This window comes from Pan troglodytes, chromosome 13 (genome assembly GCF_028858775.2).
Source record: "Pan troglodytes isolate AG18354 chromosome 13, NHGRI_mPanTro3-v2.0_pri, whole genome shotgun sequence".
NCBI classification, from domain to species: Eukaryota; Metazoa; Chordata; class Mammalia; order Primates; family Hominidae; genus Pan; species Pan troglodytes.
Window position 1 is genome coordinate 24,633,648 of NC_072411.2, and position 1,153,433 is coordinate 25,787,080.

At 38.4% G+C, this 1,153,433-nt stretch overlaps 1 protein-coding gene, 2 long non-coding RNA genes and 1 other non-coding gene across 5 annotated transcripts; 2 read left to right on the top strand and 2 right to left on the bottom strand.

Moving 5' to 3' along the window:
• Nucleotides 1-7,163: 7,163 nt before the first annotated feature.
• LOC104005160 (uncharacterized) lies at nt 7,164-18,678 on the bottom strand. The gene is made up of 4 exons (XR_678355.4): nt 18,273-18,678; nt 12,542-12,779; nt 11,515-11,624; nt 7,164-9,252 (listed from the first exon to the last, which is right to left on the bottom strand). It is a non-coding gene; the product is annotated as an uncharacterized LOC104005160 (long non-coding RNA).
• Nucleotides 18,679-19,984: 1,306 nt separating this feature from the next.
• Nucleotides 19,985-896,131, top strand: CNTNAP5 (contactin associated protein family member 5). The gene is made up of 24 exons (XM_016949649.3): nt 19,985-20,430; nt 209,876-209,980; nt 230,342-230,535; nt 411,742-411,889; nt 428,103-428,306; nt 440,431-440,615; nt 468,387-468,530; nt 485,819-486,083; nt 506,071-506,220; nt 509,056-509,227; nt 544,983-545,089; nt 585,411-585,530; nt 623,483-623,683; nt 721,670-721,826; nt 737,804-737,931; nt 738,109-738,279; nt 746,926-747,144; nt 763,934-764,173; nt 772,100-772,324; nt 839,133-839,263; nt 843,509-843,596; nt 877,865-878,083; nt 886,400-886,471; nt 889,026-896,131. Exons 1-24 carry the CDS (start codon nt 20,349-20,351, stop codon nt 889,220-889,222), a joined length of 3,924 nt encoding a protein of 1,307 aa, XP_016805138.3. The 5' UTR covers nt 19,985-20,348; the 3' UTR covers nt 889,223-896,131.
• On the bottom strand, nt 781,831-855,656 carry LOC134807969 (uncharacterized). 2 transcript variants are annotated; one of them, XR_010149714.1, is made up of 5 exons: nt 855,368-855,656; nt 849,877-850,126; nt 844,561-844,706; nt 843,464-843,544; nt 781,831-782,487 (listed from the first exon to the last, which is right to left on the bottom strand). It is a non-coding gene; the product is annotated as an uncharacterized LOC134807969 (long non-coding RNA). The 2 variants fall into 2 exon arrangements; XR_010149715.1 differs by lacking the exon at nt 844,561-844,706 and having other exon boundaries at nt 855,368-855,651.
• Nucleotides 896,132-965,679: 69,548 nt separating the features above from the next.
• On the top strand, nt 965,680-965,786 carry LOC112208556 (U6 spliceosomal RNA). The gene has a single exon (XR_002943016.1). It is a non-coding gene; the product is annotated as a U6 spliceosomal RNA (small nuclear RNA).
• The last annotated feature ends 187,647 nt before the right edge of the window (nt 965,787-1,153,433 follow it).

A 1,153,433-nucleotide genomic window follows, 5' to 3' on the forward strand; every position in this document is an offset into this window, starting at 1 on the left:
TCAATAAATCAGGAGTAAATGAATAGTCCATAGAATCCAAGAAGAAAGAATACTTAAAAAATAATGAGAGCATGTCAAATGCTTATGAGAGCCAAGGATGCAGAGGATTAGATGTGTTCAGTGATATTACTGTCATGGAGGCATTGATGACTTCATAGGTAGAGCCACCTTTTTTGATGGCTTGCCAAGAGTTGACCTGTGAATGGGAAGTAAAGACATCTAGATGCTAAATATGGGGAGTTTCTTATGTTCTTCTATGAAGGACAGGAGAAAGGGTATCACAGTTGGACGGGGACTTGAAGACAAGGTAATATATGTTTCAGACTCTAAAGGTTTAGCCATTGTAATGTGAAATAGACATGGGGTAACTACAGTAAGCACCCATGTCTCATTCAGAAAGGAGGGCACAGGCCCACAGAAACCTGACCCCTCACTGAGTGGCTTGGGAAGGACTCTTGTCCTGGGGTCAGAGAAGATTTTTTTTGACTAAACCTGATTTAAAATCTGAAAGAGGGGATCTAGGAAAAAGGGGGGAAAAAGAGGCTAATCCATATGTCAAGGTTCCTGAGAAAGTGAAATGAACCAGAAAATAAGTGAAGGGATTATTTTTAAATTTGGGAAAAATACATCCTCAAATCCTTCATTTCACCAGGAGAGGAGAAGATAAGGATACATAAAAATCATTGCAAACATTTTTAGATTCTTCTCTGTAGCTTTCTTATCCCTACCTCCACTGTCGTAGTTTGAGTAAGTGTGGCTCATATAACTTTGTCTCTTTGTTTTACTGGTTTCTGAAACATCTATGTCCATACCCAAAGTACAGACAACTGCACATGGCCCTGAGATCTGAGTTTGACTTTGATGCCCTGGCTAAATATATTTTGAGTTGTCTCACTTGATACAGATTTGAATATTTCTTCTTGAAAACAGTAGAAAGATGAAGTTTCTGGAAGTACCACTCTAGTAGCCTTCGCCTCTGTTTTTATCCTTTACACCAGATAGACTGTGTAATAATCAAGATAGGTTAAATGACTGCTACAAAACAGATAACCCACAGTTTATTTCTTCCTTTTGTTATTTGCCTCATTCAGGAAGACAGGGGAAGCTGGTGGGTGTTTCCAGGCTGATGGATCATTTACTGTCTTGGAGCTGCACCATCCAGACACACAATCTTCCTATACAGTGGCAGAGAGAGGAAGCTGAAAAGTTATATGCCAGCTTTTGGGCACTTCAGTCCAGAAGGAAAACTTGCTATTTCCTCCTGTAGTTCCCTGGATAATTACAGAAGGGCTGGGGAGTGTGGTGTAACACATGGGGTGCTGGGCCGCAATCCACCCTTCTGCTCACGGAACATTTCTGTATTCCCTTCTTTTCACACATGTAACATGCTCATTCCTCAACAAGTGGAACAATCCTCAGTTTCCATTCATCTGAGGCATAAAGCTCGAAATCTGACATCTCCGGGTGATGTTTTGTAGTTTCTTCTTTAGATTGAAAGAGGCTTGTCTTAGAAAAGACGCGTATAATCCAAAAAGACAAATCATTTATGCCCCCAATACTCAAATTATAACATGGGGCAGACAGAGAATAACCACAATAAGCACCCGTATCTCATTCAGAAAGGAGAGAGATGAAGCAGGGAGCTGCACAGGTCCACAGACACCTGCATGTTCGCTGAGTGGATTGGGAGGGCCTCCTGTCCTGGGTCAGAGAAGATTTTTCTGACTAAACTTAATTATGACTCTGCAGCATATTTTTCTCCAAGGCGCCTGGGTTCCACCCTACGTAGGATGCTTGCTTTTCTATTTTCCTCTTTGGACATATTTGAAGTCAGTACTGAGAACTATATACTCCTTGGGTGCTATACAGCTCTTAGAGAAAGTTGAAAGCTTAAGACATGTTTTTAGCCTCAAAGAGTTTATCATTTAACTCAAGTTCCAAATTTCTTTATAATTCTTCCAAAAAATGCGCAGCTTTTTTGTCTATTTAATGCCAATCAATTTAATGTCAATGCCTTCTTGAGACATTCTATGCTTTTTGACTATTCTCACAGTTCTTGAAAAGCTAGTATTATCTGATCTGTTATATTTGTTTCTTATTCCCCATTCTTTCCTATTCCCTTTTCATTGCAAGGGGCTCTCTTGAGACTGAAGATAGTTTATGGAAAAGCTATAGTCTTAATTATCTTTGCCTTCTGCAGCATCTTCTTTAGCAACAGGTGTGAATGCCATACCTATCCGTTCTCTATCAAGAAGCTAAGTTAAGTTAGTCCCTGTATCTCAAAGCTCTCTCAATTTTATTTACTAGACTTTAGAATTTCAGGGATATCTGTTCTTCTGATATTATAAGGCTGGATCTTTCAAATAACTCTACTCTTTTTCATTTCTGAGTGACAGCTGACTAATTCCTTCCCAAGCTTATGAATTGTAGTACCCTTTCAAATGCACCCTGTAAATATTAGCTCCCCTCTGGTATTTATTAGCTCATGTATGGATCATTTAAAATGTCTCAACTTCTCTCCTAGCAAGAAATCTCTCCCGTGGTAATGCAGCTTTCATTTTCCTGCCAGGTTAAAATCTTGAAAGCACAGGTCTGACCCCATGTATTTAATTTTTTATTTTACTTAAAAATATCTTCATATAGAATAAGAAGAACATTCATATACTGAGTATCCATTCTCTGCCAGACATGGTTTCATGTGTTAACTCATGTAATCTACCCAGCAGTGTAATCAGTAATCACCCCTTTAACTCACAAGGATATTAGACACACAAGGAGGCAACTCTTTCCAAGTTAGACAGCAATAACTAGCAGAGTTAGTCTTTTTTTTTCTTTTTTTCAGACGTAGTCTCACTCTGTCTCCCAGGCTGGAGTGCAGTGGCGTGATCTCAGCTCACTGCAACCTCTGCCCTCTGAGTTCAAGCGATTCTCCCGCCTCAGTCTCCGGAGTAGCTGGGATTACAGGCGCCTGCCACCGCACACGGCTAACTTTTTTGTATTTTTAGTAGAGACGGGGTTTCACCATCTTGGACAGGCTGTCTTGAACTCCTGACCTCGTGATCCACCCACCTCAGCCTCCCAAAGTGCTGGGATTACAGGCATGAGCCACCGTGCCCAGCCCAGAGCTAGCCTTTTGTATATGGGCTGCCTTGATGCCAAACCATTACATCTCATTCCTTTCTATTCTTACCTGTGAAGGAGTTAAAACAATGGATGCAATCTGTAAACTGAAAGCAATTGAACAAGCTTCAGTCCCATGAATGGTTCAGATTTTACACTCTCCAGATAAGGTTTGTCTGAAATAAAATGGCTGAGCCCCAGGAAACTTGATGTCCTTAAGAAGTCACTGCAACTAAACGCATCTTCTAGATATATTTAGAATGTCAAATTGCAGGCCTCTGGGGGGAAGGGAGTCATGGTTAGTGTTTTGTTCTGTTTTTTCTTTCTTAATAGAAATTTGCAAAGGATAAGTGTGAGTGAATTTAGGGAAACCTCCAAGTGCAAAAATGACAAGAACACCACGCCTCAAACTACAATTTGGTGACCACATTATCAAAAGACTAATTGAAGGAAGTAATAAAAATAACACTGTTTGTTTGGGGGGTTGGGGCATGAAAAGCAAGACAGATGGAGGCTCTTTTGTTTTGTTTTTAATGCAGTAATTTTGTCTCACTCCTTTTTTTATTTTTTAATTCACACTGTGATACGTTTAGATTTTTTTTTAACAGGCAGTGCTGTTGTTTGGCACACTCAGTTCACACTCTTTCTTTTCCAGTTCTTTCACACATTAAGAAAAAAAAGATTGCTTAAAACTGAAATAATATATCTTAGATCTTAATGTATCCCACTTGTCCTGAGAATTTTAATCTCTCACTGGCTATCCTTCTTTTAAAAATAACCCAAATGCAAATTAAAAATAATCAACCAATCTGTGCTCACAATGTCTTAAATACATTATGCACATGTGACATTTATAAAAGGAACAAATAAGATGATATGAACAGTATTTTTCTTAGTAAGTATACCACGTTGGCCATTCAGCCTTTTGGTAACTGGTGACAATTGACCCTTTCTGATTTGTTTTGAAAAATATTTTCCTGTTTATAAAATAATATATAATAATCATAGATAATATGGAAAATTCAAACTAGAAAAATCCCATCACTTAAGGACAAATGCTTACATATTTAATGTGTATATATTTTGTACAACTGTGCACATATACTGCATAGATCAGTTATGCTTTATTTTGATTTTCTTAATATAGAGAAGGATTTGTAACATCTTTGTAAATATTGTTAATGACTGTCATATTCTACTCTATCATGTCTTAATTTACTTAATCAAACTGCTATTTTTGAGCATTTGTCTGTCTTTAAAATTATTTTCATGTAAATACAACTTTGGCATGGATATGTTTCTAGTGTATTTTCATTAGAATTGATCCTTGAAATTGGTATTGCTGGGTCAAAGTTAAGTGACATTTTCAGGACTCCAAATACACATTGTGGGATTGCTTTTTAAAATGATCATACCATTTGAAATTTTCAACAGTGCATGACTGGCAGTAATCTCACTACAGCAAATGCTGAAATTGAGAGCAAATAAACCTGTTGTGTATTTAGCACTTCATTAACTGCTAGTATTTTTTAAAGGACTTACAGTACATTATTTCATTCAGGAAGCCCTGCAAAAAAAGGTGACGAAGCTATTTTTAGACTCTTCTTACAGATGGGGCATTTGAGGCCAATAGCAGGCAGATAAATTACCTAAGGACACTCAGTGGAGTTGCCAAGACTTCAGATCACATTTCTGAAACTTTCAGGCTGGTTATTTTCCCTCAGCCCCATTTGGCCCTGTCTGTATGAGGAATCCCTCTATCCACTATGCAAACAGATTCATCCTCCTCTATAGCACTAAGACAGGCCCATGACCTCCAGTTAGCTACCATGTTTTTCTGTCAAAGGCATTCATTGTGATGAAATCTACTAAATCCTTTTAGCATTATGTACAGAGCTATGCTAATATCAAATACCACTAAGAGCTGAAGTTGTCCTTTAAATTATTGAGCTAACTCCCTCATGTTATAGACGAAGGAAATTGAGGAAGCGATATGCAACATACTAGATCAGCAAGTAAAGCACTTCATGTTCACCACCGTTAGTAAATCTAGAGTGCACACGAAGGAGGCAAAGCCAAACCCACGTGTGTCTGGCACACAACAGAAAGCCAACCGTATTGGGTTTCTCATTTTTCTTCTCTTATATTCTGTCTTCCTTGGCCACGCATTGTTGCTGTGAGATTCTTCACCAGAAGCATGCGATGAAATCCCACTTCTACCTCTCAGTCCTCACAAGAGGTTATCTAATTTGTAAACTGATTTCATATCATTAACTGGTGGTAATTAGAATGTCAACATTGTAATTCATTTAGTCATCATCAGTGACTTTCTTTTGCTCTATGACCTTCATTGCTACATTTTGAAGTCATCTTTTTAAAGATGGATGTAATGGCACTAAATAAAAAAAATTTTAAAGAAAAATCCCACAATGCTTCTATACTAGCATATTTATTTAGGCATTAGTTTATTCTATTTTATTATCTTACATGTACATAGAGAACAGGTACATTTTTATTACATTTTGAATTCAGATTGTATGCTGTTTCCCTTAGCATGTCATACAATTTTTAAGTTTACATTTTATTCACAATTAGGAATGACAGCAGTTGTGTAAGATTTCATTGCACATACATACAAAATTTATTGGCCAAACTGTGATATTGAATAGAGGCTATTTATATTTTTTTTACCTTCCTCTTTCTTTCTTTCTTTCTTTCTTTCTTTCTTTCTTTCTTTCTCTTTCTTTCTTTCCATTCTTTCCTTCCTTCCTTCTTTCTTTCTCTCTTTCTTTTTGCTTTCTTTCTTCTTTTTCTTTCTCTCTCTTACTTTCTCTTTTCTTTCTTCTTTCTCTCTCTCTTTTTTCTTTCTTCTTTCTTTTTCTTTCTCTTTCTTTTACTCTTTCTCTTTTCTTTCTTCTTTATCTCTCTCTCTCTTTCTTTCTCTCTCTCTCTCTCGCCTTCCTTCCTTCCTTTCTTCCTCGACATGGAGTCTTGCTCTGTTGCCCAGGGTGGAGTGCAGTGGCTCACTGCAATCTCGGCTCACTGCAACCTCCACCTCCTTGGTTCAAGTGATCCTTGTGTCTCAGCTTCCCACATACCTGGATTACAGGTGCCTACCACCACACCCAGCTAATTTTTGTATTTTTAGTAGAGACGGGGTTTCACCATGTTAGCCAGGCTGGTCTCGAACTTCAAGCCTCAAGTGATTTGCCTACCTCAGATTCCCAAAGTTCTGGGATTACAAGCATAAGCCACCACATCCAGCCAATGTTTTTTTACTTTTAAAAACAAAATTGCAATGAATATGGCAATCATTAAAAAGTCAGGAAACAACAGGTGCTGGAGAGGATGTGGAGAAATAGCAACACTTTTACACTGTTGGTGGGACTGTAAACTAGTTCAACCATTGTGGAAGTCAGTGTGGTGATTCCTCAGGGATCTAGAACTAGAAATACCGTTTGACCCAGCCATCCCATTACTGGGTATATACCCAAATGACTATAAATCATGCTGCTATAAAGACACATGCACACGTACGTTTATTGCGGCATTATTCACAATAGCAAAGACTTGGAACCAACCCAAATGTCCAACAATGATAGACTAGATTAAGAAAATGTGGCACATATACACCATGGAATACTATGCAGCCATAAAAAATGATGAGTTCATGTCCTTTGTAGGGACATGGATGAAATTGGAAATCATCATTCTCAGTAAACTATCGCAAGAACAAAAAACCAAACACCGCATATTCTCACTTATAGGTGGGAGTTGAACAATGAGATCACATGGACACAGGAAGGGGAATATCACACTCTGGGGACTGTGGTGGGGTGGGGGGAGAGGGGAGGGATAGCATTGGGAGATATACCTAATGCTAGATGACGAGTTAGTGGGTGCAGCGCACCAGCATGGCACATGTATACATATGTAACTAACCTGCACAATGTGCACATGTACCCTAAAACTTAAAGTATAATAAAAAATAAATAAATAAATAAATAAATAAAAATAAAAATAAAAAAAAGAATATCCTAGTGCACTTTTAAGATTCTATTGTTAACAAAACTTCCTTATGATAAACTCTATATTTAGAAAAATATCCCTATAATCACTTCACAAAAGTGACATAGGGTAACAAAGTATTAAAATTTTGGCAAATCTTGACATGCACGTAGTAATTTCCTCCCCAGAAGACACTGATATTTCTACAGATTTTTAAACTAATTAATTGAACTTTCAAATAATAATTGTATGTATTTGTTGAGTACAAAGTGAGATTTTGCTGCAAAAGATCATATCATACTCCATAAGCCTATCCAACTATTATGATACAGATATCTGAAGTTCTAGATTATAATTCATTCATTTTTTGTAGGTTTTAAAGTTGTGAGCTTTCTAGCAAAAGAAAGACAACTTATTCTTGTACCAATGAAACAAGCCCCTGTGCTGAGGTATGGTTTGGGGGAGATAGGACAGGATGTGGTTCATCTCCTTAGAACATTTTCAAGGGAGGAAGATGAGCCAACTTCGGCCTCATTTTTTTCAGGTCTGAATCGCAAAGTGAGAAAAGGTCAGACCAATCTGGAGCTTTAAGTTAGGTCAGAGCTACAGAGCCATCCCTGGTTCTCTGTTTCCCCACTCAGTGACTCTTCTGAGTCACTTCCCTAGTCTGGGAGTGACTTAGAAGAGAAAGCCACCCCAATCCACAGATTGCCCTAACCTCTCACATTTGGGACTGGAGGATACCTGATAAAGATGTAAATAAATGCTTTTATAAAACAACAGACATTCTCTTTTTAAAGATGCTAGAATCCAGAGAAAACCTCGAATCTTGCCAATTTGTTTACAACAACATGTATAGTCCATTATACTCCGTAGTAGGTTTTGAAGGAGACTTTCCTGTGTATATGGTGACACTCAATATAATCCTTTAACACGTCAATGCTCAGCCTATTTAGAACTCTTTAAGTGCATTAACTATTGTGAGGCTTTAGTAACAGCAGTGTTTAATCAGTTCTTTTGTTAAAGCATTTGTCCTAAGCCATTTCATGTCAAAAGAATGTTTTATCTAGTTGTAAGCTAAGTGGAAAGGTCTATACATTGATCTTTGGAGTTTAACATCTTTCCAAAGAAGTGACTTGATTTTTTGCAAATTCAGTCATATTTTCCCAGTATTGCTACTTGGGTTGCTTCAGAAATTTAAGAAATTGGTCATGGTTGGAACTGCTTTGCTTGTAAGTCACTCCTTGAACTAGCCAAATATTGGGTCTTGCTCTCTTCTAGGCTACACTTATGCTTAAGTGTATTTGAAAGGGAGTAAACCAAAAATATGATGGCAAATAGTTAGAAGTTATGACACTTAAAAAATCATCATTTTTTTATTTCTATGCTTTAATAGTAATGTCTATATTCTTGTTTAAGCCTAAATATGAAAATGACCCCACTTCAGATTAACATTTTGTCTTCTGCACTCAATCCTTCCTTCTGACCCATGTAAAATATAGACAACATGGACACATTCACTAATTATTCTTCTCATTGAGTCCATAGGCTTCCCATACACACAACATCATTCTAGTTCATTGGAAGGTTTCAACTTTCCCCAGCACATGGCACACAGATTCACAAATTTGGGCCTTTGCCTTCCCTGGAACTTCCTCCTTTGCTTCCATGCCAGATGAACTGTTATTCGTCAGCTCTGGATTCACCAAATCTTGTTGTTCTAGCTTAGTCATCTTGGTGCCTGCTTCACCATCCACATGTGGGAACATCATAAGGACAGGAAGCATGTATTGTTCATTTTCTAGCCAGAGAAACTGTATAAGTTGTTCTTGTTTGACTCTTCCTATCCACAGGCTAACCTCCACAGCAAACGGTTTAGAACTACAACAATACAGAATCCTCAGGATTCTGTAATTCAGTATCAGCATCACAGACATCAATGGAAATTGCTCAAGGAGAAAGTAAGTGCAATGCCTTTGTCCATGTCCTCATGATCTACTGCTATACAGAAATAACTCAAGTGAACAGAAGAGGATGTGCCTGCATGCCATAATTGCAAGTCTTGCTAATAGTAGTCAACTAACCTCAATTCTTAAATCAGTCCAGGTGGAGAAATGTGATCTTCTGTGAATGAAACAGAAGTTACCAAAGTCTTTGATTTCCTTTTTGTTATAACACATTATTAAATGATGTTATCATCTTCCCACATTTGCCTCTAACCCATTTGATCTGGGAATGCTTTATTTTCTGTTTAATGGCAGAACAAATGTCAGTACAGAGTTATGCAAATGGTTCAAAAATGGGGAGCTGAAATCATTAAATTCCCCCATATAAAAAGTTTGATTAAAATTAAATTGGATACATGTTTTATTTATATATACTCTTTTCCCAAAATCTAATTGAATCCTATTCAATCCCATAAATCTGAAATTGCACACTGGTAATCCCTAGACTCATGCTGAATTTAGTTCTCATTTTTACCCAGTGAAAATCTGCTAGACAACCAGAGTATGGATTTTCAAATCAATTAATCAGATGTTCTGACAAACAAGAAAAAGATGAAAATAACATTTTATATGTAATCCCAAGAGTATAGCAAAAAGATTTCTAAGAAACCAACTGAAGTTTCTCCATCCTCATTACTGCTATAAACAAATGCTTCCTGGGGATATACACAGGAGATGATTCTTTCCTAAACTAGAAATAATATCATACCAAAGAAAGAATGCTATTCATAGGAAGTGGGGATAGAGTCAGCAAGTTATAAATATAAAATTTCCTTGATAAATATTTGTCTGGTAAATTTAGCACTAAACTTTGAAATTCAGCACCTACAATTCTGATCTTCCTCCATCTCTAATCATTTAACAAAAATCAGAGCTACAACATTTTGCTTTTTTTCTAAAGTCTTCTTTAAATAAATAAGGGCTCCATCTTTTTCCCCTGATAAATTTTTATGGCTTTATTGTGCCTATTCTTTTTGGTTGTAGGGACAAAAAATTGTCTTTACTGTGAGGCATTGCAGTTTAGTTTCTGAAACTTGCTATTAATTTTTTCAGAAAATACATCATCATTGTCCACTAGAAACAAGTTGCCAGACACATGTGAAACATGTAGAAAATGTGCACTGGTCACATTCTAAATATCTTGTTTCCCCAAGGGAGTGTGATTTTTCTGTTTGTTTGTTTGTTTTTATTTTTTTTAGAGACAAGTTCTCCCTCTGTCTTGAGGCTGAGGGGCAGTGGCGTGATCATAGCTAACTTCAACCTAGGGATCCTGTGCTCAAGTGATCCTCCCACCTCAGCCTCCAGAGTAGCTGGGACTACAGGTGTGTGCCACATCACCTGGCTAATTATTTTTATTATTATTATTTTGTATAGACAAGGTCTTGCTATATTGCCCAGGCTGGTCTCAAACTCCTGGCTTCAAGTGATGCCCCCACCTCTGCTTCTCAAGGTGTTGTGATTACAGGCATGAGCTACCGTGCCCTGCCCATAATTATCATCAATAGAGACAACGACTATATGATCTTGCCACACTTACAAAGCTTTGCTATGAGAGAGGCAACAAAATATTCCCGACGAAGACTTGCTGGGTGTTAAGGTGTCACATTTAGTGCCACCTAATTATCAGTAACAGTAACTATTTAATGAGTGCTGCAGGCACTAGGCATTGCATTTCATTTACCTCACCTCTGATTTTCACAACACTTTGTGATTTCCTGCCATCCCATTTTACAGATACAAATAATTTATATAATTTGCCTTCTATATCATATATGTCAAGTGAGGTGAAAAGCATGTGCCCAATACTCTGAATACGAAATCTCAAATCCATAAGCTTCTTTGAGTAAAGTGTTAGAAACACCTAAAGAAAAAACATATGTTGAATGGAGAAGCAACACATTATCTCACTGTAATTACTAACGCATCTATAAGAATTTGTTTATCTGATTAGAAATGACCTGACTGACTTTTGGAGCCAAACAACTATAAAATATAAAACCACTAGCCACTCCCCTCCTTAAAACAAACAAATTCTCCAATACCGGTTTCTTCTTCAACAATATACACAATATCAAACCCTTCACACTTACATAGTCTGGCTCTTAGCTAAATCACCTATCCACTTGGTGGTCACAGTAATTCTGGTTGTCTTCCTTCTAGTCATTCTGTTTCCATCCTGAAGTCAACTAACCACACAAGCACACCATCCTCCTCCCGTCTCTCAGCCCACCACATAAGTCATTTTTTCTAGGAATCTTTCCTGACCCCAAGATGAGGTGGAGTCCTCTTTGAGGTATGATCACATTCCTACTGCACTGGAGTTGTTCTCCTTGTCATGTAATGTAATTGTAATTAGTTGTGTTACAGGGACAAAACTTACTAAATCATGAGTTTTCATGAGCCTTCATAGTTGTTCTCCTTCTGTTTGTCCACTTTCTGTGCTTTCATTGTGTTGATCCAGGTATTGGGCGAGTTGGAGACCTGGATAAACTGTAGAGATTTTTGGTCAGAGAGAGAGAGACAGAGAGACAGATTGATAAATATTAAGAAAATAGGAAAAAATGTTTAAAAAATGCTAAAAGTGGCCAGGCGCGGTGGCTCACGCCTGTAATCCCAACACTTTGGGAGACCAAGGCAGGCGGATCACGAGGTCAGGAGATCGAGACCATCCTGGCTAACACAATGAAACCCCGTCTGTACTAAAAATACAAAAAATTAGCCAGGCATGGTGGTGGGCACCCGTAGTCCCAGCTACTCAGGAGGCTGAGGCAGGAGAACGGCATGAACCCAGGAGGTGGAGGTTACAGTGAGCCGAGATCGCGCCACTGCACTCCAGCCTGGGCAACAGAGCGAGACTCCATCTCGGAAAAAAAAAAAGCTAAAAGTAAAATGACAACGGGAGTTCTTTATACTATTTTTGCAACTTTTCTGTAAGTTTGAAAATATGTCACAATACTAAAATATAAGTATTCACAAAAACATGCAGTGATACTGAGCTGTCGGAATTTTTTGGAAGGTAATAAAGACCGATCGATAATCACTAATCCTAAGATATCAGAGAAATGATAAGCACTGCATGATATTTATTCTATATTTTTAAGGGAAGTGAGATGGGTAATAATTTGAAGTCTCAAATGCAACTTGGTGAGCAGAAATGGTTTCAACCCCCTTTAATAGGCATCACTAAATCTACATATACAGCCTGTATTTTCTAAGATTTCAGAGATAGTGTTGTTAGTCTTATCCCACAGTATCTGGCACATCAAAAGGTCTTGATAAAAATAAAAAATAGTAATAATCCTGAATGGATGAATGAACCATCATGCCCCCTAATGTATAGTCCTTCTATACGTTGTATCCTATTCTAGTAGGATACACTTACTAGACTCTATCAGAGGTCAACAAACCTTTTCTGGGGAGTCAGATAGTAACTAATTTAGGCTTTGTGGGTCAGATCTTTTTTTTTTTTTTTCGGAGACAGTCTCATTCTATCACCTAGGCTGGAGTGCAGCGGTGCCATCTCGATCTAGGCTGACTGCAACCTCCACCTCCCGCAACCTCTGCCTCCCAGGTTCAAGCGATTCTCTGCAGATCACATAGATTCTGTGGTAACTTCTGAACTTCACAATTGTGGTGCAAAAGCAGCTGTAGATTAGATAACACAAACAAATTAGCATGGTAATGTTAAAAAAAACACACAATTTATGGTGGATTTGAATTTGAATTTGAATTTTATGTAATTTGCATGTGTCACAGATGTTATTCTTTTCTTGATTCTCTTCAACTATTAAAAAATGTAGTGATCATTCAAGCTTACGAACTTACAAAAGTAAGCAGCCGACCAGTTTGGGCTTGTAGGACAGGGTTTGCTGACTTCTTGAGTATGTCATGTTTTTCTTTTTTTCTTGTATACCAATCCTCTTTCTTAAATTGAATGAAGCTTGAGCACAGGGACGTGTACTCCTAGCATTTAGTTATACATTGCCAGATTTACAAAAAATCTTGTGCAAATTGAATCAATATATGCTCCACTTAAATGATATCATATAACTGACTCTTGAAAACCTCCCTATTTTAGCCATTTTTAATTAAAGATGTATTAGGTCCTTTTATATATTACTTACCTTTAAAATAAATTTTCCTTCATGCAAAAGGAAAAATAAAAGTATATTGACCGCACAGCAAGTTTCTCTGCTGTTTGAATGCCTTTTGTTTTCAGTGCTACATCATGATCTACTAATAATATGCACAGCCTAAGTCCAATTAAACTAGTATGTTTGCAGTGCCTCCAACAGGGCTAAAATCGAGAAGTTTTCCATTGAAAGAGGCAGGTGGCATATTTTAAAAATAACAGTAAAAATAAAATAACAATTTGTATTCAATATTTTGGGTTATAAATAATTATTATTCTAGGTCTTGTGTGATTTCTTAGTAGATGTAACATCAAAGATATAAACAACAATTTTAAAAACATCATCAGCAGATTTGTTTTTCTGTTTTTGATTTGTTTTTGTGCTTTGGTGCCTTCTCCTGCATCCTTTCCCCACTTTCCCACAAATAAACAAGAATTCAGCAGCCTACAAAGTTTCTCACACGGCTGCTTCAAATCTGCTCTACATTTTTTTCTTCCTACTAGTCAGCACACCCCCTGCTGGCTCTAGGCTAACATTCTTTCCACCTTATTAAAAATGCCAATAAAAAGCAAATTATAAATGTTTTTACTGTGCTTTGTGTGCTGATTTAAATTCAAAAGGGATAAAATGACATAAATACTAGGGATTAGGTTATATAATAAAATAATCTTTTGAAATCAGCTCCTTCTTCTTCCAAATAATTTATTCCCTGAAAAATACATCCTTGGAAAATTTTGTAAAAGAGTTTTCCTAGTAGTGGCTATCACAGATCATATGTTTAGATGTCAGCTTGACTTAAAAATCAGATGTGCACCTAGGATAGAACAGATACCTGCTGTTCTTCATTAATTGCCTTTAAAAAACTGAGTAATAGCACATTGGCTGTGAAGTAAGCTATTCCCTGAGAGACAAACAAGGCCTTTGTAACACTAAAAGTAATTTTTATAGAAGTCAAATTGTCAATCATATGTGGACTCAAATGATCAGATTAATCACACACACACATACACACATACTCTACAAACACACAGAAGATTTAGTACATTTATTTCATTTGTGAACACTTGTGGCACCGAGCAATGACGTGATAACCCAAAAATCTGGTATCAGAAAACACAGGTTCAGATCCTTGCACTTCTAAATAATAGCTTTGTGTTTTGGACAATGTTACTTAAATTTCAGGAGTTTTAAAAATATCTTTATATGCCAAATGTAGCTAATGATACTGACTTCAGAATTTTGCCATGAATTCTAAATGAGAAAACAAAGTCAAAATGCCTACTGCAGGTTGATATTTAATGAACACTGTTTCATTTTCTTCTAGAGAAATTAACAAGTAGTAGCTTAAAGGGTATAAATATTTATGGTTTTTGAGTAGAAATAATTTAATGTTGTGATAAAGATTCAGGAAATGTACATCTTTCTTTTTTTTTCTCATCTTGTAGTCTTGGCCAACTCTTTAGGTTCCTAAATTGGCTATTGTCATTACAAACCTCATCCCCTCACAAGATATTGTACATGCTATGGGGAAAACTGCAGGAGCAATGACCTTTTTATTCCCACTCTTCTCCTTTTCACTAAGAAGATCTCTTTTTCCTCTTGAGTTTTTTTGGTCAGAACTGAGTCACACAGCAAGCACCAGATAATCACTCTGAAAAGGGTATGCAATTGCTATGGTAGGCTTACTCCAATTGTGATTTCTTTACCAGCCTGTTTTGGAACCAAGGAAAAAGTTGGAATTGGCTGTTGACCAGGACCTCAATGTCTGACACTTGGATGGACTTGAAAGATACAGGATTAAATTGTTCCTCTCCTATAAGCACTTATTACTTGTGTTTGTACATGTCAACTTCCCAGCTAGAAATTGTGGAAAGTATAAAAAACTTCAGATAGGACCAGGTCATTGATGACATCTATTTGACCAAAAAAAAAAAAAAAAAAATTATACAAGGCTAGGCACATTAGTGTTGCTCAATAAGTTAATGTTGAGTTAATTAAATTATTGTGATTATTTTGAGAAAAAATCTTGCAGGTTTCCACTGGAATGAGTAATTTTTAGATGTTTGCACTTATTTTTTAGATGTTTGCACTTACTTGAACTGGCAAATAAAATGCATTAGAAATCCTGTGATTATGGACTGAATAAATTGTCTTCTCCAGGCTAGGACACAGCATTTACAACTTGTGTCCATATAACAAAAGTATTTTTAAATGTATGATTCCTTTGAATATGCACAAATACCAAAGCCAGGGATTATCATAATTCACAATTCACAGGAATGGAAATGGAATCTCAAAGAGACCAAGTTATATACTCCAGGCCTCGTAATAGTAAGCTGCAAAGCCAAGGCTAATACTTAGAATTTCCTATTTTAAGCTCTGAATTATTTTTATTTAATTATCCCAAACAAGTTTCTCCTGAAATGTTATATATATCAAAATGACTTCTTGGTGATTATAGGCAGGAGTTCTTTTAGAGAGAGACAGAAATAAATGAAAAAGAAAAACTATTTTGACATATGTTTCTGGATGTGGCATGGCTAGATTTGTATCAATGCAATTATATAGATAATTTAGAGGGTAAATTCCTTCAGAGAAATGAATCTAAATATTGGAGAAATATGTGACTAGGAAAATAACTATCAGGATATTAACCCTAAACTGCATTTTCAGTTTTTTTTTTTTAATATAGTTGACATCTTGATTTTAAGGTAAATAAGGATAAATGTCCTTAAAGGAGCCTCTGCATTCTGGTGCAAGGAGTGGATTGGGGGATCGTTATAACCCCTGAAATAACCAACAAGGACTTTTTGTAGCTAACATTATCAGACATCAACTATTCCTTGAAAATCTACTATGTGTGCTGAAAACTCAAAGTTAAATATTCTTCAGGGAACTATTCTTGAGAAATTACTGAGTTCAGGAAACAGAGAATTGTTAGTGGAGTTTGGACTTGAACATTTGCCAGTGGGAATGAAAAGTCCAGGAAAAGAGGAAAGAGCAGTATATGCAAAGAGCACAGCATCTTACCAGCTGAAAAGCATGCACACCCGGCAAAGGCATCTAAGAGCAAAGGCCGTTGTACTGGCAGGAGGCAGATGACAGAAGATAACTATTTTTGATAGAATAGGGGAGGGGGGGAACCTTCATTTTCTCTGCCCCTATGGGTTGGAGCCATTAATTCTGTGTGACATTTATCATGTCAATATCTGTCTCCTCTTAGTATCCTATCAATAAAATGGAGATGACCAAACATGCCTTCTATATGCCTCACAGGAGAATTATAAAATCAATGAGATGAACCACTTGTTGAATATTCCAATGCTAAGATTCCATTTGATGAATGATTCTTTCCCTTCTGTCCATAAGGAAGAATAAGTGGAAGTGCTCAAGGGAAAATCAAAGAAACAATGAAATGCCATCCTACCCATTTCATTTCCTTTTTTAAGATTTCAAATATAAGTTTGTTTTGAGAAGATGGTCAGATTTATCATCTTGAAAATATAGACATTTTCCATTTCAAAATTATCCATTTTTTCCCCATTTTCTGTTAGTATTCAACCTGCTCCATCCATGCAGAACTTTTAAGCCTCTTCAAAGCAGAGTGCTCTGCAAAAATGAGTTATTTTTCTATATGGAGAAACATGGGGGAGAAAAGGGAGTTTACTCAGCTTCTACTTCACCATTTGGAAAGTGGATTTATCAGACTAAAAGCTTTACAAAATAGTTTCAATAGGTAAATATCAATCTGGCTGAAAACAGTTTTTATAGTGATTAATATTCTACTGCTAATAAATACTTGCTGGCAAAATGCCCCCAGAAGATGGCATTGTTTACACTATTGTCTGAGGGGAACAGCTGTTTACCCCTCCCTACATTCAGAGCTGCAGTATTCTTACTAAAATGCTAACAAATATTAGACAAATGTCTGACATTTAAGGCTCAACTTGCTCTGAGAACAGGTGTGTTTGAGGGAGAGAAAAAAAAGCTACAACTGTAAATAGGAGTTTAAATTAGGTGAAATTTATACACTGTGTCTGCATATAGACATATAAATGCAGAGTTTCAACATTTACTAATAACTTGAATACCATTCACAGTTTGAGGCCTTCATGGCAAAAAATTTCCTAATTGCCTGTTAATATCTATCTTAAGCACATTTTACTGGCACAGATAATTAATTTAAAGCCATTCTGCTGGAAGACAAAGCCAACATATTCTATAATTTTTGAAATGTTATATTAAACTAAGCATTTTTGGGGGGTGAGGTATAGAAGGTGGAATTATATAGTGGAACATTAAACTCAGTGACAAAAGATCTGTGTTGTCTATCATATTCCTATTCATAAAGAGGGGTCTTGAAGTGTTGTTAGGGATGTGGAACTAGGGGAAATCTCACACACTGCTAGCGGGGGAGGAGACTTATAAATTGGTACCATCATTTTAAGAATAACAGAAAATACCTGGTAAAGCTGAAAACAAGCATTTCCTATGGTCCGGAAATTCTACTCTTCAGTATATGAGCAAGAAAAACTAAGAGACAGGTACAAGATTGTACTTTTTTAAGGGAAAAATCAACAACCCTGGAAACAATCTGTAGATTCATACATAAAAGAATTAATGAATATATTTTGGCATATTTATGAAATGAAATACAATACAGTAGTTGTAATAAAATAACTAGGACTTTATGCAGCTGGATGCATACATTTCAAAATTATAATATTAAGTAAATTGCAAGGTGCAAAATGAAAGAACATGACACCATTTATGTATTGGTTAAAGACAAAGCACTCTTACATATCGTTCAGGGAGATAAATACGTGTGGTAAAAGTTTAAAAACATTATGTATAGGAATGATATACACCAGATAAGTAAAGTGTTTACTTCTAGGTATGATGGCAGATGAATGGGATCAGAGAAGAATGCAAAAGGAGCTTAAGTTATATCTCTAATATTCTACTTTTAAAAATGTCTAAGTGTTTGCATACAATTACAACATACCAAGCTGTAATGGCTCAGTGTATTCCTGTAGATTTCTTAGTATGATTAATAGCCAGATAGATGTTTTTCACCATGGGATCCTCAAAGGCTAGGGGTTGGGTGGCAGCTCCTGAGGACCCTAGGTAGAAGGAAAAAAGAAGCCCATGCAGCTCGACTTTGAACCCCAGCCCTCTCCTCTCTTCAGACCCCTTCCAGCTGCCAACAGGGCAGCTCCTTAGGTCACCTCAGCCTGGATATGTTGACATTCACCATCTTCTGGGTGTGGTCCTCCACTGCACCCTACCATGCACCCCAAGTAAAGCTCCAGCTGGGAAAGTCTTTCAGTTTGCTCAGGAATCTAGTGACTTACATAATTATCTTTAGTTAGAAGCTTAGAGAGAAGAGGATCATTTATGTATAAGTGATAGGACCCTCAGAATTCTTTCTTCTCTAATAAAATAATGAGGTCACTAATCCAGTTGTCATTCAACTATCTCTTAATATTTCAATGATGTGAGTCTAGCTGTAACCAAAAAACACAAGGTTAACCTCAGGATTCATGCAGAAGCTGCTTGAAACCTAGTCCCATCTATAGTCGTGCAGCCAGGATTGTCAGGAGTCTGCAGTGTCAAATAAGGCAGTATAATTGCTTCTGTTGAAGGTAAGAGGAGGGTGAGGAGAGAGGAAGACATCAAATTCCTCTGAAGCAGGTAGAGTTCATCAACCCTAACTTCATTGTAAGCTTCAAATAGGATAAATCATTATGGTCCCTCATTTTGTTAAGGTTTGACAGCTTTCTGACAGCTTCCAATAAAAACAAAATAAGTTGATTTATGATAAAGCAGGAGAGTTTCCAGATATATACTAGAAGCCAAAAACAGAAACAAAATTTGTAAGCGGGGGTGTCTAGAAAGAAACCAAAATCATTCTTTCCCTTTTTCAAAATTCAAATCCCTCCAGCAGAGCCCTTATATTTTGGATTCTTATGAGCTAACCCGGGCTTCCACCCTGACTCTCATCACTACCACACCCATGTGTCTTTCCTCTCTCCGTCTCCCTGAGACGCCAGTGAACCACCTGGGCTTGGAATCCAGAGCCCCGGAACACCTTGCAGTACTTGCCCGAAGCAACGCGCCAACAGCGGGAGGGAGACGCAGACGCGAAGACCGGCGAGAGGACGTGCGGTGGGAGTAGCTGCGGGGTCTGCAAGCAGGGGAGCGCGCACAACGTTAAACCTTGAAACCAGAAATCCCGATCCTATCGAGACCCATCAGCTTTTCCCATTTGGGAACGAGCGCAGGGGAAATTAAATGCGTAATTCAAGCTCTGTTTTCCCCTCCCCTCCAAAGGTGAGGTGGGGGAACGCATCTCGTTAGCTCATTACAAAGCTTTCCGTGGGAAATTCCCTCTTCCTAATGCGTCTGTCTTCCAACTCCTATTAGCATCCTTCGGCAGCGGCCTTTGAAAATCTCCTTTAAATTTCAATACCTCTACTCGTTTCCCAAATGGGGGGAAGGGAAGAGAAAGCCGGGGGGTAGAGAGAATTTCCTTCCCCTTTCCCTCCCAGGTAGCCAAAGCGCACCGCAGCGGCTTGGCTGCCTGGAGGAAAAGCGCCCGAGCGGGGCAAAGACCCGCCCAGGCTGCTCTTATAGGCGAGCGCGGGGCGGGCCTGGCTGGGGGCGGTGCCGCGCGGCCCCGCTCGCCTATAAGGAGCTGTCCGCCACCCGGGTGCTGATTCCAGCTCTCGCGCCCGACGAGGTGGATTTGGCTGTCCACCGAGCTCCGGCGCCTGTCGTTCTAATTGGGTTTGGATTTGCACCGTTAAGGAGGGGGGAAGAGAAGGAAGAGGCGGGCGAGGAAGGCGAGTCCAGCTAGCGGCTGTTGCGGGGACCGTAGCCCCAGCTGCAGCTCCGAAGAATCCCCCGCCACGGTTTCGGTGGAGCGTCTGGGCACGGGATGGAGTGAAAGAGCGAGTGCCTCTCCAAGGGGGGGTGGGAGGGGGTCAGGCTGTGCAGAGGAGAGAGACAGCGAGAAGAAGCCGCGGCTGGCTACTGCGAATTTGGGATTCGATTGGGAGGGACCGCTCACTCGGGGGAAATGGATTCTTTACCACGGCTGACCAGCGTTTTGACTTTGCTGTTCTCTGGCTTGTGGCATTTAGGATTAACAGCGACAAATTGTGAGTACAAGGAGCTGGGGGCGGGAAGGTGAGGTGGAAAACGATCGCATTCAGAAAGATAATCAACTATCTAAGCGTACTCGATTGTGTCTGCTTTGGGCAAAGGAAACGGAAAAAAAATGCTGATCAGTGTGGTTCCATCACTCCAACCATCCCAAAAGTTAGTAGAGCTCAAATGAGCCAACCCTGCCGGATTTCCTCCCTTCTTCCGTTATCGCAAAGTTCAAGGGATAAGGAAAGGTTTCTCTTCCCTTAACCTCCTGCTAGCTCCGCGTTCCATGCCTGCCTGATCTCAGCCAGTGCTTTTTCCGGAGAAGGGCCCCTGGTTCAGACAGAATGCACTGGGAGCTGAGCTTCCTGGGATGGAGATGCTCCCAGCTACCGTGCTCGGTGACAGTGGCTCATCTCTGAATGCAGTGCCTCGGATTTGCAGTATACCAAGCACCCCACGATACGTGGCTCTGCGTTCTGCCCTAGGCAGAAGGCTCCAGTTGGGGTATCTTGAAACCAATGGGCACCGGTTTAACAGGATTGGGAGTTTTGGCCTAAGAGTCATGGACCAATGTTGTTAACCACAAGATCAATGGCTGCCCCTATTACAGGAGGAAGAGCTTTGATGCATACCCCACCCCAAAAATCTTTGTGCCTCTGAACACTAATGAGTATGCACTAAGTGTACACTCTGTCGTCCAAGCTCTAACCTCGGCAAGTGCAGGACATTTAATTTAATAGGCAGGAAGCCTGGGCTCCCGGGGATCCACCAACTGCACTATATATTTAAAGAATCCAGTCCGTCAAACTTGAATAAATCTCTGGAGCTATGAGAGGTTCAGGCTCAGTTTCTCAGCTGCCTCTCTAGGCAGAGAAGGGGAAGTTTTTCCAGCTCTGGGACTTCCTAAATGAGAAAGAATGCAATTAAGCCATCTGTGTTGTTTCCAAAGATGGTTTATCAAGGTCCCTCAAGTTTCTGGGCTTGCTCCCATATCCCTTATCCCTGTCATGAAGCTCAGAAATATTACCCATATTGGAACAGTTTTATTTTTTAGTTTTTGTAATTTGCACTATCATGGTTGGTTAGAGAACAGTAGGAAGATTACTTACCACATAGGGACCTTTCTACCTCACTCTCCACCCACTTAGGTCCTAGAGGACCCTGTGCATTTATCCCCGGAGTTATGTCTCAAGGGAAGACAATTGGACAAATGTGGTGTGTAGAAAAATGTTCAAAACTGAGCCAGTGTTTCTGTCTGTGGTCGGAAGTTTTGGAGGGCCAGCATCTATAGTTAGTCATAATGCCTTATACCGATTGTATTAAAGTTTGTATTCTACAGGAAGGCTAAAGGGATCATCCTCTCTAAGGGAGGATCCAAAGGGCCCTGGTTTAGAAATTATTTCAGAGAATATGTAGGAGCCGTTGGAATCTGAGTTTTTTTCTTTTACTTCTTCATCTCATTCTCTTCCACCTCCTTCTTTTTCTTCTTCTGTGGAATTGTTCCCGTGGTGCTTTAGAAAAAGATCTAAGTGGTTAGTAAGAGGAGGTAAGGCACAGCGCTGGGCTATTTCTCTCCACCTTCTAGAACACTAGAGGTCAGTATTGTCCTAATGATACAAAGGCGTGGCAGCAGGCTAGCTGTGTTTTCCCTTCAGCACAGCTACCTATCTGAGAAGAGTGAATACTTTGAAAAGCCACAAAGGTGGGGGTGAGAGATAAGGGTGAAAAAGACAGAACATACTCCACACGCATATGGCTGTGGACTTTCTAATGCAACACCTTTTCTTAAGAGCCAATAAAACAAATATTTTAGAATAGCATTTTTTATAAATTAATTGAATTATGGTTAATGTGTTTTAATAATGCTCATAAAACCTAAATGACATGGATTTAAGACTCATGCTTATCATTACCGATGTAGTAATAAAGCTAATTCTGAACATTTAAAATGAAACTTTGTGATAATGAGCTTTAGTATTTTATCAGTGACAGTTTAATTTCCCTATTTCCAATCAACATTTTAATTGAATGCTCACTGCTTGCTAAATATTTTGAAGTCAGCGTTCTTAAGGAATAATTATTAATGATCATTATGCTGTACAAAATCTATTAATTGAATAATAGAACAGCAGAAAAAAAATAGCTCTGAACTTGATATATTTTGGTGTCTTCATAACCTATGATGCAGAAGCTCTAAGAAATATGCATTAAAATTCCACAGTTCCTTTAGATTTCTACTGACCACACTCTTTATTCATTAAATATAGGACTCGGGTTTATTTTTATCTATAATCAATTAATATTTGTATACATATACTGAACATTAGCAATTTATTTTCAAATAGTCACTTTATAAAAGTTTATTTGGAAATTTTTTTTACAAGATTATTCTTCCTATATTTTGAAGTAATATGTCATGACATTTGTGACAGTAGCCTTGAAAATGGATTTATTAACCCAATATTTTCCATAGTATATAGTTGCACTGTGGACTTTGTTCAGGTATACATAACTTCTAATTGTTTTTATTATTCTTATAATATGTTGTTGGTGGTTGTTACTATGGTGTGGTGTGTATGTGTGTGTTTTGTGTGTGTGTGTGCACGTGCATTTACATTTCTCATAATCTGACCAAAACCTGGGCTTTTAACTTCAAAGGAAAGATGAATGCTTGCTCAATTATAGATTTTATAAGTTTCTAATTAAACAAAATTAAAATAAAGTCAGGTTAGAAGGGCCAGCTTCAGTACAGATATTATGAATCTGTGCAGAGAACATAATTACTTACCAGTAATAAAAACTGCAGAAATTCCCTCATTTCAGATTTTCAGGATATTAAATAGCTACAATTCTTCCTTTGGGTTTATCCTGAGGGAATTAGTTAACTTCAAATGTAGATATAGTAGGCCAATGTTTAATGAAAAATCATTTTACATATAATATTAACTCTTTTGACACAAGAAGAAGTGATATGACTTGATAGTTGGTTAAAGTGAAACTGGGAGTTAGAAGAGCTGACGAGTTCTAGCCCTAGTTATGCCACAGCTAAGCGTTCAAATACCTATTATGTTATTCAACCTTATAGTGCTCACAGGCTTGAGTATAAAACAGCAATTGAGGTATGCGTCTACTCCAAAACAGAACAGCAGGTAAATATGTTACTGAGAAAATTATTTAAATATTAAGTATGTTAAGAGATTATTGCACCGATAAAATGTGCATTCAGAAGATAGCAGGAATGCATGGAGCACATATGGGGTCACTATTTACTATTTTTAACAATAAGTATAGGTTGTGCGATTATAAAGAGCTTTAATTTTGAGCAATACATCACTTTGAATGATTTCCATGTGCAGTATCTAAGTTTGTTGCTACATATTAGGGCCACACAAATACAGCATTGAGAGAGGGATCAAAAACTCTTCATTCTAGCTCATTCATCATATGTAGAATTTCATCTAAGATATATGAGGACTTCAATCAGATTCATAAGGCTCTTCAAATAAGGAGATGAACTATACTTTGAGTTATCTGAAGCTTATGCACAAACTCAATCAATAGATAATATTAAAAATAAACAATCACGCTGGTTTTTTCAGCAGCAACTTTTTGTGGCATTTACAGTCAGCACAAGTAAAGGAAGCACTCCAATGCTCATTTGGAAGAGTCCTAAAGAGTTTCCTTTTGTTGAATTGGCTTATCTTTGACAGTACATATGAGCTCTTTTTCCTTTCTCTTCACATAGTCCCCCATCTCAAAACTAAATTGATATTTCTGCAATTGGGAAATGTATACCAAACCCTAGACTAGCGATTTCCACACAAGTTCACAATTATGAAAAAATTAGTTTTATTACGAAAACCTTACTCTCTCCTTGCTTTATTTTTGTTCTAATGAATGACTATCCTCTAAATTGCAGTTTTCTTTCTTTTTCCTTTGTTCCTCTGCCCAATTTCATTGCTTTCTTTACTGGATCTCGGTTTCCCTTTACTAAATCACTTTATTTCTTAATGCCCATTTGTTAAAAAAACAAAGTAATGCGATATCATTTGAAATGCCCCTGAAACCTTCAGTTGGTGATTCAGAGTCTTCGAGTTGATAAGCCAGAACTTCACTCAAATATTTCCTGTGTATACAATGATAAGTATCCCCCTTAGATGAGAAGGTGGAGAAAAGATCTAGTTACCTAAAATCCCAGAGGACAATTGCAATTCACTCAATAGGACTTTATTGAAAGGTTGCAGTGTACACATCTGGAGCCAATAATGACATTTTTAATTCATAAGGGAAGCTTTCTTCATTCATCAAAACTCTGCCACTTTCTGGATAGTGACCTTGTAGAGGTTACTTAGTTACCCCAATGATCTTGCTGTATGAAACGAAGAAAATGGATTAGATCATTATTATTAACATCCTATTTACTTTTAATGTAATTTGTCTTTAAATGCTGATATTGCCTACTGGTCATTTTATTTGGATATTTCTGGGATGATTATATTCTAACATTGTAAAGCAATTATAATTAGAATAAAAATATAGTAGGGTTTTAATTCCTACCAACTTCTATACACTTATCTCTCACCTCATATTGTGTCCACATAAATTACCAAGGCAGTACAGCTAGGTATACTTACAGATCCAGTTTACAGATGAGCATATTCAAGGTTAGTAGAAGTTAATGATTTCCTCAAGATCACAGATCTAAACAATAAAAAATCAACATCTGGACCTATATTTATCTATTATCAAACACCAAACTCTTTGCAAGATATGAAACTCACTCCAAAACATTCACTTTGACACTGTGTATATACATATCTGTGGAAACTTGACATGGGTTCTTTATGGTTAATTTCTGTAGCTCTACCCATGGCAAAGGGCATGAGAGTAGCAGTTAGCACCACAGCCAACTCCAGAGTCACATCTAAAAGAAAAAAATAATGGAGATCTAGATTTGATGCAAAATGCTAAACATCACAATGACCAAAGATAAGAGCCTCATCTGGATGAGCACTTGATGCTTTATTTTTTATGAGCTTTGATTTAAAAAGTTGATAGGGAAAGGACACAGCCTTGATGAGGACTTGTGAATCCCTTTCCTACACATACACAAACACACAGTACCATGAAAGGCACATGTTGACATTACGGGTTGTAAGTCTACAGATGTCAGACCAACAAGTATTAATTAACTAGTAGTTATGAATTCCTTGTCCTAGTACAGGACTGGCCCTGATCTGGCTCTGACTAAACTTCATCTTCACCACTCCTCCAACACAAAGTTATGAAACTCCTTCACATTCCACAAACAAGCTATGTTGTTTCAAATCTTGCATTTATTTTCATAGACTGCCTGCTTGGTCTAGAATACCCTTTTTCGTTTGTTATCTTCTCTCACTCTCTCCTCACTATACATACACACACACACACACATGCCCCGAAATATTTTTCTCAGGCATATCAAGTGTCCCTATATATTACATTTCCATAGTATTAACAATCCTTGTCTCCTCAACTAGGATGCAAAGTTCTCTGATGGTCATATTTTATTTGAAAGTCTATATTCAATGCGTAAAACATTGGGCAAGTGAAAGGATGAGAGAATAAATGATTGGTTTCCTGCTAAGAATGCTTATTTCTAAACTAAAATTCTCTCTTGGCTCTATTGCTAGAGTATTACTTTTAAAATTTGTTTTATGTTTATTTTTGAAACAAGTACAACTCATTACTGTTTTGGAAATACCAAGAAGCGGTTAGCTATTAAAGGAAAGAACAGAAGTTCAGATCACCTGATTGGATGCGGGAGCTGAAAAACAAGCCCCTGCAGCTATAGAAGCTTTCATATTTCCATGACTTCATTGCTATGATGGTCTTATTTATGTATCGCATGCCCATTTGTTCCTAACAGAGGAAGCCTCTCCATCCACTGACTTCAGTATCAAGTTGGAGCCAATTTTATTAACTTGCTTTATGGAATTTTAATGAGTGTTGCTTATAGAATCTAAAAAAAATACATAATCACATTGCTATAAAAACTATTTTATAGACCAAGGATCAGTATAAAAAGGAGAAGTTTGGATTATACTCAATGGGGCTTTATTAATAAATTATGGAAAAGATCTCTCTTTTTTTATTGCAAGCCTACACCATTACCCTGATAACATGATTCCATGAATCCCATGTCATCTTTTTAAGCTGTGGTCAAGAGCAGATTTAAATGTTAATAGTTTTTTTGTGTGTTATGCATTTGAAAACATTATTTTAGAACTACAGTTTCTCTTTGCTAAACTCAAGTTTGTCTATGAATCTGGAGAAATAATAATGAATAAGAAAATATAGTCCATAACCTCAAGAAACTTTGAACACTTGGTAGTTAGAAAAATAAACCTTTAGTCATGTCAGAGTGATAAATGCTATGATAAAGGTAAACACGGCATGCACTTTAAGGCACAAAATGAGCATCTCATACTGGCTGGGACATCAAAGTATGCTCTTTGAGGAAAAACAAATTCATCTAAGATTTCAACTGTCAGATTTTGCTAGCTGGAGAAATGGGAGGGGGGCAGTTATTACTTGGTAGAAGGATAGAAGAAAAAATTAGAGTTGTAGGTAAGCATGAGAGTCTTTTATTTTTAAAGCTATGAAGATTCATTGAATGTTTTTATACAGGTAATGATTATAGTCAGATTTTTTTGCTTTAAAAAAATTACTCTGTGAAGGATAGACTGGAATAGACCAAGACTGGTGGTAAGAAAACCAGTTAAGAGATGATTACAATAACTCAAGTGACAATTAGTAAGACCTTAAATAAAGAAGGATAGATATATCGGAATCTACAAAAGTTACACAGCATTGGAAAAAAAAATAATGGCCAAGCAAATTTAAGACCTAGGCATATATGAGCTAGTAAACTCACAGAAGGTACAGATTTGTATTCTGCATAATGTATAGAATACATTTTACATTTGTAAAATGTATTCTATAGCTGTTTCGATTGTTTTTGACAAATGAGAGGGATAGATGCTAGAAAAGGTACTCAGTTCTCTGAAATGAAGTTCTTCTCTGGGAATACCAAACGACCATATTCTCAGTGCAGTATATTTCATATTTGCATGACATTGTATAGCGCATGCTGTCTCTATCCATCATCCTGATGCATCTTCTAGTCTGTAAATTATGCTGGTTTTTGTCAGCAGAGTGAGAACTAGTCATTAAGGAATGTGTAATTAAACCTCAACATCCCAGTTCTCATTCCCCCTCTGACAGGGGGATAAACCAGGGATCATTACTGCTATCAGGGGCTGCTCAGTGGAAAGAGAAACAAGGGGAAGTTGAGTGTGCTACGCTGATGTGCTATCATTGGTAATTGATTTGCTGGCGTAAATTCCATGTCTCTACATTTCTAATTGCTTTTGTGCATATTCTTGGGGGTTGATTAATGCCATCTGTTCACAGGATCAGCTGAATTGATAGAGTTTTAAAGGATGACAACAGTAATGTTGAAGATAGAAAGAAAGTGAAGGGAAATGCCAAAACACTGCTTGTGATGTATATTATTTTTAACTATCCACCTTTAGAAGCAGAAATATCCTTCTAAAGGCAATCCAAAGCAAATAGCAGTCTAAAGAAATGTGCCAAACAGACTGATGTTATGTAGGTATTAGTCTAGGCCACTATTTACTGAATAGGTGGGTTCAGTTGTATCTCTGTTTTCCCCTCCCTCCCTTCTTCTCACACTTTCTTCTTCTCTTCCCCATTCCTTTTCTTCTGTCTTGTGACCATGTGGTTTGTGTATTACCATTGACTTTTCCCTGAGGAGATGATTCTCTTTCAGATGTACCATAAAAGGGTAAGAAGTCTTTGAGATTCCAGTGCTGCCTTGCTAAACAACATAGGCATAGTCATCAAAAGTGAAACTTCCAGACAAGACCTGTTACTGATGCAGGCCAGACATGGGCCTGGTGCCCACAGGGAACCTGGGAAGCCCCCTTGATTGCAATGCTCCATCCAACTCTGTCCCCAAACAACCCTTCTGCTAACTCCATTAATCTCCTGAATCTGTAAATATGGGTAGAGTTGTGTGGGGAAGGGAGCCTTCCAATTCATATAAATAAGCTTTAAGACACAGAACCCCACTGAGTATAGGAAAGCAAATCTATACTGTACTTGACGGAGAAACAGACCTTTTCCAGAAAAAAAAAAAAAAATTGTGTGAAAGAGATAGTACTGGGTATCTGGAAAAGGGAGGATAATGTTTTGAATCTGGAAGGAGAAAGAACAGGGATGTTCTAAGTGTGCAAAACAAGTGTTGCCGCTTTCCTATTTTTGCCCAGGCTGAAACCCTCCCTCATATTACATGGCCAAAAGTGCAGTAGATGGCCAATGGGGAGATGAAAAAGGACAGTGAGAAGGGCATATGTCACACAGTTTGGGATTGATTTAATTCTCATTCTGTGAATATGTTCTGTGTATACTAACATGCACCTTGCAAAGTCTGTATGAGTGACTCTGCATAAAATACATATAATGTGGACATCCAATCATTATACCTGTTATAATTATTAATGAAACTCAGCATGGATTTTCTCATAATAACTAATAATACAGTGTAGGGCAAGGACAGCTGCATTTCCATTTTCAAACAAAGTCTGGCCCACTTCCCCTTCATCTGGGTAATCAGATGGGTGAGTCACTGCTAAGACAAATAGAAATTTGTTCTCATTTTATCTCCCATGTAAACAGACAATGAGTAGAGTCTACCTCCACCTGACAGAGAAACATCACCGTTCTGGATCCCTCACTTAGTTCCTGGGTTGGGTCATAGCATAATCACTGCTTCTAGGCCTTGGCCAGTGAAACTGCTTGCTGAGAAACTCACAAAAGGAGCCCCATAAGAGTGGGGGAAACAAGCTTCATCTAGAGAAGTGAGGAGCACAGCCCCTCCAAAAAACTGAAGAGGGCAATGGAGAAGATGTCAGCATTATGGCAGAAAGATCCTTAAACAGACCTTAGGTAAACCCATGATCCTGGGAAGGAGTGTGTGTGACAATGTTCTCAGCTCCCTAAGACCACCATTTGCAGGAGATTCAGGCAGATTGACCTAGAATTGGAAAGTTGAGAGAGCCACGTTACCCTCCTGTGTACTACTGAAGTCTGTTTCTGGTGAATAAATGGCGTTAAGTATTCCTATTTTCCTGTTGATTTTGGGTTAAAAATCAGGTGCTGCATCATGATGAGTTATTAAGACATGTTATCCACAAGTCCTCCCTCCCCTCCCCTTCCCTCCCTCCCTCCCTTCCTTCCTTCTTCAGATATTTATGAAATGCCTAGTGCCCATCCATTTATCTGTACACTTCTGAAATATTTTTGTTCATGACAAAACACTTGATAAGAAGAAAGATTAGAATTGCCATCCACATAGCTCCAGAGAAAACCAAAACAAAAGGTAACCGTATCATCTCAAAGGAAGGTCATAGTACTGTGACTCACCCTTCCATCATTCCTTTACTCTTGCTCCATGTATGAAGTATCTCTTATTTTTTAAGTCTTTTCCCCCTGCTCCTTTATCTTCAATATTCTTCCCCAAATTGCTGATCTGCTTTCTTTCTAATCCTCTTTTCTTCCTTCTCTTTCCTCTCCTCTCTCTTCCCCATGTTCTTCTACTCCTTTCCTTTCTTTCTATCTTCTTCCTCTCCATCTCTTCCTTCTACCTCCCTTCCCTCACTCTTCCTGTTGCAATTAACTTTTACTAAATGTCTTGTTTTTATGTTTTATGGCATAAGTTAATGCTTTTCAAACTTTCCACTGAAGTGCTGCTCACCGGAAAATAGAGTGCACGGGAACCCAGGGGATTCTATGAGCTCAGCTTCAAATGGCCACTGAAGCATGTAATTTCTTGAATTTTATCTTCAACACTCGGGCAAATTTGCATTCAGCTCCATATTATATCCATGTTTATACTATAATAAAATATTTTCCCCAAATCCCCAATTAAAATTGATGACCCAAGTTTATTAACTTAACCCATAGCAGAGGGCTGCATAATCCCAGGGGCAAAGGCTTCAGTTTTTTGGCTCTTTCTCCCCATTTATGTTTTCCAGTATTCCTGTATCACAGAGTCCTACTTCGTGGTCTCTCTCCTCATCTCAGAACAACAGGTTGCTGCATTTCCCAGAATGAACTGTTAATCTGTGAACCGCATATTATCATTAATCAATAATGGGGAGTAAGAAGGACTTATTAATTCACAAGAGAAAAGGAAACCCACAGACTGGCTTAGTGAACAGAAACTGTTCACTAAGTTTTGGATGAGCTGTGGGTTACAAGAAACCCCAGTCCCACCCCAAGTCTTCAGATACTGCTCGCCCCTGTTACGGTCACCTGGGACTATGCTGCCACATCCATGAGTTGTACCTTTGAGTGAATGAGCTCTGTCAGTTGACAGTAATGGGGTCAACCAGGGCAGATGCTTTCTGATAGGCTGAAACCACCAGGATATTAAAAGATTAATGCCTCTAATTCTGCAACAATCAGGAACCCTTTGACACAATCCAAGGAAATGAAACCAAGCAGATTGGAATGCTGGAACACTGGAGATTAGAGATAAAGTTAAGTAATGTGCTTCTTTCTCGGCAGGGTTTCAAACCTACACTCTGTGCCAAGGTTGGTACTTGGTAAGATTTTACTCTATTTGTTACCAACAGTCCTATGAGACAGTTGTTCTTTTCCCCATTCTAGGCTGAGGATATACTGGCTTGGATGGTGTGGTAATTTACCCAAGATTATATAGCTATAGGTGGTCACACTGGGATTTTAACCCACTTTTCCTTGGCTCCAAAACTCATACTTTGAAAAATTTTATCTGCTGTTTCAGTGAACTCAACACAAAGACTTAGCTATTGTTAAACTCCAGCAGATAATTCGTCCTAGCAAAGACAGTCTTTCCCTATAATCCAGGGTGAGAAAACCCTCATGTGTCTAGACCCACAGATTCTGCCCCAATCTTCAGGCCATCTTATTCCAGTCTTGCAGAAGGCTCCTTCCCCATATCTAGAAGTCACTATGTCAACCAGTTCCTGTAGGTTAGCTGTTTATAAAAGTTGCTTGTATTGCTCACTAAAGCTTTTCACCAACTTTTTGTGGCCAGGCTTCATGCTTTCACTGATGGCCTTGTGGATTCCATGATCACTGCCCACTATTAGTGTCTGTTCCTGAGACTCCTCCTGTCACTAAGTGCAGTATTTTTATCACTACATAATATTTCACCCCTAAAGAATACTGCAGCCCTAGAATTTGTTTCATGGATTTTATCTTTAAATTCTGCTCTCCCATGTTCATTGCAGCATTATCTACAACAGTCAAGTCATGAAACTAACCTAAGTGTTCATTAGCAGATTAATGGATAAAAAGTGCATAGTATAAAAACACAACAGAATCTAGTCAACCTTGAAAATGAAGGAAATTCTGTCATTTGTGACAACATAGATTAACCTGGAGGACATTATGTCAAGTGAAACAAGCCAGTCACAGAAAGACAAATGCTACACAAACTCACTTATATGTGGAATCTAAAAAATTCAAATTCCTAGAAGCAGGAGGTAGGATGGTTGTTGCCAGGGGCTGTAGGTGTAGGGAGGGATGGGAGATGTTGGTCAAAGGGTACAAAGTTTCACTTAGAAAGGCGGAATAAGTTCTAGAGATCTTTTGTACAGCAAGGTGACTATACTTAACAATAATGTATTATATACTTGAGAATTGCTGAGAGTAAGATTTAAATATTTTTACCATTTCACACTGTATACATATATCAAAACATTATGTTGTACTCCACAAATACATACAATTTATATAGACCAATTAAATAAACAATAAAATTTTGTACTAATTAGAAAAACCTTATTCCTGACACTAAGATAATAGTTTCAAACAAGGTAATTATTGGATGCATTCAGATCTGTTCTTTGTCTTCACGCTGCAAGATTCATCCCCAAATCCAGACTGTAAGCTCTTTCTACCCAATAGGGATAGACAGAAGGTTAGGTTTGACAAGTGTATACCCAATTCCATTATTTTTCACCACTGATTATCACTGACTAGTGCTCAGTGATGGGACCCTGTCCGACTGGCTTCGGAGGATCCCGTTGGTAGGCAAGGACCAGTGCTTGTACATACCTGCTTTCATTGTCAGCTGTATAGAAAACCACAGTAGTAAATGCTTTGTTTTTTTCTCAAGTTCTCATGAGTTTGAGAACTTAGGCCTGCTGCTTGGCTTGGTTGTGAGGCCTGTCTTTGGGTCTCCTGTATCTTCTATTTCAGCTATTGTCTTGACTCAGAGGACCTGCTTGCTTGGGTTTAGAGAGGCAAAATAATTTGTTCAATGTCCAGTGCCTTACAGTCTTGCCTCTCTTCTGCATCAACAACGGGAGCTATCAAAAAAGGACACAGAGTATTCTGAGGCTTTTCACACTGAGGCAATTAATCAATATAGTGTTCTAGCTCTCAAAAATAATTAGCCTTTCAAGGAATGAAGCCTTAAATATTTAAATTTTGTTTTAAAAGCAGAACCTTTTGGTTTACTAAATGAAATCTTACATATGATTTTAATATGTAAAATAAATTACAAGAGCGGCTTTGAAGAAAATAGAATGAAGGGCCTAGAATCCTACCACCCAGCCTGCCCTTCTTCTGATTCTTCATGTAGGTACCATGTGAAGACTTCTGCCTTATTCTTAATTGCAGGAATCTCTAAGCCTACAATTTCACGCAAAAGCAACTAGGTACAAGAACATTTGAGGAAGAGTGGGGATGGAATCCCACCTCAGTCATGGTCCATGCCTGGCTGGTGCACAGCAGCAGAGCCACACTGGGTGTGCCCCACCTGCCTCTGCTTGTATTGGTCCGGGAGCTGATGTCCAGGCTGGGAAATACTTCAAATATGATCTCTGCCCTAAGTTACACTAAATAAGCAGACGCTTTATTCTAAACCATTGTAAATCTGATATATCTTGCTACTATTTATATGAGTGTCAGGGCAAGACAATCTTATTGGAATTTACTGATTTGAAAAGATGGTAGCTTGTCAAATACTTGTGTCCTTATCTTGATATCCTTAGTTTGTGGTTAATAGCTGTTTGTATTTTAAATAACTGTTCTGTGAAAGCCCTTGCATTATCTACCTGCATTCCAGGCATTCCCTTGGGACCTCCTCCAAAAAAGGAATCTCATGTTAGCTGTGATTAAATTGCCCATATATAGCACAGTAAATGGCAAAATAACTACTTAATAAATTGAATTGAAGCACAACAGGTTAGGTGAAACCCAAGCATAGACAGAAAGCCTGGATGAGGGATAATACGGGGCAAACCCCTGAGTGTTGGCTTATAGTGCAGTGCTCCCTCCACCGCTTCAAGCCTCTGTCTCCCAACATCTGTGAAATAAATGGACCTTTGGGCTCCATCAGTGAGGCTATCTCAGTGCTCCCTAATGTTAAGTAATGTGAGTAGAAGTGATGAAAGTATACAAATTAAATAAAATTGTCACACACCTGGATTCAGTCTTCATTTCTGATTCTGGTCAGAATATTAATTTTAAACACATCCTTGAGTGTTTACTTAGGGTGCCATTCATCACAAAATCCTTTTATTTAGGTCTACACTGCGCTCTCTCCTCCCCACAGTGAATCCCAAATGTCCTTGCTTTGTATGTGTAATAAAATTTAATGAGCAATAATTAAATATAAGATGGTATATTTAATGGATTACTCAAAATAATTTACTAATATTAAATAGTATGCACACATATATATGCATGCTCAGATTTTTAATGGTTTATTTTTAGTTTTTTTTTTCATGGTTAGTGCACCTGGTGGAATTGTACATGTGCATATCCGCTATGTAAACCACTTGTTCTGGTAACTGTCAAGATTTATTATCCCCCAAGGTCAATATTGACTTGGGTGTCACCTTTGTGAATATTTACCTCTCTAGATGATGAATTGAAATGGGCATTTGGATGGAAATTAATATCTACTTATTTTCTGAAATCAAATGCTGTCGGGAGGTGTGCAGACATGCTCCACCGTGGCTGCTTGTTTCAGGGTGGCGTTCAATAATCATTCTTTGCATTCTGATTTATTGTGGTTATTTTTATATGTCTTTCACATGGTTCTTTTGCCTAACAGATAGACTGTGAACTTCAAATGTATTCGGCTTGACATTTCAATACCACAATCAGGAGATCGTGATATTTGAGCATATGGATAGTAAGTACACATTGGATTAGTGAGCACCTTGGCCTTGGAGTTTATTTAGGGCAAGATACTGTTACCTGAAAAACACAAAGCTCCTTCAACAATTATCTAATTATATAAAGAATACAGGAAGAGACATAAAATTACACAGTAGTTCCTTTGGTTTTGAGGTATTGATTCGTCGTTTTGAGATAACCTTACAGTATGCCATGTGTTTTGCAAATATAATGTGTTTGTACATATATATATGTATGTTCATACAAATATAATATGTTCAATTCTGTGTGCCTGTGTGTGCCTGTGTGCCTCTGTATGCCTCTGTGTGTGTGTGTGTGTGTGTGTGTGTGTGTGTGTGTGTGTGTGTGTGTGTAACAGTGCTTACTTCTTTACTGGCAGAAGACAGAGACATCTTTGGTAGACAGCTTTTAATATATCAAACCACAAATTCTAAAATTGTGAGACTACAATAGAAATATTGCCTGTTGTTCTTATTATAACTGTTGTATTAATTTTGCGTACTGGGTCACAATATATATACTGAGAAATGTTCAACCTTAAAATAACTAAGGCATTTAAATACAAGTATAATGGTGACAGTTGCTGTATTTTGTTGTATATGAGTGGAATTCACCTATGCTTTTCTATACAAATATTCATAGGCAGTGCATTCTTGGTTTTGTCCTTTACAAACAAGGAATATTAGTTTGTCATCCCCGCAAATCTTTCCTAGCCATTAATGGTCTGAGAAAAGACCTGGACTTAGGCAAGCGTATCATAATTAAGCACAGACTGTGGCTTAGTAGTCAAGGGAATAAACCACTGTAAAAATTCATTAGTAAAGTTAATCCAAAAAACATCTGAGCAACTGAAACAAAATCAATCCTAGGGGAGAATGTATAACTCTATTGATGTTCTCACCCTTGTTGATACATTGTTTAGAGTAAAGATTTCTATGTCTTCTGCATAAATATCAATTTTTGTTGGCAAATTCAATTTGACTTATTGGGTTCCTATAGCTAAGTGTTTCGTGGTTCATTGGGAAATGATGTCATTTTGTGTATGAGGAAATAAAAATACCTCACTTGATGGCCAATGAAAGTCTCATTTTACACACCATCCACTGCTTTTATGTGCTGGGAAGGTTTGAGTCCTAGAAGAAGCCAAAGACATTGGGTGGTTTCTTCATGCATTATTTGCACGTGTATAGGCACACGTCCTACACATAGCAAACATATACACTTACTGTCAATTAGTTTAGTTTGTGCTTCTTTTTTTAAAAAGGAATTAACGTGGAGTCAGATTAGTGGTTTTCAATCAGATGTAACTTTGCCCCAGGGGACATATGGTAGGGTCTGGAGACATTTTTGGTTGTCACAGCTTGGGGGTTTCTATTGGCATATAGTGAATAGAGATCAGAGATATTGGAAAGGAACATTCTACAACGCACATTGTATTATATGTTGTCTTTTGTCTCCCACAACAGATAATTATGTAGCTCAAAATGTGAAGATAATCAAGGGTTGAGAGACTAGTTTAGATCTATTAGTGATTTATGCATCATGATGTGTCAAATATATATATATATATATATATATATATATATATAATTTGAGACAGAGTCTCACTCTGTTGCCCAGGCTGGAGTGCAGTGGGGCCATCTCACCTCACTGATGCAACCACCATCTCCTGGGTTCAAGTGATTCTTCTGCCTCAGCCTCCGAATAGCTGGGATTACAGGTGTGAGACACCATGCCCAACTAATTTCTGTATTTTCAGTAGAGAAGGGTTTTCACCATGTTGGCCAGGCTGGTCTTGCACTCCTGACATTAGGTGACCCACCTGCCTCGGCCCTGCAAAGTGCTGGGATTACCGGCGTGAGCCACCATGCCCAGCCAATTAAAAATTTTTAAAAGAGGTTTTCTTCCAGCATTTAGACTTATAGAAAGATATATAAAATAAAATAGAAATATGATGACATATACTTTCATCCTGGTTCTGCTTACTGGCTATATAAATTCCTTTTCATTATTTCACACCTTTTCTCAAAAAAGGTGATGATACCCTCCCCAACTATTTTCTATTGTGAATAACATGAGATAAAGAATATTTTTAAGAAGGTGTAACCATGATTTTGCTGAAATCATATTTATTATACTTTTCATTATTTGGAGGAGTAATGGCCTGGCTGTACTGTCCTCATAGGCTTTAGACAGACAAGGATAACATGGAGGATATGGGCACAGTACAAAGAGGGACTGAGGGTACATATCCTGGACTTGGGGTACGTATCCTGGACTAGGAACTGCAAAGGTAAATTTTATACCAGTTTTAGGTTTTCAAAGGCTTTTTAAGGTTGGTTTAAATTTCTACCTCTGTTTAAAAATTATCTGGTCAGGACATCTTTTGGCAGGGTGCATGTGCTATAACGCAATCACTGAAGTCTGTTTATAGTGAAGCACATTCTGTCAAATGTTTTCTTTTGTAGGCCCCCTCTTGCATAAGCATAACTCTCTATCATCTATCTATCTATCTATCTATCTATCTATCTATCTATCTATCATCCATGTTTGAAAAATGAGATAAAAACTAAAGGTGCCAAAGTTGCCTATGCTTTGGAGGTGACGTAACTACATGACTCAGGAAAGGCCATGAACCAATCTATTTAGATGACACTCTCTACCTTATTTAGAGCTCAAAGATCAGTTAGATAATAATCCTGGCTTTGATTGCTTATCTTTTCCAGTCCAATATTCAATTTTTAACATCAATTACATTAGAAATAGTCTTTAATTTGTCTTTTCAATGGAAAGAAGATGGATGGCCTTGGTCTCTACTGGATGTCTGCCTTTTGAAAAAGGAAAGTGATAAAATCAGAAGTAAGAGACTGCAGAGTTGGGAAAAGGACCTTGGAAGTGATGTAGTCCAGCCTACCCTGCATAATGTATATAGATCACCACATTCCCTGAAACATTCCAGATAGTTGACTATTCCATTTTACTTAACCTCCTAAGTGAAGAGGTGGGACCTCACAAGACAGCTCAGCTCCTCAACAAAAATTATAGTTGGTAGGACATTCTTTCTTCCACTGTACACAAGTCTGCTTCAAGTACCACCAAACCACTCTCCTTAGCTCTACTCACTGGACATCTCAAACCAAGCCTTCTTTGTCTTCATCATAATTATTCCACAAATACCTAATGATAGCCACCACACTTCTCTCAATCTTTTCAATCTTTTTATATCTTCTTTTATTTAATTTTTTCTATGACATGATTCCTTTCCCTTGGACTTCCCGTCATCATGTTCTCTTATTTGTAGTGTATTCCATTTTGCCAATGTTTTCTTTAAAATATGATGTCTGGAATAGAATGCAATCCTGATTTGTTCTTACCAACCTGTGTGGGCTACAATGTGATGGTCATAAGAAATCCTGGGTGGGAGAGAAGATTCAGTGAAGTTTACAACAACATAAACCTTAAAGTCTAAAATGAAAGTACCAAAAAATTGTGTTGTGGAAAGGACATTGTCTCTACTTTCTCTCACTCGCTCTTTCACTTACTTGGCCCTCAACTAATGTAAATCGGTCTCTTTACTTTTTTCAGGGATAACTGGTACAATTTTGGGTTTCTCCCAAATTAAGTGAACTTTGAACTCACATCTTACCTTTATCTGCCCAGATCTTCCCCATGGGCCAGTTCTTGTCCTCTCTTCTCTAGTCTTAATTAGTATGACTGTCCTCTAAATCCTTAATGCTTGTACAGTATACATTACATCTTTAAGCCCTGTATTATATGCTGTCTTTTATTGGCTTCTACTTCTATTTTCATTCAGAGTACGTTGAACGGCAATCAATGAGAAGAATTACATTTAATATAGCCTCTGTCTATAGCAATAGGAGTACTGCTTACTGTGTGCCAGATCTTATCATTGACATACATTACTACTAATCTGGCTCATGACCCTATATGGTTAATACCATTATTCTTACTTTTTAGATGAATAAATTTATGTTTAGAGTGTCCAAGTAACTTTCTTAACTTTATACAATTATTAAATGGTTTGCCTGAAATCCAGCCCTGGTCTCTGAACCCAAAGTACTGTGTCCTTTACGTTGGAGAAAAGATTTCACAACCCAGGTAGAATGTGAGCTCCTAGCAGTTTGTCAATATATCATTCTAATTAATTGGGGGAAATTGTATTCATTTTACAAATATTTTTAGAACACCAATTCTAAACCAGGAACTGGTCTTAGATATTGGTAAAGAAAGACATTCAATTTCTGAATATAAACCATGGCTATTTTTTTTCAAACTGTGGACTACAGAGAGTCCCACAGGTCTTGGGTTCCACCTTCCCACGGCCACCCTTATGGAGGTGATGATTTATATTGGCTCTTTTCTGATAGTTCCCCAGTGTGCTTTTTCTCTTGCTTAAATGTTTCATAAAGCCATATGGTTGCTTATATCTCCTCAACTGTCATGATGGTGGATGCTGTGAAATGATCTCGGCATGTTTGAGGACACATATCCTTCAGGTTGACCTTATCTCAGAAACTAAACTTCTTTTTTTTTTTTTTTTTTTTTTTTTTTTTTTTTTTTTTTTTTTTTTTTGAGACGGAGTCTCGCTCTGTCGCCCAGGCTGGAGTGCAGTGGCGCGATCTCGGCTCACTGCAAGCTCCGCCTCCCGGGTTCACGCCATTCTCCTGCCTCAGCCTCCCGAGTAGCTGGGACTACAGGTGCCCACCACCAGGCCTGGCAAATTTTTATATTTTTAGTAGAGATGGGGTCTCACCATGTTGGCCAGGCTGGTCTTGAACTCCTGACCTCAAAGATCCACCCGACTTGGCCTCCCAAAGTGCCACCACGCCAGGCCTGGTTTTCTTTAAGCCAGAGTTACTAGATAGTGTTACAACACAGAATGATGTTGTAGTTGTATGTAATGTCTTATCTCTTAACACCCTCTGATTTTAAAAATGCACTGTGCAGACAATAATAATATTAATAACCTTCTTTTTATTCTAATGACAGTTTTTAGACAATCTCTATTACTGGCTTTATGTGTTGGGGAAGAAGGTAGAATGAAGTAATATTGACAGAAAGGCCATTCCTCCACTTCCCCCTTGGCAGGCCTCTCACAGAGAGTCTTGCTATGGGTGCCACATTAGGACCCTTAAAAATTCACATTCTGTGTTTAAGAGGTGTTGTGAATCCCCTGAAATTGTGCACTTATCACTGTGCATATATCTGCATATTTGCATTTTTCTGGGATAAAGGTATTTGTATTTCACCCAATTTCCAAAACGCATCCATGACCCAGAAAAGATGAAGAAAGAAAGGCTCTGAGAGCCTCATTACCCTGAACATCCTCAGGGAGGGGAGGAGGGGACAGCTTTATTCTAGATGCTGGAAATTTAACCTAAATGTGCCTGAGCGGTGTGCTATTTTCTAGCACCTGACGGGGTGAGTGTGAGCTCTGGGGTGCTGAAGAGAGTGGGAAAGAGCCCCCCAAAAGGGAAAAGTCTTCTAGAAAATAAAAGACAATGACAGAAAAGGAAAACTTCAGAGATGTCACAATTTGCCAGTGGCAGAGTATGCACATTGCAAACAATCTGGAATTAATAGGAATGAACATTTTTAATACAAAGAATAGAGATTTTGAAGAAATTACTCAGAGCCTTTCCCTTTGTCCTCTCCTCCACCTCCCCTGATATCTGCTCACAAAAGAGAAAAAAAAAAAAAAAACAGAGAATAACAGGTTAATATCTAGAATTTGCAAGGCTCTGAATAGCCACCTGACAACAGCCGCCTCCTGCTGAGAAACCACTGAAGCTTAATCATTTTCCTTTGCATCAGAAAGAAGGTGGCTGAAGTATTCATTTTTTCCTTGAAATGTCAGGTGCCCACAGCAATTAACTAATCATGTTCCTACCAGGTCAAGTTGCAAGAAAAGAAGACGATTGGGTTTTTAATGCCAAGGGGACATTTTAGACATAGGGATTAAAAAATGGTTTCATAATGACAAAAGCTCCACTGACATGTCTCAACATCCCCTGAGTGATACCATGCCTTGTACAGAGAAAGTGAAGAAAGGCTGAGGCTGGACTGGGAAGGGAGATGTAGCCTTGGGCACACATTTTTTTCTTGAGTGAAACCATTAAGGTCTCCAATTGTAAGAAATTTCTTTGATACAGAAATCTGAGAAATTCCTAGAACAGCTTTGAGAGAGTGGCTTGTTCAAATGATCCATCTTTAGTATCAATCACAGCCTAAGAATCGAGTGTTTACTAGATAACAGCAAAAATAAGACCAAGACAAGTGATGAGGATGGCCTAACATTTATCTAACACTTACTACAGACTAGAAACAATACCGAGCTATTTACATCTATTAGTGCCTTAATCTTCATAATAACCCCACATGGTAAAATATGCTGAATGTTTACAGGTAAGGAAATAGAGGCACCGAAGGGTAGTCACATAGCTGGAAAGTGAAATGTCCACTCAGGGAGACTGCCTCTAGGACTTACAATCTTCAAGTCAGAAGGTCAGTGTTTAGATCCTCATTTTACAGAGGAGAAAGTGAAACTGGGACAGGTGAAGTATCTTACCCAAGGCTTATCACTGGTACACAGAGAGCTTGGACGGATCTGGCCAAAGCCAAGTTCTGTCCGACTTCACATACATTTTCCCATTCAACATCACTTCACATGACCTGCATATTGTGTATAATCATATTGGAATTCATCCCTAGGAGAGATACTGGATTCTAACACTGGTGCCTAAACCCAATCAAGTAGTAAGGCTGCAGCCCAACTGAACCTCATTAATTCTGTTGCTCTGGAAGCACTCCACGCCTCCTGCCATGACCTCCATGTTATCTAGGTTTTCTCTGTGTCCCTGGTGCATGAAAAAGTGCAGTCAGTGACTCAGCTGTAAATGGTTCAAGGTACAGACTCCTTACTCAGCCCTCCTCTCTTTTTTCAGCTCTATCGTTCCTTGCACTCCATGGTATTTATTGAGTGTCTGTTGTGTGTAGACAGTGTTCAATAGTGGTAAAGAGCTAGTACCTGCCTTCACGCCACTTAGACCCAGGATCAGGGAAGCCCAGAGCATTGTTTCTGGTGCTCTCAGTGTCTTTATGCTGCTCCTCTAGCACAAGCATGCACATGTGCATACACACACTCAGGCACATGCACACGCACACACACAGGACTTCTTTGCTTAGCTCCGTCATAAACATTTCCAAGCTACACTGAAACATTCATTTCTTTATTTTATTTAGCACGATTTCTCTGTGTCTCTAACACATTCTGCCTGTTTTACTAGTATTCTTGTCATATGCATATCTTTAATCTTCCCCAAATAAATTGCTCCTTGAAGCTAGAGACACTTGCTACCCATCTATGTTGTTCTGTTTAAACTGGCAGCATGGTGTCATGGGGGAATGCTTTCCAGAATCAAACAGAACTGGAGTTAACCACCTCTACTCTAGGAATGTCAGCTTGAGTAACCTCTTAACTATCCTATTTCCTGTCAGTAAAATGTGAGTTCTTTTCTTCCTCGTATATTTTGAGCACATTCTTGACAGTTAATACTGATATGCCATTTAATGGTTGCTCTTTCCTTTGCGTCTCCATTTAGTAAGTGTCCATGAAAGAGTTTTATTGGTTTCTCCCAAGATATTACCTGATAACATTTTGTTTGTTTCTAATTTCTGTTTAGAGATTTGTTAATTTGGTTGCAGTGGTCCATTGGACATTTGAGGGCTCTCTATACACTTTCTTAAATTGTTTGCCAAATTGTTTTTGTGCCCTGTTGCATTCATCATACTTTCAAAGGAATACACATTCAAAAATGAAAAGATTATGAGTATCTTTTTTTGTTGGTAAATATGCTTTCTTTTTAGGCAGTCTTTTATTCCCCCTTTAACCCGATTCACCTAGATGGAAGTATTGACAGTGTGCATGCTCAGACAGGAAGCTAGTGATAAACGGGTTCATCCAAGGTTATTTGAGTCCCCAAGAATGCTAACCATTTTGGATGTCCTCATAAGTATACAGCAGAAATTGGACACAGTGTCCTTGAAGAATATCACTAAGGCAAATATTTACACACATTTATTTTTATGAGTGTTATGCAATACGTTAGGTTACATCAAATGCAAGTTTGTTTTTCTTTCTTTAATGGCAGTTTTCTCCAATGCTTTTGATATATCAATGTGCAAGGGAGGATGTGTAAAACTGGGATAGTATAGTGCTTCCCCCATTTGCTTAGCCAAATATCTTATCTCACGACCCAGGCTTGCTGCTCTGCAGAGGTCACTTTGAGAAACACTGATTTCAGGGCTTTTTGCTTTATCACTGTTAACGTCCCTATGATCTCCTTCATTTGGTACCACAACAAGACTCTGAGTTTTTGTCCTTTTATTCCCTTTGAATGTCTGCGGCAACAAGGAAATGAGGTGGGAAACTACGCATTGCCATCAGGAAGGCTTCATGTTGCTCTGTGTCTCTGGAGGCTGCAATACGAATGCCTCAGAAAGGCACACCGCTTACTCACATCCCAAGAGACATGCAGAGGTGGCAGTAGTTCCTGTCTAAGTCTTAAAGATGATGTTCTTGCTAGGAATGATTCTGGTGTTGATTTTCAACCTGAACAGTCAAAACTTTTATGTATAACTTAGACTTTTCAGTATACAGAACTATATTTTTAAAACCATAGTAAAATTATCAGGCCTACTTTACTTCCTATTAGAGGAAAACAAAATAATAAAAATTACCAGTTTAAGGGTCAACGCATCTGAATTTAAACACAGGCTCTATCACTCATTAGCGTTGTTACCTTCTGAGCTTCAGTTTCTTTACTGTAACATGAAGGTAATGATACCTACCCCTGATGATTAAGGAGAGGGCTAAAGAAGCTAACGATTGCATTATACCTAAATTAATATGTTTTGGCTTCTATAATAAAATACCATAGCCTGGGTGATTTATATACAACAGAAATGTATTTTTTACAGTTGTAAAGCCTGGAGAATCCTAATCAAACTCTGAGTCAGGCAGATTCAATGTCTAATGAGGGCCTGCTTGCTTCTTGGTTTATAGATAGAAACTTCTTACTGTAATCTCACATGGTGGAGGGAGCGAGAAAGCTCTCTGGGGTTTCTTTCTTAAGAACACTAATCCCATTCATGAGGGCTCTGCCCTCATGATCTAATCACCTCTTATAGTTTCTACTTCCTAATAGTGTCACCATGGGGATGAGGATTTTAATATGAATTTTGGGGTACACAAATATTCAAACCATAGCAATACCTTAAGCATACTGCTTAATATCTAGTAGCTATTCACTCATTGATAGATATTCTTAATACAATTGTTATTATTAAGAATAAAGAAATGGGCTGGGCATGGTGGCTTATGCCTGTAATCCCAGTAATTTGGGAGGCCAAGGCAGGTGGCCTCACTTGAGCCCAGGAGTTCGAGGTCAGCCCCGGCAACGTGGCAAAACCCCATCTCTACAAAAGTACAAAACATTAGCTGGGTGTGGTGGTATGTGCCTGTAGTCTCAGCTACTCAGAAGGCTAAGGTGGGAGGATTGCTTGAGTCCGGGAGATGGAGGTTGCAGTGAGCCAAGATCTCAACAGTGCACTACAGCCTGGGAGACAGAGCGAGGCCCTGTCTCAAAAAATAATAAAAAAAGAATAAAGAAATAACTAGATTTTGTTAGCAAGATCTTAGAAAGAGAAAGGAAGGTCGGGATAAGGGGCGTATCTACTCCACTTCTGCACTTTCCGGGGTGCTCCAGATTTCAAAATTCCCTCATGCCTGCCATCCTGTTGACTCTGCCCCTGCCTCTGTGTTCTGCAGTCCCTCCTTACATGGTACTTTTGACACACTGGCAGGTGAGCTGAGCAGTTTGGTCACCTGGTTCCTCTAGGATCCCAGAATATAGCTTTGTACTTTGATGAAGAATACTTCTGACTGTATTTCAATTGATCTGAAATATCAGTCTCACACACTGTTTGCAGCTGGGACTGCACTTTGCATACTCTGCTCAGGGCACTGGCAAGTCCTGAAACAAAATTTATAGTAGGGACCAGCCCAGAGACATTCTCTCTTCAAAGTATGTTAGTCCTGAATGAAATAGGCACCAGGATAACATCTAGAGTGCTTAATCTCAGATGTGTGGAGAATTTTCCTGGACTGTAGCATGTTAAATGTTCGCAGTTAAAACCTGAAACAGAAGTGTATTCAATCATTCGGTTAATCTAACATTACAAATGGCTGAGGTGGGATAGGATCAGAGATAATGACATGCGACAAAGTGTTTCTTGGTGATCTTCCAGCCTATTTGAACATCTGCAATAGTTTGAGGCCTTAAAAATAAATAAACTTAGTTTTCTTTCCATCTCTTTCCTCAAAAAAAAAAAATACACACAAACAGTTCTCAGAGATAAAAAGAAAATGTCTCATGAGTTCAACAGGTGGTCTAAGGTTTGCTTGTTTTTAGATAATGATCTGATGCAGGCTCCACTCTAATTGACAGCATGGCCTGCTTATGAGAAGGTCTGCACTTGTTTTTCCCAGAGTATTTGATGCTGCTGTTTACCTCTGAGGGAGCATGTTAATAACAAGGGCACTCTAGGGTGTTGCCAATCATGTACCACATACTGGAAATCAATGTTGTGTCTAGTGCTGTGCTAGGAATTATAGACATTAAAAATGGCATATGACAGGAATCCTGATGTTAATACAATGTCCATCTCTTCATGATGCCAAGCCTAATGTTAGCACTAAATTATATGCTTTGTAGCAGGGAAGCAGGAAGTATTAAGAAGAGCATTGATGGTGGTGGTGGTGGGGGCTTACATAGATTTGAAGTTGATTCCAACCCAGATAATCTGCACGCATTCTCCTAGCCCCAGATTGTTCACTTGCAAAATGGCTATAGTGGTGTCCATCTCACAGAGCTTTGGTGAATGTCAAGTGACACATACAGTTTACCTGCTTGACACAGCATAGTCACTCAACACTGCTAGGGTGATTTTTGCTTGATTTCCTTCTGCTACAGCATTCCTTTTGCCACATGAAGTAGAACAAGGTGTCTCAAACTATCTGTGATAAAGGACCAACCCCTTCCAAATCTCTCTTTCTGGCTCCATCCAGCAGAGACTAATATTTTTGTAAAACACAAAAAGATGAACTACTAGAAAAGTAGAATAAAGAAAATAACAAAGTCAAAGAAAATACAAGCCAATTTTTTGCTACTAGATTCCACATAGATGAAATGATGCATCTGGATTGTGACAGGTTTCTAAGTGCTTATCCTCACATTCTGTACCTATTTTATCCTGGAGTGGTGACAAAGGTCCCTGGGCCCACACTGGTCTGCAGATAACATCTGGAGTAGCATGAACTGGAAGACAGTGATATGATCCTTAAATTTCATCAGATTAAGATTAGAAATCACCTAGTTACTTTATTGAAAGTCTTTACTTCAAGCTAGTATTGACTGAAAGACCAACCTTCATTTGCAAATGATAGTAAAAACTCTGACCCAGGGCAGTAGTCATACAAACAGACATCAAGGACAGGAGCGAGGAAATGCTCAGATGTGAGTTAACAGGACACAGCACCAGAGTTGAAGGAATGAGAGGCAGCCTGGATGTTTATCTTATTCCCTCTCAAACAAGGGTCCCAGGATTTAAAGCAGAGAGGAAGGGTAAATTAATGCAAGCATTTGCAGTGCAGAACTTTCAGTGTTTGATAGATTTCCATTCCAAAGTTCCCATTCAACAATTATTACTAACCCTTTTGCTTTCTTGAGGGGGTGGAGATAATTGGACTTGTGTTCTGAGCTTTCGGATCCTACCTCTTACTGCATCTTCCCCCTGAGTTCAGAATGATCTATATAAAATGGATACCTGTGCGCCTCTCTCCTCTCATGCAGCAAATAAGAACCTAAGTAGCCTGGTTTTGGCTGACCTCTCTGAACTCAGCCCTTCTTTGCAGCTCTGAAATTAGGTCTGCATTTTGTATTCCAATTATTCTGAACTCTTGGCAGTTCCCTGCCCACATGTCATTTTTCCATGTCTTTGTGCCCTCCTTTGCTAATGCCATTTTCTCTGCTTAGCCCAGTATCAACCCCTCCTTGCCTGGCTGACTTCTATTTATCCTTCAAGACATGGTTCAGAAAGTCCTCCAGAAAGTCTTCCCTGGCCCTCCCTCCCCCTGTCCCTGCTCTGTGGGCCCATACCTTCCTCTGCGTACCTTGATCACTGAACCAGCCACATTATTCGGAAACCATCTGTTTGTCCTCATTTATTATTCATCAGCAAATGCCCAATAAATGTTTGAGAACTGACTATAACTGAGGTAGATGTCCTGGCTGCGTTGAGAGGCACTCAAGAACAAACTGTTAAGGACAAGCAGAAAACTAAATTTATTGTGCAAATTTGGCTGAGGTGAAGCAGAACCAAAAATCATCAGATTCAGCCACTAGAAAAGTGAGAAATTCATAAACAAGGTAATCTCTGTATTCACCTCTTTCTATTTATTTGTTCTGCTTCCTTTTTCTGATAGAAACTAAATACTTGTACATACATTTTAAGTGCAGCCATTTGAGCACCAGCCCAGAGAGCATCAACCACGAGGACAAAGGTTTCTGTCTTGAGACAGGTAAAGAACATGAGAGATATGAGGCCCCATCTGGAATAATGGGTAGAATACCTGGCTTAAATTGGAGTTTTGGCCTTGCTATGGATAAACTCAATGAACGTTTGACCTTTCTGAGTCTCTGAGTCTCTATTTCTTCAGCTGAGAAAACCATGGCAATAACGTATGTCACAGGATTACTTTGAGAGTTAAATGGCATGGTTTACATAAACACCTAGTACAGTGTCAGGTACAATAAATGGTAGCTATTATGATCAGAGGTAGCTATTTATGTTCTGTTTGAAAGCTTGCTCAATATTACTCTGCTATGCAATTTCTCACACCCTAATATTGCATTACTAGGAGATTTGGGGCAATATAATCCAGAAGGCCCATGAAAGCATATCTCTACTCAATGTAAAACCAGCCCTAGAAATTATAACAAGCATCTGATCTTAGGAAATGTTTCTTAGCCTGCCGCTTTTAAAGATGCTGGAAAATTTTAGTTTCTCCGAGTTGTGGCAGGCCTTGGAACCCATGCTGAGGAACTGGAATGAAACAAAGTGAAGAGAAAGAAAGATGTCAACATGATTTACTGGAACAAAGTGGCATCGTATTGGCACTCAATCAAGAGCATGTAGATTAGACAAGGATCGACTTATCACAGTTACAGATCCTGAAACAATTTGACTTGAAGAACACCAAGAAGCAAACAGAGGCCAAAAAATCCCTCAATTCAAGCATAAAAGAGACAAGTGTTCTTTGCCCTCTTCTGAGAAACTATGTGCACTTGGCTTTTTGTCTGGATGTTTGGGTTGGTTGTCTTTTTAAACTGTATATTTGGGTGAGGGGAGATATGGGCATTTGGGCAGTGGGAAAATGCTTATGGCTTTTAAAGGAATATGATGGAAAAAATAGCAGTGTTAAAAATGTATTTTTTAAAAATTAGAGCTGATGCACTCGGATCCCTAGGCTCCTAGGGTCCTATACCCTCACTCTCGACAAGGGTGGACCTAAGTCATACTTCAAAAGGAGCAGGAGCCTCAGGGACTTGTCTACTGAGAGCAGCTGTCAATGTCACCACTCCACTTCCAGCAGCCTGGTTGAAAGTTGCCCGAGGCAAGACCTGCAGCAAAAGGAGTCAAAAAGCATGAGGAGAGAGGGAAGTAAAAAAGAAATTAAGTTCTGTGGGATATTATTGCTGTTCAAATCCCAAGTTTACTATAGCAGATCTCAGCCCTGTGGATCTTGGTAACCCATGATTACTCTTTTCATAATTCCAAGAGCTATGGAAACTATATAACTCGCAGCACTCAAGCCCCTTCCTGCTGTTCGTTAGTAAAACTGCCTACCCTCACCTGCTCTGGGTGAAAGAAATACTTGCCTTTTCTATTTCCCTTCCTGCAACAGCCCTAGAACTTTTTTGATTTTCAAAAATTATTCCAGCTAGCAGGGCAAAAAGAGTAGCTCTCTCTACTGTACACAGAGGAGCTCTGGTTGGGAAGTTCATATTGATGTACTTCCATGAATTGTGTCCCTAACAGAGTTTTGAACTGGAGCCAAATGGGTGGGAGTCTGGGCTCTCACCCCTCTGCTTCCTATCTGAGTTTCCTTAGCCAAAATGGGCATAATACCCACCTTGCAGAGTGTGTTGAAGATTACACATACTGTATGTAAATATATCTGCAACACAGACAAGAAGCCAACCAAATGTTTCCTTTTTCCTGACATCATGAGATACAGCTGGATGTGAACATCTGTAAGCCTAAGAAAGGATGCTTGTGAAGCCAATGGTGACATTTTACTTTTAAAACTGTTATCAAGAGATAAAGTCCAACTTCTTCATCTGGAGTGGAGTTCTTTCCAGAAACTAAGACTCATTTAACTCTACTTTCCAACATTCCCTGGAAGGATCCCTGTCCTCCTCCTCATCTCCTCCAACCCCTTCCGCTGCTAAGTTACAGCATGTGGGGAATGCTTTTTTATGTTCTCTGGTTACTCTTTCTTCTTGGATAGCTTTCTTCCTCTTCTCTGCCAGCCTATATCCTGTTCAACTTTCACAGTTCACCCCAAGCCTCACATCTTTCATGAATCCTCCCCAGAATGTTCTAGTCCAGTGACTCCTTACCAGTGGGATATGATCACAGGGGTTGTCAACAGTGGCTGTCAGTTGCTGAGAGTTACCTGACCATGGAAACTGAGAGAATCCCAAGTCCTTTGTCCCCATCCTGACCTGGACCTCATAAGTTGCCCAGCCAGGTTTCTATGACCTTGACCACCTACAATCCAATATCCTCTGAGGGATTACTCCAACTTTCATTTCCTCGTATTTAAGCCCTTCTTTTCGGCACCAGACTCCATTATTTTCAGACTCCATATTTTTCCTAAGTCATCAAGAAGACAGAAGCCATTTGCCTGGCAGGACCTTCGTCATCTTCTCCCCATTTAACAACATACTTATTTCTATCCTCAATTCCCTCTCCCGCACCATCCACGTCCACTGCCATGGCTCTGATTTTGACTCCCTCTGTGACTGTAAAAGTAAAACACCTATGCCTCTTTCCCTTGTACCTTCATCTCCCTCTCTGCTGGCTCTTTCCCATTTGAATTAAAGCATACTTCTTTCCCTTCTCAATTTCACATCCCTTCATCTCATGTTACATTTCTTTTGCTTTCAGAGACAAGGTTTTAGAAAAAATCATTTACATGCAGTGCTGTTATTCTACCTCTCTTATATACTCTTCCACTTAATGGATACAAGTTCGCTGATTATTTCATCCACTCAAGTTTCTAGAAAGGCTTCCAAATTAGAGAGAAGCTGGCCGGAAATTGACCATCTCCTCTAACTAGCCATGTGAACTTGGGCAATTACAAAAATCTCTTTTCTGTCTCAGCATCTTCTATACAACTGGAGTGATGGCCAGGCGCGGTGGCTCACGCCTGTAATCCCAGCACTTTGGGAGGCCGAGGCGAGCAGATCACGACGTCAGGAGATCCAGGCCATCCTGCCTAACACGGTGAAACCCCGTCTATACTAAAAATACAAAAAAAAGAAAAAAAGAAAAGAAAAATTAGCCGGCTGTGGTGGCGGGCTCCTGTAATCCCAGCTACTCAGGCGGCTGAGGCAGGAGAATGGCGTGAACCTGGGAGGCGGAGCTTGCAATGAGCCCAGATCATGCCACTGCACTCCAGCCTGGGTGACAGAGCGAGACTCCATCTCAAAAACAACAACAACAACAACAAAACTGGAGTGACTACTCCTGCCATGTGGTCATGAGAATGCAAAGTGATAACATACATGGAGCAGAATGTGGAGGTCACTGGACACATCGAGTCATTGTGAATCAGTCATCTCAGCAGTATTTTATCCTATGGGCCAGTCCACTTTTCTTGGAATTCACTTTTGCTTTTGCCTTCAGTGATTCATCTCTATCGTAGTTTTCTTCCTCTGCTTTTCCGGTTACCCATTCTCAGCATTTTCTCCAAGTTTCTATTTTATATAAAAAGCTATGTTCTCCAAAATTCAGTTGTTGTTTGTTTCCTTTATTTTTTAATGTTTTTTACTTACCTAGGCTGTGAAATTAGTTAGTATTAATTGATTGATAATTACTCAATTGCCATGTCCAATATTAATCTCATGAGCCCCATTAAACCAACTGACATCACAATTGGGAAGGACCCAGGTATAGAATGGCCGTTTTGGGCTCAGTTCTTTACCCAATTAAGCCCATTCATTTTCCTGTGCACCCTCACTGTGTAACACCTCCATTTTCTGGTAGTTATACCTTTATACCTGACTCTTTCTTTCTCCTTGTCCCCTACATCGAATAAATTAACAAGTCCATTTTTTTTTTTTTTTTTTTTTTTTTTTTTTTTTTTTTTTTTTTTTTTTTTGAGGTGGAGTCTCACTCTGTCACCCAGGCTGGAGTGCAGTGGCGTGATCTCGGCTCACTGCAAACTCTGCCTCTCCGGTTCACACCATTCTCCTGCCTCACCCTCCCGAGTAGCTGGGACTGCAGGCGCCCACCACCACGGCCAGCTAATTTTTTTTTTTTTTTTAAGTAGAGATGGGGTTTCACCGTGTTAGCCAAGATGGTCTGGATCTCCTGACCTCGTGATCCCCCCGCCTTGGACTCCCAAAGTGCTGGGATTACAGGCATGAGCCACCGCGCCTGGCCAACAAGTCCATTCTTAATTCATAGATATATTACTTCTTACCCAGGTTGTGGAAATAGCCTACTGAGGAGCCACTGTGCCTCCTTTTTTGAGCTGCAATCCAATCTACAAATTACTTTACCAGAATGAATCTTTTAATGGATAAACAAGAAGGATGGTTAACAGAGGGTGGGAAGGTAATGAGAGGGCAGTGTGTGGAGAGGTAGAAAATGGGGATGATTAATGGGTACAAAAAGTAGTTAATTGTTTGTAATACAAAGGAGAAATGCTTGAGGGGGCAGATACCCCATTACCCCATTCACCCTGCTGGGATCATTATGCACTATATGCTTGTATCAAAGTATCTCATATAACCCGTAAATATATACACCTACTATGTAACCACAAAAATTAGATTTAAATTATTTTTTTAAAAATTAAAAAATAAGTTAATAAGCATAGCTAACTCTCCAAGTTGAAATTATTTTAGTAGTTCCTGGTCAGCAGTGTCTTTTGGGATTGTGATCCTGAAACTACATGGAAGTGAATGACCTACAGGGATTGTTAAATATGAGAATTCCTAGACATCAACACAGATCCCCTAAGTAAGAATTTCCTGGTTGGATCATGCTTAAGCACACTAAAATTTGGGAACATGTAACAATAGAATAAAGACAAAATTTTATGGAATGTTATATAAGGTTTTGCATAATCCAGCTTTTGACTGTCTCTCCAGCCCCCTTGAAAACCATCCTGTCATATGATTCTCATGCCTGTTGCAGGGTCTGGTCCATCATGCCATCATGCCTTTGCCTAGTATCAAAGTCCTTCCACTCCCAATTCACCTATCACACTTGTTTATCCTTCTAAGAATAGCCCACATCAATCATCTCTCCCTTGGTAAGAGTTTGCTGAGATTCCTAATTTGCACCCCTCTGATCTTAGATAAGTCCATTTTCCATGCTTTCAAAAATTCAAGTGTATCAATCCCTCTCCTCCCTGTACTATCCCCAAGTCTAGTATACCATTGTATATATCTCACTGCATTTAAATGTTTGGTAATTTGCCTGTCGTTGTCATCAGCCTAAAAGCTTCCTAACACTTGAAAAAAAATGCATGGCACATATTAGGTGCTCAAATTTTATTTGTCAATTGAAGAACTCTCTCTTTAAATCATGATGTCTACCAGTTGTCTTCTACCACTCTTATGAGCCAAATCTTGTCCATCAATGACCTTCTGAAAATCCAGTAGTAACCTTGCATGAGAGGTTTTTATCCCCATGTTGAGTCCTGCTACTTCTGAGCAAGTGCTTTTTCAAGTTGCTTCCTGCTGATCCAATCTGCCAGGGATATTTAATTGGCCATGTGCCTATTCCCCTGGTACTCTGTAAAGTAAGCTATTGTATCACCAACTCTGGTGATGGAATTATTTTTTATCTCACAGGGTATTTTTTTTAAGTTACAGAAGTAAACTTATTATCAACAATATAATTAACAGCAATGTTATTGGTATTTCTTCCACTAATATTTTATTGTTACTTCTTCATATTTTAAGTCCTAGACGTAAAATGTGTTTTCAACAGCACTAACGCATTTTAAAATTTATTGTATTTATTATTTTCTCTTACTTAAGTAATAAAAGTTATCCTTAACAGTATTATTAAAATTTCCAAAAACTAATGGCCTCACTAGATTTGTTTGTATTTTAAAGTCGTAACTATAAAATGAATTCACCATTTATTGAATTGGCAAAGATATCACATTTCTGTGAACATCGAATAAAGTAAATAAGGTCTCCCTCTAATCACATGAATGTCTTCAAAAAAGCTGTGTTTTTGCTTTTTCTGCCCAAAGGAAAACTACTTGCTACACCGGAATGGGCTCAGCATTTCAAGTCAAACTGAGCCAGCCAGTTTGTGTCCTCTTCTGTAATCTACTACCTGTGTGGTTGTGATGCACAGGATGTCATTCCTGACCCTCAGATTTTCCTGTCAAAATAAGCTGTAGCAGCCTTTGTCATACACGGCACATATTAGGCACTCAATAACTGCATTTTCTTTTTTTTTTTAAATTGATTTTCTAGCATGGTAGCTAGTATACTTGTTTTTCATAGGGCCGTTAAGAAGGAGTTGGGGACACTCGTGCCATTTCCCTGGCATGTTGCTGTCAGCCTTGATTATATTCTGTTTGGCATCACCATAGAGTTTTTCAATATCTGTGTGGCTCTGGTCTTCTGAACAAGATGGCGAGTTCCTCAAGGGCAAGAGCCTGTGAATTCCAGCACAGAGTGTATGCTCAGTATATAAAAATGTCTCATGGATTCTAGCTTTAGAATTGCCAACATGATATTATGTAAGGAAAGCAATGTTATGCTGGAAAGAATAATTTTTCTTCTCACAAACATGGTTTTCTTAAAATGATGAGGTGAAAATGAAAATACTTCAAATATTTTCCAACTATAATAGTCTATGATTTGTAAGATGTTTTCTCTAGTTGGCTGGTGTCCATAACCTCTAAGGCTTGACACTTATGAGAAGTTTAAGGAATTTTATTTTAGTGTGTTCAGGGTGGCCCCTTTACCTTTCCAAGACTTGCTACTTTGGAATTGATGACTCCACAGAGCGTAAAGTGGAATTAAAGCTGAGAGATGCCTATACCCACTTGTATCAGAAATCCGTCCACTATGAAGATATCTGTCATGATTAATAAGGCTAGGCAGTTCTCAATAAAGAAAGCATGAGTGAGTTTGTTTTACTGCACAGGCTTGCTCTGATCATATTAATTTGAAAAACAGCTGGAGGTGGCAACTTACCAGGTAAAAACAGATTGGGGGACCGATAAAATTATTCAGATGCTCATGGGCAGCTCCTCTGTAATTCACAGGAAAGCCTACACTTATGTCTGAGAAGCAGCATTACGGAAAAGTCCCAACAGAATTTGCAAACTCAGGTAGTCAACAGTTTGAACTACAAGTAGTCTGTTTGTGGGTACACCCGTATGGGCCTTTATGGGCCTCCTTAGGTGGAGAAGGGCCTGCCAGTGGGTATACAAAGAGCAAGAAATCTGACATTGGGCAGGCTTTAGTTTGGACCACGTGGGAATACTTCTAAGCTTCTTTGCATTATTAGCAGAACAAGCATTTCTTACAGAAGACAAAATCCATACCTGGAGACTCAGAAATACAGTTAAGATAAAATGGGGCTTTCTAGTCAAGCTCTCTTAAGTCTCCCAGGATGTCTGTCAATCTCTCAGAGCTGTGATTTCTAAAGACTTTGACCTCATTCAAATTAGGTGAACAACCAAGTTAAACTTGTCATGGTGTTTTTTTGACTGGAAATTTTATGACAGAAAAAACATGCAGATACAGTTGACCCAACAGTGGATGGACTCAGCCAATGTCATTTAAGTCTGTCTTTCTGAGTAGACCCTGTGAAAGGTCTGGGGCTGCCAGTGCCATTTACTGCATCAACCAAGATCTGAGCACATTCCCCTTCTGTTTTTTTTCTGGAAATCAAGTGCCGTCTCCATTAGAAATGCATGTTCCTGAAGGCCAGGGAAGCCTAGAGCGAAGCCATGTCAGCCATAACTCATCATGAGATCCTCCCTGTGCCCCATTAAACAAAGCCTCGGTATTTGCCTTGTTACTGCATTTCACCTTTCAGTGTGGAAGAGAGTTCTCTAAAGCAGCGAAGCTTAACTATTGTCTTTAATCTATCACTTGATTTACCTTTTCTTTTTTTTTTTTGCCTACATAAATCATTCAAAATTTGTTTTTGTGTTTAACCAAAGTTTCAGTAATCCTCTCAATTTATATTAGATGTCTGACTAGTGGTATTAATCATTTCACTTTTTCTAATAGAAGCTACTCTGACCTTAAATCTATGAGAAAAGGAAAATGTGAAGGACATGGACTTTGGAAAAGCTTGTTAGTCTCTGTACCGACAGGTCATGTCACTGGCCACTTTCCTAAAAGAAAGAAGACCATGGGGAGGACATTCTAGTAGGTGCTTTTCTTTTCCAGCTGATAATACAAAAAAAAGTAGAATACATTTCATGACTGTAAGAGTTTGTAATTAGGTTGTATATCTAAGACACACACACACATCATTGACAAATAAGAAAAAAATAGCACAGTTAAAAAATTAGTTCAAGGCTACCCAACTAAATAATAACAGAATTGGGTTTAATACTTAATCTCTGAATTCAGCCTTCCCAGTAGGCCCAAATTTAAGTCAATATCTCCTCTTCTCAACCTGCTATTTCTTTTCCTGAGTTTTATCTTAATGATTAGCACTATTGTCCTGGATGGAGGGAATGCAATAATTCAAAGCCATCCTTTGCCCTCCCTCTTCACCATCCTACTATCCAATGAGCAGGAATCTGGCTGATTTTACCTCCGCAATGCCGTCCGCATCCATGCCTTGTTCTACACACTGCTGGATATTCCAGGGATTTTTCATCTCTTACTTGGGCTGTTTCCACAGCCTCCGAGAGGTCTTGTTATCTTCAGGGCTACCCTATCAACTAAATCCAGCCACCACATGGCCAATACTTGCTTTTATTACAGATTTAATTCTGTTTTTGTGTGTTTAGCACCTCTAATTTTGTCCATTATTTGCTATAGTTTATATCACAAAACCTTTGTCCTACATGCAAAACTCTTCAGGATTTGGCTTATATGAACTGCCCCTATTATTATAACCATCCTTTCTATATATTCCTTGCTACCTCTCTCCTCCCTCACAATCTACTCCTCTGCATCTTTATTGTACCATTTTCTTTGGCTCAGAATGCTCTTCTTTAATTCTGCTTAACTCAATCCTGTTATTATACTTCCTACAATTGTACTCAGTTGTTTTCTCTTTGAGGAAGTTGCCTCTGACCCCAGCATGGGCTATACCACTGTGATTCCTTAGATTTGCATATGCAATGTGTGGAACTGTTTTGCCTTCTATGTTACTCCCTGTTAAACCATTACCTCACTGAAAGCTGAGACCCCATTTTAATCTCCCTCCCCTACTCTAGTACCTATTACGGGCTCTAGAGCATAGTAGATGCTCAATAAATGCTTTATATACACAGTGAAAGAACTCTTATGACAGGTGTCATAAGAAGTTTAAGGATAGAGTGGTGCCTGTGGATTTAGAACCAGTGGTAAGAAAGCTCTAAGTTGTCTGTGTGGGGAAATCCTATCAGTCGAGGCCGTGAAGCAGGACACACAAAGTTAGGGTCCCTTTCTCCTTGGGAGTTTTTTTGGTGTGGTTTGTTTGTTTGTTTAACAGGAAAGAAAGACACAAAGGGTCCTTTTGGCATTTTTTCATGGAGGACACAGCAGTCATATTTATCTCTGCATCGGTAGTAGAGTCTGGGAGAGTATATCACATTCATTCATTAGAGAATGTATCTAACTGAAGACTAGAAAATCTTCTAATATTAGTGATAAAAGATGTGAGTTATTATTGATTTGTTGTTTTGTTATGTTTTTGTTTCTTTTCCTGTCCTTACTGATTCTCTCAAATTGGTTATGTTGTTCCAGCAAAAAGATCAAGGGAATATTGGGGGCAGTAAAATCTGTTTTGTTTTTTAATTCCCCACCGAAACTGAAAAACTAATACAGCCAAATAATGAGCTCATAAATACTAATTTATGAACAGGTAACAATCATGACATCTAACAAAAAGTCATTCAACACTGAACTTGAAGTTAGAAAATCACGTTTTAATTTCCAGCTCTGTCCATCTAGGTATGTCATCTTAAGCTAATTTGTACATAGTTCTACGTGCCACTTTCCTCTTTCATGAAATAGGAACGTTGATGTAGATATCTTTTAATTCTATGACTTCAAATCCTACAACTCTGATTTAAATGATTTCAAAAACATTTATTGAAACCTTCTCATGCTTAGGAATGCCAGCCATAAAATAAGAAGGTCTGGTTCTTGTTCTTACTGAGTTATAATTTAGAAGGAGAAGTTTAAGGTATAAGGAGCATTAAATCACAATTATGGAAGTACTTAAACTCTGTTTAACATCCAGGACGCAACACGTATTTCTTACATTCAGCAAATATAATACTTCTCAAGTCCTTCTATATGTCTGGCACTAAAATAAGTGCCCAGAATGCAAAGAAAAAGAGACCAAAGCCTCTGCCCAAATCCTGTAAGGCAAACCATTTCCGGGCCTGATAATGAATGTGGAGATGGAGTAAGATTCACAAGACAGAAATGATGTCATCAAAGTAGTGGAATAAAGGTGGGCACAGGACATTCCACATTAGATGATTACTTTAAGGCAGCATAGTATGTCCATTCTTGGTGCTAGATATTTGTCAGCTTATGCCCATTTAACCAATGAGATGAAAAGCAAAATCTGCTATACTTTCTGAGAAAGAGAAGTCAGGCACTTTCTATTGCTGAAAATCCTAAGAAAACATATTGCTCCCATTGCTGCAGACAACTATGTTATGAACACACAGACAGCCAGACTTAGGATGAAGCCGTCGTTTGTAAAAAGAGGAGAAGTATGGAGAGAAACTCAATCTCTGATGACACAATGCAGTAGCTAAATTAGCGACTTCGAAGGCCTATTCTTCCTTTAGATTCCTGATATCTGAGATCAAATCCCCCTGTATTAAGTGCATCTGAATCAGGATTTCTACCACTTAGAGTAGAAAGAATATAACTGATACTGGAAATTGGCCTGTTACATGCTTTAAAGGCTTAGAATAAAGAGCACTATCTGATGGAGGTCACTCGCTATAGGGTTCCCATAATTTGTTTTTCCGGCATGGTGAGAAAGGTTCAGACAAGGATCCATTGCCTTTTTTTCCCTCATTAGCCATGTCTAATCAATCCCCAATCCTGTCAATTCCATGACCTTTATACATCTTACCTGCTTCTCTCCATTTCTATTAACACCAGCACAGTCCAAACCAGGGTCTTTGCATACCTGGATCACTATTGTGGATTTCTAACTGGTCTCCTGCATCCAACAATTTTCACTCCTCTATTTTATTCTCTATCATGCGAATCTTATCATTTCTTGACGTACAGTTCATCTTTAATGGTAGCTCATTGCTTTTTGATAAAGTCAAAACTTCATAAAATGTCTTATGACTGTATCAATATGTCTACCTCTCCCATATCATTATTCAGTGTTCCACCACCCTCCCGTGACTACCACTGGGCTTCAGCTATTCTGAATCTCCTTCAAATCTTGCTAATGCATATGTGTTCTCCCATGGGGTAAAGCATGTGGTTTTCCCACCACCGGGAATGCCATTTTCTCATGTCAGTCTGATTCCTATCATCTTTCAGGTTTCATATACAATGTTACTTCATGTGGAAAGTGGGTTTTGACCCTAGTGTAGATTGCTCCTTTCTGCTAAAGGCTCCCATGACCCCTCTGTACTTACATTATCTCACTCTAGTATAATTATTTGTTGGATTAATTCTTTTTATTTTTGTAGGTCCTCGTTTGTGTTGTTCACTGTTGTTATCCCCCAGTACCTTTCTATAGTGGATACGCCACATATATTGAAGAGCTAAATGGTTTGAGTACATGGAGAATTATGCAGACTAACTTTTAAAAAGCAGCCAGGGTAGGGGAAAGTACAGACACTGAGGATAAATAAAAGCAGTTAGAATTCAGGCAGAAAAACAGCAATTACTGAAAGTTCGGTTTTAGAGTTGAGCAAATAAATGGCCAGAGATTGAAGTAGACAGTGAAGAAGCTGATAAACAAGATAAACATTAAAATATATATACACATAACACTGGTATCATACCTGATTCAGACCTTGAGCCATTCAGCTAATTCTGACTGATTCCAATTGGTCTGGCCAGTTTTCTGTTGATGCAAAGGTAATTTATTTAATGTATTCTGTGGGTATAAAAAACCCCCCAGCAGCTCTGCCCACCACTAAAGATGAGCTACAGTATCAGTAGAGACATGAATGAGTCACACAGGGTCAGATGCCAGCTCTACCAAGTTCAAGCATCTTAACTTGAAACTGATATTAATTCGTTAAACAGTTGTACAAATCCAGACTCTGTATGCAGAGCAGCAGCTATAATGTCCCCAAAACTGAAACTTACCATTATAATAACACAAAGGATCCAAATTTAGAACCCTGGAAGAATGGCTGTACCAACCAACAGAAATAGGAATTCAAGTGCTGAGCAATGTAGCCACCTCCTCTCATGGTTGGTGTTCTCAGTTTAACACGGTTGAGCTACAATCCACAAACTGGATGACTCAAAATCAAAAGTAAAAAATCCAATTTAGTTCACAGTATTGATACTAATGTTAGTCTCCGTCTGGAGGTTTATCAGCTTAAAGTCCATCTGCTTTATAAAGCTAAAAAAGGACGATGTATTCACAGTCTGGTTTTGGTTTCAAATGGAGAAATATGTTCTGAAGCTATTAACAGTAAGTGGATATGCTCTCGAGGTAGAGTATCAGAGCAGCCAGCACAACAATCCGAGGAACTTCCCGCTGCAGTCTGCCTGAGTGCTTAGGTTCAGGAAATCTCCACTTAGCTGACACTGGGTATTGGTTCAGCAACATCTCTAACTGGGTGTGGGGTAAGAAAGTAGGGTTAATGGGTAGGGTGCCACATGAGAGAGACAGTTTTTTTCTTTCCCCACATCTTGAAAAGCATTATGGGTACTCACACTAAAACTCTGGACTGTTTCTGTTTAATCCAAATGATTTCAGTTTAGTCTTGATCAGAACAAAAGCCAGATTACTTTTTGAAAAAGATCATATTTTCTTAAATCTAATGTAGACTTCATTTCACATTGTACATTTGGAGATTAGGATATATGTAGTTAATCTAGTGATGAGTTTTTTCCCCTCTGAAACTGTTTTTAAATTAGTAATATCCCATTGGATCAATGGCATCTGAGCATTGGAGAAATATGGCGTACATTCTTCTATGTGGCAAAGTTTCCTGTCCTGCAGGAGAAGATATCTATTATTGCACTTGGGACCTTTGATGTGAAGACCCCACCTGGTCAGACACTTGATTTCTCCTTGGTGTTACTTTTACATCCTGAGAGTGCTTCTAACTGGCACTGAATCCAGATAATTTTTAACAAAAAAAAAATAGTTTATCTTATTATTTAAAAAAATCAGGACACTGGAAAACGCTTAACAAAACAGAGATTAAATAAACATCATAAACCCACTACCTATGGAAAACTATGAAGAATGCCCCAATCATATGCTTCCTGATCATTTTTGTGCACTGTAAAAATTATTTAATGGTACTGTCCTTTTAATATGTCTATATATGTCAACATAGCTCCATGTCAGTATGTTTGTTTACAACCTTGTTTTAAATGGCCAAATGGTATCCTACTACACAAATATGCTGCTGTTTGTAATCAAGTGCAGGAATTTGAAGAATTCAAGACTACATTGTACTCTTCAAGACCACATCGCAACTCTTCTATTTACCTGTTTGTTTAGACTACAACTACCTAGAAGACAGGAGCCTTGTTCCATTCAAACTGTCTTCCAGATGCTTTGCACTTGATATATATTCAATAAATGTGGATTTGGATTAATCCCACAAACAAAAAGATACTTGGGTGAACACACAAAATCTGGAAGTATAGTCTATTGGTTTCCTGTGGCTTCAGTATAACAAACCGCCACCAACTTCATGGCTCAAAGCAGCAGAAATTTATTCTCTCATAGTTCTGGAGGGTCAGAAGTCTGGAATCAGTACCATGGGTCAGAATCAGGGTGTTGGCAAGAACATGCTTCTTCTGGAGGCTCTAGAGGACAATCTGTTTCTTGCCCCTTCTGGCTTCTGGAAGCTGCCAGCATTCCTTGATCTGTGGCTGCATCACCCCAATCCCTGCCTCTATGGCTACATTGCCACCTCCTCTTCTGTTTAAAATCTCCCTCTGCCTCTATCCTATAAGATAAGTGTAATTGCCTTTAGATCCCCACAGATAACCCTGGATAATCTTCCCATCTCAATATCTTCAATCACATCTGCAAAGGTCCATTTTGCCATAGGGGATAAATTTACAGGTTCAAGAAATTAGAGCATGAGTAACTTTTTTTTTTGAAGGTTGGGGGACATGGCATTTTCTGCCAATAACTAAGATACATAATTTCAACTATACTTTTTAATCGTTGTGTTTTCAGAAAAAGTGTTAAGGCTGAGAAAAGTGGGAATGGAGAACACACTGTTCAATTATCTTTTTCTTGAGTAAGCTTTGGTGTTTGTTGAAATGAGAACTTGTATTTTCCATAGTTAGACTATACTTTCCTATCATTTAAAAGCCTAAGTGACTTGATATTACTCAATTCTATTAATTGAAATAACAGTATTACATTTACTTTTAACTATAAATAAAATTAGTGTGCATAGCCTGGATATATACAGTCATATTGGAGAAGGAGGAATAAACAATAAAACCAAAGAAAAAGGGAGTAGACAAGTGGAGCAAGGAGGCAGAATAGAAAGCTCTACCAATTGTCCTCCCGCCCTCCCCACCCTCTTCAAGAACGATTTTAACTATCTGCACACAGAAACGCACATTTACAAGAACCAAACATCAGGCGAGAATCACACTACCTGTATCTTTCTTTATATGGTTGGAAGAGGCATTGAAGAGACTAGGAGAGTCAGTCTTGAATCATTGGCACTACCCCTTTCCACCCCCTGGCAGTGGCTGTGTGGCACCAAGAGAGAATCTGTATACCTCAGGGAGACAGAGCGCAGCAACTGGTGGACTTTGCATTGAACTCAGTGCTGCCTTGTCATAGCAAAGAGCAAAGCCATCTTCGAGTCAGCCAGCACTCATCCAGGGCCCACAGAAGGAGCATTTGGACCGGGCCTAGCCAGAGGAGAATTACTCAGCCCTGAGGCTGCAACTTGAGTTCCTGAGAAGCCTCACCTTTGTGGGCTGAAGTGCTCTATGGTCCTAGGTGAATCTGAAAGGCAAACTAGGACACAGGAATGGCATTTCTTAGGCAAGTCCTGATGGCTGTGCTAGTCTTAGAGCCAATGGACTGGGGTGGTGCATGACCTAGTGAAACACCAGACATGACTGCTAAGAGAGTGCTTGCACCACCCCTCCTTCAACACCAGGTAGCGCAACTCACGGCAGTGAAAGTGACTCCTTCCTTCTGCTTGAGGAGAAGAGAGAGAAAAGTAAGGAGGACTTTGTCTTACGTTTTGAATAACAGCCCAGCCGCAGTAGGATACAACACCAGGCAGAGTTCTGAGGCCCCTATCCCAGGCCCTAGCTCCCAGACAACATTTCTAGATATACTGTAGGCCAGAAAGGAAGGATCTGGTCCTGGAAGGATTCATCACCTGCTGATTAAAGAACTCTTGGGCCCTGAATTATCAACAGTGATACCCAGGTAGTATACCACGGGCCTTGGGAGAAATTTTGAGACATACTCACTTTAAGTACCAGCTTGGCTACAGTGTAGTAGAGCACCAAGTGGGATCTTGGGGTTCCCAAGTCCAGGCCTAGGCTCTTGGATAACATTACTGGACCTGTCTTGAGCCAGAGGGGAGCCCATTGCCATGAAGGGTGAGTCCCAGGCCTGTCAGCATTCACAAGGGCCTTAAGTGAATAGCCCTTGAACCCTGAGTGAATATTAGCAGTGGCCTAGCAGAACTCCCTGTGCTGTGGGCCAGTGGTTATGGTGGCCACGATGAGACTCCTCTGACTGTGGAAGGGGGATGGAAGAGCAGGAAGGACTTTGTCTTGTGGTTTGAGTGTCAGCTTAGCTGCAGTAGAATAGAATACCAGGTATATTTCAAAGGATTTTAACTTGAATACGTGGCTCCAAGTCAGCATCTCTGGCCCTGCTTAGGGTCTGGGGGAACTTGCCACCCTGAATGGAAAGGCACAAACCTGGCTGACTTCACTATCTGCTGATTGTAGATCCCTAGGGACTTGAATGAACATAGGTGGTAGCCAGGTAGTGATTACAGCAGGACTCAAGTGAGACCCAGTGCTGTGCTGGCTTCAGGTCTGAACCAGGTTAATTTCAGTGGTGGTGGCCACAGGAGTGCATGCATCACCCTACCCCTAGCTCCAGGCAGCTCATCACAGAGGGACATGCTATTTGTTTAGGAGAAAGTAAGGAAGAGAACAAGATCCTGTGCCTGATAATCCAGAGAATTCTTTCAGATCTTATCCAAGATCACCAAGCTGTGGGATTTCTTCAACACCAGAACTGTTCTACAAGAAATGCTAAAGGGAGTTCCTCAATCTGAAAGAAAAGGATGTTAATGAGTGATAAGAAATTATTTGAGGTACAAAACTAACTGGGAATAGTAAGCGTACAGAGAAACACAGAATATTATAACACTGTAATTGTTGTATATAAACTATTCTTAAATAGAACAACTAAAGAATGAACCAATCAAAAATAATAATGGCAACAACATTTTAAAACATATATAGTGCCATAAGATATAAAGAGAAACAATAAAAAGTTAAAAGGTGGGTGGATAAAGTTAAAATGCTCAGTTTTTATTAGTTTTCTTTTTATTTATGCAATTAGTGTTAAGTTGTCATCTCTTTAAAATCATGGATTACAAGATAGTATTTGTAAGTCTCATGATAATCTTAAATCAAAAACATACAACAAATACACAAAATATAAAAAGCAAGAAATTATACCATCAGAAAAATATCACTTTCATTTAAAGGGAGATAAGAAGGAAAGAAGCAAAACCACAAAACCACCAGAAAACAGATAACAAAATGGTAGGAGTAAGTCCTCACTTATCAATAATAACATTGAATGTGAATGGACTAAACTCTCCAATAAGGAGAAACAGAGTGGCTGAATGGGGAAAAAAAAAAAAAAAAAACAAGACCCAGTGATCTGTTGCCTTTAAGAAACACACCTCACATATAAAGATACACACAGACTGAAAATAAAGGAATGAAAAATAGATATTCTATGCTAATCGAAACCAATAAAAAGAGCAGGAGTAGCTATACTGGCATCAGACAGAAGAGATTTCAATACAAAACCTGAAAATAGAGACAAAGAAGGGCATTATATAATGATAACAATGTAAATACAGGAAAAGAATGATGATTGTAAATATATATTTACCCACCCAACACTAGAGCATTCAGATATATAAAGCAAATATTATTAGCACTAAAGAGAAAGATAGACTTCAATACAATAAGAGATGGGGAATTCAATACTCCATTTTCAGGATTAGACAGAACTTCCAGATAGAAAATCAAGAAAGAAACATCAGATTTAATCTGCACTGTACAGCAAATGGATCTAATAAATATTACAGAGCATTTCATCCAATACCTCCAGAAAATACATTCTTCTCCTCAGCACACAGATTATTCTCAAGGATAGACCATATAGTAGACCTCAATACAAGTCTTAAGATATTCAAAAAATGGAAATAATATCGAGCATATTTTCTGATGGACTAAAAGCAGAAAGCAATAACAAGAGGAATTTTGAAAACTATACAAACACATGAAAGTAAAACAATATACTCCTGAATTACCAGAGGGTCAATGAAGAAAATAAGAAGGCAATTGAAAATTTTTTTGAAGCAAATGATAATGAATACACAGCATATCAAAACCTATGGAATACAGTGAAACCATATTATTTCTTCATACTGAAGAGGGAAGTTTATAGCTATAAGTGCCTAAATAAAAAAATAAGGGAAGCTTCAAATAAACAACCTAACAATGCATGTTAGAGAACTAGAAAAGCAGAAACAAACCAAACCCAAAATTAGTAAAATAAATCATAAAGATTGGGGTACAAATAAATAAAATTAAAATGAAAACAATGCAAAAAATTAACAAAATGAAAAGTTTGTTTTTTGAAAAGATAAACAACATTGGCAAACATTTAGCCAGACTGACTAAGAAAAAAAGAGAGAAGACCCAGATAAATAAAATTGGAGATGAAAAATAAGAAATTCCAACTGATACTGCAGAAACTCAAAAAATCATTAGTGGCTACTATGAGCACTATGAGTGACTATACGTCAATAAATTGTAAAATCTAAAAGAAATGGATAAATTCCTAGACATACACAGCCTACCAAGATTGAACCATGAAGGAATCCAAAATCTGAACAGACCAATAACAAGTAAGGAGATAGAAGCCATAATAAAAGTCTCCCAGTAAAGAAAATCCTGAGACCCAATAGCCTTACTGCTGAATTCTACCAAACATTTGAAGAAGAACTGATACCAAATCCTACTCAAACTATTTCAAAAAATAGAGGAAAAGAGAATACTTTCAAATTAATTCTAAGCGGCCAATTTATGAGGCTTCTCTTACCCTGATACCAAACCCAGACAAAGACACATCAAAAAAGAAAACTACAGGCCAATATTCAAGATGAATATTGATGCAAAAACTCTCAACAAAATACTAGCAAACTGAATTCCACAGCACATTAAAAAGATTATTTGTTATGAATAAGTGGGATTTATCCCCATGATGCAAGAATGGTTCAACATATGAAAATCAATCAATGTGATACATCTTATTCGCAGAATGAAAGACATGTTATCATTTCAACTGATGCTGAAAAAGCATTAGATAAAATTCAACACTGATTCATGATAAAATTCCTCAGGAACTGGGAATAGAAAGAACATACCTCAACATAATAAATGTCATGTATGACAGACCCACAGCTAGTATTATACTGAATAATGGAAAAAAAATGGAAGCCTTTCCTCTAAGATGTGGGAAAAAAATACAAGGATACCCACTTTTACCACTGTTATTGAATATGGTACTGGTAGTCCTAGCTAGAACAATCAAACAAGGGAAAGAAATAGAACATTCATATTATAAAGAAAGAAATCAAAGTACTTTGTTTGCAGACAATATGATCTTATATCCAGAAAAACAAGGATTTCACCAAGAAAATTATTAGAACTGATAAACAAATTCAGTAAAATTGCAGGGTGCAAAATCAACATACAAAAATCAGTAGCATTTCTATATGCCAGCACGGAACAATCTGAAAAAGAAATAAAATAATCTCATTTATAATAGCAACAAATAAAATTGAATATCTAGGAATCAACCAGAAAATGAAAAATCTCTACAATGAATATTACAAAATATTGATGAAAAAAATTAAAGAGGACACCAAAAAGTGGATAGTCCATATTCATGCATCAGGTGAATCAATATTATTAAAATGTCCACATTACCCAAAACAATCTACAGATTCAATGCAATCCTTATCAAAATACCAATGACATCCTTCACAGAAATAGAAAAAAGAATCCTAAAACTTACATATAATTACAAAAGACCCAGAATAGCCAAAACTATCTCAGCAAAAAGAACAAAACTGGAGGAATCACATTACAGGACTTCAAATATACTACAGAACTATAGTAACCAAAACCAGCATGGTACTGGAATAAAAGCAGACACATAGACCAATGGAACAGAATAGAGAACCCAGAAATGAATTCATACATCTACAGTGAACTTATTTTTGACAAAGTTGCCAAGGACATACATTGGAGAAAATCCAGTCTCTTCAATAAATGGTGCTGGGAAAACTGGACATCCACATGCAGAAAAGTGAAACTAGATCTCTATCCCTCACCATATGCAAAAAATCTAATCAAAATGAATTAAAGCCTTAAATTAAAGACCTCATACTATGAAACTCCTACAAGAAAACATTGGGGAAACTCCCCAGGATATTGGTCTGGGCAAAGATTTCTATAGTAATACTTCACAAACACAAGGAACCAAAGCAAAAATGAACAAATGGTATCATATCATGTTTAAAAGCTTCTACACAGCAAATGAAACAATTAACAAAGTGAAGAGACAACCCTCAAAGTGTGACAACATATTTGCAAACTAACCATCTGACAAGGGATTAATAACCAGTACCTATAAGGAGCTCAAACAATCCCATAGGAAAGATTGACTGAGATCTGAATAGACTTTTCTCAAATAAGACATAAAAATAGCAAACAGGCATATGAAAAGGTGCTCAGCATCACTGATCATCAGATAAATGCAAAGGAAAACTACAAGGAAGTATCATCTCACCCCAGTTAAAATTGCTTTTATCCAAATGTCAGGCAATAACCAATGCTGGCAAGGATGTGGAGAAAAGGGAATGCTTATATACGATTCATGGAAATGTTAATTAGTACAACCACTATGGAGAACGTTTGAAGGTTCTTAAAAAACTAAAAATAGAGCAACTATATGATTCAGCAATTCCACTGCTGGGTATATACTCAAAAGAAAGGAAATCAGTATATTGAATAGGTATCTGCATTTCCATGTTTATTACAGCACTATTCACAAAGGCCAAGATTTGGAAGCAACCTAAGTGTCTATCAACAGATGAATAGATGAAGAAAATGTGGTACATATACACAATGGAGTACTATTTATACATAAAAAAGAATGAGATTCTGTCATTTGCAACAATATGGATAGAACTGAAAGTCATTATGTTAAGTGAAATAAGCCAGGCACAGAAAGACAGACTTTGCATATTTTCACTTATCTGTGGGAGCTAAAAATTAAAACAATTGAACTTATGGATATAGAGAGTAGAAGGATGATTATCAGAGGCTGGGAAGGGTAGTGGGGATAGTGGAAGGCATGTGCTGGTTAATGGGTACAAAAAGTAGTTGGAAAGAATGAATGAGACCTAGTATTTGGCAGTATAACAGGGTGACTGTGGTCAATAGTAATTTGATTGTATGTTTTTAAATAACTAAAAGAATATAATTGGATTATTTGTAACACATAGAATAGATGCTTGAAGGGATGGCTGCCTCATTTACCATGATGTGATTATTACACATTCCATGCCTATATCAAAGTATCTCATGTACCCCATAAATATATACACCTACTATGTATCCACAAAAATTAAAAAACCATTATTTTAAAGGGAGCAAGTGAGAACAAGGAGAGGAATAATGTCAAGGCGAGGCTGTTGCATATGGAGAACAATGCAGAAATGCCAAATGGGACCAGGGGAACCCTTGCCCTCTCCCTTTGGCATTTAGCAGTGTCATGGGTATTGACTCCTAGACAGCACTTACCAGCCTGTGATCTATATTTCTGAGTGGAGAATGTGGAATGGAGGGAATGGGTAAAGCAGGATCTATAAATTTGATCATCTTGTGTCTACCATCTCCAGCAAAAACATTGACATCAGATCTATTCATCATCATCATCATTATCATCATCATCTATTGTCATTATTATATGATTTTATGCAACTGCCAATATTACTCCTATTGTTATTTGATTCCTAAGCCTCATTTACTGTGAGCAAAGCATGGTGCCATTCCATTTTACATAGTTTGATTTAATCTTCTGGCAATGCAGGCAGTGTTCCTTGTGTCTGTGAAAGCTGAAATTGCATCAAACACAATAATCAACATGAAAAAGTGCAGTTTTCTGTGACTTTTAAAAAATTGATGTCAAACATTAAAAATGTACTTTTTTTACAATTGGGGATAAATGAATAGGGATATGAAAAAATATAACTTATACGTATTTAGTACACCCTAATTTAAAAATATTAGAAACACTGACAACTAAAGTGTTTCATTTCTTTATTAAAATAATTTACCTAAGACAGCTAGATTAGCTTGCCTCCTTTTTGTCATACAACTTACTACACAACGCAGGCATCTTTTCTAATCCTTGGTGACCTGTCATACTCCTTTCTAAGTTGAGATCCGCTTCTAACATTTTATCCTCTGCACTTTCGATGCCATGAAAGATCTCTGATAATCCCTTTCATGTGAAGTTTTTTGCCATCATCAGTAAGTCTGGGACATTTTCAACCTTTTTGTCACAATCACTTTTCTCATTTATGTTGATAAGTTCATCTTTGCTAAGTTCTTAGCCTGCATGTCTACAGTCCCTTGAATGGCAAAATGTCAAGGTTTCTAAGGTCAGCTGTTTGGTCTCCATTTGGCTTCCATTTAAATCTTAATCCCAGTGTTATCATTTTTCATTTCTTTGCTGCACTTTCATCTCTGTTTCCCAGTTCTGCATTTCAATTACCAATTTTTGTAAATGTCACATCGATTTACCACCGGGAGAGAAGGAAGCAACACAACTACACATTTTGCTGTCTGTGTGTGGACTGATTAGCAGATACCCAGTCAGCAATCACTGAAAGACTTTGGAAGAAGTGATGTGACTGGCCACTGGTCATGCTGTGCATCTCTTATGTATGTGGTGATTTGTGAACTAAAGAGCTAGCAGCAAAGTTTGTATTTTATGCCTTTACTCAAAATTAATATACCATAGTAATTAAAAATTGAGCCATGTTTTTGGAGGGCTTTGTCATTTACCTAAACTGTGATAAGTAAAACTTGTGCATCTCAGAAATGTGCACAAAGTGAGGACTGCCTATACTCTGAAGTAGGAACTATGAGTTTGCCCACGATATGGAAAAGAAAATTGAGTCAGACCAAGATTATATGATTAACCCAATGATTATATGTATTAAGTGGTAAAGGCTGATTTAGATTTTAAAATTCAGGTAGCCTCATTACAGATATTATAGCTTAACTTCACATTGTTTGGCATCAGATTGAATCTCAAACCCTGACTTCACATTCTTTGTCTCGACTCGAACCCTGACTGTGATCTCTGTCAATTAAGCTTCCTGGAAATATAGTTGATTTTGCAGCAGCTCTGGTTAATCAAGAACTCTACCTCCTGCTAATGACAGAGTCTCCAGCTTCTCAAATTTCTTGAAACTGTTTCTCAAGAATCAATTTACTGAAGACTGTTTTCAAAGACTATAGTCTATTACGATTATAATATTACAGTGTACTACAGGTACTATAGTGTTCACATTTGAAGCTTTTTCTTGTATCCTTCAACTCCCTGATTATGGCAATTTGGTTGACACTTTGAAGCTTTCCTTCTTTCTCAACTGTCCTCCTGTCCTGGGCTTTTACCACAAACACTCTCTTGGTGTCTTTAAAGTTTTTTTCTCAGTAATATCTGCCAGCAAAGGAGGACTATATGACACCCCTATTTTCTTCCCAGGTTGTCCCTTTGCATTTGTATATTTTCAGGAGAGTGCATTAACCCTGTTTTGGAAAGGCAAGAATTCCTTTCTAATCTGTAGTCATTTCAGTTTGTTATTCACTCTGAAAAATGGTAATGAAAGTGGAGAAGACAGTGGTCAAATTGGCACTATGCAAAGCTGAGATGCTAGCTAGTGACAGCTCCAGAATGATGGTCCTGCAGCCAGCATAATATAAAAGCAATCAGCCCAAGTATAAGACCTATAATCTCCCTATAAAAAACAGCTCCGTCATCTGCCATCTCTGTGACTTAGGGCAAGGAGCATTTCAGAACCTCAGTGTCCTCCTTTATAACATAAAGAAAAGCTTGAACTCTCATTACCAACATCAGTGAAGATTAAAATATTGTTACTATTAAGTGGCTGATACATGTAAAAGTCAAGCAAAAATTAGATTTTATTATTAGGGCTTGAAAGAGTGAGGCACAGTGGCATATACAATTATACACAAAGATGATTGATTGATTGAATGATAGCATCCAGAAGTCTTTTGCAGTGTCTCCCAAAATCTGTTCTCTAATCATTGTTGTGAAGGCCACTTTATAACTACACCCTGGATAACATACCTCTAAATACGTCTCGGTGTATCCTCCTTAATTTTACAGGTATAACCAGATAATTGCAATCAGTATTATAAGCCTTATTTGAGAAGAGATACTTGCCAATAGGTTGTTCTCCTAAGCTAAGCTGTGTGATAAACTAGAGATAACTCCCAAATTCAAAGTCCAGCTCTACTTTTCTGACATTTGTGTTGTCACAAATTATTGGGAGTCCTCACTTAAAAACAATCTATCTACCTGTGGCCCCATAGCAGTGTCTGATGAACCAAGCACATAGAAAAGTATATGTTGACATAGGCCATCTCTTGCTCCAGAAGTGTTCACTACAGGAAGCCTAACCATTTGTCACACAGGGTCAGATCTCAAAGTCCTTTCCCTTATTCTTTGAGTTTTAATTTTTATTTAGTTTTCTCTCAATGCCATCATGCCGGTGTTTAGGCTGGTCCTCCTGATTTCTTTGTCCTCAATTAAAATATGGATAAATAAGATGGTCTCTAATACCAGCTTTATAGAAAGTAGGTAGAATCAGGCAAGATTCTCTCTAGTTTGTCATACAACTTGACTTGAATCAGCTTTGTGAGTTAGGAGTTTGACTGTACTCCAAAGAGATTCAAACTGAGAACTATTCCTTTGGGCTCCTTTGTTGTAAGGTCCATTAAACACAATGAGGGCATATGGACATGGTTTACCAGTTCTTCACAAAATCCACTGCAGAGTTTCTTGTGAAGTTGCAAGAAAAATGACAATGAAGTCAAATGTGTTATTTGTTGAGTTAACTTAAGCAATATATGTTGACTTAGGAAATAAAATATTACAAAAGATAGAGACAAAACACAGAAGAAAATGCCAAGCAAAACCGCAGATTCAATCCTTGAAAGGACAACAATTCCACAAATTGTAGCATATAATCATCAAATTCTGTTTTCTTATGAATATATGTACATTTTCCCATGAAGATAATATGTTTACAACTAGAATTGTGGTCTACATATTGAATAGCAGCCTGTTATTTTTATTTAACAATATGTTCTGAACATCTTTCTACATCTGTAAATGTATTTTGTTATGCATTTGTAATAGCTTATTGTATATAGGCACAATGATTTCTTTTGTACACATCCTGAATTATACCCTTCAAATAAAGCCTTAGAAAAAATAATTCTGGGTTGAAGTCTATAAACATATTCCTAGTTGCTGGTGCCTATGGACTGACCTGAGTTCGAATTCCAGTTCTTGCATATACTAGTGGTATGATATTAGCTCTTAATTTCAAATTATGACTTGGCCTAAATACATTGGTTTTATTCTTCAAAAGATCACCTTCAAACTGTGATGGAATCTTCAGTTTTGAACAATTTACAATTTTTGCCAGCTCTGATGCAATATGCATCCACTAGAGATAGAATATACTTTCTGTCACCTAATCCTCAAAACCACTGTTATGTCAGTTTTGTTTCTTTTAATTCATGCTATTCTGATAGCAAACATTGAGACAAGGAATTGGGTGCAGGTATTTTATTTGTGAGATTGTCCCAGGAAGTAGGAGGAAGAGTGTCTGGAGAGGGATGCAGGGAAGGAGGAAACGTCAATATGTGGGGCATGGCCGAGCAGATTCTGAAGGCAACAGGGACTCAGTTGTGTGGGACCTCTGTGAAAGGTAGAGAGGAATCTCCAGGTTTGTCCTGTTTCTCACATAGGAAGCAGGGGTGATTACATCTAAACAAAAACCACCTCCCTGGGTAATAATTCCTCAAAATGCATGGTGTTGGATCTAGCAATTCCAAGTGCTTCAGAAAAGACACAGGGCTAGATGCAGAAACAGGACTGTCAGGGTGAGTCTGGGCTTAAGTGAAACTGTTCACTGGAACTGTGGCTGAAGTCATAAGCAGGACAAAGATGCATGATTTGGGGCAGCAAAAACACCTGTTACGTTAGTCCAGTGTAATAGGCAGAAAATTTGATCTCAAAGAGATTAATTAATTTGCTTGAGAGCACTCAGCCAGTAATTGGCAGAAACAGCCTTCAAACTCTGGTTTTCTGGCTCCAACCCCCATGTTCTTCCCATCACACCACGCTGCATCCAAGAAAGCCCAGCACTTTGTGCTTGTATGGAAGCTCCAGGCACTCTGCTCTGGGCCACAGCTGTTTGGGCATAGCACAGTGGTGTGCCCTGCTGTATACCACCCATTCAACCTCTAAATCCCCTACAGCCTCAGTGTTCAGACATAAGGGCTCTATCCTTTTTATCTATCCGAACCCCTGATTTTTCACTTCACAGAATCAGTGAACTTGTACAAATCGTTTCAAACAGTGCATTGCAATAAATTGATGGGTTGTGAAATCAGTTTAGTGAGACTTGACTAGCATTTTAAAAATAAAATAGATGAAAATATCAGAAGTGTGTGGTTTCTGTCACTTTATCAAAGGAAAAAATGTTTATTCATGTATATGTGAGTGTGTATGAGCATGCGTGTGTATGTATACATGTGTGTGTGCTGAGTCTCTACAAGGAATTTATTTCATATGATGGGACATGGATAAGAAACTTGGAAAGCCGCTGACAAATAGGTTCAAAATGCAGGCTCAATAATGCTCAAAATGCATGGGTTCAAGTCCCAACTCCACCACATACTAGCCAGGTATGTTTCAGTCTTCCTATCCATAAAACATGGCTAACCTCAAGGGCGGTTGAAGAATAAATGAATTGCTACTCGTAGAAAGTTGAGAACAGTGCCTAGCACATCAGGATTACTCAGTCATTGTTACTTTTCATTGTAAAAGTATAATCAATATATGATGTACAAAGTTTGCATGTAATTTTTGTTTAATATGGAGCAAGGGAAAAGAAAATCATCAAGTATTTTCAATTATTTGGAAAGACATACTATGGAGATTGAGTTAAAATAGCATTTTCCTTACATTTATTTTGTGCTCTCTCCCAACTGCCCCTCACTACCCAGTGTTCTAGCCCTTTATAAACACAGTATTTATCAACTTAAACAATGCAGGTCTTAGGAAAATTAATGTAAAATATTTAGTAAGCTAAAATTTCATTCAAAAATATGCATTTTTCTAGTTTTCAGGAGGATAAATGAACTGTATAATACGGTCTTGTTCCATAAATAGTCTTGCAGTCTAAACAAATGACTCTCAAATTGCCATAAACTAAGACAGGATTATTATACCTTCCGGCTCAGAAAGAACACTGTAACTCAGGCTTTGTGAAAGAGCCAGTGACTTTGAACCGCTGCATGAATGTGGGTGTGTTCTGTTTATGTAATCTAGAGTAGTCATTTCTGAATTGATTGCACACAAAATTCATCCGAGGGAACACTGAAAATCATTTCCAATTGCATTGGGCCAATTGCATAGAAAACACTGAGAGTGTCCCCAAATCCATTCTATAAAAAATGCTTCTAGAAAGTGACAGTGGACTGAAAGATAAGCAGTTTTGAAAATACCTTGACTGAAATTTGCTGACTGCTCATTCTTGGCTTGAAATAATGCCATTATAATTATTTTTAGTGTATCTATCTGAAGCAATTATACAATACATTGATTTTCACTGCTTCTTCAAGAACAACCTTAAAAACCATAGACACGGAGATTCTGAAATATCAGGAGAAGATCAAGAGAATGCTTTTTCCAGGGCCCCAGTCACGATAAGAACCCTTTCCCTAGCATCCTTGACATGTTTGTTAGAGGTGATTGAAGGATTCTAGTGATAAGTAGTCATTTGTCTCCAATAAAACTTTACAGTTGCAATCATAAACAGGCTTCAAAGTTCTTGTAGTCATAAATCATCTGGACTTTTATTTGCTTATATTTTTCTTTGAAAACTGTCTTATAAAAATTAGGTGTATGTTAATGGAGAGTATATATGCCTTACTATAAGTAAAAATTTTGTGTTACTATATATGCCTTACTATAAGTAAAAATTTTGTGTTACTAGATGTACTGGTTTTTTTTTTTCTAATACACACTTAAATGAGAAAATAACAATTAACATGAAATATGTTAGTTCTTACACCGTCTAAAATCATCTATTAAAACCACCCTTTGGGAAACACTCTTTATGACTAAGAGGAAATAAGCCTCCTGTTTGTCTCACCTAACAGCCCTTCAAATGCATAGATCTGTGAACATTTTTCTTCCTCAGGTGAAATATCTATAACTTCCTTAACTGTTTCTTATATGAAACAGTTTCCTAACTGCTCACCATCCTAGCAACCTTCTTTTAGGTGCTCTCTGCTTTGTCTAAGTAGCTTTTAAATTGTGGAAGCTTCTCTAAGGTGATAATTTCTTATCTCTGGAAAATGTAGGCATTCCTCTATAGCTTCCTTTTCTGAGTCATAGGCCTGAGGAACTCACTTCTAGAAAATGTGAATGAATCAGCAGAATTTCTTATGGCTCTTGAGCATTATCTTTGTGTTTCTTTGATAGGGGATGTGGTAGCAAGTGAGTGCCTTTATATGAAGATATTGGGCAAAATATCAAAGTTTTTTACAAGGAGGACTAGCATAAGGCAAAGGATCCACTCATTCCTTATTTTAATTGACCTGTTCATTTTGAGATAGTTGTAGATTCACACGCAGTTGTAAGAAATAGTGAGAGATCCTGTGTTCCCATTACCAGTTTCTCCCAGTGTCAACATCTTGCACTGTCCTGTAGTACAATATCACAACCATGATGATGACATTAATGTTGTCAAAGTATGAGAATTGTATATCAATACAAAATCCCCTATATTGCCCTTTTATAGTCAGTTTCTTCTCAACCTCAACATCTGGCAATCACTAAACTGTTCTACATCCTGTAATTTTTGTCCTATTATGAATGTTATATAAAAGGACTCACACAGGGCCAGGCGCAGTGGCTCATGCCTATAATCCCAGCACTTTGGGAGGCCGAGGCAGGTGGATCACGAGGTCAGGAGATTGAGACCATCCTGGCTAACACGGTGAAACCCCGTCTCTACTAAAAATACAAAAAATTAGCCAGGCGTGGTGGCAGGCACCTGTAGTCCCAGTTACTTGGGAGGCTGAGGCAGGAGAATGGCATGAACCCGGGAGGCGGAGGCTGCAGTGAGCCGAGACTGTGCCAGGGCACTCTAGCCTGGGCAACAGAGTGAGACTCTCTCTCAAAAAAAAAAAAAAAAAAAAAAGGACTCATACAGAATCCAACCTTTGAGATTGGCTTTTATCATTTAACTTAATTCTCTAGAGATCCGTGGAGTTGCATGTATCAACTATTTATTTTTCTTTTCTTTCCCGTTTACTTATTTCTTTTCCTTGCTGAGTAGTTTTCTGTGGTGTGGATGTACCACAGTTTGTTTAACCATTCACCTATCAAAAGATAATACATTGTTTCCAGTTTTGAGCCATTACAAACAAGACTGTGAAAATTGTGTACAAAGCCTTGTATAATCATAATTTTTTATTTCTCTGAATCAGTGTCAAGAAGTACAATTGTTGGGCCATATGGCAGTGGCATGTATACTTTTTAAATAATCTGTCAAACTGTATTCCAAGTATCTCTACCATTTTATATTCCTACCAGCAATGTATGAATGATCCACATTCTGGAGAGCATTTGGTGTTGTCACTATTTTTTACTTTAGACATTCTGATAGCTCTATAGTTACATCTCATTGTGGTTTTAATTTGCATTTATCTACTGGCTGATGGTGTTGGACATCTTTAATGTGTTTATTTGCCATCTGAATATCCTGTTTGGTGAAATTTCTCTTTATGTCATTTGCCCAGTTGTAATTGGATCATTTACTTACTGTTGTTTTAAGAGTTATATATACTGGATACTACTCCTTGGTTAGATATGTGGCTTGAAAATACTTTCTCGGGCTGGGCGCAGTGGCTCATGCCTGCAATCCCAGCACTTTGGGAGGCTAAGAGGGCAGATCATGAGGCCAAGAGTTCAAGACCAGTCTGACCAACATGGCGAAACCCCGTTTCTACTAAAAATACAAAAATTGACTGGGTGTGGTGATGCGTGCCTGTAATCTCAGCTAGTCAGGAGGCTGAGGCAGGAGAATTGCTTGAACCCGAGAGGTGAGGTTGCAGTGCAGTGAGCTGAGACTGTGCCACTGCACTCCAGTCCTGGGCAACAGAGTAAGAGCGAGAGTCCATCTCAAAAAAAAAAAATAATAATAAATAAATAAATAAATAAATAAATAATAAATAAAATATTTTCTCTCATTCTGTAACTTGTTTTTCATTCTCATGATTAGGGTCTTTTGTAGAATTAAAGTTTTTTATTTGGTAAAGTCAAATCTGACTTTATGGATTATGCACTCTTTGTCTAGTATTATAGATACCAAATAGTTTTTACCGTTTTTTTCTAAAAGTTTTAGAGTTTTAAAAAGTTATCTTTTCTCTACTGAATTGCTTTTGAGTTGTCAAAAATCAATTGTCCATATTTTTGTGGGTTTATTTCCAAGTTCTCTTTCTTCTTCATTGATTTATGTGTCCCTCTTTCTACCACGTTCACAGTCTTGATTGCTGTAGACATAAGTTTTAAAATTGAGTAGACTAATTTATCCTTTTATTTTTTCTTCCTTCTTTTCTTTCTTGTTTTCCTTCTTTCCAGCTTTCCTTCTTTCTTTCTCATTTTTTTTCAAAAATTGTTTCAGCTATTCTTTTTTTGCCTCTCTATAGAAATTTTAAAATAATAGTAATATAACAATTAATTACAGTTTTTGTAAGTAAAATAATTGAATACAAAAATATCTTGCTGGGAATTTGATCGGACTTGTGTTAAAACTGTAAATCAGGTTTGGGGACAACTGACATCTGTACTATATTGAATTTTCTAATTCATGAACACTGTGTATCTGTCCACTTATATAGATGTTCGGCTTGTTTTATCAGTGTTTTGTAGTTTTTAGCATAAAAGCCCTGGTCATGTTTTCTTTAGATTTAATTACTAACTTTCTGAGTGATTGCAAATGATATTTTATTTTATTTTTATATGTGTTCATTGCTAGTATATAGAAATACAATTTATAGTTTTATTTTTATCTTGGATTCTGCAACCTTTTTGATCTCATTTATTAATTCTAGAAGTCATTTTGTAGAGGTTTTTTTTGTTTGTTTGTTTTGTTTTTTTTCTTCACAGCATCTCGCTTTGTTACCCAGGCTGGAGTTCAGTGGCTCAATCTTGCCTCACTTCAGCCTGGACTTCCTGGGTTCCAGCGATTCTCCTGCCTCAGTCCCCCAAGTAGCTGGGACTACAGATGCATGCCATCATGCCAGGCTAATTTTTGTATTTTTGGTAGACATGGGGTTTGTTTCATCATGTTGCCTGGTCTGGTCTCAAACACCTGGACTCAAGATCCATCCACCTCGGCCTCTCAAAGTGCTGGGATTACAAGCCTGAGCCACCATGCCTGCCCTGTAGATTCTTGACTTATTGCATTGCCTATACATACATGTATGTGTGTGTATAGCATGTGTCTATATATGTGTGTGTATATATACATATGTGCTTGCATATATGTGTTTACATATACTTAATGAAGGTATATGTATATATATTCATTAAATATAAAAAAATACATTTATATGTGTATATCTTCATTAAATAAACTGTGACATATTCCACCTTCCCTATTTCTCTGTTTTCCAGAAGAGATAGTTTAGAATTGATGTTAATTTATCTTGAATTGTTTTGTAGAATACTCCAGTGAAACTATCTGTGTCTAGAGATTTTTTGGGGGATGTTTTAAAAATTATGAATTCACGTTTCCTGTTTTTTTTTTTTTTTTTTTTTGAGACGGAGTCTCGCTTTGTTGCCCAGGCTGGAGTGCAGTGGCGTGATCTCGGCTCACTGCAAACTCTGCCTCCCAGGTTGAAGCAATTCTCCTGCCTCAGCCTCCTAAGTAGCCGGGATTACAGGCACCCACCACCACGCCCAGCTAATTTTTGTATTTTTAGTAGAGACGGGGTTTCACCATGTTGGTCAGGCTGGTCTTGAACCCCTGACCTCGTGATCCACCTGCCTCGGCCTCTCAAAGTGCTGGGATTATAGGCATGAGCCACCATGTCCGGCCGAATTCAAGTTTCTTAATAGTTACAGGACTATCCAAACGATATATTTCATGTTTGGTTGTGATATTTTGTATTTTTTAAAAGACTCACTCATTTCGTCAAAGTTTCAGATTTATGAGATACAGCTGTTTGTGGCAGTCCTTTATTATCATTTTGATGCCCGTAGTGACATACACTGCTTCATTCCTGATATTGGTTTTTCTCTCTTTCCTTTGTCAGTTTTGCCAGAGTTTTGTCAATTTTATTGATTTTTTTTTCAAAGAAGTAGCTCTTTACTTCATTAATTTTTCTTTGTTATTTTTTAATTTCATTGATTTCTGCTCTCTTCCCTCTTCCTTCTGCTACCTTTGCTTTCCTTTTTCTAAGTTCTTAAGCTTGCAGCTTGGATGATTGACTTGAACTCTTTTCTAGTGCATGCAGTTAGTCCTGTAAATTTCACTCAGCATTATTTTAGACATATGTAACAAATTTTAATATGTTGTATCTTCACTGTCAATCAGTTCGATGTATTTTTTATTACACCTGAGCCTTCCTGTTTGATCCAATTTATTATTTAAAAGTGTGTAGTTTTCAAGTGTTCGAAAATTTTCCTACTACTTTCTGTTATTGAGAATCTGTGATATTCTATTTCCGTCAAATAATACACGCTACTTGATTTCAATTATTTTTAACTTGTTGAGGTTTGTTTAGTGGCCCACAATATGGTCTGTCTTAACATACATTCAATGAAAACTTGAAAAGAATGTACATTTGGCTGCGATTGAAGACTGTTGGTTAATGGTGTTGAGTTCTTCTGTAAACTTGCTGATATTCTGTCTCCTTGTTGTATCAATCATGTAGAGAATGATGTGGATGTCCCAAACTACACTTGTGAATTTGTCTATTTCTCCTTTCAGTTCTATCGATAGAACTGTTTTATCAGTTCTATCAGTTATTTCACATATTTTGCAGGTTTGTTTGTTTTTGGTGTACACACTTTTTTTTTTGAAACCGAGTCTCGCTCTGTCACCCAGGCTGGAGTGCAGTGGCGCCATCTCGGCTCATTGCAAGCTCCGCCTCCCGGCTCCCGAGTTCACGCCATTCTCCTGCCTCAGCCTCCCGAGTAGCTGGAACTGCAGGTGCCTGCCACCATGCCCGGCTAATTTCTTGTATTTTTAGTAGAAACGGGGTTTCATCGTGTTAGCCAGGATGGTCTTGATCTCCTGACCTCGTGATCTGCCTGCCTTGGCCTCTCTAACTGCTGGGATTACAAGCGTGAGCCACTGTACCTGGCCTGGTGTACACACTTTTATAATTGCTACAACTTCTTGGTGTATTGACCCTTTTATCAGTATATAATACATCTCTCTGGTTCTGGTAATTTTTTTTTGCTCTAAAGATAAGATATATTATCTATATCTTATCTTCTAAGTTTCCTTTGATTAATACTTCCATGAGATATCTTTTTCCATCCTCTTAATTTCAGCCCATTTTGTCATATTTGTAGTAAGTTTTTCGTAAACAACATAGTTGGGTCATGGCTTATAATCCTATCTGATAATCCCGGTCTTTTAAGTGGTGACCTTAGGCCATTTATATTTTATTTTATTTTAATATATTAGAATTTAACATTTAATATTTTGTTTTCTGTGTGCTGTTTGTCTCTTCTCTGCTTTCTTTTTCTTAACTTATTGTGGATTACTTGAACATTTATTTAAAATTCCATTTTGCTTTATTCATAGTGCTTTTGAATGCATCTTTTTATATAGCTTTATTAGTAACTGCTAGGTATTACACTCTATTTTATATAGGTAATTTGTCACAGTTTACTGGTGTCATCATTTTATCAGTCTGAATAAAATACAGAAATCTTACTTCTTTTTGTGCCTCTTTATCCTTTGCCTTTGGTCATATAATTGTTTTAATTATTTCCTCTGCATACACTTAGACTTAGAAGCACATTATACGACATTACAATTTTTGCTTCAAGTGTCCCAAACATAATTTAGAAAACTCAAGACAAAAACGAAAGCTTACTGAATATACCCACATTTTTTGTTTACTGTGTTCCTTCTACCTTCTTGATGTTCCAAAGTTCCTTCTTTTATTTTTTCTTTCTATTTAGATAATAGAGTATAGTCATTATTTTAGGATAGGCCTGCTGGTGACAAGTTTTCTTAGATTTCTTCATCTGAGGTTTTTAAAATTCACTCTTTACACTTAAAGAATATTTTTGGCTGGGCGTAGTTGCTCACATCTGTAATCCCAGCACTTTGGGAGGCCAAGGGGGGCAGATCATGAGGTCAAGAGATTGAGGCCATCCTAGGCAATATGGTGAAACCCCATTTCTACTAAAAATACAAAAATTAGCTGGGCGTGGTGGCGTGGGCCTGTAGTCCTAGCTACTAGGGAGGCTGAGGCAGGAGAATTGCTTGAATCTGGGAGGTGGAGGTTACAGTGAGCTGAGATGGTGCCACTGTACTCCAGCCTGGGCGACAGAGTGAGATTCCATCTCCAAAAACAAAAAATATATTTTCTTAACCATGCTAAAAGTATTGTGCTCCCTTTTTTCTGAACTCCATGGTTTCTGATGGGAAACATATTGTGACTTGATTTGTTTTGTTTTGTTTTCATTATGGGTAAGATGTCATTTTTCTCAGGTGGCTTTCAAGATGTTTTTCTTTGTTTTTAAAAGTTTAATTATGATGGGTCTTGCTGTGGATTCATTGGGGTCGATCCTATCTTTGGTTTCCTCAGCTCCTTGAATCTGCAGTTTCTGTCTTCCATTGAATGTGGGAAGTTTTCAGCCATTATTCGAGTTATTTTAGCCCCACCCTCTTTCTTCTGGAACTCTGATGACACAAATTTTAAAACTTGTTATTGACCCCCAGTCACTGAAGTTCTATTAATTATTCTTCAGTCTACTTTCTGTTTTTCAGATTGGATAAGTTTTATTGTTTAATCTTCCAGTTTTCTGATTCTTTCCTCTATCTCCTTTTCTGCTATTAAGACTATCAAGCCTATCCTCTGAGGATTTTATTACAATTCTATTGTTTTAGTTTTAATATTATCATCTCGTTTTTTATCTTCTATTTATTTGCTGATACTTTTCTTTGGTGAGGCTCTTTTCCAGTTTTTCATTTGTTTCCAGTGTGTTCATAATTGATTACTGAAGCATTTTATCATGGTTGTTTTTAAATTTTTGTCAGCTTATTCTATCTTTCATTTTGATGTATGCATTTATTGTTTTTGTCATACTATTTAAGATCTTAGGTTCTTAATATGATGAGTAATTTTGAATTCAAACTTGGATATTTTCATATTATGTTATTAGATCACTAAATTTATTTAAACCTTCTGTTTTAACTGGCTTTTTTTTTTACACTGTGCTAGCAGTCAAAGTGGGAAGTAAAATTCATAATTTCCTTGTGTATATAAAAATCCAAGCATTCTATTCAGTCTCCATTGGTACCTGACTGGTGGGTTCCTCATTACTGCCAAGCATGGATGAAAATTCTGGCTCTCCATGGAGTCTGCCCTGGAACTGTCTGTAGGGAGCATATTCCTGCCAGTGAGTTCAAAGTTCTGGCTCCCTACTTGGCTTTATTTGACACCACTCAAGTGCATCTTGATAATCTCATGGACGTGGAAGTGCAGGTTCACCACTCGGCCTTTGCATGAGTAAAGATAGAGCCACAATATTTTCTGGGTGTTTAACCAGTCACAGTAGTTATTTTTAAGTTTTCTGACTTGTTAGATTGCTATTTCCCTGGCCAACTTCCTAGAGAGAACAGGCTTGTTTTGGGGCACTTTTCATCTACCTCATTTGTAATTCCAGATTCTAGCTTCGTCAACTCAGAGATAAATGAGGGAAAAACAAAACTCAAGGCATGCACCACTGTGTCCTTTCTGAAATTCCCTAGACAATCAGCTTTCTTCTCTACAATTTTCAGTCTTCATATGCTTATTTTTATTAGAATTTCCAGGATTCTCTATTGTAATTACTAGGCAAAAGAGGGAAAAGTCTATTTTCTCCACCTTCTCAAAGGCTGAAGACCCCACTTATTTTTTTTTAAGTACAAAAGAAGAAAAATATTTCATTGGACTACTCTGTAGTGGGCGTTTGACTTGTAGCATCTCATTTCAAATTTTTACTACACTCTTGGTGTTTTTCCAGTTGTACAAATGAGGTACCCAGGTCACAGGAAGGTTAGGAAACTTGCCCCAGCTCACACAGATGGAAAAGGAGAGAGCTGGAATTTTGAGCCCACATGTGGCTCACTTACCAGCTCCATTATGTTTTGTACTCTCCATTCATTAATTTCTCTAATACTTTCAAGGTAGCAAAAATTTTGAGAATTATTTTCTCAAGTGTTAGAATACTTGTGTGAGGTTACTTAAAGGAGAAATTATTTATCAAAATTACAGAATTTAAGAATTAGAAAATTATTTGATTTACAGATCTTGCTCCCAGTCCGGATCTTGCTCTATGCTGCATTTTCTGCTACCATAAAAGGACTATGAGTTCACTTATTTATCATTGAGTTGCACACATCTTAGTTGATCATAGCTCTGAAGTGAGAACAGAGTGTTTACAAGGGCAATGGATGCCTGGAATTCCCTGGCCTCACTATTATCCTAGCTGTTCTAGCCCTTTCATGCACATGCTTCAAATCTCAGCCTTTGGGTTGTGAAGCACTTCAGAGCTAAGAGTGCACATATGTCATTACGACCATCACCTAATGCTGCGATGGCTTCTCTGTTAGTCTGACTTTCCCCCACGTTGTGGGAAAGCACTGAATCTTTCCATCTTTACATTCCTGGCACCAGAATTGACCATTATATCATAGGACCTCAAGAGACAATATTGAGTGAATGTATGGATGGATGAGGAAAATAAAGTAAAATCAGCAAAAATATCCTGCATGTGAGAAAGTAAGTTCTGATTGAATAATCCTTTATTTAGCAAAGGCATATGGCCTACTTTGAAAAATAATTTAGGATGATTATAAAATTACACAAATTAATCAGTTTTGGCATGTTCTATTTTTTCTGACCTTTCTCAAAATAAAAAAAGAACCAATTACTCTTTGGGGGAGGATATTGCTTTTCTTTAATAAAAATAGGAATAAATAAAACTTGCAAAGCACTTCCTGAGGGCAAATATTTTCATGGGATTATATTGATTACTTTAGCTGCGGCGGAAGATAAGATCATTGATTTTTCTCATTATCTATGAGACTCTAATCAATACCAAATATTTATTGACTAGCTCTTGTATGTTTTATAAGATCCTAAAGGCTAAGGTAACTAAAGAAGAAACAAACATATGCTTCCTTCTTTTATGTTACTTACCTTGTATTTGAACACACGGTTTTCATCGAAGAGATAATGATAAATAATATAAGACGATGGGATTGGAGCACTGGCTTGCATTAGACATATTACATAATCACAAATGATAGCTTTAAAAAAAAGAAGGAAGTAGGTATTGATTGTCTACCATTGTATTAGCCATGATACGAGAAACTTTTTTGTTATCTTTAAGGAAAACTTTTTCAAACCATTATTATCAGCCATAATTTTTACCTGTTATAAATCTGAGACTTTGAGAAGCTGAACAACTAGATTAATGCTGCACAGTAACTGAAATAAGTAGGATTCAAACAGAGTTGGAAAGAAAACCTGTGCTCTGTTCAATACATTAAGCCCATTGAGCTAAATAACTAGTAAGTGTTTAATAAGTGTGTTTCAAAAGTAAAAGAAAAAGAGTAAGAATGAGACAGAAGTGAAGAAATCCACCTGGGGGAAGTGTGGAGATTAAAGATGTGTAGGGTTTGGATGCATGAGGAAGCGAAAATGCAAGGCCTGGAAAGAGTCTCAAAGAGTCCCCCAAACAGGGGAGTACAGACCAGTCTGATCAGGAAAGAGACACAGTGGGAAACAAATAAGGCCTCATCTGGTAGGGTGAAGTAATGAGCAGGGAGTGTACATCTCACCTGATAGGAAGAAGAATGGATCAGTATAAAAGTGTGGTTTCAGTAAAAGAGAGCAATTTAGGGTGGGGGCAGTTTGTCCAGGCCTGAATTTAGTTAACTACAGTGAGAAAGGAGTACTTGGTTCCCTGAGGGATTGCTTCTCAGATTTGGATGATGGACAGATGTGAGAGAAGGAGAGAGAAATGACTTGCAAAATTCAAACTGGGGTGATTGCTAGAACCTGGTAAGCTACATGGCGAAGAAGCTTGCAGTCGTGATCTCATCACTTGTTAGTTTTTATCACTTTGAACCTCAGTTTTAATGTCATGAATACGGGGTTGCCAGGCAAATTCAGTGAAATAAAATATGTAAAGAACCTAGTCCACAGTAGCTTTCCAATAACTGTGAGTTTATATCCCTGGGTGAATGGCAGTGTTTTTCAAAAGGAAAAGAAAGCACAGGTGACTGGAATGATTGAGTTTACCTTGGGAGCTCTAACGTTTTCCTGGAGAGACCCCACACACGTTTACAGAAATAAATTTGATCTAGACCCTGAAATAGGTCAGAGGTCCTCAATCCATGAAATCAGATAACAAGCTCTGTGCCCTGAGATTCTTAGGTAAAAACAGCTAGGAGCTGTCGGTGCCTGTGATAATGCAGATGGCTTCTGCTGAGCCAGCTGGCTGAATTGAAAACCCCAAGTAGGTCAAATACACATTACCTGAAATTTCTGGGGAATGTGGAGCCTTCTGCTTTGCATAAGGCAGGTCCTCGGCTTCTGTGCCTTCTTTGTGTCGATCTGGGCTGGTGCACTTTTGAACTCAGAGGAATGGTAATTCCCCACACCACTTCTGGTGGCCCCTATCTTTTTATCGTATTATCCTTTCTGAGTACCCTTCCTTTTTCCTTTAACTCTACAATCTCTTTCTGGACTTTAGAACTGTCCTGTTACAAGGTTATCTTACATTATACCCATTATACAAGGGGATAAACTAAGAGACAGAAAGGTTAAGGGATTTATTTGGGATAGCCTATTAGAGTAAAGCCAGAGTTACGTTTCTGTGGGGAAGATGAGGTCTTAAAAAGACAATAACCATCAACTAGTCCAGGGGTTGGCAAACTTTGTAAAGGATTGGATAGTAAATATTTTAGGCTTTGTAGGCTACATATCATCCCCATTACTGTTGTTGCTACTGCTTTTCCTCCTCCACCTTTAAAAGAGTAAACAAACATTCTCAGCCCGCAGGCTGTACACATATAGTCCATGGGCCAAATTTGGACCAAAGTTTGCCAACCCTGAAGTACTTTAATCCTTTCAATGTATAGATGAGGTGACAAAAAGACAGATGAATTTAGTGAGGCAACCAGGTGTCACCAAGTCTGGAGAGTGGTAGAGCTGGGCTAGACCTCAAGTTTCCTCAACAACGTTTTTCTCTTTGCCGTAGTTCAATTTCTCAGACACTTGCCAATTGTAGGAAGTAGTTATTTACCTATTTAAATTCCAAAATGGGCCATTTGAAAGGCCATGGAGACTGAGGTACCAAAGTTTGTCTCCTCACCTCTGTATCTATGCTTGTCCCTTGCTTTTTAATGTAATTTTCACTGCCTAAGTCCAAAGATTGCTTGAGGTGGTGTAAAAAAGTACAAATAGTTCACAATAATAAATACATGATAAAAATCACGTGATACAAACAATGAAACAGGGAAATAAAAATGCGAACAGAAAGATTAGCAGTAAATATTGAACTTTGCCTCTGGCTTCCTGATGCCTATAACAAAGAGAAGTTCATGGTTAGTCACAAAAGTCAGCGTTCACACATTCAAAATGAATCAGTTGTTTGTTGGAGCACATATTTTGTGATTGTAAGAACAAGTAGCCATTTCTCCAGGGGCTCTGTGTGAACAGTGCACTATATAAAGCCATGTTCAGGTTTTATATCTCACAATTAGTACATATCAGGCTGCACTGTTTATTGGCTAGACCATGGCTTGTGGAGCTGACAACCTGTGTTGGAATCTCATTCTGGTACATTCTTGCAATATGAAATTGGCAAGTCCTTTGGCTTTTCTTATCCTCCATGTCCTTATCTGTGAAATGGGAACTAAGAATAGCTACCTGAGAGCTTGTGGTGAGGAATGGTAAATATACATAAAGCCTCTAGAAGAGACTGGCACATGATCAATTCAATGAACAGTTACTATTATGATTGCTGTCTGTAGATTCTTGACTTGCATTTTGAAGGAGTGATGATTGTTAAAACATAGACAACTCAGAACTGATTTGCTATTAGATGAATGCTTAATGATTCTTGGTAAATGCCTGAATATGAATGATTTGATGCTAGATGTTTCAAGTTTATGTATGAGACGATGGGATCTTATTTTTTTAGGAGGAATGGGCACCCATAGTCATATTAAAAAATAAAGCACATTTGATGTTGTTAAGGTAAAGCCCAAAAAAGCCACAGCTGATATTTCATCTTGCAAATCTCGACCTTGAACTTATTTGTTCACTCTCTCTAATCTTCATACTTGGGTATAAGATAGAGAAAATACTCATGGAATATGGACAACAATAATAAAAGCATTGCATTTGCATGTCAGCTTGATAGAGGTGAAAATAAAAAAGCTTATTTCAACTCAGTATTATCTTGCATGATTTGTATTAATGATATCGCAGCCTCAGTGTTTAAAGCCAAATTTGGAAATTTGCAGATGCTACTAAATTATGAGAAAACAACAAATAATGAGGCACAACGTATTCTGATGGAGGAGAAATTTGCTCATTTGGGCACCTCAGGCTAATAGAGAGCTAATGGATGGCAAATACAGTTTGTTTAGATAAATGTCGAATAATGAGTTTTGAAACACAGACTAAAGGGAGGGAATGCCTAATGAATTGAAAGTGCTTTAGCACAATAAATCAAAGAATGCTGGTGTGTGAATAAAGGGGATGGTCTAAACGTGCAAACTCAAATTGTTTTTTCTTTTCAGCAAAGGGCAGAAATGGTCACCAGAAGTAAATAACACTTTTTAACATGCAGTAATCAGCATTTCAGAGTGCAGAAATAGGAGGAACTTTGAAATCTGTCCTATGTGCACTTAATTTCTGCTCCTTTTCCAAAATTATACGATTTGGAGTAATTCTGTTGATCTACCTGAACTCCATTTTCTTCATCTGAAAATGAGTATAGTAGTATTTGTCAGGGCTATTGATATGGTGTTGTCAGGTGAACTGCATAAGGGTCTCTGGGCTGAGAGGCCATCACCCACATTGCAAATGTCATAGATTTGTCTAATACATTTATAGATTTGTCTAATACATATATATGTCTAATACATTTATAAAATACATTTGTCTAATACATTTAAGCACCATGCTCTTTATAGATAGACTCAAAGTTTCATGTTTGTTTATTTTGTTTGTTTTAATCAATAGATACATAATAAAAACACTGCTATATAGAGGCAAAATATGTTGAGGAAGGGGTACTTTTTTTCTTTTCTAAATTGCTAAAGGCACAACAGCAACTGGTGTGGGGGCTAAAGATTTCCTGGTTGGAGGCATGCACAGCCCCAGGGGTATGAGTTTTTGGGTGAGATGGGCACCAGCTGTGAAGGCACCTCTCTCCAGATTGGTGCTGCTCACTGATAAGAGATGACTGCTTTGCCAGGGGTCAGTGTGAGACTATGGAACAGTACAGGGAAAATCAAAACACTGGGAGCCACAGAAAGAATCCACCATGGTGGGCACTGCTGCCCTCAGTGCTCCTGTAGGATTTTACCTTTAAAAAGCTGCACTGCGTGTGTCTTTATAGTAGAATGATTTACAATCCCTTGGGTAAGACATGTGCACACTTACGTTTATTGCAGCACTAGTACAATAGCAAAGACTTGGAACCAACCCAAATGTCCATCAATGATAGACTGGATAAAGAAAATGTGGCACATATACACCATGGAATACCATGCAGCCATAAAAAAGGATGAGTTCATGTCCTTTGCAGGGACATGGATGAAGCTGGAAACCATTCTTCTCAGCAAACTAACACATGAACAGAAAGCCAAGCACTGCATGTTCTCAGTCATAAGCGGGAGTTGAACAACGAGAACACATGGACACAAGGAGGGAAACATCACACACTGAGGCCTGTCATGGGGTGACGGGCTAGGGGAGGGAGAGCATTAGGACAAATATCTAATGCATGCGGGTCTTAAAAGGTAGATGACAGGTTGATAGGTGCAGCAAACCACCATGGCAGATGTATACCTATGTAACAAAGCTGCACATTCTGCACATGTATCCCAGAACTTAAAGTTAAAAAAAAAGCTGCACTGCAATTGCCAATTTCCTTATCTGGCTCTTTCCCTTTCCTGTGAGCTCCTTGGAAGGCTGGAAGCTAACCCTACTATCCCTCCTTCCACAGGAAAGTTCCTGAAGCCTGTGTGACACTTGGTACGTTGTTTCTGAAAAAGTGATGAATGAGTCTCTCTTCTGTTGCCTCCCATGGAGGTCAGTGTCATATTTCTAGGCTTAGTTATTTTAAATTGCCTTGATTTTTTTATTTTAATATGCATCTTTTTTTTTCTTCTATTCTGAATTTTTGGTTTGTGTCAGCCAACATTTATTGAATGCACAATGTATGACAATCATTTTCATTCTTTATTTTAATCTTTAGTTAATCTTTAACACTCTTATGAGATAAACATCATTAGCCCCATTTTCTAGATGAATAAGTTGAGGCTTAGATAGAAAAATAGTAAATTGCTCAACATTGCATAGTGAGCAGATTGCAGAGGAGAGATTCAAAACTAAGTCCCCCTGTCTTCAAACTGCTCTTAAAGATTTTTCTCAGTGGGTCCCTGAGCATTCTTTCCCATGCTATTCTCAAAAGGTATTCTAATATTTTCTTATTTTCCTCGACATACACAAACATGAAGTAATTACACCCCACTATTGCCGCATGTAGCTCCAAACATTCCAGTATCCTTGCCCTGTAAGTAAGTCAACATTCACTATTTGTCTTTAGTTCCCATTTGTGCTTAGATGAATAACCTACTCTATTAGCCTGAATTATTTTCATATTTTATATCTATTTTTCAAAACGCATTTATAGAAACATATGGGAGCCCTGCTGAAAGGATTATAGAAAAATCCCTTTGGGCAAGAGGTGTGCATGAAAACATACAGTTTTATTTCATCACTCTCATGCAAAAATTTTCAATAGCTCCTTCTTGCCGATTTAATCAACTCAATTGCTGGCAACTTAGTATCCATTCTTTAGGGGACTAGACATTCATTTCTAAATGCACTTCCTTCATATTCTATGACACAAACTCCCTCACATGACCTTCACATGTCTAGCTCCCAAAGTAGCCTGTATGCTCTTCACAGATACGAGGCATTTATTTATTTATTCCAATGAACTATTTGGGGAACTGTATTCCCTAGCTCTGGGAAAATTGTTTTCCTCTCTGTGGCCCAGAGAAGCCAAATCTTCTTTTATTATTATTATTATTATTATTATTATTTATTTATTTATTATAGAGACAGAGTCTCGCTCTGTCACCCAGGCTAGAGTGCAGTGGCATGATCTTGACTCACTGCAACCTCCATCTCCCGGGTTCTAGCAATTCCCCTGCCTCAACCTCCCGAGTAGCTGGGACTACAGGAGCACACCACCATGCCGGGCTAATTTTTGATATTTTAGTAGAGACGGGGTTTCACCGTGTTCCCCAGGCTAGTCTCAAACTCCTGAGCTCAGGCAATCCACCTGCCTCAGCCTCCCAAAGTGCTAGGATTACAGGTGTGAGCCACTGTGCCCTGCCCCAAATCTTTTAATGTACTATTTTATTTGTTGAACTGGACTATCTACTCACCTGCCATCCAAACATGACCTATTCCTAGTAATAACTCGAATTTGGGTATTCTTTTAGAGCTTGGAAAGCATGTTTACATATATTATCTCCTCAGATTCTCACCATATCCCTATGAGAAAAATATTTTAAGCATTTTTATTTTTCAGATGAGAAAGGTAGAGGTTACCTGATGTGCCCAGGGACTGCCAAACTAATGAAGGCTTTGGATGGGATCCTGACACAGACATTGTGATGATAAGTCCACATTCTAAAGCACTGTCACACTATCCTACCCCAATTCCATCTCCACCACAGAGATGTTGCTTTCTAATCGTCCTCTCAACCTCTATACACTTTGATAGCATCAAGAAGTTTTTATCATATTAACAACCAAATAAATGCACAAAGTGAAACAGTATGCGTATTCTGAAAATACAGATTAAGACAAATCTTTTCTTCTCCCATTCCCCTCGCCACTCTCACCTTGGAACCAAGCCCCACTGTAAGGACATGCTGGCGCCCCAGAGCCTGTGTGGTCCTTAGCATGCACCACCTTGCAGGAATGAGCTGGCCCTTTGTCATTGTTTCCCTATGCTCTACTTGAAGAACAGTAAAGACAGCCTCTGAAGCACATTCAGTTGACCCCTGGACATCGCAGAGTTTGGGGGGCCGCCCCAACCCGGTCAAAAATTCACACATAAATTTTGACTTCCGGCCGGGCGCAGTGGCTCACGCCTGTAATCCCAGCACTTTGGGCGGCCGAGGCGGGAAGATCACGAGGTCAGGAGATCGAGACCATCCTGGCTAACACGGTGAAACCCCGTCTCTACTAAAAATACAAAAAATTAGCCAGGCATGGTGACGTGCACCTGTAGTCCCAGCTACTTGGGAGGCTGAGGCAGGAGAATGGCGTGAACCTGGGAGGCGGAGCTTGCAGTGAGCCGAGATGGCACCACTGAACTCCAGCCTGGGCGACAGAGCGAGACTCCGTCTCAAAAAAAAAAAAATAATAATAAATAGATAAAAAAACAAAAAGGCCTTTGACTCCCGAAAAACTTAACTACTATTAATAATAGCCTATTATTGGCCAGAAGCCTCAGTGATCACGTAAACAGTTGATTAACACATATTTGTGTTACATGTATTATTTGCTCTATTCTTACAATAAAGAAGGTTACAGTAAAGAAAATGATACTAAGGAAATCAAAAGGAAGACAACATATATTTACTATTTATTAACTGGAAGTAGAACATCATAAAGGTCCTCATCCTCATTGTTTTCATATTGAGTAGGCTTAGAAGGAAGTGGGGGGAATTGGTCTTGATATGCAGGGGTGGCAGAAGTGGAAGAAAATCTGGGTATAAGTAGATCCATGCAGTTCTGACCTGTGTTGTTCAAGGGTGAACTGTACTCACAGTGCGGGTGGAAGGATCAACACAACTTAGGACATAACAGCTAATTGCTTTACTGAATATATTCTATGGGCTAGAGATGGTTCTGATGATATTACGTGTAGTAAATCATAATCCTGAAGACAACCCTAAGAAGTAGTGTCCCATTATTTCCCCCATTTTACAGATGAGGAAACTGAGGCACAGGTAAAAAAAATTCCAGGGGCACAACTAGTGTTAGATTTGGGTTATATCTTCAGGCAAGCCCACCAGAGCCTGAGCCGTACTCTCTGTGTCTGGCGTTGAGAAAAAACAAACAAACAAACAAACAACTGATAAGATGCCAGCTTGAGAAATGGCTTAGAGCTTCAGTCTGACTTTATTCCTCTGGGAAACATCAGAAAGGGGGATAAAGTGTCAGGAACTCCACTGCAGTGATATCACATACATGAGGAAATTGATCCTGTGGACGCAGCATCAGTTACCAGCCTGAAGACACTGCACCAACTGCCTGATTAACAGCAATAATGATAATAATACTAACATCCACCATTTATTGACAAATTCCTATTACTGTCAATGTCTCCCTATTGTTATAAATTAAGCCCATGCTCCTTTGTGCAGTGCTCAAGGACCTTCGTAACACAAGATCTGCCTATTTCTTCAGACTCATGCCCCATATATCCATCCTCACACTGTAAGCTCCAGTGATATTGATGGGTTCATTGCTCCTCTGCACCCTTCAATTTCAGGGCTTCACTTACACTCTTCTCCCATCTCGAATGTCCTTTATGCTCTCTACACCTACACAACTCTTTCAGCCTTGATTCAACTATTCCCGTATCCAGGAAGAGTCCGCATAGCACACAGCTTAGGTGAAATACCACTCCTCTGGGTCTCTAGAGCAGGAAGGGTTTACATCTGTCTTCATATTTACTGACTATAATAACTACCTCAGTTTGTACATCTAACATTCACCAAGTATTGAAATTCTGAGGGCAAAATCTGTCATATTCACCTGTACCCTATTGTCCAGCACAGCACCTGCACAGGCTGTGTCAAAAAGTGACAGTTGGAATTGTGTATCAGACCCTGGGTATGGCACCTTGAATCCAGTTCTAATCTCAGTATAACCTATGACTTTGAGATTATCGAGTCATATGTACTAGTTCATTCTCGCATTGCCATGAAGAAATATCTGAAACTGGGCAATTTACGAAGAAAAGAGGTTTGATTGGCTCACAGTTCTGCAGGCTGTATAGGAAGAATGGCAGCATCTGCTTCCAGTGAGACCTAAGGGAGCTTTTACTCATGGAGGGAGGCAGAAGAGGGGCAGGCACCTTACGTGGCAGGAACAGGACCAAGAGAACAAGGCAGGGGGCAGGGGGTGCCACACACTTTTAAAAAACCAGATCTCATGAAAACTCTACCACAAGAACAGGACCAAATGGTTGGTGCTAAGTCATTAATGAGACCTCCATCCATCCGATCCAATCACTTCCCACAAAGCCCACTTCCAACACTGGAGATGACAGTTTGACATGAGATTAGGTGGGGACATAGATCCAAACCATATCACTGTATTAGGTCATTTTTGCATTGCTATAAAGAAATAACTGAGACTGGGTAATTTATAAGAAAAGAAGCTTAATTTTCTCACCGTTATGCAGCCTGTACAGGAAGCATAACAGCTTCTGCTTTTGGGGAGGCTTCAGGAAGCTTCCAATCATGGTGGAAGGAAAAGCAGGAGCAGGCACTTCACATGGCAAAAGCAGGGATACGAGGGGCGGAGGGGCGACACATTTTTAAACAACCAGAGCACATGATAAGTCACTATCTCAGGGACAGCACCAAGAGGACGGTGCTAAACTGCTCATGAGAGTTCACCCCTGTGACTCAAACTCCTCCCACAAGACTCTACCTCCAATATTGAGGACTACAATTCAACATGGCATTTGGGTGAGGACAAATATACAAACTATATCACAAACCTACTTTGCTTGTGAAAAAATATGAGCTCAGAAAAATAAAGTAATATATTCAAAACTGCATATAATAACTAATACGTATAATAAGAAGTGTTCAATTCAGGATTCAAATCTAGCATTTTTCAGAGTCTGGAATTTTTTTTCTAGGTCTGTATTCTCTATCACACTAACTGTCTCCTTAAGAATAAAGTAAAGTTGGCTGAGCACAGTGGTTCATGCTTATAATTCCTGAATTTTGGGAGGTTGAGGCAGGTGGATCACTTGAAGCCAGGAGTTTGAGACCAGCCTAGCCAACATAGCAAAGCCTCATCTCTACAAAAATACAAAAATTAGCCAGGCTTGGTGGCACGTGCCTGTAATCCCAGCTACTGGGGAGGCTGAGGCACTAGAATCATTTGAACCTGGGAGGCAGAGGTTGCAGTGAACTGAGATCACACCACTGTACTACAGCCTGGGCAAAAAAGTGAGACTCTGTCTCAAAAAAAAAAAAAAAAAAAGAATAAGATAAAGTTGATGTTTGGGAAACTGAGCAGAAAAAGTAACAATCAAGATTCTCAATTCTTGATTCATGATTCCTGAATCGATGCACTTGAAAAAGAGAAAAAAGGATCAGCTTTGGGAATGTGTTAAACACTCACTTCTGAACACCCATGGTTTATCTAGAAGGTGAAAGGACCCATAGAACTTGGTCAACCCTTGATCACAACAGATATTGAGGAGATACGCGAATGCTTGGAAGATTCACAATAATCATGTTGCTCAGGAACATGATAATAATTATAGGAACATGATAATAATAATAACATTTTTAATCGCTTACATAAGATGTAGATGGCTTTATGTGATTTACTATATAATATAATATATTCCTTATAACAAAATGTGCCATCATCATTTTTAGATGAAAAAGCTAAGATAAATTAAATAATTTGTGCAAATTTGTCTTCTGCTCACTAAGTAGAAGACCTCAGACTCAAGCCCAGTCTGAATTCAGATCCCACACTCATTAATAAGAATCCTTCCTTGTCTGGCTACTGTTGACCTCTAATTAGGCGCTCACCTACATTAACCTGGAGGAACAAAGCTGGAAAGGGGCACAAGAATCCTAGGCAAGAGTAGGGAAGGGACGGTGCAACCAGACAAGTCAGGCATATTTGAAGGTGGTTTAGGAATTTACATCACGAATCCCAAACATCCATGGAGACCTCCTTTTAACACATGACTTGGCCCAGAGGTAGGCAGTAAAGAGCAAGTTCAGATAAGGCTTTTTCCCTGCTTATAAAAAACATCTGCAAGTTAAAAGTTGAAAGGTTATTTATTTCAGCTATTCACTCACTTCAGCCCCAATCGGCACATGCCTCAGAATATCTGGAGACTGTGCTAATACACTCTTGACATTTGGACTAAGACAGAGACTGCAATTCAATGTTAACAACCTGGGGTACCTAAATGGCCATTCCACATTGATCACTTATTTCAGGCATTTCTCCAAATAGAAAAGGTTGATTTTATCAGACATTCACTCTTCTTAATGTGGATCAGTAGTTCTGTCTCATACCAGCCGTAGCCGCCTGGTGCCTGACTTGCCCCTCTCACAGGCTGGTGGGGTTGCTGACAGCGTATCACTGATTGTCCACAACCAGCTCCAGAGACACTTGCCCACACATCTTTTAGGAACCATTGCAGATGTGGCTCTACGACCTCCCCATAAACTGAACTCCTAAATGCTGAGGCTTCCAGATTCCCTCCACCACCCCCTGAACCAGAATTAAATATTAAAGAAGTAAAATACATTGTATTTTTTAAAGCAACCTTTGCGTTGTCCTTTGCAAATATTAAAAGCAATGCCACTGGCGCAGGAACTAATCCAAGTCCCTGGGGCCACTTTTCAAAGAAAGAAAAGAGTAATAGTAAGTAAACCTCTAAATGAAATAAAGGAAGAAACTCCAGCTAAAATTGCTGAATAATAAAATAAAGACATGTAAATCATCCTCGGGGGATAATTTTCTCCTCCATCCTGGCTGATTTTGCAGATGAAAGGAACACAGCGCCAGAAGTTCAGCGACCAGGCTCTTCATCCCACTCTACCCATTCATTTGCTTTGCAGCCTCACTTCAGGCAAGTCACTCAATCTCTTTGGAGCTCAGTTTATGCTTCTGCTGTAGAGAAATGATAACACCAACAGAAGTCACAGAGGCGGACCTGGAAGCAATGAGAAAGCTAACTATTTTCTGCCTTTCTCTGTGCCCTCATCACGTAAATTCAAATAAGCCCCGTGCTCCAGTTCCAATAAAGGAGTCTCCTCCTCCCGGGAAAGCTGGTTTCTCCATCTGCGCTTGTGAACCCACCTCCCGTTCCTGTGCGGGCATCTGGCCTGAGCTTCGGTCTATATCTATGAAGTGGGATTAAAAATAATGCCTGCCTCACAGCGATGTTGTGAGGATAAATGAGCTGAATCAGGTAAAGCACTTAAGACAGTGGTTGGTACATGCAAAGTACACAATAAATGTTAGCTCTTCTTATGTGTGGCTCTTATTTATCCACATATAAGAAATTTTCAAGTGTCTTTCATCTGAAATACCTGAATATCTAAACATAGTTCAGTCATGCACCACATCACAACATTACAGCGAATGGACCACATATACAATGGTGTTTCTGCAAGATTATAACAGAGCTGGAAAATTGCTCCTGCCTAATGACATCTTGATGATCCTAACCCGTGTGTGTGTTTGTATCTTAGTTTGTAACAAGAATGTTTCAAAAGTTAAAAAAATTAACAGTTAGTTAAAAATAGAAAAAAGTCTTACAAAATAAGAATTATAAAATATTTTGTATAGTGGGGCAACGTGTCTGTGTTTTAAGCTCAGTGCCATTACAAAAGAATCAAAAAGTGAAATAAAATTAAAAACTGTAAAGTAAACATGTTATAGTAAGCTACAGTTAATTTATGATTGAAGAATAATTTTTTAAAATAAGCGTAGGGTAGACTAAGTGTACAGTGTTTATAAAGCCTACAGCAGTGTAGAGTGATGTCCTAGGCCTTCACATTCACTCTCCCATCACTCACTGAGTCACCGAGAGCAACTTTTAGCCCTATAAGCTCCATTCATGGTAAATGCCCAATACAAGTGTACCATTTTTTATTTTATGCTCTATTGTTACTATACCTTTTCCATGTTTAGCTATGTTAAAATACACAAATGCCATTGTGTTACAATTGACTATAGTATTCAGTCCAGCAACATGGTGTACAGGTTTTTAGCCTAGGAGCAATAAGCTGTGCCATAAAGCCTAGGTCTGTAGTAGGCTATACTGTCTAGATGCGTGTAAGGACACACTGATGTTCAATTACAAAATCACCTAATATCACACTTCTTAGAACAGATCTCAGTTGTTAAGTGAGGCATGACTGTATATTACATATAACTTAACCATTATATATGTTATTAAAATATAGTTAATAATAATAGATATACTATATATAAATAAATTTATATAATATAAATATAATTTATATATTACATATGAATCTGTATTTCTATATAGATTATATATTATATAATTTAAGCATTATATATGTTATTAAAATAGTTAATCATAATAATATATGTACTGTATATGAATTATATGTTTATATATTATAAATATATGTATACATTATACATAATCTATGTTATATATAGATTATGTATATATTTCTCTCTTAACCTCTTCTGACTTGTATCCTCCTCTAGATACTACCTCATTTCTCAACTTTCCTATACAACCAAACTTCTTGACCAAGTGATCAACATTTACAATCTTTATTTTTCTTTCATTTTTGAAGGAAAAAATAAAAGTATCATAAACTCCATGTATGTATCACACATTCCATCATCAACTCCATACCTCACCAACTTTCTGTTCTCTACATTATTTTGAGGCAAATTATTGACATATTATTTTTCCATAAATATCAGTAAGTGTCATTGAGAGATTTTTTTCTCCTCTATTTTTTGAATTTCCACTCACTCTTGAACATGTAGACACACATCTATTGTAGACACCAAATAGATAGACAGAGCAGTGATCATCTGGGCAATATTGAATGCCCTCCCTTAACACTCCATATTCTGCCTCATTTTCCCCATTTATGAAAAGGTTTTTTTGTTTTGCTTTGTTTTTGTTTTCAGGTAAGTTTGCTAATGATTTCCCGACTGTCAAATCCAATGAACATTTTTTAGTCCTATATCGTATAGTGTTACTTATATGGCAAAGTAAAGCACTTTCCTATAATTTTATTTTCTCCTCCCACCCCACTCTGAACACTTGCAGAACGCATTACCATGAGTGGACTCTCATAGTTGATATAAATAAGAGAAGCTTTAGAACTTACACACAATTCTCCTGGCCCAGCACTAGTTCCACTCCATCACTTTCCCATTCAAAACAGCGTAGGGGCGTATCATGCTGACAGCTTTGGTAGCTGGTAGTCGGGTTGCTGTTGTCCTTGTTTTTATTTGTTTTTGAGTAATTAATACATTTATATTGTACACAGTTAGAAATGTGCATAATCATATACAGTTAAAGTTTCCTGACATCTTGTCCCTTAGAAAACCAAGTCCCCTCCCTGGGACCACCACTTTTCAGGTTGCTGTGTGTCCTTCAGAGCTGCTCTACACATATATAAGCATATAAAGACATCCTCCCTCCTTTTTAATACACACCTATTAGCATACAAATGCACTGTTCTGCACCTTGCTTTTCCACTTAGCAATAAATCTTACTGATCTCTTCAGATCAGTGCATAAAACACTTCATTCCTTTTGAGGATGCACAGTATTAAATTGTGTGGGTGTATCATAATCTCTTCAGCCAATCTTCCACTAATAGACATTTAGACTGTGACTAATCACTGCCATTAAAAACAATGTTGCAGTAAATAACTTTGCATACCTGACATTTTGCAAATGTTTGAATACATGTATAAGAAATTTCTAGAAGTGTTATTGCTGAATTAAAACATATGAAAACTCGTCATTTTTTGAGAGATAGTGCCATATTGTCCAACAGAGAATTTGCACCAATGTACACTCCAATCAGTGAAAAGAGTGGCATTTTCCTAATACTTTCATGTAAATACTGTTTATTAATTTTTCTGACCTACTCAAGTCCAATTAATAAAAAACAATATCTTGGACTAATTATTTAGCATTATCTATCAGCCTTGCTTTATCTAGATTTTTAAAATTTAAACTTTTATTGTTCATTGTTGCCATTTTTGTAGATATTATGCATATTTTTGGTATTCATTATTTATACTTTAACCTGGTGGTTGTTTTAACATATTGTGGTAGTTTTGTTTTTGTTGTTATTTAATTTCCAGATAGTAGAATAAATGGATTTTCTGGCTTTTATATTGATTTTAGTTTTACCCCACCATGACCAGATAATGTTGTCTGCATTATTTCCATGTTTGAGAACATATTGATGCTTTCCTAGTGATTATTTTTTTGAGAATTTTCAATGGATCATCTGAAAAATGTTTAATCTCACCTATTAGTCTACGGAGGGTAACTATATATCTATTACATCTCATTTTTAAACCATATTGCTTAAATCTTTTGTATATGTTTTTTATTCATTTAATCTTTCATGAAATGGAAAAGGAGAATTGAAATCTACGATTACTTTATTTCTGTGTATTTCTCCAGATACTGCCTTTTTTTTCTTTATACAAGTTATCATTGCAGGAATTAGGCCTACACAAAAGTGCAAGAGGTGGGGAAGTGAAGGTCTAGAAGTAGACTAGGGATTCGAGAAGGTGTCCTCACTAACCACTTGTGATAAAAAATTAAATAAATATGTGGGCTTTGTCTCTAGTTCCTGACATACAGCTCCTAAAGTCCTTAGAATCTGCAGAGTTCTGTGTCTTTGGTGTGCCAACAAGTTACTGGTGGCTGGAGCACCCTGGATAGACGCAGGATGGAGGCTGGGCACCAGCAAGTCCTAGGCATGGTTGGAATTATAGCACTTTAAGCCCCACCTCCCAACCTCTGGGCAGAGGAGAGGGGGTAGAGATTGAGTTAACCATTAATGGCCAATGAACTAATCAAGGATGCCTATGAAATTAAACCTCCATTAAAGCCTGTAAAGGGGTTTGGAAAGCATCTGTGTCAGTGAGCGCTTTGGGGTGCTGAGAGGTGGCATATCCCAAAAAGCCATGAAGACTCTACCCCTTCACCCATTCTTTTCCGAATGCAGCTCCTCCATTTGGATGTTCCTCAGCTATGTCCTTGAAAATAAATCAGTTACATTAAGTAAAGTGCTTACTTGAGTTCTGTGAGCCGTTCTGGCAAATTATAGAAACTGAGGAGGGGTTTGTGGAAACCCCCATATATATAGCTGGTCAGTCAGAATTGCTAGTGACAACCTGAGGCTTGGGGCTGGCACTTGAAGCTGGAGCCATCGTATGGGACTGAGTCCTTAACCTGTGGGATCTGACACTGACTCCAGGTAAATACTGTCAGAATTGAGTTGAATTGTTCAACAACCATTGGTGCCTAGAGACTTGAAAATTGGTTGGTGTGAGGGAAAAAAACCCAGACATTTGGTGTCAGAAGCATTGTGAATAAAACAGTTCAGATCAGTGCTCCCGAAGCACCAGTGTGGTGGACAAGTGGGAGCTTTCAGGCATGTCTGAGAAGCCAGCACATCCAACCACGTAGGCAGGACTGTGAAATGAGAGCTCAGGGAGAAAGAGAGCTGGTGCTGTTGTGCAGTGATTACCTTTGTGGGTCCAAAACTAAACTCTGATGATGGGCTTGGGACCACTATGCTCTCAAACTTTTTGTTTCCCAGAACCATATAGGAAAGGGAAATCTGGAAAATGAATTTTCTAGCTTAACAAAGTTGACTCAGTACAACACAACTCACCTTTGCTCATTATGATATTCCAAACTTTCTGAATCACTTGTTATAGATGTGTCTCCTACATACAGTATAGAGTTTAGATTTGATTTTGTCTAATCTTGGATTTTTTAAATTTTAATAGGTGAGTTCAGTTATATAGGTTAGATTGTGTAGTAGAAAGTTATGCTTTTAGTTAATCAAATTTTTTGTTACAGTATTTCCTCTGGTGACTGTATCAAAATAATTCAAGCAGACTGTATGTTCTTGGCTTCGTGCTAGTAATGTGTGTGAACCCAAAATATCTGAGACAGGTCTTCACCAATTTAGAAAGTTTATTTTGTCAAGGTTAAGGATGCACATGCATGACACAGCCTCAGGAAGCCCTGATGACCTGTGCCCAAGGTGATTGAGGTACAGCTTGCTTTTATACATTTTAGGAATATGAGATATCAATCAATATATGTAAGATGTGCATTGGTTCTGTCTGGTAGCTGGGACAACTTGTAGTGGTTGGGGACTTCCAGGTCATAGGTAGATAAAAGACAAAAGGTTGCATTATTTTGAGTCCTTGATCTACCTTTCACTGAATACACAATTTAGTTGAGCATAGTGAATCTGCATTTTTACATAAACAGTGGGGCAGAAGAAACAGTCAGATATGCATTTGCCTCAGGGGAGCAGAGCGATGACTTTCTGTCCTGCACCTGTGAAGATTAGCTGTTGGTTTACATTGCCAGGGTGAAATTGCACAAAACTATTTTAGGGTAAAAATCTTGAGGCCCACAAGGAATTTTAACCTTAGAGCTCTAACTTCATATAATATCCTTAATCCTCTCTCTCTTTAAACATTATCTGTTGACTTCTGGTTATGAGCAATGATTAAATTAATAGCTTTCCTCTCACTTGCAGCTGTCACCTGATCTTATTTTATTATGTTCTCTTTCTCAGTGTTTACCTTTGTAATATTAAAGAGGCTTACCCTTCTACTACTTCAAATGTTATTGCTTAGGGACCATCAATAGAAGACGAGCAGCCCGGAAGACACTTCCTCCCACTTCTCACCCTTTTGCCCTCTCAGGCCATCTCTCTGTCTCGTTAATATTTGTAACAGAGTTTGCACATATGATACTGTTGCTCCCGTGCTCTGTGCCATGTCTCAGAAAAGGAAGGTAAAATGCCTACGTTCCTCTCTCACGTGCACATTAGAAGTATATGGGAAGCTTTGAATGTGTTCAAAGTTAATGATTTCCAAATTTAGTCACTTAGATAATATTATTTTCTAATGTTTATTTGCCACACAGCATGATAATTTTAGCCACCCACTGGTTTGTAGAAACCCTTCACTGGAGAACCACTTGTCCAGTACAGATATAACAGCAACTTCCTTAAGACATTTCAGAAACCAGAAAGTGATCAATTACCTTTTATCTAAATTGAGTTTATAAGGCTCATGTGTGCTCCTTACAGGGGATATTCTTAGACTGTCATTCATGCCCCTATCCTCATCATATTCCCACAATTCTAATAAACCACAGCTTATTACTGAGACACTATCACATTGAAACCCTAACATAAGAGCTTTCCAGAGATAAATTAAGTAGGAGCATACATCCTGGGAGCAAGCAAGCGGATCCCAAAAAGCACAGAGATGTGAGGTCTTCAATCACGGGCAGCTTCCTGAGCCGGCAGCCAGTGCGGTCACACAAGGCCCCTTGCTGCAAAGGGTCCCTGATTGAAAATCCTTGAAATAATTAATTTTGTATTTAAATTTGTGCTTTTTAACTGATGTCCCAGGGGAAAAAGGGGCACACACTGAGGCCTCAAACCCTTGCCTCACAGGTAGATTTTAGGCTCCCAGCTTCTCTGCCTCTGGATGCCTCAAACCCCACTCAGCCCTCACCTCACACAGTGATAGCTGCCATCCTGTACTCGAGGCGAGGCCCAGACACACACACAGGTAGAGTTGGGGATGGTTACACATCCCCATGGCATCTTGGTGTGGGGCATGACAGAGCTGTCCCTTGCCAGGCTGGAAATACCAGGACACATGAGGTAGGCGCATCAGTAGTGGCAAGCCTCTTGCCCACCCTTGGTTCAGATAACAAGCGTATCCTGGAACAAAAGTTGTGGTCCTTCAGGGAATACCCATCCTTCTTGGACTGGGAAGCTGGCACCTGGAAACCAGAGACCGATTTCCCTGCCTGGGGACAGGGCATCTGTCAGGTAGCTCACAGGAGGGATAAACAGACAGCTGGTGAGCCACAGGTGTGGCTGGCTACATCACAGGGCTGGCCCCCAGGCACCTTGGTAGCCCCTTGCCTGATAGGGTATGATGTTAAATAGCAGGTAAATAACACCATGACAAGTCAACAGAGATACCAGGAAGAAAGTAAAATATGTGCATATGGAATTTTGCACTATTAATGGCACTTTATTCTGGTTTTTGAACAAAGGATCTGCATTTTTATCTTACATTGAGCTCCTCAAATAACGTGGTTAGTCCTAGAAGTAATTTAAGTACAAGACAATCTTACCAATGGCTCTAGCTACTAGGGCATAACTTCACAAAATTACAACAAGTGCTCAAAAGTACTATTGTAAGCTATTCTAAGTAGGCCACACATGTGTTCAGTCCTACTTAGGGATTAAAGGCATATCGACCACTTTTTTTGGGTATTTACTTGCTTCAGGATGTCCAATCATTTGCAGATTTGCAGAATACTTCTCCAGGTTGTGATTCTTTTGCTGTGAGCTCAGTGGAAGCCTCTGTAAACCTGACTGTGGCATCTTCCCTTTAAATCATCTGTTGTTATGTATGGACTGCTCCTTTTGTACTGAGCACCGGGATTCAGATTTGTGAATGGGGAAGTATATACAAAGATAAGCAAAACACTGACTGTAGATTCCATATTCAAGCCTATCTGGACTCATATAATCGATGAATTCGCATGCATATATTTTGGCTGTTTGGCCCTGGAAGGGAGGGAAGTTAAAACAATAAAAAAAGGCCGGTTTTTCAAGAGCTTAGAATGAAATTGGCAGCAAAACACATATTCATATTAAAGAGAAATAAACAATCAAAATTAATAATAATTATTATGGCTGTCAGATGAACAGTGTCTTCAAAGAGTTATAGGAAAGATAAGACTCTTTATTGACTATTTACCATAGGCGAAGCAGTGTGCTAGCATTTTATATATGTGATTTCTTCCTTCCACCTCTCCTGAGAGAGGGCTATTGGTATCCTCATTTTATAGACAATGAAACTGAGGCTCAAGTAGCTTAGGTAGCTTCCGAGGGCCACACAACCTGTTGTCATTTAAAGGCAGGTCTATGTGACCCCAGAGTATTCTACTGTAAAGTGTACCTTCCAAGGATAACTGTCTCATCTCTATTTATTCAGTACATTTGCCATTCAAAGGACTTTCACATCTATTACCTCATTTGATCTTCACAAAGGCCCTTGATAGAAAGCTCACCACCAGAACGGGGAGCTGAGGCACAGAGCAGGTGAAGAGCCCAAGTTCATTATCGATTCACAAGTGAGGCTCCTCTGATCTCCCATGATCTCTACTTGTCTGGTAAATGAATGGACTGAAAAATGACTGTATAATCAAAGTGCGATTTGTCCAGGGTGGTATTGTATGAATAATTTATGTAGCATAAATACTGCTGGATGGAGCACTTAACTAAACCCTTGATCAGATGCCTGTTATTATCTGGCTGGCAGACAATCAAAAAATGAAATGAAATTTGGGCAAATTCCATACACACTTGGGAAAGGCCACAGAGAGCAAAGGAAGAACACAAAAAGAGAGGAGGAACTCTTGAGAGTTTAGAGTGCATTTGGATTCCCAAGACTGCTGGAAGTCCATTATGAAAACGTGCTAAAGTGTAGCTGCATATCTTGGGGAGAAATTACATGTAGCCACTGTGATTGCAATTAAACTGGAGGCTCCTTTCTGGCTATGATACGGTGGGTGGGTTGTTTCATACATTTGTAGCTTGGCATGACTGATTCTGACATTGTTAATGATCTTAATATCACTCGTACACTGATGCATATGAGCCTGTATCAGTGTGTATTTTAAAATTCATGGAATATAAAATTATTGATCTCTCCTCAAAATCCAAATCACCATACCACAGGCTTCATCACTGATGTCAGTAACTAAAAACAGCTCTCATGAAGAAGCCACAGTACAACTGAAACAAAACCAGAAGGGTGGTCACAAAAGGGAATATCAAACTTTCAAAACTCGAAGGCCCAAGGCAAATGATTTATTGGGAGTTGGCATAAAAATTTCTATGACATCCCCTTGTCTTCTTTCCGGCCCTTCTTCACATTAATCATACAGTGGGCCTTTATTCCAAATAATAACTTTTATTCCTGTCCTTACAATTTCTCCAAACTCAAAGCTTTGTGTCACTACACTGTATCTATTCAGGATTTTTTAAGAAATCAATTCATAATTCAGCATGCACACTGCTACGGTACTGGTCCAGTCTTTCTCACTTCTGTCCTGGAAGACATTATCTGATGGGCAAGAACACTGAATGACTTCTCCCTAGCTAGCCATGGGAGTACCCCATCTATGCAAGTTTGCTGGAATCTTGTGCTGCTCAGAATATAATACTGGAGTTTCATGTGTTCTCCCAAGCAAATTTGAAACTCCCTGAAGGCAAACATAGAGATTTCTGCTCCATTCAGGCTTGTACAGAAATCTGGCTGGCTTTTTAAGTATTCACAGGGATTACCTTCCTGACTATTAATTTTAGCTTCTCCTTCCTTGGCATCACTTTATTTAGTTTCCAAAGACATTGATTTCCCACTTTTGCTGTGAATACTTCCCTCAGGTTCCCCCTGAGTTGACTATTTGGACAAGAATGTCTAGAACTCTGTCTCACACCTAAAATATGGCTCTAGCTCTGATTGGAAGCATCATATTTTCATATAAGAGATGTTCTGGCCTCCTGCCTTGCTTGAAAGGTCCATGCTTGCTAAGCCAACTTGTCACACTCCTCTTAGATAGGATGGCTGTTAGTTTCTGTTCTGTTTCTCTTATAGGCTTCTCACACAGTTAGACATAGACTTCCTTGTATGTATCAACTGAGCTCTCATGTTGAGTTTAGTGTTTTATTTTTTAATCTTTATAAAATTTTGTGCTCCTAAAGATAAACTCATGAAACAAAAATATTTAGCATGATGATTTGTTGCAAAGTGATTGCTTGTGTAGGCACCAATCATGTTGAGAATGAAAACATCACAAGCATTCAAAAGTCCCCATTATCACCTCCCTCCTCCCAAAAAAAAAAAACCCATTTGTACTTCTTGTTTTTCTTTATGGTATTTATTACCTCTGCAGCAAGCATCCTTAAACACTCCGTATTTTTCAACTCTATAAACAGAATGTATCATTTTGTGTTTCATTTCTTGTGTATAATATTATGTCCCCTTAAGGTTCTTTCAAGTTGTTTGCAGCAATACAGATATTTCATTATTTTCATTAGCAATCAGGAAAATCCACACAAAACCAAAATAAGATTTCATACACAATAGAAAGAATACCTAATTTTAAAATGAAATTTTAAATGGACAATTTCAAGAGTTAGCAGAGAGCTGATACACTGCCTGGGAATGTAAGTATATCCAGATAATCTGGAGAACAATTTGTTATTATCTACTAAAATTTAAATGTGTATACCCACATCCCATGGCTCAACAATTCCACTTCTACATATGTATCCCTCTGAATCACATGCACATCATCCTAACAGCATGATTCATAGTAGCTAGAAGCTGGAAACACTCCAAATGAATGTCAGAAGTAAAAGGATAAATTATTTCATAATCTTACAATTAATTCTGATGTGGGATAATTCCTTTAAAGTTTTTTGTACACCTTTCTTTATAGGTGTTATATGTTTCACTCAAAAAGAAAAGGTTAAAAAATTCTTTATTTTACAAATTTAAATAGAAGTACTCTATACCTCTATGCTGGGTAAATGAAATACTAGTTCTGTTCAAGTCTTTCACCCACTTTTTTCTATTTGAATGTCTATATTGTATATATCTATTCAACTGATACATATATATGTGTGTGTGTGTGTGTGTGTGTGTGTGTATTATTTGTAGTAATTTTTTAATATCTTGGATTGGAGCCCTAGTTCTCTCTTGTGTTATAAATATGTCATCTCATCTTACTGTGTGTTTGTTCATTTTCTTAATTAAATGAAAAGATAAGTTCTTAATTTTACAAATCTAATTCAGCAATGTTTTTCCTTATAGCCTCTTGCATCTTGTTTTAAAAATTTATAATATATTCTATCATCTAGAAGCCTTATTGTTTTACCTTTCACATCCGTATTTATAATCCTTTTGAAATTATTTTTGTGGATTATGTGGAGTAAGGTCACACTTTATTTTTTCCAATGGTCCACATCATTGAAAAGATCATTTTTTCACTGCTCTACAGCATCACCTTTGCTATATATCAAGTGTCTCTCTCTCTCTATATATATATATGTCTATTACTAAGTTTCCAATTATATCCCCCGATCTATTTGCCTAACCTTGTGCCAATATCGCATGTCCTAATTACTGTAGTTACAATGATTTGTGGTAGATACAAGGGAAAAAAGTCCCTCACCTCATTCAAGAGCATCATTAGCTATACTTCTTATTTTTAATTTTGTATACAACTCTTAGAATAAGCTTGCCAAGCTTCTAAACAGAATGTATTGCAATATCAATTGGCATTGCATTGAATCAGTAGATCAGGATTAGTTCAGGAATAACTCACATTGTTCCAACATTAAGTCATGAATCAATGAAACTGGTCCATCTCTCTCTTCATTTATTTAGTTCTTCTTGTATATTTCACTCAATGATGTCTTAAAATTTTCTAAATACAAGACTGTGCTTCTCTAGTTACATTTATTCTTAGATATTAATATTTTTATGATACATTATAAATTGTATCTTATTTAAAAATAGGATCTTCTAATTGTTTATTACTGGTATACGGAAGTAAATTTATTTTACTAAATTGATCTTGATTCATCAGCCTTGCTAACCTCATGAATCCTAATAATTTATTTATGAATTTTATCACATTTTTTGTGTATATAATCAAACCATCCATGATTAATGGCATTTATATATTTTCCTTTCTGGTCCTAATATTTAAATCATTATCTTGCCTTATTACATTGAAAAGGACCTTCAGTACAATGCTCAGTAGAAGTAAGAATTATAGACAAGCTTCTTCATTCATAATCTTAGTAAAAATATTTCAAAATTTCATCAATAAATACGATATCTGATTGAATATGTTTGTAGATAACACTTTACTAACTTAAATAATTTCCTTTAATATTTGCAATATACCAAACATATGGATATATATATTATATGTACATATATTTATAATATTGAAGGTGGATTTTTCAAATGCTTTTTCTGCATCTAAGATTTTATTTTTGTGTCATTAATATAATGAATTACACTGATTAATTTTTAAATCTTAAACAAACCTCACCTTTTAAAAATAAATCCAAATTAATTACTGTATTTAGCTCTATATATCTAGAGATCTAAATATCTGTAGATACTATAATGATATTATGATAATAGCACATTATTATGATTAGCATATTATTATGTCATGATATATAAAATCAAGAATTCTACATATCTTTTTTACATATTACTAGAATCATTTGACTATTATATTTTATTTTTTAAGGATGACACATATATAGAAATGTGCAAAAATCATAGATGTACAATTCAAATAATCATCGTAAAATGAACACCCTTTCATAACTAAGTTGGCTAACATTTTGCTACAGGTTTTATTAGATCATAGCAATCTCATAAACCATGGACACATTAAGAGTTTTTTTAATTTACTTTTTGTTAATCACCAGGCTTAGGAATTTCGGACTGAAACTCAGGGTATTGGAAATAAATATTTGGGGCATAAAGATTATTGACATTCTAACCAAGTAAGGGCTAGCCAGGCCCTCAGTTTTTGGAAAACATTGAAAAGAGTAATACGTTTTGAAAACAAAATCAAGTGGGCTGCTGGCAGAGCTATAGGCAAAGGCCTTAAGGTAGGAAAAGATCAAGGATTCTGAAGTCAGATAGACCTGGGTGTAACACGATGAAACTAGGATTTCTCTTCTGCAAAACCAAGAAATGATTGAATTATTGCCTTCCGTACAATAGTCTTCTTTTTTTTGAGACGATGTCTTACTCTGTCTCCCAGGTTGACGTGAGGTGGTACGATCAAGGCTTGCTTCAGCCTTGATGCCTCAGCCTCCTGAGTAGCTGGGACTATAGGCAGATGCCACCATGCCTGGCTAATTGTGTGTGTGTGTGTGTGTGTGTGTGTGTGTGTGTGTAGAGATGAGGTTTCACATTTGTGCAGGCTGGTCTCAAACTTCTGGCCTCAAGCTATTCTTCTGCCTCAGTCTCTCAAGGTGCTGGGATTACAGGCATCAGCCACCATGCTTATTTTAAGAGTCTTGAGACCAAACTGTGCTGGTTGGTAAAGCTCAATGCTTAGCACTCAGTCAACGCTCAGTCAATGTTAATTTCTTTCTTTCTACATCTTCCTTCAGTTAACACAAACTTACAACAATGAAGAAATAAACATTAAATGCTCTACAGGGCCAGTTTTTGTTTTCTTTTGTTCTTTAGGTATAAACAAGGAACTAATAAGAGGAAAAACGTAGCAGCACTTACAGCAGAAGGAAAATCCAGACTGGATAGTAGCTGAGGTTGTGGTCCCTCCCTCCCACTTAGTACGGAGATAAAGTGGGTACCAGGTGTTCAAACTATAAATGCTGAGTTAGGAGGGATGTATACAAGGGTGTGAATCCTGCTATCACAGTCCCCACAGCATGAGAACATGACCTATGACTTTCTGTAGGAAGTGAAGAAGGGTATCGGGTAAAACTCTCTTCTGTGCAATTATTCACACAAAGGAATCAAAGAGAAGGGAAGAGATGGCAGTAGCAGGGCTAGCAGCTGGACATCCATAGTTTTATTTCACTGCATCCATGTACTAAGTCCCCTGAGGTGAGCTTCGTTGTTTCCTTTCCCTTTGGTGACTCAACACAGACTCCCCACCTGTGCATGAAGCACTGCACGTACATTGAGCTGGGCCATGGTGATTGGGCTTTTCCTAGAAGATAAACTCTTCCATTTTTACATAAATTTAAATGTGTAGCACAGATCTCCTAGAAATGTGGGTCCTGTTTTTATTGAAAATTTTGTATTTGTCTATTAGTAATTTCCATACACCAGAACTTCTGTTAAGATTGCATTAAAGGAGTGGACATCCTTCATGAGGAAGATCCTCTGTGACATTCCTCCTACATCATCTTTTGGAGGCCACCTTTCAGAGTGGCATGCATTTCACTAACTGGGTCCTTCATCCCAATACAGCTTACTGCCAGTGAGCTAGAATCCAGGCTGAAATAAAGCAAGGCAGGACTTTTAAGAAAATGAAATGTGATTACAATTTTAAGCACAGATATCTGAGTGGGTCCTTGGCATGTTTTGCCATTATTTCCATAGCTTTGCCCTTGAAATGTGAGACAGCACTGAAACACTCTCCTACCCACCTCTCCTAACAGAGTAGCACACACTGATATTGTCAGCATTATTCTCAAAGTGTTACTTCAGCTTGTTTCCCTTATTTTCATTTGATTTTCTGGTTTTGCTTTCAGAAAATATAAACCGAGCCAAGAATTTGCATCTTCCTAGGGCAGAAACCTGAGGTCTATTCTGGAGGCTTTAACGGAATTTCACCTCTCCTCACATTTCCTAATCCCACTTTTCCATTTGATATTATTCTATCACTGTCTGACATATTATATATCTTACTTGATTGACTTGTCTCTTGTCTCACTTAGCACAATACAAACTCTGTGGAGGCAGAGACTTTATTATGAGTCCTTAATACCTAGAGCAGTACAAGGCATATAGCATATGCTCCATGCATTTGTGTAGAGATAATTCATTATCTCAATTTATAACAAGAAGCCCTGCATCCTAAATTATCCAAGTTGATTTGGGGTAAAAAGTTAGGTTGGGAAACGAAGGAAAAGAATATTTAAACAATCTATAATGAAATATATTAATTTAATGAGTACTTAACACTGTATTTTCTAATCAAATAGTACTCAGTAAAAAAAGCCTTGTTCAGCATAAGTGAATTTCTTTCCATAGCACCGACTTCTTAAAAAACCAGTACTTACCTACTCTCCTGTTCTGCACTCAAGCACGAAATTGATTAAATCACTTAGAACAATAGTTCTCAAATACCAATTCTGAGGCTCCACTTCCAGAATTTGTTAAAACGTAACATCTCTGTGCCTCACTCTCAGAGTTTCTGATTTAGTCAGAAATTAAGTGGGAGGATTGCTTGAGCCCAGGAGCTCAAGACCAGCCTGGGTAACATGGCAAAATCCGGTCTCTACAAAAAAAATACAAAACATTAGCTAGGTATGGTGGCATGAACCTGTAGTCCCAGCTACATGGAACTATATTTAGTCAGAAACACAGAAGCATAAATTTAAAAAAAATTTCAGGGAATTCTTACATGCAGGAAAGCTTGCAAACCATTGGTCTAGGTATTTTTTTTTAAATGACACTATTCTTTTAAAATCATTTTTCTTTCAGTCCTTCTGAAATAAGGTTTGTTCATGATCATGCAACAGATACTTTAGAATATATGTATATATCTCTTTATATATTTGTGTTTAAAATACATACACACACACACCCATGTTATACACACACATACACAAAGCCTATAAAGCCAAATGTATATCCTTAAATGTTTTGATAACTGAAGGACCTGAAAAGCCACAGCACCCACCTTGGATTGTCATTTGTGCAAACTATAAGTCTTGCGTTCAACTTCGAACAGTTGACAAGTCATTCTCAGACCTGTCCCTTTCAGAGGACATCTCTGTCACTGGGCAGATTGAAGGGATAGTAAAGAGGATTCAAAAGCACTGAGCCTTGTTTTCCAGTAAGAAACTGACATGACAGTAAGCTAGTTCACTGTGTACACCATCATGACCCAATCTGCGTGTGGGAATTCTGAGCTCTCGAGAGAACAAGAAGAGTGTTTTGGGAGGAAATAAGGGTAGTGGAAGGTCAAGGAGAAATAGTTCTTTGATAGCAGCTCACACTTCTTAATGAAAGCTGCCTGCTACAGGACTTGTGGAGAGCTGCTATGTGACAGAGAGAGACACGTAAGGGAGAGGAGGAGGACCAAGGTTTGCGAAGGCCCTCTATGGGCTGGGAATTAACATGCGTATCTCATTTAGTCTTCGTAATAACCCACATGCTAAAAAAAGTCCATTTGTATTTTAGACAGTTCAGTTTTACCTTCAGTTTCCTGTACCACATAATTTGTCCAGAATCATAGATCTAGTAAATGGGACCCAGGTCTATCTGGCTCCAAATACTCTTTCATGTATACAACGCTGCTAGGCCCTGGGAGGAGGCAGAGTGTCAGAATTACTCCCATCTTACTAGTGGATACGGTGAATTCACACTGGCTTTCTTTCTGTTGGTGGATCAGACCAAGCTCTTTAGGGCCGTTGCACTTAGCGTTCTCTTTGCCTGGAACACTCTCACAAGCAAGTCTTTGTGAGGCTGACTTTTCCTGCCATTTCTGTGTCAGTTCTAATGAATTCTATCCCGAGTTTCCTGACTACCTAGAAAGAAGGAACTTCCGGCCGGGCGCGGTGGCTCACGCCTGTAATCCCAGCACTTTGGGAGGCCGAGGCGGGCGGATCACGAGGTCAGGAGATCGAGACCATCCTGGCTAACACGGTGAAACCCCGTCTCTACTAAAAATACAAAAAATTAGCCGGGTGTGGTAGCGGGCGCCTGTAGTCCCAGCTACTCGGGAGGCTGAGGCAGGAGAATGGCGTGAACCCGGGAGGCGGAGCTTGCAGTGAGCCGAGATCGCGCCACTGCACTCCAGCCTGGGCGACAGAGCGAGACTCCGTCTCAAAAAAAAAAAAAAAAAAGAAAGAAAGAAGGAACTTCCCCACTCACTCTCATCACGCCACTGCTTCATTGTCCTCTTGGCACTTATCAGCTGAAATTTCTGTGCATTGTTTATGCCTTTGATCACTCATTTATTGTTCTATTTTTTTAATTAGAATGAACATTTCTCTTTTTTTCTCTTTTTAGAATGAACATTTCTTAAGAGTAGGAAGCTTTTTTTTTTTTTTTTTTTTTATGCCTGTTGTATACTTGATCCTTAGAGCAATTCATGGTAATTACTAGGCACTTAGTATGTACTGGATATTTTAATAGAACGGGTAAATCTTGTTCTCACCAGTAAAAACAAAACACTTTCAATTTTTAAAAATTTTGTCTATAGCACTGTGGGACTGACCAATAGTAATTTTTATGCAAAACGAGCTCACCAAATTCCATATGGGTGATGTCATGTTATGTACAAAAATAATTTGAGATAGAATAGGGGCCGGGCATAGTGGCTCATGCCTGAGATCCCACCACTTTGAGAGACCTAGGAGGGATGATCATTTGAAGCCAGGAATTAGAGACCAGCCTGGGCAACACAGCAAAATCCCACCCCTTAAAGACAAGATATAAGATAGACTATGATATAGCATTTTATTTAATAAAATCTAAACCTCAAAGTGATAGTCAAAAGCTGCAGTGAACAGAAAGGAAAGGAAGAAACCACTGCAGGCTCTTTACATCAGGGAATAATGTATTCATTTATTAATATTAATAATTTAGTGTTGGACACTGTAAAGCAGTGGTTCTCAAACTTGGAACCACCTTGAGGACCTAAAAAGTGCTCTTATGACTGGGTTCCACCTCAGAGTATCTGATTTAATTGTTCTGTGGAGTGACCTGGGCTTTGGGATATTTAAAGTCTCCCAAGATCACTCTACTGTGCAGACAGGTTTGAGGACCACTGTTCTGTGGGGATAGAGCACCAGCCATTGTGGTTGTCAGAGTCTGATGCAAGTGACAGATTCAGCAATTACGGTATAGGGCTGGAAGTTATGTCTTGTGATAACCATGACTGTAGGTTACTATGGAAGCACAAAGTAGATGCTCCCCAACCGAGGTCCTCCCATCACCTCCCAGAGCCTAGGCTGAGCTGCAAAGGATAGAGAGACAAAAAGGAAGGCCTTTGAGGGCAGAAATAGAGAGAATTCAATTGGCAAGGAACAAAGGTGAGCCAGAGAGAACTTTTGCATCTTTGGTGCATGAAGTAGCAAGTAAAAGGAAGAAAAAAGCCAGGTCTGGACAAGTACTCTTTGACTCAGGACATAAACTCTGTCTTAAGAGATGAATAGAACATGAATAGGCTCAGAGAAAAGGAAGTTAATCTTGGAGAAAACAAGAGTTATAACAGGTTTAGAAACTATCTGGTGTAATCAGCTAATTTTATAGATGTCTTAACTAGGGTGCAGAACAGTTATTCAACCTGTCCCAACCAACCAACCAAACCACGTAAGGACAGAACCTCGACTGCAATGTAGGCTTGGCAATTTACAGGCAAGTTTTCAAGCACTGCAGTGCAGTCATAGGGGAAAGGCATGAATGGAAGCAAAAAGAGTGTAGTGTGCTTGAAAGAGTCACAATACTGGTCTTACAAGAAAGTAAAATAGATATCAACTAAATGAAGACATGTCATTTTTCTCGTTATATGACCTCAACGACGTGCCTGGGTATGCAATCGCCCATACCTGAGTCTTGGTTCAAAAGATGCTCTTCTTTTTAAGTTGAGGAAGGCATGTGAGGGGTCTCTGTTGGATCTATTTTTTTGATGTTGTTTGAGGATAAATTTTGGTGTAAGAAAGGTGCTGGTGTTAACAATAGTGCCATAATAACTGTTCATCTGTATAACAGATTTGGATCACTCAGGAGGTTCAGTGTGTTCCCTGCCTTGGCCATCTCCATCTTACTGACAGCATTTCTGTATCTTAAAAGCATGGAAGCTTTTGGTCTTATTGCCATACACACACACACACACACACACAAACACACATGCACACACGCATACAGATGCATACAATTTGTGGCCTTTGCTTTGAATTAAATAAGTGAACACCCTTACTACCTCCTCTAAGTGTCTTAACTTCAATTTATTAGGTACAGACTGACCCTTTAAATCACACTTCATCAGTGCAAACCCTGACCAAAAACACAAGGCTTCCTCTCCAGCTGGTCTGTGGCACACACGTGTGCATTTTCCTTCCTGCTTAGCATACTTGTGTTCCTGAAATATTTTGGAGGCTTTCTCCTTTTTCTGTATTTTGGTTTCACCGACATCAGCACACCCAAGGCAGTGGCGCTGCAGGAGAGACTGCTGTGCATGATTGGTGTGTCTGCACAGTCAACACAATTATTGCTTATGTCTGACTTCCAGGACTTTTATCATCATTGAGGAGAGATTCACAAGTAATAGCAAATGTCGCTGTGGTCAAATGGTAAATTAGGCTTTAAGAGGCTACAAATGGGAAAATTATGAGGTATTTTAAGACACGAGACGTACCTGAGGGAACTCCTTGCCCCATCCCCCAATCATTCCTAAACTGTCCCATGCACCCAGTTTTTACAACCCTCATCAAGACCTGAAGTTTCCCTACCACTGCAGCCCATATTGATCTTTCCCTTATATGAACATCAGCTGAGTTTTATAGTGTGTATCAAACAATTTAGCACTTAACGCTAATTAAATGAGGTTAAATAAAATCACTTCTGCAGAAGTGCCTGCTGTGAACTGTACAAGACAGATGCATGGAACTATTACCACCATTAATTAGATTAATTGGCTTTTGTATGTTCATTTTTCCTCCTCAGCTCTTTAGCAAGCATTCTACTGGAGGTTTCATACCAGCTAATTCATGATGGGGAGAAAGGAGATGCTAAATAGCTGTGGATTTATTAAAGATGGGATTACGTGGTGGGCCAGATTCATGGCTTGTTATGCACAGTGGTCTTATTTCTTCCTGCCACCATTTTCTCCTTGAAAATTTCCCCTCATCTTTGCAAAGGGAACAATGCCAGAACCCTATCCAGCTATATTTAGACAGCCAGAAATGAAATAACTGTAACATGATTGATAACCTTAAGTCCAGGGAAATGATATTACTAATTAAATCGTGAAACATTAGGCAGGCTGTCAGGCACAGATATATTTAAAGTCGTAACAGCCCTTGCTTATTTTTAAAGTGTTTGCATATTGAATGATTCTGGTAAAATTGTTTCTATTTATCAGACCAAGTATAAAGTGCTCATCTCCATGGTATCTGCAAGCATAACAGTCAATCTAAGATAAATCCAGGCCCAAGAGAGCAATTTCTCCTTTATCTCACATTCTCTCCTTCTCTATAACCCTTTTATGAGGTTCACTAAAATGAGTTTCATTCAACTTTGGAATTAGCACATTCCACACTTTACAATTTCTAGAAGCACAAGCATGTGATGAGCTGAGATAGAAGGAAAAGGCACAAGTCACAGAGCTTCGATTTACTGGATGCTTATTGTGTGCCAGATCCCTTAGATCTTTGAGTTGCTAATCTTCCTGTCCCAATTTTACAGATGCAAAACCAAACCACAGAGATGTTAAAAGACACACACACACACACACATATACACACACACACCTTTTCCCAGCTAACAGGGAGCAGATTGCTTTTGGAACTGAGGGCTCTTTGACACCCATGTCAGTGCCCCTTCAAAGTCTAGTGATAAGAAAAAAATATATGTATATATATATATATATCTCACATTAAGAAGTAGATGAGTTTTTTTCAGTCCAAGATGGCCAAATAGGAACAGCTGCAGTCTACAGCTCCCAGCGTGAGTGATGCAGAAGACGGGTGATTTCTGCATTTCCAACTGAGGTACCGGGTTCATCTCACTGGGGCTTGTCGGACACTGGGTGCAGCCTATGGAGTAGGGTGGGGCATCACCTCACCCAGGAAGTACAAGGGGTCGGGGAATTCCCTTTCATAACCAAGGGAAGGCATGACAGACAGTACCTGGAAAATCAGGACACTCCCACCCTAATACTGCACATTTCCAAAGGTCTTAGCAAATGGCACACCAGGAGATTATATCCCATGCCTGGCTCGGAGGGTCCCACGCCCACAGAGCCTCACTCATTGCTAGCACAGCAGTCTGAGATCGAACTGCAAAAAGGCGGCAGCAAGGCTGGGGGAGGGGTGTCCACCATTGCTGAGGCTTGAGTAGGTAAACAAAGCAGCCGGAAAGCTTGAACTGGGTGGAGTCCACCACAGTTCAAGGAGGCCTGCCTGCCTCTATAGACTCCACCTCTGGGGACAGGGCATAGCTGAACAAAAGGCAGCAGAAACTTCAGCAGACTTAAACGTCCCTGTCTGACAGCTTTGAAGAGAGTAGTGGTTCTCCCAACATGGAGTTTGAGATATGAGAACGGACAGAATGCCTCCTCAAGTGGGTCCCTGACCCCTGAGTAGCCTAACTGGGAGACACCTCCCAGTAGGGGCCAACTGACACCTCATATGGCCAGGTGCCCCTCTGAGACAAAGCTTCCAGAAGGACGATCCGACAGCAACATTTGCCATTCTGCAATATTTGCAGTTCTGCAGCCTCTGCTAGTGATACCCAGGCAAACAGTGTCTGGAGTGGACCTCCAGCAAACTCCAACAGACCTGCAGCTGAGGGTTCTTACTGTTAGAAGGAAAACAAACAAACAGAAAGGACATCCACACCAAAACCCCATCTGTGTGTCACCATCATCGAAGACCAAAGGTAGTTAAAACCACAAAGATGGAGAGAAACCAGAGCAGAAAAGCTGAAAATACTAAAAATCAGAGCACCTCTCCTCCTCCAAAGTAATGCAACTCTTCCCCAGCAACGGAACAAAGCTGGATGGAGAATGATTTTGACAAGTTGAGAGAAGAAGGCTTCAGACGATTGGTAATAAAAAACTTCTCTGAGCTAAAGGAGGGTGTTCGAACCCATTGCAAAGAAGCTAAAATACTTGAAAAAAGATTAGACGAACGGCTAACTAAAATAAACAGTGTAGAGAAGACCTTAAATGACCTGATGGAGCTGAAAAGCATGGCACGAGAACTATGTGACGCATGTGCAAGCTTCAGTAGACGATTTGATCAAGTGGAAGAAAGAGTATCAGTGATGGAAGATCAAATGACTGAAATGAAGTGAAAAGAGAAGTTTAGAGAAAAAAGAGTAAGAAGAAATGAACAAAGCCTCCAAGAAATATGGGACTATGTGAAAAGACCAAATCTACGTCTGATTGGTGTACCTAAAAGAGACGGGGAGAATGTAACCAAGTTGGAAAACACTCTGCAGCATATTATCCTGGAGAACTTCCCCATTCTAGCAAGGCAGGCCAACATTCAAATTCAGGAAACAGAAAGAATGCCACAAAGATACTCCTCGAGAAGAGCAACTCCAAGACACATAATTGTCACATTCACCAAAGTTGAAATGAAGGAAAAAATCTTAAGGGCAGCCAGAGAGAAAGGTCGGGTTACCCACAAAGGGAAGCCCATCAGACTAACAGCAGATCTCTCAGAAGAAACTCTACAAGCCAGAAGAGAGTGGGGGCCAATATTCAACATTCTTAAAGAAAAGAATTTTCAACCCAGAATTTCATATCCAGCCAAACTAAGCTTCACAAGTGGAGGAGAAATAAAATCCTTTACAGACAAACAAATGCTGAGAGATTATGTCACCACCAGGCCTGCCCTAAAAGAGCTCCTGAAGGAAGCACTAAACATAGAAAGGAACAACCGGTATAAGCCACTGCAAAAACATGCCAAATTGTAAAGACCATCAATGCTAGGAAGAAACTGCATCAACTAATGAGCAAAATAACCAGCTAACATCAAAATAACAGGATCAAATACACACATAACAATATTAACCTTAAATGTAAATGGGCTAAATGCACCAATTAAAAGACACAGACTGGCAAAATGGATAAAGAGTCAAGACCCATCAGTGTGCTGTATTCAGGAGACCCCTCTCACATGCAGAGGCACATGTAGGCTCAAAATAAAGGGATGGAGGAAGATCTACCAAGCAAATGGAGAACAAAAAAAAGCAAGGGTTGCAATCCTAGTCTCTGATAAAACAGACTTTAAACCAACAAATATCAAAAGAGACAAGGAAGGCCGTTACTTAATGGTAAAAGGATCAATTCAACAAGAAGAGCTAACTATCCTAAATATATATGCACCCAATACAGGAGCACCCAGATTCATAAAGCAAGCCCTTAGAGACCTACAAAGAGACTTAGACTCCCATGCAATAACAATGGGAGACGTTAACAGCCCACTGTCAACATTAGACAGATCAACGAGACAGAAAGTTAACAAGGCTATCCAGGAATTGAACTCAGATCTGCACCAAGTGGACCTAATAGACATCTACAGAACTCTCCACCCCAAATCAACAGAATACACATTCTTCTCAGCACCACATCGCACTTATTCCAAAATTGACCACATAGTTGGAAGTAAAGCACTCCTCAGTAAATGTAAAAGAACAGAAATTATAACAAACTGTCTCTCAGATCACCGTGCAATGAAACTAGAACTCAGGATTAAGAAACTCACTCAAAACCGCTCAACTATATGGAAACTGAACAACGTTCTCCTGAATGACTACTGGGTACATAACAAAATGAAGGCAGAAACAAAGACGTTCTTTGAAACCCGTGAGAAAAAAGACACAACATACCAGAATCTCTGGGACACATTTAAAGCAGTATGTAGAGGGAAATTTATAGCACTAAATGTCCACAAGGGAAAGCAGGAAAGATCTAAAATTGACACCCTAACATCACAATTAAAAGAACTGCAGAAGCAAGAGCAAACACATTCAAAAGCTAGCAGAAGGCAAGAAATAACTAAGATCAGAGCAGAACTGAAGGAGATAGAGACACAAAAAACCCTTCAAAAAAATCAATGAATTCAGGAGCTGGTTTTTTGAAAAGATCAACAAAATTGATAGACTGCTAGCAAGACTAATAAAGAAGAAAAGACAGAAGAATCAAATAGACGCAATAAAAAATGATAAAGGGGATATCACCACTGATCCCACAGAAGTACAAACTAACATCAGAGAAGCACCTCTATGCAAACAAACTAGAAAATTTAGAAGAAATGGATAAATTCCTCGACACATACACCCTCCCAAGACTAAATCAGGAAGAAGTTGAATCTCTGAATAGACCAATAATGGGCTCTGAAATTGAGCCAATAATTAATAGCTTACTAACCAAAAAAAGTCCAGGACCTGATGGAGTCACAGCCAAATTCTACCAGAGGTACAAAGAGGAGCTGGTACCATTCCTTCTGAAACTATTCCATTCAATAGAAAAAGAGGGAATCCTTCTTAACTCATTTTATGAGGCCAGCAGCATCCTGATACCAAAGCCTGGCAGAGACACAACAAAAAAAGAGAATTTTAGTCCAATATCCCTGGTGAACATCAACGCAAAATTCCTTAATAAAATACTGGCAAACCGAATCCAGCAGCACATCAAAAAGCTTATCCACCATGATCAAGTTGGCCTCATCCCTGGGATACAACGCTGGTTCAACATACACAAATCAATAAACGTAATCCATCATATAAACAGAACCAAAGACAAAAACCACATGATTGTCTCAATAGATGCAGAAAAGGCCTTTGACAAAATTCAACAATCCTTCATGCTAAAAACTCTCAATAAACTAGGTATTGATAGGACGTATCTCAAAATAATAAGAGCTATTTATGACAAACCCACAGCCAATATCATACTGAATGGGCAAAAACTGGAAGCATTCCCTTTGAAAACTGGCACAAGACTGGGATGCCCTCTCTCACCACTCTTATTCAACATAGTGTTGGAAGTTCTGGCCAGAGCAATCTGGCAGGAGAAAGAAATAAAGGGTTTTCAACTAGGAAAAGAAGCAGTCAAATTGTCCCTGTTTGCAGATGACATATTGTATATTTAGAAATCCCTATCGTCTCAGCCCAAAATCTCCTTAAGCTGATAAGCAACTTCAGCAAAGTCTCAGGATAAAAAATCAATGTGCAAAAATCACAAGCATTTCTATACACCAATAACAGACAAACAGAGAGCCATATCATGAGTGAACTCACATTCACAATTGCTTCAAAGAGAATAAAATACCTAGGAATCCAACTTACAAGGGATGTGAAGGACCTCTTCAAGGAGAACTACAGACCACTCCTCAACAAAGTAAAAGAGGACACAAACAAATGGAAGAACATTCCATGCTCATGGATAGGAAGAATCAATATCATGAAAATGGCCATACTGCCCAAGGTAATTTATAGATTTAATGCCATCCCCATCAAGCTACCAATGAATTTCTTCACAGAATTGGAAAAAACTACTTTAAAGTTCATATGGAACCAAAAAAGAGCCTACATTGCCAAGAAAATCCTAAGCCAAAAGAACAAAGCTGGAGGCATCATGCTACCTGACTTCAAGCTATAGTACAAGGCTACAGTAATCAAAACAGCATGGTACTGGTACCAAAACAGAGATATAGACCAATGGAACACAACAGAGCCCTCAGAAATAATACCACACACCTACAACCATTTGACCTTTGACAAATCTGACAAAACTAAGAAATGGGGAAAAGATTCCCTATTTAATAAATGTTGCTGGGAAAACTGGCTAGCCATATGTAGAAAGCTGAAACTGGATCCCTTCCTTACACCTTATACAAAAATTAATTCAAGATGGATTAAAGACTTAAATGTCAGACCTAAAACCATAAAAACCCTAGAAGAAAACCTAGGCAATACCATTCAGGACATAGGCTTGGGCAAGGACTTCATGACTAAAACACCAAAAGCAATGGCAGCAAAAGCCAAAATTGACAAATGGGATCTAATTAAACTAAAGAGCTTCTGCACAGCAAAAGAAACTACCATCAGAGTGAACAGGCAACCTACAGAATGGGAGAAAATTTTTACAATCTACCCATCTGACAAAGGACTAGTATCAAGAATCTACAAAGAACTTCAACAAATTTACAAGAAAAAAATCAAACAATCCCATCAAAAAGTGGACAAAGGATATGAACAGACACTTCCCCAAAGAAGACATTTATGCAGCCAACAGACACACGAAAAAATGCTCATCATTACTGGCCGTCAGAGAAATGCAAATCAAAACCACAATGAGATACCATCTCATACCAGTTAGAATGGCCATCATTAAAAAGTCAGGAAAGAACAATGCTGGAGAGGATATGGAGAAATAGGAACACTTTTACACTGTTGGTGGGACTGTAAACTAGTTAAACCATTGTGGAAGACAGTGTGGCGATTCCTCAAGGATCTAGAACTAGAAATACCATTTGACCCAGCCATCCCATTACTGGGTATATACCCAAAGAATGATAAATCATGCTACAATAAAGACACATGCACACGTATGTTTATTGCAGCACTATTCACAATAGAAAAGACTTGGAACCAACCCAAATGTCCATCAATGATATACTGGATTAAGAAAATGTGGCACGTATACACCATGGAATACTATGCAGCCATAAAAAAGGGTGAGTTCATGTCCTTTGTAGGGACATGGATGAAGCTGGAAACCATCATTCTGAGCAAACTATCGCAAGGGCAGAAAACCAAACACTGCATATTCTCACTCATAGGTGGGAATTGAACAATGAGAACACTTGAACACAGGGTGGGGAACATCACACACTGGAGCCTGTCATGGGGTATGGGGAGGGGAGAGGGATAGCACTAGGAAATAAACCTAATGTAAATGACGAGTTGATGGGTACAGCACACCAATATGGCACATGTATACATATGTAACAAACCTGCACATTGTGCACATGTACCCTAGAACTTAAAGTATAATAAAAATAAATAAATAAATAAAAAATACCCATCAGAACAGAAAAAAAAAAAGAAAGAAAGAAACGGAAGCAACGTACAACAAAATATTTGCGTTTAATACAACTAGATGGTGGTTGCATCATACATTTGTACCTTGTGATGTATTTAATTCATAATAAAAAGAGATAAAGTTATAAGCATATTACTTAGAAAAAAAAAGAAGTAGATGAAGGTGTAATTCTTCTCCAGAGGTAGTCACACTTGTGCGTGAAGTTCTTTTAAAGACAGTTCTCTAAAGCCAGTGGGATGAAGAGAACGCTATGGGCTTCGAGGTTAAGCATATCTTTGCCCCACAGCCAGGCTGGGCTAAGAACTGTGTGGCCAAGATCACATAACTTCTCTTTCCCAGGCATCCTCATCCCCTTCTGTAACATGCAGCAATGATACCCACTTTGCTAGTATTTAAGAAGATTAAGTGGGAATAATTTTAAAACAACTACAAGAAGACAAAGGGCAAGGAAGAGGGGTGAGTGTAGGACTTCCTGACATTTCCAGAATTGCATTCATGCAGGGGTTTTCTTATTCTCTGTTAAAGATGGTATTAAATATTTCCTAGTGTACAAATTTTGGCAAACATAATAGGCACATCTTGCCCCAACACAAGGTATTAGATTGAGCACAATAAAATTGTGAGGAAAGGCTGGAAAATCATGTTAAATAGTATTAAGAAAGCCTTAATTGAGGCTCCAAAATGATTGCTTTAAAATCTCTTTATCTTGGTTTGTTATTTTCCTGACTGATGTTGGAGGGAAGGGTGCCTTCAGCTGACCTGTGTTGCATTCTAAAAGGCTTTCTGTTAGGATTGCAAATGAGTAAACAGATACTGTCCCTAATCCTGAAAGCACTGAAGACATCATGGTAAATTACATGCACAGAAGGAAAGAAGGATCTTTTGGCATTAAATCCCGGTCTGGGATCTCATCTTCATTCTATATGGATTGTCAATTTGCCAAATTCAAAGCCGCAAGCTATTGTAATTAGACTTTGAAAATCTCTCTCTGATTTCCTTTTCACCATTGACAAGGATTTGCTACTGAAAATTACAAATTGCAAATATATTGTCAGGGCCTGCAACTGGTCATATTTCATTTCACTCTTAAGTTCCAAGAAATTACCTTTGTTTTAGTGTTTAATTTAGTTGGCTTCAAAGTACTAACTTTGATATGAGTGAACAGGAGAAGGAATGAGAAGGAATCACAGACTCCTATAACTTGGTGGTCAAGATCCTTCCCAAACACAGTGCCCTGTTGCCAAATCTCTGGGCCCACCGACTCAGGCTCAATTCCCACTGTGCTTGTTCAGTCTTTCGCCTGTATACCTGCCCCCTCCTCCATCCAAGCTAAATCTTGCAGGTGGAATGAGTGCCCTTTAGCCTATTCATGGGCTGACCATACAACTTTTGAGAGTGGAAAAAAGAAAATGATCATTCCTGAAAAAGTTTCAAAAAATGAGGCTTGGCTGGGCCAGACAGGTTGTCTGGTCACCCCATCTATGCAAAGCTATCTTCTTTATAGGTGCAGTCCAGGGGTCCTCCATGGAAGTTTCACTGGTGGCGACAGCATCCTATTAGCTCTTCCAACACTAACTGTAAGCCCCAAACTCATTTTTATATTTAATTATTTCAAGGTTTATATAATTTTTTATCGTACTTTGAATATATGCCATACTAGGCCACCAACCCTAATCCTAACCCTAAACTGTCATAGAGAATCTTCTCCTTTAGTGCTCTGTAATGTACTGTGGTCAGAGCAGACATTCAGACATTGAATGAATATATACAGAATATGCATTCATTAAAATTATTTGTATGCTTTTCCTCTCTTTTATAATTAAGAAAGAAAGAAGGTGATACTGTAATAATAGTACCAGTCCCCAGAAGTATAAAGACTCTGAGAAGAATATTCACATAAATATTATAGTAATAGCCATTTGTGGAGTTTGATTTTTCTCAGAAATTTAAACATTAGGGCAATCTAGTTAGCCAGTTTTCATTAATGTGAATAGCTGTGTTTTAGTTGATGTATCCTTCACCTAAGACTTGGGTTATTGTACTGACCCTGATGAAATAGCTATGCAATCTTAAGTGCATTATTTAAAGTTGATGGAGCCCCACTTTTCTGATTTATAAATTTTAGTGAAGATTATCTCTGCCTTAGAGCCATACTGTAGTAATGCATTTGAAACCATGCCCTCGTTAAGATCACACATTCTATATGCAAAAGGCACCTTGTTGTTTATCTTGTGAAGAAATGCCATGAGATGCTTCCCCCAGGATCATTCAGTCCTGCCAACAATCTTATGTCGTAAGTATTACTAACTGCATTTGCAGATGAGGAAATGGAGAAGGGTTAAGTAAATTGACCACATTAGTGACTGCCAGATGTGGGATTCAATCTCAAGTTTATCTGACTCTCCAGTCAGGAATTGGATTGTATCATTGTTTCAGCAAATTCAATGATGTGCTGATAGGTGACTGATCGGGGGTAATAGATTGGGAATTAATCTCAGTATTCATTTAGTTCTGGCGGCTCCATGCAGATTCAACCCAAATGTGTTTGCGTAGTGCAGCTGCAAGACATTGATAGTATTTCTCCATTGAGGAGAGTGGATGGTTTCTATACAAGAGCTAAATAAAAGATTTTATAGGAAAAAAAGCCTCACAGGTATGTTATAAGCATTCTTCTATTTATGTATTTTTTCATCCCACTATGGAAGCTTTAGAAAGAAATAGGCCCCTTCTCTTATGAACAGCTCTTTTTAGTTGAGTGGGGATAAGGACAATGTTTCATTTTGCTGTGTGTCTTGGCATTGTGCCTCAGGCATGAGCGTGCAATGGGTGTGTGTGAAGAGTGGATGAAAACCAAGGGCTTCGTCCTCTCCCGGAAAAACCATCAAAGAGACCCAAGGAGACATGTATTAATAATAATCTACAGAGATGGTCCTTTGAATATGCTCACACTCTCCTGAGATAAAGGATTTCACAGACAGGTCCTGTTCTGCTTTGGCAGGAAGAAAGGAGATTATTCAAAGGCCCTGTACCGACAGTGCCATTGGGTTTCATAAGGGCCCATTTTCAGACTACACTTGAGTGGAAAGGTCTGGAGATCTGAGCAGAACCTATCGCTTCTCCTTGACAGTTTGCTGAGTATAAGAATACACAAGGTTCCTCATAGTGCTCACTGGTGAATGGTCATTCTCATCAAATCCTTTTGTTGGCTTCATAAAGTGCAGAGTTAATGGTCAGTATTATTGTAGTTTGATATTTAAGTGAGCTGAACTGTGCTGAACTATTAGAGTTAAGATTTTCTTGCACAGATAAACAAATATTTCCTATAACATATGGTATTATGGTGGTTTCCATTAATCTGGTTGTATTACATATTATGCTTCCAAATGAGCTATCTGATTTTATCGTTAGAATAATTTTGTGAGACAACGAGGATCAACTTCACCCATTTTACAGATCAGCAATTTAGTTAACAAGTGGTCATTATTGTTCCTGAGGCTATCCAAATATTCAAGCTATATAAGCATCCAATAATTGTGATATAATATTACTAACGCTAATATAACAATATTATCAATAGCTAATATTTCATGAGGACTCACTATGTGTTAAGCACTCAGCTAAGAATCATTTCAATTTTTTCACCTGCCAATTGGAGATATAATTACTGTTCTGTCCACTGCAGGGGGTGTGTACAGATTAGGTGCAGTAATGTGTGTTTGAGTGCCTTGGCATGTTCAATACTGTTCAATCTATGTGTCCATTTCTCAGCTTACCAACTGTACTAATGAATTCTTCTCTCTAGCTCACTGAACTGCCTACTCCTCGCACCTCTGTCTAAGCTGCTTTTGTCATGCAGCTCTATTCACATTTCTCTCTTTAATTCCTTAAAAGCAATACTAATAACCACAATAATAATGGGAATAATAATTACAGTGCATGTCTTCCATTGTAGAAGCCTGCCTGGTTTACAAAGATGGCATGTAATTGATCAGCAAAATATCCCTGCGAAGAAGATAGGCTAGTTATCATAATGCTCATTTTTCATTTGAAAATGCAAAAAAGGTAGTTGAGATTCAGAAAGACTGACAATTCTAACTCAACCTGGTGACAAAGTGAAATTCACACTCAGATATTTCCATTCCACTCCATAGCTCCTTCTGTTTTAAGTGAGTGTCCCTCTCCCTTCCAAGGCCCTTTGGTCCTTAAAAAAAAAAAAAAAAGGTCTATGAGAGTCCCTATAGCTTCTTCAAAGCTTCTTATATCAACACCTTTTGCAAAGTGACTTGCCTTCCTTGGATGATCTAAGCTTCCGTACAGTCTGAAGGAGGTCTATGGTGATCATCTCTAGTTCTATTTCTCTTTAAAGGGCCTGGTCACACAGTTGGGGCAAGGGCATGTGTCATTCTTTCTATAGGAAATGCTTTCCCTCTGCTTATCTCGCTGGAGTTGTAGAAGATTCCACCCACGTGTCTCCTCTCCTGTGAAGCCTTTGCCAACACCTCTCCACAGAGCACTGCTCTCTTTGTGTCTCTTCTGTATCCAGCACTGACTTTCTGTGGAGTACCAGTAGTGCTTTTTTTCCCTCTGCAGTTGGAACAGATCTGTGATTATGTCAGGGATCAGCTATCAGACCCCTGACATGGTGACAGATCTGTTCTAATTGCAGACTGTGTGACCCCTGACAGCTGAGACCACACCTTGGTCATATTTGTGTGTCCATGTCCTAGCACAGTAAATGGCAAACAAAAACCCCATAGTGTATATTTTATTGTTTTCTACAGTAAATTTTTGAATGAATGAATAACTTTAACAAAACAACACCTGCATCTGTTAAAGGGCAGTGTGTCTATCACTTCTGTGAAGCAGCTGTGGTCTGATGGAAGTTGAAGTGGCTAAAGTAGCCTCCTCTTTTTCTGTGAGTCCTTAATTGCTGTTCTTTCCTGCAACATTACCAGTGTAATGTGCTAATTCATCCTACGTGTCACCCAAGCACATTTTGTAGATGTGTGTGGGGCCCAATTCTGGTGTCACTCATTTGTAAAGGCCAAAGTTGAGGTGTTGTCAACGTCTAAACTCTGTTTGTCAGTGAGCTTCTCAGGGGTTTGTTCCACTGGACCATTAGTTGCCTAATCCTACCCTCATTTTCTTCCTGGAGTAAAAGAAAAGAAAATTACAAGAACGATGAAACTGTGTATATTAAAGGGAAATAGGGCTGACACAATTGAGAAATACTCCTCCACACTAGTTAGCCCTTGACAAAGAAAAAAAAAATGGTAAAGCCAAGGCAAGCCATTTATATTAACACACCTGGGTTCCAGACAGAAACTATGGAGTCTATTAATTAAAATTAGTTTGGAAACAACATTCTATTATAAGGCAATCTTTTCTTCAGAAAGCTTGCTATTAGTAAATTAACCTCAGCCAGTGTTCTGGCATAATGCTCTATCTCATAAAATCCATATTGTCTGCTTCTAGTCAATAAAACACACAATCTAATAAAACCCAATTGTGCATGGTCCTGGGGCCCAGAAATCAAGCAAATAATTGACATGAAAGACACACAAATATAAATAATTGGCTGTAGTCAATAGTCCTAATGATCTTTCCCACCTAGTTTTTTACATGTACTTGGATTCCCCATCTTCGCAGCCACCATTTCCCAATATTCTTCTGACCTGACCATTCCCCAAGACTCTATCCTCCCAGAAGAAAGGTTACATTGTAGAATGATTGCTGAGGTTTATACATGAATAAACTAGGCTTCAAATTGTGATTTTACCTCTTCCTGGCTGTGTGACCTGAATTATATTGCCAGGATTTTGGTTTCTTTATTTGTGTAACTGTATAAAAATATCTACTGTACAGATTGTTGGGAGAATTACATTGAAATGAAAGGGATAAGGTATGCCCATGTGGCTAGCAGAGTTCCATATTCATTCCCATTTCTTTCCTTTACAAGCAGTGAGGCTCTTAATAGAATGGCAAGAAGAACAAGAAGTAAGAAAGCCTGGAGAACAAGAAGTAAGAAAGCCTGAAAGACTCACTGTATAATTTTTCTCTGAATAAGCTAATGAACGGCCAAGGTTTTCACCTTTTATGAAGCATTATCATTTGCAACATTTCTGAGAACTCATATCTGCTGGAGAACAGGGCATTTCCCCAGCCAGCTCCCACTGAGGGCCAGGCGTGTTTCCAGAAAGCAACATGGCATTGCAATCAGTTTTCCACCAAAGCCAGACACAGGCAAGCAAAGGGACCTTGGGCTGGCCCGTACTTCTTTGGACCTCAGTCATTCCACCTCTATAAGGAAGATGTAAGCTTGTTTTCTTTATTTCCTCTGTGTTTCTGTTATACATGTCTGCCCTGGATTAGTAAGAATGGGCTTCAAGAAAGACTAGGAAAAAAAAATTAGAAAAGGAACAGGTAACTCAAGTGCTCATAAGAAGAACTTACATTAATCAAACAAGTGTCTGTTTCCCTCTGACACTGCAAATACTCTGCCTCCCCTTGTGGAGTCTTTAAGCTTGTCTCATCCTCTAGCTATTTCCACTCCTATTCCTTTCTCCACAGAAACTATACACCAATGTCTACACATCCCTGTCAAATATTTCTCACCACCAAAAATCTAGGTGTGAAGATCCAGGCTTCGTTTGTTCATTTGGGGTTTTGTGTTTTGTGTGTGTGTATTTACACAAACTGTGATACTTGCCAGTGTCTTTTAATTCATGGTGTTGCCATATAAACTGTGTTTATTCCTTTCTGTCCTCCAAGCTAGGACAATCACAATCTCCTTCACGAAGACTTATTGATGGCCTGCTTTTTTCATCATGCCATTATCTGAACTCCTGTACAATGGAGTCTTGTGGTGGCGTTGAACCTTAAATCTAGGTGAACTGTCTAACAGCAGATGAGGAATGTTGAAGTTGTGCCATGCAGCTTATCTACGGCATGTGGTTTTCATACCTAAAGGCTGTGATGTCCAATTTCCAATTAAATAGAGACACCTATTTTTTCCCTGAGAATGTAATCTTGTCTTGTAATCACCTGACCCTCTCAAGGATATAGTCTATGTCTTTTCCAATGTATAAATCCCCAGAGCTGTAAGTGAATCAGAGAAAGCTTGAGAAATGGCTTCATGCTTTCATATTTTGAGCTTTCTCACTGCTGCAGCCATAGGGTAACAAATATGAGAAGAATAACTAACAATAGAGGGGAGAAGTGAAACAGCTGCAGAACTTATAGACTTTCAAGGGGGTTATGCTCCAATTGACCCATCGTAAGTTAAAAAAATCATAGATTGAAACACACTTTATATACTTTACCTACTCAATATCAAAGCTTAACCTAGTCCACCTTAAATGGGATCAGTTTGACGCTTATTATACATTAGCCCACAGTTGGTCAAAATCATCTAGCACAAAGCCTATTTTATAATAAAATATTGAGCATCTCATGTAATTTACAGAATACAGTACTGAGAGTGAAAAACAGAATGTTTGTTCAGGTACTTGACGTACAGTTTCTACTGAATGTGTTTCACCTTAGAGTTACTGTGAAAGTCAAAAATCATAAATAGAACCATCATAAGTCAGGGACTGTCTGTAGAGTTAACAAGACTAGGGAACGTGTAAGCAAAATCAAGTTTATACTGAAACTGGATGGCTGAAAGCAATGCACCTCTTTTCTGCACATTGCTTAGACTGTCACCTCCTCTTGGAAGTGGCCCTTCATCAGAAAAGCTCTGGTGAGTGAAAGCAACATGCTCCCCCTTCACAATGCTCTTTTGTCATTGTATATGCAGTCTTGTCTTTTTGGGATGTCCTGTCACAATTCCTTTGGAGTTTTAGACAGAACAACCTCTAAGAAGTGTGACCTCTCTAACCTAGGCTGGAGGAGAAATTCCTCCCCTGAGTTCTCCTGCCTCACACTCTTTCCTTCAGCTTGACTTATATTGTGCTGAGTTCTGTGCTCATGCCTGTTTTCTCCTCCAGCCTATGAGCTCCTCAAGGGCTAGATGACCCTTTCTGTCACCACCTCGTACTGCCTAGAACATGGTCTGACTGGCTACTGGCCTGCTGTCAGTGTGTTAACATAGGGTGCGTGAGGGAGTCAATTTGTGAATGAATGAATGAATATATGAAAAAAAAAATAAAGCTGCCTTTGACACTTTTATAATGTCTCTTTTCCTCTGTAGTTTTTTTTTTTTCAAATTTGTTCTCCATGTTAATCCAAACTTTATTTGCATATAAATGAAAACGGAGGAAATACAAGGAAAAAATCCTCAATTTTGTCTGGATCCACATAGGACTTGGTGTAGAGAAAACTTCAGTGAAGTCTTTTGACTTTGAATTCTAAAATAAACTATGAGCCCATTTACCCAGATTTAATAGCTTAAAACCACTGCAGCATAGAGAAGTTCAATTTTAGAGATTTTTTTTCACTCACAAATACACATGTATTTAACACACAAAAAAAATTCTACTTTGGGTGCTTTAGGGGAATAAAAATTGAAATTAAAACCAGTCTAATACTAAGGGGCTTACATTCTGGTGAGGAGTATGTGACACATAGATATATCAATGCTGTTGCGAGGTGCAGAAACTGTGTCAGGAATCTGGAGAGAAAATGGTGGACTTGTACTTGCCATTGAAGAGATGCCAAGATGTGAACATGTGGAGAAGTCGGTGGTCGCTGTGGATAGATAGTAGCATGCAGAGGGCCATGAGCCTAGAGACTAACATTGTTTGGCTGAAGTCAACAGCATCAGAGGAGGTTCCAGGTTCTAAATTCAGAAGAAAAGCCAAGGAGATGCCCTGCACATGCCTTCATTACCCACTATGATTCATATTCGGGAGCAACTCAATTTTGTGGGATTTCGTAGATTTCAGCAGGGAGCATAATCTTACCAAAATTAGATTTCCTCAATGAAAAAATGGAGAACTGAAAAATGTTACCTCAAAGAGAAAGTTAGAGATGATCCTTTACCGATGAGGAAGTGTGGGCAAAAGCCTGGCAGTTGAGGCCAACCTCCTCTCCCTCCTCTCTGTCAGCATCTCACTAGTGTATGTGATGAGACTCAGGTGAGGCCCCAGCACTGATGAGACACTAAGTGTACATGAGCTCTCTGTTTCTTGTCACATGGCCTTCCCTATACAGCAACAACAAGCAAATGAGAAAAGAGGGCAGGCATAAGCCAAAGTCCACCTGCTCTTAAACACATTCGTACCATGATTTCCTAAGGAACTGTTATCAATATCCTGTTTTCATTCAGGGACTTTGACAATACTGTCTGAGGGAGCCTTGTATTCTTAATGGAGCAGCATGCAGAGAAGTTAGATTTCATGCCTCATTACAAATATTAAGAGATGGACTTTCAGTGATATGTATGTATGCCTTTTCATGAAGACCTTAAAGTTTGTTTGTTTATTTTTTTCACCTGAGAGTTTCTCTACAATTCATTACTCTGTAACTGTACCACCATACATTGGGCTTCAACTGTTCTAGCATGGCCAGAGCATCTGGAGCTGGAGAGAAGCTGTATTCTGCATGCAAAGCCAAATTGGAGAATTGGTCCCTGAGTTTGAGAGAAAGTCTATTTAATTTGATTATTGACAGAAAAATAAATGGCTCTATTATTTGTCTAGAGTCTCCGAAATACGGCATGTAAGAACCTACATGATCTGAGTTCCAGGAGTTCCAGCTGATCCTTCCCCTACAAACACACACACACACCACATATATATATCAGCTCTCTAGATTTACTTATAATTCTAGAAGAAGCCATGTCCTGCCCATCAGTAGCAGCCTTTGCATAATAAACGTTTCCTCTCTAGAACACTCTTGGCCTAACTATTATTAGCCCTTCAGTACTCCACTAGGGTGCTATATATTGAGTCCTGAGTCTGCAGCAGGTTCCCTTCCACCACATCCCTGCAGCTGTTCAATCTTCTTTTCATCCTGGAAATGAACCTGTGGGAATTATCCATTGTTTTATTTTGTTGGAGTTTTTTTTCCCCCATAAGACTACGAGCCACTCGAAAGCAAAGGTCAAGCTTTCTAATCTTTGATCAAGAAATCTAAATATATTCCTAACAAAATAAATGGTGTAAAATGAAGTATTTAATATAAAATCCTCTTATTTCTACTCCAACACACACACACACACACACACACACACACACACACACACACACACAATGCTGTTTCAAGAGACAAAAAAAGCTCTCAAGATGTTATCTGATCACCTTCATACCATTGAATAAAGAATTGTTCTCATTTGAAAAATACTAAAGACAAGAGAAGTTCAATGACTCTCCCTAAAGCAAGTCCAGCCCCTTGAAAAGCAGGAGAGCAGTTCGCACCATGATCTGCCCTCTCTTGGTGTAGACTTCTCCCAGTTCCCCTTCACCTGGTAGTTTACTTCAGAGGAGGAACAGGAGAGTCTCAGGAAAGAGGACTCTCAGAAGCAGGATACTTGCCACGTGAAGCAGGTGCCTGTTTCTCCTGTGCAGTGGTCTCCAGAGACCGGTGAAGGAGACTCTGATCTGTAATTATCTCCTTCCTTCGGTCTCTCATTAGTGCACACTGTTGCTGAATACAGATAAGCCTGTCTTTGAGAATTCTGTGCCCGATCATTGTTATTAATTATAGGGAAGATTTGATGTTTTAAAATATATTTAATGGGATTTGGAGCTTTGAAGTTCATGGGAAGGATTGAAATGTGATACATGTTGATAGTGACTGTAAATGATACACAGCTAATGAAAATTTCCATTGCTGGGGTGTTGAATTAACAGCACTTGGCATTTGTACAGCAATTTTTATTTTAAAAGGCATTTTGTGAGCAATATTTTGTCTTATTCTCAGAAGAGCCCACTTAAAGCAGATAGGACAAAGGTCACCATACCTGCTAACAAAGAGAAAGGGAGATGGAGGCACAGAGAGGAGCAGGCAGGTGTTTGAGGCCAGGAGCTGGCGGCAGTCGTCCTGACACTGGGCAGGTGTCTTTATCACCAGAAGCTGCCACCTCAGCTCAGACCCGAGCTGTTAAATGCCTAGATGCCTAACTGTGCCAAAAGCCACTCATGCTGCTAAACTTAGTTCCCAAAACAAAACAAAACATACACAAACACAAAACCCTCCCTTCCCAAATTTCCTGAGAGGGGTAGGACACAGGAATATGAGAAAATTTTCAAATCATATTAAATTTCTTTCAGTGCTAAGAACCTTGACACTCTGGACCTTTCACCTATGATTTTCACTTCTGGGAATCTATCCTAAATAAAGAGAAAGAAATGGTCACAGATTTTTTTTTTTTGAATAAGGATGCTTATCTCAGAATTATGAAAGTAAACATTTGAAAATGAACCAGTTCTTCAACATCAGAATACTTAAATAATTTATATTATATGTGGGGATCTTATGAAGCTGTTAAAATTTCTACTTCCAAAGAATATTTAACAAGGTAGGAAATTCCTGTGACTTAACCTTAAGTAAATAAAGAATAGATAAGAAATTAAAGTTATGTCAAATTATTAATAGTAGTTATGTTTATTATTTTTATTCTATCTCTTTGTTGTTTTAGTTTAAAAGTTTCACAATAAACATTATTTGAGTAACAGAAAGGAAGACATTTTAAGTTTTATTTGTAAAAGTGATATTCTAAATTAATGTATTATCTCATTAAATGTGGTTTCCTCAGCTTCTCTTATGGCCAGACACTCTTCTTAGGAGCTGAATATGCCAGTCTCTTCCCTTGGGGAGCTCACATTTGAGTGTGGATGTTGGCTGGGGTTGGGGGAGACAAAACAGAAAATAAACAATAAACATACCAAGTACATGACATAGCATTTATAACATGTACTCTATGATGCTTTCTCGAAGTAATCCAAAGATGATACAAAAAGGGGAAAAAATGTGCAGGATACAGAGCTTGGAGAAAGACGGAGAGTTGCCATTTGAAGGAGATGATGAAAGTTGGGCTTTTGAGGAGTGTAGCATTTGAATAAAGTCTTGAAGGAGATGAGAGCCTCAGCCAGAACATAACTTCTTCTTTAATACTTTGGGCCAGGTTTGCTTTCAGTTTTTTTTCAAAATTCAGAGAAGTAATTCAATGCATGTACTATATATCAGCTAACACACTATATATTAGCTAACACACAGTGGGATTCGAGACAGTGCCCTTAAGCAAACACATTAATATTTCTGCAGGGAAACATGAATATTCATACAAAGTGGAATAAAGAGAGTATTAGCCCACCTGAGTTCTAGCTAGGGTTCTCCACCAAATGAATTTTGGGAAAAACATATTTGATTACACATCTTTATGGATTTCAGGAAGAGAGATAAAGGGTTGTAAAATTGTAAGACACACAGAGGTTGAGTGAAGTGATGCAATCAGAAATAACATTTCATATTTATTGCTGTTAGCATTTACACATTTTGCTCCAGATGTCCTTCTGACGGCGCTACAGCTCTGGAGTGGGTTTGAAACAGCTCCAGTGAGGGGATGGAACGGCTCTAACTAGCCCTGTTGGGAGCCTCCTGTCACCAAGAGGCAAGTGGCCCAGGCTTCTCTCAGAGGGAACTCCTGCAGGGCATAGAGGCTTGGGCTCGGGCACCCTTCAGTGTTCCTCTTCTCCAAGATAATGCACGTCCTTAAATGCATCAATGCGTCTAGGTGGATATCTTCAACAGTGACTTTTCCAAAGGGAGAGTAGTGAGGCAGAAATGTTTCTGAGATGCCGAATAAAGCCGGCCGTTAGCCTTTGCGAACACGATGCTGATTCACGCGGGGGGTTTAATAAATCTGTGCAGAAGGAATGTTTGGTTGATGGCAGCGCTGGCTGCGGGCACTTTCACTCACACTGCCCATGCCTTGCCTCACACCAAGGTCTCACAGGATAACGGTCTCAGGTTGTCAAGGCTTATAAGCGACTTTATTATATTTTTATTTAGTTTTTAACTAAATTACTTTGGTGAACATAATTTCTAAAATTTACAGGGCATCTCATGATTGAAAATATTCTCACTACCGCGTGAACCCAGGAGGCAGAGCTTGCAGTGAGCCGAGATTGCGCCACTGCATTCCAGCTTGGGCGACAGAGCGAGACCCCCTCTAAAAAAAAAAAAAAGAAAGAAAGAAAATTAAATATTCTCATTTAGTTTTGGTTTCCACATTCCAGAAACTAATTGAGAAAACATTTTACTATGGAAATGCAGATTGTCATGAGCCAGGGACTAGTGGTGGTTTTGTTTCCTGCCGTATCGTCATGTTTCTAAACTGTGCCTAAAACAAAGCAGGCATAATGCATCTATGGAGAGAGAGGTACATATATACATATATATATAATATGTGTATATATATGTATATATTATATATGTATATATATAATATGTATATATATAATATGTATATATTATATATATATATGTTAGGGCCTATTCAGTACATTCAAGTAATTCAGTACATTCAAGGAAACTATTGATAATGCTCATTTATCTCATATATATATATCCACTAATGCATATTATATGAGATATATATATGCACTATTGCATATATATCAAACTATTGATAATGCTCTTTTATCTCATATATATGCACATATTGTATATATATTTGTGTGTGCACATATGTGTGTATACATATATGTGTGTATACATGTGTGTATATAAACACACAAATATACACACAATCAGACACTATGCATCTATAGAGAGAGAGGTGTATATATATACACACACACATATATGTATGTATATATACACATGTATACACACATATATGTATGTATATATACACACATATATAGGCGCACACACTCAAATATATATACATGTATGTGCATATATAAGATGAATGAATGAGATTATCAATAGTTTTCCTTGAATGTACTGAATTCCTACAAAATGATCAGCAGCTGTTCTTTTTCAGTTGTATTCCAGGTTAATCACATATGTTACCTGTTTCCTTGCAATGCTTCAAGTTCATTAAATTCTTCTTCACTTCCAACCATCCAGATCTGCTCCAGTTAGTCTGTTCATAGCCCTCACTCTACTCTCACTATCCTTCCAGTCATTACATTTTGGGTCCCTATATCTTATATTTAATTTTGATAAATGAGTAAAGAGAGGAAGTGGCCTGTTCAGACATTAAATCTTGGTGCATATTATTACAAAAAAAGGATCACTAGATCAAGAGGAAGGAACATGCATTTGCTAGCATACCATGTGTTCCAAGATGGCGTCAATTGCAAAAAAAAAAAAAAAAAAAAACTCAGGAAAAGCTCAACTTCATTCTGAGATCAGTTGAAATGAAGGCTAATATCACAAACACACTGGCTTTACAGTTGCATTATCTGTATTCAGAGCTCTCTGAGATGTGCAACCAGGGCAAATAACACAATTTTCTGCATTACTTCCCTTTAGCTAAGAAATTTTCTTCAAACAGAAGGGAAAAGAAAAAGACAGACTAAACTCTTTTGTAAAGGCTATCACCAGGTCTGAGAGCAGTAGTGGAGTGAGCAGCGCCAATCCGAGTGAGAATAGCAACAGTCAGGCTGCTGCTGCTTCTTCCTCTCCTATGGCCCTGACTATAAAAATAAAACTCCTCCCATTTTTACAGGGCCAGCAAACACTGAACAGCTCGCAGCTGGCCGGGCCACCTGTGTGTCTTTTGTTGCCGCCAAAACAATCCCCTTGGCATCCATGAACAGTGCAGAAGCAGCTTCTTGACCCTCTCACACCATTCCTGATGGAGATGAGGAGATTCTGGCTTTTCACCTTCTGGCCAACACGGCTGCTTTTTGTTAACATCTATCCTGGTGGTTAGAACCTAGATCTCTGTCTCTTGTACCCTCTCTGCATTACTCAAAAAAATCTGGGACAATGGTGAAGTGGGAAAGCCCTTAATTCTGTACTCTTTAAAAACTACTGTGGAAAGTAAAGGGATGAAATCCTAATCAGAATTTTTTTTTCTACAAGAGCGTATGGATTTATTTCCGATTAAAAAAGGAACAGCACCAGAAAGTATCCATTTGCTGTTATATCAAAACATTTAGATTTGTTTGCCCTACTATATTTAAATTAGTGTGTTAAGTAACTGAGAATTGAAATGCAGCAACATATAGTTCCAAACATGCCCAAGGTGTATATCCCAGCCTCTGTTTATCGATTTTGTGCATTCATTGACTAACTTACCTCATGGAGGTTGTAGTTACAACCCCAAATCTAGGCTGGTAACTTATAAACTGGCTATAGATATGGATTATGGGAACAGATAATTTAGAGATATTGGATAATGGATTCTTAGTCAGTTTCAGCTGCTATAACAAAAATACCATAGACTTGTGTGGCTTAAAAAACAGACATTAACTTCTCACAATTCTGGAGGCTGGAAGTCCATGATGAGGGTACCAGTAGATTCAATGTCTAGTGAGGACCCATTTCCTGGTTTGCAGATGACTGTCTTCTACTTGTACCCTCACATGGTGGGGAGAGAGAAAGAAAGAGAAAAAGAAAAAGAAAGAGAAAGAGAGAAAAAGAGAACAAGCTGTCTCCTGTCTCTTCTTATCAGGATACTAATTTCTTCATGAGAGGTCTACCCTGGTGACCTAATCACCTCCTAAAGGTCCCATCTTTACATACCATCACATTGGGAATTAAGGCTTCAATATGTGCATTTGTGGGGGGCACAAACATTTAGTCCGTGGTATGGATATTAGAGATTGTTACTCAGCCCCCTGTCCCTTCTGAAGAGTAGCGTGTGCTTTTGGCATATCCAAGTAAATGCAGTCATTTTTTAAAATGCCTATTTAACACCTACTACATATCTATGGGTCAAGCTCAGTGCTGGAGATACATATGTGAGTAACAGGGACACGGTATGCTGGAAGTGTCTGCTAGGGGTAGCAGGAAGTTCTAAGCAGAAGACCTAACACGGTCTAGGATTTGACTTCCCAACTTAGACCCCAGAGTGGGGCAGAGAAAGGAGGTGCACGTGTCCAATGAGTACAAGGGAGAAACAGTCCATGATATGGGGTGAATTGGGCCGGAGCTCCCAGTGGGAACCTTGTGGCCAGTGTCAGCAATTTAGGCTGAATCCTAAGAACAATGCCAAGCCCTGAGAGGTTTCTAAACAGAGGAGAGAGAGGAACGCATTGGTCCCCTCTTTTCCGCTAGGTTCATTTTGCACTGCCAGATCTCCACAGTGACTCTCCCTTCTCTACGCTTCCTCATGAGCTTGCTTTCAGGACTTGGTAAGTGCTGCTGACTTTGTCAAGAGCACTTGGAAGTCGGATGAACCAGGTTTAAAAATCAGCTCTGCCACTTACCAGTTGTGTGATTTTAGACATTGTGTTACCGAGATGTTCTTCCTCATTTGTACCTCCTAGTGGGTTACTAATTAAATCTCTGTTTCAGCACTTAAAAAATGTTCTTCTCTGTTGTCTTTGTCATATGAATTTCAATTAAATGTCTTAACTCACTGGCCTAAGGCCCTTAAGAATATGTATGTACCACGTCTGAGAGATAACGCAGGACCTAGCTCTATGGAGTTGTCTCGTGTAAAGATAATTCACCCCTGTCTCCCTAGCCTAGATAATCCCTGTTTATCCTTCTTCCCAGGTGAACAAAGATCTCAGACCCAGGAATCAATAACAACTACTATTAGTTTAGCCTGGACATACACTGCATGTGATTATACCAAATGTACATGTGTCCTCAGGCATATGACCAAGAACTAATTATCTCGTGACTGCCAGGCACTGTTACTTAAGGAAATTACAACTTCTTAAGGGGTGGCTGAGAGGATAAGTGAGAATAGGAAAATAAGTTTATAGGACACCCACTGAAATACATTAACACGCACTTGCCATATGGTGACTCATTAAATTAAACTTGACTGAAACTATGGGAAGTGGATGGTGGCAAATGCATTTTTTTAGAAAAGAAAGTGCAGTCTGAGAGAGGTAAAGCAAATTGCTGACTGCGCTCTACCTCAGGTAAGCCAGCGCACATACAGGAGAAGGGTAAAACGGGGCTTGTCTGACTTTCCTGTCTAAGTACCTTACCTGAGGATTCCCCCAAGAAGTGATGCAACACAAAAACTGATATGATTTAACTATTATTGACTAAATGCATACTATATGCTAGGCACCATTCTAAGTGCATTATATCCATATCCCATTGAATTTCTTATATGGCAGATTGTACTATCATCCGGATTTTGCAAATGAGAAAACTGAGATTCAAGCAGGTTAAGCAAGTAGCCCAAGGCCTGTGAACAAATACGTGGCAGAGCTGGAGTCGCAGATCTCCCTTTTGCTCATTCCTTTGTTCTTAAGTATTCCTCTTACGCACCAGAATGGAATCATTATATATGCTGTATGAAATTAAAATTGATATATTTTTCAGGGTTGAGATCAGTTAATAAGGACTGGAGGAGGTTTTGTGGAGGGAGAGAGCATGTGGAGGAACATGGGCTGAGAGCTGGAGAGAATTCAGAAGGTAGAGAGGAATGAGGAGGGCATTGCAAGCAAGGCGATGTCACAGCCAGTGTGTTGGAGAGGAACATGACAGATTGGAGGGACCACGGACAGAACAGACAAGCAAGTATCTAAATTTCAATTCTGAAGGAAATAGCCAGTGATTCTGTCTTATTATAGCATATACTTCTCTGCTTGGCAATCATAATTCTCCTCTAGTTTCCTATTAAAAGAAAGTTGTAACTGGGAGACAGGCAAATGAAAATCATCCTCATTCATCAATGTTGGTTTCTATAGAAACTACTGGTGCGGCTCCATACAGAATCCTGGAATCAAGGTCAGCTAGACCATCCCTAGGGTTAGTTCTGCTTTGAATATTCCAGGAGTGATTAACCAACCTAAAACTACCCTTAGGCCAAGGCTGAAATTTGAGGTCAGGATTGCTAAAGTAGATTTATAAAAACTTAACCCTTCATAGCATAATGACATGATTTAAATAATTCACATCACTCACTGATTTTCTGAAGATAGGAGAAAGGATAGTGAAATTCATTAAAAAGATGGAAACAAACTGAAAATTAGGAAAAGAATTAGAAAGCAAACATGAAGTGGGGCACACACAGTAAATGATGCTTAATAAATATTTAAAATAATAGTCTCCAATAGCAAGAGGTCTAGAGTGTGGCCCCTGGCATCCAACCTTGCTGGGTTCAGATGCTGACTAGGCTGCCGGAGAACTGAATACAGTAGGTCAATGTCTTAGTCAGCTCAGGCTGCTATGAAAAATACTAGAGGCTGGGTGGCTTCAGCAGCAGATATTTATGTCTCATAGTTCTGGAGGATGGATGTCCAATATCAAGGTACTGGCAGATTCCGTGTCTGGTGAGGAGGGCCTGCTTCTCGGTTCATAGACAGTCATCACCTCTCTATACCTTTACATGAAGATGAGGCAAGAAAGCCCCCTGGGACTTTTTTTTTTTTTTTTTTTTTTTTTTTGAGACAGAGTCTTGCTCTGTCACCCAGCCTGGAGTACAGTGGTGTGATCTCAGCTCACTGCAACCTCCTCCTCCCAGGTTCACGCTATTCTCCTGCCTCAGCTTCCCAAGTAGCTGAGATTACAGGCGTATGCCACCACACCCCGCTAATTTTTGTATTTTTTAGTAGAGACGGAGTTTCACTATATGTTGGCCAGGCTAGTCGAGAACTCCTGACTTCAGGTGATCCACCCGCCTCGGCCTCCAAAAGTGCTGGGATTAGAGGTGTGAGCCACTAAGCCCGGCCCTGAGGCTTTTTTTTTTTTTTAATAGGACATTAATCCTATTTCTGAGAAATCTGCCCGCATGACCTAATCACATCCCAAAGGCTTCATCTCCATATGCCATCCCAGCGGAGATTGGCTTTCAACATATGAATTTTAGGGGGCACAAACATTCAGTTCATAACAAGTAGATACATCAGTTATTTAACCTCCAATGTCCTCTTCTGAATAGCTAGAATACAATCCTCCTTAGTTACAAGTTCTGTTCTTGTGGGCTTTCCTTGTAAAGTGGGCCCCTTTGAGCCAGAAGGAGCCTGGTTATTCTATGTCTGAGCCAGAATGAGCCTGGTTATTCTATGTCTGCTGAGTTTGTATTCCCCTAGAGCAGACCCTAAGACAGGAATTCGAGTGCAAGGGGTTTGGTTGGGAGATAAAGGGAACAGTAGTAGGTGCCAGAGACAAGAAAGGAAGAAAGGGCATGGCAAAATGGGTGCTATGAGCTGATGGGGGTGAGGAGAGGTGGAATGAGAGCCAATTCACTGGGAAATGCGAAGGGCCAGTGTACAACACCTCACAATTACACCTCCCCTCCCCCGAGGTGCAGAAGTTCACTTTGTTCTTGGGTAGGGGATGCAGCCAAGGAGCAAAAATTATCCTGCACTCTGTCCTGCCACATGATGGACAAAGAGACCTCCACTGGAAAGAGAAACTTTTCCAATGAAGAAAGGTCGGTGCTGCCTTGAGAAGTCCAGTGTGCTGAAGTGCCAGAATGGACACCATTTTCTACCCAGCTCAGAGCAGATCAGGCCTCCAGTGTTTGCTCCATAAATACCCATCAAATAATGACCAATGGGATGAATGCAGCCTCAAGGGATGAATGCAGCCTCAAGCCCAGGGGTTCTTCTCCTGGGTTTTTCAGTATAATCAGATGAGGAAGTTTAAATTGCCTGATATCTAGGCTCCAGTGCAGACCAGTTAAGTCAGATTATCTGCTGTGGGGTCCAAGCATCAGAATTTTTAAAAGCTCACCAAATGATTCCACTATGCAGCCAGGACTGAAAATTCTTGTTCAACTAACACATGAATCTTTTCTACAAAATCCTTGACAGATGGCCATGCAAGCCTCTTTTTGAAACTCTTCATGGGGAGGGACTCTGCTATTCTCAGAAGCAAACCATTCCCGTTTTTCGTTTTTTTTTTTTTTTGTTTTTTTTTTTGATGGCACTAATTGTTCCAATTTTTTTTCCTTACTGTGAGCCAAAACCTGCTTCTGTACCTTCCATCAGTCATTCAAGCTCTGCAGTTTGGAAAAATGCAAAATGAGTCTATTCCATTTTGTACATGACTGCTCTTTAGATATTCAAAGGCTGCAATAATGCCCTAACTTGACCTTCGTTTTTATGCTCTAAACGTTTTCAGTTCCTTCAGCTACTGCTCTTCAACCTCCTGTAATCATTTTCATTTGCCAATACCACTTTTCTCCTGTGGAATTCTCAACTGAATCCGTGGTCTGTGTCTGCAGTTGGAAATATACAGGGCAGCAAATGTTAAATGAATAGCATGTGTGTGTGTGTGCGCGTGTGTGGTGTGTGTAAAGTGTTATGAGTGATCGGCTGACTTAAAGTAAATCTGCTTTACTAGGAAAAAATAGGATTTACTAGGAAAAAAATAAGATTTCACTCTTTCTGTTCCATCTCCCAAAATTTGTTTTCTTAAACAGCATTTTTCTCTCTTGGCTAATTTGTTTGAACACCTCAGCTCTTGTTTTGCTTTTCAGGGAAATGTAGATATATATTTAACATGCATAACTTGTAGAGGAGAGGGCGTAGGAAAGGTTTATATTTGAGGTTTTTTCACCCATCTGTTTTTTAGGAGTGCTAAGCCATGGAATTCATGGCCTGAAAAACAAAACAAAATAAAAATCAATAAATTTGAAAGAAAGGGAGTACTGCATCTGTGATACTTCAGGGAAAGCAATTCTTACCTTAATGACCAAGTCTATTGCAAATTCTGGGGGCAAGCAGTTGAGCCTCTTCTGGACAAGTGGGATAGAGCAAGCCTTTGCTCCTCTGGAGACAATGTGCGTGGCCAGCCACCCTCACCTCGTATAAAACAGAAGCCCAGTTGGCCTTGCAAAGTGCATCTAAAAAAGGGTTCAGGGTGAGGGTAGATTTGTGCCAATTAATGTATCATGTTGCAGAAAACACAGACAAATAGAGTTGACAGGTAATCTTGATTTTGTAAAAGGGTTAAGGCTTTGAGAAGCTCATGGTCGACTCTGAAAGAATCTTAAAGAGACAGTTTGGAATTCCAGCAAGACCAGTGTGGAGCAGCAGGAGGGAGAGTGGAGATGACCTGGGGACAAGAGGAAAGACTTGAATCGCAGGGCAGTCAATGTTCCTCCAGCTCCACTGCTGATTATCACGCTGATCTGTGGGGAGTAAAATTCGCTTTCAAAGCCTTGGCTTATGGATTTGTGAAATGAAGATGAATGATCATCATGATGTCAATGTTCAACCACAGAATTGCTGCAGGAATAGCATGAGTGAATTCCTGTGCCAGGCCTGGATGGCAGACCCTCAAAAATGTGAACATTTTGCCTATTTATTTTTGTTTTTTTTGATACAGAGTCTCTCTCTGTTGCCCAGGCTGGATTGCAATGCTGTGGTCTCGGCTCCCTGCAACCTCCGCTTCCCAGGTTCAAGCGATTCTCCTGTCTCAGCCTCCCAAATAGCTGGGACTACAAACATGCGCCACCATACCTGGCTAATTTTGTATTTTTAGTAGAGACGGGGTTTCTCCATGTTGGCCAGGCTGGTCACCTCACCTCAGGTGATCCACCCACCTCGGCCTCCCAAAGTGCTGGGATTACAGGCGTGAGCCACCGTGCCTAGCCCATTTTGCCTAATTTTTGAGAGTTCACAGAGCTGGTAGTTCGGGATCAAACTTCAGCTCCACCAAGCACCCAGTAACATGATCTAGTGAAGTCACTGATTACCTCTATGCCTCAGTTTCCTCTGTAAAATAAGGACCATAACATTACCTATCTTGTAGAGTTATTATTAAGACCAAATCACCTGATAGTTATGGAAAGCAGATGGAGCAGAGCCTGATACATAGTTTGTTGCAAAAAGAGCTAGCTAGTAGTAAAGGATTCTCCCCTAACTGTGTTCCACTAGTTCTAAAATCTTTGGGGCTGTTTATTCAAGTGTAAAATGAAGAACGTGGTTAAAGTCTTTGAGGATTCTTATCCTTATTCTTGGTATCGCAGTATTTGCAGGTTGCACCGTGAGTCTGGTCACATGTCTGTCTCCCTCACAGCCACCCTCTTCCCCTGGGTAGAGAGACCATGAGTTTTTATTTTCCAGTGCCTCGTTGGAAAACAAAGACTCAGCATTTGATAAATGTTTTTGAAGAAATAAATGGAGTAATTCGTATAAAAATTCAGTAACACCTGTTCTTTTGGCATTGGTGTTTGGCTTCTCTAGTGCTCTATGGAGAAGAAGCTGTGTTAGGCTCTTGGAGACAAGAAATTGAAAGGCAAACTTTGACTTTTCGGTTTCCTAGTTTTCCCACCTTATGTTTCTTTTTCAGTATTCCATCTTTACAGTTCCTTTACTGAAATTTCCTCACTTACCTTCTATCTTGTTTTTCTGTAGTTAAAATTTGAATATGATAATTCTTTTTAGAAGAAAGAAGGGGTCCATACAAAAAGAAATAAAGGAAATTCCACTTCTATTAAACAGCTTGGAGTAAGTTGTGTAACTTCTTTGTGCTTAATCATTCATAATCTAAAGGGGATCTATAGGAGGTGCAATTAGTGACCATTCAAAATTCCTTTCTGTCTTCCTTCCTGCCAAAACCACAATTTTCTTCAAGAATTTCCCTTCTTCCACCAACTGTGTGCTCATGAGGAGAGAGATCCCAACCTAACCTTAACACCAAAGTCTAGGACAATCATGGAAGTCTAATATCTCTGCCAAGAACTGCCTCTGACAAGTTTATATGACAAAATTCTAGCAAAGCGAAGGATGTTCTTGCCCTAAAAGGAGGTGCTTAAGAATAAACAGCTCATTTTATTCTATTGGACAGCCATAACTCTGTTCATTTTGCAGCTTTGAAATGAAGATGACATGCTGCAAATGGTCAAGTGGAAATATAGAGAGAATGTAGGGTCTTGTTAACATTGGTGGGTCACTGAATTAAACAATCCTGGAGCCACTGAACCTTTCCTTGTTTCCTGAGATGATGAATTTTCTTTTCTGGTTAAGCCAGTCAATTTGGCCTTTTCTATTACTGACAACCCAAAACCCTCCCTTGGAAAACATTATCCATAGCCTAGAGTGATCGAAGGAGTTGATGAGATAATGTACAATGCCTAGTACAACCATCCCTCTGTATCCATGAAGGATTGGTTCCAGGACCACCCACAGATACCAAAATCTGTGGATGCTCAAATTCCTTATATAAAACGGCATAGTATTTTCATATAACCTACGCACATCTTCCCCTTTTCTTTAAATCCTATCTGAGTGACTTATAGTACCTAATACTTGCGTATGTCACTTCAGTTGCTTAAATTCAACATAATACTACATGCGTGGCCAATTCACGTTTTGCCTTCTGGAAATTTGTGGATTTTTTTCCCAAATATTTTCAATTTGCAATTGGTTGAATCCACGGATATAGAACCCATGAATGTGGAGGGCTGACTCTATTTACTTTTTGTGCCAGACAGGTTAGCATGTCCAACAAATGTTGATACATTTATGATAGCTTTCTTTTCTTGCTATGAGAGGATATTTTATTTGTTTCTGGGTTACCTAATAGTTATGTTCTTGTCCTCAAAATAGATTGTTGCCTTTCTAGGCATCAGATTGGTGCACTTCCTCTTACCAAGACATCTCACTAGGGTGAACATTTGGCATATCTTTCCATTAAACCTCAAGAGCGCCTGGCAGGTATGGGACAGGTGTGCTAAAGGTACAAGGCTGGTGGCCAGTGGAGTGCTTCACAATAGACAGAAGGAATAATAAGATGCCCTCGACACCCACAGGAATCTTACAGTTCAACTTCTAGTCTGTCTTCTTTGATTAAGAATTTCTTAATGGTCATTTCAAACCCTAGGGAGAGAGGTTATGTGAGGTGGCTTTGAGAGACATTTATACTTCAGGGGTTTCAACATGCATAGTCCCTTAAGAGAACAATTGCCTTTATTGTTGACATTGCATATATGACATTGTGTGTCTCTTGGGATATAAAAATCACTTAATGTAAAAACATCTAACATAGTTTTTTTGGTTGTTTCTTTTCATTCAGATTTTTTTAAAAGGTTTAGGTGATATCTCAGTTTGTGAGTTGAAGCTTTGGAAGTGTTCTTGTTCTTAAACCGGAATCTGCAAACTTTTTCTGTAAAGGGCTAGATAGTAAATATTTCTGGCTTTGCAAGCCATATGGCGTCTGTCACAACTGCTCAACTCTGTTGTAATATCAGGAAAGCCATAGACAATATGTAAATGAATGAGAGTGTGGCTGTGTTCCAATAAAATTTTATTTACAAAAATAGGTGGCAGGCCAGATTTGGCCTGTGGGTCATAGCTTGCCAGTTCTTGTTTTTAATCAGTGAAAAGATCAATTTGAACACTTTGTCCCAGTTGTCACTAACCAACTGTGTGACCATGTTAAGTTATTTAACCTTACTAGGTCTTAGTTTCCTTAATCTGGAAAACAAAAGCACTGGACAAAGTGACCCCTAGGTTTGCCTCTACAGCTAATATGTGAAATTCTGTGATTTCAGCATGACTCTTCAAGGGTATAGCTAAAAACTAAGTAAAGATGAATAAGAACCTTGCGGTCTTGTTTTGAATACACTCAATTCTGAAGTCACTATGGAGTATCAACAAACAGCATGTCCAACTGTATTTAAAAATCAAAAATTCTATGAAATTCATAAGAAAAATTGTTCATCCAAGTTTTAAAGGACTCGAGGGATAAATGCATTTGAAGAAGGAGAATAACTAGGAGTACTACCACTTATTAAGAGTCTTCCAAAGACTAAGCAATATTCCTGTTTTTTACAGATATTGTTTATCCTTACACATAGCCTATGACATAGTGTATTGTCTGTGTACACCAGAGGAACAGACTCTCTCTCATTATACATGCAGGAGAGAAACTATAAGAAATCGATTCACATGATTATGGAAGTCCCAGTATCTGCAGTCACTAAGCTGGAGACTCAGGAGAGCAGATGGTATAATTCTAGTCTGAGTCTAAAGGTATGAGAACCAGGAACAATGATAGTTAAAGTTTCAGTCAGATGTCAAGTCTGAAGGTAGGAGAAGACCAAGGTCAGGCAAAGAAAGAGAATATTATTTCACTCTTTTATAAGAGTCTGTTCTATTTAGGCCTTCAGTGGATTGAATAAGACATTCTTGGGCTAATAGAGAATAAGACTAATATTCCCATCATGGAAATAAAGAAATACAAATCTACAGTGGTGGGAAGAAATGGGATAACATTAAGGTGATCAGATCAACAGTCGGAGTCCCTCCTTCTCCCCAACAATAAGCTCTTTAGTGGTAGAGGCAGAAATTTTAATCCTCTTCTCTCCAGTGTTTGCTGTCTTTGCCTTTTTTTTTTAAAGTTAAGAGCAATAGACCATGGCCCATAAGCAATAAACTATACAAACTGAGCCTGTAGGTGTACAGAATAGTGGCATAATTAAATAAAACTTACAACAGAGTTAATGTGACACACACCTAACGATATACATAATGCAGTTTTGAAGCACGGTAATTAGGTATAAAATGGTAAGCTGTTGACATAAATGGCTGCAATTAGTATTACTTCTGCACAAGCAAACCCTGTGTTAAATTTTACATTTGTCACTTGGTTGGTTCTTTGGGATTTATAAATAATCATCATTGTTGACAGATTTTGTAACTGAAGAGTGCAAAACTATGGAAATTCATGGCCAAAGAGCCATATTTATTTATTTCATTTTATTTGTTTCCTTATATTGTTTGTTTGTACTATATCCTGCCAGTTTCACAAAGGCTTTGGGGTCATCTGCATAAACCATCTATAATGCAATTAAAAAATGCATATACAATGATAAACAAAACAGCAAGATCAGAGGAAATATCAGTGAGAAAAGGAAGTATAGATAATAAAGGAGGCTAACAGTTAACTTTGCTTCTTGTAGCAATGGCTAGATATTGATAACATCTGTGAACTGAGTGCCTAATACATCAATTTATTTCTTATTATTTTAACAACCCCAAAAAGTAGATGTTTCATTTATATTTTATAGATAGGGTGAGATAGATGAAAGTATGTTGACTATGTTCATTCAGCCAGCAAATGAGTGGAGCTGATATGAAAACTTGGTCTTCATGACTCCAATGTCATAGTGCACTCTACTGGATATAAGGAGACTTGGAGTGAGGTGAAGTGAGGGAGATGATGGGGTTTGGATTTGGAGAAAATAAACTTTGGCTTCCTAGCACCTAGGAAACAGAGAGAAGAGAAGTTGGTAGCCTTGCATGGCCCATGCAAACCCAAGCACTAACAGGAACCACATGACAGCTCCTAGAGGCTATTAGCAGTCAGCAAGCACCCAGCATTTATTTAATGATTTATTGATAGGAGGAGATGTTTCAAAATGTATTAAGTATGTGTTTGTCAATACACTGATATATTACTTACTCATTTGAATGTGGACCCACTCCTTGCTGTAAAGAGTCATCTGTATTTTAAAGAAAATGATTTTGAAAGATGATAATCTCTGTGCTCATTGCAAATGCAGATCAAAAAAAAGAAAAGGACAAAAACAAATGATCTCTGCCCTAGATTAAGAGAGGCTAATGGTTTAATGTTCTACCACAGACCCTGAAAATTAAAATATGAGCATCATTAAACAGATCTTGATGATTAAAATTTAGAAAGCTTTTCAGAATTCATCTGTGAATTCAATAGAAGATTATGGATGATTGGAAAATATTTTATAGGTTCAATGATATTTGAGACATATATTTAATCATATCAAGACTTCAAGAGTTGAGAAAACAAAGCAAACACAGGAAAATAATAAAAGGAAAAAAGGGTAGCAGATGCACACTGTATGTGTGGACATGATTGTGGCAAAGCTCATTCAACTTGAATCCTGTGCGACTCACTACCTGAAAGCCTTGGGCAAGCTATTTACTCATCTCTTATGCATATTTCTCTCTGTAAAAATGCCACAAGGTAAAGAATAAATAATGTAGTGCGCTTTAAGTTCATGCCGCCAAGCCTGGCACATAATAAGTACTCAATAAATGTTGGGTTTTTTTTGTTAGTAATTATTGAATGAAGTATAGGACACTGGAGTTAGACCATTATTGCATATTTAATTTATGACAGAGATTGTATTGATTATTTATAGGTATTACTTCATTTAAACTTGGTAAAAAAATTATGAGGCAGATCTTATTATCTTTACAGACAGTAAATCAAGACAAAAAGAGGTTCAGTTACTCATGTGATGCCACACCAAGTAAAGGTGGCAGAGCTGGACTTTACACCCACACAAAGTCCAATGTAGCTGGCTTGCCACCTGGTTAGTTTTTTCTCAAGTCATCCACAGTATGCAGATAAAACCCTTATCATTGATTTGGGAAAGATGACTTGGGCATTAAAATAAAGGAAACATGATTCTTCCTCTTTATTTCTGTCCTACCCCCACATGTAGTGTGAAATGAAGAGTGAAAAGTAGAAATCAAGATAAGGGTAAGATTAAAATTTTTTAAACTAGGATTTTATCTAAAATTAAGAGAAAAACACTAATTTTTGTCTTTTTGAAAAGTAAGCTTGGAATTATTTAGTTTCTATATTCCTATGTGAATCAATAACTATAATAATCATAATAATGGCAAGCACATCATAGAATGTATTTCAAGGCATGTTTTTTATGCATGCCACCATGATTTCTGCACCTCCTCATATCCCTAAACATCATTAACCAAGTAGAAATTCCAAAGATAGACAGAGTCCTTTGAAAGAAATTTTCTCTAAAGTAAAAGTCATCCCTTGAAGTTGACAAAAAAGGGGACCTCAAGTTTCTAGTGACAGTGTACTTCCAAAATATTATGTAACTGGTACATTCTTGAACCCTTTCTCCTATGACCATTAAAGACTTAGAATCATGGAGTCTTAAATTTGGGAACCAACTACAGGGCATATTTAATCTCATCCATCCTTTCATTTCGCAATGGTGGAAACTGAAGCCTAGAAATGAGATCATGAGGAACTGGAAGTATCAGATCAAAGCAAATATATCCCGCCCATCAGTGTTTGATATTTGGGCCACACCACACTGACCCTCCACCCCACCAACATTGCAATGAGGAAGGTGACATGCTGCCTCTAGCCCTGGAGAATAGGGCTATAGAAATACTTAATTCATTTATATCAAATTGTCATCATAGGAGACCCTTAGAAGGAAAGCCTGTATCTACCTACTGACAGAGAGTTTTCATTTACTGCAAATGTCAAGATGGGATTAGCATGCTTTGAGGAGTCAGGCATGGGGGTCTGAATCTGATCTACATGAAGATGCTTCAGGACAGAAATGCTAGCTCTCAGGGCTCCTCATTTTACATGAAATTGAACAACAAAAAATGCTAACTACCTTCCTCCCCTAAAGGTCAATACAAGCAACACTGGCTTTGCTTGAAGTTTCCATTTTGAAAGCAATGTGGTTTCCTCCCTTAAATCTGCACTACAAAAAAGTTACTACCTTTTGTGACAGCCCTTAAGATTATATGCCTCCCCCATTCTCACCTTAATAACTCTCCTCTTTCATTTCATTTCTTTCAAGTTAAGGAAAGGAGAAATAAAATAACATTTACTCTTCTTCCATGAAGAACAAATCTTCTCTTTCTTTTAACTTCAATTATTGCTTCTGCATGCCTCTAAGAAAAAAAAAAAGAATTAAAACCTCTCTTAACAACATTCACAACTTAATCATTTTCATTCTTTGTTCCAAGGTCTATGACTCTGTTCTTCACTTCACTTACTTAGCTGGAGTCTATCCAAAACATTCCTTTTCTTACATCTGTGTTTATCCCTAGTATTTGTTCTTAGTGGATTTCAAAACATGACTGTTCTCCTTGTGTTTCTGGCTCTGAAAACACTAAAATGCATGCCAAATGTTAGAGAATGTACATGCACTTTTGAAGTCTTTCAGCCATTCATTCAAAGAGGTGTGTTCAGTGCAGACTTAGACACTGTTCTAAGCAACGCTGCCATGAACACGCAATACTCCTGCCTTCATGGAACTTACAGTAAGGGATGCAGGCAATAAGAATAATAAATCTGAATAATTTACAGCAAGTACATGGAGTGGTGCAGTGACTGGCTATCTCCTCAAGGCATGCGCCATTGATTAAGACACAACCCCCAAAACTCCCCATTGCTTTCACACCCAGCCTGCTCATTCATAGATAGATTATAATATAATTTCAGATAGCTGTAAGTGACAAAGAGAGAAATAAACCCAGCTAAGTGCAGAGACTCTGTTTTATATGTATATATACTTTTCTTTCCTCCTGAAATAATATCTCTTTGAGGAAGTGACATTTGAACAGACACCTAAATAAGGTGAAAAAGTAAGGTTTTGGAGAAGAAAATTCTTAGTGGAGGGGAAGTCCATGACACTAAAACACCTTTGATTTATTGGACAATCTGCTAGAACACTAAAGTGATTGGAAATACAGAAGAGAAAGGCAGAAAGGGAGAAGAGAGAGGCCAAGGACAGATTACACAGGGCCACGTAAATCACATAAGGAAATGTGGATTTCATTCTAAGCATAATCATAAGCCACTGGAGGCTTTTGGGCAGGGGTTTAAATGAGGCAGTTTCAATATTCTTCACCTCACCTAGGTAACTCTGTAGAGGGTAGATCTCAGCTGGGGAAGGAAAAATCAGGTTTTGTCTTAAGCTACTGGATGGGTGGCTGGCAGGACTGGGTAGCATGTTTGTGCAGGGAAATGGGGAACCTGCAGACTTTATGACACATTGTGGTGGAGCAGGTAGAACACAAGCCCTGGAGCCAGCCAGAGAAGGGCTTCATCCTCAGGTTGTAATCTATTTGGGCTGACTTAATGTCTGTGTACATATGGATAAAGAGCTTGATCTCAACTGTGAAGTGTGGACACTGTTGCCTACCCTGCAGTGGTGTTAGGAGTTATCAGGTGATGATATAAACAGAGTTTCTAACAGGGCAGCTAATGTGTTCATAGTCAAAGCCACAGTATTTTGAGTCAGACCAGGATTTGAATCCCAGCTTAATTAGTCACTTTGCTTGGTAGAGGAGTTTGTGCAGTAGGTAAATCTCAGAGGTCCTTTCTCCTCTTCCGCAGAATTTGTAGAATGATATCCATTTCACACGATTGTTTTGAGAATTAAAACCATGTGTGGAAGCACCTAAGACACAATGGATGCAATTTAGTAGCTGCCGCAAGGTTTTGAACTGGTTCCCTCAACCTCTCTTTGCCACGGTTTCTCCTTCTGTAAAATGGAAACGTCTGATATGTTTGTGAAGATCAAATAAGAAAACATATGTGTAGTGTTTACCAGAATGCCTGGCATGCTTTTTATGTTAAAAACAATGTAGGGTGATGTCATGATCATCACCAGCAGGACCTTTGTCTCACCTCCCCTGCTCCAAGCACATGAAACACATTTCACATCAAAGACCAAGTTTCTGAATGGCTTGAGGTGCTCAGGCTGAAGAATGCCTGCAATCCTCTATCTCTGCTTTTAAGTCACCAAACATGGAGGGGTAGCATATTCTAGGGTAAAAGACATTAGACAGAATCTGGAGGGATCTGTTCCTGCCTCTACGATTAAAAATCAGAAATTTTCCACATAAAATCCCCAGATTGCTGACTTGGCTTTGGTAAAAATCTGAATGTTTTACAACAAGTACGTGGAGCGGCGCAGTGACCGGCTCTCTCCACAAGGCATGTGCCATTCATTTAGACGCAACCCCCAAAACTCCTCATTGCTTTCACACCCAGCCCGCTCATTCATCCTCGTTGCTTAATGAGTATGCAGAGGATTGTGAGTGTGAAATCGTGGCTGACTTTAAGAAAGAATATCATCTAGACCTGGAGACTCTCCAGATTTCCAGATCCCAGAATTCATGTTTTCTGGTAGAAACATGAATACTAATAATGCAGACAAAATTCTTGAAACAGCCAAGTGTTGGGTCTGTGATTTGCCTGCTCTGCTTCATTAGCCATCGTTCCTATGGCTTCACATCTGGGAGTCTGTAAACAGGCCATGGGCTGAATGACATGGACTGTTGTTTTGTTTAAAACGAGTGGCTGTAATCCTGATTAAAGCATCATGTGGGAGATTTTATAATAATAATTATCTGTAGTTCCCATTAGAGCCAGCAGGAATCTGAATCACATTTAATAATCTAAAGCTTGGAAGTAGTGACACTTAAGTACATTGAGATTTAAGTACAGGGATTCCAAGAATGAGGAAGTGGGTATTGCTGCTCTCTAGCCTTGATTAGGTCTCTAACTGTCAGATCAGCTTAGACTAGTTGATACTAAAACCTTCTCTGGTAGATCATTCAGCTACTTATTGTCAATTTTCTGTTATACCTTGTTCTCTTATTGACTTCCACTTTTACTTATTCTTAATGGTGGTGGCAGCTCTATTATTGTGCCAATAATTCAAGCTAATTAACAGAAACCACCAAAAGAAAGATCTCTACTATTTCCAGTTCCTTAGGTTTCCTTCCATGCAGTGATGGCCACCAGAGGGAACAAATCAGACAATTAGGCTTTATGATTATAATGTTTATATGAACAAAGACTAACATGTCATTGGTAGAGATTAGGAGTCTGCAGAATCCAAGAAGTCCCCAAGCTACAGACTCAATCCTTTCTCTTTGTCCTTTGATAAAACTTCCTCAAATCCATCTCCAAGCCTTCCCCCAAGATGGAGCCCACAGGATTATATCTAAGGCCTCTGCCCACAGAGTGAATGCCAATGCACCCCTTCCCTTTTTTTCTTCTTTAATGACCTTAACTCTTGTATATATGAATATAAAACACTCTTCATTCTTCTCATTTTTGTATATATTTTTTGTCCTGTCGTCTTCTCTAACTTCTCCAACTTAACATATTCTCTTCTGTAAACTATGTCTCAGATATCTCTCTCTTTCAAACAAAACACTAGTAATCCATACTCAGGGACAGTTTAACTGTTGGTATTTCTTCCCACCTGAAGACTTTACTTTTAAGTGATGTTCTCATGTTTGGGAAAACCACACATAATTCATTAAAACATGTTGCTTCTGCTCCTCAACACAAGTTTTAGGGGTGATCTCTATTTAATGTATTTTCACATGTGACTGTAGACTTAAAACCATAAGAGAGTAATAATAAAGTTTCTTTTACACTCCAGGGTCAATTTTTACTTGGCAATATTAACTCCACTTACAACCAGGAGTTTTCAAGTAAAACAAAACAATTTTGTAAAAGGGTTCTCACTTTTCTCAACACTGCATAAAAATTCTTGAAAAAAATACTTTTCTCACTGTGTTTTTTGTTTTTTAAAGCAAAAAAGCAAGGTAGCAGGTTTAATGGAGAAAAACTGATTTCACTACCGTGTACTCTCCCTAGTATTCTGAAAATAATTGTGGGGCAATGGAAAACAGATTGTATCTTCACATCTCTTGTTAGGCAGGGAACCTGTCTAGACAGCAATCTCAAGGACAGCTGAGCTGCTTCCTGCAGGGTCATAGCTACTCTGCAGTGTGAGAGGGCCAGCTCTGTATGCTTTCAAGAGCCCAGGAAAGGTCACATATGCAAAGAACTACCTTCCCCTTCCTGTGCTGATTCTTCATGCCTGAAATCTGCTGAAGAAAGACAAGTAGGATCCCAAGTGGTGCAAGGCTGAGGCAGGAAGCCAAACCAAAAGAAAGAAAGGGAGGGAGTACCAGAGGAGACAGAAGGAAATGTAGGGAGGAAGAGAAGAAAGAGAGCCAGGAAGGAGGCACGTTTTTATTCCAATGCTTTTCAGATTTTTCTGGATGTATGACCCAGGATAAGTCAGTTCCTTACTATAAAAGAGGAAGAAGGGCACAAGCCTCATGAAACTGTTGTGAGGATTAAACAAGGTCTTGCTATAGGAAACACATCAATGTATTAGTTAACGTGATAAATGGTTTCCTTCCCCTCTCATGATTACATTTTTCAACTGTAAATTATTAATTCTATCAGGGAACAGAAAACTGGTGATCTGTGTTTATAAGTCCACACTATAGCATAGATGGGTATCTCTGATCATTTCCTAACAAATTATCTTAGGAAGGTGAGCAAGCAAGGTAAAGAGTCTGCCTGGACGTTGGACTGTTAGAGAGCAGAAGGTAAACCTCTATCGTGCTAATGCATATTTTTCAACTTTCAATATTTTCTTAGCATGGGTTTTATTAGTTTGGCAGTCATAGTGGCAAGCATAAGCTCAATGTCCCTTCACCCAAATGACTCCATTTATTGGACAAAAAGTTCTTCACCTTGTAAACATTCAGATGAATGTTAAGAAAGAGTTGGAGCAAACCTGCTCTGATGTGGTTGGGGGAAGAAAAAGGTATGTTACAAAATATCCCCTTAATACTTTCAAATATCTGCAAGAATCTCATTTGGGGATTAGACCTGGCCTCAATAGAAAGAAGAACAAAACAGGAAAGCAAATGGAATTGTTTAGCACCATTTATATTTTAAGACATTAACATATGTCATCCGTGATCTCAGATCTTCTGTATAAAAATATAGAGTAAAAAAAATAAAATTACCAATGGCTATTAATGTTATTACATCATTACTGTTTATTGAAATTTTTTTCTCACCAAAACAAAGCTAAGCATTTATATATTAATACATACTGTCAATTGAGGATTTGACCTATCTGCGTGGAACTTTGGAGTTGATGTAAACTTTAAAAAAATTCACTCCATCTGACCATCCCTACCTCTCACATAGCACACCTGACAGCCATCATACTCCTTAGATGGAATCCAAAGATTCTACCTCTTCCTTGAATCACGATGCCCACTTAGAATCAGTAGGCTAGCTATTTCTATTCGGAGCACTGCCTCCATGGTTTGTTTCTTGCTGCTGCTTCTTTTTTTTTGTTCAATTCACAAACCTGTCTTCTTTCCCACTGGACTGGATCTTATCCTTCACAGCCCTCATGCATACTTAGAGAATAGCATGGGGCAAAACTGAAGAGAACCAGAGGGCTGCTTTTTCTTTTCATATCTTTTGTGGTGGCATTGGGGTTCTTATTGGCCTGGGTTAGGGATTGGCTCGGGGATGTTGGACATGAAGGCTTTGATGATGCTCTGCACAGCTATCCACTCACTCAAAGGACAAATGGACAAAAGCAGAATCTGATTCATCCATTAAAAAAATTGATTTTGAGGATGATGAAGAAACACAATAAAGAAAAAAGGAAAAATGGTTCCTTCTGAAAGAAAACTTCAGTATGGGCAAAGTTCCTATAAAGGCTCTTGAGTTATGAATAGAAACCGCAAAGACTTGACATTTATTGTGAACTTTCAAGGAATGCTGGACAAAATGTGATTCATTTTTAGAAAAATAATAACTCGTAATGCAATGGTGCACTTCCAGCAAAACCCACTGGAAAACTCCATTTCTAAGATTGAAGAACCCTATCCTGTTGGATTTATAATGCTTCAAAAATGAAAATATGATGCCCAATTATTAATTATTATTGTTTGTTTGTTTAAGGTACAGAACAAAGTGAGGGCATATTTAAGGCTCTTAGACTCAGACTTAGCATGTGACTTCCCTAACATGAAGGGAGCAGTGTGAAGGCAGTAGTCCCTGGTTCTAAGAGCCAGCATCATCTGCATAGAGCAAAGGTCCAACAATTGATCTTATCCTTCAGAGCCTTACTCTTCCACATGCATAATGCGAGGGTAGCCTTCCACCACCCCACATAGATGTGTCTTGTCCTTCTCTTCATGTGGGAAAAGAAAATGGGTAAAGACCAGGAGTAGCCTCAGTATAGAGTGCACCTACAGCTAAAACCAAACAGACTCAACTGTATATTTAGGGAAATGGGCTATATATTCACCTCCAGGAGAGAGAAGAGGCAGCATGACTTAGAAAAGCAGGGTAGTCATCTACAACAGGACCACTAAAGAATGACACAGGATCTGAGGACAAGAACTGCAAGAATAAAGAGAGGCTGGCAGCATATGGTGATAGTTATGAAGAAATCCACTTTCAGACATTATGTCTTGAATATATATATATGTTTTTTTTTTTTTTTTTTTTTTCCTGAAAGGGCATTGGGTTGACTTCTGCTTCAGTCACTGACATAACCTTTGCTTTTCTTTCTGAGAGTTACCTTGGGAGCAGCCCAATATGGATTTGACTTGTTCATTTGGCATGATTTAGTACCTGAGTTAGCTTTTCAGAAATCTTGCCAGTATTAGCATTGTGTGCAGACGCTTCTCAGATGAGTGGCGTCTTGGGACATCAGCAGAGATGGTGCTATTAAATCACACAGCCAGTGTCCTCTGCCATTCTATGAAAGGCAGGCAAGAGTGCCGCAGCTTCCTGATGCCTCCAGATAAACTATAGGGCCTTTTAAGGAGTGCCCTGGGTAAGCTACCACGGTGGTGAGGTGCATTTGGGTAAGTGTAATAGAGACAGCCATGGTGGCGGCCATGGGCCACGGTGAGCTGTGTCAGCCTTTCCCATTGCATATGGCTGCCTGGCTGCCTCTATGGTGAAAGGTAACTGTGGGTAGTAGAAAAATGATTGGTGAAAAGAGAACAGGAATAGGAAAAGGGCAGAAAATGCCCACCAAGACAGGTAATCGGGGAAGAACAAATAGACAGAGGGAGTGGAAAGACCGTGTTCACAGACCCCATGGCACATCCCTTCTAGCTGTGTGACCTTGCACCAGTTACCCTGGCTTCCATATCTCTTACATAGGAAACCCAACAGGCTCTTGTGGCTGTGTTCTGATCCATTAGCCATTTGAGAAGCCCCTTACTTCCTTTCCCATCTTCTCTACCCTGCCATGTAGGTTGATTTTATTTTTTATTCATTTCTAAGTTGCTGAGAACTATAGTAACAACCCCATATGGCTGTCACTCAGATAGAAAGAAGGTTATTGCTTTTTCAAAACAGGATAGAGTTACAGCAGCGATATAAAATGTTGGCTTTCATCGAGTAATTTCAGATGTCCTGTTGGCTCTCCTGTCCTCTGCAAATGCTCTTTCTCTGTTCACTGGCCGGAAGCTGCTTCGTCTCCTTCAGCAAGGTCAGAGAAAGGAGCTGAAGTATATTTTCTGCTAGATATTGAACACACAAATTATGGTACCCCATTTGGCCAGCCACAAAATGCCCTTGCCTCGTTTTTGATCACTGGGGTGCCAGCACAACAGTATCACCACAAACCCTCAGCACGTTGCTAATTTGAGCTGTTCTCTTGATATGATGGCAGCTCCTGGATGGGCACCAAGAGTCATAAGAAGGCAGAGGAATGGTCAGATTGGCTATGTGAGCAGCCATCACCAGAGTCCTTGGGGTCATCCTGCGAGCTGAAGTCCTTGGCGGCCACATTTTGCAAATTATTTCTGTCTTTAACTCAGACTCTTGGCTTTCTCCTATCTCTGGTGTTGGGAATTGACTATTTCCTCAGAGTCAAGGTCTATCTACTAGAGCAAAGGGCAAGGTGTCCTAGCCATTCTGGGCATTCAGTAAAGGTCAAGCTTTTTTTTGTACACAGAGTAAATACAGACACACGGCTCTCTGAGGAAAATGGTCCAGAAAGGATTTCTGTCAGCCAAATTTGGTTATGTTTTAGGTTCTTTATCAGCAAATAGGAATACTATGACTCCCTTCCTCACTTAGATGTAAGCCAGTCTCTTTTGGCCAGCTTATTAGCTCAGAGGCTATCTTCATTTGTCCTTGTGTACTCAAAGGCTGGCCATAGGACCTACTCATGAAAGACACCAAAATGCTGAATGATTTAGGAATTAAGGCTTTAACATTTCTATTTACTTTTCTCTGTCAGTATTTAATGAAATGCAGTTTTCATTTCTTTTAGACTTTCATAGTTTCCATATCCCTCATGCCTATATTTAAAATAAATTATGTAGAGAAAGGCTGCATTTTTCCTCTTGAAATAGCAGTGAAATTTGTAGGAATTCTTGAGAGTACCAAGAAATATATCCACATGAAGAGAGATGTGATAATTAACTTGGTATGTCATTGTTAAATAACTACTAAAATATTTTTTATTTTTTTAAATAACTACTAAAATATATGTGTCTGATTATAAAAGTGAGACGTGCTCAGTTTAGAAATTTCTAAATTCCAAAAACTTAGAAAATATGAAACACTTGTAATTAAATCAGTGAGTAATATTGACTTTTAATATTTTTGATATCATGGTCCTTTTCTCTTTTTCTTTCTTTCTTTTGAGACATGGCCTCACTCTATCACCCAGGCTAGAATGCATTGGCCGAGTCTGGGCTCACTGCCACCTCTGACCCCGGGGATCAAGGGATCCTTCTGCCTCAGCCTTCCCAGTAGCTGGGTCTGCAGGCATGCACCATCATGCCCAGCATTTTTTTAGTATTTTTAGTACGGACAGGATCTCGCCATGTTGCTCAAGCTGATCTCGAACTTCTGAGCTCTAGCAATCTGTCCTTCTTGACCTCCCAAAGTGCCGGGATTACAGGTGTGAGCCATGGCACCCGGCAGTATCATGGTCTTTACTTTGGTATGTTTGTAAATGCTTGCTCTCTCTCTCTCTGGCTCTCTCTCTCTCTCTCTGTGTGTGTGTGTGTGTGTGTACATGTGTATGTGTGTGTGCATAAATTATTTGCACAGTAATATATACAGGGCACCTCACTTTTTTGCACTCTGCTTTATTTCACTTTGCAGATATTATACTTTTTAAAAATTGAATGTTTTTGGAAACCCTGAAATGAGCAATCTATTGGCACCATCTTTCCAATAGCATGTGCTTATTTCTTGTTTTCATTACATATTGGTAATTCTCACACATTTTTCACACAGTTATTATTATATCTGTTATGGTGACCTGTGACCAGTGATCTTTAATGTTAGTTATCCTTTTCCTTGTTTCAGGGCACCAAAAGTGCACCTCTATAAGACAGCAAACATAAGTGATAAGTGTTGTGTGTTATGACTACTCCACTGATGGGCCATTCCCCTATCTCACTCCCTCTCCTTGGGCCTCCTTATTGCCTGACACACAACAATAAATATTGAAAATAGAACAATTAATAACCATGCAATAGCCTCTCAGTACTCAAGTGAAAGGAAGATTTGCACCTCTCTTACTTTAAGTCAAAGCTAGAAATGTTCAAGCTTAGCAAGGGAGACAAGACAAAAGCCAAGACAAGCTGAGGCCTAGGCCTCTTGTACCAGTTAGCTAAGTTCTGAGTGTGAAGAAAAAGTTCTTGAAGGAAATTAAAAGTGCTACCTCAGTGAGCCCACAAATGATAAGAATGCAAAACAGCCTTGAAAATGTTAGTAGTCTGGACAGATGATCAAACCAACCACAGCATTTTCTTAAGCAGTAGCCCAATCTAGAGAAAAGCCTTAACTCCTTTCCATTCTGTAATGGCTGAAAGAGGAGAGAAAGCTTCAGAAGAAATATCTGAAACTAGCACAGCTCTGCTTATGAGGTTTAAGGAAAGAAACTGTCTCCATAACATACAAGTGCAAAGTGAAGCAGTAAGTGCTAATGTAGAATTTGCAGGGAATTATCCAGAAGATCTAGATGACATCACTGATGAAGGTGGCTACACTAAACAGATTTTCAATGTAGACAAAACAGCCTTTCTTTTGGAAGAGAATGTGATCTAGGACTTTCATAGCTAGAGAGGAGAAGTCAATGCCTATTTTCAAAGCTTCACAGAACAGGCTCTTTCTAGGGGTTCATGCCTCTGGTGTCTTAACATTGAAACCAATGCTCATTTACCATTCTGAAAATTCTAGGGCCCTTAAGAAGTATGCTGATATAATCTACTTGTGCCTCATAAATGGAACAACAAAACCTGAATGGCAGCACATCTGTCTATAGCATGATTTCCTGAATATGTTAAGCCCACTGTTGAGATTTACTGCTCAGGAAAAAAAAAAAAAAAGATTCATTTCAAAATATTACTGCTCATTGACAATGCACCTGGTTACCCAAGATCTCTGATAAAAATGTTCGAGGAAGTTAGTGTGTTTTCATGTCTGCTAACACAACATCCATTCTGCAGCCCATGGATCAAGTAGTAATTTTGACTTTCAAGTCTTATTATTTAAAAAATACGTGTTGTAAGGCTATAGCTGCCAGTTAGTGGTTCTTCTGATGGATCTGGGTAGAGTAAATTGAAAACTTTCTGGAGAGGATTCACTATTCTAGATGCCACTAATAACATCTGTGATTCAAAAAGGAGGTAAAAATATCAACATTAACAGGAGTTTAGAAGAAGTTGATTCCAACCCTGATGGATGAATTTGAGAGATTCAGCAGAGAAAGTAACTATAGATGTGGTGGAAAGAGCTAGAGAAATAGAACTAAAAGTGGAACCTGAAGATGTGACTGAATTGCTGCAATTTCATGATAGACTCTAAAGTGTGAGACGTTGCTACTTATGGATGAGCAAAAAAAGTGATTGCTTGAGATGGCATCCACTCCTGGTGAAGAGGCTGTGAACATTGTTGAAATGACAGCAAAGAATTTAGAATATGAATTTGAGAGGATTTACTCAAATTTTGAAAAACGTTCTACTTTGGATAAAAGGCTATCAAAGAGCATCACATGCTACAGAAATATCTTTCGTGAAAGGAAGAGTCAATCCATGTGGCAAACTTCATTGTTGTCCTATTTTAAGAAATTGCCACAGCCATCCTAATCTTCATCAACCAACACCCTGATCAGTCAGCAGCCAACAACACTGAGGCAAGACCCTCCACCAGCAAAATCGTTATGACTTGCTGAAGGTTCAGGTGATCATTAGCATTTTTTAACAATAAAATATGTTTATTTTAAAGTAAGTACATTGTTTTTTAGACATAATGTTATGCACACTTAATAAAGTGTAGTGCAAATGACTTTTATATGCACTAGGAAACCAAAAAATGTGTATGGTTATCTTTATTGCAATATTTGCTTTACTTAAATGGTCTGGAACAAGACTTGCAATATTTCTAAGTTATGTCTGTAGGGGCATGTATACATCACACAAGTGGGATCTACACATACATATGTATGTATAGAAGCTTACATATATATAATTTAGTACCCTACTTTTGTTCAACATTAATTTACATTATGATCTTTCCGTTGTCATTAAATGCTCCACGAAAGTTTGATTGAATTAATTAATTTATTTTTAATGGCTTTTATACTCTTTTATTCCTTATAATTTTTTTGCCAAATAATATCCATATATTCTCCTGTGATCTTTTTTATAATTTCAACTTTTATTTTAGATTCATGGGGTACACGTACAAGTTTGTTACATGGGTATATTGCACGATGCTTAGGTTTGGGGTACATATGGTTCCATCACCCGGGTAGTGAGCATAGTACCCAATAGGTAGTTTTTCAGCCCTTGCCCCCACCCAAGTAGTCCCCATTCTCTATTGTTCTCATCTTTATGGCCACCACACCCAATGTTTAGCCCCCACTTATAAGTGAGAATATGCAGTATTTGGTTTTCTGTTCCCATGTTAATTTGCTTAAGATGATGGCTTCCAGCTACATCCATGTTGCTGCAGAGGACATGGCTTTATTCATTTTTATGGCTGCAAAATATTCCATTGTGTATATGTACCACATTTGTAACACATTTTCTTTATGCAGTCCACAACTATGGGCACCTAGGTTGATTTCATGTCTTTGCTATTGTGAACAGTGCTACAATGAATATACTAGTGCCTGTGTCTTTTTGGCAGAGCAATTTGTTCTCATTTGGGTCTATATGTGGTAATAGGATGCTGGGTCATGTGTGAATTTTCACTCTTATAAATTAAAATGTGGAAACGAACACACTAGTTTGGTAGTCCTTGTGGCTGAAAATACTGAGTCCACAGGAGAGCTCCAAAATTTGCTATGTTCTTCGCTTCCCCATTTCCAGGATCTTTCTCCTCCTTTCTAATGTCTTCCTTGTTCTCCATGTCCCTGGTCTAAAGAAGTGATGGCACATGCTGTGCGTGTTCCCTAGACTTCAGTTCCCTTAAAACATGGCAAATGACCATTAAATAAGAGGAGACAATACCATTATTTCACATCTCATTCTGGGGGGACATGAATTAATTTCTATGGATGAAATAAAGAGAAGGAAAGCCATTTACTGAACTTGATGATGAAAGATTGTCAAAGTAGGAAACTCAGAGCTCTGAAGCAGTCCTCCTTCTAAGGGTCTTGTCACCTTTACATCAGGAAGCACTCAGTTGGATAGTATAGGGGCCAAGGGAAAATTTCCCCATTGCCTCTGAAAGGTAGCTGAAAATCACTGACAGAAGGCAGATTAATAGGAAGAAAGGCATACAAATTTACCTGATTATAGTTTTACATGACACAGGAGCCTTCAGAGTGAAGAGCTGAAAATACAAGACAAACTCCACTTTTGTGCTTAGGTTCAGTGAAGTTTGGACAGTTCTCCAAACTTTGATTGGACAAATAGAGTATGATCTAATGTTTACAGACTGAGAGGGAAAAACAGACAAGCATTGTCTGTCTAGCTTCTTCTCTGCCTCTGAGCAGCATTCCTTCCTTCTGGGCATGGGGCAGGACCTTCTCTGGAAGGGGGATCTTATGACCTAAAATCAGACAAAGTAGAACAGATAATGTCTTTGTTGTTGCTGGTTTTTTTTTTTTTTTTTTAGATGGCGTTTCTCTCTTGTTGCCCAGGGCGGAGAGTGCAATGGCATGATCTTGGCCCACTGCAACCTCTGCCTCCTGGGTTCAAGCAATTATCTTGCCTCAGCCTCCCAAGCAGCTGGAACGACAGGCCATGCATCACCATGCCCGGCTAATTTTTTAGTATTTCTGGTAGAGATGAGGTTTCACCATTTTGGCCAGGCTACTCTCAAACTCCTGACCTCAGGTGATCTGCTCGCCTTGGCCTCCCAGATTGCTGGGACTGTAGGTGTGAATCACCGCAACTGGCTCAGATAATGTCTTTATGGCCAGTTTTTACACAGAAAGGCGGGAGGAAAGTTAGAGCAATATTTTTAGGTTTTATGGTTGGCTTTGGGAAAAAGGGGTTTTAGCTTCTGTGGCTATCCCCAGGGGAGAATGAGGGGCCAGAGACAGGAGGGTCGGAGAAGGTCAGAGAAAATCTTTTGTTTCTGAGACCTTCATTTTGGGATATCATTTTTCTGAGCTCCAACAACAGGCAGACAGCTATTTATTTACTTCCAAAACAACTTCTGGGTTCTCTATCAGAAAGTGTGATGAGAAAACAGAAGCTATTAGGTAGAACAGGTCTGGACTCAAATCCCGACTCTTGTATCTGAAACGTTATATATCTAGATATGCCATTTCTTCCCTTTCCATGTGTCCTAATCTAAAAAGTGGCAAAAATCCCCTATTTATGTTGGTGGCTTGGAGAAACAGATACATGAATGTATGAGCAATGCTGGGCATGTTTTATATATTTTTAATCAATGCTCATTCTGTGTGTGTGCACGCACACAAAGCACACACAAACACACTTCTCGCAGAATCTCATAGCAAGGAGATATTTGGGGTAAATGCTGTAATGTACCTACAGTGATAGTTTTAACAGCTCTTCCTGCTTTCTATATCAGGTTTTTGTTTGTTTGGTTGGTTATTTTTTGTTTGTTTTGTTTATGGTTTACTTTTTTTTTTTTTTGAAACGGAGTTTCGCTCTGTTGCCTAGGCTGGAGTGCAGTGGCATGGTCTCGGCTCACTGCAACTTCTGCCTCCTGGGTTCAAGCAATTCTCCTGCCTCAGTCTCTCAAGTAGCTGGGATTACAGGCACCCACAACCACGCCTAGCTAATTTTTGTATTTTTAGTAGAGACGGAGTTTTACTATGTTGGCCAGGCTGGTCTCGAACTCCTGACCTTACGTGATCCGTCCACCTCGGCCTCCCAAAATGCTTGGATTACAGACCTGAGCCACCATGCCCAGCCAATGGTTTACTTTTTTATTGTTTGTGTTCTTCAGCATCCATTCTTGTCAACTCCTGGGTTATTGCACATACTAAGCAACTATCTTTTCTCAGTGATGTATTTCTTTCAGTTGAACTCACTGTACGTGTAGAAATTAACTCCCTCATTTACCCAGGCATGCACTAGGCTATAAAATCAATTCCTTTATTATTCCTTGCTGTCTAATTCCTCTATCTTTTAAATAGAAGTGTTGCTTTCCACTAGACCTTATCCAAGTTCTTAATATTATCATTCAGTTTCTAGGACTACAAGCTAGGCTGAGCACTCTAATTATAGTCTAACCAACCTGATCAAAATTTGGGAATTAATTGGTAGTTCCTACATGCTGAGATCTCCCATAGTAATTTCAATGTTTTTGTTTAATGTTTTATTTAATGCTTTGTTTAATGCTTTAGTCTGCTTTTGGAAACTACTATTTAGCTTGTGTTCCATTAAGACTACCAAGTCAACTTTGATCTCAGTTCCTCAGAGGTAGTGCTCATTCTCCACCTTGGAACTGAAGTGTTTTTGTTGTGATGGTGATGGTGGCAGTTGAATTTTTGGTTTTGGACTTTTTTTAAAAAACTTCTTAGTTCACCTTTTAAGATTTTCACATTTATCCTGCTTGAACTCTAGCTAGTGTGCTCATTATCATAGACTTCATATAGCCTGTAAATAGATAGCAACAGCAATAGTTTGAATATGAATACAATACTTGTGAAAAGCTCTCTGATTTTTATTTGTTATTTATTTATTTATTTATTTATTTATTTATTTATTTATTTTGTGTGTGTGTGAGAGACAGAGTCTTGCTCTGTCACCCAGGCTGGAGTGCATTTTTAGAGCTCTTTCAAGAAAGGCTGTATTGATATTAGTGTTTCACCCACTCACTCCCATTACATACCCCACCCAGCCCCTGACCCTGGCTTTGCATTCTCATGTACCTGCACTCATTCTCTAACTTCAGCTGCTTATTTTTTTTTTTTTTTTTTAATTTTGATACGGAGTCTTGGTCTGTGGCCCAGGCTGGAGTACAGCAATAGCGTGATCTCAGCTCCCTTCAAATTCTGCCTCCCAGGTTCAAGCAATTCTCCTGCCTTAGCCTCCTGAGTAGCTGGGATTACAGGCATGTGCCACCATGCCCGGCTAATTTTTGTATTTTTTGTAGAGACGAGGTTTTGCCATGTTGGCCAGGCTGGTCTCGAACTCCTGACCTCAGGTGATCTGCCCGCCTTGACCTCTTAAAGTGCTGGGATTACAGGCATGAGGCATCATGCCTGGCCTAACTTCAGTTATTGGTACCGGACACATCAATTTTGCTTAGGAAAAGGTATGAAGGCTTTCTTTGATTTTATTCTCCTTCCTTTTTTAAAAAATCACAAAACAATAAAGTTAGAGCTTTTTCTTAGAGTGATTACATTATTGTATGATGCTGCATTCTACCAAACCAGAGCAATCATCATTCAAGATGAAAATGCTTCCTTTAATTATGTGAAATGTCAGTCTGCAAGTTGCATGGCATGGAAGGGGTTGGGTTATTCCAAATCACCAAAAGACAAATGTATTTACAACTTCTACTAAAATCCTAACCCTGTAGCTTTAACAAAATTAACAGGATTTCGATGCATTCCTGATAAGTTTGACTTATAAATTTCAATTTTTGGCCCCCACGCCAAAGCTTGATGCTGCTCATCTGCTTGTTTCTGCTCCCCGAAGACAGAGCTATTTCAGGAGACACATTTTGTACTTCCATCAAAACCAGGGAGAGCTTCATTAAAAAATAAACCCATGATTCTTTTTCATTTTTTTTTTCTACCTAGATAATTTGGGTAATTCCACAGTGAATGAAAGAGATGAAAAGATGTGATTTAAGACACATTAAGGATGTAAATATATACAAAAATTTGGCTTCTTGTCTCTTCTCCAACAATTAATTTCATGAAAGTGTTTTCTGGTGGCTTACAAACAATGCATGAACAGGCACAATGGTCTTTGACAGGATGTCAAAGAGCCTGCATGGCTGAGATGACTTCCATCACAGAAAATCAATTTCCTGTAAATAGTGAAGAAGCAAAGATTTTAGGCCAACATCAGATATGATTCTCGAGAATCTATTTCCTGCTTGTTTTCTGGAAGCGCTTGGTGGAAATTTGAAATAGATATTTTGCCCCATCAATTAATTTCTTATTTTTTCATCATCATCAGAAATATCAAAGTTAATATTTTATCAATATTTTAGACCCCATTTTGTTCCAACAGTGCATTCAATACAGTTAAAAAATAAATACTGAGTGTTTCCTGTTTGCAATCTGAATATGCATATAAATGCTAGTGAGAAATGAAGAAAATAAAGATTCAGTAACCAAAGCCTAAATCTACATAAATTGAAAATAAAATGAGAAGTTTAAAAATATTTAGATAAGGTTAAAATTGCATATAAATTCAAGATGAGTTTTATTATGACTCATTATAACTAATTCCAACAGTTGATAGAAATCATTTAAACAATTGTAATACTGTTTGGTAATATGTTATGTGGAAACATGGTTAGGAAATCTTTCCATTTCCTCAGTCTGGATTTCAGGAAATGAAAGCCCCCCAATCTCCCCCCAAACAATTCAAGCTCTGCTGTGTAAGTTATAGGAAATACCCTCCCCTGCCAGCTCATTTCCTCTTATTGTTCACCTTGAATGGGGCCCTCAGCTACCTTTTCATGCCTCCCTCTCCCTACAGATGTATCAAGCCTGGTAAAAGCCAAGGGCTTCCACAGGAAAAGAGCTAGGTCAGAGATACCCAAGGCCACCATGAATTCCCCTTCTGTAAGAGAATGTGAAGGGGAGTTTGAGAAAAGCCAGAATTTAAAAAACAAAAAAAATTCTAGCCAGTCAACTCATTTAGACCAATACATTAACAAGAAAAGGAACCAAGTTTCTTCTGTTGTCACATTTTCGATGTAATTTTGTATTTAATTCCATCTAAATATTAATTTTATAGTTATATTGCATATTTTATAAAATGTTCGATATTTATTTGAATAACTATAGTAATTAGGATAGTACTTTGCCTTGAAGACTCAATAAATAATTGTAGAATTAATTAAAGTATGTAAGAATTTTTGTGTTCGTAAGAGTGATTTTATGTTTCTGCATCAAAATTATATTGAGTAGGAGTTTCTTTTTTGTATATAATCAAGCTGTAGCAATATAGTATATTAAGCATCATAAAGATATTCTAGGAATATAAATTACCTATGTGCAAATAACCCTATATTCAGGTTTTCCTTCTGTTTTTTACATTTTTAAAATTATTTCTTTCTTTCTAGCTAGCTGCCTATATCCTGATATATTTTTATTCTATATCTGATGAAACTAGTTGATCTAGCTAACAGGTCAAGTGGATAAAGTGTCCCATTGAATTACATGAAAATTGTTCTGCACTAACTGAGAAAGGCTTACTTCCAGCCCTGGCTCTGATCTTCACTGTATGTATGTACTTGAGCAAGTCATTTCGTTTTATGTGTGCTATTTCTTCCTTAACTAACAAATAGAAATCATGTATCTCCTGCCTGCATCACTGGCTAAGGTGAAGATCAACTAAGATTATAAATGCGCTCTGAGATGTAGAAAATGCTATATATTTATAAGATGGTATCATTTGTACAATGATGATGATGGTATTAATTATGTGACAGACTAATCTTTAATATACACAGCAGGATTTTCTCTTTTACCCTTTCAATCCTGATTTAATCGATAGCTATTTCTGGATCTAAGATATGCTGAGATTCAAAGCTGGCACTGGGACAGAGGGAATGTCATGATTCCAAAATGTATTAGACATAAAGTCATCCAAACAGCTATAATATGTAAAGTTTTGTTTTGACTCATACAAGTTTAATTATCTGTAATTTAAGAAAAGTGGATTTAATACTAATTACTTACAAATATAGTTTCTTCTCGCAATAATCAGAATTGGGAGCGCACCTTTAGCCATTACATTAATCTAATTTTCCTTTGTGACAGAAAACTATATATGTGTCCGTTCCTTATTTATCCTTCATATGAATATTGTTTATCAGCACTGGAAATCTCACCCTCACATCCTCTTCAAATGAAATATGAAAAAGTGATTAGTCTACACACAGGCACTCCTCCTTAAATATAATGCTAGGTGAAATTACAAACAGTTATCTCAATGAATTATCAAAATATTTCTAACAAGGGATTGATTGCCCCAATTTTACGGATGACAAAACTGAGACTCAGGAAGCCAAAGTAACTTGCCAAAGCTCACACAGTATGTCTAGAATACTAAAACCTTGTATCAATCAAGACAAGCATGTTGACCTACGCACAAGGAAGCTTTGAAATCTGGTTCGTCACTGACAAATCCGGTGAAAATTAATCTTTTAGTCTCATCCTTCCTCTTCCTAATCTTCTTATGAGACCGTATGTTTCTATTTAAGTATTTTTCAGCTACTTAAGTGTGTCCACTAAAATTCTCCAATGTTTTAACAAGTTCCAAGCATTTGTCATATAACATTTCACTCATATTTTTGCATTTAGGTCATTCTTTGTCTCCAAGGTATTAGGTTTTCTTGCCATTCATCTTCTGCCTGTGTCTTTAGTACCCATGAAGCTACCTTGGCTCTGCTGTTTCTCTCCTTTTAATCAGAAGATTTCTTCCATTTTGTTCCATACCAGCCAAGTTATTTCACTATTACATTTCTGAATCTTTCATGCTTACAGTTTGCCTTCCTTACCAAGGAGCCTCTGCTTATGACAGGATTTTTCTTCTTCATTCTCACAAGTAGCAAGTAAATAGCAAATAAATCCTTCAACATGGAAGACCCTCCACATTTTGCTTATTTATTTTTGTAATTTGTACCAATCCTTTATATTTGGTGAAGATATCACTTTTATCAGGAAGACTACTAGGTACATTGGTATGATTTAGATTCTTCTCTATGGACATTAATTGCTATATTCCTACCACTTGGCTATAGTGACTGGCATTTAATAAACATTCCATTAGTGGTAGAATAAGGGAGCAATTTAATGGATGAATGAAATGTGTGTCTAAGAATGAGGTTGCGTAAAAAATTCTGTTTCTCTGATTCATGTTATAGTGTTAGCTCCAGAAGGGAATGTTCTCTACTAATTATTTTATGGTAATCTTAAAAACCTTTAATGGTTTTCCATCTTAACTATTTTCAATAAATAGTAAAAATGTCTAGTTTCTTTTGAAATACATTCAAGTCTTGTGAAAAGTTGAGAATGAGATGTATATTCAGTGTGTCGCAATCCAGTGGAATTGAACTTATGTTATTGTGCTTGTATTATATTGCACGAGGTTGAATAACTTCCTTTCAAAAACTGTCAGACCTGGCATTAATCAATCCAATCGAACAGTAAACTACAGTCTGTCCTTTCTTATTTGGCAAACAGATAAAGCACAGTTAATATAGTTCATTGCAACCCTCAGGTGTTCTGTTTCTAATGTTTACTTTAGAAAAGGTTATAATGAAGTTGACTTACTTTATTCATACATTCATTCAAAACCCATTTTTTAGTGTAATGTGCCAGGAATCTCTCAAAGGCTGGGAGTAGAGAGAAGAAAGATAACGTCCACCCACTCAAGGTTTTCACAATCAAGATGGGGAGGAAGATAAGTAGGTAATTACATTCAGTTGGTGCAAAAATAATCGCGATTTTTGCCACAAAAGTAATAGCGAAAACCGCGATTACTTTTGCACGAACCTAATAGATTATGTGATTAAGTCTCAGCAGATAAATGCCCAGAATTTTATGACAAAAAGTAGAAGGGAAAACCACTCAGGCCAAGACATTTAGAGGATTCCAGAGGGAGTTCTACATTTGCTAAGTTGCAACTAGTTGCTGGTTGAGTATTGGGGAGTTGGAGGGAGGTCGAGGAGTTTTTGAGTGGGAGAGAACAGCATGTGCCAAGACATATACACAAGATGGGCAGAGGAAGTGTCTACAAGACTGAAAGCTTATTGGCTGAATTATATTATAGGAACATTGGATTCGTATATCTGAAAGAATGGAAGGAGACAAAGCTGGAAATACAAGTGAGAATTACTTCAAAAGGGACCATATATGCCCCGCCCCAGCTTTGGGGTGGGCGGAGCTTTGCATGGAGAAGCAATGTGATTATATTAGCATGTTGAAGCAGCACGCTGGTGTATGGTTGTCCGATAAAATATAGTTACATTTCAGATAAAGAATGAATCTTTTCTTTCAGTATCAACATGTCGCAAATCTTGCATGGGACGTATTTACACAAAAAAAGTTATTCATTGCCAAATTGAAATTAATCTTTCACTGAACATCCTGTATTTCTCTGTGTTAAATCTGACAACCTTACTCTGATAGCAGTGTGGAGAATGAATTGGAGAAGAAAGGGCAAGGCAGAAAGGCCAATTCAAGGGATAACCTATTAAAATCTGCATTCACCCTTTGAGTCACAATGGCAATGCTATTTATTACATTGTGCTAAAGTGCAGGATGTGGACAACTTTGTTACCACGGCTGAGACCCAGAGAGGCACAGCCTGAAGAGAAAGACAATGGATATTCTGGAACAAATAGGAGATTTTAGTGCTCCAGGGTTTACAGGAGCACTGGACCTTAGATGGAACCATACTTTAAACAGGGAAGAAGATGGCATGTGTGCACATTTCCTCTGAAGACTGTGGGGTAAAATCGATACTGTTGTAATAAAACATAGGAAACAAAGACCCACTGCATTCATCCTGGGTCTCAAGGAGAAGTATTCACACATGCCCCATGTTCGTGTTTGTATAATGATTTGAACTTTTCAATTTCTTCCCATACTCAGTATCTTCTATCTACATCACAATGGCTTTGCAGTCAGGAAACAGTTATCATTAACCCAACTGACAGATAAGGATATCTGCACATATACACATATTCTGCCTTAGTTTCCTTATTAAAATGCCTTTTGCATGACAAATCCAAGCTGAAACTCCACATTTTCTACCAAAATGTTCAGCCCACAGTTTCTTCTCCCTGCCACTTACTATGTCAGCATTACTCAGCCCTGCACAAGGTTCCTCTCTGAGACCTTTTTTGGTTTTGGCTTGTGAACTCATATTGCCACCCACTGGACTGTAAGCTGCCAAAAGGCAAGGACAAATTTTAGCATTTTCCAGGACACTTCTGTAGTATCTTAGTATTAGGCATATAAAAGACTCCTAATAAATGTTTGATTATCAGACTAGCAGTGGAAGAGCCAGAAATAAATTAAAAATCTAGTATCTCAATATGCAGCCTTCTGCTCTTTTGGGTTACCTTCATACTTTTTAAAAATTTTCATCCCCTGTCAAACCATACAGAGGTGTGATTTCAAGGAGAATGAAGACAACACTGGAGGCCCAGTGTTAGTCAGAGGATGCTTTATTCATCTCCCAAAGTCAGTGCAGGAATGAGCACCAGCCACACTAAAGAAGAGCGTCTGTTTAAACTGCACCATCAGGATAGGATCTACCAATGAGATGGAGTTAAGGAAGCTGACAGCTGACTGCACCATCCTTGGCTCCTCTTTTATGAACCCTCAGGGTGTGAGTTCAGTCTTCCCCAACCATTGCTCAGCTTCTTTGCTTCCCAGGGAGGGGGATTGTGAGCAGGTCCCTCTGCATATCAGAGTTGAATCCACTAACTGGTTATAATCTGCTCCTAACTAATGAGCAGTTGCTTTATGTTAATGGATATATTCAAATATTTGTTTTATTTATTTGTTAGCATAGGACATACGTGTATACTCCTATAAATAAGATAATTGCAAAGTACGTTTACTATGTATCGTATAGAGCAGCTATTCTCATGGTAACCATGCCAACAAGTATATCAGAACCCCCGGAGGATTTGCTAAAACACAGCTTGCTGGGCCTTAGGGTCCTGAGTAGGCATGAGAATTTGTATTTTTAACAAGGTCCCCAGGTGATGCTGATTGTGTTTATCCAGACCCACACATTGAGATCCATCGATGTAGAAAATACAGTTTCATATTTGTCTGTGTACGTGTTGTGCACACACTGGCTTACATATGAGGACATCTATTCTATAGTTGTGTGTTATGTTTAGACAAAAATTACTGTAAATATGCTTATCTGCATAGCTACTCATACATATATAAAAATATACAAATAAAATGTTTACTCACAAAAGTTGTTTGTATATGACTTTAAGTCTAAATAAATGCTTATGAAAGGTTATAAGCCTATATAATGTTATGTATACAAACACATATGCATGTTTGTACATAGAAATATAGTTATATTTCTAGGTGATACTTGTATGGTGTATGTACATGTGTATAGTATCAACGTATCTTTCCCTTTTACAACAAAGGCCTTATTAAGTATAACATCAAATTTAATATTTTAGTTAAACTCATCATCAAAAGCAGTGTTTAAGTGTTCCAACCTGAGGGCGGAGATGTCTCCATGCTGGCCCTGTTAAGCTTTATTAGAAGGATGATCTTTTCAATTTCCCTAGAGCCTCTTACATATTTGCTATATTTCACATACGGAAGTGCCAAATTAAATAAGCTTCATGGTCTTTCAGAACCACCAGGGCCCTCCTATAAAGTCAAATTTCAATCATTTCACTTCTTTGCCTTCCTCCCAAAGAGATAGTACAATTCTTCTGGCATTTAACTGACTAAATTAACAAAAATGCAGTGCAAACTCAGTGTGTTGAGTGCTCCTGGGTCTTACGTCCTTCTTGTGCTAAAAGGGTCTGCTTTGTTCAAAGGCAAACTTTGTCTTTGGAAGAGGAGGAAATGCGAGACATGAGTTTGGGGCCTGACACTTAGGAGGGCTAAGGTAGAAACAAAAGAAATGAAAGCACCAGATTGACCAGATCTCCTGTGACATACACTACAATAACAGCTTCTTTCTTCCCTACTCCACAATTCTTCAAATGCAATAGAAGAGAAAAAAAGAGCAATCTGGAAGGAAAAAAAGAAAAGGTAGCAAAAAGAGATGGATATGCATTACGAGTCACTGCATTTCCAAGACATGATTATGCTTTGGTTATATCTCATGACATCACATTGCAATAAATATTACCCATCATGATAACTGGTGGCTGAGGTCCAGAGTCTTTGGGTAAACTATTTAAGAACTCTCAACTAAAAGTGGAAGAGCTAGAATTTGAGCTAAGATCTGCCTGATTTCAGTGGTTAGATCCAGAAGCATAAATCAGTGCTTTCCTAAAATGGTCTGCAAGGAAGGGTTAAATAATAAATAAAAATCCCTGGGAATTCATTTAAATATACATGTTGCAATGGGGACAAGAGAAGCAGGAGAGGACCTTGTGGGCTTGAATTTTGAACGAGTAAAATAATTTTGGGATATGAAAGAGGGGAGACTTATATGGTGAGCTGTCAACATCAGCATTTCTCAAAAACAAGGTGATGAGTTGCCCAAATAGGAACTTCACTGGTATAAAGTCTGAGGTTCATATACTTTTACATCCATAGCTTTTAGCAGGATGTTTAACCTGTGGTAAGTTCACAGCAAACTCTCATTAAATTAGTTGCCTTTTTAGAGCTGATCCTGCTTCAAGTTCAACTTCCCTTCCTGGTCCTCTGATGACTAAAACAATTTTACCAGGGGATAAGATTTCATTTCAAATCCGAGATAAGGTTAAATGCAAATAATGCAGAAAAAGAGGAAACATATTGACTCAGCACCTGGGGGTATAAATGATCAATGGTAGATCATCTTCTGATATTATGGTTTATTGGAGAGATGGAGAAGGTCACTGCAGATCTGATCAGGGAGTAGGGATGAGCACAAAAATGAGAGAATCTGGTGGTATCAGACAAAGTGTGCTTATTTCACTAGTTTCCTGGCATCTGGTCTTCTGAGCAGAACTGCAACAGAGGAAAGGCAAGAAATGGCTTTGGGAGCTGAGAGACCCTGTGCACAAAACCTTCCTGGCAGCCTTTCTTTCCAGGGTCATTGTGCTTAGACTTTGTTTTACATGAGAAGAAGAGGTATCAACGATTCACCATAGAAAACAAAAGATCCTGAAGGTAGGAAAAACAGTAGTAACAAGGTTTATGAATCAGCTAAACTTGTGTTTCCCCAAATATATTTGTTTACAATGATCCTTTAAGAAGTTTGGAAATCAAGTCCTTTAACAAAACCAAACGTGATTCTTAAGATTATATAAGTTAACAGAAACATCTATTTATAAAAGAAGGAACAAAAAGAAAGAAGAGGCCGGGTGCAGTGGCTCACGCCTGTAATCCCAGGACTTTGGGAGGCCAAGGTGGGCGGATCATGAGGTCAGGAGATGGAGACCATCCTGGTGAACATGGAGAAACCCCGTCTCTACTAAAAATACAAAAAATTAGCCAGGTGTGGTGGCGGGCGCCTGTAGTCCCAGCTACTTGGGAGGCTGAGGCAGGAGAATGGCGTGAACCCAGGAGGCGGAGCTTGCAGTGAGCCGAGATCACGCCACTGCACTCCAGCCTGGGTGACAGCGAGACTCTGTCTCAAAAAAAAAAAAAAAAAAAAAAAAAAGACGGGAACAGTGACAAAGTGAGAGAGAGACAACGGGACAGAAAGACTTAGAGACGGAGGGTTATCTCAGCACCAGGTAGAATTCAGCAGTGACATCTGACATTGTCATGCTTCAGACATTCTGCCATCATGAAAAATTGGATTAATCATAACCTAAAGGGTTTCACTTCTGGGTTTCTTAAACCTGGCCTAAATGAGTGAATCCAAGACCGCATATAATGGGATTTCAGTATTTTGAAGATTAAGTTTTTCATGAATTCTTCAAAGTTTCCTCCTGCCAAACAGACTGAAATAAATCAAAATATTTAGGAAACACATATTCTAATCATGAGTGGCCTCTAGATAATTAAGAATTGTTATTTTTAATTTTAGTTATTTTTCAGGAGAGAAATATTTGTCAAGCAATTGTGTCAGGCATTTTTTTAGGTGTTGCAGATACAGCAGTAAACAAAACAATTAATTTCTGATCTTGTGGAGCTTATTTTCTAACAAAGGGAGATAAACAAAGTAAATCAGTAAAATATGTAATATTCTGAATACTTAATATTATTGAAAGCCCTCATAAAGTCTATTTCTAAGCCTTGCTAGCCAGAATGACTCCTGGGGTCAATGCAGACCCTGTGAGGTTTGGAGGTGTGGAGGCCCTGCAGCTTGGCTTGGTCCTCACACACCTACCATGCATTTTATTCATCTTTTGACCCTGGAGAGGTTCCAGACTACTCTGAGCCTCAGTTACCGAAACTTTGAATTGTGATTCTGACATTAACTCTGAAAGTTGTTGAGCATTTTGTAGGAGATAACAGGTGTGAAAGAGTGTGAATGTAACTCTTGGTCAAGACAGCCATGCATAATCTTCATTAACATAATTTTACCAATGTCACTAACTCAAATTAACCAAGGAGAAAAATCCCTTTTATTTATGGGGATTTTGTTTTGTTTTGTTTAATAGATTGGACAGAGGTCTACACCTTAAGAATTGGCAAGACTTTTGTTGGCATCTATTACTATAGATTCCACACCTTGCAGGGCTTCCAGATTGGTATTCTAAATATAAAGGTAACAATGGGTTCATCTAAAGGGCATAGGGGATGCAGGTATAGGAGACTAAGCTGCTCTGAGCACATCAACCCCTCGGAAAGATGGTACTGTGGAGCAGAGCAGGTGCCTTCATATGCCTGGCCTTTTCTCTGCCTCCCAAGTGGGCTTTGAACAAGTCTTTTAACTTCACTGAGTATGTTTGCTTCTGTAAAATTGGAAACAATTACCAACTTTCCTATTTGCAGAGCTTGAGAATTGAGTTTTCTCTCCAAAGAGAAAAGAAGATACAAACCCTTCATGCTTGAATTAAAAATTACAACATTCATATGTTTTGCTAGACCACTTTTTCTAAGTACTCTTGAGGGTGAGCTTCATCTCTTTTTATTCCATAATGTGTATGTTATTCAAAAAATTTATTGCTTTGGTGGTCTGAATAGGAATATAAGAGCCACTATTAGGCTAACAATTGGTAGCAATGATGTTTTTGAGCAAACTTCAAGGGTAGTTAGAGAAGTCTAACAGAGTGTGCTTTATGAGCTAAACACAATAATGGATCGTAGCCAATGCTAAAGGTTCCATTAGGGAGGAGGAGGAGATGAGTGCGTGAGTTTCCACTTACACACTTTTTCCCTGTGTGAGTTGAGGACTCAACTGGCAGATTTTACCACACTGATCCTGTAGGATGCTTATTAGACCAAGTCTCCCAACCCAAAAATCAGAGCTACCCCAGCTTTACAAACAACCACTTCCTGGTATTTCAATTAATTAAAAATTTATGTAGAAAAAGAAAAACGAAAGCTCAATTAAACTACTATGATCCTAGAAAAAAGATAGGAAAATGGAAATTTCTCTCATGCTATCCAATTTTCTGAAGCTGCTGCTTCTTTCTTAAAACAGGAATAAGGGTGTTATAAGAGATGTCTATGTCATTGATAAGATCATAGATCTATTAAATAATACAGTTATTAAAAACATAATATACAAGTATTACACACATGTATATGCACATATATTGTGTATACATATACCTACATATGTAAATTCCATGTCTGTGGGTAGTTTGTTCTAAGCATTTTCTCAACTTTTGTTTATATAAACTATTAACTATGTGTTATTTACCCCGGCATGAGTTTTTATCTTCTCATTCTCTGGGAGGATACCACTCCATGTGTCTATTGTTTATCTTGCAAAAGTAGATCCTTCTCATCTACTGAATGATAACGGTAGAAGCCTGGCTTTTTTTGAGACATATTTTATTGGAACTAAAACTGTAAATATATACCTATGTTTTCGTGGATTGTGTTTTATTTTTATTGGTGTCTTTAAGGAATTTGCATGTTCAAATGCAAACACCAATAGGTATCTTTGTTTTCTGACTAAGGTCTGAAAATGAAATTGAGTGCACATTTTATTTACCCATCTCATCAGGCCAACGAATCCATATGACACAGATCTGGTTATTCATAAACTTTTTGGTGTGGGATGTTTGGAGAAGATCTCAAAGGATGGGGATTCTCTGAACTGCTCAGTTGTGTATTTCAGGGTGTGCTCACCCCTTTTAGTTTTGAACTTCCACTTGCCCACTATGCTTCCTTAAGAGGTTTTGCTTGTTTGGTATTTTTGCCAAACAGACTTTGATAAAATATTTCTTGCAATGAAAGGCTTCCATTCCTTGAAATTCTTGAAAAACTTCTAAATTATATATTATATATATATTATATGTATAGTCAAGTTGAAGAGAGAGACGAGTCAGCTGCCAAATATGGCAGTGTGCTTAGGTTAGATGACAGAGGCAATCATTCGATATTAGGAGACTACAGTGGAAGAACACCTAAAACAGACTGGCCTGGCTGGGCCCAGTGGCTCATGCCTGTAATCCCAGCACTTTGGGAGGCCCGGGCAGGTGGATCACCTGAGGTCAGGAGTTGAGACCAGCCTGACCAACATGGTGAAACCTCATCTCTACTAGAAATACAAAAATTAGCTGGGCATGGTGGCTCACGCCTGTAATCCCAGCTGCTCGGGAGGCTGAGGCAGGAGAATCTCTTTAACCCTGGAGGCAGAGATCGTACCACTGCACTCCAGCCTGGGCAACAGAGCAAGACTCCATCTCTGAAAAAAAAAAAAAGAAAAGAAAAAGTAAAAGGAAAAATACAAAACTCTCCTTAGCAGGCTTTAAGGAGCTGCAGTCTCGTGTTTCTTCAGTTTGAGACATTCCTGGGATCCTACCGAGGACCTGGTGATGGGGAGCCTGTGTTCTTTCATTCTCATGAAAATTAACTCCATTGCGTAAGTGTGGAGCAGGATGCTTTGTGTCAAACTTGCAGATCCACATGCTCCGTTTTTCCCGTGCTCTGGCCCTGGGATCCTAGACTTTCTCAGTTGTTTTTCTTTCTCTCTGGTTTCTGTGGGGCTCCGTCCATGGGATGCACGAGGGCAGACAAGGGCTGGGGAAGAGTGGGTCAGAATGTTCGTTGTACATTCCATTCTTGCTCTCTGCTACCACAGTTGGCCTCTTCTCCCTGGAGAATGCTGTAGCTCCTGCCTGTCCTGACCTTCACACCAGCTGCCCCTGCAGCCCTGGCACTTCTTTGCCCGATCAAGTACTGCCCACTGTGGCTGTCTAGGGTGCTTCACTGTCCTGTGGGGGTTTCTTTCCATGCTCCCTATGCCCTGAGGACAGTATCTTAACTCTATTCGCCCCAAACCATGCGTCTGATGGTGCCAGTGGCTTCCTGCTGATATCCACAACTGACACTCACATCTAATAGGCATATCAGAATCAGAGTGTCAAAACTGAACTCCACACACTCTCCACCTCTCAGCTTCCGCATCCTCTCAGCTGTGGCACCTCTAACCCTCCAGTTGTCTCGCTGAAAATCTCAGATCCTTCTCTGACTTCCCTCCTTCTCCTGGGCTACTGTCCTCAAATCTTCGTAAAATGTTGGCCACGAGGAGTCCTACCGTGACCACCCTATTGAATATTAAACCTCATCTCTTGCTTCCCCCAAAACTCCTTCTTCTCCTGGTCTTGCTGTATTTTTTTCTTTGTTTCTTAGCATTTATCATTTACAATAGGACTGCCATCAAAATTGGATGGTTTAAAGCTACAGAAATGTATCTCATTTCTGAATGCTAGAATTTCAAAATGAAGGAGTTTCTACTTCCTCTGAAGCCTCTGAGGGAGGACCCTTCCTTATCTCTTCCATTTCTTGGTAGCTTCAGGTCTTCTCTGGCTTGTGGAAGCCAATCCAATTTCTGGCTCTGTTTTCTTGTGTTTGTGTGTCTCTGGGTCATCACATAACATTCTTCCTGTGTGTCTGCCTCTATGTGTCCAAATTTCTCTCTTCTTATAAGGACAACAGTCATACTGGATAAAGGCCCACCTTCCTTAATGGCCTTAGCTTAGCTTGATTAAATCTGCAAAGACCCTATTTTCAAACAAGGTCACATTTACAGGTACTTGAAGTTAGGACTTCAGACTTCAATGCCTCTTTTTATTTAATTTGTTAAGCGGGACATAATTCAACCCATAACCTATAGTTGACTTATTTATTATGTCCACTGTTTATTGTCTATCTCCACTAGCTAAGAATTAGTATTTTTCAGGGCAGAGATCTTTGTATCTTTTGTTCATTGATATATCCCAAGCATCCAGGGCTATGTGGGAAAATAGTGGTTGCTCAATAGATGTCTGTTAAATTGAGGGAAAGTCTGAACAGCAAACTGTTTTAAGATTAACGTAAAATGGAATTTTACTCAGCATGGGGAAGAAATATCCCTGAAGCTCTAGGTTGGCATTCCTGATTGTGAAAAGCAAACACCTTGTTATGATATAAACAGACATAAAACCACTAACGTTTCCCTTGGAAAACAATACCTCACTGGACAAGGAGGGAGCGAAATTTTACCCTAGTATTTCTTTTCTTTATTCTACAATTAGTTTATGAAATGTGAAGCATTTATTTTTAAGCTAACTCCTGTTAAATCTTCTGAATTTCAGACCTGAGGTTTGACTCTTTAGCAGATGGTAGATATGTACCTTGGAGAGAAAGAGAGGGTGGAGAGGGAGGAGACAGAGACAGGAAGTACAAGAGGGGCTGCCAAACCTCAGCCCTGGACAGACTTCAGCAAACAAACAGAAGTGAGACCCAGCAGGACCGGGTGTGAGCTGGTTTTATATTGCTGTCCACCAGCTCCGGGTCATAAGTGACCTAATCAACCTTAGCTTGCATCTTTCTTGCAATAGCTTTGTGCCTATTCGCTGCACACAGCCCTGATTCTCACTCATCCTAGGCCTTGGCGGGCATATCCAGAGCCCTTTATGGGATCCAGGACACAGCTGCTGCAATATCCCTTCATTCCAAATCACCTCTCAACCCCTCCCCTATTTATTTTCTCTGCGCTACTGAACATTTCCAACACTTGGTATACCAGCATCCTCCTCATCCCCTCCCCAAATGACTTGGCTATATCTCATATCCAGAAAGGCCAGCTATGGAGGACCACAGGTGGGAGCAACCACCCACCATAGCTATTAACAAAACTCAAATTGCACATAGCGCAGGTATAAATTAGGTCCCACATATATATATATATATATATATATATATATATATATATATATATATATATGTGTGTGTGTGTGTGTGTGTGTGTGTGTGCTGTGTGTTCAGGTAATGCAACGAGGCCTGTTTTCTCTTTTCTAGAACATGTGGTGAACTGACAAACATGCATTTACTGGTCATCTGTGTGCTTCCTTTAGAGGCCAGAAAATTATTCTAAATATTTGAAAATGGTTTACTTCCAATCGAACTAGTTACTAATCTGTATTATTTGGAAAAACTGAATCCACAAAAAAATTTTGCTTAGAATAATTTTCTTACCTTAGGTTGCCACATTATAACAATGAAATAATAATAATGTAATTATAATCATATAACATAATATTTTATATATAACCTTATATATTATAGGTAACATTACACATAATGTAGTAACAATATATAATACAACTATGTGTAATATAGAAATACAATAACAATAGCTTCACTAATCACACATTTATCTTCTAAAAAAACGTTTCTTTTGAATATTGGACACAATGGGAAAAACTAATAGATGGAAAAGGGAAAACTAGAAGTTATTTGCAGTGTCCCAATTCAGTAAGCAATTGCTGTTATACTATATAAGGGATCCTGCAAACCAAAAATCATAACTAAATGGAAAACCACACCAATAGAAAACTGGCCAAATAGATCACAAGTGCTTTCAGAATTAAATAAAAAAAAAACCTCAAAAAGCATAAAAAACATCTAAAGAGAACCTCAATCGTATTAAAAGTCAAGAATGCACGTTTGAACAAGGATGAGAATTCACTGAACATTTATTACTCTGGCCAAAGCAAGAAGCTGGGCACCACTAGGAGTGGTATGGCCGGGTGTGGCCAAGCTGGAGAGCCAGGTGGCAGGGAGAGCAGACGTGACCCCACAGTTCCTGCGGAGAGCGTGCATACTGGAGAAATTCTCACACAGGATCCTAGAGGAACACTACTGAGAATACTCATTTTTGTGCTTTTAGAGGTGTTGAGAAATGCAGTGAACCCCCCCTTGCGCAGGGGGCTGCCAACTTCTTCCATAAAAGGTCTAAGAGCCGTGAGCCAGAGGCTCTCTTGCAATACTCAACACTGTCCCACAGCACCGACAGAAGCCCCATAGACATGATGCAAATGAGTGGACATGGCTGTGATCTAACAAGGTGTCATTTACAAAATCAGGCAGTAGGCTGGGTTTGGCCCCGACTGTAGTTTGTAGTTTGTCCATTCCTGTATATCCCAATTCCTTTCACACATATTAAATACACACACACACACATAATTCAAAAAGCTAGCAAGATTAAACATAAAATACACATAATCATATAAGAATGATGGCTTGTGGAGGATGCAGAGGGGAATGGAGTGATCAAACAGAGACTAAGCAATGGTGTGGTGGGGAGTGATGAAAATGAACCTAGAAATAAGGATTGTCCTAACTCAAGATTCTGTACCTAGGGCCAATTTCATTTCTTCTAAGCAAAGGCACACAAGCTATGGTTTTGGATGAGGAGCTATAATTTGCTCCCAGTTTTTTAAGAACTGAGATTCTGTGTGGAGTGCTGCCAAATTGCCCACAGTGAGTTAGTATGAAGCGCGGGCCTCTGATTTGATTTGATGATGTACCTAATTGTGGCTGGGAATCACAGTACTTTTTGGACTCATTTTGAGTGCCCCTTTTTTGTAAAATAAATGATACCAGGTAAAAACTAGCAGTTTTTTTTTTCTTGATCAGGAAGTAATGATTTAAAAAATGCCCAAGGGAAGAAGAAAATTGTCAAGCTGCATGCACAATGGCTTAGATTGTTCAAGATATTACCTCTGATAAAGAAGAAATGGAGCTGTCACGCAATGAAAGTCTGTCCCTAGGTGAGAAGGGCTAAGGGATAAGCATACTACAGTTGTTAAAAGCAAGGGACTGGAGTGGATTTTGAATTCACACCCTGGATCTTCACTTCATAGCTACACGATGGACTCTGGCAGCATCCGTTATCTCATGTTACAGTAAGCATGATATTTACCTGGAAGAAATATTTTGAGGGTTAAATGCCCAATTTAAAAAATAAGATGTGTACACAGCCATTACATGAGATACTCAGGAATAACATGGTATAGTTTGTACGATTAGCAATTCCTAATTATTGTTGCTTTCCATATTTCCATGCAAAGATAGTACACTCATTATCCCATACTCCTTAACAAAGAGATGTCTGTTGCTACAAAAGTATAACATATCATATGGAATGCTACTATGTGTTGTCTTGAACCCCAAGGCATCTAGAAAGCATCCCACTTCCCACTGTAAACAGTCACAAGGCATTTTAAAATAGGTTGATTTTTAAAAGAGCCATTTTTAGTAAATTTGTTAATTAGCAAATTAGTAAAATACCAAAGAAACACACCATGATAGTCAAAGCTTACAGAGGGTCACACAGGATCCCTGTCTCAAAAGTCCCGTAACAGTCTCTCATCTGCACTGTCCCCAAGCCCTGGGGACAAGGTTGGCATTACATAGATGCTGCTCAGCCCATTTCCTTGTCTTCTGCCTGCAAGGCATGCAGTGAGCACACACCTTCTGCAAAACCTCTAAGTGAAACAGTAGGTGGTCTGGATAAATATAGTAGCATGCATCTCGTGTCTCAGGTTCCTAAGGTTCCTACATCATATCTCAATCTTTCATATACTTTCCTTCACATGTTACATGTTTTATTTCTTCCTTCTACTATTCTGTTTCAGTAAATTGCAGGAATATATAAATATGTATAAATTATGTATAAGGTATGAATAATCACAAATACATATCTATATGCCTATGATCTCAATTTAGGGAAAATAACTGCCAGTATGTGGGAATCATTCCGTGGATCCCTCCTTCCTCCACCTTTGCAGATAGCATATCCTGTTGAATTTTGTGTTATTAATCCTTTGATTTTCTTTAAGAAAGTTTTACCATCTACACTTCTATATTTAGTTTTGTGTGATTTTAAACTTCATATAAATAAATTGAGTTGACTTTTCAGGCAATATTATTTTCTTGAGTTCCGTTGATACTATTGCATATAGCTATAGTTTATTTTCAGTGCTGAATGATTTTCCTTTGGAATAACATACAACAGCTTATTTATTTTATTGGATATTTGTGTTGCTTTCAGTTTTCTGCTCTAACAAGCAGATCCATCATGAATACTTTCACACATATCCTAGCACACATGCGGAGGACACTTGTTTAGAGTATTTACCTAGCAATGGGATTTCTTGGACATGAGGTGTGTATATCTTTAACTTTATTGAAATTATCAAATCATTGTCCAAATATTTGTACCAATTCCCGGCGCAGTGGCTCACGCATGTAATCCCAGCACTTTGGGAGCCTGAGGCGGGCGGATCACAAGGTCAGGAGATCGAGACCATCCTGGCTAACATGGTGAAACCCCGTCTCTACTAAAAATACAAAAAATTAGCCAGGAGTGGTGGCGGGCGCCTGTAGTCCCAGCTACTCGGGAGGCTGAGGCAGGAGAATGGCGTGAACCTGGGAGGCGGAGCTTGCAGTGAGCTGAGATTGCGCCACTGCACTCCAGCCTGGGCGACAGAGACTCTGTCTCAAAAAAAAAAATAAATAAATAAAAATAATAATAATAATAATAAAACAATACGTAGGTATTCCATTTGTATTGACTCTCATCAAAACTTCATATTGAAAGAAACCTTGGCTATTGTCAATATGGGGGGTGTGAAATGGCATTTCATTTCCACTTTAATTTTTATCTGTCTAAGTACTAATCAGGCTTTTTAAAGATTGTGAGCCATTTGAGTTTCTTTTTTTTAAGTTTGTCTTCAGATATTTTGAATATTTTTCTACTGGGCCATCTGCCTTCTTTCAAATCGATTTGTAGAAATTATTTATATATTCTAGATGCTAATATTTTGTCAGTTATATGGTTGCCAAAATTATCTTTCAATCTGTAGCCTAGATTTTTACTCCCTTCTTATGTATATACATGTACTTATATATTACAAGATACAGAAGCGCTTAGTTTTTTTTTCTTTTCCGACTTTTATTTTAGAATCAAGCGGTACATGTGCAGTTTTTTCATGAGTATACTGCGTGATGCTGAGGTTTAGGGCATGATTCAGCCCATCATCCTGGAAGTGAGCAAAGTATGCAATAGGTAGTTTTTCAACACTTACCCTCCTCCCTCTCTCCCCACTCTAGGAGTTCCCAGCGTCTATTGTTCCCATCTTTTTGTCCACGTGTACCCAGAAGTTGTTAATTTTTACATAGGGGAATTAGTCCATTATTTTCTGATATTTTAAATTCTCTGTATTTTGCTTAAGAAATAGTTTTTTAGCTTAAAGTCATAAAGACGTTGTCTTACATATTTTTTAGGTTTTTTTTTTTAATTTTCCCTTTTACAATTAAACCTTTAGTCTATCTGGCATGTATTATTTTGTGTCTGGGTGAAAAGTATGCCAAATTTCTTGCCACATGATTTCTTTTTTTTTTTTTTTTTCCATTAACTGTAAATTCTATTCCTTTCTTACTGCAAAAAACCTTGCAGGACCAAGTCTATCATAAACCAAATTGCCATATATCCTGGGGCTGTGTCTGGTTGTCTTATTTTGTTTTATAGTGGTAATATTCTATCCCATGCCAATATTCACACGGCAATTACTAAAGATTTCTATAATTCCTTATATGTACCAAGGTATTTCTTCTTATTATTTTCTTCTTTTTCAGGAATATCTTGCATATTCTTGGGTCTTTCCTCTTCTAAATAAACTTTACTATTAGCTTGTCATTGTTAAAGGGAAGCGAAGCTGGAAGGAGAAAATGAAAGGACAGAGGAAAAGGAATTCTGAGATGGGGTGTGGATTGAATTTCAATGAATTCATAGATCTATTTAGGGAACATCACAATTGCAAACTTTATGGTATTGAGTCTTTCTAGGAAAAAAATTATTTCTATTTATTTAGATCTTCTAAAAGGTCTTTCCAGAATATTTTATAATTTTTTCATGTATTTTGTTACATTTATTCCAAGGTTCTTTTTTTTTTTTTTTTTTTTTTTTTTTTGAGACGAAGTTTCACTCTTGTTGCCCAGGCTGGAGTGCAATAACATGATCTCAGCTCACTGCAACCTCCGCCTCCCAGGTTCAAGCGACTCTCCTGCCTCAGCCTCCCGAGTAGCTGGGATTACAGGCATGTGCCACCACACCCAGCTAATTTTTTATTTGTAGTAGAGACGGGGTTTCTCCATGTTGGTCAGGCTGGTCTTGAACTCCTGACCTCAGGTGATCCACCTGCCTCATCCTTCCAAAGAGCTGGGATTACAGGCATGAGCCACCTTGCATAGCTGGTATTCTAAAGTTCTTAAAGCTACTATGAATTTCCCTTTTTAAAATCACCTTTTCAATTATTTATAGCTGGTGTATCTAAACACAATTGATTTTTGTACATTGATTTTACGCATAGTAACTTGATAAACACTTTTCTTCATTCTCATAATCTCTATGTAGATTGTTTAGGGTTTTCTAAATATACAATCATCACCCATGAATAATGAGAGTTACGCTTCCTGCTTTCCAATCAACAGAAATTCTCTTTCTTTTTCTTGAATACTTTGCTGGCTAGGACCTCATTTGCAATGTCAAGTGAGTAATGTTCATGGTGGGCATATCTGTCTTTTTCGTGATTCTAAAACAGTCTTTGCAGCATTTCATCAATAAGGGTAATGTTTGCTCTAGATTGGCATAGACACCCTTCCAATCCTAATTTGCTAAAAGTCTTTGTCAAGAACAGATGTTAAGATATTTTTATTGGATACTGACTTTTCAATCTATTGAACTAATCATATTAGTTATCTCCTTTTAGCTTTCAATTTGGTAAATAATATTAAATAGTTTTCTAATCCGAAGCCATGTTTTTTCATATTGAATATTGCTGAATTCTCTTTAGAATTTACTCTAAATTACTGAGGTCTCTTATTCATATATATTTCTTTTTGAGACACCACCGATTGGTTATGGTTTTCTCAAAACATTTCCCTTTTATCTTGGTTTTCAGATTTATTGACATAATCTTGTTTAGACTAACCTCAATAACTTAAATTCCCTTTCATCTTAAATCACACCCTATTTTATTTCTTATAATATGTTTTTATTTTGAATTGTGGTAAAAAAACACTTAACATGAGATTTACTCTTTTAACAAATTTTTAATTGCACAATACAGTATTCACTAAAGTCACAATGTTATATAAACAGATCTCTAAAACTTACTCATCTTGCTTCACTGAAAAACTTTATATCTGTTAAATGATAACTCCTAATTCTCAATCTGTAACCTGATTTCGAAGCTGCAGGCACTTATGTCCTGCCATGTATTTCTTACTCCCTACCTGTATCCTGAAATCCCAGTCCAGAGGCACAAATTGTCCACATACTGGATGCTTCTCCAGTTGCTCATCTAATACCCAAATACTGACTGAAACCTGGGTTTCCTGCAGTTTTCCATCCCCTCTTATAGAGCCCCCTTGTTTGTCCTCTGTAGCAGAGCCATCTTCAGGCCAAATCACCTCTAAGACCCATGTGTCCTCTGGAGGCAGCCCAAGTGATGTCAATATTTCTCTGGGGATCTGTTTCGCCCTAAGGAAAAGGAGGCATCCTGCTATGTTTCATTTTCTCTTTTTGCTGGGCCACCCATCACAAGTGCTAAGAGTTGAAGAGCAGGGCTTGTAAATAAGAATTTAATTACTCCTCATTTCTACAATTCACTCAAACATCTGGTACCAGGCGTGGAGCCCTGAAGCACTGCTCGACCTGCAGGTCACCTAATAGGAACTGAGAAGGACTTCTCTCTCAGCCTGGACCACTCTCAGGTACATGCACTACTTTTAAACCTAGCCGAAAAGGGAGAGACTAAAATTGAGATGTAACAATGTTTAATGATTATGGAAATTGTATCAATCAATCAGTGAGTCAGAAGTCATTTGATCTTCATTGACATTTGAAAAAGAAGGAGAAGCGGCAGTTATAGAATCTTTACAATAAGCCATATCCGTTATGTATGATCACATTTAATCCTCCTCAACACAATCATGCTAAGAAAGGGTAATTCTGTCATCTTATGTCAAAGAAAACAAAGCTTAGGAAAGGTAAATAGAGTATTCAAGGGTATACATCTAAAACCCTGCTTCTTTTAACACTTAACCTCTCCCCATGGGGCTCACCATTCTGGTGTACAGAGTAATGTATAAACTATCTTGTGAGAATCACAGTATAGTTGGAGAAACAGTAACTATCATGTTAAGCAGTAAGTGACAGGTGCCCCTGTTGTCTGGTTCTGAATTTGGAGGAGATGCAATCAGGGAGCTCAGGAATGATTAAAGAAGGAAAGCAGTATTTGAAATTGATTCAGAAGATGAGGATTTTGCATATATAAATTTGTTCTCAAAAGTCTGTGATACAAGCTTAGAGCAGCAATATTTCAATACATTTTCCACATTCCATAGTATTGGTTCATCTTAGTATCAACATTGGCAAAAGTTATGGACTCTGTTCATTAGCCTCACCATTAATATTGTTTTGCTTTTGCTTTGTCCTCGGCCCCTAAGACAGTGTTTGTGTAATCAAAATCTGAGTCATATACATATTATATGTATATTTTATACATATACTTCATAAAGCATGTTTCAAGATTATTGTTACAATGTAAATCAGTCTGATGTTAATTTAAATATCAGGATATTTATGCTGTGCCCTAAGTTCTGGAAAGCAAACATGAAAAATATTAGTATAATCATTTTAAACTATGTCTAAAATCAAGGTGAAAGAATGTACTCTATCATTTTGTTATGGCCCCTATAGTTCTGAAGTAAGTTTCTCCCAATTTCCTATTCTCAATATTATTACTTCAGTGATCATTTAAAATTTCTGTTAGAACTACAATGAAAATGAATTGTGGGAGTGTCATAGCAGCCCCAATAAATGTGATTCAGTGGCCATTCTGAGAAATTTTGAAGGAAAACTTTGGTTTTTAAAATGTTAACTTTATCTTGGGATGTCTTTAGTAGTGTAATGTTAATGAATAAATCCATCCTGCAGGTTTGTGAGTGGTAAACAACCAGTCAGGTTAGGTTGGAGAGCAGGACGGGGCCAACTTCAGGAGTGAAGTCTGCATACGAGCATTGTGGTAGTCCGTTTTTATACTGCTATGAAGAAATACCTGAGGCTGCATAATTTATAAAGAAAAAGAGGTTTAATGGACTCACAGTGACACATGGCTGGGAAGCCATCACGATCATGGCAAAATGCAAAAGAGGAGTAAAGACATGTCTTACATGGCCTCAGGCAAGAGAGTGTGTGCAGGGGAACAGCCCTTTATAAGACCATTAGATTTTGTGAGACTTATTCACTAGCACAAGAAGAGCATGGAAAAAATTCACCCCCATGATTCAATTACCTCCCACTGGGTCCCTCCTATAACACACGGGAATTATGGGAGCTACAATTGAAGACGAAATTTGAGTGAGGACACAGCCAGACCACATCATTCCACCCCTGGCCCCTTCCAAATCTCATATCCTCGCATTTTAAAGCCAATCATACCTTCCCAACAGTCTCCCAAAGTCTTAACTAATTTCAGCATGATCTCAAAAGTCCACAGTCCAAAGTCTCATCTGAGACAAGGCAAGTCCCTTTTGCCTGTAAAATCAGAAGCAACTTAGTTACTTCCTAGATACAAGGGGAGGACAGGCATTGTGTAAATACACCCATTGCAAATGGAAGACATCGGCCAAAACGAAGGGGTTACAGGCCCCATGCAAGTCCAAAATCCAGCAGGGAAATCAAATCGTAAAACTTCAAAATGATCTCCTTTGACTCCATGTCTCACATCCAGGTCATGCCAGTGAAAGAGGCTGATTCCCTTGGTCTTTGGCAGCTCCACCCCTTGTGACTTTACAGGGTACAGCCCCCCCCCTCCTGGCTGCTTTCATGGGCTGGCATTGAGTGTTTGTGTCTTTTCTGGGCTCATGGTGCAAGCTGTTGGAGGATCTACCATTCTGAGGTCTGGAGGATGGTAGCCCTTTCCTCACAGCTCCGCTAGGAAGTGCCCCAGTGGGCACTCTGTGTGGGAGCTCCAACCCCACATTTTCCTTCCTCACTTCCCTAGCAGAAGTTCTCCATGAGGGTTCTGCCCCTGCAGCACACCTCTGCCTGGATACCCAGGCATTTCCATACATCCTCTGAAATCTAGGCAGAGGTTCCCAAACCTCAAATCTTGACTTCTGTGCACCCACAGGTACAACACTAGATGTGAGCTGCCAAAACTTGGTGACTGCACCCTCTGAAGCAACGATCTGAGCTTTACGTTGGCCCTTTTTAGCCATGGTTGGGATGCGGAGCACCAAGTCCTGAGACTGCACAAAGCAGCAAGGCCCTGGGCCCAGACCACAAAACTATTTTTTCCTTCCAGGCCTCCGGGACTGTGATGGAATGGGCTACCATGAAGACCTCTGACATGCCCTGAAGACATTTTCCCCATTGTCTTGGCCAGTAACATTTGGCTCCTTGTTACTTATGCAAATTTCTGCAGCTGGCTTGAATTTCTCATCAAAAAATGGTTTTTTGTTTTCTATCGCATTGTCAGGCAGGAAATTTTCTGAGCTTTTATGCTCTGCTTCCCTTTTAAACATGAGTTCCAATTCCAAATCATATCTTTGGAAATGAATAAAACGGAATGTTTTTAAGAGCACCCTAGTCATGTCTTGAACGCTTTGCTGCTTAGAAATTTCTCCCACCAGATGCCCTAAATCATCTCTCTCAAACTCAAAGTTCCACAGATATCTAGGACAGGGGCAAAATGCTACCAGTCTCTTCGCTAAAGCATAACAAGATTCACCTTTTCTCCAGTTTCCAACAAGTTCCTCATCTTCATCTGAGACCACCTCAGCCTGGACTTTATTGTCCATATCACCATCAGCATTTTGGTCAAAGCCATTCAGCGCATCTCTAGGAAGTTCCAAACTTTCCCACATTTCCCTATCTTCTTCTGAGCCCTCTGAACTGTTCCAACCTCTGCCAGTTACCCAGTTCCACAGTTGCTTTCACATCATTTTGGGGTATCTTTATAGCCGAGCCCACTACCCAGTACCAATTTACTGTTTTAGTCCATTTTCATACTGCTATGAAGAAATACTCCAGACTGTGTAATTTATAAAGAAAAAGAGGTTTAATGCACTCATAGTTACATATGGCTAGAAAGGCCTCACAATCATGGTAGGAGGCAAAGGAGGAGCAAAGGTACATCTTACATGGTGGAAGGCAAGACAGCACGTGCAGGGGAATTGCCCTTTATAAAACCATCAAATCTCATGAGACTTATTCACTATCATGAGAGCAGCACAGGAAAATCCCACCCCCACCATTCAAATACCTCCCACAGGTTCCTGATTATGGGGAGCTACAAATCAAGATGAGCTATGGGGACACAGCCAAACCATATCAAGCATCTACTGAGGCAAGAAGACAGGTAGAATCTGAAGGTCTATAGCCCCACTTTCTAGGATATTCATTGAAAGCCAAAGTAAACTGCTACTGAGGCCAGGAAGTTCACTAAAATGTAAGGGCCTAGTGATATGTCCAGACTAGGAAAGAAAATTTTAATTTTCAAGAAAGTAAAAGCCATTAGTTGTAGCCCTAGAACTAGTGACAGTAGAGTAGACCCAATCCTAAGTTGGAAACTGATACGGTGTGACCGTGTCCCCACCCAAATATCATTTTGAATTGTAGTTTCCATAATACCCATGTGTCATGGAAGACACCCAGCAGGAAGTGATTGGATCATGGGGGCGGTTTCCCCCATGCTGTTCTCATGACAATGAGTGAGTTCTCATGAGATCTGATGGTTTTATAAACATCTGGCATTTCCCCTGCTTGCACTTTTCTCTCCTGCCACCAAGTGAAGAAGGACATGTTTGCTTCCTCTTCTATCATAATTGTCAGTTTCCTGAGGCCTCCCCAGCAATGTGGAACTGTGTCAATTAAAGTTGTTTTCCTTTCTTTTCTTTCTTTTTTTTTTTTGAAATGGAGTCTCACCCTGTCTCCCAAGCTGGACTGCAATGGTGCCGTCTCAGCTCACTGCAACCTCCGCCTCCTGGGTTCAAGCGATTCTCCTGCCTCAGCCTCCCAAGTAGCTGGGACTACAGGTGTGCACCACCATGCCCAGCTAATTTTTGTATTTTTAGTAGAGATGGGGTTTCACCATGCTGGCCAGCTTGTCTTGTGATCCACCCACCTCCACCTCCCAAAATGCTGGAATTATAGGCATAAGCCACCATACCCGGCCAAACCTTTTTTCTTTATAAATGACCCAGTCTCCAGTATTTCTTCAGAGTAGCATGAGAATGGACTAATACAGAGAGAATTCTCTTTTTTCCTCTGTGTGTTTTGCTGCCTCCTTTTTTTCTCAGCCTGCGTGTTTTGGTGTCTCTGGTAGATCCTGAAGATGTAGTCATATGTACATGATTTTTTTTAACTTCTGATCTAAGATCTCAAAAAAGGGCTCAAATGAAGTTTCCATTTGGAACTTCTAAAAGTGGGCCTTTAGTCCCTACTCAGTGATTTAAAGTTTCGTTTGAGTATATTCTGATACACATCTTGCTTTGCAGAGTATATGTAGAAATCACTCGTATTTGTCCTAAACATTCTGAAATTGGTCCCAAGATTGAGAACAGATGAATAGAATGGATCAACCAAGTGTTCTGGGCCCATTCTGCTGGATAGTAACTAAGTGATTAATGCCAATGGGCCTTGGTCAGAACTAGTGCCAATCCCAGCACTGTGACTTTGAGCAAGTTACTTAAATGCACTGAGGCTCAGTTTCTTTATAAAACCAGGTCAATAACACCTAACCCTATGAGTTAATTTATGTAAATTTCCTGTCCCAGTGGCCTATTGTCTGGACTCAATAATTGGTGTATGGTATTATAATGATGGTGATGACAGCAACAGTGCAGATATGGCTTACCTTGCAGGACATTTTGTGATGCAAAGGGAAAACCTTGTCAACATAATGCCTGTATGAATAACCCCTTATTTTCCTAACCTACCATCTCCTTTCCCTCAACCACAGGGTTGGGGCATGTTTGCTAAGCTCGCTTTGTGTGCTATCACAAGGGTTAGGTTGATTCTGGAGGTCTGAGTGGGCCAGTGGGGGCAGTTGCATGAAGTAGTAAGATGAGGGATAGCTAGAGAAGAGAGACACCAGTGCTCCAGGTTCTTGATGATCTACATGTGGCTCGTGGGCCAGCGGCATCAGAGGCACCTAGGAGCTTGAACCTAAATCATAATCTTCATTTTTGTAAAGGTAATTCATGCTCACAATAAAGTTTGAGAAGCTCTGTCCCAGGGAGTACCCTAGAAAATCAAAAGCTGGTTCCTGGGTGAGTAACAGGGGACAGAAGCCTGATACATGCAGGAATTACAGGGAGATGACCAAGGTAGGAATTCCATCAGGGTCCAGTTGTTTTGAAGGCACAGGTTGCAGGCAGAAAAAAAGCACTATACAGCCCAAATATTAATAGATATGAAACATAAGCAAACAATTGATTTTTTTAACTTTTCACATATATTCTGCTCAACTCTGTATGGCAAATATGATGTTTAGTATCAAATGGTAGCCATTCACATTTTCCTAGTATGCTGAATTTATTCCCAAGTTAAAATTCCATTTAAAGAAACGAGAATCCCTTCCTAACACATGTTACAGACTTTAAAGAACTAGACTCTGTGACCCAGTTCATCAAAATGCACTTGAAAAATTCTGTCTGGAGCTCTCAGACCAATGCTACACATTAAAGATTTTATTTTCTTCCTCCTGTCTTTTCCAAGGCTTGACTCCTAACCACTTGAGATGGAGCTAAAGCTGACAGAGAAAGTGAAAATCTTCTGCCTTCTTGCCTGGAGGAAATGCTTGGCAGGAGATTTCCAAGCTGTGCTGTCATCAAAGCTAAACTTAACCTTGTTCAGGAAAAGAACCCTCAACTTTCAAACCAACTCCTTGTCAGACCATTCAATTTGCAAAGTACAATGTTGGGGGGATAGAAAAGGAAGGAAAAATAGCAATGAATGCATTGATGTTTGAGATTGAGACTTGAAATGATGACTACTCATGTTTTGCAATGACATTAAAGTTAAATGTCTTGGTTCACAGGCACTTACCACTCCCTTCATCACCATTAATCTTTGCTCACAGTTTTGAAATACACCACTTTGTGTCTTCAGCAATGAAACAAAATTTCCCCAGGGTTGTAATTGCTTTCCAGTATGTCTTTTCTCATGTTATTTGATTGCTAAAGATTTTCTTCAAAATGGGAGATATTTAGTGAACACAATACAATGTATTTTCCTGCTATTTTTAATCTGTTCATGCATAATTTGAAGGGTTTGGTGAGGGAAAAATGGAAATTGAACTCATCTGACCGTGACAGATTTGCAAACTCTAAATACAACTTAAACTTTATTGATGCTTTTAAATTACAGCACCGAATACCTGGACATGTCCATATAACATTTATAGCATTTTATGTCTTCATAGCTACAGCCAACATTTGCTTAAGAATCACAATTGTAATTCAGGATGAGCAAGAAGAGCATTTTACAAGGAAAAGTAGAGCATGCTGAAGTATTTTGCCTGGAACAAGCTTTTATTTTTAGCCTGTCCCCAAAAAATCATTATCTAGAGACCTGAAATGTCTCAAAAAATCATTATATTTGAATACCTGGCAGGTCATTTCATAGAGTCCTGAAGAATCCTATTTAATATCAGGTGGGTTTGTTATCTGGACCACAGAGCAATTGAAGGAATGATTGTCTATTGGGATCTACTCTTTTCCTCTGACTTCTGACATGCAAACTTTCTCCAGTGTACAGTTTTAACAAATGGCACACCACATTTTGGTCCAGCATGTTATATCCAGGATTCTTATTGAGTTATTATGAAAGGTGGTATTTCCAAAATTGATATAAGGAACTCTCAATAATTTATACTTACCTCCATGTAATACATTCAGGTCTTCTTTCCAATGCCTTAGCTTGGATACATTTTGTAAGAGTAATAGCATGTGAAAGAATGTCAAAAACCAGAGGCCTGGGCTTGAGATTTAGCCCTGAGCTCTGCCCATGCCCTTCCCTTCCAGTGAGAAAATATCTTTCTAGAAGAGAATAAATACAGAAAGCAGAGACATCCATCATGGATCAAAGAGACTAGATGGTGACTGGGGACAAACCATGCCAGTTTATTGTCCATTCCTGACAAATAAATAGCTCTCATCCCCAAAATACAAAAATCCAGACCAAGAGGCCTAGTGATAAAATCGGGAGGGAGTGGTAGCTACTGAAAACTAAAAACATTCTCATGTTACAACAATAGGATTTCAATTTATTCATGTTCTAAATATCATTTCCATACTCAAAAATCTTTACAGAGGTTCACAGGATGGTTATAATTGCAAAGCTGTAGCTATCATTAATTAAGCATTTTCTTTGTGCCAACCACTTTTGTCTTTGTTGGTGGTTCATGACAACCCTCATTTGTCATGACCTCCCCGTGGGAAACAGGCATCATCATCTTCATTTTCCATGGAGGAATACTATATCACAGAGAAAGAAATGGATGGCCCCAATTTACCAAATCAGTCAGCAGAACAACTGGATACACAAGGTACTGGGACCCACAGCTGTGATGTTTCCATTCTATCTCACACATTCACTTCTGCCATAGCTTGCTCACTCATCAGACTTCAAGGCCCTACACAACCAGGCTCTCCTCCAAATTACTAGATACATCCCCAACTTGTTTGGAGTTTTGACTTCTTTACTTGCAAAATGAGAGGGTGTTGGAGGCTGGAACAAGTAAATCAGAGAGAAGATGCTTTGCCTACCCAGTTAATACTCTTATGACCTTCATACCTGTGCCTCCTCATCTGTCAAATGGTCACCATCTTGGCTGTCCTTCCTGGCCGAGATGATTTTTGCAAAGCTCAAATAAAGAAAGCGTTTAGAAATCACACACATAGGACAAATGGCAATGACAAATCTCATCGATATTCTCTTTAAGTGCTCACAATCTTGAATGCACTTCCCTGTGTGACTTGGAAACATAAGTCACTTTACTGTTGCCCACACATTTTCCATTTTAGAGACCTGTCCAGTTTCTACCCCGATTTCTTAGTCTTCATTTAAGACTGTCCTCCCCTTATCTAAACCTCTACTTAACCAACAAGCATTTGAGCAATTCTCTGTGGTCATCACTGTGAAATGCAGTGAAAGTAGGAAAGTGAGTAAGATCGGGCCTCAAAGAGCTCAAGGACCCGTGTGCTACAACATCTTCAAAATAAACACCTGTCACCGAGTTGGTCCTCCTAGTGGAGGTGGAGTATTATACACAAAAGACCCCATAAAGGAGAAAAGGAATTTCTTGCCTGGAGAGATCAAGGAAGGCTATGGAGTATTTACATCCCGTGCAGTAAGTGCATTGTTGATGAGTGAGCAAGCGGAAGGTGATGTGCGGGCATCCAAGACAGAGTCAAATATAAACACAGCCAATAAATTGGCAAATCCAAGCACAGATTGAGAAATAAGGGGTGCCAGAAGATTAAATAATCCAGAGTTTGATCATGAAGGGATATATAGAAGCAAGGAACTAAAATTTTATTCTGACGGCATGGGAGACTACCGAACTCAGGTCAGTCATCTTTCTTATTTCCTGAATATGGAATTCATTGCTCACCTGTCTTTGGGTAATTAAAAACCATCACCTTATGACATATTATGACTTGCCATCTGAATATAAATATATGGTTTTTAGTCTTGTGACACTTTTTATTATATTTATCTAAAAGAAAGACGAGAAGCTTTAAATATTATTTGGAAGTCATCTAAATGTGGGACCATTTATCACCTCTTTTCTGCGTGATATAAAGATATGTTAATTTTAGAAATTGATTTGTGAGCTTCCCAGTTCTTCAGGATAACAAAATAGATTGTCAATAGACCTACAAATATTGAACTAATTATTTATTCTTACCTTCCTTTTTGTGCACCAGGTCATGATGATTCCAATACGGTATGACTAAAGTTACATAACTCTGTCCATTCCAATTGTCATTGTTTTAGTTCAGGCTACCATTATTATATATATATTCTTTTACTATTCTAAATCCCCTGATTGGGTCTTGTTAGCACAGTCTCTTACCCTCAATTCTCTATCCCCATCTCCACCCAAGACATTTTTCCATATAGAAATTGAAGCAAACTTTCTAAAATACTAATTGCTGTGACTCTCTTGCCCCAAAACAGTATTTCCCTGTTTTTATTTCATTTCGTTTTTAAACTATTTTGATTCCTACTGCCTGTATAAGTGCAGAATTTCCTTCTTTTTAAGTTTATAATCCTCAAAACATGAGCTTGGGAGGCCCTATTTTAATATATTCACATTTTAAAAATAAATTATATATATGAACTTGAATGAAATTCAAACATTTTCTCCAGCCAGCTGTCCCAACCTGCCTCATCCCTTGAAAAGTTATATGAGGTCCATGCTTTCTGTTCCCTTTAAGAGTCACCAGGTTATGTATCAGATAGCATGATACATGATGCCTGGGACACTGTACTTAAAAAATATTTGTTGAATATAAGAAAAATGTGATAAAACCTAAAAAGTATACTATGTTTGGTCTTGGAGCATAAGTAATGCATAAACAACACAGCTCTTGGTACAGAATTATCCTACATATTCTGAACAGATGATAAAGAAAGTGCTAAAAACCGTGTGGATGGAAACATTTTAAAATATATAGTAGATAGTCCTGGGAATATCATTTTTCAAGGACAGTAGTTGGAACTGGAGATGATCCACTTAGAAAGCAGTAACAGATGAAGGCAACTTAAATTCATCTATTTATCTGCCTATCATCGATTTAGATATTTTACATGAATTGTCTCTTTTTGTTCTCACAACAAGCCTGTGTATAGTTATCATCCCCATTACATGTAGAGAAAACTGAGATTAATTAACTTCCCAAAGGACACATAATTAGTAAGTTGCAGAGTCAGGATCTGAATTCAGACTGGTCTGGTCTCTTTGCAAATATACTACAGTCTCCAACACACACACACACACACACATAAGCAACCACATTATGATCTTGTAGGACCACTCCTTCTGTCTCTGGGCTGCCATTATTTTCTCATCTACATACACCAGTAAAGGTCAATGTTTGTTCAAATTATCAGTACACGTTTAACCCATCCACTTCTAAATGTTTGGCATTGACCCCATTGGTTGTGCTATTAGCCAGCTGGCCAGTACTCAACTCAAGCCTATCTTTCTAATCAGGCATTTTCCTAAGTTCCAGTGAGCAGAATGAGAATACAGAGATGTTCATTTTATTTTAGAATCATTATGCCTAGACCCATGCAAGATGAAAAAGGTTTATGAATGTGTATGGATTGATTGAGCTACACTTTAAGATCATGGTTTCCTGAGCAACGAGGATTTTCAGTGTAATTTAGAAACACTCAATGCAGGATCATGATTAGCTGTTGGAAGTTTAGCCCCATTGTATTCAAAAAAGAGTAGATATCTAGTGAGAAAGACAACGTTCTAGAAGAGAAACTCTCAATTCTGATAACTACTCAATGAACAGAAATACTGTCTTTACAAATTCTTTAGTTGCCTCCTTTCCCTCATTTTAATATTCAATGCCTAATCATCTGGACAATGACCTTTTTAAAATATAAAGACATCATCTCTACTTTTAATTTGAAAAAAGTTCTACCTTCCATATTTTTTCTTTTTCCCAATCTTATCATTCAGTACCATCCAATTCATTCATTTATGTAGCTTTTCTTCAGAACCAATAAATTCCGAGCATAATTTGGCACTACTTTGTAATGATGTGTGTGTGTGTGCTGTGAGAAGTGTTAATAGATGGGGAGGAGGGAAAAGGGGTTTATAGAAGCAGAGTGAAATTTGTGGAAACTTTTCAAGTAGGAAACATTATATTTTTTCAAAGATTTGTGTTTTTTCTTATGAGTCTCCTATAAAACCCACCAAACTATTCCAGCCACCACTCTTAGCTTCTCCTATTCCAGAAACTTCTAATTTTTTTGGTTTATGAATTTTACCTGTTACACTCAATATTATAAAAGGTTGAATAGCTTTCTAATTAAGCTATGACACATTATTCATAACCTTAAAAGTTTAATAGCTTTACCGTATTTGATTTTAAACACTGTCAGAGTGATGCCTTTGGAGGCACAGTCCTCGACTTCTGATAAAGCCGATCCTAACAACAGGTCACTTACTCCTGAACTTGGTCTTACGTTTTGATTATTTGACCAACTTTCAGTACCACCAATGATTTCCTTAACTTAGGCTTGGCTAGGACCTACCATGTGTAGATAAATCTTTTTTTTTTTTTTTTTTTTTTGAGATGGAGTCTTGCTCTGTCACCCAGGCTAGAGTGCAATGGCGCTATCTCTGCTCACTGCGAGCTCCGCCTGCCGGATTCACGCCATTCTCCTGCCTCAGCCTCCCGAGTAGCTGGGACTACAGGCGACTGGCACCACGCCCGGCTAATTTTTTGTATTTTTAGTAGAGACCGGGTTTCACCGTGTTAGCCAGGATGGTCTCGATCTCCCAACCTCGTGATCCGCCCGCCTTGGCCTCCCAAAGTGCTGGGATTACAGGCGTGAGCCACCACTCCCGGCCCATGTGTACATAATTCTGCTCTTTCATCCTCATGATGCCACCCCTGGAAGCCAAGCTCAAGGCTGGCATACCTTGTAAGTATTTTTGAAAGCAACATATTAAAAATGGGGTTTTTAAAAAGATGGCTTAATGGGACTAGAGCTGGGTACTACTTGGCTCTCTCAGTGAGAAAACTAATGGAAAAGACCATTGCAAAAATCATAACATAATATTTGGATAGTCAGAACTAGAATCAAATCGTGAGAAAGAGAAAATAAATAAGTGGAAAACTGAGAGATCATCCCAAGAGAAAACAACAATTCAACAGGATAGAACTTGTGTCTTTCATCCTTTAACTCAACAAAGAAGTATTGACTAATTTATGTAGTCTCAAATACTAAATACCAGGGCAAAAAAAGAAATCTGTCCAGCCTGACCCTTTATATTTGCAATCATTAGCTCATTATATTTGTCACATATGAGGGGCTCAGTTGTAAACAACATAGCTCTTGGTACAGAATTACCAACATTTGTTGCATTAGATTAAGTCACTGGTAAATTAGATTTAGAGCATGAAAGTGAAAAGAATAAAGCAAAACAGTCTGTTGTAAAAAAAATTTCTAACCTGAGAATCAAAACATAACAAAAAAAAATCAGTGGCAACATCAAAAATAACAAAAACACTGCTTTCCTCTCAGCTGTAATCTGAGAAGAAATCAATTTAGGGAAGGGTATTTCAGAGCTGTTGAGTTTGGGCTCATTGTGGGGCATCCGTGTGCAGATGCTCTTGAAATTCAAGAAGGAAAGAGCTATATTCCTACAAAATTGTCAAATAGAGAGAGGTCTGCCGTCATTTTAGAGTTTAGAAGCAGGTTTCAACTCAGGTTTTGTGCAGTCACTTTGACCTTGGTTCAAAGCCCAGTTTAGATATTGCAGAGACTCTGAAATGGACAAAAAAAATGTATAGAGTCCTCATCCTTGGAATAAGGTGATGGTCTCCCCGTTGCAGCTGTTGCACTGACTGTGAGCAACTCAGAAAGCTGCACCAGGAGGCTCCCAAGGAGTCAGGCCTGCTGCTGCTACCTTGTTATGCTTATGGGGTTTACGATGATGTCCTCCCAGCAAGCCACTTACAAGCAGGAAATTAGTAACTCCAAATAAAATATGTCCTAAAATCGTACATAGAATTGCTTTAAAAGCCTGGAAAGAATCCCAGAGCCCTCTTGTTAGCCCTGGACAGGACTAACCCCCTCTTCTGGGTGTTCCCGCAGTCTGCTCCGGCCCCTTCACCAGTCACTATTGCAGTGCAGGGAGTGGTGCTGTGTTTATCTCCACCACGTTTGATGAATTTGCGATAATTACTTTTACTCTCTGCAAAGCCTGACAGAAATTTTGACACCTAGTATGTGCTCAATTAAATTGTGTTGATGAAACAAATGAACAATAACCCGTGCCGTTATAAAGTTGAGGAATCTGAAATACAGGGAAGTGAAAAAGAGAGCACATTACTAGTGCAGGCAGAAGGCTCAGGACTCCTGGATCCCAGACCAATGATCTTTTGCATGTAATTGCTCATGAACATAAGGAGCTTATTTCAAAAAATGTATGGATTATCTTTCAGTCCAAAGTAAATGATTGCTTTCTGGAGCTCAGGGTCCATGTATTTGACTTTATTCTGTCTTCTCACAGCAAGAAGCACAACCATGAGTATTTAGCAGATGATCAAAAAGCAAGTTCTGCATCAATCTGGAAATGAATGTCAGGATAGAGGAGACTCGGCCTTCCTTTCACGACTGATTTTAGAAAGCTGTATTTTTGGTCTACTAATTATGAAGTAATGTATCTTTTAGGGTTTCATCGTGAAGAATGGGGGCAGGGTCAGATTCAAGAGTAATATTATAGTATTTATTTTTGTTATTTTCTAAGTGAAATTATAGGTAACAAGGGGAAAAATAATTGAAGCAAAAGGCATGAGTTGTCATGTCTAAGCACTGTTGTAGGCACTCCACAGAATGTATGTTTTATATCTTTTAAACAAAGTAGGCTATTAAGTGTGCAATGCTAAGAGGAATTTTATCTCACCTATAAATACAAGTGAATCTTTTAAGCTCCAAATCCCCACATACAGACAATTTACCGTGGTAATCAAGACGATGCACACAATTGAACTTCAGTACCATCTGTAACTCTATTGGTATTTTAATAATAATGAATAAAAATATACATTGGCAACAAAAAATGTTACTCGAAGTAGAATCATTTTAAAGAGTCAATGATAATTTCTCAATAGCTGTGTAAATATATTTACTTAGAATTCTCTGTTGTGCCTTTACCTTGTAATTAATATGAAAGAAGACCTTCAGTATTTAACTGTATACATATATTGAAGAACATATTATCCCCTCTTCTTTGAATTGGAAATATCAAACAAAATGCTTGTCCATGCAAATATTAATAAGGAAATGAATGTTTCTTTTATTTTTCTCTTCTTACCTTTTTTCTTTTGCCTTTTTTCTGTTTGTTTGACTTCTGCCCCCTGGGTGGGTAGGGTTTATCTAGGGGAGAGTATTGAAGATGAATAGAAGAAAGGCAAAAAAAAAAAAAAAAAAAAAAAAAGAAGAGAAATTCAAATTATCCTGAAAGTTATAAACTACTCTTCATCAATGTTTTTCTGTTGTCCAGGAAATAAAATAATGTCTTTCACTTTGCAGAAAAAAGATCATCCATTATAACAGTTGTTATAAATAATACTACTACTAATGGTTACCTGACTTCTGCAAAGGTGCCAGAAAACTGGACTAGGGTCACCTACAAACAGTAAGGAAACCTGAATTTTGCTTCCAGCTGGTCAAATAATTAACTGAATAATCTTGTTCAGTCCTGTCATCTCCCTAAGCTCCCCCCAAACCCTTATATATAAAGTGAAAGGCTTGGAACCTATAATTTCAGAAGTTCCTCCTGGTTCAGAAATCCTCTTAAATCTGTGAATGTAAAGCAAAGTTACGCAAACAGGACTGGGAGTATTTAAACAGCTACTGGATGGAAAGAGCTAAGGTGCTTTTGGTTATACCCACAGAAGTAGATTTTTATCTGGGGGGATGATGGGAGCTAGTGGTGGCCTTTACATTATAAAGAAAAGGAGTACAGATGACAGCAAAGTTATTTATTGAAGAAAAATGGGGAATCAAAAATATATATGAAAAAGGATTTGCATTTTAAAAATAGACTTTTATTGCATCAGAGTTTTTTTTTAAGTTTAAAAAATTCTTTTTTTTTAAATTATTATTATACTTTAAGTTTCAGGGTACATGTGCACAACGTGCGGGTTTGTTACATATGTATACATGTGCCATGTTGGTGTGCTGCTCCCATTAACTCATCATTTAGCATTAGGTATATCTCCTAATGCTATTCCTCCCACCTCCTCCCACCCCACAACAGTCCCCGGTGTGTGATGTTCCCCTTCCTTTGTCCATGTGTTCTCATTGTTCAATTCCCACCTATGAGTGAGAACATGCGGTGTTTGGTTTTTTGTCCTTGCGATAATTTGCTGAGAATGATAGTTTCCAGCTTCATCCATGTCCCTACAAAGGACATGAACTCATCATTTTTTATGGCTGCCTAGTATTCCAGGGTGTATATGTGCCACATTTTCTTAATCCAGTCTATCATTGATGGACATTTGAGTTGGTTCCAAGTCTTTGTTATTGTGAATAGTGCCGCAATAAACATACATGTGCATGTGTCTTTATAGCAGCATGATTTATAATCCTTTGGGTATATACCCAGTAATGGGATGGCTGGGTCAAATGGTATTTCTAGTTCTAGATCCCTGAGGAATTGCCACACCAACTTCCACAATGGTTAAACTAGTTTACGGTCCCACCAACAGTGTAAAAGTGTTCCTATCAGAGTTTTGCTATAACTCTTTTAGAGAAAAAACCCATGAAAAAGCTTTTAAAGATCTCATTTTGAAAATACTAGGCCAATGCATCTGTGAAATTTGGTTCATTCTTGGAAAGTGATTCCTGGGAAATCAATATAGTCTATCCCAAGTTGTGTGTCCCATTGGAAGTGAGTATGAGAGAAGCCTTTCAGTCTCTCATTATATTTTTTTTTCTTAAAATTCAAATACCTATCTTCAGACCCCAGTTTCTTCACCCCTTCTTCTTTTCTACATTAAACGCTAATGAATATTCACATACACTTTTGGAGGAACAGAGTGATGGACTCAGCATTGTTCAGACACACTGTTAGAAGTCTGAGATGCATGTGGAGCCTGAAATTGAAGGAGAGCACAGGTTTGCTTATTGAAGGCTGCAGGAGCATTGAGGGAGATAACATGTTCTTTCCTTGCTCCCCAGCCATGTGCTTGGGGTAGTACTGACCCAGTCTCCACAATGCTGCAGACCTGCAGAGGAGAGAACGAAGGTGCAATGTCATCTTTATGCAGGCTCGTGCCTTCACCCATTTTATTACCCCTCCACTTCACCTTATCCTGTTCATCTGGCCAGTTGTAAACCTTTAATGTGAATGAGCTATTTATGATACCAATTTGTGGGCAAGTTTTGTGGAAGAGAAAAAAGATCCCAGAAATAACATCATTAAAATATTTGCTCTCAAATGTAGCAGATATTACTGGGCAATTCATATACTGCTTCCTATTCTCATTACGGGCTTTATACTTAAAAGGGGACATTTTCCCATCTATTCTTATTCCATCTTTAAAATGACTCTATGGCTGGATATGATGAAAATGACTCTTTATTTTGCAGACAGTGAAAATAAAACTTAGTATACCTGAATGTATTATCTGGAATCATCCAATCAAGAGAAGAAACAAATCTAGGAAAAAGGAATCTCCAAGCTCTAACCCTCAATATGCTTTCCACTAATGCAGCCTATCACAAATCACAAAACAAAACAAACAAGTTTTATTGTTCTCATTTACGCTAGATCATTCTTCCTTTGCTTTAAGAATCTGATACATATTTTAAAAAATACAGACATTTGAATTTAGAATGGTTCTATCATCAAACCCTTAACCTGTTTATGCTTGAGGTTGCAATTTTTTGAATTTTTGCAATCAGACCCTGGCGATAACCTTGAGCAGTAGGATATAGATAACTCCCACATGCTTAGCGTTCCAATAATGGAACATTAGGCAAAAATAGGCTTCAATTCCCGTTTACTAGGCTAATTTCATAAGAGACTTGCTCTCTCTTCAACGTAAGCAAGGTTGCCAAAGTGGTTCATGTGAGATAGAAGTGACAGAGGAAAAGATTTATCTGCTTTTGGGGGCAGGGAGTGATTTCTTCCTTTTAGATTTGAGATTTTTCCATTCTTATTACTTTTAGGGACAGGAGATCAAAAGTTCAGATATGTTTCCCAAAAAGCCACTGTTCAAATGCATAGGGTCTATGAGGAAAGGGCTGCTGAAAAATCTTCCTTGGATCTTTCCATTAGCATAAATCTATGGATTGACTAATTTCCAAAGTGGAACAACTGTCCCTAGAAACTGAGATACAAGGCAGACATCTTTCAGAGGGGAAAACGGACAGTAGGGAATGGCAGTTATTGCCACAAGTTAGTGGGCTCTGGAAGCTTAGTTCTCCTGGAGGTCAGCACCTTATGATGGAGGGGATTGCACAGGTCTGGAAGAACAAAACTTATCACTTGCCTGAGAGTCTGGACTGATAGATACCAATTTTACTGGTTCACTGTGATCATAGTGAAAGTCTCCTAAATTTCCTCATCAGTTTATTAATTTGTTTACATCTCTATATTTCTCAATGGCCTCGGAGCTCCTTGAGGTCTAGACTTTATTTTACCCAAACCTATCCTGATTGCCTCTCTGAGAATATGCACAAAATGAGACTTTATAAATATTGGTTGGACTGAATTAATTTGAAATGATTAGGTTACTTCTATTCCATGATCATTTTAACAATTTATATATGAATGCAAAGATTACCAAAAAAGAAAAAGAAGAGAAAAATAAATTCCAGAGTTGTTTCTTGAGCAATGTATGATTGAGTTGACTTGAAACATATACAGGGATACAGTTAATTCTGCTACAACACAATATATGCATTTGTAAAAATGGCTTGCTAATTGTACAATAAAAATTTTATAAGAAAAGATTTAGGGGAGAAGTAGGGTTAGGAGTACAATACTCAAAAATTTCATCAGTCACACATAAGACTATAAAAACCTAATAAAATAGTAGCAGAGTTGTATACATGCTCAGTGTCTAATAAATACATAACTACTATATACAATAGCTATAATACTTTATGTTAAAAAGAGCTACAACTTTCCAGTGGAAGTGGGTGTCAGAAAAGCTGTGATTTCTTGTTAAGTAGTGGAGAGAGTGTTACCTGAAATAGGAGGATGGTTATATCTACACATCTGGATGGATGAGGCTTAGAAGGCTTCTCTGAATGTAGATACCGTATTGATGCTTAAGACCTATATATGTGTTTGTGTGTGTGTGGTTTGTATTTTTCTATGGGGCTCACTTTTTTTCCACATTCATCTGATGCTTCTTGATGACAAAACAGGCATACGTACATGCAAGATCTGCATTATGTTGAATATAATTTAATAAGTGATTATTATATATTGTTTTCTAATATATAAATAATGCAACAAATACGTGACTTTAAACAAGTGCTTTGAGGTATGTATGCACCTTCTGTCACCTGTATCTTCTGCCAGAGGTAAAATGGTAGTGATCTGCTTTCTGTTCACCAAATGACCATAACTGCCGAGAAACCATATCTGCGATTTTTATGTTATTCTTCTTCAGTGAGGATCTGGCTCGGTTTTGTATTTGTCAAATACCTCAAAATATTTTTCAACATTTGTATTTGGGAAAAACTCAAAATACACTTTGCCAGTTGATTTTTTAATACACTTAATGAACAATAATTTAATCCTTGTGTTTCTAATTAATTTTTCTGCAATTAGTTAAAATACTGCTCTCTAAGAATTTGCTGAATAAACAAGCTTAATACTATGTAAATGTTCTTTAAAAAAAAAAAGAAATCAAACCAATTCTTCCTGAGAGCGTTTACTACCATGAAGTTTACCTTCAAACTAAACGGCACATTTTAAATTTGTTTTGAGTGAGGAATGTCTAGATTTCATGAAGTCATTGTTCAATGTCCTATGAAATTAAATGTGTACAAGACAAAAAATAGGAAAAGAATATTGGTAATAGTATACTGACTAATTGGCTGGTAGATTGACTGCTCGATCCTGCCTCCCATTCTTTCCTTTCTTATTTCATTAGCTCACGATCCCATTCTTTCAACAAACCTTTATCAAAGGCTTGTTATGTACCAGATTCTCTGCTAGGGTCCCACAAAATGTGTGTCACCCAATGGAAAATACAAACAGATAAGTGAATTATTACAAAAAATTTAGATGACCAATTGTCTTAGACCATTTTGTATTGCTATAACAGAATGCCTGAGACTGAGCAATTTATAAGGAACAGAAATTTATTGGTTTACAGTTCTAAAGGCTGGGAAGTTGAATATCAAGGTTCTGGTATCTGGTGAGAGCTCTCTTGTTGCATCATCATATGGCAGAAGACAAGAGAATGAGAGAGAGAACCCACTCCTGAAAGCTCTTTTATTAAAGCTGTAAACCTAAGCCAATGAGGGTGGAGCCCTCACAGCCTAATCATCTCTGAAAGGCCCCAACATTTAATATTGTTACAATGACATTAGATCTCATCATGAGTTTTGGAAATGACAAAAATTCCAACCATGGCAACAATATACTAAGAGTGAAGAGCAGTTCCTTTCCATGAGATTGGATGGTCAGGATATCAGTGTCAACCCGGAGGGGTATATCTACCTTGTCAAGACAAGCATCTTTGCTCATGGCCCCACCCTGTCCCACATTTGGGCCTCATCAAAGAATCCTTAGAAAGAATACTTTCCACATTTAGGATAGGTTGGAAGGATAGCTGTTGAAGTAAATACCAGATTCAGAATATACAAGATCTAGGACTATTCACTACTGCTTCATGGAATAGAAATAAGTTCTTAGAATAAGTAAATTGTTTTCTGAAGACTTTCACACAACTGGGAATAAGATATTTTAAGTTATCCTACTCCTCTAGACACAATTATTACGGGAGCTCTTAGGAACTGAAGATGGGAGAGTAGTCAAACAATGTTTCCCTCTTTTAATCATCTCGCTTCTTATAGAATAATCTTGATGGCAATAATTTGAGGCTTTGCTCAAGTGGCTTATTGAAGAAATGTAGCTAGTTGGGTTTTTGAGTCAGACAAATCTGGGTGACAATTCTGGCTGCGCTATTTTCTAGCATTGAGACCTTGGACAATCTGCTTGACATTTTTGAACTTAATTTTCCTCATCTGTGAAAGAAAGCTGGACCTGTCCTTCAGGGGTGCTGTGAGGAGTAGATGCAGTAACACATGGAAACCGGGAGTACCTGACCTTGTTCAGAGCAGGTGGTTAATAAATGATGGTAGTTAATTTCTCAACTTCTCTTTTTATGGAATGTTTCTTGCTAATAGAATCTGGTCTCTCTCCCTCTGTCCTCCTATCATTATAGACAACTGTGATGATCCACTAGCATCCCTGCTCTCTCCAATGGCTTTTTCCAGTTCCTCAGACCTCACTGGCACTCACAGCCCAGCTCAACTCAACTGGAGAGTTGGTAAGTAGGCTGACTGAAATCCTAATGCCAAGCACTAAATAATTACGTGGTGGGTAGGTGAAGGAAAGTGAGCACTCTCAGACACTGAAATCATGTCCAATGGCCGTCTTCAGGAAAATATTTACGAGGAGAGGAGTGAAAATCTAATGTAAGCATACTTCCATAGCATAATAGTCATTCAAAGTATGCTGACTTGTGTTCACCCAAATCACAATATCCTTTTTTGATTATCACAAGAGGTCTTTGTGAAAATTACTTTATAAAAAGCATTTGCTTTATTTTTATATTTCCATAGCTAACATAGATATAAAACATGTTTTATAATAAAATATTTATAATGAATGTTTATTAAATTTTCTTTCAATAAGTTTAATTTTACTTGAAAATTAATATTGCTGATTTTTAAAATACAAAATACTATTAATTGAAAGTAAGAAAATATAAATAATCTGTTATTCTACCAGCTAGAAATAACTGTAGTTAAGTATATGGTGTTTATCTTTAACATCTGTGTGAAGTAAGAGCACCTCCTTAACTAATCTCTCATATGAAATGTTGTTAACAAATATGATGTTGGATATCTAGGCAGATACGTCTTAGTCAGATTTGGATGTTGACTTTTCTAATGCATAGATACATAGGTAGATAAATACTGCAAAAGAGATTTGAATTATTTCAATTTTTAAGGACTTTTAGGTATCTGATAGTATCTTAATATCTACTAAATATTATAAACTTTTCCTAGGTCAAGAAAAGCGTGTATGCAATTTAAAGAGAGCTACGGGTCTATTAGAGTTTATATTATTTAATTTTGAGTGTATTTTCCATTGATATCTTAAGTAGGTTACATTAGCAGGTTTTTGCAATATTGAACCATCTTTGCATTCTGGAATAAGTTCTAATTGGTCGTTGTGTGTTTTTTTTTTTTACACGCTAACTAATTTAATTTGTTAACACTTTAATTTATAATTTTAATCTCCATTATTAGTGAGATTGATTTATAGTTTTTGCTTGTATGTTTGTTTCCTGTTTGTCTTGTACTTCATTTCACCAGTTTTCTATTAAAATGGGATTCATAATTTAAAAGTTAGCAAGTGTCACTGGTTTGTTGAGAAAGCTGTTTAAGAATAATATTCTAAAAACAAAAGAATGGCCAAAGATTCAACAGGAAAATTTCAATTAAAATTTTGTACTAATGTCCTTTGCTGAATATTCTGTGCCAAAAATTTGATTAAGCATTTTAGTTTTATTATGATATTTAGTCCTCACAAAGTTGTTGCGAGCATTATTACCTTTTACCTTCAGGTAGGGTTCCTGAGGCATCAGTTTCCCAAGACAGAAAAACTAGTCTGGGGAAATGCTTGCATTCAAACCTAGGTTATCTGAATTCAAAGTTCGTGTTTATATTCATCCCGTTAACAAATCGCTTCACTAGTACAGATTGAAAAGGGGTGTAGCAGCAAGAAAATAAAAACTAATCAATCAACCACAGTTCAAATGCGGGCTATGCCACTTAAAAACTCTCTGACTGTGCACAAGTCACTTACCTCTGCCAACCTCAGTTTTTTATCTGTAAAGTGGCCCGGGAATGTCTGCCTTGCAACATTATGTGCAGATTAAGATCAGACTTGCATATCCAAAATACCTTTCTCACAGCAGGGTAGAGAACTGAACTGGAGCAGGAAGCCCACTTTCCATTTCAGGAAGAAACACAGGTTGGCAGAATTTAACACGGTTTCCAACAGAGCTTCCAGAGAAAGGAGTTGTCTCGATCCCACCCAAATTGTGCAGCAGCAGAAAGCAATTACTACTGCCTAATAGCTCCTGAGGAGTTTCTGGGGGAAGCTGTGGGTCTGATCACAGGCCAGCTCTCTCCCTGACAGACAGATATTGAGTGAGGACAAGTGTCTTTGCTCCAACTTGTTATAATTTTTCGGCTCACCGGGGAATTTGAGTGCCTGAATCCAAGGCTAGCATAAGTGTACAGAGAGGTTCACTTTTCTTCCGTTTCCCAACAAGAGTCTAAATCAGAAAGGCCAAGCAGAAGACATAGTGATACAGTTGGGATGCACTGACCTAGAACTCATCCTCTAGTGCATATTCCAAGACTCCCAAGGGGGACAGCCTCTCCTTTACTCACCGAGGCCCACCCACGGCCCTCAGTGGGAATTAAACGCTGGCTCAGGGAGATACGGGATCAGTGGTTCTCATCCCAGGGCTGTGCATTTGAATCACCTGGAGAGCTTTGCAAGGAGCACTGCTTGAGCCCATTTTTCCTATGTTCTGAATTAATTGTCTTGGATGGGACCCAAGCAAGGATATTGATAAAGTGAAGAAACAAAAGCTTCCAGGTCATTCTAAAATGGAACAAGAGTTGCAAATTGCTACATTGGAGGAATTCATGAGTAAAAATTCCTTCTATTTGAGTCCCAGTATTTGTCAGGCATTGTTCTAGATCCTTGTCACACAGTTGGCACAAATAGGCACAAACAGTATTCATAAAGAGTTGACATGGATAATACCATTACCATACAATTACAAACTGTGATACTGATCAACAGCTAACATTTGTCATTAGTAATAATATCAACATAATTATTTTGTTAAATATGTCCAGATATGTATTTCTACTATAATAAACCATGTATATGTGATATATATGTGTATATAATATATAGAGTAAAATGTATATATATATACACACACATATGTAGTTGAATATATACAGTCAGAGTCTGTCATATACAAAGAGGTGGATATATACAGGTTTGGTTATATAAATATATTCATACATAGTAGGATGAATATATATGTTTATATAGTTGGACATAGTAACATATACATGCATATACAGTCATGTACAAATATATACATATGTGGTATACAGATATATTAAGATAAAACTTGAAAGTCATTATATTAATGCTATTAAGAACAGATTTTGTTTCATGAGTGGAAAAATATAACATTTAGAAAGTTAAGAAGAAAACTTACAATTTTTGTTTATATTGGAAATATCAGTATAAAATACTGATTTATTTTCTTCCTTTTAAGACCAAACTTATGTCCTGTCTATTCACTGACATGGCTTAGAAGCAATTATAACACTGTCTCAATGAACACTCCTTTTTAATGTGTCTTCCTTTAAAACTTATCTTTTGTTTTACAAAGAAAAAACATGCAATATATCCAAAAGAGCAAATTGTACCACATGGTTTGAAATCTCAGATGCTCTCGAATATACGTGCAGATGTAAAGGAGCATCTCTCCGGATGGTGAGATTGTGTGCCTAAGAATTACACCCTCCCTCTTCCCCTGGTTGTAAGCTGATGCCTGGCAGCGCACAACTAAAAATTATAACACCACTATATTGAGAACTTCCCATGAGCCCTCAATGTTCTGAGCCCTTAAGGTACACCAATTCTATACTCACAGCTACCCTTTATGTAGATGTCATTGTGATCTCTGATTCATAGGTGACACAGAGAGGAAAGCAATGGCCATGCCAGGCTTTCACCCAAGTGATCTGAATCTGTGTGGTGCTATTGGCCAAAGCACCACAACACTATCCTGCCCAGAGAGCCAGAATAACTTCAGTGTTTTAGACAGGGAAAGCTGTGTGTCATTTTTATTAGTTCACTTACTTCCCTCCCTCCTATGTGATTGAAGTATAATTGACAAATAAAACTGTATACATTTACAGTGTACGAAATGATGATTTGATAGGTATACATTTTGAAATAATTACCACAATCAAATTAGCTAACACATCCATCACCTCATGTAGTTATCCTTTTCTTTGTTTTGTAGTGAGAACACAAGACCTACTCTCAGCAAAAGTCAAGCATACAATAGAGTATTATTAACTATAGTCACCATGCTGTACAATTATATTCAGAGAATGTATTCATATTAGAAGTGCAAGTTTGTACCTTGATCAACATCTCTCCATTTTCTTCACACCCCAGTCCCTCGCAACCACTGTTCCACTCTCTGCTTCTCTGAGTTCAACATTTTTCAGATTCCTCATATAAGTGAGATAATGCAGTATTTGTCTTTCTGTGCCTGGATCATTTCACTTAATACAATGCCCACTAGGCTCATCTATGATGTTGCAAGTGGCAGGTTTTCTTTTTTATGGATGAATAATATTCCATTGTATAAATGCCACAATTTTTTTATCCCTTTATTGATCAAGAAACACTTAGGTCGCTTCCGTATCTTGGCTGCTATGACTAATGCTGCAATGAACGTTGGATTGCAGATATCTCGTTCAGATACTGATTTCATTTCCTTCAGATATATACAAAGTAGTTGTATTACTGGATTTTATGGTAGTTTCTTTTTTTTTTAGAAACCTCCATACCGTTTCTTATAACTATACTAATTTACATTCCCAACAACAGTGTAAAAGAGTTCTGTTTTCTTCACCTCCTCACCAACACTTATCTCCTTCTTTATAAGAGCCATCCTAATGGGTGTGAGGTGACGTCTCATTGTGGTTTTGATTTCTATTTTCCTGATGATTAGCGGTGTTGAGCATCTTTCTGTGTGCCTGTTGGCCATTTGTATGCCTTGTTTGGAAAAACATCAATTTAGTCTTTTGCCCATTTTTAAATTGGGTTATTTGTTTTTTTGCTACTGAGTTGTACTTGTTCTTTAAATGTTTGGGTATTAACCCCTTATGAGATATTCGGTTTGCAAATATTTTCTCCAATTTGATAGGTTGCCTTTTAATTTTTTTAATTCTTTTTCTTTTTTGTACAGAAGGTTTTTAGTTTGATATAGTCCCACTTGCTCATTTTTGTCTTTGTTGTCTGTGCTTTAGATATCTTAGCCCATTTCAGTTTCTTATATAAGAATAGCTAAAACTGGGTAATTTACAAAGAAAAGAAATTTATTTCTTACAGTGATAGAAGTTGAGAAGTCCAAGGTCAAGGGGGGCAGATTTGGTCAGGGTCCTCTTGCTTATGGGGATTCTGCAGAGTCTCGAGACAGCCCAGGGCATCACATAGCAAGGTGCCTGAGTGCTCTAACATGGTAGCTCAGGTCCCTCTCCTTCATCTTATAAAGCCACCAGTCCCATTCCCATGACAACCCATTAATCCATTAAACCATTAATCCATTAATTAGTAAATGGATTAATCTATTCATGAGGTCAGAATACTCATGAGCTAATCAATCACCTGTTACGGGCTGCACCTCTCAATACTGCCACATTGGAGATTAAGTTTCCACATGAGTTTCACAGGACAAACGTTCAAGTTATAGCAGTGTCATATCCAAAAAAGTATCATTTACTTTGGAAAGCAATGAGCAATCACTCTGAGTGTGCTGGGCATTTCTCCACTCTGCCTTGTTCAATACACTGAGCCATATTTTATAATATTCTGCCTCAACACTTCAACTTCCAGCATGTTCTCCTCCCTAACAGATTTGCTAATAGATGCAGTCACAATGGTCTGCTTTATGCAGTCACAATGGTCTGCTTTATATAGCCTCATTCTATTCTCTCTTCCAAGAGGGTATGGTGAACCTGCCTCCTTCAGATCTACCACTCAACACCAAATCCCTGCCCCTTCTAAATGTCCAAACACCAGATTTTACACACACACTCCCTCTCTCCCTCACATACACACTCACAAACACAAACAGGTGTTCAGAAAAAGAGTAGGTACTAAGATATACATGCATTATTTTAATTCCCAGGGAATAGTTTAAAATAAGTAAGTAATAAATACTTGTCAAAGTATAATTTTCAATAAGTTAAAAACATAGCTCTCATACAAATATAAACTCATAGGTCTTATACAAATATAAACTCAGCACATCGTGTGTATGTGTGTGTGTGTGTGTGTGTGTATTAAACTTATTAAGGCAGGAACCAGTAAAATGGTAAAGGTAATTCAAAGAGTATTTTTTGGGAACTGCGTATTCAGAGACATTTGGTGAGGGTGGGGGGAGGCGGAAGAAAATAATATTGGAATAAAATTGCTAGGTAGATACAAAATTAGTTAATGTATGTATTAGTCAAGATTCTCCAGAGAAACAGAACCAACGGGATATATATATATACATACACATACACACACACACGCACACAAATACATATACACACACACACACATATACACATATATATGAAATCATTTATTATGAAAATGGGCTCACATGATTATGGAGGCCAAGAAGTCCCAGGATATGCTGTCTGTAAGCTGGAGAAGAGGGAGGCTGGTGGTGTAATTCAGTCTGAGTCCAAAGATCTGAGAACTGGGGGAACCAGTGGTGTGACCCTCCATCTGAGGCCCAAGGTCTGAGAAATTAACGAACCACTGGTATCAGTCCCAGAGCCCAAGGACCCAAGAACCTGGAATTCTGATGTCCAGGAAGAAAAGAAGATGAATATTCCAGCCCCAGGAGAGAGAGAGAAAATTCACCTTTCCTCTGCCTTTTTGTTCTATCTGGTCCCTCAATGGATTGGATGGTGCCTGCTCACATTGGTGAGGGTGAATATTTCTACTGATTCAAATGCCAATATTTTCCATAAACACCCTCACAGATATAACCAAAAATAACACTTTACCAGCTGCCTGGATATCCCTTAACCCAGTCAACTTGACACCTAATAGTAACCATCACAATGTCTTACAGGGTTATAAAACTTGGGGGTTATACCTTCTCTATTGGACACACATTTATAAGTTAGCATGTGACAACTTCACAGTATCTAAGCTCTGATCACCCAGGAACTAGCCAAACCAAATGACACGTGCATTTTTCTGGAAAATTAAATAATTGTTAAATGGATTTGCTTCAAATTGTTCCAGGAGGATACTGAAAGATCATACTATATTTTCTTATGATTTCAAAGCTTTAGATAGTGTTTTCTTAACACATTTATTCATTGGTTCATTTATTACAGTAATTAGTGAATTTCTTCTACTCTACACCATTCAGCCTTCCAACACTCTTGTCAAGGAACATCCTGGTATCCCACTGGGTATCCCACTCAAGATGAAATTTAAATTGTAAAACCCATGACCTTCAGAGCATCAAATCCCCCTCAAAAGGATAGAATGTCCTCAATAATATACTTGTACCTCATCACTGCTGAACTATTTCACACTGATGAGCTCCCCTGCAAGTTTTTGGGCACCACTGAAAATTGCTGAGTCCCTTGATGATTATATAAAACCTTGGCAAACATTGAACATAAAGGACTAGGGAACACTTTACCCCTACGTGTGCTCAGAACTCAGGTAGACTCATGTCTGCCCTATACCCAGGAAGAAAGTGTGCGTAACTGATCAGTTTGCCATAGCAGAAAAGACCAACTCAAACATTGAAATAAAGACTAAAGGAAAAATGTGCTGGGCAAATGTTAACCTATGAGCTCCCCCAACCCTAGGTAAACCAAGTTTAATGAGTTCCATCAATAACAAACTAATTTTTCTGAGAGAAAACACACCCTTGGAAACAGCTGTTGGGCTGTAGGTATTGTTGTGCCCATCAAGGTCTGGGCTATCTGGCACATGAGGAGGGGATTAATAGTTAAAGCTCAACTATAATAGTCTCCATGCTGCTATCTCATCGATAGAAGGGATTTGCCAAATAGAATTTTTGTTCTCTCACTTCCACAAACACTTCAGCCTTCATCTCATCACACACACAAAAAATGAAAAGCAAGGAAGAGAACTAATTACTTTTGGAAAAAAGAAAAAAAAAACACAACAAAATACATTAAATTGGAGGTCAGATCACCATTAACTTAGGCTGCCAACTCAATCTATATAATTGTGGCTTAGGACGGATCAGTCTTTGTCAAATATGATTTGTTTTGTGGCAAGAAAGCTTTTGATCTGGGCATTAGAGTCAGCTGAGCTTCAGAGAAACACTTACTGTCAGCAGGAAGTGCAGGGGTTGGTGGTATATAGCATGAAGCCACGGAGTTGTGGGCTAGGCCTTCTTGAAAATGAAGGGGAAGGATTTAAGTTACTTTAGATGATTAAAAGGAAAATAGAAATAGACGTCTTTGGCCCCATGAGAGGAGAGGTTTGTATTTTTCTATTGCATGTTTTTTTTTTCCAAATAGAGTTTGAAAACAATTATGTTTATCATTTGTTCCTTGAAATTTTAATCCATCTTCCTCACTCAATGTATTTTTTGAGATGCTTGCCTGTGTAAGTTGAGATTGTGTGTTTCTAGCATGACAGTTTTGTTGCCATGGAGAATTTGATTTCTTATGTCAAGGCATTTTCGGCTCCCTGGGCTCATGGATGGATAAAAAGATTTAAAATCCTTACCTCCCGCTTTGGCACAGATTCCATGCACACTTACCACCCCCCATACCACTTCCTTGGGCAGTACTTGTTACAAATTGCTAAGGACCCTAAAGGTGTTCTGAAGTTGGTTTTCATCTTGATGTCATCAGGCCATCCATGAGGAGATGAGGGTTGGAAGCAAGCAAAAATCAGGGTTCATTTGCACAATTAGCATTTCAGCTGTCTAGGGACTTTTTCCAGATTACAAGGGAAAATCCTGGGAACCCAATTTCATAAACAACACTACAACGTCTGCTCTCTGGAGGCAACATGAGTCTTCTCTCTGGATTTATTAAGCCCCACAGAATATAGATCTAATCTACTCTGTTTTATTTTTTATTTATTTCTTTTGTGTGTGTGTGTGTGTGTGTGTGTGTATATATATATATATATATATATATATATATATATATATATAAAAATTATTATTATTTTTTTCTTGAGACAGAGTCTCACTCTGTCACCCAGGCTGGGGTGCTGTGGCATGATCTCGGCTCACTGCAACCTCTGCCTCCCAGGTTCAAGCAATTCTCCTGTCTCAGCCTCCTGAGTAGCTGGGACTACAGGTGCACGCCACTGTGCCCAGCTAATTTTCATATTTTTAGTAGAGACAGGGTTTCACCATATTGGTCAGGCTGGTGTTGAACTCCTGACCTTAGGTGATCCACCTGCCCTGGCCTCCCAAAGTGCTGATATTACAGGCGTGAGCCACTGCGCCCAGCCTCTAATGTGTTTTAAAAGACAGTAAGCTATACAGAAATGGGTCAGTGGATTACCCCCTCTCCCTGTGAACCACCCTTCTCTCTTTTCAGCACCTTTCCTTTCTTGTATCCTGTCCTAGCTGTCCCAGGCATGGTAAGCATCCAAATCTATGCTTTCCTCTGTTTCATCACACTCTCCCTTCCCACTCAAATTGTGTATGGTGGGTAGAAGCTGGGACATCCACCAGGAGCTTGTTACAAATGCAGAATCTTGGCTTCTACCCAGAACTCCTGGATCAGAACCCGTGCATTAACAGCTGGTGCTTCTGCAAATTGAAATTTGAGATGCAGCATTCTAGAGTATCACTGAACCTTTTGTTATTTCAGTTCTCACCTCTATGACTTATTTACTGTGGATCTTAGGAGTAGGAGAGAGTAGAAAGAAATCAAAGTTGGCTAAGTTATTAAAAAGAAGGAATTGTGTTGAAAACTTTTGTTCTTCATTTCTGTCATCACTTCAGTACTCTGGTACTCATTTTTCTCATTTTTTAAGATGTAGAAACAGAGTCAGAGAGGTTAAGTCAGTGGCCCAAAACTACACAGCTAATTTTGGTAGGGCTTGAATTTGAATCTAGGTCTGCCTACTCCACATTAATCAATATCTTTATTGATGTTGATGTAAGATCTTAGTCTGAATAAAGGTGCTCTTGACATAATTAGCTTTCAGGTAATTTTGGTATTCCCTTAGGGTTCTCAGTATTTTAACTAAAATAATAGATTTTCAGACATCAAGGAAGAAAGAGAAATCTATATATCTTGCCTTTTGAATGCCCCTAAAATCATACTGTGTGGCCTAATATGCCTGAGGGAAAAACTAACCTTGACCTGGATATTTAAACAATGCCTTAGGCCTCTTCTTTTACTAGGACAGCTATAGATCATTGAAAGATACAGGACAGAAACCTTCTGCTATTTAATAGGAGCCTTGGGACCCTGTCTCAGATGGAGACAAATTCAATGTGATAGCCCTCTATTCAGGCTGGCTAATTGCAAAACCACATGATGAGGAGGAGGAGAAGGAAAGGGATTATAGAAAATTTGTTACTGGCTACTAATCAAAAGATTTGAACATCACCATTTGGCACAAAAAAAAAGTTCCAAGAAAGAAGCGAAATTCATCTACTTCATCCTTTACTTTTTTTTCCTGATTGTAAGTCACTTCCTTTGAAAGGCCAGGTTGCGATGACTTCTAAGCAGCACTCCATGAAATGCAGTAAACCACCACTTTGATGTTTCTAACACTTTGCAAAGAGACAAGAGCTTCTTTGATTCATTAGTTCATTGAATTTAACTTGAAGCATTGCAACAAAACTGTAAGAATAGAATTAAGAGCATGATTATTAGTGACATATTTGTCTAGTGATTGGCAGTTTATAACAGCAATTTACAATGTCAGTTTACAATGTTTTCAATGTGTGTCACATTTAGGAGGAAATAAGCTATGTTCAGCTGGAACATTGTGTGGTAGATGTTTTTCCTTTGTCTAACCGGGAATAGTTAGAAGGAGTCTACTGGATATGTTGTTGGATACTGGAGTCTTCTTCTTGAGAAGCCTTTCATTTAAACATTGTGGACATGTCCTTAAAAAGATGAGTTTAGGTTTACTGAATTCTCCATGAGAAGTGAAAATGGTAACATATAACAAACGCCAAAGAAACAGAAAATGGGAGTTAATATAATCCTTTAGTTCATCTTTCTCCAGATTTTCAATTTGAAGACTCCTTCTTTCATGGTGACCCCCTCCTCATTTCTCCTTTTGAGTATCTCACTCCTTGCTTATTTCAGTTATATTCATCTACGCAATTGGTTGACCATGTCTGGACTTTAATTTTCTAGCCAATGAAAATGTTTCATTAAAAATCCAGATTTGATCAAAGAACTTTTATCATTTGTTTTGCTAAGGACTGGCTTCTAATGAATCTTTTCTACAAAAAATATCCACGGCAATCAGAAAGCGTTCTGGGGTATCTTTATTGGTGTGCTTCTGTGTGTAAATAACAGAAAATCCAGCTCACACTGGTTGAAAAATATTAAGTTATTCAGATTAGGCACATAAAGATTGAAAGGCATTCATATTTCTATTTCCAGAACAGGGTGGTTACAAGATCCTTTACCCTATAATACTTTATTAAGCTGAACATTCATTTTGTGAGACTTTTTGTATCTGTGGGTTTTTTTTTCATTACAAAAGGATTAAAGGTAAAAATTAATTATTAAAAACAAAAGGAAATTCTCAAAAAGGGCAGGCTCCAGGGCTGGCAGATTTAATTCAACAATACCATCCTCAGTGGCAGCATTGTCCTGGAACTGATAAGCCTGCCCAACATCTCAGCCAGCTTTACAACATTCTGGGAATCAATGAGACCACGACCTCCTGTGGCTTGTTTTTTAAGCTATCAGAGTGTGAGCCCTGGAATAGCAGCATAATGAACATCTCCTAGGAACTTGATAAAAATGTAGATTATCTAGACTCACACCAACCTACTAAATTAGAAATTCTGGCAGTAGAAACCTATGTTTTCCCAAGTTCCTTAAGTGATTCTGATGCTCACAAAACTTTGGGAAGCACTTCTTAGAGCACTGAAACTCTTCAAGGATCCAAGACCCAGAATCACCCTTTCCTATTTCACCAGCTTCCACAATTTGGTCATCTGCCCAGTCCTGAAACAATCACAGTCAAGGAGGATGGAATTACCATCGCTGAATTTACATTCATTATCTGATAGAGAATAATCAACTATGTCTATAAATCTTCATTCTATCCCTTTCTCTCTCCCTTTCTCTCTCCCTTTCTCTCCTTCTCTCTCTCCTCTTTCTCTCCTTTCTCTCTCTTTCACAGTAATACAATTCAATACACTCATATTTAATCATTTTGTGTCCATAGTTGTGATGCCTGTGTAATAATATATATATTATTTTATCCATGGTATGGTAGACAGTAACCATACTATTTTTATAGAAGTAGGGAAATCACTTATCCAAAGTCACAAGGTAGAAAGTGACCTTTTAAACTCAAGAACACCAGAATTCAACCAGACACTGTCTTTTAAAAGAAAATTGCTCCAAGAATCTAAGTTAAATGTAATATGCTGAACTGTGCAGAAAGTATATATTGCTCATGAGAAAAAAAAATGTAAGTGGTAATGTCATCAATATGAGATCTGCAGTTTCAAATCACTTCCAATTCCAGTTCTCCCTTTTCCCTTTGATAATCTTGGGAGAGTAATTTTTTTCCATATGCCTAAAAACAGGAACAGTGTTTTACCTTGCTGCTGAATCTTCTATATATATATAAAATCAGGTATACATAATCCACTAGAATCCACTAACAATCTTAGTCCTGAGCAGCAGATGGGCAGAGTTAGAGTGTATTGATTTGCCAAGTTAAAATTGAACTGAGCCTCTACTCATTTCATAAGAGAAATTTTACAACAGCACTGGCCGATAGAAAATTCTGCAAGGATGGAAATATGCGTAAGTGTGCTTTGCAAGGTATTCACTAGCAACACGGCTACTAAGTATTTAAATGTGGCTACTGTGACTAAGAAATTCAATTTTTAATTTATTTTAAGTGAAATTTAAATTTAAATATTCACTACCATATTGAACAATTAGTTTTAAAGCCTTTAAGTTTTACATACATGACACTCCCATCCAAGTTTTTTAAAATGCCTGGGTGTTTTTATGCACACATGAATCAGCCCTTGGTCTGTAGGGGTCATGAATATGGAATATCCATCTTGGGTCTGAACTCCAATTCTTCCCAGCCCAGACTGCCCTCCTGCCAAACCCCCTCACTTCTTTTATAACTTCTGAACTATGAAACAGGCAGACAGACCTCCTTTCCTGCTCCATCAGGTCCTTGATTGCTCCATTTTTCCAAAGGGAAGATACTTATTGCAGGACATCAGCAAAACTGTCTTGAGTACTGAGCGTCTTTCAAAATAATAACACAGCTTTCTCACTATAGACACTGACAGACACACCAGTGTGAAGCCAGGTTCACACACTGTCTCAGAGGCTGTTCGTGCTCATATGCCTCAGACTTCACCATTTCAGCCAAAAGCCAGCATCTTGGAAGCTGAGCAGAGACAGGACTTTTTGTGGAAGTAATTATTGAGGCGGTGGTCTCTGGAGATAGGGCGTGAGGGAAGCAGGGTAAGACAGAGGGGAAAGCTAGCAAGAGTATAGTCTCCACTGAAGTCAAGGTTCCTTCAGATGCCACAAAGATGTTCTAGACCTCAGACTACACTGTAAAGTCTGTCATGCCTTGAGACACTGGGACCAGCCTTTTGAACTTTGTATCAATCTGACACTCGCTGAGTTGAGGATATGGGAAGTGATAGCTCCCAGGCAAGAAGGCTTCTCTTTGGCCAAGGACAAATCTCTGGAAAAGGGGATAGTTCTAGTTGTCATCTAGCACTCACAGCTGAAGGATGAGTTCACCTGCTGGAGAGGATCTGGATAGAGACCTGAGAACATCCTCAACAAGACCACTTTCAACCCTAATAGCTAAGCTTCTCCTCTCGGTGTTTCTCTCTGTGCTTTAGATGCCACCCTGCTCTTCAGAAGCTCTCAATTAATACCTGACCAAGTTGGAGTATAAAAACCCCAGCTCCCTCCCACTCAAATGAGATAACCCTAAGGTGCTTCCTATCCCACTGGGATGAAACTCACTCACAGGGATGATGTCCTGATGATGTCCCATAGATGGGCTTTCCTTTCTGCTCTGCCTCATCTTCCTGGGATCACTTCCCAAATGAACTACTTGCATTCAAATCCTTGTTTTGTAACTGACTTCCAGGAAAGCCAAACTAAGTCATACACAGAATCACTCTCCCTAGACATTACTCTTTTGGCAGCCATCAACTATAATAACCGGGTCTGATTATTATCCAAAATCACCACTCCCTTAGGTGAACCTCCTCTTAAAAGCTCCTTTGTTGTTTTCTGCAGACTCGTCTCAATCAGGGTCATTCCAGATTTTCTTACAGGTGTTTATCATTTTTGCAGCCCACATGGTGTGTTGGCAAGTTCCCACTTTATTTATTTATTTATTTATTTAGTGATGAAGTCCCACTCTGTTGCCCAGGCTGGATTGCAGTGTCATGATCTTGGCTCATTGAAACCTCTGCTTCCCGGGTTCAAGTGATTCTCCTGCCTCAGCCTCCTGAGTAGCTGGGATTACAGGCACATATCGCCATGCCCTGTTAATTTTTGTATTTTGAGTAGGGACGGGGTTTCACCATGTTGGCCACACTGGTCTTGAATTCCTGACCTCAGACGATCCTCCCGCCTTGGCCTCCCAAAGTGCTAGGATTACAGGCATGACCCAAGTTCCCACTTTATTTTCCCCTTGTTAACTCCTTAGTCCCTAATTAATGTGGAACTGGAAGTGCAGGAGGTGTGGCCTGGACCAGGCTGCAACACCTTAGCCTTCCTGCACCTGCCCAGGAGCAGAAAGATTACGCCCAGGGTTCTTGCCAACAGCTTCCCTCCTCAAAGATTCTTGCCCAGCCACAGGTCCTATTACACATGGGTGATCCTGTTCTACAGGGAGGAGCAGGAAGCCCTTCTGAGTGCTACAAGCATGTCTGTGAATGTTGTTATTACTCTTACACATACTGCATAATGTTCGATATTTATGGGAGAGCCTCTTTCTGTTATTCATTACCATTACCAGGTAGCTGTGTCCCTAAAACATCTAGAACTTTTACTTACAGAGGCATCGACCATTTAATAATTAAAGATGTGGCTAGTGATTCAAGTTAGCCTCACAGTAATTTGTGAGAATATGCTTGTAGTTTCATAGGGCCTTCTGGAAGACAGCAGAAGTAACTGCCTGGGAAACTTGTTTCCTATAGGGTTTATTTTAGGCTTTAAAAAAAAATGGTCAGGCTGTATTTTTAAAACAGATTAGGTGTGGCCAGGCATGGTGGCTCAGCCTATAATCCCAGCATTTTGGGAGGACGAGGCGGGTGGATCACCTGGAGGTCAGGAGTTCAAGACCAGCCCGGCCAACATGATGAAACCCCGTCTCTACTAAAAATACAAAAAATTAGCTGGGTGTAGTGGCGGGCATATGTAATCCCAGCTTCTCAGGAGGCTGAGGCAGGAGAATCCCTTGAACCCAGGAGGCAGAAGTTGCAGTGAGCCGAAATCACGCCATTGCACTCCAGCCTGGGTGACAGGAGCAAGATTCTGTCAAAAGAAAAAAGAAAGAAAAAAAAAAAAACAGATTAGGCATGAAAATGCTATGCTGCTATGTGTGTGTATGACACTTTCAACTCCAGTTGGTCCTGGACTAAATGTACTCTCTTTTTTTGAAAGACGGTTGTGAAATATCGTTCTGCAGAGAGTAGTATATAATCCATTTTGTGCCCATTTCCAGTGTGTGATATCAATCACTTCTCATTTCCATTTTTGAGTTAGAAGTGGAAATAAGTGTAGAAACTGAGGAATTTCTGCATTTTCTACTGGTTATTCTGCTTCATGCTTACAGCCTACCCCAGTGTATGCAGTTTGGAATGCAGGATTAGCAATAAGTGTCTTGGTATATAGAAGTGAGCATGGAGTGACTGGGAGGCAGGAGATCTGGTTTTGTTTTGTTTTGTTTTTCTTACTTAAAACTGCAGCTGGGCATGGTGGCTCACACCTGTAATCCCAGCACTCAGGGAGGCTGAGATGGGGGGTGGATCACCTGAGATCAGGAGTTCAAGAGCAGTCTGGCCAACATGGTGAAACCCTGTCTCTACTAAAAATACAAAAATTAGCTGGATGTGGTGGCACACGCCTGTAATCCCAGCTACTCGGGAGGCTAAGTTGGGAGAATCGCGTCAACCCATGAGGCAGAGGTTGAAGTGAGCCGAGATCACACCATTGCACTCCAGCCTGGGCGACAGAGCAAGACTCTGTCTCAAAAGAAAAAACAACAACAGCAACAACAATAACAAAACACAATTGCTTAGAATTCTCCATACAAGTCTATTCTTGCTTTCTTAAGATGTTGGTTCCTATTGAAACCTCAGGCAGGGACTTGAAATTAGAACTGGGTTGGAGTGCAGTCTTTAGCCATACATCTGGGTTAGCTGCCTGGCCCATTGAGGCTGCTTTGAAAAAATTTAAAAAAGGCTACTGCTGATTTCCATGAGAATCAACTGAGATACTGGAAACAATGTCAAGGTGAATTATGTTTCTAGTGAGAATTGCTCTTATGAGGAAGCAGGAGGACGAGGACCTGAGGGATTTGTTGGTGCCCTTGAGAGGCCACTTGTAGCCCAGGGAAGACCTGGGTGCTGGATGCAGGTTTCCTGGGTCTGGAGCTCCTGCATTACTACTTCCTAGTTTATGATCTTGGAAATGCTACCCACTATCCTGTTTGCATGATGGAGATCATTTGAGAATCTCTCATCTAGTGTGACATCAGGAACAGAGCTGGGTCTTGAACCAGATTGCCTGACTTTTGGTACAGCATCTCTATTCCATCTATTCCTCCAAAGTCAAATAATATAGTTTGTGGAGTATGAGGCTTGGAGTATGCTAGAAATAACTAAGACATAGCCTCCAAATCATTTTGGATCTTTTGTTTGTCAAACATTTGAACAATTCCAGATGTTCTCTAAGGTGAGATTATTTTTTCTTTAAATGCAAGTGTTCCCTTTAAGTGTAAACTTCTTTAAATATCCTTTAAATGTAAACTGCAGAGTTTATAGGAATTTTTGTAGTTAATAGCCATTGATACATCAGCCAAAATTATAGACAGCATTGCCCTAGTCAACGCCTTCAACTTGCCAAATGCACTTATTTGTATGTACGTTATACCCCCAATTTAGAGAATAATTCAGAAACAAGAAGCTAGTGTGGGTGCAGTGCGTTTTTATAGCGACTACAAATAGTTTCTTCAGGCTACTTTCATCATTTGTGAAAACACATTTATTGTTTGGTGGAAAGAACAAAATGTTTGCCATAGCAACCATGGCAACCCTGGGTGTCTTCCCTATTAGCTGTAATGCGGGGAGCATCTTCAACAGCAGGAAAGAGTCCTCGGCAATTATCACCCAGATAGCATCCCTCCATTTTAAAAGCTTTGGCTGAAGCTCTTGGGCTCAGAAAGTTTTTAACATGATGTGTTGATGAATGGTAACAACAGCTATTCCATTTTGGTTAATTTGGGGGAGATTAATAAGCTAAGTTTTTTTACTGTGGGAAGAAGGGAGCTATGATTTTCTTTAGACAAATTTGCAGAAACTTTAATGCTAAATCATTCTCTATTTTTTATTTTGGTTTGTCTTGGTTTGGTTTAGCTTTGATCAGTCTTTTGTTATTTTATTCTTTGCAAGAAAATTTCTTGTCAATTTATTTCCTTGTTTCCATTCTTCATGTAAGTTCTTATCATATGCTAATTAGAATAGATGAAGGAAAAACTTTAAAGCATGATGAGGAAGTCTAGTTGTGAACTATTGAGGGTAAAAGAGAAACAGTTAAGGCTTAAGAATTTTCATTTTAAAAATAATGATGGTCACAGAAACAGCAAAAGTCCTATATTATACCATCAGCTCCCAAATTGCTGTACATATTCTTTATGCAATAAATCACATATGAGTAATAAAATTCTCAGCTTATAAAAGAAGAAAATGTTGATAAGGGAAACTATGTTATATGCAAAAATCAGAAGAGTATAAAATCACTCATACATTCACCACAGACAAAATCGCCATATACATTTATTTTCTATCATGTTTTAATATTGCTGAGAGAGGACCATTTCAACAACATTTTTTTTTTTACTGAGAAAGAATGCAGCCTCATGAACTGGGCAGCAGAAGACATTGAATAAAATAAAGAATATGTTTAGAATTATTTTGGATTTTTTGAAATATAAAACCTCCCTCTCTATAAGCCTCTCTGTCAATTTTGAGAAGCTAGAGAAAGGCAGAGGGGAATGGGAATTGTGAATATGTTGAGGAAGACAGAGTTGAATGACAAAAATGTACTCCTAGATCTGGCATCTCAGAATCTCTGCTCAAATACCTACTTCCAGTGATTTTCCTCCTTACTAATTTTCTGGAGTTTTATCAACTGTTTTTTTTCCTGTTGAAGAATAATTGCAAATAGCTGGATTTACCCTATGTTTTAATCCTGGATGCCAAATTTTCCAAACTTGCTGGACTTCAGTTTCCTCAACTTTATGATGGAGATAATGCTATTTACTTAAAAGGATATTGTATATTTATTCAAGTAGACAAAATTGCAGTGTCAAATAGAGTCCAATGCACAATGACTTAAACACAATAGGTGTTTAGCTCTCATTCATCTACTAGGTGAACGTGTTCAAGTAGGCAAGTACTTTCCTTCATGTGATCTTTCCATACTGTGATTCTGCCATCATCTAGATCTTGTTGTCAGCTGCATCCATCAGTGGTGGAAAAGGAAAGCAAGTGGAGAAGGAGCACGCTAGCCTGGAAGTAGCACAAATTATTCCCACTCACATTCTTATTGGAGAGAACTTGACCACATGGCCATAACCATGAAAGTATGGAAAGCTGAAAACTGCCATTAAGCCATGCACTCACTGCGATTCTATTACCAAAGAAGGAAGAGAGAATGGATATTAGTGACTATCTGCCATAACTGCCACTGTATTCATAAAAAACACTTAAAAAAACACATTCCACAATAGATGCTGAGCACATTCCCTTCCCCTTCTTTCCTGCATTTGAATCTTCTCAGGAATGGTGAGAAAAAAAAAGAAAAAAATCAAAACTTTTCTCAAACAAAATCTGCTAAGGGCTAGCTGCTTACTGAAGAAAATCAACCACAATTTGTAAGATGTGCCTTTAAGTCCTCTATTTTTCCATCCTTAAAGACAGAATAGGATTGGCTTTATGCCCTCTATCACTCTGTCTGCATTGCAGTCCTGTACTATGAGAGACTCTGCAGGAGGAGCTGGGGCTCTGGAAAACTCTCAGTTACCAAGGAGATGTCCAAATGACTTCTTCCAAGGTGGCGAGAAAGTAGACTGAAACATCGCTAAAATGATTTTCAATGACATAGATTGAAAGAAAAAGGTTATTGATTAACTCCTCTAAATGAAAACTTCAATTACCTCTCCCTACTTGATGTCCTGAGTTGCTTCTATGCTATCTCTACCCATGGCATAATACAGTCTGCGATAGCTCCCACATGGGCTTCAGAAGATTTGTAAAACTTGGGAAGAGTAGAAGTGAATATTGTCTTTTTTATTCCTACGTGAAATAAAAACAGAAAATTTAGGCTACAAGTCTTTCAACTAAGAGAGAACTCACACTGATCTTCTGCAAACCTCAGGTGTGATACATACAATATTCTCGGGCCAAAACAGTTTTTGTATGTGTGTCAGAATGCCCCTACATGTCAGGTATACTGAATCACATGAGATCCAAGAATGTTAGAGACTCTGTCATGCCTCTGAGATTTTGTGTATGTTGTTCCCTCTTCCCTGGCTAATCTCCATTGAACTTTCCACCTTTTTTCCTAGGATATGGCTGCACTTGCCTCAGGTTTCACCTCTACTATTGCTATCTCTAGAAGGCCTCTCTGATCAGCTCCTGAGGCATTCTGTGCTCTGTGTACCTGCTGTTTACCTCTTGTGATGGTTTCTTTCACATCACATGTTTTTGTCAGCCTCTCTCTCTCTCTTCAGCACCCAGCATACTCCTGGTGCTCAACAAACATCTGCCGAATAAATGAATGATTCTCTTCAAAGGCATAGTCGGTGTCCTTTCATCTTTGTATCTGCAGCACAATATCTTGACCATGATAGGTTCATAGTAAATATTCAGAGACAGAGGAGAGAGAAGGTAATGAAAGAACACTAAAACAAGGAAGAGAAGGAAGAAAAGAAGGAATGATATATTAGTCAGAGAGAGAGAGAGAGAGCACATGTAAGCCTAGTTCATATATATCTGCAATCAAAGGCTGAAGTTGTAAGAAGAGAAATAAATAAAACAAATGTCACTAGGAGTTTGTAAGATAGAAGTCATAATGACTAAGGAAATAGGGATGGAAGCATGGAAGATACAGCTTTTGGCATGAGTCTTAAACCATGAGAGAGATTGTGATGGAGGTGGAGAATGGAAAGTACCAGGGGGTTAAGTACAGAGGCAGGGAAGAGTAGGGCCCATTTGGGGGTAGAGTCATCTTAGTTGAACACTGTTTCATTTCCCTTTGATAGTTGAAAATTGTAGCTATGTGAGACATTACTACAACTCTCTCTCTCTCTCTCTCTGATCCTGTTCCAGGAACTGGCGGTTGGTCCCCAGCAGATTCCAATGCTCAACAGTGGCTCCAGATGGACCTGGGAAACAGAGTAGAGATTACAGCAGTGGCCACGCAGGGAAGATACGGAAGCTCTGACTGGGTGACGAGTTACAGCCTGATGTTCAGTGACACAGGACGCAACTGGAAACAGTACAAACAAGAAGACAGCATCTGGGTAGGACATCTTTTTCCTTCCAATGAATAAAACTGAGATGTGCTAATGGTAACCAGAGTATATTTCCGTCATTTTCCAATATCCAGATTGTTGGTAGTTTAATAACTGGTGAGTGCCCATTAGAAATAGACAATTTGTAAGGCCCATGCCCAGCATGGTTCCAGTTCCTAGGAAAATTAGGATGTCTGTCGCAAATAGTTTAGTATGTTCCCCTTTTTGTAGTAAACTGGGTAATTCACTGACTGAGCCTCACTTTCTTCATCTATAAAAATTAATTAAAAAACAGATAAATGTACCAAAAAAGTATGATTATTAATGTGATTATACTAATTTACTGAGTGTTTATTGACTTATTTATTAGTTTATTATATGCCAGGCACTTCACATATTTTGTAACAACACAGCTAGCTCAATTACATCATTTGATCAACATTGCCCAATGTATGAATTGTGACTTGGGAATCTTTAAAATCTGGTCTGACTTTAAAGCCACTAAGCAGCTTCTGTTGTAGATTCGCAAATAATTGAAAACTAAAACTACAAAACAAATAGAAAATTTAGAATTATTCTGTCATTGGAAACAATCTTCAGCTTCAGAGTGAAGGACAGTTTGCTCCAAGTTACAAAACAGAACTTTCCTCCCCAGTCCCAGCCCCACACTCTTGACCTCACTGTGTGGGTGAAAAGCTGTCAGCCAATTATTAATGGAGGAAAATGTGGAGGTGAAGCAGATAGCAAAAGTCACCTGGAGGTAGCTTCAGAACCTCAGGCACTGAATAAAATAAGTTGTAAGTTTATATTATTTTTCGTTGAGAAAATAAGTCACCATTTTTTAATCCAAATGTGTGTAAAATGTGAAGATACGGAAATTAATAGCATATTCTTTCCTTTTCAGATTCTGTCCTCTTAAATCAATGCCAATTTATACTTTACATTAGTGTTGTCTTCACATTCACATTCCCATGTTGGCCCCATCTCCCTGATAAAAATGAAATAACTTCTGTTTTATATACTCATTGTTATTTGTTAATTGCCTACCCATCACTTGGGTTTGTAATTGAAGACAGTCATAAATTGAGGATTAAGATTAGTTATGGCAGACTGAATCCTGAGAATAGTATTAATGTCATCTTTATTCTGGGTCACTTGTAATATTAGGTTATAATATTTATAAAGGGCGTAAGTTTTCTTCATTTTTAAAAATAGTCTAAACAGTGAGTATACATGGAAACAAAGAGGGGAAAATAGACACCACAGCCTACTTGAAGGGAGAGGTTGGGAGGAGGGCGAGAGTCCAAAATCTACCTATTTGGCACTGTGTTCAAAACCTGGGTGATGAAATCATTTGTACACTAAGCCCCAGGGACAAGCAATTTACCCAGGTAACAAACCTGCCCATGTACCCCTTGAATCTAAAATAAAAGTTGAAAAAGAAAAAAAAATTGTCTTTTGGGGACTATTTTATTTTTTCTCAATTTTGAGGTCCCCATAAATTATTACAGGTTTTCATTTTGTTTCACTTTTAGTTTGAGATAAGAAATAAGCACACCTTCCATTTTGAGGAACAATTTTAAGGCTTTTATGTTGACTTTAGAGGGACAAATCGATGTGGGATTTTTTGTTTTCTCTGGTACTTGTCATCGGGACTGGTTGTCTTTAGATTGAGTTGTAGCTTTGAGTTATTGTGCCTAATTTTTTTGTTTTTAATCATGAGTTTCATCTTCTTTAGAACCAAATAATCTACTTTCAGCTTAGCCCCTGGGTTGGGATGCATTTCAAGGGATGACAATTCCTCTGGGCTCATGAGCAGGGGGCGCAAGGCCTCTTTCACTTCCTCACCCTTGTCACTTTCCCTGTGTTTCTAAATGATTCCAAGCTCCTCAAAGGCAGGGATCTCTTTATATGTCCATTTAGCCCCTGTGCCCGGTATCACTAGACACATGGCAGGAACTTATTTTGGGGTGATTATTAAGAGAACTGCAGAATTACTAGGGCTCCCTGAATTGAAGGGTGAGGGCAGGAGACTTTCCCCATTCCCTACCTTGCATCCCAAACAGCCTTGACATGGTAGGGCAGGTAGAAGTTGCTGGATGGGCAGAGAAGGAAAGGCAGGGTCCTCCGTCTACAGTGAGGCAGGAAATTCCAGCAACAGCTCCCCAGAGATGCCTGCAGTGGCTGCAGGGCAACTGGGAGAGAGGCAGCTTCAGGAGCAGCCTCTTACTAAGTAAGTACAGGGAGAAGTGATTTGAGGAGGGACCATTACAACTTCCAATTTAAAGAGTGAAATAGAGTGGCGTTAGGCAGGAATACCATGACCGGTCATGTACAGTAACTAGGCTCAACCCTGGAAAAATAGGTGTCCCCTTAATTAATAATGGGATAACTAACAGTTACTAAACACCTGTTACACAAGATAGGTAAGCAAATGTAATTCCTTATGTATATTAAATTGTCATTCTATAAACTGGTGATTCAATGTTAACATCTCCAGGAACAAGAGGCTTGAGGCTCACAGAGCCCAATCCAAGCTCACACAACCAGAAACTGGTGGCAAAATATTTCACAACTAAGATTTATTCCTAAATATAGTTGATTGCAAAACTGTAGTTTCTGTTTCTCTTTTAGTACACTGATTTTTTATTTTTATTTTTTGATTTTCACAGAATTGATTTACTTTTCTCACCTCAAATGTTAACTTTGTCAAGCCAACTCTTTAAGAATAATATGAAGCCCTATTGTTTAATTCACATGTTGCTAAATATAAAAGTGTGAAGATACCAATAATACCTATTTGTATTTGTGTACGTTGTAAATAGTGCTTGGACTCTCTAAAACCCTCTAGGCTTTCAGGGTGTTTTACAAACACCACAGAAATCTGTGAAATTTGCCTTGTGGCTAACTAATATTTATTGGTGCTTTCATCAGATTAGACTGCTGGATTAAAGAGATTATCTTGAGAGCTTTTCTTTTTACTTTTTATTTTTAATTTTAAATTAGAAGTAAGACTCTGGGTCCACCAAAACTAAGCCTTATAACTAAGACAAGAACAATAGTCAAACAAAAGGTTTTGCAAAACTGTCTAAATTGTTTTGTTTAACTTTTCAGAAAAAGTCAATGCCTAAAACATCAAGTACTGGCTTAAAGGTGGTTTATCAAGAAAATAGAGAATATATATATTTATATGTGTGTGTGTGTAAATATAGATATATATATGCATGTGTGTGTGTATATATGTGTGTGTTTGTGTGTGTGTGTATATATACATATATACACATATATACATACATACACAAATATATATACACAAATACATATATACACATATATGTGTATATATACACAAATATATATGTGTATATATACACAAATATATATGTGTATATATACACATATATGTGTATATATACACAAATATATGTGTATATACACACAAATATATATGTATATATATACACAAATATATATATGTATATATATACCCAAATATATATATGTATATATATACACACATATATATGTATATATATACACAAATATATATGTGTATATATATATACACAAATATATATATGTATGTATATTTGGAGAAAGGGGCTTACTCTGTCACTCAGGCTGGAGTGCGGTGGCACTATCATAGCTGACTGTAGTTTTGATGTCCTGGGCTCAAGTAATCCTCCCACTTCAGTCTTCAAAGTAGCTGGGACTATAGAAATGCACCACCACATCTGGCTAATTCTTTTGAAATTTTTAAAACTTTCTCCTTAGAGATGGGTTCTCACTATGTTGCCCAGGCTGGTCTCCAACTCATAGGCCCAAGTGATCCTCCCACCATGACCTCAGGTTTACAGGCTGGAGCCACCGCACCTGGCCAATGAAGCAGAGAAGCTCTTGAATGCTTATGTTCACCTGGTCTTCTGCGGACCCTCAAATTTTAGATAATATATAGTTTGTAGTGCTCTTTAAAATGGATTTACCAAACAATACATAGCACATCCTGAGGATGGGACAATCCATTCACCAGTACTGAAGAGATTTATTACATTTCACAAGGTTCGCTTCAGAAAAATAATCCTAAAAGGATAACTTTGCAATGTACGGTAGCAATTTTTCATGCCCTAAAAATCCAATTTGGAGAGTTTCTGATCTGGCACTGAATGGAATGCTCACGAATGAGGTCACCAAAGAGCCACTTACTGATGCACCATGATTTATGCACAAGCCAGAGTCCCTCGCTTCACTAAATAATCAGGCATGAAGGTGTGTCAGGGACAAACCCTGCAACAATGTTCAGAATCTTAGCAGCTCCAAAACCTCTTCCTGATTGGTGTGTAGACATGCCAAATCATTACAAATATTAAAATTCCGACTCTGGGCAGCAATGTGAGCCAATGCTTGGTAAAGTGGGTAAACTTGTTTGGAACAAAGGAACCTCTTAACTAAGTCCACTCAGACCAGGTCCTGTTAGCAGTCCTTTTGAAAGATATGCCAGAAGAAACATGTACTGTCCATGTTATATCCATGAATAACCACAATGTTGAGCCCTTTCCTTCATGAGCACAATTCCCACACTGTCAGTGAGGCTCTTCTGCCCTAATTCAATGTCCCCACATCCTCAGCTATTCATCACATAGCTCATGTCAGTCCCCTTCTCTACCCTATCATCTCCTATGAATATTCTATATTTTATTAATATTAAACTTACAGTTTTCTCTTATTAAAATTATGTTGCCTCTCCCCAAACAGACAGCCATATAGTCCTTTATTATAGACGCTTTTGGCCTGTGCACTCTGATGGTCTGTGATTTCCTGTAACTTTCTGGAATCTGTCTTAACATGAAGGACTTGCATTTGTTACCTGGCAGTTTTCTCACACAGAGGTCAATTCAAGCAATGGATTATACATTTTGGTCATCAGTTCCCCGATTTCATCCTTGAGTGACTTCCAAATTCTCTGGGAGATGCTCTCTGATCTTCATGATTTATACACATTTATTCTGCCACGTTGGGCCTAGAACATCCTGAGTATTGATCACTGTTTGATATAGTATTTTAACCCTACCAATTTCAGAAAACAATTTGAGAGTGAGAATCTCATCACCATCAACATATATCTTTTAAGCTCTCATTATATGCCAAGCACTGTGCAAGGTGCTAGGCTTACAAAGGGGCTTAAGCTATGGTTTTTCCCATTTCTGGGTGTGCAGAACCATGAAGGAGACAAATCAATGGCATGCAACACAGTATATGTGTATATGGTAGCACGGCAGCAGTTCACATGCACTAAGCTTGTCAGAGAGGGTGTTCCTGGCAATATATGAATGTGAGGGGCCTAGACTACTTGAACCAGAAGAGACCATGTTTAAGTTATGTTGGCTTGTCAGCAACTACAGAGTACTGTATGTGTAACAAAAATTCAATAAATATACAAAAAAAATGGGGAGAGAAAATGGTGAAAGTGAGGTGCATTCACAGCAGGAGAAATGCTATAAGCAAAATCTTAAAGGAAGATGTATTAAGGACACAAAAAATAATAAATTAGATATAAGATACAGCTGGTTAGTGATAGAAAATGAATTTGAAGAGAGAGACTGGATAGATATTGTAGACTAAGAGCACACTCGTATCTTTTTAAGCTAATACATTATTATTTATTAGCCATTGTAACAAAGTTTGTTAACACTTCTCTGTTTTAATTTTTTGTTAAATAATAAAGACTACATGTAGGAACATGGTCTCAAATATATTTGTCAGGATTTTATAAATGGTTCTCTCCTTTGTTCTCTCACGCACATATACTAATAAGCTTTTAATATAGATATTAATTTCAGTTTTGGCAATTATTAAAAGCTCAATTAAGAACTTAGCATGCCCAGAATCTTGCTGCTGATTTAATGGAGACCACCAATGCAAAAGCAAGTTATTACAATGTCACAGACTAACAGAAATAAAGTATAGAGGGAAATGCAGAGGCTTTTGATTACGATCTGATTACAGTTGCACCACTGGTTGCTTGCATGACCTTGAAAATGTCCCTTAACACCTCTATAGCAGGTCTTTCTCCCTACCCAGGGCAGGGATATATCTAGAATCTTCCAGGCCCATTGCATCCATTCCTCCACATTTCCTTGCTCAGACACTGGTTCTTGGCTTACCCTGTGGGTTGCAATGTGAAATACATGGAGATAAAGCCTGGACTTCACTATGAAGCCAGCTTAGAATAGTCAACTAAAGGATCTCAAAGCTCATCATTCAACTTGAATAATCCCAGTGGTTCTGTCCTAAGCTCTTTTGCTGATTTTAGATGATCTTATAACTGGATAGAGCTCTGCAGAAAAGGAAACAGGGAAAAACTGGCCAATCAGCATTGTGAAAGCAACAGCTGGTCTTCACCCCAGCTTCAGCAGGCTCCCTCCAGCCCTCTGGCTCCACATTTAGCCCATGAAAGCTCCTCACTGATGCCCATCTGTTTTCTCTTCTTAACACTAGAATTTGCTGAAATGTTTCAGAGAATTTCCCAACATGGGGCCTAACCTCTTTAAGGAGTAAATGCACTCACACATTTACACATGTGGCATTTAAACACATCACAAGGACAGGGAGTCAATGTGTAGTCTTCAGGATTAATATTCATATGGACACGTTCTAGGGGAGACCAGATGTTTGCAGTCCCCTACAAACTGGTTGCATGTGTAGTGGGATAGGATCCAACAGCTGATATCAAAATAAGGAGGATGATCTGCTTAAAATTAATTCTCCTAAATCCACTGCTATTAAATTAATCTTATTGTTAAGGTGCTTAATGATTCCCAGCAATCTCAACTTGTAATTGTATTTTCAATATGTATAAACCTGTTAGTCCTCACTCTGATTCCTCTTAATCTAAAGTGAATGTCTCCAAAACCTAAGCTCTGATTTTTTTATCTTGCCCAAATTCCTACCTAAGGGGTCTGCAGAGTCATGCCCTACAAACCATCAATTCTCCTCAGATGGGTTTTATTTGACCCTGTATATCATGACTTACTTTCCAATCTGACTCTGGCATAACAAGGAAGAAAATAAAAATGTTTTACCCCAAAATATATTTCCTTGCCATACCTGGAAATTACTCTGCAGTCTCTTGTGGGGAAAATCCACATTCTATAAAGAATCTCCTTTCCCCTTTGTTTTCCTTCCTTCCCAGATCCAGGATATAATCAACTAAGAGCCAGGCACCCTTTTAAGTCTGATAAGAAACATTTTACAACCTGCACTCTCTGAAGTCTGCTATCTGAGAACTTCCTCTGCACAACTTGGTCTCCACAATCCTTTAGCTTAACCTGAACATTCCTTTCCATTAATCCCAGGACTTCAGATAAACTCAACCAATTGTCAACCAGAAAGTGTTTAAATTTACCTATAGCCTGGAAGCCCCCCTCCGCTTTGGGTTGTCCCGCCTTTATGAACCAAACCAATGTATTTCTTAAATGTATTTGATTGATGTCTCATGCCTTCCTAGAATATATAAAACCAAGCTGCACCTGACCACCTTGGGCACGTGTTCTCAGGACCTCTGGAGGGCTGTGTCATTGGCCACAATCACTCATATTTGGCTCAGAATCAACCTGTTAAAATGTTTTACGGAGTTTGACTCTTTTCATCGACAAAAGTTAATATCTCAACTTTAACATCCAGCAAAGTATTCGGATTTTTAAAATGTAAATATAGTCAATGATGCTAGCTAGGTGTAATGACTGAGTGGAAGAGATTTTTAAACTAATCCTTATTTATTTAATGTTTAGCTAACATGGACGAATTCTTTTGTGTGTGTGTGTGTGTGTGTGTTTCTTTGTTGTTGTTTTCTTTCATAGATTATCTCAGCTTTGAAGTGTGACATGGATTCTGTGACCATGATAAATGACTAAAACCCTAAAGCACTGTTTTTCCTCTGTAAAGTGGATGTAATGAGGGTAGTCACCTCAGATGATCTGTAAAGGAGAGATTTCTCAAAAACGAGCATGCTTCAAAATGTCCCACAGAACATGTCAAGGCAAGGCCTGCTGGGCTCCGCCTGCAGAAAGCATTCAGTAGACCTAGGGTGGGACTGAGAATTTGCTTTTATAATGAAATCTCAGGTGCTGCTGGTGCTCCTGGTTGGGGACCTCACTTTGAGCAACAGTGCGTAAACTTTAAATGGACTGAACCATACAAGGATCTTTACATAGCATTATCAATAATAAGGGATGTCATTGCCATGAAAGGTAGGTGTATGTGATGCGCCTGGGGGAGAGGCCCAGAGGACACTGGCTCTTAGGGTCTGCTTTCTTTTGAGCTTTGTATACAAAAGGAAAAGCAAACAGTAAGTCAGTCTTTCTCTCACTTGATAAACTAAATACTCAGTGGAAACAATAAGATCTTGTGGTTGCAGGTGAAGACAGTTTACCCAAGCAGGCTCATTAGGGACCATTCGCACAGAGTCCTGGCAGCATACAGAGGAGCTGCAGGAGGAGCCTGGGGGAGTTACTGATGCCCAAAGAAAAGGACTCTAGGTCAAATTTTGAGGCCCCAGGTGTCTACCTGGCTCTAGCCAAATGGAAATATTCTAGGCCTGGCAGGAACATCAACAAAACCAAGAATCTCTCAAGTATTTTTTTTAAGTTGAAAAAAAAAAGCAGGCTTCATTGAAGTTATTATTGCAATGGTAACAATCAACATTAAGAAGGAAAGCATAATACAGTAACCACAAGTTTCTACTACTCTTAAGTACGGTTTCCAGTTTTGTGGGCCTTAATGTTAATTGCAGATAAAGGTAACTAATTTTAGTCACTGATTATGTGAGGCTAATAAAAGTAGAGAGTGCAAACAAAATAAGTGTGAGCAGGAGTTGCTCTTGTGTTTCACGTCTCTGACCAATTGCAATTGTCCATATGAGAGGCACATTTCCTACTGCCTTGTAACCAAAGGACAGTTCTGCTGCTGTGGCTGCTCTTGGAATCAGAGAGAGAAGCTGAATGATGCCCCTAAGTTTGTCTAACACCCTAGACTTGTCTTGAAAATAATTCTCTAATTTAGTGACTCAAGAATTTTTCGGAAGTTAATTCAGGAGCTCATAGGAAAAAGAAACAGTTTTCCCCCACCCCCCCAAGTATTGGAAGTACAGAGAAGGACTCATAAAAATTGGGCTGGAGTTATTTAACCTTGAATACTGTGGGTGATTTTTTTTTCCTTTTGTAGGAAGGGAGTATTGGAAGTACAGAGAAGTACTGGAAGTACAGAGAAGGAGTCATAAAAATTGGGCTGGAGTTATTTCAACTTGAACGCTGTGGGTGCTTTTTTTCTTTTTTTCCTTTTGTAGGAAGGAAGATGTACTTGCAAAAATCTCCCCAAAGAATCATGGACCCCTAACATCCTGCCTTATCTGACTGTAATTTAGGGTATCAGGCATCTGTTAGGCACATTCTGCAGGTACTAAATTCAGGAGGATTCAAGAGTAGAATGTGGAAATTTCCTGTCAGAGGTAAGAAGAATGCATGGACAGGTACAAAATGGAGGAATATGCACAGATGGGCACATAGATGAGAGCATGAAGTTTCTGACTTGTCGGTAGAAGAAGTGCTATGATTTTTTTCTCCCAGAAAATATTTTGATTTTGCAATGATTCAGCCACATTTTTGTCCTACCTGCCTGTATTTATGAAACAATAATTGAGAGCTAGAGTTCCACGAATGGACTGTAAAACAGAGTAGAAAGAACTGATGAACAGAAGACACAACAGGTAAGCATGAGCAAGCTAGCCCACTACGTGTAAACAGCTCAGCTGACTGGGTGTGGCACCTCCCTTGAATATGAAGCATTCTGCATGTAGATGAGAGAAAGGAAAATGCAGTGCAGGTGCAAATGACTGTGACCCAAAGCCATGTTCCTCTGAGAAGTGGACACTTTCATGCCTGGGCATCCTCCAGGCCTTCCCTATCTAGTGCATATTTTTGCAAAGGTTTATGTTGTGTTTCAGACACTGTGTTTATATGTGAGGGCTATAAATATGTGAGAATTTAAGAATGTATGTGTGTGTATAGAAGAAGAACCAAGCCACAGCTTGGGCGGGGCATCCTAAACCCCTTAATAGGCACGTAATTTAAGGGAAGATCCTGTGCTTACCAGAGAAGCTTTGTTTAGAGGCCCGTTCCTAAGTCCCCTTGCATCAAGCTTGTTGCTCCTGCATTCCTCATACCCAGAAATGCCGAAGAAATACACTGCTGACATAGGTGTATATAGGTTAGTTCATGTCCTTGATTCATGGGTGATGACCGACCACCCTGCCCAGCAGAGTCCAGGCCATCTTTTTTCTGAGCCCTCTCTGGGGAGAGGTGGCAGCTCAAAAAGCCCTTGAGTCTTGTTTCTTTTTCTTTGGTGGGGACTCTAATCTGTTGCTAGTGATTCCTTCATACACTCCCCCCTCATTCCACGTAATGTGTTTGAGTTCTCTTCTTGAAATACATTTGTCATTTATTGAATAATTTCTGAAACAATTAAATGACAACTCAATGAATGGCTTTGTCAATTTTGTGTAATGGAAAGTCAAATTATCATGTAGGAAATGCAAAATCTTTCTTTTTATAACATTGTTAAAAGACTTCAAAAGTAACTGCATAATTATAAAAAAATTTGAGGTATTAAAGTTTGCAAAATCAATAAGAATATCTCATAAACCTATTTATTTTTGGAAATTGAAACCATACACATGGACTTATTTAAATTTAAATGTGAAGATGTGAATAAAGACCAATATTTGTAGAAGGCGATCTTATTATTTAAGACAAAGTTGAAACTTTAAACATATACATCTGTATGTGTATATATACACATATATAATAGTACATAAAATATATATTTATTTATATACTTAAATTATATGTTTTTATATTTGTAGATTTAAATACAGTAAGTTCTCACTTAACATCATCCATGGGTTCCTGGAAACTGTGACTTTAAGCAAAATGGTGGGTAACAAAATCAATTTTTTTTCTCATTAATGTTATAATGAAAAGATATTGAAGAAAACAATGTTATTTGAGGACTCATTGTACATTGTTTTGTTTAAAGTCTCAATTTCCAAGAACTTGTAAAAGACGCTAAGGAATTACTGTATATAATTTTCTATATATATTTAAATAAGTTTAAATAAATATATGTGTGGTGTAAATATATGTGTATATACATATATATCTTTAATTCTCAGCTTGTTTCATCTTGATTTCTTCTTATCTATAAATTTTGGTTATTCAAACTTTTTACCTTCCTGTAGTAAATAGAGGATTTAGAAGATTTTTGTTCCACTACCTCCTTGGCAGGTATGCCAGCTGCCTTACTTTAAAAAGCAACAATTGCAATTCTTCGAGACAATTATAATTCATTGCTTTCCCTAATCAGCAGGACCTCAGATAAATGGACATATGAAGATTTGTTGAGAGTATTGTTCTGTGGTTCAATGACTTGTGTGATTTCCTTATTTAAACAAGAACAAAGAAGCCAAAGAAAATAATGTACTTTAGAAATAATTGGGCACTACTTATCAGAGTGGTTGGTGGACTGGATACTAATCAGGATAGTAGACTCCAAATTATTTTTTTTCCAGTTACAAGTACCTTTGTTTATTCAACAGTAGACACAGTGCTGGCAGCAACCTGTAACTGTACTCCATGGATTTAGATAAGAAGATGATGGGGAAGGGGGATGTTTAAGTCAAACTAGATCAGGATTATATTGTTTCATTTGAGTCTCTTTTAATTCAAGTGTATTTAATAACATTCTCCTTTATGAACGGATTTGGAGCATGAACTTTGGATTTAGGCAAATCTGAGTTTGAATCCCTGCTACTTACTAATGGTATCACCCTGGGCAGCATTTTATATCCTAAGCCTTAGAGTTCACATCTGTGAAATTTTTATAAAACCTACATTAGAGCGGTATAAGAATTCACTGAGGCAATCTACATAGACTCCCAATGTCCCTGACATATAAAAAGTACTCAAGTTAGAAATATTTAAATCCTTATCTAAAGAAAACTTGAATGCTGACCAAGACTTTAGCAGAATCCCAAAAGACACATTTCTTCCCTCAAATGTAAGAAAATATTCCCTCAAATGTAAATGTATCTTCAAAATATCCCTGCTCCTGCCCCCAGATGTATTTTCCTAGGCCTGAGGCATTTGCAAATTCCAGAGGCCATGGCATGCCAGTGTCTGTTGGCTCTGCTGGTAAGGGGGGCAGTCTCCCTTTCGTGGCTCCTGCGCAGTCCAGCCTTTCTCCTGTTGGGTGATGCTGCTAAGCGTGCTCCGAGGATAGAGGAAGCATCTGCCATGCTTGTGGGTAGACATGGGTTACTAAGTAACATGACAGAAAATGTAAGTGGATCTGGAAACAAGGTAAACCACCAGGAGAGCCAGAAATTTAACAATGACCAGATTTTAAGCCACTGGCATTTTGTTTAAGTCAGTTCCCAGTAAAATCATTTGAGCATGGCTTTAAAATAAAAGCTGGGGACTTGGTTGATGATGAGATGCTGTATGGAGTAACTTGATGGAGGCCCAGAATCTCAGGAACCATTTGTCAACATCTCTTCTTGCAATACTAAGTAATAGCAGAGCCATCATACATTCATTTCAGAATGGGCTGCCTAGCCATTCAAAATGGGTGAATCAGAATACTGACTTTTGACTAATTTCCAGAAGCATGCAGTTGTTTTGCAACTTGTCCTACAGCAGACACAGATTCCTTAACCTCCTTCCACTAGATAAGATATTATCTAACAAGGATTCCCATATAAGCGAACATTTTGTTACGCGAAAGCTCAAATAGCAGCAGAGTTTGTACAAAGCTGTGGAAGAAAGTCCTAAAGAAAGAATGCAGGTTAGCAAGGAGAGGTCAGGAAAGTAACAGATTTTGTACTAGAAGAGAATAAGAATAAGCAGCCAGGTGTGGTGGCATGCACCTGTAATCTCAGCTATTCTGAAGGCTGAGGCAGAAGGATTGCTTAAGCCCAGGAGTTTACAACCAACCTGTGCAACATAATGAGACTCCATCTCAATTAAAAAATAAAATATTTAGGCTAGGCACAGTAGCTCACGCCTGTAATCCCAGCACTTTGGGAGGCCAAGGCAGGTGGATCACAAGGTCAGGAAATCGAGACAATCCTGGCCAACATGGTGAAACCCCATCTTTACTAAAAATACAAAAATTTAGCCGGGTGTGGTGGTGTTCACCTGTAGTCCCAGCTACTCAGGAGGCTGAGGCAGGAGAATCGCTTGAACCAGGTAGGCAGAGGCTGCAGTTAGCTGAGATCACGCCACGGCACTCTAGCCTGGGCAACAGAGCGAGACTCTGTCTCAAAAATAAAATAAAATAAAATAAAATAATATTTTTTTTAAAAAAAAGTAAATAAAAGCAATGGGAATAAGGGATCAAGAAAGATGTAGGAGTCTTTAAGGCACCAAATTCAGAATCATCCCTATTTGGGGAAACTTAAAAAATCTTTTAAGAGAGGTGCCAAGTACAATTATCACAGGATTTGAAGTAAGGAATCCATGCCCCATTCCTGGCTGTGTCCCTTATTATTGTGTGCATTTTCATAGCCACTTAATCCCTCTGAGCTTCCAAGGCTGTATCTTATCCAGATGCATGTACGCAGCCCAGGCACATAGTAGGTACTCAATAAATGCTGGCTTTAAATAATTAAATGCGATGTCATTTTCAAGAAACATTAGCTAGGTAGGTATTGTGACAAGTCACAAGATTGTTTGAAAAAAATACATATAACATCTTTTAACTGTGTAGAAAATAACAGAAGTGTCATCAGTTTGGCTGAAACACACGGCTTGTGCTGGGGGCCTAAGAGATAAGGCTTGATAGATATATTGGCTGATGTATCTTATGCGTTTGCTCAGGAAAATATGGTACCTTGCTTACATCTGTTGTTCTAGTGTAATTATTAATTGAGCCACTTGTCAATATAAAAAAACCCTTCGTTTGGATAATGTATTATATTGTCAATGTCTTTCTAGCTGCCATCAATTCAGAGTGAGCAACTTATACTTAACTCAGAAATAAAGCAAACTAAGGATATGCCGTACCTTTGAAGTATGTGTGACAAGAAGCTGGATCATAGTATTAGTTGCTATTACATGGTCCTTATACCAGTGTAAATTCAGGAGAGGGCTGGCATTTTTTTTTTAAGTTTAAAGTTTAAGCATGAAGAAAGGCCTATCGATAGATAAAACTTTGGTTGTGAGTCTCCAATGGTTTTATAAGTTCACCATCTGTAGGAACATACATGAAACTAGAGTGTACAATAAGGCAGTACTGTAGAAACCCTAACTGCTAAGGAAGTTCCTGCAGCTGGCTCATGAAAATAATCAACGAAGGAGCTTACCTGCCTCTATCAATTTTTATTAAAAGCAAAATGAGTTTATTTGGAGAAAAGATGCCCGATAGAACATGGATTAGCAAATTAAAGAAGGATGTACTTAGTTTTACTAAGTTTCAGAAGAACAAAGTCACTCTTCTATTCTATGGAAGTGTCTGTAAGAGCTATAAGATTAAACTCACTTCTTTGGGTCAGTTTTAAACTTGTGCACAAATAGACTTGATGTAGTAGGTTGAAGAGTGCTCCCACAAAATTCCTGTGCACCTGGAACCCAGATGTGATCTTATGTGGGAATAAGGTCTTTGCTGATTAAGTACTTAAGGATCTTAAGGCGAAATCATTCTGAAATTAGGGCCAGATAAATCTAATGACTGATATCTTTATCAAAAACAGAGGGGACACCTAAGACAGGTCATTTAAAGAAAAAGGCAGATACTAGAGCAATGCATATACAAACCATGCAGTCCCAAAGACTACCAAGAGCCTCTAGAAGCTAGGAGAAGAAAAGGGAAGATTCTTCCCTGGGATTTTCAGAGATCATGTGTCCCTGTTGGAATTATGCTTCTGGACTTCTGGCCTCCAGAAATACGAAAGAATAATTTTCTTTTGCGAATCCCCCAGTTTGTGGTAATTTGTTATGGCAACCATAGGAAAACAGTACTCTTTAAATATTCATTATTTTGCAACCTCTGCTATTACTCCTCATTTAACTCTGAGCTCCTCTGCTAGGGTGTGGCCACCATGCACTGAACACAGCAGCCTGCACACAATAATTTGTATTCCTCCAGGGCACCTAGCACAATGCCACTGCTGGTTCAATACGTCCATGACTGGCTATGCATTGCCAAGCTTCTGGATCATTAAGCCTTTGCTCATACTACCATCTTCACCTGGAATTCTCCTTCGAATTCCCCATACTCTCTTGACACATACGTCTCCACCTTCTGTAAATTCTTCCTCATCTTTCAAGATCTAATTCAGCTCTAATCCCAGGTCTACAACAACACTTCTCCTGATTCAATTACTTCAAGTAAAAGTGATCCTTTGCACATCTGCACTCCCTTTCTCCTTTCTGGGTCATCTCTTCGGACTTGGAACAATTCTTCTCTAGATTTGGTTATAATCCACACCCCCCCCCCGCCCCCACCCAACATGTTACTCCATGCGAGTTAGTCTTGTCCATGAAACTGGGTAGAGTGATTTTGGAAAACAAAGTCTGGTCTGATTTTTACCTTCATCTCTCTACTTGGTCTGGTCTGGAGTAAACGTTCAATAGTAACTTGCTGACTATTTGCCCTGGCTGTCTCATTCCACAGTGATAAAACCGAAATTTTCTCTAGAATTACTTTTCCATCATTATAAATTTGACTTGAAAGCCATGCAGTTGATGCATTTGCTGGGGATTATCTTTCGCCCGTCACTCATTAAATCTGTCCTCATATAGCAACAATATTTATAGGAACAGCTAAACGTTAGCCCCCAAGTGAGAAAATGACCCATGCAAATGCCCTGGCACGAAATAAATACCCACAGCAATGCAGATTGTGTGATGACTCTGCTGGGTGGCTACAGTTCTGGGGTATGGGCGATGGATGAGCTAACTTGGAGAAGGCAGCCTAGAGTCGTCAGGGGAAAGAAGAGGATGCAGTACCTCATTAATTTGTTCCCAGCCAACAGTTTTCAAAGATTAGCCACATAATAATGCCCCTAGAATATGCTCTTTGTACATGATCAAAGATGATCTGACAGGCATTTCAAAACAGTAATTGTTGGATTGATGACACTGCTGAGGAAAGAGGACTCATTATACCCAATTTGGAAGATTGTGAATATGTTGTATAGATGGGTTATGAGGATGCATTTGGGTAAAAGAGCTGGACAAATGCATGATGACATTACAGTACCCCAATGGGTGTCTCAGACATACAGTACATTCTCTCACCCTTCATTATTTGAAGACTGGGAAACAATACTGCATGTTTAAGAAAGTACAAGTTCAAATTGTGGCCAGATGTACGCTATGGTAAGGTAATGAAGTGGTTCTCTAGTGGATATGCAATCCTCTAGGGAGATAGGCAGTTGTGACTGTGCTATCCTGTGCCTCACTTAAAAAGAATCCACTGGACAAAAAACATTTCAGCAAAGAAGATTTTATGATGACTGCCTTCTATGACTCACATGCCTTCCTACAATAGGACATGTATGCATCATTGGACCTTTGACATTAAACAATCTCGAATAATTTTAAAAGCATGTATTAATATCCAGTAATACTTTTTTTTTACTTTAAGTTTTAGGGTACATGTGCACAATGTGCAGGTTTGTTACATATGTATACATGTGCCGTGTTGGTGTGCTGCACCCATTAACTCCTCAATTAACATTAGATGTATCTCCCAATGCTATCCCTCCCCCCTCCCCCCACCCTACAACAGGCCCTGGTGTGTGATGTTCCCCACCCTGTGTCCAAGTGTTCTCATTGTTGAATTCCCACCTATGAGTGAGAACATGTGGTGTTTGGTTTTTTGTCCTTGTGATAGTGTGCTGAGAATGATAGTTTCCAGCTTCATCCATGTCCCTACAAAGGACATGAACTCATTCCTTTTTGATCGCTGCATAGTATTCCATGGTGTATATGTGCCACATTTTCTTAATCCAGGCTATCATTGTTGGACATTTGAGTTGGTTCCAAGTCTTTGCTATTGTGAATAGTGCCGCAATAAACATACATGTGCATGTGTCTTTATGGCAGCATGATTTATAATCCATTGGGTATATACCCAGTAATGGGATGGCTGGGTCAAATGGTATTTCTAGTTCTAGATCCCTGGGGAATTGCCACACTGACTTCCACAATGGTTGAAGTAGTTTACAGTCCCACCAACAGTGTAAAAGTGTTCCTATTTCTCCACATCCTCTCCAGCACCTGTTGTTTCCTGACTTTTTACTGATGGCCATTCTAACTGGTGTGAGATGGTAGCTCATTGTGGTTTTGATTTGCATTTCTCTGACGGCCAGTGATGATGAGCATTTTTTCATGTGTCTTTTGGCTGCATAAATATCTTCTTTTGAAAAGTGTCTGTTCATATCCCTTGCCCACTTTTTGATGGGGTTGTTTGTTTACACCGATAACAGACAAGCAGAGAGCCAAATCATCAGTGAACTCCCATTCACAATTGCTTCAAAGAGAATAAAATACCTAGGAATCCAACTTGCAAGGGATGTGAAGGACCTCTTCAAGGAGAACTACAAACCACTGCTCAATGAAATAAAAGAAGATACAAACAAATGGAAGAACATTCCGTGCTCATGTGTAGGAAGAATCAATATCGTGAAAATGGCCATACTGCCCAAGGTAATTTATAGATTCAATGCCATCCCCATCAAGCTACCAATGACTTTCTTCACGGAATTGGAAAAAAACTACTTTAAAATTCATATGGAACCAAAAAAGAGCCCGCATTTCCAATTCAATCCTAAGCCAAAAGAACAAAGCTGGAGGCATCATACTACCTGACTTCAAACTATATTACAAGGCTACAGTAACCAAAACAGCATGGTACTGGTACCAAAACAGAGATATAGACAAATGGAACAGAACAGAACCCTCAGAAATAATGCCACATATCTACAAATCTCTCATCTTTGACAAACCTGACAAGAACTAGAAATGGGGAGAGGATTCCCTGTTTAATAAATGGTGCTGGGAAAACTGACTAACCATATGTAGAAAGCTGAAACTGGATGCCTTCCTTACACCTTATACAAAAATTAATTCAAGATGGATTAAAGACTTAAACGTTAGACCTAAAACCATAAAAACCCTAGAAGAAAACCTGGGCAATACCATTCAGGACATAGGAATGGGCAAGGACTTCATGTCTAAAACACCAAAAGCAATGGCAACAAAAGCCAAAATAGACAAATGGGATCTAATTAAACTAAAGAGCTTCTGCACAGCAAAAGAAACTACCATCAGAGTGAACAGGCAACCTACAGAAGGGGAGAAAATTTTTGCAATCTACTCATTTGACAAAGGGCTAATATCCAGCATCTACAATGAACTCAAATATCCAGTAATACTTTCAACCAGCATAGCTTAATATGCCTCATAAAACAAACGGTTTTGGATGAGAGAGGTACATTTTTTAGCTTTAAAAGGAAACATTCGTTCATTCACAGAGTAAGAGCTATACACTGAAATGAAAATACCATCCAATGCAAAATATGGGGAATCCCTTCCCCACAGCTCTGACTCTAGTTAGATATAATACATGTCATACTTATAGACACACATACACAAATGGAGTGCAATTGTGACATCTTAAATAATTTTGAAAAATGACTGTATTTACCAAATAATTATTCCCTTTTAATATGTCATTTTAAAAGCATCTTGAGAGATAATTTTATATTTTTATTTTTTGTGGGTGGAAATACACCTCAAATTTTATAATAAAATTAGAAATGGCAAGGAGTTCTATGTATCAGAAATTTCTTTATGGCAATTTAAGAAATAAAATTGTCATTCTGAAAAGCGATACATATCAATATCAATGATAGACCACATAAATGAAGGCCATGTTCATCTGCTAATTCAGTGAATCTTATTACTAAAGAGGTAGTGGCTATTCTGTGTTGGGACTCATTTAAATATAGAGATATCTAAAAATATAAATATCCTCCCTACATAAAACTCTTCAACAAAAGCCTCGCTGCCCAAACTCCCAACAATCTTCCCTCTCAGCAGAATTCATTGTCTCAGGAGTTTTCCCCAACTGTCCCATGAAGAGAACACGTCGCACTTTATTTTGTAAGCTTTTTATTTGTCTTGCTCCCCAAAAGAGAGTGAGATTTGAGAGAAGGCAAAAACTGTAACTTACATAAAAATATCAATAACGATTGATGATAAGAAGCAGCAGCAGCAGTAGCATCGATAGCATTTCCCAATGCCCCAACTCCTGCCCCAAGCACAAATCTGCCTCATTATGTCCTGAATTCCCAGAGTCCAGGTGGGTGGCAGTGGGAGCCCTCCTCCTCTGGAGATGTTCCACCTGCCTGCTACCTGCCGCAGTGTTAGCCTTGTAACCAGGCCATTCTGTACTCAGGAGCTACAGGCAAGTTACTATTTCTGCAGTGACATTTCCTTATTTCTTGGCTGTCAAAAACAGAAGCTGTTCAGGTACCAGTCCTCCTGCTCTTGAGTAAGAGAAGAAAGTGCTGTATTTGTAGTGAAAAGGGTGCTGGTTCAACGCTAGCAGGATTTTCCAATTGAAGGGGTCAAGGAAACGTGCAGATTAAACAAGCACAATTTTTAGTTTCATTATATTTATATGATGATTGTAGCTACTTGTTAGTTATTTATAACCCACCACAGCTGGCTCGGTGGCTCATGCCTTTAATCCCAGCACTTTGAGAGGCTGAGGCAGGAGGATCAGTTAAGCCCATGAGTTGGAAACCTATGGGCAACATAGTGAGACCTTATCTCTACGTTTCTTTTTTTTTTTAATTATCCAGGCATGGTGGCATGCACCTGTAGTCTGAGCTACTCCGGAGGCTGAGGTGGGAGAATGGCTTAAGCCCAGGAGGTGGAGGTTGCCACCAGTCAAAATCACACCACTGTACTCCAATTTGAGCCACAGACTGAGACCCTGTCTCAAAAAATAATAAATGAATAACCCACCCCATTCTAAGCAGGACTATGATGAAAGATATATAATAGCAAAGTATGATATGAATCAATTAGTGAATAGTGGAAAAGAAGAAATGATTGTACACACAATAAATCCAGTGTGAGGCTAATACCGCAAATTAGATTACATACATAGTAGAGTTTTCTATGACAAGCGTCATCTTTGCTAACATTGCTATTGCTTAAGAAATAACAGCATCATTCTGTAAACTTAATAAATTCAGAGAGAAATATTAGCAATTTATCCCCTGTTCACCTTTTACTTCTAAATGCTAGTCAGATTACAAAACTGCCTAGATACTTTGCAGGTCATTGAAAAGACACTAGGGTTTTTGGGTGGAGGACAAAATAGAATTTTTCCAACAGCATTCTGTTTTTTTTTTTTTTTTAATACTTTAAGTTCTAGGGTACATGTGCACAACATGCAGGTTTGTTACATATGTATATATGTGCCATGTTGGTGTGCTGCACCGATTAACTTGTCATTTACATTGGGTATATTGCCTAATGCTTTCCCTCTCCCCTCCCCCCACCCCACAACAGGCCCCAGTGTGTGATGTTCCCCTTCCTGGGTCCAAGTGTTCTCATTGTTCAATTCCCACCTATGAGTGAGCACATGTGGTGTTTGTTTTTTGTCCTTGTGATAGTTTGCTGAGAATGATGGTTTCCAGCTTCATCCATGTCTCTACAAAGGACATGAACTCATCATTTTTTATGGCTGCATAGTATTCCATGGTGTATATGTGCCACATTTTCTTAATCCAGTCTATCATTGATGGACATCTGGATTGGTTCCAAGTTTTTGCTATTGTGAATAGTGCCACAATAAACATACGTGTGCGTGTGCCTTTATAACAGCATGATTTATAATCCTTTGGGTATATGCCCAGTAATGAGATGGCTGGGTCAAACGGTATTTCTAGTTTAGGTCCTTGAGGAATCACCACACTGTCTTCCACAATGGTTGAACTAGTTTACAGTCCCACCAGCAGTGTAAAAGTGTTCCTATTTCTCCACATCCTCTCCAGAACCTGTTGTTTCCTGACTTTTTAATGATGGCCATTCTAACTGGTGTGAGATGGTATCTCATTGCGGTTTTGATTTGCATTTCTCTGATGGCCAGTGATGATGAGCATTTTTTCATGTGTCTTTTGGCTGCATAAATGTCTTCTTTTGAGAAGTGTCCGTTCATATCCTTTGCCCATTTTTGATGGGGTTGTTTGTTTTTTTTCTTGTAAATTTGTTTGAGTTCTTTGTAGATTCTGGATATTAGCCCTTTGTCAGATGAGTAGACTGCAAAAATTTTCTCCCCTTCTGTAGGTTGCCTGTTCACTCTGATGGTAGTTTCTTTTGCTGTGCAGAAGCTCTTTAGTTTAATTAGATCCCATTTGTCTATTTTGGCTTTTGTTGCCATTGCTTTTGGTGTTTTAGACATGAAGCCCTTGCCTATGCCTATGTCCTGAATGGTATTGCCTAGGTTTTCTTCTAGGGATTTTATGGTTTTAGGTCTAACATTTAAGTCTTTAATCCATTTTGAATTAATTTTTGTGTAAGGTGTAAGGAAGGGATCCAGTTTCAGCCTTCTACATATGGCTAGCCAGTTTTCCCAGCACCATTTATTAAATAGGGAATCCTTTCCCCATTTCTTGTTTTTGTCAGGTTTGTCAAAGATCCGATGGTTGTAGATGTGTGGTATTATTTCTGAGGGTTCTGTTCTGTTCCATTGGTCTATATCTCTGTTTTAGTACCAATACCATGCTGTTTTTGGTTACTGTAATAATGGTTTACATTATTAGCTACTGGTACCTGCACAAATTAATTTTGCTATATGTAGGAAGAGAATGTTTTCAATCCCTACATGTCAGAGAAATGGAAACCAGACTCCCCTTAAAAACTGTCTGGATGCTCAAATCATGGGTGTTCATAAGAAACTTCTGAGTTGATTCACAAAGTGAGTTCATTTTAACCTTGTAAATGTTTGATACTATTTTTATAAGTAACAAGAACAAATGGCCACTTCCTGTAGCATAACATAGAAATAATATTCTGGTTGAGAGTGTTCGAGTAAACAATGCAGTGCCCAAATCTATACCCTCCCCCCACACACACAGGCACACACAGACACACACATACACACACACACACACACACAAATCGCCATGGCTAATATCAAGATTAGGTTCAAAGACACCAGAACTCGGACAGTTGATCCTTTTGAGGCAACATAAATATGGTCAGCCTGAGAGTCAGTCCAGTCAAAGTTCCTGGGAAAACTCCAGAATCATGTCTGAGAGATGTACTAACACAGGGCAAAAGGTTAGGAGCAAGACTGAAATTAGGTTGTCAGTGGAGAGCTCAGGCTCATGTGGGGTGGGATGGAATGACACCGACTCTGGCCAAGGTAGGAGGGTCCTAGCTGATTCCCCTCAACCATCTGCAGTGGTTTTGTGGCTTTGCTCACATGCCAGAGGCAGAGCAGACAGACAGCCGACGGCAGCTCTGGTCATTCCTGATATTTTATTTGTATTCTTCATTGGACTGGAATGCTCTGCTACTATGTGTGTCTACCTGTGTCTGTGAAGTGTGTGCATGGGCACGTGTATCTGAGTCTGTGTCTGTGTGACTGGGTGTGTCTTTGGGCATGCGACATTTCCTTTTCCCAAGTTAGTGTGCTTTGTGCTGAAAGCCACATGAAGCATCAGTAACACAGACCTCCTAAGAGATGACAGAGCGGCTGTTCTCACCCATAAATGGTGTTGCTAGAGGATGTGGGGAGACTTCTCACTTAAGGTGCTTTGGTTAGGAGCATGTAAATTCACTGTTTTTGAAATGTAAGTTTCAGACAGGGACTGGTAAAATAATGTCCAGCCTCTCTCACACTGTCGCTTCCCCACCTAGGTGCACAAGGATGTGAATAAAGCTCCCACTGTGCACTGCTTTGCCATCTGGAATCCCTTAAGCAAGAACTGTATCTTTTCCAGCGCAGCTCATCCCTGCTCATTCGCCTCATTCCTTGGTGTCAATTTCACCTTCTGCCGCCGTGAAGGTCCAAATGGGCGGCAGGGCACCTCTGCACACTCTAATTATGCTAATAACGGCTCGCTGACTGCACTAATGGGGTCATTATCGCCCCTCATGACCATGGGGTGCAAATCGCCACTTTAACATCATCATTCCTGTCCTAATCCATCACTATCCTTCACACCAGCCATTCTTAGAACCCAGAAAACTCACCCTAAAAAGGATGCTTTGTGCCTGTGCTTCCAGGAAGCATTCAGAGATGAAAGCGTGGGGGACTGAGGGCAACATGCCTGACAGAGATTACAGCAAGTTACGGAAGAGAGAAGGCCCCCTGGCAAGGTTTTGAGATGCAGGGAATGAAACTAATTCATGGGTAAAGGATTCTGACATGAAATTGGAGGTGCACACTCTGGCTTATCTAGGTGACGGAGGGCCGGCCTGGGAGCTAGGGACCTGTCTTCTGCTCCAGCAGCTCTGGTTGGACTACACAAAATTAATGGGCCTTCACGTTTCCATTTGCAGCATGAGAATGGTAAAAAAAAAAAAAAACAGAGTCAGTCAGGTTACGGGTGAGTGCAAAGTCAAACCTCCAAGCGGATAATTCAGTAGCCACAAGGAGACAAACTGCAAAGTCCCAAATGTGTCTAGTGTTGACAACCTTCTTTCAGCTCGCACTACATAACCAAAGCTTATGAATTCAGCCTCCATGTTCCCACCACAGGCTCCCATCCTTATTAGCTCCGTGGCTTTGAGCAAGTTGCTTAATCTTGCCAAAGCTTAGTCTCCTCATCTATAAAAAGAAAAATTAAATTATTGGCCCCATAAGACTGATGATATGTTAAGCCCTATTCCCAAACCTTATACATGGTAAGGGCCCATCCAATGGCCATTGATATTACTTTTATCTACAGACTTGGATCTAAGTTTGAGGCATCTTGCACTATGATATCCCAACATCACCATGTCTGCTAACCAGTCAGAATTTTCTAGTCTACAGGACTACACATGACCATTTTTAAGAACTAAATCAACATATTATATTAAACTGAGTGGATGAAATCAACCACATGGCATTTATGAGTATAGTATCAATTTCTTTACAGACTTTAGAAACCGATTTGACTCTATTTGTCTCTGGGAGAGAGCTAAATTTCGCCTTCCAAAAAAAAGCTGGGCAGCCCTCAGAATGATTTATGAATAGGTCTTTGACGCATAAAATCTCATTTTCTTTAGTGCATTTGTCAAAAGATTTCCCCATGTGTGTCTTGTGCAGGACTTGGTTGTTGTAACCCTCTCAGCCTCCCATGCAGGAGGAGTATTTTTCCTGATGCTTTCTCTTGATAGGTCTTGGGATGATCATATTTGACTGATGTGTTAGTGTTCTTACTTTAACTCGTGCACTATGAACTTTATATCATGTTTTACTTCCCAGCATATTAATGCTCTGGTCTTCAGTGCAGATGGAGTGAAGCCCTAAAACTCAGCCCCGTCAGCCAATTAGGATTCATCTGACAAGCGACACTTTGTCTTTTGTGTGCTAGCCTGGGAATGACAAAAAGACAGCATCTTGTTTGCCTTTTCAAAAATACACCCCCATAGAATAGAAATTACGTACGCTTTTGCTGGCTTAAGCATAATATAGATTTATTATGTGGGAAAGATAGATGAGAGTTTTTTTTTTTTACAATGCTGGGAAGGCTTTAAAATTATTTACTGTCCTCATTATCATTAGGAAGCAGACATTATCTGATCTATCTCTCCAGTTTTTTATGGTAAAACTCTATTTTAAGATTCATAATTTTTAAAGACTGCCTGCCCCTGAATGGAATATGCAAGCTGCACGGGGAGGAGTGATACCTGATGGGGTGTCCCACTGCCATGTCAAAAGCATACTTGAAAAGTTGAGAAAACATTTTCTAACAGGATGTGAAAACTGAGTCCTGAACGGAGTGGATACTGCTCAGAAGAATATTTGCGAAGGAATGGCTGCTGAATTTATGTAGTGTGAACATTTAAAGTAAAAATTCAAATCCTCACCTTTGGGGTCATGGTGATTAATTTCCATTCCAAATGTAACTCTTCTTATAGGCAAGAAATCCAGTAAATATTCCCCTGTGACCAACAACCCCGTGAGCTGTTGGCAGAATTAATAAAGCTGTCAGGATTTCTTTGGGATATTGCACGTCTCCCTGTATGTCATTTAATTGTGAAGTGTAAATATGCATATGGCCCATCAGGAAGACTAAATATATTAGTCTTTAGGGCTTCAGCTCCTGTTTCTGTACTCATTTATCAATTTTGATTAAATTAGGGGAGAACATGTTGATACAAAAATGTATAAAATTTATGTAGCTTTCTAGGAGAATGACTTGCATTGTTTATACAGCATAAGCATCTGGGGAGAAATATATATTTTTCTAATATGCAGCTTTGGATAATATAAAATGTTCTGTATACAAGATTATGTTCACAGCTTGGGAGAATTTGGGGAAAATGCTCCTGGCAAGCAAACTGTTTTTAAGAAGGGAAAGTTGAAAACCAGGAGCAGAGGGAAAACATAATGCAACTTCTATTTTCTCGAACTTTAAAATATGCAGCTTCCGAGGCTGACTCACAATCCAAGTGAGACCTCTGTCAGAAGAGTCTGAGTATGCAGAGGGAGGGGTGCAGATGGAGTGAGAACACTTATGGTAATGTCAGGATCCAGCTCAATATTTCAAAGCAATGCTTTCTTTACAAGCGAAGCACATTTGCAAGGGGATTGGCCTTTACTGTGTGAACTCAGGGCTATCTTTCGACCAATAGATACTGGCCAAGCTAGGAATGAGTCAGTGGTTTGTGACTGTCTGCACTGGTTTTGCTTTGAAACAGTCAAAGAAGAGAACTGCCATTTAAAAGAGTAGCAAGAAATGTGTGAGCATTGTAATTGGACATTAGTAAAATCCAAGTGTGAGTTTGTTGTTGTGTTGTTTTGTTGTGTTTTTCCTTCCCTTTGAGTGTCGATTTGTAAATTGATGTACTGACCACTTTGTATAAGCTCTGTGTTGTACAGATATTATAAATTTAAATTCAAGCAAAAGATAGGTAAGAATATCCCCCTTTTACAGATGGAAGGATCGTGTTCATAGAGATTAAGAAATCTACCCCAACCCTACAGTGAGGTAGTGCTCTTCTGACCAAGATGGGTCCTGGGGCCAAACCGTAAATAGAGGCCTACCTACCATATGCTTACTTAGGTAAATGTTATAAATGATGCTACCAAACTTAAATAATTTGTGTTCTCTACTCCTTTGTTAACAAGTATACTTTCACAGCAATGTGGAAGTCTAGGGTGAAATCAGAGCAATACATGATACACATCACCCCTGCCCATTCAACATCTGACTCCATCCTTCAAGTCACTGGGGGCCAAGCTTACATTTCCGGGTTGCCCACACCGCCCCAGTGTCTACACCTTGGTCCCATAGGTGCCCACATTGGTCTTGTGGCCTGGCCTATTTTCACTGGGAGAGTCCTTCACAGGCCCACAAGTGAGCTTAGAGCCCTTTGGTCAGGAAATTCTGAAGTTTGGATGCATGAAACATGGTGTAGACCAGAATGAGAGGGTTGGGTGGAAAGGCAGGGGGAGGGCAGGCTTCCAAGTTCGCTCATAGCCTGCCAGGACCCCTGAGTGCTCGTGGCATGGGAAAACAACAGCAACACCCAAAGGAGGACCAAAGCAGAGGCCCTTTAAAGCAGGAAGCCCAGGAGAGTCCCTCCTGCTCCCCACGACCCATCTAAGGGAAATACTACCACCTGGGCATTGTGATTGAAAGGAATTAAATTCAAATCAAGATCATGGGACTCAAAGCTGGTATTTTATCCACTCTACCTTGCTGACTTCCTAGTATTTTAAATGAAAACCTAAGAAAAAATAAAAATGTGAATCTGGTCACCTATTTCAGGAATCCTTTTCATAGTAACAAAATAAAATATTTTAAGAGTCACATCCCAGTGCAGAACCTTTGAGTACCTTGTGCCCTTGAGAAGTGGCCACAGGTCCCAAACCAGGGCTCCCATTAAGCTGAGATAGGTTTCTTTCTTTGGGGTCTTGTTGAATTGAGCCTTAGGAGCACCCCAGGACTGCTTATCTGCTAGTAATGCCTGCGATAAGATATTCAGGGTTCTGTTGATTTCCCAGCTGTGCTTCCAGTGAGCGACAGGAGCTTTGGGACACTTTGTGCCTGCAATCGCTGGGAGAGAACAGCCATGATAAGCACCAGGGAGAGGGATTTTTTTCGCCTGTAGTCTGAACACAGAAAGTGATAAGAGAGGAAGGCCTCTGCAGACTGACCCGAAAAGCAAATGCAGGTGGAACAAAAGGCAGCCCTGACTATAAGAAGATAAGGCAGCTGCACAATTGGTAGCTGGCTGCAGGATCTCCATCCATTCAAGTCATGACCTTATCCTACAGCATGTGATGGAGCAAAGAAGTAAAAAAATGTATGTTTTAAAAAAGAAGTCTCAAGATTTTCTGTAGTAAAATAGGTCAAAACATCCAGTCAAATTGAAAGAAAGCAATGTAAAAATTTGAGTCAACTGGAAAGCTGGGCATTGTTTGGTCAGATAGATATCCCACTTACTCAAATCATGTCTGCGGGTGTTAATGAGGACAAACTAGTGCTAGAGTAGCGAAAGCATAACAGTTCTTATATTTTTTAAAAAAATACAAGTATAAATAAGCTATCATGGGGACTGGGTGTGGTGGCTCATGCCTGTAATCCCAGCACTTCGGGAGGCCGAGGCGGGTGGATCACCTGAGGTCAAGAGTTCGAGACCAGCCTGGCCAACATGGTGAAACCCCGTCTCTACTAAAATACAAAAATTACCCGGGCATGATGGCCTGTAATCCCAGCTACTCAGGAGGCTGAGATTGGAGAATCGCTTGAACCTAGGAGACGGTGGTTGCAGGGAGCCGAGATTGCACCACTACACTCCAGCCTGGACGGCTGAGCAAGACTCCATCTCAAAAAAAAAAAAGGACATTATGAAATAATTTTTAAATAATCAGATGTCAAATCTCTCATAGGGAGCTTAGCAGTGATTCTGCATAAAGGCCATAGGCCCAGGTCCCAGCCACACACCTCATTTCAGAGATCACAGTGAGGATGAAATGACAAAAATAAAGCTCCTAGGTCAGGGGCTGGCAGGAGGTGAGTGTGTAGGACAGTCCAACTTCATTTCATGCATGTTTGGAGACAGGCCAGGGTCACGTCTGTTTGACAAGCAGAATATTTGAGTTCTCTAAGTTTTTAAGGTTCTGTAAGTTTTTTATTTTATTTTATTTATTTATTTTTTTATTATACTTTAAGTTTTAGGGTACGTGTGCACATTGTGCAGGTTAGTTACATATGTATACATGAGCCATGCTGGTGCGCTGCACCCACTAACTCGTCATCTAGCATTAGGTATATCTCCCAATGCTATCCCTCCCCCCTCCCCCCACCCCACAACAGTCCTCAGAGTGTGATATTCCCCTTCCTGTGTCCATGTGATCTCATTGTTCAGTTCCCACCTATGAGTGAGCATATGCGGTGTTTGGTTTTTTGTTCTTGCGATAGTTTACTGAGAATGATGATTTCCAATTTCATCCATGTCCCTAAATAGGACATGAACTCATCATTTTTTATGGCTGCATAATATTCCATGGTGTATATGTGCCACATTTTCTTAATCCAGTCTACCATTGATGGACATTTGGGTTGGTTCCAAGTCTTTGCTATTGTGAATAATGCCGCAATAAACATACATGTGCATGTGTCTTTATAGCAGCATGATTTATAATCCTTCGGGTATATACCCAGTAATGGGATGGCTGGGTCAAATGGTATTTCTAGTTCTAGATCCCTGAGGAATCGCCACACTGACTTCCACAATGGTTGAATTAGTTTACAGTCCCACCAACAGTGTAAAAGTGTTGCTATTTCTCCACATCCTCTCCAGCACCTGTTGTTTCCTGGCTTTTTAATGATTGCCATTCTAACTGGTGTGAGATGGTATCTCATTGTGGTTTTGATTTGCATTTCTCTGATGGCCAGTGATGATGAGCATTTTTTCATGTGTTTTTTGGCTGCATAAATGTCTTCTTTTGAGAAGTGTCTGTTCATGTCCTTCGCCCACTTTTTGATGGGGTTGTTTGTTTTTTTCTTGTAAATTTGTTTGAGTTCATTGTAGATTCTGGATATTAGCCCTTTGTCAGATGAGTAGGTTGCGAAAATTTTCTCCCATTTTGTAGGTAGCCTGTTCACTCTGATGGTAGTTTCTTTTGCTGTGCAGAAGCTCTTTAGTTTAATTAGATCCCATTTGTCAATTTTGTCTTTTGTTGCCATTGCTTTTGGTGTTTTAGACATGAAGTCCTTGCCCATGCCTATGTCCTGAATGGTAATGCCTAGGTTTTCTTCTAGGGTTTTTATGGTTTTAGGTCTAACGTTTAAGTCTTTAATCCATCTTTAATTGATTTTTGTGTAAGGTGTAAGGAAGGGATCCAGTTTCAGCTTTCTACATATGGCTAGCCAGTTTTCCCAGCACCATTTATTAAATAGGGAATCCTTTCCCCATTGCTTGTTTTTCTAAGGTTTGTCAAAGATCAGATAATTGTAGATACGCGGCGTTATTTCTGAGGGCTCTGTTCTGTTCCATTGATCTATATCTCTGTTTTGGTACCAGTACCATGCTGTTTTGGTTACTGTAGCCTTGTAGTATAGTTTGAAGTCAGGTAGTGTGATGCCTCCAGCTTTGTTCTTTTGGCTTAGGATTGCCTTGGTGATGTGGGCTCTTTTTTGGTTCCATATGAACTTTAAAGTAGTTTTTTCCAATTCTGTGAAGAAAGTCATTGGTAGATTGATGGGGATGGCATTGAATCTGTAAATTACCTTGGGCAGTATGGCCATTTTCACGATATTGCTTCTTCCTACCCATGAGCATGGAATGTTCTTCCATTTGTTTGTATCCTCTTTTATTTCCTTGAGCAGTGGTTTGTAGTTCTCCTTGAAGAGGTCCTTCACATCCCTTGTAAGTTGGATTTCTAGGTATTTTATTCTCTTTGAAGCAATTGTGAATGGGAGTTCACTCATGATTTGGCTCTCTGTTTGTCTGTTGTTGGTGTATAAGAATGCTTGTGATTTTCTTACATTGATTTTGTATCCTGAGACTTTGCTGAAGTTGCTTATCAGCTTAAGGAGATTTTGGGCTGAGACAATGGGGTTTTCTAGATATACAATCATGTCGTCTGCAAACACGGACAATTTAACTTCCTCTTTTCCTAATTGAATACCCTTTATTTCCTTCTCCTGCCTAATTGCCCTGGCCAGAACTTCCAACACTATGTTGAATAGGAGTGGTGAGAGAGGGCATCCCTGTCTTGTGCCCGTTTTCAAAGGGAATGCTTCCAGTTTTTGCCCATTCAGTATGATATTGGCTGTGGGTTTGTCATAGATAGCTCTTATTATTTCGAAATACGTCCCATGAATACCTAATTTCTTGAGTTTTTAGCATGAAGGGTTGTTGAATTTTGTCAAAGGCTTTTTCTGCATCTATTGAGATAATCATGTGGTTTTTGTCTTTGGCTCTGTTTATATGCTGGATTACATTTATTGATTTGCATATATTGAACCAGCCTTGCATCCCAGGAATGAAGCCCACTTGATCATGGTGGATAAGCTTTTTGATGTGCTGCTGGATTCGTTTTGCCAGTATTTTACTGAGGATTTTTGCATCAATGTTCATCAAGGATATTGGTCTAAAATTCTCTTTTTTGGTTGCATCTCTGCCCGGCTTTGGTATCAGAATGATGCTGGCCTCATAAAATGAGTTAGGGAGGATTCCCTCTTTTTCTATTGATTGGAATAGTTTCAGAAGGAATGGTACCAGTTCCTCCTTGTACTTCTGGTAGAATTCGGCTGTGAATCCATCTGGTCCTGGACTCTTTTTGGTTGGTAAACTATTGATTATTGCCACAATTTCAGCTCCTGTTATTGGTCTATTCAGAGATTCAACTTCTTCCTGGTTTAGTCTTGGGAGAGTGTATGTGTCCAGGAATTTATCCATTTCTTCTAGATTTTCTAGTTTATTTGCATAGAGGTGTTTGTAGTATTCTCTGATGGTAGTTTGTATTTCTGTGGGATCGGTGGTGATATCCCCTTTATCATTTTTTATTGCGTCTATTTGATTCTTCTCTTTTTCTTTATTAGTCTTGCTAGCGGTCTATCAATTTTGTTGATCCTCTCAAAAAACCAGCTCCTGGATTCATTAATTTTTTGAAGGGTTTTTTGTGTCTCTATTTCCTTCAGTTCTGCTCTGATTTTAGTTATTTCTTGCCTTCTGCTAGCTTTTGAATGTGTTTGCTCTTGCTTTTCTAGTTCTTTTAATTGTGATGTTAGGGTGTCAATTTGGGATCTTTCCTGCTTTCTCTTGTGGGCATTTAGTGCTATAAATTTCCCTCTACACACTGCTTTGAATGCGTCCCAGAGATTCTGATATGTTGTGTCTTTGTTCTCATTGGTTTCAAAGAACATCTTTATTTCTGCCTTCATTTCGTTATGTACCCAGTCATTCAGGAGCAGGTTGTTCAGTTTCCATGTAGTTGAGCGGTTTTGAGTGAGATTCTTAATCCTGAGTTCTAGTTTGATTGCACTGTGGTCTGAGAGATAGTTTGTTATAATTTCTGTTCTTTTACATTTGCTGAGGAGAGCTTTACTTCCAACTATGTGGTCAATTTTGGAATAGGTGTGGTGTGGTGCTGAAAAAAATGTATATTCGGTTGATTTGGGGTGGAGAGTTCTGTACATGTCTATTAGGTCCGCTTGGTGCAGAGCTGAGTTCAATTCCTGGGTATCCTTGTTGACTTTCTGTCTCGTTGATCTGTCTAATGTTGACAGTGGGGTGTTAAAGTCTCCCATTATTAATGTGTGGGAGTCTAAGTCTCTCTGTAGGTCACTCAGGACTTGCTTTATGAATCTGGGTGCTCCTGTATTGGGTGCATATATATTTAGGATAGTTAGCTCTTCTTGTTGAATTGATCCCTTTACCATTATGTAATGGCCTTCTTTGTCTCTTTTGATCTTTGTTGGTTTAAAGTCTGTTTTATCAGAGACTAGGATTGCAACCCCTGCCTTTTTTTGTTTTCCATTTGCTTGGTAGATCTTCCTCCATCCTTTTATTTTGAGCCTATGTGTGTCTCTGCACGTGAGATGGGTTTCCTGAATACAGCACACTGATGGGTCTTGACTCTTTATCTAATTTGCCAGTCTGTGTCTTTTAATGGGAGCATTTATTCCATTTACATTTAAAGTTAATATTGTTATGTGTGAATTTGATCCTGTCATTATGATGTTAGCTGGTGATTTTGCTCGTTAGTTGATGCAGTTTCTTCCTAGTCTTGATGGTCTTTACATTTTGGCATGATTTTGCAGCGGCTGGTACCGGTTGTTCCTTTCCATGTTTAGCGCTTCCTTCAGGAGCTCTTGTAAGGCAGGCCTGATGGTGACAAAATCTCTCAGCATTTGCTTGTCTGTAAAGGATTTTATTTCTCCTTCACTTATGAAGCTTAGTTTGGCTGGATATGAAATTCTGGGTTGAAAATTCTTTTCTTTAAGAATGTTGAATATTGGCCCCCACTCTCTTCTGGCTTGTAGGGTTTCTGCCGAGAGATCCGCTGTTAGTCTGATGGGCTTCCCTTTGAGGGTAACCCGACCTTTCTCTCTGGCTGCCCTTAACATTTTTTCCTTCATTTCAACTTTGGTGAATCTGACAATTATGTGTCTTGGAGTTGCTCTTCTCGAGGAGTATCTTTGTGGCGTTCTCTGTATTTCCTGAATCTGAATGTTGGCCTGCCTTCCTAGATTGGGGAAGTTCTCCTGGATAATATCCTGCAGAGTGTTTTCCAACTTGGTTCCATTCTCCCCATCACTTTCAGGTACACCAATCAGACGTAGATTTGGTCTTTTCACATAGTTCCATATTTCTTGGAGGCTTTGTTTGTTTCTTTTCATTCTTTTTTCTCTAAACTTCCCTTCTCGCTTCATTTCATTCATTTCATCTTCCATGGCTGATACCCTTTCTTCCAGTTGATCGCATCAGCTCCTGAGGCTTCTGCATTCTTCACGTAGTTCTCGAGCCTTGGTTTTCAGCTCCATCAGCTCCTTTAAGCACTTCTCTGTATTGGTTATTCTAGTTATACATTCTTCTAAATTTTTTTCAAAGTTTTCAACTTCTTTGCCTTTGGTTTGAATGTCCTCCCATAGCTCAGAGTAATTTGATCATCTGAAGCCTTCTTCTCTCAGCTCGTCAAAGTCATTCTCCATCCAGCTTTGTTCCGTTGCTGGTGAGGAACTGCGTTCCTTTGGAGGAGGAGAGGCGCTCTGCTTTTTAGAGTTTCCAGTTTTTCTGTTCTGTTTTTTCCCCATCTTTGTGGTTTTATCTACTTTTGGTCTTTGATGATGGTGATGTACAGATGGGTTTTTGGTGTGGATGTCCTTTCTGTTTGTTAGTTTTCCTTCTAACAGAGAGGACCCTCAGCTGCAGGTCTGTTGGAGTACCCTGCCGTGTGAGGTGTCAGTGTGCCCCTGCTGGGGGGTGCCTCCCAGTTAGGCTGCTCGGGGGTCAGGGGTCAGGGGTCAGGGGCCCACTTGAGGAGGCAGTCTGCCCGTTCTCAGATCTCCAGCTGCGTGCTGGGAGAACCACTGCTCTCTTCAAAGCTGTCAGACAGGGACATTTAAGTCTGCAGAGGTTACTGCTGTCTTTTTGTTTGTCTGTGCCCTGCCCCCAGAGGTGGAGCCTGCAGAGGCAGGCAGGCCTCCTTGAGCTGTGGTGGGCTCCACCCAGTTCGAGCTTCCCGGCTGCTTTGTTTACCTAATGAAACCTGGGCAATGGCGGGCGCCCCTCCCCCAGCCTCACTGCCGCCTTGCAGTTTGATCTCAGACTGCTGTGCTAGCAATCAGCGAGACTCCGTGGGCGTAGGACCCTCCGAGCCAGGTGCGGGAGATAGTCTCCTGGTGCGCCGTTTTTTAAGCCCGTCGGAAAAGCGCAGTATTCGGGTGGGAGTGACCCGACTTTCCAGGTGAGTCCGTCACCCCTTTCTTTGACTCGGAAAGGGAACTCCCTGACCCCTTGCGCTTCTGGAGTGAGGCACTGCCTCGCCCTGCTTCGGCTCGCGCACGGTGCGCGCACCCACTGACCTGCGCCCACTGTCTGGCGCTCCCTAGTGAGATGCACCGGGTACCTCAGATGGAAATGCAGAAATCACCCGTCTTCTGCGTCGCTCATGCTGGGAGCTGTAGACGGGAGCTGTTCCTATTCGGCCATCTTCGGTTCTGTAAGTTTTTAAGGAGAGTGAGAATGACTACTGAGTATGTAATTTGGTCATTTTAAGTTTGTAAATTAAATGCCACATGTGCGCATGCTTGCGTGCATGTGTGTGTGTGTGTTTTAGGCCAAGACAAAATGTTACCACATCAAAATTCCTTATCCAAAAAAGTCATGTCAAATAATCACGTTCCAAAATACATGTAAATGGCCATATCAAAATGACAGAGTCAAAATGTCAGATCTCTTTCTCTTCCACCTCAATCTTCCCACTGTTAGAATATGTATGCTTATCACACTACGTGCCCCCATGTTGGGTTCCTAAGTTATGGTCTTCAATCCCATCAAGCAAAGTTTTCTGACTGCTGGACTGTGGCAAGGAATAGGATTTTTTTATAGAGAGATGTCGATTCTTTCAGCCCTTGGAGCTGCTGGTCTGGGCCTGTGTAGAACCCCTGTCCCTGTGGTCATGAGCAATCTCCTACTGTGCTATACCTATATAATCAATGAATGTTTTGATGTGAAAAAGGTTGGAAAACATGGCCAGGCAACTCTAGAAAGGGGAAAGATGAAAATGGTTTGAATAAGTCAGAAAAAAATGTATGAATAGGTAGATTTTTAAATGCATAGTCTTGAGAGAAGCACAGAATTAAAAAAAAAAAAAAAAGGAAAATAAATTCCATAAGAGGAGAACAGCAAGAGACAAAATTAGGAGTGCAGGATTAGAAGGTGTGAAGGAAACAGTAGTGTGGCTGACATTCTGGAGGGGCATGTCTGGGCCAGGAGACTGCAACCGAAGCCCATTTCATGGTCAGAGAGGCCTGGAGATGGGGGTTGGCTAGAAGGCAAGAGAAAAAGGTGGTCTCTGGGTAAGATGTAACAGGATGAATGTGTGGTTTGGGAAAATGCACCATTAACTGCACGCAGGACTGATGGAAGGAAAAGGTAATGGAGTCAAGAAAATCTAATCAGGGTCTCTCTGAAGTTATACTTCTTAGGTTTTCATCAGAAAAACCTTGGCTTGGAAAAGATACAGCTTTAATTTCCTTTATTTAGTCTATCTATCTATCTATCTATCTATCTATCTATCTATCTATTTATTTATTGAGACAGAGTCTTGCTCTGTTGCCCAGGCTGGAGTGCATTGGCACGATCTCGGCTCACCGCAACGTCCACCTCCCAGGTTCAAGTGATTCTCCTGCCTCAGCCTCTTGAGTACCTGGGATTACAGGAGCACGCCACCATTCCCAGCTAATTTTTGTGTTTTTAGTAGAGATAGGGTTTCACTATGTTGGTCAGGCTGGTCTCCAATACCTGACCTCAAGTGATATGCCTGCTTCAGCCTCCCAAAGTGCTGGGATTACAGGCGGGAGCCACTGTGCCTGGCCTAATTTCCTTCATTTTAAATTTACTTTATATATTTCTAAAACAAATAAATACAGTTTTCTGCTTGAGAAATTCCTCTTAGTATGGTTTTTAAGCTTTAATTGTGTATGCTTGTGACATAAACTTATTTTTCTTGTCCTCCACATTTGAGACTTTGCTATAGATAGCTAACATCAAAAATTAAGCAGCAAAGAAGCTTATTTCTGAGATATTTTTAGTTTTCCCAATTCCTGATCTGGACTTCCAGTTTTCATTTATTTTCTTAAGTTCTGATAAGATGGATTGCTTTGGCTTATGAAGTAGGTACTTTTTCTGGCAATAAACTTTACTTTTAAATATGTTATGAAAGTGGATTGAAATGCTCTTTAATAGAAACTAGCTGTGGCATATATATACCAGACATTTTTATACAGAATGTGCTTACAGAAAGGGAATCTGAAGCCTGAGAACTTTGCAGAAACCATCTGCTCTCTCCCCCACCTCTTCAGAGAAGGGCAGAAAAGAAACAGAGAGACAACATGTTAAACCCTAGAATTTTAAAGTCAAGATAATGTAATTCTGGCTTTGTCATTGCACAGAAGAGGAAGAAGGAGTGGGTGAATTAAATAAATTTGAATACAGCTTCCTCACCATTCATTAGCTATATGCTGATCAGATTGCTTCAGTGCTCTGAGACTGTTTCCTATAAAATTAGATAACAGTATCTGCCTGACAGCACTGTTGAAATGATTAAATGTGCAACACCAGTAATGAGGTAAAAGTTCATTAAATCATATCTATACAATATTATTTCATTAATATTTTTATGAAAAATAAATCAAAACATCATAGAAAAGATTATTAGGTTCTGTTTGGTAAAGTGAAGAATTCAATGCATGAATCTTCTAAAAACTATGTCTAACTATTGGATGAACAAATGCATGACCTTGTAGGTCATTTCCTCAAGAATTCTGCTTAGTTCTTGACCCTCTTCTCCAAAGGATAGTGCTAAAATATAGAAGGCATGGTGACGGACTTGATTCTGATACTCACTAGCTGTGCAGCCTTAAGAAAGCCATTCAGATTTTCTGGCTAAGAGATCTAGGAGTATTAAATAAGATAAAGTGTGCAACATACCCAGTATAATGCCTGTCACATATTAAATGCTCAATAAGCATTGGTCCTGTATTCTTAGCACCTCATCTGTAGTGCTAGAATGCTACCAGACTTGCCTATTTCTCAGGTTATTTTGAGTTCAAAAGATATAGTGGGTGATATAGTGAGAGACATTATACATATGCAAGCTAAAATTAAAAGCAATTATCCAAGATCAGTGTTCTGATATGGAACAATAGATGAGAAATGGAAATCCTGATAGCTTGAAGAGAAAGATGGACATCCAGGTTCCCCTTATTGAGTATCTGCTCTCGTCCTCATTTAATTTGTCAGCTTCTGGGGCTGACTTAATGAGTTTTTCTCAGCTGCTGTCATTGTCTCCTTCTCCATCTTCCCCTTACAATTAGAGTTTCAGACCAGAATCCCTATAATTTCCATCTCCCAAAGACAGAGCATATACACGGTGTGCTTTCAGGATGGATGCCATGTTGACCTACCAACCCTGGAAAGGAACAAAGGGAGTGTCCCCCTTAACCCCGACCTGCTACGCTGTAAACCCTGGTTCACCTGAATGTGACTGGAGCATGGTATTGTGGTCTCCCCAACAAAGTCCAGAAGGAGTCAAGTGGGGGCACCACTTGTAAAATTTCCTTCATAATGAAAATGTGTGTTCTTTATAAATGACTTCTCTTTGCAGTAATTCTCTTCCCTATAACTTTATTTATAACAATATTTTTAATGTTGACCTTGAAGCTCAAAAAGTTTAAATAACTTGACCAACTACATATGTCCAGTTAGCAAAATTGCTGGAGAAGAGGTACAAATTTGTGTGAGTCCACATTTGTAGGCTGGCATTGGCCTGGAGAAATATCTAGCAAGCTGCATATTCAGCATTAAATGTTCAAATCACCTCATTAAAAAAGCTCAAAGAAAGAGTTGACATCAACTTAGCAATATATTTAAGCAAATGTACCCCAGATATTATTATTTCAATATATGATAATTCAAAATTATCAGTTAGCTTGCTGTTTTTGTTTTGCTTTGTTTTTGTATTAAGATCTTTAAAACTCAGTGTGTATGTTATACCAAGAGCACACCTTAATTTGCACTAGCCATAGGTCAGGTGCTGAATAGCCACATACTGGACAGCCACCTCACTAGCCACCTCCCATTTTTAACACCTTTCACAGAGAGCATCTAAGTTATAAGGTACACTTTAATTTTCTAACACTTGTGGAGGCTTGAAAGTGACCAACAATGAAAGAACAAAAAGTCCTGTTTATTTTCACCGCTTTTTCCCTCCCTCAATATTGTCACTGGTAAACTGAGATCTTTTCCCATTTTGTGTGGATTGCACAGAAAGAACCTCCAGCTGGAAAAGACAATCAGGTTTTTTTTTTCGCTGGCCAGGGAATGGAGAAGGCACTCTCCTGCTCTAAATGCATCTCTCCCCAAACATTAGAAAGCATAGGGTTTTTAAGGACTGGGTACATGGCCAGAGAGGAATGTTTGCATGTGCAGGGTGGGACTCCAGATGTGCAGACTGAATTCATAAATATGTCTTCATACAACCCACGTAAACAAAATAGCAGAAGTTTTCTTTTAGAGGTGGAATTTTTGCATTATAATAATATGTTAATGATCTAAAGGCCACTAGGGATTGTCTGCTCCATGTTGCTGGTTTGGGGTTCTTATCTCCCTCTGGTAATCTGGACAGAGGTCAAGAAGCTCTGGCACCATCCCGGGCCATCTGACTTCTTTAAGCAGCTGTGCCCATAAATAAAGGGACTGTATTAATCCATTTTCACGCTACTGATAAAGACATACCAGAGACTGGGAAGAAAAAGAGGTTTAATGGACCTAAAGTTCCACATGGCTGGGGTGGCCTCACAATCATGGTGGAAGGCAAGGAGGAGCAAGTCACATCTTACATGGACAGTGTCAGGCAAAGAGAGAGAACTTGTGCAGGGAAACTCCTCTTTATAAAACCATTAGATCTCATGAGACGTATTCACTATCATGAGAACAGCATGAGAAAGACCCACCCCCATGATTCAATTACCTGACACTGGGTCCTTCCCATGACATGTGTCAACTGTGGGAGTTACAATTCAAGATGAGATTTGAGGGGAGACATGGACAAACCATATCAGGGAATAAAGAAAAACAGTAAGAAAAAGAACTTTTCCAGTTGTTTAATCAGGGCTGTCCTGGTAATGAGGTTGAGTTTCTAAATCTCAGTATCAGATCATTCATTCTAATTCCATTACCCTAAACCTAAACCACTCTGTCCAATCAGCTACAGTCACATGCCTGCTTATGAACCACAAATCCCAGGAGGATCACCCCATTGCCTAAATCCATATTTTCAAATCCAGCACAAAAAAAATCTACTGCATGGGCCCAGGTCCTGACACATTACCTCATTATCTATGTGTCTGCACCATCTTCTGGCTGTTGATGCCTCATATTGACATCTCTGTGTCTATTTCAATTTCTGACCCAATGTTTTATCCTAATCTCTAATCCCCCTTCCAATGGCTGCCTTGCTTCTTGACCCATGGTTTTTCTTACATTCTGCCAAGAGTACCTCTTTACCATGGTTTTTCTCACATGGCATCAGACTTGCTTGAGTAGGATGACTTTTTAGTTTTGTCTACAATCTCCAGTATTCTTGGCATTTACTGCATGCTTACTCAATTTCAGACTTCCACAAACTGCATGATCTGAATTTCATTAGATGCCTCCAAAGTGACCCAATGAGAACAACAGACTTGTACTTGGTCATCAGACTTTCTCCTGACTTGGATTCCTCATGTGACTTTTAGTTGCCCTGCCAAGTTTGCCGCCAATGGAACTGTCTAATGTCTGCCAAGTGAAAGGGTTTTTTGTTGTTGTTTTCTTTGTTTGTTTTTTTCCCTTAATTTCAAGTACTATGAGATTTCTCAGAAATAAACCTATCATCCTTATTCAGCAAACTTCACACTGAAACACTCTGTACTCCTGGGAAATATTTTAAGAGCCACAAAAGCCAAAAGTATATGGAACAGCTTCTTAAATAAGATTTTCCCCATGAACTTAGATTTACCTTGTGTGATATAATACAAGTCTAAAGTTAACAATTTCAGAGGAAATAAGAAATAGAGAGGAAAGAAAACTAATATCCCATGCCTAAGGGCATATCAGGCACACTTCAAATATAAAATGATGTAAAAACAAAATACCTTAATAGGCAAGATTATATCCCTGCTTTTAACATAAAGGAAGTATTGACTTATCTAATTAAAGACTGAATCAAGAAAACAACTGAGTGGAACAGCTTCTCCTAGTTGGCATTTTTACAACTATGTCCCTTGATTTATTTAAATGATACATGCACCTAGTAGATTTCAAAATATTAATTCATCAAAATCTGTACATGTTTGGATGATGAGCCCAATCCAAGGAGTGGACATATTTGGGCCCAACCTTTCAAAATTCCAAGTTCAGAGTCTAGATGAAAATGACTTCCCAAGTCTAAAGCTGATATTAGCTAAACATGTGACAGGGCCTTTCCCCCACAATTCATCTATAAATCCTTTAACACTATCATTCTCTGGGCTGGTCAGGGAAAATCTTCATTTGGGCGTTATTTTTAAGTATTACACATTTAAAGACTATTATAGACAAATGAGTGTGCACCCAGGGGACAAACACCAGCAGAGTAAATATATTAAAACCCAGTAACATGTAAAAGGTTGGAAAACTTTACAGATGCTCAGTCTGAAGGCTGGTATTTTGGCAGGATTAAGAGAGGAGACATGGATTCCATGACAAAAACAAGAAGCCACAGAAAAATGGGGCTCAGCAAACATCAGTGGGTGGGACCACCTCCTACCTGAAGTGGTGCAGATATCAGATGGGGGGAGGTGAATTTAATGACCTTGACAGGCCTCTCCAGCCCTGAGATTCTATCATAAAATATTCCTTTCCCACACCACATGTAAAATATAAATGTTGCTCCCTGAAACCCAACCAAGAACAGGCTGCTTTTAAATAAGTGAGAAAAGAGAATGCCTGCTAGTGAGGACTTTATACTTTGACCTGGGGTTTGTTTCTCTATAAATAACCAGTAATGCACATTGCCATGCAAGATGGGCTTGGCCTCAGCATATCCTCCTGGTCTCATTTTCCTTATACCTGAAGGGTAGAAAGCTCAGGCCCTTTTTGGCCTCGGGCAAGAGAGCTTTTATTGATTGCACTTGTCATGAGTAATCTGCAGCCAAAGGAGAGAAACCATAGGAGTCCTATAAACTGCAAGTCCTGGTATTGCATTTGCCATATTTTCAAAATGGATATGATATACAGGAGTGATGCAGAAAGCTAAACAGTCTATAGGTTTATTCCTGTCTTCATGAAACCCCAACGTGTATTTCTTAAAAAAGTGATGGGGTAAAATCAGTCTTTATTAACTTTCATTTCCAAGAGGTTTACTAAATACCACCATTTTACATTAAAATAAATATTGGGCCAATAATTCTTTTTCATTATTTTTATAATTGCCATTTCAACCATCTGTCAATTACCTTAGCACATCATTTGTGAATAGGTTGATCTGCTAGCAAGAACAGCTCTAATGGAGGCAGGGCATGGATTTGTCTTTTGCCATCAGAAATCCAGGCAATTCAAGGCTGATAGGGCAAACATCAAGAAACTAGTAAGTGCAGGAGCTATGATTTTAATCTAGATTCATTTGCAGTCAGGGTCCATGCATTAGCAATCACCACCATGTGGATATGCAGAAGGGGCCAGCCTCAGGAAACAGGTCATTCCATAACTGCCCTTGTTACCTTCCCATCAAGTGCCCCTGTTCTCCCAGCAGAGGAAACAGCCATGTCATTGTGTTAAGCTATCAGTGCCAGTTCCTCCTCCAGTGGGTATCTGCAACATCTTCACTGGGGGAGATTACTGTTAAAAACGCTGAAGGAAATTTTAAGACAGAGATGGCAGATTTCACAAATACAGATGAAGCCCATTCTTAAGTTATATGGGATAATAAGCTCATTGGAGTTGCACAAAAAATCCAAGATCATCAAGGCAATGGACCCAATGCTATATTTAAGGAGAGACATTAAAAATAAGTTCATAATAAGATATAAGCAGATTCTACTCATTTGATTAATTTCTACCAAAAGAATAACAAATCAACTTGAAGATAAAAAAATAATGGGGAAGAAGTGATAATTCGATTAAAAAGTAAGGCATTTGCTCCTATAGAGAAATAACATAAACAGATTTTTGAAAACATTTACCTTTGCCTAATTATTCATTATGCTCAGCTTTATATGGAAATGACCAAATCTTAATATCCCAGATGGCCCATCATGGGTTCACTTTCTATCCACAATCAAAACAAAGCCCTAGACAGTCAGTGACTTCAACATTTTCTGCAAATTAGTAGACATTTTGAGCAAACAAGCCTCATGTGGATGATGCAGTACTTCAACTGAATGATCAAGAGCTTAAGATGATGTGGAATGCTGTCATCAAACCCAATCTGCTCATTCCAAGCTGTGATTTCTGACTGAAAAACAGGTGACCTTTAGCAAATAGCTTGAACTAAGGTGGAGAGATATGCATACATATTGAGTTACATTGGTTTCTAGCCTTTGATTTTACCAGTGTTTTAAATTAATCTCCTCTTCTTTCCTCCTTTTCCAATCCTTATTCTTTTCTCATATTTTCTTATTTGTGTCCTAAGTTCAGTATGAATAAACACATACCTCCTTAAAGAACATTTCTAACATAATTTAGTATTGATCTTGTTTATGCATCAGTTTAGGATGTATGTAGAATTTGTTTCTATTCACTCATTTAATTTTATGTTCGATATTTACTGAACACTTGCCAAGTGTCAACAGGAGACCTGAACAAGACAGGTTCTAGAGCACCATGGGCTGCCACATATCCTAGACAGAGCTAACACTAGGGTGACCTAATAGCCAAGTATTTCCTGGGACAGCTCTGATTGACGCCGCTGTCTGAGCATGACTATACTGACTTTTTCATCTTCAAGTGTTCTAGTTTGGAGGACAAAGTCTGTGATTTATCTATATTCTTAGTTAAAACTGCAGGAAGTGTGTGTGTGTGTGTGTGTGTGTGTTTTAAATTGGTGAGCTTGGCAGCCTGTCTTCCTATGTGTAGTTTCCACTAGGTTAAGAAACCTCAAGTCATATGATTGACAAGGGAGTGACATAATTTGCATATGGAATGCAGCTCTGACACCTACCAGAAAACAGAGGAACCACCCAGAATTCTGTGTAGTATGAGCTCATATAACAGAGGTAATGATAGGTAACATTCACTGACTCTACACTATGTACCAGACTCTGTGCTAAAGGCCCTCAAACTTCATTCAACCCTCACCAATATCCATATGGTAGGGAAGGACATTTATTTCTATTTTCTTATTGAAGACACAGATTCTGATAAGTAAAGTTAGTTTTACTTATCAGGGGATCCAACCATAACCTCTCTGGAACCTAACTAGGGAATGATGCATATTGACTCACTGCATCTAAAAAGTGCTACCAATTACACAGAATCTCTTCTCACCCGGCTGTAAATAGGGTAGAGAGAAAGGATGTGAGAGGAGTCACAACCATTGCATTTGATGAGCTTGTGTGGTTTCCCACTTTCTGGTGAAACCTGTTGGATTCAGGGATTCATCCCTTAGCACCCACACTCCAATCTCCTTACCTTCACCCTCCCCAGTCCCTACATATACATATTATACCTTTGTCACCTAAAAAAAATAAAAAATGTACATTTAACCTCTGTTCCATGCCTTTCGTCCTCCTAATATTTTTCTTTACTTTATACTTAAACATGTAACTTAAATATCCATCCAGCATTTGCTTCTAGAAATTTAGTGTTCTCTCAACTATATCAGAAAATTCCTACTGCATGTGTTTCAAGACCTGATTGTCATCCTTAACCTCTTATTTCTGTTTAAACATCTCAGCCACCTTCTCTGTGATTATTTTATATATATACATATATATACGTATATATATATACAATTTTTTTTTTATTTTTGAGACAGAGTCTTGCTCTGGAGTGCAGTAGCACGATCTCAGCTCACTGAAACCTCTACCTCCCTGGTTCAAGCAATTCCTCTGTCTCAGCCTCCCGAGTAGCTGAGATTACAGGCGCCCATCACCATGCCCAGCTAATTTTTTTGTATTTTTAGTAGAAACAGGGTTTCACCATGTAGGCCAGACTGGTCTCGAACTCCTGACCTCAGGAAATCCACCCGCCTTGGCCTCCCAAAGTGCTGGGATTACAGTCATGAGCTACCACACCCAGTCACTGTGATTATTTTTTTGCCACAAGTTTTCTACACCACCAGTGGCACAAGGCTGTTCGTTGTATAGAGTGAGATTTTGCTGACATTTTGGTGACAATGGCGAGTGATTTCAGCACCAAAGGGAGACAGCAAAACGTTGAGCATTGGGTGTCATTCTACCTATGGCCATCAGCTATTATTTAGCTCTAGATAATTAAGTGGCCTCTAGCTTTGGAGGCCCCAGTCCCTTGCAACTATTATGTCTTCAAATCAAGACACTTCTCTTATCCCATCTTGTTACATGACCCCAGTTCTCTAAAAAAAAATACATTTATTTTATCTAGTTATTAAACAATTCTAAAAATAACAAAAAGTCCCCATGCAGCAGAATAATCATTTCGCCTGAGAAAGGAAGCCACCATTTCTGTTATTGTACCTTGCTTTAACTACTTTGGTTTAGACCTTCCCATAACCAAAATATTCATTAAGCTGTTTCTCTAAATAGGATACCAAGATATTTCTTCTACTGCCACTCTAGAACAAAGAAATACTGAAATTAGCTTTTAAACCAAAAATTTTGTCCTAATGATGTAAATAAAATATATTTAATTAAGCACGAAAAATGTATTTATTGAACTCCTGTAACACTCCAGCAATGAGGGGAAGAAGATTATGGGGCTATAAAGCAGCATAGTATATGAATCCTCAAAGAACTGTCAAGTCAGTTTAAGAGAGAAAATTTTTGAAGAATAAATACAAAGGAAAAAGAGGGTAAAAAGGCTATGCTTTTCTTCTACACCCCCTTCTCCTGCCTCATTAGAGAAAATTGGTATGAAGATTAAAAGAAGTCTACGAAAATAAACATATTCTTTAAACTTTAAGTAAATTAATTGAAATTAATTCAGTGCTTATTTATTTCCCAAACTCCTATCCCTTGAGAAAGTGATGGCACTCGGAGATTTTGCAAAAAGAGTATTCTAAATTGCTGTTCAGTAAAATATCTCATTGAGCATGGTCAAAGTAGAAAACATAGACTTATGAAAAACATTTTACCATGGAAAGTTTCAGGTGAGTAATTCTTTTCTCAAAAAAGATATTGTCTTGTTATGTTTTTACACATGAAGATATTTAAAAGATTACCATCTTTATAAAGCTAGCGTCATCCTACAGTTAAGCGACAAGAAGAAGCCAACAACTTGAGGAAACTTGGCAAATGTGGTTCTCCTGGGACCAATTAGGTAAGAACAGGAGAAATGAGCTTTTGCTTGCTTTTTTCTGCAGTGGTTTCACAAGCTGGCTTCAGGGTTGTTGCTGACCGACTACGGAAGCCGGATGGGACCTTTTAAGCCAGAAAGCGAGAGGCATCTTTTAGAGCTCTACTTCCTCAGGCTCAGGCCGAACAGCAGTCTCTTTCTGTAACTAACCCAAGCTCTTCCCTCACGTAATTTCTCCCAGGAGCACACAATTTCTCCCAGGATTCCGGCGGCATTTGTCTGCAGGCAGGTTACATCTTCACTCTTTTTCAGAAACCACCTTCCCTGTCCTTTCCTCTTTGCCTGGGATGAATCCCCAGTCCCCCATATGTTAGATGCAAAGATCCAAGGCAATGAGGTTTTCAGGGTCTCGAGATTAGAGCTGCTAAGAAGTTTAAACATAGGTAGAGATCCCAACAAGCATAGGCACCCAAAAAGGGCAAAACATTACTGATGGTAAAACAAAGGGCTTTGAAATCTGACACACTTGTGTTTGAATGCCAGATTATTAGTATACTAACTGTGCACCTTGTGTCTAATGTTTAGCTACAACAAACCTCAGTATACTTATTTCTGAAATGGGAATCATAGTGAGTTTTGAGGTTTAGAACTGATCAGTATAAAGAACTAGATGTTCAATAAGCAAATGTCGTGTCTTTGAAATGAAAATGATAAACCTACGTGAATTTATTTTCCCTTTATTCATCTTCGGAATTGGTTGTAACAGATAATTTATGCCCTACATGCCACAGAGTGTTCACAGCCAGTCTGTTCTGACTGATGCAGATCTCTCCAGAATATGCTCACAGCACCAAGCACCTCTCTGCAATTGACAACAGCTGGAAGTTTCTATTTATTAATGTATGTAGTTTAAAATGTGTTTTCTAATAGACTGTAAACTTCTTCAGGTGAAGGACTTTTTTTTTTTTTTGCATGAATGTTTCCAAGGCACACAAAGATTCCTAGTGCAAAATTAGCACACAACAGATAAATACATTAAATCAAATTTTAAAATGAGCCTTCAAAAATGGTTTTCCCATTTCACAGGTGAGAAAGCTGGGGCTCTGAAAGAACAGTTTTTCTAAAGTAGCATAGGTAGTACAGAGGGTCTGAGATTCAGACCAAGAAGTGATTCTCTAGAGTCAATATTAGTTTCTATTATATATGAAATAGATAATATATCATTACTGTCATTTTTCAATCAGTGAATAAACAGAAGTCCAGAGAATGTTAAACAGATGTTTGCAGAGTTGGGGCTCAAACCCAGGCCTCCAATTAGATGTCCATTGCTCTTTTTTTTGACCTACTTTCGGGTCACCATGAAAACCATTCTCAGGATATTCCTACCTTAACTTTGCTCTTGGCTGGCTGTCCAGGATTTGCTTGCCTAGGCAGGAGCAAATCTTTTTTCCACTGTATGAATTTGTGGAGTCAGTAGTCCTGCCAGAGTCTTGGTTTGGTCTTGGTTGAGGAGGTAGCTTTCAGCTATCACCTGCTTGCTTGTTCTAGTTTTGCTGGAGAGCATTTTCCCCTCAACATTTTTGGCAGGCAGCCAGGCCTTTTTATTATGTGGAAGTGCTCCTCAGGATACACCACAATGGAATGTCAGAGTGTGATGCTCTTGGGAGGTTAAGTAAAGGAGGTCACAAGTCTTGCCAGCTCAGGGGCAAAGAGGTGAGCTATCTGACCCTAGCATCTGCTGCAGCACTGCTGTGAGTGCCACAGTTGGAGACATCCTGGCACATGTGCCTTTGGGACTCAGGTGTGGGCTCTGTGAGTTGTGGACTCTTGTAAGCCAACTCTGGTTGCAGAGAGGCTGGCTTCAGTCAAGCACATAGGAATAAATTCAGGAGACAATGGAAACCTACTCTGTCTTGGCAATATTAAATTTTTGCTGAGAAGACTTGCCTTGATCATGGAGAATGAAAGAGGGACTATTAGTCTGTTTGGGCTGCTGTAATAAAATACTACATACTAGGTGACTTATAAGCAATATATTTATTTGCTTCTCACAGTTCTAGAGATCTGGAAGTCTAAGATCAAGGTGCTGGCAAAGTTTATATCTGGTGCGGGCTTTCTGTTTCATAGATGGCACCTCCTAGCTGTGTCTTCACATGGTCTCTGGAGATTTTTTATAAGGGCACTAATCTCATTTATGAGAGCCTCACCCTCATGAACTAGTCACATTCCAAATTGTGCACCTCCCGGTGTTACTGCATTGTTGATTATGTTTCAACATGTCAGTACTGGGGTAGGGAAGACACAAATATTGAGACCATAGCAGGGGCTTTCCCTCTTAGCCCAGTACTTGTACTTTACCTATGTTCTCATTGTTCAGCTCCCACTTATAAGTGAGAATATGCGGTGTTTGGTTTTCTGTTACTGGAACACAGGATGTTCTAAACGCCATGCTGAGGGTGAGGCCTAAAAGAGTAAGCCAAGCAGAGCTCTTGCCCTCCAGAAGCTTATAGTTTAGCAGAGGAACCAGATAAATCAAAACAATTTATAAGTTTTGTTAATAGTTCCAAAAGGAGGAATGGTGGTATTTCAAATATAAAACAAGTCTTTTCCCACAAGGCTACTGCCTGGGGAACCATTTCTAGATGGGGCAGGGAGGCCCCCAGATGTACTTTTTAGATGCTCAATCATGAGAAGAGTTGGGGTTTCCTAGGGAGGGGCTAGGATGGCCAGAAGCTATTTGGAAGCTATTTGTTCCCAGGAAGGGAACAACACACACTGGGACCTCTCAGGAGGATGGGGGAAGGGAGAGCATCAGGATAAATAGCTAATGCGTGTGGGGCTTAATTCCTAGGCGACAGGTTGATAGGTACAGCAAACCACCATGGCTCACATTTACCTATGTAACAAACCTGCACATCCTGCACATGTATCCTGGAACTTAAGATTAAATTAAAATTTTAAAAAAGAAAAAAGAACCAAAAAGAGAGCATCTTGTGTTCTCAAGAAACTAAAAGGCCCGGGCAGGTCTTAATAGAGACTAAACTCACAGCATTCGGTGATGTACTGGAAAAGAATGAATGTTTGAAACAGTGTCATCAAGCTTTACACACCTATAAAATTGTTATGCCTGCTTCTAAGGTGGAGTGTGTGCTGGGCAGAAGCAGTAGGCTATTCCCAAGAAGACATGAGTCAGTGGGGAATGAGAGAAATGACACTCCCAAGGGAAAGGCCTGTGTGAACCAGAGAGTTCACCCAGGGTATTCTGAGACAGGGTCTTGCTTTGTCACCCAGGCTGGAGTGCAATGGCATGATCATAGCTCACTGCAGCCTCAGTCTCCTCGGCTCAAGCAGTCCTCCCACCTCAGCCTTCTCAGTACAGTTTGTGAATTTGAAACAGGTTAGTTCTTGGAGTGTGAATATGCATTCAATAGTTTCGATGTGTTTCTGTTTTCCACCGGGCAACTTGAGTAGCTTTAGTTTGTAAGATCCCAGATAGCATTCTCTTCACTGATAGTTATTATCCGAATACCTTTGTAATGCCTGAGTCAGTGCAGTTTTGCATGAGTTCCCTGGAGAATAACTTTCATGAGCTAACACCACTTTGACAGCTTTCCCTCCCTTTCTACTCTTGGGAATATCTGGGACATAGGCTGAGCTCCCTTTTCATAGAGTTATCTTAAGAAGCGAGATTAACTATATACTATGTAATGCATACATTAAACAGGAGGAAACTAGATTATATGGAGTCATTTAAATTGCTAGCCAATTTTATGTGTTGGCTCTCATCTCATCTACAGTTTTAGACTTTCCGTCTTTCTACGTGCTCATAAAGAAAACCCTGGATGTGGCCTGGTGTGGTGGCTCACGCCCGTAATCTCAACAATTTGGGAAGCCGAAGAGGTTGGCTAGCTTGAGGCTAAGGGTTCAAGACCAGCCTGGGCAACATGGAAAAACCCCATCCTCTGCAAGAAATTAAAAAAAAAAAAAAATTAGCCAGGTTTGGTGGCGTGTACCTGTAGTCAGAGTTACTTGAGAGGCTGAGGTGGGAGGATCACTTGAGCCCAGGAGGTAGAGGTGCAGTGGGCTAGGAGTGTGCCACTGAACTCCAATGTGGGTGACAGAATGAGACCTTCTCTCGAAAAACAACAAACAAACAAACAAACAAAAAACAAGAAGAAGAAAAGAGAAGAGAGAAAACCCTGGGTATGTAAATCTTGTTGACACTGTCTCAAACATTCATTCTTTTCAAGGACATTATTGGATGATGTGAGTTTAGTCTCTATTAAGATCTCATTTGGGTACCCTTTTATTCAGGTGATAAAATATTTTGTTATTAATAATATTTTCATTGAGTCAATACTTATTATTTACTGATCTCTCATTATACGGCATGTGTTTTAAATAAATCACATTTTATTTTGATAACAGAACACTAAACTAGGTATTTGAATCCTGATTTTTAACTATGAAGAAACCAAAAGCCAGAAAGGTAAAATGATCTCCAGCAGGCCATAGAGCTACTGATTGGTGGTTCTGGGACTCAATTCGAATCTGCCTGGCTCTGACTCACAAAGGCCTTTCCCTTGGGAATGACATCTCTCTCATTCCCTGCCGACTCATGCCTTCTCGGCGACGGCCTACTTCTTCTGCCCAGCATGAACTGCCCCTTGGAAGCAGGCATAACTTCTTTACAGTTACATTCCAGAGCAGCAATGCTCAAATTTGGTGGCACCTTAGAATTACCTGGGGAGCTCTAGGTCCCACTTCTAGCTGTCCTAATTTCGTTGTTCTGGACTGGGCCTGAGCATCTGGATTTATGAAAGTTTTTTGTCAATGTGGATATGCAGCAAAGTTACAACAATTGTTTTAGAGCAGTGGTCCTCAAGTAGAATGTGCACACAAACCTCCTGGGGATGTGTTACAGAAAATCCTGATTCAGCAGAACTGAGGTTGGACCTGAGATACTGAATTTCCAAAAAAGCCCCCAGTGATGCTATTCTGTTGGCCTACAGACCAAGACATTGCTGGCAAGGCCCCAGAATCTCCCCATTTTCTCTGCATAGCCCGCCCATCTCCTCTTTTCCAGGTCACCCTCCTCCTGGGAGAAATTCTCCAGTTCAGGGTTTGCACTGTGCTTTCAATGTAGCTGTTCTCTTTCAGCAGCTCCCATTAATCATTGGAAAGTTCCATCTCAACTAAAACTCTCTGTTAGCTGAGTAGAATAGGGGGTGGCATGTAAAGAAGTCGAGGTCACAAGATCAAATACCCAAGTTTAATACCCAGAGGGACCAGTTAGCTTTTCTGTGCCCTGAGCCCAAGTCTCCAGGCCAGCCATGGCTCAGATGTATGGGATTGTCCCTGAGAGATGAATGCTTCATGTCCATCACACATGCAATACTTACCAGAACAGCAGCCACAGTCTGACTCCCACTCGCTCAAAGGTCAATAGCATATCTTGATAGGAAATAAAGACACAGCAATGTTAGCTGCAATCGGGTGCTTACCTGTGCCAGGCACTGCGGTAAACATTTTAGAATCCTCGCAACGTTCTGTGAGGTAGGTGGTCTCATTATCTCCATTGGATAAATGAGGAAATGGGGTTCATGGTTTTCACCTTCTGACAGCATACAACCTGTAGATAACCCAAAATCCAAGGACTTAGGCCAGTATGCCAGGTGCTAACCAATGTAAATTAGGGTTGATAAAGGATTTGCAGCTCTTTGGCGTTGGAAACTTCAAAACATGTTTTTCTACCATGTCCCTGTCAAGCTTCTTTAATCTCGGCATTGTCCCCTTTCTCAATTTATACTGATGATGACTGCCTTGTTTATTTATTGTGTTTTTAGAGAAACTCAAATTAGACCATCCGTAAGTTTAAAAAGAAAAATTGAAGAACTGCGTAATATTGGGAGCATTTTAGCTTCATCGAATCTGCGCAGCAAATGTGTCCACAGATTTACCTACCATAATATGAGTCTGGTCCTTCCAATCTATCCCTCTTTTGATTTGTCATCAGTGTACAAGGTCATAATTCTCGTCTAAGAGCCTAGAGATTTCCCCAGTCAACTTTGTTTTATTCTAATGTACCTGACTAGTGGAGTCTGCAATATTTCCATAGGTTAAAGAAACACTAATGTTTTATTTTTAAGAGAAAAATTCAAGGGAAGCTACATCTTTTTTGCTTTAGTGTTCAGAAACACAAATTTTTGATATTTATAATGAATACTGACTAATAAAGACTAAGGATTGTATAATTTTGATGTTTGATGTTAGTTTGTTTATTTGAGACAGGGCCTTGCTTGCTCTGTTGCCCAGGCTGGAGTGCAATAACGCAACCTTGGCTCACTGCAGCCATGACCTCCCTGGCTCAAGTGATGCTCCCACCTCAGCCTCTCAAGTAGCTGGAACTACAGGCTTCTGTCACCATGCCTGGCTAATTTATTCTTTTTTCATATAGACAAGGACTCACCATGTTTCCCAGACTAGTCTTGCATGCCTAGGCTCAAGTGATCCTCTAGCCTTGGTCTCCCAAAATGCTGAGATTACAGACATGAGCCACTGCACCTGGCCAGGACAGTATCATTTAGTACTAAAGACAAACTGCTAAAAATTAAGTACCAGATAGCAAAACTTTTTAGAAGTATTCACCATTAGCTTTCTCTGCTCAATTCACCAATTATACTCTCACTGTAAATCAAGTCAATCAATTAGTCAACAGATTTTTATTGAAAACTCTATACATGGGGCACTGTGTTGAGACCCAGGAATTGAAAGAGCCCAATCTAAGGCCTCCTCACAAGGAGATGTGGCCCTTTCTTGTAAATAGAATTTTAAAAATTTAATTGTTTGCTTCCTCTATAAATTATTTTCTCTTGATGTCATGGAAGATCTATAAATTCTGATAAATACTTTTATTTTGAGTTAACTTCCTTCAGCATGCTTCGGGTAATAATAAAAAATGGAACTCATGATTCTTGCTATTTTAATTAAATTAAACCCTTGAAACCCCCGTCTCTCAAGTGATTTTCCACTCCCTTCTATGGGTTTATTTCCTAATAGGCACTTTATTACTCTCGAAAGTCATTTATTTATTCCTTTAGATACACTGCCCGTTTTTCCTGCAATGAATGTTTAAGTTCTATGCTGCTAAAAGTTTCTTCCTGGTTTGGTGTTCAAAGCCAAGAACAGTGACTGGAAAGTCAGAGAAACTCAACCAACTTTCCTTGAATGAATGTGTGAATAAATGAAAATTGGCTATGAATGTAGTAGAAGTGAATTCTACCCCTAGATGACAAGTGAAACAAAGATGCCTTTTTAAGTCCTCTGTCAAACCATAAGACTTTAGAATTTTACAATTCAGTTTTCTAATTAACAATGATAACCACTACTTGAGCAGACCAATATATAATCAGAGGGGTTAGGTGGCCAGTGACCCAAAGACGCTAGTCATCAAAACAGCACTCAGTATTGACATTTTCTCTGTTGTATTGTGCTGTGTTTCAGTCTTCAAAGGTGTCTGGTATATATATTTTACTTTTTAATCTTCTAAAGACCGTTTCACTAATTAGACACCTATCATTTTTGGCAAAGAGCCAAAGTTAACCTTCACTGTATTGCTCTAATAAAGATTGTTTTTAATGAAATAGGTGACTAAGCTATTGTTAACAATCTAGAGTAATAAATGTATGGAGGATTTTCAGCTGTCTAAAGAAAGAGTTAAGTGATATAGATATAAAATTTGTTTCACATGGCTTAAAAGTGTAGACAATTACAGAAGAATGTTTAAGGGATATGAAAATGTATAAGGTTGTGAATACAAATTTGTCATCAGTCCCCATAATATTAAAATAAAAGTCTATTTCTTGAAGCATAAGAAAATTGTTTCAGCATTAGAAGAAACGTAATAAAATGAAATCTATACATTTATAACCAATTACCACTTATGAACATTCATTGCATAGCCAGACAGAGGACCAGGCCTTCAATGTATATTTTTTAAATGTTACTGTAATCCTGTGAAATAGATATATTGCCATCATTTTACAGCTGAAGAAACCGAGAGCTGGACAGATTAAAGAATTAATGTGAAGCTAAATCTGGGATTTGAACCAGGTATCCTTCCTGTGCCATGCTCTTTGCCTCTACAGCATTGCCTCTTGTGGGTTTGGCTGAAATTACACCCAGTATAAACTTGATCTTTGAAGATGCTTAGGTGTGTGTACACTTTTACCCAGTAGTGTGGCTTTTGAGAAACTCTACTTGTGGGATTATGAGTACTTTTTAAATTTTCTAGTTTATATTTATTATTCCAAATTTATTCAAGAAATATGTCACATTTTAAAATGTGCATCTAAAAATATTCATTGGGTTTTGGGGAGGGTGTTTATAAATCTTTGAAGACATTGCAAAGGGTACTATCTGTGCTTCCCTCGACTTCCCCTTGGAACTGCTGTGAGAAACAAGCTATTAGGCCGGGTAGATCGCTGGTCTGACTCAGCATGGCATATCTGAAGATGAACTATTCACTAAGTCATATTGAATGTGCCTTCCAGTCTTGTAGCCGTTCCTGAAACTCGATAGCTAATAGAATGCCATATTCAAAAGGCATTGAGCTATTTAATGTGTTTTCCCCAGTGCTTTGAGTTTGGAAATCATGATATAAGTTATTACTACAATTATTTTCCACCTTCATCTGCCAAAGAAAGTTAAATCAATTCATCCACATCTTGACTGCAATGCTGTTGTAAAAGATCCTCTACCTACTCTGAACATGGATCTTTAAAATTGAACCTACTGATGCAACATAAATTTTAGAAAAGTCATCTTCAACTGCCAGGCTGGCCGCAGTACTATTTAAAATATGATTTGGGGACCTCTATTTCAATTTCCATTACTCACAGGTCACAGGTCTTCACCTTTGTTTAGGCAAGTCCTAGACTAATGCTCTCACCGAACAGAATAGTTCTGCTGTCATCCACAGGTTACTTGACCTCTCTCTACTATAGTTTGTTTTCGTGTAAATTGGGAACTGTTCCATCTGCAATTCACTCAGTAGGCATTTTGTGATGCTGTTTGTCATGGTGGTCCTATGAGGAACCCATGAGTGTTTCACGGTCCTGAACTTTATTGAAGTTACAGAATGGGCCCTCCTTCTGATTTCAACTCTTACTCACCACAGGCATTGCAGAGGCCCTGAGCCATGCCAAGTCTCATCTTCCTTCCTTCCTTTATTTATTTATTTATTTATTTATTTATTTATTTATTTTAAGCAGGGATAATTATAGATGTTCCTCATAGAGTTGTTGTGAATAGGAAATGAAATGGTATGTGTGAAAAACTTGCCACAGTGACAGTCACAGAGTGAGATCCTCATGGGCAGTAGATGCAACTGAGCAGAGATATAAATGCCAATCATTTTGAATGTGATAATCTTGTATTTATTTTGTAATTAATAATCTTGTAATAATTATTGTTTGTTTTTTGTTGATTCATATAATTTGATTTGCATATATATTCATTGTTGAAAAATTGGCAAAGAGAAAATAGAGGCAGAGATATCTCCACAGATAGAGTCTATCACTGCTACCTACAACCATTTTAAATTACTGTTAAAATTTTGGTGTTTTTTGCTTTCATTTTTATTAACACAATAAATATTTTCACTGATATAATTATATATACTTATACAAGTTTTATGATACCTTCTTCATTCTATAATGAAAGATAAACACTTAATATTGCTATTACAAATACTGGCAACTATTAATATTTTCAGTCTGTATGTAATTATTTTTATCTATTTAGAAACTATAGATAGTTAATTAAGAAAAAATCAGTATTTGTAATTCTGTGCGCCAGAGAGAGCCACATTTTAAGATATTTTCTTCTGTTTTTTTAATATGCGTAGACCTATGATTTAATCTAAGGTGCCAGTGATTGTCAGACCTACAATTATTTCCTAAGGAGAAAAAAATGCTGCCAAATAAACACTGACACACTGCTTTGTACCTCTTAGAACTTCTATTTTGTATGCCTTGAAATGGCCTTCAAATTATATAGGCAGAGGTATTTATCGTAGTATCAGTCTCAGTCATACATTAAAAACAGATGCAAAATTAATTGGGTAACATATTCCTCGGACAAAACCACATTCACGGTCTGTCTCTCTTGACTCCTGTTTGGCTTATTCACATCTGTGTCCAACATGGTGTGGTCTTCTGTGCTGCTGTTTCTCCCAAGTAAACAATCTTTTTTCAATGTTGAATCACAGCATAATATTTTAAAGCCATTTTAAATAACAATTAAACTTAAAATTGACTCATAAAATAATGAAGCTGTGCCCAGCTTTGCCCAAGTCTACACAGTTTTCATGTGGCCAAGCACAATCATATGAGGACCAACAGTGACCTATTGACAGGAGGGTGCACCCCAATTTTAGGCATGCTACAGTGCAAAAAATATACACAGCTAGAACAGCTTGAAAAATTACATATTTTTTTCCTTTAGGGTGCTTTATTTAGTTTTATCTCTCTTTTTTTATTCCCATTCAATATTGAGAACATTTCCCAGTATCTTTAAGACCCTTAGAAAAAATCTCTTTCAAAGTCTTCAATTAATGTAGCACCAAAAGCCTTCAGCTTTTGAGGCTTTTAGAAAATTACGATTATTGAAAACAAACCTCACAAACAGGAATATATTGAAAATTATTCCTACAAAAGCAAAGGAGGAACGGAGCAAATTAAATGATGGACACTCAGATATGTACAAAATTTAATTTTAAAAACCCATAATTACATGTTGGAATCTCTTGACTTCTGGGAAGAATATTTTGATAGAGCTCCTATTTTTAAATAGATAAATTCATATCTTATATCAGAAAGAAATAAAATTGAGAAAGTCTATGATTTCACATAAACCTCAATCTGATCATAGATTGAAGAGAAGCATAGGGGCTTATTTGACAAGTTTTATTGTATAATATTTTTATTAAAGAAAGATTATAAAAGGAGGAGAAAACACTTCGCATATAAAATATTTGACTGAAATATGTTAAAAACCTTATGCAAAAATATTAGAATTAAGAATATCCTCCACTTATCAATGTTTTTCTGAATTTTGCAGAAATCTCAGCATCTAAAGACAGAATAAATAATATCATGGTCTACAAAGAAGCCGCAGGTAGTTATGTCAACAATTTCCAACATATAAATTTTAAACTATAATTCTGAAGAAAACTGTAAGCAGTTTTCTATAAAAATTACCATATTGAAAGAATACGTTTTTCAGAAAAATGCAATAATGAGGTAGTAGAGACAGAGCTAAAGTATAAAGTATATGAATAAGCAAAAAGAATAATTGTTATTTTAGTTTTTAAAAATAATTTTATTGGTGAAAACTGTTTTATTTCTTAAGTTTAAAAATCCCACCAATATAATAAAGTCAGTTTGTGATTCAGCAAATAAATATTTTTAAAAATTTTTAAATTTTTTTATACCTGAAAATCATCTCTCATATGGTGTTTAATATGATATTTAACCCTTTCCTTACTGTAGATCATTTAGGATAGTTCTACTTCTTCTACTGTACTCAATAGAAATGGGTATCTCCCCCTTTGCAATCTGATCATTTTGTTAGGATAGATTCCAAGTACTGGAATTTCTAAATCTTATAAAAATTTCAAAACTGAATTGCATTGAGTGGTATTCTCTGAATATCAAGAAATAAAAATATTAAAATTCCAATGCATAATTTAATTCTATGCATAATCCAATGTAGTTAATAACAATCCAATGCATAATTGAAACAAAATATTTTGAAATAGGTTTTAAATAACTAAAAGAATATCAATAGCACTTTGTAGTAACATAATGTTCAGCAAATTATATGAATAGAACTTGTGAAAATTATTTTTAAATAGTTATAATTTTCAATCAATTATATTTTTAAATCAAAGGCATTTACTAGGTATTGGCCGTGTTCTATGCATTATGCATACTTCTCTCTGAAAGGAAAAGAAAGAAAAGATCTTGTTCTTAAGAGATTCTTCTGGTAGTGACTGAAATGCATACACCCAGATAATCACCATAATCCTCTACAATTGTCCTAGTAAAACACCCGAGGACAGCAAACACAGAGACTGACCAATCTCACCTGCAGGAAAGTAGGACTGGGACCAAGCATGCTTGGGGTAGATTTCAAAGGAAGCAGTGAGAGTGGAGCTGAGTCTGGGAGGCTGAGTAGTTTGATAGCAGAGATGAGAAAGAATGTAGATATATAGGGCCAACATGGATGTAGTCCTCAAATAGGGAAAAGCATGGTGTATTTGAGGAACAGAGACCACTGTGAAGTTGATCCCAGGATGCATGGGGCTGGGAGAAAGGGTAGGGTGGAAGGAGGCTGGGTGTCCTGTATTAAATTGGGATGTGTCTTATTTGTCCCGACATGGATGCTCTGACTGCATTAAATTGCACTTTTCTCTGGAGGCTGGTACTTATGCTACTATCCCACATAGTGTATTTATTCAAGAAATATTTAGTGATACCTTGTTTTCTGCGTACCAGACACTCTTCTGATCCCAGGGAAAGAGCCTTGGGCACAACAGATAAATGCAATAGCAATACATGAAAAAAAATAAGGTAATATTTTAAGTAATGGGAAGTATTATGAAAGAAGTAAAACAGGAATTTTTTTTTTTTAATCCTCAGGCTGGAGTTCAATGTAAACATATTCTGAATTAACACAGCAGGGGTCTCTCTTAAAAGATGATATGTGGACTATAGAGTCCAGCCATCTTTAGTACCAGAGGAGAAGAAATCTAGGCAGTGGAAACCACAAAATGACAAGTGCAAAAGCCCTGGGGCAGGATCAAGCTTGGCAGTTTGAAGAACTGGAGGAAGGCCAGTACCTGAAGTTCCGGAACAGAATAAGGATGAGATGGGTACAAGAAGGGAATGTAGAGGTATTTGGAGGCTTGTAGGTCTTTGTGAGGAGCTTGAATTTGATGCTAAATGCTATGCGCATCTACTGGAAGTTTTTAGACTAAAGTAACATTTTCCGGCAACAAAAAATTCGCACTTTCACTTTAATGTGGAAGTGAGCACATGCCACATATATTACTCAGTATAATGCATCCATGGCTTTATATAATATTTAAAAATATAGCTTTGCATAAAACTAGAGAGGAGATGGCTGGGCGCGCCGAGGCGGGCGGATCACAAGGTCAGGAGTTTGAAAACAGCCTGACCAACTTGGTGAAACCCCATCTGTACTAAAAATACAAAAACTAGCTGGGTGTGGTGGCGGGATTACAGGCACCCAGCTACTCCGGAAGCTGAGGCAGGAGAATTGCTTGAACCTGGGAGGCGGAGGTTGTAGTGAGCGGAGATCCTGCCACTGCACTCCAGCCTGGGAGACAGAGCAAGACTTCATCTCAAAAACAAAACAACAACCACCAAACAAACAAACAAACAAACAGACAAACTAGAGAAGAGGAGAGCTTGCACATGGTTCTCAGGTTGATTTCTTTTTTTTTTTTTTTTCTTTTTTTGCATAACTGTGAAGATCAATTTGGATCGCTACTAACTCTAGTTTTGATCATTTGGGCTCATGTTTGGCAGAGGTGGGAGAGTCGTTTATGTGGAATGGATTATGTGGTGTACAGAGGCCCACCAGGTAGATACCTCAGTTTCAGCCTTGTATGCTCGAATATATAGAGAAGACTTTCTGACTTTTCTTTCAGTACAATATTATTTGAGAAATGAGTTAATTTTCCTTCTGATTGTCCTTATGGCAGTGGTTACTGAGGACAGCGAAAATCACCTGGTGACCATTGAATAGGGCTGGGAGACAAAATTGAGTGTGGATCTTCTTCTGTCTGTGTATTTATAGATGTTGTTTCTGTGTGATACAAACGAGTTTTCATTAATTGACTTAAAAATAATTAGTGCTTACAACAAATATTTTGTCAGGAAAGTAAAGGAACAAAAGAACGGCTACTCCATAGGCAAAGAAGCCCCAAGACCTGCTGGTTGCCTATTTTATGTTTATTTCTAAACAAAAGGTGGATTATTCATGAGTTTTCCAGGAATGAGGTGGACAATTCCAGAACTGAGGGTTCCTCCCAATTTTAGACCATATAGGGTAACTTCCTGACATTGCCATGGCAGTTACCATCATTCTGACTTTGATTGATTTTCACTCAACCTTTTTCCAAGAGGTAATCATCTGCAAGAAATAAGTGATTAAAGGAATTCTCTAGGAAATTAATAATAACAAAAAGTTTTAGATAATCCTCCCCTGAGCAGTATATTATGTTTGCATATTCAATGAAGAAAGTCCTAAAACCTATTATGTACATTTATATAGTACCTTTCCCTTCTATTCATATTTTGGCCTATTCTTTTTTATATGTATATCTTACTAGATCCATTCATATCATGCAGGCTGCTATTCACTTGATTATAATGATAGTGCACTTTTTTTTCATGCAATGTGTCAAGGTAATTAATATTAGCTGCTCACAACAGAAAATCACCCTTGAAATTCCAGTGGTTTAATGCCACAAACATTTATTTCTCAGGTCTGTGATTGGGTGGCCATTCACCATCTTGTAGCGTGCTGCTTAGAACAAGCACCCTGCAAACTTGCAAAGGCAAGTGAAACAAAGCAGAAGATGCAGAGCTGCTCTTAACTGCCCACAAATGGCCCACAGCACACACCCTTACAGAGTACTGGGCAGATCTGGTTTCATGGCTAAGTGTAATGGAGGACATGAAATGGATGGTGAACACTGTCTTTGTCACCACCAGCCTTTCTGTCACCAAATATCTGCTACCCTCTTATACATGTACACTCCCATCTTTTCCTGTCCCTCCACTCATTGGTGGTCATGATACACCACACTTTTGTCATTCGTGCTTTTGAAAGTCATTCCAAAGTGCCATCCAATTACCTTGTCTACTTCCAAGACCACGTGTGTGGTAGTGTTTTCATAAAGTCGGCATGTGGCCTCTCTTAGTATAGAGACCTTGACTTAAAAAAGAATTAAAATAAAAAAAAATGAATATCATCCCTTCTCCTCAATACCCCCTCTCCCCATAAATGTATACACATATATATCCAATGTGCAAAAGTAGAACAGGAAAAGGATAGCTGCAGTAGACACTGCTATTCATTCAGAGGGTGAGACTGGAGAAGGGCTCTCTGCCACTCAACAGTCCCCAGCCTGCAGCCGTTCTGCAATCCTGTTCAGCAAACGCTGCAACATCCTCCTGCCTTGGAAAATGGAAGCTTGATTTGCTCTCTGGGGCAGCTCCTTTGTCTATCACTATCCAGGCTGTTAGACTCCTCTCTGGAAGGTTATTCTTTTCCTATTACTTTCTCTGGCATCAGCAAAAGTGGAAATTAGGGGATATGCCTTTTGGGGTTATACTTTCTCCTCTCACTTCCTATCCACAGAAAGTTAGAGCCACAAGGAATATTTTAAGCACCAAATATTAAAAAGTCCTTTTGGTCCAAACTCATGGTATGTTTGATAAAATATTTGCCTCAAAAACTAAGTGAACTACTGGTCAATATGCCTGGTTCTCCGTGCCAGTAACCACACCCACAGTTCTTTCGGAAGTTTTGACTTCTGTCGCAGCACCCCCTCCCTGAGCCTGTCTCTCTCAATTTGATTTCAAATAATCTTTCTGGGAAAATGCACAGGAATGATACACCCTTTGGATCTTTACACTGAATTGCTTTATCTAACTGAGAGATTGTACTGGGTCTTTGCTGCTGAAAATCTTTATAAAATCCTATCATTTCTTTTGGTTATCTAGAAGCACCGTTTTTTCCAATCAAAAAGTTCCCACATTTCTGCAATCTTCCAATGTCTCCTGCTCCCTCATATATACAATCTTTTTTCTCTTTTTTCTAAATCTTACCACACACAGCTGATATACTCTTCTGATTTGCAGCTTCTTCCCTTAAGACTTAAGTCCTCTGTGCATATAGTCTGCCTTCAAAGGTCATGATTTCAATAAAGGTTTCACCATCACCAGACGTAGTCTCCATCTTTCCAACTTCCATTATCAGGCTCCTTGCCACCCATCAGAGAACTACTAAGCCAGGCAATCCACATCCAATTATTTATTATTATTATTATTATTATTATTTTGAGATGGAGTCTCACTCTGTTGCCCAGGCTGGAGTGCAGTGGCGCAATCTTGGCTCACTGCAACCTCCGCCTCCCGGGTTCAAGCGATTCTCCTGCCTCAGCCTCCTGAGTAGCTGAGATTACAGGTGCTCACCACCACGCCTGGCTAATTTTTGTTCTTTTAGTAGGGGGTTTTACCATGTTGGTCAGGCTGATCTCTAACTCCTGACCTTGTGATCTGCCCATCTCAGCCTCCCACATATCCAAGTATTTACTGGCACTCCCTTCTTCCTTTTTTCTTATTTGTTTCTTTTTTAAAACTTTTATTTTAAGTTCAGGGATGTAAATGCAGGTTTGTTACATAGGTAAACTTGTGTCATGGAGGTTTGTTATACAGATTATTTCATCACCCAGTTATTAAGCCTAGCACTGTTCCCAAACCGAACTGAGGGTCGGGCTGCTTATTTTCATGGCCCAAAAATGAGATGAAGATGAGCTGGGAAAGAAGGGAGTTTATGTCTGTAACTGGGTACAGGGAGAAGGCTTGGAAAATATCACCAGACCAACTCAAAATTACAAAGTTTTCCAGAGCTTATATACCTTCTAAGCTATATATCTATGTGTAAGTGTTCATTCGTCAAAAGTCATAAGTGATTAACTTCTTCTAAACTATAACTAAGATCTGAGTCCTGAAGACCTTCCTCTGGAGCCTCAGTAAATTTACTTAATCTAAATGGTTCCAAGAGCTGCGGTGATTGACCTTATCTTGTCTCCTGCTAAATCATGAAGGTTTGGGGAGTTTTTTCAGAACCCCAATAAACTTGTTGTGGAGGCCTTGGGAGTTCCTTCAGACCCCCCAATAAAACTCGTTTAATCCTAAATGGGTCCTGTTAAGAATTCCTTCATTATCTTGTCATACTTCAAGACCCAGGGATGGCCTAGGCAAAACTCTTGGTGGGCTTTTGTTACCTTCCAGCCTTTTTGTAAGGACACTGGCTCTATCAGCTTTTAATGTTTAACTTAACCACTTAGTGCTGAAACAATTGTTCTAGAGGCCTGACTGCTGACTGTTCAGCCATTAGGAAGACCTGGCCTGCCACAGTGTCATAGGACTATCTCCTTAGTTTAGCTAAATATGGGGGATCCTTGTCACACAGCCATGAAAAATAAGTCTCGCAGACAATTTGAAGGGGAAGAAAAATGGAATTTATTGGACAAAAAGGAAAGAAAAGGGAAAAAGGGACACGTCACAAACCCAGAGAGAGAATCCTGCTAGTATATGCTTCCCACATCACAGATGAAATCCCAGGTTCCACGCAGGAAGAGGAGGGGCCAGGCTCTTCCCCACTGCAATTGGTGCATATTTTTGTGGCTCCCCCGCAGTGTGCATTCCTCCCAGTGCACAGGCTGGTTGGAGTTTCTCAGGGGACCCCTTTTTACCCGGCTGTCTCAACAGTACTCATTAGTTATTTTTCCTGATCCTCTCCCTTCTCCCACCCTCCACCCTCCAAAAGGCCTCAGTGCATTTTTCCCTTCTATGTATCCATGTGTTCTCATCGTTTAGCTCCCTCTTATAAGTGAGAATATGCAGTATTTGGTTTTCTGTTCCTGCATTAGTTTGCTAAGGATAATGGCCTCCGGCTCCATCCATGTCCCTGCAAAGGACATGATCTCATTCTTTTTTATGGCTGCATTGTATTCCATGGTGTATATGTACCACATTTTCTTTATCGAGTCTATCATTGATGAGCATTTAGGTCGATTCCACGTCTTTGCTATTGTGAATAGTGCTGCAATGAACATATGCGTGCGTGTGTCTTTGTGTAGAAGCACTTGATTTCAAGCTACCAATTTCCATACTAGTCTAAGTAATTAATACTAACTGTTCATGGAAGACAAACTTCCAAAATCTCAATGTTGAATGCAGCAATGTATTTCTCACATTATAATTGGATGTGGATGAGGCATCCTTCCTTCATCTAAAGCTTAGCCACCTGGAATGTCTGGTGTCTGAGGTCACAAAGACCTTGGTGAAGGGAAGGACTAATGGATGTGGTACCCTAGCTTTTAACCATCTTGTCCCATAGTTAATACATACCACTCTTGCTTGTGTCTACTTGCTGGAACTAGTCTGATGGCTCCAATCTCAATTCAAGTATGGCTAGGAAGTTTAGGAGAACACATGTAATATTTGGTGAGGATTAAATCTCTTTCTCACACTATTACAAATCAGCTTTCCTTTGTAAAACTGCTTTCACATCCATGATTTAATATTAATTTCAACTGTTTCTTAGAGGTGAGACAGCAAAGTCATGACTCATTCCAGCTCTGTGGATGAGAAAATCTATGAGTATCCACCTGTCTTTGATTACACTGACTTCCGTAGCATTTCCTCTTATCTTAGGTTTACTGCACACAGAAATCTGTTTTCTTATTCTCCAAACACTATCACTGAACCCAAACATTTCTGTAATCACAAAGACACATAATCACAAGGAAGGAAATAAGTCTGATAAACTATAACAAGTGCAGAGTCACCTCACTGAGTCTATAGGAAGGATCTGCTGGAGGAAGGGTGGTTTAAGCTGATGCATTTGGGATGGATAGGAATGAGTCACGTGAAGATAGGAGAGGAGTGTAGTTCTAGGCATGGAGCAGAGAATAGAGCAGGCTGGGAGGAAGAAGAGCGTAAGAATCCTTGGTACGATGGAGGAAGGTCATCAGGTCTGCAATGCCTCCTGTAGAGGGGACAGCAGTGGGGCTGGACCACAGGCGAGTGGCAGAGATAGAAGCACTGGCAGGCCACATGAAAGAGGTTAGTTTATGCTGAAGATGGAAGATTTAAGCAAAGTAGGGCCAGGAACTTTTTCATTCCCTTGCCTTCCTCCATTGCTCTGCAGGCTGCAAGGACTTAGAACAGGTTTGGCCTGAGGGACAACAGCAGCTTTTCAGCAGGCAGTTTCTCCAGATGATTAAACAAAGGTAACCAGAGGGCCAAAGGGCATGACTCTGCTGCAGCTTTCACCTTGAAACACTGAAGGGAAATCTACTTGCCCATCAGATCCAGTTACAGGAAATACGAAATCCAAGCATTCTAGATATAATGTATTTCTGCTTTGGAGAAAAATATATCCTTAAATACTTCAGTACGAAATACCACAGTGAAAAGTTTTAAAACATTGTATGCTTTTAAACAAAATGAGCTCCCTGAAGAAGCTGCAGTATCTAAGCTCACACTTGTTTCTTCTTGAATTTGTGATTTAGCAGTTTTGGGATTAGGCATCACGTGCTTTACAAAGATGTTGATCTGTAATTGCTAGTACTGACTCTTTTGCTTTGATGATGGATTATATACCATTTGCAATTGATAGTCTCTGAATCTTTATTTTCTTTGCAAAAGTAGCATGTCATCTCCAAAAACCGGACAGCTGTGCTTGCTAAATAAAGTGTACTATCGATCAACGTGTTAAACTATCATGCCTTTCACAATTTGCAAACTAACATTGCACTATTCATTTTGCTCTTATCCATCACACTTAACTCTTGCCTGCATTTCTGCTCCCCAAGCAGGGACATAAGAAGGCAATCACTAGTGAAGGATTTATGCATAATGTGGTATTCTTGGCTATCCTCATATAGTTAAATTTCATTGATGCTGTTTTGGAAAATGACTTTATAATGATGTGAAATTATGCTGCTCAGCTTGGCTTACTACCTATAGTGCTATGTGACACTCATGTACATTATACTCCACAAAAGAAAGCAGGACACACTCATATCCCATTCACTGTGTACTTCCTAAAACCTCATTCCCAAAAGCTTCTATTCAAACCATGTTTCATCCTCTCCCAGATCTTGGCACTGTATCAGGCCTATGATGATACTCCTGATGCAACAGCAACTGTTGCCATTTTGCCTCTGATCTCTTGGGTGACTAATTTCTGGATCCACCTTAAAAACTCCACTTCAGTTTATTGTTGGAGGACACTCACCACAGGTGACTCCTTACGAGAAAATGTCACTGAAGTACTGTTATGGACTATATTTTATTATCCCCAAATTCATAGATTGAATTCCTAACTTCCAAAGTGACTATATTTAGAGATAGGACCTTTAAGGACATAATGAAGATTAAATGAGGTCATAAGGTGAAGCTCTAATCCAATAGGACTGATGTCTTTGTAAGAAGAGGAAAAGACCCTAAGATGGCATACACAGAGGAAAGGCCTTGTGAGAACGCAGTGAGAAGGCAACTGTCTGTAAGCCATGTAGTGAGGCTGCAACAGAAACTAAAACAGCTAGAACTTTGATCTGAGATTTCCAGTCTCCAGAACTGAGAAAACAAACTTCTATTGTTTAAGCCACATGGTCTATATTTGGTTATAGAAATTCTAAACAACTGTTACACAGACTATATACTGTTAAGAATAAACAAATAAATAAATAAATAAGTAAAAGCATGCTATCCCTATCCCTTTGCTCTGTTTCACATTTATGTGCCGGTCTTAGCTTAGTTTATTCTGCTATAACAGAATAACACAGACTGGGTAATTTTAAATAAACAGAAATGCATTTGGCTTATGGGTCTAGAGGCTGGGAAATCCAAGAGCATGTCTCTGGCATCTTATGAGAGTCTTTGTGATACATCATCCCATGGCAGAATGTGAAGGGACACAGAGGGTGAGGGCAAGAGAGTGAGAAAGGAAAAGAACTAAACCTACCATTTTACCAGGAACCCACTCCTGGAGTAACTAACTCACTCCGCAAAATAGCAGCATTGATCCCTTCATGAGGGCACAGCCCTTGATGACCTTAATCACCTCTTATCAGTCCCCACCTCCCAACACTCTTGCACTGGGGATTAGGTTTCCAACACGTGAACTTTGGGAGATACCAGCAAGCCACAGTGGTACCCATTTTTGTCATCTGTAGATTTGGCTCTTTACCCTGACCAAAGACTTCTGGGCTTGAGTAAGCTGAGTATGTTGCAAAGAGTACTTAGTTTAGAAAGTAGCTAGTCCAATGTGAAACTCCTTTTTTGCCTTTGGTGAAATGAATCTTGTCACCAGATTCTGGCCTGGATCTTGCGTGTTTACTGCTCAGAGCTTCTTCCTAGGAATTAAATCCTTTGTTGCTCTTTGTTTTTTGTATTCTGACTACGTAGATTTGCTCTTTGCCTACATAAAGGGACAGACCCACCTTCCTTTTGTTCCTTTCTTAGCTAATCTTTTTGTATTTGACTGCAGTTCCCCATGAATTCTGTTTTCCACCAGCTTCCACTGTGTTGTGGAAACACCCTCACTCCTTCTCATGAACATTTGGGAGGTCTATTTTTTTCATTTTTTCTAAGCCCTGCTGAATCATTACCAGCATATGGGGAAGAGGGAGGCAGAAACCAAGTATCACTCCCCTGAAGCTACTCAAACAGGACAGTGTCTGTTTGGACACATAGCCAGAGTGTTATGGAAGAAATTCTTGTAAACTATGTATTCAGTCATGATACACATTTCTAAATGGTGAGTTTCAAAAATAGATGATTCCACCTTGCAAACTTGTGCAAATGTATATAACAGACAGAGAAGCAGCAGCCTATCCATGTCAACAGCCATAGAAAATGTCTGACACTTCCTCTGAGGCTAGAAACAGCTGTTGATGGAGCTCACAGCAACCAAGACAGGTGTTCAAGTTAGAATCAAACAGTTGTCAAAATTTCTACTTCTCTCTGTTTCTTTAAACATCGACACATTGAAGTGTAATGTAGTTTTCAGCTATTAATGGAATTAAATATATAGATTATCTAAAAGAGTAAAAAAGGTTTAAAAGAGCAACTTATTTGGGATCAGTTATTTCCACATGATGAGGCATGACCTAACTCACCTTCTGAATCATAATCATAATAATAATAACAATAATAACAGACTGGGCACCATGGCTCACATCTGTAATCTCTGCATTTTGGGAGGCCACAGAGGGGCATCGCTTGAGGCCAGGAGTTCAAGACCAGCCTAAGCAACATAGAAAGACCCTGTTGTTACAAAACATTAAAGAATTAGCCCAGCATGATTTTGCATGCCAGTAGTTCCAGATACTCAGAAGGCTGAGAGGGAGGATCACTTGAGCCCAGGAGTCCAAGGTTACAGCAAGCTATGTTTGGGACATTGCATTTCAGCCTGGGCAACAGAGTGAGACCCTGTCTCAAAAAGATAAAAAGTAAATACAAATAATCATAAATTTTATTAATGCCAGGAACTATGCTAGGTCCTAGGGAGATATGATGCTCAAGACAAAGGCTCTAACTGTATAAATTGTATACTTTAGCAACTTTATAAGTTGTATACTTTGGCAACAAGGATAATTGAATAAATAACTAGGCAAATCATTAGAAACATAAGTAATTATAATTTCTATGCTAAGGAGAAGTACTTTTCAAAGGGAGAATTTATAAATTGAGCCCTTGACCTAGGGCTGGGGACCAAGAAAGACTTCTGTGAAGCACTAACATTTGTGCTGAGATATGAAATATGAGAGGGGATAACCACAGGGAGAAATGGCAAAGTAGACCCTGCAAGAAAACAGATGATATAAAAACACTGAACCAAGAATTGTTCATTAGAATTGCAGAAGGTCATAGGAGCCAGATAGGAAAGGGCCAGATCCTTCAGGTTTCTGATGGCAATGATAAGTAATTAGTTACTTAGAGTTCTGAAAGCACTAGACAGCTGTAAAGGATTCTTAAGTAGGGAATAATATGAACAGAACCTCCTTTAAAAAAATAACATTCTGGCTACAATGTTGAGAGTTAATTGGAAAGAGACAAGAACAGTGATGAGAAAACGAAGGAGGAAACTAGTAGCCATCAACAAGGAACAGTGGCATCTCTCAGTTCATGCCATACACAAATGGCCAGAGGCTTCCTAATTTGCTTCCTAATTTTCAAAAGTATTCTCAGGACCTAGGTGTTTCTTTGAAGATGACCTCATTCATTCATTCAACCTCCATTGTTTGTGCACTGACCCTATGCGAGGCACTTGGGTTCGCTGAGGGAATGCACAGCCCTGGCCCCCAAGGAGTCCTCTAGGGACAGGTAATTGAGTTATGGTAGATTGGGGGTTATCCCAGGAGTAAACAAAAGAGGAATAGTCACACTGCAGGCCACGTGTGGTGGCACATACCTGTAATCTCAGCACTCTGAGAGGCCAAGGCAGGTGAGTTGCTTGAGCTCAGGAGTTTAAGACCAGCCTGGGCAATATGGTGAAACTCTATCTGTACAAAAAATACAAAAAAAAAAAAAAAAAAAAAAGGGGTGTGGTGGCACACACTTCTAGTTCCAGCTACTCAGGAGGCTGAGGTGGGAGGATTGCTTGTGCCCAAAGTTTGAGACTGTAGTAAGCTGAGATTGCACCACTGCACTCTAATCTGGATGACAGTCTAAAAAAACAAACAAACAAACAAAAAAGGTGACACTGCAAATGGCACCTAACCAGAAGCTGGGGAGTTAGGAAGTGTTTCACAGAGGTAATGCTGGTAATGCACAGAAGCGAAGGAAGAATGAAAATTATCCAAGTGTTTCTCATGAGTATTGGCTGTTACCTATAAGTTATTAGCTTGACATTCAGGAAAGTTGAAAGCAAGACCCTAAAAACTATTTTGCTTAATTATGTCATTTTTTTAGGAGAAAAATAGTTACCATGTCTGCTATGGCTTGATTGTGTCCTTAAAGTTCAAGTGTTGGAAACTTAATCCCAGTGCAACAGTGTTGAAAAGAGAATTCCGAGTAAGAGGTGATTAGGTCATTAGGACTTTGTCCATTACTGTTATTTCAAGTGTGACCTTGTTATAAAAGTGAGTTTGGCCACTTCTTGCCCTTTTGCTCTTTCATTCTCTCTTGCCTTTCTGCTTTACATTATGGGATGACACAGCATGAAGGCCCTCACCGTGTGCCAACACCTTTATATTGAACTTCTCAGCCTCCAGAATTGTGAGATATAAATTTCTTCTAAAAAATAAATTACCTAATATTTTTTATTCTTTTATAGCAATACACAATGGAAGAAGACAATGTTGTTTTGCCTGTGTCCCTTATGGCACATTTTATTATTTGCCTATATATGTCTCTGCTCAGTTCTCAAATATTGTTTTTAATCAGGTCTCATCTTTCCTACTCAAACTAATTTCCAGTTCTTTGCACTCTTCCTGCTTCTGGTGTATAATTCCGTCTCCTTAGCATCTTTTATTAGTCAGAGATCGTGAGATTGCATTTGACAGAACCACAACTGAAATGGCTTAGTAAAAACAGGAACATGGTTAATTTATCTAGCTTGTAATTGAAGACTACACCAGTTCAAGGCACCTCTGGATACAGGAATCAAATAAGATCCCAGCTATGTTGTCCCTCTCTTCCTCCCCAAAGTGCTCCCAGTTGCTCCCACCCTCTCAGTCTCAGCCACCCTTTCTGCCTCTCACTTCTGCTTCACTCCCAGACAGATCTTTCCACCTGGAAGTGAGTTAGACACAAGCAGTCTTAGGATGACAGCCTAACAGTGTGTCTCAAACAGAAGAAAGCAGTCTTTTCCCCCCAAATAAGTCTATGGAAATTCAGAACTGAGCTCCAAATGGTCAGAGAGTTAATGACTCTGGCCAGGAATATGACCTATGTTGGTTGCCCAGACATCAGCCCACACACACACTCCTGACAAAGAAGAAGTGTGGCACCTGCTTCACAGAGATGGCATGAGCTAACAGTGTGCACTGCACAGGTTCTCTAGAGAGTGTTGAGGTGCTATCACCAGAACGAGAATGCTATGGAACAATCTCTACCCCAGAACACACCTGCATGGTCATGTATTTGCAAACTTGGTTTCTCTCTCTCTCTTTTTTTTTTTTTTTGAGGTGAAGTTTTGCTTTTGTCACCCAGGCTGGAGTTCAGTGGCATAATCTTGGCTCACTGCAACCTCCGCCTCCCAGGTTCCAATGATTCTCCTGCCTCAGCCTCCCGAGTAGCTGGGATTACAGGTGCCTGCCACCACGCCTGGCTAATTTTTGTATTTTTAGTAGAGACGGGGTTTCACCATGTTGGCCAGGATGGTCTCAAACTCCTGACCTCAGGTAATCCTCTTGCCTCAGCCTTCCAAAGTGTTGGGATTACAGGAATGAGCCACTGCGGCCAGCCTGGTTTCCCATCTAATTCTCTTTCTCCCGTGGAGGCAGGGATGAAGAAGATTATCTTAGTCCAGGATGCTATTAGCCTGGATGGCTTGAATAACAAACATTTGCTTTTCATGACTCTGGAGCCTGGAAGACCAAAATCAGGGTGCCAGAATGATTGGGTTTTTGCTTACTGCCTTCTTACTAGCTATATTGTCACATGGCTCTTCCTTGGTGAGACAGAGAGAAAGAGAGAGAGAGATCTTGTGTCTCTTCCTCTTTCATAAGGACACAATCCTATCATGGTGCTCCATTCTCATGACCTAATCTGATCCTAATTAGCTCCCAAGGTCCCATCTCCAAATACCATTACACTGGGGATTAGAGCTTCAACATACGATTTGGGGAAGGACGCTAACCTACTGTCTACAACAAAGCTCTACTCACTGAAATCACCTACATTTGCTTCTCCTAGAACTCATCTTGCTGGGCATTGCTTCCACCTTCAATTTTTGTTACCAAACTGGAGCATTGTATCCAGGACCTGAAATCTGTGAACTCAAGCGTTTTTGGCTTTAGCCTCAGCCATTATTTTTCTATTGGTTGTATTCTGATATAATGTGACCCCAGATTCAGAAAGTAGGAAGACAAGTTCTTGCTTTGGGGGCTGAAATGCAAACTGAAGGTGAAGGAAGGACAATGAATGCTCAGTTGGCATTTCTTAGGTCTCAAGCAAAGAAGAAGAGATACAGGTGGGGAAGCAAGTGATGATTTAGCAACCAGATTATGTAGTTGTTGATACTCACTGCTTTATTTCCCCCACTGGCCCTCCATAGCTTTAGCAGAGTCTTCCCTAAACCTGGCTGGCAGCTAATTAGAAATGCCAACTTTCTAATGCCACTCCAGGCCTGCTGGATCACAACCTACAATATATGACAAAGCTGGCGGGTCATTCACAACAACTTTACAGTTAGAGAAACACCGCTCTGAAAGTCTGAGTGCCAGATACTCTGTGGTTCAGGGTGTGGGGAGAGATTTGGGATCCTACACTTGGCTATAATGTTAATGGGACATAATTATTTACTAAGCTCCTCCCACAAGCAAAGTGAATTTCAAGGAAGAAATGTTGGGCTTACATGAACGTCTCTTCTCTTTATGGAAAGTTACTTTTCATTGCTAATATTGGAAGACTTTTTTTTGTAAGAAAGTTATATTTTCTTTCCTGTAGACCAAGGTTAGTTGTGACCTCACATACCTAAACTGCCAGTCTTGGTCATTAATTCACACCCCAACTCTGCTTACAAACCGTTTATCCATCCCCTGCCCTGGTTTCTAACATGATTCTTTATTACCTGCTCAGCTAGCAGACTAAATTTATTCAATTTTCTTTTCCTTTGGCACAAACAGCCAATCCCAATGTTGCAAACTAAAATCAAACCAGATGTGCTAAGAATTTTATTGACTGTTTTATGTAACAAGCTGAATGACCAGAAGGCTCAAACAAAATTAATCGAAAATTAAAGCATAGAAGATTTAAGCCAGACACTATTTAAACAGGCTTAAAATGTTACCAAAGGAAAAGCACATAATCAGATTGTTTGAGTGATAAAATAAGAAGTTAAGCTGAATTGGGGAGAGAAAACTTGCCTCTTGAACTGTAGATTTATCTTCTAAATGAAGTATCAGGTGTTTTAATGTTTTTGCAATTAAAAATGAACAAATATATAAATAAATATAAAAGCACTAACTGGGCCAACTTCTTGCATGTTACACTGAAAAATTATCTGGTAGATTTGTAAAATTGAAAACAGAGGCTTTGGGAAGTAGTAAAAGAATCTGTGTCTGTGAACCAGAGTGCACTGGCTTCAAATTCCCACAGACCCTGTGCGTGTTACAACTCACTAGTCAAGCTGCACAACCCTGAGTTATGCTCCTTATCTCTGAATGGAAATAGTCCAGTGCCCCACCTTATCCAAGGGAAATATGTGCCAAGACCCCCATGGATGCATGAAAACTCGGATGAGACCAAACCCTATATATGTTTTTTTCCTAGACATACACACCTATAATAATGTTTAACTTCTAAATTAAGCACATCAAAATATTAACAATAATAACTAATAATAAAATAGGACGGTTATGACAATATACTGTAATAAAAGTTATGCGATGTGGTCTCTCTCTCTTAAAACGTCTTGCTGTACTGTACTAACCTATTTTTGGACTGCAGATACTGGGGGCAAACTAAAACCTAGGAAAGGAAAACTGGATGGGAGGGGTGACTGTGACAGCAACTCTAAAGGACCATTGTACAGATTAAATGTGAGTATTGATTTATAGAGCCTGACATATACTACAGATATTCAGTAAAGGAGAATAAGTAATATTGGGGGCAAAATTGATAGAGGAGGCATGTCAGGAGTGAGATTGTTTGATGCCAGTGAACACTTATTTGACAAATCCACTTAAACTGAAAAAATAAAGTCACCTCTCTATTTTCATATTTGATCTTCAAAGCCAGCAGTTACAGTAGGATAGGTAGATAATTTCCCAACTTAATAAATATGGAGGGAATACAAACAGCAATGGGGTCCAATGATGATGTAAAGTCCCCAGCCATTCTGAGGCAGAGCTAAGGCTGAATCCCAGCTTCCCAATGACAAAAGTCTGGGGCCTTTAGCCAGACCGGTGCCTCCCCTGAGGATATGCTACTATGCATGTGATGTCCCTTGCAGCTGTGTCCCAAGGCCCTGCTGATGACCATATTTCCCATCAAGATAGTTGAGACATGAAAGAGAAGGGCTCTGCATAGAATCAACAAAATATCGTCTCCACAAGGCAGGCGATCTTTTCTATTGCACGGATTTATCTGAAATACATATTTATCCTAAGGGCATAACAGGAACAGTGTCTTGCATGTACTAGGCATCGGGAATATTTGTTGGGTTAATCAGCAAGCATGTGCTTCCGTATAGCAATGGAAGGTGGCTAGCTTACACAGTCTGTCTGCTCTAGGCAATTTTCATCTTCAAGAGGCCTGAATCTCTTACCTTTTTTTTTTTTTTAATGAGCATTAAGTTTAGGGAGATGGAGTGGTTCTCAAACGTTAGTTTATGCATAAGAATCTCCCAGGGTGTTTATTGTAACCGCAGATTTCTATTCCTAGCATCAGAAACTAAGTCAGCTGATTGAGGTGGTTCCCGGAACCCTGTGTTGACATTAATGCTGGCATATTGGGGCAATACATTGCCGTCCCTGATGTAGATTGTAGGTGGAAGTGTGGGCTGTGTGTCTGTGTTTTTGTGAGTGGAAAAGAGGGAGGAGGAAGGTGTTACGTGAGAAAGAAAAGATTTGAATGAGTGGAACTTCCTACTTAGTGGGTTGGTAAACTCTTTCCCCTCTATTAATAATAACTTTTATCTCTACCTCCCTTCTGAAGGAAAGGTCAAGATTGGCTAGAATCATAACTTCCCATTATAGTTTAATTTCCTTCCTTCCTCTAATGCCCCCTTTACCGTACCCAAGCCCTCCCTTAACAAGCCCTTGGAGAGAGCAAGAAAAGAAAACAGGCCTCATCAATTTCCCTAATGATTCTTTTGAAAAGCCTTTTTTTTTTTAATTTGTATTTTTAGATCTCTTCAAACAATGTTCCTATTAGAAGGTTGTCAAAGGCCCCGTGGGATTTATGGAAGTTTTCATTAAGAAAAATAGGGAATAATTTCAAGGACAGTGTCTAATGTCATAAAAATGGCTATTTTTAAAGTTATGGATAAGTAGAAGAAGCTTCCTTACATCATGAACCGCATTTGCAGTGGGAGCTTGAGGTTGGCAGGTGGCAGAGGGAGACCCACATAGGTTCAAGCCCAGCGCTCAGCAGCCCCAGGGCCTTGTGCAAATGCCTAACCATGCTGAGTTTAATGCCAGTCCTTGACACTTTCATCACTGTTTTTCTTTAAATTTAGATGAAAATGAGACAGTCTCTGTAAATAAAACTCAGTATATATTCCTGGTAGTGAGAGAAGCACTCCAGTACTATTGGGTTCCTTACTCTGATACTGCAAGACAACTTCAAGTCTTCTCACGTCTTCCTAAGAATCCCTTCAGATGAGTTTCTTTGCTTCATTTTTTTCTTAGATCGTATCTTTTTTCTAGACTATTTCTAATAACCTATCATTTTTTTCCCTGCCTGTATTAATCCACTAGGATTGCCATAACAGAATACCATAGACTGGGTGGCTTAAACAATAGAAATTTATATTCTCACAATTCTGGAAGCCGGAATGTCCAAGATCAAGGTGATGGCTGGTTTGGTTTTGAGTGAGGCCTCTCTTTCTGGTTTGCAGATGGCCGCCTTCTCATGGAGTCCTCACATAGCCTTTCCTCAGTGCATGTCCTTGGATGGAGGAAGGAAAGAAAAGGATAGGGGGAAAGAGAGGGAGAGAGGAGTGTGGGGAGAAAGCGAGAAAGAAGGAAAGAAAGATTTTTTGTCTTTTTACAAGGACACCAATCCTACTAGGTCTCTACCCTTAATTACTTCCTAAAAGTCCTTTCTCCAAATATGTTCACATTGGGGGCTAAGGTTTCCATTCAATTTGAAGCTCAAATTTCCTATGAATTTTGGGTACACAGGATTCAGTCCATAGCACTGCCTAACTGCAGTCCTTAGGTTCTCTAATTTTCTAATGTTCCCATAGGAGGAAGTAAATCATTTGTACAAGTCACCTGACGGTCACGTGTATTCACTCAGTGAAACTTTGCTAATAGCTGACTATATGATGAACTCTATACTAGGCTCTGGTTTGCCCAAATTAGTAAAACATGATCTCTGCCCTTCTGGAATCTAACTGGGAGAGGCAGACACTTAAAAAAATTAGAGCAATAGCATATTACAGATATGATCATACAAACTGGCTCATGGTACTGCGGGGTACAAAGGAAGGGATCATCACTTATGACTGGAAATGAAGATTCCAGGGAATCTTGAAATAATGGTAGAATGTGATGTGGAAAGGAAACAGAAGGCAATAAACAGCCTGGAACAGCAAAGGTAATAAACAAACTCCAGACAATTCAAAGGCTCTAGAAGCTGAATGGAAGTAGGTGACCCAGTGTGAGCCATAAAACCAGCATTTCATATGGGGGCTCCTTAGTGGAAGAACTGATAGCTTGCTGAAGAGCAAATTCTTTGTCCTTCAAGGCATTAAGTGTATTTTAACAATAAAGTAAAGTGTTTGAAATAAATATTAGGGTAGAGATATATGGGATTGAGTCAAAAGTGAGTTTTGCAAGTGAGTAAGTCTTTAGCAGAATTCTTAGTGATGAGTTATTTCTTTTTTTATTTTTATTTTTCTGAGATGGAGTTTCACTCTTGTTGCCCAAACTGGAGGGCAATGGCGTGATCTCGGCTCACTGCAACCTCCGCACCACTCCCCACCCGCCCCCCGGCTTCAAGTGATTCTTCTGCCTCAGCCTCTAGAGTAGCTGGGATTACAGGTGCATGCCACCACACCCAACTAATTTTTGTGGGGGTTTTTTTGTTTGTTTATTTGTTTGTTTGTTTGTTTTTGAGACGGAGTCTCGCTCTTTCACCCAGGCTGGACTGCAGTGGCACTATCTTGGCTCACTGCAAGCTCTGCCTCCTGGGTTCACGCCATTCTCCTGCCTCAGCCTCCCGAGTAGCTGGGACTACAGGTGCCTGCCACAGCACCCGGCTAATTTTTTGTATTTTTAGTAGAGATGGAGTTTCACCATGTTAGCCAGGATGGTCTCGATCTCCTGACCTCGTGATCTGCCCACCTCGGCCTCCCAAGGTGCTGGGATTACAGGCATGAGCCACCAGGCTCGGCCAATTTTTGTATTCTTAGTAGAGACGGGGTTTTGCCATATTGGCCAGGCTGGTCTCGAACTCCTGACCTCAGGTAATCTGCCCGCCTTGGCCTCCCAAAATGTTGGGATTACAGGCGTGAGCCACCACGCCTGGCTAGTGATCAGTTCTTTCATCGGGGCTATTGAATGAATAGGATTCAGCTCTGGGCTCTGAATAGACTGGAAATTACTGTGTGTGCATTTTAACAATGTATCGAGAACATTTATCATGTTTCTCAATTAACCCTGTGCCATCATCGATATGTAACAGTCACTCAGGCTTGCACATTCAATTCATACCAAAAATAGTCTATGAGGTAACTACTCTCGATTATGATACGATTAATCACCAATCAGGAGTGGTTAGATTTGTTTTTTTTTTTGTTTGTTTTGTTTTGTTTTTTCTGTTACATTTAGGCATCCAATCATTAAATGTATTTGTAACAGAAAAGGCAAAACTTCTAGAATCTCTGTTACTGCAATAGGAACTTGTTCAAGGCATAGTCCCTAAATTTTAGGATCATTTGACACTGAACTGGTACATCAGACCCACCCAAGAAAGATGTGAACAGTAGCCAACAGAAAATCAAGCTGCAGGCACTATTTTTGTTCACAGAATTGCCTAGAAACTCAAAATTCAGCTTCTGCTCTCACATACCTCTTTCTTTTTCTGTCTTAACATACATTTCTATTTGTCTCTTGACCTAAAAACAAGAAAGGAAAAAAAAATCTAGCTGTGGCTGTGTCCTCACACCCCTTCCACCCGTGGTAACTGTCTAGAATTTAGATTGTGCCATTGTCTGGATCATGCCGTCATGTCTTTGTGGCTAATTGAGGATACAGCATACACCCCAGGCAGGCCAGCCCAGGGAGAGTAATGTGGAATCCAATAACACCACAGGGCAGGCAGGGGGAGTGATGGTGCGAGGGATACCAGAAACCTTTAATCCAGATCATTCCTGTTTTCCATTCAATTGTTGGTGGTTTGCCTAGGACCCCAAAACTGTACTTGTAGATGAACTTACTACTTTTCTTCCTAATGGCATCTTCAGACTTAGAACTAAATCTCAGACTTCAGTTGCTTCCCTTAATAACTGAAAATATACTGCATTATATTCCTTGTCCTTCAAAGTAGCTTTTGATGTGTTGGCCCAATGGGTCTTTTCAGAAATACCGTGCGTGGATGATTTGTAGTAAAACTGAGATGCTGTATATTTTCCAAGTACCAGATTCACAAGGAATAATGCGATAATGATGCCTTGTTTTCTCAAGCTTTCAGACGTGCCGGCCTAGAGCTGGCAACATGCAATCTCGTACTACTTCATCTGAATTACTGAAATGGGGGACTTCTGTCTGCATTCTATTACTGATTTCCGTGTTTCACAACCTGCAGTTTCCTAGTCTTCAGGGGTAAAGGAAACATAGCTCAAATTCAAAAGTGCCCTGCCAAAGCCAGTAAGAAAAGCTATTTCTCCTTGATTTGCAGCGACTCGTTTGAATCTCCGTAGTGGGCCCTGAGAGACCCATATTTTGTCTTTGGGAGCAGGCGCAACACAGAGTTGATTCATGATTTTAGCTGAGGGGACACATTGAGGCACCAATTGACTAAATTATTTTCATGTGGATAATGGATTTAGGGCCTTCACTTGATTATGTCTCACTTCTCCCAGTCTAAGCTCAGGATTCCCATCTTGATTATTTTAAATTAATAATATTTATGAGTTTGTTTGTTTTCGTTTAGAAATATAATGCATGCTTATTTTATACAATACGAAATATATGAAAAAGAAAATAAAAATTTCTAATAATCTCATCATTTTTACCCAGGCATTTCAAAAGCCACCTATGTATGTATTTATCCAACTATCAGTTCATCTATTCATCCATCCATCCACTCCTGCATATCCTGCTTTACGAATGTATTTGACAGCTTATTTTATATTATGAACATGTTCTTATCTAACAAAATATCATTAATTACATGGTCTTAGTGTCGGTTGCAATTTTTGTTTCAAAATTTCTTTTAATATTAAGGGAAATTTAACTGAATGTGTATATAGTATATGCATATGTATATAATGCATACATCAAACAAACAAGCCGTTTTTTTTTTTTGATGGGGTGTTGCTCTGTTGCTCAGGCTAGAGTGCAGTGGTATAATCACAGCTCACTGCACCCTTGAAGTCCTGGACTCAAGCGATCCTCCCACCTCAGCCTCCCTAGTAGCTGAGACTCCAGGCACATGCCACCATGCCTGGCTAATCTTTTTAATTGTTGTAGAGACAGTCTTTCTATGCTACTCAGACTGGTTCTGAACTCCTAGCCTCAAGTGGTCCTCCTGTCAAGGCCTTCCAAAGTGCTGAGGTTACAGGGCATGAGCCACCACGCTAAGCCCCAAGTACGCCTTTCTGTCTGGTCAGTCAGTTTTGGATACTACATAGCCTATGCTATCCTTCCTCCATCAGAGGAAAACTTGATTATATAATATGTAAAATTTGAAGGCTAAAAGGGAGCTCAGAGACCATCTGGCCCTGTGGTTTTCAAATCTCAAGAGTTCCAAGGAGGTGCCTCAGGGTTTGCTTTGGGCCAAGGTAGAAGCAAGCAGAACAAGGCTTCTGCTCGGCTATCACTGGAGCTGCTCCACTTCTCTGTTTTATAAATAGTGTCAGGTTTCATAAGATGATGTATTTTTAATGTAATTTAATTTAATGTTTAGTATAAAGGTTTTGCTGCTTTTAAAAAAATATTTGAAAGCTGTTGATCTTGTTCAACTTCTTTCTCAAGGTGGTCGCCCCTCCTACAGCAAGCCTGACAGGTGGCTCTGAGAAGCTACTTTCTCTCCCCCAGGGATTCTTGGCTCAGCATGAAAGTACAAACCCTGAGCTGCAAGGGGATCCTGCATAGCTTGAAAAAAATCTACCCCTCATGGCAGTGATTACCACTTTAGGAATTTAGGTATATAGTCTCTTTTGGGTCTAATGCATATGCAGCATGAGAAAAAAATTTTCTAGGAGCTTCTGGGAAAGAAAGTTCATCATTCTCATCTTGAACAGGAAAGATGGCTCTCCTTCCTACCTGCTGATGTAAGTCCTGATATAACTACTGCAACTCCTGATACCAGCCTGAGGATGGACCATATACAGAGGAAGCCAGAGCTAACAGAACTACAGAGACATAGATGCAGACTCCAACAGAACCTCAACTACTTACCACCCTTGACCCCACCTTCAACTCTCAACTGAGTTGGTTTTATTGCCATAATTATTTGGGCCAGCAGGAGTTGGGGATTCTGCTGTACATCCACTAATGAATGTAAAATGTGATCTTCACCATGCCTGCAGACCACACTTTCCTGGAAAGGGTTAGTAGCCCTGGAGTGCGTTAGTAAACTGCTGGGTGTTACAAAAGAGAACTAGCCTGGGGTCGGAGGACCTGAATATGATTCCAAGTAAAACCAGATAAATTTTCTTCCTGTGAAGTTGCCTAATATCTCTTTAACTCAATTAGCACATGAGTGAATTGGTGATAAATATCTATAATACATAAGTCACAGGACTGTTAAAATGTTCACACTGAAGCATGTTATGTATTATACAAAATGTAAGGAGGCTGTCTCATATTTGTGATATCTGCAGTGTGCTAAGAATGACTCTCACAGCCGGGCATGGTGGCTCACTCCTGTAATCCCAGCACTTTGGGAGGCCAAGGCAGGCAGATCATGAGGTCAGGAGATTGAGACTATCCTGGCTAACACGGTGAAAACCCGTCTCTACTAAAAATACAAAAAATTAGCCAGGAGTGGTGGCAGGTGCCTGTAGTCCCAGCTACTCTGGAGGCTGAGGCAGGAGAATGGCATGAACCCAGGAGGCAGAGCTTGCAGTGAGCCCAGATCATGCCACTGCACTCCAGCCTGGGTGACAGAGCGAGACTCCATCTCAAAAAAAAAAAAAAAAAAAAAGAAAAGAAAAGAAAGAATGGATCTCATGTAGTGAACCTTCCTGTATGCCAAGGTCTACACTAAAAACTTGACTTTCATGGTCACACACAAAAAAAGTGTATGAGGTAGGTACAGCTACTCAATTTTATATCTGAAATTCAGATGTGCTTTAGAATCCCGAATGATCTGGGTTTTAGAAAGGTTATGTTGAGCATGCAGTGGGTGCTATGCAGAAACATCTGCTTAGTCTGGGCAGCACGCCATTATTCACACACAAATATTTCTGCTGAAGAATATGTGGCTATTTACACCGGGTGGCTTCAACTAAGACCATAAAAACCTCACATGACTTCAGGGCAGACTTACCTCTAGATTAAGTTCAGGTCAGATTTGACAACCCAATGAATTAATAATAATACTAATAGTAATGATGATAACAATAATAATTTTCAAACATTTTTGAAAATTGGAACTATAAACCGTGCTGTTTTATCCAATGTTACCGATAAAAAAAGCTAAAGCATGCAAAGTTTAAGCAAATTTTCACGTCACTCAGCTTTTAAGTAGAAAAGCTAAGACTGAATGCAAGCTGTCTCAGGAGCCTGAGACAGACCACTTTGCTTGCCACTTTGCTCGCCAGTGCTCACAAAGGCTGCCTGCCCATCTAGGCCCTGTCCAACCCAACAGTTAATGGAGCCATCTACATTATCTTTCTCAAAGGGCATTAGAACATCAAACCATGTATTCCAAATCTCAGCATTTTTTTTTTCCTGGAGGGAAAACAAATACACTTTTTCTGCTTTAATAATTCTGTATAACATATTATTTGGTCTAAAGAGAAGTTACTAATAGGCAATTATTAAAGTCTAAGAGCCAGTTGAGATATCCAAGTACAGTTGCCCAATTGCAGATCACTGAGGTCACTGATTTAAAATACACATACACGTATATTCAAATTCACAAACAGACACACACCATACACACGTAGGTGCACCCTTAAAGTAATGGAACGTGTGTGTGTGTGTGTGTGTGATACACATTATTATATGCCAGAACTTTTGCTGGAGATGTGAAGCCAGCAGTATGCTAGACACAGATAAGCAGAGACAGCACACACTCCTTTTTTGTTTCTTTAAAAATTGCAGTGTGAGTGATAAGATCTGGGGTTGAAGTGTTTGTGAGGCTTCATAGGGGAAATGTAAAGGAAGTAAGTGCTTCCCAAAAGATGCAAAAGTGCAGCAAGACTGGGACGATGAGCTGAGACTGCACTGGAGGCAGTGGAGGAGAGGAAAGGAGTTGCAGTCAGCGGCCACAGCACACACCAGTGGGTCCTGGTTCAGTATTGCTTGGCCCCAAAACTACAGGCAGAGCATTTGACAGGGATGAGATCGCAGGGCGAAGCAAACAGGGGCAAGTCACGCAGGCCTCTTTTGCTATGTAGAAGAGCTGAATTTTTAAAAAACATTAACATCTAAACCTTAAGTAATGTTAAGCTAGAAACTGCTGTTAAAATATACCTTCAATTCAAACAGAATATATATTTTAACCACTCATTTTTATAAGGCCTAGTGTTAAATTATGGCTTGAATAATCAGTAATTCTTCAAAGTATGGATGAATCTGTCTCACATTTCAGGTACAGTGCAGAGACTTGTGATCAGGAAATAATGAGATAATTATATTACTTTTTGCTCCACAGTCAGGCTTTATCATTTTTAAGGAATGTCTAAAATTCTATTAAGTGTAATTGTTGAAGCTATTAATAAACCAAGGGAAGAGTTTGAAAAACAGCACTTAGAGTTTCCCTTTAGTTTCAGATCATGTCTGAGAATAGAAAAAGAATCTGTATAAAATCCTGGGGCAGAATATTTTGCAATATTTTAGCTCAATCCAATGTTAATCCTGGCTACACAGCCTCTCTGTTCCCTAAGCCAGAAACCCCAAAATCTCCTTTCCCCTCTTCTCCTACCTCCCACTTCCAATCAGTCTTCCATCTCTATCTCCTAAATATGCCTCCCTCTATTTCTCTCCGGTCCCCCTGCCCACACCATCATTACAGCACCTACTGGGTCCTTGTGTTGTCATCAAAGCTCAACTCTCCAGGCAGTGTTCCTACATCCTCTCCTCTAGTTGGGTGGAACTGGTAACTCCCCTCTTTTGCGAAATACCCGAGCCTCCTGGGATAGTTTTTAGCCTTTTCCACTGGGTATCTGTCTCCCTTCCTGCTCTAGCTCTGGCCTACCCTACCTGTTGAGAGGAAGGATGGTGCTACACTCCCTTTTCCTCTCTGCACTTGGCATGCTGCCAACACATTCACTTGTTGAGTGAATGACAAAATACCTATAAAGGTTCTCTTGCCCAGTTATTTCATTCCTTCATTTCTGTAAGTGGCTTTTCCTATTAATTAACATGCTCATTAATACATAAGTCCAAAGCAGATGGCAGTTCTTCACTTTTGGGATTTTCAGCACATTGATATGATAAGTGGCAAAAAAAAAATGTATGTAAACAACTCATTCTCCATGATATTAATGAAGGGTCTCTCATTCCCTGTTAAGGGTATCAAAGACTATTTTGTATCAGGATTCTGCCTTCTGGTCACATGAAGAAAAGCTAAACCTCAAACTGGCACAGTTGAAAATAAGTACCTGATTTTGTATTTCAGTGTAGACTGGGGTATATTTGACTCTTTTCCAGACTAATGTTATTGATTTTGATCATTTGTTTGGTGTGTGTTTGTGTTGTCATAGATTCCTTTTAGAAATTATGCAGTCATTTTTATTTTCCATGTTACTCATCTCCATTCTCGAGGTCAGGGTTTCTCAGCCTCAGCATGGTTGACATTTTGAGCCAGATAATTCTTCGTGGGGGCAAGCTGGTATATTGCAGGACATTTCACAGCATCACTAGCCTCTACCCACTGGATGCCAGTAGCACCTTTCCCCTATACTGTGACAATCAAAAATATCCGGAAAGGAAGGAGGTTGGGAAGGTGGCAAAATTGCCTCAAGTGAAAACCACTGCTCTAGGTGGCCAGTGCAACGTGATGGCTATGTTTTTATAACTCCTTCCACAGCTTTATAACTATATATTAAAAGGCATGCATAGAATTTTTTGTTATTCTTTGTTTATAAATTAAGATTGTATCCCTTCTCTACTTTCTCCAAGTCAATAGATATGATACCAACTGATTCTGTTTTAATGTCCACAAAATCTTCCATGGTACAGGTATGTTACACTCTTTTTAGCCAACGCTCCCTGTGTGAACACCCACTCTGATTCCATTTACGTCGTAACATACAATTCCACAACAAGCACCTTTACAGTTATATCCATTTATGCTGCCTCATTTATTTCTATAGCCTACCTTCCCTGCAGTGAGATTTCTACACTGTTAAGTATGTGGATATTTAATGGAAACAGATGTTGATAGATTGCTTTCCTCAAAGGCTGTCACAATAGAAATTTTCTCCAGCAATGTATGAGAGCACCTGCCCACCAGCACTCATTGTCAAGGTTCTACTTTTTAATAGATCTGGAGTGATATCCCATTGTCACTGTAATTTGCATTTCCCTGACTAATAGTAATATTGAAGAACTTGTTGAATAAAGTGTCTAACTGAAATAGTGTGACCTCAGACATCTGCAAGGCCCCGAGTCCCGCATTTACTGCCCACTTCTGATTTCCGGAGCAGCTGCCACAGCCACTGCCATGCAGGCTCAGACTCACCTGACCTCACATGCTCTAAAATTATGCTGTATGTTGTAAACCTTTAACCCCTTCATCAAACAAGCTTTCTGTGCACCAAAAGAAGGAAAAAAGCATAAAGATTCAAGAACCTTATTTGGCAGCATTCAGGGAAAAAAAAATACTTTCCTCATAATTAAATTGTCTGTATTTAATTATTTAAAGTATTTTCACATTTTCTGTGAAGTATTTCTCACATTTTATGTGTGTGGGTATTTGTGTGTTGAGCCTGTGTGTGTGTGTGTGTGTGTGTGTGACCCCTCCAAACAGAAAATGTGAGACATGTTCACTGGTGGACCGTGCATTTCTGGTGCCAAATTAAGTATTCTCTGTTTTTAGGAATGTGTCACAATGGGAAAAGAGATCAATTGTAAAATGAATAGCTGCTGGGTTGAGTTTAAGGGAAGATGGAATGCTCTGTGAGGGAGAATGGAGTCGCTATGTTCCAGGGCTCTGATAAGCAGTCATTCTGGAGATCTTGTAAAGTCTTTCAAGCAGCAACTGCAACATAGCTCCACAGAGGATGGGCTGAAGGAAACAAGCTTACCCCATTGTAAGGATGCAGAGGAAATTCAGTGCTGGAGCTAAAAATAAAGAAAAGGATTAGAATGGCTGGGCGCGGTGGCCTGTAATCCCAGCACTTTGAGAGGCCGAGGCAGGCGGATCGCCTGAGGTTGGGAGTTCAAGACCAGCCTGACCAAGGTGGAGAAAGCCCGTCTCTACTAAAAATACAAAATTAGTCGGGTGTGGTGGCACATATCTGTAATCCCACCTACTAGGGAGGCTGAGGTAGGAGAATCACTTGAACCTGGGAGGCAGAGGTTGCGGTGAGCCAAGATTGTGCCATTGCATTCCAGCCTGGGCAACAAGAGCGAAACTCCATCTCAAAAAAAAAAAAAAAAGAAAAAAGAAAAAGAAAAAAAGAAAAGGATTAGAATTTCTTTTGCCTTGTGTTTTTATCATCTAAAAAAGGGGAAAAGTATAAATTCCACTATGAATTTTTTTGAAAAATAAATTTCAGCATAAAGGAGTACCTGCTCATTAGAGTAAATTCAAAACAAAAGCAAAAACAAAAATATTTTAATAGACATCTTGCAGTGGTGGTCTAGAAAATGTATTTTTCAAGAAAGTGTGGTTAGAAATTAATAGAATGTCTCCAAGGTTGTAGTATTGCGTTGATAGTCCCAATTTCCATTCTGAGTTTTTATGTACTCTGGATCTTTTAAAATATAAAAAAATTAGGAAGTTAAGGCAGGTTCTGTTAAGAGGATTCTAATTTTAAGGCTCTAAATTTAAATCTAAAATGCTTATATCGGCCAGGTGAGGTGGCTCACGCCTGTAATCCCAACACTTTGGGAAGCCAAGGTGGGTGGATCACCTGAGGTCAGGAGTTCGAGACCAGCCTGACCAACATGGTGAAACCCTGTCTCTACTACAAAGGCAAAAATTAGCAGAGCATGTTGGCACCCGCCTGTAATCCCAGCTGCTCGGGAGACTGAGGCAGGAGAATCGCTTGAACTTGGCAGGCGGAGGTTGCAGTGAGCCAAGATTGCACCACTACACTCCAGCCTGGGTGACAGAGTGAGACTCCATCTCCAAAAGTAATGATAATAATAAAATAAAATAAAATGCTTATATTGCTTTTGTAAACCATTTTCTTATAGACTTAGTTTTCAAAACAAATCTGTAAAGAAAATATATTATTCTTATTCGACAGATGACAAACAAAATTTGTCAGGGCTTGGCACCTGCAGCACAGGTTAAAGATTGCACTCATTCCCAGCTCTGCCAGAAACCAGGCAAGTCATTTACCAGCAAGTGTTAGTTTGTTACAGGTTTGAGAGGGCTTATCATCTGTAGATACTCAAGTTAACCTAAGAAATTTTACTACAGTCAAATACCAGGTAGGACAGGCATGTAATATAAAGGGGGTAAAAGGATAAATGAGTAAAAGGGTAAAAATGGTATTTGAGAATCTATATTGCAGCAAAATGAATAATGAAAATCATGATAATAAATCAGGATCATTGTCATGCGTGCAAAGTAATTATTTAGTAGAGCTGTTCTGTCCTTGTTTGTATAGTCTCAGATGAAAATTGACTAACAGATATGGCATATTATTAGCTGCTTTGCAATGACTCCTTGGGCAGTTAGAGTTTTCTGAGGAATGCTTGTCCATGGAGCAGGTCCTCAGGTGATGAAACCATCACTTCCTTCTGGATCCCACAACCTCACCAGGCAGAGCTACTGTCTACTTGCAGTCCTCATGCTGCCTCTCTAAAATTCAAAGAATTCAAAATTATCTTTTCAATAAACATTAACTGAGCATCTAACATGTAACTAGCAATGTGCTCTGTTCTGTAATATAGAACTATTAAGAAGGATTAGACTATGCTTCTTCTGTGCATAGTCTTCTAAAGTAGTTGGCTTACAAACAAAAAACATTTATTTCTCACACTTTTGGAGGCTGGAAACTCCGAGATTAAGGCACCAGCAGGTTTGATAACAGATATGGCATATTATAATCTTATAAGTAATTTGGTAAGTTTATGATGTTATAGAAGTTAATGTGCAAGGCATACAGGAGACCCATGTGTGCCCAAGTGGGTCAGGAACACTTTCCCAGAGGAGGAATTTGATCAGGTGACAGAAGTTCTCATGCAACTCAGAAACTTACAAAACAGAGATCTCAGATCCTTATCTCATAGCATCTCCAGTTGCCTGACTTGATCCTAAGGCTGTAATAGGGGAGCACCAAAACAGAATTCCATAGACTCAAGTCAAGACCTACTCTTATAAACAAATGGAAATAAAGCTTAGTACAAGTGAGAGAATCTTGTGTGCCCTATGAGTCATACCCTTCAGCAATGTGTCTCTTGCATCGCTGAAGCTGTGCAAGGGAATCAAGTGCAGCAAATAAGTCAGGGGCAGAGGTTCCATCTACAGGAGAGGACGACACCTGTGGACCCAACTCTGGGAGGCAGAAGCACCTAGCCTGAGGTGGAGATTCAAGCCTCATCTATGTATAGCCCTGACACAGCTTCCATAGCACCCTCATATCACATGCAAAGGACAGGTGTGTTTTCCATTTAGCCTGCTAAATCAGGCCTGCCAACCCCTGCCTCCTGAGGAGGCTTTCAGAATTAACTAGACCATGTTGGCAGCTAACTAGACAGCTAAGGAAAGAAAGCATTACCTCATCTTTGCACTGGCTCATTTGATATTCCACCTTCAATTACTCCAACTGAAAGTTGAAATAAAAATAAAAAGTTATGGCCTTTGTGTGTGTGTATGTGGGTGTGTGTGGATGTGTTTTTGTGTGTGAAAGGAGAAATAGAGAAAGAGAGCAATAGAGATTTGAGGTTTTAGAGACAGAGAGAAAAGAAGGAGAAAGTATTTGTGTTAGGTTCTGGGAGTGCAATTTGGGAAAAGTAGAGAGCATTACGAAAAAAAGAGTCAAAAATATATTCATTAATATTCATTAATTTGCTTGTCTTTTTAAAGACTTGACTATCTGTTATGGGTTAAGTACTATGATGGACAGTGAGGATGTAGCGTGAACCAGACAGAAATAGCCCAATTCCGTCACACCCTTAGTTCCTAGGGAACCACTGAATTGGTAAAAAGTTCATGTATTCTTGGAATTCTGGTGGCAGTTCTATTTCACCCTGAAGACCTGAACCAACTTTCTAGGCAGCCTGGGAGTCCAGGACACAGACACAGAAGGAGTTCCCAGAGCCAGAGTGAATATGAGGTTGTACTGACATTGACTGTTGGGCACAGAGCCCTTGTAATGAAATGTCTAGGCCATAGATGTATATGTCAGATTTAAATAGGTCTGAGAGACATCAGAGAAAGTGGAACTTGGAGAATGATAATGAAAGGGAGTGAGATTTGCGGTAAATGGAATGTGGGACTCAAGAAGAATGCCTGGAGTGCTTGAGCCTAACAGCCAGCTACTTGGGTCCCTTGAGTTTGGAGGGACGGGTAAAAAGTGGGAAGCCAAATTAGATGTGCCAACCAAAGGAAGTTCAAAGGTGAGTGGGTTTCTTTCCTTAAGGACTTTGATAGCCTTGTAAACTGACAATGCTGAAACAATGTGGTTAGTGCAAGGAGGAGGAGACAGCCTGCATGCTGTATTACTGATCAGACAGAGAAGGCAAGCAGGAGGACTTTCTGGAGGAGAACTCAGGGAAGAGAAAGAGGAAGTTAGCTTTTCGACAATGGAAAAGGGGCATTTTATAAGACAAGCTTTGATGAATCTAAGGTTTTTGTAGTTCTATGAGTTTCAAGGCAATCTTGATTGAAGTATTTTGAGTAGGAAAGACATAAGCACACGGTTTGTGAAATGCTCTTTTATTCTAGCTCTAAGTAGAAGAGTTTCACAATTAATGAAAATAAAGGAGACAGAGTTATTCATTCAGGAACAGGATGCTATGGCTTGAATATTTGTGTTACCACAACATTCATTTGTTGAAATTCTAACCGATAATGTGATGGTTTTAAGAGGTAGGGCCTTTGGAAGGTGAGGGTGAAGCCTTCATGAATGGGATTAGTGCCCTTATGAAAGAAACCTCGGAGAGCTGCCTAAAGTTTTCAGCCATGAAAGAACACAGTCAGAAGGCACCAACCATGAACAAGGAAGACAGTTCTCACTAGATATCAAACCTGCTGGTGCCTTAATCTCGGAGTTTCCAGCCTCCAAAACTGTGAGAAATACATGTGTTTTGTTTATAAGCCAACTACTTTACAATATTTTATTATACAAACTTGAACAGACTAAGACAGCGTTTTCATGATGAGGTAGTGAGGAATTAAACTGGTATCATTACCACTAATGTGAAAGGGAGAAGACAATTCACAATCACATCACAGAATTCTGTAAAAGCTTTATCTCATCAATGATGTTTCTCTAATACAGAGTGTCTCCATGAAGTGATTTGTTTTTTATTTCATTTTTGGCATAAGATAAACTGGTAGAAAGGCATTCATCTTGGGGTAAAAAAACTTTGGCTGTGAGCTCCAACTCTGGAACAACTCATTAACATAATTTAAGACACTGATCAAGTCACTTCGGCTCCCTGAGCCTCTATTTCTCTACCTCTCAAATATGAAAGGGAGGTGAGGCCATTTCGAAGCTTCCTTCCCAGTAGAATACTGTACATTTAACTATATATTGCAAATGAGAGTGAGGATTGATAAATAGGAATCTGTTTGCCTTAACTCATATTCATTTAAAGAAATTGAAGAAATTATGACTACAGACCTCCACTAGGGGAATGAGCCATGCTTGCTGGGCCCCATTCTACTTGCAGCCCCTCTAAAATGAGTGAGATGGCTCAGGGCTTTGTACAGGGAGTATGAGCATGAACCACACCAGCTAAAGGCTTAAGATTTCAGCTCAGCCATGCTGGCTGCAACAATGAAGACATGAAATGAGTATAAGGAGGATAAATGAAGATAACAAATAAGTAATACATAGGATTAAGTGTTTGCAAAATGTACCAGAGTGGAGTGCAGCCATGGGAGACAGCCAAAGTACATTAAGTGGAGACAGAGGAGGGAAGGTGAGGATGATGTTTCTTTGTGGAAGGCTCATCATCAAGACTGTATCCCCAGGGAGCCTGTGCATGGGGATTACCATTCCTCATAAGCCATGTGCATGGCCTGCGCAAAATAAGCCTCCACAAAGTTGTGCTATAATTATGAGGATTTCAGCATGATTTTTAAAGCATTAAACTTGTTTTTCAGCCAAGATCTTCTGGTGTGCATTTGTGTGTGTGCCTGTGCAGACATGTGATAGTCGTGGGCAGAAACTCCAAAAGTAAAGCATAAAGCTTTTCTCATATGTAACCCCAACTATGATTAAAAAGCCTGTGCTTGACAGAGAAAAAAACTAAATAATATTTTATTTGAAAGTAAGTTTATTAAAGCAGCAAGAACATGGGCTCTGGAGGCAGATTCCTTCAGAGAGGAAATCTCTGCTGTCAAATTTATTAGTAGATGTGTGACCTAAGGCCTACTTCAGTTTCTTCATTCTTAAAATGAGCATTATAGGCCAGGCATGATGGCTTAGGCCTGTAATCTCAGCACTTCGGGAGGCCGAGGCAGCCTGATCACTTGAGCCCAGGTGTTCAAGACTAGCCTGGGCAACATGGCGAACCCCCATCTTGACAAAATAAATAAATATACAACTATATAAATAAATAAATACATACAAATATTAGTTGGGGATGGATGCACACCCATAGTCCCAGCTACTTGAGAGGCTGAGGTGAGGAGATCACTTGATCCTGGGAAGTAGAGGTTGCAGTGAGCCAAGATTGAGATTGCACCACTGCACTACAGCCTGGGTGACGAGGTTAGATCCTGACTTTTTTTTTTTTTTTTTTTTTGAGATGGAGTCTCACTCTGTTGCCCAGGCTGCAGTGCAGTGGTGCGATCTCAGCTCACTGCAAGCTCCGCCTCCCGGGTTCAAGCGATTCTCCTGCCTCAGCCTCCCAAGTAGCGGGGACTACAGGCGCCTGCCACCATGCCTGGCTAATTTTTTGTATTTTTAGTAGAGATGGGGTTTCACCGTGTTAGCCAGGATGGTCTCGATCTCCTGACCTTGTGATCTGCCCGCCTCAGCCTCCGAAAGTGCTGGGATTACAGGCATGAGCCACTGCGCCCGGCAGATCCTGTCTTATAAACAAAAACTAAAACTAAAAAACTGAAAAGAAACAAGCATTATACAAATACTTGTAAACAAAATTCTAACCCTCTCCCCCTACAGCCATCTGAAAGGACCCCTCTTTTCAGCTGAGTGCATTCCAAGGTCAACCTGAAAAACTAGTTCAGGCCATGATGGAAGTGGGGTTTTGACATTATACCCTCCTCAGTTTTGTAATTCAGGAAAAGCCAACCAGCATTAACATCAACACAGACCTTAAATCTGATGAAAAGCATTTACTATCTATTCTCTCTGAAGTCTGCTAGCTGGAGGCTTCATCTGCATAATAAAACCTTGGTCTCCACAACTCCTTATTGTAACCCAGACATTCCTTTCTGTTGATAATAACTCTTTCAACCAATTGCCAATCAGAAAATTTTAAAATCTATCTAAGAACTGGAAGGCCCCTTCCCCTTTGAGTTGTCTTGCCCTTCCAGATCAACCAATGTAAATTTTACAGGTATTTATTGATGTCTCATGTCTCCCTCAGCTGTACAAAAGCAAGCTGTACCCCAACCACTTGGGCCCATGTCTTCAGGAACTCTTCAGACTGTGTTAAGGACCTATCCTTAACCTTGGCAAAATAAACTTTCCAAATTGGTTGAGAACTGTCTCAGATACTTTTATGTCATAAGATTGTCGTGAAAATTAAATGAGTATTTTCACGTTACAAAAGAAATAGAGCAGGGATTGCCACATAGAATGTGCTCAAAATTGAAGGCTTTTCTGAAAAGAACGTTTTAAGAAAAAATAAAAAAAAGCAGAGCTACAGAAAGAAGAAAAGTTTTTTTAAAAAAAAGTTATGTTTAATTCAGGTCCTACAACACGTGTTTGTTTTTTTTTTTTTTTTTTTTTTTTGAAGGACAATGTATTGTTCCCATTTTTCATTTATCGTATATAAGATAAATGAGTTCTAGCAAGTTGGTACTTTAGAGTAAAAATTCCACAGGGGAAAAGATGGTTTCTACATTGCAGATTTTACATTGATGTTCTCTGTTCTTCAAACCAGTAGTTTTGTTTTTATCCTTAGCTTCCATGCATGAGGCAGTGGGTTCGTAGCTAACCTTGCTCACATTATAGGCATGATTTAAAGTATCTTGCTTCTTACTCAGAATTATTTAAGCTCATTCAATTCTTGAAGTCATCCCAGAGCTCAATCCAAAATCTCCATTTTTTGTCCCCTAAATAAGTTCCTTCTCCCTTCTCACACCCCAGGAGATGGATTAAAGTTTCCTTCTTTTTATCACTCTGTTTAAGTGCTTATAAGCATTGTCTTTTAGCAAGGCTTCTCCTCAAAGAAACGCAAATGATAAAGGCGCCTGTTTGTTCCTGCAGAGGATAAAAAGAAGAGTGAAGTATGCGATGTCTCTGGGAGAATAAGTTTTTTTCTGAACAGTTCTAATAGGATGCGGTGGGATAAGTAGTTCTATAACAGATATACAAAAGAAAGGCTTGGGAGGTCTAAAGGGGGTAGTTTTTTATCCTGATCAGGTGAAAATTAAAATCTTTAGAAAGAAGATGGTTGTAGAAACTGCTGGGGAAAAGGGTAAGCTTCCTCTTTACCACCAGAAGGTTCACTGAAATAAACTGACAATAGACAGGTTAAAAGGAGAAAAGGCATCCATGCTTATGAACCTGCATAACCATGGGAGCCATATGAAATAGGAGACTCAAAGAAGGTCCAGATGGCTGAAGCTTAAATAGGACTTCGTAGGCAAGAAGGAGACAGGGAATGTAGGCAACTTTGAAGGGTAATAAATGATTGCTAGGGGAAATAAATCGGCCCAAAGAGCAATATTTTGTAACTGGTTCTCTGAAAACTGAATAGAACCAAAGAAAAGACAGTAGCTTGGGATAAAGTTCCTCTGAGCTCTGGAGGAAGTGAGAAGTGAAACTTCATTGTGAACAAAGATTATTTTATTACATAGATAAAGTCTCCCAGGTAATTTATGGAAAAAAAATGTGTGGTGTGGTGACAACTTTTAGTTCTTTCTTTTCTCAGGTGGTTAATCTTTCCAGGTTATTTGATAAGACTCTTACGAAGCAATTTTAAGACTGTTGCATTTCTTTTGAAAGACCTTTCCTCAGTCAGATAGGGGAACTTCCAGAGATAGCCCCTCAGAGAAACAGGTGAAGGTGGGGGTTGAGAAATAAGAGAAGGTTAGAAAGTCCTTGGTTCTGAGGCTGCTTCTACGGTCTTCCAACTGCCTTTAATTCAAAGGTGCTCAGCATGCCAAAGCTCCATACCTTGGTATATTGTGCTCTGAGCCCTAACATTTCCCTGCTCAAATATTTCTAAAAGTTTCATACATCAAAAACTAAGTTGGTGGCCGTGAAGAAAGAAAACATATATTTTAGTAGCTCGGTGGCAAAGGATCCCATTAAACCACTCTCCTATCTCGGGGTATTTGTCAGTCCAATTAAACAGTTGGTTTGTATTTCAGAAGGTAGTGTTTGGAGGCTTCCCATTAAAGTTAAGCCTCTATATGGCTCAAGCAAACAGGTCTTTAGCAAGAGGCATTTTTATGGGCACAGAGGAAAAACGATGGTTAATGTTTGGTGTAGTCTACAAACTAGTTTTTTGTTTGTTTACAGTTTAGAAGGCAGTCAGTTGAGAAGATTCCTAGATTTGGGTTTGAAGTATCTTCACTTGGAAATGAACCAGGCAGTGGCAATCTCACAGATTTTTCTGAATTGTAGTTTGTATCAGATGTTCCTGTGAACTTGCCCCAAAATTGTACCTGTAATACCTGTAAGATTTGGGTGGATTCTTCTCTTCTTGAGGCTCAAAATAGCATGAGGCTCTGGGACCTGTCAGGAAGTGACATTTTTTACTTATAAGACTAGAAACTCTGTGAGGAAAACCTTTATTCAAGGTATGAGGCCAGGTTTCCAGGGGCTTCTATAGCTTCATAATATCAACCTCAGTTCCTCAAAGCCGCCTAGTCATATTGGAAGATATAATATTCCAGTCAAAGCCTTGGTAATATAATCAGTGCTTCCAATTGTCCTGTTACAAACAGAACAGATACTTATTGAACTTATGCAAATAACTATATTGCCATAATAAAAGCATACTCACAAATAGTGATATGGTTGGTCTCCACTCAAATCTCATCTTGAATTGTAATCCCCATAATCCCCACATGTCCTGGAAGGGAATGGTGGGAAGTAATGGACTCATGGGGGGTGGTTTCCGCATGCTGTTCTTGTGATAGTGTGTGAGTTCTCACGAGATCTGATGGTTTTATAGATGGCTCTTCCTGCTTCACTTAGCACTTCTCCTTCCTGCTGCCTTGTAAAAAAGGTGCCTTGCTTCCTCTTCATCTTCCACCATGATTGTAAGTTTCCTGAGGCCTCCTGAGTAATGCAAAACTGTGAGTCAATTAAACCTCTTCCCTTTATAAATTACCTAGTCTTAGGTATTTCATCATAGTAGCATGAGAACAGACCAATACAAATAATTTCCAAATTTTAGAGAAATCATGTAAAAAAAAATAAATGCTTCAATTATGTTTACAAAAGTATATATTACCAAATTGCTGGAAGTCATAGAATGCTTAAAAAATGTCTTTTTGCATCTGGAAAACAAAACATAAAAAGAATCAGCAATGTTTCAAACAAAATTCATAAAAATTATAACCTCTCATTGGTTTAGTTCCTTATAATTAATTTTGTTCTACTTGATGTTGAGTTAGCAATTTCATGAGTCCAGTTTTTGCATTAGTTTTGGAAATTCTTACCAGGTCCAATAATATCAGAAATTACCAGAAACTCGTACTTGTCGGAGTTCTTTTTTTTCCATATATCTTTAAAGACAACACTTTATTATTAATTTTTCCCATATGTCCTTAATGACAACACTTTATAATTCCCTATAAAAAAGCTTCAGACAAAACATCAGAATAAAACAATTAGCTTTAAGCAACAAGAATTAAAATGGCCATGGTTGAATATCTGATGGTAGTTCATTATAATAATGTCACAAATGACAACGAAGTTTGCTTATATTTGTAGCCGACAATAATTTAATAGCCAAAATTATGACTGATAACATACACCATGACATATCAGATATTTAGGAAACTCATAAAATATGGAACACATATGAATAGCATATCTATGCAAGTGTAACTCAAAAGAGGTCAAACCTAATTTTTTATTTGGCAGTGCTTTCTATGTATTAAACATATCAAATAACCTTAATTGGTTTATTATCTCTGTTTTGTACCTTTAGGTGCTATTCTGGAACTTCCAAAACTCAGTTTGAGGTCAAAAAGACTTCATTTGTATTTTGGAATTTTTTTTTTTTTAAATAAAGGTTTAAAACACTTCATTAAAAATAGGATCACAGATTATTACAAAATAATAGTCATTCATTCAACTAACCAGAATTAGAATTAAAAGGATCAAAAGAAAATACAAGATGTTAAATAGATGTTAAAAAAAAATATTTTCTCTTTAATAGAAAGTAGACTCCATTTTTACAGCTAATCAGAAGACTTAGAAAAGAGAGCACAAGCTCACAGAATGTGTCTCTCTCACTCATCCTCTTTTTGTAATTCACTCAAAAGATTAACAATTTTTTTAATTTTAATCTTTTATCAATATTACATGAAAATCTTAATTCAAAGAAAACATTAATGTTTACTTTTGTATCAGTGTACTTTTGATATTAAAGCTCATCTTAAGAAAAGTTCATAAATAATTTCCTTTTAATCTTTGTCAATTGATTACACATAAAATTTTTATGATTCATCCTTTATAAAATTTTTATAACTTTTTAAGACATTTTACAAATTTTTTAAACAGATATATATTTTTTACTCATGTAACTTTCTATAAATCTCTCCCTTCTACCTACTGATTTCTTTCTACCTTGTTTATTTCTGTACTAAATCCATATTTTTAAAGAACCTTTTAAAAACCTCTACATTGGACAAAAATTACTTTTTCTTTAACAAAAATACATTTTCATGTCTATTTAAAATAATTTTTCTCACCAAAACACACTTCTTACTTCTCTTGTATATCTTGCACACAGAATTGTTTCCATTAATTTTAGTAATTTTAATTACATATATTAATTAAAATTTTAATTATTAGCAATTGTAAACCAGCATTCTGTAGACTAACACAATTTTATACTTTCTATAAATATGTGTTACCTCATAGAATAACATTTCAATGTGGAATAGTACATATTTACTAACTAGCCCAAATATACTTTGTCTTTTTATAAACTTAAGAAAACAAAAACAAATAAACATATGTTTAATAAGTAATGTTTTAATATTTCATCTTACTTGGAAATGACCTAGATATTCAATGAACACTCATTTAATTTAATTTAGTAAAACTCTAATGATGTAGTTACCAAAGAGATTTAGAAAAACTTTAAGTAAACTTAATATAAAGCATAATTATTATTTTAAAAAGTTCATTTCTAAACTTTTATTCCAGTTACATGTATTTAATTAACTTGAATTTAGGTCAAATTCATACTGTTATGATTTTAAACATCTAATAGTGATAAAAGTTGTGTGTCTGTATTAGATTTAATGTTAACAGACATCCTAGTTTTAAATCAAGTGATGTTATTTTTATTTACCAAAGATTATAAATACACACAAACTTTAGAAGCATTTGAGCTTATTTTTTTATTTATAAATGCTCATTTATCGCTAAGTCAATTCAGTACCATGTAGACAGAATACAAACCCAAAGATATACACATGCATACATAAAAGTATAGGCAGACCAAAATAAAGAATTTATAGCTCTGATTTTATAATTTTAATCATGAGGCAAGTAAAACTCACTAGTTTAAAAGGATAATTGGGGCCTGGCGCTTTGGCTCATGCCTGTAATCCCAACACTTTGGGAGGCTGAGGTGGGAGAAATTCTTGAGCCTTGGGAAGTTGAAGCTATAGTGAGCCGTGATCGCACCACGGCACTCCAACCTCGGCAACAAAGCAAGACCCTGTCTTGAAAACCAAACAAAAAAATGAAAACACACAAACAAAAAAACAAAATAAAAAGACAATTGGATACAAACTGTGTCTTTGTAAATGGAGCAAGTTAAAGACTGTCTATCTCACATGGACAAAGCCCTTATTGAATTTTAGAAAAGACAAGGTAGGAAATTTACATATCATCAGCACAGAGAAAGAACATAAGTTTTTCCAAGAAGGTGCTTGGGTTTGTCAGGTGGGACAAAGAGGAAGATTTAAAATATATGTCAATGTAATATAAAATAATAGCAATCCATTACAGAATTTTATAAGAAAGTATACAAATGAGAGCCTATAAGAAAAATTTAGAAGCCTGTTTTAAATAACTGGTTGAATATAAGAAGGTTGTAGTTCAAAGACCAATTTTGTTAGATAGATGGTTTTTCAATTCATTTTTTGTTTCTTAACTGGATTTTGATTTCAAGGCAGAGCCCGGTAACAAATAGGACCAACAAAGAATTTGTGGCTTCTGGGGCCTAATACTTACACATGTAAAAGACGGGTGTAACTGGAAGGCAAAGTACTAAGATCTTTAAAAATTAAGGACCTAAGCATGCAAAGAAACAAAACAAATCTGAATTTGCCCCCTGCATAATGACCACTACTGTAATTGCTGCCAATTATCTTTAAAATTGCTGGTCTTGCTGGTGACTCATGAGTTAATAAACACCCAAAGGTCGAGTGTCCTCTTACAGTACAAAGTAGCCCTTGGTACTCCTAAAAACCCAAAAGATCACACAGCTGACTGTAAAACAGTGCAGAGCTTCAGACTTCAGTGGATGTAGTCCAGGACTCTTGGGGCTCCATGAGGAAGGCTGAGGACCCCAAAAACGCGTTGTGTGGTGCCTTTTCTGTGTTCCTTAAGAGGTTTCTGGATTGCTAAAGGCCTGTTTTTTATGTTTTTATGTAATAACCAGAAGTGTGATGTTTTCTATTGGTAATTTTTTATCCACTGACCATCAAATGGAGGAGGTAGAAGCTTTAAGAAAAATATATCAAGGGAACCAGATGGAAGGTTGAGGCCATCAAAAAGAAGTAGAGGCATCAGTAAATGAAAGAACAAATCATAGAAGAGTCAGCTTGGGAGTTTTTCAGAAAGGCCTATGGAGTTTTACACTATCCCTGGCAAAAATCATGTCCACAAGAAAGAAAGACAGAGGAAACAGTGCATATGGTTAACAAGGATTCAGAAAGAGGAAGTTTCAGTCCACTGTGAAGTTTTCACGGGAGAAACAGGATCCTATAGAGAGATTAGAAAGACCTAAAAATGCGGCTGTTTTTAATAAAACAGTTTTTTACTTTAAACTGAACTGAATTGGGGAAGGAGAAGTCTCAGTCAGGAATCCAGACATCCAAATGATCTGGTCAAAATGATTTTACTTTTGTTTTAGGTCAGATTTTTGCTTTTCATTTTATTAGAAGAATTTCTAAGGCTTGTTGTGACACTATTATGTGTTTTTCTTTCAATTCAATCTTCCCATAAATGCCAATTGTGTAATTGCATAATATGAGAGTTGTCTAATTTTTTTTTTCAAATATAGAAGACTTTCCAACTTAAAGAATCTATTGTCTGGTTATCGACAATTAGGATCTCCGATGGTACATTTATTCCAACAGAGACTCAATCCAATGAACCCCTTTATGGAATGACTAGACGCTAAATCTCCAAGTTCAGAATAAACTCTTTAAGCAGGAGGTTTCCAAAAAGGGTGCAGAAGATGCAGTTGCCATTGCCCCCAAATTTTCATCCACAGAAACAGACTAAGATGGCAAAAAGATATCTGCTACCACAGGTGGTTAAAGATGGTGCTTACAAATAGTGTCTCTAGTCTCCACCCAAAATATGGGGTGCTGCTAGTCACAGACCTGTCAATCTATGACATTGGGTAGGCACTTCTGGTATTAGACTTTCTCAACACTAACCAGGCAACCGAAGTTGAAATAACAAAAGGCCCTTAGGGATGGGACTTCTTATTAAGAGAAACTCCCCTGAGAGCTTTGTACATTCAGACAAAGAGAGTGCTGCTGAATAACAATTTGTGTCTTGGGTTTCCAGTCTTCTCAGACTGGCCACTTGGCAGGACCCAAAAATTGGGCTCCCAGCTAGCAAAGACCAAAGGAGGAAGATTCCCACCTGGTCACAAAGCCAGGCTGTCAGGATATGAGATGAAAAGAGAACTTTATACACCAAAGTTCTTTTTATGATGAATGACACAAAAAGACAGGGACAGAGCAAAATGAAGACAAATTCTGGGAGGAAAAGGATGAGACGACATGAGTATTCATACTAGATATAAACCAGAGTTGTAAAGACCAGTCCATACAAATGTTTTTCTCCTATTAATCTAAATTTGAAAAGGAAGGAAAGACAGGAAGTGATGTTTACCACTCACTCAACTGGATTTTGTAGACAGAAATTAAGGAGGCTGACTGGTAAAGATCTCTTACCTTTTTGCCAGCTTGTCAGTCCTAGGTTTTCTCAACTGTAGTTTCAAGTGGATCACGGTGATTGTGGTATACTGCCAACTATGCCGGATTTGCAGGGGTGAAAAACAAAACAAAACAAAACACCTTCTACTTCACCCTCTGAAGTTTGCTGAAATAAACGGATAACATAATGATTAATACGAGAAAGGACATACATATTTATTTATGTGGACAAGCTTAGGAGCCATACAAAACACGAGACTTCATGAATGACTAGGTGGCTGAAGCTTAAATAACTCCCTCCTTATAGGGATGAGGGAGATAAAAAAAAAAAAAAAACCTAGGCAATTCTGAGGCGTAGTAAATGTTTTTTATGAGAAATGAATGGGCAAAGAGCAGATAACAGATTTTAAATGATATTCTTTGGAAATGAAATGCGACCATAGTACAGATAATAGCTTGGACCAAGGAAGGTGAGGTGCAGAACTCTGCTATAAACAAAGGTTGCCATATTATACAAAAAAAGTCTTCCCTCCCTAAAGGGGCCCAATTTTTGGGTCCTGCCAAGTGGCCAGTCTGAAGAACTGGAAACTGAACACACAAATTGTTATTCAGCAGCACTCTGTTTGTCCAAATGTATAAAGCGGAGGTTTTCTTTTTTTTTTCATTATACTTTAAGTTTTAGGGTACATGTGCACAACCTGCAGGTTTGTTACATATATATACATGTGCCATGTTGGTGTGCTGCACCCATTGACTCGTCATTTAACATTAGGTATATCTCCTAATGCTATCCCTCCCCCCTCCCCCCACCCCACAACAGTCCCCGGTGTTTGATGTTCCCCTTCCTGTGTCCATGTGCTCTCATTGCTCAGTTCCCGCCTATGAGTGAGAACATGCGGTGTTTGGTTTTTTGTCCTTGCGATAGTTTGCTGAGAATGATGGTTTCCAGCTCCATCCATGTCCCTGCAAAGGACATGAACTCATCATTTTTTATGGCTGCATAGTATTCCATGGTATATATGTGCCACATTTTCTTAATCCAGTCTATCATTGTTAGACATTTGGGTTGGTTCCAAGTCTTTGCTGTTGTGAATAGTGCCGCAATAAACATACTTGTGTGTGTGTCTTTATAGCAGCATGATTTATAATCCTTTGGGTATATACCCAGTAATGGGATGGCTGGGTCAAATGGTATTTCTAGTTCTAGTTCCCTGAGGAATCGCCACACTGACTTCCACAGTGGTTGAAGTAGTTTACAGTCCCACCAACAGTGTAAAAGTGTTCCTATTTCTCCACATCCTCTCTAGCACCTGTTGTTTCCTGACTTTTTAATGATGGCCATTTTAACTGGTGTGAGATGGTATCTCATTGTGGTTTTGATTTGCATTTCTCTGATGGCCAGTGATGATGAGCATTTTTTCATGTGTCTTTTGGCTGCATAAATGTCTTTTGAGAAGTGTCTGTTCATATCCTTCGCCCACTTGTTGATGGGGTTGTTTGTTTTTTCCTTGTAAATTTGTTTGTGTTCTTTGTAGATTCTAGATATTAGCCCTTTGTCAGATGAGTAGATTGCAAAAATTTTCTCCCCTTCTGTAGGTTGCCTGTTCACTCTGATGGTAGTTTATTTTGCTGTGCAGAAGCTCTTTAGTTTAATTAGATCCCATTTGTCAATTTTGGCTTTTGTTGCCATTGCTTTTGGTGTTTTAGACATGAAGTCCTTGCCCATACCTATGTCCAGAATGGTATTGCCTAGGTTTTCTTCTAGGGTTTTTATGGTTTTAGGTCTAACGTTTAAATCTTTAATCCATCTTGAATTAATTTTTGTATAAGGTGTAAGGAAGGGATCCAGTTTCAGCTTTCTACATGTGGCTAGCCAGTTTTCCCATCACCGTTTATTAAATAGGGAATCATTTCCCCATTTCCTGTTTTTGTCAGGTTTGTCAAAGATCAGATAGTTGTAGATATGCAGCATTATTTCTGAGGGTTCTGTTATGTTCCATTGGTCTATATCTCTGTTTTGGTGCCAGTACCATGCTGTTTTGGTACCAGTACCATGCTGTTTTGGTTACTGTAGCCTTGTACTATAGTTTGAAGTCAGGTAGCGTGATGCCTCCAGCTTTGTTCTTTTGGCTTAGGATTGACTTGGTGATGCGGGCTCTTTTTTGGTTCCATATGAACTTTAAAGTAGTTTTTTCCAATTCTGTGAAGAAAGTCATTGGTGGGAATGGCCCTGAATCTACAAATTACCTTGGGTAGTGTGGCCATTTTCATGATATTGATTCTTCCTACCCATGAGCATGAAATGTTCTTCCATTTGTGTGTATCCTCTTTTATTTCCTTGAGCAGTGGTTTGTAGTTCTCCTTGAAGAGGTCCTTCACATCCCTTGTAAGTTGGATTCCTAGGTATTTTATTCTTTTTGAAGCAATTGTGAATGGGAGTTCACTCATGATTTGGCTCTCTGTTTGTCTGTTTTTGGTATATAAGAATGCTTGCGATTTTTGCACATTGATTTTGTATCCTGAGACTTTGCTGAAGTTGCTTATCAGCTTAAGGAGATTTTGGGCTGAGACGATGGCATTTTCTAGATAAACAATCATGTCATCTGCAAAGAGGGACAATTTGATTTCCTCTTTTCCTAATCGAATACCCTTTATTTCTTTCTCCTGCCTAATTGCCCTGGCCAGAACTTCCAACACTATGTTGAATAGGAGTGGTGAGAGAGGGCATCCCTGTCTTATAAGGAGTTCTTCTATAAGGGCCTTTTGTTATTTTAATCTCAGTTGCCTGGTTAGTGTTGAGAAAGTCTAATGCCAGGAGCTGGCCTCAAAAAATAGATAAAAAGTCTGAATGTGTGTCGTGATAATTTTTAGTCTTTTCTCCTGTCTGGTGGTTCATCTCTGCTGATTAGTGAGATTCCTAGGGAGAGGGTTTTAATACAATTGCAATTTTCTTTAGAAAAAATTTCCTCAGTCAGATAAGGGAACTTCAAAGAGAGCCCTTCTCTGCCATTGTGGGTTGTAGAAAAAACAAGAAAAAGTTAAAACGTCCTTAGTTCTGAGGCAGCTTCTGAGACCTTCCTGTTCCCTTTATTTCAAAGTGCTCCAAATACCAAAGTGCCATACTTTGGGATATTTCTCACTGAGGTCCAACAAAACCAAAGGTTATGGTTGCTCATTTGAAAATAAACATTCAGGTACGGTGAATAGTGAGGTGAAATGTCATGAACAATGTCAAAAGAAGAGCAGATGGTCTTATGGGTTATAGTCACAGAAGAGCTGTAACATAATCTATCTGAGACTTGGGGTACTCATGGAGGAAAAAAGTTAGATGGGGCTAGAGAGAAAAGGAAGAGGACTATTCTTGCTGAGTGCCTTACGTTTTCTCAGTTTCATTCAATCACACTGTAACTTTGAGAGGTAAATTTTATACCCACCTTTACATAAAGAAAGTTCTTGGACTTTTAAAAACTTTGACAAGCATTGCTTAGCTAGAAAGTTCTAGAACCCTCTCGCTCCCATTCCAACCTGAACGGTAAAAACACATTCTTTAACTTTATTCAATAACGAGTCAAGGTAGGTCTCTTGTCAGGGAGACAAATGAAAGGCTCATATTTTGTATGTCTCCAGTGCACTTGGCATAATCAAGAATGTAGTATAATTAAAATTGTAGATAAAGGAATGAAGAGGATAAATGTGTTACAAGTTTGTTGACTAGGCTGGAGAAAAGAAAAAGAGACAGCTGACTAGTGTGGAGTGTAATATCACAGAATAATGATATGGTAAACTGGGCCTTGTAAGGGCAAAGGGAATTGTTTCCTTCCCCTCTGAAGTTTTGAGTTTGCGGGAGGAAATAGACAATAGATTAACTGGAGAAAAGGAATACAAATTTTTAACATACAAATATGTGTAATTGCCTGATGGGTTTTTCGTGCTCACTGTACAGACAAAACCAATTCACTGAGACCATGACATTGTATTAAAGAGTTTAATTGATGTGCGGGCAACCCACATGGGGAAACTGGAGTCATCTCTCAAATCAGTCTCCCCAAAGGCTTGGAAGGTTAGGTTTTTGTAGACATTTTGGTGGGCAGAGGTGAGGGAATGGGTGATGCCGATTGTTTGGAGATGAAATCACAGGGGTGTGGAAAGTGGTTTTCTTCCCCTGAGTCTGCCTCTGTGTGGGGCCATAGAATCAGTTGAGTTATGAGTCACAAGTCTTGCTGGCGTCAGTCTGAAAAACATCTTAAAAAAAAACTTAGAATTTGCAATAGAGATGTTATCTACAGGAACATTGGGAAGGTCACAAATCTTATGACCTCTGTCCACATTACTCCTGAGCAGTAAAGGATTATAGGAAGTATGTCCACAATTTCAGCAGAGTTCTGTCCTCTCTCATATTCATAATCTTGTAGCCTTTCATTATACTTACAAAGGCAGGTTAGTCTGGGGAAGGGCTATTATCAGCCTTATTTTAAGGTTAAATTAAATTAAATTAAATTCCTCCCAAATTTAGCTTGGCCTATGCCAGGAATGACTAAGGACAGCTTAGAAGTCAGAAGCAAGATGGAGTCAACTCTATCAGATTTCTCTTACTGTTATAATTTTGTGAAGATGGTTTCATGTGCACTGGAAACATACAAAGGATAAGACTCAAAAGAAAGTGTCAGATAGCTGAGACTCAAATACTCTCTTTATGGGTTGGGGAGCGGGGTAGGAAAATGGGATATGTAGGCAGTTTTGAGGAGTAATCCGTGATTTTCAGGGAAATTGAATGTGCCCAAATAATATACCATACTCTGAAACAAAGCACCTCTGAGCTCTGGAGTTGTGGCAACAAGTTGTGGGAAGGTAAAGGGTAGAACTTCACTGTGAATAAAGATTGTACTATTATTCAAACAAAGTCCCAGTAATCTCTTGGAAATACCCTCAGAAGAACATATAAAGTCCAGGCTCACAGGTATAATCCCAAGCTGTTTGGGAGCCTGAGACGGGATGACCCCTTGAGACCAAGAGTTCAAGATCATCCAGGGCAACATAGTGATAATCTGTCTCTACCAAAAACAAACAACTATATATATATACACATACATATATATGTATATATATACACATTCATATATATGTATATATATACACATACATATATGTATATATATACATACATATATAGTATATATATACATACATACATATATAGTGTATATATACATACATATATAGTATATATATATACATACATATATAGTATATATGTGTATATATATGCGTGTGTGTGTGTATATATATGTAGACACACACTATATATATATATACACATATATATATAGACACACAAACATATATATATATATATATATTAGGTGGGAAGGGTGGTGTGCGCCTGTAGTCCCACCTACTCAGGAGGCTAAGGTGGGAAGACTGCTTCAGTCCGTTGCAGTTCTAGGCTGCAGTGAGCTATGACTGTGCCACTGCACTCCAGTTTAGGTGACACGGTGAGACCCTGTCTCACACACACACAAAAAGAATCCATAAAAAGTCTGTCTGGTGTGTCTCACACACACACAAAAAGAATCCATAAAAAGTCTGTCTGGTTATTTAAATAAAACTTCTATGGAGGAGTTTTAAGACACTTGCATTTCTTCTAAAAGAAGTTTGCCCAGTCAGACAGGGGAGCTTACAGAGACAACCTCTCCCTGAGATGGGTGGAGTACTCAGAAACAAGACATGGTTAGAAAGTCATTGGTTCTGAAGCTGCTACTAAGTCTCTTTCATTTTCTTTAGTTCAAAGCAATAGGCAAGCAAAAGTACCATACTTTGGGGTATCATTTTCTGAGCCCCAACATTTGCCTGTCTGAAATTTCCTTAGAAGTTTTACACATTAAGAGCTGAGTTGGTGGCTATGGAGAGAAAAATGTTAGTAATGGAATGGCAAAGAATCTCATTAAACAAGTCTTCCATTTCTGGGACTAGGTTGGTCCAATTAAACAATTGTGTCTTATTTCAGGAAGTGGTGTTTACAGAGCTCCCATCACAGTTAAGGTGAATGAGTCTTTGATATGTGGCATTTCTAAATCAGAAGAAAAACAAAGGTTGAAGTCTGTGGCAATCTATACGCTAGTTTCTCTGGATTCTGGAGGGCAGTCAGTTGAGATAATTTCTAGATTTGAGTATGAAGCATCTTCAGTTGGAGCAGAAGCAGTCAGTAGAGATCTGACAGATTTTTCTGGATTGTAGTTTGCGTGTTATGAGAGAATGTCTATAAATAAGCTGTTGTGGTGATTTCCCTGAAGGTTATATCAAGCTGACCAGTTTTGGCTTGTAGGGCTTCAGAAAACTGATAATTTTAATTTTAGTTATCCCAAGTCAGAAAATTGGGAGAAAATTGGAAATGCTGTAATAGTTTGGAGACTCATAACCAGGTACCGGAGGAGACCACAAGGAATTAATATCCAGTCCAAATTACAAGCAAAGGATAAAATCTCAAACACGATGAGCAGGGTTAGAACCGAAAAATGGGTATATTATAGTTTTCTTCTGAAACATGTGTTTTCTCTCTTCAGTCACTCTAATTTTTACCAAAGATAATCACAGGAAGTCCAATTTGTTTGCAAAAATGAGTTTAACCATCTACGTTCTTCTTAAGACTGTGTTGCTGAAACTTTGTATGAAGAATCTCAAATTAGGCTTTTTAAAAGGCCTCTTACAGGTGTGCAGCCAAGCCAGAGACACATCCTCAAATTCTGCCCATAATACCTGTAGATTTGGGTTAATACTGCTCTTCTCAGTAAAGTTCTCAAACTATCTCCAAGTTCTTGGGTTTGTCAGAGAGTGACATTCTTTACTTACCAGCATGGCAGCCCTGTGAACTGTTTATTCAAAGTACTAGACCAGTTTCCAGGGGGCTTTTTATTGGCTTCATAAAGTCAAATTCATTTCCTTAAAATGGTCAGATTATATCTGAAAGTTAGACTATTCAGCCAAATCTTTGGTAATATAACAGTGTTTCCAATTGTGTCTTATTAGAAGAAGAATAAATTTGTATTGAACTTAGGTAACTACATTGCCATAAAATGAGAATACTCAGGAATAATTCACAAATTTTGGAGGGATCAATCAGGGAGAAAAAAGGTAAATGTTTCAATTCTGTTCACAAAAGTACACATTATGAAATTGAAGCAAGCTATAGAAAGTTTAAAAGAAAAACAAAGTCTTGCTAAATACGGAAGACAAAATATAAAAAGAATCAGCAATGTTTCAAACAAAAAGTTGTAAAAAATCATGGTTTTTCATGAGTTCAGTCCCAAGTAATTAATTCTTGTTCTGCTTAATGTTGGGTTGGCAATTGTATCAGTTTAGTATTCTTTTTCATTTGAGTCTTGGAAATTCTCAAAGTTTTCAGAAACCTGTACTTGTCAAAGTTCTTTTTATTTTTCCTATATACTTCCTTGAAGAAACAACACCTTAGGATTATAATTGCCTACAAAAAGCTTTCAGAAAAGGCATCAACATAAAGCAGTTAGTTGTGGACAACGAGACAAGACTTAAAATGGCAATGGTTAAAGATCTGAGAGAGTTCATTATAATAAAAAAGGAATTGAAAAGAAAATTTGATTATTTCTGTGGTGTTTATACAATAATTAAATGTAATAACCGAAGGTTATAAATGATAGCATTATCTTAAGACATATCAGAGATCTAGACATTGCATACCATCTTTGGACACATATTAATAACATACCCATATGAATGTAACTTAAAGAAAGTTAAATATTATTTCTTATTTGACAATGTTTTCATATAATTTAACATATTGGATAAGCCTCATTGGTTCAATATCTTTTTAGGGGGAATTTTAGAGGCTTTCCTTAATTGTCCAAAAGTTAGTTTGGGGGTCGAAGTACTTTTATTTTGATTCTTAGGGGGTTTGTCAAATATCAAAGGTTTAAAACATTTGATCAAAATAAAATCACAGGTCACCATAATATGATATTCATGTAGCCAGAGTGACAATAAAAAGATTTCAAAAGCAAAAACAGGAAGTTACATAGTTGTAGAGAAACTTTTACTCTTTGGTAAAGAGGAGACTCAGTTTTCCTAAGTAATCAAAAGACCTAATATGACAGTATAAGATACAAAGAACGTGTTTCTCTCTCTCCTCTCTCTTTTGAGAGTTTTTCTCAGTCCATTTTGTGTTGCTATATCACAAAATACCTAAGGCTAGATAATTTATAAAGAATAGAGGCTTATTTAACTCGCACTTCTGCAGGCTGGGAAGTTTAGCCCTGGCTTCTGGTGAAAGCTTTCCTGCTGCATCATAACACGGTAGAGAATGTAAAAGGGAAAGCAGATATGTGTGAAAAGGCCAAACCTGTGAGCAGTCTGGCTTTATACTAACCCGTTCTTGTTGAAACTAATCTATCCCCATGAGAACTCATTCAGTTGTACCAGAACAAGAACGCAGAAATTATTGACAGAATGGCTCCAAGCCACCACAAGGGCAGAGCCCTCATGGTCCAAGCACCACCCATTAGTCCCCACCTCCCAAAGCAAACACATTGAAGATCAAATTTCAAAAAGAGTTTTGATTAAGAGAAATAAACCATTTGTAGACCATAGCAATTTCACCCCTGCCCCACAAAACTCATGTCCTTCTCAAATAAAAAATGCAATCATATCATCCCAATATTTCCAAAAGTTTTAACTTGGTCCAGCACCAACTCAAAAGTCCAAAGTCTAAAGTCTCACCTGAGACTGAAGGCAAGTTTCTTCCAGTTGTGAGCCTGTAGAATTAAAAAAAAAAAAAAAAAGGTATTTATTTCCAAGATACACTGACATTTGGTAGACATCCTCATTCCAAAAAAGAGAAATAGGCCAAAAGAAAGGAATGATAGGCCCCATGTAAGTCCAAAACCTAGGTCAGGTGCAGTGGCTCACCCTTGTAATCCCAACACTGTGGGAGGCCAAGGCAGGAGGATCAGTTCAGGACAGGAATTTAAGACCAGCCTGGGCAACATAATTAACATTATTTAAAAGTTAGCTGGATGTGATGATGTGCACTTGTAGTTCCAGCTCCTCAGGAGGCTAAGGCAGGAGGATCTCTTGGGCCCAGAAGTTGGAGGTTACAGTGAGCCATGATAGCACCACTTCACTGCAGCACGGGTGACAGAGTGAGACCCTGCCTCAAAACAAACAAACAAACAAACAAAAATGTCTAAAATCCAGCAGAGCAGATGTAAATGGTAAAACACAAGAATAATCTTTGATTTCATGTCTCACATGCTGGGCAAACTGGCATGACTGTTGGGCTCCCAAGCCCTTGGAAACCCCTGAATCCATGGCTTCTCTGGATGCAACCTACATGGCTACCAGTCTCTGTACTTGGAAGTGGGGAGAAGCAGGAAAATGTTACAAAGTTATCAGTTCTGTGACTGCTTGTAAGACCTTTTAATTTTCTTTGCTTAAGTGCTCAGCATGAGAAAGTGCCAGGTTTAGGGTATTAGTTTCTGAGCCCCCATGGCATGAACTAGCTTAATACACGTGGGAGAAGAAAGTAGACAATGATTGTGAAAATCATTTCAGTGTTACAGAGTCCTTTGTATGGAAAGCAATCCAGTCCTTAGACTTTAAGCCATAGAACATTTTGTAGAACGTTCCATGGAGTAGTGTTGGAATGCACTTTTCTTCTAAGCTATTCTAACTATATCAGAATATTTATTTTTCATCACCTCTGTGATGGGCTAGGCAGTGCTTCCTAGAGCTTCTGAGGCCCAGTTTCCTCTCACTCATATTTTCCTCTATTACTGTGACCCAAATAAAAACTCAGTGGAAACAAATCCAACATCACAGCAAGCTCATTATCAGTTGTGTGGAGGTGGAGACCTGCTGTCATTAGTATGGGGGAGGAATTACGCAGCAACTTGGAGAAGCAGTTTAGAATTAAATAGAAATGGAAAGAAGTGCTTATGAAAATCTCAGCTTTCATAAATAAAATAATGTTGTGGGTGGGTTAAAGAGGTAGATATAACTCTTTCATATGTCTGTCTTTATATTTTCATAGTATCCATTATTTTTCAAAAAAGTTTTCATCTTGGCTGCCAAATTTGCTCATCACAACTAATTGGAATAGAGAGGAGGAGAAAATAAGGACAGAGTTGAAGTGACATTGCCACAAGGCTGCTAAATCTCTCATGATCTCATTTTCTTCCCATATTCAGCAAAATTATCCGTTCCCCTATTATTCCCACCCTTTTTTCCCTCCCTCTTGCTTACATCTACCCAAAGCACCAATCAGCTTGAACTAGTTACTAAAACTGAGAAATAATAAAAAGAAAAATTCCAAATTGTTTGAACTTGCAGTTTTCTGAAAATTACTTACCATAAGACAAGTTACAAACATGTGAATCTAATGCTGTTTTTTAATCAACAGTTGGCAAGACCAGTGAGGTGAGATTCTAAAATGTGCTGCAGATATTTTGCTATCATAATAAAGTGTTGAAGTTTGTGAATGGTTTACTTTTAAAAAATAAACTAAGGTGTACTTAAGGTGATCCCAGTGGTATTCCTAAAATACCACACTCACTTGCTTACTTAAATTCCAAGACGTTTTCTGGGCAGCAGAAAAAAAGCATGATTTGAGAGTGAGCAAAAGGGTAGCTGCATAACACTGCAGCACTGGAGAGGTAACTGTCAGTGATGAAATAAGACTAGTATTAGTTCAAGGTCATTAGCAACATTGAGTTGTGACTGTTACGGCTTACTCTGGTTAATTTTTTATTTTAACTATAGATAGAGATTTAGTCTGAAGAAAAGCAAGATAGATAAAGTAAAATAGTGCACCTTTTTTCAAATGAGTAAGAACACAATGAACATACCAGTTAGCAACAGCCCAGCACTTAGAACTTCTAAATGAAATGCAAGAGGGTGATGCAGATGACAATTTTAATAGTGCTATCTAATTCATAACATGTTAGAATATATAAATTCTATTGATTGCAATTTAAAAAATCAACTACCAATGCTTCTTTTTCAATGGCACCTGCTTGCTCTCCTAATTAACATTAGGTAAAATGGAGAGCTAGGGGAAAAGACCAAGACCTGTTTTTAGTAGCTAAAAATATGTTTATTAAAGAACAAATTTTGAAGTTGTTTGATTACCGATTTTACTACTCAGATGCTTATAAATAACTTTGCATACAGTATTATTAAAATCCAGTACTGACCAGGCATGGTGGCTCACACCTGTAATCCCAGAACTTTGTGAGGCTGAGGTGGGAGGATCACCTGAGGTCAAGAGTTCGAGACCATCCTGGCCAACATGGTGAAACCTCGTCTCTACTAAAAATACAAAAAAAAAAAAAAAAAAAAAAAAAAAATAGCTGGGCATGGTCATGGTGGTGCGTGCCTGTAGTCCCAGCTACTCAGGATGCTCTGGTAGGAGAACCCTTGAACCCCAGAGGGAGAGGTTGCAGTGAGCCAAGATCATGCCACTGCACTCCAGCCTGGGTGACAGAGGGAGACTCCATCTCAAAAAATACATTAATTAATTAATTAAATCCAGTACTGTAAGATAATAAATTTGTGTTTTCTGAGCCACTATGTTTATGGTAATTTAGTACAGTGGCAATAGGAAACTAATAGAGACACCAAAGCTTGAATGGTTTATTAACTGCCTGGTCCTGAGGCAGCCTCCCGCTCATGACGGGGCATCTGGAGAAAGACTAGCTAAGGCGTTCTCCAGTAGTGTTTACTATTTATCTTCTTTCCTACCTCTTCACTGCAGAGCGTGACAGAGTCTGGGAGACTGAGGGGGCGGGGGCACCAGCCCTCTTTGTTGAGTGGCTAACAGCTCAGTGCAGACTACAAATTTACCAGGAAACCTCTTTCCCCTCCTCCACCAGGGCAGAAGGACACGTCTGAGAGCACTAGGCGGGCAGATTGAGCAGAAGAAAGCTGGGAAACTGCTCCACATGGGGTGATTCCCCTGAGGTTTTATTTCCAAAATTAAATTTGTGTTGCTTTCCAGGGTGCGCTCCTATGATCCTATGATCCCTGTCTATTGACACACATGTTTTGTGCTTATGGTTGCCTACCTGACTGATATTTCCATTTAATATGACACTTTAGCAGCTAATTCACAACAAGCATTGCAGACATAGCTCTTTGTGGCCGTCAACTTAGATGATTAAAAAGGTGAATATGTAAGTGTGTATGTATTTACATATACACCCACACAAATGTAGACATACACACATGTAGTCTGTCTCCCTGACAATTTTTTTTTTTTGAGACGGAGTCTCGCTCTGTCGCCCAGGCTGGAGTGCAGTGGCATGAACTCCGCTCATTTCAAGCTCCGCTTCCCAGGTTCACGCCGTTCTTCTGCCTCAGCCTCCCGAGTAGCTGGGACTACTACAGGCACCTGCCACCACGCCCGGCTAATTTTTTTGGTATTTTTTAGTGGAGATGGGGTTTCACTGTGTTAGCCAAGATGGTCTCGATCTCCTGACCTCGTGAGCCGCCCCCGTCGGCCTCCCTGATAATTTTTACCCATAATAGTACTCATACTATCTCCACAATTTTTCAGTGTACAAGTCTTATATTTATTTTGTTAAAACTCATTTTAATTTTTTAAATCACCTCTGATAATGTTATAAATTATTTTCTTAATTTTTTCAGGTTGGTCATTGCTAACATATATAAGAAAACAGAATTTTCAAATAGATTTTTACTTATTCCTTTTAATTCAGATTAATTTTATTTCATTTCTTGCTTAATTGCTCTGGCTTAAACCTCCAGTATAATGTTGAATAAAAGTGACAACCGAGGGCATCCTCGTTTTGTTTCTAAACTTAGGGAAAAAACTTTCTGTCTCTCACTATTAAGTATGTTGTTAGTTATGGGCATTTTGTAGATGCTGTTTATCAATTTGAGGAAGTTGAGAAACTTTTAAAGAAATGTTCTAATAATAAACCTTAGTTTGCTAATTACTAAAACTGTATAATTATTATATTATATTTAGAAAATGCAGACATGTAGAAAGAAGAGTATTTTTAACCAGCCCTGAATAGACTACCAAAATAAAACCATCAGTAACATCCAATTTGGCACATACCCGAAGGAAGATATCAGAGTTCATGGTTTATTTACTATTTTTCATTTTGGACATGATATTGTATTTAACATATTTGTATTTGTAATTTTTCCAATATTATATTTTATTTCTCCCCAAATTTCTAGAAATAGTGTTATAGAATCACAGGATATAAACATTGTGTGTACATGAGTGCATATGTGTGTGGGCATGTGTGTGTCAAGCTGTTTCTTTTCTATTATCTATGTATAATTCTCTCTATATGTCTATGTATATAAATACATATATAACATTAATATTTATTTTCAAGAATTCTTGTTAAATTGATGCCCTTCCCAGAGGTGTGTGTTTGTGAACTTAACTAGTAGAGAGTATGTAGAATTGTTGCTTTGATTGGACATGTCTGGCTTAAAATATAGTCATGTCACTCACAACGGAAATACATTCTGAGAAATGTGTCATTAGGCAATTTCATTGTTGCATGAACATCATAGAGTGTACTTTCACAAACCTGGATAGCACAGCCTACTACACGCCTAGGCTGTACGATGCAGCCTGTTGTTCCTAGACTACACACCTGTACAGCCTGGTACAGTGCTAAATACTATAGACAATTGCAACATAATGGTGTTTGCATATCTAAACCTAGGAAAGGTAGAATAAAAAATGTTGTATTATAATTTTATGAGACCACCATCACATATGCCATCTGTCTTGGACCAAAACGTCATTATGTAGTGCATGACTGTATTAGTTTGAGCTTCTTATTTTCCCATTTGTGTAAGTTATTTAATTTTCTTTCTTTGTGAACTGATGTTCACATCCCTCATGTTTGTTAGTTTTCCAGTGCTTTCTTTTACATTGCTTGAGTCCTGTATATAGTAAAAGCACTAACTGTTTGTCTAACACACCTATAAGAAGACTGATTCTTTCAACATAATAGAAACTATACTTCCAATTCAGTGGCATTTCCTTCAACATAGTCACAGTGGGAAATTACACTTACTTCAATGATGGTCCCACTTATTAAAACACTGTGAGATATTTTTACTCTGAAATAGTCTTTAGAGCTCTCATGCAAACCATAGGATCAGCTCAGCCCTTTTTAAAATCATTGGGAACCTAATGCAGTGTAGCCATCTTGCTCATTCATCTATTCCCTAGACTTGGTTTTGAAATGACTTCTGGCTATTTCTTTTTTTTTTTTTTTTTGAGACAGAGTCTAACTATGTCACCCAGGCTGGAGTGCAATGGCACGATCTTGGCTCACTTCAACCTCTGCCTCCTAGGTTCAAGCGATTCTCCTGCCTCAGCCTTCCAAGTAGCTAGGATTACAGGCACCCACAACCATGTCCAGCTAATTTTTGTATTTTTAGTAGAGGCAGGTTTCACCATTTTGGCCAGGATGGTCTTGATCTCTTAACCTCGTGATCCGCCCGCCTTTGCCTCCCAAAATGCTGGGATTACAGGCGTGAGCCACCATGCCCGGCCGACTTCTGGCTATTTCTAAACTCAAATTCTTCTTGAAAGATGAAAATTTGCTGCCAGTAATAGTATGAAAAATATGAGATCTTTGTTCCAAAGTAAATTTGTTAGAAAGAGAGACTCTTCTAAGCAAGCTTAGTGTTATTAGGAAAATTGGATCTCCTTCCAGCTATGACTGCTTGGAATGCTAAAATATTCATTATATTTTCTGATGCATTTAAATACATATGTATATAAATTTAGAGTAATTTGTGTAAATGCAGATGGTTTGTTGCTTGTTTTTTTTTTTTTTTATCCTTCGTTTTCCATGGTCAGTTCTTACGCCTTCACATTCGTACTATTAATTCTTTACACTTCTTCAATAAATTTACTCAAATATAAATAACTTCAAAAAATTTTAAAATCTACCCCCCCAAAAGCTTCAATATCTGAAGTTTATGCGGAGAATGACTTGAGGATTTTTTTAAGAATAGAAGGTATAAAATATTTTTATTAGGTTATTTTATCTATAATTTCTAAATCAAATTAACAGAAATTTATTGGAGATATAGTATATGTAAGGTTATATATTTTGCTAACCAAAAATAAATGATTAAGACTAAAATTCTTGGGCCCAGAATGTACATATCATGAAGTCTTTGTGCATTCTGAGATAGTAACTAGGACCAGTTACCTTATGGCCCTCTCTTTAAAGCCTTTTTTTCGGCATGTTGCCTCATATTTAAAAAATACAGACAAGCCAACCTTTTGTGTGTTTCCTCAAAGAGGCTCCTGCCCTGCACATCATTAGAAATGTTTCCCTTTAAACTTTCTATTTTTCCAAAGACTTCGATTTACACTGGCTTACACTCTTCTGTATCATTCTCTGATATCACCTTATCTGTACACGACAGATAGTGTCTTTGATAGTTACATTTCTCTAGAGAAGAGAACAAGTTTTGAACATCAAACCAAGAAACTCATTCTTTTGGGGAACTGGGAGATAGGTTTGCAGAAATGTTGTAGAAAAGAGGCTTCCAGAAACCAAAGATATTCTTTGCATTCTTTAACACTTTGCAGACCCCTGAGAGTGACCTGATTTCAGGGTTGATTTCCTTCAGGGCAGCCACTTTCTTTCATGCCAATGCCAGAGTTAAAGTACGGAGAGAAGGCCAGTCTTAGAGCAGTGCTTCTCATTCTGTGACTATACATCCTGGCTCCACTGGCTGTCTATCATTTGTTCAGTTCACCTTCTCTGGCAGGAAGACCAGCCAGCCTGGCAGTGTTCTTGTTGGCATAATAGAACTGTCATGGGTTCATCTGTAGCCATGGACAAGGAGAGCTAATGGAAGCTGGAAAGAGTGGATTCCAGTTGGCATATTGAAGAAGCTTAACTGAATAGTTTTCAAAACAAGAAGTTGTGGAATAAGAGTTACAGGGAGATAATAGCACAAAAGGAACGAGGAAGCAGAAAGACTACAAAGAGAAGCAGAAGGGCAATCATGGAGAATAAGAAAGAAATGTTTCCCTACATCTATTAAGTGACCTGGCCAAGTTTAGTTAAAAGACCTGGGGCATTGTATAACAATTGGTAGTGTCGAAGAATATTTTACTTGGGAATAAAAGGAGATCAGCAGCCACTCATTCACACATTAATCAAATGTCTACCATATTACTTATAACTTAATTTCTGTAATTACATTACTGAAGCAAAAATGCTGAATACACAACACTAAGAGCTGGTAGTTACATGGAGGAGTAAAAAGGTAAACAATTTAACATATTAACATAAATTATGGAGCTGGAAGAAACACAGAGGAAGGACTTGAACTTAATTGGCAGTAGGGGAAGGATTCCAAGAATAGGTGACAGCTGAGCTATAATAGTGGCGTGAAGCTATTACTTTAGAGAAAATTTCTGGGGAACACGAGTGACCAGTGCACTTTTGCTTTTGGGTACACAAACAGGACAGGCACACAAGATAATTATCTGCTACAATGACCTTGCCTCATTTCATCAAATCCATCTAAAATAAACACTATTTGGAAGATTCGTTTTTCTATGACACATTAAGTTGTATACTGGTCATCATGTTGACCAAGTAATTTTGAAGGGAATAAGAAGAAAATTAATATGAAGTGTTTATTACATGTCCAGTTCCACCTTACCTGTCGGAAGTCTCAATCACACTACCGTTTCATAGGTGAATATTACAACCATTTCACACACATAGAACAGAGCCTCAAGTGAGTTAAGTAGTTTATGGAGGGCACATAAAGAAGGTGAGTGTTGGGCCATCCTGTGAAAGACAAAACAGTGCCTGGACGCAGAGAAATACCAAGTCTAGATGAAGAGTTTTCAGAGTCCTCAGTGTCTGAACATCTGCCACTTTCTAGCTGTGCAATTTTCTGGAAGTTACATGACATTTCTCAGCTTCTGAAGTCTGCTTTGGAAAGAAAAAACATCATCCAAAAGTACTGTAAATACAAAGGACCAGAGAATGTTTTGCCTCATTTTTTTTAGCATCTGTAGTAAAACCTGTGGTTTGATAAGCACAATTCTGAATAGAAGTTTAGCTTCCAGGGCCTGAACACAGGCAAAAGTGTTCTGCTCATGAGACAGGCAAAAATAATTTGGTGTTGCTTCAGACTGTGCATAGAAACAGCAAGATAACTGGAAGCTGAAAATCCATGAATTGACCCCTTCTTACAATCCCATGCATCTGTGGTAAAGTTACTGAACTCATAAAATGCTTGGATAAAGATGTTTTGTTTTCACAATGAAGTAGTGATGCTTTGGGCCTCTGTCAAGGTGAAGCAGAACTAGAGAAAGATGCACAGGCTCAGATCTCAAAGAGAAAACAATTAGTTCTGGACCCTTGACAGGGCCACAGAACTGAGTGAGCCACATTGAACGAGGTCTCCAGGGAAAGGAGAGCCCTAGCTGACATCTTGTGGAATGACACAAAGATCACAGTAGACAAAGGAAGCACATTTTCAATGTAAGCGAATTCTTCTATGAATCAATACAATGAGCTTGAACGAGAACTCCTTGCTCTCAGGGACTTCTGAAAATCCAGCTTCAGTCTTTGATCCCCTTGTTTCAAATTTCTCACTAAAACAACAAAAACAGACCAAAAAAAAAAAAAAAAAAAAAAAAAAAGATGAAGGCCATTACAGCACCATAAGAAGAGAGTGTGACATTTAATCTAATGGCCCAAAACTGGAGATTTTTTTCTTGGTTTTTTTTTTTTTAGATTATTAGGCTGGAGGAGCTAAAGCATGAAGTGAAATTCTAGAATCACACATGCTCTGCAAACAGCAAGGTTGTCTGCCTGGAAGTAGCATGCTCTTGGGTCAGACAGGCAACGCATATTTTACACAGAAAACTATAAGCCTGTCCCATTTCAGGTCTGCTCTCAGGCAGGCGGAGTGAGAATTTGTATTATCCTCTCTCCGTGCATCTCCATGATACAGTGCCTCAAATTCTTACATGAATTTTCTCACTTCTAGAGCACTATAGAACAGAAGCAGTGATATCTGTACAAGCTTTAAACAAGAGAAAGAATCCAGAAGTGGAACATTCCATCAGGGACTAACAGTCTACAACAGTTAAAAGTGTAGACAGTACTGGAGACAAGAAGGTGCATAACAAGGTTTCTGGGTATTGTAGTTTTTCATGGGCTCCATTTTAATTGTGTCACAGAGAGAGTCAATGAGGACAGGTCAGATCACATTTCAGTTGAAGGGAGTTCATGCATTTGATAAATGTGCTGTAGCCTGGACATTTGTCCAAGAGTTATAAGTGACAGTATGCCACCTGTCAGGCAGATGAAAATTATCTACTTCCTGAGCAAAAATAATGAACCATAAAAACTTACCAGGATTCCAGAAGACTTGACTACGATGAAACCAGATACAAGTATATAAAAAGAAAATAAAGAGAAAGAGATGCTATGTTGTTGAGATTTAAAGAACAAAAACAAAAAACATGGATTAAATTCCAAATGAATGAAAAGACATTAAAATGACCAGGTAAAAATTATTGTCTGCTTTGTTTGAGTCAGTAAAAGACACAAATAACACTGCGGATATTTTTAAAAAGGTGAATTAAAACAAACAAAAAAAATCTTTGAGAATCTAGTTCAGAGCACAAGAGAACTAGAGAGACAGTGATTTGGGATCTTTAGTAATGTCTACTGACAAATCTCCAAAAACAACGAAAAACACACTTTGCCAAAGGAAAATTAAATGTATTGGACCTGCCATAATAAAGAGAACCTTACTTTGTCAGTCCTGGTAGTGTCTAGAAGGCAGGGGCAGATATTTTTAGTAGTTAGGGCCCAAAGTGTATTATTTTAAAGCTAATCTTGCCAGATGGGAAATTGGCTGGGACTGGACAGAGTTTTTGACCTAAGATCTTTGGACTGATGGCCACAGAGAATCAGGAATCTTGACGTGAGTCTCTATGAGTAAGCTGTCAGTCTTGAGCAAAAGCTATTTGAGCCAGTTCTCAGTTTTATCTTATGACACACGTATTTCCTGGGGCAAAGTCTAAGCCACTCTTGCTTATTCTGAGTATTGTTTAACACAGGGACAAAACATGATCTTAGTTTCAGCTCTCAATAGGTAATCTAGTTTTCATTTCTGACTAGATTTTTTTATTTTTCTAATTTAAAAATATGACCAGATTTTTTATATGTAGAGTTTTCGTAAATAATTTTGCAAGTATGTAGCCCGGTTTTTGATAAGCATAATCAGATCAATCTTCAGTTTAGGAGGTCACTTCCATTGAGTCTCAGAGATGACTCTTGAACCATGAGCTTGGTCTTCTGTAGAAATAGCTATTCTTAAATCAGGTCCATGGTCTTCATGTCCCATATCAATAATATTTTTCCTTTTCATTTAAAAAAATTTTCTAATACTCTATTTATAATATAATATATTTAATATTTCTAATTATATATGCTTTGTATAAGAAATGAATGATACTTTCAAAAATTAAATATAGATGTTTAAGTAGATGTCTACAAAAAATAATTAGAGGATAAATGTTCCACAGTGTTTATTAAGTTTATTTTTCTGCAAAATGGGCCAACTAGGTGGATTTTAAAAGTCTGCTTTTTTCATTTTTCACATTTCTTTAAGGAACAGAAATAATGTTTGCCATTGGTAGAAATCTCATTTTAATTTTACAGAAATACAATAAAACTAGCTTTTAGATCCTCTTTTCTTACCCTAAACTTTCACGAGGGTTTGATCAGTGTGTGAGGGATGGTATTGTGGAATGGAGCAGAGCTGGTCAATGTGTTAGCAAACAGCCTCCCGAGCAGCAGGCACCCTACCCTCCCACTGAACCAACTTTTCCATGTCAGCCCTGTATGCTGCATGATTTGTCTTTGGTAGAAATCCTGGGAAAATCAAGTGACTTTCCTTCACTTCATTTTGCAGGTGAGCCCAGAGGTTCAACTTTCATCACCTTTTTGGAAAGTAAGATTCTCCTGCTTCTACTTTCAGGAGTGAGCTCAAAGTCCCAGCAGGCAAAAAGCCTGCAACATTGTGTGGGTTTTACAGCCAGGATCCATTATTATTTTTTTCTGAGTTAAGGGATCTAAACATAGAAAGGAAAGTTGGACATTTGTAATTTGCATTTACTGAAAATGATAAAAAGTCATGGATATTGAAGAGGAAGGAGGCCATTTCTATGGTTAGAAAGACTGACCCTGTGAGCTCTGCTTAGCCTTTGGAATATCTAGTGTCTAAAAGAATAGAGGCAATGCTAAGATGTTGTAACACGTCTGCAAATGAAATGGAAATGATTCTACTTTTCTCATATATTTTATAAATCTGTGAGTGTTAAGAGTAGGTAAGAAAAACAATGCTTACAGATAAACTATAGTTAAAAACATTTTCCTCTTTCTAAGCCTTTGTAGTCATATAGTTTGACCAAATGACAGAATAAAGATTGTCCCATGATTTGAAAACTATCTTCAATACAAATCTTATAAAAATATGATAAAATCATAACAAATATTTTAGAAGGTATAAAAATAAAAGATAATATCCTGCTTCTACTAAAATATGGACATACTCAATTATCTTAACACTTTACTTTAGAAATATGCTTTGACAGATGTGGATCCATAGAATCTCCACATCTTTTTTTTTTTTTTTTTTTTATACTTTAGGTTTTAGGGTACATGTGCACATTGTGCAGGTTAGTTACATATGAATACATGTGCCATGCTGGTGTGCTGCACCCACTAAATCGTCATCTAGCATTAGGTATATCTCCCAATGCTATCCCTCCCCCCTCCCCCCACCCCACCACAGTCCCCAGAGTGTGATATTCCCCTTCCTGTGTCCATGTGATCTCGTTGTTCAATTCCCACCTATGAGTAAGAATATGCGGTGTTCGGTTTTTTGTTCTTGCAATAGTTTACTGAGAATGATGATTTCCAATTTCATCCATGTCCCTACAAAGGACATGAACTCATCATTTTTTATGGCTGCCTAGTATTCCATGGTGTATATGTGCCACATTTTCTTCATCCAGTCTATCATTGTTGGACATTTGGCTTGGTTCCAAGTCTTTGCTATTGTGAATAATGCCGCAATAAACATACGTGTGCATGTGTCTTTAGAGCAGCATGATTTATAGTCCTTTGGGTATATACCCAGTAATGGGATGGCTGGGTCAAATGGTATTTCCAGTTCTAGATCCCTGAGGAATCGCCACACTGACTTCCACAATGGTTGAACTGGTTTACAGTCCCACCAACAGTGTAAAAGTGTTGCTATTTCTCCACATCCTCTCCAGCACCTGTTGTTTCCTGACTTTTTAATGATGGCCATTCTAACTGGTGTGAGATGGTATCTCACTGTGGTTTTGATTTGCATTTCTCTGATGGCCAGTGATGATGAGCATTTTTTCATGTTCTTTTGGCTGCATAAATGTCTTCTTTTGAGAAGTGTCTGTTCATGTCCTTCGCCCACTTGTTGATGGGGTTGTTTTTTTTTTCTTGTAAATTTGTTTGAGTTCATTGTAGATTCTGGATATTAGCCCTTTGTCAGATGAGTAGGTTGCGAAAATTTTCTCCCATTTTGTAGGTTGCCTGTTCACTCTGATAGTAGTTTCTTTTGCTGTGCAGAAGCTCTTTAGTTTAATTAGATCCCATTTGTCAATTTTGTCTTTTGTTGCCATTGCTTTTGGTGTTTTGGACATGAAGTCCTTGTCCATGCCTATGTCCTGAATGGTAATGCCTAGGTTTTCTTCTAGGGATTTTATGGTTTTAGGTCTAACGTTTAAGTCTTTAATCCATCTTGAATTGATTTTTGTATAAGGTGTAAGGAAGGGATCCAGTTTCAGCTTTCTGCATATGGCTAGCCAGTTTTCCCAGCAACATTTATTAAATAGGGAATCCTTTCCCCATTGCTTGTTTTTCTAAGGTTTGTCAAAGATCAGATAGTTGTAGATATGCGGCGTTATTTCTGAGGGCTCTGTTCTGTTCCATTGATCTATATCTCTGTTTTGGTACCAGTACCATGCTGTTTTGGTTACTGTACTCTTGTAGTATAGTTTGAAGTCAGGTAGTGTGATGCCTCCAGCTTTGTTCTTTTGGCTTAGGATTGCCTTGGCGATGCGGGCTCTTTTTTGGTTCCATATGAACTTTAAAGTAGTTTTTTCCAATTCTGTGAAGAAAGTCATTGGTAGCTTGATGGGGATGGCATTAAATCTGTAAATTACCTTGGGCAGTATGGCCATTTTCATGATATTGATTCTTCCTACCCATGAGCATGGAATGTTCTTCCATTTGTTTGTATCCTCTTTTATTTCCTTGAGCAGTGGCTTGTAGTTCTCCTTGAAGAGGTCCTTCACATGCCTTGTAAGTTGGATTCCTAGGTATTTTATTCTCTTTGAAGCAATTGTGAATGGGAGTTCACTCATGATTTGGCTCTCTGTTTGTCTGTTGTTGGTGTATAAGAATGCTTGTGATTTTTGTACATTGATTTTGTATCCTGAGACTTTGCTGAAGTTGCTTATCAGCTTAAGGAGATTTTGGGCTGAGACAATGGGGTTTTCTAGATATACAATCATGTCGTCTGCAAACAGGGACAATTTGACTTCCTCTTTTCCTAATTGAATACCCTTTATTTCCTTCTCCTGCCTAATTGCCCTGGCCAGAACTTCCAACACTACGTTGAATAGGAGTGGTGAGAGAGGGCATCCCTGTCTTGTGCCAGTTTTCAAAGGGAATGCTTCCAGTTTTTGCCCATTCAGTATGATGTTGGCTGTGGGTGTGTCATAGATAGCTCTTATTATTTTGTAATATGTCCCATCAATACCTAATTTATTGAGAGTTTTTAGCATGAAGTGTTGTTGAATTTTGTCAAAGGCTTTTTCTGCATCTATTGAGATAATCATGTGGTATTTGTCTTTCGCTCTGTTTATATGATGGATTACATTTACTGATTTGCATATATTGAACCAGCCTTGCATCCCAGGGATGAAGCCCACTTGATCATGGTGGATAAGCTTTTTGATGTGCTGCTGCCAGTATTTTATTGATGATTTTTGCATCAATGTTCATCAAGGATATTGGTCTAAAATTCTCTTTTTTGGTTGTGTCTCTGCCCGGCTTTGGTATCAGAATGATGCTGGCCTCATAAAATGAGTTAGGGAGGATTCCCTCTTTTTCTATTGATTGGAATAGTTTCAGAAGGAATGGTACCAGTTCCTCCTTGTACTTCTGGTAGAATTCGGCTGTGAATCCATCTGGTCCTGGACTCTTTTTGGTTGGTAAACTATTGATTATTGCCACAATTTCAGCTCCTGTTATTGGTCTATTCAGAGATTCAACTTCTTCCTGGTTTAGTCTTGGGAGAGTGTATGTGTCCAGGAATTTATCCATTTCTTCTAGATTTTCTAGTTTATTTGCATAGAGGTGTTTGTAGTATTCTCTGATGGTAGTTTGTATTTCTGTGGGATCGGTGGTGATATCCCCTTTCTCATTTTTTATTGTGTCTATTTGATTCTTCTCTCTTTTTTTCTTTATTAGTCTTGCTAGCGGTCTATCAATTTTGTCGATCCTTTCAAAAAACCAGCTCCTGGATTCATTGATTTTTTGAAGGGTTTTTTGTGTCTCTATTTCCTTCAGTTCTGCTCTGATTTTAGTTATTTCTTGCCTTCTGCTAGCTTTTGAATGTGTTTGCTCTTGCTTTTCTCGTTCTTTTAATTGTGATGTTAGGGTGTCAATTTTGGATCTTTCCTGCTTTCTCTTGTGGGCATTTAGTGCCAGAAATTTCCCTCTACACACTGCTTTGAATGCGTCCCAGAGATTCTGGTATGTTGTGTCTTTGTTCTCATTGGTTTCAAAGAACATCTTTATTTCTGCCTTCATTTCGTTATGTACCCAGTAGTCATTCAGGAGCAGGTTGTTCAGTTTCCATGTAGTTGAGCGGTTTTGAGTGAGATTCTTAATCCTGAGTTCTAGTTTGATTGCACTGTGGTCTGAGAGATAGTTTGTTATAATTTCTGTTCTTTTACATTTGCTGAGGAGAGCTTTACTTCCAACTATGTGGTCAATTTTGGAATAGGTGTGGTGTGGTGCTGAAAAAAATGTATATTCTGTTGATTTGGGGTGGAGAGTTCTGTACATGTCTATTAGGTCTGCTTGGTGCAGAGCTGAGTTCAATTCCTGGGTATCCTTGTTGACTCTCTGTCTCGTTGATCTGTCTAATGTTGACAGTGGGGTGTTAAAGTCTCCCATTATTAATGTGTGGGAGTCTAAGTCTCTTTGTAGGTCACTCAGGACTTGCTTTATGAATCTGGGTGCTCCTGTATTGGGTGCATATATATTTAGGATAGTTAGCTCTTCTTGTTGAATTGATCCCTTTACCATTATGTAATGGCCTTCTTTGTCTCTTTTGATCTTTGTTGGTTTAAAGTCTGTTTTATCAGAGACTAAGACTGCCTTTTTTTGTTCTCCATTTGCTTGGTAGATCTTCCTCCATCCTTTTATTTTGAGCCTATTTGTGTCTCTGCACGTGAGATGGGTTTCCTGAATACAGCACACTGATGGCTCTTGACTCTTTATCCAATTTGCCAGTCTGTGTCTTTTAATTGGAGCATTTAGTCCATTTACATTTAAAGTTAATATTGTTATGTGTGAATTTGATCCTGTCATTATGATGTTAGCTGGTTATTTTGCTCGTTAGTTGATGCAGTTTCTTCCTAGTCTTGATGGTCTTTACATTTTGGCATGATTTGGAGCGGCTGGTACCAGTTGTTCCTTTCCATGTTTAGCGCTTCCTTCAGGAGCTCTTTTAGGGCAGGCCTGGTGGTGACAAAATCTCTCAGCATTTGCTTGTCTGTAAAGGATTTTATTTCTCCTTCACTTATGAAGCTTAGTTTGGCTGGATATGAAATTCTGGGTTGAAAATTCTTTTCTTTAAGAATGTTGAATATTGGCCCCCACTCTCTTCTGGCTTGTAGGGTTTCTGCCGAGAGATCCGCTGTTAGTCTGATGGGCTTCCCTTTGAGGGTAACCCGACCTTTCTCTCTGGCTGCCCTTAACATTTTTTCCTTCATTTCAACTTTGGTGAATCTGACAATTATGTGTCTTGGAGTTGCTCTTCTCGAGGAGTATCTTTGTGGCGTTTTCTGTATTTCCTGAATCTGAACGTTGGCCTGCCTTGCTAGATTGGGGAAGTTCTCCTGGATAATATCCTGCAGAGTGTTTTCCAACTTGGTTCCATTCTCCCCATCACTTTCAGGTACACCAATCAGACGTAGATTTGGTCTTTTCACATAGTCCCATATTTCTTGGAGGCTTTGCTCATTTCTTTTTATTCTTTTTTCTCTAAACTTCCCTTCTCGCTTCATTTCATTCATTTCATCTTCCATGGCTGATACCCTTTCTTCCAGTTGATCGCATCGGCTCCTGAGGCTTCTGCATTCTTCACGTAGTTCTCGAGCCTTGGTTTTCAGCTCCATCAGCTCCTTTAAGCACTTCTCTGTATTGGTTATTCTAGTTATACATTCTTCTAAATTTTTTTCAAAGTTTTCAACTTCTTTGCCTTTGGTTTGAATGTCCTCCCGTAGCTCAGAGTAATTTGATTGTCTGAAGCCTTCTTCTCTCAGCTCGTCAAAGTCATTCTCCATCCAGCTTTGTTCCATTGTTGGTGAGGAACTGCGTTCCTTTGGAGGAGGAGAGGCGCTCTGCATTTTAGAGTTTCCAGTTTTTCTGTTCTGTTTTTTCCCCATCTTTGTGGTTTTATCTACTTTTGGTCTTTGATGATGGTGATGTACAGATGGGTTTTTGGTGTGGATGTCCTTTCTGTTTGTTAGTTTTCCTTCTAACAGACAGGACCCTCAGCTGCAGGTCTGTTGGAATACCCTGCCTTGTGAGGTGTCAGTGTGCCCCTGCTGGGGGGTGCCTCCCAGTTAGGCTGCTCGGGGGTCAGGGGTCAGCGACCCACTTGAGGAGGCAGTCTGCCCGTTCTCAGACCTCCAGCTGCGTGCTGGGAGAACCACTGCTCTCTTCAAAGCTGTCAGACAGGGACATTTAAGTCTGCAGAGGTTACTGCTGTCTTTTTGTTTGTCTGTGCCCTGCCCCCAGAGGTGGAGCCTACAGAGGCAGGCAGGCCTCCTTGAGCTGTGGTGGGCTCCACCCAGTTGGAGCTTCTGGGCTGCTTTGTTTACCTAAGCAAGCCTGGGCAATGGCGGGCGCCCCTCCCCCAGCCTTGCTGCCGCCTTGCAGTTTGATCTCAGACCGCTGTGCTAGCAACCAGCAAGACTCCCTGGGTGTAGGACCCTCAGAGCCAGGTGCGGGATATAATCTTGTGGTGCACCGTTTTTTAAGCCGGTCAGAAAAGCGCAATATTCGGGTGGGAGTGACCCGATTTTCCAGGTGCGTCCGTCCCCCCTTTCTTTGACTCGGAAAGGGAACTCCCTGACCCCTTGTGCTTCCCAAGTGAGGCAATGCCTTGCTCTGCTTCGGCTCACGCACGGTGCGCACACCCACTGACCTGCGCCCACTGTCTGGCACTCCCTAGTGAGATGAACCCGGTACCTCAGATGGAAATGCAGAAATCACCCGTCTTCTGCATCGCTCACGCTGGGAGCTGTAGACTGGAGCTATTCCTATTCGGCCATCTTGGCTCCTCCCAGAATCTCAACATCTTAAGTATCATTAACACGATAGTCCTGAAAGCGATAAAGAGGGTATATCGACTAAGTATTGTTGACTTTCAGAATCCTATCTCACTGTCTAGCATCTTAACATACATTAGACAAATGGTTCTACTTATTTTTATATTACTATCATTTTAAAACCTAGACTCCTACCTTTATTTTTTAAATCACTGTTTACCTCAATAACTTCGAGCATGTCTTTCAGCTTCTCTATCATGGATGTCAGTACATAAAGTTAGAATAAGAAAACTGTTATTTATGGGGCTGTGAAGGAATAATCATTGTAGTACTGCCTGGATAACTCTCCCTGTACCTTTCTGTCAATTTTAATTATTCTCAGCTTGCAAGGCTCAGCCTCAGATTTGACCTTCTTGAGATTGCCATCTGTACCTTTGAAGAGTTCAGTTCCCTTAGCTCAACGTACACCCAACTGCTTAACAATGGATTTTACGCCTCATGAGCACACACCACACTCTCAATAAGTAATCGACTACATTCTATTTTTTTGTTCAGTGTTCGATCACTGCTGAATAAATATTCAATTACTGCTCAATAAATATGCAGTCATTGTTCTTTAAATATTTTTGACCATACCTACTATGAGTCAGTCTCCTTTGGCAACTCAAGATACAGCAAAAAAGCATCAATGGATGTGGCTTATAATAAGGTGGAGAAAACATATTAAAAAAGCAACACACAAGTAAGTTTCACTTGTGACAGTTGTGGTGAGTGATATGAAGGCACTATGATGTTTGTAATGCCTCATATTAATTGCCCTGTTGCTGGCTGTTGATTAGCACATATCCAACCCCAATTCCACTGAAAATCTTATTTGATCACTTCTTCAGTTACTTCTTGGACACTTCATTGTTTGGATTTTCCTTCCACTTTGGTGATAGTCTGCTGTCAAATTTGTTTGTAGGACCAGATTCTTTTCCCTGACTTGATTTCATCTATTCTCATGTTCCCAAATGTGAGTCTCCAAACAGACTCCCCTCCTGAACTCTACACCTGCAGATCAGCCCTCCTTCTTAACATCTCCCTGTGTCAAACTCAACACACCCAAAATAACATCACTTTTTCTCCATACTTGCCTTTGAAATCCTAGTGGATTGCACTTCCATTCTTCCAATAGTTCCCAAATCTTAGAAATATTACTTTTTTCTCTTTTTCTCATATCTCACAATAATTTATCAGCTCTACCTCCAAAAAATATAAACAGAATTATTTATGCAAGATGAGTGAGTTTTATAGATCTGTTGTACAGCATAGTTCCTATATCTAATAATACTGTATTGTGCACTTAAATTTTTGTTAAAAGGATAGATCTCATGTTAAGTATTCTTACCACATACACACAAAAGGGGCAAGAACAAAACCTTCGGAAGTAGGTGGATATGTCTATTACCTTGACTGTGGTGATACTTTCTAGATTTACGCATATGTCCAAACTCATTAAACTGTAAACATTAAATATGTGTACTTCTGTGTGTAGCAATTATATCTTAATAAAGATATATGCATATACAGAATCCCATTAATTTTTGCCACTGTGTCCCCTGCTCCAAGCCAGTGTCACGTTTCCCATGACAATGTCCTGCTTCTACCACTTATCTCCTTGGAGACTATTGTCACTTCAGAAGCCAGAGGCATGCTTTTAAATTTTGAATCAGATGATGGCTCTCCTCTACTCAGTCTTGAAGAGTAGCTCCCATTTCAACTCAGAGTAGTAAGAGGCAAAATCCTTACCGTGGCTACAAAGTTATACATGATGCATGAAACTTCCTGAGACCTCACACTTCTCCTTTCTTGTTGCTCTTTCACTCTCTCCAGCCACATTGGCTGACTTGTTTTTTCTCTAACACACTAGGGTCTTTGCTCTAGCTACTTCCTATTTCTGGATGGCTCCAGGGATAACTACATGGCTCACTCTTCACTCCTTTAACCCCCCTTTTTTTTCCAGACCTCACACTCTGCAAATGCGTTTGCAATGAACCTCTTTAACGTTGCAACCTGCCTCACTTCTGTCACCTCAGCAATTGAGCTTTCCTAACCCTGCTCACCTTTTTATTTTTTCCACATCACCCAAACCCTTCTATCACACGATATCATTATCTTACTTATTTTGTCTCTGCCTAAACTTCTGCTAGTCATATAAGCTCCAGGAGGGCATAAATCTTTTCCCAATGTATACACTGAGGTTTTCCAAGTGTCTCAAAGAATGTCTGGCACAGATAAGGTACTCAAGGAACCCTCAGTAAATAAATAAATAGATGAAAGAATGAACACACTTAGTGATTCTTTATTTCTAAAGCAAGAAAGAGATATCATGATGCCAGTTAGTTTCCTGAGATAGAATTCCTTACAATACATTGGATTCAGACATTAACTGCATTAAGTATAATACCAGAAAGAAAATAAAAAGTACCAGAGGAGAAAAAGGAAATTAATGGAGGATAATACAGTAGAGCTTTACTTCTAAAAGTTGTGAGACAGAGCAGAGCAGTGTGCTTATCTTCCTAGGGCATTCCTCATTATGCCCTAACTTCTTGCTTGGCACATGGCACATAGCCGGCACACCATCAATGTGTGCTGAACTAAACTGAAATTCTAAGAGACATAAGTTAATCACTAAAAAACTATTGGCCATAGAGTTGATAGAACTCTTCTTCATGGTTCTTGAATAAATTTTTCCAAGAAATATTAGAAATCCTAATAGCCGATAAGAAAAGGAGGGATGAGGCATTTGAGACCAACCTGGAAAGGGTAGTAAGACCTCATCTCTACAAAAATAAAATGAAATAAATTAGCCGAGCATGGTGATGTGCAATTGTGGTCTCAGCTACTCATGGGACTGAGATGGGAGGTCCGCTTGAGCCTAGCAGGTTAAGGCTGCAGTGAACCATGATTATGCCACTGCACCTCAGCCTTTGCAAGAGAGCGAGACTGTCTCAAAAAAAGGAAAAAAAAAAAAAAAAAAAAAAAGGATGGATGTCAATGGGGAAGAATACTTTTGGGAATCTTTGCATATACTTTGCTATTTCTCAGAAATGCACAATTCACATTAACATGTTAGGATTTGGGGAGATATTTCTTTCTTGAAATAGTGAAACAAATTTAACAAAGTTCAGCTTAGAATTTCCAAATACTTCACAAACTATTGGTGCTACAGAGAACATGGCATTGGAAACACTGAAACAGTTGGCCCTGCATGTCCCTTTCCAATAGTAACACCATTGGGAAGCAGAGCAAAAGATTTGCTGTAATTCCTTAGACTTGAATTTGAGATCCAGCTTTACTACCTCTTATAAAAGTTTCCTGGGAAAGTTCTTCCTACTTTGTGAAACTCCCCTTTATGCATTCCTAATATGAGACTGACAGTTAACTTAAAGATTATATAGGTCAATGCACATGAAAGATCTAAAAGACACCTGTTTCATAACCGTATGTTAATAAGTGTATGCTGAATCTGAAGATCCCATTCTTAAATCTTAGATCTTTCATCTTTACCAGGAGCTCTTGCATCAAATAGTCAATTATGAGTAAGTACTGGAGCTAACTGATTATATTTCTTATATTCTTAATTTACAAGTGGTGCCTGGGATGCATTTTTAAGGTCATGTAACTTTTTTCTTATTCAATTGCTTGTTTATCCTATAACCTCTGTTACATTACAGGTATTTTTAACATTGGTTTTTCTTTGGAGAGATAGTCTATACAGTGGGGACTAGCACAGGTAGGGTGAGACCACACATTCAAATCCTGGTTCTTCTCTTTACTAAGTACTTGATTTCAGTCCAATTAATTAGCATTAGTCATCTCAGTCTCTTAATGTAAAACCAGAATCACAGGGCTCATTCCAGGAGGTTACTGCAAGACTCAAATGCAGCACTGCATATAAAGCACATTCCAGGGTACCCAGCACCTTATGAAGCACAAAATAACGGTACATACTTTCTTTTTTACTGATATTGATAGTCTTTCTCTTCTTCCTTCTTGTTTTTAATCTTCATTTTCTGTAGTCAAAATATAACACATTAAAAAATACAATGAAAAATAATTATACCCAATTCCAATTGACATTGAAATTCCTAGCCCAAGACTAGCAGTGGCCACCAAGGGGCTTCCATAAGAGAAAGAATGTCATTCCAAGTGCAGTGTCCTTTAAACTACCAAGTCTGTGTCCTCAGGAAAAGAAAATCAACCTCAGGCTGAAGCCCTGGACCTGAAGGGAACTTTCTTTAAAGAGAAGCAGTAGCGTGACTTTTGCCCAATTCTACCCCTCCAGGTGTTATTTTAATGACAAATCACAGCAACATATTTCCAACCATTTCTTCCTCCGATTGACTTGTAATTGGAGTCATACCTAAGACCTCAATCATCTCATGGGAAGCTTTGGGTCTGGGAGAGCCCTTCCTATTTGTCCAAATTGAGAAAAGAGGGCTGAGTCTTATCCCAGCCTCGCTCCTACACATGGGCCAGTCTTAGGTAGGCCCCAGGAAGGAGGCATAACATTGGCCAAAGAGGTTCTCTTCTGCTGAGAGAGCAATGTCCAGAGAGAGGCTCAGCAGAAGGCTGGTAGCTGATAAGACACCCCTCAGCTGAGCCTCAGTCTGGAGGGGAATCTGGGCCACACAATATGGCACCATCCCAGGGGACATTGTAACTGGGTTTATGTCATGTCTATGTACATGTTTGATGCAAAGTCAGAGAAAAGAAAAAAGGTAACTATAAGTTCAGAGTGACCCTTAGTCTGCAGTTAATGCTGAAGGATAATTATTAGTTTCAGTTTGGGACTGTTGCTTGACGAACAGAGACAAGCATTTGAAATGGTAAAAACAGAGAGAACAGTAACCATTGGACTGGTGGCAGGAGGCCTATTAGTCCATTCTCATGGTGCTGTGAAGAATACCTGAGTCTGGGTAATTAATAAAGGAAAGACGTTTAATTGACTCAAAGTTCTGCAGGGCTGGGGAGGCCTCAGGAAACTTACAATTATGGTGGAAGGGGAAGCAAACATTTCCTTCTTCACATGGAAGCAGTAAGGAGAAGTGCAAACTGTCAGATCTCATGAGAACTCACTCACTATCACGAGAGCAACATGTAGGTAACCATCCCCATGATTCAATTACCTCCCACTGGGTCCCTCCCATGACACATGGGATTATGGGAAATACAATTCAAGATGAGATTTGGGTGGGGACACAGCCAAACCATATCACCTGGTTTTTGTTCCTATTGGGCTACCTCCAGCGTGACACCATGTAAGTTACTAGCCCCTCTGGCTTCCATTTCACATCTGAATGCAGTCTGTTGGCATAAATTAATCTTTGAGGGCCTTGAGGTTTAAAGTGTACTCCATCTGAACCTTAGAAAGGACCTGGCTCCCTGACGTGAAGGAAAATTACAAAATTCACAAAACCTTCTAAAATGCTAACTCTTTTATTATGGCTGCTTAATGACCTTTGTTCAAGGTACAATTACTTATAGAAAGAAATCAGTTCTTGGAAGAGGACTAGCAGGTAATTTCTGAATGTACTTGCTGTTCAGTACTATGCTGTGAATCTGAACAGATATTTACTTCCCATCAAATATGGTGCACATGTGTGATGTGGAGCACAGAGAGTGTCACGCTGGACATCGCATGCCTTTCAAATGTGTCTATAATTCAGTTATATGGAACTATAGGTGATTTTTTTCCCATATAAGTAAGGTTGCAAATGCTGGTTAGATTCCCACACTAGCCCATGCGTTAGCCTCGTAAGCTTAGGTTGAAACAAACAATTGCAATAATAAATAGCAAGTTTGATTAGTGCAATCCTGATATAATGTAATAAAATATAGTATAAGAAAAACACAGGAGAAAATGGTTTTAAAAATTAGTTTGTAAAGCTTGATTCTGTAAGGAGATACACAAAAATGAAACTATGCTGAAATGCCATTTCCATTCATCTGACTGACATACAGATCAAAACTTCTGTAATACGCAGCATTTTTGAGGCTATGAGGAGAGTCAGATACTCAGATGTGCTGCTCGGAATAAAAATCAGTACAACTGCTACAGAAGCCATTTTGGCAATATCTACCAAAATTACAAATATGACCCAGGAAGTTCATTTCCAGAAATCTATCTTAGAAATATACTTCACATGGACAAACTCATGAAATACATTAGTTTAGAAGTTAGTCTATAATAATAAAATAATTGGGAAAAAACCAAATACCTATCAGTAGAAGGGTGGAATATCATTGAACAAAGACATAAGAAAGGATGAGGAGGCACCTGTATACTTGTATGGAAAACTGTTCAAAATTCATTAATCCATGAAAAAACAAGATGTAAAACAGATCTGAACTGGTGAACACAGAGAGTGGTAAACTTTGTGCTGGGGGTGGGAGGCCTGGTTTCCATTCCTACTGCATATACTGTGTTGTTATTTGTAGAAAATAAGAACAAAAAATATTTATTTATATAGGCATAAGATATCTCTGAAAAGACACAGAAGACACTGGACTTAGGCAGCTCTGACGAGAGAAGCTAGGTGGCTGGGAACTCAAGTTGGAAGAGAAATCTACTGAATACCCATTTTATCTTTTACAATGTTTAGCCATATAAAATTGTGGCTTGTTTAAAACAAATAATTTTTAAAAAATAGTTGGATAGCTGAGAGTATCAAGACAAGCCAATTTAATTAGAAAAGGGGAAGAGAGAGACAAGATAAATGGGGTTGTGGAAAGCTTGGTGGACCCCTGGCTGTCTTACAGCTCTGGGTAGTGTTACCAGAGATGATTCTTGGGGCAAGGGAACAAGAGAGCTATCTCTACCCATCCAATTGTTTCAGGAGAGCCAGGGGCTTATAATTGCAGAGTCTTTGAATGCCTTTGTTTATTTTCATAGAAAGAAACCTTGGAGGCCACTGAGCCTAATGGAAAGAGAACTTGGTAGCAACCAGGAGACTATAGATCTAATTACAAACAGTCAATTATGTGGTTTTAGCTGAATCATCTAATCTCGTGGTTCTCGATTCTGGCTACATGTTAGATTTAACAAAGAAGTGTTAAAAAACTATAGTCAAAGTTGGTTTTGATGGTGGGGGTGAGATCTTACTCAGACCAATTAAAACAGAATCTGTAAGGAAGAGACATAAGCATTGGTATGTTCTAGAAGTTCCTGCGGTGATTCTAAATCAGAGATAGGGTTGAAAACCTTTTCTTTCCTTTTGTAGTTTTATTTTAGTGTTATAACCTGTCAAATTGTGATTTATAAGCATCAAATGACACAATTTAACCTTATAAAGTGTTCTTAAAATAAAGACAAGGTTTGTAAGAGCTTGCTACGGTGCTCACTACATGAAAATCACTCAAAAAATGGTATGTATGCATATGTCACATGTCTGTTCAAAAATCTTCATCGGACAAATGCAAGGAGGTCTTGACTATATCTATTGTGCACATCAAAACCCAGGAAAGGCAGTTCCCTCAGGCTTATCAGAAAGAGCACAGAAATTTATAATCAGAGCAATCTGGGGTCAGTTTCACTAGTACCCTGCTGTGTGGTCATGGGGCAGTTTCACTCAGCATGCTTCCTCTGGTACAAAGTGGTCATATCAATACTTGGTAAGGTTGTTGGAAAAAAATAGACAATGCAGTTACCACACAATATTTTTACATAATCACTACTGTATCCACTATAATTAAAGAGAATGTATAACAAATATGTAGATTATTCTAGAGATGCAAAATAAATTCTCTGATGAGAAAACAGCATCTCAAGAATTGAGAGGAAAAGGGATTCAAACAATTATCAAGTGAGAAAATACTTCACAAAGAAAAACTGCAAAACTAAAGCTACATACGTGAACACTGTTTTGCAGAGACCACATCTAGACCCTCAGCAGTAAAGGTTGTGCTTTTTGGAAAACGAAGACAAAGCAGCAGGAAGAAGAGAAAGGGTTGCAATGGCTAGAGGGAAGATGAGGGCTTCAAGGTGGGTTGTGTGATGCTCTGAGGAAAAGCCGGTCATATACTTGGGTATTCCAGGTCACTCTGCTGGAACCCTGCTTTTAGGACTTCTCAAATGAAGTGACTACTAGCCTCTTCTCAGAGTCACATGGAAGACAAAGAATACTGATGGAAGAAACAGCTCTGGACAGCAACTTTGGAGACCATGATGTCCTTGAGAGAAAACTGTACTCTTGGAGATGCAAGATGTTTTAATCTACCTTCCACTCCAGATCAAGGAACTGTAAATTAGGGAAATAATGAATACGAAGTACAAACTGCTGGTTATTGATTCGAGATTTGATATCACAATTTGATTTACCAGATCCACTGTTTAGATGTCCATAGCACTGACTCTTGGCTGGAGATTGAGTGTGCTGCATGGGGGACATAAGGGAGGAAAATATCTTTCCTTCTTCTGATCTTAGGTTCATGGTTGAAGCCTCTATAACAAAAGACAGATTAACAAGAGGAAAACATGCACATTTATTTCATAAAACTTTTATGTGACACAAGAGTTGTCAGAATGAAGACCTGAAATAACAGTTAAACCTGAGTTTTGTTTTGTTTTAGAGTAAGTTTGAAGAGTTTATAGTCATGCAGAAATATTACACAGCAAAAAAAATGATCTGATTGTAATAAACTGGAAAGCTTAGCGGAGACTGTGCAGAATTTTCCCTGTGTTCCTGCATCTTCAGAGATAAGGATGCTACTGTCCTCCAGATATAAGGAGGGTACCTCTCACATAAGTGTCTATGACCTGCTTCAGGGGAAGGTCAGAAAATCTTTCTTAGGTTTTACGACCTGCTTCAGAGAAGAAGGGTGAGGGAAAGTGAGAGTAAACCTTTTGCTTTTGCTGTTTTCTCAAAATTGCTTTAGCTTAAAATATCCTGGGGTAATGTGTCCCGAACCTCATCAGGTATGGGAAGAATACACTTGCTTTGACATCTGCAGTCTCATCATAGGTTCTTAGTCTACCAAAGTATGTAACAAGGGATGGAAATTCTGATTGAAATAATTATTATATACGATATGGTAGATTTTCTCAAAGTGTTCCCCTAGAAAACCTTGTAAGATTCAAAAAGACAACATGCAACATGGGAGTTCCATAATCCATTAGGTTTGGAAAATGAGGAGTTAAATATCTCAAAAGAAACATTTTCAAGTGCAGGATTTCTTATAGAGTTTAGTGTGCTAATAGGCTTTATGAGTCTTCTCCAAACAGATCTAATACATGGCACTTCCTAAATTTTGGGGACTCTTGCAACTGAAGCACTCTTAGAGAAATGTTGTAGTAGCTGGTAAGATAAAGCTGGGTAACAGTAAATGCGGAGGGAGATATGGAAAGATACAGGAGATCATATATGTAATCTTAACATACTATACATAAATTCTTAGCCAATGGGTAGGGAAGGAAGAGAATGTTTGTCTACACCACTTCCACTTTCATTGATGGATCCAACAATACAGAGACTCTGCTGCACTGGGTAGAACTAAGTGTTCTAAATTTTCAAATCAACTGCAAAGAAGATGTAATAGTTAATATTAGATGTCATCTTGACTGGATTGAGGGATGGCTAGGCAGCTGGTGAAGCATTATATCTGGTGTGTCTGTGAGGGTGTTTCCAGAGGAGATTGACATGTGAGTCAGTGGACAGGGAGAGGAGGAATCACCCTAAACCTGGATGGGCATCGTCCAATTGGCTGCCAGCCTGGCTAACAGAAAGCAAGTAGAAGAAGGGGGATATTCAGTTTTGCAGAGCTTCCTCTCTATCTTCCTTCCCCAGTGAGATGAATTTTCATCTCCTGCCCTTGGACATCAGACTCCAGGTTCTTTGATCTTTGGACTCTGTGACTTATTCCAGCAGCCTATCAGGGGCTCTTAGTCCTTCAGCCTCATACTGGGGACTGTGCTATTGGCTCCCCTGGCTTTTAGGCATTTGGACTTGGGCTGAGCATGCTACCAGCTTTTTTTGTTCTCCAGCTTGCAGACCGCCTATTGTGGGACTTTGCTTTTGTAATCATGTGAGCCAATTCTCCCTAATAAACTCCTTTTTACATATACATATATTGTATTTCTTCTGTATCTCTAGAGAAACCTGACTAATACGGAAGGATTTATATCTTACTGTTGAAGGTATATAATTGTTTCCTAATTCACAAGACCTAGGAACCAACTTGCCAGGCAGTGATTTGTAGCCAACTTCTGACAACGAAGTGAATCAACGTTAGGATGAAGCTGGACCTATGGATGGTAGCAGAGTTGCAAAGAAGTTAAGTTCCTGAAGCTATCATAGAATTACTCAATCAATCAGCCCTTAAGCTTTTTTTACTTCTATGCTTACGAATGTGTGGAGTATTTAATTCCTTTTTATTTAAACCAAATTGACTCAGGGTTCCTGTTATTATAGACAGAATTGTGCTAACTGGTACGTGTACCAAGAATTAATAATGCAACACCCGTTAACACAGGACGAAGCACTAACTATGTGCAAAGCAATGAGAATCTTGAAGAAAAAGGAAGATAGTATCAAATATGCATGTGAGGAAGATATGCTATGACCTGGAATTCCTTCAACCTGATGGTTGAAGCACACTTGAGGAACTTGACATAGATATAAAAGACAAAGACAACAAAAATTATATCCTTGAGGGAATAGACTACCATTCAAACTGAAGATGAGAATGTGGCAGTCCAAAGACAGATATCAGAACAGCCACAGATGAAAAATACCACTGTGATAGAGGAGCAGTGCCGATCTTGACATTAGCTTGGAGTCTCAGCAGGGAGAGGAACATTCGATAATTTTTTTATTTGCCTTACAGGCAACTTCAAACTCTTGGACGACATAAGAAATGATGACGAGAACTATTATTTCTAATCTAAAAGTAGGTGTTGCTGTATAAATTGGAAACAACAGAAGACTCAGGAAAGCACTGATTCTCATCCATTGAAAGGATCCTGGCATACTCATTCAAAATTGACCACAATCAGGATTTCCCTAAAGGGGAATTATAAAAGAAATAGATCAAGAAATGGAGAGACAGCCCACAAGGAAATTGTGATTTAATAAATGACCAGCAATGACCAAGACAAAAGAATAAAAAGGAACTAAAGTGGTGCCACGAGGAGTTCACTGATAAATTGAGATTTTTAGCAAGATATTTTCCAGTTTTATTTAAAAAAGACATGTAACAATAGAGAAATTCAAACGGATAGCATATAATTATAAAAACACTATCTAGAAGACTAAGGTTCAGAATAATTGAGGTTTTCAAAAAAGTAAAAATAAAAATAAGACAAAAACCCACTTTCAATGATATTAAATGTATTTTCAGTTATATTATGAGCAATGTGATTAGGAGGGCTGGGTGGTGATTATAAATGTACACAAAAATTTCTGTATGAAGTTATTTATTACAGTGTTACTTAAAATGATACAATATTTGAAGAAAAGACCTGATAACAAATACTTAGTTAAAAATTTTAATAGGCATATAGAATGATGTACTAAGCTATTAATAAAATTATATTTATGAATAATTTTACATGTAACATTAATTTTATGATATGTTAAGTGAAGATCACAAGACATTAATATATTTGCAGTGTGATATCACTTTTGTGTGTACATGTATATATGTGTGCATGTGTGCACAGAAGAGATAATATTTATCTATGGTGGTGATATTTTGAGATACTTAATTCTACAGTGATCCTATATTACTTTGTAATAAAGAGACTGGTACTATATTTAAGTACAAATAAATTCTTAGATTTTAAGTACAAATTAAGTTAAATTCAATACATTAAAAACAATTATATTAGAGAAATGTCAATTATATTATGGTTAATTATTTCTTTCACTAGTTACAATATAGGGTTACATAAATAGAACATGTTCTGACAAAAACCAGATAGAAAGTCAAAGTTCTGTAGTTTTCTATCAAATATAATTTTTGTCAAATTGGAAAGGGTTGAACCAAGTTGATCAATAGGAAAATGAACTCCCAATAGTAGGGAGAACATCAAAGATTCTAGTTGCTCTAAATGAGTTCACATTTCCTGGTCCTACTCTCTAGACTGTTACATCTGTGAGTACTAAGAGAAGAAGTCAATCATACTCCGTTCAAAATTTGAGCAGATGCTCTGAAATACTGAAAATAGTTCAAACTAATTATCACTTTTAGGAAAGTAAAGAAAACAGAGTCGATAAAGTATTCTAGGCAAAGGTTTAAAATGACTTAATCGATGATCTGTGAGTGCCTAGCAGGCAACATGCTCATCACTACAAGTTAGTAAGAGGACATGTCACATAAGTCAGACCAACTCTATTAGGAATGACCACACCTAGTGGCAAAATCTTGGTTTCTAAACAGCATTCTCCAATGCACACAACCAGGGATTCTTGGAGAAGTGATTGACAGTGGAGCTGGGGCAGGGAGAATATAAGATGGGCCTGGAACGTCCTATGACTCCCAAAAGTAAGGCAATACTGAAGAAAGGTTGAAGGCCTATCTCAAGGACACAGAAGTCAAGCTAATAAGAGCGCCCAAACTTAGAACAATGAGAGAGAGAAAATAAATCATGGCTATATCAAATTATAACTCATAAATTACACTAAAATTCTATGAATCTAACTTGATATAAATAAATAGTTGAAAAAATAATTAACGGGAAAAGGAGCAGCTCTTTCTTACAGAGGAATTCTAATGAACAGAAGTAGAATGGGCAAGATAGAAAATCACCATGAGCACACCGCAGTAATAACAGTTGCAATACATGGATCATCTATGCATGGTAAAATTAGTGGGTGAAAATTTCAGGAGAGACAAGATGTTTGCATGGCCTGAAAGTATCTCTCCAAAGATATTTATTAAATACAAAGAAAAAAACAGTAAATTTCTTTTATACAATTAAAGAAACCGGCTGACCCCAGCATAACTGGTAAGATTAACATCACCAATGAAAAAGCATACTTGCATCATGATTCTCTTAAATGATGCTCAAACAAAGGCAAAATGTTACTTCTGTGGCCTTCTTGCCAAGAATGTATAAATTCAATCTAATTTGTAAAAATAAAAACAGACAGACTCAAACTGAGGGGCATTCTATAAAACAACCTGAAAGACAAAGAAAGACTGACAAGACTGTCACAGATTGGAGGCCACATGGTAATTAATGCAATATGAGATTATGGATTGGAAGCTAAAATTGAAAAGGGACAGCAATGGAGAAACTGATAAAATGAAAATAAAGATTGTAGTTGAGTTAATAGTATGACATCAATGTAATTTCCTCGTTTGGGAGACTGTGCTATGATGATGCAAGTTTCTCACATTGGCGAAACTGACTGAGTGGCGTACAGATTCTCTCTGTACAGTTTTTGCAGTATTTTTGTGTGTCTAAAATTATTTCCAAATAAAAGTTAAAAAACTACATCATTCCAGATTAATATGTTAATGGATATCTAGGCAGACAAAATGAAGAAATATACTACATAGTAACACTGTTAAACTCAAAACTACTTACCACAGAATATTCCAAATGCTTTGATGAGAACATCACCTTGAAAAGTGTCCTAAAAATGGAACCAAAGGTCATTCCAGGCTTTGGCCTGCTATTCTGCACTGGAATCAGGTTTGGATGAGTACCAAACTTGTATATTTTTCAAAAGAACTGAAACTGGGAAGAAGAAATAATATAGTAGATGAAAGCACCTAGTACCCAAGTTAACTGGAAGAAAAACGTATTCTAAGAGAAATAAGCAATAATTGCCTTTTGTTTCAAAGCAACCGTCTATACCAATATAGAAAATGAAAGATGCTGCTTATCATGAATTCAGGTGAAATAAAATGTGAGTGACAGCTGCCATTTATTTAACATAATTAAGCTCTCTTTATTGAAAATCCATAATGAGGAAAATGGAACTTTTTGTATTATTCCCAAAGGCAGAAGCAGGAACAAGCATAGACATTATTCAGAAGCAATTACTGGTTCAGAACAAGAAAACCCTTGCAGTGGTTATTTACAAAGCACAGAGTTTCATTTGGGTAAGTGGAGGTATTCAGGAAGAATAGAAGTTCTCTGAGATCATGGAACTGAGATTTGCTCTGCTAAGATAAAAGTTTTTCATGATCTATATGAGCGCCTCTAAACTAAAATACCAGGATGCTTGACATTACTATATGTACCGTGAGTGTGTGTGTGTGTAAAACAAAGTTGAATGTGCTAGCTATTTTATTATCATAAGTTTATCATTTGGGAGGTGGAAATTTGTGATTGAATAGCTGTGTGATCATGCCGTTCCATGCTAATATCCAACTTTGTGTGAGCATGTCATTCCATGCTAATATCCAATTTCTTCTATTTTTCAAAAGATATTTACTGTCCTGTGAGCATCCACAGAGAGTTCGGATGGCCCTACCTTTTTTTCTCTTAAGCTTAAGAAAGTAATGAGAAATGAATTCGAGTTCTTCCATGAGTCAGGCTTCACGTGCCAGAGAAGTACTGGGGAATGCACTATTGATCTATTTTCTTCAACTCATTTCCTGTGTTTAAATGGAAATATTGATACCTGTGCATAGGCTTCTTCTGAGGTTTTGGGGATGTGAGCCTGTGTCTTGTGTTTGAATCAAAGTAAGATTTAGATTTCGTGGCATTAAAATAAGAAGTGTGAGGGACAAAATAAAAGTCTCCAAGGAAAAAGAAGTTGGAAAAAATCTTTAATAGCCTTAAGGTTCCTCTCACGTAGTTACCACTAAGGTTTTGGATGAGAATGCAGTAGACAGAACTCAGGCTCACCAAGGAGTTAACTAAGATGGTGGTTATTTACATTGGGAACACTGTCTTCCACTGAATACATTATTTTTGCTTTAATAGAAGGATTTATTCTTCAAAAAAGGTCTCTTCCCATGTATTTAAAGGTTAGCTAATGGGTCACTCTTTGCCTAAGAGAAAGAATAAGGAGTGTAAAAAGTGTAGAAACAAAACAAAAGAAATTGTAGATAAAAGTTTTATTAGGAGCTACCAGTAATTTCTGCAATCAAAAATGGGCCTGTGGGTGGCTGAGGTGGGCAGATCACCTGAGGTCAGGAGTTCGAGACCAGACCTGACCAATATGATGAAACCCTATCTCTGCTAAAAATATAAAAATTAGCCAGCCGTGGTGGCATGCGCCTGTAATCCTAGCTACTCAGGAGGCTGAGACAGGAGAATCTCTTGAACCCGGGAGGTGGAGGTTGCAGTGAGCCGAGATCTCGCCATTGTACTCCAGCCTAAGCAACAAGAGCAAAACTCCATCTCAAAAAGGAAAAAAAAAAGAAAAGAAAAGAAAAAATGCATCTTATAGATAATAATGCAAATCCCTGGGGGGAAAAAAATAAATTTTAGGAAATGTTATGGCTACCAGAGAATGTCGTACCTAAAAATTAAGTTTCAAAAAAATTCTAGGAAATACAAGAGCTTTTGAGCTACATATGTGAACAATGAAAGAAAAACTTTCACATCCACCCTGTAAATCTTAAGAACAATTTTGATTCAAGGGGGCCTCTTGGCTGAGTCTAGACAGCCTACCTTTGAATTCAAGCTCTTTGCCACTTGTGTTTCTAGGAGCCAATGCTAATTTCTGGGAATGTTGTTTAAGAACTTCTACTTACTGTGTACTCATTTTGGCACCATTGCACTCCACATACTCACAGGATTTTGTTAATAGGGACTGATGCTTACTTAAAAGCTCTATTAGATTATCTGAGTGGATTGCACTGGTCCAGGTATATATATCCATCACAAAACCTCTTCATCCTTTAAATTAAGTACTTCATGAGGACAACAAAAAGACTGGAGAAAGTCTGAATTTACTCTATGGAATCAACCGTATGTAATTTACACAATTAAAAAAAAACATGCTTTTTTAAAAGCAGACATTAGAGAAAAATGTAAGGATAAAAGTAAAGTTCTCTATTTCTTCCTCCACCTACCCCACTCTCTCTCTAACTCCCATTGGTAGGATTATGAAGGTGACCATTTTTAGTATTTTTGCATGTATTTTTGCAGATTTTTCTTTAAATATAAAAGCATAATTACATATTATCAATGTAAAACAGTACATATTTTTTAAAACTTTCCTATTATCACATGTACATATGTCTGATTTTTTTCAACAGCTGCTTAAAATTCCATTGTATGGTCTTACCCGTACTTCTTCAACAAAAGTCCTTGACTTCTGTACAATTATGTTGCTGTCAGTTAGGCTTTCGTGTTTTAAAAATAATGCAGACATGGTCGTTGTAAACTTATCTTGATATACTTTTATGAGAATATTTATGGGATGTCTTCCTGGGTATGAAACTGTTGAGGTTCAGAGTGTGTATATTTATATATCTATTCTTGTTGGATGATGCTCGTATCGAGGTATTGCTGACTTCATTTATTAGTGACATAGGTGGATACTCGTTACTCTCTGTTTACATCTTGAGAAAGGGAAACAACTTTCTATGTGAGAACAACATGGAACAAGTTCACTTTGCATATGAATTACCTTACATGTGAGGATTGCTTTCTCCAATGCCCTATGAAATATGGCTACTGCTATCTTTTTTTCTAATAGTCTTTATTTTTTAGAGCAGTTTTAAGTTCAGAGCAAAATTGAGCAGAAAGTACAAGAATTTCCCACATACCCCTGGCCCCACACATGCATAACCTCCTTTGTTATTCTCTACCAGACTGAGGTACCTTTTTTTTTGTTTTTTTTTTTTTACAACTCTGCAATTGATGAACCTGCATTGACACATCATTATCACGCAGAGTTCACAGTTTATATAAGGGTGTACTCTTGGTGCTGTACATGCCAGTGGTTTGGACACATGTATAATGGCATGTGCCCACCATGACAGTATCAGACAGTGTATCTGCACTACCCTAAACAGCCTCTATGCTCTGGCTATTCATCTCTCCCTCCCCTGACCACCAGCAGCTGCTGACCTTTTTGCTATCTCCATAGTTTTGTCTTTTTCATACAATATGTATCCCATTTTAGTCTGGCCCCTTTCACTTGTCAATATACATTTACATTTCCTCCATGTCTTTTCATGGCCTGATAGCTTATTCCTTTTAAGTGCTGAATGATATTCCATTGTCTGGACATACCACAGTTTATCTATTTACCCACTGAAGGACATCTTGGTTGTTTCCAAGTTTGGTCAACTAGGAATAAAGCTTCTATAAATATCTGTGTGCAAGTTTTTTGTGTGGACATGAGTTTTCCACTCCTTGGGTTGCTGCTAACATTTTATTAACTTGGGCATGGCCTCCCTTGTGAGGTCTGGCAGCGCCCTCACAAGGGAGTTTTGTAACCAGCCCTGGGATTTTGCTCCTGTCAGTGGTAACTGCAGCTTCCTAAGAGGAGTCGGTGATGAAATTGTTGCGCAGAGGTGTAGATGGTAGCATAATATATCTTTTGGGATACTGTAAGTTTATTCAAGGAGAGGAGAGGGTGAAGAGGGTTACAAGTTAGACCCATTGTTCCTGATACTTTGGTTGTGGAAACCCCTTGCCTTACAACTACACAGAAATCAGAATTAGAATTCAGATCTGGATTACCATGTTTGTTTATGTTTTGTTATTTTTCTTAAAAATGATTCTCTGTGATTCTAAACACAGTTTATTTGCATATCTAAAACTATTTTCCTAGTTATTAATTTACTGTTATGATTAATCAGATTTTATATAAATTGTAATAGTTGAAGACATTATTTCAGATATCAATAGTTTATTAAGCTTATTAATAGCTTAATAGTGTATTAAGATTAACCATGTGGCAAGAACCACATTTTGTACACCATCCCATTTATTTTTAAAAGCCATCTTATAGAATAAGAAAACTGAGAATTTCCATGAGAGATAAGGAAAATTGCCAGAGCTGGTACATGACTGGGCTAGATTCAAAGACAGGTTCCTCTTCCTGCAATGCTCGTACTTTTTCACAATACCGACCAATTTTTATTGAATTTGTCCTTGGGGATATTGTGGAGCATAATGCATTTGTACTCTGGTGAAGAGAGAGACAGATAATTGCTGTAATTCTCTGGAAATCACAGGAGCCTAGCCTAAGTCCATTCTGTCTCCATCAAATAAGCATATTCCTTACAGCACTTGCCATACATATCATGTACTTTAGCACATATCATGTACTTTAGCAGTAAATTACAGACTCTTGTACTGCTCACTGTTTTCCTTTCCATGGGTTTATATCATCTCTTTTGAAATTTGTAATAAAGTCTGTATCCAATAAATCTCCCTCCCCTACCTCCACTCTCTTTTGAAGCAGTTTAAAGATGACAGCCAGTCAGTGAATATTCTCTGGGTGTGTGCTATGCGCAAGGCACTGTTTTAGACTCTGGGGATAGAGCAGCAATCAAAACAGCCTGTGCCTTCAGAAAATTTACGTTCCACTGGAAAGAAAACAAGGAAACAAGCATGCTCTAAAGAAACAATTTTAGATAATGATATGTGTCACACAAAAAAGTAAGCTACTAGTTAATATAATAGAGAATAGATTGGAATATGAAGGACCTGATATTTCCCTGGGGAAGAGAGGGCTGGAATCTCTGAGAAGGTGGCATTGGAGCTGAAACTTGACCCTTCAGAACAGGATGCCATGGGTGGGGACCTGGGAGAAGTGAGCTCTGCTCAGAAGGAACAAGAAGTGCAGGGAACTTGACGTGGGAACTAGCTGGGTGTGTTTAAGGACAGATGAAAGTCTGATGTAGCTGGGTGGCTGGAGGCAAGTGCACATGGCAAAGAGAATGGTGGAGTAAAGTAGCCACAAGTCATGTGGACCTGAGTTTGAACTTCATTCAAATCAGAACAGGATACCAACACAATACTTTACATGGGGGAGTGATGTGATCTTTTTTATTCTACCTATTAGAACCAGTACACCAGTTCTGGGAGGATGGACAGCAGGCAGAACAAGTGCAGGAGTGACACCAGTTAAGAAGTCATTGCTGTGGCTCAAGAAAGAAATGATAGGTCTTAGACAAGCATGCAACAGTAAAGAAATTAAAAGTAATCACATTGGGATAGAGACAGTGGGAAAGACTGATGGGTGATTTCTGAGGCATTAGGGGAAATGGTGATAGGATCACCCCCCCCTCCAAGACTGCACACTGTGGGAAGATCCTCGTAGAGAGGTGCCATTTGCTGAGATGTGTAAGTGCTGGGCAAGAGCTGACTTTTCAGGGTCGGGGTAAAGTTGGGAAATGAAAGGCTTTGCTTGACTACTACAAAGTTTGAGTCACCTATGGGCCTGGGAGAGGTCAAGCGGGACCTACAAGTGTATTTGCTCCAGGGTTAGACATGTGAATATGGGAGGTATTGAGCCTATCAGTGGTAGTTACAGCCATGGTTTTAATGAGGCCACTTAGGGAAAGATCTTCCTGTGGTTGATGAAGAGAATGGGACACACGACAGAGCCCTGGAGCCTCTAGCAATTAAAAACAAGAAGGGAAGAGGTGTGAAGCAAACTGAGAGAGACAGTGAAGGAGGAAGGAAATGACAAGAGCGTGGTGTCAGGGAAGCAATGAAGGGAAGCAGGAGCAACAAGGGGAAGTGAAATCTAGGTCATTTTTATTGTTTGCTTGCTTTGTGTTTGTTATTTGATTTGTGAGATGTATTAAGGCATACTTGCATGCCCAAATAAATAACCTAGTAGAAAAAGAACACTCATGATAGAAGGGGTAACTCAGGAAGGGAAGAATGGGCAGGAGGGTTGAGATAAGCCATCAATGTGGCTAGGCTGGCCCTTCCTGCTAGAATGAGCACTTGGCTTGGCTCTCTGCACTGGAAAGAAGGTAGTCTATGCGCACAGATGCAGGCACAGAGAGAGGTGGCTTTGTGGATGGGTAGATGAGGTAGTTCTAGTCTGTTTCTGTTATGTTCTAAAAATATGAGGAAGTCATCAGCTAAGTGTGGGGGTGAGGAAGAAATATTGGAGATGTGAAGAGAGAAGATTGCATGAAATCATCTTGGAGAGTGGGAGAGTGAATTTTCCTAGGGAAGCATCACTGGGTGGTTTTAAAAATCTGAACAATAGATTTGAGTCTCAATGTATTCCTCTTTCCAGCTTCATGATGTTGGAAAAAGCAGCTTAAATACTTTAAACTTGCTTTCCTATCAGTACAATCATTGTGGGTTTTTGCATAACATCTATGAGATGTTGGGTACCTTCATATACACTCTCCAATTTATTCTGTAAAATTGGGATAATGACACCTACTAGAAGAGAGATTATTTGGAAGAACTAAATATCTATATGAAAGGCTTTGCAAACTGTAAAAAACAAGGCACTTAAAATATTTTCCTGCCGTTATTCTTATCCACAAATCCTAGCTCAAACTATTTAGTTCTTGATCGATTTTTAGAATCCCTTCTAGTTTGATTCCTATATCTGGAGTTTGGAAATTGAGCTTGTGTTTCTCTAAAGGAAAAACAAGATGTTTAACACAGAAAAAGATTTTTTTTTTTCTTTCAAAGTGTTCTTAACATTCCTCGGATTCTGGCATTTTCTTGAAATAAAATGAGGTATGTGTTTTGAAATGTCAAGTTTTCAAATAAACTCCTACAAACCCGCTGCGAAGTTGCTCCCTTTGCTTTGCTACCTTCTGCATATACACCTTCAGTTTCCTCCAGGTGTCCCAGCTCCAGCCCCACATTCCTGTGCCAAGAATCACAATGGCCCGTACATTTCCACATCACCTTTCTTGCAAGAAGTTTAACACATTTGGCGAACATTATTGCTGGAGTAATAATAGTTCCTCAGGTTTGTAGAGCTCCAGCTTTCCCTGGAGCTTACAATCTGCATGCATATTACCTGATTTAGTCTCCCATCACCGTCTTGGAGCAAACATTAGTATTAGACTTGCAGACGGGAAAACCGAGGTCTTGAAAGTTTACAGGCCCAGCTATATCATTTGCTTTTTATGTCCTTCTTCCTAACTTTCCAGCTTCTAGTAGTCTTTTGAGGCCCATTGCAGCCTGTCTGCACCATGAAACCTTTCCTGTTAACCGCAGTAATAATTGATTCTGCTCCCAAACTACTTACATCATTGTGCTTACAGACAACCCCATACACTCTGGTACTGCAGTCCAGTGGGAGGTAATGTGGTACTGTAGCTTGGAAAGAAGACACATCAGAACAAAACTTGAACTACAAGTAAACTCTGCCATATGCTAGCTGTTATTTAAAATCTCTGAACCTCTATTTCTTTACTAGCAAAAATTGCAAGGCTATTATGAAGGAGAAGGCTGATTTATGCAAAGTGCCTTACTAGCAGAGTTCCTACCATGATTGGCACTCCATGAATCATAACTCTCGGGTTACAGCAAAAGTGTATTTTATCATTTACTAATTGTTTCACATGAATATACTTTTTACTCTTTAATAATAATAAAGTCCTGCAGGAAACAACCAATATCATATTATGGAATGGAATTCTTAGGTTTTGCTTCTCTTCATGCAATTTTAATCAATGCAGCCAAGTTACACATTTTTCTCTAAATAATTCTTTAGTTTTGCAGTGGAGTTTTTCACATTTCATTCATCTTTAAATGTATTGTCGTTTCTTTTATTTCTCTTATTATTGCCCCATTAATCCGTGGTTTAATATCTGTGTGTTATTGAGTTTGCAGATGTATAATTTTAAACATGTATTATTATATTATATTTTTTAATTGGATTAGATTGTAGTCAAACCTGTATGTCCCTATGTGGTTATCTCTTTGAAACTTAAAGAGGTCTCTCTTGTGACATAATGAAGGTCAGATTTTTATAAATACTCCCAAGTGTGCTGCAGAAGCGTGAGGATCCTTGGCTATGTCCAGTTCACACGGTCACATTGCACAATTTTTTTCCTATGCATAAAATGTATCACTTTGCCTTTCTTCTCTTTCCCATATGGAAAAATATATACATTTATATGTTATTGTAGTAGGAAATTTGGAATTTCACCTGAGTTTCTTTAGAGAGGTTTTTTAAAAAAGCTCCTATGTAGGATAGAGTATAGAGAAAGGAGGTGTATTTTGGACATAAAGAAGGGGGAAGATGCTTATCAAGTAACTATTGTATACATGGTTCTTTAGATATGCTCCATTTTAACTCCCATTTGGAAAAGGCACATTACCTTCATTTTAAAGATAAGGAAACTGAGACTTAGAAAAAGTAAGTTAGATTTTTGAAGCCATAAATCTATTTAATTAGAACACTGAAATTTCAATCCAAGTTCATCAGAGTTCAAAATCTGTATCCTTCCTCTGAGGAAGAAGAAAAATAACTAAGTAGGCAAACGTGAAATAAACTGTGGATTTCTTGTCCCTCCGCTTTGTTCTTCCTCTGTTATTTGATTTCCCCAGTGTTCTAACCCGCAAAGTGAAAAGGGCCAGGGATGATCTCAGAGACAGGTGCCAAGCCCTTTCTTTGGTGATCACCACGCTGTGCCTACCTTTCCCATCCACAATTCCACTCCTGACAAATGAGAGTGCAGACAGGTTGAACGATCCAGAAGAAGACAGAGATGCCATATGGACTCAAAGGTGAGACAGGAGCCTCACTGGCTTGTGTATTCCCACAGCAGCAGCCGGCACTTAGCAAGTGATGAGAGGTCACTTTGCAAATGGCAGGCACCCAACCCTTGAGCAAGAGGTCCTCTACCATACCTCAGTTTTTGTCATAAAAGACATTTCATTTGAACATGAATTAAAGGTATGAATTTGGTTTGTATGTGGATGAGGAAAGTTTAGCATGAAAATCAGAAAGAAAAAAAGACATTGGTGGATAAGGATGATGGTTGTGTTTGTTTTTACGGCAGACATTAATGGGAGAGAAAACGTATCATTATTATGAACATAATCTAATAGTGAATATGTGCCTATTCACTGTGCCATCCACCCTGCTAAGAATTTTGCATGCATCATTTCTCTTTACCCCACTTCAATCTTATGAGATATACATGCCTATTATCTCTGGCACCCATGACCAAACTAAGTCCCCTGCTCCTCCCACTTATCACAATTGTGCAATATAAGAATTTAAGTAGTTTAATCTGCAATTAATACCTACCTCCCCCATAAGACTATATTCTCTGGGGGCAAGATCCATATCTTCCTTTTTTATAACTCTATCTTCAATGCCTTGCACAATGCTTGCTGTGTGAGTAGGCACAGAAACATATTTTTTGGATAAATGAATCTGCTTTTACAGATGTTTAAGTAGTAAGTAAGTGGCAGAATCAGTATATAATTCCAGACTGGCCTGAGCCTCTTAAGTGCTGCAATAAATAAATGTTCACTTCCTTCTTGGGCAAAAATAATCATATATATTCTTAGAGGCAAGAAAACTGTCCCATCCCCAAGAAGTGCCCCCTGAGTACTCTATCCCTGGAGAGATACACCTGGTTCACATTATCCTACCAACGTCCACTTCCTTTTTTATCGTGTTCTGAGATAATACATTCATTCTTTTGTTTGTTTGTTTGTTTGTTTTCTGCCGTTTGGCTATGGATTCCTTCAGAGTACATCATTCACTATGTATCTCCATAATGTTGAGCACATAGACAACATCGATGTTTGTTGAATGAATTAATGAGTGAGTGAGTAAGTGAACTGCCCAGGCTCAGTGCACCAAGAGATGTACAGTCAGTTAAACTTGTTCATTGAGCTGCATTTCCTGTGGAGTGATGGGGGGTACTTCACTGTCCTTCTCTTTCACATGGTCTACTGGAACCAAATGCCTGCCTTTGTATGATAGCTGCTCAGAATCACCTAAGGCTGAAGAAACAATGTTGTTTAAATTTCTTTTCCATTGTGTGAAGGTCATTGGCCAGTAAAGAGATACTATTCATGCCCTTAAGAAGCTTGCAATACAGGTTTCCTATAAATGAGGTACTAACCTTGTTTGAAACTCAGATTCACAGACTCTACATTATAAGTAACCTTGGCAATAGTTTAATCTAGTTCTCACCCTTGGCCAGAATCCCCTTTCCTTTAACATACCTGCAGAGACTTGAAAATATGCAGGGATAGTGATGTTGCTACCTCATCAAGCAGTCCCTTTCATAGTTGAACGGCATTTCTGCCAAGAAATATTTTAATTGTTTTGAGCTAAATCTTTCTTACAATAACTTCATCCAATTTGCTGTAGTTTACAGCTGTACAAAAGAAGTTGCAGCCTTCTTCAATAACTATCTGATGGTAATTCTGACCTTCCCTTTCACCTTTTCCCCCTACACACTTTGACAGTCTGTTTCCATACGGCACGCCTCAGTGCCTTCAGTGTTCCTCTTGTGATTATTTCAAATGTCTCCCCAGTTTTGTTCACTTTTCTGATCATGCTCTGTAGGTTCTCCCCCAAAATTGCCACTCCTCTGCAATGGAGTAGATGTTCGTGTCCCCCCAAAATTTTTATGTTGAAACCCTAATCCCAATGTGATGGTATTTAGAGGTGGAACCTTTGAAAGGAAGGTCATTAAGTCATAAGAGTGGAGCCCTAATCATGGGATTAATGCTCTTATCATCAGAAGCCAGAGGGCTAACTTGCTTTTTTCTTACCATGTGAGGATAGAGCAAGAAGATGGTTATCTCTAAATGGTGAAGAGGACCCTTACAAAGAACCCCACCATATTGGCACCCTGATCTCAGATTGCCAATGTCCAAAACCATGGGAAATAAATGTGTATTGTTATGTTTAAGCAACCTAATTTATGGTATTTGGTTATAGCAATCAGAGGTAAGACCCCCTGCGTCCCACTAAACCCTAGTTGTGGCCTGATAAAGATGAGTATAGAGTCCGACTAGAATGTCATCTTTTCTGCTGGGGATAGCAAAGCCATGCTTAGGCTATTTTGGCTGAGATGCCCCACCAATAATTTTCTTCAAATCTATTATTTCTATTTCTGTTTTTTGTCTCCGAGCTTATACTCTGAGATCAAAGTTTCATGCGCGTCCGTGTGAAGAGACCACCAAACAGGCTTTGTGTGAGCAATAAAGCTGTTTATTTCACCTGGGTGTAGGTGGGCTGAATCCGAAAAGAGAGTCAGCGAAGGGAGATGGATTATCATTAGTTCTTATAGGTTTTGGGTTAGGCGGTGAAGTTAAGAGCAATGTTTTGCGGGCAGGGTGGATCTCACAAAGTACATTCTCAAGGGTGGGGAGAATTACAAAGAACCTTCTTAAGGGTGGGGGAGATTACAAAGTACCTTCTTAAGGGTGGGGGAGATTACAAAGTACATTGATCAGTTAGGGTGGGTCAGGAACAAATCACAATGGTGGAATGTCATCAGTTAAGGCTATTTTTACTTCTTTTGTGGATCTTCAGTTACTTCAGGCCATCTGGATGTATACGTGCAAGTCACAGGGGATACGATGGCTTGGCTGGGGCTCAGAGGCCTGACACAAAGCGAGTAGAATGAGGACCAATTTCAAGCTCCTTCCACAGCCCTCCTATCTTAGCCACAGTGTTCTGAAAAATACAGTCTGAGTCCAAAGCTTTTGCTGGGGAATGCAATCCTAGAGAATCAGGAGTGAGGGAAAATGGGATGGAGGCAGGAAAATAGGGAAAGTCATTCTAAAGTGGTGACATTTCAAACTAGCCACCTCTCCTCATAGGCTTCAGAGTGGCCTTAGGAAGAGATTACACTTTATAACAGTGTGTCTAGAGGATGAAAAGAAAAGAATTTGTCCTCCAACTCTGTCATTGATACGTTAACTCCCCAAGCTTTCAGATGAACATTTGTGAGCACAGACTACCTCCTAAAGGCATCATGTCTCAGGGGCAGGACTCCAGAGATGTGAGGCTTGGGCATGAGCCAAGGTGCCGTCAGATGGTGGCTAGGCCAGCTGAAGCCTGGGGGAGCAGTGGCTTCAGAGGGACTCCCGGTCTGCAGTGGCAGCAGTCATTGAAGCTACCACCAGAACCCTGGGTTGCAAAGCACTGCTGATGCCACTCCAGAAAGGCAAGCATGCAGTTCTGCAGGGATCTCTGAGTGCAGCCCATCTCACCTCCTGCGGGCTCTAGCCTTCCCGTATTTAGCAAAAGGCTTGGCTTTTAAGAAACTTAGGGAGCCAGCCTTAACTTATGCATCAATTCCCTGGGAAGGCATTTTCTGAACCTTATTCTAGGCCCAGTGCCAGGGTTATACGCTCTCAGAGCATTTATATGTTCCCACTCCTCGTCTTTCATAATCGTGTGTTCACTTGTGTGAATATTTGCTAATGTCCATCCCTGGTCTGACTTCAAGCACCAAGCACGGGGCCTTTTTTTTCTTTTCTTTTCTTTTCTTTTCTTTTTTGAGATGGAGTCTTGCTCTGTCACCCGGAGTGAGACTCCACTGGCTTCAATCTCCGCCTTCCGGATTCAAGTGATTCTCCTGCTTCTGCCTCCCGAGTAGCTGGGATTGTGGGTGCCCATTGTCATGCCCAGCTAATTTTTGTATTTTTAGGAGAGGCAAAGTTTCACCATGTTGACCAGGCTGCACAGGGTCCATTTTTGTGCTCACCATTATTCCTACAGCCTCACAGAATCCTGGACACAAAGAAAGACTTAACAGGGTTCATTCATTCCTGAACCAAAGCGACTGAACGATGTCAACAGGACCAGAGAGGCTACAGGAACGCCATATTTTCTTCTACATCTCTTTTCTTAAAAATCTTATTTCAATGGAGTCAAACTCAATAAGGTGAATTAAAGGAAAAAGAGCTGACCCAAACAAACAAACAAACAGAAACCTTTTCTGTCCTGTAATGTTTAGGTGCAGATAAGAAGTGCAAATAGAGAGTTTAAAAAGCTAATAAAGTGTTTTGCTTGAAAAAAAAAATGTGTTGCTACAATTTGGAGAAGACTGTCTGCTGCAAATATTAATATAATTCACTGTCCTTTTTTCCAAATTCTACTCGAAATAAAATATTCAGTTCTTTTAAATGATTGTCAGTAATAAGAATGTAATGCTTAGTGTCTGTGACATTCTTTTGACATTTTTCATGTAGTTCCTGCTATAGCTAGTTAGCCCATGGGTTTTGTCCCTTGCCTTCTAAAATATGTTTTTGCCTTTTGTTTTTCACAGTTAGACCAGATTTATTTTTGTCAGACAAAAAAATTCATCTATGTTTAACAAATGAGTTAATTATTCACATAGTGGAGATTCTGGTCTCAGTTGCTTTGACACAATAAACAAGGCATGTCTGCCTTCCACAAGTAGTAGAGATGCAAGTAAATAAAAGAAGAATCTGCACACCTTTTTTAAAAAATAATAATAATAATTTAGGCTGGGTGCAGTGGCTCATGCCTGTAATCCTAGCACTTAGGGAGGCTTAGTGGGAGGATTGCTTTAGGCTAGAGGATTGAGACAGTCTTGGCAATATAGCAAGACCCTGTCTCTACAAAAGAATATGAAAATTAGCTGGATGTGGTTGTACCTGCCTCTTGTCCCAGCTACTTGGGAGGCTGAAGCTGGAGGATCTCTTGAGCCTGAGAGGTCAAGGCTGCAGCGAGCCATGATCGTACCTCTGCAATCCAGCCTGGGCAACAGAAGGAGACCACATCTCCAAAATAATAATAGTAATAATAGTAATAACAATAATAATAATAATTTAAACAGCAACAACAACAAAAACTTGGGATGTTTGTCAGCTCAGAGTCTCTTTCAGCTAAAAAATCCGAAGTATGAGTTTCCCCAAAGCACGATCAATGATAACAAAAGGGAGATGAGCATGAATCAATCTTTCCATTGATGATCAAAGGGCTAGACCCTCTCCCTGGCTCTAGATAATCCAACAGCTGACAGTCAACTCCTAGATCTTTCTCTGCCTTCCTTTTTAAATTTTTCTTTGTGATTTTGATTCATCTGCATCTTCCGATTAACTTCTCACCTGTCAACCAAATAGCTTAGCAGCTAATCCTGATGAGTGGCTTCTGACTCTAAATTTAGTTCCATCTCTTCCATGATATGGAAAGGGTTACCTTCCAGCACAGAATTATCTACTAAAAAGCCATGACAGCCCACCTGTCCCTGCTTCTTTCAGTGGGACGTCACTGGCTAGCCCCAATCTGATAAATATTATTATGAGAAATAACACCACAAGGACAAAAGTAAACAGAAACATACTGGAAGCATGTGTAGAGTACACAAAGCAGAGTGTAGTAGGGTGCAGTTAATCAAGTAGACTAAAACACCTGGGAAATACTTCTTTTTCTAGTAGCTGAGGCAAAAATGGCAACGTGTCAGTTTGTACTAACAGAAAATGCCCATTTAGCTGTGCAGTAAATTCATTATTTTTTTCTATAATTACACTCAAGGAAAAATTATTTGGCCAAACCCTTATACAAAAACACTGGGTGTTATAATGTACAATATTTTGAATAGTGGTTTTATAGGTGGTGCATACACTGTGTGATACAATATATAAAAACAAGGCTCAACAATATTTTTGCACAACATTCAGGAAGAGGTACCTACTTTCCATAAAGGCAGAAGACTGGAATTGAGAAATTTCTATGAAAGTATTTCTGTAAGGGAAATAAAAAGTATTTGTGTTAGACATGGGTTCAGAGAACTACTGGTTCCAGTATTATTCTGCATGGTCCAGTTAGAAAAGTTAAATTCTGAAGCCAAACCAGCAGCGGTTTAAATCTGCTTCTGCATATTAACTAAGATGTGGCCTTGGACAAGTCGTTTAAACTCCATGGATCTATATCTTCATCTATGAGATGGGTATAATAAAATATACCTCACAGAGACTGTCTAGGAAATTAACTAAAATAATATATTTCTCGTGTCCATTTAAAAAATACCTGTTACATAACAGATACACCATTTGTTAAGAAGAATATATAAACAGTAAGATATTTTAGATCTTTGAGAAATTTTAGATTTTAATATATTAACGTATTTAGATATGCTAATTAGAATATAAAATTTAGAAAATTTAAAATGGAAAGAAGACACAATGTGATCATATCACTTTTTACCTGATGTAACTCAGGTAATAAAAAGAAGAAAGCAGCCGCCTCCCCTCATTGTCTTCTCTAAATTGCCACTTGCATTGGGCAAATGGCTATTTGTCAGTCCACCTCATTGTTTTTCTTTGCAGCCTCTGAGTCTTTTGTTTTAACTCTTGTGGAAGAAATAAAAAACAAAAAGGACCAGTGACTGTCTTGTGAATCCAGAGCACCTGCTGTTCTTACCGCAAAAAAAGAAAGGGAGGCCAGGCGTGGTGGCTCACGCCTGTAATCCCAGCAATTTGGGAGGCCGAGGCGGGCGGATCACGAGGTCAGGAGATTGAGACCATCCTGGCTAACATGGTGAGACCCCGTCTCTACTAAAAAATACAAAAAATTAGCCGGGCGTGGTGGCAGGTGCCTGTAGTCCCAGCTACTCAGGAGGCTGAGGCAGGAGAATGGAGTGAACCCGGGAAGCGGAGCTTGCAGTGACCAAGATCGCGCCACTGCACTCCAGCCTGGGCGACAGAGCGAGACTCCGTCCCGAAAACAAAAACAACAAAAAAGGAAAAGGTGAGAGCAGGCACTGAGAATGACAGGAAAATAAGGCAAGGAGTAAGTGATCAAAAGTCAGGGAGGTTACAGAAAAGCATGAATCTGGATGAAGGACACAGCACAAAGTGACTTCTCCCATCTCTGTTCTGTGCCCAGAAAATTTAAATTGAGGCATAAAGGTATTTATCATGGGACCCTTTTAAAGGACCAATTAGCATTTACTATACACCAAGATTGCTTACTGTGAAGAAATGTTAGCAGGAATGAAGAACTATAAAAGCTGATGAGGAAAAGGTCAAATAATCTAAGCAGGATTACTCTGGTATATGCTCAACAACTGCCCATGATGATGGAAAGAAATAGCTTTGATTGCCTTTAAAAGGAAAACTGTTAAAAGATTACTAATCTTTTAAACCAGTTGTCTTTACAAATCTCTAGGAGTAGGTCAGTTAAATGAAATCTCTAAATACTCCGAAAGTAAGTTGACAAAACCAAAATCTCTTGAATGGAGACAGAGCTATAATGTGTTGTGGCAGCTTCATTGGGAATTAAGACTGAGATTATATCACAAAGAAGTAATGCCATATTGAAATTTATTCATACACCTTGTCATCTCTCTCAGAAACCCTAGCTCCTGCTCTGAATAATTTGTTCAGATATGCTTCTTAAGTATGGCATTTGAATAAATCTGGCTTTTGATTTGCATTTTGTTTTTCTTTGCCAAAAAAAAAAAAAAAAGGAAAAGAAGGAGGGAAGGAAAAAAAAAAAAAGAAAGGAAGGGAAGGAGAATGAAAAAAAGAGGAGAACAAAACCAAAACCAAAACCACAAAAACAAGCTTTGGTCAGCTTGCTTTGGCTATATGGTTCTCCGGTTAATTAAGGAATTATAAAGAAGCACCTTTGGTTTAACACTCATCAAAACTCTTCCTTAAATATATTCAGGCATGTACAGACAATGAAGTCTGATGTGGACCATTCCCAGGACAATTCTCAAAGTTGTTTAGCTTTTTAGGTTACTGTGTAAACAATTTTTAACTCTTATTTTATTTTATTTTTTGTTTTGTTGTCTTTGCAATCCCAAAACTTTTCTGTTAGTTTCCTTATCATGTAATCTAAAAAGAAGAATGGGAGAACCTCGTTAAGTGAGCACAGTTTTATTAGATTTGAATCCCTGCCAATTTACCGCTGTAGATTGCAGAGTCATATGTGGAGGCTATGTGTAATGTGGCATGCGGCATCCTCAGATGTCAAACTTCTCTTTAATTTCCAAGTGACAATTAGCCAACCCACCATTTCCCATGACTTCTCTGACTCCTAAATGTTTTTGAGAGTCCCCAGTGATTGCTCATGTGCTCTTCAAATTCACCTTGGTTGCTGCTCTTCACCTCAGCTGGGACTCCTGCCCTTTTTGCAGTATCAGAATAGACTTCTCCAGTCTGCTTTCATAATTCTCCAAAGGCTAGGTAAGAATTAACTGTAAGGCTTGGAGACAAGGAGGTTTGCAGATAGGTCAAAGCAAATTACACACAGAAAGCTTTATACTGATTATTATGTGTTAAAGATGCTAGACCTATGCATGGGGTTCAGCCCCTAATGCCAGGCAACCCTGCTGGACTTCTCTGCTTCACCCATAGTATGACACTTCGTTGTATGGATTCACTCAGCTGTCCCCACAGGGTGCTTTAGACCAGATCTCCTGCACCCCAAAACCATGGGTGCATACAAACTTACTGTAGGGGGCTAAGTAAAGCGGGGCAGGATGTAGTTCTGCCCAGCCCAGGCTCAGGCTTTCTCTGGGACATCTCATTGTGTCAGGCTGCACCTCACCTGAACAGGGATATGGTTTTACTTTGGTAAACCAAGGGGCACATTGAAGTTTTCTGATTTATTTTCTGCAAAGTAAATTGCAATTCTTCTCTATATACGAATGAACAACACTGTCAGCTTTAAGCTAGCGGTTTATCCTGGCTTCTAGTCATGAATATTTTAAAATGTTTTGGGTAAGTTAGAGAACCCAGTTACATTTTATATAAAATATCAGTCATTGTTTACACATTTCTAATATTTAACTGTTATAGCTATTATATGTTTTCTGTAGCCATTAATAAAAGGTGAATAAGCTGGGCACGGTGGCTCGCAGTTGTAATCCCAGCACTTTGGGAGGCCAAGGCAGGCAGAACACCTGAGGTCAGGAGTTCAAGACTAGCCTGGCCAGCATGGTAAAACCCCATCTCTACTAAAAATACAAAAATTAGCCGGGCGTGGTGGCTCACAACTGTAATCCCAGCTACTCAGGAGGCTGAGGCATGAGAATCGCTTGAACCCAGGAAGCAGAACTTTCAGATAGCTGAGATGGTGCCACTGCACTCCAGCCTGGGTGACAGAGTGAGACTCTGTCTCAAAAAAAAAAAAAAAAAAAGAAAAAAGGTAATAAATAAATAGAAAAAGGTGAATGCAGAGCATGAAAAGAGGAGAGACAGGAATGAATGAATGAGACATCCCTGGACATCCCTGGACAAGCACTACAAACAATTTCTGACAGAGAATGGCTTAGACTTCCATGGACAATTCAACCCCAAATGGCATATTAACAAGAAGGAGAAGTTATATATTGAACACCCAATGAGGATTTGCTATATTCAGGAACCCGCAAGTAATTGACATATGCTTTGCCTTTCATTCTTTTAACAGCTTTCTTATAAACCCAGTGTTGTCATTCCCATTTCACAGAGGAAGAAACTAAGGCTTAGAGGTAGAGTAGCTTGCCCAAGTCTCATTGTGGTGGAGACAATATTGCAGCCCATCTGCTTTTCCTTCACCCTTCCTTCTCACTGCTTTGCCTCTGCCGAGACACATACATTCTGCTGCCCACCAGGGAATCTTGTGAAGCTCCAATTCAGGCTTAATATCCCACTAAAGTATCAGAGCTTCATGTAGTGGCAGTCTTTTCCAAACTATATATATTTATAACCCAGTAAAATACATAATAAAATGCTCTTGATCTTATCCTGTGACAAATGCTGAGGTAAAATAGTCTTCCAACAATTAAATTCACCCAAGAAATGCAGAATCTTATAGAGGAAGCAAACATGCCCATTGATAAAGCAAAGGAACAAACAAAGGTGGAATCGGGGAAGGGAATGTATATATAAATATATGAGATTTCTGCTCTAAAAATACACATTCTTTTATAATGAAGGTCAAATATGTACACACATAGTTATAATACAAAATAGAAAGAATCAAGTACCATGAGAGATGGAGAAATAATGTGCCATGGCAGTTCAGAGGAAACAGAGAGCATGCCTCCCAAGAAGCAACAGTGTTGAGCAGAGAGAAAGTTAGTTTGCACAGGGGGACAGACCTGGGCTCACATCCCGAGTCCACTGTGGGCAACTTACTGACTTGTAGTTCTCAGTTTCCTCATTCCAAAATGCCCAGAAACAGCATAGGATGTGACAAAAGACTGATGTGAAAACACGCAGCTAGATCATTTTCTACATCCAATAAATATTCTCTCTGCTCTCCTGCTTGGAAAATTAGGATTATTTAATAGAGGAGTCAGTAGTTGACATGAGCCTGAAGAATAACTACAATTTAACTAAACGTGTGGAACTAGCAGTAATAGTAGTTAACAGTTATATAGGTCACATACTGTGCCAAAACTTCATACTTCATGCTAGAACTGTTCTAAGCAATATCTAAACACTATGTCCATGTATATGGCATATTACTTAGAATAATTCTGGCATAAATTATTAGCATACATGTTAACTAATATGCATGCATATATTTATATTTCTACACACACACATGCACGCACATACACATACACACTCACCATCTTCTTGACAAATGCACTCTGGTCCCTATTTTAAAGTTGGGCAAATGCTAGAACAGAAAAGCTAAGTGTATGCCTGAATTCTCACATCCAGTAAGTGGGAGAGCAATGACTAAACTTAGGCAATGTGCCCCAGAGTCCATCATCAACACCTTGCTACAGTACCATGCAGGAATAGCACCAAGACCCTAAAACAAGACTGCATGTAATGTTTCTGGCCAATGACATTGAGCAGTCTAATTTTTTGGAGTTTATAGTACATTCAGGGATTGTGAGAAATAAGACTCAAAGCAGAACAGGGCCAGCTTATAAGACCTTGCAAGTCAAGCTAAGGAACTCCATATGCCTGTCTGGCTTGATTCAAACATTGTCAACAATGAGATCAGACCAAGTATAGAATTACCAAGCTGGATAGTCTGAAAATCACTATTTAAACTTGGGAGTGAAGCAAAGTATAAACAGGGCCTGAGTGTTCCTTAACACAGCAAGGTACAAACACATTTATCCAGCGTTAATTCCCTGCATTCGATATGGGGCATACAGACCTCCCTGGTATTGGTGCAGAGGAGCTGCTGGAAGCATGATTAATATCAGCAGTGGAAGCACTGTTGCAAACTATTGGAGAAGGCTAATCAATTCACAGTTCTAGGGGGTCCCTTTTTTCTGGATACGAAATGCTTTAATAAATACGTTGTAAAGAACTGAAGTGAAATGCAGGCTACAACAAGCATTATTTTGCCCCCTTTTCTCCTTTGTAAACAATTTATCAAATAAAAAATAGCTTGGTACTTTAAATACAGTGTTAGAGTCTTCTTTTCAATTTTATACCTTTTCTAATGAATAGTTGGATCTAGATGCTCCAGAAAGCCATGAAAATAAAGAAAAATTCACTGAATTTCTTAGTTGAGTAAATTCACTGGTAATGTGAACTGGGGCTTGAGGTAGATCTTTCTATATATGAATTCAATACCTCTGCTAACCTGTGAACAACAACAATAATAATAGCAATAATGATAATGATAACAACTGTTTAATAAACATTTGGTGTTAGAATACAGGTCCCCCAGTATTTTGTTCCAGGACTTTTTGTCTTGAACTATGACAATCTGTGCAGAAAAAGGCCAGTCTTAGAGTCAAATGCAGACAAGGCTACTGACCAGGAGTTAACACTGAGCATCACTGCATCTTCTTGAGTCTCAGTCTCCTGACTTAGGACATCACTATTTTGCAATGATGAAAGCTTTCAGGCATTTCTGTGTGGAAGAAAAAATTAGGTGACATTCTTGTGGATAGGAGAGGCCAGAAAATTTCTTTGACACTGAATTTGCATAGTGAGCAAGTTTTTTTTCTATTTAGATTGTGTGATTACTTGGTGCAGGTTGACAATTCTAGAGCCTTTCTGTCTTAGAAAGTTCTAGCTGCTATAACAAATGTACAATAGACTTAAACAACAGAAATTTATTTCCCACAGTTCTGGAGGTTGGGAAGTCCAAGATAAAGGTGCTGGAAGATCCAGTGTCTGGTAAGAGCACTTTTCCTGGTGCGCAGGTGGCTGTTTTCTCATTGCCTCCTCATATTAGGGAAAGCAAAGATAGGGAGGGCTAGTTCTTTTTCTATTCTTAGAAAGACACTAATTCCTTCACAGAGCATTCATTCTCATGAACTAATTACCTCTCAAAATCCCCACCTCCTAATAATGTGACAGTGGCATTAGGATTTCAATGTGTGAATTTGCAGGAGCGTCCAGTCTATATCATCTTCTGCAAAGTCATCTTTGGAGGTCACTACAATGATGTTATGTTACTCTGAAATACAAATAAATGTATGAGTGTTTAATATATACGATTCTTTTCCCATGGTATTGTTATCTCCATTTAATAGATGAATAGACTAAGATTCTGAAAGACGATATGAATGGCCTAAGGTGATACATGAAATAATGGTTGGAGGTGACTTTCAAGGGAACATTCCTTCAAAGCCCAGTGGTTTCACCTTGCACATGCAGCCAGCGATCCAGTGACACTTCTCAAGGGGATCTAGGGATAGCAAGTGAAATGAAGAATGAAAAATCGCAACTTTGTAGAGCCACCAGCAAAACATTGCCATCAGACTTCACATTTATCTTTAGCTCAAAGGAAATAATTTCATGATAACTGATACCTGAGTTAGACAAAATGTTTACATTTTTTGTGCTTCATAATAGACAAGCAGAAATTTCCTTTAGTGATGTCCTCTCCTTTCTTTGCACTGTGATTTACACAAAATTCCATTGAGTTTGTGGGAACAACCATATATTCTCTACCTTCTGTATACTATAGTTTGTGCAGGTGCCAGGGATGCAAAATGAATCAGGGCAGTGGCCCTCAAAGTACTTGTTGCCTAGAAGAGGAGACCAACCTAAATACAGACATTCCAGCTCCTTTGCTGATTTCCTTCCATGACAGCAAATACCATTAGGATGAACAAGGACAGTGCCACCAGCTTAAACACAGAGGTTGGGGAAAAACAGAGCTGAGAAGATGCTTTAAGGAATTAGTTCCCTGTTGTCTTTGGGGGAACATCTCGCAATTCGATGTAACAGAAGGAGAACATAGAAAGGAGAGAAGAAGCAGGAGATAATTTGGAAAGCAGAGGGCTTTATAGGGAATATTAAGAAATTTTTACTTTATTTATTTATTTATTTTGAGATGAAGTTTTGCTCTTTTTGCCCAGACTGGAGTGCAATGGCCTGATCTTGGCTCACCACAACCTCTGCCTCCCAGGTTCAAGCGATTCTCCTGCCTCAGCCTTTGGAGTAGCTAGGATTACAGGCATGTGCCACCACGCCTGGCTAGTTTTGTATTTTTAAGAAAGACGGGGTTTCTCCATGTTGGTTAGGCTGGTCTTGAACTCCCGACCTCAGGTGATCCATCTGCCTTGGCCTCCCAAAATGCTGGGATTACGGGCATAAGCCACTGCATCTGGCCCTACTTTATCTTAAAGGTAATGAACTCGCTTGTCAGATTGATTAGATGGGAGTAACACTGGAGGCCAAACAACTGTCTGGAGGCTATTGCAGTGATCCAGGAAGGACATGATGAAGATGATGGTGATGATGGAGGGAGGTGGGCTGTATACCAGGTATTTCCTTGGGTTTGTGTTTATTCAAGGCCAGATCTCAGAGTTTACAGTAAATATCCAGTAATTCTGTCTCAATTTACCAGACAAATTGGCAAGAGAAATTAATTCCTTTAGCTTGTAAAGATTTTTCCTCCTTTCTCTCTTTCTTCTTTCTTCCATTATTCTTCATGTGTTCCTTTTAAAATTTGCCTCCTCAACTGCTCATTTTCCCTAGGAAGGGAAAAATTTCATTGCTTGGGCTACTTACAATTCAACAGAAAAAGTTGAAAGTCACCTAAGAAAAGAAAGGGAACAGAGGAGTGAAGAAGAGAGGAGGAGATCATGATAAACATGGGTTATTATGTGGTTTTGCCAAAGGCTGTCAGTGAGCTTACATCTTCTCCGTAGAGTGCTAGTTTAAGATCCAAATCTCAATAAAATGAATGATTAAAAAAGACACATGATGTCTGCCTTCATATTCCTCTTTCCCGCAAGAATCTGCTATCTCCTCAAAGATTCCCATTCAGGGAGGTGGAATTATCTTTGGCGAAAATTGACTATAGGACAGGCAAGTTGGGGCTTTTCTGCTGGTGTAGACGTTCATCCCTGGAAGTGAGCCTGGAAAGCTCTGGGGAGGAAATAAGGATGAGCGAGCATCCTAGATTTATTTAGTCATCATTTGTTTCTCATGAAACCAGCACCAGCCTTAGCTTATTCTCTGGTCAATTAAATGTAAAGGATGGCAGAAGCTAGAGCCCACAGTCTGTGAGTAGTTTGTGGGGTTAACAAGCTGACTTTCCGAGGTATGGAATGGCATCAAGGATGAAACACAGACTTCATATGCTGCCCATTCACTCCTTTTGATACTTCCACCTCAAATAATTTTGGATAGTCTGGGTAACATAGGGCTTGGTGAACCTTGAACACTGACACTTTATTATTTGACTCTCTGAAGCACTCTAGCCTGACACTTAAGATTCCTAAATCCACTGTGGTAGTAGAAGGAGCTCTAAACTATAACGTCATACCAGTTCCCTCTTAAACTAGTGACATTTCATTGAGAACATTCCTCAAAACTCCTATCCTTTGTTTTCCATCCAAAGCCATGACCAGGAAGATCTCCTATTAAGACATTATATTCAGATTCCCGAGGAGCACTATTCCCTCAAGATGCACCATGAAAACATAACAGGGCTTATAATGAAAAAAAAATAGGGAAACCAATGCTACATATTATTTCTTCATTCAACAAGGATTTATGGGCCACCTGTTCTGCTTGAGATTTTAGGAGAAGACTCTGCTCTCATGAAGCTTAGAGTGTCATTGCAGGGAGATAGGCAAGTAAATGAATATATATGCATATATTTAGTTTGTCAGGTGGTGATAAGTGTAGGAAGGAAAATAATGCAAGACAGAGAGAAAGAGAAATCATGCTGGGAAGACGAAAAAGATTTGTCAAGATCACTTACTAAAGCTACTGCCATGCACATAAGAACATAAAGGCATTATGAAGACTGGCAGCCTTTTCATCTTTGTTTCTATTTTTCTCTTTGCCCCAAGGCTTTACCCTGTATACCTGAGTTAGCCTCTCCCTAGCTCTGGGCCTGGCCCTTGCTGCAATATCACTCCTTAACTCCAGGTGCTCTAATAGAAGGTCGGGCTGCCCTGCCTACTCCCATGCTCTAGTTCCCTACCTCATTGGCAAGAAAGTTGAAAAAGATTTCTATTTAATTTTTGAAAGGATAAAGGCATTGTTTTTTTGTTTTGTTTTGTTTTGTTTTCTTTAGTGGAATGTGAAAAGTGTGATTTTGCTAAGAGGGTATTTCAGTCTTTTCCAGGCATGTGCCATATGTTGGAGCTGCCATACATGTTGGTGTTATCTCTCAGCGCAGAGACAGAAACATAAATATATGACACTGTTGTCAACAGTCACTTCATTACCCCCTACACTTTTTTTTTATTACTTTTTTTTTTGAGACCGAGTCTCGCTCTGTTGCCCAGGCTGGAGCGCAGTTGCATGATCTTGGCTCACTGCAACCTCCGCCTCCCGGGTTCAAGCGATTCTCCTGCCTCAGCCTCCTGAGTAGCTGAGATTACAGATGCGTGCCACCACGCTAATTTTTGTATTTTTAGTAGAAATGGGGTTTCACTATGTTGGCCAGGCCGTCTCACACTCCTGACTTCATGTGATCCACCTGTCTCGTCCTGCCAAATTGCTGGGATTACAGGCGTGAGCCATCGTGCCTGGCCAATTATCTCTTATACTTAACACAGCAGAAGTCACACAAAATCCAGAATTTCAGAACAAACACAGCAGTGGCAACAGAGGAGTCTGGTGTCATATACATGCCGTCAATTACTTAACAAACATTTATCTTTACATGCACAACGCCTTCAAGAAGAATTTCTCTTCTGAATCATACAAGCCAGTGGGCAACAAAGGCATGTTTCTCTTTGTTTCTGGGTTGATGTACATAATATCAGTTGTCATATTTTATCTTCTAGTACTAAGTGGCTCAGACACTTATTATCATAGGGATGCTGATAGACTACTTATATACAAAAGTTCATATTGTTCTAGGAAGAATTTTGAGAACTTTATTCAGAAACTTCATTCTAAATTAGTGTTTGGTTGTTAAAGCCATAAATAGGCAGAGGCCCAATGGTGATTTAGGTTCTTCCACATGTACCTTAAAATAACTTTATCAATGCCCTTTCTTGGTGCTTGTAACTCTTGACTTTCAATAAATTCTATTTGTACTTACGTTATTGATGGAGGAGATTTAATGCAAATAATTCACAGGCAAGGACATTTGTTCATCAAAGTAGAAGAAGGACGAGAAAATGGAATATAGAAGTAATAACTTTCATGGGGCAGTGAGGGTAGCGATGCAGTAGCTCCATGGTCATGGGGCACTGCCCCTACGGGAAGCTGGGCTTTTCTGCCTGGGGCCAGGTGCTGGTCACTCTGACAACACTGGAGTCTCCAGTGGGAGAGTCACTTAATGGAAGACATTACCCCCTGCAACCTTCACGGGTTTACTGAGTAACTTCTGCTGACAAGTTCTATTATATCCCCTCACTAAGAATAAAAAGGGATATAACTGATGGTTTAGGAAGGGGTTCCAGGAGTGTATTAGGAGACTCTATATTGATAAGATTTGCATCAGAAATAACTTTCACAGGGGTAAAAGAATAACAAAGTTGTCCATGTTAGGATCCCTTCATATTTCATTTTCTGAAGTGGCCACATCAAGCTTCAGGAGAATGAATGACAGTGAAGGCCAGGACAAGGAGACTAGGAGGAAAATGTCAAGTTGACCACTGGTGGCACGGGAGCACATGTGTCACAGAAGATGTGCCAAGGCTGGGCTGGGAATGAGGAAGCACTAATACCCACTGAAGGGAATTTTTACTGCCAGAGACAGAGGCATAAACAAATACATCTTCAGTGTCCCAGGTACACAACTCCAACAGAGTAAGAGCACAGAGTCGATAGCGACTCCCTGAGAGAAGGGAGAGAACATGAGCACGTGATTGTCACTAGCACAGCTCTGAGAGCCTATACCCACACAACTGGTGGTGAGATCAGACTGGAATGCCAGCTTTTCTCTAGTGTTGGCTGAAATCCTTGTGTTGTTTCTCTAATCTGGAGGTCATAACCAGGCAAAGCAAGCAGGGTGGCAAGTGGTGCCAATCAGTCATTCCCCTCTTGCCAACTGTTAAGGTACAACAGGATTCTTAGACAGCAATCAAATTCTGAGTGGTCTTTTAAGCTAATCAAATAACTATCGCTATTAAACGACAAGTAGATACACACATATGCACTTATGATATAATAGACCCTGTGCTCCAAATAAGGAAGAGTGGGGGAAAAGGAGAGTTCAATCGTTTAACTCTCATTTTTGTCTCCTCAAATCTATCATTTCAGAGTTCCTCTTAGCTACCAGTAGTGGCCAGTGCCTAAAACCTATTTTTCTCATTTTCTTTTGTATAAACTCCTGTCTGAAATCCATTTTTGCACTGCTCTGAATAGCAGTTTGGAACTTTGAAGGCTGAATGGGTTTGTCAATTTTAGCTTTAAGTCTGTGGTTTGCATGTTAATTACCCTTTGCCTTATTAAATGTATCTTCTTAAATTAGAAAAGAAAACCAATCATTTCTAATTACCTCTGTGCTGCTAGTTCCTCCTTAACTTTAGTTTGTACTCTTCTGGGGGACATCCCTTTGAAAGTCATTCAGAAAATGTAAGTGTCATTGACACATTCCTTGTATGTGGCTCGAGGTATTAGCAGGTCGTTGCTTCAGCATACACTGTCATACAAAGATATTTTCACAAGTATTTTCTATTGGAACCTGCCTTTCTTTTTCTTCTCTCTGTCCTTCTTTCTCTTGAAGAGTGTTGCATGTATTGAAGAACCTACAAAATGAAGTGTCATCTGCATATGTATTAGATGTAAGATTCACATCTTCCCTGGAGACTTCATTTTCTCTATTTTCTTGATGAGTAAACAGATTAAGAAAAGTTTTTTTTTATGTTTCTTTGTTCATTCATTCACCCAGTTATTCAGCAAGTCTTTAATAACCGTATGTGCAGCATTAAGATGCTGTTTGTAAATTGACTGATTTTGAAAAAAGTACACATATTTGGCTTGGGTTACTGAAATCCATTTCAATATACCTTTAAGAAATACTGTGCTCCATGCACTGTTCTAGACAATGCAGTTTAAAACGAGATACAATCCAGATTCAAAGAGGAATTACAGTCCGGGTGCCTTGCTGGGGATGACAGGGCGAATCATATTAGTCCAGTCTCATGCTGCTAATAAAGACATACCCGAGACTGGGTAATTTATAAAAGAAGGAGGTTTAATTGACTCACAGTTCCACATGGCTAGGGAGGCCTCACAATTATGGAAGAAGGCTAAGAAGGACCAAACGCACGTCTTACATGGCAGCAGGTAAGAAAGCATGTGCAGGGGAACTGCCCTTTCTAAAACTATCAGATCTCGTGAGACTTATTCACTAGCACGAGAACAGCATGGGAAAAAACCCACCCCCATGAATCAATCACCTCCCACTGGGTCCCTCTCATGACAGGTGGGGGTTATGGGAGCAACACTTCAAGATGAGATCTTGGTGGGGACACAGCCAAACCATATCCGCAGGGATGTTAGGATTAGCACCCAAAGTTCATTTCTTTTCTTTCCCACTGCTTCTCTTAACATGGACCCTTAGGCAAGGGGATGTGTTTGGCAGAGCACCAGACTTGCAACAGAGTCTCCCTGAAAATTCCCGACATCCCCTGTCAAGGTCACTGATGCAGAATTTTGTTGTTGTACCTGTCATTTCTTGCACAGACTGTAGTTAGGCAAATTAATAACATCTGCCTGGTGGCACCTGGATACTTGTAATCTCACTGCCAGTCAAAGTCAACAGTGTAGGTCGGCTGGCTACAGTGAATTCACAGAATCCAAATGAGTGGCTCTGGTGGCAGCCAGCTCAGACCTGTCCACTCTCCACTGATCAGTCCCAGCACCAATCTTGCCTTAGCCTCACAGTGTCTGCCCACACCATGACCTGCTTAACAAAGTCAAGGAAGAGCATCAGCACCTTTGTGTGACCACAGGTTCTTCCATTCATTAACCAAACAGTGTTGAACACTTAGGAATGACTGAGTGGCAAAAGGGCAGCGGGTGAATGCTGACTGATACTCTTTTCTTTCACTTCTGGCATATTCTTCTGTGTGTCAATCCCGAGTAAGCTCTCCCTGTGATCTCCTTTCTATGTGCTTATTTTCTTTTCTAATATTCAGGCCAAATGTAGTGGAGAGTTCTTGGAAGAAGATGGGAGATTGAGATTCTCTTTGAAGAGCAAATTTCACTCTCTCTGTGACCATTACAAGAAACTTAACTTCTCTAAGCCTCAAGTTCTTTAACTCCAGGGAAAGAAAGACAAACTCCTAAACTGTGTTTCCGTGTAGGGATAAGATCAGTGAACAGCTTTGTTAAGAATCATATGAATGATATTTGAGAGTAACAAATATAATAACATTTATCTCATTATAACTTTAAAAGGTCTATGGATAAATTCAGTATATTAGTACTTAAGGTTGTGGGGGTGGCGGGTGGGGGCGGTTGGGGAAAATAGAAAAAAGAAATTTCTGAGAAGTAGTGCATATAATATCACTCAGAATTGTAAATGGAAAGGACCTGCACTGATTTTGCAGTGTGTTCTTGCCATTAATCTCTCTGAGTCCCAGGGTTTTCCTCGTGAGGCGGTGAGACTACATTAATGAGCCACATGTTTGTAAGATGTACCGCAAATTCAGAAGGATTAAATACATGTGGAGGGGCGGGAACAGGGTGTCTCTTTTAATGAGGAAGTGGGCTGAAAGCTTCTTTGATGATAAGTGGGACAAAGTGAACTAATACATGCAAAGAGCCTAGCAAGTGCCTGGCATAGAGGAGACCCTTGAAAACGGTAGCTATGATGCAGCCACTGCAATTACTTGGTTGCAGAAACCGGACTCCACTTATATATGGAGGTGATTATGGGAGTGAAGTAAAAGGGTCACTAGACTCTCATCAGAATCTCTATAATCTAGTCTCAACTTCTGATAATTTTTTTTACTTACGACCTCGGATCACTTAACCTCTCCAAAATTAAGTTTTCTCACCTTTAAAATGAAGATAAAACAGCCTACCTACTTCACAAGAATGCTGTGATCAAATGAATTGATGAATGTTCTTTGTAGTTATTCGTGGCCTCACACTGTCAAGAAAAGTACTGATCTGGTTTCCATCCTCAGAGCTTAGGTCTGCCTAGTTTAGAATTTTATATGCGTGGAATCGTGCTGTTTGCGCTCTTTATGGCTGGCTTATTTTGCTCAACTAATGTGTTGTTGCAGGGATCAGCACTTTGTTACTTTTTATTGTTGAGTAATATTCCAATCTACTAATATTCTGTATTAAATTTACTGTCTTGCTAGCCTCTAGAAGTGGAAAATTAGATTTTTAATTTTATGTTGTTCTTCTTATGTACAAAGCACTGAAGCCACAAGTTTTTTCTCTAAGGTCTGCTTTAACTGTGTCCCACAAGCTTTGATACAGTGTTTTTATCATCATGCAATTCAAACTAATTTCTAATTTCCATTGAGATTTCTTCTTTGACCTACGGGTTACTTAAAACTGTGTTGATTAACTTCCAAATATTTGAGGTTTTTCTAGATAATTTATTATTGATTCCTAATTTAATTCAATTGTGGTTAAAAAACAAACTGTACGGTTTTAACTAAGACCTATTTTATTGTGCAGGATATGGTCTCAGTGAATGTGCTGTGTGGACTTTAAACTAATGTATAATCTGCAGTTGTTGAATGGAGTGTTCCATGAATGTAAATTAGGTCAATTTTACTGATAATGCTATTTGAATCTTTCATATCCTTTCTGATTTTTTGTCCTCTTGTATAATTCCATTTTCTGTACTTTCCATCCTTTTTGGTTTTGTTCGCATATATTTTCCTTCTACATGCCTTGCAAACATTACAAGATATTATTTTTTAAAAAACTATGAACTGACTTTTAAAATGTTTAAGAAAGAAAAATAGTCTTTTATATTTAACCATGCAGTTTTCATTTGATTTTTAAATTGATGTGTAATACTTGTACATAGTTATGGTGTGCATGTGATATTTTGATACATACACAGAATGTGCAAAGATCAAGTCAGGGTATTTGGGATATCCATCAGCTCAAGCATTTATCATTTATTTGTATTGGGAATAATTCAAATCACCTTTCCTAGCTATTTTAAAACATATAATACATGTTGTTGTTAACTATAGTCACTCTACTGTGCTATTAAACATTAGGACATATTTCTTCTATCTAACTACATGTTTGTACCCATTAACCAATCTTTTTTCATCCCAACCTCACATATACCTTTCCTGGCTTCTGGTAACTATCATTCTACTCTACCTCCATGAGATCAACTTACTTTTAGCTCTCACATATGAGTGCAGACATGTGAAGCTTGTCTTTCTGTAGCTGGCTTATTTTACTTAATATAATAACCTCCAGTTCCGTCCATCTTGTTGCAAATGACGTGAATTCATTCTTTTTTATGGCTGAATAATACATATACTACATTTCCTCTAACTATTCATCTATTGATGGACACGCGTTGTTTCTATATCTTTGCTGTTGTAAGTAGTGCTGTGATAAACATGGGGGTGCAGGTATCATTTTGATATACTAATTTCCTTTCCTTTTGATACATTTTCACTAGTGGGATTGAGAGCTCATCATTCCTTCCTATACACCACAAATTTTACCTGGCATCAATTTCTTCTACTTTTGTATTAGCATTTCTTAGCAGTTTTATAGCTAATAAATTATTTATTTTGTTCATGGAACTGTTTCTTTTCCTTCATATTTGAAAGCTATTTTTTTGAGGGGGGGTTGTAGAGGTCAGGGGAAAGCTTCCTCTCTTCTTTCTAAAGGTTCACTGAAAATTAACAAATGTAACAAATTAACAATGGCAGGATACTAGAAAGAAAAGGCATATCAGTGTATTTAACATGGATAAGCCCAGGGGAGTTGCTAGAGAATCAGGACTCAATAACTCAGTGAGGTTCAGGTGCTTCAATACCCTTCTTCACAGGGGAAACGGAGATGGGAGAAATGTGGTAATTTTGAAGAGCAGTAAACTCTTTTCAGGGAAAATGGATGTACCCAGTACTCAGACTATTTTTAATAAATAATTCTTTTTAGGTATTGTATAGGATTAGAGATAAAGATCATCTGGGTTCTAGGTGTGGTGTTTAATTTTTAGTTTTTTCCTCTCTGTAATATGAGTTGCAATCCTCCCTACTTAATTACATTTCAGGGAGGGGATTGAAGACAATTGTGTTTCTCTTTGGTGGGTTCAGTTTCCAAGTAGATAAAAGAACTTCCGGAGGAGAAGCCAAGATGGCCGAATCGGAGCAGCTCAGGTCTGCAGCTCCCAGCGTGAGCGACGCAGAAGGCGGGTGATTTCTGCATTTCCATCTGAGGTAACGGGTGCATCTCGCTGGGGAGTGCCAGACAGTGGGCGCAGGGCAGTGGGTGCGCGCACCGTGCGCGAGCCGAAGCAGGGCGAGGCATTGCCTCACCTGGGGGGCGCAAGGGGTCGGGGAGTTCCCTTTCCGAGTCGGAGAAAGGGGTGACGGACGCACCTGGAAAATCCGGTCACTCCCACCCGAATATTGCGCTTTTCAGACCGGCTTAAAAAACGGCGCACCACGAGACTATATCCCGCACCTGGCTCGGAGGGTACGTCGCCCAGGGAGTCTGGCTGATTGCTAGCACAGCAGTCTGAGATCAAACTGCAAGGCGGCAGCGAGGCTGGGGGAGGGGCGCCCGCCATTGCCCAGGCTTGCTTAGGTAAACAAAGCAGCCCAGAAGCTCCAACTGGGTGGACCCACCACAGCTCAAGGAGGCCTGCCTACCTCTGTAGGCTCCACCTCTGGGGGCAGGGCACAGACAAACAAAAAGACAGCAGTAACCTCTGCAGACTTAAATGTCCCTGTCTGACAGCTTTGAAGAGAGCAGTGGTTCTCCCAGCACGCAGCTGGAGATCTGAGAACGGGCAGACTGCCTCCTCAAGTGGGTCCCTGACCCCTGACCCCCGAGCAGCCTAACTGGGAGGCACCCCCCAGCAGGGGCACACTGACACCTCACAAGGCAGGGTATTCCAACAGACCTGCAGCTGAGGGTCCTGTCTGCTAGAAGGAAAACTAACAAACAGAAAGGACATCCACACCAAAAACCCATCTGTACATCACCATCATCAAAGACCAAAAGTAGATAAAACCACAAAGATGGGGAAAAAACAGAACAGAAAAACTGGAAACTCTAAAACGCAGAGCGCCTCTCCTCCTCCAAAGGAACGCAGTTCCTCACCAACAATGGAACAAAGCTGGATGGAGAATGACTTTGACGAGCTGAGAGAAGGAGGCTTCAGACGATCAAATTACTCTGAGCTACGGGAGGACATTCAAACCAAAGGCAAAGAAGTTGAAAACTTTGAAAAAAATTTAGAAAAATATATAACTAGAATAACCAATACAGAGAAGTGCTTAAAGGAGCTGATGGAGCTGAAAACCAAGGCTTGAGAACTACTTGAAAAATGCAGAAGCCTCAGGAGCCGATGCGATCAACTGGAAGAAAGGGTATCAGCCATGGAAGATGAAATGAATGAAATGAAGCTAGAAGGGAAGTTTAGAGAAAAAAGAATAAAAAGAAATGAGCAAAGCCTCCAAGAAATATGGGACTATGTGAAAAGACCAAATCTACGTCTGATTGGTGTACCTGAAAGTGATGGGGAGAATGGAACCAAGTTGGAAAACACTCTGCAGGATATTATCCAGGAGAACTTCCCCAATCTAGCAAGGCAGGCCAACGTTCAGATTCAGGAAATACAGAAAACGCCACAAAGATACTCCTCGAGAAGAGCAACTCCAAGACACATAATTGTCAGATTCACCAAAGTTGAAATGAAGGAAAAAATGTTAAGGGCAGCCAGAGAGAAAGGTCGGGTTACCCTCAAAGGGAAGCCCATCAGACTAACAGCGGATCTCTCGGCAGAAACCCTACAAGCCAGAAGAGAGTGGGGGCCAATATTCAACATTCTTAAAGAAAAGAATTTTCAATCCAGAATTTCATGTCCAGCCAAACTAAGCTTCATAAGTGAAGGAGAAATAAAATCCTTTACAGACAAGCAAATGCTGAGAGATTTTGTCACCACCAGGCCTGCCCTAAAAGAGCTCCTGAAGGACGCACTAAACATGGAAAGGAACAACCGGTACCAGCCGCTGCAAAATCATGCCAAAATGTAAAGACCATGGAGACTAGGAAGAAACTGCATCAACTAACGAGCAAAATCACCAGCTAACATCATAATGACAGGATCAAATTCACACGTAACAATATTAACTTTAAATGTAAATGGACTAAATTCTCCAATTAAAAGACACAGACTGGCAAATTGGATAAAGAGTCAAGAGCCATCAGTGTGCTGTATTCAGGAAACCCATCTCACTTGCAGAGACACACATAGGCTCAAAATAAAAGGATGGAGGAAGATCTACCAAGCAAATGGAAAATAAAAAAAGGCAGGGGTTGCAATCCTAGTCTCTGATAAAACAGACTTTAAACCAACAAAGATCAAAAGAGACAAAGAAGGCCATTACATAATGGTAAAGGGATCAATTCAACAAGAAGAGCTAATTATTCTTAATATATATGCACCCAATACAGGAGCACCCAGATTCATAAAGCAAGTCCTGAGTGACCTACAAAGAGACTTAGACTCCCACACATTAATAATGGGAGACTTTAACACCCCACTGTCAGCATTAGACAGATCAACAAGACAGAAAGTCAACAAGGATACCCAGGAATTGAACTCAGCTCTGCACCAAGTGGACTACAGAACTCTCCACCCCAAATCAACAGAATATACATTTTTTTTCAGTACCACACCACACCTATTCAAAAATTGACCACATGCTTGGAAGTAAAGCTCTCCTCAGCAAATGTAAAAGAACAGAGATTATAACAAACTATCTCTCAGACCACAGTGCAATCAAACTAGAACTCAGGATTAAGAATCTCACTCAAAATCGCTCAACTACATGGAAACTGAACAACCTGCTCCTGAATGATTACTGGGTTCATAACGAAATGAAGGCAGAAATAAAGATGTTCTTTGAAACCAACGAGAACAAAGACACAACATACCAGAATCTCTGGGATGCATTCAAAGCAGTGTGTAGAGGGAAATTGATAGCACTAAATGCCCACAAGAGAAAGCAGGAAAGATCCAAAATTGACACCCCAACATCACAATAAAAAGAACTAGAAAAGCAAGAGCAAACACATTCAAAAGCTAGCAGAAGGCAAGAAATAACTAAAATCAGAGCAGAACTGAAGGAAATAGAGACACAAAAAACTCTTCAAAAATTAATGAATCCAGGAGCTGGTTTTTTGAAAGGATCAACAAAATTGATAGACCGCTAGCAGGACTAACAAAGAAAAAAAGAGAGAAGAATCAAATAGATGCAATAAAAAATGATAAAGGGGATATCACCACCGATCCCACAGAAATACAAACTACCATCAGAGAATACTACAAACACCTCTACGCAAATAAACTAGAAAATCTGGAAGAAATGGATAAATTCCTCGACACATACACTCTCCCAAGACTAAACCAGGAAGAATTTGAATCTCTGAATAGACCAATAACAGGAGCTGAAATTGTGGCAATAATCAATAGTTTACCAACCAAAAAGAGTCCAGGACCAGATGGATTCACAGCCGAATTCTATCAGAGGGACAAGGAGGAACTGGTACCATTCCTTCTGAAACTATTCCAATCAATAGAAAAAGAGGGAATCCTCCCTAACTCATTTTATGAGGCCAGCATCATTCTGATACCAAAGCCAGGCAGAGACACAACCAAAAAAGAGAATTTTAGACCAATATCCTTGATGAACATTGATGCAAAAATCCTCAATAAAATACTGGCAAAATGAATTCAGCAGCACATCGAAAAGCTTATCCACCATGATCAAGTGGGCTTCATCCCTGGGATGCAAGGCTGGTTCAGTATACACAAATCAATAAATGTAATCCAGCATATAAACAGAGCCAAAGACAAAAACCACATGATTATCTCAATAGATGCAGAAAAAGCCTTCAACAAAATTCAACAACCCTTCATGCTAAAAACTCTCAATAAATTAGGTATTGATGGGACGTATTTCAAAATAATAAGAGCTATCTATGACAAACCCACAGCCAATACCATACTGAATGGGCAAAAACTGGAAGCATTCCCTTTGAAAACGGGCACAAGACAGGGATGCCCTCTCTCACCACTCCTATTCAACATAGTGTTGGAAGTTCTGGCCAGGGCAATTAGGCAGGAGAAGGAAATAAAGGGTATTCAATTAGGAAAAGAGGAAGTTAAATTGTCCCTGTTTGCAGACGACATGATTTATATCTAGAAAACCCCATGGTCTCAGCCCAAAATCTCCTTAAGCTGATAAGCAACTTCAGCAAAGTCTCAGGATACAAAATCAATGTACAAAAATCACAAGCATTCTTATACACCAATAACAGACAGACAAAGAGCTAAATCATGAGTGAACTCCCACAATTGCTTCAAAGAGAATAAAATACCTAGCAATCCAACTTACAAGGGATGTGAAGGACCTCTTCAAGGAGAACTACAAACCACTGCTCAAGGAAATAAAAGAGGATACAAACAAATGGAAGAACATTCCATGCTCATGGGTAGGAAGAATCAATATCGTGAAAATGGCCATACTGCCCAAGGTAATTTACAGATTCAATGCCATCCCCATCAAGCTACCAATGACTTTCTTCACAGAATTGGAAAAAACTACTTTAAAGTTCATATGGAACCAAAAAAGAGCCCGCATTGCCAAGGCAATCCTAAGCCAAAAGAACAAAGCTGGAGGCATCACACTACCTGACTTCAAACTATACTACAAGGCTACAGTAACCAAAACAGCATGGTACTGGTACCAAAACAGAGATATAGATCAATGGAACAGAACAGAGCCCTCAGAAATAATGCCACATATCTACAACTATCTGATCTTTGACAAATCTGAGAAAAACAAGCAATGGAGAAAGGATTCCCTATTTAATAAATGTTGCTGGGAAAACTGGCTAGCCATATGTAGAAAGCTGAAACTGGATCCCTTCCTTACACCTTATACAAAAATCAATTCAAGATGGATTAAAGACTTAAACGTTAGACCGAAAACCATAAAAACCCCAGAAGAAAACCTAGGCATTACCATTCAGGACATAGGCATGGGCAAGGACTTCATGTCCAAAACACCAAAAGCAATGGCAACAAAAGACAAAATTGACAAATGGGATCTAATTAAAGTAAAGAGCTTCTGCACAGCAAAAGAAACTACCATCAGAGTGAACAGGCAACCTACAACATGGGAGAAAATTTTCGCAACCTACTCATCTGACAAAGGGCTAATATCCAGAATCTACAATGAACTCAAACAAATTTACAAGAAAAAAACAAACAACCCCATCAAAAAGTGGGCAAAGGACATGAACAGACACTTCTCAAAAGAAGACATTTATGCAGCCAAAAAACACATGAAAAAATGCTCATCATCACTGGCCATCAGAGAAATGCAAATCAAAACCACAATGAGGTACCATCTCACACCAGTTAGAATGGCGATCATTAAAAAGTCAGGAAACAACAGGTGCTGGAGAGGATGTGGAGAAATAGGAACACTTTTACACTGTTGGTGGGACTGTAAACTAGTTCAACCATTGTGGAAGTCAGTGTGGCGATTCCTCAGGGATCTAGAACTAGAAATACCATTTGACCCAGCCATCCCATTACTGGGTATATACCCAAAGGACTATAAATCATGCTGCTATAAAGACACATGCACACGTATGTTTATTGCGGCATTATTCACAATAGCAAAGACTTGGAACCAATCCAGATGTCCATCAATGATAGACTGGATTAAGAAAATGTGGCACATATACACCATGGAATCCTATGCAGCCATAAAAAATGATGAGTTCATGTCCTTTGTAGGGACATGGATGAAATTGGAAATCATCATTCTCAGTAAACTATCGCAAGAACAAAAAACCAAACACCGCATATTCTCACTCATAGGTGGGAATTGAACAATGAGATCACATGGACACAGGAAGGGGAATATCACACTCTGGGGACTGTGGTGGGGTGGGGGGAGGGGGGAGGGATAGCATTGGGAGATATACCTAATGCTAGATGACGAGTTAGTGGGTGCAGCGCACCAGCATGGCACATGTATACATATGTAACTAACCTGCACATTGTGCACATGTACCCTAAAACTTAATGTATAATAAAATAAAAATAAAATAAAAATAAAAAATAAAAAAAAAGAACTTCGGAGAATAGCCTTAACCTGTGCTTTGGAACAGACAAAGTATTGAGAGATGGAGTGAGGAGGGGAAGGTAAGAGAGATTTGAGGCTATTTCTTTAGTTGTATGTCAAAGTGCCATATTTTGGGGTATCATTTCCTGAGTTCCAGCATTGGATATAGAATGCTAGATTGTGTTTTACTTTCAGAATTTTTGGATTTCCTTTTTTTTTTTTTTTTCTGATGAGTAGTTTGTTGTCATTCTTGTTTTTCACATGTTACATTCATCAACTGAGATTGCTTTGGATAGGTTGGTGGCTTTAATACATCTAACAGGAAGATCTTTTCTTGCTATTCATCTGGCACATAACTTCCGGCATTGATAAGTGATTGATTGACTTTGATCCACTGGTGAACTTGGGGAGGGGCTGATTGTAGCTTTGTTTAGATTCGATCTGCCTCTACTGTTAATGCTTTCTAGGTGACCTTAAGCTGCTAGCACCAGGAAGTCCCTGGGACCATGCATTGAAAACTTCGATGTCTCAGAACTGTGAGACCTTGGATCTACTTGACCATGAGCCTCTAAGACTATGAAACTGCAAATGATGTGGCTCTGGGATAGTAGGGCTTTGAGACTGTGAGATTGCAATAGTAAGGCTGCCTCTTCTCAGAATGAGAGTCCAAGATTCCTTCTCATTGGAGCACACCATACATTAGTCATGGGATTGACTCCTATAAAGCATTGCCAGGTCATGAAACAAATCTTTAATCTGGAGCGTGCGATCAAATTTTAAACATTGTTTTAAGATGTGTGTGTGTGTGTGTGTGAGAGAGAGATATTCAATCTACAAATTATGCCAAACTCAGAAGGGGCAGCCAGTCATTTGAAGGTGGATAAGTTTCTACTTCACATTTGGATTAGATAAATAATGCTATAGACCTACGGACTCACATGCCTGGGGAGGTGGGATATGGTGCACACAATCAGTAGGGAACTGAGAGTGCTGAACAGAAGGTTCCACAGTTAGGCTGTAGAAAAACATGACACACTTTTACTCTACCCAAAACAGTAAGAAACCACCAGAACCCATCTCCCTTCCTTCCCTCATACATATCAAAGTGGTATGGATGCAAGGACATTTTAAAAGAACTAAACTCCACAGGGAGGCGTCCTTTCCAGGTGAGCAGGGAAGGAGGACAGCTTCATACCTTTGCCAGATGCTAGCGCTGGGAGCAGGGGATGTGGAAGAGCATTTCTGTCAAATAAAGCCATTCTCCATCTGGATAAAGAGAAAATGTTCAAAGCTTTGACAAACCTGGGAGGTGAAATGTTGAATTTGAACCTAAAGAAATTCCTCGCCACTAAGTCATTCTTTTATATGAGAGTTTTGCTGCAGAAGGGGCTGCAAAATAGAAAGTGAGCCAATTCCTTCTTTATAAGCCACTTTGTGATACATGATAGTAATTACATCAATTGCCTAATTTCAGAGCTATTAGCTAGCGGGTGTTTTGTGCGTAGTAGAAATGTCAAAGATTATGCAAGAGAACCTAAATCCACAGGTGCTATGAAAATATAATCAAGGTTAAGGTTAAGGTCTTTGAAAATGGATTTCATTAAATAGACAAAACTATCTTACTTGGTGTTCACTTTGGTCATTTGCGAAAGCAATGGATCTTCTTTTCATTGGTTGACATTGATTGCACACCAGCAAGTAGGTTTTATCTATGAATATTAGAAGCTGAAAAGAAAAACGTTGATGATTCATAATGAAGCAAGCAAATCGGTATGCTAGCTGACATCCCATCTTAAAGATTAGGTATGATTGGGATGATGAAAACGTTCTGGGGAAGGATGGTGGTGATAGTTGTACGACAACGTGAATATGCTTAGTGCCCTGAATTATTTACTTTAAATTGGTTATAATGATACATTTTTTGCTACATATATTTACTCCAATTGAAAAAATATATTAGGTGTGAGCCTTTGGATTTCATCTGCAGCAAAAAAAGCCCCCCAATAATTTTCGGGGAAAATGAATGAGCCCAATGCTCAGATTATTTTTAATAATTCTTTTTAGGCATTGAATAGGATTAGAAATAAAGATCATCTGGATTCTAGGTGTGGTGTTTAATTTTTAGTTTTTTTTTTCTCTCTGTAATATGAGTTGTAATCTTCCCTAATTAATTACATTTCAGGGAGGGGATTGAAGACAATTGTTTCTCTTTGGTGGGTTCAGTTTCCAAGTAGATAAAAGAACTTCAGAGAATAGCCTTAACCTGTGCTTTGGAACAAAGTATTGAGAGTTGGAGTGAGGAGGGGAAGGTAAGAGAGAATTGAGGCTACTTCTTTAGTTGTATGTCAAAGTGCCATGTTTTGGGGTATCATTTTCTGAGTTCCAGCGTTGGATATAGAATGCTGGGTTGATAGCATTTTACTTTCAGCATTTTGGATTTCCTTTTTTTTTTTCTGATGAGTAGTTCGCTGTCATTCTTGTTGTTCACATGTCATTCATGTTGTTCACATCCAAATAAAGGCTATGAAGTACAATGTTAGTAGACCACATAGCTTTTGTGCTGTGTATTCTTTTGCTTAAACTTCACAAGGAAATATGAAAAAGAACAAGATATAAATCTGAGTTGCATTGTCTCCCTCCTGTAACAACAATGAAATTGTTGAAGAGTAGAAAGCTGTAGAAATTTCAGACTAATTACTAGCCAATTGGGTGATTTGGAGATTTTTTTCCTTCCCTTTTTCTCTTTCTAGGCTTCTTTTTTTAAAAATCTGTGAAATGGTGTTAATGATAATAGAAAGTGCTTAGCATAGTGACTGGCCTCAATTATTGGTAACAATTACTTCAATAAAATCCTTTCCTTCTAAAAGCAGATTGTCAGTTATCTTCCATTCCTCAGTGCGAATGGACATTAGGAACATGGGAATTTCATTGTATTGTTAACTTTGTAAAACTTTTAGGTGTCATGCCTCAGGACTTGCTAGAATTGCTTTATTCATAAAACGTTTAAGAGGGATTTCTTTTTTTTTTTTTTTTTTTTTTGACAGAGTCTCCCTCTGTCGCCCAGGCTGGAGTGCAGTGGTACGATCTTGGCTCACTGCAACCTCCGCCTCCTGGGTTCAAGTGATTATCCTGCCTCAGTCTCTCGGGTAGCTGGGATTACAGGCACACACCACCATGCCCAGCTAATTTTTTTGTGTTTTTACTAGAGACAGGGTTTCACCATGCTGGCCAGTCTGGTCTCAGACTCCTGACCTCATGACCCGCTTTTGCCTCAGCCTCCCAAAGTGCTGGGATTACAGGCGTGAGCCACTTCACCCAGCCTAAAAGGGATTTCTTAAAGAATAATGTGAAGTATTTCTGAAAACAAACAAACATGATGCAGGATTTTCACCCAAGTCATATTTCATTTGAAATACGTGAGAAATTAGGTATGTTCTCAGTACGAGTTCGTGGAGTAACAAATATGGTTTTCCACTGAAATTCCATGATAACACAGACCTCACTGCCTCTCCTTTCTTCTCTGCAGACCTTTGCAGGAAACATGAATGCTGACAGCGTGGTGCACCACAAGCTATTGCACTCAGTGAGAGCCCGATTTGTTCGCTTTGTGCCCCTGGAATGGAATCCCAGTGGGAAGATTGGCATGAGAGTCGAGGTCTACGGATGTTCCTATAGTAAGTACTCACATGTACCCTTTACCATTGCTGAGTGTGAGTGGCACCGCCTACGTAACATCAGTTTATCTACATTGAGATTGACAATCATCTTATTTTAAAGTTGTTTCTAGACTTTCACATGCATATTTAAAAATGTTCAATTCAATCCCAAAGTAGAAAAAACATTCTACTTAGGACTGTAGGAATGTAGTTGTGATGGTGTGATAAAGGCTCAATGAAACATTCAAAATTAATAACTCTTGGGGAATCAAGTAACCATTTGTCCTTTGCAGTTAAACAAAATTGAATTTAATTCTTCCCCGGAACTGGCATTAGGTATTATAAAGTCTTCTCTGCCCTGCTTTCCCAGAGCTATGAGAGAAAAGCATTCACCTTCTTGACTTGTTCTAGAAGACGAGGAGAAAGAACAACTAAATGTAACTCACAAAATGCTTTCTCCTTGAAATGATCTCCTTCATTCATTCATCTGTGAATTGTTTGTATTAAATTTGAAATTAGAGTTCTATCTTGCACATAAAGATTATAAAGATGGGTAGAACTAATGATCACTTTAGAATAAGGTTAAAATTATTCAGGGAAGATTCCCATCCCTATAATTCTTTCCTGCGGGCTTTATACTGAAACCTAAAATTGCATCATAATAAATAGTTTTTCTGCCGTAAGCAGTGACATATTCTGCTTATATGCTAAAATTCAATGACCCCTAATGCATAAACACATTTGATCACTAACACTTTCATCCAAACTAGTTCAGTAGATTCCTGTTTTGGGCTGTAGGAATTCTTAATGAGTACATGTCTGTACTGTTTTCCATAGTGAGATCAACTGAATGCCTGTATCAGAATCAATAGGAGTGTTGCCTAGAAAATGCATTTCCCTCACCCCATCCCATACATACTGGATTATAATTTCTGAAAATGGAAATCCAAAAGCGGAATGTTTACAAATTCTCCAAGTAAACTATGGATATAGAGTGTCTGCTAAAAATAAAGCCCTGCACACAGGGAATTTACTGGTAAAATGACTGTATTTATCTTGAACAAGCACTTTCAGAAAGAATATGGTTTAGAACAGATGCATCAACAAACCATTAGGCCCAGGAGGAACTGCCTTCCACTCCAAACTTTGTATGATAAAGCACAGAACACCTACAAGGGTATATGTGTCCTATCCTGGGATGTCTGGGGCATCAAGCTCCTCTTGTCACCTCCTGTTTGATAACAATTTGTCACTGCTAGGTTATTTTAAAATACAGTATGAAGCTTTTATGCTACAATTAAAAGTTTGTTAATATTATTATGCCAGCCATCTATTTTGATCTAAGAATCTTATTACTCTTTAACATGTCCTTATCCTTTTGCTTTTTCTCAGTCTGTTCAGTTGTACTTATTTTTCATGCCAATTGTTCACCCACAGTGTCTACTTGCACAGAAAGAGTCACAGCATCGAGTTAAATCACAGGCTGCAGGGTTGAAAGATGTCTTTGAGCAGCATGTTTAGCATCTTCTGGTGATGGACCCCTTGGAGAATCTGATAAGGAACACTCTATCCAGAAAAATAATAACGATAACATGTATCTTTTCTACAGTATGAGAAGGTTCAGAGGTCTGCTAAAGCCCAGTTCTAAGCCAAGGAAAGAACTCCTGACTTTGTGATAACAGAGTCTACCTTTCTCCATGTAGGCTCCAGGTCTAGTGCATCCTCCAGTGGGATAAACTGCCTTCAGGTCAACCTCACCAGTAATGGGAAGTTAACAACCTTGGGGAGTTGTCGGACACAGAATGTCTTTATGATGTGCCTCAAGCAGGAACCCTATAATCTTCAATCACTAGTGCTGATGCTTTGGTACTTTTTTTTATTTGGGGGAAATAATTTAAAAAACGAATACATTTCTCAGTTTGTATCTAAAACCAATAGGTTAGCATGCCTTCTGAACCTAATTCTCCCTTTCAGCATTATCATGTTTTTTATTTGACTGGATTGGTTTTCTTTCTTTCTTTCTTTCTTTCTTTCTTTCTTTCTTTCTTTCTTTCTTTCTTTCTTTCCTTTTCTCTCTCTCTCTCTCTTTCTTTTTTTTTTTTTTTTGAGATGGAGCCTCGCTCTCTTGCCCAGGCTGGAGTGCATGGCATGATCTCACCTCACTGCAACCTCCGCCTCCTGAGTTCAAGTGATTCTCCTGCCTCACCCTCCTAAGTAGCTGGGATTACAGGCGTGCACCACCATGTCTGGCTAATTTTCATATCTTTAGTAGAGATGGAGTTTCACCATGTTGGCCAGGCTGGTCTCAAACTCCTGACCTCGTGATACACCCAGCTCGGCCTCCCAAAGTGCTGGGATTACAGGGGTGAGCTACTGTGCCCAAGTTTGACTCGATTGTTTCTATAAACCTAAAATCTTACTGTAAGCACCACCAAACAAAACAACAAAAGCTCATGGCCCTCTTTAGCAACTACCTCTCCTTTTCCTCCCCTCTCCTGTTCACAGAATGGCATCTCTCTAAAACTTCTCTTTAGTTGCTCTCCCCACCTGCTTACCTCCCTTCACACTGCAACTGATTCCAATCACTATTGAGACATTTGATGGGCAGTTTAACATGTCAACTTGGCCTATTTATAGTCCCCTGTTACCCAACCAAACACTAATATAGTTACTGCTGTGATATGTTTGGTGTCTACAATCATTTGACTTTAAGTAAAGGAGATTATCCTAAGTAATCTGAGTGGACCTAATTCAATCAGTTGAAATGCTTCAAGAGCAGAACAGAAATTTCCCTGAGAGAGACGAAAATTCACCTGTGGACTACAGTTTCAGATCCTTCCTGAGAGTTTCCAGCTTCCCCTTCTTGATGGCCCGCCCTATGTACTTCAGGCACGTTTAACCAGACCCACAATTGTATAAGCCAATTCCTTGCAATTAGTCTCTTAATATATATAAGTATCTACTGGTTCTGTTTCTCTAAGGAAACTCTGACTAATACAGAATGTTCTGGAGAAACTACTTTTCTCAAGATCACCAGTGATTTCCAAGAAGCCCAATTCAGTGGACACTTAATGTTTCTTAATTCACTTAAGCTCTCAGCAGTACTTGATTCAAAAAGCTATGTCCATATTTTTAAAACCTCGTTTTTCCTCCTATCTCACTTGCTAATTGGCTATCTCAGTTTGCTAATTGGCTATCTCAGTTCTTCTACTACTTTTCCATCTACACTCCATGCTTTGCTGAATTGACAGAGTTTTGTAAACTTAAACACATCTACGTGCTGGTCACCCCACATCTGTATCTCATGGCCTGACCTCAGAGATGATGTATGCAGCAGCCTACTTGATATTTCCACTTAAAGTATAGTAGATATATTAAATAGAATATAGCAAAATGGAACTCTAGATTAGTGGTGCCCTCAGCAACCTGCTCTTCTCTAACACTCCTCCCCTTCTCAGTAAACAGCAGCACTCTCCATCCACTTGTCTATGCAAAACTCTGGGAAGCAGCCTTTGTTCTTCCTTCTCTATAACTTCAAGTCCTGCGCAACTTATCTACAGCTCACAGTAACTCTATCAGTTGCTTCCTCCAACAGGTATCTTAAATCCATGTACTTCTCCCACCTTTGTGAGTAGAAGCCTCTGTCAGTTCTTACCTGGAGTTGTTAAGTAGCCTCCTGTCTGGAGTTCCTGCTTCCACACTACACTCACCCCAAAACCATCTTTTACACGGTCACCAAAATGTTCTTTATAAAGAAGGAATGAAAGCATAGCATTCCCCTTCTTGATTCATGTGAAATAAAATTGAGATTTCTTACTGGCAAGTAAAAGTCCTTGTTGAACAATTGTTCCCAGAATTTACAGGGTTGACTCCTTCTGCCAATGTGATTCTTAATTATAATGTCACCTCCTCAGAGAAGTCCTCCCGGCTGTTCCTCTAAAGTCACCTGCCTTCCTTCTTGTACACCCACCATTAGCCCATGATTATATGCCCATGGATATGTGATGTGCTGTCATTTACTTTGTGGTGCCGGCCACAACCCAGAATCTCACTGGCTGGGTTTGCTTACTTCTTTCCTGTTTGCCTACTCTAGTACCTGCACAGGAAAAAGTACCATGAGACCAGGCACCTTGTCTACTAACAGCCAGCACTTAATTGGCACAAAAAGACAGTCAGTAAGTATTTGTTGATGGGTACATAGATATATCAATCCAGCCTCATTATCTCAGCATAGGCAACAAGGTTCATCTGGAATTACTTGATTTTCATAGTCTGTTGTAGTTTCTAAGGAATTACTTTTGTTTCTATGGGCTTAATAATTTTTCCAAAAGTTTAGTTGAGTATGTTGCTAAAGATTGGTAGAATTCTTACAGCTCTATAGTTTCTTCAGACTTAACTCTCTACATTTTGGAAATATTAACATATTTCCTCCACTAATTTATTCATTCAGTAGATACCATTTATTTAGCCTTTAAGATACCAGGCATCTTGCAACACTCTAGGAACATCAGAAAATAAGACCTTTTTCTAGACTTTATCAGTCTTGTATTTGTACTTTGAAGCACTTTTCTTGTGATTACATGTCGTCAGTTAACTGCGTGATTGTCTAACATCTGCTTCCCCTGACTCGACAAGATAGCTTTCCACAATGCCCTGGATTGTCAACATTGCCAAATGTTGGAATCTGAAATTCTCTTGGAGATAACACATCCTAATGAATCTTCTAATACCCAGATAATTTTTTTATTCACAAAATCAAAGTTAGCAACCTACGATTCCTGAGCATATGCAGCTCCACGAACAAAGTTTAGCTGTTGACTGGGCCAAGAGCTTCTGGGCTTGCGTGCTTCCAATCCTCTATCCCTTACCTGTGTTCTCAGACCTAGTTCTACATGAGAATCACCTTGGGACATATATGCTTTTAACATACCTACTCTGGCTGCACTTCAATTAGATCATGATCTCTGGGTAGGGTCTCCAGTGCTTGTATAAGCATTTTGTTGTTGTTGGTTCTAGGCAAGCGTGATGAGGAACCAGAATTTAAAGCTGTTATCTCAAACATCACTTCATTCTTAGTCTGCACTATCATTTCCGTGTCTGTGATTGCTAATCCTAAGGATTTTAAATGAAATCTGAAAACTTGAGAAGTCAGTATAATGTTAAATATATGGGCTCTGAATTCAAACCAACAGACATAGAAATTTGACTTCACCACCTACTAGTTGGGTAATCTTGGGCAATCTTGGGTCCTCTGTGGACACCAGTTTCCTTTTCTATGAAAAGAAAGGTAATACTAGTGTTGCTTCAAGCAAGTAATTGTATGAAACAGTGCTTTGCATAATGTAAGCACCCAAAAAGTGTTAGTTACGAGCATCGTTACCTTCGTCAGATATTTAGGCTGCTCACCAAACTTCCCTATATATTTTTTTCCCACTCTTACTCAGGACCACATCTCATCTGTATGTCCAAGGAAGGTCAGCTTTTTTATTTACCAGGTATCCAAGGATTTCAGCACCTTCGTCAGGCCATCTGGAGTCTAGGCTACCTGAAGTTCTGTCTGGGGGCTTCCATTTGAATTTCTTTAAATATGGGAAGCTAAATAACTTTATTTATTTATTTATTTATTTGTATTTTTTAATAGAGACGGGGTTTCACCGTGGTCTCGATCTCCTGACCTCGTGATCCGCCTGCCTCGGCCTCCCAAAGTGCTGGGATTACAGTCGTGAGCCACCGTGCCCGGCTAATTAACTTTAAAAAACATTATAAATTCTGATAAAGTTAACGATCTGTCAGGCCTCCCAGTCTCATTATGAATTACAAACATCATTTTGTACTTCAGGTCGCCTCCATTCCACACAAGACCTTGCTCCTATTTGGTTAACTACTCACAAGTGGTATCATCCAAAATTCATCACTCTCAGAAGTCATATTCTCCTTCCCCAGATAAATACTCTTGTAATTCCAGCTTCAGCTGCCCTCTTTATTGCTGTTCTCATCATCTGGGATCATTTGTCATACATGGTAGAGGCCACACAGTTGTAAATCTCACCTCTGACATGCTAAGGCCCATACAGCCCTATCACAGGGAACTTCAGAAGGCACAGTTTACAGCTCTGTCAGCCCTCCAAGTGAGGAGGGACAGGATGACAGCAGTCAGACCTGGGGCATTGGCAGTCCAATATGAACTTTAATTCCCACTTTGTAAATCATAGCATTTTTAAGAGTTGGAAAAATCTCCAAGGTGCCAGATTCATTGCAGTCCCCTCATTAGATTTGAGAATAAATGAAATTTCCTACCCTTCTTTCTCTTAGTTCCTATAGGAATGACTGAAAAATCTCTTCTATGAAGAGACAAATGTACACACATACATGGAATAACAACACTAAAATAAAAGACACTGTGATCTTCCATCTTAAATCAATGACTTCTTTATAACTTTTCTGACTGGTTGAGGATCTGAAGGCTCCTTCAACAGTCAACAAACATTACCCAGTAGACTCCCTCTGCTAGGCTTCAGAGATACAAAAATAAATAAGACAATCCTTGCCCTTTAGGAACTCACAGATTTTCAGAAGCTACAAAAGGTAGATAAACAAATGCTCATAAATATGGAGGTTTAGGAAACCAAGTCTTTGGCAAGGCTTGCAAAGGAGAAAAAAATACACAGCTAACACTGTTTCCTGATGAATTAATGCCCTGCTGCCCAGTATGTGATTTGACTGGCGATATTGCTATTATTCCTGTCACCCATATGCTAATGGCAGTGATTTTAAAGGAAACCTGAAAAGGGAAAAATGACCAAGTAGTTGGATCAACCACTTTATGCAACAGTAGGTTTCCACAAAAATGCCAAGGCCTTGCCTCCTACAATTTGTTTTGCATTTACTCCCTGTTGAAGTGGTCACTGGAGTGATTGACCGTGACTCCCCTCTGCCTCCTAGCACTAAGTGGCTTAGTCTGTGCCCAGGTAGAATCCTTAACAAAGACTGTTCACCTTCCCTTAAACATAAAACCATACTAAATCTTTTTTATTAAAAAAACAGCTCAACTACTGTAAGGGAGAAAAATAATAACTATCGTCTCTAATTTTGACATTGCTATTTAAATGACTCTCATTGTATGAACATCCTTTTAGTGGGCAATTGTGTCAACACTGTGGCTTAAGACTACTGATGACGGTAGAAGTCAGGAAGCAGCTTGTCATTGCAGGATGCTGCTGCCACAACACGGGTTGATCATTCCTTTCCTTCTGTGAGTTTGTGGCTAAGATTTCTGAAACCTCATCCCCATAGTGAAACGTTTTGCTAACCTGTCTATACCTTAGTGGAGTGATCACTATCTTCTCACTGCCCACCGTGCACCTCTTACTTAGGTGACCATATGTCCCAGCTTGCTCCTTAGAGTTCTATTCCATTTCATTATTTATAGCTCCCCTTTTCAATCCCACAAGTCCTCATTAGGGTAATAAGTTGTAGGGATCACCATAATGCTTCCCTGTACCGCATCTTACAGTGGCATAGTGATGCATTTGCTATGTCGCTGTTAGGGTGTTCGAGTTCCTCGGTGGCATGGCTCACGTCTTTGTTATCTTTGTATCTCAGAGCTCAGTACAGTGACCAGAAGGAGTACAGAATATGCTTAATACCTGCCAATGAATTTAGGAGTAACGAATAAAATGATATCTACTATGGAAGTTCCCTAAAATGAGTACATTATTTTTGTGTAATCTTTGTCATTATTCAACAGTCCAGTTGAACTACAAATTTTAAGTGCTCCCCGAAAGACATCTATGCATCTGAAATATCTAAAAACAAAACAAAACAAAAACAACCTAAGCATTATGAGAAGGCGAGTCTCACTGTTAGAGCTAGAATGTATTTCTGCTGAGGTTACGACTGGAATTCAGAGTTTTGATTTTTTTTTGTACTATGATTGTTTTCATGTTTTCTTCTTGAAACGCATCCTGTTTTTTCATGTGCTATCATGCATAGGAATGTCAGAAATTTTGAAAGAAAAGCTATGTTAGGAGTTGTCACAGTTAGCTTTGGAAACTTTCATCATTTTCATAGTTCATCTGAGGTAATCAGAGTTACTGATAAGGCCTGGCAGTCACAGAATTGGTGGAGGAATCTGTGCAAATTTGAGCTGCTGTGGAAACCTTGGTGGTTTGTGGATTGCTAGCCAAAGCCCTTGAGTCTTCAGTGCAAGAGTATGGTCTGAATAATAATCATTTTTCTTATATAATGTATCATGACATAAGCTTCAAAATGTAATTGTATTGAAAATCATGTTTACTGTGAACAACTGAAGAGTCCAAGTGGGACTGATTGTCTCAGGGTGAATCGATAGCTTCTCCTGTCAATGTTGAGCTTCGGCTTTCTGGCCCGTGAGGAAGCTGAATCCTTGTCCCTGGCCCACTCAGGAGCCCAGCTGGCCCACTTGGGGATTCAAGCTTGGAATCTTCTATTCAGTGAAGCCCTTTTTTTAGCTGGTTTGTTGACAAGCTACCAACATCCATCAAATATGCCAGCATATGCCTCCAGAACTCTGTCTTTCTCAGAAAACAAGCTGTGGCAGCCAGGTCAGCAATTATGGGCCCAGTGGGAAGTCGGCCAGTGCTGGCATTCTCAGTACTCCAGGATGGGGGAGCGCATGCTGGCTCTGTCTTGACCCAAAAGGAGAGGTTGTGCACTGTAGAGCCTGCCTTCATTCTAAGGACTCTGGAGCATGATTGGCCTCTCCTTCATATTCTAGAGAAGCCTGCCAATGTATCAGCATCTTAACAAACCACGAATTGAATTGAATTAAGTTTGTAATAATGGGATCTTAAAAATCGATTTTGAAAAAAGGGGAAGAAATTGTTCACTCCAGGAAGTAAATATCTAACAGCTGTGTTCTGGGTCACTGGCATGGCAGATAAAATAGAGAACTCTGAGGAACAGATAACAGGTATTAATATGAAGGAAAACATTCCACAACGACCACATTAGGGTTTTACTACCTTGGCAAGGCACAATAAAATTGGGTAACGGGGGTAGGTAGCCAGGATTATGCAGGCTGACCATGCAAGTAATCTGATGCATTTTCTAAAACACAAAGAGCTCTTTCTAAAAACCCAAACCAATCATACATTTTCCCGACTTTAAATGATTTAGTAGTTATTTCTCCATTGATATCAGGGTCACATTGAAACCCGTATTATTTTATTTTGTTTTTTTATTATTATTTATTTATTTATTTTGAGACAGAGTTTCCCTCTGTCACCCAGGCTGGAGTGCAGTGACACAATCTTGGCTCACTCCAAACTCTGCCTCCCGGGTTCAAGCAATTCTCCTGCCTCAGCCTTCCGAGTAGCTGGGATTACAGGTGCCCACAACGACACCCGGCTAATTTTTGTATTTTTAGTAGAGACGGGGTTTCACAATGCTGGTCAGGCTGGTTTCGAACTCCTGACCTCAGGTGATCTGCCTGCTTCAGCCTCCCAAAGTGTTGGGATTACAGATGTGAGCCACCGTGCCCGGCCAAACCCATACTATTTTATTTTTAATTTGACTCTCCATCATGAGACTTCCTACTCTAGTTCCGACCTGTGGAATCCCCACTGCCCTTGGCACCCTACACTTGAGCCCAGAGCTCCTCAAACCTCATCAAGAAGAGCAGCTACTGAGAAGGCTCCTTAACACACCACTTGCTGGGTCCCACACCCAGGTTTTTATTCCTTAGGTCTGCAGTGAGGTCTTACATTCTGTATTTCTAACAAGCTCCTTGGTGACCTCAATGCTGCTGGTCCACAGGGTATGGTTCCCTTCAGCAAGTTTGATTCCTGATAGATCCTAGATGGGACCCTGCACTTTGTCTCTCTCCTCCTTGCCTTGAGCTTGCAGCTCCTTCCTTCTGGTGGGACTGCCCTTCCCACTTCCACTCCCTCCTTCTATTCTCCTATTCCCACCACACCCCCACCTCACCAGCCTGACTACCTCTTATGTCTCAGGACTCTGGAGAAACATTGACCCTGCCTGGACACCCTCCTAACCCTCTGCCCCTCCCTGGAGAGGGTTCAGCGCTCCCTCAGCACACAGTGCTCACCTCCTTCCAATGGATGTAGAATTGCATGCTTGCTCTCTCCAGCTTAGTCCTTGAGAGCAGGGACCTCTGTAGAGCTTGAACACAAGAATGCATGAGTGAAGGAAAACCACAAAAATAAAAAAGGATAGAGGGTTTGAGCTTCGGGAAGATGGTGGGGATAGAGAGGGCATTGTACCTCTACCATAACAAAGCCTCCCACATGTGTACATGGTTTCCCTGCTCTCCCAGAAAGGGAGCAAGTGAAAGAGCAAGTGCAGAAGAGCAGGGAACCCAGGGAAATTCAGAGCAACATTTAAGGAAAAGAAAACTTCTTATTTAACATCATCCTTCCCTTCTTTAAATCAGCAATCAGCATTTTTTTTTTTTTTTTGAGCTTTGGTTTTTCTACTTTACAAATGGGGAAAAATATGGACCTTTCAGGGCTACTAAGAACATTACCTTAGGTAATGTGTGTATATTCGTTCCTTTTCCCCCTGGGAAATGGATTCAGAGAAAGAAATCTCCACAAGTGTGTTAGGGAAGTTGTGATAGAGAATATGGGAGATATATTCAGTTTTATGTTTTTGGTACCTTTAAAACTAAATCTGAAGTGATCACACATTTCCCATCTGCCATAAAGAGCCCATGTCTACCCTTTTTACTCCTTTCTACACACTTTCTTTTTTTCCTTTTAAAAGAGAATCTGCCAAGATGCTTGTACAACACAAATAAAGATTTTGATTTCTATAACCAGACCCCATGCAGCAAATTAAGTTCCAAAGAGATATCCAGAAAAAGTGGTTGTGATACTACCTCATGAGGAAAAAGCAGCATATAATAGTTTATCTCTTATTAACAGCAACCTATAACCATGTGGGTCTTTATTATTATCATTTTAAATCTGCTTTTCCAAGTGAAGTTGGGAGTGCTGAGTATTCTTCTTGAAACTCATCCTGTTTTTTTTCATGTGCTATCATGCATAGGAATGTCAGAAATTTTAAAAGAAAAGCTATGTTAGGAGTTGTCACAGTTAGCTTTGCAAGCTGATTCTAAGTTAATGTACATGCTAAATCCTAAAGAAAGTGTTGAAAAAAATCAAGCAATAGTATAAAAAGCATTAACTATATTAAATAAAATAGTACATTATAAAATACTCAATACTAGTGTCTGGGAAGGAGTAGGAAGTATTCAGTTGGGGAAACCTTTAATCCTTCTTTGAAAGTTTTGAAAACCCTTTTCTCTCTCTGGGAAATGGCTGGAGCCTGTTGTGTGCAATGTAATTAATATTGCAGAAGTGCAGAGTGTTTGGCTGAAATCTCTGAGAACAGCAAAGTGTAGCTCTTATCAGGTACTGGTGGTGGTCGGAGGAAAGCTCCCACACCCCCACCAGGCTAGTTCTGTGCTTACTAAAGGCCATGCATCCTCTCTGCACCAATAAGCATGTGTGAGTCACACAGGGATCACAGCTCCAGTGGCTGAGCATGGCCTGCAGAAGAAACTAACTCTCCCAGTGTGGATGGTAAGCTGGCTCTGAATGGTGAAATAGATGATGCGCAGGAACTCAGGGGAGACTTGGGCAACATCACACTTGGGCATAGGCACCTCAATGGATCACAGCTCATTTCACAAGTGGTTCTGGATGGCATACCCTTCCGAGTCCATTGCGAGGCTCTGAATTAATGTGGCAAACAGCGTACATCTGGCCCTTGTCCTCATGAGATGCATTGATGTGTTGGACAACTGGACTATAAACCACTGAGAAAACAGATGAGCATCTAATCCAATTGCGAGGTGCATTATGAAGGGAATGGCAAGGTGCTTAGAGGGAGACTAACAGGGATGGAGGACCCCTTAGGAAAAGGGCCAGGTGGGAACCGACAGATGAGCTGAGCATCGTGGTCCGAGTGGGCAGCGCATGGGAAAGAGCTCAGTGGACTCGGCGTGGGTGGGTCAGACAGGGTAGGTTTGAATCCTGGCCCTGGCACTTGCTCACTATATACCTCTTTGTCTCTTTGTGCCGTGTTTTTCTTATTTGTAAAGGGGGAATAATAATAGTATTTTCCTCAAAGGTTAATTGATGTGATTAAATGAGTTCCTGTGCAAAAAAACATCTAGAGAATTGCAGGGCTTATGATGTGGGCTCCACACACATTATCCTAGCCCCAAACATACATGCATATGCACATACACTAAAATCACAGCATGCCTGGAGCAGTGTGAGGGTTGAAGAAAGGAACAGAGGATGAGGTGGGAGAGGTGAACAGAGCGGGATCATGTGGGGTCCTGGAGACTGAAATTAATTATCAGGGCAAAGGAAGTTCAATGAAATACTTTAGCAATGCTGAGGTATGATGTTTCTTATGCTTTTTAACATTAAAAACTGTGTCAGGTGAAGGTGGCAAAAGTGAAATCTGGGAGGCAGTTCTGAAACTATTAATAGAAAACGGAAAGCAGGCAATGATGATGAGGGCATGAGTGCACGCCTACTCAGTGTGATGTGAAGGCTACCAAATCCCAAACCCAGACAGAATTTTTTCACACCAAGTTCTTGATAGCATCTTTATGCCGTGCTTGAAAATCTTCACTACTGAGTACTTTCTTTCTATAAATAAGGAAATGTGGGGATAAAAAGTTGTTGAATGCCTTTGTATTTTCAGGTCTGAGATTGTGCAATTTTCACAATGACTTTGAAGGTAGGTTCCTATAAGCCCCATCATACAGATAGGAGAACTGGAGCTCAAAGAAATCAAGAAAGTTGCTTCAACCAACACCTGCCCCCAGGTAGTAAGGAGCAAAACCAGAACTGAAACCCAGCTCTGTTAGACTCGTTCTACTGATTGGCTTAGTTTTCTCTAGGTCTCATGACAACGTGGAGATGTGTTTTCTTAAGAGATAACCTATGTCCCTTTGCCATCAACATTTGTATCCTCAGTTAAGTCACTAGACTAGCCAGACATTGGAGGGAATGGAATGCAGATCATAGTAACGATGATGAATGGAGAGGGAGGTGAGTGGACTGGAGAAAAGAAAACATTTGGAATTCAGTACTTGACCCAAGAACTCAGGCCTGCATGAGGGGTCCAGGCAGCCAAGTACACTGGAGTATGACATTATAAAATGAAGAGGAATGGGGGAAATAGCAGCAACATGATGAATATTTATATTTACATAAATTTCTCCATAACCATTCCTTGGACAAAAAAGTGTCAAAGATATATATATATATATATATAAAAATATATATATATATAAATATAAAAATATATATATATAAATATAAATATATATATATAAAATTTCTTTATATAAATATTATATATAATTTCTTTATATAAACATATATAATTTCTTTATATAAATATAAATAAATTTTAATAAATAAAATTGAATAAATAAATATTATATGTAATATTTATTTATATAAATATTAATCCAAATTCTCTCACTGCTTTCTTACAATCAGTTGTAAGTGTAATTGAATACATTGTTATGCACCATTTTACAAGGATGGAAAGTGAGGCCCTTAGTTCTGACATAAACTTAACCCCAGTCAGACACCTGGTGAGTAGTAGAGCTGCTCTATAGAGGGCTCCTCTCCTTAGTTTAATGTCTTTACCAGGGAACCAAAGGCAAATTTCCTCCATGTGGTTTTAGTTCACCACACAAGGGACCCCACCTGCCATGTTCAGGCTCTGTGCTCAGTGCTGGTGCTGGCTGGGAGATGAAGAGTATAGTGGTGGTATGAGTGAGTGGACAGGATGTATATAATTTGTGGATGGTGATTCTCACATGGCATGTGATAGCAAAAACAGAGGGGTGTACCCAGTGCTAGGGAAACCCAAAGTTCAGATGCAATATCTGTCTATGGGGGTGGGACAAATGCATCCATGAATAATGATGGAATTGAGTTACTGCTTCAAAGACACCACGTGCGGTATGTCTCAGCTTGCAAGAAATGCCTCACTGGGAACTAGAGATCTTTCTGTCCCTTCTCCATCATGATGGCCTCCTGCAGTACTGAGATGCATCAAACATTCTCACGCCTCTGTTCTCCCTCCTGGAGACACTGGGTCCCTCCTTTCCCTGGGGTAACTCCTACATATTGTTAAAGGCCAATATACCACTCACTTTCTGTAAGAAACCCTGTCTGAATCTACCCCCTTTGAACTGAGTCAGTTCAGTGAGCATTACTGTGAGTATTAATGTCTGCATTTGCCATTAGAAACTCTGTGGGACACTATGTGGTCCTTCCACTCGCTGCTGGGCACTACAGGGGCTACCTAGGACACAATTTCTACTCCACAATCTGGTACAGTGGCAGAGTAGAAGCAATCAGAAGAGAATATTAATATTGTGTACATTGTGATGTACGCACTCTGCACACACTAATTTCAACTAGAAAGTGAGAAGCCAAAACATGACAGAACAAGAAGCTTGGGGCTACTTTGGCATCCCTGGGCAGTAAACATCTGAATCAAAATTGAAAAAGCATCATTTGGGGTAAGAAGGTAGAGTGCCAACCAATAGAGTGGCCTTGATAGGAACTAAAAGATTCCTGTTATTTCAATTACTACTAATACCTCTCCTATCTATTATTGATTTAACACAAATAATGTGCCAAGCACAATGAGTTCACATTGATGTGTCATAACTTTGTAAGTCTTAGCACATGTACTTCTCAAAGCAGTTTTCTCCAATGGATATAATTATCTTCATCCTATAAATAATACAATCACCTTAGACCAAGGTGACCCAACTAACAAACTATGACCATCACAGTTTAGAATCCATTATCTTATCTATACCACAGTCCTCACTATTCCATGAGTGGTGGCAGCTGTTGGTCTGTGGCCCCACTTTGGTCTGGGTGGAATCCTAGTTGAGATAACAGTCATAAGTGCATTGATGAGGTAGGGAGGGGAGGTGCTGAGAAAGGTGGACATTTGTGAAAGTCTCTTTGTATATGGACAGTTTCTTTTTAAAGTCAAGGTTTCCATCAGCAACATTTTGGTTAGGACACTTTATTCCGTATAAATAAATTGTGAAATTGGGTTTTAAAACTAATTACAGAAAAGTATTATTTCATTTTCCTTTTCATTTCAGAACCTCAGATTCACAAAGAGCGTTTCTAGATCCTTGGAAAAAAAATTATCATTGTGTATGCTCAGGCTGAGGATTTTAATTACATGCTGAATAATACAAAAATTGAGTTTTCTTGGGTACTCAATTTTAAATAGAAAATCCCACCCCCTCCACATAATCACCACAATCCCACCCACAGAACATGGTATATAATGAATCAGTTTCAATTTATAATTAAACAGTCTTACATGTTTTTCTACAATAAAAGCTCATTATAAAAGTTTTTGTAATTAAAAAAATAGAAAAAAAATCCGCAAAAATAACCTAGAACAACACATTCCAAGTAGAATCTCTATTAGATTTTTGGCATAATTTGTCAGATATGTTTACACATACCTGTTACATAAGTTTATCTAAATCATGGTTACTTGACCTTCACCTTGTTTTGCTTTGACAATAAGGAATTAAATGTTTTGTATAAAAACACTAAAATGATAAATATCACCAGCACAGATAAGGCAGTGATACATTTGCCCGCTTTGTTCAAATAACAAGTCTTCTTTTGCTGAGTATTTTTTTCCACTGAACCCAGTAGAAGCCTCAGAATCCTTCTCAACACAGACTTCTAGGGAGACAGTACTATGTGGAGTTGGCCTCATAATTATATCTATTTTTCATCTCTAATGTTGTGTCTGAGATAAGGAGATCAAGTGGTTCTGACTGTCAGGAAGACAAATCAAGAGAGATTATTCTAAGCCATCTGACATAGTAAGCCAGACATAGGTACTTGCGGTATTTTCACCCTGTCCCCTCCAGCAAAAGCTGACATATCACTAATGAGAGTTTTTACTTCTAAACTAATGATCAGTTCACTTTGACTCAGTGTGTGGTGATTGCTTGTAAACGAATAATTCCCTTGAGTCTAATTAGGGTGGTTCTAGTCTACATCTTTCCTGTTGAGACTAGACCTGGCAGATCTCAAGAACATTTCTGTGAACTGGACATGAAATAAGATGGGAAACAGTAACAGCAGTCATGAGAATATGCACTAATTTTTCTTTCCTGCTCCTTCTTCGTTCCCAGAATCAGACGTTGCTGACTTTGATGGCCGAAGCTCACTTCTGTACAGGTTCAATCAGAAGTTGATGAGTACTCTCAAAGATGTGATCTCCCTGAAGTTCAAGAGCATGCAAGGAGATGGGGTCCTGTTCCATGGAGAAGGTCAGCGTGGAGACCACATCACCTTGGAACTCCAGAAGGGGAGGCTCGCCCTACACCTCAATTTGGGTAGGCTCAGACTTCCTCTTCCAATGCCAAGGGATGGAGAGCTCCTTTACTCCACAGCTCACAGTGTCTGACACTTGCAGTGTATCTGGTGGAAGTTGCTGGAGCACAATATAAGTGATATTGGTGGGGATAGAAATGTTTAAGGCATGTATAGCATTCTTTGACACCATATAATATTGACATGTAGGGAGAGTTGCAAACTCATTGTTATGTATTTATTGACCTAACTACGTATTTATCCATTTAATTTTCTTAGTAACTCAAACTCTAAAAAAAGTTCACAAGTTTAAGTATATACACATATTATAAGGAGGCTTGCTCAGAATCTATGCTATTAGGTACATATAAGAAAGTTAAGTTTCAGAGGGAAAATGACGGAGAAACATTTTGGTTGCTCCGGGTTATTTTGTTGGGGAAGAGGGGATCATATGTGTGAGGTGAAAAATCCAAGTTTCTAGGCATTCCCATGTCTTTTTAAGGGAAACTCTTTTCTTTAGGTGCCCTCACTGTTCCAGGGTAAGCCCCAGACTCACCAGATTCCATTAAACTTAGTACAGAATGCCCTCCTGACTCCACACAGTTAGGACATGGCCTCCCACTGTGGGCTGGCATCCATCAGGGCCTGTTGCACTCCAGGCAGGTCGCGTTCATTGTCACCAACTTCTTATCCCAGAGAAAGAGGAGAGAGGCCCAGCCTCCTGTACATGATCAAAGGCACTTCTGAAGGAAGGGTAAGCTGAGTACAAAAGGCAGGAGCACAGTTCCCAAGGATGCAAACAAAAAAACACTCTTCTATAGAAAAAAGAAAGAAAGAAAGAGATAAGCTGAAAAAAAAAGTAAATAGCCATTTTTCATAAGAATGACTCCCTGCCTCCCATCTGATATTTACTAATATTAAAGGGAGAGGAAAATAGTTATCTTTTTGTCTTCACTATAAAATAGTAAAGAAGGAAAGAAATTGCAAAATGTAATTTGTAACCCTAAGTTGCATGGAAGACTGACAAAAATCCACAGTTAAATACATTTTAGCAATTAGCTGGAGAGACATAAGGATGAATATTAGTGCCCCAAAACTAAACAATATAGGTTTTTATTTTGAGGCATTTCTGAGGATCTTCTTGGGGCCCCATGGTGACTATAGGCAGCGGTAGCAGAAAGAATCTCTAGATTTCAAAGTTTAACTCAAAATTGACACCTAATATATTAGATATACACACCAAAATACCTTTAAAAGTAGAATATCACCTAGAAGAGAGTGGTAAAAAAAGTTGCTGGTAACCTCATTGGTTGTAATTACCATAACTAAAGAAGCAAGCCTCAGAGCTTTCTGAATGTTGGGCGTCCAAATACTACACAAACAAGCATCAATACATTTACTGGTTTTCAGTTTTCCAGAAAGGAGATCAGATGAATGAAGTTGAGCCTCCCAGTTACAAGTGGCTTACATAGCATTGTGTGTTGGGGGTACAGTTACTATTACTTATCAATAGTAAAGCGAGTGTCTTCTACTGATAACATTGTGAAATATTTCAGTTACTACTATTTAGATTCCCATTTCAGATATGGCATTTCACATCCAAAACTCTGCTCCAACATACAAAATCTAATGTTGTAAACCAGATACATTCATGGTGTGAATGGTAGAAATAGCATAGGTGTGGTCATGCAACAAGTTTTCTTTTGATTACTGATGTGCAATCAAATTGTGTTTTTTATTTTATTTATTATGTGATTTATTATGGTGAATGTCTTCTGAGCCTCAGTTTCCTTATTTCTAATCTGGGGCTAATGACTTGTCTTGCAGAGTATGGACATGAAAACCAAGAGCACTGTAAATACATTTTCTATAGCAATGAGTAAACATGGACAAATGCCAAAAAATAGAAGCTCCGTATTGCTCATTTATTCAAACAGTATCTGAATGCCTCACACTGTGCTATGCTGGCTTTTCTGAAAATAGGTGGAATATTAAGATAAATAGCACCTACTCCTTGCTATGTTACATAGATGGCAGGATAAGTCTTTCTTCCCAGTTTCCATCTTCTCTATATTTCCAACCATGGTGGTGACTAAGTAAAACCTTACTTGATGGAGGATTAAGTAGTAAGAACATATTTTATCTAAATTCTGCATAGTTTTAAGATTTCTTCATCTTTTTTATCTGTCTCTGCAGCTTTTCCCTTTCTATCAGTTTACCACAGTTGAGTGTTTTCTGTACTTACCTGTTTTAAGCAGTCACCTAGGATACTTCTTAAATAGCGTAAGTTTCTAGGTTCCTCTTCTAGAGAAACACTGCCACAGATTAGTACTTTAGTCCTTCCTACCTCATTACAGCTAGAAGATCTCTGGAAGCACTAAGCAAAGGGGAGTGGTAATAGCTTTGCTTTGCCCATAATGGGAAATCTATAATGTAGGTTTCATAAGCACCAGGATAACACCTTGTTCACTTCTGTATCTCTAGCCTTCAGGAGAAACCCTTCCTAAAGTAGGTGCTTGAGGCAGATTGAGTACATTAGGAACAGGGTTTTCGTCTCAAATTTCATTATTCCTGTTGGGCTTGTTCACCTTCAAGCCTGCACTCCTGACTCCTCCATGATCCACCACTCTCTCTGACAATGGGGTATATTTACAGAATATTCACAGTGTGGTAATGTCCAGTCCGATCCTCAAGGAAGACCTATGGCATAAGTATACATTAGCCCCCGTTTACAGATCTGAAATACTAGACTCAAAGAGGATAAATTACTTGTCCCATTTATACAGATAGTGATTAGTGTAGCTACTATTACCATCTCCAGGTGTTTTACTATTAATTTTAGATTATAAAATATATATCAGTTTTAGAAAACCGGAAAATAATATTAAAAAAAAGAAAAAATCCAACTCTTACAACCTGGTTATCTCTTTTGTTAACATTTTAGTATCTTTTAAGTATTTATCTTAGTTATTTATATGAATTCTTTAAATATTATTCTAAAATACTGTTGTTTTCCTGTTGTCACACAGCCTCAAAGGGGAAAGGGTTTATAACATCCATGATCAGGTTTGTTCTTTTAAAAAAATGAATCAGAAAAGCAAGAGAAAGACAGGAGAGGTGAGAGAGACAGAGAGAAAGAGAGGCAGGATTCAAGTTAATGGGTTAAAGAATAGTGCTGGTCAAATAAAGGAGAGAGTTTTGGTTTTTCCCTCTCCAGTTTATATGGACATTTCAGCAGTGTCTCCTTTAGTGACAATTCTTCATCTGCAATGTGTATTCATTTTCTAATCAGTTACTTGCAATTCAGAAATTCAGGCTAAGAGTGAAGTAGTTCAGCACCACGGTCAGCTGCTCAGGATGGCACTGGGGACATACATAGTGTACTGTTGTTCTTCTCTAGTGATGCTCTTTGATGAGTATCCAATTTACATTACATAGTTACCCTAACCCTTACTGTGTCTGGCTTGGGTAGAGACAGTTCTATGGCAAAATTGAACTATGTGGTTCCTCTTTGCCTACTTTCTTAAAGTAGAACATTGATATTTTTCCAGAACTACTAGATGGGAAAGAGATTTCTTCTTTCAATCCATAAGGGGGTTAGATATGTTTCCTTTCTCACTTTTTACACATCTCATTCAAATTGCCCATGGCAGTCTGCCCTCTGCCGAATTACAATAGTCTGAACCCATTCATGCAGGTAGAGAATCAAAGAGCAGAGATATTACGTGACAAGAGAACTGTTGTAAGAATAAAGAAGACATCAATAGTACATGCAGGTCAATCATCCTTATAAGAGCCCAGTGCCTTTTAACTGAGGCAGGATGTTTATGCAATCCCCAATATATACAGCTGTAGCAAAGTGAGACTCAAGTGAGACTCCTAGAATAGAACAAACATCTGAGGAGCACCTGGGGGCCGAGTACAGGGTTCAGGCGCCAAAGCATGTGATTGCATAATCAACCACTGAGATGCCAGAGAAAGTTCTTTCCATTCTCCAAAGAGTCAAATGAACATTTAATTTAGCTCTTTTGAAACTCAGGCATTTTAGTCAGCCAACTCACACATATTTATGGAATGTTTATCATGTTTCTCAAATTGTACTAAATACTATAAAAGTTTTTTTTTAGTTGCCATTTTTTGAGAGCCCACATTTAGGCATTGCATTAAACATTTAAAATACATATTTTATTTAAATTACATGACAATCCTACAATCTGTATCCAAACCCATTTACAGATGAAGAACTGCTGGTCAGTGATTCCCAGTCAGTGGCTCAAGGTCACATAGCTGCAAAGCTGTAGATATGGGATTATAACCTTATTCAATCCTACCCCAATTATCTGACATTAATCACTAAAATGTAATAAACTTTTATAAAACAAATAATAAAAATTATAAAACAATTCATAAAAATGTTAAATATCAGGCAAACAATATGTATGTGTTAAGTTCTGAGAATGGAGAGATCAGGAAGGAACAGAGGGATCCAGGATCAGCCTTGAGTAATCTGGAGATTTTATTATGGAGAGGGGAGAAAAACAGGTATTTCACACAAAGAATCAATGGGATAAAATGCATCACATTTTTCATAAATTCTGTCATTATGCAATAAGAATAGGTTCAGCAAGTACAGTAAATCAGGCACTGAATTCTGCACTGGGGGTTAAAAGTTGGATTTATCAGTCTCTATTTTCAAGAGGCCGTCAGCCTGGTAAAATAGTTATTTCTACCTACTTTTTAGCTTGGTTATATTAATTGGAAATAAAATAACTATGCATCATCAAAATCATATAACAAATGTATTAAGATAATGTTTTCGAAGATAGCAAAGTCACAGAAGACGGACACAAGTTAGACACCAGAGTAGAGCAACAACTCCTAAATCTGGAGAGTGTTTTTAGTCAATACAATTTAGAAATTTCTTAACAACTAAGGACATGTGTTTCATTGCTTTAGAGAAACATAGAGACTTGCTCTGGATTGAGAGTCAAGTCCATTGAAATCACATTGCTTCCTGTCCGTTTCTTATTTTCTTCAGGGCTCTCACTTGGATACTTAGGAGACCATTCAATAGCTTTGCATATTGCCCAACAAAGTTGAAAGGGGGTACCTTTATAATACTGGCTGGGACAGGGAGGTGAAACTTGTCTTCTTATTCTGTGTCATGTCCTCCCTTCTTAGTGTTGCCCCATTTTACTTTTCTACAGCTCCCTGTTTTCCAATCCATTAACTTCCTTTGCAAAAGAATGCCCTCCATTCCTACTAAGCTACATAACTTACATGCATATATGGGAGATACAGATAGTAAGAGCATAAGAAATGAGGGAGAATGAGAGTATCCATTTTTCCACTAAGAGTAGTGGAGACAGTTTTAGCTTTGGAGTCAAATAGAGTTGGGTTGTAACCCCTATTCTTTGAGTCCTTAGGTAAATCTTGTGGCTTCTTGGAGACTCACCTTTCTGCAGGGTTATTATAGTCAGAAATAATTATAACAACATATGTGAAGTGTTTAACTTGTGTGAGAAGCTTAAGAAATACAAGTGAATATCGGTGTTGATAGTCTGACAAATTAAAGGTGGGTGGGAAAGTTGATTCTGATGATCTGATAGAGGCAGTCATGAGGGAATTCACCTGTTTTATCAAGAGTAAATCAAGCCCTTTTCAAGAATGACTTTTTTTTTTGTCAAATACAATCTTAAACATGAGAGTTCCCATCCCCTTTTTCTCAGGCTGTCTGAAATTCACAGATTATGAAAGTTAAAGTAGCATCCATGTTTGAACAGTTAAGATAAGACCTAGAAAGAAGATTTAATCAAACAAGGCATTTGGTTGAAAATACTGCAACATGCATGCCCTTTACCAGAAAATGTGAGTTCTAAGTAAGGATGAAAGAATTGGCGTGCTTATCCACAGCATCTTGGGGTGGAGGGAGGAGAATAAACTAGGTACTAAGTTAAGCACTTTTTGCAAACATTTCAAGCTTCCTATAAAAATTGTTATATTTCTTAGGGCCTTGGGTAGTATATATCTTATTTTGTTTTAACTATATTTTAAACCCCATGAAAACGAGTTTTTATTTCATTAGAAATAATTATTTCCCTTCTCTATTTCTGTCCCGAAAGTTAGTTTCTGTATAGTTTTATTGTTTTTGTCCTTCACAATTGCCCATGAAAATTTTTGTCTTTGTCTTATGAAATTAGAAACAAGTTAAAACTAGTAATTGAACCTCAAATGCCACTGAGATAAAACTTAAAATAGATATTCTAAGATCAAGAGTTTGATAATTTCGTGAGAATTAAGTGTTTTGTGATCTCTAATAATGGAAATTTCTAGGGAAAATGAAACATTTCTGAGGACCACCATCCTACACTTCTCATAAATACAATTCTAAACATCCTTTTTTAATGAAGAGCAGAAATTTTGTTTTCCCAATTTTTTAACCAAATCAAGTTTCACTAAACTTGTTTTGATATAAGATATCTGAGTGTTGGTATAGCATAACTAATGGAAAAAGAGTGATGAAATTTATCCATATGTGCTCCTTTTTGGTTAATTAATAAGTAACGTGTAATTCCCAAGAGACTCAATAATTACACATCAGTGATATATAGTCTTCAACAAATATACTATGCAGCGTGAGGATTGTGTTTTTAATGAAGTTTATTTTTCTCATTATCCAAAATAGTTATGCTCACCCTAAAACACACAGAAAAGAAAAAAAAATGATTATGATAAATGCATTCTTCAGTTTTATCCACACATAGTGCTTATTTGTGCCTTTTCCAGAATTGTTTTTAGTCTAGATTTTGTATTTTTGTCTTCTGCTCATGTATATTTTAAATCAGTGTAGTCTAATTATTGAGTATTCTATTTATTAAATATTACTTTTAGTTTTATCAAAAAGGGCAGTCACTACTGAGTATACTTTTGAAATAATGTAAGTATTTTATAAATATCATTTTGATGGCTATTTAATATAATACTTCATCTGGTGAGTCTACATAAATGAACTCAGATTTTTTTTCTCCTTCCAAATTATTGGACATTATATCCAATTTTTAAATCACTAGCCACTTAAACACTTTTCCACAACATTTCAGCTTGCTCTTTTAGAATACATTTACAGAAAGTGGATTACTGGGCAAAAACTTGTGAACATAAGTTTAAGTCCCTTGATACTAACTGAAATGCTTCTCCATAGAATTGGTGGGACTCAATTTTGCATTATCTTTGGGCATATATATATATATATGCACTAAGTAAATGAACAATGTAAACAAGGAGCAATGCTAATCCACTTTTGAGAAAATGTCAACAAATTGCTTTAAGTATTCGTAAAAATTTCATGAGCTACTTTGCATAAAATGATGTGTGTTAATTAAGTTTATGGTTTCATTAGATGCAGTAAGTGAAAGGTAGTCACTATTTATTTAAGAAGAAGTACTTTTATTTTCCTAAACTCTTACAATTATAAGGAAAAGAATTGTTGGATGCAATGAGGGTAGCAAACTTTCTGAGCCAAAGTTAAGACCCAGGAGAGAAAGGGCTGACATTAGACCTTGAGGAGGGTAAAGGTAAAGTTACTGATGCTAGCTCTGCTTCCCGCAGTGGAGATGTTCCTGCCCATTGAGATGGTGGTGATGATGGTGGCAGTGGATGCAAGAAGGGTACAGTGAACAACAACCGACATAACCTACTACTAGAAGCTTTAGGATTTGAAGGTCCCAATCATGTACTTAGAGAACCTTGATCCAGTCAACATAACAAATACCACCCTATCCAATTTACTAGCGTTCTCCTGCCATTTTAAAGTTATACAATCTATTTCACTAAATAAGGCCACTCAAGGATTTTAAAATAGTGGAATTTAGACAATTGGTAGCCATCTCAAAACATAAAGGTAGAACTGTGCCTCTTACCATACATCAGAATAAATTTCAGTTGAAAGTACTTAGAGAAAACTAGAAGAATTCTTCAATGATCTCAGAATAAGGAGAACCTTTTAAACTATTATACAAATCCAGAAGCTATAAAAGGAAAATGATAGATTTGTTCCCAATACACAAATACCTGAGTGGTGAATTTAAAAAAATCAATCAAACAAACAAAAACAGAAAAGCAGCAACAAACACAAATAAAGAAAGGCAAAAAGATATTTTCAAAATTCGTATCACAGGCAAAATATAGGAAGAGAGTTCAAAGAAAAGGAAATAAAAATAAAAAGATTTTCAACCTTATTCTTATTAAAAGAAATGCATATTAAAATTTCAGAAATGCACTTTTTTAACCTACCAGACAGGCCAAATTTTAAAGCTAGACCGTATGTTGTTGGCAAGCCTGTGGTAAAGGCACTGCTAGGCATTTAAATAGGCATGGTCTTTATATAGGACAATTTGGCAGTGTTTGCAAAATTGCCAACATGAAAGCCTTTGTCCTCCAGTTCTTTATCTAAGAATGAATGCTACAAATACGCTTGTGCCCAAGCGAGATAATATCCACATAATAAAGTATCTCAACAGTTTTAAAGATCTAAAGTAAATAGAAACATCTAAATTTATAGCACTAGGAAGCTCATTAAATGAAATGTGATATGCCCTATATATCATATATATGATTATATATTACTTATATATAATTATGTATCATATTATATGTATATACATCATATGTTATATTTATATATGTATATATATTAGAGCATGGAATACTATGCAGCTATAAAAAGGATGGGAAAGCTCTTTGTATTTTGATAAAGATTTTCAGGATAGATGAAATAAAAATGGAAAGTTGGAGATAAATGCACATTCTATTTTACCATCAGTGTAAAAAATTAAATGAGTAGAAATAAAGAAAATCTATCTTTGCTGCTTGCATACACCTAATATTTTTCTGGAAGCACAAGCAAGACATTAACAGCGGTGATTACCCGGGGCTATGGAAGATGAGCAGATGGAGGAAGTGAGGAAGGGAGGCAGGGAGGGTGTTTTACTATACCCAAAGTTACATAAAAAATAAAATCAGTTTGACTGATTCATAATATTTATAAAATTTATCTTTTGAAGCAGGATAGGGTGGAAAATATTAAAATATTTTATTTTAATCATTGTTATTATTGGCTCTATTAAAGAACTTAGTAGTTGATTAAAGGCCACAAAAACAGCACATAGAACAAATAAGTTGGGGAAAGGGTGTAATTCCTTGCCCTGTTTGTGTGTGTGTGTGTGTGTGTGTGTGTGTGTGTGTGTGTGTGTGATGTATAATGACTTTAAATTTTCAAATGTTTAATATTTGGACTTATTATTAATAAATTTTTGTTCAATGCCTTTCTTATTTTAAGAAAAAAGTGAGATGCAGCTCAATTTCAAAGTGAAAACTCCAATATTAAATCTACCTGCCTTGTTACATCTAGAAATGACAGTTTATAAAGCATAGTTTCCTTCAGCCAATGTTAGCTCCTGAGTCATTTCATTTTATACATAAAAACTGTGTGTGGGGTGGTGTTGGTGGTGTTCTTTGTTCTATCTCCGTCACCTGGAGGCCACCTCCTGCCAACGCCTCATAATTACTTGGATCCCATTCTTCCTGTACTCTTCTTGCCTGAACCCCTTTATGCCCCATCTATCCAGATTATGGCCAGTCTTATAGCCAGTCTTACCTTCTAATACAATTCCCACACAGCTGCCAAAATAACCTTTCTTAAAAGTAATCTGCTGGCCGGGCGCAGTGGCTCACACCTGTAATCCCAGCACTTTGGGAAGTCGGGGCAGCAGATCACTTGAGGTCAGGAGTTCAAGACCAGCCGGGTCAACGTGGTGAAAACCCGTTTCTACCAAAAATATAAAAAATTAGCCTCATGTGGTGGCCTGCGCCTGTAATCCCAGCTATTCTAGAGGCTGAGGCAGGAGAATCGCTTGAACCCAGGAGGCAGGGGTTGCAGTGAGCCCAGATCATGCCACTGTACTCACTCCAGCCTGGGTGACACAGGTAGACTGCATCTCAAAACAAACAAACAAACAAACAAACAAACAAAAAAATACAGTAATCTGCATTAGTAACCTCTGCCTACTCAAAGTTCCATTTCTTAAAAAAGGTGTAAACTGTGTGACCTAGCCTACAAAGTCCTGCATAATGGGATCCAGGCCGACGAGCTCCTGGCACTCAGCCGCTGGAAGTCCTGGGCCACGCTCCCCTACATCTCTAAACCTGGCTGCTGCTTCTCCTGGCCTTGCAACCGTGCTCCTCCTTCCCTCAGGTTTCAGCCTGTCCCTGCTGCATAAGGAGGGTTTCACAGCACCGCACTCTGCATTTCCATGGCTCTGTGCACTGAGTGCTGGAAACCTGCATACATTTTATAGATTTATTTGATGAGCATCTCTACACTAAGACCATGGAGACCTTCAGAGAGGACAGTATACCTTTAAACTCCATGTCTCCTTAATACATTACTTGTCACTGTGACCAGCTCAGGTGGATCACACAAATATCTTTTTTTTTTTTTTTTTTTTTTTTTTTAGATGAAGTTTTGCTCTTGTGGCCTGGCCCAGGCTGGAGTGCAATGGCGCAATCTCAGCTCACTGCAACCTCTGCCTCCCAGGTTCAAGTGATTCTCCTGCCAAGTAGCTGGGATTAGAGGCACCCGTCACCTCGCCTGGCTAATTTTTTTTGTATTTTTAGTAGAGATGGGGTTTCACCACACTGGCCAGCCTGGTCTCAAACTCTTGACCTCAGGTGATCCGCCTGCCTCGGCCTCCCAAAGTGCTGGGATTACAGGCGTGAGCCACTGCACCCGGCTCACAATACCTTTCTATAGGAGAAAGAAAGGGAGGGAGGGAGAAAAAATGAAAGTATCTTTTAATTCATTAGCATAATCTGTCAAACAATGAAAACTCAGAAGTTGTGGAACAAACCAATGAAATCAAGTCAGCTATTAATTCACCAGCTCTACTTTTCTAATTATAATGAGTCTGATGCTTCTAACCCTATATGAAGCAACCAAGTTACTCAGTGAAGGAAATAATGCCTTGGGCCATAATGGAGGTGGGAGTGAGCAGCCTTCGGGGAAGTGGCAGCTCCCGCCTGCTGAATGTCACACTGTTGAACAGGCTGCTGCAGCTGTACTGGAGAAAACACTTCCCAAGAGGGAGGAGACAGACATTTAGCTTTCAGTTACTAAGGAACCTAATATATAAAATGTTGCAAAAATTGAAAATGTATATATACACAAACGTTAGTTCTATTTAATTGTTCATTTTGCTAAGGTTGATGCAAGTTCCACAGGGGAAGATAAAAGCTGTAATCTTTTTGGTAGAGGGGTACAGCCAGGGACTTCCATAAAATTGAGAGAGAAGGAGGGGGAGGGGGAACCAGGCAGGTTGGATTGCAAAGCATGCCTTTCCAGCTGCACCTCTCATGTCTTCTCAAGGGGGTCTTCCAAACTCAACAGAGGCTAAATCCTCAACAGTATGACCCGAGCCATGATCCATAGCTGTGGTCAAAGTAAAAAGGATGAGGCAGACCTAGATTCAAGTCCTGACCGTACCTGAGGCATGCATGCCTCACCTCCCTGAGCCTCAGAGTTCCTATTTGTCAAATGGAGATGATAATTTTCCCTTAGAGGATTAAAGATGAAAGTTATTTCTTCCTAAGTGCCATGCATCCAGTAGGTACTCAGCCATGGCATATGGGATGATTATTTCCTTGCCGCTGCTTTTGCCCACAAACTTGCTAGCTGTCTTCCCTTTACGTATCCCAGCTTTACCCCTCCTCGCAGGCACAGCTCCTAATTGGCTTTCTCCACTCAAGAACCATTCAAACTCAAAGAATATGCATTCTTTCGAAAAACAAAATCCCCATTTTCAATCATATTTATGTAGCCATAAGGACATAGTTCCTTTCATTATTTAATTTTTCAAGTCCTAAAAACATGCCCTATTTTGTCTGGAAGGAGGTGTGCATATTGAAGTTGATTCTGGAATCTGTGGGCAGAGCCTGTTATTCCTTCCCAGGTCCAGCACACTTCCAGGCCTGTAGGGAGACATCATTCTTTGCCTTTAGAACAGAGATAGCTGCCTTTGCTTGTGGAGCATTCTGGTGTGCAAAGCTGCCCTTGGACACAGACATCATCTTGCCTGTCTCCCCTCTTCACAGATGACAGCAAAGCGCGGCTCAGCAGCAGCTTGCCCTCTGCCACCCTGGGCAGCCTCCTGGATGACCAGCACTGGCACTCGGTCCTCATCGAGCGGGTGGGCAAGCAGGTGAACTTCACGGTGGACAAGCACACACAGCACTTCCGCACCAAGGGCGAGACGGATGCCTTAGACATTGACTATGAGGTGAGTTGATCCTCCTTCCTGCACCTCCTCGGCCCCTTGCTTCAATGAACGCAGCAAGAAAATCAGTGAGCAGACCAACTGAGAGAAGTGGTGGGGCACTGAGGAGTCTTACCCTGGGACTTACTTCCTCCATCTATGCCAGATAGTCAACAAGGAAAGGAGTGCAGCCAGAGAATCTGAGCAGTGAAGGAGTGTTGGGCTAAACCACAAGATAGCAGCTCTGTGCATTTTAAAATCAGCAGGTTTCCTTCTCATTTTTTTTTTCCTGCTTGTAGGCTTTCTGTGCTGCTGCCTAGTCTCTTGGTTATGTATCTTCTTAAAAAAAAGACCTCAATTATCTGTGGTGATGAAAGATATTTACATTATAAACAAAACCCATGGAATCTAAAACCTGCAGTCGAGACTACCCTTTGACTTTCATTCTTCCGATGCAAGCTTTTGACTAATACCGTGGCGAGCTGTTTCTTCCCTGCTCTCTTGTAGAAGAGGTACACTGAAATGCACCAGTTCAATGCAAAGAAGGCTGCACAAAGCTCTGCAAACTGGCAGCCAAGAGTTTGCCAGCTTTGTTAGTAGTTCAGTTCAAGGAATGCATGTTGTGCCCCTGCTATACACCAGGCTCTGCTGGGCCATAAATGTCCAGTCTCTGAGTTGGAGAAACTGAGATAAGCTCTTGCAGAACAAGGAGGTTAAAGCTACAGTGGATGAAGCCCCTGTCACTGAAGGTTTAGAATAGAGAAATTTTATATTTATGTAATTATGTATTTATATAGGAAACAGAGCACTTAATTCAACCTTGAAAAATGGCAGAAGTTTTCTAGCAGGAGATGCTGCTAAGTCTTGAAAGAATAGGGTTAGAAGACTGGGGAGGCAAGACAGAGCATGGTTCAAAAAATGTCAAACAGTCCAGTATTTATGGAATTCAAAAGAATAGGCCATCAGTGGTGTGTTTGAGTCAGCTTGTTACCAGTTCATGAGTTTCAAGTGTTAGATTTTCAGAAATTTTGTGAGCCCTTGGTTAACCTAGGCATTATTAAAAATTAAGTTGGCTGGGCATGGTGGCTCACACCTGTAATCTCAGCACTTTGGGAAGCTGAGACCAGCAGATCACGAGGTCAGGAGATAGAGACCATCCTGGCTAACATGGTGAAACCCCGTCACTACTAAAAACACAAAAAACTAGCCGGGCATGGTGGCTCGCGCCTGTAGTCCCTGATACTCAGGAGGCTGAGGCAGGAGAATTGCTTGAACCTGGGAGGTGGAGTTTGCAGTGAGCCTAGATCGTGCCAATGCACTCCAGCCCGGGAGACAGAGTGAGACTCCGTCTTAAAATAATAATAATAATAATAATAAAGTTATATAAACTTGAAATTAGTTTTAAAAGCTAATACATTCATTGATTTCTAATTATTTCACTATATTATATCGATTTGCCTGTCTCTTTTAACTAAAGGTGCTCTGGAGGAATTTCATGACTATTCTATCTGTGTTGTGGGGATACTGTAGGTTGGGCTGCTACCACACAGCTCTTCCCAATTCCATGTTCAGTGAAATCCCGTTGACAGCTTGAAGTCTACCATAGTGGAAATACTTATACCACAGAGGTTGACATACATTACAAATCAGGGACTGCTTTATTGTTTTGTGCATTGTCTAGACCGGGGTCAGAAAGCTACCTGGCTTGTCTGGCTTGAGGCCTGTTTTTTTATGACGTGTGAGTTAAGATTAATTTTTACATTTTTAAAGGGTTGTAAAGGCAATAAAGAAATTTTTCAAAAAGAATATATGACAGAGACTTTAAGTGCTACAGATAAAATCATTCAACAAAGGTCAGCAAAAGCATTCTATAAAACTCAACTGGTATACAGAACTTACAATAATAGATTATTGCATATTTTATCATTATCCATAAATTGTGTGCTACAAGTTGTTAATATCATTAAAAGAATCTTACGTTTGGATACACAGTCATGGCACACCAACACGTACATACCTGTGGGTATGTGTGTGTTCCTGTGTCCCACCTTGGACAGCCTGCTAGGAGACAACTTCAATCACTAGTGGGATTGGGATAGATAATAGAACAGTGGAGATGGAGATGAATAATTGAAAAATCGGGACTTATTTTTTCAATCACTATCATGAGAATAAGAGAGCTCTTTTGATCTTAACCTTAGTTTAGTATACTGTGGATAAAATATGCCATTCATTAACTTCAAAAAGGAATTTGTCACTCTTTGACTCAGAATACAAGATAACAGGTGGATATTTTTGAGTTGCTGAAAACTGGAAATCTGTGAATATCAATTGCTCTCCTTTGTCAACTTGTTTAATTGATTGACAAAAGAAAGAACACACTCAATATTGGAACCATCTCAAAGAAAAGAGATATTTTTTATAAACTCGAAGACAACAACAACAGCAAAAAAAAACAAAACAAACAAACAAAAAAACCTATAAAATCATCTGGAAGTCTCGTCATTCCCCCGACATACTTTCCCTTTAATGTCCCAGAAGATGGTTATAAATTCACTCTGTTGCCAGATTTAATGTTTATTTACAAGCCCATGTCTGCTTATCTTTTGTCTCTTGTGTGTGGAATCTGTATAAAATCATAGCTGAGTGACATTACAGTGAAAGTCAGCATTTAGGGAAATGAAATCCGATGAAGTTGGAACTGATTTCTTCAGGGCGTGCACGGATGTCTTGGTGCTTTATAAAATGTGCTCCCTAGGAAAGAGGCACCTTGAAACGTTTCTCTGAAGTAACCTCTGCTTTAGGGAATTCAAGTCTTCTCCAGATTGTTCAGCCAGCTTGCTCCAATGATTATAAAAGAAGATAGATTGGCTGTAATAGCGGCGTTTGACATTAGCTGTACTGGAAGACAAGAGTTACGTGTCAAGAGAAACCTCCAGCCTTTGAAGATTCACCCCAAAGGCTGTGTGGAGATGAAAGAACACTGGTGCAGAAACCCTGTGTTCTACTCACCACATGACCACTAACTGCCTGTGTAAACCTGGGAAATAAAAATTTCTAACTTCAGTCATCCAGAAGCAAGATCCGGACCCCTGTTGGAAGGAATGGAGCTAAACAGGATATGTAAATCTAAGGTCTATTTTATCACAACGTTGCATATCAATTAGAATCTACATTGATTTGCTTTCTGCCATGCGTCCATATGTGCACAAATGAGGCCTGGACATCACCAGCTAGAGGACAACAGTCGTGTCTTTGTGTGCCAATGACTAATTTTTGGAGCATGTACTACTCTGATACATACTTCTGATATATATATATATATATACTCTGATATATACTTCTGTATATATCAGATTTTATATCAAAGCTAATATAATTATGCAAACCTATGTTTCTTTTTACTCTTTACCATGATGTGGTAATAATGGCAAGAAAAGGTAGTAGCTTTCATTCTTCATCTTAGACTACCTTAGGGGATATCAATCAAGTGACACAATGACTTTCTATAAAGCAACTAGCATGAACTTTGCTGCACTAAGATGTCTGCAGTGGTCTGTTTCCCTTCCTGCCCAGAAGGCAAACAGACAAGAGCTCACAGAATCTGCTGTCAAAAAAAAAAAAAAAAAAAGGCAGAATGTAGATCCTTTACTTCTCATTAAAATATCTTCTCAGTTTACATCACTTAACCCATGTGACTTATCCAAACGCTGTGAGAAGGATTGTAGCAGCTCAGTTTACTTCCAGCCTGGAGCAGAAGGGCTTTAGAAAAAAAGATATTTTTAGGATCTTTAGAAAAAATAGTTCTTTTCTAACATTTTTGTAATCCAAGAAGGCTTTTCTTATCAAGAGTGCTCAGTAATCTTGTTTTACATAGCTATTTTGTAAGCTCTTAAACTGTTGAAAACATATTTGAAAAATATATATGATTCAGGAGTCAGGCGCGGTGTTTTTTCTGTAGTCCCAGCTACTTGGGAGGCTGAGGAGGGAGGATGGCTTGAGCCCAGTTTGAGGCTGCAGTGAGCTATGATAGCACCACTGCACTCCAGCCTGGGTAGCAGAATAGGACCATGTCTCTTTAAAAACAAAAAAAAATATATATATATATACACACACACACACACACACACACATAATGTATATATGTACACACACAAATATATAATGTATATGTATATACACATACATATTTGATTTACATATTATCACTTCATACATACTGAAAAGGCATTTTACAAAGTACAAAATATATTTTCAATGAAAATTCTTAGTCAAAAAACAAACAAAAAATTATATTGAACTAAACATTTTAAAATACATAGATGTTTAATCTCTAAGAATAAGTTTCACAGAAGTTTTAAATAGAGATCATATTTTTTAAACGTTAAGAGTGCTGGAGTTCTTCTAGGAATGGCATAAAATCCAGAAACTTGGAACTAAAATATATAAAAAATTTCGTCTATGTAAAATTTTTTTAAAACCATGTGACTGTTCACCAAAAAAATCTATATAATTATGTCATCCTCCCAAGAACTTTAAAAAGTACTTCAAAAAAAATCACACTTTTGAGGCAGGGCTGGATTGCAGTTCCCACCCAGACAGGCAAAACAGCGTGTGGAGACTTGCATCGTGAACTTTGGCTCCAGAACGACTGCAGGAATACATTAGGAAAGCCCGGAGGACACACAGACCCTCCAAAAGAAGCAGATTTCTTCTGCAGGACCCAGGAGACACCCCAAATACTGTGAGTGCCCAAACTGTGGAGGGAAAGGGAGATCATCCCACAAAAGGAGGATCATCTGCCCCTGAACACAAACCCCCACTGGGAAACCCGAAGGTCTAGATTACGAGAGAAGATTTTGACCTTACTTGGAGCTCATTGAATTTAGAAAGCTGGGCAAAATACCCAAATGAGATAAAAGGAGGAAAATCCCTGTGGGCTTGCTGAGTCAATTTCTGCCTTGCTTCACAGTGGACCTTCAGGAGGGCTACCAGAGGCACTGAGAAAAGGCCATAGGGAGAAGGAAATCTCTAGGTGAACTTCGTAACAATTTGAACCCATTGAGAAGTCTCCTGGCCGGCACTCAAGGAAGGGCATGAATCCAGTGTCCAGAATCCACAGGTAGGGGAAGCAGGAAAGCCCTACTTATTTTTGCAGCTGTGAGGTGGGTAGCCTAGGACAAGTTCACAGCCCTGCTTTTCCACTGTTTGGAAACAGACTTGGTGCTATTGAGGGTGGGGCACAGTGAGAGTGAGACCAGCCCTTTGTGTTGCGTGGGAGCTGGGTGAGGCCTGTGACTGCCAGCTTTGCCCACTTCCCTGACAACCTGCATGACACAGCAAAGGCACCCATAATCCTTCTAGGAACATAACTTCATTGACCTGGGAACCTCACCCTAATCCTCCACAGCAGTTGCCACAAGACCTGCCCAAGTAGAGTCTGAGTTCAGACATGCCTAGCCCTTCCCCCACCTAATGGTCCTTCTCTACCCAACCTAGTAAATGAAGACAAAGGGCATATACTCTTGGGAGATCTGGGGCCCTGGCCACCACCTGTTCCTCTCCATACTACTAAGGCTGATGCTTTCTTGAAAATGCCAGCTCCCGGGAGAAGGCCAACCAGAACAAAAGTAGTGCATTAATCAAACAAAGCTACAGATCCTCACAGAGTCCACTTCAGTCCCCTGCAACCTCCACTGGAGCAGGTGCCCATATCCATGGCTGAGAGACCCACAGTTCTGTGTAGACAACCCACAGTACCAGCACAGAGCCTGGTAGACTTGCTGGGTGGCCAGATCCAGAAGACAGACAACAATCACTACAGCTTGGCTCTCAGGAAGCCACATCCCTAGGAAAAGGGGGAGAGTACTACATCAAGGAAATACCCAGTGGGACATAAGGAACTGTACAACAGCCTTGTGTCCCAGACCTTCTCTTTCACATAGCCTACCCAAATGAGAAGGAACCAGAAAACCAACTCTGGTTATATGACAAAACAATGTTCTTTAACACCCCCCCCAGAAAATTACACTAGCTTTCCAGCAATGGATCCAAATCAAGAAGAAATCCCTGATTTACCTGAAAAACAATTCAGAAGGTTAGTTATTCAGCTAATCAGTGAGGTACCAGAGAAAGTCAAAGCCCAACATAAGGAAATAAAAAAAAATCATGCAAGAAGTGAAGGGAGAAATATTCAGTGAAATAAATAGCACAAATAAAAAACAATCAAAACTTTAGGAATCAACAGATGCACTTAAAGAATGCAAAATGCTCTCAAAATTCTCAGCAATAGAATCAAACAAGTAGAAGAAAGAACTTCGGAGCTCAGAGACAAGGTTTTTGAATAAACCCAATCCAACAAAGGCAAAGAAAATAGAATAAGAAAATATGAACAAAGCATCCAGGATGTCTGGGATTATGTTAAACAATCAAACCTAAGAATAATTGGCATTCCTGAGGAAGAAGAGAAATCTAAATGTTTGGAAAATATATTTGGGGGAATAATCAAGGAAAACTTCCCTGTCTTTGCTAGAGAACTAGATATCCAAATACAAGAAGCCCAAAGAACACCTGGGAAATTCATCACCAAAAGATCATTGCCTAGACACATTGTCAGCAGATTATCTAAAGTTAAGATGAAGGAAAGAATCTTAAGAGCCATGAGGCAAAAACACCAGGTAACCTACAAAGGAAAACCTATCAGATTAACAGCAGATTTCTCAGCACAAATCCTACAAGCTAGAAGGGATTGGGGCCTTATCTTCAACTTCCACAAACAAAACAATTATCAGCCAATAATTTTTACCCAGCAAAACTAAGCTTCATAAATGAAGGAAAGATACAGTCTTTTTCAGACAAACAAATGCTGAGAGAATTTGCCACTACCAAGCCAGCATTACAAGAACTGTTAAAAGGAGCTCTAAATCTTGAAACAAATCCTGGAAACACATAAAAAAAAAAAAGAGCCTCTTTAAAGCATAAATCTCACAGGACCTACAAAACAAAAAATACAGTTGAAAAAACAAAAACAAAAAACAGAGTATACAGGCAACAAATAGCACGATGAATGAAATTTTACCTCACATCTCAAAACTAACACGGAATATAAATGGCCTAAATGCTCCACTTAAAAGATACAGAATTGCAGAATGGATAAGAGTTCACCAACCAACTATCTGCTGCCTTCAAGAGACACACCTAATACATAAGAACTCACATAAACTTAAGGTAAAGGGATGGAAAAAGACATTCCATGAAAATGGACAGCAAAAGTGAGCAGGTGTAGCTATTCTTATATTAGACAAAACAGACTTTAAAGCAACAGCAGTTAAAAGAGATAAAGAGAGTCATTATACAGTGATAAAAGGCCTTGTCCAACAGGAAATTATCACAGTCATAAATATATATGCACCTAACTCTGGAGCTCCCAAATTTGTAAAACAATTACTACTAGACCTAACATATAGGCAGCAGCTAAATAATAGTGGGGGACTTTAATACTCCACTGACAGCACTAGACAGGTCATCAAGACAGAAAGTCAACAAAGAAATGATAGATTTAAACTACACCCTGGAACAAATGAACTTAACAGATATTTACATAACATTCCACTCAACAACCACAGGTATTCTATTCAACAGTGCGTAGAATGTTCTCCAAGTTAGAGAATATGGTAGGCCACAAAATGAACCTCAATAAATTCAAGAAAACTGAAATTATGTCAAGCACTTGCTCAGAACATGGGGGAATAAATCTGAAAATCAACTCCAAAAGGAACCTTCAAAACCATGCAAATACATGGAAATTAAATAACCCACTCCTGAATGATCATTTGGTCAAAAATGAAATCAAGATGAAAATTAAAAAATTTTTTGAACTGAATGACAGTAGTCATTCACAACCTATCAAAACCTCTGGGATACAGCGAAAGCAGGGCTAAGAGGAAAGTTCATAGCCCTAAACAACTACATCAAAAAGTCTCAAAGAGCACAAGCAGACAATCTAAGGTCACACCTCAAGAAACTAGAGAAACAAGAACAAACTCAATTCAAATCCAGCAGAAGAAAGGAAATAACAAAGATCAGAGCAGAAATAAATGAAATTGAAACACACATATGAAAAATACAAAAGATAAATGAAACAAAAATCTGGTTCTTTGAAAAGATAAATAAAATTTATAGACCACTAGCAAGATTAACCAAAAAAAAAAAAGAGAAGAGAAAAAATCCAAATAAGCTCTATTAGAAACAAAATGAGAGACATTACAACTGACACCACAGAGATACAAAAGATCATTAAAGACTATTATAAACACCTTCATGTACATAAGCTAAAAAACCTAGTGGAGATGGATAAATTCCTGGAAAGATACAACCTTCCTAGCTTACATCAGGAAGAATTAGATACGCTGAACAGACCAATAACAAGCAGCGATATTGAAATAGTAATCAAAAAATTACCAATAAAAAAAGTCCAGGACCAGACAGTTTCACAGCAGAATTCTACCAGACATTCAAAGAAGAATTGGTACCAATCCTATTGACACTAATCCACAAGATAGAGAAAGAGACACGATAGAGAAAGAGAGAACCCTCCCTAAGTCATTCTATGAAGCCAATATCACCCTAATACCAAAACCAGGAAAGGACATAACCAAAAAGAAAACTACATACCAATATCCCTGATGAACATAGATGCAAAAATCCTTAGCTAAATGCTAGCTAACCAAATCCAACAACATATCAAAACAATAATCCACCATGATCAAGTGGGATTCATACCAGGGATGCAGGGATGGTTTAACATACTCAAGTCAATAAATATTATACACTACATAAACAGAATCAAAAACCAAAACCACATGATCCTCTCAAAAGATGCAGAAAAGGCATTTGGCAAAATGCAGGATCCCTTTATGATTAAAACTGTCAGCAAAATTGGCATGCAAGGGACATACTTCCATGTAATAAAAGCCATCTGTGACAAGCCCACATGCAACGTAATACTGAGTGGGGAAAAGTTGAAAGCATTCCCTCTGAGAACTGGAACAAGACAAGGATGCCCACTCTCACCACTCCTCTTCAACATAGTACTGGAAGTCCTAGCCAGAGCAATAAGACAAGAGAAAGAAATAAAGTGCATCCAAAACAGTAAAAAGAAAGTAAAACTTGTAGCTGTTTGCTGATGATATGATTGGTTACCTAGACAACCCTAAAGACTCATTCAGAAGCTCCTAGAACTGATAAAAGAATTCAGCAAAGTTTCTGGATAAAAAAATCAATGTAGCTCTTCTATACACCAACAGCGACCACGCTGAGAATGAAATCAAGAACTCAGCCCCTTTTACAATAACTGCAATAAATAAATAAATAAATAAATAAATGAATAAATAAATAAAAAAATACTTAGGAAGATACCTAATCAAGGAGGTGAAAGACCTCTACAAGAAAAACTACAAAACACTGCTGAAAGAAATCATAGATGACACAAATAAATGGAAACACGTCCCATGCTCATGAATGGGTAGAATCAATATTGTGAAAATGACCATAATTGCCAAAGTGACATACAAATTCAACACAATCCTCATCAAAATACCACCATCATTCTTCACAGCATTAGAAAAAGCAATTGTAAAATTCATATGGAACTAAAAAGGGGCCCACATAGTCAAAACAAGACTAAGCAAAAAACAAATCTGGAGGCATCACATTACCTGATTTCAAACTATAGTATAAGGCCATAGTAACCAAAACAGCATGGTACTGGAAGAAAAACAGGCACATCCACCAATGGAACAGAATAGAAAACCCAGAAATAAACCCTAATACTTATAGCCAACTGATCTTTGACAAAGCAAACAAAAACAAAAGTGGAGAAAGATCACCCTGTTTAACAAATGGTGCTGGATATTTGGCAGGCTGCCTGTAGGAGAATGAAACTAGATCCTCATCTCACACCACATACAAAAGTCAACTCAGTGTGAATCAAAGACTTAAATCTAAGACCTGAAACTATGAAAGTTCTAGAAGATAGCATTAGGGAAACCCTTCTAGACATTGGCTTGGGCAAAGATTTCATGACTAAGAACCAAAAAGTAAATGTAATTTAAACAAAGATAAATAGCTGGAGCTTAATTAAACTAAACAGCTTTTGCACAGCAAAAGGAACAGTCAACAGAGTAAACAGACAACCCACAAAGTGGGAGAAAATGTTCACAATCTATACAATCTTTGTCACATCCAATGACTATACAAATTCTAGAAGATAACATTGGAAAAATCCTTCTAGACATTGGCTTAGGCAAAGACTTCATGACCAAGAACCCAAAAGAAAATGTAATTAAAACACAGATAAATAGCTAGGACTTAATTAAACTGAAGAGCTTTTGCACAGCAAAAGGAACAGTCAGCAGAATAAACAGACAACCCACAGAGTGGGAGAAAATCTTCACAATCTTCACAATCTTTGTGACATCTGACAAAGGACTAATATCCAGAAACTACAATGAACTCAAATTAGCAAGAAAAAAAAGAAAACATCAAAAAGTGTGCTAAGGACATGAATAGACAATTCTCTTTTTTTATTAGGAAAATGTCTTTTATTAATCAACTTTTATGTTAAGTTCCAGGGTACATGTATAGGATGTTTAGATTTGTTACATAGGTAAATGTGTGCCATGGTGGTTTGTTGCACAGATAAACCCATCACCAAGATATTAAGCCCAGCACCCATTAGCTGATCTTCCTTTTATTTTTTAAATATACATATATATTTATTATACTTTAAGTTCTAGGGTACATGTGCACAACGTGCAGGTTTGTGACAGTTCTCAAAAGAAGATATACAAATGGCCAACAAACATGAAAAAATGCTCAATATCACTAATGATCAGGAAAATGCAAATCAAAACCACAATGTGATACCATCTTACTCCTGCAAGAATGGCCATAATCAAAAAATCAAAAAATAGTAGATGTTGGCATGGATATGGTGAGCAGGGAATACTTCTGTACTGCTGGTGGCAATGTAAACTGGTACAACCACTATGGAAAACAGTGTGAAGACTCCTTAAAGAACTAAAAGTAGAACTACCATTGGATCCAGCAATCCCACTACTAGGTATCTACCCAGAGGAAAAGAAGTCATTATATGAAAAAGATACTTGCACACACATGTTTATAGCAGCACAATTTGCAATTGCAATAACATGGAACCAACTCAAATGCCCATCAATCAATTAGTGGATAAAGAAACTAATATATATATATATAATATATATAATAAATATATATTATATATAATATAAAATATATATTACATATACAATATAATATATATAATGTAATATTATATATATATATATATAATGGAATACTACTCAACCGTAAAAAGGAATGAATTAATGTCATTCACAGTGACCTGGATCAGACTGGAAACTATTATTCTAAGTGAAGTAACTCAGGAATGGAAAACCAAACATCGTCTGTTCCTACTCGTATGTGGTTGCTAAGCTATGAGGATGCAAAGGCATGGGAAAGACACAGTGGACTTTAGGGGTTCAAGGGGAAAGCGTGGGAAGGGAGTGAGAGATAAAAGACCACAAATTGGGTGCCTTGTATACTGCTTAGGTTATGAGTGCACCAAAATCTCACAAATCACCACCAAAGAACTTTCTCATGTAACCAAACACCACCTGTTCCCCAATAACCTATGGAAATAAAATAACTAAATAAATAAATAATGCTAAACAATCATACTTTTATTAATAAGTTAAAAGTGTCTACAATTTTTTAAAAAAACAGGTAACAATGAAAAAAATATGTAAAGAAAATGAACACATAAAAATACAAATGACTTTCATATGTATGAGAAGATGCTCAACCTCACTAATAAAAAAAGAAATGCTAATCCATGCTAAAATATTTTTAACTTATATTGTAAAGACCAACACTTATAATATACCATGTTGACATGGAAGAAAACAGAAATATTTTATACACTGTTGATGGCACTATAATTAATAATATATAAAAGAAACAGTGATGTTATTCAAAACTGGAAACAAATGCTCTTCAACCCAATAATTCTGTTTCCAGGAATTTGTCCTACAATTATTAGCAAATGTGTGCAATGGAATATATGCTAGGTATAATACAAGATTTGAAATTACCCACTAACTTATCAAAAAGGGATTTGATTAAAAATTGCGGTCAGCCCTGCATGGGAACAGCTTTGCTCACGGTGCTCCTTGCAGGTACCCAGAGTCCACTCAGCCACAGGCTTGCACCGCAGCTGATCTGAGTCTTGGCAGGACACCTCGAAATGTGAGAAGGTGAAGGCCAGTGAACAGGTGCTCTGAAAACTTACATCATTTGCCTCCCTACCCCTGTGGGAAGCCACCATGTTTCTCATCACCTCTCAGATTGTGATAAAGGGTAGAGTTCTCTGCCCTCTCCTCTCAGAATAGAGCTGCATAATACAAAATTGTTTAGCTCAATCAAGAATTGCGTTCTTGGCCAGGTGTGTTGGCTCATGCTCGTAATCCCAGCACTTTGGGAGGCTGAGGCAGGTGGATCACCTGAGGTCAGGAGTTCGAGACCAGCCTGGCCAACAGCATGATGAAACCCCATCTCTACTAAAAACACAAAAATTAACTGGGCATGGTGCACACGCCTGTAATTTCAGCTACTCGGGAAGCTGAGGGCTGAGGCAGGAAAATATCTTGAACCTGGGAGTTGGAGGTTGTAGTGACTCGAGATCACACCACTACACTCTAGCCTGGGCAACAAGAGTGAAATTCCTCTGTTAAAAAAAAAAAAAAAAAAAAAAAAAAAGAATTGTGTTCTTAGCAATGGGAATAACACAGCCCATGTTGTGGTCATCTAACCCATTTTGTTTAGATGTCATCCTTCTTGGTATCTACAGCTACAGTGAATGGCTATTCTTTGCTTAGCTGTTTGTGCAAATACAAAACTGTCTGAATCGAAATGACTTTTTTATCTTTCCCAGTCTATTGGTCAGGCTTTGGTCTTAGGCTCACCTTATGTATTGGTGCCTGACAAACCTCTACGAAAGTGTAATGCACTCATTAAAAGGAATGAGGCAATCCTATATGTTCTGATACAGAATCATCTCCAATATAAATTGTTAGAGGAAAAATAAAATCAAGGTGCAATGCAGTGTAAACAGTTTTTTTGTGTTTAAAAAACAGAAGAGAACATATAAACATTAAAGCACATATAGGCATAGAAATTTCTGAAAGGATACTAAAGCAAGAGGTAAGTTAGAATCTCAGAGAGTAGGACAAAAAGGAAGAAGGCCTTACTTTTTACTGCATACCCTCTTTAAACTTTCCGAATATTTTACTCCATCCAGAAAAGTACTTTAAGAAGAAACTGAGGCAGTAGAAAGAATACATTATTTAAAAGACAGTTCTTATATTTGTTTTAAAGTTGCATGCACTGATTTATTTTTATTCCTAGTTTTCTTTAAAAACACATATTACTTTATAATACATAATTAAATATACTTATTTTTTAAATTGTCTATCTCATCATCTCTAGTCCAGCCGTAGAATTTAAGCTCATCATAAAGGTTGAGATTTTCTTCTTTACTTTCATTTATATCTATAGCATTTTGCCTGACATATAAAATATACTCTGTAAAAAGTTGCTGAGTAATTGGATGAATTTTATTTCTGTAAATTATAAATGATATTAATCTGCATTCTACCTTTCTTCCCTTAAGAAGTTCCTAATAGGTTCTCCATGCTCAGAGGCCACCCCTTGCTGCCTTCCTTACTTTTACTTGGCATTGCCTAATGGACATCTCTCTAATAACAGACCTGATTTGAAAACTGGCCAGACATAATAAATCTATTTATTTGGTGATCATATGATAGAATAGTTATAGATCCTTTGTTTCCTTTGGAAATTCAGTTGCAGGGTTAAAAGTGAAGGCCTCCATCGAGGAAAATAAACTGAAAAAAATAAAGAAAAAGGAAGCAAGTAGATGCAAAGGGAAAATAACAAAAATCTCACACCAGTTAGAATGGCAATCATTAAAAAGTCAAGAAACAACAGGTGCTGGAGAGGATGTGGAGAAATAGGGACACTTTTACACTGTTGGTGGGACTGCAAACTAGTTCAACCATTGTGGAAGTCAGTGTGGCGATTCCTCAGGGATCTAGAACTAGAAATACCATTTGACCCAGCCATCCCATTACTGGGTATATACCCAAAAGACTATAAATCATGCTGCTATAAAGACACATGCACACGTATGTTTATTGCGGCACTATTCACAATAGCAAAGACTTGGAACCAAGCCAAATGTCCAACAATGATAGACTGGATTAAGAAAATGTGGCACATATACACCATGGAATACTATGTAGCCATAAAAAATGATGAGTTCATGTCCTTTGTAGGGACATGGATGAAATTGGAAATCATCATTCTCAGTAAACTATCGCAAGAACAAAAAACCAAACACTGCATGTTCTCACTCATAGGTGGGAATTGAACAATGAGAACACATGGACACAGGAAGGGGAACATCACACTCAGGGGACTGTTGCGGGGTGGGGGAAGGGGGGAGGGATAGCATTAGGAGATATACCTAATGCTAGATGACGAGTTAGTGGGTGCAGCACACCAGCATGGCACATGTATACATATATAACTAACCTGCACATTGTGCACGTGTACCCTAAAACTTAAAGTATAATAATAAACAATAAAAAATACAAAAATTAGCCAGGTGTGGTGATGCATGCCTGTAATCCCAACTACTCGGGAGGCTGAGGCAGGAGAATCGCTGGAAACCACCCAGGAGGCGGAGGTTGCAGTGAGCCAAGATTGCACCATTGCACTCCAGCCTGGGTGACAGGGTGAGACTCCACCTCAAAAAAAAAAAAAAAAAGTCGTTTTTTATCATTATATCCTTCAAGTTTTAAAAACTGAAGATTGAAATATTTGTCTCAGGTCAGGAAATAAAGTTCACTAAGAAAAAAAATAAAATAAAAATAAAATAAAGAGTTATTATTATGTATGGCATTTTAAAATTTTGTTTAACCACTTAAAACAGCCCTGTGAGAAAGGCTATTATCTCCTATATCACAAATATAAAAGGAGGACACAGAGAAGTTGAAGAAGTCTCCAATCCCTATTCCTCAATAGCCACCAAGAAAAACGAACAGGATTTGAGCCCAGGTCTGTGTGACCATTTGACCAGAGGTTTATCTGGGGAGTAGATTTTCCCTCTGAGGAGAGAAAATCAATGTCTGGAGATACAAGCACAGACTCTGGGGCTTGGCCTGGGCTCTGCCTGTGTATAAGACATGAAATCACATTACTTGGTGCCATTTTCCTTCTAGTTTTAAATTTAAGATTATTGTGATTTGTGGACTTGCTAACTTTATATTTCTTCAAGTTTTATGTGAGTGAAATAAGATATAAAGACTTCTCTTAAATTTGTTAAAAGCAAATTAATTGTTTTACATATGATGAAGGGAATATTTTAATACAAGTATTATACAAAAATGCATTGTTTTCATTAACATGAACTAAAGGAGCAAATGGTAACATATCTTGTTTTCTATTAGCTGCTATTAGGGGGATGCTAGTAGGTTTTAATTAGTGTGCTACTTCTAGTGGAAGTGGCCAATAAGACATTTGGAGACTGGCTAAATTTGGGCTAAATTACTGTAATCCTTAATAAACTCATGTAAAGCTAGCCAAGCCCCTCTAGGGTGTTTGTAAGCCTGAGGCAAGAGTACAAATAGAGAACCACATATCATGAATCTAAATTTGTAAAAAGTTACAAACCAAGCTAAGAAGCTAATGAATCAAATATGCTCTACTCCCCTCCCTTGACAGATAGACATCCATTCATGCCCATACCCCACAGGTCAAAGTTCTGCCCACACTGCAAACAGCTGCCTGTTGGTCACCCCTCAGGAAGGCAGATGAGGGACGAGAATGGTGAAGACCCTTGAAGGACTATCAGAGCTGTTGAGGCAGGAAACTGGGTGTTGTGTGCAGAGATCATGTTCTGGAAGGCGGTGGCAACTTCCTATGTCATCTCCCCTGGGCTCATAAGGCCCTGCCCTTGTGACACAGGATATGACCAAGGAAGACCACAGTGGGACCCTTCAGGAACCCAGTTCAGGGCAGGAAGGCCCACTGGCCTGGGTATAAGGGGGATGTGAACGGAGGATTTCCATTGAACTCTTTGCTTGAATACTAAAATGTACATAATTTACCTCATTGGCCAAAGAATCTAATGTAAAAATATAGTAAATTCATTCAGACAAAAAATTATAAAATATATGTTAGGCCTGTTGGGCTGTGTCAGCAGCTGACATCTGTCAGTCTGTGAAAAAATACCTATTTAGAGAAAGGAACTGTAGGCCTGGCATTGATCAGGTTTAAACCAGGAGCAATAAGGACAACCAAAACAATAAGAAACATGGTCTGAATATACCCCGTTGCAAAACCTGATGGTAGTTTGAGAAGATAGGGCTGCCCTGTCAGCAGAAAATACGAGGAGCTGATTTATGCTGTTAAGAAAACATGTGTGGCGTCTGCTGCTATCACTGTGCCCCACTTCTGCTTTTCATCTCCTCCAGGGCTGCAAAAGACTCACCAAATAACATGGGCAAGTGTGCTCACTTTGCCTGAGACAAGGGGGCAAATTTTGCCAGGTTTCCCAGAATGGAGAGAGCCGTAAGGATGTGGAACATTTAGTTTTAAAAATGGCAATGTTTCAGGCAAATGAGGACAAGTTGGTCACCTTAGCCTGGGACTTTTCATTGAGAAGGCTACTCAGTGGAACCAGGTGTAGAAGAAGCTAGGGGGAGACTGTGTGTGTGGCACTTAGAGTTGGGGCTCTAGATTGAAGGATGTGGAATTCCAGCTCTTTACCTTGTGGCTCCAAGGTCTCAGTCAAGCTGCTAAACCTCTGTATGCTGTCATTTTTTTTCAGCTGTTAAATGGAGCAAATCAGAGTACCCAACTCAAAGGTTAGAGAAAAAATAGTGAAGGTCAGCTCTAAGCATGGTGCCCGATATATAAACATGATCAATAAGTCTTACTATTGCTATTACTAAAACAATACTTTGAGAGAGTGCCCAGGGTTGAACAAGAGAGACAAAATCCAGGTGAAATTTAAGGGCAATTATTGGGGTTGGGTCGGAAGCCATAGGCAGAATGTAGTAGGAGGGATGTGAGCCTGGAGCACTGGGGCAGGATGTCAGGGCATGGATGAAGCAAGGGAGCGCAGGCACTTTCTAAATGAGGAGCACTATCAAGAACAGTGCTTTCTCTTACTCAATGCTGGGCTGTGTCTGGGTAAGAAATCACCCACTCTCTATCACTGGCAAAAAAGAAATAGGATAAATTTTTTGCAGAAAAAAGAGGGACCCTGGAAACTTGTGAAATAATAGATTGTAAAACCAATAAGGAAGAGGTAATTGTTGGTAAAAATGTAAACAATTGCCTCCACTCATTATTTGGCTCCAAAGTCAAAGCAAAAATAAGGCATGATGTGTACTACGAGCATATTAAAGTGACAGACATCAGAAGTTCCAAACATGGGACAGACTGAGTCATTCATCCTGTCAAACAGTAAAACATAAGTTACAAAACGATGACCCTGGGCAAGATTTGGAAAGCCATCATCCAATTTTGCCTATATGCTGTTTTACTTTCTTTTTTAAATACTCAACTTTCAGGCTAATTTTTAAAAATCAGGAGATTTAACCAGAAAATTGGAATTTTTGTCCTCATTTGTAATGGCAGAAATTCATCCACCCTTGACTAGTATCCCAAAGGCTGATGATGGTGCGTTTCTCCTTTTGAAGGGCCATGAGCTTTGCATGTACCTCAGCAAACACCCAGCCAGTGTAAGTCTTAAAAGATGAAAAAGAAGACAGCAGTTTGGATCCTTTTTGTATACCTGTTTCTTTAAGAAGTGGACTGTCAGAACAAAAGTGAGACAAATATTTACAAATGAGAAACTTCAAAAGTATCAGATATTCAAGTCAGATACAAAGTGGGATCTTTAGAACAGGAAGACTCCAAATTTAAACAGGACCAGAGAAAAAGCCAACAAGGGAGGAATGAATTCCTTGCTGTGGAAGTAACATCAAAGATTGAAAAAGAGACAAGCAAATACCAAACCAAAAAAAAAAACAAAAAACAAAAAAAAAAAACATAATAAGATCAAAGAAAAAGAGAGTGGCAGATTCTGGGACCTCATGCATTTAACATCAATGCAGGCTTTCTCCTGGGATTTATCCTGTTGGAGCTCACCTGTGACAACAGTAAATCCAGCAAGTTACCAGATGGACTATGTTGTCCAAGACACTGAGACTGTGAGTGAAACTTTGCAATCTAATACCTGGCATTGCTGACCACTAAGATCAATGAAAGGCACACCATTCAATGACCACTAAGATCAATGAAAGGCACTCATTCAATATGCCAAGACCAAGCAAGCAAGAAAAGTAAGAAAAGAAAGAGACCGAATTGCCAAAAAAGACAATGAGGCAAAAGCAGATTTAGAAGCAAATTGTCAGTGCTCTTTTTAAAATCCAATTTAACAAATATCTGTTGAATCTATTAATGGTTTAATCATACTGCTTGGAATTACATATTCAAAAACGAATCAGATATTATCTGTGCCTCTGAGAAAATTTTAGGGAGGTATTCCAAAAACATTCAACAAATGTTTCTTTCAGCATCTACAGTGTTTCACGTACCCCTTTAAGTAGGTGAAATATCTCAATGTAAAAGACAAAAAGATTCCTACCCTCATAGTGCTTGCATTCTAGCAGGAGAGGCAAACTATAAAGAATAAACACAAGTAAGTGAATTATATAGTAAGTAAGAAGATAATAAATGCTATGAGAAGAACAAAAATAGATCAAGGTAATGGATCTAGGAGTTCTTGGATGGAGGGAATGAGATTGCAATTTTAGATATGTCGGTCAGGGTAGGCATCATTGAGATGGTGCCATTTGAGAAGAGACCAAAAAAAGTCAGTTTTCCAGGATGCTGTCTGAGAGTGCTTGCTCAGCGTACTGATCTCTTTTACCTACCACAACTAGACTCCATTTTTCATGCCTCCACCACCTCTCACCTGAGGCCAAAATAAGCCTCTTTGATCTAATATTTGCCCTCTTTGTTTATTTATTTATTTATTTTTCCATTTTTACTTCAAGAAAATAATCTTCTTTAAAGGTGATTATTATTTTTCTCCAAAAATCCTTCAGCAGAATAGTGTAACTATTCTCTGAAAATCCTTCAGAGAATACAATAACTCTATTCTTTTCAGCCTAGCATTCAAATATCCTATCCCATGGCACCAACTGATCTTGCTTTCTTTACTTATGACTTAAAATGTGATGGTTTCCTGTAGATTTTGGTCACTAGTATGCTCGCATTGTTTCTATCATACTTTGCCTTCCATCAGTCTGTTGGAGCATGAATTTGTCTTTAGTGACCGGCCCTACCCTTTCAGATGGAGGCAGCGTGTGATTTATCCTTAATTCCACCACAGGGCTTTGAATCATGCTTCACAAAAAGTAAGGGTTCAGCAACTACTAAGTGAATCGAATTTGTACCAAACAATTGGAATTAACTTTATCAAGTGTTTCTAAGAGTTGGTAACAGAATGATAAGAATAAAAGAGTTTTTGATCAGTATTCACTGAAAATTACTGGTCAGATGAGACAGGTTTTGTTCGGAAAGTCTGTGACAACTGTAAGTTGCCAACGAATGGATGAGTACATTACCTAACGGAAGCAGGATGTCCAGCTCAGTCTTCCATATACTGCAGGCCCTGGGCCATTTCATACAGACTATGTACTCAGAAATACAATCTCCATTCAGTATCATCCACATCTGCCAAATAATGAAATATTCTAGAGTATGAATAGAAAGGCATAATCAGATCTTCAGCATCCTCGGAAATGAAATCTGTGAAGGAAAATTTAAAATGATTAAAAACAGGTTTGAAATGCGGACAAAGGTACACCAATTAAATGTAGACAGAAAGAAAGCAGAAGTGGAAAAACTAGTACCTTTGAAAGTAAACATTAAGATCAAAACAGGTCGTTGTAAAATAATCATTATAGTCTCTAATTAAAAACACATTCTAACCCCATGTGTATAGCACATAAAATATCAATAAATGCAAAAGTAAAAGACTTCCATTTGTTCCTATGCAGATATTGGTCAATAGTGCCCTTATGTGAGTACCTGTGTTGCAGTTCCAACATGCAGAGGCCCTAGAGCCAGGGTGAGGAAGATGGTTGTTGGTTTAACCAGTTATGCTGCCAGATGAATGAACTAATGGACAGAGTTCCAGAGGAAAAGCCAAGGTTGGGAATGTTGGAGGGAGCCAATCAGAAGCCAGCAGAACTAAGCAGGAGAATAGCTTGAGGATGATCAGTATTCAATTTTTGCAAAGAGTAGGTACAATAACTCGGCCAGCCCAAATCTTCCATAGTGGTAATTCTTATATGGAGGGCTTGATGGAGAGAAACAGCTTAGAGGAAGATTTTAATTTTTATTTTCAAAGTTTTGGTAAATCAGACAAAAATATGAAAACAAATGATCTGAGGGATATATTTATTAATATAGAATTAAGAGGTATGTAGCCTATAAGTGTTTATAAAATATTCAGAAAAGAAAAACATCATTATATGAAGCAAATTTCTCCAGTCTAATTTAATCTGATAATGGACTAAATCTATAATTCAATAGTCGAATTATAACTTCCAATTCTCAACCACGTAAAACATCTAAAAATCTAAATCAGGTTGCAAATTCACACTCATATTCAAATGCACATAAAAATGGTTTTGCTTCTTTTCCCTAACTAGATTCAATATGCTCATCAGCCTCTGTTGCTTCTAATGGTGGAAAAATCTAACCTTGATGATGAATAATAATTACTTAATGATTACTTAAAAGGTAGTACATTATTGGGTATATATTGGGTTATGTTGTGATGTTCTCTCTGTACTTTTTTCCTCTTCCCTTGGCAGATCACTAATGGGGTGGTTTGTGTATCGTGCTGCGTCAAGGGAGTCATGCCATTCATGAGTCCCACCTGTTTGGAGGCAAAAGACTTGCATGACAGCTTTCGTTGCTGTTGTCCGTAGGACCTGCCTTGGTGTACTAACCAGGGTTCTCTAGAGGGACAGAACTAATAGGATACATGTATATATTAAAGGGGTTTATTAAGGAGAATTGACTCACACAATCACAAGGTGAAGCCCCATCGTAGGTTGTCTGAAAGTTGAAGATCAAGGAAGGTAGTGGCTCAGTCCAAGTCTCAAAACCTCACAATAGGGAAGCCAACAGTGCAGTCTTCAGCCTGTGGCAGAAGGCCCAAGAGTCCCTGGCAAACCACTGGTGTAAGTTCAAGAGTCCAAAGCCAAAGACCTCAGAGTCTGATATCCAAGAGCATGAAGAATCCAACACAGCAGAAAGAAGCAAGTCAGCTTCTTCCATCTTCTTCTGTCTGGTTTTTCTAGCAGTTCCAGCAGTTGACTAGATGGGGCCCACCCACACTGTGGGTGGACCTTCCTGAGGGTGAGTCTTCTCCTAGTCCACTGACTCAAATGTTAATCTCTTCTGGCAACAGCCAGAAACACCCAGATACACCCAGAAGCAATACTTTGCATCCTTCTATCAAGTTGGCACTTAATACTAACCATCACACTTGGCCTAAGGGAGTGAGATGTAGTCACTTGGACTCTCCCAGACCTCCAAATCCAGCTACCAGCCCTTAACACATTTACTGATAACTTCAGCCCATTTGTACCCTCAACCTGCTCTTCTGGTCCTGGGGACCCTCAGTTGACTGCCTCACACTGTGCTAGAGTGACCAGGTCACTGTGGAACCCCTCTAGCCTTTCTGCGTTGCCTCTTCCTCAGCCTTTGCTAACCTGTCTTCTCCTCCCCAGCTGATTTGCTCTGGGATCATGCTGAACTTGAGACAGCTCTAACAGGCTTGCAGCCATCACTGCTATGGGTACTTCTGGAGGCAGTAGCTTTCTGTGTTTTCCAAGATCTGTCTTGTGACCTCTATCCATATCCACCCAACTCACATCCAGTTTCAATCCCTCAGGGAGAACCAGAGAGCAGGCCTCAAGCTACCGCCTAACTGTGCTCTTGTCTCAACCAACTGCCTCTGAAAATCTTCCACCCAGAGTAGAGGAGAGATTGCTTCCCTCAGTGTAATAGGAAACTACAATTTTTTAGTATATGGTACCCTCTATACTACCTGACTGGAAAAAACTCTCCACCCTGAATATTTTCAATAGCACTGTGTTTTGCTATTTAAAAGACAGCAGCTTTCTTTCATTCTGTTTTTTTACTAACATTTTCCTGCAAACAATATTTTCTTAAACCATAACTGAGCGAAGTAGAGCATTAATTTTTTTGAAATTGAGGAAAGTAGCCAACACAAAAATAAAAATGTCATTAAATATTTAAAATAATAAAAATAAGTAAAAGTAACATATATCCAAATAATATATACTTTTACATTATAAATTTGATGTATGTGAAAAATTTGCAAATCCAAAATAGATCTTTTCTTTTTTTTCACATTTTTAAATTTTATGTTAAGTTCAGAGGTAAATGTGCAGGATGTGCAAGTTTGTCACATAGGTAAACATATGTCATAGTGATTAGCTGCACAGAGCATCCAATATCCTAGGTATTAAGCCCAGCATTCATTAGCTATTCTTCCTGATGCTCTCCCTCCTCCCAACCTTCCACAGGCCCCACTGTGAGTGGTTCACCTCCCTGTGCCCATGTGTTCTCACCATTCAGCTCCCAATTATAAGTGAGAACATACAGTGGTTTTCTGTTCCTGCATTAGTTTGCTGAGGATAATGGCCTCCTGCTGCATCCATGTTCCTGCAAACAACATGATCTCATTTCTTTTTATGGTTGCATGGTATTCCATGGCGTATATGTACCACATTTTCTTTATCCAGTCTATCATTGATGGACATTTATGTAGATTCCATGTGTTTGCTATTGTGAATAGTGCTGCAATGAACATATATGTGCATGTATCTTTATAATAGAATGATTTATATTCCTTTGGGTATATACCGAGTAATTAAATTGCTGATTCAAAGACCCATCTGCCTCTAGGTCTTTGAGGAATCACCACACTGTCTTCCACAATGGTTGAAATAATTTGCTCTCCCATCAATAGCGTAAAAGTGTTTCTTTTTGTCCACAACCATGTCGGTATCTGTTGTTGACTTTTTAATGATAGCCATTCTGACTGGTGTGAGATGGTATCTCATTGTGGTTTTCCTTTGGATTTCTCTAATGATCAGTGATATTGAACTTTTTTTCATATGTTTGTTAGCTGCATGTGTGTCTTCTTTTGAGAACTGCCTGTTCATGTCTTTTGCCCCACTTTTTATGGGGTTATTTGTTTTTTTCTTGTAAATTTAGTTAAGTTCCTTGTAGATGCTGCATATTAGGCCTTTGTCAGATGAATAGGTTGCAACATTTTTCTCCCATTTTGTAGGCTGTCTGCTTGCTCTGAAAATAGTTTCTTTTGCTATGCAGATGCTCTTTAGTTTAATTAGGTCCCATTTGCCAATTTTTGCTTTAGTTGTAATTGCTTTTGGCATCTTCGTTATGAAATCTTTGCCTGTGCCTATGTCCTGAATGCTATTGCCTAGGTTTTCTTCTGGAGTTTTTAGAGTTTTGGGTTTTACCTTTAAGTCTTTAATCCATCTTGAGTTGATTTTTGTATGTGGTATAAGGAGGGGGTCCAATTTCAATTTTCTGCATATGGCTAGCCAGTTATCCCAGCACCATTTATTAAATAGGGAATCTTTTTCTCATTGCTTATTTTTGTCAGTTTTGTTGAAGATCGGATGATTGTAGGTGTGTGGTCTTATTTCTGGACTCTCTATTCTATGGTTCTGTTGGTCTGTGTGTCTGTTCTTATACCAGTACCATTCTGTTTTGGTTAGTGTAGCCTTGTAGTATAGTTTGAAGAAGGGTAGCATGATGCCTCCAGCTTTGTTCTTTTTGCTTAGGATTGTCTTGGCTATTCAAACTCTTTTTTCGTTTCATATAAATTTTAAGAGTTTCTTCTAATTTCATTAAGAATGTCAATGGTAGTTTAACAGGAATAGCATTGAATCTATACATTGCTTTGGGCAGTATGGCCATTTTCACAATACTGATTCTCCGTATCCATGAGCATGGAATGTTTTTCCATTTGTGCTCTCTTCGATCTATTTGAGCAGGGGTTTGTAGTTCTCCTTGAAGAGGTCCTTCACTTTCCTTGTTAGCTATATTTCTATGTATTTTATTCTTTTTGTAGCAATTGTGAAAGGTAGTTCATTATGATTTGGCTCTTGGCTTGCCTGTTGTTGGTGTATAGGAATGCTAGTGATTTGTGTACATAATTTTGTATTATGAGACTTTGCTGAAGTTGCTTATCAGCTAAGAAGCTTTTGGGCTGAGACAATGGAGTTTTCTAGATATCGGATTATGTCATCTGCAAACAAAGATAATTTGACTTCCTTTCTTCCTACCTGAATACCTTTTATCTCTTTCTCTTGCCTAATTGCCTGGCCAGAACTTCCAATACTATGTTGAATAGGAGTGGTGAGAGAGGGCATCCGTGTCTTGTGCCAGTTTTCAAGGGGAATGCTTCTGGTTTTTGCCCATTCAGTATGATATTGGCTGTGGGCTTTTCATATGTGGGTCTTATTATTTTGAGGTATGTTCCTTCCATATCTAGTGTTTTGACAGTTTTTAACATGAAGGGATGTTGAATTTTACCAAAGGCCTTTCCTGCATCTACTGAGATAATCATATGGTTTTTGTCTTTAGTTCTGTTTATCCACATTTATGTATTTGGACCTTTTCTTAATGTAAATGACTCAAATTTAAAATGTTTGAAAATAGCAATAAATCAACAAAGGAGATTTTGTAATACTTTTACAAAATATTTGTGGAATTTACAAGTTCATTGGTAATTTAAAATTTTCCAGAATGTTTTATGAGATTTAGGAGCCATTCATATGATAAAATATAAAACTCAGAGACAAATCTAGACTTGATCTAAATGCTTGACAAAAGAAAACTAGAGCTCAAACTAATTTATTACTTAAAATATGAGCACAAATGGAACACAAGAGTGGTTCAATAAGAGAGAATTTGTTAACTCGCAATGTAGTAATATAATTCAGCTCATCAGTAGATCAAACAAAATACTCTCTTGTCTGTCACATGGATTTTTGAAATAATCGTGAATAAAACTAAGCATTCATTCTTATTTAAAATAAATAAATAATTTGTGTGTAAAAGAGCAGAAGGATATTCTCTTCATGTGGAGTCAGAACTAGTGGTATGTATACCTGAGAAATAAAATTTTTGCTTTGTTTCGTGATGGTGTTGTTGTTGATGTTACAAGTTTGTATACCATTATTATTGCTTAATATTGCTTCAAAAATTTTGGCTAGGAGTTAGGAAGTTTTGATGGAGACAGTAAAATAGGAAATAAATGTATAAGAAATTGATTTCATATTAATTATATTTAATAAGGTGTTTTATATATATATATAAATACATATATATCATATGATTACCATCATACCTTGCAGATATTGTGGATTCCGTTCCAGACGAATGCAATAAAGTGAATATTGAAATAATCAAGTCGCACAAAGTTTTTGGTTTTGTAGTACATATAAAAGATATGTTTATACTATATTATAGTCTATTAAGTGTGCAATAATCACATTATATTTAAAATATATATGCCTCAATTTAAAGATATTTTATTGCAAAAAAATAAAGCTAACACAGAGACACAAAGTGAGCACCCACTGTTGGAAAAATAGTGCTGAGAGACCTACTTGCCACAGGGCTGATGCAAAACTTCCATTCATGAAAACCACAAAATCTGTGAAGTACAACAAAGCGAAGTACAATAAACAAGGTATTGCCTGTATCTCCCTCACAAATTAAAAGAAAATAACTAAAAAGTATATGATTTAATATAAAAGTATATACAAGTATCTGGTTAAAGAAAATATACCAGCAGCAATAAGATGAGCACAGCATTTACATGATAAAATGTTTAATGAATTAAAACAATTCATATACAATGGAATTTTTGAAATCATGAAATTCATAGAAATTAATTTAATGATGGGTATGAAAACTAGAGAAAGTAAATAATAACCTTAGTTGGAGGACTTTATTAGAAATATTCTGAAAATAGAAAACAACAGTGGGTTCTTGGAAAGAAAAATCAAATATTTAAAAAATATCCATTCTTCTCTAACTAAATGTTTTAATGTAAATAATAAATTATCAATAAAAATTCTAACAAGCTAGTTAAATAAAATTATTCTGTAATTAAACTTTAAAATGAAATAGATAAAATATCAAAAAATTCTCTTTAAAAATTAAAGTAGTTGTAAGTAAAAGTGGGCAACAGGATTAATAATATTCTTCACCTATTACACTGCATTAAGAAACACTTTTTTACTAGTGTGAAGCTTGTAAAAAAATCTAAAAATAGCCTTAAGTATATCAGTAGTTATTCATATAAGAAGGCATTCTGATTGGGAGACCACATCCTCCTGAAACATTAAGACAGAGACAGCTAAAAAGAGACAGTGAACTAGAGAAAGATGGAGAAGTATCCAAATACAGATATAGTTGAAGTACATGCTGACAGTGATATTTCAAAGCAGTGGAAAAAACTGCATTTCTCATTAAATAGTATTGGGATAAACCTGATAATATAAATTATCTTGATTCTTTTTCATAGTAGAAAAAATACTCATAACAGGCCGCCTTGCTTTTAAAATAATATATCTATTAAAAAGGCAATTTGTGTTAATACTAATTAGAAATAAAAGTTGTAAAAGAAGAAAACCGCTAGTATCTCATAACCTTTCCAAAGTGAACCACTATTAAATTAGGTTGGTGCAAATGTAATTGCGGTTTTTGCCATTACTTTTAGTGACAAAAACCGCAATTGCTTTTGCCTCAACCTAATAATAACAGTTCAGTGTATTTCCTCCCAGACTATGCTTTATGCTCAACTTCTTATTGTTGACATCATACTTTATACCCAATTATAACTCTTGCATTTTAAAATCAACATTATATTTACTTCCCATTATATTACAAATGTTTAATAAGCATCATTATTGACAAGTGAAATTTCATCATATTGATTCTTAATTACCTGCTTTACAAAACTATATAGAACATTTGGAATATTTCCTGTTTTTCATCATTAGAGATGACAATTGTGGACAATCTTATGCATAAGGCTTTTTGCATGCAATATAGGCTTTTAAACTAGGTTCTTCTGTAGCTGAATAGAGGTATGTTTTGTTTGTCTCTTGGCTTTAGTATGGCCATATCTTTTAAGATGCTTGGATAAGAGATAATTATAAAGACATTGATTTTCTTTTTCTTTTTCCCTCCTTCTGTAAATTATTGTTTTATTTAGTATTAAAAAGGTTCAGAAAGGAAGTGAAAATGGTTGTGTAAAATAGTCCCTTAAGAAGCAAGCAATTACAGTTATTTTTACATAGGCTAATCAGTATCCTTTTAAATGTGTAATCAAGTAGCATCTATAATTATTTGAGCCATTTGGCTCAAGCATACAATTGAATCTACCAAAAACGCACGTGTTTACTTTCCTTTCCTAATCTTTCTGAGCTTAAAACTAAGAGTTTGTTTCTATTTTCACCCCAAAAGCTTAGTTTTGGAGGAATTCCAGTACCAGGAAAACCTGGGACCTTTTTAAAGAAAAACTTCCATGGATGCATCGAAAACCTTTACTACAATGGAGTAAACATAATTGACCTGGCTAAGAGACGAAAGCATCAGATCTATACTGTGGTAAGTCAGCCCATCTGTTTTGTCTTGATGGTTTCTACCACTTTGGGGTAAGTCTTGCTTTCACCAGCCCATTCCTGAACCCATTCGTAATGTGTTTATCTTATGCTCTGAGTTCCCATCAGCGTCTGACGTGACACTGGAGAGAAAGAGAATGGCAGATATTGAATCTGTGTTAATTGCACTAGTGGAAGAAACAAAGACATTAGGGCCATCCAGAGAATTCATTTTTTTTTTTTTTTTTTGACTGTGGGTCATATTTCAACTGTGGGTAGTATTTGCAGTCTATATTGGGACAACATGAATTTTTTATTATCTCTGGAATATGAAACAAGAAAACCACATATTCCATTAAATTCTATGGCTTGGGAGTTACATATATGTCTACTTATTGTTAATATTAAAAATAGTTCCTTTTAAATGAGGGAGATTAAACTTTTAGTGTGTTTGAGATTCTCATTTATCATATTGACAAATTAAGTGATTTTCTAATTAAGTAACATTTGTCTTCCCTAATAGACAATGAGTTTCATGAGGGTCAGGACTGTGTTTTCTTTTTACTACTGCATTCACAATGCCTAACAGAGTGCCTTAAACGTTGTAGGTGCTCAATAAACATGTTGATGTTTCCAACAATAATTTTGGATTTGTCTGTTTCTCTCTCCAGTTCTATCCATTTTTGGTTTATATATTTTGTAGCTCTGTTGTTTGGTACATACACATTTAGTATGCTATGTATTCTGGTGGATTCACTCTTTTATCATTATATAATATTATTATTTGTCTCTGATAACTCTCTTTGCTCTGAAGTCTGTCTGATGTTAATATAGCCACTCTTGCTTTTCCTCTATAAAGGTCTTTGTCATGTAACTTTTCCCATCCTTTTGCTCTTAACCTGCCTATGTAATCATTTTTGAAGTAAGTTTCTTGTAAACAACAAATAGTTGGGTCATGTTTTTTAATTCATGCTTTCAATTTCTGTCTTTTAATTGGTCTATTTAGCAAATTTACATTTAATGTAATGAATGTTCTGGGCTTAAGTGCCTGTTTATTTTGTTTCCTGGGTTTTTAAAAATTCTCTATTTTCTCTAACTTCCTGTGTTTCCTGGATAGTTTTTAAAATTCTATTTTTCTTATCTAGTGTTAGAGTATATCAGTGTATAGCTTTTGTTAGTGGTTTCTGTAGACATTATATTATATATGCATAACTTATTGTGGTTTACTGGTTTAATCATTTTACCAATTTAGCTGATGTGTAGAAACCTAATTTCCATTGACATCCCTTTATCTTCCCTTATTTATTTTACAATTGTCTTAATTAGGCAATTATATTTTTAGAACCATTTCTATATATTTAGAACCATTTCAAGTGGTATAATTTTGCTACAATGTCAAACATCATTTAAAGAATTCAAAAGGAGAAGGATAGTTTGTTGCATTTACTCATATTTTTGCCCAATATTGACAAAACGTAAAGAAAAACTCTTGAAACCACGAGGGATATGTTTGGCTTGGATTAGTATTAAAGACTCATGACTGCTGCCCATGTGATCTGCAGTGACATCACAGTGTTTGTGGGTGGGTGGGAGAGGGATGCCCTTCATATCACTGGAATGTGATGAAAGTCCTGACTCACCACTAAACCATCTCTGAGACTGCTCCTGCAGGGGATGAAGGGGGTTCCTCATGATAGCTCAGTAGCGACAGAAGTCTAGGCTTTCCTTGTGATCGCAGTTAGTACCATAGGGAGAGACTTGGTTCTATCTGACAATGATTAAATTCACAGATCTTCCGAATTGGCCTTGTAAGCCAGAGAGTCCCAGATTGATCTTCCCATATACCACCCTGGCCAGAAATTTGGGCACCTCACTACAGCATGGCTCAATGGAAATGGGGCCATAGTCTTTTCTATGGCATTTGGCTTAGGGAGAGAAGTCGTTGTCTAACAACACCTCTCTTTCTATGCTATCCTTTCCTCATCCTTTGGCTATAGACAGCAGTCTTTTAATGGCAATTTTAAACAAAATTTTATCTGCACCAGTTGGTCTCTCTGGGTTGTCTTTCAGCAGCATACTTAAAACAGATTAGGTTAAGATAAAATCCAGAGAATTCTCCACTATGTTTTTCTTTTGGTCCCAAGATTTTTATATATCCTTTATTTCTTTTCCCCGCCATTCAGAGATATTTTAGGTAAGTTTTATACATAATTCCTGTAGTCTTTTAGTTGTACTTAGCAGAATAAATAGGGAAAACTATGTTGCTTCATATTCCTGGAATTGGAAATCTCTTCAACTGACATTTTTTCTTTAATCCATGGCAAGAGTAGGTCACCCTGTCATTGACAGCAAAAATATGATTCTCTTTGCAATCTTATTATAGAATTATTTGAACAAACTATGGCTTAAATGACTTTGTGTTTGTTTTCTTCTTTGATAAATATAATCTATAAGAATTTTTTTATGTTTTGAGTATCATATTAACACATTTTCTTGAAAATTGCCATTGGATTCAAGGGTATGAGGCAGAGGATGCTCATGGGGAATCACACTTGGATTAAAGATTGTCAGCATTTTAAAAGGTTTGTGTCAAGTCCCTGACTCCTTTGGTTTGGAAAAGTTAGGATGATGCTAGGGAGGGATTAATTACCTCACTGGCTCTAGAAAAGCCATGACATTACTTGTCCATCTCTGGCTAATGCCCAAGGCTCCTGACAATTCTGCAACTTATCCACATGAGCTTAGGTCAACCATCCCCTAATTAACATAAGCACTGGCTTGCTCATGACATTTTTTTTTTTTTTTTTTTTTTGATTCTAGGTTTGGAGTCTTGGGCTATGGAAAGCACACTCATTCCTATCCCTTTCCCAATAATGTTTCAAGAAATATTTCATAACATATCAGTTTCCTTGAGTCCAATCTGCTGACACAGATTGTGATTGGAGCAGGGGCACTACATTGAAATCATGCACTACCAGAAGTTTAGATTAGCCTAATGTCATAAATATTAAAGGGCATCACTACCTACCATTTTGCTAAGATGTGGCAGAGCAAAGTGAAACAACAGTAAGCTTATAAAAACATTGCACACTCATTGTTCATAAACTGGGGCTTAAAAGTATAAAAGCCTGAGCTTTAGATATAAATAACTAAGATCCCTATAGTAATATTAAAAAAGAATATCTTTATACATATTATGTGTTAAAAAATATCTTTAATGATAACACAGATTGGAGTTACTGAATAAGCAAAGCAAAAAAAAAAAAAAAAAAAGGAAGATAAAAAGGAACAAGAGAAAAAAAAAACTTCAGTTTCTGAATATCAATAGCTTTCACCGTTTCGTTTTCTGAGAGAATCATTATCTAAAACTTTAATAAGTGTTGTGGTGACTTTTAAACTACTATAGCACTTATCAAGTTGCCTAAAACTTTGCTAGCATACGTTACTCCTTGGGGTTTAATTGGCAGTATTGTTAATATGAGGCATAAAGAATCCATTTAGCACTAACGTATTTGGAAAAAAATCCCAAGAAAATTGTTTTATTGTGCAGGTAGGCAACCTTAGTTTTAACCTTCACAATTTAGAAGAAAAAATGTACATTATTTTTCTTCCAAATTGCTTCCAACACCCTGCTTAAGTGAGAATTCGTATCACTATACACTTGCACATGTACACACACACCCACACACATATTTATATACCTAGTCTGTCTCCTTTAGGAGTTTCTTACGGGAAGCAATGGTTTGCACTGTTAAATACTGAAGTACAAACTCTTTCCTTTCTGTAGTCAAGCTTAAGGTTTCCCCCAAAGACACCATATCTGCTACGAAATCAGCTTTGCTCCATCGCTAAGTCACTGTGGTGCTAAGTAAGCGCTTTTGGAAGGAATTATATTTTTGTCCTTTTCTAGTGTTCGCAGACTCTCTTACAGTTATTAAGCCTTGGGAAGTTCAGATTCAAGGGATCAACAAATCAGGCAGCAAGAGTACGGTACTACCCATAAATTATAAAATGTGTTTCAAGGCCCACAGAAGCTCCAGCCTTTGCCTAATCTAACGTATGCCTCTTTAGCAGGCTGCATTCAGCAGGCATCCTCATTGCAATCTGTCATCTCTTTCTTGTGGGACCTTCCCACTCCCTGGAGACTTAACAGCTGTTCCATAGGGATAATTCAATTTAGTCTTTATAGCTCGATTTGACTACAAGACAATTCTCCATATCCCGAAATGCAGTAAAACTAACAGCTTAAAGTAGACATAAAAAATACCTCACTATTCTTCCTCAAATCCTTTATCATATACTAATACAGCACTATATAATAAACAATCAGAAAGCAAATGGCCCATTGAAGTCAGTGTACAGTACCTGTAATGTGGATTATTATATATGTATTATAAGAAATATATTGCTCTGATAGTTTCCTGAAAATGATTAATTTCATACCTTGCACTCCATCAGAAATGATGCTTTTTTTGAGCTGTCCTTTCTGAGTCTTCCATCTCCTCTCCCAGAGGCAAGAAGCGTAACATGATTCCCTGGGAGCTGGCTGAAGTTTCACTCCCATCATTGTAGGTCTCAAAATATTTTCCTTTTTATTTAAAAGATCATAGTGGAAATGCATGTGTTACTTTACTTTGTCTTCAATAGAAGGGAAGAAAATGCAAATAACTAATAGGAAGACTCTACTTACAGAGTTGGCTTTGGAGCTAATTGACTATGTCAATTCATTTCTGTACCTTTGTTTCCAAATGGGAATTGGAATCAGGGAATTGGATGGGCGATGACCAATACTAAGCCAATATAATAATACTCCCAACCCCATGGTTGAAATTGCTAAATAATCACAAAATACCTTTTCTTTTGTCCTAGAGGGAAACCCAAAGGTCTCACTTCAGTGTTCCTGGAAGCATCCTCAATAAAATCATAATTGAAACGTTGACTTCCTAGGTTGTTCATCCCCACTCCATGGCTTATTCAGCTATGGGATCTTTAGAAAGTTACGAAACTTCAGTACCCTCATACGTAAAATGAGGGCAAATATAGTATCTACTTCAAAGTGTTAGTGTGAAGATTAAATCTGCAATACCCTTAGGGCAGTGCATGGTACACACTAAGCACCCAGTAGATTGGAGCTATTAATAAAAACATCTATAAATCCATTCAACTGAAGTTGACATATAAGCCAATATTTATTTGCCATTTTAGATAGCTAATTAATGCAGTCACATACAGTTCCAAATAATAAAAGTTGATTGGAGATAGCTCCTGTTCTTTCCTGAATCTGAGTTTCTGTTTACTCCCAAACTATGAGTCATGAAGTGGGTTTGCAGTAAATATATTACAAACTTAATCATCTCATTTATTTGAGAAAATTTGATGAAAATCATTACTTCAGATTTGATCAAATGGTAGACTCCTTTAAAATAAGGAACTTAAAAAAGTGTTGCCTGATAGGCTTGGGTATAACAGATGTATTGAAGAGTAACAACAGTGAGTTTTCTGGAAGTATGTTGCCCTTTGTTTGCATCTCTGCTGTCATGCAACTTATTGGAGCATGGTTGATTATTTCTTATGGCTCTAAAGCCAAGCAAACACTCACTGTCAGAGTTATGTGTAAGAGATAAGGGTGGACATGAGAGCACACACACATTTACATCTGCAGGTGCACACATATAACATACACACACACGTAGTGACAGGCACCTTTATCTTACCTCCCTGTGACCCAAAACCTCATGAAAATTGCTCAGAGAAAACTCCCTACTGTCTAGTAAAGCCTATAATCTCTTTAGCTTGTCTCCGGGATCATGTTTCATCTCTGTGAGTATGCTCCGTGATAAATGATACTTTCTCTTGATCGAAGGAATCATTTGAAAAAGCAACTAACATATTGTGTCTTTTCTCTTCTCATTCCTGCTCTCTTCTACTTCCATTTGACCAGTCTGACATCCACATCACCTGCATCTATGCTGTATGCTCCTCATACCCAGCAAAAATCATTTCCAAGTTATTCACTCCCTGAACAGTTGCTTCCTTCCTTTCTTCAGGAAAATTGGAATTAAATAGTTTCAAGGTCATATGAAGAATAATGTGCCTTAAAGAAAAAAGGAAAAACTAACAGTGTAATGGTTAATATCTTAGTCCATCAAGGCAGCTATAACAAAATGTCATAAACTGGGTAGCTTATGAATAAGGGAAATTTATTTCTCACAGCTCTGGAGGCTGGAAAGTCTGAGATCAGAGTGCCAGGACGATCGGGTTCGGGTGACGTCTCCCTTCCAGGTTTTAGACCTCACTGTTCTCCCTGTGTCTTCCTCCTTCCTCATGTGGTAGAAAAACAAACAAGTCCCTTGGGGCTATTTTGCAGCCATTAATCCCAAGACCTCATGACCTAATCACCTCCTGAAAGGCCTTACCTCCTAATACCAACATACTGGGGATGAAATTTCAGTATATGAATTTCAGGAAGGGGAGGATAAAAACATTCAAACTATAGCAGTCAGCCTGTCTGAAAATTGTTTTACCTGAAATTAGTGTTATGACTTTTCCTGACCTCGTGATCCGCCTGCCTCTGCCTCCCAAAGTTCTGGGATTCCAGGAGTGAGCCACCGCATCCTGCCTTAATTAATTTTTTAACTTAAAAGTACTTCATTGAAGATAATTACACACATTCCTTCCTATGTTATAAATATTACTGATTAAATTGAGAGGTTGACTTCTATAACATACTCATTATTTGTTGATGGTACTTTCCCTTCACACACACTTGCTATTTGTTCTATTTTTACTCAAGAACAAAGGTACTCATATTTTCAGAGCTAAGAATATTTTTTCCTGATTAAAGTGAATTTAGTCTAGAAAAGCAGCATATACTTGTATGTGAAGTGGAAAGTTGTTTTGTTTGTGGGCTAAAAAAAGTAGTTTGGAGACAAAAGAAAACCATAAATACACACACACACACACACACACACACACACTCCACTTCCTTCAGCCTTATGTGTTAGTAAGGGTTCCCTAGAGAGAATCAATAGGAGACTCTGTGTGTGTGTGTGTGTGTGTGTGTGTGTGTGTGTGTGTGTGCCTGTGTGTGTGGGTGGGGGGGTAGGGGAAATGATTCACATGGCTGTTAAGGCTGAGAGGACTCACAACATGCCATTTGCAAGCTGGAGACACTGGGATGTTTATAGCGTGACTAACTCCAAGTTTGAAGGCTGGAGAACCAGGGAAGCCAATAGTGTAACTCTCAGGCTGAGGCCAAAGGCCTGAGAACCCAAGGGGGTGGGGTGCACCAGTGTAAGACCTAGAGGCCAAAGGCTGAGGCGCCTGGAGTTGTTGTTCAAGGACAGGAGAGGAAGAGTACATCCCAGCTCCTGCAGATAGATGAACATGTTCATTTTTTCTGTTTTTGTTCTCTCTAGGCCCCTAGCAGGTTGGATGGTGCCTGCCAAACCTGAGGACAGATCTTCCCCTCCTAGTGCACTCAGACTCACATGTCTCCTCTGGAAACACCTTCAGACACACCCAGAAATAATGCTTTACCAGGTTTTTAGGTATTCCTTAATTTAGTGAAGTTGACACCTACATTTAACCATCACACCTTACTGTTATAATGACTTGTTGCTTTTGCCTTATGTGAGTAGACTGGACGCATGACTAAAGATTGCAGTAGAGGAGACAAGCAATTCTGAAATTATGCAAAAGTAGAAATCATTTGAAAAGTAGTAGTCATCGGGTTTCAAACCTAGATGCTTCTATTCCTACCTGGATTACCTGCTATTATTTCTTTCAGCAATCTACACTAATTTCCTAATAGCAATTACTGATCCTGAATATTTTTGTCATGAAAGCCTTCAAATGAATTCACATACAGAAAACTGTTTAACTGAAACTCCTAGTATAAAGCTATACCTCTTTATTTTAAATACATTGGAAATACAAAAGATTTTAAGTATGGAAATAAAAATTACCATAATTCCACCACCCAGAAAGAGTCACTATTTAGTATATTAGTCATGGTCCTATGCCTACATATTTATATGGGTATATTTCACCTGATTCATATGTGTAAATTTGTATTCTATTTGTTCAATTTAATGTTATAAGCAATTTTCTTGCTTGCCATAAACATCGCTACTAGTGGTGGCAAAATAATTTTTCATATACATATACCATAATTTACTTAAATATTTATATAATTTCAGACCCAGTTTTGTATTATTATAAATAATGGTTCTCAGTGTGTAAATCTTAGTCCAATTTCAAATTATTTCCTGAAGACTTCTAGAAGTGAAAGTAGAGTGTCAAAAGGAGTATTAATATTTTTGAGCTTCTTGATTCATAGTTCCAAATAGCTTTGTGCCATATTTGCTAACGGATATTAAAAAGTAGATTTGGGAGGGCAAAAAAAGAAGCAAAGACAAGAGACCATCTCTGAGGCCAAAGGCAGCATGTGGCTCTAGTAGTTCCCTGTTTACTGGTGCCTGTGCATAGGCAGCTGCTGAGAGGCCAGAGGAGAGGCCATGCAGGGCACCATCTTCTAGCCTGTCCATGCACCATGGCCATTAGCAGGGCCTTCCTTCCAATTCTAAAAATGTGTCTCTCGTGGATGTCTCTCAAATGAAACCCTAATGTGCATGATCTTTATCCTTGAAGGCCTCCTTTGGCAGAAGCAGAATGTTGCCTGTCCATAGTAATACCATTTGTTTAGTTTCACTTAAATTCCTAACATGTATTATGGACTTCTTTTCAGTACTTGTCCTTTCCGGTTTTCTCTTCCTCCACCCAAGTCCTATTCCCAGCTTCACTCTCTTCCCTGTTTTCTCTTCCTCCACCCAAGTCCTATTCCCAACTTCACTCCTTCTTACTTGTCCTACAAAGCTCAAATCCAAAGGCACCTCATAAAGCCCTGTAACAATGCTTTGTTACATGCTCTCCCAGCAGAATACGTGTCTCCCTCATGGCACTTGGTCATAGCTGTGATGACATGTTCCATGACCCTTATCCTACTGCCATGTAAGCTCTAGGTGGGCGGGTCTGAGTCTGTCTCACTCCTTCACTGTATCCGTAGTCATGAGAATCAAGGTGGCCCATATGAACTGCTTAATAGAGAACTGCTAAATAGAGAACTGCTAAATAAGTCAATAAAAAAATGAAGGAGCCTGTCTTTCCCAAAAATGAAAAAGAGCCTTGATTTGATTCCCGAGTCACCCTGAGTTTGTGAATAGGAAGGTAGCTTGAGCTCACAGGGCAGTCTTTTCCCTACATTTGCTGACAGCATGCCAGTCAGTGCTGGTAGTTCTCAGACAAATCAAATTAGAAATGGTTGTACTCATTTGGAAAATCAAGAACTGGCTTTGAAATCTTTCCCCGCAAATTAGATTGGATCAAGATCATTTTCTCCAGCTTATAAATTCTTGATTGGCTTTGTTTGATGCCTCATGATTGAAGCTCAGCTTTGCATTGCTAGCTTTATTTTTTACTCACCAGGGTGTTGTGGCATCTAGATGATGATTAAAAACAAAACAAACACCCACAATGAAAAAGTTTTGTAAATAACAGCTCAGCACAGTAATGTAACCCTTGGAAGCGTCACACATAAGAAACTTGAAAAATAGCCAAGGTAAGCAGAACTTCAAGCTGGTCCTGCTGTATTCTCTTCAGGTCTTAAAAATTAGTTTCCTGGAGTGGCGGGACAGCCACACCTGACTTACTATTTCCTCTCAGGAATAATGAAGGACGTGCCAGGACCTCACTGTCCCTACGGTAGAGGAGTCTCAATGGGAGCAGACTGTCTGTCTTCCTTCCATCTTCTTCACCAACCCATGCATCCCCTTTCTCTGGCTTCTGCCTTAGTCACCTGATTGGATTCAGATGCATTCTCCTTTCAGTTGTAGCCTATCCATAGCTACCTGGATGTATAACCTCAGGTCTTTTTTCAACAAAGAGTAGTCCCTTATTCTTGTTTTATTCTTCCCAGGTGACTCAAGGTCAGACCAGAGCTTTACTGTTGAGCTGATAAGCAGTGTTTGAAGCAGTGGTGACAGCCTGGTTGAGAATCTGCTAGAGACCATGGGATCTTGCATGGTCCTCACATGCTTTTTATTTATACCTTTTTTATTTTCAGGTTTTCATTTAAAGCAGAGCAGCCAACAACTTTCTGGAGTCTTCCACAAAATAGCTAAATGGCTTGAGTCACTAATAGTAAACAGTAATAGGTGTCTTTGGGTAGTGAAAGGAGTCCAAAAGGAATGTGCTTGAATATCCAAAATAACTGACCAATGTTTGACTAGAGGTATAATGCCAACTAATAGAAACACCTCTGAGCCATTTAACAGTGATGGTTCACTTTAGCATAACCTATTGTCTATGCAGCCAACATAGGGTTGGCAAGTAATTCAGTAAAAGTCTTGAAAGAGGATGGACTCCTAGCAGAAATATAAGGCAAAGCCAGCATCCAAATGGAAAATTCAAGCAGAATTGTCTTTTGTTGCTAAGTTCTAAAGTTTTTCATGTACATCAATGACCTCAAGTGAAATAACCAAAGGATTATGTTTAATCATAAAGCCAGGAAATGAGTACAAATGAAGCCATTTGTTAAGAATGTCTCTCTTCTCATTTCTGATAGGTACTTGTTCTAGCTTAGTAAATTATGGTTTCTATGCCACGTGCTGAGACCTGGCTAAAATACCCAGTGACCAATGAACATACGAGAGTCCAGGTTTAGGAATGTTTGACTAACATGGAGGCCTGAGCTCCCTGTTCAATACATTTCAGTCTATTCTCTCTATTATACAATCACATTCAGACCACTGCAGTGGTTCCATCCTTGTGTCTATCAGCAGAGCAGCATCTTCTGAAGTTGTTCGTCTGTGTAACAGATAAGTGTAAATTCATTCGATTGGTTCTGTAGTCACATGACAAAGACTTAACTACTACTGTGTTCTCTGTGTCAAAAGTCTTGAGGAAGTAAACCTTCTGCCATGACACTCCTGTCCATCAGTCATGAGATGATCATGGTAATTACACTATTACTGCAATATCTCCTTTTGGATGAGTTTCTCTGCGACAGAGGAAAGCTTTTAGGTGGATAGGTTTTATTGGATTTCCATCAGCATATGGCACACTTCTGGTTTGGTGGCAGAATGGCCTGAATACGTCTTCAAGGAAGGCGCTGCTTAGAAACTTCATTCTCTCTCACGGTTTGCTTCTGGTTTTCATTGCATAGTCCCTGAACTGGCACCTGTCTAAGTGGCTGCATATAATTTCTCCCATTTTATCTTCTGCAAGAAAGTTGCAACCATTGTAGTTCCTCATACAGCTCAGCATTAATCTAGCTTTCTCTTTGTAAAATATTTTAGGCTACAGTTTCTGGGGAGGGGGAGGGAAGGGGAAAGCATAATCAGTCAATTGGTTATTATACTCTTGTAAGTGTGTTTTAAAATATCAGGCTTCTTATTTACTTTTTAAATAGAGATTGGGTCTCATCATGTTGCCGAGGCAGATCTCAAATTCCTGGATTGAAGTGATCCTCCCACCTCAGCCGTTCTAAGTGCTGGGATTACAGATGTGAGCTACCACGCTTGGCCTTCTTATTTCTTTAACACGTAAAAATATATCATCTTTTGCTCACTTCCTTTTTATTTTAATATACTTATCATGGATTGTGATTCTTGGCCTCTTTCCTGCATCAAGACAGGAATTATTAGGGAAGAGGCCTAAGTTTCCCCCTTTACAGCCTGAATCATTCAAAGAAAAAGTCTTCTAAAATGTAAATACTTGGTTACACTTCTCATGCCAACAACAGAATGATTCAGATGATCCCTAAATCCTCTCCAAAGACAAGACAGATGGTAAAGATGTGGGTCTTCAGTCTCAGATACCCAAGGTTAGAGAAACAAGTGGGAATATTAGGGCCCTCCAGCTCAATAGCCTCAGGTTACAAAAAAGAAACCTAAGCCTCTAGAATTGACTTACCTCTGGCCACCCAGAAAAGCATCAGATCTGGGAAAAGAGAGAAACAATAAGCCAGGAGCAATGCTAGATACGTTGCACGTGGTCTCATGTGGTCTTAAATCATCCCACTACTATTATTCCCCAGATCATGAAGGAAACAATGAGGACCAGAGAAAGGCATGTTTTTTTTCCCCTAAATATTTGTAACAAGAATCTAGTTCTGCCTAAATTTAACACTCTCACTTCCTTCAGAATTCAGAGCAAGATGATCTATACCAAATTGTAAACCTATTGTGTAAGGCATGGGCAGTTATCAAAAAGTAGCTAATTATTACAAGGCAGTATAAGAAACATAATAGATTTCCACAGGTAGCACACACGACTGGAAGCCCATGGAGAAGGCAGCCACTGTGGGATGGATGTCAGGAAAGGTCTGGGCTTGGGCAAGCCCAGAAGGCTTACTGGGCCCTGCAGGGCAAAAGTGGGGATGGAGGGTGCAGAGGAATGAAGAGGTCATGCCTGGTGGAGGAAGGAAGGCACAATGTATGTCTAGAGGACAGCTTTGCTGTTACTGTGTCTCTTCACTCTAGTGAGGGTAGTGCCAATGACGAGGGACACAATCCAAGGGAGGTGATGGTCTATCAGTAGTCAGCAACCATCTGTGCTTTCCTGTTTGAAATCCATTGTACTCTCAGAGAAGAATGGGAACCACACTTGCCCCTCCAGCACCTTCCTCAGTCAACACTTTCTATCAATTGTACCGGCAAATTTCTCATAGATCTGTTTTCTTTTCTCACTCTCCCACATTGTTATTGGTATTAATCAGTGTTCTCCAGAAAAGTAGGGCCAGGATCTCTATATATGTGGAATACATATATGAAAGAGAAATAGATTTGAAAGAGAGATTGAGATTTATAATGAAAAATTGGCTCACTGGACTACAGAGTCTGGGAAGTCCCATGATCTGCAGACCCAGGAAAGTCAGTGCTGGTCTGTATTTGAAGGCCTGAGTACCAGAAGGTGTAAATCCCAGCCTGAACGCTGGAGAAGACGAGATGAAATTTTCTGATCGAGCCGGGAGGAAGGAAACAAAAAAGTACAAATTCCTCCTTCCTGTGCATTTTACTCTATGCCCTCAACGGAGTGGATGATACCCACCCACATTGGGGAGGGCACTGTACTTTGCCAAGTCCACCAATTTTAATACTAATCTCATCCGGAAACACACAGGGCCACACCCAGAAATAATGTTTAATCCGGGCACCTCATGGCACAGTCGAGCTGACCAAGGAAAGACTGTAGTGGGTCTCTAGAGAAGTGTTGAAAAAACAATATTCTTTACAATTGTTAGAGAAGATAACGGGGGCTACTAAATGGGGTTTTATAGTAGCAGGAAAGATTGGGCTCAGCTCTGAATACAATAAAGAAAAGTGGGGATTTATAGCCAAGGAGTAGGGTGGGGGTCAGGGAATGGAAAATTACTTAGAGGTAGGGTACTTCTTTGCTAAACTAGCCCAACAGGAGCTTTGTTGAAGGCAGACAAGTGTGATAATATATCCAAGGAGGTCAGACCAAGGTGGGAGGTTTTGGTATACTGAACTCTGCAGAATTCTTGCTAAAACTGGAAAAAATGGGACATGGACAGAGCCCAACATCACACCTAGTACAAGGGAGGACTCAGAGGAGCCTGGCTAGAGTTAGATCAAGGAAAGAGTCTTTTGCCAGAAAAAACAGACATTGTTTGGGGATCCCTAGGGGCAAATGTCTACTCCATCTTTGGCCCAGCACTTCTGAACATCTTGGCTGTTCGAGAAGGGGCATGTATGACAGTGAAAATATAGGGCACTAAGAACTACCATCTTAGGAACAATAGGAGACCTACACTTGGAGGGACCAGTGACTTGTGGCAGTTGCTGCCCTGGGGTGGTCTCATTATCATCTGGAACAGCAGTCACAGTCAGACAGAGGAGTCCACGGTTCAACTGGAGCTTTGGGGGTGTGGTAAGGAAAAGCACTCAGACCCCAAGGATTTCCTTCCTTCCTTGAAGACTGACTTCCTTTTTGGACAATGAAAGACCCTGGAGTTCTTATAAGATATAGGGAGTTAAAAAAGGACCCATGGCAGCTCACTGACTTCCTTTCAATCTCACTTATGAGGTCAAGGCCAGTGGTTTTACCTTGAAGGTTTGATCAATGCATCCTTCCTTGCCAGGCATACTTTGTACCAATTACAGTAAATTAGAGTAAGTACATAAAGTGAATTTAATTACTACAGCATGCAAAGGATCCGGTCACATTTATGTGTACAATTAACTAATCCCTGTGCTTAGCACAATTTTATAATGCTTGAAAAATCTTGAATGAATGTTGAAATCTTGAATGGAATTAAACATACAGAGGGACAAATGGGCTTTGGGGAATGAAACTTCCTTCTCGGGAATAGGAGGAATGATATTTGAGAAAGAGATTAAAAGATATACAGGGTAGAATATAGGCCACTGACCATTTGCCATGTCTCCTTTGACACAATTCTAAAGTAATGTCTTCTCACATGGCTTTTCTAAATGGCCGGTGGGAACTTCCTCAAATGCCGTCTTGAGACAGATTCTGGAGACACAAATGGCACTACTGAAAATGGTCAGTCCATGTTGATTTCAAAAGTAGCATTTTTACATGCAGCTCATTTTTCTTTTTTCTCCTCACTTTGGTGAATAGGGGTGACACCGATGGCCCTCAACACTGTATGTCATTTCTGTCAGCAGTAAGCACAGCTGAGACAGGACTGTCAGAATAGTGGCACACAGCAGCTATGTGACAGGAAACTGAACTGCCAACACTCACGTGAGCCCAGAGAGCTGGGTCAGATTCTGTGTAGAAGGAATTTCCCGTCCACCCACATATTTTCTCTCCTACTTGCCTTTCGATTTGCCCTTAGAGAATACAGTAGAGGCATGAGCTAAAGACAAAGAAGTTTTAGATAGCTGGAGTGGCTTCACAGGGGCAAGAATGATAGAGGGAAGTGTGAAGGGAATCGGGGGAAGGGAGAGAGAAGCTGGCCTAAGGTGAGCGAGGGAGCTGTCCAAGGACGGAAAGCATATCCCAGTGCATTTCAAAGTTTTCCTGCTTTCTGTTGAGCTAGGTGTGCATCCCCACTCACAACCTTATCTTAATAGTGACAATCTCTGAAAGCATTTATTTAAAGCCCTTGCTCTGGAGAACCAATCCAGGAACTCCTTAGATTCTGAGCAACCCTGTATTGTGCTCAAGAAGTTGGGCCCATTAAACAATGAAATGAAGGGAGACTGAGGAAAGAGAGCCAGGCCTCTGGTCAGATGTGAGCAAACTGATCAAATAAGGAAAGAATCTCAGGTCCTCTACTCCTCCACTGTCCTGAAGCCGCCTTCCATGGCTGTGATCCAGAGAACACTCAGAAGAGGGCTTGGGTGAAGCTAAACTGGGTTTTAGATAACTCCTGGAAAGGGGATACTTTTGCAACCTCCTATGCCTTTGCCTTCTTCATCTTTGTGAACATTCCCACTCTACACAACCTCAGACTTTGAATGCAGCTGTGTTCTGGCAGATTTGTTTTTACAAAAATGATACTGACCTCAGGAAAGGAAAAGATAAATAAAAGTTATTACTACTTCCTAGCTTCTCTGCAGAGCATTTGTGATTTGGCTTCTTCCAAAAGACAGCCCTACCACAATGAGTTGGCCATCATTGGTGATGTTTTTATTCTTGAAAGGGAATTTACCAGAGATCCAAAAATGCAAATTAAAACAACTGTGAGATACCAAGAGCAAGTTGGATTTTTTTTTTAAATGGTAGCACTCAGTGCAGAGGATGGAGGTATCAGAGATGGTGGCTAAAAGCAAAAGCCTCCAAGTTAGACAAACATGGGTTTGTCTCCCATGTTTCCTGCTAACTAGGCACATGGCTTTTGCTAAGTTATTTATTCTAAGTCTGGTTTGTGCATCCTTTAAATGAAGAAAATAATACATTATGGCATTGTTGTGCAGAATTCACAAGATATGTATGTAAGTGCCTATCCTATTGCCTAGCACAGTGGGGTGATATATACTGTGGGTGATTGCTTGACGGATATCAAGGGCCTTACCCTTTGACACATTAATTAACTTGTGAGGATCTAGCCTGAAGGGAAGAAAACATCTAAACAACTACAACAAATGATTCATGCAATAATATGCTCATAGCAGTGTGACTGATGGATGAATCATTAGAAATGTGCTACTGGTAGAAGTTTGGGGACTGTTATTCATTTTCAAGAATACGAGACTATCATAAACAAACATGGTTGGGACCCATGGATGTTCTTCCAGGTAGAGGCTTTTGGAATCAAACCACTACCCTGCTCTGGAACTGAGAACTGTGCTACGTATCTAACTCTGCCACCTGGCCACTTCTGTGCAAAGTTAAATTCAGGTAGCCATTCAGGTTAGGGCGTTCCCCTTGTGGGATCCTTACCTTTTTTTTTTTTTTTTTTTTTTTTTTTTTTGCTGTGCAAAGAATAATCTTCTTACTCTTCTTTTGGGTTCAATGCACACTTAATATTCCCCATGACCAGTCCTCTCATCTACTCCTCATCTATGTTATTGAAAATACTTTTACTAAGTTAAATATATGGCCCATGTCACTGCACTGTTTCTAAGTTTGAATGAAAACTATTCAGGAAGCATCAGAGGGCTTTCAAGCTCTGCCTCTCTTCACCTTTCCAGACTTACCTCCTTTATGCTACCCGGACCCTCCTGTCCCACGAACTACTTAGAAATGGCAGTTTCCCTGGAATTTCATAGGGATGCTGTTTTGCTAATTTCTTCAAGCCTTTGCTGAAAATGCTAGTCGAGTTACCCCCACTCCACCCCTTTCCTAATTCCTTCCTTTGTTTTGTTTTCCCTCGCATAACCTATGCTTGTCCAGTTATTTCTCCTGTCCGGCTCCCGCTGGAGCTAGTATCTATCCCTTTTTTAGCACGTTCCACATTGTGAGCTTGGCACATAGTTGACTTGCCATAGGTATTTATATAATGAGTAAATGTAATTATTTTTACGCCCCTTAGAAAGTGTGGATACTTCCATCCCCCTTCCTTCTGGGACTCTCAGATGGCCCTCTTTGCAGATAGCATTGTGATCCTTAACAAATGAACGGAAAACGATCTTGTGAGTGTGTCTGAGCAAAGCTGACATTTTTTTCTTCTTTAAGATCTTGCTGCTGAATGTGGAATGATCCTGAAATTAAGGTCAGCTCCAGGTGGTTGTTTATATCAGCTGTCAGATTGCAGAATAAAAAATGGCTTTTATATGTTTGATTTTTATTGTTTTCCAGGGCAATGTCACTTTTTCCTGCTCCGAACCACAGATTGTGCCCATCACATTTGTCAACTCCAGCGGCAGCTATTTGCTGCTGCCCGGCACCCCCCAAATTGATGGGCTCTCAGTGAGTTTCCAGTTTCGAACATGGAACAAGGATGGTCTGCTTCTGTCCACAGAGCTGTCTGAGGGCTCGGGAACCCTGCTGCTGAGCCTGGAGGGTGGAATCCTGAGACTCGTGATTCAGAAAATGACAGAACGCGTAGCTGAAATCCTCACAGGTACTGTCTGCTGACACTCTGGATCAGCTTCTTGTTTATCCAAGTCGACAAAGGTTGAGGTCCTGACAAAAACATACAGAATCCAAATCTCAGGGATATGGGTTAGCCCAGTATTCACAAATGTACTCCAAGTCTGAAGAGGCAGCATTTTTTTTTTTTTTTTTTTTTTTTTTGAAGATGGAGTCTTGCTGTCCCCAGGCTGGAGTGCAGTGGCTCGATCTCAGCTCACTGCAACCTCCGCCTCCTGGGTTCAAGTGATTCTCCTGCCTCAGCCTCCTGAGTAGCTGGGACTACAGATGCACACCACCACACCCAGCTAATTTTTTTTTATTTTTAGTAGAGACGGGGTTTCACCATGTTGGCCAGGATGGTCTGCATCTCTTGACCTTGTGATCCGCCCGCCTTGGGCTCTCACAGTGCTGGGATTATAGGCCTGAGCCACTGTGCCTGGCCAGCATTTTTTTTTCTTAGTAGGAAACAAAACAAAAAGTGAATTTATAATTAGCTATGTCAACTTTGGCTAAGTGCTTAAATTTCTTAGTCTCTTAGCAGTCTCATTGGAAAGATGGGAATAAGAATTCTTACCTGGGAGTATTTAGCATAATCTAGACCATTTATAGAACTCTCTGCTAGGTTCTCTATAAACATGGCATGTATCATATGGAATCTTCACCATGCTCACAGAAGGAAGTTACTATTTTACACTTAATAAATGAGGAAATCAGAAGTCATGGCAATCACTTCAAAATTCCACGTTCCTAAGTGATGGAGCTGGGAATTTATCCTGAATTTGCCTGACTTCCAAGTCTATACTCTCCTCTTAAACCACATTACCATGGAAGTTTGTATAACCCCTAAATTCTATTTCAAGTAAAAATCAGTAAATTTAAAACCATTTAAAAAATATTTATGTATACATATATATTTTAAATGTATTGAGTAAATGCTAGTACATATGGCACCAGGGAATGGGAAAACTTTTAAATGGTCCTCAAATGGCCAAAATTTGGGAAACACTGATTCATTGCCATGTACTACAGATCTTACTGCCTAGCAATACGCAGCAGGTCGGTGAACAAATTGTAATTTTGGATACCCTGGCTCCTCCAGCTGCTGTTTCTTCAACATGAAACAGTGGAAGTCTCTCTCTCATTCTCTGTTATGTTACCAATCTCTGATGTCCTTCAAGCAGCGGTGTATTTACTAAGTTGACAAATACTCATTGAGGTCAAATCTCACATGCCAAGGATTGGGCAGGGATTGGTCTGCGGCATGCTGATCGATGAAGAAGTTCTTTCAGAAGTCTCCCTGAATAAACAATCTGAATAAAAACCTCCCTCTGCTTTTCACCACAGGTCAACATCCATCATGGATTATACTACAATTTAATTTAGATGCCTTTTTCTCAACTGGACTGCATGGTTCTTTTATCCAAGTAGATTAGCAAAAATTGAGTTAAATTATAAAGGATATGACTTAATAGTTGTCGACCTAAAAGGAAGAAGCCAAGGCAATATTAATATAAGTAGATAGTTTATTTGGGCCAAGCTTGAGTATTGCAACGTGGGAATATAGATTCAGCTTGCCCTGAATGTATACTCTGCTCTGATTAGCTGCAGTTAGAAGCAGATTTTTAAAGAAAAAAAAAAAGAAGAGGCAGTTTCTATGTTGTTTATCAGAAATTAACATTAAAATCATACCAGCTAAAGATTGCCTGTGCATTGTTCTTTGTATCGCAGATTCCAGGAGCAAGAAGATAATGGGTGAGGCAGGTAGTCAGGAAAAAAAAAAAAATGACTTTAAACAATTGCCTGGAGCATGGGTGCCTTGAGCTCAGGGGAAGGGTGTGTGACTGAAGTTTCATACTCATGCCTCTCTGGGCCCAATATACTTTGCATCACTCACATAGTTCAGACTGCTCTGAGCTGTTTTTCTTTTCTCATAATTATGGTCATGTCAGACCGTGGGAGACATTCAAATGTCCATAGTGAACAAAATGGCCCACTGAACCCCTGAGCATAGCAGAAAGGCCTGAATCTGGATGTCAGGCAGTCAAGTTTAAAAGTATTAATATGTTTTCTCCTTCCTTTCCTGTGGCTCTGGATAAACTTTGTCTCATATGCAAACTGAATTGTATTAGTTATCTATAGTTGCATATCAAGTGACAGCAATATTTAATGGTTGAAAACTTTTTTTATTATGTCTCAGTTTCTGTGGATCAGAAATCCAGGGACAACTTGGCTGGGTGACTGGCTCAGAGTCTCCCATAAGGTCACAATTGAATTGCCAGTGGGGACTGAAGCCATGGCAAGGTTCAGTGGAGGAAGATCTGCTTCTGCACTCACTCATGTGCTCAGGAAGGCCTCAGAAAATCCACTTCCACATGTAGGGAAGTTTACATTTTTACCCTCAAGTTATTTGAGAATAACTTGAGTCTATAAAAGAAATGAATTACAGACAAATTAACAGGAAAAAATGCACACACATTTTATTACATGCACACAGGAGTCACAACGACATACAAAATATAAAAGCCCAAAGAAATGGCGGATGGTTGATGCTTTTATATCACCTTGAGATTATAGAAAGAACCAGGGTTTAGAGCATGGCCAAAATCATGTTATGGGCCAGGCACGGTGGCTCACACCTGTAATCCTACCACTTTGAGAGGCCAAGGAGGGCAGATTTCATGAGCCCAGAAGTTCAAAATCAGCCTGAGTAACATGGCAAAACCCCATCTTTACAAAAAACTGAAAATTAGCCGGGCATGTGGGTGCATGCCTGTAGTACCAGCTACTCGGCAGGCTCAGGTAGGAGGATCAGCTGAGCCCAGGGAGGCCGAGGCTGCAGTGAGGCATAATGACGCCACTGCACTCCAGCTTGGGTGGCAAAATGAGATCCCATCTCAAAAAAACAAAACAACAACAAAAACAACAACAAAAAACAGGTATGGTAGTAAATCCGGTTATGATGGCAAGACAGGTAATTGAGGGGAGAGAAGAGGAGGTTCTGTTTACCAAGGTGGTCTTAAAATGTAGGTGAAGCCATACAGGTATCTGCCCTTAGAGAGAATAAATGACAAATGTTTTTTTCAGACTTTTAAATGTTTAGACTCTCAGTCCTCGATCCATACAAGGGAGAGCCTCACAGAAAGCCTTGTTGTAGCAATGCAGGTTTTCTCTACAGATGCAAGTCCCCCACAAAAGACAGCTTTGCAGGGCTACTTCTTTTGGAACAGCCCTCTCAAAATATGTCAAAGAAGTACATTTTCAGGTGAAATATTTTAGTTTCTTTCACAAGCTTCCTCATGAGCCTCTCCAGAAGGCTGCCAAGGGTGAGTGAGAAAAAGCACCCAAATAGAAGCCGCAGTCTTTTTATAATCTAATATTGAAAATGGCATCTCATCACTTCTGTCATATTCTATTCCTTAGAAGCAGGTAAATATGCCCAGCTTGTGTCCAAATGGAGGGGATGACATCAGGGCTTGGATATTAGCAGGCACAGATTATCCAGGATCATCTTAGAGATTGCCTATCACAAGAGATAAAAAAAATTATGTTGGTGCTGGCAATTAAATGAGGTAGTATATCTCAAATACTGAACAAAGTGTTGAGTAGCTATTTAACACATTTTTCTTCCTTCCGTGCTGACTCAAGAGATACAGCTAGAAGGGGCCTCTTTCTACAGAGTCATAAAAGTTAAGAATGAATTTGTGCAGTCAGACGATTTTTATAAAATTTATTAGATTTCCAGTAATGGAGGTGAGTTAATCACTTAGAATTGTAATATTTTTTCATGTTCCAAATTATAAAAGTTAAACCGCAATCCTCCTTATTTGAAAAAGAAAAACGTGAGCTGGCATTAAGCTGTTTCTCTCTAATCGGTGAGATGTTTTTGAGTACGGAGACTTGTAGGCCTCAGGTCAAAAATGAAGTTTTAATAGAAGGAAGGCCCTGGCAGCACATTGCTCTTAAAAATCCAGGTGCTGTCTGTATTATTAAGCGCATGTCAGTCCATTAAAATGCATTTATGACTGAAAGAGAGCCTGGTAAGAGCTGCCACCTTACCCAGCTGCAGAAAGGGAACAAATCATCAGTTATTTCAGACCCACCTCTCAGAAACTGAAATAAGCAAAAAGAAGTTTTTAAAATGTGCAACCAGAGTTTCAAAAACTCTTGTATAATTCTCTCCTAAGGAGAATTTCTATGTTTTTGGAAAATTTGAACTTAATGTTTTTTAGAAAAGGATCAAGGTTTTGTGTATTCTTCGATTTTCCCATCTGGGAGGAGGAAGAACTAACAAATAATCAAACAAAAACAGTTTTCTCTTTCCTTACATTTCTGAGGAAACTTGCTTTCAAAGTACTTGAGCTCATATTGGCTTTATAAGAAGATGAAAATCTCATATGAACAATGAAAAAATAATGACAATTGTTCCAATAATTTTTGAGAGTCAACGGGGCTATACTTGACACTTGGTATGTCCCCAATGGGTCAGAGAATGCAGATAATCAAAGGTTTATTTGAGACTAGTTCTAACATCCTGGATCTAAAAGAGAAGGTAATTCCTTTGGAAAGGGCAGTACAATGATGCCTCACACCTTCAACCCTGTTCCCCGAGCTTTGTACAGTGTGCTTGGCTTTTTAGGAAGGAAGTAGTTCTTATTTAGGGATTTTTGCATTGAAGATCAAGGAGAGACTTGCAAAGTAAATGCATCCTCAAAATAGAAGGCATCTGAATTTAGTTATTCTAGGGATGAAGTTTCAGGAAGATGAAGGACAACAGTGGAATCCCTTTCTTGTATTTTTCTTTATTTTCTATTTTTGTCATCTCCTTTTTTTTGCAAGCCTTATATATGTATGTATGAGGAAAGGTAGAAGACCTCATTTCACTGTAAGGGATGTGAAAGTAGAACGAGCAGCCATTGTAGATCTTCTGCCAGTTAGGCATTGTGCTAGGGGCTTGTCATACAAAACTGTAAAGAAACTCATAAAACTTTATCAGGCGGTTAGTATACCAACATACATAGAAAGAAACTGAGAATATGAATTTAAGTTAAAGTAGCCAAAGTGATGTTCAACCTCAGCTTTTTCCTTAGAATTCTCAAGTTCATGGTCTTTACACAGTATCCTGCTGCTCTCCATATTCATTGTGCATACTGTCCATTGCTTAAATAACTCAAATGTAAAGAACCTCTGCTTTTACATCTATAGATAATCTACAGAAGACTCTTAAGGAAAGTGGCTATTTAGGTCTAAAGCTGTGTCTTTCAAAAACAGTTTCATGGTGGTCTTATACAAGAATAAGACTTGGATAAGACCTTGGGATTCACACTAGATTGGAAGTCTGTTGTCTTTATAAACTTCTGTGTACTTTAGCTAAAATTAACTGTATAACATTATTAAGTAAATAATACAGGAGGCTGAGGTGGGTGGATTGCTTGAGGTCAGGAGTTCAAGACCAGCCTCACCAACATGGTGAAACCCATCTGTACTAAAAATACAAAAGTTAGTTGAGTGTGGTGGTGCATGCCTGTAATCCCAGCTACTTGCTACTCGGGAGGCTGAGGCAGGAGAATCACTTGAACCCAGGAGGCAGAGACTGCAGTGAGCCAAGATCCTGCCACTGCACTCCAGCCTAGGTGACAGAGTGAGACTCCATCTAAGAAACAAACAAAAAAGTAAATTTTATATATATATATATATATATATATATATATATATATACACACACACACACACATATGTATGTATCCATATGTCAACACACACACACACACACACACACAAATATTCATTGGCCACTGCACTCCAGCCTAGGTGACAGAGTGAGACTCCATCTAAGAAACAAACAAAAAAGTAAATTTTATATATATATATACACACATATATATATATATGTATGTATCCATATGTCAACACACACACACACACACACACACACACACACACACAAATATTCATTGGCCACTGCACTCCAGCCTAGGTGACAGAGCAAGACTCCATCAAAAAAACAAATAAAAAAGTAAATTTTATGTATATATATATATATCCATGTATCAACACACACACACCAACATTCATTGAGAAAATAGGTCATACTTTCTTCAGACTCTTTTTTTGGTGCTCAGTACTGATTCCTTAAAAGGATTATCATCTAAGGATGAATGCTGCCAAGTGACATGAGGTCTACTTCAGTAAGGGCCTGTCTACTTCTAAGGACATTGCCCTGCTTTCTGCAGGCTTTCCCATTCTAATTTTCCCCGTGCCCCATGAAACAAGATTAGATCTCTCAGAATTCAAACTGAAAGATCTGATCCATGTGGAAAGCCATGAGCTTCACTAGAGCAGAGAACACCTTCTAGGAGTCTTGCTGGACTGTGAACCTTATCTGAAAATCCATTTAGGCAATTCTCCAATGAATGAGCAACTACCTAGATAACCTAATTTATATATTTTAAGCTCCCAGTTCTTTCTTACTTTTCATAAGGTACCAAGTGCCATGAGGACCTCTCACATGGTCATGTGGTCATGAGGCTCTCTCAAACTCCATACCCTTTCATTGAGCAATAGATATCATGTTCTATTTTTAATGAAGGATGTGGTTGCCGTTTTAAAGGCTTTTATGGAGATGCTTAGAATGGAGTTTAGTATTTTTCAAAACAACCTGAATTACTAAGAAAACAGGACATTTTATAAAGGTAAAGGAGACCACCTGGTTTGTTTTCTTAGGAGGAATAGGGCAGACTGTTTTGAACGTCATATGAAATCATAAGCAATCTTAAGAGAAAACCGGCACCACTCTAATTATCTGAAAGGGATCTGACATTTCAATGTTATTTTTATTTTTCCGATGGGAAAATACAAGGCAAGGAGAATCGAAAGAAACAGGCATGGAGTTTTAGCTTAAGTTTTCGTTTGTTTGTTTGTTTTTGTTTTTTGTAGTGCTTCTCAAAATGTCAGCCAGTCTGGCCAAAGAGCTTGAACTCAGGCTTCAGTGGTTGTGCGTCAGCCTACCTGTGCTCTAATCAGATGTAGGACATGAGTAAGTCTTGTTCCGTTAGCCTCACTGTCCTCATTTGCTGAAGGAGAGGATCAGTCTAGAATCATGGATGCTCCCTCCAGCACTATTCATGATTTCTTGAGAGAAAACAATAGGCCAACCCACCCCTTATTATCTTCAAAGAAATCATCAACCCAAGGCTCTTCTTTTGAAACTGGCATAAATGGTCCTGAATGATTGGGAGTACCCAGGGCCAAGCCCCTTGCCAGAGGTCATGCTACCCAACTCCCAAAACTCTGGTGCACTTTGTGGAGTCAGAAAAGTAAACTAAGCCTATTTGATACCATGATTTTTGTGGATGAGTTGCTTGCATGGTCTTAAAAAGGTTATGCTATGACTCTTCACAACCTGTAGAGAATTAGGAGACAAATATCTAAACCTGAATAGGGTTTTTTTTTTTTTGCAACCTTCCTTAAATGTATATATGTGTGTGTGTGCGCACATCTATGTTGGTAGGAGGGTTAACAAAATATATTAGGTCTTCAACCTATGTTAGTAGAGGAACAATATTAGTTGTAGGTACTGAAGCTATTTCCTGCAGAGAGAAATCCAGGCAGAGACACGGCAAGGGTCTTTGGCTGTGGGACCGGCTTTCTTATAGCTAACGGTTGGTATATGTGAACATCTCTTCAGAAGGCAAAGCAAGCAGCAGTGAGGCAGGCAGAGAGCCCACTTTGAATTCCATTAAAGCATCTTCTCCCCAGAGCTTCCTAGATGCACAGTGTACTGCCCTGATGTCACCAGAGGCATCAAACTCAGCCTGGGATTTTCGGGATTAAAGAGTAAGTCTACATTTTAAAGACATGGTTTTGGCACAGTAAAATGAAATCCAGAAGGGCGGCGGGGGGGAATCCAAACTAAGAGATCTGACCCTGGCAGCTGGCACCACTTGCTCATTATTAGCTGAAAAGGCAAAAGGTGAAAGCTGATCACCTGGGACAGACAAAATCTCTGGACAAAAGGTGACATGGCCAGCAAAGAGCCAGAAACCAAGAAAATACCATGAAAAAGTGTCTATAGTCAAGGCAAATGGCTTATCGGAGATGCCATCTCAGCGCATCCCATTTAATTCCTAGGAGCAAGCAATAGTGTTTATCATATTTCCTCAACCACCTTATAACATTTCACTCTTTCGATAATTCCTTGAACAGTATTAGTTAGAGATAAGGTGTTCCAAAACAAACAAACAAACAAACAAAAATGTAAAAAACATTTAAGCCATCCTTTTTATCAGTTAATTTTCTATAGCCAGTAGACTTCTGTGACTGGCTTGTTCTTTCTCTAGCTTGAAATATGATGAGATTCTCAGATCAACAGCCATAATGAATGTTTTTTCTGATGATTATTGAGCATTGACTACATTTACATTAAATAAAATATGTCATCCTGTAGCTATGGTCAACATGACACCCTTAGCTTTCAGAATTTAATCTCAATTGATATTTTCTCAAGAAACCTTTCCAAGGCAGGCCAGGTGCCTTGTTTCTTTGGTTTTCTTCTTTTTAACGTTTGTTACTAAGTATGTATATGTATGTATTCATCTGCTCAGGCTGCTATAAGAAAATATCACAGTCTAAGTGTCTTAAACAACAGAAATATATTTTCTCAGTTTTGGAGGCTACAAATTCAGGATCCAGATGTTGGCAGGATTGATTTCTTCTGAGGGCTTCTCTCTTTGCTTGCAGATGGTTGTCTTTTTCTGTCTTCACATGGTCTTTTCTCTGTGCATGTCTGTGTTCAAATAGCTTCTGCTCATAAGGACACCAAACATATGGAAACTTATTTTACCATAATTACCTTTTTAAAGATCCTGTCTCCAAATACAATTGTGTTTTTAGGTATTAGGTGTTGGGACTTTAACATACGCATTTTGCAGGGACACGATTCAGCTCATGCAATGTATATTAATATGTCTATTTAATTGTTGACCAATGCCCTTCTCATCACTAGAATGTAAGCAACCATGGAAACAAGTACATTATTTGCCCAAGCCTTGGTCCAACACCTTGCTTACCACACGTCTTCCATAACTATTTGCCACACGCGTGAATACACTAGTGGAGTTGACCTCTAAAACAGTTCTGAAAGATAGAATTTTAACAGGGAAAGAAGAGTTAGTAGTGATTTTTAACAAACAGTCCTGTTACAACAATTATATGCCGCATAATGTGTCAAACCCAGGAATGAGTTATACTCAGGGGGAGTACTAATTAGGTAAAGGGCAGGGGAGCTCCCAGAGGTAGGGAGATGGCCTGGAGAGCTGCATCGTGCAGGATGGAAGTGCTCACTCTGTGGAATGCTGGCAGCCAGGTAGTTATAGGCTACAGCCCTGCAGTTAACAGAGCTGATCCCCAAATATTGCCCTTTCTCATAGAAGCCATTTGTAGCTAGCCACCATCTGCACATCAAGTAAACATGACGAGGCTGCAAGCTTCATCCTCTGCTTCAATTAAGTTGTCATTAATGCCTCGGTATTTGAGCTAAGATAATATTAATGAGAAAATCCCATTAGCAAGGGCAAAAAAGTGGATAGCCACAGGGCTGTGACTGTCACAACAAGCTGTCTGGTTTGAGTTTCAGAAGATAGTAACATGATGTCACAACAAGCACAGAGTTCGAGTTTCAGAAGATAGTAACATGATGAAGCATTTCGTGTTACGGAAAACTGAGAAATGCAATTGCCTGAACTTTAAGATACCAAGCAAAGGTTGGAAATGTTTACCAAAGTAGTGATTTCTTGGGCGTCTTCAGCTTTTTAAGTTTTGGATAATGACAATGGAGACATTGTATTTCTTAACTCACTGTTTTTTTCTCTGTCTCTCACTCAAAGGAGGAACTGCAGGAGATAGAATTTTTTTTTATCATAGATTAATCTTCTTGTCAAACCTGCTATCACTTCCCTTTTTCTTTTATATTTTTTACTTTGACAATTTTCTCATATAACTTAAAGTTCCTCTCATTGGCTTTAGGAAACTTTTGGAGTATCTACTCTGCACTGGGTACTGTGGTTGAACCTGGGAAGGAGGCACTGCCTTCCAGGAGCTCATAGGCATGGTTGGAAGAGACAGTAAAGAGGCATTAATGAATAATAGAACATGTGCCTGGGACACTGGGGAAGCACAGGGAAGAGGCAACTGGATAGGTGAGAAAGGGAAGACTTTCTAGAGGTAGGGATATCACAGCTTGGTTCTTAAGAATGAATAGAATTTGGCCAAATATGGAGGGAAGGAAAGGATTGCTGTAATAAGAGAAGAGAAATAGAATGAGAACCAGAGGTGTAAGACTATGGAAGCTTAGATGCCTGGGGCCCAGAGGGCAAAAGATGAAGCAGAGTTTTGGTCAGGGACCCCAGAGTTTGTGCTGTATCTTGGAGAGAATAGGGAAATAACTCTCTTGAGTTTAGCTTAATGGTTAGCGTGTGGATGTTTGACCTCAGCATTCAAGTCTACTAAGGAAACCACACTTTCACCATCAACCACAAATGCATCATGAGTTCCTAACAGACCCTAGCGGATGGCAAAGCCAGATGTTTTCCCTTTATGCATCGATCAAGGATTTTCAGGATCCAGGTTACCTTGAAATATGAGCCAGGCATTAAATGACTAGGAAAGGTTTAACCCGTGATTTATGGCTAATGCTCACGTGAGGGCCTGCTTCTGACACTTGGCAGTGGAGATTCAGTTGGTCTGATGCTGAATCCATCAATGAGCCTTGGAGAGGGCAGAATGCTGCCCTGCTGATACTGGGGCAGAGCGGGGGGGTGTCCCAAAACGTGACTCAGACTCTGACCCCCAGGTACCTGTTATCCCACTGGGAAGAGGAGACTTACATGGACGGATTGTTAATTAATACCACAAGGCAGTAAATATTATGAGCTAAATAAATAGATCAGACAGTGGATGCTATAGGAATTTAGAAAGAGAAATCACCCTGCACTAGTCTAGTCAAGGAAAACCTGCTTCATTCATTTCCTGATTTATTAACTTACTAATTTATTCAATCAATCAATCATTCATCACGTTTTATATGCCCTGCACTGTGCTAGCTGGCTGTGATAGAATGTAATAAAACATATGTTCTCTGTCTGTACAGTTTAGGAAAGAATTTGCTGACACGAAAACTTGGCCTTGGAAGATTGGGGGATGGATTTTGATAGCAGGAAATGGTAAGGGTAGCATATAGGTGGAGCAGAGGCTGGGTATGGAAGCCCCAATTCACTAAGTATATTTACTTGGAGCATAATGAACACATGGTCCAGCTGGAGCAGGGAATTCTTGTAAGGATTTTGGAAAATAGCCTGAAAAGACAGAGGGAGACTTGGTTAGAGAAAGAGTAGATTGTCCAACTAAGCCGTGTGATTTTCATTCTCTGGGCTCCATGACCCAGTGGAGGGGTATTTGCTGTGAGGTCCATGATAACCTTGCTCTTTAGGTAGTTGGATCTAGCAAGGTGTCCTCTATCAGAAAGAGACAGGAGGCTGGGAAAAGAGGGGGACCACTAAAGAAATTTCCAGCTTCAGGGATAAGGAGTAGAACAAAAATAAGAGAGGGAATTTGAAGGCATATGTGAACTCAATCTACCATAAGTAGGGAAAAGTTAATAGAATTTGATAGCTGATGGATAAACAGTGTGCCAGGAAAACATAACTCGGGCTCTAAATTGTAGCATAATGGTACTAGTAATCGTAATATACTCTTCTACTATGTAACTGACATTTTCAGACTTCCTTATTCAATTATTCATATATTGCCTACTTTATTCTCACAAAAGTTGACTGTGAGACAGTCAACAAAAGTTGACAGCTACCTTCGAATTGTTAAATAAGAGCATGTATGAGAGGACATAGAAAGGCCATTGAATTGAGTTTTCTGGGGAAGATAAAGCCTAGAAACTTTCAAGTCAAGCCAATCAATTTTGTTTCCATTTTACAGATGATGTAATAGGTTTAGAGATATTAAGAAATCTGTCTAAATTTCCGGAAATTTTTAAGTGTCACGCACTTGAGCAAGGAATAACAGGTAAATAAAGCCGTCAAGGAAATCTGTAACAAGTTATCTCCAGGGTTGGAAACAGTCTTTGGGGACTATGATCTGGTTTGGGCTGTCTTTTTGCTCTTGTGTGTGGCTGTCATGGCCTAGGGTAGTCACAGCTGACACTTAAGGTCCCTGAACAGCCACTTGGTTACAAAGGTTCATTGACACCTTGCAACATTGATTATGATCTTGCTTTTTATTTTGTCTTCAGAACATAAAAAAAGATGTCAAAATATGGTGACAATTGAAGTGCAAAGATCTGTTAGAAATTTTATGGAGGAATTGGTGGGGTTAGAGAGAAAGAGAGAGAGAGGTACAATTGAGAGCCAGAGTACAAGAGTGTGTCAAGGCTCTGCAACCTCAAAATTATTTCTTTAACTCAATGGTTCTGAGCCAAGGGAAGATTTCCATTCCCACCAAACTCACCTTTTAGCCCACCCCTCCCCCACATGGTGAAAAAATGTGCTGTTGGTGATGGGGATTTGTGGTGTTGGTGATGGGGTTGTGGTGTTGGTGATGGGGTTTTGCTGTTGGTAATGGAAGGTTGTGGCATTTATGATGGAAGGTTGTGGTATTGGTGATGGAGTGCTGTGGTGTTGGTGATGGAGCATTGTGGTATTGGTGATGGAGTACTGTGGTGGTGGTGGTGGAGGGTTGTGGTGTTGGTGGTGGAGGGTTGTGGTATTGGTGATGGGAGATTGTAATGTTGGTGATGAGGTGTGGTGGTGGTGATGAGGGTTGTGGTGTTGGTGATGGAGGGTTGTGGTGGTGATGGAGGGTTGTGGTGTTGATGATGGAGGGTTATAGTGTTGGTGATGGAGGGTTATGGTGTTGGTAAAGAGGGGTTGTGTTGTAGGTGACGGAGGGTTGTGGTGTTGGTGATAGGAGCTTGTGGTGTTGGTAATGGAAGGTTGTGTTGTTGCTCATGGGAGGTTGTGGTGTTGGTAATGGAGAGTTGTGGTTTTGATGATCGTTCTTTGTGGTGTTGGTGATGGAGGGTTGTAGTGTTGGTGATGGAGGGTTGTGGTGTTGGTGATGGAGGATTGTGGTGTTGGTGACAGAGGGTTGTGGTGTTGGTGATGGAGGGTTGTGGTGTTGGTGATGGAGGATTGTGGTGTTGGTGACGGAGGGTTGTGGTGTTGGTGAAGAGGGGTTGTGGTGTTGATGATGGAGGGTTGTAGTGTTGGTGATGGAGGGTTGTGGTGTTGGTGATGGAGGGTTGTGGTGGTGATGGGGGTTGTGGTGTTGGTGATGGAGGGTTTTGGTGTTGGTGATGGGGGCTTGTGTTGTTAGTGATGGAAGGTTGTGTTGTTGCTTATGGGGGGTTGTGGTGTTGGTAATGGAGTATTGTGGTTTTGATGATTGTTCCTAACAGTGTTGATGATGGGTTGTGGTGTTGGTAATGGAGTATTGTGGTTTTGATGATTGTTCCTAACGGTGTTGATGATGGGGGGTTGTGGTGTTGGTGATGGAGGGTTGTGGTATTGGTGAAGAGGGGTTGTGGTGTTGGTGATGGAGGGTGATGATGTTTATAATGGAAGGTTGTGTTGTGATGATGGAGGGTTGTGATGGTGATGGGGGTTGTTATTACCATCTAGTGAGCAGGGGTGCTGCTGCACATCTGACACAGGAGGTATACCACAAGACACCTACTCCTAACAAATACTAAGCCAGTCCAGAATACCCAGGGCCAGTGTTGAGGAATCCCACTTTAACCCCAAACCCTACTCTTGTAAAACAAATTTAGGACCTTAGAATATCTCTTAACTGTTCTGAGTCTCAGTTTCATCAAGTGTGAGCTATAAAGGGCTGTGGAGATCTCATTATCAAAAGCATTTTAAAAGACATATTATATGCTCTGTAACTATTTTTTGTTTTATCTAGAAAGATATATCAAAGTAATAACAGTTGACTAGAATTCTAATTTCTGACGTAAGTAGACATCCTGAGAAACAAAAGTTGAATTTTCATTTAATTATTTTCAGAAGCTAGGTGATTCACAAAAGAACAGAACTAAAGTTTGAAATTGGTATTGTTAAAAGCGAAGTCATTTGGTGGGAATGTAAAGTAGTGTAGCCACTTTGGAAAAATTCTGGAAGTTCCTCAAAGGGTTAAATATGGAATTGCCCTATGACTGAGCAATTCCAATTCTATATGCACACCTAAGAGTATTGAAAACATGTTCATACAGAAATGTGTACACAAATGTTCATAGCAGCATTATTCTTAATGGTGCCCCAGGTGGAAACAATTCACATATCCATCAACCATAAAAACATACTTAATTGACCAGGTGTGGTAGCTCATGCCTGTAATCCTATCGCTTTGGGAGGCTGAGGTGGGTGGATCACTTGAGGTCAGGAGTTCAAGACCAGCCTGGCCAACGTGATGAAACCCCGTCTCTACTAAAAATACAAAAAAATTACCCTGGCGTGGTGGCGGGTGCCTGTAATCCCAGCTACTCAGGAGGCTGAGCCAGGAGAATCGCTTGAACCCAGGAGGCGGAGGTTGCAGTGAGCCAAGATCATGCCACTGTACTTTAGCCTGGGCCTCAAAGTGTACTTTAGCCTGGGCCGCAAAAAGAAAAAAAAAAAAAAAAGTACTGATTCATGCTACATGGATGAATCTTAAAAACATTATGCTAAGGAAAAAATGCCAGTCAGAAAATAGAGCATAATGTATGATTTTATTTATATAAAATGCCCAGAATAGGCAAATCCATAGAGGCACAAAGGTAGGTTAGTGGTGGTTGGCCAGGGCTGGAGGTGCAGGGATAAGGGGATTGGGGGACAGTATATCAAGGTTACAGAGTATATTTAGGGGATGATGACATGTTTTAAAAATTGATTGTAGTGATTGTATAACTCTGAATCTATTAAAAACCATTGGGTTTCACACTTTAGATGACATATATGGTATGTGAATTTTATCTCAATAAATCTGTTACCAAAAAATAATAAAAATAAAAGCAAAGTAGAATTCAATAGCAGAACATAAAACTTTTCAGAGCTTTTTGGTCATCAAAGAGATGGCAGGAGCAGGGCAGGGCTGGCTGGCGTTGCCAGCATGATGAGCAAAAGGAGCTCAGCTCCAGTACCCACACTTCCCTTTGAACGCTGGCTCTGCCTCTGAGCAGCCATGGGGCCCTGGGCAGCCTCTCCACTTTTCTCTGTTACATCTATTACATGAGGGCAATCAACTTGACCTCCAGGACTATTGTAAGAATTAGGAATTACATTATTTAAAGTGCCTGGCACATTATAGGCATTTGTTACTGGTAGTGTGATGTATTATTAGCTATTTTTACAATTGGGGTATTTCAAAGGTTCATTTGCAAGTTCAGTTGGAAGGATGAAAACTGTCATTCTTTTTTTCTCTATGGAGAAAATTTTCCAAGTCTTTATTTGATTCCTAGGAAAGCACAGGGCAGCCTATTCAACTCTCTCTCTGTAAGGAACCCTTTATACTGATGCCCTAGGCTGAATTCCAGCACCTGAGAGAAGCCATGAGAACAAAAGTTAAAAGGACAAAAAAGTTTTCTGTCTTTTATTTCAGCTTAAACAGTTAATCAGGTTTTTTTAAGATTATAAAAAATGTACATTAAAAAACATTGAAAATTCCAGTATAATATAAAAGAAAAGAATCTGTGATTCTGTCATTCTACATTATTGCAGTGTTTTTCGTGGTGTTAGTTTTTAACAAGATGGGAATCATGCAGCACATACTATTTATTTAGAGCTTTTCTCTTATCAAGATATCAGTAGCATTCTTGGACATTATGATGTTTAATGACTACATTATATACCATATTAGGAATAAACCATATTTGCTTTAGCTAGCCTGCTACTATGGGAAATATGGGTAACAGTGAATTTTTGCTATTGTAAATAATGGTGTCATGAACTACCTTCAACATAAATCTTGGCTACAGCTCTGTTACTATTTTAGAAATAATTCTTCAGAATAAAATTCACAGGAAATGAGGTATGACATTCTTGGGATTTTTGATATTTACTGGTGTATTGCCTTCCAGAAAGAATGTGCAAATTTAGGCTGCCACGAACAACATATAAAATTGACTGTTTCCCTCTATTCTCATTGAGATTGAGCATAATCAGTTTTTATCCTTTATTAGTCTGGGAGATGGCAAATAATACCCAACATGTCTTTAAAGTTCAGAAATTGTATGTCCTCATCTGTTTCTGGAACCCAAGTCCCATCTTTTAGGCCTCAGCCCCTATATCGTGGGGGTGCTTGGTGTCCCATATTGGCCCTCAATATCCTGCTCTTCTCTCCTAAGATAATTTTTTTTCCCCATCAAGACATTCTTGGCCTAAAAGATGTTGCTTTCCTGTTCTCCTTATTGGACACGTCTATTCTTTCAAAGCCATTTATCTCAAGGAGGTTTGGGAAAAAAGCAATCTGATAAGGTGATTTCTCCCTAACTTGTGAATAATTAATAGCACTCCCACTTTTACCTTTAAGAGAGTATTTTTAATAACAAAACCTCAGAGAGTCTCTAGGGATGTTATTTTGGATCTTTTAACAGAATGAAGTGAAAACGAGGACCAGGTGAAAGTGGAGATTTTTAGCTGGGGATGTACCACTTCACTTGCCTTGAAACCCATGCCTGAGCAGCTCTCCTGGGCGGGTCCCAATTTCCCAGCTTCTTTCCTTTCTCTTCTGACACCTCCAATGACGTGGCTCCTGACCCTGGCTGCACAACAGAATCCCAAGGGACCTTTGAACCTTCCAAGTCCTGGGATAATCCCCAGAAATCTGACTTAATTAACCTGGAGTGAGCCCCAGGTTCTGTATTTTCAAAAGCTCCCCAGGCAATACCTGCATTGAGAACTATTGTTCTAATAATTTTCCTCCACAGAGCTAAACTTTTCACCCAGGCTCCCGCTGCAGGCATTGGGGAACATGTAGGAAAAGACCAAATTAAAGAAAAGGCAGACCAAAAAAGAAAAAGAAAAAAAGAAAACAACCAACCAAGCAAACCCTCATTATGTGAAAACTTGAAAGAGAGACATAGATGGCGATGTGGGGAGAGGACAGGACCCACAATCACAACAGATGATCCTACAGACTCCCATTGAGCAGCCCTCTCCCCTCAGGCCGGTGCCATCTGTAACATGAATACATGATAGATACCTAATTCGAGGGGACACTCACTGTGGCCTCTATAAATACATTCTTCTCTACTGTATCACTTATGCCTAGCAGGGTGCTTGGCCTTTAGGGAGTATTTAGAACTTTTATTCTGAACTAGTTACTAACTCCCTTCCAGTCTAGAGTTTACCTGCAAATGCAGTCCCATATGTTATGCAGATGTATTCAAATGAGTATGCAAATGAAAGTTTTTAAAAAGGACTTACAATTGACTGTGCTCCCCAAATACCCCTGAAAGAAGTCAAATGTTCACCAAGACACACCTGACAGATTCTCTGTGTCATTAGCAGAATCCCTGTGGCCAGGACCCAAACCCTGGTCTTGTCTGAGGACAACTGCCTTTGGGAGGAAGTGGGGCCACCAGGCTGAGAAGCCTCTGGGTTCTCTTCTTCACCCCAAGCAGATGTTCAGGATTGCAGTGATCTGGCTTGAGAGATCTGGCCGAAAACACATCAGGTGTCCTACATCTGGGATGCTCTGAGCAGATGGGTCACAGCTGCCCAGGTGCAAATACAGCTGGGCTCCAAGCCTGGTGCTTGTTTCTCCCAGGGCAGCCTCTCCAGCCAACTGGGAGCTCAGGGGCACCGGCTCTTCACTTGCCACTCTGACGGTCTGGCACACCTCTGTGGTGATCCTCAGTGTTTTCTTCCCAGCTGGCTGCTTTGGGGCTGCTCCGGTAGGCTGTACCAAGGCAGGTCTATTTTACCTGCGGAAATAGCTCTGAATCCATCACTTACTTTGCATTTTCACTGCTGCTACTTTCGGTGAGATCCTCTCATTCTGCCTCCTGGGGACTCTGCAAGCAGTAGGACCTGTGAGTTCTGCCTCCAGCCTTGACCCCTTCCAGCTGCTATCATTGGCTCTTGTGCTGGCTGATTCTTTGAATAAACACCTCCCACCCTGATATTACCATCCTAGAGAGCCCTCGTGGAGTCCCATGTTCTAAAGCTGTAATTTTCATCTCTGGCTGCACATTAGAACCACCCAAGGAGCTTTTGAAAAAATGCGGATGCCTGGGGCCCATGCCCAGAGATGCTGATGGAATTGGTTTGGGAAAAGTGTTCTTCAGAATAATTTGTCAAAGAATATTGTTTAAAGTCCTCCTGAGCCTGGTATGCGAGACCTCTGGGTGATTGGATCCTCTTTCCAGCTGCCTTCATATTGTCATCTCCTGCTTCTCAGTCCAGACCTTTGTTTCTTTATATAGGCTCTCTGTCTCCTGGAACCCTTGCTCCAAGAATTACAAACTCTTGCTCACTTTCCACGACTCCCCTTAACTGTCACCCACTTCAATGAAACATTCTTGGGATCCTCACATGGAGTTAGTTAGGCTTTCTTTCTTCTCTGCTCACATATTGCTGTTCCACCCAGAATTGCAAGAGGTGGTGTTGTTTGCTTACTTCTCTGTCTACCCCACTAGCCTGAACTCAAAAGACGTTATTTTAATCCTCCTTGCATATGTCTCTGCCTTTTAACAATGGACTACCCTAGGGTAGAGATCATGTGATGTTAATATCCATACCCTCTAATGCCAAAGACCATTTCGTATTTGCAGCTCTGTTCATTTTTTAAGCTAATGTGACTGCCCACATATGATTGAAATGAACTGTTCTGCATACACTGCTGGACTAACTGGCGTAATTCTCACAATGGCCTGTTAAGTACAATCATTGTCCTCTTTGCAAGTGAGGAAACTGACACAATGAGAGGAAAGACAACTCAACATGTAACAGGGCACAATAAATGACTATTTACCATTTAGAATTGTGTGGCTGTGTGCTCTTGCCACAGAAAGTCTTTGTGACCAATCAGTTAATATGACTTTATTTTCTCAGCAAGCACTTTACACCAACAGGACACAGTCTTAATAGATGATAAACTCTTTAAAGGAAATAGTTGAAACCTCATGACTAGTTCCCAATACAGTTTTCTCAGTAAGGTAGGTCAGCAGCACAGGGTACAGCAAAGACAGCTGGAGCAATGGAATAGGAGAGAAAAGAACCTTACAAAAGCACCCACCTTTCTCCCAGTGCCTTTAGAGAGTGTCGTGCCTCATTTCATTTGATCCCTTTAACAATAATAAGGAATAGGAATTATAATATTTACAGATGATAAAATCAGAGCTTAATGAAAGTGAGTAACTTTGACAATGTCTCCTAATTAGTATGAAAAACGCTGCAATTGGATTATATGTTACCTCTCTCCAAGAGGAGGCTGCCTCTGCCTGGCACATCATTGGAATCTAGCTTTCCTCATCTACTTTAAAAATAGCTTACTTTTTCCTAAAATTGGAGGAAAGTATGAGAAAACCAAAATTGCTCATAACTCTACCACTCAGTTAAAATTGCTGGTAATATTTTGAGTTCGTTTATTTTTCTGGTTTTTTTTCCCTCTGCATTTATACAACAATAGATCAGAATATGTGACATAACTTTGGTTGTGGTGTGTACAACATTTTGTATTTTTCCCTTTTGTTTTAAAACAAAACATATCAGAAGTAGTTCAGCCATCTTTTTTAAAAAAGAGATTAGAATGAAGTGGCAAGAAGAGGAAGAACAATGCTTTTTGTGAACCTTCCAAGGGCTTGTATCCAGCCGCGTGAGGAGTGGGTTTGCTCTGAGAATGGCATGGACGGCAGCAGGCTGGGAAATGAGCCCCCTCTCTCTAAGCCTTCTGGACCCATCATCTCTATGCTTACTCTCTTGTTTCTCTTGCAGGCAGCAACTTGAATGATGGCTTGTGGCACTCGGTTAGCATCAACGCCAGGAGGAACCGCATCACGCTCACTCTGGATGATGAAGCAGCACCCCCGGCTCCAGACAGCACTTGGGTGCAGATTTATTCTGGAAATAGCTACTATTTTGGAGGTAAATTCTCCAGTCTTTAAGAGGGAAAATTAAGAAGGGAGGGAAATTTAAGTGGGCAATTATTTCACTATGATGGTTCTGGTTTGGTCAATTAGACAATTCTCCCGACACACAAACACACACACACATGCACATACACACACACCCTCAATCTCAAAATAGTGAGAAGCAAAATCTCTCACAGCTGTGTGCAAATATAAATTATCTAGGTCAGTGCTGAGGAAGAAAAGAACTTTAGCTACAAGAGCTGGTGTTATATAACACATCCAAAGGAGAGTTTTGTAGCCATGCCAAGCCCTGTAATCACATGGGAAAGGAGAAACTCAGCTGAAAACTTGGAGAAAGTGTATCAAGAGTCAGCAGTACCTGCAAGAGGCAAAATTCAGGTGGAAAGGCACAATCAGCATGCTTAGCACCCAGGCCCCTCCTCTGCCACTTTCCTCTCTTAGTCTCCTGTCCCCTCCTTCCCCACAACCCTAGAGGCCATGCTCACAGAAATCCAGGAATGAGGAGGAATTAGGAGGCCCATGAATTTGTAACTCCAGGTGTGGAAGCCAGTTCAGATTATTCACATTCTGCCTTCTCTGATGTTAAGTGAGTCCTGGGAACCTTTCCAATGACAAAAACACAAGGACAAGCTGATGGTGAAGAAAAACATAATTAGGCATCTACTGATTTTTTATAAATGCATATCTATATATATATGTATTTAGTCTTTCAAAAGTATTTTTCATTAAAAATTAATATCTAATTTCATAGTTGTTTGTATTATAGAAACAGTCTCTGAAAAGGATTTAACCTCAATAGCTGTCTGACCTTGAGAAAGATACTTATAGTCCCTAAACTTCCTAATCTGAAACACAGGGAAATAAGCTCACCTCCAGAATTTCTGGAAAAGTTAAGTACGACCAGGGTGTAAGCATATGGCACAGAGTGTGCCACATGGCAGGGGATGGGGAAACTGGCTCCAGCTCCTATAGATATAAGTCAGGGTCTGGTCTACAGTTTCCTTATTTTTTTCCTATTAGTAAATTGAAGAGAAGTATTGTATAAAATTATGCATAGTCTCTTAAATAGAATTTACAGATCACTTCTCTCATACCAATGGAATGTGGTTAAAGCTTTAAAATGCAAAAGGGATTTTGCACATGTGCAGTGTACATATCCAGGTCTCCTAGGAGGGAAGCAATATCTCTGTGGCTTGATTTTAGGGTGAGGAAGGGCCTGTGACCTTTGCCTCAAATGTCCTCCACCTGTGCATGGATAACAAATTCCTTTAGGGAGGGAATACACGTCCAGTCTCTGCAAAAGTTTTTATGACTTAACCTCATTTAATTCATGCAGAAACCTTGTGCAGTAGGTAATATCCCCACTTAATAGATCATAAGACTGGTGTTTGCTGAGATGAAAGAATTTGTGCAAGGCCATAGAGCTCATGAATTCAATTCCAGATCTGTGTTCCCACAGCCCACCAGTGAAAACAGAGATTGGAACAAATGTATTATAATGATCGTAGAACAAGGGTGTTGGGGTCCAAAAAGATAACCTCACAGACCGAATAATTTTGCATCTTATGCAATATTTCAGCATCAGAGGAAAAAACGCTATCTTGCATTTATTCTTGAGGGAAATGTTTGTAAATAATTCTGATACAATAAGCATCCAACATGCCTCAGAGACAAAATGGCTCTCCTCCCTCAGTTGAAGAAGCGTTCTTAGAGGCAAGTTTTAAGGGACCCTAGGTTTAGAAGGTGAAGATGTATCAGTGATTTGAACAGTGTTTAAACAAACGCCCCACGCATAGACTGTAAACTTAAGGAAGGTGAAAAATGAGTTTCAGTAATAATAGTCAACTTACATAAATTCTCTCTACAGCTTCAATTAGAAGTTGTAGCATCTCTCTTCATTTTATAGTGTGCCTGTGAGCTGTTAACCAGCTGCTGGGCTTCAGCCCAGCAGTGACTGTCTATTAGAGACGGCTGAAATAATTCCCAGTTATTTATGGGTTATTACCATGGTTTCAAGTTGCATTCCCATATGCTCTGAACCTATTAAAGCCATTGGGATGGAGTTCGTACGGAGCACAAGCACTCATATACCTGCAAGGCTCTATACCCGTCTTAATGAGAAGTAGATATGCCCTGGTTGCAAGCTACACTAAATCAGTGTAATTTTTTAAGAACACTCTTTAAAAAGGTATAGTATTAACCTTTCCCATATGCTATTACAGCCCTAAAATGACATGCATTTAAACCCTTAGTTCCTTCTAAAACCAGCAAAACATCTGATTTTGCTTTGCACATCACGTCAAAATTCCAGTTACGCTCCTGTGTGTACCTTTCTCAGGAACTAAGCCTGTTAATGCTAACAATTAACCAGACAATTACTCTGCTGCCATCCTTACCCAGAGCGTAATTTCCTTTGAAAGTGTAATTCAGAATTGAATCGTGCATTTAGATATGTGTTTCAAGACAGAACCAAAATTCTGAAGCAGCTATAATACATTTCTTCCTTGGGATGAGTGAAGGATGCCATATAAAAGAATAGCAAATAGTTTACCAATGGAAAAACAAAGTAAGAAGGAGACACATGTTACTGTATTGGTATTCCCTTTGCCACGCTTTTTATTTTCTCTACAGTGATGGAGTATACCCTATTTTGTACCAATTCTGTCCCCTCCCTGAGAATCCTAGGATTTACAATGAAAAGGGTGTGCACTGCTGTGAATGAGAAAGCACCAAACTAATTAGACCTCAAGGTCTTCCATCAATAGGTCGCCAAAGCAATGACGGATCATTTCAGCATTCTTCTTCATCTTTTTTCTCTGTCCCACAGGGTGCCCCGACAATCTCACCGATTCCCAATGTTTAAATCCCATTAAGGCTTTCCAAGGCTGCATGAGGCTCATCTTTATTGATAACCAGCCCAAGGACCTCATTTCAGTTCAGCAAGGTTCCCTGGGGAATTTTAGTGATTTACACATTGATCTGTGTAGCATCAAAGACAGGTAATTATTGTCTCTTCTCCTCTGTTCTCCCACCCCCTTCCCATTCTTACTGTTCTAAATATGAGTTTCTTTAAGCAAAATTCTAATCCACCGACATTAGCCACATTAGACATAATTGAGTTGCCTAATGGAAAATATTTCTGAAAGGATTTCAGGCCCAGAGAAAAAATCGTTTAAATTAGTTGAGTCTCTCTTCATGTTGACTTGCAGTAAATGGGATATGCAAATTAAATCAAAATACAAATTTGTGAAAGGATTAAAATTTTATGCATAAACAACATTTGATTACTTTGAAGTTAAAGCAAAAAGGAGGAAGGAATTACTTCTCTCCTAAACCATTTCATTTTTCACTGCTGTGGGTGTCCTTTCTAACACAGGCAGATGAGCATCAGACCATCTGGGAAGTCTGCAGCAGAGGTTCCCGAAATGCCCAATAACACACAACTACTCCTGGGTTTGGCTGGTTTTTGCTCTTACTGCCCCTACCACTGCTTCTCTGGCCCAGAGATCAGAAAAACTCACTTTATCTCTCAATTTCCCCTGGGATCTGGCTCTTCTTATATTAGAAGTTTCTAAATGCAAAGACACACTGCAGAAAACCAAAGAGGATGGATTCTGAATTTGCATCAAGGTTTACCATGTTCTTCTTCTTTCCTCTCCAGAGCCTACCTCCTTCATTCTTCCAGTTCTGCTCACCCTTGTCCAAATATCGTTTATAGAATGGGTGAATAATATCTGTTCAGTGCTTGCCTATGTGTTGATGATAAAGGGTCTCTGCTTATGTTTCATCTGGGAATAAATTAGCAATAAAGTTACAATAAAGTTAGACAAATGACCAAGAAATGCACCCTTATTTGTCAGACACATGGCAGCAGCAACTTAGTCTGACCCTGAGAATGAGTCGAAGAAGGTTTCAGAAGGTGATGCTCAGTTGAATCTTAAAGGAGAAGACACTGGCAGGCTAGGCCAAGGTTGAGAGGGGAAGGGAGATTGGCATAGAAGCAGGAGAAAGCATGGATTGCAAGTATTTCATCAATTCAAAATACTTTTTTGGCATTTGAAGGCATTTGAAATCTCTAATAGTTGAATTGGCAATATCTATTTTTCATAGTGGCATATAAAATAATTGTATATCTTACAATTAATGGTGTCTTAGATTCAATAATATATAGCTCAGTAGGGATGGTAGGCCACTGTGGATTGTGAACCTGGTGTGAATATGTCCAGAGATGTGGGGCAGGACCAGTCATGAAGAACTTTGTGTACCAGTGGGATTTGGTTTCATGCTCTTGGTGAGAACCACAGAGGAAGGTGGCTAGCTTTTCCTGTTAGAAACAGTACTCAAGAAGAAGTGAGAAAGGTGGATTGGAAGAGAGCTGGCCCACAACTAGGCAGGTGACTGCCCCAGTTCAGGAGAGGAATAATGAGTAGTAGCAGGTGCCTCTACTGAGGGGCACAGAAATCAGCCATGCAGTGCATAGTCTCTGCTAACGCTAGAATGAGCTGTGTAACTTGGTGAAAATTTACACACATTTCTCCATTAATATCACTATGCATGGGATCATCAACAAATCATGCAGATTTTCTGGCTCTTCTGCTTTGTTTTTTTTTTTTTTTTCTATTTGACCAGCTGAAAAAGTAGTAATAAAATATGTGCTTCATTAAAATGTGCTAGTTTAGAGCTCGGAGAATAAAAGTTATTGCAGGCGATGGTTGGCAACTATTGGCTAGACCAATAGTCTTTAGTAATGGCGAGGGAGAAGCATCCTACTTCATCAGCCAGTGCAGCCTCTTCCAAAGTGTTGATCAATACAGGGAACATTTATCAACAGGGGTCTCTTATGCTACCTTAATTTTTAATCAAGCAAGCTCTCATTATTTTTGATTGCATGAAAGTCATTGCCATGTACACTGCATCATTAGTTTTGTGTAATTGTAGTCTTGTATAATTGAATTACATACAATTGTGCTTTCGTTAATTGTATAATAAGGGATTGTGTTTAGTTTCGTGAGTAAGTGGTAAGTTTTTCTTGATTTACCAGGCACTGTGTCTAACAGAAGGGAAAGCTGGGGCAAGGGACTGTGTTTGAGTCACTATTTCTTAAACTCATAATTAATGTTATCTGAAGAGAGGCAGGAGTTAGAAGGGCAGGTGTTTTCTGAATTTGGTGTTTCATTTTTAATGTGTTAATCAACGTGAGCTGGATTTCAGGTTAATTGCAAACTCTTTGCCTTCAAGGAGCTTGCTACTTGCTGGGAGAAAGGAAGGGAATAGGCTGGCAGTGGTTTTCCTTACCTGGACTGCTGTCTGGAAAGCCCACAGAGGACAATCTGAGAATCTCTTCTTACTCTGAGACCCCTTGCCAGTCCGTTGTTGCAGGCTGTAGAGACCCAGGCCTCCGTTTGCCTCTTTGTGGTTGTCCCACCCCTTCTTTTTCTCTCTCAAAGTGAAGTGGGATCCCGCCCTGCCAGCTTTTCTTTTTTGCTGGCCCCAACCTGGCATCTTACATACTTAAAAGTTATTAGTGCTAGTCACGTGGGAAAATCAGATATAAGACATCTAAAGTAGAATTCTGGCCGGGCACGGTTGCTCACGTCTGTAATTCCAGTACTTTAGGAGGCCAAGGAAGGCGGATTAACTGAAGTCAGAAGTTCGAGATCAGCGTGGCCAATATAGTAAAACCCTGTCTTTACTAAAAATAAAAACTAACCAGGTGTGGTGACACATGTCTGTAATCTCAGCTACTTGGGAGGCTGAGACAGAAGAATCCCTTGAACCCAGGAGATGGAGGTTGCAATGAGCCGAGATGGCACCTCTACACTCCAGCCTGGGCGACAGAGCAAGACTCCGTCTAACAATAAATAAATACATAAATAAATAATAAAGTAATAAAGTAGCATTCCTACCTGAGGCACAAATGTTCCAAAATCTCAAGAGCTCCCTCCGGTGGAGGTCCTTTAAGCAACTTCCTTTTGAGGTGGTGCCTAAGACCCTGACATCTGCTTCCCAGTTTGCACTACTTACAAACCAGCTTTGATACTTCATCCTGAGCAAAAGCTAAAAGGGTCTCTTCTCAGGGATTAAGAAACTTTAACCAATGTGCATCTCAGGGATGGGCAAATTACCAAATCTTCTGGCTCCTGGGAGGAAAGGACTTGGAAGAACTGGCCTTGCGCACAGCTCTGGAAGCAGGAAGGTGTTGGTACTGGGCAGCTCCAGTGCCTGGCAGTCCATGGGCAGGATAGGAGAAGGAAGCAGTAGGAATTAGAATAAGGCATTCCCGACACACACTGTGCCCTGTTCACGGTCCTTCTAAACCTCTAGGACACAGTGTGCAGCTGCTGCCCCTCTTCTGCAGGCCAAACCACCAGCCTCATAATCTCTACACCCTAAGCCCCTGTCCTTCATAATAACCATCTTTCCAGCCTCTTTGACTTGAAGTAGGCAAAACACAATAGTCTAAGCCAGCGGTCCCCAACCTTTTTGGCATTCAGGGACTGAGGGCTTGGGGGGATGGTTTCAGGATGATTCAAGCACACATTTATTGTGCACTTGATTTCTATTATTATTACATTGTAATATATAATAATTATGTGACTCACCATAATGCAAAGTCAGTGGGAGCCGTGAGCTTGTTTTCCTGCAACTAGATGGTCTCATCTGAGGGTGATCGAAGACAGTGACAGATCATCAGGCATTAGATTCTCATAAGGAGTGTGCAACCTGGATCCCTCACATGCACAGTTCACAATAGGGTTTATATGCCTGTGAGAATCTAATGCTGAAGTTGATCTGATAAGAGGAGGAGCTTAGGCAGTAATGTGAGTGACGAGGAGTGTCTGTAAGTACAGACGAAGCTTTGCTTGCTCACCTGACACTCACCTCCTGCTGTTGGTCCCAGTTCCTAAGAAGCCACGGACCAGCACTGGTTCTGGTTTGTGGCCCAGGGTTTGAGGACCCCTGGTCTGAGCTATCACAGAGAAAAGTCACTTTTAATAAGGCTTTATTCAGTGAACAGCTGTTGATACACCTCTGTAGTTCTGACTCATAGGTAGGCATTGAGCGAGAGAGTGAGACTGACTTACATCTATCCCTGAGTAGGATATGATGCTGTAAAAGCTCTAGAAGCTCTAGGAGTCCAGAGGCACTAATATCCCCACCTTCTAAAAGGGGAAAGCTAAGACCTGGAGACGTATGTCAGTGTTCTCAAGGTCCCACAGGGCTGAAGTTATGATCAAGAGTCAAACACTGTGTGTATTCTCTCCTTGGTACTATCTAGCAAGGAGGCACTGATCTGGAAAAGGCAGTCACTCTGTGTCAGTGGCTCTAAATGTGTAACCCCATTTTCCAATTGTCGACCTAAAAGGAAAAAGCTGATGCAAAATTAATATAAGTAGAGAGTTCATTTGGGCCGAGCTTGCTTGAGGCAATCCAGGAGCACAGATTCAAGTTGCCCTGAATAGACACTCGGATTAGCAGCCGTTGCAACTGGGTTTCTAAAGGCAAATGGGAGGACAAGGAGTGAACTGATATAAAGTTCTGCCAGGAATTCTCAATGGTTTACAGTTTTCAGATTTGATTAGTGATTGGCTATGTATTGTTAAGCTGTAGGGTGTGGCTTCTAGTGTGTCCAGTGTAGCATTATTAGGTTAATAACAAGCAGTTCCAAGAGGTGAGTACACAGCTCAAAGTGGGGGCGTAGAGTATGACTGGGGTGTCATTTTAATGTTTTATTGGCCTGATAAGTAAAAGGACTTGCATTCCTCACATAAAAGTTGTTTTCTTTTCTCATGCTCAACCAGATTGAATTTTTAAGAATATGCAATATGTCAGATTCTTTGTAACATTTATGTGCCTGATGTAATTCCATCTATGAGGGGACATTCAGAGTGGCATTCAATGTCTAGCACGGTCTGAGTGGAGTAAGGTGAGCCAGGTTCAAAGAGTCTCTGCCCCACATCCATGTAGATGATTCCCAGTCAATTCCAGGAGCCATGTCCAGTCCCGTGAGGTTCAAGATCCAGGACAGGAGAGACAGATTAGCAAATGCTGTCCAAGAGTATCAACAGGAGACAGGCTCCAAGGTGTGAAGCCAAACCAGGAGGGAAAAACAGGGATGCTGATGAGGAAGGCGTCTGAGGTGGGGAGAAGCAGAGGCCATACCTGGGAAAAATCCAGAATCCCAGTGCAAGTGGCAGCAGCTTTCAGAAGCAGCAGGACACATTTAAATCCACCTCGCCCACAGTCTGAGATGTGACACACATTATTTAAACTTTTGTCCATGTTTTCCCTTTTGCAAAACCAGGATCACAAAACCTACCTTTGTGCTAAGAGTTGAATGAGAGAGTGCGAGAAAAATGAGAGCGTGCGAGAACTCAGGTGTTCAATTGCATGACTGGAATGCGGTAGATGCTCAGTAAATGTTCACTGTGTTAATTCCTCTGGCCAAAAGTTTGCCAGTTCTCTAGTTTCCATGGGGAGAGAAGAGGCTTAAGTGCCCCGCCACCCTTTCCCCAACCCCCACTGTTGCAAGTGATCCTTAGTAGTTTCTGGGGTGATTCCCATGTGAATATTTCACATTTGTCCCCCCTCCCAAATCAGTCTGCTTTGTGACTCCCCTTGGACTTTGGTCCCACTTTTTCAGAAGACCTGCCATGGCCCATTGGGAAAGCACTCATAAATTTAGGTGCCAAGGTTATGGTCTTCAGATTTTCCTAAAGCATTAGTCTCAAGATCAGGACTAGAATGAGCCTAGAGAGTAAAATTTAAGGAGACCCCTACTTCTAGGGCCATGCATGTGTGGATCCTGCATTTGCAGAAACCTGAGAGTGAGGGTCTCTTTAAATCTTATAGGCAAATTGGAGCATTTTAACATCAGAATCACCAGAAGTGCTTGTTAAAACACAAATTACTGGGGGTGGAGCCTGGAAATTTGCATTTCTAAGAAATTCGTGGGTGATGCTGCTGCTACTGGGCTGGCCTGGTGGCCATACTCTGAGAACCATGCTGTAAAGCTTCTGCTCCTGGAGGACGTGGAATTGTGTGGAATCTGCAAAGCTGATGTGGGTGTGGAGGAGAGGGATGGTTCCTGCCCCCACCTAGGGCCTCAAGCAGCTACTCTCCTGGCCAGAGTCTCTCTGAAAAGTTTTTGCAGCTCCCTCAAAGTCCCAAAGTCCCTTTCTCCAAAGAGGTGTTGAAATCAGCCCAAGGGGTGCTGCAGGAGGCCACTGAGTTTCTTCTGCCTCTGAGCTTTCCTGATCTTCCTCTCTCAGCTCCTCCCCTGCTTCCCACTACAAACAAAGCCTTCATGAATAACAAGGAAAATGATCAGATCCTCTGGCACGCCTCAGTGAGGAGTATTTCGGCTGGAGGAAAGCGTGGTTCTAGAACAGCTACAGCTGCTGACAAGCATAACTGTTTGTTGTGAGGTACCCCTGAACGTCACAGCTTGATCTTTCCTTCTAAAATACTTCACAGCCTGCGGGTGGTGGTGGTGCCTATATAATAGGAGTGACTCCACCTCTCCCCAGTATTGCTTAAAAAACTTTATAAAGATTGACGGACACTTTTGCAGCAACATGAATGGTACTTAAGTGAAACAAGTGAGATACAAGGAGATAAATATTGAATGTTTTCACTTATAAGTGGGAGCTAGATAACATGGACACACAGACTTAGAGAGTGTGGAATGATAGGCCATGGAAAAGTGAGGGAGTTGGACTGGGGTGGATAATGAGAAATTACTTAATGGGTTTGTTTTGGATAGGGGTCCTGATCCAAACCTCCAGAGAGAGTTCTTGGATCTCGTGCAATAAAAAATTTGGAGTGACTCCATGGAGTAAAGTGAAAGCAAGTTTATTAAGAAAGTAAAGGAATAGAAAAATGGCTACTCCACAGGCAGAGCAGTGACATGGGCTGCTTTACTGAGTATGCTCATAGTTATTTCTTGATTATATGCTAAACAAGAGGTAGATTATTCATGAGTTTTTCAGGAAAGGGACAGACAATTCCAAGAACTGAGGGTTCTTGCCCTTTTTAGACCATATAAGGTAACTTCCAGACATTGCCATGGCATTTATAAACTGCCATGTAAACTCTATCACCACTGTATTTTCTCCCACACACATTCATTTAAGAAATTCGGGTGTGGTGGCTCACGCCTGTAGTCCCAGCATTTTGGGAGGCCAAGGCAGGTGGATCACGAGGTCAGGACATGGAGACCATCTTGGTCAACATGGTGAAACCCCGTCTCTACTGAAATACAAAAAAAACAAAAAATGTAATGAGCAATGAGGATGAGCAGAGATCACTTTCATCTTGACTTGGTGGGTTTTGGTCGGCTTCTTTACTGGATCCTGTTTTATCAGCAGGGTCTTTATGACTTGTATCTTGTGACACCAGTCCTGTTGACTTCCTATCTCATCCTGTGACTAAGAATGCCTAATCTCTTGGGAATGCAGTTCAATATGTCTCAGCCTTATTTTACCTAGCCCCTATTCAAGACAGTCGCTCTGGTTCAAAAGCCTCTGACAGGTTCAGTGTACGTTGTTCTGGTGATGGATATCCTAAAAGACTTAACTTGACCACTAAGCAATCTATGCGTATAGCAAAATTACAATTGAACCTCACAATCTATATATATAAAAAAATGATTAGACAGACACTGATTTCATATGGCCTTCTGGTGACCACCGGGCCCATTCCTTCATCATTTCCTCATACAGTGATGCTACTGGGGAAGATCCGAGGAGATCCCCCAGCTCTGGTTGTGCACAGGAGGAAATGGAGGCCACACAGAGGGAGGCAAAGTCAGATATGGAAGCAGGGTGCTGTTCCTGCAGTCTTTGCCTTTGCATCCTATGGAGACTTTTCGCTGTAATCCTTTCTACAATTAAACCATTTACTTTTTCCAAAGAGGAGATCCCATGTGGAGCACCACATTACATTTCTTGTGGCAAACAAGTTATGAAATGTAGCTTCTCCCTCCATCACCACTGTATTTTCTCCCACACACATTCATTTAAGAAAGCCAGGTGTGGTGGCTCACGCCTGTAATCCCAGCACTTTGGGAGGCCAAGAAGGGCGGATCACAAGGTCAGGACATTGAGACCATCCTGGCCAACATGGTGAAACCCCGTCTCTACTGAAAAAAAAAAAAAAAAAAAAAAAATTAGCTGGGTGTGGTTCTGCAGGCCTGTAATCCCAGCTACTCTGGAGGCTGAGGCATGAGAATCGCTTGAACCCAGGAAGCAGAGGTTGCAGTGAGCCGAGATCACGCCACTGCACTCCAGAGTGCAGACAGAGCAAGACTCCTTCTCACAAACAAAAAAAATAAGAAAGAAAAGAAAAAAGAAAAAGAAAGTGTCTACTGAACTCTCTGGTCAAAATTCTTACCTTGTTGGTTCAGGGTTTGGAGTACAGTAAACACTGAAAGTTGGCAAGCATTATGTTGGATTATCTCCCATAAACAGACTCTTGCTAAAAACCCACCCTGTGTGTGGGAGCTTGTTAAAAACAGTGGGTAATATAAAAAGATTACATTGCGCGGTAATACATATGTTTTAGTCCTTCTCTAAAATTGAAAGCCTTTACATTGGGCGCCAGAAAAGCCATTGGAAGGGCAATGCCCACACAATCTGAGCTTCTAACTCTGAAGTGAGAAATGTTACAATATGCTGTTCTCCCTTAACTCATGGGATGGGGCCAAAATCAAAACAAGATCATTTCTGCTTTACTATTTATCATTTGTGGTCTATTTCACAGAGGGGAAAAAAAGTTATATTTTATGTAACACTTACTGAGCAAACATTCCTAAATGTTATTTCGTTTTATTCTCTCCGTAGTCTGCAAGGCCTACCAAGTGGGTTCTCAAAGTATGGCCCCCAGGACTGCAGCATCGGTGTCACCTGGCAACTTGTTAGAAATGCAAGTCTCAGACAGCAACCCAATTCTACTAGATCAGAAATGTGGGGTGGGGGCTGGGGCATCTGTGTTTTAATCATCCTCCAGGTGACTAGGATGCACACTTAAATTTGAGAACCACCACGTTGTTCGGTGATCGCCGTTTTCTACATAAGACAACCAATTCTTAGAGAGGTTCAGTGACTGCCAAGGTCATATCTTAGTATTTGGAAAAGCCAGGATTCGAATTCAGGTTTTGCTGATTCCTCAGTATATATAAATAAGGAAAGCCTGTTACCAAAAGGCCAGAGAAAGAGGAGACATGGGCTTGGGTAGCCAGAGCGGGCCAGGGAGGGGCTACAGAGGAAGCAGCACTTCCTGAGGAACTTGAAGAGCAGGTTGGATTTACGGGGGTCAAGGAGGGGTGCTCCAAGGGCTCTCATGTGGAGAGTGTAAAGCTGGGATTGGGAAGGACTGCGGTGCTGAATGTTTGCCCATATTGGAAGGGCTGTCTTGGCAGCAGTGGATGCAAGAGAACTGAAATCAGAACCGGAGTAAACTTGCCAGTGCACAAAACGGTTTAAAACTTGAGAGACCAGACACATTAATAGTGAATCTTTAAATAATGCTTACTGTGGGCCAGGACAGTGTGACAATGTGTGTGTGTGTGTGTGTGTGAGAGAGAGAGAGAGAGAGAGAAAGAGAGAGAGAGAGAGAGAGAGAGAGAGAGACTAATCTTCACCACAATGTTGTGAGGTTAATATTATTAACTCCATTTTACACACAATAAATTGGAGGCACAGAGGCACTAAGTAATTTGCCCAAGGTCACACAGCCTATATGTGGTAGAGCCTGGCTGCAACTCATGGAGTCTATTGGGAGAGATTAGGCCTGTCCTGGCACTGTGCTACTTCTAACCCTGCTGTGGGAAGGTGCCCCGCATTCTTCGGCAGGATTGTGAAGTGGAAAATGATGCATTTTTGTCTTGCATTAAAATCACAAAGGTGGTTGTATTAAAGCAGGAAGAGAAGGGCTGTGGAGCACCTCGGTGCCTCACGGGTTATCATCCCTATCCTCGCAGCTCACTGTCACTATCTCCTAAAGAACACACTGAGATAGACGCAGAACGAGCTCAGGGCTCCCATGTGACACTGGGCTTGATCTAACTCTTTGAGCTGATTGGGGAATAGAAGAAACTGAGAACTTGCCAGGAATGACTGTCTTGAGAAGATAGGCTTCAAGCTGACTTTGTAAAGGTGTTCCATCTGGAACTGCCCAGAAAAAGGACTGATTCATTTCTCTACTTCTTTAATGAGGGTTTCCTTCCCCCATCTATCTCACACCTGCTTGAATCTCAGAAAAGAAGAAGGTTTTGGAGAAAGGGGAAACCTGGATTTGATTAGAAATAAGCGACCTTGAACAAGTGCATCTGTGTCCTCTTACAAACCTCATCTCTATCATCACTTGTTTTTACAAGAAAAGTGGATCATTATCTTGATGAAATGGTCCTTCTCCACCTGTGCATATGGACGGGCACAAAAGAGCCTTTATTCATGGAAAACAAGGAGGGCTGAGCAAGCCGGGGTGGCACTTCATTCTGGCCCATCAGCTGGTGGTGAGAATCCTTCCCCACCAACTGGTAATCTGACATATTGATGCTGAAAACGAAGCCAGAACCATGAGCCAGGTGAATTAACAAGCACTTCCAAAGACGAGGAGTTCATTTCAAGTGCTGTATTTTTGCGATTGAGGTACGACATGCATGTCAACGTATCAGGAAGAAAATGTCTACAAAGTCCCCAGGGCTCTGGATCATATCTGTCCTGAGATATACTGGCTTAGAAATTCAGATGTTTTAGGCCAGGCGCAGTGGCTCATGCCTGTAATCCCAGCACTTTGGGAAACCCAGTTTGGTGGAGACCAGGAGTTTGAGACCAGCCTGTCCAACACAGCAAAACTCCATCTCTACTAAAATACAAAAATTATCCAGGCATGGTGGCACACACCTATAATCCCAGCTGATGGGGAGGCTGAGGCATGAGAATCGTTTGAACCCAGGATGTAGAGGATGCAGTGAGCAAAGATCATGCCACTGCACTCCAGCCTGGGTGACACAGTGTGTGAGACTCTGTCAGAAAGAAAGAGAGAGAGAAAGAGAGACTCTGTCAGAAAAGAAAGAAGGAAAGAAAGAAAGAAAGAAAAGAAAGAAAGAAATGAAAGAGAGAAACAAAGAAATGAAAGAATAAGAAAGAAAGGAAAAAGAAGGAAGCAAAGAAAGAAAGGAAGGAAGAAAGGAAGAAAGAAAGAAAGAAATTTAGATGTTTTAGATGGCAGAGTAGCAGAGGAGACTTTTTATCTAGATAGAAATGTGAGAAAAAGGTTTAGATTCTCAAGCCACTTATGTGAAGCAGAGAACATTCCTAAATTAATGAAAAGAATAAAGAGATTCCTTGGTATTGATTACTTTACATGATCGATATCTCAATAAGCCTTCATCCAACATCCCGATAAGAGCCTTCCATCTGTTTCTCATGTTCTCTAAAGAGCACTGCCTTCTACACAGCCAATGTCACATTAATTTTTTCCTCATTTACATTGATGTCCACTCATGGGGCCCTTGAGGCGAAGCACCTGAAGCCTTTGAATGCTGTTTTTCCCTGGTCCAAAAGCATTCATCGATGGCCCATTATAAGCACCATTTATAGACACAGTTGGAAGAGAGAAGGAGTATAATATGTTTTCAGTTGGGAAAAAGGCAGGTCTGACCTGCAGTAAAAGGTTCACACCTGTGTCTGCAGTGAAATGTAAATTTAAAATTAGCTCTGTGCTACTTACATTTTGAATTAAGATATTTCATAGGAAGTTCATAGAATTCCAATTAGGCCTTGTGGGTTTGATTGTGACATGGACTTCTGAAGGCTGAACTGATACTTCTGCATCTGTATCATAGGCATGGGCAGCGTCATAGATGCCATCCACTTTAACACTTAAAATGCCCAAAGGAAGCATCAGTCTCCCTGGTTGTCAACTGAGAAAATCGATATTCACATAAATTTATTAACTTGCCTCAAATTGGAATCAGACTCAGAATTTTAAGGTGGGAAAGCCTGTGCTGTTTATATTTTAGCCCAATCTTGGACACAATGAATATGTCACTTCTTTGTATCTTAGCTCCCCTAGTTGTCAAATGTAGATAACATGTTATAACTGCAAGGTGTTAAACAAAAGCAAGGCGATATTATTCCTGCTGCCTCTTGGAATTTTGGCAAGGATTGACTGAGATCGGAAAGAAAAGTTCTTAAAGTTAAAAGCGAGAGAGACAGAAATGGATGGGGTTCTGTGTATATCAGCAGGCCAGGTTTTAGAAAACCCATACATAGGCAGAAAACGATGACATTTCTCTGAATAATTTACCTACATATATAACCTATTTTATTTCTTAGACAAGTGATTAATGTTTTCACTTGATTCAAATTACAAATATGAAATCTTCCCTCTAGGTTTAGCTTCATCTTAAAAATATCTCTTGGACATGATTTACTAAGCCCACTGCAGAGCTCTTCTCTCCTAATCCTGGGAGTACTGTAGACATAGCAGTAGATATCTCAACACCTGAGAAATGCAAAGGGAACACACAAAGCTAAAACAGAGAGTTAATTGGGAGAATGCAGATTAAGTTGGATTTTATGTCTTGCCAAATTTTAGTCTCTAAACTTGTGTGAGGTCTAGTACATCCAGAACACCGTTAACTTTATTATGACAAAATGTTAGAATCACCTTGCTACCTGCTTTTACCCATGCTGAAAAATATAACTGTGACTGTAATAATTAGGTAGGGGGCTATCCCTGCTTTGGATATGGAAATCTTCTCAGATGTGGTTCCTAAGTAACTCTAGGTTTATAGGTTTGATCAAATCATTGTATTGAGAATTGTAAAACCCTATACTCTGAAATGAGAATCATTTGTATCAACATTAGCATTTGTGTATGTACATAGCTGTGTATGTGTTCACATGCAATATGATACTAGCCTGTGAATTCTGATGCACACTTCTAGGTCCTACTAACTGAGAGACTGCCTGTGCTCTGCTAATATTCCTCTGTGACCTAGTCATTCATTTATGAAATTTTCCTTGCCTGCTTACTCTGTGCCAGGTACATTTCTTCGCCTGAACATCCAAAAGTGAGCAAGACAGAGAGTTTTTGATCTTAGAGCCATGTCATTGATTTTCCCTGCTCTGATCTTCCTTGGATCAGGAATCTGCTTTTTTTTAGTATTATGAATCATTCATTCATTCATTCATTCATTCTTTCATCTCTTGTGTTTGGAACCTTTCTGCTGTGCCAGGTGCTGGGTAGAAGCTGAGGATATACTTGAGTGCCAACCACAGTAGACAATCTCTAACTTCAGAAAGCTCCATGGAAGGACACACATTTAACCAAATAATCATGGAAATAAACATATATGCTCCCAAATACCATGAGTGTCCTCATGCACATAAATAGAGCACCAGGAGAGAACCTGAGAGGAAGGCCACTTTATACTGCACAGGGGGCAGTGTGCCAGGAAAGGGGATGTGGACATTGGTATCTTCAGGCTCTACAAAAGCATCTGTACAGAGGTCGCTGCAAACTTTTCTCAGTCACTTCCTCAGAGCTTTGTCCTCTCCATGGCTTTCTAGGAACCTCTGGCTGATGACTGTGATCTCCATGTTCTGTGTGTGTCCTCTGCTGAAATCCCTGTTTGGTGTGGAGACTTAGAGGATAAGAAGTACAAAATTCTGATTTTTTTTTTTTTTTTTTTGGTGAGAAGAAATTTTTTCACTGGTGTTTTAGCTGAAAACAAATTCCCCACATTTTCCCAAAACATGTATGTGCTGGGAATTCCTGTCTGCCATTAATACCACTTTCTTACTCTCCTCCCACCACCTCCCATCCCTTCCCTGGCTGCCATGGTTAAAGGGTCAGGCTTCTAGTAATTCAATTCTAATAGTATATAGGCTACACCCCTACACTTAGAAAAATATGAAAAAAAGTCAGCCTACTCAAAATAAACACCAGTGTAAAGGTGGGACTGATATTTCAGCTAGCAATTTGGTAAATCCCAAGAATCTGAAAGTGACAAAAGGAATATGCATTTTAAAGGTCATTCCAATTACCATGCTTACTCATGTTGAGCTGAAACTCTGGAGCTTATGTGAGAAGACCCACGCACTAGGGGGATAAATGAGAACATGTGGTTGGGAGAAACTCGAACAAATAGTAAGGAAGGTAATACAAATCACTGTTGTTTTCTGTGATATTAAATAATTCTTCAACCTCAGAGGCATCTGAGAAGTAGAGGAAAGCCAACTATCGATAAATAGCTGGGCAAATCCTCACAACTCGAAGAGCCCAGGATTCCATGATGGATTTACTTCTGATCTACATTTTGCACACTTATATGAGGATCCAGAAGAAGAGGTCTCAAGGGTGAACTCTTGTCTGCATTAAAATGTCTATTTGCAACCACTGCATTCTCCATGTCATAGTGGATTCCCAACTCAATTTTTCTCAATAGAATTATCCTAAATGTAGATATACCTTTCCTGCTTTTGAAATAGGAAAACAAAATAGCCAAGAATTATTCCTTTAGACAGGGTTTGCCTCATATATCTCTCCCACCTCCCCGAATGCATACGTTATTGCAACTGTAGCTATTCTAACCATCAGATTCCGTACGTGCATTTCACATGACCTCCAGCACATGATGGAGCCTGAGGCATTAAACAAAATCCAAGTCCTCCTGCTTGACTTTTGCAGTCTTCTGGCCTCACCTGTTCCTCCCTATCTATTTTTACCTCCTACTATATGATGAATAATTCATCATTCCATCTGTGTGCATTTACTGAGCATCTAGTATGTTCCAGGACATATATACATAGTTTCTGCCTTAAAGAAGCTCAAGAGCAAGAGAGCTAGATAAGAAACCTGAAAGCAGACATCTTACAAAGGGAAGTTAATGGCACTGAGGGCCATGAAGTTATATCCCAGCTGCATTTTAACAGGAGAGAAGTAAGGAAAATGGGAGTGTGATGGGATTCCAGAAGTGCACCACTGCCTGCCACAAAGCAGCCAGCTGCCTTCCAGCCTCCAGGCACTTGCTGCTATTTCTCTTGTCTGGAGCTCCCTTCCCAGTTTCTTTTGTCCAAATCCAGCCCATCTGTCAAAGTCTAGTTCAAATCCTACCTACTCTACGAAGTCTTCTTGACTGCTCACACTCTTCTTTGCTTATTTGGGTGTCTCTGGCACTTTCTTCTTATATTTTGTTTAGCTCCCAACCATAGTCATGACTGGTTTTCTATTTGTATCTTGCCCATCCAAAGTTCATCACGTCTACTGATGCATTCAGCTGAGACACGTGCCCTGTGATTATTTATTTAATAATTTGAACCTTTTGAGCTTTAACAGCATCTGCTCTCAGTAGCTGGGGGATAAACTGCATATGAAGCTAACAAAACTCAACACAACTCTTGGTTTTGGGCAAGTATTGCCTCAAGATATGGAATGAACTTGATAATCTTTAATGTCATTGTATACCCAAAACTCTGGAGGCTGCTATCCGAGATTTAGGAGTTAAAGCCTTTCACTTCTTTTCTCATCTTGAAAACTTCCCAATGTGGTTCACGCCAAATACTGCTCTATTTGAATAGCAAGAGTGCCTAATAAAAGCAACGCCAGAGCCAGCTGTCATCATTCACGTGGTGTTAAGTGCTCCTTCTGTAAGCACTAGCTAGCAAGAGTATTTTTGTTTAGCAAGGCCATCACAAAATTAGACAAGCAAACCATAGCAATGTATTTGAGCAATGTAGTCTATAAATAACACAGTGGAAGGAAGCATAGGAGCACGTTATCCATATTACAATCTTGTGCCTTAAAAAAAAAAAATAGGTTAGCTCTGTAATAGAAGGCAGCTCCAGAGAAATAGACAAAATGTCTTTGGTGATTGTTAAAGGATGTAAGCAGCCTCCTGGTAATAAGATCTGCTGAGTGTACCCTGTGGATTCTGTGCGCCCCTAAGCAACTCCTACAGGCTGAGTAGTGAACGCTTGTAAAGTTGGCGTTGTTTACCTAGCAGGAATGGAACAAAAAATTGTCATGGAAGGATGCTGATGTGTCTGTAACCATGTCGGCTGTTTATCTGAAAGTGAAGTTATTGAAGAAGAAAGGTTTCACATTAGCCCAGAAAGCAGCATTTCGAATCAGATACGGTCTATACACTGCCACTGTTTTTTAGATTTATTTATTTTTTTCTTTCTTTTTCAGAAGTGCCTGGCAGAAACTTAAACAACATTGTTATTCATTTGGCTTTGTCAAACTCTGTAGCATCGTCAAATGTAGAGAGTTGCTTCCAACTTTTGCCAAATGCCATCTAAAGCCTCTTTATTTAATAAAAAGGAATATAGAAGATATATATTTTTCTCCTTTGATGTTTTACCGTACTTGTTTCTACAGTGGATTCTAACTAGAATCACCTAGGTTTACTAAAATTCAACAATGGACCAGATGCTAGCTAGTTTTTTTTTCCTGCTAATTTTCTTGTTCAAATCCATAGAGAACTATAATAAAATATCTTAAAATGAACTATGCTCATTTTACCAAGAAGGACACTGAGGTTCACAGGTATGAAATTACTTTCCCAAGATTACAGAGTTGGCAAGTATCTTCCACCCCCAAAAAACTTAGAAGTTAAAATAAAGTGCCCTTTGAAAGTTAAACTAAACATCTAATAGGTCTTAAGGGATCATCTTGGAGATACAAGAGAGTATCCATGCAAGGCTAGATAGTGCTTGGACTAAGGCTAATGTTTCTAAAGAAAAAAAATGTGTCAAATAAAAGTAGGTTGGTAAGAAGATGAGTTATAAATAAGGAAAATCAAATAGATAAAGCTAATTTTAGCTAAAGAACTAAATTAAGACTTCCTAACATCAGATATGTAAAGAAAGAAGCCCATTCTTTGTTGCAACATCAATGGGGAATAATAGAAATAACAATTGTACACTCCCATAGTTCTTAATCCTCTTCTCAGACTGAGTTGGAATAACCCCCCTTATAACTGATAAAGCTTACAGGAATGTAATATAATTATTACTTCAGTTAATCAAATATTACTTGTCTAGACCAGCACTGTGCAATGGAACACTGTGTGGTGATAGAAATGGTCTTCTCTATGCTGTCTAACATCTTGTTACTATTGGTAATAGAGAACTCAAAATGTGTGATACATTTAGATTTAAGTACCACATGTGGCTAGTGACTACCATATTGGATAGGGCAGGGTTAGACACTCTGCTAGGGCCAGTACTTGTGGATTTTACATTTTTCTTATCCATAAATTCAGCAGCGGACTGCACCAGAGGTTAAGTATAAAGATTGGGTTTGGGCCTTCAAATTCAGATCTGGTGTGGTAGAATTAATGTCAACCTTAGCAGCCCAGGCTGGATATGGTCATGGTCACTATCTGTCATGGAGCCCCTTCTCCCAAAGACAATTACATCAGGAGACAAGGGCTTATCACTATTTGACTTAATTTCTCCCAACATCCTTGCAAAGAAGTGATTTAACGATTACTAGATCAAAATGTCAAAAACTTTATATTACTTAAGAAGACAAGTTTACTATATCAAGTGTTCTTTTGCTATTTCTGTTATACAATTCAAAGTTCCTTTCTAAATTAGAATTCATGTTAAAAAAACACACATTGTAATCTAAACATAATCCATTTAGTAAGGTTTGGTTTCTAATTTTTTTCTAAAATAAGAGAGTCTTCACTTTTAAAATCTCCAATAGCATACTATATGTTGAAGTTATTGACAGAACTCCCAAAACCACCTGCTCAAATCTGAGTAATTCAGAGTAAGAGGTACTCTGCTTGGTCAACAAAACATGTGAGTTCGTTTTCTAGGGTGGGTTTAGATTAATGCCTATCGCAAAGTAGAGGCATGAAACCCCCAAGTTCTGTGACTATTCTTGTCCTGATTTCAAGCTTAATTCACAGCCCTCAAATATTTGGCAAACCTAAGAAGCTAACCTAAAGGAAGAAAAGATATTGATCAGTCTGGTGGAAATATTGGTCCCTTTGAAAATCATAACATTTAACATATATTTATTAATTGGGATTCTAGTATCACATACTAGTCTCTTGTCAGTTTGCTTGCACGAGTCATTATCGTGGTGACTGTGGTCCTGGGAATCTGTCAAGAGTGAATTTCAGGCCTTATCATGTGGAAAACCCAGTTGGCTTTGATTTCATCTGAGTCTCCGTACTAGCACAAATGGCGTCATATAAAGACCTATACCAGACTACAGATGTTAACCCAGGACACTTTTCAAAGCTAAGGATGGGTTACAAATAATTTTAAAATTCAGCCTCAAGCCAAGTACAGTAGCACAGCCCTCCAGTCCTAGTTACTGGGCAGGCTGAGGTGGCAGGATGGCTTCAGCTCAGGAGTTCAAGATTAGGCTGGGATACATAGTAAGATTTCATCTCTAAAATATAAATAAATAAAACATTGAAAGTTAGACCTCAGCCCTACCAACTGATAGCTTCAAACTTTGGAATTCATAAAAATCCATTAAAAGCTCTTTTAATGCAGTTGTTTGGACCCTACAATCCCAGAGATTCTGATTAAGTCCATCTGGAATAGAGGTTGGAATCTGCATTTTATCCAACACCCCAGTTGGATAAAAGACTGACCCTGTGGATCAGTCCTTTAGAAGTACTGTGTCAGAAGATTAAATAAAGACATTTCTTTATTGAATTCATCATAATATAGGCTCATCTAAATTTTTTCCTGCACAGTGGGGAGCTATACTTCCAGTTCTGCCTAATGTTAATGGTAGTCTGTGGAAAATGTTTTCTTTGTTCAAATTAGCTTGAGAAATGCTGGAGTAAGAAAAGTGTGTTTCTTTACTGCAGGATTTCTCAATGTGTGTGTGTGTGTGTGTGCAAGTGTGCATCCTCATGCTTATAAACTGTGCAAGGGGGGAAGTCACTGAAAGCTATGCACAAGTTTACAAACGTATATGACTATGAAGCCCTTGTTTCCACAAAACTACTCATTCACATAAGGAGCTTTTGGAAATGCGGCCCCAGAGTGAATAAATCACAGTAAACACCAGGAACCCCTTGGGCTGCTCATTGTGGGCAGTGGGGCAGCAACTCTGGGAGGTAGTTGGTAGTGTAGACAATGTGGCTTCAAAAGCTACCATTAAAGAGAACTCAGGAGTCATAAGCAGACATTAGCCTTCACTTTCTGCTTTTCTCTACAAAACAAACACCCTTAAAGGTAACTTCTTCTGCCTCTTTTTCCTTCTAGAATGGAGGACTTGTGCTTTTGATTTGTACAAACAAATTAGCAGCCTGCATTTTTAGTGTCTGTGATTTTAACTGACCACTTGACTTGTGAGCCTCCCTTTCCTAGAGATAGTGATACTTGTCTTACAAGATTGTTTTATTGATTCATTGAAGTAATTACTGTGATAAGCTAGCACCAAGTCCAGCACACTGAGTCCAGAGTTTGACACCTGGTAGAGAAGTTAACTTTATTTTATATGTGTAAATATTTAGGGAGAATTAAGCAAGAAAAGGGAGGGAGCAGAATGTCTCTGTCTTTCCCCTGCCAAACCCACTACCTCCCCCACCCCCGACCAAAACCCTAGAGATAGCAAATAGACTGCAAGTTTTATACCAGCCTCAATGCTAGCAATGGTGGCATCAGACAGTATGCAGATTCCCTGGCAGGCTTTGGGCTCAATAGAGAAACGGTGCATTGAATGACAGATGAGTGAGGTGACATCAGCCACAGGAGTAGCAGGAGAGAGTAAGCCCCGCAAGGAAAAATTAAAAACAAAATGAGGAGTGACCTGAGCCATATAAGAACTGACTGTCTATATGGCATTTAATTCTAAGTTAATAAAAACACAGTTGATGGGCAGTTAAAGACTGAATTTGGTCGTGTGGATTGTTCATTTTGGGAATTCTTTCCCTGGATAGAACTTAAATTGAGCTTAGAATAACAAAGAGGATTTTCATGCAAAAGCGAGAGCCAGTAAAGGCAGGGGACATGTGTATTCCTGTGTGAGGCCCTTTAGAACCCATCTATGATTTGATCAAGGGGCTCCTGTTGTGTCAGTATCTGGGGTGGCTGCTCCTATTCATCTCCCATGGTGTGGACCTCCAAGAGTTCTGTATTCTTGTGTAAGTGCTTGCCTTGGCCGGGGTGGCTGGTCCAGCCAGGCCAAAGAGAGCCCCTTGCAGGGGTTGTCATATTTAAGATTAAAGAGTAAGGTTCTTTTCTCATAGCAGAAGCCATAGGCTGCAGGATTCAGCAATTGGCCGCCACAATTCCTGCCATGGGAGGAAGCGGGGATGCGGGAGGGTGAGTGAAATCAACCCACAGAGAAAAGAGATGGACAGAGAGGAGCCAGCAGCCTGGTTGTATTCAAGCCCTGAGGTTCAGCATTTCCTGAAGCTATGCTGTGTCTCTTCCTGCTGTTTAGAGACATTCAGCTCTTACTTGCATCTTCGAGCCCATGTCTCTTTCATTTCCTAAAATGGCTTAAACTGGGTTTTCACCATTTCCATCTGAGGTTTTCATTAGTATAAGTCTTTTTAGACCACATCTTTTACACTCTTAAGTTAGATGATGAAGAATCCAAACAAGTTGAAAGGGGGGGAAAAACATTAATTGTGGAAGGAAGGATTTAGTGTTTTCCTCTTTGTTTGTGTTCTCCATAATCTCCATGTGTAAGGGTCGTGACATTTTAGCTCAAATTGGATGCAGAATCTATTTCTAGAACAGGCACGATGTCAGGGGCCAATTAAGTTGTTGGCCAGCTGTAGTTTGAATCATTAGCAACAACCTGTGGCCACCAGCAGTTTTATGGCGAGGCTGTGCTATACCACTGAGCGTGGCTTAGGATCTCTCTGCCTTCACCGCTCAAGCCCCAGATGCAGATCAGAACTGAAGTGGAGAGGCAGCTGCCCAGTTCACTCCATGAAACCAGGTTTGCTGTTCACAAGGACAGGACACTGATGAAATTTAAATGAACAAAGATGAAGTGTAACCTTTGTTTTCAGCTCCTGTGGTTGGCAACAGAGAATGGAAATCCCAGATCTGCATAGGCAGGCTGAGTAGTATACTGAGCTTAGCAATGTGCAAACCAAATCTCTCTCTCCACGAACTGGAAAAAAAAAACAAAACAGTTAAAAAAAGGAAAGAGTGCAGGAAAGAAAAAAACACAGTCTATGACTGTGTCACAAAACCATCTGAAAGTATAAGTGACAAAAATAACAAGAGTTCACAGTTACTTACATTTTACAAGACCTTATTTAGCGCCCACAAGGATTAAGATATTGTGCTTTGTCTTGATTTTAGAAACAGGGACACTAAATCTCTGAAAGGTATCAATAATTGCAAATGTCACAGAGCTAGAAACTGGAGGAACTGGGATTAAAACTTGGGTCTCTAATCTGACGCCTGGGCTATATGACTGAATCTTGTCACCTCTGAAGGAGGTCACACTATGCCTCAGCTGGGGCACAAGGGGATGGTCTCAGACCAGCCTTTACTCCATCACAACAGCCTCCATACTCAGACATGGTAGCCTCTGGGCACAGTCCCTAATCCTCTGCTTCTCAAACACCAGCTCAATTTTAATTTCATTGCATGACCTTTAAAGCAAAAATTAAAGAATCTTGCAACATGTCAAAATCGATGAGCATCCTGGGTAATCCAGGCACTGCTGGTATCTGTTCACTTCATCCATGGGTTCTAGAGGCCACGGCAGCCACTATAGCGTAAGCGCCAAGCTTGGACAGTGGTAGTCTCCATTGGAAAATGAAACCTAGAGGAGCCGGGATAATAAGATCCAGAGGGAGATTAGTGGACCCAGTTACAACCTGTGTCCTTTTTGGCTTGCACTATATGAGTAGTTTTCATTTTTACTTTAATGTGGTGAAATCTTTTTATTCCATCAAATAAAATTTTAGTTCTATCCATAACAAATAAATATAATATTTGAAGATTAAATTAGATAATTCTAGACCTGGTCTATGAAAATAATTCTTTGATCCAGGGGGAGGAGTGTTAAAATTTGCAGTCATACATTAGCCTCGGTATTCATTTTGTTTGGCTGTTCTGGTTTGGTTGCTAAATATGAAGAAAATATTGATTCACACAAATAAGCTGCCCACTGATAGAAGTTCTAGATACCCTGTTTTGCAATAGTAGATGTTTTTCAATAAGACTGATCTAGAAGCGTTCAAAAGTAGGTATAATTGCTTTTTTTCTGCAAATTTGAGAATCGTTTGCATTTCTTAGAAAAGTAAAAGCCAGATAAATATATAGTCAGTGCTAACACTTGCTATGATATGTTATTATTTTAATGTCATGTTCATCCATTCACTTGTTCTTGCTTCATTATTATGCAGTGGAAAGAGCTTGTAGCATGCAGGTGTCCCTGAGCATGGCTGGGTTTAAGGGGATGGGGCTGTGGAGCAGTGGTGCCCTCTCTGTATCCACGCTACCTGCGTGGGCCTGAGCAGACCTGATAATACATGACAGTGCAGTGTAACATCATTCCCAATTAAAGTTCACAGGAATCCCAGGGGAGGTGGGGAAAGATTTCCATCAAAGTCCCCAGAGTTAGCCTGGAGTTAAAGACTAACATTGCTAGTGCAGTGTGTTAAAACCTGATTCATGACACATTTGAAAACGATACCATTTTAACATAAAACTTACAAAATAATTAGAAATACTTCACAAGAGAGCCCAAAACAAGGAAAGGAAAGGGAAAAAATAAAACCCCACAATTTGCAACCCCTCTGAACCATCTCTACAGAATGACTCTCTACTGAAGCGCAGAACTTTGCTATTCAGTGAGGTCTGGGAGCCAGCAGTTTTCTCATTCCCATAAGCTTATTATAAATGCGGAACCTCTGTATCAGGGTCTTCATTTTAACCAAAGTTTGAGAAGCACTGAGTCAAGTAATAGAATTATTTCTATTCATAGTGGAATCTGAGTGATGTCCTAAAATTAAGAAGACCCTTACAGTAATCCGGAGAGCTCTACTGTCTGTGCGTTTCCTGATAGCTCCAATATTCCAACCGAGGTATCATAATCATGATGCTGAGCAAAAGCCTGTGAGTGCAGGGAACACAAAACCTGCTTCCTAGTAGATGTGAGGTGGACTAACCCAACCAGATTTCTCTCCCATGAAATCTACAGCCCCTCTGTCAATTGCGTGGTAGATTTCCATTCTGATGGATCACTTCTAGGTCACTGAGATAAATGGGTTGATTAAAGAAATTTAATTATATTCTATTTTGTGAAAATGACCCCTACCAAGCTAGTAGGGAGTTCTCTTCCTTTGTGAATTTTTTGATATATATTATTTTGTAATTTGGTGGTAGGGGACTTGTTTCTAAAGTTCCCAGGTAGCAATGTCTTGCTACTATTTTCATAGGCTCAGGTTGTTTGTCATACTAACAATATTAGTATGCATGATGCTGATACATTCTTCTTGATTCTGAATGTCCTCTGCTTTGAAGAACTGGCCTTTGAAGAACTGAGCACTTCAGGGTCATACATTTTCAGTGTGCGGTAGAGTAGAGAGAGGACCTTTCCCTTTTCTGTTCAGTGGCCTTCACTGGCCTGTGCAGGGAGAGGCATGTGTGCCCTTTGTGCCCGGCTTCTTCTTGAACCCCAGCATTGTTGCTGGGATCACTGACGTGCATTGCAAACTCATTCGATCATCTTTGCTTGTCCATTATCTGGGGATCATCGCAACAATCTGCAATTGACTCCCTGCTGTGAACTAGACCCTGGAAAATTTAGGAAACTGACTTTTGACACTTTTCTTTTTATTCCCTTAATTTCTTAATGTCTGCATCTGCTGTAATTACAACAAATTTAAATTATAATGGAGATCCAACTGTGGGGGTAAAATGGGATTATGATAATTGTTAGAATGGAAAGACATAGAAATAGGTTTCAAAAGCTTTCAGAAAAGCTATCTGACCAAAACGAGATCAATGCAGTTGGCTGCTAATTAAAGCAAACAGACAAAGGAACGCAACCTAGCTGATTTTTAATGTATAAGCTTCATAACACAGCTTACATTAGTCAGCTTGCATTTTGAGGACTATTGAAATGTTTTGTTCTTTTGTCTCCAAGGAAAGCATATAGAAGTTGAAACTGACCTTCAATTTTATAAAGAAGGAATGAGAATTCTTTAAAAGGGAGGTTACTCCATGGAGCATAAATACATTCAGATTCATGTATAGAGAATCATTTATCTGAACATTTGGGAATTTCAAAGGCCTGTCATTTGGTGTCATATTCATTTCAGTCTGTTATGGGAAATGGAGAAGAGGGAAATTTAACAGGGAAGAAAAATTATTTCCGTAGGTTTTTATTTAAGTACACTGAGTATATTTTTTTATGCTCTTATCTTTTAAGCGATGATTTTCTCAAGATGTGTTCAGGTTGAAGATTTTTTTAAGAGGGGTAGGCATGTGTCTAAACAGTTCATATGTCTAAATAACTGCAATAAAAAATGGGCACTTGGGCACACACAGTTAACTACTGTGCTTATTTTCTTAGACAAAGGACCATTTTCTTTTAATTTTTACAAGAGACTTAGAATGTACATGAAACAATAGGGGGCAATAATGAATGGTGATCATGAGGAGTGTGTTATCAGATGAGCTTAATCCAAAGGAGCAAAGGCCCTCCCCATTTAATTTGATTTCTAGAGTTTGATGAGGGAAGTAGAGGGCAGTCAGCTAGACTTGGATTTAAATGTTCACTCTGCCCTCACTGGAAATCTGGAACTCGCTGAGTCTCAGGAGCTTCACATGAAAAGGTGACCCCACTACACCCCTCGTGGGTACTATGACAGCTGCATCCAGGCAGTGACACCAGGACAGGCCTGGCATCTCATGGGGCCCTTGAACATATTGGCAATGATACATGTCCAGTGCCCACCTTTCCAGGTGGATTGCCCATGCTCAGATATCTGAACATCTTCTTTTGTCCAGCTGGTCTAATTCCTGGGCTTATAATGTGCCTTAGGACAGCTTGACTCTCTTTTTAGAGACCATTTCCTCCATCAGCTGCATGAATGTCCCTTTACCATTGTCTGATAGCAAGCATATACACACATGCACACACATGCACACATATATGTATGTGTGAGTATATGTATAAATTTGTGTGTGTATATATGTGTGTGTATTTATGTATGCACACATGCATATATACAAACTAAAATAAAATATCTCTACATTTCTTTCCAGACTCATTGCAAAAGCCATGAGCAGAAATATACAAAAAGTGAGATGGTACTTATATTCCCACCGTTAACCACTGTTAACAGTTTTCCAGTCCATTGAAGGACTTTCCAATCTCTTTACGTACAGACGTACTATTCGTTTTAATGTCTCATGGCATTCTACAGTATGGGTGTACCATCATTTATTTAACCATTCCCTAAATGGTAGATTATCTATTAATTATGTTTTTAACTGTTATCAATGATAATAATTTTACATTGTTTTTGTGCATGTAAAAATGCATTTCTGGGACATTATTGAAAGAAATAGAATTCTAGGTCAAAGCAGATATATAAGTTAAGTTTTTAAAATGCCACTGTGTCCATGGCATTGTGGCAATGTTCTTCATATGCTGCATGAGCAGAAAGTATTATAACACAAAACACTGGCAAAGGCTGTAAAGGGGCAATGTGTTCCAAGAAGAAATAGTTGGGCCTGGCAGGGTGGCTCACACCTGCAATCCCAGTACTTTGGGAGGCCGAGGCAGGCAGATCACCTGAGGTCAGGAGTTCAAGACCAGCCTGGCCAACATGGCAAAACACAGTCTCTACTAAAAATACAAATATTAGCTGGGCACACTGGCGCGTGCCTGTAATCCCAGCTACTTGGGAGGCTGAGGCAGGAAAATCGCTTGAACCTAAGAGGTGGAGGTTGTAGTGAGCCGAGATCATGCCACTGCACTCCAGCCTTGGTAGCAGACCAAGACTCTGTCTCAAAAAAAAAAAAAAAAAAAAAAGTTAGAATGCATAAGGAAAATAAAAGGATTGATTATGCAGTATCAAAAAAAGAATGCAAATAAAATGATGCAAAATGTTTTTCTGTAATATTTGCAAATTAAGAAAAATAAAATCCAGAGTTTTCCAATTTTGAGTAAACAGATTTATCAAAATACTACTTAAGGAGTTTAGGGAATTTGGGTGAACAACTTGGCCAATAGATTAAATCTAAAACCTGTTATTTTCACCAAAAGGCAACCATTGTGGAGACAAAGAGACAGACAGAGGAAGGGAAACTAGAGGTAGAATTCAGTGCTCCAGACTGAACAAATGGAAGTGGCTCCCAGGGTCAGCTCCCGGGCATTTGTGCAGAGCCTGATGGAGAAGCTGAAGTTCTCCTCAGGGATATGAGGGCAAAAGGTGGGATTTAAGAACAGAATTGTGAGCCAAGGCAGGTGCCGATGGGAGTGTTCTGGTGCCTGCAAAGGATGATTTTTGAATGTAGAACAGACTTTAGCAAGATTTATTTTTGGTTTTAAAAAAGTGATGTCGAATTTCTTAAAATTTTAAAATCCTTGTTCTTTAAGTTTTTTTTTTCTTTTTTTAAAATTCAACTTACAATGTCTTTTTCTATTTATAAATCTAGCAGGTCTTAGCTATCAAGTCTAAGGGACCTTTGGAAATGTTTAATCCGGGATTTAGTTATTTAAGTACCTTCAAATACTTTAAACTACATATGTGATATATTTTATTAACTTTCCAAGTTCATTGATTTGTTAATGAACAAACAGAATGTGACAAACACTTGTCAAACTTGAACATTCAGAAAATAAACATTTAACTTAAATGAACTTCTTTCTTAGGTTTTTTACTAAGGAAGATTTCAATTAAGGATCTAAATCAGTTGTCTCATAATTTTTTTCTTTTTTTTTTTTTTTTTTGAGACAGGGTCTCACATTGTCACCCAGACTGGAGTGTAGTGGTGAGGTCATAGCCCACTGCAGCCATAAATTCCTGGGCTCAAGCAATCCTCCCACTTCAGCTTCTCAAGTAGCTAGGACTATAGGCGTGCACCTCCATACCCAGCTAATATTTGAATTTTTTTGTAGAGACAGGGTTTCCATGTGTTGTCCAGACTTATCTTGAACACCTGACCTCAAGCAATCCTCCTGCCTTGGCCTCCTAAAGGGCTGAGATCACAAAGGTGAGCCACTGAGCTCAGCCTTACACATTTTAAAGTGAAGTTTACAAGAATTATACTCGAATAGGCCAAATTCTCTTAAAAACTACAAATACAAAAGGACTATTAAAATATCTTCAAAGTTTTATTATAATCTTCCTACAAGAGACACGAACTAGAGCTGGCCAATTCAAAAATTCACTCTTGGCAGAGGATCTTTATAAGAGAAAAGAAAAATGAGATATTCATTGTTAGACTTAATGTTTTTAGAAAAATTTAAAAAGTTAAAAACTCAATGAATGATTATTAGACTTCATGACTTGATGTAAGACATTAGGATTCTAAGGGTAAGGTTCTTCCTAAGACTGTCAACTGATACTGAGTCTTAACCCTGTTAAAATTCATCATAAATATGCTCTAGTATTTTTTTTAACTTGGGAATGCTATTTTTTTCTGAGAAAAGTGAAAATTACATCACACAGAAGTTTCTGTCCAGGACCAGTTTTGTGACCTTTTTTCTCTTTCAGTACCATACTTCTTTACCCAAAAACATTCATACCATAGTTTTGATTATTTTAAACTTTTGATACTGAATTTGGAAACTTCTGGGCTTAAAAATTGCATGCCTAAGGAAGACGTGTAATGTGCTAAGTGATGAAGATTTGAGGCTGTCAATGTTGGTGACTGTGGTGGAGCACTTTGGCCCCTATGCGTGGAAGCTCAGACAAGGTCTCCATAACATCCACAGTTGGCTGACCATGAAACCCATATCACTGTATCATTGGATTCAAAGAGCAAATATGGATCCTCAATGAATTTTCCATTTGCTTAATACACATTGATGAACTCTTACATTTTTCTGTACTTGTGGGATTATACAACTTAAGTTTTGCAATAAAAAGTTTGGTAGGTTAAATGATTTTATTTGGCTTGCAATGATAACTAATAAGGTCTTTCTACTAAAAGCAGGCAGAGTCTGAAATTTTCTGACATTAGTAGTAAGAAAGAGGAAGCAACCATGTTAACTTACACAGGCTCAGGACACAGAAAAACTCTCTGTCATGTGCAAAAAATGTAAACTACAAGAGCAGGGCAGGGGCAAAGGCTGTCTTCTGGGTTAATCTATTTTAAAGATTTCACAAACTAGAAGCGAAGAGGGATTGAAAATAGAATTGACATCTTCCTTTCCCATTGGGAATTTGTAGAATAAATTCGATATCATTATGTTAATTGTGCAAACGTACATATTTTTTCTTTAGTGTAATTTTATTTCAAATTAATCCATTTGTCATATTAAGATTCCTTTTCCTACCAAAAATTATCTTTAAAAAAAATCTAAACTGACAACTCCACATTGCATAACAGTGTCTGGAATCAGTGCAAAATATGCAAAGCCCCCTAACCCTCACTTTGGCAGAAGTGATGCCTCAGATGTAGGCTTAGGTATCAATTTTATGGAGATGATCTGGCATTTGTTTGAAGGAGGATGTGCAGTGCTCCAGAGTACAGGCTTCAGTGACAGGTAGTATGCTTCACCTTCCTGACTCTGTCACTTTGTACTTGGACAACTTATTCACCCTCATCTAGTCTCACTTTTTAAATCTGTAAAACAGGGGAAATAATACCATTAAAGCAATATCCCAGATGTGATTGTGAGCACATGTCAAAGTTTTTTCAAGCTTCTTGGCGAGGGAAAAGCCTTAAAGAAGCCAAGATCAAAATTTCCTCTTGGTGGAGATATTTTGTAGGAGAATAGGAAGGAAAAAAAAAACGTTTGGTTAAAAATTATTAAGATAGTCTTAAGGCTAGTTTAAGGTTATTGTATTTTAAAATATGATCTGCCTTAGGTTTTTATGGGATCCCCTTGCTCTTGTGTTGGGAATTAACTGAAGGGGTCAAGAACGGAAGCTGGAAGACCAGTTAGCTGAAAATTGTAGTTATTCTGGTGAGAGATGCTTGTGGCTCAGACTAGAGGAGCATCAGGGGAGGGGTGATAAGTGGTGAGAGTCAGGACAGCTTCTGAAGGCCCAGCCAGCAGGAATTGCTCACATCTTGGATATAGGCTATGAGAGAAGGAGAGCATCTTCAAGTTTCGGGACCTAGATACTGGTAAGAAGGGTATTGCCATCAACTGTGATAGCGAAAAACACAGGTGAAGCAGGTGGTGGGGGCAGGGTGAGGGAGGAGATCAGAAAGTCAGGTTTGGTTAAAGGTAACAAGGATCAAGGTGAGCTGGATGGGTAAATTGAATTTTTCAGCAGACTTTTTATCTCATAAAAATCTATCAAAATTGTACAAAGATTTTATCAGGAATGCTAGATATTCTCCTGCCTGCCCCCCCCCCCCCCCCCCCCGCTCAAAAAAAAAAAAAGCTCTAAGTTGCATCATGCATAAGGGTTCTGCTTCTGATCCAATTAGAGGACAATTATCTTTCTAAGTACTTAAGCAATAAAGTTGTTAGGGCCCAAAAATACAGCTCAATGGACATAAGTAATCAAAAGGAATTGCATTACTGACTCGCATCCCTAAGTGGCCACTAAAGAACGTCCAATTTATGGTCTCTATCTTACTTCTCCACTCAGAGAAACCTGAGTTTCTCTTCCCTCTCTCAATTGCTCCTTGCCTGTGGCTGCACAGAAGAAGGCTCTTTTTCCACTGTTTTCTCACCTCTTAAAAAAAGACACAAAAGTGAGGCTCCTTTGCCTGCCCTCTTTCCTACTGAGCTCTGATTGTGCTGCTCAAGAGCGTGCAGGTAATAGTAAATGGGTGAAGGCCAGCAAGGCTGTGACAAACTGAAGAGGCTTAGCTAATAGAGGGCTGCACCCCAGAAATGCCTGTCATTCATTCACTCAATCTACAACAATTTATATAGTGCCTACCTTGCTTCCTACTTTGGGTACGTCAGTGGACCAAACAGACAACAAGCAGCGCTCTTATGGAGCTAACGTTCATTTTCAGAGAAACAGACACTGAATCATAAACTGATGGATAAGCAGAGTATCTAGTGTGTCAGAAGATAACACACACTAAAGACAAATAAAATGGCAGGAAAAGAGATTCCAGGGAAACAATGAGGAAGGTTTGCACATTAAATAACATGATGGTGGCAGGCCCCTTTGAGAAGGTGACACTTGAGCAGGAACATGAGCTGAGACATGGGGCATGTGGACATCTGGGGAAAAATGCTTTGGGTAGAGAGAATTCCAGTGCAAGAACCCTGACAAGGTAGCATTCTTGGTGTGCTTTAGGAACAACAAAGTCAACATGGTTGGAGCAGATGTAGAAAAGGGAAAAGTGTAGGGGTGAGTTGAGAGTGTTAAGGGGAGCAGATCAATAAGAACTGGAAGATCATTTTAAGGATGTTGCTTTTACTCTAGACAAAATAGGGAGCCAGAGGAGACGCGTTTAAAATGATCTGCCTTAGGTTTTTATAGGGTCCCCCTTGATCTTGTGTTGGGAATTAACTGAAGGGGTCAAGGATGGAAGCTGGGAGACCAGTTAGTTGATAATTGCAGTTATTCTGGTGAGTGATGCTTGCATCTCAGACTAGAGGAACATCAGGGGAGGGGTGATAAGTGGTGAGATTCAGGACAGCTTCTGAAGGCCCAGCCAGCAGGAATTGCTCACATCTTGGATATAGGCTATGAGAGAAGGAGAGGACCTTCAAGTTTAAGAACCTGGGTACTGGTAAGGAGGGTGTTGACATCAACTGTGATAGTGAAGAACACAGGTAAAGCAGGTGGTGGGGGCATGGTGAAGGAGGAGATTGGAAAGTTCGGTTTGGGTACACAAAGTTTGGAATATCTATTAGACACCCACGTGGAGCTGTCCAGCAGACAGCTGCGTAGAGGAGTCTGGAGTTCAGGAGCGAAGACTGAACTCAAATCTAAACGTTGAAGTCACTGGTGTGTAGCCGTGAGATTTGCTTTGACTTTGCTCAGTAATCTTATTTTTGCTTTAAAAGAAGCCAAAAATTCATATTTCTTCTGTGAAACTTTCCAAATTAAAAACAAACTGACAGACTGCATTTCCCTGAACTGTCTTGATTCCTACTGCTTTCATCACACTTTTCCCAGGCCTCATCCACTCCAGCTGGAAACTTCAGCCCGGCCCCAGTTAAAGCTAAGTTACAGAGAAATAACCACTCTGATCTTCCTGAAGGAAAGCTGTGGGGGTCCTTTTGTTCTTCTTAAGGCTGACCTAGAGAGAGCATGTTCTGCTGAAAGTGTGCTTGCCAGGATGAAATTGGACTCCAGTTTACATACTCAGAAATGTCTGTCTCTAGTCTACCTAGTGGCTCAATCTCACAACATCCTACAAAATCTTATCTCTGCTCTGAAGCAGTTTATTTGGCTTTCTCCATTGCTGTGCATTTGCCTTTAAAAAGAAATACTCTGTTTCTTCATATTTCCCATGAACAGCAAAACACAGTACAAAACAACCACCTTGAGGCCCAAACCATGTACCTCTCTAGGATGGACTATGAGCTTAGGTCCATGGACCACTCTAGATAAACCTTTTCACTTTATCTATTACCTGGATTGTCAATAGCCCCACCTAGCAATGATCCTTCTCTTTTGGAAGAATTTTTTATTTGGATAAACATTATAAAGACTTTTAACCCTCTGACTTTTTTTTTCTCCTTTCATTCCTATCTCTTTTCTTTCTTTCAACCCTTTATCTCATTTCCCTTAAGACAATGCACATTCTGCTTTTATACAGAGGCTAACAGCTTCCAATGTGTCTGCCACACTATCTAAGTTTTTCCTGGGACACATCACCAGGGCTTTGGGGAGTAAGAGGAAAGCCATTGTGTCCATGCTGAAAGCTTTCTTTGTTAAACATTGTGCACCAAAGGAGGTCACATCCATCCAGATGCAGTTATAGATGCAATATGGTTAGGATTTTAGAAGACAGATGTTCAATGTGTTTATCTCCTAGCAATTTGGATTAAGAGCCTTACACCTAAAAGAGTGAGTGCCCTCACGCTTAATTCACTCTTTCCACTTCCCAGTTCTATGATGGGTCTTTTTCTGGGTTAATGTCTTCGATGCTCAGTTTATGCCACGTAGACAGAGAAAGAAACAAAATCCCAGTTAAAACGAGCTGATTAAAGAATGTGGAAATTATACTCATGAAACTGCCCCTTTTAAATAAGAAAATTGGTGTCATGTGTCTTTTATCTCAAGCGTCTTCTTTACAGATGAGTTTTTCTAATCACAGTGTGCATTGAACCAAAATGAACCAAGCTTGAAGGCAGCTCTACTAGTGCTCATTTATTATTATTTTTTCTTTCTCATTCTGGGAAAACTAGGTTTTTCCTTGCTCAAGTACTCTTTTACCCTTCCAGGAATGCATCATTGGCTTTTCTGAGTGACCATAGACAAATGAGTTTCTAGTAAGTTATTAAAGATGTAGTTTCTACATTTTTATTGGTAAATTGAGTTTATCATTGTAAAACAAGGTCTGTGTGAGGCATATTAAAGATGTGTTCTAAGTGCCCAGATATTTCTTAGAGCTTTCCCCTAAACCCTTCTCCCAACATGCCGAAGTAGATTTTGTAATCTTTTGTTTTAAAAACATTTAAAGTGGGGCAGGTGCCATGTGGCTCATGTCTCTAATCCCAGCACTTTGAGAGGCCGAGGCAGGTGGATCACCTGAGGTCAGGAGTTCCAGACCAGACTGGCCAACCCGTAGTAGAGATGGATAAACCTCATCTCTACTAAAAATACAAAAATTAGCTGGGCATGGTGGCAGGCTCCTGTAATCCCAGCTACTCGGGAGGCTGAGGCAGGAGAATCGCTGGAACCCAGGAGGTGGAGGTTGCATTGGGCTGAGATCTTGCCACTGCACTCCAGCCTGGGTGACAGAGCAAGACTCCATTTCAAAAAAAAAAAAAACTAAAGTGCAGAAAACGTTTCTTTTTCTTTTTGTAATTACAGGATTCTTCTTTCTTACCCAAAGTTAAAATTCTGTTAGTTGAATGTAAGAGAATCCCAGCTCGGACTAGCCTAATTGCATTGGGGATTTTTCTGGAAAAGGGTTAGGCTACTTCACAGCATCTAATATATATGAAAATAGCCAGCTCTTAGGAAGTTCACAGGTGCAATGAAGTCTCAAGAACAGCAGGGACCGACCACACAGTGTTGGCATCCCCCTTTTTTGCTGCATGCTGCATGTCAGCATATTTTTTGTTTATTCTGTTTCTCTTTCACTGCAGACAAATTTTCTTGTGTCTCAAAACTTGACCACTGAGAACGTCTGGGTTTTTTATTTTATAGTTTCAGCCACCAAAAAAAGTCAACCCTGAACTTTCTTGGGGCCCAAAACAAACAAACAAAAAACTACAGAATAAGCACCTATTGAGTGTGCTTTGCTCAGTTTTTCTTTCTTAAGACAATTTCTTTTTTTGTTGGGGGAGGGCAGCAATAATACTATCATTTGCTCATATGGAAATCTCTGTTTGTGTTTATGTGTGTGCTGTGGGGAGGGGATGGGCTGGGGCAAAAGGAGGTGTGGAAAGGTCATGGAAAAACTGGGCAGCTTCAGAAGAGAAAATTATGGCACAAGGTAAACTGCAGAAGAAGCAGTATTTCAGAAGCAGGGAGATGCTGGGATGTGAAAGGAAACAGCGTGTGGGGACAGGGGGCATTCAAAACAGTGCTAGCCCCCCAGGATCTCCTGAGGACATGCCTGGAGAAAGAAATCCTTACTGGGATGAGGACATCAAGGCTCTAAGTTTTTGGAACTTCCCTCCCAGCACAGGCATAGAGCAGGACAGGATCTCTGAGTTACCCAAGAGAAAAGCCTGTGGCCTCTGCTGTCCACCAAGACCAGGAGAGTGGGTGGGAATAAAAAGGAGAGGTAGAATTTGAACAGAGAGAGGACCACTTTTTTGTTTGTTTGTTTGTTTGGTTGTTTTGTGTGAATACATCCCGTAGCAAAACTATGGGTCCTTTATTTAAATCTTTCCTGTACTTTAGGCTATCGTTGAATACCATAAAGTTATCAACAAGCTTTTCCCAAACATAAGCCCCGTCAGCACAATTGTATATTTGCTGTGCTGAGCAGAAAATGTCTAATAATATGTCTGAACATATGCAGGAATATTAGTTTCTGGGATTTGAAACAATCATTGCTGGAGGCTTTCCTACCTATATAGGGCAGTCAGAGTAAATCATCTTACTTTTGCTTGCCTCAGATTCTTACTGGCTTCACAATGAACCCATTTGTTGTATTATATACCACTTCTGTAATTTCATTGCTTGCACCCTCCCTCTTTTTAAATTCGCGGAATTTATTTTCCTGTACTCTCTCAGGCCCTATAAAGATTGTTTTCAAAAATTATGGTATGTATCATTGTTTTTACTCTTAATTTTATTCACTGCATTTACTGAGCACCAACCAGGTTATCTCTTAATGGTGGCAGTATAAGAGGTGCAAAGAATAACCCAAAGGCACCATGTAGTAAATGGGATTTGAACTCAGATACATGTCTCCCTAAAGTCTGTGATTTCTGTCTGGAAGAAATAAATGTTACCTCCACTCCCATTAGCCCAAGTCTAAAGATTTTTCCTTTCAACTATTTTTGAAGTTTATAAAGCCTGTGTTTTATTTTGTGGTGTTCATGCTTCGTATCTTAAACTTTTACTTAATCTATTATAATCATGTTTGTCCTGTTACAATCATGTTTGTTATAATCATGTTTGTTCTGTTATAATCATGTTTGTCCACATCATTTGTTGGAGTTTTATGATAGTCCATTAATTTTATGTACTACAGATTTCCTAAGTAATTTTCTAATGTTGGATACTTATGTTGATTCACCATTATGAATGGCATCATTGTGAATAACACTAATTAGCATATATATTTTTCATATTTTGAACAATAGCCTTAAGACAGGGTCATCTCAGTGTGATTGCTGATTCTAATTATATAAATATTTTATGGAGTTTTTAATGTGTGTGGTAAAAATATTTTTCAGAATAGCCATGTTATTTTGACCTTAAGTAGTGAAGCCTTTGTTTTAAGGATAGCATTTACACTTTTACAAATGATAAAATATCCTTGCATTTTAGATGAACAAATATCATCTTTTCTAATTTCATGTTGTCTTTGTGCAGTTTAAAATAGATACCTGGTCATTCCCCAAAAGAGAAGCATGAGGACAATGACCTCAATTATCTGCCTCTCCTTTAAAAATACAAAACCATTAAAAAATGTAAAATGATTATCTTTATACATTTTATTTTTTAGTAAGTGAAAAACCTTACAAATTCTGACCACTTCAAATTAACTTTAAGTCAACATGAATTTGCCTCAATATTAACATCCTTAAGTACTTACATCAGCTTTGCGACTTTCATTGCACAGTAATGCAAGGTGATTCTACCTTTTGTGCTAAAACTGTAATATTCATACTATTTTGATGTCATTCAATCTGCCTTAGGTATGGGAGTATAGCAAATCAATATCTACTATTAATTGAGGCAGTTGGATATGAGACATTTTTGCTTTCCCCTTTCTGCCAAATGATTTGGTTTATTTTCTTTTCATTTATGTTTTCTTCCATTAGGTGTTTGCCAAACTACTGTGAACATGGAGGAAGCTGCTCCCAGTCCTGGACTACCTTCTATTGTAACTGCAGTGACACAAGTTACACTGGTGCCACCTGCCACAACTGTGAGTAGATTGATCATTTGCCCCTGGTGGTTTGGACAAAACTCCAGGAACACCATTGTTAACTTCAGGATGTATTTAGCATGGGGCAGGCATGTTTTATTCACTCATTCAGCATGTGTGTTTTAAGAGGTTATTATATACCAAACACTTTGTTGGGCTCAGAGGATGCATGGATACAAGCCATATTCTTGTGGAGTTTATGGTCTACCAGCAAGACAGGAAGGAAATGAGATCACGACCGTACAGTTGAATAAGTTTAAGGTGGAAGCAAAGGAAGGTGCTGCAGGCACACAAGAGGGAGCTGTTAAGTCAATTGCATAGCCTTGATGAGTTGTTAGGTGGCTATAATAAACAAACTAACATCTCTGTGGTCTAAGTAACAAGGTCCATGCTACCTGTGTCACATGCCCATCATGCATGACAAAGGCCCTTCTTCCACCTTGTCCTTGTTCTTAGATGGTAACAAAATTCTATTATCTGGAAGATTGCTGTAGTAAGAGGAAACACAGGGAGGGAAGCACAGGGAAGCATGCGCTAGCTTTTCAAAGCTTCTACTTGGAAGTAGCAAACATTACTTCCACTCACGTTCCACTGGCCAAATAAAGCCACGTGGGCACCCCCAACCTCAATAGGGGCTGAAGTGCAATCTTACCGTGGAATGGGAGAAAACAGAACCTGAATATTGGTGAAAAGTGCTAATGACTGCCTGTCAACCGCAGTGTTAGGGAGACTTCAAATACAAGAACTGAGCTGATCTTGTTGTAGAAATATGGGAGGAAACAAAAACAAGAAAGAAAGAAAAAGGATACTCAGAAGCAAAGAAACAAATGGAGACATAAAGCACAGGGGTCCTCTGCTCTGTGGAAAATTGGAATTTTCAAATAGTTTCAGATGGCTGGAGGGTGCTGAAGGTGAGGAGGAGTGATAAGAGGGGAGACAGAGATAGGCTAGGGTGTACACAGGATAAGGAGTGAGGGATAGAAAACAAATAAAGAATATGAGCCTTGATTTTTTATTTGTTTATTTATTTATTTATTTATTTATTTTTTGAGAGAGAGAGTTTTGCTCTTGTTGCCCAGGCTGGAGTCCAGTGGCACGATCTTGGCTCACTGGAACCTCCGCCTCCTGGTTTCAAGGGATTCTCCTGCCTCAGCCTCCTGAATATCTGGGATTACAGGTGCACACCACCACACCCGGCTAAATTTTGTATTTTTGGTGGAGATGGGGTTTCACCGTGTTGGCCAGGCTGGCCTCGAACTCCTGACCTCGTGATCCGCCTGCCTCAGCCTCCCAAAGCGCTGGGATTACAGGCCTGAGCCACTGTGCCCAGCCCAGCCCTGATTTTTATAATTGTATAGTCTTATTGAGACCACGGGTAGGGGGAAACACATGAAAAAGTGTAGAAAGTTTGCCAGTCAGAGAAATATATGCCCAACTATGGACTATAAGTGTGATTGAGAAAGATAATTCTGAAATCACTGTCTGGAATTGCAGAGCATTTCATGAAAAATTAGAAATTTGAAATTGGCTTAGAAGGTAGAAGGGTAAGATAAACATTTTCTAGACGTAAGAGTACAGCCAAGGCCTGGAGCTCTTCTGAGGACTCCAGTGAGAACTACCGCTCAGGGAAAGTTCTCGCCAGTTTTTCTTAAGTGCCTGCTGTTTTTGGGCTGGCACTTGGGAATGCAGAAAGAGCATGGTAGATGCCAATAGGGCTGGAACCCTGGGATTCCAGCCAAGGATAAGTAACATTGATATTCTCATCTTCAAAGACCTCTCAGCCATTCCTTAGCCTCTTCCATTCCTTCAAAGCAGGATTCACTGATGATGTCCATAGGGAAGTCTGATCAAATTAGAGAAGAACTAGTCCACTAGTCCACTGGTCATCAGGGAGTGATGTGGTTATTGCTGTTAGTTGCCTGCAGAAACAAAAAAAATATTGTTTGGCTTTATAAAAATATATCTCATTAAAACTTTTCTACTGATAAATTTAGAAATCAAAGTAACTAGAAGAGTATCATTGGATTGTTCATACCACAAAGGATAAATGCTTGAGGGGATGAATACCCAATTTTCTATGAAGTGATTATTATGCATTGTATGCCGGTACCAAAATATCTCGTGTACCCCATAAACATATACACCTACTATGACCCACAAAAATTAAAAATAAAAATACAATTAAAAAGAAATTTAGAACAGTGAAAAGAACAATAGAATAACAGAGATTGAATTTAAATTTTACCTAGATCCTTTTTTTTTTTTTTTTTTTTTTTTTTTTTTTTTTGAGATGGAGTCTTGCTCTGTCGCCCAGGCTGGAGTGCAGTGGCGCGATCTCGGCTCACTGCAACCTCCGCCTCCCAGGTTCACGTCATTCTCCTGCCTCAGCCTCCCGAGTAGCTGGGACTACAGGTGCCCGCCACCATGCCCAGCTAATTTTTTATATTTTTAGTAGAGACGGGGTTTCACCGTGTTAGCCAGAATGGTTTTGATCTCCTGAACTCGTGATCCTCCCGCCTTGGCCTCCCAAAGCGCTGGGATTACAGGCGTGAGCCACCACGCCCGGCCTTTACCTAGTTCTTATATGTGAATATGTATATGATTTTATCAATTGAGGGATCCTTTTTTTTTTTTGGCAGATCCTAGGAAGAAAAACTAATGAACTCTTGTGGGTCCATCTAAGGCTAAAATTATGTGTTTTTATCTAAGAGTCCCAGTAAACACCAATCTCTAGGTTTTAAGTCTGGTTCCAAAAATATTATCACCAAATAGCCAAGAACACCATATACCTATAGAGAAATGTTGCAGGACCCCCATAAGGCTGTCCAGATTGTAACGTCAGTGCTGCTGTAAGAAGTCAGAGACAACTGAAATGGCCATCAATTTAATAGCAAGACAAGGGAAACATGAAGATTTAAGTCAAAACAACCCGAATTTCAGCCAAATCACATCACAACATTCCCGTGACTGTTAAAGCTTATTCCGCGCACTTTCTCCAAAAGTAATTTAACAATTTTTTGAGGAGTTCATCTCTATGGATACTGTTCTCCTTTAATTTACTTCATCCATCAGGCTAAAAATAGAAGATGTCGAGCTTTTAAAAAAAGTGTGAAGTTGAAAATCAATGGAGGTGAGGTGCTGATTTTTAAAGGAACACTGTCAAGCCTGATGAGCAGGAGACTCAACACACAAAAACCTTAAAAATATCATTTTTTAACACCTTCCTATTTCCTTTTCTGTGAAATTGCTCAATGCCTACACTGTAGGCTGCAACTTTGTGAAACTCTATCTTTGCTTCTGGGCACTCAGCCAGGACAAATCAAAATCCCTTGAATATTTGTGACATTTGGCAAGCACACCTTGGTTCCCTGTGCAATTCAAATGTTTGTCCTCCCTCTAACTAATTTCCCCCACCCCCAGTTGGATGAGGACCATTGTTTTTAGTCATTTTGCAAACCAAGTGATTTCATCAGCAAGCTTGTGTCTCACTCTCAGCAAGCATGGGTCCCACTCACAGGCCAGGTGAGAGCTTCTGCAGTGCAGAAGATGGCACACAGGGCACCCTTTGGCAAAAACGAAAACAAATAGGCCTGAAATTCTGCACTTGTGGAAATGACAGAATCCTTGCTGTGTTTGAGGGATGTTTTACTGAAGGAATTGACCACAGTTGAAACAAGAAATACAAACTCTTTGGATTAATAAATTATTTATAATAATTTCTTGAGTATTCTCTTAGTTTTGTCAAGCTCTTCGGAAATAGTCTTTTCCCCCTCATTGTTGGTGCTTTCTAGTAAATGTGAAGCAAGAGGACAGACTTAGGACAGATAGGATTAACTGTTTTTTGTCCAGCCTTTGTGGATAAGAGAGGTCCTGGGTGAGGCGGGCACAATGGACTCTCTAAAGAATAACAAAATGGAAATTCCCAAAGCGTGTAGACACAGCATGCTGCTGTCGAAAGTAGAGATATCTTCAGTCCGTCTTAATTTTTTTATCCTTACCTGATGATACTTAAGGGACTTGGATATGCTAATTTGGTCACTTTTCAAACATACATCATTCAAAACTACCTTTTTAAGAAAAACATGATGAATGTGTGGGCAATTTCTGTCCAATCTGTGGCAGCTTTCCCATATGAAGAGGAAACCTACCCCATAAAGTGCCATTGGAGACTATTATATGATGTTTATAAGTTGTTATGGTTAGAAAATTTCTCCCAAAGTGGTATCCTATTCTCCACAGGAGTAACCGAATAAAAACAGTGTTTGCACTCCACCAGATCAATCCCTGGCAACCCAACAAATGTTCAATGCCTTCCAACTCCCAGAGATAGATACCATGGTTATTAGAGGAATATAACATGCAAGTTCAGAAGCCTGTATAATCAAAACCAAGCTTCTAAGTACTCAGGGTATATTTTGGTCTTGGTATGTCATATCTACAAATTAAGATTAAAAGGAGCAGGTTTTTGATTGTGGGATATTAGGGCATAGATAGATAGATAGATAGATAGATATCATTACAACATATCAATAAAGGGATATGCATAGTGTTATTATTTCCATTTTACAGATGAGAACATTGAGGCCCAGAAAGCTTATGTAAATTCCACAAGGTCTCATATCTAGTAAATGGTAGAGGTTGGGCTTTAAGCCAAGGGAATCTGCGTGTTGATGCCAGATGCTAAATCCTGCATCTTATTTCTTCCTTCAAACAAGCAAGGCATTTGCAAACCTCTGTATTACAAACTTGGTGATGGGACATTCATGACCTCCTTTATATTGCTTAAGACGCAGTAGAATAGTGTGAGATCATAATTGAAAATACAGTTCTAGAAGACTGAGAGATGAGAAAGTTTTTGTGTTCTAGAATAATCATGAAAGCATTATGGAAGGAAGTAGAATGACTTGGAGGACATCTAAAATTGAAGTAGACAAAAGGAAAAGGGAGGTCTGTCAAAAACAGACTGTCAAGGGCTAAGACATGATAGTAGACATATATATGCTGTGTTCTGGGACAATGCAGAACTTGCCTGGCTCAAAAAAAGAAAACATGAATTGCACTAGTCATTCATTCCTGAAGGCCAAATGAGATTCCTATAAAGCACTTTCCCCTAGAGAATACTGAAGCACACTTACTATTATAACCAGAGCTTTTCACAGGCTACTAAAATACCTATAAATATTATTTTAATAACTCCAAATTATTTTAATAACACCAAAATAAATAGCCCAAGACGTTTTTGTTTCTATATTCAACCATCTTAATATTTTTCTTTGTCTTTCCTATTTTGGTGAGAGAGGCAGAGGATCTGCTTTGTTTCCAAATATTTATTATTGTAGCCAGCACTATGTTAAGCATCTTTGTATTTAAGTATTTTCTGACCGGGCGTGGTGGCTCACGCCTGTAATCCCAGCACTTTGGGAGGCCGAGGCAGGCAGATCATGAGGTCAGGAGATCGAGACTATCCTGGCTAACACGGTGAAACCCCGTCTCTAATAAAAAAATACAAAAAATTACCCTGGCGTGGCGGCGGACGCCTGTAGTCCCAGCAATTCGGGAGGCCGAGGCAGAAGAATGGCATGAGCCTGGGAGGTGGAGCTTGCAGTGAGCCAAGATCGCGCCACTGCACTCCAGCCTGGGCAACAGAGCGAGACTCTGTCTCAAAAGGAAAATATATATATATATCTTTTTTCTAATACCACAAGTTCTATGGTTTACTTAAACAAACCTCAGAAATTGCTTTATTGAGTCAAAAGTTCTGAATAGTTTTAAGAATCTTGATTCATATTTCCAACTTGTTTTCCTAAACTCTTGTTACGGTTTACACTCTGATCACTACTTTCTGAGATCTTGTTTTACCTTCTCTGCCATTATTGTTTACTACAACTTGTAAAACTTTTTTACATGTATTTTTACTAACACAGTGGCATATTAAAATAGAGATTATTATTGACCCTCATTGTGAGTTCCGGATTAAAAAAAGAGATTTTTTTCAGATAACTTGTATTATAGGAATAAGATTGCTTCCACAATCTTTTTTCAGATGACTTGTATTATAGGAATAAGATTACTTCCACAGAATTTTCTATTTTCATTCAACAAGTACTTTTTGAAAGTACATCTGATTCATTAAACTGTGAATTTAATGATTACTGTCACATTGAACAGATCCAGTAAGTGATACAAGCACTTGTCCTTGATCTTCTCGATGTTTATGTCTGATGACACTCACATGTGCCCTGTTCAGGATCTTTTCACCATTTCTCAGCCTTTGCCAATCCCTTTTCAACAGTGTAGGCTCTCTGACATCCTAACAATGCCCTTTAGCTCATTTTTCAGCTTTGCAGAAGGATGTCAGCTTTCTTCCTCTTCCAAGCCTGATGTAGTGCTTCTTCTATGGGGAAGTCAATAGCCATGTATTAATTTGAAGCATATCAAGTCATCTGGCTATCAGATGCTATAGTAATCATTGCAGAGGGACAACACTTGCTTTAACAGTAGGTAAATGGTCCTTTGACTGCATGTAGTTATGTTAAGTAACTACTGAGACTATAAACCTATTTAGGTGAGAAAACATGCCTTACTTATACTTGTACCAGTCACTTTCAAGGCTTTGGTGGCATATAGGCTATTATAGAAATGGTGAGACAGAAGATTAAGCAGAAAAAGATAATACAGTGTGCTCTTAGTGGAAATTCCATAAGAACGGGATGATATCTGAATCTTCCCAGAGTCTCCAGCCTCTGGTCTAATCCCTGACACACAGTAGATATCCACTCTTTGATGTATACCAAAAACAAATAAATGAATTTATAAGGCATGTGCACATAACAATGTCAAGTTACTGTAGCAAGAGCATTGTTACTTTCTTGAGAAAGTGAGAAAGTGCTCAAAATAGTTGACCTTTGAGCAGAGATTTGAGGGATGAGAAAGAGGAAGAGCACAGACAACGGCCTTACAGGAAGAGTGAGCTCCATGAGCAAAGGCAAAGTGACATGAATGTCAAACAACAAAGTGGGGGCTATGGGACACCTGGCATAGCTAGAATTGAAGATGAAATGGGGGAGGCAGGAAGGAGATGCAGGAAATGCAGCCAGGGTAGAAAAGGCAGACAATGAATTGAGAAGGAACTTACTTCTCTGCTGGCCAACTAAGAGCCAGCCACAGTTTGTTGGTTTCATTTTAGTGTTGAGGATCGGGTTGCTAATATTTGTTTGTTGTTTGCTTTGTTCATCAGTTTCTTTTTTTTTAATGTAATGGTGATGGTGCTTTGGAGCATATACTGAAGATGGAAGGTGTGGGTACTAGGGACAGATACTGGATGCAATTTGCAATTTTGTGGGCAGCAAATAATGAGAACCAGCACAAGCTAGAAAGCAGGGACCTGATATGAAAGGCATATCTAAAATTGGATCAAGAATACTTAAAGAAAAATTGAACACAGTAGAGAGAAGGATGACTTTTAGCTTTTTAACTTGGAAGACCTCATGGATGAAGAATGGAGTGACTAAGTCCTGAGGTCTGTCTCACTCTGACAGCCTAGTGTCAAATGCAGGCTCTACAAGTTACAAGATATATGACCTAGGGAAAGAAGCCATGTGAGCTCCATGTGCTTTAACTTCCTCACCTGTCATATGGGGCTAATGATAGCAATCATTTCAAAGAAGTATTATGAGGACTGAGTAAAACAATCTTATTTAGCATGGTTCCTGACAAATACAAATTTCCTGTTCCATGTTAGCTGCTGTTTAAATAGACAGAGGATGTGTAGAAAGAGGAGATTTAGTAGTTGGACTTCAGTCTAGTTTGGGGCACAGTATTTGCCTGGAAAGTTTCCCACTGTGCAGAATTAGCTGGAAAACTCTGGAGGGAGGTCCATAGGGAATATCAGAATCAGTGGGTGTATAGTTGCTGAAGCCTTTTGAGTAGATGAAGTCAATCAGGTGTGGTAGGCCAAGTGTGGGAACTTGAAAGTAAAATATTTTAAGAGACTCAAGAAGAGATACAATCAAGAAGGAATGATAGCCAAAACATATAAATAAAGTACTACGGAAAGTGTAACATAGGAGTCAGAAGAGGGATGTTTCAGGAATAGACTAGTCACAGAGATGTCTAGGTACATGGTATCCCACTGAATACTTTTTTTTCTTTTTTCTTTTTCTTTTTCTCTTTTTTTTCTTTTTTCGTGTTTTTTTTTTTTTTTTTTTTTTTTTTTTTTTTTTTTTTTTTTTTTGAGACAGAGTCTCTCTCTGTCACCCACAGGCTAGAGTGCAGTGGTGCGATCTTGGCTCACTGCAACCTCCGCTTCCCAGGTTCAAGTGATTCTCCTACCTCAGCCTCCCGAGTAGCTAGGATTACAGGCACAGGCCACCACACAAGCTAATTTTTGTATTTTTAGTAGAAATGGGGTTTCACCATGTAGATCAGGCTGGTCTCAAACTCCTGACTTCAGGTGATCCACCCACCTCAGCCTCCCAAAGTGCTGGGATTACAGGCTGAATACTCTTTCATCATAATGATTGGTAATTGTTAAACGACTGGATAGATGTTTAGGGAGAAGATGGAAAAAAAGCACAATAAGGGGGAAAAATGAAATAAGCAAACCAATAAAATTCAACCTGAGGAAGCTAATTCAGAAAAAGAAAGAAAGAAATCAGTAATTTTCTGTCGGCAGCCTAAGACTGTGGCAGTATTGGAATGCACTGGAATTTGCTGATCCAAGAGAATTTGTTCGTTGATGAGTATCCCAGGTTTTGTCAGGATCTAGGTGATTCAAAAGCATTCACTGCTGTTGAGAGGACTTCATTCTCCTTCAGGAGAAAAAACTCCAACCTCCTTGAATCCGTTAATGAACAGTGAATGCACTGTGCAGTTGAGTGCACAGGACTGCCTGTAAGGGGAATGCTTCTTCCGGGAGGGAGAGATCTGAGCAGGCTGAACTGGATGTGAGAAAGTCTGCTTAAAAGGAAAACAGCAGACACTGGGGTCTACCTGAGGGTGGTGGGGTGGGAGGAGTGAGAGAAGCAGAAAAGATGAGTATTGGTTACCGGGCTTAATACCTGAGTGATGAAATAATCTATACAACAAACCCCCATGACACGTGTTTACCTATGGAACAAACCTGCATGTGTACCCCCAAACCGAAAATAAAATTTAAAAAGGAAGAAAGTCTTCTTAAAGAAGAGATTGGACCTGGGCATAAAGGCTGGACTTGGGGAGTCAGATAGGTGTCAGGAGGGTGTTTTTCAAGGGTGGATATTAAAATAAGAACCAAAAATAAGGATGAGCACAGGGGATGTTTGGGGTTCACCCAGTGCTCTAGCCTAAGGGGAAAGGAATGGACATTTGTTGAGCCCTATGTAAGTGCCGTGTGCTTTACTCAGTGGTGAATACATGTCATCTCACATTCTCAGCTGTAGCCCTGTTAGACTCCGGCGGCTCTTCAAACAACTAGACCTTCAGATTTGCACATCTCTTGGCCACAAAGACTTCTTACCACTGTCTTTTCCTGAAGAACCTCTGTCAACTGCTGCAAGAAATCTGAGCGGACCTTTTGCAGCTATTGCTTCTTTTTGCTCCTTTAGCATTCTCTCACATAGCACTTATTCTACCGTATAAAAATTGTCTGCTTCTTGTTTTTCCTTGCAAACTGCCACTTTTCTATGCATTTCTCCTTGCATATTTGGCACCTAGTTACACATAGTAGACAATCACTGAATGTAAACATTCTTTTATGGCCAAAATGCTTAAAGCCACAGAACCGGTGGAGTTTGACCTTAGTTCTAGATGGCTTGAAAACACTTCCTCTTCACATTACAACATCTTAAGTGCATTGAAGAGCACTCTTAAATATTTTATGGAACACAGAAGGATTTAAAAGCAAAACTAATCCAAAGACTTCTTATCAGAGAAAGGAAGGAATGCAGGGTGTATATTCACCTTGGATTGATTTTCTTCCTTTTGAATACATCTCAGTGATTTGAGAGTTTCCCTCAGTCATATCCTACATGTCAATTGGTTCCATTTCTTCTTTCCTTCCTCTTTCTCTATGTCTTTCTCTCCATCTTCCTCCAACCCCTTCTTAATTGAGGATACAGTAAAGCCAACTTCAAATATTTACACTGGGTTGAGAAAGAGCAAGAAATGTAATCACAAGTTTTAGCTTTGTTCCAAACCCCTACAAGCAACAAAAGATTCCAAAATATAACTGAAGATAATTAACTGAATATAATTTAATTGTTGATGTTGCTTCCGTTGGAGAATCATTGATATTTACTTTGAATACCAAGCAAGAAAAATTAGCACCTATTTTTAATGTATTTCAATCAACAGAAGATTAATTGCCAGAAAAATACAAAGCTCTAGTATGTCCCATGAGTAAGAAGTCATCTGGAATATACATACATAATAAACTCAATATATGAAGACACAGTTTTCATTTGTGCCTCCACTTTGAATCCAGACAGATCGAGGTTATCAATAGCTCTCTGGTATCAGACAAATTATTTAACTTCTTTCAGCCTTGGTTGTTTTTGGTCTCTAAAATAACAGTAACTCCTTTACACAATTGTTATGTGGATTAAAGGCAAGAAACAGACAACATCTAGCACAATATTTGAAATTTGGCATTTCCAGGTTAAATGGTATCTATTACATATATATAAAGTTATTTCCATAAAAGTTTAGAAATACTTTTTCATATAAGAGACATCCTTTCTATGCTGCTAGGTCATATGGCTGTTTTCTACTATAGATTTCTACTATACATTTTTTATACTATAGACTACCAAATAGAGGTTAGGTTTTGGCATAGGTGTTGCCATCAGTAGAAAAACCAAGAGGCAAAACGTCACCAGTAGAACCCCGGTGGCAGGTTGCGGGGGGGACGGTGGATACTCCTGCATGAGTCAGATCCTCTCTGCCACAAATGACCTTAGGCAAGTCACTTACTTTTTGTGATCCATGATTCCTCATGAACACTGTGTGGATTATACGTGGATTATACATGGTCACTAAGGAAAACTGTTTTGATTTGCTCTAGCAGCATGACTCAGAATAAGAATGTGATATAATCTCACTCAATGGTTTCTATTTCTTATCTTAGCCATTTTATAATATTCTAGCCTAAAATAACAATTACATAAACCACATAGTCCACATCTTGTCTATAGAAAACACTAAGTATTAATTTACACTGTTACCTCAAATAGGCTTTTAAAATAAAACAGGTTAAAACATGAGGAATGTTCTGCAAGCATCACAGCTCTTTCAGCTTCCCCTCGAAGTATTTGGTATAGTTTAATTACTTGGGTTTTCATTTGGAATGAGTCAACTCAAACAGTAATAAGAGTAGTGAGCAATAATAAAATGAAGACATCATGTGATTGTTCAGTATAATTTATCAGTATTTTTTAAAACTATGACTGACTTGACTAAGTTGTCATGAAATGAAGGAATTTCCAGTGTGTTCATTCCAATTCATGCAAATATATTTTGACTATGTAATTCAGAGACAAAAGTCAGAATACATTTCCCTAGTCATTAAAATTCTATAACACAATAACACTGTGACTTATGTATAGCAAGTTATTTCAGCAATGTGAGCCTCATTTGTGCCATATTCAAGGGAAAATAATAGAATCTGCCCCTCAGTGCTGTTGGGATAAATTCATGAATCAATGGGCGTGAAATCTTTCTGACAAGTATGATCATAACCCTTTCTTATAGATTTCTTCTCATGTATTTAAATCATTTTTTTCCCACTGCAACCTTGATGAGGGACGAGGCAAGTACACTTTAATGTACAGAGGAAAGTCATGAGATGTACAATGGTTTAATATGGAGAGCCCAAGGACATTCAGGTACAACAGCCCAGCAGGACACAAGCCTGAATATTGTGACTCTTTCCAAGATTCTTCAGATATATCATGCTCTAGACAAGGTCAGTTGTTAGGGAAAATCCAGGGTTCTTTTAAAATATAGTTTCTGTTGTTTCCTAAAAGTGACTTTGATTATATCATTGCCCAACTTCAAATTCTTTAGTGGCTCTCTATAATCTTATTGAAGAAAACCCTTTACTATTTGATCTCAGTAAGTGAGGCCTTTCATTATTTGGAACCCTCTTGGGTCACAAACCATTTTCAGTCATGGCCCTGTATGTGTCCACTTTATAGCAGTTGTGATCCACTGTTCATTCCCTGAGCATGTTCCGTTTTTCTTATCTTTCCAGTATTTTGGCCTTGAAGTTATTTCTCCTGGAATGTTCTTCCTGACTTGTTTTCCAAATAATTGTCTATTCTCTATTCTACTCTATGCTCTGCTCTAGTATCACCTCCACGTATACAGGTGGCTGCAATAATTGACTTTTGATCTTTCTCTGGCATTAGGTTGAGCTCCTTGAGGTCATGCACTTTGGCTTTTTTTGTTTTTTGAATGTGTTCCCAACTCCTAAACCAGGTCTGGAATATTACTCTTGCAAAATAGGTATTGAGAGAATGGAGTTCTAATTTTCAAATTGTTGGCACTACCTTGAAATATACTTATATCCATTCCTTATTGAGGGAAGGTGAAAGATAGCAAATCAGATAACAGGCCACAACCTCCGTTAGGCTTTCCCTTTTAGCAATCAGGTAGGAAAACTTCCCATTTTTAATTTGATGGAAGAATTGAGGATCCTGCTTTTTATTTAAAGAGTATTTCTTAAAGATCCTCACACTACGTCCCCGTTTGCTCTCAAACTAGCTTGTAAATGATTCTTCACTTGGCATAGCTGTAGTTCCAGATTTTAAGATATTAGCATAAATAGGATTTTTGGATGGCTGTATATATCTATATCTATATCTATATATATCTATATATATATGCAGAAAACATGAAAAGGAGATAAAATTTTCCATTGTCATAGCGGGACATGCAACTGAGTTTATTAGTCTGTTAACGGAGGAGTTGTCAAAGTCAGTTTTCAGTGGCACAGATTTCCTGCTGGCAGCTAATGTGATGATGAAGACCCTGGCAATCATTCCCTTGTTCCCGTCTGCTTGATTTTGCTGTCATGATGCCTGGAAGAGGGAGCTAATATTTCTGTCTGCTAACATTTTATTTCATTACTGCATGTTTACTAAATGGGCATTCAGTGGAATAACTGTTACATAACATATGCAGATTAGGGATACCTGCAGCTCACAGGCCATCAGAGGAGAAGCTGGGCTCTCTGGCTTCTACTTTAACAGAAGTCTTCCATCTAATGACATCACTGGGGGAATAGTCAAAACTACAGAAAACAAACCCGTTCTGTATTTGGTTTTGTGTTTAATGGCAATGCAGTATGAAAAAGGAATTGTTTTTGAAGATTAGGCTGCCCTGGGTTAAATTCCAGGCTCTAACAATTACTAATTGAGTGACCTGTGGGAAATTATTCACCTTCTCAGAACGTTAGTTCTCTCATCTCTAAATATAGGGATAGCGATATCTATGTCTTAAAATTTTTTAATAAATAAGAGATTATGCTTAGAGTGGTGGATGCAGTGCCTATATAGGAAGTGCCTGATTAAGTTTACTTATTTTACTTTGTCAGTCCTCTACACTTCTACATTTTCTGGCCATCTGTGCGTAGCTTTTGGACTAGTAGCAAGTTCTGATTTATATGTTTGGAAGGGACTTTTAAGTGCAAGTATATTTTCTTGCAGACTTCTTCAAATCGATGCTCTAGAAACGGACTGATAAATACCTCCTGTTATCACTGTAGTTCTCCAGTAGCTATAAGATTTATTTATTTTAGGTAGTAAAATGTACCTTCTAACTTTCCTTAGTTAGTTTTATTTTGGCTCTCAATGATCCTACTATGGACTTGCCATTTTTTCCGCAGCACTATCATCACGTCTTAGTCGCTTGACATGAAGTATACTGGTGGGCTCCATAGCTCCTGAAATCACTGGATTCAGAACATACCTAGGAACAATCAGAGTGAGAAATTGCCTTTACTTATTTTAATTAGCATGTAGTTTACTTATCATTACATTATAATACATCCCTAAATCAGTGAAAGTAGCTGATTCCACAGTTTATTTTGGCTGTTGTTATGACATAATTTCATTGAGATATTTATTTTTATTCAACACCAATTCTTGTACATCTCTCCTATTTTGGGGTCACCCATTCATGCAACACACATTTGTATCAGGCATGTATAAATATCTATTCAGGGTTCAACAGTCAACCAAATATTGTGGGTGACACTTGTGCAATTGAAGGTCTGCTTCCTGTTCTCAAGGACTTTAAAATTAGCAGGAATGTGGGCAGAAGGGAGATGGGTTATATACTAAGAAAATAATGCAAGATTGTACATGGTCAGAAGCTAAATTGAATATAGGAAATGGCCAAAATATAGGCACCAAACAAGGAGAAGGAAATGAGCCGTAAAGGGAAGGGATGCTGGATAATGCTGGACTTGAGCCAAACCCTGTGGCATACATGGGATCTGCACAGACAGAGAATATGACAGAGGGTCAAGAATCAAGACTGACATTAACTTGGTTGGAGTTGGGGTCAGAGGGATATGGATTTGAATAGTTCGGGGATTCTTATTAATGGAGAGAAATAATGATGATAGACAAAACTGGTATCAGCCAGAGTTCAGAGAACAGAACCAGTGGAAAAATACATGACAACAATGGTCACATTGTTATCCTGAATTGACCAAGATGCTGAACATGGCCGGGCACGGTGGCTCATGCCTGTAATCCCAGCACTTTGGGAGGCCGAGGTGGGTGGATCACCTGAGGTCAGGAGTTCGAGACTAGCCTGGCCAACATGGTGAAACCTCCTTCTCTATTAAAAATCCAAAAAAAAAAAAAAAATTAGCCAGGCATGGTGGCAGGCACCTGTAATCCCAGCTACTTGGGAGGCTGAGACAGGAGAATGGCTTGAACTCGGGAGGCATAGGCTGCAGTGAGCTGAGATGGAACCACTGCACTCCAGTCTGGGGGACAAGAGCGAGACTTTGTCTCAAAAAAAAAGAGATGCTGAACATGTGAAAAAAAACTGCCCTTGCTTTCTACATTGCAACAAAACTTGGGGATTCATAATCTTACAGCTCAAAAGGGTGTCCCCACAGTCCTGGAACTGTACACCCACTGGAAACCACAGGATAAAGCTCACCAGGGAATTTTCTCCCCAGAGGGAGACAGCATCCCTACTTCAGAAGGCCGAGGCGGTGGATCACTTGAGCTCAGGAGTTTCAGACCAGCTTGGGCAATACAGTGAAACCTTATCTCTACCGAAAACTAAAAAAATTAGCCAAGCACGGTGGTGCACGCCTATAGTCCCAGCTCCTTGTGGGGACTGAGGTGGGAGGATCATTTGAGCCCAGGATGTTGAGTCTGCAGTGAGCTAAGATCACACCACTGCATTCCAGCCTGTGTAACAGAGTGAGACCCTGTCTCAAAAATAAATAAGTAAATAAATAAATAAATAAATGAGACAACAGCATCTTTGATGTCGACAGCTTTTTCCCAAGATCATAGATCAAGACTTCTCTATTATCATGACACTCTTGTTTTTCAATTTTTTTTTTCTTTGCTTATGCCTCTATGAAAGAAGTGACAAGGGAGTCTGTTGTGCACACTCAAGGGATACACTTTTATTTGTGAAAGATTTTTCAGCTAGCTTTAAACATGCATAACCTTATACCTTGATAGATGGGAGATGAAGGGCCAGTGTGGGTGAGAAAATTTAATGGTACATATGTTGCCTCATAATCAGTCAGAAACAGACATTGTTTTACTCCTCTTAACATATGTAATGGATCAAAAATAATGCTGCCAGGAGGTCTTCACTCTTCTAGAATGGCATCATTTGTTAGGTCCTTTTTACCATGATTTGGAGTAAATGAGGCAATGATTAGAAATTCATTCCTCATGATAGGCTCTATAGTAGATTCTATTGTAAAGGATATGGTTACACAAAATATTTTATATTCTCCCATAAAAGTTATGCTAAATAATAGAATTGCTCTAAATTACTTACTTACTGGATAAACAGAAAAGTGTCTGTGCAGCTGCTGGAACTTCTTGTTGTCCATGGAGAAATACATCACATCGGGTATTATAGAGATTCAGTTGTAGGAGATTAACGTAGAGACTGCTTAGCTAAAACGAGTAGACTCTTCATCTAGCTCATTTTTTGATCTATTTTATCTTAGTTGGTTTGGTTTATGGGGACCCTCCAAACTCTTGGTATTATCCCCCGATAGTCATAATAGTAGTCTCCCTGGTGCACTGTATTTTTTCAAAAGTTTTAAATGTTTGCATGCAGCCTTCTCTAGAATGTGAAATGATTGTCTTCAACTGGGATGACAAGAGCTGAAAAAAATGAGTGATCGTGAGGGCACCATAACCTGTGAATAACATGCTGAGACCAGAAACCCTAAATGATGGTCACTGAGAGTGGTGCTAAGGCCCTAAGTTTTGGTCACACTCTCACCTAAGTGAGAAAATGACCAAAAGGAGGGAGTTTTTAAGCAAAATAATGGGAAGCAATTGTTTTGGACTGAGTTCATGCACTAGGTTCCAACAGACCAGACCAAACCAAAGTGTAGTCACTTATGCTAAATGTGACATAATCAAACTAAGACTTTAAGGAAATACAGAGATCCTAGAACAGGCCAGGTTTTGTTCTTTGTTTGTTTGTTTGTTTCTTCCATCATAAGGAGGCACCCTCTACTCTAACTTTCACAGAAAATAACCTGAAATCCTGTCCCCACCTTACAAAACTCACTATTCTGCTATTTCCCAATGGGTTTCAAGACTAAATAAGTACATTGACAATGGTGACAATGACATCAATGACTAAAGTTCTGGTCAGTCTCTCAAAATTGAGAGGATAACCAAAAGCAGGGAATTGTTAAATCAAGTTTAGCCTAAAGCTGCCTCTTTACATATTTTACCTCTTTACATATTTTAAGTTCAGCCTAAAGGCTTCTCTGTAAGTTGTCAACTATAACCTAAACAGAGTTGTAAACAGACTGTAGCCACTCACTGAGTTTTGGCCAGTCAAAGGTGGTCAACTGTTCAAACCGTGTTCAAATAAGGCAGATGCCAAGCTGTAACCAATTTGGTTGTTTCTGTACCTCACTTCCACTTTCTGTCCACATATTTTCTTCTACCACGTGGCTGCACTGGTGTCTCTGAGACAAGTCTGACTCAGGAAGCTGCATAATTCACGAATCGTTCTTTGCTCAATTAAACACTTAAATGTAATTTGGCTACAGTTTTTCTTTTAACAAGTGCTTGGCCCCCCTCCTCCTTACAGCCTCCACAATGCATAACAGTTACATTTGGTCATGATGCCCAGAAGGGTGCAGTCTCCGTCTCTCTCTCTCAGCTGTCCATCCCCATCTCTCAATATCTGTTTATATAGACCTATGCATGTGTGTATCTGTTCGCCTTAACAAGGTGAGAGGACAAAACCTATGCATATGGAGTGATTTGCATGACAGTACTTGATTCTTTGCTGAATGATAAAATAGATATAAAGGAGAAGTTCAGAACAATATGGGATGCCCTAAGTTTGGGGAATCTTTATACAGGGAGTGAGGAGAAGCGAGGCCTTACAGGATGCAGGTATTTGCATAATGTGTGGAGCACAGGGGGGACGGGAGTCATTGGAAGTAGAAGGAATGCCTGGCTCCTCAAAGGCTCTCACTGAAGGATTATGGAATGTGATGGATATGATACGGAAGAGCACAGATCGTGGGCTTGGGGCCAATGAGGAGACCAGGGGAATAGGTGGATCACAATGAAGTATCTGCTGCAGAGGCGGTAGGCAACAAGGCTGGAAGTCACTAACCCTTGGAGAGAGAATATCCTGTTTTATGCTTTCAAATTCTTCAAAATTCTTCTCTGAACATGAGTCTTTATTAGCAAAGATCATTTCAGGTTTCTTAATTTTAAATTAAAATCATGCCAAGGTGGGAATAAAAGTGAAACAGGGAAAAAAGTAAAAGTTGAAATAATGCCTTTGTAATAGTCTCTAGTCTCCTTATTTTTCTTTCTTTAAAAAGTCCAATCCTCTAATTAGAAGACAAAGAATAAAAGTGAGTGCATAGATTCCCTTATGTGATTCTTCTACTAAGAAATCAAAGCTCTTTCATTTTCAATTTTCTAGCACGACAACATAAAACAATCTCATTAAAGACTTTGTCGAATATTGGTAAAGGTTAGACAGAGTTCAGGCGGCAGGGACTGAGAAAAAGTGTTTGAGAGTTTGAGCAAAAATTGGAAAACTTCAGATTTAAGTTTTCAGGAAGCTGAAATGGAACAAAAAGAGAAAGCCCACAGGTAATGATCAGTCAAGAGACCCTCCCTTATACCCAAAGACCTAGCCAGCACAGAGATGAACCAGTGTCCTGAAATGCAAACTTAATAGGAAGAAATGCGAGGTGCAGCCCGTTGAGATCCCAGCCTGCTGAGGAAAGAAACCCTATTGTATATGCACATGACGCATCCCCAGGAAGAGAAAGACTACCTGCATTACACCATTCTCCAAAGGCGGCCGTCATGTTGCAGTGTCCATGGTACCTCAGGGAACCTATTCTCAAGTCAAAGACAGAGGAACATTCTTAAGCTGGTGCTGTTTCACAAACACGGAGGCAGGGGCTTAGAGTAGGAGTTTAAATTACTTATTAAAACAGATGGTGAAATCTCTCTCTACTTTAAATCTGCATTAAAATGAATCTTGAAAGACTGAAATCCAAGTGATCTGGAAAGACTACAAATGGAAGTTGCTGTGTAAATCTGGTGAATTTTTCAGTGTAAAGCGATTCCATGCCATTTAGCAGGAGCTTGATTTCTTTGGATCGGAAGGCCTCGGTGGCTGTGTCTCGTGTCTGTCATTTTGCAGGCATGTGGCTGGGAATTGGATGGCACAGGCAGGCACAAAGCAGCCTCATTGGACAGTATTCAAGTGGCAGTAGTTGTTGCTCACCTGGCTTTACTCACTCCAGAAACCAGCATTTGACTCAAAGAGGCAGCTGATTTCCCCTGTCAATTGTCTGTTTATAATAGTTTCTGAAAGGAGATTGAACTCAAGATTTCTGATAAGGACAAAAAATAAAAATAAAAAAGCAAACTCAGAGCCTAGAAGTCAAAAGGCAGGATAAAGATCCCTGGACACTAAGCAAACTCTAAATCAAGAGTCCAGGGCTCCTGCCTACCTGGGCTAGCAGCTGGGACACATCCCTGCAAAAGGGGGCTGCCAGCTTGTCTGGATGACCTTGGAAATGATCCAGTTCTGATGGCCTGCTCAGGCTCTGTGCACTGAGCTGGGGCAGACCAAGTTTCAAAGGGCTCAAAATTTATATAATCCATGAAAGTTTTTTTTTCCTAAATTATTTTTGGAATGAGAAAAGAAGTCACTACAAATTACTAACATTTTAGGAAAAAGACAATACCACAGATATTTGCAAATTTTAGAACAACATAGTGTTTTAATTAACTTCTTGACACAATTTTATAACACTTTTGTTTCCTTACAACTTTTGGCTAGTGTTTGATTGCTTCCTTATATGATGATTTTGTTTAAAAAATTGCAGAAAATAAATAAGTAATTCAGTTTTTCCTCTAGTATGGTTGATAAAATCATTTCTTAAAAAATTATATTCATAATTTTAAAAAGGCTTTTTTTTCCAGCTTGACACCTCATTATTGGTGATGCCACATAAACTTTCATAACTGTGATTGAATTGGGGATATCCATGTGAAGTTCCATAGATTAGATAGTAAGATTTATTAGAATTTCCACAGACCAGCTTCTGCTTCTGTACATTTCACACCTTGCTTCCCTACACGACCTACACTCTTCCATTGCTGGTGCTACAGGAGACATCTCTATAGAGACATGACCTCTGGCCCTGCACCATTTTTCTCTGATGCTGGATGACTTTGCATAGCAAGGAGCAGGAATACTCAGGGAAGCAACTCCTCAAATGCAATGGCTAACAATCCATGTACATAGCCGGGAACGATATGGTTATATGCTACCAATGTAAACTAAATATGTATCCACAGCATCATTTCCCCTCACTGGATCTTAAAAGTTTCTGTGGCCTCTCCAATGCCACCTGGCTTGAGAAGTGTAACAGTGGGAAGGGCAGGGGAAAGAGACAGTAGTATTAACCCGTTGCAGTTCAATATTTTGTTTTTACTGATTGCCATTAAAATAACTTTTGTGAAGTTTAATAGCTTTATAATGTGTCAACACAATTTGACTGAACTATATTCCAAAGCATTTCCTTTCCTGTATATTTCGAGTTAGGGGAAAACCACAGGAGAGATACTTTTGGGAGGTTTGGAAGGGGGAAGGGAGGCTGCAGTCCTTATGTGTTTCACATCCACTACATCCACTGTTGCTGGCTTTTTGACTCATCTCACTGGTGAGGCAGTGTCTGGGCCTGGAACTGCTCCACCTTCCTCTGGATCCTGTTTCAGCATCTCTACCTTCTGGGTCAGGTGTGTGTGTTTAGCTCTGTGACAAAGCCCCCCAGCTTTTCCAGAATACTCACATCACCAAGGTCAATGACAACAGGAAGTTCCATGGGTTGCAGTCTGTCTTCCTGGCCCCAGCATGTCCTCATGGGTTTCAGTTTAACCTAGCTCCCACACCTCCTCACATCCACCTTCTCCTCTCCACTGTGGTCTTCAAACTCCAGCATCTGATGAGAAGACAACAGCTTTCCAGAGATCGCTTCACCTGCTCCCACAATAGCATCAGGTCAAATCCTTATAATAAATACAGGTGTACCTCCAAACAGCCTACTTCTCTGACAGCCTACACACACCAGCCCTTACTGACACACATAGTTTACAAAATGCATAATGTTGTAAACACATTGCTCGGATTTTGCAAGAAGATCTTGAAGCTGCAGCTTCCGGAGCTTTAAAATAAATTCATCTCTAGCCCAGAGCTTTCTGCCTCGGTTTTCCTGCTGGTGGTCATGAAGTTTCATGACAATTAGTATTCTCTCATCACTGTGATGATGAGAAGGAACTTAACTATAAGCATGATCTAGTAGGAAGAATTACAACATGATTTGTATTTAATCTGGAAATGGGTATCTCATATTGCATTAACATAAAATGTCCTGGGTAACAAAAGTAAATATCCTCTAAGTGTAGCTCATGGCACATTTGTTCATCTTTTCCTCAAACCTCATGTGAACTGCACAAGCTAAAGGACACAGATTTTTCATCATAAAATATCCTTCTCACAGCTTGAAAAATAGACATTCACCAATTCACACAGAAAGACCACTCTTTAATGGTATGCAAATGCAAAAATGTTTATTATATCACCACCACGGCCTCTGCACAAAGAATTCTGGACTCGTTAAAACAATGACAGTGAAATATAGACAAATAAATACTGTATAATTATTTCCAAGGATGCCTTCAAATAACTTCCACTAGGATAGCCCTTATTACTCTGTCTAGTTGAAACCAGTTTTGAACACTTATGACCACAATATAACTGTTTTATGAGTTTTTTGTTTTCCGCATTTAGAGGCGAAAGCATGGAGCGTAGAGTCAAGAACAAACATCAGATTTACAGATAGAGCCCTTACTAATGGGGGTGGCTTTGGGGAAAACTCTCACATTGTATGAGCTCATTTGCATTATTCATAAATAGGAATAGTTGTTAGCAGGCTCTTTCCCCAGAAGGCTCCAGGAACTGTGCTTAAGTTTAGGGAGCAAGCATGTAGGCTAAAGTGGTAAATGACCCTAACCTGTCAGTGGCTTAGCAAAGGAAAAGTTTCTATTTTTCTCACTCACACTGCAGGATGGCTGGTACATGAAGCTGTACAGGGGCTCAATCAGCTTTTATGTTATCACTCCATTTCCTTTCAGGTCCTGGGGAGGCTCTTTTCAGCTGATAGAGAGAGAAGAAAATGAGAATCACATGGCAAGTTCTAAGGGTTATGCCTGAAAGTGGGGCACGTGTCTCACTCAATTTTTACTTGAGCAACACTAAACTACCCTTAGTTCAGAAGCTTGCATACTATCCTGGCAAAACAGGGATGGGAGTGGAGAGAGGAATTCTGTTGAGGGGCATCAAGGTCTAACAGGAAGAATGGATGGATCCAGGAACAGAGATCAACTTGTAAATAGTTCTCTTTGGAATTTGAATGAGCCTAGGAGACAGGATCTGTTCAAAGTGTTTCATTCTTGGTCTTACAGGGAGGGGAAGAAAAAACAATTGTTCTTTATTGTGGGTTCAGACATTAGGCATATAAAGGAACTTCAGAGAACAACTTCATTCTGGCTTAGGGACAGTGAGTCAGGGAGAGCTTGAAGCTTTTTTTTTTTTTTTTTTTTTTTTTTTTTTTGAGTTAGCATGTGGAAGAGTAGTACTTGGGGTATTGGTTTCTGAGCCCCAACCTTACAAATCTTCTGAAGCAGATCTTTTAGTACCCTTCAAAGAAAACAGAACCTTGGAACAGTAATGAGGCCAGGTTTATAAAACTCATAAATAGCAAAGCCAGGATCTTAATTAAAACCTCCTTGGCTAAAACACTTCTCTCTTTTTTACTGCACACCACGAACTCAACTCTCAACAACAGTATCACTTGGTTGTGAGGTCAAGGCTTACAAATATGAAACAAAGTGTGAACCTCCTCACACAGGATATGAATCTGCTTCTCAATATATGGTCCTGACCAGGAGCTATAAAGAAAGAGGACTGGAGAAGGTGGGTCTGGAATAAGCCTCAGGCAACTTCCTATAGTAGGACTTCTCATATATACTATTTAATACCTGGAGAAAAGAGGCAGGACTTCCTCACTTAGACTGCCTGCTCACTAGATGGAGATATCAATACCAAAGCCAAGGATCAACGAATGAGCTGTGCTATCTTATCTTTAGAAATTATTTTCTAGTTGTATGACTCAACTGGCAATTTGTACTGATGATTTGATCTGTTCAGTTCCCCAAATCTTCTGAGTTATTGAGGTTTTGTTCCATGTAATATAACAACAATGGCATGAGTCAGGGTCGCTGAGCCCCTGTAAGCATGAGGACAGCTTAGCCACTATCCAGTGGAGCCAGGAGCGGGTGCTGGCCTGCCTGCAGGACACATGATTTTACCTCTCTGAGCTTCAGGTTGAGTTGCTTTCCTGTTTTTGTTTTTAGCTTTTTTATGTATAAAATGAAGAATACAATAATATCCTCATCTTCAAATTCTTAAAAGTCATTTCTTATTTAAACTTTCACCTCCTTACCTTTTTAGCTTAGAGATAGGTTAGGTGATGTGATCAAGTCAGAGGCCTCAGAGAAATAAAAGAACAAATAATGTTATCCATGGGGAGGGTGTGTCAAGAGTGAAGTATCACAACAATCTAAAGGTTTTCTTTGCTATGCATCAAGCTAGAAAGTTGCAATTGGGTGGATAGATCCTTCCAGGGCAACCTCCAACTGTGTTTGGAAGCTAACTACAGGGAACACTTGAAAGTTTGTAAAGATTTCCTGGAGACTCTGATACTGAAATAAGTCTCTGAATATCATATCCGATTTTTTATATTAAATGTACCTGGGTAAGATGCATGAGCTCCTACCTCTGTGAAGGGGAAAATACGCAGAGCAAAGCCTGGCCTGGGTTCAGATACCAGCTTCCTGCTGAATGGTGAGTGGACTTGGACAAGTCAGAGTTCTGTTCTGAGCCTCCTTTTACTTCCCTATAAAAATGAGGCTCAACACTGTTGTATGAGATTCCTGACTGTATGTGAGTCAGGCACTATAGGATCAAATGGTAACCACTAACTCAAATTGTAACTATAGTATCAAATGCTAACTATTGTTATCAGATGGTAGCTACTATGATTTTGTCTTTAGTTCCATGTGCTATAATCATCTGTTCCATGACCATCTCCCTGTGCTGAATACATTTCTCCCCCTCATTATATACTGTATTGTGTAGCATCCTCAATTTATTCTGAGTCTTTGGATAATTTGAAATGGATTGCAATGACAGATGCATGTAAGGCTTAAATCTTACCATAGTATTGAATCAACTTGTAAACAATTTTTGCCCCAGAAGGAAGACATATTTATATTTTTCTTTGATGTCTGATTGTTTCCATATGTTATACCCAGATATATGGAGTCCAAGATAAGGTATAGAACAGTTGTCTCCAAATTCTAGTGTGCATAAATATGTCCCTGTGCCAAACTTAGGTCTCTTTTTTAAAAGATCTCTTATTGCCTCTCTCTGGCTCAGATCTTTATTCTTCCTCAGGGGCATTGTTGCAATAGTCTCCTCGTCTTTTGGGGCCTCTGTATAGCTAGTTCCACTCTGGCTTCCAGAAAGTTCTCTCAGAAGGCCACGTCTTTATAAATCATCAGTGATGCTTGAATTCAGAGTAATCAGCCTCCAAAAATTATTTCTGGGAAGACCTCAGGTGGTAAGATGATAAAATCCTTAGTCGGAGCAGAATTATTGAATAAGTGAGTTGGGAAACATTCTTAACTTACATAGTTACATGATGACTATTTCCCCTAAAAAAAAGTAAGATTACTAGGAAAAACAAAAGAGGAGAGAAGAAATATATATAGAAACTTAGGGTTCTGGGAAAAGGTAAACTTATTGTTTTGACTAGTGGTATGTTGATACATATTGGAAACTTGAGTTTTCAGCAATGGGTTTAAAAGTGTAAAAATCTCAGGCCTGTCACGATTTAATAAGAGTTAATTTTCAAAGTTTCCTTTCCCTTCCCTTTCTCTTTCTTTCTTTCTCTCTCTCTTTCTTTCTTTCTTTCTTTCTTTCTTTCTTTCTTCTTTCTTTCTTTATTTCCTCTTTCTTCTTCTTTTCTTTCTACAATGCTTTTGAAATTTTAACTTGCAAAAGAATTACCTGACACTATTATGAAATGCAACTTCCAGATCCCTATCCCCAGAGATTCTGGTTTAATAGGTCAGGATGGGGCCCAATAATTTGCATGCCTATCTTGAAAGCTCAGAGTATGCCAATTGTCATCGGTCTGAGGAACATAATCAGGGAACCAGTGCTTTAGAAGGTGTGTGTGCCCACTGAGAAGGTTCAAGCCTGCCCGTATCTTTACATACCCATGACTTTACTTCCAGGCAGCTGATGGCCTAGACTCAATTCAGCTTTGAATTACTGGGACAGTTTATATTGAGCTTGCTTATGCATTTATATTTTAAATATAAACCTTATTATTTTGTAAATCTCATAGATTAATGTATCAGATCATGGAGGGTCAGGGTGACGTCAATGTAATAAGAATGTTAGTCACAACAACATTCTCTACTTATATTTAGCAACTGCTGCTACATTTTATCTTAAGTAAAATGTGTGGTGGTTTTTAAGAAGAAAATGAAGTATAGATGCCGGCTTGGGTGGTGGTGAAGCTGGAGGCAGGCACAGTGCTTTCTTTGCCTTTCTCACAGAGCCAGAGGTCATCTGGCTCATGTGTTGCCCTAATCAGACACAACAGGCCAAATCAAGCAGACACCAGGCTCTGGTGCAGTGTGTCCCGGGAGCCTGAAACATCTTTTGGGACCTGACCTACAACATAACATCCCATCCTTTAACTTTTTTTTCAGGTTTATTGAGGCATATTTCATAGACCATACATTTCTCCTAGTTAAAGTGTACAGGTTAGTGGTTTGTAGCATACTCACCTGGCTGTGCAAGCCTTCTTCACTATCTTAATTGTAGAACATTTCGATGCCCCAAAAAGTGACCCCATACATGGTAAGTCATTCCTCATCTCCCCTCCACCACCCCCAGCCCCTGCAGTCACTAATGTACTTTCTGTCTCTATAGGCTTGTCTAATTTGGACATTTAACATAAATGGAATCATACGATATATGCTCTCCTATGACTGGCTTCTTTCATTTAGCATGTTTTCACGATTTATCTGTGTTGTAGCATGTCTCATTCCTTTTCACTGCCTAGTAATATTTCATGGTACGGAAATACCACATTTGTTTATCCATTCATTGGTTGGTAGGCTTTTGGGTTGTTTCCACTTTTTGACTATTATGAATAATGGACATGCATATGTCAGCTTTTATTTGGGCACATGTGTTCATTTCTCTTAAATATATACCTGCAAGTGAGATTGCTGACTTAACCTCCTGCCTCCTTTTTCGACTTTGTACCTTTACATAATTTATAGTAAACTTTGAACAAAAAAAAGCACTGTGAGGTTCTGTGTACCCCAATTTCCCCTGTGCTAATATCTTACGTATCTATGGCACAATATTCAAAAGGAAATTGATGTCGCTATACTATATGGAGCTTACTCAGATTGTATCCTTTTTACATGAACGCAGTTGTGTGTGTGTTTAGTTCCATGGAATTTTAACCACATGTAGACTTGCACAATCACCGCCATAATCAAGATGCAGAATAGTTTCATCATGAGGATTCCTCCTGCTATCCTTGCTGTGGTTTGAATGTGTTCCCCAAAGTTCACATGTTGAAAACTTAATGCTTAATGCAACAGTGTTGGGAGGTGGGACCTTTAAGAGGTGATTAGGCCATGAGTGCTCTGACTTCCTGAATGGGTTAATGCTGTTATTATGGGAGTGGGTTAGTTACTATGTTTCTCATCAAAGGATGAGTTTTCCCCTCCTATTCTCTCTCTCTCTGTCTCCCTGCCATTCCACCTTCTACCAAGGGATGATATAGGAAGAAGGTCCTCACTAGATGCAGTCCCCTGGACCTTGGACTTGCAAGCTTCTAGAACCATAAGAAATAAAACTTTGTACTTTATAAATTACTAGGTCTCACATAGCCTATTATAGCAGACAGCAAACTAAGACAATCCTGTTATGGCCACACCTGCACTCTCCTATCTCCATTTGTAACCTGTAGCAACCACTAATCTGGTTCCATCTCTACTAACCTCCTTTTAGGTAATGAAAATGTTACAGAACCTATGTCTATTTTCAGCCTGTACCAGCTATGTGCAGACTGGGACACCAAAAGATCTATTTTCTAATTTAATCCCCAGACACATTGTTTGAACTAATTTCAGCACTCCCATTAGTTTTAACATATTTATTTTTCTTTTCTTCACTGAAATAAGGCCAAGGCAAAGTCCCTCAAACCTACCGCACAAGGGGTTTGATAAACTTAATTAAATAAATGGCTGCTAAATGCAAAATGCTTCACAAGCATTTACTTAATTACTAGAATTAATTTGATCCTATTGATGTCCGTAGGCTGTGCATGGAGATCTGTAACTAAATATGCAGTCATGTGGTAAATATTATATTGCTGGGGACATAGGAACAAAGGAAGAAACAGGACTGATACATTTTTAAGGCCTTAAAAATATGTACTCAGCTTCTTGTCTATTTCTATAGTTTTACAATAGGAATATAAATGGCAGTGCAGAAACACCACATCTCTGACCTTGATACTTGAAAAGGTGAGGTCTAAATAAAACTATTTCGCTGTCTGAATACTATCATTATCTTTAATGAGAGTGGGCATCACAAGGACATTTCAAATTGTACCTTAGGCAATAAATTAGCTGCCAGAACTATATTCAGACTATTTTCCTCAAAAATGAAAACACTGATCCATCTGCTCTGTCCAGCTACATTATACATCTGTTCACATTAATATAAAAATCTATTCTGAAGAGACTTAATATGTCTATCATTGTCCTTTTCATTGAAGAGCACATATCTTTCTGAGTACCCCTAATACCAGACCTTCAAATGCAACAATAGGTTTACTAGTTACTGTTTTTTCTAATGGAGACAAATCTTGTTACTGATAATGTTTATTTTGCTTTTCCTTCACACTCCCATCTTCTTCCCAACAGAAAATGTGATGATTTCCTCAAAGATGACCTTCAATGCTAATTTAGAGCTTGTGTAAGATGTAGCAAGTCATTTCATATACAGTGGATGGTAATCTCTGTCTTGAGCTTTACTAGGTATTGCAGAGAACAAAGATATTGCCATAGAATTTTTAAGTTTAGCTCAATTTAACCTTTACCAAAGGTTAAACAAGAGAGATCAAAATGCTAATCCAAGGATTTCCATACATAGCAGTGGAGAAAGAGAAAGGAAGTCTACCTAACTCAGACTGATGATATGGAAAGGCTTTCTGGAGGAAGGAAGCCTGGGATTTAGTCTTGATGAACATACATATTACACCGATATGTCACCATGTTGCACCCTTGTTGCACTGTTGCTGTTCTATACTGAGAAGGAGTCACCCTGCACTCGTATAGTGAACACCTACTCATATTTTAAAGCTTACCTTAATGGTGGGAACATTTATGGTGTCTTCTCTACCTCTGCAGAAAAGATTACTTTATAATTACAAGCAGTTCAAAAAATGCTTGTTTATGGAACAATGTAAAACCAACAAAATGTCTTCATCAAACAAGTCTTGCTTTTATTCTTATTCCTTCTTCCTCTTCCTTTCCATTCTCTATACATAACCTTTATAAAAATGCTGTTTTCTTAAAAAAGATGAGCAAATACAAATAAGTTCATACCCCCATTTATTAGATAAACATTAGCATATTACACATGCATTGTCTGTGCTTTTCTCTCATAGCTATATATTCAGAAGCTCAGCTTGTAGTGTTACGTGTGGGGATGCTTCATTCCTGTTCAAAGCTGAACTATATTCTATGAGTGCAACATAGTTTATTCAACTGGTCCTCAATTGATGAACACCGAGGATGATTTCTGTCTTTTTGCAAGCACAAATGATGTTTTTAAAAAAATATGGATACATCTTTTTTCCCCCATTTTCTACCAGTGTTTCTTGGAGCAAATCACTAGACATGGTGTTTCTGGGTCAAAGTTTAAATGTATCTGTAATTTTGCTAGATATTGCTAAATTCCACATTTAGGATTTGTATGATTTTTGCATTCCCTCTCAGCCACATATATATATGTATACGTGTGTGTGTATATATATATATATATATATATGTGTGTGTGTGTGTGTATCAAAATAGAAGGGTAAATGGACAAATATATATATATATAATTAGCAATGATCCAATATATTATATATGCTCATGATATGAGTGACCACTCATAGAAAAATAAATGCAAATAAATCTACAACACATAAAAACATGTCTGACCTTGCTTATAGGAAAAAAAAATGCTAAATAAACTGACATTGAAATCCAATTTTTCACATATCAAATTAGCAATGATCCAAAAGATTGACAACACTCCACTGCTAAGCCTGCTAGGGAAAAGGCCTTTCCCCTATAATATAACTAATATTCTCATTTTCATTAGCACTTATTTTTCTATAAGTAACATCAGACATCTTTTATGTGTTTTAGATTTATTTGCATTTATTTTTCTATGAGTCTCCACTCATATCATCAGCATATATTCCTATAGGTTGCTACCTATTTTGTCTTTAACTTGTAAAAGTATATTAGAAATGTTAGTGCTTTGTGATGCAAATTGTAATTTTTCCCAGTTTGTCCATTTGCCTTTTTTTTGTTTATTGTATCTTTTGCCATTCAAAAATGTTTGTTTATTTTTTTAATTTATTTTGAATATTAGGAAATTTATCTATATTTTTGTTTATTGCTTCTGGATTTTGAATCATTGTTAGTAATACTTTTGCTGCTTCTAATTTACATAGAAATTCAGCCTTGTTTTTCTTTAGTACATGTATGTATTCTATTTTTCAATATTTAAATCTCTGATTCAATTAAAATTTGATCGTGGTCTGCGGTATGAGGAGTGGATTTAATTTCATCTTTTTCCATATAGTTTCCCAATTATCTCAATATCACATGTAATTTTTTTTGTTTTTCTACTGATCTGAGTTGCCTTTATCAACAAATATCTATAGTTGTGAATTATTTATTTAAATATTTAGATAAATTATTAAATATTGAACCTCTCTTGATTTTTTGGATTAAACATTCCCTTGGCCATTATGTAATTTTAAAATACGTTATTTAGTTCTGTTTGCTGACACTATATTTAAAATTTTGTGATTGATATTCATGAGCGATTCTATAATTTTGGTTTTCTTTCTTTATGATGTTTGTCAGGTTAAGGATCAGCTTTGCATTTACTTTACATAACAAATGTGGAAGATGGGAAGATATCTTTCTTTTTCTGTTCTTTGGAGAAATAGATGTACCAGTGAGATGATTTGTTCTTTAAAAGGTTCATTTGAGAAACCATTTACTCTCACAATATTACAATCTTACTGTATTATCTCAGGGAGTTTTTTTGTTTTTGTTTTTTTTTGGAGATGGGGTATTACTTACTCTGTGACCCAGGCTGGAATGCAATGGCAAAAATGTGGCTTATTGCAGCCTCAAACTCATGGGTTGGGGGAGCTCTTTAAATATTTTTTCTATTTTTTATAGGAACAGGTCAATTTAAATTTTGTGTCAGATTGAGGTTAATGTTGGTAAGTTTAAGACGCTGAATTACTTGAGATTTAGAACCATGTCTTTTTTTTTGCATGTAATTTTCTCAGAGCTTACCTTAGAGTTAGTGAAAAACAAGTGCATTCTCAATAAACGTGTGTGGAGTATTTGTTCCATAATGTGTTAGGCAAGCAATGTAGGCCGAATAATTTAGTAAACAAAAGTGTATGCTTGTACTTCCTGAAACAGTTGGTGAATTGCACATGTGTGTTTAACTGCTTCCTTACACTTTTCATGAAGAATAGTAAATGGTTTTTTTTTTTTTTTTTGGCTCTGTAAGTCAGCAGCAAATCAGAGGAACTCTTTACCGTTTACCATCTCCAAAACAGCAACTTCAGTGATGGGGTGCTCATAGGAGACTGAAAATTCACCTGGCTAGAAATTAGGCTAGAAATGAGGGAAGCTGAAGGAGAAGGTAGCCCATCTGGAGTAACGCACTAGTAACATGTATCAGTAGATGAGCCCATCTGGCTGCCACACACTAGTAACATATATCAGTAGATGAGCAATGATGTGTGTAATCTACAGTAGCACATCCTGCCCTTCATTGACCTTACATGCATGGAATCAATGTCTGTGCTATGCTCTTGCACCTGCCGCATCTCATGTAAAATGTCTGTTGTGGGATATGCTGACCAGAGCTATGCAAGGAAATGAATTCTGGTAAATGTAGTTCCAGTTTGGCTTAAATTGACACAACTCGAATCCACCACAATGGCATGACAAAAGGAGACAAACACAGGGGCACACACACAAAAACCCCCAAAATACAACAACAATACTCAGAGAGAGAGAGAGAAAGAGAGAGAAAGAGAGAAGCAAAAACCACAGGGGAAAAGGGCAAGAAAATGTTGAAAGCAGAAAGTGAGTAGACGATTAGGAACAAGTAACAGATTAACATAATTAAAATGCTGAATCTTAATTTACATGCAGTGAAATCCAAGAAACAAACAAATCCACATTCCAAAATTCCCCAAAGGCACAGAAGTAGGAATCATCAGTCACTTTTGCAAGTGAAGGTGAAGGTAAGATAAATACAGGAAGAGTAAATCTACATCTGTGTAAGAAGTAGTTAGATTATCAATCCTCTTTCCAATTGTGGACACTTGGTGATTGCTCCTTCACCACTGAGAGAGAAGACTGGAAGTTTTTCTTCTGGAGAAAACACAATTCCTAAAACTGAGAGAAAACATGTATGGTTGAAGAAGCTTGTACCATATTGAAAATGGGGTAACGTATGAAAACATTTATATAGAAAGAATGCTAAGACCTGGCCTTCTTCTCTTCAGCTCCGAGATATTCCACAGCCAAGCATACATCCTCTAAATCATAGACTCTAACAAGAGCAAGAGAAAGACAAAAGACACCAACATGAGCATTTCTCACAAAATTCTTCAGCCAGATAAGCCTACATTAAAGTCCTTGGAAGGCAAACCACAGACATTTGTTTACAAATACCAAGTAGTATTTCAGGCACCACTATCAAATACGAGAGAACATCCAGAAAGCACTATTACATGAAATATAAGATAGAGACCAAAACAAAACACACAACAATTAAAGCAACTAACCAAACAAGCACAGCTTAAAGGGAACAGCCTATATGGAGCAAAGAAAGGACCAAAGGCACTGTAATATGATTAATATTCTTAGAGACATGAATGAAGTATTGCGTCAATGAGTCAAGCATCCGTGCTATTAGAGAAAATAATATTTAAAGGAAAAAAAAACAGTCTTCTATAATTTTAAAAATACTACAACTGAAATAGCTTAAAACGGAAACAACCCAAATGTTCTTCAATGGATTAATTATTAAACTGTAGTATGTCCATGTTATGAAATACTACTCAGCAGTGAAACTGGAATTGACAACTGATACGTCACAAAGCTTGAATGGATCTCAAGGGAATTATTTTTAGTGAAAAAGGCCAGTTTTAAAAGGAATATCCAGCTTGAGGGTGAGGAGATGCTTTGGGGAGACAACTGTAACCAGACGGGTAGCTCAGTGTCCCATATTACAGCAAGTCAGAAGAATCCAGAAGATACTTTTGATTTTCAAACACATTTTCAAACATATGAAAAAGACAAAATCGGCCAGGCGCGGTGGCTCACACCTGTAATCCCAGCACTTTGGGAGGCCGAGGTGGGTGGATCACGAGGTCAGGAGTTCGAGACCAGCCTGGCCAACATGGTGAAACCTCATCTCTATGAAAAATATGAAAAATAGCTGGGCATAGTGGCATGTGCCTGTAATCCCAGCTACTTGGGAGGCTGAGGCAGGAGAATAGCTTGAACCAGGGAGTCGGAGGTTGTAGTGAGCCAAGATCATGCCACTGCACTCCAGCCTGGTGACAGAGCAAGACTCCACCAAAAAAAAAAAAAAAAAAAAAAAAAAAAGAATAAAGACACTATCATGTAATTGTCCCACATGTATCCTTCATTCAGGCTCAACAGTTATCAATATTCTCCCATTTTTATTTCGACTATCCCCTCCTCACTTGTTTGATGCAACATCTTATTTATTTGTTTGTTTGTTTGTTTTTAAACTGAGACAGGGTCTTGCTCTGTCACCCAGGCTGGAGTGCAGTGGCTTAATCATAGCTCACTGCAGCCTCAAACTCTTGGACTCAAGCTACCCTTCTGCTTCAGCCTCCTGGGTAGCTGAGACTATAGGCACAAGCTATGCACCCAGCTAATTTTAAATTTTTTGTAAAAACGGGGGTCTAACTATGTTGCTCAGGCTGGTCTCGAGCTCTCAACCTCAAGTGATTGTGCCACCTCAGCCTCCCAAAATGTTGGAATTACAGGTGTGAACCACTGTGCACAGCTGATGGAGCATTTTAGAAACAAATTGTGGACATATAATTTTACTACAACTACAGTATTTATAGTGAACAACTCTCTAACACAGGACAACTCATCTTTTAAAACATCATCACACTGCCATAATTGTTAACTATCAAAATTAAAAATACTTAATATAATCTGTTATAAAATCTGATCTATAATTTTTGTGGTTATCTTAAAACATCTTCCCTCTCTCCCTTCCTCCCTCCCTCCCTTCTTTCCTTCCTTCCTTCCTTCCTTCCTTCCTTCCTTCCTTCCTTCCTTCTTCTTTCCTTCCTTTCTTTCTTTCTCATCTTTTCTTTAATGTGTTTGAATTAGGGTCTAAACAAGATCTAAGCATAGTGTTTGACTGACTGATATATCTTTTGCATTTCAACTCCATTTGCCATTTTTGTTGAAGAAACTAAGTGAAACATTCCCGTATTCTAGATTTAACTAATTGCATTCTTACAGTGTGGCTGGGCATGTGGGCCTCTTTCTGTAAATTGGTTTTAGATCTTGGGGCTCGAATACGTTTAGCTTCAATTTTTGTAGCAAGAATGTGTTTTAGATGGTGTTACATATGTCTTATTGTGCCACATTAGAGGCACCCTGATAATCACTTTTCATGATGTTAAGATTGACCCATGAGTTGAGGTGTTAATTGAATCCACCGACTAAAATGTCCCATTAATGTTTCAACTAATGGTTTGGCAGTCCTTGATGATCATTGTTTAATCCTTTATCTCACTGGGCATTACTAAAGGATGATTTTCAAATTCTATTATTCTTTTGCAGATTCCGGTTTGGTTATTCTCTAAAGACTTTTTTCATGGACTGTTAAGTTGCATTCAAATACATTTATACAAGAAAGACAGGATATGATCTCTATTCTTTCTAATATTCAGGACATGACTTCATTCTCTATTAAACTTCAGAGGGGACCTATGGACTTGACTAGAGAGACAAGATAGATGCTAGGCAGGTAGATAGATAGATAGATAGATAGATAGATAAATACATACATACATACATATATACATACATACCTACATACATACATGCATACATATATAAATTGATTGATGGATAGATAGAAACTAATAAATTGTATATATTTAACAATCAAAGTGACTATTATTTTTTATGCCCAAATTGTCCCATCAAACTAACTCCTGGGCTGTTTTGAGATAATTCCAGTCTTTAATACAAGTCTTGTTTTCAGGCAAAGCAAGACATTCCACTTTCATTCTGTACTTTTCATGGTCCCAAAATTGACTCAGTAAAATCTTTTTTCCTTTTATGTGTTAACTTTTATTTAGAGACAACTCTCTGTGCATTAGGTTGCTTCTTGCACTTTCAGTGGTCCAAATGTGAAAACGCATCATTTTTTAAAAGCATTAAATTATAAGCTTAAGCTTATTACCAATTCTAAGATATATTGCAGAATTTTATCTAATGTTTGCATTTTATATTTTATCTTTTATGATAAGTAATTTAGTTTCTGTTGATAAGACAATTATTAGCTTTTTCTTGCTATGTTTAATAGTTTCATAATATAATAGCAATATCGTTTAAAATGAGGTTATTAAATGTATTTTTATATTTTAAATTTTTTTGGTAGGATACATCCTACTAGTCAAACTACTGTTTCAATATCAAATATGTTTAAATCTATACATTCATAATAATACTAAAAATATTTTGATCTGTTACTTTGGGGCACCCTAGGGAAACATTTCAGCATTTCGAAACTGATGAATTAAAGTGAAACATCAACCATGTAACTTGCTTTTCCCAAATAATCTTGTAGTTTAAGGAAATCGAATGATGAGGGTTGTTTCAGTTTTGTAAAACATTCCCATTAATAAATCAGGAAGGGATGATAGCATTAGATTAACCACCTACAAGCTGGTTTGTCTTTGGGCAAAGTACTTATATTTTATGAACTCATTTACAGTGTCCATAAATGGCAATGCTGTTACCAGGCTTTGCCCTCAGAGATCTCCCAGTTACTGAGCCAGCATTTAAGGAACAAGTATATCAATAACAGTAGGTTAACTAAGATGGTAAATCACCCCAAGATCTCAATGACTTAGTGAAATAAACATTTATTTTATGTTCACATCCCATGCTGTGTGACCTGTTCAATGAAGTCAAACAATGATAAAATCCATGTCTACCCTATTGATCCATTTCATTTAGCTTCTTGGGATTTTTTTCTGAGAATTTTGGATGCCTCACTGATTTGCCTTGGGCAATGGGGCATCAGCAAACATCATGCAAGCAGAGGCCTGACAAGTACTTTGTTTCTTGCTGTTCTGGGAGGCTGTACCATGTAAACTCCCCTGCTAGAGTGTGAGAGGCCACGTGGGCTGAAGCAAAGAACTACAGCTTACCACCACCCAGCCTGGCTGACCCAGCAGCTGACTGCAGATGTATGAACTGCCCAGCCAATCCAAGACTAAATGGCTGGCCTGCAGAATCATGGCTTAGTCATGATTTAAAGTCAAATTTGGAGTTTTATGTGTGTTTGTTTTTATACAGCAAAAGAACTGATGCACTGAGGATATAGATGATGGAAGATTAGCAATATACTGGGAGTTGCTGAAGCTGGTTGTGATGCTAGCAGGATCCTCTCTGTGCTCTTTGTATTTGAAAGTTTCTGCAATGAGAAAGTTAAAAAGAAAATATTAAATTTCAATATTGCTTTAAATAATTCCTGGTTAAATTCTCTTGTTTTCATTTTCTTTCAGTGTTTAAGAACTGTTATTCTAGGCTGAGTGTGGTGGCTCACACCTGTAATCCCCGCACTTTGGGAGGCTGAGGCAGGTGGATCACATGGTCAGGAATTTGAGACCAGCTTGACTAACATGGTGAAACCCTGTCTCTACTAAAAAAGATGCGGTGGTGTGTGCCTGTAGTCCCAGCTACTCGGGAGGCTGAGGCAGGAGAATTGCTTGGACCTGGCGGAGGTTGCAGTGAGGCAAGAGCATGCCTCTGCATTCCAGCCAGCCTGGGTGACAGAGCAAGACTCTGTCAAAAAAAAAAAAAAAAAAAAAAAGAAGGAAAGAAAGAAAGAATAGAATTATTATATTTAACTTTTAAAAATTATTGAAAATAGTTTTATGGTTTCAAAATTAAAAATATAAGACATTCAGAAATGTCTCACTTTCATCTTTGTCCCCTCCCACATTTTTCCTCTCTCTCCATAGTTATCCTCTTATGTTAATTCTTACCTGAACATTTTGGTAGATATTTTAGATAGTTGTTAGTAAATTTGGAGTTAAATTAGCAATTTATATGTAGAAAACTAGGCAAATGAGAAAATATGACAATTTTAAATTTCAAGAAAAACTAAATTTTGTTCAGAAAAGAAAAAGTAATCACATTATAATATGTAGTTAATCTATGAATAGCATTTACAATGTCATATCACCAAAATAGTAATCATTGATGTAGCTAAAATTATTATACAACTAGACTGGATGGATGGGGGAATGGAAAGTTGTTTTTATTTTGGGGATGGGGGGATAAAAAGGGCTAAATTCCCATTTTCCAACTGTTAAATAAATAGATAACTTGTAAAAGTAAAAAAAAATAAGAAGTAACAATATAGACATGCTATTTAGTCATTCCAGTCAATAACAGAAAAATGAACTAAGAATGAAAAGTTATTTCTGTGCAGAAGGGAAGTTGGGGCTACTGATCTTTTATACCAAGGCTTGTGGTTTATGATGAAAATTGAAAAAAAAAAAAATCAGGTATACAAAAACTGTATTAGTCCGTTTTCACGCTGCTGATAAAAACATACCTGAGACTGTGCAATTTACAAAAGAAAGAGGTTTAATTGGACTCACAGTTCCCCATGGCTGGGAAAACCTCACAATCATGGCAGAAGGCAAGGAGGAACAATTCACATCTTAAGTGGATGGCGGCAGGCAAAGAAAAAAGAGCTGGTGCAGGGAAACTCTCCCTTTTAAAAATGATCAGATCTCTTGAGACTCATTAACTATCATGAGAGCAGCTCAGGAAAGACCCGCCCCCTAATTCAATTACCTCCCACCGGGTTCCTTCCACAACACATGGGAATTGTGGGAGTTACAATTCAAGACGAGATTTGGATGAGGACACAGCGAAACCATATTAAAAACTCATAAAAAAAAGGAGAGGCAACAAGTCATGAAACAATACTACTACTATTAATAATATAGGCTCATATTAATCAAGCACTTTCTATGTGCCATATGTGGATTACGTCTTTGAATCCTTACTACAACAGTATGAGGGAGGCTCTTTTTGAGTTACTGTAGTCTAATGAGACAATTTATACTTCGAGAGTTGATTAGCTACCTATTGTAATGAAGGATTCTAAAACAACACCTGGAAACAACAGACATTATCATCTCAGAGTGTCTCTGGGTCCGTAAGCAACTTAGCTAGGTGGTTCTGGCTTGGTCTCTCATGCAACTGCAAAAAACATGTCCACAGGGCTGCTTTCATTTTAAGGCTTGATATGGGGATCTTGCTTTGGTGCCCATTCGCAGGGCATGCTGCCGAAACTTCCAGGCTCACTCCTGTGGGCCTCTTGCAAGGGCTGCCTTGTTACATTGGAGTTGGCTTCTACCACCGTGAGTGATCTAGAACACCCAAGATGGAAGTCACTGTTTTTTTATAATCTAATCTTGGAAATGGTATCTACCACACTATCATATTCTATTTGTTAGAGCAAGCCAGTAAGTCCAGCCCACTTGGAGGGAGGATGTGATTTTGTCAGCAGAACATGAATCCCAGGAAGTACCTGTCCATCACGGGAATTACCTTAGAGGTTGCCTAGCACAGGTGGGGTAGCTTGTCCACGCTTCCACAGGGAGAAAGGGGTAGCCCTGCCAGGAAAAACCACCCATTCTGAATCCAAGGTTTATGTTCTTAACTACTATGCAACTGCTCACATGCTGTGGGGTGGTGTTTCCGTTTTGTGGGACAACAGCAACTCCTTCCACATAGCTGTCATCCTGGGAATGTGGGAGTGGTTGGGAGGTCAACATAGACAACAGCTGATTTTCACCTTTGTGACAAACACCCAAGGGCATTATCAGGTTTAGGCAAACAAAAATAATCTGTACATTATGCTCACAATGTGGGGCACAGATTGTGGCACTCCCACATACCTCCTGCTGCGGAAAGTTTGCTGGAATGCAAGAGAGAATGCCATGAGAACAAGGATAACCTTGAGTTCACTCTAATTTATAAAAAGTCAAACCCTCTCAGGCTTCATAACTTTCCTGGTAATAAATTATTTGAGCCACCCCTCACATTTGATCATGACAAACTGCAGCTTCCTCTTCCTGGGATGGGACATTAGTCACAAGGGGCAGGAGTTGGCTAGGAGAGGAGTTGGTACTATATCTTGAAAGCTGTTGGGAGCTACTGAAATGTTTAAAGCATCATAGGGTGACATGATTGGAGATGTACCTACTGCTCTGAGCAACAGCATTTTGTCTGAAGCATCAGACAACATTCTATATTCTCATATATGAGACAGTAGATGTCTCCTTTGTACCCCCAACAGATTTATTCATGTTAGCCTAATAAAATTTATATATTTCCCAAACTTGCAGATTTATCAAAGCTCCCTATCTCAGGACACCTGAACCTGCCTCTATCTGAGCATGCAGACTTTTGTGGCTGCCAATCAAGCTGTGAGCTTTCTGGGGTAGAGATTTATTGCCTCCTCCATGGTTCCATCCTCTGGTGGCAACCTCATCTGTTGACACGTATTAGGAACTCAGTAAATGCTTATTAAGTCAAAATAAACTGAAATTCATTGTGCACTTACTACATGTTATGTACTATACTTAGTACTAGGTACATAAAAATAAGACAGTCTGGGCCAGGCGCAGTGGTTCACACATGTAATCCCAGCACTTTGGGAGGCCGAGGTGGGTGGATCACGAGGTCAGGAGTTCGAGACCAGCCTGATCAATATGGTGAAACCCCGTCTCTACTAAAAATATAAAAATTAGCTGGGCGTGGTGGCATGTGCCTGTAATCTCAGCTACTCAGGAGTCCGAGGCAGGAGAATCTCTTGAACCCGGGAGGCAGAGTTTGCAGTGAGCCAAGATCAAGCCATGGCACTCCAGCCTGGGCAACAGAGCAGACTCCACCTCAAGAAAAAAAAAAAAAAAAGAAAAAGTCTTTTATTAGTAAAAAGCCATACTGTATGTAAGCAGTAATTTTTTTAATTCATGAGTCAAACATTTGCTCAGGCCCTGCTGTGATTGTTGCACTCTGCTAGATGCTGGGGCACAACATCAAATGACACGTGACCACTACTCTTACAGGTTCTGTAACCCATTGAAAGAGACACAATGGTATTTGGATGATCCAAGCTCAGTATACAGTGGGAGCAAGGAGGAAGGTCATAGAGATAAGCAAAGAGGAGGGCCATGTAAAAGGTGAGGGGCCACATTTTGAGAGGCATTACCTCTGCACTGATTTTAAAAGAATGAATGAATTTAAATAAATGGAAAATAAGGCTGGGCCTGGCGGATCATGTCTATAATCCCAGCAGCTTGAGAGACTGAGGCAGGAGAATCAATTGAGGCTAGGAGTTTAAGACCAACCTGGATAACAGAGTGAGACCCCATCTCTATAAACATTTTTTTTAAAAAATTAGTCAGGGTGGTGGCTCACACCTATACTCCCAGCTACTCGGGAGACTGAAGTGGGAGATCACTTGAGCCTGGGAGTTTGAGGCTGCAATGTGCCGTGAGCCGTGATCGTGCTACTGCAGTCTAAAACAAATAATAATAAAAAGAGAGAGAGAGAGAGATGAATGGAAAATCTGAATGTCAAACATCAGTATCAAGCCACTGGTACTGGTGTGTTAAGGCTTGGGGAAAAAGTCAAAGATATAGAAGAAGGGAAATGAATACACATAGAGCAAATCTAAGTAGGAGTTACTGATTCCTGCAAAGGGATATGCAGAGCCAAGCAAAGTTTTCTCTCTGCTGCCTTTGTCTTTCCAGCCATCTACGAGCAATCCTGCGAGGTGTACAGGCACCAGGGGAATACAGCCGGCTTCTTCTACATCGACTCAGATGGCAGCGGCCCACTGGGACCTCTCCAGGTGTACTGCAATATCACTGGTAAGGGTGCAGTAGCCCTACTCACACTTAACCACCCCACTTCATGGAAGGAAGCAAAAATAAATTCACTGGAGGGGGATACCTACGTGAATAAAAATTTGAAAGACCAACTGGTCTCCTTTGGGGAGGAAATGGTATTCTGGTGAGTAATGCAAATTTGCAGCTAGGTTAATTTTCATGAGACAGAAAAAAGAAAACTTGTTAATAGTCTTGATAATGTTTCACTGAAGCAAGAATTAATTATCAGTGGTTTTCTTTAGGGCCTCCAAGGGCATTTTCTCTCCTGAAACTCAAAAACAGAAAGAAAACGTAAATAAGCAAACAAACAAACAAAACTCCAAATCAGTGGGAAGCCCTGACTCAGGAAGCTGGAAAGCTTGATTCCACTCTGGCCCCAAGGGATGCATGACCCTTAGGTGAATACTATAGTTTCTCTGAGCTTTATCAGTGAAATGAGAATAATAGTGCCTACCCCCAGAGCTGTGAGAATTAGATACAATCATGTGTATTGGAGCAGCTAGCCAGGCTGGTTGTTCTTAGATGCCTAACCAAAACAAAACAAAACGAAAAGGTGAGTTTTTTCATTTTTCTCTGGAAATTTCTTGATAGCTTAAACTTATTTCTTAAATGCAGAAGGACATGGTAAGAGGCAATCATTACATGGGCTTAGAAACGGCATATGATCCTTAATTTACCATGAAATACATTTCCACAAAACCAAATCTTGAGGTAATCATTATTTAAAAATCCAGCTATGCAGCCAGGTGCGGTGGTTCACGCCTGTAATCCCAGCACTTTGGGAGGCCTAGGCGGGCAGACCACGAGGTCAGGAGATCCAGACCATGCTAGCCAACACGGTGAAACCCTGTCTCTACTAAAAATACAAAAATTAGCTGGGTGCGGTGGCATGTGACTAATCCCAACTACTCCCGAGGCTGAGGCACGAGACTCGCTTGAACCCGGGAGACGGAGGTTGCAGTCAGCCGAGATCGTGCCACTGCACTCCAGCCTGCGACAGGGCGAGACACCATCTCAAAAAAAAAAAAAAAAAAAAAAAAATCCAGCTATGCAAGCACTCCTATTATGAGCATCATTAATTGGCACACGCACATTTTTTGTTTGTTTGTTTGTTTCAAGCACTGGTCTTCAGAGATGCCAGCTGCATCATGTAATGAAGCAGGAACGTAGGGGCCTCTTTAGGCTCATTGAGCCTTCAGGCCTCAGGATTTTCTGCGACAAAGCAACCACATTTATGGAGTGCTTTCTGTAGGCAGACACTGTTTTAGATACAGAGGGTATGAAAAGTAAGACACAGTGGCTGTTGTTCATGAGGCAGTAAAGTCAGGAACACTACCGTGAGGTATCTCCAGCTAAATGCAAGAAAACTATTGGAAAGAAATGGTGAGTAAGGAAGCACAGTAATTTGCCCATCTGGATACAAAGTCCTATGCTGTCTGCGTAGAAAATGCTGGTGACCTGGCATTGGGTGCCATGTCCTTGCATTTCCGTAATAACTTTCTTTATCTCTCCAAAATGGTTGTATGATAGCTGCTTTTCAAAAGCCCTGTAACATAATTAGAAATTGTGCTCCTGTTGTCTTTTCATGGTTGTGGTAACCTATAGTGTTCAACAACCTGGTCAAAAACTAGGCTTCTCAGTGGATCTCGGTTATTTTAAAAATGTAATTAACATATGGACTCTTGCTAAAAAGGCAGATTTCCCAGCCCCAGAAATTCCAATTCAGTAAATGCACTTTTACTGAGCTTTTCAAGTGATTCTGATGCAAATTGTCCCTGTTCCACTTTTCCAAAAAACAGGGAAAGTAATTTGGCTGCGGAATAAGGCAAAAGAGATAAATGCCCACTGCTGAGTGGCCAGGTGTGACTTGTAATAATAAGAGTGGTATAATGGACAGCAATTACTGAGCTTTGACTCTCTCTGGGAATTGAGCTGGGAGTTTACAAATACCATCTCTTTTCATCCTCACAACAAAAATCAGAGGCAGACATTTTTTTATCTCCATCTAACATAGAAGGGAAGAGAATATGAGCATTTCATGACTGGCTCAAGGTAAATTCTGTGACTCACAGTCAAGACTTAGGAAGCGGGCATAGCCTTCTGGTTCAGTAATAATTCATATCACTAAAATGTTAATTGGATATGTTCTATTACATACATTTTGTTTTTAAAGTGTTGTTTTATTTTTAGAAAATTTTGTAACAATAATTGAAGAAATTTTGAGGGAAAAAAGTATGAAGGAAATATTAAAGCCAACTGTAATCCGCAATCCAGAGATTGCCATTGTTATTAAATTATTAGAATTTCCTCAAGACATTTTAAAATGAATGTTTATGTGTGTTTTTGCTATGAATGTGTATGTTATATATATATACATACAGACACAGAAATATACATATACATTTAAATTATAAATTTTAATTTTAATTTGTTGTGTAGATTTTCCCTATTAAAATATATTTTGAAATTAAGATAAATATAGCTTAGAAATGTTGAACTCTTCAAAATAATGCAAAGACAAGGACTTAGAGATTCTGACTGATACATAGGTTTCATGTACATGAAACTCTCTGCCTCACCATCCAACAGCCTTCTCCCAGGGTTTATGTTTGATCATTTGTCCAAGAATGGCTAAAGGTGAGTGTGTACTTGTATTTAAAGGTTACTGTTTTGCTGATATGATCCTGAGGAAATCAGAGCCTCTGAATTGTGTCCCGAGTTGATCAGCTTGATGCGTTTGGTGGGGTATTTATTTTGAATATGATTTTTTTGGGTCATATTCAGCTGCACGATGTCTAACTTTCTGTTTTTGTTTTTTAAAATACCTGCAAAAATAAAAGCAGACCAGGCATAGTGATTCATGCCTGTAATCCCAACACTTTGGGAGACCAAGGCAGGAGGATCATTTGAGGTCAGGAGTTCGAGACCAGCCTGACCAACATGGTGAAAACCCATCTCTACTAAAAATACAAAAATTAGCCAGGTATTGTGGTGCATGCATGTAGTCCCAGCTACTTGGAGGCTGAGGCAGGAGAATCACATGAACCTGGGAGGCAGAGATTGCAGTGAGCCGAGATTGTGCCACTGCACTCCAGCCTGGGTGACAGAGTGAGACTCTGTCTCAAATAAATAAATAAACAAATAAAAATAAAATAAAAGCAAAGCTCTGTGTAGGCTGAACTACACAACTCTCATATTTAAATGGAAAACAATTTTCTGATACATACATGTAATGATGATCAAATATGCATCTTTCTATTTGAAAATTTTATAAGTTGAATGTTGTTAAAACATGAGTGACTTATCACAGTATGAAAAGTGTGACACAGTGGTCCAGGGAAGAGAGTCAGGAAGAAGGGAGAGAAGAAACAGAAGGAAACTTGTGCTATCTTTAACACTGGGATAATCCCAGAATGGGTGTCCAGAGTACCAGAAGGCAGGAAAACCAAGCTCTCTTTCTGCACCTTGTGCCTGTCAGCTCAGTTAAGTGCCTGGGGCCCAAGCCCACATCTGTAAAATTAAGATCTGGGTCCTCTGGCTTCCACAGCCTTTCCTCTTTGAGAATTCTCTGAGCTTTTCTTTGAGGTTCCAGAGAAAAGAGACTTTTCTTCTAAGAAGTCTACAGATACTTGCAAATGGATGTCATGGGACTGAAGATGGACAGGTTTCCATTGTAGAAAGCAATAGTACATTTGAGTCCCAGCTGTCTCCTCTTACAGTGCACCCTGGGGAACGTTAGCTCCCCCTTCCTATATGCAAAGTAGTCCCTAACCTGTCCTGGGAGATGTAAGTCTGTGCATCTCACCTGCACACAGGGCAGTCTTCAGGAGGGGAGTTCCCCAAATGCTCAACCAGCAACCACCCTATGTAATGTAAAAAGGCATAATCTCTGTGAAAGGAAATTAACTTAAGGGAGATGATTAAGCTTATTGATAAAGTGGACTGAATCTGGACCTACACACATCTTTACCGGGGTGCCATCCTTGGAACTATGTTCTAAGTTGCTTCACCACAGGGCTATCAGATGGGAGACGGGGAGAGCACAATTTTTGGTTGGAGAATTGAGTGAAGTGATGGATAAGGAAGTTAAAGAGTAAGCTTCCACAGGAACACACACTTGTCAGACTTTTAACAATTTTTTTAAGTGATTTACAATAAGGTTCAGCCAATATAATTTTACTCAATATAAATTTGGGCATTGTGGGCACTGTGAAAGTGCTGTAGTTTTAATAGTGTGTCTATATTAGTTTCCTAGGGCTCTATAACAAACTACATAACACTGGTTTTATTTCACACCACTGCAATAAAATGAGTATCACAATAAAGCAAGTCACATGAATTTTCTGGTTTCCAAGCATTACCGCAAAGGGGTCCTGATCCAGACCCCAAGAGAAAGTTCTTGGACTTCACTCAAGAAAGAATTTGGGGAGAGTCTATACAGTAAAGTTAAAGCAAGTTTATTAAGAAAGTAAAAGAATAAAGAATAGCTATTCCATAGGCAGAGCAGCCCCATTGGTTGCTGGTTGGCCATTTTTATGGTTATTTCTGGATTATATGCTAAACAAGGGGGGATTAATCATGAGTTTTCCAGGAAAGTGGTGGGCAGTTCCCAGGACTGAGGGTTTCTCCCCTTTTTAGACCATGTATGATAACTTCCTGATGTTGCCATGACATTTGTAAACTGTCATGGCTCTGGCGGGAGTGTCTCTTAGCATGCTGAGGCTATTATTATTAGTGTATAATGAGCAGTGAGGATGACCAGAGGTCAGTTTTGTCACCGTCTTGGTTTTGGTGGTATTTGGCCAGCTTCTTTGCGGCATCCTGTTTTATCAGCAAGGCCTTTGTGACCAGTATCTTGTGCCACCCTCCTATCACATCCTGTGACTAAGAATGCCTTAACCTCCTGAGGATGCAGCCCAGTAGGTCTCAGCCTTATTTTACCCAGTCCCTATTCAAGACGGAGTCACTCTGGTTTAAATGTCTCTGACACAAGTGCATATAAAAGTTATGTTTACACTACATGGTAAACTATTAATTGTGCAATAGCATTATATATATTAAAAAAAACAAAGTCTATGTCTTAATTTAAAAAATACTTTACTGCTAAAAAATGCTAACAACCTTCTGAGCCTTCAGTGAGTCTTAAGAGACCCCATCATTTTTGCTGGTGGAGGAAAAAGATGTTAGTGGCTGCTAACTGATTAGGATGGTGGTTGCTGAAGGTTGGGGTGGCTGTGGCAATTTCTTAAAATAAGACTACAATAAAGCATGTCACATAATTGACTATTTCTTTTATGAAGGATTTCTGTGTAGTGTGTAATTTTGTTTGATAGCATTTCACCCACAGTAGAACTTCTTTCAAAATTGAAGTCAATCATTCCAAATTCTGCCACTGCTTTAGCAACTAAGCTTGTGGAATATTCTAAATCTTTTGTCGTCATTTTAACAATGTTTACAGCCTCTTCACCAAGAGTAGATTCCATCTCAAGAAGCCACTTTATTTGTTCATCCATAAGAAGCAACTCCTCATCCGTTAAAATTTTATCATGAGAATATAGCAGTTCAGTCACATCTTCAGGTTCCACTTCTACTTCTAGTTCTCTTGCTATTTCCACCAAATCTGCAGTTACTTCCTCCACTGAAGTAATGAACTTCTCAAAATCATCCATGAGGACTGGAATCAACTTCTTCCAATCTCCTGTTTGATATTTTGGCCTCCCCCATAAATCATGAATGTTCTTAATGAGATCTACAATGGCAAATGCTTTCCAGAATGTCTTCAATTTACTTTGCCCAGACACATGGGAGGAATTACTATCTATGGCATTTGTAGACTTATAAACTGTATTTCTTAAGTAATAAGACTGAAAAGTCAAAATTACTCCTTGATCCATGGGCTGCAGAGTAAATGTTGTGATAGCAGGCAGGAAAACAACATTAACTTCCTTGTAGATCTCCATCAGAGCTCTTGAGTGACCTGGTTCATTGTCCATAAGCAGTAATATTTTGAAAGAAATCCTTTTTTTGTTGTTTATGGACAGGAGTTCTCAATGGTGGGCCTAAAATATTCAGTAAACCATGCTGTCAACAAATGTGGTACCATCCAGGCTTTATTATTCCATTTAGAGAGTACAGGCAGAGTAGATTTAGCATAATTCTTATGGATCCTAGGATTTTGAGAATGGCAAATGAGCATTAGCACTTGCATTAGTCCCTACCAAGAGATACAGCCTCTCCTTGGAAGCTTTAAAGATAGGCATTGTCTTTCTTCTCTTCTCTACCTCTGAAAATCTTAGATGGCACCTATTGCTTAGTGTAGCCACTTTCATCAATGATCTTTGTTATACCTTATGGGTAACTTACATCAGCACTTGCTGCTTCACCTTAAACTTTTATGTTATGAAGATGGCTTCTTTAATTAAACCTCATGATCCAGCCTCTGCTAGCTTCAAACTTTTCTTCTGCAGCTTCCTCACCTCTCTCAGCCTTTATAGAATTGAAGAGAGTTAGGGCCTTGCTCTGGGTTAGGCTTTGGTTTAACGGAATGTCGTGCCTGGCTTGATCTTCTATTCAGCAGCTAAAATTTTCTCCACATCACCAAGAAGGCTGTTTTGCTTTCTTATCATTCACATGTTCACTGAAGTAGCACTTCTGATTTTCTTCAAGAACTTTTCCTTTGCATTCACAACTTGGCTAACTTGCACAAGAGGCCTAGCTTTTGGTCTATCTCCACTTTCAACAGACCTTCCTCATTAAGGCTAATAATTTCCAGCTTTTGATTTAAAATGAGAGATGTGCCACTCTTCCTTTCACTTGAATTCTTAGAGGTTATTGTAGGGTTACTATTTGGCCTAATTTTGATATTGTTCCATCTCAGGGAGTAGGGAGGCCTAAGGAGAAGGAAAGAGACAGAAATCATTGGCCAGTAGAGCAGTCAGAACACACAATATTGGTCAATTAAGTTCATTGCCTTATATGGGTGCAGTTCATGATGCCCCAAAACAATTAGAATAGTAACATTAGTGACCACTGATCGCAGATCACCATAGCAGATGTAATAATAATAAACAATTTGAAATATTGCAATGGTGGATTCGTGGCTCTTGCCAATGTTCAGGCTCTAGGGATATAACAATGATAATAATATAATATAATAACGATAATTATAATAATAATATACATAAATTACCAAAATGTAACACAGAGACATGAAGTGAGCACACAATATTGGAAAAATGGTACCGACAGACTTGCTCAACATAGGGTTGCCACAAATCTTCACTTTTTTTTTAATGAACTATCTGTGAAGCACAGTAAAGTGAAGTTCAATAAAACAAGCTATGCTTGAACCAGAGACTGGGTGACTTATAAAACAGAGGTATATTTTCTCACAGTTCTAGAGCCCAGAAATCCAAAAGTACCTGCAGTGCCACACTTCCTGTTAAACCTGTAGGGTGAATCTCTTCTTGCCACTTCCTAGCTTTTGATGGTTTGCTCAATCCTTGGCACTCCTTCACTTGCAGCCTCAGCACTTTAATCTCTGCCTTCTAGAGATTGCTACCCTGCCTTCATGTGATGTTGTCACGTGGCCTTCTCCTCCCATGTGCCTGTGTGTCCATTTCTTTTCTTCTTACAAGGATACCCTTCATACTGGATTAAGCCCACCCTAATGGAGTGTGACTTCATCTTAACTTGTTTACACCTGTAAAGAATCTCTTTCCAAATAGATTACATTCACAGGTACGGAGGGTTAGGACTTCAATATATTATCTTTCTGGTGACAAAATTCTACCCTTAATAGTATTATTTCAGTCTTCACAGACTAATCAAGGAGATGACACAGCAGCAATTAACGTATAAGGACAATGACAAGGTGTGCATAGTGCTTGTTGGGAGCTCACAGGAGAGACCCTAACCTAGCCTGGTGTGCAGTGGGAAGGCTACTGGGCAGCAGATAATGCCTCTGAAACCTGGATAGGAGTAGAAGCTGGTCAAGAGCTGCAGGAAAGCATTTCCAGGAAGACAGAATGAAGGGCAGGAACAAAGGACCAGCATCCCTAGAACCTGCATGTTTTTAGGAGTCACCAACCCACTGAGCTGACTTGATAGGTTGGAACCCAGAAAATCTCATAAAGCTGTGACTGAACAGAAGAGAAAGGATCAAATTGACTTGAGCAGCAGCAAGCAAAGGCTGTTGAAGCTCTGTAATCTGAACTAGAGTTTCCCAGCACAAACATCTGCTGTCTCAGATTCAACAGAATAGAAAAGGAGGAATGGCTTTATCATAGATAGCTCTTCAGCATGTGAGACTATTTAGCTGGCCCTGAAAAAAATTAAAGAAAAGATAAGCAACAGACTAAGAGGTAGCAACAAGATGTCCTCACAGCATGCATGGACCTTAGCACCGACCCCATATCTTGAGGACAGTGGATCTCTCGTATGGCTTGTTCAAATTAGGGACTATTCATAAAGGTGTGAATATATGAAAGGAATTTATAGTGTAGGGACTATAGCACAGAGATACTAACAGAGTGGGAAAAAAGGCACATGTTCAGAAGCTGTGCCTCTGGAGATCTGTGGCCCCCTGTGTGGGAAGCAGCCAGCTCAATCCAATGACCACTTTGACCTCAGTCTCTCGTTGCTCCTTCTAGGCTCCTTTCTATGCTCCCCTCTGATGAAACCCAACTAGAATCGAGAATGCAGGAGTGCGTATTGATAGAATGCTTTTAGTCAGCCTTACTGCGCACAGAGAAGGCTGGAGATGTGCAGAAAGTGGAACTGGTGGGGCAAGTGGAAGATATCCATATTGACCTGCTTAAAGGACTGACCAAAAATGTCTGGGGAAAATGATTAAAATTCATAAGAATTAAGGATGGTGGTGAGGGTAGGGGCTGTAAGTGGAATTCACAAACCATGCAAATAAATGAAGCATAGACTTGTTAAATCAATTTTAACCTGAACAAGAAAAGACCACTCTTTATGGGTTAAATGGCACTAAGGTTAGAATGAATGTAAGAAACACACACTGAATAAGAGATTTAGAAAATGACCTACTCCAAGATTTAATACAGGTACTCAATTTATAAACAACCTAGAAACAAGTAAATAAGTAAGAAAAACTGTGACATGCTTAAACGTAATATTTTGTCAAAAGGTAGTTCTCGGCTTCATACCTCCATCGGATGATAAAAATCTGGAATGGATGCAGAGCATTTCAGCCAATGATGTAGGAGTTTGTGATCATCCTTTGCTGCACCAATCTAATTGGGTTGGTAGGGAAAGATGCATTTGAGACAAACAGGAGTCCACTGGGGACTAAGAATTGGGTTTCTGGATGAAAATGCACATAAGGAGACCTTGCAGGATGGGTGAGATGTCACCAGGAAGAAAAGGAGTTCTTGGAACTGGGTCCCATATAAAAGAAATGGTGAAAGAGCAGGTCACAGTAACTAATTGAAATCCATGAACACCTGAGGTGGCTGTATAGGAAGCTTGGGTTGATAAAACAGAAGAATCAGCTTCTGAGGTGGGGCGATCTGCCCTTGGGGTGATGGTTAATTTTATGTATCAACTTGGCTGGAACATGGTACCTAATATGTGAACATACTATCCTGAATGTTTCCTGTAAAAGTGTTTTTGGATGAGATAAACATTTAAATCAGTGGACTTTGAGTAAAGCAGATTGCCCTCCATAATGGGGATGGACCTCATCCAATAAGTTGAAGGCCTTAATAGAACAAACACTAACCTCTCCCAAATGAGGAGGAATTCTGAAAGCAGATGTCTCTGGTCTGGAACTGCAGCTACTTCCTGGGTCTCTTGTCTGCCAGCTTCCCCTGCAGATTTTGGGCATACTAAACCTTCATAATCCAATTTCTTGAAATCGATCTCCTTCTCTCACTGTCTCATTCATATATTTCATATATATATATACATATATATATATATATATATATATGTAGTGCACACACACACAGTTTAGTTTATTCAGGTAGTTCTGTCTCTGGACAACCCTGACTCATCCATTTTGGTGTCTCAAGATGGGTTTAATGCCCCTACTCTGTGTTCTGCTCATGACATTAATCACACTGCATTATAATGCAGTGTTTACCTATGTGTCCCCACAGGGCTGTGAGCTCCCTGTTGGAAAATAAGGAACGGGGTGTGATGAATCTTTGGATCTACTTTTATACACACTTGAATGAGTCTAGTGTAAATTGAACTCTGAGAAATCACTGCCAAATTGAAGACTAATTTCTATCTTTCCCGTTTTTTTCTTTCCTGTTTCCATAATCTATCTTTGACTCAAGCCCTGTTCCATTAAATCAATAACAGTTTGGGATGTTGGAAACAGCCTCAGTATTTAATCTTGACTGAGCTTGAGTCATTCCTACTCTTTACAATGCCTTCTATAAGTCCAAGAGTACAGAGTGCCCATCTGTTCCTCACTGCCTTCATGACTGTTTGTTGCTGCTCAACCTCTCTCCAAGTTGCTGTTTCCTTCAAACATAGAAATGACTAATGGGTAGAAATATGATTTGGAGTCACACTGGAGTTTAAATTCTAGCACATTCTAGCTGTATGACCTTGGATAAATCATCTAATCATCTAATATTTCTAGATCTTGGTTTTTCTAGCTGGATGGCCTTGGATAAATCATCTAACATTTCTAGATCTTGGTTTTTTTATCAGTAGTGTGGAGACAATAAAAAATTGGTGACATGTAAGATTGTGAGAATTAGCATATATATATATGCTACACACACACACACACATGCACACACACACACACACACATATATATGCAAACTTTCTAGCCTTAAAAAGTAGGTGGTCATTTAATATGCTAATGTAATGTCATGGTGTGATTATTAATTGTGTCTCCAACCACTCTTACAGTTGACATAGTATGAATGATATTACATAGTCATTCTAGTCATGAAAGATAGCTATCACCTTTGCCAGCGATAGAAATAGAATCTTTACTTGTATAGGCACCATGAGATTTCAGAGGCTCTTGGAGCCTGGAGAGAGCATTTCTGCTGGGACTCCTTCAATATTGATAAAACAGAATTATAAGGGTGAGGCACCCTGACAAGATTTTCCTTGAAACTTGACATTAAACTGATTCTACTCAGTTTACATTGTGCCTTTTTTAATGTTAACAGGACACACTGTCAACGTGTTAAAAGATATTTCTTAGCTGTATACTGTTTTTCCTTTGTACAGTATAATTGTATATTGATATGCAAAATTGTCTAGAATCACTAGCAAAAACACATTTATTTCTTATCTTGATGGATTCAATGCCAATTTCATGCATGTGGATCTGTAAGGCAATCATCAGGCATTACAAGGAATTTGCAAGGAACATTTAGTCAAATCTCTAAAGCGAAACTTATTTTCCATTCTCAAACAGCTCATAATCCATTTGCAAACCAACTTACAAGTCTCCATATCTTGTCACTCTGGCTATTATGATGCTCTGTTTCTCACTCCTTTGGCAGCAGCCTCTGTTTTCATTAAAACTCATCAAAGCATGCATAATGGAGTAGGTAGAAAGCTGCAATTGAGGTCTCTCCAATATTTCTGCACATAATTGTGCAGTGTGATTGCAGTAATAGATTATCATCCCAGGTATTGACATAAAGAAAGAAATGTATCCATGTGGTTTGGCCTAAATTGTTAGCCTTGCTTCCTGAAGTTAGAGCGATGTCAGTGAATTTACCTGTGGGCTGCACCCAGGTCTGCCAGTGTAGGGGAAATGAGAGTGATCCATGACATAAAATGAGACCACTGGTTATGAAACATTTATTTCTCCCCAGCCTTCTTAGGATGTTGTTAATTTTGGCAGCTGTATCATATAGCAAAGTAAGTAGAATTTAGTTGATTACGTGATTTGTATCTGTAATACAATTTGGTACTGGTATCTCCTTGCAGATTCCTGTTTGAAAACACTCTACTTTCTTTTTTTTCTTCAACTTTTATTTTAAGTTCAGTGCTACATATGCACGATGTGGAGGTTTTTTACATAGGTAAACGTGTGCCGTGATGGTTTGCTGCACAGATCACCCCATCACCTAGATATTAAGCCCAGCATCCATTAGCTGTTCTTCCTGATGCTCTCCCACCCCCGAACCCCCACCCTTTGACAAGCTCCAGTGTGTGTTGTTCCCCCTCCATGTGTCCATGTGTTCTCATCATTCAGTTCCCACTTGTAGATGAGAACATGTGGTGTTTGGTTTTCCTGTTCCTATGTTAGTTTGCTGAGGATAATGGCTTCCACCTCCATCCATGTCCCTGCAAAGACATGATCTCATTTCTTTTTATTGCTGCATAGTATTCCATGGTGCATATGAACTATATTTTCCTTATCCAGTCTATCATTGGTGGGCATTTAGGTTGATTCCATGTCTTTACTAATGTGAATAATGTTGCAATGAACATACACATGCATGTATTTTTATAAAAGGATGATTTAGATTCCTTTGGGTATATAACCGGTAACAGGATTGCTGGGTCAAATGGTATATCTGCCTCTATGTCTTTGGGGAATTGCCACACTGTATTCCACAATGGTCGAACTAATTTACACTCCCACTGACAGTGTAAAAGCATTCCTTTTTCTCCACAGTGTCATCAGCGTCTGTTGTTTTTACTTTTTAATTGTAGCCATCCTGATTGGTGTGAGACGATATCTCATTGGAAAACACTCTACTTTCAAAACCCACACACACTCACACACACACTCACCCATGCACAAGTGTCAACTTCCATTGCCCTACTTCAGGCTTATACAAAAGCAAGCTGCGTTCAAGTTCTGAAGTTTGCTTTTTTATCACAAGTTGGGTAATCATCATTGCAAAAGTATTGTTACCACAAAGTTGTCATTTGATTACAGACTGTAAAATATTGCACAGAATATCTACAGGGTACCAAGCTAGTACAACATGCATTATGATGAAGTAGCTGGAATAATTTTTATTTTATAAGTGCATGAATGAGGCTAGTAAGTACTAGAAACAGGATACCAATTATAGCTGTCTAGAGATGAAGCTTCTGCCCTGTATGCTGTGCTTTTTATCCAAGGGTAGTAAGGCATGGGTGGCAACACTTCCTCTACTATGTTGAATCAATATTCATTGGTTATCTGTTCTGGCCAGGCACTGACAAGCCACTGAGAATATAGAAATGATTAAGATATGGTCCTGCAAGTTCACAGACCTTATAATCTCATGTCCTTGTGGGAAAAAATGCCCATGTCTTCAGCTTTCCCCATCGTGATTCATAATTCACACAACAGCCAGGCTGATCTTCAAAAACACAGGGATGGCCATGTCTCCCCATCCCTTCCACCTCTACCTGAATAAATTCCCATCTCCTACCCATGGCTTACAATGTTTGAAGGGCATGGTTGTGAATCTTTATAAGTTTATATGCATCAATGAAAACTCTTAGAACAGTGCCCATAATCACTACACCTTCTGAATTACTATATTATTGTCTAATTACTTTGTGGGGACATGAGTAAAACCCTCCATCTTTATACCTTAGTTTCTCTGTCTGTAAATGGAGGGTGATGATGACAGCTTTTTATGGTTGCCACATAGTCAATTGAATGAGTTAACATGTAAACAATGTCAGAAAGTGACAGTCACAGAGAAGGTGGGAAAGAAAGCCTAGATCCTTCTCCTTATCTTCTTTTGCCTTTCCTTGGAAACACATCCACTGTCTTTAGGGACAGCAGGTTTAGTTCATCCTAGGGAGGAGCTCACAAGCTGAGTCCCCTGGTGGCACAAGCATCGTTTCCTGGTTGAGACTCACTCATGGGTGACATATGTGCTGTGGCTCACTGGTAGTTTAATCAGTTGGAATAATACTTGTATTGTTGCTTATATTTCAGAGGGACAATTTGCTTTCTGTAAATGAAGCTTTTCCAGAGGACTATTTTAGGCTGAAGAATAGTAATTTAACAGCTTAGAGGTGGGAATTTTTATTTAAGTGTCTCTCTTTTCTCTCTAATGGGTTTATGATGTCGACCAAAGTGTGGTGACCACATAGGGCTTCCAGAAGGCTGGTCTGTTAGGCAAAGCTCTGGAGCTGCTCTGCGTGTGTTGAAGGGCTGAGCTTTAAAGTGGTCTCTCTGGACTAGTGGCAGAAGGCATAATCTCCTGCTAAATTGGGCCATTAAATAAAACTACTAAGTCATAAAGCTGTAGTATTACCCTGAAATTAAAGCATTGTCACCTTTGAATTGCCAAGAATTTTAACAGGCACTTAGAGAAATTCCTTTCACATACCTGTTTAGCACGGCCAGTTGACTCCAACCCACATGGATGGTAGCAGGAGGCTCAGGTGATTGCAGTGTGATTTTAATTCATTTACTTGATCATTCATTCATCCATCTCTCCCTTTACTAACTTATTTGCTGCTTTCTTGAATTCCTTTATTATCCTCTCATTTATGTATTCATTTGTTAATTCTCTCATTTATTTACTTCCTCATTTATTTTTTCAGGTTTTTAATTACTTACACATTATTCATTAATTCAGTCACTCTGTCAATTATTCAGTTGGTAATTCAGAAATTAAGTAATTCAAATAAACTTTTGAATATTGACTGAACTTGACATCAAGTTTACAAAATAAATAAATCTGTTCTTGTCCTCAAGGAATTCACAGTTTGGAGAAGATGGACATTGTAAATGGATATTTTTCACAGTGTGGAAAATAGAATAGAAGCTGGTAGATGGTACAGAAATAGTACAAAGGAAACAGGGGTTGAAAGTACACAAGGAGGCTGGGGGTGGTGGGCAGAGAAGATGCCCTTGAAGAGCTGCCCTCTGAGCTGAATTTTGTAGTAGAAGCAGCTAACATTTATCCAGCAGCTGCTGGTATTAGGCACCATGCTAGGTATTTTACATTCAAGATGTTATTTGATTTTCTTAGCAATCCATGTTACAGAGATAGGCACCATCTGGAGAGACTAAGCAACTAGCCCAAGGTCTCACAAGGAGCAAACGGTAAAGCCAGGAATGGAAGCTATGGGTGAGGTTGTGAGGCTGGGTTATTAAGGCCAGGTGACACAGTCTGTGAAACACAGAAAGCCTCCTGTGTCCAAACAGAATTCCCCTCTGGCCTGCATTGCCCTGTCTCTTGTTCACAGTCCCTTAACTCAATGCCATGGTGGAAAACTCCTCCAGGAAGTAGCCTTGAAGGGTGAGGGCTCCATTATACCCACTTTACCGCCATGTCCGTCACTTTCCTCATCTGTAATGTGGGGAAAATCATACCCACCTTTCCAGGTTTTCCTGAGTATCATATGAAAATTATATAAAGCAGAGGTTCACAAAGCTTAGTTTTCTAAAGCATGAGCTGGGATGAACATTTAAGATGCTATTTTCTAGGCCTATTCCCAGCAATGGTTATTCAGTAGGTATAGCATAGCATACTTACTATAGTATACATAGTATAGTATACATAGTATAGTAGTGATCAGAAATAGCATGTTTAGCAAGCACCTGAAGATACTGGACTTTGGGATATATCTATATAAGGTGATTAGCACAGTGCTCAGTACTTAATAAGTCCCCATCCTTATGTATCTCCCCACTTCCAAGGGGCTCAGGCCAGGGCCTAGAATCGCTGCTCTTCTAAGCACTGAACACAGGGCTTATCCTGACTCCTTCCGGATGGGTCTTTTCATCTTTTACTGCAGATAACTGGTGAGTCTCATTTTTGGCATCGGGGGATTGGGAGACAGTCCAGTCAACAAAGATTTATTGAGGCACTGCTTGCGTAATGTAAGCTGCTGGTCCACACACAAAGGACCTCACACTGTAACAGGAAAATAAAGCCATCCATTTCTTACAGCAATTTTATCTAGGCCATTTTATTTATTCGTACAACTATCCTGTAGCAACTTGACAATAATGGAATCCTGGTCAAGTTGCTTAACTTTTATGAGGCTTAATTTCCTCATCTGTATAATAGAAATGATCATTTATTCTTACCTCAATGAGTTGTATAAAATTAGGTAGAATTAAATAAGCAAATGTACCCAACACACCCAGTACAATATCTGACATGCCCTAAGACCTCCTAAAATAAAAGTAATCACTTTTATTTCAGAGCCAATATCATAGAATGATCTAGATGCTAAAGGAATTTAGAGACAGGAGTAGTCAAGGAAGCATTATGGGAGACACTAGGCTTGGGTTTGACCTTGGAAGACAGGTATCCTGGGGTGTGTTAGTCCACTCTCACATTTCTATAAAAATTATACCTGGTAAGAAAGGGGCCGAGATGGCAGAAAAGAAACAGCTCTAGCCTGCAGCTCCCAGTGAGACGAATGCAGAACGTGGGTGATTACTGCATTTCCAACTGAGGTACCCAGTTCATCTAATTGGGACTGACTAGGTGGTGGGCTTGACCTACAGAGAATGAGAAGAAGCAGAGTGGGTCATCATTTCACCTGGGAGCTGCACTGAGTGGGTGTACCTCCCCGCCGAGCCAAGGGAAATGGTGAGGGACTGTGCTACCTGCCAAGGGTACTATGCTTTTCCCATGGATTTTTGCCATCTGTGGATCAGGAGATTCCCTCATGAGCCTACACCACCAAGGCTCTCAGTCTCAAGCACAAAACTGGGTGGCTGTTCGAGAAGGCACTGAGCTGCAAGAGTTTTTACATACAATCAGGGGTGCCTTGAGCTCCAGTAAGACAGGAGAACAGTCCATTCCCCTGGAAAGGGGGCTGTAGCCAGGGAGCCAAGCAATCTCGCTCAGCAGGTCCCACTTCCATGGGCGCAGCAAGCTAAGAACCACTAGCTTGAAATCCCCACTGCCAGCACAGCAGTCTGGAGTTGGCCTGGGACCACCGAGTTCCCGGTGGGAGGAGTGACCATCATTACTGTGGCTTTAGTTTTCCCCTGACAGTGCTAAGGAGACTGGGAGATTTGGACTGAGCAGAATTCACCACAGTGCAGCAAAGGAGCTGTGGCAGATCATGGCTAGATGGCTTCTTTAGATCCCTCCTCACTGGAGAGGGCCTCCCTGTAGGAAATCTAGCAGCTGTAGTCAAAGACTTACAGAAAGATCTCTCATCTCCCTCAGACCGAGCATCTGTGGGGAGGGGAAGCCGTCATCTCAGGTTCAGCAGACTTAATCTTTCCTGCCTGCCAGCTCTGAAAAAATCAGCTGATCCAAATGAGGAGGATTCCCCCCAGCACAGCACACCAGCTCCGCTAAGGGGCAGACTGTCTTCTCAAGCGGATCCCTGACCCTGTGCCTCCTGACTGGGTGAGACCTCCCAACAGGGGTCACCAGAAACCACAGACAGGAAAATCCCAGCGGACATCAGGTCAGTGTCCCTCTAGGATGAAGCTTCCAGAGGAAGGAGCAGGCAGCAATCTTTGCTATTCTGCAGCTTGTACTGGTGATATCCAGGAGAAAAGGGTCTGGAGTGGACCCATAGCAAACCACAGCAGACCTGCAGAAGAAGGGCCTGACAGTTAGAAGAAAAACAAACAGAAAGCAACAACAACATCAAAAAAAAAAAAAAAAAGACCCCACAAAAACCCCATCCAAAGTTATCACCCTCAAGATCAAAGGTAGATAAATCCATGAAGATGAGGAAAAACCAATGCAGAAACACTGAAAAATCCCAAAAGTCAAAATGCCTCTTCTCCTCCAAATGATTACAACGTCTCCAGCAAGGTCACAGAACGGAGCTGAAGCTGAGATGGATGAACTGACAGAAATAGACTTCAGAAAGTGGGTAGTAATAAACATCACTGAGCTAAAGGATTATGTTTTAACCCAATGCAAAGGAGCTAAGAACCATGATAAAAGATTACAGCAGCTGTTAACTAGAATAACCAGTTTAGAGAGGAACATAAATGACCTGATGGAGCTGAAAAACACAGCACAAGACAATCGTAATGCAAACACAAGTATCGATAGCCGAACTGACCAAGTGGAAGAGAAATGGCAGAGCTTAAGGACTATCTTGCTAAAATAAGGCAGGCCGACAAGATTAGAGAAAACAAATGAAAAGGAACAAACAAAGCCTCCAAGAATTATGGTGTTATGTAAAAAGACTGAGCCTACTACTGATTGGAGTATCTTTAAGAGATGGGGAGAATGGAACCAAGTTGTAAAACACACTTCAGTGTATCATCCGGGAGGACTTCCCCAACCTAGCAAGACAAGCCAATATTCAAATTCAGAAAACCCAGGGAACCCCAATAAGATAATCTATGAAAAGATCTACCCCAGGACATAATCATCAGATTCTCCAAGGTTGAAATGAAGCAAAAAAATGTTAAGAGCAGCCAGAGAGAAAGGCCAAATCACATACAAAAGGAAGCCCATCAGACTGACAGTGGACCTCTCAGTAGAAACTGTACAAGCCAGAAGAGCTTGGGGGCCAATATTCAACATTCTTAACAAAAATAAATTCCAACCCAGAATTTCATATCTGGCCAAACTAAGTTTTATGAGCAAAAAAAAAGTAAAATCTTTTTCAGACACACAAATGCTGAGGCATTTTTTCACCAGCAGGCCTGCCTTGCAAGAGCTCCTGAAGGAAGCATTAAACTTAGATAGGAAAAACCATTAGCAGCCACTACAAAAACACGCTGAAGTACACAGACCAACAACACTACTAAACAACTACATTAACAAGTCTGCAAAATTAACCAGTTAGCATCATGACAGGGTCAAATTCACATATAACAATATTAACATTACATGTAAATGGACTAAATGCCCCAAATAAAAGACACAGAATGGAAACCTGGGTACTAAGACCAGACCTATCAGTGTGCCATATTAAAGAGACACATCTCATGTCCAAAGATGCACATAGACTCATAATAAAGGGATGGAGGAAAATTTACCAAGCAAACGGAAAGCAGAAAAAAGCAGGAGTAGCAACCCTAGTTTCTGACAAAATAGACTTTAAGCCAACAAAGGTAAAAAAAGACAAAGAAGGGCATTACATCATGCTGAAGGGTTCAATTCAACAAAAGGAGCTATTTAAAATATATATGCACCCAATACAGGAACACCTAGATTTATAAAACAAGTTCTTAGAGACCCACAAAGAGACTCAGACCCCCACACAATGATAGTGGGAGACTTTAAAACCCTACTGTCAGTATTAGATAGATCACTGAGACAGAAAATTAACAAAGATATTCAGGGCTTGAATGCAGCTCTAGGCCAAGTGGACCTGATAGATATCTACAGAACTCTCTACCCCAAAGCAACAGAATATACATTTTTTTCTGGCACCACAGGGCACTTACTCTAAAATTGATCACATAACTGAAAGTAAAACACTCCTCAGCAAATGAAGAACAACTGAAATCATAACAAACAATCTCTCAGATCACTGTGCAATTAAATTAGAACTCAAGATTGAAAGGTCCACTCAAAACCTTTCAAAAGCTACTTGGAAATTGAACAACCTGCTCCTGAATGACTCCTGGGTAAATAATGAAATGAAGGCAGAAATCAAGAAGTTCTTTGAAACCAATGAGAACAAAGAGACAATTTATCAGAATCTCTGGGACACAGCTAAAGCAGTATTAAGAGAGAAATTTATAGGATTAAATGCTCACATCAGAAAGTGGGAAAGATCTAAAATTGATACCCTACCATCACAACTAATAGAACTAGAGAACCAGGAGCAAACAAACCCCAGAGCTAGCAGAAGACAAGGAATAACCAAACTCAGAGTGGAACTGGAGATAGATATATGAAAAACCCTTCAAATAATCAATGGATCCAGGAGCTGTTTTTTTTTTTTTTTTTTTGAAAAAACCAATAAAATAGATAGACTGCTAGCAAGACTGACAAGAAGAGAGAAGATTCAAATAAACACAATCAGAAACTATAAGGGGGATACCACCATTGGCCCCACAGAAATATAACCATCAGAGAATACTATAAACACCTCTATGCAAAAAAAAAACAAAACAAAAAAAAAAACAAAACAAAACAAAAAACTGGAAAACCTGGAAGAAATGGATAAATTCCTGGACACATACACCCTCCCATTCTGAACCAGGAATAAGTTAAATTCCTGAATAGACCAATATCAAGTTCTGAAATTGAGGCAGCAATAAATAGCCTACCAACCAAAAAAAAAAAAAGAATCCCAAGTCCAGATAGATTTACAGCTGAACTCTACCAGAGATACAAAAAGGAGCTGGTACCATTTCTTCTGAAACAATTCCAAACAATTGAAAAGGAATGACTCCTCCCTAACTCATTTTATGACACCAGCATAATCCTGATTCCAAAACCTGGCAGAGATAAAACAAAAAAGAAAACTTCAGGCCAATATCCATGATGAACATTGATACAAAAATCTCCAACAAAATACTGGCAAACCAAACCCAGCAGCACATCAAATAGCTTATCCACCATGATCAAGTTGGTTTCATCCCTGGCATGCAAGGCTGGTTCAACATACGCAAATCAATAAATGTAATTCATCACATAAACAGACCTAAAGATAAAAACCACATGATTATCTCAATAGACACAGAAAAGGCCTTCAATAAAATTTAACATCTATTCATGTTAAAAACTCTCAATAATCTAGGTATTGAAGGAACATACCTCAAAATAATAAGAACCATTTATGAAAAACCCACAGCCAATATCATACTGAATGGACAAAAACTGGAAGCATTCCCCTTAAAAACTGGCACAAGACAAGGATGTCCTTCCTCATCACTCTTATTCAACATAGTGTTGGGAGTTCTGGCCAGGGCAATCAGGCAAGAGAAAGAAATAAAGGGTATTCAAATAGGAACAGAGGAAATCAATGTCTTTGTTTTAGATGACATAATCCTGTATCTAGAAAACCCCATCAACTCAACCCAAAAGCTTCTTAAGCTGATAAGCAACTTCAGCAAAGTCTTGGGACACAAAATAAGTGTGCAGAAATCACAAGCATTCCTATACACCAACAAAAGACAAGCAGAGAGTCAAATCATGAATGAGCTCCCATTCACAATTGCCACAAAGAGCATAAAATACCTAGAAATACAGCTAACAGGAGAAGTGAAGGACCTCTTCAAGGAAAACTAAAAACCACTGATCAAGGAAATCAGACAGGACACAAGCAGATGGAAAAACATTACATGCTCATGGATAACAAGAATCAATATCATGAAAATGGCCATACTTCCCAAAGCAATGTATAGATTCAGTGCTATTTCCATTAAACTACCATTGACATTCTTCACAAAATTACAAATAACTTTTAAATTCATATGGAACCAAAAAAAAAGCTCGCATAGCCAAGACAATCCTAAGCAAAAAGAACAAAGCTGGAGGTATCATGCTATATAACTTCAAACTATACTACAAGGCTGTAGTAACCAAAGCAATATGGTATTGCTACAAAAACAGGCACATAGACCAATGGAACAGAATAGAGAATTCAGAAATGAAACCATACATCTACAACCATCTCATCTTTGACAAACCTCACAAAAACAAGCTATGGGGAAAAGATTCCCTATTTAATACGGTGCTGGGAGAACCGGCTAGCCATATGCAGAAAATCGAAACTAGATCCCTTCCTTATACCTTATACAAAAATCAACTCAAGATGGATTAAAGACTTAAGGGTATAACCCAAAGCTAACAAACCCTAGAAGAGAATCTAGGCAATACCATTCAGGACATAGGCAAGGGGAAAGACTTTATGATGAAATTGCCAAAAGCAATTACAACAAAACCAAAAATTGACAAATGGGATCTAATTAAACTAAAGAGTTTCTGCACAGCAAATGAAACTATCATCAGAGCAAACAGACAACCTACAGAATGGGAGAACATTTCTGCAATTTATCCATCGACAAAGGTCTAATATCCAGAATCTACAAGGAACTTAAGCAAATTCACAAGAAAATAAAACCATTAAGAAGTGGGCAAAGGATATTAACAGACACTTCTCAGAAAAGGCACACATGCGGCCAATAAACATGAAAATAAAGCTCAACATCACTGATCATTAGAGAAACGCAAATCAAAACCACAGTGAGATACTATCTCACACTCATCAGAATGTCATTATTAAAAAGTCAGATGCTGGCGAGGTTGCAGAGAAATAGGAATGGTTTTATACTGTTGGTGGGAATCTAAATTAGTTCAACCATTGTGCAAGACAGTGTGGCGATTCCTCAAAGACTTAGAACTGGAAATACCATTTGACCCAGCAATCCCATTACTGTGTATATGCCCAGTGGAATGTAAATTATTCTATTATAAAGTTACATGCGTGCATATGTTCAATGCAGCACTACTCACAATAGCAAAGACACTGGAATCAACCCAAATGCCCATCAATAATAGACTGGATAAAGAAAATGTGGTACATAAACAGCACAGAATACTATGCAGCAATAAAAAGAAACGAGATCATGTCCTTTTCAGGGACATGAATGAAGCTGAAAGCCGTTATCCTCAGCAAACTAATTCAGGAACAGAAAACCAAACACTACATGTTCTCACTTATAAGCAGGAGCTGAGCAATGAGAACACATGGGCACAGGGAGGGGAACAGCACTTATTGGGGCCTGTTAGGGGAGGTGGGGGAGGGGAGCACATTAGGGGAAAAATCTAATTCGTGCTGGGCTTAATACCTATGTGATGGGTTGATAGGTGCAGCAAAGCACCATGACACATGTTTATGTATGTTACAAACCTGCACATCCTGCACATGTACCCTGTAACTTGAAAAAAATAAAATAAAATGTTTATTTAAAAATATACCTGAGACTGGGTAATTTATTTTTAAAAAGAGGTTTCATTGGCTCATAGTTCCACAGGCTGTACAGGGAGCATGATGCTTCTGGGGAGGCCTCAGAAAAGTTTCAGTCATGGCAGAAAGGGAAGCAGAAGCAGGCATGTCTTACATGTCCAAAGCTGGGGGAAGAGAGGCAGGCAGGGAAGTGCTATACACTTTTAAACAATGAGATCTCATGAGAACTCTATCATGAGAACAGCACTAGGAGAATGGTGCTATTTAAAAACCCACCCCATGATCCAGTCACTTCCCACCAGACCCCACTTCCAACATTGGAGATTACAATTGAACAGGAGATTTGGGCGGGACACAGCTCCAAATCAAATAATTCTGCCTCTAGTCCCTCCAAATCTCATATCCTTCTCATATTTCAAAATACAATCATGCCTACCCAACAGTCCCCCTAAATTTTAACTCATGTTAACATTAACTCAAAAGTCCTCAATCCAGTGTCTCACCTGAGACAAGGCAAGTCCCTTTCACCTATGAGCCTGTAAAATGAAAAACAAATTTGTTACTCCCAAGATACAATGGGGTTATAGGCATTTGGTAAATAGCCTTATTCCAAAACAGAGAAATTGGCCAAAAGAAAGGGGGTACAGGCACCATGAGACTCAGCATGGCAGTCATTACCTTAAAGCTCCAAAATAATCTCTTTTGACTCCATGTCTCACCTCCAGAGCACATTGGTGCAAGGGGCTAGCTCCCAAGGCTTTGGGAAGCTCTGCCCCTCAGGCTTTGCAAGGGACAGCCTCTGTGGCTGCTTTCACAGACTCACAGTGCAAGCTGTTAGTGGATCTACTATTTGGGGGTCTGGAGGATGGTGGCCCTCTTCTCATAGCTCTACTAGGCAGTGCTCCAGTAAGGACTTTGTGTGGGGGCTCCAACTCCACATTTCCCCCCACACTGCTCTAGTAGAGCTTCTTCTTGAGGGCTCTATCCCTGGAGCAGGTTTTTGCCTGGACATACAGGCTTTCCAAATATTTTTTGAAATCTAGCTGGAGTCTCCCAAGCCTCAATTCTTGCACTCTGTGAACCCTCAGACTTAACACCACCTGGAAACCACCAAGGCTTATGGCTCGCACCCTTTGAAGCAGCGGCTCAAGCTATATCTGGGTCCCTTTAAGCCACACTGAAGCTGAATAGGCTAAGATGCAGGGAGCAATGTCTCCAGGCTACACAGGTCAGTGGGGCCCTGGTCCCGACCCATGAAACCATTCTGTCCTCCCAGGCCTCCAGGCTTGTGATGGGAGAGGCTGCCATGGAGGTCTCTGAAATGTCTTTGAGGCTTTCCCATTGTCATGGATATTAATATTCTGCTCCTCTTTACTTATGCAAATTTCTGCAGCCAGCTTGAATGCTTTCCCTGAAAGTGGGCTTTTCCTTTCTACCACATGGCCAGGCTGCAAATTTTTCAAACCTTTAACACTCTGCTTTCCTTTTAAATATAAGTTCTAGTTTCAGGTCATTTCTTTGCTCATGAATATGAGCACATGCTGTTAGAAGCAAGCAGGCCACATTGTGAAAGCTCTGCTGCTTAGAAATGTCTTTCGCCAGATACTCTAAATCATCACTCTCAAGTTCAAAATTCCACAGATCCCAAGAGCAGGGGCACAATGCTACCAGGTTCTTTACTAAAGCATAGTAAAAGTGACCTTTGCTCCAGTTCCTAATAAGTTTCTTTATATATATGATGCACACACACACACGCATGTGTGTGTGTGTGTATACATATATTTTTTAAATGAGGCATGGTATCACTTTGTCACCTAGGCTGGAGTGCAGTGGCATGATCTTGGTTCACAGTAGTGTTGACATCTGGGTTCAAGTGATTCTTCTGCCTCAGCCCCCCAAGTAGCTGGGATTACAGGCATGCACTACCATGCCTGGCTAATTTTTTTTTGATAGAGATGGAGTTTCACCATGTTGCTCAGGCTGGTCTCAAACTCCTGAGCTCAAGTGATTCATCCACCTGTGCTTCCCAAAGTGTTAGGATTACAGACGTGAGCCACTGTACCTCACGTAATAAATTTCATATCTCCATCTGAAATCTCATCAGCCTGGATATTATTGCCCATATGACTCAGAATTTTGGTCAAAACAATTTAACAAGTCTCTAGGAAGTTCCAAACTTTCCCGCACCTTCCTGTAGTCTTCTGAGCCCTTCAAACTGTTGCAATATCTGCTGATTACCCAATTCCAAAGTTGCTTCCACATTTCCAGGCATCCTTAGAGAAATTCCCCATTACCAGTACCAATTTTCTACAGTAGTCCATTCTTGCATTGCTGTAAGGAAATACTTGAGACTGAGTAATTTATCAGGAAAAGAGGTTTATTTAGCTAACAGTTCCACAGGCTGTACAGGAAGTATGATGGCTTCTGGGGAGGCCTCGGGAAACTTTCAATCATAATGGAAAGTGAATGAAAAGCAGGCATGACTTACATGGTGGGAGCAGGAGAAAGAGAGGTTGTAGGGAGAGGCTACACACTTTTAAACAACCAGATCCCATGAGAACTCTGATGAGAACAGTATTCGGGAGGATAGTGCTAAACCATTAGAAACTGCCACCATGTTCCAGTCACCTCCCACCAGGATTCATCTCTAACATTGGAGATGACAATTGAACATGAGATTTGGGTAGGAACACAGATCAAACCATATCATGGGGCTAGGCAAAGAAGGGAAACCGGAGGAAAGACAAGCCTTGTTGAGCTCAGCAGGATCATGAATGCAGAGATGCAATGAGAAGGTCCGTCAAGTCCTCCTGACTTCCCTGGGTGTTCTGATGGTCTGATGTTGGCTGAATGAATACTTTTCCTGTTTGGAAGTGGAAAATAACAAATGGGTGTCAAAGGTGTCTCCCAGAAAGCCTGTTTGCTCTTGTTCACTTTTGTTCTGAGCCCCAGTTTCCAAGGAGAGATGATGAATCAAAGTAAGTCTAGACATTCCAAAGAATAAAAGGGCCAAGACTGACTGTGGTCCTTGTTCTGGGAAGTAGGCAGGCCAAGCACCCCTTGCTTGAGAGCTTTTTCCTACTATTCCTCCTGAGCAGGCTCACGTCACAGGAACACCAATCAGCCTGCATTCTCAGTGTGCATGTGTTGGAGTTCTCATATTTATGTCTATTTGTAAAGAGAAGCAAGTAGGAGTCATTGACTGATTGCTGTCCATAGGGACAATTTCAACATGGGTTTTCCAGTGCTAGCTGTGAGTATTCTAACTTTTATGTCTTACAGGAAGTTTTGCTCTCCCTCTTTAGAGTATGCTGTCATTTTGTTCTCATGTAAAGCTCCTTTGAAAGTCACAATTTTTATGCTTGTAATTGAAAAACATCTACCAAGTTAGTTATTTAGAGCATGGGCTTGGTAGGAATCCCAGCACTCACATTTCCTACTTTTGGCAAATTATTTGACTTAGTTGAGTTACCCAGCCTCCTTATACCTCAGTTTCTTCCTTTATAATTAATCATAGAATCTATTTATAAGTTTGTTGTGAAGCTTCTATAAGGTAATCGATGTAAACTGCAAGAAAAAAGACTTGACATTACATATCTAATGCATGGTAGATACTGTTAGTTATTATTTTCATTATTCTGTCCCCAGAAATATAGACTCTGGTTTCTTGGTGTTTCTGGGGACATGGTGATAAAAATAATGACTAGTAACTTTTTTTGTGTGCATAACACCTGACACAATGAAAGCACTCATGAAAATTAATTCAACAGAGTGAATAACTACTTATACTTGAACATGAATGATCTACCATAATGTAAATGGTTAAATTTAATAATGATTGTAATTTAGTTTAAATTTAGTAATAGCTTTCTGGTCATTATTTTGCCAATTACTCCTTAATTCTGTGTGTGTGTGTGTGTCTGTGTGTGTATGTGTTGGTGCTGTTATAAAAGCATGTGCATGTGAATTTTTTGGAGCTTAGAATAATTTTCAGCACTTACTACATGTGAAAATTTCTGGCAAACTATCTTGTTTTCCCAGAGTTTTATTCCTAAATATCCAAACCTACAGAAAAGTTGAAAAAATAATGAGTAGCCAGATACCCTTCACGTTTACGATTCTGCCACATTTGCAAATTTGTGCCCTCCTCATCTCTTTCTCTTTTTCTCCTCTCCTCATTTTCTCAGACATTTAAAAAAAAATTTTTACGGAACCATTTGAAAGTAAGTTGTAGACACAGCGATAATTTAAATCGAAAGACTTTAGGTTTTATCTTCTAAGAACAAATATATTCTTCTATGTAACCAGACATAAGAAACCGTTCATAAGAAAATAAGCATTAATTAAATTAATTATCCAATATATAGTCCATGCACCAAGAATCCAAAGTCCTACAATGTGTTTTATAGCAGTGTCTATTTTCATATTTTTATTCATAATTCAAGCAGTGTCTGCAATTTGGAATTGATTGCCACGACCCTTCAACCTCCTTTAATCTGGAAGGCCCAACTCCCTGACCCCTTCTTTTTGCTTTTGTTGTTGTTGTTGGTTGGTTGGTTTTCATGACATTGATCTTTTCTGGAGATTAAAAGACAGTTGTTAAATAAAATGTCCCATACTTTGGATATTTCTGATTATTTAATCAGTGTAGAACATTTTGGCCAGAAAGCCTCATGAACAATGCTTGCCTTTTTAGTGCAGCCCGTGAGCAGACACATGACATCAGTTTGTCCCGATACTGGGGATGCTTCTCGCTATCATTTGGCTAACACAACTCTGCCAGATCGTTGCATTGTGAAGGCAGTTTACAACCAGTGAGTGAGTTATCTGTAGTATTACGTGAGCACACTATGTGAATGCCCTGTTCCTCAACATTTCCTCCCAATATGGTAGGGATCCTGACTCTTTTAAGTTATTACACTGGAATCTGTGACGTGTTGCTTTTCTAATTCTACAATTTCCTTTCATATTTATTGCTGCCATTCTGAAGTCTTACCTACAGAAGAGATTTTTTTCCCTTTCCCTGACTCCATCTCCCCTTGTGTCGTTATGGACTATAATTCATGGTCCCTTTAATTGTGCTCTGGTTTCTTTTTTACATGTGTCTATTAATATTGGAGCATTTTCTTGTGTTCTTGCATGGAAAGATATTCTCAATGTCAACTAGAACTTTCCCTACCCTTGAACCAGACTCAGCTCTTTTCCTAAAGAAGCCTACCTCTTTTTTGTAGCAAATGGTATTTGGAAACCAAGACCTAGATGTTTGTTTGCTCATTGTTTCTGGGCCCTTTCAGTGGGCAGAACTAAAATTGTGTGTGTGCATGTGTGTGTGTGCATGTATGTGTGTGTGTGTGTTTATGAGTTCATAAGGTTATTTACAAAACAAACCTAGTTCCATTAGATTCTTTTCTCATCATTCTGTCTTCTATATATATATGATATATATGAGATATATATATAATACATATATATGATACATATATATGATACATATATATGATACATATATGATACATATATATGATACATATATGATACATATATATGATACATATATATGTAACTTCTCTCACAGTGAGACCTTGTTTCAGCAATGTCAGTATATTTACCCATTTGCTCCATTCTACAGTATGCACACAATCATTTCAGAATTACTTCAGCAATATCACATCAATAACAATGTAAAGTTAAAGATTTCCTTGAATTTTAATTTTTATCCTTAGAATTTATTCTGCCAAGGGTGTATAGTGAGACAGAATACTATTTGAAAGTTGCTTAAATTAACTTGTTTCTTTTTTATAGTTATTTTATCAATTTAATGTACAGCTAGGCTTTTTAGTTTCTGATTAATATTCAACTTTTGGACTTGCCTTTTCTTTATCCTTTTGATTTTAACAGTGTAAAGCATTTTCATGTTACAAAAGTCAAATACAGACAAATATGCACACACTGGCTGATCAGAGACATTTTGCCCTCATTCCTATTGCCTTCATCATGTTCTTATCCAACTTTTTTAGATAACTATTTATATCAGTTTGTCCTTTCTGTGTGTATTCATTTTTCTCTTTTATGCCTTCACAAAATGTATCATACTCTTTTGTGCATCAATACCTTGATTTTGTCACTTTACAATATACAGTGGAAATCATTCTGGATCAGTTTACAGAGATCTTATGTATTATTTATTATGGCTGCATTGTACTTTACTGTGTCGGTTAACAATGCTTTATTCGATCAGACACCTATGGATGTGTATTTAATTTTTTTCCAATATTCCGCTATTTGCAATATATAACCTCGGCTGCACAGCGGAATTTCAAGTATGTATCTAAACATCCTTTCCCACCACGTGTCACTTTCATGCTGATTTCAAAAGCTGTCACTGAACTGGATAAAAATTCTGGTAGTCCGTTAAGTGTTTAGTAGTAAGTGAATACCTACTTTAGGCCATATGTTAGAGACACGGAGATTTCTGAGACAGGTTTTCATATGTAGTACTTGCAGTATAGCATGGGATACTGAGGAAACAGGTTGTTGTAATACCATGTAAATGCGACGAGCACGGGATGCTGGCAGGACTGGAAAAGACCACCCATTGGAGAGGCCACCAGCATCACACAATCTCATTCATCTTGTGATGAGCTCCAGAGTAGAGATGTCAGCTGAAAGAAAGATGAGTAATTCTGCTCTTGTCTCTGAGTTTTCTTTTTGTCAATCCCCTCCAGAATCAGAATATAAGCTCCATGAGAGCAGAGTAAGTAGACGCTCTCACCCTTAGAGAAGGCGTCTCTTCTTTTCTGACCCGGTACAAGGAGATATAAATGCTGCCTTTGGATATCTCTTCAAAAGACAAAGGCTAGCCCTTTGCAATCAGCTCACTAGCTCAAGACGTCCTCTGAGTTCAATACTGGCTACTTTAGATCTTATAAACAGAGGGACAACAAGTACTATTATACTTATACTATTACAGCACAACAAACACAAGAACTGTTTATTATGAACTTGTGTTCCAGTACATTATGTACTTATGTGGGTCCCCAGTCTTATCCTCAGCGTGCACCAAAATAGTTTCTACGACCATGATACTCCTAATGACCTCATAAAGCTTTCTAATGGCAATCAAAACACTTATCAACAGCCTCACAGTCCTCTTTCCATCAGGTGACTTAGACTTAGGGCTTCTTTTCTCCTTTTCCTTTGCCCCAAATGCCAATACACTGAGTATGGGGGGAATGGTATCTTGTTCCCACCCGCTCCCCCTGCAGTCCGCCCTTTGCTGCTGCAGATACTCTTCCCAACAGGAATGCAACACAAGGCAGTCTGCCTTCCTAGAACCAGCTGTGAACTCCCTGAGCTCAGGGTCCAGCCTGTTAGCGAAACTTGCACCCCTCATCCGACCCCTTTCCAGTCCCTAACATAGTGCTCCGCATACACTAGGTGTCTAAATTAAATAATAATAATAAACTAGTGAACAACAAATAAACAAATATGATACAGTGCACATAGAATCCGTTCCACACCACTACCCCCTAAGACCATAAAACAAATTTCCCAGGTCTCTTTGATCATACCTATTTTAAAGCAAGAAAAAAGAGAAAAATTACCCCCCTGAAAAGATACATAAAAAGTAAAGGCTAAAGTGAAGTGTGAATATAAATCAGCCAAGTATGTTGTCTGGAAGTCGTAAAGTGTGGCCCACGCAGGCAGGTGGAAGGCAGTAATGGACGGAGCCCGCCACGCTGCGGTGTCTGCATGGCACTAATGCAGAGCGCATGGTAGCCGTACCAGCCACCCTGAACCGGTAATGCGCACACCCCCAAACAGCTGAAACCCAGACACTAAAAGCAGCCACGTCTGCCGTGGTTTTAGTGAGGCACGGATGGATTCTCGCACAGACAGCTGGGCTGGTACACATGGGAGGGAAAACAGCTCCTGGGGGATTTCTGAAGCCTTTTAAAGGAATTGGAAATCACTTTACACCAATTGTCTCCTTTCCTTTTAAAGGTCGGGCGGGGGGAAGGTGCAATGTACCCCCTCAGTAAAGGTTCCCAGAAGTGTTTCTAATAATGAAATAATCTCTTCACTTCCTCCCGGCTTCGCTTCAACAGAACGGTTCATGGCAGTTCAGCTTTGACTTGGAGTCAGGTACCAGGCGAAGGGTTAGGAAGGAGGAGCAGGCTGGGCCCGGTGGCTCACGCCTGTAATCCCAGCACTTTGGGAGACCGAGGCAGGAGGATTACCTGAGGTTGGAGTTCAAGACCAGCCTAACCAACCTGGAAAAACCCTGTCTGTACTAAAAAATACAAAATTAGCTGGGCGTGGTGGCGCATGACTGTAATCCCAGCTACTTGGAAGGCTGAGGCAAGAGAATCGCTTGAATCCGGGAGGCAGAGGTTGCAGTGAGCCGAGATTACGCCATTACACTCCAGACTGGGCAACAAGAGCGAAACTCCATCTCAAAAAAAAAAAAAAAAAGGACGGAGGAGCACCACTCAGAGCCAGCACCATGCTCAGTTCAACCCTATGCTTTCTATTCAGTGTTTATGACAACACTGCACAATGAGTTATGCCGTTTACAGAGGAGGAGACTGAGGCTGGGGGAGGTGATAGGTCTCTTGCATGTCCAGGAATCCAGTGGGTGGCAGAGCTGGCATTGGAAGCCAGCCCTAATGATGACAAAGCTCAAGCTTCCCCTCATCACATCTGCCTCCATGAACCATGAAGCCCTTTCCAAGCCTATATTTACTAGCAGTCATTACCTGTGATTTAAATGGAGAATAAGGGAGAAACATATGAAAAATTAAATAACTATCAATGCAAAATGACAAGAGATATCACAAGACTGCCCATGAGTAGATGGAAAATGAGAGGTAGAGACAGTACTTTGAGGATTATTTAAACTGTCTTTACCCTTGGCATAGAAAATTCACTTTGTCAACATAGATAACTACAGCAGAAGTGACCCTGGGGACCTTAATATAGACTTGCTCTATTACAATAGGAGTATAAGTGAATTGGCACACTGTTCAAAGGATGAGAAGCAGCTCCCCACAGTGATTTCAGTACAATTAAGCTGGGTATTGACAATCTGTAGGCTTCCCTTCCTTCCAAGCATGTTGATATAAAAATTGCAGTTTTTTTCTGGCTCTGCAAAGAGACAGTTATGTGTGTAGAATGAGTTCTTATTAATCAGAGTTATTTCTTGTGTCTCCTTTTTTACTTTCCTTTTGTTTGCTATTTCTTCTGAGTTGTGATCCCCATGGTAACAGATGTAATTGCTTACAGCATCTGTAATTACTATTATTAATAATAATGATCATCATAATCAGACCAATCTGATATGATGAGAGAAAAAATATGAAAGAAAATTAAATTGTGGCTCTGTATGTAAACCGTTTACGGCTTCCAAAATGAGAGCCAGAGGAACAAGGTAGGTCACACAGAGATGCACTAGTGAAGGCTGTCTGGGAGTTTTCTGGGGTAATGACCAGGGAAGATTTTACCACACTGATGCAAATACAAAATGTTTCAGAATATTCCACCGTTACTACTCTGCTGGCTCTTTGTATAGCCTCTTTTTCTTTTCTCTTTTTGTTATTGTTGAGTGTGCGTGTGTGTGTATGTGTGTGTTTTGATCTTTTAACTTGAGACTTCTTTTCAGTTTGGACTATTACATAATACAGGCTTAAAAGAGCAGCTTCAGAAATGCTGAAACTTAGAACCTGACAGTATACAAAGGACTAATTAGTTTCTTCACTTGACGAAGCCATCCAGAAGTGCTAACTCAGGTGCTCAGTGCTAGCTTAGGTTCTGGTAGCCTGAGGATGAAAGACCACTCTTGACCTTGGAAGTTCTCAAGGAAAAGAGTGCACAGACTTCACTGCGCAGGGCTCTCTAATAACCTCTACCCACGAACTTTGCCCCAGACAGATCTCTGGAAAGTCCCTCTTCCTTTACTTGTAGTAACCTCTACCCACCAACTCTTCCCCAGACAGATCTCTGGAAAGCCCCTCTTCCTTTACTTGTAGTCTACAGAGTATTTATAACAGCCTCAGACATTTGTCATTCTTGTGTACACAACTTTCTCCCCAGATGATGGTAGGCTTTTGGAGAAGTTAACATATTTTCCTCCAGTGTATGTACTCTGGTGGATAGCAGAGCACTAACTGGGCACATATTTAAACACAAGAATGAATTATGCATTTCATGTCCTAAAAGATCTCATAGCTTTATGAAGAAATGAACTTGAAAGCTCAAAATCACAATGCAACTTGGGAAATACTTTACTGGTTTATATATCAATACACAGTCGGCCTTTGGAAGCCATGGGGCACAGTATTTGATGGCCCATAACTCATAGTTCCTTTCTACATGAAGAAGGCATGATAGCTGCTCTGGATCTGAATCATGAGATCATTGACACTCATGCCAACCCACTGTGCTGAATGCAACTTTAAAAAAGCCAATATTTCACTTAGATAACTATTACTTTCAGGGAACTAGAATGCTTAGTGAAGTGGCCCTATTTCCTTTCCCAGCTAATGATGAACAGGTTCCTGCCTGTTCAAAAATCTCCAAATGCAGTCCTCTCCTAAGTAAAAGAATTGATCTGGGTTAGTCAATACATGTATGCCTTTGAGCAGTGAAAGAGAAGAGGCTATGTGTCTAATTGTGGGATTGGGTAGTGGTGTGCCGTAGAAGTAATGAAAGAGAAAAACAAACTGGGTAGCAAAAAGTAGTATCAGAGGGCAATATTTTTCCAGGTTTCTGGCTCCGTGAGTACTAAAGAGCAAATTATCTTGAAGGAATTTCAGGAAATGCAAAGGACACAAATAAAGACAGAGATACATAGGGCTATTCTATAGTGGAAAAAAAAAACTTAACAAGGTGGTAATAATTTAGTATATACAGGAGCAGCTATATTACAAGAAATCACAGTCCATCACACTTGTTAACCTCATTTGCAGAGTATGCTCCCCATCGCAGTCCTCTAAGGAATGAAGTCCAAGCCCTCACTCTAATGTTGTAGAAAACTTCTAATGTTTAGAGTCTTTACTCATTTGAGTGCCAGACAGTCTATGTGCACCAAATCATTATAATACTTCTATGGATGCAAAGATTGGTGTAAATATGACCATTTTCCAATGAGGAAACCTCAGAAATGTTATGAAACTTGCCAAAAGCTTTACTGCTGACATGGAGCAGAACATAGATTCCAATCCGAATAGGATTGTTTCTAAAGCCAACCTGTTTCATGGTCTTATTGGTACCATTGCTGCTTTTCAAATATGACCAATAAGAAAACTGGGCATTGAAGAAGTAATAATTTCATCAAGGTTGCTCCCACAGTTAGTGTTGTGCTGGCACACAAACCCAGATTTGTTGACTCCAGAGCCCATACTTTGTTCACTAACCTCCACTGTCCAACTAACTTGACCATCTTGAACATTTAAGTTTGTGGGTCCAATTTTCATTGAAGTCATGTGTGAGTCCACTTAAAAGAGAATCTCCACCTCCTCACCCATCTAAAGGATGGTCAAAATGAATTTTGCTTGTTAAAAAATCATTCAAAGATGACTGTCACATAAACCTCTCCAGCTCAAACCACCCTTCCCTAGCCTAGAGCAGGCATCAGGAGTATCTGTCACCACAGCTGACTTTCTTTCAGTGGCATTAACACCTGACCTTTCAATATTTAGTCAGGATGCAGGGCTAAATCTACACAACCACCAATGCAGCTGAGGAAGAAAAGATAGGAAGCGAGGAAAAATATTATGGCAATAATATTAGTGGCTTTAAGATGAAAGATTGACTCTCTAATACAACTTTATTTTCTTTATTGCCAAAAACAATATGATATTGGTAAAGCAATTCAATGAGTAAATGAATAAGGAAATCAATAAATGAATGTATGAAAAATCAAAGGAATTAATATATGGATATGAAAATCTATGTTTACTTAGAAGGAAATATAAATCTATATGAATTAGTAAATGTGGAGACCAATTTTGGAATCAGATTGGATGCACTGAGACTGGGGACAAGTCTAAGAGACAGATACAGATGATACAGGTGGAAAAAATGATATACATTTACTTCCTTGTTTCAGTGTTTATCCTGCTGTCTCCCAGGAGAACAGTAATCAGAGGACATAGGGCAGACTCAAAATAAAAGCCAACTCAGGGGCTCTAGGTTTCAAGCAATCATTTCTCCTGTCCCTCGTACAGTGTTTGAAGCTAAGGGTTGTGATGTCAGTTATATATATCATATGATCACACACACATACACACACACACACACACACACACACTGTGTGTGGTGGATTATTGTGAGTACTGGAGATAATATATGCTAAATGTGCTGGAATAAACCAGTAACACAACATTTAGTATTATAGATTAGACAGGGTTTTCCTTGTCTTCTTTGTGTAAGCATCATGGACATTTCAAAACTGTCCATCTTTATTTCTCCCTCTACAATGTTTCATTATTGATGGATAAGATTTTTGGTTATTTTATTAGCATTTGTCTATACTGGTATGAATAACATTTTAAAAGTTCTGGGTTAATTGTTTTTATAATATTATTATCTTTACCAACATGAATTATGCCTTATTTTTGTTTTTAAAGTCAAAAGCAAATAACATCAACTTGTTTAGACTTTATGGAAAATATAATCTTAGGTTGGATGCAGTGGCTCATGTCTATAATCCCAGCACTTTGGCAGGTTGTTTGAGGCCAGGAGTTCAAGACCAGCCTGGGCAATATAATGAGAGCCCATCTCTAAAAAACTTTTTAAAGATTATCTGAGTGTGATAGTACATACCTGTGGTTCTAGCTACTTGGGAGTCTGAGGCAGGAGGATTGCTTGAGCCCAGGTGGCCAAGGCTGCAGTGAGCCATGATCGTGCCACTGTCCTCCAGCCTGGGCAACATAGCAAGCCCCTGTATCTAAAAAATAAAATATAACCTTGCCTCAGTGAAACACTGGGGACATGTGGGTTATCAATGGGCTGGTTTTAGGAAATAGTCTTAAGACAAGTCAGAATGTTTGAGCACAGTTTAATTTTTTGCTGTGTATTAGGCCATTTTTGCATTGCTAAATGGGAATACCTGAAACTGGGTAATTTAGAAAGAAAAGGAGTTTGATTAATTGGCTCATGGTTTTGCAGGATGTACAGGAAGCATGGTGATGGCATCTATCATCAGCTTCTGGGGAGGTCTCAGGGAGCTTAGAATCAGGTGGAAGGTGAAGAGGGAGCAGGCAGTTCAGATGGCAAGAGCAGGAGCAAGAGAGAGAGTGAATGGAAGGTGCCATGCACTTTAAACAACCAGATGTCACTTTCGCAAAGACAGCACCAAGCCATGAGGGATCCACTCCCAAGACCCAAACACCTCCCTCCAGGTCCCATCTCCAACACTGGGGATTACAATTCAACTTGAGATTTGGGCAGGGACAAATATCCAAACCATATCATGCTGGAAGAAGTATTTTCTTTTATAGAATTGGAAAATCCTTTAGAGGTAATTAAAATCATACTCTCTTTTTCTCCTGCTTCTGCTATGTTGAAACTGAGGTTTGGAAAGATGAAACGACATGTCCCAAGTTGTGTACAGAGCTAGTGAGGGAGAAAGGATTAACCAAGGGCACCCAAGTGGCCTATTCTTTTCTCTTTTCAGCTCAGTCATGCCAACTGCTGTGCTTCTGCTTTGTAGCTGTGCTAATTAATCGTGGTGACTTTCAGTGTATGTGCTCATCATTACTGTTTCATGGATGTGCCTCGGGTCATTTCTTTACTTTCTGGACCTTAGTTTCTCCATTTGTAAGACTAAGAGGATGGGGAGGGAAGAAACCACATGATTTCTATGCTAGGTTCCTTTTCAGCTCTCAGAATTCATGAAGAGTAATGATGTAATTATGCGGGCAAGATTCTCAGATGACAAAAGCTTTTCAAGTCTTCCTATTTCCTCTTTTGCTGTATTTGAGAGGATGTTCAGAATTAAATTGCATGTCCAATTGCAGTAAATGTTTTAGCCTAGGTTATTACTACAGAGTGTCTGATATATCCCAGATAGAGCCTTGCAACTTTGTATTTGTGATTGCTTTTCCATATTACCAGTGCTACCAGGGTATTGCTCTCTTGTTTTTGTTGCAATTGTTGTTGTTTTCTTAACTGACTATAAAACTAAGCTTCAGAAAAGAGAAGGGGGCTGGGCACGCTGGCTCATGCCTGTGGTACCAGCTACTTGGGAGGCTGAGGTGGGAGAATTGCTTGAGCCCAGGAATTTGAAGCTACAATGAGTTATGATCACCCTACTGCACTCTAGCCAGGGCAACAGAGAGAGACCCTGTCTCTTTAAAAATAAAATTTTTTTTTAATAAAAGGAAGTGATTTATCCAAGCTTGTTGTTGGCAGATACAGGCTTCAAATACAGATCTCCCATGTTCTAATGCCCAAATATCTCCCCTCTCTCACTGCCTTACCTTCTTTCGCCTATTAGGCAAAATATGTCCTTCCGTCATGATTTAAAGGTCCTCATCTCTATGCTCTTTCATTGTAAATCTTCCCAAATATTTTTGGCAAAGAGAGATAATACGGGGAATAAATACTAAACAAAACAAAACCCTACAATTAACTTCATTGCATGCAGAGTGTGGATCACATAATCTCAACCTTGTTCTCTGAGAAAATGGTTCTCTGAAAACATGCTAGTGTTTCTCTTGTGAGGAAGTGTGTCAGTAGCTTTGGAGTCAGACATCCTAGGCTCAAGTCCTTGCTTAGTCACTTATTAACTGTGGGATATTGGGTGAGTTGCCTAATTTTCTTTCACATTTTCCTCACTTTTGACATAGCGGTATTGCTTCACTTCCAACTTAGGCATTGTCAATTTTAACTGAGATCATGGGATCAAATGCTTACTGTAGAGCCTGTAGGAAAAGGGCTCCGCAAATTGAGCTCTTAAGATTACTGACCCGCATCCTAACTCTGGTGGAGCTCCATGGGGAAACACAATTTCTCTGTCCTACTCTCCATACGGTACCAGGGTGTTGATTAATGTTGCACGCTGAGTGGCCCATCACACTGCTCACATGCTCCATTTTTGACATTGCTTCTAACGTCTCTTGCTTTGTGTTGTGTTATCTGGGCAGAGGACAAGATCTGGACATCAGTGCAGCACAACAATACAGAGCTGACCCGAGTGCGGGGCGCTAACCCTGAGAAGCCCTATGCCATGGCCTTGGACTACGGGGGCAGCATGGAACAGCTGGAGGCCGTGATCGACGGCTCTGAGCACTGTGAGCAGGAGGTGGCCTACCACTGCAGGAGGTCCCGCCTGCTCAACACACCGGGTAAGGCCTCTGCATGCATGACCACAGTGGGATAGATGGGACCCTCAGACCTGGAGTATTAGGCAAAGGAAAATTTGCCAAGAAGGGGGCTATAGTTACAGTTAGTCACTGTGCACTCGAGAGAAACACAACAAGAGGGGTCTGGTTATGTAGTAATCCTGGCTCTGAAATTCAGCATGGAAGCTAGAGTGAGTTCTGTCACCTTTCAAGGTTTTCTCCTCATCATAAAGAAAACGATTCCAACACCCACCCTGCAACAGTTGTGAGAATGAAGAACATCTGAAGAGGAATGGGCCTCAAAGAGGGCATTTGAGCTTGACATAGAAAGTGTGGCCATGGGAAATGCTAGTTTGGGGAGAGAGAATAGAGCTTGATAAGGCACCAGGATCTCAGCACACCCACCCGAGAGGGATGAGTTATGTCTGGGGTGGAGGATGCCTGGATGCCTAAGGGGGCAGTGTTAGGCAGGGAGGCCAGCAAGGTAGGCAGGGCAAGCCTGTGGGTTCATGGCATGAACAGAGCCTGAGAAACAGGGGCTTTAGGGGAAATGACTCTTTTTATAAGTAAAGTGTGCTTCTAGAAAAAATTAAACTAACACTGCATATGAATTTAATTATTTATTTTCCCATGGTTATTTTTTACAGTAAATGGATGATTTAGTTATTAACATGCTTTGAAAAGGAAAAAACAAAACAAAACACAACAACAAAAACAACTTCTAGAACTGCTTACTAAGACTCAAGAGTTTCTGTAAAATGTAAGATAGGGTTCATCAAAATTTACGTGTTTCCTGGGAGTCAGTCATTTTTTTGTGAATGTCAGTTCATCATTTGTTTCATGGGAGAAAAAAGGACAAAAGATCTGAAGTATCTAAGAAAGGGTGTTATAATCTCTAGCCTCAAGAAACTTACATTCCAGCACTTAGAAGTTAAGAACTTTGAAAGGCTGGGGAAAAAATGGAGAATAAAATATCAACAAAGGGGAAATCATAGAAACCTAACTAAATTCAACAGAATGCCTCCTTGATCTAGGATCTTCAGGGAAGACATTGTTCCACGTAATTGAATTTTCCAGGTAACTGTCACTTATCCTTTTAAGCACCAAAAATCTTTCCAAAGAATTTTTAACTATTTGAAATGAAAATCTTTCTCAAATGGATTACATGCTTCCATGCCTTCTTAACCAGAGAATTCTGAACATAAAATGTAACCTTTCTTGATGACTCAGCATCAGCATTGTGAAAATCAATTATTGTACTCTACTTAGATTCAGCCAGGCTTGCAGGGCTGATTAGATCAGACGTACTGGTTCGTGTCCCTTTACCCAGCATCCTCAGAGGGTGCTGCCCTGCCAGAGTCAATGTTTATATTTATGTGTGTTTCTCTCTCCATGCCTGTCAAGCCTGCACATGCTACCTCAGCACAGTTCTCAGGGTGCCTGTCTCCAGAAATGCCCTTCCCTCTTCTCATTGCGTTGTTTCTAGTTTTTGAAGGTTTCGGTTTGGCCGAATTGTAGGACTAATGGTGGGGCATGTTCATTCTGACTATGGGACTTCTTTTAGCATATGCACTCTGTGATATCAATTTGGCTACACCATTGACTTTGCAAATGTGTTCTTTTCCTAACTCAGCTGCCTCACTGTCCCTGGCCTTATTTGAGTGGGAGGGCACGGGTTTGGCAGCAAGTCATATTGGGAGTAAGGGCTTGATGCTGTCATTTACCAGTTATGTGACTGTGCAAGTTGCTCAATTTCTATAGTTTCGATTTCACCACCTGAAAAGTTTGCATGAAAATCCTGAACCCATGCAGTTGATCTGAGGATGGAAGAAAAAATTTAGTCTGAACTCCTTGTGCTATGCCTGGTACATAATAGGTATTCAACAAATACTGGTGTCCTTATTCGTAGCTTCCATTGCAGCAGGGAACATCCAAAATTGTTCCATAATGGGAAACAAGCACAAAGGGAAATTTTATTTCTATTTTAACAATGTAAATAGAATAATTGTCATAATTATGTAGTAACAGAATTGATTAGAAAACTCAATGTAGATAATCTCATCCCCTGAAGATGGCAACTTTAACATTCAGATGTGAATCCTTCCAGACATTCTTCCATGTGTATATTCTCAAAGGCACAAGGAAGACACACCATATTTTTGTGCATGAGGGTCTTCATTAATCGTCTTTCCCCATGTGCTCTGAATCAAAAGGAGGGAGATAAAGGAGAACAATGGGTCTGTAGGCTCAGTGTCTACTTTCTTCTTGTGAGCTGGCTTGGAGAATGTGGCATGAACCACTTCGTCCTCTTGGCTTCCACCTCCGGACTAGACACTGCTTGTGGGGCAAGAGAGTCCTCATTTACCCAGACAGTCCCGTAGAGGTGTGACTTAGCTTCACACTTTCACTGCCAGGACAGAAGCCACCTCGTCCCCCATGCATGTGAGCTCACCTTCTGGAAAAGCAGGAATGGGAAAAACAATATACAACATTTGTAGCCACATGGATTCAACAGCCAGCATCCAGGGCATACACCTACATGAATGTTTTCCTGGTCCTTATTATTACTAAGCCACTCATTCCCTTCCCAAGAGGAAGCCCAAGGACAGAAGCAGAGGAGGATAGAGGCCATCTTCTCCTTACCTATCTAAGATTCTGGAAGAAGTTTGTGCAAGTTTTTCCTTTATCAGATGAATCTGTGGTCTATGCTGGGAAGAGATTCCCGACCCTGTGATACTCTTTTACAACCTGTATTTGTCACACACAGGAAATGTACAAATACCTTTCTTTATCAATAAATACAACTTCATATCATCATTTTCATTAACTATAGAGTATTTTATTATATGGATCTACTCCAATGAACAAATCTCCTATTTAGACATGTAGATTGTTTCCATTTTTTTCTCTGTTACACATAATGCTGCAGAACAGTTTTGCATTTAAATCTTTGTGAACATAACTGATTATATCCTCAGGACAAATTCCTTGAGGTGCCATTTGCAGGGCAGCGAGTATGCATATTTTTAAGACTCTTGCCACATTGAATTCTGCAATGCATCAAGGTTGTACCAATTTATAATCCCAACGACACTATGAGACTGAGTGCCCGTTTCCCAGCGATAGATACTATTATCTTCCTTCAACTTTGGTAATGTGATAAGTGCAAAGGTGGGGAGTCAAAGATGATTATAAATAGTTTTGTTATTAATTTTTTAAAGTGTGCAGGCTGATTTCCATAGCCTACTGGCTATTGCTAACTAGTAGCCAGGGTGAGTAGACATTATGAAAAATTATAAATTGTGGCTGCAGGTGCATTTAAATCAATAAGAGAATGTGGGGGTTGCCTTGTGGGCATAGATTCTCCTATATACTATGCACAATGGTTAATAAATTGATACAATATAAGAAGGCAAAATGAAAGACAAAGAAATATTTAAATGGCCAATAATGACTGAGATTTCTTATGTTTGAGGATATGTGTGGGGTGAGCTACTGGAATTATCTCTAACCCAGACAACAGATCTGCACCATAAGAGTCATTGTCCCCATCTGATATTCAGGAAACAGAACCTCAGAGAGAATAAGATGCTTGTTTAATGCCACACAGAAAGGGGCAGATCTAACTCTTGCAACCAAAATCTCCTGAAGTCAGAGCAAAAGTGCTATTTCTGATACATCACAAAAGCGGCAAAGAGCCAAGAGTTACAAGTAAATGAAGGAGTCAGAAAAAACATGATTTTGTATAAATTTCCTTATTGTGTAGGAAAATGGAAGGAGAGAGAAGCGCACCAAGCACTGTCTCTGTGAAGGCCAAGGAGTTGTCAGGGTTGCCTGAACTGGGCACATTCCTGGGCGGCATCAGAGGGTTTGCATCATCCTGGCCTAGACACATCACTTTCCATGGCTCACGCACCCCTTCATGGGGAGGCCTGTGTATCCCTACACAGCATCCCCAGACCCTCCTTCTGCCTGCTCTCGGCTCCAGCGAGGGCTCTGGTTCCATTCATTTGGCAGCGGCAGAGGGAGAAGGAAGAGACAGGCAGGATAAGGTCATGCATGGGTCACCACTGGGCCTTTTTCATTCAGTTGGTGACTGAACCATGACACTGTCATTTTATGACAGTCTCCTTGGATATTTTTTTCCCAGAACTACTGATAAGTGCCAACCAATGGAATGCATCCTTCATCTCTGTAGCTGAAGGTTTATACTAGAAACTCTCCAATGTCTCACCAGGACATCCGTATCCCAGGGAAAGTGTCTTTGTGATTCTCATGGATCTTTGTCTTTCCCCTCACTCTGCTTGCTGCTTTCTACTCTGAGCTTTCTGCAGGGCTGGAGGCCCTTTGCTACAGTGCAGCTTCCAGTACAGAGCCCAGGGGGGGAGAATCACCACAGCCTGCCAGTACTCACAGTACCTTGTCACAGGGAAGGAGACAACCACTTATCCCCACTGAAAAAGGCTACCTTGGTTGAGCCCAGACCTTTTCTCTCTTGTCAGCACCTTCATAGGCATTTTGCCTGAGGCTAGAGTCCTGAAGGCGACATGTGATGAGCATACGAAATGAAACAGGAGGACAGAAAAATAAATATCAAAGCCATAGTCTGGAAGATTCTTGAATCACATGGCCAATTAGCTCTATAACCCATAACTTTCCCCTGGAAGGAGGACAAGATGGAGAGGGGTATAGCAAGTGACCGCATGGGGAAACTGAGTGCCCAGATCTCTGCTGGGAATGGGCATTGGAAGGTCTCCCTATCCCACAATTCTCTTGCAATAGTCTCCATGGTGCCTTGAAAGTCCCCCACCACTGGATTCAGTCATTAGGGTGTCAGTATCTGGTGTAGGCATCCTCTTGAACTCACCACTCCATGTAATGGAAATCTGTTTGTGGAAACCCTCTTCAGTAAAGCTGTGACCTCTCGCAGGCAGAGGGAAGAAGTCAATATTGAAACACGTGAAAGCACTGGAAATTCAGACTCCATTACTTTGAAATCTAATGGCTGTAGGACAGCCTGAGCTGGAATTTACTTTGATTTTTCTGAACAGAAAGCATTTGCGGAGCAAATCAGTCATGGAAGCAAGATTGCTGTGAGGATTGTGTAAGTTCTTCAGGAGCCCTAAGAATCCAGAGGCCTACAGCATCACAGAACCTCTGTTTACCTACCAGTAACATGCTGGTTAAAAGCCATTCCTATTAATTCATTCATGCAGCTGAGAGTGGTTTCTACCTGCAGTCAATTGCTTTACCTAGTCATGTTACAATGGAATTTAAAGGGACAGCATGCTATTTATTTTAAAGTATTTTAAAATTCTGAATTTTTTTCTTTAATTACTGATACTTTAGTGAGCATACAGCTAACTGACTATATATACCATACATAATAATCTAGACTATATAATACATAGTATATAGTACGGATAAATATATATGTGTATGTATGATAGTATATAGTATATAGTATATAGTATGGATAAATATACATATATACCATATATGATGTATATACTATATAGTATATGCTATGTCATATTTGTCCATAATGGTATATACATTCATCACGTACTCTTTATGTGTCCAAACAGCTCTGTAAATACACTTGTGCATATTAATTCTGTTTATTTGCAATATTCCCCTTCACATGTGAAAAATTAATGATTTAGTTTAGAAATCTGAGTAAGGAATTGTGATGTAGAAAAGTCAAATTACAGGTAGAAAAGAAACAGTAAGTCAAGATACTCTGGGGTTCACAAAACTAAAAATGCTTTCTTCTCAATACTTGTACCACCCAAGATCAATTAGCAGAATTAACATTTTTCTTTCATACACTAGGCATTTTTGACCTTCTGTTTTGTGCCAGGCACTGGGGAGTGAAAATAAAACACTGAAAAAACAGAGTTCTTGCCTGCATACTTGTAGTAGGGAAGACAGAAACATCCCCCCACTGCCCCCAACCCCCCCCCCAACACACACACACACAGAATCAGTGCATGATGAAAGTGATGCTGAAAGGTCCAGAGGGACAAATGACTAGAGTATCAGTGGATGTGGGGAGCTGCATCTCACATGAGGTGGTGGGAAAGTCCTCCCAGTGTGCAGGAGCTATCCAGCAGGACCCTGAGTGAAGGGACAGGATGAGGCAGGTGCCTTTTTGGGGCAGAAGATTCCAGGCTGAAGAATAGCCAAAAGGCCAGTGTGGCTAGAGGAGGAGCAAGGGTGGGAGGAAAATGATGGAAAGTGGTATCCAGAGGCCAGATTTTACAAAGCCTGGGACTGCAAATTTTATTCTAAGAGTAAAGGGAAGTCACTGGACGATTTTAAGCAGAGGATTCTCTTTCTGTTTCAAATCCAAAGGGTAATGTCAGTTTATGTAAGTCAGGCTAAACCAGGTATGAATATTTTCATATGAATAATTTGCTAAGCACATAGACATTTTAGGTCACCCCCTATGCCTAGTGAACTGGAAAAAGGTATGAGCTCCCTGAAGGAAGAAACATGTCTTATATCACTCTGTAACCTCACATTCTAATTCGGGGCTGTGTGTGGAAGGCTGAGTGACCACCTTGGATCCCCTCTGATTCATGGTGGTGATTCTGTTCTTTTTCACCCAATTAACTGAGCTGAGATTGCTTTGGCTACTTCACCCACTATGTTCTTGCTGCAGCCCACTTTCACCATGCTCACAAAGCTTGGAGGTCCGTGTCAGAGAGCTGCAATCTTTGCAGTCTATGGCACCACCTCTGCTCCCATATTTCTTTCCTTTCTTATTTCCCTCTTTCCTTCATCTTTTTCTTTGTTCCTTCCTTCTTTCTTAACCACCCCCCGCCTCCACAGACACATGCCTAAACATACACAAATATGTGGGTAGAACTGATCCCCAGTGTCTACCGTTCTTCCACACCAGAATTAAAACCACAAACTTACATCATGACATCTGGAAGACAAAATATCAGGGTAGTATTTGACTTTTTTTTTTTACTTATTTCTTAAATTGTGCTCCCTATCATCTTTTTATTATTATTATTGTTATTATTATTATTATACTTTAGGTTCTGGGATACATGTGCAGAATGTGCATGTTTGTTACACAGGCATACATGTGCCATGGTGTTTTTCTGCACCTATCAACCCGCCATCTAGGTTTTAAGTCCAGCATGCATTAGGTATTTGTCCTAATGCTCTCCGTCCCTTTTCCCCTAACCCTCTGATGAGCCCCAGTGTGTGATGTTTCCCTCCCTGTGTCCATGTGTTCTCATTGTTCAATTCCCACTTATGAGTGGGAACATGTGGTGTTTGGTTTTCTGTTCTTGTGTTACTTTGCTGAGAATGTTGGTTTTCAGCTTCATCCATGTCCCTGCAAAGGACGTGAACTCATTCTTTTTTATGGCTGCATAGTATTCCATGGTGTATATGTGCCACATTTTCTTAATCCAGTCTATCACTGATGGACATTTAGGTTGGTCCCAAGTCTTTGCTATTGTAAATAGTGCTGCAATAAACGTACGTGTGCATGTGTCTTTATAGTAGAATGATTTATAATCCTTTGGGTTATATACCCAGTAATGGGATTTCTGCATCAAATGATTATATATATATATATATATATATATATATATATATATATATATTTACCAAAAAGCTATTTCTACTTTATGTACAACAAGAATATAATAAACCCAGGTGGACTGGGTCCCATGGCTTACACCTTTAATCCCAGAGTTTTGAGACGCCGAGGTGGGAGGATGGCTTGAGACCAGGAGTTGGAGATCAGCTTGGGCAACAAAGCAAGACCTTGACCCTACAAAAGATATTTAAAAAGTTATCCAGGTGTGGTGGGGCACACTTGTAGTCTTATCTCCTCTAGAGGCTGAAGTGGAAGGATTGCTTGATCCCAGGAGTTCTAGGCTGCAGTGAGCTATAATTGTGCTGCTGCACTCCAGCCTCAACAACAGGTGAGACCTCAACTGGAAAGAAGGAAAAGAAAGAAAGAAAGAAAGAAAGAAAGAAAGAAAGAAAGAAAGAAAGAAAGAAAGAAAGAAAGAAAGAAAGAAAGAAAGAAAGAAAAAAAGAAAGAAAGAAAAAAGGAAGGAAGGAAGGAAGGGAGGGCACACCTTGGTGACAGAATAAGACTTTATCTCAAAAAAAAAAAAAGAAAAAAGAAAAAGTCACTGCGACTAGCCCACATTCCAGGGGAGGGAAATCTGCTTCTATCTTCTAATGGAATAGGTATACAGACATGTTTTAAATTACAACGTCATCTTCAAAATTTTACATGAATAGTCAACTAGCCTAAGCAATGCAGTGAATACAGGGCAGAGTCGAGAGTCAAACCAAGCTCTTTCTAACTCAAAGTCTAGGCCCTTAGACTCTGGTGTCTAAGTCAGTTATAATTCATGTTGGAAATGGGTTTGGCCCTCCATATTTTCCTGTGAGGGACTTTTGTTACCCTTAAAGTGATACAGCTAAAATGTGTTTTTAAGCATTTGCCACAGCTTTCAAAAATAAAGAGATCATCACATGAATCAAGCCAGTGCAATTTACAGTGCATGAAAGCCAAAGCCATCTTTCCTAATGTCCTAGTAATTTACTCTTGGTATTTCACTGGGGACTCGAAGTCAAAATTAGAAGTGGGTGGGTTTTACCAACAAGGTGGATAACTTAATCAAGCTAAAGATATTGATATGAATCTGAGGAAAAATAAAAACTATCCTATGTAAAGTCAACAGATGGTATATATCTGACCACAATTGAGTTGCTGTTCAGACCATGAATTATTTAAATAATCAAAGTTGATTGCCCAAGAATCAACACTCAGACACTACATAAAATAAAATATGCATTTTTCCCATCACTTTATGAAAGCCATGTCCACTTCCTTTATCTCAAGGATAAAGGAATGCACATGTAGGAAGAAGAATACAATGTTCTAATATTAAGATACGGTACAGCGGCAGCACAATGGAAAGAACATGGATTTTCTTCACTGTTTTCTCTTCCTTTATTAATTGTGAGACCTTAAGTAAGTTAAATGGGCCTTCTGAGCCTCAGTTTTCTTATGTGTGACATTTAATGAGACAGATGCCATGTCTGGCACAGAGTAGGCCCTCTGGACACTGCTGTTATTTTAGCCAGTATTTTATCACATTATCCAGTGGGCAAGGAGAACATTAGGTCCCTTAGGTACTGATAGAGGGTCTCCCAATCTCATGGTGTGGCCATTCAAAGAGTTCAGTTGTGGAGCTTGCCTCTTCATAGCTTGTGGGCACACCTACTTTCTAAATTGCACTTAATTTATTTGTAACTTATGGCATTTACCTACTCCTGGTAGCACTGTTGAGAGTGTAGAGTTAGGTCTATGTTCCTCTCCCCATTTCTGCCAAATACGCAAATCCACTCATCTGCTTATCTTTCTCATTTCAGTAAATGCTACCTTCATCTACTGAGTTTTTTAAGACCAAAACCTACGATTCCTTCCTCCTCACCATCTCCATTCCCCATTCAGTATATTCTCCAGTCTCTTCTCTCTAATTCCACACCAACCACCTCCATTCACACCCTCATCATCTCCTCACCATACTAGACAAGTGCAGTAGATTCCTGCTTCCTGTCTTCCACCATCTCATGCCCCATTTCCCCACAGCGGATATCCCAGCCTGCAGCCAGAGTGATAATCTTTTCAAAATTAGATTATATAACCATGGCTCCAAACCTTTCCCTCTGGCCTGGAAGCAAAACCCAGACTCCTAACTGTAGCCTGCAGAGCTCTGCCAGCCACAGGCCTCTGCCAGCCCCTGTTCTCCCACTAATACAGTGAACTTGGCCCCACTTTGCTTTTTGTTGCTTCTTGCCCAGCTTGCCCCACCTCTCAGACCTGATACTGACTGCTCTCTCTACCCAGAAGCCTTGTTACTCTCTCCATGCTCAGCTGTCTCTGATTTTACATACAACTAAAGTATTCACTTCATTACTGTTAACTGCTTCATCCTTCCTGAATAGTCTGCATTGAAGTTGTTTCTATCAGATACCTTCTTCTTGCTTATTTGTTCACTATCTGCCTCTGTCAATAGAATGTGAGCTTCTTGTAAGAGGGGCCTTCTTTGTCTCATTCTTTATTCCCAAAATGCTTAGAATAGTACCTGGCACCTAGGGACAATTGAGTGAATAGTTGTTGAATGAATAAAGGGTCTCTTCTCAGTAGTAAGTATCACCAGTAGTCATATGATGTCAAAGGACAGATGACAACACACGTGCACTTGGCCAAGCCTGTCACACAGACCCTGGTGGGAGGAGAGCAACTTCACAGAGCAAGAGGCTAGGCTTGTGTGGAGCTGCCCTCTGACTCCTAGCTTTGCCATTGATTCTCTGTAACCTTGAGATGTTACTGATGTTTTATGGGCCATAGGTTTCTCCTCTTTGATACTAGAGGCTTATATTTAATGTTCTCCGAGTGTCCTTTCCACTCTGGCACTCCATGTCTCTATATTCACCACACAAAGTGAGTTAAAACACATGTCAGAGTTTATTACTTTTTTGTCACAGTAAGGAACTTGTCGGGGTTGGTAAAACAAACAAACCAAAAAAAAAAAAAAAGACTTTTGTCAGCCTCTCAAGCTTATGAAATGTGCTAATATAGTTATGTAATAGGTGATATTTTTTGACACCTTCATACACCTGCTCTCCTCAGAACATACTTTCCTTACCGTGGCATAGATTGTGCAAAGAAGGTATGAAACTTCCCTAGGGTCATAAATAACAAGTCAAGAATAGCAAGAAAAACAATTTATTACTGTAGCATATGTTTGTGTGTATTACCGTAGAATATGTATGCATGTATTTTCTTTATAAACATATTTGGTGGCTTATGGGGTAGATATGGAAATGAAATTATACCAACTACACAGATGAGGTTAATGGGTCTGCATAGGTGTTATGCTATAATGGCACCTCTGAGCTTGCTTTTCAGGGGGCCATGGCTAGATACTAGACTTTCTTCACACCTGAGTCCTCACTGGAACCTTCCCAAAGAGAGGGCTCCAGAGTTCTGGTGATGAGCTCACTTACATGTTGCATCAGTTGCTTTGGTTCAAGCACTTGCTCCACTCCTACCACCATGTGACCTTAGATGAGGTACTCACTATCTCTAAGCCTCAGTTTCCTCAACTCTAAGAACGAAGATGAGAAAAATAACATGAATGATACCCACATCATTGGAAGAATAAAAAGTGTTTGAAAATTTCACTCTTCATAACTTTTCAGTTTACCTAAGTTGTTTTGAAATTACAGGGGTGCCTTTCTGAACATAATTTTCATTGTCTTATTATTTGCTGAGAAGAGGGAGTGGGTTTTCTGTGTGTGTGTTTATGTGTGTGTGTCAGATCAGATGAGAAATACCAAATGTGCTTTCTATATGGTAGCGGTGATTTCACAGCGAAGATATGAAGCTTCCTAAAACTGGTAAATCATTATCTTGGAAAGAGACAGTGGAAATGTTTTAGCCTCTGAATAAAAAAATAAAAAAATAAACACAACATAATTCCCCTACTCTGCCACTTATTTTTGGAGTAGCCATCATCAGGAAAGGTAATCTGAATCTGCATTTCATTTTCTTCTCTGCGAAATAGCTAACATGTTGACCTCACTTGCATCTCATTTTCTTCTCTGCAAAATAGTTAACATGTTGACCTAACACTATGCATGCGTAGTATGGGGCTGGACATAGTGGCTATTATTATTTAAGGAGCCTATCCTCCTACAGGCAGAACTACAGACTATATGTACATGTGAGCAAGGTATACAGGGCTCTGAAAAGGAGAAACTACTTCTAGTTGGGTGAACACCTTTCCAGAGGTTTTCTATGGAAAAGCACCTCTTCTTTGTGGACACAACATGGGTAGAAGTCATTCTGAGTTGAGGGAAGTGATGGGGAAAGGCATGAAGGGAAGACTGACCCTCAGAGAATGGGGGAGACATTGTAGGAATAAAACAGTTAAAAGTTCTTGCTGCTTATTTCAGATAAGGAGTCACAGAGGATGGAAAGAAAAAAAGGCAGAAAGGAGGAAGGAAGGAAGGAAGGAAGGAAGGAAGGAAGGAAGGAAGGAAGGAAGGAAGGAAGGAAGGGAAGGAAGGAAGGGAGGGAGATAGGAAGGAAGATGGAGATCTTTCTGTGTTTCAGATACTTCCCAGCATGCTCCTATAGATTAACTCACCTTCTTTCACTGAATGAAGACATTTGAACTGGAGAAGGTTAACCATGTGGATGGAGGTAGAGAGAACCCACTGAGTCTGAAGGAGAGCACAGAGAGAGGCTAGATAGGCATCTATCTTAGCGGTCTAGGGAAGAGTTAAAAAGCATGGAGGTGATGTGTCATAGGAATAGAAAGATAAAGAAAGACACTAACACTTAGATGAAAGCACTAGTACAGGCTGGTGAGTTACTGGTTTCAATGAACCAAGTAGTATCTAAAACAGTGCTGTCCAATGAAAATATAGCACAAGCCACATGGGCAATTTAAAATTTTCTAATAGCCCCATGTTAAATATAAAAAGAAATAGGTGAAATTAATTTTAATAATATGTTATTTTTATGCCAAGATATCCAAAGCAATACCATTTTAACATGTAATTAGTAAAGAAAAACCCTAATACACTGTTTTACATTATTTTTTATACCAAATCTTCAAAATTGGGTGCGTTTTTTGCATTTACAGCACATTTTAATTCACAGCCTGTTGCTGTACTGAATACTGTAGGCAACTATAATACAATGGTAAATATTTTTACATCTAAACATACCTAAATATGAAACAGGAATGGTAAAAATACAAGACAAAAGATACAAAATGAGCTGGGCACTGTGGCTCAAACCTGTAATCCCAGCTACTATGGAGGCTGAGGCACAAGAATCACTTGAACCCGGAAGGCAGAGGTTGCAGTGAGCCAAGATTTTGCCACTGCACTCCAGTCTGGGCAACAGAGTGAGACTGGGTCTCAAAAAAAAAAAAGAAAAGAAAAAAAAATTTACGCTGTGTAGGGCACTTACCATGAACAGAGCTTTCAGGACTAAAAGTTGAAAGTTGCTCTGGGTGAGGCAGAGAGGGAATGATGTGTGAATGTGAAGGTCTAGGAAATTACAAGGTGCCACTGTACACTTTATAAACACTGCACACTTAGGCTACACTACATTTAAAAAAAATATTTTTTCTTCAATAACAAATTAACATTAATTTACTGAAACTTTTTTACTCTATAAACATTTGCATTTTTAACATTTTTACTCTTTTATAATAACACAACTGAAAACACAAACACATTGCACATCTGTACAAAAATATTTTCTCTCTTCTACCTTCATTCTATAAGCTTTTTTCTATTTTTAATCTTTTAATCTTATTTTTACTTTGAAACTTTTTTTGTTAAAAATAAAGACAAATACACATACTAAACTGGGCCCGCAAAGAATCAGGATTATCATCATCACTGTCTTCTATCTCCACATCTTGTCCCATTGGTAGGTTTTCAGAGGCAATAACATGCATGAAGCTGTTGTCTCTTATTATAACAATGCCTTTTTCTGGAATTCCCCCTGAAGGGCCTGCCTGAGGCTGTTTCACTTTTTTTTTAATAAGTAGAAATGGTACACTCTAAAATACTGATAAAAATAGTATAATAAATGCATAAACCAGGAACATAGTCATTTATTATTATTATAAAGTATTATGTACTGTACATAATTAAATGTGCCATACTTTCATAAAACTGGCAACAAAGTAGATTTGTTTACACCAGTATGTACACATTAGTAATTCATTGCACAATAACTTGAAAAGGACTACTACATCGCTGGGCAATACAAATTTTTTAGCTCCCTTATAATCTTTTATAAATTTTATAGCTCCATTATAATCTTTTTTTAATATATATATTATACTTTAAGTTCTAGGTTACATGTGCAGAACATGCAGGTATACATGTGCCATGGTGGTCTGCTGCACCAATCAGTCCATCATCTACATTAGGTATTTCTCCTAATGCTATCCCTCCCCTTGTCTCCACCCCCCGATAGGCCTCGGTGTGTGATGTTCCCCTCCCTGTGTCCATGTGTTCTCATTGTTCAACTCCCACTTATGAGTGAGAACGTGCAGTGTTTTGCTGAGAATGATGGTTTCCAGCTTCATCCATGTCCCTGCAAAGGACATAAACTCATCCTTTTTTATGGCTGCATAGAATTATGTGGTGTATATGTGCCACATTTTCTTTATCCAGTCTATTATTGATGGGCATGTGGGTTTGTTCCAAGTCTTTGCTATTGTGAAGAGTGCTGTGATAAACATACGTGTGCATGTGTCTTTATAGTAGAATGATTTATAATCCTTTGGGTATATACCCAATAATAGGGTTGTTGGGTCAAATGATATTTCTGGTTCTAGATCCTTGAGGAATCAGCTCCATTATAATCTTATGGGGCCACCCTTGTACATGAGATCTGTCGTTGACCCAAATGCCATTCTGCAGCACATGACTGTATACATGTATTTATATAAATGTGTGTGTATTACAACAGCCGTTAAATATGATCTTGTTAGTTCAGTTATATAAATGAGGAAATGGACACTTAGAGGTGAAGTAAATTGCCTGAAGTCTTACACAAAGGATGGGATTCTATGCAGATCTAATTTCAAAGCCCATACAAAGTCACAGACACATGTCAAGAGAGAATGAAGGTAAAGCAGGATCAGGAGACCTTGAGTCCAAATACTTTTGCTCTATGTGATGGTTCTGCCAAATGAGGAGGGAGATGTTTGCCGACTAGAACATACTATACGTAGTTGATTACAAATGTCATATGTATCCACATGTCAAATAAACTCTTACCTATATATTATTGCATATGATACAAATATATGTACATATATGCACTTTACATGTTTTTTCTGGTTCCTAAATAATCTTTATGGAGGAAACACTTAAAATATGGAAATAGAAAAAGGAAAGCTGTTAACATTAGCCCAGCTTTTGATTGTAACAGCTGCAATGGGCCAGGCTTTGTGGTAAGTATTTTCAGTTCCTAGTACACACAAATTACAAAACCATCTGAGTTAATCCTTAGAATCCCGTGAGGTGTAGGTTATTACCAAGGAACAAACGCAAGTTCAAAGAGGTTAAGTAAAGTAAGAACCATGTGACCCTATCTGTATCTGTAGGATTACACACGAATCTAGTAAAACCTGTTACGGTTAAATCCCGCTGCATGGAAAGACAAAAACAATCCTTGCTTAAATCAGCCATGTCGCCAGCTGCCCAGAAGCCAGTTAGACATTCGCTTGAACTGTGCCAAGCCTAGACTGGATTTTAGCTAGTAAACTAGTATATATAGACATAGTCTGAAGTCACTCAAAAGCTATCTGAGTAATCATTCCATAAGTTGCCCCCCAAAAATAAAAAGCTAAATATTTCTGTGAATGCATCATTGACAAGGAAAAGGAATAAGATAAGAAGAAAATCAGAAACAAAATTGCTGACACTGTAAAAATTTATCTATATATTCAGCACAATTTTTGCATTAGAATTTAGAACGGAGAAAACGTTAGGATATTGGAGTAGTTGCAGAATCCATTTTGGGAGTATGGAGGTTGGGGGCTAGGGAGAAAGAGAGGAAAGGAGGGAAAATTCTTTGGGGAATCGCCTCTGAGTTAGAAACCTGTACTCTGCTTCATTTTTTATCTTGAGTAAATGAAGACAGATTCTCAACATGGAGACATGATCTTAGGTACATAACCCTTTGTGATCTTCCCAAGGACCATACATTATGATGCTGAAAAACAAGAGTCCATGATAATGACCCACAGCTATTTAAAATAGCAACATCCCACAATGAATTCCTCCCTTCTTAAAGGAAGACAGGGATATGGTGGCAATGGGAGCTCAGAGTTGGCAATTTCTTGGCAGCTAAGAAGCTCAACAGGCATGAATTCTTTGGTGGTAAAATTGAAATACAAATTCCTTTTTCAAGTGGAACTTTTCTAACTCTCTGAGTTTTCAAAAACAGTAACTGGGTCATATTTATTTCTGAATACCTCTAGAGCCATTTTAGTGACTGGCACAAAGTAGGTCTCCCTCCCAAATTTTCTTGGATATGAAAATCCTGTGAGAATATGATCCAAAAAAGTACTTTGAAGACAATAATTGGAATTCTCATATGAGACACAAAAAGGTGACGGGGCTTGGTGGCTCACACATTTAATCCCAGCACTTCGGGAGGCTGAGGTGGGATGACTGCTTGAGCCCAAGTGGTCAAGGCTCCAGTGAGCTATGATTGTGCCACTGCACTCCAGTCTGGGCGACAGAGTGAGATCCTGTCTCAAGAAAAAAAAAAAAAAAAGGAAAAGAAAAAGCTTAAGTGTGGTGCAATAACAACAAGGTAAAAACAAACAAAACCCAGAAACAGAACATCTTAATGGCTTAAAACAGCATGCTTTCATTTCTCAAGTAGGCCAGATATGTTTCATGAATTGGCTTGGGGCTCTGTGTTAAGTCTTCTCCTCCCAGCGCCCGGAGTGATAGAGTAGCACTTCTCTCAAGTGTTACTGGTCACCTTGGCAGATGCAAAGAGGGCTCTGGAGTACGTCAAACCTGCTGCAGTCGGAATGACACATGTCACTTCTGCTTACAGCACATTGCCCTGAATGAAATATATGCAATCCGCAGGGGACAAAGAAGTTTTGTTTGTTTGTTTCTTTTGAGACGGAGTTTTACTCTTATCACCCAGGCTCGATCTTGGCTCACTGCAACTTCTGCCTCCCAGGTTCAAGCAATTCTTCTGCTTCAGCCTCCCGAGTAGCTGGGATAACAGGCATGTGCCACCATGCCCACCTCATTTTTGTATTTTTAGTAGAGACGGGGTTTCACCATGTTGGCCAGGCTGGTCTCGATCTCCTGATGTCAGGTGATCCACCAGCCTTGGCCTCCCAAAGTGCTGGGATTATAGGCGTGAGCCACTGCACCTGGCCAGGAAGTTTAATCCTACCGTGTGCTCAGAAGGTGACGAGACAGAAGTAATTGGTGCATAGCCTTAATGTCTATCAGCCAGTGAGAACACAATGAACAAACCAACAAACAAAAGGCAAAAACAGGAAAAAAAAAAAAAAAGAAAAATATCCTACCCAATAGAAGAATTGAAATCAAAGGGTATATTTACAATATTGTCTTTCCCTTTTTATCTTCTATCTACTATAAAGTGAATCGTTCCTTAATGCATGGCACACCAAAGAAAAATCCGTCAGACCTCTGAAGTACTATGAACTATTTTTAAATTTGTAACTCTATTTATAGATCCTCATGTAATCATGAATATGAATATCCTGAATTTTAGTTTCAGCTAACATCAAATATTTGGTTAACGTCAAAATTAGCTTTACTATTTAGTTAATATTATAGTTTCAGTGTTAGTTCAAGCTAATGTCAACATCAACTGACGAGCAAATATTTGGAAAGCATTATTTTATTCCCTTTTTTAGAAAAAGCAAAGCAAATTTTCAAAATTAACTTTGTGATTAGTCACAAAGCCCTCACATACGTGTGGATAAAACTGTCTCCATATACATGTTGATGTGTAGCTAAAAAATATTGGCCGGGCGTGGTGGCTTATGCCTGTAATCCCAGCACTTTGGGAGGCCGAGGCGGGCAGATCACAAGGTCAGGAGATCGAGACCATCCTGGCTAACATGGTAAAACCCCGTCTCTACTAAAAATACAAAAAATTAGCTGGGCGTGGTGGCGGGCACCTGTAGTCCCAGCTGCTTGGGAGGCTGAGGCAGGAGAATGGCGGGAACCCGGGAGGAAGAGCTTGCAGTGAGCCAAGATCACGCCACTGCACTCCAGCCTGGATGACAGAGCAAGACTCCGTCTCAAAAAAAAAAAAAAAAAAAAAAAATACATATTTATTGATACAGCATCTCATTTAATGCTGCTTTTATAAATCTGTGGCCTCTGAAATAGTGTTCATACATGTGTTTTTGTGTACATGCATTTTTAATGGAAAAAAACAAACTGTAAAATACTTTAAAGAGATTTATTCTGAGCTAATATGAGTGACCGTGACCTGGGTAAAATATAACCCAAAGAAGCCCTGAGTAAGTAGTCCTGAAGCGGTTGGGTTACAGTTTGGTTTTATACATTTTAGGGAGACAGAAGTTACAGGCAAACACACAAATCAATCCATGGAAAGTATACATTGATTTGGCCCAGAAAGTTGGGGCATCTTGAGTCAGGGGCTTAGAGGTTATAGGTGGATTAAAAGATTCTTTAATTTGCAATGGGTTAAAGGAGTAAAGCTTTGTCTAAAAATTTGGAGTCAGCAGAAAAAAAATATTTAAGATAAGGAGGTCTGTTAACCAATACACTGGGTGAGAGTGACTTGTAGAGGTGTGTGACTTAACCCTTGTCTGGCAGAGCCTTAGGTCTTATTTATTATTTAGTATCTTATTGTCACAAAGAGTTTGTTTTGTTAGTCTTTGTAATATTAATGCTGGTCAGTTGTGCCTAAACTCCAACAGAGAGGTGTCATCACAAGGCATGTCTGATCTCCCTTCCCATCATGACAGGGAATTCACTTTTTCAGATTTCTCTAGAGTCCTCTTGGCCAAGGGGCGAGGGGTCTGTTCAGAGATGAGGGGATCTTAGGGTTTTATTTTTGTTTACAGTATAAAATGGTACACCACTATGCACTGTTGACATATTTTTCCTCATCCCCTAAATACTGTCCTATTCTCTGGCAGCTGGCCAGTGAGGGCCATCACCTCACTCTGCAAGTGCCCATGGCTGCAAGTATTCTTTTGAGCCATCCTGCAGGGAGCGCATCCCAGCAGCTTGCGTTTCTTTCCCATACTGACCTCTTCTGCTGCTGCATATTTTGTGCTTGAAATTGCTGTTTGGATTCCTCAAGACTTTCAAAGATGTTCAGGATGGTGCATGAACTACAGCAAAGAACTAAAGGGAGACTATTACTCTGGACGTTAAATACACATTTTATGATAGCTTGATGTGCTTTATGAAAAACGATGGGGGAAACATTAGCAATGATTGGGCAGTTAGAGATGGGTAGAAGTCCATTGATATTATAAAGGACTTTAAACATCTTGGTAGCTGGGAAAGATTAACCAAGGAATGAGCTAGAAGAACAGATTGCCCCAGGGCAGTTTATGACTGCATGCAATTTGAATGCACCTCAATAGGGTGTGCTAAGACCATTATAGTCCTGATTGATTAGCACCAGAAAAGTATTTCTACTTCCTGCTAAATGGAGGATGGCTGCTCTGTGCAATCTCAGAGGATTGTTTAATGTACATGTGTGTACTCCAGGTGCCACAGAATTCTACATCCTTGGTTTGACAACTCAGGTCTGTGCTATCTTCCTGATATTACTCATTTCACAGTCTGAATATGAGAGTATCTTTGTCACTGAACAACAGTGTTCATGTATGTAAACCTGCTCATTGCACCTGCTCCTTGCCATTTTGGTCAAGGTAAGTATAATGCCTCTTGCAGTCATTCATCAGTACCGTTGGGTTTTGGTGGGTGTGTTCTTCCCTGCCTCAGGGCAATGCTAATTTCATTTCTCATCCTCCACCATGCCTGAATACACAGTTTACCTAAAGGTTAAGAATTATGAGTCCAATTAAGAGGATGGAGCAATTCCACTACATTAACATTAATAGTGCATGGAAAACACCCCCTATGGCTTCATTTTTTAAGCAGTAGCCATTTTCCTGTCTATTCTCTCTCTCTTATTTTTTCTTCCTGCACCACTTAATGAAAATCTAATGGTAGCAATGGCACCTTTGTTGATGAAAGAGAAAAAGTGATAATTGTTCCTGCTTGTCTCTTTCTCATTTCTCCCGTAAGGGAAGCTAAGAGTGGCATCCTTGAGACAGGTTTGCTTTACTGATCAAAGACAGTCCTTGGGAGAAACGACCCAGAGGATGAGGAATTGTCAAGACAGCTTTGCCACAGACGAATATGATGGAACTAGTTCATCAAATGATAAAATGTGAACTTTCCCTTCATCCTGGAATGGAAAGGTCATTACAGGAGAGAGTGAATGTTATAAAGGTTAAACGTGAGTGACTGATGATGATGCATCAGGGAATTCCCTGGCCCTGTAAGGCTGTCTGGTATCAGGCTCTCTTGGCCTGTTTCAATTTATACACAACCATGAGGGCCTTACATCCATCTGTTAAAGCATGCTGTAGTCATACATTTAGCTAGGAAAAACCTTTGGCATCCGGGGCTTCCGCAGGGAGCAGGCCAAGAGATTCCACTAGGTTATGGATCTCCTTCTCCCTGAGGGAGGCATAAGTGGCAGAGAAGCTGAGAGATCTTAAGCAGCTAACGGAAAGGTTTGGGACCAGCTGTTTAGCATGACAAGCATTCCAGAGGCATTGAGGGGCAAGGAGGAAATTGAGCATGTGTTGAATCATTACTGGAAAGAAATAAATTGCCCTGGAAACTGTGCATCAGGGAGAGGGCTTCATAATTACTTTATTTACCAAGCCTTGCCAAGCTCCATCCTATCTTCACACTTGTTTCCCTCCACAGGCACTCCCTGCTACTCTGTGCTTGAGTGCAGGAATTCTCAAGGTATGAAACACAGGAAAGGTTTATGTGATGCATGGATGGAATTTTTGAAAACATCATTTTTTTCTATTTTAATGTGTTATAAAAAGGTATACCATTAGCACTTAAAATTTATAATTTCAAATCTCTTATTACTAAGAGAGTAGTGTAAGTTAAAAAGAAATTAGTAATTCACGTCAATTAACTTAAAGAGATTTGAAGTAAGTGGTCATTTGGGTAGAAATGGCAACAAACTGGAAGATGCTTCTGGAATGAGGGAAGGAATGAGGGAAGGTTAGGAAGTGCTAGGGCACTTTTCCTTCCTCAGACACATCCTTTAAGGATGTGCTGCTATACTTTTAAGCCTTACTCACTCACTCCTCTTCCCACTTCCAGAGGTGCCTTCTTCCTGCAGTCCTGTTGGTAACATTACATTTTGCTTTCCCAGCTCTGCCTCCTCTGTGAAGCCCACCCTGATTTATTCAGAATAATTCAGCATGTGTTCTTTCTGCTCCCTTTTTATGTGGTTCATATTTTAATTGCATTATTCACTCACTTTCATTTCAGTCAGTTGCACACCTAGAGATGTTATGCAAATGGTATTCATTTTTATATCCTCAGGGACAGGACCTGCATTTGGGAGATATTAAATGATTAGTTTTGAGCAAACAAGTTATTCATATCCTTTCTTATCAAAGTTTCATCAAGCTCTACAGCCACCAAATCCCATGGCAATACTAGGAGATCATTTCTTGATTAGTGGCATTTGACACAGTTGACCATGTCCTATTTTGAAATACTTGCTTTACTTAACTTCTAGAATGTGATACCCTCCAGTGTGGTCTTGCCTCTGACTGTACTTCTGCTACCTTGTTTGTTGGCTCCTTCCATGTTAAACAAGAAGAAGGTCTTAGGGCTCAGCCCAGGGCTCTCTTCTTCATCTATGCATTCTTCTTGGATTGCCATTCAGTCACATGCTGGAGAATCTCAAATTTAGATCTCCAGCCAAGATTCCTTTTCTGAATACAAGATGCATATATCCACCTGCCTACTGGTCTTATGATGTCCCAAAATAATTTCCTGATCTTCTTCCTCCAAATATGCTCTTCCAGCATTCTTTCCCAAACTTTGTAAATAGCAAGTCATTCTTCCGGACACTCAGACCAAAAAACCTATGAGTTATCCTTGGTTCCTCTCTTTTTCCCATACTTTCTCATAAAAACGTTCCTAATCCAACTGGCTATCATTGAAACAGATGCAAAATTTAAGCACTGTGTTCGCTACCTTGGCCATTCCCAGGCCCAAGATGCATCACCTGTCTTTTCGATTACTACGATTGCTTCTTCCCAAACACCTCTCAGTTATAGAGGGACAAACTGCCCACAATATCTGTGTGTTTCCTCCTGACTTCAGTGATCCAGTGCCCATCCCCATCCCCATTTCACTACTCACAGCGAGACCCGGGGCCCTCTTAGACCTTCCATGTTCTGGAGGCACTGGATCTCTCTATATTCTGCTGACACTTGCCTGCCTGCCTTCCTTTCCTTTTCCTTCCTTCTTTCCTTCCTTCCCTCCTACCTTCCTTCCTTCCTTCCTTCCTCCCTCCCTCCCTCTCTTTCTCTCTCTCTCTCTTTCCTTCTTTCCCTCTTTCTTTCTTTCTTTCTTCTTTCTTTCTTTCTTAAGAGTTATGTTGGTGAATATGAAGCATATCTCATTGTGGTTTTAATTTTCATTCTCTAATAATTAATGATGTCAGGTATATTTTCATGTACTTGCTGGCCATCTGTGTGTCTTCTGTGGAAAAATGTCTACTCAGCTCCTTTGACCTTGTATAATTGAGTTGTTTGTCTTTTTGTTGTTGCACTGTGAAAGTTCTTTATCTCAGATACTAGACTCTTATCAAACATATGACTGCAAATATTTTTCCCATTCTATCTTTTCACTTTATTGACATTGTCCTTTGATGTAAAGTTTCTAATTTTGATGAAGCCCAATTGATCTATTTTCTTGTTGTTGTTGTTTGTACTTTTGATGTCAAAGCTAAAATCCACCTTAGAGGTGTTGCACTTGTTGTTCCCCTGATTGCAAATCTCTTTTCCAATTTACCACATGCCTTGCTCGTTCACCTCTTTCAAAATTCTGTATAAATAGAACCTTCTTAGCAAGCTTTATTTCTGTTCACTCTATTTAAAATTGCAATCTTTTCTGGACACAGCAAACCTGGGCCCCTTTTTTCCACTTTATTTTTCCTCAGTACTTATTTTCATATGATATAATTTACTAACTTATGTAAGCATGTTTTTAGACTTAAGCTTCCTAAGTCAGAGGTTGGTGTCTGTTCATGTGTGATTGTATTTTCCATGCCCAGAGCACAGCTTGCTACAGAGGAGGTGCCCAATATACCCGACTGGCAGGGGAGTTCAGCCTGTCACCACGGGCCTCATTCTTCCTGTGTAAAAGCAGTTTTATCTGCCTTTCCTCACCCATCCTTGACCTCAACTGTTACTTTATCATTGGTATAATTATTAGCAAAATCATCACTACCAAGAAATGTTTAGAAAGTTTCCACCTCTTCATGGTGTTAAGCTAAGCATAGGCATAGAAGCACGTATCTTGGATTTCCCAAGACAATCCTGATTTAAAAATAAGTTTATTAGAGAATGTAATCTAATTTTTGTTTTCAAAAAACAAAGGCATAAGAAACAGCAATTCTACATTTTTGCTCCTGAGCTGAGTGACATTATAGCAATGGCATGGTCTTTCTGAACCACAGTTTTCTCACCTGTAAAATGAGGTTGTTGTGAGGATTAAAGAAAATTATTTTTTTAAAGACAAAGGAGGAAAAAATGTAATAATGTAATACTCATGGCCCTATAATTTAATTTAAGTGATCTTTCAAGACTTTACAAAAAAACAGCATTTTCTGGATTCTTTGCTTATCTCTTTTGTTTCAGGAATGTGCTATGAATGCTAACTTTAATCTTAGAGACTCTTATTTTTATTTTTATTTATTTATATTTTTGAGATGGAGTCTCACTCTGTTACCTAGGCTGGAGTACAATGGTGCGATCTTGGCTCACTGCAACTTCTGCCTCCCAGGTTCAAGCGATTCTCTTGATTCAGCCTCCCAAGTACCTGTGATTACAGGTGTGCGCCACCATGCCTGGCTAGTTTTTGTATTTTTAGTAGAGACAGAGTTTCATTATGTTGGCCAGGCTGGTCTCAAACTCCTGACCTCAGGTGATCCTCCCGCTTTGGCCCCCCCAAAGTGCTGTAATTACAGGCATGAGCCACCATACCTGGCCAAGACTCTTTTAAAGAAAGCCCAAAGGCCACCACTTTAGATATACCCAGTGAGACTTGTGTTCATGTGTTAACGATGCCATCACAGGGTTCCACAAACTGGTAGCTTACACAAGAGAAATTTGTTTTACCTCCTCACATTTCTGAAGGCTGGAAACCAAGACCAAGGTGTGAGCAGGATTGGTTTATTCCAAGACCTCTCTTTTTGGCTTGGAGGTGGCCACCCTCTTCTGGTGTCTTCACATGACCTACCCTCTGTGTGTGTCACTGTCCTAATCTTACAAGGACACCAGCCATATTAAATAAGGGCCCACCCATTTGCCCTCATTTTACTTTAATTATGTCTTTGAAGGCTCTTACTCCAAAGACAGCTGGATTCTGAGGCATTGGGTATAGAAATTCAATATATGAATTTAGGAAGACACAGGTTAGCTCGTAGCAGTGAAAAAATATGCAGGAAGAAATTTTTGTAAAATTTTTTACTTTATTAATGTGCTGAAAAGAAAGAAATACTGAAAGTCAAAAAAAGTGTAGGAGAATCTAAATCCATCATTGAGGTTGGCTTCTACCTTGACAGCATGTGCCTAACACAGGTGATCTTGACCTTTGGTCCTCAAGGCCTTTAGGGCCCCAAAAGCAGAGGACATTTCTTAGGGCACAGCTAAGGCAAGGAGTTTAATGAGAGATGTTAACTTCTCATGCTTTATAAAACTGAAATTTAAAGGAGAAACTTGAAATCAATTCCCAAGGGAACACACGGAAAATTTCCTGTACCAATCAGGATGGAATAAAAATCTCTCTTATAAATATGTTCAATAAGTTGGTGTACATGTTAAAAGACTAAAATATGAGTAGGAAACTATTTCAAGTGACCAAGAAGATTTAAAGAAATATAAATAATTTCTCAAAATTAAAAATGTAATAATTAAAACTAAAAGCACAAGGGATAAACTTAAGAGATAATTAGGAGTGACTAAAAAGAGAATTACAGAACTAGAAAATATTTCTGAAAAAAATTACCCAGAATGCATCACAGAGCAAAGAAATAGAAAATAGAAAAAATATTTAAGTGATGGAGAATAAAATTGTAATTGCTAACATATATCAAATTGGCATTTTGGTAAGAAAATCATTCCTGAGATGCTGTGCAAAATGTAAATTGTGTGCTTAATTTTATTTGCTAGTAAACCTGGCAAATAATACTTTAAATGGTAGCTATTATTAGCAGTATTGAGCTTATTACTAACAATAACAGTTCTGTCTTAAGAGTCGAGTACACAATCTTAAAACACTACATTATCTTAAAAAAACACATTTAAAAGCACTAACATGTTCTCAGAATGTGCTTTCCTAATGAATTTAATCTGGTGATTGCAGTTGCAGTGATGGCACTGATGACGATGACGAAAATGAGCAATAATGAATGAGGAATTTGCAATTTTTGATAAGGCGGTAGTAACACCATGTCATAAAAAATGTTAAGGTACTTGAGAGTTACAGTTTCTTTTTTTTTTTTTTCCCTAGCTCTCATCTTGATTTCCTAGGTATTTTAGATAACTTAGGTTTCTTGAAGGCCTCACACATGAGGGTATATGTTAATATTTCCAACAGGCTTTGTTTTTGGGACTCACTTTTGTACATAATAAATTATCTACCAGGACAATAAAAGTGGCATCCTTTTATTAAATAACTACTCTGTGTCAGAAAACCAGGCCTCTAACTATGGGCATTACGTAATTTAATAATCACATATTATTTTTCTGATTTTATAGAGAAGCATCCAAGGCATAGAGAGAATAAGTAATTTCTGCAGAGTCCTACAGCATTAAAAAAAAAAAAAAGAGATCCTCTAGACAATTTTTCTGACTCCAATGCCCTCAAATATTTTCACGATGGTAAGGTACTCATTTTTAAGTTTTATTAAGATATATTTAATAAGACATAAAATGTACTCACAAAAATGTATAATTTAGTGTTTTTAGTATGTTCAGAGTTGCAAATATCACCACAATTTAATTTTAGAATATTTTAACACTCCCAAATAATATCTTCTACATATTTTCAGTCATTCCCCATTCCTGCTCCCACCTTGCCGCATTCACCACAATGTCCCAAACCCAGCAGTGACATATCCTCTTTCATCCCTGTTTTAGTGATTTTTAGTCTTCTCTCTTTTTTCTTGCTCAATCAAGCTAAAGGTTTATCAAATGTTTTGATCTTCTCAAATAATCTACTTTTAGTCTTATTGATTTGTCTCTATAGTTTTACTATTATCTGTTTCATTTATTTGTGTGTAATCTTTAATATTCCTTCTCCTTGATTTTGGCTTAGTTTGCGCTTCTTACTCTAAGTTTTTAAGGCTAAAGGTAAGGTTGTTGATTTCAGAACCATCCTTCCCTCCTTCCCTCCCTCCCTCTCTTCTTCCCTTCCTCCCTCCCTCCTTCCCTCCCTCCCTCCCTCCCTCCCTCCTTCCCTCCCTCCCTCTCTTCTTCCCTCCCTCCCTCCCTCCCTCCCTCCCTTTGTTCTTTCTTTCCTTCCTTCCCCTGCCTTCCCTCCCTCCTCCTCTCCTCTCCTCTCCTTGCTTTCCTTTCCCTTCCTTTCCCTCCCTCCCTCCCTCTCTCCCTCCTTCCCTTCTTTCTTTCTTTCTTTCTTTATTTATTTATTTTCATCTCCTCCTACTCCTTCTTCTTCTTAAATACAGGCATTTACAGCAATAGATTTTCCTCTAGGCCTGTTTTCTTGCATCCCAAAAAGTTTGGATATGTTCTGCTTTTGTTCTCTTTTGTTTCAAAGAAGTTTTTCTTATTTCCATTGTGATTTCTTTTTGACCAATTGGTTATTTGGAAGTGTACTGTTAAATTTCCACTTATTTGTAACCTTTTCAAGTTTAAATTGTTGATTTTTAATTTAAATTTAAGAATTTTGGGTAACTTATTTTTAATGATTTTAATCGTTATAAATTCATTAAATCTTGTTTTATTTTTAAGCATATGGTCTATCTTGGATAATTTTTATTGTGTACTTACAAGATTATGCATTCTGTTGTTATTTGGAGTTTTCTATTGATGTATACTGTTTTTTAAATGTTCTATGTTCTTGATCTTCTGCCTACTTCTATTTATTTTTAACACAAGAGCATTGGATTCTCAACCATTATTGCTAAATTGCCCATTTCTTCAACTTTTTTTGTGCATATGTCTCATTACTTTAGGGCTCTGTTGTTAGTCGTATATATGTTTATAATTGTTTTATTTTCCTGATGATTTTCTCTTATTATTATAAAATGTCCTTCTTTGTCATTAGTAACAATTGATTTCTTAAAATTTATTTTCTCTAACATTATTTTGTGGCTAAAATAATGTTAGCTCTCTTTTATAGTTATGCTTGCATGGTGTATCTTTTACCATCCATTTATTTCCAACATATTTGTGTCTTTGAATATGATGTATAACTCATATAGACAATATATTCCAATCACCATTTAAATATTATCCCTTTTTTGTATCAATCTCTACCTTATGATTGAGTAATTTAATTCACTTATATTTAATGTAATTATATATCTGACAGGATTCCCACTCACCATTTTTCTACTTCTTTATTGGAGACTATTTTCAATTTGGTTATCCTGGGAATTACAATTGGCATCTTATTTTTAAATAATCAAGTTTGCATCAATCCTAACTCAATTTCAATTGTATACAAAAGCTTTTGTGCAACATATTTTATTTCTTCTTTCTTCCATTCTATATTCATTACAATGCAATTTACATCTGTATATAAACCCACTAATACTGTTTAGTATGTATTGCTTTGTGCAGTTAGTTGTCTTGTTGAGATATTGTTGTCATATTTTCCTTTAATTCTTTAGAGATATTTTTATTTATTTATTTGAACATATTTATAACAGCTGATTTAAAGTCTTTGTCTAATTAGTTCAACATTTGGTCTTCTTTAGGAACAGTTTTTATTGACTTTTGTTCTGTGTATGGGCCATAATTTCCTGTTTATATCTAGTAATGTGTTTCTTGAAAATAGGACATTTCAGATAATATAACGTAGAAATTCTGAAATACAGATACAGGTTTGTTTTCTGTTGTTTTTATTGTTTCTGATGATGTTTAATTGTTTACTGGACTTATGATAAAAAATCTTTATTCATTTTTGTGTGTGGCCACTGAGGATTCTGCTTAATTAGCAGTGTTTTCAGCTAATTATTAGATTATATTTCTTAAATGCCCTGAACCAATAAGTCTTTCAGGCTTTGCTGAGTGTCTCTGAGTTGTGTTGGAACATTACTTAAATGCAAGCAGTTTACAACTCCTCCTTAGTTTTCACATCCTGCTTCTGCAAGTCCTTAAGATTAGTGGGATGTAAGAAACTAAGGTTTTTTTGGTTATTTTCTGAGCATGTGCACAGCCCTGCACATGTGCATAGCCCTTCAGGTTTCCCAGAAATATGTTGAAGCTTATCAAAACCTCTATTGCCACACCATTCCCCAATTTTTCCTTTAACAGTTTCAGTCAACTTCTTATTCCCAATTGGCATCATTGCCTCAGGCAGATGTGATATTAAACAATTGTCACTGAAAGTTTTCAACAAATGCTATGGGGGTAGGGCTGCTCCCATGGACTGATATCTGAGTGAGGCTCTGGAAATGGAGCTTCTTAGTGAGATTTGAGAAAGGTCAAATAGTAAACATTCTCTGTATCTGGGGCTTTTGAGGGGGCTACCAAACTCATTCTGCTCCCTTGTATAGCTGTTAGGCTACTGTACTTGTGAGGTTGTTGGTTTTCAAGGCTGCCATGGAGCTAAGTGAAAGAGGAAGAGAGCAGGGCAAGTTAAAGCACCATAATAAGCCTTGCCATTCTTACTGAGATTCAGCTATTTTTATTAAAGACTCCTTGGATGGTTAAAAGCCTCTATTATTTTCCAGAGATTTGTAAAAGTTAAATTTTGACAATTTTGAATAGTGCTCTCATTGCTTTTATGAAGGTGTAGATTTTTGGAGGCCCTTCCTCCACCATCTGGAAGTGCTTCTGTTACTGGGAAGTGTGGAGCGTCTCAGTTCTTGTCTTTTTGGAAGACATAATGTGTCCGGAATTGGATCCTTCCGGTGGGTTCTTGGTCTCACTGACTTCAAGAACAAAGCCACAGACACTCGTGGTGAGTGTTATAGTTCTTAAAGATGCTGTGTCCTGAGTTCGTTCCTTCAGATGTGTCCAGAGTTTCTTCCTTCGGGTGGGTTCATGGTCTCACTGACTTCAGGAGTGAAGCCGCAGACCTTCACAGTGAGGGTTACAGCTCTTAAAAGTGGTGCGTCTGGAGTAGCTTTTTCCTCCCGGTGGGTTCGTGGTCTTGCTGACTTCAGGAATGAAGCTAAAGACCCCTGTGGTGAGTGTTACAGCTCATAAAGGTATTGTGGACTTAAAGAGTAAGCAGCAGCAAGATTTAGTGTGAAGAGTGAAAGAACTAAGCTTCCATAGCATGTGAAGGGAACCTGAGCAGGTTGCTGCTGCTGGCTGGGGTGGCCAGCTTTTATTCCCTTATTGGGCCCCACCCACCTCCTGCTGATTGGTCCATTTTACAGAGTGCTGATTGGTCTGTTTTTATAGAGTACTGATTGGTGTGTTTACAAACCTTTAGCTAGACACAGAGCACTGATTGGTGCATTTTTACAGAGTGCTGATTGGTGCATTTACAATCCTTCAGCTAGACACAGAGTGCTGATTGGTGCGTTTTTAGAGTGCTGATTGGTGTGTTTACAATCCTTTAGCTAGACACAGAGTGCTGATTGGTGTGGTTTTACAGAGCGCTGATTGGTGCATTTACAATCCCTTAGCTAGACACAGAGTGCTGATTGGTGCGTTTACAATCCTCTAGCTAGACAGAAAAGTTCTCCAAGTCCCCACCCAACCCAGAAGCCCAGCTGGCTTCACCTCTCAATAATTCAGCCAAGAGACCAATTAGTAAAGTAAGCAGAAAGGTTTATTAAGGGAATAAAAGTAAACTCCAAGAGAGGAGTGGGCTGACCTGGCTAGAAACACCCCCAAGAATTCTGCGTTGCAGTTTTTATCATGTTGGGCGTTTCTTTAAGTTCCCACATGTCTTAAGTCTCTGCCTTTTTGTTTGTCTAGTTTTCCACTGTTGTCTTACATCCCCATCTTTGTTCCCATCTAGTTCCCACCCAGGTTTGTGGGATCCTCCCTTACTGTCATTTGGTGCACATGCCTGGGGTCCAGTGATCAATAGGAATCCGACCTAATGATGACATTGTTCATGACCGCCTCCCCAGGAAGGTTGCATAGCAGTTAAAACTGTACTGATTGTGCCTGAATATGTCAGGAATTTCCCCTTTATCCTTTCTCCTTTCTTGTCAGCATGTAGCTGGCTACATTCTGACAATTCAACCATAGAATGAGCAATTACTGGGTGTCTTAAGCGGCATTTCAGGACGTTCCTGTCTACATAGGTATCGCCCCTTCTCTCTGCTAATACCTAACTACATGTTTCAGGTGGTCTCTGAGGCACAAGATTTTCCAGAGCTTCCTCACCGAGAGGCTTCCTTTTCTGCTCATGTCTGTCTGCCTGCTCTAAAAATTCCAGAATGTGAGGGTTTGGACCTAGTGTAGGACTTGATGCTCAGCTTTGTTAAATGTTATGTCCTATGATGGGAGCTGACTGGCCCAAAAAGGATTCCCAAGGTGAGGGTAGAAAAGTGGGAACTACAGCAAATGGAACCCCCTGTTATGAAAAGGAGAGGCCAGGAAAGGAATGCACCATTTTTGTCATGGCCTCCTTCTCCAACTCTCCTTGGGGTAGATATTTGGCTTCTCTGTGCTCCTTCCATGCTCATACTTATCTTTATTCCAGATCCAATTGCCTGGTAGCTTAACTGTTGCTTCTGCTTCTTCACCAGAAGATAAATTCTCTCAAGGGCAAGACAAATGTCTGATTGCCTCTTTGCATCCTTGTGGCTTAGCACAATGCTTGGCATGCTATAGGCACTCAATAAATGTTTATGAAGTAAAGTCAACCACAAACACCTTTCATTTCAGAATCTCAAACATAGGATAGGCAGGGCATAGTAAACTCTGCAACAAACCTGTTTCAGGCAGGAAAGCAGAAAGGGAACTGTCAGCTCCACACATATCTTCTTTATTAGAGGGATGAATGGCCAGAGTCAAAGTCACAGAAGACAGGCAGGCATTGACAAGGCAGAGAGGTATGCAGCAACTTCTGGTTTGAGAGGTGCCTCTGTGGTAAGCGAGATAAATAAAACTGGTAAATGATGGAGCTCCTCAAGGAGATGAGTTGAGCTAAGAGCTAGCCTTGGCTGCTGGTGCACACATCAGGAAAGCAGTATTGAGATCCGGGAGTCTTATTCTTTATTAATAGGAGGATCTGGCTATGCCTCCTCATTTTCATTGCATTGAAAGTAATCACTAATATCATTATCATCTCATCCCTTCTGATTCTGAAGGACTTTGACATTTATAAAACAATCACATATGGTGACCCTCATAGAGGACAGACACCCTTTAATCTCTATTTTACAGGTGAGGAAACTGAGGAGTTTTTTCCAAATCACTAATTATGATAAGTGACAGAGTTGATCCTAGAACCCAAAATGCTGGCTAATTGTCCCATATCTTTTTTTTTTTTTTGGAGGGGGGAGTGGGGGACAGGGTCTCTGTCATTCAGGTTGGAGTGCAGTGATGCAATCACTGCAGCCTCCGGCTCCCTGGCTCAAGTTATCCTCCCACCTCAGCCTCCTGAGCAGCTGGGACTGCAGGCACCACCATGCCTGGCTAATTTTTGTAATTTTTGTAGAGACAGGGTCTCGACATGTTGCCCAGGCTAGTCTCAGACTCCTGGGCTCAAGTGATCTGCCCACCTCGGCCTCCCTAAGTGCTGGGATTACAGGCATGAGCCACCTCATTGGCCTCATATCTTATTACGGCTTGTCTTGAGTTCAAAGCAAAATGCATTTCTTTGCTAATTTCTTTGGGTACATGGCTGTTTGTCTTCTCAATAAGTTCGAGACCCCCGCCCCCACAACTCTGCAGCAGTCTCTGTATTTCCATCGATTTTTTATCCTATGGATACCCTGCTTTCCACCTTTGTTTGAAGGAATAGAAATTATAACCTGACCCTCAAATGGGTATCCAGAAAAAAGTGTACCACTTCTAGTCAGATTCCCTCAAAAGTTCTTTGTCAGATTTTAATTTGTTTGAAGGTCAACCAGACTCCTCTTTATCCCTCAAGGTTCAGCATAAATGTCATGTACTCTGGAAGGTCTTCTTGAATTCCCCAGGCCAGGTTAGGTTCCTCCTTTGGAAGTTTCCATGGTATTCAGTACTTTTCTTTACAGAGACATTAGCATAATCCTGTGCAACCACTTCTCAAAACAGTGCATGTACTGCCCCTCTACTGGTTCTAAGTCACCTATGTGAGTACCATGTCAAGGAAAGCGAAGAACAATTGTCCCCAACTGCATCCCTGTGGCTTGCTCAAATTCTGACACACAGTGGGCTCCCAGCATTTTCCAAATCACGGACTCTGATTATTTCAGTTCTCAGACCTGGGTCCCAGAAGGGCTGCCTTCACTTTGGTTTCTCTAGGCCAGCAGCTTCTTGTATACCAAGTCCAAAATCTGGGTCTTCTCAGGGGCATATTCTGTTGGCTATATTTCCCCCCACCCACTATGTATAGGGCAGACTTTCTTCTTTCACTGCATGTCTCATAAATTTTTGTTGGAAATTGGTCATTCAATTTGCAATATACTATATATTATTGTCATTCAATGTCAGTTTGAGATAATGACTTCTTGGTCTGTACATATAAACATTGTTGTAAGGATGAGGCTAATGATGAAAGCGCATGCAATATATATTTTTACATAATTTGGGTATGAACCTTTTTTGCGGGGGTTGGCTAATGTAGTAATAGTTGGTAAGATTAAGGGGATGAGGGCTATTATAGTAGTGGAAGAATACATGTTTGTAACTTTTATTTGGAGTTGCACCAATATTTTTGCTTCCTAAGACCAGTGGATGACTCTAATCCTTTAAAAGTTGAGAAAGCTGACCGGGTGTGGGGCTCATGCCTGTAATCCCAGCACATTGGGAGGCCGAGGTGTGTGGATCACCTGAGGTCAGGAGTTTGAGACCAGCCTGGCCAACATAGTGAAACCTCATCTCTACTAAAAAAAATAAATAAACAAAAATACAAAAATTAGCCGGGCATGGTGGTGGGCGCCTCTAATCCCAGCCACTCAGGAGGCTAAGGCAGGAGAATCGCTTGCACCTGGAAGGCGGAGGTTGTAGTGAGCTGAGATCGAGCCACTGTACTCCAGCTCTAGCAACAGTGTGAGACTCCATCTCAAAAAAAAAAAAGTTGAGAAAGCCATGATGTGGGCATGGGGGCATATATTATACAGATAATATCTCGTAACAACTCCTTTATCAGATTTCTCCACAGCCCAGTGTTCATGGCTGTTGCTGGTTTGTTGCTGTTTTTCTTGTTGTTGCGTGTTCATGTAGTGACCTTCCTGAATTAATTCTGTCTATTCTGTTTTCCTGGGAGTTTGCAGCTTCTAAGTTCTCTTCTAGCTCTTATTTGTTTTTATTTTTGTTTGTTTGTTTTCTTCTGTTTTGAGACGGAGTTTCACACTGTCGCTCAGGCCGGAGTGCAGTGCTACGATCTCTGCTCACTGCAACTTCCACCTCCCTGGTTCAAGCTAGTCTCCTGCCTCAGCCTCCTGAGTAGCTGGGACTACAGGTGCATGCCACCATGGCAGGCTAATTTTTTGTATTTTTATTAGAGACGGGTTTCACCATTTTAGCCAGGATGGTCTCGATCTCCTGACCTCATGATCTGCCCGCCTCGGCCTCCCTAATTGCTGGGATTGCAGGCATGAACCACCATGCCAGGCCCTTGTTTTTGTTTTTTAGTTCTTGTTTTTATTTTTCAATCCTGATTCGTAGTGATTATGTCTCTGTCAGTATAATTTAGTGGCCAGCCAATGAGTGGTCAGATTTTAAAAAATGCTTTGCTATGTGTCTTCCTCCCTTTGCCAAAGGGACCTATGTGGATACCTTGAACTTCAAGCATCTTACAAGACAGCCTTAGCTTTTACTTCCTGCTTGTGCAGGGCCTCAAGGTCAGTCATAGGTGAGTGATTGGTGCTCTCTTCTTTCCGAGGTCTTTTTCGGCATGTACACATCCATGCACATGAATGCAACCTTGAAGATTCCCAGGAGCATGTAGGAGATTTTCAGAGTCTCTCTGATCTTCTCCAAAATTTGCCATTAAATTCCACACCAAGCTCTTCTTTGCTCCAGCTAAAATCGCAACCTTATGCAGCTGAGAGGTCATCAACAATGTGCTGTCGTTTTGGTCATGCGCTGGAGTTAGCCCTGCTTCTCCCCAACCCAGCTGAGGTCTGACTTCAATTAAATAACCACCACACTGTGAGAACAGAGATTTGTCAGGGCAACATGACTTTAAACAAAGTGTTGACTGTGCTCTAATAATGGTGCTTTTTTAATGGAACGTCAAAAGTTCTCAGATCTTTCAATTGTCTGCAAGACTGCAGGCTTCTGGCCACTGGACCACTGGACTGGGAAGAAGGGGAAAAATGGAAACATCAAATACCCCACATCTTCCCGAGGCTCGGTAGTTTCTCTCGGGTAGACAATTTTCAGTTCTTCAATGGCTTAGGTTAATTGCTAGAACTCTGAAATGGTTGATTTTAGTTATTTTGCCTGTATTTATGTTGTTTTAGAGAGAGAGAGAATCTACCAGGTTCCCCAATCTGCAATTCTGGAAGAGGTAGTGAATGTATAGTTTTGAACTTGTGAGTGTTGGTGGGATTTTGAATGAATCGTACCACCTTACCAGCTATGGAAAAGGATGTTGGCTAATTAGTGGCACAAAAATAGGATACAAGCAATCTAGGAACTTAACCAAAAAAATTGTTTTAATTACTCTGCAAATATTTACTTATACTTAAACAACTGCAGTGATCATCACACATTTTTCTTATCTATCTAAAGTGAATTTTTAGGTTTGCGTTGTTGCAGTTGGTGGCCATGGTAATGAGTTGTGTATGTCTTGTGAACACTTTTTTGGGGTAAAGTCAACTATTTTTAGAAACTGAAAGCAATAATTTTGGTGTTTACTCCTGTTAATCTCAATTATTGAGGAATACACAGAGTGTGGCTGATGTATGAATCTCAGCTGTTGGGGGAGCTGCGTGCCCCACTCTCCCATACACTATGTAGATTCTTTTCAGACTGCTTTGTTGGCCCATTGCTGGATTTTATTTTTTAATGTTTTATTCTGAAGTAATTTCATGACTTATTTGGCATTACAGGAAACAAGCCAGTGGTAAGAATATTTAAGTGGTTAGGTAAGCAAAGCTGAACTGTAAAACTTTTTTTTATTAAAAAAGTTTTTATTTCAGTTTTTTTTGGGGAGAACAGGTGGTATTTGGTTTCATGGATAAGTTTTTTGGTGGTTATTTATGAGATTTTATGGCACCCATCACCCAAGCAGTGTACGCTGTACCCAATGTGTAGTCTTTTGTCTCTTACCTGCCTCCCACCCTTCCCCATGAGTCCACAAAGTCCATTGTATCATTCTTATGCCTTTGCATCCTTATCATTGCTGGCTTTTTAAATAAGGGAATCTATGAGGCATTTCTTACTAATTCCATTGATGTTTATTTTTCTGTTCCGTTAATCACTAGAAACAAGGGAATATTTGTGGCTTTGCTCATGTTAACTTTTATCTCTCACTGAATTCTGGACACGCTAAGTTATATATGTGCTGCACTTCACTTTTTTACCCTCTTCAAGACAAAAACAGAAAAAAAAGTTGTCTAGTCACAAAATGTTAGGCAACTAACGTTTATTGCCTGACTAATCATTTTACTTTATTGACTGAGTAATCGTTTTATCTAGATGATGCCACTGGGAGGTAGTAATTTGTGAAATACCACCTTGGACAATTCATTTTCTTTCTCCGCACAAAGCTTGGGGATGCTTCGAGCCAGATTGTGCTAAAGAATGTCATGTTTCCAAAGGATAAGGTTTATCTTCCATGAAACAGACCATTTGCAAAATTAATAGGTAAATTAGCAAAGTGCAACAGCCCATTAGACCCACTGTCAGAGTTTAGAATCTGAGTTGGGGAAAGGAAGCAAAAGCTAAATGTGTAAACAGAAGTACCCTGAAATGACAGCAGCTGTCACTCTGTGGTGGAGGGTTGCAGCTGCTTAAACAAAGCCAGCGGAGTGCTGTTAACATGCGGTCCTGTCAATGTCTGAATATACACTCACGGGGCAAATGCATGGGCTATAAGACCAGAGCTAGGAATCATACTTACTCAGTGTATGTTAAAAACATTATACTGCAGGGAAAGAGTCAGAGCTTATATCTGCTAACCATTTCTTCATTTATTTGAAAAGTTTCTATTGAACACTAGCTGTGCTGAAATTTTAATAATCCTTAATCTATAACAAAGCTCTGGGTATAGCCATCTTTTTCTCCCTGGAGAGCTGACTTTCTCTTGTAAACTGGAAACAGCTGCCTTGATAGCCAAAAGGTTATTGACTATTTTGGCTTAAGCATGGACTTTACAATCAAATGGACTGTTTGAAAGCTGTGTGACCTTGGAAGGTTTTTGAGGCTTGTTTCATTGTAAAGTGAGGAGGATCCCACCTTGCAGAGTAGTCTTGTGATGATTAAGTGAGAAAAATCTATGCAATACTCATCATAGATAGCTCTTATTTAATTATTAGTATGTGCCAGGCAGTGTGCTAGGAGATCTACATATAGCATGCCATTTAATTCTTACAACAAACTGTAAGGTGGCAATTATTATGATCCACAGCTTACATTTGGGGAAACTGATATTTAAGAGGTCACACAAGTTGCCCAAGGTCACTGAGCTAGTGAGTGGTGAAAGTGGACTTGAGATCCATGACATCAGGCCCCAAAGCCTTGACTTTTAATCACCAGGCCTTCCTATGCTTACAGATGGTAGCCCTCAACAGATGCTGGGTTCCTTCTTTGTCTCTTATTACCCACTTCCACCCCTCATGCCTGCCATAGGAATTAAAACTCATCAAAGTACTTTTCTAGCTAGCCTCTGAGGTACACAATCTTCACATTTGTTAATAAAGGTTGTTGATCTTCAAAATGTAAATTGCTTGTGAGCTGAGACGCCCCTGGATGAAAATCCCCTCGGATGCTTCTTGTAATTCTGACTGCAAAAGTGCAGGGGGTTCATTTCCCTTTTCCTTCTCATATAAATTAAAGAAGACACATTATTTCCATTTTCCTGTCTCAGATCTTGCCTTCTCCACTATTTTGGAGGCTGTGCAGAATAAATACTGTAAAATGGCTCATTTCTGCTTACACTTTATTTCTTAGTACCCACTTAGATCATCTCAATCACCTATAGAAATATTTGTGTCAAAGGCTAAGGCAGCTGATAAAATTTTTTCCTTGTAGGTTATGCATCTGAGTATCCCAGCATCTCTTCATTGAAAGAAAAATAGTTACATTTGGTGTTTGTGATGACTTAAGGTAGTGAAAATATTTTTACTGCCAACAAAAGCAGTTTTATGGTGCTCAATCCTGAATCACTAAAATCTGGATTTTCAGTAGAGCAAATTGTACTGCTTATAACTGAGGTTTTTTTAAAACGAATGCAATGTATTATCTAGACAGTCTTCTGTGGCAGATTTGTCTATGTGGTTAATGCCTCTAAAGAGTCTGTAGACACCCAATATCTAAAGTAAGTGTGTGTGTGTGTGTGTGTGTGTGTGTGTGTGTGTGTGCGCGTGTTATTGAGCATTCCTGTGATAGCGAGGGAATGAATGGCACATAAGCTAAAATGCTGAGCTCCTAAGTTATGTAAGATTCAGAAGCCTCATGTTATAATTCTCTTGAGTCCTCGTTTTTTTGTGCTGTTTTTTCCCTCCACTTTGTAAGTTTCTTATTCTATAATTAACTTTTCATAAATTTAGGTCATCTTCACAATTTTATTATGAAGACCTCACAGTTGTTTTGAAGCAATTGAGGTAATAGAATGTTGGACATAGAATTTAACCCTGGCCCCTCTAATTCCGGAATTTCTTGTCATACTACCTTCTGTAGAAATTGGTGAACAGTCTCCTACTCTTAAATAGAGACAGTAGTGTCTGGGGTGAGTGGGAGAATTCAATTCAATCTTTTATTTATTAGTGGCTTACTTTTTGCTCAGCACTCAGCTGTGAGCTGGCAACTGGGGAGAGGTACACAGACACTAGATAGTTCAGACCCAATTCCTTTCCTTAAGAAAATAATCACATATTTTGGAGGAGTGGAGTAAAGAAGGCAGCATGATCTCAAGAAAGATTTAAAGGACAACATGACACTTATTTGAACAGCAGAATTCTGGAAGCAAATTAGTCTTGTGGAAATTTAGAAAACTGAACTGAAGGGGTAGGAGGACACTTTGTGGTCGAGTGTGATTTAATGGATGTGCTAAATACTCTCCAAAGATGGCTCACCTGTAGAAGAAAAGGACCTGGTACCAGAGAGAGAGAAAGATCCAGCTTCCCCTTTGTTCCAGATGAGCCCAGCCTTGTCAACAGTCCTTTCCCACATGACAGACATGGGAGTGAAGTTATCTTGGACATTCCAATCCCAGCTGCCATCTGACTGCAGAAGTTTGGGAAACTCCAAGAAAAACTAGAAAAAGAACATAGTCAACCTGCGGAGTTGTGAAAAATAATAAAATAGTGCTTTAAAGCCACAGCATATTTGGGGTGGTTTGTTATGCAGCAATAGATATGTGGAGCTTTGAAGATTTGATATAATCTAGACAAGTCGACCAGAATTATAAGCACCAGAAGTTGTGAGAAATAATATGAAATTTATTGACTTCCGATACAAGTTTTAAATACATTTTTAAAAATCCCAAGTAAATTCTATAAAGCAGCACTGCCCAATAGAACTTCCTGAAATGGTAGAAATGTTCTTAGCTACACAGTCCAACATGGCAGCCACTAGCCCTGTGGGTGTGGAGCACTTGAAATGCAGTCATTGCGAATGATCTTTTTGCAATCCACAAGTTGAGTTGATAGGAGGAAATTACCAGAGTTTGTGGCTATGTTCCTTCTAGGTTTGGCGTGTGATTAGTTGGGTACCTGGGGCTAGAGTTGCAACGGAGAGAAGGGCCATAGTGCCACTAATTCTCTCCATGCCAGTGTCTCTCAAATCATGGTATGTAAGATTGGGATACCTGTTAAAAATCTCCCACACAAGTTCTTCTGCTTGAAGAGTCTGAGCACTGCATTATAAGAGGGAGCCTGGATTAGGTAGTGCAGGTGCAGTCTCTATACTCAGGTCTTCACTTAACAACCACCCAATTTATCTAGATGACTGTGGGTGGTGTTAACAGCTAGGCCTTCCTGAACAGTTATTAAGCATTTCATTAGATATGTTTAACATTCTTTAAGACCTTTTAAATATTACCTGTTTTTTCTTTAATCTGAAATGCGCTACTCTGCAAGTTTCATTATGGTTCATGGGTTTCCTTTTCACACGGAATTACATTTTTCTTAACTTCCTCTCTTGAGTGCTTGGAGAATATTGATGTGAAAGGTGGTTGGTAATCACAGGAAGCAACTTCTATATTCAGAAAGGATGGTACTTCCTGAGCATGGAAACTATCGAGAGACTTGTACGTGGCAAGTAGAGAGATCTGATTGAACTACAAAAAGTCTGTAATGAAAAATAGCTATTTTCCTTTAGAACATACTTTCTCTCAGGCAAAAACCCTGATTTTAATGAATATAGAATAATCATTTGTAATATTAGTTACCATGTACATACAATTAGGGTAATAAAATGTGGAGGTATGTTATGTGTTTTTAATAGATTAAATTTGCCCTGTTTTGTTATACTGAGGTAGACATTTACTTATCAAATTATGTATTCAAAAATTGAAGAATTTATTCAAGTACATTTTACTAGTACTAATTCTGAATTGATAGTGTTCAAATTTATGAAACTCCCGTAGTCATCAAAAGCAGGTGAGAATCCTAGGGTCACACCCCCTCCAGACCTTGCTTTATTTCCTTGTAGATATTGAAGGAAGCATTGCTAGCTATAAGATAGTCTTTCCTGGGATTTTTCCATAAATTCTCTACCGCAAATTTCATACTATAACTTAACTCTATATCAATTGCCAACAACAAAGACAGCAAGATTCTCTAATTGGACTTTGTTTTGTTGAAATACAGCTATGATAGATTCTTTTGGCAATAATATCTTTGGAAATGCTGGAATAAAGTTTTTTTAAAAAAACAAATAGAATCCTGAGGGCATATGGGGAGTCTAGACCTTACTTTTTCCTTGAAGATATTGGAGGAAACATTGCTATCTATAAGATATTATTTGCTGGGATGTTTCCATAAATCGCTACCACTTGAGGAATTATTTTCATAAATTTGCTGAAGGGGGCAAAATTTAGGGAAAACGTCAGTTAGCCTGGATGACTATTTTAGAAAAAGGAAAATGCAGAGGAGTGAGTAAGATAGAATGATGTAGAATTTTAGGATAAGTCATAGAATGTTGGGTTCATGAGGAAGCACATGATAATTCAATTAATACAAAGAGGAAGAATCTCTTGTACGATTGGAAATACTATGAGGCTGAGTTCACTCGGGGACATGCAGTTAGCTAGCAAGTGTCTGGGGAAGGGGAGGAATTACGAAGCAGAGCTGTGAAATATCTAATCAGATGGACATTTTAAGCAATAATGTATTGCCAAACTGATGAAAAGTCATTAACTTTGAATAATAGCCCACATCTGAGAGTTAATTATTACAGGGTGAGACTATGGGTGCCTCATGCGGACGAGGTCAATTACCTTATACCTATTAAAATGTATTATGAATAATTCACGGGTAAAAGTTAGCTGTAAAACATGTTAAAAATAAAAGGTGAGGAAAACATTGAATTCAGTGGTAATGTATTTTGATAATAGCAGGCAGATAATTATACAAGGATAATGTTCACACATAGGATATGAAGAATTACTCGTCAGATTGGTCTTCTTAAATGAACACATCAACCCCTGCCATTCTCCTGCTTCAGAGAACAGTCATGTTATTGCTTTTAATGTCACTACTGTTTCTACTTTGCATGCCACCACGCCCAGCTCAGTAGACATTTATCAAATATTTACTCTTTCCTTGGGTTTATGTCAATTCCTGGGGATTCAGTGGTAAGACCAGAGCACTGCTCCTTGGAAACTCACAGTCTGATGCAGGAGATAAATCAGTAAACAAATAATTTTAAACAAAATAACCATTATCGGTTATCCATATCGGATATCCATCGGAAACCATAACAAGGCCCGGCCCTGGGAATGGATTCTTGAGAGAGATTAGGACTGAGCAATTCTTGGATCTTGGAAGGTGAATGGGAATTGACCAAGCTAAGATGAGGTCGGAGGAGGCATGTGGCTGGAAGGTGAAGTTGGGTCATCAGCAAAGGCTCTGTAATACAAAATAGTGTCTGGTATTTGCATGTGTGTCTCTGCCTGTATACATGTGTATGCACACATGTGTTTGCCTGTCTACATATATGTATATGTGTGCACGTGTGTGGATATGTGTGTTTATATCTGTGTATATGCATGTGTGCATTTATGTGTGCATATGTGTATGTTCAGATGTGTGAATGTGCATGTGTGTTTATGGTGTGTGTGTGTGTTTGATTGGGTGGGGCAATGGAATCAGAGGTGAGTCAGTATCTCTGCAGCATAGGTCAAAAAACACTTCAATCTCTATTTATAATCTTCATAATATTTTTATTCTTAGTTCAGTTGGTCTTGCTGTGAGCAGAACTACAGACTTCTGTAAGAAGTAAAATTAGCATTACTTCTTTTCTCTCCCATTTTGCCTGTGTGCCCAATATAGGACAATGAGTCTTTATACTTTTGTAGAACAAAGGGAAAGGGGGTGTTCAGAAGGAAATTGTAAGAGATGCCAAAAGGGGAAGTTCTGTTCTCCCTCACACTCTTTCTGTTTTACAACTCTTTCATCTTCACTTACGGGAATTTTTTTTTTTGTAATGAATATACATTACTTTTATAACTTGAGAAGAAACAAGGGATGCTTTAAAAACCTTATGTTAAGCACCAGTATGAATTCTCACTTGGAGTGAAAAGTAAAAAAAATAAAACCATCTATATCTATTAAAAACATATTAAGTATCAGCACAAGGTCTATTATAGAAATGTGAAACTATTCAGTTCTTGAATATTAAGTTAATTATTTAGATTCATTCGGAGTGCATTTTGATTCAAGTGGTCTTACTACAAGTCAACATGCTTTGTATTAGTTATTTATTTGAGGACTCTTCCTCATGCATAGCTTTTCCTCTAAACCCATCTCCAGAAGCAGTGTTTCCCCTCACTGAGCAACATGAATATACAGACAATATTCAAACGAATTTTTTCCCCAAATCACCACCAAATCTTGTCTGCAATACTTAATAGTCTTCTATCAGATGTCCCTGTTTCTAGTTCTTTGTTTCACCAATCTCTGTTATGCAATGTTGCTTAAATTCTTACCCTTAAATTCTTACCTACCAGGTAAATGCTAGACATCTGCCCATGTCACTCAAGGCCCTCTGTGACCCTGCTCCCTGCTGGCTGGGATCTCCAGCCCCTCTCCTGCTATTCCTCTACACTTCCCCTAATCATCCAAGCTGTTTCTAGGCTCTTCACATTTTCACACTGCTCCCTCTGCCTAGAATACCCCCATGTCTGGTCCATCACTTCAACCCCTCCTTAGTCATTAAGATTTCATTCTAATATGGTCTCCTCCTCAAAGCCTTCCTTAATGTCTCCAAGCTAAATTCTCCTGAATATATTCCCATGGCTCTTTGCTTATTCAAAAATTTATCATGTCTTAGTCTAAAATTTATCATGTTGCTATACGGGCAAAGGGAAAACTTCCCCTTTACCCTCAAGGTTTGCAGAAAATCAATGACAAAAGGCAGATTAATAGGAGAAAAGGCAAACAAATTTACCTGATCATACTTTTACACAATACAGAAGCCTTCAGCGTGAAGGCCCAAAGGTACAGGGGAAACTCCATTTTTATATTTAGGCTCAACACAATATGAACAACTGTGCAGAAAGATGATTGGACGAGAAGGCTATGATCTAATGCAAACAGACTGAGTTGGAAAACTCAGAAAAGCCTGTCTGTTGGCTTTTCAGAAGGGTAAGAATTTAAGCAACATTTTTCTTGGCTTCTCTGCGTAGCATTCTTCCTTCTGGGTGTAGGGGTTTTATGACCTATAATCATACAAGGTAGGTCAGATCATTTCTTTATGGCCAGTTTTTATACAAAAAGTTGGTGGGTAAAGTTAGAGTAATGCTTTTAGGTTTTATGGCTGGCTTTGGAGAAAAGGGATTCTGATTTCTATTGTCTGCCTTGAGGAAGAGGGATTCTAGTTTCTATGCCTAGCCTTAGGGGAGAATAAGAGGCCAGAAACAGCAGGGCAGGAGATGGTCAGAGGACAATGTTGGCTTTCTGAGGACTTCATTTCTTTTAGGGATATCGTTTTCTGATCCTCAGTATTGTTGAAATTATTTTGTTTCAGGCTCATTTATCTCATATTGTCTTGTGAATTCAAAGAGGAAGATGCTTCTGTGTTTGTAACCCTGGCACCATAGCACAGTCGCTGGCACCTATTGAAAACTCAGTCAGCGTTTCATGGGTGAATTAATCATTCCATGCGCTCAGTGGTCCCAATTTTCTTCAATTAGACCATGAACTTCTGTGATCTGGGACGTCTGCACACACTATTGTACTAGATAAAACATGTGATGTGATAAATGCAATGAGGGGTTGTCTGTGAGGATGTCCACCAGCAATTCCTTCCATCCCTGTCTGTGCACGCTGCTCTTCTTATTAAGAGACAAAATCGTTTTCCTTCCCCATGAGCCTAGGCTGCCTTGCCACTATGATTTGCTTTGAACACGTAGCTCTGGGCCAGTCCTCTGTCTTGGCATTAGGAGATATATCGGCTTTTACTTTTGTGCTCTTGGTATCTAACAGCCATGTAAAGAAGCACGAATTAGATTATTGGATGATAAGAGACCACATGGGCAAAGAAAGGATGAAAAAGTTCTCAGTTCTTCCAACTACCCTAGTTGAGGTGCCAGCCACATGAGTGAAGCCCTTTGGGGATGTTCCAGCACCAGATGAGTGTGGTCACAGTGAATATCACATTAGAAAGCAACAGCCCAGGAAATTCTGAGAAATAGTTAACTATTTTCAACCAGAGGTTAGCAAACAATAGCTCATGTGGCCCACTGTTTGTTTTTGTAAATAAAGGTTTATTGGAATACAGCTAAGTGTATTCAGTTACATATTGACTATAGCTACTTTTGCACTACTGAGGGGAGTTGAGTAGTTGTGTCTGAGACCATATGGCTTGCAAAGCTTAAAATATATACAATCTGGCCTTTTACAGAAAAATGTATGGACTCTGTTTTAAGGCACTAAGTTTGATCAAGTTTGTTAAACAGCAAAAGATCACTGAAACAACTGCTCTCAGATTTCAGCTTATCCATGGAGGTTGGAAGGGGGAAGGAAAGATGTCACAAGTGATATGAGGTCAGGCCTTAATGTGCAAGTATTGATGAGAGTCCAGGACATGAAGGTTGGTACAAACAGAAATCGATCTCTTTTTAGCTCCAGATTTTTTCTCCCCCTTTCTTACTAATGTTGAGAAAGAAAATACTAGCACAGACTAAGCAAAGTTAAGTAAAACATATTGCCCAATTATATGCAGGTGATGGGATTAGAGTTGCTGAAGGTATTATCTTCCCTCATTACCAAAGGAAACTGCACAATGAACTGTTGAAAGGCCAGGAGAATGAGCGCCAATGGTCTCTGGGGAAAGGTCCTGGCTGATGAGTCGGCCTCTTCTGTGTTCAGCTTCTTTAACTCCCTCCCAGCTTGTGAGTCCCCAAAGGGCACATCCATCTGTTCTTCAGAAATCAAAGAATTCTTTTTTTTTTTTCCTGTGACATATGAATCTTTTCTGGTAAATTCTGAAATTTTTTTACCCACAAATTTCAGTTAATAGAAAGGTGGCAGCACGGCTTGGTAGCAAGAGTGTGAGTTTCAGAGACACACAGATACAGGTTCAAATCTTGGCTTCACTATTTTTTTTTTTTTTTCCAATTTGGGCCTGGACCAAGTGCTTTAACCTGCCTGTGCACCACTTTCCACAAAGTGTGGACAAAAATGGAAACATAGTTGGCACAGAATAAATGCCTTTTTGTTATTTTTATAATCAAAATGTATTCTTTGACTATGCTCTGAGATGATCTCATTCAATGTTCAAAATAAAAATCCCAGGAATATCACTGCTTACCCAGAAGAGTTTAACAGTAATCACCATTTGTTTGAGAACATAATGTGTCCAAGACATTGTGCAAAGTTCTGAAATAACAAAGATGAATATCATAAGTCATAGAAACCTCTTTAGTATGAGGATTCAGAGGTGTTAACTGTCAGATCTACTGGGATAGAGGACTAGGCTGAGTTTTATTCGTTTTTCTGAAATTAGAATGGTAACCATTGACATCCATTAAGTGCTTACCATGTGCCTAATTTTAAGTACTTTACATGTGTTAGTTACTCTGTTCCTGATGCCCCTGTGGAGGCCGTGGCTGAGACACAGATGTACCATAATGAGCTGTCCTTTCCCTACTGGGCTCCATGGCCCTACTTTAACATCGCAGGCATGGGCCAGTTTATTTTTCAATAGAGTGGAAATGTGAAGATGTTTGAGCCTATATCATATTAAATGGTGTCATATGGCAAAATAAAACAAAACAAAAAACTAAAGAAAGCAAAAAAAAAAAAAACAAGGCATAAAAAAACAACCAACCAGCTTGACTGTTGTGTTTCTTCACAGCTGGCTCTAACCAGCACAAGCTGACAAGGGGCAGTGAGCTTTGAATGTCCATTATCTGACCTAGCTGAAGACACTTGCCTGACCCATGAACAATGGGATTTCGTATAAACAACAATGGAATTTCGTATAAACAACTGTGTACACACTGATGGGCTCATTCTGTTTTGTCTGAGTGCTGGTGTTCATTGCTAAGTTGGCACAGCTCCATGACCTCCCACTTCTAACTTTAAAACTCCTGAGCTTCCCCCTCTTTAGTGACCTACTCAGTAAGTTTCTTCAAATGAGTGCTTTCAGGCCTAGGTAGTAAACAAACTTGACATTTTAATTATTTAAAAAAATAGTTTTGTCTTATTTTTAAATTCTAGTCATTTTTATTTAGTTCTTTGATGAGGCATAGAGTGAATAAGTAATTTGCTGACTCCAGCTTGTAGTTGGCAAAGCTGACATTTGAACCCAAACAGGCTGTCCCTAGAACCTGCATTCCTGCCATCTTATGCTGCTCGCCTGCATAGAGTCAAATACTGAGCACCAGGCTCTTTTCTATAGTGAAATATCAGGTGCTTAAACATAGTCTGAAATGATCTTCATAGCTGTGTGGTTTGGCAGAATATTGGTAAAGACCTTAATGATATAAAAAATAAAAATCACTGATTATAATACATGTAAACACATAGGCACAGGTTTTTAGTGTCCCTAGTGGTTTAATGGTAATGTTTAATAACAAGGTCTCCAAAAAAATGTGAATGTGTCTAGATCCACGCTTATTATAAATTTACTGACATAGAGGATGCAGAGCAATTTACAAATAATAGTAAAAATGCGTGCTATTCTTATTGTACATTCCACATGGGCATTTTATTCTCACAGAATGTATTCATTGATTTTTTTTCCAAATCCTGGCATTCATAGTCAACCTACAGTTACAATTGTTGAAAGAATATAAACACAAGTACCAGTCAGTATTTTCATTTACATCAGTGAGTAAGACAAAAGTGAAACAATGAAGGCATATGCTAAAGCTTTGCTTGTTTGTCAATGATGGAAGCTGCTTCTTTGGCGAGTCAAATAATAGCTTTAGAATACTAGTAGAATATTTCCTAAATTGTGTGTGTGTGTTACAATGTAATGGAAGCAACATGACACACTTTTAAGTTTAAATCTATATTACTAGTATTTTCTCCATCGCTTTCTTCAGTCCAGAGAATCGATAAAACAATACATCAGGCCATGATTTGTATAATAACAGTGTATAGTTTCTGTGGTGTGAATAATCGCACCATGGCTGATCTTACCGTACCACCATGCAGTTCCTGAAGGTGGACCTGAGCAGAAATGTGCAGTAGCACAGCACTTGCAGTTACAATAGATATAAACAATCGCAAGATCATAGACAGTTGTGAAATGCAGTCAAAGAACAGAAAATCATGAGTTGAGTATTGTCTTTGTTTTTAATATGATTCATCAGTTGTAAGTTTGTGTAATTTATCTTTTAATAACAACTATGTTTCACAGCCAATTCACGAAATTTCTGAATATTTAGCAAGCAGCTCCCTTGAACTAATATAAGCTGTCTGCAGAACACCAATGGGTGTACATGAAGAATTTGTGTACAGGGAAAATACAATCACTGTTTTGAGTTAGACTTCAAAATATGCACCTAAACTCTCAGACATTTTCATATCATTTATAATAGAGGAAATGTCTTCCAAACTTAAGTGGGATGCAAAGGGTATGTTAGCATATCTCAAGAAAGTCTGTGTTAATCCAAAGGAATCTGGTCAGCTGAAGCAGCAGCAATCCACATTGGGTCCAGATGGAGGGAGCTAGGACTGATAGACAGCTAATACCAATGTCCCCATTGCCCAGGCTGTCCTCATACAGCAGGTGGAGAGAAGTATCACTCTGTTGTCTTCTGGGTGATCATTGCAGAGTGAAGAGTGCTTGGCACCTGTCCCAGGTTCCTTGTGCATATTTTTGCTTGTAATTGTTAAAACAAATTTCCCCTAGGTAGTAGCATTACTTCTAGTTTTAAAACCATGAAACTGAGGTTGAAGACTTGTGAAGTAATTTTCTCAAAATCACTTATCTGTTAAGAGGTGGAGTCAGAATGTCAACCTGGAGAAGAACCCCAAAGCTTTCCCTCTTTTATCCTGAAGATTCAGATAAATAAAAAATACTTAGAGCTGAGAATCACCTCGGATGTTGGTAAAGGTCATGATGCTGCTGGAGGTTGTTCAGAGGATCCAGACAATGATGGCTGGAATGATTCCTACTAAAAGTGAAGAAATGTTACGGGAGTGAAGTTTGGAATATTTCAGAGCATATGTTTTCCCCCAGTAGCAAGAATTCTTTTGCTGGTAAGTTAAAGAGGCAGGAAACAATGCAGTGATATTTTCTGCTTTCCCTTATGCCTTCTGCACTTTTATCCCAGAACTTCAAGTGCAAATTAAATAAAAAGGCTTGTGATCTTTTCTATAGTGAAAGGCTGATTCCTGTCTAGTGGCCATAGTCAGCCCTGCCTTCTCTCCCTGGAGCTACTCGGTGCCTGTCTAAGTCACTGAGTCATATGTCCCTGAAAAGGAACAAGGAAGTTATGTTCATTTAATAATCTCTTAAAATATGGCCTTCGTCAAATAAATCAATGAACTTAAGAAAACCCAGAACTCAGGGCGACTTGCCTTCTGACTGTGTGACTTTTGAAGCATCTAAGGTGAGTGTGTCAAAGAATACATGACGATCTTCAATTCTCAAACGTATGCCCAGTCCTGACACCATCACCATTAAACACACATTCACACACACACACATACGTATCCATAGGTACATTTTTCTTGTAACTTCCAGGTTAAGATTTGGTTCAATAAAGCAGATCTGGTATAGCTAGTGTATCACTTACGGATTGGGGCTTTTATTTCTCTTTTTAAATTCATGGAATTTTATAACTTTGTGGGAAAGTAAGTTTTGTTTCTTTCAGCCTTTTCATTGCATGAGAATACAGCATCTCAGGAAGGTTAATTGACTTCATTTGAGTCATACAAACATGGATCCACTTAATGATAAATCTGCTTATACAACTCAGATGCCTTGATTTTTTTTTAAAAAAAATCTTTATTTGTTTTAGAATTTTTTAAATTTACGGAAATACTGAGACAATACTATGGAGTTCCCATATACACTGTACCCAGTTTCTTCATTATTCACATTGTACATTTGTGTGGTGCATTTATTGCAATTAATGGACCCATAATGATACATGGTCATTAACTGAAGTCCAGAGTTACTTGGATTACCTTAGTTCCTACCCAATGTCTTTTTTCTCTTCTGAGATTCCATCCAGGATGCCATGTTACAGTTACATGTCATGCCTCCTTAGGCTCCTCTTGGCTCTGACAGTTTCTTAGACATTCCTCGTTGAAAACCTTGACAGCTTTGAGTAGCACTGGTCACATGTTTTGTAGAATGATCCCCTCATTTTTAATCCAGTGTTATCTCTCTGTTTATTCAGTACTTGCCTTTTTTTCTCTAGGAACTTCAACAAGGCCTTATCTTACCTTAAGTGAGCAATGTGAATGAGTAATTTGATGAAAAGATCTGAAAGGACATCCCTTAGTTTGAAAAAAAAAAAAAAAAAAGCTGTACCCTTCCAGAAGCCTGGCATAAGGCCAGCACATCCTTCACTAGAGACTTCTTCATGCAGGAGTGCCCTCCGGAGTGCGGACGCTGCCCAAGCAGAAGCAATACACCAGTGCTTCATCATCTGTTAATATCCTTGCGCAATTACTTTATATATATATTTGCAAACATCTACCTGCTATATACTAGGCACTGTTCTATGAACTTGCATTAATTAATTATTACATTATTTCAGCACCCTTATCAGATAGATTCTATTATTATCCTCATTTTGTATAAGAAAACCAAGGTACACAATTAGGATGTAATGTGCACCAAGACCCAGAGGGGAGACAGAGGATGGACTCATAGAAAAGTAGAAGACATTTTAGCATGAAGAGGTGTGAGTGGTATATGATGGGGCCACATCCTGGAAGCCCTTTTTGGCCATGCTAAGACCATAGATTTTTTCCCCAAATAATGATATAATACAGAAAGATTATAAAAAGGCTATGATCTGCTCAGATTCATATTTTAAGGGAATTCCTTTCCTGCAGCATGCAAAATGGGTTTGAGGTGGACTAGACTGGATCAGAGAGGCTGTTAGATCTTATGGGTGAGAGAGATAATCTGCATAAAGGCTGAGGAAAGGGGAATATTTCTTGGTCTCTGAAATTTTGCTTCAAACAGGCCTCATTCTCTGCAGATACTCAGAGATGCAACTGGAAAACTCAAGATTTTAATATGCCCAAGTAGACGAGAGGATATACACACACACACACACACACACGTTTGCTTATTTATATGTATATATTTAGTTATTTATCATAAATTGATTGGTAGCAGGTACTAAATCTTTTTTCTTAAACTTTTGTAAGCAAGAAATAGAACATTTTTGTATTTTGTTCCCATCAAATTGAATCTGAATCTGAGCTGAGATGCAATCTTGGTGATGATTGGGTCATTCTACCTGGGCATGAGGACTCTGGAAGGCTCACATAGTACCCTGAATTGGGGGAGGTCTTCTATGCTTCTGCTCATCATGGTCGACACTGGCATTCCCATTGTCCAGGCAGGTGCTTTCCACTGCTGACTCCTGAGAGATGTAGGCCAAAGCCCTTGTCTCTGCCCCAAGCGCCAAGGTGTGTGGTTGGCCATCCTAGGCCCTGGGGAGCCTCCCACTCTGAGGATTTCCCACCCCCTAGGCCATTAGAAAACCTGCATGAGAGACTCACTCTGCCCTCTTTCCACAGAGGGACACTTCCTCTCTTTTCCTCAGTGTCTCTGCCTCTGATCCTTCGAAGAGTGGCAGCCCAGTGTGAGGAATGGAATTTTGTATGATGATGGACATGTTCTATTCTGCATTTTCCAGAATTGTAGCCACTAGCCATCATTTGAAATATGGCTAGTGCAAATGAGCGATTTAATATTTAATTTTATGTAATTTAAATTGAAGTTTAAATAGTCTCTATGGCTGATAGCTACAATACTGTATAGTGAGAGAGAGGGAGAAGCCAGGAAGGAAGTTGATTTAAGCAGCTGTGCTTTCTGCCTTGCCATGCAAATCACCCCTAAGAAGATTAAGTGCACAGGGGCTTTGTGGTCTGCTTAGAATGGGGAGGGAAATATACAGAAATTCTTATCTCAATACATCATCCTGACACAGATACATTCACTTTCATGCTTATATGCTTTGGATGCATTGCCTGTTTGTAGGTTGCAGGGAGGGGCTCAGATTGGTAATTGAAGCAATACTGGAAAACTCCCCCAGAATATTTTCTGCTTTCCTTTCTCACCCTACAGTCTACCCATTGGAAGCATGGCCAAAGTCAGGGAGGTTCAGGACATTCAATGTTGAGCGAGGTCAGCTTCAGCCTTGCTTCACTCAGCAGAGTCAAGTGAACAGGCTGTGCTGGGAAATGGGATTTCTCAGACTCTCAAGGTTGTGCGGATGTGCCACCACCCACCAACCTCTCCCTTGGCTGTCCCTCACTGCTTCAGTAACCCATACTTAGAAAGCATATTCACCATGCATGCTCTTAGCAGTCCTGGAAGGTTAATTGGTGGAGGTGGTCAAGACAAAGAGGCATTTGGTCATGCCTAGAAGTCACTGCCAGGCTCTCCCACAATTCTCAGTTTCAGAGTCCTATAATTTGTTCTTTCTCCTTTCTTTCTTTTCCTTCTTTCTTTTTCTTTCTTTCTTTCTTTCTTTCTTTCTTTCTTTCTTTCTTTCTTTCTTTCTTTCCTTCTCTTTCTTTCTTCTCTTGTTAGATATAATTCATATATCATAAAATTCATCATTTTAAAGTGTTTGTTTCAGTGGTTCTTAGTATATTCACAAGGTTGTACAACTATCACCACTATGTGATCTTAAATACGTTCATCAACCCAAAATGAAACCCTGTACTTGTTAGCAATTTCTCTCCATTCTCTTCTCCTCTAAGCCTTTGGCAACCATTAACACTAATCTATTAACTTTCTGTCTTTATGGATTTGCCTGTTCTGGATCATTTATATGAATAAAACCACTCAATAAATGGTCATTTGTTTCTGGCTTCTTCCACTTAATAGAATGTTTTCATGATTCATCCACGTTGTAGTACATTTCAGTACTTCCTTCCTTTTTAAGGCTGAGTAATATTCCATTGTGTATACATATCACATTTTGTTTACCCGTTCCTCAGTTAACAAACATTTGGATTATTTATACTGTTTGGATCTTATGAATAATGCTGCTATGAATATCACTACAAGTTTTTGTAAATATGTTTTTAATTTTCTTGAGTGCATACCTAGGAGTGGAATGGCTGGATCATATGGTAATTCTATGTTTACATTTTTAAGAATCACCAAACTTTTTTCCACAGAAGCTGCACTATTTTACATTTTTATTAGGAGTACTTGAAGAGTCTAATTTCTCCACAACCTTGCCAACACTTGTCATTGTCTTTTTATTATAGTTATCCTAGTGGGTGTGAAATGGCATCTCATTACTGTTTGATTTGCATTTTCCTCCTGACCAATGGCATTGAACATCCTTTCATGGTAAAGGATTTGTCATTTTATTTAAATTGCATTACTTTTCTTTGTGTTGTTGATTTGCAAGAGGTTTTTTTTATGTAATCTGTATACTAGGCCCTTGTCTGATATATCATTTGAAAATATGTTTTTCAATTCTATGAGTTTTCTTTTTTGTATTTTTACAATATATTTAATAGTATATATTTAAGGTATACAAAACATGATATTATGAGATACATATAGATATTAGGTAGGTGCAATTGCAATTGCGTTTTTTGCCACTATTTTTAATGGCAAAAACCACAAATACATTTGCACCAACCTAATAGTAAAAAGGTTATTATAGTGAGGCAAATTAACGTATCTATCATCTCACATAGTTACGCATTTTTTTGTTTGTTTTTGTGGCAAGAGCAGCCAAATCTACTTGTTTAGCATGAATCCCATACACAGTACACTCTTATTACTTGTATGGTCCTCATAATGTACCTTAGATATCTAGACTTGGTCCTCCTGCATGGCTGCTGCTTTGTGTCCTCTGACCTATATATTCCCATTTCCTATGCATTTTCTACCCTCCTCTGCCAACCCTGGTAACCAATGTGTTGTTCGCGATCTCTGTATATTTGAATTATTATTTTTTAGGATCTACCTATAAGTGAGATCATGCAATAGTTTCTTTTCTGTGTCTGGCTCATTTCACTTACCCTCGTGTCCTCCATGCTCATCTATGTTGTGACAAATGGCAAGATCTCACTCAGTTTTAGGGCTGAATAATATTCCATTGTATATATGTACCTCAGTTTCTTTATTCATGCCTTTAATGATGGATGCTTAAGTTGTTTTCATATATTGGGTATTGTGAATAATGCTGCTGTAAGCATGGGAGATCAGACATCTTTATGAGGTGGTGATTCCATTTCTTTTGGGGTATGCATTGAATAGGGATCACTAGGTTGTATGGTAGTTTTATTTTTAATTTCTTTATAATTCCCCATACTGCTTTCTAAAACAATCTACATTCCTGTGAACAAGGTACAAGAGTTCCCTTCTATCCACACCCTTGCCAACATTTATTTTTTGACTTCTTGATAATAGTCATCTTAAATATGAAGTGATATCTCATAGTGGTTTTGATTTGCATTTCCTTGATGATGAATGATGCTGAGCACCTTTACATATGCCTGCTGGCCTTTTTATGTCTTCTTTGGTGAAGAAATGTCTATTTACATGTTTTCGCCCATTTTTTAATTGAGTTATTTGTTTTTTCTTTTACTTTCTCTTATGATTGACTTAAGGGGGATTTTTTGTCTTATTTTTTTTCCCAATATTTTACTGGAAAATTTTCAAATATATATAAAATTTAAAAATTGTGTAGTGAACGTCAATATACTCATTACCTAATTCTACAATTAATATTTTCTCTTTATGACTTATCAGATATCTATTTTTATTTTCCTTCAACTTTTCTGAGTATTTCTGGTGCAACCTCCTTCTCCTTAAACTTCAAAAATTCTTTTTCTCATCACCTACCAAGGTTTTGATCCATTCAGGGCTAGTGGAAAAAGAATAACACAACAAAACCAAATTCTTCTGCCCAAAATGAGGATGTTTATATGGAACATCTGTATTTGAGTGGTCAAATTAGTTGTCATCCGATTTACATTAAGCATAAGTACTTCTGTTCTGCAAATCATTTAAAATGAAGAATTATGATGTCCTTCTGTGAAACTATGAACACTCTTTTTTTTTTTTTTTTTTTTTTTTTTTTTTTTTTTTTTTTTTTTTTGCTAGTGAAGAACTTCAAGGAGGACAAATGCCTTTAATGCCACTCTCAACTTGGTGTGTCCTCAATAGATATAGCAATCCTTTAGGGATGTGGATATTGCTTTCCCCCTAAGACTTAGTGAGTGAGAGGTTATCTTCTCTATTGCCTTATTTTATGTCCCTGAGTTTAATAGTGCCAATTCCATGGCCGTTGAGTTTACCTGCTTTATTTGCTCTAAAGAGAAAGTTCAGCAGAATTTCAGAAGGGGCTGGAGAATTGCATGCCAAGCAATGTCTGCCCTATATCAATTTTGTACAGCACGAGGAAAAGAGAATTGAAACCAAATTTCCCATTATGTAAAAGTAGCTATTAAAAAGATACAACTGAATTTAAGATGATTGTCAACAGAGTGGGATACAGCATTAAAGGGAGGTAGGGACACAGTTAAAGGATTTATTTGCCCTTTTCTCTCATTTTCTTTTCCTCATTTTGTCATTTACTTCAGAGGACATCAAAAAGTACTATTTTAAGACCAATCTGAATTTCTGGAACATAACCATCTAATATGCTTATTTCAACACATGAACATGAACAGATGTTTACATTATAATGTTAAACGTGCCAGCTGTTCTCATGTCAGAATAAGCATCTATGCATTTTGTTTAAAAGTGAAACAAAGATTTTAAACCTCTGTTCATAAACCTCCATATGAATTCAGCTTTCCTTCCTTCCTTCCTCCCTTCCTTCCTCCCTTCCTTCCTTCCTTCCTCCCTCCCTGTCTCCCTCCCTCCCTTCCTCCCTCCCTTCCTTCCTCCCTTCCTTCCTTCCTCCCTCCCTTCCTTCCTCCCTCCCTCCCTTCCTTCCTCCCTTTCTTCCTTTAGCCCTTTCTTCCTCCCCTCCTTCTTTCCTTCTTTCCTTCCTTCCTTCCTTCTCCCTTTCTTTCTTCTTCCTTCCTGCCTTCTCCCTTTCTTTCTTCTTCCTTCCTGCCTTCCTCCCTGCCTTCCTTCCTTATTTTGAAAGAATCATTGGTTTTTAGAACAATATTTGCTATTTCTGGATGTATCATAGCATGAATATCATATATATTTTATTGGCTAATATCTTCATGTAATATATTACAGGTCTATACTTGCTCATCTTGCATATCTTCTACTTTTTAACCTCTGATCCAATAGTGATACTTTAACAATGAAGAAAGTACGAGTATCATAAAAGAAGTAGCATAAAAATCTAGGCAAAGTTTTCTATGTTCAAACACCTAGATGCTGCCTAGCTTTGTAATTAATTAAGTCAACCCTTAGCACATCGCACTTAACTACCTGGTCACCTTGTGCGATGGTTAGTTTGAATATACCATAGGCATTTGGTATATTCAAACCATTTGGCTTCTTCCCTCTAACTACTGATCTTCCCAGGCAAAGGGAGGCTTTAAGACATCATTCTGCCCAGGTCTCGTCTCTTCTACCTGCATTGCAGCTGCTGAGCCCCGAAGACGATAATCATAGAAGGTCAATGCCTGATGACATCAGGCAAGTCAGTGAATGACACACTCTTATCATTGAGCACAGGACTAAATGGGGTTTAAAGAAAGTGTCCTAGATTTAGATATGAGTTTTTAAATTTCCATCCACAGATGGAAGAGGCTGGCTACATTCCTTTTGGCAAACATCCATGAATTTTGGTACCTGTCACCATTCGAACAGCATTGCCTATTAGGCTTTTTATGTTTTCCTGTTGTGGCACAAAAACACAGAAGGTCAAGGATTTCCCACATTAAATTGCTTTAGTTCTGTGTTCTTTATGAAGGTAACATACCGGATTTAAATCTATACTCCAAAGATTGCACTGGGAGTGGGGCGACCTAACCCACAAAGATAGAACTGGTGGCCTCAGCTTAGACTTTTCTCTATTGTTGCAAGCACAGGTGCTCCCCAGGGGGCCCGCAGAGGGGCTTTGCCATCTGGACAAGTAGATCAGCCTTGAAAAAATCATTAACACCTAAGTGAAGTGTTCTTTTTTTTCTTTCTTCTGATTTTTTAAAAGAGATTAAACAAACATAATAAAAGATTGTTTGGACATAAGGTGTGAAACTCGTTATATCACTATTCCAGGAACATGCCAGGAACTATATCTGTTTACTTATTCCTGTCCATTGGAAGGAAAAATAGAATAGTATGTAGTCCTTAAATATGTTTATGCAGAATGTGTTATACCATAGGGAAGTGATTTTAAAATATCGTTAATTGATGAGACAGAGTACTTCTTATATGTTTAATGTTATATCAACTCTTTAAAAATGTTTGCCTATGTATAAACAGAAAAAATAATTCTGGAGGAAAAATGCCAGAATGTTTACAGCTATTTCCTGGTTACAGTGGTCTTTGCAGGGGCCTGTAAATCCTGACATCATCCAGCTGCCAGTCTCCCTACCCCCAACTTCTACCACCTCACCTCCCCCTACACCCCAGTTAAACCATGTGCTTTCTATTCCCCATCTCTCAGCTTAGCATCTTTGTGCCAGCTGATGCCACTGCCTGAAACCCTTTCCCTGCATTCAACTGCTTAGTTAATTCCCTTACCCCTTCAAGTTTGACTAAAATACCACTTTTTCTAGGAGGCCTGTGCTCATGGAGACACTCCTATGTAGTCTTGCTGCTGCCTATTCCTTTCCCCATGCCCAATCTCCCTCAGTGTCTCCTATTTTTGCTTTTTTTCTTAGTACTTTCCACTTAATTGTGTACTTTATAATCATATTATGCAACATATATGTAGTTAAATGTATACATATAGTTATGTATTACACACACACACTTTTTTTAATAGAGTGTAGCATATGTACAAGCACATGTGTCTGTGTAACTCTCCTTTCCATAATGTAAATTTCATGAGGGCAAATTACATTTGCTGTATTTAAATCCAATGCTTGGCCAGGTGAGGTGGCTCACGCCTGTAATCCCAGCACTTTGGGAGGCCGAGGCAGGGGGATCACCTGAGGTCAGGAGTTCGAGACCAGCCTGGCCAACCTGATGAGACCTCGTCTCTACTAAAAATAAAATAATTAGGCGGGTGTGGTGGCATGTGCCTGTAATCCCAGCTACTAGGGAGACTGAGGCTGGAGAATTACTTGAACCCGGGAGGCGGAGGTTGCAGTGAACCAAGATTATACCACTGCACTACAGCCTGAGTGACAGAGAGAGAGACTCCATCTCAAAAAAATAAAAATAATAAATAAATAAACAAATCCAATGCTTACAATAGTATCTTGCATATAGTAGGCACTTTAAATAAATGTTGAATTAATGGGGGTTGACATTATGGATGATTTATAATAAGAAGAACATAATACAATTCCATAAAACAAATGATTTTTTAATAGCAAAGAGAGTATGAATAGCATAAAAATGAGTAGCGTAAAAATCTGAGCAAAGTATTTTAGCACCATAGGAAAAGTAAAAAAAAAAAAAAAAATCTGAATAAAGTTTTCAGATGTTCAAATACCTAGACACTGAATGGTCTTGAAATTAATAAAGCAAACTGTTAAATTTCAAGTTAACCCTTGGTTCATCACGCTTTACCACCTGGTCACCTTGTGTGATGTTTAGTTTGAAAATACTGTGGACATCCACTGTTTCTCCTTCACTCTCGGCCTCTGATCATCACAGGCAAAGGGAAAACCTAACAGCTCATTCTGCCCAGGTCTCATCTCTCCTACCTGAATTGCTGTTGTTGGGTCCAGAAGAAACTAATGAATCTATGCAGATTTGACCTTGGCACTAGAGAATTATGAAGTAGCAGCTCTGATTCTAGGTTACTGCTCCACACCATCTCCAGCAAAGGGACTTACCCAAAAGACGAGTGTTCCCTTTCCAAATGTTAGAAATAATTAGTTTTGTAAGGCTTGGGGTCAATGTCCATTGGTTTGAAAAGAAAAAAAAGACAGAATTTTAAGATTTCTGCAGTGTCGACTCTTTTGTGTCTTGCAGCCACAGCTAAAGCATGATGCAAATTATTAATTCAGGGAAATTTTATTTTGGAAAATTTTACATTGATGTGAATTTCTGATAATATGTGTATTTTCTCCCAAAACATTTCTTATTAGTTCATTGCTTATTTGTCATGATTTCTGTGTCCCTCAGTGTATCCTGAGGCTGGGCATGGTGGCTCGTGCCTCTAATCCCAGAACTTTGGGAGGCCGAGGCAGGTGAATCACTTGAGGTCAGGAGTTCAAGACCAGCTTGGCCAAAGTGGTGAAACCCCATCTCTATAAAATATACAAAAAATAGCGGCTCATGGTGGTACATGCCTGTAGTCCCAGCTACTCAGGAGGCTGAGGCAGGAGAATGACTTGAACCTGGGAGGTGGAGGTTGCAGTGAGCTGAGATTATACCACTACATTCCACCCTGAGTGACAGAGTGAGACTCTGTTTCAAGAAGAAGAAGAAGAAGAAGAAGGAGGAGGAGGAGGAGGAAGAGGAGGAGGGGGAGGAGGAGAAGGAGAAGGAGAAGGGGAAAGGGAAGAAGAAGAGGAAGAAGAAGAAGAGGAAGAGGAAGAAGAAGGAGGAGGAGGAGAAGAAGAAGAAGAAGGAGGAGGAGGAGGAAGAGGAGGAGGGGGAGTAGGAGGAGAAGAAGAAGAAGAGGAAGAGTAAGAAGGAGAAGGAGAAGAGGAAGAAGAAGGAGGAGGAGGAGAAGAAGAAGAAGAAGAAGAAGGAGGAGGAGGAGAAGGAGGAGGAGAAGAAGAGGAAGAGGAAGAAGAAGAGGAAGAAGAAGAAGAGGAAGAAGAAGAGGAAGAAGAAGAAGAGGAAGAAGAAGAGGAAGAAGAAGAAGAAGAAAGAAGAAGAAGAAGAAGAAGAAGAGGGAGGAGGAGAAGAAACAACTTGGGATCATTCACTGACACTGAGGAGAGGGCGAGAGTCCCTGCTCAGAGGTAATGCCCAGGGTCACCTGGAGGTCTGGCAAGAGAGAAAAGATGAGGCATGGACTTGATTCCTTCAAAAATTTCCATTAGAACTTGAAATAGAGTTTTTTGTTTGTTTATTTGTGCAACTGGCATTTTCCCAAGTAAGTGGGAATAAAAATACCTCTAGAAAGTGTGGTACATTTTTTGAACTACATCACATTATTTCATTATCTAAATAAATCCAGAGTGCAATAAATGTTAATAAAGTTTTAAGGAAAAAAAATCCTTCACATACTCCACCCATCGCATCATTGTCATGTCTTAGCCATTTAAGAGATCAATATCCCAAACAAAATAATCACATTCCTCGATGGCCAGGAATTGCTAGATTAGGAGGGATTTGAAGGTGGGAGCCTGAATTCTAAGTCCAGTTCTGCGGTGGCTCAACCCATGACATCTAACAAACCTAACACCTCTCTACCTCACTTTCTATTTCTGTAAAATGGGCATCTCTTCCTTTATCTTTCTGGATTCAAAAAGAATTGGTTGTTAAAGGAAAATTTTTGTCATCAGCCTCAAGTATCGTAAATTTCCTTTCAGTGCAAGCTGAATTACATACAATTATTATTCCAATTTGGACATCTTACAGTAAAAGTGACGACAAATAACTTCGTATATACAAGCAATGCTTCCAGGATAAATTTTTTTAAAAAAATCACTATCAATGATGTAACAGAAACTGCTGAAGTGAATACAGGGAATTAATATGTCAAGTAACTAGTTGGACCTACATGATGGTGTTTTGTTCACTGTTGCTTTCTAAATCATTTGAGTATTTACAACTAGGCTTATGATGTTCTTTGAGTTTTAATTAATAGGCTGAAAACTCAAGTGAACTTTTTTTCACATTTATTACTGCATAAACCAGACTTTAACTCAAACAGTCAAAATGGAGAGGCTTTACTGATGAACTGCTTACGAAGGTGTCAGTAGGAATGGAGGTATCCACAGGCAAAATGAAGGCACCTGGATGCTAGCAGAAGTGGGAAGTCATCACTAAGCCTGGTACTGAGGAGGAAATAGAGCTGGAGCAGTGGAAGAGAAGTGCCCAGTGGAAGCTACAGTCAATGAAGGAGCTCAATCATTGGTAGTTCTCAAAAGCAGAGAGGAATCCAGAAGGAAACGTCATGATCTCGGGAACCTGGCAGTGCAATCTGCAGGGACAAAGAAGCCAAACAAAGGCAGAAAATGTATCTCGGGATTGGAGGTACAAGGAAAACACTGAGCACAGAGGGATGGAAATTACAATGCCGTTTAGTGTTGTGACAGACATTGGCATTTATGTGTCTTTGCTGGAGCTGCAGTTCTGGAATTCCAGAGTAAGGATGCTGCAAAGAGTTTCCTTGCTACTACCTTTATCCTAAGAATGAGTCTGACTATGTTTTTGGTGGCAGTGGATTCCCCCATCATCACTTAGTGGTCATTAATTGTGGGCACTAATTGCTGAGTTCTCTAAGCCAGAATTGCTCAGCAGTTGATAACTGTGGTGAATCAGCAATTGTTTATGTCCATGCTATCTTTGGTGAAATCTTACCTGACTACAGAGAAGCTTGAGAAATGTGTTTTTTCTCCTCTGCAACCTGGGCAGAGGGCCCAGCTTACAGCACCCTTCTGTGAACACTAAATCACAGTGCAAACTCACTCACCGTGCGCTGTGCTTCATTCCACAGAATATGGAGCAGAGCCTCTCTGGGCAAAACTGTGCAGTGGGCAGTATCTAGCACCATTTGTATTCCATATTTTTTCCTGCCTCGGGCCCATAAAAGTAGCAAGTTTCTTTGGACAATCTCTGCTGCAATCAGAACTCTCATTCAAACTGAAATGTGAGATAACAGTTGAAGAGGAACTGCAAGCTTCCTGGGGGAGGGAGGGTGTGTGTGTGTGTGCGTGTGTGTGTGTGTGTGTGTGTGCACGCTCTTTTTAATAGACTTACAAATAAAAATGTCTATGAGGGCCAAGCAGTCACATAAATGAAGACATTATTTCTACAAAGACCCATCTTGTCTAAGCAATAAATATTAAGGAAAACCGCCTTCCTGAAAGACGTTAAATTACAAATTTTATAAAGTTGAAAAAATGAGTCTTACATAAATATAGAATGAATACAAGTAGAAAATTTGTATAACCAATTGAAGAGGGAACCATTAATGAGTTATATAAGTAAAGTTGGTTCAAATGGGAAGTAAAGTTGTTTCAAAGAATGCTTGAGGAACAGAGATTTGTGTAGTCAGTCAGGACAGCAATCTGCTCAGAGACAAAATAGTTAATATCTTAGAAGACTATGAATCATAATTTTTGGAGTTAAAATTATTTTTATCCCCACTGGACAAAATCTACAAGTTAATACGTGGTCCTAATCAATAGTAAAGTGCACATCAAACAAAGATAAATCCTCTAAAGGGATAATTAATCCACCAGATAATTAAATAATCTTCTAGAAAATTAAATTAAATATTGAATAGATCTGTTCAACAATGCTTCATATGACATTGAAAGGGTATCAGTCATTCCTTTGTCCTATTCCCAATCTTCAGCTAACTTTTCTTAAGAAAATAATATAGTAGCTTCTATTTTTCTCAGAATACACCATGGTTTTCTTAGGTTTCTCAATGTTGATAGATTTAAATGTAAAAAAGTAATTACTTTAAAAAATTTCCTACAAAATTACAAAAAAAAGTGGTCCTGGGTCTTACTTTTTGCCATCTGTAGTGACTGAGTAGATGGTCATCGACGCTGGAATTCAGAGTTTGACAATGATGTGTTATGCCGAAGATGATGGTGAGCAGTGAAGAGAAAACCCAAGGGACCCCTTACAGGAGCAGCTGGTTAGTGGGAATGTGGGACCCAGTGTTGCCAAGACTTCTGACTTTCTAGAAAGCCCCAAGAAACTCTTTATAATAAATCTCTTGATTTTTAAATATTGACAAATTAATTCAGAAGATTAAAAGCACTGTATGGGCAACAATTTCAGGCTACCTCTGGTCAGAGAGTTTCCATCTTGCAAATTTCTTCATAAGCAAAATAAAACAAGCTTTGGTAGGGAAATTCCAGTTTCTCAGATGCTTTTGTACGCAACCTGTAATAGAAAACCAATAGATTTTCTCTATATAAATTTGGATCCTAGAGCCTAGAATGTTTAAGTCTTCTCAGTTCAACAAGAGAACCTATCATCCATTGTCGGTGAACCCATCAGTCAATCCACCACTCCATCCAGCAAATGTCTGCAGAGTGTAGACAATACACCATTTGTAGACAAATTCAGAGTGTGGTGCTGAAGATATGGCTATTTGATTCCATCTTTCCTGGACATTTTGCAGCCAAATTTCCCAGTCTCCAGCTTTTGATCCCAGGCTGACTCCTTAATTCACTGCAGACTGACTCCTCCCTTCAAAACTTTTCTGAAATTACTGTTTTCAGAGCAATCCAGGACCACTTCATTGTTTAATTCAGCAAACATGTCTTAATCGTTATCCAGCCTGACTTTTCTGTGACAGTGAAATCTGTTCTGATTTTCCTGAAAACCTCTCTTTGGGTGTTCTGGAAAGTTTTCCACTGCTTCTCTCCTTGCCATTACTGTGCATTCATGTTGTAGTAGATTCTTCTTTCTTCACTTCTTGATTTTTTGAATTTATCATCCCTTCATTTTACAATCTTTCTCCTATAAGCTGGGCACGGTGGCTCACGCCTGTAATCCCAGCACTTTGGGAGGCAGAGGCGGGTGGATTACGAGGTCAGGAGTTGAAGACCAGCCTGGCCAACATGGTGAAACCCCATCTCTACTCAAAATACACAAATTAGCCAGGTGTGGTGGCACGCACCTGTAATCCCAGCTATTCGGGAGGCTGAGACAGGAGAACAGCTTGAACCTGGGAGGCGGAGGTTGTGGTGAACGGAGTTCACACCACTGCACTCCAGGCTGGGCGATAGAGTGAGACCCCGTCTCAAAAATAAAAAAAAAATAATAAAATTAAAAAAATATATATTTCTCCCATAAAACTCATCAGAGGGAATGGCACCCACACACACTGTTCCATCTCTCCATGCCCCCAACATCCAACTAGTCACTGACTCCTTTATATGCTATTTCCATAATAGACTTCAAATGATTTCCTTCTCCCTGTCTCTATCTGCTTTAGTTCAGGCTCTTCTTATTTTGTACTAAATGTAACAGTGAAGATGCTTTTGACCATAAGTAACAGAAAACAGGCAACATGGCTTAAGCAATATGGATATTTATTAACAAAAATAATTTGTATTTGAGGCTGAGGCAGGTGGATCATGAGGTCAGGAGATTGAGGCCATCTTGGCTAACACGGTGAAACCCTGTCTCTACTAAAAACAAACAAACAGACAAACAAAAAATTAGCCAGGCAGGGTGGCACGTGCCTGTAGTCCCAGCTACTTGGGAGGCTGAGACAGGAGAATCCCTTGAACCAGGGAGGTGGAGGTTGCAGTGAGCCAAGATAGTGTCACTGCGCTCCAGCATGGACAGCAGAGCAATACTCTGTCTCAAAAAAAAACAATAACAATAATTTATATTTGGACAGTTCTAGTATTGTTTAATTCAGCACCTCATCACAGATAAGTAATTTCTATTTTTTACTATTTTCCTGACCCTAGACAAGTGCAGAAGTTCCAGCATCTCAACAGAAAGAATTACATCCATTAGCAGAAGGAAGCCTTCTTTACAACTCACTTTAAGTTCTTGGCCTGATATCCTTTTATGTCTTATTGGCCAGGAGTGTGTGATATGTCTGTCTAAAACAATCACTGCAAGAGAAATTTAAGCACGTTCATTAATTTAGACCAGTTATGATTTACTTTTCTTCTGGGACTTACCTCCCTTCAGACTCATGTTGGGTGGATACATGAATCAATTAGTAGCAGTAGTGTAATCATAATAATAACTACAAATAAGGCTAAATCTGAGCAGGCCAGATGCTGTTCTAAGCATTTACTTGTATTGCCTCATTTAATCCTCACAACAACCATATTTGGTAGACAGCATAATTATTCTCATTTTACAGCAATGAAAACGAAAGGTTAGAATGGTTCAGGATTTTGACAAAGGTAACACAGCTGCCAGGATTCATATCCAAGCTGCCTGATTTGGAGCTCTGCTCTTGCCCACTGATGTTCTACCTAACATGGGTTTTATTAGCATGACAGAAGTATGTGGAGAAGGAGCTGCTGCTGGTGTGTCAGACAGTTCAGGCTGCTACAATAAAATATCATAGATTGGATGGCTTAAAAATAACGGAAATTAATTTCTCACAGTTTTAGAGGCTGGGAAGTCCAAGATCAAGTTGTCAGAAGGTTCAATGTACAGTGAGGGCTCTCTTTCTGGTTCACTAACAGTGCCTTCTTGCTGTGTCCTCACATGGTGGAAGAGGCCAGAGCACTCTCAGCCTTTTTTTTTTTTTCTTTTTAAGAGACAGGGTCTTGCTCTGTCACCCAGGCTGGAGTGCAATAATGCAACTGTAGCTCACTGAAGCCTCGAATTCCTGACTCAAAGGATCTTCCTGCCTCAGCCTCCCAAAGCTCTGGGATTAAAGGTGTGAGCTATTGAGTCTGTCCTTCAGGCCTCTTTTATAAAGGGCACTGATCCCATTATGAAGCCTCTGTTCTCAGGACCTAATCACCTCCCAAAGGGAAACCTCCTAATACCATCATCTTGGAGGTAAGGATTTCAACATATGAATTTAGAGAAGTGGAGGTCACACACATTTAGACCACAGCATTTGGCTACCAAGCATCTGCTGAATTTCTACTACTATGGGACTGTAATAATGTCTTCCTTTCTTCCTTCCTTCCTTTCTTCCTTCCTTCCTTCCTTCCTCCCTCCCTCCCTCTCTCTCTTTTCCTTCCTTCCTTCCTCCCTCCCTCCCTCTCTCTTTTCCTTCCTTCCTTCCTTCCTCCCTCCCTCCCTTCCTTTCTTTCTCTCTCTTTCTCTCTTTCTTTCTTTATTCTCCCTCTTTTTTTGAGATAGAGTCTTGCTCTGTCACCCAGGATACAGTGCAGTGATGCCATCTAGGCTCACTGAAACCTCCACCTCTCCGGTTCAAGTGATTCTCCTGCCTCAGCCTCCCTAGTAGTTGGGATTACAAGTGCGTCACCAGGCTTTTCTAATTTTTGTATTTTTAGTAGAGACAGGGTTTCACTATGTCGGCTAGGGTGGTCTTGAACCCCTGACCTCAAGTGATCCACCCGCATTGGCTTCCTAAAGTGCTGGGATTACAGGCATGAGCCACCACGCTGGGCCATAATGTGTTTCCTATTTCCATCCTTGCTCCTTTTCTCACCTCTCTCTCAAACCAGCTTCCATACTGCTACCAGAAGGTCCATTCCAAAACAGAAACCTGATCTTCTCTTGTGCTAATCGCCCAATGCCTCACAATTACCTTTAGGAGCAATCCCAACTTCTTTATCAAGGAGCATGAGGCTCATCAACACCTGACTCCCCATCTCTCCTCCCTAGTTCAGCAAAACATCTTTCCTTGTTCTCTGTACTTCAACGTTGCCTAATGAATTACAGCCTCCAGATAATACCATATTCCCCCATACTCTCTTGACTTTGCACATGTGGTTATTATTATTATTTGGCCAAGAATGTCTTTAGGCTCTTTTTTTCCCCCCAAACATAGTATGACATTTCCTCTAGGTTTTCTTCACTGACATCATTCTGAGTTTGCTGAGCTTCATTTTTGCTCCCATGGTGTTCCATGCATTATGAAATACTTGTTTGCCTTCTCAAGAGTCGCTTGAGTGTAAGGGCCTTGTAAGCTGCTTGAGAACAGTCATTGTGATTTTTTCACCTCTATCTGCTCAATGAATCTTGGTATAAACACTGAAAAAATACACAGAATGACCCTCAAGGAGCTCAGAAATTAGTGATGTAAAACAAATATTTGAAATTAGGTATTTGTAGTTCAGAAAATGTTATAATAGATAATTGGCTCAAAGAGAGACCCTCATCACAGCTAAGTACAACCTCTTAATTTATGATGAGTTTTATTTGCTATGAAAACTAGCCCTTCAGTTTTGAGTATTGTAGTGGTTTTTAGGTGAGGTTCCATGTGTCACATAGTGTTACTTCAAAGGCAAAGGCATTACCTTCAAGTTGTTATCCATTATCCACCATTCCCTAATATTTATGGAAAGCCTTTGTCTGTTCAGAGTAAGCCCAGAGTAGCTCCTAGTTAGGGAATTCTAAATGCAACACTGCTAGTGAGTTCAATAAATATGTATTTGGTAATAATACATAATACATGAATTATATATTTACTTTATACTATATATTGTATAATAATATTTATGGATATATTTATATGGAGCTACCTACATATTAAATATATAATCTATATTTTACTGGGACCACATACATATACATTTTTTACTTGCTAAACACAACTAGGAATCCAGAGTCCAGAGATAATCTGGAAAAACCTCTGGTCTATCAAGACAGATTTGCAAAGTCGTGTTTTTGACTTGTAGAAAATACTCTATTGATCTTTTCAGCAGAACTCCAGCAATTTTGTTAATTACCTCTAAGACAAATTAGAAAGTACAATTTCACATAAGGGATGAGGGAAGACAGGACTACCATGAATAAGAAAACAAGACAGTAGGACATTGCAATAAGAGGCAAAAGTAATGCTATTGCTTGGATCCCAGTAATGCGGAGTGTGTTTAATCCTTGGTTAGTTACACAAGGCAGCTGAACTGAGTGGGCATTTCACTGAAGAGAATGCCATCTGAGCACCAAGTGCTCTGCTTCAACTATTCAAGCACTTACTATGTGTCAAGCATTGGGCTAGCCATTGAGGATATAGAAATAAGTAAGATATTAGACATGGCTTTCCTGACATTTAGATCTTGTTACTTAGAAAACCCATTTGACAGCTTAGAGTCAAAATAGCAACATCTTGAACACCATATATTTATGCCTCTCACATGATGTTTTTGGGTTATTTTGGTTCAGACTCCTCACTCATTGCTCTCTGTCATCCCCCCAAAGCTAAATTTATTATGATCCTGGATGTCTTACCACCATGTTCCCTCTGAGGCTGGAATACCAAAGAAAAAAGGAGGGTGGTATTTTTCTTTTTTTCTTTATACTTTAAGTTCTAGGGTACACGTGCACAATGTGCAGGTTTGTTACATAGGTATACATGTGCCATGTTGGTATGCTGCACCCATTAACTCATCATTTAAGAAGGGTGGTATTTTTCTTTAAGGAACATGTATCATTTCCATTTATATACCATTGATGAGAACTTAGTCACACGGCTTTAACTTGCTACAAAGAAGCCTTGGAAATGCAATCTTCATCTGGGTGACAATACTCTCCCGAAAATGCCATTGCTATAGAAAGAAGGAGATTGGATATGGGGGAACAGCTACTAGTCTGCCACCTCGTCTAATAGAAGATGGATGCTTGAATAAATAAGCAGACAAATAAAATGACTACCAAGTCCCCTTCTCAAAATAGAGATTTTGTAAGCTTAATTCTTCTCAAGATGACCCTCCCATTGAAATATACCAGAATCTATCAAAAAGCGAGTGTACAACTCCTCTAAAACTAATTCTACTGAGGTATATGTTTACATAAGTCAGTATACAGGTGAAGCTTCAAGCCCAGGTGCACCTTGATTAAGTTACTTTTTTATTTCTTAACTTTTTAAAGCCTGGATTGCATTTTTTTCCAAATGGACAATTATCTTAAAATTATTTTTATACTTTTGCCAAGCCCCCTACAAGGCCACTATCAATATGAAAAAATGATTCGTGAAAAGTAAAACAAAAAAATTGAAATAACTCCAAATATTTAAATAAACTCTGGCACATACAATTTTTCTCATGGTAATAACCCTAAATGTGTGGCACCATCATCCATTTAAGGAAGCTGAGGACTGTTTAAAAACTGCCATCAACATATATCATTATCCTTATTTTTCTCAAAATGCATGATGAAAAATCCACATGTACTATTTGGAAGATTTATTTATAGAACACCTGCTTCTGTGAAACTGCTGGATAAATAAAGTATAGCAGTAGTAATAGTACAAGCTATAACTTATATAATACTTTTTATATAATTGTATTAAAAATTCCAAATATCTTTAATAGAATATTATCAATGTTTGTTGTTTTTAAACATTTTGCATTACCCTGTAAACAATATAAGGGCATTGAAAAACTTTATATTTCTCTATATTCCTTCCATACTTAACAACAACCAAACACCTACCATGAGTAAAGATTCATGCTTGATATCGAGGATGCCTAAGAGAATAGAAGACAAAAACACATATTTTTAGAATAGGCAACTGCTAGATGAAGAGTAAACAGAAATTGATTAGGTGATAGATTTTTCTGGCATGGTACCTGCTTAGGATGAGAGAAAATAAAATTAGGCTGTTGGTCTCTTTGCAGTTTCCAACAACCTGTGGATAAATACCCATCTCTTGGGAAATCATCCTGCTGTAACATAGGGCTGGTCTGGCAAAACTTCTGTGGTATTCAGTGCAAGTGATTCTTTGCCTAATTTCTTCCCATTACTCATAATTACCCTCTGCCTAAATATCCCGGGTGCTTATCCTCTTGAATATCATTCTTAATCTCTGGATGATCATCCCCCGCACTTTATTTTCATTTGGCCATGCTCCCACTATATAATTATTTTAATCAGGAGCACCATCTTTTTTAACTGTGATAGCAAATGATGCCATTTCCAGAGTAGGGTGGAAAATTAAAATTGTTAGAATTGAATTTGATTTGCTTTGTGATGGTGATTCAGAGGCGACGGAGGAGCAGGGGAGTGTATGCTGTGTTGGGCCATAATGAAGATCAGAGGCTGCGTGCTGCTAGATTGGCATCCTTTCCACCCTATGAACGGTTTTCATTTCAGAACGGAATTGTGAAATTTGTATCAGTTTAATGTTCAGGGAATACTTGAGAATTGAATGTTGCACTTTAGCGCATATAACCATAGCACCTGCCTAGAGGCATTCAATAAATACTGGTTTAAATAGATTGAAACACAGACAATTTTAAAAGCATTGACTTGACATCAGTGTTCCCCCAAACCCTGGTGTGCCTACGAGTCATTTGAAGAGTTTGCTGAAATGTTGATTTCTAAGCCTTATTTCTAGAAACTCCGATTTAGTCCATGTGACATAAGGACCTGGAATCCACAATTTAAAGAATTGAACGATGCATCACACATGATTCTGTTGCTGCTGGTATGTGGATGTCAACTAGGCAGAATATTGGGAAATCTGACATAAATGGTGTAAGCTATGTTGGCCTGAACGATGTTTGAAAGTTAAGGGAATTGAGGATGGAATTTTTATGGATTGCTCTACCTTCAATAGAGGTAGTCTATTCATTTCTCATTAAATTCATATTTGTTTAACTGACAGATACAAACACAAATATATTAATAAAATGTTCAAAGGAGTCAATAAAGATGAACTTTCCCATAATAAAAACTAGATACCTATTATGGGCAAGGACACCTGAAGTCCAAATTGCTTGCTCACTCCTGAAAACAATATTAAGGTTTTATTGTAAGTTTATTCATGTCTATGTTACATTAATCACAAGATGCTATTATACTCTACCCACACCAGTTCTTACATTTCTTTCTAGAAAATAAATGAGAAGACTAACAAATGTAAAGAGGATGACTGTTTGATTGATTTTGCCTACATGTCCAACTTTCTACTCCATTCTTACCAAATGAGATGTGGGACATAAAAGCTTTGAATTATAAAAAATATAAAAATACAAAGATAAAGTATTATTATTCATTAATTATCTCCTCTTTGCTTAAGAAAGCTGTTCTATCTGGGTAGAGGGCAATGAAGAAAGATAAAGGTTCCTATTTCTGCTTCATTAGTCCACTTTTCCACCTCGTAAACAGTGTAAAAACTCAATCCAACAAACTCCATTTTTCAGTAGAGCCTATCATCGGTTAATGTCCCTGACCTTTATTTTTCCTATTTCTCTTCTGTGGCATTTTGTAAGTGTGTTGTGTTGTATCAGGGTATAAACCATGGAAGGAAAAAATGGAAGAGCCCAAACTGCCCATTTATTGGAAAACAATCAAATAAACTCACTATTGCCTTTAAATGCTACTGCTGTTGCTGCAACAGTGTTGGTGATTATGTATGTGGAACTGTTTCTCTTAGGTGTGATGGGTTTTAAAATCCTGTCTCTTTAGTGACCAGATACTTAGTGACCATTGGCCACATTAAGAATGGGAAGTAAGGCCGGGCCAAAGCGGGCAGATCACGAGGTCAGGAGATCAAGATCATCCTGGCCAATATGTTGAAACCCCGTCTCTACTAAAAAAACACAAAAAATTAGTCAGATGTGGTGGCGCATGCCTGTAGTCCCAGCTACTCGGGAGGCTGAGGCAGGGGAATCTCTTGAACCTGGGAGGCAGAGATTGCAGTGAGCCTGGATTATGCCACTGCACTCCAGCCTGGGCAACAGAGCAAGATGCCATCTAAAAAAAAAAAAGAATGGGAAATAAGACCAGTGCCTAAGTGAATGCTATAGACTCATTTAAGGTCAAGCCAAGCCAGTGACTTTACTAAATGCAGAACACTGAGTGCCTCTTCAATGGAAGAGGCAGTGCCTTGTCATGGATCAAAGTATAAGTAGTCTGTCAAGGCCAGGTTTAAATTTAACTTATTTTCCTTATATTTTGTATTAATTGTGCAACCCTCTTGGGTTTCACTCTCTCCAGCTATAAAATGGGCATAATAAAACTCTCTTCATGGGATATTAAAAGGATTAAATAAAAGTGCATATCTACATCACCTCCTACAATGACCAGCAAATAATTCGTGTTTAAGAAATGTTTAATTCCTCATTGTCTCTTGTAGTATGCACACAAAGATTTTTAATTCTGTGGCTGTCATACTGTTTGGAAAACGAATGAAATCAAAGTTCCCGCCTCTGGCTGCTTACAATCTAAAAATAAATAAAAGGCACACAAATAAAGAACAGCTGAACCGAGTAGTAAGTTTATCACAGGATCGGGAATGAAGAGATTATTCATTCTGATATCTGGTGTATAAAAAAAGGGGTTTTTAAATGATGCCTACTTTTAATTTTCTTTCTGATTTTCAACTTCACCACATGAATTTGAAAACCTCCTTGCACAGAGATTTCCACTGGCTACATAATAGTTTCTCTTGTGGTCCTGTGACTATTTTATACTTTCTCTGTTGAAGGCACTTAAACTATATCCCCATTTTCTTTTAACTCTCAATAATACTGTAATTAATCTTTTTTATTATGAAATCTTAAGAAACATCTTTATAAGAGGAATTTTAAGACTTTTAATAAGGCCAAATGCCTCTCGAGAAACTTTGCCTTCACATTTGTATCAAGAGTTTAGCAGAGTGCATGGCTAATATTTTAATGTGATGTAATGAGATTGGTCTTTGAAGCAAGGGCTCAGTGGTCCTAGTCTTGGTAGTAGATGATTTATTTTGCCTAAAACAGATGATTTCCATGGGGAAAGCCATGGAGAAAGAAAAAAGTGTGGATAATCTGGCTACCAAGATTCTCTCAGAGTTGAACTAAGAATTATGGACAGACAAGCCAGCCAAGCCAGCCAGTATGAATGAGACAGAAGCGAGACTCTGAGCTCCAGGACAGTTTTGAATGACCTTTTAGCTTAGTATTGCCTTGGTCCCTCCACCATCCCAGCATCTGAATTCTCATGGTGACCCCACACTGTGAGACCATTCCCATAAACTGGGCTTCAATTCCTTCATCTGTAAGAAAGGGTTTTGTATAGCCTGGATGTTTGCTGTTGACTAATTTTATTAGTTGTTTTCGGTATGTAACTGAAGTATTTGAGCTGCCAAATATTGTCATTAAAACTGTTGAAAAATCTAGTGGCTTCCCCCTTTGACTATTTTCTGAAAATATGTGTTCCCTTTTCCCCAGTTGAAGCTGTAGACACATCTGGTTGCTTCTCTCACTTCCCATTCTGCTCTGATGAGTTTAAAGTGTACAATTGATTTAACCAGAAATAACTTAGCAGCTGATCATATTTCCAAAAAGAACCTTCTTTGCATCCCAAGAAAAAAAAGTGACTCAGAAAATCACTTTTTAAATTTGATTTTAAATTTTCAGGTGACTCTACTGCGTTAAAAGCTATTTTAGTAGAGTTAGGCATGGAGTGAGAAAAGGTAGAGCCAGGAATTTCATTTCCTCTGAATGAGCCTTGCTGAGACCCTGAGAATAAAAACCACAACATTCAGAAATTAAAATGTCAACTTTGAATCAATTTGCTATAGCAAAGACAGTTGTACTTTTGAGAATTTAAAATGACAAATTGATTATTAGTGTACCTATAACCCTTTAGCTATGAAATGGAGTGCTACATTTCTTTAAAGGCTGATAATTAGTTTATATTTCATTGGATCACATGGAGAATATAATTTATGGCCCCTTAATTTTTTTCTTCTTTAATATACTTTAAGATGGTAAAATTGTTTTCTTTACTATGAACCTAAATAACGCTGGTCCATGCTCTTTGGCACATTCCTCTGCTTCTGTTTCCATCTTTCCCGTACCTCCTGAAGTGTGGAGAGGGCAAATCCCATTAATCAGACAGGAAGATAGTGTAAACCAACACTCACCTTTGCCTCTGTCCAGCTCCCTCTCTACACTAGATACAGGGCAGATCTTACAGTACTCAGAACTGACCAGCAGACTTGCACCTTGTTTATTTACAAGAATTAAATGCGGCTGGGCACTGAGGCTTATGCCTGTAATCCCTACAGTTTGGGAGGCCGAGGCACGTGGATCACTTGAGTTCAGGAGTTTGTAACCAGCCTGACCAACATGGTGAAACCCCGTCTTTCCAAAAATACAAAAACTAGCCAGGCGTGGTGGCACTCACATGTAATCCCAGCTACTTGGGAGGCTGAGGCAGGAGAATCAATTGCTTAAACCCGGACGGCGGAGGTTGCAGTGAGCCAAGATCATGCCACTGCACTCCAGCCTGGGTGACAGAGTGAGACTCCATCTCAAAATAAATATATAAATAAATAAAAATTAAAAAAACAAAAAAGAAAAAAAATTAAATATAGGGTGTCAGAAGCAGACAAATAGACATACAAAAATCTCAGGAGACATTAAGGTCAGCAGGTTCTGAAAACAAAGCAGCAAATGTATTGCCCTACTTATTTTCACAAATACTACTTTTCCCCTTAATAATTAAGGGAAAGTATAGTTTTCCTTCAAAGTGTTGGGGATTTTAAAATTCAAAATTCTGATATATCAGAAGGAATCCTAAACAGTACTGATTTAGTTTGCTAGGGTTGCCATAACAAAATGCCACAGATTGAGTGGCTTAAAGAACAAAATTTTATTCTCTCACAGGTCTCCAGGCTAGCAGTGCACAAGCAAGGTGCTGGCAGGAATGTTTTTTTTTTCCAACACCTGTCCCCTGAATGTGCAGATGCCTGCCTTCCTGCTGAGCCCTCACACAGCCTTTCTTCTCTGCTTGCACACCCCTAGTTTATCTTCTGAAGATGAGGCCTTATAAGGACACCAGTCTCATTGGATTTGGGCCCCACATAAACAGTCCTGTTTTACCTTCATTTTTTAAAAGACCTTATATCTTAATGGAGACACATTCTGAGGTCTTCAGGGTTAGACAGCAACAGAAGAATTTGGGAAGAACACAATTCAGTTCATAACATTCTGCTCTTTGGACCCCTCAAATTGCTACACTTCTTACATGCAAAATACAATCACTCCATCCCAACAGCTCAAAAGTCTTAACCCATTTCAGCACCAACTCTAAGGCCCAAATCTCATTAAAATATCATTTAAACTAAGTGTGAGATCCAAGGTATGATTCATCCTGCTGCAGAATTTTTCTCCAGCTGTAAACCTGGGGGAGCAGACAATCTATCTGCTTCCAAAATATAGTGGCAGACAATCACCAGATAGACATTCTCCTGCCAAAAAGGAGAAATTGAGAAGAAGATGGTGTCATAGGTCTCAAGCAAGACCAAATCCTAGTATGGCAAATTTTATTTGATTTTAAGGCTCCAGACTAATTCTTTTTGGCTTCATGCTCATCCTCCAGGCCTGCTGGTAGGTATGGTGGCCTTATATTCAAGGCCCACTGAAGTGGCAGCAGTACCTCCTGAGTTCCTGGGTGGTAGCCCCATCCATAGGAGTTGGGTAATGGCAGCTGGGCTGCTGAGATTAAGGGGGTAGCCTCAACCTCAGAAAATGAATTGGAGGCAGCCTTGACCCCTGAGCCTGTGTCCTCCAGGACAGTGGCAGCAGTGACAGCCCTTGCAATCTTTGAGTCACCTTTGAGTCCTTCTTCCCTTTCCTTGAATGAAAACATGTGCTTGCAGCTAGATAGCTCTATTTTCCCATCCTGCCACATCCCAGAAGTCTGACAGTCTTCCTTCCTATTGTCTTCTCTCTGTCACCTTCAGTCAAGGATGGCAGTGTGTCTCCCATTTCTCTCTATTCATAGCTTCCTGGGAGGTGGCTGATTAGATCCAGGAGCCACATCTATAATCTCTTTACCAAATAATTTTCCAGCCATACTTACTGTGTTCTCTCCAGAACCCACTTTCTACTTTTTGGCAATATGGACAGGCTGATACTTTTACAAATCATGAAGTTCTTGTTTCTTTTTGCTTGACAGTTGCTTTAATGTATCTCTTCCAATGACATTTTTCTATAAACAGTCAAAAAATCTAGGCCGTAGCTTTGACACTTTGTGTAGAATTTTCTTTGCTAAATATTCAAGTTCATCACATACAATATGCACTTTCCACAAAACACTAGAATACAATTCAGCCTCTTTTTTTTACTTTTATAACAAAGACCATGTTCCTTCAATTTCCAGTAACATGCTCCTCATCTCTGTCTGAGACCTCAAAAATCGCATTTAACGTTCATCGTATTCCTACCAAAAGTCTCTTCAAGACAGTGTAAGATCTTTCTAACATGTATTTCAAAACTCGTCTAGCCTTTGCATATTACCCAATTCCAAAGCTGCTCCACATTTTTAGGTATTTGTTACAGCTGCACCACACTTCCCTGTATCAAATCTGGTTTCCTTTGCTAGGACTGCCTTAACAAAATACCATAGACTGAGTAACTTGATCAGCAGTTTATTCTCTCACAGTTCTTAAAGTTAGAGGTCCAGGATCAAGGTGTCAGCAGGGTTGGTTTTACTCTGAGGCTTCTATTTTGACTTGCAGATGGCCACCTTCTTGATATGTCCCCACAGAGTGCTTCTTCTGTGTGTTCCCATGCCCAGTTCATCTTCCATTCTTACAAGGACACGAGCCAAATTGGATTTGAACCCGGCCAAACAGCGTCATTTTAGCTTAATCACCTCTTTTAAGATCTTATCTTTAGGCCGGGTGCAGTGTCTCATGCCTGTAATCCCAGCACTTTGGGAGGCTGAGGTGGGTGGATCACAAGGGCAGGAGATTGAGGCCATCCTGGCAAAACATGGTGAAATCCCGTCTCTATTAAAAATATAAAAATTAGCTGAGTGTGATGGCACATGCCTGTAATCCCAGCTACTCGGGAGGCTGAGCCATGAGAATCCCTTGAACCTGGGAGGTGGAGGTTGCAGTGAGCTGAGATTGCGCCACTGCCCTCCAGCCTGGTGGCAGAGGGAGACTCCATCTCAAATAATAATAATAATAATAATAATAATAATACAGATCTTATCTCTAATTCAGAGGCATTCTGAGGTGCTGCATGTTGGCACTTCAACTTTTTTTTGTTGTTTTGTTGTTTTGTTTAACCATGTGGTTGATTATAAAGAATACTGCGAAGGATACAGATTAAGAGATGTGTAGGGTGAAGTACAGGTGAAGGACCATGGAGGTTCCACACCCTCACCAGGGGCATCACCCTCCAGGAACCTCCATGTATTCAGGTGTCTGGAAACTGGCACTTCAACATAATTGTGGTGGCAAGGCGCACAAGTCAGCCCATAGAAGATACCAAGTTAAAGATAAATATACATGTGATCAATTAATTCACCAATATTTTCCGATAGCCTATGCTCAAATCACCATAATAGTAATGTGTGTGGAGATCTAAAAGTCTGAAGACACAGTTGAGTCCAGCTTTCTCCCTCTCTCCCTGGCCCTGCTTGAATACATTGGATGGACAGCTGCATCCTTATCTCTTCTGTAAAGCATTTGACCATAATTCCAAGCAGCATCCCACATCACAGGCCCTTAATGTGCTCTCTATCAAGAACTCACCCAAAGCCCAGCTCAAAAAAGTAGTATTAGTGGGAGAGAGGGTCATGGGAAGACAATGCTACTCATCTGTTTTGAATTTTAGTCTTTAGATTAAGCCAGCAATTCGAAGGCAACTCCTTTACTGTGGTACATTAATCCCTCAGCTTCAATCCCTCAGCTTTTTTCAAGGGAAATTCCCTTAGCTTTTTTTTTTTTTTTTAAAGGAGATTCCACTATATGAATTTCTCTAAGAAATTCTTCCCCATGAAATTGAACGTACTGACTTTTTGGAGGGTAGTCTATTGAGGACATTTTCCGGCAAACTGCTCTGTGTTCTTCTGTACAGGGTCTCACATACACACAAATTTATTTTCCAACTCAATGTTTAAAAAATCATTTACTTCTCACTGATTTGTAAAATCTATTTCTGTGTGTAAGAAATGTGTGATGGTGATTTTTTTTCTTTTATTGCCAAAATTGAATTAAAAAAAATATTTCCATAATTTTATTTTTTGTTTTTACTAGGACAGTCTTCATCTATAGTTTATAACAGATGCAGGGATTGTTATTTTTTTCCAGCTTTATTGAAGAATAATTGACAAAAATTGTATATATATGGTATACATGATGTTTTGATACAGTTATACATTATGAGATGATTACCACAATGAAGTTAATTAACATATCCATGACCTCACATAGTTTCCCTCCCTTTACTCCCCTTCCCCTTCCTCTTCCCCTTCCCCTTCCCCTTCCCCTTCCTCTTCCTCTTCCCCTTCCCCTTCCCCTTCCTCTTCCCCTTCCCCTTCCTCTTCCCCTTCCTCCTTCCCCCTTCCTTTCCTCTCCTCTCCTCTCCTTTCCTCTTCTCTCCTCGTTTCCTTCCTCTCTCTCTCACTCTTTCTTTTTTTTTTTTTGTGGTGAGAACACTTAAGATTTACTCTTTTGGCACATTTAAAGTATGCAGTACAGTAGTATCAACTATAGTTATCATGCCACATATTAGGTCTCCAGACCTTATTCTGCATAACTGAAACTTTGTACTCTTCGAACGACATGTCTCTACTTTCCCTACTCCCCAGCCCCCGGAAACTACCATTCTACTCTCTGCTTCTGTGAATTCAAATTTTTAGGTTCCTCATGTAAGTGAGATCATAAGGTATTTGTCTTTCTGTGTTTGGCTTTTTTCACTAGCATAATGTCCTCCAGATTCATTCATGTTATTGGAAATGGCAAGAATTACTTTTTAAAAGCTGAATAACATTTCATTATGTATTGTGTATGTGTGTGGGTGCATGGTATATATGCGTGTGTGTATATATATATGATATATGATATATATGTATGTGTATATATATGATAGTTCCATTTAAATTATTTTGTGGAACCTCCATACTGTTTTCTGTAATGACAATACCAATTTACATTCCCACCAAGAGTGTACAAGTGTTCCATTTTCTCCATGTCTTCACCAATGCTTGTTATATTTTCCCTTTTAATTACAGCCATTCAAACAGGTCTGAGGTGATAGCTCATGTAGTTATGGTTTGCATTTTTCTGACGATTAGTGATATGGTTTGGCTCTGTGTCCCCACCCAAATTGCATCTCAAGTTGTAATCCCCATGTGTCAAGAGAAGGACCTGGTAAGAGGTGATTGGATCATGGAGGGAGTTTCCCCTATGCTGTTGTCAAGATAGTGAGTTAGTTCTCACAATATCTAATGGTTTAAAAGTGTTTGACAGTTCCCCCCTTTTGTTTTCTCTCCTCTGTCACCATGTAAGATGTGCCTTGCTTCCCATTTGCTTTCCCCTAAGATTGTTAGTTTCCTAAGTTCTCCCCAGCCATGAGGAACTGTGAGTCAATTAAATCTTTCTTTATAAATTACCCAGTCTCAAGTAGTTTTCTTATAGCGGTGTGAAAACAGACTAATACAATTAGTGATTTTGAATAGCTTTTCATATACTTGTTAGCCATTTGTATGTCTTCTTCAAAAAAAAGCCTATTCATTTCTTTTAAAATATTATTTATTTATTTATTGCTATTGAGTTGTTTCAGTTTCTTGTGGATTTTGATGATTAACCCCTTATCAGATGTATAGTTTGCAAACATTTCCTCCCCTGCATTCCGTAGGATATTTTTTCACTCTCGATTGTTGATTTTTTTTTTAATTTAAGCATATTTTTAGTTTGATACAGTCCCTCTGGTTTATTTTTACTTTTGTTGTCTGTGCTTTTGGGGTCATGCTAAAAAAAATGTTGTTCAGACTAACATCATGAAGATTTTATCCAGTGTTTTCTTCTGTTATTTTTACAGGTACAGGTCTTTTGTTTAAATTTTTAATCAATTTTTAGTTGATTTTTACATATTGCATGAGATAAGGGTCCAGTTTTATTTTTCTGCATGTGGATACACAGTTTTCTCAAATATCTTTATTGAAAAGACTGACCTTTCACCATGTTTTGTCCTTTGTACTCTTGCCAAAGGTAGTTGACTCTAAGTGCCTGGGTTCATTTTGAGGTTATTTATTCTGTCCTGTTGGCCTATATGTCTGTTTTTATGATAGTACCATATTATTATGACTACTGTAGCTTTATATTTGAAATAAGGAAGTGTGATGTCTCCAGTTTTATTCTTGTTGAGGATTGATTTGACTATTCAGGGTCTTTTGTGGTTCCTTATAAATTGTAGAATCATTTTTTTCCTTTTTTGTGTGAAAAATACCATTAAAATTATGATAATGATTGCATTGAACTTTGGGTAGTATGGTCATTTTAGCAATATTAAGTCATTGAATCCATGAAATGGCCTATTTCTCCATTTATTTGTGTCTTTCACCATTTCGTTTATCAATGTTTTATAGTATTCAGTGTACAGGTCTTACGCTTCCATGGTTACATTTATTCCTAAGTAAATTCATTCATTTTTGTTGCTATTGTAATGAGATTGTCTTATTTATTTTTCAGACAATTCATTGTTCGTATATAGAAGCACTACTAAATTGTAAATGTTGATTTCATTTTCTGCAACTTTACCAAACTCATCTATTCTAACAGTTTTTGGCATCATTTTTAGGGTTTTCTATGTATAATATTATGTCATCTGCAGAGACAATTTTACTTATTTTTTCCATTTTGGATGTTTTTATTTCTTTCTTTATTTTATATAATTGCTCTGGCCAGGACTTTAAGTACTATGTTGAATAGAAGTGGTCAGAATGGGCATCCTTTCCTTGTTCCTAATCTTAGAGAAAAACTTTCAACTTTAAAGGTTGAGTATGACGTTAGCTGTAGGTTAGTCATATATGACCTTTATTGTATTGAGGTACATTCCTTCTACCTAATTTGTGGAGAGTCTTTATCATGAAGCAATGTTGAATTTTGCAAATATTTTTTCTGCATATATTTAGATGATAAAAAGGTTTTCATTCTTATTCTGCTAATGTGGTGTATCACATTTATTGATTTGTATATGTTGAACAATCCTTTTATCTCACTTGATCGTGGTGTGTGATTCTCTTGATGTGCTTTTGAATTTCATTTACTAGTATTCTATCGAGGATTCTTTTACATCTGTGTTCATCAGCGATGTTGGCTGCAATTTTCTTTGCCCTTGTCTGGCTTTGATATTAGGGCAATGCTGGCCTTTTAAAATGATTTAAGAAATGCTCCTTGCTCTTCAATTTACGGAAGTAAGAGTTTGAGAAGGATTGACACTAGTTCTTTAAATATTGCTTAGAATTCACCAGTGAAGCCACATGATGCTAGGCTTTTCTTTATTGGGTGGTTTTTGATTACTGATGCAATATTCATACTCATTATTGATCTGTTCAGATTTATTGATCATGTTCTCATTGAAAACCCCCTGAAAGCAAAGAAATGAACAGACACAAGTAATGTTGTTCTTTATTTCAATGAATGTAAAATATCTTTAAATATTTTAATACATATGCATTATTTTAATGTAATACATATACATTATTTTCAAAAAAGCCTGAAGTAATAGTTATTCATAGCTGATTTGATCAAAAATGCTTCATGGGAGAGGTAATATTTGTAATAAATATGGAATGAGGCATGGAAAAATTGGCTTAAAACCTTTAATAAAATTCTGAGGATTTTTTGCCTTTTTCTGAATGACACTATTCTAAAATCTGGCAACTCCACAAATAAGATTTGAATGAGTCTTCATAATCCAATTTGTAAACTAAACTCAATTCTAATTTATAATCAAATATATAAGCTAGACTATTTTCTATTATCTGACGTGAATTTCCAAATGTGAATTTCCAAATATGCTTAAAGTCTTATAAAGGCCCTCTCACTTTGTTGGCTGGTATGCAGAGAGAGACAGTATTTTAGGCTCTCAGGATATAATCAACAAGGGCCTTTCATGGAATTATAATCCAAGAACTACTGGACCTTACCAGGCCTTTTAGTATCCCACCTGAGAAGTCATGTAATGTCACATCAATCCTGATCTACTGGCTGCAAGAGTCAGCCCACTCAGATTCAAGAGGAGACACAAACCTTATCTCCCAATGAGAGGAATATCAGAGAATTTCAGGACCTCCTTTGAAATGATTCCATGTATATGCATTTCTTAGTTGAGAACTCTAATCTTCAAATATTTTTATTAATGTAATACAATGAAATACTTGTAATAATGTCTAATTTTTGCAAAAAAGTAGTTATTGTTCATAAGAAAATATTAATAGAATAATAATGAATTTGTTATTATTGTTTTCTTTGTTAGGCATCATCCTTTATCCTTGCCATATGTTCAATAAACAATTCTGGCAATTTTTCTGACTAGGTAAAAAAAGAGCATTAATTTCAGATGCAATGAATTATAAGAAGTTTAATTATATGTGTAAATACAGTCAAACCCTAATTTTGTTTTACATTTTTGATATCTCTGAAATTGAAATGAATCTTAGAATCAATGGGGTAAGATTGTTGAACTGGCAGCAGTTTTCCTTCTTAGCAATACAAAAATAATGGTACGACCAATTATCAATGATGACCTATTTTATCATCTTTGATGAAATATGATAGTTGTTACTCAAAGTTCTGGAGTAACTAGATACTCAAGATAAAATAACCACACCCTCTATTTTGAGATATTTTCTCTACAACCAGAAATGAGTCCTAAATCTTAGATACTGCTTGAATTACACTATCCAAAAAACCTGTTCACATTCATTTTTTTATAATGTGCTTATTTTTCTAATTTGATTCTAGACTTCTAAGAGAGCAGCCAACAATGCATTAACTATTTCTGTCAGCTGAAAGGCCCTTTAATTGACTTGTTCGTATTGACTGAGATCCTAGAAGGCAGCCTCTGTTAATGGTGTATCCTGATGAGAGACAAGGAATAGGTTTGCTAGCATCAGACTTGAGTGCTAATGTAGTATATCATGTTATTTCCAATCACTTAGCTTTTTCTCGTGATAGCAACAAAATGACTTCTTGAAAAATGAAGACTTGCACCATGTTATCTGAAAAAATGCATAGCTGTCTTTGACCAATATAGCTACAAGTTTTTCAACAAAAATCCTGTCTTAAATCTTAGGTAAAAAATGTGTCTTTAGGGAAACTGTATTGCAGTTATTATTAAGAGTGTTTGTATCACTACACCTTTTAATGAGAATGGTGTTTCGTGTAGTATACAGGTGTGCGCGTGTGTGTGTGGACAAGTGTACAGATATATATATATCTGCAAACAGATATGTATTTATTCATCCAATTATTATTTGAAGAATTACTGAACTTCTAAAATATGCTGGCATGTAATGACTACCAATCATCCCTGCCCTTAAGTAGATTACAGTCAACCTCTCATAAATTCAATTCTTCTTTTCTACCTTTTATGATGTGGAAACATAGCAACTAGTATGTTGTAAGTCTTGTGTAAACACTAGCCAATGTTTTCAGTATTTTTATTTAGAAAATAACTTTATTTTGATTTCATCTGTTTTTTGTTTTGATTTTATCTAGTTTTATAAAACACAAAGTATATTTTTAAATGGTACATTTTTGCCCAGAAACCAAAATTGCCAATTTCATATATTTTATGATTGTAGAATATCTTTCAGAATAATTAAATGACCTTTGTGGGGTATTATGGAATAGAAAATCCTCAAAGGCAAGAAATCCATAGCCTTATTTTATTTTTTGTTATATACCCTGTAAATAATCATAAACAGGAGAGTGGTTAATATTCTTCAGATATGGGGTTGTGAAATAGGAGATACAGGCATGAAATCCTATTTTTATTACTATCGTTATGCTGATGATCCTCTGGCCACTTCTTTCTAGTCTGTGTAATTGCAAAGTTCTTCATATTTTATTCATTAGAAGAGCTGCTCTGTGCCCATTCTTCTTATGTTGCTGCCTCGTGCCGTTTCCAGCACTTCCTAATGGGTGTGATCGCTGGGCTCCATCAACTTTCTGTCTATGCCTTGCTCAGACCTCTAATGAATATTAGACTTGCAGCCATCAGTCATGTTTCAAGTGCAGACATAAATGAATAGAGAATTTTTGTTTGTTCATTAGCATTGTGAAAAGCAAACTCATTTTGTCTCCTTCCTGTTCTCTTTGATGTATTTGCCCACCTACTATAATGAATTTGAAGGGAAACTTGATGCATGTAGGTATTTATTTAAAAGGTTCTTGCTGGCTCTTTTCTCACCTTTTTTCACTTCTTTTTTTTTCTTTTACCGTAAGCAGATAATGCTTATTAACCATCAACAATAAAATACTGTAGATAGGATTGTGATAAATTCTTGTTGAATCGATTGTGTTAAGGCGTTTAAAAAGGTTGCCTTTCAGGAGGGGATCAAGGAAGGAATATGGGGAGAGCAGAGGGAACAAGAGAGGTAAAAATAATTTGGGGGGAGGGGGAGGAGAAAGGGAGCAAGAAAGAAAGAAAGGAAAGAGGGAGAGAGAGACAAATGCAGAGACAGAGAGAAAAAGGAGAACCAGGAAAGAAAGAAAAAAGAAATAAGAAAGAGCAAAGGGCAATCTTGGGTAAGAAAAATCATATAGGTGTTTATGTGTAAGAATGTGTGTATGGGTGTGCGTGTATTTGTGTGTGTATGTGTATATGAGTGTGTGTTTCTGGGTGTATGAGTGTGAGTGTGTTTATGAGTGTATGTGTGAGTGTGCATGTATGAGGGTGTATATGAGTGTAAGTGTGTGTATGAGTGTGAGTGTGTGTGTGTGTGTGTGTACATGTGTGTTGAAAGGAATGCAGTACTTAATTGGGTAAGACAATTCAAGAGTTTATTATATAAACACAGCATACCCTCCTTCCATTTAGGTCTCTTTGTTCATCATTTGGGTGAAAATTTATTCTTTTACTCTGAGCAAGTTTAGTTTTTCATCTTAGTATATTTTACTTAGACAAAGAAATTTTAAAAAATGTATTACAATGAAAAATAGCAGCTTGTCAGGGATCAGTGTTATAGCTTTTTTGAGTGCACTGCTGGAAATCTGATTCTTTTTTGTTTTATAATGAGTGAGCTCAAGATAAAATGTTGATAAAGACTAGATAATTTTGAAGAGAAAATACATAATTGAGTCTCAGTTGCTCAACTTATTTTATTCCATACTTCTTGTTTCTTTTCAGCAACTAGGTTCTCTTAGAAAATTTTAATGCATCAATAAAATTCTGTCATATTCCTATGGTATGAATATTTTTATTCCTCCAAAATTCATACATTGAAACCTAATCACCAGTGTGATGGCATAAGAAGGTGGAGCCTTTGGTAAGGGATCAGACCATGAGGATAAAGTTCTCATGCATAGGATTAATGCCCTTAGAAAACAGGCCCAAGGGAGACCCTAAGCCCTTCTACCTCGCAAGGACACATCAACAAGGCAGTTTCCCTGATCCAGAAAGTGAGCTCCCGGTAGACATGGGAATTGCCTTCATTTTGGACTTCCCAGCATCCAGAATTGTAAGACATCAATTTCTGTTGTTTATAAGCTATCCAGTTTGTGGAATTTTGTTATAGCCGGCCAAATAGACCAAAATGCATACCAAATTTATTTTTCATAAGAAAAATGCACTGAATTTAACATTTTCAACTAAAGAGTACTTATTTCAAACTTTAGTTTATAGTAAATGTGTATTAATTAGTTGATGAAGCTATAGAAAATACCGAGTTCCTTACATAAGAATTCTCACCCTTTGTGACATGTTTTCAAACACAAAAATTCCATAAAATATGCCATCACCATGAGGGATTTCCACTTTGATTAAAAGACTCAGAATATAAACAACAGTGGATTAGTTGTTGTCTTGATAAATGAAACAGTGACTTGGAGGTGGGTCTATTTACATGAGTAATTGCAATGGCATTTTGATTAGCAATGCAACATTTACTCCCTGTTCACTTTATTTAACACAAAATTATTGATTTATTGAACACCTTATTTAAGAAAAGATTAGGAGCTTTTGGGGGAAATGTTAATACCTCCACGTGTATATTATAAACACACACACACACACACACACACAGCACAGTAGGTAATAAATATTCTTCAAACTTTGTAAAGAAGTATCTGGAAAATGGAATATTATACATACAATTAGTCTTGATATTGTATAAAGAAATTGCAATTTGTTAAGGAATTTAAGAGAAATAGCCCGATATAAGATAGTATGCAGTCAGTCAATAATTTTCATTTTTTTTCAAAGTGCTATACAATTGAGAAGAGGAAATGCTTTCAAATAAAATTGTTAGAGAAGACTTCTTATGGGAAAAAGCATTTAAAAAGGGCTTTGAAAAAGAAGGGAAGTAGAATTTACATATGTCAAAATGTGGAAGGGTGGAAGTCAACTATTCCTGCAGGAAAGAATTATGTTAGCAGAAATTCAAACTAAACGAACAGGATTTTTTTTTAATAAAAAAGAGTAACAACCCAATTTGATTGAGGAAGAACATCTGTCTAGGAAAGTAGACCAATATGAAAAGTAGCTTGGGGGCCAGGGAGTAGAGGTTTTGAAGAGCAGATTGCTAGTTTTTTGTTTCTTTAAATTCATTTGCAAATGAGATACTATTGAATGTTTTGCTGGCAGAAAGCATTGTAATCGAATAGTTAGTTTAAGAAAACTAGTTGAGTGCATGTGTGCAGAGTAGATTGCAGTGATGTGCAGGCAGGACACAGTGAGCCCACACTGCAGATTTGGAAAGAAATCTGCAAAGAAAGCTTCGATGGGGGAGAGTGTTAATACGACATGCACAGACTTTGCTGTCTTGATGGTTAAGAGACTAGTGTTTGTTGAATAGAGTATTAAACTTCTCAACCTAAGGCTGCAAAAAATGGGAAAACATGTGTGAAGCCTGCGTAGGAAGAAGGACACACCACATAGAAATGTGCTTCTCGTTTGAGGTACTCATGGAGCAGCTGTCCATCAAACAGCTCAGAAAAGAATGCAGAGCTGGAGAACCAAGACTTTTTAGGCATTTGTGTATAAGCAATAGATAAAATATCTATGACAAAGGACAGAGAAAAACATCCCACATCTCCAAAGGCCTGGTCCGCTGAAGGGTGGTGGGATGGGAGGAAGGCTGGTAAACCCCGCTACATGGAGACACTAACGAACACACGGAGAGAGAGAGAGAATGAAGAGAGGAAAAATGTTATCATCTTCCCATGGAAATAAATGAAAAGTGAGCATGAGAGAGCGTTTGACACAGGAATTGGGACCTAGTGATTTTGTGTGTGTGTGTGAAGCAGGGTAAACAAAAATCACAAGAAATCTAACTGAACCTCACTGACATTTTCAAATGATGGAACAGAGTTTGCTGCAGAAATGAAGCAAAAGGGAATGGGAATGGGGGCTAGCGAAGAAAGAGTAACTGTGGGAGATGTTCTTTTGGGACTCTTGTAGCAAATTTGTGAGAAAAGTAGCACCATCACATGCACACTAGATTTATATTTGACTAAGACAAAAGCAAAGCAACTGCCTGTTTTTAATTCTAATAAGAATTAGTTAAACCAGAAATTTGGTGACCTTCTCTCATTTCCAAGTTAACCTTTATTTTTTCTCTGTATTTTATTTGTCTCCACTTATCATCCTACCTTTCTTTAGATGGATCTGCTGTAACCTAACACATGCGATTTGGTAAGAGTAAAACCTAAAACTAAGTAGCTCATTAGTGTTTAGCAATCCGTGGTGTCATCGAACAAGAATTCCTCATAAAAGAGAGGGGATAGAGGCCTGACAATTTTAAATAAAGTTCAAACCTTGTAATTAGTGATTCTAAAATTTAGGTGTGTAAACTTGAGTAAAGTTTTAGTGTCACTTGATACGTGTGAAGTAAATGAAGAATCTTGGGCTGTACTCTCCAAGTGTCTGGGAAGTTTTCCAAAACCCATATCCTGGGTAAAATGCATTAATGCATGGCTGTGTGATATCCATTTTAATGTTGTTGACAACTTTGGGCAGAGAATTCTGGCTTTCCCCTGTCTATATATGTACCCCCTTTCCTCCACAATAATTAATTTTTAGTTGAGTCAATGACTGCCCAACCAAAAAACAAATAAACAAACAAACAAAACATGTCCTTAAGACATCCCAGATCATTCTGATTCAAGTGGCCAGAGGCTATACTTTGAGAGATGCTGATATAAGACTTCTAAGGAAAAATTTCAACTGATTCCCAGTTACATGATTAGCCTATCACTCCTAGGTAGCTACTGAGAAAAAATATAGAGGTTCAGGCCAATTAGACTTCATAGAAACAATGATACTTATTAGAACAATTATTTCTACAAGACTTTTTTTTTTCTTTTCTGTTAATTTGTTTTTTAGATAAATCAATAGATAGACTAATACAGTTGGAAAGACAATATATTTGGGAATATCCCCAAGAGGGTTGAGGATACATACTCAATAATGATCTGTAGTTTTACCAATGTAATGATTATATGATTTATACTATTTTAATATTGATTCAAGAACAAGTGTTGTGAAAATATATAGTACTCTTTTATTCCCTTCTCTAATAGGACCAGGGTTCACATAATATGTAAAAATATTATTGGGATTTGGAGCCATAAGATCTAAATTCAAGATCCTTTTTATTTTCTGTGTGATTTTGGGGAATTTGCTAATCCATTGTTAGCTACCATTTTTTATCTGTAAGATGAGAATGAGCATCTTCACAGCTTTGTTGAGAGGGTTGAATGAGTTATGTGATGTGAACCTTGTTTCAAATGTTAGTGTTACGGATATCCAACTTTCCTCACTGGTTTGTAAACTGAAATGGCAGGTGTATTCATAAAATAAATGACTTTATGCTGGGCATGGTGGCTCACGCCTGTAATCACAGCACTTTGGGAGGCCGAGGCGGGCAGATCACCTGAGGTCAGGAGTTTGATACCACCCTGGCCAACATGGTGAAACTCTGTCTCTACAAAAATACAAAAATTAGCTGGGCATGATGGCGGGTGCCTGTAATCCCAGCTATTCGAGAGACTGAGGTGGGAGAATCACTAGAACCAGGGAGGTGGAGGTTGCAGTGAGCAGAGATCACGCCATTGCACTCCAGACTGTGCAACAGAGAAAGACTCTGTCTAAACAAAAGGAAACAAAACAAAACAAAACAAAAAATGACTTTAGATTTTTCCCCTGACACTGTACTCTCCATTAAATAGCCATTTTTCTTCCTTTTGCTTTCCACATATTGCTTAATATTGTACGTCAAATTTATTTCATTCTAAATTGAATTAAAAATAATGTTTAACATTTTCTTTCCCTTATCCTTTCATTGTGAAGAACTTGATGGCAGGATTCATAAGTGTTTTGTCTTTTATACTAACCAGGTTCAATCAGACAAGAGTCTTGACCATTGCAGATGTTTTATATCGGTTTGTTTAATCCACGAATGAACTGATATGTGAAAACCTTATTGTATGGTGGTCTCATTCTATGCCACACTTATAGTAAGCATTTATTCAAAGGCTTAATAGATGTCTCTTTTTGGAGATGTGACTAAAATGGAAAAAAAGCACTTGATTTCTTCAATGATAACCTAAAATGGCAAAGATGAATGCACCTATATAGAAGCTAAAGGCATCATAATCATATATATTTCTGCAAAACACATTTTTTAATGTCATCTATAGAAAATCTTTCTGGGTTGTTTCTTTTTTTTTGGCATTTGGTCATTTGTTCATTCAGCAAATATGTAGTTAGTTCTTAGTGCAAGCAAGGCACCGTTCTCTATGTTGGATATACAGTCATGAACAAGCCATAAAATGCCCTTTTCCTAATTCCAATGGGGAATACATTATACAAACAAAGAAAAATAAACAAAAATAATGATTTCAGGTTGTAGTCAGTACTCTTAAAAACAATAGGCTGGGAGCAGTGGCTCACACCTGTAATCCCAGCACTTTGGGAGGCCGAGGCTGGTAGATCATGAGGTCAGGAGTTTGAGACCAGACTGACCAACATAGAGAAACCCTATCTCTTCTAAAAATACAAAAATTAGCCGGACATGATTGTATGCTCTTGTAATCCCAACTACTCAGGAGGCTGAGGCAGGAGAATTGCTTGAACCTGGGAGGCGGAGGTTGCAGTGAGCTGAGATCACAACAATGCACTCCAGCCTGGGCGACAGAGCGAGACTCCATCTCAAAAAAAAAAAAAAAAAAAAATGGGAAGGATAGAGTGATGTTGGAGTGCTTTGGATAGGGTTAACTGGAAATAATTAACTGGTTAATTTCAGGGCCCAGTGATAAGACATCAGCCTCTATGAAGACCCATGGGAGGACGGGTTCAGGCAGAGAGCAGCAAGCATCAAAGAGCACGTGCGAGGGCTGGCAAGGAGGCCAGTACAGCTGGAGGGCAGGGCACAGGCTGGATTGTGGAATAAGACGTAAGGCTGAGAAATCTGCAGGACCACATGCACAGGGTTTCATGGGCCATGGCGAGAAGGTGGGATTTGTTTCTTGTTGCAATAGGGAACTTTTGGGAAATTTCAATCAGAGGTAAATCATGTGATCCATACTTTAAAAGTCCCTTTTGGATGCTACAAAAATAACTTTTGGAGGATGGAACAAAAATGGAGGCAAGCATTTTACTTTTGAGTCTATTGTAATTACCCACAAAAGAGATCATTGTGGCTGTGGCTAGGGTCTGTCGTCGACTAGCTGAGTTACTAGCAGGTAATTTTACCTCTATCTATGCCTTTGTTTTCTCATCTGCAAAGGGGAAATAAAGGTATTTACCTCATAGTGTTGTTGTGGAGACTAAATAAGCTAGAACATTAAAAAAAAGCATGAATCTGCCTGGAATATTTTAAATGCTCAATTAATTCTGGATGTTTTTATTAGTATCATGAGTCTAAATATACACAATGGATTTAGTAGCCAGATTTATTGCAATTCTTAGCTTCTAGATTGTGTGTACATATCAGATATTTTACTTTTCCAACTCTGCTTTTCATTCATTATTTTTTTTACTGTGTGAATCGGTATAAGTTAAACTATGCTGAGGTCATGAACATGCCCCACACTAAATCTCTGAGGCTTAACACAATAGAGGTTTCTTTATTACATCACAGCTTGATGAAGAGTTGAGAGTCCTCCCTCTTTCTTTTCACTCTGCATTTGAAAACTAATGCTTTTGTCGTATCAGGGAAATTGTGTAGTAAACTGAAGATCTTACTCCAATGCTGAGTTGTTCCTTTATTGTTATCAGTTCCTACAGATTTATAACAGTGTCTCAAAATGTTCATTTTTATCTGTAAGTCTCGTGTTATTTCATGATGTTTCCAGCACATTGGAAAGTATCAAGGTCTGCCGGGCAAGGTGGCTCACACCTGTAATCTCAGCACTTTGGGAGGTTGAGGCAGGCAGATCAACTGAGGTCAGGAGTTCAAAACCAGGCTGGCCAACATGGTGAAACCCCGTCTCTACTAAAAATAAAAAATTAGCCGGGTGTGGCGGCACACGCCTGTAGTCCCAGCTACTCGAGAGGCTGTGGCAGGAGAATCGCTTGAACCTGGCAGGCAGAAGTTGCAGTGAGCCGAGATTGTGCCACTGTACTCTAGCCTGGGAGACAGAGTGAGATTCCATCAAAAAAAAAAAAAAAAGAAAGAAAGAAAGAAAAAAGAAAGTATCAAGGTCTGGGAGTCTTTGTGAAGGTGGATGTTCAGGACAGGAGCTATGCAGGGTCTCAGATATCTGGAGCCTGCAGCCCACATTTTGCTCATTCATCGTGTTACTCTGTCATTTAACCTTACTGGGATCCTTCAATGAGGCACTTAGCAAAAAATTGTACAATAAACAAAAGTATTTTTATATTCTCCTACAAAAACTCACACAATGCCCAAAGAATCATTTAAGTTAATCACGTTGTCCATCTGTTTGTCTAACCATGAAGGATCCCCATAGTACATTCTAGAGAGCTTTGTCTAGTCCAGCTTGAAATGATCCCATCAAAATGACTTTTATCATTTGTTTTGAGAGGCAGTACCATTAATCTTTTCTGTTTCCCCCTCTCTCTTTTTGGCTCACTTCAATTCAACAGGCAGGGAGAAGAGAACATTGAACAACATTATAAAAATGTTAATTCCTAATGTCACAGACTAGCCCTTAATCACACTATTAGACATATGTTCTGAATTAACGATCCTGACCAGCAAGCAGGAAGACGAAGATTGACTTTGATGAGTGCCTGCCATTATTTTCAAAGATGGATGAAGTTGTTTTTCTTTCTGACTAAATGTTTTCTCAGAAACGATATTCTATTTAGAAAGAGCATATAAAACACTTTCTTTTGTTGGCAGTCTTCTTTTCTAAATCAGCATTTTGATGGTGTGTGTTTTGTTCATATAGTGAGACATGTGCTGCAATCACTGGTAATCTCCTGGCCTTATAACTTTGGTGGCCTCTTTCTCTAGATTTATTTTTTAAGCCCCCAGTGCTTAACTACAAGCAATGAAATAAAGCATGTTTAGTATGTACAGAAATCTCATTATCCCAAACAGTCATTTCCTAAAGACGACCGCAGTGAAAATCAGATCTCCTTTTCTTTCTGATCTTTACCTGCACAAATTCTTTCTCCACGGCACACTTTGTCAAAGTCCCCCTCAACACCAAGTCTCTGAGCCTCTGCTCAAATGCCATCATTTGCATAAAACTGTTCCCACGACCCCCGGTGAGAAGTCATAGTTTCTTACTCTGGGCTTTTCTAGAATTTTATTAACTGCTCTCTTTGGCACTGATCTCACTCTGACTTTCATTACTCTTAGCTGTGTGCGGGGCCTCCTTCCTGTAAGTGTTATGAGCTCTTTTAGAGTAGCAAAAGTTCATTAAAGTTTATATCACTCACATATTACACCATGACCTTTCACAGAATACAGTTAAACCATTGAATATAATATATGCAATTCACATCATTACATTTAATTATATAATTTTATGAATTATATATTTAATTTATATATAAATTAGTAATTTTATACAATATGAATATAATATTTAATTTACATATAATTATATATGTGTGTATACACATGCACATACACACAAAACTTTCAACTTTGCATCATTCTATGGGCAGAGGCTGTGAGAAAACTGTACAAGATCTGGTTTCATTAGGTTACAGTTAAGTGACCAGTTGTGAGAATAGTTTCTTCAAAGTTCTATGAAGAGTTTTTAACTGAATGCATGGGTAAGTGGCATCGAGACTTAAAAAGATGAGGCAGGACCATTACTATCATGGAAAACTGCTATCTGCATTGCAGTGACAGCCAAGCACCGTGTTTGACGGGGACAAAGACATGGAAGTCAGGTTACACTGTCGATCATTGGGGCTGGGTTGGGACAGACTCCAGGTGAACCCAGATTGGGTTTATATAAATCACATGTGGGAAGGAAGAAGGGCAGATGGGAAAGACACTAGCGGTTTCCAACCATATTGCAAACACCTTGAAATTAGAGCCATCATTGATCTTTCTATGTACTTCTTTATAACCCCTACAGAATTTATTTTCACGTGATTTATACCTAATTTGTATTTTATCAGTTATTATTGCAAAAATGCTATATAACCAGCTGCCAAAGCTCAGTGACATACAACATGCAGTCCTTATTCTCACACTTTATTTTTTATTTCTTTTTGTGGCTCAATTGAGATAATTCTTTTCCAAGTTTATGATGCATTATCCTGTTTAGGATAATTAGAAAAATAGAAACCTGCAGCTGGCAATCTAAATTGGAGGTAAAACACACCTAGAAATTTCTGCAGTGGAGAAACAGTGAAGATATTTGGACTTTACATCTACACTGATTAAGAGGGGAAGAGGCTCACTGTGTTGAAATGACTGGGGGAAGTTCACTGGCCAGGAGTTTTATAGGCAGACCTAAGACAACATACCCTTATGCAGTCTGCTCTGCCAAATGGGTTAAATAGTAGTTTTGCAAACTTTTTTTCTTTTAATTTGTTTGTCACTCTACTTTAAAATTGGGGAAGAATTTAGGTCCATTAAAACACTTTGAGTAAAAACTCAGAAAGACACTGAACATTTGAAAAGAAGGCAGCTACAGGGCTTAAACTGTGCCTCTCAGTTTGCATGTTGTCTGCAACAAAGCAAAACACACTCATGGTTATCCCCTTGAAACTTTGGGTAGGGAGATCCTGAGAAGGTTCCAGCACTCAATGCTGACATTGCCTTGTGCTATAGTATTATTATTGTGTGGCAGTGTGTAAGATCACCTTCTGTGATCACTTACTGTGTACACTCTAAAACAAATACTTTCTTAGGAGGATTTTTAGATATACATATATATTAAACATATTATACCCACACAGACAAACACACACACACACACATATAAATATGTAATTTGAGTTTTCCCATACCTTGTTTATATGCATGAGGTCATATGACAATAATATTTGCATAGAAGTAATGTAAACTTATGCAATTCCTCAGTCGTATTTTTTTTATACCCTGCTTACAGAGGACCTTGACAACTCCCTAAGAGCTTTGTGGCTGCTACTGGGAATTCCTGGAGGAGTCTCCCATCAGGTCCCAGTCCTCTTGTTTTCTTAATCTTGGCTGTTTTGTGGAAGTCCTTGCGTTGCATGGCTGCTGAGGCTGTGTATGAAAACTCTGGTTTCCTAGCCAAGGAGCTGGCCTCACAATCCCCAGAGCCCCAGGCCCCGGAAGCACAGTGCATAACGCAGACCTCTACCGCGGAGAGATATCTATGTCACATGCAGGCAGCTGGGGGATAGACAGAGTTTTTCCCCATTTGCTTTTTGTCAAAGTGAAGTGTCTTCCTGGTTTTCACAGCAAAATTGTGGAACCTCCTTAAGCCCTGCTCACCAGATTTCATAGAGTTCTTTGTTTATCAGAAACATCAAAACAGGTTTATATTTGGTTTAATAACCCCATTTGGTGGAAGAAATAGAGATTTCAGAGATTTAAAATATTGATCCATTAAGAGATACTAAGTTTCTGCTTAGCTTTTGAATAACTCTTCTGTATTAGGGGAAAATGTGTTGTGAGTCCCGCCTCCACAGCAAAGAAGTCAGAATTTAAATCCCGAATCTCCTTTCTAGCTGGGACCCAAGTATGCCACTTGTGCTTTACCCATCAGCCCCTCCTGTGAGATGCTGTGATGGGAAGATAGCCCCAGGAAGCAGGCTGTATGTGAACCTTCTTTTTTGCAGACACAGGGTCTGCAGAAACTCATCTTTGGGGAGACAGGGGTTGCAGCTCAAGATACTTGCAGGGAGGTCATGGTGGTGCAGACAGCATGTCGACTGAATCCGTCTCTAGACGTTCAGCATTCGGGGGCAGCCAGCTGGGCAGGGTTTTATATTTATGATTCTGTGGTAGTACAGCATCTTCATAATAATACATTTTGGCTTGGAACAGGCAGAGTGAATTCTTAGCTTCTATTCAAGAACCTGATCAATTAAGTTCTATTTTATCTGTTTTATGCTACCCATTTTTTTTCCTGTTAAACCTTCCTATTGGAACATTTGCAACATTTTGCAAAGTGCAGTTTAAAAACCTAGCCATAGATTCTAAAAAAATGCCCTGATTTGTTCTTTATGTTGTTCATTTACTTTGTCTGCAATGAGCTTTTCCAGATGGCCACAGGTGACTTATCCGTGGCCTATGAGTTTTGTTCAGGATGTATTTTCAACAAAGTTTTTCCTGATTGGTATGGTTTAAAATTGCAACACCCCTTCTTCACAGCACACTTGCTGTCCTTAGCCTGTTTTATATTTTCCATATATGATAGGGTTTGGCTGTGTCCCCACCCAAATCTCATCCTGAATTGTAGCTCCCATGATTCCCATGTGTTGTGGGAGGGACCAGGTGGGAGATAATTGAATCATGGGTGCAATTTGCCCCATTCTGTTCTCGTGGTAGTGAATAAATCTTACAAGATCTGATGATTTTATAAGGGGTTTACCCTTTCACTTGGCACTCAGTTCTCTCTTATCCATGTAAGACATGTCTTTTGCCTTCCACCGTGACGGTGAGGCTTCTCCAGTCAGATGGAATTGTGAGTCCATTAATCCTCTTTTTCTTTATAAATTACCCAGTCTTAGGTGTGTTTTTATCAGCAGCATGAAAATGGACTAATACAACATACCTCTTATACCTTTCTAAATACTAAATTATATAAGTATTTTTATTGTCATTTCCTATTAATTACCATGTAACAACCAGGAGGGCATGTTTTGTTTGTTTCTTTATTTTGGTATGTTTTCTTATGTGATTTATTCCAAGTGCCTAGAAACTTGTCTGAAATAGTATGAATCCTTAGTAAATATTTGTTGAATTAATTCATAGTTTGTAAATAAAATATTTGTAATCATGCTTTGTTCCTTCACTTTTGAAAGAACCTCCTGTCAGGAAAGAAAAAGTTCAATTTCTGCAATGGCCAAAATTTACAGCCTAGGTTGTGTTTTTTCTTCCTGACTACATGGTTAGCATCAAGACTTGAGGCGAGTCAAACCCCTGTTTGATCCTCAGTATCTTCATTTGCTATAATCTCTCCAGTACTGCACAGAGACCAAGACACAAAGATGGGACATCTAAAGGGAAAATTTAGCAATAATCCTCCGGTTTTCATATATAGATACATAATTTTTTGTTCTCTCTCTTTTTCTTCTTGCTTGTTGAGAGTCATTTGGTTAAAACATGTTTCAACTTTTAAACTTCTCAACCTTTAAGCCAGACATTAGGAGGGAGGCACTAAGAGGCCAAAGTGGTGCAAGATGTTGATGGATTCAAAACGGAATTAAGAGTTGGGCTGCTAATGGAACTTCTAGGGAGTAAAAACACCAAATAAGAATTGGTAAATCTACTAGAAGCAACACATCCACCAGAAGTTGCACACAAACTGGCTGTTCAGAGCTTATACCATTAGTAACAATGCAATTAATGTGCTTATAGCCTTTCGGGTAGTTCATAAACAAAGTATCTCTTGCTCATTGGATTTGACTGTGTAGTCTGGATTCTAGAGTCTGAGAGTAGAGGCCTGGGCTGTTGAAAGGAGGGAGAGTTTGAGAGATTTCTTTCCATTCTTGGGCCCAAGGACAACACTGACAAATGTATTCAAATACAAAATGCTTCACCCTCATGCTGGCTGGACTCACGCTGTGATGACCCACCTAAGCTTACTCCAGTCCTGAATGTGCTCCATGCTCCAAATAAGCCTGCCAGTCCTCTAGGCCAGGTATGCTTGGCTCACCCGAGCAGGGATTTAGGAAGAAAGCAATTCATATGTAGTATTTTACAGTGATTTACAGTTATTTGAAACTAAAGAAAATGAATTCATATTGTTTATAACTATTCTTTAAAAGAACACACTGGTTAACAGACATCTCCAATTGAAACTCTAGCTTTAAAGATGACATAGGAATTGAACTTACTTTAGGCAGAGTGTGGAGTGCTATGTTGGGATGACTGTAGTCCTCCAGGCCCTCTGCTTCATGAATCAGCACCCCTAAAATGCTGCTGCTTTTCAAAGTACCTTCTGTATGTTTTTCTCATGACCTTCAGATTAATGAAAGCTTTAGGTTGCCTGGTCTCTTCCTACTTACCTCAGTGGCTTTCATGGGGATGATAGCCTGGAGGCAAGTAAGAGAAAGTTGTTGCTCTTTGTATGTAGAGATTAATTGTGATTTTTATGTTTGTACATAAGAATATGCATGTAAACTAGAATCTTGATTAGGCAAAATTTCAACCTTGTAACATCCTCAGACAATTGCTATTATTCACTGTAAAATTGCAAATGATATAAAGTGGCCCTTAATAAATATTTCTTTCATTTTTTAAATAAGCACATGTTAAGCACCTGTTGTATATCAATCACAAATAAGACAATTACCAAAGGGAGCCCAGGCCTCACATCCTTCAGCCTAATGATGTATAACACTTTCATCTGCCTGTCTTGTTTTGGATGCAGTATCACTTTAAGAATGATAACTCTAAGCTACTGAAATATTCTCAATCATAAAAAATCCAACAGATTTCACTAAACTACATTTTGTAAAGAAAAAAATTGAGAAGGACAAGACTCAAAAATGGTTTCCAGTTAGCTATAAAGACTGGAAATCACAGGTTGCATACCACCTTTATGTGGGTTAAATATAATCTTCACAAGGGTTTGTTTGGTCCACATATTATCAGCTTTAACAGTGCTTTTATTTTTTTTTTCCCCAAATCTTTGAGCTTAGAACTAATGACGTCTTTTTAAAAAACAAAATCAGAGGATATGGCAACTGCAGGGCTACTATTATCCTGAGAGAAATCAATGGGAGGCCGTCAGAACCAGCCCTCTTACACAGCCAACCTCTTCTTCACCTGAGTCTTTAACTTCCTCATTGTCTACCCAGAACTGAGGACAGAGGTCAGGCTAATCTTGGCCCTAGTGCTCTCATTTTCTCTTTGGTAGTTTTAAAAGAAAGTTATTATTTTTTAAAATTCATATATTAAAATATTTTGGTCTAAATTCTGACCTAACTTACTCAATCGTGCCTGATCTGGTAAGAATTCAAGTTTACGACACTGCCTCTCAGCATTGCCATTCATCAATATTTGACTATACAAACATTTTGATGAAAATGTCGTTTATATGTGTACATATATGGGCACATATAGATGTAGAAATACAAAGTTAAATATATAGAAAGAGTGAGAAAGAGAGACAGAGACGGAAAAAGAAAGAACAAAAAAATGAGATAACGAAACAAAGAAATGAAGAAAGCAAGCAAAGGGAAGGGGGGATGTGAGGGAGGGAAGAAGACAGGAAGGGAAGGAGATTATCTATATACATCTATTCTCCAAGATATTTTCAGCTCAGTTTCTGTGCCATCCCCTGTGTTACTTCAGGCTTGCCCTACCCTGACTGGTGGAATATCTTGTCTTCCAGATGGAACACCATTTACCTGGTGGATTGGGCGGTCCAATGAAAGGCACCCTTACTGGGGAGGTTCCCCTCCTGGGGTCCAGCAGTGTGAGTGTGGCCTAGACGAGAGCTGCCTGGACATTCAGCACTTTTGCAATTGCGACGCTGACAAGGATGAATGGTAATGAGAATCTCCATCTTTCTGCAATTATAGAGAAAGCACATTAATTGATGCATAAAATTCCCCAAGACAGAAGCACATGGATGAGAAATTCAATACAAACTGGAGCTCCCCCGATGGTGACTTTTGTTTTTTAACCTTAAAAATGGTAAATTCTAGTGTTTTCAGTATGATAACTTATGTTTGGTACATATAAGCATGTGGTCATACCATCAGCTTCTTCTTCTTCTTTTTTTTTTTTTTTTTTTTGAGACAGAGTCTCACTCTGTCACCAGGCTGGAGTGCAGTGTCGCGATCTTGGCTCACTGCAACCTCCGCCTGCCAGGTTCAAGCAATTTTCCTGCCTCAGCCTCCTGAGTAGCTGGGAGCAAAAGCACGTGCCACCACTCCTAGCTCTCTTTTTTTTTTTTTTTCTGTATTTTTAGTTGAGACAAGAGTTTCACCATGTTGGCCAGGATGGTCTTGATATCTTGACCTCGTGATCCACCTGCCTCGGCTTCCCAAAGTGCTGGGATTACAGGCATGAGCCACCACACTTGGCCCCCATCAGCTTCTTATATTCAGAACTTCCCATTTCAAACAAGGAATGGCATGCAATATTGAGCTTTGCGATTGAGTCAGGGTATTTATGATATGTAGACTATATGTTTTGGGGGGAGAGAGTGAGAGAGATAGGGATGTGGGGTTATATAGGCTTTCTTCATGCTCCCATTGATGTTTCAGTCACCAGCCTTCCCTTTTGCTACCAATAAACACATAGCAAAGGAAATGTATATTTATTAAGCATCTATTAAATTTCATATAATTATCTTACTTTTGCTTCTTAATGTTGAGTAGTATCTATTGCAGAGATGTTAAATAATTTTCCCAGTGTCAAACATGTCTGTCAAGTGATAGATACAGAATCAGAAATCAGCCATTTCTGCCGCCAGAGTTTCTTAGTCTCCTACACCAACTTACTTCTGTAAAATCAATTTAGTTTGAAGCTTCAATGCCCATTACATTTACTCTTCTTTTATCCTCCAGGTGAACTGCTAGTTTTTTACTGTATTGATTATGAAAATATGTACAGATCATTTCCAAATATACTTTTGTTTTGACTGAATTTAAAGCATTCTTTGGTTTTGGCTTAGCAATTTTGCTTACTTCATCAAATGCTACTTAATTTTAATTAAAAATTCTTATGTTAAGCTAGTCTCAATCCCCAAATTTCCCTTTAGTGTTTTTACTCACTCCTCAAACTGTTAACAGCAAGGACTATTTCACATAAAATATAAAGTTAAGTCAAAATCTCAGTTCAGCAAGGAAAGGACCAGGCGTCTGTCTTCATTGGGTCCTAGTAGATGTGTATTATCACTTCAGAACACCCTAGGGCTGCTTGGGCACCAGGGCAGGTTACCCGAGTGCCTTCTCCTAAACTCAAGCTGGCCGAAGTTATAGGGTAATGAATTTTGCCTCTTCATGTGGGTAAAATCAGATATGGTTAACCAAAGGTAGAATGGGCTTCTGCATTCTGTGAGCCCCCACTTTATCCTGCAGCAAATTCTATCTCATTATTGCGGATGCCTACAAACCAACTATGATTTGTATCCTGGGTGGAGGCCATGTCTCTTTAAACATTATACCTCTCAAGACCTACAGAAGATATTCAGTGGTAATTAGTTGAACAGATTAATTTAGACAATCTTTAAAGAAGAGAATTATCACAAGATGGCACCTATGAGCTTGGGAGGTGTGTTGAAGTGTTAGATGGTTCGGTTAGATGGTTAGATGGTTACGGATAGTGCTGCCGTAAAACATATTCAAACGTCTGCTCCCAATCGCTTGGATTCACTCATTCCTTTGATTTATAAGTTTACTCTCACAGTGCATATTAGACACTATGTGTATAGTCAAAGAAACAGATATAGGAGCTAGAATAAGTAGAAGTGCTTCCCTCTAGTTACTCTTGACTCTGACCCCTCCCCTCCCCTCCCTCCTCCTTCCCTCTCTCCCTCCTTCCCTCTCTTCCTTCCTTCTTTCCTTCCTTCCTTCCTTCCTTCTTTCCTTCCTTCCTTTCTCTCTCTCTCTCTCTCTCTCTCTCTCTCTTTCTTTCTTTCTTAGACAGAGTCTTGCTCTGTTGCCCAGGCTGGGGTGCAGTGATGCAATCTCTGCTCACTGCAACCTCTACTTCCCGGGTTCAAGCGATTCTCCTGCCTCAGGCTCCTTAGTAGCTGGTATTACAGGGCACACCACCACGCCTAGCTAAGGTTTAGTACAGACAGGGTTGCTCCATATTGGTCAGGCTGGTCTTGAGCTCCTGACCTCATGATTCTCTTGCCTGGACCTCCCAAAGTGCTGGGATTACAGGCGTGAGCCAATGCTCCCAGCAGACTCTGAATCCTTTCTTAGCTGCCTTCTTGATCTTTGCTCACTGTTTCTTTTCCTTTACCCCTTTCTTTATAGGACATTTGCCTACTGAACACTACCTTAGTGTCTCCTCTTACTTGGGAACAACTGACCCAGGCTTAAATTACTGCACACTGAGGGGCAGGGAAAAGCGTGGCCTTATATCCCTTAATTGGGCTGAAGAGCTCTGTGTCTCCTTTCCTAAAACTTTCCATTGATCTCTTCCATTCCACTCCCAGCCTCTCCCTCCTTTGACTTGCTCAATGTTTCACTATCCTCTGAACCCCTCATCTGATAATTTCACTTCATCATCTAGAGTGAGCTCAGAGGGATTCTTCATAATGTCTTCTCTCACCTTGATCACTCCAGAAGTTATTACATATTTCATGACCCTTTCCATTTCCTTTAGAGCCAGGGACTATTTTCCATCCAGTGCCATTTTCTGTGGCAAGAGACCTCACTCAGGGCACCAGAATTGATTATTAGATAAGGTCCTGTTCAACAATCAGCCTATCAAAGGTCAAGAGAAAACGACTGAACTTCCCCTCTTAAGGATGCCTGACTCACTCCTGGATGTCCCATAGTAGCACGTTGACCACCTTGGGGCAAAGTCTAGGTGAGAACAGATCAGAAAATTTCTTCTGTCATTCTCAAGAGGGAGTAGAGACTGAGATTCTGATTCAACACTTCTGAGCTTCATTCATTGTCTTAGTGCAAGTCATAGCTTGTGATAAAGGGTTTTTATAAATACTTTATTATAGAAGCATTTATATGTATTACGTTATCAGATATTTACTGATTTATCACTTACTTACTTAGTGCCTACTCTGTGCCAGACAGATAGTCTGCTGTGCAGAGAAAGTCAGGGGCATTACGGTCCCTGCCCTTGAGGAACCCTCAGAACACTGGAAAGAAAATGCTATTTAGTTATTAGGTGGGTACAAAAGTAATGGTGGTTTTTGCCATTTAAAAGTAGTGGCAAGGCCGGGCACGGTGGCTCACACCTGTAATCCCAGCACTTTGGGAGGCCGAGGTGAGTGGATCACGAGGTCAGGAGCTCGAGACCAACCTGGCCAACACGGTGAAACCCCATCTCTACTAAAAATACAAAAATTAGCTGGGCATGGTGGTGCGTGCCTGTAGTTTCAGCTACTCAGGAGGCTGAGGCAGGAGAATCACTTGAACCCAGGAGGTGGAGGTTGCAGTGAGCCGAGATAGCGCCACTGCACTCCAGCCTAGTGACAGACTGAGACTCCATCTCAAAAAAAAAAAAAAAAAAGTAGTGGCAAAAACTGCCGTGAGTTTTGCACCAACCTAATAGAAATACATGGGTTTAAAAAATCTGGCGAGAGAAATAAGCACAGATGTGCCTGAACCTGGGGTAGAAATGAGCTGGGAAATTTAGATTGTGAAGAGAAGCAGCAGTTACGTTTTGAAGGAGCAGAAGCAGCTAGTTAAATAAATAAACAAACTGATGTACTACAAGTAGCGGGTGGTGGTAGGGGGAACATCTGTGTGCAGTGGGGAAATTTAAAATAATATAAAAATCACCAGCCTCTTAAACCACAAATATATTGGTGTGGTTGTTGCACAGTCATCATATGAGAAATGTACAGAAGATAAAGGAAAGGAGGAAGGTCAAATCCAGGTTATGAAGCTACTTGTATGGAAATAACAGTGAGCTAGCTTTGTCTGTACAAGGATTATGGGCATACGATAAGTATTCACACATGACACCAGGCACATCTTTGTGAAAATGCATTTATTATTTATCTATCAAACTCTACTATTTACTGCAGAAAGGAAAAATAACAAAAGCTAACACACTTGTGAAATAGTTAATCAAGTTCAACATACATGCAACTTATTTCTTGACAGCTGACTTTCCACACGTTTCAAATTTTTGTTTTAGACCACCACGCCTCTCTTTATATCAGTGGTGCTCTGTGTGCCTCAGAGAAACTTTGGATATTCTTGCCTTGTAAAATTCCCTCAAGTTTTTGCTCTGGTGAAATTAATCAGAAAACTGACTTGGCCTTGTATAGCACGCAGTGGATAGCGGTTGAATATGTTACAACTCCTAGATAGTATTGTCACTTAAATGTTACCTATCATATCCTGAATTGTTCTTAATATTTTATATACTGTACCTCATATTAACATCTCAATAACTCTTGAGTTTGATTTTATTATTTCTTTTCCCCAGAAAAAAGAAACTGAGGCTCAGAGATGATAAATGGTTCAGTTAAGGTCGCTTGACTAAGGGGCAGAGTAGGCATTTTAGCTGAATCTAAGGATGCCCTTAATGATTATGTCAAAGGAGCTGCTAATGTTGGAGTTTTGAAGAGTAGCCAGTCAGTAAGGATGCTAGAGAGAACTCTCCTACAGTCTCTCAAATCACATCACCACAGCATGCATGTTTCTTTTTGCTAAGCCAGGGTGCTTAGGGAAACTGGGGCATCTTCTAAGCCTCTGGTGATTGATAATTTTTTGTTTTGTTTTATTATTTTTTTGAGTACGCTTCTCACTTTGTTGTCCAGGCTGTTCTTGAACACCTGGGTTCAAGCAATCCTCCCATCTCAGCCTCCCAAAGCATTGGGACTATAGGTGCATTCAACCATGGCCGTCTTGTTCTATTTTAATAAGCCACTGTAACTGAATAACATACATTTCAATAAGACCCAAGTAAATGAAGATAATGAGTGCATGTTGTAGGGCTGAGTGAAAGTGACACAGCTCACAAGGTTGAGGTGGGTGGGGAGAGAAAAAAAAGTCATTCAGAGAACCTCAAAAGCACATTTCCTTCTTAGAGTAAGAGGAAAGCTTAAACTACCCGTCGGAATTAGCTGATTTCCTAGGGGTTTTTCTATCTCAGCCAAATCACTAAATTGTAATGAAAAAGGAATAAATGAAGGAACATATAAAGAATAATAATTTTACTGATTAATGACTGTTTGCAAAGGAACTTCTCTCAACATAATCATTCAATCTCTAGGAGTCCTCCCAACTAGATGGTTTCTGAACCAGCTACTTTATAGTGCTGGCTTGTTGAGAGTAAGAAAGGAAACTCTGGTGACAGCTCTGGGTTGCAGACCCTGGAGACAGCATAGGAGAGTGTTGGGCTGTGTGGAAGGTGGAAAAACAATCATCCAGCAAGAGGCGTCAAAGGCTGGTGGAGCAGCATGTTGGAGAAGGCAGAGAGAATACACAGTGTCCCTCATGATGATGACCCGTGGCCCAAATGAAGAGTCTTCTCATCCAAACAACCAGGTTGCCCTAAAGTGAAGCTCTTTTACTTAGCAGTAGAACATTCTTTTATTTATTTTAGAAGAAAGTACAGAAGTTTTTATTTGATTTTTAGTAACTCTGTTCTTTGCCTCTTGCCCTTAGTGTACCCTTGTATAAAGTGATATGGCAAAAATAGGAAGAGAAAATGATGTAAGGTGTAAATTCCAGTCATCTGATAATCCAAAAAAGAAAATATTTTATTCTTTTCCATAAAGAATAGAATATTTTTATGGGATGTTATCTTTTTAGCACATGGAATCCTGGAGCTTTAAGCTACTATTTACTCTTTGGTTCTACTTTTCTGTTACAGAGAAATTATTTAATAAATGTTGCTAAATTCATGAATGAACGATGGATGAATGATTTCTGTTAGACAGATTTTTACCAATGTATTTTTAGATAGGTCAGGCCATAGCCATGATAGAATTAGTTGAAATTTACTTCCTTGTTAGCCATTACTCCTGTTTCACAATCTCACAATAAATACTTACCAAATTTTAACCTACATGCCTTTTGCTACAGATTGATTTTCTTCTGGCTGTCAAAAGTAGTTATTTCTCTTTCTATGCCCGGATTATTTCATTTACCATCATATATTCCAGGTTTATTCATGTTATTGAAAAGGGCAGGGTTTTCTTAATTTGCCAAGGTTGAACAGTAGTTCATTTGTTATATACACATTTTCGTTATTCATTTATTCACTGATGGACACCGAGATTGTTTCCATGTGAGGGGATAGATATGTCAAGTTGCTTGATTTAGCCATTTCACAATTTATACATATGTCAACACATCACGTTATACCCTATAAATATATACAATTTTTGTTGTTCAATTAAATGATTAATTTTTTAAAAAGTAGTTACAAGTGAACTTCCTGTTCCAAAAGTTATCTTTGTATACATTTGCCTTCAAAATAAGCTTTTGTTTTGGTGAATGCATGTCTAATCCAGGCCCCAGGACATTGCCCTCCCCAAGGGCCCTGCATTCCCTTCCCATGAGATGCAGAATGAGATGATGCTGGATACCTCCTAGTGGTGTCGAATTTTGCTGTTTCCTCACCTGGGTCATTATTTGATCTTTCAGAACTCTTTCGGTTTCCTCAAAACCTTCACCTCTGAGATTCCCAGGCTCCATGCATTAAGGGCGCCTTAGACCACATAGTATCTTGAGAAGGGGCCCCAATCCTGAATTCTGAGAGAAATAAAAAGTTCACCTCAGGGCACACTAACGTTCCATCCCTTATTTAAAAATAATAATAAATTAGGCAATCTCTACTGGTTGAATTTTATTATTCATTAATCTGTTTATGAGCTACTCTGCTGCTTACTGAGTTTTGAAAGTGCTTGTTCTCTAGGCAGACAGGAATTAGGAAGGGTTTATGTGGGTTTTTGCTCACTCAGTCCCTGAATTCCCAGACACATCTTGCAAACTAATCAGGGCCAGCCTCTTGTGTTGGAGAGGAGTGTGCTTGGCATGTGTTGGGTCCTCCACGCGTTAACTGCTGAATGAGAGGATGCATGAATGAAGAGATGGGACATTTTCTCTCTCCCCATCCACACTTCCTGGCCAGATATGTGCTCCACTTCCTAGTTACTTTCTGCTGTTTTAGTCATTGAATATACTCTTAAAGTATACATTCTGGAGTAACTTGATACTGGCTTCCTTATGCTAATGTTCCCATGACTGGGTTTCAATTTTTTTTATTATTTTTTTAAGGGAGAATCTCACTCTGTCACCCAGGCTCGAGTGCAGTGGTGTGATCTTGGCTCACCGCAGCCTCAAACTCCTGACCTCAAGCAATCCTCACGTGTCGAACTCTCAAAGTTATGGGATTACAGGCGTGAACCATTATGCCCAGCCTACATTTTTTTTTTTAGGCAGAATGTTTTGTGAGGTACTTCAATGGAAAGAATAAAAAGGCATTGCCCAATTAAGAGATAAAGAAAAAATATGAAAATTGAAAAAAAGAACTTGTAATAACAGGTTGAAAATTCAAAACCAAAATGTCACATCATTACTTTGTAGAATTCTAAATGAGGTAAATAGCTGATATTTTGCCTGGCGTAGCATTAAAGCGGGTTTTTTTCTTTCTTTCTTTTTATTTAATGATGCCACCATCCTATCCACCTTTTAGGGAAAAATATCTAATATGAACAGCTTATCATCCATGAGTTCTGGAAAACAAAACATAGCTATGAAATACTTTTTTTTTTAATCTTGTGGAAAACAAAACATATGCTGAGGTTTCTATTACATCAGTTATCTGTCAAGCCTTTCAAATATACTATCACTAAATTGTCTGTAAAGTCTCATTATTTGAGCAATTGCAAAATTGTACCAGAAATAAAACTTAAAGTCATTATAGAGATCATGATTTTGCATTTACATGAAATGATCCTCTCCCTGAGGAGGTGGCTTTACCACAGGGATATTCAGAACTCACCAGTCAGAACACAGATACACAAGGAGACATTCCTTACAACTTCTTCTTGATCAGAATTTACTGGAACTCTTAGCCAAGTATGTCTGAAGGGGACAGCTCTGACAGAATGGGAAGCTGGTGATGCTGTTTTCGTGTGCCTTTCATTCTCTCTGTCTTTGTCATTTCCACTCTGGCTGGGGCTGCTTCCGTGGTCCATGGCAATGCTCTCTGTGAACTACAGATAAATCCCAATGTCTGCATTTTTTAAAAGTGTACTGCCTTCATCATGTAGCAGAAGGAGAAATAATTCCATCTCCTTTGCACATCTGTCTTGTAGGTATTTTGTGAAAGTGTCATGAGCTAATTCATGTAATAACACTTAGAATACACCCAACTGTAGCTATTTTTGCTGGTATCATTGTCATTTTCTGGATGTAAAATGTAATGAATCTCTCAGTAATATTTTATTATGTAATGGAAAGAACAAATTGTGGATTTGTCACTTATTAACTAGAAAGCCTAAGTCATTTAGCCTCTCTGAGCTTCTGGTTTCTAATGTATTTTTTAAAAGTGGGGGAATATCTATCTCTGGGAAATATTGGCTGAGTTAGCAATAATTTGTGCACCCAGCAGACGTGGCATGGAGTCAGAGCTCAAAGATTTATCAACCATCTTTTTATTATTATTTTCTCCATTTTCATCCGATCTTAAATAAGCTATAAAAGGCAACACTGATTTATAGAAGTTAAATGGATGTCTAAGAAAAGTCTGTATGCATGTATTGCAAATCAAAACCACAATGAGATACCATCTTATACCAGTCAGAATGGCTATTAAAAAGCCATGAAAACAACAGATGCTAGAGAGGTTGTGGAGAAATAGGAACACGTTTACACTGTGGGTGGGAGTGTAAATTAGTTCAATCATTTTTGAACACAGTGTGGCGATTCCTCAAAGACTTAGACAGAACTATCATTTGACTGAGCAATTCCATTACTGGGCATATACCCAAAGGAATAGAAACCATTCTATGATAAAGATACATGCACATGTCTGTTCATTGCAGCACTATTCTCTATAGCAAAGGCATGAAATCCACCTAAGTGCCTATCAATGATAGATTGGATAAAGAAAATGTGGTACATATATACCATGAAATACTGTGCAGTCATAAAAATGAATGAGATCTTGTGCTTTGCAGGGACATGGATGGAGCTGAAAGCCTTTATTCTCAGTAAATTAACACAGGAGGAGGAAACCAAATACTGCATCTTCTCACTTAAAAGTGGGAGTCGACTGATGAGAACACATGAACACATCGGGGTGGGGAACAACACACACTGGGGCCCGTAGGAGGGTTGGGAGTGGCAGGAGGGAGAGCATCAGGAAGAATAGCTACTGGATGCTGGGCTTAATAACTAAGTGATGGGATGATCTGTGCAGCAAACCACCATGGCACATGTTTACCTATGTAATAAACTTGCACATCTTGCACATGTACCCCTGAAATTAAAAGTTGGAAATAAAAAGAAAAGAAACTAAAGGGAAAAGAAAGAAAAGTATAAATGCATGTATGCAATGAACAAAAACAAAACAGAAGTAATAGCATGCCAGCACAAAGTTCATTCAACCACCAAACTTCGAGTGGAGTAAGGAAATAGCACTGAGGTTCCTTCTCCCCAAAATAGGGCTTCTGTCTGAAAGTTTATTCTTAAAATTCACCATGTAACTGATGGATCTGCCCTGTGTGTAAATAAACCAAGAGATTCCTTGTGTATCTGGAACAGAAGAGCTCATGGACTCCCAGAAATCCTGTCAAGGTGATCCATGTGTAATCTCAGGGAATGCAGGGCTGGAAAATGATTGCAAATTAGTAAACTAAAACCTAGTCAATTGAGCTGTGTCTTATGTGGAGAAAGCCTGTGTGCACAGAATGGGGATGGTCACCCTGAGACCTAAGGAGGACAGTGTGAGGACTCAGGGCCTGGCGCTGTGATTCCAGCACAGTCCAGAGGCGGCACAGACTAATGTGAGAAACACCAGCTTCCGCTCTTGAGAGAGCTGCTGTCGGCAGGTGGGAGACTCGTGTTGGAGCACAGGAGACATTGGTGGTTATAGGCAAATGCTTTGGCATCTAAATCTGTGTCCAAATCCTGGCCTTTCCATTTGCAAATGATAAACCTTGAGAAGTTTCATCACCTTCCTGAATCTCAGTTATTGCTCCTGTACAATGCAGGAAATTGTTACAATATTTTCCTAGCGTTATTCTCAGGATTAAGTGAGCTCATGAGTGAAACTCTACTTCAATGCTCCCGTGGCCAGGGAAAGGATCCACAGATATAAGTTGCTCATCTGAGTCCCCAAACCACCAGTACATAATAAAGCAGCAACCTCAAACTCTAGCAGTGCCTCTAATTTAGGGATCTTATTTTTTTAAAAATAGTTTATTTCTGGAAAAGGCAACAGTGATTTAAAATAGAATTTTATTGTCCACTTTATAAATATTTTGGTATTGGGACTTTGCCTGTGAGAGGTAGAGACCTCTTAAAAGGTTTTAAGCAATAAAGTGTGAATCATGGTACATATTATGTAAACATGTTTCTTGGAATAATAAGAAGAATGATAGGAATTAAGAGAGTGGATAGATTAGAAGCAGGGATCCAGTTTATGTCACCAGCCCCAAAGCCTAGGCAGAACCATGAGATCTCAAAATAAAACTGAGTCCGGCAGCATGAGGATAAAGCAGTTGAACGGAGAGATATGAAGAAGGTGAAATTGGTGGAAATTGTTAATTAAGAGTGAGGGAGGAAGTAAGAAAGAAATGAAGACTCTTATGCTTATGATCTCAGCAACTGAGTGTACAGGGCAAGTCATTCACAGAGTTGAGTGACAGACAGGTGGGAAAGCTGACCCCTGAGAAAATGACTAGTGAAGAAGGTTGAACATCTTAGTTTAAGGTGCCTGATGACATCCAAGGGAAGGATTTAGTAGACAGTCAAATAAATATATACTCATGAAGGAACATGTGTGTGTGTGTCTGTGTGTGTGTGTGTGTGTGTGTGTGTGTGTAGCAGCAAAGAAGGCAAAAGTAAAATGTAAAATGGTGTAACAAAGTGAAGGACATTAGGGGCCGACATGTTCCACGGAAACTAGCAATTTAATAAGAGAAGTCTCAGTGGACTGAAAGGGAAAAAGGCCAATTGTCGTAGGTTGAGGTGGAAAAGGGTGCAGAGGAAGATGAGATGAGAGAATGCAGGCAATTATCTGAAGAAAATTTGGCTCTGAAGAGAAAAGAAGGGAAGTAACTAGATTGAGAGATAGGGTTGAGGATGACTACAGCATGCAAGCAGAAAGAGTGGGAGAAGTTGAAGGTACAACATAAAGAGAGAGCTTAATTGAAGGAGAAAGTGCCCTGAGAAATCAGAAGATGAGATTCAGGATAAAATACTAGCCATGGACAAGGGGAGGACTGCTCAAGCCAAGAGAAAGCAAATCACAGTGGGTTCGATGGTCTGACTTTGCAGATACCTTTGCTAGATTGCTGTTTAATGTCGAGCTTATTCTCTACAAAACATTTACTCATTTTCCAACAGGGAAAACAAGAATTACACACACATACACAAGTCAATATATAAATCAATGTCACAAAATATTTTATGCAAGAAATTAAAATTAGAATAGAGAGGGAAAAGAGAATACAGAACATTTGGGAACATTTTTGAGAGGAAACTGGAATTGAGTCTTGAGAAATTTGAAGAGTTGGAGAAGACAAACAGTTGGTGTGTTCCAGAGAAAGAGAGATATATATTTTGAAAACAAAAGACCTGCTTTTGTTTTCTTGTATCTGTTTGTGAAAAGTCCTATGGTTTCAGATTTCTGGAGCATTTATAGAAAAAAAAATAGTTTCTGAACATTTTAAATACATACTTAATTTGCCTTCACCCCTTGTTTCTTATGTTAGAAAATAAAAACAAGATTGCAGATGTGGTCCAGTGCCCCCCCACCAACCCCTGTGTGGAGCACAGGGAGATGGATATTATCCTGGGGTAGACTGTATATTTGACCACTCAATGCCTGCATTTGCTTTGGTTGGCAGCCAAATGACCTTTAAGCTCATTTAAAGCTTCTTGTTACCTAAACTCCTCGGTCTTTTTTTTTTTTTTTTTTAAATCTGGAAGCCTTGAGAAAGAAAGCAAAAGAGAAATAATTGCTCCTTAAACAAAGCTAAGACAGAATTATCAGCAAGCATCAGTGCAGCACTGCAGACTTGAAGAGTTGCTTGCAGGCATCTTACTGGCCATTCCTCCTTTGCAGCCATAAGAAACGAAAAACATCATGTACCCCACTCAGGAGAAGGGGGTGTGGGGTCTCTTGAGGTTGATCCACTCAGATTCACATAAGGACTTCAAAGGGAACTGAGTTCTTGAATTCTTCCTATAATTTTCTGTTTGTCTACCATATATATAACGTTGTATTTGCTGCTTCTGAGTGACTGAAAGAGGAAAGGACACAAAAGAGGGGAAAAAAAACCCACTGTAATTTTTAATAGTTAAGTCACCCAAATTATATACTAAAATAAGCTTACCAAGCAGCAGTTAACCAAAATTGGTTGATGAAAATGAATGGCAGTCTGTGACATTTCATCAAACCTGAATGATACCCCGCCCCCACCACTCTGCCACTCTAAATTTGGTGAAATACCAAAATTCAGATATTTAAACTTAGAGAAGACCACATTGACTAATTCTGTACCACACCCTTGCTCTTGAGAATATTTAATTTTTTTCTTGCCACATGTGTTTTATTATTTTTAGGTCATACTAAAGTATTTTTTAAGGATCATATGCCTATTCCATGTGCCCTTGTAGACTCCATAAATGGGAATGTCTGGCTGCTCTGCTCATGCATTCCTGGTGTGGGGTGCCGTTTCTTGTTCTCATTTTATATATTCTTTGTATGTCATATTTTTATTTCAAACTTCAGTGAGAATTTCCATAAGTATGTATTGAGTTTCTACTATGTACAAGTTGGTGTGTTCATTGTTTTGTATGCATTATTCCCTTTGATTAATACAACAATATTGAATTATTGTTATTATTATAACCATTTAAAACATAAGAAAGCTGATCCCCAGAGTGACCTCACTGATGTTATACAACTAGGGTGTTGAGGTACATGGATTCAACTCATGTCGTCTGATCCCCGCGACAGGCTTTCTTACTACATACAACACAATCATCTCTCAACTGTACTTAGGAAGGGCCTTGTGCATTGTTCCAAAGGAAGTGAAAGTTTGCAGAATCCTTACCCTTGGCATGAAGAAAGCAAATCTACAGCTGTAGACTCCTTGCCTATCAATAGGTACCACCATCATTTGCATCATTTTATTGTGACTAAAACCCACCATGACGATCACCACTACCATCACCACCAATTGTCCTACCCATTGTTTTGAAGTGCTGGAATGGTACCTGTCACTCACAAATTTAATTAAATCCGATCATATTCCCAATATGACCTTAAAAGCAGGAAGAAATACGCAAATTCCCCTTGATGATTCCATTGCCTATAGGCTCAACACAGCCTTCATCTGCAGTTTATTGGTCCAGTCAGTGTGGGTTCCCATTATAATTTTTTAAAGAAATTTAAAATTCACTGCCAATATTCAAAACCTGAAAATTTTTACATTAAGATTCTAGCCTGGCTCTTTGGTCTCATATTACAGAATAGCATAATTTCCTGTTGCTAGTGAGTACTACAGGCCTGTTTTAGTTGGGACAGCTACTTTATACTTATCTCTCTTTCCCCCTGACAAGAGATTGTGTGTCAATTTCCATTTATTACTAACACAAAGCTGGATTCGCATGCTTTTTGACTTGCTTGGCCCCTGTAGGCATTTAAATTTGTATCTGTTTCTGTTGCATTAAACAGCTTTAGAGAGCAATTTACTTTACGTTTTCAGGTAAAAAGTATTCTTAGTAATGTGCTTTGCATCATCAAACTAAATATGATTTCTTTCCTCTGTTATTTGGAAGATAATTTTATTCTTAGAGTGCTATTTTTAGATCCCAACACTTTGACACAAAAACATCAAACTTTTGTAGAAAAGATGCCAGAATGTGTATGAAAGGCAGTCGTTGGCATTGATGGGCAGACTTTAGAAACTACCATTTTCACCTTGAAAATGGAAATGGAGAGACATACCATTCTATAGCAGTACAGAATTTCTTCAGGAGAGGATATGGGTTTGGTCTTCATTCCACTTCGGCTGTTTGGAATTTGCTTTGAAATCTCTGCCTGAAAAGATACCAGAATGTGGAGACTGAAATTCATCCCTGTGTCTATGCAACATTCATAGATGTACTTTCAAGCTGAGACAAAAGCCTTATTCTATATCCTTTGAATGGCCTCTAAGTACAGGTATTCGAATTGTAGATATTGTATAGTATATTTCTTTACATTTTCCTTTTGATCTGTAGGAATATATGTACAGGTGAATATTTGACTTATTCATAATCAAGATGAATTAATATGTTTTTCTCCGTTTTCATGAGTTGGATAATAAATCTGAAAATTTAATTTTCTACATGTGCTGTGTAATATAAGCTCTCCAATACAAAATCATAGGTGGATGCATAAAAAGATAAATTGACTTGCCTGGGGCCACAGAGCAGTTCAGGAACAAAGATTAGAACTAAAATAAGTGTCACTGCCACCATTTTTGAGCATTTACCGTAGATCAGGCACCATGCTAAGTGACTACATAATCTCTTTTAAACCCATTAGTCACTGTGATGTAGATGTTATCTCCATTTTAAAATTGAGCACACTGAAGATCTCAGAAATGAAATTATTTGCCCAGTCTAACACAGCTAGGACCTGGGGACTGAGATTCCAGAACACAGCTGTATACTTCTAAAACTATGTCCTTAAAGACCTGGGGTAGATACTGCGGATACCAAGAATGTGGCATTGTCCCTGTCTCTTCTGTGGTGTGAGGTGTGACTTTAGGCCAGCTATCTAATATCTCTGAGCCTCAGTTTCCTCATTTGTAAATGGGCATAATGACACCTACAGCATAGGATTTTTTTGGGGGAAAAATACCTATCCCCTAGTTTATTTCTGCTCAAAACCGTTGTACATTCAATGCTAGTTTCCTACATCCAATTTTTCTTTCTCAGCCAAATGATGTGGCCCTTACCATGAGTCCAAAAACACCACCTTAAACAAAAGGGGAAAATATCCAATGGCTTATACTATTCTTTCTAAACTTTATCCAAAGGTGATTAGTCAATATTTTATTTGCATGGTTAACAAAAACAAAGCCAGAGTCACTAACTACTGAGATCTTTAAGAACAAAATGAAAAGCAACGAAGCAGTAACTATAAAGCACCTCAAGTTAAAAGGTGGTTAAAAAAAAATCTCAAGTTGATTAAAACCTGTTGGCAGGTGGCTGAAACAAGTCCTTGGAGTGATTTTTGAGTGGAACTTGTGATGGCTGTTTCAAGTTAGTTGCTGAGATAGCCGATCTCTTTATGGGAATGAGAGGTGAGGTTTAATGTCACATTTGCACACATTGAGCTGTTGGGCTGCTCTTAGCCACCAAAAGCAGCATCTTTGTAAACTATCCATTTCTACAAGCACACGTGGGGAAGATGTAAAATTCACTTGTTTTTGGAAGCCAGCCATGGGTTTTGTAATTAACATTCCTTCCCTTCACACACACTTAGGCAATGAAAGGCCTGCTGTTTTCCCCCTCTCTGCCCCTACCCTGCTGCAACTGGCCAAATCACTTCTGAAAAGAGGGGTCATGGAAAAGAGTCCCTAGATTATCTACATTTTGTCCTCTTTTTTTCTTAAATTTATGTTTTGCAGGACAAATGATACTGGCTTTCTTTCCTTCAAAGACCACTTGCCTGTCACTCAGATAGTTATCACTGATACCGACAGATCAAACTCAGAAGCCGCTTGGAGAATTGGTCCCTTGCGTTGCTATGGTGACCGTGAGTACAAAATCGAAAGAAGCTTTCTCTCTGCATTACATGAGCACAGGATGTTTTTACTCCCTTATCCCTTTTCCCTGCAGTGTGCCCTAGTCTTGAAAATTATCCACATGTCCAGTGCTTTCCCATACCCCATTGAAAACTATAAACCATGTTGAAGGATTTTCTCATTTGCAGGACGCTTCTGGAACGCCGTCTCATTTTATACAGAAGCCTCTTACCTCCACTTTCCTACCTTCCATGCGGAATTCAGTGCCGATATTTCCTTCTTTTTTAAAACCACAGCATTATCCGGAGTTTTCCTAGAAAATCTTGGCATTAAAGACTTCATTCGACTCGAAATAAGCTGTAAGTGCCCTCAATTATGAATTTAATGTAACTGATCAACAAACAAGTTTTAGTCTTGTTTTTGCCACCAGTCACTAGTGGGCATTTGTACCAGCAAATTAATCTCACTGGACATCTGTAAAATTAGCAGTGATAATGTCTAGTTCCTTCTGATGCTTTATGATTTATTATGACCTGTCAGTATTTAATCAGTCATTCTCTCATCAAAACATGGACATTCCGAAAATTCCCATAGACACCTATTACAGTTTCCAAAGGTATTTCTTACCTGTGACTTTAATCTTCCACACTACAGGACTTTATTCATGACACTTTCCATGCAAAGCTGAAAAGAGGATTATTATGCATTCTATTCATATTTAGGGTCTACATTTTTGCTTTGCCTTTGTTCCAAAAGTAATTTCCTGACTTATTTCCCACACTAGGAGCGTGTGACTATCCAATCGGAATTCCCATGGTTTCTCTGCCACTTCCCCATGGACAGTGGCGTATCTAATAAACTTGATGCCAGGATGTGGATCACCTTTTAGCACTGCATATCCTACATATAAACTATATTCAGTAATAATCATGATATGCGAAGAAAAATAACGGGAATACAGATGGTGACATTTCCTATAATTAAACATTTTGTATATAATCATACTAATGAAACAATATTCCAATACCAATAAAATACAATTTAAAAAAATTACATCAAGTGGTATTTTTAATAAAAAGGGAAAAAGCATACCTATATATTGCTCTGTTGCGATCATAGTAACATTAAAATTTATGTTTCTGAGTCTCTACTTCTCGAAATTTGACAGTGACTTCATAAAATTTAAGTTTTTTCATATGTTCATGTTCAAAAGAGAGTGTGCTCATGTCCATTTATCTTATATTGAGAAAATAATACTTTCTATTAATTTTAGTTTGTTTCATATGAAGCAAGAGCTATACAAATAGATAAGGTTTTAAACTTCCTAATGTATTTTTTAAAAATTCGTAAAAATTTCATTTTATACTAAATTCTGTAAATTCTAGTACTGTCAATGTTTTTACTTCAGGATTGATTCTAGAAACTTCTACATGTCTCTGCAAGCAAAAAAATTATACTACAATAATTTCAACAGAAAATTCATGATAAATTTCTATTTTATTAGGTAAAAAGTTACCATATTCCTAAGAATTTGAAGTTGCTTGGGTTCTAGTAGGATGCAAATTTTGTCTCAAACCTCTGTGGTTCCATACATTCATGTATTCAACATTAGATTTGAGTCAAACAAAGCTAGCACAGTAATTATACAGATGAAAAATGAGAACTTGAGTTCTTATTCTTAAAAATAAACAATTAGATTTGAGTCTGTATTTTTAGAAGACAATGGTAAATCTAGAGTTCTCTGTATTAACTTTCCCTCAGAATATAATATTTATTAAGTGGAAAGAGAGAAAACATACTAATTTGAAGTTTATACATACATTGTTAAAAATTAACAGTAGTGTCATACAAACAAAATATATTTGTTTATTTTTAAGAGTAAGAACTTAAGTCAAGGCGCAGTGGCTCACACCTGTAATCCTAGCACTTTGGGAGGCCTAAGCAGGAGGATTGCTTGAGGTCAGGAGTTCAAGACCAGCATGCCCAACATGGTGAAATCCCGTCTCCACTAAAAATACAAAAATTATCCACGTGTGGTGGCAGGTGCCTGTAATCCCAGCTGCTCAGGAGGCTGAGGCAGAAGAATCGCTTGAACCCCACTGGCAGAGGTTGCAGTAAGCCAAGATTGCACTACTGCACCCCAGCCTGGGTAACAAGAGTGAAACTTTGTCTCAGAAAAAAAAAAAATAGGTAAATAAAAAATAAAAATAGTAGCTTCAGCATCTATTGAAACAGACCAACAAATGATTTGTTTGGTGAAGGGATGTTTTATCACTAACATTGCTTAGAATTACTTGTGTATGGTAATAATTTTTAAAAAGATGTATTTTTAGTGACATTTGCTATTTTTTTGGTTCTCTGCATGCAGCGCACTTTTTATTGCTTATAGACGGGGTAGGCTGTACCCACCACCTTGCCCTTGTTATTCCCATGACCATAAAGACTCAGGCTTGTCATTAGGTGCCGTATGTATGTGTGTCTAAATGAATGTTTTTCTGTAGTTTGATTGAGGCAATTGACCATATCACTATAATGATGTGACTGCATGAAATACCCTTGAAAGCATAAGTCATGTCTTAGCAACAGAAATTGGAAACTTGAGAGCTCCAGAAAGGGAGACAAAAAAAAAAAATGACTGGAGGAGATGACAGAGGTGTTTAAGTCTCCTGCAAATTACCAAGCAGCTAAGTGTTTCTTTTGCAGTTACCACACAATACATACAAGGAAAAAGATCTTCTTAATTGGTAGTTTTAACCTCCTTTTGCTCCAACTATTGAGACTATTAATGGGAGGAAGCTCTTGTGGCTTTGGTGTGAAACAAGATCCCTCATACCTAACATGGCCAGTCTCTAAAAATGTTGAGTTGAATGCTAACAATTTCATAATATGGATATAATAACTTCAATGTAAATTTAATAAAAATCAGGCCCCATGGCCTTTTGATTCATTAAAGCAGCAGCAAACGTATATTATTACAAGGTAATGACTGATGATTTAGTGTTAATTACGTATCAATGTCCAGTTTGTTTGCACTTTGTGGTACTGTATTTTAGAATTACATTTGACAAAAATCAAAACCCACTGAAGTAATTGCTTGGTATATAATATATCACCAGATTGGAGAACATATACTCTCCAAGACAAGATTTTATATAAAAACATTGAAAAGTTCAAGATCTTATACTCTCAAATATTTGTTATTATTAATATTTAAAAGGAGAAAAGACCAAAGTGGGATGGAAACATCTTGTATTCTTTATTTACAGCTACTCTCATATTACGCATTTTAGGCAGATGGAATTTTTACCCTAAAGGGTTCATGGCAAGAAACCTCTACAGACCAGGCACTTGGAAAGGAAATGGCCTTTTAACAGATGCAGTGGCTCAGAATAGATTTCCCTCCCATCCGCAAGGAGTGTTCCTCTAAAACTATCTGAGCAGCAGTTTCCAAGGTTGATATATCCAAATTATTGGACAGGGAACAGTAGATTCCCATGAAATTTTCAGTCCATTTCCTTCCAGCCTGCTTTCAAAGGTATTTGAATTTTGTAGCCTGTACTCTATGAAAAAGAAGACATGCCACTATGTTCGCAAGTCTTAGTGAATGTGTTTTAGTGGGCCTGTGAAAACAATAACTATTTTGATACCTATCTCACAATGGCTGTACAGGTAGAAATTGATATTTTAGAGTAGATGAGGAGATCAGAAGGAAATGGCTTTTGAGAGTCAGTCTGGCATAGTGGAAAGAAGCTAGACTAGAACCCAATGTGGATTTGAACTTTTGTTCTTCCAAGTGGGTTTGTGAGCTGCCTTGAGCAAGTTCTTCTCCCTTCCTATGCTTATTTATGCAACATGGGGTTGGTGACATCCATATGCCACCCAGATGCCTTTGGCTGCAAATAACAGAAAATTCAATCTAAACTGGCAACCACAAGAATGGGAATTCACTGGTACTAGAGCATGTGACTAAGCCCAGAGGAGGTAGGACTGGCTTCGTTTATGGTTGTTTTCAGTAGTTTAACAAAGTTGTCAGTCATCTGATGGTTTTCTCTCTCTGTTATGAATGTTGAATGTCTACTTTGGTCTAAGGCTGGCTCTCCATCATGGTGGAGCTGCATCCCAGCTGGTGAAGAATCCCTGCTTTCCAGCCTTACAAGCAATCCTCCTGAGAGGCCACTCACTTGGCCCCCAAGAACCAATGTGTGTGACTGGGAACGTATAGATTGCAGATTGATTTATACCAGGGCCTACCCCCACACCAGAGAGTGGGCTAGCTTCCCCTGAAGCCCATGGGAATGGGAAAGAGGGAAGAGTTTCCCAAAGCGAACTTAGTATTATTAGAAAGAAGGTAGTCGTCAGGGAGACAATCAATGAGGATTCTTCTAAGGCAGTTGTCAGAATTGAAATGTGTAATTTATTTTTAAAAATACCTTGAAAGGAAACAAAACCAGAAATTTGCTGAGCTGCTCAGAGGAAATACTATACATATATATATTGTATGTATGTGTGTGTGTGTGTGTATGTATATGTATGTTTATGTATATATTTACTGTATAAATATGAGAGAAAAGAAAGAAAGATTTAACTTTATGATTTCAGAAGTATCATACTGAGAATATTACAAAATATGATGTTAACTTGGACACACTATAGTTAGAACCTCAGAAAATAGTACAAATGAATACTACTAATAATTACACTTTTGTTGAATGGTTGAGCAATTATTCTGATTAGACACTATACAATTCTTTACATTCCTGATTTCATTTTCTTTCCAAGCACTCCCATCGATGACGATCACTGTGTTGTACTGTGATTACCACCACACAGTGCACAGGTAGGCAGGATGAGCCTAGAGAGGGGAAGTGGCAAGCCCTGATCGCATGGCTGGGAAGGTTAGAATCGAGGACCCACCCAGCTCTGTCTGACTCCTTGCAGCAACCCCAACTCTGCTTTGCACCAGTCCACAGGATTGACAATGTTAGAACTTAAGAGAATATACAATTATTTACCTCCAGGTTTTGAGGCACAGGACATAGAGGAAGCCCCTGCAATTTTGTGCAATACCACAGGTACTGTTTTTCTAGAGATAGAAAATGTGGCTGCCATCAGATCCTTGAAGAGATTATGTCCCTGAAAAGTTTTAACAGTATTTTATTTAGTTCATATTTCTCATTTTACACATGGACACGTGGAAGGCCAGAGAGATTAACTCACTATGTTAAGGCCTTATGAATTATTTATTCCATAAATCGACCCTGAAATCTCTCTCATGCCAACCTGGGGTGGGGATTGAGGACACAGAAATGGAGTGTGGTTCCGTCTTCATGGAGCTCAGGACTGAGTGCTGGGAGAAGTGCAGAGTGTGTCGTAAGGATATTCTCTAATGGGCTTGGTGGTCAGTCCTGGAAGAACATCATGCAGGAGTCTTCTTAGCAGCTTCTTCTCATCTCCTAGGAGCACTTGGTAGAAACTCTGTTACAGCCCTAAACGTGCCCTTTCTTTTCTTTATCAGTCTTCTCAAAAGTAAATCATGAACTCATCTTGTTTCATTTGTCTCAGAATTCTCAGTGCCTAGCACAGGGTCTGGCTTGAAAAAAAATGCCCTGAAAGGCTAAGACTCCTTAGTTTTGCCTTGAACCATAAAGAAGTAGCTGGTGAGAGAAGGCATTTGTCAGAAGGTTGGGGGAAGTTGAACTTAGAGGGTAAGTTCATGATAGAGCTAATGCTGTCATTGGTCTTCTCCTTCCTATTCAGGGCCAGTGGGCTATGTCCACCTCTTCAGCAAGTGAGAGCCAGCTTGAGTTTGCCTTAAGGGCCCTGTTATACTGGGCCACAGTGGGATGTATCATTCATTCTCTCACATTGTTTTCAGGCATCTTTATTATCTATTCTAGCTTTGACTAGCCAGGGCAACTGCACAGGTTTCCAGGTGTGGAGGTTTTATCGCAGGAATGATAATTTAAAAATTGAGCCCTGGGAAACACCATCTGGATTCACATCCAGACTCTGCCCCACCCACACGGGGTCAGCTTACTTAGGTACAGCTTACTACCTGTACCTTACTTCCCTCATCTGTAAAAGATTCCCTGTCTCATAAAGTTGTAGCAAGTCTTAGTGAGTCAATTAATGAAAAATTAGTAGTAAGGTATTTGGCTCACAGTAAGTACTCAATAAATATTAACTATTTTTATTGAATTTTACTGATTTTATTGAATTTTACTGATTCTAAGAGGTGCAGCTTAAACATAGTATGTCTTTAACAGTTGCTTTAATAAAGTTAAATAATAATAATTTTAAAGACTTTGCAAGGACCCTAATAACTTGGTGTAAAACTGTAAAGGTATAAAGAAAATGGCAGAATGGCATTTAGTATGTGCAGTGTAATGATGTTTCAATGAATAAAATGAGAACTTCCTGTATACAAGGCGCAGTGCTAGGTGCTGGGTATACGATAAATCAGATGTTCTTCTAGAGTTGCAGACTCGGGGGAGACAATAAACAGATTATTATACAGCAGGGGGCTGCAGTTTGGAGCAGAGGTAAGCACAGATGGGAAACCTATTATGGAGGTTGTGGTCAGGGGGCAAGGCTAGTCACAGCCAGCGAAGCAGCAAGCCCTCCCCAAACATGTGTTGTCTCAGTGGAATTTATTATCCACAAGACTAGCCTTGCAGGAAAGCTTTTAGCAAAATCTTTAACATTCCTCACCCAAATTCTCACCAATCTTATTCTGTGTTTTATAGAAAAATGTAAACGTGGGGTCCAGTCATCTCTCAGTTAAGTGTTTTTAAATTTGGGGATGTGCAGGGCTGCCAGGTGGCACTGGTGATCTGAATAAGAAACAGAGAAAGACTCAAGGGGCCACCTTCACTCTTATTTAGTCTAACTGCTCGTCACTCAATCTGTTCCCTTCAATTCTGTTTCCTTTAAGGCATGAATTTGTCACCTGAAGCCAATTTGCCTAGGTTGAAAAATCACAGATCACAGTAATAATAACAACAGCCATCACCTGTTGAACATGCAGTATGTGCCAGGCACAGTTCTAATAACTTTATCAGGATTCATGTCTAAATAATCTGATGATTTAAGTATTGTTTTTATTCCCATTTTACAGACAAGAAAATTAAGGCATGGTGACATTGAAAACTCGCCTTAGATCACAGTAGCTGCAGAGTCTAAGCTCTTAAATCCCATTCTTACTGCTTCCACCTTACTACCTTTCCTTTAGGCCAGGGCTCGGTAGAAAGCAAAAGAATTCAAGCTCTCAGATACTCAAAATTCTGTGTAATGCGGACTTTGATGGAGGCTGCTTTCAGTTAAGGTTTAAAGGCTGGGAAGAAAGTGCTCTGAGGTGGAGTTTGTCTTTTGGCATTTCTGATAATTTAAATCTGGCAGTTGATGACTTCATCAAATAAATACCCATTTGCTATTTTAGGGGGTAGAGGAGAGGGAGCAATTGTGAAGGTGCCTAGAAAAAAAGGAATGCCTAGCATATGAAAGTTCCAGTCCTCTCCTCATCCTCAATTTGTTAATTACAATTAGCCTCTCCATTTCCTTTAAATTTAGAACATTCTTATGTGATAATGGAAAACACAAGACAATATACTCAATAGAGCAAAATCGTGAAGAATCCTGCCTTTGGAGTCAGATTCTGCTAACCACTTAGGACACTTGCAGCAAATTATTTATATTTCTGTGCACTTTAGTTTTCTCACTCATAAAATGCTAATAATGGTACATTTCTCATAGGGTGGTTTTGTGTATTAAAATGAGATAATCCATGGTCAGTGCTTAGCATGGTGCCTGGCATAGAGTTCGTTGTTCCCACTGTGCTACCCCTTCCAGTTCTCTCTCTTAATGGTTATCCACCACTGCCATTATCATCACCACCACCATCACTGGCACCATCACCATCACCTTCATCACCACCATCACCACCTCCGTTACCACCATCACCATTACCACCACCAGCACTGCCACCATCACCATCACTGTCACCATTACCACCACCATCGCCATCACCACCACTGCCACCACCACTATCAACACCACCACTGCCAGTGCCATCACTACCATCACCATTATCACCACCAGCACTGCCACTATCACTATCACCATTACCCCCATCACCACCACCACTATCACAACCATTATCACCACCATTGCCACAACCACCACCATCATCATCACCACCACCACCATCACCATCGTCGTCACCTCCATCACCACCACCCCCATCAGCACCACCATCACCATCATCATTAACATTATGCCCACCACCACCATCAATACCACCACTACTACAGCACTACCACCACCACCATCACCGCTGCCATCACCATTGTCATTTCACCATCATCAGTATGCTTACTTCTGACTGGGTGCCATCTGGCTTCCATTATACACAGATTGTTATAGAGAGGCAGAAAGAATAATGGAAGGAGTCCCTTGTGATGACAGGAGGCTTGGGTTTGATTGCAGGTACTGCCACCTGCAGCAGTGTCTCCTTGGACAAGGCGTTACAACTTTCTGAGCTTTTTTCATTATGGAAATAGCACAAATGCTTATATAACATGCATTAGTAAAATAAGGAGGAAGCACTGGACTTCCCAGGGCCTAAGTCTCCTCCCTGCAGGAGTGGAGCTGCCTTGCTAACCTCATGTCTGCAGATATCCTGGAGGACACAGCTGAAGCCACAACAGATCCAGAAAATCCAGGGCCTCGGCATTCATGCAGGTTTATCAGATGAGCATGAATGGTCCAGGTGCCTATCCTGTTTCCTGAATTTGCAAAAGTAGCAGGAAAAAAACAACTTGGAACAAGTATACACATTTAATTTGGTAGCTGTTACTATTAATGGTGATTTCAATGCTGCAGGGATTTCAAAAGAAGTCTTCTCTACATTGATATTGACTTACAATCGTTTCTCCCACTCAAGCCTGTGCGTTGAATGTGCTAACAACTCCCTCTATCCTTCTTCCTGTTTTCCTTTCCGGTTTCAGCTCCTTCAGAGATCACCTTTGCCATGGATGTCGGGAATGGTCCTGTGGAGCTTGTAGTCCAGTCTCCTTCTCTTCTGAATGACAACCAATGGCATTATGTCCGGGCTGAGAGGAACCTCAAGGAGACCTCCCTGCAGGTGGACAACCTTCCAAGGAGCACCAGGGAGACGTCGGAGGAGGGCCATTTTCGACTGCAGCTGAACAGCCAGTTGTTTGTAGGTAGGGGACATCTTAAGGCTCCTTTTGTGCTAAACCCTACAAGATCACTGTGTGACCATGCCCAAGAAAAATTTCTCTTTTATCTGAGATCTGGGATGTGATCAAAATGTCATAAATCATTTCTAATGGTAAATTTCATTCTATACATTCTTTTTTTCTGACTTCATTAGCTACATTAAGTTAAGATAATGCTAACCTTTAGCAAATTTTGAGGTTGTCCAGATTCTGTACATTTTCTTTTTGTAATATTGTCTTCAGATATCCAGGGACCCCTTTTGTTCTACATCATTGTAATATAAATCTACTCCAAGGGACAGGACATGTCAACTCCTTACACCTTAGTGGGTGTAGGCTCTAAGTCATGGGCCACCCTTCCAAGTCCTACCCCAGTCCTGATAATTACAGATATCCATGCAATGATATAGTTGAACCATTTTAAAGGGATTTTCGTCAACAGTAACATGGTTGAGAGAGGAATGATCCCTTTCTAAATCAGGGGCCTCTTTGATACTACCTGAAATCATAGCACTGGGGATCAACCTGCCACAGGCTGTTCATCTGAACTGGCAACTGCTGCTGGTGGGGGGCCTGGAAAGATCCAGGCGTCCTTCTTTAGTCATTCCTCACTTCTTTCATTCCGCTCATAGTCACTGAGCATCTACAACTGGTCAGGTATCTTGTTAGATAGTGGGTATTGAAAGATGAATTGAGCACTACCACTGCTTTTCAAGGAGTTTGTAATCCTCTGGGGTGTGTGTGTGTGTGTTTCACAGAGAAGAGAGCATGGGGTTTTGGAAGTCTCTCTTCAGTGCCTGAGCCTTAACTACATTTATGTTGGCATTTTGTTTCCCTTGACATAATTCTTACATTTTGTTAAACATAAGGGAGTGTGTGTGTGTGTGTGTGTGTGTGTGTGTGTGAGGGAGAGAGAGAGAGAGACAGATATGAGAGAGAGAGACTAATACAGGGTGAGCCTTATAGCTGTAGTTAAAAAAAATTAACATAGGTTGAGGAGGGCTTGTAAAGCTTTAAAGTACAAAATCGAGCTCTTAAAGTTAAGAAATATTGTCAATACTACCAAAACGAAGAGTGTGCTTTTATATAAAACTTGGAGTTCAGATGTTTAGAACAGTGATGTAAATAAGTAACAGAATTTGTCAGTCTACCCAGATTTAACTTTGTTTCCTTTTTTGTTTATTTATTTTTTTTTGCCAACTCCCACACTACATAGCTTTACTGCTAGTGATGAAATGCCACCAGCATTCAATGGAAGTTTCCTTACTTGCTTCCTTTAAATTTAGGTTTGTGCAACTTTTAACTCTGAGGAAAGCAGTCACTAAAACCACACCAGCTAAAAGAAAATAAGTAATAGAGTGTGAGGATATCATATTCTCTCTTCTCAACAGGAACCGTATTTCTTTCCTTGTCTGTTATGTTCCCCAGATCCAGCAGAAGCTAAGATATAAATTATCAAAACCGTTTTGTGATTGCAAGTCATTTGTTTAATTAATAACTCATATATGTGATATGATTCACTACTAAAATATTTTAAAAATTTATATTGCTGTTTTAATTCTATTTAAACATCACATTTTGATGGGTGACTTCTGAGGAAGGTTGCTAGTCGTCAAAATCTAATATATTTTTTGGTGGAATCAAGTCAAGTGTTTCACAATTTTCATAAATTATATTCCATGCCAAAGTTTAATTTATCTTCAGGCAGTATTTATGAATCTTTCTGGCTGAAAGTTATATATAAAGACGGAATAATTTTTTACCCTTTCATGCAAAATTTATGTAGCTACGAAATTATCATACAGGCTGGATATATGATAAAGTTTGCGCAAGTCAAAAGGGAAAGGCAGCAGCTGTGTTTCATGGCAGATTTCTATCTGCAGACGTTTCGGTTAAATTGATCACAAATGCAATGAGCTGTAAGAGCATGTCGATGGGTCTGGAGGAGATATCTTGCTGGAGCTGGAGCCAAGGTCAGCTGTGGCAAGAGCACCTGCTTCTGCTATGTTTCTCTCCAATAAGTCCCATCTCAGATGTTACTCTGCTTTATTGAATTTGTCTTAATGTACTTGAAGAAGAATAAAATGCTGTTGGAGGTCACTTTAATGGTCTTTCAGTTTGAATTTTCCTATTTAGAGTTCAGTGATATGCCCATTTAGAAATGTCAGGTAGCCAACAAAGCTGAAGTCTCAACATTTCCATCTTGCACAATTCAGTTGTTCAATAAATATATAGATAAATAAATAAGCATTTTGGTGCTTATAGTCACCAAAATGAACAACTGCATTCTGTATTATTCAGAAATTGAGAGGCCCTGGATATTTATATTTGCTAGGCAGGAAAAGATATCATTGGCATGTGCTTCTTTACTGGAATAGATTGAGTGTAGCATTACTTAAATATTAATTTGGATATGTCTGTCTAGATATCTTTGGCCGCTGAAGGATCTTTCAATCAAAATGGAGCATCCTTCAGCATTGTAATCACTGACACAGCTGCCGTGGTCATGAGTGTTTCCTGAGTACCAGAAATAGGCTGCGTTTTTACAATAGGATGTTCCTCTCAGCACTGCCCCTGTCATTGGAATGTGACAGGTTGAAGTGCTGATACATGAGTCAATGCATACTGGATTTCCAGAATCAATATTTTAACTTCAGGCTGTTATATCACCATGATGGTTAGGGACATTTGCAACCACGTCATTTCACCAGTCACATTTCTTTAACAGAGCAGGAGACTCTTCACAACATGCAGCTTCTGAAATGTAAGCTGCAAGCGTGTGGCATTCTCACCTTTGGAATGCTCAATAGTACCGCCCCTTCTGCTTTGTTATTCCCCGCTAATGTGTCCATCAATGTGAGGATGAGGCAAGAAAAATCCAAGATCCAATGGAGAGATCTGAGTATGCATTCCTGGTCAGATGCCAACAAGCCATAGGCCCTGGGTAGAAAACTAACTAGCATGAGTGTACTATTGTCTTTATCTGCAGAATGAAAATGAAGAGACTGTAACTGATCTTCTAAGGCTTGAAGATCTGCTATCTGCATGTACAAATTAGGAACGACTGTCACACCTACAGTCATGCCCATGTGTACGTAACAGTAAAGAAAATGTCTCATTCCCTCCAAACTTAACGCAAGATCTTTCAAAATGTGCGGCAATTATAGAGTGGAAATCTTGTGAAGATGGGGCCTGTGAGTCTCATTTTATGACTCTATTTCCTTCTACTTTTTATTTTTCCCATGGGCCTATTTTTTTTTTTTTTTTTTCTTGGCCCAACTGCTCTATTTGTGTCAAAATAAACTGAAGCTACTCCAAACTTACAATCCCCTGGGGAAAATACTACACTGACTTGATAAGTCATAACATTTGGAGAGATCCCCCAAAATTGCTGTTCTTGCTTCCAGGCTGGAAGGGAATTATTATTCCTATTTCAGGTGAAGCGTGTCAAACTCAGTGAGGTCAGGGGTGAAGCCAGGCAGGCTTGGCGTGCACATGTTTATTTTGTGCTCTGGCACTTCCTAAACTCTTGATTTGTGGCATAATGCAACACATAGGTAACTGGCCTCAGTCTCCTCTTGGAATAGTAACTTATATTTTATGCTTGTGAGTGCCTCATGAAGATAGCCGTCCTGAAGCACGCCTGTAGTGCTTTCCATTAGGCATGATGTCATGTGTCTCACAGTATAGGAAGAGATCTATATTCTCTTCACATTGAGAAATAATTGGAAAATTAGCTGTTAGCATATTTTTACATAAAGCTGTTGTGCATGGAGGATAATAATTATCATGACATCAACGGTGAAACAAAAAGTGAAGAAATAATTGTTTTTTTAACATTATATAAATCTCTGATTATGTCTACTATTCCCCCATAAAAGTGTATTTTTTTCAAAGTTAAATAATATATTAAGTATACTTCAATTTTTTTAGGAAACATTAATGTATGACTTTCAATGTCCCCTTACCAATTACATAAGGGAAATTGTTCTGGTTGGTTTAAGAAGATGGTAAGAGACCTCTGAGCGCTAGCAGGCAGGTCCTGGGACTGCCTCAGTAGCCACATAAGAAACACTAGAAGAGCACCCAGTGGCCACTCAAAAATGCTTCTTTAGTGGGGGGGAAAAAAAAAAAAGATGAAGAACACCTGGGTTTGTCCCTAGCACCAGTGATCCACAAAATCAGGTTCTTGTAGCTTGAAAATGTTTGAAAAAACATTGGTTCTGTTTTTATATTCAGGAAAAGTGAGTGATTAAATCATCCTTTCAGCAAAATTTTGCCTCTTCTTGAAGATGTTGAGAATTGGATACATTTAACCCATCCCAACACCCATTTTAGTGTTTTCTACCCGCTATTATATATTTTTTGAAACAGAGTCTCTCTCCATCGCCCAGGCTGGAGTGCAGTGGTACGATCTCAGGATCTCAGCTCACTGAAACCCCTGCTTCCCGGGTACAAGCAATTCTCTTTCCTCAGCCTCCTGAGTAGCTGGGGTTACAGGATCATGCTGGCACATCTGGCTAATTTTTGTATTTTTAATAGAGATGGGGTTTCACCTTGTTGCCCAGGCTGGTCTCCAATTCCTGGGCTCAAACAATCTGCCCACCTTGGCCGCCCAGATTGCTCCCTACTATTTCAGACACACTTTTGAAAGGTTTGTCTACAACTTCTTCTGCTTTAATTGAGCTCATATTGTGATCTTTTGGTCTCTGTTGGATTGACAATGGACAATTGAAGCAGAATGGAGGGGTGTGTGTGTGTGTGTGTGTGTCAGGATTCATACTGTCTTTTTTAAAGGAGAATGCAGCATGGTATCATCTTCTCATGCAGCTCAGAAAGAGAGGACCCGGGCTTCAGACCTCACAAAAACTCAAAGTTAGAAGCAGTAATTTGATTCTCTTGGCACTTCCACTTGTCAACATTTATAACTCAGTAAATAAAGAAATCATTAGAAGAGCATCATTTATGTGAAACTGGCATTCTAATTGTAAAAAGAAACTTAAGGCAGATCTTTCTGGACAATAAAACAGTTCTCCCTGGACATTCAAGGACCCAATCTGAGGGGCAATTGCAGGAAAGAAATCAGGCTGCCCTGGAGCTAATGTGACTGCCACATGCTGAGTAGCCACAAGGGAAGCCCCAGTTGTAAAAGAGCAAACCAGAGAGGTGGCTGAGGCTGCAACACTGCCTAGAGCTTAGTGAGCTGGTTTCCATTTCTCTGAGTCTGCCCAGAGGAAGCAGATGACTCAGAGGAGGTGAGAAAGCCCTTGGGCAGAGTAGGGGATGGGAAGTGTGTCGAAAACCTCCACTAAGTCCTACTGGCCAAGTTATACTCTTCTCATTTTGTTATCAAGTTTTTTTTGAACACATGCACAAGTGGTGTCTCAGCCAAAGCTTCGTCTACCTTTTCCATGCACAATGTGTCATCATCTCCTTTAAGGGTGGCCTTGCTTCAGTTTCAGCAGCGCTGGCATCATTAGCTTCATCAATACCCAGACCGAGTTTGATCATCCTGTCAATCCTGTTAGCACATGTCTGGGGATCTTCCACACTCAAGCCAGAAGACAGGAACACAGTTTCATAAACCAAGAAGCAACTTAATGGAAGAAACTCTCCAAAAGGGGCTTGTTTTCCAAAGAAAAGTATAGTTCAGAGGAGGGAAATTATAAGCCTACCTAGGCATGTTGTAAAGCCATTCAAAAATAGCTCAGAGAGAGGATTCTGAATGGTAATGTAGTGTCCGACTCACATTCTGCTTAAAAGGATTGTAACAAATAGAGACAAGTTAAAAAGAAAAAAAAAAAAAGAGTTTCTTCTGAACCTGGAAGAAAGGGATGTGGATTCAAAGCTGCTTCAGTAGGGAAGGTGATTTTGTAGAAGAGGAGGTAAGAAGTTCCATGCTCCAATTCGGCTTCCAGTGTTATCGTCCCCGTTTCAAGGTAAATAAGGATCTGCTCTCAGGCTCATCTTCCATGTGTAGAGGGGCTTAGGGATCTGTGGTAGGACCTTGTAATCTGCTGTCCAGGTCTCCCTTCAAAGAAGGACTTGCCCTGCGGCTAGGAGTGCTGTTGGTGGACAGTCTTCATCTGTCTGCACCTTCAGAAGCTGCCTCAGCTGCAGAGAAAGGCTTGACCAAGGTCATGTCCTTTCCAGGGGGATTCACATCCAGTGACTGAGCCAGAGTGCAAAGGCACAACTGTTGGGCCCAAGAAGGAACATCTCTGGTTATTCATTCTGGCTTCAGCACTCCCGGTGGGACTGTGCTGGGCTGATGTTGGGCCTTTACCACAGTTCACTTCTCTGCCCATTCATACTTTCTTTTTCTTCTGTCCAACCATAAGTATGGTTTCCAAGGTTTCCCCTAAAAATATCCTGTACCCTTAACTCCATCACAGAACTTGCTTTCTGGTGAACCCAACCTGGGACAGAATCAGATATATTTCTCGTGCAACTTACACACATGTGTGCATGCTCACACACACATACACACACACACATGCTTCTTTTAAATCAAATTAATTTTCTTAAGTGAAATTTATTTTTCGTTTCTCCTGAGAATTAGCTATAAAATAATGCCTCTTCCCCTCCTACTTTTCTTTTTCCAAAGCACTGTTTCATGCTAATAGGTTATTAAGACCAAGTTTGCATGGTTTTGCTTCATTACCCTTTGAAGGTCCTGGTACTCAAACTACAATGGACCTGCCCCTACCCTGATCTACCTGACAGACTCCTCTTCATTGATAATGCAGACTTTGATGAGTCAGATGAACTATCTCCTCTCAGGGGAGTCTATCCTGGTACACACCCCTATCTCTGTGAGCACACACAATACGCCTGATTATACTGACCTGATTGTTTCATCTCCCCTTTCTAGGAGTTTCTTTGTGGGAAGACGTAGTGTCTAATTTATCTTCACATCTCTGGGACCAGTAAAGGTTTTCTAATATATTTAGTGTTCAATAAAAATCTAATGGATTAATGAAAGTGAATGAAGGCAGAGCTCCCCGTGCCGTCCATTCCACTAGTGGCTTTATGGTATTAGGCAAGCCACTTACTCTCTCTGAGCCTCAGTTATTCCATCTGCCCACTGGGCTTAATAATAATCAATACCTTGCAAATCAGTTTCAAACATTGAATGCAGCAATGGATGTCCCTGTTCCACTTGGGATTTTCTTTTAAGGGTTCTTAAATAAGAATGGTAAGCAAAAGACTCTTTCAAATGGGAAATGATTTGTGCCTTCACCCCATTGGAATAATGAGACCCTCCTTTTGGAAACTGAGGGGTTTTGACATTTAAAGGACACACTCAATTGGTGTAATGGCTCCAGGGGGAAAGATCCCTCCCTACGCTGGATTTTACTTCTTCTCACAAATCAACAGAAATGTCCCCACACACTAGTGTACTTGGAGTGTGAGTGCCTCAAAAGCTGAATGCAGGTCCTTATAAAGGGGAAAGTTTCTTGCCATTTTCTTGGCCATCGACTTTAAAGATAAAGGGATTTCAAAACCACATTTTCAAATTACTATATGGTTCACATACGCCTGCTTCAAAATTGTTATTGGTAAATTACATTCTCACTGCTATTATTTTCCCCCTGGTCTGTTCAATAAGACAGCCTTTTTTTGGGTTGTTTGTCCAAATCAGAGAGTTGTGTCCAATCTGGCAGTGAGAGGATGTGCCCAGACCAGAAATGGGACCTTTACTTGTGATTTAAGCATACCAGAAATAAACTGAAAGCTGACCACACTCCTAACACATTTGCAATGCCTTCTGGGCAGTCAGGATTTGGCCTCAGCCACTGACCTTCTCTTGGTCTGGACTGAGAATAAAGTGCAGCAAAAAGCCAGACTATATGATTGTTTTAAATTGAAATGACTTTCTTTTGCAGAATTTATTCTTCATTCTCCCAGGGATCAACCTCCTCTTTTCCTGCTATCTCACCCAAAAGAGTTTTTAAAAGCCTGTGGGTGCTTCGGTGGAGTTTGGAGCATTTTGCAGGATGGGGAGTGAGGGACAGTGGTCTGATTCTGCACGGCCACTTGCTTTTCTTTGTCCTTCATCCTTTTTTCCCCACTCACATTCTTTTCCTTCCATAATTCACTGAGCAAATATTTTCCAAGTGCATGCTCAGTCAGCCCTGGGCTGGGCAATGGGGTCATGGAGATAAATAAGATCCATTCACTCTTTGGGAGGTACAGGCTCAGGGAAGAGGTGAGCTGGATTTTCTAGTAAGTCCTTCATGCTGTGGTATGTGGTATGTACTCAAGGCGATATGAGCAGGGAAAACTGGATGCAGCTCCCAACTCCATGCGGAGGCAGGCCCCAGGCTCTATTTCTCTTACGTTGTGTAAGTGTTTATTTCCTGCCTCTCTCTTTCTTATATTGGTGAAATAAGATTAATTTGCAGTTAGTACAGTGTCTAAGGAAATTTGCCCTTGGAAGGCAGCCTGAGACTTGTGTGCCCACTCAGTGTGTAGGAAGCAGATCTCTTACATTGCTAAGCCAGTTGCTCACTTATTCAGGTATCTGGGAGGACACCTGGAGCCCAAACGCCTCAGGGCCTAAGACTGACCATCCTTCCAGACCTTGCTGTCTATCTGGGGTACTCAGCGTGGACACTGCATTCCCCGCCACCATCTACACTGCACTGGAGCCCTGCTTTGGGCTTGGGTTTGTCTTAAAATAGTGAGATGGTGCTTGTATCAATGACAGAGTCAGGTGCCCTTTTGCTCCACATTCTCTGCCATTTTCCCACAAACTCTTATCCTCAAGGACCGTTCCTTTTCTACCTTTTATCTCCCATCCTTTCACAGATAGATTAATTCATCAAAAGCATGTGGGTGGGGGTTACTGTCAGGAGGAGGTTGTTGCCCTGAAGGGCAGATTCAGGCTGACAAGGTCTTACCCAATAATAAGAAATAGTCCTTGCCCAGAGGAGTGTGCTCCAAAAGCAGTAATGGAGGGCAGTGGAGCAGTTATATATGTATATATGTGTGCATATGTAGATGAGGTTCATTTCTTTTTTATAATACCTCCACTCTCTTAGAGTTTCTGAAGCCTGCAGTTTTCCCCTTTCCGTCAGAGCATATTGTGTTATGCGTTTCCTCTGATTCCATCATTTTTTATCCTTTTGTTTATTTGCCCTCATTTTTCTCCTCTTTTATCTTCTGCAAAGCCGCCTTGCTTCCTTCCATTTATTCCTGAAGGCCACGTAACCTCTGATGGTGCCTGCATGCCCAGCAGGAAAATATGGATGATAATGTGTCCTGCTTGCTTTGTGTTCACAAAAGACTAAAAGCCTCTAGATATTTCAGTATTTTATCCTTGTTATTATTGTTATTCTAACTTGTCCCCATCATTATGTGTTGTGAAATTGATAACTTTTTCTGTACTAGAAGGTCATGTGGACCTTAAACAGTAGGAAAGATCTAGCTTGAACCCAGTATAGGGGAGGCTTCAGACCAACCACAAGCCATAGGTAGAAATGGAAAGCGTAAATCAGATTTCCAATAAGTATCCCAGGACTGGGAGAATTTTAGTTCAATTGCTCACATATTTTTTTCATCTGTAGTTTGTAAAATAATCACTGGCATTTAGCATATTGACCAAAGAACTTTAAAAAAAAAAAAAAAGCATCATTCTGAGAATGCAAACAATTAAAATTTAATTTATTGCTTATGGGAGTATAAATTGAAACAGTTAAGAAGACTGTTTTGCATTATCTACTGAAGTCAAACATATGCATACCCTATGACCAACAGTTCTACTCCTAGGTATACATCAACAGAAATATGAACCATAATAAATACAGAATATTACTTACGGCAGCACTATTCAAAATAGCCAAAACCTATACTATGCCCATTGAGAGTAGAAAGAAAGATGACTTATGAAATGTTTCTCACACCAGAATGCTGTACAGCTTCCTTTATTAATATGGACAAATGTCATCAATACAATGCTAGGCAGAAGAAGCCAGGGTCAAAATAGTACATGCAATGTGATTCCATTTAAATCATATTCGACCTCTGATTTCAGAAATGGGTTAGTGGTATTCTTAGAAGGGGTGGTTGGTGACTGGAAGGAAGCTTCTGGCATGCTGGTAAAATTCTGTCTTTTGTTCTGGTTGCTAGTTACTTTGGTGTGTCCAGTTTGTGAAAAATTATCAAGTCATATATTCCTGTGCACTTTTGCATTTGTTCTTGAACACAAGAAACAATAAAACACAATACTGAAAACAGCCTCAATCATTGAAATTTTTTCTCATCATCATAAGTTTTAATGGTTTTATAAGTAGTTCCCCATATAGAATTACCATGACTTATTTATCATTCTCTTTTGTCAGACATTTCCCTCCCCCAGTCTGTAACAACTATTTCAAAAGATCAATTAAATATTAATATTTCTGCTTGTAATCCTCCTCCGAGCTCCATTTTCAGCTTTTTTCTTTAAAAAGCGCAATAAAGCCAGTAATAACAATGCTTTAATGGCTCTTGATATGGATTGATGAATTATTATTCACAAGTCTTTCACAACATTTATTTCTACCAAACAAATAAGGAAATTATTTTAATCTGTTAACCAAATTCAAGTTATCACTAAACTCTTTTCCAGTTTCCTGAGGGGGTTTGGCATTTGGTTTGAGGTGTCAAAATTTGTAGTGAGGATTAAATCAATGAAGCATGTAGAAGGTTTGATATTAAATAAATTCTTCGTTCTGATCACTATTATTATTATTTTACATTTTGGGCATCCAGTTAATACTACCAGTATTATTAAATAGTGTATGTTTAGTGATTCCTGAGCAAGAAATCTCTCTATCTGGCAAAACTCAACCAGATACATGCCTTATCCTTAAGGAAATCACATTTTGAAATTAAAGTCTACAGTAGAATTTCCTCCTGGTACCAAGATTCTGCCAATTGGAGAACCAGGTGTTAAAGAAGAACATAATTGATAGTTAGCGTACTTGTTTTTATTCATCATGTATATGTTAAAGCTTCTGCCACTTTAGTCAAAAAGTCTGCCACTTTTTGAAATCTAGGTGGTAAATGCAGCTAAACTTCAGTAGAAAACAAACTGCTCCATGTTCAAGGGCATAAAAATAAAGTAAGGCAGGAAGAAAGGGTGGGAGGGAAGAAGGGAGAATGGAAAGGTGGCACTGTACTAATTTTTGTGAAATAACAGCCTGACCTGATGCAGTCTGTGTTTTTCCACGGGCTTCTCTGAAAATCAGTTTTGCTGGAGCATGTGCAGGAAAGAGCAGATACACATAAAGGAAATAGAGGCTCCGCGTTTGTGCTCAAGGAGGGTAAAAGGAACTGAGATGCTTCTCTGAAAGCAATGAGCATTTGTCCAACTGACACATGGAGGTTTTCAAAGACAGTCTTAGAATGATGATAGTGAAGTTTTTAAGAGTTGATTCATACTCAGTCCAAGGAAACATCATCATAATGAACCCACTTGATACCAAGGGCCAACTGAAGAGTATCATACAAAATTGCTTCTAGCTAGGCCAGCCAACTAATGGTCTAAGTTGTCAAAAAGACTGATAGAGAAGCCCAGAGAATAAATGCATGCTGGTATATTATTTGGTGAAAGAAAACATGTAAGAGGTAAGAGGAAGAAACTGGAAGAATCACTTAGTTGTGGTATTGACCCAAATCGTCTAATATTCGTCTTAGAATTTTAGGGCAAGGAGCTACATGCAGGCTTTGAAGGTCGCCATGTCCAGTGTGACTCCAGGCTTTGCCACATAAAATCTGTTTAATTCCCCACTCTGGCCAAAGCAATCTCTGATGTTAAGTTTTCTTAGGCAATGTGGATGTTAAATTTTCTTAGGGAATGTGAATGATATGAAGAATACCTTCTTTCCCATTGACAATTTAATGAGTTTAGTATAAAGTTTCTAGCCTACAACTAGTATGACTAGTATCTTTAAATATTGTTTTTAGAACCAGAGGCATTGCTCTGGTCCTCAAAGAGCTCAGAGATTAAGGCTGAGAAAAAAAAAAACAAAAGAAAAAGAAAAAGAAAAAAAACCCTTAAGCATCTCTAAGTATAAAGCTACATGTTTTTTGTTCTTCTAAAATTACAGTGAACTGTATACAAGAAACAAACAAGTAAAAATGAAAGTATATTAGAGCAATAGGGGAAAAATTAAATACTTGCAGTGGCCAGGAAGGCAACATGAATGAATGAAATCATCCTGGTGGTTTCTGTGGTCAAGTGGAGAGTGCATGCCCTATCTTAAAGGAGCTGACCCCAGTGCAGTTGAGAATTGCCATGCAAGAAAGCAGGTTCATTGTTAAGAGATGTTCTGATTTTTCAATGAGGAACTAACTAGAATTTTTAGAAGTATTTTTTGTGTTTTAAAAAATTGACAAATAATTAAAATGAGGAAATGCTCGGTGGGTAGAAAGATAAATGACTAATAAGTTTATATGAGTTCAGGTGTGCATGTCTGCGACTACAGGGGTAGTGTAGGACAAGCAGTGGAGTGCACGGGGATGGATAACTTACTAGTAAATACAACATATGTGAAGAGGTGCAAAGTCTAGATAGGCCATGTGGCATGAGAGCCACAAGTGGTTCGGAATGCTTGGTGCACTGAAGTCAGTGCAGGAAGTGTGGGAGAAAGAAGCTGGTGGGGTAAGGGGAGGCCAGATCTCCCTTGCTGTGTCAATTGTGATCAGGAATTTCAGCTTGATCCCTAGGACAATGACTAGTTTCCAAAGGGTATCAAACACGTACAGCAGAATCACATTTTCAAATTTGCATTAATTCTAGCCACAAAATGCTGAATGGAAAGGAAGAGCAGGGGCTGAAGGTAGCATGTTTTTGCAGGGATTCAGGTTAGGGTGACAGAGAATATACTGAAAGCAGTCTCCAGGCATAGAAAGAAGCAGACAAGCTGGCCGTTGTGGTTCACACCTGTAATCCCAGCACTTGGAGAGGCCAAGGCAGGAGGATTGCTCGAGCTCAGCGTTTTGAGATAGCCTGGGCAACATAGTAAGACCTCATTTCTAGTAAAATTAAATAAATAAATAATAAAAATAAATTTTAACAAATTAGCTGGTCGTGGTGGTGTGCGCTTTTGGTCCCAGCTACTCGGTAGGCTGAGGCAGGAGGATCGCTTGAACTTTGGGAGATGGAGGCTGCAGTGCGCTATGATCACACCACCGCACTCCAGCCTGGATGATAGAATATGACTCTGTCTCAAAAATAAAACAAATAGGCAGGCAGGCAGGAAGAAAAGAAAGAGAAAGAAAGAAAGAAAGAAAGAAAGAAAGGAAGGAAGGAAGGAAGGAAGGAAGGAAGGAAGGAGGGAAGGAAGGGAGGTAAAGAAAAAGAAAGAAAGAAAGAAAGAAAGAAAGAAAGAAAGAAAGAAAGAAAGAAAGAAAGAAAGAAGAAAGAAAGAAAAGAAAGAGAAAGGAAAGAAAGAAAGAAGACAGAGAGAAAGAAAGAAAAAAGAAAGAGAAAGAAAGGTAGGAAGGAAGAAGGAAAGAGAAAGGAGAGAGAGAGAGAAGCAAATGGATTCAGAAACAGAGATTTCTGGGAGAGGGAGAGAAAATCCACAGGGCTGGCGTAGGGGAGGAGGACAGTGAGAGAGGAGGATGAGGGAAGATTACTGTTGCCTTTCTGTTTCTGTACAATAAGTTTTACAGAAGATTCATGCCTCCAATAACTCTCTACACATAGTAGGTAAAAAGGGCTGCTTTTAAAAAATTATTCTCTTTATAAAGAAAAAGCAAACTTACTCCTAGTTTTCTCCTTTGTAAAGACTAAAACAGCCAGGTAAAAATGGAAATTTAGTTCACTGTGCAATTGAGTTCATAACTCACTGTGTCATTACGGTTTGTCAGCATCTGTAATTGAAATAATCCCCCAGATTTGTGTCACTGTCACCAGGTTCTGTAAGTCTCAAACCTTAAGGAGTGCATTTTTGCCCGAGAAACCACCAACCCCAGTCATCTTCTTCTCCATTAATAAAGTTGTTGACTAAGTCACACGCAAGAAAATGTGCGATAGATCTTGCATTCTTCACTTCTGTTAAAGAAAAATGACACTAACAAGATATATGAATAGTTATTCAAATCCACCATGGGGAGTGACAACAAAATGAGAAAAACAAAACCAAACAAAACATTTGACTACATAAATCCTCTCCTCTTTATTCTACACACTCTCTAGGAAAGAAATAATGAACCTTCCTCTATGATCTGCTTGTGTTTATAATTGATTTATCTTGTGGTTAAAGAGATTTACTTACCAAAATTGAGACAGACAGGAGAATGCAATTTGGGTTTGGCCTCCTGGCCTGCTTGGGTATCACTTACGGGAACTGAAAATAAAATAATTGAACACATATTGTATTCTATAAATCATTACTTCAGAATGCAAGATGAGATCTATCCCTTAGGATAAGTTTTTTGGATGTAGCAAGTGAATGTCATACATATATTTATGAGTCTGCTGACCTGGTGGGATTTAGGAAAAACAGCCCTTCTCTCCCCACTCTCCCCTGCCCCATGTCCCCCTCACATCCTCCCCATTTCTAATTATTTCCTTGCTTTCCTCAAAGCCATTGACCCACCATTGGGCCAGTGTGACTAATGCCAGGAATTCTTTAAATTATCTATTCATTCCTTTAACTTACAGCTTTGTTTCTCACTTAACATCTCTATTCCCTGTCTAAGATTATGCATTTCAATTTCTCATCTGATCCACTTTGATAAGGACACGTTTGTATCTGGTCATTTGTCAGACAAAGATTTAATAAAGCTGTAGAATAATTTCTAGAATGAGGCTCAGATGAGAGATCCTAAGAGTACAGAAAACGAATGACAAGTTGGTCCTGACCTTGGTATTTTCCCTTCCACCTTCTCCTCCTCTCCATTAGTACATCTGGTAGACCTCAAAGGCCTGTGTGTGGCTTTCACTCATCCATATGTGTAGACTTGAGCCTGAAGATTTGAAACAAATGTTGTGTTCTTTAAGGCCAGGCTGTACCTCCACCTCCCCTGGGTTCTCCCAGGAGTTTCAGCACCAAATAAATACCTTCTAATGGGACTTAGCTTAATTTCCCGGCTTGTCTTTCAACACACGTTTTTCTGATATCAGAGGGGTAGGCTGGTGGAAAACTGGATTTCTGATGGGAACAAAACACTCTGAAATATTAAATCTGCCTGATTCTTGAATAATTTTCAAGAAACATATAAAATCTCTCTGAAATCTTCAAGATATATCCTCAGCAGAAAGTTACAAGCCTATTGTGTATTCCACAAAAAAGAAATCTGTCTTCTAAATCATAATGTAATAATAAGCTCATTATTAATCAGCTTAATTTAAGGATTAATCAGCACATATATATTAAGGAACTGGTTCTAGCCATTGTGAAGGTGCAAAAGAAGGCATAAGAGAGCAGCAGTGATTGAACAGGTATTGTATTCTATGTTATTTTTTTTCTTTCTTTTTTTTTTTTTTTTTTTTTGAGACAGAGTCTCACCCTGTGGCCCAGGCTGGAATGCAATGGCGTGATCTCGGCTCACTGTAGCCTCCGCCTCCCCGGTTCAAGCTATTTTTCTGCCTCAGCCTCCTGGGTTCAAGCAATTCTCCTGCCTCAGCCTCCCGAGTAGCTGGAATTATAGGTGCCTACCACCATACCTGGCTAATTTTTGTATTTTTAGTAGAAATGGAGTTTCACCATGTTGGCCAGGCTGGTCTTGAACTCCTGACCTCAAATGATCAGCCCGTCTTGGCCTCCCAAAATGCTAGGATTACAGGCATGCACCACCATGCCCGGCCTATTGTATGATCTTAGTGAAGCCTCACCACACACCCACACAATAGATTGATTTTTATTTTATAGATGAAGTAGCTGAGGCTTAGGTAATTCCATGGTCAATATGGCTAATCAGCAAGTGACATGAGTTTGACTCCATGTCTATCTGGCTCTGGTCTATCCACCTTCCACTCCACTGCACTGCACTGTGCAAGCATTAGGAAGTCTACTGAAGTTTTCTAAGTTGGTGTACCTAACAGCTTCTGTCTAACTTTGCCAGAAAGGACAGTCCCACTCTGTGCCTTCCACTTCAGATGAAAGGGTGCTGTGGACTATGTGAGAACTTTTTTTTTTCACAAGAAACATGGCCATCTGAAGTTTTACTCTTAAACCTGTAAAATACAGGAACTACAATCTTTCACTTTTTTTGTATGTATACGGAAAGAGCTTGAGGGAGGGGGTTCCCAGCCTAGAAGGACGTGTATTTTTTTCTTAACTTTTATTTTAGGTTCAGGGCTAGATTTGCAGGTTTATTATGTAGGTAAACTTGTATAACGTGGATTTGTCGTATAGATTATTTTGTCACCCAGGTACTAAGCTTAGTACCCAATAGTTATTTTTCTCTTATCTTCTCCCTCCTCCCACCCGACACCCTCAAGTAGGACCCAGTGTCTGTTGCTCCCCTCTTTGCGTCCCAGTGTTCTCATCATTTACCTCCCACTTATAAATGAGAATATGGGGTATTTGGTTTTCTGTTCCTGCCGTAGTTTGCTAAAGATAGTGGCCTCTAGCTCCACCGTTGTTTCTAGGACGTGCATTTATTTGAGGCTCTTTGGAATTCCAACTCTCACTGAAACTTTAATAAAAAAATTAATTTAGACCTTCATGACAACAGAGAACTACTTAACTCTTACCCATGCCAACATTAAACCTAAATGTATTGAGCCCTATAATACCTTACATTTGTTTCCTTTTATTTAACCTCTTAGGGGGAACGTCATCCAGACAGAAAGGCTTCCTAGGATGCATTCGCTCCTTACACTTGAATGGACAGAAAATGGACCTGGAAGAGAGGGCAAAGGTCACATCTGGAGTCAGGCCAGGCTGCCCCGGCCACTGCAGCAGCTACGGCAGCATCTGCCACAACGGGGGCAAGTGTGTGGAGAAGCACAATGGCTACCTGTGTGATTGCACCAATTCACCTTATGAAGGGCCCTTTTGCAAAAAAGGTACCTTAGGCGCTCCTGTTTCTCCTGAGTGCAGTGCTGTATCACCTACACGCTATGGTCAGGCCATGTGATACTCACACTCTGAGACAGTCTTTATCATCTACTCTCCCTCTGTGTAGAGAGTCTGCATAGTTCTTCAACGTAATTGCATATACTTATTGGTATTACATGTGTTCACTGGCAATGTAACTGAACTGGATGGATAATTACAGGAAAACACCCTGCCCACAGCCAAAAAGTCAGTTAAGTAGAGAAAGAGGTGGACCCACATTTCTGTTGTTAGCTAGATTGTTAGTGAACACATTAATATTTCCACTTCCAATCCCTCAGCCTGCAAATTAAGAATTGTAGAATCTAGCCCTGGGGGAGCCTTAGAGATACTTAAGCCATCTTAAATTATTTTTTACAACAAAGAGAATATCAGTAAATTAGTAAACACAGTACCGTGTATTTGGTGAAATCTCTCTATTCTGCAGGTGACTTGAGCGAATGTCTGAAGCTTTAAAAGCCCTGTCTGAAAGTTCATATTTAGTTCATTGGTGGGCTGGGACTGAAACACACATGAAAGTCAAATTTTCTGCTCCAGGGCTTTTCCTATACCCCTTCACAATCTCCCGAGTTCATTACATTGACACAAATTAATAATCACGGATATACACCTTGGACAAGGAATGAGGATCATTGCGTAAATTCTCTAGATAAACTCAAGATACCTCAAGAAACTAGAAAATCTCAATATTCAGTATAAATACGTAGTATTTTTCAAACATAAGGAAAAAGATTTGGTGTACTCATAATTTTTGCAATATTTTAAAGACGGAAAAAGTTTGTTCAGTAAATAATGTAAACAATATTTTAAGAGCAGCATTTAAATTATTAAAATAAAATGCTTGAATCACTTTGAGACACCATTTGCAAACAAACAATCAGAGCAATGATAAATAATTCTTCTCAATTCATTAAAGCATATCTTCGAAGCACCTTTACAAAGCAGTGGTTTATTTAGTCCAGCTTGCTACTGTTGGAACTTAGAAACAAAAGGGAAAAAAAGCACTCACTGTTTTATTTGAAGGATACTATAGTTTGAGCCCTCTGTTCATTCATACAGGGGCCTTCTCCTGAATTAGTTTGAATTACTTACTTATTATTCCTGAAGAGCATGTCATGCTTCTTGGGAGAAAATTAATGGTAAAAATTTTGGGGCTAACTGCATGGAAGCTTAAAATAAAACAGTTTCCATTCCAGGGGCTCATATTATGAGCTAAACAAGCAAAGTGCTGCTAGGTATTCACACTGGGGGAGGTCTCTGAACAACTTCCCCTGAGAAGTGTGAATGCTCCCCTTTGAGCCATCCCACATGCTAGGAGGAGCACAAACAGAATAAATACTATGAGACCCTGGCACTGAAATGCACAAGCATTCTTCTCAGCATCTCTAACCAAGTCTTTTGTTTGGAAGAACATGGACAGTAGACCTCTCTGCATTTCTCTGGGGACATTATTCAAAGATCTCATAGATCATATTGTTCTAAATGTAGCCTAATTTCTTTTTTTTTTTTTTTTGGCTCCTTTCTCCAAAACCATTCATACGAATTTTCTTCTGTCCACGGCCCTGTATCTTTTCCCTGCATATGTTGCAACATCTTTGTGCTCCCTCCCACTTTTAATTATGATCTGCAAGTTACATAGGCAAGTGTGTGCCTAGCCTTTTCATATGCTTCGTATTTTACTATTTCCAAACTGTTCATTCTTTCTGATAATTCTAAGAAAATTATTTCCTCGATATTTAGTCCTCGCAATGTAAGTAAGATGGCCTTTTTAGTCACATCTTTGAGCTCTGCCAACTGCCTCTGGGGAATGTGGCCGGAACTGAAATGGGAAGCCAGCGGCTACAAGATGGTTCTGAACAGAGGGTGGTCTGTTTGGTGATTGGGGCAGCCTTCCATCCTATTTACTATGGCGCAGTATATGTCAAGGAGATGGTGTGTAAATACTGAATATATCTTGGATAGAATTAGGGTCTTTTTTTCATTACCAATTCCTAGGTCAGAACTATGTTTCATTGGCGATTTTTCCGTTTCTCATAATGATACGAAGAAGCAATCATCATAAAAAATAAACTAGTAATTAACTGCAACATATATTCCTCATCCAAACAAATAGAGCAGGTATTAAAATCTAAATTTAACTTATTGGGGCTCATAAAGGTGGACTGACTTGCTAAATGTCAGATTTGGAGGTCCATCTAGCTTGTTTTTGGTTCATTTTTTCTTTATGACCCTAATTTCATTCTATACATGAACATGGTAATAGGATTCCATCGTTTCAAATACGGAGCTTTTGTTTTGTGTATTTTTTATCTCTCTTTCTATTATCGAGATGTAATTTATATACCATAAAACCCACCCTTTTAAGGTGTATAATTCAGTGATGTTTAGGATATTCACACAGTTGTATAACAATCACCACCATCAGTTTCAGAATATTTTCATCATCTCAAAAAGAAATTCCATGTCATCAGCAGCCACTCCCCAGTTACCTCTTCCCGTGTCCCTGGAAACCACTAATCTACTTTCTTTTTCTGTAGATTTGCCCATCCTGAGCCTTTCATATAAATAGAACCATATAGTATGTGATCTTTTTGTGTCTGATTTCTTTTACTTCGCATAATATTGTCCCAGTTCATCCATGTTATAACGTTCATCATTACTTTATTCCTTTTTAATTGCCAAAGAGTGTTCCGCAGTGTGAAAGCACCACAGTTTGTTTATCCATTCATCCATTGGTCAGTTAATGGATGTTGGGATGGTTTCATTTCTTTGGCTATTATACATAACACTGCTATAAATATGTACAATTTTTGTGCAAACATATGTTGTCTATCCTCTTGGATATATACCTAGAAGTGAGATTGTTGTGTCAAACGGTAACTATAGGTTTAATCTTTTTGAGGAACTTCCTAACTTTTTCAAATCGGCTGTTCCATTTTACATTCTCACCGGCAGTGAATGAGGGATCCAATTTCTTAATCTTCTTGCCAACACTTTTTATTGTCTGATTTTTTGATGATAGACATCTTACTGAATATGAAATGCTATCGCATTGTGGTTTTGACTTGCATTCCCTAATGACTAATGATATTGGATATCTTTTTCCTGTGCTTATTGTCCATTTGTATACATAAATTTTTTGGAGAAATGTCTAACATCTTTTGTAGATTTTAAATTTTTCTTCTTTTTACTAGTCAGTTGTAATAATTTGTCGTATGTTTGGAATATAATTCCCTTATGAGATATATGATTTGCAAATGTTTTCTCCAGTTCTATGGGCTGTATTTTGTCTTCTTCATAGTATCTTTTGAAACACTAAATTTTAAATTCCGATCAAGTTCATTTTCTCTAGTCTCCTATCTTTTTTATTTATACATTTAGGATCATAGATAAGGAAGCCTTACTTAATCCAAGATCATGGTTTCTCCTAAGAGTTTTATAGTTTTAGCTCTCACAGTTAGGTCTTTGATGCATTATGAGTGAATTTTCATATTTGTTGTGAGGTAGGGGGTCCAGCTTTAGTCTTTGGCATGTGGATATACCCTTGTCTCAACACCATTTGTTGATGTGTGTTTGTTGTTAGCTCTCTTGTCCCCCCTACACACACACCATTAATAAAGAACCTGGGTACCACTGTCATAGTGTTTTAATTTAAATGTTTTTTCTTCCTAATTAAAATGTAACATAATTATTTACAAAATTTATTTGAAAATTTATTTAGAAATCTAGAAAAGTTAAAATCCAATCTAAGTACTCAAAAATAATCATTAATAGGGAATTGTACTTCCTTCTAGTTTTTTATCCCCTTGCACTTAATATAACTAAGATAATTTTGCCCATTACATTTTATATTCTGGATTTTCTTTATTTCCTTTCAAAAGCATTTCTATGTAAGTCACCAATATTTGTAAGCATCCATCTTAATGATTGCAATATGTTCCATCTGATGCTACTGCCTTCTCTTGTTTAATCCATCCTATTACCAGAGCATTACTGCTCACAGATAAATCGTGGAGCTCTGGCACCACCCCTGCCCAAGTTAAGGTTCTGGTTCATTTACAGTCCACGTTGTATGACACTGGTTGTGTACCTCAACCTCAAGATTCCGTGGTTTCCTCATCTACGAGATGTGGGAAGCGCAGGACTCTTTCACAGGGAGTTGTGTTTAACATTCGATGAGCACTCTACAAAGAACATGGGATAGCCCACAGCATGTGAAGTCTCACTAAATGCTGACTCTTCTTATTGATTGAAATTTTTCATTATCTAAAATTTTGGTGTAAATAATGCTACAATAAACACATATATTGATTATTTTCTTAATAACAGAATTTCAGTGAAAAAAATAAAAGTATGTACATTTGGGTACTCTTTACATATTGCCAAAAACCTGTCCAGAAATCATTTAATACTTATATTCATTTCAATTTATACCATTTATTTTTACTTTTTATTATGGAAAAATGGCAAACATATGCTGTAGGACAGGGAAGAGTTTAAGAACTCCCATTCACGGGTTATCTAACTTCAACAGTTACAAACTCATGATCATTTTTATTTCATCGGTACACTCACCTCCTATCCTCCTCCTTTATTATTTTGAAGAAAATCTCAGATATAATACTATTTCATCTACAAATATTACATCGTATATTGCTAAAAGATAAGCACTCATGATAAACACGTAGCCACAGGATCATTATTATAATAAAAGTATAATAATTTTTGAAATAATTGCTCAGTGTTCAAATTTCCAGTTGTTTTATTTTTATTTAATTTGTTTGATTTTATCTAAATTAATTACAGCTTGGATGATTTCTGGATAATTTCTAGACTATTCATTACCCAGGACTGGTCTTTCTGTTTGTTCTAATTCCAAATCTAATTCTACTACTATTATTAAAACCGGCTACTGTTCATTGAGTTCCTACTATGTGCTGTGCTTTTACATACTTTCTTCCAATCCTTTCACCCATCCCAAGACTGAATTCATCCTGATTTATATTTGAGTAATGTGAGATTGAATGGGATCCTGTGATTGCAGGACATGTGTAGATTCAGGTTTTATCTCCAAGTCTACAGGCCCCATGGAGGCTCAGAGACGCACCCTCCAGTACCATCCCATTTCCAGCTCCTTCTCCTACTTCATGTCACCCATCAATGCCCTGTCAGTATGGAGATCCTCTTGCAGGTCTCAGGAGGCTCTGCTCTCAGAGACATCCAGCTCTGGAAAACATTGTCTCTGTCATTAACACATCAAGCCCAAGGTTAACTTCCATTGGTCCACTGGCAATTTGTTTTGTTTTGTTTTTGTTTGACAGAGTCTCACTCTGTCACCCAGGCTGGAGTGCAATGGCGCAATCTCAGCTCACTGCAACTCACGCCTCCTGGGTTCAAGTGATTCTCCTGTCTTGGCCTCCCCAGTAGCTGGTATTACAAGCACCTGCCAACACACCCAGTTAATTTTTGTATTTTTAGTAGAAATGGGGTTTTGCCATGTTGGTCAGGCTGGCCCGAACTCCTGACCTCGGGTGATCCACCTACCTCGGCCTCCCAATGTGTTGGGATTACAGGTGTGAGCCACTGTGCCTGGCCCAGATGTTTGTTTTTTTTTTTAAATATGTGTCTTACCATCTCAGAATCTAGTTAGCATAGGTTCTTCCACCAAGTGGATGCTCAAGGGGTGTTGTTGATAGTGGCTCGGTGGCCTTGGAGAATCATCATGGTCACTAGAAATCACTTTCAAGTTAAGTATCTTTATCCTTTTTGGCCAGTGGTTTTAGATATTCAGATAACTCAACCCATCTGATCAAAAGCTTAAACTCTTAGATTATAAAGTACAAGAAACTGAAAGAATAATAGAGTCCAGGTGTATTGCTGAATTTAGCTTTATGATAAAACAGACAATATTTAAACATTAAAAATAACTAGAACTGGGGCTGGAGGAAGAGTGACAACAGAAATTTGGTTTGACATTTCTAATTACAAAATGCTTTTCATTTTCAATTTATTGTCTTAAGTATAAAGAAAAAAGTAGTATCCTGTATATGCCCATATCTATGTTATTCCTAACAGAATGCTCTGAATTTTACTTCCGTTTAAGCACACACACAAATATCACATAAAAGTCCTTTATTTTGTTAACTAGGAGGCAGTAGCTCAAAATGCAGACCAAATATCCCTGAGAAAATTTACTCAAGGAAAATTCTTGAATCAAGCTGATGATAACCAGAATTCTCACTGTCACAGATGTCTGTTGCATATTTTTATAAACAAGAGTACCAAGGTTGTAACCTGCATGATAAATGCCAAACACTTTCTCTGAACCTTTAGTAAAAATGAACTGGTATTCTCAATCTGCTAGGCAATATGCATAAATATGCAACTTTAATTTTTTGGCACTATTACAGACTGTTACAGAATTTTCACAAGGTGGAACACATTTGCAATAGAATTAGGAAGCAAAAGCCAGGTATTATTATATTCTAGGTGCCACTAACTCAATCAGAGACTTTCATGGGGAATTTGGAACATTCCATATGCCATTTAGGGCAAAGGGAAATTAATCATGCCAATATGGGTTTATGTTTACTGTGCAGTTTTTATGGCAGAGGTTTGCTGCCTGATCTAAGGTGTGCTGCCCTATGAAAGAGCCTTCCCCACACACTCTGTTACTGTATAGAGATGAAATTTAAAGTGAACTCAAGAGCAGCCTTGATCTAAGGAGAGTATCTCAGCATTTGGACAGATGAACATTTAATAAATGAATATATTGTATAAAGTCTATTGGGATGGATTCAGGTTAATTTCTCTTCTAACACTCTGTAAGTTCAAACTGTACTGGGCAACTCTCTTAAGTGCTTTACATACATCAGATCATATACATCAGAGAAATACTGATGAGGTAGGTGTTATGATTCCCATTCATCAGATAAGAAAACATTCTCCACAAAGTTCATTGTCTTGCCTGGGACCACATGGCCGGCATGAAATCAAGTGAGACTCAGATCCAGTGCTGAGTCACTCAGTGCTAGTTCCACTACACTAACATGGTAACAGTTGGTGTGCTAGAACATTTTTCAAGGAGGCTGGGTGATTTACAGATCCCACTAAATGAATTTTATCAGTTTTTAGATCCCGTATTTCTCCCTGGTGGTGGCAGATCTCCATTCAGTGTGTTATGCTAGAGGGATTGTTTCCCATAGGAAAGCCTATTTACCCAAGTCTTGGCTATATTTTGGAACTGAGTACCAATGCCTACACATCTAAAAAAGTGAGTTTAAGAGTTGGAGACCTATGTCTTTTCTACTTTGTCCATAAATTTCTTCTTTGCTGTTTTCGTTGTTCTTCATGCTTTACCAACATCATAGAGAATTACTGCTGCTCACCCCAATGTCTTGCTCTGTATTTAGAGACCATCCACAATTCTCCCTGAGATACCAGAGAAGAACACAAACTAGAACTGTCAGGTTCTCAGTTTTGGGAGTAAGATGGTGCCAGTGTATTTCTCTATGCACTATGCTGGAGGCAGGGACATGTTATCTTTGCTTCTCAGGAAATTAGCCAGGCACATGGTCATTATTTTGCAGATGTATGTAGAGCTGGACTTAAACCACAGGAGGCAAACCTGAGCTTTCTTTTCTGGCTATGCAACCCTGTTCAAGGTTTGTAACCTATGAGAGCATTAAGTTTTTCATTTGTAAATTAAGAATAGTGACTTCTGCCACTTCAAAATTATTGTGGGGAACATGTTGTCTGATGCATGTAATACTCCTCACACAGTGCCCAGTGCATAGGAAACGAGAAAGCAGCTAAGGTTAGCTTGAACAATGGATCTAAAGGTTTCAATGTGTGCTCTCCCCTCTTATATTTTGCAGAGGTTTCTGCTGTTTTTGAGGCTGGCACGTCGATTACTTACATGTTTCAAGAACCCTATCCTGTGACCAAGAATATAAGCCTCTCATCCTCAGCTATTTACACAGATTCAGCTCCATCCAAGGAAAACATCGCACTTAGCTTTGTGACAGCCCAGGCACCCAGTCTTTTGCTCTTTATCAATTCTTCTTCTCAGGACTTCGTGGCTGTTCTGCTCTGCAAGAATGGTGAGTGTGATGGCATGATACCCAGCGGAGTCTCAGCCTGGGCTGGAGGGACGGTGCATGCCCTCCAGAACTCTGCATAATTTCAGCTTCAAGTTGGTCCCATCTGGGAAGCTTATTTCCAGACTTCCAGCCCAATCCTTGATTATTCTTTACCTTTATGAGATGCAATTGGTATTCAGGGCCAGTGTCAATTCACCGCTGAAGTCTCAAATGCATTGACTTTAATTTGCCTCAACTGAATAGCAGTAATTCTTTATTATTTATTCTGTGCTGGAATCCATTAAGTGCAAAGGAGAACATCATAAGCATATCTGAATTTCAGAAGGACACTTGCCACATATATTTTGTCATCTTTGCTTCAGTCTTCTTTACTGAGGGCTGTTAAAACAATGAGCATACATGCAGGCTGTATTAATAGAAGGCAATTGTCCAGGTCTTAGAGGGAAGTAGTTAGTATATGAGTCATAACCTTGGGGAATAGGTGGCTTGCTTCTGGGAATCAAATTTCTTTTTTTCAGGCTTTTTTTTTTTTTAAGATAATGACAAACTGTGGCATTTGCTATTTTGAAACAGAAAGATTTGGGGCATTTTATTTGACAAAACTATAGTACTATTGTTTCACAAATCAAAATGTTATCACTTCCTTTATTTTTATAATTACTCCAACTTGATACAGAATTCACAAAAATACAGGGCAATATTTTCCTAATGCTAAATAAAGGGATTATTTTTTAAATTTTATTTATTATTTAAGCTTCAAGACTAGTGATAAGGTCAATATCATAGTATCTGAGGAAGGGATCATTTTTCAATTTGCATGGTATCTAATAGGTTCTAGTGCCTAAATTGCCCATTATTAATTTAAGTAGTAGGTGAGAATCAGATTTTTGGAAAGCATTTGGACAAAATGTAATATGAGAAGTTGAGAGTGATAAGCAAGGTGGAATACACTTCATGCAAGGAATGGTGAACGACACCACTTAGGATGGCTACTGCGAGTTAAGATTTTCTTCTGATACTGCTTAATTCCACCCTGCAAGGATGACTATTCTTGATATAGTCATGGCAGGAACACTATTAGATCAAAAACTTATGGGATAGAACATACAATAGTATGATATCAAAAAACACTGTCCTGTGATCAAGAATACAACTTTCTTCCCTTTGTCATCTGCTGGTGTCATAAGATGGGGCTGGGCCTTGGCAGATTCTGCCCAAGCCATGCCACTGAGTTTCTGCATGGACAGTGGTGGGACCTAGCAGAAAGGAAGCCTGGAGTGTGCCCCATACACAGAGTCCTCTCCAGGCCTTATGAGGAAACTCTAAATTATTATCTTGCTTTATTTTTTCTTTGGTTTATTCCTCTTTGATTCATCTTGCTTTCCAGCTATTTACAGCATCAAAAGCCATGAATGATGAATGGGTGTAAAGAAATGATCAAATGCTGAATCAGGCATGAAGTGAAATAATGATGATGGACCACATGATGTTAACAGGTGTCCTTCTTTCTAAGATAAAAATAGAAGGGAAGGAAAATAGACAGAAATAGAGACTAGGATGACAATGGCTCATTCTAAGCCCATCTGGACTTGAAGAATCCACAAGAGAGAGGGGGAAACACTATGGGTATTTAGATCTGTTTATCAATAGCCCTTTATGTGATTATGATTAGGACCATTCTATCAACATAGCAGGTCTTAGACTCTGCCCATCAGGGCTTTGTGAGGGTGATAAAGCTGACTGAGGACACTGAGGCATGGAGAAGTTCAGTAGGTGGGCATGCCAACGAGGTAATCTATGGCACAGTGGGGACCAGAATGCAGGTTTCCCAATAGTCAGCCAGCAGCCTCCGTTCTAAACAATATCATCCTCTAATGATGTCATTGGACCATAGTAAGATGGTTGGTTACAACCAATGCGAGATTTTTTCCAAAGCATCTTTTGGGTATAGTTCCATAGGCACAATTGTACCTGTCAGGCCATGCCTAGGGAAATACAGCTGCCATGAAGACAGACAGTGCATAATGAATATAATTGTATCAAATTGCACACACATATACACACACATATATATAACTCTATACTGAGCACTATTTTAATTAATCTACACAACATTTACTTCTCATCACAACCCTGTTTGATTGATTTATTGTAGAAACTGAGGCACTTCAAAATCTCACAGCAAGTAAGAAGCAGAGCTGGATTCACCCTCCCTTCCTCAGTCTGGTGGCATATTCTGTATTCTTAACCACAAGGGCTAAACTAAGAGTGTTTTTAAAATGCACAATGTTTTAAATAATGTGAATCTATTTCATTGAGAAAGCATTCTTGAATTCTACCCTGCCCCTATCTTTTTACATCCTGAGGTCTTACTCTATTAAAAGCTGCCTGATCCCATAGGCATCTGCATGTTTTAAAGTCCTGGCTACATGCAGGAATCAAGAAGGTACTTGTGCCTTGTTTGTATGATTGTTTAAGTTTAGGTCTCAGGGCATGTGTGAAAGTTCAGGTATGAGTCCTGAGCCAAATATGAGTGACCATGGCCTGTGACACAGTCCTCAGGAGGTCCTGAGAACATGTGCCCAAGGTGGTCAAGGTACAGCTTGGTTTTATATATTTTATATATTTTAGTTAGCTCAGGCTAACTCATGGGAGATGGATGTCCAGGACATTGTTATTAATAGAGTGTCCACCTTCCCCACTCCAGCTCGGAACACCCCCACCACACCTTGCTCCAGGGAACCCATAGCAGTAGGTAGTGAGAAAGATGCCCTGATTTAGAATCCTGGACATGTCTTGCCATCTCCTTATACTGCAGAGATACAACTAAGATATGTGCTCAATCGTTCATTTTTTATTAACTCTGTGGGTAATCACTAGTCAAACTGCACAGTATCAGGAACTGTGAAGATAAGAAAAGAAATGCAGGACTAAGTGCTGTCTAAAGGAGATAAGGAAAGAGAGACTAAAAAATCTGCCTTCAACTTTTTGAAAGGCAATCTAGATAGAGGAAGCAGTCGTGTTTCCCAGATTTCTACAGCAATCTAACTAGAAGGGAGACTTTGACTAAATTTTAAAATGAATCTTCTAAAAATTCAGGGATTATAACAGTGGAATAAAGTACCTTGAGTGGTAGTGAATTCTTTGCCATTGGAGGTCCTCAAATAATAATGCATGACTATTTGTTGGAGAAACCATAATAACTATCACAGGAGTAGATGAGAGGAAAAAATAATAACCTCTGAGTTTCTTCCCAAGTCTTAGATTTTGTGATTCTTTATTCCCTTCTTGTGTAGTCTTACATTAATGTTTCTTTCTGTTAAGGCTTCATTTGCAGACTTTGAAATGCTGCTTTGAGGAATAAAGAATCGATATTCTTACAGCTTGTTCCCAGTATGTTTGTTCTATTAGGCCATTGACCTAATTACCAGAGAATCATGGGGGGTGGGCATTGCATTATAAAGAACTGGCAATATTTTAATGTGACTTTGATACACTGTCGTGAAAAAAAAATACCTGTGAAAATACTATTGGGAGTTAAGGATTATTCGAGGTTGCAAAAAGATCAGAAAACCACAGGGTTTAAAGGGGGAGGTTATTTATTATCTGTGAGAGTTTTTATGATAAGATTGATTCAAACCTCCCTGAGAAGAATTAAGAGTCTTCTGTTAGTCTAGCTGTCTTAACCTTTGTGACTGAAGATAGCCTTGGGAATCTGGTGGAAATTATAAGAGGGCCACTCTTACAGGGAGCCCATTTTGCTTTCTCCAAATAAAATCAAGTATCCACCTCCAGGTTGTGCACAATGGCTCTAATTTTAGCACTCTGGGTTAAGAAGTCAGCAGGTGGAGTAAGGTGGATGAGTTGCATAAACACTGCACACAATTCTCAGCTTGCAAATTTATTTAATATAGTTGAACGGGCCAGAGGAAAGAAGATCAACGTGATTCAAAGTCATGGTTATAAGTCTCTCCCTGGCAGGGGTTTGATTTTCCAGGGTTGGAATTCTTCTGTGCCCTTTATCATTATTCTTGAAATTTCTCCAACTAGAGAATCATTCTGGTTAAACTGCTGCTATCTTTTCAAAGGAAAACAGGTACTTCTTCCTAAACAAAAAGAAATTAGTTTAATTTCTGGAATGGAAGAACAGAGGCAGAAAGAGAGACATTTTGAGGTCACAGAGTTGTTAGGAAAGAGAAGGCAGTTTTAGTTCTATAACCTGGGGCTGTGGCCACAGACAACTTCTCTGAGTCTGGACAGTTGGAGGAGAAAGGGTCTTGAAGACAGGAAAAGGGTACAGAAAGGGAGATGAGCTCATTCTCAAGATACACAGGACTTTCACAGAATTTTATTGAGTGATGGCTTTGCTTTCTCCACAGTAGTGGGGATTTCTCTTTCAAATTTGCAACTCAGAAAATATTCATGGGGCACTTACCATGTGGCAGATACTAGCTCATGTACTGAAGAGACAAAGACAGATAGAAAGGATCCTTCCCTGGCTTTAAGAAATCTAATTGGCCAGGCGCGGTGGCTCACACCTGTAATCCCAGCACTTTGGGAGGCCGAGGCTGGCAGATCACGAGGTCAGGAGATCGAGATCATCCTGGCTAACACGGTGAAAACTCATCTCTACAAAAAATTAGCCAGGCATGGTGGCGGGTGCCTTTAGTCCCAGCTACTCGGGAGGCTGAGGCAGGAGAATGATGTGAACCCGGGAGGTGGAGCTTGCAGTGAGCCGAGATCACGCCACTGCACTCCAGGCTGGGTGACAGAGCAAGACTCCTTCAAAAAACAAAAAAAAAAGAAGTCTAGTTATGGGACAGAAACATAGTTTAAAAAACGAATGTCATCGATGCTAGGTAGAAGTCTGTTCTAGGTAGAATGAGTTAAAGATGATCAATTCTCTCTGGGAGAGAAGGTCAGAAAAGGCTTCCTAGAGAGGGTGATGCTTGAGTTGGTCATGAAAGATAAATTAGTGTTCTCCAGCAGACATTACATTTTTTCACGAAAATAAAGATTATTTTTGATTGTTCCTCATTTTCTCCATTTTATTCACATTGCAGTTGAAATCTATATATGTGTTATGATCAATTTCTGTTTCTATTCTTCCATCATCTTCTTTGTTGATAGAAATGCAAAGTCAAATTTAGAATATGCACTAACTCTAGGGCTATCCATCTATGGTGAAATCCTTTGGGTACACAATCCAAATATGGTTCCCAGATCACCTTCTGGGGAGGCTGTGCAGCTGCCCTCCAGCACCAAATGGTTTGTCTGACTTTGCTTCAGGATTTCCTTTTTATCAATCTTTTTTTAAGCATATGCATTCAAAAGATGCACTGTCTGCATTTGTGATTGCACACACCTTGGAAGGAATAATGATGAACTGCGACATTTTATATTTTGAACACACTAACTCAAGGGAGGCAAGAATAAGAAGGAAGCCAGGGAGGGAGCATTTTCAAAACACAAAACTCTGCAGTGGCTATCCAGGGCTGGGTTGACCTTAGAACACCCCTGCCATTACTGCTATCTTATGGAAGCCCTTCAAAGTGTAATGCTGCCTCCACATAGCCCCTCTCTGACACCAGCATATGCTTGATTTCCGCAGAGCAGCAAGAATCCTGAAAAACAGAAGGGGAAAAGCAAGCCTTGGAAGGATTATTTTGACAGCATAACTAAGCCCTGACCACTTCAGTCTCTGGGCTTGTGTCAAGTAACACTTTGCTGATTTTGAATTTAAAATTCCCAGTAGTCTTTTGCTATCTCCCAGACTTTGTTTTAGTTGTTTCATTCCCTACATTTCTGTGCTTTCCAACAATCTCTTGTACTTTCATCATCCATTTCACAGTAATGAGGTTATGAGACACTGTGACCTCTAGAGGGCGATAAAGAGTCCTCCTGGTCACTTTCTCCTAGGGAAGGTCAATGGATGATAAGGGCAGGACAGAGGGCACTTCCATTATCACAGGGTTAGACTTGGGTGGTAAGGGTGGGCCTGACTGGAGAAACAGTGGCATGCTTAGTAGCACTGGATCTGGTTAATCTTTCTTGTTTCTCTTCTCTTTGTTGTTGTTTATGCTTTATTTTCTGATATGCTCCTAAGTCCCAAGAAGATTGCTATGAACTGAGTTGTGAACCACCCCCTTCCCAAAATCCATGACCCTCAGTGTAGCTGTATTTGGAGTAACAGGGTAATTAGGTTAAATGAAATTATAAGATCGGAGCCCTAATCCGACAGGATTAGTGTCCTTAAAGCAGGAGACACTAGAGAACTCTGTCTCCTGCTCTCTCTTTGAATGCCATGTGAGGACACTGAGAAGGCGGCCATCCACAAGCCAGGAAAAGAGCCCTCAACAGGGACCGAGTCAGCCAGCACTTGTGTTTGTATTTCCCAGCCTCCAGAAGTTTGAGAAAATAAATTGTGTTGTCTGAGTCACTCACTCAGTCTATGACATTTTATTGTAGCCAACTGAGCCAACTTTGCAACTCATTGACAAAGGTCAAATGAGATGATGCAAGTAACTATGCTGTGTAGACTGTAAACTATAAAACACACTTTATTTCCTTATTGGTAAAAGTAATAATATGAATGTTCTGCATCCTGGGGTTATCAGAGCATGAATGTGAAGGCTAGAATTTAGGGAATTTGGGGTTAAAAATTAATACTCCTCTTTGTATGAAATACTCCTCTTTGTAATGAAAATGTGCAGTGCGTAGAGGCAGAACACTTGGGCCTGGAAGGGACATTACCCTGAAGAAGGAGAAAGATAAGGTACAGGGTGTCCTCTTGAAAACCGGCTGTCTCTAGTCACAGGAAACAGATTTTAATATACACAAGCATGAAAATGAAACCTTTTAAGAAGGACTTTCTCAATTGCCCCCTGACACAGACCTTCAGGGAACTTCCCTGATGTCTCTAAAATAGAGAGGAGTGTGTGTGTGTGTGTGTATAGAGAGAGAGCTATAATAACTAGGAAACAGAGTTATGTGTAGAACTAACAAAGACTTCTGCTCACTGCAGTGCTAGTCCTTGCACAATACACCTGGGGCAACATAGTCAAACACAAGGAAACTCCCCACCTCAACCCCAACAACTTTGGCTGTGGAGCTAGCTGGGCAGCATGTGCCAGCATCAAAGAAAATCAAAATAGAGACAATAGCAGCTTCTAAGTCAGTCCTCTAAGACCCTCAGAAAAGAGCTAGTATGGAAATAAAGCCAACAAATATGTCAAAATACAATCAACTCTACAAACATCTGTTTAATACCTACTGTCTCAGTTTGCCAGGGCTGCCAAAACAAAATACCACAGACTGAATGACATAAACAACAACAATTTATTTTCTAACAGTTCTAGAGACTGGAAGTCCAAGTTCAAGGTACTGGCAGTGTTGGCGTCTGTTGAGGACCCTGCTTTTGTGTTGGCCACCTTTCCCTGTGTGCTCACATGATCTTTCCTGGTGAATGAGGAGAAAGGGACAGAGAGACAGAGGGGCTTTGCTGGTGTCTCTTCTTATAAGGACACTAATCCTATAGGATGAGAGGCCCACCCTAATGACCTCATTTACCCTGAATTACTTCGTTAGAGGCCTCCTTTCCGAATACAGCCACACTAGAGTTAGTCTTCAACATATGAATCTTGTGGAGACACAAACATTTATTCTATAATACCTGCCATGTGCTAGATGCTGTTCTATGTGCTCATGGTAGAAAAATAAGTATGGTGTAGTTGGCTTCAGAAAGATTCTTGGGGTTAAGATTAATATACAATTCATCTTTGTAACGTCAGTGTGAGGCAGAGTAACTTAGCACATAGTTCACCTCTGATTATTCTTGGATTTAATTAATGTATTTTGAATCTAGTAGGAGGAGAAGTTACATATACAGTGAGAGGGGAAATGCCCTATAGAATCCGTAAGATGTTATAGGATGACAGTGGGGCCATATTGGGGAAAGGGGGTAGCTCTTCCTGGTGCATTTCAAAAGTCTTCCAGTATAAATAGGCATGAATATACATTGCATTAATTGAGTTCTTAATCATATTCTTTTTGGGATTCTGTCCTGCCACCTGTGATGTATGTGTGGGAGGCAGAGTTGCTTGGGGAGTGGGTCTCTATGTTCTCACAGCCTCTGGGTCTTCTCACTTTGTACTTTCCCAGTTTAAACGACTCTTCAGAAATTTTCCAATAATTGAGCAACTGCTGGTTTTTTCAGCAAGGCTGGTTGCTTACAGCTGTACTGTGAGAATCAGAATAATTATTATTTGCCCTTATGATGCTTCATTGTTTATGGAAAGAAAAAAGGAGTGCACAAAGTGCCTTGGTTCTTCATCTGTAAACGTGGGATAATCTTGTTGGTCAAGGGTCTCACAGCCGTGTGGTGGGGCATTAATGAGATCCTGTCTGTAAAGGGCTTGGAGAAACTCACTTGAAAGATGTGGCATAAATACAAAGAAGGGTTATTACAAAACAGACCAAAGAACAGGCTAGTTACTGAACTACCTTTATTTTACTTTTTTTTTTTTTTTTTTTTTAAGCCAGGGATAAAGAAAATGGGAGATTAAATGTTTAGCTTTTGGACTGGAACTCTAATTAGAGGTTTAAGGATTAAGAAAATAGTTGGAGTCAGTGTGAAGAAGCTTTTCTCAGAGAAAAGACATGTTTTTATTCTTCTTAGAGCACTTGACCTGTAAATACTTACATCTTGAGATGTGAAACAAATTCAATGAAAGGCCTGAGCTCAGGGCTTATTCGGTTCTCTGTGCAGTTAATTACCTTTTGTCCGGCAAGGAGGCCTTGAATTATCATTATTTCTCCTAATTCAAAGTTATTGAAGATATGTCTCCACTTTAATAAGTAGTTTGACCTCTCGATGTTAAGAAATAAGGACTCTGACAGTCGGATGCCCTGTTCTAAATCTGCAGTGGAAAGATGGGTCGGGGGATAGTTTCCAGCCTTAAGAATCCAGTTCAAATTCCTAACACCAGCCATATGCCACTGTCTTTGATCTTTCAGCTAGAAAATATTTCCTAGCAGCTAATACCTATCAAGTGCTGAGTATGTGCCAAGGCATAGTTTTCGTAGTTTGCAAACATTAATTCATCTCCTTCTCACACAATGACTATGGAGTCGGTACTAGTATTTCCCTATTTTACAGACAAGGAAATTTTGGCCTAGAAAGGTTAAATGACTTGTCCAAAAAGACACAGCAAGGAATCAGTGGGGCTGGAAATCAAAGCCCATTATATTTACTTTTTAACTTATAAACTCTTCTGCTTTGTTCTCTGACGTTTCATGGTACTGTGTGTACTTCTCTCAAGGAACCTGCCATGTTTTTCTGGATGCTTGCTCAAGCCCCCATCTAGGTTGTATTCTTGTCTAGGAATGCCACATTTACTTCCTGTGCACCCCACCACCACGTCTTGCTTGTAGATCTTCATTCAAGAGAGGGGCCAGGCAGAAATAATGGGGTAATATATCAGGAGTGCTAAAACACCACTGGAAGATTTAGAAACACAATGCCAATGAAAGAACTTGCCACAGATCTCCTGATATTTAGCAATTTGTACTTTGATGCACAAGGAAGCACACAGGACTAACAAGTCAAGAAAAAATACCATGCCTTTATTGGTGTCAATTTCTGTAATGCAAGTTTCAGGATGCAGCAAGAGCCTCCAGCTCCGATATTCACCAGCCAAATCCCACAGCCACTGTCAACTGAAATGCTGTAGTGGAATAGCACACAGGGGAGTGCTACTTTCTTGGAACAAGTGATTTTAAAGTATTAATAGGGCTCCCCAGGATTTTTTACTTTTTGGTCAGAAAAATTACATGTGATAAATGTATGTTCTCATTTAAACATGAAGAATGAATGTGCAAATTTATTATCTCTCCCTTCTTAAACTCCTTCAAAATGACATAAAGCAGGCCAGGCACGGTGGCTCATGCTTGTAATCTCAGTACTTCAGGAGGCCGAAGTCAGGAGTTCGAGACCAGCCTGGCCAACATGGTGAAACTCCGTCTCTACTAAAAATACAAGAATTTGTCGGGCGTGATGGTGCATGCCTGTAGTCCCAGCTACTCAGCAGGCTGAGGCAGAGTAATGGCTTGAACCTGGGAGGCAGACGTTGCAGCGAGCCAAGATTGCACCAGGGCACTCCAGCCTGGGTGACAGAGAGAGAAAAAAAAAAGACAAAGCAATCAAATAACTTTTTACTTTATTTTAGAAGTAGGAAATTGAAAAGACAAAGACAACAGAAGGGAATTTAGTATGAGTGAAAAATATGAACTCACTGTGGGAAATTGGAGAGCAGATAAAGGAGGAAGGCTGCCTCCGCCCCAGTGTTTGCTGAACAGTTTTCCTGTTCAGGCTAATATGCAAGTTCTTTTTCACTTCCATCCCAGGCTTATTCTTTAGCGTATAGAAGTTGAACCAAAGATTGTCCAAAGCTGAAGGCAAGTTGAAGATACTGGGCTAAATACGGAAATAAAGGACTGTCTGCACACTGGGCTATGGGATCCCTAGCCTTATTTTGTGGCCCTGTTCCCAGAGCTCTTACGGTGAGACTTTTTTTTTTCTCTATACTGGAGATAAGAGTCCTTGACCATGGAAGAACTGAACAGCCCCATGAAAAACATGTGTGATAATTGGAATTATAGAAATGTCCCCTCATTGAAAAAAATAGTTTACCCATATGATCACCAGACAGTAAAGCCCATCTACTGACCTGCGTAGCTCCTTCACTTGGGAACTTCAGTCCAATTTGTAGTGCCTCAGTCATAAGTGTGAACAAATAACCAAGGCTACTCAGTGCTTTCACCAGCCTTCCAGGACAAAAGATGACAATGAAAGCATACAAATAAAGGTAATGGAGAAACAGAGGTGATGCAAGAGACACAAGAAACATCAACAACATAATATCTTCAGCTAGATAGGATAATATATAAACCCATAAAACAATAATATGGTATTTATTTATTTATTTATTAAGAAACAGAGTCTCTCTCTCTCTCGCCCAGGCTGCAGTGCAGTGCCATGATCATAGCTCACTGCAGCCTCAAACTCCTGGACTCAAGGGATCCTCCTGCTTCAGCCTCCTGCATGTCTGGGAATATAGCTGCAAGCCACTCTGCCCGGCTGGGAACATGATCTTTAAAAAAACCTGGCAAACAATGAGAAATAACTTTTGGAAATGTGATAGAGAAATTTGTTAAAAAATCTAGAAAGGTGGGAGATAAAATCTGAGAAATCTCCTAGCAAGTTGAATAAAAATAAAAAAAGTGGGCAATCAAAAACAAAGAAGAAAATCAGAGGGTCAAAATGTAATGTCCAATATCTAATAGTATTTACAGAAAGAGAGAATAAATGTGGAGGAGGTGTTAGCAAAGATATAATTGAAAATATTTTATAGAATAAAACTGATGTAAAAGTTTGTTCTCTTACCCAGCACAGTGCATAGAAAACGGCACACACAAAGGCAAAGGCAAAATCCTAAATCTCCTAAAGATAGATGAATCAGGAGTCAGACAGACATGGAACTTCTGAAGAAAAACACTGGCCATTTGCAGATAGTGGAAAAACACCACAATTCTAAGCGGAAATGGTTTGCAAACTGGAATCCTATGTTTAGTCAAATTATCAGTCATGTGTAATGTCGTTATTGAAGACTTCCTAAATATCTTTCCTGGGACTCTACTTGATATGCATGCATTCATTATCTGATATTGCATAAAAACTACCACCAAACTTAGCACCTTAACGCAACACACATTTATCACCTTATATAGTTCTGGGAGAGGTCAGGAATCTCAGCCTGGTTTAACTGGATGATTCCAGCTCTTGGTGTCTCCGAGGTCAAACTGTTGTCCTGGGCAAAGAGCTTGATAATCTGCTTCCAAGCTCCCTCGTGTGGCTGTTGACAGGAGATTTCAGGTTCTTGACAGGCTGGTTTTTTAATAGCGCTGTTTAAACAGCATGTCATCTGGCTTCCCCAGATACAGTGGAGGGCAGGGGGCAAGGGTATAGAGGCAGGACACAGGAGGACAGTTAAAACAGAAATTAAAGTCTTTTAGAACCTTAACTGGAGAAGGGATGCCTAGTCCAACCTGGGAGAGAATTACACAAGGGTGTGAATACCAGGAGGCAGGGATTATTGGATGCCATCATGAAGATTGCCTGTCACAACGTGGTTCACCCAATTAAAGAAGTATATAAAAAAGAAAGACATGAGATCCAGGAAACAGAGAACCCACCACAGAACAGGCCACGTATTTCGGGATAGCAGCTATGCAGAAGTCACAGAGAAAACCCAGTCTGGGTCAATGGTTCTCAGCTGGGCATGCTATTGCCCTCCCAGATCCTCTGGGAGGGTGCATTTAACAATATACAGAGACATTTTTCATTGTCAAGATGGGACTGCTACAGGTATGCAGTGAGTGGGAGTGAGGGATGCGGCAAAACATCTGTAAAACCAGGATAGCCCCCCTGATGAAGAATTATTTGGTCCAGAATGTTAAGAATTTTAAAGTTGAGGAAACCAAATCTATAGGTCTAGAATGAGATACAAGAAAACAGGCCATTTGGAAGGAGGATCCTAGAAAAAGTCTGCAAGTAACAAATACCAGCTTTATCACTTGCATGCATATATCAGACAAACAATAAGGACTTTGAAAACCAACCTCACCAAAATGGTGATAGACCTATACAGAAAGCATGACAGGGAATCTTATGTGACTGGGTCTCAGAAAGACAGCTCCTTATTTATAAATGTGGGTGGGCAAAAGATTATATCTAAAATGGATAAATCAAGAAATAACAACATATTTAGTAAAATAGAGTTAAAAATAAGAAGAGTAATGGAACTAAAATAACTGCATGTGAGGAGGAAGGCGAGAGGGTGGGGCAACAGCTGCTTTCTTATGTTCAGTTATTCTATACTATTTGACTTTATAAATGTATTACTTCGATAAAAAATTAAGTGCTTCAAATAAATCTATTGTTAGATTATAAAGAAAGTTGTTTACAGTTTTGTTAAAAGAAAATTAGTTTTTTTCCCTACCGATAAATATGTATAAATATCTAAAGGATATTGGCTGAAGACACATAAGATGACTATGTGGACAGTGGCACACATGCCCCTTTTTGATGTTTTCAGTTAATGTAGTTATTCAATGAGTGAATGAAGGAATGAATGAACAATGCATGATGAAATAATTAAATTGAAAACAGGTCGGGCGCGGTGGCTCATGCCTGTAATCCCATCACTTTAGGAGGCAGAGGGGGGTGGATCACCTGAAATCAGGAGTTCGAGACCAGCCTGGCCAACATGGAAAAACCCCATCTGTACTAAAAATACAAAAAGTTAGCTGGGCGTGGTGTCAGGCACCTGTAATCCCAGCTACTCAGGAGGCTGAGGCAGGAGAATCGCTTGAACCCGGGAGGCAGAGGTTGCAGAGAGTCAAAATTGTGCCACCGCACTCCAGCCTGGGCAACAAGAGCAAAACTCCATCTCAAAAAATATATATATATATATTTTTTATAATATATATATATTTTTTATAATATATATATATTTTTTATAATATATATATTTTTTATAATATATATAAAATTTATATTTATATATTATATAATATATGATTTATATTTATATATTATATAATATATAATTTATATTTATATATTATATATAATATACATTATATTTATATAATGTATATTATTTATAATATATAAATAATATATGTATTTATAATACATAAGTATATATAAAACAAATGATTCTACCCTTTTTTTAATGGTAAAGCACATTTTATTTAAATAGTTCATGCTAAGGCTAATAAGAAGCTCCTCATTGCCAGATCTGGTTCAGGCCTTAATCTCCATGAGCTACCTAGAGCACACATATGGAAACCAAAAATAAAATTTGAAGTCCCCCAACCCCCCAGTGATCAGAGTGGAATCCCTCCTTTATGGCAGGGCACTCCAAAGTTAACTTCAAAGACTGGTTTAGGCCATGACAGGAAAGGGGCGGTTGGACATACTGCATTATACCCTCCCCACTTTTGGAATTCAGGAAAAGTCAACTAGCATTTGACATCAACCCAGACCTTAAATCTCATAAGAAATATTTGCAATCTATTCTCTCTAAATCCAGCCACCTGGAGGCTTCATCTGCATGATAAAGCTTTGGTTTCCACAACCTCTTATCATAACTCAGACATTCCTTTCTATTGATATTAACTCTTTCAAACAATCTGAAAAATTGTAGATCTACCTGTAACCTGGAAGCCCCATCTTTGAGTTGTCTTGCCTTTCTGGACCAAACCAATGGTTATCTTAAATGTATATGATTGATGTCCCATATCTCCCTAAAATGTATAAAACCAAGTTGCACCCCAATCACCTTGGGCCCATGTTCTCAGGGTCTCCTGAGGGCTGTGCTGTGTCGTGATCTATGATCACTCATATTTCACTCAGAATAAATCTCTTCAAATATTTTACAGAGTTTGACTTTTCATTGACACATGCCCTTACAAGAGCATTGGAGCTCTCTTGGCCACTTCTCAGTCTTCTGGATGAACACCTTGTCCTGAGCCTACCCTTTAAATGTTGACCTTTTGTGTCAGCTCTGGTTTTTTTTTTGCTTTTTTTGTTTTTGTTTTTGTTTTTTTGAGATGGAGTCTTGCTCTGTCGCCCAGGCTGGAGTGCAGTGGTGTGATCTCGGCTCACTGCAAGCTCCACCTCCTGGGTTCACGCCATTTTCCTGCCTCAGCCTCCCGAGTAGCTGGGACTATAGGTGCCCGCCACCATGCCTGGCTAATTTTTTTGTATTTTTAGTAGAGACAGGGTTTCACCATTTTAGCCAGGATGGTCTCGATCTCCTGACCTCGTGATCCACCCGCCTCGGCCTCCCAAAGTGCTGGGATTACAGGCATGAGCCACCGTGCCCGGACTGTTTTTTTTTTTTTTTCTTTTTTTGAAAGAGAGATATACCCTCACTGAGCTAACTCATCTATTCCCATTTCCAAAACTTCAGCTGGTTACTGTATCCTGATGAACCCAAATCTATATGCCTAGCTTGAGTAGATCTATTTGGCCTTAAAAGAATTGTCTCAATTACATACAGGGGCAACTTTACTTGGTTGTCCCCTAGGCCTCTAAAACTCAACACTTCACAAAATGAACTCAAGCTCTACCTCAACACCTCCCCACCACTCCAACTCCTCAGCTAGATCTGCTTCTGCTTGATTTTTTCTTTTTTCAGGGAAATGTTCTACATTCACCCAAATGTCCATGTCAGAAACAAGCATCACTCTTCTTTTCCTCTTTCTCACCCCTCTGGAGTCCATCAAACACCACACTTTACTGAATATACTTATATTGCATGTGGCATAGCTGCTTCCACAGTCTCTTTAAATCTATTCAGTTCTTTATACAAAGATAGCTTTGGCTATCTTTGTTCTGGCCACCCTAATCTTGGAATTAGATTACTGCCACGGAGTTCAAATACTTCTCCCAACCTCTAGGCCTGTACCCTTTTAATTCATTCTCCATTCTGACCAGGGTGATCTTTTAAAAATTCAAATATATTCATGTCACTTATTTTTTGATAGCTTCCCATTGCCTGCAGGTTCACCTCTAAACTCTCCTCAATCCCAGGCTCTTGTTATTCTCTGAAGTTTCCTTTTTTTTTTTTTGATTCTTACACCCCACTATACCCTCTGTCTATATTAAGTTATGCTCAGATGATTGGAAGCATCATGTTCTGTCCTTCCTCTAGGTCTTTGCACATTTTCTTACCTTTGCTCGAATCCTCTTTTTTTTTTTCCTGCCTCCATTCCCTCGCTGGAAATTCTAATTTCTCCAAGTTTTGGTTCCATGTCACTTTCTCTGGGAAGCTTTCCTGGTCCCCTCCCAAAGACTGCATTAAGAGCCTTTCAACTGAGCTTTCTGTATCAGTCTATTACAGAAATTGTCACAATCACTGTTCACTTGTATCCACTGCTATGATCTGAATTCCAGGACTCAGCACTCCTGGCCTAGCACAATGTGGGGGCCCAGTGTCTACAGGCGACAAATACTCCACCATTGTGGACAACTTTTCTTAGTGAAATTGCTTAAGAGCTTCTTTTAAAAATAGGGCATTTTTTTTCAAGCAAAAGATCCTTTTTTACAAGCATATACTAATGGTTCATCTTTAAAAGAGTTCACTGGCATATCTTTGTTGTGCACTAAAGCACAGTGAAGAAAGAAAAAGAAGAAATTAAATTGGCTAACAACCTTGCTTAAAAGCACAGAAATAAAATGAGAGTAAAACTTAAAAAAGTTGCAGATAATAAAAATGGATTGCACTCTTCTTCTTATTTCTAATTTTGATAGATATTTTTCTTCTCAAAGGGTCTGAGAAAAAAATATCTTAAAAGGGAGGCAATTTAAAACAGGCAAAATATTGCATTAAAACAAAGAGAGGGGAAAAACGTGATCAAGTCATCAGCTCCGTAATGCTAATACTGTTGGTTTTCAGGTGTTTGAATTGCCCACCTTAGGTGGGGCCTCTAAAAAGACAAATGAGATTAGAGATGAAGTGCCTGCTAGTCTAAATGAAAGCACAACAATGAAAATCAAAGAAACAGCACACTTAATTCCCCTCTGACGTTCCTGATTTCTAGCTCTCCGTAGCAATAACTAAGTAAGCCTGGGTGTCCAGCAACATAGGCCATTGACATTTGTCAGAATTTTCAATAAACTGGCAATGAAAGACTAAATCCATGCAAGGTGGGAGATGAATTAGCACACAGCCAAAGGTACTGGAGGAATAAGCACTGGTTTCGTAGCTGAAATATTTTTTGATAAAGTAATAATCCTCGGTAATCTCTCTCCAGCTTTAAATAACAGTCAGTCTTTGTGCCGGCAGTTTAATTTTGTTGGCTGCCCTTGTCTTACAAATATATTTAGTGGAGTCTGGAATATCATTTTGTGCTGAAAGCTGAAGGCTTTGTCATGCTGAAGCCAGGCAGAGGCAATAAATCAAGGACAAAGTGAAAAGGAATAGAAATGGGCTATCAGAAACTTATTTCCCCAGAGCGGCCGAGCGTTCTTCTCATGCTAGCAGGTGTATTGCATCAGTCATGTCTTCCTGTTAAGCGCCTATGTTGTAATGATATTGACTTACAACTACATTGCACCCTGGTTGGCATTGCTCCAAAGTGCTTAAGATGCATCTATGGGAAATACATGCTGAAAATAGCGTCATGAAAATATACAACTCCAGTTTTCTTTTCTTTCATTTTTTTTTTCTTTTCCTCCTCTAAGATCATTCTTCCCAGGAAATGGGCTTTAGGTAACTTCCCCAAGTCACACCATTTGTACATGGAAAGGTGTATAACTGAATAATTTTATCCTCCAGTAAGAACTGTGCTGGGACACGATATTCAACTTCAGCTTCTTCCACTAATTTCCTCATTTGTGTCTAATCAATTAATAAATGACGTTTTAAAGGTAAGGGACCACTATAAACTTAAAATGATGAAACCAGGACTAATGTTCTTCGAGATCTGTGTTTGCCAAATTGGTCATTACTGAGAATGGATTGTGGAGAAAGAATATTTAAGTGTTTATAGGGGTCTGTGTCTTACCATTAGCAATATAAATGAATAAAAATCACTATACTAGGAAGCCAGGGAGCTGGGTTCTTGTATTAGTTTTCTATTGTTGAGTAATACTTCTACAAATGTGCTGGATTAGAAGAGCAAACGTTTCTTATCTCACAGTTCCCTTGGGTCAAGAGTCCAAGCACCATTTGTCTGTGTGCTCTATTCAGGGGCTCACAGGCTACAATCAAGGTATCAGCTGGGATGTGGTCTCATCAGAGGCTCCCCTGGGAAAAGTTCTGTTTCCAAGCTCCATTAGGTTGTTGGAAGAACTCAGTTTCTTGTAGTTTTGGTTCCTATTTTCTTTCTGGGCTGCCATCCAGTCTCTGTTCCCACCTCCCAGAGGCCACGAAAGTTCCTTGTGGCACTCCCTATTGGCCTTGCAGCTTACTTTTTTTTTTTTTTTTTTTTGAGACAGAGTCTCGCTTTTGTTGCCCAGGCTGGAGTGCAATGGCACAACCTCAGCTCACTGCAACCTCCATCTCTGGGGTTCAAGTGATTCTTCTGCCTCAGCCTGCTGAGTAGCTGGGATTACAGGTGCCCACTGCCACACCTGGCTAATTTTTGTATTTTTAGTAGAGAAGAGGTTTCACCATGTTGGTCAGGCTGGTCTTGAACTCCTGACCTCAGGTGATCCACCCGCCTCAGCCTCCCAAAGTGCCGGGATTACAAGCGTGAGCCACCGTGCATGGCTGCAGCTTGCTTTTTTAAGCCAGCAAAAGAAAGCAAATATATGTATGTATGGATGAATCTTTTAATGTAATTACAGAGAGGATATTCTATCACTTCTGCAATGTAATGTAACCTAATCATGCGAATGATATCACATCATCGTTGCCATATTCTATGTGTTTAAAGCAAGTCACAAGTCTCAACTACACTCAGAATTTGGGGTTCTATGTGGGGTGTAAACATGAGGGCCACCCTAGGGTGTTTCTCCCACATAAGTAGTCCTTATTATTATTAAAAACTAGATACTCATATATTTGCTGTAAGCAGCAAGAATGAATGACTTATATTAACACTAAACAAAATTGATAAATCTCACGAAGTTAATGTTGAAAAAAACAGACTTAAGAAAGGCACATTCTCTATACATTCATTTTATATAAATTTTTAAAACATGCTAAATTAATCTGTGCTCTTAGAATAATGTTAACTTTGGAGGTAGGGAGAATGAGGGAATGCGAGGGGATTTATACGGTGATAGAATGTTCTGTCTCCTAAAGTAGATGCATTCCATTTGTAAAAGCATATGGAGCATGGAGTATTATATTTATTTGCACTTTTATAGATGTAAGTACAATTATTCCTTATACTTCAAAAAAAAAGTAAAACAACACAACACAAAACAAAACAAAAGCCCTGAGTTAACTTAGAATAGATGCTTAATTTCTCTGGCTCTCAGTTTTCTAATCTATACCATGAGGTTGGTCTTGATGATGTTTAAGTCTATTCTAACAGATTATAGCTAGAGTTGTATAAAGTCTTGAGAGGCTATAAAACTCATTGGATGATTCTGAAGGGCTCAGGAGTCGTCGTGTCCCAGCACAGTTCTTACTGGAGGATAAAATCATTCAGTTACACGTCTTTCCATGTACAAATAGTTTGACTTGAGGAAGTTACCTAACCCCCAATGCACTTTTGTTTTCTTGAGGCCTTATTCAGCTCAAAACATATCTATACTCTACTAATTTGGCAACACCTTCTGACTAGGCACCTATGTTATAACCAGGGTGGAGAGCAGGCAATGGTGGGGGAATCTGGCCTGGGGGTAGATAAAAAGGAGGTGCATTGCAGATAATTTTAAAACAATAATAAAACTGAGTGCAAATGGGCCGGTCTTGTGTTACCACCATGTAACTGCCTTTCTAGACAACGTTAGCCACCGACACATTCTCACACACTGCAGCGGACAGTTCCACCACTGCCCCGTGTTTTCACTTGGCAATTGTGCTAAACTCATATAAAGCACTGGCTGCAGATATAGCTAAGATGTGACACTCTATGCTGGGATATATGACATGGAAGCTGAGGGATATGTGCACACCCACCTAACACTGCGTTCACACCAAGACCCTCTTCAAAGAGAGGTCTGGATATTCAGAAACATACTATATTTTAGCCTCACTTGTCCCTCAGCTTCGTCCTCCAAGCCCCACTGAGCAACCATGATCCCTGGAAGTATTAGGTAACTGGCTCCCAGAATTGCTTGCTTGAGGCCAAGAGTTCAAGACCAGCCTGGGAAACAAAGAGTGACCCCCGCCTTTACAAAAATAAAAATAAAATAAGCTTGGCATGGTGACATGTGACTGTAGGTTGTCCCAGCTACTTGGGAGGCTGAGGTGAGAGGATGACTTGAGCCCAAGGGTGGGGTGCATGGCTGCAGTGAGGTACAATTGCACTACTGCACTCCATTCTGGACAACAGTATGAGAACCTGTCTCTTAAAAAAAATACATCTCCAATTTAGTACCTCTTGATTATCCCTTCACTTATAGCTTCAAGACAAATTCTGAATCCAAGCACTGCTGACCACCTCACCCCTGCAGGCTGCCATCTCCTCCCCCACTTTCCACTCCATCCCCTCCTGCAGCCACAAGCCTCTTTCCAGGCCCCCTGCCCTCTCCTCTGGACTGCAGTAGTCTCTTCTCCACAGGGCACCCAGAGCTATCCATTCACAGCATGAGAGACCAACTGCATTTCTCCTCTGAAACCTGGATCTAGCAGGCAGTACACAATCTGGCCCTTAAAGTTGATCCCAGACTTTTTTCACCTACTGTCATAGGCCTGGCTCATCGACCTTCTCATTATTTCTAGGATGTGCCCAGCAGGCCACTGTTTTGGGTTTTACACTAACTTTCTCTATCTGCAAACCCATTTAGGTCAGTTTCATGTAGGGCCCTTGTCTGGGCCCTACATGTCACCTTGTCTGGCAGTCTTTCCCTGACCACAGGCTGCCATTAGAGGAACCCAAGGAGTGGGGCTTATAGAGACCATGCCGTCTCCAAATCAGCCCCAACCTTCACTCTCTGCCTTCTACTTGGCTTGGTGTTTCTTCATCAGCTTGTTATCTGGAATTATATTCTTCATTTATTTGTTTGTTGCCTATCATCCAAACCTTAATGTAAGCTTTGGAGGGCACAGATGTTGTCCTTTGTAGCTAGGATGGAGTTTAGCACAGAGTAGATATTCACTACAGTATTCAGTTGACTGAATGATTGAAAGTCTGGTTTAGCTTTTACATTAGTCATATTGAATTTTCACTACCACTTAGGACTCCTATTTCTGTTTGGTAAAATTTTTCCAGCAAATAACATGGCAGTATGGGTCGGTTTGACCCCATGACCTGAGCTTTGTTGGGAATTTTAATCATCTGTCACCAGAATTTCATCAAAATTTTCTTATAAAAAATGAGTAAACAACTGGTGATGCTGTTTATGGAGCACCTACATGAAAGCAACATTCAGGCCACTGTGAAATTAACATTATCTTCAAATAATAGTTGGTCAGTGGAGCCTGCTGGGCTGAGATGTGTTTGAATGATTTCATCCCTTAGCTTCAGGGCTGAAATTAAGAACCAGGTTAGACAACTCAAAGTTAAAGGAAAGAAACAAGAGCATAAGGGAAAGGAGGTCCAGGAAGCCAGAACACCAAAAACTGTAAGAAAAAATAGACATTGAGAAATAGAGAGTCTGGGACAAAAGAATAAAAGCAGAGAAAATATCCAGGCCTCGATGCCATATGTCCCTCAGGCTTTCCCATCAGCTGCACAGTTACTGTGTGTCTCTTTCTTAAAGTTTCTTCTCTTGGACCCCATGCTTTCTCCATGTAGGCTCTGCCTTACTTCCTGTTGCAGCATTTTAGCCTGGTTGGTGCAATTGCATATCAACTTAAGGCCCTAGAGCCACACAGCTATTTGATTTGCAGAACAACATGTAAGGGAGAAGATTCTCTCCCTTGCAGAAATGGGACAGACCTGGACAAACAAATAGAACTTCCATGAGTGTGCATTGTTTTTTCTTTCCTTACTCTGGTCTTACTACACACCCAGAGTCAAGCTGTTATCTATTGTAAGTTATATTAAGCCTTTAGTCTGTTTTTTTGTTTGCTGGGAAGGTAGATGTGATGTCAAACATTTGAGGCATTTTGAAAGTCTCAGAATATTAGGAGATTTTATCATCATAATAATTGGGGATTGAATCCATTTACAGTAAATGTCCCAGTACTACTGCCCCATTCTATCACACATTGAGAGAATGATGGTTTTCCACTCCATAATGATATCTAAACCACAATTTGATCTGTGACCCAGAAGAAGGGACCTGCTCTCCCTCACCAGTTGCTTCCTAATCCCTCTCCTCAGGTGAGGTGGAAAGGAAGGGGAAAAAAAAAACAATAAAAATGCAGTGAATTTAGGAGAAATAGAAGAAGGAAATGACACAAAGGAAAGGGGGGGGGAGAAAGAAAGCAAAAGAGAAGCAAACATTAAATAGGTACGATCCAAAAATCCTATCAGTGGAGTTCTTGTATCAGTGGAGTTCTTGTATCAGTGGAGTTCTTGAGTTGATGGGCTTCTAGTTTCAATTATTTGTAATCTTCTCTTAAATATGGTAGTCCCTCATATTTATTCAACAAGTCATTATGTGCATTATCTCTTTGGATCTGTATACCATGCCTGTATTAATCTGATTTGCTGTCATAGCTGACAAATCCCAAATCTCAGTAGCTTGTAATAACATTATATGCCACTTATTTTCACATTATATCTCACTGGCTGTGGGTTAGCTTCTGTGATTTTGTTCCATGCAGTTTTTCATTCAAAGCCCCTGGTTGAAGCAATAACTCTATTTAGGATTTTCTATTTCTCAAGATAGAAGAAAAGAGTGAACAAACTTGTGGAAATATGCAGTGGTTCTCACAGTTTGTGCTCACAGGCTCTTTGTCAAAGGAAGTTGGAGGGTTATTCCCAACATCGCCAGGCAGGGAACCATGCAGTTCCCACAAGGTATGGCCGGTCTCATGGCCATAAGCCAGGGTGTGTAATTACCTTTTATAGGAAAAGTAAATATGTATCTGGGAACAATAATACAACCTACATGAATACCAGAGTAAGTTAATAAGGCTTGTGGGCCCACTCCACTTACCGATAAGAAAAGAGAGGGACAGAAAACTAAGGAGAAAAAGAGCCTGACCTAGATCTCAGGTTATATAATTTCCAGATAATTGATATGGCCTTTCTATCCACTTTCTTTCCCTCCCCTACTTGCATTTTCTTTTACACTAAGGTAGCACTGCTCAAACGGCAGCAGGCACCAGAATCACCTGAAAGACTCCTTGAAACACAGATGACTGGAACTCACTTTCAGAATTTCTGATTTGTTATGTCTGGCATAGGGCTTTTTAAAAAAGTTTTCTTTTTAAGCAAGTTCCTAGCTAGTGTTGAGGATGTTGATCCTGGGACCACACTTTGAAAACCACCGCTTTAAGGTCCATCTCCAGAGTAGAGTGCAATGTACAACTGTTCCAATTACCTATTTTTTTAGGCTTTTTGTAGAATAAGTGAACAGCGACTTCAGTGAATTGGTTCTGTAACTTTAACAGCTCCACTCGATCTTAGGAGAGGCTATAGCAGCCCCACAGTAGTAGCTCTCCAAGTGTGATCCCTGGACCTACAGTACCAGCATTGCCTGGGTATGTGTTGGAAATGCACATCATTGACTCTGCTCCAGAACTACTGACTCCCAATTTCTGGGGATGGGGCAAAGCCCTCTGTGTTTTACGCAGTCCTCCAGATGATTCTGATGTATGCTCAATTTTGAGAAATGTGGTTTGGTCCTATAGCTAGACTGCAACACCATGGTGAGGTCTTCAGGACTTGTTTGCTGCATGCCTGCTGCTTGCTAGAAATGAAAGCTCTCAGGTCCCATCCTATATTTACTGACTGATCTTCATGTTGTGGGGTTTCTTCTTGCAGAGCCCCTAGTCTCTGCCACATTAGCCAGCCATTTAGTCCATTTATTACAACTGACTCTCTGCTTGACTTTCAATTATAATTTTACCCCTGAATGATCCTTGGTTCTGTGCTCTGTAGCCTCAGGACTTATATTCCTGCTCATTTCCCTGGCCAATATCAGAACCTTACTCCAGGTGTAGCTTATCAGCCCTCTTGGAAGGGGGTTGGTGTGGGGATGCTTAGACAGGGTTGATGTGAGAGCCTCTATTTCTCATGATTTGTATTTTTCCATTAAAATTCTTCACCTTCCTTCATTACAACCTTGTCTTAACTCTTGCCCTCATTCTTTGAGACTAGCTTTATGGACAATTTTAACCAGTGTATTAAAAACATAATTACAGTCATACTATTGTGTATTTATGAAACACAAATCATCTAATCAGCTGATTGCCTTTGCATGAGTTGTTCATGAGAAAACATGATGCAATTACCAGTCCCCTTCCAACGAGATGTACTATTGCCATTTTAAAAAAGCATTTCTACATCCAGAAGTCATTTAGTCTTTTCTTTAAATAAAGTAAAAAAACAAGGCTGCAGACAATGAAATGAGAGAAACAGATCGACATCTCTAATGATTCTAGGCAAACTCTGAGTCATTTCACTTCAGATCTGTGATGTTTATACAGCAAATGCAGATGTTATGTTTACTCACTGCAGAGCATTTCCTGAAAGTCTTGGCTTGCATGGAAAACTTTCATGGGGTATTCTTTTAGACAGTGTATGTCTTGCTAGCTGAGAAAAATTTTAAAGAAAAAAAACTTGACCTCAGAGGATATTGATGTAGAGGGATCTGAGGTTAAAATGTCAGAAGGAAGACCTTTGTGAACATGTGAATATTTCCCGAGTCCCAACTCTACCAATGTGTGCCCATCATCATTGAAATTTGGTCATATGGAGGTGCATAAAGCATGTTTCTTGTCTTCAATGAGCTCATAGTCTTGCAAAATACAAACAACACAGAGAAAAAATGAAATGTCTTATCATAAATGCTGTGATTAGTGCAACCAATAATTTATCACCAAAGCAGGCATTCACACAACAGGTATACTTTGTAGCTGTTCCTGGCACACCGCTTATATGGTCACTCTAGTTACAGTTGATAAGTGCAGATATGAAGTAGGCTTAGAACGGACATTTCCTTGGGGGATGATTCTGGGAAAGCTACCTAAGACACCAGATCTAGTGCTTATTGAACTAATATGTTTCATTGTCCTGTTGATCTTTAGAGCCATTCACTATATATTTACAAACTATTGTGTTGGATGTCGAGATCTCTTTCTAAAGCCAAACCATTATCAAATGCTTAGTCTCCTTTTCTTACCATTCACACATTTCACCTTTCAAAGACCGTCACCACACCAGCTCCATGCCCTACTGGTTACATACAGAAAGAGTAACAGACTAAGCTTGACAAGCATCTGTGTTTAACCTTGATTTTATTGCAAACCAGCCATGACACATTCTATAATCAGTAAACATCTACAAACATGAGAAGGACATCATCAGTGTCCCTGCTCACATTGTTCTTTGGTGCCCTTATCACACTAAAGAGTTGTACAGGCAGACCTATGGATGAGTCACCACTCTGACACTTCACCAGTTAGGTGACCTTAGAGAAGTCCCTGAACACCTCTGAACCACAGGATGCCCATTTGTAATAGCCACAGAACCATGGAGGGCATTGTATAGACTGAGCACAGTGTAAGTGAAATGCCAAGCAAGTTTCTGCTGCCAAGTAGGTATCTGGTCCATGGTGATGAGTTGCTGTCATTATTCTCACTGATGCAGTTGCTAACTGCAACATAGGGCTGGCCATGAGTGACAGTTCTGATTTTTTTTTTTTTTTTTTTTTGAGACGGAGTTTTACTCTTGTCTCCCAGGCTGAAGTGCAATGGCGGGATCTCGGCTCACTTCAGCCTCTGCCTCCTGGTTCAAGCGATTCTCCTTCCTCAGCCTCCCAAGTAGCTGGGATTACAGATGCATACCACCATGCCAGGCTAATTTTTGTATTTTTAGTAGAGATGGGTTTTCGTCATGTTGGCCAGGCTGGTCTTGAACTCTTGACCTCAGGTGATCTGCCCTCCTCGGCTTCCCAAAATTCTGGGATTACAGGCATGAGCTACCATGCCTGGCCCTTATGTTCTTTTAGATGAGTGACCATGCTCTTTCCCAAAGCCATCTGGGAGTCATCCTCCGTTTTTACCATCTTCGCATGTTATTTTCAATTTTCATACTAACATGTCAGAACCAGTTTGCTGCTTATTCCTCTGCTGTACTTTCAAACAGAAAATAGCATGTTGTTGGCAGGTTCTGACTGTTTGACTAAAAGAAATAAACAAAAATCTGTGATGAAACAGTTCACTATGATGTTTAATCCATCGTGTCCATGGAAAGGGGTTCATTAGCCAGAAGCTCACTCTGAAGGATGCCCAAAGCTGAGTGATCAGGGGAGGCTTCACTCAGTAATGGCATCTGGTGAAGGTTAGCATGAAAAAAAATCCATGGTTTGTCAATTACTTAAGTAATATCTTGTCCTAGCATGGTGATGCTCATGGCAACTCCCATTGATTGGTTTTGACTGCTCTTGGAATAATACTGGAGCCACTTTGCTCCCAGCTGGAAGCAGAGCACGATCAGTAGTGTCTGCCTGGGGTAGTAAAACAAGAAACAGAAGGCTTCTCTTAATGTCCTACCAGTCCTAATCCGTAAACTAATTGCAGGACTAATTCCTACAGGACTGTCACACAAGCAAAGATTTTATGCCTTATTTATTAATTTATACACGTTCCAATCCATCTTGTACTCCTGGATTTAGCATACTCTTACAAGCTTTCAGAAATGAAACAAAGATTAGTTGACATTCATATTCTTTTCAGTCCACACTTTTATTCCTCCTAAAAACGGTAGACTTCTATTCATATTACAAATATTTCAACTACTTACATATTCTTAACTATTGTAAAAATAAGAGAATGGTCAATGAAGAGGACAATAGAAAAACCTGATAATTATTAGATAAATTGAGATAACTATTTTAACTATATATACTGAGAGTGCTTGGTAAATATACCGCATTCTGCTATGGTCTATCTACACTCTATTTTCTTGTATACAAGGCATAGTGTACGTATGCCTCTTACCTTTAATGAGGATAACAAATTTACTTTCTTAAAGTAATTGAAGAACAGTAATTTACCTGTTTCCAATAGTATTTATTTTTTAGATTTTTCTCATCTCCAATGAATACTTGCTTGTGCCCAGGGATAAGTGTGATAACACAGGGGATGTTTCTATGTAATTATTTATCTCAAAGTCCCATTTCAACTGACTCTCCCTCAAGAAGGGCCCTTACAATAACAAGACAAAGCTATGAACAGCACCTTAGACAGTTGACCTTAACTATAGAACACCTCTTATACTGTGGGTGGAGTGAGAGTGAGTCCCTCACAAGGCAGGAAGCAGAATCTTCAGGGTGAGAAATGAATGCATCCTAATGGCACTTTCCTGCTTGGATAGGAACCCATTCTTAATCAGAACAGCTTTTGAAATGGGAAACACTTGGGGGAGGGGAGGATTATACTTTAGGGCCTGGAAGGGGCTGCTGATCAAAAGTCTCTTTTTATTCCGGAATCTGGGGAGAAGGCAGAAATCATATACTTTATTTTTGTAGAAGACCTGCTGCTGTACTACACCAAGCATTCTTGGGATCGGGGCATGACGATGATCCCATCCAGGATATCCAGGAACCCCTGAATTACATCCCATGCTTTGTATCTGTTGGAATTTCCTATGAACAGCACCCATAGCTTGTATTAGAAGCTCACAAGTGTCTGTAACTGTAGAAGATTAAGAAGGCTCAGGAGTTATTGTAACTCATTTTGGCTTACTTAATAAAAGTAAATTATAGAGACTGAAATATTTGTACTGGATATGCTTGCATTTTAGTATGCTCTATTTTTTATATAACAAACATAATTGCATAATGAAATTAATATATTAGCCTCAAGTAGTTTTTTAAAAAAAACTGAATCATTTGGATCTTGAGATCTTACTAAGAGAGTTATGACTACATTAATTATTAAATATCAAAAGAAGTACCTTAGTTTAAGAAACTTTATAACCATATTTCTACCATATTTGAAACCTTTCCAAAGTATTTGTCTTGCTGTTTTAATTCTAATTTCCTGGGTTCCTTGTGAAGGTGAAAGTCTTTGGTAAGTTTCACAGCCTTTCTTAGTGTCAGATTGGGCCCACAGAGGTTCAAATTTTGATTGAGTAGGCTTACCATTGGGAGAGTGGGATGTTAAGAAAATTCAGGGATGAGTGGGAGGTAAAGAGAGAAGGTGGGGAATTAGATAAAGTGTGGAGCTTCCAGGCCAGATTCCCAGCCCCTCCCTGGCCCCTGATCACTTTATTCTGGGATGACGCCCAGAATAAGTTTCCCTCTTCTCCCCTGTCTTTTGCTCCAGGGCTACACAGGGTTTGCAAAGTGTGGTCTCTGGACCAACAGAAGGAGCTTCACTTGTGGACTCATTAGAAATGCAAATTCTGATGCTCCCCTCCAACCCCTACCCTCTCACATCTGCAAAACTGGAAGCTATGGGGTAGGGCCCACCTTTCAGTATTTTAACAAACCCTCTAGGTGATCCTCCTATTTGAAAATCTGCTGTTATAGCCAGACACTATTTCTGAAACACCCCTGAGATAGCGCTCACCTGAGCAGCAGGTAAATGTGTACCTTCCCAGACCTCTTCCTGAAGATCCTGTTTGATTGCATCTGTGATGAGCCCCAGAAAGGCTGGTTGTCAATAAGTAAGTATCTACGAAAATTTTTTTTCTTTTCTTTCTTTTTTTTCTTGAGACAGGGTCTTATTCTGCCACCCAGGCTGGAGAATACCAGTGCAATCAGAGCTTACTGCAGCTTTAACCTCCCAAGCCCAAGCGATCCTTCCATTTCAGTCTCTTGAGTCGCTAGGGCCACAGGCCTGCAACACCACACCCACCTAATATTTTTTATTATTTCCTTAGAGACAGGATCTCCCTGTGTTGCTCAGGCTGGTCTCAAACTCCTGGGCTCAAGTGATCATCTTGTTTCGGCCTCCCAAAGTACTGGGATTATAGATATGAGCCGCCGCACCTGGCCTACAAAGATTCTTCCCGCTAGAAAACATTGGCATTACCAAGCAAGCTTCCCCACCACATCCTGTGGCACACTGTGTGCTGGTGGTGAGTTACAGGGGTTTTCAGGATGGATTCCCCTCAAATCTCACTGACCAGGTGGGCCTGTCAGTTAAAGTCCTTGTACTGGTCCTCTCTGAGCAGCCAAGTCAGTGCACTCCAGTGTCTCTGCAGATGTGATGAAAAAAGTCATGAGATCTTCTAAATCTGATGTTTTGTCCTCCAGCATAACCCACGTGAACTGAGACATCCTTCTTCTGTCATGTTCCTTGATGAGACTTAACCCACATGACAGACAGCAGCACCTCCATCTTGAACCCTGGTGTCACAGTATCTGAGGTTAGAGGAAGGAAGTGAAGACGAACATAGTCCACTTACATATTTTTTTGATTTGTAAATAAAATACTACTAGTTCAGTGTTTGTTTTGTATAATACATTTTCCTTTTTTATTGTAATTACCAACTAAATATGATGTAGCTTTTCATAAGTAGCTCTATGTCAGGCTCATAAACATTAATGCTTATTGTATGCCATAATAGAGTAATACTTAAGGCAGGTGAGTTCTTTTGTCTGTGTTCTGTAGTTTCTGTGTTTTCTTCCCTCACTTCCCTTGTTGTCTGTTTTCTTGGACCAAGGCTCTTCGTATCCTAGAAACTCTTCAACTTGCTGCCTCTGATTTTTCCTGTTCTGGGTAAACTGGTAGAGTAAATTGTTTCCAATTCAGCTCCAAGCTGCTCTTCCTCTGAGTTGCTCCCGCTTGCACCCAGTGTGCCATGGACAGGGATGTCAGCCTTGAGTGACAGGAAAAATGTTGTAGTTTGACACCTGAGTCCACTACTGCTGTAATCTTGCAAGAACTATTTAATCTCTCAAAGACTTTTTCAATGGTTGTAAAGTTTGATAATAATGTCTACTTCTTATTTAAAAAATATGGTATTGGCCAGACGCGTTGGCTCACACCTCTAATCTCAGCACTTTGTGAGGCCGAGGTGGGCGGATCACAAGGTCAGGAGATCAAGACCATCCTGGTTAACATGGTGAAATCTCATCTGTACTAAATTTAAGAAAAATTAGCCTGGCTTGGTGGCAGGCACCTGTAGTCCCAGTTACTTGGGAGGCTGAGGCAGGAGAATGGCGTGAACCCAGGAGGTGGAGCTTGCAGTGAGCCGAGATCGTGCCACTGCACTCCAGCCTGGGTGACAGAGTGAGACTCCGTCTCAAAAAACAAAAAATAAAAATAAAAATAAAAATAAATAAGTTATTAAGGATGAATGCACAGAATAACTAAAACCATGCTTTGCCATATCGTAGGTTTTCAAAATATTTGAATTCCCTTCTCTTCTTAGTCCTATCTAGGCTGTGTTTGAATAGTTGGATTAGCCTGAGAAATGGCTTCTCTATAAGTATAAGGCAAATATTTGCTTAACAAATGTTTACCAAGGGCCTACTATATGCCTTGCAGACCAATGCAAGTGTTGGCAAAAAAAAAATCAATCACTTAAATCATTAAAGTAAGTTTTGTTCAAAAGTCTTACTGAAGACTATAGAATGAGGACTATAGCCCCAGAGTGGTCCTTCAGAGAAGCTGTCAGACTTCTCTGACACAGTGTTTCAGCCCACAGCTTACATATGGGGGTGGGGGTTCAGTAAATGCAAAATCACATCAAAATTGCTCACAAGTTACATCAAACCAGAATCACACCAAGGTTTTGGTGTGAGAGTACCTCTGGTCATAGATTACAAAGGCACAATCATTAACCCTATCAGATGTCATCTTATGTGCAAGAAAAGGCAAGGGCTAGGGTCATTCATATTTTAAGGAATATAGTGACTCGGGCAAGAGATGTGGGGGGCCATGTGCCCTATCCTGTTCTGTCTTCAAAGTGTCTGGAGAGCTATACATCATTCCAGAGTCAGGGGCTTGTGAAATTATGCTGGCAAGCTGAAAAGGGCCAAAAGGGCTTCTTCCCTTTGCCATTTTGTCTCACAAGATCCCCCCTTTGATCATAAATCAACTGTCTGGTTGCATTTACAGAACCAATATGGATTGTTCCACATAGCTAGGAAGACTCTTTCCTTAGGAAGGTCGGTGATCTTCATTTGTATTTGTAAGGAATTGGGCAGCATGCTTACTTTCCTATTTGTTGGAAAGCATATTTTGAATGTCTTCTATTTTTTAACTAGCATAATCTGATTTTCTTTCCTGACATTTCCCTGCACCTAACATAACACCTCAACAGGACTATACAAGGATACTAGAGATTATACATAGTGATATATACATAATAGCATCAGTATCCGTTACAAATTAGAAATTTAAAAAAAAATTGATAATCATGCAACAAAACTGGAACATACATTTGCATATTTTTTCATTAATTGTACTATGTTTTTTCCTTTTTAGTATCCATATTTATTATTATTTATGAAAAAATTTGACCTAGAGCTTATTATAAATGTTTTTAGAGAATACTTCAAAATAATACTGTGGATGATGAAAACTTTGAATAGCCATGATTAAAATATGATGAAAGTTCCCAGTTGACAAGAACATCTAGTTATTTCTATTATATGCAGTATACTAAGATAATTAGAATCATGACTGACAGTGCCACATCAGAAAAATCAAACTTTTATAAAGTTTATGTAGTCTTTAGAATACTCACATTAATAACATTTATAAAAATATAATTTTAGAAAAGATTTAACATAATCAAAATTATAGCTGATACCATATTAGATTTCTATGAATTTATATATTTTATGTCATTTATAGCAATAACATACCCATAAATATAATGGAAAGAGGATCTATATTATTTATCATTTGATAATATTTTCTATACAATCTACCTAATAAGTCTAATATTTTAATCAAAAAGACTTAATTTAGAATTTTGATCTTTGGGAAAACTGCAAAAGATGTCAAAATGTTTAAAATACTTGATCAAAACAGAATCACAGATTATTATAAAATAATAATTATTCATTTCACTAGAGTCATAACATGGATGTAAAATACTTAACCCTTTTAAGCTCAGTTTTCCTAGTTAATCAAAAACTGAATAAAGACAACACAGGAATTATCTTAATAGAGTGTAAAACCTTTATTGTGTAGGCCAGCTACTAAAAACACAAAGAAAAACCTCCCATAGTGTCATTGCCTTTTTTTATCAAAAGCCCATTCAGATAACTGTCAAATCTGATGAAAAGAGCCCTTGAATTCAATCAGACACAGGAAGAGTGCGTCCAGGGTCATGAATGTACACTATATAATAGAGGAATGTAAACACAAAACTAGTACCTTGAGCAGAGGGAATACATGGCTTTTAGTAACAATATAGGAAATTTCCTGGTTACATTGAACAATTCAGACATATCAAGAAAAGCCACGGCACAGAATCAAGTTATACTTGAGAAAAAAATTGTTTTTCTGGACCTTCAAGATAAACATTTCAGCCTCAGGTCACAACAGCAGAGTTAGAACTGGAGAAAAAAAGTTACAAGAACTGATGAAAAAGTTGAAAGAGAGAGTTATCATCTCAGCTAAGCAAAAAGTTATATCTTCTCAAGGAGAAAAGGAACTGAAGGCAATTATGTATAATTCACAAATCAGGTGCAGTGAAATAGAGCAAAAGTTAAACTTTTGAGACATAAATCTGAAAAGTTTCAAAAAGAAACTGATTTCAGAATTAAAAATCAAAACCTCTTGCAATTGCAGTAAGAGCAAATCAGTATTTTTAGATAACCTTATTTTTCTAACATAACTGACAAAATTTTGTTTTGTTTTAATATATTTCAATATCAAAGCTCAATCTTTAGAAAGACAATTATGAATAATGTTATTTCTATTATAGCCAACTTGATCACATAAAACATACCTTTCATACATTCTCTTTTCACAACTATATCATGACTTACCCAGACCATTTATGACATGTTTGCACTTTCTGGTTTGTCCAATACCTTCTCTTTTTTAAATAACCACTCATTTTACTTTAAGACAACAATTTATGTAAGCTTCTTTCTCATACAAGATTAATATCTTTCCTCTTACCTTCCTTACCAAGAATACATCATCATATCCATTCCATTCATATACATTCTTCATATCTTTCTTTCCTACTTACTGGTTCCTTTCTATCTTGTTTCATGAATAACCACTGAATTAGATAAAATTGTCCTTTTTCTCAAAATGATGCATTTTTATGCTTTTCTTATATTTTTCCATCAAAAAACCATATTTTTGCATACTTTGTATATATAATTATATATTAAAATATTTTAAATTCTTAGTAACCTTAAATTTTAGTCAAAATCTAGGAAGCAAGATCTTGAATTGTCTTTCATATATCAGTATTTTATATACTAAAATAATTTCCTAATTTTTAGAAACATATTTCCTTATAACAAAATTTTTCTCTCAATTGAAAATGACCCAAGTATTGAATGATTATCTATTATTTAATTTAACGTAACTTTAATATTTAAAATTACATGAAAAGTTTATTTACAAGTATTTACCTAATTTATTATTTTTAACAGATTGCCTAGATTACTTATGAAAACTGACATATTGGACAAAGCTAGTCATCATTTAAATTTATTTCCAAGTTGACCATTTTTACAGCCTGTGAATATCAAGTGTTTACCTAAGTAAGAACTTTAAAATTAAATACATGAGTATTTTGATGATAGCTCAGAAAATTCAGTTGTTTTCATTAAACCAACAATATTAAATTAGTCTTACTTATAAAAAGGATACACACAGATCTTTCTGTTTTGGGCTGAGTTTGTAGTTTTATGACATTCTAAAACCTGCCACCTTAAAATATCTAGCAGAGGCAAATATAGAACTGTCTCTTCAGTAAATCCAGGCAAAAATGTATGCTGATGATTCTGAAGACAATTTTATTTTTATTTTATCCATAATTTTTAAACAAGCTTATTTATTAAGGATTTTCTTAAGTCACATGAACTGGAAAATATTTAAACTTACTAATTCATGAGTGCTCATTTATGTATGCATCTACTTAGTATCATATGACACAATATACAGAATAATACACATACATATGCAAACACTTCTCAACATATATAGACACATAGAAATAAAAATATTATAGTTTTCATTTCAGAAATTTAGTTATGAGATAGTAATATAAACTCACTAATTTAAACAAGACAATTAGACCTAAATTATTTCCGACAAAATTGGAACCTTTTTCCATGACTAAACTTTATTTGACCCAATAGGTAATCTAATGGAGGCTGTGGACCAAAATTTTGGGTAAAGCATTTTCCATGAAAGTTTTTATTTTTAGAAACTTCTTTTACCTTTTTTTTCCTTCAATTTCAAGTGAGTTAAAGGATAATACTTCAATGATTACATTTTAGGGAGAACTTGCCAAGTTGTGTAAGATAAACAAAATCTCCAGTTACTAATACAGCCTTGAAGTAATAATGCCATAAACAATGAGTTTTATCTCAACACCAGTAGAATAGACAACAGATTCAAGTAGGCAGAAAAAATAATAGAGAACTTAAAAGACTCTGCATGTTAACTCTATAGTTGCGAATTTTTTGAGTAATGATCATTTAAGCTCTGAACTTTCTTTTTCTTTTTTTTTTTTGTTTTTTTTTTTGTTTTTGTTTTTGTTTTTGTTTTTGTTTTTTTTTGAGACAGGGTCTGCCTCTGTCCCCCAGGCTGGAGAGTGGCACAATCTCAGTTCACTGCAACATCCACCTCTCAGGATCACACCATCCTCCCACATCAGTCTCTCAAATAGCTGGGATTACAGAGGGACACCACCACTCCCAGCTAATTTTTGAAGTATTTGTAAAGATGAGGTTTTGCCATGTTGCCCAGGCTGGTCTCAAACTCCTGAGCTCAAGAGATCTGCCTTCCTTGGCCTCCCAAAGTGTTGAGTTTGCAGGCATGAACCACAGAACCTGGACAAAAATTTCCCTTCCTAAGAAACAAAAGATCTCATGGAAGAACTTACCCTTTTGTGAAGGAGTGTAAATAACTAGCTGAATAAAACTCAGCATTGGCAACAAAGTATGAGATCTGAGACTCAGGAGAGACCCACCTAGTCATCTGCAAATGTGGAGGAGATGCAGGGGCTTTAAGGGCCATGCTGGTACCAAGGCTCTGGGTCCCCACAATGTACCAAATGGTCCTTATCTGTATACTATGGGTTTCTTCTGGGACACCATGATTGTTGACTAAAGAAAATAGAATTAAGCTGTTTAGAAAGTTAAAGTTAGTTTTATTCAGAAGTCTTACTGAAGACTAAAGATTATGGAATGAGGACCTCACCCAGGAGCAGTCCTTCAGAGAGGTTATCAGATGGCTCTGTAACAGTGTTTCAACCCACTGCTTACATAGAGGTGGTGAGGGTTCAGTACTTCAGTACATGCAAAAATCACATCAAACTTGCTCAAAAGTTACATCAAAGCAGAATCACATCAGGGTTTCAATTCAAGTGTAGATCTGGTTTTAGATTACAGAGGCACAATCATTAACTTCATCAGATACTGTCTTATGTGTAGGAAAAGGCAAGAGCTAAGGTCATTCATATTTTAAGGAATATATTGACTCAGGTAAGAGATGTGGTGGGGGGCATGTGCCCTGTCCTGTTTTATTTTCAAAGCCTCTTTCTGAGGAGCTGCACATCATCACAGAGTTAGGGACTTTGTGAAATTACTCTGGCATGCAGAAATGAGTGAACACTGCTTCTTATGTTTGCTACTTTGTCTCACATGAGAAATAGAAGATAATAACAAAGGAAGAAATGTAAGCAATCTACTACATTCCAGGCACCATGTATAATCCTTTATGATACTTACTATTAGTATTATTCCACATCATGAAATTGAGGAAGAGCAGTTTTAAATAAATTGCTGATAAATTGGCAGAACCAAGATTCGCACCAGATACCCTGCTCTTAAATTTGTTTTCTTGACCACTAATTCACAAACTTCAAATTTGAGTGGTTCATTCTAAAGCTGATGTCTAGTATCTTTAATAATAAAAAACCCTCTTTGCCCCAACTTACATATGCACAAATGATATTTTCCTTAAAAACAACGCTTTAGACAATTGATTCTGTTATTTCATCTTACCAGCTGTACTTTCTCTGAAAAGTGAATTTACTGAGCACAAATCCCCAGGGAGAAATGGCTAATTATGCCACCAGGTTTCCTAGCCAGCTGTTTCACACAGAGAGAAGTAGTTCATGTTTAAATATCCAGGCTGTAATGGGGGGTATTGCAGCAGAAGGCCTCTGCAAGCTGCCAGAACACATTTCTTGTTTAATGGCAATGGAGACAGGGGCTGGTGTGGTGTGATCTGTAAGTAACAGGACAGTGAGCTCTTTTAAATCATGCTAAGGGAGCTCTAGGCAAATCATACTAAGGGAGCTCTATAGTCAAGTGCACTGTGGCACTGAGGGTGCTGCTTACCTGTCTGCAGCTGCATCCTCAACACCTTCTTCTATAGTGTACTTGCTTTAAAGATACCTTTAAAATATTTCACAGTATATATATATGTATATATATATATATATATATATATATATACTTATCAAAGGAAGTTTAAAAACAAGTACATGCAAAAAGAAGAAATAACAAATCACCTTTAACCCCATCACTAAGATAGATAGGCTAAGATTTCATTTTGTATCCAGTTCTCTAGTGACATTGGTAAAGTCATAAAATGTATTGACCCTTGGTTTACTCATCTATAAAATATAAATAATAATATATATTTTGAAAGGCTATTATGAGGATTAAATAAGATAATGTAAAGCACATATCACAATGCTTAAAACAGGGATCATAATTAATAATGACTTTTATCTAACTACCAATAGATACTTAAATGCAAATGTAATCAAACTACACAGTTTTAGAATTATCTTCATTTAATAATATCGTGTAATATTTCCACATTGCTACATATTGGCAAACAAATTGTATTAGATTATGTAGTTTGTTTTCATCTTTCTCACTGTTGGACACTTAGGTTAATTTAAAATTTTGCTACTTCCCTTTTCCCCAAATGTTATGATCAATTGCTTACTGCTCAGTCCTTTGGGTCTCAATTATTGCCCTGTGTAAATTCCTGGACCTGGACGACTAGATTTAAGTGTATAAAAAAATCCTTTTAAAATCTTAGATATCCATTTCAAACTGCCAGGATTGCTGCAGAACTTGGGAAAGGTCCATCCTGACAGCCTCTGGCCAAGACCCAAGAATGCAGGGGCAGTTGCTTGGAAGTTAGGAGCCTCCAGGGTGGCGACATCCAGGTCCACGCCAGAGAGTTTGACGTGGTATTAATGAAGTCTGAAGCATAAAATCCAACCCTGGAATGGCATTTGACATTATCCCGTCCCCAGGCATGGTGCTAAGTGTCAGGCTTCTGGACAATTACTGTTTGTAGAATATCTGTTATATGGTGTGCAAGCCTGGAAAATTACATTATTTTTCTAAATCTAACAAAATATCTGTGAAGTAGACATTAGTATCCTTATTTTGCAGCCACGGAGCAGAGAGGTTAGATGACTTGTCAAAACTCACGCAGTAAAGAATGACCACCTCACTCGCTCTCTTCTGACTTACTAAAAACAATACAAAAAGATTCACAGAGGGCCTGTATCTCTTGTCCTAGATCACACATACTGTTATCAACAAGAAGTACACCAATACCCTGGCAAACATATTGCCTGTTCCAGTCTTTTAGTTAGATTATTCAGAAAATATCAGAGAGAGAGAAAAAAGGAGATGGACATGCTATTAGTAGACCATGGTAAGAAACTGCACCTTTATTCTGTGGCCAATGGTAAGTGGTAGAAGGATTTAAAAGGCAGGGAAGGTAGAAGGGAGAAAGACCAGACACTGGAGAAAAGATAGGATTTCCGAGGGGATGGTTTTAGGAAAAAAAATGGCTAAACACAGATTTTAGAAAGTTATTTACCTTGGAAAGCTCATGAAAGATTCTGAAGTTAATGAATGGTTTCCAAAATGCTTTGTAAAACTCCGCACAAATACAGTTGCATATTATTAGTAGTATTAGTCAGAAGCTAATATGTTAGGACAGATATTGATATCCTAATGTCATCTAAAAATATAAGTAGTCTCTAAAATGAAATTGTTCCTGCCACAGACAGCTTATCCTCTTACAGGCTTTCATTGTCAAATATTCATGTCAGTTTTGTAGACTGTTTATAGAGGGAGGAATTGGGAATGGTGATTTGGTTTTCTGTTTTGCTTTTGATTTTCTAGGAGAGGATTCCTGGGACACTTACTCATAGTGGCTATCATGCTCCCTCCTGCCCGTCCTCAAGAAAGCATAGTAACCTCCCAGCTCTATGTGAATGTGTGCTGTGGTCTATGGGGGTGCAAGTGGATTGCAGTGTGCTGTATCTGTAATAGGTTCCATCTGTGCTCTTGAGTGTTCTGCTGATGAATTCTCACTACATCCATGGGTAATATGCCCCGGGTTGTTTTAAGATTATTTAACTATCTTCGTGAGTGTCAGTATATAAATATGCTCTTGCCCAGAGAGGCCATAATCCCCACTGAACAGTGATTAATTATACACATACCTCGTGTTTGTATTGCAGCTTCCCCCAGGGAGCTCAAAGCACTTTGCAAATATGAATTGCGAATAATAAATAATGCCTTTGATTTCTAAGACACCTATCTCTAAGGTCTTAAGTTTATGCCTCTCTCAGCATTCTACTAGGAGCAAAGCCCTCACAACCCAAGGGCAAGAGTCAGCACCTCTCGTCTTCTCCTGTGAGAGGGGATCGTGAACTATTCACAGGCCTGATTTTACCAGAGTGGAACTGAGTATGTGAGGGACAGGAATGTATAAAGGCAGGGAAAGTAGAAGGGAGAGAAACCAGACACTGGAGAAAAGATAGGATTTTCCAGGGTATGACTATAAAAAAAAAAAAGGTTAAATGCAGATTTTAGAAAGTTACTTACCTCAAAACACTCAGGGAAAATTCCAAAGTTAAAACAATACAGGGTAGGTGGGGCATGTGACACTAAGTGCCATTTAGAAGGAAAAATGTGGCTTTCTACTAAATCTTGACTATGAGAAATCCTCATTAATCAACAAAAAGATGAGGTAGGAGGGAAGGTTCAAAACATGGACTACAACTATAATTCTCAGTTAATTATTGGCTTTGAAGCACCTTAGTGACTAAATTCCAACATTGGCGAAAATAATTCATTTCTTTTGCTACCGAAGATAGTTATCCAGATAAAATGTATGTAGATCAGATGGCCCTATTTGTTTCACAGTTTACTCTATTTTTAGTCCCTCTTTTATCCAGGGAAAGGGGTGGGAGAGTTATTTGGGTCATTTTTTGCTTGAGCACAGAACTCAACAGCAATTAAATTATCATCGAGCAAAAGTGATATTTTAGGCACAGTTGTTTACAAAACAGTAAATAAATAAGAACCACTGGTTCCTTTCTATATAAACACGCTTCTCCTAGGAATTCATCCATTTCAGAATTTCCCCTTCACTAGGCAGAAATTTGAACTTGAGATGAGGATTAGGCCTTTCAGAATTCTTTGGCTGCTGCCTACATAGCAAATTGCACACATTCAATTGATATCAATTGGTAATGAGACTAGCACTCCAGGCCACTGTTTTCAGTGTTCAAAACCGCACTGACTTCCTTCTAATTTCCTGTTGTGCAAATGGAGCCCTTAAATGTGGTGCTGCATTAATAGAACTCTTTTCAGGATCATTTTAACAATGACAAAAATAATGACACAGAGGATCAAGCCTAAGCTGACTAGTGATGATGATGATAATGATGATTCATTATCTTGATTCTTTGCAGAATGTCTGCAAATGTAGCTTCAGAGAGATTAAAAAATAATAATCAAGATAATAATTGCAAGAATAGTTAACATTTATGAATATTATGTGCCAGATACTCTTAAAGTGCTTAATTCAGCTTCAACCTTCACAATTTAATGAAGTAGAAGTAGATACTATGATTATATACATTTTGCACACAGGGAGGTGAAACACTAGAAGACCATTAGATTTTTCCAGGCTTTCACAGGTGATATCTAGAGGCCTTGAGATCTGATCCAGATTGCTTAGCTCTTAAACACTATTCTGGCCTGCCTCTCAGAAAACATGCTGATGGGCACACAGGCTTAAGATTTGAACTGGGCCACTATGTCATGGAGCTCTACCAGGATTCTGTCTTTGAAAGGGGTGTCTTATGAAAGAACATAGTTTTTATTATTATGCATTTTGACTAGTCTTTCAGCTGGTAATCTGGGAAGAAGTAATCTGAAGGCAACTTTCCTAACTTACTATAAAGCAATGTCTTATCTCATGCAGCTGGCTGTGAATCAAATAGGGTCACAGTCTACACAAACCCCCTATTCATAACTCTTAGATCTCCATTTCTGCTCTTCACTGTAACAAATAATATTTCACAAAAAAATAGTGGTTAAATTGATTCTTCCCCTGTTGTGAAACTTGCATTTTTTTCTTCCTCTATTCTTACTTAAAACACTTAGTAAATTCCTTATTTCCTTAATGAGATTAGTATTTATTAACTACCATCTGCCATATATCTTTCTTTGATAGGTACTGAAGATACAAAGATGAATCAAACAGAATCTCTGTCTTCCCAGAGCTCACATTTGATTAGAAGAGTCATACATTAAAAAAATATCCATACTAGTAGAAATATAATTATGAACTGTTTCATGTGACAAAATTTAGGGTACTATGGAAGCTCATATCAAAATGAGGGACAATGGGGATCAAAGAAGGCTCCCCTGGTGAGCTGAGATCTGAGAATGGGCTGGGTTGGCTGAGATGGGTGGTGCTCCTTCCAGTAGAGTGTATGGTTTGTGCAGAGGTTCTCCTATGAGGGAAGGTGGGGTAAGGAGAAACTGAAGGAAAGTCTGGCTGGTATAAAGGGGATAAAGTATAAAGAGAGTATATTTTATACAGAGTATAAAGGGGAATGATGTGAGAGGGGCTGGTGAGCAGACTGGGTCCAGATCACCCCTGGACCTGGAATCCTAGGCTCATGGCTCTTCTCTTTGCCTTAACGCCTCAATGCACACAATCTGCCACCAAATCCTGTCAAAAATGACTCTCTCTCTCTCTCCCTTTCCCCCTCTCTCTTTACTCTCCAATGGCCTCAGAGCTAGATTTCCCTTTTTAAATCCAAACTTGCCTAACTCTACCTCCAGCCCTCCAGCCTTTTAGATGATTTTCCACCTCCAATCCTTCTTTACCCTGGGGCATCCCTTCATTGAGATCTGCAGTTTTTCCTTTTGATTTTTCTAAAATACATTTTAGACTACTCTCTTCTTAAGAACCTTTACTGATTCCTGAAACTTCTGCCTTATAAACCAAAACACAGTGGGACAGAGTGAAAAGCCCTTCAGCATCTGACCCAGACCGGCTGTACGTGGTGCACTGAACTACCCATCAGAAGTTCCCATCAACCCTTTTGTCTGAACTAGAATGTACTGTCAATTGTGAAGGGCTGCTTGGAGAGCTCCGGAGATCTTTGCTAAATGTGAGGGAACTCCAACTCAATTATATTTTATTTTTCTTTCAAGGAAAACACACTTGTCTCTTTTTCAACCTTGCCATAAGTGAACAAATACATGTGACAAGGTAAAAAAGTGACACAGTTTTCTTTCTATGCATAGGTTTTCTGAATGACATTTATGCCTTCATTTAGCAGGTATTTAAGCAGCACCTAATACGTGTAAGGAAGTGAGGAGGGGGAATAATAAAGCTTGAGAGGATGTGAGTCTCTTTAGCATGAAGTATAGGACATCAGGAGGAGATTCCTGGAGAGATGACTGACAGGTTGAGATAAGTTTAGAACATAGGGCAGGTATTGGACTTTACTGTGTTGATAGCTAAGGATGTTTCTTCACAGTGAAGCAACACTATCAGGTATGGTGGAGGAAGACAACTTTGCTGCTGATATAGGGGAGATTCTAGAGAAAGGATGGCCAGTGGGAAGGCTTGGGCATTACAGAATACAAGGGAGATCCTCTTGAATAAGCTGGCCCTCTCTCTCGCCATTGCATACTGCCTCAGAGCCTGGAATATTTTCTCTGGGTCATGACATTTGTTTTGTTTGTAGGTGTGAGCTCCATGAAAGCAGAGGCCTTGGCTATGTAGTCTCAGAATCCAGCAAACGAAAGGTAGACAGTATGCATTGAGTAAGACATGCTGGCTGGCTGCAACTAACAACCTTATCACATCACAGAACGGGTGGACTCAGAGGCAGAACATGGAGCCCTGCCCCCTCACAATCCAGAAAAGCTTTCCACCTGATTGTCTTTATGTCAGTAAACAGGATTCTCTGGTTATGTCTTGACAACTTTACGTTGTGAAAACAGACCAAAGTTATTCATGAGCTAGTTACACGATTTGTTAATGATTTTAGAAAATGGTTTAGGAAATCATCTCTAATTGACCATCATTTATACTTTCATTTATGAAAGTGCCTGGAGCCAGCACTAACTAGTCTGTCTTCCCTGCACTTAGCAGGCTGCATGGGGCTGACAGAAGCAAGGAAAACATGAGGACCAAGCAATGTGCAGACCATTCTGACCAAGTTACATAGTTGACACCTTTAAACTTTAAAAATTATCATTCCGAGCTCAACAAACATTTTTTGAATGCATATTGAGTGGTGCACATGAGATGAGATGCTGAGGATGTGTTGTGGAGTTGGTTATTAAATGCAGTGTGGCTCAGCTTCCTGTTATGTGATGCATTTGTGCTGTGGGTCAAGTTGTCACCTACCCCACTCCCTGGAATGACATCATTGGAAAATGTATCTAAGCCACCATTCACAGTAGTGCTTCTTTTGAAATTACCCCCATAAATAACATTGGGAAAAAGCAAATGATGGGTTGGTTAAAAAAAGTCATAGCTCAAAAGAAGTAATGCCTCCCTTCAGGATCGGAGTTTGGTTTCACCTCTCAAATTGCTCAGCAAGTACTTTCTTCTACTTCTTCCAAGCTTACACACCCACCTTCCACCAAACCATAGATATGCACTCCATCCTTTTTTTTTTTTTTTAAATCTCCTTGCTTTGGACATGCTCTTTCCTTTAGTAAGATCCTCTGTTTTCTTCTCATCCTCATGGCTAATTTTTAGGGTCTTCAAGACCCTTCAAGACCCATGGCTAATAATTAAGGTCTTCAAGACCCTAATTCAGGGTTTATCTTTCCTTCCAAGCCTTCTCTGATTTCACAACTCTCCTGCCTGTGGATGTTCCCTCGCAGCATTCCTCTTCACAGTATTATAATAGTCTGCTTATTGTTATGAGTAACTCATCACTAGATTTGAGTGTCATGGGAGAAAGCCTGTGTCTCCTTCTGTAGCCAGCGTCCACACCATTGTCCCTGGTACATGACAGGTGTTGACTATCTGCCTGTTGTATGTGGATGGAAGGATTGCTTCCCAGCTGAGCCCCGCACTGGGATCACAGAGATGTTAATAATGTGAGCATGAGCTCCTTGTTAGACAGAAGTGTCACTCTCAGTGGCATTTCAACCAACCAGGTAACAAACCACAAATCGTTACCCAATATTTCTGTAAAATTGCATCTCTTTATACTGTCAGTATCTGTAGTTACCAAAACTTAAAAAAAAATCTTCAGAAACACAGAATGGCTGACATTAGTTCCAAATATTAAAAAGTTTTAAGTGTCATGCTCAAAAGCATCTATATTTAAAAGCAATTGGATCATAAAAAGTGAACATAAAATTTACACAGCTGCCTCATCCTGAATACTTTAAAGACTAATTACTCTGTTGAGTCCTAATGACTATTGCCTTCAAGCCCTGTAAATTATATATAAATAAGAGAAGATAGTTTGTAAATGTAAGTGACTCTAATTGGGTCTCAGAAGAAAGAAAAACAGATCTTTAGTAACTCGATGAAATCTCTAAGCCCGTAAAACATCGGTCAGTTTCTCCCATGGAGTTTTGCGGAGTGTACCTTTTATACATGCAACAGAGACTGAATTCAAAGGGCAGGCCTGAACCAAGGAACCTGTTTGATTTTGCTTGTATATATAAACTGAAAAATATAAATTAAAGAAACTCCTGATTTCATAATTCAATGTATTTTTATTTCCTTGAAAAAGGGCTGCCATTCAGTGAAGCATACAGTAAGGAAACCTGTCAGAACAGAGTCCCATGGAAGAGTAGCAGTTGGTCTGTATTCATTCCCAGTAATGGGACTCTTTTTCTATGCAAATGCATTTTGAATTAAAGGTAAGACAGGTTGTAGAATATTTTGTGCAAACATAAACAGAAGCACTGAAATAGAAGAAGATAATTGTTGCTTATTAAAGTGCTTAGAATAGAGCTGAATCAAGTAAACCAGAACCCATCACTGAATAGTTTGGGGATTTGGTACCTGTTTACTACTTCCTTTGAGAGTTTTCAAGGTTGTTTTTGAATAAGAAATGAATTGAGCCCTAAGAAACCATCATAGTTGAGTGGATCTGAAAATGCTCAGTGCAGTGCAGTTACTGCCTCATGAGAAATTCTCAAAAAGCTGAGAATATTCTCTCTCTTTTTAATTTTTTTTTTAATTTCAGTAGGTTTTGGGGGGACAGGTGGTGTTTGGTTACATGAATAATTTCTTTAGTAGTGATTTCCGAGATTTTGGTGCACACATCACACAAGCATTGTACACGGTACCCAATATGTAACATTTTATTCCTCACTATGCCCCCACCCTTTCCAGAGTCCCCAAAGTCCATTGTATCATTCTTATGCCTTTGCATCATCATAGCTTAGCTCCCATTATAAGTGAGAACATACAATGTTTGGTTTTTCATTCCAGAGTTACTTCACTTATAATAATAGTTTCCAATTCCATCCAGACATTTAGGTTGCTGTAAATACCATTAATTTGTTCCTTATTATGGCTGAGTAGTATTCCTTATCCACTCATTGATTGATGAGCATTTGGGCTGGTTCTGTATTTTTGCAATTGCAAATTTTGCTGCTATAAACATGCATGTGCAATTATCTTTTTCATATAATGACTTTTTATGGCTGAGTAATATCCCTTATCCACTCGTTGATTGATGAGCATTTGGGCTGGTTCCATATTTTTGCAATTGCAAATTTTGCTGCTATAAACATGCATGTGCAAGTATCTTTTTCATATAATGAATTCTTTTCCTCTGTGTAGATACTGGGATTGCTGAATCTAACCGTAGATCTACTTTTAGTTCTTTAAGGAATCTCTACATTGTTTTTCATAGTGGTTGCACTGGTTTACACTCCTACCAACAGTGTAGGAGTGTTCCCTGTTCACTGCATCCATGCTAACAGCTATAATTTTTTGATGTTTTGATTATGGCTATTGCAGGAGTGAGGTGATATCTCATTGTGGTTTTGATTTACATTTCCCTGATAATTAGTTATGTTGAGTAGCTTTCTATATGCTTTTTGTCTATTTGTATATTTTCTTTTGAGAATTGCCTAATCATGTCCTTAGCCCACTTTTTGATGAGATTGTCTGTTCTTTCATTGCTAATTTGTTTGAGTTCATTGTAGATTCTGGATATTAGTCCTTTTTCAGATGTATAGATTATGAATATTTTCTCCCACTCTGGGTTTTCTGTTAACTCTGCTGATTATTTCTTTTGCTGTGTAGAAGCTTTTTAGTTTAATTAAGTCCTGTTTGTGTATTTATCTTTGCTTTTCTTGCATTTGCTTTTGGGTTCTTGGTCATGAAGTCTTTGTCTAAGCTAATGTCTAGAAGAGTTATTTTCAAGGTTATCTTCTAGAATCTTTATGGCTTTAGGTCTTAGATTTAAGTCTTTGATCCATCTTGAGTTGATTTTTGTATAAGATGAGAGATGGAGGATCCAGTTTCATTCTTTTACATGGGGCTTGACAATTATCCCAACACAATTTGCTGAATAGGGTGTCCTTTCCCCACTTTATGTTTTTGTTTGCTTTGTTGAAGATCAGTTGGCCCTAAATATTTGGCTTTATTTCCAGGTTCTCTATTCTGTTCCATTAGTCTATATGCCTATTTCTGTACTAGTACAAAGCTGTTTTGGTGACTATGGCCTAATAGTATAATTTTAAGTCAGGTAATGCGATGCCTCCATATTTGTTCTTTTTGCTTAGTCTTGCTTTGCCTATGCGGGCTATTTTTTGGTTCCATCTGAATTTTAGGATTGTTTTTTATAATGATGGTGGTGTTTTGATGGGAATTGTATTGAATTTGTACATTGTTTTTGGCACTATTGTCATTTTCACAATATTGATTCTACCCATCCATGAGCATGGGATGTGTTTCCATTTGTTTGTGTTGTCTATGACTTCTTTCAGCAGTGTTTTGTAGTTTTCCTTGTAGTGGTTTTTAATTTTTTTTTTTCCACTAATGTGAAATGGGTTGAGATTTTGATCTGATTTTCAGCTTCTGTTGGTCTACAGCAGAGTAGCAGAGCTACTGATTTGTGTACATTAATTTTGTATCCTGAAACTTTGCTGAATGTATTTACCAATTATGGGAGCTTTTTGGATGAGTCCTTAGAGTTTTCTAGGTATACGACCATATCATCAGCAAATAGTGACAGTGACAGTTTGATTTCCTCTTACCAATTTGGATGCCCTTTATTTCTTTCTCTTGTCTGATTGCTGTGGCTAGGACTTCCATTACTATGTTAAATAGAAGTGGTAAAAGTGGGCATCCTTGTCTTGTTCCAGTTCTCAGGGGGAATACTTTCAATTTTTCCTCATTCATTATAATATTGGCTGTGGCTTTGTCATAGATGGCTTTTATTACGTTAAGGTATGTCTCCTTTATGCCCATTTTGCTGAGGGTTTTAATCATAAGGTGATACCGGCTTTTTTCTAATACTTTTTTTCTGCATCTATTGAGATCATCATGTGATTTTTGTTTTTAATTTTGTTTATGTGTTGTATCACATTTATTGACTTATGTCTGTTAAGCCATCCCTGCATTCCTGGTATGAAATCTACTTGATCATGGTGGATTATCTTTTTGATATGTTGTTGAATTTGGTTGGCTAGTATTTTGTTAAAGATTTTTGCATCTATGTTCATTGGGGATATTGGTCTGTAGTATTTTTTTTTTTTTTTTTTTTTTTTTTTTTGCTATTTCCTTCCCTGGTTTTTGTATTAGGATGATAATGGCTTCATAGAGTGATTTAGGAAGGATGCCTTCTTTCTCTATCTTTTGGAATAGTGTCTATAGGATTGGTATCAATTCTTCTTTGAGTTAATGATAGAATTAAACTGTGAATCCACCTGGTCCTGGCCTTTTATTTTGGTGGCTATCTTTGTATTACCATTTCAATGTCACTGCTTGTTATTGGTCTGTTCAGAGATTTTATACCTTTCTCATTTAATCTAGGAGGGTTGTGTATTTCCAGGAATGTATCCATCTCCTCTAGGTTCTCTAGTTTATGTGCATAAAGGTGTTCATAATAACCTTTAATAATCTTTTGTATTTTTGTGTTATCAGTAGTAATACCTCCTGTTTCATTTCTAATTGAGCTTATTTGGATCTTCTCTCTTCCTTTCTTGGTTAATCTTGCTAACGGTCTATCTATTTTATTTATCTTTTCAAAGAACCAACTTTTTTTTTTCATCTATCTTCTGTATTTTGTCATTTTTTTTTGTTGTTGTTGTTTCAATTTCATTCAGTTCTACTCTGATCTTTGTTATTTCTTTTCTTCTGCTGGCTTTGGGCTTAGATTGTTCTTGTTTTATCAGTTCCATGAGACGTGACCTTAGATTGCCTATTTTTGCTCCTTTGGACTTTTTAATGTAGACATTTAATGCCATAAACTTTCCTCTTAGCACCACTTTTGCTGTATCCCAGAGGTTTTGATAGATATTGTCACTATTATGGTTCAGTTCAAAGAATTTTTAGAATTTTCATCTTGATTTCATTGGTGGCTTTGTTCATTTAAAAAAAATTTTTTGTCTTTGTTGAATTGGGTTAATTTCACAGCCTTGTCTGTGAGCTGTGAAGATCTTTCTCCCGCTTGTTTGATTGGACTGCTGAGACTTTCCAGTGCATTTCTCTAAGTGTGTCTTTCATTTCCAGGAGTTGTAATTGTTTTTATTTTACTGTCTATTTCACTGAGGAATTTCTCTTTCATATCCTGTATCAGGTTTTTGATTTCTTTAATTTGGACCTCACCTTTCTCTGATGCCTCCTTGATTAGCTTAAAAATTGACCTTCTGAGTTCTTTTTGTGGCAATTCAGAGATTCCCTCTTGGTTTGGATCCATTGCTGGTGAGCTGGTATGATCTTTTGGAGGTGTTAAAGAAACTTGTTTTATCATAATGCCTTAATTGTTTTACTGATTCCTTCTCATTTGGGTAGACTATGTCAGAGGGAAGATATGGGATTCAAGGGCTAGTGTTAAGATTTTTTCATTCATGGGGTTCTCCTTTGTAGGGTGTTCTCCCTCTTCCCCTAGAAATGGGGCTTACTGAGAGCCAAACTGTAGTGTTTGTTTTTGCTCTTCTGGGTCTAGCCACGCAGTAGAGCTACTGGGCTCTGCATTGGTATTGGAGAGCTTCTGCAAAGAGTCCTGTGATATGATTTACCTTCTGATCTTGCAGCTGTGGATAACAGCAACTGCTGCAGTGGAGGTAGCAGGGGAATGAAGTGGACTCTGTGAGGGTCTTTGGTTGTGTTTTTGTTTAGAGTGCTGGTTGCATGTTGGTTGGCCTCCAGCCAGGAGGGGGCACTTTTAAGAATGCATCACATGTGGCCCTATAAGGAGGATGCATTCTTGCCTTAGGAACACCTGGTTGAGTATTCAGGTTTTTCAGGTGGGGAGCAGATCCATAGAGTTCCCAAAAGCTTCTGACCTTTGTCTTTCACTACAAGGATGGACAGAGAAAGACCACCAGGTAGGGGCAGGGCTTTCTGAGTTCAGCCTCTTTTTGGGCAGGGCTTGCTGCAGCTGCTGTGGAGGATGCGGTGTGACTTCAAGTCCAATGGAGTTATATTCCCAGGGGGATTATGGCTACCTCTGCTGAATCATACAGGTCACCAGGGAAGTGGGGGAAAGCAGTCACAGGCCTCACCCCACTCCCATGTAGTCCATAGTCCTAAAGGCTGGTCTAACTTTCATTGTGCCCCTCCAACAGCATCGAGTCTATATCCAGGCAGCCAGAGACCAGGGCTGAGAACTTGTCCCAGACTATGAGTTTCCCAGCAGTGAAAGCAAGCCGACTTCAGGTTTTTGGTATCTCAGGGACCCTGCAGTGGTGATCCAGTTCCTTCAAAGGGTCTGTGGGTTCTCTTAGCTTTCCTGGTACGTTCCTGTGGTAGTTCTTGGAGCAAAAAGTTTATGACGTGAGTCTCCACACACTGCTCTGTCCATCCAAGTGGCGGCTGCAAGCTAGTCCTGCCTGCTATCTGACATCTTAATTCTCGAGAATATTCTCTTGAGGATATCTAATTCTTTTCTGTTCTAATCTTTTCTTACCTTGCTTAAGATGGAAATTATGGAAGATAACCTTAATGTTTACTTTTGTCATAAAAATTGGCTTTATTTTCCATAGAATTTATAATTTTTAAGCATAAAGTGTCTCTTTTTCCAAAAAGCTTAAAAATATTTATTTTTAAAAAAACTTGGAGTCATATCATTGCATTTAAAAAAACGTTTACTTGACTAATAAGGATTGAATACATTCAAGATGTACAATGTGATGGGTTGATACATATAAACACTGTGTAATGGTTACCACAATCAAAAAAACACATCTATCACCACCCATGCTTTACATTAGATTGCCTGAACTTGTTCACTTTGTAATTGAAAATTTGACCAACATCCTCTCATTTCCCCAAACCCCAGTCCCTGGAAACCACTATTCTACCTTCTGCTTCTATGATTTCTATCTTTTTGGATTCCACATATAAGTAAGAACATACAGTGTCTGTCTCTCTGTGTCTGGCTTACTTCACTTTGCATTATGTCTTCCAATATCATCCATGTTATTGAGAATTAAAGTATTTTTATTATTTCCTGTGGCTAAATAATGTACCATGTTTTCTTTACTCACTAATCTCTCAATGAACACTCTGGTCATTTCTATATCTTGGCTACTCTGAATAATGTTGAAATATACATGAGGTGCAAATATCTCTTTGAGGTACTGATTTCATTTCTTTGGGATATATATCCAGAAGTAGGATTGATGGATCATATAGTAGTTCTCTTTTTAATTTGTTGAAGAGTCTTCAAACTGTTTTCCATAAGTGCCATACCAGTATATGTTCCCACCAACAGCGTACAAGGGTTCACTTTTCTCCACACCCTTGCCAATACTTGTTACCTATTGTCTTTTTGATAATAACCATCCTAACAGGTGTGAGGTGATATCTTATTGTGGTCTTAATCTGCATTTCTCTGATGAGTAGCGATATTGAGCACCATTTTGTAGATCTGTTGGTCATTGTATGTTTTCTTTGAAAAATATCTATCCAGAACTTTTGCTCACTTTTGTCATTGTTTATTCTTTGCTATTGAGTTGAGTTCTTTATATATTTTGGATATTAAATCTCTGCCAGATCTGTAGTGCAAATATTTTTTCCCATTCTCTAGGTCACGTTTTCATTTTTTCAACTGTTTCTTATATTGTGCAGAAACTTTGTAGTGTGATGTGGTCTTATTTATTTATTTTGGCTTTTGCTGTGTATTCTTTTGGTGTCATATAAAGAAAAAATATTGCCAAGACTAATATTAAGGAGTTTTTCCTCCATGTTTTCTTCTAGGAGTTTTATGGTTTCAGATCTTATATTTAACTCTTTATTTTCAAGTAAATTTTTGTATGTGGATCCAACTTAATACATTTGTATGTGTGTATCTATCTTCTCCAACACCATTTATTAAAGAGGTTGTCCTTTTTTACATTGTGTATTCTTGCTATTCTTATCAAAGTTTAGTTGATCACAAATGTATAGGTTTATTTCTGGGATCTCTCCTCTATTACTTTAGTCTATGTGTCTGTTTTGATGCCAGTACCATACTACTTTTTTGTTTTGTTTTGTTTTTGTTTCTAATTGGGAATTCAGCGTGGATAACATAAGCTTTTGATCACTATAGTTTTGTAGTATAGCTAGAAATTATGAAGTGTGATGCCTCCAGCCTTGTTGTTCTTTCTCAAAATTCCTTTTGCTATTTGGGATCTTTTTTGATTCCATATGAACTCTAGAATTGTTTTTGTATTGCTTTGAAATATACAATTGGAATTTTAATAAGAACTGCATTGAATTTGTAGCTCATTTGGGGGTGGTATGGACATTTTAACAATAATGATTCTTCTAATATGAATGTGGGCTATCTATTAATTTATTTGTGTCTTCTACAATTTCTTTCCTCAGCGTCATACACATTTAACATTCGATTGTACATGCAATGGTTCCAGGACAAGTTCTTGACAATGAAGCTTGGCCTCAGAATGGTCACAAATTGTATTTTAGTCTTTTGCTCTGTGATGCCTAACTGAGTGGGATTATCATATGTGTTTATTTAAATAATTTTCATTAAATGTTTTTATTTTCTATGATGGGGGCTAAGGAAGGATGTCAAGTATGGCTGCTAACCTTCAGGAAAATTGTAGGCCACAGCGAAATTAGAGGGAAGAACTGTGTGAAATGGCCAATATTTAAATGTCCAACCCAATTAAACAGACCTACAGTTGTCCCATATGTAAAATTAGCATAAAGTTAATTATGAGTAGGCCATACTTTTCAGATTGAAGGATGAAATATATGAAATGCATTTGAGATAGTTCCTAGAACAAAATGGGCAACCAATGATATTTTAATGATATTGGTAATAACAGTAAAAATAGGTCACTAATTTTGTTTCCCCCAAATTCATGCCCACCTGGAACTGAGGATTTTACTTATTTGTAAAATAAGGTCTTAACAGATGTAATAAATTAAGTTAAAATGAAGTCATACTGGATAAAATGGGTTCTAAATCCAATGACTGGTGTCTTTTTAAGGAAAATGAGATGCGGATAGAGAGACACAGAGACAAATAGGGACACACAGAGGGAAGAGGGCCATGTGACATGAGGATAGAAGCAGAGATTGGAGCAATGCACACCAAAGAACAATAAGGATTGTCAGGAGCTACCAGAAGCTGAAAAGAGACAAGAAAGCATCCTCCCCTTGAACCATTAGAGGACAAGTGGACCTGCTGATATTTCTGTTTCAAACTTCCAGTCTCCAAATTTCTATTATTACAGTAGCCCAGGAGACGAAACAGATGGTAAATGGAACCACAGCACTGGATGAGATTGTGAAGGCAGTGAGTATTGATAGAGAAGTTCCTAGACTGAGCCCGGGGACTTTAACATGAAGAAACCAAGGTGACATCGAGAAATCAGCATGGAGAGAGAGAATGAATGACCAGTCAAGTAGGAAGGAAACTAGGAGAGAAAAATATTAGGAAATTGAAGCATTTTAGAAAGAAAAGAATGTGACTGTATTGAATACTAATAAAAATAAGATACTGATTATGAAAGGAAAATTCGATTTATCAACATACAGTTCATTGGTGAAGTAATAATAAAATGAAAGTTTTGGTGGTAGCTTAGGGTTAAAATCTGACTGGAGTAAGTTTCAAAAGTAAATTAAAAAGAGGCATTAGAGAAAGTATAGATAACGCCTTAAAAGTTTTACTGTAAACCAGGAGGGAGCAGAGAAATGTGACATTAGCCAACATTAAAAAAGTTGCAGGCCGGGCGCAATGGCTCGTGCCTGGAATTCCAACACTTTGGGAGGCCGAGGCAGGTGGGCCACCTGAGGTCAGGAGTTCGAGACCAGCCTGGCCAACATGGTGAAACCCCATCTCTACAAAAATCAGCTGAGTGTGGTGACAGGTGCCTGTAATCCCAGCTACTTGGGAGGCTGAGGCAGGAGAATAGCGTGAACCCTGGAGGCAGAGGTTACAGTAAGCCAAGACCTTGCCATTGCACTCCAGCCTGGGCAACAAAAGAGAAACTCCATCCAAAAAAAGAAAGAAAGTTGCAGAAGTTTCCTTTTAGATATAAAAAAATGCTAATGGGAATTATATAGCAGAAGGAATCAAATTTTAAAGAGAATTGTAAAGGAATGGGGTGTTGCCTCAGTAGTGTCTTTACAAGGTGATAACGAAAAGAAGGAAAGAGTACGTTGGCATCAGATAAAAAACGAGGATAATTCATCTAAATTAATGAAAGGAAAGTCAGCGCATAGGGGTTCAGCTATTGACACGTCAGTAAATGTGGGGGCAGGACTTTGTGGTTCTTTTACAAATGTTTCAGTTGTCTTCGAGAAGATGGAGACAAGATTATTAGCTGAGAGTGAGGAAGGAGAAGGCAGAAATGAAGAGAAGGCATTATATGGTCGCCTTAGCCAATAGGTGAATGGATAGGAGAAAGAAGCTGAGATTAAGAGGAGGGGGAAGGCCCACATGAAGTTGGTAGTCCTGGATATAAAGTGGCTTATAAACAGTGTGCATGGTTTGTGTTTTCTTCCACCAGATAAACCATTCAAAAGTAGGGTAAGCAGGCATTGTTCGGACAAACAAATATCCACTTTCAAGAAGCAAGAATGGGCCAAGGGACTTGAGGCTGTAAATGAGAGGATAGTGATGGACCAGACAATATGAGCTGGGAAAGGAGAGAGGAGAGGACACAAAGGAGTTAAGAGCTCTGAGTAGATGGTGAGATTAACCCTTACACTAAGTATTGGAGAAGTCCAGGCATTAGAGGAAGGGAATTAGAAAGGGAAGAGATTGTAGTCAGAAAACAAAATTCCTACAGTTGCAATTACGGAGGGTTTGCAATTATTAGTACTAACAAATACTGAAGTCTGATATTGAGTCCATGATGCACTAATCAATTATGACTGACAGCTTGAAAAACAGATGGAGGTGCTGAAGTGGGTGTGCATGGATATGGAGACATTATTGTGTGGCTCTCATGGGACCTGAGATGTGAATAAGGAGGGGCTTCCTGGCACAGATCTGTATCAGGAGCATTCTAGGTGCAGAGAACAGCAGGAATAAAGTCTCCAAAGAAGGAGTGAGCTGGCACATTAGGGGAACATAAAGTAGGTCAGTAGTAGTTGGAGCTTAGTGGGTGAGGGCAAGTGTGGAATGAAATGAGACCAAAGAGGTACAAGGGAATATGATATAGTTTCTTGCAGACCATGTCAAAGAATTTGGATTTTATTCTAAGTGCACTGGAGAATCATTAAACATTTTAAGTAGTGGCATCTGGTTTATAGTGTAAATGCTTATTTTGACTGCTGTGTAGGGAATGGATGGGTGTGGGAGAATGAGGAGGTGAGGCTGGAATCTGGGAGACAAGTTCAGATGTGTTGTAGTTGTTCAAGTGAGAGCTGGTGATGGACTGCCTTGCAGCATGGTGCAGACCTGGAAAGAAGTGCAAAGATGCACAATGTATTTAGTAGAGACCAGAGGGCTGTCGATGACTTGGTGTGGGGCACATGTATAGGGGTTCTGGTCAGGAAAATGAAACAAAAGAAACAAGTATGGCTCCTAGAATTTTAACCTGAGCAGCCAGCACAGAGGGGTGCCATTATGTGAGGTGGTAAAAACTAAAAGGGGAGCTTTTTGATGAGGACAATCTGGTTAGCAGAAACTGAAAGATGCATAGGAAGCTGTCTAAGTCTAGGATTGACAAGAACTGATGTGGAACAGAAAAGAATCAACATGGAGAAGAGCCTGCTCTTTCAAAGTGAAATGGTAAAGCAAGAAACTAGCAATGCCGTAGTAAAGGGAGAATGAGAGTGAACTCTTATCCCTCAGTGGTGGTCCAGAGTCTGGATCAGTCATCCCTTTGATGATGTGAGGGCCATAGTGCTTTGTGTCTTTCCCTTTAGATCTTATATGTACATTGTGGCACCCAGGCTAACATTCTTAAATATCACTTTGTGTCACACATGTGTTTGCTGCTCCTAATGGAATCCCCCTTTACAGAAACAGGTAAAATTTCCTTGGCATTCCTTGCCAGTGTGGTCTCTTTCTTTACCATTTCATTCCAAGTTCCCATTCCTTTTGTGGGGTCACAGTTTCCCTACTTTTCAAAATGATGAGGTTGGTTGTGCAAATGGCTGCTAAGGTTCTCATCAGCTCCACTGTCCTACAGTTCTACAGCTTCAGGTGCGGTGAGATCCAGCTACATCACTCTGTTTACATCATAGTTAATAGTATATCACTTTTTGTTTTCCAAACTAACTTCTATCTTGCTTCTACAAAACTTCTTCCTAGACAAACTCTTTCTAATTACCTCCACGCATTTTTTTTAACTTTTATTTTAGATTCAGGGGTACATGTTGAGGTTTGTTACACAGTTCAACTCATGTCACAGAGGTTTGTTGTACAGATTATTTTGTCACCCAGGTACTAAGCCTAGTATCCAATAGTTGTTTTCTTGATCCTCTCCCTCCTCTTAACCTCCATCCTCACGTAGGCCCTGGCATCTTTTGTTCCCCTCTTTGTGTCCATGAGTTCTCATCATTTAGCTCCTACTTACAAGTGAGAACATGAGGTATTTGGTTTTCTGTTCCTGCATTCGTTTGCTAGGGATAATGGCTTCCAGCTCCATCCCTGTTCCCACAAAAGACATGATCTCATTCTTTTTTATGACTGCATAGTATTTCATGGTGTCTATATACCATATTTACTTTATCCAATCTGTCATTGATGGGCATTTGTGATGATTCCATGTCTTTGCTATTGCGAATATTACTGCAGTGAACTTTCATGTGGATGTACCTCAACCCTTATAACCGCTTATTGATTTTGAACTCACAAAACATGTATTCCGTAGCACTGATCAAATCTTCTCCCTTTCCCTCTGCTTATACGTCCATTCCTCTATCCATCCACTCATCCTTCTATGCTGCCACACATCTCTTTTGAGGTAGCATGACATAGTAGAAAGGGCACATACTTTATATACATCTGCACTCCTCGGTTTAAATCCCATTTCATTATGAATATTCTCATTACAGTTTTACTTGTGGAGTTTTTATACCTCTGTAAAATTCCATTTTTTAATCTAAGGATTTAATGAAAAACCTATCTTTAGTACCAGGTTAGGTGCCTAATACAGAGTAGGCACATCAGATCAGCCGGTGTGACTGTTGCTTTTGTCTCCTTCAACTAGATTATAAGGTCTTTGAAGATAGAACTGTAGCATTATAGCCATTTGTTTCTCTAGTGTCTTACACCAGCAGGCATTGAATAAATGTTAGTTTATAATTTGGGGGAAGTGTTGATAACATTCTCCATAGTGGCTATTTTATTCAACAAATGCCTTCTGGAGATTTAAGATAGCATGTCCCATGTTATTCTCTTTAGACACAAAGATGAATAAGCAACAATTCCTCCTAGGGGAGCTTAGATTCAAGAGGATGAGAAAGACAAAAGAGTCTTGATAAATTGAGATTTGTATTCTACGTGACCAGAGTGGCAATATGGTGAAAAGAAAGATGTTATTAGTCTTTGGGGCAAGTGGGGACCTGGGTCACATGGACTGGGTCTTAAATAATGAGGAGGAGCTTGCCAGGCATATTAGGAGGCAAGTAGGTGTTTTCAGCTAAGGGGAAAACAGAAACAAAATAAAACAAAAACATAACAATGTGCAGAGGCAAGGAAAAGCATTTGGAGGGATACTGCGTGTTCAGGTGTGTGACTAAGATATAACAATACATACATAATAAAGTTGGATAGGTAAGAAAGGACATTGAATGTCATGGTAAGAAGTTGGAATTTCTCATATAGAATTAGAAAGCCTTGGGCTTTTGCTTTTTTTTTTTTTTTTTTTTTTGACAGAGTTTTGCTCTTGTTGACCAAGCTGGAGTGCAATGGCACAATCTTGGCTCACTACAACCTCCACCTCCCAGGTTCAAGCAATTGTCCTGTCTCAGCCTTCCAAGTAGCTGAGATTACAGGCATGTGCCACCACGCTCGGCTAATTTTTATATTTTCAGTAGAGGCAGGGTTTCGCCATGTTGGTCAGGCTCGAACTCCTGACCTCAAGTGATCCGCCCACCTCAGCCTCCCAAAGTGCTGGGATTGCAGGCATGAGCCATTGTGCCCAGCCACCTCGGAGATTTTTAGGCACTAGAGTCATATGGCCAAATATGTGTTATAATATTCATATTAATAAAAGTGTGGAAAACAGATTAGAGTAGGAAGAGTAGAATGGTGAGAAAAGGTAAAACAGAAAAATTATGTTCTTGTGCAACCAACGTACGAGAGTCTTTACCCTAAGTCCCAGCTCAAGATACTGAATTAGATATTTGAACTTTTTAATTTAATTAATGTAATTTTATTTTATTTTTCAAAATGTTTATTTTCATAGGTTTTTGGGGAACAGTTGGTATTTGGTTACATGAATAAGTTCTTTAGTGGTGATTTCTGAGATTTTGCTGCACCCATCACCCAAGCAGTGTACACTGAACCCAATTTATAGTCTTTTATCCCTTACCCCCCTTTCACCCTTACCCTTGAGTCCCCAAAGTCCATTGTATCATTCTTATGCCTTTGCATCCTCATAGCTTAGCTCCCACTTATGAGTGAGAACTTACAATGTTTGTTTTTCCATTGCTGAGTTACTTCACTTAGAATAAGGGTCTCCAGTTCCATCCACGTTGCTGCGAATGCCATTTATTTGTTCCTTCTTATGGCTGAGTAATAGTCCACGGTGTGTGTGTGTGTGTGTGTGTGTGTGTGTGTGTGTGTGTATAAAAACATAAAGAAATTGTGTGTGGGGGTGTGTGTATATATATATACACACGGGTGTGTGTATATATACAATTTCTTTATCTACTAGTTGATAAAGAATATATACCTATACACATGCACACATACCACAATTTCTTAATCTGCTAGTTGATTGATGGGCATTTGGGCTGGTTCCATATTTTTGCAATTGCAAATGTCACTGCTATAAACATGTGTGTGCAAGTATCTTTCTTGTATAATGACTTACTTTCCTGTGTAGATACCCAGTAGTGGGATTGCTGGATCAAACGGTAGTTCTACTTTTAGTTCTTTAAGGAATCTCCACACTGTTTTCTACAATGGTTATACTAGTTTACATTCCCACCAGCATTGTAGAAGTTTTCCCTTTTCACTGCATCCATGCCATTATCTATTATTTTTTGATTTTTTGATTTTGGCCATTCTTGCAGGAGTAAGGTAATATCGCAATATTGTTTTAACTTTCATTTCCCTGATCATGAGTGATGTTGAGCATTTTATTTGGACTTTTAGACCCTGAGTTCCTGGTCCGTCATCCCCCTGTCATGTGTAGCTGAATTTCAAGTAGGATATAAATAATAATAAAATGCCTTGCTACAAGGTACTGGGTGATCCTTGGCTGAGTATTAGAGGTGCTTTGAAATAGATCCAACATATCCTACTTCAGGAGGAGTGTAGTATCTCTTCCATGCGAGTTTCTTTCTTGAAGCTAGTTATGTCTACTTAGACGTATACAGAGTCTAACATTGATCAACTTAAAGCCTGGCCAAATATCCATGGCAAGCTTGTCAGATCTGAACTCTGGATACTTAGAGCATAAGGTCCTGGGGGTCAAACCTCCAGGGAGGCACTGGTTTCTGGGCTGTGGCTCATGGGGCTCACAGGAGTGATACAAAAAGCTGTCCTGGGGATCTGTGACCAAATCCCAGTAGGCTGAGCTCTCTCTGAAGGAGCAAATGGTTTCCACTGTACTCCTTGGAGACCAAGGCATTGTGTTGGCCAAATGAAGTGGTGGGGTGGAGATGGGGTGACGAGGAAGAGACAGTGAGCCTCCCCATAAGTACCCCTCCCACTTCAACTCGTGCAGCTCTACATTTTTTTCTTTTCTGTACTAGCCTTCACTGTCCGCATCATTTGAATACAGTGTTGCAATTGGAAACAAATTTGAAAACTACTGGATTCGGCATATAAGGCAATCTCAGATGCATGCAAAAGAGATGGAACCCTAAACACAGGCAATAGTCAGCAGGTTCCAGGCAGTTGGTGGGAGCCCAAACCTGAGTAAATTTTCTGAGGTGTTACAGCCTCAGATGCAGGTGAGAAGGAGGCTAAACCAGTGCAGAGATTGCTCAACTCCAACAGGACCACCAGATTCTAGCAAGCTCCTTTGGCATGCCACCGTTGGGATTTTCGAGATACATATACACCCAACTCAGGCCAGGCAGGGGAGCTCATGCCTGTAATCCCAGCACTTTGGGAGGCCGAGGAGGGTGGATCAACTGAGGTCAGGATTTCAAGTCCAGCCTGACCAACATGGTGAAACCCTGTCTCCACTAAAAAAAAAGAAAAAAAATGAATAGTTAGCTGGGCACGGTGGCAAGCACCTGCAATAAGGAGGGTGAGGCAGAATTGCTTGAATCTGGGAGGCAGAGGTTGCAGTGAGCTGAGATCGCACCACTGTACTCCAGCCTGGGCAACAAGAGTGACACTTCATGAAAAAAAAACACCACAAAAACAAAAACATATACACCCAACTCAAGGATAACACACTCTAGGTGAGACAGTGTATAAGAACAAGTCAAGTGAATTGGTCTCTGGACTTAATGAAAATAAATACTATGAAAGTTGTCCTGTTCCAGAGAAATTATTTTTTAGATATTAAAAATTTCAACAGCCCTTGATGCTAAAAACTCTCAATAAATTAGGTATTGATGGGACGTATCTCAAAATAATAAGACCTATTTATGACAAACCCACAGCCAATATCATACTGAATGGGCAAAAACTGGAAGCATTCCCTTTGAAAACTGGCACAAGATTGGGATGCCCTCTCTCACCACTCCTATTCAACACAGTGTTGGAAGTTCTGGCCAGGGCAATCAGGCAGGAGAAGGAAATAAAGGGTATTCAATTAGGAAAAGAGGGAGTCAAGTTGTACCTGTTTGCAGATGACATGACTGTATATCTAGAATACCCCATCATCTCAGCCCAAAATCTCCTTAAGCTGATAAGCAACTTCAGCAAAGTCTCAGGATACAAAATCAATGTGCAAAAATCACAAACATTCTTATACACCAATAACAGACAGAGAGCCAAATCATGAGTTAACTCCCATCCACAATTGCTTCAAAGAGAATAAAATACCTAGGAATCCAACTTACAAGGGATGTGAAGGACCTCTTCAAGGAGAACAAGCCACTGCTCAATGAAATAAGAGGACACAAACAAATAGAAGAATACTCCATTCTCATGGATAGGAAGAATCAATATCGTGAAAATCAAGTTAAATAATGGGTTATACTTAAAGTAATGGGTTATAAGTTAGTATTTGCAAGTCTCATGGAAACATTGAGTCAAAAAGCATGCAATGGATACACAAAAAATAAAAAGAAACTAAATCATATCACCAGAGAAAACTTCAAATAAACTATCTAACAATGCATTTTAAAGAAGCAGCAAAGTAAGAGCAAATCAAAGCCAAAATTAGTAGAAGAAAAGAAATAATAAAAACTGGCTAGACATATGAAGAAAGATGAAACTGGATCTCTTCCTTACACCTTATATAAAAATTAATTCAAGATGAATTAAAGGCATAAATGTTAGACCTAAAACCATAAAATCCCTAGAAGAAAACCTAGGCAATACCATTCAGGACATAGGCATGGGCAAGGACTTCATGTCTAAAACACCAAAAGCAATGGCAACAAAAGCCAAAATTGACAAATGGGATCTAATTAAACTAAAGAGCTTCTGCGCAGCAAAAGAAACTACCATCAGAGTGAACAGGCAACCTACAGAATGGGAGAAAATTTTTGCAATCTACTCATCTGAGAAATGGCTAATATCCAGAATCTACAATGAACTCAAACAAATTTACAAGAAAAAAACAAACAACCCCATCAACAAGTGGGCGAAGGATATGAACAGACACTTCTCAAAAGAAGACATTTATGCAGCCAAAAAACACATGAAAAAATGCTCACCATCACTGGCCATCAGAAAAATGCAAATCAAAACCACAATGAGATACCATCTCACACCAGTTAGAATGGCAATCATTAAAAAGTCAGGAAACAACAGGTGCTGGAGAGGATGTGGAGAAATAGGAACACTTTTACACTGTTGGTGGGACTGTAAACTAGTTCAACCATTGTGGAAGACAGTGTGGCAATTCCTCAAGGATCTAGAACTAGAAATACCATTTGACCCAGCCATCCCATTACTGGGTATATACCCAAAGGATTATAAATCATGCTGCTATAAAGACACATGAACACGTATGTTTATTGCAGCACTATTCACAATAGCAAAGATTGAGAACCAACCCAAATGTCCATCAATGATAGACTGGATTAAGAAAATGTGGCACATATACACCATGGAATACTATGCAGCCATAAAAAAGGATGAGTTCATGTCCTTTGTAGGGACATGGATGAAGCTGGAAACCATCATTCTCAGCAAACTATTGCAAGGACAAAAAACCAAACACCACATGTTCTCACTCATAGGTGGGAATTGAACAACGAGAACACTTGGACACAGGAAGGGGAACATCATACACCGGGGCCTGTGGTGGGGTGGGGGGAGCAGGGAGGGATAGCATTAGGGGATATACTTAATGTAAATGACGACTTAATGGGTGCAGCACACCAACATGGCACATGTATACATATGTAACAAACCTGCACATTGTGCACATGTATCCTAGAACTTAAAGTATAAAAAAAAAAAAAATAGGCCGGGTGTGGTGACTCACGCCTGTAATCCCAGCACCTTGGGAGGCCGAGGTGGGCGGATCACGAGGTCAGGAGATCGAGACCATCCTGGCTAACATGGTGAAACCCCATCTCTACTAAAAATGCAAAAAATTAGCTGTGCATGGTGGTGGGCGCCTGTAGTCCCAGCTACTCAGAAGGCTAAGGCAGGAGAATGGTGTGAACCCGGGAGGCGGAGCTTGCAGTGAGCCGAGATAGTGCCACTGCACTCCAGTCTGGGCGACAGAGCGAGACTCTGTCTCAAAAAAAAAAAAAAAAAAAAAAAAAAAAAATTTCTAAGACCCACCCTATTATTCAATTATTTCCTCCCTGCCTCCCTCTCTCCCTTCCTTCTTTCCTTCCTTCCTTCCTTCCTTCTCTCCTTTCTTTCTCCCTTTCTTCTGTTGTTTCTTTCTTTCTTTTCCCTTCTTTCCAAATTTACTGGGTACTTACCATGGACCAGGCACTAGAAACCCAAGAACCAATGAGATATCTCCTGGCTCCCAAGGATTTTATTGATTTGTGCGAGTTAGGCAAGTAAGTAGACAACACAACACAGTACATGTTAGAATAAAGGAGATGGTAGGGCCTATTGGATCAGTTATGGGCAGTTTACAGAGGCCAGGGAGGGCTTCTTATGAGAGGGAAACTTATGATGAATTCTGAAGTATGGGAGAGTCAACCTAATGAGAAGGGCATTCTGGGCAACGGTGATCACCATGGGCTGTTGTGGCCCTTGGGAAACTCATGCTCTTTGGAACCGGCTGAATTTAGTTTTTAAATCTGACCTCATCATTTACTGAGAACAGGAAAAGTTATTTACTTCCCAGCAGCTCTATTTTTTCCGCAGTAAAGTGAAGAAAATTAAAGAGAAAAAGCATTCTAGATGAAAGTGGAGTGTTGAGTAGGTGCTCAATCATGATGGAATACCTGTGCTAAGCCAAGGAGTGTAACGATGTCTAGTAAGTGAAAAGGGATCTTATCAGGGTGTGATAAACCATCGGTTCTTTTAAGAGGATTCCTTGTCATGTGTTTAAGTACTGTTTTAAATATAGATTTTTCAATTTTTTAGAAAAACAGCATTTATAATATCTGTTGTTTATTTCTAAAAATAATGATGCTGGCCAGGCGTGGTGGCTCATGTCTGTAGTCTTAGCACTTTGGGAGGCTGAGACGGGTGGATCACCTGAGGTCAGGAGATCAAGAGCAGCCTCGCCAAGATGGTGAAACCGCAAGTCTACTAAAAATACAAAAATAAATAAATAAATAAATAGCTGGGTGTAGTGGTGCAAACCTGTAATCCCAGCTACTTGAGAAGCTGAGGCAGGAGAATCACTTGAACCCAGGAGATGGAGGTTGCAGTGAGCCGAGATCACGCCACTGCACTCTAGCCAGGGTGGCAGAGTGAGACTCCATCTCAAAAATAAATAAATAAATAAATATAAAAATAATGATGATGATTTTGCCTGAATACGGGGAAGAAGAAGAAGCAGAAGCAGCTAGATTTAACTTGAGTGCTCCAACATGGATAGGACCTTTAAAACTTCGAGAGTAGTTGCTAGTGACAAAAGTTTATTCCTTTTTATACATATTTATTCCAGAAGCAACTAAGGCTCAAATTAGTTTCATTTTTATTTATTTTATTCTATTATTATTAGTTTTTGTGACAGAATCTTGCACTATCGCCCAGGCTGGAGTGCAGTGGTGCTACCTCCACTCACTGCAACCTCTACCTCCCAGGTTGAAGCGATTCTCCTGCCTCAGTCTCCTGAGTAGCTGGGATTACAGGCATGTGCCACAATGCCCAGCTAATTTTTGTATTTTTTGTAGAGATGGGGTTTCACCATATTGGCCAGGCTGGTCTCGAACTCCTGACCTCAGGTGATCCGCCTGCCTTGGCCTCCCAAAGTGCTGGGATTACAGGCGTGAGCCACCACACCTAGCCCAGTTTTATTTTTAAACTAAGTTTTATTTTAAGCTAAGGCTCAAATCTCTTTTATTGTTAATTTCCACATTGTGAACATCTTATCTCTGTTTATATGAACAAAAAATGATGTGTGTCCTTTATAGTGTAGCAATGTTAATATATAAACAACAAGAAAATGATACCAAATAGACAATAAATGCATTACAGTGTGTCAGAGAAATTGCATCGCATTCATGGCCAGAATATTCAATTCATTCTTTGCTTTGTTAGACTTAGGGACAACACCTTCCCTCTGACAATTCACTGTCTGTGGAATTATAAACTTGCAATGTCTATCATTGCTGTCAACCTAATGAAAGGGGATGGGGACAGAAAACTCCAGGGAGGAAATGGAAGCTCACAGATGAAGCAAGCCGAGGGGGTAGAGGAAGGCCTGAGGATAGCGGGAATAACTCTGGGCCCAGGATTCTCCAGAGACAAATAGACATGGCAATGCCAGGCAAGAAGCTGATGGTGATCTGAACCACTGGAGTGCACAGCTGAAGAGGTGGAAATGTCTCTTAGCTCCCTAACAAAGCCACTGAAGAAGACGCTCAGGGAGGTGATTAATGAGCCCCCAGCTCTGACCCACATCCCTTCTGGAAGTTAGCCTTTCATGGGGTCAAACTTACTTTGAAAAGTCATGGAGTGAGTTTGCTTCCCCAAGAGTCATGTGAAATGAGTTAGTGGGAGGTTTCAGAACATCACATTCGTGGGTGGAGGGACACTTTAAGAGGCATTGATTGCATCAAAGCTCCTAAGAAGGTGAGTGAAGTATTTGTATGGCTTTGGAAGAACTAGCTGAGGTGTTTTTTTGTATCATGAACTTGGATATTGGGGGAAGCTTCAGAATACTTTAGCAGATAGGAACTCTGCTGAGATTACTAGGTCCTAAGAGGAATGGTGGCAAGAGGGATGCCAGCAAACATGTATAAAATGAAAGTGTTTTCAAAAATGGAAAAATATGTAAAGAATATGTGTGTGAATATGAATTACCAGAACAGTAAGATGTTAAGAGAGTTCAACAGCCTTAAGGAATGTGGGGGTCGATCACTATGTCTGGCACGTAATTATCACACACTGGTTTATTTTATGAGGTTGAATTAAATGTTAAGACACACAGATTCTTAGAAAAGTGTGGAAGAGCATATTGCCCAGCAGCCCACCAGTGCACGAGATGGGCCTTTTCCTGCCATGGGCAGGAGGGGTACCTTGCCCGTGATCTGCACAGTGACTCGCCCCTACCAGCTCCTGTCTGCACAAAATATGCTGCTGTTGGGAGCAGCCATTACTTTTTAAGTAGTAAAATAACAAAAATAATAATATCTGGAAATCTGCGTGGTCAGAACCACAGAAAGAGAATGAACCAGGAAAACCAGGACCAGGTATAGAGAGCTTCTCCTTCTGGCCTCAGAAGTGTTAGGCAATGGCCTCATAGCTCCAAACTACATTTTTCTATTCTTAATTTATTGTTTCACATGCATGTATTCTGAAATTCTATGAGTAACAACTTATATTTGAAATGGTCTCTGCCCTCTCCCCGCAAAAGTATTCAAATACTTGGGTGAGGACTGGGGATCAGTCAGGGACACGGTGGTTACTCACAACCCTCTTGCCTTACTGGGTTGGCAGCCTGGGAAAGATGGGCAGGCTGAGAGAGTTCAGGGAGTTTTTCTTTGGGATGAGGGAATATGAGAAACTTTGAGGGGATGAGAAAGAGTTACTTTAGTTGTTCTTAGCTCAAATTTGAGCAGATACTCCTTTCTCCCCAATGGCCATCAGCTTATGACATCGCTCCTCAATTCCAATTATTTTCCATTCCCACATATGTCCAAGGGAAGAGCTCCTGCCATTTTGTGTGTGGGACTCCAGTGACTCCAGACCAGATGACCCCTACAGACAGAAAAGGAGAGCAAGCAGCATGCAGTTGGGCTGCTTGGCTCAACTCTCACAGCCAGTGACGCTGGGGAAAGGATCAGATGAGGAAAAGTGCCTGTCACAGTGTCTGAGATAAAGTAGCGTCTCAACAACTTATTACCCCATGGCAATTTTTAAATATAGAGTGTCTTTCAAACATTTTTTTTAATTTTATTTTTAATTGACATATAATACTTGTGTATATTTATAAGGTACATAGAGATGTTTCAATACATATATGTATAGTGATCAGATAAGGGTAGTTAGCACAACCATTATCTCACACATTTATCACTTGTTTGTTTTGGGAACATTCAGTATTCTCCTTCTAGCTACCTGAAACAACATACAATATACTTTTGTTAACTCTAGTCATCCTACAGTGCTATAGAACACTAGAACTTATTCCTCCCATCTAGCTTAATCTTATTTCCCTTAACAAATCTCTCCGAAGTGGCCATTTTGCATTGTGAGCTAATATTCTCTCTCTCTCTCTGTCTCTCTCTGTCTCACACACACACACACAGAATTGATACACTTCTATTTTTAATATGTCTCCTGGGAGTCTCATATATCTAAATTCTGTTTCATTTTGTAAGAAATGCTGACTGAGACCCAGTAAATTGATTTCCTAACCAACAAGGAATAGCTAACAGCTGTTTGAAAAACGCAGTCCTAATAAAATTTGAATGTTCCAGTGGGCTGTAAAGGGTTAAAAGGGTTAATGGGCCCTAAAGGGTTAAAGTGAGGTACTGTGCCCTAATCTGGCCACATTCCCATCATGGGCATTATATATCAACGGGTGATAACAGGACTGAGTTATCTTTCCAGTCCTTAGATATAAAAGGGAGACAGCAATTAGGAAGACAGAGAGTTATAGGAAGTGGTAGGAATTGAAGAGAAAGTAGAAAAGATCTTAACTCTACCTTATTAAAGTTTCATGATCCAATTACAAAATAGATGTTTTATTTTCTAAACTGGCATTTTGGTTTGTGATAACACCACACACACACACACACACACACTCTCTCTCTCTCTCTCTCTCTCTCTCTCTCTCTATTTTTGCAGCTCTCTTCAGAATTTTCTTTAGGGACCCTGATAAATATACGTGATATATTTTTTAAAATTGAATAATGGAAGGATTAAGACCTGGGGCCCTAATAATCAATTAAAAGATAATCTGATCATGTCTTTGCATTTTATAGGTGCTGCTTTAAATTCTAATTTCTAATATTTTTCTTTCAAGGAAGCTTACAGGTTCGCTATCACCTAAACAAGGAAGAAACCCATGTATTCACCATTGATGCAGATAACTTTGCTAACAGAAGGATGCATCACCTGAAGATTAACCGAGAGGGAAGAGAGCTTACCATTCAGGTACCTTCCTTACTTTCTCCTGCTTCAGCCAATGTGCCTTGGCTACTCTATCAAACTTTTCTAAGCTTCTACCCCATGCCAGTGTAGTGCCTAGTGCTGGAAACATAGTTACAAATCACACTTGCCCCCAGACTTGGAAGAACTAGGATAGTGGTTCTGAAGATGTGCTTCCCATGTCCCACCAGTATCAGCATCACTTGGGACCCTGTTAGAAATGCAGATTCTTGGGCCAAGTGTGGTGGCTCACACCTGCAATCCCCGCACTTTGGGAGTCTGAGGTGGGCAGATCAAGAGGTCAGGAGTTCGAGACCAGCCTGGCCAAAATAGTGAAACCCCATCTCTACTAAAAATACAAAAATTAGCCAGGTGTGGTGGCACACACTTGTAGTCCCAGGTACTCAGGAGGCTGAGGCAGGAGAATCGCTTAAACCTGAAAGGCAGAGGTTGCAGTGAGCAGAAATCACGCCATTGAACTCCAGCCTGGGAGACAGAGCAAGACTTTATTAAAAAAAAAAAAAATGAAAAGAAAAAAAGAAATACAGATTATTGGCTAGGTGCAGTGGCTCATGCCTGTAATCCCAACACTTTGGGAGGCTGAGGCAGGTGGATCACAAGGTCAGGAGTTCGAGACCAGCCTGGCCAACATGGCAAAACCCCATCAATACTAAAAATACAAAAATTAGCCAGGTGTGGTGGCACGCACCTATAATCCCAGCTACTGGGGAAGCTGAGGTAGGAGCACTTGAAACTGGGAGGTGGAGGTTGCAGTGAGCAGAGATCCCACCACTGCACTCCAGCCTGGGAGACAGAGTGACTCCATCTCAAAAAACAAACAAACAAACAAAAAGAAATGCAGATTCTTGGGTTCCACAGCAGATCTATTAAATTGGAGGCTATGGAAGGGGGAAAGCAGCAGGTGATACTAGTGTCTGCTCAGGTTTGCCAACCGCTGGGCTGCATTAAAGTGAGGAAGACGCATGGGCAAAGAGGAAATCATAATAGGCTGTGGGAAGGCATGTGGTGGAAGCAGGCACAGGTGATACTGAAGAGGGTGCTGATCCCACCTGGGCATCAGTACTTACTTCCTGGAAGAAGTTAGGAGTAAGCTGAGTCTTGAAGATGAGTAGGAGTTGGCCACAGGGAGGAGGAGAGTGCTCAGGAAGAGGGTCCATGTGAGCGCAGGCTAAAGCTGTCTGAAAGCATGTTGTGTGGGAGGCACCCCATGAGATCTCAGTGGGCTCCATATAAAGGGCCAGCAGCAGATGATGGCAGAGCCCAACAGAGAATAGACAGAGTCCAGATCATCCCCTTTAAAATCATGACCCTCAGCAAGCCCTTGCATCTGCCTATCAATCACTCCATGTTTTTTAATCTGTTCTCCTGTTCTCCTGGTTGACCATTTTACACTCTCTCCTCTTTACTTATACTGCTAACAATTGCCAGTTTGTCTTAACTCTCAGCAGATGACTTTGCTTTCTTATTTCTTGTAAGAATTTACACTCTTACATTCAGAAGAGAATATCCGCACATTCTCAAGAGCACATTACCTACCTACCACACGTGTGTTTGCACTCTCTCTCCCTCCTAAATAGTTCATGGTTCTAGCTAAGGCCTGACCTTGCTACCTGTGGGCCAGATCTGATACCCTACTGAAGAAAATCACTCTAGCATTCTCCTTCCTCCCTCCCTTTCATCATTTATTCCAGCTCTACTGAATGGCTCCCCAAAGCCTAAAACAAATAATTATTACATGCATCAGTTCTTAAACTAATATACAGACAACAATAGCTAAACAAGCAAACAAGCCAGCATATCTCTGGGTAAAGAGAGGAAACCTTTCTCTTATCTGACTTCTTACAGTGTTCCATTCTCTTTGTCCTTTTCTTGCCCGAATTTTTGGAAATGTTGTGTATATGCTTGTTCTTCAAATTTTCCCTACCTTTTTCTTATACCCATACCGAAAAGGTATTGCCTCTGCACTGTAGCAAAATTGTACTTCTCAAGGCATCATTGTGCTTACCTGGCAAAATCCAGTGGTCATGTCTCAGTGTTATCTTTCTTTGTCCTCTCATTGGCAACTGACATAGGAATTCCTTCCTGTTCTTGCAACTTGACCTAAATCTTTATTGCTTGCCCAATACAACTCTCGCCTGTTGATCCTTCTGTCTGTGTTAGTTGCTCACTCCTGTCTCTTTTGTTGGTTTCCCATCATCTCTCAAAACTCTACCCCAAGGAACTCTCAGAACGCCCAAGGACTCCAGCTTCTGCTTTTGATCTACACTCACTCCATACTCATTTCATTCGATCTCACATCTTTAAATTTCATGTACATGCCGATGAATCAATCCTGAATGCGTATCTAACACTAATCTTGTCCCTGGATTCCAGACCTTATACCAACTACCTACTGGGCATATCTATATGAATATCTGTTAGGCATCGGAATATTTAAGTAAATAGTTAAAATTGACTTATTAGGAAGTTCTCCTGAAACAATGACCTCATCCCCTGCAAGCATGTCCCAGTTAGTGGCAGCTTCATTTTTCAAGTTCATAGTCTCAAAATTGTGGTATTCTCCTTTTATCTCTCCTTCTCTTACATGCAGCATCTCGTGGCTCAACAGCATCTATCTTTCCCCAAGCCACCCTTGTCCTTTGCTTGGATTATCACTGTTTACAGTTGCCTTTTGATTGACATCTCCCTGCTCCTCTTTAGGTTCCCTGGCTGTCTATCCTCAACATAGCAGTCAGAGTGATCCTGGTGTAGGAATAGTCAGATCCTGGCATTCTTTTGTCCAAACCCTGTCAATGATTTCCTTTCTCGTACAGAGAAAAAGTCAAAGGTCTTCCAGTGGCTTATAAGGATCTCCATGATCTGACACCCCTGCTCCTTTCTGGTTGCTTCTCTAACCTCATCTGATTATATGCCCTCTGGAACTCTAGTTGTGCCACTCTGGCCTCTTTGCTATTTGGACTCACTGCTTTGCCTAGGATGCTATTCTTTATATATACTCATGTCCAGTTCTTGTACTTCCTTCTGGACTCAAATGATTCAAAAGGTCATTCTCATTGAGGCCATCTCTGATCAGCTTATTTAATAGAGCAACCTATTTCCTTGACTTCAACCCTACACCCCCCCCCCCGCCTTATTCTTGCCTGCATTATTTTTTTCTCTCAGCACTTAACTTCCAATACAATGTATTTACTTATCAAATTTTCTGTCCTGTCTCCCTCCTCTAGAATGTAAGTTGCCTGAGAACAGAGCAGGGTCATTCTGAGCAGACGTGCCAAAGGAAAGTCATGGCAGGGGAGATGGGAGGACTATGTATGAGTCCCTGGTGGATTGCACTCAAGCTGTGCAAAGTCAGGCACATGGCCAATGGGATCTTAGTCTCCTCTTCTTACAGGTGAACTGTAAAATAATGAGGACTCTTTCTGGGAATAGCACCATATGCATAGTCAGAGTAGAGCCTGGAAGAAACCAGTGGGATATGGCTAGCCTGAAAAAGTGAGAATGAATGGGGAGGGCTGCCTAGGAATGGGAAGGGGACTGAACAAATGGAGCTGGAATTAGCCATGGGTGAAGTAAGGAGGGATCTCTAAAGGATGGTCATAGAAATAAAGTCCTACTAAAGTCCCAGTGTTGGCTTTTGCTCACCCCTGCAAGATGGGATTATCAATTGTCCATGTTGGTTGCAACTAACTGTTCAGCTACCCTCTCCTCCCCAGGACCACATGTTTTGTCAGACTGCAATCCTTGCCCAGGAAAAGCTCTCTGCCCACAACTAAATGAGACCAGGTCAGAATTATGGGACAATGGGGACAGTGGTGGCCCTAAGGACAAACAGAGAGAAAGGGGGAGAAATGGAAAATGAGTTCCTGCTTCCTATTAATGTTAATCTTGCACAGCAAGTTCCTGAGCAGGTTTCATTTGTTTGCTTGTTTGCAGCAAAGAATTTGGTGAGAAAATCTCTGTGGGGAGATAAATACCTGTAAAACGCTGTATACAATTTCCCAGGGAGAAGACTTGTGTGAAAACCCTTATTTCACAAAGAAGAAAGAAAGGGGTATTTTATGTGCATTGTGGGCAAATTAGCGAGACCTGTCTAATCTCTCCTGAGAGAAAATCTCAGAGGGGGGTCTGCTATCTGTATGCATTTTTTCAAGCTATTTCCAGATGGGATCGTTTTATGCTTCTTACCTGCAGACCTCTGCTGATGTGCCTTTGTTTTCTGTTTTCCTGCAGATGGACCAGCAACTTCGACTCAGTTATAACTTCTCTCTGGAAGTAGAGTTCAGGGTTATAAGGTCACTCACCTTGGGCAAAGTCACAGGTATATTGTTCTAGTTCATACCTTTCCAGTGGGCTTTATTAAAATAAATGAATGCATAATTTTCATTAGGTTGTTTAAGGATTCAAGTCTGGAGCCTTTTGCTCCCATAATATCTGAGATCTGAAACCAAGATTTCTTATTCAGAAAATGCCAAGATGTATCTGTGGCAGAAATAGGCAATGCATTTCTATCTACTTTATAAAAACTTGCAAGAGGTAAAATACTAAAATAATTTAGCAGAATACTTAAATTTTTACTTAATTTTCAAATATATTTTTAAGTTTTACTTAATTTTAACTTAAATGTATGAGTGCATACATTAAGGATTTGAGCAACTCAATAGTTCATCAAAAATTTTAAAGGCATTGTAATTTCCTATTATAATAGTGAATCTTTTTTTTCTATTGGAAGTTCTGTCAATTTTCACTTTATATATGATGACAGTATTCATTACATGCATACAAGATAGAAATTTTTTATCTACTTGATGAAGTGAACATTTTATCACATTTAAGTGACCTTTTTAAACTTTAGTAATGTCTTTTTATGCTTAAATTTATTTTGCCTATTATTAATATGCCTATTACAACTTCGCTTAACTTAGTGTTTGCCTGGCCTCTTTTCTCATTCTTTTTCTTTCAATTTTTCCTTTTCTTTCAGCTTTGTAGGTGATCTTGTGAAGAACATACTGCTAGATTTTATTTTTTATACTCAACTGTCCATCCATTTTTTTTATAATGGCAAATGTAGGTCCTTCTACATTGTGGGGCTACTTGTAAAGTTGGATTTTGTTTCTGCTACCCGATTTCCTATGTATCCAACTTTTCCTGTGATTCTATCATATTCTTTCTGACTCTCTCTCTATCACAGTACAATGCAGAAAACATTAATAACTCAATGCATGGTAAGCAGAAATACATTTAACACGTAAGTTAGTTGCTTACAAAATTGTTGTAGTACTTACAGTGTGGGTTCTTTTTGGGGTCTTTTGGAATGACTTCCTCGTGCCCCATACTGTATGCAAATTCACAGGTAGGAAGAGGAGGTATCTGAAAAATGGCTGTGGAAAAGGCATCACGGGCCCCTGCTTTTGCTTGCCAGTAGAAAGAGCTGAAAAGGCATAAAAATGATTCTTGCTACAGCCCTCAAGCTTCATAAAGGGTTTATAATTTCCGGATGTAATGTTGATCCAGAAACCTAGCTGCAGTAGGGTCAAAAAAATGTCCATTTTAGTTCCCCAAATAGCAGTTGGAAGAACCAATCAACACTGATCCCTGATTGAGTTTATCTCTGATTCCATTCACCGTCCTAATAATAATCATTTTTATAATTTTTAGATACTGCTTATTTTTGATTTATTAATATAGACACTAGTTTATACATTCCTCATTTCTTCCTTTATCTCAGACTTTTCTATCTTCTGCCAGGCTTTATTTCCTTCTTTTTAACTAAATTCTTTTGAATTATTTTCTGTTTAAGGTTCCCTTCATTATACATACATATACATATATATATATATATATATATATTTATTTATTTATTTATTTTCCTGAACAAAAGTTTTATTTTACCTTTAATCTTGGAAGATAATCTTGCTAGATCTTCAATGCAATATTGAAGAATATTTTCTCTCAGGTACTGAGAAATCAGTCAGAGGTGTGATGGAGCCAGTGGCACTGGCCTTTAAGAGCCAGGTATACATGTCTCTCCCCAACTCTACATCCTTCAGTGGTGGCAGGATGCCAGCTTGAAATCAGCTGTAGTAGGAGGGTTTACACTGTGGATATCAGAAATGCTAAAAGCCAGGACTTTCCCTACCTCTTCCTACTGAAGACCCAGTTTCAAAGACTCACTGGCACATCAGTGTCCTCTTGTTTTCTGGCTTCCCCGGTTGCTACCAAGAAGTCCGCTGTCCATCTGTCCTGCTATTGAAGGTGCTCTGACCACCTCCATGCCTACTACTTACAAGTTGATTTAAAGTCATCCTTTTTTCTTTGATGTTTTGCAGTTTTGTCATCACGTATCTGCTTGTAGATTTCTTTTTAAAGTGTCTTACTTGGTATTTTTATGTTTCCTGTTCGCTATGTCATATGTATCTATGTATCCAGTTCCTATTTATTATTCATATGTATCTGTTCATCAGTTCTTAAAAATTCTCAACATATCAAATCTTGCTTCCTCCTATTCTATCTACTCAATTCTTCTAGATCTAAATTATATGAACTTAGACTTGCTAATTGTATCATCATATTTCTTACCCTCTTTTTATAGCTTTCATTCTTTGATATGACATCTTGCATTCTGGGCAATTCATTTGGCTTTAGCATCACATTCACTAGTCCTCTCCTTATTTAGGCCTAATCCCGTTCAATGAATCATTTCTTATTGATTTTATCTTTCATTTCTAAAAATAATATTTTGTTCTTTTTGAAGCATGGCTATTAATAAAGATAATTTGTTGTCTCTGTTCTTTTGTTTGTTTCCATCTTTTTATGTATTTAGGCATTTCATTAATAGTTATTAAACATTTTGTCTCTGATAATTCCAACATCTGAAGTCTGTGAGGGTCCCAGTCTGTTACTAGCTGTTTTCTAAATTTTTCCTGTGGTAGCTTGTTTCCTTATGCTGTGTGTGTGTGTGTGTGTGTGTGTGCGCGCGCGCATGTGTGTTTGTTCATATTGATTACAATTAATTTGTGACAACTCTAAGGATCAAAAATTAAGACACTTTCCTCAAAATAAGATTTTTTTTTTAACTTCTGCCAGGTGCCAGGAGGTACTACCAATTTAGGACAATTTTAATTTCTCACTTTTTTTTTTCTGAACAGAGAAGAAATATAAATTTGAGCTCCATACCTGAATGAGATCAGTCTTCTGGTTGAAGTCTTAGCAGAAATGTTGTTACTATTAATATCATTAACCAAATTAAAACACCCTTGGAAAGAGGGAAAATGTGGGCTTAAGGACCACAAAGCCCAGACCTTTTTCATGGCCCCTGCTCTGTGTAATGGAAGTTCCAATAATATCCTCTTGTTAAAAATGAAAAAAAAAAAATCCTCATTAAATCTTACCACTGTGTATAGCATTCATATGACCCTTCACACTTTTAGCTAAGCCAACAATAAGGCTGGTGAATTGAAACTTTAAAGCAAGGTACTACAGACAACTTGTTATTTTATTTCTGGTGCTTTGTAATTATCAGGTAGAAAAGAACTGTTAAGATTGCGGAGGAATACTGTATTAGTCCATTTTGGCATTGCCATAAATACTTGAGACTGGGTAATTTATAAAGAAAAAATGTTTAATTGACTTATGGTTCTACAAGCTGTATAAGAAGGATGATGCTGTCATCTGCTCAGCTTCTGGAAAGCCTCAAGAATCTTAAAGTCATGGCAGGAGACAAAGGAGGAGCAGGCATGTCACATGGTCAGAGCAGGAAGAAGAGCGAGGAGGAAGGTGCCACAGAATTTTAAACAATTATATCTCACCAACTTACTCACCATTGCAGGGACATCAACAAGAGGATGGTAGTAAACCATTCATGAGAAATCCTCCCTCATGAGCCAATCACCACCCACCAGGTCCTACCTCCAACATTAGGGATTACAATTCAACATGAGATTTGAGTGAGGACACAGATACAAACCATATCAAATACCCAATAAAATGTCTTCATTGTTCTAAGAATGGGAGACATCTGCTCACTGGGCTGCCTTCCCATTTGAACTGCCGTTGAACAGATAGAAGGATTTTGACCAACACTTAACCTTAACACTCTGGTCTATGAAAGTTCCCTAGCAGAAGGTAAAGGGAGACAATAATTCAGGCTTATTATTTAGAAAGGACGCTAATCCTGGGGGACCTTTGGAACAAGGAAACCAAACCCTATGTATCAGAAATAGAGTAAAGTAGGGATGGAGAAAACAGGAAGAGATGGTATTAAAATGGCTACATGGAATTAATGATAAATGCAACTGAACTTCACAATTTTAGAAAAGATTGCTTTGTAGGACATTTCCAACTGTAAATCAAACACTAGAAAGCATTTTTCATGGTAGATATGAAAAGAAAACATTCGTAGTAAATCTAGTGTCTCAGTTTTCTTCAGTACCATCAATAGCATTTCATTGCAAAGCAAAAGCAAGTTTGTTCATTTTCTTTTTGTCTGAGAAAGGAAAAATTCCTTACTAAAGAGGACTGTGGTTTAGTACATACTCTATACCAGCCACGGTGCTACAGATACTGTTATAAATAAAGCAGTTTTTTGTTTGTTTGTTTGTTTGTTTCCTGAAGGTCCCCATGATGTAGATACTGGCCCATGAAAAATAGCAGATTTAATTGTGTACATTAAAACTTCGCTGTTGGTTCTCTAAGAATGTTGATGCTCAAATCCATCAAGTTACGGGATATTGCAAGGTTTATTCTTTGGTTTACTGACATTTCTTAACTTTCAAGAGAGGTTACTTGGTTCTGGCCTATTGCATCAGTGAATTTAAGAAAAATAACATTAAAAGAGAGAGAGAGCACATATTTAGGGAAGTAATCCATTTGGAAGAGATAATGTTTCTGGAAACTTGCTTATTTCATTTGAAAGTATAGATGTGTATGCCTCAGATTCAAGCATAGTGTGCTTTATCACTGTTATTTCTAAGTCTCTGTTTAACTTGGCCCTGTCACAAGAGCGTAGACAGCCAGGCAGACATAGGAATTGAAAAAACTTGAAACTTCTGAAAGAAACTCTGCCTTTTTTGTTTTTAATTTATTTTTTTTTTGTCTGGTCCTGTTTTCCCCTTCTTTACTCTTCTAAAATATATCAAGAAAATTTGATTTCAAAACAAAAACTACTATTGTTTGGTGAAATTAAGAATTAAGTTATTATTATTATCTCTTCTTAAAGAAGACTTCTTGCCAATCTGCAGAATTAAGAAGTAGCTACTTTTTAAACGTATGGAAACAGGTTAAAGTTTAGGTGGAAAAGAATTATAGTACTGCCTTTAAACTATTGCTACCAAATTCTGAAGAGACATTAAAATGGAATTTGCACTCATGGCATGCTGATAGCATTATTTTTTTTATGCAGCCAACGTTTGTTAATCTCCTACTTGCCAGTTTGATAGGCCTAAGCTCACACCTGACAGAGGCATTATTCTTCTGCTCCAATGGCTGTTTGCCCATCTAGATTTCAATATTTACTTGCCTCAAAAAAAATACAGAAATTGAAAGAATTTCTTCTCAAGATGCATAAAATTTACAGCTAATCTGTAAATTGCAGAGCTATCTGTGAGCACTTACACATGATTTTGACATGTTAAAATGAGTTCTGATTGCATCTATAGAACAGGGTTCTTTAATTCTCCCCAATCCCTCAGGTTTAAACTTTGAGCTTACTGTGTCTTGTCCAACATTACAGTATCATTGAATGAATACCCTGAATGCTTTCACATAAAATCACTTTACAAGCATCTTGCAGAGGTTGAATTATGGCTGCCATTTATAGAAAGCACAGAAGAATTTATGCATATAAATAAAAGGTGTGTACTTCAAAATGCTCACTTTGGAAGACTGAACTCTAATTCCTTTTTGATTTTGGACACAGAGCCTTCTTATGATTCAAATCTGGGAGTCAATGCTAAACTAGGAAGCAAAATTCTACAGTGGAAGATGCTCAGCTTTTTGGAGACAAATTGACCCATGTTTGCATCTCTCATGTAGTTAACCATTGTGTGACCTTGGTGAATTTATCTAACCTGTTTATGGTTCCTTATTGGTAAAATGAGGATAGTAATACTTAATTCATTTAATTAATTCACAGAGCTGTGTAAGTATTTCTTGAAGCTTTATATGCAAATTACTTGGTATTTAGCATATACTCAAGAAATGTTGGCTTATTTTTTTCTTTATTTTCAAGGTTGTAGAAACATAAAAGAGAACCGTGAGGGTTTTTTTTTTTTTTCTGTTTTCTTTTTTGTTAATGTGTCTGTCAAGGTGACTGTAAGTGTAACTTCCAGGGAGGTGCTCAACTGTGCTCCAAAAGAGCAATTCTGAACCATGGTGAGTCATACAGAATCTAGTGTGACTCATTATCAATTAGCACTGTTTCAAGGGTGTATCAAACTCATACCAGCTTCAACAATAACAACAAAAGAGAAAATAATAGTTGGTGAAAATAGAAGTTTCAAGGTGTAAGATCTGCTTCAGGTACAGCTGGCTTCAGAATCTTAAATATTATGATTCGGGTTTTTCCAGTCTGTCTGTTTCTCACTCCACATTTGACTGCTTACCTCTTGGAGGTGCTTCATTTGCAGGCAAGATTTCAGTGGTAATGAAGGTGAAATCATCAACTCCACGTTTAAGTAGCAGCAGTTCAACATTCCATGTGGAAAGTAAACCTCCCACTTTTAAAGTTCCAGAAAACTTTCCTTATGTTAAGTCATGGGGTTGAGTTTTCAAGGACCAATCCCAGACCATGGCAGTGTTCAGGTGATTGGGATCTACTGCATGGCCATGGCCAAATTATTCACCCAGCTATGGCTGTGAAGAGAGTGGAGATAGTTCAGCGTTAATTGCATGGGTTGAAAACAGGGAAAGGCTACTTCTCAGAAGCAAGTTGAGCTGTTCTTACCAGAGAAAGAGAAAAATCAACAATGATCTAGTAATGCCACCTCTTTTTCTCTTTTGCATTTTGCTCTCCCTCTTTTAAGAGGAGAGAAGAGGGAGCAGTTATAGCCATGGGCTAGGAATTGTGGCTCATTTGGGGAAAGGATTGTGCCGGTGTGCATCAACAGTTCAAATATGTTGCGGTATGAAAAATAATAGTTGAGCTATGCTCTTTTAATAAATAAATGCATGTAATCTTCTTTAGAACAAGTTTATAGCTTCCAAAGTGACTCCTCTAAAAGATTATTTCATTTTAAATGCATAGGCTTCTCAAATTATATTTCATTTTGTTTATGGTCATACATAGATCTTTAGTAAATACTAAATCTCCAAACCACAGCCTTTTTCAGACTCAAATCCTCACATTGTGTGTAATTGCTTTATATTTTGTCCAGGTAATTTTTAATGATACTGTCTGTTTGGGTAATACAGTATTTTAGATTCGTTAATCTAATTTGACCTTCCGCATCATGAAATAAATGGTGTGTTTTAGAGCATCCTGAAATATCAGATGTCAATAATCATCCCAACTTCCCAAACACGCATGTCTTATATTTTCTACTTTGTAGATAACCAGCATTGAATTGCAACTGGGTTAGATGGGATTTTTGTTATTTTTTCCTTTAACAATAACAAGTTACATTTTTTCCCCACAGAGAAATTCAGTAGATGATTTAGTTTCTCCTCATGCAACAGGAATGTGTGTTATCTTCTGATTTAAGATGCAATTTTATTTCTGTGTGTTAAATGAATCACCTCATGATAGCAGTGCCAGCGTGCTCCATGCTCCGCACTGCTCTGTAAAAGTTGTCTGTTTTTTCTAAGAGTGAAACCACTCTATGAATAGCATGCCCTTGAGTTACTCATTTTATATCATCACTTGCCTGCTCTGTCTATACTAGTGACTAAAAAAATGAATGAAGTAAAAATATCAATGATATGTTGTTTCCAAATGCAGACTGTCTTCAGCTGGGAGGAGCTGTTAGTAATCTCCTTCTAAGAGGGGTGGCCTTCACGGATTTGCCAGACATTACACATCTTTGCCTGACTGTGATAGTGAAGGATGTTTTGTGTGGTGGCCCAGAAGTCACATGACATGACTCTCATTGATATAAACTTCAAATTCGTTCTCAAGCAAAAACTATTGAGCATTACTATGGCCACACAATGTGTGAAACAAACAAATATAACAGCAAAAAAACTGTCCTTGTTCTAAAGATCCTGCTTATCTTAAAAATTAATTCTTTCAAAGGAAAGTTATTTGGGTGGGATCTGTTGGTAGTATTAAAGTTTTTCAAGGTTTTGAAGTATCTCGTGTAGGCTATGCTAAATATTAGATTTTCTTCACTGTTACAAAATAATAGTACTAAAAATGGTATAATATTTATAGCATGCTAATACCAATAGTATCATAAAACTAGTAGTTACTGTTAGTATTATTATTTGATAATATCTTTCTGTATGCTAAGTCTAAACTCGTTCCTTATGTTAATTTATTTTTCCCCTGGTCATTACCCAGGGAGATAAGTACCATTCTTATTTCTATTTTTATAGATGAGAAAATTGAGTCACAGAGGTTCAGTGACTTTCTCAATATCACATAACTAGTAAGTGTCTGGATTCCAAGCTCCTAATAAATCCTGCCACAGTTTGGTTTTTAAGGAATGATATGAAAATTTCACACAATGCACAGTTCATTTTTCTGCTGAGAAGCTCTGCATCAAAAGTTTGTCTTTTTAGACTTAATGGGCTTAAAAGTAGAGGTAGAGTGAGGGAGTCTTTAATCATGGAGAGAGGATGACACATTTCTTGTAAGTCAGGCTTTGGAATCAGCTCTGAGTTCAAATTATGACTTCACCACTGACTAATGTGACCTGGACAAATTACTAAATATTCCAAACTTCAGTCATCTCAATTAGAACACAGGTATATGTTATTATAACAACTATAATTCCAAAAATCTGGTGGTAATGCAAATGATGTGCCTAGGATGATGCCTGCCATTTAATAACAGCTCAGTAAAGTTTGTAACACCAGTATAATAATAATATAAGAAGCCAATTCATCCAACCTAGCATTTTCCCTTTTGGACTCTAATTGCCTTCCAGCTAAAGGTATCCTAGTCTTTATGTAACAAAGCTTAAATTTTACTCTTCTCTCCCACTCTAGGGGAATGAATGGATAAGGCAAGGTGTTAACATGACTTTAATTGATGATTGGTAAACAGTGGAGGTGGCAGTGTGGAAAATATTTACTTTTTTATTTTTTTATTTGTTGTTCTTTTTTTTTTTTTTTTTTTTTTTTGGAGATGGAGTCTCACTCTGTCACTCAGGTGCAATCTCCACTCACTGCAACCTCTGCCTCCTGAGTTCAAGCTATTCTCCTGTCCCAGCCTCCCAAGTAGCTGGGATTACAGGTGTGTGCCACCTCGCCCGGCTAATTTTTGTATTTTTAGTAGAGATGGGGTTTCACCATGTTGGCCAGGCTGATCTCAAACTCCTGACCTCCAGTAATCTGCCCATCTCGGCCTCCCAAAGTGCTGGGATTACAGGCATGAGCCACCGCACCTGGCCAATAATACTTTTGATAAAATCATCTGAAAAGAGTTAACTAGGCCAAAACCCACCTGAAATTATTTAAACTTATTTTTTCAGGAGTCAAGCTGCCTCTGATGGGTTATAATCATGTTATACTTTGTGAGTCAGTCAAGCTTAAAATCATCAAATCCAGTCCGATGCTTAAAGACCCCAGACATTACCACTGTCCCTCTCCACTTCTCAGCATGGGGTAGTCATGAGGTTCAAAGACAGGACCCCAGCCTCATTTACGGTTTTATCTTCCCTGCTACTGTATTGGCAGACACATATTACATGTTCTATAATGTATGTTGAAGGAAAACACACACAGGCACACGCATGCACACACGTATATGTATAATGTATAAATATTAGAACTGTGGTTACCTGAAAGGTTATCACACTACCCATGACTGGGCCCAGTGTTGTGCAGCTAGCTGCCTCCCAGACTTGGATGAGTATCTCCAGCTTCCTCTTACAATGTATTTTTCTCACGAATGTGTGTGGTAGTGAGATGGGAAATGAATGGGTTGGGAGTCAGACAGTGCTGAGCTCAAACCATAGAAAGGTTGCTTCTTAGCTCTGTCATGACTAACATCACCTCTCCGAGCCTTGGTTTCCTCATCTGTAAAGTAGGAGTAGTAATACTTGCTTTATTTATTTGTTTTGAAGATATGAGATAATGCCTGTGAAGTGTCTGGCGCTTAGTGGTATTTGAAAACAGCAGCTACTGTTAATAAGATCATACAACCATGCTGCCTATTGATTTTCTTTGCCTGATATCCCTCTTCCTTGCCGATGGCTCTGCTATTGATTTGTTTGCCCTTTGCCTGGGGAATCTGGGCCAGTGTTATAAATGTCAATGTTGACAAGGTAATGAAGTAAAAAGGATCCAAGCTAAGAGTAATGAACTCCCTGCGGCGGCCTTGTAGGGACCCCTCTGAAGCTTGGTGAGAATGGAAGCACTGTATTGGCCAGAAGCTGAAAGAAACAAGTGGAACAAGCACAGATTAGAATTCTAGGTTGCTTTCCCACATAGAAGGAGAGGGAATTGAGGCTCGAGGAGTGTTGTGTGGCCACTGGTTACTCATTTAGTCTACCAAGATTTTATTTTTGCAGGATGCCATTAATGATAATAAATTGAGTTTTAAGACAGATTAACATAACGTAAAGCTCACTGTCACTTAGGAATGATTGTATATGCCATTTATCCGTTTCTAAGAATGATTTGACCTGAATCTGTGGATTTTTCCTTTACACTTGCACAATTATCATTGCCAGTGATCAGTGTCAGAGCTAGGGTCTTGTGGTTAATATTCTAAAGTTCTCTGCCTTTTTCTTGATAAAGAATCACATGGCCTGCTTCTTAGTGAGGAAAATAAATAAGTAAATCATTCTACCTAGGAAATTCTAGTTTTAGTTAATTCCCTTAAAATCAACTGCTGCCTACTCTAATCAACTCTAATCAATCATATATAAGACTTGAATATATGCCTTATCTTTCTCACTTATTTTCTTACCTTTTCCTTCAAAATGATTCCATAGAATATAAGCCTTGCACAGAGCATGCCTCCCATAAAAGATAAACATTATATAAATATTTGGAATCAGTAAATTGCTCCCTAACATTGTTTGTAGATAATTTATTGAATGCATTATTGAATACCTATTATATACAAGGTGATATAATAAGAGAAAATATGAAAACTTTAAAGAAGTAAAGCCTATGGATCTTTGTTCCCAAAGTGATAAAACAAGTATCTGTGAGGATAAGACATTTATTTAATTAGGATATAAATAGTTTTGATAAGTGCTTTACAGATGGAGTGTGCTTAATATTCATGAAAAGAAGAGATCATTTCTAGCTGAGATGACCCAGAATGTTATTGTGTGGAAGATCACCTTGACTTTAGTCCTGAAGCACAGGTTTGACCTCAATAGATGGAGTACATTCCAGGAAGGAGGAATGGTGTGAACCAGGTAAGACTGTAGGAAAACAAAGATAGTAGGATAGAAACAGTAAATAGGCCATCTGAGAGGGTTTCATACATGCAGCAGAGTAGAGGGAGACAAGGGAAACAAGAACAGTCCATTGGGACAATATTACAGAGGACATCCAGTGCTCTGCAAAGGCATTCAGAATCTATTGTGTAGAGAGGAGAGAGCATGGAAAGGCGCTCTCGTGGTCAGAGCTGCTGTTATCAGCCTCTTTTGTTAGTAACAAGCAAGATAGAGGAAAGAGAGACTGGTGTGCAGGCTATGCTAATGCCTAACCTTTGGATATGAAAGAGATAGCAATGGAACAGGGGAGCAGGTGCAGGTGCAGTTTGTAAAATAAGAATTGGAAGATTTGGGTAATTCACTGGGTAGGTGGGTGGCAGAGTACCCAGGGAAGGAATGGAGAGGACAAGAGGAAAGGAAATTACAGCAACTTTTTCCAGTCATTACAGAGGGAAATAAATTTGTTCTGGTCTGGCCTGACCCTGAGTTTACTGACTTGGGGCATAAGTTACAATGGATTATAAAGCTCATACCTTACCCTCTTCCTTTGAGCCAGCTCTCCAGTCCTGCTCAGCTGCTTCTGGATTTGAGAAATCCCTGCCATCAAGAACAGGGGGAAGAGAAGTGGATTGGATTGCTGTGGGGAGAGTCCTGTTGGGGGCCTTCACTGTGGCGATGTCCACAGTACTCCACAGCTGCATGGGACAGATCTCTCCCAGCCTTGAATTTTTTATGATTGCCTGACTTGTATTTCTTATCTGTGTATGTAGCTGCTTCCTTGGGAAGTGTGGTCCTTGAAGGCAGGAACATTTTGTCGTCAATATTCTTATCACTCCCACTTTGAAACATGGGCCTTTGTGCTCTGTCTATGCTTCTATGTGTTTCATAATACACTTCTTCTGATTAGTAATGCATCACAGGTGGTAGACATGTTTTCAATTCAAGGGGGAAGTGCTTGCACTCCTATTCCTGATTTTAGGATCCCTACTAGTGTGACCAGTCATGCTAGTCTACTCAAGACTGCGGGATTCCCAGGGATGTGGGATTATAGGTCCTAAAACTGAAGCAGTCTTAGGAAAGCCAGCACAGCCCGTCGCCTAAGCCACACTCAGTTCAGGGGTTTTGAATAGTTTAATGGAACTGGACCCAGGGCTTTGAATGCCAGATGAACAACTGAGTTTCATGCTTTGCCTAGCCACAGCTGAGTTCAGGGGCCAACATCCCTGAGGATATGCTGTGGTTTGAATAGGTGAGGTTAGAAAGGAGTGAGAATGAACCACTCAGCCCACTGACCAGCACTCACTGAGTCTCTGCCGGGGTGCAGCATAGAGCACCAGGTGTGCTGAGATGACAGGAGGGGGGTGTGGGATTGTTTATGCCCTTAAATATTCAGTGCCCTGGGTGGAAACCCAAAATTGTGTGCAAGCAGTAATTACAGAACAATTGATCTTTAAAGCATGGAACTTGTATTCAAAGGGTATCATTAAAAGACTAGAGAAAGGAGAAATCAGAAGTAAAACTATGTGTAACCAAGGTCCTGTTTCCCTACTGATTTTGGATGGAAGGCCAGATCTTCTCTATGAAGGATGACACACTCTGTCTAGCTTATGCAGAGATGCTGTCTTCATCAGAGAGAAGTCCTGCAAATATGCACATTTCAGATGCAGATCACATCAGCTGCTTTAGGTCTGTGAACAGGAAGTTCCATATATGTACGTCTGTTCTCACACTGCTAATAAAGATATACTTGAGATTGGGTAATTTATAAAGAAAAAGAGGTTTAGAAGACTCACAGTTCCACATGGCTGGGGAGGCCTCACAATCATAGCAGAAGGTGAAGGAGGAGCAAAGCCACATCTTACACGAAGGCAGGCATGCAGTGCAAAAGGGGAAAAAGCCCCTTATAAAACGATCAGATCTCATGTGAACTAACTCACTATCACAAGAACAGGATGGGAGAAACTACCTCCATGATTCAATTCTCTCCCTCCCAAAATACATGGGGATTATGGGAACTACAGTTTAAGATGAGGTTTGGTTGGGGACGGAGCCTAACCATATCAATATATATCATCCATTCTCTTTTTTTTTTTTTTTTTGAGACTATCTCCTTCTCTTGCCCAGACTAGAGTGCAGTGGCATGATTTCAGTAACCTGTGCCTCCCAGGCTTAAGCAGTCCTCCCACCTCAGCCTCTCAAGTAGCTGGGAAGACAAGCTCACACCGCGAAGTACAGCTAATTTTTGTATTTTGTATAGAGATGGGCTTTCACCATGTTGCCCAGGCTGGTCTTGAACTTATGGGCTCAAGCAATCTATGTGTCTCAGTCTCCCAAAATGCTGGGATTACAGGTGTGAGCCACTGTGCCCAGCCTGTATGTGCCAATTCTAACAAGAGCTTACTTTATATTGGGAGCTGCAGAGGTTACTTTGGCTTGAGGTGGGAGATAGGGGCTTTGGTCATGTGTGTGGGTAGAGTGCTTCTCAAAACATGAGTGAAACTTTTATACACAGAGACACCAAGCTAAGCTTTCAGAGTTTAATATGGAATTTCCAGTTTAAATTATCTTCTTTATAACTCTGGGTATAGCAATGTTTGTGTGTGTACATGTATATGTATGTCCATGTGTGGTGATGCACATCCTGGTACAGGTATGTATGTGTACGCATATGTGTATGTTTGCATTTGTCCATGTGTGTACACATATTGGTACATGTACACATATATTCATGCGTGGGTTTGTACATGCATGTATATGCATATGGGTGCATGCTTGCATATGTCCATGTGTCCACATGCATAAACACGTGTGGGCAACTGTGTGCTATAACTGTATTGTATATATGTATATCTGGATATCTATGTTTCTGCGTAGTTGTGTATATACATATGTCTGTGTGTGTACAGGCACATGTATATGTGTGTGTGTAAATGTATGTCTATGCTTGCAAATGTACATGTACACATATGTTTCTTTCTGTATAGTGTCTGTGAATACATGTACATGCATGCCCATGCATGTGCACATGTGTATGCATGTGTGCATGCATGCTCCACTCTGTGTGTATATGTGTATGTGCATATCTGTCATGTATGTCTGTGTGCATGTACATGTGTGTACCTATATGTGCATATTTCTATGTGTATGTGTATTTGAATATATGTACATGCATGTCTGTATGCATGCACATGTGTAGTCCTGTACACATGTATGTCAGTGTTTTGCATGCATATGTATGTGTGCATTCATGTTTCTCTCTGTGCATATGTGTATGGGAATACCTGTACATGCATGTCTCTGTGTGTGCATTTGTTTGTATGTGTATGTGCATATTCCTTTCTGTGTGTATGTATGTATTCATATCTGGACATGCATGTCCATGTGTGTGCCCATGTGTTTTGCTTCTTTTCTGAGTAGTCACATTTCCCAATTTGCTTTTTCTCTGTTATATCATGTGATCTCTCATTCTTGCTAGAGGCTTTACTCATGCTTCTGATGATCTTGGACCGTGCTCATGTTTCAAAAGGAAGTGTCTGGAATGCATTGCCTTGGAGCCACCCTGAAGAGTAGGGCTGGGCCTTTAGTTAGATAACTCCAATGTCTTTATCTTTAGCTCATTTATCTTGGGACAGGCACATTTCCTATAAAAAACTTTCCCATTGCTTGCTTAGAGAGAAAGAGGTTCTGAAAGTCGTAGTGCAGACAAGAGCTGGTGGATGTCAGGGTCTACTAGGTAAAAGTCCCTTTATGTCTCATTTTTTGGTGAGCACTCTTGCCTCATCTATCAACATCACTCTCACCTACCTGTAATAACCCCTCAGTCTCATAGCACTTCTTTATTCATTTTCCAAGCAGTATAGTTATTTGGGGGATATAAAGGGTACTTTTTCGAACTATTTTCTGTTTCTCTAAGATTGCTTTACTTGCGAGAGAATTGCTGTGAAGCTGACTGGGAAAGAACAAAAGACTTTTGGATGCTAAGTCTTCTAAATGTAGAACCCACTCATATCAGTCAGGGTTCAACCAATGGAGCATGACTAGTAGGAGATAATATATTGAGATTTATTGCACAGAATTGGTTCACGCAGTTATGGAGGCCAGGTATGATGTCTGAAATCCACTGGGTAGGCCATCAGGAAGTGCAGCTGGAACTCTCAGGCATGAGTGGAAGTTGCTGCCCCTAGGTGGAATTTCTTCTTCTTTGGGAAGTCTTAAAAGCCATTCTGCTCATAAGGTCTTGCAATTGATTGAATGAGACCCACACAGATTATCTAGGATAATTTCCCTTACTTAAAGTCAACTGATTGTGGATGTCATTCACGTTTACAACATACCTTTACAGCAGTACTTGGATGAGGGCTTGATTGAATAAGTAGGGACTATAGCCTGCTCAATTTGACACATCCTCAGACCATTATAATACCCTCTCTTTATTTTTTATTGAAGTGAAACGCACATAAAATTAACCATTTTAAAGAATACAATTCAGAGGCATTTAGTATATCCACAATATTTTGCAACCATTGTTTCTATCTAGCTCCAAAACATTTTCATCACACACACACACACACAAAACAACTCAGTACCCATTAAACAGTCACATCTCATCTTCACCCCTCCTCTTAGCTCCTGGAAACCACTAAGCTGCTTTCTGTCTGTATTGATTTACCTATTTGAGATATTTCCTATAAATGGAACCATACAATTTGTCACATTTTGTATCTCACTTCTTTCACTTAGCATAGTTTTGATATTTATAATATTGCAGCGTGTAACAGTACTACATTCCTTTGTATGGTTGAATAATATGTTGTATGCATATGTCAGGGTGTTTCTTAAAAAATCTATTGTTCTTTGATGAACATTTGAATTGTTTCCATATTTTGGCTGTTGTATAAATAGGGCTGCTGTAAACATGTGTATATATGTATTTATTTAAATACCTGTTTTTAATTATCTTGGGCATATCTCTGGGAGGGGATTTGTTGCCTTTTGAAAGCCATTAACACGAGAGGGCTAGCCCAGTGGAATCAATCAAGGAAATTGTATATTACAAACTGTGCTTCCCACACTCTTACCATTCTCCTTGTCAAAACAAAGAGATACTTAAAGATGATTCTGGTTGGATTTATTCTTTTAATTATCCTACATTTGTGTATCCAAGATCAGGGATGCCACACTTTACCCTATCAATTCTCAAATATAAGTTAATGAGGATAAGGATAATCTGGGGTAACATCCCAAGGTTATTCTCTAATATGTGGTTCAAGGAGATTTTGTTAGCAACTAGACTTGGGGCAAGTGGTGGAATTGGAGGCAGGAGTGTCTCTGCACTCATAGAGCACTGTGACAGTGAGCAGCTGCCTTACATCTCTTGGTTGCAAATCTATCCTCTTTGAAATGTCAGAGACTGCCAGATGATCTTTGGAGTTTATTCTAGTTTTGAACATTATATGATTTTGTGATGCATGAAAATGTTATGAACTTTGGCTTTGAAAATTCTGATGTCAAATCTGACCCCAAAGTCATATTTCATGCTACTTTTTAAAAGGGGAGAGAAAGAGAATTGAAATCCAATTTGCTGACCCAAATTGATGAATTTCTGGGCTGCAAGCAAACCTACTTTTCAGTAGGTGATGAAAAAGAAATTGAGCTTGATGATATTTACAGTTAAAACACTAACATGCATTTAATAATCACATGTAAACACAAGTGTGAATATCTTATGATATTTTATACTTTTATCCTGTGGAATTCCAAACACTCCCTGCTTACCTCACCGGGAGGCATAGTTCCTTACCATTATAACTGACACCTGTGCATGTACTGACCCCATGTCCTGGGCTTCCCATGGAAGTGCTCCTTTCATTGACTGCTGGCTGCAAACACATACCCAGCCACTTTGACTGTTAATGAGCTCTCATTCTCATTTGAAATATGTCATTACTTCTGTGTGTGGTCATCCTGGATACTCTTAATCTTTTTCCTTTTTCTTGGCATAGTGAAAAAAATATGGAATTTGGAGTCTTATGCCACCAACTTCCATTGTAGTCTGGACTCTGAAGTATGGTTGTTATGTGGACCCTGAAATCTTTTTGACAGAAATTCCTAATTTATAGTACTGTGGTGACTGAAGCTGTGTAAGCTCTTAGTTCCAATTTAGGAGGGGCAGGTTGAAGGAATCTGGGACTCAAAGTGTTGGCCTTGCCGAAGGCTTTAAAAGAGAAAAGAGGGAAATCGAAAGAGCTGAGTTATGTAATGGATGGGACTCAGGATCTTGTATCAGGACTTCTCATTACCCCTTGCATTCTTTGGTAAAATCTATGCCTGAAAATTGCTCAGGACTTCATCCCATCTAATTTTTTTGAAGGATCAGAGGGATTTTTTATCATATGCATAGGAAAAAGTTTTATTATGCATCATTTATATCCATCTTGTATCTTTGTGATTGACTCATTTTGAAACTGTGATATAAGAATTTTGAAACTCTGAATAAGAATTTCCTTGTGTGAGGTTAGGAGGAGAAAATTGGAATCAAGGAGAGGAAGAAGAAAATTAGTTGACTCACTCATGAAGTGGATGTTATGAGTAATTTTAGGTGTCAGCTTGGCTGGGCTATGGAGTGCCCAGACCTTTGGTTAAACACTATTCTGGGTGTGTCTGGAAGAAGGTCTCCAGATGTAATCAGCATTAGCATTAGTAGATAAGTAAAGCAGATTGCCCTCCCCAGTGTAGGTGGGCTTCACTCAATCGATGACGGTTACTGAATAGAATCAAAAGGCTGAGTAAGAGGGAACTCCTCCTGCTGACTGCCCTCAAACTGGAGCACTGGTCTCTCTCTACCTTTGGACTGAAACAGAAACATTAACTCTCTTGGTGATACAGCCATCTAGCTTTAGGACTGGAATTGACACCCTCAGACCTCCTGGATCTCCTGCTTGCTGACTGCAGGTCTGGGGACTTTTCCACTCCCATGATCATGTGAACTAATTCCTTATACCATGTGTTTATATAATCCTGTTGGTTCTGTTATTCTGGAGAACCCAGACTCATACAGTGGAGGTTTCAGTTCTGAAATTGCCCCTAGTCATCTAGATGTACATCAGAAAAAAATGGCTCCCTTTTCTGTAAATAAGGTACTAAACATGTATCTTTCTTTGTGCTCTGCTTCTGGAAGCTCTAGAATTCTACAAGTTATATCTAAGTTATTAGCAAATGCAGTTTGCATCTCAACATGTCAATAAACTTGAAGAGCACTGAATTCAGATTTCAGCTTACTATATCTCTTGGACACACATCTTCAGTGGTCATAAGTAATATAAAAACCCCTTCTAACCAGGGCTTCCATAGATGGTGAGGGATGGATTAACATACTTTTCTATCATAGTTAGCCATTCCTCCCTGCTCCCCAAATACTGCCTGTCTCTAATTCCTTTCTGTTCCTTTGGGAGGGAGATGCCTATTATTAAGCATCAGTAGAAACACATCTGGCAGGAAGAGCTGACACTTGCATAGGTGACAGGGGTAGGACAGTATAATGGTGAGAGCTTGAGACCTGACTTTGGACAGACAGAGCCTGAAGCTTGGCTTGACCACAGGTAGCTGAGACCCTGGCAAGTTCTTCCCTTTATCTGGCCTCAGTTTTCTTATCTGAAAACCAGGAATCATCATTGCAACCTACCAGAGTTGCTTTGATGATTAAATAGCTGTATATGTATGTATTATATGCTTTTACACACACTGCTTAGTGCACAGTGACTGCTAAATATTTAGGTGCCATATGGAGGCAATTATAGCTGGGGAATCTGAAAATGAAGATGAAAGAAGGAACTCCTGTGAAATTCATTCTAGAAAGAAAACTTGGCAGAAAAGAAACTTCACACCTCCTATTCTCTCTGTTTTACCACATTTTCATTCCTGGCATGGGAGACCCTGTGTACAGCCTGGTCTTGCAGAGCCAGGCCCTGTAAAGTCAAGCAGTGGAGGTGGAATGGGACAGACAGGCGAGTCCAAGACCTGAAAAGCCAGGATTGTTTTTTGTTTTACTTTATCTAAAATGCAATGAGAAGCCATCAATGATTTTTTTTAAAGAAGATTGGTTTCTTTTTCTTTTTTAATAATTTTAACTTTTATAATATTTTAGATATAGAGGGTATATGTGCAGGTTTGTCACTTGGGTATATTGCATGATGCTCAAGTTTGGGATATGATTTACCTCATCACCCAGTATTGAGTATGGTATTCAACAGTGAGTTTTTTAACCCTTTCTCCCTTTTAATAGTCCTCAGTGTCTATTGTTGCCATCTTTTTGTCCATCCTAATGTTTAGCTCCCATTTATTAGTGAGAGCATGCAGTGTTTGGTTTTCTGTTCCTGTGTTCATTCATTTAGGTTAATGACTTCCAGCTGTATCCATGTTGCTGCAAAGGACTTGATTTCATTCTGTTTTACGGCTGCATAGTATTCAATAGTGTATATGTACCACATTTTCCTTTTCCATCCACCATCGATGGACATGTAGTTCGATTCCATGTCTTTGCTATTGTGAATAGTGCTATAATGAACATATGAGCACATGTGTCTTTTTGGTAAAACAATTTATTTTCTTTTTTAATATATACCTAGTAATGGGATTGCTGTGTTGAATGGTAGTTCTGTTTTAATATCCTTGAGGACTCTCCAAACTACTTTCCACAGTGGCTGAACTAATTTGGATTTCTACCAACAGTGAATAAGCTTCTTCTTTTCTCCAAGCCTCATCAATGTTTGTTGTTTTTTGACTTTTTAATAATAGCTATTCTGATTCATATGAGATGATATCTCATTGTGGTTTTGATTTGCATCTCTCTAACAATTAGTGATGTTGAGCATTTTTTCATAAGTCTGTCACTTGTATGTCTTCTTTTGAGAAATGTCTGATCATGTCCTTTGCCCTTTTTTTTAGTAAGGTTAGCTGTTTTTAGCTTGCTGATTTAAGTTTCTTATAAATTCTGAATATTAGACCTTTGTCAGATGCATAGTTTGCACATATTTTCTCCCATTGTGTAGGTTGTCTATTTACCCTGTTGATTTCTTTTGCTGTGCAGAAGCTCTTTAGTTTAATTGGGTTACATTTGTCAATTTTTGTTTTTGCCACAATTGCATTTGAGGATGTGGTCATAAATTATTTGTCAAGTCTAATGTCTGAAATGGTGTTCCTAGCTTTTCTTCTAGGATTCTTATAGTTTGAGGTCTGGCATTTTTTTTTTTTTTTTTTTTTTGAGAGAAAGAATCTCGCTTGACAAAGCGAGGCACCCAGGCACCCAGGCTGGAGTGCAGTGGCAAAATCTCAGCTTACTGCAACCTCTGCCTCCCAGGTTTCAAGTGATTCTCCTGCTTCAGCCTCCCAAGTAGCTGGGACAAGCATGCACCATCATGCCTGGCTAATTTTTGTATTTGTAGTAGAGACGGGGTTTCACCACGCTGGTCTCCAACTCCTGACCTCAAGTTATCTGCCCGCCTCGGCCTCCCAAAGTGCTGGAATTACAGGCTTGAGCTACCACACCCAGCCTTACATTTAATCTTTAATCCACCTTGAGTTAATTTTTGTATATTGTGAAAGGTAGGAGTCCAGTTTCATTCTTCTATGTATGGATAGTCAGCTATCCCAGTGCCATTTATTGAATATGGAGTGAGATAGGATTCTTAAATATAGCATTTTCCTTGTCTTTTCCTAGAGAGCTCTTTTCTAAGCTCTTTTCTAAATTTCATGCTTTTGATTTTAACGTAAAGTATTTTTGTATGCATTCACTCAAGTGCTCCTTTATGATATAGCTGGTGTTTATTGATTAAAGTAAAATGCAAACACACTTCTTGTCTGTTAGTGCTAATGCCAATAATTGCTATGATAAAAATAGTAGCAAGTGCTTTTGGGTTTTATTATCATTTCAGATAAGGTTTGTCCTCTGGATCAGTGATTTTTTTTTTGTTTTTATTAAAGTATTTGAGTGATTTAAACCAAGACAGTATTATCGCCACTGTTATATGTGCTAGGATGCTGGGAATGAATATTTCAAAGACAGTCATATACTGTCATTTTTTAGAAGAATTACTGAGTTTTAGTCAACTTGCATTTATTTCACCGAAGCTATTTATCCAACTCTATTGACTTATATCTGTAAATTCTACAGGGGTAGAACTTTGGGAGTATCAGAAATAATATACATAGATTTCAGGAGAATAGCTCTTTAGATTTATTATTTTTATCCTGATTTGAGAGGTGAGAAAATCAATGTTCAGTATCTTGTCCAAGCTTTCTCTAGTACATGCTATTGGTGTTCTATCATAGCCCCTGCCTTTACCACTTCAATGCCAGCTCAGTTACAACCTCCACACTTGAAATTTTGCTAAAATCTTTCTCTGGTCATAGAAGCTTGTTTTCTCTATCTATATGGCAATCCGGAAGTGCCCAGGTTTTGCTTCCTCCTGGGAATTATCTTCAGCCAATTATAATGTGAGCTGATGCATTAATATCTTAGCTCCCTCACCATCCATAGAGATAAGTCTGATTGTGTTCTTCACTGGCTCCTGGAGTTTTCCTAGTGAGTTTAAGCTCTCGTTGTCCAGTGCTGGTTGGTTCCCTTAATGTTTCCTTCCCCTCCTTATCTCTGCCACCACCCTGTCAGTGCTTTCTTCACTTCTCAAATGAACTACTTGCACTCTAATGCCTGCCTTGGTATCTGCTTCAGAGCAAATTTAAACTGTAACAGTCACCATCCATTCGTCAATTGGTTGACCTGGTGTACAAAGCCAGATTTGCTTGATACCAACAATATGTTTATTCCACTATGTGATGTAGCCTTAAATAAAAGGCATATAAGGCATAAACCCCATTTCGTAGAGCTTCTAATTTTAGATAGACAATACATTAGTGCAGGAAGGTTGAAGGAGTAATAAAAATAGCTGAATCAAAGTAAAATGCTAGCTGAAAGACTAATTAGAACAGCCTTAGTCATAAGCTGGTAAGTGTATAGAGGCATACATGGGTGGGGAGTCTCCTTCTACCGACAGACATGTTAGATCTTAGAATATAGTGTATAAACTAGTGCTGTGTATTTACCATGTGCCAGGCAATGAGCTAAAAAGAGCTTTACCTTCATTATTACATTTAATGCTCACAAAAAGAGGATGTGGTAGAATCTATTGTGGTGTATTAAACCACCTCATAATTTAGTAGCTTAAACCAGTATCCATTTTACAATATCTCACCATTTTGTGGGTTAGAAAGTTAGGCGGATCCTACTAGAGTTCTTCAGCTACTTGTGACATTGCCTAAGTCTCAGTTGCTAGGTGATATATGGCTAGTGGCTGGGATGGTCTGGAGGATCTAAATGAATTTGCTCACATGCTGGGTGCCTTGATGGGGATATCTGGGGGCTGAGCTCAGTTGGCCTTTCTTGCTCCATTTAGTCTGAGGACCTCTCCGCAGTCTCTCTAGCAGGCAGAAAGTACCAGCCCTCTTGAAAGCTAGTCTCAGAACTGGCAGGGAATAATTTTCAATGTGTTCTAGTGGAGAAAGCAGTCACAAATCAGCTCAGATTCAAGAGGAAGGGAAATAGACCCCATCACTTGGTGAAGGGCATGATGACGATGACGATTACTGTCCTTTTTGATCTACAATATGCAGGCACGATATTCATCCCCATTTTATAAATAAGAAAACTGATCCCAAAATATATCATGTAATCTGTCCAAGGATACAATGTTAATGTTGAACCCTGGAAGTCTGATTCCTTGGTGATAAAAACCTGTTCTAAAGGGGAAACTGTGTACATATTTAATTGAAGGCAGGTGTAGAGAAGAAGAAAGTTTATTTGTTAGAAGAGAGTTGAGGCAGGGACTGCCTATCCAGCATTCAATATTCACTATCTTTTTCTTAATTAAATACAGTGGTGTTTGTGGTTTGTTGTTTTTGTTTTTGAGGGAGTAATATTCCCAATTAGAAACAGTACATTTCCTAGCCTCCACTGAGTTAATAATGGCCATGTGACATTGTCCTGGACCATGTACCAAAAGCAGAAGTCACTAGAGTTTTCCAATTGGCCCGGCTTCACAAATATGGGCCCTTCACCCTCCCTACTTTCTTCTCCCTGGAACATAGGGGTGATGGCTAGAGCTTTTAAAGTCATTAAGGCTATCTAAGGCTACAGTCTATGGAGAGGGAAGTATAAGTCTAGAAAGAATTCTGGGCCTCTGATGATCTAGAAGCAAGATACCAATCTTGGACTGCCTAATATCAGACTTCTCATTAACCGCAAATGAAATAAACTCTGATTTTGTTTGAGCCACTGTTTTCTTCTTGATATATGCAGTCAAATGTAAATTTAACTTATGAGGATGATTTCTGTTTTTGTACTTTCTGGAATCAGATGGAGAAACTGGGAAGGAAATGCTACAATTATAGCAAAATCAACAGCTGTACTAGAAGAACAATGATATAAATTTCCAAGAACTGATGACTCTGTGAGCTGGACAATCCCTTAGGGGTTCCTTGCCCTACAGAAAAGTCAGTGGATGAATTTATGTTTGCTCACATCTGGGTCACTGAAACCAGTTTGAGCTCCATTATACTGGCAGCCACCTCATCATGTAGCAAAGAAAAAAATTCAAGAGACAAAACAAGAAAGTATAACATGAGTTCTGAGGCAAGAGCTCTAGATAAAGACTTCTGTAGGATGCAGAGAAGGGACCATTCTCTTTAAACTGAGCTGGGCGGGAGGTTTTCTGCAGGTGGAGGCTTCTGGACTGGTCCAAGCCCTACTGGTGAGTGCTATACTGTAATTGTGGCATGCTTGCTTGAAGAGCTAAGCAGGCAACCTTTATGCAGACATAATATCCAATGTTTTGTTCTCAGTTCGACTTCAATTAGTATTTACTGAATTGAATTTGTGGTGTGATTTGAAGCGGGCTGCAAAACACACTAGTTCCAAAATGCCTCCTATACAGAAATCCCAGAAATATGTTTTTTCTTTGCATGAAGGTGTTGAAGACTTTTAAAATATAAATATGCTGTCTTTAAGAAGAGCACAGTAAGCAATCATCATGCATTTTTACCTTATTAGGTTGCCGGTCAGTTAACAACTTGTTTCATTAGGAAGGAAGGGTGTTTGACTCTCTGGGATGGGCAAACTTTGCTGAAGAAGGTTAATAAGTTTGGGGGGAAAATGATTGCTAAATTATGAAAAACGCGTATAGAATATAATTTAAAGATTCATTCACTGGGAGCATTAACAATTACAAAAGGAAGCCAGTTTACCATCCTACAGGCTGGGACTGGGTTCACAGAGGCTGGGTTCAAATCTCAGCTCTGCCACTTTCTGGCTGCTATTTTGGGCACCTTATTTAATGTCTTTTGTTTCCATTTCTTTGCTTTAAAATGGGCAGAGTAACACAGAAGATGGTCCAGTGTCATCAGGCCCTTAAAGCAGAATTTAGTGCACATTAGAGATCGATTTGTGAGAAATATTATGCAAACAGTCTTCATTTTACTCAGTACAGCAAGATGGTAAAACTGACCACACAAGCTGAAACTGGGTAAAGCGATCTTAATAAGAACTATGGTAGTTCCATGACCTTTAAAATTTGTCATCAAAGCAGCATGTTGTCTTTCCAAGTCTTAATGCTACTGTATGCCTGGTGCACTTAACCTGGTGCACTTAACCTGGTAGAAGCTCCATAATTAGTGTCTCCTAGTATTATTATGGAGCAATAACTACAAAGGGCATCCTGAGCAGAATGTAATATTGCCTTGTAGTATGAGATAACCTGCTACAGGTTAGAATCAGAATGCAGGACACTTGGCACTAAAAAACACAAAAAGGCAAGTAGCACTGGATACTGTATATAATGGTCACCTGTGGGACCATTCTTTTTTTAGGCTGGACTCTAGTCCCCAGAGAATAGTTCCACTTTTATAAATTGATAACAGCCAAATTTAGGTAATTCAACTTAGGCTCTCTGGATCTTTACTGAGGCCAGTATATGATTCATCAGAAATAACTGACTTTTAAATTGTAAAAAGTGTATTTCATAAAAATGTATATGATAAAATTACATATATATATTAGACATCAGAATATGTATAGCAGTTAGATATAACTCATCAAAAATGACCACATTTTAAACACATACATCATATGTGTTTTATTACATATGTGTTAAAAAATCTCACTTGGCTTTCAAAGATTGGCTTACATGTGTGTAACTGACTGTTGGTTGCCTACCCAGCATCCATTTTGACTCCCTTTCCTTTACCAAGAGTGCTTATATTTGGATTTTCTGTTACTTGTTTTAGAAAGACTTTTAACAAATAAAATTTTCAATATGCTTACATCTGTAATAAAAAGTAGATAATATTAAGTCACTGAAGATGCCCAGTATGGCTTTTACATTTTTTTGGTGTTCTTAACTTCACAACTTATAATTCTTCATTGGAGTAGGATATATTTCTATGATTAATTTTAAGCTTTGCTAAAAAACCTCTCTTGGAATATGCAGTACCTTTGTCTTACTCATTTCCTTTAATAAAGTAAACAACGTAGCTGTAAACCAGTACACATGAGTCATTTATTCTGACTCCACATCAAGTAAATAATGAACAACCTAGGAGGAATTATTTTTGTTTCTTTCAGTCCCAAAGAAATGAGATTTTATATCAATGTGCAAATCCTGCTGTTTTTTATTTTCTTTTTTCTTTTTCATTTTAAGACAAAATCTTGCTCTGCCACCGAGGTGGGAATGCAATGGCCTGACGATGGCTCACTGCAGCCTCGACCTCCAAGTTTCAAGTGATCCTCTCGCCTCAGCCAACTGAGTAGTTGGGACTACAGAAACACACCACCACACCTGCCTAATTTTAAAATTCTTTATAGAGACGAGTCTTGCCATTTTGCCGGGGCTGGTTTTGAACTCCTGGGATCAAGCAATCCTCCTGCCTTGGCTTCCCAAAGTACTGGGATTATAAGAGTGAGCCACCGCACCTGGCCTTCAAGTCCCAGTCTTAATGCCAACAAAGTGATTTTTATATAAAAATAAGCAGAATTGGCATTAGGAGTATAATACCTAGGAGTTTTTAATTTGGTTATGTAGCTAAGGTTTTACTGATTCAGCACTCACTGTCTTACATCCATCCAGGGGCCTTTACATAATGCATGTTATCAAGAAACCCAATTAAAAAGTGAAAAATTAATTTAGCCAGGTAGTTAGTGTTCAGTTGAAATAATGAATTCTCAAATGGTAGAAGGTTTGTTTACTGAATTGACTTGGTTATTTTTTTTTTTTTTACTTCTTGTATCATTAGTATCTATCTATCATCTATCTATTTCTTCACCCTTTTATCTGTCAGTATGTGTGCATTTTTATGTAAGAAGACTCATGGAAGACCTGTGAAGTGCCAGACCTTATGCAATGTTGACCCATTTGATCATTCAAAAACATTTATTTCCCAACTTCTGTGTCCAAGTTACTTTGCTAAGAAGTAACACCAGGTATGGTGGCTCACATCTGTAATCCCAGCACTTTAGAATTCTAAGGTGGGAGGATTGCTTGAGCCCAGGATTTTGAGACCAACTTGGCAACATAGTGAGACCCTTTCTCCACAACAAATTTTAAAAAGTAACCAGGTGTGGTGGCATGTGCCTGTAGTCCCTGACACTGGGTTGGCTGAGGTGGAAGCATTGCTTGAACCTGGGAGGATGAGGCTGCAGTGAACCATGATCTTACCATTTCACTTCAGCCTGGGTGACAGAGCAAGACCCTGTCTCAAAAAAATAGAGAAATAGGTGGTTAGTTATAAGCAAAACAGGAACCCTTTCCTCATGAAACTGATGGTCTAGAGTGGTACATAAAGGAAGACTCGATAACCACACACATGGACACACATGCAATTATGAAGTTAGTGGGAGAATCAGAAGGGAAATCAACTGTTTTTAGTGGTAGAGAATCAGACAGTGAGAGGAGGGAGGGGTGCTCCTTAGGAAGGTGCCCAAGGAAGTCCTCTGTGAGGAAAGGACTTTCAGTCTGGCACCTGAAAAAAAGGAGCCTGTCATACAATGCTTGGGGGAAGGCCAATGGGCACTGTGAAGAGTCGGTGCATGGGCCGTGCCTTGTAAGGCTTGTGGCGTCACTGTAAACAGAACAGACATCGTGATGTGTGGCAACCGGGCTTGCATTGCCATTCCGGTTCCATATCAACAGTTCATTTAGTTTTAGGTATCAAAATGCTGAGAATAATGGAGAGAAATATTCCCTGTGCACTCCTGGCAAAGTTGTAAGAAATATTAATGAAGTTCTAATCAGAACTTGGTTTGCTTCATCAAAGAGAGGGTTCTGGATAACATGTTGTGGATGTAAATGTAAAAGTAAAGAAAATATGTTTATCAAGGTCAAGAATGAAGAAGTTTGAAATGCATGCACACACACACACACATACATGAATATCACTGATTAGATGCTATTATTGTTGATATTAAGAGATATTTATTTTTTCATTCACTAATTTATTTTACTAATATTGGCTTGACACTTACTCTGTATTGGACACTGTGTTCTGGTTGATGTGAATGAAGTCTTGAAAAGGACAGCCTTTCTTAAAGCAAGAAGGGGAGGACAGACAAAATGGCAAAGCAAAGGCAGCCTAATAGAATTAAGCAAAATGCCTTAGGAATATGGAAGTTCTTTTTTTTTGGTTTCTTTTGAGACAGTTTTGCTCTTGTCACCCAGGCTGGAGTGCAGTGGCCCAATCTCAGCTCACTGAAACCTCTGCCTCCTAGGTTCCAGTGATTCTCCTCCCTCAGCCTCCCAAGTGGCTGAGATTACAGGTGTGCGCCACCATGTCCCGCTAATTTCTGTATTTTTAGTAGAGACGGGGTTTCACCGTGTTGGCCAGGCTGGTCTCGAACTCCTGACTTCAGGTGATCCACACGCTTCAGCCTCCCAAAATTCTGGGATTACAGGCATGAGCCACCGCACCTGGCTAAGAATATGGAAGTTCTTAACTTGCTCTAACTCCTACCTATCTCTTCAGTGTCATCTTTTGCCTTATTTCAGACAGAGTTAACTTCATTTTTCAGTGTCTTAAATGTGACGCACTACTTCTCTCTTTACTTTGTAAAGGTTTTGTTTTGTGCCTGAAACATGTAACCATCTTCTATTCATCATTTAAGCCTTTATTTGAATATATTTATTCCAAGCAATCTTTTTTAAATCAGTGTTTCTCAAAATGTGTTCCACGAACCATCTATATCATAATTACCTGAAAATGTGTTCTTTAAATTGCAGGTTTTTGCACACATCCCCAACCACACCCTCTGAATGAGTAGGGAACCATAAATATACATGTTAGTACATTTTCCTGAAAGTTCTTTTGCATTCTCAGTTTGATCACTGTTACCCTAGATTTGTCAGGGGTCTCTTTTATGTTTCCGTGGACATAATGATCTCCCTCTACTATAAGATTTATTGCCTGAAATCTTTGCTGGTCTGCTAAATTAATCCACCAATATGATTGAAAGCTCACAGAGATAGGAGGAATGTGTTTGCTAGTCATTGTAAGTCCACTATCAAACATGGAGCTGTGTCTAGGTGGCCAATAATTAGATGTATGTTTTGCAGAGCAGGTACAGAAGTTATCCAGGTCATAAAGGGACAGAACAGTCTTCCAGGCAGAGAGAATCATGTCTGAGCAAGTTAGCTCAGATCATACACAGCAGACAGGTTGGATGTGTAGCTGGGAAACTGGGTGTTAGTGAGTGAATGGCCGTTAAGTCAGGCTAGAGAAATAAAATTGTGTTTAGCTTATGAGCAATCCATACCTACAGAAAAGTGTCAAGCATAGCATAATAGAAAAAAAAGGGTGGAGGGGGGCTATGGCCATGAAACCTAGGTTTCAGGCCTGAATTGGCCTTGGACTGATTAATTTACTTTAAACAATTACTTGACCTTATGTGTTTTGTCTTTCCAAACTGGAAGTTGTGTATAATTATCTCACTTTCTCCCTTTATAAGGAAAAATATTTACATAGGACATACAAATGAGCATACTAAGATAAACATAAAAGCAGTAAGCAAATGCCAAGTGTGTGTGTGTGTGTGTGTGTGTGTGTATGTGTGTGTAACTAAATTTGACAATCCTCTTTCAGGATTGAAAGATTTATTTATTTCTTGGATTTTGGGTCCTCCTTGTAGTTAAGTTTTCAAACTGTTTGTCCCTTACCTGAAAGCCACAATGAACTCCAGAGGGAAAAATTTTTACTTGTATATACTTCTCATACCTTCCATTAACATTGATTCTGCTTAACTATATTTTACCTTGATACAACATTTTACTCTTATAAGCCCCTGTTGTATGGGTCTGTATGGTTTTGTGTTGTTACACTTCAGAATTCAAGTGTCATAAGTAACTTTTCACACATAGAAAATGTCATGTTACAATCCAGAGCAATGTCTGTTTTTAGCGAATTTCTGATCTTTTCATGTTTCTTTCATATAAAAAAACACACATACACACACAAACCTGCCTGCACAAAATTATCCTGGATTCATTCTATCACTCTCTTCCTGTAAAACAATTGCGAATGTGTAAAGTGTTGTGCATTCTGAGGCTACACTTGACTCTTTGCTACTTTCTCTGGCATCACAGATCTACTAGATTTAATAGAGGAGCATAGCTTTACTTACAAGAAATAAAGGTGTTTGCAAAATAATGTAGAAAGTCAAATTTTAAATGCCCAAAAACGTTAGTTTAAAATAAGTTAACTAAGTCATTCAAAATTTGAGTGCTACATTTGTTCAATTGTGAATCAGTAGTAAATGGAAATGTAGTAGAGTTCCACAGCAAGCATATTAGTATCTACACCATAGTTCTAAATGCAACAGTACTTGGGCATGTTGAGGGGCACTGAAGCCAGGCAACAGAGCTTGGAACTGATGAATAGTAGGAGGAGTAAAAGATTTTACTATTACTGCTAACTACCACTCCCCCCGGCCTCCTCCTCCTAACAGTTTGCTTTCATTATGGCGATATGTTAGTCAAAGGATGAACATTTAGTTAGACTGGAGAATAAGTTCTGGAGAAAAAATTCAAGGGACCTATTGTGCATCATGGTGACTGCAGTTAATATATTATATATTTGAAAATTGCTGACAGTAGATTTTAAGTTTTTTCACACCACACACAAATGGTATATAAGGTGATCCGCCATGTCACGTTAAACGTCTTGACTTCGCCATTCTACAATGTATGCATATATCAAAACATCATGTTGTGCAATATAAATATATACAAAAACCAAACAAATACATAAAACACCAAAGATGCATTAATGGTTATTGAGCTATAAATTTGATTTATATTATTGTATTTATTTCTGACAAAATTCATGTGGTAGGTACTATTATCCCTATTTTATAGGGGATAACATTGAAGAAACATGGAAACAGATATCATATGGGCAAGTTCATGATTCATCAACTTAGGTAGACGTAATTTCCAACCTGTACCTATCAGCAGCTTGTGCTGTTTTTACATCACCCTTGGAGGACATGGGGCTAAAATCAAAAGAGAATCAAGAACCTTATTTTGATGATATTTAAAATGTATTGAGTGACAGAAACTAAGTCGATTTCAAATAAGACATTTGGATATGCTGTTGTTTTTTCTTTCCAAGATGCCTTTGATTTCTTAAGGCAGTGACAAGACTTTTGAACATTGTAATTCTTTTTTTGGATAAGATTTTTATGTTAGTAGAAAATCTTGGGAAAAATGAAACAAGGAACACTGGCATTTTTCAGTGGTGTCGCCTTTGCTTGCATTCCCATTTTGTCAGCTTTTGAGGAGCCATATTCACTATTAAGTTTGTCTTCAACATCCATTCTCTAACATAGCACATGAAACAGCCCCCTTATCTAACTCCACATGAATCTAATGTAATTTTAACCTAAAAACAGAAAAATGAATTAGGAAATACATTTGTCTTTAATGTAATACAGAGTTCAGTGAATTCTGTGAGGCACTTAACCAAAATAACTTGTGCTTTCCTTAGTTTTTGCAACCCATTTTTTAGATAATTTATGTAAAATTATTTTACTCTATACAGGAGATGTTTGGGAGGGTTTTTTTTTTTTTGGAGGCTGCATTGCTTAAATACAGTTTGGCATTTAAAATCATAAAGACTTGGGTTTAAATCTCAACCCTGCTACGTGATCTTCAGTACATCTTTGAACTTCTTCGAGTCCTAGTTACTTCATTTGTAAATTTTGAAGGTTGAGAACACATATCCGGAAGAACTTTTGAGGGGAATAGAAATAATTCTTCGACAACAATTATTGCAGTTGTATGTAGCTACTCAGTGAGTGGTGAATGTTGAGTATTTTGCAGCTTTAAAAGTATTGTTTTTATCAAATTATTATAGCATACTACATATCAGTTAATGCTATTATAAGAAACTAAAATCATTTAGAACCTTTCTAACTTTTGTCTTATTTTTGTTTTTTTTCCTCTCCATCTATGTAAGAATCTGAGAAATCATGATCTCGAGCATCATGCAGAGCATATTTTCTCCTATCAGGGATTCTTGTTCTTTGCATTTCTTTTCAGAAACACCTCAAGGTTTCTGTCCTTATAGTACATCTGGAAGAAGCACACTTCCCTAGAGATAGGGCTTTATTTAAAACATCTCTTCATTCAAGGTGAGAATGTCATTTGCTGGCATTTCCCCCGACTTATCAATGTGCCTATTCTTACATCTGGAGTATGTCATGATAGTCACTATAGTGATGTCCTCCAAGGACCTGGACACTATGTAGGCTTCTTTCCCACTGAGTCCTGGGAATGAGAGCTGGCAATGTTGACTTAGATCCTTCAGGCAGAACTACAATGACTTGCCATTTTCCATGTTCTGAAATCCTACAATGCAAAAACCTCATGATAGTTTATGCTCCTCTTCCCTTGTCTTCTGCCTCTTCCTCTAAATATTTCTGGTCTTTAACTCTACCACCAATCTGTAGCTAATGCATATTCTGAATTGTATCTGGGTACACTGAGTTCTGGTGCCACCAGCAAAAAACATCTAGTCCATTAAAGTTTTTTGTGAGATGCTTTATGTGGGACACAGTCTTTTAATGCTCATCATACCAAACAAACATATGTGATCCTTTCATGAATAAGTAGCAAATATATACCAATGCTGTAGGAGATTTATTTGAATATTTGGAAGATAGAAGTTTTCTCATACATCTCAGAGTCCTTTTATATTTGAAGAAGTGACACTTCACATTATTATTGGATTTTCATTATCATTTTTGGGAAAGTTCTCACGAAATCTCAGACCTGAAGTTGTAGACAGAATTATAGAGCACAAAGATGTCTGTGTCCTAATCCTGAGAACCCAAGAATACATTAGGCCATGTGTCAAAGAGGAAGTAAAGTTGCAAAAGTAATTAATGTTGCTCATCAGCTGTATTTGAAACAGGAAGATAATCCTGTATTATCAGGATGAATTCAGTGTAATCAAAAAGGTCCTTAAAAGTGAAAGAAGGAGATAGAAGAGAATTATAGGTTGAAGTAAGTATGAAAGAAAGGCACAGAGAAATGTAACATTGCTTGCCTTGAAATAGAGAAGGAGTCTACAGAAGCCATGGGATGTGGGTGGCTTCTACAAGCTGGAAAAGGCAAGGAAATATAATATTCCCCAAGAGTGTCAAGAATTAATGCAGCCTTGCTGATACTTGATTTTTAGCCCAATGAGATCGATGGCAGACTTCAAACGCATAGAACTGCAAGATAGCACACTTGTGTTTTAAGCTCTTTAAAGTCATTTAAGTTTGTGGCAATTTGTCACACCAGCCACGTAACAATACACGATTTGATTTTTTTATATGAAAAGACAGAGATGATAAGTTGGCTAAGTTTACATGGGTGTTGATGGAGGAGAGTAAAATTAGAGCAAAACTTAGAAAAGGCATTATTAAAGGAGGTTAATTTCTCATTTTCCTCCATATCCTTATCATATCTCTTAATGTTGCCAACATAATGCATGCTTATAGATCAGTGGAGGCTCTTTGACCATTTATGAATCAAAATAAAATTATAATCTATGCCGGTAGATGAGAGAGTCCCTACTGCCTTTCAGAAAACAAACACATTATCTTAATAAATAACCATCTCGGTATGTGAAGACTATTACACCTTAGGAAAAAAGATGGCTCATTATGCATTGCAGTTTTATGTAATTGCATCATAGCAGTTTGTTCAATTGACTCTTTTAAGAGAAAGAAATGGAATACTGAGTGATTTTACCACCAATCTTGAAGAAAACGAGACATTTGATCTTGCTATGAATCCCAAATTATTGCATGTCCATCTTTTATAAAGTCTCAAAGATACTTTAGGAAGTTGAATGCTGTCATAAAAAACCCATGCACACCAATCAGTTCCATGGACAGAACCAAGCAGGTGGAAATCTTGAATAGAAGGTCAGTCTACACAGGTGGCTTAAAATAATTTACACAATAAATCTTTGGAAGGACAACATTGACTTCTAATCCCTCTACCTCTTTATTTTTTTTCTCTTGCTACGTTTTTGAGTGAAGTGTTGTAATGAACATCATAGGGTGCTTGCACTAATCACCAGTATCCAAAGATAAATGATGATGCAGATAATGATACAAATTTTATAAAACACCTAAAATACAGAACAGATTTATTGTCTTTGTTACAGTTCATAAAATACATGAATGAAAATTTAGAAGTTGGGGAAAATTTTTATCTCGAAGCAGAGATGGCCCTGACAATTTTCTATGAAATGTAGTTGATATATTGATGCTTGCATTGGGAGTGGAGGTGGGGAAAGGAGATAAAGAGAGATAGGGGAGGGTTTTCTTTACTCAAAGAATAACAAGGTAATTTCTGTAATTTTAGATACTACTCAAAGAGGACCCAGCATATAATTGGGAAAAAACAAAAAAAAAGTAAAGGACTTCTGATTATCTTTTACATTGCAGAGAATCTTGGTTTGGATTCTGAAGTTGCTAAAGCAAATGCCATGGGTTTTGCTGGATGCATGTCTTCGGTCCAGTACAACCACATAGCACCACTGAAGGCTGCCCTGCGCCATGCCACTGTCGCGCCTGTGACTGTCCATGGGACCTTGACGGAATCCAGCTGTGGCTTCATGGTGGACTCAGATGTGAATGCAGTGACCACGGTGCATTCTTCATCAGGTACACTCAAGAGCATGCACAAGGGAGCTTCTGTCACTAGCACTACTTTTTGTGTCTTCAAGAAGCTTCCAGATTAAAGAGTTGGCTAATGTGACTCAGTTTTTACCTTGTATAATAACAGGTGGCTAAAAATTATGACTGATATTTCATGGGTGATTTTATACATATTTGATGTAGTTTTATTTTTAATATGATGAGTAATTAAAACTAAATGCATAGTTGTGTACTTTGCTTATTATGCACGTATATAATGCATTGTGTATGTGTGTGTGTGTGTTTGTATACATAGTCACTACTGTTGAAGTGGATACTGCTCCGAGAATTGACGTATTTAGAGAACAGGGAGGCAGCAAGCTGGTTCCTGAACTAACATGATAATTCATGTGATTAAAATAAACCTTTTTTAGCTTTATTAAGAAATAATTGACAAATACAAATTATATATTTTCAAAGTGTAAAATGTAATAATCTGATAAACATGCGCATTGTGTAATTACTATCACAATTAAATTAATCAACACATCACTTCACAGTTACCCTTTGTGTGTGTGTATATGTGTACACATCTGATGAGGACACTTAAGATTTACTATTTTAGCAAATGTCAAGTAAACAATACAGTATGAATAACTGTAATAATCATGCTGTACATTAGTTCACCAAATTTTGGGCCAGGTGTGGTGGCTCATGCCTGGAATTGCCGCACTTTGGGAGGCCAACGCGGGAGGATCACCTGAGGTCAGGAGTTCGAGACCAGTCTGGCCAACATGGCGAAACCCCATTTCTACTAAAAATACAAAAATTAGCTGGCCGTGGTGGTGGGCACCTGTAATTCCAGCTACTTGGGAGGCTGAGGAATGAGAATCGCTTGAACCTGGGAGGCAGAGTTTGCAGTGAGCCAAGATCGTGCAACTGCACTCCAGCCTGGGGTATAGAGCGAGACTCTGTTTAAAAAAAAAAAAAAATTCACCAAAATTTATCATCTTCTGACTGAAAGCTTATACTCTTTAACCAACAACTCTCCATTTCCTGCACACACCAGCCCCTGCCAACCGCCGTTCTCTCTGTTTCTATGAGTTTGACTTTTTTAGATTCCACATATGTTATATCATATAGTATTTGTCTTTGTGTGTCTTGTTTATTTCAAATTGGCATAATGTCCTCTAGGTTATTCCATATTGTCACAAATGGCACAATCTTTTTTAATGCTGAAAATTTCCAATTGTGTGCGTATATGCCACAATATCTTTAATCATTTAAGCATTAACAGAGAGTTTGTTTCCATATCTTGGCGATTGTGAATAATACTGCAGTAAACACGAGTGCAGAAAGCTGCAGGCATCTCACTCCCTGATTTCAAACTATATTGCAAAGCTGTAGTAATAAAAAAAAAAGCATAATACTGGCATAAAACAGACACATAGACTAATAGAATGGAATAGAGAAGCCAGAAATAAACCCAGGCTTATTTAATCAACTAATCTTTGGCAAAATTTCCAAAAATGCATAATGCAGAAAATGTTGCTTATTCAATAAATTGTGCTGGGGAAATTGAATATCCACATGCAAAAGAATAGAATTGGACCTTTATCTTATACCATATAAAAATTAACTTGAAATGGATTAAAACCTTAAATATAAGACCTGAGACTGTAAACTCCAGGAAGGGAACATAAGGACAAATCTCCTTAATATTGGTCTTGAAAATATATGTATATTTTTACATGACACCAAAAGTATGATCAACAAGAGTGAAAATTTAAAAAATGGGACTGCATGAAACTAAAAAACCCTGTGTATAGCAAAGGACACAATCCACAAAATGAAAAGGCAACCTACAGAATTGGAAAAAGAAATGTTTTTAAACCATATGACCGATGAAGAGTTAGTATCCAAAGCATAAAAAGAATTAATATAACTCAATAGCAAAAAAAAAAAAAAAAAAGAAAGAAAGAAAGAAAAGAAAAACACTTCAAAAAATAGGCAAAGGATGTGAATAGGCTTTTTTTTTTTTTTTTTTCCACAAAAGACATACAAACATCCAACAGGTACATGAAAAGGTGCTTAACGTCATTGATTGTCAGGGAAATGCAAATCAAAACCACAATGAGATGTCACTTCACAGCTGATAATATGATGGCTAGTATCAAAAAGACAAGAACAACAAATGTTGGAGAGGAAGTGCAGAAAATGGAACCCTTTCACACTCCTGGTGGGAATGAAAATTGGTACAGCCATTATGGAAAAGAGTAGAGAGGTTTGTCAAAATATTAAAACTCGAATCCTATTTCTGAATATGTAACGAAAATAAATTAAATCAGCCTTTCTTAAAAGTAGAAAAAACCCACGGCACCATCATCCATACATTCTCTGCTTCACTACTCTCTAAGTGTCTTTTCTATCTTTTCTTAGTCACTGTCATTTTGGGTGTCTGAAAATGTATCTGGGATTTTGTCTTAATCAGGTATGATAAGGTGACAGGCATGAGATGATTGCCTTTGAAAGAAAAGTTTATTTCTTACAGTTCTCAAGAAAAAGAGATACATTCTACCACTCAGAGCCACATGGAGAAGTGCTAGGGTTGGTCAGGAGGGAGAAAGAGAAAGGGGAAAGTGTGGTGGGGTGGCTGTGTTGCAGCTTCCATGGGAAGGAATGGGGTGAACCAGGTAGGCAAGCTTGAGCCAGTTAGAATTGGATAGTTTGAATAATGTGGGCAGGATCTGCGCTACAGGGGTGGTCTCTAGTTATCTAATACTTGGCCTTGAGTGATTTAAGGCAAGAGAAATACTGGGTTGTGAATGTGAGTTAGATAAATGGATTAGTGTGGGAGATGGGCTCTGGATTGATTGGTTTGTGTATAAAATGCATGCTTGCAGGCCTGTTGTTTGCTATCTCTAGGAATCAGCTAGCCCTGAGAGGGGCAGTGTCTCCCTGGCCAGCAAGATCCTCAAGATGTCAAAGCATCATAAATACTGATTAAAAAAATGACTAATACACTGGGATAAAACCAAGACATCAACATGTATCAATAAGTCAATATAATATAGATAGAAACAGTGATAGTGTCTTCATTCTGATTATGCTTTAAAGTGGTTTGTATATGGGTGAGGGGGTATTATCAGATTTTTCTAAGATGCTTTTTCTAAAACCATGGGATATATATTTTGTTCAGATTTTGCTGCTAATATTGGTATGAAATATGGGTTTTGCAAGTAGTGGTGATGAAGAGGCTAGGTCTGAGATGTTTGATAAAGCTCCCAGGTTGCCATGGTATTGTTTTACCCTCCCCTTGCCTCCCAGCACACACTAAGAACAATAGTGGTAGGTGTTGAAGGGTTCTGGACCACAGTAATTTTCTATTACAGGCACAATTCCCCCAGCAGTGGTCTACGATAGGTCATGATGTGTTAGTAGGAAGATAAAAGGTGGGGCATCTTATTGCATTAAACAAGTCAAGGGGATTTTAATATCTTGGGAAATATATTGAGAAACACGCACTCTCTTTTATGTGGCAGGACTCTTAACCAAGACTTGTAGCCCGAGATCTGTAGTGCCCAGTCCAATATTTTGTAAAAATTGAGAAATACATTTTTTAACAAATTTGGTAACCTGAGTAGGATATTTGAATATTTCTATCTACTCTTCCAGCAATGTATTGCCCACTCCTTTACTGTTTTATGTTTCACCATTTTATTCTTCAAATATGATTTTGAGTTCTTTCAGGTGATTCTTGTGATTCTCCTGTTGCCTTATTCATCACACATCTTTTAAGCAGCTACTTAGTGTTAACTTCCATAGTTAGTGGAGATAACAAAAAATAAGAAACATTTAAAGTCCCTAATTTTAGAAATCTGTAAAGATGATGGAAGGCAATGGTTCAGGGAATTAGAGTGTGGCATTGGATGCCCAGCACTATATCATAATACAGTGTGAGCAATGCTAAAGGAAAAATATGAACAGAGTTTTGGGTTGTATGGAACCAAGAAAAGGCAGCAAATACATTTTAGATGAACTAATGATAGATTTATAAATAATCTGGTCATGGCAATGCTTAGGGAGAAGGGTTTGCAATGTTCAGAAGACAGAAGCCCATTACAAAAGGAAATATGTAAGTTAAAGTTCAAATTTCTGGTAGAGTGTAGCATATTTAGTAATCAGTGAAAACCCCTCACAGGTAAATCATTAGGTGCAAGTGTAGAAGTCCAACATATTTCAATAATGAGGAGTTCCTATGGAATGTTAGCTCTCTCTCTAACTCTATATATACATAGATATTTCATAGAGATAGATACAGATAGTTGCTCAATGTCTATCTATATTATTATAGTATACAATAAATTCTATTCTATAATAGATATATAGATATAGTATATAATGTATATAATATATAAATAATATATAATATATAGATATAGAATATATAAAATATATAGATCTTGATCTATATCTATAATTATATCTATATCTATATTTATAGATCAAGATCTATATATATGATATAAATAGATAGATACATTTAAGCTGAGTCATTCTTTTTTTGAGAGGGGAATTGAAACTAAAAGATAGCTCTAAAATTGTTAAAGACAATTTAGACACACTGTGAAGAGAGAAGTACTATTGAAATAAATGAATAACTACCCCAAGGGTTACTTTGCAGAAGGTGTCCATTAAGCATGGATATAGGCATGGTATTTTTAACTTTTGTAGTCATGTTACTGAAGCTGTCATCATACTAGATCTGAAGTATTTTATTTGTAGCTTTAATAAATATTGGAGAGTTAGAATTAACAAGCTGGGTTAATGTATATTAATGTATCATTAGCAAAATTTGCTAGAAATGGGGAAATCTGTTGTGAAATCAATGTTAAGTAATAACCAAGGTTATTACTTTGGTTAATAATGTTAAAAGTAGTACATAGACTCAATAAGGGAGAAACCATTGTAAGTCGGAGTAAGAAAAAAAAGCCATGAGGCTGGATGCAGTGGCTCACACCTGTAATCCCAGCACTTTGGGAGGCCAAGGAGGGCAGATCACAAGGTGAGGAGTTTGAGACCAGCCTGACCAACATGGTGAAACCCCGTCTCTACTAAAAATACAAAAATTAGCTGGGCATGGTGGTGCACACCTGTAATCCCAGTTACTCAGGAAGCTGAGGCAGGAGAGTAGCTTGAACCTGGGAGGCAGAGGTTGCAGTGAGCTGAGATCACACCACTGCCCTCCAACCTAAATGACAGAGTGAGACTCAGTCTCAATAAAAAGAAAAGAAAAGAAAAAAACAAAACAAAACAAAAAAAAGAAAAAGGTCATGATCTAATAAACCATAATGGATGATTCAGATTTGAATACAGTCATGTACCATGTAAAGATAATGGTCTGCATAGACGGTGGTCCTATAAGACTATAACGGAGCTGAATAATTTCTATGACCTAATGAAGTTGTAGCAATCATAAGGTCCTAGTACAACGCCTTATCCACATGTTTGTGGTGACTCTGGTATGAACTTACTCCTCAATAAAAGCCTCAGGCATTTTCTTCAGGAAATAACTCAGAAGAAGGCATTGTTATGGTAGCGTGTGGTACCTCTTGCATATTGTTGGCCTTGAAGACCTTTCAGTGGGACAACATGAGGAGGTGGAAGACAATGATATTAATGTCATGAATCCACATAAGCCTGATCTACTGTGTATGTTTCTGTGTTAGTTTTCAGGAAAAAAGTTTAAAAAGTAAAAAATAATAGTAAATAAATTTAAAAATAGAAAAAAATCTTCTAGCAAAAGGATATAAAGAAAGAAAATATTTTTGTATAGTTGTATGATATTTGTGTTTTAAGTGTTATGACAAAGAAGTAAAAAAGTCAAAAAAATAAAAAGTTCACAAAGTAAAATAGTTATAGTAAGCTAAGGATAATTTATTATTAAAGAAAGAAAAAAAGTCAATAAATGTAGTGTAGCCTAAGAGTAAAGTGTTTATAAAGCCTGTAGTAGTGTAGAGTAATGTCCTGGACCTTCACCACTTACTCACTGACTCGCCCAGAGCAACTTCCAGTCCTGCAGGCTCCATTCATGATAAGTGCCCTGTGCAGGTGTAGCATTTATTTAAATCTCATATTTTTACTCTGCTCTTTCTATGTTTATATATGCTTAGGTACACATATACTCACAAATGTGTTATAGTTGCTTATAGTATTCACTACAGCAACATACTATACAGGCGTGTAGCCTGGGGGCAATAGTCTACTACATGTACAGCCTAGGTGTGTCATAGGCTGTACCACCTAGGATTGTGTGAGCACACTCTATGATTTCCACACAACGACAAAATTGCCTAATGACACATTTCTCAGAATATATTCTCACCATTAAGCTACACATGACTGTATTTATAAAGAAGCAGGAGGCATTTTAAGTAGGTGGAGTAGCACAGGGATATACAAGAATAACAAGCACAGTGGACAGTGTGATACAGGAGATCTAATAACTAAATATTTTGAATTTCCTCTCTTCCTGTCTCCCTCCCTCCCTTTCTTTCTTCTTTCTTTCCTCTTTGTCTTCTACCCATCTTTTACCATACCTCATCCCCTCTCTCCCTCCCCCTTTTATTGACTCCTCTGATTTCTCATTTTCCACCTTCTCTTTGTCTGCCCGCTCTCTCTCTGTCTCTAACACCCACTATCATCATCATCACCCCATTGTTATCAATTGGTGATATATATATATATGTTCTTCTCCATGTATGTATGCATGTATGTAGGTCATCCAGGTGTACAGAGATGATAATATCAATTTCCAACTCCAAGTTTTTTCCACCAGACCCACCTTATCAATGTCACCAGTTCTGAATACCTGCTCCATGGCCAGCACCTTCTTTAATTACAACACCCTTCCCATTTGACCCCATCAGCCTCTCTCTCATGTTGATTTGTTTCTGCTCCAATTTCGAGAGTCCTAGGAAAAGGCCATCCCTGTACACCACAAATGGCATCAACTACCACACTCCGTTCACTTGAAGACACAATAAATACTTACCAAACATCTTTAACGTGTGTCTCCACATGGCTGTGTGGCAAGTGCTGCGGTATGAAGAAGTGTGTGTCTTGGTTTTTTCATTAGCAAGCTTGAGGTCCCACTCATGAGACTAGGATGTGCATGTTTATACACATATAAATGTGTATGTAATTAATAGTAAGCAAAATTATAAGAAGAAACAAGATTTAGTGAGCACTTACGTTGTATCAGCCACTGTTGTAAAAACAAGTATATTAACTTGTATAATTCTTACAAAACCTTTTAAGGCAAAGACTATCATTTTTACCATTTGACAGAAAAGAAAGTTTAAATGACACATGACAGGACTAATGATGTCATATGGGGGCTTGAGTTCTGTTGCTGCCTGCACATCACCAATCTTGATATTTTTCGAGCAGCAGAGAGGAGTAATAGAAAGACTCTGAGTGCAGTAGTTGGATAGCTTTGGTGTGAATTTTGCCTCTTCCATGAATGATCTGTAGGACTTGGACGGGTTATTTGATTGCTTCAATCTAGTTTCCCTATTTGCCAAAGGGGAACAACAATACTCATGTTGTAGTCATTTTCCAATGATCAAATGATACAACAATAATAATCATAGTGGCTACTTATAAGTGTATAGGTCCTGAAAATTTAGCATGCATTATATAGACACATATAGATATTACTACTCTCCTTTAATACATATGCAAATTTATATTTAAAAAGAGGTCTTCCTCAATGTCACCAGACCAACAAACAACAGAGCAAAGACTCAGATTAAGGCCTGTGTACCCTTAAACTTGATGCTTTTTCTTATATCATATATGGTACTGGACACACAGTACAATTCCTCTCTCATCAGTGAGGCCTGCTCCTGAAGGTGTTAATTCTCCAGCACTTTTGTTCTTTACTGTCAGTAAACTCAGGATCCTTTTGCATCTGAAGAAAACTCTCAAGCAGAGCAGGGCATCATGCATAGGAATAGGAACTGTCCAGCGAGGCAACAGGCGACATTAGGAGCAGGGTGAGGGCATGTGGGCAGGATACCACCATCCTCTGTTTTAACCCCTTATCTTACAATTTGCATATAAACAAACAGGGCCATTGAACTATGGGGTGTGAGCAGTGCACTTCAAATGCTTTTTGCTTGTGCATGTTTTTTGAGTTCCTTGCAACATGTCAACTCACAACTAATTGAGGGCACCTGGTGTAATGCACAGGTGTGTCATTCCAGGTAGGCCACACTGTAGGCTTCTTTCCAGTGCTTTGAGTGAGAAGTAAAGTCCCATGTCTTTTACTCCTTTCAGATCCTTTTGGGAAGACAGATGAGCGGGAACCACTCACAAATGCTGTTCGAAGTGATTCGGCAGTCATCGGAGGTAAACAATTCATTGTTGTTGAATGCAAAAAGACATAAACGATCCTGTATTCTGGAGAAAGTTATCTGAAGCTTTCCTTAATTATGGCCATCCAGCACTCAGAGCCCCCTACATTACCTGCAAGACTGTGGGCTTTTCATGAGTAGTCCTGTGTGCTGAATGATCAAAAGCACCCTCTGCCGACACCAGCAGCTCTGCGGATTCATCTTGCCTCTAATTCATGAGGCAGCTGAGCACTGAGTCAACAGCTGGAGCATTTACTTACAGACAACAGCTCACATTCTGCTCATTTCATACAGTTTTCACTGTTTCTAAAATGCAAACAAAGCAAACCAATAAAACTAAATACGGGGAAGAAGCCATGTTGGGGCAGACAATGGGTGAAGCCGCAGTCCTGTTGAGTATTCCCCACCAAGTGATTTGGGTTAGGTCTAATGAGCAGGGTGAAGCCCACAGAACTGTAGTTGCAAATCTCACTGCACATATGGTTACAGATGCAGACCTTGTCTGCTCTTCTGTGAGCTCAGCTCTCCTGCTTTTCCATTTTCTCATTGCCTGTTGGCCTCCCCACTTTTTTATTCTGCTTCAGCTTGGCTTCCTCCTGCTGTGGCTTGATTTTTCCATCTGGGTCTACCAACACAGAATGATTCCCAAGCTTTGCTTCATGTAAGATGCCTGTGAAAGACCAAACTCATTTCTATCTGAGAAACATAACCTTAGCATGTGCCACCATCCCTGCCTTCTGGAAGCCTAGATGAACTGATCCTTGGCAGATGGAGTTTTCCTTTTAAAAACCTGCAGTATCTCTCCATTTAGCTTATATTTAATGAGCCTTGCTATGGGTCAGGCTCTGTGTTAAGTAGAGGAATATGGGGATGAATGAGCCAGCGAGGAGATGGGTAAACAGACAACAAGACAACCAGTGAAGGCTGTTCTGAGGGAGGAGGTACAAAAGGCTATGGGAGCACAGAGGTGCACTCCTGATAACATGAAGAAAGGAAAACCACGCCTTTCCTTAAGGAAGTTCCTAAAACTTCTGACCTGAATTTTTGCTCCAGAGAAGCTGGACCACCTTAATTTTTGTTTGGCATAGAGAAATGTGGGAAAGAATTTTGTGCCTATTTCTCTTTCAATAATTTCCCATTTGACAAGTGGAAAAAAAAAGACTTTTGTGACTGCTGACTCCTCTCCAGCTATTTACATGCTCTATGAGTCTCTTTAAGGACAGGAAAGTCATCTGACCCCCTAGGAAAATTCCTGGAGGCTTGCACAGCTGCTGACTCTGACTATCCCATGCATTGAAGGCGTAGGAACCAGTTTCCTATTTCATCTCTTAATGCTGCATCCCACTCATGGGAGTCACTCACTACCACCCAGTTTATTCATAGACTTGCTAACTTAGATGATTTTACTCTTACTTGTTCTAACATAGTTGTAGAAAATGCCACAAAATGATTTAGGAATATATATTTATAAAAATAAATCTTAATCATGGCCTCAGTTCTAAAAACAATTGGTGGAAGACATGCAATCCATTTATGAAACTTACAAATGTCCATGCTTCTGTAAATCATAATGCATTGTGCCCAAAAATAGCTTTCTAAAATAGACACTTTTCCTCAATATCTCCTCTCCTTAGAAAAATGAAACAGCAAAATATAGAACTTATTACAAGTAAATTATTTGCTTATCATACATATTTTTAAATATTTTCATGCTGAAATACTACATTCATGCAGAGACACATCTGCCGCTTCCACGTTTTCACTATTCCTTTGTTGATATTGCCTTTCATGTTCCAAGAGCCTTCCTGGCAAAGGTAGGGGTGAGACCCTAGGGTAAGCAAGAATAGCTTGCAACATAATCCAGTTAAATCACACACAGTCAGAATAAAGGGGAATCCGATGGGTCTGGGCAGAGGTTTGCCATATCAGTTGACTTTGAGTTTCTCAAGAACAGAGGCATCTTGTCACTGAATGAGCCTTAGTTTAACAGAGTTCAGAGCAGTGTAAAAATGTTCTAAATTTATAGCGATCATTTCATTATTAATGAAAATGTTTTAGCAAAACAAACATGTAACATAAAACAAATTTACATCAGGAGAACACGTGTTAAGATGTGAGATATTTAAGTACCATTTTCTAAGATGCTAAAGTAACTCTGAAATACTTAGTTGTGAGGTGACAAAAAATGGGCTAATTACAAATGATTCTGACACATTATTTATAGCAGACTTGAAAAATTTACAAAGAAACCCCTTGCTAGTCCAATTCCATATGTATAAGATGGTATTCTCAGTTCTTTAAACAAAACCTTCTATGGTTGAAAGTGTCTCTCGCCCCCAGTTAGTCTGAAAGAAGGAGGTTTTACAGTAATTGAAGACAGGGCCTTTCAGCAGGTCTTTATTTCTGGGCAGGTGGCAGAGTTGTGTTTGTGTGATTTGTTTTGTTTTGCTTTCTCTCCTAAGCATTCCCCTCATCTGGCGGGAATCCACTTTCCTGAGCAGATGACGCATGACGATTTCCTTCTCTCTTTCCTTCCCCTTTCTCTCCAGGGGTGATAGCAGTGGTGATATTCATCATCTTCTGTATCATCGGCATCATGACCCGGTTCCTCTACCAGCACAAGCAGTCACATCGTACTAGCCAGATGAAGGAGAAGGAATATCCAGAAAATTTGGACAGTTCCTTCAGAAATGAAATTGACTTGCAAAACACAGTGAGCGAGTGTAAACGGGAATATTTCATCTGAGAAACTGCAGGGTTCCTACTACTCTTTTTTCTTGTTGTTCAATTATCTCCTCCCCCTCTTCTCTCCTGTCTTTTGATTTGGTCATTCTCTTTATTTTCTGCTTGCCATGTCTTTTCTGGAACATACTTGCATCCACCACAGCATCAATTCCCTTGATCCAGCCCAAGAGACCAGGCAGCCATGGCCACTGCCTTCCTCTCTGATGAACCTATCGGGTGAAAACGACCACTCAAGAGACTGACTTCACCATTCAAGACAAGGAAGAGACACATGTGTGCACTCCTGCATGTTCAGTTCTGCACTTCCAGTTTCTAAAATGCACTGTTCAGTTTTCCAACCACTTGGTGGTTCAGGCTTGCTTTGAACCTGAGCTCTTAGGCACATGACGGTCATTCCTGACATCCTCCTCAGCTCAAGTCTATTCTTACCATGGAACCCAGGGCAGGGAGAGAAGAACCTAGAGGCCTGGTTTGCTTTGGTGGCATTGTAAAAAGAGTAAGAGAGGTTTGGTTTGTGGTGGTTTACTTTCTTTACCATAAGCAATCCCTTGCCTTAACTCATCACCCTTTTTCACTATGACCCTTAGACCCTGAGTATTTTCAAATATATGATTGCTGATAGTAGTGAGCAAAACTACTTTGTTCCTTTCTTACCACTCTCTCCTGGGGCCGACACATTGGGACAGCACACCATAGCATAAAGCTAGGGGATTCATGGAATAGCAGCTTGAAACTAGGAGGTAACAAGAAAGCTTCTAGGAAGTAGATGTTCCATATCTTCAAAATGCCTCCTCCAATTTTGTAAGAATGCTAGCTAGGTATTCCTGGGATTATTATACTGAGATATATATATATACACACACACACACATATGTGTATATATGTATATATATGTGAGTATATATATACACACACACACATATATATATACACACACAAACACACACGCACACATATATGTTGCTGCAGCATAAAGAAATTGAAATAAAAGTTTAAAATAGTACCCGGTTCAGTGAAAGAGCCTAAACCATCTTAACTCAGCTTTAAACAAAAATTAAATCAGGAAAAAATGAAAAAAAAAAAGTGCATGAAATAAGAAAAATACCAAACAGAATTCTTCCCTTCCATTCACTCACTAAAGACCTGGTGAAGATAGTTAATTCAAATTTGCAAGTTTCACATTTTTTAACATCAAGCTATTCTCCAAGAAGTTTAGGATGCATTAACATAAGTGACATGGTCACCTCTAGCTAACTAGCATTGCTTGATTTCAGAGGAGTCCTTAGGTTCTGTAGCATATCACATTTTCAAATCTGCTATACCCTATATACATAAAGACCCTTCCAAACATCTTTTTATAGGCTTAAACTCCCAAAAGAGGTGGTGACAAATTTCAGGGTCTTTGTCCCTTTTGGTAACAAAGCATTGAAAACAGTCATTCCTTCAAGAAGGCACCTTGAGCTCATCCATGGGGTGGCGGTAAAGATCTTAATGATTTTTCTGTGGCAATATGCATCATTCTTTGTCCTGGGCCATCTTGGAGAAAAAGGTAAGGAGAAAACAATGTAAATGCTCCAAGATGGTGGAAATGCTCATGTAATGATTCTTAGGTGTGGAAAATACTTGCTGATTCTCTTTATGAGGCAGATTCAATTCGGAAAACAATGACCACAGCTCTATTTGCCATCCTTGACAGTTAGCAGACATTCCAACTTGTGCTTAGGGTACACTGTCTCTCGCCTCTCACAATGAGGAACTTAGTTTCTTCATTCCATTTCAAACACAGCTTTTCGTTCAGTTTGAGAGCTTATGAGTTAAGGATTTAGTTTGCAATCATATTTCTCTATTTTAAGATGTTGTTTCAAATGCATATTCTCTCCTCGAAATTTTCTGTGGATTTGAGCTTAATCGCTTTATCATCTACATGATATCTTTTGGCTAGTACATTTATTTTAAAGTGATTTTAACCATGATACCATTTCTCTCCTTTTAGTTTTAATAAGATGAATGATTCTTTAGTAAGATGAAGGATCTTTAAACACTGTTTTCCCCTGCCCTTTCCTCCCTTTCTTCAATTTTCATTTTTGAATTTTCTATTTCCATAAAAAGGCTATATAAATCAGCCTTGTGCTTGGCTATATATTCCTTTGTCCCCTGAAATAAAAGTCACCATGAAGTGTAGTAGGTTTAGCCTGAAGCAGCTCCAATAATGAAATAGAAAGGCAAAGGAAGGTATGAGTAATAAAGCTGGAACTCTTCATTATTCAATCTTTGAGCAGTGAGGACTATGTTTTGCTGACATAGTGCTAATAGAAGAAATGGAGACTAGCAAAGGCTAACTCAGAGGATTTGATTTTCTCATCTAAGTATATATGCTTGTAGATTGTCCTGTAGGATGAAGAATCTGTGAAGCTCTATCCTGACCACAATGGCACTACAAAATCAACTGGCATCTTCCTCACGTGTGTAGACTCCATGCACACTACATACCACAGACCTAAATGTAGATGCCAGGACAGTGCCGTCTACACGCCACTCCTATAAGTAGTCTCAGGGCTAAAGCAGAATTATTTTTACAGGGTTGAATTATTTCATAACCCCAGAGAACACTAACTTTCACTAGATATATATGAAATGCAAGTGAGCCGTACCCTCCAAAGTAGAATGTAATTTACAATTAGAAATCGTGCTAACTCTGACTGTCTTTCCTCAGTGGTACCAAGATCTATGTAGTTTTATGTAATTGTTCAATTGTGTGAGTGTTTCAATCCTTCTGCAATTATCATCTCGAAGGAGACTTTGAAAGCATCTTAATCTCTCTTTAACCATTTTTTTTTTCTTTTTCCTACCACATTCAGGTTTCCCAACTACATGCTCTGGCCAACTGGGCCACCATGATCTCTTCCACTTAAATCCTCAGCCTTCAATAACTGCTGTTTACAAAAAGATCTTATGGAATATGGATCACTTTACAGTAAAGCCAAAAGTACTTGTGAAATATCACATTTTAATGGAGCTGTTTCATTGATATTTTTTTCCACCAAACAAATCTATTTATGTAAGCAACAGTATATTTGCTTACTCTAAAATATATTTATCCTACTGCATCATTTATTGCATATATAGCCTCAATTGCCATCTTTATGAAAATTTGTCTGGAGAAATAGACATTTGTCATTTCTATAGACATATTTTTATGACTAACTTTGCCTCTTCTATTTACCCTCTGCTGTATGCAGAAGATTTTAAGGATCCTAGCCGTGATGTTTTAAAACAACTTTTTTCCTCTCCTTAGTAATAACAGAGATGGTATTAACTTGACTTCTACCTTTTGTCAGACTCATCTCCACCAATGGGTAGCAAGAGCAGGATAGAAAAAAATAAAGAGATTGTTTTTCTTTTTTCATTCATGAAGTATTTATGGAATGCCAATGAGTGCCGGGCTAGGCATTGGGTGAACATATATAAATTACACCTTGTTTTTGCCCTTGGGGAGCTCAAAGTCTAGCAGGCAAGGCATGTATTGTTGCAACAGGGCCACACATAAAGTGTCCTAGAATGCAGCACAAGGTCCCGCACAATTATTTTTGTGAAGCATCTGCCAGACTGAAAGAAACGTAAATTTCTGGGATATATCTGTTATTTTTTAAATTACTGCTTCCACCTTCTGTAAGCTGTTTTGTTTCTCCTCCTCAAAGTAGATATCTATCAACGCATATAGATTTCTGTAGAAAGGGGTGGATTGACTTTTAGGAACAGTAAGAATAGATGGTCTCTGTCTCTGCCATACATTTCGGGAGGCTGAATTCTCTACATTCTTGTCTCGGGTCAGGTTGGGGGATTCCAAAAGTCTTGCCTCCCATGAGTTGGACCTAAGAGTGTCCACTTTGGCCCCTCTCCTTCTCTTTTCTCAGTTCTTCCACAGCCATGTGTTTATGACCTATTGCATGCCGTTGTTCTTCCAGATGTTCCTGAAGGTGGTTTGGTTGTCATCCAGCTCTTCCTAAAACCCTCCTTAGTCCTGATGAGCCATTTTGACTCTACATAACATTTCTGAACCTAACTGAAGTCTACCCTTCCATCAGTAATTGACTAAAAAAATGTTGTCCATTTATATGAGGTCTCACCTCTGAGCCTGAGTGAGTGTTTCCTGTCTTGAAGGTCATACTTGCTCCCTCTCTGCAGGAAGTTAATTCAGTTAGAAGATTTGCACTGGGAGGGTGCAAGCACAGCCAACTTATCCAGTCCAAGATATCCAGGGAGATGAGGATCAGACCTGTTGAATTTTTTCTTAGGAAAGGAAAGGTCTTGACAGACTGTTCACCAACTGCCCTAGCTTCCTTTAAGCTTCCCCATAGCTACCATCCATCAGAAACTCATTGCAGCTGTAGCCTACCAAAAGGCCTTTGGGATACCTGTATGGTTCTGCCACTCATTCTTCCTTAACGAAAAGGGTTGGACATACTTAGTCCTCAATTATCCTACAGGTCATGTATCGACTAAATAAATAAACTGACTTCATTGTTTCTGAAGATGGCAAAGGCGATTAATGGAAGAAGATGCAGACAAACTCAAAACTTCCAGAAGTCTAGGAGGATAACTGAGTGCTATTTTGTGTCTCATGCAGTTTGAACATGTTTTCTTTAAAATACACATAATGTAATTGAATTATTTCTAAATACTGTTCTTGAGTCTTTCTTGACCTCTTCTTTTATCCCCTCTTTCATAGTCTTGTTTGTGGAACCATCTACTCTGCAGATTTTTATTGTCTCTAATTCTCAGCTCTGCCTTCACAAATTCCAAATTTGAACCACCTAAAGGGGAAAAAATGCAACACACACACGCACGCACACATGCACACTTTGTACAAATAGGGCTGTTATTCAACTTTTCTCTTGAACATTCTACATACATATCTGTTTGGTAGGGAGAGAAGCATTCCTCTTTTATGTTGACAATTATTTGAATCCTTCATATAAGGTTTTAATAATTAACCGGTTTGCTATTTTTCAGTGATTATTTTATCTTATTTTGCACTAAGGTACTCTGAGGAAGAACAGAAAAGCACATTTTCTAGTGAAATATTGTACTTTGTAAGCTAGATGTCTGTCTTATGTAATGTTTATAGTCTACAAAGTGGCTGAGCAGACATGAACAAAGGTTAATGCAAAAGTTGGTTTTGGTTTCAACCACACCTGCTGCGAACTTGACGAGGAGGAAGAGGGGCCGGTGGCAGTAATTGGTGGCCATCTGAGGTGAGGAAGGAAATTGCTTCCACCATGAATCAGTGGTGGCAGCCTTTCCACTTTCATGGCTCCTCACTCAGGAGTCTCTTTAGTGCATTTGGATCATTGTCTTACTCATTAGGGAAAGAGGCAATATCATGGGCTTTGCATGAATAATTCTTTACTCACATTTGCATATTTTTTTACCTTCCAACACTTCTTCAGTCACATTCTTTTTTTTCAATTTTTAAATTTTTTTTCAGGATTTTCTCAGAGTGCTTTAGAACTATTATTATAATTATCTAACCTGCCCAGGTTAAGCACCCAGATACAACTTTCAGGAAATGAAACTGTCAGAAAACTGCCCTAGGTCTATTATCAGTCAGAGCCCCTGTGAGTGGAAGTCCTCAGATTCTGGAATCCATCCAGTGTCTTTCTTTTCCTTCCATTCATCCTGACATGAATAAGCATACCATAACTGTAAGAAGGAGTGTAGTGTCCCAGCCCTGACAATGAGTACCGCCAGGGACCTACCATCTAACACCATCTGGGAACACTATTTTTTCTCAGTCCTTCCAGTTGACACAAGGAAACCCTTTATAAAATAGGACAAAATTAGGAGATTAGTCCCAAGCCAAGACCAAAGGTGAAGATAATTGTGTTAGTGATTAACGCCTGGTCTTATTTTAATGAGTGTCATAGTCTTACATGCTTCAGATGCCAGAAATATCTTCAGAGAACGTGAACAAAGTGCTGCATATGAAACAGGAATAATGCATTCCCCTACAGACTCTTTGAAAGGCTTTCTCTTTCAAGAAAACTTGAAGGGAAAATATTAACAGGCGTCAGCCTGGGCATACTTTCCCATCAGAGTCAGCCTCTATCCCAAACGTTTTACATGAAATATTCACCTAGTCTATTCTCTTTGAAAGGTAGTATAAACCTGTGTAACCTTGTCCTGCCTTAAATACTGTTGCAAAAAATACCAAACTTTGCTTAAAGCAGCATAGTTACATTGAGAAAGAGACTGCATTTAGTGAGGACAAAGACCAAGAATTTTCTCTTTCTGAATCTGGCAGTTGACAGGCCTCCTGATATCCTGTGTTGCCTTGGACTAACATTTTCCTTAGTCACTAGCCTAGGGCAGAAAGGCAGCCATGTATAAATGAATACCCATGGCCATGTTCCAATATAACTTTATTTACAAAATCTAATTTAGTTCATAGGTTACGGTTTGCTGATTCCTAAGATAGAGCATTACAGTGTCTGTTTCAGATGGGAAGTAAGTCTTCCTATGGCATGTTCAGGCCCTCCTTTTCAGGGAATGAGAAAGAGTGGGGAGGGTATTTCAACAAGTAATAAATTGCAGAATATCCTCCCCACAAAAATACACATATGTCAGACTCTTTATTATGGTAAAAGCACAAAACAGGTCATCTTTTTGTGGAAATGCTGGAGTCTACCTTTTCCTTTTTATCTTCTGATTTTTGTTCCTAAAATAAAATCCCAAGTGATGTTGCCTCATTCCAAGTCAGTTTTGTAGACCATGTAACATGTCTTAATACACTGTATGGGGAAAAAATAAAAGTTAGCCTTAGATTTCTTTGTTTTCTATGGTTATTGTTGTACAGAAGAAAGACGAACTGTAAATAATGTATATTTAATAAAGAGAACATTTTGTATGATTTTGTGTGGAAGACAAATGTGCCTTGCTGTGTTTTCTTGAGTTAATGAAGAGTCAAACAATTAATCCCTTAGCTCCCATTCTCATTCCTTAGACCATTAACTCGCAGACAACATGACCTGTGGGGTTGCTGGAAAAACACGAAACTCCCACTGGCTGGGTTTATTGATTTCAGCATGGCTAAAAGTGCTGTCCTGGGCTCCCTCATCACTGAGCTGAGTTATCCCAGGCAACACGCCTGGCTCAAATGTGTACAAGAGCAAGCTCATTGATTCAGTCAATGTCAGCTTCAGTGATCTGGAGCCACCTTGGTTTCAGCTACCCACGTGAAACTTCAGACTCTCCTCCATCCTCATCAGTGCCCACTCACAGGAACTGTATTTATTCTGCCTCCTGCCCTACATCTTTTTCTTAAAAAGGACCTTAACCCTATGTGTTTGAGACTAAACAAACACTGCTGTGAAACAGAACCCACTTCATGTGGTGCTTATTAAGCCTTCTATGTATGAGGTAGTCAGCACACACACACAGAAATTTAAAAGGGACGGTAATTTCAACAGAAGAGAGACACTACCAGATTTACCCTTAAGTAAAACCTAACTTGGTTTATGGTCCTTTGGAGAAGGGACAATAGCAGGATAGGAGAAGAGGAGGAGAGAACAGTTAGGGGCCATTTCAAAAGCCTGAGGGAGGGTGGTGCTGGCTTGGACTAGCACTGTAGCAGCAAAGATTCTAGCAGTAGCTGGGTCTGGACAGAAACAACAGGGGTGGTGGATTGGAAAGAGAGTGTGGAGGGGAGAAAACAATCAAGAAAGCTTGGATTTGGGGCTTATGCACCTGAGTAGATTGGGGCAGAGTTTTTGTTTTATTTTGTTTTGGAAAATGGTGGCTGTAAAATGAGAAGGGTAGACAAGTTTAATTTGAGATTTTGTTAAGTTTGAGGTTTAACTAGGCAGCAAGTATAGATGGAAGGTAAGTGGCTGGGTACATGTCTGCAGTTCAGCAGTGAGGTCTGGTTCGCAGACACTTGAGAGATGTGTATATGTGTATATGTCTACGTATGAATAGGTATATCCACACACACGGCCATGTGTGCATACACACACATGCACACAGGTTGGCATCATCTACGGCAGGAGTATAACTAGGACATAGATCTAGAAACAATGGATGTTCTAGAAGGATAAGCTACACAAGGGAACCTGTAAAGGTGCACTGAAGGACGAGGAAAACCAGGTGAGTCAGTTGGAGCCCTGACTACAAAGTGCTTCATCAGGAGGAAGCAGAGAGTTATTAGATGCTACTGAGAAACTAAGGCAGGTGAGAATAAATAAAAGCCACAGGCCTAGCAAGATTAAGGCACTGATGACCCTTTCTAGAGCCATGTAATGAAGAAGTTGGGAGAAAATATGATTGGAGTCAGCTGAAAAGTTGGTGAAGCGCTGGGGAGGCGTGGAACAAGGCTCAGGGCCTATGAGCAGTAGAGACGCGTGAACATCAGAGCCTGGAAGACTGGGGCTCAAATAACATAAAACCCCGTTCCCTAATTTTGTGATTTGAAATAAATTAACCAATGTAACCCTTATATTTTGCAGATAAAAATTGGGAAACAAAATAAAACCAAACCAAAACAACTTCACAGATCCTGAGGATTGAATGAGATCATGCACACTCACCAACCATGGAGATTACATGGTCAGGGGCTCTCTACAATGCTGTGTGTCATTACTTAATTTTTTTATCATATTCTAATCTATAGGAAATAAACACACATATCACACAGAATCAAATAAAGTGAGGCATAGAAAAGGCAATCATGCTTAGTTCGGCATGAGGGGGTCAATCGTGATTTGTAAGCAAATCGGGCTAGAAATAAGTCTAATTCTGGCTCTGCCATAAATTAGGTCTGTGACTTTTAATAAATCATACGCCGAGAGCCTTTGAGATGTCTCCCTTGAAAGAAAGGTTGTGAACCTAAATAATGAAATGAATCAATTATCTTAAAAGAAATGTGATAATTTGTGACAGCAAAGAAATTGGCCTTACAGGCTTTTGGACAGAGTCATGACTTAAAATGTTTTTTTTTTTTGTTTTTTGTTTTTTTTTTTTTTGGGACAGACTTTCGCTCTGTCCCCCAGGCTGGAGTGCAGTGGCATGATCTCATCTCACTGCAACCTCTACCTCCCAGGTTCAAGCAATTCTCCTGCCTCAGCCTCCCGAATAGCCTCCAGAGGTAGAGAAGTGAATCACCACACCCAGTTAATTTTTGTATTTTTAGTGGAGACAGGATTTCACTATATTGGCCAGGCAGGTCTCGAACTCCTGAACTCAGGTGATCCACCCATGTAGGCCTCCCAAAATGCTAGGATTACAGGTGTGAGCCACCGTGTTCAGCCAAAATGTTAACTCTTTTAATTGGTAGCTGAGGGATAGTAAGTGGATAAGTGCCTTCTCATCTCGTCTCCGAGTTTCAATTCCTTGTCACTCAAAAGATTTTATTGTATTTTTTTGTTTTGTTTTAAGCTATTAAATTTGTGGTAATTTGTTACACAGCAATAGAAAACTAATACAATCATATTCCTTAGCGGCCTCATCATCAACCTAAGCATGGTACCGCATAGGAATAACAGCATCTTCCTCATAAGGCTGTTATAGGGATACCATTAGTTTAATTTTGTTAAAGGCTTAGAACAGTCTGTGGTACATATATGAGTGTTTTAGGTTGTCAAAAGGTGTTTAAACAATATTCATATCCTCAGAAAAAATGTTAGCTTCTCTCCCTTCTTTTATTATGAGCTTGATTCTAGTCGCTTAGCAGAATCAGAGTAAAATGCGAAGTTCATGAAGGACTATGTTAGTTTGAGGTCTCTTTTTCATCCCTGCATTTGGTGTAGGCCAATGAATTAAAGGAGGAGAAAAAGATGTCTTTTAGTCCAAGCAGACATACAGTATGTGGGGAAAAAAAAACTAAAGTTATTTAAAAATACTCAAATTTGTAAACGATGTCTTAGCCCATTCAAACTACTATAACAAAATACCATAAACTGGGTGGTTTAGAAACAAGAGAAATTTATTGCTTACATTTCTGGTGGCTGGAAGTTCAAGATCAGGGTGCCAGCAAGGTCAGGCCGTCTGCTCTTGCATCCTCATGTGGTAGAACGTGGAAGAGGGAGCTCTGTTGAGTCTATTTTACAAGAGCACTAATCCCATTCATGAGGGCTCCACACTCAGAAGGCCTCACTGTCTAATACGCTCACTTTACAGGTTGGGTTTTCAGTGTATGAATTTTGTGGGGAGTGCAAACATTCAGCCTACTGCAAAGTCGGTATGCATTTATTTTAATTTTCATGGTGGTTCAAAAAGAAACTTTTCCTGGCCTCTTATCAGGTAAATAATCTCACAGCGCCTGCTCCTCTGAGCCAGAGGCCAGGCTGAAAAGCATTTTGAATGCATGAGAGCAATGGCTGAGCTCAGTCTGACACCAACACACAGGGGTTGCTGAGAGCCAAGTCCATGAATGTGAAATCCTTCCATGGGGAGGAAACAGGAGCCCTAATGACAGCGCTGACTGGTAGAAAAGGTAAATCCAGTTCAGCCATGTCCTCTGAAGCACTCTAACTGTTGGAAAGGGCCTTAGAGAATTCAAACCTGTCTTACAGCACATCTTTCACCTGCGTGGAGGAGAAATGCCATCAGCTGAAAGTGCACAAGAATGCTCTCTGTGAAAGGGCAGACATGGCAGCCCTCACTTTCCTGACACTTTGGTTTGGAGACTGTGACATTCTGTCCCTCTCTCCCAGGACCCTTCTTTGTGTGTGAAGCTCTTATTTAAGAAATACAGGTTTTACTTCTATGAAGTATTTAGAATAGTCAACGTCATAGAGACAGAAAGTAGAATGATGGTTGCCAGGGATGGCGGGAGGTGCAGGGGGTGGTAACAAAAAGAAAATGAAGAGTCACTATTTGATGACTACTGAGGTTCAATTCCATCTTTCCGAGCAATTTGGGAAGATGCAAAGAGTTCTGAAGATGGACGGTGGTAATGGTTGCACAACAATGTAAGTGTACTTAATATCACTGAACTTGACTTCCTGCTAGCAAGGATTAAAAGAAAATTTTTTAAGAAACCACTGAACTATATACAAAAAAATGTGCAAAGATGGTACATATTGTTATGTGTACTTAACTGCAATTTTAAAAAATTGGGGAAAAATAAATGCTGGCTTTATGAAGAGAATTAGAATGAGTCAAATATCTTCATGAATGCACAATAGTAATAAATAAAATAATAGAATATTACCATTTTTTGTGGATCTATTGTGTGTATAGTTCTTTATATATGTTACCTCTTATTGTCATAATAAAACCATCAGGGGCAATATTTTTCTCATTTTGTAGATAAGAACATCTAGCCTAAGAAAATTAAGTTGTTAAAAGTAATACATAGTCTGATGTCACAAACACTTGAATTCAACATCCATTTGTTCATTATTATCAATGTGGCTTTGGGCAAAGCTCTCACCCTGTTATTCAATTTCTCACCTGGAAAACTGGAATTTTTCTATTTTCAGGAAACAATACCTATTTCCCAGAATCATACTGCTGGTTAGTGGAGCTGGTAAATATCTAACACATTTTGGCTTAAACCACACCTTGCTCAACCTAGCTGCTCAACAACTAATTCAAGTGATTCATTTTCACTGTAGTGCAACTGCTCTGTCCCAGAATTCTTCTGCTTAATGAAACTACAAAAAGCAAAAATCAACAACAAAAAACATCTCCCTCCAAAAACATAAAGAGATACTAAAGAGAGTTGGTAAAGGCCATTAATATGAAAATGAGGCTTTCTCAGGCCAGCTACACTGAACCAACCTTGAAACAGAGGCAACAAGAGTGTGGGACACAGTACTGTTAGAGTCATTCCATGCCCACCAGCATTGCTTCCTGATGTGCCTACTCTCAGGACCAATCCTTGGTGAGTGGGGAGAGCAGCTGGAATTTTTTTGTGGATGTCTAAGACGGTAAAACATTCTCTGGAGGAATAATATTTACCTAAAGCTGGGGCCAATAGGAAACATCTTTTAGTACATAAACTTATGACCACGTAGAAATCAAGTGCTCTCACCAGTAAACAGAGAGAACTTATTCAGCACGCATGGCACCCATCTTGGAATCTCGAGGGTACATTCATGTAAGAGTTCACTCCTATCCTGCGGGTCTTGCCTTTGGGTTTCTGTGAAGGAGCTGGTAAGCTGGTAAGCTTATCGAGCAAACCCTATGATGCAACGTTAATTGAGAGCCTGCAGTGTGTTAGATGCTAAACATCCCATTTATGCTTTCTCTATTTAAATTCCAACAAGCGGTAGTCACAGCTACTAGGGAAGCTAAGGTGGGAGAATCACTAAGGCCAGGAGTTGAAAGCTGAAATGATCTGTGATGACACCTGTGAATACTGCACTCCAGCCTGGGCAACATAGCGAGAACCCCTCTCTAAAAAATAAACACACAAATAATTAAGTAAATAAATTCTAAAAAGTGGGCAAACTTAGAAATCAAGCTGCTAGAAGACAAATAGACAGGGATCAACTTAGTGTCTGTCTGCATATAGGTTCTTTAGCATTTTATTTGACATGAAACAATATCTTCTTATTTTATCATTCCTTAGAATGTGTGAAATGACTTTTTTTTTTTTTTTTTTTTTTTGAGACAGAGTCTCACTCCGTTCCCCAGGCTGGAGTGCAGTGGTGCGATCTCAGCTCACTGCAACCTCCACCTCCTGGTTCAAGCGATTCTCCTGCCTCAGCCTCCCGAGTAGCTGGGATTACAGGCATGCACCACCATGCTCAACTAATTTTGCTAATTTTTGTACTTTTAGTAGATATGGGGTTTCGACATGTTGGCCAGGCTGGTCCCGCACCCCTGACCTCAGGTGATCAGCCTGCCTCTGTCTCCCAAAGTGCTAGGATTACAGGCGTGAGCCACCACACCTGGCCTGTGAGATGACTTTTTGTGTTAACATTGTAGTGTCTAATACTACTCTTATTTTATATTGTCTGTGAGAAACTACTCATTTCCTCCCTAATTCGTTGACTCTTTAAACAAATGTTGGTCAGCCCTTTTGATGTATATTTTGTGTAAGATAATAGGAATAATCACATAATAAGACGTGGTTTCTGCTTGCTAGGGGCCATGGTGATGTAGTGGAGGTCAGCAGGTGAGCAACAAGCCTGTATAGCAGGTGCTGTAGAGAATAACCCAGTGTTCTGATTAGCACATATGAGAGGGCACCTGGCTGAGGGAGCTGTTGTTCCAGCTGTGTCTCCCAGGCCTAGCGTATGATTAAAATTTAGGTGGAAAATAGTACTCAAGAGAGAGGAAGTAGCATTTGAAAGAAGACAACTCAGGAAATTGTACATAGCTCAATATAGGTTAGAATAAGTTTAGAAAATTGTTGTTTAAAAATGACAGACAGCACAGCAAAGACGGGAGAATGACCTTTTATATCAAAGTTTCCACTTATGGGCTAAGGGAACAAAGGCAACAAATAGTGAGAGGTGAAGCCAGCTGGACTTCGTGGGTCAAGTGGGGACTTGGAGAACTTTTCTGTTTCACAAGAGGATAGTAAAATGCACCAATCAGCACTCTGTAGCTGGGATTGTAAAACCCACTAATCAGCACTCTGCAGCTAGCTAGAGGTTTCTAAAATGCACCAATCACTGCTCTGTAAAAATGCACCAATCAGTGCTCTGTGGCTAGCTAGAGGTTTGTAAAATGTGCCAATCAGTACTCTGTAAAAATGCACCAATCAGCACTCTGTGGCTAGCTAGAGGTTTGTAAAATGGACCAATCAGCACTCTGTAAAATGGACGAACCAACACTGTCTAAAATGGACCAATCAGCAGGACATGGGTGGGACAAATAAAGGAATAAAAGCTGGCCACCCCAGCCAGCAGTGGCAGGCCACTTGGGTCACCTTCCACACTGTGAACGCTTTGTTCTTTAAATCTTCACAACAAGTCTTGCTGCTGCTCACTCTCTGTGTCCATGCCACCTTTGAGAGCTGTAACAGTCACTGCGAAGGTCCGCAGCCTAAATCTTGAAGTCAGCCAGACCACGAACCCACCAGAAGGTACAACTGCGGACACAATAGGGCACATGTTAAAGTGAAACAGAATTATATTTAGGGCACATTGTTTCCAAGCAAGTATCAGACGAGATTTGGTATTGCAAAGCTTCATTTCATCCCAGCCATCTTCTTCCTAGTGATAGATGAATCACTATCTTGAGCTTCGGGTGTCTAATTTGTAGTATGTATATAAAATATTCCACTCACTGAGTTATTACGAGTAATAAAATGAACAATGTGGAAGTATATTTGTAAATTATACAGAGCAATATTAGCTATTGATATCAGTTATCAGTTATTGGTATTACACCTGCAAGCCATGAGGAGGAGAAAATATCCATCAATTACAGTAGGGATTGAGAAATCTTTTCTGTAAATGAACAGATAGTAAATATTTTAGGTTTCAAGGGCCGGTCTCTGTTGCAACTACTTCACTCTGCCATTGTAGTGTGACAGAAGTTGTGGGCACTCCATAAATGAATGAACTTGGTTGTGTTCCATAGAACTTTGTGCAGAAAAGCTGAAACGTAAATTTCATATAATATTGGTGTGTTTTTAATTTTTTTCAGCCACTTAAAATGCAAAACAAAAACCTTAGCTCATAGGCTTTACAAAAACAGGCACTTAGCCTGCTTTTACTCGCAGGTTGTGTTTTTTCTGACTCCAGAATTAGACAAATATTAATTGAATTCAAATCTAGCCTATTTTAGTATGAGAAGCAGGGATAAGAAATAAATGCTCTTTACCTCTTGGAAACTGATACTATTAAAGTGCGCACTTGCACTTAGAAAATGAGGCTGAAAATACCGAGGGCTAGCTTTCGGAAAGGTGTGGAATTAAAAAGTCCAAGACTACTCTTGAGCTGAATAGGGAAGGATTTAAAGCAAAGGGGCCTTTTGGATTTTTGGGTCACAGAATTGACAGTGATGAACAAGATAATCCCAGTTTCTTGCTTTTAATTAAAAGAGTTCCCATGAAATTTTTTTTTCTTTTAAAAAGAAGAGGTTGTGAATATGAAAATATTTTCCAGCCATAAAACATATAAACATTTGACTTAAATGATAGAAATAAACTCTTATTTGTTGGAATCTTGTTTGTCTGGGTTGGAGGACCCAGAGGAAGTTTAAAACTTCTGCACAAGTCTCAGGAACATGACTGGATTATGCATTTAATTGTACAGTCAAGTTCAGGCTAAGTGGGCCACTTTAAAGAAAACAATTATATTGTGGAGAAAGGGAGTTTTGTTTGCTTAGCATAGATGCTGCTAATGTATAGAAATGTCTATAGAATAATTCCAAGCTTCCAAACATGTGCTTTACATGAGTAATAGGTATGTCATGAGATATTGATCACCTAAAACCTTTGTGAGAAATGGCAGAGCTTAGGGTGTCTGGAAAAATCCAACTGGTGATCTTGTCCCCAGGTTTTGGGAAAATGGTCTGATTAGAATGAGCATCTCACGGATGGTGGGTCAAATTACATAACTTCAGATCCTCATTTTTGAGTTAGGATAAATAATACAAACAAGGCAGTTAAGCAAAAAGCATAAAGAAGTAAAAAGGCTGTTTAAGGACAAAACAAGGAAGCCTACAGCTGGAAGGCACTTGTAAGCAAAAAAGAGAAAATAAATGATATAAATTCACATTCAATAATTGGCCAAAAAGTTTTTGCTTGCTAGAAAGAAGAGCCCTTTATAGAAAGCCATAAAAATACTAAAAGTTTGTATGGCTTCCTCATTGCTCACTTTTAAAAAAGCTGGATGTGAATTTTCGAGTTGAATAACTGTCAGCTTTGTGGCAAGGTCAAACCTGCATGCTGAAAGATAAAGAAAAACCCAGGAGCGGTGTCACACCCAGATCAGAAGAGTTGAATGCCATCCCTTTCCGGGCTTTCAGTACGCTTGGCCATAATCCCTGGCATTGACTCTAGATACTTGTCCTTAGGAAGGGAAAGGAGACATTCTGAAAAGTTTCAGGCCAGTCAGAAAACAAGAAAGGTACGGTGAACCATCATATAACCCATCTGGGGTAATCATGCTTTAAAAAAGCATGAGATGTTATGACATTATAACACAAGACTCCAAAAAGAACAAGCCTTTCGATACCAATTTAGTTTGTTTCAGTGAAAACGTACAGGAATGTAGGAACAAGGTAGAAACAATAACCACAATCTATCTCTTTTTAAAAAGGCTTTGATGATTTCTGTCTCAAAAGATGTTCTCCATAATCACGGATGGTGCAGACTTGAGTATAACACTTTGGTGGAAGAATAACTGACTTTTAGAGTGACTTTCTATAACTCAATCTCAACTAAGGCCATACTTACTATTTTGCAATAATTAGTCCTAGAGTATGTTATACTGCAAATCTACAATAACTCCACTTACACGAGTGATAATATGCTTATCAAATATATAGATAAACCTCACTAGGAAAATCTGTGAATGTGAAAGAAATGAATATATTTTAAGGTGACAGGATATGCTGGCCAAAGGTTACTACTGAGAAAAGGGTGACAAAATTTGATGAACCTGAATGACAGGAGAAAACACACCTAAATTCAGAAAGGGAGGATTTGTAGAGAAAAAAATAAAGTGGGGTCAAATAAGACCACACCTTTAGTATGAATAAAGGCCAAAGGAAGGACCCTTTCTCCATTGTGCTCTTTCTGTATGACACAGACGTGTGCCCCTCAGCTTTCCTCCTCTTGCAACTTTTGTATGCCTCTGTTACTAGGATGGTGTTTGCCAATTATCTCTTTCTAGGATTACCCGTCAGTTTCCGAGCTTCCTGAGGGCAGTGGCCAACACTGAGTACACACTATCCCTTATACCACACTATCCCTTATGTGCTGCTGAGCACATACAAGGCTTTGGGACCTCTATGTTCATGTTGTTGAACGGGTCAATAGTTAAGGGTCAAACTGAAATTGCATGGAGACTTCAGTGAGAAGTGTGGAACAGGAGAGGACTGTGAGGAGAGTTCAGAAAATCAGGTATTTGAAATTCTATCCGACAGAATATTTTGAATTTGGTAAAGACAAAAATAAAGTGTTGAATATATTCCTGAAAACCTTGAAGGAAAGTAAATAACTTGTGTATCCTAGAAAACTTAGCAATTATCCCTAGTTTCTTATTGTTGAATATTTATTGAATTTCCATGTTAAGTTTTATATGTATTCTTTGAATGTTAACCTTATATTAAGGCAACTCTTTCAGAAGCCTGGTTATTATTTGTCTAACTGAAGGACACTTAGAAATAAGGTCTTTCTGGCTGGGTGCGATGGCTCACGCCTGTAATCCCAACACTTTGGGAGGCCGAGGAGGGGGATCAGGAGGTCAGGAGATGGAGACCATCCTGGCCAACATAGTGAAACCCCATCTCTACTAAAAATACAAAAAATTGGCCAGGCGGGCATGGTGGCACACACTTGTAGTCCCAGCTACTAGGGAGGCTGAGGCAGGAGAATCACTAGAACCTGGGAGGTGGAGGTTGCAGTGAGCAGAGATTGTGCCACTGTACTCCAGCCTGGGCAACAGAGTGAAACTCTGAAGAAAAAAAAAAAAAAAAGAAAAGAAAAGAAATAAAGCCTTTCTAATGAAAGAATTTATCAAAATGCATCTCAACGGTGGCATGATGGGCTAAATGGAAATAATCCATTTAGGTTCAGTTATTGGGCTAACTGCTCACTGGCCTAATTTTTTATTATACTTATAAAAATATGCAGCACTGTTCAAAATGCACATAGCTCCCACTATGGGCCAGGTATCTGGTGGTCTCAGAGATACAGGAATAGCTGTTGCTGGTCCTACAATTTGAGGTGTGATTTAGTTTGTGTTAATGTAAGGAAGTAGTTAATGTAGCGCCATTGAAACTGTGGTCTGCAAAAAAGTCCTAAAAGCTATACATGGGGTTCCCATGAAAAATTAAAATACTGTACAAATAAAAAGCATCATATGAGTAAATATTTGAGAAATAAAGTATATTCCCTAAATCTGACACTTTAATGTATATGAACAAACTGAACGAACCTCTGCAGTGAAGAGACATGATGATTTTATATCACTTATACCAGTGTTTCTCAGCATGTGACATTTTCTCTCAGCCCCCATTAATTTATTTTTATTCTGTGAAAGTGGACATTACAGTGGCCTGATATTCAGAAGCCTTGCTGGATCCTAGCCTCAAATCTATTCCTGACACATGGTGTGACCTTGGACTAGACGTTTCAACTCTCCACAATGCAATTTCCTCTAATGTGAAATGAGAGAGCTGGTCCAGGGGAGATGCAGAGGCTTTACAGCTCTCAAGCTTGATGCCATTAGGAAAGGTCTAGGCAAGAAGACGCTGCTTCTTCAATATCGGTTTTCTACCATGAGGCTAGGTCAAGCCAAAGAACACAAAATAATAACGCTCATGTAGGACGGGACCAAAGACTGATCAAATCAGTCACTTCTTTAAAAAATAATTGCATAGGTAAAAATGTTAAGAATTTTAAAATTGTGCCCTGAATGTGATGAATGTTCCTTCAAGCTCAGGATGATACCTTTTTGTGTATGGTCATACCATGCTGATCCTGTCTGATCTCAGAAGCTAAGCAGTGTTGGGCCTGGTTAGTTCTTGAATGGCAGGATGATAAACTTTTGGCAGAAGACACCAAGAAATGCTTTGTGCAAAACAATTTAGTTAACTACCATGACATTATCCACAAGGTGAAAACACCTCCTAGAAACCCCATTTATTACCACATCACTATTGATAACTAGGAATCTATTATCTGTGGATCAGACTATCCTCCAACTCATAAATTTATCTGGTTGTTGAAAGTTGTCTAAGTGGTTAATTTCATAGATTTGGGTTCTTTGGCAAAGCAAATGATTTTCGTTTGTTTTACTAAAACTAATAGCCTGAAGGATTAAGAAAACATTATTCTCCCTCACATTTGGAATGAATGCTATCTGTTTCCCCTGATTCCACATCAACAGCATCAGCAGTGTTTTCTCAGCCATATGTTGAGCAACTGCTTGCCAGGTACTTACTTCAACACTGTCAGTTCAGATTCTTCCAGAATTAGTGAAAAGAACTCTCATCTTCATTTTACACCATGCAGAAGTTGAGAAGATTAGCAAGATGCAGTCAAATATCTAAGGTCACACTGTTAAAAGGTCAGAATTTGATCCCAGGTAAGTCAGAAGAGGTGAGCAGAAAAATACAAGAGCAACACCTGGAGCTGAAATCAAGGCTCAGGCCCATCACTGAGCTTTCAAGCCCTGCCTTCCTTCTTGGGCACAACTTGAGGCAAGAAGTGGTCTTGGGTACAAATATCTGTGTTCGTTTGTTCTGTGTACAGAACCATGGTGTTAGCCTCTCATCTTGAATTTCTGCCTCTTTTCGTCCTCACAAATGTACACTAAATGCCTAACCTGTGCTCCTGTCTTTTTCTCAGGGAGAATATCCCCCCTGAGTCCATTCAAATAAATACAAAGGCCCTCATACCTGGGGAACCTCTCTCTGGAGAAAAGAAAAAAGACAAGAAATAATCAACACACAAAGCAGACTCAAAAGGAGACTATAAGAATTAGTATTATTTAGATGAAAATGAAGAAGGGTTAAGTAGATATAGTGCTGTTTTCATAGATTTGAACATGAAAGTGTCCATCTGATGAGAGCTAGACTGTCAGTTTTAAGGAACAGTTTTCTGAATAGCTCTGTAGAAACTGGAACAGGCTACCGGATACCACCACTGTTCCTGTTTTGAAACAGGTTAGAGATGTTAACTGGAAAGATTAGGGTGCATTTCTGTGCAGAAAAGAGAGCCTAAATGCTTTGTTAAAGTTTGGGAGTGAAATGAGGGGCAAGAAGGACAATAGTGTTGTGATTTAATTGTCAGTGGTTTTAATAATTTTAATAATCTGAAGTGCTAAAGAGGCTGTCAAATAATGCACTAAACCTCAGCAGAGAACAGACACAGAATGCTGCTCTGTAAAGATGTGAGACTCCTCTAACAGGGCAGAATTCTTCTCCTAAGGAGCTGGGAGGGTTGAGGCAGATTTTTTTGTGTTTTTTGTTGTTGTTGTTGTTGTTTGTTTTGTTTTCGTTTTTGCCACTTGGAACTTCAGTGTCTTCCCCTTCAAAGGAGGGGAGTAGATAAGATGTATACTGGGGTCCTCTCCACTCAATTTATCAGTTTGTGATTCTATTCTGAGAAAAAATAAAAATCCATTGAGTTTAAGAAACATGTTCATAAGTTTTGAGGGAGAATCAAAAGATAAAAATTGATTCACTTTTCCATAAAATATATAAAATCTTAGAGTTTACCATGATTAAATTCTGAAGTGAGACTAATGATGAGTTAAGTTTCTTTCTAGCCAGAGCAGGTAATAACAATGATGTCAACATATTTTATTGAGCTTTTGTTCTCTGCACTGCATTTGTGCATTATCTCTCATTCTCACCATCCCAGTCTCACAATCACTCTTACTTTCTAAGGACAAAGTATGTCCCAACATTCCCATTTGCTGATGAGGAAGTTTAGTCCCCAAAAGATAACATAACTACCTCAATTGCTGCTCTGCTAGTCATTGTTAGAAGAGGAGCACATAGGACATGGAGTAATTTGATTCTGAATACCTTATTTTTCAGCATAACTAATACCATGTAGAAGAGAAAAAGTACTATCTTCTCATTTATTGCAGGGGTCATGACCAACACTACTACAAGACAAGACAGAATAAAGGCTGGGCATGTTAGCTCACACCTCTAATCCCAGCACTTTGGAGGTCGAAGTGGGCAGATCACAAGGTCAGGAGTTCAAGACCAGGCTGGCCAATATAGTGAAACCCCGTCTCTACTAAAAATACAAAAATTAGCTGAGTGTGGTGGCGAGTGCCTGTAGTTCCAGCTACTTGGGAAGCTGAGGCAGGAGAATTGCTTGAACTTGGGAGGCAGAGGTTACAGTGAGCCGAGATCACGCCACTGCACTCCAGCCTGGGCAACAGAGCAAGACTCCATCTCTCAAAAAAAAAAAAAAAGAATAACAAGAGAGAGGCTTAAACAATTTATTTAATCACAGTTTTACAAGACCCAGGGAAAACTGTGTACTTCTAAGTCTGATGAGAGAAGTGAATGATTATAGAGAAACATGATTGGACAAAAAGTGTATGATCTAGATAATAAAATGAGGGATGAACCCAGCAAGGCCTATTTTCTCAGCTTGTTTTCTGTGTCTGTGTAAGAAATTTCTTCCTCCTATCACCTGGGGAATGGGACAGGGCACTGGTCAGCGGAGGACATTCAAGGGGAAGGGAGGGGGTCAGAGACCTTCCTGGGTTTTATGGCTTGGTTTTGAGGATAGAAATTCCAGTTTCTGTGACTCACTTGGTAGATAATAGAGAGGAATAAAGGAGGGTGGGAGAAGGTCCAGAAGACCTAACTGAAGTCCTTCCAAATCTCCTTCAGTTCTCAGGACTCGGCAAGACAGCATGCCATATTTTGTGTTATTTTGCATGTTCTGAGCCCCAACAACCACTATATTAGTCTCCTAGAGCCATCTCAAAAAGAGTGTCATAAGACTGGGAAAAAACAAAATCCAGAGACCGAAGTGGGAAAGTCAGTACAAAGTAGCTGTTTACAGTATATCTGGTCATTGATTATGAAGTCTGAACACCCAGAAGTGGTCCCCAAATAACTAACGATTTGATTGGGGTAAGGATAAAAATACATATTATCAATAAGTCCCTGAAAAAGATGGGTGGGTAGGTAGGTAGATGATAGATAGATAGATAGATAGATAGATAGATGATAGATAGATAGATAGACAGATCTAGATAAATAAGCAAATTAATGCCAAACCAAAAAAAACAAAACATACTTGATATTTGTTGAAACATAAAATTTGAAGTGCTATGCTACAAGTTTTATGTTTATTATCTCATTTAATACAATAGCCTTGTTCAGTAGGCACTACTTTGTTTTCTTTATTTTTCACGTAAGAAAGTAGAGTCTAGAGTGTTGAGCATCAAGGTCATACAGTGAGGGTAGAGCAAGGACTTACGGACAGATCTTGAATCCCAATCCTGTGATCTCAACCACTATGTACTACTTCCCTGTGTCAGCCAGTAGGAAAATGCAGTAAGAAAGCCTGGGCTGAAATTTAGTATTATCAGGTTTAACTCCTAATACTAAGTGAGCACACTTAGATTCAAGCCTTCTTAGTGTGTATGAGGGGCCTATACGTGAGGCTGGAATTCATGAAGAGATCAAATGCTTTGCTCTGGGTCAAGTAACTCAATGAAATACCCAATTAAATTAGAATACAAGTTAAAGGTGCTTGAACTATAAACTGGGCTGTTTTCCAAACCTTGAATTCACTGACTTTGGAAGCTAAGCTCTAGTCACCTTGCATTGGTGATGAGGAGGAACTATAGTCACAAGAGCTAACTAGCTGGTGGGTTATTGAATTTTTTAACATTGAAGTCCTAACCACCACCCCCTTTTCTTTTATTATTATTATTATTTTTTAACTTGGAGGCAAGGGGTACTAATATTTAAATTATAAAAATGTAAGACATGAACATGCTGGGTGCACGCTCATCCCCTACTTCACCCCTAGCCAAGGTCCAAGAGAAGTCACAATTTCAGGATTATAGGACCAAAGAATGGGGCATGGAAGAGATTTTGGAGTTCTCTTAGTCTAATATACTTATTGTTCAGATGAGAACACTGAACTATCATGTAAGTTGCTCATTCAACCCCAACTAGCTATTTAAAATTAATGTGAGTGCAGACAAGGTGCTCAGCTTGTGTAGCTCTTGCAAGGTTTCATCTGAAAAGGAGAGATCATCACAATAAAACCTACTGCATGGAGTTAAATCAAGAATTAAATCAAGGAATGAATAGAAATCATAACAGCACCAGCCGGGCGTGGTGGCTCACGCTTGTAATCCCAGCACTTTGGGAGGCCGAGGTGGGTGGATCGTGAGGTCAGGAGTTCAAGACCAGCCTGGCCAACATGGTGAAACCCCATCTCTACTAAATATAAAAAAATTAGCCAGGCGTGGTGGCGGGCACCTATAATCCCAGCTACTTGGAAGGCTGAGGCAGAGAATTGCTTGAACCTGGGAGATGGAGGTTGCAGTGAGCAGAGATCGCACCACTACACTCCAGCCTAGGTGACAGAGTAAGACTCCATCTTAAAAAAAAAAAAATAAAGAAAGAAAGGAAATCAGCAGAAACATTCAGAAAATGTTGCCAAGTCTCAGTTTACATGAAGATCTCCTTCCAGAGCCTGTTGTGTCTCACCTCCTCCATGAAGCTGCCCTTGACTGCTTCGTCCACATGGGACTGCCTTCTTTGGTTCCCTGTTACTCCAACCTGCTCCAGAAAACTTACCACTTAATTATCAATCTTTGAGTAATTTATTTATGTACAAGACTTTGACTTTTAACTTTTCCAGGTTCTCTGTAGAACATATACTGAAATTTCCCCTGTATTTCCTACATCTTCCACACTGCCAATTTCAATTCCTAGGTATTCCACACTTGAATTTTAATTAAATAATTAAATCTTTAAAAATTACCTAACCAACATGTAAAGTATACTTACTTTAAAAAGTAAAAATGTTTTATAAGATGTACCACCCATCTTTTCCCTTGATTTTAACTCATCCCTAAAAATTCTTCTGGTACCATCCTCTATTTTTCTAAATAACGTGTTTATGCTAATAACTTTTGACTTGTCAGTTTCAGGTATCACTATGGGTTTCTTACTGTGGAAAATCAGGATTGCACTTCCTTGCACATCCTCCCCCGCCCCACCCAGAATAATTAAGGCACCATTTTGGTTCACATCAGTATTCAGTGTTGTTGTCATTGTGACCACATAAATAGTAGTGGACCTAAGCCAATTACTGTATTACATTGATTCTCTCATGAATCTCTATTTTCTTAAGTTTTCACATGCTTGATGGACTATAGGTCTATCACAAGTTTATCCTTAAACTACCAGAGATGTGATTCTCCTTTCAATGAGTCCAAACACATCAGACATGCGGGTTCATTTCATCCTTGCATCCTGAAGCCTTTGATTTCACTGCTCCAGTCAAGACGTTGTTCCCAGGCCGGCAGCTCAGCTTTTCTCCTGAGTGTTCCCTTCCCCGTCAGCCAGGAATCACACTGTGCTTTATTAAGCATCACATTCCCTTTGCCCAAATACCAGGATTTCCTACTCCTTGCTTCTTTTCCTCCTTTTGGGGGACTATATCCTGAAAATAAAATAAAAAAAATAGGACAAAACCAAAAAATGTTAGGTCTTGTTTATCTGAAAAGTCTGAATTACTTTCTCATACTTGATTAGTAGCTGGGTGAGGTATAAAACTTTTAGCTTGAAAATCATTTTCCTTGGAATTTTGAAAGCATTTCTTCCACTGCAGTTTTAATTTCTGAGATAGCGACTGCAGAACCTTACATCAACTCCTTCATTATAGGATGACTGCTGATTTACCATTTCTCCAACCCTTTTGGGATCTTCCTTTGGTTTTTGTTCTGAAACTCCATGATGCTGTCACTTGGTGTGAGTGATTTTCCACTCATGTGCTCTGCGAACAACAAGTTGCTCCAGGATGCAGCCTGGACAATCTCAAGCATTTCTGTCATAAATCCCTCCTTTCTGATTTCTCTGTCTTCAGGAACAAAATGATTTTGAGCATCTGAGTCTGATTTTGTGGTTTTGTTCCTTGCTTTTGCTCTCACTCTCTCTATTTTTCCATCATTTTACTCTTCTTTCTAAGTAGTCTCCTTAATATTAGGTTGGTGCAAAAATAATTGTGGTTTTTGCATAATTGAAAATTTCCATTTGATATTGGAATACATTGTTAAATAAATGTGGTTATGTTATACATCATTTTAACAATTTCTTGCTTTTTTGTTGATAACTTATTACTTGCTACTGATTTTGTATTTATTTTAGACTATGGAAATAATGTTAGACAAAAAGCAAATTTGAGCAATTTTCTTACTCGACTTCAAAATGAGTCATAAAGCAACAGAGACAACTCAAAACATCAGCAATGCATTTGGCCCAGGAACTGCTAATGAGCGTATGGCAGTGGTGGTTCAAGAAGTTCTGCAAAGGAGAAGAGAGCCTTGAAGATGAGGAACGTAGTGGCCGGCCATTGGAAATTGACAATGGCCACTTGAGAGCAATCATCAAAGCTGATCCTCTTACAACTACAAGAAGAGTTGCCAAAGAACTCAATGTCTAGTATTCTACAGTTGTTTGGCATGTGAAACAAGTTGGAAAGGTGAAAAAGCTCGACAAGTGAGTGCCTCATGAGCTGAGTGAAAATCAAAAAAATCATCATTTTGAAGTGTTGTCTTCATCTTATTCTACACAACAACAACAAGCCATTTCTCAATCAGATTGTGACATGCGATGAAAAGTAGATTTTATACTATAACCAGTGATGACCAGCTCAGTGGTTGGACTGAGAAGAAGCTCCAAAGCACTTCCCCAAACCAAAATTATACCAAAAAAAGGTCATGGTCCCTGTTTGGTGGTCTGCTGCCAGTCTGATCCACTGCAGCTTTCTGAATCCAGGTGAAACCATTACATCTGAGAAGTATGCTCAGCAAATCCATGAGATACAACAAAAACTGCAACACCTGCGGCTGGCATTGATCAGCAGAAAGGGCCCAATTCTCCACAACAACACTCAACCGCAAGTCACACAATGAACATTTCAAAAGTTGAACAAATTAGGCTATGAAGTTTTGCCTCATCCACCATAATCACCTGACCTCTCGCCAACCAACAACCACTTCTTCAAGCATCTTGGCAACTTTGTGCAGGGTAAACGTTTCCACCACCAGCAAGATGCAGAAAATGTTTTTCCAGGAGTTTGTCGAATCCCAAAGACAGATTTTTATGCTACAGGAATACACAAACATTTCTCATTGGCAAAAATGACTTTACTGTAATGTTTCCTATTTTGATTAATACAGATGTATTTGAGCCTAGTTATAAAGATTTAAAGTTGATGGTCTGAAACTGCAATTACTTTTGCACTAACCTTTATCATTTCCAATTCTGAACTTTGAATTTACACTATCATAGTTTCACTTTATTATCTTAATCCTTCCTTATTATAACACCCAGTTCTTTTTTCTTATTTTCTACCTTCCTTCATCCCTACAAAATTAAATTACATTGAGTTGGAGCAAATCTAACAGTTTTGAACAAATTCACTTTTTAATATCTGTTTTAAGAAAAACTTATGCATGCAAACTTGCTCTCAGACAGGCTACTCTTTAAAGTAGATTTGTAAAACATACATTTGTCCTGCAGGTGTGGGGAAATGCTCCTTATCAGAAATGCTGATCAGTAGGAGTAAAGCGGGCCTCCTCCTTTCCTTCCCTTTCTGGCCCCAAAGACCTGTTAACCATAATTGCCTCCTTGCTTATCAGCTGACACACTGCTCTCATATGCTGTTAAATAAATGCAGCTTGCAAAAGGGCTTGTCCATTGGTCTTTCCTCTACCAGGGTTACTTGATGGACTAAATTTTGCTCCCAATACTTGTATGTTGAAACCCTGTCTCTCATTGTGATCACATTTGGAGCTAGGGCCTTTGGGAAGATAATTACGGTAAAATGAGGCCATAAAAATGGGGCCCCAATCTAGGACTGATATCCTTATAAGAAGAGGAAGAGTGCCGGGTGCAGTGGCTTACGCCTATAATCCAAGCACTTTGGGAGGCTGAGGCGGGCAGATCACCTGAGGTCAGGAGTTCGAGACCAGCCTGGCCAATATGGTGAAATCCCATCTCTACTAAAAATACAAAAATTAGCTGGGCGTGGTGGCGGGCACCTGTAATTCCAGCTATTCAGGAGGCTGAGGCAGGAGAATCCCTCAAACCCTGGAGGCAGATGTTGCAGTGAGCTGAGCTCACATCATTGCAGTACAGCCTGGGCGATGAGAGTGAAACTCTGTCTCAGAAAAATGGGCACACAGAGAAGAGGCCGTGAGAAGTAGAAACCTCACCAGAAATCAACCATGTCAGCTCCTTGACCTTGGACTACTAGAGTCCAGACCTGTGAGAAAATAAATTTCTGTCATTTAAGCCACCCAGTGTGTGGTTTTCTTATGGCAGCCATAGAGGGCTAACTCAGTTATCTAATAATACCATCAACCTTCTGTGAACTACTTTGTGACCACACTATGCTGGTTCCTGTGGGATGAACCCAACCACTGACTTTTAGAAATAATCAGCTTAGAAGAAAAGGGAGCTGTTCTCTGTTCCTGGTGTAAAATTTAGTCAGTCATTTTTGCTTTCTGGTGCTTCGTAGATAACTGAAGTTCTGAAGTGATGTGGGATCTCAACACAGTCTCATTTCAGAAATTTAACATGTCCAGAACCAGTTACTAATCAAAACTTTGCCAGGCTTAAATTTAATACTCTTCTTCCCAAACCAGGGGCTGCTACTGCTGGCTAGAGGGTGGCTTACAGTGAGGGAATGGGGGAGGTACTTTTTTTCTAGGCCAGATACCTCCAGCTCCCAAGCCCTCACAAGATGCTGGCTCCAGATTGACTGTGAGAAGGCAGGAGGTAGGAGACTGACATGTGTTACAGGACTTACCACACATATTCATTTGAAGAGTCACTAAGTCCTCATATGGAATTGTTCAAGCGTGCTTTTTGTGCTATCTCCAATCCCCTTGCTACCCCACAAATGCATGTGGACAAAACAATGTCATGTGGTTAAGAAAACAGCAGAAATGCTACTTGGTAGGCTGACGCAGGAGAACAGGAGAATCGCTTGAACCCGGGAGGCAGAGGTTGCAGTGGACCAAGATCGTGCCATGGCACTCCAGCCTGGACAATAAGAGCGAAACTAGGTCTCAAAATAAATAAAAAAATAAAATAAAATAAAAATAAATAAAAATAATAAGAAGAAATAAAACTTCAGTTACTTTGAATCTGGTATTCTATGTGACTGATTGAAATTCTTATTTGATTAAATATTTGTAAAAGTGGAAACTGTGAGGTATAGCATTTTTGTTTCAAAATTTAATTCATGCATGAAATGTTATTCATACAAGCACATCTTTAAAATAGAAAGTTATTTCTGGGATTGTTGTGCTTATTTAACACTATATTGTTCACTTTATTTTAGGTTTTATCATTTTCATTACTTATTGGCATAATTATACAGACAGAGTTAATTAAAAGAAAAATTTCACTGTCCATATTTCCTTTGTTTGCCATTGATATTATTAAGTTAATTAAATTATTAATACTGCAACAATAACTGTGTCCTACAAAAGGAGATAATTGTTTTCTAAAAAAGGACTTGCTACAATTGTAAATAAAGTAAGCTAGCTGTGCCACTGAGGAAAGTATAGCATGGTCTCTGACTTAGCATGGGGACCTGGGGACCCCCACAACAGAGGAGCTCATGAGGGGACCCTGCCCTCTGTCCACTTTGGGAATCAGCCTTGCATTCCATCCTGCCAAACACCCTATCTGCAGCTTCTTCTAGGCATGGACTTCCCATGGCAGCTCCCCTCACCTCCATTCCTCTGGTCTTGCAATTTGTATCTGGGGTCTCCTTTCTCAGTGCATAACCTTGGTAAACGCTCACAAGGGATTAAAGACTAGCAGTAGTTTTATCTCCTCTATGCAACCTTTCTTGTCACTGCTCTAGGAATATTGTTCCATCTCTACCTGAGCCCCACACATACTCCTCAACAGACTCTTATGTGATTAGCTCCTTTTTTTGATGAAATAGTTTAAATATATGCTGAGACTATATAATTAGGTTCTTTTATGGGAAATATTTCAAATGTAGATATAAGTACAGAAAATAACCAATTCTCATGCACCCAGAAATCATATTTAACAATTAGACATATTTGCCATTTTTGGCTCAGGTCTTTAAACTATTATTAATATTTTAATAATAATGTTATTATTGCTAAGGACATAGACTATACTATGTGCCACTTTTCATTACCATTCCCTCCATCCATTGGTAGAGGTAACCAGGATTCTTCTGAACAATGTTCTATACATTTGCTATTAATTTATGTACCCATCAAAATGTATTACATATAAATACACATCAATTTATATAAATGTCTACATGTTAAACAAATTTATATATATTGTCAATTTTTAAAGTTTTTTTAAATTAAAACGAATGGTATCATAGTGCTCATATACTTTTACTACTTGTTTATTTCTACTCACTGTTAAGTTTTCAGGTTTTAATCATTTGGATACATTTTATTAATGAAAGCTATGGTATAAACATTCTTTTGTACATGCCACATCTTATCTATTCCTCTAATGGTGGAAATTTCCAAAATTATGGCACCATTTATTCACACATTTTCAATACATATATGTGCCCACTTCTCTGAATCTCTGTTGAATTTCTGGTCCTTCAGACACCAGCAACTTGATTGATGTGGCACAGAATCTTGGTGTTTCAACTTACTTTTTCTTCCTAATTACTATTAAGGTTGTTTTATTGTCCTGAGTGCCTGCTCTGTGCTTGACACTGTTCCCAGCTTCTGGGATTCTTCAGTGAACACATTGAAGAAAGGTGTCTGCTCTTATCAAGCTGATACCTGGTGGAGTCAGGAGATAGAGACAATAAGCTATAGCCATAATACATAAATGAATTAGCAAGCATATAAGTGATCGTCTGGATCTGTGTCTCCACCCAAATCTCATGTTCAATTGTAATCCCCAATGTTGGAGGTGTGGCAGGGTGGGAGGCGATTGGCTCATGGGGGAGATTTCTTATAAACAGCTTAGCACCATTCCCTGGGTGATAGTGAATGAATTATCATGAGATCTGTTGTTTAAAAGTGTGTAGCACCTTCTCCCTCTCTGTCTTTCTCCTGTTCCAGCCATGTGAGACGCCTTGCTCCCCTTTGCTTTCCACCATGAGTGTAAGCTCCCTGAGGACCCCCAGGAGCTGATGCCACCAGGCATCCTGTACAGCCTGCAGAACCATGAGCCAATGAAACCTCTTTTTAAATAAATTACCCAGTCGCAAGTATTTTTTTATAGCAATGCAAGAACAGACTAATACAGTAAGTCCTTAGAATATTTTACAACACCTAATATATTAACAAAAAGTGAAACCTATTAATGAAAAATCAGGGGGAAAAATAACCAGATTTGCCACTTGTTTTCCTCTATCCAGAGCAATTGAGAAATAATCTTTCCCTCATCAATTTCTTTCATATCAAGCAAAACCACACAAATCAATGTTAAAACTAACATATCATGACTGGTTGCTGTCAATACCTTGGTATTAGAACTTTAATTGTGAAGAATATTGCCTTTGCTAATGGCTATAGGACTCTTCTAGTTATCTTTTCCTGTATAACAAACTACCCCAAAACAGTAGCTTAAAACATTGGCAATAATCTAGCTTACTCACCAATGTGGGAAATAACTAGGTTCGGTTTGGCAGCTCTTTCTTGTGGTCTCTCATGCCATTGAAGTCAGATGGTGGCTGAGATTGGCACCATCTGGAAGGCACCTTCCCTCACATGCCTGCTTCTTGGGCTGGGAGATTCAAACAGTAGGGGCTGGAAGAACTGGGGTTCCCTGGGTGTCTCTGTCTCTATGAGGTCTCTCACCTTGGTCTTTCCATATGGTCATCTCAAGATAATGAGACACCTTACATGTCACGTCATGACTGGTGGAGTCCATGTCCCACGAGAAATAAGCAGAAGCTACACATGCTTTTTTAAAGTAGCCATGGAAGTCATGTGTTTTTTGTCACTTTCTATTTGCTGAGGCAATCCCAAAGTCCCACCTTGCCAAAGTCCCAGGGGAAAGGATTGCAGATCTTGCCTTTTGATGGCGAAGTGTCAGATAATTTGCAAACATGTTTTAAAACCACCATGACAGCAAATTGTAATCACATGTCAAAACAAACCATATGCCTACATAAGCTACTCATTTTGAAAAATATCTTAAAAATTAAGCCCAGAAGTTCCACCCGATATATGTACAGTGAAGGCAAATAATTTTGTTGAAAATCCTTTTCAAAGAATGTTCTTAACAAAGAGAATCTGCCCACCCTAAAATAATCACTATTATGAGCATTTTTTCCTTCTACATCATTTTACTGTCAGAATTTTATCCCAATAAGATAAAAACGGAAATGAAATAGCTCAGTGTTATACAGACTGCATAGATAGGCTTCTAGGAACAAGGACCCTTGAAAAATGTATTGGGGACAAAACAATTTCAGAAAAGACAAGCAATCCATCAACAAAGTGATACATATTTTACTAAAAAGATACCTCTTTACTAGCATATAGTATTTTATGTTTGAAAATTTCCACTGCACAAAACTCTCATAGCAGATAATAGCAACTGGGGATATTAGATCAAAATTTATTGACTGTCTTTGATCTTCAAGGTGTTGTGGTGGATCCTAAGGATACAAAAAAACTTTGATACAAAATATTTGTCCTCAAAGAGTTTACAATTTTGTGAAGCCACAATATATACTTAAAAATTACCAATGGGAATAATAAAATAATGAAAATTGCAGCTACAACTTCTGGAATGCTATTGTATGCCAAACACAGTTCTAAACACATTGCTTATGGTATCTTTTTATTCCTCGTTAGATTTATGGCGTGCAAAATTTCTACTTATTTTGCATCTAAGAAAAAGGTGAGAGATGTCATCGCAAATTAATTTTATAGAGTGCTTATAGCCACTATACCAAACTAAGGTCCACACACAGTGCCAAAATGTGTGTTGCAGATAATACACAAAGATTGGCAAGGACGTTAAATATCATCTTAATTCAGAGATGGGGAACACAGCCTTCACTTTGGGCGTAGTTAGAAAATATTTAGAGAAAAGACAGTGTTTGAGTGCACCCTTGAAAAATGACTAGGTAGGATTCAGATAAGCCATAAAGGAGTAAAGGAAATGGCTCTGGCCACATGAGTAAGTTAAGTTTTCATGGCAAGATGGAGTAAAACCATTAGGAAGTGATTTTCTATATAACATATCATCTGGCTGAAATATCACTTGGAGAAAAAAAGTCATGAAAACACTTGGTCTAGTATTGTATGTGAGGAATGCTTCAGAAAAAAAATTTTAAAGCTCCTTTGTGAATTGTGAATTTATTCATTGTGTATAAAGTGAAAGTTGATAGTTTATGTGAAACAAAAAATTTAACTTTCAGGTAGGGGAAACAACCAAGCTATAACAATCACTGTAACTGTCAGGACTATTGATGTGAATACAGGGAAGAAGATTCTCTTTCTTTCTCTAGTTGTTCAGAACCTGGAAGGATGTTCCGCGGGGTTGCAGTCAGCCAGCTGAGACCTCAGGGGAGGGTGACAGTGATTTAAAAATGTGGAGAATACCAGGTTAGAGGAGAGCTGAGAGATGAAGAGAAAACAGATTCACATTAGTCCAAACATATGCACATTTAAAACTAGTCTTATCAGTGGACTTTTCATTACATGATTCTTTTTGCTTCATCCAATTTGGATTGTTTTTTGTTGTTTATTTGCAACTATAAGATTTCTAAGTGATAGAAGATCTTAGGATATGGCATCAGAAAATACAAAGTCAAAGTCTGTACAAAATCAAATTAACTAACAATATTCATTCTTTCATTCACCATTTATTTATCACGTAATTTTAATTCTACCTTGTAAACAAGATCTAGCACCAAGCTGAAATATAGAGGTGAAAGTTTATGGGGCTGGCTTCAAGGACTCAGAGTACAGTGAAAGGTTTCCTATGCAAGTCGTTATAGTGCAGAGTGATAAATGTTATAATGCAAACAAGTGCTAAGGGCAAATGTTACATAGGCCTGGAGCATCTGGATGTGTTTTGCAAAATGAGGAAGACTTAAGGTGGGAAATGCTGTCTATAATGAGAATTAAAGCATGGTCACTATGGAATCCATACTTTCTACTTTGCAATCTTTGCATCACTGAGTGTTTTTAAGATTTATAGCTGTATTTTTCTTCCCAAGTCCTCTCCAGAACAATAGTGTTTGAAGAACTTTCTGTGAAACAGCATGCTTAGAAATGCTTGGTGGTAACAAAACACCAAAACTTCAGGTATTGACTTTAAGATATTGATGTAACCACAGGGAGGATGATTGTTGGTGTAAAACTTCACAAGGCAGGAATTGGGCCAGCCCCACTGGGGGCCATCAATGTGTGCGCCATGGTTTTGCAATATGGTTTAAATCTTTGACCTTTAAATGTAACCTTCTTGGAAGACATATACTTCTTTGTATATTTCAAAGTCAATGGAAAGAATAATGTGCCTGCTTTTGATTGTTTGTTTGTTTTTGTTTGTTTGTTTTTCAGATTATCTCTGAGCCAAAGTGATATTTGGAGAGCAAGCTAGGCTTATGTAGAATCACAGATCGTTGCATGACCAGAAACGATCTAATTCTTGGCAAGAAAGACTCTATAACTCAGTGGATTTGTCCTTTTTCTTTGACATCTTGAAAACTTAAAGTTTAGAAGTACAACTAGAGCAACAAGCACACAATCAGTTCCTGAAAACCTACAATATCTTTGATGGTTATTTTTAAATTTTGATTTTATTTTTTCCAACATTTTATTATGAACATTTTCGAACATGTAGCAAAATTAGATTAATTTTACAGTGAACTTCCGCTAGGAGCAGGGATGTCCAGTCTTTTGGCTTCCCTGGGCCACAATGGAAGAAGAAAAATTGTCTTGGGCCACACATAAAATATACTAACGATACCTGATGAGCTAAAAAAAATAAAAATCTCAAAATAAATCTTATAATGTTTTAAGAAAGTTTACAAATTTATGTTGGGCCACATTCAAAGCTATCCAGGACTACATGCAGCCTGGGGGCTACAAGTTGGAGAAGTTTGCTCTAGAGCCTACTATTAAAATTTTATTGTACTTGCTTTATCAGATGTCATCCCCCTTTTTATCAGAATTTCCATCTACAAATCCATCTTATCTTTTTGATTCATTTCACAGTAAATTAAATAAATGTGCATGATAAATACTCCAGCCTGCATATCATTAACTATAGCACAAGATTTGTTTACAGTGTTTTATGCCCTTTGAGGTAACATTTACAAAAGGTGAACTGCATAAATCTTATTTTGTTTTGCTAAGTGCTGACAAATGCATACACTTGGGTAACCAAACCCCTATTAATAACTAAACTTTACTACCACACCAGGAAGTTTTCTCTTGATTTCTCCCATGTATTTCTTGCCGAACCACCATCCCAGGAAATTTCTACTGATTTTTTTTTTCTACCATAGACTAGATTTGTGTATTTAAAAAATTAACATGAATAGAATCCTATTGTGTGGGATTTTTTATGTTAAGTTTCCTTTATTCAGCATAATAACTTTTTAAGATACACCCTTGGTATATATAGTTATTTATTTTTATTGCTGAATAATATGTTTGAATGATTACATCACAGTTTATTTATGCATTGTTCTATCGATGGACACCAGGGTGTTTCTATATTTTGGCTAACATGCATAAATCTTCTGTGAGTATATATGTAAGTATTTTGTGAACATATATCTTCATCTCTCTTGGGTACATGCATAGCTTTAGAAGTGCTGAGGAGGTGTATGCTTAGTACCATTTTATATTCTTACTAACAATGTAACAGATTTACTGCTTCTTATGCCTACTAGCATTTGTTATCAATCCTTAATTCTGGCCATCCTAGTGAGGGGTAGATGTATCTCACTGAAGTTCTCATGAATGTTTCTCTGTTGTCTAATAATGTTGATTTTTCATGTTCTTATTGGCCATTTTTATATCTTCTTTTCAGAGGTGTCTGTGAAAATGGTTTACTCATATTTTTACTGTATTGGTTGTCTTTCTATTATTGAAATGTAAGTTTTCCCATAAACCCTGATTACCAGCCCTTTGCCAGAACTCTGTGTGTGTGTGTGTGTATAACATTTTAATATATTTTCACTGTCTGTGGCTTGTTAATGAATGGAAATTTTATTTTGTCAAAGTTCAATTTTTAATTTTTTCCATTATTCTGCTTTTTATTAGGAATAGATGCTTATATTGTGTTTATTTATTTACTTTTTGTCTCCTATCTTGTCTCAGTTTATATTGTGTTTAGTTTTGAAAATGACTTTAATCACTTCTGAGACCAAGTCAGAGGTAAACCTAAAGAGTTAAAATGGTTTCAGCAGAAATCCAGTCTCTGTGATATTGATAATTCATTTATTCAATTCTTTTCTCAGTTTAGTTCCATTTGTTTCTCAGGTTCTTCCGAAGAATACAATGGTGAACAAAACAAAAAGAGCTCTGCTGTCCTTCAGCAGTAGGGAGCAGATGATTCAGGAAAAGAAATGAATGTGTGGAGGGAGTACCATGTCAGAAAAAATGAGCAGGAAACGCCTCTCTGATAAATGTGTATTTAGGCAAACACTATAATGGTAACCAAAGTGATATGACATATTTTTTGAGCCTTTTCTATGAGCCAAACAGACCAGTCTGTTTCACGTGTGCAATCAATTCACTCTTCACACTATGTTAGAAGACACTCACTCTTCTTATGCTTGTAGAATATTGAGATCCTTCTCACTGTAAGAAAATAAAGAAAATAAAAAAAGAAGTGGGGACAAAGAAAATGTTTCACCTTCAAAGGTGAAATATAAGTTGAATCTTGGTCTACCTGAGTCCGTAGCCATTATGTTCATGGAGACACCTATTTCTAAAAAGAAAAAAATTAAAAAAAAATGTGTATGTGTGTTGGGGTGTGTGTGTGAAAGAGAGAGGGAGAGATTGAGAGAAAGGGATGGAAAGAGAGTTAATTTTACGTGCTAACTTGGCTGAGCCACAATGCCCAGATATTTGCTCACACATATTCACATTTCTTTTTCTTTTTTTTTTTTTTTTGAGATGGAGTCTTGCTCTGTTGCCCAGGCTGAGTGCAGTGGCGCGATCTCGGCTCACTGCAAGCTCTGCCTCCTGGGTTCACGCCATTCTCCTGCCTCAGCCTCCCCAGTACTGGGACTACAGGTGCCCACCACCACACCTGGCTAATTTTTTCTAATTTTTTTGTGTATTTTTAGTAGAGATGAGGTTTCACCATGTTAGCCAGCATGGTCTCGATCCCCTGACCTTGTGATCCACACGCCTCAGCCTCCCAAAGTGCTGGGATTATAGGCGTGGGCCACTGCGCCTGGCCATATGCACATTTCTGTAGGGGTGTTTCTTGGATCAGATTAACATTGAAATTGGTGGATTTTGAGCCAAGCACATTGCACTCCATAATGTGGGTGGATCTCATCTAATCAGTTGATGGACTTAATAGAACAAAGACTGACTGACCCTGTCCCCGGCCTTCAACAAGAAGAAATTCGCCAGCAGATGGCCTTCAGACTTAAATGGCAGCACTGGCTTTTTCCTAAATTTCCAGCCTGCTAACCTTAGCTTTTTTCTTTTTTCTTTTTTTTTTTTTTTTTTTTTTTTTGGTTATACTTTAAGTTTTAGGGTACATGTGCACAACATGCAGGTTTGTTACATATGTATACATTTGCCATGTTGGTGTGCTGCACCCATTAACTCATCATTTACATTAGGTATATCTCCTAATGCTACCCCGCCCCCCTCCCCCCACCCCACAACAGGCCCCGGTGTGTGATGTTCCCCTTCCTGTGTCCAAGTGTTCCTGAACTTGTCAGTCTCTGTAATGGCTTAAAATAATTCTGTCTCTCTCTCTCTCTCTGAGGAACTCCATTAGGTTGTTGCAAACTCCATTAGGTTGTTACAAAGTAATTGCGGTCTTTGCCATTACTTTCAATGGCAAAAATCGCAAAACATTTGCACCAACTGCATACAATTCTTATATGTGTGTGTGACTGTGTGTGTGTCTATGCATGTGTTTCAGACTTTTACATATATGAGAAAACCTGATTATGTGCTTATTCAGGAAATGGACAAATTGGACTTGCCCAAGTCACCCATTGGAGTTATTAGTAGTGAATTAACCTGAGCAGAATTTAACGCACATGCTCAAATGAAAACTAGGGTGTGGCTTATGGATATATAAGGCTGATAGACAATGCACATTTAATTTCACTTTATCTTACAATCCCATTAAACAGTTGATACAAGACTTTTTTTTGTTTGCTTGTTGGTTATAAACATAAAAAGAGTGGCAGCATAGTGGAGAGACACAGCAACAGTATTTTGGAAGATGGAAAACACTGGGGGTGAGGATTCACTCACTTAGTAAAAGCCCATGGGCAGAAGGGTGGGCAGAAGGGGTGTGAACTGAAAAATAACATGATTTACACTGCATCATCTCTAAGAGCTCAGCGGCTGATACAAAATGTATTCCTTGAAATAGACGTGATGGGGTGGGCAGGTGAGTAAGATCAAGGATGAGTGGTTAGAAATCATTAAGAATTAGTTCCCCTGATCCTTCTCCATTCTGCATCCCTGGACTAACGCCCTCCCTGATCCCAGGAGAGCCTGTGAAAATATTCTTCAAAGAGGGGGAAAAACAAAGTCTCTAAATAAGGGAAGACCAAAATACAGTGACCAGGGGTACTCTACTGAAGTCACAGCCACTGCGTGACTGCATGCCTACTGCATGAAGGGGAGCCTGCACTCTACTCAGTCTCCAGAATCCTGGCAGTCAGGCCTTCGGCCTTTTCCTCTGCAGACAGGAAAGGATTTCTCTGGAAACTCTAACCAGCCTACCAAACAGATCAGTCACATCCCAACAAGCAAGAATACAGCATACATTCTTAGAGTTTACAAATAGATTTTAGAGCTTCCCATACATAATTATGAATACACAACCTGAGATTATTTGGTATCTTCAAAATTCCTCTAACATGAGAGATTGAGATCACATCCAACGAAGACAAATTAGAACTGCTTCGTCAAGAAGAGCAAGACTTCAAATAAGTAATTTTCAATAAATGCCCTTAGAGGAATATGAAAAGACTTTGCAATTATGAAGAAAAAGAACTTAGAAGGAAAATAAATATTCATAGGACAAGAGAACATTTTAAAATTATGCGTGTAAAGAACTTTATAATTGGATGCCTACTGAATGCAGAAATTGCCAGAAAATAAAACTCCAAAAATGATATGGGTAACAATAAAGATACAAAAACTAGAGAAACAGTCCAGAAATTATAATATGTGCCTAAGACATGTTTCATAATAATCGAGAAGAGAATTGGCAAAAAAAAAAAAAGATTGAAAAAATATTCTTATCCATGCAGGGCATGAGTGTCCGGAGTGGAAGAGCTCAGTGTACCTGCACTAGGTTGATTGGATGAAAAGAAACCCATGACAAAGTGTATCGTAAAAAAGGATCTGAATGCTTAGAACAAAACAAAACAAAAGCATAGAAAGACAAATAGAAAATACAGAGATTGCATTAAAAAAATCAGGAGTCCACCAGAATGGCTTGAGACTTTTCTTACACCAACAAAAGAAACAAGATTTAAATATTTTAAGAAAAAAAAATTTCGATCTAAAATTCTGTTGCAAGTTAAATGATACATCAAATGGCAAGGTATTTGAAAAATATTTAAAAGATATAGCATCTCCAAAAGAGTACCTACCATGCTCTGTTTTCGCAAGAAGCTATGGGAGTATTTGGTCCAATAAAAAGAGAAAATATGCTAATAGAAATGAGAAGAAGGGTCGAGTAATCAGGGGATTCCCAAAAGTCACCATTGTGCTGGTGAAGGAAGAAGCCACATGACAGATTTGTACCAGAATTAGAGGGATTCGGTATAATGAAAAGAGCCAGAGGTTTCAGGACAGATTTTTCCAAGAAGTTGCCATTGATATAAGACCTGATATGTTAGTGTTCTAAGAGAGTTTGGGATGAAATGAGAAATAAGCCTATAAAAAAACTAACCAATAGAACTAGACAACAGTCAAATAATCATTATTTATTTCAAGAAATATGAAAGTTGTGGTAAAAATTAAAAGTCATCCGTTTATTACATGGCTCATATTGAAAAAGCACTTAAATTGCCAAAACGTGTGAAAATTGATGACTAAAATAACCCAGATTACCATTCTGTGTTATTGGAAGGGTGAGGAGAGGTGGGAGGGAAAGTTGTGAAGGGTGTAAGGGTGTGGGGAGGAGGCAGGTAAATCTAAATCTGTATTAAGGTTAAAGACAAGTTACTTTTTATTACGGAAGGTTAATAACCAATGCTTAAGGGTGAAAATCAAGAAGTAACAATAATAGCATGTTATTTGAAGATAATGAGGTAAGAAGGAAAAGAGTCCTATTAAAAAACCAGCATTTCCTGGAGAGGAAGGGGAAAGGAAGGCAGCAGTATACCACTTGTGGGCCACACATTGTGGAGATTAACTATGAATCCTGATGGAATTAAAATATTCGTTAAAATACAAACTTAAATAAATACGAATTGACTGGTGCCAGTCTACTTTTCGAAAACTCTCAAAACCTACAAATGGTTTGAAGAGTTCGGTTGCTACAACACCATGGTTATCTGATAATTGTTTAGATTTAGTACACTTACCAGAAGGATGCTGGCATTTTGGCACTTTGGTTAGTTTGGATTTCTCATTTATATGAACTCCTTCCTTTTGCTTTTCTCCCTCCTCCCCTAATTTACTTCCATTTTAATTTCTCTATCTCATAAAACACCACTTATCTTACTCATTTGAATTGCCAGTTCCTTTTTCCTCACAGCACTAAAGCCCTGTAGGAAAGAAAGAGTTTGCTGCAGAACCATGAACGTGATCAGAAACACAAATAATCAATGTCAAAGAAATCCTATTAGAACCTGATAAGACACCCACTTTTCTTCAGTAGACTTGAGAGGTTAGTAGCACTATTTAGTTCTCTGACCTGAGGTTCTGAGGTTCTGATGCATAGATTTGAGCTTACTACTTTTCCTAGGATGTAAATACTGGTTTTGTTATCATCACTGATGCTAGACCCCCTTTCCCCTTCCTGCGGTACTAGGTATCTTCTCCTGGTCTTGTGGCTGAAGCACAATAGAATCCACATCATCTCTTGATTAGAGCCAATAGTAATCTCCTAACCAGTTGCTTTGTCTCCAATTTTTCACACACACATACACGCACACGTGCACACACACACATACGTATTTATATATATATTTCGGCCTTCTAAAGTTCTGGAATTTCAGGCATAGAGCCACCACATCCAGCCGATTTTTCTGGCATTAAATGCAGTTTCCACATTGCCACCAAAGAGAGAATTCTGAAACACTAATATGACTATTTTACTCCTTACTGTTCTAAACACTTCCCTTAGTGTCTACCCATTGTCTTCAGAATAAAATCTGAGTCGTTTAATCAGCCTGTCCTTTATTTTCTGATTTCCTTCTACATTTCAGCCTCATGTATTTCTACACCCTCTCACATTCTCTGTCCTCTAACCATACTGAATTACATGCTACACCTGACAGAGCTCCAGTGCACCTGCAGTCCAACGTTAATGAAGCATTTATTCATAAACACCAAAAAGCAAATGTGACGGGCAAGAAACTATATTAAAACATGAGCATAGCACAAGAGACAAAGGCATGGGTTTTTGGGTCTGGTCATATTTTTTATGTGGAACATGAGTTTTACTAGATGTATGTGTTATTTCACAAGTTTCTTATGTCCTGAGATAGTAAAAAGGCAAAATAGACATGACTTCAGAGGATAGTTTGGCTGAAGAAGATTTTTCCCAGCCCCAATTAACTACAGGACAGATACTGGCAAGTTCAAAATTCCCAGAATTCTCACTCTATTTCTATTTTTAGAAAGAAGTAGATGAAGGGATGTTTGCCCTCTTTGACAGGAGTGGGAATGGGTTCAAGATGAAAAATAGATCCATAGAGACTTAGGAACAATGGAGGAAGTAAAACATGAAAACTAATTTTGTTTTCTCTCTTAGAAGCTAGAGCTCTAAACTAGAAAATATAAGAGTATCCTCTGAGTATCTTTTCAATTAAATAGGACACCCTCCTTACTAGTAAAATACATGAAGAACAGAGCCTGGTTGTTCCAACAACCTCTAAACACAGTCACGCCTGAATGTGCCTTTTCTTTCTTCAGCTACAACAATGCATCAAACAGAGTGTGACCTCAACTGTTTTTCGGTAGAAAACAGACAAGCCTGAAATAAGAAAAAAAAAAAAAAAAAAAAGAGAAAGTCTAAAAGAATTCTCTCTAAATATCTCAGAGTAAATAGAGTCAGAACAAAACTGTCGTAGTAAATATGAGTAAGAAGAAAGAAAAGGAAATCATAACAGATGGCAAATTAAAAAAAAAAACTAAAATTAACATTAAAAAGGAAGAGAATTATGGCATCTGAGAGCCCAAACACTCCAATTATAATAAGACAAAAATCAAAGAGAAAGAAGTAAATGTTATTTCACATTCATATCCAAAATAATTTATTACTAGTACATCAACACCATCTAGGGAGAAGATCGGTAAGAACATAAAGAGCTTCATCAACACTATAAAAAGAAATTTAAAAAACACCTAGCCCTAACAGACACCTATAGCACACTCCACCCAATAATGGCAAAATGCACAATCTTCTCAAGCAACGGTGAACATTCCCCAGGACAGACTATCTTAGGCCACAAAACCAGTCTCTAATTTTAAAAAGACTGAAATTGCACAAACCATCTTTTCCAACCACAATAGAATGAAGCTAGAAATTTATAATAAAAGAAAAACAAAAAGAAAACTCATAAATATGTGAAAATGAAGCAAAGCATACTCAAGTAACAAAAGAGTCAAAGAAGAAATGACAAGGAAAGTTAAAAATATATAGATATAACAGATGACAAAAATAAAATATTCCAAAACTTATGACATGCAATGGAGGGAAACTAAAAGGGAAATTTATAGCTGTAAATACATTAAAAAAGAGAGCGATCTTAAATTATTAGCCAAACTTTACACATTGAGAAAATAGAAAAACAAGAGGAAACTAAACCAAACAGTAGTAGAAGAAAGAAAATAATAAGGATTTAGAGCAGAGATAAACAACATAGAAAATAGAAAAACAAAATAAAATTAAGAATTTGTTCTCTAAAAATATCACAATTGGTAAAACCTTTAGCTAGACTGACACCGATAAACAGAGAGAAGACACAAATAACACAAATAACTGAAATCAGAAAAGAAAGTGAGGACATTATTACTGACCTTACAGAAATGATAACAATAAGAAGAAGATAATATTATAAACAATTGTACCCCAACAAATTAGGTAACCTAGATGAAATAGAAAAAGTGATCATAACATGAAAATTGCCTAAACTGTTCAAGGCAAAATAGAAAATCTTAGCAGATCGATAGTAAATAAATATTTTGAAACAGCAATCAAAATTTCATAAAGAGAAAAGCTCAAGTCAGATTGTTTCACTACTGAATTCTATCAAGCATTTAAAAAGAATTAGCAACTGTACTTATCAAACTCTTCCAAAGTATAGAAAAGGAGGAAATGATGCTTAAGGGATTCTATGAGGTCAGAGTTACCCTCATACCGAAGCCAGACCAAAACATTTAAGGAAAAGAAAACTAGAGCTGAAAATAATCTCAACAAAATTAGCACATTGAATCCAACAATATACAAAAAGTATTATACACCATATTCAATGAGATTTAATCTAGGTGTGGAAGGCCAGTTACATTGAAAAGCCAATTAATGTAATCTATATCAAGGGGCTAAAGAAGAAAAATCACAGCCATCCATACAGAACCAGTATTTGACAACATTGAACACCTATGTGTGATAAACAAACAAACAAACAAACAAAAAAACCCTCACCAAACTAGGAATAGAGTGGAACTTCCTCAATGTGATTAAGAACATCTACAATGGATGAACTGGAAAACAGTATGCTAAGTAAAATAAGCCAGACACAGAAAGACAAATACTGTATGATCTCATTTATATGTGGAAATGAAAAAAGTTGAGCTCATAGAAAGTGAATAGAATGGTGGTTTCCAGGGATGGGGAGGTGGCGCAAATAACGAGTTGTTAGTCGAAGAATACAAACATTCAATTATATAATTAATAAGTTCTGGGAATCTAATGTACAGCATGGGTGGTGATAGAGGCATTAATTTGACTGTGATAATCATTATACAATGTATACATCTATCAAATCATCACATCTTACACCTTGAATATATATAATTCAAGATGTCAATTAAATTTTTAAAATAAAAAAAATCTGCAGAAAACCTACAGCTAGCAATATACTTAATAGTGAGAAACTAGAAATTTCCCTGCTAATGTCAGGACAAAGCAGAAATATCCTCTCTCATCACTCCTTTTCAACATTGTAATGGAATTTCTAGCTAAAGGGATAAGATAAGAAATGGAAATAAAAGTTATACAGATTGTAAAAGAATAAATAGTATTATCTATGTTTGTATATGACATGATTGTCCATGTAAATAATTTGAAAGAATAAAACATGACAATAACAATACTCTTGGAATTAGTGATTATACCAGAATTTCAGGGAAGAAAATTGTATATATACAACAATAAACAATTGAAATTTGAAATGTAAAAATTATTAACATTTGTATTAGAACCCTCAAAAGTGAGATGCTTAGATACAAATCTAACAAAATATGTACAAGATCTATATGAGAAGAACTATAGAACTCTGATTATCAAAATTAAAGAATTAAAGAACCAGAAACATAGCTCATATTATGATAGGAAGATGCAATATTCCCTAAAGGTCAGTTATTCACAGCTTGATCCAGATTTTAATGTAATCCCAATCAAAATCCCAGGAAGTTATTTTGCAGATGTAGACAAAATAGCTCCATATTTTGTATTGAGAGGCAAAATATCAGAATTGTCAATACAATATTGAAAGAGAAAAATAAATTCTGAGGACTGGCACTACTCAACTTTAGGACTTACTATAAAGCTACAGTAACAAAGACAGTGCAGTATTAGAGACAGAACAGACAAATAGATCAAGACAACAGAAGAGACAGCTCAGAAATATACTCACACAAATATAGTCAACTGATCTTTGACAATAGAGGAAAGATTATATAATGGGAAAATTAGCATCTTTTTAATAAATTGTGCTGGAACAACTGAGTATCCACAGGCAAAAAGGTTAATATAGACACAGACATTACACTTTTCATAAATATTACCTCAAAATGGTTCCTAGACCTATATGTAAAACACAAAATGATAAAACTTGTAAAAGATAACATAAGAGAAAATATATATGACCTTTGGTTTGATAATGACATTTTAGATACAACATCAATGGCATGACCCATGAAAGAAGTAATTAATAGTATGGACTTCACTAAAAAAAATGTCTTGCTCTGAAAAGGCCACTTTTAAGAGAATGCAAAGAAACACAGCATACTTGGGGAAAAATATTTGCAAAAGATATATCTGAAAAAAGACTTGAATCTAAAATGTAATAATAACACATAATTCAAGAATGAGAAAAGAAACAACCAGATAAAACATTGAGGAAAAGATATGAAAAGAGGTCAGGCATGGTGGATCACACCTGTAATCTCAATAATTTGGGAAGCCAGGGCAGGAGAATTACTTGAGGCCAGGAGTTCTAGGCCAGTTCAGGCAAAAGAGTAAGACCATTTCTGAAAAAAAAAAAAAATTGAAAAATTAGCCAGGCATGGTGGTGTGCATCCATAGTCCCAGCTACTCCAGAGGATGAGGTGGGAGAATCACTTGAGCCAAAGAATTCAAGGCTGCAGTAAGCTGTGATCACACCACTGCACTCCAGTCTGGGCAACAGAGTTAAACCCTGTCTATCTGGAAAAAAAAAAAAAAAAAAAAAAAAAAAAGATGATAACTCTGCAAAAGAAGGTAGACAGATACTCCACATCATACTCATTAAGAAATTTCAAATTAAAACAAAGATGAGATATCACTGTTGGAATGACAAAAACTCAAAACACTGAAGACACCAAATGTTGAGAATATGGAGCAAAAGGAAACCTCATTCATTAATGTAAAAATGTAAAGTGGTACAGCCACTTGCTGGAAAGTTTGGCAGTTTCTTACAAAATATATTCTTATCATATAATCCAGAAATCACATTCCCTGATGCTTACTCACATTGTGTTCACAAAAAAACTTGCACATTCATATTTATAGCAGCTTATTCATAATTGTCAAAACTTAGAAGCAGCCATGATATCCTTTGGGAGATTAATGGATAAATTAACCATGTTACATCTGCATAGTAGACTACTCTAGGTGGCTCATGTAAGTGGAATCGTAAAGTATTTTTCCTTTTGTGACTGGCTTGTTTAATTTAGCATTATGTCTTTAAGGTTCATTCATACTACAATGTGTCAACATTTCCTTCCTTTCTAATATTCAATAATATTCTATTGTATGTATATATCACATTTTGTTTGTTCATTCATCCTTTGATGGACACTTAGGTAGCTTCCGCCCTTTGGCTATTGTGAATATTGTTTCTATGAACATGATGTTTAAGTGTCAGTTCAAATTTTGCTTTCAGGCTGGGCGCAGTGGCTCACGCCTGTAATACCAACACTTTGGGAGGCGGAGGTGGGTGGATCACAAGGTCAGGAGTTCGAGACCAGCCTGACCAAAATGGTGAAACCCTGTCTCTACTAAAAATACAAAACTTACCTGGGTGTGGTAGCATGTGCCTGTAATCCCAGCTACTCAGGAGGCTGAGGCAGGAGAATCACTTGAACCCGGGAGGCGGAGGTTGCAGTGAGCAGAGATCACGCCATTGCACTCCAGCCTGGGCGACAGAGCGAGACTCCGTCTCAAAAAAAAAAAAAAAATTGCTTTCAATTATGTTGGGTACATAACCAGAAAAGAAATTGCTGGATTATGTGATAACTCTATTTTTAATTTTTTGAGAAACCTCCAGACTGTTTTTTATAGTGGTTATACCATATTACATTCCTAGAACAGTGCATGCACTTTCCAATTACTGCGCATCCTAACTTGTTATTTTGGCCTACTGATTTTTGACAAGAGTGACAAGTACATACTATGGGAGAGGAGGGGTAAGAGTCTCTTCAACAAATGGTGTTGGGAAAACTGGGTTTTCATAGGCAATGAAATAAAATTGAACACCTACTTAATACCATATACAAAAATTTATTTGACATTAATCAACAACCTAAATATAAGCTGGAATTATAAAATTTATAGAAGGTAGCATAGGATAAAATATTCATAATATTGGAATCTGCAATTCATTATTAGATATGACACTAAAAGGAATCAGTAACACAAATTTAGATAAATTGGATGATATTCAAATTAAAATATTTTGTGTACCAAAGTATGTTCTCAAGAAAGCTAAAAGACAACCTATACAATGGAATACAATATTTGCAAATTATATATCACCTAAGGGTTTAACATCTAGAATAATAATAATAAAACTTCTGCAACTCTACAACAATAATGCCAGTAGACCAATTTAAAAGTGGTCATAAGCCTTGAATAGAAACTTCTCCAGAGAAGATATACAAATGACAATAAACACATGAAAAGATGCTCAACATCATTAGTCATTCAGGAAATGCAAATCAAACCATAATGAGATATCACTTCATATCTACCTGTATGGTAATAATAACAATGAAAAATAATAGATGTTGACAAGGATATGGAAAAATTGTAACCCTCCTACATTGCCACTGGGAATGCAAAATGATGCAACCACTGTGGAAGACACTTTGGCAGTTGCCCAAAAGCCAAACAGAACTAAATGTTTTCACTCTATGATTGGGGAAAATACAAGAAAGCCTGCTCTCGCTATTTTATTCAACTTAGTGCTGAAATTTATACCAGTGTGCTAAGGAAAGAAAAAAAATTAAAAGACATACATATTGAAAAGAAAGAGATAATTTTTTTTTTCAGATGACACAATTATGTATGCAGAAAATCCAAAGGAATCTATAAAAAACCTCCTAGAACCAACAGGTATGTTCAGCAAGGTTGGAAATAAAAGATCAACATACAAACACAACATAATTAAAAATGGAAAAAATCCTAAAGAATCTATAAAAACATCCAGGAACTAATATGTAATTTTACAAAGATTGCAAATACAAGATCAAAATACACAAGTCGATTGCACTTCTAAATCTTAGCACTGAATACATGGATTGAAATTTAAAGATAGAATTCCATTTACAATTACTAAAAATTGAAATATTTAGGTGTAAATGTAACAAAACATGCACAAGATTGTATGTTCAAAACTATACAACACTGATGAAAGAATATCCAAGATGAGCTAAATGAGTAAAGATACATATTGCATCAATGGATTGGAAGACTTAACATAGTAAAGTTATTAATTCTCCCATTATAATTTCATATATGAGTTTAACACAAAGCTTATAAAAATCCTAGCAATATCTTTTTGTAGATATCAACCGGATTACTATAAAATGTATATCCAAAGTGAAAACTAGAACAGCTTAAACAATTTTGAAAATATTATATATTGGAGGAAAATGGTCTACCTGGTTTCAAGATTTGTATAGGTACAGTGGTCAAGATTATTTGCTATTTGCAAAGGGACAGATACATCAATCCATGGACCAGAGGAAGAACTTCTTACAGATGCTGATAGAAATGCCCAAATTGATATGGACAGGAGACAGGCAAATGCTGGGTAGAAGAGAGCGGTTTCCCGGCAAAGGCCCCATCCTCAAACCTGGGAGACCCGTGCCCCAAAATAGGGACAGGCATTCTTGTCTTGTGTTAGGGACAGGCCCAAAATGTTGCCTTTTGGCCCGCCATGCCCCTTATCCTGTTCCCATATAAACCCCAAAACCCCAGGCTCCAGAAGCAGATAAGCAGACGAGCAAATGAAGAGACAAGCAGATGGACTTTGGAAGGACGACACGGGCAGAGAAAGAGAGAAGAGGAGGAACGTGTGAATGCCAAGAGGAGTTTGGCTGGTCGCATTTGGAGAAGGGTTCAACTCTTGGACAGCCCAACTCCAGGGGAAGATCATCTTCCCATTCCATCCCTCCCTTCCGGCTCCCCATCCATCTTGCTGAGAACCACCTCCACCACTCAATAAAACACTGCATTCATCCTTCAAGCCTGTATGTGACCCAGTTCTTCTGGCTCAGAATACAGAAGGCTGTCATGCTGGCCTTCTGGCCTTGCAAAAAGGCAGAGGATCCACTGAGCTGGTTAACACTCAAGCCGTCCCTGGACAGCAGGGCTAAATGGGCACACTGTAACACACTCCCACTTGGGCTCTTGCACCTGTCCATCTGGGTGCTACCCCGCCCCTCAGGGGATTGAGCAGCAGCAGTGACCAAACAGGCAAGCCACACCCGTGGTTCAGGTCCTGCGAGAGGGATCAGGAAATTTTCCTATTTCAAAATGATTTTTGACAAAGGTATAAATTCAATAAAATGGAGGAAATTTTTAACAAATGGTGCTGGAGCAACTGGACATCCACAAGCAAAAGAAATTAATGTTGACCTAAGTCCCACATTTCATAAAAAAACTGACTCAAAATGAATGACACACATAAATGTAAAAGGTAAAAGTAGAAAACTTAAAGAAAAATATAGGAGGAAATCTTTAGAATTCAGGGCTAGTCAAACAGTTCTTAGATAACAGTGTAAGCACAAACTATAAAATGAAGAATTGATAAACCAGCTTCATAAAAATGAAAAGCTTTTGGGCTTTGGAAGAACTTGTTAAAAGATTGAAATGGTCTGCTTCTGAGTGGGAGAAAATACTTCAAACCATATATCTGACAAGGGACTAGAATGCACAAGTCTCAAAATTCAAGAGTAAAATACCAAACAATTCCATTAGAAAATGGGCAAAATAAGTTGAGGATATATACAAATGGTCAATAAGCACATGATATGATGTTCCACATCATTAGGCATTAAGGAATTGCAAATTAAAACCAAAGGGAGATATCCCTGCACACCTGTGACAATGGCTGAAATGAAAAATTGGTAGAACTATTAGGTCCAATATGAGAAGAAACTGGATCTGTCACACATTGCTGGTGGGAATGTAAAATGCTCTAGCCACTTTGGAAAACAGAATGGAAGTTTGTTAAAATAAAAACTAACAAACAAAGCTAAACCTGCAACTACCATCTGACTAAGCAATACCGCTACTGGGCATAGATCGCAGAGAAATAGATTCATGTTCGCACAAAAACCTGTACACAAATACTTATAGTAGCTTTATTTGTAATGTCTCCAAACTGCAAAAATCCAGATGTCTTTCAGTGAGTGAATTGTTAAACTGTGGTATATCCACACCATGAATGCTACTTAGCAGTAAAAAGAAACAGATTTTTGTTGTTGTTGTTGTTTTTGAGACGGAGTCTCGCTCTGTCTCCCAGGCTGGAGTGCAGTGGCGCAATGTCGGTTCACTGCAAGCTCCGCCCCCCAGGTTCACACCATTCTCCTGCCTCAGCCTCCGGAGTAGCTGGGACTATAGGCGCCCGCCACCATACCCAGATAATTTTGTGTGTGTGTGTGTGTGTGTGTGTGTGTGCGTGTGTTTAGTAGAGACAGGATTTCACTGTGTTAGCCAGGATGGTCTCGATCTCCTGACCTCGTGATTCGCCCACCTCGGCCTCCCAAAGTGAAACAGATTTTTTATGTAAGTAACAACTCGGATGGCTCTCCAGAGAATTATGGCAAGTGAAAAAAGCCAATCTTATAAGGTTACATACCATATGAATTCATTAATGTAACATTTTAAAACTGACAAAATTGTAGAAATGGAGAGATTAGTGGAGGCCAGAGTCTGGGGAAGGGATGGAGGTGATAGGGAGGTTTGTTGCAAAAAAGCAATGTAAGGCATCCTTGTGGTGAAAGAACTGTCAACAGTCTGGATCAATGCCAACATCCTAGTTATGATGTACCCTAGTTTTGATGTTACTATTGGGAGAAACTGGGTAAACGGTGCATAGGGTCTTTGTGTTATTTCTTGTAACTCCATATGATTCTTCAATTATCTGAAAAAAAAAGCTTAAACGGAAATGAAAGAGTACCATATTTAGAAATACTTCATGATAAAACACTGATCATAAAGAGAAAAAATAAATGCATCAAAATGAGCATCTCAAAACTGAAGAAGTTGTAATAAAGGTATAAAGCTGTGGATTCATTTTGTTGATTGTTTTCTTTACTGCAAAGAAGCTTTATAGTCTGATTTGATCCCATTTATTTATCCCACTTGATCCCATTTATTTGATCCCATGTATTGATTTTTGCTTTTGTGGCCTGAGCCTTTGGTGTGATATCCAAAAAGTCATTGGAAGGACAATGTTTAGCAGCATTTCCCCTATGTTCTCTTCTAAGATACTTTCTAGCTTGCATTTAGGTATTTTATCCATTTTGAGTTGATTTTTGTGTATAGTATAAGGAAAAGGTCCACTTTTATTCTCTGCATGTGAAAATCCAGTTTTTCTAGCACAGTTTGTTGAAATAACTATTGTTTCCTCATTATGTCCTTTTGGTGTCCCTGTCAAAAACTAGTTCGCTGACAAATTCATATGTTATTTCAAGGTTCTCTCTTTTGTTCCATGGCACCCTCACACCTGAATGACAGTTTGATGTGCACAGAATCCTAGATCAATGGCGATTTTTCATTAGCACTAGAATGATTTTATTTCATTGTTAAAATATTTTAAATTTTTAAATATTTTGCTCTTATCCCAACATTTTATATTCTATTGTTTATCTAGGAATTTTCAAGTATGCACTGAATTTTATTTATATCACTAAGGACTTGGCATGCTTCTACAATCCAAGGATTCATGTCTTTCGTTCAACCTGAAACATTCTCTCAGTTTGCTTCCTTTTTTTTTTTTTTTTTTTTTTTTTTTTTGAGACAGAGTCTTGCTCTGTCACCCAGGCTGGAGTGCAGTGGCGCAGTCACGACTCACTGCAGCCTTTACGTCCTGGGCCTCAGCGATTCTCCCACCCCAGCATCCTAAATGGGACCACCCGTGTGCACCACCAGGCCCAGCTGGTTTTTACAATTTTTTGTAAAGAAGAGGTCTCACAATCTTTCCCAGGCTGGTCTTGAACTCCTGGGCCCAAGTGATCCTCCTGCCTTGGCCCCCTGAATTTCTGGAATTACAAACGTGAGCCACTGTACCTGACCCTCAATTCATTTCTAAGTCTCCTTCTGAGTATTTGTTGGATCGTGTCATTTTGTTATCTGTGTTTGCTTACTGCTTGTTTATTGTTTTAAATCTCTGTCTGTTATTACTGCATTTCAAAGAGTTTTCTCACATATTTTGTAATTTAGCTATGTCTAATTTGCCATTAAACTTACCAATTAAATTTTTAAATGAAGCTATTATATTTCCTTTTATTAGATTACTAGTTAGAACATTTTAAGAGCTGTCCTGATTATTCTAATTTTATAGCATCTTTTTCTTATATTTTGATTTCTACTCCTACTTTTACACCTTTAATACTTTTGAACATATTTATTGTGTCTTTCAAATTGTGAGCCTCCCTGATTAGCTGAGGCTCCTGGGATTCTTAATCTTGTGGTTATCAATTTTCTTCTGTTTGGTTTTCCCTCATGACATGTATAGTGTGAAAGTTTTCTTCATGGGCTTAGTAAACTTGGGAATGACTTTTTCCTACAGATATTAATTTACCTTGGGTTTCTGGACATGTCTTCAGTGAGTGAGTTACCCCAGGGTTTTCCCTGCTCACTTTCGTGTTACATTTTTAGCTTGGAGATGCATAGTCACTATGTGATGTGTAAATGCTGCCTGTGCATTCAGAGGTGCTATAGGTTTAGGGCTCTCCATGTCACAATAGATATTATTCTTTACTTGACATTTCCTCAGGCCTTTGGATGATGTGTTTTCAGTGTCTCTTTTAGCAAAAAGATACTGATTTCACGAGTTTTCTTTATTCAGAGTCCTTAGTTCCAACTCGATATGGACCCAAGGCCATGTCTCTTGCCCATGGATGACATGAAAGCCCAGCCCCTGACTACTGAAGCCCATGTTCTGGTGGGATATTACCCCTGACTACAGCATCATCAGCATATTGTAACAGCAAAGAGAGGCACTTCCAAAGAATTGAAAGCCTTCAATTTGCAATTGGTATGAAAAGCAATAAAAAATTGTTCATCTTTGACTTACACCCAAGAAGATTACTTAATAAAATGTGGAAGACTTCTGAATCATGTATTCTCACCTGTGAATGAGGTTTTCTTTTTTGGCCCCATCATATGTATTTCCTATAACATAATGTGATAGAAAATATCCGTTGCAAAATTTCTAAGATTTTTTTGCTGATTGAGACTGGATTATGCCTAGTCATTTTGGAGATTCACATTTGCTGCTTAGCATTTATTTTTAAATTATATGCATCCAGTGTTCCACCGATATTCTTTCTCATTTCCTTGGAACTTTTTTGTTGTGTTTGTATTTTCAGCCTAGCCTCAATTATGACTCATTTCCAGTTGTCTCCTCTTTAAAAGTAAAATAAACATACTGGATTTGGGAAATCTCCTGTTTTGATTTCTACTTGTTCTTCTCATATTTTTAAGGTGGTGCCTGCTGTCTTATTTTTTAACCAACCATCAGTTTGCATAACTTAGAAATAAATGGAATAAATTTTGACATCAAGGTCATGGCATCAAGCTTTTGAGGATTATTTCAACAACTATGAAATAGGTGATCGTGTAGGTAGAAAACTGTACAGATAATATTACATAGCCATTGCCTCTTTCTAGTTTATTAATTAAAATTATGTATGCATGTATCAGCAGAGAATTATAATATAATAATTAGTTGACAATAGCCAATAGCCATTGCCTGTGTAAAAAAATAGAACTTACTGGCAGCTTTGAAATAAGAGGGTATTTTCTCCTTTTACATTGGATAAAAAGGGAGTCACTATATTACACTTCCGATGAATTACATTAATCTTAATAGAACATTTTCCCTTAAACCTGCAAGCTATTTTATAATGCTTTATGTTTAATTTTTAAAAAGAGAGGCAGACTCTAAAATCTCTTTGCATTCCATGTGAGGAAATGGCTGCCAGAAAAGACATGAAGACTTCAAGAGCCTACAGAGGTAGGGCTGATGAAAACTGCACTGTCCAGGGTGTTGCAAGAATGATGTGTGTGCAGGAGTTAGGCTTTCAACAGCATCACTGAAGGAAAAACCAACATCAACAGGCAAATAATTTTATGTGGCAAATCAGATTTCCAGACAATTTGGTAAGAGTTTTTACAAAATCACAAATAGAAATAAAACTTTCAACCTAAGGCCCTAGCCTTTCTAACATTTCAGTTTCTTTTCCGTTTCAGAGATACTGTCATTCGCTGAGAGTAGTAACAAGGCAAAACCAACAGCAAAGTGGTGACATTGGGATTTGAGAAATGACACTGACATAATCAGATTATTTATTCTTCCTGGCAACTCCATACAATCACTAGTAATACTTTCTTATATTGAGAGAAAAACAGAGGCTCACAGATTAAACAACTTGCCTGAGATCACAAATGAGAAGTGAATTTAAATCTATCACTACACTTTTGGAAGACATTGGCCAATTACCTACATCAATGTAAGAACGTTAAACATTTAGGAAATGTTTTTTTTTTTTTTTTTTTTTTTTTTTTTTTCTGAAAACTTCTGAAAAAAAAAAAAAGGATTATCTAGGGACTAGAAAATGTGTTTCAGGAAGGCATGGAAACACGTCACATACTCTGCTAGAAATACATTTTGCCATAGCAAAATTGTGTAAACAAGACTGATTACTCCTTTTCCCACTCCGGGAAGCAGGCTATTTACTCTGGTAGTCAGAGGTGACCCACTAAGTTCAAGCACACATTTCTAATAATGTCAGAAAATTCAATACTACAGAAAGATAACAGTTTTATTGGTAGTGTTTGTACCCACACTTCAGAATAAATTAAGCACTAATGTCATCAATAAACTGTAAGAAACATAGTTAATGATACAAACTTTTAGCGACTTTTGTCTAAGAAACAGATATGAACAAGCAATTCCACTTAAATATCTATGTTCTGGTCTTTTCCAAGCCCTTTTCTTCTGTTATTCATTTTGCTTCACTTTGGTCTCATAATAGTTGCCAATAAAATTGTTTTATTCTCTTCTATTAAGTCTCTTATTATGACTGGTTGAACCTTCTTGGATTCTGTGTGAACTTCTAAGGAAAGTTGTTTCTCTCAGTAAGATTCCCTGTAGATTTGGTTTAGCTTAATGTGACTATTTATCCTCAGTGATGTCTTTTCTTGCTGCCATAGAAAAAGGGGAATTCTCTATACTCTTTTTGGTTCAGGGGCTTCCTACTCAGGTCAATTCTGAAAACAAATTCCATGTGGGAAGATATATGGAGAAAGAATATTTCCTTTCTTCTTGTGTATTAGCAGCACGTACTCCTGCAGCCTCTCCCTTTTAATAGCACCTCTGTGAGTCACACTCCTATTTCAAGATAAGTCTAACGGACAGTCTAAACTGCAGGTGCAACTAAAGAACATCAGTCACCCAAATTTTATAACTTGAATTCCAATACACAAAGTGATTAAATGGGGCTAAAAAACAGTCAGCAGCAGTGTATAAAGGCTTTACCCCTAGTTTTTCTGGAATGAAAGAGAAAAGAGCCTCAGGGTTGCCTTATTAAACTGAAACCAAATAGAACCTCTGCTTCATATAAGTGGAGGTATCTCATCATGTGTGTATGTGTCCCTGTGTGTGTAACAGAGTCCCTCTCATGGGTAGAATGGCTTAGTAATGACTCTCAATCCACAAGTAGAGGAATGTAAGATGTCAGAATTGTATTCCTCCTTATGAAGCCAAGATTGTTATGGAATAGAGTGTATATGACTGTATTTTAACTCTGCCTCTCTCTAGGGTAATCTCAGTGAATCAAACTTATAATTGCTCTGAAATCAAAGAGAAATAAGCTTTAAAAAACTCACGATTTATCCCCCACCCATAGAGTGATTTAAGATAGTTTCTTGTGCCATCCTAAGTGTAAAATATTGCAGTTTACATTTTATTTATGGAAACATATGTATGCTAGCAATTTTCTTTGCATAAAACAGATGTATTTTGAGGAAAATATATACTTCCCATGTACCCATTTATAGATATATGGTTTCTCTTGGGAGCTGAAAATATTTTCATTTTTTCTCTCAAATCCCTCTAGAGGTAATTATCTGCTTACAGTTCTTATTTTCTTTTATAATGAAATAGAATCCTATGATACAGGTTACTAACTCAATTAAGGTACTTGGCTTCCTAGCTTTAGTCTATGTTACTAACAAGTAGATTTTTCAGGCTTTACTTTTTTCTTCTGATAAAACAGTTTCTTAGAATTAAATGTTAGCATATTTCAGGATTGAAACTCTATATGTCTATTTTTAATCATATATAATGCAATCATTTATATATGTGCAGTAAACTATACGCACATAGAAAAATGAATAGAAATATCTCCCTTTCTCTTAACAATGCCCTATATCTTTATTACCAAAAATGTGAGTCTTATTTAGACTTCTATAAGCCATTTCAAATTCTTTACAGTCTTTTTGAGCCATGACAAATTATGAGCATATGAATTACAATATATGATATTTCAATCATATATATGTGTATATAATATATGTGTGTAGATAGATAGATAGATAGATAGTAGATTGATATCTCCAAATTGACTTGAAGAAGTTCAATTATCTGTCCATTCAGAACTAGAAATGACAGGAAAAGAAGAAAGGAAAGAGTGTCAACTTAGTGCTTTCATTTTTCCATTTGGAATTTCACCTTTTCCTTATTCGATACAAAGTATTGTGGACATTCCGTTAGGATTGGCACACTTTCCTCCTCACTCCACATTGCAGACAGGGTTTCTCACTGGCTTCCAGCTACTTGTCCAAGACTAAACATGCTTGAGAACTAGCTTCACCCTAAAGAGGGAGAGCATGGAGAGGGGGTGAATGGAGTCTCTTAGGGTGAGAATGGTAGCTCCAGCTCTCCTCGCTCAGAAGAGTTAACAGCTGCTGCAGTTTTGCAATCATGAAGGAAGATGTGTTAGTTTCCTATGATTGAAGACTTTGTTCCACATCTTTGGATATCCAATGTGATTGGCTGAATAGGGGTGTCTTTGGGGCTTGGAGGGGAGAGCAAAAAGAGGCAGGTAGTTGCCCTTCCAGTGACTCACACCCACCCCTAATTGTCTGTCCTTTGTTTTGGATGGGCTCCAACTCTGAATTTCCCACTTATAATGTCAGCTGCTCAAGCTTTTTGCTGGCATTCTTCCTTCCTTGTTTTCCTTCAGTATCCCCTGACCCTGCCTTATTTTCCTTCTTCCTTTTTCTGTTATTTCTCCCTCCCCACAAAAAAAAAAAAAATGTATTGAGTGCTTCGCAAATAACCAGTGAGATATGCTACCCGCCTCTTTTGCTCTCCCCTCCAAGCCCCAAAGATACCCCTATTCAGCCAATCACATTGGATATCCAAAGATATGGAACAAAGTCTTCAATCATAGGAAACTAACATATCTTCTTTCATGATTGCAAAACTGCAGCAGCTGTTAACTCTTCTGAACGAGGAGAACGGGAGCTACCATTCTCAGGCTCCTTGGGGAAAGAAGAGCTAAATCAGGTAAGGGCAAAATGGTGCAAAGGCTTAAGATCCTGCAGGAACAGTGAGATTGCTGTGCTTCTGTTTTTCTGTCCTTTATCTTAAGAAATATTCATTTTATTCTACCGAAATCTTTAGAAATGTCAGTTCTCCCCAGACTTGAATTATCCCTAATCTGTCATTCCATAGAGAGAGATCCTAAATAATGTGCTTTAGGAAATGACTAGCCAAACCAATCTGTATGCTGAGCTCCCCACAAAACACTCTGTCTTCCTATCTACACTTAGCTTACACAGAAGATAAAATGCTTCATTTCTTTTTAGTGTTGGGTGTTTGGGAAATTGTCCCCTGTTATTCTAAAAGGTGATCCACAGGTAATGAATGCAGCAGTTAAGCTGGTCCTAGGGAGTGGAATGAGTCTTGTTTTCTGCGCACTACATAAGGCAAGCTTTATGTGGATTACAAAATTCCAGAAACCCAGAAGGAGAGGATAAGTGCTGGCATTACCTTCTGATTTCAGCCATGTGAGACTGTCTCTATTGAACAAGATTGGACATGAACAAAGCCAGTCTATTCTCAGCTTGCCAGCTGCAGCTCAGCTTTTGGGTGAAATGAGGTATTTATTTGCTCTCTTCTTCTCTCCTTGTAGAGGCTCCTTTCATATGAATCATGCGTGTGAGACTCCTTGTACCATTTAAAATTCTTTCTGTCAGCTCCATTCTATCTACATCCATAGGAATATTCAGTAGAAAGATCTGGGGTAGAGTGTGGAGGGGAAAGTTTGAGATTACATATAAACTCATCACTGGATTTTGAGACAGGCTAAGTCTCCACTGCTGATAACAAACTTGTCTTAAAGGTAAGCAATCTCTTGTTCAGGAATTTATCAACTGCTTCTCGGCCTTTTGGCTAAGATCATGTGTAGGAATTTATCTGCTGCAGAAATTTACATTGTAATTTAAGTAATGTTTCTTCATGGGCACATGAAGGGCCTACTTTTGATAAAATTCATAAGTCATAATAATTTGAAAGACCTCCTTTTTCTCTGCCCACCCTACACATCAATGCTTTTAAAACTCCCAATGCCCAGCAATTACATCAGAGGCTCTGAGGATGAAACCCAGGCATAAGTATTTTTAATGCTCCCTATGTGATTCCAATGTGCAATATATACATATATATATAATTTATTTAATATATTTAATATATATAATATATACTGTCTCTACATATATCTATAATATAACATATGCATATATGATAAAGTATAAATATATTTAGATATATAGTATATATCTTTATATATGTTATATATGCAATATTGCATATATAGTATATATCTAAATATATTTATACTTTGTATATATTTAGATATATACTATATATTGCATATGTATTTAGATATATAAATATATTAAACTTTGTATTTTTACCTTTTATATATTATTCATCTTTATATATATATATTACATATATATGTAATATATAAAATATTTAGAGACAGGATCTTGCTCTGTCACCCAGGCTGGAGTGCAGTGGCGCAATCATATCTCCTTGCAACCTTGAACTCAGGGCTGGGCTCACACAATTCTCCTGCCTCAACCTCCTGAGTAGCTGGAACTACAGGCTTGCCCCATCATGCCTAGCTAATTTTTAGATTTTTTGCAGAGGAGGGGTCTTGCTATGTTGCCCAGACTGGTCTTGAACTCCTGGCCCCAAGGTATCTCCCGGCCTCTGCCTCCCGAAGTGTAGGGATTATAGATGTGAACAACAATTCCCAGTCAACTTGAGAAATATAGTGTTAAGAAATTTCAGGCCTTTGTGGTTACATGTGGGTGTATTGTGAGAGGAGAGAGAAAATTTGCCCAGGGAGAACTCACAATATTTCAGCAAGTGTCTACTCCATTTAGTAGTATGTCAATATCTTTGCTTTGATAGGAACTAACACCTTATTAAATTATCCACATTTTTAGAATCTTGCCCTTGTCCTTGCTTGGCTGGAAACTGGACTTCGTAAATACTGAGTACTAGTAGGACTAATATAATAGGTTACTAATATATGATTAGTGTGTCAATGAACATTTCTATTGGAAAGTATGCTTATGTCCCCTATGCTAGACTTGTCAAGTATGAAATTATCCCATAGAGGGAAAATACTCTTCTATAAACTCTTGTCCAAGGAATGGCAAGGCTTAATAGTTCTCTGCTGTCTTCTCTAGAAAAAAATGTTCTCTAAGGTCGAAGTCTCTTGCGACTGCCTGACTTATCTTTTTCCTAGGAATGTTGGGGTAGATACTTCCAGTTTTGCCTGTGGAAGGCATATCAATTATTGTGTTCTTGCTCATATAACATCTTAGGGACTCTTCCTCACATAATTGCCCCGAAAGGACCCATTATGATAGCTTTATGTACTTGGTGAGCTGACCCAAGAGAAAACAATCAGGCTGCCTTTCCTGGGAATCAGAAACTGGGCAAGTGAGCAATGTATAATCAGTGACATGACAATGACCAAAATATTCATTTTTTGTTAGAGTCAGTGACCATAAAAATCAAAATGCAAAACCCACTGAAGTTTAGAGAAGTGCATTGAGAATGGGGAAAGCATATATAAGCAGAAAACGCTGATCTTCACAGAAAAGTAAGACAGTAAAGTTGCTATGCAGGGAAAAGTAGATGCAAGATGCAGTACACCCCAGTGAATGATGCAGATTGCATCAGATCTGGAACTTTTCATTTATTTTATGGCCATCCAAAAGATTATGTATTGGGGCTTATCAGCCATCTCCCTTACATGCTGACCATGTTTTTGTGGCATTCTGTCCTGCAACTAAAAGGTATTGATAAAAAACATCATCCCTCAATGCATACTTTTCAATATACTGCTTCCTCTCCTCCTGCAGATGAGTATGTTAATTTCCAAGGGCTACTAGAACAAAGTGCCATGAACTTTGTGGCTTACAACAACAGAAAGCTATTCTCATAGTTTTGGAGTCTAGACATCCAAAACCATGTTTTCAACAGAGCCATGCCCCCATGAAGACTCTAGAGAGGAATCTTTCTTTGCCCTGTCTAGCTTCTGGTGGTTGCCAATAATCCTTGGCCTTCCTTGACTAGTAGATGCATTACTCCATTCTCTGTCTCCATCTTCACTTGGTGCTCTCCCTAACGATTTTGTGTTTGTGTGTGTGTGTGTGTATGAGTGTGTGTGTTTATGTCTTTTTTCTCTTCTTATAAAGACACCAGCCATTGGATTAGGGCCCACTTTTATCTGGCATGACCCCATCTTAACTAGTTATATCTGTAACAACTCTGTTTCTAAATAATGTTACATTCTGAGGTTTAGGGTGGACATGACTTTTGAGGGACACTCTTCAGCTCACTATAATGACACAATCTATATAATTGTTCTTTCTTGAACTCAAGCAACATTCTGTTCCAAGAGGCCTTCTCACAGGGTGTCTATATTGAAAAATGACATGATTCCAAGACATGTTCATTTACACCACTCTAGTAAGCTAAAGAGAAAGGCATTTGAGGATGAAGACGAAATAGTGGTTAGTTTCTACTTGTGCCCAAGAGCATAACATAGAACTACTAGTTCCTGGATAATTAATGATCACAAAAATATGATAAATTTTCTAAGACCTTTTCAGAGATTGCAAATAGGTGAAACTACAGTATGAAAGCATCTAGCAACTGCCATATATTTTCTTCAATAGAATAGAATTTAATCAGATAGTGGTGTACTGTGTAGGAACACCTTCCATCTCACTGTCTGTTTCTCCTGATATTCAAATTCTTCATTTGGATGTGTCACTGTTCATAGACCTTCTTGGCCACAGAGGGCAAGGGGCAAATTTCTACTCTCAGTGTTTATACAAGACATTCTTGCTGTCACAAGCAAGGTGCTGTATTCCATTGTTGGCAGCCTCTAGCTGTTTCTGTGTGGATGACCAGCCAATTCTCTGTCTACTTAAATCTGAAGAATCATACAGACAGCTACAAGGAAATCTAGGCAGAACTAAATTTACTTTTTGTGCCCATTACCTTGTATATAACACCCATACCATTAAAAGCTATATTGGTATTTGGGTTATAATTTGGTGATAATATATTCTTCTGTAACACTGATCTTTTCTCATATATGCAATTAGATCATTTGTCGTTTAAATGCCTTTCCATATCTTGTCAAACCCTGAGGTCTCATTAAACATTCATTGACTTGCTGATTGACAGACAGAAGGAGAAAGACTCATAGGTCACTAAGCATGGGAACTTAATCAAGTTCTTCAAATTTCCACAAATCCTTGCTCTATAAGGTGCCAAAAACAATACTGAATAAATAGGACAGGATATGGATTCCAACCTCCTTTCTACTGGACCATGTGACTTACAGCAAATCAATTAAAGTCTTGATTCAGTTGCTTTTTTTGGTAACATGTACCACAATAGAGTTTAATGAAATATGATAAAATACAGTAACTTATCTACTAAAAACTGGTAATAGCTACCTGATATCAATGTATAATAAATAGGCAGTCGTTGCACTAGGCATATTTACCGAAAACATTTCACTTAATCCTCAAAGTAATCATTAGGTTTGATGTTATTGTTAACATATTAAAGATGATAAAACTGGAATTTATGTAAGTTGAGCAGCTTATTTAAAGTGAACGAGGCAGTAACTATGCATCAAGGATTTGAACATAGGTCTGAACTCTAAAACTTATTCTCCATTGGTTTGCAATGCTTCTTTACAGAGGCTAGGTTAGGTGACCTCCTGAGGCCCTTTCTAGTCACAACATTTATTATACTCTTGCATGTTAGGTGGTAGAGCAAAGAGGGTTGACTTTTGGTACATTTCACTTGCGTCCGTGTGAAGAGACCACCAAACAGGCTTTGTGTGAGCAATAAAGCTTTTTAATCACCTGGGTGCAGGCTGGCTGAGTCCGAAAAGAGAGTCAGTGAAGGGAGATAGGGGTGGGGCTGTTTTATCAGATTTGGGTAGGTAAAGGAAAAAGGGGGGTTGTTCTCTAGTGGGCAGGAGTGGGGGTCACAAGGTGCTCAGTGGGGGAGCTTTTTGAGCCAGGATGAGCCAGGAAAAGGAATTTCACAAGGTAATGTCATCAGTTAAGGCAAGGATCGCCATTTTCACTTCTTTTGTGGTGGAATGTCATCAGTTAAGGCAGGAACTGGCCATCTGGATGTGTACGTGCAGGTCACAGGGGATATGATGGCTTAGCTTGTGCTCAGAGGCCTGACAGTACATGCCTGGTGAAAGATTGCAATGAGCACAGCCTATTTTTATTATCACTGTCTTCTCTGTGAACATGAACCACCTGGATACAGCATGTCCTTCAGTTTCTTTCCCTGTCCACTGTTTTTCTGCTGCTCTGCATAGCAGTTACATGTATTCTCTACCTTTTCTACCTGAATTTCCTCTACCTTCTACCTCATTCCCACACAATACAAAAATAGCAGCTCTTCTTTAGCTATTGGTTGGTGTCTATATTGTCTAGAAAAAATCAAGAAAACAGCACATTCTAAGCTGTGTCCTGTGGAGGCCCTAATGCAAGAGTGAATTTGCATGTTCAAAGTACAGTGAGAAGGTGGGTTTCTTGAGAGCAGTGAGCATTTCCCTCTTGTCCATGTGTCTTTAATGAGAGCTATCGTAGCTTAGGCCAGAAGGGGAGCCATCGCCCTGGACCAGCAGAAGGAAACATTCCATGTGGGAGCTACTGTAGTATTGATCACTCCTCCAGAGTGGCTGCTTGCTCTCTGTTGCGCAAAGGGCAGTCCTGCATTCCCAGACCAGCTCAGGCCCCCTCTCCCTAGGGCATCTCAATAACCCACAAAGCAATTTTGTTCTGTTTTGTTTTTTTAATTTACACAAGTGGCCTTTCATTGCATAGACTGTACACAAAAGTCATGAAATTGTTCAAAGAATTACCACAATGCTTTGCAGAAAGTTCCGAAGGGAAGAAGAAATAAACAAAAGGCTGAAAGAAAACAACAAGGCATTTCAGTGGACTTTAATAAGCTGACTTTTCTTCATTTCCCATAAGGTCACATTGACAACTCTCTTTGCATTTGCATAGCTGCTAATGGCTGTGAGTTTATCACAGGAAAAGGATCACATTCTCTGCAGTTGTGCAAGTCAAGTCAGTGCAGTTGATGACAGTAAGGGAGAGGAATGGAAAGCCATCTGAAGCCTTGCCCCCTGATAGAGCTCAGAACCTGGTAAATCACATTAAATGGAAAGCAAAGAGGAAGTCCCCTAATTCCAACGAGAAAATCTGCTTTTCCCATCTCCCTGAATCTCTACTATCTCTGCCTTTTTAGGAAGGTAATGATTAAAAAATATAGGATGATATTCAGGGAAACAAACCCCAGTGTAGTTCAGGTAAAGTTTACCCCTGAGGGAGTCATACTTTTTCAGGTCTGAAAAAGCTGATGGAGTCCTAAGGGAGGGTTTATACTGTTGCGGTTGACAGTGGTACTTTGTTTTTGTTTTTATTTTCAATATGCTTTTTCCTGTTCAGAAGGTCATGCTTATATATGGCTTACAAAGTAATATTAGGAAAACCCTGCCAGCCAGCCGCCCAGGGGCAGAATTCACTCTTGGAAGAGGACTGGGGTGTCTCATGGAAAGTGACAATTATTTTTTGAGCACTCACGATATAAAAAAATACTATGCTTCTTGAAGTATAAAAAAATACTATGCTTCTTGAAGGAGTGTTCACTTTTACTCTAATGTTGTGGCCTGCTAGGGTCTGAGGCAATACAGGGATATAAAAGAGTAAAGCTAACATCTCAATAGGTTTATTCCAAAGAAGAGCTCTTCCAAGACAATGCTGATTTCAGTCAATGCCAGGGAGGGGGATCAGAAATAATTGTTCAATGAGCATACTCATCATCTTTGCCATGAAAATATCACATATTTAACATTTTAGTTGTACACAATCAATCAATTAAATATTTTCCAGTTGCATTCCATAAATTCTCTTTCATTCGTGCTTGAGCTCTTCTCTCACTACCCTAGTTTAGGGCTCAGACTGCATAGACAACCAGGACTCTGTTTCTGCCTTCAAAGACTCATGATCTCAATGAACAAGCAGGACAAGCCCAGAGGTTATATGGGACTTCTTATATGTGGCTTCTTGTTGATGGTCACTGAGCTGCACGTGGAGCAGGAGTCAAAGCAACCATGACCTCTGCTGCATGTGTCTATGTTGAGTCTCACATTGTTACAAACTCCAAAGGATGCTTAGAGGGATGGGAAGGAGAAGCTTCCAATACTGATGAGATCCTAGAAAATGTGAATGGGATGGAAGAGGCAAGGCTGGAAGGCAAAAGAACATGTCCAGTGGAATTTCAGAACTGGGCTTGCAGTGGCTGAGGAGGAGAGAGGAGTGCTGATTGGATACCTAAACAGACACTGCTACACGGTAGAATCATTGGCAACTTCAACCACTCCTGGGGCTCCAGCTGCACCCAACCAATTAAACCAGAATGTCCTGGGCCATCCTCAACATTCTCATGTGATTCCAGTGTGCAGCCACAACAAGCACCTGGGAACCAGAAGGCTGTAAGTGGCTGACGAGCCCCACACTGTGTGCTGCTCAGCTTCTGGCGTGCCTTGTTTTTGCCTTTTTTGCCTCAAGACCCAGAGATTTGGCCAGATTTCCTGTCCTCCACAAAATCCCTCTACCTATTTTAACTTAGGGATTCCTTTTTCCTTCCAACCCTGAATTGTTTCTTTGCTTTCTTTAAATACAAGGAACTTTTATTGACTCTTTTAATTATACAGACTTAGACTACAAGCAGTACTTCATGATGGCAACTGAACAAGTGTGAAGAATGCTTCAAAGCATTAGAGTCCAGGAACCCAGTTCCAGGTGCTAGACCAAATGTTTTCCATGCTGATTTCACTGAATCCCCACAACTATCCTGTGGAGTAGACAACTACTCATTCCTTCCTACAGATGAAGCAAAAGAAGCTTAGAAAAGCTGAGTATCTCAGCAAAGATCATTTAGCAAGTTTGTGATAAAGATTGGGCATGAGCCCATCTGTGTGATTAAGGCCCCTGACCTGAAACACAGCATGGCATGGTCATTGGTCATATAGTAATGTAAGATGGGAACTGGGAGCCTTCGTCAGCTGTTGCTGGGCACTGTTTTCCTTTTGATGTTGAAGCTCAGTCCTCTAACCAATATAAATTTCTATCACCAATCCTAGGAAGGCCATGTGGCCCTTTGCCACCATGGTCAGGTACCAGATGCCTCTGACTCCGAATCCAGGCAGAGCAGGGCTAGTATAAGCGAGTGTGGGTTGGAGGTCAAAGTCCTCCATTTTTAAACGGTGTGACCTTGAGTGGGCTACTTCTTTACCTCTCTGAGCTTCAGTGTGCTCCCTATACATGGAGAAAATGTTTTAAACTTTCATTAATGAAAACCAAGAAAATAAAAACATAGAAAACACCTATTAAAATGCAAATGCATAACATATTTCTAACAAATGATGGCAGGTGGGAGAAGAGGATGCTTTGCATTTCTGAGGTTCCCCCGCTCCCACCCAGGACACTTCAGACTCAGACCGCTGTGTCCTGCCCAGGCTGCTGCTGTGTGGCATTCCTCCCATGGGACCAGAATAGACACATTCATAAGCCTCAGCACCGGCCCTAGGAGAGGACCAGTCCCCATAGCCCTTGCTCCCCTCTGGGAGCCCAGCCCTGTTCTGTTTTGTTTTTCACGTTGGCCATTGTGGCTTTCCTTCACCCTGCATCTCTCCATCCAGGCCACCTTTGCTGCTGCCTAACCTGCCCTTAAAAGCAGGTGACCAAGTATGTAAGAATGTACACTAACCCAGAATTGAACAGAGGGGGTGGGGCCAGGGTGTTTCCCTGTGTAGCACCCTTTCACTGTACCATGTAGAAGATGCAACAGTTGCAGCTGCTGAAGAATGACTGGGAGCTGTGTTATCATCACTTGGGATAAACATTCACAAGACTTCCTGTGATGGTGCTTCTGGAGCTGGGCTGTGGCCATGCTGGCAGCATGCCACTAGAAGATACAACCCAACGTTCACACTAGAAGATGCCTTTCTTCCAAGCATAAGTTTAAGGACCTGTCTCCTACCCACTTATCACTAGAAAAATACCAAGTCAATCTTTCTCTGATATCTCAAGTCATTGTCAGACTATCTTGGGAAGCACATGTGTTAGAAGTTATGTGTGTTAATGTAATCACATCACTTCTACAGATTGGGAACTACATATGGCTACTCCCTGCCCACAGCCTTGCTCAAGAAAACGAGTGCATGACAGCATTTGCATTCTCCTTTGGGTTTTCCCTCAGTCTAGCTTCCGGACTTTGGAGTTTGTGTGTCATCATTGTAGAACACAGGCATACTCCCTTCCTGCACTCTATACCCCCATACCTCCAGATTAGAGAGAAGGTAGCTGGCAGGGTCATAACGGGCTGTGAACAAATGATAGAGGAGGGAAAGCAATTTGGCAGAGGATTCTGGGGACCAGGCACAAACGGAAAAAAGACTGCACAATACAAAGTCATCAGTGGAAAGAAATGAACGACCCAACCACTAGTGTCTCCCTGAAACTCTGTTAATAATGGAAGCTAATAACAGGCTTCTGCAAATCTTTTTTTCTTGCTGGTTAAGGATGTATATCTTTTATGAATTTCATGTTTTAATTAATGATTTTATGTTCTATATATTACCTTGGCTTATAAATTCAAATGGGCTCCTAAAGATTCTTCAGGTAGAAAATGCCTTCCATAAATGTAAGATTGTTATTAATCTTGATAATTAATATTTAATTTTAAAGTGAATAATTAACCCCATTCTAATTCCACCTTTTTATGGTCTTTCTAGAACTCTTCCTTTCATGTACAACCCACAGTGCCTCACTTTTAAAACTGAGGCTTTCTTTTCCTTTGAAATGTCAAGAGTTATGTCATGTTTGCATTCAGTCTTTTTCTCAGTAAAGGCTCTTGTTAGCAATTAAAACATGCAGACTGGGGCTGGTATGAGAAAAAGTGAAAATTATTGAAAGGATGTCAGGGAGTGAGGGAATAGTGAAGCATGGAAGATGTAGGTTGTAAATGGAAAGGAGCCAAGAGCAGACACAGGACAGATCACCACCATACCATGTCCCTTATCACCAGATGCAGGTCACCACAGAAGGTACAACCAAGGCTCTGCACTTGGCATGAGGCAGCTGCGAACCTTGGAGACTAGATGCGCCGCCACCTCTTTAGCCACTGGAGAGAATCCTCAACTATAATTGCTCTGATATATCATGAGCTCCTGGCCTGATGCACATATCTGTCTCACCGAGCCTCAGTCACCTGGCCATGTCCTGAGGAAAGGGAGGCTGAAAGAAATGTTTGTGGACCATTCAGACCATCAGGATTGCATCCCAAATTGACAACAATTTCATCTGTTGATAATCCAAAAATTTAGAAATCCCAGGACAGTTCCTTCCCGTGGCATCTTCACCAAGTTGCAGAATAGCACAGCCTTATTGCCTATACTGCAGTATCTTTGAAATCAGCCCCACTTCAGGTTGGAAAGGACAAATTCTTTCTGCCTATGAGGAATTTCTATTCTCTTCTTCTGCTTTGGCAACACTAGGTGTGTAATAATCTCCCAGAGTTTGCCTTACTTTGCATGTGGTGAAGAGTCTGGGCTTTAAAGACCAACTACCTGGCTTCAGAACTGCTTGTCCCTCATCAGCTGTGTTAGCCTCAACCACTTTGTGCCCCACATTCCTCTTCTGAAAATGAAGCTAAAGACTGTACCTACCTCAAATAACATTTGTGAGAATTAAATGCATTAATACCATGCTACTCAGAGGGTGATCTGTGGATAGGACCAGCTACATAGTTGGCAGGGCCCAGTGCAAAAAGGGAAATGAAGGGATCCTTGCTCAGAGATCATCAGGAATTTCAAAATGATGACAGCTGAGCAGGTAACAAAGCCTAGGTCCCGTAGGAGCATGGCGTCCTGGGCAGCCTCACAGGTCACGTGTCCATGAGCTCCTCTGCCTTTGGAGCATTGTTGGTTACTAGTCCAAAAACAGTGCAGACACTGAGAGAAAGCATTTGAATATCTTACAGTAATTTGACATTATCGTGACATCTAAGTGTGTGATCAGTGGATGGGTCTAGTTGAATAGGTTTCAGATTGGTTTGGATGTTGTCAAACTGATGTATTAAGTTGCATGGGGCACCAGCTTTGCATTAGTCATGCAATTGGATTATTATCTAACTGCAACAGATTAAAAGTAAGAAAAACATGGTTCTTTATGACTGATAGTGTGAGAAACACTAAGCTAATAAATATGATATGCTTACCAGACATGTAATTATATATTCAATAAACGTTAGCTGTTATCTGTGATTGTTTTTTACTGTAAGTAAAAAGCTAAGTTCTGTAAGTTTTATTGTTCTTCTCTGCGTGTGTGTGTCAGTGTGTGTTTGTGATTGCATGTGTGTCTGTTTGTGTTTCTTTTGTGTGTGTGCCTGTTTATGACTGTGTATGTGAGTCTCTCTGTGTGTTTGTGTATCTGTGTGTACCCATGTTTGTGTATGTGTGCACACGTGTGTGTTTAGGCATAAGATCTGCTTTATCCGAATTTTTGTTTCTTTTTCAGCCTTTTTTTCTCTAATTCTAATAATTTATGAAGGGCCACATCCTATTCAAAGCCTTCTTGTCCTTTCCCCATTTAACTGGGTTAGTTTCCCCCACATCTGTGTTCACATGGGGTAATTTGTAGTTTTGTTTTCATTATATTGTATAGTTAGGATGTACTCATCTTTTGAAGTCTCTCATCATGAAAGATTGTGATATCATTGAGTGCAAAGATCACATTCTATTCACTTTTGAAGGTCTAACTTTTCACACTAGATTAGGCCTATAGTATTCCTAAATAATTGTTGGAGGAAAGGAAAAGAAGAAAAGAAACACAGAAGAAAATAATGAAATAGAAAGAATGTGTGGCACTAACAGAAGGACTTAGCCACTTGACCAAGAATTCAGTGCTTGTCATTGTGCCCCTGGAATTCCTCTGATCAGCCACAACTTCTCCATCTCTTTTTTCATTCTTAAGGACAGCACAAACCCCAGTGTTGTTGAGATTGTGCCTTCCCATGAGCCTCTCAGGGCTCCCGCCTTTCACTATATTTATCTCCTCTTTCTGAAATGTCTATTTTCCTAAACACTCTCTTTTGTCTGCAGAAGGAACTTGAGTTTGGAGACAGCATATTCAAGTTGTTTTGAGCCTTGAAATAATTTTAGGCAATGTGTCTCATGTGAGTGTTCAAGTAAGAGAATTAATGCTGACTTATATCCATTGGTCACAGTCAGAGCACCTGGCCCAGACACTGCCCTAGCTATCTCTTGTTCTGGCTGAATTTGATCCGTAACCTTTCATTGTACTACGTAGAGGATGCAACAAATTTAGCTGCTGAATGATGACCAGGAGCTGTGTTATCCTCACTCAGAACAAATATTCACAAGGCTCCCTGTGATGGGAGCCTCTGGAGCTGGGCCATGGCCATTCTGGAAGCATGTCACTGGAAGACACAGCTTAAGGTTCACACAAGAAGAGGCCTTTCTTCCGAGCAAGGGAGGTCACAGAAGTTTAAAGAACTGTCTCCACGGTCCTAGAGACAGCGGAAGAGTAAGGTAAGCATTCTGTCTTCCAATGCCCTGCAACACGCAGGCTTTCCATGAAACTGCATTAAGCAACCTCACAAATCCAATGGTGAAGAAATAATTTGTAAAATAATACAAGTGTTAGAAATAAGAACCAAATACATTAACTTAGGGAAAATGAAAACAAATGTATTTTACTTCAGCAGAAAGTAACTTTGTGAAATTTGTAAATAAATAAATATAGCAATGACCATTTATCCATTTATTTGGCATATGCAATGTGTCAGTCTCTCTCTCTCTCTATATATATGTATACATACACAGATATATATGTATACACACACACACACATATATGGTTATTAATCCTTTACTTGAACTACTGTTAGAGAATATATATTTAATATATATTCAAAAATATATCTAGTAGTTCTAGTGGAGGATCAATAACATTACAACATTATATATATTATATATATAGTAGTTCAAATGGAGGATCAATAATATTAATTTAATATTGAGGAAATAAAATTCTGAGTAATTAAAGCATTTATAGATGGTATGTTCACAGTCAAAATTTAAATTCTTTTTTTTTGTCTGACATCTAGCATGATCTCAGTAACTGTTTGCTGATTTGCCGACTGCTAATTTTTCTATAAAGGTAATGCATAGCTAGCATCCAGCCAAAGACAAAAGTAATACGATGGAAACCCAAACACTGTAGATCCTGCATTCAAAGGGACAGGATAGATTTGCAACAGCAACAGAAGCTCTTTTTCATGTTGTGTTCATTTTGTTTTAACAGAATATTTGGGATTAGTTGATTAAAACAAAACAAAATAAACAACAAAAAACCTTCAAGCTACAACCCAAAATGTATAAAACGCAAGTAAAGTGAGGAGGTGATTATTCATGTTGCACAGTTGAGCATTAACAGAGAAAAGAGAATTACCCAACTTACTTTGGGTAAGTGGTAGGGTACATTTTACCCGGGTAAAAGATGGGATTGGGTTAAGGGATTATAGTGTCTCCTAAGACAGACAGGGTTAAAGGCCCCTCTTAATAAAAGGAAAGAATGCTTGACCAAACTTGCAAATGGGATACAGAATGAAATGAAAGAGATGAGAGAAGGCTGCTACCCTGCATGTTGTACTTATCAGGACAACCACTGCAGAATTAAGTAGTAATTTTTTCCTTTCAAATGCCATAGGAAGGGGACAGCCTTCCATCCACAGTCATGGTGTCAGCTGCTGATGGGAGGGGGCATGATGAAGAGGTCCTCTCAGGAGCCTAGCCTCTGAGCCTGGCCTTTCTGTGACCCAGCTGGCAGGATTTGGACAAGTCTTTGCCATCTCTGGCTTGCACTTCTCTCATCTATAAAAAAGGGGGCTGTAGCTTCAATTCTCAGTGTTTTCTAGACTTGAAATCCTTTATAGAAGACTATTCTCTTTGTCCTAGTGTCAGAGGCTGCATTCACAGTAAGTTAGGCATTCTTAGTCACAGGATGACTAAGGAGGTTGGCACAAGATACAGATCATAAAAATCTTGCTGATCAAACAGATTGTGGTAAAGAAGTCAGCCAAAACTGACCAAAACCAAGATGGTGATGAAAATGACCTCTGGTGGTGCTCACTGCTCATTATACACTAATTATAATACATTTGCATGCTAAAAGACACACCCACCAGCACCATGACAGTTTACAAATGCCTTAGCAATGTTAAGAAGTTATCCTATACAGCCTAAAACGGGGAGGAACGCTTAGTTCTGGGAATTGCCCACCCCTTACCCAAAAAACTCTGGAATAATCCACAACTTGTTTAGCATATAATCAAGAAATAACTATAAGTATACTTAGTTGAGCAGTCCATGCCACTGCCCTGCTGTGGAGTATTCTTTTGTTTCTTTACTTTTTTAATAAACTTGCTTTCACTTTAGTCTGTAGACTAGCCCTGAATTCTTTCTTGCCTGAGGTCCAAGAACCCTCTCCTGGGTCTGGATTGGCACCGCTTTCCAGTAACATCTTCCTGGCAACCATGAAGGGACTATACTGAGGAAACCCGACTCAAAGGAAATAGAATGCAGCACCAATTAGCCAACTTTGGGTAAGTGGTGAGGTACTTTTTACCCAGGTAAAGGGTGAGATTGGGTTAGAGGCCCAATTTAAGAGGATTACAGTCTCACCTAAAACACACAGAGTTAAAAGCACCTCTTTTTTTTTGAGACGGAGTCTCACTCTGTCACCCAGGCTGGGGTGCAATGGCGCAATCTTGGCTCACCACAACCTCCTCCTCCCGGGTTCATGCAACAAGTGATTCTCCTGCCTCAGCCCCTCGAGTAGCTGGGACTACAGGCATGTGCCACCACACCTGGCTAATTTTTGTATTTTTCATAGAGATGGGGTTTCACCATGTTGGCCAGGCTGGTCTCGACCTCCTGACTTCGTGATCTGTCTGCCTCAGCCTCCCAAAGTGTGGGGATTATAGGCGTGAGCCACCGCACCTGGCCAAGACACCTCTTAATAAAAGGCAAGAAGGCTTGACCAAACTTGGATTAAAGGCCCAACTGAAGAAGGTTAGTGTCCCTCCTAAGATTTAGAGGGTGAGAGCCCCCTCTTAGTAAAGTCTCTTTTGGTTAAAAATGGATTTTGCAATATGGGATGTTAATCACTATTCTCTTTGGATTAATCTGCCTTGCACTCTTTGCTGATGGCTGTGAGGGACAGGATTAGGCATGTACATAATCATGGGACATGGGGAGCTTTTTTCCTTCCTAAAGCGGGAGACTTGAGAGCTGATGGGACTGCTGGAAAAGTTCCCTTTGCAACTGACAAATGGCTGCCTGAACTTATGATTCAGTTTTGCTGCAATAGGTGGGTCTTTCTCTTGCCTCCCTGAGCTCTTTGCCTTCCCCACCCTGCGGCAAGCAATGCTTTTCTGTCTCTTTCTCTCATTTCCCTTTTCTATCTTTTCTGTTCCTCAGGGCTAACAGCTTGCCCAGAGTCCACATGTTGAAACTCCTGGTCAGAGGTCATTCTAACCCACTTTGAATGGATTAAAGATGACACGGCCCATCCTGGGGCAAGTATGGTACTTGCTAGTTTGGTATTGGCTGCTAAGTGAAGTGACTAATGTCTATGTTTTGTCAAATCACATGTATTTTGCTCTGCTCATAATGGAAAATGTTAATTTGGTTACCCTGTGCAACCTCTTGCATGGTGTCTTGCAAAACTAAGAGGCTTTTGCCTATGGCTTTATAAAATGGAAAAAGGCAATTTTCCTTTGTAATGTGGCTTGGCCCCCAGAGGTATGTGCAGCAAGCAGGGTCACTAGGGCTGCTCAGGACAAGGGAAACTAGAAACCTCACATGCTGGCCAAAGGGTAAGAATTTTTTACCAGTCAGGCTTCTGACCTCTCTCTCTCTGTGCAAACTGGTTGAAATGAATGGTTAAAAAATCACTGTTTATTTTCTCTGTAAAGTTTTGATTAATGGGAAAAAGGATTTGTGAGGCTACTCTTAAGCTGTAGAGAATCTGGTGTACTTTGTGCTAAAAGTGTGTCTCTCTGTATTGCTCTGTCATAAAGAGGAGTGTTTTAGGATAGAACATCGTCTTGGGACCCCATAAGCCCACTGTTCAAACCAGCCTGGCAAGCTGGTCAGTTGCAAAGTTTGCTGCAGGTCCCTGAAAAAAGAAGAAAAAAAAAAAAAAGATGGATGAAGATTTCCTCTCATCTTGTTTTATGTCCTTGAGAGTTTGACCTTGTAACAATGTGGCAGTACTTTCTCTTGGTCTCTGACAGCCAGGGAAGAGGAATTTGGGGGTTCATGTCATAATTAGCTCTAAAAGTTATCTTGAGCCTTTGCAAGCTCAAACTTGGCTGCTTTAGACTTCTGGGAAGAGCAGCGGAAATTGCCCAGTGCTGTAGCTTAGTGGCTAAGGCTTTGTCTTTTCCTAAGGATGGCCTGGGTTCAGGGTTCAATTCCTAACTTAGGAAATGAGTCCTTTCCGGTTTGATATCCGCGTGACTTTTGCCCTGTATTGATTATCTTCATTTCCATGAACAACTTCTGACTTCCTTCTTGAATTTTCCTTTCTCTGGGGACCTGGGAGGTTACCTTTGGTAAACAACAAAAGCCAGACATATTGGCTGTTTTCCCTGGCTAAAGTTAGGTAATAAAAGAATTTAAAAGATTATTTTTAGAAGTGCTATTGTGTCCGGTATTGGTGGGTTCTTGGTCTCACTGACTTCAAGAATGAAGCCGCGGACCCTCGCGGTGAGCGTTACAGCTCTTAAGGTGGCGCGTCTGGAGTTTGTTCCTTCTGATGTTCGGATGTGTTCGCAGTTTCTTCCTTCTGGTAGGTTCGTGGTCTCGCTGGCTCAGGAGTGAAGCTGCAGACCTTCGCGGTGAGTGTTACAGCTCTTAAGGCAGCACGTCTGGAGTTGTTCGTTCCTCCCGGTGGGCTCGTGGTCTCGCTGGCTTCAGGAGTGAAGCTGCAGATCTTCGCGGTGAGTGTTACAGCTCATAAAAGCAGCGTGGACCCAAAAAGTGAGCAGTAGCAAGATTGATTGCAAAGAGCGAAAGAACAAACTTCCACAGCGTGGAAGGGGACCCGAGCAGGTTGCCACTGCTGGCTGGGGCAGCCTGCTTTTCTTCTCTTATCTGGCCCCACCCACATCCTGCTGATTGGTAGAGCCCAGTGGCCTGTTTTGACAGGGCGCTGATTGATGCGTTTACAATTGAGCTAGACACAAAGGTTCTCCACGTCCCCACCAGATTAGTTAGATAGAGAGTATCCACACACAGGTTCTCCAAGGCCCCACCAGAGCAGCTAGATACAGAGTGTCGATTGGTGCACTCACAAACCCTGAGCTAAACACAGGGTGCTGATTGGTGTGTTTACCAACCTTGAGCTAGATACAGAGTGCCCATTGGTGTATTTACAATCTCTGAGCTAGACATAAAGGTTCTCCAAGGCCCCACCAGAGCAGCTAGATACAGAGTGTCCATCGGTGCACTCACAAACCCTGAGCTAAACACTGGGTGCTGATTGGTGTATTTACAAACCTTGAGCTAGATACAGAGTGCCGATTGGTGTGTTTACAATCCCTGAGCTAGACATAAAGATTCTCCACGTCGCCACCAGACTCAGGAGCCCAGCTGGCTTCACCCAGTGGATCCTGCACCGGGGCTGCAGGTGGAGCTGCCTGCCAGTCCCGCGCCGTGCGCTCCCACTCCTCGGCCCTTGGGTGGTCGATGGGACTGGGCGCCCTGGAGCAGAGGGCGGCGCTCGTCGGGGAGGCTTGGGCTGCACAGGAACCCACGGAGGCGGGGGAAGCCTCAGGCATGGCGGGCTGCAGTCCCGAGGCCTGCCCCGGGGGAAGGCAGCTAAGGCCCGGTGAGAAATCGAGCGTAGCGCCGGTGGGCTGGCACTGCTGGGGGACCCAGTACACCCTCCGCAGCCCCTGGCCCAGGTGCTAAGTCCCTCATTGCCCAGGGCCGGCAGGGCCAGCTGGCTGCTCCGAGTGCGGGGGCCCGCCAAGCCCACGCCCACCCGGAACTCCAGCTGGCCCGCAAGCGCCGCAGGCAGCCCTGGTTCCCGCTGGCGCCTCTCCCTCCACACCTCCCCGCAAGCTGAGGGAGGGGGCTCCCACAGTGCAGCGGTGGGCTGAAGCGCTCCTCAAGTGCCGCCAAAGTGGGAGCCCAGGCAGAGGAGGCGCCCAGAGCGAGCGAGGGCTGTGAGGACTGCCAGCCGGCTGTCACCTCTCACTATGGTTGTAAGTCAGCTTAATTAAAAAATAGATATCCAAACTATACATATATTTAAAAGGCCTTCATGTTATTTTTTCTCTTCTTGAATCTTATTTTTGTGAAGAAAAATTTTTTTTTATTTTTCTTCTCAGTTGACTGAATTGTTTTTCTCCATTTTGTCTGCTACGCTTGATGCACACATCAGATGATCTAAGAGAATTTCTAGCAGCCTGGGACTCCTGAGGAAAACAGAGGAGGCGACACCAACCCTGTTTTGGGAAAAAACAAAAAAAAACTCTGTTTTCCTCACGAAACCCCAGGAACTAAAAGTGGGTAAATCTCTCTCAAAATTTAAGGCTCTGTTCCATTTTGCATTACGTCATCTGACATTTTTGACTATTGAGGGCATATCAGAAATTACTTTGAATTATGAAAGGGCTTTGGTGTGTAATAACTAGATAGAAAATGTACTTTTAGGGATGTCTAATGGCAGTTGTGGGAGGATACTCTGCTCTTTGCGTGTTTGGATCAGAGAAGCCATGCCCTTGGCCTCCCAGAAAGTATGGAAATATGTCCACCCCCCTCTGAGAGATAAGATTCCTACGGGAGATGGGCTGATTTTCTTTGGGGGGAATCCAGGATCTGGTATAAAAATGCGATCCTGGCAGGTTGAGGAAGCTCACACCTGTAATCCCAGGACTTTGAGAGGCTGAGGCAGGCAGATCACAAGGTCAAGAGTTCAAGACCAGCCTGGCCAATGTGGTGAAACCCTGTCTCTACTAAAAATACAAAAAAAAAAAAAAAAAAAAAAAATAGCTGAGCATGTTGGTGGGTGCCTGTAGTCCCAGCTACTCGGGAGGCTGAGGCATAAGAATCGCTTGAACCCGGGAGGTGGAAGTTGCAGTGAGCCAAGATTGCGCCACTGCACACCAGCCTGGGCGACAAAGCAGTGAGACTCCATCTCAAAAATACATACATACATAAAAGGGATCCTTAATTTGGGGGGATTTGTTTTGCCTTTCAGTTGTGCCTGCTTATTAAGTCATAGAAACTGCATGCTTTAAAGAGAAACTTGAAACTGGCAAATGAAAAATCATACAAGTACTAGATCCTCTTCTGACTATGATTTATAGGTGTTGTGTGTGTGATATGAAAGAGCTTTGATTAATTGGCTTAATAGTGGGAACTTAAAGCAAATAATTTGTGGGAAAAATACAAACTGTAATGCCTTTTAGTTCACATGACTAGTAAGCTGTGGGACATAAAGACATTTTTAAAGATGATTGGTTGTGCTCACTTTGGTAGCACATATACTAAAATTAGAATGATACAGAGAAAATTAGCATGGCCCCTGTGAAAGGATGACATGCAAATTCATGAAGCATTCTATATTTTTTAGAAACATGCCTGTTCTCACTGGTAATTAGAGCGAAACAAACTTAAAATGAGGTTTTTCTCCTCATTAAACTGGCAAAAATCTAATAAATTGCTAATATTCATTGTTGGTTACGATGTGGAGAAATAAGCACTTTCAAATACTGCTGGTATAAAAGGCAATTTGACAATAACTACCAACTTTTAAAATATGAATACTATGAATACCTACAATTCCACTTCTAGGAACCTGTCTCAAAATCATCACATAATATATCCAGGAGAAATTTCTAACATTTCTGATAGTAGATATAGATTACCATATTTCTCAGCATAAATGTAGACTTCTCCTATTTTGCTTAAATAGAACATAATTTAATAATACTCCCTTAGAATTCTGAGAGAAAGCTGTTAGATTCAGACTAAAAAGTAATAGTGTTTTTAACTTATTACAGATAGGTACAGAGCAGAGGTACTATATAAAGTACTTTACAGGAAAAAGTTTATTTAATCTTCGCAATAAAATGGTGAGCAATTTGAGGCAAGGAAGAGTTAGAAGGAGTGCCAAGGTAAATTGGTAAGTGGCTAAGTTGATGTTCATTCTTAACATTGGGGTTCACTGTGAGGTAGGAGTTCAGCAGGACTTGTTTCTCAAGACACAGGTCACAGAGACCCCACTGATAAAACAGGATGTGGCAAAGAAGCCTGCTGAAGCCAGCCACAATCAAGAAGACAACACTCATTATAATTCACCAGCACCATGACAATTTACAGATGCCATGGAAACTCCTGGAAGTTACCCCATATTGTCTAAAAAGAGAAGAAATTCTCAGTTCCAGGAATTCCCAGCCCCTCTCCTGGAAAACTCCTGAATAATCTACCCCTTATTTAGCATTTAATCAAGAAATAATCACTAAAATATCCAAGCCGCAGTCCTTGGGGCTGAACTCGCTTTCATTAAAAAAAAAAAAAAAAAAAAATTTAGGCCGGGTGCGGTGGCTCAGGCCTGTAATCCCACCACTTTGGGAGGCCGAGGCGGGCGGATCACGAGGTCAGGAGATCGAGACCATCCTGGCTAACATGGTGAAACCCTGTCTCTAAAAAAAATTAGCCGGTCGTGGTGGCGGGCGCCTGTAGTCCCAGCTACTCGGGAGGCTGAGGCAGGAGAATGGCGTGAACCCAGGAGGTGGAGCTTGCAGTGAGCTGAGATGGTGCCACTGCCCTCCAGCCTGGGTGACAGAGCGAGACTCTGTCTCAAAAAAAAAAATATATATATATATATATATATATATATTTTGGTAAACTTATTGGTAAAGTAAAAATGTCTTCAAAAATTAGACATTTAGTCTAAATTTTACAGATCAGATATTAGGTTTGCTAAATGATTTAAGGTTATAAGCTGCTTTTTTGACTTTTGAAAATCGTTCGACTTACCTGCTGTGGAGCCATTAGAGTCTAGTTAAGTCCTGGGCACATGTGGAGTTAGCCTTGCCTCCTAGCTTTCTGGAATGAGTCAGATTTTATCCCAACTTCTGTCTGGTGTCCTAGGCTCCACACCTGGTACAAAATTAGAATCACTTACTTACCAGCTTTTTCACCAAAGTAAAAGTTGCTAAGAGTTAACAGTGTAACATGTACTTGAGACTACTGGAAAAGTTTTACATGCAAGGTATGTAAGGAAAATAAAATGTGGTTTTGGGAAAAGATTATAAGAATTCATGTGAATGTAGTTTTTTTTGTTTTGTTTTGTTTTTGTTTAGAGAGTGCATTAGTCTGTTTTCACACTACTATAAAGAACTGCTGAGGACTGGGTAATTTATAAAGGAAAGAGGTTTAATTGACTTAACGCTTCTGCAGGGCTGAGGAGGCCTCAGAAAACTTACAATCATGGCAGAAAAGGAAGCAAACACATTCTTCTTCACATGGTGGCAGGAGAGAAAAGTGCATAGTGAAAAGGGGAAAAGCCCCTTATAAAACTGTCGGATCTCATGAGAACTCACTCACTATCATGAGAACGACATGGGGAAACCACCCCCATGATCTAATCACCTCCCACCAGGTCCCTCCCCTAACATGTGCGGATTACAATTCAGATTACAATTCATGATGAGATTTTGGGTGGGGTATAGCCAAACCATGTCAAAAGGTTAAAGGATACTTCTAAGTTGAATAGGATATAGCTGGACATTTGAGTAAGTTGTGGAAGTTTTGTGAAAATTAATCTTGTAAAAGAAATTATGTGTGGAAAATATTGGCTAAAGTTAAAGGGATATCATTCAGTTTTTCCATAAACTGAACATTGGAATAAAAGAACAACCGAGTTTTCTTATAGCACTAATCTGCTCTTTAACAAAAATTTGTAAAGGGTTATAAAAGATTCATAAGAAACTTACCTTATGGTCAGATATTAAAATTGAATATATTTATCTCTAAGGTTTTATTAAGAATTGGGGTTGACATTAATGGTACACTAATGCAAGAGTGAAATGTGGCTTTAACTTGAACAGGATTTAAATGTCAAATTAAAAAATAATTTAAAAAATTTTGTGGCTTTAGGATAAACTAAAGGAAAAATAAGGGAAAGACAAGAGACAAATTGTTTGGAAAGCTAAGTCTTCCCTCTATCAATGAGTAAAGGTTTTTACCTTCTAAAATTTTTGAGTTATCATTTTGGCTAAAGTAATGACTTATGTGACCTGGAATTCTATTTTATAATATCAAGTGTTTTAAACCTTTGATATTTTACAAACTTTCCGAGATTAAATTTTAAATTGTGTCTTATCCTGACCTAATTAATCTTTAGATAGTAGGTCCCCTACTATCTACAGCATGTTTGGTATAAAAATCATACTGGAAACATTGTCAAATATGAGCTGGTGTTTGGATTTCTTTGGGCTGTATTTGTATAAATATGTTATTGGTATGTGTTCCAAAATTATACAAAACTCCTTTAATTCTGATATGCACTTAGTGTATGTTATTAATAGTTTTAATTGTTATGTATAATTGTTGTATGCCACAGAAGTAACCAAAATTCCTAGTTAATTGTGGCTTCAATAGTGGCTATCCTAAGGCTTTTTGTCATCCACAGACAATTGTTGTCTTGTTTTGATCCTCTTCAAAAGATGGTTTGTAATCAGCTATAGGACTCTGACAGGTGCTTTTGAATGCAAGTTTCTGATAACTTTGGAGATTGTGACATTAGAGTATAGGGAAAAACTTTTAGGACTCTCATAGAGAGCTGAAATATTCATGAATATCAAGTGGAACAGGATTTAACTGCATACACTGAATGAACAGAAAACTGAAGTAATCTTTTCTGACTTTTTGTTTAAAAGGTTGCTGATTCTTTGTTTTGTCTTTTCGGAGCCGGGAAAATTTTTTTTTTTTTTTTTTTTGAGCTATCGACAGCTTTAACAATTGAGTAAGTTATGCTCCTGTGGACAAAATTTGGAGCATATTTGTTTCTCTCTGCTTTATTTCTCCAAAATTTGGAAAGTACTTGTGAGTATTCTTAACTTATGGCCATATAGTTATTTGCATAAGTGCTATAAGAATCTGTTTTCTTTTGTAACAGAATACAATTGGAGAAACTGGTTATTTTACCAAGGCATTGACTGGAATGGCATGCTTTCCTTTAAGGAATTAAATTTGACTTATAGAATCAACAAAAGCCCATTGGGAAAACTGGCCTCATACCTTGTCTCCACAGTCCCTGTACAGGATTCTTGACTTGTGGTAATAAAGGAGGTCACTTTCTGACAGGCTCAGGAGCACAAAGTTATCTTGGGACCTAAACAGGAGAGGAATTTACCCAGCTCATATAGGTATTTGATGGTGCAAATTGATGACTGGGCTCAGTTTTAAAAAGGTCTTATCTGAGATTCCTTATGGAACAAAATTCCATTAAAGGCAGTTAAAAAGAACCTACACGGCAAATAATTATTCTTGCTGCACTTTATACAAATAATCAGGCCAAGTATAATAAGACCAAAGTTTATTTTACAAACAACTCATTTCTACCTTGATTTGTCTTTAGTAAAAATGGGAGATTGGAAAAAGCAAAAATATGTTTCAAGAACTATGGTACACTTGTTATTAGATTCTAGTCTCATCAGTTGTTTTTTACATTTTTTCCTGAAATTTAGATGGACTCTGCTTATTCCTGTGAACCAACCACTGATTTCTGGCTGCTGCTCAGAAGACACAAGAGGTATGGGCAATTTAAATATCTGAATCAATATTCTAATTCTGGGCACACAATGGAATCAGCTAGTGACCTTATATCTGCTTGCTTCCAACAATTGCCCAGTTCGTGCAAAGCCTTATTTTATTTACTTGGGATTATTTTGCTTTACTGTTGTGGACTATATTGCTGTTGTACTCTGTGTAGGAATGCAGTATAAGCTTACTATATGTTTTCTTAAGTTGAACATTTATTAATCTTTTAGATATCACCTTTTGTTGGAACTCAGAGTTAGGAATGGCCCTAGCCATACCTACACTTTCTGACTGAGATCTTCTCTACCCTAAATGTCAGAAATCCTAATAGTTAGGCTGGAATATCATCATCATTATTCAGACTGAAGAAGTTACAGAACATGGATCTTCATCCCTCTACAACCCTAAGGATTAAGGGTTCCATTGTAAAAGGGCAGGGAAATATATTCAGAGGTGTTTTAACCAGAGCAACTCCATCTTGAACAGCGACTGGGTAAAATAAGTTTGAGACCTAATGGGCTGCATTACCAGTAAGTCTGGCATTCGAAGTCACAGGAAAAGATAGAGGTTGGAAAAAAGTACAAGTCATAAAGATTTTGCTGGTAAAACAGATTGTGGTTTTAAGCCAGGCAAAAGAAGCCAGCGAAAATCCACCCAAATTAAGATGGTGATGAAAGTGACCTCTGGTCGTCTATTGCTCATTATATGCCAATTATAATGCATTTGCATGCTAAAAGACACTCCCACCAGCACCATGACAGTTTACAAATGCCATGACAATGTCAGAAAGTTACGCTATATGGTCTAAAAAGGGAGGAACCCTCAGTTCTGGGAATTGCCCACCCCTTTCCTGGAAAACTCATGAATAATCCACCCCTTATTTAGCATATAATCAATAAATAACGGTAAGTATTCTCAGTCGAACACCCTATGCCGCTTCCTTGTCTATGGAGTAGCCATTCTTTTGTTTCTTTACTTTCTCAATAAACTTGCTTTCACTCTACTCTATGGACTCGCTGTTACTCTTTTTTGTGCGAGATCCAAGAACCCTCTCTTTGAATCTGGATCAGATCCCTTTCCAGTAACACTAGTGCCCGACAAATTAGCTATTGAAAAGTTGTTAATTTGGGATTTTTTTTAAAGATAAATAATTAAAGCCATTTTTAAATGACTGGATATTGAATTGATTTTAAGTAATTAAAATTTTTAAAAAGGAATTAGCTGGAATGCTATAAAATAAGTCAGAGATGGTTATGTTTTAAAAAAAAATTTTAACAAATTAAAGTAAAGCAGACAGAGAAAAAAAGTGAGTAAGAAAGTTGTTTAAACGTCAGTGTACTTTAGTTTGTTGGGAATGAATGGTGCCTTTGCTGCTTTCTTCTTAGTAGCTTTCCTGCTATTCATTGAGGCCTGTGCTGAAGCTAAGACCCAGATACTTGAGACTGAAACCACTTTTGCAAAAAAACTGATGACAGTGAGAGAAATCTGACCTGACTCCATCTTGCTTCTTATCTCCAAGCCATCCTTGTCCATTCCTGAGCATAGGCCAAGGTAACTATGGGAAGAATTTAAACATGGAGTTTGGAGTTGCTGAACTGAAGAAGCCTCAAGGTCTCTCTGACCTCATCCCTAACCCCCATCATCTCTCCAAAAGCACAGATGTTTATCTGCCTAAGATTTAGACCCACCAAGGAGAAAAATTGTTTTTTCTTCCTCTGCCTGTAAGACCAAAAATATAAACCACACCTGAATGGACCCTTTCACTAAATAGCATACAAGTTAATATCTATTCCCTGATCCACTTACTCTCCCTAGTACTCCCCTCCACAAAATTCCACTTCTCATTGCTCCCGAAACGTGTTTTTCCAGGATGCTGTGTAAGCTTCTGAGCCACACTGAGGGGTGGTAATCATTCAGTGGATCTCCCCACATTTATGCAACCTCCCACTGGGTTCTTCTTGCCTGCTGCCCAGATGGAGATAATTTATCAAGGCAGGGGAATTGTAATAGAAAAAGTTTCATACATATAGACCTGGCTAAATGGGATACAGGAATTTTATTGTTACTCAAATCCTCCTCCTCAAGAATTTGAAGGCAACGGTTTTTCAAAGATAGCTTGCGGCGGTGCGGGGGGGTTGGTTAGGCAGTGGGTGCTTGTTGCTGACTGGTTGAGTTGCAATCATAGGGATGTGGGAAATGATCCTCATGCTTGCTGAGTCACCTCTGGATGGTGCCACAGGTGCGGTTGGTGGATCCAGGTGGAACCATTGTTCATCAGATACGCAAAAAATCTGAAAAGACATCTCAAAAGGCCAATCTTAGGTTCTACAATAGTAATGTTTTCTGTAGAAGCAATTGGGGAAGTTGCATATTTTGTGACCTCCAGAGTAATGGCTGGTAACTGTTTATGTCTACACCATAGCCGAATTCAGTCTTCTCTTATCCTCCTATCCTTAGCCTAGTTGTCTCTAATTACCTTTACAAAGGCAGATGAGTTTTGAGGAAGGGCTGTTACCGTTTAAACTATAAACTAAATGTCTCCCAAAGTTAGCTGGGCCCAAGCCCAGGAATAACTAAGGGCAGTTTGAAAAATAAAGGCAAGATAGGGGTTGGTTATATCTGATCTCTTACACTGCGATAATTTTCTTGCTGTTAGTTTTTGCAAAATTGGTTCCATATACATATTAAATAAATTTGTATGCCTTTCCTCCAGTTAATCTGCCTTTTGAGAGTTGGTTTTTCAGTGCACCTTCAGGGGCAAGGGCCTCGGCCCCTACAATATCACACAATCTAATGGAAATAGATAATTCCTAAAAATGTTATAAGGGCTAAGGGAAAACTTCCCTTTCACCCTTTGAAAGTGTGCTGAAAATCAACTGAAAAAAAGGCAAATTGATAGAAAAGGCATACACTTTATTTTTTAACATGCACAGAAAGAAAAATGACATGATTACCTCAGCCCCCCAGTGGGGTACGGGAGTTTATATACCCTTTGTCCTAGAGTAGGGAGGATATAGGAATGTCGACAATTCTTTTGAAGGACAGTAAATGATGATTAAGGAGAATGGACAAGGGAGGCAGAAATTAACTTTTAAATGATTCTCTTTGGAATTTGAATGACCCAGAGGCAGGCATTATCTTGTGAAAAGGTTCATCTAAGTATGGTTGCATTCTTCAGTCTTCTTTTCTGCTGTAGATAATGAGAGTTCAGGGATGGCAGAGAAGGAAGTTGTGTTTCTTTTGGTAAGAAGCTTTCTTGGCCAGAAAAGGAAATTTCATAGAGATAGAGAGTTTCCCCTGTGCTCGAGGGGAGGAACAAGACAAGGTTAAAAGGACCTTGATTCTGAGGCTTATTTCTGAGGACTTTCAATTTTCAAAAGCATTCAACCTGTCTAAGCACCATATTTTGGAGAATTGTTTTCTGCACTACAACCATGTCTAAGACTTATATATGAATGAGAGTTTAATACTGGTAGTTCCTGGCCAAAGTTTTGCACTTGTAGGGATTGAAATCTAAGGAAATTTCAGGCAGATAAGTGTGTGAAGCTTTAGGCTACAGAAAGTTATGCTGTACTCACCTGATGGGTTCATCTTGCCTGCTTTTCAGAAAAGCCAGTGCACTGAGAACAGTAGGTTTTCACAACAAAGAAAGATTTGAATAATCACAGGCACAGCTGAACAGAATGATGGGAGGAATTACTCAAATCAGCCTCCCCAAGAACTCAGAGGCTAGGGTTTTATGGATAGTTTGGTGGTCAGGGGTCTAGTGAATGGGTGCTATGATTGGTTGGGGATGAAATCATAGGGGTATGGAAAATGGTCATGTGTGCTGAGCAGCCACTAGGTGGGAAAAATAGGAATGGTTGAGGTTGAGCCATGACTCACAGGTCCAGGTGGGGTCAGTCACTTGGATGCAAATGTCTGAAAAACATCTCAAAAGACCAATCTTTGGTTCTGCAACAGGGATGTTACCTATAGGAGCAATTGGGAAAGTCACAAATTGACTTCTGGACACATGACTCTGGAGCAGTAAGGGATTATGGAAAAGCAAGCTATGGAACAATTGCTGATTATAATTTAACCATGCCTACATTTTAGCAGAATCAATGTCCCTCCATAATCTTTCATTAGTTTTACAAAGGTGGTTAAAATCCCTGACCAAGGTGAGGGTCAGTTTTAGGGTGGGACCATTATCATACTTGCTTCGAAGTTAAACTATAATATAAACTAAATTTCTCTCATTGTTAGTCGGGGTACAGGCAGGAATGAATGAGGACAGCCAACCTGTGAGGGTGGAAGCAGGATGGAATCAGCCATGCTAGACTTCTTTCTGTTGTAGTGTTTGCAAAGGCGGTTTCAGTGTGACTTGAGTTGGCCTTTAGAATAGATGGGTAACTGGGAGTATCTTCAGTAAGGATTTAATGTGCTCCTGCCTTTTTGAGGACTCTTGTTCTCCCTGCTTATTTAAAAGCAAAGCAAACCAGCAAAGGTAACAAACATACACAAAGCAAAGAAAAACACCTTAAAACCATAGCAATATTTGGGAGGCTGAGGCGGGTGGATCAGGAGTTCGAGATCAACCTGGCCAACATGGTGAAACCCTGTCTCTACTTAACATACAATAGAATTATCTCAGCGTAGTGGTATATGTCTGTAATCCCAGCTACTCAGGATCCTGAGGCAAGAGAATCACTTGAACCTGGGAGGTGGAGGTTCCAGTGACCCAAGATTTTGCAATTGTACTCCAGCCTGGACAACAGAGTGAGACTGTGTCTCAAAAAATAAAATAAAATAAAATAAAATAAAAAGAAAGAAAAAAGAAAGAAAAAGCCATATCAACAAATAAATCTTACATTAAGCTCCTGTTATAACCTAGGGCATTTTCCAGAAAGACATTTAGTAGTTGAAAATGGCGTAGATAATCTCTCCCTGTTTAAAATATGTACTGTAAAACTAAGGCTTTTTCATCTGAACTCATTTCCCTCAGGAACTCATCTTCTTCATACCTGGGAGAGGTTTTCGGCAGGACTAGAATGTCAATATCATTCTTTATTATACCTTTATTTTCTGTTCCACTGCTTTTTTTTTCTCTCCTCCAAATAGTTTATCTCCCTCTCATGATGTAGCTTCTAATGCTGCATTCAGTTTCCCAGTGTACTACCCCATTCTCCCTCATACTCTCTTGGCTAAGAATTAACTCAGTCGGGATCTGGTAGGACAGCTGCTTATTCTATTCCCAACATTCAGACACAGTCATCCTCTCTGCTCTAGGAGTTAAGCAGTACTTGTCTGGTTTCCATCAACCATAGCACCTTGACATGCCCTTTCAAATGCCTCTTTTTTTCTCTCTCTCCTCCACCTGCAACTCATTAAGATAATTGACTTTTTTAATTTTTATTTTAGCTGTAACATAAATTTTACTCCTTAAAGAATGTGACTGCCTGACTGGTTTTAAATGATGTTAAGGTGAATGTAATGACAAGCACTCACAGTAGGAGAGGACATGGGGTGAGTTGTGGGGGGTAGCAATTTCCATTTCAGTGAACAACATAGAATGGGCTTACCCTGAGGGAGTGACTTAGAATAGATACTCCCAAGCACCTCCTGAGAGATAGAGGTATGAGACACAGAAGAGAGAAGCAAAGAGAAGGTCATGGAATATCTATTGTAGGGATGGAGAAAACTGCAATAACAAAAAGACCAACAATTGTATAAACGAGTGAAGGAAATACTAAGATTCTGGGGTCTTCACAACTAACTTTTGTGTCCTGGGTTTACTGCTTACTTGCTGTGTAATATTGAGCAAGGTCAGGGACTGTAGCTCAGGTTTTGGTGGGGACAGATGGTGGATGGGATGGAGGGTATAGGAGGTGAGTTTGTAGATAATGTAGAGGAACTCTGTAAGTTAAAATAGAATTTCGATTTTGCTAACCACAAAATAATCACTTCGTTAGAGGTACAGAGTATGTATATGATGAGTCAGAAAGGAATTAGAAAACAAATTAATAGGTTAGTTAATTATAATCAGCAATTGGTTAAATTATAAGCAGCAATTGTTCCGTAGCTTGCTTTTCCGTAATCTGCTCCAGAGTAACAACCTAGGGGCCATAAGTAAGACAATAGCAGTGGTAGTAGCAGATATAGATAGATAGATAGATCGATAGATAGATAGATAATAGACAGATAGAATTACATGTATATATAACTATATATGTAACTACATATATGTATGTATAACTATATATGTAACTGCATATATAGTTATATATGTTATATATAGTTACATATGTATTATACATAGGTCTATAATTATATATAGTTATATATTATATATACACTTAAATATATTTTATATGTAATTACATACAATTATAATATAATACATGTATATAAACATTGTTAAATGAAGTTTAGCTTAAAGCTGCCTCTTTACATATTTTAAAGATTCTTTATACATAGTGAACTGTACTCTAGCTGGATGTGTAGAACAGACTGCAACCTACTCTTGTGCCAATCACCAAGTTTTGGTCAGGCAGCCAACTGTTCAAACTAGGTTCACATGAGGCAAACTCTGAGCTGTAATGAATCTGGCTGTTTCTACACCTCATTCCTATTTTCCATACTCACTTTCTTCTTCTTTTTTTTTTTTTTTACCATCCATACATCTTCCTCCACCACATGGCTATGCTGCAGCCTCTCTGAGCCTAATCTGGTTTGGGAGGATGTCCAATTTGCAAATCATTCTTTAGTCAATTCAACTCCTAAGTTCAATGTTTCAAATCTATGTATATTTGTCTAATGTAATATATATATATATATATACACACACACACACATATATATACACACACATATATATATACACACACATATATATATGCACACATATAGGTATATATGGTGGTAATAGATATAGAAACTAATAAGAAATATCAATTATATGGATGTCGAGGTCAAGGGTGATTCTTTGTTTTTTGCTTTTGCAATTGGCATAACATCAGAACATCATAACATCAGGAAAAGATTTTATGGAGGAAAATGAGGAATACTCTTAAGGTTATTTGACAGAGAAAGCTTGTGTATTACACATGTGGAAGTGATATGCAGATGGTCATATTCGGATCTGGAATTCAACTGCATACTTTGATTGGAGGTCATCCCTTGTGCAAAAGTATAGCACTGCCTTTAGATATGGACTATGAAAGCTTCAGGTGAGATTCAAGAGAGGTAAAGAGAACAATGATGATGATCATGATGGCTATATTTCAAGGGTGCACTTTACCATGTAATTTTTAATATAAATTTATTTTATCCTACACAATGGATAAGCTATACATGATAAATATCACATCCATTTTTTAAGTGAAACAATAAGTTCTGAAGGTTATATATTTTCACATTATGCTGGACCTAAGGGACTTCCCCTCCACTGTAGTCAGGTCCAAGTTCATACTGCTCACTGCAAGACAGCCAATTAGTCAAGAGACATGGTGTTGGGGTAAGGAAGGAGACTATTTTGGAAAGCCAGCACATTGAGAAGATAGCAGACTAAGGTCCTAAATAAGCTCTTAAAAGGTATGAATCTCAAGCTTCTTTTTATATTGGGGAAGGGACAACAAGGAGGTGGTTGGGGTCAAGAGATGACTGGTGGCCACAGATAGTTGGGTATTAGCAGCGTTCAGAAAAGATTGCAAAACATGTTTGTTCAGAGTCAACTGTTTTTCAGATGACTAAACCAGACCATCTTGTTTCTATACATCTTTAGCATAATATTATTATTTCTTTGTATACTTCCTTATCTCCTCAGGGCCACTTTGAAAGAGAAATAGTCATGAGTTCTAAAGTGAAACTATCATCTAAGCTATTTTTGTGATTTAGCTTAGCTTACATACAGGAAGGGGCAAAGGCAGTTAGCTTGTGAGGTTAGAAGCAAGATAGGGTCAGCCAGGTTAGATTTTTCTCACTATTATATTGCCCTTGGAAGGTTGCTGAAAAATCAACTCATAATAAGGCAGATGAATATGAGAAAAGGCAAATTTATTAGATCATAGTTATAAATGACATAAGAGCCTTCAGAATGAACACTCAACACCCCAGTGGAGTGCAGAAACTTATATACCATGTTGACATTACAGAAAGAAAGGAAGCTTGGATCCTTGCAAAACACATTATGGGAAGAGGGAGAAGAAGAATTCTCTTGAGGGTCAAACATAATTACTAGGTAGAATTTAATGGGCTTGATGAACTTACAGTCATCTAGGGCAAAAAATGGTGAGTTCTTAGAGTGGACAATGATTTGTGGACACAATTCTATCCAGGTTTGTTGACAGACTTTAGTCTTCCTTCTTCAATATGGATTCATTTCATGAAGACTCTGGGAAAGGACTGGAGATAATTGTTTTTCTCTTTGACAGGTCTAGAATGTATGCAAACAAGGAAGCTTCAGAGTATCCTATGCTATGGGAGAAGTGATAGGGGAGGAGGTCAGAGAGACCTGAGGCTTCTATATAAGTGCAGCATGTACAAAGCACTATATTTTGCGGTGTCAGTTTCTGAACCCCCAAAATTGAAATACACCATAAAGTAATAGACTCAGTGCCTTTCTGCTATCCTTGTCCTGAGTGCCTAACAATGAAGGGTAGCCGAAAACTAACATCAGATGTAAGAACATCTGCAAAGCTGGAACATTCTGATGCTGCAAATTCCAGTTCTACTCCTCTGTTCCCACCCATATGTGAAACCCTCTGGCTTTGAGCTCTCTTTAATTTGAACTCCTATGTCTCCATTAAAGAGATAATTGTATTACCCTATCTTGTGAATATTTGTTTTCATACCCTTAGCAAAAAAATATTACCAAGAACTTGGTTTTGTGCTGAACCCACTTCAGCGATCTCATCCAGCTTCCTGAGCAAGGTAGAAAACTCTAGTGCTAGAAAGCCGAGAGTATCGTATGTACTACATGGGAGTTAAAAACGTTGATCTTATCGAGGTAAAGAGTAGAATGATTGTTACCAGTGGCTGGGAAGAGTAGGGGGGAGGATAGTAAATAGAGACTGGTTAATATGCTCAAAAATACCTTTAGATAGAAGAAATAACTTTAGTGTTTAATAGCACAATACGGTGACTACAGTTAACAATAATTTATTGTACATTTCAACATAGAAGATTTGAAATATTCTCAACACAAAGAAATGATAAATGTTTGAAGTTACAGGTGTTCTAAATATCCTGATCTGATATTATACATAGTATGCATGTATCAAAATATGTGCACCTTATAAATATGTACAATTATATGTATCAATTTTTTAAATTACCAAATTATTATGGATCATTTTATTATGTATCAATTTTAGCTAAAAAAATCTTGAAAACTTTAGCACTTTCAGGGAATATGTGTGTTGAATTTTTAAAAAGAGAGAAAAAAGTGAAACATTAAAGAAAAGAAAACCCTAATAGTTTGTTCCTCAAAATTCCACTTTTTTCAAAATGCTTTATTATAAACTGTGAAGAGATTCTAATTACAGGAGTGATTGGTTCTTTTACCCAGGAGAGCCAATGATGTTGCTTTTCAAGAGATAAAAATTGGGGTCAAGAAAAAGAAGTCAGGCCCATAACATGGAAGTTCAGTGATGGCAGATTACCATATTTTCTTTCTTGTGGACAGGAGGAATAAAAGCAGCCTCTCAGACCATGTCTTCTGGCCATCTGATTGGTCCAGCCTAAGTTGAATGTTTATTCATTGACCAATCAACTGTGACTACTGTGAAAAGAGTTGTGTTGAACAAACTTGCTGACCTGGTGCTTCACCAATCTAACAAAGCGAGTGGGAGAGAGAAGTTGTGTTTTTGGGAATTCAGTGCATGGGTAGGTAGGTGTATTTAATGTAACCTATTTGTGTTCATTACAAAGACAAAATCTTTCAATATTATAGTAGGTATCTATGTCAAGAAGAAAAATAAATTAGTATGACAAAATTGAATTTTATGAGCATTATTTCCTAAAAACTGGTGACTTTTTAAATCACACAAAACGCTCCAATTAAAAAATATATATTATAAAGTACCTATCATGTTCTAGAAATTTAGCCCAGTACCTCTCTCTGTTAAAATATGTGGGAACCCAAGGTGATAAAAATATTAATAAGAACCAACACTCACCAAAGTCCTACAGCTAGGAATAAGGAGAAGGAAATGGAGAGTAATAGAAATAGCTATCAGAACTCTTTTCTAGTTTACATTTATTCTAGTCCTAAAATGTATTCCAATTAGGTTAGCAGATTGATGCTGGAAATGACAAGGAGGCAGAGAAAGTACATTTTTGAGCAGTCATAGATATCTGTGGTTCTTTATTACACATGTTCCCCTGAATTCCATACCAAACTTGCCAGTATTTCAAATTAGAGCTTCACCTACATTTCTCCTAGAAAATATTGCTATAAACAGCTTTCAAGATTGTTTGGCATTATGCTTCTTGTAGTATGTGAGTCACTATATGAATTTTCTAAGCCCAGTCTGAGAACTAAACCTGATTTACATAATTTTTTCCTGTGGGAAAATGAGTTCAGAGTGTCAAATGTAGAGCCTGTCTTACAGTTGGGAAACCCTTAGCAGACCTTAGTGCCTGGAACTACATTTATATCTGGTACTCGGGGACGATTCTCAGCCCTCGTGGAAGAGGTATCCAAAACTCATGAGCAGTCAGTGGTAGCGTATGGACAATGGAGATGAATGAAATGTTTGAAATCAGTTGACTGTTGCCCAGTTTTCCTCCTTATGGTTCCATAATGAGTCATTAAGTTCTGGGCACTGAGGCTGCAGGTGATTCATTAAAAAAAAATAAAATAAAATAACACTTTGTTAATCTTTCCCATTTCTAAACCTCTGAAATATTAATGCCTCAACTCTGAATCTGTCACTTACCATGCAGTAAACTGTAGGAATCTGTGCAGAAGTCTCTTCAATCAGCTGTAGACTTCTAAAAGGTAGGACATGATTTTGGACTTGGCTTCCTCACCCATGGAGCCCAGCTCCTTGCCTAGCATGTGCTCAGGGAGTACGTGCAGTCTGGATAAACATACTGGCCTGGAAGTTGCTACATTTTCTGGAGTATTTTATTTGATTATTCAGCTACTCCAGTGGTGATTTTCAAATTCCTCAACTTCTGAAATGGCATGCCTGACACACCAACTGGTTAGTGAAAGCTACTATCACTGTAAATCAACCAATAGATGAGAACATTTTGTAGTTGGAGAGACACAGATAAGTTAGTTTCATGCTTTTTGTTTTTTTGTAATGGCCAAGAACGGTTCCATACAGCAATATGTATTCAGAGGAGCCAAAGGACACTAGACTTCCCAGGAAGACAGGGGAAGATATTTAGGGTAGAGGACAGATTATTAGAAAAAACACAATGGCAGAAATGGTACGAATGAGACTTAAGAAACCAAAGGTTGGTCTACTTGTTTTTGTATTCTTTAACATCAAAATGAAGTTGGTATAAGCTAACAGCATTGCCATTGGCTTCAGATTCTTGATCAGCAGATTAATTGCAGTGGGAGCTTTTAGAATTGGGGAGTAGAGGAGATACCATCCTCTTTATTCTCATGTTCAAGTGGAGTTTCCCCCTTTATATAAGGCCAAAAATCACAGCAGCAAAAACAGAAAAAGGAGATTTGCAACTTTTCCTCAGCTTCTGCAATAACATAATATTGTGTTTTCATGATTAAGCATGTTAATTTTAATCTGTGACAGTTGTATATAAGTGCTTCAGATATGACTACCCATTGTATGACTTCAAATATGATTACCATTTGTATGACAGTTCCATATTCAGTACACACTAAACAATGCAAAATTAGTGAACCATTTTTAATAGTGGTTTTATACAATTAGGCACAGATATTTATAACGGTATATAATTTTACTCAACAGATATAAAATATTCTCAATCAGTGAAAAGAAAAGACCTTTTCTCAAAGGAGATTAGCATTCCTGGGTGTGAAGGGGTTATGGTAGTGAGGTTAGTGTCAACTAACATATTCAATATGCTGCTATGATCTCATAGTTAGAAAGTAAATATATATTGTTTTCATAATATAAACTGTAGAAATTTGGTCCCTCAAAATCTCCTTGATTGGAGAAACAAAGGGTAAAAATGGCTGGAAATTATTAAAATCCACTATAAGTTTCTTGTAGGGAGAAAATATGTCTCCTGGTATTCTTATCTCTTTGCTTTGCTTTTCTTCCTGGCACTTAAGAGGCTCATGGTCCTTGCTGTCGAAACTCTAAGGTTGTGACTTATTAAATGTGAGCTCTCTCTTACATTATCCTCATGAATAGGCAATATTTAGGGGGTAGGCCTCAAGATGTTTACATTCTAGTGGAGAAGACAGTTCAATAAACACAGTTAAAATGTAGTGTGTTAAGGTTTAAGCCTAGGGTGTTGTGGGAATGGATTAGAACATCCAGTCCATACTGGAGTTAAACAGAAAAACAAACAAACAAACAAACAAAGAAAAACACCTGATAAAATATTTGTATAAATACTGTAGAATAATTACCTTAGCAAACCTTGATCAGTAAAGACCACCTATTCTCAGAGGTCCTCTTACAAAGAGAATATTCTATATTTTCCTTGTTCCTCATTCATTGTGAAAAGGAAAAAACGAAACACTCTTTTCAATCTACACATTAGCTTCTGTGGGAGTTATTGCTGTAAATTTGGCAAAATAACTTATGGATAAGATGTTTTGAAGTGTTTAATTAGAAATATCTCCCTTTCTGCCTTCATGACATAGAATGTGGAGGCATTATTCAGAACCCTTTCAAAAAATATTTCTAAATCAAATTACTTTTAATGTAGTGAGATGTTTGTTCACATGAATAAATATTTTTTCAATTGAGATGTATGAAACCAATTAGGTCTCTATTTATCTCTGCTTGGCAACTGGGTACTGACTTCTCAGCATGAGGCTGAGAACGGCAGTACGTGTTGCAGGCGGCTCTATGTGCAATGAGGAGGCCGAGTGCCTCAGTCTCTTCCTGCCCTCAACAGTGTAACTGACAGTTCCAGGAGTTAGCGAACCGCATTAAGCCTGAAAGCAATAATGCTTTATCAGAAGGTGGATTTCCAAAAATAAGTTGTTTTCTTTCCTTTAATCATGTAAGCTCACTGATTAAATAGGATAATAGAGCATAGTAATTAAGTTTGTCCTGGACTCAGAAGGCATGGCTTCTAAGTCTTGTTTTTACCAACAATGGGACTGCATTCATGTTACCTGACTTCTTTGTGGCATCATCTCCTCCTCTGGGGAATGCTAGTCATGACTGTACCTCATGCATGAGTTGCAAAAAGGATTGAATCATGGGTGATCGGTGATGGGAGGAAGAATACTAGGAAATGCTGCTTTGTATATTTTCCATGAGATCTCTGTGCAGGCCAATAGCTGTACAACGAAGATAATAACATTGCTTATTTTGAAAGGGTTGGGAAAATCAAATAAGTTAATACAAACAAAGAGTTTAGAGCAATACTTAATATATTATAGGCATGGGTTAGTGTTTAGAAACATGCACATGTTAGACTATGACACTTATAGTTCTTGAATTATTAGTATGGGATATTCACTTTATATTATCTTCCTTTAATTTTATTTTCATAATGACCTTATAAAGTATTATTATTCCCTTCATAGATGTCAAAACTGAGACTCAAGCTCAGTGGAGATCAGTTACACTGCATTACTTACTTAAGTGGCCAAGACGGAATTTACTTAAAGTTGATTGACATCTGAGGTTGTGCTTTATTTTGAACACTGACTGGAATAATTCCAGAAAATCCTATTTTTTATAATAAAAACGTGAAGCTCTTAACCACAGCTGGAAAACCATTCTTTCAAGTTAAAGAAGTTGAATCAAGAACCTCTTTCACTTAAATATGATGTAGCCAATATGCAAAGGAGCCGGTACTGAAGGTTCTGCTAATGACAGTGAGTTCAAGTGGGTGCCCCATAGCACAAAGGGGCACCAGGCTTCAATCAGTTCTTAGCCACAGGGAGATGGAGAACTGTGGGCCTGAGTGTTTTCCTAGAATAATTCACTTTCTCTAAGAATCCAGGGACTTCTCCTAGATTTTTTAATCATCTCTATTTGCTCTGAAAGGCCTGTGTGCATGTGTGAGAAAATGTGTTTGGTTTTCATGCAGTGCCATTTGTAAAGAGGACCTTGAGGCTGAGCCATGATGGCTGCATTTAGTAAATAATGAATAATGAACGGAGGGAAATATTGAAAGAAAAAAAATCTGTGAATTTGCACAGCCCCAATGAAATTAAATGGAACAAGTCTCTATCAATTTAAGCAAACTTATCATACAGAATTTAATACTTATGAAATTGATAAACTAATAAAAAGATAAAAGCTACCATATATTAATTTCCTACTCTGAGCATGTTACCTTCCACACATTATCTTACGTATCTTTTACACCAATCACTTGGGGCAGATAATTCTTTCATTTTGCAGATGTCAAAGCAGAAAATTAGAGAGATTAAGTAATTAAGCAAGGCTACACAGCAAGTAATAGTAACAATAAATGCCATTTATTGAGCCATTAGCATATGTCAGACACTGTTTCAAGTGGATATCAGGTATTTATTCATCATTAATTTATTTAATAAATATTTATATCATGCCTACCGTGCACCAGGCACTGCTCTGAGCTCTAGGCATACAGCAGGGTACAAAACAGCATGCTGTCACACAGCTCATGTTTTAGCTGAGTAACAGACAGTAAACAAATGGGTCCATTTTATGTTACAGTTTTTTTTTGTTGTTGTTTGTTTGTTTTTTGAGACAGTCTCACTCTTGTCACCCAGGCTGGAGTGCAGTGGAGCTATCTCAGCTCGCTGCAACCTCCACCTCCTGGGATCAAGCGATTCTCCTGCCTCCGCCTCCCGAATAGCTAGGACTACAGGCACCCACTACCATGCCCAGCTAATTTTTGTATTTTTAGTAGAGATGGGGTTTCACCATATAGGTCAGGCTGGTCTCAAACTCCTGACCTCAGGTGATCCACCCACCTCGGCCTCCCAAAGTGCTGGGATTACAGATGTGACCCACTGCACCTGGCCTATGTTATAATATTGCAATATATCAATGCTATGCAGAGTAATACATCAGGGGAGGGAACAGAGACGGCTGAAGTGTGTGCAATTTAAAATAGGATGGAGGGCATTTTGGGGAAGCAAGTGAGGAAATGAATTTCAACACCCAAGGTGAAGCACTGATGGGTTACATCTGTGCAAATCTAGTTACCTGTCATTGCAGCGGGGACCAGAATGAAAACTGAGGTCAAGAGCATGAACAGTGTACTCAGGGAATGTCAGACTTAGGGGCTTACACAGAACTTGGCTGTCATGTTCCTTTCCCCACTCAATACTATAGTGTAGTTGTTAAGAATGCATTCTTTAGAAACTGTCCTCCTTGGTTCCAATAGTATCTCGAGAGGAGTGCCTGAAAGCAAACTATTTAAACTCATTGAAAGTTTCCTTAGCTGTGAGTTGAAGAAAGTGATAAATTATGCCTAAAATGAACTGAATGATTATGTCTCCCCCCAGTTCATATGTTGAAATGCTAACCCCCATGGTGATGGTGTTGGGTAGTGGGCCGTTTGGGAGGTAATTATGTTATGAGGGCAGAGGCTTCATGAATGAGATTAGTGTCTTAGGCCTCTCTCCCTTTCTACCATGTGAGGATACAGCAGAAAGGTATCATCTTTGAGCCAGAAATCAGGTCCTCACCAGACACCAAATCTGCTCTGATCTTTTACTTCTCAGCTTGCAAAATTGTGACGAATAAATTTTGTCTTGTTTAAAAATCACCAGTTTATGGCATTTTGTCCAACAATAGCAGTTGAAACGGACTAAGACAATGTCCCATAAAGTGCTAGTAGGGTTAGTAAGTTCTTTGATCTCACTTCGTACCACTCTCTTTATCACGGACTCTTCTGAATGCATGCTGCCCCATATCCCGTGCTCCTATCCAATTCTGTCATGCATACCCTTGTTTAAATGCTTTGCTCTTAAACTTAGCTTTACCTACATCACTCTTACCCCATATTTTATTACTGCTTCTCCAGTTTTCTTTTTCATGTCTTTGCCCTAACGTTATCTCCTTAGAGTCTCTATAAGGACCTTACAAAAGTGTGTGCCTTGACTGGGCACGATGGCTCATGCCTGTAATCCCAGCACTTTGGGAGGCCAAGGCGGGTAGATCACAATGTCAGGAGTTTGAGACCAGCCTGACCAATCTACTACTAAAAATACAAAAATTAGCTGAGTGTGGTGGCGTGTGCCTGTAATCCCAGCTACTCAGCAGGCTGAGGCGGGAGAATCGCTTGAACCAGAGAGGCGGAGGTTGCAGTGGAGATCGCGCCACTGCACTCCAGCCTGGGAAACATAGTGAGACTCTGTCTCAAAAAAATATATATATAATAATAATGTGTGCCTTGCCAGGTGACGCTTGTCCTAACTGGAGGTCTTCCTTCACCTTCATCATTGTCTTTGGTCTGGTTAGGAGGTCAAGTCTCAGCACAGCACAAACATGCAGTCCAATATCTGGAAGGAAATAAATGCAAACAGAAAAAGAAGAAAAACAACCAGCATCTACATAATAAGACACCAGTAGGAATTAGGGGAGGAGGACTGGGAATGGATATTGAGAAGATTGGAGCTGGAGGGGCAAGGCTGGGGTATAAATTTGGATAGAAAAGAATTTAATAACCTGGGAGCAATGGCCTATGCCTGAAGTTTAACATCTGAAGAGGTCAGCCAGAAGGAGCTTCAACGTACTGTGGGGGTAGAGCTTCAAAGCTCGAGCATAAGAATGATTAACAGTAAATACCATAGAGATGGCAGGGCTGCAGTGTCAGAGCATTGAAGTAAGGGCCAGGAGGTTTAGGGAAGCAGAAGTGGAAATGTGGTAATTGATTTATTCTGTAAAACCAAAACAACAACAACAAAAGTCTTCATTATGTTTCCCAGGCAGGCTGATAGGGCACACCTTTAATATTGATGCAGGCCCTCCTCTGGAGGCTAAAGCTCACAACAGGAGATGCTGCCATAGATCTGAGCTCCCTAGAATAAATGCAGATAATGAGCAGATGGTATCAGTGCAGAAGATGAGATTCTGGAAGGGCAGAGGCCAGGTGATGGCATTGAACTGTCAGGGGCAAGGTGTAATTACGAAAATGTAGGAAAGCTAGAGTGACAAGGAGGGTGGCTTTGTACCCTGAGATCTGTGGTGAGGGCTAACAGGTTATGGCATTCAATGAGGCAAGATAGGTCAATGCCTGGTTGTGGTGTTATTTCACTTGTATGACAAAAGAAAAAGAAACAAAGACACACAGAGAGAGATAGAAAAGAAAGAAAGAAAAAGAAAGAGAAGGAGAGGAAAAAAGGAAAAGAAGGATGGAAGGAAGGAAGGAAAGAAGGAAAGAAGGAAGAGAGGGAGGGAGGCAGGGAGGGAAGGGAAGGATGAAAGAAGTGAAGAAAGGAAGAGCGTAAACTGCTGCCCAGGAGGCAGATGACAGCCTGCACAGAAAACTGTGGCTCCCAATGTAAGACAGTTCATAGGCCTGGAACTCACTGAGGGAGACAGCATAAGGGAGAATTCTGCAATGCCACCACAAGTACTAATGCTAAATGTTCCCCAGGTCCTTCCCCACAAAAAACCATGATCACAAATATGACTAAAATTGCACAGGAGACAAAAGGAACTCAGGTTTTTAAAATAATTGTTGGCTTTGAGTTCTGATGTAACACTGGTACCAGAAAAACCAAAATGCTATCAGAGTCTTCCAACTCTAAAGACCCTACTGAGACCAGTTATGATTGGAGTTCTTGGCCAAGCCATCTCTCAATGGATTAAGTCTTTCTGCAGATTGCCCCGGTTATCGTTTCCCTAGTCTTCAAGTGTATAATTAGGATAAATATATTTGATAGCTGGCAGAATCCTCATTTTGGTTCCATGACTTGTGGAATCAGAGGTATGTTGATAGTAAGGAGGAAGTGAAGTCCCTGACATGACCCTGTGTCCCGCTTTCCCCCTTCAGCAAAGGTAGTAGTAAATCAGGAGTTATAAATGCACCTATAGGAATTGTAGAGATTAAGCCACCATTAAAGATGCAAAGTTCTAAAGGATGCTGCCATATGTTGCCATTATAATCACATTCAAGGAGTTTGCCTGACCCCTGAAAATAAAAGTGGCTCTTGGAAAATGTTCACTGGCCTACTGTAAACTTTGTACAGCATGATGCCACAATCATGGCAATCCTTTGGCAAAGTTTACAGTAGGCTACATATCAAAGCCTCTGGCATTCAGTATGTGGCTATGAATCTGGTGAATATACTCTCTTCAAAACACATAAGTAAGAAGGAACAAAAAAAGCTGCAATCAATGCGGGAAAAACTGCTATGTTAACTGTCCCCAGGCATAGTTAATATGTTTGCTTTCTGTTACAATATAGAAAGGGACCTTGATCATTGCTATAGACTGAATGCTGTGTCCTCCTAAAATTCATGTGTTGAAACCTACTTCCCAATAAAAAGATATTAGAAAATGAGGCCTTTGGGCTCTGCCCTCATGAATAGAATTAGTGTCCTTATAAAAGAGGCCACAGAAGGACCTGCCACCCCTTTCACTATGTGAGAATACAGTGAGAAGTTGACCGTCTATCAACTCAGAAGCCGACTGACATCAGAAACCAAATCTACCGGCACCTTGATTATGGATGTCCCAGCCTCTAGAACTAAAAAAAAAATACACTTTTGTTATTTATAAAACACCCAGTCTATAATATTTTTGTTATAGCAGCCTGAAGGACTAAGTCAGCTTTATTATCTCTAGAACATTTGGCTAATCCACTATACTGATGACATAATGTGAAGAAGGTCTTATTTGTAGGGTAGCAAGTAGACTATAAATATTCTAGTAAAACACATATGTGACAGGAGACGAGAGATAAACTCAACAAGCATTTAGGGGTCTGAATATAATTTGATTCTCATGGACCCAATAGTTTGGAACATGCTGGTACCTTGTGTCTGAGGTAAAAGACAAGTGGTTGCTTCTCATACCTGCTATTATCAAGCATGAGGTGTAGCAATGGATGTGGCTCTTTGGTTTTGCTGTCAGCCTATTCTGTACTTGGAATAATGCTCCATATTATTTATCTGGTGATTTGAAAGGCTGATAGTTTTGAGGAGGATCTAGAAAATGAGAGAATCTTCAGCAGGTCCAGGTATGGTGGACATCACTACAGTCATAGGACCTCATAGACCCAATGGAGCTATGGCATATGTAATAGATAAGGCTGCCATATAAAGTTGGCAAGCTCCAATACAAGAGTTGCAGAGCTTAACTCTAGGGTTGTGAAGAAAGACTATGTCTATGGTGGCAGAAGATGACTGAATGTTTTAAAAGCAGATGTTGGCTGGGCGCGGTGGCCCACACCTGTAATCTCAGCACTTTGGGAGGCCAAGGCAGGTGGATCACCTGAGGTCAGGAGTTCATGACTACCCTGGCCAACATGGCGAAACCCCATCTCTACTAAAAATACAAAAAAAGAGAAAAAAATTAGCCGGGCGTGATGCCACGCGCCTGTAGTCCCAGGTACTTGGGAGGCTGAGGCAGGAGAATAACTTGAACACAGGAGGCGGAGGTTGCAGTGAGCCAAGATTATGCCACTGTACTCCAGCCTGGACACAGCAAGACTCCATCTCAATAAAATAAAATAAAATAAAATAAAATAAAATAAAATAAAATAAAATAAAAGCAGCTGCTATTATGGCAAGTGCTGTCCTGGAGAGAGCTCTTGCCCTAGGAATATCTGGTGATGATGCAACTGGAGCTATTGAAGTCTTAAGTGAGAAATGATATATTAAACTCTCAGATAAGGTGCCTGCTCAAGGACAGGTAGCATTGAGGAGCCACCTTCTAAGGGTATGGGCTGAATAAGCAGTTAATATACTATGTCATGTTCCTAAGAGCTAGAGTCTGCGAAACCAAAGGTACAAGTAACATGCTCGTTTCACCGTCATTCACAATGATGTGCTTATAAAATTTATTTTCACTTTCCCCACAAACCTAGCCTCTGATGTAATGAAAATGCTTGTTTTGGGGGCAGAGGTAGAAAAACATTTTCATCAGTTTGCAAGGAAAGATTAACCCTCATTGCAGAGCTGCTGCTTCATAATGTGGACAGTGACAAGTGTGTCTCACAATCTGTGAATTCACTAGAGTGACTCTTGATGCTTCTATACAGGTAGTGAGGGTGAAGGGGCCACGATAGCAATCCTGACCAAATAGCACAAGGCAGCTGAGGACATAAAGTACTTAAGGATAAAAGTCTGGATCATTCTACCAGGAAAGCAAATTAGTTTAGCCAAAGTGCGGAATTTTATAATTTGGGGTGGAAAAGGAAAATAATAAAAAAATCAATTATTGCTTCAAGTATAGCTGCAATAGTAAGGATTCTAGCTTATTTCATTAATCCTTTGTATGAAACCTTTGCAGAAGTTGTAGTTGGCCAACAAATTGAAGGAAATTCTGTGACAGAGTGGACGTAATATAAGGCAAAAATAGGACACAGAAGAGCAAGGAGTGGGCTGCCTTGCTGCCTTTGTGCACTGCGTCATATCCTCTGAAGCCCACCTCGTATTCTAACCACTGCTGGGCTGACTAGTTCTGCATAGGTGTTAATCAATTCACGCAGGTGCAACCTGCTGGTGATTTGCCTCGGAACACTTCTGCCCTAGGGTTTCTTTCACTTTGCGACATGCCATATCCACAGGAACCTGCTTATCACTCATCATGTGCATCCAAAAATAGAAGTTCACATGTGGTCACTTTGACCAACTGGGGGAAGAAGTCAATGGATGAATGTTCTTCCCTTAGCCCCCCAGGCAGCTAGTTACTTGTCAGGAAAGCCTGTGATGATGGACAACTGACTAATGAATGATTTGGCTTTCTCTCCTTTCTTGTCCACCCCCCAACCCTGCTACCTGTAATGACATGAAAATGTGTTTTTTAAACAATTCAAACATTTTATGATAAAGATAACTTCAATTTCAGGGTTGGAAGTAGGTAAAGGCAGCTAAAAAACTGATACTCCATGCCATAATTAAGCAACCTAATCCAAATATCAATCTCACCACTGATTTTTCAACAAGCTCTCCGTTCTGCCGATCATCTCTAATTGGAAACAGAACCCTATTCACCCAGATGCAAATTACTGTTTTCCTCTTGACTTCATGATAGCCAGGAAGAAACATGATTTTATTTATTATTATTATCATCATCATGTTTTTTTGAGACAGGGTCTTGCTATGTCACCCAGGCTGGAGTGCAATAGATCTCAGCTCACTACAACCTCCACCTCCCAGGCTCAAGTGATCCTCCCACTTCAGCCTCCCAAGTAGCTGGGACTGCAGGTGCATGCCACCATGCTTGGCTAATTTTTTGTATTTTTGGTAGAGACAGGGTTTTGCCATGTTGCCCAGGCTGGTCTCAAACTCCTGGCCTCAGGTGAATCTCTCGCTTTGGCCTCCCAAAGTGCTGGGATTACAAGAGTGAGCCACTGTGCTCAGCCAATTTTGTTTTTAAAGAGAACAGGATAATATGAAAAGCATCAGCTCTTGGAATCAGGAGACTTGAGTCCCAGCTATGGTTCTGTTACTATTAAGATAAAGTCCTTGGATAAATCACTTAACCTCTCAGATCCTCCTCCTTCTCCCCACTACAGTGAAGTCCTTGGGCTGCTCTTCAAGGTAACTTAAGAGGCAAATATTTGTGGGAAAAGAATTTTCCTATATGAACCCTTCTATAAAAAATTGGGAGTGGGCCCAAAAGGAAAAACAAATCATTATCAAAGTGATGTTATTTTTCGCATGCATACCAATGATGAAAAAGAGGTTAGCGCATTTTTCAAACACCTCTAGTTTTTATGGTGTTATTGTCAATATCATAAACAATTGTGTGACTCTGACCTACATGCCCTGTGGGGAAGAGACTCTGAAAGTTGTTCATTATTTTGAGATCTGCTCACTGCTCCACTCATCTTATGAGATTACCTGCATTTGGGCCTAGCCACATCTTTTTCCAACTAAGTAATCCACTTTAATTTTTTTTATTTTAATTACACTTTTTCTCTTTGAATATACTCTAAAAGTTCTGAGTTAGAAGACGCAGGTGTGGGTGCTCCCCAACCCCTGCCCAGATACTTGATTTTAGGCAAGCCAAGTGCTTAAGCCTCAGTTCATCGCATCTTTCCTTTCCTCTCTTTTACTCACTTTCTTTTCTTCCTTATTCCTTTTCTTTCATCTCTTCCTCTTTTTTCTCCTTACATATCTGCTTAGAAGATGAAGATCTAATTAAATATGGTGTACACAACCTGGGATAGGGGAGTGAGGACCTCCCTAAATCTACTCCTTCACAAAAGTAACAAAAACACTACAAAAATTTGTCAAAATAAAGTTCTTCAGAACTCTGTAAATTAACCAAAAGTTTGCAATATTTTGAAAAGTGTTTATATTCAAGAAAAAAAATGTTGAACCTTGGCAAGAATAATGGGCTGTTTGCCTTTTCACTTTTCCCTATTCCCATCCCCCCATCCAACTCAGGAACAACTTTGAAAATCAGCAGCCTTTTAGCCATTAGAGAGGAAAGAACAGTTTGGGACACTGAATTTAGTTCTCTTCTCTTAATGTATAAAGCACTTTTATGTGCATTTATCCTCTATGGCATCTCAAAGAACCAGTTTTGCAGTAGTTGTGATAACAAATCTAACACTCTAGCAGGAGGTAGGCTGAGTAGAAAGCCTCTCTGCTATGAATTTGGAAAATGTTCTCAAACAATTTAAAGATGCCCACAAACACATTTTGGAGACAAAAATCATTAAGGGCTTTCTCAAAGAGTGAAAATCTTAGGCAAGGTTGGCCATCTTGCTTGCTTGGATGTATAGAGAAATTCATAGAAGAGGAAATTCGGGAAGTGGTGTTGGGGGACTAACAGTCTAATTGGATTTATGATCCCCTGAAGGTTTCTTATTTTTAAATTTTATACTTTTCAGGTTTTGTTACATTAGGTAGCTAGTCAGGTATTAGCAGGGGAGGAGAGGGTTCTCTGCCAACACACCTAGGCAACCATCAGGTGATAGTCATTCAGATGTTAACTGTTTTTCTAAAGTAATAATTGCTCACAGCTGGCACCAGGAAAAAGGCAGGCTCCTAGTAGATAGAAAACACCTGAAACTGATCAGCAGCTTCCCCATAAGTCTCAGGAGTGAGGAGAAGTAAGGCACCGTCCCGGAAGTATGCTAATGTATAAAACGCCAAGTCAAGAGGTCAAAACTGAGCACTTGGTTTCTCAAGTCACCTACTTGGTCCTCTTTCAACTTGTACTTTCCGTCTTCTTTTTTTTTTTTTAATTTCTTTCCTTTTTTCCTTACTGTTCTAAAGCTTTTTAACAAACTTTCACTCCTGCTCTGAAACTTGCCTTGGTCTCTCCTTCTGCCTGGTGCCCCTCGGTCGAATTATTTCTTCTGAGGAGGCAAGAATTGAGGTTGCTGCAGACCCATCTGGATTCGCTGCCGGTTACTCAAGGTAACTAGGATCTCTGCCACTGCTAATAGTTTCTTCACATTTTTTTCTAAAGCTGATTTAACTAACTATATCACAATAATCACCTCTTAGGTATCTCTGAGCAATTTCACATTCAATATGGGTATTAACCACACTTCTAAAGTTGTAAGTTTAATTAGCATTCTATCTATTCCATTTACTAAACCATGAATGAAGATTTTCTTAAGATGAGCCTCATAATCTCACGCAATGTAGCAGAACTTATTGTCAGCTTAAATAATTTATCATTTACCATTGGAGATGAGGGATGGCACAATAATTTAGTTCAGTCTTGCCTCAGAGATGCTGATAATCCAATGAGTAATCGGTTCTGCGGGGAACTCAGCTGTTGACACCTGTCACTCTCGAGGTCACTAAATCTTCCATTCAGTATCAAGTCCTCTTAATTCTCCTGTCATCCTCTTTCATTTATCCGTGATTCTCCATTCTTCTGCATCTGCACTTGGAAAACCCCTACAGGGTATGCTCAATTCCATATATTTAAACACCTTTTGTACATACATAGTTGTGAATTTACTCATGAGCTGTAGCATCACCTTTCACCTACTCCTATTCTTGCCTTTCGTCCCTGTGCCTGGTTACACATGAGTGGGTAGTTCCTGCTCTAAGTTAAACAGAAGCCTAGTCCAAATCACTTTACTTACCTAATTTATGTCCTCTCCCTCAATTCACAGGAACAAACTCAGGAGCAAAACTTCATCGCAAAAGGTAGGCTTTCTCTTTCCCAATAGTTCCCTCACCTTCAAGGTACCCTGCACTTTCCCATACATTATTAATAAAGATCCAATGACCCAAAATGTTTTCCAACACTGTTTACATTATAAGCTTTCTCTTCACTTCAATATAATTGCTTGTGATACTTGTTCCGATTAGCTGTGCTATTCTTATTATTGCTACTATGCTAATTATTTTTATCACACATTTTCATTGGTAGCATTCTTCTAATCAGGTAAATATACCTTTTATGAATTTCCTCTGAATTCCCACCTTCTCTGCCCTGGTTGAAACCCCTTTGCCAGAGTATTGCCAAAGTCATCTAATTGGTCTCCCTATTGTTTGTCTTATCTACTCTGATCTTTCCTCCCAATTATGGCAGAATAGTCTATTGCTTAAAGTCTTTCCTCTGGTTCTCTTTTGTTTTGGATAAAGAACTAATAAATTTTTGAATTTTTTTCCATTGTAACTGTAGAAGATACTTGATTTCTATCCTTTTAAATTAATTGAGTTTTGTTTCATGGCATATGATGTGGTTTATCCTTAAATATGCCCCATATACACTTTAGAAGTATGCATATTCTGTTGTCATTGGGTGTAATATTCTTTAGTTGTCTGTTAAGACTAGTTGGTTCATAGTTTTTTTCCAGTCTCCTATTCTCTTCTTGATCTTCTATCTTGTTGTAGCCATTACTGAAGGTAATTTTCTATATGTTTCTTCATCTCTGTTTTTGCTGTTCACATTTTGGTGCTCTGTTACTAGGTACACATATGTTTATAATTCTTTTATCTTCTTGGTGGATTAGCCCTTTTATCATTATTCAAGGTCCTCTTTACCTCTAGTAATCATTTTTTAAAAATTCTGTTATGTCTAATATAAGTATAGCCACTCCGGTTTTCATGCTGTTGCTGTTTTCACAGTATTTTTTCCATCCCTTTTTTTTCATTTGATTTTTGTCTTTGAATCTAATGTGTTTTTCCTGTAGATAATGTTTTGTCATGTTTTTAATGCAGTCTGATGATCTTTTATTTATTTTTTTCTTTTTTAAGTAGAGATGAAGTTTTGCTATGTTGCCCAGGCTGATCTTTAACTCCTGCATTCAAGTAATCTTCCTGCCTTGGCCTCCCAAAGAGCTAGGATAATAGGCATGAGCCACCATGCCTGGCCATGATGCCTGGCCAATATCTTTTTATTTAATTGTTTAATCCATCCACATTTAATGTTGTTGTGATATAGCCAAATTTATATATGCCATTTAAATGTTTGTCTTCTACATGTTTCTTTTATATTCTTCCTTTCTCCTTTACTGTTTGGTTTTGGATTATTTTGAAATTGTAGCATTTTAATTGCATTAATGATTATTTTAGTATTTATGGTTTCTGCATGGTTTACTGAATATTACTTTACTTAACAAAATAAGCTTTGGATTTATGCTAGCTCAGTTCCAGTAATATATGAAAATATTTCTCCTATATAGCTCTATTTCACTTTGTAATATTATTGTTATACATATGACATCCACTAATGTTAGAAACCCAACCATACGTTGTTACAGTTATTACTTTACCATCTGTCATCATTTCCTTAGCATATCACAGCTTTGCTCCCACCCACCTCCCTTGTACTATTTTGGCAAATATATCATACATATATTATATTTTTTATATGTTATAGTCTCAGCAATACATAATCTACATATTATTTTATGCACTTTTTAAATAAGAAAAGATGAGAAAATATACATTTACAGTGTCTTCTATAGTTTAAATAATTACCTTTTCAATTGGTGATCTGTGTTTGCTCATGTGGTTCCTGATTACTATCTGAGGTTACTTGCTTTTAGCCTGAAGAACTTTTGTAGTGTTTCTTGTAAGACAGGGGTGCCAGCTACAAATTCTACCAGCTTTTGCTTTTCTGAGAAAGTCTTTATTTTGCCTTATTTTTGAGAGAGAGTTTTGCTGTTTATAGGAGTCTGATAAGTCTTTGTTTAATTTGTTCCTTTTGAGCACTATGAATATGTTATTCCACTGCCTTCTGTCCACTGTTTCTGGTGAGAAGTTCACTGAATAACTCACTGGGTTGATTTGTAGGTGGACACATTATCTTCCTCTTGATCTGAAGATTTTTCTCCTTGATTTTTTCAGCGTTTTTACTATGATGTGTTAGTTTGTGGATTTCTTTGTGTTTATACCACTCGGAGATCATTGAGCTTCTTGGATGTGTAAGTTATTGACTTTTTAATTAAATTTTGGAAGCTTTCAGGCACTGTTTATTCAAATAGTTTTTCTTATACTTTCTCTCTCTTGTCTTTCTGGTACTTCTATTACTTTTAAGTTGGTGCACTTAATGGTATCCCATATTTCTGTGAAGCTCTGTTCTTTTTTTCTAAATTTTTTTTCTCTATTTTCCAGCTTGCATAATCTCCATCGATCTTTGTTTAATTTTGGTAATTATTTTATCTGCTAGGTCAATATATTATTGAGCCTCTCTAGTGATTTTTTTAAAGTTTCAGTTATTATAGTATCCAATTTATGAGCATCTTTTTTTAATAATTTCTATTTATTAATATTCTCTATTTGATGTGGCATTGTCTTTTTTTTTTTTACTTTAATCATGCTACATTTTAGTGCTGTGGGCATATTTATACCGGTTACTTTGAAATAATTTTTGTTAAATCCAACATATGGTTTTTCTTACAGGCAGATTGATCCCCATTGTGTGGGTTATATGTTCCCCTCTTTCTTTGCATGACTCATTTTATGTTGGGAGCTGGATATTTTAGAAAACAAATTGCAGCAACTACAGGTACTGGTCTCCACATTCTTCCGAGGCTTCTTATTGTTATCTGCTTGTTTATTTGTTTAGTAACTGGCTAGATTATTTTAATAAAGTCTGTGTGCCACCCCCCCCCCCTTTCACACACAAACACACACACAAAGACACCCCTAGAGATCAGCCTCTGGGTCTGCTTCTCGGGGATGTGCAGTTTGTGGGTGTACCCACAGTTACTCTGGGAAGACAGTGATCCTGGAAGGGCTATACTCCACTTTCTTTTCAAACCATATTCAACTGGTAAAATCTACTAATAGCCATTGCTCTACTATTTTTAATAATACCCTGGGACATATGTCTCTTTATAAACAAATCCAACCCAATTAAGGCTACTTCGAAAACATAGTTTCTGGGGTCAACTTTTAATACTTATTCTGATTCCAGGAGGAATCAGTTCTCCCAGTTCTCCTATTCTCTGGTTTTCTTTTGCAAACAAGCTAGCCTGTAGTTTGGCTGTATTTCCATTAGATCTGTGAATATCTTACCAGTCGTCTTCACCACAACCTCTTCAAATGCTGGGGAAATAACTCTTTGGACCCTATTATTCTTGACATGTGATTTCTGAAGCACAGCCTTCGTTCTCTGAGTGAAGCCTGGAGAGAAGAAGGCACCCCCTCACCTGTCTAATGCACTATCTGCGACTTGGCCTCAACAACAGGCATGTGGGAGCAGGATTATTGGCATCCTATTGAACAGAAAGAAAGTGTTTCAGCTTGGGAGAAATGAAACCCTGTGTTCTTCACTGTGGTCCTCTGGAGTGGAGCCTCCACCTCACAGAGCTGAGAGCAGTGAGAGGAGGAAGTGTGCAATCTTGGTTCAAATACCACAAAATCTTGTTCTTTCAAACCAATTTTTCATACATTGTTTGAATAGGTCTTTATTTGCTGCTTCACTTTTAGTCCATTTCCAAAGTCCTTTTTTAATAGTTACGACCAATTTCATTTGGGAGCATGCTAGCAGAGTTCCTTGTGCTCTCGTGCCTGAAACTGATCTCCCAAACTTAACTAAAGATTTTGTTGACTTTCTTCCTTCTTGGAACACTTCCTGGAGAGAAGAAGAAAACAGGGGTAGGGCCCTTTCTCAAATATCTCATCAGTTCACCTATTTTAACTTTTCTTTGTCTCTTTTGTCAATCCTCTGGCCTAACAATTTTAGATCTTCTCCAGGATGTAGGCATTTCAATCTCCAGGTATCTTTTTCCAAAATCTTTCTATTGCTGGACTTGGAATTTTGCTCTTTTCAACATGAAAGCCAAGCATTTGAGGTCTATGTTTTCTTATTCTTAGTGAAGAATACTTCTTAAACCCAACAGTCTGGATTGAAAGAAAATAAGTACAAAGGGGGTGTAGCTTGAGAGAGAGAATGCCTTTGGGTTTCTCTAAAAACATCTGGTCATATGTACATGTTATTTCCTCTGCCAGGATTACCCTCTCCCAACCTATTGACAAACTTCTGATTGACTCAGATCAGATGTCAATGCTGAAACACTGATTACCTGCCACCGAAGGTTAAAATACCCCCGCATGTCTCCCCAGTGTGTGCTTACATGCATTTTTATATTTATTCTTTTACTTTGATATTCCTGTTGTTGTTGTTTTGAGTTGTCTACAGCCTCTTTTAAACAGTGAGCACTTATAATGCTGGCTTTGAGGTCCTATTACTGCACGATAAATATTTTATGAGTTAAAGGATGAAGATATGAAAGAAAGAATGTCATACTGAGAACAGAATTCAAGAAGGAGATGTTGGAGACAGGGGTAAACTGCCTAGGGCACAGTTCATATTAAGATCTTCCCATAGGAGGAAGAAATTCCAGACCCTTCAATTTCTAGGAGATAAAAAGTTTTCATAGAAACTTAGTGCTAATTCTAGAAACAAAAATCTATTTAGGTCAGTAGACAGCAGTAAGTTTGAGAGCATTTGGAAGTAAGCAGACAGACTCTTCTCACTTTGCCAATAAGCTTTGTACACAGACTTCTGATTCTCATCTGTTAAGGGTAAGAATAGGAACGCTCCATTATGTGATGAATGTTGCCTTCAGCTGAAAATATTAAACTATGCAACTTTCAGAGATCCAGGACTATAAGGTTCAAATGGAGACAGGATTTTTCTAGCATATCAACATGTATCCTAGTTTCTAAAGATGCAAAACATTTTTTGTCCTTTCCTACCTGCTTACCAAGGATCTCAAAAGCAAGTAATTCACATTTCAGGGTCAGCTCTGCAGATTCTTTGCAGTAGCTGACATTTGTTTCTTCTCTAATTGACTGTATTTGTAACCTGTGAGGAATGCTTTCTTTGAACATACAAGGAATCTGAGAAAACAGGAGGGTATGTGGATGGCTGCTGCAGGCCAAGTTTAATGGTCTGGATGAGTTTGATTATAGCTGATCATGCACACCTCTTTCCAAATTAGTGTCCAGTGATGTCACTTTGCAGCTTCAGATTGTCCAGATTGAACACATTTAGGAATATTTACATCCCAGAAATCAGCAAAGCTGCAAATCTTGGCTTTTTCCCCTACATTTCCCTCACAGAGCCAGTATATCATCACACCTCTGAATTATTTTCTACCACTTTTTGGAACAAAAAGAATTGTGTTATCTGCGATAGAAACATGGAAACATGCTTCACTTGCAATCAAATTGTACTTTATAGCTTGAGATATTATAAAGCATGCTACCCTGGGATTTAAGACCTGAGTTTTCATCCTGGTTCTGCCATCTCTGTTACCTGATATAAACTGCTTTATCTCCCTTGGACTCTGTATCAGTTTTAAAACAAAAGCATTGGGTTAAATCATATGGGATAAAATTTGCTACTGATTATCATTTTAGTTTTAGAAGGAATATATATTAAAAATGTTTGCCTGATAACACCCATAAAATTACTTAATGGAAAAAAAAGCCTGGATAATATCTCTTTAGAGAACAGATATTGTGCTGTATTGATACAAGAACACTCCTTTTACGCAGACCCAGTTATCTATACAAGGCAAGAAGTTTTTTCATCCCTTGAATATTTATTTAAAATTCAATATTTCACAAGCCTTTTATCTAAGTTTATCTTAATGCTTTTGAAATCATTTGATATTCATACCCCTCTTTCCTTCTTTTCATATGCCTCCTCTGAGATGGTCTGAATCAATTCTTATCTGTATTGCAATTCAAAGAATGAATCAACATTTATTCTCAAATGCTCATTATCTCAATTTCTCTTATCATTACTAATTTCTTTTTCTTGTTTCCCCACTTTTTTACGTTTGTGGAAAAACTTTGCAGCCAATTATAGCAATTTATTCATTTATTTTTAACTATTGATGCTAAGCAATTTTTCTTCTGTTTGAAGGGGCAATATTGGGGAAACCAGCCCCACACCACCCAGTGGGTACCCTGAGTCCAGCGGAGACAAAGGAGTTAGAAAGAGACAGAATAAGCGTTTAAAAGGCGGGTCCAGGGGTCTGGATCTTCGAGACGTGCTCAAGGCCTAGAGCTCTCGGGCTCCGCCCAATTTATTGGTTTACAGGGTCTTTGTTCTTAGGGCAGATGGGTGGGGGAGGAAGGGATAAGGAAAAGGATTAATCAGTGAAGGAGAAATTGTGAGTCATTCGATAAGATGTATAGCAGTGGGGGTTTCTGTGAATTTCCTTGAGCAAAGGTGTGTGTCTAAACTACTTAGGATCTTTAACTTATTAGGAGTGAAATTGGTGGGAGCGGGTTTCAGGAGGAGTCAAGAAGTTTGATTATACTGCTCTGCTTCAAGGGAGTGTTCTCTCCCTGAGCAACCTGTGGAATGCCGCTGAGCGGTTATGCTCTCGAGGCATAAAGACATGAAGGCAATAAGGAGACTTTTCTCCATAGAGGCTGCCCATGGCTTCCCATGGGTGTCTCACACAGGGGAGACCAACTCAACTGGCACCCTGGAAACTCTTTCCCACAGGCAGGAAGACTGGACCTGGGCAAAGTTATAGAGTAGGTGAAGCTTGTCCTCCTTGCACTCTCTGTCTTCTATTTCTGGTAATAACCATAATGAAAACAAGAGAAAAAAATAAATAACCACCATTGGCTTAGTGCTTACCATGTGCAAAGCTCATCATAGGTTGAGCTTTCCAGGAGCAGACATGGACATGGAATTTGAAGTGCAGGGTGTTCAACACCTACAGAAGGAAAAGTCCGATCATAATGCAGGCCCACAACCCATCAGAATATCTGGTAGGAGCCCTGGAGTGAATATTTGTTGATAGAGGTGTTCTCACATAGGGCTAAAAGGCTGGGCCTTGATACCTTCACATTTGTCAGTTACCACATGTGGGCCACTACAGGAAGATCATGTCCTGAGGTGGGTGCAGCAGAGGCAGATCCTGAGACATCTGATGCCACCTACTGATGGTGCCCCTGTATCTGGTAGAAACTGTTTCTTGAATGAGGATTTGAGCAATGCAGCTACATGTTGACCATATCCAATACACATCTTGTACGGATGATTTCTGTCATTAGATGATAGAAAAATAAAAGATAATCCTTTCCCTGAGTATTTGATGATCCAATGAGTCGTCAGAAGAATGATCCACTTAAAAGCCTACAGTTCTCACAAATATTGCCATTGTGTATCTGAGTCTTTAGAATGCTTGCTCTCCCTTTCTGGCATTTCTGAAATGTCCACCCCCTACCTCCTTTAAAATATGGTCAGGGTTCCCACGTTATTTAGTTGGTGTGGAGACTCTGGGATGTGAAGTTTTTCCTGATTGGCTTTTCTCAGACAATAATTTGTGTACTGATATCACTAGGCTTTGAGCCTCTCAAAGATTGAGGAGATGCATAAAATGTAGGCATTCCATAGGTATTTACAGAATTAATGGATAACAGTCAACACAAACACACATATAACATACATCTGAAGTTAAAAAAGAAAAAAAAAGACAAATCCGTTGGCCAGCAAATCTCAGTAATATTTCTTCACATTTTCCAATTTTCTGAAGACATATGGCATTAAAGTTCCTTCTGCATCCTAGTCTTCATGAATTCTTCCAAAGCACAGCAATTGGTTGCTTGGAAGGTGCCAGGTGGTGCTGAGACAGCCATCACACCCTAAGGAAAGCCACACCAGGAGATCCAGGGTACCAACTGTGTTCCAAATTGTCCTGGTATTTGAGCTACTGGTATGCAGAAAGCTACATGAAGGGAAACACAGTTTTGTCCTCTAGCAAGGCTTTTTACTGTTGCCAATAAAATAAATTGGGGTGCTGATGAGAGTGTTATCCAGATACACATTAAGACGGGGAAGAAAAATGATTCTGATAGCAGTGTGATGAAAAACAGCAGCTTACATTTTGCAGAGCATGTTGAACTATTCATACCATCCTGGCATCGAGCCTTCCTTGCATCCCTGTAGCATTGTGAGAATTATCCAAAGGCACATTGTGTGGCATACATTTGACAGAGGGGAAGCATGAAGCACCCTATTATGAAGACCAAGTCATTGCGCCTTAGATTACTTTGACTGCCCTTTGTACAGGTGAATGATCTCCCCTCTGCTAAATGTGCAGAAGGCTCTTCCATGCAATAAACATGGTGGTGTTCCTATATCCGTTGAAGGCCAGACCTGCTATGTCACAACTCATTCTTTCTCATCTACTTTGCAACTTTGTCCCTATAATCAACTTACCCTTTCATATCTCTTTTTTTCTATCTTTTTTGTTTTTTTCCTTATGACACTATAATAAGCTTGTAAACAAGTTCTAAGATCTTCCATCTTAATATCTGTTTTGACACACACCTTATCTATGTTTTCTTTTTTAATTATACTTTAAGTTCTAGGGTACATGCATGCAACATTCAGGTTTGTTACATATGCATACATGTGCCATGTTGGTGTGCTGCAACCATTAACTCGTCATTTACATTAGGTATATCTCCTAATGCTATCCCTCCCCCCTCCCCCCACCCCACAACAGTCCCCAGAGTGTGATGTTCCCCATCCTGTGTCCAAGTGTTCTCATTGTTCAGTTCCCACCTATGAGTGAGAACATGCAGTGTTTGGTTTTTTGTCCTTGTGATAGTTTGCTGAGAATGATGGTTTCCAGCTTCATCCATGTCCCTACAAAGGACATGAACTCATCATTTTTTATGGCTGCATAATATTCCATGTTGTATATGTGCCACATTTTCTTAATCCGGTCTATGATTGTTGGACATTTGACTTGGTTCCAAGTCTTTGCTATTGTGAATAGTGCCGCAATAAACATACGTGTGCATGTGTCTTTATAGCAACATGATTTATAATCCTTTGGGTATACACCCAGTAATGGGATGGCTGGGTCAAATGGTATTTCTAGTTCTAGATCCCTGAGGAATCGCCACACTGACTTCCACAATGGTTGAACTAGTTTACAGTCCCACCAACAGTGTAAAAGTGTTCCTATTTCTCCACATCCTCTCCAGCACTTGTTGTTTCCTGACTTTTTAATGGTCGCCATTCTAACTGGTGTGAGATGGTATCTCATTGTGGTTTTGATTTGCATTTCTCTGATGGCCAGTGATGATGAGCATTTTTTCATGTGTCTGTTGGCTGCATAAATGTCTCTTTTTCAGAAGTGTCTGTTCATATCTTTTGACCACTTGTTGATGGGGTTGTTTGTTTTTTCCTTGTAAATTTGTTTGAGTTCATTGTAGATTCTGGATATTAGCCATTTGTCATATGAGTAGATTGCAAAAATTTTTTCCCATTTTGTAGGTTGCCTGTTCACTCTGATGGTAGTTTCTTTTGCTGTGCAGAAGCTCTTTAGTTTAATTAGATCCCATTTGTCAATTTTGGCTTTTGTTGCCATTGCTTTTGGTGTTTTAGACATGAAGTCCTTGCCCATGCCTATGTCCTGAATGGTATTGCCTAGGTTTTCTTCTAGGGTTTTTATGGTTTTAGGTCTAACATTTAAGTCTTTAATTCATCTTGAATTAATTTTTGTATAAGGTGTAAGGAAGGGATCCAGTTTCAGCTTTCTACATATGGCTAGCCAGTTTTCCCATCACCATTTATTAAATAGGGAATCCTTTCCCCATTTCTTGTTTTTGTCGGGTTTGTCAAAGATCAGATGGTTGCAGATGTGTGGTATTATTTCTGAGGGCTCTGTTCAGTTCCATTGGTCTATATCTCTGTTTTGGTACCAGTACCATGCTGTTTTGCTTACTGTAGCCTTGTAGTATAGTTTGAAGTCAGGTAGAGTGATGCCTCCAGCTTTGTTCTTTTGGCTTAGGATTGACTTGGCAATGCGGGCTCTTTTTTGGTGCCATATGAACTTTAAAGTAGTTTTTTTTCCAATTCTGTGAAGAAAGTCATTGGTAACTTGATGGGGATGGCACTGAATCTATAAATTACCTTGGGCAGTATGGCCATTTTCACGATATTGATTCTTCCTATCTATGAGCATGGAATGTTCTTCCATTTGTTTGTATCCTCTTTTATTTTGTTGAGCAGTGGTTTGTAGTTCTCCTTGAAGAGGTCCTTCACATCCCTTGTAAGTTGGATTCCTAGGTATTTTATTCTCTTTGAAGCAATTGTGAATGGGAGTTCACTCATGATTTGGCTATCTGTTTGTCTGTTATTGGTGTATAAGAATGCTTGTGATTTTGCACATTGATTTTGTATCCTGAGACTTTGTTGAAGTTGCTTATCAGCTTATGGAGATTTTGGGCTGAGACAATGGGGTTTTCTAGATATAGAATCATGTCATCTGCAAACAGGGACAATTTGACTTCCTCTTTTCCTAATTGAATACACTTTATTTCTCTCTCCTGCCTGATTGCTCTGGCCAGAACATCCAACACTATGTTGAATAAGAGTGGTGAGAGAGGGCATCCCTGTCTTGTGCCAGTTTTCAAAGGGAATGCTTCCAGTTTTTGCCCATTCAGTATGATGTTGGCTGTGGGTTTGTCATAAATAGCTCTTATTGTTTTGAGATACATCCCATCAATACCTAATTTATTGAGAGTTTTTAGCATGAAGGGCTGTTGAATTTTGTCAAAGGCCTTTTCTGCATCTATTGAGATAATCATATGGTTTTTGTCATTGGTTCTGTTTATATGCTGGATTACGTTTATTTATTTGCATGTGTTGAACCGGCCTTGCATCCCAGGGATGAAGCCCACTTGATCATGGTGGATAAGGTTTTTGATGTGCTGCTGGATTCGGTTAGCCAGTATTTGAGGATTTTTCCCTCGATGTTCATCAGGGATATTGGTCTAAAATTCTCTTTTTTTGTTGTGTCTCTGCCAGGCTTTGGTATCAGGATGATGCTGGCCTCATAAAATGAGTTAGGGAGGATTCCCTCTTTTTCTATCGATTGGAATAGTTTCAGAAGGAATGGTACCAGCTCCTCCTTGTACTTCTGGTAGAATTTGGCTGTGAATCCGTCTGGCCCTGGATTTTTTTTTTTTTTTTTTTTTTTTTTTGGTTTGTAAGCTATTAATTATTGCCTCAATTTCAGAGCCTGTTATTGGTCTATTCAGAGATTCAACTTCTTCCTCGTTTAGCCTTGGGTGGGTGTATGTGTCCTGGAATTTATCCATTTCTTCTAGATTTTCTTGTTTATTTGCATAGAGGTGTTTATAGTATTCTCTGATGGTAGTTTGTATTTCTGTGGGATCAGTGGTGATATCCCCTTTATCATTTTTTATTGCATCTATTTGATTATTCTCTCTTTTCTTCTTTATTTGTCTTGCTAGCGATCTATCAATTTTGTTGATCTTTTCAAAAAACCAGCTCCTGGATTCACTGATTTTTTGAATGATTTTTTTGTGTCTCTATCTCCTTCAGTTCTGCTCTGATCTTAGTTATTTCTTGCCTTCTGCTAGCTTTTGAATGTGTTTGCTCTTGCTTCTCTAGTTCTTTTGATTGTGATGTTAGGGTGTCAATTTTAGATCTTTCCTGCTTTCTCTTGTGGGCATTTAGTGCTGTAAATTTCCCTCTACACACTGCTTTAAATGTGTCCCAGAGATTCTAGTATGTTGTGTCTTTGTTCTTGTTGGTTTCAAAGAGCATCTTTATTTCTGCCTTCACTTCGTTATGTACCCAGTAGTCATTCAGGAGCAGGTTGTTCAGTTTCCACGTAGTTGAGCAGTTTTGAGAGTGAGTTTCTTAATCCTGAGTTCTAGTTTGATTGCACTGTGGTCTGAGAGACAGTTTGTTATAATTTCTGTTCTTTTACATTTGCTGAGGAGTGCTTTACTTCCAACTATGTGGTCAGTTTTGGAGTAGGTGCAGTGTGGTGCTGAGAAGTATGTATATCCTGTTGATTTGGGTTGGAGGGTTCTGTAGATGTCTATTAGGTCTGCTTGGTGCAGAGCTGAGTTCAGTTTCTGGATATCCTTGTTAACTTTCTGTCTCCTTGATCTGTCTAATGTTGACAGTGGGGTGTTAAAGTCTGCCATTATTATTGTATGGGAGTCTAAGCCTTTTTGTAGGTCTCGAAGGACTTGCTTGATGAATCTAGGTGCTCCTGTATTGGGTGCATATACATTTATGATAGTTAGCTCTTCTTGTTGAATTGATCCCTTTACCATTATGTAATGGCCTTCTTTATCTCTTTTGATATTTGTTGGTTTAAAGTCTGTTTTATCAGAGACTAGGATTGCAACCCCTGCCTTTTTTTGTTTTACATTTGCTTGGTAGATCTTCCTCCATCCCTTTATTTTGAGCCTATGTGTGTCTCTGCACGTGAAATGGGTTTCCTGAATACAGCACACTGATGGGTGTTGACTCTTCATCCAATTTGCCAGTCTGTGTCTTTTAATTGGAGCATTTAGCCCATTTACATTTAAGGTTAATATTGTTATGTGTGAACTTGATCCTGTCATTATGATGTTAGCTGGTTATTGTGCGAGTTAGTTGATGCAGTTTCTTCCTAGCATCAATAGTCTTTACAATTTGGCATGTTTTTGCAGTGGCTGGTACCAGTTTTCCTTTCCATGTTTAGCGCTTCCTTCAGGAGCTCTTGTAGAGCAGGCCTGGTGGAGACAAAATCTGTCAGCATTTGCTTGTCTGTAAAGGATTTTATTTCTCCTTGACTTATGAAGCTTAGTTTCGCTGGATATGAAATTCTGGGATGAAAATTCTTTTCTTTAAGAATGTTGAATATTGGCCCCCACTCTCTTCTGGTTTGTAGAGTTTCTGCCGAGAGATCAGCTGTTAGTCTGATGGGCTTCCCTTTGAGGGTAACCCGACCTTTCTCTCTGGCTGCCCTTAACATTTTTTCCTTCATTTCAATTTTGGTGAATCTGACAATTACGTGTCTTGGAGTTGCTCTTCTCAGGGAGTATCTTTGTGGCGTTCTCTGTATTTCCTGAATTTGAATGTTGGCCTGCCTTGCTCATCCTTTTTCTGAAAGTTCTTTAAAAAGTTATCTTCTGTGACACTACTTCCTCAACTCTGGCTTCCTCCAAGTTATTACAATTAGGCTTTTGTCTGCATCTCTTCATGGAACTGCCTCCATCCTTGTCAAAGTCACAAAAGGTTAACATTTTCCCAGATTCAATGGTCAGTCCTGAGTTTGTATCTTATTTAAGCTTTCAGTAACACTTAACCCAGGTGATTACTTTGTCTATCTGTAAACACACACTTTCTATCACTTCTAAAACACCACTTTCTTACATTTTTCTTACCTAATTGACTATGCTTTTTCAGTTTCCTTAGCTGAGTCTTCTCTTGCTTTATAAATTCTTAATGTCTGCATGCCACGGGGCTAAGGTTGAGGCTTCTTGTCTTTCTATCAAAAGAAGGCATCTCATACAGTCCCATAGCTTAAAATGCTATTTATATGTTGAAGACTTCCAAACTATTTTGGATAGCAACCAGAAAAGCATTTGTGTGGGATAAAACTAACATGTACAGCACTTAATTGAAGTCCTAAAAAAATAAACAGCTATGACTAAGCTTGCCCATAATCAGACAATGGCAGCTACATGATGACCACTACTTGACTACCAGCGATTAAAAGAAATATCAGTTGTAGAAGGCAACTCTATTTTATTTATTATTGTTTTTATAATTAATTTTTTTACTTCAATAGTTTTTGGGGTACAGGTCATTTTTGGTTACATGGATAAGTTGTTTAGTGGTAATTTATGAGATTTTGGTGCACCCATCACCCAAGCAGTGTACACTGTACCCAATGTGTGGTCTTTTATCCTTCCCCCCAAGTTCCTGAAGTCCATTATATCATTATTATTCCTTTGCATCTTTATAACTTAGCTCTAACTTATAAGTGAGAACATACGATATTTACTTTTTATCCTTGAGTTACTTTAGTTAGCATAGTGGCCTCCAGCTCCCTCCAAGTTGCTGAAAAAGACATTATTTTGTTACTTTTTTGGCTGAGTAGTATTTCATGTTGTATATATATCACATTTTCCTTTTCTACTTGTTGGTTCATGGGCACTTAAGTTGGGTCCATATCATTTGCAATTGCAAATTGTACTGCTTTAAACATGGGTGTGCAAGTGTCTTTCTCATATAATGACTTCTTTTCCTTTGGATGGCTACCCAGTAGTGGGATTGCTGGATCGAATGGTAGTTCTACTTTTAGTTCTTTAAGAAATCTCCATACGGTTTTCCATAGTGGTTGTACTGGTTTACATTCTCACCAGCAGTGTAAAAGTGTTCCCTTTTCACCACATTCACACCAACATCTATTGTTTTTTGACTTTTTAATTATGGCCATACTTGCAGGAGTAATGTAGTATCACACTGTGGTTTTAATTTGCATTTCCCTGATCATTAGTGATGTTAAACATTTTTTCATGTGTTTGTTGGCAGCTTGTATATCTTCTTTTGAGAATTGTCTATTCATGTTATTTTCCCACCATTTAATGGGATTGTTTTTTTCTTGCTGATTTGTTTGAGTTTATTGTAGATTCTGGACATTAGTCGTTTGTCGGATACATAGTTTGTGAATTTTTTCTCCCACTCTGGGGGTTGTCTGTTTACTTTGCTGATTATTTCTTTTGCTGTGCAGAAAATGTTGGGTTTAATTAGGTCCCACATATTCTTTTTTTTTTTTTGATTACATTTGCTTTTTGGGCTTTAGTCATAAATTATTTGCCTAAGCCAATGTCTAGAGAAGTTTTTCCAATCTTGTCTTCTAGAATTTGTATGGTTTCAGGTCTTAGATTTAAGTCTTTGATCCATCTTTAGTTGATTTTTGTATAAGGTGAGAAGTGAAGATCCAGTTTTATTCTCGTACATGTGGCTTGCCAGTTTTCCCAGCACCATTTGTTGAATAGGGTGCCCCTTCCTCACTTTGTTTTTACATGCTTTGTCGAAGATCAATTGGCTGAAAGTGTTTGGTTTTTATTTCTTGGTTCTCTATTCTATATCATTGGTCTATGAGTCTATTTTTATACCAGTATCATGCTGTTTTGATAACTGTAGACTTGTAGTATAATTTGAAGTTATGTAATGTGATGCCTCCAGATTTCTTCTTTTTCTCTTTGTATTGCTTTGGCTATGTGGGTTCCTTTCTGGTTCCATATGAATTTTAAGATTTTTTTTTTTCTAGTTCTGTGAAGAATGATAGGGGTATTTTGATGGGAATTGCATTGAATCTGTAGATTCCTTTGGGCAGTATTGTAATTTTCACAATCTTGATTCTACATACCCATGAGCATGGGATGTGTTTCCATTTGATTTGTCATCTATGATTTCTTTCAACAGCATTTTGTAGTGTTCCTTGTAGAGAATTTTTACCTACTTGGTTAAGTAGATTTCTAAGTATTTTATTTATCATTTTTTGTAGCTGTTGTAAAAGGGATTGAGTTCTTGATTTGGTTCTCAGATTGGTCATTGTTGATTATAGCAATGCTACTAATTTGTGCACATTGATTTTGTATCCTGAGATAAAGTAAATGAATTTATCAGATCTAGGAGCTTTTTGAATGGGTCTTTCTAGGTATACAATCAGTCATATCATTGGTGAAGAGTGACAGTTTGACTTCCTGTTTTCCAATTTGGGTGCCTTTTATTTTTTTCTCTTGTCTGAGTGCTCTGGCCAGGACTTCCAGTAATATGTTGAATAGAAATGCTGAGAGTGGGCATCCTTATCTTGTTCTAGTTCTTAGAAGGAATGCTTTCAACTTTTCCCCATTCAGTATGATGTTGTATATGGGTTGTCATATATGGCTTTTATTACTTTGAGGTAAGTCCCTTCTATGCATATTTTTGAGGGCTTTTATCGTAAGGATTTTTATCACATGCTTTTTTACTATCTACTGAGATGTGCATGTGCTTTTCGTTTTTAGTTCTGTTCATGTGTTGTATCACATTTATTGACTTGTGTGTGTTAAACCATATCTCCATCCCTAGTATGAAACCCATCTGATCATGGTTTATTATCTTTTTGATGTGCTGATGAATTTGGTTAACTAGATTTTTGTTGAGAATTTTTGCATCTATGTTCGTTAGGGATATTGGTCTGTAGTTTTCTTTTTTGTTGTTATGTCCTTTCCTGGTTTTGGTATTAAGGTGATACTGGCTTCATAGAATGATCTAGGGAGGATTCACTCTCTTTCTCTGTCTTTTAGAATACTTTCAGTAGTATTGATATTAATTCTTCTTTCAATTCAGCTATGAGTCCATCTGGTCCTGGACTTTTTTTTTCCTTGGCATTTTTTTTCTAATTATTGATTCAGTTTTGCTTCTCATTGGTCATTCAGGGTTTCTATTTCTTTCTGATTTAATCTAAGAAGATTGTATATTTCCAATAATTTATCTTCTCTAGATTTTTCTAGTTTGTGTACATAAAGGTGTTCATAGTGGCCTTGAATGATCTTTTATATTTCTGTGGTATTGGTTGTAATATCTCCAGTTTCATTTCTAATTCAGCTTATTTGGATCTTTTCTCTTCTTTTCTTGGCTACTCTTACTAATGACCTATCAATTTTCTTAATCTTTTCAAAGAACCAGCTTTTCGTTTCATTTATCTTTTGTACAGTTTTTTTGTTTGTTTGTTTTAATTTCATTTAGTTCTGCTCTGATCTTTGTTATTTCTTTTCTTTGGCTGGGGTTGGGTTTAATTTGTTCTTATTTCTCCAGTTCTTTGAGCTGTGACCTTAGATTGTCTGTTTGTGCTCTTTCAGACACTTTGATGTAGACATTTAACGCTATGAACTTAGAACAACTTTTGCTGTATCCCAGAGGTTTTGATAAGTTGCATCACTAGCCTTCATTTTAAAAATATTTTAATTTCCATCTTGATTTTATCATTAATCCCAAAGTTATTCAATAGCAGTTTATTTAATTTTCATGTATTTGTATAGTTTTGAGGGTGCCTTTTGCAGTTGATTTCCAGTTTTATTTCACTGTGGTCTGATAAGATACTTGATATGATTTTTATTTTCTTAAATTTATTGAGACTTGTTTTGTGGCCTATCATATGGTCTACCTTGGAGAATGTTCTATGTGCTGATGAGAAAAATGTATATTCCACAGTTGTTGGGAAGAGTGTTCTATAAATATCTGTTAAGTGTATTCATTGTAGGGTATAGTTTAAGTCCACTGTTTCTTTGTTGTCTTTCTGTTTTGATGATCTGTTTAGTTCCATCAGTGGAGTATTGAAGTGCCCCACTATTATGGTGCTGCTATCTATCTTATTTCTTAGGTCTAGTAGTAGTTGTTTTATAAACCTGGGGGTTCTAGTGTTATGTACATATACATTTAGGATTGTAGTATCTTCCTGTTAGACTAATCCTTTCATCATTATATAATGTCCTTTGTCTTTTTTCTTTTTTTACTATTGTTGCTTTAAATTCTGTTTTGACGGTTTAATAATAGCTACTTCTGCTCACTTTTGGTTTCCACTTGTATGGAAAAAACTTTTTCCACCCCTTTACCTTAAATTTTTGTGAGTCCTTATTGTTATGTGAGTCCCTTGAAGACAACAGATATTCGCTTGGTGGTGTTTTTATCCATTCTGTTATTCAGCATCTTTTAAGTGGAGCATTTAGGCCATTTATATTCAATATTAATATTGAGATATGAGGCACTGTTCTATTCATCATGTTAGTTGTTACCTACATACATTTTTTTTCATTGTGTTATTGTTTTATAGGCCCTGTGACATTTATGCTTTAGGGAGGTTCTATTTTGGTACACATTGAACTTTTGTTTCAAAGTTTAGAGCTCCTTTCAGCATTTCTTGTAGTGCTGTTTTGGTAGTAGCAAATTCTCTCAGTATTTGTTTGTCTGAAAAAGACCTTATTGTTCCTTCATTTATGTAACTTAGTTTTGCTGGAGACAAAATTCTTGGCTGTTAATTGTTTTGTTTAAGGAGACCGAATATGGGACCCCAAATCCCTTCTAGTGTATAGGGCATCCGCTGAGAAATCTGTTGTTAATATGATAGCTTTTCTTCTATAGGTTACCTGATGCTTTTATCTCACAGCTCTTCAGATTCTTTCTTTCGTCTTGACATTAGATAGCCTGATGTGATGAGCCTTTTGCAAAAATTTCCCAGGGGTTCTTTGACCTTCTTATATTTGGATGTCTAGATCTCTAAGAAGGCCAGGGAAGTTTTTCTGAATTATTTCCTCAAATAAGTTTTCCAAACTTTTGGACTTCTCTTCTCCCTCAGAACACCAATTATTCTTAGGTTTGGCTGTTTTACATAATCTCATATTTCTTAAAGACTTTGTTCATTTTTTAAAAATTCTTTTTTCTTTGATTGGGTTAATTCAAAAGCCTTCTCTTTAAGCTCTGAAAATTTTCCTTCTACTTGTTGTAGTCTATTGTTGAAAATTTTAACTGCATTTTGTATTCCCCTAAGAGTGTCTTTCATTTCCAGAGGTTCTGATATTTTTTTTAAGATTTATGATATCTATTTCCCTGGAAAATTTTTCATTCACTTCCTGAACTGTTTTTTAAATTTCTTTAAGTTGTTTTTCACCTTTCTCTTGTATCTCCTTGGGTAGCTTAACAATCAACTTTCTGAATTCTTTATTTGGTATTTCAGAGATTTCTTCTTGGCTTAGATTCATTGCTGAGGAGCTGGTGTGATTTTCTATGCATGTTATAGGTCCCTGTTTTGTCAAATTACCGGAATTACTTTTCTGGTTTCTTCTCATTTGGGTAGACTGTTTCTTCAAATTATTCTTGAATTTATTTTTGATTGGACTGTGTTTTTTTTGTTTTTTAAGTTTCTTTTTTTCCCCCCTTAAGAATCTTAAGTTTAATGTTTATAGTTTATTTTAGCCTAATTTAATTCTTGGTGCTTTTAGAGGTAAAGACTCCAAATGAGTTCCTTAGTTACAGTGAGTCTTTGTGTGCTTGCTCTCTTAGATGCTGGTTGTAGTAGTTATGTACTTGTGAGAGATGACAACATGGTAACAGCCCTCGCTGGCTCTAGGTGCCTCCTCAGCCTCGGCATCCACTCTGGCTGCGCTCCAGGAGCCCTTCAGCCCACCAATGCTCTGTGGGAGCGCCTCTCTGGGGCTGGCAGAGGCCGGAGCTGGCTTCCTCTGCTCCCAGGGAGGTGTGGAGGGAGAGGCGCGGGAGCTGGGGCTTTGAGCAGGGCCGGCACATCTCCGGGTGGTCGTGGTCTCAAAGGGCCCTGGCGCTCCTGGGCCAGCACGCGTTCAGGGTGGGCACGGGCTCCGGGGCCCCGCACACTGAGCGGCCGGCCAGTGCCTGCTGGGCTTAATCAGGGAGGAGCTCCCTCTGGGCTGCCCCCGTGCCCAGGCTAGGTGCTGCAAAGTCCCCTGGCCAGTGCCATTGAGAGGTGAAACTGGCTGGGCTTCTGGAACAGGTGGGGACTTGGAGAACTGTTCTATCTAGCTAAAGGATTGTAAATGTACCAATCAGCACTCTGTGTCTAGCTCAAGGTTTGTAAATGCACCAATCAGCACTCTGTCAAAATGGACCAATCCGCTCTCTGTAAAATGGGCCAATTAGCTCTCCGCAAAATGGACCAATCAGTAGGATGTGGGTGGGGCCAGATAAGGGAATAAAAGCAGGCCAGGGAGCCATTGGCTGAAACTGACTCACCTCCAGCTTTGTTTTTTGGCTTTTTGCAATAAATCTTGCTCCTGCTCACTCTTTGGGTCAGTGCAGGCTTTTATGAGGTGTAACACTGACCGCTAAGGTCTGCAGCTTCACTCCTGAAGCCAGTGACACCATGAACCTACCAGAAGGAAGAAACTCTGGACATGTCTGAACATCTGAAGGAACAAACTCCGGTCACACCATCTTTAAGAACTGTAACACACACTGCAAGGGTCCGCGGCTTCATTCTTGAAGTCAGCAAGACCAACAACCCACCAATTCTGGACATAGTTGGTGTGTGGGCAAGCTCACTGTCTCCTATGGGTTTGGGATGGCAGGGATCTCTTGAAGCTCACCTCATTCTGTCATACTGTAGAGTTTATTTCTTTCTTTAATTTTTTCCCATATTTTATTTACTGATTTGGTGATCAGGCCTCAGGCCAATAGGGGAGGTATCTTTGGGCAGGCACTGGTTGTAGCGAAGGCACATGGGCAGAGGTCCCAGCCTTGATGAAGGTGCTTAAGGGTGCTCTCAAATATGCTGAGGTGTTACCAGCATGAAAGTTGGGAGCTCAGCCAGGTCTGTACGAAAGTTATCCACCTCACAGCCTCACTTCTGTCCCCAGTGTTCCAGCTATTCAAATCGTACAGGCATCTCCTTTCCATTATAGTAATGTTGATATTCCAAATAGGAATTGACTGCCTGGATCTGGAAAGTGCTCCTCCTGTGGGGCTGCAATCACCCTGAATTGTTCCAGGAAGGCTGTTTGCCGGTGCATCTGTGCTTTGTTCCCATGGGAGAAGCCCCAGCTGCATTTGCAGTGGTTTGCAGTGGTGTACCAGAGGGGAAAGTATCCCTTCTCCAAGGCCTTTCATAATCACAGAGGCTGCCAGTCTGTTGGGGTACAGGTGGAGACTTTCCCTATTATGACCAGCATTGCAATTGTGTCTCTGCTGTAAGAAACTTCCCACCAGCAGAAAGATCTGGGACTCGGGACCACCACTGATACTCTTTTGTCCCACAGGGTATTCCCTTGATATATGGTGCTTTCCCCCTTGCCCTAGGAATGAGACTTCCTGAGAGCTGAACTGCAGTGATTGTTATTGCTCTTCTGGGTCTAGCCACCCAGTGGGGCTATGAGACTCTTAGATGTAGTGCTGGGGAAAGTCTGCAACAGATCCAGTGATGTGATCTGTCTTCATGTCTCCGAAAAGTAGATACCAGCACCTGCTCTGACGGGCGTGGCAGGGGAATGACGTAGACTCTCTGAGATTCCTTGATTGTAGATGGGTTTAGTGTGCTGGCTTTCTCGAATGCTGGTTATACTAGCAGTGAACTTGTCATGGGGACAGACACAGGACCCTCTGGTTAGCTGAGGTGTTGCAGGCAGTGGTGTTAGCTGAGATCCTGCAGCTATTTTCTCCTTCCTGGGCAAGGTGTAATCCTTTCCAGAGGAGAGGTATTGTAATGGCCTGAGTGGTTTGGCCTCTAGCCATGTGGTGGTACTTTCAAGAGAGAAGCAGCTGCAGTATTAGCAGTGGGATTTGAGCTTGCCCTAACGTGGCTAGGGGAAGTATTCTGGTTTCTCAGGTGATGGGCAAGTGTATAACACTCCCAAACCTTATGTCTTCTGTGTTCCGCTAGTAGAACAGGTGGAGAAATAGCATCACGCAGGGGCAGGATTAGGCAGATCTGAGCTCTGACTCTCCTTGGGTGCTGCCAGCCATGGCCACTGTGGAGAATGGGGCGTGGTTCTCAGGCCACTGGGGTAATGTTCCTGAAGGGAGTATAACTGCTTCTGCTTGCAAAAGAGTTCACAAAGGGACTGGGGAGTAGTGGGCAGCAGTAAGCCTCACCCAGCTCCCATGCAATTGGCAAGGCTGGTCTCATTCCTGCAGTGCCCCACTAACAGTACCAGGTGGCAGATCTAGGCACTCTGTACACAGAACTCAGAGCTGCCCCACACCATAGATTTCCCCTCAGATAGCAAGCACAGTGGCTTTCAGGCCCCGCCCCTCCCCATCTGCTCATAAGACTGACCGCTCAGCTCCTGTCTGCCACACATTTCCCTCTTGCCCTGGATTCTGTTCAAGGGAGTTCGTCCCCATCAAAATTACATCACAAATTTCAGTTGGAAACTTCTTTCACCCTGCGACTCTTCCCTATGTTCACTGGCTGACTTCCCCAAGGGCACCTGTGAGATACAGTCAAGGATGGCTTCCCTGGGCTTGCACTGGAGACTGGGAATGCTGGCAAGTCTCTTCCCACTGCTGCTTCTACCTTTATATTTCACACGGCTCCCAAAATCTATTCCAGCTCTTGATTGGGTTAAGGCCTTCCCCCGTGCATGTTCTGGATTTTCAGATTCCCTGGTGTGGATGTATGCTCAGAAGCAGGCTCTTCCTCTCTCACACTCTAGAAACTTAGTTTTTTACCTGTCTCATGGGGTAGGCTGCAGCCTGCAGCTTTTTTGAAAGGGTTTGTGGATTCTTTTAATTTTCCTGGTAAGTTCCTGTGGTGGTTCTTGGGGAGAAAAAGTATTCACAGTGTGAGTCTCTACCCACTGTTCTGCCCTTCCAAGTGGGAGAGACATGCCAGTACTGCCTCCTATATGCCATCTTGAGGAAAAAAAAAAAAGGTAACTCTATTTTACACAGTTATTTAAGCATGCTTGGAAAATGAGCCTTGGAATCAATAAAATCAGAGCATATTCCTCTGCTTATTCTACATTCTTACTTGCACAGCTTAGAGACAAGCCAAACTCACCATGCCACAAACAGAATGTTTAGCTCACTAACCCCCAAAATTTACTCCTACTCAGTTTTCCCCAAGATCGCTCATTAGACATACCATGTTCCCTGTCACTCAGGCAAAACAAACAGAAAACACAAATAAAAATGAGCTGTTTCAAATCCCCCATTTCTTTCACTTCCCAAATTGAACTTACCCGTAGGTCTTACCAGTTCTTCATTATTAAATATTCCTCATCTGTCTACTTCCTATTCCACTCCACTACAGTCTCTTTACAACAGCATCACCTCTTGTCCAGAGAGCCAATGAGTCTCCCTGTTTCTATTCCTGAACACTATCTTTAAATCTTAAAAAAGATCATGGTACTCTCTACTTCACAATCTTTCAATGGTTTACCCTACACCAATAATTAAAGCCCAAGTCTTTACATTGATCTTCAAAACCTCACATGGACAGGCCCTGCCAATCTTCCCATCTCATGTATCATTCTACTCCTGCTACACCAGCTTTCTTACTCTTACTCAGCAAGGACAGGCTACTTGCTTCTCCATCTTGCAGAGCCTTTGCATTTGCTGCCACTTCTTCCTGGAACACTCCAATGCCACCTCTAGCAAGGCACTGTCTTCACTTCTGTTCCCATCTCTGTGTACCAGTCCCCTTAGTCAGAAAGCTATTATTGTCCATTTTACCTAAATAGTGCATTTCCTCCCCAGCCAGTTCCTGACTTCTTTCTCTGCCTTATTTCCTAGACATAAAACTTATTTTCACTTGGGATTATGCTACCTATCTCTACTTTTGTTTGTATGATTTTTCAAGAATGTAAGCTGCCCAAGAAAAGTTTTGATCCATCTTAATCATGTCCACTGTTCTGTATTCGAAACACTGGCTGGCACACAGTCAAATCTGAGTAAGTGTTTATTTAATGAATAAATGCACACTGATCCAGGAGCAGAAGAACTTGCGTCTAAATCTTGGCTGGCTACTTTCCCTGTTGTGGTTGTTCTTATTAGCTTTGTTTTCTTATCTGTTAAATGGGAAGATAATACTTATTTCACACAGTTTTGGTAAAAAATTCTTCAAAGATTTTGGATGTTAAGTATTATGTGTAGTACAGAAGAACTAACAAATATCAGTTTTTTATTTTATCTGTTATTTCTTTATAATGTAGAAATGATAAATTGTTTCTTTCTATTATTAAACAGGTTGAAACTACCATCAAATGAAATAATGAGGGCACTTTGAATACTCATTTATGAAATATGAAGCTTTTTATTTTTCCACACAGGAAGGGTAAAAGAAAACTAGAAAAAAATCATTCCTTAGTCTTTCAGTAATTGGTCCTTTCTTCAAACAGTCAAGAGAACAAGAGTTTTACCTTATTATTTTTTATTCTAAGTAATCATGAAGAACATGTTTTAGGTAATATGATGATATAAATACTTTTCTACTGAAGTCGGGAAAAGAGCCAGCCAGAAGGGCATAATTTTGAAACGTGATATTTTGTTCTGTTTCTCCATAGCTTGATCTTTAAAAATAAAAAAAAAAGAGACTTATGCAATAGCAGGATTGAGACATGTGGATTAAGGTAAAGAAATGCATCAATCAAATCACATTTATTTTAAATGTGCCAGACAGGCCTCCAGCCTTCACAGTTTTTCTCTATCAACATCTCACATTTGGCTAAACTCCATTCTTAGAAATGGACTCCCTTTGGAATTTCAATTTTTGGGTGGGGGGTGGTGGTTTAACATTGCAAATAAAATTAGAATACACTATTTTCTTCTTTCTTTCCTTTCTTTTTCTTTTTTTCTTTCTTTCTCTTTTTTTCTTTCTCTTTCTCTTTGTTTCTCTCACTCCCTCGCTCCCTCCCTTCCTTTTTCTTTCTCTTTCTTTCTCTCTCACACAATGAAGAGTTCTGTTTTTGATTATTCCCAAGGAATAAGCCAGATTGCTTGGAAAGAGATAAGTGAATATTAGCATTTCTGCTTATGTAAACATTTACATTTATTTATATTTTTGTTCATTTTATAGTTTCAATAATTTTAAAATATTAAGTATCATATAATCAAGCTATATAAAATATTAAAATATAGTACATATTATTGTATAATATATAGATACTATACACTTAATAAATAGCATATATATTACAATGTGGTACTAAGTAATTATATATATAGGTAGCACATGGTAAAAATACATTATGTTTATTAACAGGATAAAATCTGAACTTTTTAATGCATTGCATAAAATCTTCAATTGACTTTTTTTTCCTTCTGCAACAGTTTATACTTAAATAAAATAGCACTAAAGTGTTTTGAGTTCCTGGACACTTGGGTGTAACCTTATGCCTCCCTGCATTTGCATCCCTAGGTTCTCTGCCTAGAGCCTCTTTTTCTTCTCTGCCTACAAATTCTTACACCAAATGTAAATGGAACCTCAGCTTCTCTGGGAAGTGCTCCCTGACTTTTTAAACAGATTTATTGAAATATAATTTACACACCATAAAATTCACATATTTAAAGTGTACAATTCAATGATTTTAGTATATCCAGAGTTGTATCCTCATCACTACTATTTAATTCCAGAACATCATTCCCAAAAGAAACCCTTGGCCTATTAACAGTCACTCTCCACTCTTCTTGATTTGAAAACATTCTGTACGCTCAGTAATCAAAACAGTGTAGTACTGGGATAAGGATAGAGTCATAATACATATTTCAATTCTATATAATTGAGGGGGCAGAAATAAACCCTTTAATATATAGTTCAGTGACTTCCAACAAGGGAACCATGACAATTAAGTGGGGGGAAAGAACTGTCTTTTTAAACAAACTTTGCTGGTGTTAACTGGATATCCACATTCAGAAGAATGAAGTTAGATCACAACTTCATATCTTACACAAATATTACTTTAAAATGGATTATAGATCTAAATGTAAACCCATTTGTTTTGTAAATGTATTATCAAGAAAGTGATAAGGCTGGGTGTGGTGGCTCATATCTATAATCCCAGTGCTTTGGGAGGTTGAGGCAGGAGGGTCACACGAGTTCAGGAGTTTGAGACCAGCCTGCGCAACATAGCAGACCTGTCTTAAAAAAAAAAAAAAAAAAAAACTCAGCCTAGCTACTCTGAGGCTGAGATGGGAGGATTGTTTGAGCTTGGGAGTTCAAGGCTAAAGTGAGCTATGATTGTGCCACTGCATTTCAGCCTGGGTGAGAAAGCAAGGTCCTGTCTTTAAAGAAAAAAAAAAAAAAGTGAAGAGAACCTACAGAATGGCAGAATATGTTTGCAAATCTTATATCTGACAAGAAACTTGTATCTGGAATACAAAAATAACTCTTCAATGTGATATTTAATGTGATAATAAAATGTAAACCCAATTAAAAATGTGCAAAAAATTTGACTAGACATTGCTGCAAATAAGTTACAGAGATGGCCGATAAACACATGAAAAGATGTTCAACATAATTATCCATTAGGAAAATGCAAATCAAAATCACAAGATATCTCTTCATGTCCACGAGTATGGCTATAATCAGAAATATAAAAAATAAAAATGTTGAAAGGGTTAGAAGAACCTATTACACACCCAGACAAAAAAAAAAAAAAAAAAAAAAAACTGTCAGAGAAAACTAAGCAGAAAACTAAAAACTTTAATAAATAGAATATGCCTCATGTAAGTGTGTTTCCCATATTCTGAGTCTAACTTGGTCTTTAGAACTCAAGTTTCCAGAGACTTTTTAGAAAATGTCACTATTGTGGGCTGGGCCTGGTGGCTCATGCCTGTAATCCCAACATTTTGGGAGGCTGAGATGGCAGGATAACTTGAGTCTAGGAGTTTTGAGACCAGCCTGGGCAACATAGTTAGGCTTCATCTCTATAAAAAAAAGAAAAAAAAAAGAAAGAAAAAGTAAATACAATAAAATATATCATAATTGTTTTAATAAAGTCAATTCAGCTGTGCAAATTCTTTTCTATTAATTAAACCAGAAAAAGATCTCTATCCATGAATTTGCTATAGTCATGCCTACATATCTATGTTTATGCACAAGTGTGTTTGTTCCTAATATCCAGGGTGGAATTTTTGCTGAAATACAGTGACAAAGTTGTCCTTCAAACTTCATCACTTTGACTCTCTTAGTGCCATTCCTTCTTTATCCTAAATCATCTTCTTTTTCCCCCTCACCTTTTTTTATGATCTGAGTCCATTTTCAGGAAAGTTTGTTGATAATCACTTATAAATATTAGCCACTGTGCTTATTCCCCAAGGAGGGTGGAGTTTTTAGTTGTCTCTTAAAACCTGACTGACTGAATCTCAGCAAAGCAATGGTGGAAAAGTTTGAAGGCCAATGCCTCAGCAAGTCCATCATGTGGACCATGAGCTTGTCCGCTTAATCATAACCATGGACTTACCTCCCAAGTCTGAGGATATCTTCAAACATCAAATATTTTGGAGTCCTCTGGCATGGAGTCAGGAACCCAACATCTATGAAAACATTCTGAAGAGAAAAGCAGAAATACTCCGTTAGATGAGACCTTATGCTCCATTCTCAGCAGGCATGCAGCTCAAGGACTTCTAAATCTGTGGTACATGGAATGTGATTTATTCTTAAGCTTGAGTCAAACAGTACTTACAAATTTCTATTTGTTCTTATATGTGGAGTATATATGCATGTTTTAAGGGTGAATCTTAGGTAAATTTGTTCAACTATCAGAATCTTAACCCAATAACAGGCATAAGTGGGCATGAACAATGACCAGTTACAAAAACAAGCAAAACAACAATCACACAACATGCTTAAATTATCTTGCTCTCTCTCTATTGGCTTATTACAGTCACTTTTCTCAGAAGTATGATCTTGAAAGCTGGCTAAGGCAGATTCACCTCCTCAGATTAAAGGGATCGTGGTCCTTATTTTTGGGATTGTACACAGAGGAGAAATGCTTAACAAAATATCCCATTCACATTTATCTCCTGCAGTCTGCACTTTGCAGTGAGCTTGTATAGTGATTGTCAGCTCTGGACGGTCGTGCACTGACAGAATGATGTATGGAAGCTCCATGTCAGCAGAGTAGCATCTGCAGCAAACATCCAATCCGCCTGTATTTACCGGGATTCTGAGACAGACATCTCTTTCCTTTTACTTGATGCTTTCCTTTGCACAGACTCCCCTTGTTTGTTTTAGATAAACCTTGTATCAACAATGACCTAAATAACTTTGAACAAAGAAAACAAAACAAAATGGCAGAGGACTTACTGAAAATGAAAGCTGGCCTCCTAAAGGAAAGTTAATCTACTTAAGAAGCATAAATAGTCACTATTGATATGGACATTGATTGAGGCAATGGATAAATATCTGATACTGGTTATGGAGAACATAGTAATATCTACCATTTATGAAGCAACTATTGTGGGTTTTGTTTGGTAGTAGGAGCTTTTCATGCAATATGAATTATCCCTGTTATCACCACCATCTATCAAGGGCCTCCTATGCATGTGGTCCTGACCTAGATACCACTCACCTGCTGGATTGATGTAAGAACGGTCTTTAGTCTACCTATACCACACTGTGCAGCTATCATTTATTTTTTGGCAGTTATATATATGGTATTCTGTTTGATGTTCTACACTTACTATGAGGGTAAAATGGTAATAACTATAATACTAGGCACTATCTCTTAAATAACCTCTATATATGTGGCACTATGCTAAGTTCTTTGTAAGTATGGAAGAAAATACTATTGGCCACCAGATGATGAACGTCTGTTTGCTAGGCAATGTGCCAGCATTATTCAAACTGGTACAATCAACTTGAGGAAGTTTTGCAGTCAAGGAAACTGAGGCACAAAGATGTTAAATGTGTTTTCCAAGGTCACAAAGCTAAGTTTATGGGCTTCAACTGAATTTGAGTGAGGCTGATTCTGCAGCATGATCACGTTCCAGTCTGCTGCACAGGGTGTGTGTGTCTGTGTGTGTGTGCGCGCATGGACATGACTACAGTGGACTCACTCGTTTTATGCTTCTCTATGCATCTGAAACAAAAGCTCTTGACAAAAGACTTAAAATCTTACAGCTGACCTTTTAAGAATTAACTAAAATTACAAGTTGTTTAGAGCTAAAAGGGTTCTTAAAAGATGGAATCTGATTTATTCAAACCATGATTAATGTGATGGATTTGATCTTTAAAATTTTTTTTAGTCTTCCTCATTCAAGAAAATGTTTTTCTTACCTACTTCATTTGTAGAAAATAACAACCAGAGTTCAGCAGCCAAGAATATAGCAGTCATACCTATTTGTAGGTACATAAACCAAAATAAAACAAAAAGCAAACTGAGGCCAGGCATGGTGGCTCACCCAGCACTTTGGGAGGCAGAGGTGGACAGATCACTTGAGGTTAGGAATTAGAGACCAGGCTGGTCAACATGGTGAAACCCAGTTTCTACTAAAACTACAAAAATTAACCAGGCATGGTAGTGTGCACCTGTAATCCCAGCTAGTCAGGAGGCTGAGACATAAGAATTGCTTGAACCTGGGAGGTGGAGATTACAGTGTGCTGAGATCGCACCACTGGACTCAAGCCTGGGCTACAGAGTGAGACCCTGTTTCAAAACAAAACTGAGTTTCAACAAAGCAAGCCAAGTAAATAGGACCCACCATTGTCTATAATGAGAATTAAGCAAACAAACAAAACAAGCAACTGTGGCTCCTTTAGGCACTGATGCGTTAATCACTACCCTTCTTTTTTATGAGCTCAGATCTAACCAACAACTTCATTATTTATAGATAACATGTCTGTGATAATTATGGTGTTGGTATTTTGCCCAGTCATGCATATTAGTACATTCTCAGTATTTCTAGATCATGTAAAACAAAGATTCTTAAAGATATAAGAAATTGAACTAGCATGTTACTTTGGTAAGGGCTAACGTGTGGTATAGTTCAAAAGAGTATTTGCTTGGTTGCATTTTATCTCTCTTGACTCTAGGAAAATCCCACCTTCCATACCCAGAGACCATCATTCAAGGGCCATGCATGTCCAGTACCCTTTTCTGTCCAAGGATATCAGGAATCCTTCATCTCACATTAGCTTCTGCTACCTGAATTACTCGGGAGGGATCGAGACACAGTGACAGTGAGGTGGAAGAGAGGAAGGAGATGCTTGCAGGAAAAAACTACTTTTATTTTCCCTCAAATAACAATTCTTAAGTATCCATCTACTCCTAGTCAATGTTTGGATTAAGAGTAATCAGAGTTATTAATGAGTTATCTATAGACTTTTATGGCTCATATATTAGGTATTAGGGAGTAAAAGGAAACTACTGTATATACATTTAGAGCTCTATAGCGGTCAATTATGCTTATCAATGTCATACATTAACCTATTACCATTTTAAACTTTTAAAGTATGTTCTAGAATTATATAGATTTTATGAAGGAGGAAATCAAAGATTAGAGGAGTTTTTTAATTGCTCTAAATTCAGAGGACAATAGGTAGATGAGCATGGATTCACAGCCTGGTATATTTTTCTCAAAGATGACACTTCTACCTCACCACACGTATCTTTAGGAATAACTTTAGGAACAATGTGTAAGTTAGCAAAATATTTTTACAGGTATACATTTTTTTCTAGCCCCCTTTTATTTCTTATACAGAATTACCCTTTACTAGTTTCCTCATTTGCCCAGGTAATAATCTGATAACTACTTATGCCTTCATATTATTGATTTTAAACTATTGTCTACCCTCCACCAAGGGATACTGCAATGAGAAATTACTTTTTTGCTTAAAAATTATTGAGACACTAATGATATTTCAAATAAAGAAAGAGTTTTCAGAGGAGAAGGAGCCAGAAATTATCCCATGTAGGTGACCAGCCACCAACTAAGCATGCGTCATCAGCTAATAGAAGTTCCAGGAAAGCTAGTGCAGTGTTTGGCGGTGGAATGAACTCAGTGTTTGACACCAGATGGTGACAGTACCACTTTACTTCATGCTCATTGCATTACATTTTAGAATCGTGAGTAAATCTTGAATAAAACCCATTAAAATTACCAATATAAACTAGAGATGAAGAGAGGCCAAGAAGGTAGCGGGGGTGCAACTGAGGGTGTATAAAGAAAATAATTAAATTATATAGCTTGTGACAAAGACGTAGGTTGACATGATTGCTGTTTTCAATTATTTAGCAGCCTGTTTTAAGAAGAAATTGTTAGACCTCTTATTTTTATTTATTCTTTATTTTGTAGCCCTAGAAAAAAACTAAGCTCTATATGTGAAAAATTATTAGGTGCTAGATTTTGGTTTAATGGAAGCAAGGATTTTCAAATAATTAAAGTTGTCCTAAAATGGAATAAACTGCTTGGTGAGGCAGTGAATTTCCCATCACTGAAAGTGTGTAGTGAAAGGCTACATGGTCACTTATTTGGAGTTTATGACTCTAGATTGAGGGTTAATATAGATGACCTAATCTCTCTTCCCATTCTGAGAGTCTATGATTCGATACTTGGTTGTGTGTTCCAAGAATGTTTTAATGTGATTACTACAGCCAGAGCCAATTTGGTGGATCTATGACCAACTTGGGAGCCTCTCAATACTTTTTGGTATTTTGTTATTTGTTATATATCTTTTTGAAGTCTATTACAATTGGAGTCAATAAGTTGGCCCTCTTGTGTTGATTAGTGGCTCCTGTCCCAGCAGAGCTCCTTCCCACACAAAGAGAGAGCAGTTGAGCATAAAGTATATTGAGTTAAGACCCCATCACTATCCTGAAGAATCATTTTGTTTTCTGTACATAGGACAAATTTTTTTCACTATTCACAATTTGTGAAATTATGAACATTTGAAGGAGAATTAGGACCACAAAGAAGCCAATTCTGAAATGGGTTTGCAGCACTACAAGGTTGTAGATTCATGAGAAATGATCACACACACACACATACACACACAATCTCTATTTAGCCAAGAATACAGAACTAAATAGAAGTGAGAATCTACTTGCCCCTTATGTCCACATGAGGCATAGAACTATGGTTGACAGTTTCTATGCTGGTAGGACCCTTGAAACAATTATAAAAAAGCTTAATTTTTGCTAAGTCACTGTTCTTTTAACTTTGGTTATACCATATTTTCAAAAGAAATGGCACTAACCATGTATTTATTTTTATTTAAGTAGACATTTACCATTAACATTTAATACTTGAACTTGACATTATAAATGAGCTGAAGTACAATAAAGGAAAAGAAAATACAGTGTTAAGAGATCCCTGGCTACTTGAATATGTGAAAACCACATAAATGATATATCCTAGGCCATTCAAGTCTTAATTATTTTAACTTGATGAACTTGATGCTCTTATTTTCATTTTCCTTGAATTTATATATTTTATTTGCTTTTGTGTGCATTTTGTTGCTTTCTGGTTTAAATGGTGATTTGTCATCTTTTGGGTGCATGATAGATTTTCTGCTTGCCTTTGACCTCATCACTGTATTGCCTTGGCATACAACACTTTAGAATCTTCTTGCTCATTTTTCTGTTGTTTATTCTCTTTTCCATAACATTAATAACAATGACAAATTAAATGCGACCCAACTCTCAGCTGCATAGCACCTCACAGGAAAGCCTCTTAGCTGAATAAGCATTCATTTTTCACCTGACTTTAGATCTAGCAAGTTGGTCATTCTTCAATCCATGAAACAATGCTTCAAATAAAATCCAAGCTGAATTCATGGTTTCTGGTTACCTGATAGAATTAAGACTTTTTATCTTTTGTCTATTGTTAATTTTAATGACACAAAGTCAGGGATGAGTTTGATCTGCAGTAATATGCATTTTCTTCATCATAAATGCACCACGTTCTTGAAACATATTCATTTGCTCTTATATTTTGTTTCCGTTAATAGCTCTGACGGTTGACATTAAATATTATAGAAGATGATAGTGAAGGTCAGCTGCTATTTCTACAACTTGAAGGGAAGTACCCCAATAGACTTCTTTTACTTTTTTTTTTTTTTACAAAATATTTATTTATTTATTTGCTTTTCACATTTGGGAGGTTTCAGATGCAAATACAGTGGCTTGAGAAATGCATCGGTCATAGCCTTTCAAGATACTCAGTCACCCATTGCTTAGCTTCATAGGAAACTCTTATCTGTGATGTATCAACATATTGGTAACAGCTTTAATTATCAGCTGCTCAATACCCAGAGGAAGGACAGGTTTACTTGCAAAAGATAGGCTGTTGAGATTTCTCCCTTCAATATTATTATTTATTTCATCTTCTTTAATAAATCAAAAGGATAGTGTTCAATGAAAAATTTTTTCTTTTTCCAACATATTTTAAATCTCTTTTTCTACAATTCACTGATTTGTCTACCAAAACAATCATATCAATTTAAATTTCTCTATCTGTCAGTTAGAAAAAACTATAATTTACTTGGAAGATGGTCTTGTTTAGTTTTTGCTTGTGATTATAGTATCAAAATTGAGAAGCCGATGTAAGTCATAATAGTACAGGATTTTTTAGTGCTTCAAGATGCATAAAAAATAAAATTAACAAATTCGGCATCATTTTATTCATAACTTAAACTCTAAACTAAATGTTAAGGAGGAAATTTGAATCTTATAGAAAATTGAGATAAAATTTAATATGAGTTAAGAAAAGATAAATACAGTAATTATAAATAATTTTATTAATGTTGTATGGTTTTAGATAAAACCTGGCCAGAAAATAAGATCATGCCTTCTATAAGTTTTTCAATGATTCTGTGATTATGTGATCTAGCCATGTCAATTTGCATCTTATTTGCTAATTTTTGTAGAATCTCAGAAGAATGTATCTTCATACAACATTACCTGAGAAAGGAAAATATATCTTATATCTATAGAGAAAGAAGTAAATTGGGTAAAATGAGGTCAGTTAAGTTAATCAAGCATATTTTTTGGATAGCTTTGACAGTAAGCTTGGGATGTGTATATTGCTGTGATAGAAAATAGGGGGCCCAGGCTGATTTTTTGTAGTAAGATTGACATGCAGGACAAAGGATGTAGAAAAACAAGTCAGCTAGAAAGTATGAGGCAATGCACAACAGCCAGAGGTGGTGACACACACAGCCATAAAGATGCTGTTTGGAATGTTTTCTAGCGGGGGGAGTGGTGAGGATGGCATTCCCACTGAGAATCTGGTAAAATGCACATAAATGATAATTTTTATACAATCAAGATTGCATCAAATATCTGAAGGCCAAAACACCAGATGAAGAAGAGAGATGGGTACAAGCAATAGGGGTAAAGCAAAATCAGCAAAATTGGCTGAAGGGAAACAAGAGCTCACAGGTTAGTTTAGATTTGAGCCTAAGTGACTTTAGTCATGTAGGTACCATCATCTGGAGTGCAGAGACTTAGAAGAAGTGTAATTTTAGGCTTTGACTGTGAGTCCTATTTCACACTTGTGGAAATGATTGTAATGAAGAGGCATGTAACAATTATAATAGAGGATGATAATAGGTAATGTTTATTAATAGTTTATGTTACAGGCACTGTTGTAAGCTATTTTTATTAATTCATTTTCTCTCTCCATTAGTCCTAAAATATACATAATACTATTATTCTCATCTTATAGATGACAAAACTAAAATGTTTAGAGTTAAAATAATCCCCTACTATGACACAGTTTGTTAGTGGCAAACTTGGGATTTAAATACAGACAAACTCATGAGCCTGTTCTTTCTATCACTAAGCCAGAGACAGGGCTGAGAATTTGGTTGAAATACATCTAGAGACAGAGGGTAGAGTTCAGATTGGGCAAGTGAAGCACCTGTGATACAAATTTGAGGAGGGACTTGTATGATCCCAATTGTGACAGCCTCCTTAAACCTTGTTCCTTAGGAGCCTTGCTTGTGTCACTGTTGTTGTGGGTCTGAGACACAGAGGCTTAAAAACACTTAGCATGAACCTGCGTTCTCGACAAGGGACACTGTAGAGCTGAGAGAAAGATTTAGGGAGGAAATCTTGGGAACATCACAGGGCAGAAAGACAAACTAGAACAAAAGAGGATTTATAACAGGATCAGGGTAAAAGCCTAGAACATTAAAGTGTTTTAGCCCTTAAATAGGGGAGAATTTTCAGAAGGAATGGTTGGTAAGGAATATGTTCCAGTTACCAGGTCTGAGAAAGTAATTACCTCAAAATCTGTGACATAAAGCATTTATTAAGTTTGTAGAGTCATGGGTCAGCAATGCAGATAAGGCACAGTGGAGACAGATTGTTCCCCAAGGTTTGGAGCCTCCACTAGGAAGATGCAAAGGCTTGAAGGACAGAGTTGCTAAAAGTGGGATTCACCCTAAGGCTGTTTACTCACATCTGGTGGCTGATGGTGGCTGTCTGCTGGAACTCAGTGGGTCTGCAAGGCTGGAACACCACACACAGCCTCATCCTATGGCTCAGTCTCTTCACTGCAGGGTGGCCGGACTCAAAGACAAGTATGTTAAGACAGAGAAAGAGCCAGGAAGAAGCTGCATACATTTTATGGCCTGGCCTTGGAAGTCCCATGGCATGGTTTCTGTTATATTCTACATGTCAGAGCCGTTACAGGTCTGCTCAGAGGGAGGAGAAACAGACTCTACCTCTTGATGGGATTGGTGAGGTTCTGAAAGGAAAGACATACTGGAGGGCTGCAAATATGTCTGTGACCATTTTTGGAAAATATAACTCATCACAAAGGATGACAGGAAACATGCTTAGGAGAATGGTCAGGGTGTGTGATTTGACATTGGATTTGTATTGATTTATCACAGGATTATGGTTGGCAGGGAGCTCCTGTTTAAGAAAACTTGTTAAAGAGCAATGGACATAAGGTCACTCACTTGAGAATTCCAGAAATTAGGGAAAGAAAAAAGTAAGATAGTGATTGAAAGAAGAAGGAGGTCACGTGAGACATTTCTCAAATGTGATCAGAAAGTCACCATATATGAAGTTAAATAAACTTTGTGATACAAATGATAGAGGGAAAAAATAAGAAAAGGAGACTGAGTTTTTTGTGCATCTCTCATTTGGTGTGTTAGGTACTTCACCCATGTGATATCATTTAATCCCTGCAATAATGTAGATACATATTTTAAAGCCCATTTTGTATACAGAAAATGGAAAACTCCCTGGTCTGATAACATTACGGGCATATAAACTAAGCAACAGAGTTGAGTTGAAGGCAAGCATGACTCCAACATTTGTGTTCTTTTCCAACTGCTATGCCATATGCCTGAAGGTAACCCTAATTAATCAAATTGCATCATTGTAACAATTGTTTTCTTAGAATTAGTTTGTAATAAGATTTGCAGTCCAGTGTGCTGCTTTTTGTTTCTCTAACAAGACTGTCTCAGATTATATCTTCTTTTCTTCTTGGATTACTCAGAGAATAAAGTGCAAGTATTTTGCAGACAGTGAATTCTTTCCACAGCTACTTGGAATTGAGGGAGAAGGCTGGGATACCTTTATTTATAGGAGTAGACTCCTAGAATGAATGCTGAGAAGAAGGATGTGAGAAGCAAACAAATTTAGTGAGTGCCTGCCATATTTCTGGCATTGGGCTTTAGGGTTCTGGTACCTGAGATTTAGACAGATAATGTATATTGTTCTAAGTGATTCATCTAGATGTAGTTGAGCCACAACTAAATTCATGACTTTTCAACCCCCAAAGGCCTTTTCATGCTGCCTTCTTTGAGAAATATTATGGTAACTTTTCAATGTGGTAGCTGATCAAAATGAAATTTTAAAAAAATCTGTTACATTTGTGAAGTTGGTATTGATGCCTTACATCTTAAATTACAGAAGTCAGGTAATAGTTGTGGGAGACAATTTTCCATGGGTCTGTCACATTTCTACACCTCTCGTGAGTGGCAACATGGACAGCTTTTTCATTCTGGACTGTCTTGTCAAGGATGTTCACAGATTCAACAGCTTTGGAAGATAGAGATAGTGTCTCCCTTTAGAAGAGAGGACAGGTTGGGTTACTGTCCAGTATAATAAAGATTGTATCTCTCTCCTGAGTGAAAGTTGGGCAGGTTTGCTTGCAGCCCATTATAAAAGATCTGGGTTCCTTAAGGTCCATGTTCTCAGCAGTGACACAAACTCACTGCCTGGGCAGTGTCTTTCTGGGGCTTCCTGTTTGTCCCTGTGGGACTGGGGATGGAGTGATAAGAAAAACCAACGTGAACCTGAAGCCTTTGTAAATCTTTTGTGCTATGAGTATACATCTTTTGCCTCTCACCTAGGAGTCTTGGTTTCTTCTCTTAGGCCACTGAAAATATAGCAGTCTAACTTCTTAGCTTGTGAAGAGGGTAAAATCTTTGACCTGCTGTAATTTTAGACAATGGACCCAATGGATGGTTTTTTTATTTATAGAGAAATATTTCACTTCATTTCCTCTTTTTACTTAATAGACTAATACGTTTTCTTAGGAGAAACTTGGATAGTATTTTCAGAAAAAAAAAAAAGTTAGGCAAGACTAAGAATGGGTCCAGGAGATGAGAAAGGATAAACAACAGGTGGGTACAAATAAAAGCCATAAGTGGGGCAATACAACATTTTGCAACTAAAACTTGTATAGACCAATTATTTTTGCATGTCATACACAGTTTGTGTCAGATAAAGAAGATTGACTTTCTAAACAGCTTGACCAAATTGACAAAAATAAAAGCATACAGAGGTCTTCTTTTGCTTTCATTCTGTTTAGAAAATGAAGGCTCAGTCACTCTTTAGCCTAAAGCCAATGACCAAAATGAATAATATGCACATGTAGTAGGAAGCAGATAGAACATAAGAAAGCCCCTTACACTGACAAGTATAGATCCCCAAATTGGTTTGAGAAGAGAGGAAACAGAAGCCTCATTAATCAGCGTTTCAGTATACGTTGCAAAAGAACATACTTAATATGCACAGCCTCTCCAGCTTGAAGTATAAACTTCCTTCCATGAGTATGACAAAAGATGCATCAGTTGGACATATAACTTCATTCAGAACTCACCTGTAAATGAAATGAGACATGTTGATATGAGGAAGCGTGGCAATAGAATGTGTCCTTAATTCATACACAAGAGAAAACCTAGAGGACACAGGTTTGTGTGAACATTCTTAAGTGGCTATAGCAGTTAATACTTGAAATTCATGTATGTTACATATCAGTATTACAACTAATCAGGAAAATAGCTAGTTAAGACACTACAGAGGTATATAGCAACAGCTACAGTGTATAATTCAGGCCCTCACCATTTCACCAGGGTCAGACAAATTATCTTTTCATCCTTGCTATTCCGAGTGCTGCTCATAGGCCAGCAGCCTTATATCTTCTGATGTTAGAAGTGTTACAAATGCAGAAACTCAGGATGCACTGAGATTCTCTGAATCAGAATCTGTGTTTCAACAGTATCCCCAGGTGAATTTCATATACACAATAAATGCTGATAACCACTGGAGTAACTATTATGGGATCATTCTGTCTCTTCCTACCTTCCTTCATTCTCCATTATAATGACAGATTTCTCAAAATTAGCAGTCTTATCATAGACCTTTCTAATGACACCATTTTATTAAATAAATCTCAGGCCTCAGGCTCCATGATATTCTACATCAAGTCTTCTAAAATGTACTTCTTGTGTTTCTGTAACCGTGTGCCTTTTCCACCCACTACATTCTCCTGAAAACATGATTGATACCATCTTCTCAGCATCCCAAACCCCAAATCACATGTACACACACACACACACACACACACACACACACACACACACATATATCCTGTCATTTGGACATGTCCAATTATGTTCTGTGAGCATGCCTTGCCACTGTGTGCTTGCCTGTCTTTACACAGGATAATCCTGCTGTCTGAAATGACCTTTGTTTTGTCTTTCTGTTAGACTTTGGCTCAGTTATCAACACACCTCTTCCACCTTTCCTGCTCTCAGGGACCCTCCCAACCCTCTCAGTTCCTGGGATCTTTCTCCATTTTCTTCCAACCGCTAACAGCCAGCCTCCTCTCCAACAAAGGCCAGTGTTTTTATCTCATGTGGCCCCATTCTGTCTCCAGATTATTTCTTAAGCCAACCTTCTTTCAATTCCTTCTACTACAATGATCCACAGACCAAAAACAATGGTTCGTCTGGAGATCTGATTCTTTTAACTTCCTTAGCATTAACTGTTTAGTTTGTTTATTTAGATGGCATCATCTTCCCACCACCCCAGGTCGAATCAGACTCATACCAAACTTATACATCAATTCGTTCTCTACAACTGAAAGCCTAGCCTCTCATTTTTTCTGGGGAGATAAATATTAATAGTTTTTAAGGATACAATACAAATTGCACTATTTCCGTTTCTTGACTATATTAGCCTCATAAAAATGCTACCATTTACCATTATTAAATGTGGCACTCAGGGTATTGATCACAAAACACATCTAAAGTAACAATTTACTCTCTTATGCTTTTCTATAACTTTGTATCTATATACTATATGTGCATACTTGTCTGTACATACACAGAAATGCACATATATTTTCTTTTCCTCCTTCTGGGATTGAAAGTTACTGGTAGGGATTGAGAAAACCATCCTCAGGATTCTACTTCTCTGCATTCTCTTAGCTCATCTTCCATATTTTCTCTCTTTATTGCTTTATTTTAATGGACAAATACTGTATATATTTTTCACATACAACATGTTGTTCTGAAGTACCTATACACCGCGGAATGGCTGAATTGAGATAATTAGGCTGTGTATCTCCTCCCATCCTTGTCATTTTCAGTGGTCTATATTTTCTCTTGAACCCATCCTGCCGTTGTTTCCATCTCCACAACCTTTCCTTGGGCCCAGCAATCACTGCTTTGTTTTGATTCTGTTAAAATCATTTTCTCATGTGTTCTGTTGCTTCTAACCTCCAAACTGCTCGTCAGCTCTGACCTTGTTATTTTCTTGTCCCAAATTCTTCTGTATCACTTTGTCATTTTCAGAATGTAACCCAAGCAACTTAGCTTGACACACAAAGTCCAATATGAAGCAGCTAAAATCCTAATCTCCGGGTGCTTTTCTCTGTAAGAAAGCACCATCTCAACTGCACTGACCTTGAAAAAGTCAAAGACTTTCCTCTTTCAGTGTTTTCCTCAGATCATATGTTCTCTTTTTTTCTGGAATAGCCATGCTCTCTTTATCGTCCTGGTAAACTCTTTTTTCTTTCAAAATGCAGCTTAATCTCTTGGAAATATGTGTGTATGTGTTTGTGTGTGTCTGTGTGTATTTGAAATATTTAGAGTGTGTGTTTATATAGTTTATATATATAATGTATGTATATTATATATAATATATATTTTATATATATATTTTTTTGTGTGTATATATATACATATATGTGTGTGTGTGTGTGTGTGTGTGTATATATATATATATATATATATATATATATATATATATATGTTCTTCCCAAACTGTTAGGTACCATTTTTCTGTTCCCTGAGATAATATGTTTACTGATTTTTATGACATTTGCCATACTAATACTATTGTTAATATATCTAGTTTGAGTCCTTGAAGCAGACAGTATAAATTTTATTTTAATAAATGCAGGAGGTGGGAAAAATGTTTGCTGAATGAATGAGTGATATTCCTTTTATACATCCTTAGCCTTTTTCCACCTCAGGTAAGACACTCAGTATCACAAGTTTCACATGCTGTACAAACTCCCTCTGTCATGAGTGTGAAGCTAAGGCCTGCCTATAGTTTTCTTCTTGTATAAGTTAGTTCAACTGATTCATATTACCAAGCAGAATAATTCAGCTGTCTTGTGAATGGATATGTCAGCTTCTCTGTGGACTCTATTCTTTCATTCTCCTGCTCTAGTGCCCTGCTCTTTCTCTCTTTCTCTTTTGTACATCTCCATCCTCTTATTCTCCATAAGACGACTGCACTGAATTTCTATTTGACTCAGAATATTCTCTTCCCATTTTGCCCCATCTGTCTACTTGTTGAACATCTATTTGAACTGTTTCACCTTGTCTTTTCTCTTTGAATCAGTGACTTAGAATTTAAGGAGGTAAGTGACTTCAGCAATAATTCAGTTGTACTCTTTCATTTTTGAGATGAAGAAACAAAAGCATTGAAGGTGGAAGAGGATGGAAAGATGCCCTAGAATTGCGGTCTGATCCTTTTTACACTGGACAAATGTTTGTCATTTGATTTGGTAGCCCACGCTCTTAAATTACTTCCTGTCTCAGGAATCCTCCATTTAAGAATCAGAGGCTAGCCAGGTGTGGTGGCTCATGCCTGTAATCCCAGCACTTTGGGAGGCCAGGGTGGGTGGATCACTTGAGGTCAGGAGTTTGAGACCAGCCTGGCTAGCAAGGTGTAACCCCATGTCTACAAAAAAAAAAAAAAAAAATTAGCCAGGTGTGGTGGTGGGCACCTGTAATCCCAGCTACTGAGAAAGCTGAGACAAGAGAATTGCTTGAGCTGGGGAGGCGGCTTGAACCAGGGAGGCAGAGGTTGTAGAAAGCTGAGATCACATCACTGCACTCTAGCCTGGGCGACAGAGCAAGACTGTGTCTCAAAAAAATAAAAAAAAAAAAATCAGAGGCTGCCTCACACTCTGTAACTAAAAATGCCACATGCCAACTGTTACAGCCTTTTCCTAGTTGCTAGGAAGGCTAAGACTCCACTATAAGATGCACCCACCTTAAGTTGGAAGCTGGTAATATGACTAAAGTGGGGCTCCCCAGTTTCCTTGACAGAGGAGGCAGCTGCACCCACTGTCTCAAAGCGGCAGTTGCATGATTTCCAGGGATTTCTGGTGATAAAGGTGCATGATAACATAGACAGCACCGGGTGGTGACAGCACTGGCCTCCTTCACTGCACCAGTTTCATGGCTTGATTTTGGTCATTGCAAATGCTTGATTCTCCAGGATCGCTTGAGATGCAGTCATTGCATTTGTTTTCTGTTGCATTCAGCAAAGTCAGTTTTGTTGCTTACAACTCTTTTTTTTTCTTTAACCTACTTAATTAACTTCTTAGTACTACTGCTACCTGAAATTATATTTATCTTGCTAATGTCCTTAATGTCTGCTGTTCCCACTAGAATGTAAGCTTCATGAAGGCAGAACATCATCTATCTGCTTTCTATGATATACCCTCTCTATTTCAACAGAGCCTCGCTTATAGCCTCATAGCAAGTGCCTGGGAAATATTTATTAATTAATAAATAATTGATTATTTTCTGTTCTGGAAAGAAAATGCCTTTAAAGACACTTTTTTGTTGTTAAGTTCTTTGTATCTCCTCAAATACCTATTTTGATTATTTGGATACGTGAATTTTTTCCTGAATTTTTCATTTTGTTTTTGCTATTCTTACATTTGATTTTCTTAAATATCTCGTGGTGTCTTGGCTATTCATTTATGGTTATGGATTAAGGCAAGTGTTGTTTAGCATAAGAAGCCATCATGTGTTTCCTCTGTTCTTTGGTCTGTCTCTCCACTCATAGGTTTCTGTTTTTGAAGAGGGCGAGGGGCTCGTTATAAGCTTGTATGTGTGTCTGGTCTGTTTGCTTAGAAATAAGATAAGTATGAGATTTTCTACCCCACTTCCACTCTATAGATTTAAAGACTAAGTCCTTATGTTAGGTACAAACCAGGAGTTCTGGCTTTCCCAAGGCAGATAATAAAACACTACTGGATGGGAATCCTCTCCTTTTGGATGAGAATCTACTCTCTGGTGCCTGTATCTGTGCATGGGGAGGGTTCAGGGAGAGGTAATATGACAGCTCTGATTAATGAATCCCCCGATCTTTGCCCTCTTTCTTTTCTGAAGTTCTCTTCCCACCAATCTCAAAGAGAGTCTCCATTAATGGGAAGAATAGCCCCAGCTCCCAACTTCCTGTAGCTTCTCTGAGCTGAGATTTTAGCACAATTGTAAGATCCTATTCTCTTTCTGTCTTCCAGAATGTCATCAAAAACACTGGTGCCCTTCACCTCCTTTTCTCTGTTACTTAGTTATTGTCCTTTGTGTATTTTCTATGTAATTTCACTAAACTTTGGGGAGGTTGGTAGGTAAATGGTATAAATCAGTTTGCATCTTAAGCAAAGAATGGAAAGAAGATAATAACATGTGTATCCCTAAATTCCACTTCAGTCCTTCTGAATAGAATATATAGTAATAGATCTATAAATAATTTTAAGTTAATTTCTGCTGCAGTGGTGTAGGCAGGCCCAGGTGTGTAGGTCCGAATTTAAAGTGATTCGCCTTAGAGAAGATCTGGTCAGAGCTTTTGCTCAAGTCCTGTCCCCTTTCCTTTTTTTCCCCTTTGAGACAGAGTCTCGCTCTGCCACCCAGGCTGGAGTGCAGTGGTGCGATTTCAGCTCACTGCAACCTCTGCCTCCCGGGTTCAAGCGATTTTCCTGCCTCAGCCTCCCGAGTAGCTGGGATTACACGCATGGGCCACCATGCCCAGCTACTGTTTGTAGTTTTAGTAGAGATGGGGTTTCACCATGTTGGCCAGGCTGGTCTTAAGCTCCTGACCTCAGGCAATCTGCCTGCCTTGGCCTCCCAAAGTGCTGAGATTGAACCAATTGGCTTGAACCAATGCACCTGGCCGGCCTGTCCCCTTTCATAGCATCTCTGAAAATGAACCCCACCTTTGTTTATACATACTTCTAATTGATTAGCCATGAACCCCGCCTTTGTTTATACATACTTCTAATTGATTAGCCAGTGAACATTCAATAAACATACATTAGAAGAAGAGAAAAATAACAAAAAAAGGAGGGAAGGAAATAGTATACATTATTACATTCTGTAATAAGTTTGAGAGCATATTTTATGCCAGGTTTTGTACAGATGCTAGAGTTAGAATAGCCTTTGTCCTTGTTTAGGTCAGCCTATCAAATTTCATTTGCCTTAACTATCAAACCAATAAGATGACACCATGTAATTGCAGGGATTCCTTTAAGACCTTCCTCTCACCAAATTTTTTTTTATTACATTTTTCTGGACTAATAACCTTTTGCAATGCATGACACTAATACCAGTTAATTTAAAGAGTGATTCCCCCTGCCAAGATAAATTGTAATAATTCCATCTTGAATATCAAAATCCAACAGGCAGCTAATTGTCTTTGAATCAAAAGACCCAAAGACATTCAGTGTCACTGCGGCAAACATCAAATGCAACCCCAGGAAAATATTTGATTATGAGTCATAAAGATCTGTTCTGAGCCATGAATTATATTTAGGGGGGACGGTAAACACACTTTGCTTCCAGGTTTATGTCTTCAGCACACTCATTTTCTCAGGTGTTAATATGAAGAGACGTAAATAGCCCAGGAACTACTTTTTGAAACACAAGCTATAAAATTAATGATCTCTGCCAAAGATTCCCTCATTTCTCATCACGATAAACAAATTGGACATAAAACAGCCTGGCTGGATGTGCCTTTGCTGGTGGATAAGTGTATGTGGGGGGGGGGTAATTTTGGGTAGTGGGTAGTGCTATAACCTTTATTTAGCAAAGGGGAGAGGAGAAGAAAATAAAAAACAGTGCTTTAAATTACATTGATCTAAAAATGACAGGTGTTCATTAGAATACCTGAAAGACACAAACCAAGACAATCAAACTCATGACTTCCTTGGAAGGTTGATGTGTGAAAGTTTAATTTGAAAATCATCCCACTGGCAAGGTAAGAGGGTGCCAAGTCTCAGAGATGTGAGGCTGTGAACCTGTCAGCTTGGACATGATTGCTCACTGAAACAGGCGTCTCTGCCAGGGTAGACCCATTTATAATTTATTTTTCTCCTTTGTAAACTATCAACTGTACAGAATGACAGAATGTGGCATGACTACATAGACCCTGCTAGAGACAGAAGTCAAAGACCAAATTCTTTTATAAGAAAAGATAGTAAAAAATTACAAACATTAAAACATAAATTTATTTTTTTAATTTTCTGCAAAAAAATTAAAGGCCAGTCTTAGTCAATACTTAAATTTTCTAAAATTTCTTCTATTAGGAAATATATACAAAGATTGTATATACAGAGGTAGATTTTCAATACATACAGACACATAGATAAGATTTCCATTTTCTCATGAAATTCGATTCAGCCACGTGTTTATTTTTATTCAGATGTCTATCATTTATTGTAGAAAAGCCACCTATAAAATCAATTAAGCCCATCAGAAATATTTGATGAAATGAATCCAGATAATTTCATGTTCATCTGAATTCTCTGTGATAATAAATGTGGTGGGAAATAATCTTTAAAAAGGAATGGACGAATAAACACACAAATAAATAAATAGAAAATTCTTCCAGTAACAAATCACACCTGAATGAATATGAATTACTTGTTGGGTGATCTAAAGGCTTATTCATACCTCCAAAGCATAACCACTGGATGTCGTTATCCTTTGGAGGTATGAATAAGCCTTTAGATCCAATACTAGATATCTTACATAAACTAATTTTTCGCAATAATCCTATAAGGTAGGTACTATCATTATTTTGATTTTGTAGATAATGGCACAACTGCAGAAGAGAAAGGTTAAATAATCTTCCCAAAGTCCCTCTGTTGCCAAGAAGTACAGCCAAGATTTGAACCAAAGTCATCTGGCTTCTTGTCCTGAGCTTCTCAAGAATGTGAACAGTGAACACTCAGCGAATGGTGATTATACACAGAAGAATGCTGAATGAATTGGAGCCCACTATGTGAATGATCCTCTCCCAAGTGGTCATCCTCCATGTCCCCCATCTTTCGTATCTCAAATAACTACATGTGACTGCAAAGGAATGGATACAATGGAAAGAGATAAATGGATAAGCAGTATTCCTCTCTTTGACAGAGATATAATCTTGAAAAGGAGATTTTAAGTTGGGCTTTATTGAAGAGACCAGCTTTTCACAAATGGAGAGGTGATTAAGAACATTCTAATTAATAAAACTCTGGAAATGAGACCAATATCTAATAAGCATCTACCCAGTTCTAAGTGAAGGCATTCATCCCGCAACAGCCTAAATTATTGGCATGGCCATCCTCATTTAACACATGAGAACATTTCATTTCTGAGAGATTAAGCAGCTCGATTGAGATTGCAGGTATCAACAGGAATAGAACAAGATTTTAATTAGCATTCATATAATTCCTAATTCTACATTCTTCCATTAGGAAAAATTCCACGATAGCTGGTGACTGTATTCAGCTTAGAGAATGGAACTTGTCTGGGTGGAACAAAGAGTCTGTATTCAGTGTAGTTTGAGCGATGGTCAGTGTGAGGTGCATTTGGACCGTTGTTGCTGTGACGTCAAATCTTACACAGATGAGTCTCTCCCAGTGGAAGATGGAAGGAGTGGCTCTGTATGAGTGTTTGTGTGGGGAGGGTGGTTGGGAGTGAGAGGAAGGTGGAAGAGAATAGCTGGTTTATTCTCTGGTTTCTGTGCTGTGATCCTCTCTCCTCTCTACTGGGTACTACAGAAAAGATAGGAACACCAAAGATCTCATTTGATTGCTGTTGTTTCTGTTGTTTTGAGCACCACTGCACTCAGATACATTTCTCAATCTTCTTCTCTGCTCTATGATTCAGGGCAGCTGGCCCTTGCTGACCACATACCCAGCAAGAGGTGAACTTCTGTCTGGGCTTGACCAATGGAAGTCACTGGAATAAGATTATGACAAAGAGAAAAAGAAAAGCTATGGCATTTCTCTCCCTTCCTGAAATGTTTCAGGTGGCATTTCTTCTTTGCTCTTGTCTCTTGTTTATAGGCCCTCTGAGGTTCCTACCAACCTACTGTTTGATAACTCCAGCCCTTGGGCTCAATATCCCTGCCCCTTCTCATTGCCTCTTGAAGTGGTAAGGGCTTCTTGCCATGGTAAACCTGTAAGCTCCTTCACTATCCCTTGCTCAGCTTCTCAGGATCTCCTGTGCCCCTTTGGTTCTCTGTTTCCTTATTGGCCCCTATTGATACATTGGAACAGATATATATATATGATCTGCTCAGCACAGTGAACTTGGAATGTGGGTTATTTGGCTTATGGCAGTCTCAGAAATTTCTCTGCCAGAACTCCCTGCAGGATGTAGCTTCTCCACCTCCCTTCTGATGGCTGCTAAGGTGTCCCATGAGCTTCCACACTCAAAAGCCTGCCTCACCAGAGAGACAATATCTACTGAGGTTAACTCTCAAGGAACTCTCATTTTGTGGGTTCTTTTCAAAATTATTCTTTGCCCAAAATTGTTAGATATGGTACTTGTTCATCAACCCTCTTCAGACCCTTTACCTAGCCTCTCAAAAGTCAGTTTATTCAGCAATGAGTATGATATGACTTTACACTGTGAAAACTTTAGAGACAAAGATAAAGCTCTCTGAAGGGGTTCCCCTGAAGCTCCCCAAATCTGTATGAAGGTGAAGAAAATCACTCCTCTTCTTTTTTAAGGATTGTGGGAGATGCAGGGTCCACAGAATATCAACAACTCTGTAAAAAACCCAATACTTTCCAGTCTTCTCAGCTTCCTGATCAATCCCTGATCATTCCATAAAATGTTACAATCTGTATGGAATGTAACATTGCAGTGGATGATGGGTAAGAGCGGAAGAACCAGGTTTTGAACACCTTCTCTATCAGTTATCTAGTATTTTGCTTTGGAATGTGGAAATATTTGGCAACTCTTGTTTTATTTCTTAGTCTTCTAGTTGCAGACAAACATGAAAAACTAGTAATCCCATTCTATCACCCATTCTGTATATTGTGTAATTATTTTTTTAGTAAGTCATATATGAACATGTTATAAAATGGATGCTATTCTAATAGATATACTGAGAAATTTTTGTATCTTTTCATCCTCCTTGGCTACCCTCTACCCCTGTCAAGTAACACCTCCTATTGTTTTCTTGTGTGTCTTTCCAGGAATATTCTGTGTATCAAATACACAATGTATTTTTTAACCAATGGTAGCATATTATAAACATTATTCTAGTCCTTCTTTCATCTTTGTTGAGTATCATATACCTCAAGAATTCTTCTATATCCATCTACAGATGTCTCAGTCTTTGTTGCAGGAACAACAAAGCAAAACAAAGTTAATACTCAATTATATACATTTACAATGCCAGTCCTTGATGGATAGACTTCTAAGTTGTTTTTTATCTTTTGCTAATACACACACATACTCCATATGCAACCTGTGCATTTGTCATTTTGCATGGGTACGAGTACATCTTTACAACATAGTCACAGAAATCCAGGTTCTGTGTACTTCAATGTGCATTTGAAATGTTGATGTTAAATGTTAATGTGCACTTTAAATGTTGATGAAGGTTGCCAAAATGCCATCACAGAGAATTGGAGTTTTACACTTTTTCTAAGAAAGTAAGAGAATTACTGTTTCTCTATCAAACAATGCAGTGTATTATAAACATATTTGAACTTTATCACTCTAAATAGTTATCCTGTTGTAATTTAAATGTGAACACTTCTTTGAGTGACATTGTGCCCCTTTTCAGCCACTTCAAGACATTTGCATTTCGTTGTTTGAGCTGTTTGCTCACATTCTTTGCCATTTTTCTGTGTCTCATTAAACTGTTGTATTAATTTATAAAGTTGATTTATTTATTGAAGACATAATCTAGTTATCTCTACTATGTATTGTAAAGATTTATCCCAACTATGTATTGTAAAGATTTATCCCAACATTAAAAAAAATGTTATTCAGGGGTCCAAGTGCTGGATCATTACATAGGTAAACTTGTGTCATGGAGGTTTGTTGTACAGATCATTTTATTCCCCAGGTATTAAGTCTAGTACCTTTATTTTTCCTAATCCTCTCCCTCCTCCTACTCTCCCCTCTCCAAAGGCTCCAGTGTGTGTTGTTCCCCACCATATGTCCATGTGTTCTCATCATTTAGCTCCCAACTATAAGTGAAAACATGTGGTATTTGGTTTTCTATTTTTGTGTTAGTTTGCTAAGGGTAATGGCCTCCAGTTCCATCCACGTCCCTGCAAAGGACATGATCTCATTCTTTTTTATGGCTGCATAGTATTCCATGGTGTATATGTAGCACATTTTCTTTATCCAGCATGTCACTGATGGACATTTAAGTTGATTCCGTGTCTTTGCTATTGTGAATAATGCTGCAATAAACATATTTGTGCATGTGTATTTTTAATAAAAAAATTATATTTATTTGGCTAGATATCCAGTAATTGGATTACTGGGTCAAATGGTATTTCTGTATTTAGGCCTTTGCAGAATTGCCATACTGTCTTCCACAATGGCTGAAGTAATTTACACTCCCACCAGAAGTGTATAAGCATTTCCTTTTCTCCACAACCTCAACAGCATGTTATTTTTTGACTTTTTAATAGTAGGCATTATGGCTGATATGAGGTGGTATCTCATTGTGATTTTGATTTGCATTTCTCTAATGATCAGTGATGTTAAGTTTTTTCCATGTTTGTTGGCAACATGTATGTCTTCTTTTGACAAGTGTCTGTTCATGTCCTTTGCCCACTTTTTATGTGTGTGGTTTTTTTTTTGTTTTTTTTGTTTTTTGTAAATTTGAAGTTCCTTACAGATGCTGGATATTAGACCTTTGTCAGATGCATAGTTTGCAAAAAAAAAAAAAATTACTCTCTCCATAGTTTCTTCTGCTGTGCAGAAGATCTTTAGTTTAATTGGGTTCCATTTGTGAATTTTTCCTTTTGTTGCAATTGCTTTTGGCACCTTCATTATGAAGTCTTTGCCTGTGCCTATATTCTAAATGGTATTACCTCGAGTAATGAAGAAATAAGAAATTATTCTTATTTCTAAAAATTGTTTGTGTTATAATACTGAAAGCAAAATGGTATATTAAAAAATACACTGAACAATTCTTTATCCTCACCATCAGCTAAAACAATAATTGCAGATGAATGCAGTTGAAGCTTTATAAAACTGTTTTCCTCTTTCTTTATTACATATTTATGATATTTAAATTCTTTGTAATAAATATATTGTATCACTTTGTTATTTAAAATATTTGTCACAAAGAGCTATACTTATTCTTCTGGTACTTACTATTTTCTCTCAACATTATATCTTATACAATACATTCGTGTTAATATGTATGGGTTTAGTTTATTTGTTTTACTTATACTGTATCATATTTCATTTAAAATATTTATTGCTACAAAATTATCCATTGTATAAACATATGTGTTTAATTTTTCACTCAGTTATTGGTAAGCCTATCAGTTATTGACTTTCTGAAAGTCAACAATGCTGTTACAAAGATTCTTCTATGCATCTCCTAGGGTATGTGAATGATAGACCAGCAAAATTGATATAATCTGAGAATAGGTGCACAATTTCAGGCTATCACTTCTGCAAAATCAGAATTTTAATTATAAAAAACAAGATAATTCCTCTGCACAGTGTAAGAAGCACGGTAGTAGGTACACATGGAAAAGAAAAATTGCTGGGCTTTAAGGTTTGCATACCATTAACTTTACTAAGTTTCCCAAATTGTTCCTAAGAGTAGTATCACAGTCTCATTTACCAGCATATGAGTTTTCTTTTCTTCATTTTTCATCCAGGATTTGATTCTGTCTGATACACACATTTGCATTCTGAATGGTATAACATGGAATGTTAAATGAAGGTTAGAATTTTTGTATTTCTCTTCTTATTGGTGAGTTTGAACATTTAAAAAACATTTTTAGTGGACATTCTGACAAATTTTTTATGGACATTCTGACACATTTTTAACAGTTTTGTACAGGTATAATTTAAATATAAAATTTATCCATTGTAAAGGTAAAATTGAATATTTTTAATATGCTCATAGAATGTTACATTCATCATAACAATCCAGTTTTAGAAAGTGTTCATTATCTAATGAATTTTCTTCATGACCATTTGCAGCAAACTCGGTCCCCACTCCCAGTTCTACATAACTATTGTTCTGTATTTTTGTCTTTATAAATTTGCCTTTTATGCACATTTAACATCAAGGACTCATAAAATAGGTTGCTTTTTGTGTTTAACTGGTTTCATTAATGATATTTGTATAAGATAGTATATACTTATCTACATTGTGGCATATATTAGTAATTGGTTCCTTTTTATTAATGAAAGTATACCATTGTCTGAATACAATGGGAGTTTGTTTTTCTCTTTACAAGCCGACAGCTATTCTAACAGTTTCTAGATTTTGACTATCAGGAACAATGCTGCTGTAATATCTGTGTCCATGCCTTTTTGTGGACATATATTTTTTATCCTTAGATAGATTCCTAAGAGTTAAACTACTGAGCCATATGAAAAATTTATATGTAGCATTTTAAGAGACTGCCACATTTTTTAAAATGTAGATTTACCATTTTATATTCCTGCCAACAGTGAATGAAGGTTCCAGTTTCTCTACATCTTTAATAATATCTTATATTATTTCTTTCTTTGATTATAGTAATTATAGTTAGTATACAGTGATAACTCATTGCAGTTTTAAGTTAACCTTTCTCTAATGTTGATTTGGAATATCATTCCATGTGCTCATTAGCCATCTGAATATCTACATCACTGAGACAAATGTTCAAATATTGTGTTTACTGTGTAATTTGGTTGTTTTCTTGTTAATAAATTGTAACTATATATAGGGTATATATATGAAAATATACACTTTGAATATAAGTAATATATATGTGTGTATGTAACTCTATATATACAACACATATACACTCTGGATAAAAGTCATATATATATGTATGTAAATATATATGTATGTATACACATATTACTGTATATATACAGAGACATACATATATATGTACTCTAGATACAAGTTATATATATAATTTTGAAATGTTTTCCTCAAGTTTGGGGGACTGTGGCTTGTTCTTACATTTTCTGTTGGTGTCCTTTGAAACATAAATGTTTTTTATTATTATGTAACTGGGTCAATTATTATTATTTTATCTTTTATGAATCATGCTCTTGGTATTTTATCTAAGAACACTGTCAAACCCAATGTTGTAAACTTTTATATATGTTCTTCCTAGAAATTTTGTAGTTTTTGCTCTTGCATTTGATCTAAAACATCATCAAGCAAACCAATAAACAAATTAGGGGAATCCTAGAAGAAAAACAGAAAGAGGTAGAAAGATTACTTAAAAAATAAGTACTGGAAAATCTCAAATCTGGAAAGAAAAATAAAGATTCCTATTTATGCAGCCTAAAGGATCCCAAATTGAGTTAATCTGAAAAGGCCTATAATAAAACACAATAATTTAATTATTAAAAGTCAAAGATGAAAAAATAAAAATAACTTTTCACATATAAAAACATTCATAAGACTATCAGTGGATTTCACAGTAGAAACTTTGCAGGCCAGGAGAGGAGAATGATATATTCAAAGTGCTTAAAGAAAACAAACAAAACAAAACTGCCAACCAAGAATACCATGCCTGGCAAAACTGTCCTTTAAAATGAAGGAGAGATAAAGACTTTCCAGAAAAACAAAAACTGAGAAAGATAATTTATTGCCAGTAGACTTGACTCATAAGCAATGCTAAATGGACTTCATCTATGATCAATGTTGAATTAACTTTTGCTTTGGTATCAGAATTAATACTTGCCACATAGTTTTAGAAAATGTCCTGTATCTTTTGTTAACTGAAAGTGTGAAGATTGTCATTATATTATCTTTAAATATTTGGGATTTTATTTGGATAAATATTTACCATTATTAATTCATTCTGTTTGTTTTATCTTTACTCTTGTTCAGTTTTGGTAATTTTCAACTTTATAAAATTTTAAACTAATTTCCTGGCATTTTATTCATAATCTGGAGGGTTGGTAATTATGCCCCTGTTTTCAATTTTAATTTCTCAAGTAACTAGCATCTTTTTAAAAATCTTATTCAGTCTGTATCAGGCATTGCACTTTTTAATTTTTTTCTGTAAAGAACTCAAAGTATTTGGAGGAGTGATGTCAGCAATATGGCAGAATAGAAAATCCCCTGGCATCATTCTCCTAACAAAAATACAACTAAAAACTATTCAAAGACCAGAATCTAGCCTTATTTTACCAGAACTTACCAGAACTCGGGAGAGAAGCCCCTGGGACCAAAGAATCAAGAGCAGTTGCCAGATAGAGAAATTGTCATCAAGACTGCATTACTACTCCCCCAAGCTGGCATAATAACACTCATAGATAATTTTCCTAGACCCATGATTGATTGCTGAGCGGAGAAGAGAGAATTAAAGGTAGATGTTCAATCTTCCCACCAATCTGGGAATTTTCATGGGAATTCCACTCTGATTCTCTCTCACAGGAACCACTGGGAGTGGTAGGAGGGCTAAGCCATCCAAAGTGAACTTGGAACCAAGAGACAGGTGCTAACCTCAGCAACGGACATGTGGTTTGTCGCTGTTGCTCTGTAGCTCCAATTAGTGGAGATGCAGCATTGAAGAGACTGGCCAGTGTCACAGTGCTGCAAAGGGCACAATCCATGGGAGGGCCTGAATGTGTACCTGGATTTTTCACAAAGCCCAGGTGCTCCTGTGGAGCCTCCCCCTAACACTGAAACACCTGAAATATAAGGATTAATTCCCCATGCTCACTTAAGTGTTTCCCAAACTGAGAAAAAACGGCAAGGCAGCAATATAGTTCTGGGGAAACTTTTAAGTTCCAGCGATCACTACAAGTCTTCCCCAGAACAGGAAGCAACAACAAAGCAGTAATTTAGTTCTGGAGCAGTGTTTGTATTTTAAGTGCTCATTATAATTCTTCCCCCAGGTCAGGAAATAATAGAAGGACAAGTTAGTTCCAGTTCAATCTTTTAGTTTTTGTGGCTAACTTTATTGCTCCCTAGAATGGGACAAAACAGGCCACTGTTTAAGTTAGATTAAGTCCCATGGTAACCGCAAAACAAAAAGTTATAATAGATATGCTAAAAGTAAATAGCACAGAATCAAACAGACAACTAGAGAAAACTTAATCACAAAGAGAAAGAGTAAGAGAGAATAAAAGAAAGAAAGGTACATATGAGGTCTCCAGTTCCCTACCCCCATTCCCCTTAGGATTGTATTGGTTGTGTGTGTGTGTGTGTGTGTGTGTGTGTGTGTGTGGTTCTATACAAATTTTAGGATTAAAAAATATGTAAAGTATGTCATTGGTATTTTGATAGGGATTGCATGGAATCTTTAGATCATTTTGTTAGTGTAGACATTTTAATAATATTAATTTTTCTGACCTATAAGCATTTTTTCCATTCTTTTGTAATCACTTCAATTGCTTTCATCAGTGTTTTATAGTTTTCATTGTAGAGAACTTTCACTTCTTTAGTTGAATTTATTCCTGTCTTTTATTTATTTTCATTAGCTATTATAAATAAGATTGCTTTCTTGATTTCTTTTGCAGATTGATCACTGTTAGCATACAGACACACTACTCTTTTTTGTATGTTGATTTTGTATCCTGCAATTTTACTGAATTCATTGATCAGTTCTAACAGTTTTTGGGTAGCCTTTAAGTTTTTCTAAATATAAGATCATGTTATCTGCCAACAAAGGTAATTTGATTTTTTCCTTTCAAATTTGGAAGCCCTTATCTTACTTCTCTTGCCTAATTGTTCTGGCTAGGACTTCTTGATATTTCTTTTTGTAGTTGATATGCAATTTCAGTCTGTTGCGGTCAGAAAGCACAATTTGTATGACTTCAATATTTTTAACTTTATTATTTTGTGTGTGGTCTAATGTGTGATTTGCACTAGAAAGTGTTCCAAGTATGATTGAAAATAATGTATATTCTGCATTAATTGGAATGAGCATTGCATATATGTCATGTTTATTATGTTTTTCAAGGCTATAGTCTTATTTTTCTGTCTCATTCTATTATTAATAATAATGTACTGAAATCCTCAATTATTACTCCTGAATTGTCTCTTTCTTCTTTCAGTCATTTCCATTATTGTTTCATATATTTTGGGTCTGCTCTGTTATAAGGCCATTTATGCTTGCTATGTCTTCATTATATATTGCTTTATTTTTTAGGAAAGTTCCCTCTTTGCCTTCTTTTTTTTAAGTCTATTTTATCTCACATTAATCTAACTCCTTTATTTCTGTTATGATTTATGTTTCTATAGTATATATTGTTTTATACTTTTAAAGTAAACACTTGTTTGTTTATTTGAACCTACCTTTTTTTGCTTCTAGGCAATATATAATTAAATGTTGCTTCACCCAGTCAAATATCACCTAATGTTTGATTGGTTCTTAGTTAACTTTCCTTTGGATTTACATTTCATATTTTGCTATGTGTTTTGTATATATCTTCTGTATTTATTGTTCCTACATTTTTCTAGTTTATTGCTTCCTTTCTGATATATATATGTATCAGATATATATATGTGTGTATATATATATACATATATATGTGTATATGTATATATATATATATACACATATATATATATATACCACTTCATTTGTTGAAAAATTTTACTGGTTTTTGAGTTATTTTAAGTCTAATGTAATTCCATTAAAATATAAAATAAAACCTTTACTACCTACCCTGTTTTTCTACCTCCTCTTTATAAATATATATAATAGATACATAGAGATATTTTATATTATGATATTCAAATATGTTTCCTATCATATATATCATGACCTAAAAACCGTTATTTAAAAATACTGTTATAATTATTGTTTTATACAATTTTATGTATTTTAAAGATATTAAAAGAAGAAATGAGAAAATAGATTTATGTAATTTTTCACATAATCACACATATATAACATTTTTTATGATTTTTTAACATTTGAGTTACCATGTGGTGCTATTTTTTATCTGTGCGAATAACTTTATTATTTCTTATAAGTCAGTTTTGCTAGCAATATATGCTGTCAGTTTTTATTCGTTTAAGTATGTCTTGGTCTCACTTTAGTTTTTTGAAGACTAGTTTTGTCAATCAAGTAAAATTCTTAATTGACAGCTAACACCCCATGCATCAAAACTCTGCATATGTCATTCCACTGCTTTGCATCTTCCATTGTTACAGATGAGAAGTAAGCTGTTAATTGTCTTGGAACTTTCGTGTATATGATGAGTATTTTTTCTCTTGCTGCTTTTAAGACTTTTGTTTTTCACACTTTGACTTGTATATATATGTGAATGATTTTGTATTTATAATATGTCTTATTGAGCTTTGTGGTGATCAAGAAGAACTAACGCAATATGCTAATGTTTATATTGTCTCCGATGTAGGAGAATGATATCTTCTGCCAGTACTTGGGAAACTGTGGCAGTTCAATTTATTAGCTTGTAGGAAGTATAAAGTATTATAAATTTTCAATTTACCAACAGCATTTTATTTATGTAATCTGTGTATGTTTTCTGAGTTCATCTGTCATATACTGAAAAATAGACCAATATTTACTAATTCTACTGGAACTCTGTGTCCCTTTTTGTTTCTCTACTTTTAGTTGGTGGATTTGGATGATATACTATTTGATACAGAGACATTTATAACCCATTAATTAGTCATTATAAATTAAACACATTTTTATTCTTTAACGTTTTCTTTTTGCCCTAAATTCAATCAAATGTTATACTAATGAATATTTTTGCTTTATTTTGTATATTATTAGCAAGCCTTTGTTCTTTCCTTTATTATAAACATTTAAAAGAAAATCAAAGAAAAAAAAAAGAAAACACCCCAAAAAAACAAGTAAAAAATATTCTTTCTATAGTTTATCTTATATACAATGTGTAACTGTGTTTTACTTTGTGGACCAATCCAGTCACTCTATTAACTCAAGGGTCAAAAAACTATAGCCTCCAAATCAAATATGCTCACACCCTTTCATTTATGTATTGCTATGCCTTCCTTTATATTAAGATGGAAGACTTGAATATATGCAAGTGAGACCGTATGATCTTCAACTTTTAAAATATTTACTCTTGCCCAGGCACAGTGGCTCACGCTTGTAATCCCAGCACTTTGGGAGACCAAGGCAGTTGGATCACTTGAGGTCCAGAGTTCAAGACCAGCCTGGCCAACATGGTGAAACCCCGTCTCTACTAAAAATACAAAAATTAGCCAGGCATGGTGGCCCGTGCCTGTAGTCCCAAATACTTGGGAGGCTGAGGCTGGAGAATCAGTTGAACCGAGGAGGCAGAGGTCGCAGTGAGACGAGATTGTGCCATTGCACCCAAGGCTGGGCGACAGCAAGAACTCCATCTCAAAAACAAACTCAAAAACAAACAAACTCCAAAACGAACAAACAAACAACAACAAACAAAATTACTTTCTTTTACTTTACAGAAAAAGATGTATAACCCTCATATTTAATATTTTATGTGCCTGTTGGCCTCTGTTATTTTGCTACCTTTATTTCTTATTTTTCTGTATATCTTCTGTTTTCTTTTTCATTTGGGTAAATATATATTTTTCAAAATGTATGCTTGTAGTTTAAGCTTCTCTAACCATTACTATTTTTTTGAGACAGAGCCTTGCTCTGTTGCCCAGGCAGTGTGCACTGGCATGATCTCGACTCACTGCAACCTCTGCCTCTGGGTTCAAGCAATTCTCCTGCCTCAGCCTCCTGAGTAGCTGGGATTATAGGCATGCACCACCACACCTGGCTAATTGTTTTCTATTTTTAGAAGAGACAAGGTTTCACCACATTGGCCACGCTGGTCTCGAACTCCTAACCTTGTGATCCACCTGCCTTGATCCCCCAAAGTGCTGAGATTACAGGCGTGAGCCACCATGCCTGGCCACTATTACTATTTTAACCACAGCTTTATATAATATACCTACTCCTCTTCTACCTTAGAAAGTAACCCTTGATTTTCTTATCTGAGCAAGAAATAGATAACATACTTTATAATTTTCTACACTTCCCCTTCCTCCTCTCACCTTCACAATGAATTTTAGTTGATTATTTTTTGTTTTTAGTTTTTGACATTTTACCTCACTATCTCTAATCTTTGGTTTATATTTTATAAATTATATTTTGACACCAGTGCTGTTAAAATTGAGAAAGCCATTGTACTTTATAATATTCCCAGTATTCCAACTTATTTTCTTTCCTACCTATTATTAGTCATATTATTTCTACCTTAATGTAGTTTATAATGTATTCATTTTGTTCTACAATAATAAATCACACAAAAAAGTTTAGACTTAATTATAAATTTCAATCAATTTATTTCTCACAGTGACATTTTGCTGTTAATTAGACATGTAGTGTTTCTGTTAAATTATGTTTTATCATTTTTTTTATAAAGGGCTCATGCAAAATATACCTTGCAAATTCTCACATATTCATAAGTATTCAGTTGTAGCATTGGAGTTGTGGAAGTTTGATTGGCTACAAAATTATTGAATCACTCTGGACAACAGGACTTTAAAGGCATTATGGAAATATCCTCTAAATTTAAATTTTACTGTAGAAGTCTAAAACCCACCTCACGTTTATATGTTTCTTTGTTTTATTTTACCTATAGTGTGATATTTTATTTTGCCCTATGTCCTTCTATATTAGTTAGCTATGACTGCCATACAAAATACCACAGACTGAGTGTCTTGAATAATAGAAATGTATTTTCTCACAGTTCTGGAGGCTGGAAGTTCAAGGTTAAGGGTCTGACAGGGTTTGTTTCCACTGAGAGCTCCCTAAATAGGAAGACTTGCAGATGGCCACCCTCTCACCTCCTCTTTACTTGGTCTTTCCTGTGTGTACACAAATCCCTGATGACTCTTGTGTGTCCAATTTCCTCTTCTTATAAGAACACCAGGCAGATTGGATTGGGACCCACCCTAACAGCCTCGTTTTAACTTAATTACCTTTACAAAGGCTTTATACAGTCAGATTTTGTAGTACTGGCATTTATGACTTCAATACCCCTCAGTGGTTTGTAAGTATCTATTGATTTTTCAAGTTATGTTAATGATCATTTTTATATTTATTTCTTTAGGAGAATGATGTTGCCTTTTAATCCAAAGGTTTAAGTCATCTTTATATCTTGGAAAATTTTCTGGAGTTATATTTTTGATTTAGTTTTTTTTCAAATTAGACTCTTTTATTTCCAGAGGAAAATAATTATGTAAATATTATATCTCTATTGTCTTTCCTAATGGAAATGTATTCTTTTTTAATTCTCCTAATTCATTTTTAATTGTTTATTTCTTCCTAATTGTTCTTTTTATTTATTCAATCTCCATTCTATTCCCTATTTCCTTGTTTTTCGTAATGACTTCTTTTTCTTTATGCTACTTCATAGAATTTCTGTGGTGTTTTATTTTTCTTTCACTTTTTAACTGATGTGTTATTTTCTGAATTATTTCTTGCTGTTATTTTTGTAAGATATTTCAAAATTTTGAATGCCTCTGATTCTATCTCATTGTATTATTAATTTCTTTGAATTTATTTGTGGTCACCACTTTTATCTGCTTTGTGGTGATTTTTTTCCACTGCGTATTTCTTCTCTGCAATTCATTTTATTGGTTCTAACCACCTGTTTACTTTTAGTATTTTATTTATTCATTTTTTCATTTCTTTATTTTTAGAGATAGGGTCTCTCTCACTCAGGCTAGTGTGCAGTGATAGGATCATATTTCACTGTAATCTCAAATTCCTGGACTCAAATGATCCTCCCATTTCAGCCTCCCAGATAAGCACTACAGACTTGTGTGACCTTGCCTGGCTAGTTTTTTAGTTTTCAATTTTAGAAGTGGAGTCTCTCTATGTTGCCCAGGCTGTTCTTCAACTCCTGGCATCAAACAGTCCTACTGCCTCGGCCTCCCCAACTGCTAGAATTACACACATGAGCCACCATGCCCAGCCTACTTTTAGTATTTTTCCTAGTATCTTTGTACATTGTATTGCCGAATTATTTTAGTGTTACTTATCTTTGAATAAAATGTATTTTTCTTGGATCAATTAGTTGCAGCACGTTCTTAGGAATGGAATAGAGAAGCATCCTAAGCCAGAAGGATTTTTTTTTTCTAGATCACAGTGAAGCTTTAATATGGTTTGGATATTTGTCCCAGCCCAAATCCCATGCTGAATTGAAACCCCCAGTGCTGGAGGTGGGGCCTGGTGGAAGGTGTTTGGATCATGAGGATGCATCTCTGATGAATGGCCTAGCTCATCCTCTTAGTGATGAGTGAGTTCTCACAAGATCTGGTTGTAAAGTGTGCCCCACCACCACTATTCTTTCTCTTGTTCCTGTTTTCTTCATGTGATGTGCCTGTTCCCCTTCACCTTCTGCAATGGCTGCAAGCTTCCTGAGGCCTCCCAAGAGCCAAGAAGATGCTGGAACCATGTTTCCTATACAACCTCCAGAACCAAGAGTTTATTAAACTTCTTTTCTTTATAAATTACCCAGTCTCAGCTATTTCTTTATGGTAATGCAAGAATGACCCAATACAAGCTCCACAGATATGCAGTTGTCAGGTCCACATTGATTTGGCCTTTTCTTCTTCCTAGTCAATAGAGATCCAAAACTATATGGTTACTCAGAATGGCACTATCTCTTTAACATTTTTTTTTTAAAACTGGCAGATTGATTTCTGCTAAAATAGCTTCTCTGTGTATTTTCATTCAGGTCTGTCTCCTTTGTTACCTTACCATGTACAATGGGGTTGGAAAAAAGTTGTGCTATTGGAGGAAACATCCCATGGTCACTGTACTTAACAGGAACTTTGAATATGTAGCTTTAAGGCAAGCTACCTACTCTGGCGAATTGTGCTTAGTTTCTCTATGTATCCAAGCTCTTCAGCAACAGGTGTCATTGCATGTGTCTCTCCACTCCACTCTTGTATTTAATCCTCAGTAGATTTGGAGGTAGATTTGGTAGATTCTTCTTCTTCTTTTTTTTTTTTTTGATAAAGCTTCGATCTTTTGCCAGGCTGGAGTGCAATGGCACAATCTCAGCTCACTGCAACCTTCACCTCCCAGGTTCAGGTGATTCTCCTGCCTCAGACTCCCGAGTAGCTGGGACTACAGGTGTGCACCACCACACCCAGCTAATTTTTGTATTTTTAATAGAGACGAGGTTCCACCATGTTGGCCAGGATCGTCTCGATCTCTTGACCTTGTGATCTTCCCGCCTCAGTCTCCGAAAGTGCTGGGATTACAGGTATAAGCCACCACACCTGGCCAGATTCTTCTTGAACGTAAGAAGACACCAGATGGAATACCTAGTTTCATTAAATGTCAAACTTGAGTTTCTGTTTTATTCTTTAAAATGTCTGGGGATGTATTCTTTTCTATTAGTAAAATAATTATGTGTAGCATTTAATGCAATGATTAGGTTCCAGACATTTTTCAGTTTTTACATCTCTATTAACTAATTTTAATGAAAGTCCCAAAATACATAATGTTTTATATACTCTGTTTTATGTATTTCAATGGTGGGAAGAGAGCCAAAAATTTTATCAGATTTTTTAAAGAGTTTCAGGATGCCAAAATTATTTTAAAACACTAATTTCATAAGTGATATAATTAGCAAATTAAATGGTCTCGAATTGAATCATGCTAGACCCAATTGACCAAAAAACTATTTAAACCTACTTACAAATTCAAATGTGCCCCAAACATCAACTACACACTGAATAAATATCTCCCACCTTTATTAGCCATTATTTCCTTTTTCACAATATATGCATATATATCTGTGGTAAATACACAAATTCACACGGCCTTTTTGTCAATGAATTTTCTCTTTTATTCTTTATATATATTATACTTTAAGTTCTAGGGTACATGTGCACAACGTGCAGGTTTGTTACATATGTATACATGTGCCATGTTGGTGTGCTGCATCCATTAACTCGTCATTTACATTAGGTATATCACATAATGCTATCCCTCCCTGCTACCCCCATCCCACAACAGGCCCTGGTGTGTGATGTTCCCATTCCTCTGTCCAAGTGTTCTCATTGTTCAATTCCCACCTATGAGCGAGAACATGTGGTGTTTGGTTTTTTGTCCTTGTGGTAGTTTGCTGAGAATGATGGTTTCCAGCTTCATCCATGTCCCTACAAAGGACATGAACTCATCATTTTATATGGCTGCATAGTGTTCCATGGTGTATATGTGCCACATTTTCTTACTCTAGTCTATCATTGTTGGATATTTGGGTTGGTTCCAAGTCTTTGCTATTGTGAATAGTGCCACAATAAACATACGTGTGCATGTGTCTTTATAGCAGCATGATTTATATTCCTTTGGGTATATACCCAGTAATGGGATGGCTGGGTCAAATGGTGTTTCTAGTTCTAGATCCCTGAGGAATGGCCACACTGACTTCCACAATGGTTGAACTAGTTTACAGTCCCACCAGCAGTGTAAAAGTGTTCCTATTTGTCCACATCCTCTCCAGCACCTGTTGTTTCCTGACTTTTTAATGATCGCCATTCTAACTGGTGTGAGATGGTATCTCATTGTGGTTTTGATTTGCATTTCTCTGATGGCCAGTGATGATGAGCATTTTTTCATGTGTCTGTTGGCTGCATAAATGTCTTCTTTTGAAAAGTGTCTATTCATATCCTTCACCCACTTTTTGATGAGGTTAATTGTTTTTTTCTTGTAAATTTGTTTGGAGTTCATTGTAGATTCTGGATATTAGCCATTTGTCAGATGAGTAGATTGCAAAAATTTTCTCCCATTCTGTAGGTTTCCTGTTCACTCTAATGGTAGTTTCTTTTGCTGTGCAGAAGCTCTTTAGTTTAATTAGATCCCATTTGTCAATTTTGGCTTTTGTTGCCATTGCTTCTGGTGTTTTAGACATGAAGTCCTTGCCCATGCCTATGTCCTGAATGGTATTGCCTGGGTTTTCTTCTAGGGATTTTATGGTTTTAGGTGCAAAAATCCTCAATAAAATACTGGCAAACCGAATCCAGCAGCACATCAAAAAGCTCATCCACCATGATCAAGTGGGCTTCATCCCAGGGATGCAAGGCTGGTTCAACATACAAAAATCAATAAACGTAATCCAGCATATAAACAGAACCAAAGACAAAAACCACATGATTATCTCAATAGATGCAGAAAAGGCCTTCGACAAAATTCAACAGCCCTTCATGCTAAAAGCTCTCAATAAATTAGGTATCGATGGGACGTATCTAAAAATAATAAGAGCTATTTATGACAAGCCCACAGCCAATATCATACTGAATGGGCAAAAACTGGAAGCATTCCCTTTGAAAACTGGCACAAGACAGGGATGCCCTCTCTCACCACTCTTATTCAACATAGTGTTGGTAGTTCTGGCCAGGGCAATCAGGCAGGATAAGGAAATAAAGGATATTTAAATAGGAAAAGAGGAAGTCAAATTGTCTCTGTTTGCAGATGACATGACTGTATATCTAGAAAACCCCATTGTCTCAGCCCAAAATCTCCTTAAGCTGATAAGCAACTTCAGCAAAGTCTCAGGATACAAAATCAATGTACAAAAATCACAAGCACTCTTATACACCAATAACAGACAAACAGAGAGCCAAATCATGAGCGAACTCCCATTCACAATTGCTTCAAAGAGAATAAAATACCTAGGAATCCAACTTACAAGGGATGTGAAGGACCTCTTCAAGGAGAACTACAAACCACTGCTCAACGAAATAAAAGAGGACACAAACAAATGGAAGAAGATTCCATGCTCATGGATAGGAAGAATCAATATCATGAAAATGACCACACCACCTAAGGTAATTTATAGATTCAATGCCATCCCCATGAAGTTACCAGTGACTTTCTTCACAGAATTGGAAAAAAAAAAAAAAACTACTTTAAAGTTCACATGGAACCAAAAAAGAGCCCGCATTGCCAAGTCAATCCTAAGCCAAGAGAACAAAGTTGGAGGCATCTCACCACCTGACTTCAAACTATACTACTAGGCTACAGTAACCAAAACAGCATGGTACTGGTACCAAAACAGAGATATAGACCAATGGAACGGAACAGAGCCCTCAGAAATAATGCCGCATATCTACAACTTTCTGATCTTTGACAAACCTGACAAAAACAAGAAATGGGGAAAGGATTCTCTCTTTAACAAATGGTGCCGTTAAAACTGGCTAGCCATATGTAGAAAGCTGAAACTGGATCCCTTCCTTACACCTTATACAAAAATTAATTCAAGATGGATTAAAGACTTAAATGTTAGACCTAAAACCATAATGAATGTCTTTTCAATCTAAACAATAGCTAATATTTACTAATCACAAAATGAGTTAGGAACTTTAAAAATTGTTTCTTGTTTTTTACTGAAATTCTTAATGTTATAAACTGGTTCTGCTGTATTTAGAGATTGGAAGACTGAGTGTTATGGTTTGAATGTCTTTTCCAAGGCTCATATTGAAGTTTAGTTGCCAGTAACTGTGTTCTGAAGTGCGGTCTTTAAGAGGTGATTAGGGCTCTGCCGTTGTGAATGTATTAATGTTGTTATTACAGGAGTGGGTTAGTTATCGCAGGAGTGGATTTCTGATAAAATGAATTAATTTGCCCCCTTCCCCTTTTTCTCTTGCTTATTCCTGCCCACCTCCCTGTTGTGCGTGCTTGCTCTTGCCATGCCATGCATTCCACGTGCCTTTGTCGGATGCCAGGGCTATACTCTTGAGCTTGCCAGCCTCCAGGACCATGAGCCAAATGAACTACTTTTTCTTATAAATTACCCAGTCAGTGGTATTCCTTTATAACACCAGGAAATGAACTAAGACACCAAGGTATAGAGAAACTGAGCAGCTTGCCAGTGGACATATTCCTAGGAAATGGTGGAGTGGAACATGAAGCCTGGCTATAAATTTCCAGAGCCTTATTCTTAACCATTGCATTAAAATATCTTATACTCTGAAAGTCATCCATTAATATTTGAGATCTGTGGAGTTTTGGTCATTTGTTTAAAATGTCGAAATGATAACTTCATTATAAAAATGCTGAGAAAGCCTCTGTAATAATGAGTTAAACCTTTTTTTGATAGTCCATGTGTTGTTCCTTGGAGATTTATTTAGGTGATACTTGCAAAGAGGTGTTTGAAAGTTAACCTGATGGTTTGTAGTAAAGAAAGACCAGTTAGGGAAGACTTAGTAAATACCTGCTGAAATGGGTCCAGTCTGAAGGAGCAGGACTGGCAATAACATTTGAAGAAGGGATGTGAACAGATTCAGAACATATGAGTAAATGCAGTACTATTTAGATTTTTCTCAGTGAATAATATGGAAATGGCAGGGGAGGCAAAATCCCATGGAATGTCCTGTGTTAACGAGGCAGCACGATCCATGACAGGCTTAAAGGACATGTGAAATTTGTCTTGAATCTAGCTGCAAGACATCAGTATCCGTATTCTGTTTCTGCCCTCTTTGCTATAACCTCAATTTCTTCTCTGTATTTTCTTGTCTGCTTAGCACTTCTTGTTGGTCTTTCCAAGGGCGGATGGTTTCTTCATCTTTCTAGTGCACTTTAGAATCACACTGCATGTCCCCTCTTCTAGCTCTACACTTATTTTAGACTTTGAGCCATTGTTTTAGACACTTGAGAACTTTGCCAACTGGTATAGTCTTGCATCATTGACCCTGTCCCAACTCTGGCACCTGAGGAAATAGAGAATTAATAATGATTGAAGAAACTTGGTATTAGACATGTTGACAAAAGATAAATATTGAATACTATGCGTATAGAAGAATACAGGTCTCATTTAAATAATCCAGTTACTTTTAAAATTCCCAGCTTCATCAAAGTTTTTTTTTTTTTTTTTACTTTTCTTTCATAATTGGCCTGAGTTCTACCTATATGTCATGGTATAAACCACCACGAGCATAGTGCAATGAACAGTCTTCTGAAGGACTGAGATGAGCAAGTGTAGGAAGATTACAGTTGAATTTGTAGTTAAATTTTAAAAGAGAAAGGGAAGTGTAATAGTCTATAATGCTTCTTTCTCTTTTGATATTGTCTGATTTTGTTTCTACTGTCTTGTCATTAAGAAGTTTAACATAGTTGTTCACTTTTGTAGTTTCTAGATCACAGATATCATTCCAAGCAAATCTTGTTTCTAATCTTCATAACAACTGTGTAAGGTATTATTATACCCACTTTAAAGATGAGAAAACAAGGGTTTAGAAGGCAATTAAAAATGTTTCTATTACATTGGTAAATTAAACACATATAATCTACCCAAAAATTTCATGAGAATTAATTTAAATATTTGTTTACAGGCATAAATGTGCAATTAAATAAAAGAAGAGACAACAGCTATAATTTATTTTTAAGCTGCAAATCAAGTAGATGCATGGAACTTACTTAACAAACCATAGAGTATTCTTCTCTTAGTTAGCAATGGAAAAAGAAAAGAAGCAACTTGGGAGGAAGAAAGGAAGGAAGGAAGGAAGGACAGGGCAGGCCAGGGAGTCCAAAATATCCATATGATGGTGTAAGCAGGCGCTTAAGTTAGGAGAGGTGAAGGAACAATTGAATATAGCTCAAGGTAGTGACAGTAAAAGAGAGAATTCTAATAAACATTTCCAAATAGAAAATGTAGTTAAACATTGCGAAAACTCTGCACACTCTGAAAAAAAGAAGACTCTTATAGAATCTCTACCTAAGAGAAACAGACACACACACACACACACACACACACACACACACACACACACAGAGTCTCATCCAAAGGACAAGAAAATAGAAAAGATTCTCAGATTTTCAAAAACAAACCTCACTCCTGAAAGGCAATGAAGCTTACGTTTAAAGCTTGGAACAGTGGCTTCCAATCTGGAATTCTATACTTACCCAGTGTACTGATTTATTTTGAGGGTACAATAAACACATAAAGGTCTATACAATTTTACTTCCTATTATCTTTTCTCAGAAATAAACCAAAGGATATTCTCTACCAAAACCTGAGAGGAAAAAAAAAAAAGGAAGAAAGAAAGTAGAATATAGGGTTATAAATCAATAGAGAGGAAAGTAAATTTTCCAAATTTATGTAGAAGTGATGTTCCATATGCCAGCACTCATAGCTATTGAGCACTCGAAATGTGTTTAGTCCAAACTATGATGTGTTCTAATCAAGGTCAGCAAACTTTTTCTGTAACAGCCCAGATAGTAAATATTTTAAGCTTTATGGGTCAGACAACTCTGTCATAGCAACACAAAACAGCCGCTGACAGTAAGAAATGGTAGTGGCTATATCCTAGTAAAAGTGTAGTTGCAAAATCAAGTGACAAGCAGCTTTGGACACACAAGTTGCTGACCCCTCCTCTTAGTATAAAACATGCCATAGATTTCAAAAGTTAGTGCATAAAAGTATGTCTGTGTATATCTATCTATCTATCTATCTATCTATCATCTATCTATCTACGTACTATCTCAAACTTTTATATTGATTATAGATTGAAATATTTTGCACATTTTGGGTTAAATAGAATATATTAATGAAGTTATTATTTGAGAGATATGGTCTACCTATGTTGCCCAGGCTGGTCTCGAACTCCTGGGCTCAAGGGATCCTCCTGCCTTAGCCTCCCTAAATGCTAGGATTACAGTCGAGAGCCATCACACCCAGCCTGAAATTAAATTTTAAATGTGGTAACTAGAACTTTAAGCTTAATATGTGGCTCCCATTCTGTTTCTGTTGGACTATGTCTTATCTAGAATGATGCCTATGTCTTGTATATAAAAGACTTTCTGTCGAAACTAGAGCAGTTCAGAAGCTTGGAGTTATGACTGAACATATGGAAGAATTACATAAATGAGAGATGGCTGAGAGTTGAGCTAATCAGAAATTTATCTAGAAAATTAGACAGATAAAAAATACAAAACAACAACAAACCTTAACTTCTGCAAAACCAAACCAATTAAATGAGAAAGAAAATGTCAACAGGGTATATGTGCCTCAACTGTGAATAGCTGCAGTGACTTAATCATGGAAGTGTTAACACTGCATTTTCGTTTAGTTACAATTATATCTATCTATGGACAGAATGTGGATTATGGAAGATGGACAGGTAGGGGTGTGTGCGTGTATGTGTGTAGGGGTGGGTAGAGGTAGATTATTGATATACACAAATCTAAATCTTCATCTTTCATGGAAGATGTCAATAGAAAATAGTTTTTGAATAAAAAGAATAATAAATAGTAGAAAAATATTTAGAAACAAACACCAAAATAATCAGAAAGAAAAAGTATTGCTTTGGGAAATAGGAATTGGGGTGACAAAAGTGGGAGTCTGCTGGTTTTCATAGTAATCTTTATAGAATTAATTCTTTAATATATATGCATGCCTAAATAATTAAAATAAATATTATAAAATAAATACACTAGAATAGAATTTTCAAATATGGAAGAAAGGAAGAGAAAGAAGAAGGAAATGTGGGAAGGAGAGTATACAATTTACCCAAAGTCACATGGTTAATGACTGGGCTGAAGTTTAATCTGAAGCAGACTTGTCTGGTTCTATTACATGATACTGCCTAACTACAGAAGTAATGAAAGCATGATCAAGGCAAACAAATTAAATGCCAGCTTGTTACATAGACATCAGCATGGATGTCAGTCACATCTCAGTCATATACATGTGTACTTTAATTCCAGGAAAGATGTCGTAAACAAAGGACCCCTGCCAAAATCCTGAGCCACTCCAATCCAGCCTTTGCTGAATTCCCAAAGCCTCCTCTGAAATTGCAGAACTATTGTCTCTTTCTGAATGAGAACATTTCACTGTCTCTCATTATCTCAGGAAAGACATAAGTAAGAAAATAATCAGGACTTTGCCCTTGCCTTTCTATCCTAATTTCTTGTAAAAATTTCATCCTTAGAGGTAGCTCCAAATTCTGGCTTTGTAGGTTGGTGTAGACTTTAGTTCTGTCCCCCACATTCTCTATCAGAACCCAAAGCCACTCTCAGTAATTATTAACAATGTGTTAGGCAAATGCAGTAAATAGGCTCTTTGCATTATTTTGCATTTCTAAAATAAATTGAGTAAACATAGCCTACACAACTTCCATGTTGCAGCCCCTATGGTTAACAGTCCTGGCTGAGAAAATTTAAGTCTTCTCACAAAAAATATGGCAAAAGTCTGAGGAAAAACAAATAGCCAAGTACAAAGTTCACTAAACATCTGCCACCTGTTTCGCCATACCAGGAACACTGTCTATAAATACAGCAGTATTCTTGATTCTTGTGGGTGTGCTTTTGTTCATGATTTTGATCGAGAACATGGTTTATTTCTTTCCTTTTGTAGGTCTATTTTTAATTGTTAAAAAATGACAAACTTTGTGAAGTTTGAGCTTCCTTTTTGGCATAAATAGATGCAATATCCAATTGTGTCAATATTTGTTTAGTTCTTTTAAAAGGCTCAGCATGGCTCAAAGCCATTGAAACAGAAAGTAGTTCATTTATGTGTGTTTACACAAACACAGGGACCTGTTCATATTCTAATCAAGATCTATAATATTTCAAGCTTATCTGTGATGTTTTCAAACTTTTTTTTCTTTACCTACTCCTCATATACACACGAATCTCTCTTACCTCATTAAAATGGATACCTGTTCTTTCTTTCTTCTCAGGATAACATTCAATATATTTATCTTTCTTATTCTAGCAAAATATTTACAGTAATCATCTTATGCCTCCATGCGATCACCCATTACCCCATAACTCACATCTATCTAATTCCTGTCCTCAGCGTCATTCAGTTAACGACCTGAACCTTTTATATTTTGGTCCCCTACATCTTTTTGTCCCCTACAGCTCTCATGATCTTTAACTCCCGAATTATTCAAGTTGATTTTACCCCTACTAGAAACTTTTCTCCTTTTGCCCTTGAATCAAAGTCTTTGTTTATCCTCTTGACATTATTTTTTTCTCCTCTCATTTCTTCCTCTCTACACGGAGGCCTTTACCTATTACATTTGATACATTCCCTGATTTTCCACCTTTCTCTCCATAGCAGGTCACATTACTTCAGCAAGCGCCTCTGTGCATAATATACTTCCTAAAAGTTATTCTACGTATTTTACTTAGCTCTAATTCCAAATCACCATCAGCTCATTGCACATTTTTGCTCTGCCTTCACACCAAGGACAAACATCCAGCTTGTCCTTGCATAGAGATGGAAGGAAAGAAATCACAATAAAATCTGGCTCCAAAAACAAAGAGAGCAAGAATGACATAATATTCAACGTAGTGCCTGAGTCGCAGAAGCTATGTCCTTCTTCATTGCTCCTCAGGTCCAGTCATTATGCTGCTGAATCTGTTTTCCCTAACCCTTTTCTTCTCACTAACATCTTTTCCTTTTCTTCCAACTGCCATCATTTAGCTCAAATGTTATGCCTTATTGCAGATCAATACCTGAACTACTCTGCTGATCCTTCTCACTTGCAATATATCCAGAAAAATGTCACCACAGTATTTTTTATAAAGCTGTTTTTCTTGTTCAAAAGTCTTCTTTTATTTCTTACTGGTAACAGGTATATTTCTTACTCCTTAGTCCGGTTAAAAACCTGGGAGGTGTTTTGGCTCCTCGTCTCCCCAGAGACATACGGTAGTGTCTGAAAACAATTTTGATAATCACACTTGGGGGTGCAGGTGCTATGGGTATCTAGTGGGTAGAGGCCAGTGGTGCTGCTAAGCGTCTACAACACAGAGAACAGCTCACTACAGCAACACATACAAAACGCACGGCACAAAATGTCATCAGTGCCAACACTGAGAGACCCTGCCTTAATCTTTATATATGTATAACATCTATATAAACATATAAATATTTATATACATATATGTTTGATTTAATTTTTTTTTTTTTTTGAGATGGAGTCTCTCTCTGTCGCCCAGGCTGGAATGCAGTGGTGCAGTCTCGGCTCACTGCATCCTCTGCCTCCCGGGTTCAAGCGATTCTCCTGCCTCAACCTCCTAAGTAGCTGGGATTACAGGCGCACACCACCACACCCAGATAATTTTTGTATTTTTAATAGAGACGGGGTTTCACCATATTGGTCATGCTTGTCTCGAACTCCTGACCTCATGATCTGCCCACCTCGGCCTCACAAAGTGCTGAGATTACAGGCATGAGCCACCACGCCTGGCCTGATATAAATATTAAGTATGTTATTTATATAAAATATGTGTGTGTATATATATATATATGTTATCTGAATTTGCTTTGATGGTACCTCTGCAATTGTATTATCCATTATTCCCTAGTATTAGTCTTATTCTCTTCTCAATCTGTCCATCATCCTGGAAACATATCTGAAACATTTTGGTCTCACTGCCAGGCAGGTAGTTTCCTTTTTCTGCCTTTTGACTTAAAAGAAAAAATCTTTTTAATCTTCTTCATGAAATGTTAATATAGCCACCATGTAAAACAGTAATTTCCTTTCTCCTGTAATGTTGAAAATGTAAGCCTTAGCCAACGGACCTTATCCTCTGGGGTAAATCATTAGTTTCAGAAAAGCCCTATCATGCCCCCAGAAAGTGACCTACTTATCTAGATGGAAAACATCCAGGACTTTTCAAATACTGAGGAAGATTTAACTAGGAGATGTTCAAGTAGAATTAAGTTGAATTTCAATAGATACTGAGATGGCAGGATTTCTAAATCTACCTGAGCCTTGGAAAAAAAAAAAAAAAATCCTGAAAAATCACTCCCTGTAAAGCCCAATGGCTAATTCTCAGCTTCTCTGTTTTCCTAGTGAAGGTCTTTAATGTAGGTACTGTCACCTTTAACATAGGAAGATGAGCCTAGGTGATCACAGGCACACGTGGGAAACAGTCTATATGCTTACATGTCTCTATTTATAGTAAACTATTGCTCCCCGGCATTCTGCATCCAAAGAGTGGCATTCATGCCCAGAAACACTTCTGCCAAACAGTTCATATATTGTAATGAGCAAATGTATTCATCATTTCAGAATAGACTAAGCAGAACTGTGGCTCTAGAGAGACAATTTCCTACATGTTTGCTTGAGAGTTCAGGTGGATTACTTACACACTTTTAGTGATCACGGCACAGAGAAGCCTCTTCATCGCCACCTAACATTTATAATTTGTGTGACCTGGGACTTTGATTTGAAGGTGCCAGAAACTGTAATGGGGCACCTGATGGAACATTTGGACCTGATGACCAACAATCATCACCCTGAGCAAATTGGAAAGTGTTTTATATCCAGAGCTTTTGTCCAGTGTTCTAGCAATTTTTGTTTTTGTTTTTGGTGGAATAAAAGTCTGAAAATTATCTTTAAAAAATCATATACCCAATAGTGTTTTTGATTTTTGGCAATGCCCTCAGTTAAAACAAGCCAAAATAAAACAAAATGTATGCAACAATATTTAAACTATTCGAGGGTTTCTAGTTCTTAAAAGAAAAATGAGTATACATCCATTTTCTCCCTTCACAGATTGTACCATGGTCAAGAGGAAAGAATGTACTCCTTGGTGTTAAGAGTAAGAGGCTAGGAGGCAAAAGAGATGGTGGAGAAGCCCTTGACAAATCATGGCTGGAACAGTAGCATAGAAGAAGTGGAATATGAAAGTGAGGGTCCAACCGTGGTTGAAGGCCAGGCCATGCAATGGGCATGCGTGGTGTTCCTGGTCATTCAGTTTGCTCCAGAAGCACTCAAGCCCAGGTGCTAGTGAGAAAGCTTAGGATCATGAGATAATCCTGGTTGGAGTATTTCCAGACAAGAAACCTTATGGCCAAAGTAGGGGAGTTAAAAGTATTGACAAAAGTGGTAAAATGGTGAGCCATGGAGCCAAAGCTGAATCGAGTATTCACAAAGGGGACTAATTGAAAGAATATAGAGGTTGGGTGTGGTGGCTCACGCATGTAATCCTGGCACTTTGGGCGGCCAAGGCGGGTGGATCACCTGAGGTCAGGAGTTCAAGACCAGCTTGAACAACATGGTGAAACCCCGTCTCTACTAAAAATACAAAAATTAGCCGGGCGTGGTGGCATAGATCTGTAATCCCCACTACTCCAGAGGCTGAGGCATGAGAATTGCTTGATCATGAGAGGCAGAGGTTGCAGTAAGCCGAGATTGTGCCACTGCACTCCAGCTTGGGCGACAGAGTGAGACTCTGTCATCCTCCGCATAAAAAAAAAAAAAAGAAAAAAAAAAGAATATGGAACCAGTAGCTGCATATTTGAAAAAAAGAAAAAATATTTTTAAGTTGATAGATTCTCAGAACTCATGTCATATCAGTGAATCAGAATCTCTACAGGTGGGGTTTCAGCCAATATATATATTTTTCCACTATATGTGTCAGCACTGAGAATCATTGTCACCTAAACTTCATGAAACTTGAGATGTGGATAAGACATGAAGGAGGCCTAGAAAACAACATGGTGGAAGGAATGGATCAAAATACCTACCAATGATATGAGGTAGTAGGAGAGAGTAAGATACTTGAATTTGAGATTTAATTAGTGAAGCAGTTGAAAGCCATTGAAATTGAAAAAATTCGAGTAATTGAGAGATTGGTGTGTTGGATGGTGAATACAGCATCTTTATGGTAAGGAGAAAGAGGAGTTTTCAAACTATTCTATAAAAGACAAGCCATGATGTACAGAATTATTTTTCAAAAGCCACTGGATAGATGAGAAGAACTAGTGACCATTTTTGTATGGTTTTCTAGAAGTCGTAAGTTAAGCCAGGAGTTACAGAGTGGTTTTTTAAAGGAGAAGGTGTTTATTTTAAAAAGAAATAGGTTTTGGAGGAAGGGGCATCATATAAAGGGCTCTTGCCAGTGTATCTGGTTACTTCTTTTGTATGGGGGCACCTAAATTTGGAAGCATCAGTCACACTAGGGCCAACACAAGAACACTTGGGATACCAAGGCTGGAAAGAGAAAAAAAAAGGAGACACCTGGCAACAAGACATTTTGCCTACAATGATTTCATCAGGGTTATTCTTAGAAGAGGCAGTGAACACAGACTCTTACGTTAACTTCAGGCAACATAGGTGACACCGAATGTTGTGATAAGCCATCATTAGGTTTTCGTAGATAAACAGCAAGTTTGTTTTCTCCTCACATTTCAGTCCAGTGAAAGAGGTTGCAGATGAGGAGGCTCAGCTCCATTTAACCCTTCAGAGAGACAGGGGCTCCATCATCCCGTTGGAGTCTCCTTCTGTATCCACAGCAGCCAATCAGCCAATGACCCAAGAGAAAGACCTTGCAGGCTCTCATAACAGTCCTGGGGGTGATGTCAGCATTTTAGCCCAATTGCCTTCAGTTAGAAAACAGAATGAGGTTTTCTTCAGGAAGAAAATTAGGGATAAGACTATTCATGATCACCCAACATTTTTTTTTTTTTTTTTTTTGGTCACACTATGTAACTTTAGGCAAGTCACTTAACCTGTTTGGGCCTCAGCAATCTCATCTGTAAAAGAGAGATAATTTTTATATTGTCCAACTCATGAGGTTTTTATAGAGTAAAAAAACAAAATAATGCCTGGAATATATTAAGCACTAAATGCATATTATGTACCAGTACTGAATATGCATTATATAATGTTATCAGGTACCATATCTTGAGCACCAAGTATAAAGCTTTGTGCTAAGAAAGTTTATATTCCACTTTGATGCTCCATAGCACCCCTGTGAGGTAGGTACCCTTTTTACATTTTATAATAGAAGAAATAGATGCTAGAGCACATAACCAGTAAGTGGCCATGCTGGACTAGAAATATAGAATTATCTGACCTTAAACCCAAGATCTTTCTAGTACTCCATGTTGCTTCTGCATGCAATTTCCTAATAGCTAAGTGACTTCTGTGTGTGTGTATGTCTGTCCATGTGCACGTGTAGGGAGCAGTCTATATGCTTATGTGTCTCTATAAATAACATGAAATTGCTCCCAAGTGTTCTACATCCAAAGAATGATGTTCATGCCCAGAAACACTTCTGCCAAACAGTTCATATATTGTAATTACAATGAGCAAATGGATTCATCATTTCGGAATTGACTGTGTAGAGTGATAGTGAAAGTAAATGCCTGTAAAACAAAATTTAATTAAGCTTAATACAACCTACATATATTTTTAAAATAAAAACTAGTGAGAAAATTAATTTAGTCAACTATCAATAGTGTTCCTACATAGAGAAATCTGAAGGGCTTTGGCACTAATATTCCAAGCATTCTATTACCATTTAAACAAGCAGAGCAATTATCACAAGCGTTGAACGTGACACATCAGTTAAAAAAATGTGAGAGCCCATTGAGCTTTTAGGTTACCCAAGGGAAATTATCAATTTGCTCATATATATGCTTTGTAAATGGAGAAGAACAGCATAAATATGTTGGGTATTCTCTCTCTCTCTCTTCTCTCTTTCACACACACACACACACACACACACAAACACACACACATACGCGCACACATTATTATGGATTTTTTAAAAATTGCCCCGTATCTATATATTTACCATGCTATTTTCTTTTACTTAGGCTGCCAGATTTCTTTGAATTATGTGTCCATTCTTCCTACGCTTAAGTCCTACTCTTGAATATTCTAAGCATGATTTATGTAGCAATGTAAGACGGCAAAACCTTGAGTTGGTTGTAGATGCCAAGATGTTGAGCTCCCTAGTCTTTAAGCATCCAAACAGGGAAGCAGGGAAAGAAACAGCTGGAACCCATTTATCCCAGCATGCCATTCAAATATTATTTTCTAAAAGGACAATGTAAAATAATTGGCAAAAAGTTGATATATTCTGCACTAATCACCACTTATTTTTGTAATAGAAAGTTGCCACTCACCCATCCTTCCACCTTTAGCCAAGAATTATATTGTCAGGGAAGCACCACATTGTACAATTTGACTATGAGAATTCACAAATTTGTGTGAACTTCTGTCAGTGTGACAGCTCATCAAAGCAGAACCATGGCTAATCAGCTAAACCTGGGAAGATAAAAGCAGGTAGCAGTGTACAGCCATGACACCTGCCAGGTCACCGTCCCTGCACTCCTTTCTCCATAACAACCACCACTTTCAACTCCTATTCATTGAGTTGTGGATGTTTTCATGGTCATCTTTGTTGTTTCACTATTAATTTATTTCTGAAAAATGTATGTTATAATAATTACAACTTTGAAAAAAATTAGTGTTCTGTGTTTGTTGGATACAAAGCTACATGTTTTTGCTTTTAATTGCTATTAAATGCATGGTTTATTTACCTCTTTTTCATTATTAACAATTGCTTAATATTTGATGATCAAATTTCATTTTATGATTATAGATTATAAAAAGTTTTACTTTATTTTTATCAATGTTTATTTTGATGAGTAGTATAAATATATATAGATACAGAAATGTACATGACCGATAAATATTGAGAGTTAATTGTAAAATTTATAAATGGAAAGTAATCCTTTTTGTCCTATTTAATATCCACTTGAAGTCTATTTTTTTCTGATATACTGAGCCATCTACTTTTTGTTTTTAATTTTATTGCTATATTTTGTATTTCCCACAGTTGTACTTTTTATTTTGCTTTCTCAAGTTTTTGAGTTGCCTATTTATAGATGGTGTGACTGTGATTAATTTTCTGACTGCTTATATATTTAATTATTTTTAAAAAATTTTAATGCTAATGTTGCTGGATATGAGATTATATTTCATTCAGTAATTTCAGTATACATTTTGAAGTTATTGCCTAATTGTATTTTTCCAAGAAATAGTATCATTCCTTTTCTTCTGGAAGTTTTATATGTTTTCCTTGCCCTCAATGTTTCAAAATTTCATCACACTATGCCTCGTTATTGGTCTTTTTTATGTAAATACTATTTTGTACTATCAAGTGGCAACTTTCATCATTTGATGACCAAAGTCTTTTATTTAACTTTAAAACATTTTCTAGGTTAAAATTTCTATTTGTATTCTTATCTGTTGAATTCTCTCTCACAAATAATATCTTTGACCTTTTTTGCCATGTTCTGAGAGTCTAAAGACGATGCACGTTACAACTATTTTCTTTATGTATTTCATTTGTGTGACTAAGTCTCAAACATCAATATTTCTGATTCCTTTGCATCATTGTATATGTGTGACACAATATTCTATTTAATCTCTCTGAGGATAAAAGCTTTTTTATTTTTAAATGCTTTTATTTGGTCTATTGACTCATTTTCCTCTCCTGATAATTTTTCCAGTAATTGTTCTTTTGTCTTGATTTTAGTTCCTACAAATATTGGTTATTTGGGGGTATGTTTGCTTCCCTTTCTGTTCTGTGATCCTCTTCTCTCATCATGGTAGGTACAAGCTGTGATTATACATGATGACTTCTGGTGGGTTAAGGAGTAGGGTAGAAGATCTGTACTTAAAAGTGAGAATTGCCTGTTGTTTGTCATCTCAGTGTATGGTCTGTACATATAAGTTAATTTATGATTTGTATGGAGATATGGCCCTGTCTCTCTATGGAGGGTAAATGTACCTTCTACAGGTCCCGTGTCCCCATTCTGACTATTGCCTTAGGGGTGTTTCTGCTCTCACCTCTACTGACCATGAGCTTGAGCTCTACAGGAACAATGACAGTCTTCACCTACAAGGGGTGGACTTCTTATTTTGCTGACTCATTTACAAGAGGTTTTTAAGATTCAGAAAGGCCTCAATATTTTGGTTTGCTAATGGCATCCTTTTTGTTTTTCAGAAAATTATATGTTTTTATTTGTTCAACAGACTTTTTTTAACAGAAAAAATATACAGACTTTTATACTCAATCAATATTCTTGATTCAATTATGTATTTTTGTTTATGCCTTCCATGTACTTATTTGGGTTCTTTATCCCTGACCCCAACAGTAACTTTAAGTATCAGATCTTTCATAAAATGTATTAATTCTACAAATTGTTCCACATTGGAAGCTCCCACTTCCCCACTTACAAAATGGGGATAATACCACAAAATTTAGAGAGGCGGGAGGAATTTTACATTATATCTGCCATGTAAAAATAGTGACCCTCACATAAATGTAGCACCTAAATCTCAATTCTCTTCCTCGAAGTTCTCCTTTTGCATGTACTTACTGCCCACCACAGTTCAGTTTGCAATGCTTCCAGGAGTAGGGATTGCCCTTGAACATTTTTTGTTAGCCCTGAAGCACCTAATGTAGAACATATACTTTTAAAAGGCTAGTTGATTAAGCACATTATGTAGAAAGACACTGTTTTAGAAAGTGACTGTAAGTGCTGAATTTCCAGCACTCAAGGGATGACAGGACCAGAGGAGAGGAGCTGCTTTTTGCCATGCTTCTTGACAGTTTCCTGTGCAAATGCCTAACTCTGCCCTTTCCATTTTGCCCTCTTATTCACTTTCTCTTTTATCTAAGTAATTGGGGAAAAATATAATCCGACCTTCAATTACTCTATCCTTTCACTTCTGGAAAGTGAGGAAAGTACATGGGAAAGTTGAGATGTATATCTGGGGGAAAAGGACAAGAGCACATGTGAAGATGGTGAGTCATTTTTTATCACTTGCCCTTATGAAAGATTGTCTGTGAGCAGAGCTTGTAATATAGAAAGCTTGAAGGTTGGATTTCAGAAAACAGCTCTAATGGTGCTATTTCTAGAACTCTCTGGAGTACCTAAAAGGTTTGGCTTTAAATAACAGATAACTCGTCCCATACTACCTTACACAATTATGAAATTCATTAGTACACATAGTAGGCCTAGGGTTAACACAGATTTTGGACTCATTGTGAACCTCTTTTTCTACTTCTATTATGCAGTCAACATTGTTGGCTATACCTCAAAGCTTGTTCCTCTTTTATTAATGGGTAATTTTTATTAGGAATTTTGCTTGTTGCTTGTTTTTTTTGTTGTTGCTTTTGTTTATATCATAAGGGAAGTAAAGTCTGTGTTCATTTAGTCTTTCCATTTTATTTATTTATTTATTTAGACGGAGTCTTGCTCTTTTGGCTAGGCTAGAGTGCAGTGGTGCAATCTAGGCTCGCTGCAACCGCCACCCCCCAGATTCAAATAATTCTCCTGCCTCAGACTCCCAAGTAGCTGGGATTACAGTTGCCCACCACCATACTCAGCTAATTTTTGTATTTTTAGTAGAGACAGGCTTTCCCCATGTTGACCAGGCTGGTTTCGAACTCCTGATCTCAAGTGATCTCCCAGCCTCGGCCTCCCAAACTGCTGGGATTGCAGGCGTGAGCCACCGCTCCTGGCCCATTTAGTCTTTAGTGAACAAAGTGTATGTTTTCTCAGACTTGTAGCAAGTTTGTTTTGAATTTCATTGGCCAGAATTTAGGCAAATGTTTATTTGTGAAACAAATATTGTCAATAGGATTATCTTTAGACCAATCAGGTGCCCATCTGAGCTCAGTTTCCCAAATGGCACTGCTGTTACTTCATGTAGCTTAACCACAATGCCCACTAACCTCATAATAATGTCTCATTATTATCTTTGATTAATTTTTTTACTTGTAATTACAATGCCATTATTTCTGTTCTTTCTTACATGTACAAGATAAATTTAAAATACTAGTAAACCAAGCTTCAGAATTTTGTGGGAGTTTTTAGATAATGGCCAATTCTAAAATTCTTAAAGATCTGAGAGTGTACGGGTATAAATATTTTGATTCAAAATTTAAATTCTCCACAATTCCAATAAAATCTTTATTTTTATTACCATTTCAAAGGCAAACAGATATATGTCTTCTAATTAGGATCAAATATATTTTCTAGTTTTAGGTAATAAATTTATAACACACACACTTCACTCTCCTATGTAATGCAAAAATTAAACATCATTAACACAGTATTGTTGTTTAAGCTTGAGTTTTTTTGAGACTGGGGAACTTGAATTTCATAGAGTTACATAAGCACTGAAGTATATTTTGGGTTATCTGAGATGGAGAAATGTTAAGAACTTTTGGGATTTGATGCTTACATAATGGTAAATCCAATATATCCCTTAATCCCTTGGTATTCTAAAAAATACAGTGCAGTATACATAATGCAACGAGATTCTTGGATCTATAATCCTCAGACTTTTTCTAATGTTTTATTACTTCTTTCTAAAAATATAACTGCTTGGTATTTTATGTGTTGCTTATCAATAAAAAAGTTATTTGTTTTGAGTTTTTTGCTTTTATTTATTAATTACACAACTCTCCATCTTTCACAACCTGCCTGGGAATAAAATGTCTCAAGAAATATAGGCAGTTTCCCAAAGAAGTAGATATAACTAAATATATAATAATCTTCACTATTTTATTTATTTTTAAAATGTTGAGGACATTTCAACACACATATATTAAATATCTACTTTGTACTCAGTACAACTCTTGGCACTGAAAATCTTTAATGTATAAGACTTTGTGTCTTCCATAAAGGAGCTTGTAAACTACAGGTGGAAAAGATCATGAACAGATATATGCATTGTAGCAGTGGAAATAACATCTTACTACAGCAGTGTAAGTAAAAGTGTTAAGTCTAGCCTATATAATTAGGAGTAAAAATTGCTTTTTCATGAGAGGTACATACCATCAACCTCAATGCTCTTAGAAATCATTATAAAAGTTCAAGTTCCAAAATCAAGGGAAAAAAATTCTGTCTTATATGTGTTAAGATATGTGCTAACGTAAAAATAAGAGATTTCAACTATGCATTCAACTCAAAGAATAAGAAAATACTAATAAAAAACCTACCATGAATATGACAAAAATATTTCTACAAATAAAAAATGATTTTTAAAAAACTCAGAATATCAAATAATAGAATCAAGTAAAAACTTTTTATTCCACTTTTGTGCTAGCAATCCTAGCTCAATTTATATCCTCAAAATGTTCTAAACACATCCCTGCCTCAGTGTCAACATGGCCAAGGTCATGGACTCTGGAGCCAAACTGCTTAGTCTGGAAACAACTCTAATTTTTCACCTCTGAAACAGAGATATTTATAAGTACCAAACTCCTGTAATATAGTGACAATGAAACAAGCTAATATAGAGTGAGCACCAAGAGCGTTGCTTGGCAAACACTGAGCACTCAACAAATGTCAGTCAATAGAGCACTCCAGTATGGAAATTTGGTTAAGACTTTGTGTTCTAGAGCCAGACTGCCCAGTTCCTGCCCTTTTGAGGCCAGTAAGTCAGTGTCTCTGGACCTCAATTTTTTTCACCTTTAAAACTGGTGTGCATAATTGTACTTACCACATAGGGCTATGGAAAGAATCAAATGGATTCTACATAGGAAACAATTAGAACCATGCACGACACTTAGTAAGTGCTAAGTATTGTTTAGTTAACATTGTTATGATTGTTGTAGCCATTGTTATTTTGACTCTTCCATCTCTAAGAATCCTTTCCTTCCTTCTGAAATATCTGATTCTTTCTTACCTCCAGATTTGAGTTCAGATATATTTTCCTGATGCCCAGAATAATTGAGTTTTTGAGGGTGCAGCAGGCAGGGTTTGTAGTGAGTGTTTATTTTTTAAAAAAATAGTTGTCAAAGAAGGTAAAAACTGAAGAAAATGTACCCTTATTTAAAGTTATTGTTTTACTTTGGTGATTGTATGAGTAAATGGCCCATAGACTTTGCAGTGTTCAAGGCTGAAATTAGCCCTGCTGATGACCTTGTTAAACCCTATCTCCCCCACCATCTACTGTGCCTCACAAAGTCAGTTTTTATTTTACAAACTTATCTATTCCCCTCTTATAGTTTTATGTTACATAAAATTATCATTCTTATTTACACTTTTATTATCTGTTCTTTCCCCAGTATATGAAGTCAATGCGGTAAGAATGTCACCTGCTTTACTCATCACTTGATCTGCCTGCCTTCCATAGTGCCTGAATGAATGTGGACACTCAATAATAATTCTAAATTATTTTAGTGCTGTTACAGTACGTAGCTAGTCAGACATGAGCAGGGCAGGAGAGGCCCCCCACCCCCACCCACCAGAATGCCAGATGACTGTCAAATGATGGTCTGCACAGTGCAGGTGTTGCACCATCTCTCTAAAATAACAATTGGTCACAGCCAGTGCCAGGGAAAGACAGTCTCCCAATAAACAGAAACTCCTGAAACTGGTAATCAGCAGCTTCCCAATAAGATCTCAGGAGTTGGGTGAGTGGGCTCACATTTGTGCACTAAGAGGCAAAATGGCAGAGTTTAATTGGTATATGACTGCCCAGGGACATTCGGCTAGGAAGGGAAGAACACCTTATGACCTTATGGGAGCATGCGTACAACTCCACTAAACACACTGCTCATGAATCCCCTCCCAAGTGCTGATAGGCACTGCTCATGCAGACAGCCTACCCCAAAGGAAGAATCAGGGGGAAGGGGCGCAAGACTCCTCAAGTATGCCAACATATAAAACCCCAAGTCAAAGGTCAAACAGTGCACTTGACTCTCTTAAGTCACCCTCTTGGGCCCCTTCCAAGTGTGCTGCCTTTTATTTCTGCCCTAAAACTTTTTAATAAACTTTTGCTCCTGCTTTAAAAGTTGCTGTCATCTCTCACAGTGCCCTATGCCCCTTCAATTGAATTCTTTCTTCTAAGGAGGCAAGAATTGAATTTGCTGCAGACCTGTACAGATTCACTGCTGGTAACAGGACAGTTTTAGATTGAAGGAAATATTGTAGGGCTCAGTGCGGTGGCTGTTGCCTGTAACCCCAGCACTTTGGGAGGCCGGGGTAGGTGGATCACCTGAGGTCAGGAGTTCAAGATCAGCCTGGCCAACATGGTGAAATCCCACCTCGACTAAAAATACAAAAATTAGCTGGGTATGGTAGAGAGGGCCTGTAATCTCAGCTACTTGGGAGGCTGAGGCAGGAGAATCTTTTGAACCTGGGAGGCGGAGGTTGCAGTGAGCCGAGATCGCACTACTGTATTCCAGCCTGGGCAGCAAGAGTGAAACTCTGTCTCAAAAAAAAAAAAAAAAAAAAAAAAAAAAAGAAAAAGAAAATAAAGAAATATTGTAAAGATAATACCAAGAGCGTTCATATATACCAGACCCAGTATCCTTTCTTTCTAGTATCTTATATCATATATTTGTTAAAATTCAGGAGCCAATATTGACACATTATAATTAACTAAAATCCATACTTTATTAAAATGCCCTGAGTTTCAGCTGTTATCCTTTTACTGTTCCAGAATCCTCTCCAGGATTTTATATTACATTTAGTCACCATATTTCTTTAGGCACCTCTTGGCTATGAAATTTTCTTAGTCTTTCCTACTTTTGAATGACCCTGGTGATTCTGAGGAATTCTGGTCAAATATTTTGTAGACTGTCCCTCAATTGGGATTTGTTTGTTGTGTTTCTCATGAGTAGACTTGAGTTCTGGGTATTCGTCAGGAAGACCACAGAGGTAAATTATCATTTTCATTGCATTGTATCAACAGCACACACTCTCAACATGTTAGTCTTGATCACATGGCTGAGATATTATTTCTCAGATTTCTTAACTGTGTTTTCTTTCTGTTTTCATACCCTGTTTTTCAAAAGGAAGTCACTATGCACTCCACACACTTAAGCAGAGGGAGGCAACCTCCATCTACTTCAGGGCAGGACATCTAAGTAAATTATTTGGAATTATTCTGCACAGGAGATGTGTCTTGTTCTCCCAAATATTTATGTATTTAACAATTTATTAAATTATTAAGCCAAGGTGGACAGATGTTTATTTTTAACTTTGGATTATAATCCAAAACCATGGTACTTATTTTGATTGCTTATTCCAACTTTCACCATTGGAGTTCTTGTGTCATAAACCCATCTCTCTCTTTGTTTTGTTTGTTTGTTTGTTTGCACTTTCTTTCTTTTTGGCACTATAAAACAGTCCAGGCTCTTTTTTTTTTTTTTTTTTTTTTACATTTCCAGCCCCAGCCCCCAAATCAGCCATTTTTCTAAAGAAGCCTGTTTCTTTAATTGAATCGTCGTGCAAACCAAGATCTGGGCATTAAATGTGCTTAATGATACTGAATATTATTCCTTCTAGGCTTTCTTACCTGACAGAGCAAGGGATACATATTTATATACTAACTAAGTGTATATGCACATCTCTATAAATATTTTTATGTGATCACCTGCATCTGTAGTAACGTAACTATGAGTTCTTATTGATGTCTCCAATTCAAACCCCTAACTGCATAGATCATTCTAATCTCCATCCTTCTTCTCTGTAACCTCCCACTCCAACACTGAGAAGACTCCAGATGGCTCCCAGCATCCACCGTCCATACATCTAAACTTTCAGTTCCAGTATACTTGTATAGAAGTGTTAAATTATACCACTCTGGTAAATAACTCTATCAACTAGAATATAGCACTTATGTAAAGTTTCTTTTAGTCTTACAGACTCCACTCATTTGCAGAGTTACTTAGGTCAGCCCCTTTTCCCTCCACCCTCTTTGGTTAGTTTGGTACATACATTTGAAATACTGTTAGATTGCTTTTATCATGTTCTTTATTCTATCCTGGTATCTCACAATCTCCTGAATGAGTTTTTAGATAATTGTACACTTTGAGGCTCACTCTGTTTGGTCAAGTTCTGTGTGTTTTGACAAATGGAGAGCATCATGCATCCATCCACAGCCCTAAAATGTCCCCCGTCCTTCACCTCTTCAAGCTTTCTTCTCTCTCCTGAACCATTCTCAGCAAACTATCAGAAGGACAGAAAACCAAATGCCACATGTTCTCACTCATAGGTGGGAATTGAACAATAAGATCACTTGGACACAGGGTGGGGAACATCACACCCCGGGGCCTGTTGTGGGGGTGGGAGGCTGGGGAGGGATAGCATTAGGAGAAATACCTAATGTAGATGATGAGTTGATGGGTGCAGCAAACCAACATGGCACACGTATACCTGTGTATCAAACCTGCACGTTGTGCACATGTACTCTAGAACTCAAAGTATAATAAAAAATATATATAACATACACACACACACACACCCACAGAAGAATCACAGAACTGTGCCTTTCCCAGAATGATATATAGTTGAATTGCACAGTAGATAGCATTTTCAGACTACCTTCTTTCAATTAGCAATATGCATGGAAGATAAATTCACACCTTTGCATGAGTTGCAAGTTCATTTCTGTTTATGCTGAATAATATTCCATTATATGGATGTACCAGAGTTTGTTTACCCATTCAACTGTTGAAGAATATCTTGGTGGCTTCCAGTTTGGGGTGATTGAGAATAAATCTGCTGGAAACATTCACATTCAGGTTTTTATATGAACACAATTTTTCAAATTAGTAGGGTAAATACCTAGAAGCACTGTTGTTGGATAATATGATAAGAGAATGCTTATACCTTCATAACTTATTAACTGCTCAACTGTCTACCAAAATTACTGCACCATTTTGAACTCTCACCCACAATTAATGGGAGTTTCTATTCCTCCACATTCTCACCAGCATTTGGCAATGACAAATTTTAGATCTTGGCCATTCTGATAGGTGCACAGTTATATCTCATTGTTCTAATGTGCATATCCTGAGTGAAAAATCATGTTGAATCTCTTTTCATATGTTTATTTGCCATCTGTGTATATTCTTTGGTAAGGTGTGTGTTCAGATCATTTGTTCATTTTAAAAACTGGGTTGTTTCCTTTCTTATTGTTTAGTTGTGTATTTGTATTATTGTTGTCTTTATAATTTTTTTTTTCCATCAGATTTGTGTTTTTGGCTTGTCTTTTATTTTTCTTAGATTATCTCAGCAAAAGTTTTTATTTTAATAAAGCTCAAATCAATTTTGATTTCATGGATTAGGCTTTCAGTTCTGCATCTAAAAATTGTCACCAACCCAATGGTAACAGATTTCCTACTATGCTTTCTTCCAGATGCTTTGTTATTTTACATTTTACATTTAGATTTATATGTTTTGAGGCAATTTTTGTCAAAGGCATAAGGTCTGTGCCTGGGTTTGTGTTTTTGCGTGTGAATGTCCAATTATTACAACATTTTTAAAAAACGCTGTTCTTTCTTAATGGAATTTCCTTAGTTCCTTTATCAAAGATCAATTATTTATTTATTTATTTATTTATTTATTTATTTATTCATTCATTCTTTTTGAGACGGAGTCTCACTCTGTCGCACAGGCTGGAGTGCAATAGCGTGATCTCGGTTCACTGAAACCTCCACCTCCTGGTTTCAAAGGTTTCAAGCAGTTCTCCTGCCTCAGCCTCCCCAGTAGCTGGGATAAAGGCGACCGCCACCATGCTCAGCTAATTTTTGTATTTTTATTAGAGACAGGGTTTTGCCATGTTGGCCAGGCTGGTCTCAAACTCCTGGCCTCAAATGATCCTCCCGCCTCGACCTCCCAAAGTGCTAGGATTACAGGCGTGAGCCACCACACCCGGCCCAAAGTTCAATTATTCATACTTCTGTACATCTATTTTTGAGCTCTCGATTCTGTGTCCTAAATCTATGAATCCCTTCTTTTGTCAATACCACCCTGTCTTGATTATTACAGCATTGTAGTCACCCTTGATATAGATTTGTTTCAGTTTTCCAACTTTTTGTTTTTATTTTTTAGAATTGTGGTGAATATTCCAGGTCTTTTGCTTCTCATATAAAATTTTTTGAACACTTTTGTTAATATCTGCAATAAAGATCGCTGGGATTTTGATTGAGATAGCATTGAATCTATAGATTAGAATGGGTAGTATCAATATTTTAATAACATTTAGTTTTTCAATTCATAAACAGAATAACATTTGTTATATATTCATTTGTTTAAGTCCTCCTTGATTTATCTTATGAGTGTTTTGTATTTTTGTCTGCATGTAGATCCCATACTTTTTTTTTTTTGCAAGATTTATACTTAAGAGTTTTTTTTTTTTTTTTGCATGGAGATATATAAAAAGTATTGAGTTTTAAATTTTAAGTTCTAATACTTTATTCTTGGTTTACAGAAAAATAATTGTCCATTGTGTATTAATGTATATCCTGCAACTTATGCTATCTTTTAAAAGCGTCAATAAATTTTTTGTTTGTTTTTGCTGCTGTTGATTCTTTTAATTTTTTTTTAAATGTAGTCATCTACAAATATGGACAGCTTTATTTCTTCCTTTCTCTGTGGTATACATTTTATTTCCCTTTCCTGATTTATTACAGTAGTTTGAGCTTCTGGTATAGTAATAAATAGGGGTGGTGAGTGGGATATTTTTGCTTTTTTAATCTTAGAGGGAGGGAGGATGAGTTTATTTTCTTACCAGTAAGTATGATGTAACTGTTGATTTTTGGAGATGTTATTCATCAAGTTGAATGTGTTCCCCTTTTACTCCTAGTTCACTGAGAGACATTTTAAAAATCATAAATGGATATTGGATTTCATCAAATGTTCCTTCTCTACCAATTGATCACATTTTTATTCTTTAGCCTGTTGATTGATTTTCAAATGTTGAATCTGTTTGCATGACTGCAATGAATCTAACCCTGTTATAGTGTCTGATTCTTTTTATACATTATTGGGTTCAATTTGCTAATTTTTGTTGAGGATTTGTACATCTATATTTGTGAGATATATTGTTTATTTTCCTCCTTCATGTAATGTTTTTAACGGTTCTGACATTACAATAATGCTGATCTCATAGATACAATTAGGACATGTTTCTGTTGTTTCTTTTTTTTTTTTGGATGAGATTGTGAAGAATTGGCATTAGTCTTCTTGAAATTTTTGGTAGAATTCACCAGTATAACCACTTGGACCAGGTGCTTTCTGTTTTAAAAAAATTATTAATCATAGCTTAATTTCTTTAATATATGTAGGATCATTCTAATGATCTATTTATCTTGCCTGAGTATGCTACTTTGTGTCTTTCAAGGATTCGTCCAAGTTATCAAATGTGTGGCAAAGAGTTGTTTACAATATATTTCATTATTGTTTTAATTTCATGGGATTTGTAGTGATGAACTTGTCTTTTGTTTCTGACATTGGAGATTTGTGTCCTCTCCTTTGCTTCACTAGCCTGACTAAAGTTTTACCAAATTTATTAATGTGTTCATATGACCAGATTTTTATGTTGTTGATTTTCTTTATTGTTTTATTCTGCTTTAAATTTCATAGATTTATGCTCTACTTTTTATTATTTTTTTCTGGTTATTTGGCTTTGAATTGCTCTTGTATGTCTAATTTACTAAGAAGGAATATTAGGTTATTGATTCAAATCTTTTTTTTTCTTTTCTAACACTTTTATTTAGTACTACACATTTTCTCTAAGCACTGCTTTATCTGAATTTCATGAATTTTGATAAATTGGACTTCTATTTTTATTTCGTGCATATATATATATTTTACTTTTCTTGAGATTTATTATTTGACCTACATGTTATTTAGGAAAATGTTTATGTATTTTCAAACTATCTTTCTTTTATTCATTTCCAATTTAATTGCATTGAAGTCTAACATATTTTGTATGATTTCTATTTTTAAAAGTTGCTAAAGTGTTTTATGGCTTTGAATGTTGTCTATGTTGGTGAATGTTTCATGTGAATTTGAAATCAGTAGTGTAGTTCAGGTCATCTGTATTATTACTGGCTTTCAGCCTACTTGATCTGTCAGTTACTGGAAAAAATGATATTGAAATCTACATTTATAAAAGTAAATTTATCATTTTTTTCTTTCAATTTGATTAAATAACATTACACCAATTTATGTGTAGTACAGGTAACTTATAACACAGTATTCCAAATACCTCTCTCATGACATTACTGTCACATAATATTTATTCATCTTGAGTGTCTCCCTTTTTCTACCATGTGATGATAAAACACAAAGATGGTGGTCTACAATCCAGGAAGAGTGCCCTTTCAGACACCAAGTCTGATAGTGCTTAAGACAAAGATGGTGGTCTACAATCCAGAAAGAGTGCCCTTTCAGACACCAAGTCTGATAGTGCTTAAGACAAAGATGGTGGTCTACAATCCAGAAAGAGTGCCCTTTCAGACACCAAGTCTGATAGTGCTTTGACTTGCATTTTCCAGCCTTCAGAAATGTTAGACATATATTTCTATTTTGTAAATCACCCGGACTGTGGAAGTTTTGTAATGGCAGCCCACACTGACTAAGATATCCATAACCTGTACTAACCTAACACATTGTTGCTGTTATTACTCTAAACAAACAGTTATGTTTTGATCAATTAAAAATAACACAAAGGTATTATTTTACTTTCACTATTTCTTTTTCATCACTTTTTTTTTTATTATGTAGATCTGAGTTTCCAACCTATATCATTGGCTTTCTGAAAACTATTTTTTTTTAATTTCATTAAGGATGAGTCTGATGGTGATGAAATTCCTCCATTTTTTAAAATGACAAATAATAGTTGTATATATTTATGCATGCAATGTGATGCAATAATATATTGTATGCATTGTAGAATGATTAAATCAAGCTAAATAATATGTCCATCACTTCACATACTTACTTCGTTGTGATGAGAACATTTAAAATCTACTGTTATAGTAATTTTTAAAAATACAATATGGTGTTATTAATTAAAGTCACTGTGTAGAGCAATCAATTACTAGCATTTATTCCTCCTGTATAATTGGAATTTTGTACCCTCTGACCAACATCTCCATTTTCCATTCACCCCCACCCCCAGCCTCTGGTGACCACAATTCTTTTTTCAACTTTTATGAGTTCAACTTTTTTAGATTCCACATATAAGGAAGATCATGTAGTATTTGTCTTTCTGTGCTTGGCTCATTTCATTTAGCATAATGTCTTCCAGGTTCTTCCATGTTGTCACAAAAGATAAAGTTTTCTATTTTTACGACTGAATAGTAATATATTGTATATATACACCACATTTTCTTTATTCATTTATCCATTAATGGACATCTAGTATCGCTTCCATATCTTGGCTATGGTGCATAATGCTGCAATAAACATGAGAGTGAAGATAACTCTTCAATAATAATGATTTTAGTTCCTTTGAATATATACTCTAAATTGGGATTGCTGGATCATATTGTATTTCTATTTTTAGTTTTTTGAGAGACTTCCACACTAATTTTCATAACGACTGTACTAATTTACATTTCTACCAACAGCACATTTTTTGCATCCCATATGGATGCAAAAGTTCTCAACTCTTTTCTGCATATCATCACCAACTCTTATCTTCCATCTTTTCAGTAATAGCCATCGGCCCAGACAATGATTTCTTGGATATAACCTTAAAGCTCAGACAACCACAACAAAAAAAAATGAAATTGCAACAAATAAAAAGCTTCTACACAGCAAAGGAAACAACTGACGGAGTAGAGAGATATCCCACAGATTGGAAGAAAATATTTGCAAACCACATACCTGATAAGGGGCTAATATTGAAAATATATGAGGAGCTCAAATATCTTAATAACAAAAAAAACCTGATTAAAAATGGCAAAGGACATGAATAGAAATTGCCCAAAAGAAGATAATATAAATGGCCAAAAGATGTATGACAAAATTCTAAATATCACTAATCGCCAGAAAAATGCAAACAAGAATGGTTATTATGCAAACAAGCTTTCAATATTACCTCATATCTATTAGAATGGTTATTATCTATTAGAATGGTTTTTTAAGAAAGTCTTTAATTCTCCTTAAGTTCATACAGATAATTTTGCTAGATATAGGAGTCTAGGTTAGTAAATTTGTTTTCTTTCAAAATGTTAAATATTAAATATTTTATTCCTGTCTCTTTGCTTTCATGGTTTCTGATGAGAAGTCCTTTGTAATTCTTATCCTTCTTTAGATAAGTTTCTCATCCTCAGCTTCTTTCAAGACTTTTTTTTTTCTTGTCTTGTATTTCTGCAGTTTGAATATGACAAGACTTGTAATTTTTTGGCAATTTATCTTGTGTGATGTTATTTGAGGTTTCCTGGATCTGTGGCTTGGTGTCTACTGTTAATTTTGGAACATTCTCTGGCACTATTACTTCAGATATTCCTTCTGCTAAGTCTTCTCTTTCTGGTATTCAAGTAAGCATAGGCTAGAGCTTTTGAAATTATTTTATTGTTTTTGAACTTTCCATTTTGCATCTTCCACTTATTTTTTCTTTGAATTTAAGCTTGCAAATTTTTTATTCACCTATATTTAAGCTCAATTATTTATTTATAAGTTGTGTGTAGTCTAATCATGACCCCTTCAAATGCTTCATTTCTGTTAGTGTTTTTTTAATTTGTAACATTTCTTTTGATTCTTTATTGGATGTAAAATTATCTTTCTGTACTTACATTACTCATCTAATATTGCACGTTATGTATCCAGGCGAACTCTTAACATATTAATCAGAGTTTTATATTTTCTGTCTGATAATTCCAACACCTGTGCTATATTTAAGTCTGGTTCTAATATTTGATTTTTCTTTTCACATCTTGTGTTTTTTTTCCTTTGGCAAGCCCTGTAATATTTTATTAAAATTGAACATCTACAATGTAATAACCACTGAGTATGAATGTGAGTATTATGTTAATTGATAGGAACTGGGTTGTTTTTTATTGGGTTTAATTGGGTTGTTTTCTGTAGCAATAGGTTCCTAAGGGTTCACATTCCTCTAGAGTTCTTGTTTTTGTCTCCCCTGCCTTCTCTGGATTTTTTCTAAGAACTACTTCGTGAATGGAATCCGTGCCTTGAAATAATATTAACTGTAATCCATTGTGAATTTATTGTACCTCTGTTAGTGTAGTGGTCATTTATGGGCAAGGGGAAATGCTATATAATATTTTGATTCAATGACAGTCTTTAGTGTCCCTCTGTCTCTGGGCTGTGACTTTCAGAAGTGTTTATCCAATGATACGGGTTTGCAGTAGGAGAAAGCCTTTCTGCCACTGGGATAAGCCTTTACCTTGGAGAATAGGCATATGTTATGGAGAACACTTCAAGTTTATTCCAAAATGATTACTCTTTTTTTCCACTAGCCATGAGAAAATTTTTTTTGGAGTTTTTACTATGATAACCTGGTAGGTTTCATGAAAGAAAAATTTGTAAAATTGTGGCAACTTTCTAAGGCTACACTTGCAGGAGTTTCTGTCTCTCAAATTATTCCACACTCAACCTATGTCAATTAATTAAAATGACTATTTCAATGTTTCTACTACTCATAGCGCTAGAATCTTCTAATCCATATACCCAAATATTGAGTGTGACTCTCTGGATTCACCAGTTTGTCCAGAGTTTGGGATGGCAGTTTTTCCTGTGACTTCAGTTTTCTGATGTATCCAAAAAACAATCATTAATTTTTACTTTTTCACTTTTTTCTTGTAAGAATGAGAGAGAAGACTTCCATGTTCTTTATATGGCAGGGCTAAAAATCAAAGTCCTCCATAATGATGTTTTTTAAAATTCATTAAAAATATGTCCTTATATTTTAAGAGACAAATGTAAAGATACATGTTGGAAAATATGGCCAAGAATAAATAGAGAAAAAGACAAAATGTAATGAAATAAGCATGACAAAGTTTAATAACTATAGACACGGAATATATTGAACTACTCTGTACAAATTCTTAGCAAAATTAGAATACCTACATGAATATATCTATTTATAGGAATAAATACATTTTATGTACACTGAAAAGGTTATATAAGAGAAAGGCAGACACATGATTATTTCAATATGCATAAAGGATACGAAGCTGTAGTTCTATCCAGATAAATAGGATCTACTTTTGATGGTTTTACAGGTGGTGACTATCAGAACTTTGAAAACTAGATAATTGCCATGTAATGTAAACTTTCTCGGATATGATGAAAATTTCCTCACTCACTGTAACTTTAATATCCAAATCAGATAAGAATGCCATATGTGTCTATGAATATAAACATAAATAGATTAACACAAGTCTGCTCATCTCACATACTGCAGTCTTGCTTATGAATACGAGTTCTTAAAAATCTCATTAAATCCTATTAAAAACCTTATTAATAATCAATATTGAATTAGAGGTCTTAGTCAAAGTAATAAAGTAAAATATCATATGTATAAATATTAAAAAAGTGGTTACCATTTTTATTTGTAATTTCTATTATAGTAAACTATAAAAAAGTCACCTGATCATATGATCATACTATTAGCACATACAATAATGAGCTTTTTTATTCTAGATACGAATCAGCATAAAAACATCAAGTACTTTCCTATGTGTTAGCAGAAGTCAATAGAAAATAAAATCATAATCAAATTATAGAAAAAAGTACTAATGACAAGAAATAATAAAGATCTAAATAAAATGGAAAATAAAAAACAAAAAATAACAATCAGAGACCACAACGCTGTCAACTCTTGGTGAAAGACTCATTTGACCAGCAGCTCTTTTGTTTTGTTTTGTTTTTAAAGACAATGAATTTGAATGATAAATATAAATACACATAATACGCATAGTACTTTTTCATAACCTACCAGTTTCTATTTCTTTTGTTTATTTTTAGTAATTGTGGGTATACGATAGGTGTATATATTTACGGGTACAAGCATACAATGTATAATGATCAAGTCAGGATAATTGGGGTATCCATCCCTCAAGCACTTAACATTGTTTTTTGTGTTAGGAACATTCCAATTCTACTTTTTCAGTTATTTAAAAATATATAATAAATTACCATTGACTAATTTTCTATTTTGTTTTACTCCTAATCAGCTTCTTTTGTTAATATTTCTTCCTTTGGCACTAGAGACATGGGTATTTGCTACCCCCACCATAAATATTTTCTAGAAATTGGATAAAATTGGGTAATATATTATTTAAACACAGGACCCTATTTTAAAAATAATAATTATCCTCCTAAGTAGTCTATAAATTTAATCAGTAATATAAATTCTAGATATAATAACTCTAATATAATTCCAATCAAAAACCAAATATAACTTTTTAAGCAACTTTACAACCTAAGCCTAAATTTCATATGAAAAAGAAAAACAGGCAACAGTAGTTATGACTATTTTAAAGATGGGTGATGTGGTAGAATTTTCAGTAAAAGTGGAAGCCCCATGTAAGTTAACAGAAATGAATATAATGTAGTATTGACATAGCCAAGAAATTGACATTCATATAACAAATATGTCATATACAATAAGTTGGATAAAGAATGCTCTTTTCGATGTAATTCCGGATCATGATTATATAATTGGCAAAACGTACAAATACTGTATCTGTAAGCTTGGAAATGAGATGATATGTTTAACTGCAAAATAGAATGAAGATGTAACAATTGGCTAAAATTACCATGTTATAATTTAAACATTGTATTAATAATAGACAACGGAGAGGTTCAAAAAACCTTATTACCAACATATATAAGTGACAAATCATTAATATCCAGAATATACGGAAAATTTCTAAAAAATTAATCAACTCAAAAAACACCATGAATCTTTTAAATATAAATCTCAGCATCACACAATATACCCATGCACATGTAACCAACTTGCACATGTAACCACTGAATCTAATACAAAATATAAAATTATACAAAAGTCGAATATTCATATCATGTAATACAATATCAATTGACTAAAAATATGGAGTATGATTTTATTCTCTATAAATTGTTTAATATAAAATGTTATGTATATTCAAACTATTTTGTGATTTTATTTTAATCTTAATAATTTTTGTGTTTTTGAGATGTCCTAAAACTTGAAAGTTGCAACTTTTATAATAAAAATGTATTATTTACAAAGAAGAAAAAAGAAAAAGAAAAGAACTCTGACATATAAAACCTGAATATAATTTTGATTTTATCACTTCCTAGCTATGTAATACTGAGAAAATTATTTAAGCTCTTTGACCGTCAGTTTTCTCATGTCTAAAATGTAGGTGGTAATAGTTATGTCATCAGTGTATGGTTCAGATTAACATGGGATAATGCAGTTAGCATACGAGTCATTTAACAATAGCATTTTTTCACCTTTTCCTAAATTAAATATCCAAATTCTGATATCTATTTTTAATATGTTCTGGTCTAGGTTATAGAGCTTCAGTTCCATATTAACTTCTTTTTAACCTTTATTCTTTTCCTGTGACAATAAGTTCACTGTGTTCACAAGATAAACAATGGTTGGGGACCTGTCAACCTTTTTAAGTTTCCTTCAGATCATTTCCACATGGTAGAAGAGAAAATAAATGTGGAAAAGCTCAGTCGGCTTTTTATCTTCCACAGCTGTCTCTTTTCAGGACAAAAGTTCTGGCTTTTTTTTTTTTTTTGGTTGATTCATTATTTATAATTTTCCAGTAAGATCATGAGATCAGGATCATGAGGTATCAGATCATGAGGTCAGGAGATCAAGAACATTCTAACACGGCGAAACCCCATCTCTACTAAAAATACAAAAAATTAGCCGGGTGTAGTGGCACGTGCCTGTAGTCCCAGCTACTCAGCCAGCTGAGGCAGGAGAATCACTTGAACCCGGGGGGCAGAGGTTGCAGTGAGCCAAGATCCTGCCACTGCACTCCAGCCTGGGCGACAAGAGTGAGACTCCTTCTCAAAAGCAAAAAAAAAAAAAAAAAAAAAAAAGGAAAAGAAAAAAGCAGCAGCACAGCCCCCATACTCTTTATATATGTAAAACAAAAATACTTTAAAATGTAAATAAATTAAAATTTTCATTATTTCACTCACAGAGATGACAGTTTGTCCAGTTTGTACAGGTTTCTTCTGAAAATTGATTTTCTATGTATATATTGACAGAAATGCACATACCCATAATTATAGTAATGCACATATATACATTTAAATATGTACAAAGATAATTATTTGTATGTGTGTGTGCACATGGAATATATGTGTGTGTGTGTGTGATGTATCTTCTCACTGGGAAGGTGTTACATATGTTTTAATATTTGGTATAGATATTATGGCATTGGTAATTTTTAATTAAAACTTTGTGGATCTAGGAGTACCAAATCAATACACTGATGCCAGGTTTATGCAAATTGTTTGATAAAGTTGATGAGAAAATGGTTAACACTTAATGGAAACTTAGTACATTCTAGGTAAGGAGATCTCTATATGCAATAACTCACGCAGTTCACACAAAATCCCTAGGAAATATGAATCCTTATTGTCTGCACTATATAGATCAGGCATTAGAGGCCTTGGTAGGAGCAATTTGCACAAGGTCATGTATCTGGTAAAGAGTGAAGCTAGGATCTAATGACTGACATTCTTACCTTAGAGCATGTGCTCCTACCACTCTCTGATGCAGAATAATTCAAAAGTATTTTCAGAAAGAATCAGTAAATAAATTTATAGTAGCACTTTTATTATTTATTAATAAAATTTGCTGTTAAAAAACATTTTAATTAATAGATATATGCCTGAAATTATGTTCATTTTTTTTAGCTTCTGATAGCCAATCATTTGGACTTTTGCCTTGAGTGAGCTAGATTGATGATTTTTATAAAACTAATTAGCAGAATTGGCTACATTTTGCTAACTGCATATGGTATTCATGTTGATTTGATAGGCTGCTTAACTTTAATTGTATTACATGCCAGACAAATATATACACTACCAAACATAAATATACACATGTAAAATTTGGAATATTTACATAGTCTTGCAATATTTCATAATAATTATTAATTTATTCATACTCAAATAACCTAATATTTGGCTCCTATGTTTCTATTATTCCAAACATAGTTTTCTGCTTTCTGAAGCAACAAGATCTCTCAATGTCATCTTGCACATTTCTGCTCCAGCCTCTAGAACAATCTTTTATCCAAGGCCCATAAATCTTCTTAGTGTAGACTGGTATTCAGAAACAACCAGTTTAAGATATGTTCATTGTCACTAGTGTGTAAATAATTTTAGGTCCTTGTAGCAAACAGAGCTGGAACACACACACACACACACAGACACGGAAATGCATAGATATTTATAAATATATATATATGTCTAAATATGTATACATTCATATATCAACTCTAATCCTATATTTATGCATATGACTCTTATCTGTGTATCTATCTGTAATATGTTAAAAAACATAAGTTAAACCCCAAAACTTAGGGTATATTCTACTATTCTACTTTCCATATTTGCAACTTCCTTATCCAGCAGCTGAAAAGCACAGTAACTGTAATAAAAAAATCATTAGTGGGGTTCAGTAGCACATTTGAACAGGAAGAAAAAAGAATCAGTAAACTTGAAGACAAGAAAATTAAAATTTTAAGTTTGAGGAAATGAAAAAAAAAGTATGAAGAAAAGCGAACAGAGTATAAGGGACTTGTGGCACACCATGAAGTGGATTGATATACATATTGAGGCTATCAAAAGGAGGAAAAGAAAAAAATATGGAGCAGAGAGAATATTTGGAAAAGTAATGGCAAAACAACCCAGATTTGATGAAAGAAATATATCTACAAATTAAGAAGAGCAACAAACTTTGGTAAGAATAAACCCAAGGAAATCTACGGTGAAACATATTATAATCAAATTGTTGAAAGATAAATACAAAGAAAATTTTGAAAGCAGAAAGAGAAAAGAAACTAGTTATATACAAGGAATCCTTATAAGATAATCAGCCAATTTCTTATCAGAAACCCTAGAGACCAGAAGGCAGTTGGATGATATTTTTAAAGTGCCACAAAATTAAAAATCAACTGAGTACTATGTATCCAGCAAAATTAACCTTCAAAAGTGAAGAAGAAATATATTCTGAAATAAATAAATCTGAGGGAGTTCATAACCCTCCCCCTGCCCTACAAGAAATGCTGAAAGATGTCCTTCAGGTTGACAGAATAGGACACTAGATGGTATCTCAAACCTGTATGAAGATATAAAGATCTTCACTAAGGGGAAATAAATTAGCAAATTTAAAAGCCAGTACTATTGTAATTTTGGTTTGTAATTTCACATTTTACAGAATTTAAGAAGCAAATGCAAAACATGAGTATTGATCTGTGTTACTAGGCACACAACATACAACAATGTAATTCATGATACATAGAAGTTGAGATTTTGTATGTGTTTTACATTAATTTCATATGAGTTCCTACAAGATTGTTAAGTCTTAAGGATATTTTATATATATATATAAAATATCCTTATATATATACAATATACTCCATGCTAACCACACAAACACATACAAACTATAAAATATTTTAAAAAGGAAATGAGAAATAAATAAGAAATTTTACCACCAAAAATAAACTACAAAATTGGTAGAGAAATGAGTAACTAAAAAGTTATTGCATGTACTGAAAACACATACCATATACAGAACTGTATACAGAACACTCCACTCAACAATATCAGAACACACAGTTTTCTCAAGCATCAGTAGAACATTTTCCAGTATAAACAATATATTAACATAACATGTTGTATGTATTTTATCTATGTTTTATGTTAATTTCATATGAGTTCATACATGATTGTTAAGTCCACAAAACAATTAGAGCCACAAAACAACTCTAAAAAGATTGAAATAACATCAAATATCTTTTCTGGTTACAATGAAATGAAACTAGGAATCAATAAATACAACTGGAAAATTCTCAAATAGGTGAAAATTAACACACTTTTAAACAACTAATGGGTCAAAGAAAAAATTAAAAAAGAAATTAGAAAATATCTTAGGAAAAGTGAAAATGAATAGACCAGCCTGGGCATCATGTCAAAACCTCGCCTCTACAAAAAATACAAAAATTAGCTGGGCATGGTGGCATTTGCCTGTAGTTCCAGCTACTCAGGAGACTGAGGCAGGAGGATCACTTGAACCCAGGAGGTCAAGGCTGCAGTGAGCTGTACCTTACCCCATTGGGCAACACAGCAAGCCCGTGTCTAAAAAAAAAAAAAAGAAAAAGAAAAGAAAGAAAGAAAATGAATAAACAATGTACCTAAATTTATTGAAGGCAGCAAAAGCAGTAATAACAGAGAGATTTATGGCTTTGAATATATAAATTAAAGAACAGGTAATACCTTAAATCAATAACCTAACTTTATAACTTAAGGAAGTAGAGAATACAGAGCAAACTCAATCTAAAGCTAACAAATAGAAGGGAATAATAAAAAGTAAGCACAGAAAAATAAAGAATAAAAAAAATTTAAAAATCCATAAAACCAAACGTTGGTTATTTCAGAAGATCCCCAAAACTGCCCAATCCTTAGCTAAAATAAATGCTTTAAAAGAAGCAAGACTCAATGTATTAAAATCAGAAAAAGTAAGGACATTACTAAAGTTTTACAGAATAAATAAAGATTATGAGATAATACTATGAGCAATTGTATGCCAGCAGAAAGGATATCTTAGATAAAGTGGACAAATTCCAGATTTCTGTAAAAACATAATCTACTAAAACTGATTAAAAAAGATACAGAAAATCTGAATATACTTATATTAGAAAGGAGATAGAATCACGAACTTCCAAGCAAAAGTTCAGAACTAGGTGACGTGACCAGTGAATTCCACAAAATATTTAAAGCAGAAAAAACAATCCTCTTAAAACTGTTCCAAAAAATAGAAAAGGAGGGAGCACTTTCTAGTACATTTTATGAGGTGGGCATTACCACAACACCAAATCCAGACAAGACAAATAAAATTATAGGCCAATATCCTATGTGAATATTCATACCACAGTCCCCAACAAAATACTAGCAAACAGATCTAAGTAGTGTACTAAAAAATTATAAATTACAGTCAACTGAAATTTATTCCTGGAATTAACAGTTGATTCAACATACACAAATTAATATAATATACTACATTAATAAACTGAAGCTATTTTTTTTTATATTATTGTAAACATGAGGTCTCACTATGTTGCTTAGGCTGGTCTTGAACTCCTAGTCTCAAGCAATCCTCCCACTTCAGCCTCCCAAAGTGTTGGGATTACAGGCATGAACCACAGTGCCAGGCCTAAATGCCATATATTTAAGAACCACAGATCACTTCATACTCAATGGTGAAAGACTGAAATAGTTTCCCCTGAAATCAGCATCCAGACATGGATAGTCATTTTGTCATTTCCATTCAATGTAGTATTGGAAATTTAGCCAGAACAATTAGCCAAGTAAAAGGAACAAAGACATCCAAATTGAAAAGAAATAAGCAAAATTAACTGCTTTCACAGATGGCAGTATTTATATGTAGAAAACATTGTAGATTCCAAAATAAAACAATTAGAGCAAATGAACAAATTCACCAAGGTTTCAGGGTATAAAATTTACAAACATTTTACACACAAAAAAGAAAACTAAAAAGGAAATTAAAAAAAATTATTTACGGTATCATCAAAAAGAATAAAATACTTAGGCACATATTTAATAAAGGAAGTGAAAGACTTGTCCACTGAAAACTCCAAAACATTGCTAAAAAATTAAAGACAACTAAGTAGAAAAACATCCCATGTTCCTGTATTGAAAGACTGTATTCTTACCATGACAATACTTATATAAATTTAAGCACAAATAAATATAAGTTAATATAACTAGATATTTTATGTGTTATATAAATATATAACGTTTATCATTGATGTGTTTTAGATATTCTGAATTGTGCTTTCTTACTCTGAAATGTGTCGTTTTTGTTTTAGTAGGTAGTTAAATTGGCTGGACTTAAACTCCAAATTTTGTCTTCCTCACAGTGGAAATCAGTTCATTTTTCACAGTCTTACTGCTGCTACCTTCTGCTGAACTCTTGGTTGAATCCCACACTTTTTCTCAAAGATTCAACCAAGAAGCTTGGCAGTGTTTGCACATAGATCTTGAGGCTCCATTTATTAGTCGCGTTGAGGTCCATGAACTCTTATCTCTGATTTTTTCCTGTTGCTGCAAAGATGTTGGATTGTCGTCAGGTGAAAAGTCATACAAACACAAACATTTCCATACGCCTTCCTTTCTTTCAAGGAATGACTACTCTCAAGTTTCTCCCTAATTTTGTTCACTTTCTAGTGTCTTCAAATGTTTGTTTTCACATTTTTAATGTTGTTGTCCAGGGTTTATAATTATTATCAGCTAGAGGGAAAGTCTAATAAGAACTACCATTACTGGTTCTCTACCTTTAATAACTCAAAAACAGTACCACTGTCTATATGCCTTCATTTATTTATCTTACTCTGTTTATTGACAACAGATAGACATTCTCAAACAATGCTCATTAATGATATTTCAATAATCTACAATAATGATAATTTGTCTTTGATAAAATTTAATTGCTGACTTCAAGCCATTCACTGATGTCTTCAGTCAGCACAGAACCGTTGTGTGTCATTTTTTGCTTCTCTCTTTGTGGAGCCTTTCAGACACCCCTGTTACGAAGGAAATACTTTTCAACTTTTAGTAACTTTGTCTACACTTAGGTAAGCACTTCTTACTAAGACAAGCAGGCACAGTAAATCCGGCTCTCTTTCCTTCATTTGGTAATCATTCAATCACATATAAGCTTGTATACCAAATTTAATCCATTATTCCCGGATGCTGTAAACACGTCTGTCACTCTTGCCAATGAGTGTCATCCAGAGAGCAGATTAGTATATAATGGCTTTGTACAATTATTGTTGTATTGGAGTACTGAAACCCATTATAATGTACTTTTCATATTTTTGTAATGTGGTAACGTTTTTAGTTTAGTAGAAGCCCAAGTATTTTGCAGTATTTTGCAGCAAATCTATTGTTTGTTAAAAAAAATAAAAAATACAAGCATATCTCATATTTATTGAGCTTCACTTTATTGTGTTTGTCAGGTATTGCCTTTTACAAATGAAGGTTAGTGGAAACCCTGCCACAAGTATGTCTATTGGTGTCATTTTTCCAGCACTATGCATTCAGTTTTGCAGGTCACTTTTTGTTAATTCTTGCCGTATTTCAAACTTTTTCGTTATTATTGTATGTGTTATAGCGATTTGTGATCACTGATTTTTGATGATATTATTGTAATAGTTTTGGATGCCACAAACTGCGTTCCCATATAAGATGGTGAACTTAATTGAGAAGTGCTGTGTGTGTTGCCACTGCTCCACCCAACCAGGTATTGCCCCAAGTCTCTACCTCTCTTCAGGCTTCTCTATTCTCTAAGCCACAACAATATTAAAATTATGCCAATTAATAACCATACAATAGCCTTTAAGTATTTATTTCAAAAGAAGAAGAGTTGCATGTCTCTCACTTTAAATCAAAAGCTAGAAATTATTAAGCTTAATGAGGTAGGCATGCTGAAAATTGAGACCAGCTGAAAGCTAGGCCTCTTTTGCCAAACACATGGCTAAGCCATGAATGCTAAGAAAAAGTTCTTGAAGGAAATTAAAAATGCTGTTCCAGTGAACACATGCATGATAAGAGAAGCAGCGTTGCTGATATGAAGAAAGTTTTAGTGGTCTGAATAGAAGACTAAATTAGCCACAATATTTTCCTAAGCCAAAGCCAAATCCAGAGCAATGCCCTAACTTTCTTTAATTCCATGAATGCTAAGAGATGAGGAAGCTTCAGAAGAAAAGTTGGAAGCTAGCAGAGGTTGATTCATGAGGTTTAAGGAAAGAAGTCATCTTCATAACATAAAAATGCAAGATGAAGCAGCAAATTCCAATGTAGAAGCTACAGAAAGTTGTCCAAAAGCTCTAAGATAATTGATAAAGGTTGCTATGCTCAACAACAGATTTCTCAATGTAGATTTTAAAAAATCCTTTTATTGAAAGATGATGCTATCCAGGACATTCGTTTAAAAAATATTTCCATAGGTTATTGGGGAACAGGTGGTGTTTGGTTACATGAGTAAGTTCTTTAGTGGTGATTTGTGAGATTTTGTTGCACACATCACCTGAGTAGTATACAATGCACCTAACTTGCAGTCTTTTATCCCTCACTTCCTTCCTACCCTTTCTCCCTGAGTCCCCAAAGTCCATTGTGTCATTCTTATGCCTTTGCATCCTCATAGTTTAGTTCCCATTTATGAATGCGAACATACTATGTTTGGTTTTCTATTCCTGAGTTACTTCACTTAGAATAATAGTCTCTAATCTCATCCAGCTTGCTGCGAATGTCATTAATTCATTCCTTTATTTGGTTGAGTAGTATTCTATCGTATACATATACACCACAGTTTCTTTATCCAGTTGTTGATTGATGGGCATTTGGGTTGGTTCCACATTTTTGCAATTGCGAATTGTGCTGCTACAAATATGCATGTGCAAGTGTCTTTTTCATATAATGACTTCTTTTCCTCTGGGTAGATACCCAGTAGTAGGACTTCTGGATCAAATGGTAGTTCTACTTTTAGTTCTTTCTTCATACTGCTTCTCATGGTGGTTGTACTAGTTTACATTTTCACCAGCAGTGAAGAAGTGTTCCCTGTTCACCGCACCCATGCCAACATCTATTATTTTTTTATTATGGCCATTCTTGCAGGAGTAAGGTGATGTCACATTGCGGTTTTGATTTGCATTTCCCTGATCATTAGTGATGTCGAGCATTTTTCCATATGTTTGTTGGCCATTTGTATATCTTCTTTTGAGAATTGCCTGTTCATGTCCTTAGCCTACTTTTTGATGGGATTGTTTGTTTTATTCTCACTACTTTGCTTGAGTTCATTGTAGATTCTGGATATTAGTCCTTTGTCAGATGTATAGATTGTGAAGATTTTCTCTCACTCTATGGCTTGTTTGTTTATTCTGCTGAGTGTTCCTTTTGTTGGGCAGAAGCTCTTTAGTTTAATTAAGTTCCAGCTATTTATCCTTGTTTTTATTGCATTTGCTTTAGGGTTCTTGCTCATGAAATCCTTGCCTAAGCCAATGTCTAGAAGGTTTTTTTCCGATGTTATCTTCTAGAATTTTTAAAGTTTCAGGTCTTAGGTTTAAGACCTTGATCCATCTTGGGTTGATTTTACACAAGGGGAGAGATGAGAATCCAGTTTCATTCTTCCATATGTGGCTTGCCAAATATCCCACCACCATTCGTTGAATAGGGTGTCTTTTCCCCACTGTATGTTGCTGTTTGTTTTGTCAAAGATCAGTTGGCTGTAAGTATTTGGGTTTATTCTGGGTTCAGTATTCTGTTCCACTGGTCTATATGCCTATTTTTATACCAGTACCATGCTGTTTTGGTGACTGTGGCCTTATAGCATAGTTTGAAATCAGGTAATATGATGCTTCCAGATTTGTTCTTTTTGCTTAGTCTTACTTTGGCTATGTGGTCTCTTTTTTTGTTCCTTATGAATTTTAGTATTGTTTCTTCTGGTTCTATAAAAAATTATATTGGTATTTTGATGAGAATTGCATAAATTTGTAGATTGGTTTTGGCAGTATGGTAATTTTCACAATATTGATTCTACCCATATGTAAGTATGGGATGTGCTTCCATTTGTTCGTGTCATCTATGATTTCTTTCAGCAGTGTTTTTTAGTTTTCCTTGTAGAGGTATTTCACATCCTTGGTTAGGTATATTCCTAAGGTTTTTGTTTTGTTTTGTTTTTTTGCAACTATTGTAAACAGGGTTGAGTTCTAGATTTGATTCTGAGATTGGTCACTGTTAGTGTATAGGAGAGCTACTGATTTGTGTACATTAATTTTGTATCCAGAAACTTTTCTGAGTTATTTTCTCAGTTCTAGGAGTTTTTGGAGGATTCTTTAGGGTTTTCTAGGGAAAAACGTATCATCAGTAAACAACAACAGTTTAACTTCCTCTTTACCGATTTGGGTGCCCCTTATTTCTTTCACTTGTGTGATTGTTCTGGCTAGGACTTCCAGTACTATGTTGAATAGAAGTGGTGAGAGTGAGCATCCTTGTCATGTACCAGTTCTCAGAATGCTTTCAACTCTTCCCTATTCAGTATTATGTTGGCTGTGAGTTTGTCATAGATGACTTTTATTACATTGAGGTATGTCCGTTGTATGTTGATTTTGCTGAGAGTTTTAATCATAAGGAAATACTGGATTTTGGCTCGGGTGAAGTGGCTCATGCCTGTAAACCCACCACTTTGGGAGGCCGAGGCGGGTGGATCACCTGAGGTCAGGAGTTTGAGGCCAGCCTGGCCAACATGCTGAAACCCTGTCTCTACTAAAAATAATAATTAAAAAAATTTTAAAAAAAGTTAGCTAGGCATGGTGGTGGGCGCTTGTAATCCCAGCTACTCAGAGGGCTGAGGCAGGAGAATCACTTGAACCCATGAGGCAGAGGTTGCAGTGAGCCAAAATCTTGCCATTGAACTCGAGCCTGGGTGACAAGAGGAAGGCTCCATCTAAAAAAAGAAAAAAATACTGGATTTTGTCAAATACTTTTTCTGCATCTGTTGAAATGATCATTTGATTTTTGTTTTTAATTCTGTTTACGTGGTGTACCACATTTATTGACTGCATATTTCAAAAAAAATCTCTGGATCACTAGTATGAAACATGCCTGATTATGGTGGATTATCTTTTTGATACGTTGTTGGATTCGGTTAGCTAGCATTTGGTTAAGGATTTTTGCATATAGGTTCATCAGAGATATTGGTCTGTAGTTTTCTTTTTTTGGTTATATCTTTTCCTGGTTTTGGTATTAGGGTGATAGTGACTTCATAGAATGATTTAGGGAGGATTCCCTCTGTCTATATTTTGTATAATAATATCAATTGGATTTCTACCAATTCTTCTTTGAATGTCTGATATAATTCAGCTGTGAATTCATCTGGTCCTAAACTTTTTTGTTGATGATTTTTTAATACCATTTCAATCTTGCTGCTTGTTATTTGTCTGTTCAAAGTATCTAATTCTTCCTGATTTAAATTAGGAGAATTGTATCTTTCCAGGAAGTTATCCATCTCTTCTAGCTTTTCTAGTTTGTGCACATAGAGGTGTTCATAGCAGCCTTGAATGATCTTTTATATTTCTGTGGTGTCAGTTATTATAGTTCCCATTTCGTTTCTACTAGAGCTTATTTGGATTTCCTCTGTTCTGTTCTTGATTAATCTTGCTAATGGTCTATCAGTTTTATTTACCTTTTCAAAGAACAAGCTTTTCATTTCATTTGTCTTTTGTTGTTGTTGTTGTTTGTCTTTCATTGCTTTTTGTTGTTGTTTCAGTTTCAATTAGTTCTCTGATCTTGGTTATTTCCTTTCTTCTGCTGGGTTTCGACTTAGTTTATTCTTATTTCTCTAGTTCCTTGAGGCGTGACCTTAGATTGTCTGTTTGTGCTCTTTCAGACTTTTTGATATAGGCATTTAGGGCTATGAACTTTCCTCTTAGCACTGCCTTTGCTTTATCTCAGAGGTTTTGATAGGTTGTGTTACTATTGTTGGTCAATTCAAGTAATTTTTTAATTTCCATCTTGATTTCATTGTTGACCCAATGATCATTCAGGAGCAGGTTATTTAATTTCCGTGTATCTGCATGGTTTTGAAGATTCCTTTTGCAGTTGATTTCCAGTTTTATTCCATGTGGTCTGAGAGAGTGCTTCATATAATTTAAATTTTCTTACATTTATTGAGGCTTGTTTTGTGTGGCACATGATATGGTTTATCTTGAAGAAAGTTCCATGTGCTGAATAATAGAATGTCTATTCTCTGGTTGTTGTGTAGAATGTTCTGTAAATATCTGTTAAGTTCATTTGTTCCAGGGTACAGTGTAAATTCATTGCTTCTTTGTTGACTTTTTGTCTTGATGACCTGTCTAGTGCTGTCAGTGGAGTATTGAAGTCCCCCACTATTATTGCGTTGCTGTCTGTCTCATTTCCTAGGTCTAGTTGTAATTCTTCTATACATTTGGGAGTGCCAGTGTTAGGTGCATATATATTTAGGACTGTGATATTTTCCTGTTTACAAGGTGTTTTATCATTATATAATGTCCCTCTTTGTCTTCTTAAACTGCTGTTGTTTTAAAGTCTGTTTTGTCTGTTGTAAGAATAGCTACTCCTGCTTGCTTTTGGTATCCTTTGCATGGTAGGTCTTTTTCCACTCCTTTATCTTAAGTTTATGTGAATTTTTATGTGTTAGGTGAGTCTCATGAAGGTAGCAGATATTTGGTTGGTGAATTCTTATCCATTCTGCAATTCTGTATCTTTTAAGTGGAACATTCAGGTCATTTACATTCAACGTTAGCATTGAGCTGGGTTCCATTCATCGTGTTATTTGTTGCCTGTATACTTCTTTTTAATTATATTTTTGTTTTATAAGTCCTGTGAGATTTATACTTTAAAGAGATTCTGTTTTGATGTATTTTCAGGATGTGTTTCAAGGTTTAGAGCTCCTTTTAGCAGTTCTTATAGTGCTAACTTGGCAGTGGTGAATTCTCTCAGCATTTGTTTGTCTGAAAAAGACTATATCTTTCCTTCATTTATGAAGCTTAGTTTCACTGGATACAAAATTGTTGGCTGATAATTGTTTTGTTTAAGGAGGCTGAAGATAGAGCCCCAATCCCTTCTAGCTTGTAGGGTTTCAGCTGAGAAATCTGCTGTTAATCTGATAGGTTTTTCTTATAGGTTACCTGATGCTTTTGCCTCTCAGCTCTTAAGATTCTTTCTTTTGCCTTAACTTTAGATCACCCGATGACAATGTGCCTAGGTGAAGATTTTTTTGTAATGATTTCCCAGATGTTCTCTGAGCTTCTTGTATTTGGATGCCTATGTCTCTAGCAAGGCTGGGGAAGTTTTCCTTGATTTTTCACCCAAATACGTGTTCTAAACTTTTAGATATCTCTTCTTCCTCAGGACTGCCAATTATTCTTAGGTTTGGTCATTTAACATAATCCTAGACTTCTTGAAGACTTTGTTCATATTTTCTTATTCTTTTTTTCTTTGTCTTTGTTGGATTGGGTTAATTTGCAAACCTTGTCTTCAAGCTCTGAGGTTCTTTCTTCTGCTTGTTTGATTCTATTGCTGAGAATTTCCAGAGCATTTTGTATTTCTATAAGCGTGTCCATTGTTTCCCGAAGTTTTGATTGTTTTTTTACTTATACTATCTATTTAAGATTTCTCCCATCATTTCTTATATCATTTTTAAAATTTTCTAAGATTGGGCTTTGCCTTTCTCTGGTGCCTCCTTGATTAGCTTAAAAACTGACCTTCTGTATTCTTTTTCAGGTAAATCAAGGATTTCTTCTTGGTTTGGATCCTTTGCTGGTGAGCTAGTATGATTTGTTGAGGGTGTTAAAGAACCTTGTTTTTTCATATTACCAGACCTGGTTTTCCGGTTCCTTCTCATTTGGGTAGGCTATGTCAGAGGGAAGGTATAGGGCTCAATGCTCTTGCTTAGATCCTTATGTCCCAGGGGCTGTTCCCTTAATGTAGTACACCTCCTGTTTTCCTAGGGATGTGGCTTCCCAAGAGCTGAGCTGCAGTGATTGTTATTTCATTTCTGTATCTAGCCACCCAACAGGTCTGCCAGGCTCCAGGCTGGTACTGGGGGTTGTCTGGACAGAGTCCTGAGTCGTTAAACTCTCTGTGGGTCTCTCAGCTGTAGACACCAGTACCTGTTCTGGTGGAGGTGGTGGTAGGGGGAAATGTACTCTTTGAGAGTCCTTACTTTTGGTTGTTTAATGCACTATTTTTGTGCTGGTTGGCCTCCTGCCAGGAGGTGGTATTTTCAAGAAAGCATCAGCTGTGGTAGTATGGGGAGGGTCAGAGTGGGCGGGGCCCTCTAACTCTCAAAACTATATGCCATTTGTCTTCAGCTGCCAGGTGGTATAGGGAAGGACCATCAGGTGAGGCAGGGCTAGGCATGTCTGAGCTCAGACTCTCCTTGAATGGGTCTTGCTGCAGCTACTGTGCAGGATGGTGGTGTGGATTCCAGGTCAATAGAGTTGTGTTCCCAGGAAGATTATGTCTGCCTCTGCTGTTTATGCAGGTTGTTAGGGAAGTGGGGGAAAGCCAGCAGTCGTAGGACTTACCCAGCTCCCAGAAAACCCAAAAGACCAGTCTCACTCCCACTGTTGCCCCCACTCCCAACAGCACCAAGTCTGTTTCCAGGCAGTGGGCAAGCAGGGATGAGAACTTGCCCAAGGCTACCATCCTCCCAGCTGTGAAAGCAAGTAGGGCTTTCGTGCTTTCCCACCTGTGGAGTCTGCGTATGGGATTCACACCCTCTCCTAAGTTCTGGCCAGGAGACTTCTCATTCATTTGGAATTGTTTTAAAGTTTGGCTAGATGTTTTCTTCTTCCTGTGGCCTTTTCCCAGTACCGCTAGCAACCTGCCCCAAGGTCCCCTGTGGGGCAAGGCAGAAATGGCTTCCTAGGGGACCCAGATAGCCCACAGGGCTTTATCTGCTGCTTCCTCTACCCCTGTATTTTTCTTGGCTCTCTAAACCGACTCAGCTTCAGGTAAGGTCAGAATCTTCTCCTGTGATCTAGACATTCCTGTTCCCAAGTGAGGGTGTGTGTTCAGGGGTGGATGACCCTCCTTTCCCGCTTTCACAGTTTGGCCACTCACAATATTTGGAGTATCTCCTGGTTCCTGCAGGAGCAATGTGATTCCTTTAGAGGGTCGTGGGTTCTCTTGGCTTTTCAGATTTATTCATGTAGTAGTTCTAAAGCAAACATTCACAATGCAATACTCCACATGCTGCTCTGTTCATCCAAGTGGATGCTGAAATCTAGTCCTGCTTCCCATCCCCCATGATCCCCCATCCAGTACTTTCTTAACTAGAGAGAATTCAATGCCTGTCTTTAAAGCTTTAAAGGACAGGCTGACTCTCTTGTTACAGGCTAATGCAGCTGGTTACTTTAAGTTGAAGGCACTGCTCATTTACCATTCTGAAAATCCTAGGACCCCTAAGAACTATGCTAAATCTACTCTGACTGTGGCCTAGAAATGGAACAACACAGCCTGGATGCCAGCACATCTGTTTAAAGCATGGTTTATTGATTGATAATGCACATGGTCACCAAGAGCTCTGATGGAGACATTCAAGGAGACTAATATTGTTTTCCTGCCTCCTAACACTATATTCATTATGCAGCCTATGGATTAAGAAGTAATCTTGACTTTTGAGTCTTATCATTTAAGAAGTAAGTTAAATAAGGATATAGGTACCATAGATAGTAATTCCTATGATGGATCTGGGAGAAGTAAATTATAAGCCTTCTGGAACTGATTCTCCATTCTAGATATTATTAAGAGCATTAGTGATCCATGGGGTAGGATAAATTATCAACATTAACAACAACTTGGAAGAAGTTGATTCCAACTCTTAAAAATAATTTTAAGGGATTCAATACTTCAGCAGAGGAAGTAACTCTAGATGCGGTAGAAATAATAAGAGAACCAGAATTAGAAGTGAATCCTAGAAATGTGAGTCAATTACTATAATTTCATAATAAAACCTTATTGGATGAGGAGTCACTTCTTATGGATGAGCAAATAAAGTAGATTGTTAAGATTGGATCTACACCTGTTGAAAATGCTGTGAACATTGTTGAATAGACAACAAAGAATTTGGAGCTATCTATGACAAACCCACAGCCAATATCATACTGAATGGGCAAAAACTGGAAGCATTCCCTTTGAAAACTGGCACAAGACAGGGATGCCCTCTCTCACCACTCCTATTCAACATAGTGTTGGAAGTTCTGGCCAGGGCAATTAGGCAGGAGAAGGAAATAAAGGGTATTCAATTAGGAAAAGAGGAAGTCAAATTGTCCCTGTTTGCAGACGACATGATTGTATATCTAGAAAACCCCATTGTCTCAGCCCAAAATCTCCTTAAGCTGATAAGCAACTTCAGCAGTCTCAGGATACAAAATCAGTGTACAAAAATCACAAGTATTCTTATGCACCAATAACAGGCAAACAGAGAGCCAAATCATGAGTGAATTCCCATTCACAATTGCTTCAAAGAGAATAAAATACTTAGGAATCCAACTTACAAGGGACGTGAAGGACCTCTTCAAGGAGAACTACAAACCACTGCTCAGTGAAATAAAAGAGGATACAAAGAAATGGAAGAACATTCCATGCTCATGGGTAGGAAGAATCAATATCATGAAAATGGCCATACTGCCCAAGGTAATTTATAGATTCAATGCCATCCCCATCAAGCTACCAATGACTTTCTTCACAGAATTGGAAAAAACTACTTTAAAGTTCATATGGAACCAAAAAAGAGCCCGCATTGCCAAGTCAATCCTAAGCCAAAAGAACAAAGCTGGAGGCATCATGCTACCTGACTTCAAACTATACTACAAGAATTTGGAATGTTACATAAACATAGTTGAAAAAGCAGTGGCAGGGATTAACAGGATTGATTCCAATTTTTAAAGAAGTTTTACTGTTGGCAAAATGCTATCAAACAGTATCACATGCTACAGAGTAATATTTCGTAAAAGGAAGAGTCAATCAATGTGGCAAACTTCATTGTTTCATTTTAGTAAATTTCCACATACAATGATGAGAATACAGTTCAGCAGACAAAAACTGATTCACAATATTAAGTGTTTCACTCATTTCTGATGTAAAACAAAATGTTACAGCCACTCAAACTTCAGAAACCATCGTCCTGATCATTCAGAAACCATCCGCATCGGGGAAAGAGTAATCAGGAAAAATACAATAAATAAAAGACACCCGTATAGGAAAAGAGGAATCCAAATTATCTCTGATTGCAGATGATGTGATTTTATACCTAGAAACCCCATAGTCTTTGCCTAAAAGCTTATTGACCTGGTAAAGAACTTCAGCAAATTTTCGAGATATATATAAACTCCATGTACAAATATACACCAACAACATCCAAGCTGAGCTCCAAATCAAGAATGCAATCCCATTCACAATAGCCACACAAAGGATAAAAAAACCTAGGAATACAGCTAACCAGGGAGGCAAAAGACCTCTACAATGAGAAATACAAAACACTTCTGGAATAAATTAGAGATGACATAAACAAATAGAAAAACACTCTATGCTCATGGATAGGATGAATCAATATTGTTAAATGAACATAATGTCCCCCAAAATTTACAGATTCAATGCTATTCCTATCCAACTACCAATGACATTCTTCACAGAACTAGAAAAAGCTATTTTAAAATTTATATGGAACCAAAAAAGAGCCCAAGTAGCCAAAACAATACTAAGCAGAAAGAACAAAGCTGGAAACATTACATTTTCTGACTTCAAACTATGCTATAAGGCTACAAAAACAAAAACAGCATGGTTCTGGTAGAAAAACACACATAGACCAGTGGAATAGAATAGAGAGCCCAGAAGTAATGTCACACACCCACAACCATCTGATATTTGACAAAATTAACAAAAGTAAGCAATGAAGAAATGACTCCCCATCAGTAAATGGTGCTGGGATAACTGACTATCCACATGCAGAAAACTGAAATTGTACCCCTTGCTTACATCATATGAAAATCAATTTTTGTTGATATACAAAAATAAACTCAACACGGATTAAAGATAAATATAAAACTCAAAACCATAAAAACCCTGGAAGATAACATAGAAAATACCCTTCTGGACATAGGACCAGGAAAATATTTCATGACAAAGACACCAAAAGCAATTGCAACTGAAATAAAAATTGACAAATGGGATGTAATTAAACAAAGAGCTTCTATGCAGCAAAAGAAACTATCAACTATCAACAGAGTAAACAGACAACCCACAGAATTGGAGAAAATATTTGCAAAGTACGAATCTGACAAAGGTATAATATGCAGAATCTATGGGGAACTTAAACACATTAACAAGCAAAAACCAAACAACTCTATTAAGAAGTTGGCAAAGGACATGAACATACACTTTTCAAAAGAAGGCATAAACATGGGCCAACAAGCATGTAAAAAAATACTCAATGTCACTAATCATTAGAGAAATGCAATTTGAAAACCACAATGAGATACCATCTTACACAAGTCAAAATGGCAATTATTAAAAAGTCTAAAAATAACAGATGCTGGAAAGTTTGTGGTGGAAAAGGAACACTTACATACACTGGGAATTTAAATTAATTTGGCCATCATGGAAAGAAGTTTGGCAATTTCTCAGAGCTTAAAACAATACTACCATTCAACCCAGCAATCCTGTTATTGGGTATGTGCCCAAAGGAATATAAATTGTTCTACCATAAAGACACATGGGTGCATATGTTCTTTGCAGCACTATTCACAATAGGGAAGAAGTGAAATCAACTGAAATGCCCAACTATGGTAGAATAGATACAAAAAAAATATGTAGTGCATATACACCATGGAATACTATGCAGCCATAAAAAAGAATGAGATCATGTATTTTTAGGGAACATAGACAGAGCTGGATGACATTATCCTTAGCAAACTGACACAGGAACAATAAACCAAATATGGTATATTGTTACTCATAAGTGGGAACTAAACATTGAGTACATATAGACCCAAAGAAGGGAACAACAGACACTAGGGCCTACTTGAAAGTGGAGATTGGGAGAAGGGTGAGTATCAAAAACTACCTATCAGGTATTATGCTTATGACCTTAGTGAGGAAATTATCTCTACACCAAACCCCCATGACATGGAATTTACCTGTATAACAAAGCTGTACATGTAAACTTGACCCTAAAATAAAAGCTAAAAAAAAACTGAGGCAAGACCCTCCACCAGCAAAAAGATTATGACTCGCTGAAGGCTCAGATGATTATTAGCATTTTTATAATAATTTTATTTCTAATTAAGGTACGCACTATTTTAGACATAATGCTACTGCACACTTAATAGACTACAGTATAGTATAAAGTTAACATTTATATGTATTGGGAAACCAAAATTGTGTGACTCTTTTTATTGTGATATTTGCTTCATAGTGGAGGTCTGAAACAAAACCTGCAACATTTCTGTGGTAAGCCTGTAAGTAAAGTGAAATATCATTTTTTATATGATAATTGCTGAAAGAACTTATAGGCTAAAATATTTCTGGTTTTCCAGATTAGGAATGTAAATGTACATATGTGTGTATTTAGACATATACATACACAATGTTAGAAATACACTGGTAAGAATGTGAAGTGATAGCCACACATATGCATTACTTTTGAATATCACAGATCTAGAAAGAAATTTGGCAAAATATATCAAATAATTTGAAATCATTACTTTCTTTGATTAATTACATTTTGGGGATACTTAAACAATAATTTAATATGTGAGGGTTAGTAATGTGCTTTAAACCAGGGAATGGCCAAATACTATTTATGGGCCAAATCTAGCCTATAGCATTTTAAAAAAAATAAACTTTAATAGGAGAACAGCCCATGGAATTTATAGAAAGACTTTATTTATTATTGTTTATAGCAATTTTGTGTCACTAAAGCAGAGTTGGATACTTGGGACAGAGACAATATGGCCAACAAAATCCAAAGTATTTGCTCTCTGGCCTTTGACCAAAAAGGTTCACAGACTTTTTTTGTGCCAATATTTTTATTTATTTATTTATTTTTGTTGCTGTTTTTTCACAACTTTTTTTTTCTTTAACTTTTACATTCTGGGGTACATGTGCAGGATGTACAGGTTTGTTACATAGGTAAACATATACCATGGTGGTTTGCTGCATAGATCAATTCATCACCCAAATGTTAAGCCCAGCACTCATTAGCTTTTCTTTTTGCTTCTCTCCCTTCCCGCATCCCCAACCAATAGGCCCCATGTATGTTGTTTCCCTCATGTGTCCATGTGTTCTCATTGTTCAGCTTCCACTTATAAGTGAGAACATGTGGTATTTGGTATTCTGTTTCTGTGTTAGTTTGCTGAGGATAATGGCTTCCAGTTCCATCCATGTCCCCACAATATACATGATCTCATTCCTTTTTATGACTGCATAGTATTCCATGGTGTATATGTACCAAATTTTCTTTATCCAGTCTATCATTGATGGGCATTTGAGTTGATTCCATATCTTTGCCATTGTGAATAGTGCTGCAATGAACATAAACATGCATGTATCTTTATAATATAATAATTTATATTCCTTCTGGTATATACCCAGTAATTGGATTGCTGGGTCAAATGGTATTTCTGCCTCTAGATCTTTGAGGAATTGCCACACTGTCTTCCACAATGGTTTAACTAATTTATGCTCCCACCAGCAGTGTAAACATGTTTCTTTTTCTTCACAACCTCACGATCATCTGTTGTTTTTTGACTTTTTAGTAATAGACAATCTGACTGGTCTGACGTAGTATCTCATTGTGGTTTTGATTTGCATTTCTCTAATGATCAGTGATGTTGAGCTTTTTTTCTCACATGCCTCTTGGCTGTATGTATGTCTTCTTTTGAGAAGTGTCTGTTCATGTCTTTTGCTCAATTTTTAATGGGATTGTTTGTTTTATTCTTCTAAATTTGTTTAATTTTCTTGTAGACTTAGATATTAGACCTTTGTCAAATAGATAGATGATAAAAAATTTCTCCATATATGACAAACCTACAGCCAATATCATACCGAATGGGCTAAAGCTGGAAGCATTCCCCTTGAAAACAGGCACAAGACAAGGATGCCTTCTATCACCACTCCTTTTCAACATATTATTGGAAGTTATTGCCCTGGCAATCAGGCAAGAGATAGAAATAAAGGGTATTCAAATAGAAGAGAAGAAGTCAAATTATCTTTTTTGCAGATGACATGAGCCTATATCTAGAAAATCTCATAGTCTCAGCCCAATAGCTTCTTAAGCTGATAAGCAACTTCAGCAAAGTCTCAGGGTACAAAATCAGTATGCAAAAATGACTAGCATTCCTTTACACCAACAACAGGCAACAAGGGAGCCAAATCATGAATGAACTCCCATTCACAATTGCTAAAAAAGAATAAAATACCTAGGAATAACAAGAAAATTGAAGGACCTCTTCAAGGAGAACTACAAACCATGGCTCAAGGAAATTAGAGAGTACACAAACAAATGGAAAAGTATTCCTTGCTCATAAATAGGAAGAATCAGTATCATGAAAAAGGCCATATTGCCCAAAGTAATTAATAGACTCAGTGCTATTCCCATTAATCTACCATTGACATTCATTACAGAATTAGAAAAAAGCTACTTTAGAATTCATAAGGAAACAAAAAAGAGCCCAAATAGCCAAGACAATCCTAAGCAAAAAGAACAAAGCTGGAGGCATCACATTACTCAACTTCAAACTATACTACAAGGCTACAGTAACCAAAACAGCATGGTAGTGTTACAAGAAATGACACATAGACCAATGGAACAAAGTAGAGAACTCAGAAATAAGATTGCATGTCTACAACCATCTTATCTTTGACAAACCTGACAAAAACAAGCAATGGGGAAAGGATTCCCTATTTAATAAATGGTGCTGGGAAAACTGGCTAGCCATATGCAGAAAATTGAAACTGGACCCCTTCCTTACACCTTATACAAAAATTAACTCAAGGTGGGTTACAGATTTAAATACATAAAACCCAAAACCTTTAAAACCCTAGAATATAATCTAGGCAATACCATTCAGGACATAGGCATGGGCTAAGATTTCATGATGAAAACACCAGAAGCAATTGCAACAAAAGCAAAAATTGACAAATGGAATCTAATTAAACTAAAGAGTTTTTTCACAGCAAAATAAACTATCATCAGAATGAACACACAACCTATACATTGGGAGAAAATTTTTGTGTCATTATTTGTTAGAGAAAAATGAGGACAAACTGCATAACTAACAACAAGCTACTGGTTAGGTAAATTATAAAATATCTTTGAGATACATAACAATGTTAAAATGAAACGGGTTTATTGAAGGTTTTAGTGTGAGAAAATGATGATAATTTAATGAGCAATTGTACTCGGTGCTTTTGAGTCTTCTTTGTTAGTTTACATTCATGCTGCCACTGTACATTAAAATCACAAGCTTGTTAGATGTTTGTTCAGTGCTAGTCACTAGAAAAGATTCTGAGGCTCCAACGTTAAGAGCCAGAACTTAATGATTGCAGATTAAGTGAAAAGTCAGGGAAATTGAGAAATAAATACGCAATGACAGAGCTTAAGAGCAAACTCTAAAGGAGTTGAAAATAGTTACAGTGGAATACATTTTACTGAAAGTCAATTTTCAAAGTGTGTTTACGCATGGGAGTTTTGATTGGTCCTAAGTGATTCTTTGCATTTTAAGAGGGCTACTTTTGAGCTTGTCTTTTTGGTCCAACTCTCTGAGTTTGGTGAGTTTTAATACTTAGGCCATAACAAGATTCTGCTGCTCTGCTTGCATCTACTGACTCTAGGTCTTTTGGTGTAAAAGGGAGAAATGAAAACAGCCATGGGAGAAAGAGCTATAAACCAGGCTCTGGAGGTATAGTTGTGACTTGTATTATAGACTCTTCTTAGGTTGACTTTTTTTTTTTTGTATGGGGTGGTGTACAGGGTAGCTTTATTACCCCCAAGCCTAATACAGTCTGGTTGTCTTCATGGCAGAAGCAGGTCAGCTGATGTCACCTGTGGGCTTTTTCATTTTAGTGACTAAATTAATTTTGTCTTTGCCTTCTGCACCTGTACACACAAAACAAACATGGGCAGGGAATGGAATAGAAAAAAAAAATAAAAGCTCAAGAATAAATAAAGCCATTACAAGCAATTTCCACCTCCTGTAAGACGGATATATCCCTTGACTGCAGTTCCTAACTATAGGCATTACATTTGTTCAATCTGAGCAATATTGTGTAGGCTGATGCCCTAAAAACCTTGTGGTATAGGTTTTGTGTAAGATTTCTGCCTTCAGATCACCTGGAATTTTAGAGATTTCTACTCTTACTTTTTTCAGTCACACCATTAACTTATTTTCTTTCTATCCTAATGTTAACTTGCTCTGACCAGCACCCATGACATTCTAAATAAAAAAAGAACACTATAATGTGTTTTGCAGCAACTTAGATGGAATTGGCCATTATCCCTAAGTGAAGTAACTCAGGGATGGAAAATGAAATACTGCACAGTTTTGCTCATAAGTGGGAGCTAAGTGATAGGCACCCAAAGGCACACAGAGTGGTATAATGGACATTGGAGTCTCAGGAGTGGGGGGTGGTGGGACAGCATGAGGGATGAAAAATTGCTGATTGGATATAATGTACACTATTCAGGTGATAGGTACACTAAAAGCCCAGATGTCACCACTATAAAATTAATGCATGTAATCAAAAACCACTTGTATCCCTAAAGCTATAGAAATTTTAAAAAATGAAACCAATAAATCAATAAAACGTATAAGCCTTATCTTTCTTGGAATCTTTGTACTCCCTGACCCTTTGGCATAGGCTGACCTTTCCCCAAGTAGTTCTCTTGTTCTTTCATTATTTTAATTCAGGTCAAATGTCCCCTCTACAGTGAGGGAATTCTGACACCTCTATCTGAGTGACCTACTGTCACCTCCACTTTGCTGCCAGTGTTTTCTATCCCATCATCTGTAAGTTTAGCAGTCATTGCTATATACAGTTATATTTTAATATTTTTTTGAGACATGATATTTGCTCTGTTACCTAGGCTGGTCTTGAACTCCTGTCCTCAAGCCATCCTCCTGCCTTGGCCTCTCAAAGTGCTAGGATTACAGACATGAGACACCATGTTCAGCCTATCTCATTTTTTAAAAATCCATGTATTTGTGTATATAATTTACCAACTTTATTTCTTCCAACTGTACTCTATGTTCCATTAGAGCATGGACCTTGATGTTCCTTTATGGCATGGACATTGCTTACCTGTCTTCAACACCAGTAATATTGCCTGCCATTTAATTATTACTCAGTGTCCACTTGCTTATTGAGGATCTAATGGATTATTTATGACAAGTTCCTTTTCTCTTTTTTTTTTCTTTACTGGATGAAGAAACTGTATCTCTCGGGCATTTTATCATCTCTTATGGTTTTCAGTCATCTCCACAAAGATAATTTCCAAATCTCTCTCTAACTCTAATCTTCCTATCAAGGTTTGGACACGGGAACTTTACTCACAATCCACTGCCAGCTGTATTGTAAAACTACATGTAGTCAGGATGACCCATGGCTTTCTCGCATCTGTGGCATAGCCATGGGGTTTAACATCCTGCCTTTTCTTACATTCCCCATGCCATTGTTTCCATATATGCTTTTTTCTTTTTTCACTTTTCTCCTGGGTTTATGTTCTCTTAATAAATTGATTGCCATTAAGCCACTTCTTTTATTATATTCTGACACGGGAAACAAAGTTACTTTTCTTCAACAGTAACTATATAACTGCAGTACTTATTTTATAAAAGAGGCAGTTGATAGTTTCTTTAAGATAATAAAAATCAACCATCTCTGTGGTACGTGAAGTCATTCTCAAAAATTCACCAACTTCAATTGTTAGTTCATTTTTCTGGGCTGCCTCTCTTACGCGGTGCACAATGCTCATTGCTGCCAGGCCACGCTCTGGTAGCATTTGATTATAAGCCTAGCAGGATGGAAGAGAAAAAGTCAGATAGTACTTGGAAGAATTCTAACCCTGTGTCTGCCATTCCTTGGATGCTCAAGAAATGTTAGTTCAACTTTAAATAATCTCATTCTAGTTTTTTTTCTTGACCTCTTTTCTACATATTAATGCCTCAAAACTTTGTTCTATCCTTTTTTGCTTAATTCCAGTACTACTTCATTGAGAAATAAATAATTATGTTATAGTAAGTGCTTGTTATGGTCTGTACTATGTTCAAGAAAATATATTCAATAATGTAGACAAAATTTATATATATGCATGCTCAATTTGGTATGATTATTATTATTTAACATGACTCTTTTGAACTAGTTCAAAAATGTCAACATTTTGACCTGAGGAAGTAGAGGCTCATTTAGATTAGGCCACTTGATGAGACCATGCATGCAGTCAACACACTTTGGGACACTGATGAAAGAGGACGGTAGCCTTTTGAAATTTCTGCAATACCCAAATAGACAGCAAATGCCAATCTTCACATTTCTGCCTTCTGTAACAAAAAGAAAAATACTTCTTTTTTCTTAAAGAACTCCTTTGAGTGCATAACTTTAAAATTTCCAACACCAAAATAAATATTTTTCAGTCATATCCTATTCTCTGAGACATAGTAGGTGAAAAGCCACAAATTTATACAATTCACCTCAAAGAATTTGTCTTATATAGATAAAACAGAAGGAAACATTTCATGCTATTTTTTACTAATAAAAACAATCACTGGAACCAAATATGTTTCCTGGCCACACAGCCTTTTGGACAATAAAACTATTGTTAGGGCATAAGTCAGGACCTTCTTTGCTCATCCAGATGACAACTAGCATATCTCATTTAATCATGGGCTTTCAAAGACCCATCTACAAACATTTAATAAACAACCAACAAGAGGTATAGAGTTCAATTCAACAATATATAAAAATCAGCACTTTAGGCATGACAGGAACTGGAAACTGTGTTTATCTCATGCCAGCATCTTATAGATTACAACACTGAAGCCCGTAGAAGTTCAGTGAGCACAAGCTATACAGCTTATTAGTGTCAAACCAAATCAACTTAAGTATTTATTGATAATTACTATATAATTGCTATAATAATTGCATAACTCTATGTAGTAGAAATATGATTTACTCAGACCTTTCTTAAGAATCTTATAACCTACTCGGTAGTCAGACCATACATGAAATAAAAACAATTATGCAAAATGAGCATAGGAGCATTTAATAATAAGCCTAACAGAATAGTTTCATGTATTTCCTATATACCATGAATTCTGACATCTCTTCTTAATATGTTGCAGGTATTTAAAAATAAACATTCTCAAAATTAATCTCATTTTCTTACTTTTACATTTAGTTTTTCCACTACACTCATGATATTTCTTTGCCTTGATTTATCAGGGCCGCTTAGACACAAAACGTAAGAAATTGGGTTTTAATAGGATAGTGTTCTCAATCTGGACTGTAGACTAATATGACTAATGTTTTTTGTCTATTTGTTTCCCTGAAGCCTCAGCTTACCTAGTAACTGAGCATTTTTAGAGGGAGCAACTCTGCCCTTCTCCTAGGATAGTCAACATATTTTTTCCTGTTTTCTGTGCATTCTAATGCCCCTAGTCTGATCCTCATAAAAGCAATTAGAAGTAGATCAGTGGCCCCAGAAAAGAGAGGAGAAGCAGAGAAAAAAGGACTAAAAATAACCAAGGAAGGGTAAGGGATTTCTTACTCAATAGTATGCTAGTTGATTGCCTTCTTTATGTAGATGTGTTGAGCTGTGTTTGCTCAGTTTAATATTTGCCTCATTCCAATGTCCTCTTCCCAATCACTGTAAACAAAAACAAAGACTTCTCATTGGAAAAATCAATCCCTTCAAATATGATATTTCCCTGACCTGTCAATGTGCTCGAAGTTGCTATAGATTAAGATCATCACTCATTTCCCAGTGAGTAAAAAGTGAGCCTCTTGGCTGTTCTTTCTCTAACAAAGTAATGTTGTTTAAAAACTTTTGGAGCAAAATAGATTTGGGATTCAGACGCTACTTCTGAGGCCTTTGATATCTTAGCCTGATGCAGAATCAAAACAAAATATGTATATATCACTTATTGAGTTTCTAATGTCTGTCTAATGCTTTATGTAAGTTGTACCATTTAATTAACCTCCATATTGCCCCTTGAGGGAGAGAAAGATATTATTATCCCCTTAAATAAAAAGAAAATAAGATGGAATGGCTAGCTTGAAATCATTTAGCCAATAAATTGCCAAATCATGAATCTAATTCAAGTGAGTCACATCTCAAAGTTACTATTAGCAAGGTAGAAATGTTATGTTCCTGGAATAATGACAGTGTAGATACTGACTTCAGGAAATTTTGTGTCCTTTACCCCAAACTCTAGATTTGGTAGCAGTGTAAACCTAGATGCTAAAAAAACGATGGCCAGAAAAAGCACATAAGTCATGGTTGAAGATAAGGCGAAGGAAGGGCACTCCATCAAAGAGGCAGATTAAAGATGTGATCTTGCAAACAGAGAAGCCATACATTTTACCAAGGAGTGCGTACTTGGATAATTCATTGTTTTGAAGACATATTCAGAAGAGAGTCTGCCAGTTTTACTCTTTGGAAATGCGATATACTGGTAATATCTGGTCTCACAGCAGTTCCTCATGAGCATAAAAGTCAGAAACTATATGAGCAACTTCTGTTCTACTATAATAAAACCTTGTCTTATCAACATAAGAACATAAATAATATATATTAGCAAAATTATTTATTCTCACTAGATATTAATGTATTCATCTGAGGGGCTGAAACATAGGGTGATATATTACAATCAATCAGAAGATAAATTACTTATTACTTGCAAACTTTGATCACCATAGGGATCTTCATTACAATATGCATCCTTAGTAGGCATCTGTTCTAAGCTAAAACATTTTGGACACTTGGTATCCTCAGCAACTTAAATAGTAGCTCTTTCTATTAAAGAAAATTGAATTTCCAGAACATTTTCCTATATTAAGCTATATCTACTTATTCATTACCTTTTTATCATTGTTTCAAGTTTTCCATCTGAATCTAAAAAGATACCTGCAGATTATTAATTGTTTTAGCAATTCAAAACTGCTTTTATAAATATATGACCTTTTTTTTAAATAAAAGTTTTCTGGACCTTAGCCTGAAAAATACCAAACAAAGGAGACTAAAGCAAGTCCAAAAGTCTACATTTCAAATACAATATCACAGAAGAGTCTGGGGCCAAGCTGGATTGAGGAATTAGTTTTGGTCCTCTTTCTTTACCCACTTACTTCCTGTGAGAAAATTCACTCATCTTGGTTTGCTCTTCTCATGACCCTGAACAAACAGTGGTTTCTGCGATCTGTGATGATAATGTCTTTTATTAACTGAAAATTTGTTTGCTACTACAAATAAGAGCAGGGAAGACAATATTTAATGCTTTCATATCCTATAGTAATGGTCAAAATAAATATATAATATTTCAGTAAATGCAGAACCTCTAAAGACTCAGATCCATTAAAAATGAAAGCTTATATTAATCTACTAAGTAAAGATTCTCATCTAGTTGATGTGCTGGTTTGGTGCAAGAATAGCATAAAATGGGTAGTAGAAAAATAGTGAGAAATACAGATTATATGTTCATGTCCACTTAAAAATGTGTATGTTTCTTTACCCATCAACCAACGATTTCTTCCTTCTCTTTTGAATAATACTGTGTATAAGGAGCATTAGTAGTATTTAAATCCATAATTTGGTTCATAAGTGTTCAGCCCACAAGGGATTTTGAGCCTACTAAGAATGGAGAACTGTTAAACCATCACCTTCCTTTGGCTCTAACTCTAAAAAATGAACAAAATAAATTGGCCTATGGACTATAGCTAGCCTTTGCACTTTCTGTGTGGCCCAGAGAATCTCAAGACTTTAGCATGGTTTAAGAGGATAATCAATATGAGATTCCAATTCTTTTCAAATGTAATATTCAACATATAGGTACATACAGACACATTTACAAATCAGTACCTTGGACTCTATCAGCAAGAGAGAGCAGAAATAATTAATAAAAACAGATCCATTGGGGCTCCAGATATTAGAAATATTGCTGTAAAATAATATTTTCATTCATTCAAGATGATAAAGTCAATCTTGAAACTTTTGGGAAGAAATGAAAACTAGTAAAAATTTACATAGGTTTTAAAATACGTATATGAACGTGTATATTAAGCTTATAATCTCAGTTAAATTGTACTGCAGTAGAACAGGCATAGCTGAAGGAAAATTGTGACCAGGAAAATAGGTCAGTGGATGCTATTTAAAGTAAACCATGCAAACAAAAAGGTAAAAAATGCAGAAATAAAGGTAAGCAACATAGAGAATAGAGTATTCGTGTACAGCACATAGTCTACTGCAGTTTCAGAAGAAAAGAAGAAAAACAGCTGGGAAAAGTAAATTTTTTAAGAAAAGAAATCGCTGAAAATTTTTAAATAACTGATTAAGAACATTTATAGTTCCAAGAATTGCAGAAACTCTCAAGGAAATTTTTTAAATTTCCCTGCTTAAACATATAAGCATGTTTACAGTTGTGAAACTGTAAAAAAAAAAAAAAGTCAAAAAGATATAGGAAAGCATTTTCAGCTTTAAGAAATATGAGAGATGAAAAGAAAGACTTACAGCTGACTTCTCAACAGTAGCAATTGAAGTTATAAGGCAATTGAATTATGTCATTAAATTGAGAGAAGTAAAAAACCTTCCAAAATTAAAACATCATAAATGAAAGAAAAGAAATTTAAAAATTAGAGTAATATAAAGACCTTATCAAACAATTGGAACTGAGAATCTTGGCCACCAGAAGAATAACACTAAAGAGAATTGTAAAAATTTCTTTAGGCAAAAAGTTAATGATTCCAGAAGGAAGGTCAGATGCCGATCCAACAAATCTGTGGTTATACCTAAGTGAACTTTGACAGTATAAAGCAATAATGATACAATACTGTCTTCAAAAATGCATTGAAATAGAATTATACAACAATAAACCATAAAGGGATAATTGCAATTGGAGTAATCCAATATACTTTACTTTCTATAAGAAGGATAGATATGTCTATTGATATGAAATGTTTCAAAATCAAGAATGCATTTTGAAATTTCTAGCATCTCTGCTAAAATAGTTAACCAATGGATTACTTTCATACTAATAGAAAAAAAATGGTGAGATAAATTCAAAAATGACAAGAAAGGAGTAAGAGAGGTCCAAGGAATAAGTGAGACAATGAAAATTCCAACCATATTAGTAACTAAATAAAATGCAAATGAATTAGTTTCTTTGGTTACAAAAGAAAGCTTAGAAGGCTGAATGACAATCAAACCACAATATGTTATACATAAAAATAGTATTTAATAGAACATGAGAATTAATAATACAATGAAAATACTAGACAAAATCATGAAGGCATACCTATATTGATATCAGACAAAGCAAGCTTTAAGAGAAAAAATTTACCAGAAACCATGGTAATTTCATAATGATGATAGATTCTATTTATCAGGAAGATGATTTTAAATTTGTACATATCTAATTATATTACCTCAAAAATGTAAAGCAAAAATTAATATATATTCAAGATTAAGTAGGTATATCAACAATCACAATGAAAAATACTATCATGTATTTCTGAGTAATCAGTTGAGCGAGCAGGGAATACCCTCAGTGGAGAATTAAAATAATTCAAAATATGATGTAAAATATAAAATATAGAACTCAAAATTAGATTAAAATGTATATGTAGTTACTGTGGCAACAGTGCACAAATGCTAGAAATCAATAACAAAAGTGTAAAGGTTAAGGTTAGAATATGTTCAGATATTATGATTCATAAACGAGCCATGAACCAAACAAAATTATATTAAGTATTGAAAATGTTTTGATAATTAAGAATAAACTGCGTATCAAATTTTTAGGTATTTTTTATGTTTAGAGGAAAATATATAACCTTATGTGGATGTCTTAAAAACAAAGAATACCAATAAGAATATTAATGTGAAAAATATTTATCTTGCTGAATTACAAAAAAAATTCTAAACATTCCCAAAGGAGTGGAAAGGAATATATTATAAAGATAACAGAAAAAACTATATTTAGAGGGAATTGATACATATAAATGTTAGTTTCTGAAGAGACTAATAAAACTGATGTATCTAAAACCTACTTGATTAAAATAAAAGTAGGGAGACAGAAAGAGAGAAAAAAAGTACAGTGGGGTAGAAAGGAAGGAGGAGGAAAGGAGGGAGAGGAGAACACAGGTATAATTGTCAATATCAGCAAGAAAAATGCAATGCCACTAACGTTTCCTGTAGAATTAAAATTATAGGATAATATTTTGAATAAATCTATGACAAAATGTGTTTGTATGTATATGCATGTATATATGTTTGTATGTATATATGTATGTATGAAATGATAAAATCACGAGGATAATATTACTTAGTAAAGTTGACACAAAATGGCAAATCTTAGCTGATCATATAATGATCAATGTTCATTATTTAGTAATTAAAGTCTTCCCAGGAAGATTTTTCAGGGCCACATGACATTACTAATGGAAACATCATATCATAAAGAGAGAAATTGCTCAAATATCAAATTAATTATTCAAATAATAGAAAAAAAGACACGTCCTTCAAATCATTATATGAGGCTAATAACCTTAATAACCATGACAAGGTCAATATAAAAAAGAGAAAATTTTGCATCAATTTTATTACATGTCATATATTTTAAAATTCTAAGCAAAATATTAGCAAATCAAATACATTATTATGTAAAAATATGGTAAAATAATTTTATATAGTTGACTTGTTATCTTAAATTCAAAATTGATTAAATTTGAATAATTGATGCATTTTTCTTTATTAACATGTTAAGGAAAACATTTTATGAACATCAGAATAAATACAGAAAATTTTTTGATAAAATTCATCATGTACTCATTAATTTTCATTTTTATTTTATTTTATTTTTTGAAACAGGTTTCTCTCTGTCGCCCAGGCTGGCGTGCAGTGGCACAATCTTGGCTGACTGCAACCTTGCCTCCTGAGTTCAAGTGATTCTCCTGCCTCAGCCTCCCCAGTATCTGGGATTACAGGTGCCCGCCACCATGCCTGGCTAATTTTTGTATTTTTAGTGGAGACGGGGTTTTACCACGTTGGTGAGGCTGGTCTCAAACTCCTGACCTCAAGTGATCCACCCGCCTCGGCTTCCCAAAGTGCTGGGATTGCAGGTGTGAGCCACAGCACCCAGCCTGTATTTATTAATTTTAAAAGAAAAAACACACTCTTAGCATTTCAGGAACAGAAAGTATCTTTATTCATATGGTAAGGGTATATATAAATGTACAGTAAACATCATTCTTGATGTAGATTGCACTGAGATAATGATGCCTGCAATGTCCACTTTTATTGTTTGTTTGTTTTTGTTTTTTGAGGCAGAGTCTTGCTCTGCCTCCCAGGCTATACTGAAGTGACACAATCTCGGCTCACCACATCCTCTGCCAACAGGGTCCAAGAGATTCTCTTGCCTCAGCTTCCTGAGTAGCTGGGATTATAGGCGTGGCCCACCACATCCGGCTAATTTTTATATTCTTAGTAAAGACGGGGTTTCATCATGTTGGCCAGACTGGTCTCAAACTCCTGACCTCAAGTGATCCACCTCCTTGGCCTCCCAAAATGGTGGGATTATGGGCATGAGACACCGCGCCTGGCCCCATGTCCACTTTTTCTGACATTGTATCAGGCATTGAGGTAGCCGAATAGATGAACTGATGTAAGAATTGAAAAATAACAATTAAAACTTTATTATTAATAGATGATTTTAGAAGATGTAAACCAAATAATATGAAGACAAAATATTTAAATTGGTGAGTTTAGCAAGTTTTCAAGATTTAAAAATCCAAAAAAAGTCAAATAAACACTATTTTTAAAGACAACATTTACTACAGCATCAAAAAATTGCATAACTAAAAATAAATATAAAAATAAGAGGTTTTAATTTCTTTCACAAATTGACTTATAGATTTAAAATATTCCTAATAAAAAATTCAATAGGATTCCAGACCTCAGAACTTCCTTCAACACATGATGGGTATGACAAGTAATTAAGGAATAAAACTTTTTTTGTGTGTGTGACTGCAGAAAATTATTGTGTATTGGGAAGAACCATGAATCTTGTTAGTTGGTTTATTTATTTTTAAAAAATGGTATGTAGCATGTGCTAAACTCTGTGTTTTAAATTTTGAAGACACTGGTTTCAGCATTCATTATGGGCATAATTTAGTAGAAAAATTACTTAATTTCTCGAAATTCCTGTCATCCTCTTAAAATTAGCTTGTGTGTATGGTTGAGTGTAAATTCAGATTATGGATAAGTTTACTGTATAATTTACTGGCTCAAATAGCATCTTTTGAGAGTGAGAGTGAGTACTGTTCTAAAGCACACGGGTATAACAGGGAGAATTAGTGCTCCTAATTAAAGAAGAACTTCATAAAATTCCTAGAGCTTGAGTAGGTATTTGAATCTCTACCCCATCCACCTACTTGACTTATGAGACAGCATAGACTGTGACCCACCATTCTTCCCTTAATTATTTGCAATGTGTTAAACTACAGGTTCATCTCTTTGGGGTTGCATCTCTCATGCAAAATCCATTGGAAGGGACTTTCAAAGATAATCTTCTCAAGTCATTAATGACTTTATATGAATGCATTTATTAAACAATCACTTGGAAAAGCCCTGTAGAAATAGGGGGAAAAAAGTAACGTGTGGTAGGCAAGTTAGAAAGAAAAGTGAGGGAGATGAACGGTATAAGTGAGGGTGAGGTATAGTCAGTTGTACATCTAAGGAGAGGTGCGGGAAGCCTTAGGACCTCAGTGTGCTGGAGGAGGTTCACAACCTCAGTATGGGGATCACACTTTGATAGGGTTATTGAAGTAGTAGGATGCAGACTAACCCTTTTACATTAACATCACACATTATAGAAATATTGGTTTTGGCTTTTGCATTGGATGTATGGGACATGGCATTTGAGGGTCTCTCTGGTTGCAAAGCCTGTTTTCACACCCTCACATGACAAGCTAAGTCTCGGCCTGAAAGAAAGAAAAGAGACTTGGCAGGGATAGGGAGCACGGCCATGTTGTCATGACTACTGCTTTGCTAAGTGATGCTAGCTAGAATTTCATATAAACATTTTCTCATTTTCTCACTGGCCCCACCTCTCTCTTACATAAGGTTATTAAGAAGACTAATTAGATAACACCCATAAAATTCCTTTGCTCCTTAGAGAAGGTTTTTATATTAATCCCTGTCATTATTATTCAAAGAATATTGAAACTCATTGCAGATTAAAGTAATTTTGAAGAACCACACAGACTACAATTTACCATCCAAATGGACAAATACAAACTCAATATTTCCTTATCTTCTATTCTTATCTCAATGCCTATCCTAATTTTGTAACACTGCAGGAAAGGCAAAACAACCTCACTTTTGAATATTAAATTCATTTGCTTGCTTGAATTTTAGCAACTGCTTGCATAGAAAAGACTTCGTAAAAATTAAATAGCTAAATTACTTGAGGTTAGTTAAGATCAGCAACTTCCACCTAAGGGGAAGAATTGTTCATCAGAAAAATGCCTTCTACCAACTTTTCTTGTCCTGTTCTCCTGTAAAAATTTTGTAGATCTCCAAAATCTTCTCTGTTAAAGCCTTTTTGTGTCTATCCCAGACATCTAAAGCTTTATCTCTTCTGAACTCATGTGTAGTGGATGAGTTCCCTCAGATACCCCAGTAAAAGTACTTTTTGCCTAAGATGATGAAGAAAAAACCAGACAATAAAAAGGACACTTTGGGTCCATTTTCATCCTTGGCCACCACGCTGCTCCCTACTCCCTACTCCCTGTTTAACACCATGGGATGAAAGTCAGTAGATCTTGGAACCCATAGTCTTTTTTTCTCTTTCTTCAAACAATTTTGCCATTATAAATTGCAAGAAACCATGATACCTATCTTTACATAGGTTTCTGAAAACTACTAAGGTACTTAATTATTTGAGAAATTATGTATGTTGAATTTCTAGAGTAGATATTGTTTATTTTGAACCCACAATCTGGTGTGTGTGTGTGTGAGATCCCATTTTTCTGTATTACCTTCTGGATTGCAAGACCAATTAGGACTATGATTTTCTACCCTAACACATAGTAGGTGACAAATTCAGTTTTTATTGAGTGAATAAGTAAGGAAACAAAATGTTTAAATATGAAGTTGCCTCACAGAATTTCCTACAAGTCTTGTTAACTTAAGTATTCTCTGAAAACTCAACTCTTTGTGGATAGCGTTTGTAATAACGGCAAGGATGAAGAAATAACACTTATTGATTAGATGTACATCATTAGTCTTGCAACTAGTTGTATAACTGTATGGATTGTTTCTCTCATAGGAAATTTAAACTATGTATGGATTTAGGATCCCCATAGCATACAGCTCCATAACTTAAGCTCTAAACAGTTGGGCATTGTTTTTCAATGTGATTTTCTTTTTATTTGCTACAGTTAGCCCTCAGTAAAGGTCATTCAATAAGTATAACTAGTTGCTAACTCTAAAATTTATTTGAAAATAGTATTTGGAGTATGTTACTAAAATTAATAAAACAAGCATCTTTAAGCCCTATTAGTTTTTATATTGTTCTCCAAATGCATTGGACCGAACATTACAGGACCTAGTTTATATAAATATGTTCTATATTATTACATAGGTCTATATAATTCCATAGGTCTCTCTATGTATAATTATATAAACTAAGTCTCTATAATGTAACAACACATATGCTACAGGTCTTGCCTAGCAAATCTATTAAAAGATTTCAGTTTGTATACTGACTAGGGCCAATTTGAAACTTCCAAAAATTTAGAGAATGACTATGTTGTTAAATGCATAGGATAAAAAAAAATAGACTGCGTAATTGGTAAATCCTCCTAGTAGTAAGTAATTTACATTACATATTTAATCTGTATTCTAAAAGTATAGCAAATATATCGAGTACTATAATTAACTCCTGTTTCACTCCAGCTTTAAAATAAAATATTACCAATTTAGCTTTGGTACATGATTCCCCTCCTGGTTGCATCAGTTGTGCTTCTTTCAAGTGATCGCCAGTACCTGAAGTTGATTTTATTATTCCTATGTATATGTATACATTTTTATTATACATATGCACATCTGTACATACATAACATATGTAAAATTTATATATTGTCTCTCTTGTTTTGCATGTTTATCTAAATGGTGCATTACTGATATATTTTTCCCACTTGCTTTTCTCAGTCAAATTCAATTTCATGATAGAGATGAAAATAAAATACATTTACCATATCAGTAGTTACATAGCAAATGGCACATGCCATATTAATACATTTGAATAAATATTCATCACGTGCTTTTGGTGTTACAACTTGTAGTAAGAAGAAGTTTTAGTTTCCTGTCATCGGATCTTTGAAGGCATTAAAAGGGAACTGACTATGGTTGTAATGGAGACCACTACACTAATTATGAGTGTTTTAGAACGGAACTCATTCTCACTCTCAAAAGAGTAGCTTTTTGAATCAATAAATTTTATAGTGAATTTATCTTTAATCCGAATTTATACTCAAACACGCACATGAGCTAATTTTAAAAATGATGACAGGAATTTTGACAAATTATTTTTGTGCTAAATTATATACATAATGAATGCTGAAGCCAGTATTCAAAATGTAAAGCACAGTGCTTATCACATGGTACATAGCATAGACTTTTTAAAAATAAGCGAACAGACTGACAAGAGTTATGGTCCTTCCCACTACACAATAACATCACATTGCACCGTCAGAAGGGATTAAAATTTCTGCAGTAACAGAATAACAAAGTTTTATTTTATTAATTTTATTCTTTTCTTTTTTTTTTTCTTTTCTTTTATTTAGGCAGAGTCTCGCTCTGTCTCCCAGGCCGGAGTGCAGTGGCCTGATCTCGGCTCACTGCAAGCTCCGCCTCCCAGGTTCATGCCATTCTCCTGCCTCAGCCTCCTGAGTAGCTAGGACTACAGGTACCCGCCACCACGCCCTGCTAATTTTTTTGTATTTTTAGTGGAGACGGGGTTTCACCGCGTTAGCCAGGATGGTCTCGATCTCCTGACCTCGTGATCTGCCTGCCTCAGCCTCCCAAAGTGCTGGGATTACAGGCGTGAGCCACCGCACCCGGCCAAAATTTTATTTCTTAATTACATGTCATACCCATCAAGTGTTCAGGGAAGATATGAGGTCTGGAATCCTACTGGATTTTTATTAGGAATATTTTTAATCCATAAGTCAATTTGTAAAATACATTTTAAGTACATTCTATTTTTAGATTTATTTTTTAGTTCTGCAGTGTTTTTGATGTTATGGCAAATGTCTTTAAAAGTAGTGTTTATTTGATTCTTTAATTTTTTTAATCTAAAAAACTTGCTAAACTCACCAAATTAATTTTTTGTTGTTGTCTAAATAGCGACTTTTATTGACGCGGCAGTGCACAGCGGCAGAGGTGCTGCTTCTTGTAGAGCAGGTCTACCCCATAGGCGGTGTGCCCAGAGTAACATCTCAGAGGCGGTTTTATAGTCATAGTTATATCTACTTTGAATTATATGCAATTTTTTAAAAATTATACTTTAAGTTTTGGGGTACATATGCAGAACGTGCAGAATTTGTTACATAGGTATACACGTGCCATGGTGGTTTGCTGCACCCATCAACCCATCATCTACATTAGGTATTTCTCCTAATGCTATCCCTCCCCCAGTCCCCTATCCCCCCACAGGCCCCAGTGTGTGATGTTCCCCTTGCTGTGTCCATGTGTTCTCATTGTTCAGTTCCCACTTTTGAGTGAGAACATGTGGTGTTTGGTTTTCTATTCTTGTGTTAGTTTGCTGAGAATGATGGTTTCCAGCTTCATCCATGTCCCTGCAAAGGACATGAATTCATCCTTTTTTATGGCTGCATAGTATTCCATGGTGTATATGTGCCACATTTTCTTTATCCAGTCTATCATTGATGGGTATTTGGGTTGGTTCCAAGTCTTTGCTATTGTGAATAGTGCCACAATAAACATATGTGTGCACGTGTCTTTATAGTACAATGATATGTAATCCTTTGGGTATATACCCAGTAATAGGATTGCGGGGTCAAATGGTATCTCTGGTTCTAGATCCTTGAGGAATCACCACACTGTCTTCCACAATGGTTGAACTAATTTACACTCCCACCAACAGTGTAAAAGCGGTCCTGTTTCTCCACATCCTCTCCAGCATCTGTTGTTTCCTGACTTTTTAGTGATTGCCCTTCTAACTGGTGTGAGATGGTAGCTCATTGTGGTTTTGATTTGCATTTCTCTAATGACCAGTGATGATGAGCTTTTTTTCATGTGTTTGTTGGCTACATAAATGTCTTCTTTTGAGAAGTGTCTGTTCATATCCTTATCCCACTTCTTGATGGGGTTGTTTTTTTCTTGTAAATTTGTTTAAGTTCTTTGTAGATTCTGCATATTAGCCCTTTGTCAGATGGATAGATTGCAACATTTTTCTCCCATTTTGTAGGTTGCCTGTTCAATCTGATGGTATTTTGTCTTCATATTATTCGGTTTTCATCCACTAAAAGTAATCTATTAATAATAAAAGTTTATTTATTTCCAAGTTTTTGCACATTTAACTTCATTTATTTGGCTATTGCACTAACCATGACCTCTAATACAATGTCAAATAAAAGTAAACATGGTCAGCATCATTGTTTCAGTGCAGTGTAAAGGGAATGATTTCATCATTTCATCATCAAGTATGATGTTTATCATACATTTCTGAATACCCTTACCATATGAGTAAAGATACTTTCTGTTCCTGAAATTCTAAGTATTGTTTTTCTTTTAAAATTAATGAATAAATGAAAATCTTTATCAAATAATTTTCTGCATATATTTTAATATTCATGTAAATTTTTATCTTTGTTGACATTTATTACCCCAGTGTATCTCATTTAACTAATTGTATAGTATTCTGTTGTAAAAATAAATAACAATTGATTATCCACTCTCCTCATGGGTATAATGTTGGAGGTATGCATACATGCATACATATATATTTCCATATATGAACCTGTACACACATGTACTGTTAAGATAACATGGTAATTGAGGTACCTACCTGTTCTCTTCTTCCTGTCCCCACCCAAAATGAGAGTGAAATGTTGGCTTTAACTGGTTTTCTTTCTTTCTAGTGAGTTTCAGCAACTTTTCATTAGATTATTGTTAGAATTCCATTTTCTGTTAATTACCTATTCACAATATTTCTCTCTGAGACTATCTTGTTGCTACTGATTTGTAGTGTGTAAATTTATTTTAGATATTGATCCTTCATGTAATCTAGTGGTTGAAAATAACTTTTTATAGTCTTTGGCTTATCATCCCATTTTTGGCATTTTTTAATGCAGAGAAGTTTATAGACACTCATTATAAAAAAATTCAGTTTTCTCGTGGCTTATGTTTTTTGTTTGTTAATTCATTAATTTCTTCCCTATATTAAGATAATAAATGTCTTAAAGTTTTTCTGCTTACTCTGGTTTTTATTTATATTTAATTTACATGTGTACTTTATATGAAGGATTCCATTATATTTTTCTCAGAATCATTTGTTGAGTTTTTTACTCAATGATTTATAAAGTTATTCTTAATTTACCTAACAAGTTTTCATGAATGAATTTGTCCATCTCTGACCCCTATCTTTTTTTTCATTACTTTGATATTATCAATCACACTGCCAAATGTATGATAACTTCATAATTGCATCTTGTTCTTTAACATTTTCATAGCTAATATTTTCCACATGTTTAAGAGGTATAATTTATTCACTATAAAGTCACCCAGTTAAAATGCACAAGTTAGTGGTATTTCAGTTTTCACAGAGTTGTACAACTATTTAGGTTTAGAACATTTTAATCACCCCCAAAAAGAAGCCTTGTACTTGATAACAGTCACTTTGCATTCCCCATCACACACAGCCGTAGGCTAATATTAATCTTCTTTCTGTCTCTATGGGCTTAACACGTTTTGGATATTTCAATACTCAGATGACACATATCATTTCATGATATAAATGGTATAAAATATGCATCATTTCTGACTGACTTCTTTCATTTAGCATGTTTTCAAGGTTCGCAAGTTTTAGCCTGTATCCATATTTTGCTATTTTTTCCACCCAAAAATATTCCAATGTATGGATATATAATATATTGTTAAGCCATTCACCATTCATCAGCTGATGGACATTTGGGTTGCTTCCATTTGTAGACTATTCTTCATAAGGCTGTGCTGTTAGCTAACCTTGATCCTTCCTTTTTCATATGCAAAATAGACATTGCTTGAAAAGTTCTATGAAACACTGTAATGTTCTTCATTAAACCTAGTTCACTACATAGGTACATTTTAGAATAATGGATATAATATTGGGTCTTTCATAACAAAATATGTGTGTATGTATGTATACACACACACATTTTAATTACATACAAATATATTACATATATATATTTACACACACATATACAAACATTTGAATTTTCTCTTCAATAAGGGTCATGCACAAATTTTATTAGGTTTATTTATAGGGATTTTATTTTTTATAGCTATTATAAATATATAACTTGAAAATATATTTCTATAAATTGATAAAAGATATTTAATTTGTATATATTTATCATATATCCAGTAAACCTGCTAACTATACTGCACATTCACCTTTATTAAACTTGTCTTTATACGTGGAAAATCATAATGTACTCAATTCATGGCAGATTTGTTTCTTCCCTCCAAATTGTCCTTCTGTTATTTACTTGTTGGTCCTGTTAGTTTGGGCAGAGCCTCTATTTCCATATTCATAAAAGGAGCAGTGATTATTTCTGAATTTAAAATTATAATTTATGTTTGTTGGTGGCTTTTATGTCTTCTTTTGAGAAGTGTCTATTCATGTTCTTTGCTCACTTTTTAATGGGGTTGTTTTTTGCTTGTTGATTTAAGTTCCTTATAGATTATGGATATTAGATATTTGTCAGATGCATAGTTTGTGAATATTTTCTCCCATTTTGTAGGTTTTTCTGTTTACTTTGTTGAGAGTTTCTTTTGCTAAGCAAAAACTCAGTAGTTCGATTAGGTTCCACTTGTCAACTTTTGTTTTTGTTGTAATTGCTTTGGGGGACTTAGACAAAAATTTGCTCAAGCCTATATCATGAAGTGTATTTCTTAAATTTTCTTCTAGGACTTCTATAGTTTGGGATATTCTTTAATCCATCTCGAGTTAGTTTTTGTATATGATAAAAGGTAAGGACCCTGTTTCATTCTTCTGCATTTAGCTAGCCAGTTATCCCAGAACCATTCATTGAATAGGGAGTCTTTTCCCCATTGCTTGCTTTTGTCACCCTTGTTAAAGATCAAATGGTTATAAGTGTGAGGTTTTATTTCAGGGTTCTCTATTCTGTTCCATTGGTTATGTGTCTGTTTTTGTACAAATACCATAAGGTTTTGGTTACTATAGCCTTATAGTATAGTTTGAAGTCAGGTAGTATGATGTCTCAAGCTTTGTTCTTTTTGCTTCAGTTTACTTTTGCTATTCAGGTTCATTTTTGGTTCCGTATACATTTTAGAGTTTTCTTCTAATTTTATGAAGAATGATAGTGGTAGTTTGATAGGAAGAGTGTTGAATCTGTAAATTGCTTTAGATTGTGTCCATTTTAGAAAATACTCATCATCACTAATAATCAGAGAAATTCAAATCAAAACCACAATGAGACAGCATCTCATACCAGTCAAAATGACTATTGTTAAAAAGTAAAAAACAAACAAACAACAACAACAACAACTAAAAAAAAAAACAGATGCTGGTGGTGAACCTATGGAGAAAGGAGAATGCTTATACACTGTTGGTGGGAATGTAAATCAGTTTGATCACTGTGGAAAGCACTTTGGGAATTTCTCAAATAACTTAACACAGGTACCATTTGACATAGCAATTCTGTTACTTGGTATATACATATACCCAAAGGAAAATAGAACATTATACTAAAAAGACACATGTATTGTACATTCATCACAGCGCTATTCACAAGAGCAAAGACATGGAATCAACCTTGCTGCCTATTAAGGGTGGATTTGATACAGAAAATGTAGTGCACACACACTGTGGAATACTACACAGTCATAAAAAAAGAATGACGTTATATCCCTTGCAGCAACTTGGATGGAGCTGGAGGCCGTTATCCTAAGTGAGTTAACGCAGGAACAGGAAACAAAATACAGCATGTTCTCACAGGAGCTAAACACTGAGCAGCCGTGGACATAAACTATAGGAACAATAGTTACTACAAACTACTAGAGGTAGGAGGTGGGAGGAGGACATGAGTGAAAAAACTACCTCTTGGGTACTGTGCTCACTACCTTAGTACAATGTACTCAGGTAACAAAACTGCACATGTAACCTCTGTATCTAAAATAAAAGTTGAGAAAAAGAAAAAACAACTTACACTCTTCTACCATGTATGATTTGCAGACAAACTTTATCATGTCAAGGACATTTTCTACCATTCCTAGTTTGCTAAGGGTTCTAAAACTAATAGGTACTGAAATAGGCCAAATACATTTCCTAAATTTATTCAGAAAATTTTGTGACTTTCCTTTAATTCATAATGGTATGAACCTCAATAGATTTCATAATGTTATACAATTTTTGCATTTCTGGAAACTTGACTTTCTCATGTGACATTGTTTATACATTACTGAATTTTGGCTGCTGATTGTATAGAAATATTTACATCTACACTTATGGGTTGAAGCAGCATATAAATATATTAGATTGGTGCAAAACTGCAATTAATTTTGTACCAACCAAATAGAATTTGAAAGATTTTGAGAGCATGCCCTTTGTTTTAGTTACTTTATGACCCTACAGGGCTTCTAATGATGGCATTTTCCTAGTATTTGGGGCTTAGCTTTAAAACAGTATGACTACTTTAATATTTATAGTTTAATTCATGTGATTTTTTTATCATTGACCAAGTTATGGTGATTAGATGTTTTTAGGGAATTGCCATTTTTAGGATTTTTCAAATGTCTTGGTATATTTCTATGCTTATAACTGGGTTTAAAAAAAATTAGTACAGTTAAAATTGACTTCATTTTAGATAAAATATATGTGTGTGTGCACATCATTCTGTTTCTTTGTCTTCAACTCTTTCTATTGCTTTTTAATCAAAATTTTCAGAAGTGTACAATTTCATTTGACATTTTTAAATTAGTCTTCAGTGAAATTTAAAAACATTTGGCTTTGTTTATCATTTCCGTTTTATGATTATTTTTGAGAGTTGAGTTATTATGTGAAGAAGTACAATTGGAGGCTCCGAAAACTTCCTTCATTTCACCACTGTAGCAAATCAAAAGCAACATTTTATCCCAGGAATAATGCCATGAAATGCTCCATCATCAAAGAATTCTACTGCAAGTACAGTGGTCTCCATTTTAATTATAGTTAGTTTCCATTTAATACTTTCAAAAATCCAATGGCAAGAAACTAAAACTTATTACTGCAAGGTGTTAATTTTAACACCAGTAGCAGGGGATGAATGTTTGTATCAATATGTTAGTAAAGTACCTGGCATTTGCTGTGAAACTACTGATAAGGTGAATGCATTTTATTTTCAATCTCTATCCCTAAAGGGGATCAAAAGCTGTTTGCATCCTTCGCATATGCATTCATATGTGAAGGATGACAGTACACATTTATTATCTAGACCCAGAGTGAGGTCAACTCTCTTGTCCTCTGTCATAAGAGTATCAAAATAACCAATAATGACATTTAACTTCAATACTACTAATAAGAAATAAAACTAAAATGATAATTTAATGCAACTTTAGCCCATCCAGCTGGTAAAAGTGCAGAGAGAATACAGGGCTGTTGATGATATCGTCACTCTCATTTATTGCTTACGGAAATGACAACACAGTTTTGGGGGATTATTTAAAAAATGAAAGACGTAGTCATGAAGTATTCTCTTTGATGTGGAAATTCTTAGTATTTAATTATAGATAACCAAATCTTAAGACGTAAAAAGTGAAGTATAGGAAAATGCAAGCTGACTAAGACTTAAGCATTCTGGATTCAGTTTGCACTCTGAGCACAAATTAAGTATAGTATAACTCTATCAATCCGATCTGCAAAAGTGAAAAGAAAAAATCAGACAAGCCATGACATGGAAGTCCTAAATGTGTGGATCAATTTTATTTCATTGAAAAAAGGATTTTTTAGAAACTAGATCTCACTCAGTTGTCCAGACTGTAGTGCAGTGGTGCGATTATAGCTCACCGCAGCCTCCAATTCCTGAGTACAAACAATCCTCCCACCTCAGCCTCCCAAGTACCTGGGACTATAGGAATGCATCAATGGCCCTTGTTAATTTATTGTATTTTTTTGTAGAAACAGGTCTCAATTTGTTGCCCAGGCTGGTCTTGAAATCCTACGTTCAAGTGATCTGCCATCCATGGCCTCCCAAAGTGTTGGGATTACAGGTGTGAATCACTGCATCCAGCCTAAATCAATAATAAAAGCTGGAATCAATTTTATATAATAAAAGGTCATATGCAAAAAGTAAGAATATATGTGCAGTTTGTTTGTTTGTTTTTGAGATGGAGTCCCGCATTGTCACCCGGACTGGAGTGCAATGGCGCAATCTCAGCTCACTGCAACCTCCGCCTCCCAGGTGTACACGATTCTCCTACCTCAGCCTCCAAGTAGCTGGGATTACAGGCACACACCACAACACCTGGCTATTTTTTTGTATTTTTTTTAGAGATGGGGTTTCACCATGTTGGCCAGACTGGTCTTGAACTTCTGAACTCATGATACACCTGCCTTGGCCTCCCAAAGTGCTGGGATTACAGATGTGAACCACCGCACCCAGCCTGTGCAGTTATTTTTATTGCAAAATTGCTTCAGTGGCAAAAACAACATAAAACCATAAAACCTGAAAACCTTCTGAACATCCAATTTTATAATATATTTTAGTTATGAAAATTGAGATTTGTCTTTGACTATTACCTTGTAGCATTGCCCCTGCTGTATCATTAGGCAAAATGATTAAGCAGCAAGATTATTTAGTAATGCAACTCTATATTTAAAAATAAAAACAAGCCATAATAAAACCTTTTTTATATCTGTGACCATATATGCACAAGCTTGAGCAAAGATGTCAAAGAATGCATTCCAAATTCTTAATAATTAGTTCGAAGAAAGTTAAGATTGTTGTGTTTATACATCAATGTATTTAAATTTTCTATTAAGTTTGATTGATTGATGTTTTAAACTTTTATTTTAAGTTCAGGGGTACATGTGCAGGTTGGTTACATAGGTAAACATACGTCCTGGGGGTTGATTATACAGATTGTTTCATCACCCAGGTATTAAGCCTAGTATCCATTAGTTATTTTTCCTGATCCTCTCCCTCCTCCCAACTTCCATCCTCCAATAGGCCCCAATGTATGTTGTTCTCCTCTTCATGTGTTCTTCTCATTCAGTTGCCACTTATAAGTGAGAACATGCAGTATTTGGTTTTCTACTCCTGTGTTAGTTTGCTAAGGATACTGTCCTCCATTTTTATCCATGTCTCTGCAAAGGACATGAACTCATTTTTTATGGCTACATAGTATTCCATGGTGTATATATACCACATTTTCTTTATCCAGTCTATCACTGATGGACATTTAGGTTTATTCCATGTATTTGCTATTGTGAATAGTGTTGCAATGAACATACTTGTATATGTATATTTATAATAGAATGGTTTATTTGTCTTTGGGAATATACCCAGTAATGGAATTGCTGGGCCAAATGGTATTTCTGTCTTTAGGTCTTTGAGGAGCTGCCACACTGTCTTCCACAATAGCTGAACTAATTTACACTCCCATCAACAGTGTATAAGCATTTCTTTTTTCCCCCAACTTTGCCAACATCTGTTATTTTTTGACTTTTTAATAATAGCCATTCTGACTGGTGTGAATGGTATCTCATTGTAGTTTTGATTTGCATTTCTCTAATGATTACTGATGTTGAGCTTTTCTTCATATGATCTGTTGGCTGCAGGCATTGCTTCTTTGAAGAGTCTGTTCATATCCTTTGCCTACCTTTTTATGGGGTTGTTTTTTTGTTCTTGTAAATTTGTTTAAGTTTCTTATAGATGCTGGATATTAGTTCTTTGTTGAATACATAGTTTGCAAAAATTTTCTCCCATTCTTTAGGCTGTGTACCTAGTCTGTTGATAGTTTCTTTGGCTGTGCAGAAGCTCTTTGGTTTAGTTAAATCCCTCTTATCAAAGTTTTGCTTTTGTTGCAATTGCTTTTGGCATCTTTATCATGAAATTTTTGCTGATGCCTATGTCCTGAATGGTGTTGCCTAGGTTGTCTTCCAGGGTTTTTATAGTTTTGGGTTTTACACTTAAGTCTTTAACCTATCTTGAGTTAATGTTTGTATGTAGTGTAAGAAAAGGGTCCAGTTTTAATCTTTTGAATATAGCTAGCCAATTACTCCAGCACCATGTATTGAATAGGGAATCCTTTCCACCTTGATTATTTTTATCAGGTTTGTCAAAGATCAGATACTTTGAAGTGTGCAGTCTTATTTCTAAGTTCTCTATTCTGTTCCATTGATCTATGTGTCTGTTTTGTACCAGCGCCATGCTGTTTTGGTTATTGCAGCCCTGTTGTATAAAGTCAGGTAGCATGACGCCACCAGCTGTGCTGTTTTTGCTTAGAATTGCCTTGGCTATTCAGGCTCTTTTTTGGTTTCATATGAATTTTAAAATAGTTTCTTCTAGTTTTTGGAAGAATGTCAATGGTAGTTTAATAGACATAACATTGAATTTATAAATTACTTTGGGCAGTATGGCCATTTTAGCTATATTGATTTTTATTAATCCATGAACATGGAATGTTTTTCCATTTGTTTATGTTATTTCTGATTTCTTTGAGCAGTGGTTGGTCGTTCTCCTTGTGAAGATCTTTCACCTCCCTAGTTAACTGTATTCCTAGGTATTTTATTCTTTTTGTGGGAGTTGTGAATATGAGCTCATTCCTGATTTGACTCGTGGCTTACCTGTTTTTGGTGCATAGGAATGCTAGTGATTTTGCACGTTGATTTTTTTATCCTGAGACTTTGCCGAAGCTTAAGAAGCTTTTAGGCTGAGACTATGGGGTTTTCTAGATACAGGATTTTGAATTTGGGTAAATAATGACATAAAGGCAAAAGTCAAGAAGTTCTTTGGAATTAATGAGAACAAAGATTCAACATAAGAGAACCCCTGGGACACATCGAAGGCAGTGTTAACAGGGATATTTATAGCTCTACATGCCCACATCAAAAAAATAGAAAGATCTTAAGTTAACAATCTAACATCACTACTAAAAGGAATAGAGAATCAAAAACAAACAAATGCCAAAGCTTGCAGAAGACAAAACATAACCAAAATCAGAGCTGAACTGAAGGAGACAGAGACACAAAAAAATCATTCAAAAGATCAATGAATCCAGGATCTGGTTATTTGAAAAAATTAACAAAATAGATAGATTACTAGCTAGACTGATAAAGAAGAAAATAGAGAAGATTCAAATAAACACAATCAGAAAAGACAAGGGAGATATTACCATTGACTTCACAGAAATACAAGCAACCATCAGAGAATATTATGAACACCTCTATGCACAGAAACTAGAAAGTCTAGAAGAGACGGATACATTCCAGAACACATACACTCTCCCAAAACTTAACCAGGAAGAAATTGATTCCCTGAACAGCCCAATAACAAGCTCTGAAATTGAGGCAATAATAAATAGCCTACCATCCAAAAATAGCCCAGGACCAGAAAAATTCACAGCTGAATTCTCCCAGATGTACAAAGAAAAGCTGGTCCCATTCCTACTGAAACTATTCTAAAAAAAATTGCAGAGGAGGAAGTCCACCATAACTCATTCTATGAGACCAGCATCATCCTAATATCAAAACCTGGCAGAGATACAACAAAAAAAGAAAACTTCATGCCAAAATTCTTGATGAACATTGATGCAAAAACTTTCAACAAAATACTGGAAAGCTGAATCCAGCAGCACATCAAAAAGCTTATCCACAACGTTCAAGTAGGCTTCTTCCCTAGGATCCAAGGTTGGTTCAACATACACAAATCAATAAATGTAATTCAGTACATAAATAGAACTAAAGTCAAAAACCACATGATTATCTCAATAGATGCAGAAAAGACTTTCAATAAAATTCAACATCCGTTCATTTTAAAAACTCTCAATTAACTAGGTATTGAAGGAACATACCTCAAAATAATAAGAGCTATCTATGACAGACCCACAGCCAACATCATACTGAATTGGCAAAACTGGAAGCATTTCCCTTGAAAACTGACCCAAGACGAGGATGCCCTCTCTCTCCACTCCTATTCAACATAGTATTGGAAGTTCTGGCAAGGGCAATCAGGCAAGTGAAATAAATAAAGGGCATCAAAATAGGAAGAGAGGAAGTGAAACTGTCCCTGTTTACAGATTTATTATTTTTTAAATAATACTTAAAACATTGGATTTGTAAAGGTATAATATACTTAATTTGAACTCAAACTGAGTGCAAACTGATTCCAGATCTCTTAACTATTAGTTCACTGGCATTTTTCTACATTTACATTTTCTATCCTAAGATATAATTATATATAATTAAACACTAAGAATTTCTACCTAAATGAGAATACTACATGACTATATCTTTCTCTTTTTATAATTCTGATTACATCTGAAGGTTAGTGTTTGTTTGCCAGTCAATAGTTTAGGAACTTATCAAGGTATACTTTATTTATTTGTAAGTAATCTCAAACAGAATTTGGACAAAATGATTAGGCAAGTAAAGTCTCTGAGAACCCAGAAGGCATATGATAAACCCGATCATCTCAATCTTGTAGGTTTTATTACTAGGAGAATATTTATATGCTTCCTATATTCTATAGATTTATGATTGGCACATGGAGTTAATAAATTATATTTATATACTGCATAGCAATATTTTGGTCATTGATGGATGGCGTATACTATGGTGGTTCCATAAGATTTTAATGGAACTGAAAAATTCCCATTGTCTAATGACATCATAGACATTGTAATGTCATAGTGCAAAGCATCATTGTTTTGATGTTGGTGTAAATGAACCTACGGCACTGCCAGTGGTACAGCACATACAATTATGCATAGCATATAATGCTTAATAATGGTAATAAATGACGATGTTACTGATTTATGTATTTATTATACTATAGTTTTTATCAATTCAGAGTGTACTCCTTTTGCTTATATATAAAAGGAAACATTAACTGTGAAACAGCCTCAGGCAGGTCCTTCAGGAGGAATTCCAGAAGACGATATTGTTATCATAGGAGATGACAGCTCCATGTGTGTTATTGTCCCTGAAGACCTCCTAATGGGACAAGAGGTGGAGGTGGAAAACAGTGAAATTGATTATACTGATCCTGTGTAGGCCTAGGCTAATCTGTGTGTTTATGTCTTACGTTTTAACAACAACAACAAAAAATAGTTTAAGAGTAAAATCAAGTGAAAAGTAGTATACTAAAAATAGAAAAAAGTTTATAGAATAAGGATATAAAGACAATATTTTGTACCAGTGTATAATACGTTTGTTACATGCTGTACAAGGCTGTAGCCTAGGAGCAATTATCTCTACCATATAGCTTTGATATATAGTAGGCTATACTATCTAGGTTTGGGCAAGTACACTTTATGATGTTTAAACAATGAAAAAAAAATCACCTAATGATGCATTTGTTACACTGTTGTCCCATTCTTAAGCGTTGCATGACTGTATAGTAGCCTTAGGAAGAAAGAAGGCTATTAAGGCAGAGCTGCAATGTCTAGTTAAAAATCACAGCTCATCTTGAATGAAGCAGAGAATACTGAAAAGAAATTGAAACAGACTGACTATCCCAAGAGCTAAAATAGTCAACTAAATGAATAACAGCCTTCCATAGGGTTCGGATGGTGTATGTACATGAAGACATGGGCCAGGGTAGAGTGGAAACTTAGCATACGTCTCCAGTTTCTGCTCTCAACTCCAAGCCACAAACCCTGCCCCAGCTAATGTGGGAAAGCATGGTGTAGTTCAATATATGGGGTTGTTATACACACAGAGACATGAACAGGAGCAACCTGTATAAGCCAGAACGACAAAGTGGCAAATAAAGCTGAATGTATACATGCTTTAAAAAATTCTCCTGATGTGCTCTAGAAGGCAATTACCTCTACTTGTGTTAAGGCAAATTGCAACACAATATAAGCAACATAAGAAGTAAGTACATGTCTACTAACAGCAGACACACACAAAAACAAATCCAGGAAAGAGATAATAAAATATCTTTCAAAAGTAGAATTCACACACACACACACACACACACACACACGTGAGACAGAGAGAGAGAGAGAGAGGGAATTTGGCAGGCTTAAAGCTATTTTGTGAATAACCCCAAAAAGTGAGTTAAAAATATATGCGTAGAATTATAGACCAAATTATTTTAGGAATGAATGTATTCTCAAAATCAGAAATTATACTGTCATACATCATATTAACAGATTTAAAGAGCAAGACTTTAACCATCTTTTTAATAGGTAAAGAAAAATCTTTTGATAAAATTAAACAATAATCCACCATTAAACATTTTAGGAATAACTTACAAATAATAGGATTTCTTCTTAAATGTATCTCACGGAAATCTTCAGTAATCATCATAGTTAGCAATGAGGCTTTAAATCGATTTTCTATAAATTCAAGAGCATGGCTAGAATTACTATTACCATGGCTTCTACTCAACATTGTTCAAAAAGAACTGACTAATGTAGTAACAAAGAAAGAAAGAGAAAAAGAGAAGGAGGGACAGAGGAAGAAAAAAATAAAACAAACGCTAAAATCACTAATAATTTATCACTGATGCTTATTGGCAGGCAATATGATTGTCCACATAAAAAAAAAAGGAAGCAACTAAAGTTACCAAAGATTGTGGACAGCAATTCAGCAAACAGAAATCACTATTCTCATGGTAGTCTCATAGGCCAGGGTCCATAATCCGTGTGCCTTCATTATCTGGGGTAGAATTCGGAGGAAGACAATGCTAAGTTTAAATTGACTTTCCATATGCTTATGGAGACATGTTAGTCAAGGTCGGAAGGTAGCACATGTTTTATTAAACAGTTTATTTTATAATAGGTTAATTTATGACTTCTCAATATTTAGATATGGGTTATATGGGCCTCCATTTGTGTAATTTTCTTGGGCACATTGTTAGGGGTGGACATATCTGTGCATTTTTCTGTCATCAACTAATCAAAGAAAAAACATTATTATGTTTAAAATACCAGAAAAAGTATTTGAAAAATCCATACAGCATATTCCAAAAGGATAGTAATTATTAAAAGAATTAAAAGTCAGGAAATAAATTCTTTCTTTTTATTGACCGTGTAATAGTTTGCTTAATAAAACCATAAAAATTCTAGTAGAATATTGATACATTGGCGAAGGTGTTGGATTTTAGAAAAATACATAAGTTTAATACATTTTCTCTGAATTTACAAGAACAATCCATAGATCAATGTAAACAATTACAGGAAAAAAGCTGTTTAGAAAAATACATGTATACATGAAGAAAGTTTAACCATATTAGTCAAAATTTACATACAATTTTTGTGCAAATTCCATTAGAAACCTAGCAAGCCATTTATTGGGAATGGGAATTTTAAAATAATAACAACTTATAATGACAAATCACTTATCTAAGAATGGCAAACAATTTTTTAAAGGCTCATGGTTTTCCATGTACATAAATTATATGAGGCTGCAAAAATGTATGTTATTAAAACAGGAAAAGACACATGAGGACAGAATTGAGGACCATTGAAGAGAAGGATATATGGAGAGTAATATTTTATCTCAGTAGGAAAATGATGATTCATTTAATAAATGGTATGGAAACTTCGATTATCCATTTAGATCCAAACAAAAAAAATTTTGTATTATTACATCACAGCATCTGTAAAAATAAATGTCCAAATGAGAAGTGTCAATGTAGAAAGTAAAATGTTCAAAATTATTGAGAAAATTTAGAAGACTACATAAATGTGGTAAGGGTGAGAGTAATTTATATAAGAAATTAAGGATCTATAGAAAAAAACATTTGGCTATATAAAATTATAAAATTATATATGGCTTTCAAGTTACTATTTACTTTTTATGCAAAAAGACCAACACTATATTTTAAACAATTACAAAGCCATTCATACTATTAAGAAAAGGGTGTGTGTGTTTTCATGCATGTGTATTAGGTCCTAAAATTAAGGAGAAAAAGGCAAACTGCATATAAAAAATTGACAGATTTTTTTAATAGGTAAGGCAAAGAATAAAAACTACAAAATTTCCGTCGTTAATTATCTCTAGCAGATTCAGAGAGAAGGCTATTTTCATATACATCTCATGTAGTGAGGTGATTGATTTCTATGGTATTATTTTGAAAGTAATCTGTCAATATCTCTCATATTTTAAAGTTAAAATAACCTTTGACCCAGTAATCTCACTGGTGGGAATCCCTTTTCAGAGGTTCAAGAAGTTAAAGCATGGGTAAGTATTGTTTTATGTCCAAGAATGTTCAATACAGAATTATTTGTAATTCTGCAAAAAAAGCACACACACAAAAAAACTTGGAAACAACTTTGAATGCCTATTATTTAGAGATTAATTTGGTGAATTCATATGATAAAATAGCAGTTATTTAAAAGGTTATATTCACCCTTCCTTAACTGATTTGGAGGAAGGTTGGGTGAGAAAGTCAAGGAACAGAGAAGTGCACAAAAGCATAGTCCTTTCCATGTAAATGCACGTTTTTATGTTTGTATGAACACAGAGAAAGACGTGAAGATATCAAGCCAGATTGTTAACTTGCTTTATCTTGAAGGTAGCAAGAGACAATGGGGCGTATATACAGTTAGTAGAAATCTAAATTCACACTGTTTTTGGGGAGTATTTTAAGAAGATATTTTTAGGGCAATAGGTAGCTATATACATTTTGACCTCAACTTCTGGGAATTTATTCAAAGTAATTAAGTGGAAAAAAAATTCATGTTTAATATTGTTTACTATGGGATAATATTACAAAAAAATAGAAAAAGACATGGCAGGAGAAGTAATTTAAGGAAGCAGCCTTGGAGGACTAAGTAAGGACACTGCAACGGTGCCAGCACCCCGTGAATTAATAACAGAGGGACTCTGTAGTGGTGTGAAAAATACAGTTACCAGAAGAAAAATACTCAACATGATCAGGTTCCCAATCCAGCAGACTATGGAATTACATTTACATTATGATAAAAAGAAGGATCATTTAAAAAACTGTGGTTAGCAATTGGAAGATTATGTGGAAGAATAAAAACAATTATGTTTTGGAGAAGTGGCTAAATTTTTCTTCTGTATTGTCTTTGACTGACTGAAATTTTAGAAGACAATCGATTGAAACACTTAACAAACTTTTTCGATTGCCTGTTTTGTATTTACATTTTGCTGATATACACACTTGTGAAAATGGAATATATGGGCTCTGTCCTTACAGGGCTTATAAAGAGAGAGCAGGTTACTTTCAAATCATTACACAGGTCACTATACCCTAACAACTGGGACAGATGCTATTGCATGAAAGCACAAGGCCCTATGAAAATGATATCAGTGGTTAAGGCCACGTTTCCAAGGAAGTGACAAAACTCGAAGTATCCCCCAGATTGTCCAGGTGCAGGGCCAGAGCTGAGGGGCCAGGAGGAGCCAAATGAAGGTAATAGTAATAGAATGAGCACATTCCAGGCAGGTTGTACAAAGACATCACAGACAGAGACAAATGAGAAAGATAGAGAATAGGATGTTAATGAAGACATAACTCAGTTACTAAAGAAGTCTTCAGTATGTTGTATCTTTTCTGTTTAAGAAAGCAGGAATATTATAATGTATCTTATTTAAGAGGAATTTTGGTCTAATTTGGTGGGGTTTTCTCAGGAGAGGCAGGAAGATATGGCCAACTGTCTTGGTTGTAGTCAAGTTTACATCCTGTTTTGCTCTAGGGTCTTGTGTAAGTTACCTCACTTCTTTGTGCCTCTATTTCTTTTCTGTAAAATGAGAATGTTGTTCCCTACGCTCCCCCCCATATATATACGACACACACACACATATGTGTGACACAAACACATATTATAGATATGTGTGTATATATATAAACACACATACACACATATACATATATCTGTTATTTTGTATGGGGATGTTATATGTATAACATGTTTTATAGATATTTTATATAGGATGTACCATATATGTTATATATACAATATAATATACTGTTAGAATATTATACTATATATGTGTATATATACACAAGTGGAAAGTATAACATCTTCATTTTACATAAAAGGAATAGTTGCACAAAGTTTCATATATATGTATATATTGTTGTGGGAGTAGACAAACGTGGATATAGCAACACACACATGTGCACACAATGTGCCTTCTTTATTCTATAAAAGAAAACCTGAACAGTTCCAACTGCCTTGGTTCTCTCTTAAAAAGAATGCGCTCCAAGGTGAAGCAACTTGATAATTTTCTTTCTCTACTAATAATCAGACACCCAGTGCCAGTGGGAGGAAATTTATTGCCAAAAGTACGTTGGACCACCCCCAGTTCCACTCCCAAACAGGCTCCTCCCATGGAGGGCCCAGACTCAGAGAGGATAGGAAATACAAACGACCAGCTTTATGCCACAGTATTTCAATAATTACCCAATCACAGCAATTACTGTGGCAGAATCTGGGAAATAGACAAGGGGAGTCTGAGCTGCTTGGGAGTGACTCAAAGGAAGACTAAATTGCATCACTGAGTCAATGGAGACAGGATCCTGGGGACTTAGTTAAGAGTTTACAAGCAGGGATCCCACACAGTCATCTTGAAAAGCCAAACTTCTAGAAAATGAGTGTTTTTGTGTTCTCATGCAGAGAAAGGGAAGAACACAGAGGCTGTGTAGTCATATGGGCAAGAGTGAAGCCTAGAAATGCCGTTAAAAGTCAAGTTTCAATATCTCTGAGAGCATCACTATTCTTCCTTGGAACATGGAGCTAGTTCCTCATGGGGCTACAACAGTCACTCTCAGTGTCCTGCCTATATTTCCTGGTCTAATTCCAGGTGAACTGCAGTTCCTGTGCACAACCATGGCTTCCTCACTGTCTCTGTGTGGGCATTCTTTGGCCAGGGAAATCTGCTTGGCCCAAAGCACAGAGAGGGAGAGCGGTGCTGGAGAATTAATTATTGGCCCTTATCTCATTCCTGCCTTGTCTCTTCATGTTCTGTCACTGCTTCCTGGGATCATTTCTCAATTGAACTATTGCACCCAAATCCTTGCCTCAAAGCCCTTTTGAGGCACAATCCAAACTAGGATTTTTTCTGAAATTAAATATTGCCCAATGCATGTGGAATGTCTAACATTATGCCTGATGTATTACACACATATTATCATTCTGTCCTCCTGGCTCTTACTGACTGCTAAGTTCTGGAATGAAGCTCCATTTGCTAACCACAGAGGCTATGCAACCACCATCCTTAGCATCATGTGTCTTGACTCACAAGGAAGTTAGCAATAAAGAAAGAAAGAAAACAACTGTATTAACAATTCATATTGAATCCTGCCTCTTCTATAGTAGCAGATCATCAAAATGTTAACTGGAAATGTAGCTGCCAAGTATAAACACCACATTTCCCAGTTTCCTCTTACGGGGACACACTTCCTTGCCTAGTTGGTAGGAGGGCTGTGGGGATCCTGGGGCAGGCTGCCTGGAGAGAGGCTCCCTATGCCCGGTGGTGTCTTTCTGGGCATCAGAGCTGCCATCCCAGCCCATGAACCATTCAGTCCCTGTTTCCCCTCCTGTTTTCCGCTTTGATTCCTACTACTACTTCCTACTTTGATAGAGTCCTCTGCAGAACGTGGAAAAGGATCCAAAGCAGAGGGCATCACAGATTTGTTCACTTTGCTCCACTGAAGTAACTCTGGGAATGGAAAGATGGAAGTGGAAGCTATTCATAACAATTGCTTGGGTTTCTTTGAAGTTTGATCTTGTTGTGGTTTTATTTAGCAACTCTTTGCATGAAGCACCAGAGTCAGCCCTTACACCTGGATCTGATGTAGGAAGAGGGGAAGGAGTTAACAGTTTGTATTTCTAGGGTTATTGCACCACAATTACTTCCACAGCTAGACTGGCAAGATATTCTGGATCCAGGAAATGTGTCAGCTTTGGAAACTCATATCCTTGGGCAGGAAAAGTCAAAAACATGTACTGAGTTGTTAATGCCCCCGTGGTTTGGGAAGGATCTTGTGGATCCCTGTATTTCCCCAATATCTGTAAAGGGTCTGAAATCTTACCATTTATAGTTTCCTCCTTATGAATCTTGAAGACTTTTTCATTTCAAAGAGGCTTGGCTAAAACATCTTTCAGCTTTCATCAGCTGGTCATTTTAGAGGGATGTCGGTCTCTGAAGGCAAAGCAGAAATGGAAGCCCAGATTATGGGGGTATAGAAATAGAAAAACAGGCAAGATAAACTTTGTTCACCTCACAGTTTTGTTGAAGGCTGGATCTTGTATTAAGTTTACAATGTGATGACCTGTAAGGTATGTGGTGCTTGACGTGTAGCTTCTTGTATTCTTCAGTGGAAAGGGATGCGCCTTATCTTTTTCTCTTTGTGGGTGTATGGTGATGTAATGATGTGCTGCAGACCATGCAGATGAGGGCAACTCTCTAGGGTTGCTGAAGTAACACGACAGTGGAACCTGCCTCACTTGCAGTGTGGAGCTGCTACACCTGCCCTTAGCTGTTGTGCTAAGATCTTTGAGCCTCTGCTGTTTTCAGTCTCAGTGAAGCAGCTTAAATCATAACCTAAAACATATTCATCCAAAAGTGAGAGAACATACCTGTAGATGGTCTGAGCTAACATCTATAAGCACCCCTAAATATAAAGAATATGTGGGTAAAGCCACATGAAAGAACAAAACTACAGCAATGTCAAAAACTACATGTCATTATCGATGTATTCCACCAAGTATGACACACTAGATAGGCATTTGCCTTTTTCCCACAAAACAATGACTTACGTTTAGTTTAAAGAACTGGGGATTTCAAACTAAGTTGTGATTTTAGTCATCGTTTTTGTTTATTAACACTTATATTCCAAATTATGTATTTACAAAGTTAAAATATTTAATCTGAAGACTCCATTACTTGTAGTATGTAAACCAGATATCTGAGGGAACTTCCATCTCGATAACGACAAAGAAACACACTAACAGAAAAATTAGGTTCTATGGAAAATATACTTTTTAAAATATTTGAGGTAAGAAAAATCTCCATGGGCCCTCAGACCAAACAAGTAAAAACAAACAAATCATAAAAATGTGAAACTGAAGCAATAAGTAGTGATGCCGAATGAAGAGACACTCCAGGGCCAGATGCTGACTGGTGCTGTGATCTAGGGAGTAAGCCTCAGCAGCCTGGAACCTTAGAGGCCTTTGAAAGAGACCACAGAGATTTCAAGTCAGTTACATTTACTGATTTCTAAATGTCCACAGTGTCCAAAATAATCAATTTAGGCACTTAGAATTGATGCAAATTTGTATTAAGCAAATTTGAGCTCACAAATGAAATAACCAGATCTAAAGGTAATGAACCACCATGAATAGGAGTCAGAAGCAAAAACTAAAATCAGGGTCTTAGAATCCAAAAGACTTTTGATGTTGCAATTATTTCATAATTGTTATTAAAAACTGGCTTATGTAAATGAACATATTACTAAGAAACACATCCTTCAAACAGTGATAGAGATTTTAAAAATAACCAGAAAAAATTATACATATGAATAAAAATGGTACATAATCCAAAATATAATAGATGAGAAAATTAGACATTGCTTCATAAAAATGAAATAAACGTCTCAGAACTAAATTTTGGTAGCAAATATGTTTATTGGGAAAGGGAAAAGATAATTTACAAACAAATTATTAAAAATTTAGCAAGATAACTGTATATAATATCAACATAAAATCTGTATTTCTATTCACCAGCAAATAAGATTTGGTAAATATAATTTTAAGGTATTATTTATAATAGCAAAACATCATAAAGTAATGAGGAATACACTTAATTAAATATGTGCCAGAAAGAGATAATTATATAATCATATTGAACAATATTAAGCCCTAAATAAGTGAGAAAATGTACAATATTCTTATATAAAACAATTCAATATAATCACTGTATCTACTCTCTCCAAATTTATCAAGAGTTTTGTACACTTAATCAATATCCCAAGTATTGATTTTGTAAATGAAATAACAAACCAATTCCAAAATATGTGTGGTAGAGCAAGTCCAAGCATAAGTTGGCTCAGCTTGCCTATTATATAGTAAGACATCTGGCGTTATACTGATTAAGTTACTTGATATAGGCACAGAAATTGATATGTTGATAAATGGAACAAAAAGAGAGACTAGACTCAGACCCACAAATAATATGAAAACATCAAATGATTGGCATGGCTGTGTAGATCTTTAAGGAAAAAATGTTATTCAATAAAAGGTCTAGTTATTCATACAGAAAAATTAATTGGACCATAATCTTATACTACATACAAAATTAATTCTAGTGGATTAAAGACTTAAATTTGAAAGACCAACTTCAACACTTTTTAAAGTGTTAGAAAGTGTAGGAAATTATTTTCTCAAACTAGGGAAATGTATCTTAAATAAGATGTAGACTCTAATCACAAAAGGAAAGACTAGGATTTAAGATATCAATTAGACAAAAGCATCATAAGAAAATTAAAAATGCAAGCACTGAATTGGTAGGAGAAATGTACAATAAAGTATTTTCCTCTCTAAAATTTAAGTAACACTTTTAAATCAATAAGGAATATACAAATAATCCTATTTTTAGAAAAATACAGAAAGTGTGAAATATTACAGAGAAGAGAAAATATAAATGGCCCATGAACATATGAAAACATGCTCGCCCTGGTTAATAATCAGAAAAATGGAAATTGAGATTATAATAACATATAATTTCATAGTGCTTAGATTGCTAACAGTTATAAAGTCTGGCAGCATGAAGTATTGAAAAGGATGCATGTCAAACAAATTTGCTGTAGGTTGTGTGATTAGGAACAATCATTTTGGAAAATGCCATTTTCTTGCAACACTCAATAATCACATACGTATTGATCTAACATTTGCACTCTTAATTATATATGTTACGGTAACTCTTATACATGAACACAGGAACAAAAGTGTTCACAGCAACCTTTATGTATGTGTGTGCATGTGTGTATGTGTATGTGCTGTTTGTAAAATAACAAAAAAATAAAAAATTGAAAACAGTAAGTAACCATTGTCAAAGGACTGGATAAAGTGTGATACCTTTGTTCAATAGAATATCATACAGAAATAAAAATAAATATCATCTCTAACCAATAGCATGTATGAATCTTAGAATTAGAGGCCAAGCAATATAAAATTAACAAACTTTCAACAATATGGTCTTCTTCTAACATACATTTTCAAAAGATAATTTAAAGAAGTATTCTTCAAGGAAGATGGAAACTGGGGAATAGGACAGACATAGAGCACATGCTTAAAACTATCTTGATGCTATTCTAGATATTAAGATGCATGGTGGATTTATCAGTTCATTTTATTTTTGCACTTCCTTCTGTAGATATGCACTACAATTATCCTTCAGTATACATATTTAATGTTATGAATACATTTAAAACCCAACAAATGAGATTTCTAAGGTATTAAACTTATTGTGGCTTGCTGAAGTGGCAGCAGTAGATTCCAGCTTCTTATACTGGAAGGTTATGATTCAGCCTCTCCACTGGCCAACAGCGTGATGTGTGAAAGAACACAAGCTCTGTCTCCCTCAGTTTTATTATTTGTAAAATGAAGATAATAATTACACACTGATCAGGAGGACAAAATGTCTGTATACTTTAGCCAGTACCAGGCACTCAGATGAGATGTCCTTGTGGGGGGCCATTATAGTTTTTCTTGTTGTGGTAAAAATGTCCTTTCACCAGCTATTTTGCGTCTGTTGGGGCACTGTCCTTCCATGGGCTACATGAAGAATGTTGGCTACAAGGAATAGCTACATTGCTAAAGATTATTATGTTACAGTAGAATTATTTTCTTTTTTTAAAAAAAATTTTATTGACAAATTAAAGTTGTGTTTATTCATGATGTTAAACATGATTTGTTTTATTTGTTTCTTGAGACAGTCTCGCTCTGTCGCCCAGGCTGGAGTGCAGTGGCACAATCTCTGTTGACTGCAACCTCTGCCTCCACCTCCCGAGTTCCAGTGATTCTCGTGCCTCAGCCTCCTGAGTAGCTGGGTCTGCAGGTGTGAGCCACCACAAGTGGCTGATTTTTGTATTTTTAGTACAGATGGGGTTTCATCATGTTGGCCAGGCTTGTCTCCAACTCCCGGCCTCAAGTGATCCACCTGCCTCGGTCTCCCAAAGTGCTGGGATTACAGGTGTAATGTTTTGATATATGTGTGCATTGTAGAATGGCTGAATCAAGCTAATTAACATATGTATGACCTCATATACTTAACATTTTATTTGTATTAAGAACATTTAAAGTCTACATTTTTAAACCAATTTTCAGTATTCAATATTTTATTAATAACTATTGTCACCATGATGTATGATATAATTTGGACGTTTTCCTGCCCAAATCTCATGTTGAATTGTAATCCCCAGTGTTGGAGGTGGGTTCTGGTGGGAGATGATTGGATTATGGTAGTGAATTTCTCATGAATGGTGTCACACCATCCCTCTTGATACTATACTCATGATAGTGAGTGAGTTCTTATGAGATCTGGATGTTTAAAAGTGTGTGGCAACTTCCCTGACCCTCTCTTGCTCCTGCTTTTGTCATGTCAAGTGTCTGCTCCCCTTTCACCTTCCACCATAATGGTAAGCTTCCCAAGGCCTCCCCAGAACCTGAGCAGATGCTGCCATGCTTCCTGTACAGCTTGCAGAACTATAAGCCAATTAAACCTCCTTTATTTAAAAATTACCCAGTCTCAGGTATTTCTTTATAGTAATGCAAGAAACACCTAATACAGAAAATTGGTACTGAGTAGTGGGTCATTTCTATAAAGATACCTGGGAATGCAGAAGCAGCTTTGGAACTGCGTAATTGGGCAGAAGTTGGAAGGGTTTGGAAAGCTCAGAGGAAGACAGGAAGATGAGGGAAAATTTGGAACTTGCTAGAGATACGTTGAAAGTTTGTGACCAAAATGCTGATAGTGATATGGAAAATGAAGTCCAGACTGAGGAGGTCTTGGAAGGAAATGAGCAACTTACTGAGAACTGAAGCAAAGGTCACATTTGCTATGCTTTAGCAAAGAACTTAGCTGCATCGTGCCCCTGCCCGTGGGATGTGTGAAACTATTCCCGGACCAAACTGAGGGTTGGGCTGCTATTTCTCACAGCCCAATAATGAGATATAGATGAACTGGGGAGAAAGAGAGGTTTTATTTTCTGCAACTCGTTACAGGGAGAAGGCCTGGAAATTATTGCCAGGCCAACTCAAAATTACAAAGTTTTCCAAAGCTTATATACCTTTGTAAAAAGTAAAGTAGAGGTTCCTCTCCAAAGACTTTCCTCCCCATCTAATTAGGAATAAATAGTAACTTCTCTTAGAAGCAAAATTTATTCAAAGACCTGTGCTAACATTCTTAAATATCTGCTAGCCGTAATAAAGAAATTGATGTACTTTATGTTCTTGGCTCCCACAATTTAGCCTAAATTTTACCCTGGCATGCTTATACTGGTCCAAGCAAGCATTAGGTCATAGCCTGTTCCTCTTCCTTATTTGAAGATGTTTTTACCTTTCTTAGCATTCCACAAGTTACTTCCTCCTTCCTTTGTTCTCTTCTGCCTTTGCCTCTTTTAAAAAGTTCTAAGTTGCTAGCCAATTGGGGCAAATACAGAATGTGAGGTCCCATTCCAGCCAATGGAAACTGGACACAGCAGTAGGGTGGATGCATCAGGTTATAAATCACCCTGTCTCCTTTGTTTGGTGTACTCTTGTGACAGAACTGTTGGCGAGTGTACCCTTTCTGCAGAAAGTAAAAATGGCCTTGCTGAGGAAATTAAATTTATGTTTAGGTGCTATTTCTTTATGGTACCGGCGAACAAGCATTCCTAACACCTTTTAAGCTGTATGTCCATGTGTAAGTGTTCATTCATCTAAAGACCTATGTGGTTAAATTCTTCTCATCTATAACCAAGATCTGAGTCCTGAAGACATTCTTTGGAGCTTCAGTAAATTTACTTAACCTAAATGGGTCCAGGTACTGGGGTGATTACCCTTATGTTGTCTCCTGCTAAATCATGGAGCTTAGGGAGTTCCTTTAGACCCCCAATAAACTTGTTTCTGGAGGCCTGGGCAGTTTCTTCAGACCCCCAATAAAATTTGTTTAATCCTAAAAGGGTCCCGTTAAGAATTCCTTCATTAACTTGTCATGCTTCAAAGCCCAGGAAAGATCTAGGCAAACTCTTGGTGAATTTTTTGTTACATTTCAGCCTTTGTATAAGGACGCTGGCTCAATCAGCTTTTAATGTTTAACCTAGCTACTCGTTCAGTGCTGAGACAGTTGTAATGGATGCCTGCGTTAGTGAGAACTGGGCTGCCACAAAACTTTGAACTTGAATGTGATGATTTTGGGTATCTGGCCGAAGAAATTTTTAAGCAACAAAGCATTCAAGATGTGGCCTGGCTACTTCTAACACCTATTCTCAGATGTGAGAGCAAAGAAATGCCTTAAAATTGAAACTTATATTTAAAAGAAAAGCAGAGCATAAAGGTTTGAAAAAGTTGCAGCCTGGTCATGTGGCAAAGAAAGAAAAAACTTTTTCAGGAGAGGATTTCAAGTAGGCTGTGGAGCTACCACTTGCTACAGAAATTTGCATTAACTAAAAAGAACCCAAGCTAATATCCAAGACAATGGGGAAAAGGCCTCAAAGGCATCTCAGATAATTTTGTGGCAGCCCCTTCTATCACATGCCCTGTGGTCTGGAAGGAAAGAATGCTTTCATGGGCCAGGCTAACAGGGCTCTGCTGCCCTGCACGGTCTCAGGACACTACTCCTCACATCCAGTACTGCTCCAGCTCCAGCCTCGGCTCAAAGTGGCTGAGGTTCAACTTGGGCTTATTTGTGGAGGGGGCAACTTGCCATGAGCTTTGGTGGCTTTTACATGGTGTTAAGCCTGCAGGTAGACAGAGGGCAAGTGTGAAGGAGATTTGGCACCCTAGATTTGAGAGGATGTATGAGAAAGCCTGAGTGTCCAGGCAGAAGCCTATTACAAGGGCAGCACACTCACAGAAAACCTCTACTAGGGCAGTGTGGATGGGAAGTGTGGGGTTTGATGCCCCACACAGAGTTCCCATTGAGGCACTGCCTAGGGGAGCTGTGGGAAGAGGGCCACTGTTCTACAGACCCTGTAATGATAGATCCAAAAGCAACATGCACACTGCACCTGGAAAAGCTGCAGGCACTCAACCACTTGTGAAAACAGTCTCTGGGGTTATACCCTGCAAAGCTACAGAGGTGGCGATGCCCAAGGCCTTGGGAGCCTACCACTTGTACCATTGGGCCCTAGATGTGGGACATGGAGTAAAAAGTGATTATTTCAGAGATTTGAGATTTAAGGACTACCCTGCTGGGTTTCAGACTTGCATGAGACCTGTTGCCCCTTTCTTTTGGCCAATTTCTCCCATTGGAAACAATAATATTTACCAAATGCTTGTACCCCCATTGTGGAAGTAAATCACTTGGTTTTGATTTTACAGGCTCACAGGTAGAAAGGACTTCCTTTGTTTCAGACGAGAGTTTCGATTTTTGTGTTAATGCTGGAATGAATTAAGACTTTGGAGGGTTAATGGAAAGGCACTATTGTATTTTGAAATGTTAGAATGACATGAGATTTGGGACGGGCCATGGGAGGAATGTGTGTCCCTGCCCAAATCTCATATTAAATTAAATTAAATTTGGATGTGTGTCCCTGCCCAAATCTCATATTAAAATGTAATCCCCAGTGTTGGAGGTGGAGCCTGGTGGGAGGTGATTGGATCATGGGGGCAGATTTCTCATGAATGATTTAGCACCATCCCCCTTGGTACTGTCCTCATAATAGTAAGTGAGATCTCATGATATCTAGTCATTCGAAAGTGTGTTGCACCTCCCCCTTCTCTCTCTTGCTCTTGGTTTCACCACGTGATGTGCCCGCTCCCCCTTTACCTTCCGCCATGATTGTAAGCTTCTTGAGGCCTCCCTGGAAGCTGAGAAGCTGCCAGGATTATTCTTCCTGTAAAGCATGTGGAACATGAGCCAATTAAAACTCTTTTCTTTATAAATTACCCAGTCTTAGGTATTTCTTTATAGCAATGCAAGAATGGACTAATATAATGTACAATAGACTTCTTGAACTTACTTCTTCTAACTGACATTTTGTATCCTTTGGGCAACATCTCCCAATTGCCCAGACCCACTCCTGGTAACCACCCCATCATCTGCTTCTATAATTTCAACATTTTTAGTTTCCACATATAAGTAATGTCATGTGACCATCTTTCCAATTTTTTTGTAAATAAATGAGTTGTGAGATTCTCCAAAGTTAATCAATACCTTAACTTTTAATCCCCTGTACTGGCAGAATCTATAAACTATATATATTTATGTGTGTGGAAGCACAGTATAGGTGTGTGTGTGTATATATATATGTATTTAATAGTGATATTTTGTAGAGAACGGAAGCTGTCTTGATTACCTCAATAATCTCATTCTCTAGGAGAGTGTCCTATTTTTTTTTA

Excerpts from the sequence above, each read along its gene's own strand:
- CNTNAP5 (XM_016949649.3), top strand. The coding sequence starts at position 20,349 with ATGGATTCTTTACCACGGCTGACCAGCGTTTTGACTTTGCTGTTCTCT. Across the intron at positions 468,531-485,818 it reads AGCATCAGATCTATACTGTG|GGCAATGTCACTTTTTCCTG; the intron begins GTAAGTCAGCCC and ends ATTGTTTTCCAG. Across the intron at positions 623,684-721,669 it reads CCGCCTGCTCAACACACCGG|ATGGAACACCATTTACCTGG; the intron begins GTAAGGCCTCTG and ends CTTGTCTTCCAG.